Genomic DNA, 1,123,916 nt, shown 5'->3' on the forward strand with positions numbered 1-1,123,916 from the left:
TAATTTATCCAGAGTGTAGGAAGAGAAAAGGGAATTTAATGAGCACCTAATATGCTCTAGGCCCTTTACAAATTTTTTTCATGTAATCTCCACAAGTCTTCAAGGTTGATTTTATCCCCATTTTTCAAGTGATAAAACTGGGGGCTCAAAGAACTCAAAGTTCCCAAAGTAAGGTAGCAACTGGATTTGAATCCAGATCTATTTAATATCTATAGTGTCAGGTCAAAGTAAATACCTATAAGGTGTGAAAGTATCACAATTATCTCATTATTTATATGTAAAATTAAGATGCATTCATATAAAACTATTATATTTGATATTAAACAAACACTGGTTAATGTCCACCCTTTACCTGGATTATTCTAAAAGCACAGTTTGGATTATTCGCCTTAAGTGCGTTGTCTTCCATGTCCCTTCTGGAGGTCAATCACCAGCTAAAGAAGCTGAATCACAAAGCAAAGAAAGGAGATACTGTAGCAGAAACTACTGGCCATAACCTCACTTGACCGCCACTGAGCACCCTACCTGTTAGATCAGGATTTTCAATCTACACTCTGTAAGTAAGTACGCATGCTCACATATGTGATATCAATTAGTCCTTTACTCACTACTCATCCCAGCCTAAATACTCTCAACCTGGGACTCTGTCCTCTTCTCCTTATCCTTCCTGCTCCAACAATGCTTAGTCATAAGGACTACAGGTACTAAGGGCCCAGAGTGAAACAGGACCACCTCATGTCCCATCGCCATGGGTCTGTATCTCCACAGGTAATTTCACCCAACAATGCACTTCACTGATTCAATTTTCTTTGTCACATTCTCTATTGTGATGCCAAACAGACATAAATGATGTTAAACCAGGCTAAGAATGTGTTTGGAGATCGTAGAGAATGGAATTGGATGTAAGAAGAGGTGTCAATTATCTTAGACTTGTTCATCTTTTCCCTGCCATGGTGGCATTTGAAATTTTTCTGCTACTCATTTAGATTCCAATCTCTGAGCTCCCTGCTCCCTTCTTCCAGCTTCTAAGTCAAACAGATTTTTCTCAGCAAAATAACCCTTCGGTGACTAGCAGGGACAGGCTGGTGTGTGGGCTACAGCAGATGTATGAGACAAGCTCTACAGGCATGTTAAAGGGCTCAGTGTCAAGATAAAATTTATCTAATGCAGCGTTTCCTCTCAAGTGCAATTTATCATCCCTTAGATGTTGAACCCCTTATAAATATTAGATTCTCTTTTTTCACAAACACTGTTTGTTATTTTACCCTTGGTTCAGGACAGGCTTTGAAATTAGATTGACTCATTTCATTTCTGCTTGCAGATTCACTTTCTTTACTTCCAATTCTAATTTCTTCCCTTTGCCTTGAAATTCAATTTATATTCTAACACTTTGAAAAACAATGTCAATTAGAATTTGGCACTTTTGTTTGTTCCAAAATACCTTTTAGCACATCCACATCAATGCAGTGTCTATTGGTGGACCCATGTCCTAGGAAGACTGCTGGTATCTACAAAGTCACCAGGTGTGTGCCTCCAGTATGACAATATCTCTGATGTCATGAGGCCTTTGCTGTGACTGAGCAAAGGGATCCAGTTGCTTCTAAACTATTAAGGCCAATGATGATAGAATATTAGAGCTCAAAGTTGGCGATGCCAGCTGATCTTTTTTGGCAGCAAGATTCGAGAAAGGAGTGGTAGTCACAGAGTGTGATCCCAGAGAGTGATTATCAGGTCCTGACCCATAAGGATGCCAGATCATGTCACAGGAGCATGTCCAAAGGGGTTGACAAAGCCAGGGCCTTCTGAGGTAAGAATTGGAAATGCCAGTGCATAACCAATAGACCTCAGAAATCGGGGGAAGATGCACGAGATGTACAGTGGATCAGAAAAGCAAACTAGGGCCGTAGATAAGGGAAATTCCAGAAATGGGCGAATGTCCCCTGCTGGACACTATAAAGGCTTGGAAGGGGCAGAATTCAGAGACCTTCCAGCCCGACACAAGTGCTGAACAAGGCCTACAGACCTGCCGCTCCATGTGAGCTGTGCTTTCCCCAACTGGAATTAATCACTTGTTCCCAAAACTCCCACAGCACTTTGTTACCTTATTTACAACCCTTGAAATAATGGATGTAGAAGTGCTTTGTAAACTGAAATGCACTGTACAAATGTCAGACGTTGGGGGTTTAGCAGGGGAGCAATAGATAATGCCTTTCTTCCAGTCCTGAGTCGGGAACCAATTGAGAGAGAGACACACAGGGAGTCAGCCAGACTGAGATCATCTTGTCAGGCTTATTACTGATACAGCTGGTTCAAGTGCAGGGCCACAGTGGACTTCCTCATACCTCCCCCCAGAATTAAACTCACCCCTCAGTCAAGGCATGAAGACTGACCAAGGAGCCCATGCTAAACAGAGGCTCCTTCCTCCTCCCCTGGGGAAACTTGAATGCAAGAGCAGAGCAAGGGGAGGCGGAAGTGTTACTCTCAGTCCCTCCATGTAGAAAAACAAAAAGAACAAAAGTCCATTCACCATAAAGGATTTTCTGTGCTTCATGCTTCAGTCACTTAGATATACTTGGCAGGCTCTGGGCAAGATGGTGACGATATAGAGAGCAATGAGACCTCAGGGAGTTTATAATCTCATAGAAACTATTAATAATCCAGTGTGCTAGCAGTCCATTAAGAAAAGTGGAGTTCATTATGACTGCGTGAGCTGGGGAAGGTTTCGGAGAGCAGGTGATAAGGGAGTTGGCTCTGGGAGTATGTGTAGGAGTTCACGAGATGGAGAAGAGAAGTTACTCCCAGCAAAGGAAGCAGCAGGGCAAAGACAGGAAAGCTCAGACCCTAGAAGGGGGGTACAAATAAATGAACACAAAGGCCTTTGAGAGTACAAAACTGTATACTTCTTTATCTTACTTTTATATATACCAAAGTTGAAGGCAAAATTCAGATTAATACCCATGCTTTTTATTTCAAGATAAAACAGAATTGTTTTCCTTTCTAATCCTATTTAACATATATAATGAAAACTTTTGGAATTTGCTTTTTTTTAAAAAAAATAATAAGTCCAAAAAGTGTCTTGAGTAAGATACAACTTTCATGAGACACAGGTGGTTCATTCCTTACCAAAAGGTATAGTTCAATAGACTATAAAAAAAAGAAGGGACTTCCTGGGTTGTAGGGTAGCTCTATTTTCAACTTTTTGAGGAACCTCCATACTGTTTTCCAGAGTGGCTGCACCAGCTTGCATTCCCAACAATGGTGTAGGAGGGTTCCCCTTTCTCCACATCCTCGCCAACATCTGTCATTTCCTGACTTGTTAATTTTAGCCATTCTGACTGGTGTGAGGTGGTATCTCATTGAGGTTTTGATTTGGATTTCCCTGATGCCAAGCAATGTTGAGCACTTTTTCATGTGTCTGTAGCAGCAATGTCCACAATAGCCAAACTATGGAAAGAGCCAAGATGTCCATCAACAGATAAATGGATAAAGAAGATGTGGTATATATATACAATGGAATATTATGCAGCCATCAAAAAAAAAAACAAAAACAAAACAAAAAAAATCTTGCCTTTTGCAACAACATGGATGGAACTAGAGGGTATTATGCTAAGCAAAATAAGTCAATCACAGAAAGACATGTATCATATGATCTCACTGATATGAGGAATTCTTAATCTCAGGAAACAAACTGAGGGTTGCTGGAGTGGTGGGGGGTGGGAAGGATGGTGTGGCTGGGTGATAGACATTGGGGAGGGTATGTGCTATGGTGAGTGCTGTGAATTGTGTAAGACTGATGAATCACAGACCTGTACCTCTGAAACAAATAATACATTATATGTTAAAAAAAAGAGAGAGAGAGAAGATAGTAGGAAGGGAAAAATGAAGGGGGGAAATCGGAGGGGGAGAAGAACCATGAGAGACTGTGGACTCTGAAAAACAAACTGAGGGTTCTAGCGGGGAGGGGGGTGGGGGGATGGGTTAGCCTGGTGATGGGTATTAAAGAGGGCACGTATTGAATGGAGCACTGGGTGTTATATACAAACAATGAATCATGGAACGCTAAATCAAAAACAAATGATGTGATGTATGGTAAACATAACATAATAAAATAAAATAAAATTAAATTAAATTAAATTAAATTAAATTAAAAACAAGAAAGGATACCACTACTTACTTACTCAGGTCTCTTGGAACAGTAAAGGGAATTTACATAGTCTACAGCAACTTGTAGTAAAATCGCCTTTCTTATCCTACTTCTCTCATACTCCAACTCTGGTCAGAACCCCTCTCCATGACAGCCCCTCCAAAATAAACAAAGCCTACTTCAGATCAGGGAAGGAACCACCCCCACCTTAAGCATTTATGTTTTATGTCCTCACTTCTCTATTTGCAATATATATGAGATATATGATATATACCAGCTGTATAGAAGAAAATATCAATTCCCATTCAATATGTAGAAAATTCATGGGTCACTGGAGAATAAAATCTGTATCCAAACATACTTCCCATTGCTCTCCCTACATTGAAAAGCAAAATGTTTTGGCTGCTTCCTCCAAGTTTAAGTTTTTATGATCTTCTTACATGCATTTGTCATAATTTTGTTTTTGAGCAGCTCCCTTCATCCTCGGGAATGGTATATTGCCTCCATCTGTCATCTGAACTTCTTCAAAATATGCTTCCCCCAAAGTCTGAGGACAGTGCTTGCCTATAACTCTAAGTTGTCAGAGTCAAATTCTCCAACTGTTCTCATAACATCCACTTTATCAGACACTCTTCCGGATTCTAAGGGTGCCTCAGAACAGGCACCCTTCACCAGCCTCTGTCTTCTCCCTGTTCCCCACCTGGTTTTGCTAATCTACACAGGGGTTACCTGTTAAACTTAGTGACTCAGCTGGGCTTCACACCAGCATCCTCAAAAAACAAACAGCAATCAGAATTCTTGACCAGAATATTTCCAAATGTCGGCTTGTCCCCATCCTCCACATGGCTGTGCTTCTGTTCTCAGGGCCCCATTGTTCTGCCATGGTTATGACTAAGAGCACTAAACTGCTCAGGGGAAAAGTGGATCTATAACAAAATAACAAGGAGTTAAGATTTTTAATATAGTGAAAGACAATACAAAAACATTAAGACCCTCAATTGATAAGTGGATAAACAATTCACCAAAATTAAATACAAAGGATTAACAAACTCAGGTGAAATTTTCACCCTCTCAAGTATTCAAAGCAATACAAATTAAAACAATGCCAAGATAAAATATTATAACAAAGATATTTAAAAGATGATATCCAATGCCATCAAAGGTTTAGGAAGACAGATAATCTCATACTTCTAATAAATTGGTATGATCTTTGTTGAAAGCAATTTCAGAGTATTTGCTGCCAATGGTAACATTCTATCATAAGTATAAAATGGGAATAAAAATGTATACACAAGGATACTCATCATTATTTGTATTACTCAGCATTATTTGTAGTAGTAAGAAAATTAGAAATATTCTTAATGTCTATTTTTAGACAAATAATTAAACAAATTATAATTTATGACACTGATAAGGATTTTAATGCACAAGAAACTATCTATAGTATAATTATGAAAATATTGGTAGATATGCATAAGAAAAAGAACAAAAAGAGAATACACTAAAATATTAACAATGATTGAGTTTAAATGATGGAACTCTGGGTGATCTTTCAATTTTTTAGTTTTTTTGAATAAGAATGTGTCATGTCTATAATGAGGGAGGGGGAACTTTTTAGAAGATATTTGAATTGGTAATGAAGAGACCTAGTTCTAGTCCAAGTTCTGCCACTAAGACAATTATAGAGTTTTAGATCATTCACATCATATCTCATTTGAAATGTGGTAGCTCCACAATGTGTCAAGTTGATGAAACTAAACTGGATCCTAAAATTCTCTTCCCTTTAAGTTCCCAGCTGGGACAGGTCTCCAAATTGGGAGGTAGCAGTAAAGCAGGAGCCATCTTGTTCTTATGCTCAGCAGGCTGGTGCAGGGAACCAGGCAGTTCATGTACATTGTTCCTCACCTGCTGGCTCAGCTTGCTGGTGTGGGCAGCAGTCAGTCTCAAGCTTCTCTGCCTTCCCTCAGATCCTCATTCAGCTTCTCCACATCCTGGAATAGATGTGTGTTTGCCACTGTGATGAAAGGCGCCAGCTTTTTCAGCAGGACACCCACACCATCAAGGTCAAAGGCAACAAGAATGGACACGGGTTTGTTTTAATCCATCTTCATGGGCTCCAGCTCATGCTTCCGGGTTCCACCTTGTTCAGACTCTCCCCTGCTTTACATTGATCTCTCCTGCCCACCCTGCAGAATTCAAATGCCAGGACCAAACACAAAGACAACAGTCATAGAGAGACTTTTAATCACCTTCCACAATTGTGTAAGGTCAAATTCCTATCATAGATAAATGAATATCTCGTGGTTGTACTTCTCTGATTGAACCATGACTGGTGAAATAAGAGATGGGTGGTGGGATTTATTTATTAAAGTCCAAAGTTCTTTCCAGCCCTAAACTAGAGGATTCTGAAGTATACTCAAAGTCTCTTTGCATTCATAATCAATTGAAAATCCAGAGAGTCATCTCAACACAAAGTTAGCATAAGCGTAACGTTGGGGGGTTCAGGGCGGGATGCCAAGCCCACATGGGTATCTCTACTCCTCCAAGATCTAGTGAAAAAGATGGTAAAATCATTTAAAAGCTATAACTCCAAAAGAACCAAGAGGAGAGCCAACTTTGGTGAAGAGTTTTAATAAATTGCTGGAGGACATAAAGCAGATGGAAGAATGGTGACTAAGGAAAGGAACCCAAGGACAGCCTAGGGTATAAATGAACGGAACTTAAGAACTCTGGATTCTAAGATAGCAGGTGACTCGGGCACATGTGTGGGAAGCTGTGCTGAGAACACCAGGAGCAAATGAAGGCCTGAGTGTTGGATAGGTGACGTCTTCCAGCAACTCCTCACCAGGACAGTGAACAGAATGGCCACAGTCAGGCATGTCTCGCTGGCCAGGAATTGAGTTGTTCTTAATTTTTTGAGAGAAGTTGTCCTCAACTTTAAATGCAATCTGGGGAGAAATCAGGACACCCACTAAGCATCCCCACAGAGTAGAGTCCTCCATTTAATTCCATGTAGGGGGCCCCCCATAACAGCCTGCTCCCCACCTGTCCTGTCCAAAAGCCTGACAGTCAACAACCCTAGTTCTATACACTGAAATCCCATTTTGGTCTCTATTGCTTTGGTATTAAGTATAAACAAATATTTGCAATGTAAATGAAAAAAATCAAGCAGGAAAAAAATGACACATACACACAAACACACCCCAAAATACAGGGAACAGAAGACAACTAAAAACACAAGCAAAGCAAAATCTGTAAAACCAAGAATTATATTCTATGAATGAGCCAAGAGAGAATAAGGAAGAGCTCTTAGAATTCAAAAATCTGTCTATACGGTTGTTGAGATTTAAAAAGTACAATGGTAGGATGGAAAGATAAATTCGACACTATTCCCCAGTGTATAGGAAGAAAAAAATTTTGAAAAAATGTGAGAGAAATTTTAAGAGCAAGAGATCAAATCAGGAGGTCATCATTAGATTAACAAGAGTTCTAGAAAGAGATAACAAGGAAAACAGAAGGAAAGAAATTATCCAAGGAAATAGTGTAAGAGAACATACCAGAGCTGAAGAAAGACCCAAGTCTTTAGATTAAAAAGAGAGCCTCTGATAAAGGCTCAAAGGATGAAGAAAGATCCCTACCTGGATGTGGCATGATGAAATTTCAGAATACCAAGGATATAGAGATTGTAAAAGTCAGCAGAAAAAAAGAAAGAAAACACATACACTAATACAAATTATAACCACCACCATAACAATAGAAGTATGATTCAAAGTTTGAAAAAGTTGAGGATATGATAAAAGCAAGTAGTGGAGTGTAGAAAATTATCTATTTGAACTAAATATTAGGCACAATCTCCATCGAATGGCAAAGTGACGATGGTATTACACCCACAGAGAATAATCCCAAGTGTGATGCTTTACACGTCAGTGAAAGATATTTATGTGATCATAATAATGTACATAATACTTCCTGGTTTTAAGCTTATAGAATCAACACATAGAGAAATCTTGGAAAAACTACTGTGGTTTTGGACTACAATGTAGCTGTTACCAACTTAAGTGGGGAGGGATGGAAGGAAGGAGGAGAGCAGAGGATTCCTCATCTTATAAAATAGAGAGGAAAAATACAGAGGCTGGAATAAGAATGCAGAGTAAACATGTTTTTTATGGCTGCAGAAGTCATCCAGGAAAGAAGAAACCAAGTATAGTGATAGAACTCTGTTGGGCCAGACAAGGTAAGAATGACCTGATCTTTCTCTATCATGAAAAGAAATTGATTTTGATAAATTAAGAAGCAGTGACATAAGCCTGATTATATTGTTATATTAGTATTTGTTTTAGAGACTCTAAAAGTGACTAACCAAAAGAACCCAAAACAAGAATGGCTGAAAAAGTGGTTGCCCTAGGGAGTGTGAGACTGGGCATGAGCATGATCTGTGCTCGGAGTTAACCACGCAGCCTGGAAAGAAGGGCCTGCCTGAGCATGAAGGCAACATGGAGGAACCAGGATCAGGAGACAGAGAGAAAGAGAACAATCTAGATCTGGGGATATTGTTAGACCCCCTCAGTCAAGCTGAATGCAAAACTGGATTTTTTAATTATGTAAGCTATTTTAGTGAATTCTTGGGATTGCTCTAACAAAATACCATCAACCAGGTGGCTTGTAACCAACAGACATTTGTTTCTCACAGTTTTGGAGGCTGGGAAGTCCAAGATCAAGGTGTCAGCAGATTCAGTGTCTGGTGAGGAACAGCTTCCTCAGAGTCTTCTCACTCTAACCTCACAGGGTGGAAGGGGCAAGGGATCTCTCTGGGGCCTCTTATATAAGGGCACTAATCCCATTCATGAAGACACTACCCTCACGACCTGATCGCCTCCCAAAGGTCCCGCCTCCTAATACCATCACCATGGGGCTAGGATTTCAACATAAGAATTTTGGGGGAACACATTCATAGTACAACCCAATAAAGTCTACTTTGGAGTTGGGTTTCTAAAACTTGCCTTTAAAAATACCCAGTAGAGGGGTGCCTGGGTGGCACAGTCGATTAAATGTCCGACTCGATTTCGGCTCAGGTCATGATCTCAGGGTCGTGATTGAGCCCCAAGTCTGGTATCGCCCTGAGCATGGAGCCCACCTAGGATTCTCTCTCTCCCTCTCCCTCTAACCCTCCCCTCCACATACACTCTCTTGCTCTCTCTGAAATAAGTAAATCTTAAAAAAAAATTAAAAAATAAAAATGGCCAGTATATACCTGCTGTTCAACCCTCTCCCCACTTCCAGTTGAGGTCCATGTCTTCCTGTCCTCATAAACCTGCGTTGTTGGATGCCTTGTGCTGTGTGTTTGTGTAAGTTAGAAGTCGGAAGTTCCTAGCTATGTGAATTAATACAAGAATTATTTTTGAATTGGTAAGTCCAAGCTTATCTAGCTTTGCTGTCTTTAAAACTAAGGAGGTACTGGGGGCACCTGGGTGGCTCAGTCACTTGAGCATCTGACCCTTGGTTTCAGCTCAGGTCATGATCTCAGGGTCTTGAGATCGAGTCCCAAGTTGGGCTCCACACTTAGCGTGGAGCCTACTTAAAAAAAATAATAAATTAAATTAATAAATTAGTAAATAAAAATAAGTAGGTACTGTTGATTTGAAGAGACTGGATTGGGTGCCTAAATTGAGTGTCTGAGTTTGGGGCCTCTCTCATAGCTACAACAGAGTATTCTTGGACTGAGCCCCAAAGCTCTGCCTGATGAACAAAATGCATGACTGTCTCTTTTTTATTCTTAGAATTGTAGAGTCATGGAATACCAGAAACAATAACCTAACATCCTCATTTTTGTGTGTGAGAAACTGAGGCTCTCAGAAATTAATTTGTTAAGAGGATGTGCTAAGATTAGTGGCAGAACCAGGACTAGAGTCTGAGTTTCTCCAGGTTCCTAGTTCCCTTCTCTTTGTGTTACACCTTTCGGGTGGGGGGAGGGGAGAGGAAGAAGGGAGAGAACAGCAAAATGATAACAACAAGTCTGCAGAGTCAAATAAGAGACATAAACAGGGATATGAAGGGGCCTTGGATAGCAGCGGCTTCCCTAGAGACCTCCTTGCCCAGTGCTTTCCTTGACTGAAGCCAGTTCCAGAGAGTTCTGAGGCCCTTCTGAAGCTAACATTCTGGATCTGGGAGACTGGAACATCTGAGTGGGGGCAAATCCTTCCTGCATCCTCTAAGTATGTAGAGTGCATGCAAGGACAGGACTCAGCCTGCTTCACAGAGGCCTGCAGCCTTTGGCACAGGATAGTGCTCTCTAGGTCATTCTGCTGGGTTTTAAATGCTCTTCAATCATAGGTGCCTGGGTGGTTCAGTCCTTTAAGCATCTGCCTTCAGCTTGAGTCATGATCCCAGGGTCCTGGAATCGAGCCCTGCATCAGGGGGATGGGGAGCTGCTTCTCCCTCTCTCTCTGCTGCTCACCCTGCTTGTGCTCTCTCTCTCTGTCAAATAAATAAATAAAATCTTTAAAATAAATAAATAAATTCTTTCCAGTCAGAGAAACTTCTTTTTCAAACCTAATTAACAGTAAATATAGTCTTGTATAAATATGAGCTAAGAGCACTAAAGGAACATCTAAATAGAAGAAGAACCACCCTTGGTCACACTAGCCTCACCCAATAACTGCCTTCCTTTCTTCTTATTCTCCTCTGGCTTTTGTCCTTCTGCACCCATCATTTTGCTTGGTTGTAATCAGAAGGAGCATACAATTTTGTATTAAAGCAATAAAGTTTTAATGATATATAGATATAGAAAGCAAATGGCTATAAAGTAAAATTTATGCAGGTTTGTAGGAAAAAATCCATTTTAAAAAGGAGTGTATAGGATAATAACATGTATTAGAGCAGTACTTTGGGGATAGTGCTTATAAAGATTTTAATAAAATCCCTTCTCTTTCTTTTTTATATAGTTCCTTAACCAACTCATGATAAAATAAATGTAATATATGTTCAGCCTATATTTATATCATTTGATTTTTAAAACAATCATGGTGGTTACAGAGAAAAAAATTTTCATAGATCTTAAAGCAAGAGATATTACTTCCAACCCAGTGAGAGGGAAATTGTCCACAGCATTTGGAATTATGTAATTTTGTCTTGCCATGCAAATCCAGCTAACCTCAAGTAATAAGTCAACAAGCATTGATCTCTTACCGTGAGTCTAGAGCTAAGCATTATTATGGTGTCACAAAATGGTTGCCCACGAAGTTCTTAAAACTCCCTGAAAATTTGAGGCAAACATACATAAACTGTCAGTGAATTGACTTGACATATTATATATTTAATTGTCATTTTGGTTTCTATGTTTGTTTCCCTATCAGAAGATGAGCCCCATGAAGGCAAGAATTTGTCTGTTTTGCTCATGGCTTCATTGACTACCACTTCTGTCTTATCTGGGCTGCTGTAACAAAAACACCATCCATTGAGTCGCTTAAACAACGAACATTTATTTCTCACCCCTCTGGAGGCAGGAAAGTTGAGGATGGAGATGCCAGCAGAGACTTCTTCCTGGCTGGTAGATGGCTGCTTCACCCTGTGTCCTTAGCCAGCAGAGAGTTCTAGTCTCTTCAGCTCCTTTTAGGGCACTAATCCCGCCATGGGGACTCCACTTGGAATCTCACCCACACCAAATCACCTACCAAAGGCCCCATCTCCAAACGCCACCACATTGGGAATTAGGGCCTCAACCTATGAATCCTGATGGGACACAAACATTCAGTCCTTAGCATCCTCCTACAGCGCCTGACCATTGTGGGTCCCGGTGCGTTAGCTGACTCCCACTTTCTGTTGCATTCTTACTAGATTTGCAGCCTAAGCACCTCCTAGAAGCTTTCCTGGTTTTTTTCTCCAGACTGCAAGCTAACTGGTCTTTTTCATCTCTGTATCTCAAAGAACATGCCAGATTGTGTTATTTGAGAAGATGGGTAGTCTTTGTATCTTGTGACTATTTCACACGGATACAGTAATGAGAAGGCTAATCCGTTCAATGTGAACTCTGCTCTGGGCTTCCCTAAAATGTAGGCACAGATGACACTTGTCCCCACAACAGTGGATTGGGCGGGATAAGTTGCAGAGAACCAAAGAACACAACCCACGCTCCCTGATTTGAACGGAAAGGGATTTACAACAGGCACAGCTCACAGTATCAGAGACAGACTCTACACTGACCTTCCAAAACCAACTGCAAAAATCCCACTGCAGAACCGGACCACCAAGTTCCCTGCCTCCATCAGGAAATTCCTGGATAAAGCAGAGAGCTACCACTACATCAGTGAAGCCCCAAACCACACCATGTCTGCTGCAATGCAGTCTCCTGCCCCTCAGCATCAGCCGCAGGTCTCCCATGAGTGCAGCCGATTGTTTTCATCTAAATCACACCCAGAAATGTAGCTGCAAAGGATCTGGGAAGTGTCGCTCTTGGCTTTCCAGACTCTCTAATTCTAGGATTCTAGAGAGAAGGAGGTTGGAAATAGAGGCTGAGGGATCCCAACCACACTATTTTCTACTCTGAGAGGAAGGGAAATGCACAAAATTAAGGGGGTGACCTTTGTACATTGCAAAACGATCACCACAATAAGTTTAGTTAACATCCATCACCTCACACAGTTATACATTTTTTACTTTGTGATGAAAATATTTAAGATTTACCCTCTTAGCAATGTTCAAATATGCAAAACAGTATTAGGTTATTAACTATCATCCTTAACTATATGGATATTAACTATAGTAACCGTAGAGTTATTAGCTATAGTCATCATATGGTACATTACATCCCTGGAACATATTTATCTTGTAATAGAAGTTTGTACCTTTTGACGACCTTCACCCAAAACCCCACTCCCACCTTTGCTAACCACAAATCTAATTTCTATTTCTGAGTTTGTTGATCAGTTTTTTGTTTTTGTTTTGTTTTCTACATATAAGTGAGATCATACTGTATTTGTCCTTCTCTGTCTGACTTATTTCACTTAGCATAATGCCCTCAAGCCCCACCCATGTTTTCAGGTGTGGCAGGATTTCCTTCATTTTTATGGCTAACTAGTATTCCAGTGTGTGTGTGTGTGTGTGTGACATTTGCTTTTGATTATTCATGTTGCCTAGTCAATAAATATTTATGGAGCCCCTACTATGAATCAGGTACCATGGGGCACCTGGCTGGCCCAATCAATGGAGCATGTGACATCTTTGATCTCGATTGGGCAGAGAGATTAGTTAAAAATAAAGTCTTAAAAAAAAAAAAGTCAGGCACTGTGCTCGGAGCTGGGGATGGCTACAATACTGGGTGCCTTAAGAAACTCATGGGCTAGCGGCAGAAACAGATCAGTAAGCCAGTGATGACAAGAGAGGAAGGGCTCCCGTCGCACAAAGTGCTGAGGGAGCCAGATGAAGCCATGTACGTTCTGGGTTCCTTTCCTCTGAAAGAATGAACCAGATTTCTACTGCTTCTTTTGATGGAATCCCAGCTTTTTAAAAAGTATTGCCTGTGACATAGCTCCCCTGTGAGAATCGAGGCATTCAAAGTTGTAAATCACTTCAAACCTGGCCATGTTTCCTCAGGTATGTTGTGTTGTCATTGTTCGCATCATTGGTGTTGTTTTGACAAAGCCCTGAACTGTCCTTCCCCAGCCCAAACGCCGTTATGCAAATGCTGGTACAGCAGTGTGCCTGTATGTGAATATGTGTGTACTTAGATAGTTCTGCTTATCCCTGTATATACGTGTCCCCACATAAACTGACATTTGTACACATTTATACTCATGACTGTTTGAGGAGGGATGTGTATTTGTGTCGGGCTGTCAGTCCATAAATGTGTATCTATGTGCATGGTCCTTCCGCCTCCTTGTTGTTTATAAAAATGCATGAATGTAGATGAAAGTTCGCTGAAGGTCAAATATAAATGAATACATTCAAGGAGGTATCAGGGAAGAGGGGGGAAATATATGTGTGTAGGAATCAATCATATGTGGATGATTCTCACACTGAATGGTGAGGGTTGTCTTTAAGAGCATCTTGTTTTATTTCCAGAGTTATCTTAGTTCTCTTTTATTATTTCCGTGTAAAGGAGTCCTCAAGCCAAAGATTAAATCCCCAGCAGGACCCAGCCCACTGCCCATCTCTTCCCCTCTATTCCTTGTGTTCCTGAAGGACAGAAATTGAGCTTTTACATCTCTGGAACAATGGTACACAATGTCTGGCATGAGGGTGGTGCTCAGGAAAGAAAGAGGGAGGGAAGGAATGGAGGAGGAGGGGAAAGAGAAGGAAAGGACAGAGAAAAGGAGGAAATCAACCTTATTCCTCGTGAATAGACAAGTAGCACGTAGTAACAGAACTGAGCTAATAAGCTGCAGGATAAGATAGGTAAGACCCATCACTGGACCAAAGGGACCACCGAGATGTGCCACCCCACTCTCTGCCCCATCCCAGTATCTTCTTGGTCCAAGCGAGCTTCTCTCCTGACCATTACATGGACTCTCAGCCCTTGAGGATGAAGAGCTGTCCTCGGTTTGACCTCCATGAAGCCCTTTTGCCTACAAGGGTGCCGATTGCGAGGTACCATGAACAGAGCTCTAGTCTGTCAGCTGTAAGACTGGTTCTCACTGAGGCTCCGCCTATCTCAATGACTTTGGGCAAGTCACTTAACCTCCCTGGGCCTCATTTGTAGAGTCCTTCTCCACTGAACGATGCAATGTGAGGTCTCTATCCCTCCAGCCCCAGAATCCTGTGATTCCGCACCATGCCAGCTAGATCCATCTGCCATCCCTGAGGCTCCAGCTTTGTTTGTGACCGCGGCCCTTCCCCTTTCCCCAGCCTCCTCCCTGGGCTGGTCATCAGTTCCCAGCACTCACAGTGGCCTCCATTTGAGGAAAACAGCAGCTGCCTCACCACCAACAGACAAAATCAATAAGCAGGGTAACACTATTTATGGTAAGCTCAGGCAAACACCGAATCCCAGGCTAGATAGAGAGGTCAGCTCAGAGGCTGCCCCTGCAAGACATTGTGCAACCTGATTATATCAGCTGATCCCAGGCCCAGTCCCCAGCAAGGATGCTTCTGGCTCTGCACAGACACTTGCAGACCCTCACAGGGCTCCCACAGCAGCTCAGGAAGCCCTCACCGTTCAAAGTCCTCTCTTACACATGGCCCCATGTCCCTTCTCTGTCCTGATTCTCCCTGAACATAAAGGCCTCTCTTCAGGCAGCCAAAGAGGCCTCTTTATCCATCATGCAGACACATTAGCTGTCAGTGATTAAAGGAAACTCTAGATCCAGCCCCATCTTCAACACCCAAGGGCACAAGAGAGTAAATGTTGGCTGCTTCCTCTGAGAGCAGGGAAGGAGAGAAGGTAGGTACAGATCAAGATATTTGCCCTGGGGAGGGAGGAGGGCAGGAAGCCCACTAATATTAATGTTTAAAGTACTGAGGTGGATCCCAGGGAGGATCCCCAGGACAAAGCCATCATGGTTCTCTCCTGAAGGACTTTTCTAGCTACAGAGGGAGACAGGAGCATAAACTGGTATATTGCATAAAGCACCCTGGGAAAAAATGCCAAGGGCAGCATACTGAAAGAATTCCAAGAAAATAATCATTGATTCTGTCTTGGGGGGACATTTCAGGGGATTGTAAAATTTGAAGACTTCTGAGATTTTTCAGTGTTGTTAACTAGTGGTGATAATGCCTTCCATCTTTTCGGCATGTTATGCTTTACAAAGTACCCTCACAGCCTTTATTCCATTTGGGTGGAATGGGTCTGTGCGTATATTCACGGACTTAGTGCTTGAGCCTACTACATAGTTCTGGCCCTCAAAGACTTTGCCTCTGGTAGAACAGAAAGGCAGGTAAATAATAGCAAGACAGAGCACCAATCCTAAAGTGGGATGTCAAGTGGTGGTGGCAGAGGGACTATGGAGTTTAACCCGAGTGAAGGAGGAGAGAAGTTTGGGGACAGAATTAAGAATGCCTGAGGATGATTGATATGAACAGAATGAGCTGGGGTGTGACAGAGGGCGATATGGAAAAAGCACATTCTGGAACAACACAAGCAAAGGGAGAGCCTAGTGTAGCCAGATACAATATAGGAAGGAAGTGAGGGCAGAAGAATCAAAGATACAAGCAGATGCAAGATCTCCCTCGGGGCAATCCTGGGGTATGAAGTGCAGGTGGAGGGGGCAACAGAATTACTTGAAGAGTTTCTTCAAAATACACATATCATCATCTCCCCCATCCCCAGACCCTAATATTCCTGAGGGAGAGGATACCTTCTTGTCAGTGGTCTCACAAATTTTTTTTGTAAACAACTAAAAACTGTGGGCAGTCTTCGCCCATGCAATTGTGATTTCTGAACAATTCCTTAGCCTTCCCTTCCTATCATTCATATCCTAAGTTAAGATGACTGTTGAAATTAATTTCAGCATATCTCCCTCAGTCCCTAAGTCAAGGGTAGGATTCCCTTCCTATCTTTTGACTTCCTTCTGGTTAGGATTAACCACACTGGGCTCAGGGCTATCCACACACAGCCTGAAGCTCTGGGGTCTGCCTTCTCTTTTTCAACTCCTGCTCAGCAACACCATTAACTGGGACACTGTTGCATGACCCCCTTCTAACTCTGCTGGATCCTCTGGCCCTGATCTCTGGCCTGTCTGGACCTATTATATCTGCCTGATCCCTGTTTATGCTTCCATCACCCGTCTCTGGACCACCTGACTCAAGAGCCTGGGGTCAATTTATTCTCATCCCTGGTCCTGGTCAGGCCTGTGTGTTTCTACATCTGTCCCAATATGGCAGATTCACACATCTCCAGTTTCCACCACAGGATGAGTGGCAGCCTTCCAGATAGAAAAAGGAGGGATTGAGGGCATTGTTGGTGGGCTTGTAAAATGGTACAAGTGTATGGAAAACAGTATGGAGGTTCCTGGGTATTATTCAAAATATTGAAATCAGAGTCTTGAAGGGATATATGCACACCCATGTTCATGGCAGCATTACTCACAATAACCAAGAGGTGAAAGCAATTGTAAATGTCCATCAACAGACAAATGGATAACAAAATGTGGTGTATGCACACATGGAAGGTTATTCAGCCTTAAAAAGGAAGGAAATTTCTATCACATGCTATAATGTAGATGAATCTTGAAGATATGATTCTAAGTGAAACAATCCAGTTACAAAAGACACTGTACAATCCCAGTCATATGAGGTATCTAAAGTAGGGTAATTCATAGAAAAAGAAAGTAGAATGGGGGTTACAAGGGGATGAGGGAGGAGAGTAAAAGGGAGCTGCTGTTCAAGGGGTATAGAGCTTCAGATTTGCACAACAAAAAAGTTCTGGAAATCTATTTTGCAACAATGTGAATAGCACAATAATACTACTGAACTGTACACTTAAAATTACTAGGATGCTAAATTTTGTGTTATGTGCTTTTTTAATGCATTAAAAAAATAAATGTTAAAAAAAAAAGAAGTAGAAAACACAGAGCCATAAAAGAGCGTGGAACTTGGGCGCCTGGGTGGCTCAGTTGGTTAAGCAACTGCCTTCGGCTCAGGTCATGATCCTGGAGTCCCGGGATCGAGTCCCGCATCGGGCTCCCTGCTCTGCGGGGAGTCTGCTTCTCCCTCTGACCCTCCCCCCTCTCATGTGCTCTGTCTCTCATTCTCTCTCTCTCAAATAAATAAATAATCTTTAAAAAAAAAAAAAGAGCGTGGAACTCAAGAAACATGGCTGGGGCACTTGGGTGGCTCAGTCCGTTAAGGGTCTGCCTTTGGCTCAGGGTCCTGGGATCGAGCCCCATGTCAGACTCCCTACTGAGCAGGGAGCCTGCTTCTCTCTCTGCCTGCCACTCCTCCTGCTTGTGCGCTCATGCATGTTCTCTCCCTGACAAATAAATAAATAAAATCTTTAAAAAAAATTAAGTTGTGTCCCAATAACGAAGAAGTCTAGTGTATTACCCAGTGAGATTATGGAGAGCAAAGGGAGGCTGGAGTTGAGATATATTAAGGAAGCAAAATGAATAGGATGTAGTGCCTGACTGGAGGAGAGTACGTTAGCTAAGGATACCTTTGACTTCCAGAACATTCAACACAAACTGGCATAAATAATAAAGGAAACCAGTTCACTCACGTAATTGGAAGAATCCAGCTATAGAATGGGCTCCAGGGCGCCTGGGTGGCTCAGTTGGTTAAGCGACTGCCTTCGGCTCAGGTCATGATCCTGGAGTCCCTGGATCAAGTCCCGCATCGGGCTCCCTGCTCGGCAGGGAGCCTGCTTCTGCCTCTGACCCTCCCCCCTCTCATGTGCTCTCTCTCTTTCATTCTCTCTGTCTCAAGTAAATAAATAAAATCTTAAAAAAAAAAAAAAAAAAAAAGAATGGGCTCCAGATATGGCTCTGTGAGAAATACCCTGGGCTCTGGCTCTGCTTCACGATTCTCTTGGCTCGGCTACCCGGGGCCAACGGACTGTTCACTCGCACTAGCCTTCTTAATGGTAACAAAATGCCTTCAGCTTCTCCAGACCTCAGATTTGCATACCACCCCGTTCAAAACAAAAAAAAAGGGAGGTTTTTCTTCTTGCAGCCATCATCCAAAATTCCTGCATTTACTCTATTTCAGACTAAACTGGACCAACCTCTGGGCCAGGGGAGGGCCATACACTAAATGGTTTGGGCCTCTGAGCCGATCTCTGTGGCAAGAGAGATGGAACTATGTTGATTGACTCTAATGAATCAGGGCCCACCATCAGGGCTAGGGGCAGGGTAAATTCTACCCAAACCACATAATAAATACGGGCTGGAAGGAGTGATTCCCCGAAGGAAATCAAGGTGCTGTGAACAATGGGAAAGGGAAGGAATGGATGCTGGGAAAGAAGCCAACCTTTGTCCATGATGGAGGGGGAAGAACGAGGCACCAAGGACAGCACCAAGATTCCTGACTGATGGCTGTGGACATTGACACCCTTAACAAAGACTGGAAATAACCAGAGAAGAAGTAAATTTGGGAGTAGGGCAGAGAGGTGAGGGAGACACATGAATTTGTCCTTGAGTATGAAGTGACTAAAAAGGCACGTAAGTGGAGTTGTTTGATGCTTGGTGGTCAATTCTGGATCCTTCCGAAAACCCCATAGAAGTGAAACCACAACTAAGTGGTCCTACTGTCTTCCACAACACTACACCATGTCTCTTTAGAGTTTTGAAATACTACGTAGTTATTGATCAGCCATTAGTAACTCCCTCTGACCCTGTCTAAGTATTTCCTCTCCCTCTTTAGTATTACAACCTACAAATCGCTGGAAATGGGGTTGAGCAGGTGCAGATCGGAAGACAAAACATTCCTTTTAATGTGAGAAATTAATCTGTGGCTCTAATTGCCTCAAATGCTAAATGAAAAAAAAAATCTACATTCTCCCAGCATTCAAAATAGAACACAGGCTTTATCTGAATAAAGAAAATAATTTGTCAGGGGGAAAAAAGGACTTAAGCTGCTAAAATGTCAATCTTACCCCATTGTTAAGGAAAAGCTAGTTTAATTACATTCATTTCTACATAGAATCGTTTTTGAGTGGTGTACACAGGAACCTAAAGGTCTAGGGTTTCAGAATTGACAAGATACATTAAACAAAGACAATGGGAAAAGAGCAAAGCACAGTGGGGGTCAGGGAGAGACATCATTTGAGAGTCAGAGGCTTCGAGTCCCAGACCCAGCTCTGCCATGAAGCCAGTCTGTGACCTTTGCAAGTCACATACCTTCTCTGGACTACAGTTCTGTCGTATGTGATAGAGGTTTCCGAAGTGCAAATGTTCTCAACTTGCCTTTCATGTCTATGAAAACGTCTCAGGAAACTGAGTTTAGACTCTTTTCCCCAAGATACTTATTTTATTGTAATAGAACACAGCTTCGTTGGTTGTTCCATATGCCCGTATACAGAAGAATGACTAGGAATTTTCCATTTCGCAGATGTCAAAACAGGGGCGAAGGGAAAGGTCCCATCTGAAGTGATCCAGAAAATCAATTGTGACTCAGAAATTGATGAATGGAAATCATATTGCATCCCAGAAGCCAGGCCCCCAAGGAATTAACTAAAAATAAAAGGCGGTTAGCTCTCACTCCATGAAAATAAGCTTACCCTTATCCATTTTCCCTTTTCCCACCAAAAAAAAAAAAAAAGATTTGGGGGAAAAAATCTAATTTTCGGTGTCTCCATACATGGAGGCACGCCATCTTCCGAGGGCAGTGAGCACAGGGAATACATGTGGGCACAGAGCAGCCCCGCTAAAGGGACATGTTACCTTAGCTGAACAAGTGCTCTGCGCCACGGTGTGTTAACAGGACTTCAGCGGGAAGATTTAGGCAACCTAAAGGCTAATGGCTTTAATAAGCTTTAAGGGTCGTACCTCACATGCTGACCTGCCGCCACCCATAACCACTCCCTGCCTGGGGTCCAGGCTGCTGCATTATCACTGCAAATGGCCTCTACCTGGTCCCAAGCTCAGTCTGGTGATTACCAGCCCAGCTAGCTAGCCTTTTCTCTTCTGTTGAGAGTGAAGCCATTTGGGGAACTCAGTTCTTGGTACAGTGTATGTCTCCCCACTCCTGCATTGCCTCTGCTGAGATCTTTAGAAGCATCCAGAAAGGACTGGAAAAAACAAAAAGGATGGTAGAACACAGAACTCAATGGAGGCAGGAAATTGAAGCTAGATTTTCATTTCCGTAACACTAGCTGGGTACTGGGCACCCCATGCAAACAGGAATCCTCCAGGTGAAGGCTATCTTCCATAAGGAAGATGCTCGGCATCAGAGTTTTGCCTGCAGAAGTAAGAAGGTTCCGGCTGGTTCACAAATCAGTCTAGAAGAACACCTGAAGAGGCTCTCTCACTCAAGGCATTATGAAGACAACAAAAATATTGGTTGGAAATCAATGGATCTGCACCGAGAACTGAGAACTTCGTAGGGTTTCATATATAGTTAACTTAAACAGAATGATACAAACAACAACAAGAAGAAATATACAGCAGCGTGCTGTTTTTAATTTCCCTCCCTCCACCTCCCCCCGGCCCCCAGGTTGGGAAACTGGCCAAAAGCCTCAGTCAGATGTGGCAGGGGACTGCTTTGGTCTGGTCTTGTGGGGATTTATTTTCTTCTCACACGATTTAAGGTTTTGCTGGTCCTCGGTGTGCCAAGCTGTTCTTGTTCCATGCCATTCTGTGCTGGAATGATTACTTCCTGAGAGCAGTGTCATTATTACTAATTTCAGAAAATACCTGTCTCCTGGCCTCTGATTTTTAAGAGTCTTCTTTATTGTAGTTAGAGAAGAGTGCTTGCTTTCCTTTCAGGGCTCTTGGTGGAATGCCTATTTGCCAGTCCTTTGTCACCATGGGGACTGGCTTTTCCTCTGACGGGACTGTGCCTTTCGGTCTCTCCCTGAATACGTCTGCCTGAAACCTCTGTGTTCCCCGAAAATCCTAGAGGAAGACAGGGAACTTCTAAGCTGGCTCTTTTTGACGGGAATAGTAATTTGCAAATTCAAGTAGATCTGATTTCCCCTCCTGGGTTGGGTTGCGGGCTGACAGTTCTGGCATTCCCTCCCTGCCTGCCCCAGCCCTAGATCTGATGTTTTAACCCCTTCACATCCTCTGCTGTGTTAGAACAAACTTGCCAAGTTTGCCCCAGGCCATAGTGGGCTCTCCTTGCATTCTGACTCTGGTAATACAGCATAATTGCATCAAAAATTAAATTAAGGCCATCCAAGTTTCAAGGATGCACGACCCTAGAAAATAAATCACTTTTTTTTTGCCCTGATGCATCTTTTACTCTCTAGGGATTGACTGGTTCAGAGTAGACTACCGTGGGCCAATCTAGACTTGGCATCAAATGTCTTTAAATGACAGAATCTATGCCACCAGAATATTTTGCCCCTGCCTTGGTTTTGAGCAACCTGACTACCATCCTACAGAAAATGTTTGGACCATGAATCTAGAAAACAGCAATTTTTATCAAAATATTTCTAATGGCCAGTAAAGCAAGCTAAGACAGTTGTCTCTGTGAGTCATCAGTATTGGTTCTCAGATAAAACATAGTTTTAAAATTCATTTCCAGGTGGAAGCAACCCAGTGTTTGCTGGGGGATGAATGGATAAATAAAATGTGATCAGTGCATACAACAAATCTTATTGGCCTTATAAAGGAACAAAATTCTGACACATGCCATGCCTTGGAGGACCCTTGAGGATATGATGCTAAGTGAGATAAGCCAAGCACAAAAGGATAAACACGATATGATCCCATATATATGAGGAACCTAGAATAGTCAAATTCATAGAGACAGAAAATAGAATGGGGGCTGCCAAGGGATGGGGGGTGGAGAAATGGGGAGTTTGTGTTCAAGGGGGACAGACTTTCAATTTGGGAAGATGAAAAATTTCTGGAGATGGATGATGCTGATGGCCGCACAACATCTTGAATGTATTTAATGTCTCTGAACCATACACATAAAAATGGTTACAATGGGGGCGTCTGGATGGCTCAGTCAGTTAAGCTTCTGCCTTCAGCTCAGGTCATGATTCCAGGATCCCGGCGTGGGGTGGGGGGGTGCGGAGTCTGCTTCTCCCTCTCCCTCTGCCCCTCCCACCCCACGCATTCTCTCCATCTCTCTCAAATAAAGAGAGAGAGAGCACAAGAGGGGATAGGGTTAGAGGGAGAAGCACACTCCCCACTGAGCAGGGAGCCCGATGCGGGACCCGATCCCGGGACTCCAGGATCATGACCTGAGCCGAAGCAGTCGCTTAACCAACTGAGCCACCCAGGCACCCAATAAAATCTTTTTTAAAAAAATGGTTAAAATGGTGGGGTTTGTGTTATGTGTAATTCACCACCACTTTTAAAAATATTATATAAAAATTCATTTTCAGGTGAGAATTTTTCATATTCCCCAGAATATCTGGCTCTGTGGTTGGAACGATTTCCACATGACTTGATTAAGTTGCCACACGATCTCAACAATACATAGAGACTCTCCAGGCATCAGGAATAGAGGAAAGTCATGATATCCACTTACAAAGATTTCAAAGTTCAGAGCAATAAATCTCCGATGCTTTTTCTTGGCTTTCTGGACAATCCTCCTAAAAGCCTTTTCAGTTCTTCAAAATTACAACAGCTATGTCTTGTTGTTTTCCTCTCAAGGGGAAAGGACATGGCTAAAAAGACAAATGTGTGGCCAATATTTCTCCACAACAAGTCACCCAGGAACGCTATTCTTGGGTTTGAAGCCTTTGCCCCCAGAAGCAGTGTTGCTTACCCAGACCTGTGTCCCCCTGGGCCCCTTCGCCCTGTCCACTGCTCTTCAGTCTGATTATACTCTGGAAATGTTTTACATCAGGGGCCAATTACCCAAAGCGATAAAATATATACATAGGTATGTTTTCATTTTTAGAGACCTTTAAAGGCCCCACATTACCTGTCTTATGACAACCATCAATGCTAACAACTTCGAACAAGGCATGTATCCTCACCATGTGGAAACTGAAATAAAATAAAGCCTAAATGAAATCCTAACAAAAAGAAGTCCTTATTCCCCCAACCACCACCTTTTTTTTCTCAGTAACTTGCAGATGACTCTGCCTTTGATTCCTTTTTCCATCTCTATTTCTGGAAGGAGGGTGATGTGGCAAAAAAGGACAGGGAACAGAGGGCTGGGCTTGAAAGCCAGAGAGATGGATCCAATTCCTGGCCCTGCCAAGTGCCAACTATGTAGCTCTGGCTCTCTGCGGAACCCCAGCTGCTGATCTGCAAAATAGGGATGATAATCCATACAGGCATCTATACTGCAAAGCTGTAACAAGAATGAGAAATTATGTATGAACAGCATTTGAGCAATGCCTGGCACACAGTAGGTGCTCCGTAAATTATAGCCATTGCTCATGATGTCTACATCCCAACACAGTGGCAGATATCACACCCCACTACACAGCTGCACTGCACCTCCTTCCCCGCTCCCCAGGAACCAGTGTTAGGCTCAGAGTCATAGGTAAGCGGCCCACAGAAGCTTACCCAAGTTGGGACACCTGGGTGGCTCAGTCGGGTTAAGCATCTGCCTTCAGCTCAGGTCATAATCCCAGAGTCCCTGGATGGAGCCCCACATCGGGCTCCCTGCTCAGCGGGGAGTCTGCTTCTCCCTCTGCTCCTCCCCGCTACTTGTGTTCTCTCCCTCTCTCTCAAATAAATAAATAAAATTTTTAAAAAAAAGAAGCTTACCCAAGTTCTTTCTCCAGATGCTATTTCCCGTATTATCATTGTGCAAAAGTGGGGAACGAACACATATATCTAACCAATAAATGCTGTATCAGGCTTTAACACTCAAGAGGTAAATATGACATATTATTTGTTTGGGGAAAATGACATGCTCACTATGAAGAGACAGGGCCCAGGCCAGAAGACTGCTTGATATTTTTCCTCACTGCCATGGTTCCATGCGGCTCTGGTTCTCCTTGTCCTACACCTTGCCCCCTACCCTTCTCTTTCCTTTTATGGAGAATGGACTACCTGAAATATGAACATTAAAAGATGAAGAACAGAGTTAAGTTTTCCTTTAATACAATTCAGTCCTTGTCGTAGGGGATGACAATGCACATTCAAAAGGAATTGAACCCATACTGTATGTCTCGTCGTCCAGATTTGGCGCAAACCCCAGGGGACATTAATGCTTACTTATAACACACCTCAGTCCATTGGTCTTCTTGCCTTGCCTTCCCCCAGTGTTCCTGCTGAGTAAGCACTAGCAAGTGACCTCATCCCCTCAACCACAGCCAGCTGGACCAAGGACGACCACCTGATCCAAACTGTGCCAACCAGATTCTCTCTTCCAAGAAGCGATCATTGTTTCAGAAATTGTAGCTAGCCCCCTTTGAGTACTTAAACTGGAACATGGTCAAGACAAAGTAGACTATATTGTGTCCATATGGAAGGAGAAATGAGAAATGTGGTCTGGAGAGAGAAAAAATGGAGTAGATGCCTGGAGAGAAGCAGAATGAGAATATGCACAGGAGGGAGGAGGAAGGAGAAAGGGAGGGACAGAGAGAAGAGGGGCATGGGGGAGAGAGACACACATACACAGAGAAAGGCTTCCTCCTGAAGACTTTACAGTTGCTGGTTCCAGCCCTTTCTGAGACCCAAGTGTGTACTCTGTCCTTGGGGTAAAGAGACACCTGTATCCTTCTGATGACTTTCTTTTTTTGCTTAAGCCAGTTTTAGTGGGCTTTGTCCACTAAAAACAAAGGGTCTCTGAGCTAACGCTTCTCATCCTAACCACTCCCCCAGCTGGGTGATACCATCAGCACAATGGAAATCACCTCCCCCTGACTGTAGAGAGTCGGGAGCCAACACGTCATGGAGAGCAGGTCTAAATGCCAGAAGCATACCATATTTGTGTAGCAGTGTCCATAGCCCCATGATGTGCTGGTAAATAGTTAACAACCTGCTCTTGCTGGGTGGGGAGGGGGATCCCTGATCTGTGGTGTGAATACTCCCACCATTGCTACTTCCAATGGGATATTGTTGAGCATGGAGTTTAAAAGAAATATTCACAATTAGGCTCTTAGAAGTCAGGACAAATGGCTCTCTAGCCTACATTTTCTGATATTTGTAAGTACTTCCTGACTCTCTTTTATTACTCAGTTCTTGTTATCTTACTCTTGTTTTCATGGTTTAAGTCTTATTAGCTCTGTCTTTTATGCTGAACTAATTTAAATCTTTTTTGGAGAGGGCATAGTAAAATGATTTAAAAACACAACCACATTCCTCTTTGAGCCATGTATGCTCTAACAGTAAGGGAACAATAACAATAATAATACCTCACACTCATACAGCAATTAGACTTTCTAAATTAGCTCAATGGCATGCTAAAGGTGGTAAGAACACAGGCATGGCCATCTGACTGACCTGCTCTGAATCTTGGCGTAAAGGATTCACCTGATAAATATTAGATTTCCTTTCACATTCACTGACTCATTTATTCCAACTATCCATCCTAGCCAAGTGTGATCACATACAGGACAACCAGAACCTGCAAAACATTCCTGAACAAAGGTCACAGCTTTTCCAGGGCAGTGCACACCTGGCCCCAGCTTTGGGAAACCTCACATGCTCTGTTTCAGAGACTAGAAAGAACATTAGAGAACAAATGCCTCATTTCTTGTGTTCTACTTTGAACTGAGCTGTTGTCATCTTTGGTTTTGCTTGTAAAACACAAATGAGACAAGAACTCACTAGACATCTTCTCCCTCTCTAGGCATTCAAAGTACATCACCCTACCAACACCAGGAGAAGAAAGAAATGACTTTCACTGGTTTGTGGCAGGGGTATCTAAGTGGGTCCCCTGTTCAATTTCAGTTTTGGTTCAAACCATTTCCTGTCTTGTCTTCCCAGGGATTAGATAACAAGCCTTAGACAAACTGAATCAACTCAACCAATCTTTCCTTGGACTCTCCTCTCCCACTATCTCCCATCTTGGTTTGTAAGAAGCCCAAATGCCCCCAGGCCCCACCAGCCTTTGGGAACCAAAGAGATAAGCTGAAAAAATGGTTCTCCTACATGGAAAGCTTTCAAAATTAGACAAAGACTCCATCTTATAACTTCTTCAACAAAGGCTTGTGTTTTAGACCAAGGTTTTCAAAACTCTTAGTTATAGATTTCTCTAAGTGAAATTTCACACAAAAGTCCTACAACAGATAAAAAGTAGAGCTGATTTTCTTTGGCTTCTTAGGTCTTTCTATTTCTCAAATCTCAAAAGATTTTCAAATTAGAACTGGTTGAATTGCACTGAGGGCCCCCAGAGACCTCTCCAGACTGGAGCCCAGGCCTCTCACTTGTTGAAAAGACTTTACAACATTTCTGGGAAACCCTAGAGCTCCTGGGGCACAGTTTGAAAATCACCACATTAGGAAACTCTCTCTGCCTGTGTGCAGGAGCTAAGTAGATTTGGGGGCAAGAAAGCCAGTTAAGAGGTTTCCACAACTGTTCAGATAATGAAGACCCAAACGGGCCTAGGAGACACTTCTGAAGTGAAGTCACTAGGATGGGCAGTTGATTAAATGGGACGGTCAGGAGAGATGACAAAATACCTGTGATTTTTCAAGTTTGTTTGACTGCAAAAATTATGGTTCCATTAGAAGAAACAGTATGCAGAAACAGAAGAGAAATTCTGTTTGAAATTGTTTAGCTTCTCCCTTTGAAGCATCCAAAGGGGACTTCCTTATCCCAGAGAGAGGGAGTGACTTGTCCACAGCTTTCCATAGGAAACCAGGAGCAAGCAGACACCCCCATTGTGCCTAAAGGGCAAACACCCATAACACAAAGCACAAAAAGATAAGCCAGTTGCAAGGCAACAGACCCCCAGGTTGTGAGGTCTACTTACCCCAAAGTCACACACAAATGGTCAAGATCATTCTTCCAAATAAAAAATTATTTCCTCTCTCCAGGCTCAGCCTTTCTGAGGACACGGGTTGGCAGCATTAAAATCAGCAACAATGTGCTCGCTTTGGCAGCACATATACTAAAATCAGCAACAATGCTGTCAGATCAGATAGTTGACAAATGTTACTGAGGGCCTACCATATTGGGGTTAGCCTAGAGAGGTGAAATTCTGGCTCCCCTTAGGATTCCACCAGCTTAAGCCCACAGATGGGGTCACTGAGACCACTGCCCATTCTCTAGAGGAAGTTCACTTGTTTGTCTTCGAGGGATCCACAAATAGTGGCTTCCTGCCGTTATGACCAGGGAGTCCGTGCTCCACGACCCAAGCTGGATGCACTTGGTTATCACGGTTAGAATGCTGTCATAGAAAAATCTCCCAGTGCCAATCTTCTTTTTCCCTCTGTTTGCCACTGGATCACCAGAGAAGGCAGATGGTGCACTGCAAACACATCCATAAACCAGGCAAATGTGAACCATGTTGATAATAGAAATCCAACTTTGGGCACCCCAGCCTTTGGGACCGATGCCCGCAGTGGGTCCACTGGGTGGAATGGGAGGCGAACTTCAGGTCAACACAAAGAATGTCCTCAACCGTTCCGAGTGGGACCCGCAGAGCAAGCCCCTTCCACCAGTCACCAGCTGTGAAAACACTGTGCCTCAATGTCCACACCTTGAAAAGGAAACAATGCTTAATATCTCCTCAGTTGGCTCTAAGCATAAAGATAAACCACGTGGAGATTTTAGCACAGGGACTGCCACAGAGTAAGCACCCAACACATGTTGACAGTTATTAAATTCCATTGCATGAAGGACCGGGCTGCCTCAGGGGCAAGAGGTGCCCTATCACATGATTTTTCACCCGGCATTTGGACACTCTTGTCAATAATACTGCAGAAGGATTTCGGCATGGGTGGGGAGCAGACTCAGTTTCACTCACTCTACAGCCACTTCGCTGCTGAGACTCTGAAACATGGAGTCCAGCTACAGCGTTTCTTCGTGGGCGGCTGCAGCACCCCTGTTCACCCAGCCAACATTCACGGGACACCTGCTCTTTCCAAAGCATCATGCACTGAGGGTCAGCAGCGGGGAATTTTAACCACCAAGGCAGAGCAAACTTGTTTATACCCAGCCACTGTGGCCATGGCTCCAACAACCCCAGAAAGGGGATGACACAGAACAAGCTACATGCGCTAATCACAAGAGGTCCTGTTTTCTATTTCTGTCTTTGGGATTATCTAAGGGATTGGCAGGTCTTTAAATCACTCCAAGCTGCTTGACCACACCGCCAGACCTGCTACCCAAAACACCCTGCCAAGCATGATGCTGTTTATCAAAACAGGGTTTAAAAAAATCTTTTCTTTCAATTTCCACTCTATTTCCTAATTGAGAAATACATAATCCCAGGAGAAAATCAGCTCTCATTTCTCTATCTCTTTCTGTCTCTCTCTCTCTTCCCTGTCTTCTTCGTCTCCTTCCGTCTCCCTTCCTTCTTTCCCTCTCCCCCCAACCCCTTCCAGCTTTTATCATTTTAAGCTGTATGCATGCCATTCTTCAGGGGATTAAAGTCAAATTTAGTCTTCTGCAATTGTTATTACCTACCCCTTGGCTTATGAGATGCATTTGCCTGCATTTGTAATGCATCAATAACTTCCACTCTCCTCCACTTGTAAACAATGCATTATATTAAATAGCCTGTGTCTAGCCTTGTATTGAAACAGACAATAAATTAGGACTTCCAGTTCTTGGTTTTTACTGATTCCTAAACCTGCCAGTTACATGCTTGTCCGCCCCACTGAACATTCTAAAGCTAAGAATGCACAAAGCCCTGTTCATCGTTCTCCTGTCTCCATCACTGCTGCCGGCTGTCAGTTTCACACCACCAAGCAGATTGTAATTGGCAGGATGAGGTGCAGAAATAGGGAATGGTTTGAATATGTGGTTCTCACAACACACACAGACACACACACACATACACACACACAGAGTCTTTCTGGCTTACAACATTCTGCAAATTTAGGGACTTGATATGTGAAGCTTGTAATCAGAACCCGCATGGGCTGCCCTCATTCGCTAGCCCATGAGTTGGAAGCAGAGAAAGGAAACACAATGCAATCAACACCTAGTGCTGTCCTAATCCAGTGCAGGGCGTGGATGGATGTTGCTTCAGGAATGTGCTCTGCTGGGAGCCAGCCCTTGTGCGTTGTGGGGCAGCCTCCCTGGGATCTGAGATCTACAAGCTTCCCAAGAGTCACAATTGCCCTGCTCAGCCTTAAGTGAGGTCCCAGGACAAGGAGCAGAACCTAGCTCGCAGAATCTTGGGTAGTTTTTGTGAACCCCTCGTTCCTGGGAAATGAAAACTCAACATCAGTCTTACTACCCAGCGTATTCCAACATCTACCATTCTTATCCAGATTGAAACCTAGCTGAACTAGATCACTTGGAACAGAGTTTCTCAACCTCGGCACTACTGATACTTTAAACCAGATAATTCTTAGTTGTGGGGGGAGGCTGTCCTGTGCCTTGAAGGATGTTTAACAGCATCTCTGGCCTCTACTTACCAGATGCCAATAGCACACGCCCTGATTGAAGACAATCAAACATGTCTCCAGACATGGCCAAAGGGTCCCTGCAAGACCAAATCACTGCGACTGAGAACCACAACAGCTTAGAGTTCTCTTTAGTCCTCATGTCTGCCCATGGTTGCAGGAATCCAGACCTAATAAGGATCAGAGAATTCCTCTATTCCTGTCCTTCTCAAAGTGTCGTCCCCAGACCACCAGCAGCAGAATCACCTAGGAACTTGTTAGAAATGCAAATTATCAAGCCACACTCCCCATGAACAGAGCCAGAAACTCTAGAACTGGAGCACAGGCAATCTGTTTTAATAAGCCTTCCAGGTGATTCTGACCCAAGCTAAGGTGTGAGAACTACTTCCCACACTCCCCCACTCACTGTTTACAGGTAGAAAACCTGAGACCCAGAGAGGTGAAGTGACTGCCCCAAAGTTACACAGCTGCTGGGTCCCCAGACCTTCTCAGGCCACTAGCCACTGGATCACTGTCATGTACACGCTGCTGGGTGGCCCGTCTCAGTCTGCAGCCTGCTGCTGCCTCCACCTCTGAATTTGTCTCCCTTGCCACTTTTCTGAATTGGGCTAGTCTTCGTGCTTGTCTTCCTTGTCCTTTACCCCACCTGAGATACTGTTTACTAATTAAGCTGAGATTGAGTTTAACCATCTTTTTGCCTATGCTCCCTTCCTGCTAGCAGTGGGGTGTAAGGCAGTGCAGACGTTGCGAGTGTGGGCCTGTGTAGGTTTGTGGGTGCTCTATGTGTTTGTGCCTACAAGTGTGCATTTGCATGAACGTGGCTATGTGCACCCCTCAGCACGTGTGTCTGTGGAGGCACACGAAGGAGAGAGGCTGAGGTTACCACGGGATGGCCGGGCTCCTGCTCTCTCAGCCTCTGAACACAGGATCAGTAACCTGTGACAGCCTCTGGCAGCCTGTCCCTCAGTCTGAGGGCCAGTGACATGCATGGATTTTGTATGACAGATTTCGGCAGGCAGAAACTGACATGCTCCTTCTTTCAGGAAGGACAACAATGCAAATTCATCTCTTGGGGCTTTCAGAAAACACACATGTTCCTCCAGGGTCAAAAGATTGACTATTTTTGACTAAAATTCAAACAGCCTTTGTGATTTTTTTTCCCACCACAGAACTGATCAGTTGTTAGAATTGAAAACAGTTATTTTCACATCAGATGGACAGAGCCTCCGACCCCTACTCTTAGGTGAACATTAATAGTTTAAAAATAAATAGCAGATTTCCTAGCTCAGCAGAAGCTCTGAGCTACTGTCTGATTTAAATCCTGATTTCTGTCACATGTAGATGTATTTGGGGTGCTGCAGAAATGTCCTATTTAGGAGACAGAATGACCCAGGCTGCAAATTCACAGCAGAACTTGGGGAAGACCTCAGGCATCCTGACTTTGATCGACAGTTATGTTCTGGCAAAGATTCTCTCCTTGACCAAACTTAGGCTCCTCTGACCCGCTGCTCGACTAGGTCCAAACTTGAGCTTCTACTTCTGTTCTTCTAAAATCCAGTTTTAGCAAGAATCCTGCTAAGTCAGTTTAGAATCCCCATCAAGATCTGATCACCCTCAATATCTGATCAAATTTTCCTCATCTGCCCCCACTCCCTACCCCTTAACATGGGATCCCCATGGCCTGCCTTCAACAAGTATACTGTTGAGTCAGGTTAGCAAGAACCCCCCCCGATTCCTGATGTGTTGTCTTAGTAATGTTCCATCCACGGATCCCCCCTCTGCTCCTCACCCACAAATCCCCAGTTTTCTTTGTTGTATTCAGAGTTGAGCCCTATCTCTCTCTCCCACCAAAGAACTCCATTATAGTGGCTGCCTTTGAACAAAGTCTTCCTTACTATCTCTAACAAGTGTCACGAGTGTAAAACACCAGCCAGATTTTCTCCATCTCTAATGGTAAAACGGATTCTCCCTTCAGAGATATCTGGAGTTGGGAGGGTTACTCCTTGGACTTGCGTTCCAGTAGCAACTGTGAAAAGCTAGGACACAGAGGAAAGATGAGGCCAACAGGCCATCCTTCCCCACCCAGGACTTAAGACTTCTATGAGCATCTAGAAATGGGAGCATTCCATTCCCAGGTAAGAATGACTGAACAGAGCTATGGGGAGAGGCTCCAGATGAAATGGGTCAAACCCAGAAACCTAAATAGTAGATTGGACCATATGAAATAGCCTTTTTCATCATCAAAAATGGTAAAGCATTAGCCAGCTCATGTGGTTCAGCCTTATAATATTAATGGGTCTCTCAACAGCTATCTTGTGAATACCCACTATGTCCACTGGACTCAAGATGCTAGTGGAAAGAGGGGAGGAATAGGACACAGAAGGCTCCAAGAGCTCACAATCTAATTCAAGACTCAGAAAATTAGAAATTTGTTCTTGTCTTACTTCTGAATAGAAAAATTAGAATGTAGATCTACATTTCTCCTTGTCTTTATGGGGAAGATTCCTTAACACCAGAAATCACAGAAAGGAAGAAAAAGAAAGAAAGAAAGAAAGAAAGAAAGAAAGAAAGAAAGAAAGAAAGAAAGAAAGAAAGAAAGAAAGAAAGAAAGAAAGAAAGAAAGGAAGAAAGAAAGAAAGAAAGAAGGAAAGAAAAAAAGAAAGAAAGGAAGGAAGAAAGAAAAAGGAAAGAAAGAAAGAAAAAGGAAAGAAGAAAGAAAGAAAGAGAGAAAGAAAGAAAGAGAAAAAGAAAGAAAGGAAGGAAGGAAAAGATCTATGGTCTCTGGTGATACCCAAGCACTTATTAAGGGTGTCTGTTTATTTTAAAATCATTTATAACAAGTGAAAAGCAGTTATAAGAAAAACAACTTCCTGAGGGCCACCCAACAAAAGACAGACAAACCAAGGAATGGGCCTCTTACAGACTGGGCAAAAACCAGTGTGTGAAAGTCTAGAGCAGGGCAACTCGGAGTGTATCTGTGAGCTGGTGACCATCGACAAACTGTTTGCTACGAGCTCCTGACAAGTAAGTGAAGAAATTGAAAGTAATTATCTAAAAACACTTAGAGCCATTTGACATAGTAATTTTATTTCTGTTGACTCTAACAATAAAAAACTGGAGTTGGAATTTTATATGTCTGTTTTGTTTATTTCATTTTTCTAGTTATTCAATGTGATTATATTTTACAAAATTATCAGTCCACACTGGATTGGAAACATTTTTTAAAAGTCCTCCACCACAGAGATATCTGAGAAGCACTGACCTACAGGAGGGTAGACATCAGCTTCATGTAAAGAACAATAACACTGTCATAATATTATGTAGCAGGTCCTATTATAAATGCTGGCAGCATAAGCTCATTTACTTCTCACAACACCCCTGTAAGGCAGGAACTGTTACCATTCCTCTGATTTCACAGATGAGGATGATAAGCTGCTTTCCCAGTATTGCACGCCTGGTGTGTGACAGGTGAGCTGAACGCCCACGACGTGTGGCTCTTGAGTCCACGCTGGTAAACTCTGTTACGAGACTCTACGATAAAGTAGAAAACAACTTGAGTCCTGTGTCAGTGGTAACACAGAAAGAAAAACAAGAAACGATGAACCCCCAAACTCCAGAAGGAAGACACTTCTGGAAGGAAGGAATGCAGGAAATGTAACTGGAGAGAGTACACATGACAAGCTCCCCTGGTCTGCTCATGTTTTATGCCAAAACCTGGTGAGGAATATACACGGGGGTTCATTCACTATTATTTTTCAGCTGTACACAACACATTTTATCCACTCTTATGTGTAGGATACATTCTACAGGTAAAAAAAATACTTTTAAGGAGTAACTGGAGCTGTCAACCAATAGCATCCACAGTCTCTAGAGAGGGTGAGCACCCCCTAATGGAGCAGACAGGTACAGCCATTCTCCTCTCCAGACAGGGCAGCTAGGAAGTCCGAAAATAAGCTCAAAGTTTCCTTCCCACATTCTAGAACTCACAGGAAGGAAGAAGCCTGCATTACCTGAGAATTTGAACCAACACCTTTATAAATGGATGCAGAATTAACATTTAAGTCTGACGGAAATGCCACACTTGAGAAAACGTACAAGAGCACAATTTACCTTGAGAGAGGGTGTTGAGGAACTCCTTGACGTATTCCAAGAGCTTTCACTGTATATGATTCATACATTAATACTGATGTAGGTAATATGGGGCCCACTTCATCAAACAGGTGAAGCTACTTGCCTCATAAGAGACTGAGGGGAAATGTGTGTTTGTGCTACACAAGAACTCTTCTTGATGTGTGGAGGGCTGATGTTGCTGAGGAAAGTCTGCGCTTGAAAATTTTGAACCATTTTTTGGGTGTCCTGATGGCAGCCACGTGAAATAAGACAAAGATGCTTATTCGCCAAGAAAGCTGGGTCGATGTGCCAGGCAATTCAACAAGCATGTAACTGAGAGGCAGCAGACCCCTGGGTCTCACATCAAACCAACTGAATCAGAATCAAACCAACTGAATCAGAAATCTGCATTGCTACAAATTACCTCCCCACCCCATGATTCTGACTGAGATATTCCTAGGACCATTTCAGATGCACAAGGCAAATTAAAAACAAATGGTTTATAATCACACAAACCTAGGCTGAATCTCCTTTCTGCCACTTACCAGTTGTATGGCCTTTCCAAGAAAGTCATTTTATTTCACTGAGCCTCAATAGTGTCATCGTAAAAACTGGATGATACTATCACTGACCTCTCAGAATTACTGATAAAATTTAATTAGAAGTTGCAGATTAAGTACTCGGTATACAATAAGTGCTCAAAAATGTTAGCTGTATTTATCTACTATCATTTATGACTCTTCGTGATATGCAAGGTAATGTAGGGAAGGGGTAGAGGGAATAATACAAAAGTGAACAAAATAGCTAACTCCCTATCTTCAAGGAAATTATATCTAGTGGGGTTGCATTTGAAGCTTTCCTATAAACTTACCAAGAAAAAGAAATTCTCAACTTTTTTCTAGGATTATCAAGGCATCACCGGCCCAAGTTAAAAGCACTTTATAACCCTTGATCTTATTCAGGAGACAGCTTTAATAAATTGGAGGTGGGAAATCTGCTGGGAACGTGTTTGATCCAAAAAGCTAACTCTGCCTTGAACCAGACCAGGCACTATGAGTGACTTCAAACTACGAATTGTTGACAAAATGTCTACCGGCCTGTGTCCCATCCCTCACACTGGGCCGTTGTACCAATGTGTTTAATGCCAGAAAACATGACAGCCTTAAGAAATGTGTGATAGTGCTCTTGGCCAGTGTTTACGGGTCTCCTTCAAATCTCCCTTTATGGGATGGTGGCTCCCAGGACCCCGCTGACCCATGTCTGCCAAGTGCGGAGAGAACAGGGGGTGAAGGGCACCTTCCCAAACCAGGCCCTAACAAAACTCATCCTCCTTGAAGGGAATGCAGGCCCCCTATGTATGAAAGCGCCTCTGATTCTGCATATAAGTTCTACTGTCAATTCTCTGTGCCAAAAGAGGAATATCATTAGCAGCTTTACTTCAAAATTATAACAAATTCAGAAATTATATCTGTGGGCTCTAAAACTGCACAATGTTACAGAGAAACCACTCCATCCAAACTTACCCAGAGAAAGCCAAAATGTTGTACCCCTACCCTCACTTGAACTTTTCCTCATACTGTGTACATTCTAGAGATAAGCAGTGAACACTTCTGGGGTTGATGTAGAGCAACCCGAAGCTGATTTTCCCTCTCTGATTCAAACCCGATTGGAGCTGATAAGCAAGGGTTTTAATTCAAAAGGCCTCTTAGTAAAATTATAGATTGCACAGAAGCATAACTCTAAATGAGAGCTACTGAATAAGTTGAAATAAGAACTTTATCATTTTTGTTAATTATGTCAAGAAGAAATTTAAATCAAGAGTTTCCAGGGAGGAACAATGGTTGGATAATCCATCATCAGATAAGTGGCAACCCTATTAGGAGAGAGATATGATTGCTAGTTATGACACTTAACTCAGTACAGTGATTTTCAGTGGTGGTTCTTTAAAATATTGATGCCAGACCCTATCCCCAGAACAATTAGATTGGAATTCCTGGGGGTTGGGATCAGACATCACTATTTTTTAAAAGATCCCCAAGTGCTTCTAATGGGCAGCTTGGGTTAAGACCCACTGCCTTAGTTAACAGAATTTAGTTACCTAAAGAGGTAAACGCTGCTTTTAAACTAGTTCGACTTTTCCCCTTGGGCACCCAACAAATCATGTTGATTAATTAACATTTTCCAAACAACAGTAATGAATTAACTGCTGCTAATGTTCAGTCCATGGAATTAGACATGACTTTTAGGCATCAGACGCATGTCCCCAGATAGAAGGTAGACCATGGATTTCTGAGAATGAGAGCTTGGCAGGCAACAATCAGGGATAGGCTGACCTCAACTGAGCAAGTGCCATAGAGGGAGCAAGACAAAACTACCAGCTCGCTTCTACATTAACTCAAGTATTTATTAAGTACACCAGTCACAGTGCTAGGGGCTGGAGAGTCTGAGATTAAGAGAATATGACCGATGCCCCCACAGGAACTGACAGTCTAGTAGGGAGAAAGAAATATAGACAAAACTTTTCACCCATGTAATATGTAATCGAGGTACATACTAGGTACTTGGGGAGCCCAAGGAGGAAGTATAGAGGTCTCATGATGACAGATGAGGATTCCTGGAGAAGGTAACTATGATCTGAATCTAGAAGGGCGAGTGGAACTCTGCTAGGTTAATGGGATCTATAACCTGTACCAAAGTGAGGAAGAGCATGACCAGTTCTGACAACAACCCAAGTGACAAATGAAGTTGGAAAGGTAGGCAAGGAGCTGATTATAAAGACCCCTGTATGCCATCTAAGGATTTTGCATTTAGCCTTGGAAGTGATGGGGGTTATTGATGGATTTCAAATAGGAAAATGACATGATCAGGTTCACATTTAGAATGATCACTCTAACAGTTTATAGAGCCTTGCACTCAAAGTGCAATCCACAAACTAGCATCATCAGCATCACATGGGAGCTTGTTAGAAATTAAAAAAAAAAATCTCAGCTCCCATCCCAAATGTACTAAATCAGAATCTGCATTTTAACAAGCTCCCCAGATGATCCACATGCATTAAAGTTTGAGGCACACAGTTAAAGAGGAGAAATTTTCATGAAAAAGAGATGAGATTTTAGGAAGACCAGTCAGAAGGTTATGGCAACAAATTGTTAATCCATCCTTTTAAATGGCTTTTTAACAACAGCTTATGTACAGACCCACCTATAGACCCCCTTCCGAAACATTCAGTTGATAAGTGAAACGCTTAATCAACTTGTCAACTTGTCAACATAAGCTGAGTTTTCTCCCCAAGTTACCTTCATTTTCTACCAGCTTAGTAAGAATCCTATAAACCTAACCATAGCATGAGATCCACAGGCCACGTGCACTGGAATATGCAATGATATCTATTGTGGAATTTCAGGTACAATTTCAGCAGAAGGGATGTCCCTTCATCTAGCTTTGATGATAAGTACAAGCACTGAGCCTATATATAGTCTTTCACTCTCTGTTATCTCAAAGACCATGTTTGGGGAGAACACTATCTTGGTAGTGGGGACCCAGAGACCCAGACTAAAGTCAATTATGAACTTTACAATTGTTGGTTGGGTGTGCTGAGAGATAGACAGAGACCAAGAAAGACACAAAAATAGAGAGAGATCTGAAAAGAGAGATGGGAGAGGCTATGTGTCTAGGGGTGGCCTTTGATGGAGATAATTTCTTCTCCTTGATCATGGACAATAAGTGATTATGGGACTAAGCTGAAGCTACCTGAAAGCATTTTTTTCATCAGAAAATAGCCTTCCCAAAGAGCACATCATGAAGATTTTGAAAGAGGGAGTGTGATCTAGTAGGTAAGAAGTCAGGGGGCTAAAAGGACAAACAAGCAATTAATCTATAAATAAGCATAAGTGTACCTCATCTTTAACAATCAACATGTTATTGAACAGGGTGTACAATTGGACTGGGGTTAAATTAAACCTATTTCAAGCCCATTCTGGGAATTTGCTATTTAAAGGAATCCTTTGTAAAATGGATAATCACCCACTAATGAAGCTTTTGTTAAATCTAGAGTTCTACAAAGTTGAAGTTCCCAAACAGAATATGATTGGAAGATCACCCCATAGATATCTGGCAGAGTACAGTTTGGCAGTATGCCAGAGAACTGAGCTCTGAAAAGAGTCCAGTGGTTAGGGAACCTATGCTCAAAGGAGTCCTACCTTGGCGAAAATTGGGTATGTAGATAGATGAAATAACACATAACTTGGTAACTAGAAGAGAATCTAAGATCCAGGGGTCAAGTTAAGCAGGTGAGAGACTGATAAGGAGAGAGCAGATTGATTAGTAGATAGCACATCAGAGGTAGACAGAAAAAAAGGCAAATGACCACAAAAAATATGGTGACTATGCTTAAATCATGATTAAATCCTCCTTTACTCATCTCTGGATTTCTAGTGCTGGTATCTGAAATATTTCAAAATACTGTCAATTTAATTACCTGATGAGCATCTCTGAGTTCCCTAACTAGCTAGAAAGGCATTCTGGTTGGGAGCAATGCAATACACAAGTAATTTAGTGTTAATCAAGTGATCTTGCATATCTTGACTCTAAGTGCCGAAAGGAGACATCCTTCTGTGCTGGACTTCTTGGAATGCCTTCACAGAAAAAATGGAGCTTGGGGTGCTTGGGTGGCTCAGTCAGCTAAGCGACTGACTCTTGGTTTCAGCTCAGGTCATGATCTTAAGGTCGTGAGATCAAGCCCCAAGTTGAGCTCCATGATCAACTTGGAGTCTGCTTGAGATTCTCTCTCTCTCTCTCCCTCTGCCCTTCCCCTGCTCATACTTGCTCTCTCTCTCTCTCTCTATCAAATAAATAAAATAAATAAATGGAGCTTGAAAGGAAAATTGAAAGATGGGAAAAGTTTGGTAATTTAGAAAGGAAAGTAGGAAGAGGTAATCAGAATTAAATCCAGAGGTATAGCCATTTAAGACTCTCTCTTTAAATTACCAAGCACAAGTCATGGACTCTGAAATTGTTTATATATATATATATATATATATATATATATATATATATATATATGGATTATATATATATATATATATATATATATGGATATATATAACATATATCCATAAGCATGGAATGGGACTCCAAGAAAGAGCCCAGGGTAAAGATAAGGACCAAACACGTTTCACTTCCCAATAGCAACCTAGGATCATCACGGCCTCCTCACACTTTACATAAAGTAGAATGCTGCCTTTCTACAGTCAAAGGCTGAATCAGAAGGAGGCTGAGAGATACAAAAGCACCAGTGCAGTGAATCAAAACAGAATTCAAGAGATGAAAAAAAATTTGAGAGATAGACCAGTGAAAGGGTCAGAAAGGGGTTAAATAGAGTCAAAAGAAGCTCCATTTAGATTTCAACCAAGATCAGTACCAGCTATTTCTCAAAAGCTTTTATGACTTCATGTAACTTAGCAACTGACCTATGTTTGGTTTTTGTTTTGTTTTTATCCATGTCAGTATCTCTAGAGTCACTCTCAGAAAAAATGCTTAGGATTGTGCATTCACTGAGTGACGGGAGGCAGGGGGAGAATAATATGTGCTATGTCCTGTTTGGCAAGATTGTGACAATATAGGATAGCAAAAAGGATGAGCAAAAGGTCCAATTCTTGGGGTTCTCAAAAGAAAAATCAAAGCCTGAAGGCTCTTCTTGTGATCCAGGCATGTCCTCAGGACAGTGTGTCCCCAAAGACCCCCATGGGATATGTCCTTAGGATGCTTCAGGATTTTATTCCTCACCTACCTGAAAACCAGAACCAATCCCCCAGGCAATTCATCTTCATAGACCCCCTGGTTCTATCCCATATTGAACCAAAGTGGCTGGGAAATAAAGCAGGCTCTCTTACAATTGACAGTGGGCCCCCACAAGAACTCTAGTCCCCCATCCCCACGAGATTCTCTCTTCCTTGTGAAGACCTGGAAATGCCATGGCCAGTGAGCTATCTCAGTTGTGAGGGATGGTTCTCACAGGAATGGTAGAATCACACATGCACGTGCACACACACACAACACAACACACACACACCTTGTTATCTCCTGCTGCTGCCATGCTGTAGCAGTTGCAGGGACAGCTCCCAGCTTCCTCCCTAGCGAGGAAGGAAGCTTAACGTGCATATCAGCACCACCTCTGTGGACAGCTCATAGCGGGGCCCTCTGCAGAGCGTGTCCTAGAATTTGTTGAAGACTTAGTAAAGAAAGCAAACTTCCTAGTTGTGCACTCAGCCACCCCTTTCACTCTGCCCTGAGACGGAGCCAAGAAGTTTTGTGACCCTCTCTTGGCATAAGGAGAGCTCACACCTCCCCACAGGATGTCCATCTAGCTTTTCATTTTAGAGAGTTAACTGGAGGTAGGTGGTTATTTGTTTAGACCCCAGTAAGGCCACCAGGAAGTCTGAATCTCTATCTTCCACTCTGCCAGCCTTAGCTTGTTGGCTTTTTGTCACTAATGGTCTCGGGACAGCTGCCCCTGTGCCAGGTATCACATTTGCATTCGAGAAAGATAGAAGGACGAAGGAATGTCATTCCAGTTAACCTGTTCATTTTATTAAGGAAACAAGGGTTTTCCCTGAAGCATCCAGAGAGTTCCACTTAGGCCTCATTGGCCAGTACTGTCAGATGACCAATTCTAGCTGCAAAGGAGGCTGGGAGAATGAGTATTTAGCTTTCCTACCCTTTGTAGTCAAAGGGGCAAGGCAGGAGGGGGTTAACATGACCAGCTAACATGTCTTCCATAAGCAGAAAAACATAACCACTGTGAGGTTACATATCACTGTGAGGCTACTTCTTTGTCTATAAAGTGGAATCGTTCTAGCACCTACTTCATAGAGATTATATGAAGCCACATGGCATGGTTCCCATAGGACAGGGGACACATGGGAACTTCGGGTCCCAGTTCAAGCCCTGGATATTCCGTAGTCACAGGAGGTATGCCAGCAAAAATCTGGGTTACAGTAATGCTAATGCCTATAAGGAACTTTTTTGAGTCAAGTAAGGTGCATATCAATATAAAAGTCATAGGGAGTTTGAATCTTCATGACTTCAGAGCCCAAAATCATTTTTTCAAAAAAAAGTTGATATGTTTGATTATATTAAAAATAAAATTATTCCTAATTTACAGAAGAGAAACTGGGGCGCAAAGAGGTTAAGTAACTTGCTAAAGATTACATAGTTAACAGTGTTCATGATAATAATAACTACTATTTATGAAACACCTAGTATGTACATATATTTAATCCCACAACAACTCACAAGTATTATTATCCCTACTAAGCTAATCTATCTTACAGAGCCAGTAAGGGAAGCCAAGCCAATCTGATTCCAAAGCTCTGCCTGCTCCCCTCGAATGTATGTACTTGGCCCTTCTGCCATCCTGAGATGGGACCCAGGGAATGATCAAAAAGAACATTCAAGCAGGTCTGTTCTGTGACCTGTACTTTCAATAAATAATTAACTACTGCAGATTAGTTTAGGGGAGAGGGATAGTCAGCATCGACTATGATGAGGCAAAACCCATGACATACCCTTGTCCTGCAACCTGCTGACAAAGGATCCAGGCTCTCAGTTCTGGAGCTCATCCTGGCTCCACCAATTCCTGGCCAACTTCCCAGCCATCCCACAGGTTCTTCTCACCCCCTCAAGAAGAATCCTTCTCGAAAGACACTCCCCATCCAACCTGAGATACCACATTAGGGCAGCCTTGCAGAGTGGCCACTGAGTTTCATTATTCATGCTGAGTTTATTAGAAATGAGTCATTCCCTTTTAAATAGACAGTAAACTAAGAAAAAAAATAAAAGGAACCTCTCATGGGTTACATATTTTGAAAGGAAGTGGGAGCTAGATTGGGTAAAATGGAAAGAGCACTGGACAGAGAGTCTGAAGCCCTGGGTTCTGATTGCTTCTTCATTGATTGGTTGACTGGGTGAGTCTTTTCAACTATATGAGCTTCGGGGTCTCGTACAACTCAGGCCCCGGAGAGACAGGAAGCAGGTCTGAAAAGGCAGCTTTCTGAGACCGGGGTCAAGATTTTACTTAGCCACAAGGTATGATGAGGCCTCTGAGTGAAATTCAGAGACAATATTTTGAGAGCAGCCAGTTAAGGGTGGAGGTAGGTAGGTGGAGATATAATGCAGGGAGCAGCTATCAACACTCACTGAGAAATCCAGAAAGAGTGTATTGCTTCCTGGAAGAAAGGGAGGAGGACACATCCACCCTGGATTACCTAGGGAGGAGAAAATGGCAGTCCTTGTCTTTGCAGACGTCTGGCCCCATGCTACCCATCCATGCAGTGATACGAGTGGCCATGGTTCCCTTCCTAGGAAAAACCTCCTCTTAACTGAGAACGATTTTGGAACAGCCCATTTGCTGGTATGTCAAACAGAATGAAGCTTCTCTATTCAGTCAGGAGATTGAATCCAGCACCAGCTTTATGCTAGGCACTGTGGAAGATACAGAGAAACCTAGAAGAAGACATGTACGTAGAAGAAAATTCTGTTGAGCACCAACTTTCAAGCCCAGTGCTAGGAGCTTTGCATCCATTATCTCACTAAATTTCAGAGGTCACTCTTACAAAATGAAAAGGAATAAACTTCCATGAGAAACTCAGATGACAATGATGATAATAATAATCATAATACCTAACATCTTTTGAGTGTTGATTGTGTGCCAGGCACTGTTCTAAGCATTCTGATGTATTATCTCGAGACAATGTGCTATGGGGAGGTCTCTTGATTTTTCCCTTCCTTATTGTAGTTTTCCCCCTAATCATTGTGGCTTCTATTTCCTGAGTTTTCTTCCTGCCATGTGGGGCCTCTGAGCCTGTCTTTGATCTCAGTTCATAAAGTGATTCTGGGAAAAAGAAGAGGTTGGTCTCGATAAGCTGAGAGCCCCCAAGGTGGCCTTGACCCAAATGGAAGCATCCAGGGAGAAGCACAGGAAGGAGCAGCTCACCAGAGACCAGGTGCATTAAGGAAGGGGCATCCCTTAGGAAGTGATCCATCACTTATGACACTTAAAATGGAGCTGGGAAGATGACAAGGATGACAGAAAGGAGCTCCCTGACTTATGCCCAGAAAAATGAAACTGGTTGAGCTCCTTCCAGGGCTCACCTCCCTGACTCCCCAGATTCCATCCTATAGACTCAGAGGCCCCTCCCAGGAACTGGGTGGTGAGCTCAGCCTGGCTCAACACAAGGACTTTAAGTTTTAAGCCCAATTAGACTCTCCACTTGCTGCTTGACCCTTGATCTCTTAAGTAGTGTCTACACAACCCCAAAACATCTTATCAGTTGAATCAGAAAATTCAACCAGTCATTTACCAGAGATCTGGGCTCCAAATCTTTGGACCAGTTTGAAAGGATGCTTTTATTGGATTGATTAAATTGGCCAGATGTTCTCCCTTCATTTTGGCATGGCCTCGGGTCCATATCTGGTTACAGGCTTAGAACCTGAAGGGAGGGATGAATGAGGAGTGAATGTGAGTTTTTTAAACCCAGGGTTCTGCTTACCCCTTTGCTTGAATAAATTAGATTGAGTACCCTAGGTTTCTGTGAACCAAATCTATGGGAAGTGTCTCCTCGTCAATGACACTTCTTTGGTCACAATTACAATTCATAGGGCACTTTACAGTTTCCATATATATATATATACATATATGCTGAGAGTCACCTGAGGCTGTGATTATAATCTAAACTGAGGGTCTGAGGACCTGCAGCTGGCTGCAGGAGGACCCAGAGGCAGTCTCATAACCAGGAACTAACCAGGCCAATTGCTGACCCAGCTGGGTCAAATGTTGCTCAAGGCAAATAAGAAGAAACTTCCCTGACTTCCCTTCCCTTCTAGGTCCTCCCAATCACTAAATATTAGAGTGCCCAGGGCTCTGTCTTCAGGCCTTTTGGGTTCTATCTATACTCACTCCCCTATAATATTCCTATAGTTTGATGTTTTTAGCAAATGTATCCTTGTCGCCTTGACCTCCCTCTCTCAGCTCTAGACTCATATAAGTAAAATTCATGAGGACAGGGATTCTGTCATAATTCATCTGTGCATTCCTCACGGTACCTAGACAGCAGGTCTTAGTGAGAGGTGCTGCACGAAAATCCCTGTCTCCTAAACACAAAGGCAAGATTGGCCACGCCACCTAGAAAGATCAGTACTCATTTCTCAGGCCCATAGTTTCACCCCTAGGATGCTCAAGGGTGACTTGTCCTCATGGCATTCCAAGAGAGCCTGTCCACCTTTGCTCCCACATAAATGCCATACTTCTCCCAACCTTGAACAAAATACCATCACCAACACAGGAGAACTGGGATTTTCAGATCCCACAACTGGAAACAAAAAGAGCAGAATTATTCAGCTCTGTCAGAATAATCTCCAGAACAAATCCAAGGGGATCCTGGGATAAAACATGAGGGGATTTCTCCAAGATTAAGCAGAGACAGTTGGTATAAGCTACACTGGAATAGTATGCCCATTGTGGTAGGTAGCCTTTAAAATATACCCCAGTCATCCCCAGCCTCTGCTATTTATACTTCTGCAATAATCCCTTCCCCTTGAGTGCAGGCTGGATTTACCAATGTCTAATGATTAGAATAGGGCAGAAATGGTGGGATGTCACTTCCAAGATATAGTTATAAAAAGACCATGGCTTCATTTTGGGGCTCCCCCTTGCTCTCTCCAGAAGTAAGCGGCCACACTGCAAGGCAGTCCTGTAGAGAGGCCCCCATGGTGAGGACCTAAGGCCTGCCATTGCCACGTGAGTAAGCAGGAATGCAGGTTCTCCCCCCAGTCGAACCTTAAGCTGACAACTTCATTGCAGCCTCTTGAGGGACCTTGAGCTAGAATCGCTGGCTCAGCTATTTCCAGATTCCTGACCCACTTAGAAACTGTCAGATAATAAATGTTTGCTGTTTTCAGCTGCTATCTTTTGGGGTGATTTGTAATGCAGCAAGAGAGAACTAATGCACCAGTTTTAACATGTGTGACCCCCACAAGCTCTGTGTATCTATTTTAGCTCTTGTCCACCTTCATTCAGATGTTAACATACTCACTCAGTTGTTACACACACGTTGTTCAGTTCAGTTGTTATTCACACGTTGATATTTTATTCACATTTGAATGCTAAACACAGTACTTAAACATAAAATATTCATTCAAATGTACATGAAAGCTCTCAGATGCTGCCTTACCCCAGGTTCCCAAGAAAGCAGTCTGAAGCAAATTTTATGTGCCAACATATTACTAGTGATACAATCCCAGGGTCACCAAGGTGAGGGGGAACAGGGAAGGGAGGTGGGGAAGAACAGAGATAAATACCAAGCTGGCCACAGCTTCACCCATTGCTTAGTCACACCGGAAGTCTCCAGAAAGATGACATGGAGTCATGGCACCTGGAACAGTCCATGAGAAAGAGAAAAAGGGAGTCATTTGTTTGTTGGTTCCTTCCTGTTTCCTGTCTCTCCTTGGTCAAACTTCATCCAGTGGACATGAAAGCCCATCTACGCTTCCAGGTTGTGCTATCCACATCCTTAGGGCAGCCACTGGGGAAACCAAACCTCATGCCCATGCCCTATTGCTTCCTCTGAAACCAGATATGAGGGCACCTGAGCCCCTGTGGGTGCATCAGGTCACCTCCATGTGCTGGAGCTGTTGTGGCTACCAGCACAGCAGACGTTACAGAGGCCTTGCCAAAGTCTGGCCCTCACTTGGGGGAGGTTGAAACAGATGGCAGTGTTAGGAGGTGAGGTGACAGAGGGAGCAGCTGGGGTTCTTCACTGATCAGACAGCCAAGAACTGGAGGGCAGTTGAGACTGAGCAAATCAGGGAAGAATATAAACTGGATCTGGAACAGACTACACACAGACGAACATGGATGCTACTTTTATATTGGAATTGTGTAGCTATGGACACACATTCAGGTGTTGTCTGTATTCACTCAGACTTTATTACTTGTCCCCTGAATACAGGGATGAGCCACCCCCTACAGGAGGCTTGGAAGACAGGTTCTGCAGCTCCGAGCAGTTTTGTTGCCTGGAGGCATCCTTATTCCTCAGGAGAATTTCGCTTTCCTGGAAACTTAATATTATTTAATTCCATTGTCTGGTTTCATATCATGATGTCACCAAGAATACAGGAAGATGGGAGCTGACCCAGGATGAGATTGCAACTGAGATCCAAATCAACCCTCCAGAGGGCTCTGGAGTGAGGATGGCCCTTCAGCGTTGTCCTAAGTGAAGCCAAGGGACCAGCCTTTGTATACCTGCATCAGCCAGTCATCAGGCAGGCTGCATCCTGAGGGGGAATGTAACCTCGGATGAGGCAGTTCCCTGCACCTCTTGCTCAGCAAGAGATGCAACTCTGAGCCCAGTGGCCAGAGATGGGCAAATGGGCCCCGTAAACGGGGATCTCGGTGGAAGGCCACAATATTCTTGGGTAAGGAAATAGTTTCTATACCCTTCAAGGTTCTTCTGACTGGTCTAAGAATCAAGTTGACATGAGGCAGATTAACAGGAGAAAATCAATTTTAATTTCATACATATGGGGAATCCACATAAGCATGAGATTCCAAAGACAGTTGGGCAACATGAGGTACATTTGTCATCTTCAATTAAGGAGAAGGGGGTAGGGGTCTTGGGCTACAAAGGGAAGAAAGGCAATTCACAGGAAGAATGGAAAGAGTAAATGTTTGGTAAACAAGTGCTTGTTGGGCCATCCAGAAACAGTGGGACATAGAGAGGACTTTGATCAAACAGGCCTTGCTAGGTTCCCCCCTGTCTACCATAACTAGTTCATATTCTAATGCAGTTATTTATGGTGCTAGCTCACTTCCTGGAGCAGGTCTTCTATTTTTTAGGCAGTTAGAGGGAAGGTGAAAGTTCTTCCTGAGTCTTTGAGCCTTGATTGTTCTCAGTTCAAAATAATCTTCATGCCAAAGTGGCACATCTTGGGGTAACTTATTCTGAACCCCTACAATGTCCACTACAGTTGGCTATCATCTTGACTAAACTTCTCATGTTAAAAATTGCAACTAAATCTAATGATGATTTTCCTCCAAAACTGAGCACACTGATTCACCCTAGACTTTTTCCCCAGAGTCAAAAAGGTTTTCAACGAGGTATGATAAAAGATTCTGAAGAAGTGTTTAGAATGATCACATGATGTTTCTTTCTGGGCTCCGATGATTCCCTGATTCGCCAGAGTGACAGGGATAGGAGGAGCCAGGCCTCGAGTAATCCCAAATTCCAGGAACCTTTTCCTTAACAAATAATCTGAAATACAAATTCAGCTTTCTTAACCACCAATGCCTAGATTTCCTTGATCCTCCTGAACCAAAGGGCAAACCCAGCCATTTGCTATAGACCAGAAGAACGTTGCCCTATTGCCTCTATAGATCTAAGGAAACCAGTAAAATAAAATAACATAAAGTAGCTTCATTCTGAGGTCAAAAATTTCATAACCCTCCTCGTACCCCAAGTCTGGCTAATTTCTTCTGATCATTCTCCCTTGCCTACCCCTTATGCTTCTACCATCCTCACCGGCATTGAGACTGCAGAGTCCTCTCATTGTACCCAAGCACTCAAACTCTGGTTTACCAGGTGCCCAGAATCCCCCACGTGCCTGAAGTCAGTGCTTCCCCAAGTGCAGTCTGAATGCTTTGGGTTCTGACACAGTAGAGAATGAGTCCCCTATCCTGGCTTTTCCCAGAACAGCTGTCATGGGTTTGGTTTTGTTATTGTTGCTTTCAAACTGTTTTACACCCCGGTCTTTCTATAAAATGTTTTCTGAAGAAGGTCAAGAAAATACATTTGAAAGCTCTCTTCTTGATCAACATTCAAGTGTTTCGCATCACCGACACCAAATTGACCTCCGCTCCGTAGCTACGCTTCCTCTCTTGTGCACAAGCTCCCATCCCTCTAACACTTGCTAATTTCCCACTTCAACTGGAAAAATGTGGACTTGAAGCAGTATCTAGCTGGCGTTGCATAACCTTGTGTCCCACTGTGTTCCCTTTACTGTTGCCTTCTATTGTGACAAGCAGTATCTGTTTACCATCTACACTTGAGGCATAAATTTTTCATCTTAAATAGGTATAATTCAGATCATTGGGTAAACGAATTTAAAGAAAACTATGAAGTAAGTGATAGAGCAGGCTCACAGAGTTATGGCAAAGAACATGAAGGTGGTACAGGGACGAATGCCATCCTCTGTGGGGCAGTTACCTCTTGCTGGGCATTCCATCTGTGCTCTATCACCAGCAGCATCCAAATACAGCACAGCAGGAGTCCTCCACCTTATTGTGCATGAGAACCAGAGAGTCCGATGCAGTATGTTGGAGGTGGGCCCCAGGAATCTGCATTCTCCACTGGCACCTCAGCTTGGTCTGATGCCTGATTATCCCCTTTGTAATGTATCCATTCTCCAGGACCCCCGGACCACGAGTTCTTTAAAGGCAAAAATCATATCTTGCTCTCACTTAGCTGGGCTTAGCACATGGACAGCCCTCAAATCAATGTTTGGGAGATACAGTCAGCCAGATGGGGCAGAAATTACATGCAACCAGAAATGTCAAGCTGGGGAAAAGCCTTTCTATTCTACAACTAGGGCATGGAACTCAGAGAGGCTGAATTCCTTGGGTCTGACCCTTGGCCGATGAAAAGCAGAGCCGCAATGAAGGCCAGATATCTGAGCTCCCAGCCTGAGTCCTAGACCACCACCTCTTGAGTTGGCAGGCCTGCCAGGATTCGAGCAGGAGTTGACGAGAAGTTAAAAAATCATGAGCACATATTCAGTTAGTTTGGTTCACTCAGTCCCACAGGAGAATCTAAGCCCTGAAGTTTGCAGAAGCATAAGAGAGACTATGAGAGGCCAGGTAAATCTGCCTGACTGGAGGAAAAAGACTAAGGAAATCTACTTTAGGTTGTCAGTAGCAACTTCTTCAAATGCAGTCGTCAGACGTGGAAGATGTCTTGGAACCAAATAAGGATACACAGGGAACCAGACAGAGACATAAGGAAGCTGTACCGCTCCCCAGTGCAGACTGTGAGGTCCTGTGTGGCCGCCTCTATCCATCCCTATGTCCCTACAGTTATTGCCTCCATACAAGGCCCCATCAAACACGCATCTGGGAGATCTTTTAGTGCAGTAGTTAGCCTGTGGGTTCAAATCCTTACTCTGCTTCTCACTCTCTCTATAATCTTAACATTCCCTGTACTTCCATTCTCTCAACTCTAAAGCTGGAATCATAGTAGTCCCTACTTCATAGTGCTGTTCTTACATCAAGGGTCAGAACTCTGCCCCTGTAACGTGCAGTGAGCATTGGGTCAGGGTGAGCAATTGTTCACATTTTTCAGTAATCACCAGTCAAGCAGCTATTTTAGGCCTCATGAGAAATGCAGGGATGCCCTAAAGGTATGTTATGGACTGAATGTTTGTGTCCCCCAAACATGATGGCATTAGGGGGTAGGGCCTTGCAGAGGTGATAAGGTCATGAAGGAGGAGCCTCACGATCGGGATTAGTACCCTTATAAAAAAGACCCCAGAGAGCTCCCTCGCCCCTTCTGCCATGTGAGGACACAGTGGGGAAGACAGTTGTCTATGAATCAGGACGCGGGATCTCAACAGACATGGAATCAGCTGGCACATTGATCTTAAACTTTCCAGACTCGAAAACTGTGAGGAATAAATTTCTCTGCTGTATAAGCCACGCAGTTGGTGGTATTCTATTATGGCAGCCTGAGTGGATTAAGACAAGTCACATGCAATCAGAGAGAGGAGATGCGAAGTGTACAAAAACAACTCTAAATCAAGGGCAGACCATACAGGTCCCAAGGGCTGTGTATGTAAGCAGTTCCCATTCAGGAAGCATCTACCTGAGGTGGGCACTCCAGTCATTCCCATTGGACAAAGAATAGAACTAAGGCATGGAGTGCCATAGTCACACAGATAGTGGGTAGCAGCACCAGACTTTGAAGACTGGCTTTTCACATTGCCAGGCTTGTCTTCTTCACCACAGTACATGGTACAATTGCCTGCTAACAAGCTCTCTTACAGGTGTGATGTGTGACAAGGTTCTAAATAAACTGCCTCAGTAGCCCAACACTCCTCAGAGTTAACCTTACCAAACCCAATAAATCTAGAAGAGCACCGTATGTGCTAAATGGTCCCTAAGTTAATTACTTAATTAGCTAGTGGTTTACTAAGGCATTAATAAGCCACTAGTACCTAAATGTACTCATCGATACTAGCCTAATACTAGGACCATTAGGCTGGAAATAGTCCACAGGCCCAATCCATTCCCTGGTAACTAGAACAATGCTTGGCCCATAGTATATATTCAGTAGATATTTGTTGAATAAATCAACTTACTCCTGGTTTCCATTTATTTTCATGTTCAAATATCTTTAACATTTTATTATTATTGTTTGTGTTTTGTGTGTAACCCAAGTGCTTGGTCTCATAAGGACTATGAGCTTGCTAATGTTCAAGTGATACCTGGCCTTTCCTAATCCCTCCGTCAATTGAAGAAAAACAGGAGTCACAAGAGAAACTTTCCTGTTGTGCAACTCTACCAGAAGCCGAGAAAATACCTCACCCAGACAAGGAATGCCAAGAAGACCCTGGACGGGGTGGAGTGGGGAGCAAGCAGATAGACTCTGAGGAGAACAAAAATTCTACATCAAGGAACATGCCAGTTGTCTAATTAAGAAAAAGGGACAGGGAATTAGAGACAGAGCCAAGTGTCAAAAGATAAATTAGAACAGGTATGAAACTGCTGACCTGCTATTCCTATTCTAAAATCTTTAGTCAACATAGCCAGAATGCAGTTTATGTTCCTATCAGCTGCTCACTGATAGGAGAAACTGTAATAACAAGTCTTCCTCAAAAGTACGGCCTGAGTCAGAGAAAGACAAATATCATATGATTTCACTCATATGTGCAATTTAAGAAACAAAACAGATGAACATAGGGGAAGGGAAGGAAAAATAAGATGAAATCAGAGAGGGAGACAAACCATAAGAGACTCCTAACTCTAGGAAACAAACTGAGGGCTGCTGGAGGGGAGGGGGGTGGGGGGATGGGGTAACTGGGTGAAGGGCATTAGGAGGGCACATGATATAATGAGCACTGGGTGTTACATGCAGCTGATGAATCATTAAATTCTACCTCTGAAACTAAAAACAAGACAAAGAAAGCAAGAGGGTTGCCTGGGTGGCTCACTTGGTTAAGGGGTTAAGTGGCTGCCTTTGGCTCAGGTCATGATCTCAGGGTTGTAGGATCGAGCCCCGCATCAGGGTCCCTGCTCAGTGGGGAGTCTGCTTCTCCCTCTCCCTGCTGCTCCCCCTGCCTGTGCTCTGTCACTCTCTCTCTCTCTGTCAAATAAATAAATAAAATCTTTTAAAGAGAGACAGAGAGAGAGAAAAAAGAAGAAGAAGAAAGGAAGAGAGAAAGGAAGGAAGGAAGGAAGGAAGGAAGGAAGAAATGACTTCAAATAGAGGTATCCATTTAACACAAGAGTTTTGGGGGAAAAAATTAACAATTATACCTTAGTCTCCATTTTAATTATATTAACAATGGAGATGCAAAAAAAAAAAAAAAGAAAAGAAAAGTATGGCCTGGCTTCCCTTACTTTGCAAGGAAAGCTCTCAGCTCTGCACAACACAAATTGGAAATTGGAATGGGCTGGAGGAGGCTATGAGCATGAAGCAGAGGGAAACTGAGGTTTCCCATGCATGTGCTTCCTTGAACAGGGGTGGGTGTGGGAGCAGCAGGCCTGAAGTGAAGGCTTCCCAAAAGTGATCAGGTGAGATGGAGCAGTGAGGTGTAGGGGGCAGAAGTAGAAGAGTAGCCCTGAGGTTCCAATACAATCTGCAGGAAAACTCGAGGCCTCCAGTGGCCAGGAGATGCCATGGAATGGGCCTCCTGTGCCAGGCACTGTGTTAGTCCACCTTGGTGCAGAGAATCACTGGGCGTCTCAGGAGAGCCAAGTGAAATTTTACTTGTATTTGACTTTTTATCAGTCAGAGTCCTGGTTGGAATTGGATAGCAACCCCAGCCATGTAAAAGAGGAGAGATGGTAAAAAACTATTTACAGAGGAAGTTGGCAGGATTAGATGAAACTAACCAGGGATAATGTCGTACCCCAGGGCTAAAATATCAGGGACCCACTACCATTCCTGAACCCACAGAGCCAAGGGGAAGTACGGGTGGCCAATCCCTGGGGGGAAGGAAGTAGCTATAGATGGAGATGCCCCCCAATAGCAGCTGTGGCCTTTGGTACAGGGCACAGCCAGCCAGGAGCAAGGTGTTTATTTATTTATTTGTTTGTTTGCTTGTTTTGTTACCTCTACCTCAACAATAGGGGCTGACTACATGAGTCTCCATCCAGGTCCCAACGACAAGCACTCTTTTCACTTGTCCCTTCTGACGTGCACTTCTCTCCTGTGGCCAACTATAGCTCCATGCCTTTGTAAGGAGTTCTTTTTTTTAAAAAGTCCCTTTGACTTATCCCATTTTGAGATGTTGCCTTTTTCCTGTTGGGACCCTGACTAATTCATTTTATAAGGATGATTTTTGTAAGGTGACATTTTTCTACACTAACACATATCCAATTTTTCAATGGAAATAAAAGAGGAATTAGAATTTATTTACCAGAAATCCATTTTTACATCTTATGAACCATTTTGGAATACATATATTCTACTACAGGAAGACATACCTGGACAAGGGACAGTTCATTATAATTTTTTTCTTATACAAGTGGGAAAAATAAGAGAAAGAGGACATTCGTTCCCCCAAGACCCTGGGGCTCTGCCACTGGCTAGCTCCAAGCTTCCACTTAAGTAATTGCTTCCCAATGCTAACATTAAAAGCAAACTGACCATTTAGCTTCACTATTCAGCAAAATATGGATTGAGGGGATGTTCATCTGAACAGAGTTGAAATTCTAATTGTGTCCTTCCTGCCTTAAAAAAAAAAAAAAAATTCCATGGCTCCCCACTGTGTATAGAATAAAACAAGCCCAAACCAGAAACTCCAAAGCCCTCTGAGAGTCAACTCTAATCTGCTCTCTCTTCTCCCCTTGCCCCCTGAGCAACTATCTTATATTCCACCTACCCCAGATGGCTACAACCCCGTTCCCTGTCCATGTCCTGTCTTTACTTCTCTGTGGCTGTGTACTCCCTCTGTCTGAAATATGTTTGCATCTCTAGCTGTTCAAATCCTACTTGACAAATCCTACAAGACTTCTACACATATTCACAGCAGGTACAATTTTTTTTTAAGATTTTATTTATTTGACAGAGAGAGAGAGACACAGCAAGAGAGGAAACCCAAGCAGGGGGAGTGGGAGAGGGAGAAGCAGGCTTCCCGCGGAGCAGGGAGCCTGATGCGGGGCTCGATCCCAGGACCCTGGGACCATGACCTTAGCCGAAGGCAGACGCTTAACGACTGAGCCACCCAGGCGCCCCAACAGCAGCTACAATTTTAATAGCCACAAACTGGCAACAACCCAAATATCTATCAACAGGTAAATGGATACACAAACTGAGGTGTATCCATACAAGGAACGTCTACTCAACAACAAAGAACATGCTATTGACACGTGTAACAACACGGATGACTCTTACAATCACCATGCTGAGTGAAAGAAGCCAGATCAAAAAAAGAGTACATACTGTATGATGCCATTTATGTAACATTCTAGAAAGTGTAAACTAATTTGTAGTGGCAGAAAGGAGATGAAATGGTTGCCTGGGGAGTGGGGGAGTGAGGGCAGAAAGAGGAGGGATTACCAAGGGCCTCAGGGACTCTTCAGAGGGTGATAAAAATGCATGTTACTCAGATTGTGATGTTGGTTTCGCGATGTACACGGTTGCAAACTCATAAAATTGAACGTTTTAAATGTGTACAGTTTATCGTACACCAACTAAACCCCAAAAAAGTGTCAAAAATACCATAAACAAATTAAAACACAAACTGGAAAAACTACCGGCAGCAAGCCAGAAAAGGAGTATTGCACATAAGATATTAAGTGCCCCAACAAATTTAAAAAATACAGCTAAAGCAAAAAAAAAAAACCCACAAAACAATACAAATAAAGCAATGGGAAATGGGTACAGAGCACAAGTAGGCAATTCAGAAACAAATAAATGACACACAAGCGTGCATAAAATCGCTCTGCCTCCACAGAATGTAAAACTACGCTCTCTTCACCAAGGGGCCTGAAGGACCAGCGGTGTCTGGACCGAACATCCAGGCGGGGAGAGGGCTTCTCCAGGAACGTCTCCACCACATCCTCAGCCCTTGTACCTTCATATTGCTGGGCTCAGCATCCTCTGCGCTACCTGCCATGTGAGGTCACCAAGTTCCTTATGGGAAACGGAAGCCCCATTCCACGTGGACGCTTGTCCTTGCATTGCCCCTCCCTAGTCATCACTGGAACCTTACCATGTTCCAATCACAGTTATATTTAGATCACTCCAGCCCAATACAAAGAAGGGGTGGTTACTAATCCTCAGGCCAGGAGGGAGCTCAGTGCGGGGCTTTATCATGGTCTGCGTTCTGTCACAGTCAGTGGCACCCCCCTCTTTCTCCCCCCAGAGGGAAAACAGACTCCTGCGGGCCATGGGCGGGTCGGTTCATTGCAAGTCCGCTCAGAACCCAGCACAGCCCCACCCCCACCCCCGCGCCCTGCATCCGGAGTCGTATCTCGAGTTTTAGTATGGCATTTCCCAAAGCACTGTCGCATACTTTTTAATTCAACTTTCACAAGAACCCTGAGCTAGGATGATGATTCATCTTATCATTATCCTGACTCTGAATGTGAGGAAGCCGAGGCTTGCCGTTGGGTGCCTTTCCTCGCTCGAGGCGGCCCCGCTGCATCAGAAAGGGGACGCGAGCCTCCCGCCCCCCTGCCTCCTCGTCCTGGGTTGCCCCCAGCGCCCTGATCACTTTGGGAAGGAGAGCTGACGGAAGCGCCCCGAGCCGGGGAGGGTGCACCCGCAATGCGCTCTGGCGACTCGAGGGTTTTCCTGCCTCTCGTGTCTCTCTCTCTCTCTCTCTTTCTCTCGGCCCGGCTGTTCCACTCTGTTTGCGGGTAGCAGCGGACTGAAACCGACAGGCTGGCGGGGGAGCTGGAGCAGAGCGGGGGTCGCGGGGGTCGCGGCGGGGGGTTGGAAGGGGGGAGGGGCGCGGCAAGAATGGGGATGGAAAAATCCCAGGTGACAAGGAAAAAATGAGGGAAGAAACAGGAGCATCCCTCAGAAGCGGGAGACAAAGAGAAAACTTGGACCGCCGAGGAAACACAAAAGAGTGCATAAGCCTCTATGAAGGGGGGGGAAAAAGAGAATGAAAAGATGATGGCTCATTTATTAATTATTAACAAACAAGTAGCACTAATGAATAGCATCATTAAAGGGCATTTTGTGAATATTAATATGTAGTTGTATTCTAAATGTTCTCCCTTTGGCCAGCCAAGGTCCTTCCGATCTTTGCTCAAAAGTCACTTATTTTCAATACAACCACTCCCCCGTCAAAATCCCACCTTGACCACCCTGATTCTCTCACACATAGTTCTTATCACCAATAAGACACCTCAAATTAGCATTTCCTACACTCATTTTTACCATCTATCTCCCTGCACTTAGACCAAATGCTTTACAAAGCCGTGGATTTTTGTGGATTTTGTATACTGATGTCAAAAATTACCTAATATACCATAGGTGCTCAATAAATAGTTATTGAAAAAATAAAATAATATTAGACAGGAAAGGGAGAGGGGCTTCCTTCAATGCACCGCCACCCACTTCCTGCAGAATCCCTCTCTCCAGCCAGCCCTTTCTCACATGCGGGGCTTGCAAGAAAGTTCAGCAGTGAGCTAGGCCTTTGCCTCTGAGCAGGCAGTGAGCAGCCGAAGGGCTGGGCCTGAGAGCCCCATCACAGAGCTCCTGGCACAGCATCCTCCCACACGAGCTCGCAATCAGAGTTCCAGACTTGAAACTGTCCAACCCTCTCATTTTGCAGAAGTGGAGTGTGGGGACCCAGTGAGCTGGAGTGACCTTCCCAAGTGACCTTCCACACAGTGAGGTGGAGTGACAGTGAGCTCCTGAGTCACTCTGTGGTCTGGACCGATAGAGACATGGGGGCATTGTTGGTAGGTGGCCAAGGGGCCAGCTCTGGGAAAATGCTGAAGGTGGAGGACGCACCCAGGCCTTGTAGCTTTGGCTTTCTGTTATTGTCCCTCCTCCTGCCTGCACAGGTCTGTCCTCTCCCAACCTCCCCAGAGCTGTGATGTACTCAGTGATTCATTCAGTGATTGCATTTGGCCCAGCAGACAAAACCCCTATATGGATTAGTGCAGGGGAGGAGGCTCTGACAGTAGGGTTTCAGTCCTCAGGGAGCTGAGGAGAAAGGTGTTTTGCAGAGGGTTGCCCAAACCCTAATATGTGGTTTTTCAAAAGAGCTTGCAACCTTTTGGAACCCACGTGATAGCAGAAGTCCAAAGCCAGTGAGAGGAAATGACTGGCTCAGGGTCTGTCTGTGAGTTGGGGCTGTAGAAATCCAGGTTTTCCCATTTCTGGCTCTCTGCCTGCAAATTTTCTCTTCCCTCCATTATCATCAGGGCTTGAGCAGGAAGAGCTGCATACATAAGGAAAATGCCAGCACTTTTTCCCTGGATCCTCCCAGATCTAAGTAAGCCTGTAATATGGGAGCTTTTTCTCTCTTTCATTTTTTTAAGATTTATTTATTTTAGAGAAAGAGAGAGAGCGAGCATGGGTGGGAGGGGCAGAGAGGAAGGGAAAGAGGGAATCCCAAGCAGGCTCCCTGTTGAGCTCAGAGTTCAATGCAGGACTCGATCTCACAACCCTGAGATCACACCCTGAGCCAAAACAAAGAGGCAGATGCTTAACCGTCTGCGTCACCCAGGTGCCCCCATACCTCTTTCAAATAGACAAAGCACATCATCAGACAGGGCTTGGAGCAAAAGATAAGAAACCCAATGCTTAAAATAAGCCATAATTACTTCTATTTGTTCAGCATCTAATATGTGCCAAGCGCTTATAATCATTCATCCTCTGATATAATCCACACATCAGTCCCATGACGTAGGCTCAGAGAAGTTAATCAGCCTGCCAAATGTCACACAGCTGGTAAGTATCAGAGCTGGCATTCAAACTGAGCACTGCATGTTTGGGGTCCCTGTAATCCCAGCAACGTCCTAGCCGAGGTGGGCAACATCACAATGGAGCAAAGGACAGGCTTCCCATCTGCCTTCAGGAGGATGACTGTCTTGTCCCTCAGAGACTGCCATCCCCAAGGGGTCTTTTCCATCCCACGTTTCTGGGTTAGGTTTTCCGAAGCTCTGTTGCCATGGCACTGGGGGCTCTCGTCACTATTCAAAAACCCAGAAGAGGAAAATAAGAGGACTTGGCTCTTTGATTCGAGAGCTGACCAGTTCTTTTAAAAGATAAACTCAATCTGGTCCTTGAATCAGGATTAGAAATGGGAGACAGATAATGGCACTTGTAGGCCTTGGAGTTATTTAGCCTCTTGCTCGAAGTTCAGCTCACTTTTCAGACATGATCACATTCTTGTCCACAGGCTCTTAGCAAAAGCCCAGAGGAGAGACGGGGACAATTCTGTCGGCTGTGTCTAGAGAGAGGCTCATGGCCCCCACCCATGTGTCTGAACTTGTTTCTCTTTGCTCCTCTCCTGCCTGGCATGAAGAATAAAGATGTCACACTCCTGGCACTGTTACATATGGATGGGAATTTATGGGAGGGCCATGGCTTGCTCCACCAAGTTTAAATATCAAGAAGTAAATATGCTGCAAGGTTGGTAGATAGCCTGTTAGAGATGAGAAAGATATTACTGTTTCGAAGCCTGTTCCCCCCACCCAGCACTCACGTGGCATCTCCCAGGGGAACAAACAGAAGCCCCGAGAGAATGAGCAAACCAAAGGAAAGGAGTTCCTGCTACCCCCCTTCAAAACAGCCTCCAGGGATGGAGACCACGTTTCCTGCTGGAAGGGAGAAGAAATTTCCACCCCCCACTAGGATGCTCAGAGTATGTTTTGTTAATCACTCACTCTCTTGGCTCTTTGGTTTTTCTCTGTGACTCTATTGCACTTAGTGCATTGGTATCCTGGGAAGAAAATGACCTTTGGAATCAGGGAGACTGGGATTCAAGGTTCAGCTCTCCCTCCACTGAATAACTGAGTGATTTTAGACAAGTTACTTAATATTCTCTCCATCTCTGGGCTGAGGACAGTCTGGGCAGGCCCATTCACTCTTTGATTTCCTGTCCTTGTTTACTGAAAATAAGGTATCTGAAGATTCCAGGTGCTTGCTCTGTGCTTTGGTATCCTAGCGCTTGCATTTCAAATTCTTTCAGCATTCAGTTTTGGATTCCACATCTCCAATCCACAAGTTTTTATATTTAGACATTAGGGTTTCAGTCTTGCTGACTGGTTCTCAATATAGAGGGATTTGTTGGGAGGTCTATAACAGGAACACATACCAACTTCCAACTTGGCTAACCCACTGACTGATGAAAGGAGAAGAGATGGGGCTTTTGCTTTGGTAAAGCATGCTGTTTGGTAACCAATCTCCCAGTTTGAAGGTGAGGCCAAGGATGTTAAACATTATTTGTTTAGTCATATGTGAATCAGCACTCCCTGCTCTCTGCTCTCAGCCCAAACTGCAAAGGAAATTTTAAACTGAGCACAATAGACACTATGTGGTAAGAATCTGTCGAGCAATTCACCCTCATATTTAAACTAAACCATCTACTTACCTGCCTTGTCAGAACCAGTATCAAAGTCAGTAGGGCTTGGGGAGCTAAGTAATATTCTAGTGATTCAGGAGTTCTAATCTTTCACAAATCCTTCAGTGCCCAGCAGGCCTGAGTTAAAATGCCTAAGCAGAGGTTTGGGGATTTGGGGAGAAATGGGGCCAATGGATTTAGGGTTTCTTTTCAGGGTGATGAAAAGGTTTGAAAATTGATTGTGGTGACAGTTGTACGACTGAATATATTAAAAAGTCATGAATTGTACACTTTAAGTGGGTAATTTTTATGGTATGTGAATTGGATATCAATAGAACTGTTTTTTACAAATTCCTTGGCCTCTAATTCTCAGTTTCCTTAGTACAAAGTGGGGATAAGAGCAGACAATGCTGTTGTGAAGGCTGAGTGACTATTAGCAAAGTGCCTAGAGCTGGGTTACAGTAGATGCTCAATTAGTAGAATCTGCTATTGTCAATAGCAGTAGTAATAATAATTAAGGCAGCAATGGTAGTGAAATCATTCCCATATCTTCCATACTTTCTTAGCCCATTGTAGCCCCAACTTCCTTTCTTCTCTAGATTATTATCTCTACAGCTCATTTGAAAATTTGAAAAATTAATGACCTACCTTTTTGTGGTAGCTCTTTCACGGCTGTCCGGAACAATGATTCATATCTTCTAGTCAGCGAGTTTTATTGTGAAAAGTAACTTTCTGCTTGTTTATACCATCTTTCAACTAGACTGTGAAACCCCAAGGACGGAGAAAGTATCTCAGTGCCCCTCTCAACACAACTTGCACTTGGAGGTGCTCAAGATGATTTCTCAACTGGATTTTACTATTGGATCTGTTGGGAGTATGAAATTAATCTCCTCACAGCCTCTTTTGTTCCTCTGTTCCCCCACCTGTCCTTTCTTTTGTAATTTCCATCTAGTAGCCTATCAATCATCTATCTTCGAGTGTGAAGTACCAGTCTTTAAAAATGGCTTCCTCCACTTTCTGCCACCCCTGTGAGTCAGACAGTACACCAGAGCCAAGAAGAAATTATTGTTCCAGCTGACAGATCATCAGTTAGAGAGTCCTACACAGAAGGGTGGATATGATACCCTTGCAACATGTTCCTTTGAGAAAGTTTAATAAATGGGGCCCCAAGAAATATTTTACATACAGAATCCTGGGCCCCAAAATGGGCTTCCAAGGAGTGAAAGGGTCTCCTTACTTGACAAATATCTCCTTCCCTGGTTAGCTCATTGTTCTATTTAGCTGAAGGAACTCCTTCTTACCAACACAAAGAAAACTACACAGATCAAGTCATTAAGGTAGCAAATGAGGCTTGGCACCTGGAGGAAATAGAGCCAGTTATGATTAAGAATGAATCCGGGGCGCCTGGGTGGCTCAGTTGGTTAAGCGACTGCCTTTGGCTCAGGTCATGATCCTGGAGTCCCTGATCGAGTCCCGCATCAGGCTCCCTGCTCGGCAGGGAGCCTGCTTCTCCCTCTGACCCTCCCCCCCCCGCCATGTGCTCTCTCTCTCTCTCTCTCTCTCATTCTCTCTGTCTCAAATAAATAAATAAAATCTTTAAAAAAAAAAAAAAGAATGAATCTGAATGCCCCCAACAAAATAGAATCCACAAACTGGCAGAATATGTCTCTAGGGGTGCCTGGGTGGCTCAGTTGGTTAAGCATCTGCCTTCGGCTCCAGTCATGATCTCAGGGTCCTGGGATCGAGCCCCGCTTCAGGCTCCCTGCTCAGCGGGGCGTCTGCTTCTCCCTCACCCTTTGCCTCTGCCCCTCACCCCCCCAACTCTGTTTGTGCTCTCTCTCTCTCTGTCTCTCAAATAAATAAATTAAAATCTTTAAAAAAATATGTCCCTTAACTATTGCCACCTTACATCATTGGACACACATGTCTAAACATGGCAGGAGTGAGTGAAAATATTGTTGGTTGAAGAAGCTCTGTAGATTAATTCCGAGTACTGACTGGGGAGCTCAACAGCAGATCGAGTGTGCACTGTATCTTTAACAAATGACTTAGATTCATCTCCTGACTAGCAACTCGGTGTGTTAGAATGCTTTTAGCTGCAAGTAACAGAAACCCCTGCTCAATCAATAAAGAATTTGATTAGCTCACATAACAGGAAGGCCAAAAGAAAAGCAGGTTTCACAATTGATTGAAATAGGGGCTTGGCAGTGTCACCAAGGACCCAGGTTCTTTTCATCTCTCTGCCCTGCCATGTGCAATGTTGGCTTTAATATAGGCTGGTAGCAACTTGGCAGCAACAATTCTCAGCATCTCATCCAGACACTCCACCATCTCTTAGGAGTAAGAAAGCCTTTTGCAGAAACGTGGCAACACTAGCCACTGGTACGGGGAAGAGGAATACCCCTCCCGGATTCAGGCCTACTTTGGAACTGGGGTAAGGTTGGCACATGGCCACATTGAGAATGGAAGATATATGAACACAATTGGAGTTCTGTTGGGAAAGAAAGGGAAATGGAGGCTATGTAGACAACCAAGCATGACCATTACACAAACCATCCAAGGACATCATGGGATGACTGGTGAGGGTTAAACACCTAAATGAGCATATAGACAGAAATTGCATTCTCCACAGACTTAGGATGATAGGGCGGGCTTATCCTCCCTTAGAGACAGTACAAATCAGTCGTTCTTAGGAACTCCAAAGGAGGTCAAATCATCCAAAAAATATGCAGCAATGAGTGGAAGTGACATGAAGGTAGCTGGGGGAAGGATGAGAACATGTGGGCAATGACTAATAAAACCCACAGGCTTCTGCAAGGTTCTGAGATGTCTAACTGCCGGTGGGAAATGAGGGTGGAGGAGGGGATGTGTCACTAGTTGTTTCCAGCAGCACTGTGACTGTCTGATAAATCAAGGGTGTCAGTGTGAGTATCCCTGGCTTATTAAGTTAATGGTAGAAAAAAATTTTTTCAGATACAGAAGGGACCAAAGCCAAGTTCACAGGCAACGGCCAACTCAAAGCAGGATAACAAGTTTCTCTTTGAATTGTCCTGGCATCACTATCTGCACAGTCCTGATGGGCATGGTTTGACACTTTCATAGCCCATAAGGATTAGGAAACCAGAAATGCCAATATCTTCCCATCAAAGTTTTTGTAAGGAGACTGTTATTAATTATGGGGCAACACTCCGCAGTTAACAAAACAATTTCTCATAAACGATCCCATTAATTTTTACATAAGCTAGGTATTCGTTGTTATCACTCTTTACAGTTGAGGAAACTGAGACTCAAGGGAGTTAAGTGACCTGTTCTAATCTTCATGGTTGTTGAAAAATCAAAACTATACCTAGGGTGGCCTTTCATAGGGGAAGAATAGCAATGTGCCTTTTATTGCATAATTTGTGGCATTTCTGAGACCCTGGAGATTCTTAGAGACTTTCTTCCATCTTGCCCTGAAACTGATCCCAAAACTCCCACTCGTGGGAACATGTTCATTGAGCTAAGATGCCATGTCTGCAGAAGATCCCTGCAGGGAATGGAAATGGAAAAGAAATGGGCATCTAATTCTCTGTCAATTATTTTTCAATGTCCATCCCTGCTTCCCTGAAATCCAGGGCTGTGTAGCCAAATCTTACATGGAAAACAGCCAGAGATCCAAGGAATGAAAGAGCATACTTAAACCAAAAGGGATGAGATTAGTTATAGGGGAAGGAGGGGGGGCAGGGAAGATGCCACAAGATTCCATCTTCTTTCTGATAGAATGGGACAGAAAGGATTAGATAAATGCCTCAAGCATCTGGGGAAAAGGGTAGGCAGCGGATGGCTGGGGGGAGGGGGGGTCAGTGGTGAGCCTTAAAGCCCAAAGAATAGACTTAAAAGGGAAATGATTACTAGCCTAGAGTAAAACTAAAAATAAATAAATAAATAAAAAATTCTCAAAGGAATCTGAGTTAGACCTCTGGATCCTGAGCCTTCCATAAGACTCCAGGTTCCAATCTTTAGCACAGCTTGCCAAGGACACTGAATCAAACATGTAGAGCTCCCCAGTACAAAGAGCCCGAGAGCCCCAGATCAGTTCCTGGGCCTCGCGGCGCTGTCTTCGGTGCTGAAGTTGAACAGCCTGGTGCCCAAACATGCAGAGGCAGCAAGGGTGATTTCAGGCTGCACCATGCTCCACTTCTGATTTAGCTTGAGTCAGGCTGCCCTCAACCCTGGACTTGCTTGTTTCAGAATTGGGACGAAGTGCTTCAAATACCCACTTTTACCTTTACTCCCACCATTTTCACCAGCTTCCTGAAGAAACAGAAAAGGGATTTTTGAAACTCTGAGACATGTACCAGCCAAACTGGCAATTCAGATCATTTGCCACTAATCTCCCAGGAACCCACTTTTTGTGTCCCCCTTTCCCTATCTGTGGTTCCTCCTTCCCCTGTCGTAAGTATACCTCTTTCACAACCTGCTTCTCTTCTTCTTGAAAGAGTCTGGGAGAAATCTGTTCTAAACCAGAGTGACTTTAAGTCATTTGACAACTTATATGCCATGAAATGAAAAGTTATATCACCATTTAAGAAAGGTATTTGGAAGGCAATAAGGAAGGAAGAGATTCTCCAGACTTTCAATGTTATTAAACCCAAAAGCAACCTCCTCTTATCTCTGCATATAACCGGTCCTCATTACTATTACCATTACACAATGTGAAAGGTTTTAGTATTATAGGGAAAAAACACATTAAACTTATTATAAACCAAAAATATTTAGTCATTCAAGTGAAATATAAGGATGATCAAGACACAGGCTCTATCTTCAAAGCTTTCCCAATCCAGTCGAGAGGATGGGTGGCATCTTGCAAACTAATAATTTATATACCAGGACATGAGCCAAGTTTCGTGGAAGCCCAGAGACATGCCTGGAGGATCTAGGCAATGAACTAGAAAAGAAGTTTATTAAGTTAATAAAAGGGAAAAGGAAAAAAAAGTGCAGGTTTTGTGGTTAGAAGATGTGAGCTCCAGTCCTAATTCTGCCAATTACAGTGTGGTCTTAGAAAAGTCCTTTAGCCTCTCTTTGTATGCAAAGTGAGAAAAATAATAATACTGGACTCACTGAGTTATTTCAGAGATGAAATGAGATAATATGAATAAATACTTCCTAAACTGCAAAGCACTATTAAACAAAAGGCTAACCATGTTCGGACTGCTTGAGTGACAACATAAGCTTGTGTGTAAGTGCCATGAAGGCAGGGCTGGGTTCTTCTCACTGGTTACAGTGCCCAGCAAAGCATCATGTTCCCAGAGAGAGATATTGAGAACAGTCTGATTCCAAAAGAGCTCTGACTTGGGGAAAGAAAAAAGCCAATGTTTGTCCTTAGTGGCCAGTGCTGCCCAAGCCATCCCTGGGGTGCAGAGCTGAGAGGTGCAATGGAAAAAAGACGGCTCTCACAGGAGGAGTTGGCCTAAAACAGTAGCTCCAGATGGAATTTCAGCTGGAGGCATACAGCAGCAGCTGAGCTCAAAGAAATGACTGAGGTTTTCTGGACCTACTCTCTGGCTGGTGGATGAGATGAATCAGAAAGGAATAGAGGACAGGTGGTGCAAGCAGAAGGGAAAGGAGATGGGATGAGGAAAAGCAAAAGAGAGGTCATGATATAGGGTTACATTCTAAATCCTTTGCTTGGGTGGAAATTTTCAACTAATATAACTGCCACTGGATATCGCTATAGCCTCATGAAGAGATACTTTTCAGAAAGAGGATAACCACAGATTATGAAAGTTGGAAGAGACCTTTAAAATGATCTAATCTAACACTTTCATTTTAAAGATAAGATGAGGGTTAAGAGAGGTGAAATTCAAAGTCAAAACATGAGTTCCCAAGAAAACAGAACTAGGATTCATGTCTTCTAATTTCAGGTCAATTCGTTTCTCACTACTCAATAATTGAATTAAGGTGAAGTTTGAGATGTTGTAACAAATAAACCCAATACTGCAGAGACTTGAAGAATGAATAAGGATTTTTCTCCATTCACATAATAGTCACAATATGAGTGGTATATGGGGTTGGATTCCCCAGGAAATAAACTGATAAGGAGACTTGCATGCCAGTGCATTACTGGGGAGTGCTTTCCGGAACAGTGACCGGCAGAGGGGTTGTTGCAATTGCAACAGAAGCTTCAGCCAATACCACAGGAAGCTCTATAGCTGGGATGCCCTTTACCATTGTCCAAAATTGAGGCATTGGGGGCCAGGCCTTTTGAGCACGCATTGACCAATCATAGGATGTGGGTTTCCCCTGGAAGAGGGAATGGAACCTAAGGAGGGGCAGCTCTCTTTGGCTAAGAGCAATGCCTGAAAAATCCAAATGTGAATCCTCAGCAGCCAATGTTCCCAGAATCTGGGGGAAGGAGTGTTCCAGGCCTGAAGGGGGAAATGTAGGCAGCCCATCACCAGATCTATCACAGTAGTTCAGGTTTTGGAAGAGGGGAGCAGCAATCTTACTCTCCATGGCTATTCAAGGATTCAAATATTGCTTAGCCATCCCTCAGAAAACTGTCATCATCCATATTTCCAAAGCTGGGTCACCGTATTGTCTGGGTTCATGTCATGGGAAGGAGATAGCATGGTGGAGACATGCCAATATCTTAAATAAGAGAACTGGCAGTGGCTGAGATTCTGTTGACAAGGACTCAGTCACATGGCCATACCTAATCGCAAGGGAAGCTGAGAATGGTCTTCTTGCCATGAAGCATGTGCCCAGCTACACTTCCATTATCTGAGAGAACATACTACGAGGGCCCTGACTGCCATTTATTTTTTGACATAATATATATTTAAAATTATCTCTTGTTTTATTCCTCCCTTTGGGGCTGGATAACACATGTTCCTTGAGACTTTTCTGCCCTATTATTCTTCCTGAGGCTAAATTTACTCCAGAGAGAATCAGTCTCTCCAAGGTGGTGGTCAAGCCAGAATGCTGTCTAGATAGGGGTCTTTCTCACCTGTCCTTGAAGTGACCAGAAAACTATCAAAGAGACTTCCAGGGACTATCACTCTCTTCTAGAGAAAACCTAGGTTCTAGGGTTTCTCCATGCCCAGTAAAATCTGGAGGGCACAATGGCTTAGAGTTTTTGCCCCTCCTTATGTATGTGATGCATGATGAGCTACAGAGACTTGCCAGGTTGAAGTTTTGCTTATGTCATCATTCATTAATATTCCATCTCTCTCTCCCAAAGTCTCGCTGGTCCTAGCAGCATCTCTTCTGGCTCAATGCCCAACACGGCCTGACTTCACATATTTTATATCAGAACCTTGTAACCTAACTGCTTTTGAAGAAAGAACTGAATTTGTCAGGATCTGGGGAAGGCTTTCTGAGTATTCTGTCCAAAATCCTAGAACTGAACTAATAATTCCAATTCTCTGAAACCCAACAAAGCCTTCCAAAGTTGCAATGCAAAAGCATTTTTTTCTTTCTTCCCATTTTTGATGCTATAGTCACACTAAACCCACAGAAGTCATCTTTCTTATAGAGCATTCTCTTAGGCCTCCAATCCAGAGAATGAGGAACTGGGATCTACACTCAAGGTGCTTCTAATAGTCATGCAGGGAGCAGAGCTGGAGTCAAAAAGTCGAGATGTGATCCCCCCACCAACTTGCCAGGGACTCCAATCACCAAGGAGAAATGACCAGGCCTGTTCTTACTGTGAGCACGAATCCTTTTCTAAAAAATGTTCAGAGATCCATAGAGCTTTCAGTAAGTATAGTTATGCCCATGAAGACATTCCTCTCAGAATATACATCCTCACCATTGTTTTCTGTAGTCAGTGCTTTGCAACTTACATTTACATCCGTTAACTTAGGGATTTCCAGAAAAGTGTGCAAGCGTGTACCAATGCCGGGGGATATGCAGAACATCCACTGGTGCAGGAAAGAAAATATCAGAGCTCCCATGTTATATTAAATAGCAGAAATTGATCTTCATTAATATCCAATACATGGATTGACTTTTTGTACCTGCACCAAAAGCCCAGGTGTAACTTATAGGAAACATGTTACCTGAGGAAAGAGTGAGAGCTCCACAACATGGAAGGCTCAAGTAGGGTTGCAGATTATATGATCTAGTTTTAATTAAACTAACCCCTCCCCCCCCAACAAAGTAGATACTTGGCTCAGAAAGAAATCCCAAATTTGGAAGTGAGTACTTATTATGACACAAGCAACAAGAAAAGGCAGGCTCACACTTTCCACTCTTAGTAAAAATGCAACCATATAACAACCATATTACAAGATCAAAATAATAATGACTTACTCATATCTAAGAAGTAGGCCAAAAATTTTTGTAATTATCATAACTGTTTGAAATACTGTTCAGCATCTGCTACCATTAACAATGAACCTTATCCTTAATGTATATTATGACTTGAGATTTTAGCTAATGATATAAGTGATCTAATTTACAAATATATAAATATACATATATTGGGGGTACACGCACAAATACATTTTTATCGACAGATAACATTCTCGAAAAGATTGGGAGACCGTTGCCATAAATCATTTCGACAATTCTTCATGATCACCCTGCGAGTGGTATTATTTTGTAGCTAAGAAGACGCAAACCCAGAGACCATGAGGTATAAAACTTATGTGGAAGTGAAGACCAGCCACCAACAAAACTGGCACCCCAAAAAGCTGAATGAACGATTCAGGCAAACATCTGTGGAAATTAAAAAGCAAACCCCACCCCTCTAGCTACTGAGTCCCAGGCTCTGCTCTGTTCTATTCCCAACAGATTATGCCAGGAAAGCCGGCTCCACAAAGAATATCTCATGCTATCAGGCTGAAAGATGTCGCCCTGAATCCTGGAAGCCTGCACAAACATCATCCTTTAAGGAAAAAAGCCAGGCATTTGTCCTAGAATCCTTTAAAGACACTGTCACCATCCCCATCAAGAAACGCAAATGTTGCCTTAGTATATAAGTCTGGAACAGGAAGCGAGATCACAGTCCCAGATGATTGAAGCTGACTTCACAAGGGGGGTGGGGGGGGCGCTGGTCTTGGCAAAAGCCAAGGTTTCTCAAAGTCATCCCTTTGGGGGTTGCAATGTTTAAAAGAAAATTTGCTCCCACCTCTAAAACTCACTGGGTGGAAATCGCCCTTGGAAGAATGGAAACCCATTTCCCTCTGCAGCAATCCAGTCTGCCTCCCAAAGCTCAGAAATGTGCTGGGCTCAGCATTTCTGTGCTGATGCAGCATCCATGGTCAAAAAGGCGGGCGGCTGCAGCAGCCACAGCAGCCGTTGCTCTGGGGGGGGGAATCAGCTTGCACCATTTCTACCTCATTTGGCAGCCGAAGCACCGAGTCACAAGGAAGATGAGGTTCTAGTCCAGAGGCAGCTGGGCTATGTCACTCTAAAGGTGGTGAGTAAAATGGCTATTCACTGGGGCATCAGGTTTTTGTGTTATTTTCCTAAGTAAAGATTCTGGGTGTAAGAAGGTGTGTGTGTGTGTGTGTGAGCATGTGTAATTGTACATATGTATGGGTGCTCATATTGTCACTGAGCAACAATACTTGGAAAACTGTAAGTGGAATAAATAAATAGAATGTAATGTTGTCAAACTGGAGGGGGTCCTAGAAATCGTGCGTTCCAAGCCCCTTATTTCATAGAAGAGGATCCTGAGGTTCAGAGAAGTGAAGCCCTTTGCCGGAGATTACAGAGTTAATAAGTGACCAGGTCTAGAACCTAGGGTCCTGATGCCCGATGCAGGATTCTTGCCACTGCTCTGCATGGGTATAAGATGACTGCCTCTATGCCAAGTGACCTGTATCCCTGGGAATAGACTGAAACCTGCAGCCACAGCATCAGTGTCACCGAGACCCTTCTCGATGTTTCCAGTAAACATGGGAAGCCATTTCTAACTCACTTCAACCTGGGACAGAGCAGCAAAACAGCAGCACGTGTTTGCCATAAATTGTCCCAGTCCTAATGGCCACCTCCTCCCCCCGAGGTTATTCTTCCGGTCACACTGCAAACAAAGTGTGTAGGGCACCAGCAAATCTTCCCAGCAGGGTCAAGTGGGCTGTTGATAGGGTAAGAGAGTATGCTTCATCGATAAAATCCCCCTTTGCTCGGAACAAATATTTGCTGAATGCCATGCATATGCCAGGCACCATCATATTCTTTATCTCAGTCCATTCTCATCACGGTGTTGTGGGGCATCATTACCCATCTCTGACAAGTAAAACTGAGGCTGGGGGAGGTTCACATGTGCAGGTTATTTTGGGTCTTTTAAAAGTTCCTAGGTCTTCCAAAAATCATGGTTTTGAAAATAGTTATTTTCTGTGATCCTCCTTACCAGAATGACCACTGCCCCTGAAATGGAAGGAAGTGTTCTCTCCTTAATGAAAAGCCATTATCTGCAACATTCTGGATCAAATGTGTAGTCAGATCAGGGAGAATGACATTGAACATTTGCAGACTTGGACTCTGAGTTAGGCATTGTATGGGCCTTTGGGGTTTTCTCAGGTTTTTCTCCCATTTTTCTGGATTCTGGTTCAAGTGAAGATTGCACCACATGCTTAGGAACCCTGGCTTTTTAATACAGCTCTACTCTCCTAATGCTGCGATCTGGACTAAGTTAGTTTACTTCTCTGAGGCTTCTCATTGATAAACTGACAACGAAGACTAAATTATCTCTATCCTTCCTTTGAGCATTGAAATGCTTGTGTATGTGTTCATTCATTCACTTACTCAAGTGTTTCCTGAGTTCCCATGACACGCCAGACGTAGGAAGGAATTTTAGAGAGAACCGCCTCCAGCCCCACACCTTTCAAGCCTGCAGGAATTATTTGCACAGGTGTAGTTCTGGTCAAGCTCCATCAAGACGCTGTCCAGCATGCTTTCTGTGAACCAAGTACGCCCTACCTCAAGTCCCATTCCCTCTCGAAATGACTGGAATTTCCTTTCCCCCTGCTCTTTTCTATAATAACATTTATTGAGTACTTAGTAAAACACAATGCCAGGCACTATGCTGGATACTTTTCACACATTATGTCATTGAATCCAAACAATAATCCTATTCAGTAGATCGGATGATTAGCCTCGATTCACAGTGAAAACACTGGCAACCTGACCATAACTGCAGTTAAAAAGTAGTGGGGACAGAGTTTCTGTTGGTGATAATTAGAAAGTTTTAGGCATAGATAGTGGTAGTGGTTGTGCCGTATTATGTGTGTATTTAATGCCACTGAACTGCACAATTTAAGATGGTTAAGGGACGCCTGGATGGCTCAGCCAGTTAAGTGTCTGACTCTTGATCTCAGCTCAGGTCTTGATCTCAGGGTTGTGAGTTCAAGCCCCATGTTGGGCTCCACGCTGGGCATGGAGCCTACTTAAAAATAAAATAAAATAAAATAAAATAAAATAAAATAAAATAAAATAAAATAAAATAAAATGGTTAAAATGGTAAGTTTAATGTTATGTGTATTTTACCATGATAATAAGTAACAGTGGAGAAATTTAACCTAGGTAGCCTTGACTCCAAAACCTTCAACCCCAACCATCCCTCATTCATCCACACCACAGACAAGACTCAGAAAGGAATGTGTTCCCTCTATAATGGAGGGCTTAGACGTTTCTTTTGTTGGTTTGTTTTTGTTTTTGTTTTTTTAGTTTCTTAGGAAGCCACAAAATAATGCCCACACATTGGGCAAGTTCCTTTCTGTGTTGAAGGTCAACAGTAGCCTATTCTGAATTATGATCAGATTCCCAAGTCTGGAGGAATCAGATATCACTTCCATGTTGCTTCTCCCATTCTTCTCCCAACCTATAAGCTAAAGCTCTGTCTACCAACTCAATTCAACTTCAAACACATTTAAATATCAGGTAGCTAGCTCCTTTGCACCAAGTCCTAGCTTACATGTTGTAGGGGAGCAGGGATGAGAAAGACATCGTTTCTGCCTCCAAGAGCTTGCAATCTAGCAAAAGGGGCAAATACAGAAATATGAAGAAGCAAAGTCATTGAATAGAATTGCTGAGTACCTATGCTAGATGTGATGTGAAGGCTATAGACACAACAGTTTGTCTGCAGCAAAGAAGGCACAGATTCAATGAGAAGGGCCTTCAGAGGGGAGAGACTATATTCTGTGGAGAGAGAAAGGTATTTGCATGGGGGATTTTTCTCCTCATCCATAAAATAGTCATGGACCTATTCCAGATGGTATTAGAGTCTAAGTCTCACCACCTGTCCTTCCTTTTTTTCCCTCCTCTCATTTTTTTAACCTCCTTTCTTTAGGCTCACTCTGTTTTCCTTTTCTCTAATTTTTTCGATTGGACACTTAGATCATTAATCTTTGGCCTTTCTCCTGTACTAATATAAGCATTTTAAGACTAAGTTCTCCTTTAAGGATTTCTAATGACTGCAAGACACAAAGTCTTGATGTGTATTATTTTAATTAATTATTATTTTACAATATGATTTCTTCTTAGAGCAGGGAGCTATTCAGAAATGTCTTTTTTTCCCAAATGCATAGGAAGAAGCAAGTGGCATTTTTTTTTTGCTAATGATTTCTCACTAAATTATATTGTAGTCAGATAATATATTCTGTATGACATCATATCATAGTATTTGTTGAGACTTCATTTGTGGGCTACTACAGGACCTAGTTTTGTAAATGTCCCATGTATGCTTAAAAAAATGTAATTTTTCTAGTTACTGATCAGGGATTTCCAAGCTTGCCCATTACAGCAAGCTTCATAGTGTGGTGTTCAAATGCTCTATATCCTTTCCAACTATTTTTATCAATTACCAAGAGAGGTACATTGAAATCTCTTACTAACATATCTAATTTGTCTTTTTCTTCCCAAGATTACATCATTTTTTGTTATTATATTTTGAAGCTATGTTTCTAGGGGCATACAAGTTTAGAATTGTTCTTCTACTTAATTGTTCTTCTTACACTGGTTTTTACGTGGAGAGCATCTTAACCACCAGTAATGTCTTTTATCTTCGAGTGTATTTTATCTGACATTAATAAACTACACCGGTTTTCTTTTGGCTGGTATCTACCTGCTATTCGTTTTCCCATCCTTTTCCCTTCAGCCTTTTTGTTAACATTTTTTTTTTTTATGCATCTCTTGCAAACAGCCCATAGCTAGCTTTTTATTTCTGGTCCAGCTATATTTATTTCCCTCAAGCTTTACTATGCCATTCAAAGAATATTCGTGTATCTTATCTAAAAATTGTAGATACTAAATTCTGGGAGGTTTTCGGGTTTCTTATTGCCAGAAATGAAGGGTCTAGGACCCTGTTATTTAAGATTTCTAAGAGCGCTTCTTACCATTTCTCCCTTTAGGGTGTTAAAAATTGACCCTTTCTCTCACTCAGTCTGTACTGTTCCATCACATCGAACAAGTCCTACATTTCATTTTCTCCTTCCCAGACATCCCCAAAGAACTTCACATCTACAGCTGAAGTCTTCAGTGTCTCCTCTTTATTCCTGCTAATAGATTGTACCAGAAGTGAAATGATGAAGTAGATCTTATAGATTGGCCCTTCCTTGAAAACAGACCTTAATTTCAAGGCTCAGTTCTTCAAAAGAAATGGAGTTACTTAGACCCTTGGAAAATGTGGTTACAATTGGCCTTCTCTGCAATTAATGGTAATGCCATTATCACAAGGCATTGGGGAACTTCTCTGGTTTTCATCAAGAACAAATTATACTAATTGTCTTTCTTTGCCAATAGCAACAAAGCTACCCTTTTTTAAAGGTAAAAGTCAACGTCTTTAATATTTGTTGAGCACTTACTATGATGAGGCACTGTGGTGGTTTGTTTTTGTTATTTGTTTTTTTGTTTTTTTGTGGGGTTTTTTTGCATTATGTTATTTTATCCTGACAATAACTCTCTGAAGTAGACATAACTATTATCCCTGTAAAAGGGAACCTCCAAAGCCTGGGGTCCTGTCAGAGCTGTGCGCAGGCCCAGTGAGAAAGCAGACTCTACAGTTTCCCAACAAAGCATTCTACCTCTTCTCATCGGTACCCAACTCTGGTTTCCTACATGCAGCCCTTTTGTCTTTGACTTCCCGCCACCTAGTAACTGTGTAGACTTGGGCAAGGTGTTTCACTCCTCTGGGCCTCCATTTCCTTATCTTTTAGCTCTCGGGTTCTCCTCTCTGACCACTTCGCCCACAATGGGGCCAAGACTGCCAGTCAGCCTGGGGAGGCAGAGCTGTGTTTCTGCAGGAGCTCAGAATGCACAAACTGTCCCCCAGAATGCAGGAGGAGCTCATATCTGTATTTCTCCCTGTTTCATCATGTGTCCAGTCAGATTGTGGGTCAACTATGGGATGTATCATGAAATAATCCTTTCCCAAACTTCCCTTCTCCTCAGATGGGGGGCTGCCATGGACCACACAGCATGTGGCCATGCATTTCACCTGCCTGCTTCGCTGCCGCCTCTTTTCTTGGGGTGGAGGAGGGAAGGGAAGGAAAGGAGCAGAAGTCATCTGTGGGTCCACCTTCAGAGAGAAGGTAGAAAGACAGAGGAGTACAGGTGTTCTCTCAATAAACAATAGTCCTAGGATGCCAGCATTATCATCAGCCCCATATTGCACATGGAAAACTAGCCCAAGGTAGATAGGTGGTAGAGCGAGTATGTGGTCTCACATCCGTCTTGGCTCTAAAACCCACATTTGTTCTAGAGAATCCACCCTCTCTGGTAGAAGCCAAAGATCTATGCAAAACCAGCACAATTTCAGAAGTGCCAGGAAAGCATCCTGTTTTCCCCAAATAGCCATCATTCACTGGCATACGGGTTCCCAAAATGCTATTAATTGATGTTATGGCTTTTAAAAATTCCCTTCAGAGAAGAAACGTAGGTAGGTGCAGGTTACTGAGTTGGGATCTTGTTCCGGAAGCATCCCAACTCAGTAATCTGCACCTATCTACATTTCTTCTCTGAAGGGAAGAACAAAGAAAGCTGGGAGCTCTGGGTGAGTGGAAGGAGCCCCTACACCCTCCACTTCCCAGTAAGAGAGGAGTTAGGCTCAGAAAGGGAAGATGACTTGCCCAAGGTCATGGTAGCAAAGGAAAAACCAGCACCGAGGCCTCCGGGCTCCCAAACTAGTAGCCTACAACACGCAGTATCTTGCCGCATGCTAGCTCCTGATTAGACAGGGAACTCTTTGGTAATATTGTGGTTGTTGACATATAACAAGTAAGGAACATAGAATGAAATGCTATCTTTCCCTGTCCTAGGGTAGCCCGGTAATTTAAAAACATCTATTAAACAGAGAAACAATTCCCATAAAAACTAAATTCCCATTGTTCCCTTTATTCCCTCCTTCCTTGTCTATCACTTGCTTCGGTCCATTATTTCCCTTTGTAGTGTATCAGCTCAGTCTCTGATCATGCACCAGAAACTGGGAACATCTCTGCCAAGCAGGGGTCCTGCTTATCAGCCCTGCCCTGGGGGAGACAGGAAGCAGGAGATCACCCAGAACAAAACGGAAGTGTATTCACCTTGGTTTACGGTCCTCCATCCCAGAGAATTTCCCCTGGGGAACTCTGCCCTCAAATGAGCCCCTAAGTCTGTCTCTATTTTCCAACACCCCTCCCCCCTCCCCGTCCCAGGTGATGAAACACTGCGACTGGTTAAGATGCTGTTTAAATGCAGAATGTTATTATCACCATATATCACCCAGATCAGTTTTCTAGGTCGTCCTAGATGTCAGAATGATGCAAGCCAACATTTTTATTATTTAGGATACAGTATACTAAGTTTATGTTGATTACTCTAAGTATCATCTTTGAAAGATAACTAGCATTAAAGTGTTGATAATGTTCCACTTTTGCAATCATATTTGCATAGTGTACAACAGAGTTTAGCAGGAAAAATTATCTTAAGTGGTGTTTCTCATCTGCTCTGTCAGTCTCACACTGCTTGCTTCGACTTGGTACATGAGGCAGGACGAATGCTTACAATTTTTTTTATATCAGCTTTACATTAGAGAATGTTGTTCTTGTTCCTTCTGGGAAGCCTGCAGCATGGAGTTGTAATGGAAAAAGCAGAGTCTTGGGGGCCCGGTCGTAACCGAATTCCAATTCCAGCTTATGCACTTGAGAAAGTCATTTAACCGCTCAGGGAAGCAGCCACCAGCCACCTCTTCTATGAAATGGAGTAAGCAAGGCCATGAGATTGTAGATAATGTATGGAAAACACCTAGACAGCACCGGGCCTGGCACGCGGCAGCCCGCTCTGTTCCACACACAGTGTTTGCAAATGCCCGTTGACCGCATGTTGAAATTAAAGCTGGGAAGTAAGCTGACATTTCCTGCACCATACGTCTGGCTGACGATTCTCTGGCCTTCCAGCAGAGTTATATATGCAGATAATCTGTTTGATGCTCTTCAACACAGAAGGGACACTGATTTTATTTTATGAACAATAGTTGAATGTCTCCTGAGTGTTGGCTACTGGGAAATAAATATTGTAGATTTCATTTATTCATTCATTCATTACAAACAAGCTATCCTCCAAACGACCCCCTTTACTTTCTCCCCTTTACTTTTTTTTTTTACACTCCCCCCAGGCCTACTACAGTCTTTTGCCCAATTGGATGCTATTTTTCATTTTCATCTTGTCACCACCTAATGTCCAAATTTATTTAAATCATCCTCAGACACAATTCTACAAGATATGAATCACGTTCAGGATTTTTCTTTATTTTTTTCCCCTCTGACTTGTCAGCTGTCTCATTTATGACTGACAAGATTTCCATTTCAGTAATTTCTACTAATTCTGCTTCAAATCTGTATATCTAATGAACACACCAATCGGCACCTCATTATTAGTCAGGACCATTTTTTTCTAGTGTAATGTACTGACTTCATAATTCACAGTACAAGGTGGCTGCCTCTAAATGAAACTCAAAGAAAGCCTTGTCCAGTTTGCCTGAAAACAGTATCTGGCATGTGAGTACAAACAGAATATCCTCTCTAGGTTGTCATCCTTTATGCATATGAACACTGTTTGCATGCTCCCGTCAGACTCTTAAACCCAAACAAGGCTTTTCTCTCTGTAAAGGTATGTTGAATTGTATATGTCTGCATAAGGACAAAAAGAAAAACAGTTTGTCTGCACCAAAAAAAAAAAAAAAAAAAACAGTCCAAGTTCTCCAATGCAAACACAATCTGACACATGCTAAAAATTGCCTGAAGCACTGACGAGTTATAGATCTTCTCCCTGGGGCAGATAATTCATTAGGAAATAGCCTCCTGCCCTATGTAGCAATTGAACAAAAATATTTACTTGTGGTAATATCAGATGATAAGGGGAGCAGGGTCTCTCTCTGAGCAAGGGGGGAGGGAGAGCCCTGCAGTAGATGCCCATCATATGCATTGCAAATGAATCATTAGCCGTCATCCTGCAATCTAGGTCAGGATGGAGCCAAAGGGAAGGGCTTTTAAATCGGCTACAGGGCTCAGGTTGGATCTGCTTCTGTGAAGGCACAAGAGACAGACACACGTTGGGGTGAGGCGTTCTAGGGGGACAGAAAAATGCTTTCACCTGATAGAGGGACCTTTTCCTGACCCAGAGAGTAATCAAGAATAAAGAGGGTTGTATTTTCAGATTAATGCCATTTAAACACACACACACACACACACACAACTTTTCTCTAAGCCTTCTGTGTTCAACTTTCCAGGCCCTGAAGAGTGTCTGCCAGAGAGATGTTAAAAGGGAGAGAATATCTTTCAGACTCAGGAACATGCAGGTTGTGTTTTAAACAATACAGTCTTACACTATTTAGGTCGAAAAGGACTTTACAAGTCATCTACTCCAGGCACCTCGTGTTGAATAAGAGGATACGAAACAAGGAGAGAGGGACTTACTTGCCCAAGGTCATACAAGTCACCTTCATCATACAACAGTTTAATTTTCTTCTGTTTCTTAAAGATTCCGTTTTGTGCAATAGGAATAATTTATTAAATAAGGCAGAAACAAAACAAATTGACTTGGTAACTGCCACCTGATAAACTAGATCTGTGTCAGATGCTCTTGCCAGGTGCCTCATCCTTCCCCCAAAATGATTATGAAAGCCTGCTCTTTGCCTGCAGGACCACTGTCTTGGGGGTCCTTCCTGAAAACCTCCTGCCCTGGCTTTAACATGATTATTTTCTGGGCATATTGTGGCACTCAATCCACTTGGCCAAAGGCTCTGAAACTTTGTGACTCCTGCCCTATCCCTCTGGGGCCACAAGAGGCTGGCAGTGTGTGTTTTTCTAAATACGTTCTGAAATATCACTAAAACTAGAGACATTTAAATAGAAAGACTTGGATTTCAAAATTAAATCCAAGCTACGTACTAAATGTAGTTGCTAGGGTTGGTTGGCTATTTCTTTTATTTGCCAAAATCATAAGAAAACTTAAAGGTCAAATGGGATAAGAGGAAAATATACAGGCAAGGAAAGAAGAGAACCGGTTTTATCTTTAACTTGAACACTGGATTTGCTACAAAGCGTCCACATGCTATCCAGAAGCAATGTTGCCTTCTCTCTAGGCCTGGCTTTCCTCTTGCTTTTCCTCTTTTGTATGAAGCAAAAGAAAACCAAATGATCTCCAGGCTTCCAGCATTAGGGTTATGCCATTCCAATGATATCTCCAAAACTGACTTCTTTTTTGGAAGCCACAGTCACTGCAGAATGATCTGTAGCTATTTCCAAGATGTGAACTGACACGTTAGTGTCTGCTAGATTTACGTAAAGCTTTCAAAAGAGGTAGTTCCACTCTTGAAATAATTCTCCAAAACAACGGTGACTGACTTGAGACTAAGAGCTTAGGAATCTAACCCTCTAACTAGTATTTTTTTCCCCACTTCACTTTCCAGATTGACTTGTGAGGGCTTTTATTTTTTTTCCCCTCTTCCTTCTTTTAAAAAATTTGTTAAGGCCTGAGGAGAGCTAGGAATATGGGGTACACACTATGTGTAGGCACACATAAATAAGTCAGCATAAGCCTGGTTCTTATCTAGCCTGACCACTTCAGTAGGAACAGAGCTCTGTATTCAATTTCTTTGGCCACCACAACTTGAAGGTTATAGAATATTCTATTTCGGGACACCTTTAGGACTGAGGAGCCCGTTTAAAAGTACTGCAGTGTGATTTTGATTTCTCCCACTGAATGAATCACTCCTCCTGAATGCAAACACCAGCAAAGAATGCGTTAGAGGATCCGCCATCATATTAAAAATTAAATCCGGCTGCATTCATAATGGGCTTTCCTTTTTAAAGCACGGTTTCATCTTCTCACCATGGAAATTGCGTTCTGATGGCTTGTTCTTTATGGTTAACACTGAGGCATCGGCCGGGGTCAGAACCCTGCCTCTCTGAACAGGGAACCACAAATGTCACAGAGACATGGTACGCTTGGCAAATAATATATTTCTTTCCAATCTCCTGTGTGTCTTCAGTTTGCCTAGCGTCATGCTCATGCTCCGGGTAAGCTGAGAGAGTTTTATTTCTCAGGTCTTCTTTCCTTCCTTTGGTGGAACCAGCGGGAGGCATGCAATTTACAATGAATTCAAAAGTGCCCCTCTTTTGATTTTTGTTGTTGTCTTTATTTTAACCTCCAAGAAGAGAGAGATTTAACTCAGTCTTCACCCCAGGCTAAGCTAATACTTAGGTCATGTCTGAGCTCTCTGGGGAACCCCGCTTTATACCATCCGAGGGGCAACGGGGTCTTTTCACGTGGAGCTAGCACAGCTGTCCAGCCATATGGGCCCCAAACAGCCCAGTCAATCGGATTTGGGGAGGTTTTACAATGTAATTTCTTAACGTGCTAGTATTTGGGGTGAGTTTGATCAGGGGTAGAGACAGCTCTTAAGCCCAAGGGTTTAGGTTTTAAGAAGCCATCACAAATGTCCCAGCATCTGATCAGACTGGTTAAAAACAGCTAAGAAATCTGTGACTGGGGGAGGGGAAAGGACTCCTGACCCCCTCGTTGGAGAGAGCCCCAGGGGTATGCTATAACTATTAATTCGGCATCAGCTGCTTTTTTTCTTTTCTTTTCTTTTCTTTTTTAACCCGGGGCTCATCATTTAAGGCGTTCCCACTCAGGCCTGCAGAGCCTGTTACAAAACCATCTCTCTGCTCCCCTCCCCCCATGCCGCAAGATGAGAGAGCAAATATCCTGCATTGCAGCAACCCGCGCAGGAGGACTGCATTGAAACCGTCCTCAAGCTAAACAAAACCAGGCCTTTAAGAAAAACCTAGGGACGGGCAGCAGCGGTGTGTCCTGCGGCCTCTCAGGCAAAACGCGCTCCAAGTCGCAGCCCCATCCCTCCACGTAGAAGCGGTTCAGAAACTGCCTAAGGAATTCTTAGGGACTAGAAGACAGTCCTGAATCTCAAACCCTCATCAACATGGTGGAAGTCCTGAACCAAACTACCGCCAATATAGTTGTGCCACCCGAAAAGTATTTTTAGTTGGAGGGGAGCGTTAGCCGAATGGTAAGTTTTCCCCAGAAAGCTATCCCACACGATGGCTCTTTCCAACTAACTACACAGTCTTCAGAAATTAAGAATCTATTGCAGGAATGTTTTCTATTCTTTTCTTCTCCTCTCTCTATTTCTCCCTCTCTGTCTCGCTCTCCCTCTCAGTTTAAACCAAAGCTTTCCTTTTCTTAGAATTTACAAAAACTGCTTATTTTTAAGCTTTCTCGTGGTACACTGTTGGAGGCAGGAAGCCAGTGCTACGGGGTTTTGCGATCGCTGTTCTTCTGTTGGGACAAACACCCAGTAATGGACAACCCAAATGGCCTTGAAGCTGGCGGGACGGCGCCCAGGGTCACCGTTCATCTGGACCCTTCCGGCTCGGCGGGCGCTCATGTGCAGCGACCCCCGCAGGACCGCTCTCGGCCGCCCCGCACGGGCCATCAGATTTGAGGAGCTGCTTTTAGCTGTCAGGGGCTTGTGCTACACCTATCCATCTCTCGGTGCTCTGAAGCCCGCGCTGCCCAAGAAACAGTTTGGGGTGTTGTTGTTGTGGTGGTGGTGGTGGTGGTTGTGTTTTAAGTCCTCAAAGCAGAAAAGCCGGAGTAGGAGAAGCAGATGGGCCCTGCGCGTGCGGAAATCGCCGGGGCTGGGGTTGACTCCCGCGGCTGCCGAACGGACTCTCCGGGGAAGACGCAAGATTTCCCATTGCTGGCGCTGGGCTTTTGTCGGGGGCTTAGGCCGGGGGTGTCTTTGGGTTTTGTGTTTATGGGCAGATTCATTCTGAGTCCTTCCTTAAGACCAAGCTAACCCCGTGCTCCCGGAACAACACACAACACTGGCCACAACCATCACAACAAAAGGCGCCTCCCCGAAGTGAGTCTAAATGTACGCGGGACGGGTGGCGGCCGGACGTGGAGACGCACTTTTGTGCCTCTCTAATCTCGGGAGTCCATCTGGCCCCGGCGGGCGCCGGCGGGCGGGAGGGCGCGGAAGGGGGGGCGGGAGGAGGGGAGCCGGGAGGGGCGCGCGCACGTACCCAAAGGCGCGGGCACGCGCGCCCGCTCTCCTTCACATTCACCTTGACTGCAGGGGGGCGGAGGATGGGACTACCTTCCCCCCTCACCACCAGCCCTTCTCCCCACCCCACCCCCGCCGCTGTCCTGCCCAGACACTGCTAGGGGCTGGGAGGGAGGGATGGAGGGGAGGTGCAAAGGCTCTCGGGTCGCCGCAGCGGCCGGACAGCCGCGTGCTCTCCGCAGTGATGTCAACCGCATCCGCCGCAGCAACCCCCCCTCCATCCACTCCCACCTCCGGCCTCGCCCGCGCCGCGGTCCTCGGAAACCCCTGTCTGGCGCCTCCAGCCTGGGGACGAGAAGCAGGGGGAGTGCCGGTGTCCTGAGCCCCCCACTCCATTTGCAAAAGTGGGAGAGCCTGGGAGTGGACGAACCGTGGTGCCGCGGCTCCCGGGGCGGAGGAAGGGAAGCGGGGGGGGGGGGGGCGGTGGACCTGGGTGTAGGTTTGACGCCCAGGACCGTTGAAGGGAGTCTGCCCGGGACTGGTGCAGCCGGGGTTACGTTTAGGGGGCGTAGGGCACGCATCACTGCAGGTGCGGCGCTTGTGGGCACGGCAAAAGCGCCCCCTTCGCCCAGGATAGAAACGGATAAACGGAAGCGCGTGTGAGTGTGGGGGTGCGAATTGCCACCTCCAACCTTGGCTTTCCCGCTCTTCCGAGCGCTCCCACTTCTCACTTTCCCCAAATCCGCATTTTCCTTGGCACAGCTCTCCCGGAGCAAGAAGGAGAGGGAGGTACCCGGGGGCAGTGAGAATGACGTGTGCTGGTGCAGAGAGCGGGTGGGGGGCTGCGGGCTCCGCTCTGTGGACCGGCTCCTAATCCTCTTGTTTTCGGTACAGTCAGCAGATGTGGCTTCTTTTAGCTGAATAATCCGTTAAGGGAATAATAATTTTAAAAAGGAGATCGACCTCACCCAAAGAGGATGGCGAACGAGATTAGGGCTTGGTAAGGATAAATTAAAAGGCTCCAAATTCTGTCCCTCTCTGCCTCCCTCTCTACCCACCTCCCCCTCCCTTCACCACCCTCCCTCCCCCCCCCCCTTCTGCCTCATCCCCCTGCAATCCGCACTCGACGCGAGTTCACGCGGAGGGCTGGATTTTCAGGCTGAACCGCAACTTGCGCTGCGCGTTATTATTATTCATCTGAGGGTGCTGCCGCCACAACCTTTGCCTCCTGCGCTCCTCTCCTTCCCCCCGGCCGCCGCCGCCAGCAGTGCAGTCCCTCCTGCACGCATGCTCTGGCTCACCAAAGGGAGATTCTGAATTTTTGATCATGCTCATGATCATCATCATGATGCTCCTTATCATGGTTATCATTTCCTCCTGCCAGGTGGAGCGACCACCAGCGCCTTCTCGCCACCCGCCCCTTCCCCAGCGAAGGAAGCAATTCGGGCCCGGCCCCGGCGGCCGCTCCCTAGATGCGGGCTTCCTTTGCCTCTCCGCATCCCTCCCTCATTCATCTGCATGTATCTGTCTTGATCCCTTTATTCCAGTAGATCTATTGCCTTATTATGGGCTGGCTGAAACGCTGCGGACTGCGACCAGTCTCTTAAAAAGAACAAAAAGAGGAAGACCTTGAGTGGACCCCAGGACAAAGCACTTTGGGCTCAACAAGAAGCGACGCGCGGGAGCGCTGGCTCCGAACGGGAGTGATCTCCGGTGCCCAAGAGCGCCCATCCAGCGTGCGGACCTCTGAGGGTATTCGGATTGAATTTTATGTATCCTTTTGGCATGCTTGAACAGTGACATTGTTGGGGAGGGGGAGGGTTTGGTTTGTTTCGTTTTTCTGGGAAAGCGAGCTGAATGGTGGGAGATCAGGTAGACTTAAGTTGGTTTTCCTGCTCCCCTGCCTCGCCTTCTCGAGATCCGGGTGTTGGAGAAGAGAGACTGGGAATCAGAAGGCTTAGAAAAGAGTAGACACCGGAGATGTTGTCGGAGAGCTAAGGGAGGGCTAAGGGAAGGGTGAGGCGAGGGTAGGTGAGTGGGGACGGGCCAGCTGGAGGAGGATTTCGAAAATAGGAGGTTTCTTTAAACCCGCCTTCGGGTTCACAGGATGAGTTTTGCTGGGGAGAATATGGTTGTCTGTCCATAGAAGCTCTGAGAAATTGATGAAAAATTGATATGTCCATGTACACACATAAGGAGGCGTCTGGATTTGTGTGTAAACAGAGTGGAGAGGTGGAGGAGGGCATGGAGGGAGGGGGCTTAAAATAATGTCTTATTATCCCTTTGGCTTTGGGGACTCTCATCCTCTGTCCCTCCCCCTTTTTTTGACCCAGGGATCCAGCTGCATTAGACACGAGTGACCTTTTAAATCTACGCCCACCCTTCACCTGGTAAAACCCGTTGACAGTTTGGGGTGGGGTGGGGTGGGGTAAGGAGAGTGGTAGGGGTGTTTCGAAGACGTATATATATTCTCTCTCTCCCTCTCCCCTCCTCCCCTCTCTCCTCCCTCTTCCCTCCTCCCCTCTCCTCCCCTCCCCTCCGTCTCCTCCTCCCTCGCTCTCCCCCATCACTCTTTCTCTTCCTCCCTCCCACCTCCCTCACTCCCTCCCTCCCTGCTGCATTTTGCATGAGCTATCTAGGTCATTAGCATTTTAGCGTATGCAAGACTTGACAAAGCTGATGAGGGGCCAGATGGGCCTCGCTCTTATGGGTTTTTTTTTTTTTTTCCCTTTTTTTCCCCCCTCTTTTCCTTTTTCCCCTCCACCACTTGGGACCTGAGCAAGAGGACTGCAGCAGGCGAGTTTCGGAAGGCTGCCTCCCCAGATCCCGGCCCGGAGCGCGGCAGCTCGCCCCTGCGGCACGCCCGGCCAGCCTGCGCCCGCACTCAGCCAGCGAGGTAAAGGCGGCGGCGGCGCGCCCTGCCCTGGCAGCCGCTGCCAAGCCCCCGCTGCCCTCCGCGTCTTGTGCCCTCGACTTCCTCCTCCTGGCCCCCTTCAGTTTACTGGGCTAAACTGAGGGTGAGAGATGGGTGGGTAGGGTTTGCTGTGCTGGGGCGAGGTGGGGTTGGTGGTGTTTTTTGTTTTTTGTTTTTCCATTGTCTGGAGCTGCAGGGGAGGCGAGGCGCGAGGAAGGGGCTAAGGGAGTCGGGGTAATTAACACGGGGGAGGCACCCCTCCGTCTCCCACTTCCACCCACACCCCCAACCCTCCACCCCCTCCGCTTTGCAGGAAAAAGCCTGGATCCGAAAGGATGGGGGAGAACAAAGAGCCTTTGGAAGACGTCGCTGTTATCTCATTGTCTGTGTGATTGGGGGAGCTGCGGTAGGGAGGATGCTGTGGTCCTGTTCTCCCTGCCTCCCCACCCCCATCCTTCTCCCCGCTGTCAGTGCGCACGCACGCGCGCTTCTTTTTACTTCTTTTTCCTTGTTTTCTCATTCCATCTTCTCCCCACCCCCCTTCCTTTCTTGCACCTGTCCTTCCTTCCTCCTTTCCTTCCTCAGGAGAAAGGCCTCTCTCTCCGTGTTCACAGCGGACCTTGATTTAAATGTCCATACAATTAAGGCACGCGGTGAATGCCAAGAATGGGGCTGGCTGAGCACCGTCGGTCCGCGAGGGCCCGCCGGGAAGGAGCCACAGAGCCGAGGCGCCCTCCGCAGAGCTCAGCGCCGCGGCTTGGGGCGGGAGGGGTCTCGGGCTTGCGCTGGCTAGGCTGCCCCAAACCGGAGCCCTTGGGGTGGGGAGGTGTGCAGCTTGTGACAGACAGGGGGGCTTAGAGACGCAGACAGACTCAGGGAGAGAAGCCGATTCTGTGACAGAAACACAGATCTGGGCAAGCACAGATGTGATGGGGGGCGGGGGGGGTGCCTGTGAGCGCATTACGGAGTGCTTCTGTGTGCATATTTTTCTCTGGGCTGGGGGCGCATTGTATGTGGGTCGACACCTTCCATGGCTGTGTTTTTGTTCTGGGCTTAGCTTTTGGTTTGCCCTTTAAAAAAATAATCTGGCATCCAGAAGACTGGCAGTCTGTGCCAGGGCTTGAACTGCAGATATATTGTGTTCTCCTTGAGGTTGGGGGTGGGGGGGAGGAGGGTGGGTAGCCAGTTGGAAGGGAGGAGGGAGGTATTTGTCATTCTTTGCTGTAGAGCTGGGGGCACCTGACAAGCTTAAGGAAGTCATTGGGATATATGAGGAAGAAGGAACAAACTCCTGGAAGGTTCACAAGCTCCATGGGGGCTGAAAGCATGGCCAGGGCTCTTAGGAGCATCTCACTTCCTCCTTGCGGCTGTAATTGTAGTTTCAGGCAGAGATCCAGGACATGCAGAGGAAGGGAGAGGCGCAATAACCTACATGTACCAAAGGGGGGAGGGAATGAATTCCTTCTTAAATCTGAACCGAAGGAAAAACAGAATGTGCACAAGTGTTTCTGAGGAAAGACTGTTTTGAAAGAGGCTGTCAGGGAATAGAAAGGGCTAGCCCTCCCTCATCCTGAAGAAGCTGCTTCCCAAATCAGGCCTTCCTCCCCAGCCCTAGATGGAGAGCAGCAGCTGGTCCTAGGGAGAACCCCTAGCTGCAGCGGATAGTGGCAAGACCTAAACTCATAAATTTCCAGGTAGAGAAAATGGTAGAGGCGCAGGTCCCTGCAGAGAAAGGAGGCCAAGAGCTGGATCTTCCCACCAGGAAGCCTGCTGCATCCCTTTCCCCACCCTTGGCAGAGGCCGGTCTTTGCAAGGCCAAGGCCATAAGGGATGCTTGGGATTTTAGTTTGATTCCTGACACATTAATCGAGGCCTAAAGGAGTCTTGGGTGAAGCTTGCTTGCTTTTCCTGTGCAAAGCCTCAGTCTAACCCACTTAGCAAATTAGTATTCAAGGATACCATGGAGCCCTAGCCTCATTTCTTCCCAAATACTTATTATTGAGTACCTACTATGTGCCAGTCATTGTGTAATTATATCTTAGGTTCTTCCTTTGCCCTCCTAAAGGAGTGTCTGGAGTCAGGTGAGGCTAAGTGCGCTGTGCCCCCGCTAGATACTCCCAGAACCTTCTCTGTGGAAATGTACCACAACCTGCTCACCCCTGCAGAAGGTGGCAGTCTTCATCATGCAAACTGTAGGCATGGTGCTATCCCTCAAGTCCCAGAAGGCAAGTTTGCCCAAAGGACCGAAAAGAGAGCAGTTTCTCCGGCCCCTGAGCCTTAGCCAACGTTGTCCTAAGAGGCTGCAAAACCCAGGGCCTTCACAACAGACCAGCCTCCAAATGGAGCCTCCGTGGGGTGTAAATACCCTTGCCTCCCCCCTCCCTCTTCCCTAAGAAGGCTGCTCTTGTGTTGGGGGTGGGGGAGCACGGTTTAAGCCTCTGATGACCAACCCTTTGCCCCACGGTTGTCCAAGATAGTGAGATTTGTCTCTGTAATTGCTTCCCCATGAGTCCATCAGACGTGGCTTACCCTTCCACTGATGCGCCTGCCCGGCAGTACAGTCTCCAGCTGCCTCCCCCACCCAAGTAATGGGCCTTTTAGGTGGAAACCTAACACGCTTCTCCCTGAGAGCTCAAACCACAGGCACCATGGACAAGGCCCGCCAGGTTCCTGCTGCTGAAAAACTAGGCAGGGAGGGGCGTATTTTTTATTACTTATGTAAACTCTTGTTCCAGAAAGCTTTAATGGGTGTGGGAGTGTTCTAGGTTTGCCGGTCTGTGTGCCTGGGTGTGGGGGTTTTCCTGTGTTCACCAGGTCTCATTATGAAATGTATTGTTATGTGGGGCTTTAATGGCCGAAATGGCAGAGATGAATGCACCACTCTGCCCCTGGTGTAATTTCAAGGCCTCTTTTGTGTTCACCAAATAGAGGCATCCGAGTGAAGGTCAGTCCTAGATCCTTCCCTTCTGCTATATTCAGGGCCTGTTTATACCTAGTGATACTTACATAAGAAAACTGAAGATTTATGCCCTTCTAAGGCATTTCTTTAACTCTCAACATCATCTGCTTGCTTGTCTACTAGAGCCCCTCTAGTTACATCCTCTGCCTTAAATGAAGGGGAAAATATATGATTGTTAAAAGATGGGACATGTTGAGGCAGTTTGCTGACTGAATATGCCAAGAAAGCCCCCATTGAGTCCACACACATCACCATCATTATGGTCTTCGTGACTGTGGGAGTTCATATGTCCCTCAAGGTGACTGCACCAGATATATTAAGATGGATTTAGAAATGTTATCAAAGGAAAAATTGGTAATATTATTCTTTCTCCTGCCAGAGACGGCCCAGGCCCAGATCTCTGTTTAAGCAGAAAAGAAACAGATCTTGTAACAAAAGCTAAGGTAAATTCCACTATCATTTCTATCACCAAAGGGGTGGGGAGCAGGGACAGTTTTTGTGGCTTAGCCAGAGAAATGAATAACTGGGTAGAGTTGCTTTCCCAGCAGGCATATGCCCATACGCACACATATGTACATACATTTTCTCTCATAACCATATCCATTGCTTACATTTATAGAAAAGCATTTAACCACACACACACACACACACACACACACACACATCTATCCATCTATACTGTCTGCACAGGGAGATAATTTTCTCTTTCCTTCTACTGAACTTACATAATACCCCCACCCCTTGTTCCAACCTTAGAATGGAGTCCTCTGGGGGCAGCTACAAAGCACTCTCCCTAGGACAGATGGAGCCTCCCCTCCTCTTCTACTCTGTGGGTGGTTTTAGAGCCCCATGAGTCAACTGGGACTGAGAGCTGTGCTGGTGGTATGTGCGTGTGAGGCTTCCCTGGCTGATTGACGGCGATGAGTATGTCAATAACAACAATTATGAGAATTATGATACCTAATAAAGATTTTTTTTTCTTCCAAGTCCCATCTATAATTCTTTCATTCGGGTGTTTTTGCCAAGTCTTACCCCATTTGACTCCAGTTAAAAACAACAACAACAAAACCATTTAATAGTTAATTGCATCTCCAATGTAGACCTAGAACAAGAAAAAGGACTTCAAATGGGATTCGGTCCAGTCCATGTGTGCTGCTTTGTGCCACCTTATCCGGATGCTGGGGGCCTGGAGAGATCTGCACCAAATTTAGATGGCCTGGAAAAAATGCAGGCCTGACTGAGAGCAAAAAATGTTCCAGGTCAGAAATGAAGTGTCAGCAGCTCTCAATAGGTTCACCTTTTCCTTTTCTTACCATTCTCCCTTTTGTGTTAAGATAGAAATGTTTGCCCCCGAAAAATGAGGACCTGGGCCATGGCTGCATATGCCCCTAAAATAAACCTCCAGGATGACTAGGGGCTTTCTCAGAATTAGAGTGTGGGCAGGTTTATTTGAAATTAAAATCCAGTCTATTTCTTAGACATGTACCAATACTCAGACCTAGAACGTAGGAGGTGGTATTGTCGCTGTAAGTTACTCTTGCTACTTCGCGTGACCTGTTCAAGGCCGTTCTTCGTGGACAGGAGCGAGCGTGCTGTCCAGCCTGGGCAGCAGGGGTGAGGGCTAGGCTTCGCCATCCACCCTGCCCGCGGGGGCCGGGGCTTCGCAGTTACCTGCATTCCAACGCGCACGGGGCTCTTTTCCCTTTCTGCTAATGCTCCTGAGACATCTAAATTGAACAAGGCGAAGACGAATGGGCTGGTTTCCTCTTTCTTTTCTTCCTTGCCCCTGTTTCCCCAGCTTTGATTTCTTTTCTTGCCTGAATCAAGAAACGGGGCCCCAAAGCCCTGGGTCGTCCCGCATTTCCAAAGCTTTGGACTGATCCGAGATGGGGGTAGATGCAGAGACAGCAGGGCGTCCTGGGCGCCTAGCCCGCACGGCGGAGACAGCCCCAGAGGCCCACCTCTTTCCCTCCGCCGCGCACCTCCTTTTCTCCAGTTTCGCTCCAGCGCCAGGTGGATACACGACGGTCAAGTCAGAGATCATTACGGAGTCGGGGGTGGGGGTGGGGTCGAGGCGGGGGTACATCTTTAGCTTGGAAGAATGGGACAGGGCCAACCGAAGCCTTGGCGGAATGCAATGTCTTCAGTTCCCAGCACCCTGGCGCTTCCCGAGCCGCAGGCCGCGGCCTAGACGCTGCTACGCCTTCCCGCCGCGCACCCGGCCGGGCCTTGGAGCACGGAGGACCAGGGGCCCCAGGGCGGTCCGTCTCCCCTCATCCTTCTCCAGGCCTCCTTCCCGTCCGCTCCAGGACCTGCGGTCTCTACGACCTCGTCCTGCACCCCGGAAAGCCGCAGGATGTGCGAGAAAGAGGAGCGGGCATAGCCCAGGGAGGAGGTTGGGAGAGGACCCCAACTGAAAGCCGGCTTCCCACCAGCAGAGCGCCCGGGTGAAAGCTCTTTAGGGGTGGATTTTTGGAGAGAGGGGGAGGTGTTTCCGCCCCAGTCCGTCCTCGGTGACTCCCCTTTACACCGCCCAGCCTCCCACATCCCCTCTACCCACGGAGCCCTGGCGATGGGGCCAGGTCACTGGGCACGGTCCCCCAGGACCCAGCAACCCACCACCCCCCGCGACACCTCCTGGCCATCCCCAAATACCCTCCTCCCCCACCCCCACCACACTCTCTAAAGAAGCCAAAACAACCACCACTGAATCCTCAACCCAGAAGCAAAGCGACACACACTTCTCCTTCAGCCTTAGCGCTAGTCTGACGCCAGAGGAGATGGAGCCTCTGAGAAGTCGGCCTGAAACAGAGGGGCAGACACGCTGTGTCTTCGTGAGCCCCCAGACCCCTGCCCCGGGCGGAGGAGATACGCAGCCTTCCCGTCCACTGGTCCACTGGACGCGGCCTGTCTTAAAAAGAACTTAACTCTGGGGCGCCTGGGTGGCTCAGTTGGTTGAGCAACTGCCTTCGGCTCGGGTCATGGTCCTGGAGTCCTGGGATCGAGTCCTACGTCGGGCTCCCTGCTGGGCGGGGAGTCTGCTTCTCCCTCTGACCCTCGCCCCTCTCATGCTCTCTCTCTATCTCATTCTCTCTCAAATAAATAAATAAAATCTTTTAAAAAAAAGAACTTAATTCCCTCCTTTTCCTCACCTGCTAGGCCCACCAGAGTGCAGAGTCAGTGACGTGAGTCTCCTTTGGATGAACGGGCCAGTGCCCTGAAATAACCTTCAGAGCCTAGTCTCAAGGTCACGTGCCCAAGGAAAGGAGGCCAATTGGCCTCAAGAGGCTACCGGTCCGGACCAGAACCAGCCTGGCAAAGGTCAACGCCACCGAAAGCTTCCAACGCCTAGGAGAGTGCACCTGGCCTTCACAGGGCCTTCAGCCCCCTCTCACACTTTACCCAGATTGATGTGGCAATATTTATTCCCATTTAATTGAGACACTGGTTTAATTTCAGATTGCCTCGGTTTAAGGCCCAATGGGGTTTTCTGCAGCTCTTTTCCCCAGTGCCTCTACAGAAACTAATTGCTGTTAATATCCAATTTTGGCTTTATTATTCGTTAGCCAATTACGTATCCCATAGCCCAGGCCCCTTGCTGCTTACTGTCTCTGCTGGAATCAGCTAACACTATGCCTGGCTTCTGCTTCTTGCCTTCGCCTCTATTCAGGCCCTTCCCCCACCCAAGATGATTTACAGGACACATCAGTCATTTGGTTCGTCCCAGCACTTAGCACAGTTGGGGAGGGGGGCACGCACTTTCAGGCTTTTTTTCTCCCTTTGAGGGAGATTTCTTCTTTGCAGGTAAAGTAAACAATTCCCACTTTTTAAAAAAGAAAATGCAAGTTTTTCTGCTCTCTCTTCACCTCTGGGCTTTCTTTTTCTGGAGCCATTTTCGGAGTAGTCTGTCTCAGCCAGAAGCAAGCCTGGTTGCCTCAGCCTTAGAGTTTCCTCTCCCTCCTGGCTCTCCTCTTACCTCCCCCAGGGCCTGGCTGAAAGCTACCCCGTTTATGTAACACCATCGGCTCTAACAGAGTGCTCCGACCATGTCATTTCACATTTCAAGAAGGGAAACTTGAAAAAGCAATTTAGGAAAAGGCACCATTTTCAGAGATGAGGAGGGGAGCTTTTGTCTCTCCCACAGATGCCCTGGAAACCGCTCCTGCTTTAGTTCCTTACCCTTCAGAGCTGACGCAATTGGGGCCAAGAGCCTTTAAAAAAAGTGGGGGTTTTTTCCTCGTTTTATTTGTGTGCCCCGAGTTCACTGACATGCCGAAGAAAGCGCTTCCGGTTACTGGTGCTCTGGAAACAGGAAAATAAAAGTAAAAATCGTAACCGACAGCAGGAAGATCCTTCTTTGTCTGTTTTCCTTTCTTCCCCCATTTTGAAATAACGCTTTAAATGCTCACATGTGCTCTTATATTTATCTCTAGCGGTTCTATAGCAACCTGCTTAGTGTCAGCATCAGAATCAATGGAAATAAAACAAAATGTCAGAGCGGCGGGCTCTAGCCGAGGCCTCCCTTTGCCACCTGGAGGCCCATCATCCCCTTCTGAGGAGGCTGAAGACTCATCACGGCCTGGGAATCCGACAGTCAGGTTTTTCAGAGGGAGGAAGTGGGGGTGAATGTTGTGTAGGTCTGGGACACTGTTAAGAAGGTGCCTTACACATAAGGCTCAATAAACACCACCAATTGGATGTAATTTAATTAGCAGCAGCTGTCCTGCTTTTCTTGCAGAAAAGCTTCAATTATGCCTTAAGGCCTTTTGGGCAGAGGACAGATAGAGTGACCTCACAGAGAATGAAGGGGCTTAAAAATGTTTCTGGTTCGTCCCCTAGCCTCAGCCCTGCTTGACTCATCCAGGTGTCTGGAGTTTGATTTTCCAAACTGTGCATGAGTGGTAGAGAGACTGAATACATGCCCAGTCCCAGGCAAAAATTCAAAGAGTAAAAAACTCTTCTTTGGAATCCTCCTATCTTCCTTGTAGAGCACTTCTTTTACTTTCTAATTACCCTCCTACTCAAAGCTCTCCCTTCATCACCCCCTATTCACATCTCACCCAAGGTCTGCCTCCCGGGGGGTGGGGGGGGTGGGGGGGTTGCTGCTGTAAATAAGTAAGTAAATAAATATCCATTTCTATTTCCTTCAAGTGTCCTCCTCCCAGCCCCTTGGAAACATCTACATTCTCAATGGTCAACAGGTGTTAGGAGGTTAAGCCATCTCACAGTAATATGTGAGTTGCTCAGTCTCTTAACTTTCCCAGAGATATTTCTACTTTAGAAGAGGCACTTAAAATAACAAGTGGGATTCAGTTGTAGGAGTTTCTTATAAAGGCATCCAAGAGTGGGAAAGCAGAAGAGCATCAACTTTCCCAATTTTGTGTGAGGAAAGCATCATCGCCCCTTCATTGCAGACAGACCAATGCTCCAAACACATAGATCTGATATAGTTCATAAGAAAACACATTTCAGGGCACCTGGCTGGCTCAGTTGGTAGAGCATGTGACTCAATCTCAGGGTGTAAGTTCAGGCCCCATGTTGGGTGTAGAGATTACTTAAAAAAATAAAATCGGGGAGTTTTTGGGTTTTTTTAGAGAGAGAGAGAGAGAGCATGTGAGTGGGCAGGGGAAGGGGAAGAGGGAGAGAGAGAATCCTAAGCAGGCTCCATGCCCAGCACAGAGCTCATCGTGGGGCTCAATCTCACAACCCTGAGATCATGACCTGAGTCAAAACCAAGAGCCAGACACTTAACTGACTGAGCCACCCAAGTGCCCCCCAAAAATAAAATCTTAAAAAAAAAGAAAAGAAAAAAACATATTTCAAGAGCCCCAAATGAATCCTTGTTGGCTCCCTCTTTAAGCTCTGATATTCTACTAGCCCCAACTGAAGGCAGGGAGGAGCATCTGGAGCCCTTAACTAAAACACCTGTGATTTTTGCATAATAAATGCATACCAGTTCAGGTTAAGGTCACCGCATTTAAAGCTAGCCCTTTTGTGTCACTTTGCATAATTGTGAATTCCAATTTCACTATTCCATGAATGACAATTAATTATTCAATTAAATGCTGGACTATGTGACATGGTGAGCCCACTTCCCTGCAGAAGTCCAAAGCAGACTCAAAGGAGTTCCAGGCAAAATTGGAATTGGGCAGGACTTGACTTTGGCACGGTCTAGCCTTGGTTTTGTTCACTCTTCTTCTCCCTAGCTGGCCCTTCCCTTGTCTAAAGGAGCTCCCTCTTCTCCTTGACACCCTGACAGTGTCCTATCCCCACAGTGTATCTGTGTTTCCAACAATGGCAAAGCCAGGCCCCAGAGCAGTTTCTTGTAGGGCAAGAGGCAGAAAGGGGTGTGAAACTTTTTTCAGCACACACAGTAACTGCCTTCCCAACTTTCTACCAACCTCTTAGAAAACTTGGACTTGGAAAATGTCCAATGTTTCTCCCATCTTTCCACGCTTCCCCTTCTACCTCAGCATCTTGCCACCTTCGTGTGGACAATTAATCAATAGCAACAGCGTAGCATGAGAAGTTCCGAGCAGAATCTTGCTGCCAGGCCATACTGCATCCCTATTGCGTTAAACGTGTCTTCCTCAATTCCTGAATCACTCATCATACTACTGACTAAAAACTATCCAAGACAGCATTTAGGGCATCTAGGAACATCACTTAATGTAATACCAGGGCCTCTCAGAAGTCTAGAGGAATTTGGTTTTGTCCATTTTTTGAGATTTCCAGGATATTACAAAATTATGAAATGTCAAAAGCAGGGTCACCCAACTTGTGGTGTACTTTATTTACTTATAGTTAAGAATTTGAAATTACCTGATTAATATCTGCTTTCAATTCTGTTACTCAACCTATGCGGTATGTATAGCATCTTCCAAAAATAGTACCAAAAAGTCTGCCTATGAGAGCCTTTGTGATTCCGGCACCCAAGCAGAAAGTCCTGTATGCTCAGGCCTACCCCTCAGCTCCCAGAGAAAGCATAGCATAGTGTTTATGACTGCAAGCTTTGGCATCAGACTACCTCTGTTTGATTCCTGGCTCCATCACTAGGCTATGTGACTTAGGGTAAGTTGCTAAACCTCTCTGAGCATCTTCTGTTTAAAAAAAAAAAAAAGTGATGGTAATAATGCTGTCTACACTTCCTAGAGTTGTTGTCAGGATTAAATTCAACGATGCATGTTAAAATGTTTAGCATAGCACTGTTCAATAGAATTACATGCAAGCTTAGATGAAATTTTAAGTTCTCTAGTAGTCATATTTTAAGTAAAAAGAAACATGTGACATGAATTTTAATCCTATGTTTTATTTAACCCAATACATATAACCCCAAATACTGTAATTCCAACACACAATCAATATAAAAAGTGTTACTAAGATATTTAACATTCTTCTATTCATAGTAAATCTTCAAACTCTGATGTGGAGCTTACACTTACCATGCATCTCAATTCAGATGCTAAATTTTCATCAGAAATACTTGCTTCATTTTTAGATTTCATAAAATTTGTAGTTGAAGAGGTAAATTTGCATGCCCCAGTTAGTTCTGACCATTCTTAAATATTTTCTCATAACCAAACAGAGTAGCTGTTTTTAAGTTTAAGTTAAAGATTCCATTCTTCAATTCAGTCATATTTCAAGCGCTCAATAACCACATGTGGCTAGTGGCTCCCATGCCAGAGAGTACAGGTCTCGGCATAATACTTGGCATACAGTAGGTGCTCAATAAATGCTCACTAGCCATTACTCACAGGGCCCATCCCTCCCCAGACACAGGGAACAACTCCTTCTCTTCCCTCAGACTCCAAATTGGACCAGGCCTGTCCTTTGCTCCACCCATGGCCTCTGAGCTGAGCCCTTCTTGACTTTCGCCACTGTGATTCCATGAAGCCTTCTGGAATCTCCAGGATTGTTTTTGCCATGTGCTTGTGTCAGGAGTGGGGTTAGCAAGGCTTTTGTGGAGGGTTATTCTTGGCAACGATAACTTGGTCCATCCGTGCAGCAGAAATGACAGGACTAACGTGGTCACACTGGTGACTGACGTTTGTTCCTATTTACAGACCAAATTGTATGTGAGAGAAAATAGACACGGGTATGGGCCATGCTCCTAAATTTAATTCTGTGCTAATTTCTCATACTGTTAATTACAGATCTTTTCTAGCTTCCCCATATTCATTTTTCAAGCAATTTTTTTTCAAGCAATTTTTATTAAAATCTTGCATTGTGTCAAACACTGATGTCAGTAGGAGGAATTTGTAGATACATAAGACTCACTCCCTCTCGGTCTTCAGTAGTCCTACAGACCAGTAGAAAAACTAAGACAAATGCAAAAATAATGATGACAAAGCCAAATGTGATTGGTGTCATACGAAAGAGAGAGTCAAAATGCTAGGAGAGCTCAAACGAAAGAGATGCCTTTTCCAGTGAGAGGGTTAGGGAAACTTCAAGAGGCAGGTGGGATATTGAGGTGGGGGCTGGTGAGTAGCATCCTAAATGGCAAGATTAGCTTGAGTGACAGCCCAGGGATGAGGAGAGTCTGCAGGACTAAGCCTGGGTATAATGACAATATATCAGAAAGTTTGGGGCCAGATTGCATGTGGGAATTGCTGGATCATATAATGTCTTAGTCAGCTCAGGCTGCCATAACAAAATACCACAGACTGGCTGGCTGAAACAGCAGAAATGTATTTTCTCACAGTTCTGGAGGCTGGACGTTCAAGATCAGAGTGCCAGCATGGTTGGGTTCTGGTGAGAACTCTCTTCCCAGCTTGCAGATGGCTGCCTTCTTGCAGTGTCCTCGTGTGACAAAGAGGGAGAAAGCGAGAACTCGGGTCTTTTCTTATAAGGGCAATCATGATGTTCCCACCCTCTTTGAAACCTCATCACCTCCCAAATACTAGTTGGCAAATGCTGTCTCCAAATACCATCACGTGGGGGTTAGGGCTTGAACATATGAAGTTGGGGGGGGTTGGGGGGAGACATAATTTACATAGTTTACAGCACAAAGAAATCCTATTTTTTAATTTTTTGAGGAACCACCATACTGTTTTCCATAGTAGCTGCACCGTTTTACATTCCCACCAACAATGCATGAGGGTTCCAATTTCTCCACAACGTTGCCAACCTTTATTTTCTATTGGTTTTTTAATACCAGTCATCCTAATGGATGTGAGGTGGTATCTTGTGGTGGTTTGATTTGCATTTCTCTAAAGACTAGTGGTGTTGGAGCGTCTTTACATGTGCTTATTGGCCATCTTCTTTTATTGGCCATGTATATATCTTCTTTGGAGACATGTCTGCTCAAGTTCTTTGCCCATTTTTTAATTGAGTTGTTTGGTTTTTGTCGCTGTTGTGACAATCATTACTCTGGCAAATCTGAGACAGTTCCTGCAAATGGAACGGAGTCAGCAGTCCCTTGCCTGCTGAATGATATCTTCCCGTCCTGAGTCTAGTAGCAGGTAGTGGCCTTGGTCACCTGCATGCCCACTGATCATGGCCCACTGATGGGTCTCCTGCAGTTTGTGCTTAAATCCTCAAACTTTCCTCCTTGTTTGGGTCTCTGAAACCCTTCTTCCCTGCCTCCAATTCCTGAGGGTGAGGCTTGACCTCTGGAGGACTCCTATTCCAAATCCGATGAAGGACTTTAGACAATAGTATGTTTACATCCCTGACCCTGACCTCTGGCATATTATTCAGAACTCTGATGATTTCAAATGATAGAAATCCAGTTTGAATCAGCTTAAACATGCAGGGGAATTTATTGATTCATGGAACCCCGTCCAAGAATCTAGTTGTAACTAAAGGACAGCTGGAAACATGGACTCAAACATCTTTGAGTCTTCATCTCTGCGCTTTTCTGCATGCAGTAAATTCTTCTCTTTCCACAAACTGGCCTCTGCTTCCCAGGTCCACACAGCAAGACACATGGCAATTGCGATTTCCCAGGTTTTACATTTTATAGCCCAGCTTCGGTCAGGTGCCCACCCCTGGGCTAATCAACTTGACCAAAGAGATGGAAAACCCCAATTGGTCAAGTGTGAATTAGGTGTAGGCGTGGAGCTCCCATGATAGATGTGGATGTAAGGGAAGGGCAGCCGCCCAGAAAAAGGTACTAGCCAAGTAATACCACAATGTCCTGGGAACACCAATGTCCTGTGAAGAAATTGGAACCCTCATGCATTGTTGGTGGGAATGTAAAATGGTGCAGCTACTATGGAAAACAATATGGTGGTTCCTCAAAAAATTAAAAAATAGGATTTCTTTGTGCTGTAAACTATGTAAATTATGTCTCCTCCCAACCCCCACCCCCCCCAACTTCATATGTTCAAGCCCTAACCCCCACGTGATGGTATTTGGAGACAGCATTTGCCAAAGGAGGATGTGGAAGGGAGATGCCAGTCTGGTGGATTTGAGTCCTTCCTCAGAAGGCCTCAACACCAGAGCTCATCACATCCTCTGGAGTCCGATGGTTTGAAACGCTGACCCCTTCTCCCGACCCTGGTGCCAAGTTCCCAGCATGCTTCAGGGTCAAGTTTAGTTTATGATAGAATCTAGTTGTGAAGACCACACATTGTTACTTTTTCTTTTTTAAACCAACTGTATAACATTTGGTGCTTTTCACAACACTACACTGCTTCTATCTTACTGTCCTGTCTCTCTCCTGGGGAGAGAGCCACCGATATGTCTTGTCTCCTCCCTAAAAAAAAAAGGGGGGGGGGAAATCATCAGAAATGCCTATGCTTTCATCTCCCAGGGGTTCCTGGACAGAGAGCAATCTGGGGCCTGAAGGAAATCCCCATGGAAAGGCTTGCTCCCAGGCCTCACTAATTCTGGATTTAATTCTCTCCTGTGAGCCAGGCATTGAATTACTGTCCCCCAACCCCCATACCTCCTGTTTCCCATTGTCTCATCTAATAAAGGTTCCAGATCTGAAAGTATCTGAGACCCTAACCCTAATCCAATTAAACCCTGCAAAAGCAACTAGACTCGGGAAAGACAAAGAGGTGAAGAGGTTAATAGCAGACAAAACCTCCACTGATGAGCTAAATTAGCCTTCCCCACCTCAGGAGAAATGTTAAAAGCAGATTACTAAGACTGCTGTTGGTGATTAACATTTGCTCAAAATTCTAAGTAGCTGATTTTTTTTCCCCCAAGTTAAATGTTAACCTGAGGAAAGGACAGTAGCTGTGGGAGAAAAAGGTGAAGAAGAAAACAGAAAGACAGGCCTGCTGGGTGGCTGTCTTCCGCCCAAAGTAGGAGGGATCAAGAATGCTGAGGAACTGCTCCCCATTCACCCTTGTTCACCTCCCTTCTCAAGTAGGAAAGATGGAGAGTTGCGCCATCTTCATTCAACTGAGAAACTGTGCTCCAGGATGGCAATGGAAGCAGGGAGGCAGCTACCACACCTGACCTTGAAGGGGAGGTCAGGAGCTACCCGGAGGCCTTCCAGTTTTTTGTTTGTTTGTTTGTTTTTTAAAGATTTTATTTATTTATTTGAGAGAGAGAGAGAGAAAGCATGTGCAAGTGAGAGAGCACAAGCAAGGCGAGCAGCAGAGGGAAAAGGAGAGGGAGAAGCAGACTCCCCACTGAGCAGGGAGCCCGAGGCGGGATTCGATCTCAGGACCCTGAGATCATGACCTGAGCCACCCAGCCGCCCCGGCCTTCCAGTTTTGTATCCTATCTTAGTCAGTTAGGGCTACTATAACAAATGTCATAGACTGGGTGGTTTAAGCAACAGACTCTTATTTCTCACCATTATGGAGCCTGGAAAGTCCGGGATCAAAGTGCTAGCCAGTTCAATTCCTGGTGAGGACTCTTCTCTCAATGTGCAGATCTCTGCCTTCTCCCGGTGTCTTCACATGGCAGAGAGAGAGCTCTGATCTCTCCATCCCCTTATAATCTTATCAAGGGAGCTCCACCCCCATGACCTCATTCAAACCCATCCAAAGTCCCCCCCTCCAAATATTGTCACACTGAGGATTAGAGTTTCAACTCCAAATATCATGCTGGGGTGTGGCAGGGATACAAACATCCGGTCCGTAGCAATACTCTTGAGTCTGTGGGGTGGGTTTGTTCTGATACAACAAGGAACTAATGCTGGAAAAGCACCATCCCCACTCAATGTTTTATGGTATATTGGTGCATCAGGACCATATTCTGGTGCAAATAAATATCTTGATTTTCCTTGATATCCTTTGCTAGAGGCTTCATTTACCACCATGAAGAGTAGACAGGTTCTGATGGGAGTGTGTATGTGTGACTATTTGTGAATACCTCTAGGAGGACGTCAGTGTAGATAGAAACTCAGTCCAGCAAGCAGGGAGGCACAAGAGTAATGGGCAGAAGAGCAGTGGGCACTATATTAAGGCACTAATCCAGACATCTGGGAAGAAACAAAGAGAAATTGGACATGGGTCTTAACTTTTGGAAACTTATAATACAGGGAAGAGACGACTTGTGTAAAGGGCTAAAAAAAAACGTAAGAGAAAGGGCTAAAAAACATAACTAACATAGACTGCTGTTAAAAAGTCATATCGTTTCAAGAATATAAAATGGTGCAGCCACCATGGGAAACAGTCTAACAGGTTCCTCCAAAAATTACAAATAGAATTACCATAGAATCCAGCAACCCCACCTCTAGGTATAAATCCAAAAGAACTGAAAGCAAAGACTCACGCATATATTTGTACACTCACATTCATAGCTGCATTATTTGCAATAGCCAAAAAGGTGGAAACAATTCAAGTGTCCATCAACAGATGAATGGATAAACAAAATGTGGTCTATCCATACCATGGAATATTATTTAGCCTTAAAAAGGAATAAAATTCTCACACAGGCTACAAAACGACTGAACCTTGAGGGCATGATGCTACATGAAATAAGCCAGTCACAGAAGGACAAATCCTGTATGATTCCATGTATATGAGGCACCTAGAGCAGTCAAATTCATAGAGACAGAAAGGAGACCAGGGCCTGGGGTGGGGGGAGGGGCGGTGCTGGGGAGCTGTTGCTTAACGGGCACAAAATTTCAGTTTTGCGAGACAAAGAGTTCTGTGGACAGATGGTGGTGATGATTGACTAAAAATATGAATGCGCTTAATAGTGCTGAACTGTGCACTTAAAAATGGCCAAGATGGTAAGTTTTATAAATGTGTATTTTGCCACAATTTTTAACAACATCATGTTATTTCAGAGGAGACTTCCTGGAAGAGGTAGCATTGAGCTGTGCCTGGAAGGGCAGGTGAATTTCAATATGTAAAGAGGAGAAAGGACAATAGAAACAGAAAGAATGTGAAATGTCCAAAGGCAGTGACGTATTCATAAATAGGCACAGTGAGTGGTTTGTTTCCTGGAACAAGGGTTCAGGAAAAAAAATAAGTTCAAACAGCTGTTGAAGCCTAGACAACCGGACCTTGAAATCCAGGATTATATCCTCTATGCCAGCATATGGAGTGTTTCCATAGTGTGTTCCACAGAATACTAGTTCCGTGGATGCTGCGGGTAAAGGGGAGGATGGAGCTATAGTTGAGTAAGTTTGAAAAATGCTTTGTAGCCCTCTGGGCAATTTACAATAGCTTCTCGGTGATGGCCCTGACATTTTGTTTAATTTACTGTTGCCCAAATTCATTTGCTCATGCTGCCCTTGGATTCTCACAACACCTAACATCCTCCTAAGGGGAGTTCCATACATTGAGAAACAATTCTCCAGGACAAGGCAGCTGTTGGAGCTGTTCGAGCAGAGGCATTTTCGTGGTCAGAGATTGCTTTCGGGAAGCTCACCAGACAGCAGGCAGGTGAACGGACGGAACGGAGTAGAGACAAATGACTAGAATGTGGATGTTCCTTTGTTAAGGATGGGGCACATGTCAGCTGTCTGTAAGTTCATAGGTTAAGCCTGCTTTGAAAAAGTGCCAGAAACACCAGAGACTCTCCAAGCACTGAAAACATACCTTCTTACTGAAGTCAAATGCTGACGATCAGCAAATGCCCCTAAACCCAAATTTTGACTCATCCTACCCTGAAGCAAAACACAATCTCCCCCGGGTCCATCCCTCCTGTGTTGGTCCAGACCCCCCAGCAGCAGATGAAGTGGCGCACTGGAGGGGTTTATACCAGCTCGGGAGAGCTATTTAGGAATTTTGCAAGAGCCATTGGTGGAGGCCTGCCACGGTGGGAGGATTTATACCATGGAAGTCAGCCAGGGCAACAAACGAGGGCTTTTGTTTTTTGGAGATTCAGTTTACCACACACCACTGAGCAGATGCCAAGATGGAATTAAACATGGAAGGATTTTATTAGGGAAAGCACCTGTGTGAGAAAAAAACGGGAAAGGCTGGGAGAGCAGTGTCAGACAGCAAGGCAAGTCTGACCCCAAGCCAGGGAAAGAGAGGGAAAAGGAGGTTGGCAGAAGCATCCTAAACTACATAGACATTTTTTTTTAAGATTTTATTAATTTATTTGACAGAGAGAGACGCAGTGAGAGAGGGAACACAAGCAGGGGAGTGGGAGAGGGAGAAGCAGGCTCCCCGCCGAGCAGGGAGCCCGATAAGGTGCTCGATCCCAGGACCCTGGGATCATGACCTGAGCCGAAGGCAGATGCTTAACGACTGAGCCAACCAGGCGCCCCTACATAGACATTTGAAGAAAGGTTATGCTAGGCTGCTGGGGAGTCCTTGAGCCAAAGTCGGCCATCAGTGGAGGTCTCCCAGGAAACAGCCTTAGTATCTCTCTTAGTATCTCTGCAGTGCCTGGTCGTTTATAGGGAGCAACCTATGGAAAATGTGGCCTCAGCACAAATGTGGCAATAGATTTCTGAGCCCAGCAGCCTGGACCCTGAGTCATTTGTGCTCCCTGTGTTTGGTGGTCCATGTGGCATGTTCTTGCTATCACAACAGTTCACTCCTTGCACCCCATGCAGGAAGGGTCAGGAAGAGGTTCCTCCAAGGTTCCCATGGGCCTTGCTTCCTAAGGGTTGAGCCACAGCCCCCATCACTGCAGTTGACCTTGGGGCTGCAACTGGCAGCCTCATCTCTCTCCACTCTTCATATTAAATCCCCTTCACCCTTAGCTCTCAACTTAGCAGGTGTTGGTGGCTTACCTGAGGATCTGAGCTTCATTCCTGAAGAGTCTAAATCCTGATCATCATACCCTCCTCAGTTTGGAGTGGCTGCACATGTCTATTCACAGTTGCAGTGGAACAAGGGAGTAGCAGGAAGCACCCCCGTGGGTCACCTGGGTCCCTCCCTACCCCCCTTGCGTGAAAGCACTCCTACCTCCTCCTGCTGATGAAGGTCAATGATCCTTGTCCAAGTAGGGACTCCTCTTTTCATCTGCTGATCTCTGTGCACAAGGCCACCAAAGTATCCTGGTGATAACCTTAACCTGTAGTTCAATGCAACCCTTGCTGTGTGTCCTGGCAAGGGTGTGCCCTCTTTGGGGACCAGGACCTCCGACCCTGCAGAACACAGAGTTTCAGACACAAGAGACACAAAATCTGCCCAGGGGGTCACTGAGAATGGTGATAAGTAGGGTCACTTCTGCCTCTACTTCTTGGTTTCCAGGCTCATATATCCTTCCTTTTAAGGACACAGTGCCACCAAAGCATGACAGCCATCCTTTGAGGGTATTTCCTCTAAGCTAGCACTTCAATGGCTCCTTTAGAAGGCCACTCCAGATTCTGTGAGGCCAGCAGTCTCAGGATGATGTGGTATGTGATACACTTAGGGAGTTCCATGATCACAGGCCCGCTTCTGAACCTCCTTAGCTTGGGATGTGTCCCTTAGTTGGATGCTATGCTATATGGGAATCCATGTCTGTGGATCAGGTGTTAGATAAGCCCCCAGATAATGGGACTGGTGGAGGCACTGTAAGCAAGAAAGGCAAATCCATGCCCAGGGTAAGTGTCTACCCACATGAGGATGAGCCAGGGGCCCTTTCAGCCTGGTGTCCTTGAGCAACAGTGCTCTATCCAGGGCAGCTCTATGGCTGACTGTCAGAGGCAGCAGTGGCTAGATTGGCCTTGGTAAGTGGAAGTCCATGCCGTTGGACCCACGCATTGCCTCCATCTCGGCCACCTCAGCCATTCTGTTCATGAGACTTTCGTGCCAGTTCTGGGGTAGACAATGACAGCTGACATCATCGGCCAAGTCATTTTTTCTAATTGATTGCTCAGAGCCTCTCCCATGGCAGATGCTTGTGGGTGGACATTAAAGCGTGCTACAGGATTCTTCACATGTTGTACCCACTCTTATTTGTACTGCACATGTCTCTACCTCTGACCTCCTCAGCCACTGCCCAGGATTAGCATATATTCTCATCCTTCCATGCAAAGTGGTTGGCCTAGTGCACTGTTCACAGCTCTGTCCACTGGGCAGACTTTCTCTCCACACCTAGTTTCCAGGCTACCCATGAATGTGACTGTTATCCACTTTTAGTTTGTTCCTGCATATCAAGCCAACCCATTTGTAAGCCAGACCTGGGATTTTCTCCCTCTTTCAGCTGGTCATGCAAGATCCTGTATACAGCCCTAGGTACAACCATGGAAGAGGGCCACGGGGATGAGCAAGATGGGTGGTGACATGAGGGTCTGTCTGGGCTACCTGCACTCCCAGCTTACTCACGCCCTCTGGTCCAGCTCAGACTCAATCCAGGATGTACCATTTCTATTTTACAATGGAAGGCAGCAATTTAATTTATGACTTTGTGGATTTGACAAGACCCAGCCCATAATAAGCAGTTCTGAATGCAGGGTCACTGGGTACCCCATGGTCAAGTGTTCCATTTCCACTGGGGCCCAATAATATGCTGAAAACTGATTCTCAAAGGACATACCAATCTCTGAGTATGATGACATGACCCTGCTCCCAAATCCCAGGACCGGCATTGTGATTCTCCCATGGGTGCTTGCCATAAGCTCTATAGCGTGTCTTTTTCTTTTATTAACACCTCCAGCCCCACAGGATCTGCCAGATTGCATGGCCCAGGTGGCATGGCAATTACACCACAACTGGACTTGGTAAATCACCCTTTCCTCCTCTGGGTCATCCTCAAAGCTGGATGCTTCAATGTCGCCAGTATATGAGCCAGAGCAATAATTTCTTTAGATTTTATTCATTTATTTGAGAGAGAGAGAGCGTGCAAGCAAGAGAGCAGCAGAGGCAGAGGGAGAAGCAGACTCCCCATTGAGCAGGGAGCCCAATACAGGGCTTGAACCCAGGATGCTGAGATCATGACCCCAGCCAAAGGCAGCCATTTTACCAACTGAGCCACCCAAGTGCCCCCAGAACAATATTTTTATGTATGGAATGTTTCTTCCAGAACTCAAATAGGCCCACCAGTGCTGGGCTTTCTTCATTGTTGTATAGGATGCAAGATAGGCAATCTGTTTTTGCTTTGGAGGGCCCTGACCACTGGACTTCTAAAAACTTCACCGAAGTGGCCAATCCCTGAATCTCCATAGGGCTTTCTTATCACCCACTGGAATACAAATGTCTTACCCAAACCTCCAGCATACTAGCTACCTCTTGCTCACCCTAACAGCAGGATGTCGTCAATGAAATGGGGCAATCCAGATCTCTTTGGACCATGTTATGACAAAGAGCGGAAGAGTTAATATAGATCTGAGGCAAAACTGTAAATGAACATTGTTGTCCACCCCACAAGAATGCAAAGTGTTTCTGATCCTCTTTTCTAATTGGATTGGAAAATAATACATTCACCAAATCATAGGCCATGTAGCATGTACCTGTGGCTTGATTAACCTGCTCTAATGGTGATACAATATTCAATACAGTAGCTACAATCAGGGCTCCTAGTTGGTTTAAGTCTGTGGTAGTCTGCGGTCATTGCTGGGGACCCAGCCAGGCTTTTCAGGACCCAGAAAGGCAAATTAAATGGACCACTACTGCTACATCCTTTAATCATCTCCTCCTTCCAGCCCCCACTATAACATGATATTGTTTTTTTATTTACTTCTTTGGCTATGAGAGGGTCAGTTTCAGAGTTCCATTTGGCCTTCCCCACTATTGGTAGTTTTGTACAACATAGATCAGGACCTGGTATGGAGGTTATTTCAATTGCCAAGTATATCCATTCCAAATGTGCACTTCAAACCTGGGGAAATTGCCATCAAGTGATCTAAAGACCCGGTAGACTCACCATTAGCTGTACATTAGCCAGGACCCCATTTATTACCCGGCCCTCACAGGCCTTCACTCTTACCAGGGAATGTAAGAACACCTTGGATCTCCAGATATCAATGTCATCTCAAATCCTGGCTCCAATGCTCTTCAAAATGTCTGTTATTCCCCTTTCCCCAGTGTTCAGTTACCCAAATAAATTAGGTCTCTTCTTGGAAGACCACAGTCCTATCAGATTAGAGTCTCACCCTTATTATCTCATTTAACCTTAATTCCCTCCTAAAAGCCTCGTCTCCAAATACAGTCACATTAGGGATTATAGCTTCAACATATGAGTTTGAGGGAAACAAAATTCAGTTCATGGCACAGATTTTCCCAGGGCCCTGTCCTTTGCATAACAGACCTGCCTTAGCTGAGCATTCAAACATATTTGGAGCTCTGCGACTTGCAATGAGGTCTTCAGCCTGCTGCTCAAGTGCGTCTGCCTTTTTACTCTGGGTAGAAAAAGTCCTCAACTACCACCAAGGCATTCTGGCTCTTGCATTTAGGCATTATCTGCTTGTTAATAGCCTTCGGTCTCTCATTATCCTTTTGCAGGGCATCAGTACAACTTTGCAGTAATCAGTCAGCTCCGTTGTCTTTATAGGCACTGTTCTCCCCATTTTCTTCAAATTCCTGCATCATCACACCTGCCACAGCATTCCCCTCCACCATGACATTTTCCCAAGTTACCACCAGTGAAATCTTTAGCAAATGAGCCACCACTTTGAGGCGACCCGCCTCCTAGTCAAGATGGCTTCCTCTTCCTATGTTGGGTGGTGGCCGATCCAGTCCTGCATCCCCATCTTGCCCCTTGTTTTCTCACACCACTCTCAATGCCACTTGTGTTAGTCCAGGTCCTCTGAGAAGTAAATGCCATGAAAGGAATAAGCCTGCAAGGCAAAATGCCTGTGGGAGAGCAAATGGGAGGAAGCCCCAAGGGCTGGAGAGCTGTGTCAGATCATGAAGCAGTCGACCCCACATGAAGGAAAAAAGGAGGAAGGGAGGCTAGAAGGAAGCATCCTGGATTGCCATGAAGTCTAACAAAGTTTCACCGAGGCCACCAAGGAGTACTGGAGACAAGGTCAACTGTCAGTATCCTTTCACATTTAGTCATTGACTGGGAGCACCCAAGGGAAGCCTGGACTCAGCACAAATACTGCTGCAGACTTCAGAGCAAAGAGCCGGGGCCCTTGGTCACTCATGATCCCCAGAGTTAGAGGTCTGCCAGGTGCAATCACTACTCCACAGTGCTCCAGGCCTTCTCTGACTCCAACTGCGCAGAAAGAAAAAAAAATTATTACATCCAACAAAAGAATAAACACATATTTTTCAATGCTTGAGTATCGATCTAAATACCCACTTGTGTCAATTAATCATGAGATAAACTTCCTATCACCACATAGTCTCCATCATATTGGTAGGTGTTCATTATTTTCCCCTCCAGATAAAAAACAGCACTGCCATTGATGATTTTCAATGAAGGCAAGGGTGCTAAAGGCCGTCTTCACATTTTGTCCCACATACTCTTTTTTTTTTTTTAAAGATTTTATTTATTTGACAGAGAGAGAGAGCGAGAGCAGGAACACAAGCAGGGGGAGTGGGAGAGGGAGAAGCAGGCTCCCCGCCGAGCAGGGAGCCCGATGTGGGGCTTGATCCCAGGACCCTGGGATCGTGACCTGAGCTGAAGGCAGACGCTTAACGACTGAGCCACCCAGGCGCCCCCACATACTCTCTTTGATAATTGCCTTCTGAGAAGCTCACCATCCAGAAGTAGTCACGAAGATTTGCCATTGCTGTGGTATCATTTGCATAATGTCCACAATGCGAGGCAAATCTCTGTGCATGAAAGTTAAATGGTCAGTCAAGGCACATCCCCACGCTACCTCTGAAAGCAAAAGAGTGGGCAGGTGGCATCCCGCTCCTTTACCCAGAAGGGAGAAACTCAAGTCCACGGTAGCAGCGTGGTCACCGTGCAGGGATGAGCTGGTGTAGGACTGAGGGTGTCCAGTTGCCAAAAGCATTCCCCACGTGCAGTTACAAGTTAGTCCTGTGCCAGTGTTTGTTTTGTTTTGTTTTTTTAAATCTCTACTCAGCTTTTTTATTTTATATCCCATTCTAGATCCTTCTGACACTAGTCAAAATCAATTTCCAGCCATGAAAGCCAAGTCCATAAGTTCCTTCTGGCCTCAACTCATATAAAATTAGAGCAAAAAGATCCTCTATACTGTCAATTCAGCATCTATTGAGCTCCTGCTGCATACCAAGCACACACTGTTAAGTCCTGGAACACAGAGACTGGATGCAGACCCTACTTTCTGAAAGCTCCCACTCAGCTCTTCCACCAGCCTCATGCTCTTCACTGCATTTGGTGTGCCAGGGTCTAAATTATTCACAGAGGATAAAATGGTCTATTTTGGGGTAACTCCTATCACACTTCATGGTGACTGCTTCCATTTTTAAAATAGCCTCAAGTGTGACTATTAATCAGGATATCATTAAAAATAATATCTGTCAGGATGACATTCATTTCTGCTCCATAAATAATGTCACCAGCATTGAATTCCAGAACAGTAGAACATTTACAAAGTTACAGAAGAACTCCAGGTAATGAGCTTCTGGAGGACAGGGCTGTGTCTTTTGCCTTTCTGACACAGAGCACCTGGGACAGTGCCGGACACAAAAAAGGAGTTCAGCAAAGGTTTGCTGAATTAGTTTTAAAATTCCTACATCTCAGGCGCCTGCGTGGCTCAGTTGTTAAGCGTCTGCCTTCAGCTCAGGTCATGATCCCAGGGTCCTGGGATCGAGTCCCACATCGGGCTCCTTGCTCAGCGGGAAGCCTGCTTCTCCCTCTCCCAGTCCCCCTGCTTGTGTCCCCTCTCTCGCTGTGTCTCTCTCTGTTGAATAAATAAATAAAATCTTTTTTAAAAAATAAAATTCCTACATCTCACATTGTGACCCTGTTGTGAAAGTTTGTCGTTCTTTGTGATGCCAAGCTCCAAGATTCAAAAAGCTTCCAAAACATCTTAATGTGACTTAGAGACCCATCATTGCTTTCTAAGAGTATACTCATCTCACATCTTTTAGGTGAATACATTTCCTAAGTTCATTACTCAATGTGTGCAAAGACACATAGTCCCGTTGGTTTTAAAACCACCTCTATTAAAGGTCAAGAGCTGCCCCTTTTTGAATTGGATAAAAAAATCATTGTCAATGTTGCTTTGTCCACTTCTAATTTTCTCTAGTGCTAACGTTCTAGGTTTATTTAATTTTTTAAATTAGATTTTGAGATAATTGCAGATTCACATGCAGTGGTAAGAAAGAATACAGAGTGATCCCATGCACTCTTCATCCAGTCTCCTATCAATGGAAGCATTTTGCATAACTATAGTACAATATGGCAACTAGGAAATTGGCGTTGCTACAATCCACTGACCTTATTTAGACTCTAGTTTTACAAACACTCGTGTGTGTGTGCATGTGTTTAGTTCTATGTAATTTTATCACATGTGTAGAATCTGTGTATTCTCTACTGCAATCAAGCTTCAGTATAGTTCCATTGCCACAAAGATCCCTCCTGCTTCCATTCCAGAGCCACCTCCCTCCTCCCTTTGCTCCCTAACCCCTGGCAATCACTAATCTGTTCTCTATCTCTATAATTTTATTTCTAGAATGTTATATAAATGCAACCATACAGGATGTAACATTTTGAGATTTGAGATCCATCCAAGTAGCTGCATGTATCAATAGTTTCTTTTTATGGCAGAGTACTATTCCAGAGTACTATATCCACAGTATGGATGTAGCACAGTCCAGCCATCACTTGCTGAAGGACATCTGGGTTGTTTTCAGTTTGGAAATCTATTAGATTTTATAATATTTTTTAAGAAAAATTAGATCTTGGGGCACATGGGTGGCTCAGATGGTTAAGCATCTGCCTTCAGCTCAGGTCATGATCCCAGGGTCCTGGGATCGAGCCCCGCATCGGGGTCCCTGCTCAGCGGGGAGTCTGCTTCTCCCCCTCCCTCTGCTTCTCCCCCTGATCGTGCTCTCTCTCCCTCTCTCTGTGTGTCTCAAATGAATAAATAAAAAATCTTTAAGAAAAGAAAAGAAAAATTAGGTCTTCACCCTTCAGTTTTATCATAGTCAAAAGCACAAATACTTTGTTTCCTTTCTTATGCCCATCTTTGCCTGTTTCTTTCACTTTTTAAAACACCCTTCTCGACAATTATCATATGGTTTCACTCATATGTGGAATATAAGAAACAGCGCAGAGGATCATAGGGGAAGGGAGGGAAAACTGAATGGGAAGTCATCAGAGAGGGAGACAAACCATGAGAAACTCCTAACTATAGGAAACAAACTGAGGGTTGCTGGAGGGGAGGACGTGGGGGAAATAGGGTAATTGGGTAACGGGCATTAAGTAGGGCACATGGATGTGATGAGCACTGGGTGTTATATGCAACTGATGAATTATTGAACTCTACATTTGAAACTAATGATGTTAGTTTCCAACAACATGTTAGTTAGTTAGCCAACAATATGTTGGCTAATTGAATTTAAATAAAAAAATTTTTAAAAAAAGAAAACATAATAAAGCACCCTTCTCAAGTCCTAGCATATTTTTCTGAGGTTTATTGACCAAAATTCCACATAGAAATCACACTCAAGAGCACAAGACTTTAAGATGATAGTACAATGATAATATTTTCCCATATGTTTTGGGGAACACTTTCTTGACTGGGCCCTACGCTTAGTTAACTTTTTTGGCTACTTGAAGTTGATAAGCTCAGAGAACAGTCTAATATTATCCAGAGACATGTTTAGCCCAAGAAGCTATAAGTATAGTTTGGATTATTATTTTTCTCAACACTCCATCTTCTGTTTAGCCGTGCTGAAACTCATTTGCTATTTTTCTGCAGCTCAGAGAGTCTGGCAAGAGCTTCTTCTATTTTATGACCCTCAGTTTGCATTTTCACTACCTGGTAAGTCCTGTGCAGTCTGCATACTTGGAGACCGCACCACGCAATCCCCACCCTTCTCTTGTGTACAGGTCCAGGGCTTCAAGCCAGCTTTTCTCAATTTCTTGTGACTATGTCCCTTGCTAATGAGAGTCTTATTTATGACTGTTTTCCATTCATCAGAAGGAAGGAATTCACTTGACTTTCCAGAGCCCTGAATCAGCTTTCTGAATTCTAGGAAACCAGCCTCATTCCCGTCATAGACTGGAAAAGCAAGACACCAATAAGCTCCACCAATGGGTCTCACATCTGTCTGTACATCATAACCAGGTATTAAATCTGGGGAAAACCCAGAGCACCAGCATTTTTTAAAAGCCCTCAAGATTCACATAAATTGTAGTAAACCCATATATTGGAATACTATGCAACCATAAAAAAAGACTGAGGAAGTTGTTCTGTTCACTGGAACACCCCTTGAATAAAAAGGCAAATTCCCTCTTGCCCATTACCTTTCCTATCTTCTAGCCTGAAATAAGAACTTGATGTCTGGAGATATGACAGCCATCTTCTGATACTGGCACAAAAACAAAAGAAAGGCAGGGCAGGCAGCTATGAGGTATCTAGGTCTTGGATGATCTAGAACCGTGGCACTAAACCCCAGACTGTCTACCCTCAGACCAGACAACACGAAGAGAAACAAAAAAATAGAAAAAACATGCATAAGTAGAGCAGGGATGAGGAATGGGGATGGTCTGATGGGCCTGAGTCTCAAATCCCAGTTCATTGCTGAGACCCAGTTGCACCCTGCTCTCACACCTCACAATGTATCTGGTCTTCTCGTAAATCCTTCTTCCTTTCTTACACAAGAATCACTGGATTTCTGATACTTCAACCAAGGGTCTCACCTAAATCAGTACTTCAGCACTGTGTTATCACTGACATTTATAATTTTGTCTCTAATTCATCAAGAAAAGGTTAAAATATACTTGATAATCTCTAATTTGTAAAAAAAAAAAAAAAGTAGAGGAGTTATCACAATGTGGTAGCAATAACATTGGCTTCGGAGTTGGATAAAATTGGATTCAAATCCCCATTCTGGCTTTCAGCCAACATGTGATTTTAGCCAAGTTACATAAGTTTTTTGAGTCTCCGTTTTTCTTACTGGATAAAGGGTGATAATAATCCCTACTTTGCAGGGTTGTTAAGGGCTAAATACAATAATGTAGGTATAGGGCTGGCAGAGAATGAGGATTCGATAATGCTAGGAATTTTTGAAAAAAAATGTGGAAGCATCCAACTCTTGGTTTTGGCTCACGTCATGATCTCAGAGTGGTGAGATCGAGCCCTGCGCGGGGCTCCACACTCAGTGCAAAGTCTGCTTGGGACTCTCCTCTCCTCCCTCTGCCTCTGTCTCTCTCTCAAATAAATAAATAAATAAATAATTTTTTAAAAAAATATAAAGAAAAAATGTGGAGAAGTACGTGTTATATATTAGAAAGATTTACCTTGAAAGTGACTTTTCTGTTTAATAGGTTATCGTTTTTTTTTAAGAGAGAGGATTACCTTATTTCCTCATGATGCCAGATAGTAGACCATCCGTGCACAATAGTCCAAACTTGGAATATTGCAAACATTCTTTCTGAGCATCAATAAACCATCATAAAAATTATGTGCTGACTAAACGATAACCTCCAAGTAAGATTTCTAAAATTTATAGGCACTGTGTAAAAAGGTTGGCAGCCAAAGGCTACTCTGAGCATCACTTGCCAGAGCTCGGGGACAAATCGGGTGTCTTGGAACGCCAGATGACTTTACAGACCACACGCCTCCCATATTCATCTAAGCCCCAGAGGCTTTGTGCAATCTCTGGACTAGAAAACCACATCCACAGGTCTGCTCTTCATCATGAACAACCATAGCTTTAAATACAATACAGCACTTTACAATCAAACAAATCCAGATGGACAGTTCTCTCAATGCCAAATCTATACCCAGGACACAGATTTCTAGAGGAAAATGCAGCCAAGGCAGATACAAAAACAACCCAGGGAACAAAAAGTCCCAGTCACCATAAAGTCATCGATCACCCTGCTGCTCAAAATGGAGCACCGCATGTACATGGGCGGGGGAGCGGAGGGAGGACCACAAGCTACAGACCAAAGCCCTGGAAATGGGCAGGGTGAGTGGAGGTCAGTAGAACATGGTAGTAACAGTGAGAGGGTGTATGCTCCTCTAACACATCCACTTGATGTCCATTCCTTGTTAAAGCGTGAGGGCCTGGCTTCACACATATCCATGGCCCCACTATATGCACAGCCTTATACTGTGGGCCACCGTTGTCAGATATGACGCATATAAAAGATGAACTGTCTAGGAGGCATCAATATTCCAGAAGACACTGAAGCTCTGGCTCCTCCTCTCAGCCCTGCCGGCCAGGACTTCAACTTGATCAGCTTGCTCAAAAGTGGCCAGGCCCTGTAGGACTGCCTTGTGCTGACCAAACTTGGAAGAGACTCGGGTAAACCAGGTGTCTATTGACTGACTCTCTTACTAGGAGGATGCAGGTCCTTTAGTCTGTCCTCATTTGGTAATACCCTTTGCTTTTGTATTTAAAAATATACCTTTTGTATTCCAACCTTTTGTATTCCACCAACATATCTTTACCCTATATCTACATCTTTAAGACCCTTCTTTTTGAGGCAAACTCTGATAAACTGTTGATGCTGGTGGTGGATGGCTAAGGATAGGCTCTTTGTTTCCCAATTACAATAATAATGGTTAGCATTTATTGAATAAGTGTTATATGTAACATATATGAATATGTTATTTTATATATGACAAGCATTTTACATACATAATCTCATATAATTCTCAACTATATGTAATGGGCACTATTATTATCATCTTGATTTTTATAGACAAAAAAGTGAAACCTCAGAAGTGATTAAGTAACTTAATTGTCCCAAATTAGGCTGCCCGGGAAACAGACTCTGGAGCTATTGTGCAAGATGTTTGTTAGGGAGTGCTCTTGAGATCAACACCTGTGGAGCAGAGGGGATGGGAATGGGAGTGGACAGAAGGAGAAGTTGAGCTGTGTTGCCCATTGACAGCCTCAGCCAACCCATGGGAAGCTCTGGAGCTAGAATGGCACTTCAGTGTTGTCTCAAATTGGGCTGAGATGGCCAGGTTTTTATACTCCCTCTCAATCAGTCATTGGACATGGATCCTTCAGAAGGGTGGACTTTGGGCAAGGTGACTCTGCAGCTGAGGCAGACCCCAAAGAGGCTGACATCTGGAAAATGTCTGCTCACCACTCTTCCAGCAGCTGGGGCAAGGAGTCCTTCATTGACACGGGACATGGGTGGCACATCACTGAGTCTGGAATGTTAAGAAGGTCCACAGCTGGGGCACCTGGGTGGCTCAGTCGGTTAAGCATCTGCCTTTGGCTCAGGTCATGACCTCAGGATCCTGGGATCAAGCCCCGCATCAGGCTCCCTGATCGGCTGGGAGCCTGCTTTTTCCTCTCCCTCTGCTTCTCCTGCTTATGCTCTCTCTCTCTCAAATAAATAAATAAAATCTTTTTTTTAAAATTAAAAAAAAAAAAAGAAGGCCCACAGCTAGTGAGTGGCAGAGGCAGACTTGGAACAGAAGCCTTTCTGACCCCAGGTCCTTCCAATTAACCACCTTTCTATAGCACCTCCCACAACCCTTTAAATTGAATGTTTAATTTTCAGCTCTCAAAAAGTGGTTTTTTCTTTTATGTCCTTCCCTGCAAATTGGTATCCTCCTCCAAGATGGTAGGGCCCTTGGGTACATTTATGGTTTTGCCTAGAGGAGAATGACTCTATGCCCCTCTATGGGAGAATAGTAGCCTCAGCAGTGTTGGCATCTTGAGCCTTTAGCCTCGAGAAAAATCAACAAATACCTGTGTCCCCCTCATAACATGCTCAGTGGTTACTTCAGCCTCAAGACCAGACACACCTACCCGCAGAAGGAAACCAAACATTTCAGCAGCCCTACTTCATCTCACTGCCCTAAGACAATTTCCATCCACTTCCCTCTTTAAAAATTAACTTTTGAGACCTTATTTAATTTGCTCTTTTCCATCAGAGCGACTAAAGTAAACAACAGTGAGTCAAACAATGTAAGAGTCACAGATCAATTTTGTGAAAATGACACTTCATCTCTGTAAGAATTTCAAACCATATATTTTTTAAGTAACTCAAAATGACATCACCCAAGGGTAATCACTTTAACATCTTTAATATATCCTTCCAGAAAATTCTGTCATATACACAGATTAAAATATAAGTATTCAATTTTCCATAAATGGGAGTAAGCCATCCATGCTGTTCTTCAATCCACTTTGTCCCTCAACAGTGCAGAAAAGGGGCATCTTTTCATGACTATACATTCTCACACTGGAGCCTGTGAGCAGCTGAAGACGACCCTGGAGATATAGATAGAAGTGAAGAGAAGGGGGTGGTTTTGATAAAGATTTCAGATCTTATCCTAAAAAGACATGCAAAATTCAGTTTATTTTTTAAATGGCTTATTCTGACTACTGGGTGCATTAAAATAAGCCATTATTTGTTTGTTTATGGCCATTATTCAGTTAAAAAAAATCTACATGGAAATGATGTTTCCATGGTGTTCAACCTCAGACACGAGAGAGGCAAATGGGAGAAGCTTCCACGCAATCCATGCATAAGCTTTTTGGGTTAGAATTTATTAACTGTCAGAGAAAAGGCCATCAAAGCAAAAGGGTTTTCCATCTTCATAAATCTTATCTGTCTGCTTTCCAGAAACAAAAAATGTTCATGGCAGAAAGTATAAAGAATTGAAAAAAGAAAAGAAAACTTAGCTTACTTGTAATTCTACCATCCAGACATAACCACTAATCACTACTATGTTGGTGTATATTCTGCCAGTCTTTTATCTAAGAGTATTTTTTTCTTTTACAAACAAGAGCAATCATAAGGTTTTGATTTTGATTTTTTGTGATATATTGTGACCATCTTTCTAGATCATTAAATACTCTCCCATGACTTCATGATTTCGATGGTCATCTAGTATCCATTGTGTGGTACTATCATTTGTTAAAATGGTCTCCAGCTGTTGGCATTTAGGTTGTTTGAAATCACTGTGATGAACAATCTTGTAGGTAAATCACACTATGATGAACATCCTTGCAGGTAGCTATTTGCATATATTGCCATTTTAAGATTCCATAGGCCCTATCTAAAAATTACAGCCCCATCCCACATCATATCAAACATTGTAAAATGTACCTCCAGCTCACATCAAATGTCACTGTTTTTGCAGTAAAAAGTTTAAAGGATGTTTATAAATTACTTTTGAAATAATATAGCTCTGAAGAACACATTTAATTTAGCTATGAGTTCCCAGCAATCATTTAGCATATACCAGAATTCTTATAAACTGAGAAAAATCAAACCTACAGATAGCTCTTAAATATAATGAATTTTATGAACAATAAATATAATAATTCATTAAATTGATATAAAATTATATTTTGTGAATATTTTTTTCTATGTCTCAATCATTTTTTGTAGGCTCTTTACTTTTTTCTTATTTTTTTAAAGATTTTTATTTATTTATTGGAGAGAGAGAAAGTGCAAGCAGGAGGAGGGGTAGGGGCAGAGGGAGAACCAGGCTGAACAGGGAGCCTCATGAGGGGCTGGATCCCAGGATTCTGGGTTTATGACCTGCAGTAAAGGCAGAAACTTAACTGACTGAGCCACCCAGGTGCCCCTTTTGTAGGCTCTTTAAAAGCTCCTCAGGCCTCAGGCTCAGACTGTAGATCCTAATATAAAAAGTGACATTGTGGGGCGCCTGGCTGGCTCAGTCGGTGGAGCTTGGGACTCTTGATCTCAGTGTTGTAAGTTCGATCCCCACATTGGATGTAGAGGTTACTTAAAAATAAAATCTTTCAAAAAAAAGTGGCATTGCAAATTGCTAAAAGGGGCCAATAATAGAGAAAGATTTTTTAAATAAAGCATGGCCACTACCACTCTCAATAAATTGTAAACTGCATCTGTGTTCCCCTCCTCTTCTTCTGCCTTCCTCTGCCCATGAGTGTGACATTGACCTCCCATAGGTCAGTGGGTATCCTTGGGACAAACAAGGGAAAGAAAGGCATTTTGCTTCTCAGGGCTTGGTTTCCCAGAACGACCAGCTTTCCACTCTTTGGTGGAAGGATCCTGTGGGTCAGCCCACACATTGGCATATGAACTTGCTGTTGCTGAAAAGAGACATCTGCTGAGATGGACATGCTAATGTATTTGCATGGACACATGTCAGCAAGGCTCTGAAGATGTGGCCTACTGATGGAGGTGCAGGCCACCAGAAGAACCCTACAACTGGGCCCCACATCCTCTACTCCCCCCAGTGTTGACTTTCCTCACCCAAGGAAGCCCACTTTCCCTTTCGTTTCTCCTAAGGCCAAGGAATCCTCATTCGAAAGGCATCTTTGGCACAGAAGACAAGAGGAAAGAACCCCCCCCCCACCCAGCCATCTGGGATTAGACAGATTTCAGCATGCAGCCCCCAGATATATCGAGGCAGGATTTCTCAAACCATCTCCAAATGTCAAGTGAAGGAATGACATCGATAGACGCTTTTCTCTTTGAAGAGACATTTTAGGCAGCAGAATAGGGTCACTGCCTGCCCCTCTCCTTCCCTTCTCACTCATTTTTTATAGACTTTATTTTTTAAAGCAATTGTAGGTTCATGGCGGAATTGAGGGGAAGGTACAGAGATTTCCCATGAACCCCTTGCCCCACACATGCAGGGTGCCTTAAGACTCCTTCCTCTTGCAGAAGCACCTCTCCTTTCCTTTCACATTTTGTTCTTTTGACTTTAGCCCCTTGTCCTTAGCATGGAACCAATAGGGCATCTTCCTTTAGGTCTTCACCCCAACTAAGTTTTCTCTACCAAAACTTTTCCTCATTATTCTCTGAGTTTATTAACAACGCATTTTCTTCTTACTGCATTTTATTTTATTTATTTATTTATTTTATTCTAAGAGTAGTAACATGAAGCCAGGATATCTTGGTATTTAGCTATGACCAGATCCTCCATCCACTCAACCCACCTCCACTAATTACCAACATCAATCATACATTCAACAAATATTTACCAGATTCCTATGTACCAGGGACGCCACTAGGAATTGCATAAGACAAGAAGTAATGAGTTTAAATTGGAGCAGATAGGGTTTTTATTAAAAAGAATTGATGGGGGGAGGAGCGAGATGGCAGAGGAGTAGGAGACCTAAATTTCATCTGGTCCCAGGAATTCAGCTGGATGGGGATCAAACCATTCTGAACACCTACAAACTCAACAGGAGATTGAAGAAAAGAATAGCAACAACTCTCTGAACAGAAAAGCGACCACTTTCTGGAAGGTAGAATGTGCGGAGAAGTGAATCCGAGGCAATATTCGGGAGGATAGACGGCGGGGTAGGAGGCCTCCGTCGGCCACTTCTGCCAAGTGATAGAGCCCCGGAGCACAAAATCAGAACTTTTAGAAGCTCCACTGAGGGACATTGCTCCAGTGGCTAAGCTAGGGGTGGAACCCTCGTGGGACAGTGTGGTCTCAGGACCCTCGGGGTCACAGAAAGACCGGGGGTGCCTGAGTGCAGCAGAGCTCCCAGGTATCGGAGCAGGGAAGCCGGCTGCAGAGGCAGAGCCCAGGCGCGGGCTCTCAGCTCGGGGTTGCCATAAACCGTGATCCACGGCACAGTCGGGCCCCTGCTCCTCCAGCAGGGACCCAACAAGCGGCAGATCCGGGGAGACTCCCCTTCCTCCCCCGGGAGGAGAGGCGTGGGAGTGCACCGCAGGGATCTGCTGGGTTTGGAGACTCCACCCGGGGTCGGGTGCCAGAGATAGAGGCGCGCGGTCGCAGGCCGGGTGAGCACGGAGTGCGGCCAGAGACCTGGGAGATGGGAGTGACTGACTGCTTTTCTCTGGGGGCGCACTGAGGAGCCGGGCCCGAATTCTCAGCTCCTCCGGGGTGGAGATTGGGAGGCCACCATTTTCACTCTCGGCCTCCAAAGCTGTGCAGAAAACTTGCAGGGAACAAAAGCTCCCGAGAGCAAACCTGAGCAGATTGCTTAGCACAGACGGGGCAAGGGCGGGGCAATTCCGCCTCCGGCAAAGACGTTTGGGAACCACGGCAACAGGCCTCTCCCCCAGAAGATCAGCGAGAACAGCCAGCCAAGACCAAGTTTACCCATCAATGAGAACGGCAGAACTCCAGTGCTAGGGGAATATTGCACATAAAATTCATGGCTTTTTTACCATGATTCTTTAGTCTTTAAAAGTTAAATTTTTTTTTAATTTTTCTTTTTCTCTTTTTCAACCAACATCTTATCAATCCCTTTTTTAAAAAATCTTTTTTTATTTTTCATTTTTAGAGTCATATTCTATCCCTTCATAGTAGTTAACCTTATTTTTGGTATATATACATAAGTTGTTCTCTCTTTAAAATTTTGGAATACTGTTTCTTCTAACAGACGAAAATATACCCTAAACCTCTAGTGTATGGCTTTGTTCTAGTCTCCTGCCTGATCACATTCTCTCCACCTTTTTTTTTAAATCCTCTTTCTTTTTTCAACCAACTTATCAATTCCTTTTATAAAATCTTTTATAATTTTCATCTTTACAGTCATATTCCATCCCTTCATCGTATTTACCCTTATTTTTATACATATATAAGTTTTTCTTTCTTTAAAATTTTGGGAGACACTTTCTTCTAACAGACCAAAATACACCCAAAATCTAGTGTGTGGCACTGATCTATGTACCAGCCTAATCATATTTGATCATATTCTGGGTTTTTGTTGTTCTTGTTTGTTTGTTTTTACCTTTTTCTTTTTCTTTTTTTCTTTCTTTCCCTTTCTTTTTCCCCAGTTTCAGGTCTCTTCTGATTTGTTTAGTGTATATTTTTCTGGGGTCGTTGTTACCCTGTTAGCATTTTGTTCTCTCATTCATCTATTCTCCTCTGGACAAAATGACAAGATGGAAAAATCACTGCAAAAAAAGAATAAGAGGCAGTACTGACTGCCAGGGACCTAATCAATATGGACATTAGTAAGATGTCAGAACTAGAGTTCAGAATGATGATTTTAAAGATACTAAGTGGGGGCGCCTAGGTGGCTCAGTCGTTAAGCGTCTGCCTTCGGCTCAGGTCATGATCCCAGGGTTCTGGGATTGAGTCCCACATTGGGCTCCCTGCTCCGCGGGAAGCCTGCTTCTCCCTCTCCCACCCCCACTGCTTGTATTCCTGCTCTCGCTATCTCTGTCTCTCTCAAATAAATAAATAAAATATTTTTTAAAAAAATTAAAAATAAATGAAAAAAATAAAGATACTAGGTGGGCTTGAAAAAAGCATGTAAGTTATTAAAGAAACCCTTTCTGGAGAAATAAAAGAACTAAAATCTAACCAAGTCAAAATCAAAAAGGCTATTAATGAGGTGCAATAAAAAATGGAGACTCTAACTGCTAGGATAAATGAGGCAGAAGAGAGAATTAGTGATATAGAGGAACAAATGATGGAAAATAAAGAAGCTGAGAAAAAGAGACATAAACAACTACTGGATCACGAGGGCAGAATTCAAGAGATAAGTGATACCATAAGACAAAACAATATTAGAATAATTGGGATCCCAGAAGAAGAAGAAAGAGAGAAAGGGGCAGAAGGTATATTGGAGCAAATTATAGCAGAGAACTTCCCTAATTTAGGGAAGGAAACAGGCATCAAAATCCAGGAGGCACAGAGAACCCCCCTCAAAATCAATAAAAATAGGTCAATACCCCGATATCTAATAGTAAAACTTACAAGTCTCAGAGACAAAGAGAAAATCCTGAAAGCAGCTCAGGATAAGAGATCTGTAACAATGGTAGAAACATTAGATTGACAACAGACCTATCCACAGAGACCTGGCAGGCCAGAAAGGACTGGCATGATATATTCAGAGCACTAAATGAGAAAAATATGCAGCCAAGAATACTATATCCAGCTAGGCTGTCATTGAAAATAGAAGGAGAGATAAAAAGCTTCCAGGACAAACAAAAACTAAAGGAATTTGCAAACATGAAACTAGCCCTACAAGAAATATTGAAAGGGGTCCTCTAAGCAAAGAGAGAGCCTAAAAGTAACATAGACCAGAAAGGAACACGGACAATATACAGTTAACAGTCATCTTACAGGAAATACAATAGCACTAAATTCATATCTTTCAATGGTTACCCTGAATGTAAATGGGCTAAATGCCCCAATGAAAAGACACAGGGTATCAGATTGGATAAAAAAACAAGACCCATCGATATGCTGTCTGCAAGAGACTCATTTTAGACCCAAAGACACCCCCAGATTGAAAGTGAGGGGGTGGAAAACCATTTACCATGCTAATGGACACCAAAAGAAAGCTGGGGTGGCAATCCTTATATCAGACAAATTAGATTTTAAACCAAAGACTATAATAAGAGATGAGGAAGGACACTATATCTTACTTAAAGGGTTTATCCAACGAGAAGATCTAACAATTGTAAATATCTATGCCCCTAACATGGGAGCAGCCAATTATATAAGCCAATTAATAACAAAAGCAAAGAAACACATCGACAACAATACAATAATAGTGGGGGACTTTAACACCCCCCTCACTGAAATGGACAGATCATCTCAGCAAAAGATCAACAAGGAAATAAAGACTTTAAATGACATACTGGACCAAATGGACTTCAGAACATATATTCAGAACATTCCATCCCAAAGCAACAGAATACAAATTCTTCTCTAGTGCCCATGGAACATTCTCCAGAATAGATTACATCCTAGGTCACAAATCAGGCCTCAACTGGTACGAAAAGATTGGGATCATTCCCTGCCTATTTTCAGACCACAATGCTTTGAAACTAGAACTCAATCACAAGAGGAAAGTTGAAAAGAACTCAAATACATGGAGGCTAAAGAGCATCCTACTAAAGAATGAATGGGTCAACCAGGAAATTAAAGAAGAATTAAAAGAATTCATGGAAACAAATAAAAATGAAAACACAACTGTTCAAAATTTTGGGGATGCAGCAAAGGCGGTCCTAAGAGGAAAGTATATAGCAATACAAGCCTTTCTCAAGAAACAAGAAAGTTCTCAAATACACAACCTAACCCTATACTGAAAGGAGCTGGAGAAAGAACAGCAAATAAAGCCTAAACCCAGCAGGAGAAGAGAAATAATAAAGATCAGAGCAGAAATCAATGAAATAGAAACTGAAAAAAAAGTAGAACAGATCAACGAAACTAGGAGCTGGTTCTTTGAAAGAATTAACAAGATTGATAAACCCCTGGCCAGACCTATCAAAAAGAAAAGAGAAATGACCCAAATCAACAAAATCATGAATGAAAGAGGAGAGATCACAACCAACATCAACGAAAGACAAACAATTATAAGAACATGTTATGAGCAACTCTATGCCAGTAAATTAGATAAACTGGAAGAAATGGATGCATTCCTAGGGATGTATAAACTACCAAAACGGAACCAGGAAGAAATAGAAAACCTGAACAGACCTATAACCACTAAGAAAATTGAAGAAGTTGTCAAAAATCTCCCAAAAAACAAAAGCCCAGGGCCAGACAGCTTCCCAGGGGAATTCTACCAAACATTTAAAGAAGAATTAATACCTATTCTTCTGAAACTGTTCCAAAAAATAGAAATGGAAGGAAAACTTCCAAACTCATTTTATGAAGCCAGCATTACCTTGATCCCAAAACCAGACAAAGACCCCATTAAAAAAGAGAATTACAGACCAATATCCTTGATGAACAAGGATGCAAAAATTCTCACCAAAATACTAGCCAATAGGATCCAACAGAACATTAAAAGGATTATTCACCACGACCAAGTGGGATTTATCCCTGGGCTGCAAGTTTGGTTCAACATCTGCAAATCAATCAATGTGACACAATACATTAATAAAAGAAAGAACAAGAAACATATGATCCTCTCAATACATGCAGAAAAAGCTTTTGACAAAGTACAGCATCCTTTCTTGATCAAAACTCTTCAGAGTATAGGCATAGAGGGTACATACCTCAATATCATAAAAGCCATCTATGAAAAACCCACAGCGAATATCATTCTCGACGGGGAAAAACTGAGAGCTTTCCCCCTAAGGTCAGGAACACGGCAGGGATGTCCACTATCACCACTCCTATTCAACATAGTATTAGAAGTCCTGGCCACAGCAATCAGACAACAAAAAGAAATCAAAGGCATCCGAATCGGCAAAGAAGTCAAACTCTCACTGTTTGCAGATGATATGACACTTTATGTGGAAAACCCAAAAGACTCCACCCCAAAACTGCTAGAACTCATACAGGAATTCAGTAAAGTGGCAGGATATAAAATCAATGCACAGAAATCAGTGGCATTCCTATACACCCACAACAAGACAGAAGAAAGAAAAATTAAGGAGTCCATCCCATTTACAATTGCACCCAAAACCATAAGATACCTGGGAATAAATCTAACCAAAGAAGCAAAGAATCTGTACTCAGAAAACTATAGAATACTCATGAAAGAAATTGAGGAAAACACAAAGAAATGGAAAAAGGTTCCATGCTCATGGACTGGAAGAACAAATATTGTGAAGATGTCAATGCTACCTAGAGCAATCTACACATTCAATGCAATCACCACCAAAATACCATCCACTTTTTTCAAAGAAATGGAACAAATAATCCTAAAATTTGTATGGAACCAGAAAAGACCCCGCATAGCCAGAGGAATGTTGAAAAAGAAAAGCAAAGCTGGCGGCATCCCAATTCCGGACTTCAAGCTCTATTACAAAACTGTCATCATCAAGACAGTATGGAACCTGCACAAAAACAGACACATAGATCAATGGAACAGAATAGAGAGCCCAGAAATGGACCCTCAACTGTATGGTCAACTCATCTTTGACAAAGCAGGAAAGAATGTCCAATGGAAAAAAGACAGTCTCTTCAACAAATGGTGTTGGGAAAATTGGACAGCCACATGCCAAAGAATGAAACTGGACCATTTCCTTACACCACACACAAAAATAGACTCAAAATGGTTGAAAAACCTAAGTGTGAGACAGGAGTCCATCAAAATCCTAAAGGAGAACACAGGCAGCAACCTCTTTGACCTCAGCCGCAGCAACTTCTTCCTAGAAACATCGCCAAAGGCAAGGGAAGCAAGGGCAAAAATGAACTATTGGGACTTCATCAAGATAAAAAGCTTTTGCACAGCAAAATAAACAGTCAACAAAACCAAAAGACAACCGACAGAATGGGAGAAGATATTTGCAAATGACATATCAGATAAAGGACTAATATCCAAAATCTATAAAGAACTTACTAAACTCAACACTCAAAGAACAAATGATCCAATCAAGAAATGGGCAGAAGACATCAACAGACATTTTTCCAAAGAAGACATCCAAATGGCCAACAGACACATGATAAAGTGCTCAACATCACTCAGCATCAGGGAAACCCAAATCAAAACCTCAATGAGATACCACCTCACACCAGTCAGAATGGCTAAAATTAACAAGTCAGGGACCGACAGATGTTGGCAGGGATGCAGAGAAAGGGGAACCCTCCTACACTGTTGGTGGGAATGCAAGCTGGTACAGCCACTCTGGAAAACAGTATGGAGGTTCCTCAAAAAGTTGAAAATAGAGTTACCCTACAACCCAGCAATTGCACTACTGGGTATTTAACCCAAAGATACAAATGTAGAGATCCGAAGGGGTATGTGCACCCTGATGTTTATAGCAGCAATGTCCACAATAGCCAAACTATGGAAAGAGCCAAGATGTCCATCAACAGATGAATGGATAAAGAAGATGTGGTGTAGGGGCGCCTGGGTGGCTCAGTCATTAAGCGTCTGCCTTCGGCTCAGGTCATGATCCCAGGATCCTGGGATCAAGCCCCACATTGGGCTCCCCGCTCCATGGGAAGCCTGCTTCTCCCCCTCCCACTCTCCCTGCTTGTGTTCCCTGTCTCGCTGTGTCTCTTTCTGTCAAATAAATAAAATCTTTAAAAAAATAAAAAATAAAATAAACATTTGCCGAAAAGAAGATGTGGTATATATATACAATGGAATATTATGCAGCCATCAAAAGGAATGAAATCTTGCCATTTGCAGCAACGTGAATGGAACTGGAGGGTATTATGCTGAGCGAAATAAGTCAATCAGAGAAAGACATGTATCATATGACCTCACTGATATGAGGAATTCTTAATCTCAGGAAACAAACTGAGGGTTGCTGGAGTGGTGGGGGGTGGGAGGGATTTGTGGCTGGGTGATAGACATTGGGGAGGGTATGTGCTATGGTAAGCACTGTGAATTGTGTAAGACTGTTGAATCACAGACCTGTACCTCTGAAACAAATAATACATTATATGTTAAAAAAAAAAGAAGATAGCAGGAAGGGAAAAATGAAGGGGGGGAAATCGGAGGGGGAGACAAACCATGAGAGACTATGGACTCTGAGAAACAAACTGAGGGTTCTAGAGGGGAGGGGGCTGGAGGGATGAGGTAGCCTGGTGATGGGTATTAAGGAGGGCACGTACTTCATGGAACACTGGGTGTTATACGCAAGCAATGAATCATAGAACACTACATCAAAAACTAATGATGTAATGTATGGTGATTAACATAACATATAAATAAATAAATAAATAAATAAATAAATAAATAGAATTGATGTAATAACTATTTATGGCTTAGCCAATGTTTTCACAGGCATCGCCCCATTTACTTCCTATGACAACTCTGTAAAGTGGCTCAGGACCACAGAGCTCATACCTCCGTGTGCCAGACATCTGCTGTTTGCCCCTCCACATCCATTCTTCCCACCCTGTCAGTGTCACAGTTGACTTTGATGTGACCAGCGGGGTCCTGTGCCCTGTGACTTTGGTTGATTTTGGCCAGTGGGGAGCTTGACAAGGGATTAGAAGAAGAGAAGGGATTGAGGTCAGGATATTTATTTCCCTGGTTTCTCTCCTTAAGAAGTTACCTAAAAGGGCTATGAATCTGGACCAAAGGTCATTGCTCTTTCCAAAGCAATCTGTTCTATATAACTTTCCTTCCCAGTTCTGGTAGCTTCTTCCCCTCAAGCTTAGGAGAGATAACTCCTCCCATGCTGCTAGCCCCATGTTCCTGCAACATTCTTGCGGTTCCTCTTTGCCCAACCACACTTTTTAAATGAGTTCCTCTGGAAATAAAGCCCTCTCAAATTTTTTAATTTGATAGAGAGAAAGAGAGAGTGAAGCATATCTAAATGTGGCATATGTTAACAGCTGATGGGTTTGTGGGTGTCTCTTATACTATTCCTTCATTTTGAAATTATCTGAATTATTCGAATGATTTTTCCTTTAAGAATTATTTTTTTATCTAAATAATCTCTACATCCAACATGGGGCTGAAACTCACAACCAAGATCAAGAGTCGCATGCTCTACTCACTGAGCCAGCCAGGTGCCCCTTACTTTTCTGAATTATCTTAATTTGAGCAGTATATTTTGCTCACATTGACCCCTGACTTATATAGTAGCCAAGCCAGAGTCCAAATCAAGATTTTGTCACCAGACATAGGGTGACAAACTGGCCTGGTTTGCTGGGACTGTCCCAGTGTTCTCCCTCAAAGTCCTGCATCCTGGGAAATCCCTCAGTTCCAACCACACTTGCCCACAACCCTATGCAATTCTCCAAGAAAGAATCAAACCGGTTGTGATTCAGGAAAAGCCCAGGCAAAACTCTGACCATCTTTCTGGTTAAATAGTGAGCCTCCAGCTTAACTTCCCAGCCTGGAACAGGAATGTGGAGAGAATAATTATTTCTAAAATACTTAGATTGTTTTGATTGCATATTAATGACAATACTAACTCAACCCTGGAAAAAATGTGTTGAACTATTAGAGCTTTATGATTTCAAATTTAACATTTCACATTATACACATATTTTTATAGTAGTGAAATAGGATAAGATGATCAGCAAACATAAAGTCACATTAGGACAAAATTCTGTGTAGGAAGTATAGGACAGTTATAAGTTCCAAGGAGAAATGGAATTACATAAAATTTCCAACTATTAAAGAAATGTTTTAGTTTTTAAGTGGATAATGATGGGTATCAAATCATCATTAACATTCATATTCCAAAGGATACACTTAAGAAGTTAGATAAGTTTGGGGGCGCCTGGGTGGCTCAGTCGTTAAGCGTCTGCCTTCGGCTCAGGTCATGATCGCAGGGTCCTCAGATCGAGCCCCGCATCCGGCTCTCTGCTCAGCGGGAAGTCTGCTTCTCCCTCTCCCACTCCCCCTGCTGTGTTCCCTCTCTTACTGTCTCTCTCTGTCAAATAAATAAAATAAAATAAATTTAAAAAAAGAAATTAGATGAGTTTGTTTTAAATTTTCAATATTTACAACGTGCTGGATTTCATGGCCCTTGCAAGTATTTAAACTTATAATGAAACTTTTTTTTTTTTAAGTAGGCTCCACACCAAGCATGGAGCCCAATGTAGGCCTTAAACTCACAACCCTTAGATCAAGACCTGAGCTGAGATCAAGAGTCAGATGCTTAACCAACTGAGCCACCTAGGTGCCCCATAATGAAACATTGTTAATGTCAACTTTAAAATGTGTCAGAAAGAATATAGTTTTAAAAAATGCTTAAGGACTACATAAGCAAGACATTTGTATAGCCTGATTAAAATGTGATCATCATAATAGTGACTTTTTGATCACCTGCTGCATGTAAGACACATAACATTTCATTTTTCTCCCAACTTTTTATTTTGAAATTTTCAAACATTCAAAAAAGTAGTAGACTACTACAAGAAACTCCACAAACTATTCACCAGTTGATATTTGCCATTTTGCTCATTCTCTTTCCATATTGTGATATTTCTTCCCTAAATATTTCAATAATACATTGCATAAGAACATCTCCTATATAATCACATGGCATTATCACACTTTTAAAAATTAACAATAATTTTATATCATCCAATATACAGTCCATATTCAAATTTCTCCAGTTTTTCAAGGATATTTCTTATGGTTGTGCTTTTGTTGTTTTATTCTGATCCAAGATTCAATCAAATGTCATGCATTGCATTTGTTATAGTGACTTTCTACTCTCTTTTAAGTTAAAACAGTCTCATGCCATTATATTATATTATATTATATTATATTATATTATATTATATTATATTATATTATATTATATTATATTAATTTTTTGACAGGTCTGGACGAGTTGTCCAGTAGTCTTATAGAATTTGGATTTGTCTTATTGCTTTATCATATTTTGGATTTGTCTTATTGCTTCCTCATAACTGAGTTTCGAGTTAGACATATTTGGCAAGTGTACATCCTAGATGATGTTCCATACCTCTGGTTGCATCACATCAGGAGGCACAGAATGTCAGGGGGTTCCATTATTAGTGATGCTAAATTTAGTCTCTGAACTCAGGTGATGACCCACAGTTCTCTCCACTCAAAAGGTACACGTTGCCTTTGGTAATCAGTAAGATTCTGAGGGGCGATACTTTGAGACCATGGGAATATGTTATTCTTTTTTTGGAGGGGGAGAATATATTATTCTTTAACAATTGTATTCATCCATTCACAATCCTTACCTGAATCAATTATTACATTGGAGGTTAAAAACAATGGCTATCTATCATTTCCTCTATCATTAATTTTGTTTTTATCTTTATTCTAGTTATTAGTATAGACTCATGGGAATTTTAAAAAGTCAATATGTTACCTAAACATAAGTCCCAAAACTATAAAACTCCTAGAAGAATAGGGGAAATACTTGTGATACTAGATTTGGTAATAACTTCTTGGATATAGCATCAAAAGGACATGCAACAAAACCAAAAATAGACAAATAGGACTATATCAAACTTTACAACTTTTGTGCATCAGAGGACACAGTCAACAGAGTGAAAAGGCAACCTACAGAATGGGAGAAAATATTTGTGAATCATATATCTGATAACGGATAAATATCCAAAATATACAAAGAACTCCTGCAGCTAACAACAAAAAATTCAAATAACCAATTAAAAATAAGGCAGAAGATTTAAATAGACATTTCTCTAAAGATAATTATACAAATGGCCAACAAGCACATGAAAAGATGTTCAGTTTCACGAATGACCATAGAAATATAAACCAGGGAGCCTGGGTGGCTCAGTTGGTTAAGCGACTGCCTTCGGCTCAGGTCAGGATCCGGGAGTCCCAGGATCGAGTCTCTCATCAGGCTCCCTGCTCAGCAGGGAGTCTGCTTCTCCCTCTGACCCTCCACCCTCTCATGTGCTCTCTCTCTCTCTCTCAAATAAATAAAATCTTTAAAAAAAATTATTAAAAAAAAAAAAGAAACGTAAACCAAACTACAATGAGATATCACCTTACACTCATTAGGATAACTACTATAAAAATAAAAAAAAGAGGGGCAGCTGGCTATTTCAGTCAGTAGAGCATGGGGCTCTTGATCTCAGGGTTGTGAGTTCCAGCCCTGTATTGGGCATGGCATCTACTTTAACCGCCCCCCCAAAAAAAGAAAGAAAATAACAAGTATTGGCAAGAATTTGGAGAAATTAGAACCCTTGCGCACTGTTGGTAGAATTATAAAATGGTGCAACCACTGTGGAAAATAGTATGGTACTTCCTTAAAATTTAAAAATAGAATTACCATATGATCCGGCAATTCCACCTCTGGTTATATATCCAAAAGAATTGAAAGCAAGGTCTCAAAGAGATATTCTCACACCCATGTTCACAGCAGCACTGTTCACAATAGCCAAGAAGTTACAACAAAAACATCTATCAACATGTGAACGGATAAACAAAATGTAGTGTAAACATATAATGGAATATTATTCAGCCTATAAAAGGAATGAAATTTACTTACCCTTACACTAATCATTTTTTATACAAATAGCTTGCTGTATATATCTGATTACCATGTATCACAACAACAAACATACAGTTCCCTAAGAGGGTGAGACCAACTTTATTGTGGATTTTATTCTCAAATTCTGCATGTATGTATTTAATCTTCATAGCTCAAATAACATTGCTGCCTATTCACAATTTAAAATACCTAGGAGGAATTTTGCTGATGAGGATCTAAATTCCTACCCCCACAATCTTTATAACATAAATAACATAATAATAATACATAGCATAATAACAATAAGGGATAACATGTATTGAGCATAAATATGTGTCAAGCACTGTGCTAAGCTCTCTACACATCTTTGGTCATTAACTATAAAATTTCTATAAAAAATTTTAAACCACTGCAGAGTATTCCACCATATGTATATTTACTAAACCAGTCCCCTGCTGGTGGACATTTGGGTAATTTTCAGTTCTTTGCTATAATAATGCTCCACTGAACTTGTCTCGAGGTCCCCCTTTTAAGTCTTATATTTTTAAAACAGAGTAACACATTCACATGGTTCAAAATCCAAATGTACAAGAGGGTATAGAGTATAAAGTTTCCTCTTCTTTCCTGTAATCCCCATTCCACCCTTCCTCCATGATCCTCAGCCCCCCAGTTCCCCCTCTCTAGAGGCAATTAATGTCACTACTATCTTAGCTATATCTACATTGCCATTCATTTAAGAGAATATCCAAGAGCTAAATTCCAAGTACTCAAATTGTTGGGTTAAAAAGTATGTGGTCTTGTTAGGTTTTTAGCTGATACGGCCAACTTGTTCTTCAGAAAGTTTGTACTGATATAATTTGTAAATATTAGTGATGAGTAAATATCAATTCAATAATTAGTAATACTAATTAGGACTCCCCCAAGCCATAAGATACCTAAGAATAGGGCGCCTGGGTGGCTCAGTTGAACGACTGCCTTCGGCTCAGGTCATGATCCCAGGGTCCTGGGATCGAGTCCCACATCGGGCTCCCTGCTCTGCGGAGAGCCTGCTTCTCCCTCTCCCACTCCCCCTGCTTGTGTTCCCTCTCTTGCTGTGTCTCTCTCTGTCAAATAAATAAATAAAATCTTTAAAAAAAAAAAAAGATACCTAAGAATAAACCTAACCAAAGAGGCAAAGGGTCTATACTCAGAAAACTATAGAATACTCATGAAATAAATTGAGGAAGACACAAAGAAATGGAAAAAAGTTCCATGCTCAGGGATTGGAAGAACAAATATTGTGAAAATGTCTATGCTACCTAGAGCTGTCTACACATTCAATGCAATCCCTATCAAAATGCCATCAACTTTTTTTCACAGATCTGGAGCAAATAATCCTAAAATTTGTATGGAACCAGAAGAGACCCTAAATAGCCAAAGGAATGTTGAAAAAGAAAACCAAAACTGGTGGCATCACAATTCTGGACTTCAAGCTCTATTATAAAGCTGTAATCATCAAGACAATATGGTACTGGCACAAAAACAGACACATAGATCAATGGAACAGAATAGAGAGCCCAGAAATGGACCCTCAAGTCTATGGTCAATTAATCTTTGACTAAACAGGAAAGAATATCCCATGGAAAAAAGACAGTCTCTTCAACAAATGGTGTTGGAAAATTGGACAGCCACATGCAGAAGAATGAAACTGGACCATTTCTTTACACCATACACAAAAATAGACTCAAATGGATGAAAGACCTAAATGTGAGACAGGAATCCATCAAAATCCTAGAGGAGAATGCAGGCATCAACGTCTTCAACCTTTGCCACAGCAACTTCTTGCTAGACATGTCTCCAAAGGCAAGGAAAACAAAAACAAAAATGAACTATTGGGACTTCATCAAGATAAAAAGCTTCTTCACAGCAGAGGAAACAGTTGACAAAACCAAAAGACAGCTGACAGAATGGGAGAAGATATTTCCAAGTGACATATCAGATAAAGGGTTAGTATCCAAAATCTATAAAGAACTTATTAAATTCAATACCCAAAGAACAAATTATCCAATCAAGAAATGGGCAGAAAACATGAACAGACATTTCTCCAAAGAAGACATCCAAATGGCCAACAAACACATGAAAAAGTGCTCAACATCACTCGGCATCAGGGAAATCCAAATCAAAACTCCAGTGAGATACCACCTCATACCAGTCAGAATGGCTAAAATCAACAAGTCAGGAAACGACAGATGTTGGCGAGGATGCGCAGAAAGGGGAACCTCCTACACTGTTGGTGGGAATGCAAGCTGGTGCAGCCACTCTGGAAAACAGTATGGAGGTTCCTCAAAAAGTTGAAAATAGAGCTACCCCACAACCCAGCAATTGCACTACTGGGTATTTACCCTAAAAATAAAAATGTAGTGATTCAAAGGGGCACCAGCATGGCAATGTTTATAGCAGCAATGTCCACAGTAGCCAAACTATGGAAAGAGCCTAGATGTCCATCAATAGATGAATGGATAAAAATGTGGTGTATACACACACACACACAGGAATATTATGCAGCCATCAAAAATGGAAATCTTGCCATTTGCAACAATGTGGATGGAACTAGAGAGCATTATGCTAAGCGAAATAAGTCAACCAGAGAAAGACAATTATCATATGATCTCCCTGATATGTGGAATTTAAGAAACAAGGCAGAGGATCATAGGGGAAGAGAAGAAAAAATGAAATAAGATAAAACCAGAGAGGGAGACAAACCATAAGAGACTCTTAATCTTAGGAAACAAACTGAGGGTTGCTGGAGTGGAGGGGGGTGGGAGGGATAGGGTGGCTGGGTGATGGACATTGGGGAGGGTATGTGCTGTATGTAATGAGCACTGTGTATTACCCTTGAAACAAATAATACATTATATGTTAATTAATTGAATTTAAATTTAAAAATATACTGTATTGGTTATAGCTGGTACAATAACTATTGATTTTTATGTATTCTTCTACTGAAGTATAATAAACATAAAATGCCAAAAAAAACTAATCAGGACTCAGTAAATACTAATTTACATTTCTGCCAGCAGCAAACAATATTTATTTCCCTACATCCTCACCAACACCAGCTATTTTCAAACCAGTAAATATTGGCCAATCTGATAGATGATAAGGAATAGCTTTGGTATACAGTTCTTTAATTATGAGGGAAGGTGAGCAGCTTTTCATATGTTTATTGCTGTTTGAATTTCTTTTTCTGTGAACTGCCTACTCAGGTCCTTTGCATATTTTTCTGTTGGGTTGTTATATTTTTCTTAATGATTTATAAATTTTTCTGGCATAGTATCTGCAATATTTTCCCTCAATACATTTATAATTAAAACCCCATAATTGAAAATTTAAAGTTTCTTTTCAGGTGTCAGTTTTGTCTGCCTAGTCAGATTGTAAATTCTTTAAAAACAAGGACCAAGAATCTCCTCTAGTCCTAGATTATATGGCAAATTCTATTTGATCAGCTGCAACCTTCCTTCTGGGCACCTGACATGGGCTGTGATCCCCGGGGGAAGAATTGTATCTTCTGTAGTTACAGAAGAAGATGAGATTTGCCTTCCCGGGTCAACCCCTTCATCGATCCGGTCTAGCTTTCTATCTGACAGCAGCAACAAGAACATGTGGAAGGGAATCCAATTACCCTCTTTGACATCCTCTTCAAAGGTTAGGAAATTATCCTATGTATCACCGTTTGAGATCTCTCTTCCATCAATTCTTCTAAACCCCTCCTGAACCTCAGCATATAGGCCTACTCCAGGCACTCCAGGCAATGAGTTCTTTTGTTTATAATGCCATAAATCAACTTCTGCGTCAGGAGGGCAGTATTATAGGTAAGCACATATAATTCTCCCACCTCACTCCAAATACCTATAAATAATAAATAAAAATAGGTTTAAAATATTAATACAGTGTTGCCTATATTCGTTCCAAAACTTGCTTCAAACTTGTCTTTGACCCTTTTTCATTGTGTATTGTTACATACAGAAAAAGACAAAAAAATATAAATACACAATTTATTTATTTGTCAGAGAGAGAGAGCACGCGTGCACGAGCAGGGGGGAGTGGCAGGCAGAGGGAGAAGCAGGTTCCCCGCTGAGAAAGGAGCCCAATGCGGGTCTTGATCCCAAGACCCTGGGATCATGACCTGAGCTGAAGGCAGGTGCTTAACCAACTGAGACACCCAGGCACCCCAAGTGTTTTAAATTTAATGTCAAATTTACCTATGTCTTCTTTATTGCTTATGGTTTTTTGTGTTGTATTTAAGAAACCATTGTGCCTAATCCAAAGCCATGCAAATTTACATCTATATTTTCTTCTAAAATTTTTATAGTTTCAGTTCTTACATTTAGATTTTTTATCTATTTTGAATTAATTTTTTTTATTTTTTTTAAAGATTTTATTTATTTATTTGAGAGAGAGCACATGAGAGGGGGGAGGGTCAGAGGGAGAAGCAGACTCCCTACCGAGCAGGGAGCCCGATGCAGGACTCGATCCAGGGACTCCAGGATCATGACCTGAGCCGAAGGCAGTCGCTTAACCAACTGAGCCACCCAGGCGCCCATTTTGAATTAATTTTTATATATGGTGTGAGATATGAGTCCAATTTTATTCCACATGAATATCTATTTGCATGTAGATATCCAGTTGTCCTAATACCACTGGTTGAAATGACAATTCTTTTCCCATTGAATTGTCTTGACATTTTTGTCAAAAATCAATTAACTGAAAATGTGAAAGCTTATTTGTAGACTGCTCTCAATTTATTCCATTAATCTATACATCTATCCTCATATCAATATCACACTGTCTTAATAACCGCAGCTTTGTAATAAATTTTGAACTAGGACGTATGAGTCCCCCAACTTTGTCCTTCTTTTTCAAAATTGCTTTGGTTATCATGGATCCCTTGCATTTTCATATGAACTTTAGGATCAGCTTGCCAATCTCTGCAAAGTCAACTGGGATTTTGATAGTGATTACATTGAATATATGTATCAATTTGGGGGAGTATTGCCATCTTAACAATATTAAGTCTTTTTTTTTTTTTAAGATTTTACTTATTTATTTGAGAGAGAGAAAGAGCATGAGCAGGGGGATGGGGCAGGGAAAGGCAGAGGGAGGGGGAGAAGCAGGCTCTCCTCTGAGCAGGGAGCCCAATTCAGGACTCTATCCCAAGACCTGGGATCATGACCTGAGCAGAAGGCAGACGCTCAACCAACTGAGCCACCCAGGCGCCCAACAATATTGTCTTTCCAATGATGAACATAGGAAGTCTTCTCATTTATTTGGGTCTTTAATTTCTTTCAACAATGTTCTGTAATTTTTAGTTTATACATCTTGCACTGTATTTGTTAATTTAGTCTTAAGTATTCTTTTTAAGATTTTATTTATTTTTATTTATTTGACAGAGATAGAGAGCACAAGTAGGCAGAGAGGCAGGCAGAGGGAGAGGGAGAAGCAGGCTCCCTGCAGAGCAGGGAACCCGATGTGGGACTCGATCCCAGGACCCCGGGATCATGACCTGAGCCGAAGGCAGCCGATTAACCAACTGAGCCACCCAGGCGCCCCTTAAGTATTTATTCTTTCGGTGCTTTTACAAATAGAATTCTTTTCTTAATTTCATTTTTGGCTTATTGCAACTGTATAGAAATATAAGTAACCATTGTACATTGATCTTGTATGCTGCAACATCGTAGAACTCATTTATTAGTGGATTAGTAGATTCCCTAGGATTTTCTATATATAAGATCATGTCATCTGCAAATAGCCATAGTTTTACTTCTTCATTTTTTTAAAAGATTTTATTTATGTATTTGAGAGAGAGAGAGAGAGCATGAGAGGGGGAGGGTCGGAGGGAGAAGCAGACTCCCCAGTGAGTGGGGAACCTGACGCGGGGCTTGATCCTGGGACTCTAGGATCATGACCTGAGCTAAAGGCAGACTCCCAACCTACTGAGCCACCCATGCACCCCACTTCTTCCTTTCCAACCTAGATGCCTTTTACTTCATTTTCTTGCCTAATCCCCCTGGTCAGAACCTCCCATACAATGTTGAATGAAGTGATGAGAGCAGACATCCTTGTTTTGTTCCTGATCTTAGAGGAAAAGCTTTCACATTAAGTATGATGTTAGCTGTGGGTTTTTTATAGATGGTCTTTATCATACTGAGGAAGTTCCCTTCTATTTCTGGTTCGTTGAGTGTTTTTATCATGATGGAGTGCTGGATTTTGTCAAAAGCTTCTGCACGTATTCACATATGGTATGGTTATTGTCCTATATTCTATTGATTCTGTGTATTGCACTAATTTTTTGAATGTCGTACTGATTTTTGAAGGTTCAGCCAACCTTGCATTCCTGGGATAAATCCCACTTGGTCACAATGTAAAATCTTTTAATATACTGCTGAATTCAATTTCCTAATTTTTTTAAAGATTTGTTTGTTTTAGAGAGAGAGAGAGAGCATGAGCAGGAGGGGCAGAGGGAGAGGGAGAGGGAATCTCAAGCAGACTCTGTGCCAAGAGCAGAGCCCAATGCAGGGCTAGATCTCATGACCCAAGATCCCAACCTGAGCCCATACCAAGAGTCAGTCACTCAACCAACTGTGCCGCCCAGGCACCCCACAATTTCCTAATTTTTGGTTAAGGATTTTTGTGTCTACAGTTGACCCTTGAATAATGGGGCACTGTCCCCACATGCAGTGCATGGAAGCCTTACCAGTAACATAAATAGTCAATTAACACATATTTTGTGCATGTATTATATACTATAGTCTTACAATAAAGTAAAATAATAAAACATTATTAGGAAAATCATAAAGAAAATACATTTATAGTACTGTACTGTAAAAAATCCACATGTAGGTGACCCTGCAGTTCAAACCCATGTTATTCAAAGGTCAACTGTATATTCATAAGAGATACTGGTCTGCAGTTTTCTTCTCTTGTGATGTATTTGCTGGTTTTGATATCAGGATAATACTGGCCTCATAAAATGAAGTGGTCCTTTCTCTTCTGGTTTTTGAAAGAGTTTGTGAAGAATTGGTATTAATTTTCCTTTAAAAGGTTGATAGTTGTCAGGTTATTTTAATTTCTCCTAATTGGTGAATGTATATTAGTACCTCATAGTTGTATAAATTTCCATTTCTCTGAATACCAAAAGTTGAATACTTTTTTATATATTCATTGGGATTTTTAATTTCCCTTTATTCAAGTGTTTTGACCATTTGGGGAAGGCTGTTTGTCTTTTTCTTACTGATTTGCAAAGGTTCTTTTTATGTTCTAGATACCTTTCCTTTGTAAATTGTATGTGCTGCAACAAATATCTTCTTTTCTGTGTCTTTCTTAAAAGACTCTTTATAAAGTCTTGATAAATAGAAATGCTTAATGTTTATGTAGTCAAATATATGGTCTTTTCCTCACCATAAGGTCAGAAAATTTGTGCTTCCTATGTAAAAAATCCTTCCCTACTTCCAGATTATTGAAATATTCTCCTATAGTATTTCCTAGCTTTTTCCCTTTCATTTTTTTAAAAGATTTTATTCATTTATTTGAAATAGAGTGAGAGCAAGATAGAGTGAGAGATTACAAGCTGGGGCGAGGCGGGGCAAAGGGAGAGGGAGAAGCAGACTCCCCTCTGAGCAGGAAGCCTGACTCAGGGCTCGATCCCAGGACTCTGGGATCATGACCTGAGCCGAAGGCAGACGCTTAACCGACTGAGCCACCCAGGCACCCCTTTTGCTTTCATTTTTAAATTTTTTTTCCACCTGGAATGTTTTATTGTAAATGATGTTAGGTAGGAATCCACCTTCATTTTTTTCCCCCAAATGGGTATCTACTCATCCTAATATTGTTTACTGAAAATACCATTCTTTCTCCACTACTCTGCAAAGCCAACTCTAGGACACATAAAATATCCTTGAATGTTTCTTGATATCTTTTCAGTTCCAATGATCTATCTGCCTATTTTTATTCCAATACTACACTTTTAATTATTACAGCTTTACAATTATTCTTGATAACTTGTAAAATAACTGCTTCAACCATGTTTCTCTTCCTGAGCCCCTTGACTCTTCTTGGCTCTTGTGTTCCCATACACATTGTGGAATTGACTTCCACCAAAAATTTGTTTGGATTACATTGAATCTACTGATAAACTTGAGTAGAAATGACATTTTATAATATTAAGTCTTCCAAACTATAAGCATGGTATTATTTCTCCACTTATTTAGGCATGCTTAAATATCTCATGCTAAAATTTTTATTTTGGTAAAAGCATTGTATAGATATTTTTATGTACTTCATATTTTTTATATCATAAAATTATAATTAAATATTTTTCATTTTCTGTGTGACCAGTATTATAAAAACATAGCTGATTTTTGTATCCATTCAATTGACTAAACATTCATTGATGCTAACTTTTTTTTTTTTTAAAGATTTTATTTATTTATTTGAGAGAGAGAGAATGAGAGAGAGCAAGCACATGAGAGGGGGGAGGGTCAGAGAGAGAAGCAGACTCCCTGCCGAGCACGAAGCCCGATGCGGGACTCGATCCAGGGACTCCAGGATCATGACCTGAGCCGAAGGCAGTCGCTTAACCAACTGAGCCACCCAGGCGCCCTGATGCTAATCTTTGAACTGTAAATTCCTACGGAATTTTTGTGTACACAACCAGATCGTGTAAAATGATGGAAATTTTGTTTCTCCTTATTTATTTCATTTTTCTTGCACTACTGTGCTGATTAAGACTTCTAGGATAATGTTGAATAGAGCAGTGATAGTGGATCCTTAACTTGTTCCCCATCTCAAAGAAAAAATGAAGTTTCAGTAAGTGTGTAGCTTGCTGAGGATTTGTTTTTTATTTGTTTGTTTTGCTCCATTGTGTTTTGTTTTGTAGATAGCTTTTACAAAATGTAAAATATATATCTTTCGGGGCGCCTGGGTGGCTCAGTCAGTTGGGCATCTGCCTTCAGCTCAGGTCATGATCCCAGGGTCCTGGGATGGAGCCCCACATCGGGTTCCTTGCTCAGTGGAGAGCCTGCTTCTCCCTCTCCCTCTGCCCCCCGCCCCCGCTTGTGCTCGTATGTGCTCTCTATTTCAAATAAATAAATTCTTAAAAAAAAAAAGAAATATATATATATCTTTCTATTCCTATTTGGCTATGAATTTTATCATGAATGGATGCAAATTTAATAAAATGCCTTTTCTCCATCCTTTGAAATGATCACAAATATTTCTCCTTTAATCTGTTACCGTGGCGATTTACTTTGTTTCTCTAATACTTATCCAACCCTAGTTTCCCAGAATAAACCAACTTGGTGCTAATATATTATCCTTTTTATTCACTGCTAGATTCTATTTGTTAATATTTTGTTTAGAACTTTTGTACCTGTGTGAGAAGGCCTATAATTTTCTTTTTGCATACTTACCAGATTTTGATATTGAGATTATGACAGCTTCAGAAATGAATTAGAAGGAAATTCTTTTTCTGTTTTCTAAAGTTTGTGTGAGACTTCAATCATTTCTTCCTTGAATATTGAATTGAACTTTCCAGTGAAGCTGTCTGGGCCTGGGATTTTGTTCGTAGGAAAATTTTTAACTACTAATTCAATTATTCCAATCTTTTATAGAAATGTTCAAGTTTACTTTCTCTTCCAGAGTCAGTTTTCATCTTAAACATTATTGAGGTATAGTTTATGTAGCATAAAATTCAAGCATCTTAAGTGTACAATTTAATACTTTAGTACATTTGCGGAGTTGTGCAACTATAACCACATTCTGTTTTAGAACCCAGACTCGGTTTTGGTAAGGTGTTTTTTCCTAAGAATTTGTCCATTTCATCCAAGTGTTTTGGCATAAAGTTGTTCATAATACCTTATTATATTGTTAATTTTTATACTATCTAAGTTATGTCTCCCTTCAACTGTATTTTGTACCATTTTTATTCCTCAATCAGTCTCACCAAAGTTTTGCCAAATTTATTAATCTTTTTGGGGGGAACAATTTCTGGCCATATCAAACCTCTCTGCTGTGGATTCATTTTTCATTCCATTTCATTAATCTTTGCTTTCATCATAATTAATCCTTCTTTCTTACTTTCTAAAGTTCATCTTATTATTCTTTTCTAATAGTTAAGATGGGTGCTTAGCTCATTTATTTTTAGTGTTTTTCTTTTATGGTGTAACTATTAAGTGTTGTAGGGGCCCCTGGCTGGCTCAGTTGGTGGAGCCTGCGACTCTTGATCTCAGGGTTGTGAGTTCAAGCCCCATGTTGCGTGTAGAAATTACTTAAAAATAAAATCTAAAAAAAAAAAAGATTTGTAAATGTCCAACTAAGTACTATTTTAGCTGTAACAGTGAGTTTTGAAATGTAATATTTTTATTATTGTTCAATTAAAAATATTTCAAAATTTCTGTTATTTCTTTTGGGATTCTTGGTAATTTAATGGTATATTTCTTAATTTCCAAGTTTATGGAGATTATTTTGTTACATATTTTTGTTATTGATTTCTAGCCTACTCATGTTTATAAGCATTGCATGATTCAATACTTCAAAATTTTTCACTTGTGGCCCAGAACATTGCCAACTTTTAAAAATATAGTATGTGCACTCAAAAGAAATTTTTATTCTGAAGTTATCAGGAACAGTGTTCTAGATATTTACATTAGTTCTCTTTCATTAATCGTGATGTTCTAATCTTCTTCATCATTAGTGATTTTTTTGCTACTTCCTCTATAAATTATTGAGAGATAGGTTTTTTTTTAATCTTTCAGGATAAGTGTAGATTGGCTATTTCTCCCATGATTCTGTCAAATGATCTTTTATTATGTTTTATGAATGGGTATTAGGTAAATACAAATTTAGAAATTAACCAACCTTTTGATAAACTGACATTTTATCATTTTGATGTGACCCTCTTTATATCTAATATTGCTTTTTGCCTTAAAGTCCTTTTATACCTTATTTTTATTTTACAAATACTGAAATTAATTCTTTCCTGGTGCAGTTTTATGAGTTTTGACAAATGCCTGGAGTTGTGTAACCACCATCACAATCAAGGTACAGAACAATTCCTTCAACCCCCAAAATGATTTTGTGCTGCTCCTTTGTAAACACCCCCAGCATTGATCCCTGGTAGTCTGATCGGTTTTCTATCACTATAGTTTTGCCTTTTCCAAAACGTCACATAAAGAAAACTGTGAAGTATAAAGCCTTTGGAGTCTGGCTTCTTTCAAATAGCATAATGCATTCAGGATTCATCCATATTATTGCATATATCAATAATTTATTCATTTTGTTTCTAAGTGGTATTCCACTGTATGATTGTAGTGAAATTTGCTTATCAACTCACCAGTTGATAAACATCTGGGTTCATTACAGGTTTTTGGTGGTTAGAAACAACGCAGCTATACACATTCCCATGCAGGTTTTCATGAGAATAAACCTTTTTCTTCTTCTAGGGGGTGGCCTTGCTAGGTGATATGGTACATCACCATATCACCACCAAAGTGGCTGCACCATTTTGCATTCCCACCAGCCATGGATGAGAGTTCTGATTGTTCTGTATTGTTGCCAGCAGTTGGTATTATCAGGCTTTTGTTTGTTTTATTTTGTTTTAGTCATTTTATTAGGTATGTAGTAGTATCTCATTGGGCTTTTAATTCATATTTCTCTAATTATTAATGATGCTGAACAACTTTGCATGTGCATCTATTATATCTTTGGTGAAAGTGTCTGTTCAAACCTTTGCTCATTTAAAAATTTTGGTTGGTTTTTGTTGTTAGGGTTTGAGAGTTCCATGTACAAGTCCTTTGCCATATAAGGTTATTTGCAAATATCTTCTTTCAATTTGTGGCTTGTCTTTTCATTCCCTTAACAATGTCTTTCAAGGATCAGTAGTTTTTAACTTTATTGAACTCTCTTTTTTTTTATAGATCAGGATTTGGTGCCATGTCCAAAAACTTTCTCAAACTAAAGGCCAAATATTTGTTCTCATATGTTTTCTTTGAGAAGTTTTATAGTTTTACATCTTATGTTTAAGTCTATATTTTGAGTCAATTTGTATATAATGTCTAAGGTATGGTTCAAGTGTTTTGGGGGGTTTGTTTGGGGGCAAGGTTTGCATATAACTGTTCCATTGTTCCAATATCATTTGTTGAAAAGACTAGTCTTTCTCCCTTGAACTGCCTTTATACTTTGTTAAAAATCAATTGACTGTACTTGTTTGAGTCTGTTTCACACATGTATAGATATACAGCCTATTCATTCACCTATAATATATATTGTCTTCAGTATTACAGCTTTATAGCAATTTTTGAAGTCAGGTAATGCAAATCCTCTAACTTTTTTTTCTTTTTCAGAATTGTTTTGGCTGTTCTTTTCCCCAAACTTTTCTATGTAAATTTTAGATTCAGTTTGTCTATGTACAAAACCTCCAGCTAGGATTTTGATTGGGATTGCATTGAATGTACAAATCAAACTGCGGGAAATTGGCATCTTAATGAATTTAAGTCCTCCAATTGATGAACAGAGCAAGATTTTCTTTGATATCTTTTTTTTTAATATTTTATTTATTTATTTGACAGAGAGAGAGAGACACAGAGAGGAAGGGAACACAAGCAGGGGGAGCAGGAGAGGGAGAAGCAGGCTTCCCGTGGAGCAGGGAGCCTGATGAGGGCTCGATCCCAGGACCCCGGGATCATGAGCTGAGCCGAAGGCAGACGCTTAACAACTGAGCCACCCAGGCGCCCCATCTTTGATATCTTTCTTAAAGTTTATTTTGCCTGATAGTGATATAGCTACACTAGCTTTCCTTTTGGTCGATATTTGCATGGTGTATCCTTTCCTACCTGTGGCCCCTCAGAGATGTCCACATCCTAATCTCCAGAACCTGGGCATATAATAGGTTACCTGGCAAAGGGAATTAAGGCTGCAAATGGAAGTAAGACTGAGCAGGCTAATCAGCTGACCTTAAAATAGAGAAATTATCCTGGATTATCTGGATAGGCCTGATATAATCAGGAGCACATTGTTAAAAGTAGCAGAGAGAGGTAGAGGAGGAGAGTAGGTCAGAGTGGTGCAATGTAAGGAGGACTCAGCCTCAATATTGCTGGCTTTGAAGATGGAGAAAGGGGGCCATGAGCCAAGGAACACAGGCAGACTTTAGAAACCAGAAAAGGCAAACAAATGGATTCTCACCTAGAGCCCCTAGAAGGAACACAGTTTCAACAACACCTTGATTTTAGCAGAGTGAGACCTCACTGTATTATTTAAATCAGTAAGTTTTTGGTAATGTGTTGCAGCAGAAATAGAAAAGTAATACACTATCCCTTTACTCATAGTTTTATTATTTTATGCTTAAAAAGTCTCTTGTAAACAGCATATGATTTAATTTTGCTTTTATTTTTCTTAGTTTGACAATCATTATTTTGTAACTGGAGCATAGAGTCCACTTATACTTAATGCAATTGCTTATGTATGTTTGGGTTTAAATCTAGTACCTTATGTTATGCTTTCTAATTATACCATCTATTCTCTGTTTCTTTCTTTTTTTTCCCCATCTATTTTCTCTTCCCTTTCCTTTCCTCTTTTCATTTGATTATGTTTTATCATTCCGTTTTTCCCCCTTTTGGATTTATATGTTATATATTCTGATTCTATTATTTTAATGGATACCTAAAAATTAAAACATACACAATTAACTTATCAAATGCTAAAATTAGTCAATATGTATTCTTTCTCTGGACAATTAAAAATCTTTAGAACACTTTAATTCCATTTATCCCTTTCCAACATATTTGCTATTATTGTCATGTATTTTAATTTTATGTTAAACTTCACAAGACATTATTATCGTTTTATCTAGTTTATGTTAATTAAGATTTTACCTAGATATTTACCACTTTTTCTCTTTATTTCTTAATTTGGTATCACATAAATTCTGTTAGAAATGTATCCTTTGGAATTTGCTTTATTGAGCTTCTGATACATCAGATTCTCTCTCTTTGTGTTTCTTTCTATGAAAAATCTCTATTTCACCTTCATTCTTGAAATATATCTTTACTGTATATAAAGTGACAGTTATTTTTTTTAATGAATTAGCAATATCATTCCATTGTCTTTTGGATTCTATCGTTGCATCGAGAAGTCAGCTGTTAGTCTTCCAGTCCTTTGAAGATCTTTTTTCTCTGTGCTTTTCAGATCTTTCTTAGTTTTTGTCCTTCTAATCTCAATCTTTAAATTAAATTTAAAGATTTAATTATTTATTTTAGAGAGAGAGAGAGCATGCACATGTGTGTGAGTATGGGAAGGGTTAGAGAGAGAGGAAGAGAGAGAATCCCACATAGACTCCCTGCCGTGTGCAGAGCCGGATGTGAAGCTTGATCCCACTACCCTGAGACCATGACCTGAGCTGAAACCAGAAGTCAGCCACTTAACCAGCTGAGCCACCAAAGGGCCCCTAAACATGGACTTTTTCAAAAATGAACTAGCTTGTGATTCTTAAGTTTTTACATCTCTGGGTTGGTGTCTCTAATCATTTCTAGAAATTTCTAGAAAATTCTTAGACTTTCTCTCATCAAATATTGCTATTTCTCTCCTCTTCTCTTCTTATGGAATTTTGATTAAATATATGTTAGACCTTTTCACTCTTTTAACCTTTTTTCTGTGTTTTTTAGCTTTTTGTTTCTCTGTGCTATCTTCTGGAAAAATTTTCAGACCCTTCTTCAAGATGATTTCTTACTTATTTATTTCTTATTTATTTCTTATTTATTTTATTTTTTTTAAGATTTTATTTATTTATTTGTTAGAAAGAGAGAGCGTGGGCGAGAGAGAGTGAGCGAGAGTACAAGCAGGGGTAGCTGCAGGCAGAGGGAGAAGCAGGCTCCCCGCTGAGCAAGGAGCCCGATGCGGGACTCGATCCCAGAGCACTGGGATCATGACCTGAGCTGAAGGCAGCCGCTCAACTGACTGAGCCACCCAGGTGTCCCTATTTCTTATTTATTTATTACTTATTCTTCAGAGACATTTATTCTCTGAAGACAGCTATGTCTAATCTGGTGGTAAACCTATCCACTGAGCTTTTAATTTCAGTTATTGTATGTTTTACTTCTAGATGTTCTATTTTGTTCTTTTTCTATTAAAATAACTTTGTTGTGGGGCGCCTAGGTGGCTCAGTCGTTAATCATCTGCCTTCAGCTCAGGTCATGATCCCAGGGTCCTGGGATTGAGCCCCGCATCGGGCTCCCTGCTCCATGGGAAGCCTGCTTCTCCCTCTCCCATTCCCCCTGCTTGTATTCCCTCTCTTGCTGTGTCTCTCTCTGTCAAATAAATAAATAAAATCTTTAAAAAAAATAAATAAAATAACTTTGTTGTTGTTGTTCATTTCCATTTCCCTATATCTTTTATCTATTTAAATATAGTAAGCACAGTTGTTTAATTGTGCTTGACAGTTGCAATAGCTTGTGCCTTTGTGAGCTTTGTCCTGTTGTTTCTTCTGGTTATCAGTCACAGTTTTGTTCTTCTTTTGCATTTGTTTCCTTTTTTTTTAAGATTTTATTTATTCATTTGATACACAGAGCTACACACAGAGAGAGAGCATGAGCAGGAGGAGAGGCAGAGGGAGAGGGAGAAGCAGGCTCCCGCTGAGCCAGAAGCCCGATGTGGGGCTTGATCCCAGGACCCTGGGATCATGACCTGAGCCAAAGGCAGACACTTAACCATCTGAGCCACCCATGCGCCCCATCTTCTTTTGCATTTGTTATTTATGTGTGCTCTACTGTACTAGGAAGAATTACTTATAGGAAGTATTTGAGGCCAAGAATGAAGCTTCTTTTCCCAGAGAAGATTTGCATTTGCTCCTCCCTGGTCTAGAGACACTACCAGTCCCAACACTGTCCAAAGTTTCCTAACCCTTCCAGATGGTCTAAACCTGAAGGACAAATCCCTTTGAGGGCCAGGTCACCCTTACTCTAAAGATATGGCTCTTTGAGTTTCAGATTATGATCATCATTCAAAATATCTTCCCTAGGAATTTTTCTTCTTAAAGTACCAGAAATTTCAGTGTTCCATTGTGGAGAAATGTTTAGCTTCAAACAAGGATAAGACAGTAATGTCAGGGTTCTTTCTTTTTAATAACATTCCCTGGGATATTAAGAGGTTTGTCCTTAGGGGGCGTCTGGGTGGCTCAGTCGGTTAAGCATCTCCTTCAGCTCAGGTCATGATCTCAGGGTCCTGGGATCCAGTCCCACATTGGGCTCTGAGCTCAGCGTAGAGTCTGCTTCTCCCTCTGCCTCTGCCCCTCCCCCCCATTCTCTCTCTCTCTTACTCTCTCAAATAAATTTTAAAAATCTTTAAAAAAAAAGAAAAGAACCTTGTCCCTTGAATTCAAAGCAACATGTTATGTCAGTTTCCTTGGGAAAGTTTATAAAACAAAAGAGCATGTAATTCAAGAAGTATTTACTAAGTGTCTGTCATGAATCAGATGTTATGGTGCTAGGAATACAATTGTGAGAAATACAGAAACCAGCCTTCTAATGACTACTTAATTTCTTTCCTGGATATAACTGGCAGCTTAAAGATTATTTTATTATTTTGATTGATAACTTTAAAGTAAAATAAATCATTGTGTTTCCATTATTTTCCATTTGCTACTATTCCTCAGAGAGCTCAAAGCCTATTTGGGAAGAAAACATGAAACAGCCTGGGTAATTCAATTCTCTCTCTCTTTTTTTTTTAAGTTTTATTTATTTCAGTAATCTCTACACCCAACGTGAAGCTTGAACTCATGACCCCAAGATCAGGAGTTGGATGTTCTTCCAACTGAGCCAGCCAGGCACCCCGTGAGTAATTCAATTCTAAAGTTATTTATATGGAAGGTCTTCTAGGAGAATACATAGGAACTAATGGTCATTGAGTTCTTAATTACTAGGTTCCCAGTACTCTCCATTTATTTCTTACCTCAAACTTATGAGACAGGCATCATTATCCCCATTTTAGAACTGAAGAAACCGAGGTAAAAAGACATTCACTTTCCTGAAGTCACATTGTATGACAAGCAACTCCTAACATGGCTCCCAAAGATCCCTCCCTCCTGGTATCCCCACCATACTATGTATTATCCCCTCCCCTTGAAAGCCGGCTGAAAACAGTGACTCACTTTAATTAACAGAATAAAGCAAAAGTGGTGGGTGTATTTTCCTCTGGCTCTTCTCACTTTTCATTCTGATGAAGTAAGCCACCATGTCATGAGCTATCCTATGGAGAAGCCCATGTAAAGAAACAGAGGCCCTCAGTGAAACAGCCGGGAGGAATTGAGGTCTGCCAACAAGCATGCACATTAGCATGAGAGCAGGTCCTCTCCCCAGCCACGCCCTCAGATGAGACTGCAGCCCCAGCTGTCACCTTGATTGCAGCATCATGAGAGACCCTGACTGAGCCAGAAAGCCCACCTAGGTCATGGCCAGATTCCTGACCCATGGAAACTGCAAGATAATAAGTGTTGTTGTTTAGAGCCACTAAGCTTTGGAGTACTGTGTTACACAGTAGACAACAAATACATATTGCTAATATGAGGCAGTCTGATATTTGACAGACCATACTGTCTTCCTGGGCATGTTTATACACTAACAGATAATTAAATCCTCAGAGGAAGTACCTTTGCTTTTTTGTTGTTGTTGTTGTTTTTTAATTTTATTATGTTATGTTAGTCACCATACAATACATCATTGGTTTTTGATGTGGTGATCCATGATCCATTGTTTTCGTATAACACCCAGTGCTCCATGCAGTACGTGCCCTCCTTAATACCCATCACCAGGCTAACCAATCCCCCCTCCCCTCTAAAACCCTATTTGTTTCTCAGAGTCCATAGTCTCTCATGGTTCATCTCTCCCTCCGATTCCCCCCCCCATTTTTCCCCTCTTTCTCCTAATGTCCTCCATGTTATTCCTTATGTTCCACAAATAAGTGAAACCATATGATAATTGACTTTCTCTGCTTGACTTATTTCACTTAGCATAATCTCCTCCAGCCCCATCCATGTTGAGGTAAAAGTTGGGTATTCATCTTTTCTGATGGCTGAGTAATATTCCATTGTATATATGGACCACATCTTCTTTATCCATTCATCTGTTGAAGGGCATCTCGGCTCTTTCCACAGTTTGGCTATTGCGGACATTGCTGCTATAAACATTGGGGTGCATATGGCCCTTCTTTTCACTACATCTGTGTCTTCGGGGTAAATACCCAGTAGTGCAATTGCTGGGTCATAGGGTAGCTCTATTTTTAAATTTTTGAGGAACCTCCACACTGTTTTCCAAAGTGGCTGTACCAACTTGCATTCCCACCAACAGTGTAAGAGGGTTCCCCTTTCTCCACAACCTCTCCAACATTTGTTGTTTCTTTCCCTGTCCATTTTTGCCATTCTAACTAGTATAAGCTGGTATCTCAGTGTGGTTTTGATTTGGATTTCCCTGATGGCTAATGATGATGAACATTTTTTCATGTGTCTGTTAGCCATTTGTATGTCTTCTTCAGAGAAGTGTCTTTTCATATCTTCTGCCCACTTTTCGACTTGATTTTTTGTTTTTTGGGTGTTGAGTTTGAGAAGTTCTTTATAGATCTTGGATACCAGCCCTTTATCTGTAGTGTCATTTGCAAATATCTTCTCCCATTCTGTGGGTTGCCTCTTTGTTTTGTTGACTGTTTCCTTTGCTGTGCAGAAGCTTTTTATCTTAATGAAGTCCCAAAAGTTCATTTTTGCTTTTGTTTCACTAGCTTTTGGAGATGTATCTTGAAAGAAGTTGCTGTGGCCGATGTCAAAGAGGTTACTGCCTATGTTCTCCTCTAGGATTTTGATGGATTCCTGTCTCACATTGAGGTCTTATATCCACTTTGAGTTTTTCTTTGTGAATGGTGTTAGAGAATGGTTGAGTTTCATTCTTCTGCATGTGGCTGTCCAATTTTTCCAGCACCATTTATTGAAGAAATTGTCTTTTTTCCATGTTTTTTCCTGCTTTGTCAAAGATTATTTGACCATAGAGTTGAGGGTCCATATCTGGGTTCTCTATTCTGTTCCATTGGTCTGTATGTCTGTTATTGTGCCAGTACCATGCTGTCTTGGTGAACACTGCTTTGTAATATAGCTTGAAATTCTGAACGTGATGCCCCCAGCTTTGTTTTTCTTTTTCAACATTTCCTTGGTGATTCGGGGTCTTTTCTGATTCCATACAAATTTTAGGATTGTTTGTTCCAGCACTTTGAAAAATGTCATTGGAATTTTGACCAGAATGGCATTGAAGGTATAGATTGCTCTGGGTAGCATAGACATTTTAACAATGTTTATTCTTCCGATCCATGAGCATGGAATATTTTTCCATCTTTTTGTGTCTTCTTCAAGTTCTTTCATGAGTGTTTTGTAGTTCCTAGAGTATAGATCCTTTACCTCTTTGGTTAGGTTTACTCCGAGCTATCTTATGGTTTTTGGTGCTATTGTAAATGGAATCGTTTCTCTAACTTCTCTTTCTATAGTTGCGTTGTTAGTGTATAAGAAAGCAACTGATTTCTGTGCATTGATTTTGTATCCTGCCACATTACTGAATTGCTGGATGAGTTCTAGTAATTTGGGGGTGGAGTCTTTTGGATTTTCCACATAAAGTATCATGTCGTCTGCGAAAAGAGAGAGTTTGACTTCTTCTTTGCCAATTTGAATACCTTTTATTTCTTTTTGTTGTCTGATTGCTGTTGTTAGGACTTCTAATACTATGTTGAACAATAGTGGCGAGAGTGGGCATCCTTGACGTGTTCTGATCTTAAGGGAAAGGCTCTCAGCTTTTCCCCATTGAGGATGATATTCGCTGTGGGTTTTTCATAGATGGATTTTATGAACTTGAGGAATGTTCCCTCTATCCCTATACTCTGGAGAGTTTTAATCAGGAAAGGATGTTGTATTTTGTCAAATGCTTTTTCTGCATCAATTGAGAGGACCATATGGTTCTTCTCCCTCCTCTTATTAATGTGTTCTATCACACTGACTTGTGAATGTTGAACCACCCTTACATCCCGGGGATAAATCCCACTTGGTCGTGGTGGATGATTCTTTTAATGTATTGTTGGATCCTATTAGCTAGGATTTTGTTGAGGATTTTGGAATCCATATTCATCAGGGATATCGGTCTGAAATTCTCCTTTTTGATGGGGTCTTTGCCTGGTTTGGGGATTAAGGTAATGCTGGCCTCATAGAATGAGTTTGGAAGTTTTCCTTCTGTTTCTATTTTTTGAAACAGCTTCAGTAGAATAGGTATTATTTCTTCTTTGAATATTTGGTAGAATTCCCCAGGGAATCCATCAGGCCCTGGACTCTTGTTTTGGGGGAGGTTTTTGATCACTGCTTCAATCTCGTTACTGGTTATTGGCCTATTCAGGTTGTCAATTTCTTCCTGTTTCAGTCTTGGCAGCTTCTAGGTTTCCAGGAAGGCCTCCATTTCATCCAGATTGCTCAGTTTATTGGCATATAGTTGTTGATAATAATTTCTAATAATGGTTTCTATTTCCTTGGTGTTAGTCGTGATCTCTCCCCTTTCATTCATAAATTTATTAATTTGGGTCCTTTCTCTTTTCTTTTGGATAAGTCTGGCCAGTGGTTTATTGATCTTATTAATTCTTTCAAAGAACCAACTTCTAGTTTCGTTGATCTGATCTACTGTGTTTCTGGTTTCTAATTCATTGATTTCTGCTCTAATTTTAATTATTTTTCTTCTAATGCATGGCGTAGGCGTCATTTGTTGCTTTTTCTCTAGGTCTTTAAGGTGTAGAGTTCATTGATAAATTTGGGATTTTTCTATATTTTTGAGTGAGGCTTGGATGGCTATGTATTTCCCCCTTAGGACCGCCTTTGCAGTATCCCATAGGTTTTGGACCAATGTGTTTTCGTTCTCATTGATTTCCATGAATTGTTTAAGTTCTTTGATTTCTTGGTTGACCCAAACATTCTTGAGCAGAGTGGTCTTTAGCTTCCAAGTGTTTGACTTTCTGCCAAATTTTTTCTTGTGATGAAGTTCCAGTTTTAGAGCATTGTGGTCTGAGAATATGCAGGGAATAATCTCAACCTTTGGTATCAGTTGAGACCTGATTTGTGACCCAGTATATGGTCTATTCTGGAGAAAGTTCCATGTGCACTCGAGAAGAATGAGTATTCTGTTGTTTTAGGGTGGAATGTTCTGTAAATATCTATGAGGTCCATCTGGTCCAATGTATCATTCAAAGCTCTTGTTTCCTTGTTGATTTTCTGCTTAAATGATCTGTCCATTGCTGAGAGTGGAGTATTGAGGTCTCCTACAATTAACATATTGTTATCAATATGACTCTTTATTTTGGTTAACAGTTGGCTTATATAGATGGCTGCTCCCATATTGGGGGCATAGATATTTACAGTTGTTAGATCTTCTTGTTGGATAGACCCTTTAAGAATGATATAGCGTCCTTCTGTGTCTCTTATTACAGACTTTAGTTTAAAATCTAATTTGTCTGGCATAAGAATTGCTACCCCAGCTTTCTTTTGAGGTCCACTGGCATGGAAGATGGATCTCCATCCCTTCACTTTCAGTCTGGATGTATCTTTAGGTTCAAAATGAGTCTCTTGTAGACAGCATATGGATGGGTCCTGTATTTTTATCCAATCTGCAAACCTGTGCCGTTTTATGGGAGCATTTAGGCCATTCACGTTGAGAGTGATTATTGAAAGATATGAATTAATTATCATGTTGCCTGTGAAGACGTTGTTTTTATAGATTGTCCCTGTAAATTTCTGTTATATATCACTCTTGGGGTCTTTCTCCTTTTACAGAACCCCCCTTAATATTTCTTGTAGGGCTGGCTTAGTGGTCACATATTCTTTCAGTTTCTGCTGGTTGTGGAAGCTCTGCATCTCTCCATCCATTCTAAATGAAAGCCTTGCTGGATAAAGTATTCTTGGCTGCATGTTCTTCTCATTTAGTACACTGAATATGTCTTGCCAGGCCTTTCTGGCTTGCCAGGTCTCTGTGGATAGGTCTGACGTTATTCTGATGTTCCTCCCTCTGTACGTAAGGAATCTCTTCCCCCTAACTGCCCTTAAGATGGTTTCCTTGGTTCTAAGATTTGCAGGTTTTACTATTACATGCCAGGGTGTTGGCCTGTTTTCCTTGATCTTGGGAGGGGTCCTCTCGGCCTCTAGGACTCAAATGTTTGTTTCATTCCCCAGATTAGGGAAGTTCTCAGCTACATTATGCTCAAATACATCTTCTAGTCCTCTCTCTCTCTCCACTCCCTCCGGGATTCCACTTATTCTGACATTGGAATGCTTCATGGTGTCACTTATTTCTCTGATTCTATTTTCATGGATTCTGAGTTGTTTTTCCCTGGCCTCCTCTCTTCCCTTTTTATCTATTATATTGTCTTCCAGGTCACTTATTCTCTCTTCTGCCTCAGTTACCCTAGATGTTAGATTATCTAGATTGGATTGGATCTCATTGATAGCATTTTTAAGTTCTGCCAATTCACCTTTTATTTCTGCCCTTAGGGACTCTATGTTGCCATTAATTGATTTCTCCATTCTAGCCATTGTCTTCACAATTGCTGGCCTGAATTCCATCTCCGACATCTTGGTTACATCTGCATCCATTTGTAAACCTGCAGCATAAGTCATAATCTCTGAGTCTTTTCTATTTGGGGGGCTCCTCCTCCTATTCATTCTGTTGATGGGTGTTTGAGGGAATGTATAGAGTCCAAATTATTGACCAGAACCCAAGCAAGATGCACCTGTTTTCTTGGGACCTTAAGGTTGCTGGCCTCTTGTTTTCCCAGCCTGTGTTCTGTGGGAGGGGCCTGCTGCACTGTTACTCAGACAACCCTGTTTGGGCGGAGTTGCCCTGCCCCCCTGTGGGGGGTTTGAGCTCAGCAGGAATCAGTTTTGGGGGCTTTTGTTCTCTGGTGGCTTTCCCTGGCGGCTTTCTGTGTCTCTTCCATGAGTCAGGCAGAAGAGACCATTTCCAACCCTCTGCCTCAGAGCAGAGAGATTGCAGTCTGTTCTTCAGTGAGCTCTCCAGGCCATACTGTCTCCGTTTCTGTCCGTGCTGCTGTAAACTGCAGTGACCTGGGTTGTGCGCCCCTCCATAGCATCCCCAGTCCTGCCTCCAGGTCGGAGTGCGTCTCTGCCCTTTGTGCTTCTAAAACTGCCAGCCATTCCCAGTTCACCCCCGTGACCCTGCCACTCTGGGTTTCCATCCCAGGGGCTGCAGTTCGCAGGCGCGACCCCGCCGCTCCGGGTTTCCACCCCGGGGGCTGCCCTAAAGTCCTTTCCCGATGCTACCGGTCTGTGAGTCTGTGCCCGTCCACAGCACTGGAGGCTGTCAGTCACTGGCGGTGTAGGATCCCCACGGCCAGGCACCCTCCCACTGCTGTTTATCCTCCAATATCTGCCCGTGGAATCACAGCTCCCCACTTCATACCTTGAAACCAACTGCCTGCGATATTTTGTTTGTAGAGATCCAGATCTTCTTACATCTCAGGCTGGCTTTGTGGGTGCTCAGAGTGGTCTGGTAAATATCCAGCTCAATTCCGGGGACCAGTTGAAATAGGGTCCCCTACTCCTCCACCATCTTTCCCCCCTCCCTGAGGAAGTACCTTTGAAGAGAAATTTCAGGAGGAGTCCAGACCAAAGTACAACTGAAACTACAAAAGTAAAAATAAACTCCTTCTTAAAGCTCACTGAATCTAATGCTCTCATTTTACAGTTGAGGAAACTGAGGGACTGGGACTTTCCCAGTGCCCGATGGCCATTTGGGTAGGGCTGGGGCTAGAACCTAGTTCATTTCCCCAACCAAAAGACTACACTGTTTCATCCTCACTTCCCTTGCTATTTAAGGTAGGAAAAATGCCTTCCTGTGTTTTGCTCACTAATGTGTTTTGTATAATTGCCTGTATATATTATGAAGTAATGGATGCTTGCTGCAAGAGTAGAAGACCAGTAGCAACTAGCTGGTCACAATGAAGTGAAATTACTTGATGTCCCCTTATTCCCTTTGTTTTCCACCTTTTGCCCCACCAGCAAGAAATGGATACTGACTCTTCAACAAATGGTATTGGGAAAATTAGATAGCCACATGCAGAAGAATGAAACTGGACCACTTTCTTACACCATACACAAAAATAAATGCAAAATGAATGAAAGACCTAAATGTGAGACAGGAGGAGAACACAGACAGCAACCTCTTCAACCTCAGCCACACACTTCTTGCTAGGCATGTCTCTAAAGGGAAGAGAAACAAAAGCAAAAATGAACTATTAGGACTTCATCAAGATAAAAACTTCTGCACAGCAAAGGAAACAGTTGACAAAATTAAAAGGCAACCTAGAGAATGGGAGAAGATATTTGCAAATGACACATCAGATAAAGGGTTAGTATCCAAAATCTATAAAGAACTTATCAAATTCAACACCCCAAAACCAAATGATCCAATCAAGAAATGGGCAGAAGTTATGAACAGACATTTCTCCAAAGAAGACAGCCAAATAGCCAACAGACACATGGAAAAGTGCTCAATATCACTCGGCATCAGGGAAATCCAAATCAAAACCACAATGAGATACCACCTCACACCAGTCAGAATGGCTAAAATGAATAACTCAGGAAACAAGAGATGTTGGTGAGGATGTGGAGAAAGGGGAACCCTCCTACACTGTTGATGGGAATGCAAACTGGTGCAGCCACTCTGGAAAACAGTATGGAGGTCCCTCAAAAAGTTAAAAATAGAGCTACCCTACAACCCAGCAATTGCACTGTGAGGTATTTATCCAATGGATACAAGCATAGTGATTCAAAGGGCACATGCACCTCAATGTTTATTGCAGCAATGTTCACAAATAGCCAAAATATGGAAGAGCCCCGATGTCCACCGACAGATGAATGGAAAAAGAAAATGTGGTATATATATATAAATATATATATATTTGCATATATATATGGTGGAATATTACTCAGCCACCAAAAAGAATAAAATCTTGCCATTTGCAACAACATGGATGGAACTTGAGGGTATTATGCTAAGCGAAATAAGTCAGTCAGAAAAAGACAAATACCATATGACTTCACTCATATGTGGAATTTAAGAAACAAAACAGATGAACATAGGGGAAAGGAAGGAAAAATTAAATAAGATGAAAATACAGAAGGAGGCAAACCATAAGAGACGCTGAACTCAAGGAAACAAACAGGGTAGCTGGAGTGGAGGTGGGTGGGGGGATGGGGGATGGGTTGGTGGGCATCAAGGAGGGTATTTGATGGAATGAGTACTGGGTGTTATATGCAACTGATGTTCACTAAATTCTACCCTGGTAACTAATAATACAGTATGTGTTAACTAAACTGAATTTAAATAAAGAATTAAAAAAATAAATGGACACTGAATGGAATTCGGAGGAGCCCTGGATAATGGGTTATCTGGATGGTTTATGAATAAGAAATTATGATCAGGCCACACACAGGCAAGAAGAAAGTTACTAGTTATAAGAGCTAGATGATTAGGTAGCTTACCAGCCAGAGAATTGCAGATATTTTGTGGCTCCTGGGATGTGGAAGATGGTTCAGAAGATAAAGAAGATTTTTTTCAGGGTCCCAGGAAATCCTCAAAAGAAGAAAAGAGAGGGGCGCCTGGGTGGCTCAGTCGTTAAGCGTCTGCCTTCGGCTCAGGTCATGGTCCCAGGGTCCTGGGATCGAGCCCCGCATCGGGCTCCCTACTCAGCGGGGAGTCTGCTTCTCCCTCTCCCTCTGCCTGCCATGTGCTCTCTCTCTGTCAAATAAATAAAAATTAAAAAAAAAAAAAGAAGAAGAAGAAGAAGAAAAGAGAGCACTCTTTGCAAAATGCATTCAATAGCCACTTGTCAAGCAACCTCCCTGCCCGCAAGCCTCCTTCATAGGCTGTAATGTTATATAGGTCCACTAGAGGTCAGCATTTATCCCTCTCTAAAGCAGAATTTCTAACTCCTCTAAAGACTAACCACCTTGAGATATTTTGTCTGCTAAACAAACTGAGTTTATTAATAAATAATTGACTTGGGTTTCGAATTTTTATTTATCAAAGACGCAAATAATAGCCATCATACATTTCAGATCATTCTGGATAACCAGTGTTATAAAATTCCACCACCTCCAAAAAATATTTTTTAGTTAGCTTTCTCACGGGGAAATGTACAATATCCAGTGGAGTTTTGAAATGCTTAAAATTAAAAAAAAGAAGGAAGGAAGAGAGGGAAGGGGGGGAGGGAGGGAGCGAAGGAGAAAATCTGAGACTCATAGGACTTCCCAACTGCCTTAGGATCCAGAGGCCCTGGTTTGGGGAAACACCAGTTTTAGTTAGAGAAATCCAACTATCTCCTCAAGGTAGGATAGTTATATTTTCCTTTTCTTTTCTTTTTTTTTTTTTTAAGATTTTATTTATTTATTTGCCAGAGAGAGACACAGTCAGAGAGGGAACACAAGCAGGGGGAGTGGGAGAGGGAGAAGCAGGCTTCCCGCTGAGCCAGGAGCCCGATGCGGGGCACGATCCCAGGACCCTGGGATCATGACCTGAGCCGAAGGCAGACGCTCAACCTACTGAGCCACTCAGGCGCCCCTATATTTTCCTTTTCAATGTGGGACAGGCACATGTCCTTGGATAGAACTTCCTTGTGTTAGGGAAGAACTGAATACACTTTGAGGAAAGTTTCTAGCGCAAACAAGCTCCTAATCACATGTTCTTGGCCAATGACGCGTGTTTTGGAGTTGAGTGGGAGTATCTGCATCAGCTGAATTTCAGTGTCTATCCACATTTTGGTGCCACAGGTTCACAGGGAGACATCAGGCCAGTTTGAGGCAAGATGAATTTAATCACCTTGACCAGGTTGTAATCTGCTTGAACTCAGAGACTCTATGCTATACATCATGTTTTCTCCAATGTCACTACAGAGCTTGGCATACAGCATAAATGGGTTGACGATAATGTATGAAATACCAAGAAGTGCTAATAAACCACCTAATGAATAGAAAGCATCAATTCTCCAGAGTCTACGACTCTCAAGGTACGTGTGGAAATGGGTAATATACTGTACGTCCGTGGTTTTGACGTATGATCCATGTTTAATGCTCAAGCTAAGACTTCAACGTTGACAAAACTCAGGATTTGAAAAGGAATACTGTGTATATTCCTCACCTGCAAATGAAGGTGCACTGCTGGGGCACGTCGGCCGCAGTAAAAATATTGGTCACAAGGTGGCACTGTTGCCCTAGCGTCAACCTTTGCCTCAGCCCTTGCTTTAGCGGGGACCCTGTGTCTCAATGGATCAGGGTAATGACCCCCACATGAGTTTGAATTACTAAATCTGGAAAGGTGGGGGGAAACGATGGGCAGAATGATAAAATCACAGTCAGACTTTTCACCTTTGTGTCCATCTGAGACTCAACTTGATTTTATCAGAGGAGGAAAAGAGGGAAACAAATTTTATAGAAGCTCATTTCCTATTTCTGACAGGATTATTCAGCTAGGAGGCCAAGTATACCAGGCCTGGGCTCCATTCTCTGTCTCTAATTTAGGGGGTCATTCAGTAAGACATGGCCAACGTCTTACTCCTTGTGGAAGAAAGAAATGAGGGTTGAATGTGTGTACAGGGGGATGGAGGGAGGTTTCCAGGGGTGAGTTAAAAGGTCTATCTTTCACCTGACCCTGAGCCTGTTTTCAATAACATAAAGGAGGGAAGGTTATCAAATACTTTTTTTTAAAAGATTTTATTTATTTATTTATTTATTTATTTATTTATTTATTTATTTATTTATTTATTTATTTATTTATTTGAGAGAGAGCAAGCATGAGCAAGGGGAGGGCAGAGGGAGAAGCATGCTCCCTGCCGAGCAGGGAGCCTCATTCGGGGCTCGATCCCAGGACCCCGGGATCATGACCTGAGCCAAAGGCAGACGCTTAACCGACTGAGGCACCCAGGTGCCCCCAAATACTTTTGATCACAATTCAGAACAACCAACATAGGCAGTAACAATTAGCCAGATCCAATTAGGTGAAGTTGAACCTGCAATAAATGTGAAGTCTCAAATCTGGAAGCAAATAAATGAATGGCCCCAATTTAGCTGAATGCCCCCACCTGCCCACTGCCCTCCGAACACGCCGAATTCATTTCTATCTACTCTGGGCCATCCTTTCTTTAATCCCCACAACAGCCCTACAGGAAGCTATGATTAGCCCCATTTTTATGGAGGGAAAACTGAGGTTAACTATCCTGGCTGAAGGCACACAGCCTGTGGTGGCTCTGGGATTTGGATCCATCTTCCTTCCAGAATACTCTTTCTGCTTTGCCTGTGCAGCGTCTCCCACAAATTTCAGCGAAGGAGGTGGGCCCGAAGGGCCCTTCACTAGAAGGGGGCTCTCCGTGAGGATCAGTGAAGGGTCTCCACGGTAATAGACTCAGGGTTGGAGTTTTTACTGTAAGTTATTGTGACACTAAGGCAGCAGAACACGGTGGTTAAAGAAACACCTCGGGGCACCTGGGTGGCTCAGTCATTAAGGGTCTGCCTTCGGCTCAGGTCATGACCCCGGGGTCCTGGGATGGAGCCCCGCATCGGGCTCCCTGCTCGGTGGGAAGCCTGCTTCTCCCTCTCCCACTCCCCCTGCTTGTGTTCCTGCTCTCTCTATCTCTTTCTCTCTCTCTCTCTGTCAAATAAATAAATAAATTCTTTAAAAGAAAAAAAAAGAAAGAAAGAAACACTCACCTCTGGCCCGGGGCTGCCTGGTTTGAGGCTCAGCTCTGTCGCTCAGCCATATAAACTGGAGCAAGTTACTTAACCTCTCTGTGCCTCGGTGTCCTGTACAATAGGGAGAATAAGAGTGCTGGGGACTCTTGGTTTTGGCTCAGGTCATGATCTCAGGGTCATGGGATCGACCTGTGTCCGGCTCTGAGCCCAGCGTGGAGTCCGCTTGAGTTTCTCTCTCCCTCTCCCTCTGCTTCAGCTCCTCCAACCCCCTGCTCTCATGCTCTCTCTCTCAAAATAATAAATAAATCTTTAAAAAAAAAAAAAAAGGGAAGAATAAGAGTGCCCATCATAGAGTTGTTGTGAGAATTAGGGAATTAAATACAGGTAAAGCACCGTATTTTGCACATTGTAAAAACTGTATTTTTGCTATCTTTTGGAAAAAAAAAAAAAAAAACCTGCGTTGTTTGTTACTATTGTAATTAAATGGGTCACAGTAATCAAATTCCTAAGCAAAAAATGGAAGTCCAAGAAAGCTTTAAATCAGCCTTTTTTTTTTTTTTTTATTTGGTCTCTCTGGGGGAGCCTGGGTGGTTCAATTGGTTCAGCATCTGCCTTCAGCTCAAGTCAAGATCCTGGAGTGCCCCCAGCTCAGCGGGGAGTCTGCTTCTCTCTCTGCCCCTCACCCCCCTAGTGCTCTCTCTCTTGAGCACGCACTCTCTCTCTCAAATAAATAAAATACAAACTTTATTTAAAAAACTTTGGTCTCTCTGGTTCTGTCTGAACAAATCAAAACTGCTCTGTCCTGTAAACCAGTGGGCCTAGGCTTTGATGTGGATTTAATGAAGATTATTCAATTCCATCAATGAGACAGTGCATACCTTGAGCGCTAGGCTGTAGCCAGCCACAAGGGGGATTCACAGAGAAGCCACCCTCTGCTGCCACACAGGGTCTCCCAGCAGGAGAGACAGGGATTTATAAACAAGGAGAACAATGTGTTGGTGTGCGACAGTCACCGGATCAAGGCCCTTCAAAGGTGAAGGACGGAGAAAGCACTTAATTCTGCCCAAAGCTGTCCGGGAAGGCTTCCCAGAGGAGGGGACATTTCACTGAGTTCCCAGGTCAACAGGAAAGGAAAGAGAATTTAAACCAGAGGGAACTCAGGAGCAAGTGGGCATGCTAAACAATGGATACATGTGGGGAAATGGCAGGACCTAAAGTTGGAAGCAAACAGACACCCTCAGAGGGACTGGAGACCCAAGCTCCTGAGTATGGATTTCACGCTGTTCAAGAAGAGCTCCTCAAATTTTAATTTGCAAACAAATCGCCTGGGGATGGCGTTAAAATGCAGGGCTGAGGAGGGCCCAGCTTTCTTGTTTCAAGCAAGCTCCGGGGAGCTTCCCAAGCTGCTGGTCTTGTGCCTCCAGGTACAACGGTCCTCAGCTCCAGCTTGGGCCACGTGTTGTAGTCAGTCACCAGTGGGATTTCCACGCTCCCTTAAAGCCCAGAGCACAGCCCCGGCCCAATTAAATCTGAATCTTTGGGATGAGACTCAGACAGCAGTGCTTTGTACAGCTCCCGAGCGATTCCGGGGCACAGCTGATCATCCACGGAAGAGGTGGGGGGAATGTGGGAAGGATGCACATACAAGGAATTTTAAGCAGTGCATAGCCCTGTAACACTGAATGCATGAGAAGAAGGTAGATTGAGGAAAGAATTCACCAGGTCATGAAGAATGAACTCTCTTTTGAAAAGCCTTTCCTGGCAGCCTTGGGCAGAATTAAGTGCTTTCTCCCTCCCCTCCTCCCCCTGCGACACTGCCTGTTCCCCACAAACACACTGATTTTTTTAAAAATATTTTATTTATTTATTTGACAGAGAGAGAGAGCACAAGCAGGGGGAGCTGCAGGCAGAGGGAGAAGCAGGCTCCCTGCTGAGCAACAAGCCTGATCTCGATCCCAGGACCCTGGGATCATGACCTGAGCCGAAGGCTTAACCGACTGAGCCACCCAGGCGCCCCAGGAACACACTGATCTTGTTTGTAACCTACCTGTCTCTCTCTCTCACTTTTAAGACTGTGGTAAAAGATAACACAAAATTTACTCTCTTAACCATTTTTAAGCATACAGTTCAGCGGTATTAAGCACATACATGTTGTTGTGCAACCATCAGCACCACAGAAATCTTTCACCTGGCCAAATGGAAACTCTGTACTCATTTTTTTTTCTTTGTTTTTAAGGAGACCCCTCAGCCGACATGGGAGGCTCAAACTCACAGCCCTGAGATCAAGAGTCTCATGCTTGGGGTACCTGGGTGGCTCAGTCAGTTAAGCGTCCAACTCTTTTTTTTTTTTTTAAGATTATTTATGTATTTATTTGAGAGTGAGATCATGAGCAGGGGGAGGGGTAGAGGGAGAAGCAGGCTCCCCACTGAGCAGGGAGCCTGATGTGGGGCTCGATCCCAGGACCCTGAGATCATGACCTGAGCTGAAGGCAGATGCTTAACCGACTGAGCCACCAAGCATCCCATGCATCTAACTCTTGATTTTGGCTCAGATCACAATCTCAGGGTAGTGAGGTCAAGCCTCAGGTAGGGCTCTGTGCTCAGCAAAGAGTCTGCTTCTCTCCCTCTTCCTCTGCCCCTCCCCCTGCTCACACACACTCTCTCTCTCTCTCTCTCTCTCATAAATAAATAAATATTAAAAAAAAGAAGAAGAAGAATCACATGCTCTACTGACTGAGCCAGCCAGTTGCCCCAAAACTCTGTAGCCATTAAACAACAATTCCCATTCCCCTGCTCCCCAACCCTGGTCCTCGGCAACCCCCATTCTACTTTCTGTCTCTGTGAATCTGACTACTGTAAGTGGAATCATTCAGGATTTGTCCTTTGAGACTGGCTTATTCCATGTAGCATGATGGCCCTCGAGGTTCATCCATGTTGTAGCCTGTGACAGAATGTCCTCCCTGAGACTGAATAATATTCCAGTGAATGCGTACAGCATTTTGTTTATCCATTCATCTATCCACGGTCACAGGTTGTTTCTTCCTTTTGGCTATTGTAAATTATGCTGCTATGAACATGGGTGTACAAATGTCTGTTTGACTCCTTGCTTTCACTTCCTTTGGGTATATGCCCAGAAGTGGAATTGCTGGATCATGGGGTGATTCTGTGTTTCATTTTACGAGGGACCTTGTCTGTGGTTCTCAAAGGACTGCGAGAGCCTGCAAGGCAGGGGCCAGTGGCTTCATCCAAGAGCCCTTCTCCAGCTACTCATTATCATGATTCTTTCTGGCCTGTGTGGGGCGTGGACTTGTGAGACTTGGTAAAAAATTGAATCATAGAAAGCAGACCATTCATGGAGCCATTTCTAGCAATTTTCATTTAGTGCTACAACTGGTAGGGACAACCAAAAAAAGTGTAGTCAGGGGGCGCCCGGGTGGCTCAGTCGTTAAGCTTCTGCCTTCGGCTCAGGTCATGATCCCAAGGTCCTGGGATTGAGCCCCGCATCGGGCTCCCTGCTCGGCGGGAAGTCTCCCTCTCCCTCTGCCCCTCCCCTTGCTCGTGCTCTCTCTCTCTCAAATAAATAAAAATCTTAAAAAAAAAAAATCAAGTTTCCAAATCAGTTAAATCCTATGACTTCCATGTATTTGAGTTAAAAACTGAAATAGTTGGTAAAGGCATTTAAAAAAGTGTAAGCTCCTAGAGGACTGAGGGGGTAGGTCCATAGGATCAGGTTGTGTTATCCTGAGTCTGGGAAACAGACAGCAAAAACTAGGTGCTTAAGGGGCGCCTGGGTGGCTCAGTCGTTAAGCGTCTGTCTTCGGCTCAGGTCATGATCGCAGGGTCCTCGGATCGAGCCCCGCATCGGGCTCCCTGCTCGGCGGGGAGCCTGCTTCGTCCTCTCCCTCTGCTGCTCGCCCTCCCTCTGCTGCTCTCCCTGCTTGTGCTCTTTCCTCTCTCTCAAATAAATAAATAAAATCTTTAAAAAAAAAAAGTGTAGTCAGTACAGCCCAAGGGATCAGCAGGGAAAGGTGAGAGGTTAACAGGGAAATAAGTCTCAGCTGGGAAGGCCACTGGCAGGACTGCTACACATATCAGAGAAGACCCAGGGTGACGTATGTATAGATCACGTGCCCATTAACAGCCCCCCCCACAAAAAAAAAAAAACAAGCAAAAAACCAAAACTAAAAACATCAGAGTGTTTTATAACATCGATTTCTGAGCTCTAGGATAAAGGGAAAAATTAAGAGTGCTCTTCCCGTTAGTAAACACAATTGGTGTGGCTACAGAGGAATAGGAAGTAGAATCTATACTGAAAAATGAGGGGTAGCAAATGAAACACTCGTCTGAATGGTTATTACAGTGAAGGAAAGACATTCCCAGAGTGGGTGCGCTGGGCACCTCTGAGCCTGATGTGTGTGGAGTCAAAGACTTTCCTGATCACTTCGGCAAGAGGAGGAGCAAACGAGAAGGAAGCAAAGGAGAGAGAGCACAGGGAAGCCGGGAGCCTATCCCAACAGAAGGAGTGTGGGAGGGTGTAAATAAACTTTTGAATACAGAAAAGCATTTACAAAGGCTCACAGTCCCATCACCCAAAAACATTAACCAAAAATAAAATAAAATATATGTATGTAGTTAAAAAACAAAAACAACAACAACAACCTATGGGGGGCACCTGGGTGGCTCAGTTGGTTAAGCGTCTGACTCTTGGTTTTGGCTGAGGTCATGATCGCAGGGTCCTAAGATGGAGCCCAGCCTCAGGCTCCACGGTTAGCTCGAGTCTGCTTGAGATTCTCTCCTTCTCCCTCTGCCCCTCCCCACCATGCTCGCTCTCTCTCAAATAAATAAATAAAATCTTAAAAAAAAAAAAACCTACAAAAAAAGTATGAAATAAAAGCCAGAGTTTTTTCTCTGCCAACCTCCTTCTGGCATATCTTTCTAGAAAACAGCATTTATGCATGCCAGTTTATGTACTTGCGTTATTTTTTATACTTGTATAGAAATATTACTCTACACCCTGTTTTTGTTTTGTTTTGTTTTGTCTTGTTTTAAACCCAAAAGAGGAAAGTAAATTGCCAGCAAAGACCACAAAAAATTAATGGCAGGAAAGGGCAGAGAGGTTCATCCTTGCAAATACTTTTCATATGAATCCACTAAACTTTTTTTTAATCCAAGTTTTTCCAAAACATCCTTTGAGCAATTAAAAATGTCAGCACCTGTAGTTGGAGCTGAAATAGCAAAGAGTAAGATCGCCAGTGGTTTCAACTTTCTCGTGAACACATTCGACCTCACAGCAATATCAGAAATATCGCATCTCCCATCCATTACACAGGATGAGAAAAGAGAAACTACTTGTTTAATGTGCTGAAATGGGCCACGGGGGAGCCTGCTTCTCCCTCTCCCTCTGCAACCCCCCCACCCCTGCATGCTCTCTCTCTCTATCTTTCTGTCTCAAATGAATAAATAAAAAAAAAATCTTTAAAAAAAATTAAAAGCCATAGGAGATAAGAGGTTCAGGAGAGAAAGATTGCCTCCTTTGAGGAGTGTTGAAGACAATTCCAACTTAACATTTCAGCGTAGAAGGGGAGTTGTGGATGAGACTTTTAAGGGGTAAAAACGAGCCGATTCATCTGGAACTGCAGGCAAGTGACTGCCAGCAAGGGAGCTCCATAAGGAAGTTTCTGGAACGGGTGCGGATGTGTAGACTGAGGCTAAGGGAGGTTCCAGTGTGAAGCTTTGATCAGAGAGAATGAAGGGTGCTTTGGAAGTCAACAGGACAGCTGAAAATGTAAGGAAGAGCCAGGGAGCAACCCCCAAAAGGCTCATTCCTCCGAGCTCTGCAAAGACTCGGGGGACTGCTCAAAGCATCAACGCTCACAGCAAGGGGAGGGCAGAAGGACAGACACAGTACTTGTTCATTTAAAGAGAAAAAGAGAGACTGAGGAGAGTAGATAAGCCTCAGTACATGACCGTGGAGGTGCTTTCTGGCTAGGAATCTTCGAGAAGTGACGTGGGGTAAGAAGTACAGAGAAGTGATGACAAGGAAAGGGGTGGGGAACAAGGATTTCTTTCTTGAACCTTTATTGTGGGCCAGATACCTTGCAAGGTGTTACGCAGGTACATCTTATTGAAGCTTCCTACCAACCTAATAGTTTGGTATTATTATTTCCTCTTGGCAGATGAGGAAACTAATATTCAGCTTCTGTAACTTGCCCAGCACTGTGCAGCTAGCCAGTGGAGCAAGTGGGACTCAAACCCAGGACTGACTGATTCCCAAGGAACAGTCCAACTCTGGCAAATGGAAAGCAAATCGTGGAGCACCTTGCGTTTCTCGTTCTTAGCCGTATTCTGAACCGTAGACCTCTTTGAGGACAGGAGTGTCTTCTGGGGACCCGTGAACCTCCCCAAACTACTTTACATGTGCATTTTTCTGAAGAGAAGATCCATAGCTTTTGTTCAGTTCTTTAAGGGTCTCTGCCCCCTCAAAAGACTTTGACCATTGTTTTAGGAGGTCCATGAACTCTTATAACAGTGAGAGGAGTGGCCGGGGGGACAAAAACTCTTTTCTCAAGAAATGGGTTTAGACTATGCAAATGACAAATGAGAAATGGGATGCCAGATAAATTGGTAAGGTCTACAAGGACATCACATATGCAATGTGATCAGCATCCCCATCATACTGGATGTTCGTCACATTTGTGGCCACCCAGCATCTTTTTAACACTTTTCCGATATCCTGGGAGTTTCTCATGTTGTGAAATGCCTCCCTTTCCCATTGTCCCTTGCTACTAGGGCACAGACATGTGACCAGCTCTGCCCATCAGATGCTCCTTTCCCAGACTGGGGCTCAGGCGGTACTGAACCAAGAAGGGAGGGAAGGGGACTTGTTTTGTCTTGAGGGTGGAGGGCAGCGAGGATATTGAGAAGGCAGTAGATATGATATAGAGTTTGGGGCCCAGAAATGGCAGTGGGGCCAATTGTAGAGCCTAGTCATGCTGGCCCCAATAGGGGTTTCCTCATCAGACCAGTTCTGCAGTGTAGTTTGACATTGCTTCTGGAAGCTGAGCCCCAGCTGGGTCCTCCAGCACCACTCCCCGTGAAGCTGCCCAATATGTTTGCAATAAACTCCTCTTCTGCTAATCAGCTCAAGTTAGTGTCTACTTCTTATAATTAAGACCCCTAAATGATGTACCCTCATTTACAGAGTATGAAGAACATATTAAAATCACAAGGAGTCTGAGGCATGGATTCATACATGCAAACAACTAGGCACCCATTCATAAGAGATCAAGACCCCTTTTAGAAAGAGTGTCAGGAAGAAAACAAATGTAATCTTTTTTTTTCTTCCAGATTTTATTTAATTTCTGGTTAGTTTATTAGAGTGCAATATTGGTTTCAGGAGTAGAATTCAGTGGGTCATCACTTACATACAACACCCAGTGCTCATCTTTTTTTTTTTTTTTTAAGATTTTATTTATTTGCGAGAGAGAGAATGAGAGACAGAGAGCATGAGAGGGAGGAGGGTCAGAGGGAGAAGCAGACTTCCTGCCAAGCAGGGAGCCCGATGTGGGACTCCATCCCAGGACTCCGGGATCATGACCTGAGCCGAAGGCAGTCGCTTAACCAACTGAGCCACCCAGGTGCCCACCCAGTGCTCACCTTAACAAGTGCCCTCCTTAATCCCCATCACCCATCTAGCCCATTCCCCACCCACCTCCCTCCAGCAACCCTTAGTTTGTTCTCTATAGTTATGAGTCTCTTGTGGTTTGCTTCCCTCTCTCTTTTTTCTCCCTCCCATATGTTCTTGTTTCTTAAATTCCACATATGAGTGCAATCATATGGTGTTTGTCTTTCTCTGACTAACTTATTTCACTTAGCATAATACTCTCTAGCTCTATCCATATCATTGCAAATCACAAGATTTCATTCTTTTTGATGGCTAAGTAATATTCCATTGTATATATATACACATCACATCTTCTTTATCCATTCATCAGTCGATGGACAAAGAAATGCAATCTATGCCTACCCGTTGCTCACAATCTCACACTATGATTGATATATGTTATAGTTGTGTGTTTTAAAGGGATCAGTGAAGAAGTAAGTGAAGTAGCTTGTAACATTACAAAACAGAAGGAAAAAAAGGAGAAGTAGAGGCCAGTCCAGCAATTCATTTTTAATCAATGTTTTGAAGGGAATGGGGTGTTTTTTAAGTTGAAATACTCTGCATCATGTCATCAGGGGAATGCTGAGTGTGGAGCCTGCTTGAGATTCTCTCTCATTCTCCCTCTCCCCTGCCCACCCCCCACCCCCATGCTCTCTGTCTCTAAAAAATAATAAATAAATAAATATCACAAGAAATATAATCATTGACTAGTAATTAAGGACCAGATAAGAGCTACATAATTTAAGTGGTTGTATGCGATATGAGAATGGGAGCACACCCACCAACGAATATTACAGATCCATGGGCATGTTACAGACCCTCTTATTGGTCCAAATCATGGCTTACATGGCTTACGTTCTCTTCTGCACTGGCCCAGAGAGTGGCTGACTCACAGACACAGAAGCTATGATGGTGAGCTGGGGTCTTCCCACCCCCCACCCAGTCCATCAGTGTCACGGACTGACCTTCACCCCAACCCCTAATTTAGCCCAAATATACCTGGAGAGTGGAATCTCTCCCCTCAGCCAAATACAGAAAAGATTTAGAGAATGAAGGTCAGGTCAACCTTGGAAAAGCTGACTTCTAATCCTCTAACTAATCCTCATTCTTTAGGACCTAGGTCATGAGGGTGGAGCCCTTGTGAATGGGATTAGTTCCCTTAGAAAGAGCCCCAGAGAGCTCCCTCTCCCCATCTGTGGTGTGAGGACACAGCAAGAAGACTGTCAGCTATGAACCAGGAAGTAGTCTCTCACCAGACACCCAATCTGCCAGCACCTTGGTCTTGGATTTCCAGCCTCCAGAACTGTGAGAAATAAATTTCTCTGGTCTATGGTATTTTTATTATAGCAGTCTGAAAGGACTAGGACACACGCCTTAGTCCCACCCTATTGACCCCTCTTTTCCAACCCTAAAGCCACAATCCCCGCTCCTGATCTGATTTTCGTAATGACTTTCCCATTTCCACTCTTTCTCTTCTTTAAGATAAAAGACATGTCTCCTGTCGCTTTCTTCCAGCATCATTCCCCTAGGCAGACTTAATTGTGCGTCATTCGTGTTCCCAAAACACCGTGAGGCACTTATCACCCGGCATTGTGCTTATTTATGACACATCTGCCCCTCTCTTGAAGGCAAGACTGGGGATATCCATCTTTGTGTCCCCAAAGAATACACAGGCACAGTCGTTCATGAAATAGGAAGCTGGGCAGCATGAAGGGAATTTGGGAGTCTGACTGCCTGGATTCAAATCCCGACTCTGCTCTATACTCATCCGTGACTTTGGGCAAGTCACCTCACCTTTCTAATCCTTCAATTCTCCATCAAAAAACAAGGCAACCAAAGTCCCCACCACGTGGGCCTGTTGGCAGGATTGAGAAAGACTGTCCCAGGGTTTGCCTCAATAAATGCTAGCTACCAATATTAATAAACTCCTGCTGAACTAAACTGGCTCTACCTTGTACATCAGTGTCCAGTTACCCTTTCAACCTTGTCACTCTTGTCATATCGCTCCCCTGATCAAAATCCTCCAGGGGCTTGCTCAATTTGGATGAAGCCCCAACTCCTTAGCTTCAGGAGGTATTGATCTATGGTTTAGATGTGTTCAAATAAACATGTTTATTATTGTGTAAATGGTTAAAAGAATGTATTTATTTGAGAGAGAGAGAGAGCAGGAGGGGAGAGGCAGAGGGAGAAGCAGACTCCCTGCTGAACAAGAAGCCTGACTCGGGACTCAATTACAGGACCCCGCGATCATGACATGAGCCGAAGGGAGATGCTTAACTGACGGAGCCACCCAGGCACCCCCCGTTTAAATGTTTTTTTTAAACGCTGTTTTTGTAAAGCTTGTTTTGTAATTAGGAGTTGATCACAAGAAAATCACTCTATCAGAATTAACCTTTCAGGGGGGCATTCTGAGAATGTCACTCAGTGGTTCCCACCCCCGGGTACATATTAAAATTGCCTGGGGAGATTTTTAAAGCATACCGAAGCATATCCAACCCCCAGCAATTCCAGGCTAATTGGCCTGGGGTGTGGCTGGACACTGGGATTTCTTCTCAAGCTCCCAACTGAGTCTAATAGGTAGCCAGTGTTGAGTGGCACCTTTGTCACCTCTGCTTTGTCATACCTGGGAGAACCTTCTTCGTGCCAGCTCACCTGCAACCACACGGTTCTGCAGTTCTTGCTTCTCAGCCAGCCCTTCCTGTTCCCAGTTTGCCTGGAATAGGCCCCAGGCTCATCAGTTTCTCCCCTGAAGGATTCATAAAGAAGTACCTTCAGAGGCAAACGAGACTTGCCTTCAAATCAGGCCACAAACACATCTTGACTCACCCTTGTAACTTCCTGGACTCCTGATCCAGTTTACACTTTCCTGATAACATCCTGGCTGGAGAACCAGTTTCTGACCTGCCGTGACCTACTCCCTCCTTGGCTGGGGCTGGAATCTCATGTTCTCTGGGCTCCTCCCTGGTCTCAGACTAGCAGGAGTTGGTTACTTCTTCGGCTCTTAGGACTTGGCCTCCTGATTCTTACCTTGATAGCCCCTAACCTTCTGAGCTTTTGCAGTCTTTAGCTCCCATCTTGCAGTTCTAACCCCACCCATGTCCCCAGCCCCCAGTCCCAGCCATCAGTGCACTTGGGGGGACCAGGTTCCATTTATTTTCTGATAGAGAACTGGGTGGTGAGCTGAACTTTGAACAACCAGGAAAAGAGAGGTCTGGAAGAAGTTAATCCAGAGAAAGGGAGAGGGGCAGTTTTGGAGGTAGCTCAGCACAATTTACATTTGTGTGTGTGTTAGGAACCTGAGGGTAACACATAGAGTATTTCAGTGGACTGTGCAAAAATCACAATCAATGGGGTGCCTGGGTGGCTCAGTCGGTTAAGTGCCTTCGGTTCAGGTCATGATCTCAGGGTCCTGGGATCGAGTCCCGCATCAGGCTCCCTGGTCAGTGGGGAGTCGACTTCTCCCTCTGCCTCTCCCCCTGGCTTGTGCTCTCTCGCTTATTCTCTCTCTCAAATAAATAAAATCTTTGGAAAAACAAAAACAAAACAAACAAAAACCAAAAGTCACAATCCTTTCTATCTAAATGCTTTCCATTGCTTAATATAGTCCCTCCTCTAGTTTTGCTTTCCTCCCCTTTAGCGCACAAAACACATGGGGCCTAGGTGGGAAATCCAAATTTCTTTTACAGTGGAGAGCAAAATGAGATCTCAGAATCCAATCGACCCACTGCAGAGTAGCAAAGAAAGTGACAGGTGACCAGGATTCAACATTTATACAGGTCCTTCACGGAATGTCTATATTGTTCATCTGGAAGGGCCCTGCTCTTTAAGTAAAGCCCCTGCAGTAGACTTGAGATTGTCATCTCTTTCCCTCCCCACTCCTTCCCCCGCCTGGGGTCACGCAGGCCTAAGCCACAAGTCCCATTTTAGGAGAAGGGGTGCTGCATCTCACATGGGTCAATTCTGGCACCTACATTCTTTCTGCAGTTGTCAGCTGAGGGCAACCTAGCTCATAAATCTATCTGGGATGACATCTCAAGGGGTTCTTTAACTTAATACTTGACAGGCAACTGAAAGATTTATTAAAAATAAGAGAATCCACACTATGGAATGAGAACTCTGTATGATTTACTCTATAGTTAGCTTAAATATAACTATTTAAATTATAACTATAAATAATATGGAGGAGTGTTTTGGTATTAATTCCTTCTCTACATCTTGGTTAAAGCTCAGACAAATTTCTTCACATTCTCCTATTTTTTTATGGTTTACTTCATTATCGCATCCCATACTAGCCTGTAATGAAAAAAGTCATTTCCTTCCATTACAACCCTTATGACTAATTCCAGAAAACTCACATTTATGGTTGACAATTGCTCAGCCTTCAGACAGTATTAAAACATTTTATCTGGGGACGCCTGGGTGGCTCAGTCGGTTAAGCGGCTGCCTTCGGCCCAGGTCATGATCCCAGGGTCCTGGGATTGAGTCCCACATCGGGCTCCTTGCTCAGCAGGGAACCTGCTTCTCCCTCTCTCTCCCTCTCCTTGTGCTCTCTCTGTCAAATAAATAAAATCTTTAAAAAAAAAAAAAAAAAAACCCAAACATTTTATCTGATTTTTTTTTTATCATCAGGCAAATCTACAAGAGAGGGTCTGAAGGATAATCACATTAATTGTCTGCCTCTTCTATGAAAGAAACAATGGCTCCAAGTCTGAGGAGAGGAGCATGTGAATGAAGACCAGCTTGAATTTTATGCAAAATGTATCCCAAGCAGCTGAATGAAGCGACCAGATGGGTAGGGTCTCTTGGTATCGTTCGCTTGTACCTTGGATGAAATCTATCAAAATTCTGTTTTAACCTTTTCATCTTGACAGTGACTAATCAAGAAATCTGGTCGTACTTTAAAACTTAAAACTAAAACCTTAAAACCTTTAAAACCTAAAACATATTTCATTATAGTACAGGGAAGTTTGCTTTCTTATTTTTTTTCTTTTAGAGAGAGAGGGAGAGAGAGGGAGAGAGAGAATCCCAAGCAGGCTCCATGCCCAGTGTGGAGCCCAACTCGGAGCTTAATCCCAGAACCCTGAGATTATGACCTGAGCTGAAATCAAGAGATGGATGCTTAACTGACTGAGCCACATAGACACCCCGTTTTCTTATTTTTATAGAACTTTTTGGTCATTAAAATACGTAATTCAAAAATATAAAATACTTAAATGTTACAAAAGCAAAAAAGTCAGAAAAAAATTATCAACTACAGAAAATTGGAAAAATATGAAAAGCATAACACATAATTAAAATTAGCCATAATTCTCTCAACTAAAAACTAACATTCTGGAGTATTTCTTGTTTTTTTCTTTTTCTTTTAATGTATAAGTATGTATGTGGATATAAATGCATATTTTAGGTAAAAATGGGATCTTATTGTAAACTGCTTTTAAAAATTGTTAGAATGTATCTTTCCATGCCATTAAATATTCTCCCAAAACGTGAATTTTAATGATTAAGTGTAATGACTGCATCCCATTGTAAAAAACATATCACAGTTTATCTATTTCCTTATTGTTGAGGGTTTAAAGTTTTTCAGTTTTTTAATATTATGGCTAAAACCCAACTGATTATGCATAATCATAAACGTTTATTTATGACCTCCTCTAATTACTTCCTTAAGATAAACTTCCTAGGAGTAGGAAGTATAAACATGCTTAAGGCTCTTAAAATTCACATCTAAGTTGCTCTCCAGAAAAGTTGCACCAGTGTATACTTCCCACCAGAAATACCTGAAAGTGCTGTTTTGGCAGGAACTGTCCATCCCCCAACCCACCCCCGCCCCACCATGGTTTTAGCCCTGAAATGTAGCACTGAAAGTTCCACATTCCAGGAAACCCCTCTAGAGGTCCCGGTTTTCAGATGGGTGCGGAAGGCTGGGGGAAAGTTACAAAACGCATATGGTCGCTAACACATAGGGGCTGAAAACACTGCTTTTAGTGTCAGATGGATAGGGCATAGATTCGCCATCCTCCATGGTCACTGTGGGTGTTGGCTGCCATGACTTTCAGTTCCTTGTGATCACCAGCATGATTTAATTTGAGTGTGTCAGAGCGCCTTGTAACCATGAGGCTTAACAGTCTTTCTTTGTCTCTGTGGATTCACTGTTGTGATTTGTTTGTATTAAAAGTTTGTATTGAGAGCTAGTTTAATTTTTAACATCATGCATATTATGATTGTGTTTTCTAAGAATTCAGATGATAATACCAACACAGGCATGACCCAGACGTCACTGAAAACAAAGGTTGAACAACTGTGTCATTTTACTGACAGACAAAAGGACACAGGGACGTGATTGGGGAGGTAAGTAACCAATAAGTAACCAAAGTAACGCTTTCTACAGTGTATCAAGTGATGAGTTAAATCACGGCAACAATAGTGATAATAGAGGGATCAGGATATGCGCCCCCCAACATATGCCATCTTGGTATATCATTTTGAGCGGAAGTCGCTTGAGAAACAGCAGAGACAAAAAATGCTCTCTGCCCTCTCCCATCTGCCTCAAAGCACTGTATAAATTTTCCCTGGAGAAAGGTGTCCCCCCCAGCTCCACCCCTTGCACCACGAAGAGAAGAGCACTGGTATCATCAGAAATAAGGAGTTTACCCTGAGATGGGTTTGCATAAACAGACCTTACTAAAATAACCATTATCTTCCATTAGTTCCCCCATATATTTCCTAGACACTTCCCTGTGATTTATCATCCCTTGAAACCCAAACCTCCTTTCCTTTGTTAAAATGGTATATAAGCCCCCAAGTCTAACTGCTTCTTTGAGTTTCACTTCTTTTCTGTGAACCCCTGTGCTCATAAATATTACATAAAAAGTGTACCTTTTCTCCTGTTAATTGGTCTTTTGTCAGTTTAATTCACAGGCCCCAGCTACTGAACTAAGAGGATATAGGAAAACTTTTTCCTCCCTGAACAAAAAAATGTTCTACTTCTTAGGTACTTTGATAGGAAAAAATGGAATTCCAAGTCATCTTCTCGATTTGTATGAAGATTTTAATGAAACTATAGAAAACATAAAACAAAAGACTGTTGGGCGCCTGGGTGGCTCAGTTGGTTAAGCGACTGCCTTCGGCTCAGGTCATGATCCTGGAGTCCCAGGATCGAGTCCCACATCGGGCTCCCTGCTCGGCAGGGAGTCTGCTTCTCCCTCTGACCCTCCCCCCTCTCATGCTTTATCTCATTCTCTCTCTCAAATAAATAAATAAAATCTTAAAAAAAAATTATTTAAAAAAATAAAATAAAATAAAATAAAACAAAAGACTGTTAATGTATTATCCAACTACAAACTGGACCATACTTATCTATCTACATATTTGGCAGACAGTCCAAAATGTAAATTTTGGCAAATTCCATTCAGTCTATACATTTCTTACCAAAGACAGCGAGGAAAGATCTCTCCTGCTAAATGTTTTGCATACCTGGTGTACCACATTGCTAAAGAGGAATGTGATTTGCTCACCTATGAAATTGAGATTTTCATTAGAAAAGCTTGGGTTATTTTCCAGTCTCCTGAAAACTGCAGAATAACAATGAGATATTTGACTTTATAAAGAGGGAAGGAATTAGCCTTCTGAGACATGGGCCTATAGAATGGCTTGTTTTGGAGTGTTCACAAATGATGAGCATTTTATTATTTTTAAAAGATTTTATTTATTTATTTATTTATTTATTTATTTGAGAGAGTGAGAGAGCCTAAGAGAGAGCACAAGCAGGGCAGAGGGAGAGGGAGAAGCAGGCTCCCCGCTGAAGAGTGGGCCCAATGTGGGGTTCGATCCCAGGACCCTGAGATCATGACCTGAGCCAAAGGCAGACGCTTAACCAACTGAGCCACCCAGGCACTCCATAAATGATGAGGATTTTAGACATGAATGGTCCATAAGATGAATGTACGGCCGCAAAGGACACTATTGACAAACAGCTGTTCTGCCAAAACAAGCCTGTAGATACAAAGTGGATGAACATTTTTGGAAAGCTGGATACAAATTCCTACATGTCAAAAACCTTGCTATTACTAGTAAGTAAAATCCTAAGTATTCCATGCTGAAATGCTTTGGGGAGAGGATAGTAGCTTGTCTCCATCACCCTGGGCTGACACCAGGAATTAGTGTAATGTGGGCTTGATGAGAGCAGCTCTGTAAATCAAACAGGTTTTTACATTTGAGTATATTCATTCTATCACTACAGAAAAGAAAAGGAGCCTCTAAGTTATTGTAAAAGGAAACAGAAAGGGTAAAAATGCTATTATGGGAGAGAAAGAAACATCTTTGTTCTTTTTTATTAAATATAGGTTGAGGGGCGCCTGGGTGGCTCAGTCGTTAAGCGTCTGCCTTCGGCTCAGGTCATGATCCCAGAGTTCTGGGATCGAGCCCCGCATAGGGCTCCCTGCTCAGCGGGAAGCCTGCTTCTCCCTCTGCCACTCCCCCTGCTTGTGTTCCCTCTCTCGCTGTCTCTCTGTCAAATAAAAAAAATCTTTAAAATAAATAAATAAATAAATAAATAAATATAGGTTGAGATTTGTTTAATTAGTCCTATTGTATTTACACACCCCTCTTGAAAAGTACTACATTTGTGTATCTTAAGCATACACAATAATATAGAAATGTAAATAGCCAATAAAGAATTAAAAAAAAGTTAAAGTTGTTGTATCAGAGAAATGAAAGGAACATGATAAAAATGCCATATTTTGGGGGGCGCCTGTCTGGCCCAGTCGTTGGCGCATGCTATTCTTGGTAACGGGGTTATGGGTTCAAGCCCCACGTTGGGTGTAGAGCTCACTTAAAAATGAAAAATCTTTAGAGCAGCCTGGGTGGCTCAGTCATTTGAGTGCCTGATTCTTGATTTCGGCTCAGGTCGTGATCTCAGAGTCCTTGGGTCCTGCCCCATGCTCTGCAGGGAGTCTGCTTTTCTCCTTCTCCCTCCCTCTCCTTGTTCCCCTCCCCCAACTCATTGTGGATGACACACAGGTGAGCGCGCGTGTGGTCTCTAAAATAAATAAATAAATCTTTTTAAAAAATCTTAAAAACATATTTTTCTTGCACATCACTTTTCGTTTTGTCTTGTTATTAATTACACAAATTGCCCTTGCTCACTAGTCTCATTGTGGTTTTATTTAAATAACATTTATGTAACAAATAAGTAAACAACACAGCTTTTTTTTTTTTTTTAAGATTTTATTTATTTGACAGAGAGAGCACAAGCAGAGGGAGAGAGAGGGAGAAGCAGGTTCCCTGCTGAGCAAGGAGCCTGATGTGGGACTTGATCCCAGGACCCTGGGATCAGGACCTGGGCCGAAGGCAGCCGCTTAACCGACTGAGCCACCCAGGCGTCCCACAACACAGCTTTAGATTAACACTTTTTTCATATTTTTATGTTAAAATAACAACACATATGTCTAGTTATTTATTATACATTCTACTATTATTAATTTTTTGTCTGGTATAATTCTGTCCTGGGTTGGCTCTCTAACAAGATGGTCACTTTACCAACTTTATGTCACCAAAAACTAGGCATTAACTTTTTAGAAGTTTGCCAATTTGTTAGGAAGAAAAATGTCATCTCTTTGTCAAATGTGCATTCTTTAATATGAAGGAGACTGAATATTTTTCACACGTTCGTTATCTACATTTTTTCCTTCGGAAACAGCCTGTTTCTTACTTTGTCAAAATTTCTATTGGTCTTAAAATTTTTTTAAAAATTTTCTATTGGTCTCTTTCTGTCTTTTTCTTTTTTATTTACAAGCCTTCTTTAGGACTATACTTCTACGTCTATCAGAATTGCCACACTTCCTAATTTGTGGCTTGATCTTTCCATTTTTTGGTGACTTTTTGGGGGCATTCTTTAGAAATCTTTGTTTCTTGAACTACCAGTTTTTATTTTTTCCTTAAAGAAGCAGTTAGGGTTAAGGCTCTGGCACAGTACAGACCCCCATTTGAGTCCTGCCCAAACCTAGAAAGACCTGGAACAAGTTTCTCGGTACTTGTACTATTACTGAAAACCTCTTTCTCTGCTTGAGATCAGCTAACTATTCACTTTCACTTTTCTCTCATTTTTCGTGTTTTTACATGTAAGCTTTGATCTGTCTAGAATTTATATTGGTGACTGAGGGCTACACCATTCTACATTTTGAAGGAGGTTTTGCCTTCCTCCCATAGAGGATGTGCGGGTGAGAGGAGACTGCAGCTGGCCCTGCTCGGTTCTGGGGCTTGCTCAGCTGCCTCTGAGTCAGACTGTGGTATTGGGCGGGTTTTAGAGCTCCTGGCTTTCTAGTGGGTAGAGAAGCTTCCAGATTGGGTCCCAGCTGAGAAAGCTCTCCCTGGGTGACATAGAAAAATGAACTCTATGACACTTCCCATTACAGAGCCCCCAGGCTACTACAGCTGTCTTGGGTTTCTCTTTAACCACTTCGTGCCCGGTGTCTGGAAGATTAAAACCACGTGGCATCCATCCCAGCCTGGGTCGTTTCCCCTGCTCTTGTCTTCCCTCCAGTATCAGGATTTGTGTGCCCCACCCTCATGCCTCCTGCCGAGGCGACACCTTCGAGATCTGAATCTGGGGTGACTCAGAATGGTCCTCTCTCCCCAGTGACACTTAGGTCTCCACCCCACCCACTTGCAGCTGCGCTATGTGACAACCTCCCTGGGAAAACAGGATCTTAATTACCTGGCCAGTATCAAAGGTGGAAGCCTATGGATAATTCCTTCCATTGTAACAGCATGTTTATCTTCAAATAAATTATAGCCTTCTGGAAATGTAGAGCCAGTCATACTCATTTTTTGCTTCCTTATCAGGCAAGTACTTGATTACACAGGCAATCAAATATGGGTGAGACTGAATTATATTTGATGAAAAAAATCAATAATCAATAATGAATAAAGGGAAGAGAGTGTCTTTTTTTATTTATTTTTATTTATTTTTATTTTTTTATTCTTATGATAATCCCCATACATTACATCATTAGTTTTAGATGAAGTGATCCATGATTCATTGTTTGTGCATAACACCCAGTGCTCCATGCAGAATGTGCCCTCCTCAATACCCACCACCAGGCTAACCCATCCTCCCACCCCCCTCCCCTCCAGAACCCTGTTTGTTTTTCAGAGTCCATCGTCAAGAGAGTGTCTTTGATGGCAAAGATTCGTCCCAAGGTATATTCCTAGGAGATGAATTTTCTTCCAGCTCTATCCAGGATTTCCCAGAGGTTTTTGTTCCTTCTCTAGATAGCCCTCTTTGTGAAAAAAAGCCAGTTGCTTCCCTTAGGCGAGGAGCCCTGGGCCAAATAGTTTACCTCCAGCTTGCCCTAAGCTTTCTTCTGCGGTTTCAAAAACCCCTTTAAATTCTAAGTGGGATTTGTTGATGAGCTGTGGAAACCTCTGAGTTTAAGGGAGCAGACCCCTGCAACCGGAGATCTGCCTAATCTAATCCCATAGGCGGTACAGGGGGTCCCCCAAGCAGACCTTGCATTTGTACTGCAGCTTATGAATATTTTATAGATGTCCCTTTGTGCTCACTTATGGGGCCTGAGCTGTACAATCTGCCTTGAATAATATCAAAAGAATACCCTCTCCTGACCTCTGTCCCTAAATGATTTATGGAGATGAACTAGGCCTGTCGGAGATTCATTACGGATGTCATTAAGAGATGCTTTCAACAAAGGGGGAAGGAAGTTTATGTTTGTACACATAGTGAACATTTTGGGGGAATTTAGTGTGAAATCTGTGTGTTTTAGAAAGGCGTTCACTTCTGGATCTTCAGAGATCGGGAGGAATTGAAATTTCCTCAACAAAAAGGGATGTTCTAAAGATCTTCTGCCCCCAGGTTTATTTATTCCTGGAATTTCTTGTCACTCTAGACTATCAGTCAAAATAATTAACTTAAAGACCTTCTCTTGTCTCATGGCTCTTCCACCTCTGTGCCTTTTATTTTATTTTTTTAAGATTTTATTTATTTATTTGTCAGAGAGAGAGAGAGTGAGCACATACAGGGGGAGCAGCCGAGGGAGAGGGAGAAGCAGGCTCCCCACTGAGCAAGGAGCCCGATGTGGGACTCGATCCCAGGACCTGGGATAATGACCTGAGCTAAAGACAGACACTTAACCGACTGAACCCCCCAGGCATCCCATCCATCTCTGTGCCTTTTAATTGGAATAATTCAGTCGCCTAGTATATGTTGTGTTGGCTGTGTTCTTGCTTTGAGCAATACCCAGGATGAGAAGACGCCATTCCTGCTCCTGAGTTCTCAATCTAGTTGGAGAAGACGACCTATATCCATTGTTGACATCAGCTTGTAATCCGATGCTAATATAGTACAGTACTAGAACAGTTTCCAGAAGGGAAATAGTAATGTGTGTTAGGATTTAGTGAAGGATGACTTTACAGAGAAAATGGGGCTTGAACAGTTAGATGTCACCTGACAGAAGGAGGGTATCATTGAGTAAGAGTAACCAAAGCAAGCATGCAGGATAATAGAGACTGTACCAACTGGGGAGAGAGCAATGAGTGGTGAGGGGGGATGAGGGATTCCACCTTCCATAAAAGAGTAAAACCCAGGGCTGTGAGGCCAGCATGAAGAGAAGACTCTCCTGGAGCAGACCCCAGTGATCTCAAATCTGTATACTTCTGATTTGACTCTTGTGGTCTTTTCCTAATCCCCATTGCTCTTACCACATTGCCTCAGAGGTAGACTTCTTCCCTTTTAAAGATCTGTCAAAAAACCCCTTCTTTTGCTTCTCCTTAGCATAGGTCAAATAATCATGAATTTAAGAGAAGTTTACTAAATGCAAAGAGAAAATAGAAAGGAAACCAATACACAAATAATTGAGTTCACAAGGTACCTTGCTCTCTGGGTTCTTAAACCCTATCTCATTCCAAATGAGATCCAAGGGAAAGTTTGCCTTGCCTGGGGCCACCCTACCCAGCACATTTCAGAGGACATCTTTAATCTTCAACATTCAAGAGGACTCTTCTAATCATCTAAATCTCTCAAAATCCAAGCCACTTCCATTCAGCCTCCTAGACCCCAAGGCTTTACCCTTTCAGGAGAAATCCAATTCTGTGACCCAAAGAGATTCCCAAACACGGGATGGAGGGACACTTTCTGCCCAGGGATATCTTTTGGGGAGGGGTCATACAGAGGCTTTGAAAGTAAGGACTGTAGAAGGCCTAGAATAGGAGGGTGGTAATAAGGAAAGAACAAACAGGGGCCAGAGATGTGGCTTTTGATGTTAGGGAACCCACATAAGCTTCTTGCAAGCTATGTCCTTGCAGTACTCTTTGATGCAGACCTGTGTTTCTTTCCTTTATTTTCTTTCTTTCGTGCCTAATTTCTCTACCTCTGAGCTGCCCGTTTCATGTCTTGGCTCTTCCCGCCACCCCCTCCCCCACCAACCCTCAGAACTGGATGAAGTATCCCTAGCTTTGTCTTCTGTGTGATCTCCCAGGCCTAGCGCACTGAACCTGCCCCTTTTTGAGGACATTGTCTTTAAAGGGGATTCCCACACGGCACTGAGAAACAAGCAAAGAGGCAGTGAACGAACTTGAAGAAGTTACAAGTTTTCCAGAAATCTAAGCAGAACATTTAGTTTTTAAGAACAGCTGCCATGTCTTTCTTATCTTTGTATGTCAGGCACCTAACACAGCAGTGCCAAGCACATGGTGGGAAGTTTGTTGACTAGGATTAATAAATTAACTAAAACAAGGAGAACACAGTGATGTCAAAAAAAGTGAGGGAATCAAAAGCTTCAAGAGGAGGGATGGCGAGTAAAATGAAATATCACAGAGAAGTCAAGTAAAATGAGGACTGAAAGATAGCCTACTGGATTTGCCATCGGAAAGTTGATAGTACACTTTGCCATGACCGTTTTATTAGAGGGGTGAGGGTGGGTGAAAGCATGATTAAGTTAATAGTTGGTTGACTAATGACAGGTGAGGAAGGAAAAACTGTGAGGGTAGATTATTATTTGGGGGGAGCTTGGCTATGAGGCAGAGGGACTGGTGACTACAGGTAGACTAAGGATTGATAGACAGTTGTCCTTGTTTTTTTTTTTCCTTAACTTTTTTGTTTTGCTTTTCACATGGGAGATTCTCAGCTAAGGGGAAGGGGTAATGGAGAAGGAAAGTTTGATCTGGTTAGGCAGGGAATGACTAACAGAACAACTTCGCCATGGAGATAGGATGAAAGATCATGGGACAGAGGCCTTAGCCTTGAGCTGAAGGCGCACACATACCTCTGCAACTGGAGGGGAAAAGTTGGTGCTAATACAGTCATAGATGAAGTTGTGGGCATAGGAAATTTAGGGAATTTTCACCTGAGAACCTTGATTTTTTGCAGTAATGTAGGAGTGGCATGATTTGGGAGTGGCCCTGCTGGGGAGTAGCCATGTTGGGCTGAGGGCTTGAAGAGAGTGATGAAGATGGTAAAGGCCTCTGGAGGAAAAAAAGAGGGGGCTGAGCAGGAGAAATGGTTTCAAGTGCTACTAAGGGCCACACTGAGATCAAAGACCACAGATTTGTGAGGGCACAGCTGTGCATGGATGGGTGACTTCCCAGCAGGGTTCCTGCGCACAGGAGATAGAGGAAATTGATTATATAAGTTTAGGAATTCACAGGTCATGAGTGGTGTTGATGATACAGTCAAGAGGGAGGTTTAGGCTAGAGTTGTAAGAAAATGAAACCCTGAAGGAGTTTGAGTATGAGAAAAGGGGTAAGTTGAGGAACTGGAGGCTTAAAAACAGTGTACTTGGTCTTTGGGAGTAGGAGAGTGAGTCAGGTTGGATGAGGTTGAGGTGATGGTTGGGAGGTATTGAATTTCATAGGCGGTGCCATCTTAGATAATGGCAAGATCCAGGTGTGGTCTTGTTAGTGGGTGGTTGACAAGGAGTGTCAGTAAATGCTGATAGATACAGCAGAACACCAGGTACCACACAAATAGACAGGGTAGGGAGTGGTCATGGTTTGTCAGTCTGGGCAATTGCACGCAGTGTTTGGGGACACCCAGGATTCATATTCAGAAACTTCTTACTCGGGCCACTGTGCACGTTAATTTGCCTTATTTAAGTCTCAGTTGCCCATCTGTCAAAGGCTATCATCACAGCACCAAATTCACGGGACTGATATGAAAGGTAAATGAGATCACATAGGGGGAGTCCTGAACACAATGCCTGGCACATAAGCACTCCATAAATAACAGGTATGACAGGATGACTGCTATCATTGAGACCGAGGCTCCCACTAAGGATTCACCTGGTAGAAAAGGTAGCGCACTAACATGAAAAATACATGAAAGGTCACATGGGGATGGCTTCTTTGTGACAACAGCCTAGATTTTTGGAATCAAACAAATTTGTGTTTGCATTCCAACCCTGCCACTTACTAGTTGTGTGACTTGAGGCAAGTCATCTAATCTGTCTGAGGTTAATCGTTTTGCTGTGTTGCTAATATCTTCATTCCCAAAAATGTATTATGTGCCTGCCTGCTACGTTCCAGGCATCGTCCTGGGTGTTGGAGATAAAAGAGACTAGCAAAAGATGCTATCCTTGTGCTCACACTATAGCTGGGGAGACAGAAGGAATGATTCTAATTGGGAAAACTAAGTTCTGGCAAAGCTAAGTCTGGGACAATAAGTCTGAGACCCGAGTCCAGGTTAATTCTGATTTATGCTGGAAAGAAATCTCCTGCCTCCATGTAGCCATTAGCTCATTCCCTCCTTTTTAAAGGCAAAAATAGAACTTAGTACACAGTTCCCACTTTTTTACAGTAGTGGAGTTTTAGAAACTTTTTTGGAAAGTAGAATGGATCTTTTTTTAATTCCCACGGGCTGAGCAATCTGCATGTAGACGCTTCCCATCATGAAAGACTGTGGAGTGAGAGGTCAGGACATAGTAGCAGCCCAGCGGCTCCTTCAATAATTTGCTCAGGTCCTCAGTTTCCCCTTTGTAATGTAGGGATAATAACAGTAAGTACTTCATAGAGTTAGTGTGAGTGTTAAGTGAATTATTTTGTGTAAAATGCTTAGGACAGTGTCTGGCACATAGTGTGCATTCAAAGTATGTTAGCTATTATTATTTTGTAAGTGATGATCTTAACAAAGACAAGGCAAAATGTATTCCTCAGCCTAGATACAGACCACCAGAAACTGTTGAATGGGTGGATCAAAGCAACAAAAACGTCAACTAGAAATCAGGTTTAGAATGAGTAGATTTGCAAAACGTCAGGGCAAAAAAAAGGAGAAACTTACTGACACAGCTAAAGTTCAACGTTAAACAGACCTATCACAATGGCTCGCAATGTAGTATCTGCACCATAAATATTGGTTGATTTATTAAGTACTTGCTTTACAAAACAAAGGTCCAAGGAAGCGCTTTGTTTACTAAATTCTTTTCCTTTCCTTTCTCTGAAGAGTTGGAAAGAGAGAGCTGATGGCTTTCCACGTCTCCTGTTGGGGCTTGAGCCCACACCCCCTGCGTGGTTCCGAGGTAGCGCTCCAGTTTCATCTGGTGTGAGAGCCCCCAAGCTCCTGGGTTGCAGGTTGCAACTTGCGTCTCAGTCCTTTCTCTCAGGTCTATCTCAGGAACACTTTCCAGGGGAAGATAAAGACATTTCTGGTCTCAGGCTCTCTGCTCTGAGAACCCTCCCTCCTCGTCTTTATTGCAGAAGTCAAAAGAGAGAAGTTAGTGTGAATAGAAGTCAGAAGGGAGAATGGCCCATGAGGGGTTTTCTCTACAGTCTCTTGGGAAGCTACTATCATTTTCTTCCAATCAAATGTTTCCAGGACAATTTGTCTGATTTTGGAACTTTAGAGAAAGTCCTCACCTCTTCCCTATTACTTTCTCCCCCCCACCCCCACTTCAACTCCTTAGGGGCTTTCTTCTCTCTGAAATTTGAGCTTAAATTTAAACACAGTGTTCCCCCAGAAACTGTGCAGCCTTCTCTTTTTCTGGCCTCTGTTTAAAAAGCTAGATTCAAGCTATCATCACACCATGCCTTTTAAAACCAACATTTGCCAGGTTATAAAAGAGATATAAACGGAAAAATGGCTGCCCAGGAACTTTGACACATTGCAAACCCTTTTTTGTTATAATCTGAATGTGGTAAGATGGTTATTAGGAAGTATGTTTAAGACCAGAGTACCCAGCTCTGATAACATGACAAAAATTTTTTCAACGCTAAATAAAAGCAAAAGGACAGTAGTGGGGTTTTTCATCAAGTAAACAATTTCAATATAAAAATGTATCCTTTGTGACCTTTTTCTTTTCTTAAAAGAATGATAGGGACTGCAGATAGCAATTACGTGCATTAGTTTTTAAGAAATTTACTTGGTAAAATTAAAAAGCTGCCAATCCTAAATTGGTTCTTTTTATTTGTTTACCTTATTGGGCTGTGAAAATCAAAAGACTTATTCTGTTAATATCTACTCCTTCTGCAGCTGAGAAAGCCCTCTGAAAGCTCAGAAAAAGTGCCCTTGTGAAATAAATTCCCTTCTTATTTATTTTTATTTTTTAAATATTTTATTTATTTATTTAAGAGAGAGTGAGCACGAGCTGGGGTGGGGGGGGGGTGGAGAAGGAGAAGGGGAGGGAGAGAATCTGAAACAGACTCCATGCTGAGCATGGAGCCCCACTCAGGGCTCTATCTCAGGACCCTGAGATCATTACCTGAGTCGAAATCAGGAGTCAGTCGCTTAACCGACTGAGCCCCCAGGCGCCCCAATTCCCTTCTTTTAAAGAGGGCATTCTGGCATAGCTTTTTCTATTTTTAACCTTTTTAAAAAAAATTGTGGTAAAATATACATAACATAAATTTACCACTTAAACCACTTTTAAGTGTACAGTGATATTAAGTACATTCACACTGTTGTGCGACCATCACCACTATCCATCTCCAGACCTTTTTCATCTTCCCAAACAGCAACTCCCAAACAGCCATTAAACATGAACTCCCCATTTCCCCTCCCCTCATCCCTGACAACCACCACCATTCTACTTTCTGTCTCTATGAATTTCATTATTCTAGGTATCTCATCTACATGAAACCATACAGTGTTTTTGTGTGTGGTGTCTGGCTTATTTCAGTGAGCACAAGGTCTTCAATGTTCATCTATGCGTGGTATGAGAATGACATTCCTCTTAAAGGTGCTTTTAACCTTTTTGACAATTCTACTCGTTTTGAAGTTCTTTTTTTTTTTTTTTTAAGATTTTATTTATTTGAGAGAGAGAATGAGATAGAGAGCATGAGAGGGGGGAGGGTCAGAGAGAGAGGCAGACTCCCTGCTCAGCAGGGAGCCCGACGTGGGACTCGATCGCGGGACTCCAGGATCATGACCTGAGCCGAAGGCAGTCGCTTAACCAACTGAGCCACCCAGGCGCCCTTGTTTTGAAGTTCTTTCAACTAATTGGGTGGTTGGTAAAAGGACAAGTCTTGCTGGCTTTCTATATTGACTCATCTGTAAAATAGTTCTGAGTTTTGTACTATCATTTAAACATATCCAAGTAGGCATCACAAACCTATGGGATCCAGACACAAGTGGTAAAGGAGAGTGGAGGGGGGTCAATGGTGAAACGGAGAACCTTGCCTCCCATGAAGGTGGCCACTACCACCCAGTTCCAACCCATCATTCCTAATAGGTAATGTAGACCCAGAATCCAACGGACAAGTCTCCTAATTTTCATGCATTGGCCAGTACTGTTGCGCCAAATGGAACATATTTGCAAGCCAGATCTAGCCCACAGGCCACCAGTTCGCAGTCTCTGCATGGGCTAATAAGGTGCTAATTTTAGTGCGGCTTCATGCATGCATTCATTCATTCATTCACGCAATAAATGTGTACTGGGTCTCTACTAAAGGTTAGGCTACACATACAAGATATAGTTTAAAAAATATATGATAAGAGAGCAAACAGTAGCAGCATAAATGCTATAACAAAGCGAAAACAATTACGACTTAACATTTATTGAGCACTTCCTACGTGCCAGGGAGTTTTTAAGAACTTTACATGTATTAACTCATTTAAGTCTTGAAACAATCCTACGAAATAGGCATAAAGTGTTTCCATTTTAATTATGAAAACACAAGCCTTAAGCGGTCAAATCACTTGTCCGTGGTCACACCGCTTGAAAGTGCTGACGTGGGATTTGAGTTCAGATTGGTTCAGGAGCCCAAGGTCTTGACTGGAAGGGGTTCAGAGGACGGGGTCTTATAGGGTTAACCTGTGGATCTATGAAGACTTCCAGAAAGGTTAACGTTTGTCTTGTCTTGAAGGATGATTTCGGCAAACAAAGCCGGGAGTGCAATCCAGGCCGAGGAAGTTGAGCCAGGGATCATACTTTAAGGTTGGCAGGAAATGAGTCTGAAGAGGTCGCTCTCAGGGTCTCCAATGCCATCTATTCAACCCTTTGTTTTCAGGTGCGATATCGGCTTAGCGAGGACTTATGTTTCAGTAGTAGCTGTGATAGCAGAATGGTGTCGAAGCACAGGGGCATTTACACGTTCCACACAGCGAAGCGCCCCTGATTTCTCCCGCCAGAGTCCCTCTGCCGCTGTCCTGCCCTAGACCACCTTCAGGGACTACAAGTCCCGTCATGCAGTCCCGTCGTGCAGCGAGGACGCGCCGGGAGCCCGGCGACCTGCCCCGCCCCGCCCCGCCCAGGCTCCGCCCCCGCCCCGCCCCTCCCGCCCGCAGCCCCCTCCCGCCCGGCCAGCCCCGAAGAGTTCGCCCGGTGGCCGCGGCAGACGGAAGGCGAGGGAGAGCCTCGGCGGCAGCAGGATGGGGGACTCCAAAGTGAAAGTGGCCGTGCGGATCCGGCCCATGAACCGGAGAGGTGAGAGCCGAGCCCGCCCGGGGCCGCCACGGTGGAGCGGCAGGTGCCTGGCGCGCCCTTCCCTCAGCCGCGGCCGCCGTGTGGGGTCCGGCCGGTCCCGCCCCTGCAGTCCGCGTCTAGGCGAGAGAGCGGCCGGCGCGCCCCGAAACCTCGTCCCCCGCGCCCGCCCGTCCTGCGCGGGGACGCCCCTCCCCTCGCCCGCACCGCGTCCCGGGCGCCGCGGGCCCCACGTCCCGGTCCGCTGCCCCTTCCGCCGGCGCTCCCGCCCCGCCCCGGCGCCCTTTCGCCCTCTCGCCTCCCCTGCCCTTGCGGGAGGGCGCTCTGGTCCCTTGCCCCGGGCTCGCTTCCTCCTTCCCCCCACCCCTGCCCCTCGCTCGTGCCCCGCCGCGTCCCCCGCTTTCTCCTTGCCAGCTGTCAGAGTGGCCCCCGCCCCTCGTGTCCTCACCCCTCCAGCCTGCCCGGGACAGCCAGGGACCCCGAGGCCCCACGTCTCTGGCCCAGTCACCCCAACCCTGCACTTCTGTGGTCCGTGGCAGGAAGAAATGGCAGGGAATTTGGTTTACTCCTGAGAAAGCACTCAAGTGCAAACATTCCTCGTCTGCGTTTTTGTACGTTTAGCCTGGACGGTCATAAAGAATTGTAAAGACTTTGATTGAAGTTGGGTAAAAGAGATGCCCTTCCACCCTTTTTTTGGCTGTTGAGATAGTTTTGTTTTTGCTTGAAGTCATATTCGTCATCTCTCAACAATAAATAGTTTAAGTGCCAAGATTCTTGTGAAATTGTATCTTTCAGACATTCTCTCAATTCTGCAGGGAGGGTAGAGAAAGCAGATAAACCGAGTACATTTTAAATCATCTTTAGTCAGTCAAATGGAGTGAGGAGAACCCCCAACTCAAGTACCAAGAGGAGGTGGGCTGGGCCTTGGCTTTAATGCTTAAGTAGCAGCGTGACTGGGCAAGTAACTTGAAATGAGATAATATATTTGAAAACACTTTCTATACAAGGCTGTTACTGAGATTACTGTTACAACCCCAGCAGATGACTTTTCAATTGATAAGACTCTTAACTAATCAAAATCTTGTATCAGAATCACTTCTAAGACGTTTTTGCAACTTACTTGTTGGTAATCAAGTGTTAAGTCTGTAGAAATTATGAGTTTTCCTTTTCTGTGCTGTCATTTGTGTATATTGAGATACACAGATCAACCAGTTGTCAGTATGTTTTGTTGGGTTGTCCTTCTTTTGGAAGTTGGTTTATTTCTCTTAGAGTCATGTCTTCTATTGGAGTTGGTGATTCCTCCTTTCTCTGCTAGGTCAGCTTAAGGCTGTCACGTGACATAGAAGAGTTCCTCCTCCCCGCGGGCCCGCCCCCCCCCCCCCCCCCCGAACTTAAACTAGTACACGTTTTGGGGCTTCAGTCTTTCCTTTGACAAAATTAGAGATCTTAGATGAATTCTGAAAGTTTTCAGAAACTTCTATTCTTAAGTGCTCAGGCATCTTTATTCAACTTTATTACCATCACAATGATTAAAAAAAAAAAAAACAGGAAAAAGCAAGCCACATAAAACAACCTGGATTTGATTCTGAAAGGATGATTTCAGCACATTCTTAAAATTGCCTTTTCACAAAAAACTTGGAAATGTCAGTGCTAAAAAGATGCAGCTAACCAACCATCACAGAAGAACTATCTCAGATAATTAGAATCCTTCCCTGTTCCCCTCCCCGCATGAATTTCAGTTTTTGAGGGCAAGTACTATTGTTATAAATTGTCATTAGTTAGATTGTAATAATTGGCAGGATCAGAGTTTCCAGGGACACACAGAGTAATAATAATTTTAGCTGTGGAATGGATGTTAGCTGTTCCTTTGGTTGAACTCATTTCAAAATTAAGGTTTATACATGGATCCATTACTCTATTAATAGAAGTGCCTTATAATGGTAAACTGCTTCCCCCTTCATTTAGTGCCATCTCTTACCTAGCCTTGTATTTCCCAGATGCATATGGACTTCTTTTTGCTGTGATTACCACAATAATTAAGGTTGTTGGTTCTATTTTGTCATGAAGTTGTCATTTACATAAATCTAGAAGTAATGGAATACATTGTAGTGGAATTCTAAAGCTAATGATTTTTTTCTTTTTTTTAAGATTTCATTTTTAAGTAATCTCCACACCCAGCATGGAGTTTGAACTTAAACTCCCAGATCAAGTGTTGCATGCTCCACTGATTGAGCTAGCCAGGCTCCCCTAAAGCCAGTGATCTTCAAACTGCTGTCTGGAATTTGTTTAAAAAGACTAAAACAGAAATGTATTTTCTTTCCAGTAATTTGATCCAGAACTTTGATCATTACTTCTGGGAAAATTAGTGTATTAAGTAAGTAGTGTGTAATTATGACAAATAGTAAACTTCTAGTCATAATTATTTCTCTTTTAGCATATCAGTTCAGGATGCAACCTCAGAAATCACTCTTCACAAGTAAGAATGAGAAGAGAATGGGTTACCAGGATGATGAAGTTTTGCTGTATAGATTCTGATATTTGGAATCATATTGGCTACTTTTTGAGGAAAACTGAAATTTGCAAGAAGCTTCAAGCATACCATTAAGTTCTTCATCTGATTCAGTATCTGTGCTAAGGTGTTAAGGTAGTTAGTTGGTTTCTTATTTAACATTTATTATGGAAGTAAGAGTTTCAGTCTTTTTTGCTAAATTATATGTGGGTTTGGGAAACATAGTTATTTCAACATTAAGCATTATGCTCTAGTTCAATAATAGCAAGAATTATAACAGCTATTGAATACGCTTTTGTCAGTAATATTTTTTTTGTTATATATTTTAACATTGCACTAACAAAACAAAACATAAAGAGTCTACGACATCCTTCCATTTTAACAATTCATGCTCTCAGGTGCCTGGGTGGCTCAGTTGGTTAAGCAACTGCCTTCGGCTCAGGTCATGATCCTGGAGTCCCGGGATCGAGTCCCGCATCGGGCTCCCTGCTCAGCAGGGAGTCTGCTTCTCCCTCTCCCGCTCCCCCCTCTTGTGCTCTCTCTCTCTCTCAAATAAATAAATAAAATCTTTAAAAAAATTAAAAAAAATTTAAAAAAAACCCCGAAAAACAATTCACGCTCTCATTTTCTTATTTCCATTCTAGTTTGTGTTCACATGCATATGTAATTTTACCTACTTTTAATATTACAACTTTTGTTTTTGCTTTTCTTCATCTGAAATATGTCCTTAAACAAGCTGAAGGAAAGCTGTTAACTTGATTTGTCATGAGATCTTGAAGTTCTTGTTGCAGATATTGTTTGTTTTTTCATGTTATTTTTCAGACTTGGACAACTCACGAGGTAACTCCGGTTGTGTTTTTCTATATACTGTAAGGAACACCCATTCATACATTATTAAACAGTTTAATTATTGAATGAACTGAAAGGTTTACAAGCATAATCGATGGTACTAGCTAGATCAGTGACACTCTCCTGTTCAGGAATTTGAAGTTTTATAACTTCAGATGGTTTAAAAAATACTTAATATTTACTGAGTGCCTGCCAGGTATCTAGCTTATATTAGATATTACAGGATCATACTGCCTTTCTGCAGAGGACTTCCCATGGTTAAATATGTATAAGATCAACTGCCAAAATAAATACATTTACATCAAAAGGGTTTGGAAAATACCTTTCCTATCTACCTAGCCTAAGGTAGTGAAACCAAGAATTACATTAGATATTTAGTTGGAGAGAAAAATAGTGAAATGGGTTGTTAAGGAAAATGGATAATAAGTATATTTCAACAGGTATTTCTCAAGGGATTACTTTGCATTTTATAGTACTTGATGCAGTGAAAGGCACAAAGAAAGAAGAAGGTACCGTTCAATAGAAGTCAGTGCTTAAGTAAATCATGGTCTAGAATCTCAGTGGAAAGATTGTTATGTAGATATTAAAAATGATGAAAATCAGCATCATTTACCAAGGAAGGTAGTTTCCTATGTTAGCAGAAAAAGCAGAATGGAAAGCAGTATGTGCAACTGTACAGTTGGATCTGCTATTATGATTCTTACTGTGTAAAAATGTCAACAGAAATGGGCAAGGGCTAGAAAAAAACATGAAAAAATGAGATTGCTTGTTCCTGTTGGGAGACTTATATCCTGAAAACTCTCTCTTAGTGTTGACTGCTATTGTAGTGTTCAGCTTTTTAAAGTGTGCTTTATGGTTCATGCTCATGAGGAAATGGCTCTCCTGTGAAAAGACAAGATTAAAAGGTAAACACCTATTGCAGATTGCCAGGTAGTGATCGGGAAATACAGGAATTCAGAGGAGCGAAAGATCCCTGAAAGCCTGGTGATCAGGGAAGGCTTCTCTGGGGAGGGAGAACCTTGATGTGGAGGGAGGAAGCTTATGATCAGAATGGGTGCATGGTAGCAGGCGAGGGGAGAGCGTTGGGTCTTTGGGGAGGAACTATGGCCTGAGAGCAAAGGCACAGAGACAGGAATGAACCAGGCAAGTTTAGGTGGCAGAGACAAGAAAAGCCTGCCAGAAAGGAGGATTCTGTGAGCTTGACTAGAGAAGGATGAGTTTGGAAAGGTAGCGTGGAATTGCAGGGAGCCTTGAGTGCTAGCTAGGCCCAAAAGTGTGGGTTAGGGTGGCTGGTCCACGTGCTCTGTTTAGCTCTGTAGAACTTTGCATGGATCTCAGACACAAGCACGAAGGAGGAAGATTGCCAGGTCTTGAATTTTTTTTTTTTTTTTTTAAGATTTTTATTTATTTGCGAGAGAGAGAATGAGAGACAGAGAGCATGAGAGGGAGGAGGGTCAGAGGGAGAAGCAGACTCCCTGCCGAGCAGAGAGCCCGATGCGGGACTCGATCCCGGGACTCCAGGATCATGACCTGAGCCGAAGGCAGTTGCTTAACCAACTAAGCCCCCCAGGCGCCTGATTGCCAGGTCTTAGAGCAGGATCAAAAGCCTGGGTAGATGCCTGTTTCAGGGCATAGCTGGGTAACATTTAAGAGCGGGTGGTGAAAATGAAGCCATGTGAATAGGAAGAATCAGGAGGCTGGTCAAACTTAGGTAAGCAATCGGGACTCAGAAGACAAGGTGAGACTGAAGAAGTAAGAAGCTGAGAAAACACACTGGCAGTCTGTGAAGACACAGGTGATCCTTAGGAAATGAAGGGGCTAGGTAGCAAGGAGATTCTGAAACAGGAAGGGGGTTTTGACCCTGAGGTCATTGGTGGTCTCAGAGAGATAACTGATACTGGAGTCGAGGATGGCTGTGGATGGAAATTTCTGACATACTTTCTAAAACAGAAGATCCTTGTTTTCTACCATCTGCTTGATATGCTAATGGAGAATGAGGCACACATCTATTACAGTATTGTTTTGTTTCTACTGTCTCTGCTCAATGACTGAAATTGGGATTTATCCATATAGGGCCAGAGGCTTTTGGAGAAGAAAGTGCACATTTATATGATAAAATAAAATAAAATTTGTTTGAGTTTACTTTTACCCCCTCACCTCCATAAAGCAATGACTAATGTCTAACTTTTCCAGTCCTTAAGGTCTGAAGATGGAGGAAACCACTGACAAAACTATTCATTACGCTGATGGAGATGTTTATTGAGTGGAGATGGATTATTATTGATGTCTTGACTTGCTGATCAGGTTCCCCTTGTGTTCAACAGAGCATGTTTAAAAAAAAAAAAAACTTGGCAGAGATGAGCAGTGTAATTTATGGGGAAGTGCGTGACACTAACTGGTCTCTGGGACACAAATCCATGACTTAATTGGTACTGGGCTTGGGCTTTCAGCTGCCGTAGTATCTTTAAAAGATGGTATTAGCCCATTCAGTATGTGTTGATTGAAGAAAAGAACAATAGCTACTTCTTTCTGAGAGCTTTCTGTTTGTGAGCTACAGAGTTGAGTATTTTTTATACATTGTTTTACTCTTCAAACGAAATTCGGAAGGTAGTTTATGGAATTATCATTTAACAGAATCTCAGAGAGGGGTAAGTAAACTTCCCCAGAATTACAAGACCAGTATTTTGGAGCCTGAATTTCATCTACTGTGCCATTAAAGCCTATGGTTTTACTGCTGATTTGGACATGATGATCTTTAAAGGGACCTTGCATTCTTGAGTTTACATAATTTTCAAAGATGTACAGGGTACACGAGAAGCATAAGTTATGATCTTTGACCAAAGGAGCTCACTGTCTTGTTGGTAATAAGAGATGCACAGGTGAGTCAGTTACAAGAATATATGTACACAGTGATGCCACTGCATTATGAATTAAAGAAATGGGAATGAGACTTGAGAATGGTAAGGACTGTGCTGGAGACAATGGGCAGGGAGGGAGACATGGCAGGTGGGGTACAAAACACAAGTTGTTGGAATTAATCTGTGTGTTTTTACCTTGCTCATAAGCTAATAAATTAGCTAGTTACTGGTTCAGGGATGCTGGTAGAAGATATGGGACTTCTGGGTCAGAGGACTTCCTCATGGCATGGCAAGCAGTGTGAGTAGCTCCCCTTGATTGCCAATCCCATAAGGGTGTGGAGAGTCCAGATGGCTGCTGTGCAAGCAGTGGGTTTGTGTTGCATCTGAGGAACACTGGGCTTGGGGAATCCATTGTTTTAAGTGGTAAGCAAGCCTGTTCTTTGTCCCAAAGGAAGACCTTGTCCCTCAAGATTGCTGGCTACAAACACATTCCTGAGAGAGGGGCTGGGTAAAGAGCATCTATGGCCTAGCATTCTAGGTATACCCAGCAAGCACATGTCAAGGTGGCATGGAAGCAACTGAAATTTAGGAAACACAGGAAGACTGCAAAGCTTCTTGTGTAGATGACTTAGATGACTAAGGGAATGAATGTTGGGGTCATTAACTGACATCAGAAATATAGGAGAAGCAGGTTTTAAAGTGGAGGTGTAGGAAATGATGAGTTTTATTCTTAGACATTCAACAATATTTAGTCAGTCCTTATCACGTGCTGTATACTGCACCTACAACTACGAGTAAGATAATCATGTGTACTTGGAAGAAATTCAACAGACTTGTTGAGTTTTAGGTGTCTGAAGTGTTGTAGTCAAGTGAGTGGATCCAGAGTGCTGTTGCATTTGGGTCTGAACCTAAGGGACTGGAGATGTGTGGAGAGTCACGCATTTGGGAGCCATTACTGTAGGTAGAAGATAGAATACCAAATTAAGGTGTGTGTGAAGGGGGAGGTCACAGAGGCCAAGAAGAGAGACCTAAGGAGAAGCAGATAAAAGTAATATGGAAGCCCAGAGCACGCCTGGGTGGTGCAGTTGGGTAAGAGGCTGACTCTTGGTTTCGGCTCAGGTTGTGATCTCAGGGTTGTGAGATCAAGCTCCATGTGGAGCCCCATGTCAGACTCTGTGCTCAGTGCAGAGTCTGCTTGAGATTCTCTTGTTCCCTCTACCCCTCCTGCTCGTTCTCTCTCTCTCTCTCTCTCAGATAAAAAAAAAAAAAAAAGTAATATGGAAGCCCAGAGAGAAAATGTGTCAAAGAGTGAATAGTCGGTAGTCCGATATCACAGGAATGGCACCTAATAATTGTGTTCAGTGGATTTGGCATCATGGCGGTCAGTGGTAATTTTCAGAATAATTTTGACTGAATGAATGAATTAGTGTTGGTATGTTAATAGTGGGCTGAGAAATAAGTGGGTTGCTAGTATGGTGGCAGTGAATATACAAGTTTCTTTCAAGAAAATCTATTTAGAAGGGAAGCGTGAAGAGTGGTATCTGGAGTTGTACCTAGGAACAGACCTTTTTTTTTTTAATGAGCTGTTTGAGACTCATTATAGACAGAGCCAATAGAGAGGGAAATTTTTGAAATATGGGAAGAAGGGGATAATTATGTAATGGCAAAGGCCTGGAGTGTGTAATTTTCTTGATGAAGTAGATTGTGAGGTTGTTATTTGAGAGTGAAAAGAATTGGTTTGGCTGGGATCTTTGGAGTAGTGATTGTTTAGAAATGTAATTGAAGAACTCTAACCATATTTATATCTATTGAGGGTAGTGGGATCATTCTTTCTAATTTTTTTAAGATATAATTCATCAAAGTGTACAATGTAGTGGCTTTAGTGTATTTGCAGAGTTGAACAAGCATCACCATTATCCCAAAGACTCTGTCCCCACTAGCAGTCACTGTCCACCCCCTTCCCCCAGCACACACCCATCCCTCTTCCCTGCCCCTGGCAACCCCTGCACTACTTCTTGTCTCTATGGATTTGCCTGAGCATTTCATATAAATGGAATCATGCGATATGTGGACTTCCGTATCTGACTTTTCACTTGGCATGATGTATTCAGGGTTTAGCCATGTTGTAGCATGAGTCAGTACTCATTCCTTTTTAAAGTTGAATAATATTACGTGATATGGATATGCTGCATTTGTTTACTCATTCATTAGTTGATGGGCATTTGGCTTGTTTCCACTTTTTGGCTGTTATGAATAATACTGCTGTGAACATTTGTGTATAAGTTTTTGTGTGGATGTATATTTTTCTTTTGGGTGTATATATACATAGAAGTGGAATTTCTGGGTCATATAGTAACTCTAACTTTGGAGGAACTGCTAAATTGTTTTCCAAAGTGACCACCATTTTATGTTCTCACCAACAGTGTATGAAAGTTCCAATTTCTCCATGTCCTTGCCAACACTTGCTTTGTCTGTCTTTTTGATTATTGCCATCCTAGTGTGTGTGAAGTAGTATCTCATAGTGGTTTTGATTTTCATTTCTCCAGTGTCTAATGATGTTGAACATCTTTTCATGTGTTTATTGGCTATTTGTAGATCTTTGGAGAGATTTCTATTCAAACTATCATTTTATTTTATTTTTAATTTTTTAATTTTAATTTTAATTTTTTTCAGTAGGCTCCAGGTTTAGTGTGGAGCCCCGTGCGAGGCTTGAACTCATGACCCTGAGATCAAGACCTGAGCTGAGGGGTGCCTGGGTGGCTCTGTTGGTTAAGTGGCGGGCTTTTGCTTTCAGCTCAGGTCATGATCTCAGGGTCCTGGGATTGAGCCCCATGTTGGGCTCGGTGCTCAGCTCAGCCAGAATTCTGCTTGGGGATTCTCTTTCTCTCTCCCTACGCCCCTCCCTGTGCTCTCTCTCTCTCAAATAAATAAATCTTTAAAAAAAAAAAAAAAGACCTGAGCTGAGATCAAAAGTTGGATGCTCAACTGACTTAGCCACTGAGGCGCCCCTCAAACTATCATTTTAAAATTCAGGTTTTCTTTTTATTATTGAACTGGTAAAATTATTTATATATTTTGAATACCAGTCCTTTATCAGAGAAATTATTTACAAATGTTTTCTTGATTGTTGTGGGTTACCTTTTCGTTCTGTTACTGGTATCTTTTAAAGCACAAAAGTGTTTTTTTGTTTGTTTTAAAGATTTTATTTTTAAGTAATCTGTGCACCCAATGTGGGGCTCAAACTCACAACCCCGAGATCAGGAGTTGCATGCTCCACCAACTGAGCCAGCCAGGCACCCCTGCAGCACAAAAGTTTTTCATTTTGATCTGATTCAATTTATCTTTTGTTGGTTGTGCTTTTAATGTCGTATGTAAGGGATCATGACCTAACTCAAGGTTATGTGGATTTATGCCTGTATTTTCTTCTAAGAGTTTTATAGTTTTATACTTTATATTTGGGTCTTTGATCCATTTGGAGTTAATTTTTAAATTTTTTTTTTTTTATTTGCAAGAGAGAATGAGAGAGAGCACGAGAGGGAGGAGGGTCAGAGGGAGAAGCAGACTCCCTGCTGAGCAAGGAGCCCGATGTGGGGTGGGATTCGATCCCGGGACTCCAGGATCATGACCTGAGCCGAAGGCAGTCGCTTAACCAACTGAGCCACCCAGGCGCCCCGGAGTTAATTTTTGAATGTGATGTGAGGTAGAGGTTCAATTTCTTTCTATTGCATGTGGATATCCAGTTGTCCCAGAACCATTTGTTGAAATGACTATACTTTCCCCGTTGGAATGTCTTGGCATTCTTGTCGAAAATCAGTTGACTGTTGAATTTATTCATGACCTTTTGGCTAAGATCAAGTGAAGAGTAAGTTACAGTGAGCTTTTTAGGAATGTGACCGGTAGGTAAAGGGAGGTACATTTATATTTCTGAGTAGTATATTTGGTTTGAAAATTATTAGTAATTTTCTGGAGAATTAGAAAACAGATTACTACATGGGCAACTCAGACTTACTTTCTTCACACTAAGAATGATGCATTTCCTCAGATGGAATATAAGTTATGTAAAGGGAGTGTCCCAAACCCTGCCCATCTTTCACTATGATGTCATTAAGGAATGAGCCATAGCTGATTTATGCATTGAAGGAAGACTTGTTTCAAATTATTTTTCACTTTTACAGGGTGACTAATTTGCTGGCTGAGTAAGCTGAATTGTCAGCTGTTAATATTTTAGTATTCATCTTGAGGAACTTGACCTAGAAAAGGATCGTGTTTGGGAAATAATATGGGATCTTTAATGTTAGTGGAGTAAATTTCTTTCTTTTTTCTAAGGACTCATGGATACATCAAAGCATTCATGGTTCTAAGTACGATAGAGCTTCATTAGTCATGATATAAACTTATAGTATTACTTAACTTTAGGATCACTCTGATTTTTTATTGGTTTTCAGACATAGTACTAATAAATTCCAATCTCATTATTATAGGCTTCCCTAGGAATAAACTGTTGTCCATGTGTTACTTATTATAATAACGGTGAGCATTTAGTGCTATTTTTTTTATTGTGGTAAGGTACATATAACATAAAATTTACCATCTTAAACCATTTTTAAATGTACAGTTTAGTGACATTAAGTTGTTATGTGACCATCACCACTCTCCGCATCTAGAACGTTTTTATCTTGTAAAACTTTAACTCTGTATCCATGAAACTCCCCTGTTGCGCCTTAAGCCCAGCCCCTGGCATCTACCATCTTACTTTCTATCTCTATGAATTTGACTACTCTAGGTACTTCATGTAAGTGGAATCATATAGTATTTGTCCAGCTACCTCACTTGGCATAATGTCAAGGCTCATCCACATTTTAGCAGAATTTCATTCCTTTTTAGGGTTGAATAATATTCCATTGAATTATATACCACATTTTTGTTTTTCCATTCATTCATCGATGGATACTTGGATTGTTTTCAGCTTTTGGCTGTTGTGAATACTGCTATGAATATGGGTATACTTTAATGCTGATTCTGTAAAGGCAGCTCATAACAGCTAGGTCCTTATCTTTTTAATCTAAGTATTTTTCCAAATTAAAAGGAAGCTGTTTATCTTTTGGATTTTTGGTAGGTGTTTAAAAAAAAAATTTTTTTTTGTTTTTTGGGATGCCTGGATGGCTCAGTTGGTTAAGCGTCTGCCTTCTGCTCAGGTCATGGTCCCGGGGTCCTAGGATCGAGTCACATGTTGGGCTCCTTGCTTGGTGGGGAGCCTGCTTCTCCCTCTGCCTGCTTTTCAACTTCTGCCTGCCGCTCCCTCTGCTTGTGCTGTCTCTCTCCCTGACAAATAAATACAATCTTAAAAAAAATTTTTTTTTAGTTTTTAAAATTCAGATTAAATTTAAGGCCTAAATTTGTTACTATTATTTAATTCCTGCTTGCTTTCTAAGCAGTGTAGAACAAGAAGTTTTATTTTATTTATTTAAAAGATTTTATTTATTTATTTGACAGAGACACAGCAAGAGAGGGAACACAAGCAGGGGGGAGTGGGAGAGGGAGAAGCAGGCTTCCCGTGGAGCAGGGAGCTGGATGGGGGGCTCGATCCCAGGATCCCAGGATCATGACCTGAGCCGAAGGCAAATGCTTAACAAGTGAGCCACCTAGGCGGCCCAAGTAAGAAGTTTTAAATGGAGAAAGTGTCATATTTAGAATCTTATTGCAATGTTATTTTTTTTTAAAGATTTTATTTTTAGGTAATCTCTACACTCAGCATGGGGCTTGAACTCACAATCCCTGAGATGAAGAGTTGCATGTTCTACTGACTGAGGCAGCCAGGCGTCCCTTTTACAATATAATTGAATTCAACCAACTAGTAACATTTGATGGTACACTAGCTGTAGCATTTATATTCAATGTTTTTCATATATCTGACCTTTAAATTCTCTTCAAATCTCACTGCTTTTATTTGCTTGGGTGTGTGTGTCCTAGATGTTCCATCCATATTCAAAACAGCCTTGTCTTAGTATCTGTCCATCAATCAACAGAATCAGAGTGGGAATTTTGTTGATAACAATGGAGGTACTGAAGTGAAGATCGTTTTTATATTTTAAAGGCCACCTTTTGTGGGTATTAAATGTAGGGACATTTGTAACTGTTGCAGTCTTTAGGACAAAATGAATTTAGGTTGAATATATTAGTTATTAGGTGATTCTGTGTATTGTATAGGATTTTCCCAGGATTGGTTCCTTTATCATGCCATTTAATGCTTCCAAATTATTAGTTCTATCTAATGAAGTTATGAGACAGAGAAGGGAGGAGCCGTGAAGAGGATAGGGAAAAAGCATACAAATATTGAAGGAAAATGTTTGGATCCCTTCTCAATTCAAGATCATTTGAAATGAAGGCACAGTACTTAGAAAATACTTGATTTACAGTTTTTCAGGCATGCATTCTACTGTGTACTTCAGCATACAGAACTATGCATGCAGCTCCTTTGCTCAGACCAAATGTTCTTGCAAGACACTACTAACTAACTTTGTGGTGGGTGGTGAGATAGTAGATTCTGAGTCACACAGTACAATTTCCGGAGGGTTGATAATACATTTGTGTATAATACAGATTTGACTGTAAGGGGCCAGCCAATACAATATGGTCAGAACCCATTAAGGAGTAGTATTAACAAAGTATGATGATCGCAGACTTTCTTGAGCTCTGGGCCTATGAACTTTAGTGCTAGTTGACCACAGTAGAACATTTGCTGCTTTGGGATTAGTCTTCTACACCTAGGTAAAACATAGCTCAATAGTTTTCTTTTCAGTTTTCTTTGCCTGAAAAATGTGTTGGCTATTTGTACTTCTAGAATATATCTTTGAGAACAGTTGTAGAAAAACCACTGTAAGAAACGTTGTGGCAGGTACAGGGAGGGAAATTTTTGTTTTTGCTTTTTTGTATTTGTCTCAGTTATGTAAGTTAAAATGAAAAAAAGAAGTGACCTTTCCTGGCAGTGGAAATACTCTTAAGTTGTAATGAATATGACATTGACATTTGGCCAAGGTTCTTTGGGAAATACAAAATAGCTCCAATGTAAGTACAACTCCTTTCCTTAGAGCTTATCTTTTGGTAATGGAGATAAGGCAAACAGTTTCATACTTTGGGTCAGAAAAATGTAAGAATATAAAAATATGAAGGGTACGTGAGTGGCTCAATCAGTTGAGCATACTACTCTTTGTTTTGGCTCAGGTCATGATCTCACGGTCATGAGATCAAGCCTCACATGGGGCTCTGTGCTCATTGTGGAGTCTGCTTGAGATTCTCTTTTTCCCTCTCCCTCTACCCCCCCCCAACTCACACTCTCTTTCTAATAAATAAATCTTTAAAAAAAAGAATATAAAAATATGAAAACATAAATATGACATGGCCTATACTTAAAAAAATAGCTTTATTGAAAAAAAGAAAAAATAGCTTTCTTGAGATATAATTCACATATCATACAATTCAACCATTTCAGTGGTTTTTATCATGCTCACATAATTGTGCAGTTATCAGCATAATCAATTTTAGTACATCTTCATACCTCGAAAGAAAACTATACCCATGTAACCACATGGTGACTATAGTTAGTGATACTGTATTGCATATTTGAAGGTTGATAAGAGAGTAGATGTTAAAAGTTCTCATAATGGAAAAAATTTTTGTAATTATGTATGGTGACAGATGTAGCCTGATGTGGTGAGCATTTTGCAATATATACAAATAGGGAATCATGCTGTACACCCAAAACTCATAATGTGGTATATCAGTTATACCTCAGTTAAAAATAAACAAAACACTATACCTATTAGTAATCACTCCCCAGCTGTAGGCAGTAACTTGTCTATTTTCTGTCTCTGTTTGCCTATTCTGAGTAGAGTAGAATCATATAATGTGGTATTTTGTAACTGGCTTCTTTCACTTCGCACAAGCTTCATTCATGTTGTAGTATGTGTCAGTACCATATTCCTTTTAATTGCCAAATAGTGTTCCATTTTATGGATATACTAAATTTATCCATTCATTAATTGATGGACATTTGGATTGTTCCACTTTTTGGCTGTTATGAATAGCCAAATACTAGCATTATGAACATTTATGCGCAAGCTTTTGTGTGGACCTAGGTTGTCACTTCTAATAATATAATATACTATAATATAATAGATGATATAATATCTCATAGATAATATATATCTAGGAGTGGAATTGACAGTTCATATGCCAGCTCTCTGTGTAACTTTTTGAGGAACTGCCAGACTGTTTTCCAAAGTAACTACACCATTTTACATTCCCATCAATAATGTATGAGGTTTCCAATTTCTCCACATCCTCCCTAACATTTGTTATTATCTGTCTTTTTGACTATCATTACGCTAGTGGGTGTGAAGTGGTATCTCATTGTATTTCGGATTTACATTTCCCAATGTATAATGATTTTGAGCATCTCTTCTTCTGTTTATTGGCCATTTTTGTATCTTTTTTTTTTTTTTGAGAGATGTCTATTCAGATCCATTGCCCATTTAAAAATTGGATTGTCTTTTTATTATTGAGTTTTAAGAGTTCTTTATGTTTTCTGATACAAGTCCCTTATTAGATATATAATTTACAAATTATTTATAAATTTGTTCGATTCTGTGGGTTGTCTTTTTACTCTCTTAACAGCATCCTTTGAAGTACAAAAGTTTTTCATTTTGATGCTGTCCAGTTTATCTATTTTTTTTGTTTTTGCTCGTGCTTTTAGTGTCTAAGAAACCATTACCTAACCCAACATCATGTGAGTTTACCCTAATGTCTTCTTCTAAGAGTTTTATAGTTTTAGCTCTTACACATTTATGTTTGTGATCTTTTGGAATCAATTTTTATGCATGATGTTCATTCTTTGCATGTGGATATCCAGTTGTCCCACCACCATTTTCTGAGAAGACTGTAGTTTTCCCACTGGATTGTCTTGTCAAAATTGTTGGCCATAAATGTGACAGTATATTTCAGGACTGTCTGTACCATTGTTCTATGTGCCTGTCCTTCTGTCCTTATACTAGTGTAGCACCGCCTTGATTATGTAGCTTTGTAGTTAAGTTTGACATTGGTGAGTGTGGTCTTTCTACTTTGTTCTTTTTCAAGAATATTTGTCTATTCCAGGTCTCATGCATTTCTGTATAGATTTAGGATCAGCTTGGTTAAAAAAAAAAAAAAAGCTATCCTGGGATTTTGATAGGGATTACCTTGAATCTTGTAGACCAGTTTGGGTGTATTGCTATCTTAATAGTATTAAGTCTTTCAATTCATGAACGTAAAATAACTTTCCATTTATTTAAGTCTTGAATTTCTTTCAACAGTGTTTTGGAATTTTCATTGTACAAGTTTTGTACTTCCTTTTTTTTTTAAAGATTTATTTATTTATTTATTTGTCAGAGACACAGTGAGAGAGGGAACACAAGCAGGGGGAGTGGGAGAGGGAGAAGAAGGCTTCTTATGGAGCAGGGAGCCCGATGTGGGGCTCGAACCCAGGACCCTGGGATCATGACCTGAGCCAAAGGCAGACGCTTAACCGACTGAGCCACCCAGGCGCCCCTTGTACTTCTTTTAAATTTATTTCTAAGTAGTTGAGTCTTTTTTAAAAAAATTTTTATTGTTATGTTAATAACCATACATTACCTCATTAGTTGTTTAAATTTTTATTGTTATGTTAATCACCACACATTACATCATTAGTTTTTGATGTAGTGTTCCATGATTCATTGTTTGTGCATAACACCCAGTGCTCCATGCAGAATGTGCCCTCTTTAATACCCATCACCAGGCTAACCCATCCTCCCACCCCCCTCCCCTCTAGAACCCTCAGTTTGTTTTTCAGAGTCCATCGTCTCTCATGGTAGTAGTTGAGTCTTTTTGATGCTATTATAAATTGTTTTCTTAACTCCATTTTTGGGTTTTTTATTGCTGATGTATAGAAGCACAACAGATTTGTGTATGTTGATCTTGTATCCTACAACTTTGTAAGACTTGTTTATTCTAATAGTTTTTAAATGGATTCCTTATTCTATGTACAAGATGATATCATTGTACATAGAGATAGTTTTACTTCTTTCTTTTCAATCTGGATCCCTTTTGTTTATCTTGCCTAACTGCCCTGACCAGAACTTCTAGAACGATGTTGAATAGAAATTGTAGTCATCGGACTTCCTTGTCTTATTCCTGATGTTTGAGGGTAAGTCTCTAAGGTAAACCACTAAGCATGATGTTAGCTGCAGGTTTTTATAGATGTCCTTTATCAGGTTGAGAAGTTCCCTTCTATTCCTAGTTTTTTTGGGTGTTTTTATCATGAAAGAGTGTTGTATTTTTGTCAAATGATTTTTCTGAAATAAATTAATTAAAAATGACCATTTTCTCTGTTTTTTTTTTTTCTTCCTCTCTTTTTTTATCCGCAGAAATTGACTTGCATACCAAATGTGTGGTGGATGTAGATGCAAACAAGGTTATACTTAGTCCTGTAAATACTAATCTTTCCAAAGGAGATGCCCGGTAAGTTAAGAAACAGTGTTATGTTCAATGGATTTTTTAAATGACTGAAAGCAGCAATGGCTGCTGAGCTGAGTTCAGCTCAGCAAATAACAAATGCTTCATTACTGTGTAGAGAGACACATAGCTGTCGAGTCAAAGAGGCGAGGTCTATAATATGGAATGACTAAGTGCCAGGATGGGTGTTGTAGATAGCAGTTGTATCAGAAGCTCAAAGAGAGCTTTAGGGCAGAAGGTAGAGTAACAGGAAGCCTTCTTGAAGGAGACGGTACCAGCTAGAAGATTAGTAAGACATAAATGGGAGGTTGGGTAGAAGAGAAGACCTTTAGGTTGTTCCTCAGCTTGGGTTGTTTTTACTTCTGCCACATTGAATCCTGTTAGTTAGAGCCCATTTCAGGTGCTACTTTTTCCACAAGGCATTCCTGCATCCTTCAGTGACTCCTTTCCTCTAAATCCTTGTAAACTGTAATCTGTATCACCTAACTGAATTAGTATACATTGTTTTGGATTGCTACTTGTAGCTGTTCGGTGGATTTTAAGGTCTTGGAGGGAAGAGACTCTCTGTCAGGGGTTGAAGATAATCGCTTCTGGATTTGGATGATAGTATGAACAAAAGGAAGGGCCAGAAAGTGTACAGAAAACGAATTTGGGGAAGAGGCAAGAGATTCATTTGGTTTTTCTCAGCAAGTGTAGGGAAGTTAATTTAATCAAACAAGCTAGGTTCAGATTACAGAAGACCTTGAAAGCCAAGAAGGAAATTTGACCTATATTTTTATGGGTAAGATAACATCTTTGACAGTTTTTTAATATTGTGGTTAAGGGGGTGGATTAGGAAAAGTTGTCAGTTGGCCGTGTAGAGAATGGTTGCAAGTGGGGAAAAACTGGCTTTTCATAGAGATCAGCTTGATTTCAGAGATGTTTTTCTACTGACCCTGGAAGTAAATTACACAAATTAGAGAGACAGTACCACCCATGGTGCTTTGCTGGAAGTAGATACTTAAATTTGTAGAGACAATGTTGTGTATGGAAATACATACAGAAGACACTCCATAAATGTTCTTTCAGGTTGAGTCATTGAGTTGAAAGGGCATTTCTGACTTGGAGTCAGAAAATCTTAAACCCCTACTTAACTATGTTGTTTTTAACTAATAGCTTCTAAACTAGTAACTATTTTTAACTTTTTTGAGTCTTATCTGTATGGTGTATGCCTTACCACTCTCATAGAAGTGTTTTCTGAAGATCAAATTAGTGATTGTTAAAGTGTTCTGTAAAGTGCTCTGTAACTGTTTGGGCTTATTGTCTTTGATATAGAGCTATTTCATAAGTATCACTAGGATATGGGTACTATCAGATATGATGTTATTAGGGTGTAAAGGGTATAGATGTGTCAAAAATGATGCTAGGATTTTGAGCTTGCTCATTGATTGATCTGTTGTTCTGAGTATTAACTGAAATCATTAATATGGGAGGCTGTTTAATGCTCTTAGAATTTGAATTCTGGAGATTGTTGCTTTATTTAGAAATGTGGTTACCTCTGAACAAACTTGGAGGCAATATCCTATGGTAGAAAGAGTGTAGGCTTTATCTGTAGACTGACTTGGATTCAAATTCTGGCTTTGCCACTTGGTAGAATGGTTACCTACCTGTGTTCCTTATTTATAAAGTGTTTTAGTTTTCTAAATTTTCTATTGCTGCATAACCAATTATCTTTAAAAGCTTAGTGGCTCAAGGCAACAGTAATCATTTATTAGCTCATGGTTTCTGTGGGTCAGGAATTCAGACAGGGCTCAGCAGGGATGGCTTGTCTCTGCCTCATGCTGTCCAGGGCATAGCTGGAAGACTTGAAGGCTGGGGATTGGAATCATCTGGAGATGGCTCTGTCACCCAGATCTGGTGGTTGATGCTGCCTGCTGGCTGGAGAGGTAGCTGGGGCGGTAGGCAGAATACCTGCTCACAATCTGGTGTCAGGTTCCAAGGGTAAGTGTCCTGAGAGAGCGAGAAAGCCCGGTGGAGGTAGCATTGCCTTTTATGTCCTAACCTTGGGAGTCACACAGTATCTTCTGTCACATTCTCTTACTCAAGGCTGATCTAAAGCTCTAAACAATTTCTAGAAGAGGAAATACAGACTCATCTTTTAATGGAGGAACATTAGCGTCACATAAGAAAAGCCTTTGGGGTGAGATGTGTGTTATTGTTGCTGCCTTTGGAAAACACAGTCTGCCACAAGTGTGTAATAGTATCCACCTGATAAGTTGTTGTGAGAATAAAACGACAACATAAAAGCTGAAAAAATATTTTTTCTTTCCTTTTGAGGTCTTTAAATCTCAAGGGTTTGTGAAAGGATTAAATAGCGCTTCTAGAATATCTTGGATGGCTCTTTTTTCCATATGCTGCAGATACAAATTGAATATCACTCAGTGCTATAGAGGATTGTTCGATAAAAAACTTTAAAAAATGCCAACTTCCAATAAGGTTGGTATGTAATGGTTTTTGATGAAGTAAAGTTAAGCACAGATTTTTAAAGAACAGCTTTTATAGAGTGAAGTGTATATAGCTTGATAATTTTTCATAAGTTGAACATAATTCCTGTAAGTGGCACCTAGATAAAAACTGAGAACATAGCTGGGGCACCTGCGTGGCTCATTCAGAAGGGCATGTGACTCTTGATCTCTGGGTCGTGAGTTCAAGCCCATGTTGGGTGTAGAGGTTACTAAAAAATATAAGTGAAAAAAAAAAAAAAGAACATTGTTAGTATAATAAAAGATTGCCTTTGGAGAAGTGCTTTTTCTTTTCTTGGCTTTTTTAATTTTATTGATTTATTTGAGAGAGAGAAGGAGCAGAGAGAGGGGCAGAGGGAGAGGGAGAAGCAGACTCTCCACTGAGCAGAGAGCCTGGACGGACATGGGGCTCGATCCCAGGACCCTGAGATTGTGACCCGAGCCGAAGGCAGATGCCCAACCGACTGAGCCACCAGGCTCCCCGAAAAGTGCTTTTTCTTTTAATATACTATCAAGGTGAAAAGAGAAAATAGAAATTTTGTAATGTAACGGTCTAGCAGTACATGTTGACTTCATTAAATGTGAAGAAAAATTGGAAGAAAACATAAATTAAAAGCTATTTTATGTGATATGAAGTTAATTACAGTCTAGTTTGTAGAATGATTAATCCATAAAACAAGTTATGGTTTTATAGGGGCTATATTTGTAACTAGAGAGTTAGGAATTTAAAGTTAACATGTAAGTGATTTGAGTCCGTTTAAATTAGTAGTCAGAAAGGCTCAAATTAATATTTTTTCTTTAAAAGCTATAAAATCCTTGCTTTTAGAATAGTATCCAATTCTGTTTACTCTAAAACCATGACTAATTTTATATGTATATTTAACAACTCAAGTTAGTATACTTTGAAAGTGGACATATATACTTTTAAAATAATGATTTGTAATTTTTCTGATTAATTTTGTATTAACTTCTGGCAGTTTCACGATTTGATGTTTGTGCTTATTAAAACTAATAGAAACCCTGGTTAAATGAATGGGTAAACCATTTCTAGTGTAACAGCTTAATCATGGAGATTTGGGAAACATTTCCTGCTGTGCTGTATATGGGATTTTAAAACTGTTCTGAAAAATAAGATGCTTAAAATTCAGAAAATTATAACACAAGGCTAAGAGATTAAGAATGCTGACTTTGGAGCCAGAAATCCTGGATTGAATGTCACCTTCACCACTTACTGTGTGTGCTGTGGAGCAGGTTACTTAATTGTCCTCTGTCTCAATTTATTCATTGGTAAAGTGGAGATTATAATAGTACCTTTCAGTAGGTTGTTATGACAATTAAAACAATTTAAAATATGTAAAATGGCAGTGCCTGGTATACAATAAACCTTATATAAATGTTAGCTGTTACTTTTACTGTTATTGTTATTATGGGCTGCATTTATGATATGTTTGGTGAGCTATAATACAACTTCAGAAAGGAAGTAAAAATTTTTTTAAAGATTTTATTTATTTATTTGACAGAGAGACAGCAAGAGAGGGAACACAAGCAGGGGGAGTGGGCGAGGGAGAAGCGGGCTTCCCGGAGCAGGGAACCTGATGCGGGGCTTGATCCCAGGACCCTGGGATCATGACCTGAGCCGAAGGCAGAGGCTTAACGACTGAGCCACCCAGGCGCCCCAGGGATTTTTTAAACCAAAATGTATTCAGTTCAATACTAGAGTATACATGCTTATCAAGAAACTGTCTAGTTCTAGGGGTGCCTGGGTGGCCCAGTTGGTTGGGTGTCCAACTCTTGATTTCTTCAGCTCTGGTGTTGATCTCAGGTCGTGAGATTGAGCCCCATGTTGGGCTCTGCGCTGAGTGCAGAGCCTGCTTAAGATTCTCTCCCTCTCCCTCTACCCCTCCTCCCCAACCACCCCCCCACTCACACATGCACTCTCTCAAAAATAAAAAATTTTAAAAAATTAAAAAAAAAAAAGAAATTAGTTCTGTAAAAATTTCAGTTTTGCAAAGTCAGAAACTTAATTTTATCTAGTTTGCCCCAAGTTGATGGGGCTCTTAGGGAGTAACATGCCATATGTTAGAGAGCTATGACCCCTAATTTGATGTTTACAGTGAATAAAATATCAACTTACTTGGGAAACCAGGTCAAAATATTGATGTAGCATAGGGTAAGAACAAAGGGACATTTTATCAAATAACGGAAAAGACTAAGGACGAAGTCTATTTTATAGCACTCTAGTCAAATGCTAGATACTGATACACTTGCATCTGACTGAGCCAGCCGGGCGCCCCTAGAACAGCCCCCTTTTAAATAGCTAAATAAATCTTTAAGCCTTATTTTGTTTGAATTAAAACAGAACTTAAACTCTTGGGCGCCTGGGTGGCTCAGTTGGTTAAGCGACTGCCTTCGGCTCAGGTCATGATCCTGGAGTCCCGGGATGGAGTCCCGGGATGGAGTCCCGCATCGGGCTCCCTGCTCGGCAGGGAGTCTGCTTCTCCCTCTGACCCTCCTCCCTCTCATGCTCTCTGTCTGTCATTCTCTCTGTCTCAAATAAATAAATAAAATCTTTAAAAAAAAAAAAACAAAAAAAAAAAACCAGAACTTAAACTCTTAAAACTTGTTAAACTTTTATCCTGTAATAAATGTTAATGCTAGCTTGCCTGTCACCGTAATAAGGCAAAATAGATTCTTAGGCTAAGGTTTATCTTCTGCCTTTTGCCTTATTTCCTCCCTCCTCTGCCTACCAAAAAGGCCTTTCTTGCTAACTCAGGCTCAAGTTAATTGAAATATTAATATTGTTTTTTTTCCTTTTTTAAATACTATTATTGTTTTAAAAGGGAGTAAGGTGTGATTTCCCATGGAGAGTGGCAGCTTCCACTTTATGAAACAGTTGTGTTATAAAAGTTACATATAGGTGAATTTGGAAATGGGAATGCATTTTCCCATAGGAACTGACAGTTATTTCTAGTAAAAATGGTGTTCTATTAAAAAAGTGACTAGTTTGGCCCAGGACTCATGGAATCACACATTTTATATTTTGGTATGCAGCAGAGGTGCTTCATAGCTACTTCCCATTTTTATCACATGCGATTTTATTTATTTATTTATAAAATATTTTATTTCTTTTTTTTAGAGAGAGCAAGAGTGAGAAAGGGAGCCAGTGAGCAGGGGGAGGGGCAGAGGGAGAGGGAAGAGAATCCCAAGCAGACTTCATGCTGAGTAGGAACCCATTGGTTGCCGGGCTTAATCTCAGGACCCTGAGACCATGGCCTGAGCTGAAACCAAGAGTCGATGCTTAACTGACTGAGCCACCCAGGCACCCCTGTCACATGTAATTTTAAAAAGATGTGTACTCAGGAGTTGAGATTGAATAAAATTCATAATTTTTCCTCCTTATCGAGGACATCCTGAAATGAGAAAATACTTTTTTTTTTTGGCTCTGGGTGTGTGGCAATGAAGAATGTAATGACTACTAGTAACTAGTAGACTTTGGTGTCATTGTGCCAGAAGTGTCAGTTCTTTTACCTGCCATTGTGTTTGCACCTTGAGGGCTGGTATCAGCACAGTGAAAAAGGCAAATATCGGTATTATTCTGAAAACAGTTCTTACCTTGAGAACTGTGTTGTCTTACCACACGACGAATTAAGAATCAAATTGAGGCATTAATTCACAAACTGTAAGAATTGGATGGATGTCTTTGGTTTACTTATTTTTAAACTACTTTATTGAAATGTAATAAACATGCTATATAATTCACCCCCTTAAAGTGAACAGTTCAGTGGTTTTTATTATATTTAGAGTTGTACAGCTAGCATCATGATCCAAATTTATGACATTTTAATCATTCTGTTACTCAGCTTTCTGTCTCTATAGATTTGAGATTTGCCAGTTTTGGACATTTAATATAAATGAAATAATACAATACATGGTCTTCTGTGATTGGCTTCTTTTACTTAGCATAATGTGTTTGAGGTTTATCCAAGTAGCATTTATCAGTACTTCACTCCTTTTATGGTGGAATAATACTTTGTTGTATTCTGTTTGGTTTAATCCATTCATCAGTTGATGGATATTTGTTTTTTTTCCCACTTTTTGGCTATTATGAGTAATGCTGCTGTGAACATTTGTGTACAGGTCTTCGTGTGGACATATGTTTTCATTTCCCTTAGGTAGATATCTCGAAGCGGAATTACTGGGTCATATAGTAACTCCATGCTTAACATTTTGAGGAGCTGCCAGACTTTCCCAAAGCAGCTGTGCCATTTTACATTCCTACCAGCAGTGTATGAGGATTCCAATTTCTTAAGCTTTTAAAGAACTCTCATTTACTGAAAAGGAAAATGGTGGTGACTCCAGCTAATTGGAGAGTGCATACCCTGCCCGAAGGCATTCAAATTACAGTTAAAAAGCAAAACAAAACATTGTGCTGTCCAAACAAAACAGGTCTTGGCCAGATTCAGCCCTTGGCTGCTGATTTGGAACCCCAGGTTCTAGTATACTTTTCTACTGAGCCATACTTCCTGACAGGTTTTTAAAAATTGAGCAGATTTTAAAAAGTAACAGTATGCAAAGAGGTTTAAAGAATAAAACACTTTATGTTTTAACCTAAACACTTTTATGTTAATTGATCAGGTTAACAAACCTTTACCAATACAATTTAAGCATTCTGTGAACTTCCAGCTTTAATCCCTTTCCTCTTCGTCACAGTTAACCACTTTCCTGAAGTTGGTTTTTTATCTTTCCCTTGTATTTATATTTTCTATATATGTGTGTGTGTGTGTGTGTATACACACACATACATAGATTTGTAAATTGTTTGCACACCATTATGTGTATGCAAGTGCCTTTTTCTAGTAAAAGGTCAGATATGTGACTCAAAGATTGACTACTTGTACAGTATAATATCTGGTATTTGTTTGTTTGTTTGTTTCTTTATTTAAAGCATGGGGACAGGACCCATGGGCAGGAAAAGCTGCCTAATGCCTGATTTTTAAAAGCAAAAGCAAAAAAAAAATGTTAATAGGAGCTAAAAAAAATCCTAAGTTCACCTGGGGAGGAAAGCTAAATGTTGGTATCTTATCAAATACTCTATTCCTCCTTTTTTCCTTCTGAAAAAACCAAACCAACACAAAAGCTTTTCCCTCCTCATCTGTTGTTTGTAGTGACTTCCAAGCAAGAGTAGCAGTGAAATTGTTTTAGTGTACCTCCAACTCTTTGAGGAGACTATGGATCAGTGAGCTGTGCGCATTCAGAGGTGGCTGCTTTAAACACCAGAACTGAAACCTAAAAGGGAAGGAAATTCTCAGGAAAAATTGCATCGTTCAGTCTCTAGGTCCATTAATCCACTTTCCTCTTTAGTCCTGTGTTTTCTGTTGTGTGTGAGTGTGTGTGTGTGTAGCAGTGTAAGAGTTAATATATTAACTTGAGAGTTTCTCTTACAATTCTTTTTTACCCTGCCCCACCAACTTGTCAGATTTTAAGGTGAGAATTTTCTGAAGTAGAAACATTTGAGAGTTAGACTTCAAGATCTTAATGAATCTGAACACGGATTTCTTTGGTATTTTGTGAGATGGCCTGTTCTTTAGTACAGGTAGGAACGTCTCTTCAACATGGATGGAATTAGCCATAAATGGCAAAGATATGCTGAGTTTTTCTGTTTTATAGTAAAGCTATGGTGCTTCCCTCTTTTTCCCATTTGGTCATGTTTAACCTAGAGTTTAATTGATATGTGTGAAGCTGGTAACTGCCAGTCTAGTGAGAACAATATCTGAGATGTTGATCTCAACCAGTACTGGTCAGTAAGGTCATTAAAACTCTTTTTATTCCTTCTGATTTTATACTAGACATCAGTTTAGTCATTATTACTTAACATGAGCAAAGCACAGTCAGTCATTTGGAGGTTCGTAGTACTCTGATCCTGGTAGAAGAATGAGTATATGCATATATATTCAAATAATGCAGAGTTTAGTGAGGCTGATACATGCACATACATTTCTCTTGCGAATGTACTGAGTAATGCTGCCTAGGGGAGGGCCTAATGCTGGTAATTGCTTTGAAATATCAGAAGTCATTTTCAGAGTAATTCCTTATTAGTGGAAGGCATCATTAGGTCATATTAGATAATGACTTTTAAAATTTCTTGACTGCTATATGGATACTAATTTAAGTAAAGGTTTTAATTGAAGGAAGTCATGCAAAATGTAATTATGGTATGTACAATAGACCTGTTTGTTCTCTCTGCTGTGAAATGACTTGAGTGAGGCTAATAATTCTGCCCAAATAGAATTTACTCCTCTGGAGAACAGTATGGGGTATGTTTTAATTTCATAAAGAGGCTCTTCCTTGGGGAGCCTGTCCACCCTGATTATGTCAGAGTAAAGTGGGGAGAGCATTGTTCGGTGTACTCAGAAATTTTAGATGATTTTCCCCCCTCTTTTAAAAAATACTATGACCATTGAGTGTATAAATCATGTACTACTTTTGAATATAGTTGTGAAAATGAATCACAGAGACTCTTAAAAGCTAAAAAGATAATAAAAGATTGTATTCATATCTTTGCACAGTTAATAGTAGTAAATAATCAAATAACAATAAATGTAGACCAGCAAAGGCTAGTAGATTGCCCAGATGAACTGTGGGATAGTTTGTTAGTAAATCTGTCTGAACAAAAATTAGATTATCATAGTAGAATTGGTGATATTTTAGCATTGTCATTGGCTATATAAATATTATCTCATTCTTTTATTGGTACAGCAGTATGAAGAAATAAACTTTTTTTTTTTTTTAAATAGAAGAATAGAGGGTGTCTATCACTGAGCCTGAAATACTACTTGTTTACTAACATTTGGTATAATGAGGACTCAGAGTTATTGTGTATGATTATGGTTGTATGTGTAAGTTATGGTTAATAGGAGGGGTGCCTGGGTAGCTCAGTTGGTTAAGCATCTGCCTTCAGCTCAGGTCATGATCCCAGGGTCCTGGGATTGATCCCTGTGTTGAGCTCCCTGCTCAGTCTGCTTTTCCCTCTCCCTCTGCGTGCCCCCCACCCCTCATGCTCACGCTCTCCCCTCCCAACCCTCTCACCCTCTCAAATAAATAAATAAAATCTTTTTTAAAAAGTTATGGTTAATAGGAATTAAATCTTTTGAATTTACCCAGAATTCTAGATTCAGCATAAAATTATGAGATAATATTTGGCATATTAGATGTCTCATTTCAAATAAAATTTAGGTTAAACTATCAGGTCCCACTATTGAGGTGTTTAAAATTGTCTTTGTTTTTTGCTTGGCAATGCTTTTTTTAAGGGTTTTTTGTCTCAATCTCTAGTGTAGGAGTTGTTGCTAATATAAAGTAGATATTGTGTAAGAATCTAGACTTCTCTTTTAAAGATGGAGGTAGCAGTTCTCCCTGAGGAAGTGTCACATGAAAGACCAATCTAACCCCCAAAATTGCTGTATCACAGTACCTTAGGAATCTTTATGATCTGTTCAACAGTTGAACATCAGCTTTTTGCAGAGTATTAAGCTAAGAGTTAGGATAATCTTTATTAATTCTTAGTTCCATTAAATTGTGGTCAAATTATTTTTAATACAGAATGTCTATAAACATACTAGTAGAACAAAAAACAAAGCAAAACAGAAAACTGAAGAGTAGAGAAGTTGAATTAGTCTCTTGTGGACTTTGTAAGGTTAGATTTTTGCAGACTCAGATTTGAAATAATTCTATTGTTTAATTTTTAGCATTGTGCATTTTTTTTTATGAGTGATATTTAGCTAACATGAAAAATGATTTCTTTTGAAAATTAGTAGTTGAGGGTTCTGGAGCCCTTTTGCCTTCTTCCTAAGTTTGATAAAGAAGTATCTTGTATGATGGTGAATTTTACTTTTGCTTTACTTTCATCAAATCTCATTTATATATATTTAAAATTAAATAAAAACTTCTATAGAATGGGTCATAATTAAGAGCAATAATGAGTTTTTATCTTCCTCTTTTGGCCCATATATGAAACAAGTCAATAATCCTTTTTTCTACTTTTAGGAAAACAGAAATAGAATTTGCGTAAAGATCATTAAGTAGGTAAAAGTTGTATTTAACATTTAATTTTTAAAAACTTTTTGTTATGGAGATTTTATTTTTTAAAAGATTTTATTTATTTGTCAGAGAGAGAGAGAGAGAGCACAGCAGGGTGGGTGGCAGGCAGAGGGAGAAGCAGGCTCCCTGCTAGGCAAGGAGCCCGATGTGGGACTCCATCCCAGGACTCTGGGATCATGATCTGAGCTGAAGGCAGACACTTAACTGACTGAGCCACCCGGGTGTCCCTGTTATGGAGATTTTAAAACATACACCAAAGTAGACAGGATAGTGTAATGAACCCCTATGTGCTTGTCACTCCAGTCTCCAAAACCATTAACCCATGGCTAATACAGTCCTAAACACATCTTCAATTCTTTCCTCTTTTCTATATTATGTTGAAGTAAATCCCATTTTATTTGTTTATTTATTATTATTTTTTAAATATTTATTTATTTGACAGAGACACAGCGAGAGAGGGAACACAAGCGGGGGGAGTGGGAGAGGGAGAAGCAGGCTTCTTGTGGAGCAGGGAGCCCGATGTGGGGCTCGATCCCAGGACCCTGGGATCATGACCTGAGCTGAAGGCAGATGCTTAACGACTGAGCCACCCAGGCATCCCGAGGTAAATCCCATTTTAACCACAAATATTTTAATGGATCTTTTTTTTTTTTTAAGATTTTATTTATTTATTTGAGAGAGAGAGAATGAGAGACAGAGAGCATGAGATGGGGGAGGGTCAGAGGGAGAAGCAGACCCCCCGCTGAGCAGGGAGCCCGATGTGGGACTCGATCCCGGGACTCCAGGATCATGACCCGAGCCGAAGGCAGTCGCTTAACCGACTGAGCCACCCAGGCGCCCGATCTTTTACTATTTTTAACATAACCTCCACACCATTAGTACGCCTAGAAAATTAACAGTAGTTATGTAATAGCATCAAATTTTTAGTGTTTACATGTCTAATTATCTGATAAAGTTTTTTTCCCTATAGTTTGTTTTGAATAGCATATAAATATGGTCTATACATTGTGATTGGATTATCTTTTGATTTATTGCTCCCTCAGTTGTTGAAGAAACTTAGTCACTTGTTTGTAGATAGATTAGTAGGTGAATTTATTACAGAGGTTGTGTTATTCTTAGTCAGATGCCAAATCATGCTGATTTTTCTGGTGAGTATTTTTATCCGAACATTCCTTTCCTCTCTCTGACATTACCTTAGTTAAGGACCGTAATTGCCTTATGTTTAGATTATAACATAGCTTTTAACTGATTTCTGGAACCCACTAATACCAGACTGATCTTCTTTCAAGATTGCTTCTCCATCCTGTAATCTAGAATCTTTAGAATTGAGAGCATTTATTATTTCTAGTACTTAAGCACTGTCACTGCCTAGGTGACATCTTTTATGTTTGTCCTGCCCTGTTTTCCAATGCTTTTATTGTTTAGCTTTTTCTTGTGTATTTTGAGCCCCGCCCCCCCTTTTAGATTGACTTGAAAGCTGAGACCACTTCTTTTCTTTGTGTCACTTACAGTGCTTTCCACACAGGAGTTGCTCGGTGAATGGCTCTTGATTTATTATAACTGTTGTATTAGTCCTTGTTCTCAAAAGTCCCCCATTTTTTTTTTTTTTTTTAAAGTCCCCCATTCTGATATTACCCCCAGTTAGTAGTTGGAACGGTGATTTGTAAGGCTGGGAGTTAGATTTTATGAAGAGTATTTCTCAAGACAATGGTAGAGCCTGATGAGCCGTCTGCATCCACTCTACCATATGGAGGGCAGTTTTCTAGCATCCTTGCCCACTAGATACAGTCCTTGTTTACTCCCACAGCACTATGGCTTTTGTCTTATTTTCATCATTTTGACAAAAACCTTTTGTTTCAGTGCTGTTTCATTATATTTGTTTACTGTCCCCCTAGTGATCTAATATTAGGATCATATTGTAGGATAAGTTTCCTTTGGGAAGAATTTCCTAAAGATTAAATAATTCTGGTTCTAATAAATAGGTTTTACAAACTGGGATGCCATGGGGTACATTTACCCATAGATGTGTTTTGTTTGGCTTGCAGTTTCAGTATTTAAAAAATCAGGAAGTTTCATATAAAAATTCAGTTTGCAGTTTTTCTTAAACAGCCTGAAAATCCGGCCACACTGGGCTTATTGCCTCCTTTGACAAGGTCATGAGCTCTCAGGTCCCCAGCTGGTCTGGTCAGCTCCCTCATGTTATTTACCTGGCCCCTGTGGACCTTTCCGTTTACAACCCTTGGTGTAGGTTCTTATTGGCGTCAGTCACAAAACACGTTCTTTTTTGACCTTGGCCCAGGGTTTTGGGGCTCACATTACTTTTAGAGACTATCAATTTGTGCAATCTGAATATGTCATGTTCTCAGTTTTTCTTCAGTTTATTAAGTTCAGCTATATGAATTCCATAATTGTTGACATTACTTTATAAATTATTAAATGTTGAACTTAATACATTAATTTGTAAAATATGAAACAGTACTACTCTTCACTATATAGTTACATTTATATATTTTTGTTTTAGAGAACAGTGTTATTTTTCTTAAAAATATTAATTATGTTAACATGTAATCTTGCTTTTTAAATGAATTCATAAAATATTTTAAAAGTTTCTCAACTTTGATTTGTCATTCACAAACTTTTCCATGGGCTGTAATCCATATAATAAAATGCTCTTTAGGGTCCTCAGTAATACTTAGAGTGTAAAGGATTCCTGATACCAAAAAGTTTGGGAATCTTTGATCCTAAAGGATAAGGTAAATTAAAATTGTCTGGTACTCACCAAAATTTTAGAACATAATTATTTTTTCCCTTCTAAGAAGTATCATATAAATGGGTAAATTATCTTTAGGTCCCTGCAAAAGCCTCTTTAACCCATGGTATTTCTGAAGTGTATAGCACTAAGACATTTTAAGCAAATAATTCTTTGATTCAGAGTTCCAGTTAGCAATGCCAAGAAATCTAACCCTCTTTTTGGGGTTAAGGGGTCAGGGATTACCTCATTCTAAGCCCTTCTGATTGTTCTCTTGCTCTTGATAGAGTTTTCTGGGTAAACAGCAGGAAGAGGATTTGGAAAACTGAGATGTAATTTTTTTGTGATTTGGGATTTTTTTGGAGGGCTTTCAAATGAGATTCAGATGCTAAAGGGGTAAGAGAATGGGCAGTTGTGGGGAATAAAACTGGGGTTTCTTAAAGACTGGAGAAATTTGAAATAATCCTACCTTCTTCCCTTTGAGGAGTGGACAGCCTGGAAAAGAAGGTGGGATGCCACGACTTCCTAAAGTTTCTCCTTCTCCCTCTTCTTTCCATCTATCAGTCACCCATTACTTGTCCCCAGCAGAGGATCAAGGAGGGAATCTTTTTTCCTTCCTCTCCCCACTTTGGTGTACTCTCTTCCATCATTATAGAGTCCTTACCTTATATTACTGGAGTATTAAACAGGGAAAGCAAGATAGTGGTAGAGAAGAGGAATTCCTTTGCTTTTGCTGTGGTGATATAGACAGAAGGTAGGCGGTACAGAGAAACATTCCCAGCAGCTGTTAGAGGGCAGGGGAAGTCCCAGACCAGTTCAGTTGGGCAGCTGTCCAAGTAGGACAGTACGTGTACTCCTGACACACACATGTTCTTATTCTCTAGTTGCAAACACCTATCTTGTCCCTCCAACTATTTTTTAGATCACTTTGGGTAGGGATTGAATCTTACCCAATTACCTTACAGTTCAAAGGATTTATAGGTATAGAGTATCTGTATGTGTTAGTATCTAGCATAGGGCTGGGCACACAGATGCCCAAGCAATACTTTTAGATTGAAAAAAAAAATTATGTATATTGTCCTTTACCCTAAGAGGAAAGTGGAAAGTGCTCAGCCTAATCTCATACAGTCTCCTTCATGGGGTGGGATTGTATATGTGGAGAAGACAAGCTTAGACGTATATTAACTGTAGTGCTGATTATTGGAGGGACTTCGGCTTGCAGTTCCCAGTGTCTAAGGAGGGCTGGTTCTGCTGGCTGTCTTGGTTTCTGCTGTACCTTTCAAGGAGCTCCTCTGGGTGTGAGATTCTCAATAGGTCTGTTCTTCATAGTGGGTTGTGTGAAGTTCTGTGTCTACCAGGATGTTAAAGAGGACAGAGAAGGCAAGAAAGGAGTATATATTAAAAGTGATCTGAAGAAAGCAAAAAACCTTTGACAAATCAGAATTCTCCTTACTGTCAACAAGATGGATTTGATTTATAAATTTGTATGTTTAAAAATTTATAGTAATTTAACAAAAAAACTTGAAGATACTCCTAAATAGAAAGATTGATAACTGTAAAGATTTCAGATGTCAGCAGAATGTAGTCACTGTGAGGGTGAAAAGGATTTTTATTTTCAGTCGGAAATAAAGTAATTCAAGTTTCAGGATATGATATTGGTCGGTTGGTTTGTTTTGTTTTTAGAGAGGGAGAGAGAGGGGGGTGGTGGGGCAGAGGGAGAGGGAGAGAGAGAGAATCCTACTCGATGCAGAGCTCGATCTCACAACTCTGAGATCATGACCTGAGCCGAGATCAAGAGTCGGATACTTAACCAATACTTAACTGGAACCTTGCAGATTTTTTGGAAGTGAATTTGTAATGTATAAGCTCTTTGGATTGGAGTTCTTCGTTTTGCAGCCTAGGACTTTTATAGCAATTTTATGCAATAATACCTGTATATCTAAATCTCCATTAAGGCAAACCTTTTCCTTTTTATTTTTTAGATGTTACTAACTTTAAAAAAATTACCAAGTATTTTAAAAAAATAAATTTTACCCTATGAAATGAAAACCATCATAAGAATCTGCAGAGTAGCTACTCTTTTTATAATTGTATTTTATTATTTTGCTTTACTTACATATTCTTCAGTGTAGAAAATTGGGTGAATTGATGTTATGTCACAGACTTCCTTGCTCAACTTTAGTCTCATCAAATGTTACCACAACAGAAACCCCATGTCTAAGCAAAATCTTTGCCTGTTCAGTTATTACTCCCACTTAGTCACTCGGCCAGTCATGGCTACCCTTGCAGTCTGCTGTCCTCTTTGGGGGATTGGAAACTGCAATATAATGGAAGGAACCAGACACCGTCTACTCGTTTGGTACTATTTCACATTAGTCATTCTAATTAAGTTACGTAAGTAGTACAGGAAAACCCTATTGTGTGAAAATCCTTTCCCTCAAAGTGTGATTTATTAGGACTGAACCTATATGCTAGTCTTTATCCACTTGCATCAGGAAGGATGCTTAAAAGTAGCATTCTGGGACAGAGGCTGGTTCAAGATTAAGTCATACCTTGGCACTGAACTAAGGCCTTGTCATTTCCATGAGCGTCAGAGGTTTTCTGACCCCCACTTTCGCCTTCGTCCCCTGTATCAGGTACATCTGATGTGCCGCCTCAGATCTTCCTCACCTCACTCTTCCCAGAGCCTTTGATCACGTTGTAGCCCTGGCCGTTGCCAACTTAAACTGGACCCTGACCAACTTCATGTGGACATAATCTGACACCTCATGCCTCACTCCCCTTCCCTCTCTTCCCTGGGACTGTGCTCTGTGATAAGCCTTAGGTTTTGCTTTCTGAGGAATCCACACCGAGAACAACATCCTTGCTCTATGTACTAATGGGTTCTCTTGATTATATATTAAGGTGACTGTTGGTTGGTCTGATGTATTTTGGCCTGACCTGGCACTAATAATAAAGACCTGAACTTAAAAGTTAGGAAGAGGATAAGTTTGTTCTTCATAGAGTGGATTAATTTTTAAATTTATCAACCTCAGTAAGAATTAGCAATGATCTAGGATTGAGGTGCTGCCAGTAGAGTTGAACCATCATCATTGCTTATAAGGATAGGAAAAGGCAAGACTTGGTTGAAGAGCATCTGAGAAGTATGACTCAGACTGCGCTTTGAGTTCTGGGTCTACCATTTACCAGCTGTGTGACTTTGAACGTTTCCTTCACCTCCCTGAGCTTCAGTTTCCTTTTCTGTAAAATGGAGGTGGTAACACCATAATGTGGATCTTTTAAGATTCTTATGGGCATAAATGAGTTATTTATATAAAAAGCCCGGCACAGGGGCGCCTGGGTGGCTCAGTCAGTTAAGTGTCTGCCTTTGGCTCAGGTCATGATCCTGAGGTCCTGGGATCGAGTCCCCACATCGGACTCCCTGCTCAGTGGGGAGTCTGCTTCTCCTTCTGCCCCTTCCCTCCACCCGTGCTCTTTCTCTCTCTCTCTCTCTCAAATAAATAAATAAAATCTTTAAAAATAAAATAAAATGCCTGGCACATGGTAGGTTAGTAGATGTTAGCTGCTGTTGTTATTCCTTGGTTTATTTATTTTGATCAACTTTATAAAAATTTTATTTATTGAAACGTCACATTTTTTAATTTTTTTTTTTTTTAAGATTTTATTTATTTGCGAGAGAGACAATGAGAGACAGAGAGCATGAGAGGGAGGAGGGTCAGAGGGAGAAGCAGACTCCCTGCTGAGCAGGGAGCCTGATGTGGGACTCGATCCCAGGACTCTAGGATCATGACCTGAGCCAAAGGCAGTCGCTTAACCAACTGAGCCACCCAGGAGCCCGAAACATGTCACATTTTAAGTAATTTTTTTTCCCAAACAAAACTGGCATATGCTAGATACTCAGTAAATATTTATTGGCTGGACTAGACATGTAGTAAACTATCATATCATGTTCCTAATAACAAATAATGCCCTTTTGCTTTTAATTAGCAATAATCTTAGGTGATTTAAGCTGTTGTTTTTAGTTTCTTAACCCACCAGATAGCAACTACAAGATGTTTATTTCAGGGATTGTGGGTTTCCTCTGAAGTGTAATTGATTTGCATACTATTTCTCAGAGTTGGTTTTCTTGTTCTGGGCAGAGAGCTATTATTATTATAGTAAAAGGAACTCAGTGGTCAAGGTCTTTGAACACTTAGAAGGTGTGAGAAATACAGAGACAGCTAGTACAGAGTTCTTGGAAATACAAGGAGGGAATAAAATTTAGTTTTTGGATCTTCTAATTGATGATAAATAGCACTTATTTAAAGCAATATAATTGCTTACAGTGTGTTAGATTCTTTGCAAGGTTTTTGCCTGTAAGTATAACAAAAGTACCTACAACAAAAGATACAGGCGGAGGGGAACGAGGCTTTCCAAGATGACACAATTAGTAAGTGGCAGAGCTGGAATTTGAACTGAGGTCTGCCTGAGCTCATTCTTCCAAAACCAGATGAACTCCTTGCTTCTAATTGCCTTCTAAGATTTTATTGAAGAGTTTCTTCTTGATTTGTAAACATTTGAAAAAATTATAATTGGTTAATTCAGAGGCATTCAACAATTATTGATTGACATTTAATATATGCAACCCTGGCAGGGTGCCTGATAAGGGAAAGGTAAATATGACATGCTCTTTTTATTTAATTAAATAATTAATTTTTCTTTAAGTACGCTCCACACCTAGCATGGAGCCCAGCGTGGGGCTTGAACTCAGGACCCTGAAGTCAAGACCTGAGCTGAAATCAAGAGTTGAATGCTTATCAACTGAGCCACTCAGGTGCCCTGACATGCTGTTTTAAAAAAAAATTTTTTTTAAATAAGCTTTTAATTTTGGAATAGTTTTATACTTACAGAAAAATTGCCAAGCTACTACAGAGAGTTCCTCTGTGTACCCCTCACCCAGTTTCTTTTATTGTTTCGTTTATTCAGCAAATATTTATTGAATGCCTACTATGTGCCAAGCATTGTTGTAGGTGCTAGGGATACAGCAGTGAATAAAACAGGGTACCCTGGTCTCATGAAATTTATGTTTTCAAGGAATGAATTCATTTGGGGACTAAGGATTAGAATAGCAAGGTACAAAAGAAGGACTTGTCCAAGATATAACCAAAACATACATACATTTCTTCCTCCCTCTCTCCCTCTGTCTCCGTCCCTCACTCCCCTTCCCTCTCTCCCTCTTTCTTTCTTTCTTTCTTTCTTTCTTTCTTTCTTTCTTTCTTTCTTTTCCTTTTCTCTTTCCTTTCCTTTCCTTTCACTTTTAATTTCAAAGCTTAAGTAATCTGGGATTTGTTGAAAAATGTTTTACTCTGTATATGGCTTTAGTTTTCTCTTTTCAGACTGAATATTCCTAGTCTTTTATTTTATTTGGTTAATCCTTTGTAATCTAAACAGCCCTTTTATTTTATTTTTATTTCTTCAACATTTTATTTTATTTTATTTTTTGAAATATAGTTGACACACAATGTTACTTTAGTTTCAGGTGTACAACATAGTGATTTGACAAGTTTCCACCTTATGCTGTGCTCACCACAAGTGTAGCTCCCATCTGTCGCCATACAACGCTGTTACAACACCATTGACTGTATTCCCTGTGCTGTACCTTTTATCCCTGTGATTTATTCATTCCCTAACTGGAAACCTTTATGTCCCACTCTCCTTCACCCATTTTGCTCATTTCTCTCACCCCGTCCCACGGGGCAACTATCAGTGTCTTCTTTGTATTTATGGGTCTGTTTCTGCTTTTTGTTTGTTTGCTCATTTGTTTTTTAGATTCCACGTATAAGTAAAATCCTGTCTTTCTCTGACATGCTCTTTTTTTTTTTAAGGAACTCACATTTTGTGAGTTAGGGAAACCATTCCATAGCTAAGTATATCACATTCATTACTTCATTCAGCAACTGTTTTTGAGTGACCTCTGTGTGTGTCAGAATGGTACTGACCCTAAGAAAACGATGATGAACAAAAGGAAATTTGGTTCCAGGTTCATGGAGCTTTTTAGACTAGCAGGGGTATTATGAATTGCCATTTTGGTTATTTATAATCAGGTTAGTTATAGATTAGATATAATCACCTAGATTTAGAGCTAGGTGATTGCTTATAGGCATTCTCCCCCTCCCTCCAATAACCACACTACCAGGGGGAATGTTACCAGGAAATTTTGACTGAATTCTGCTACATATTTATTAATAGGCAGGCACAGCATTAGTCAGACAACCTGTTCCTCTGAGCTTAGTAAAGTCACAGCTTTCAGATAAGCATCTTGCTAGAAAGTTTCCCTTGAAACAAATATAGCAGGATTTGGTACGCCCTAGTTAGAATTATGTGACCGAATCTGAATTCAGGTTAGGCTAGAGCCCTAGGCCAACAACACTGTTCTCACTGGCATAGGATCATAGGTTTGTGAGAGTCCTATACTTTGTTCTTCTAAGAATGGAGGTACCTATGTAATATTTCTAGTCAGTCTCCATAGTTTTAACACTGCATTTTATCAGTGAAAAATTATTTCTGACATTCTTTGTGTTGATTAACAAACCCTCTAGTGTTGATCACAAAAAAGGTAGCTGAAGGCATGTTAAACCTGCCTCTAGAGCAGAAATTCTTAACCCATTTTTGCCATGAACTCCTTTGGCAGTCTGATAAGGTTTGTGGGCCCTTCTCAGAATAATCTTTCAAAAGCATAAAATGCAAAGGATTACAAAGGAAACCAAATATGATGAAATATAGTTATTAGGAAATATTTTTAAAGACATGTGATACAGTAATATGTGCTCATTTATTACTGTATTAACTAACAAGATCTAGTGTTGGGAATAATTGCTGCTTTAATTCACAGTTGTGACAAATATAAGTGCAAAATATTTGCAACAATTGAAATCTCACTCGAGGGGTACCTGGCTGCTCAGTCAGTGGAGCATGCTACTCTTGATCTTGGGGTTGTGAGTTGGAGCTGCCCATTGGGTGTAGAGATTACTTAAATAGAAATAATTTTTTTTTCTAGAGGGGAGGAGAGTGGGAGGATGGATTAGCCTGGTGATGGGTATTAAAGAGGGCACGTTCTGCATGGAGCACTGGGTGTTACATGCAAACAATGAATCATGGAACACTACATCAAAAACTAATGATGTAATGTATGGTGATTAACATAACATAATAAAAAAAAGAAAAAAAATTTTTTTTGAGAAATGTGACATGAAAATAGGTGTGATTTTTATTGGTGACAAAGTCACTGCTAATACTATAATTTGTTACCTACATTAATAATTGAGGGTAATCACTAAACTTCAGTTAGAAGCTCATCCATCTTCAGAGATGCTCATTCATTCTATCCAGTTTAAGATTCCCTACTCTAGGATGTGCATTCTTTTTTTTTTTTTTTAAGATTTTATTTATTTATTTGACAGAGAGAGACACAGTGAGAGAGGGAACACAAGCAGGGGGAATGGGAAAGGGAGAAACAGGCTTCCTGTGGAGCAGGGAGCCCTATGCGGGGCTCGATACCAGGACCCTAGGATCATGACCTGAGCCAAAGGCAGACGCTTAACGACTGAGCCACCCCTAGGATGTGCATTTTTGATTAGAATCTCTCATGTGCTGCCTCATTAACCCTGGAGTGTATATTCATGATTAGGATATCCAGTGTTAATTAGTTATGCCTACATGTGGATTAAAACTAACACTTGCATTTATCACTATATTTTCCTTTTTTTGGGTATAATTTAGTAGGGATGATGACATTGTACAAATAAATACAAAGTGAGGGGTTCTGTAGGAGAGAGCTATGAAGTGCTATGGGATTATGCTGAGTATTTTAAAATAAAGACAAAAGGATCTTCTCTAAAATGGAAGCAATATGATAAGATGATCTAGATAAACATGAATATAGTGATGTATGCTGTGGGTGTTGGAAAAAAAGTGAGGAGAAAGAATGAAAGTTGTAATTACTGCAGTTCTTTCTTTGAGGTTGAAAAAAGACATCACAGAAAAATATATGATTAACAGGCTTTGTTCTGTCTGGTTCAGAGGTAAAGATATTTCAGATAGAGAGAACAGAATGACGGTGGGGGTGGAAGCTGGAAAGGCAGAATGGAGCCACACATGAAGGAGGGGAGGGCACAGAAGGTTCTTTCGCATGTGAACAACATAATTATCCAGGCACGGTTATAAGCACTTCACACTGTTAAGTTATTTAATCCTCACGGCAATCTTATTATTATTTGCATGTTATGGATGGAGAAACAGGCATGGAGAGATTAAGTATCTTGCCCAGAGGCAAAAATTAGGCCTATCTGGCTCCGCTGGACTCAAAAAACAACTCCGTTCCAGATCACACTGATGATGGTGTAGAGGATCGGGTAGGCAGGAATGTGACAGGAGATAGGAAAATCAGGTCAGAGACTGTTAAGGTGATAGTGGCAAGAGATGGTAAATGCGGCCTGAACCCTGAGCATGGAGAACAGGTGAAAAGAATTTTCCAGCTTGGAAACTGACACGTGTATGTTTTCAAATTAGACAACATCCACAGAAAAGGAAATGAAAGTCCAGGGTTCTGAGTAGAGATTTTTACTAGCCCATTTTTAAATACGTACTTGGCTGGATCAATTCCTTTGTTATAAGTATCTCTTACTGACTGAAGAATGATCATGGTGGGCAGGATTTTATTGTAGTCACCAGTTAATGTTTACAGGAAGTATCCCCTTAGCCGCTTATCTAGATAGGAGCACCAGTGGAAAGCTTTCCAAGTGTTATATTGTATGGTGACTAAGCTCACAGTTGTAAAATATACACACCTAAGCCTTTTCACAGCAAAGGGAATGTTCAAAATCTGGCTCATTTGCTAGCAGTCATTTTTTTTTTTTTTTTTAAGATTTTATTTATTCATTTGACAGAGACACAGCGAGAGAGGGAACACAAGCAGGGGGAGTGGGAGAGGGAGAAGCAGGCTTCCCATGGAGCAGGGAGCCCGCTGCGGGGCTCGATCCCGGGACCCTGGGATCATGCCCTGAGCCGAAGGCAGAAGGCAGACACTTAATGACTGAGCCACCCAGGCGCCCCGCTAGCAGTCATTTTGAGAAAACTCCAGAGAAGTAGGAGGGAAAGTTTTAGGTCAAGGGCAGACTAACGGTATATTCTGCATCTGGAGCAGGATTGATTCATACTTGATGTAAAATGCAGCGAACACCTCAGTAAGTTCTGATTCCCTAGGTCCAGGAAAAGTTCTCGGCGGTATAGTGAGTTCTCTAATAGACAAATTCAAGAGGGCTCAAAAATGTGAACTTGCATGACTGCCTGTCAGATAAATAACTAGAGTCCATAGTTCTCCACTTTATAGATGATTGGCACTAACTGGGAGTTCATGGGACATATCTAATTCACATTCTGCATTTACGGGAATTAAGTAAATTGGTTTCTAGTCACAAAGCTCTTTGTTGGCTGCATCCAGTTTCAGCTCCAGGCCTCACTGACCGGATGGACATTTCTTAGGAGCCTGTGGTGGTTGGGCAGGGGAACCTGCCAATATCCTTTCCCAGCACGCTCACCAACACAGCCCTTCTAGCTCCTCCTTTTACCTCAGACTCCCTGATATCTCTGTGTAAAAGTATGGTGGTTTTGTTTTTAATCCACTATAAAACAGTGAGGATTTTCAGGTCAAGACTAAATGCTAAAATTTTCACCCTCATAGTCACCCAAATATGTTCTCCGCTGCATTCCCATTTTTACTTCCATATTTTTATTTTTTACTTCTGTGCTGAGAGACTAATGGTCAAATACAAGTCATGGTTTCTTAATAAATTGCTTCTTTTTAGATCTAGTTGTTAATTACAGTTACCAAATTGTACATTTCCAGGCTGGAAAATAGAAGCAATTCTTTTCTATTCTTAATATTCATCCCTGGGACAAGCTGTTAATTGGAAGGCAAAGTATTTTAAGTCAAGGCAAGAAAACTGGAATTATTCCCTTAGGATGCATCGGCTAAATATACAGATAAAATTTTTATGCCTTTTCTTTCAGGTTTTTAATGTACCTTACTTAATAAGGATTCAAAAAGGTAGTTGAAATGTACTTTTATTAAATCACATCATGAAGTATTTATTTCAATTACAGTCAATTCTCATCTCATTTCAACCTATAAAATATTTAATATTTTATGCCACCTATTAACAAAAAACATTTTATGCCAACTGCTGGAATGGTTTATAGTTCTATATACTATTTCATTAAATATGTAGGAAAAGTCTAATGTCGATGTTTAAAAAAATTAACGGACTTCTTTCTCATTCCTATTTAATTATTTTTAAGAACTCAATTACTAGAGTTTGATACACATGTTAACCCAAGGAATACCATATCTTTATCATACTCCTTGTTCTGTAAGTAGCTCCTAGTTTTAGTTATACATTAAATTTTATTATTATAAATCAGCTAATGAGAACATATTAATCTATCTTGTCTTTTATCCATTTTAAATTACTAGATGTATATAATTTAGATCCTTACCTGATTATTTTTAGCAATCTATCTTACAAAATGTATTCCATAACATAGTTCTTGAAATGAGTGTTAAAACTTTTATTTGAATTTAAAAAAGAGGTCAGGTTTTTTTGTACAGAAAACATGTTTTATTTATCTGGTTAGTTCAAGATTTGATAAGATACGTAAGATAAAGATTTGATAATAAAGACACATTCCAGGCAGATTATAGGACAAACTTTCCCATAAATTGAATCAGCTAAAAATGCAGCTTCAATGTTTTGAGGAAAATATATTTAAAGCATATCATAAGATGACATCTTGTCAAGTAGTAGTATTTTGTCAAAGGTGTAATGAAGTTAAAGTTTGATTTTTTTCTTTCTGAGTTTCAGAAGTTAAGCAAAGTTCCAGTAAGTAAAACTATACCAAGTGTGATGAACTTGTTATGATGAAGTCTTTGGCATATATCCAAGAAATTGAGAAAATGAGTACTCTGTGACCTGGGTACAACTCCTCTTGGAAGTCAGGTAGTTTCCAATTATTTCAGGAGCCTAATTGATTCATTAGCTTATAGATCATTAAAAATAACATTTGATGTTAGATCACTATGTGATTTTTCTTTTTTTTGACGTGTACCATGGAAGGTGTCCAAGGATTTGAGTGATGTTGCTGTAACAAAACTTCTAGTCTCATACCCTTATATATTTGAGCAAAGTTTTTAGTGCTTTGCTTCAGTACAAAAGAAAACAGGAAAAGAATTAATGCTGAGGGAGGAAAGAAACTGAATCAGTAATAAAAAAACTCCCAACAAACAAAAGTTCAGGGCCAGTTGGCTTCACAGGCGAATTCTACCAAACATTTAAAGAAGAGTTAATCTGTTCTCAAACAATTCCAAAAAATAGAAAAGGAAGGAAAACTTCTAAACTCATTCTATGAGGCCAACATTACCCTGATACCAAAACCAGATAAAGACTCCACTAGAAAAGAGAACTATAGGCCAATATCCCTGATAAACATGGAGCAGAAATTCTCAATAAAATATGAGCAAACCAAATACATTAAATGTATTTAATGTATTAAACCAAATCCAGCAATACATTAAAAAAATCATCCACCACAATCAAGTGGGATTTATTCCTGGGTTGCAAGGGTGTTTCGGTATTTTCAAATCAATCAACGTGATAGACCACATTAATAAAAGAAAGGATAAGAACCATATGATCATTTCAATAGATGCAGAAAAAGCATTTGACAAAGTACAATATCCATTCATAATAAAAACCCTCAACAAAGTAGGTTTAGAGGGAACCTACCTCAACATAATAAAGGCCATATATGAAAAACCCACAGCTAATATCATCCTCAATAGGGAAAAACTGAGAACTTTTCCTTTACAGTCAGGAACAAGGCAGGGATGTCCATTCTCATCACTGTTATTTAACATAATACTGGAAGTCCTAGCCGTAGCAGTCAGAAAACAGAAAGAAATAAAGGGATCCAATTGGCAAGAAAGAAGTAAAACTTTAACTATTTGCAGATGACATGAATCTCTATATAGAAAACCTTGAAACTCCACCAAAAGATCGCTAGAACTGATACACAAATTCAGTAAAGTTGCGGGATACAAAATCAGTGTACAGAAATCTGTTGCATTTCTACACACCAATAATGAAGCAGCAGAAAGGGAAATTGAGGAATTGATCCATTTCGTTACACCCAAAACAGTAAGATACCTAGGAATAAACCTAACCAAACAGGTAAGAGACCTATACTCTGAAAACTATAAAACACTGATGAAAGAAATTGAAGATGACACAAAGAAATGGAAAGACATTCCATGCTCATGGATTGGAAGAACAAGTACTGTTAAAATGTCTATATTACCCAAAGCAATTTACACATTTAATGCAATCCCTATCAAAATACCACCGGCATTTTCCACAGAGCTAGAACAAACAATCTGAAAATTTGTGTGGAACCACAAAAGATCTCAAATAGCCAAAGCAACCTTGACAAAGAAAAGGAAAGCTGGAGCCATCACAATTTCAGACTTCAAGTTATATTACAAAGCTGTAGTGATAAAAACACTATGGTACTGGTACAACAACAGACACATAGATCATTGGGACAGAATAGAAAACCCAGAAATGGACCCACAACTATATGGTCAGTTAATCTTGGACAAAGCAGGAAAGGATACCCAGTGGGAAAAAGATGGTCTCTTGAATAAATGGTGTTGGAAAAACTGGACCAGTTTCTTACATCATACACAAAAATAAATTCAAAATGGATTAAAGACCTAAATGTGAGACCTGAAACCATAAAAATCCTAGAGAACACAGGCAGTAACCTCTTTGACATCAGCTGTAGCAATTTCTTTCTAGATATATCTTTTGAAGTAAGGGAAATAAAAGCAAAAATTATTGGGACTTCATCAAAGTAAAAAGCTTCTGCACAGTGAAGGAAACAATCAACATAACTAAAAGACAGCCTTTGCAATGGGAGAAGATATTTGCAAATGACATGTCTGATAAAGGGTTAGTATCCAAAATATATAAAGAACTTATAAAACTTAACACCCCCAAAATGAATAATCCAGTTAAAAAATGAGCAGAAGACACGAATACACATTTTTCCAAAGAAGACATGCAGATGGCCAATAGACACATGAAAAGATGCTCAACATCACTCATCAGGGAAATGCAAATCAAAACCACGAGACCACCTCACACTGTCAGAATGGCTCACATCAACAATGCAAGAAACAGCAAGTGTTGGCAAGGATGCGGAGAAAGGGGAACTTTCTTGCACTGTTGGTGGGAATGTAAACTGGTGTAGCCACTGTGGGAGACAGTATGGAAGTTCCTCAGAAAGTTAAAAATAGAACTCGCCTACAACTCAGCAATTGCACTACTAGCTATTTACTCAAAGAATACAAAAATACTAAGTCGAAGGAATACAAGCACCCTGATTTTTATAGCAGCATTATCTATAATAGCCAAATTATGGAAAGAGCCCATGTCCATCAACTGATGAATGGATAAAGAGGTGGTATATTAGCCATAAAACAATGAAATCTTGCCATTTGCAACGACGTGGATGGAGTTAGATAGTATTGTGCTAAGCGAAATAAATCAGTCAGAGAAAGGCAAATACATATGATTTCACTCATGTGGAATTTAAGAAACAAAACAAATGAGCAAAGGGAAAGAAAGAGAGAGAGAGAGACAAACCGAGAAACAGACTCTTCATTATAGAGAACAAACTGATGGTCACCAGAGGGGAGATAGGTGGGAGGATGAGTTAAATAGGTGATGGGGATCAAGGAGTGCACTTGTGATGAGCGTGGAATATGGTATGGAAGTGTTGAATCACTACATTATATACCGGAAACTAATATTGTACTGTATGTTAACTGGAGTTTAAATAAAAACTTAAGAAAAAAGAGGTTTAATGCTGAGTGATGTCTCATTTTAGTAGAAGCCATAGTCATCCCATGGATTCATTTCATTAAAAGATACTTTTCCAATACAGTTTTTACTTTTTATGTCTATCACATTTGTAATATGTTTTGTCCTGATCAGTCATGTGCTACTAATAATTGTATTGATAGCTCAGTGCAGAAGAAAAGTAACCAGAGAAATTAAAATTTTAATTTACATAGATTTTTTTACAGAAAAGAACGGTAGAGTGGTTAACAAAAGATTTAAGATAAGATACTTTGTGGAGAGTGGCATGGAAGCATGAGTTCATGGGGAAAAAGTAAAGGTATAAAATTATTATTAAAAAAGAGTCTTTTCGGGCGCCTGGGTGGCTCAGTTGGTTAAGCGACTGCCTTCGGCTCAGGTCATGATCCTGGAGTCCCTGGATCGAGTCCCGCATCGGGCTCCCTGCTCGGCAGGGAGTCTGCTTCTCCCTCTGACCCTATGTCATGTGCTCTCTCTCATTCTCTCTCTCTCAAATAAATAAATAAAATCTTTTAAAAAAAAAGTCTTTTCATTTAAAAAATAGTTGATAGTATCAATAATAAGAAATCATAAAATACCAAAATCTACAAAAATTTATGGTACATGGTTACTGATGGATGTACTTAAGGAATTTTATTTTAAAATACAGTATTTCAGAAATTACATCTTCTGTAACTAATTTTTGAAAAATTTTTTGTCAACTTAAAAATCTGTAAGAAGTTACAAGGTATTTGGGGGTACATGAATGAAAAAACATGAGGATTACTGTAGATAATGTGCATATGCTTTGGTTTATTAATTAGACATAATTGATTCACTGAAGAAGATTTAATTTATATGTATAAGCTTTTTACCTCTTTTCCCACTGTTTGATTTTTATATTATTTTTATTTCTCCTGTTGGTCATTTCTATGATGTTTTTACATAACATATTGAAACCTGTATTTCTAATTAGATCAGCTTTAAACGTTATCTCTTAACTACTTCATTTAAAGATTTATTTATTTTTTATTTTAGAGAAAGAGAGAGCTTGGGGGGTAGGGACAGAGGGAGAGGGAGAATCTTAAGCAGACTCCATGCTGAGCACGGAGCCCGATGTTGGGCTTGATCCCATGACCCTGAAGTCATGACCTGAGCCAAAACCAGGAGTCCGACGCCCAACTCACTGCACCACCCAGGCACTCCTATCTCTTCACTACTTCTTTACCAAGCTAAGGACCCTGCCCTCCTCCTGTCTATACCTTTTCACAACCTACTTTATTCATAAGTTGACATTATTTTATATGTGTATGTATCCATCCATCTACCTACCCACCTGCCAGCTTGCCTGCCTGTCCATCAGTCTGTCTGTCCATCCGTCCATCCATCCATCCATTTATCTTAGTGTTAAACCAAATAGTGTGTTAGGATTGCTTGTCTTTCTCTGGGTTCAGTATCACAACCCATAGATTATTTGATGGAGATTGTTCTAGCATAAAGTGTAAATAAATTCTTTCTTCTTAAATTCTGTCAGTTGTATTAGATTGCACCACATTTTTATTTGCTTTGTATTTGGACCATGACTTACATGAATAGCTTTTTATTTTTCCTGCAGTTTTTAAAATTTTTTATTGTCTTTAGTATATTCTTAAATTTTTCCTTCCAAACTCTTAGCTATACCATTCTACTAATTTCCTCCCTTTGGAAATTTCTGCCTCGGAGCCTTCTGTCCTTGGTTGCTCTCTAGACCTGCTCCTGTATAATTCCTTATCTGGAATGCGGTGAGGAATAATTAACATTTGGTGCCTCTTTTTAATTTTTAGATCATGGTTTCTTAAGGAAACTGGTAGTTTGGAGTCTAATGTGTAACAATTCAGGAAGGACAAGATGTTGACAAAGAATATACATAGGAAAAGTGGTGGTTGAAGATTTCAGGAGAGGCTTATAAGGGACGATTTTTTCTAGACAGGGTGTAGTCATGGTTAACCTAACTCTTAGTCTCTCATTTCAATAAACATTCACTGATGCCTACAATTTGGCAGGGACTGGGCTAAATTTAGATGCTGAGATATCAAGATGAAAGAGCTGGTATGGAAGCAGAAGCACCTGTGAGCGGTTGATATAAAGTAATCTGTGTTATAAGGAAACATGCAAGGAATTCTGGGAACTTTATAATATTTTAATCCTTTACTGCTGTAATTCTTTTATCTCATCCAATAAGCATGATGTAATTATGCTTATAATATCCTAAGGTACAATGGGTGTTTCAGATAAACAGGTTTAAGGGGGCACCTGGATGGTGAAGTTGATTAGGCGTCAGACTCTTGGTTTCAGCTCAGGTAGTGATCTCGGGGCTGTGGATTCTCCTTTTCTTGCCCTCTGCCCTTCCCCTCTGTGTGCATGCACTCTCTCTCTTTAAAAAAAAAAAAAACTAAAAAAAAAAAATAGGTTTAAGAAGTTCAGGGGGGAGTCCATTGATACCCATAAAAGAGAGGGGGGGGAGGTGGTATTAGGAAAAGCCACCTTATTTTAGCATTTATTGTTAGTGAATGATCCGGTTAATACAGCAAAGTATAATGAACCATCTTGAGCGGTGTGCCCTGACAGCCCTCTGCCCTGGAAAAAAATTATACTACTGCAAATCCATTTCCAGTCAGTGGAATATGGCTGGGGAGATTTTAAACTTTAGTGCGTTGCCTCCTTTGGACCAGCTCTTATTCTAGAGTTTCCTCCAAACTAGTTTACCAGAGAGTAAAATAAGGCATTTGCATCATTTTATCATTCATTGTAGCTAAAAGGCATTCCTCCCCTTTTACTTTTCTTTCTTTCTTTCTTTCTTTTTTAAGTAGGCTCCATGCCCAATGTGGGGCTCGAACTTAGAATCCTGAGATCAAGAGTTGTGTGCCCATCCTGTCTTACTTTTGAAAGAGATTCTTTCTCTCTGTTGGGATTTTTCTCCACCCCAGCTCTGAACTGAGGTAGTCATGGGGATTAGTAAGATAGAGGAAATAGACAAACCAAAAATAAAAACACTACACGTGGTGCTTGGTATGTGCCAGGCACTGTTCTAATCTTCATAGCAATCCTATGAAATAGGTTCTTTTACTATCTGCATTTTACAGATACGGGAAACTGGATCATGGAAAGTTTAGGTTAGCTGCCCAAGGTCACATAATAAGTGGTGGAGCTGGGATTCAAAATCAGGCAATTTGATTCCAGAGCCTGATCTCTTTAGCACTATTTTTCTGATCTCATTTCACTTCTGTTATTGATAGAGCTGATGGAGAAAATGGCTTTTGGACTGTTGGCCAAGTAGATTTCCTGATTCTTTACCCTTGAGTTACAGACTTTTCCCAGGCACATGTAGGCCTCTCTTATGGTGTGGATGAACGGATCTCATGTATGCTGTTCCTTCTCTTGAACACCACTGATTCAATAACTCACCCTTCCTTTCCTCCGGAGGACAGAGTGAGGGGGCTTAGAGGCATCAGGAGTGTTACTTCGAATTCTTGCACATGGAAACACGAGGAATGAGGAATTAAATATCCTCTCCTTAGCACTCTTGGTTCATTAAAGGCCAAGTCTTCTTTGGGGAGTTATCATAGGTGGGTAAGAGCTGGAGAAAGGGCAGCCTTCCCCCACCCCCATAGAAGAGTTAAACTAACACCTGAAGCTCATATAGCTTCAGTTTTGTGCCGCTGTACATACTTAACCATATATCTTTCCCCAGTTTATAGCCCACTTTGTTAGGCTGCCCACTTCTACTTGAAGGCAAAAGAAAAAACAAACAACAAAAAACTAAAAACGAAAAAAACTCCAAATCAGGTCATTTTAAACAAACATCCTTCCTTAAGTTTCCTGAAACAGGCAAAATTGTTTTTAACTTGTTCTCCCACATCATGTGCCATAGAGAGAGGCAAATGCTTAAGGAGAAAGAGCATAGTTTTAGAACGAGAAACTTAGGTTTGAATCCCAATTTGTCACTGAACAAATTAATCTCTCTGTGCTGTTCTTTCCTTATTACCCTATAAAATAGAGAGCGCAAGACCTACCATGTAGGGTTGGTGTGAGGATTAGTGCTAAAGTATGCCAGGTAGTTGCCACACAGAACAAAAGGTAGCTTCCAGTGTTAATAAAATGAAAAATACAGACTTAAACTTGTTGAATGCTTAAAAAATAATTTCACCTGTTTTACACAAGCAAGTTTCTTAGGCAGGTCTCCTTTCAACACTGCTGGGAAACAGGAATACTGATTAATATTTGGGTATTTTGTCTAGTTATCTGTAGGCACACTTGTGTCTGAAGGTGAGTGCACAAAACTAATTTGCCAGTAAGCCTCCTCTGTGTAGTACTGGTTATCTATATGTTGTATGCAAATCGAGCTTTAAATTTAACAACTCATATCCTCATTTATTTTTTATTTCTAAGAGTCTAAATTTGCATTCAGAAGCTTCCAGTGTCTTTCTCTTTGTCCTGCAAGCTAATGCATTCAAAGATTGCCGCTGCTTTCTTCAAAACATTTTAGCTCAGTTGAAGAATGCTATAAACTGTTTAAGGGTTTGTTGGTTATATCTTGGGACGTGAAATAAACAAAGGATGTAGGTGCTTTTTTTCTTTTCTAGGACATTTCCTTGTTGTCCCACCCCCCAGCTCCCACTGCTGTGTTGCCCAAAAGTTGATGTATTTTGCTTTTTGTTAGGTAGGCTTGACAAATCTTTTGTACCTATAACCCCCCTCCCCTGTCCCCCACATACCACTTAGTCTATTTGGGGACTGGAACCCATTTCCTCAGAGTTTGTTTCCCTATTCAGAAAACCAGACTTCATGATGGAGGGAAGGAGGACCAAAATAAAACCATGTGAAAAATAATGCAGAGAAGGAAGAGCTACCACTCAAAATTTGCTTTAGCAACCTGGGCCTGGAAAGAAAATGCAATGTTGATGATCTCACAAGACCTGTATGGTTTTGATTTTGTCCCTCCAGCTGAGTACTGCTTCTGTCTTGATTTGAATCCCCAGTCTAGTATTTAATTGTTGACCTTGAGCAAGTTACTCAGTCTTTCTGAGCCTTGGTTGCCTCACTTATAAAATGAGGGCAGTAATAGGATCTATCCTTTAGGGTTGTGGGGGATTAACAAAAAATAATACATGGAATGCACTTATAATAATGCTTGGACCCAGGAAGATCACAGACCTTTTATTGGACCTAGATTTGAACCCCGGTCTGCTTAGTTCCCAAGTGATGTTCTTTCTGCCACAGACAGGATATTGCACAGTAGTGTGAAGTTGGTTGTGTAGGGAGTAGTAGTTCTGCCAGATTCCTGAAGTAGCAGAGAGGTTGGATGAGGTTAAGTGACCACTAGGATCACAGAGCTAGTGAAAGGCAGAACCAAACCGAAGAAGGGTTTCTATCTAACTGCTGGGGTAGAGTACTTTTCCTCCAGCAACATGCCATTAAGACAGTGTCTTGGATGTCTAATGATTTGTTATTTTATCCCCTGTCCGGCAAGGTGCTTGAGGACTTTAGTTAAGTGCATGGTTCCATCTGATTATAGATGCTTAAATAGTTAGAAACTGGAGACAAAGTATAAAGACTGTTTTAGGCCTAATGATTCGGGTCTATGTGTTGAGTCATCCAGTGTGGACATGAGTAATTAAGTACAGTTTACTAAAATTAATTTATACATGTAGAGCTTGGTCCAAAAAAGTTGGTCTAAATTTCGAATGCAGTTTTGCACATCTGGACCATAAAATGTATTAAATGTGAAGTTAAATATATACTAAACATGTGACCTAGTAGTTTTATTCTTAGCTATCCGAGGGAAATAAAAATGAATGTCTACACAAAGACTGTGAAGTGGCTCAGAAGTGGTTAAAGAGGTAGAGAAATGAAAAAAATAATAGTTAGAAATGGTACTGTGGTACAACATACTCCATAATTGTGAATGAGAATAAAGAAAAAGTGTGGATTTGACCAGGAGTTTGTCAATCCTTATAGTCTAAAAGTAAGGATAGAAACTCGATTATGAGAATTTTTCTGTTCTCTACAGTGAAACACTTCTTACAAGACTCAGCCTCATTGGTCATTATGGAAATGTAAATTAAAATCTCAGTGAGAGGCCACTCCACACCCACTTGAATGGCTACAGACAATACTCAATGATGGTGCAGATGGAGAGCAACTGTAGCTCTCACCTGTGGCTGGTGGGAATGGAAAGCAGTACATATCCTTTGGAAAAGAGCTTGATTGTCTCTGGAAAGGTAGATCTACATTACCCTATGACCTGACATTTCTTCTCAGGCATCTCTTCAAGAGAAATAAAAATAAGCGTCTACACAAAGACTTGTTCTTGAATGTTCATAGCAGCACTATTCATGATAGCCCCAAGCCAGAAACCGTCCAAATACCTATAACTGGTGAACAGATAAACAAAATACTATTCAGCAGCAATAAAAAGGAACTGAGAATCGATAACATGCTACAACATGGATGAACCTCAAAAACATGCTAAGTGAAAGGTACCGGTTGCAAAAGACCACATATTGTAGGCTTCCATTTCTGTGAAATGTCTAGAAAAGATGAAGGACAGAAAGCAGTTGAGTGGTTGCCTGGGGCTGGGAGTAGGTCCTGGGCTTGACTGCAGTCAGTCACGAGGGAACTTTTTGGAGTGACGGGAATGTTCTCAAAGCATGGGTAATTTACTTGTGGATCAGCTGGATCTTGGCCTGTTTTTAAGCTTTGTTAGGTTGGGGCCAGACTAGCCTTTATTCTAGGGCAAGTTTAGCTGTACACCTAAATTGTGGCCTTTGGGGGCTCTCTACCAAATGCCCCCTAGTGTTCAAGGAGATTTGTCCGCTGTGGCTGGTTGTAACTCATGTCTCCGAGCCCCATGTTAGCTCTTCAAACTGTTCAGTGTACACCTACTTCTCCAGCAGTAGTTCCTTCCCAGATAGTTTTATGGCCTGTGGGTGTCTCCCCTTCTGCGTGTGTGATTTAGTATTCAGTCAGAGACAGTTGGGGGTGTGTGTCCTGCACCTTGCTGGGGTTCTTCCTCTTGACTGTTCCCTTCTGTCTGGCCAGCAAATTCCAGCTGCCTCAGATGTCCAATCTTACCATCTCAGCCCAGGCCAACCTGTTCTGGCTTGGTTCCCTCTTCCTGTACAAAATGTCTCTAGGTAGAATGCCTGGGCAGTTGTAGGGCGCCTCTCACTCATTTGCCTTCTCCCCAAGATCATAATCCCTCACTGCCTGGTACCCATTTTATAAAAACATTTGCTTCATATCTTTTGTGCGGTTTTTCTTGTTTGTGGTAGGAGAGGTAGACCCAGTTATTCTGTCTTGGCTAGAGTTTCAGACTTATATTAGCTACCTTGTTGAATATTGAGGGGAGACATTTCCTGCAGTTCCTATGGCAGACAATTATTGGAAGTCAGACTACTCTACAGAGCTTTCATAGCAAACGGTGCTTTTGTGCAAATGAAGAAAAGGTGGCCCCTCTGTCCAGGCCAGTTAGAAACAGGCATCCCCTTCTGAGCTGCCTTGGGGAAAGCGAATGGTGCCTTTGTCTTTGACCCCTTGCTTTGCTGTGACCTGTTTTCTCCTTGGTCCTTGTGGCAGGGGCTGTGCTCTAGCTCCTGCTGAACCTCTGGGCCGGGTGCCTTTGTGAAGTACACAGACATACACCTGTGTGTCGTGGTCAGTAGACTAGCTTAACGTGGTACAGCTCTTCCTCCAGCTGCATGTAGTATGTAAATTGCTGGAGCATATGAAAATTAACGCTGTTATTCTGGAACATTTGTACTCCAATTGTACCTCATATGTTGATGAAGACTTGCTGGAAACTTCTTTTTTCTATATCCCCCATTCAAAAGAGGGGTCAAATAAATTTGGTAAGAAGTTAAAGGAAAAGGACAAGGAAAAAGGTGCTTCACGTTATCTTGAATCACCATGGTAGGAAAACGTCCAGGAACTCATTTTAGTAAATATTTTAAGATCAGATATTTCCTTTGGGTTCTCATTAGCTTGTGTTCAACAAATGTTATCTGCCACACACATTTTGTTTCTGTCAAACTAAACAAAATGGAGTCCTAGAAATTTGGGGGAACGTGGTGTTTCCTGGGGGGGTCATTATTTTGGGCAGCGAGGCTGGAAATGGTATCAGGCATGTTTGGGTGTGACTTCACCTGGAAAGGATCGGAACAAGAAACATTTAATCACACAGCCCTCTTTGTAAGGGGCGATGGCTTACAGGACTGGCTTTGTGCTCTGGAAAGGTACTTGGGATTCATGTTTTTTTGGCAATCAAAAAAAAGTATAATGAATAATGTTTCTGTGAACTTTTATTTTTAGATTCTGTCCCCTTGAGCGCATTACCCTTTTTTTTTGTTGAGACATAATTGACATAATACTAGTTTTATGTGTACAACATGATTTCATATTTGTATGTATTGCTAAATGATCACAGTATGTCTAGTTAACATCCATCACCATACATAGTTACAATTTTTTTTCTCTGTGATGAGGACTTTCAAGATCTAGCAAACTTTCAAATAATACAACACCCTCTGTTTTAATTACACTTCTCATTCATTCCTTGATCCACTGTAGTCTTGACTACAGCTTCGTGGCTCTCAGGGCAGATCAGTGATCCTTTAAGAGCTAACCCTAGATTCTTTTTTTTTTTTTTTTTAAAGATTTTATTTATTTATTTGAGACAGAGAGAATGAGCGAGAGAGAGCACATGAGAGGGGGGAGGGTCAGAGGCAGAAGCAGGCTCCCTGCAGAGCAGGGAGCCCGATGCGGGACTCGATCCAGGGACTCCAGGATCATGACCTGAGCCGAAGGCAGTCGCTTAACCAACTGAGCCACCCAGGCACCCTAATCCTAGATTCTTTACAGCCCTAGCAGCTAGAATGAACAGGAGGCTCACCATCTAGGTACCTGCCCAAAGCTTGTGCCACATCCCAATGATTAGCTGTAAGAGAACAGAAGCAACATAAGGTATCTTGCAAGTTATATCCTGCCTGGGGAGGAGAGTCTGAGTGATGAGTTGTCTCACAGAATCTCAGGGGAAATGAGTTCTAGGAGTGTAATTAAAGCAGCTCTTTGAATTTGTCTTTAAATTGGACTTTCAGAGACCCAGGCCTGCTGTGTTAACCTCCCCTTGCAGTGGCCTTTGTGACATTTGATTAATGCCAGTCTGGGATGCATCACAAGGTGGAAGGAGCTTTTTTCTTGAATTTCTGAGGGTTGGGCAGGTTGGTCCACTGTAAGCCACAGAGAGTAAATGAGGTGTGGCTGAGTCCCCATCAAAGTTGGGAGACAGACCAAAAGGAGCCTTCTACCCGTACCTCATCCCGCCCCCCACCCGCCTTAATTTGCTTGCTCTCTCAGTAGTGATTGATACTGCTTATTCTCCTTCCTTCTTGAAACTCTCTTTTCCCCGTGATGCCGCTCTCACCTGGTTTTTCTCCTTCTTTGGTCATTCCTTTTTGGTTTCTTTTCCGAGTACCTTACTACAGAAAAAAAATTTGCAAGGTAGTGTTATTTTCTTATTGTCCTGATGCCTTTCATTTATATTTGGTCCTCGGTGCCTTTCTTTTTTTTTCCCTCGGTGCCTTTCTTATTTCTTATCTACAATGTTAGCTAATCAGCCTGTGGATATTAAACTAAGACCATGCAAATGAGAACAAATAGAGGCTATTTGTTCAATGTTTACTATAGCAAGGGAGTCTGCTACTGTCACTTGGGTTTGGCAGAGACTCAAAGGCAGGCAGGGGACCACAAAAGCTTTATAGTAAAAAAAGAAAAGAGGGGCACCTGGGTGGCTCAGTTGTTAAGCGTCTGCCTTCAGCTCAGGTCATGATCCCAGGGTCCTGGGATCGAGCCCCACATCGGGCTCCCCGCTCAGCGGGGAGTCTGCTTCTCCCTCTGCTGCTTCCTCTGCTTGTGTTCTCTCTCCCTCTCTCTGTCAAGTAAGTAAATAAAATCTTTAAAAAAAAAAAAAGAAAAGAAAAAAAGGAGGACTTCAGGTGTGCCTCTGATGGAGGTTGTTGGCATGAGGAAGCTGGAGGCTGGTTAACTAGAAGCAGGTGTCACTTGTGGTTGGTTAGGGAGTATATTTGGCTCTTTTTCTGGTTGGTCCTGAGTTGCAAGCATGGGCAAATAATAGGAAAGCTGGTAGTCACTGACCAATTCCTGACTGTTCTGGGTCAATTGCCACAGAAGTTGTGGGTTTAGTGTCATATATGGTCTGGCCATCGTCCATTTGTATATTCAGTCTTTCAAGCCAAACATGGATTAGGACATGAAGCTCAATAGCTCTTAGGAAAATGTCTCTACAGCATTCTTTCTTAACCTTTTTTGGGTTTTAGACTCTTTAGAGAATCTGAAAGTTATAGCTCCTCTGCTCAGAAAAAAAAAAATTCAGGAATTCACGGACCCACTGAGGCCCATCCATGGACCAAAGATCTCACTTATTTTCATGCATATTTAACAATTTCCTCATTGTGTTACTATACTTCGATATTTTGTTCTTGTGAATTTTTGACTATTACATGTTTCCCTATATTGTAGGAGTCACTGCTAACAAGTATACATGCAAAGGTGTTTAAACAGCACCATTTTTACGCAGTATCACAGGAGGTGATATGATAGATGAGTCAACATTCTGTGATACTGAGGAATAAGCTCATTCAGTAGCAAAAAGATTAAACTTTTTATCATTTCAATGTTTTTTTATAAAAAGTTTTCTGAAACACATCCTATTTCCCTGAGGGGGAAATATCGGTGGAAGATAATAATGGCTTAGAATCTTTTTCATGATGAACATGAAGAGCTTCTTGAGGGCAAGAACTTGTTTCTTATTTAATTTCTTTCTTTCTTTCTTTCTTTTTTTTTTTTTTTTTAAGTAAGCTCCACGTCCAGCATGGAGCCCAACACAGGGCTTGAACTCATGATCTTGAGATCATGACCTGAGCCGAGATCAAGAGTCTGATGCTTAACCGACTGAGCCACCCAGGCACCCCAGTCCTGGTCTCTTCTGTATAGAAAAGCATGGTGTCTGGGCGCCTGGGTGGCTCAGTTGGTTAAGCAACTGCCTTCGGCTCAGGTCATGATCCTGGAGTCCCAGGATCGAGTCCCGCATTGGGCTCCCTGCTCAGCAGGGAGTCTGCTTCTCCCTCTGACCCTCCCCCCTCTCATGCTCTCTCTATCTCATTCTCTCTCTCAAATAAATAAATAAATAAATAAAATCTTTAAAAAAAAAAAAAGAAAAGCATGGTGTCTGTTTTTTTTCTGTTTCTGGAAGCCTTTTTTGCTTTTGATTCAAATATATTCTGAATAGTTGGTAAATGGCATTCTAATCTGACTAAAAAGGTATATTACCATATATATCTCATAGCAAATATTTTTTGGATGAGTATCAGGACACAGAAGAATTATAGAGACCCTGGGGATAGTGTAAATCAGGAGTTAATTTAACCACTGAACAGTTTAGACAGGCTCATCATCTCATGGCAAATTCCAACGAGCATTATTGAGTGCCTACCATATGTCAGGCACTGGGAAAACAAAGAAGAATGAAACATGTCCTGTGTTCTCAAGGAGCTCGTAATCAAGGGGAGGAAATAATGGCTGCAACACTTTCGTGGGAAAGAAGACCTAGGGGACTTAAAAGTTCCTAAAAATGAATGGAGAAGGTACCTTTTTTTTTTTTGGATAAGAACATCACCAGGCTGGAAAGTGGGAGGAAGTACACAGGTCACCGAAAGTACAAAAGTAACCAAGCCTGAAGGACGTGACATGTCCAAATATGTGTAAAGCACAAGGCACTGGGGGAGGAGCAGTAGAAGACTGAGGCTTGGGAGGTGGGAAGAGGTTAAACCCCAACTTAACATTGCATCATGACTCAAATCACAATAATGATGATATCTAACATTTATGGAGCGTGCATGAATGTGCATCAGAGCCTTTCCTGCTCAAGGAGTGGATTTTATCTTCCAGGGGATAGGGAGCCAATGAAGGGTTTTAGGCAGAATTATGACCTGCCGAGACATGAGGTTTAGATACATAGTGGATGAGTGAAGAGTTGTAGACAAGAGATAGGAGGCAGAATGAGCACAGTTAGGAAGCTATGTGGTAGGTAGACCTAGAGGCAGATGAAGAAATAGGGCGTCGCTGTGTCTGCTTCCTCTCTATATGCTTTCTTACTTCCCATAGGCCTCTGTGCAAATGCCACTCCACGAAGCCTCTCCTGACCACCCCGTTTAAAATGTCAACCCCCCAAAAAAAGAAGAAGAAGAAGGTAGCGGGAGGGGAAGAATGAAGGGGGGGAAATCGGAGGGGGAGACGAACCATGAGAGACAATGGACTCTGAAAAACAAACTGAGGGCTCTAGAGGGGAGGGGGGTGGGAGGATGGGTTAGCCTGGTGGTGGGTATTGAGGAGGGCACATTCTGCATGGAGCACTGGGTGTTATGCACAAACAATGAATCATGGAACACTACATCAAAAACTAATGATGTAATGTATGGGGATTAACATAAGAATAAAAAAAAAATAAAATGTCAACCCCAGCTTCACTCTGTACTCCTCTTCCCTGCTTTATTTTTTTCCCCATAGCTCTGTTATGTTACATATTCATCCATTCATTCAATTGTAGTAAAATGTAAGCTCTTAAGAGAGCTGGGAGTTTTGTCTGATTTGTTCAGTGCAGTTTTGCCAGTACTGAGATTAGGACCTGGCTTATCGTAGATAGTAAATATCGCCGAAGGAAAGAGTGAATGTGGGCAGGGAAGAGGGGTTGGGTTTGAGAGATGTTTCAAAGATGAAAGTCATGTCTCAGGAGAAGGATAAACACGGCAATATTCATTTAGTTAGCTAAGCAGTTCTTACCGTTGTAAGTAGTGAAGTATTTAGTTGGGGAATGCTTGTAAATTGAGTTTCCACTTAAGGAAGCTAAGGAGATCTTTGCTAAGCAAAGGATTTGGACAGTAATTATAGTAATGAGCTAGAAATTACAGTTTTTCTCAACCTGCTCGCTGACATAAACCCCAAGTTAACATTGCTTCATGAATCAGAATTGGGCAGGCACGAATGTGTGTGCACCAGGCGTGATATATATGCTCTTTTTTTCCTTGAAGCCTGTAGCCTTTCCACTTTAAGTCTGAATTCTAGGCCTGTAACTGCTTATAGTGAAGATAAGCTTTAGCTTGAATTGTATTTCATAGCTACTAATTCTAATGACATTGTTGCATGTGACATTTGAGTTTGGGATTACATGTTTAGGATTTGATAGCCAGGATAGTGTGTGGAGATATCAAAGAGGATTGTCTTATTTAATTGGGTAGGCAGAATCTGTAGTGTAGTCCTGATAGGATTGTGAAGGCACTCTACCTAGTAGGTTCTTGGGATTGGATTTAGAAACATTCTCTTTATTTTTGTGACTTTGCAAGCATCCATTTTGAATACGAATAAAACCCTGTTCTACTTTCTTTTTTAATAGCAGGAATTTAAAACTCAGCTGCTGCCTGACAGATAGATCCACATGGAAGACAGTAGTAGTTCAGGTCTAGCCAATGGTGGTATGTGGGAATTTAGGCTTCATGTTTCCAGATCCTCTGAATTTTAAGAGAATTCTTGATCTGGAATCTTCTGATTTTCGACTTTTGGTCAATACTGTGAGGACTAAAGAAAAGACAGCTGTGGACTATAATTGGGCCTCTGGACCTTGAGTGTGTGACTTCTGGTTTGGAGACAAGTCTGGATCTGGATAAAAGAGTAAGGGGACAAGAGAGTTAATTTCATACTCTGTAAAAACTTTTTCCTGTTAAATCCAGTCCAACCAAGGAGAAATCCAATACAATAAAATTGGAGAAATATGGGTTCATAAAATTAGAAATCAAAGATACCCACAAATACTGAGAGAAATAATTATAAGAGCTTTCTTTCTTGGAGTCTAAGATTAGTCTTTCAGTAATCTATCCTAATCTCTTGTATATCTTGGAGTTATTTTAACATGTAATTATTAAAACGAATATGTATTATTCTGTTAACATAGATATGAAATATATTTCACAATCCCCCCCCACAAGTATACCAATATTGTTTTAATTGTTTGGCCAGATTTAAGCTTTCTTAGAGCTCAGGTGGACAGTGGATTAAAATTTACTCTGTGTGTTTGACAGATGGGAAGAAGCAGGTGATTTGCAAATGACTGAGTTAATAGTGAGTGTATTCTTTGAATTATGCTATCCCAGTGTTGGTAATTGAAATTGTGGAATTTATAAACAAGGGTTTTCATGTTTCTAAAGTTTTGTGATTGTGAAATATGCCAGTTGTAGTTCAGTGGCCATATTTTTTGGATGTTCCTCTGTTCTCAAACAGTTGTAGTTTGTGTGGGTGGAAGAGTCAAGTAAAAGAGGATTATCAAACTGTTTTTTCTCTTGATTTAAAGCAAGGACTGCATATCAGAGATAGTGACCCAAATGTTCTTCCATTTTTTAAGGCCCCCTCCCCCCTCAACTTCTGGGATACTCAGCACTTACCATTTCTGATCTTTTCTTGCATTCCCTGGATGCATTTTCTGTCTTCATGTAATGTGTTTCATTATAATTATCTCCTAGTTTCATTGAAGATGAGGTTTGTATTTGTTCTGTTTGCTTTATTGTTTGGGGGATGATTTTAGAGAGCAGAAATGGTGGTGGAAATGGTTTTATTCTATTGGGAATAAATGCGATTGGGAATAACATAAGGGACCTAATTTAGATTGGATGCTTAAAAGAGATAGAGGTAGGGAAATAATAATTAAGCGGAGAAACGACGTATGGATAGGAGTTAGCTTCAAGATTTCAAGGCAGAAAGAAAATCATGAATGAAAGTCCTGAAGCTAGAAAACTGGGCACCCCGGGCCAGTCAGAGGTGGCCAGGGTTGGCAAAGGGCAGCCGGTGCTGGATTGAGGGTAAAACAGAAGCAGGGGCCAGGCCATAGGGAGAGCTTAAAACAAAACTTGCTGAATAACAAAGAGCCTTGTGTTGGATACTGATAAATGTGGAGAGGTATACTCTGTCTTTAGACCTTATAGTCTAGCTGAGGAGATGACCCATGTATTAAAAAGTTTATATTATGTGACCAAATGGTAGGTAATATGTGAGCACCAGAGATAGTTTTGACTTGAATTAGGGAGGAAAACTCACTTTTGGCTGGGATTCTTGTGGAGGGTTTCTTTTTCTTTTTCTTTTTCTTTTTTTTTTTAAGATTTTATTTATTTGACAGACACAGCGAGAGAGGAACCACAAGCAGGGGAGTGGGAGAGGGAGAAGCAGGCTTCCTGCTGAGCAGGGAGCCCGATGTGGGACTTGATCCCAGGACCCTGGGATCATGACCTGAGCCGAAGGCAGACACTTAACAACTGAGCCACCCAGGCGCCCTTGTGGAAGGTTTCTTAAGGGAGCTAGAATTTGATCTGAGTTTTTCTTTTGGGGTAGGGCTTGAATAAACAGAGTTGTCGGAGGGAGTGGCATTATGAGTGTAGGTCTGTGGAATACAGTACACTAGCTTGCTGGAGAGGAGGAATCTCCTAGGGCTGTGATGTGGGAGATGATGCTCAACCAGTAACTTGGTTTACCTCTGATGTACCAGGGGTCTGCAAGTATCAGTGCTAGAAATAAGCAGAAATAGAACTTGTTGAATGCTTGGTGTTCGTGTTCTTATTCTAGATAAAAAGAACTCTACAGGTGATCTGGTGTATAAGTTCTCCTTCCTTCTGCAACATCCTCATCAGCTACTTTTCTCTCGTTATATAGTTCCACTCATGGGGGCCTGGCTGTTTAACACAGTGCTAATAATTCTAGTATTGGAGAGGATATCCCTCTTCTTTTATCTTTCTCCAGTAGGTCCTACCAAATTCAGCCTCTAAGCTGACCTAGAACAAGTCTGTTTCTCCTCCTACCCCCAAATATGTGAGTACCCTCAAATCTGAAGATGGCATCGATGCGTCTTCCTTGAGTCTTCCCTGCACCCGGCTACGTTATTTCTAGTTCTTTGATCTATTCTTTCAGTGGTAGTGTTTTCAAACCTTCTATATCCTCAGTGCTGTTCTCCAGAATATTCTACTTTATCAATAATGCTTTTAAAATTTATTCTTCAAAAATGAAGGGAGTACTCCACATGTCGATGAGACACTAAACAGGGCTTTTAGTGATGTTTTTATTAAAGCTGGTGAGATAAGCAAAGATTGACTCTTTTGTGAGTCTATTCAGTGTTGAAAATTGTAGTCAGATCAAGTTTTATTCCTTATGCAGGAAGCACCTTGGGGGAGGGGTAACCAAGAAAAAATAATGATCATCACACAGATTGTTGTTGGTTGCTGGTACTGCCAGCTAAGTCCGAAAAACAACAATATCATTATGTAGAATGGCTGTATCAGAATAAGCTCTTTGTGATGTATACATCCATTATGGAGCGGGCTGGAGAGAGATCCTGTTAAAACAGAGATTCCAAATATTTCTAATTGTGAAGGTTTCAGAAAGTTAAACAAATGTAAAATTAAAAGAGGTGTTGGTATTTGGATATGTTCAATTTTGGTAGTTGGACAGCAGTAATTGATTTGTAACTTGTCCTTCTACTGATACTGTTTTGTGTTTTACACATACAGGATATTATGTGGTTTATTTTGGACCCAATATTGATTTTATATTTATTATGGTCAAAAGTATCAATAAAGACTTCCAAAGATCACTAATTTATATAAAATCATCATTAAATTTCTTCTTCATATCGTGGCATTTAAAAAATTGGAAGTGTAATTGGACTTAATTTTATGGTATAATGTATTATTTAAATGAGATGTGAGCTGTACCCCTAAACCAGGTCAGTAAAAAGGAGATGAGTAGCTTCTTTGTAGATAACTGTTTTATCCAAACTATGCAACTAAATAATTTGTTTCCCAAGTTTACCTCTTCCTAAAAAAAGCACATCTGTCCATATCAATCCACCTGGGCCAGTCACCATTTGGGAAACAGTAATTGTTGCAGGCAAGATTCATCAATGGATGCTCAAATTTGTGGGTGAAAGTATGATGAGAGACGGTATTTATATAGTCTCAAAGTCTCCCCCAATAAGAAAAATGTACAAAGGGAAAATTGGTAATGTTACATCGAGAAACCTAGTAGATGCAATTGTAAGCAAATGATCATAGAGTTGCCATGATCAGTTATGAAACATGGATGGACATCGTCATGTACTTTCTGGTGTGAGGCACTGAGAAGGGCACAATATTACCTGTAGTGTTGTGCTTGCCAAAACGCATAACCCAAGCTTAGTTATGGGGAAACATTAGAGAAACCCACATTGAAGGACATTCTACAAAATAATTGGCCAGTACTCTTCAAGTGTCAAGGTCATGAGAGACAGACTGTCCCAGATGGGAGGAAACAGACAACCACATGCAAGGTGTGATCCTGGACCAGAAAAGGGACATCAGTGGGATACAGTTGGCAAAACATTTTTATAAGGTTGGCTCTAGATTATTATTATTTTTTAAAGATTTTATTTATTTATTTGAGACTGAGAGAATGAGAGAGAGCACATGAGAGGGGGGAGGGTCAGAGGGAGAAGCAGACTCCCTGCCGAGCAGGGAGCCCGATGCGGGACTCGATCCAGGGACCCCAGGATCATGACCTGAGCCGAAGGCAGTCGCTTAACCAACTGAGCCACCCAGGCGCCCGGCTCTAGATTATTTAATAAGTTTTCTATTGGTGGTTAATTTCCTGGTTTTGATCATAATGACTGTGGTTATATAAGACATCCACATTTGGGGAAGCTGGGTGAAGGGTATACAGGAATTCTTTGTACTACTTTTGGAATGTTTTTTGAGCCTGAAGGTATTTAAAATGAAGTTAAGCAACAACAACAAAAAGTAATTCAGCTCAGCCGAGAGAAACCAAGACTTTATGTTTTTACTTTGTGACGGCTCTTTTGATTGGTCAGGGGCTGGTTTTCTTTGCTTCCTAAATCTCCGCTGGGAGCTGGATAGCTGAGGTTTCTAAATAAGGGATTTGGGGAGAAGTTAGCCATTACCATATTGGATTGCAACTATACTTTGAAAGGTTTTGTTTCATTAATTGATTTACTCATTTATTTTTGTACGGAGCTGTAATTACATCTTTGGGTTTCCAGTGGCTCTGTAGGTTATTTGAGCTTGACTGCTGTAGTCACCAGAATCCCTAGCTGGAAACTTAGCTCTGTAATTAATTTACTGGTTTGTTTCTGTTTTTATTATTAGGTTCTGAATTCAGGTTAGTCTCATGGATTCTTCTGTGATGTGTCCTATATTGCATCTTAGATTTGTTGATTGTCTCTTAGGAAGAGCTGATTTTTGTATAAAATATTTTATTTAAACTTGAAATATCGTGCTAAATATCTTATTTTTCCCTCAGAAAAAACAGTCTGGAGTTTCATAAATATGATGAATAAGTAAACTTACATTGGCATAAGCACCAGGTGGTAACCTTTTATTGGTAATAATTAGAATGGAGGAAATTAATACATTGGGAAAGGTTTCTGTTAGCAAGAACAGTTGTTAATGTATGACTCATTGATTGGGTCTAGAAGAAACTTGACGAGGCTGTTTTGAGCAGTGTAGATGAGGGGAAGAACGTAGACTTGGGAATCAGAAGACCTAGTTTGACATCCCATCACTGCTTGTTATTGTGTCTTGGACAAGTTCGTTTAACTTTTCTGAGCCTTAAGTTTCTCATCTGTAAAACTGGAAGTGAGACTGAAAAAGACAAATACCATATGATTTCACTGATATGTGGAATCTAAAAAAACGAGTTAAATGAATAAATAAACAGAAAGCAGAATCAGAGCTATAAATTTAGAGAACAAATTGATGGTTGCCAGAGGGGAAGGGGGCGTGGATGGGCAAAATGGGTGAAGGGGTGTGGGAGATGCAGGCTTCTTGTTATGGAATGAGTAAGTCATGGGGATGAAAGGCACGGCATAGGGGATAGGGGATACAGTCGGTGATACTGTAACAGCTTTGTATGGTGACAGATGGGGGCCACACTTGGGGTGAGCATGGCATAGTGTAGAAACCTGTGCAGTCACTAGTTGAACACCTGAAATTAACGTATTAACATTGCTTATACTCAACAACAACAGCAACAACAAAGCCCTGACAGACAAAAAGCACAAAGATGACAGCATTTGTCAGTGACCTCTACCAGTATCTCACAGGTTTTTTTGTCGGGAAGTTTTTCCGAGTCCAGAAAAACTACTTTCTTTTCTAGGTCCGCCACATCGGTCGCCACCCCAGAATCTGACAAGTGTCACTCTTTGACACTTAGACTTTCCTTGGTGTTTTAATGTTCTTACCTAAAATCATTTGGTGCAAATAAGTGTTAAATTTTTTTTAGAAGAAAATTTTTTATAAGACTGAGGGACAAGAAGTTGTATAGAAAATTAGAAGGAAATACTTCTGTGTTCATTTTCCTTTCAGGTTTTAGGTTTGAGTTGGCATTTTGATCCTTGGAGAGAGACTAAAGCTCCAGTTATTGTTTTTGTCTCCAGTTTCCAAAGTCCTTTCCTTTATTTTTAAATTTTCTGATTTTGACATTGTACCATGATTATGAAAGTGAACATCGTTGTTTTGAGGAATTAGACACTGAAGTGTTTAGCATTAAGGGGCATGTCTGCAGCTTACTCTCAGATGAGTAGGAGAAAACTAATATATATATGTGTATATCTGTCTGTATATGGAGGAGGGGAGAATGACAATAGTAGCTGTGGTGATGTTAACACTTGGTGAATTTGGGTGAAGGGAGTTTTTTGTGCTTTTCTCGCAACTTTTCTCTAAGTTTAAATCTATCTCCAAAGTATACTGGGCTTAGTTATATCTCTGTACCCTGAGGAGGTATGAGTCATAGTTTTGGGGTGAGGGAGGTTAGACGCACTTGGGTAAGCATAGATCAATAGGTAATAAGTGAGTAATTCAGTAAGTAAGAATTCACTGTTGTTTCTTTAACCTTTTTCCTTAGCCAGAGCAGAATTCAGTTTTTTTTATAGAAGGGCCTATCTAGTGAGCTGCTGCTGTATCAAAGCAGAGAAAACTACTTGGAAGTGAAATCAGATGATAGAAAGTAAAGACTGTTTAAATTATATATTTGCAAGACTGATACAAGGATAAGCAGAGTGCATAAGGCGGAAATATTAGGACTTTAATAATTATCCAGTGCTCAGATAATGTTTCTTTTTCCTGAGAGATACAAGTTAGTTATCTGTAATTAAGGACTCTACCCTGCTAGTTCGAGGTTATAGTTTGAGGTTATTAATTTATCCTTTATTTTAAATTGCTATTTGATTTCAAAGTTAATATTTTGTATTCTTACTAAAAATTTACATGGTGTTTATTTTCATTTTACCTGTCAAAATTGTCTTCTAACCCCCCAAAATTTTTTTAACTCTCTCCCCTCTTCTTTCCTGTCCACAATGACATCTCTTTTGGAAACGCAGAAGCCAGCCAAAGGTAAGAGATTTGCTTTATTATGCAATGTTTGTAAAGATCTTATGTGCGTATTTTTGAAGTACTGGTAATTTTCTTCTCAAAAATATTTTCTCTCTGTCACTTTGGTAAAAGTAATGCAAGCTGTCAGCCTGTTCATAAATCCGAAATCATTTATTGGCATAGGAGGGACTGGAGGTTTATGGAAAAGCTGTATTTGTACTTTGACCAATTCTGGCCAGTTTCCTGGCAACTACAACAGATTCCTTTTGTCCTCTGCTGTTCACCATGATTGGCTTGAAACTGGTCATTCCAGACTGTGGTCAGACTCATCTATGTTGTTCCCCTGACAGCTGGGGACATATTCTCAGGCCACAGCTTCATCAGGCAAATGTGCTTCATTTTAGATTTGAGCCCAGATTCTAAAGAAATTTCAGTGGAGTGCATCAGTTCTTGTATCTCTCAAGGAATTTGTGCCAAAGTGGGCACAAGGACTATATTTTTGAATTGACCATTTGCTGCCATTACTTGGAACTTGTCAGGAAATTCAGATTTTTATCTACATTCTTGGGATTTTGTTTTTGAGTCTGCGGTTGAATTGTAATTCCATTCTCTATTGTTGCTAAAATATGTATAGACACGGCTCTTGGGGACTGAGTAATTTTTTTTATAGTTTAATATGGCACTGGATTTCTTTATAAAGGTAAAAATCAACTATATAAGTTTTACCTCTTCTGTGAAAAGGTATTGGATTATTTCTGTTTTCTGATTTTTTGATGGAGCCAGAGACTGGAGATTGCAGTAAAGATGTGAGGAAACATTACACGGCCATTTAAAAACTATTCATGTTTTATTTAATTCAGTTGTATCTTAATGTTTAGAGAAAATGTTGACTTGACATAAAAAGTATGGAAGGATCAACACCACATTACTAACATAGTGGTTATGTCTAGGGAGAGGTATCTTGGTGAATGGGAGACCTTTATTTTTCACTTTATATTTTGGTGTTATTTAACTTCATGCAATGAATGTGTCTTTCTTTACTGTTACTTGAAAAAAGTTTTTTTTTTTTTTTAATTTTAAAAGAATAATATTTAGAAAGAAAAGGGCTTGTCTGCTTTAGGAAATTCTTGGCTGACGATTCCTATAACAATTTAAAGACTCCTATAATAGCAAAATTGCTAGAACTTGAAGAGGACCATTTAGCATTGTAAGAACTAAGTGTTCATTAGTTCCTAACTTTGTACCAGGCTGCGGTGCTTTCATATAATTTGGGGAATGGAGCCAATCCAGCCTAGTATTAAACAGCCTCTTGGCGGAAAGGCTGGTTTCCAATCCCAGCTTCCCCACCTGCCAGCCAGCAGGTTCTTCACTTCTTTGTACCTCAGCGTCCCATGAACAGGGCCTAGCACCTGTATCGGCTATTGTAATGGTTACTTTAATAGTAGCTTCTCTACTGGATTTGAGATTTAGAAATGCAGTTGTTAAGGAAATCCCTAAATTTAAAAAAAAAGAGAGAAGAAAGAAAAACCCGTAATAATTGAGAGAAGAGTGTCATGTAGAGCCTGCTTTCTGATAAGTACACACATATGGTGATGGCACCTTTGAAGTGAGAGCTAAGCTTACAAAAAAAGGATAGTTTCTGCTTAACCTTGTTGAGAACAGAATTAAATAAAATTATAAGAGATGAGAGTTGAAAGCTAGTACAGAAGAAACTTAATTTGAACTTCACACTTTCTTTATTCTCACCATGCTGTAATGATTCTCACTACGGCTGACGAATGTAGCTTGAAAAGCAGCCCTCTACCCGAAATTGTGATACATGGTCCTTTGGGACCACCTTCCATCTTCCTTTTTCATTTCCTCTTCCCCCTCTTGGAGTGTTGTTAACACAGTGAGCCACCACTCTTGACAGATACATGTTTAGCTTTGGAAACATGTGGAGCATTGTAATGTACAACGCTGCGCTTTAGCCAGTGGATAGCTTCTGGGCTCCAGGGCTCTTGCCTCTTCCTGGGTATTTTCAGCCATTGGGCTTTGCCTGGCCTTTTGGGCCTAGCTAGGCCATCACTGCCCCCTTCCAGGGAAGAGACGCCTCCCTTGCCTGATGTTTTGAAAAAAGATATGAGTGTTCTGATCATTTTCTGCTTTAAAGGTCTTTTTAACCAGTTGTCCTGATGGTTGCCCCCAGGGCCCTCTCGTTGCTCATTTAATTGTTCTCCTGATGCCCTTCCAGAACTGGTCTTACCTTTGCAGCCATATTCTTCTGCAGTGTTTTGGCCTGTGGTCCCCGTGTGGCCCCCACTCCACCCCATTCTATCCCTCAACATTCTCATTGCAACTCTTTTTCAGGGAGTCTCAATTTCTCATCTAGGTACAAGCAAGAAGTCTAGCTTTCAAAAACTTAATTCTCCTTTCCCTTCTTCTTTCACCTTTTGGCCCTTTCACTTCCTATCTCCCTCCATCATTTTGAGTTGATTTCAGGTGGGAGAGGGATATAGGCATGTATACTTAATTTACCACCTTAATCTAATTTCCTTTCTTTAAAAAACTTTTAGACCTTTGGTCCAGGTAGCCTGTGAGTTCAGACAGATGTAATCTCCTGCCAACTCCAAACTCATAGCAGGAACAGAGAAAATATTTTTAAAATACTAAAATCATGTCATCATATTCAAAAACAACATAATGTAACTTCAGGGACAAGCTGAAGCCATGTATTTACTGGGTCTTGGGATCAGAGGCAGGTTCTCAGAGGTGATTAGAAGTTCACCTCTTGCAGATTAGAGGGGGCCTGATGTATGGGTGAGGACTGGAAAAATCAGTGAAAACTGATTTGAGTTAGGCTCCAACATGAATGAAGGCTTAAGGAAAGGGTTCAGGCCACCAACATTGAGCTGTATGTGTAAATTGGAGGGCGTGGAGACGTTGGACTTCGGGAAGACCAAAATCTGGGCTTCGGTAGCTGGGAGTTGCATTGTGGCTAGTCATGTAAAGGTGGCCAGAGAGAGAGAAAAAAAACAAGCAACCACATAAACCATAAAACACAAACTCTCAATTAAGATGCACTTGCAAATTGACATAAAGGCTCAAGAGGAAAACTGTCAACAGGAAGAGAGGCAACAGACCCAAAAATTGGAGAGTTTGAACTACTGAAATGATTTTAAAAACAATTACACTTGGGGCGCCTGGGTGGCTCAGTCAGTTAAGCGTCTACCTTGGGCTCAGGTCATGATCCCAGGGTCCTGGGATCGAGCACTGCCTTGGGCTCTGCAGTCAGTGGGGAATCTGCTTGTCTCCCTCCCTCTTCCTCTGTCCCTGCCCCCCCCCCCACTCATGTGCACGCTCTCTCTCAAATAAAAAAAAAAAGGTTTAAAAACGATTACACTTAAAATCCTTAGAGACTTAATTATAAATATGGAATCCAAAAGAAGAAATTCAGTGAAAAAAACTTAAAAGATTGCAAAAAAAAGAAGTATGCATATTTTGGCAAGTAGTAAATGTAAAAGATCCAAACAGAGATCATCTATGATGTCCCACCAGGTGGTATTAACCACTAACCATATTCCAGTGTATATTCTTACAGTTTTTTATCTGTATAGATTTTGGTACAAACATGGGATCATGGTCCAGACTTTTCATAACTTTTACATTAATACAGGAACATTTTCTTACCAGTATTCTGCAGTCTTGAAGCTGTGCAATATTGCACATGGGTGTGATGATTTTTTGAATCTGCTATTTTATAACTCCTTTCAACTTGCCATAGTAATCATCTTTACATTTCATTCTTATAAAAATATCTTTATTGTCTCTGAGAAAGTAAAAATGTAGAGAATGCATAAAAGTATAAAGAAGACAAAGATCACTAATCTTACATGCAGAAATAAACTATGTGTAACTATGTATGTATTTGTTTGTATATGTGTATATGATAGCCATCATATTATGGCTTTTGTAACCCCTTTTTTCCACTTAACATCGTGAAGGATTTTCCATGTGAAATAAAGGTCGGTATCATTTCCAGGATACTTAGTTGTTCATTGTAAAACTGTACCATAAATAATTCAAGTAACCTCCATTGTTAAGACAGTAAGGTATTTTTATTTCACTACTATGAACAGCATTATCAGTGTTATAACACTTATAATATTATAAGTATGTTAAGGTTTTGTTCTTAGTATATGCCATATTTTTGTTTTTCAACAGGTGTTTGCATATGATCACTGTTTCTGGTCTATGGATGAATCAGTCAGAGAAAAGTATGCAGGTAAGTACAGCATCCTATTAACTACTATAGAAAAGGTGTTTTAATTTTTTCCCATAAAGTATTACAGCATTATTTTGTGTAACTTTAAGAACTGTATTAAGAATTTCCTCCTGTCTCTGCTGTTTTTACATTGATGGGGATATAGGAGATTGACAGTGTGCTGTACACAGTTGAGGTTATCAAACACATTCCCAGACCTTACATGGGACATGGAGCACACAGTAGCCACTTAGACTCCCTTAGATGTCTGTGATGTGGTCTAGAGAGGCAACTTGGTGTAGGAAAGTTGAGCAAGGGGAAGAGGAAACCTGTAGTTTAGTCTAGGTTCTGCTCCTGCCAGCTTGGAATTCTGTTATTCCCTTACCCTCCTCAACAAGACTGTCTCAAGCTCCTTTACACCACAAATTTAGGACTACAGGGCCAGCCTTTTAATTTGCTTTATTCCTAACTGCTTATGACACCTGTTTCTAAGCAGTATCTTTTAAATATTGAGGGTCATAATTGTGTTGGCTTTTGTCATGAGACAGAGTAGTACTATAGCAGGTTCAAAAAGCTAAGGTTAATTTGCTCTAGCTGGCTCAGTGGATTGCTTACGGATTGCTTCTGTATCGGAAGTAAGATGATGATATACTAATCTGGGAAATTAACTAGGAAGTGGGGCGTAATGGAATGTTATTCATAGCATTCAAAGTATAACAAACATAACAACATCCAGTTCTTTCATAGTATATTCAAGACTCAAAGAGAGGTTGAATGACTTTGTTTTATTAACATACTTAATTTAGCCTGTGGAGGAGAATTTGAACCTATTATTTTTGTTCATGACTGAAAGCTAGAAGACATTTTCAAGATATTCTTCCCTCCTCTAGGTGGTATATATATTGTAGGCCCTATTAATAAAAATTATCATTGAGGAAAAGGAGAGGAGATTGATATGTATGATTGTTTTGAATTCTAGTACCCACTGAATAAAGCATTAGCTGGTGATATATAGTTGAATTCAGGTCCACGGAGGTCCCTAGTACAAATTTTAGATATTTATAATCATTGTTTATAAAATTAGCAGTTCATTAGCTTTTTGCATTGCAGAGGATTTTTGTTTAGTGTTTATTAATTCAAGTTCATATCATCAGGAACTTTTTACTCATTTCCTATCATGTGCTAACCAGAAATACTCGAAGGCCATAAGCTTTTGGAAGCATTTATCAGGTCTAAAAATCTTGTTTGGAGATAGACAGTTAGAAAAAGTGCATTTTTAAGGGGGTTGTTTTTAGTTTTCAAAAAAATTGTTCATATGTAGTTTTGGCTTAAAATTTTCTTTCTTTTAAAATTAATTTTTTTATTATGTTCAATTAGCCAGCATATAGTACATCATTAGTTTTTGATGTAGTGTTCAGTGATTCATTAGTTGCATATAACACCCAGTGCTCATCACCACACGTGCCCTCCTTTTTAAAAAAAAAATTTTTTTTTTAAGATTTTATTTATTTGCGAGAGAGAGAATGAGAGGCAGAGAGCATGAGAGGGAGGAGGGTCAGAGGGAGAAGCAGACTTCCTGCCAAGCAGGGAGCCCGATGTGGGACTTGATCCCGGGACTCCAGGATCATGACCTGAGCCGAAGGCAGTCGCTTAACCAACTGAGCCACCCAGGCGCCCCACACATGCCCTCCTTAATACCCATCAGTAAAATACCCTTTCTTCTTCTTTTTCTCTCTCTCTCTTTCAGGTCAAGATGATGTTTTCAAGTGCCTTGGGGAGAATATCCTTCAGAATGCTTTTGATGGTTACAATGCATGTATCTTTGCCTATGGACAGACTGGTAATGTTAAATAATATATATATTATTTATTAAATATATATAATATTAAATATATGTATTTAAGCTTTAAAGATCATAACAGAGAAAGTAACAAAGAGAAAACATATTGTTAGGATCTTATCAGTTGCAGTTGATAAGGAGCATTTTGACTTCTGTACTTCTGTACTTCTGCAGTTACCAGGAAAGAAAATCTGTTTAAAGTGAAGGAGTCACTTTTATAAGGGTGTATGTATAGCTTGTCCAGTTGAAAACTATTCTTTATGGAAGAATGCTTCCAATATTTTTTAAGAGGCAGTATGTGATTTGGTTAAAAGGGCATGGATTTGGTTAAAAGAGCCAGGGTAGCCCATCTCCAGCCTAGATTCTAGGAAACAGTTCAGTTTCCTTATCTGTAAAGTGTTGGTGAGTACAGGCCTTCCCTATAGGGTTGTCACAATGAGTTAACATGGAAAACTTATAGAAAAGGCCTGGTCCTTAAGAAGTGGTGTTTTTGTTTTAGTTATTATGATATTGATAAAGTGTCAAGTGATAAAAGCAGCAATTTAAAAAAAATACATTTATAAAAACATTGGTACTAAAGAAGGATAAAGAGTTGTACTTAAGGTAGGACTATGCACAATTTAATGTTTTCCTTTCTATTTTCCTGTGTTCTCTGTATTTTCTTTAATGAATATGTATTTTTTGGTACAATGGAGAAAATAATTTTATAGTAGAAAAAGAAGCTTACTCTTTGGTTTCTACACTGTTGCCAGAGAGTAGTAAGTGAATTTGCTCTGGGGCCTATAGGGATAATGTGTATTTTTTGTGCTATGATTAGTGGTTGGGAGCAGTCACATAGTATTCATCATATGGATCTTCCCAGTTAATTTTAGAAAGCAACTCAGACCTTACTGTTTTCTGGTTCTTTTAGGTACTTTTTTAAAGTATGAAGATGGTTAAAGAATGTTTTTATTTTCTTCCTACAAGATATTTACTTCAGATTTTACATGTGTAATAGGAAAGCTTCTGTATTTATTAGTCTTGTCATTTTATTTGGGTATATTTCTTATTTTCGTTTGGGCATTTTGCTAAGTGCTAGTAATTTATTTATGAGCAATGGAAAGAGGGTTATGTATTTAAACTTCTCAGAGACAGTGATAACTATGATTTCTACTTTTTAGGATCTGGAAAATCTTACACCATGATGGGCACAGCTGACCAACCTGGATTAATTCCAAGACTTTGTAGTGGACTCTTTGAACGAACTCAGAAAGAGGAAAATGAAGAGCAGAGTTTTAAAGTAGAAGTGTCCTATATGGAAATTTATAATGAAAAAGTTAGAGACCTTCTTGATCCCAAAGGGTAAAGGACTTTGGAAACTCTAATGTTACAGCATTGTGGACTAAAACAGACTTAGAAATTGACTCAAGTGAAATTTTTTATATTGAACTCTGGTAGAGAGTTATTTATCTAGTGATTGTCTTTGTGCTTTAATCTGATTATCTAGTCATTGTCCTTGTGATTTTGTTTTTAGTCACATTGAGCAGCTTCCTGCATTCAGTTCTGGCTTTTGCATTTAGGGCTAAGTTGGGGCAGGGAAGTATTGCCAAACGCATGTATTTGCCTGATACTGTTTTTCTCAGATATACACAAAACCACAAACAAAAAATATGCAATGAAAATTAAGTTACTTAATATCAGGCTGGTATCCTTAATCAAGTAGGGTTTTTTCTTTCTTTTTTTTAAAAAAAGACCAAGAAATTTCAGGTGGAATTTAGCTATTTTTTTCTTTGTAGGCTATGAAGTAAGGGAGATGCATAATCAGAGATTTAAAACCTGGACTTTAGGATAGTTCATTTAAAAAATTCCCAGAGAAAAAGAGTGTCCCCTTTTACAGCATAGACTTTGAAAGAGAAGTGGTTCGAAAGTATTAGAAAGCTAAGAAAATGCTGTTCTCACTCTGCAGTCATAGACATATCTGAGGAAATCTGTCCATTGCAGAGTTTTCTGAGTCAGATTTTAAGGAAGTGCAACCACGATGAGCAAGAAACCGATAATAACCACAGCCTGTGGCTTATAGATGTGAGAACAGTGTTCATAAGGTCAGAGAGTCAAGTGAGCTGAGGTTTTACAGAGAGTGCGGAGTTACCAAGGGACATTTAGTTATGTTTGGGTGAGAAAATGACCAAAGAAAGGTGGTCTTAGAAGCAGTGCATCGTAGTGATGCTCAATCAAGAAAATGTGTCAACCCCTCATTGGCATCTCTTTTCTTTGACAAAGATGATGGCCTTTTCCCAGTGACATTCAGTTGGCGCTTAAGTGTTTCTCTGTAAAACTTAACATCTGCTCAATGATCATTATTATGTGCTGGGCCCTATGCAAGTTGGAAAGGAAGATCTCACAGCGTGGACGGAATGAGTTTTGGAAACAAATAATTATAATACAATGTAATAATGCTTTTAAATTGCGAAAGAGGTGTATTCAAAATAGGTGAGAGCAAAGAGAGAATGAAGAGAAGATTCCATGGAAGGTGCTTGATGATTTTTGTGCTGAGAAGGAGTTTGTCCACTAAGTTAGGTGAGAACCATTCAGGCATAGGGGACAGCCTGTGCTAGAGCATGGAGCTGTGAGAAATCACTTGCTTAGAGAGTGACCCCACTGTCCAGTGTGGCTGGGGGGCACCAAACATGAAAGTCAAAACAGGAAACAAAAGGAGGCCAGAGGTAGGAAGGTTATAGCCTAGGTACCCACATCTTGCTAAATACTGTGTCCTTGTACTTTTCCCGACTCTGCCCTGAACACTCATCCTTGCACCTTCACCTCTGTGAAGAGCATCACTTTCTTAGCGATCCCAGACCTACTCTTGCCAGAAATGCTTAGCTGAATTCATTCCTGTGTTTTGTATACCACAGTGCTTGTGTGGAATCGCTTGAACTTTATCTACAATTTGCTCAGTCTTTTGTAATTTCTTATTATGTTTATCTTGTGTATCGTTAGTAATTAACAGCATGGGCTTGGGGTTCACATAGCTCTGCATCCAGGTCCTCTAATTACCTACAGAGCAAGTTCCTTATGTTTTCCTGGCCTCATTTGTACCGAGGGGATGATAACATTACATAATATCACAGAGGGCTGTTGTGGAGATTGGCTGGGATGATATACCTGAGGTCTTTAAACATTTACTTAGTAAGTGCTCAGTAAAGTGCTAGTTGCTACTGCTGTCTCCTCCATGAAAGTTTCTTGAGGATTTTTCCATTGCTTCTGAAGAGTCGAAGTGAATGGATTAAAAACTCTAAGGGCAATCCCTTTTTAGTGAAAGACTATTTGAGAAAACTTAGTTGGTTTTTTTGGTAAGACTTATTTATTTATTTATTTCAGTTGAGCATGGAACCCAACATGGAGCTCAATCTCAACAACCTTTGAGATCATGACCTGAGCCGAAATCAAGAGTCGGATGCTTAACCGACTGAGCCATCCAGGCACCCCAAGAGAACTTAGTTTTTTTTAAATCAAGTACTGATTTTATGAATTCAGTATCTTTTTAAGAGAAGAGGAAAAATGAAAGGAAAAGTTATGATATAGTATGTCCTGAGATCAGACTTAAGTCAAATATTTGTTCTATATTTATTTCATGTACAGTTTTATAGTAGTAAGTGAAGTTTTTGGTGGCTGATCCTAGGTTAGTAGAGGATTTCAAATCATTAGAAAATAAGTTCATAAGTAAGAATCACTTGCAATCTCACTATCAACAATTTTTTTTATTGTAATGTTTATATATATATTATTTTTTTAAAGATTTTTATTTATTTATTTGTCAGAGAGAGAGAGAGAGCACAAGCAGGGGGAGCAGCAGAGGGAGAGGGAGAAGCAGGCTCCTCACTGAGCAAGGAGCCCAATGTGGGACTCGATCCCAGGACCCTGGGATCATGACCTGAGCCGAAGGCAGACGCCTAACGACTGAGCCACCCAGGCGTCCCTGTAATGTTTATATTTTTTACAGAGCTTTTTTGAGATAGAATTCATTTACCATACAATCATCAAGGAATATTCTTAATGTTTTTTGGTTGGTATAATTAAGTATGATTTAGGTTTTTGGCAGATGCCACTTACTGAGTTTATTAGTTCCTTGTTTGTAAGTGGTATTTATTTGTTTTTTAATCATGAATAAGTAATTTTATTGAATCCATTTCACTACATTTATTGAAATGATAATGTGTTTTTTTCCCCCCCATTTAGTCAATCTGTTAGTCTAGTGTGGTAAAGGGTGTGAATCTTTTTCCCATGTTAAAACAACCCAGTAGCCCTGGGATCAGCCTAATGTTATACTTTTAAGTCATTATTAAAATCAGTCTGTTGTTTGTCTTTATTCATGATTGAGATTGGTCTTGAGTTTTCTTTCTTGCACAGTTAACATTTATTGAGTTTCTGTTCTTTGTACCACATTCTGTGAAATGACAAATAGATTGTTTGTATTTATTTGACTCTGCATTCTTTGTGGTAGTAAATAGACATCCCACAGTGTACCCTTTTGAGTGATGTGATATTTTACCACATTATGAAGTTTTTCTTACCAGTCAAGATTTTAAATTTTGGTTTATATTCTTCTTAGATCAAGTTAGTTGGTTGTTTTTACTTGGGATCTTTGTTGAATTCAGTATATATTTTTATGGAGCACAAACAGGTTGTTGTTTTAAAATTCTTTCTTTCTTTTTAATGAGCAGAAGTCGTCAAACGTTAAAAGTCAGAGAGCACAATGTTTTGGGACCCTATGTCGACGGACTTTCCAAACTGGCTGTCACAAGCTACAAGGTAATAATCTCCTTTCTGTAAACTGCTGAAATTCACTGTAGCAGATTATTTCTTATTTAATTTCTGATGATTATTTTTCTTGAAATTAAAAAAATTAACAGCATTACTTAATAAGCTTTTTACAAGGATTTTTCTTAAAGAGCTATATATGGCTATTAGGACAGTTTAATTTTGAGAGAAGGTATACACATTTGCAAAGCATACCTTTTTTTCATATTTTAATGAGCTCTAAGGTTGTGATATTCCTTACAATTGCATCTTAAAATTATATATAGCAGCATTTTTCTTCCCTAGTAGTGCATAAGATAATGAAGTTGCCTATGGTTTCATTGATTTAATGAAATAAAACATATGAATCGGGTAGTTGGAATTCAAAGTCTGTTTCTAAATTTGAGAGGATCACTCACTGGCCTTTGATTCTCTTCATTTTCAAACTTACAGTTCTGCTTTGTGTGGATCCATCAGGCTTAGCGTGTTGGGGAAATGGGGGTGGAGTGAGATGCTGTGATGTAATGTACATTGAGTTAAGAGTCAGAGAATGTTGATCTGGTGACACTTAATCCTCTTGTGTGACTCTTGTATGACTCTGGATCACCTACCTCACTAAGCCTTTTTGTCCCCATTTTTAAAATGGAAATTAGTTTTATTTTCTTGACTATCTTATGAGGTAGGTCCATTTGTTTTTTTGTTTATTAATCATTTCTATCATTTGGTCAATGATACTTATTTAGTAAACATTAGATACTTCATTTGGTAAACATGTATTGAACACCTGTCATGTGCCAGACATTGTGCTCGGTGCTGAGGATATAAAAAGTGAATGAGATGGTCCATTTCCTCAAGATGCTTATAGATGTTATTATAAAGATGTTCTAAAACAACATGATTTTAAGAGCAGTGAGAAATGCATGTTTAGGATTCATGGTAGTTTGGAGGAGAGGGTACCTAACTTAAAGGGACATGTAGGTATCTGGGATGGGTGGTGTCTAGGAAGATTTCCTGGAGGAGATTGAATGAAATAATGTGAAAAGTCTTTGAGAATGCTAGGGTTTGATATAAATGTTAGTAGGTATTGTTATTTTAATAATGATCACTTGAGAACTTGTTTATACAACATTGGAGAGAAATCATGTTTTTGAAGGCTCAGAGGAGATTGGAAGTGTAAAGAGATATTCTGCTTGTTTAAGAAATTAAAAGGCTCAATACAGAGTTTATGCATGAGACAACAGATTGGGGGCCAATAAATAAGTGTGGGCTAAATAAGGTGAAGCTTTTACAGTAAGTCTCAGGATTGTCAGATTTAATAGATCTAAAATGCATTTGGAATGGTTCTAAAAAATTGTGAATTTTACTTTTTGTGTTGGTTTTTCCATTTTGGTGCCTACTTAAACTTCTCTTTGTAGTTAATGTTTCTACTTCGAGGCTTTTTATTGATCATATTGAATTTTTTCATAAACATTATTCTTTTTCATTGATACAGCCAAATAGAAAATTATGATTTTCAAAGTTCTTCATATATATGTGTCAGTTAGGATTGTGTTGGTTACAAATAACAGGAAAATATAATAGGATTTAAGTTCTTTGGGACATGAATTGTCTTCTATTTTGTTCCTTATTTATTCTCAGAATTCAGAATGTACCTGTCATGTAATAGGTGGCTTTCATGTATTATTTACGTGAACAAATGAATGGATGAAAGAATGAATGGTCAGAGGGCTGATACAGTGGCTCCAAAGATGCTTTTGGGGACCTAGATTCCTTCCAACTCTCCACAGAGAGCCAGCTCTGTGGTAATGCCCTTATTCTCATAGTTCAAGATCTCAAGCTCTTAGAACCAAGATGTGAGAGCCTGCCTGCTCCCTTTAAGGAGAATTCCCAGATGACTTTGTGTCTCATTCGCCAAAACTTAATCCTACGGCCAGACTGAGCTGCAAGGGCATCTGGGAAATGTAGTCTCAGTTCCACTGCAAGGTGCTCAGCTATGGGTTCCTTTACTAGAAAGAAAATGAGACAGGGTAAGAGGAGACAACTGGTCCACCCTTTCATACGTACCATCTTTCTTGTTCCTTGTTCAAAATCCTTGTAAGGTAGATTATATTATAGCTCTGCATTGTTACTTATGAAACTAAAATTCAGTTTGGTTAGTAACTATTTTTAGAGCTTATGACGTTTGAAAAAATGAAGATCCCATCCCATGATCTTTCAAGTGCATCATGCTATCTCCTTTTTTTTTTTTTTTAATATTTTATTTATTTGACAGAGAGAGACACAGCGAGAGAGGGAACACAAGCAGGGGGAGTGGGAGAGGGAGAAGCAGGCTTCGCACCGAGCAGGGAGCCCAATATGGGGCTTGATCCCAGGACCCTGAGATCATGACCTGAGCCGAAGGCAGACACTTAACGACTGAGCCACCCAGGCGCCCCATGCTATCTCCTTTTTAACAGTAATGGCAATGAAGGAGTAAATCTGCAGAAATTTAGTTTCTTGATACTCTGTTTTCAAAAACAGGTGTGGTATAAAATACAATAATGTGGTGACAGTGTAATGCCTGCATGAAGGGGTTACAGTTATTTTTGTTTGTTGCTTATTCAAATAAGCTGATTTAATAGTTGTCTTCTATTGCTTCTGTCATTAAAGAAACTAAATTTCTCGATTAGATGAAGTTTGGCACAAATCATTTGTCCATCTTATGGGTCTCCACATGTGGCTTCTAAATTTTTCTAATTCTTAGTCAAAGCTGCTATTTTATTTGGCACCTACAGAAAATAAATGTGTTTTGTTTGAGTTTTCAGAGACAGTATTGGCTCTTATATTCTGTGGGGCTTAATGTTCGTTGAGAAGCAAAGTATAAATGTGTAAACTCCAAATGTGGTTGACTGAGTAGTGAAACTTGTAATGCATTTCATAGGATAGCAGAGTTTTGATGTTTATTTGACAGGTAATGAAATGTGTGTCTGTGACTTGTTTCTACTTAGGATATTGAGTCTTTGATGTCTGAAGGTAACAAGTCTCGCACAGTTGCTGCCACCAACATGAATGAGGAGAGTAGTCGATCTCATGCAGTCTTCAAAATCACCCTTACACATACTTTATATGATGTGAAGTCTGGGGTAAGTATTCACATGCTTGACCTTTTTTTTTTTTTTTTTTTTAATATTTCTAAAGTGGATCATGATTTATCATATTCTATTCCCTTCATGTGTTAGATGACTTAAAGTCCTAGCCAGCCATGGATATATTAGGACTCAGCATGACATAGAAGCCACTGTAGGTAAACAGAAAGGGATTTAATGGAGGGATTGGGTGATTACAGAGTTTTAGAACACTTGAGAAAGAATGGATTCTAGACTGAATCTCTAGGAATAACAATGTAGATATCATCCACCAAGGGTGGTACTACCTCTGAGCTGTGAGCTCAGGCCTGCCTGATACACAGGAGTTAGTAAAGCTGCCTCATGGTGAGGGGAAGCTGGAGAATGTAAACTGAGACACTTGTAGAAAACCTCCTATTTCCATGATCCTCTTGCCAAAAGAAAAAAGCCAAAACAGGCCAGGGTGATGACTTCTGCTTTGCTTCTGCTTTCCAAATCTGAAGCAAGTATATCTGCTTGGCAGAACCTAAGTCACATCCTGAACCCTGGCTGCAATTGAGTGTGAGAAATGCAGTTTTCAGTTCCTCCCTGTCCAACTAAAGGAAGGTGGGACAGAAGTTAAACATGCTGATGGTTCACGGTCTCTGCCATAGCAATTTTTGAGCTTTAAAGTTGGATGGCTAGCTGTATAAGCTAATGTTAACTCTAGCTGATTTAGTAGAGATTGTTTTGAAATGTTACCTTCTGCTAAACAGCTAAGTATTAGAAGGAATAAACTATACTGGGGAAATTGTACTATAAAATCAGTAGATTTGTAGAATGATTTTTTGAGTATTTGGTTTTGAAGCTTATGAAGAGTAAACAGAGCCAGAAATGTATATGCTTCTACTGCACTGAAAACTTTTTGTTTTTCCTCTTACTTTTTATGTGAATATTTGCATATTTTATGATGATGCCTACCCCCCAGCAAATCATTTTCAAATACCAGAAGCTAAAATAATCATGCTGGCAAAATGCTATATTTTGGCAAGATTTTCTTTTGCTGAAAGCATATTTTTCTTTTTTTACCATCACAGCAAGATTAGTGTAACAACAAAAAGTTCTTTGTTTTCTATTTCCTTTTCAGCATAAAACAAAAAACGTACTGATGACTTTTTTTTTTTTAACCAAAAGTACTTTTGATTTGGGAAGCTGAATATCCTTTTGTTAGCAACATGTTTATTTTTGGGAAATAAATATAAATGTATATATTAAAGAAAAGTTTTAAGAAATGAACCAGTCTATAGATTTGGGCATTGCTTTTCCACATTTCTTGTATTGCTGCTGAAGTATAAAATATTGTTATGTGTGTGATTATGTTATGGAATATTTTTGATAAAGGAAAATGTCAGTACATATTTATGTATATGTATATAATAACTAGAGAAATATGTAAATTTAATACCTGAAACTATGAAATAAGGGAATTACTATATATAAATAATATGAAAAATATAAGAAAGTATTGAGTTTTTGAGAGATCCTATTATGTAAAATATTAATTTTTTTAAGACCAATGAGAGTTGCAAATATTTTTCTCTCAGAGTTATTGGTAAATATTTTTAGATTTTAAGCAGTTTTATATCATACTAAAATTTGTATTTTATAAGTGCTTTTCATATACTTCTCTATGAAAATTTTGTTGGGGGTGCCTGGGTGGCTCAGTCGGTTAAGCATCTGCCTTTGGCTCAGGTCATGATCTCAGGGTCCTGGGACCGAGCCCCACATCGGGCTATCTGCTCAGCAGGGAGTCTTCTTCTCCCTCTGTGCTCCTCCTCTCTCTATCAATTAAATAAATAAAATCTTTAAAAAAAAATTGTATTGGGTTCCCTTCAAAATGTCCCATTTTGGGGGGCACTATTTTCTGAGATAACTTTCACTCTTGTCTGGGTTAGTAGAGTTGGGTATAATTTTGTATCTATCTACTACTAGACTATACAGTTTTCTTATACTGTTTTTTTTTTTTAAAGATTATTTATTTTAGAGAGATCGAGAGAGTGCATGCTTGTGTGTGTGTGAGCAGGGGGAGGGGCAGAGAGAGAGAGGGAATCAAGCAGACTCCCTGCTGAGTGCAGAGCCCAACTCAGGGCTCGATCCCAGGACCCTGAGATCATGACCTGAGCCGAAACCAAGAGTCGGATGCCTAGCCAACTGAGCTACTCAGGCGCCCCTTCTTACACTGTTTTATAGCAGTGCAAACTAATTTTGAAATAACAGTAAATAATGTTTTAATAAAGGATTTAGATAATAAACTCATTTGGTAGAGATGTAGGACTTCCTGTATTCTTTAACTGTTTATTAGTATTTGTTGATTTACTTTCTAGACATCTGGAGAGAAAGTGGGCAAACTGAGCTTGGTTGATTTAGCTGGCAGTGAGCGAGCAACGAAAACCGGAGCTGCAGGGGACAGGTTGAAGGAGGGGAGCAACATCAACAAGTAAGTTTTCCAGAAGCTTTTATTATTTTACTGATTTAAGAGCCAAATGGGGGAACTTCTGTGGTTATTAAAAGAATAAGATGCTGGAATGATTGAAGCTATAATGAATAAATAATGGAGAATTTTCTTTATATATATATAGGCCTGAGCCTATTTTATGTTTTGTTGAGATGTCTGATGGGGCTGAGGAGCACAGTCGTCAGAGGTTTCTCAAGAGCAGCTGTATTGAGATCTGGGGCTCGGTAATTGTTCCAGCGACTGTTCTTGTGTATTGTAGGATGTTTAGTGGGATCCCTGGCCTTATCCACTAGATGGCGGTAATACCTGCCACCTCTCTTTCCCCACCCCCAGTGTGACAACCCAAACCTGTCTGTGGACCTTGCCAACATCTCCCTGTAGGGGCACAGTAGCCGGGTCTAAGCTATGGAAAAGGACCAAGGTAGTGGTCTGTTAGAGTCCAGCCGTTGATCTCAACATGGGTGTCACTGTCTGAACCAACATCAGCTTGTGTACTAGCCACATAGGGCTTTCCCTTGTATGACTGTTGTGGTGGTGCTCATTTATACCAAGAAGCTAGGGTTTTATAAAGTAATACTTTTGTGTACAAACTCCTTCATATAGTTATATGTTCTACCTCAAGCTAAATTATTAGCTCCTTGTGGGCAGGAATCCAGAAGGATGCATTATGAGAGTAACCAACTAGAGATCATAGAAGATCATCATCCAGATGCTATGCTATTATTGTATTATTAAATGGTGATATACATATAAATGATATTACATATGATATGTGTGTAGATACATATGATATATATAGATACCTCATATACACACATACATATATGCAAATGTTTTTGCCTTATACTAAGTTGTAATTAATTGTATTGTGTTTGTGGCTTCCTTTCTTAAAGATATGTGGTGTTTGTGTCTTTTCTTAACCTAGAGGTTTGCTGTTTACAAAAATGAAAAAAAGTAATTGAGCTAAGCAGTTTTATTGCTTGCAGTAGTGTTAGAAGGATATCAGCTTTTAGAGTTTATGTGTTTTTAAACTGAGCAGCAAAATGCTGACAACAGTGCTATTCTCATGCAGGTACAATGCATCTTGATGTTCAGTTTTTGTGCTAAAATGTGACATTTGATATTCTCAGTTTTTTATGATTATTCCGGTTTGTTGCACCATGCAGGTCCCTCACAACCCTCGGTCTGGTTATCTCAGCCCTAGCAGATCAGAGTGCTGGCAAAAACAAGAATAAATTTGTTCCATATCGTGACTCAGTTCTCACTTGGCTGCTCAAAGTAAGCTCCCACCCCACCCTTTCTGGCATACTCTCGGTGGTTGGTAGAAAGGAAGAGAAGAGAAGACTGTTAATCCCTCCTATCATTTCTTTTACCAGTGTTCAAATTTAAAATCATTGCTCTCACATGATAATCATGGATTTAATAGATTAAACACCTGATTCATCAGACCCTGGAAGGAATGGGATTTGAGGCACACAAAACCACACAGTTGCCTTTGAGATCTTGAGGTGTAGAAGAAGAACCTCATGCTAATCCTATAGCAGATCGAGTCAAAGGAAAGGATTTCCACTCCGCTGGACTACTCTGTCTTTCTCACAGACTCCTTTTGTTTGACTGACATTTTGGACCTTGCTTTTCTGGTTAACATCAAGACTACTCATGATCACTTTAATTTACTTTTAGCTTTCTAATGTTGTTTAAGGATACAGAATAGAGCACACAGTCATTCATTTGTTAATTGGTTCAGTATGTATGAGAGAAATGGAAATGAGAAAGAACAAAAGCTATGAAGTGCCTATGAGGAGAATGTAACGAAATGTGGGACCCTCCTTGCCCTCTAATTGCTCAGGGTCTGGTAAGGGAGATAAGATGTGTACACAAAATATTATAACAAGAGTCAGTGATTCCGTGAGAGAGATAGTAAGGACACGCAACAGGAGTTTAGTGAAGAGAGAGGCTATTTCCAGGTCTCTTCCAGTCCTCAAGGTCCCTTTAGTCTATCGAGGTGGTGTGGTGGATTGGATATTGGATTAGGAACTAGAGGATAGAAAATCCAGTGACAGTTTAACTCTGTATAGAGTTGCCAACCTGGAACAAAATATTTTACTTAATACTCCTTTTCCTTTTCTATTTTATTTATTTATTTTTTCTTTTTATTTATTTATTTGAGAGAGAGAATGAGATAGAGCATGAGAGGGAGGAGGGTCAGAGGGAGAAGCAGACTCCCTGCCAAGCAGGGAGCCCGATGCGGGACTCGATCCCGGGACTCCAGGATCATGACCTGAGCCGAAGGCAGTCGCTTAACCAACTGAGCCACCCAGGCGTCCCATTCTATTTTTTTTTTTAAATGAAGAAGTGATTTAATGAGCCCTGTGTAGTTTTGTGATGAGTTATTCTCTCATCGATCAAGAATTTATTGAATGCCTATTACTGTGGTTAAGGGGTTGAGAATATAAAGATGAGTTAAGCACAGGTTTGCTTAGTAGAAGACACAACTTTTTTTTTTTTTGGCTATTTTTAAATTTTATTTTAATTCCAGTATAGTTAACATACAGTGTTACATTAATTTCAGGTGTACAATATTCAGCACTTCCATACAACACCTGGTGCTCATCACAAGTGTACTCCTTAATCCCCATCACCTATTTCACCCATCCTCCCACCCACCTCCCCTGTGGTAACCATCAGTTTGTTCTCTATAGTTAAGAGTTGGCTTCTTGGGCGCCTGGGTGGCTCAGTTGTTAAGTGTCTGCCTTTGGCTCAGGTCATGAACCCAGGGTCCTGGGATCGAGTCCCGCATCGGGCTCCCTGCTCGGCAGGGGGCCTGCTTCTCCCTCTCCCACTCCCCCTGCTTGTGTTGCCTCTCTCGCTGCGTCTCTCTCTGTCAAAAAATAAATGAAATCTTAAAAAAAAAAAAAAAAGAGTTGGCTTCTTGATTTGTCTCCCTCTCTCCCTTTTTTTTTTCTTTGGTCTTCTTTGCTTCTTTGTTTTGTTTCTTAAATTCCACATATGAATGAGATCATTTGGTGTTTGTCTTTTTCTGACTAATTTTGCTTAGCATTATACTCTTTAGCTCCATCCACATCTTTGCAAATGGCAAGTTTTCATTCCTTTTTATGACTGAATAATATTCCATTGTGTATATATACCACATCTTCTTTATCCATTCATCTGTTGATGGACACTTGGGCTGCTTTTGTAATTTGGCTATTATAAATAATGCTTTTATAAACGTATGAGTGCATATATCCCTTTAAATTGGTGTTTTTGTATTTCGGGGTAAATACCAGCAGTGGGATTACTGGATTGTAGGGTAGTTCTATTTTTAACTTTTTGAGGAACCTCTGTACTGTTTTCCAGAGTGTACCAGTTTTCATTCCCACCAAAAATGCAAGAAGGTTCCTTTTTCTTCACATCCTCACCAACACTTGTTTCTTGTGGTTTTGATGTTAGCCATTCTAACAGGTGTGAGCTGATATCTCATTGTAGTTTTTTTTTTTTTTTAAAGATTTTATTTATTTATTTGAGAGAGAGAGCACATGAGAGGGGGGAGGGTCAGAGGGAGAAGCAGACTCCCTGCCGAGCAGGGAGCCCGATGCGGGACTCGATCCCGGGACTCCAGGATCATGACCTGAGCCGAAGGCAGTCGCTTAACCGACTGAGCCACCCAGGCGCCCTCATTGTAGTTTTGATTTGTATTTCCCTGATGATGAGTGATGTTAAGCATCTTTTCATGTGTCTGTTGGCCATCTGTTTGTCTTTGGAGAATGTCTGTTCATGTTCGTGTGCCCTTTTTTTAATTGGATTACTTCATTTTTTTGGTGTGGATTTGTATAAGTTCTTTAAATATTTTGGGTACTAACCCTTTATTAGATAAGTCATTTGCAAACATCTTCTTCCATTCAGTAGGTTGCCTTTCAGCTTTGTTGATATTTCCTTCACTGTGCAGAAGCTTTTTATTTTGATGTAGTCCTGATAGTTTATTTCTGCTTGTATTTCCCTTGCCTCAGGAGACATATCTAGAAAGATGCTGCTACGGCTGATGTCACAGACATTTCTGCTTGTGCTCTCTTCCAGGATTTTTTGTGGTTTCAGGTCTCACATTTAGGTCTTTAATCCATTTTGAGTTTATTTTTGTGGATGGTGTAAGAAAGTGGTCCAGTTTCATTCTTTTGCATGTAGCTGTCCAATTTTCCCAACACCATTTGTTGAAGAGACTTTCTTTTTCCCATTGCATATTCTTTCCTGCTTTGTCAAAGATTAATTGACCATATAATTGTGGGTTTATTTCTGGGTTTTCTATTCCGTTCCATTGATCTGTGTGTCTGTTTTTGTGCCAGTATTGTTCTGTTTTGATCACTACAGCTTTGTAATATAACTTGAAATCCAGAATTGTGATACCTCCAGCTTTTGTTTTTCAGAATTGCTTTGGCTGTTTGGGGTCTTTTGTGGTTCCATACAAATTTTTGGATTGTTTGTTCTAGCTCTGTGAAAAATGCCTGTAGTATTTTGATAGGGATTGCATTAAATGTGTAGATTGCTTTGGGTAGCATAGATATTTTAACAATATTTGTTCTTCTAAGGTGACACAACTTTGACTTAGTCCGTGACATGTTTGTAAAGGAAGTTGGGTTTTCTCCTAGTTTCTACTCTGTCAAAGGGTTATTGGTATTCAACTTTACTTTCTAAAACTATGCACACCATTTAAGCATGCTTTATTAAGTGAAACTGGCCACAGTAGAAAATCAGGTAGAGTACTTCCTTTGGCCAAAATGCAAAAAAAAATAGAAATTTAAAACAAAAGGATAAATAAGCAAAGTTTGATAATTAAAAACCACTTGTAGATAACTCTTGGATTTAAGGGGCATTACAAAACATTTCACTACCAAGGAAATAATTGTGCTGGTCTTCACGTGTCAGTAATTAACCTTGAAATCTCATTTGTTTAATTTCCAGAAGGAATTTTTTTTTTTAAAGATTTTATTTATTTATTTGAGAGAGAGAATGAGAGACAGAGAGCACGAGAGGGAAGTGGGTCAGAGGGAGAAGCAGACCCCCCACTGAGCAGGGAGCCCGATGCGGGACTCGATCCCGGGACTCCAGGATCATGACCTGAGCCGAAGGCAGTCGCTTAACCAACTGAGCCACCCAGGCGCCCTCCAGAAGGAATTTTGATAAGATATTAATTTCTTCCTCAGACTTTCCACAGAAATATTTCTTGATCATTCATGATTATTCCCGGGATGTGCCTGATTTAAAAGACATAATATTCACTGTTGTGTTGTTTCATTGTTATTACCTCAGTCCATTTAAACAAACACTAGGAAGTATCTTTTATGAAGTTAATTCACAAACTTAAAATGGCCCAGGTAATTATTGAGTATCCATTCCATAGGCTGGAGGCCAGGAAAATCAAGTACCATGCAAAGCGCTTCATGTACATTATCTCATTTACTTCTCTGAAGGCAAATGGTAGTGTCCCCATTTTACAGATGTGACAGTGGTCACAAAAACCAGATTGGAATCAGGGTTGACCTCACTGCCCATCTTCTCTTGCCTAGGCTATATATTGTACATCTTGCCGAAGGTCACTTTTCATTAGAAGGAGAAGCACTTCACTTTTACCACATGTTAAGAGACACTTGTGAAAATACTTGAACTGAGGAACAAAACTGAACATTTTAAAAAGTCAGTTTATCTTCTGTTTAGTAAAATTAGGTTGTAATTGTAACCTCTGTGTATTAATTCTTAGGCTAAAAAAAATGAAGTTTTCTTGATTTTTGTCATACATTTTATTTAAAAAACATATGACCTTCCACAAGTGGGGCATTTTTACAAAACTTATTCTGATGTTTAAACATTTTTCCCAAAGACCTCTCGGAATCGATTGATACACAAATCATTCTCCTTAGAAGTGGCTTTTATGTTCCTTTCGCTCTCTCCTTCTTTAATTCTAAATTAGTCTAACTCTCCCCGATCCTTGTTTGATTTCATATGTTTCTAGTATCGTCCAACATAACTATCATTGAACTCATAAAATTGTTCATAAGGTTTGCAGTTTCTTTTAAAAGTGTTTTTGCATTGTATTTGCATTATAATTGTGTTATGCTCTTGATATTTACAGCATCTGGGAGTCAGAGAAAATGACTGCCCTTGGTGATTTGTTGGGGGATAGATGTGAGTGCTCTTCTTGCTCTTCTCTAGCGCTTCTCTCGGTAGGTGGAGTGGTTACTCATTTGGTAAGTGGTCAGTGGAGAACTGTTTCTTATTAAGAGGTTTTTTGCTTCTCTGTGTAATCTTCTAAATGTGAACCTCTTAACATCAAATAATTTCTGGTAATAAATGCTCAAATAATGAGTATCTTTTGACTTAATCCATCTTTTTCCATTATTACTGCCACTTACCTAATGGAAGCAACTTTCATCTCTTGCCTGGATGATTGAAACATTTCCTTCGAGCTTTCCATTCCATCCTTTATAGTAAGTTGTAATATCTTAAAAATTAATACTCTTCTTAAACTTCAGTCTCTTCAGTAACTCTCTTACAGGCCATTATGATAAAGTCCAAATTCTTTAATGGCTTGTGATTTACTAGGCCTTCAGTATTCTGACCCCTCCCTATTTCTTACTGTTCATCCTGCTCTTGCTGTGATCAGTTCTAGCTAAGTGATGAGTACTCTAACTTCTAGGACTTTACTCTTACTCTGCTTGGAACATTCTTCCTCCTCTCTTCAGTCTCTCCTACATCCCTCCGCATTAGCCTTTATCTGGATGATGCTTATTCATCTTTAGGTCTCAGATATCACTTTCTCTGAAAGTCGTCCCTAACCTTTCAAGACTGGGCTTTCTGCTCATTCTGTTTTCTATGACCACGCTATGTTTATCCCTACTTAGTTCTTACCATATAGTGTTTGCTTACCAGTGTCACCCTCTCGATGGTAAACTCTGTGAAGAGCTGAGTGAGTGAGTACTTTCAGCTCTGCTCTGAATAGCGTTATGACGTTTGGTTAAGTCTGTCAGTCTTCCTGGGTCTCAATTTCCCATCTGTAAAATGAAGTAATTTCATTAGATTACTTCAAAGAGTTCTTTCAGCTTTAAAAAGATCCTGCCTTCCAAAATTCAATTTCTTTCCTATGTCCATTTAATTTTCAGTTGCTACATTTGAAACAAAGCTCATCTGATTTGCCTAATTAAACAATTAAAGAGTAACAAGAAGCTTTATACTTTCTCCTTGAATGAGTGCCAGTTTTTTTGTTGCTGTTTCCTTCTTGCTAATGGCATGGGGCCATTTTTGAATATAAGCATATTGTTACTCATGCACAAGGGCTTTTAAAATATCAAGTATTGGGGCGCCTGGGTGGCTCAGTTGGTTAAGTGGCTGCCTTCGGCTCAGGTCATGATCCTGGGGTCCTGGGATCAAGCCCCGCATCAGGCTCCCTGCTCCGCAGGAAGCCTGCTTCTCCCTCTCCCTCTGCTGCCTCTCTGCCTGCCTCTCTGCCTACTTATTCTCTCTCTCTCTATCTCTCTGTCAAATAAATAAATAAAATCTTTAAAAAAAATAAAAAATAAAATATCAAGTATTTGTCGTTTGCCAGGTTTCCTTTTCTCAGCACAAGTTGAAGCACAATATCTATGCCTTTTCACGTTGGTCATTATTGTCACAAATCCCTTTTTACCCAATAGCATTTGCTGTTCATGTGGGCTAACAGAATGCAGTAGTTCTTGAAGGGCAGCATTCCCCATGGTGCTGCTAGTGACTGAACTGTAATCTGAGATGTCATTCCTGTGATCTTTATATATAACATTGGAATGTCATTAATGTGCATCTTGACATTCTTGTGTAAGTTGCCAAAGCTGGGCACCAACGGTGTGAGATCAGTGTCTAGAGGCGAAGAGGAAAGCAAGCAATCATACAGACTTGGCAGAAGTCACTTCTGCCTTCTAGAGCCCAGATTACTTATGTTTCCTTCCTTTTCATGTGTTAGAGTGTATTTCCTTCAGAGGTAGAATTAAGCTGTGTTTTCTGTGGAAAACCGAATTTTCAGTAGTGGATTGTCACATTGTCAATCACACACACACACGTTGTCTGGGATTGTATTGAACTGTTAGCATGACCTAGGGAATTATTTTGTCTCTGGTGGTAGGACAGAATAACTTGGAAGGCTGTCTGGCCACCTTACTTGTTCCTCAGGTCTGAGCTCTCTCTATACTGCCAAGTGTGACTTTGTTACTGTGTAATTGTGGGTAGCTGTGAGGGAATAAAAGTCATATTGGACTTGAAGGTGGAACACCACTGGATTAGAATATTGTTCAGTTTACTAGTTCCAGATCTTTAGGCAGAGTATTTGACCTTCTTTGTTAAACAAACCTCTGGTTTGTTTTTTTTTTAATCAGTAAAATAATCCAATTCACAAAAGGCTGAGAGGACTAAGTCAAGTCTGCCTAAAGATGGTATATATAAATCACAGATTGCGCAGACAAATTTTAGATATGTTGATATTGGAAAAACTTTATATCTTCAAAAGTAAGAATTTTATATCTGTCCAAAGCTGCCCAAAGTAGAGTTGGCTTTCTTATGACCTGTGATCCCCCATATTGGCCTGTTTGAGTCTTCTCTCTATCTTGAGAATCTATAATTCAGTGATATTCTATTGCTGAAAGAATTGAGTCTCTTTTTTTGGGTAATTCTTTTCATCTTGAGATGGTATGTTAGTGTATTATTAGTTATCTATTGCTATGTAACAGGTTACCCCTAAAACTTAACAGCTAGAAATAACAATCATTTATTATCTCATAGTTTCCATGGGTCAGGATTCTGGGTGTGATCTAACCAAGTGGTCTGGCTGGGGTCTCTCACGTGACTGCAGTAAAGTGTTATCCGGGGTGGTCAGTGCAAGGTTTGACTGGGGTTCGATCTGCTCAACTAAGTGGTTGTTAGAAGGCTTCAGAAGACCTGTTTCCAAATTCACTCTTGAGGTCTCTTCATAGGGCACCTCATCTCATGATAGTGGTTTCCCAAGAGTGAGAGAAAACACATATAACAGAAGCCATGGTCTTTTCATAATCTCATCTCAGAAGTGACATGCCATCTGCTCTATTCTATTCCTTCTGCTCTATTCTGTTCCTTAGACGTAAATCAAATGATTAAGAATTCCTCATATCAATGAGATCATATGATACATGTCTTTCTGTGATTGACTTATTTTGCTCAGCATAATACCCTCCAGTTCCATCCACGTCATTGCAAATGGCAAGATTTCATTCTTTTTGATGGCTGCATAATATGCCCTTGTATATATATATACACCACATCTTCTTTATCCATTCATCTGTCGATGGACATCTTGGCTCTTTCCATAATTTGGCTATTGTGGACATTGCTGCTATAAACATCAGGATGCATGTACCCCTTCGGATCCCTACATCTGTATCTTTGGGGTAAATAACCCAGTAGTGCAATTGCTGGGTCATAGGTAGCTCTATTTTCAACTTTTTTTTTTTTTTTAATTTAATTGACAGAGAGAGAGAGACAGAGAGAGAGGTAACACAAGCAGGGGGAGTGGGAGAGGGAGAAGCAGGCTTCCCGCCGAGCGGGGAGACTGATGTGGGGCTCGATCCCAGGATCCTGGGATCATGACCTGAGCCGAAAGCAGTCGCTTAACCAACGGAGCCACCCAGGTGCCCCTATTTTCAACTTTTTGAGGAACCTCCATACTGTTTTCCAGAGTGGCTGCACCAGCTTGCATTCCCACCAACAGTGTAGGAGGGTTCCCCTTTCTCCGCATCCCCACCAACATCAGTCGTTTCCTGACTTGTTAATTTTAGCCATTTTGACTGGTGTGAGGTGATATCTCATTTGAGGTTTTGATTTGGATTTCTCTGATGCCGAGCGATACTGAGCACTTTTTCGTGTGTCTGTTGGCCATTTGGATGTCTTCTTTGGAAAAATGTCTGTTCATGTCTTCTGTCCATTTCTTGTTTGGATCTTTTGTTCTTTGGGTGTTGAGTTTGATAAGTTCTTTATAGATTTTGGATACTAGCCCTTTATCTGATATGTCATTTGCAAAATCTTCTCCCATTCTGTCTGTTGTCTTTTGGTTTTGTTGACTGTTTCCTTTGCTGTGCAGAAGCTTTTTATCTTGATGAAGTCCCAATAGTTCATTTTTGCCCTTGCTTCCCTTTCCTTTGGCAATGTTTCTAGGAAGAAGTTGCTGCAGGAGCGCCTGGGTGGCTCAGTCATTGGGCGTCTGCCTTCAGCTCAGGTCATGATCCCAGGGTCTTGGGATCGAGACCCTCATCGGGCTCCCTACTCGGTGGGAAGCCTGCTTCTCCCTCTCCCACTCCCCCTGCTTTGTTCCTTCTCTCGCTTTGTCTCTCTCCTTCAAATAAATAAATAAAATTCTTAAAAAAAAAAAAGAAGTTGCTGCAGCTGAGGTTGAAGAAGTTGCTGCCTATGTTCTCCTGTAGTTATTTTTTAATGTTCTCAAGTGGAAGTAGTTTTTTGAATTTGTTGGAGCCCATTCTAAAGCCCATTTCACCAGACTGATCAGTTTTAGCGTAATGAAGATGAGTGTCTTTTCTTTAGCACCTTTGTCTGAACTGTAGAAGTTGTTGTGTAGAAGATAAGCCTGTTTTCATAGTTTTTGGAGTGCTATCAGAGGGAATAAAATCAGGTACCTTCAACATATCTTTTGTTTTATAAGACTATAATTATACCTTATGTTTGAAAAAATTCGCAAGGTGCCTGATAGCTTGTAACAGCAACACTTTCTGAGCCATTATTTAGGCTTCACAGAGATTCAAAGGACATGGCATTATGGAGTAGATTGTTGGTAATCACTTTTTGATCAGATAACAAATAATATCATGATTGTTCAGTTTCTCTAAGGAAGATTTTTAGGCATTTAAGAAATCATTGTTTTTTGAGTAGCCTGCTTAGAACCAATTGTTATTAAACTGAAATTAATGTAGGCTTCCTTGTATTTCCCTGTCTTTTCTTAAAAACCAGATCTCCTTTCTGCAGAAAAGTAGCTTGGCAGAGAAGAAAGAACATGGGACCTGAAGTCAGTATATCTGTATTTTAGTCCTAGCTTTGTCCTTAAATATGTGTTTGACCTTGGAACGTTCTCTCACCCTATCTGACTTCAACTTCCTCATATGATGTTTTCTTCCAGCTTAAAAATCCTACTCAATTTCTTTCTTCATCTAGGATAGTCTTGGGGGTAACAGCAAGACAGCCATGGTGGCCACCGTCAGTCCAGCAGCCGATAACTATGATGAAACCCTTTCAACTCTGCGGTATGCAGATCGTGCCAAGAACATCGTGAACCATGCTGTGGTGAATGAGGATCCTAATGCACGAATTATCCGGGATCTCCGGGAGGAAGTAGAAAAGCTCCGAGAGCAGCTAACCAAAGCGGAGGTATAAGGCACAGCCTAAGCCACACTTTGTGGGTCTAGGAAAAGCTAGAATTTGAATTTTCTTCCCCTTAGCTATAAGTGATAAGTACTCCACCTAGAATTTTTGAGTTTCCTATAGGAAGAGAAATTTGAGATGAGTGATAAATAAAGACAGATAGATGGTCATAGTTGCAATTTAGAGTTTTTACAGATGTGAAAGGATTGAACAGGAGGAGAGAATAAAGGGAATTGAGAAAATGTTTCTTTCCACAGTATAGGTATAACTAAGAATAAAGGAGAGAGGGAGAGAGATGCTTGCAACAAAATGTTTGCAATTTTAGTGCAGAAAATGGTGGAGAGTGGACATAGACTGATGGGGAGAGGATTCAAGCAGATTTTGTTGTATCATTTGTTCACTGGTTGAAGGCAGAATGGAAATCTTTTTTTTTAAATATATTTTTTTAATTAATTTATTTTGACACAGAGAGAGAGACAGCGAGAGAGGGAACACAAGCAGGGGGAGTGGGAGAGGGAGAAGCAGGCCTCCGCCGAGCAGGGAGCCCGATGCGGGGCTCGATCCAAGTACCCTGGGATCATGACCTGAGCCGAAGGCAGACACTTAACGACTAAGCCACCCAGGCGCCCCGCAGAATGGAAATCTTAAGGAGTTCTTCCACATCTTAATAATCTAGTTTTTCCATGTTGTGGCTTAATTATGTTTATAGAAAAAAATATTTTATAGCATCTATTTAGGGGTGCCTGGGTGGCGCAGTTGGTTAAGCGTCTGACTCTTGGTTTCGGCTGAGGGTCGTGGGATCGAGCTCCATGTTGGGCTCTGCATTCAGTGGGGAGTCTGCTTAACATTCTCTCTCCCTCTCCTCTGCCCTTCCCGCTCATGCTCTCTCTCTCTCTCAAATAAATAAATCTTAAAAAAAAAAAAACCCAACTATTTCGAGGTGCTCTGTTTCCACTACCCTTTGTACATTCTGTAATGTATGGTGTTTATGTTCCATTACTGAATTTGAAACCTATACAGTTCTAACCTACAACCAAATGCTCATCCTCTTTTCAAAGGTGAAATAAAATACCAGATTCAGGATTTCTAGTTTAATTAGCATTCTGTTCCCATGATTTCCCAGCACTGTGGGACTCTTTCCTGGGGTTGGGACCATAGCCCTTTTCTTTCTTTCTTTTTTTTTTTTTAAAGATTTTATTTATTTATTTGAGAGAGAGAATGAGAGACAGAGAGCACAAGAGGGAAGTGGGTCAGAGGGAGAAGCAGACCCCCCGCTGAGCAGGGAGCCCAATGTGGGACTCGATCCCGGGACTCCAGGATCATGACCTGAGCCGAAGGCAGTCGCCCAACCAACTGAGCCACCCCGGCGCCCCCATAGCCCTTTTCTTTCTTATAATCTGTTTTCTGGTAGTGAGTTGGTCAAATACATGGTCAAACAATTATTTTGGTATATTTTTGCCCGTTGAAATTTATCCTTTTTTTACAGGGATAATTTTACAGTTCATCAATATTCTTTGAAATTTTGTTTCCGTCTTCCTGGTATTAATAACACCATTCACTTTACAACATGTACAGATTTTGTCAGTATATACTTGAATCAATACCTGAAGTCATCAGTAGAGACTAGAATGATTCCTGTGTATTAGTCTAGATATATGACCTATTGGGATTTAAAAATAAGCCCTTGAGAGCTTGAACTTCTGTCCCTCTAAATGTAATTAGATCTTGGGGCCCTTGGGTGGCTCAGTCATTAAGCATCTGCCTTCGGCTCGGCTCATGATCCCAGGATCCTGGGATCGAGCCCTGTATCAGGTTCCCTGCTCGGCAGGGGGCCTGCTTCTCCCTCTCCCACTCCTCCTGCTTATGTTCCCTCTCTCGCTGTCTCTTCTCTCTGTCAAATAAATAAATAAATAAATCTTAAAAAAAATGTAATTAGATCTTCACAGTGACAGTAGGTTGGAAGAAAACAGTTAAGTCTTCCTTTCAAGCCCCCCTTCGGTAACTGAATGAGCTTTGTGGGATGCATACAGTCTGGATGCTGTGTGTCAGTAGCATTCATCATTCTGGTTTAGGTAGATCAGAGACCTCAGTGAATTGTAGAGCTGAGAGGAGGCAGATTGTTACTTTTATCCTTCTGGATTTAGTTAGTGCTTTCTTCAGGGCATGGTACAGACATTTCATGAAATAAACATTTTCTTGTAGGCAATGAAATCTCCAGAACTGAAAGATCGGCTAGAAGAATCAGAGAAGCTAATCCAGGAAATGACTGTGACCTGGGAGGAGAAACTAAGGAAAACCGAGGAGATTGCACAGGTTCGTGCTTCCTGATTAAAGCAAGAGAAAGCTCGTGGCAGTTTGTGCAATGCAACTCATGGCCTTTCTGGTTCCTTTTTTGATTTTTAGCTTTGAAGATGGCAAATCTAGCACCAGTAATAAGAACCTAGATCCAAGAGTCTCTATTTTACAAAGTTAATTTGAAGGATAAGACATAATTACAATTAATAGTTCATCATGTAGGAAATGTTTTTAGGGTCATAAGCATTTTTTAAATGAAGTAACTACTTTGTAGCCTCTGACTATGAACCCCCAATTCTATTAAGTGCTTTGCTTACCCAATCTACGAACTTACCCAAACTACGAAATTATTAGTGGTCGATACTCGGCTATAATAGTATTAGTATATACTCAGTAAAAGTAATATGAAATACCTAAATCTGAGCTGACTATCTCTTAGGTTTAGAATACTTAATACAGATAGAGTTGTGAAATTTTAGGGAGGGAACATTAGCACTTAGAAAGAATCCTTAATGTCCAGTTGTCTACTTAATAAAAGACTTACTCCGTGGCATTCCTTTTAGGTGGTTATTCAGCCTCCGTTTTAGAAATATATGTGGTAATGTGGAGGCCAATACCCTGTCAACAGTCTTTCATGATGGGACAGCTGTGATGACTCTAATAGTAGCTATTTAATCGAAATCTTTTATTCTTTCATTTCTGCTCATGGTTCTTAGTTTGTTCTTCCAAAGCTAAGAGAATGGGTGTCCCACATATATACAGTAATTGAGAGTAATAATAATAGCAAATATTTATTGCATACATCCTGTTGGGCCCTGTGCTAAGTGCTTTTAAATACAGTATTTTAGGACGCCTGGGTGGCTCAGTTGGTTAAGCGACTGCCTTCGGCTCAGGTCATGATCCTGGAGTCCCGGGATCAAGTCCCACATCGGGCTCCCTGCTCGGCAGGGAGTCTGCTTCTCCCTCAGACCCTCCCCACTCTCCTGCTCTCTCTCTCTCAAATAAATAAATAAATAAATAAAATCTTAAAAATAAATAAATAAATAAATAAATAAATAAATACAGTATTTTATTTAATCCCCTCAAGAGCCCTATAAGACAGGGACAGTCATTACCCAGATATTTAAGGTAACCTCTGCCTTCTTCCCCTCCTTTTCTAAAGTTGAAAATCTCTGGTGTTTTCAACTGTTCCTCATATTAGTAAATATATAGAACTTGCTACTTTTGTCACCCAGCAGGTTCCATCTTGAAATGTGCTGTCCAGAATCAATTTATACACCAGATGTTGTAGGATGGTACAACTCCTATGTAGCATAAAGTGGCTATGATATTAGTGCAGACTAATTTTTAAATATTTTTTATTATAATCATTTTCAAAATAGATAAAAACAAGAGAGAAGAGTATAATGAACCCACATGTGGCATCACCCAGTTTCACTGAAGATCAACATATGACCAATCTTGTTTTATCTGTATCCCTACACTGGGTTATTTTAATGCAACTCCTTCAAATTACAGGGAAGAGAACATTCCAGTGTATGAACTTTATTTCTCATTACTTATTTCACTTTTTGTTTTTCATAAATTATAAATCATTCTAATAATTATCCATTTTAGAACTAATTTGTGTGAGCCTTTTTGAGCTACTCCAAAAGTAAACATTGACTTTGAAGTGCTATTGTATTTGAGTTGCTTAGCTGATACAAGGCAGTGTAGGTCTAAGTGAAATTGCAGTGCTAATACTGGTGAATCTAACTGTTCTCTTCCTCTGTCAGGTATCCCTTTTGAGGACTGTGCCTGATTTTATCCAGCACCTCATTTAACACCTTATCTTTGCAAGCCCCCAGGCTTCGTGCTGCTGAGCTTGCTTCTCCTCTTTCAGGGAAAAAGACGTAGTCTGTTGGTCATTGACCTTTTTTCAAAAGAGACTAGCATTTCCCAAAATGTATTTCTGGCAATATAGCCACCAATTGTTAATAAGTCTTCTGGGAAGAAAAATGGTCCACGGTCAGATAACTTTGGGATGGTATCCCTAAAAATAGCAAAATCCTTAAGCTGTAATTTAATTGTACTGCAAACTTACGTGTGGCCCTAGTTAAATGACTTAGCTTGTCTTGTCTTTCTTCAGAATCAAAGGCTTTTGGTGGCTGTGACTCATTACCACTTGCTATTTATATATAGGCAAAGACACCCTGCTCTGCCCCAATTCATATACCTTAATCCTAGAGCATTGGTTACAGGAGTCATGTGTATTCCCCTATATGCATACTTTTGCATATCGTGTGGATTCAGAGGCAGGTAGGCACAAAAAAGAAAGGTTCATATTCTTATGAAAATAGTACTTGAATGCATATGCAAGTTTTATTTTGACACATTCACAAGACTGACGTTTTGAGTGCTCACTCTGTGTTGTGCACTGTGCTAGGTGCTAGGAATTCACAGTGGGTATATAGGATCCTTGCCCTCATAGAGAAAAGGTCAAGTAAACAAGTATGAGTTACCAAGTATGAGAACAAGTATGTTTCAAATAGAAGAAACAGGTGTAAAATCTCTTAAGCTCAGGAGCGCATTCTTGACACTTTCAGGGACCTGGAAGAGTTCCATATAACTATAGCGTAGGCTTTGAGAGTAGGAATGATAAAACATGAAGACGGAGAGGAAACGGGCCAGATCAAAGGACCTGTGGACTTTGTTGAGGGAGTCTGGCCTTTATCCTGGCTGGGGAGTCACTGAGGCTATCAAGCAAGGGAGTGCATTGAAAATTTGGCCTTTTATAAAGATCACAGTTGGTAAAACAACTTTGCTCATATGCACAGAATTAAATGAGAAAGACAAATTCAAGATGTCAGGAATTTTCAAGAATGATAATTGAGAACTCGGTAGAATACTTGGTTGCTATTGGTAATGCCTTTATTTCTCAAAATAAAAAAAATTTTTTTTAAAAGATTTTATTTATTTGACAGAGAGAGAGAGACAGTGAGAGTGAGAGCACAAGCAGGGAGAGGGAGAGGGAAAAGCAGATTCCCCGCTGAGCAAGGAGCCAGACACGAGGCTCGATCCCAGGACCCTGGAATCATGACCTGAGCCGAAGGCAGACGCCTAATGACTGAGCCGCCCAGGCACCCTCAAAATAAAGTTTTAATTAACAAGATAAAATAACATTATATAGGGCACCTGGGTGGCTCAGTTGGTTAAGCGACTGCCTTCGGCTCATGTCATGATCCTGGAGTCCCTGGATCGAGTCCCGCATCGGGCTCCCTGCTCGGCAGGGAGTCTGCTTCTCCCTCTGACCCTCCCCCCTCTCATGCTGTCTCTCATTCTCTCTCTCTCAAATAAATAAATAAATAATCTTAAAAAAAAAATAACATTATATAGTTTGGAAAGAGAAAAAAGGCAATAATCTCTAATTCCATGTCCTAAGATAACATATTTGAACTGTAAAGTTATTTAATAATTATTCCGTGTACGACCTTTTATATCTTGCTGTGTCAATAGTTATGGAATTAATAGTTCTCTAATACATTTACAGGAGCGACAGAAACAGCTTGAGAGTCTTGGAATATCTCTTCAGTCTTCTGGGATTAAAGTTGGGGATGATAAATGCTTCCTTGTTAATCTGAATGCTGATCCTGCTCTGAATGAACTTCTGGTTTACTATTTAAAGGTGAGGTAACAGGCTTTGCTACTATTTCCTGCCGCAATAAGAACAGTATTTCCTGATTTTTTTTTTTAAACTTAAGAGAGCCATGCTTATTCCAAAATAATGAGAATTAGCAAATTGTTTTTATTTGAATAAGCTGAAGTGTAGAAAATCTTGAGTTTCTGGGATTAGTTTCCCTTTTTATTTATTCTTAAGATTTATTTATCTATTATTTTAGAGAGATAGAGATACAGTTGGGGTGGGGAAGGGGCAGAGAGAGAGAGGGAGAGAGAGAATCTCCAGCAGACTACCCGCTGAGCACAGAGCCTGACATGGGGCTTGATCCCACGACCCTGAGATCACGACCTGAGTCGTAACCAAGAGTCGGACACTCAACCGACTGAACCACCCAGGCACCCCTGGGATTAGTTTCCCTTTTTAGTCTTCGAGTAATGTAATTCAACCTAGGAATATAAAACATAATATTCTGATGTTATTTCCAAGAAACTAAGTAACTTTAGCTACTATTATTGACTGTGATTTATACCAGGGAGTTAAGTAGATAACTTTAAAGCTTAAAGGAAGACTTTTAAAACTAAATGATTTATTAGTAGACTAAAGCTTTCGTGGTTTATATGAAGCACACCTTTTTGTGAGTGGTTAGATTACAAGAGGAAATGTTTAAAGAAAGTTAAGATGTGAGGCTATTTACTATGAGTTTTGTGTTTCCAGTAATTTAGGAAAATTTAAAAATTTGGATTATCAACTTATAAAAAAAAGAATAGGTCACTTAGAGACTGAGAGGGTCAGAGAGCGGAATAGAAAAAAACCCAAATAGTGATGTGTGTTGAAATCTGTAAATTGTGGGACATATCAGGGAGACAAGAGACAACTTTAGAATGAGCGGGAATCCTGAGCCACTACATAAATTATGAGGAGCTCATAATCGCTTTGTCATGCCCAGAGCATAAGTGAATTAGGTAATGTATTCTGACATGTGGTCAGTAAATATTAGGAGGAAATTTTTCCCTCCCTTACAATATAGGCACTATATATGTAGATTTACCTAAGGTGACTAGGAAGTTAAAGATAATGAGCTGGTAAAGTTGGAAACTGCTTTAAAATTAAAGCCATGTGGCATCATTTCTAAAGAGACTAAAGAATTCATGATGCATTGGCTAGTTTCCCAGTTTTTATCAGAGATATCCTGGCATAATTGGTTTGTGTTATTTTGATAAAGCCCCTTTATTAATGAGTATCTGATACCATGTTTTATTATGCTATGAAGTAAATCGTGTTTTTGATACATGCAGCCTGTGTGCGCTCCCAGATGTTGTACTCAAGTGGGAGCAACGTGAGAGTAGCAGGGAGATGACCCGCATTTTTGTCTGGATGTGTGATCTCAAGTCCATTTCCCCTCCAGTCTACAGATTCCTCCTGTATAAATGGATGCTTTGTCTGGCTACCTCACAGGGTTCCTGTGGGGATTACATGAGATTTACAAGCACTTTGTAAACAGAAGCACTATATAAATATAAAATATTCCACATTTCTTATTTGATGCTCTGTGTGGTACCTTCTGTATATTATCCTTGTCTATTAGAAAAAAAAAGTGTATATGATCACATCCCGTACTGTGTTTCTTACTGATGGTGGCAGCATTTTGTGTTAGGGTTTCAGCTGCAGATATTCTTATGCTTTAGGAGAGGTGCAGTATAGAATAGGACTCAAATATTCGGCCCTTTTTATTTCTCAGAACTCTGAATTCTTTTTCTTTCTGATGTGATGAAGTTCAAATTGGAACACACAAACACATACGCCCAATAAGAAAAAAACCTGATTCATATCTGTTCCTTAACTAAAAAATTAAACAAAGAAACTATTTAAAGACTTTTGGAGGGTAATCAAAATATTTCTGGTCATCTTGTGTGGGGGTGTCGGGATTCTGTTTCAGACTGTGTGGTCAACCCTGTTTTGGCAGAGTTTGAGGCAGTGTTGATTTCTTCACTGCCCAAGCTAACCTCATGACAAAAGTATATTCATGACCAAGCACATTCAGAAGGATGATCTCAGTCCAAGAACAGTTTTTTGCTTCAGTAAAGTGATACCATGATGTGGGAAGGAGGAATTTGGAGGCTGAGCACTTTATTTATTTATTTATTTATTTATTTATTTATTTATTTATTTATTTATTTATTTATTGTCTTTGAATTCTGAAGTCAATTTAGATGCTGGGCAGATGACTTCACATCTCTGGGTGCTTTATAGCACCCCATCTATAAATGAGGGCACTGGATTAAATGATCTCTAATGTTTTTTCTAGTTCCAAGTGGTATGAGTCTCTTCCAGAACAGAATCCTCCATTTATTTGTTTAGTCTGGAACTGGCAGAGGCAGGGTATGGTGGCCAAACCGTAGATGGAACATAACTCCCAAGATGATTTTGCATCTAATTTGCATGCATGGGCAATCCTTGTGTTGCATGGTTCCAACATGCACAAATTCCAGTTACCACAATTTAGTAAATGATGTTGATGCATGCCACTGCTGTTTGTGAGATTTTACATATGCAGCCAGAGAAACTTAGTGAGGGTGAACTTCTCGATGTAAGTCATGAAAGTGTGACGAGAAGGATAAAGATGTCCCAAAGGGAGTGACACCAGAGAACACTTCCCATTGAAGGAGCTCTTGGAAAAATTTTGCAGCGTCTGGAGTACAGAGGTTAAAACGGTAGATGCTTAGAAAGGAGTATCACAGTTTGCCAAGGCACAGAAAATATGCTCACTCCATATTGTAAGTTATATATATATTGAGAAGAAGAAGGCAAGTAGTGTTTAAACTACTCTTGATAAGTTTTTCGCAAAGAAAATGTTTTAAATTTCAGTGTGTCCAATATTTTAAATTACGGTATACTAAATAGTTTCACTGTTTTTTCATTTCCTTATACATTGTGACTATAAGAGAATTCTTAATGTTTTTACAGACATTTTAAAAAGTCACAGAATAATTGTGGTTTTGCCCATTGATTATTAAGATCTTCTTGCAAAGTTATTTTTACAGTTCTGTGCTCTCGTGCAAAGCAAAGACTGCCTGTGATTCTGAGATAGTCTTCCAGTGCTGGCCAAGCTTCTAGAGGGAAGAACTGCTTCCCCCACTTTAAAAACATGATGCTAGTAATACACTTTGTTTCCTGAAGAGTTTTATAAACACTTACTAGAAAAAGGGGAGGAGGATTCGTCCCCAAACTCCCAACATGCAGAGAGGACCACAGTTAATATTTAATAGTTTTATCCATATCCTCTGGATCTATTCCTATATGTGTGTCTATAGACGTAGAGTGATACATATTTTTACATTACAGAAATGGGATCATAATATGATTGATCTAAACACGCCTTTGATTATCCACCAGATCTTTTCAGGAGGGCTGTTTTGCTCATGCAGTTCTGGATCTACTCTTTCCACAAGTCAGTTATTAATGGCCTGGGAAACAAGGCTGATTCTGAAGAATTTGGGGCGAATTCTATATATGCACCCTAAGGATTCATACCTTGATAAGTGATTAAAGCAGCAGCAGCTTTAAAACACGTCGATCATATAGATGACAATGCCTGTTGTCATCTTGGCCAGTGTTCAGTCGCTGACTGAGGGGATCAGAATGGCAGAGGCACCAGCCAGTCAGTGTTTGTGGAGCTGCGGGTTCGGTTTCAAGGACCCCAAGATGAATAAGACACAGTTAGGGCACATTAGGAGTTCTTGGGTTGGCAGCAGTTGGACTCCTGTGGTGTAGGACTTGAATTCATAAAAGATGGACAGATACCTTCCTGCCTTTTTCACCTCCATTCCGGAACAGCTGTCTTCAGAGTCTTGGTTCTGTTAAACCAGCGTGACTTCTTTATGAAAGAATTTTGATTATTTAAATATGTGAGGAGTAACTACTTTTCTGCTTAATGCCCCTGGTACTCACTTACCTTTTCCTTCAGAAATTATCTGAGAATGCTGATAAGGCTGAGGAACCTCACAGGCTTTACTAATATGCTACTTTTCCTTCTTGCAGGCTCGGAAAAGCTTGCCCTGTGAAATATGTCACTAGTGGACAAGTTCTGTCTCTTTTCATTTTCCTTTCTCTCCTCCCTCCTTTCACCTCACCCTGTTCCTCTCTGTCTCCGTCTTTCTCTCTTTCTTTTAGGACTTAGTTGATGAAAGGGAGATTCTTAAAAGAGCCCTGTAAATAGTTGATTTATAAAGGAAGCAAGGTACAATAAATTCATAGAATAGTTAAGTAATCATCTCCAGTGAAATTAAATTTAAACGGATGAAGAAAGGTTAAAAAGCCATTTCTAGCCTTTGATTATTTCTGAGACCTTTAAATCTAGTATTTTATATTTGTTAAAGTTTTCCCGAAAACTAGTGTACTTTAAGAATCATTATATCCAGGGGTGCCTGGGTGGTGCAGTTGGTTGGGCGCCCATCTCTTGGTTTCAGCTCAGGTCGTGATCTTGGGGGTCATGGGATCAAGCCCCTGTGTTGGGCTCCATACTTGGCACAGAGTCCGCTTGAAACTCTCTGTCCCTCTGCCCCTCTCCCTCTGGTGCACCCGCACGCTCTCTCTCTCTAAAATAAACAAATCTTTTAGAAAAAGAAGCATTATATCCATATATCACATAGAAACTGAAAAGCCACCCCTGATTAACTATCTTATTTTGATTACCTTGTACTTTCATAGCACTTATTAGATAACCTCTATACCAATCTATGATAAGTTTATTTTTTTTCCTCATCAGTATTTTAATTGCAGTGCTTAGAGCACAATAGGAGGTATTTATCAAAAAGTTTATTGTCCAACTTGTTTAAATATCAAACAGTAAGGCTTTCGGCAGATTGAGCTTTAGAGCTCAATGTTTGAGATTGCAGCAAATCATCCAAATCAGAATAGAGGATAATCTCAAATGAGAAATTTAAGTTGTTGCTGAGATCATAAGCACCACAAATGGGACTTTGTCTCTCTTTTATCTCTGGTGACTCAATGCCCAGCTCATGATAGGTGTTCAGTATAATATTTGTTGAAAAAATGAAGTTTTCCTCCTAGAATTTGGATTAGACCTTTGCATGTTCATGTTAATATCTTGTCTCCAGTAATTTTTAATTCAGTCTGTGACCAGATACTTAGCATCCACCATGTATCATGTACTATTCTCTTTTTTGGAGAAGATGCAGGAGTCCTGTAAAGGTTGCTGTCTAAATAAAGGGAAAAAACCATTTATACAACAGGTAGTAAAATGTGGTACCCACTCTGAATGTAATCAGGGTTCAGAGAAGGGAGAAGTCAGTGTGGCCTAATGGTGAAACATTCAAGTAGAAGATGAAACTAGACCTAGGTATTGAAAGACATTCTCATTTAGTTGAAGGGAAGAGGGAGCATTTCAGGCAAAGAGAACAAGAGCAAGGGCACAGATGTGGGCCTGGAATATATAGCTCAAGGCTTACCTCTACCTCCACCTCCACCAAAGTCACTGTTAGGACTCCTAGAATTTCTTACAGGAGGAGAAATGGGATTATACATGGAAGTGGCCTGAACCAAGTGCTTTGGGGATTTTTCCTTCTTTTTAGGTGGCCTTGTGTCCTTTCTCTCTGTAGACTTTTTTTTTTTAAGATTTTATTATTTTTAAGTAATCTCTACACCCAGTGTGGGGCTTGAACCCACAACCCTGAGACAGAGTCACATGCTCCTCCAACTAAGCCAGCCAGGCATCCCTCTCTTTAGATATTTCTTTCCTCCTTTTGGAACTTCTCTCCAGCATGGGGTTGGTGTTGTAAAGGCAGGGAGGGAAGAACCAAAGCGGGGAATGGAGACAGGCATGGAACAGATTCTTTAGGCCCGCTACTGAACATCATAAAGCATTACTTGCAGTTTCCACAGTCAGGTCTTGTTCTCCAGATTAGGAAAGTATGGGGATTAGCCAGGAAGCCTCAGCTAGTAGTGAGGGGTAAAGGTTTATGTGGAATGTCCTCTGTATTATATATACTCCTTGGGGATTGGATAGGATACCATGGGACACCTCTGGATCCCCAGCTGTTTGTTTCCTTAGAAACACCACTGCAGTATAGTTGAGTGAAGAAACCCCCAGAAAAGGGGAAATGAAAATACTAGTGGGGAAGGGTCCTTTTCATGAGATTGAGGTCCCAGAAGAGATGGGAAGCGCTGAGACCCACAACATAATTAGAAGAGTTACCAGCAAAGAAGAGGAGAGAATTGTCTTCCTTTGAGTCTGAAGGGAAATGATTGTTCATTTATTTTTCTTTTATATTTATTTAATTCCTAATTGTGCCACGCCTGTGTTAAGTGCTTGGATTACAGTGGGGAGTGGGTCGAGCTGTTCTTTGCTTTTTTCCATGCTAGCTGTGGAGATAGATACTGAGCCCATCACAGTCAGTGCTAAGTAAGGAATTGAAATAGGAGAGTGATGGGGTGGTTATTTCTGATTATCAGTTCAAAATATATCTCTCTGAGAATGTGCCCATTAAAGGTGAGATAGAAATGATAAGAAATTACCAATATCAAGGTCAGCGGGAAAACGTTTCAGACCAAGGAAACCGCCAGTGTGCTCAAGGGGCAGATAAAAGGCCAATGGTGGCCTTATCTTGCTCCAGGAGAAGGGGGAGTGGCAGGAGCTAGGATAGGAGAGGTAGGCGGGGCCACATCACTGAGTGTTTTTTGAAAGCCTGGATAAGAATTTGGACTTCTTTCGAAGCTCAAAGGGAAACCACTAGAGGGTTTTAAATAGGGACATCACATGATCAGCTATTATGCTGGTGATGGATGGGGTTGGGGGATTAGGATTAGAAGTGGAGGAAATAGGAGGTTCATGTATTCACCCCAGCAATAGAGCAGGGCGTGATAGTAGAGGTGGGGGAAAATAAGCCGATTCTGGATATGTTTTGGTGGGACAGTCTGTAGGGATGTTCTGATTGAGATGGGCCCAGGGGTAGGCTGGTAAGGGAAAGAGAGGACTCAGTAGCATCTAAGCTTTTTAGCGGACTAACTGGGTGGTGGCAGTAATGACTATTAATGGGGAAGAGAATAGATTCATTGGGTAGGGGTGGGGGAGCAAAAGTTCTGCTTCGGGCTTTTCACTTAGAAATGTCTTTAGACACTCAAATGTCATGACATTTAGACACTTTGGAATGGCTTTAAGCAGGGCACCTGGGTGACTCAGTCAGTTAAGCGTCCGACTCTTGGTTTCGGCTCAGGGCATGATCTCAGGGTCCTGGGATGGAGTCCCGTGTCAGGCTCTGTGCTCAGGGCGGAGTCCGCCTGAAATTCTTTCCCGCTCCCTCCCTCTCCACTCTTACCCCAACTTGGGAGTGCGCTTACTAGCCACTCGCTCGCTCACTCACTCACTCACTGACATACATACATAGATACATAGATACATACCTACATACATACATAAATAAATCTTAAAAAAAAAAAGAAATGTCTTTAAGCATCCAGGTAGGCAAGAAATAATGGTTAGCGAGACTAGAATAGTGGTAGTGGAGGCAGGAAAATAATGGAACTGAAGTCTGTAGTTCCTCGCTGGGTGATTTAATTTATATAAAGACAGTGTTGCCTTCAGGCGGGGTCTGAGGACCCAGAGGGGGTCCCGCAGGATCAGCCAAGAAGGTCCTTGCCTTCATGCAGGATAGAAATCAAATGCAAGCCAAGAGGAAGAGAGAATAGAGTTTATTGAAGACCTGGAGAGAATGCGGATACAGGCAGAACATCTGGGAGACTTGGCAAGGAAAGGAGAGTGAGTCTCCTCTTTGCTTGGGGCCTGGGGTTTTTATTGAGGATTGTGTCTTCTCAGGCATCCAGGAACAGAGAAGAGTGTTTAGGTGTCCTCCATAAGCTACTTATGCCCTGGGGCCAGAGGTCTTGATGAGTCGGTGGTCTTGGTCACTCCTTAGATGGTATCTATTGTGCTGGAAGACTCCAAGGAAATCCTTAACTCCTTGACCTTTACAAGGAGAACATAAATTATTTGTTCTATAAGGTTTGTGTGTCGGGGTGTAGGCCTTTGCAAGAAAAGAAGCAGGAAAAAGAGCAAAAACAGCAATTTTTCATGGGGTCCCTTTAGTTTCCCTGTTTCAGCAGTATTTAAAACCCCTGCAACTGGATAAAGTCATCGTGATCAGAGGTCCGCAACTACTTCCACCGGCCAAATCTATTTCCCTGCCTGCTTCTCTATGGCCTGGGAGCTAAGAATGGTTTTTACATTTTTTTTAAGATTTTATTTCTTTATTTGAGAGATAGCGCATGAGGGAGAGAGAGAGAGCATGAGCAGGGAGGAGAGGGAGAAGCCGGCTCCTTGCTGAGCAGGGAGCCCCACACGGGACTGGATCCCAGGACCCTGGGATCATGACCTGAGCGGAAGGCAGACGCTTAACTGACTGAGCCACCCAGGTGCCCATTGTTTTTACATTTTTTAAATGGTTGAAAAAAAATGAGAAGAACCACAGTATTTCAGACACATGAAAATTATGTGCAGTTCAAATTTCAGTGTTCATAAATAAAGTTTTATTGGAAAGTAGCCACACTTGTTCATTTGTGTGTTGTCTGTTTTCACACCACTAGGCAGAGTTGAGTGGCTGCATATGGTTTGCAAAGCCTAACATAGTTTGTATCTGACCACTGATCTAGGTGTATGGAAGGAGAGGCTGGCTTAGGGACACATCCAGGTGTTATCAATGTTTAATTACGTACCGGGTTGAAGTGCATAAGAGGGAGCTTGGTTTTTACATCTGCTTTCTCAGTTGCCAGCCAAAAAGCAAGGCTGGTGACTGGGGCTCCACAGTAAGAAGAACACATCCATCTTATCTCCTATGAGGATTAGGGAGACCATGGGATTCATGAAGTAATTTTAATCTTTTCAAGCTCCTTAGATTTGAATACTTTTTTTATCTTTGTAGTTGATCATCTTGATTGAGACCAGGTAAGTGATGTACAACTTAAGTAACTGTAGTTTTCAGACCAGTCATTTTGGTGCATTATTGACACATGGCTCATGCTCTGAGAGTAGTATAAAATATTTGGGATCAAGATTGCAATGGAAAATATGTAGTATAGACATTAATATAAAACTATAGTTTTAGTTTTAAAAGGTGTAACTCAACTCAGTTGCTATTTATTCCTTATAAGGAAATTTACCTTATAGAATATATTTCAGAGAAAGCCAGAAATTCCCTCTACCCCATTCCATTTGCTCCAAAAGACCTTTCAGCTAAGGTAATGGATCAATGTAAGAGGGCTCAGAGGAGATGATTTCAGTTTTTATATATGTAAGAAATAATATTAATCAGTGACTTTGATTCTTTTGTAGGAACATACATTGATAGGTTCAGCAAATTCCCAAGATATCCAGCTCTGTGGAATGGGAATTTTTCCTGAACATTGTATTATAGACATCACAGCAGAAGGCCAGGTGATGCTGACTCCTCAGAAGAACACCAGGTAATATACTTTCATTAGTGTTAATGTCACAATACTTTTTAAGAGGATGAAAGTACACTAGTTGTGAATGTTATGTGGCATGTTTGGCCTTTGCTTTTTAAATTCACTTAATGAAGCTATCCAGTTAGTTACCAAGTCCTTTACATTGAACTTTTTAATATCTCTTAAACCCATATCTCCTCTCTATACTCACTACCGTGGCCTTATTTAAATAAGACCCTCATCAAATCTTGATTGGAACTATGCCAACACTCTAATCTTTTTCCTGGGTCACTTACCATACAGCCAGATGGCTTTCTACTATTTTTTTTTCCCGAAGATTTTATTTATTTATTTGACAGAGAGAGAGAGAGAGAGCACAAGCGGGGGGAGCAGCAGAGGGGGAGGGAGGGAGAAGCAGGCTCTCTGCTGAGCAGGGAGCCCAATGTGGGGCTCGATCCCATGACCCTGGGATCATGACCCGAGCCGAAGGCAGACACTTAACTGAGCCACCCAGGCACCCCAAGCTTTCTACTAATTTTGATACAAAATCCCTTATATCCCTCCTATTTGTCTCCTATTCCTCTGTGCCTGTCATTCCTTTGGGCAGCTGACTCCTGTTTGACCTTCAAGGCTAAGCTCTGTCACTGTCTACTTTGGGGGAATTCCCTGTTTGGTCTACATGAAGGGCCCCTAGTATATATTCCCAGTACACCTTATGCTTCCTGTTATGTTAAGACTTCATATTGTATTCTTTTCCTAAAAAACTTTATTTTATTTTTTAAGTAGTCTTCATGCCCAGTGTGGAGCCTAAAGCGGGGCTTAAATTCACGACCCTGAGATCAAGACCTGAGCTGAGATCAAGAGTCAGACACTTAACCGACTAAGCTACCCAGGTGCCCCATCGTATTGTGTTCTTGTGGGCTGTTAACTTTTATTACCCCAGTAGACTGTGAGCTCATTGAGGACAAGGGCCTGTCTTTTTTGGATCTCTGTCCTTAGTATGTAAGAGAAGACTAGTATATAAGTGCTCAAAAACTAATGAATGAATGAAGAGATAAAACATTATATAAATTAAATGTTTCTCAGTTTGCTTCCTTGAGCTATGAAGCTGTTATTGCCCTGTTATATAATGGTGTATAACTGTTAACTGACTTACATTGATTCTTCAAATGTTGACCCATTTCATTATGTGATACTGAATAGTGATTAATATCATTACTAATCTTGGGGTGCCTGGGTGGCACAGTTGGTTGAGCATCTGACTCTTGGTGTCGGCTCAGGTCATGATCTCAGGTCATGATCTCAGGATTGTGAGATTGAGCCCCAAGTTGGGCTCCACACTCAGTGGGGAGTGTGCTTGAGATTCTCTCTCTTCTTCTCCCTCTGCCACTTCCCTTATTCTTCCACGTGCTCTCTCTCTCTCTTTCTCTCTTTAAAATAAATCAGTCAATCATGGGGCACCTGGGTGGCTCAGTCAGTTAAGCATCCGATTGTTGGTTTTGGCTCAAGTCATAAGCTCACAGTCGTGGGATCAAGCCCCGTGTTGGGCTCTGCATGGTATCTACTTCAGATTCTTTCTCCCTCTCCCTTTCCCTCCTGCACGCGCGCTCTCTCTCTCTCAAATAAATAAAATCTTTTAAAATAAATAAATAAATCTTTAAAAAATATCATTACTAATTCTATCCAGAAAGTCTAAATATTGGGAAGCTATCCAGCTCATGGTGAAGGATGCAAATGAGGAAGAGGAAAGAACAGCAGAAGCTGGGCCTGGCACTCCCAGCCTGGGCATGCTATTCTCCTATTAAATAGTCTCACAGAATACCAACCTTAGGCAAGGTTACTCTGAAGCTGTGATAAAATATGACAAAGCAGGCCACATAATAATTTTATTTCAGCACAGACAAAAACCAGGGTCACTCTGTCACATACCAAATACCTTCTCTTGGCTGAGGTGAGTGATTACTTCTTTACCAGTCACAACTTTATCCTCATTCTAGTCTCCCCTCTTATAGATAAGATTTTTTTGAAATGCCCAATCATAAAAGTACTCTGGCTTTCTGACAGCATCCAACACATACAGAACCGCTCTCTCTCAGAGCCTTTGCCAAGTTGTCCGGCTAAAGCCCAAATCCTGCAACAGTCCTTCCGAGCACACTGTCAATGAGACACCCCATGCTTCCTGCGACTGTGTCTTCTACTTGTGCATGAGGAATCAGCCCAGCTTGTTCAGCTTCAGGAATGCTCCTAGTGGTCTTTGGCTGAAGAACATTGACACAGTTTCCAAACTCCCAATTTTCACTTGAAATTTACAGTTGGCATTTCCTCGCTTTGTCCATTTTCAAGAAAATGGCTGCCCCAGATACCACTTTGTATATGTCTTTTGCTCAGGACAGTCCTCATACTCTGGTGTGAATGAACACAGTGCTTTTTATGTACTTCTTGTTTTGTCACCCAAAATGTTTAAAAAATTGTGTACTCAGGGTCAGGATTTTTAATTTTTAATTTTTTTTTTAAAGATTTTATTTATTTATTTGAGAGAGAGAGAATGAGAGAGAGCACATGAGAGAGGGGAGGGTCAGAGGGAGAAGCAGACTCCCTGCCGAGCAGGGAGCCCGATGCGGGACTCGATCCAGGGACTCCAGGATCATGACCTGAGCCGAAGGCAGTCGCTTAACCAACTGAGCCACCCAGGCGCCCAGGATTTTTAAAAAGTAATAATTTTGACTGCTTCATCAAGGACATCCTCAAAGGAAACATTTTTTAAAAATTGTGTGTATGGCAGTGAGTAGTCCAGTGACTACTAGTAATGTTTGGTACCACTGCCTTGGTTTGTGCTAAAACACTAGCAGTTTTACTCATTGTTGGTATAAATGTCAACACGGTGAAAAGGGCAAGATAGCATTATTATAAAAATAGCTTTGATCTTGGGGACCCCACAGAGACCACACTTTGAAAACTGTGATTATAATCATGCTTTTATTTACTAATTATGGCTTAACTGCTGTGGCTTTTAAAAATTAGCCTCTATATATGTTTGCCTTTAATTGAACTCCTCATTGTATTTACGGAATTTGTGTCAGAAAGGCTAAAATCTGCTAATTTTAGTAGGTTCCCTCTTAATATAATTTTTGAGCTCATGGCTTTGAATAATCAGACTATAGGAGGACCAGTTACTTTTAGTGTTTAAAAACCCCCATGGTAAGTGAAATCCGGATATAGAGAGTAGGATTTTATGTATATGCATATACATAAAAAGTAACTAGCAATATAAAGCCAGTTAAGTGCTTTAGGACAGTAAAGAAACTAAGACACTATTGGCTGGAGGGACGAGCAGCTTTTACAGAGGAAGCAGAAACCACCTGGGCTTTGAAAGCTGAGTAGGACTTGGTGGGGAGAATGGGGAGGGCAGGAACTCTATTCCAGGATTCCAGGTTGCAGGACTGGAATAAGCCTGGCTTTGAAAGAAGAGTCAATCAATCATGTTTAGGGGACAGAACATAAACCTTTTTTTTGGCTGGAGTTGAGAATTCACTAGAAGGGGGAAAGAAAGGAAGAGATAAATAGGGCTTCCTTTTGTAGGGCCTTTATGCTATGTCTAAGCAAATGAGTCCTTCAGCAGGAGAGAGGCTTGATAGAACTGATATTCCAGGAATATCAGTCTTATAGTGGTATGCATAATTTTTGTATATTTCCTGCCCCTGCAAATTCTTCCTTTTATATCCTTCCATCCACCCTTCTGTTGAACTCCATTGTCAAGATAACCAGTCAAGTGGACCTTATAAATCTTTTATACATTGATAGAATATGAACGTTTTTCTGTGCTCTAGGAAATTACAGAAGCATTTAGCATAGGTCTCATTTCTTACATTTCTAGAGTCTAGTTGGTTGATTGACTCTTACTATTCATGTAGATTGGACATACTCATTTGAGTTGTAATGTATATTGCTACCAGCTTTTTACTGTTGGCTGTAAAGGCTCCATATTTACTCCTTAATATGCTATATAACAAATTTGGAACTTTGAAAAGTAGAGGATAATAATTGATTATATTTAGTACTGCAAGCATTTCTTAGCAGAAAAGAGGAGTAAATACAAATAAAGTTCACTGAGGGCAGGGGAATTGATTATTTCATTTTTCCTAGTAAATAGATCTCTATAGTATGGGATAATTAAAGGAGAAAACATGATAATCATTGTTTGCATTGACCTCTTCTCCCCCTCAGAACATTTGTAAATGGCTCTTCCGTATCTAGTCCTATACAACTCCACCACGGGGACAGGATATTATGGGGAAACAACCACTTCTTCAGGTATGACATTATTCATGGCTCTTAAAGAGAGTTTATTGAAGATTATACTTTGAAACAGAAGAATGTATATTGGAAGGTAAAATTAACTCCATAAAAAGTATACAGTATTTTGTACATATGTATTTACTGACTGTATATGATTTGTTCATTGTATGCTTTGAGCCTGAGAGACATATGAACAATACTCTCAGGAAAAATAAGGAGTTTACTTACTTACTTTTTTCCTTTTTATTTCCCAGTGCAAGATGATTGTTTTGCCATCTGGTGTAAGAATTCATTAATTTTTTTTTCTGACTTGCTTACCTTTTTATTTGTTTATTTTTTATTGGAAAAGAGTAGTTTTGGTTTCCTTATTCATAAAATAAAGTTCGTATTTTATTTAGGAATGTTTTCGGCTGCAAGTAATGGCAAACTTGACTGTAATGGCTTAAACAGTTTGTTTCACTGACCAAATAAGAAATCCAAAGGTGGATGGTTGTTGGCCTTGGCTAAGCCTCTCAAAACTGTCATGGCAGAAGGCTTGTCACGGTCTCCTTGTCTTGGCATTTCCCTGTGGTCTAAAGATGGCCACGCCGCTCCAGGTATCAAAGCAGCATCCAGGCACGTATGAAGAGAATGAGGGAGAAGGTGGTACTAGCCTTATCTGCTTGATCAGAAAAAGCAGAAGTCTTCCTAGAGCCCCCAGCAATCTTCCATTTTTGTCTCATTTGCTAGAATTTGCCTCCTAACTACAAGGGAGGATGAGAAAGAGCCTGCGCTGGGACTGCACACAGTGTTTTCCATAGAAAACTGGTGTTGTGTTGCCAGGGAAGGGCGGGCTGGAGATTGTACAGAACTACAGTCCTGGTCTGTTCCTCTTCCTGTCACTGGTCACCATGCTTGGGGTATCAGACTGACTTTTCTTATGGCTAATGGAGATCCTTTGCTTGTGGGCCAGTCGATATTTTGATTACTGAAGAAAGGGTAGAGGGGCACAAAGTGTGCAGAAAATATTTTTCTTTTTCTTCCTTCTCAAACTAAATCAGGTGTAAACTGCTTGGCTTGGTTTTCAAAGCCTTCATAGTTTGAGTTGCGTTGATCTTTCCATCATTATCTCCTATAACTTCTGCTGTACAAATTTTGTGTGTCCCTATGTTGTTGTATTCATAATTTCTCCAGAGACTATGAGAATTTCCATTTCCACATCTCTTCTCATGCTGTTCCCACTTGTAAAGCTCAGCTCAGATGACTTCCTACTCTGTCATCTTTTCCGTTGTTATTCCAGCGGTCCTCAGCTTTTCTTCAACACCTAGCTTGTCACAGTCATGTGGCCCTGAGTCACATGGTCTGTTGTAACTATTTGTGCATGCATGTGTGTTTATTTCTACTACTAGAGGATAAAATTCCAGAGTGTAGTAATTGCCTTACACTTACATGGTACCCCCTTGGCATCTAGGAAATGCCAGTATTTAATGAATGGAATAAGTGCGTATCTTTATTTTAAAAATAATATTCTTCCCCTCCCCCAAGACTGAATTTGCCTAAAAAGAAAAAGAAAGCAGATCGAGAGGATGAGGAACATGACACCTCCACGAAGAATGATACCAGTTCTGACCAGCTCGATGTAGACGGAGACTCCTCCAGTGAGGTGTCCAGTGAAATCAACTTCAATTATGAATATGCGCAAATGGAGGTTACCATGAAGGCTCTGGGTAGTAATGGTGAGCAGATCTGTGCATTTTAGAGTCTTTTGAAGTTGATGGAAAGTTAAAAATGTTTACGATTGAGACCTTTTAAATATTAACAAAAAAGGAAATCTTTATGTTATTCTCTATATTCTCTTAATTTATTACATTTATAAAAACTTTTCATTCTTTTAGCCTTGAGTACTAATCACTGCCAACTTTGTTCTCACTGATAGAATTTCTCAGGTTTGAAATTTGACTGCCACTGTCACTCTTAGGTTATGTGTAGTACATACACTAGACCTGCTTTTCCTCTGTGGAAGACAGTTCAGCATGTATTTGACAGAAGAGATGATATGATGAGGAATGGGGAGTAAGGAACACTGAGTTTATTCCAAACTGTCTTCAAGAATCTTCATTTACTAATTAGGATGCCAAACAGCAGTATAGAACCACATTTGAAATCTATTGTGTTGTACTGTGACCTTTCATTTGTTTTTACCTTCTAAAAAAACCTTATTTAGATCCAATGCAGTCGATATTGAACAGCCTAGAACAACAGCATGAAGAAGAAAAACGATCTGCATTGGAGCGCCAGAGGCTTATGTATGAACATGAATTGGAGCAGCTACGAAGAAGGCTGTCTCCTGAGAAACAAAACTGTCGTAGTGGGGACAGGTTTTCTTTCCACTCACCCAGTGCTCAACAGCGATTGAGACAGTGGGCCGAAGAGAGGTAGGTGCATGGCGCCTTTATTACGTGTGCATAGCATATGCTCAACACTTTACCTCACCTAGGTATGATACAGTATGGAGAAATCTAGACATTACTTGAAAAAGAATTATATTAAGAGAGAGTGTTACAGCTTAAGAACCATTTGGGTTTTTTTTGTTGTTTTTTTTTTCATTTTTGAGAAAAACGGGAATTACCAATTTATATTGATTTATTTAAAGTTGCCCATGTTAGGTGCTGCCCCATTTTAGTTTGTATGGCTTTTGGATTTGAATAAACAAGTATTTGTACTTAGAAGTTATACTTTATCATTGTATTATACCTTAGGTTCTGAAGCTTGGGTAGATGCTTTTTAAAATAAGGAAAAAAAAAAAAAAAGAAAGGTGGTTATCTGGACTGATTAGCTCAGGTAGGTAAAGCATGGTGCTAGTGAGATGCAGATTGCAAGTTTGAACTCTATATGGGCTAATTAGCATTGCACTAAAATGTCTCATCCATGGTTACAGACTGTACTTAACTAACCTCTTGCTCTTCAAAAGTCTGGTCTGCAGACAGGCAGCATCTCTAATCAGGTGGAGATTGATAGAAATATAGTGTATCAGGCCCCACCCCAGACCTAGTGAGTCAAGATCTTTAGTTTATCAAGATCCCTGGGTGATTTTTATACACAGTCAAGTTTTTGAGGCACTGTCCTAATCAACGGCCAGCTTGTTACACGAGCGTGTGCCAGTACTTACAATATAGCCCAGATACAAGCGCGTGCATAGGTCGGTGTCAGTAATATAGTCGCTGCGTGCACAAGGCAGTTGTAAAGCTTGGTTCGCAGTTTGGCATTAACATATTATGTACTACATAATATTCTGATGTGCTGCTTGATAGTTATCCCCCCCCCCCCCACTTGTTTTTAAAGAGAAGCAACGCTGAATAATAGCCTGATGAGGCTGAGGGAACAAATTGTGAAAGCCAATCTGTTGGTGAGAGAAGCTAGTTACATTGCAGAGGAACTGGATAAAAGAACAGAGTATAAAGTAACCCTGCAGATTCCAACCTCCAGCCTCGATGCCAACAGGAAGGTGAGGTTGTCGTTAATGGAAGAGACAGAGAACCACTGGAGAAAACTGTTGTCTGTTTCACCAGTGGTATTTAAACACCAGTGGGCTTGCCCTCAACCCCACTTACACTTTCTACAGTCTGCATCCTTTTGGACTTGTTCTCCTCTCTCGAGTAGAATTTATTTGCTTTTAATTCTCTGCCTTTGTGCGTATGTGTCCTTTGTCCACTAGAATACCCTCTCCACCTCTTCCCACCACACCCCACCAATTTATTTCACTCAGCTTCCTTTCTTCAGTCTGTTTCTATGACTTCTGGGAAGTCTTTCCTGATGAATCTTCAGAAAGTAGTTTTTCCCCTTCATTCTGTTACCACCCTCCAACCCCTCTCCCCTAAGTTCCGTGTTTAGTTTACGTGTATCATGTTATTTTCACTTGCTAATAGATTGCTCTGCAAAACTGTTTATTGGTTGTTTCATGTGTGTATTCATGATCACAAATTTTTTTTTTTTTTGGTATAATGTAATAACCATTTAATAAATTGTAGGGGGAAAGTCCCATCAAAATTTTCTATCCTAGCCATCCAGTTGTTTTCTTTGTTATTTAGGCCCTTTTCTAGCTCTCAGTCATATTCATACATAATTTTTGATGGTACATAGAATTTTGTATTCAGATATATATTTTGAGGGTCCATGTGCTTTGTTTCTCCCACAGTATTTGACACAACAAAGCTTTAATGGATGCTTGCGTGTTCTATTCTGATTTGGTAGCAAGGACCACATCTTTCTTTTTCTTGTGGCATCCCAGCCTCAAGGTCATTGTTTTCACAGAGTAGATATTTGGCAAATAGGGATGCTTAATGTTTTGAGTAATATAGGTATTGTGAACGTGATGCACTCACTGCTCTATGGAGACTTGTCTCTTGATACACGTTCTGTGTGTGATCTGAACTTAGAACTTTATTTTGCTTGTTGGCATTTGTAGGGCAAACCACAGGTGCAATGGCACTCAGCCAAAAAAGAGGTAGAGGAAAGCCAATCATGGGCTTAGATTCTTCTAGAAGACTGAGCAGAGCAAGGTCTTCTTCCATTCTGTAGTGTTTGAATTGGCAAAACAGAAACATAACCATTTTCTCCCCATACAGCATGACTGTCTGTAGCCCTTTTCTGTGTATCCTGGCTCAGGCTTCGTTGGAAGGAGCAACCGTGCCTCCGGGCAGCCAAGTCAGTACCTAGAAGTGACGCAAGTCATTTTGGGCCTCCCTCTCTCCTAGACAGCTGATAGTGTGTTCTGGGGCCGTTTGCATGGCTGGTAGAGATGAAGCACATCGCTGGGGTCACGGCAGCCATTGTTAACATGTTAATGGCTACTAATCTACACTACTACTATTGATTTAATAGATTAGTATTTTCAGATTTCACCCAGAGAGAGGAGCTGGACAAAGAAGTATTTCTTAAGGAGAGAGACTTTTTTAACTCAGGCTGGGTCTTTCCTCTTTTATCCAATAAGACCTTTTGTTTTTGGTACTTGAAAGCTTCCATTTCACTTAATGTCTTGCCCTTGCTGTGAGCACTATTGTTTGTTCTGGTCTTACTCTTGGCCTTGTACTCACCTCTCTCTCGTGATTTTGGTAAGAGGCAGAAATTCCTTTTTTTTTTTCTTTTTTCCAGTTCTTGTTAGTAGTTGCTGGAGGGCCAAGTCATGATGCTGCAGGATATTGCTGGCTGCTGTTTCCTCCCCGTTCTAGCATTCTCCACCTGCGGTACCACTCCATGTGGATCCCTGATGAGCTTTTTGTATTTATTCCCTAGCAGGCTGAGTGCCTGCTGATGGGTATTAAAGCCTGGTGATGGGTATTAAAGGTAGAGGTAGAAGGACCTTTAGAGTATGAGAGAATGGCAGTTTTTGAGCTTCAGAATTCAGAATCTTTGTTTCATTATGTAAATTCCGTTTCTTTGAAAATCATTATAGGCGAAATGGTAAAGCAACATCGATGTATTTCACAATTCCCTAAAGTCCTGAGTAGACCTATCCAAACAGTTGATAAATTATGCAATAAATCTAAACTGATAACTGATAGGTATGTCTCTCTGGGGGAGATACACAGGGGTATTTTTATTTTCTAGTTGTGGTTTTAAAACTGTTTCTATATTAAAACACATTGCTTTGGGGCACTTGGATGGCACAGTCAGTTGGGCATCCAACTCTTGGTTTCAGCTCAGATTGAGCCTCGTGTCAGGCCCTGAGCTCAGTGTGGAGTCTGCTTGAGATTCTCTCTCTCCCTTTTCCTCTGCCCCTCCCACTTGTGCTGTCTCTCTCTGTCTCTAAAATAAATAAATAAAAGCTTAAAAAAAAAAAAAACACCCACATTGCTTTTACAAGCTGGAAAAACATTAAATTCTAGGTTTTTTCTGGCGAAATAATACATAACACAAACATTTTAAAGTGAATAGTTCAGGGGCACCTGGGTGGCTCAGTTGGTTGAGTCCAACTCTTGGTTCAGGTCACGATCTCAGGGTCGTGAGATCATGTTGCAAGTCGGGGGCTCTGTGCTGGGTGCTGGGTGTGGAACTTGCCTAAGATTCTCTCTCTCTTCCTCTGCCCCTCCCCCCATCTTTCTTTAAAAAAAAAAAAGTGAACAGTTCAGTGGCATTTTGTCCATTCAGTGTTGTATGACCAGCATCTCTATCTAGTTCATACTGTTTTTTTAATTTTAAATTTAAACTACGTGTATTTACAGATTGATATCATTTGTTGCCTCCAAATGGGTAAATGGGGATTCTTTTCACAGTTTGCTCTTCTAAACATTTTGTGTTTTGTACCACATTAAGATACTACCCATTCAAAACAAAAAAAAATTTATTTATTTATTTGTTTATTTATTTATTTATTTATTTGACAGAGAGAGAGAATGAGGTAGTGAGGAACACAAACAGGGGGAGTGGGAGAGGGAGAAGCAGGCTTCCCACGGAGCATCGAGCCTGATGCGGGGCTCATGGGATCATGACCTGAGCCAAAGGCAGATGCCTAACAACTGAGCCACCCAGGCGCCCCGCAAAAAATTTTTTAAATTCAAACTTTTGAAAGGTAAAAGATCATTTCTTAGCTATCAATCCCAGCAGACTTTCCCTTGCCATTCAATGCTTATGACTCTTTTTCTACCCACAAATACTCTCTGGTCAGATGATGGCCTGAATAAAACCTTTTTAATTTCCCATTAAACATGATTTAGTCTTTGGGGTTTTAAATTTAAATTTCTATCCCATTTACTATATGAATAAACTACTATATGAATAATTTACTATATAAATTTACTTTTTAAATTACATCTAATTTATATACTTAAATTTAAATTTTGATTACAGTTGAATATAATGGCATTATATTAAGCTTAAAAGGTTCCTGAGAAGTTTTGCAGTGAACTGATTAGAGAAGGATAGAATTCCGTTTTGGTTGATGACATTTGACTGATGGGTGTAGCATGTTCAGGGTTGGCTTCCATGGTGGATATCTTTGTGTTTCACATGGTCACTCTTACTGTTTTACAGCGAGGCTCTCTTCTTAGTGAACCTGCAATCCAGGTGAGAAGAAAAGGAAAAGGAAAACAGATTTGGTCTCTAGAAAAACTGGACAACAGGCTGCTGGATATGAGAGACCTTTATCAGGAGTGGAAAGAGTGTGAAGAAGATACCCCGGTAAGTTCTCTTGAGAAAAATTACGGAACTGGTAGTCATAGAAGAAACCAAGCAGGAAGGAGACTACCCATTTTAGGGAAGAATTGTTCATTCTGCTAACATAGGAATCCTGTTTCTAGAATAATATTTATTTTAATCCTCTAAATTGTTTGGCTAATCAAGAATCTTAATAATAATTATTAAATGGCTGCATAATATTCCATTGTATATATATACCACATCTTCTTTATCTATTCATCTGTAGATAGACATCTTGGCTCTTTCCATAGGTTCTAGAGGGGAGGAGGGTGGGAGGATGGGTTAGCCTGGTGATGGGTATTAAAGAGGGCACGTATTGAATGGAGCACTGGGTGTTATACGAAAACAATGAATCATGGAACACTACATCAAAAACTAATGATGTAATGTATGGTGATTAACATAACATAATAAAAAAACATAAGAAAAAAATAATAATTATCAAAAATAATCTATTTTTCTGGCATCTTCTTTCTTCTCCTCATTTTGTGTTCTCTGGATTTCTAGTAGAATCTTCTACATTCCGTTCTGACATCTGTTGGTGTCACATGTGTGTACTTCTGTACTGGACCGTGAATTTACTTAGGACAGAGACCATGCCTTATTATCTCTCTTCCCATTTCTCCACACATTTAATCTCGCAAATAGAAACCTACAATATCTCTCTTTTTTTTTTTTTTTAAGATTTTATTTATTTATTTGAGAGAGAGAGAATGAGAGACAGAGAGCACGAGAGGGAAGGGGGCAGAGGGAGAAGCAGACCCCCTGCTGAGCAGGGGGCCCGATGCGGGACTCGATCCCGGGACTCCAGGATCATGACCTGAGCCGAAGGCAGTCGCTTAACCAACTGAGACGCCCAGGCGCCCTACAATATCTCTTTTAAAGAGAACATTAGTGGTATCTTAATATTTGTACTATTAAGAGCAGATTTGGAAGGAGTTCTGATTCTAAAGTAGGTGCTGTAGAGCTGTACTCTGGAACTTTCTCTTTAAGTTGCAGGTTTTCCCATTTAGGTCAACCATGTACTTATGCATATTTTAAAACAGAAATGCATATTATGTATATTTTTACAGTTTTCAACCCTGCTGGTCTTGTTTCCACATACAATTGTTTACTTTTTAGTCTCTTGTGTTTTATTTTTATTTTTTTTAGCCTCTTGTTTTTTAAAAAAATATTTATTTTTTCCAGATTATCATCAATAAAAATGACTTTTTATCATTAGATGACATTTTTTCTTAAAATTTTTTCCCCCTCTTTCTTCTATACCCCTCTTGTATTTCAGCCCAGAAATAAAACAACATTAACAAATTACAAAAAAGCAAACTACTCTCATGTAAGGGGGTCAGCTCTTGTTAGTGGCAATGCATCTTATGATTTGGCAGGAACAAGTGGAATAAATAGGAGTGAAAACTAAAGAGTACTTTTGTACACTCGACTTCTTTTTCTAGTCAATTGGTTTTCTCTATTTTCATGCCAAGATTTCCAAATAAAGGAGAAGTGATAAACGTAATGATGTATTATGAGATGGCTGTCATGGGTGAAGTATGCTGACCACCATTCTAATGGGAGTGAGGAAGAGAGAGTCGTGTAATCCAGTGCTGTGCTTAAGCTAAGTTTAATGACTTTATGAGAGGCCATCAAAAAGTGGTAGTAGGTTAAATTAATTTATTTTAAGTGATTTCTGAAGTTGTGATGTTCCAAATCTCTTTAAAGCTCATACGGTCTTACTTCAAGCGTGCTGATCCATTCTATGATGAGCAGGAAAATCACAGTCTCATTGGGGTGGCGAATGTTTTCCTCGAGTCCCTCTTCTATGATGTGAAGTTACAGTATGCTGTTCCAATTGTCAACCAGAAAGGAGAGGTTAGTTTCTCTTCATGCCTTGTGTCCTTCCGAGAAAAGTTTAAGAAACAGTAGGGTGGTTATAGTATATTGTTGTGACTCTTTTTCATTAATAATGACAAGTGCTATTTATATGTATTATTAATTAGTAAGACCTGTGTTTCCATCTGCTTGATGGTGATTATTCCATGTACTTTGAGGGAAAGTAACTGTTAGAACGTAGGCTTCTAAATTCTCATTTACCATTAACCCAACCATTTAACTCTAAAACAGAAGAAAAAACAAAATCTGGAAAGAATACCTGCTTCTCCTCTATTGTTCTAGGTGGCAGGTCGGCTGCATGTCGAGGTGATGCGAATAAGTGGTGACATTGGGGAAAGAATTGCTGGAGGTGATGACACCACAGATCTCTCCTGTGATAAGGAAACCCAGGAAAACAGACTTGTGTGCATGGTAAGTCCCAGTTTCATTTAGAAGTAGTGGAAGTGTAGTTGATTTTGAGGGTTGTGGCTATTTAGACAATAAATATTGTGTTCTTGTCGAATTTTGAAAATATCTGTCTCTAAGTAAATCTTTAGAATTGGTATTACAGAGACCATATTTCATTATATATACTGATTTACCAGTTAGCTAGGTACTTCCACTGTGAGGTACTTCACAGGTACCAGTTAGCTAGGTACTTCCACTGTGAGGTACTTCACAGGTACTAACCAGTTAGCTAGGTACTTCCACCTGCTTCTGTGAAGCCTTGGATAAGTCACCTCTTTCTTCTGAACCATTCTGCTCCAAAGTTATATGGATTTATGTTTATCTGAACTTCTCTCTAGAGAAGCACAGTTTTTTCACATAAATTTCCTCCTCCTATTGAACCTCTTGACTTCTGCTGAGGCTCAAGATTTATCCTGGCCCTGGTTCTGTTCCTAAGCTCCTACTATACCTCATTCTTCACACTGTTTTTCCACATGTTTTTTGTTCCTCTTCACCCATGTGCCTTTGTGTATGCTATTCCAGCATGTGCCAGTCTCAAACCCTGCTCTTTCCATTCTTCCCAGGTATGCCATTCGTGAACGCTGCTGAGTGTTATCTGTCAGACATCGTACTGGGAATATAAAGATGAAAAAGATAGGATTTCTTCTCTTAAGGAGCAGCCTGTGTAGTTTGTGTGTATGTGTAGAGGGACACACAGTGAACAGAAGACTCCAATATCGTGTGACCCAAGTGCTCTGAGAGAGGTAGACAAGAGATATTTGGGGACATAGAAGAGAGGTAATTAATTCAGAAAGTAAAGTCTGAGGAAAATTTCTGGAAACAAGACTCAGAGTGAACTTGAAGGAGAGCATGTTATGCAAAACTCTGTCTTCATAGGGTGCTGTGCTTTTTTCATGGATAATTGCTAGGTAGATTTTAAGTAGGTCATTACATTCCTGAACTCCTACCCAATTGGAGTAGATAGTGCTGCCTCTGTCACATTATGACACTGAAAAAATTCCCCTCAGACCTTTCCAAACACACCCTAGCTGGGCCAGTGTGCCATCAGTTGAGAATCACTGTAGGAACCAGTTAAAAGGTTTTTGAGGAAGAGAAATCCACAAGGGTCATAGGAACAGTGTACGAGTGAGAAGAAGGCCATTCAAAGGTGCAGTGAAAGAAGCCTAAACTTAACTCTAATTTCATCATCCATCCTCAGTCCAGTGCTGTGTCTCAGTAAATATTTCTAGAATTGGAGTTGATACCGAAAGGAGTAAGTGACACATTCGCTGCAAGCTGTGGGGAAGCCATAGCTGTTAGAGATGGGCTCCTTTCAAGGGTCTTTGCATGTATTAAGAAGGCCTCAGACATTTAAGTCAGATGCTTCAGAAGGTGGGGGAAAATTCTTAATTCACTAAAACGTTAATCTTTGTGTTATTCTTGATCGTAGAACATTTTTTTTCTGAGGTTATAGGATTACTGAAGGTTGAGACATAGGCTTGATCATTCCCTAACGGGCCATTTCAAAGGTGATGGACTAGTAAGTGCAGCGGCATGAAAGTTGACAACAGTACAAGGATATTGTCTCGCTTGGGAAAGTCATCACTGAAAAAAAGTAGTATATCCTGGATAACATAAGCTTTTTTTAAGAAAAAAATGAAGTTAAAATATCTTGAGATTTTTTTAGTGGAAGATAGCACACATATACAAAAGTAGTGAGAAAAGTGTTATTGATCTCCACCCACCCTCCCTCAACATCAGCTCATGGTCAGTCTTATTTCATTCATCTGCCTCTTTCATTCATCTGCCTAAGCCTGTCTGTGCTGTCCCCTTCCCGTGGGTGATTTTGAAGCTATTCCAGACATCTTATTTCATCTATAATAGTTTAGTATTTATCTCTAGAAGAAGAGTACATTAAAAAACCCATTATATCATAAACAAAAATGAATACTTCCTTAATATGAGATACCCAGTCAGTTTCCTTGATTGTCTTGTTTGATGTGTCTCTTAAATCTATCCTAATCTTTAGGTGCGGGCACTTGTGCTTGCTTGCTTCCTCTCTCTCATTCTCTCTTTCTCTCTTACCCTATAGTTTATTTATCGTAGAAACTGGGTTGTATTTTCTCATAATCTTGATTTTGCTGATTTGTATTTTTTAATGTGTTAAGCTGTATTTACTGTAAATTGGTATTTAGATATGAAGGTGATATAAGGGAAAGGGGGTAGCAAGGACATTTTATAGGTGATGGTGTGTTCTTCCGTCAGAAGGCACATTATATCTGGTGTTCTTTTGGGGATGTTAGCAATTTTTGCTGATTATACCTAGATATTTCATGAGGAGTTAGAAAAGAATGATACTATAATCCTGTCAACCGTCATTTATTAGGTAGAATTCTTTTCTAGAAAGAATCATCCTATTACATCAAGTATTTGCTCCTCAGAGATACAGTTTTGTACAGGAGAGGCGGGGTAAATGCTCCGTTCTTTTCTCCTTTTAAAAAAACCTCATTTTCAAAATAATTAATTGGTTTTCCTACTAATGACCAGTGAGATTTTGTTTTTAGTCCAAATATCATTATGAACTCTGCAGTGTAAGCGTATTTGATGTGTTTCTTTTTTTTTTTTTTAAAGATTTTATTTATTTATTCATAAGAGACAGAGAGAGAGAGAGAGGCAGAGGGAGAAGCAAGCTCCCCGCTGAGCAGGGATCCTGATGTGGGACTCGATCCCAGGACCCTGGGATCATGACCTGAGCCGAAGGCAGATGCTTAACCATCTGAGCCACCCAGGCACCCTTGATGTGTTTCAATCCGTGTATTTATTACCTATATCAAAGTTCACATGATTCCATCTTTGGCCTGTGGGCTCCTCTCTCGAGTCCTTTTGACACAACCCTAACTGTCATAAACTCTGATAGCTTTCTCGCTTTCTGGTATGAGGAATATTCTAGTCCCATCCTGGACCTTTCTTTTTTTTTTTTTTTTTAAAGATTATTTATTTGAGACAGAGAGAATGAGAGACAGAGAGCATGAGAGGAAGGAGGGTCAGAGGGAGAAGCAGACTCCCCGCCGAGCAGAGAGCCCGATGCGGCCCTCGATCCTGGGACTCCAGGATCATGACCTGAGCTGAAGGCAGTCGCTTAACCAACTGAGCCACCCAGGCGCCCTACATCCTGGACCTTTCTTATCCCAGACCTGGAATCAGCCATTTCTCCAAGGAACCTGGCTCGTTTCAGTGGGAAGTGGTTTTTAGAGACCATATTCTAAGCATGTAATAGTCTTTTATGTAAAAGGAGGAAGACAGACTGTATGAAAGTAAACAAAATATTGGTGGAAAAAATGAAATCAGTTTGGGACACTTAACAATAATAGGCGATAAGTACCACCAGCTTATAAAAGCAGTCTGGTTTTATTTTTCTGTGATGAAAATAAGTATGCACATATTAACATACTGATATTTTAAATTACATTAAATTAAATGAATATATTTTAAAACCCCAAACAGCATGTCTTCTGACATTCCTGGGCTTTATATTGAGCAGTGGCAAGTCAAAGTCTGTGGTATTCTGACACCTTGTGGTGATTTTGATTTCTGTTTGCAGAAACTTAAAAAACAAAAAACAAACAAAAACTATGTTCTGGATATCAGGGTATTCCTCATTCCTGATATTCTTCATTCCTGGCCGTTCTTATTCCTGATAAGTTGCCTTTAGGATATAGGTCAGCATATGAAATCTTATAATTTATTTCAACCTTAAAATTGAGATTGATTTCTAAGAAAAAAATATTGGCTTTCCGATGGAATTTAATCACAAGGAAGTATGTTTCCAACATCTGTCCACTCAATGCTTGGATGTGTTTTCATTCATTTCATTCCATTGTTATAGTCAGTCCTCACGCCAGTATCATTAGGTAGCTATCCTGTTTTACATAGGAGAAATCTCAGCCTAAGAAAACTAAGAATTTAATCTGCTCAAAAACAGAAGCTGATATGTGGCAGAGAGTTTTATTTAGATCTCTGTTCTACAGAAATCTTGTAATCTTCCCAAATATTACATTGTCTCACCTTAAAGAATATAATAAAAAATTTTAAACACTTAATGAAAAAGTGATGGTTTTTAAAATGAACAAAAAATTAATTGCTGAACACTGATTGCTCTGTTAGGTTTGGACAGATGAAATGCATTAGTCAATCTATCTTTTTGTAGCCTGTTGGGGGAATTGCTATCTAAATGTTTCAAACACTTGTTGCCATTGTTGGGAAAAATGAATAAAAAATAGGAGTTCTCAACCATTGCTTACCCATTATGTGTACCTGGTATAGGAAAAATAGTCATCTGCTTTGCCTGATATTCTGTGTTATTATTAATGCTTCCTGAAATGTTAAGACGATTGTATTTGTGGTTGCTGAACTATATCAACTTTGGTCACATATTCAAGTTTACCTTTGTTGAATTTATTTACTGGAGGCACAGTGTATCATGCAACATACAGGAAGTGACCAGAGAAGAACATAATAAACGATCAATGCTCAATCATATGAAAGTCAGCCCGTAGTCAATTATAAAATCAGAATTTAGTTTTGCTTAATTAATTTTAGAATTTAGTTTCCTTCATAGTTGGAGGAGTTTTAGAATGCACTGACTGCCAAAAGAAATATTTAGAATTTTTGGACTGCTTTAAAATCCATTATGGGCATTTATTCCTGGTGCATTTGAGTCTGATTAGACATATATTTCTAACTATATGTTGTTATCACAAAACCTTACACTCATGCAGTCCAGGGCACATTTCCTTTGATTCTCTCCCCTAAATCTGCATGGAGAAGGCACTCAGTAAGAGTTGGTACAGAGATGGTCAACATTCACCATCTTTAATCTCCTCCCTTTATCTCTCCAGATCTTCAAAGCATACATTCCTGATGCCTTTAAAATTTTCCAAAAAATCCTCTAATAGCATATAACTTTCTACTCAAGAACCTTGTTCTTTTTTATCCTTTAAAATATCAAATAAATGTTTTTTGCTCTTTACTGAATATTCCTTATTGGCATATATGCTGATTTCATTCTTCATTCATCATTGTTAACAATCTTACGTTCTTGGGACATATCCATAGTTAGCCAAATTCATGTCATTGAATGGTGTTGATGGTTGAGAACTTTCTTTTTCTGAGTTGATTATTAGTATTATAATATGATGATGATGATGGTGATGTTATAAGAAACTAGAATTGGCTTGTACATACTTGAAAACATCTAAGTTTATAGTCAAGGTTGTTGTTATCGAAGTTTATAGTCAAGGTCGTTGTTACCCCGTGCCAACCTCTCACTAAATATGACAGTTGTTGTCACCATTTCACAGATGAAGAAATAACAGCCCCAGAGTGAAGGGGATTTGGTCAAGAAGAACTAGTAGTGACACAGTCAAGACTGGGACCAATATCTGACTCAAGGCACTTGTTGCACCTTTTCTGAGTTAAAAACAGAGCCTTCCTTTTCCTTCAGGTTAAAATACTCCAAGCCACTGGGTTGCCACAGCATCTGTCCCACTTTGTGTTCTGCAAATACAACTTCTGGGATCAGCAGGAGCCAGTAATTGTCGCACCCGAAGTTGATACCTCCTCCTCCTCTCCTGTTAGCAAGGAACCTCAGTGCATGGTTGTCTTCGATCATTGCAGTGTAAGTTTGTTTTCTGGACTTGGTCAACATTTGATTACTTAGGTAAAAACAAAACTATAAAATGAGCATTATTTTGTTGAATACTTTGGTATTAATATGTATCTCGAATCAGAGTTTCTCAGAGTGTGGTTGGAGTCTGAAACCGAAATGTCATCAGTACATTGTACACCTTAAATTAGCACAGTGTTATATGTCAGTTATAGCTCAGTAAAGCTGGGGGAAAAACACTAAAGTGTCAGTGAATTTAACTCCTCCCCACAATCAAAATTTACTTTTGTGTGAATATATATACAGCTGACCCTTGCACAACATAGGTTGTAAATGTATTTTCTCTTCCTTTGGTTTTCTTATTTTTTTTTTAATATTTTACTTACTTTTTAATTAATTAATTTTGGGGGAGGGGAGGGACAGAGAAAGAGGGAGAGAGAATCAAGCGGGATCCATGCGGAGTGCGGAGCCTGACGTGGGGCTCAGTCTCAAGACCCTGAGATCATGACCTGAGCCAAAATCAAGGGTCGGATGCTTAACCTACTGAGCCACCTTGGCACCCCCCTTTTGGTTTTCTTAATAACATTTTCTTTTCCCTAGCTTACTTTATTGTAAGAATGCAGCATTTAAAAAACATAACTTACAAAATATGTGTTAATCAACTGCTTACGTTATTGGGAAGGCTTTCTGGTCAACAGTAGGCTATTAGTAGTTAAGTTTTTGAGGAGTTGAAAGTAATATATGGGTTTTGACTGCATGGGGGTTTGGTGCCTGTTATCCCCACATTGTTCAAGGGTCAACTATATATACCTTTCTCAAAGGAACCCATGTTTTGTATTAGATTACTGGAGAAATTGTTATCTGAAAAGTTTAAGAAACTGGTGTTTTAGAGAAAGTGAAAATAGAAAAGAGACAAGAATGAACTTTATTGGACACCTAATGCTCTGCTAAGCACTTTATGTTATTCTTTCATTTGATCTTTATCATAGTTGTATTTGATGATAGTATTTTTTTGTTTCAGCAGCCAGTTCAGAGGGATCAGTTTACCCACGGCTAGTAATTAGAAGAGCCAGTATAGTCAGACTCTAGATTCTTTTTTTTTTTTTTTTTACTGTACCACAGTTAATCCATCTCATTTTTTTTCAAGAGAGAGGTCTCTTTCTAATCTATTTAAAACATAGAAATACCTTTAGTGTGTTAAAGATCGAGAGAGAGAGAAAGTGTAGATTCTATGACTTTTTTCAATAAACTGTTTTAGAGCTTAATAATTACTGTAAAATGTTGTCATATATATCTTGTAAAGATGGACAGATTGGGAGAATTTTTAAAAATTAGGTGTTTTTTGCACTGATGATCATTATTTATTTCCTTACTCTCCTATTATTGGAGATAATGAGCTTCCTAAAAGCTAGGAAAAATTCTTATTCTAACACACTGCTACCTTACTGCATCTAATTTTTATATCAAGACATTGTAGATCATTGTTGGAATTATTAATATAATTATTAATACTTTAAAAATAGCTTCCCAAATATTGCTAACAAAACAGAATACAATGCTGGTCTTTCATAATAGATTTTCAAGGTGAGAAGTGTTTTTATTTATTTATTATTTTATTTTATTTTTTTATTATTATGTTATATTAATCACCATACATCACATCGTTAGTTTTTGATGTAGTGTTCCATGATTCGTTGTTTGCGTATAACACCCAGTGCTCCATGCAGTACGTGCCCTCTTTAATACCCATCACCAGGCTAACCCATCCTCCCACCCCCCTCCCCTCTAGAACCCTCACTTTGTTTTTCAGAGTCTATTGTCTCTCATGGTTCCTCTCCCCCTCAAATTTCCCCCCCTTCATTCTTCCCCTCCTGCTATCTTCTTCTTCTTCTTCTTTTTTTTTTTTTTTTAACATATAATGTATTATTTGTTTCAGAGGTACAGATCTGTGATTCAATGGTCTTGCACAATTCACAGCTGAAAAGTATTTTTAAAAATCAGATTTATAATTACGTTTAAAGTCAAGAACCTTTAGACCATCTGAGCATTCATTATGCATGTTAGATGACAGTTCTGTTCTATAACTAAAACTTTTTTTTTCATTTCTTTTCTCCATGAAGTAGGTGTATGATGGTGGGTATAAGTAATCATAAGGTTACCAGAAAATACTTCCTCTATTTTCTTCCAGGAGTTTTCTGTTAATATTACTGAAGACTTCATTGAGCATCTTTCAGAAGGGGCTTTGGCAATTGAAGTATATGGCCATAAGATGAACGATCCTCGGAAAAACCCAGCCCTGTGGGATTTGGGGATAATCCAAGCAAAAACACGTAGTCTTCGGGACAGGTGAATTTTAGATATCCTTCTGATTCCATTTATAATTTTAAAGAATTGCTAGAGAGTAATACTGCCATTTGTAAAGGTAGCCTTTCCTGAGCATTACCAGTATCCCAGGGATCGATGCAATTGTTTCCAGGGTATTTATAGCACATTTAAACTTCCTTACAGGAATGAACTTTGAAGAGTGATGGAAGAGATGTTAAATGTATAGTTAGTTAAGAATAAAGAGTGAATGAATTTTTGGAAAATAGTTGCTTATCATTCTGAATTCTAATTAATCAACTCTAGGGAGAATGGATCAATACATACTCTAGAATTCAGGTTTTACTTATTTTGTCTTTAGTGCAGAGTTCTTTTGAAATGCCATCAGTCATGAAAGGAGGCAAGCTTATTTGTACCACGATTTTAAAAAGAAGAGTTAAAAGGGAATGACTGAAAGAGTGTGTATTCATGCTTTCCATCTTATTTTTTTAAATTTTTTTATTGTTATGTTAATCACCATACATTACATCATTAGTTTTTGATGTAGTGTTCCATGATTCATTGTTTATGCATAACACCCAGTGCTCCATGCAGAATGTGCCCTCTTTAATACCCATCACCAGGCTAACCCATCCTCCCACCCCCCTCCCCATGCTTTCCATCTTATTATAGAAGAGAACCAGATTTTCTTTTTTCTTGTTTTGCATTTAGAATGTTTTAGCAAATCCTTAACTAGAATTGAGTTTTTTTCTTGATTCTGTTATTAATCCGAGCAAAGATTCTTCTCAAGTTACTAAATCAAGCATATATATCACTACCTTTATCTATGTAACGATAATCACTGTACTTGCTTCTGGACTTCTGATTACCATATTTAGATTTTTGAATAGCCACTTTGAAATAGATTTGTAATTATCATACCTTTTTGAATGAAATGAAGGAGCCATTTCTAGTTCTGATGTTAAATTTGTTTAATTTTGGTTTAATTATATTTGCTAGTATATATTTGTGTATTACTCACTGAACTACAGGTTATTCTACTGAATTATTCAGTTTGGAGGTCATTATCATTGCTAGTTTTCATGTGAAGGATCCTAAGCTGCCTGTATTGAAATAGAAATGTATGATTTTCCAAGAACTTCAACTATTTCCTAGATGGAGTGAAGTTACCAGAAAAGTAGAATTCTGGGTCCAAATCTTGGAACAGAACGAGAATGGTGAATACTGCCCTGTAGAAGTAATTTCTGCAAAGGATGTGCCAACAGGAGGAATCTTTCAACTCCGGCAGGTAAGAAAATTGTGAAAGTTATCATTCTGAATGTTAACATTAAATTCTTTGGCACTGTAAAGCTTAATATTGGATTCCTGTTAGCAGAAATGTTAGATTGGTGATAATGAAATCTAGACTGGCCAAGTCCATTCTTTGTATTTAAATTGTCTCCTATTTCATGTCTATTTTCTTTGATTTTAAAAAATATTGCTAATTATAATATTTTAAAACCAGCTTTTCTTAGATTTAAGTAAGCAAAAAGAGAAGCTTTAAAGAATGACTTAGAATTGGGGTGCCTGGGTGGCTCAGTCGTTGGGCGTCTGCCTTCGGCCCGGGTCATGGTCCCAGGGTCCTGGGATCGAGTCCCGCATCGGGCTCCCTGCTCCGCAGGAGGCCTGCTTCTCCCTCTCTCACTCTCCCTGCTTGTGTTCCCTCTCTGGCTGTGTCTCTCTCTGTCAAATAAATAAATAAAATCTTTAAAGAAAAAAAATGACTTAGAATTGAATTGCAGGAAACAATAGAAACATATGAAGCAGCATTAGAATATTTCCAAAGACAAGGAGAAGCAATGTGACATGGCAGAAAGAACAAGGACTTCACAGGCTAGTAACATGCTAGGGTTCAGTTCTGGTCTCCCACGGCCTAGCCCTAAATCTGTGAGCAAGTTTGGTAACCTCTCAGAACCTTTCCTTAGGTATAAAGTGGAGATGTGATAACAACAACTTTGTAGGACTAGTGTGAGGTTTAGAGATACTGTATATGAAGTACAGTGTTTGGTACTTGGGAGGTGAAAGGGTTCTTTTCCTCCTGACACCAACCAATACTCTTGATTCTCTGCAGCACCAACCGGTGTCCCACAGTGCAATTCGGTTTCAACCTAACCACCCGAAATTAGTGTCAGATGCTACAGGTTTAAGGGCTCAGACTTAAGCAAGCACAAGATTGCTCTCATTGCAGATGCCAGTTGCCAGTATCGGGTCCTTAGTTCTATCTAGCATGGCTGCAAAGTCGGGGGTTTGCCCAACTCTCCTCCCCTTTACTTTCTGTTTCCAGTCTTCTTAAATAAAGGTTGCAACTCAGGAATAACCTGGTGGGGGAGATGCATGGGACAAGGAGGGATAAGGAGGGATAAGGAGCGTCCATGTCCTCTCTGGGTGTGCCAGCCACCCTCCCACCACCTTGATTTGTCCCTCAACCAGGAAGCTCACTGAAACTCATTGTTTGGAGGCTTTTATGGATGTTCATTATGTAGGCATAACTGATGAAAGCTTTGGCCATGGGTGATTAACTCGATCTCTATCCCTTCTCTGCTCTGTACAGAGGTTTTGGGGTGGGGCTGACAGTTCCAAACTTCTAATCAAGGCTTGGTGGTTTTTTTTGGCTACCAGCCCCCTTCCTGAAGCTATCTGGGGGCCTACCAAGAATCACCAGACTTAAAGTTGTGTCATTAAAAGATGCACCTATAATCATTATCCCTCAGGAAGTTCTGAGAGTTTTAGGAGCTCCCTGCCAGGACCTGAGGACAAAGACCAAATATCTTTCTATGATACTACAGGAGGTATTAAATAAATGCAGCTGAGTAGATATGAACGCCTGCCAGAAATCAATACAGCAGAGAAATATGTGGGAATTGTCACTTTACCCCAGGCGGATTGTAATCTGTAAAATGTCTATGCTGCCAGCTAAAGAGAAAATATCTTAATAGAATTTACATAGAAGATTTGCAAATACTCTTTTTTGCTATACTTTACATTAATTCAACATTTAGTAGAATATCGTATCCCATGATAGCCAATGTTGAAATCATTCAAAGCAGAATATGGGAAAAGGTTAAAGGAAAAATAAAGTTTCCTTAAATACTTAAGTTTCTGAATGTTTTAGAAGAGGAAGGTGATAAGCATTTGTTCTCTGACCCCAGCAAATGAATTTTAGCAAATCCATTCATTAATGGGCAAAGAACTAAAAGGAAAAAGAAATTAGTTTAAACTATAGCATCAGATATATACATAAAATAGGATTCTTAAGGGTGTGAAGAACATCTTTTTCTGAACATCTGTTAAAGCTATATATATATATCTTCTTTGGGTGCTTCAGAAATTCGTTGCCTGGAAGGCAAGACCAGATAATTTTCTGTGGTTTAGTATAAATAGAATATATAAGTATTTGTCATATTCCTGACAGCCTTTACTAAAAGTGTTCAAAGATGAGTTGAGTTCATCAGGAAATGCTTTTTTGAAGGGTGTGGGTCTTGACCTGGATGCTGAAACAATAGTGCAAAGGCTTCTTTCATACATAAACAGAAAGAATAAAGATACAGTGGTTGGAATTAGGTAAGTCTGGGGAGAAAGTAACATGTAGGAAGACCTGGAGAGCAGTAACAGGGGAGGTTATGGAAGCATGGAGCCCGTTCATAGAGGGATTTGGACGGTAGGTTCATTTGAATTAAAATATTTCAAAAATTGAACCTACTTTTCTTGAACAGGAAAACGGCAGAGGAGAACTGATTAGGTTCGCCATATGAAATGGCCGGTTTTGTAGTTAAAAAATGCTCAAATATTAGCAGTTACAGGAAGTTCGATCTATGAGTTTAAGTATACTGTTTAAAGCTTTTCTGTGGGGCAGTAAGCTGTTCTGGATCTTTCCTTCCTTTTCTTCCCTGTGCCTGCCTTGAACCCTTCCCCCACAGTGCCTCTACTTCACCTTCCCAGTGTGGGCACAAACGGAGTATGTTACTTTCTGTTTCAGGCAAAGTAAACAAACAAAATGTAGCTAATTGAAATGACTAAACTATTTTAGACAATTAAAATGTTTTTTGAGGTACTCTTTCCACAGGATATCTGATGCATAGTCCTTGGAAAATATTAAATCAAAAGACATCTGTAACCCATCTCTTCAAATCTAGCCTTCTGATTAATCTTTGCCTAAATTGATTTCTCTGATAACTCAGAGCTCTTGGGAATTAAGATCTGATGGAAGAGGGGAAGAGTAACTGACTTGAAATTGTACATTCAGATTCCATTGTTCAAATTCTGTTTTACATCCCTGAAATTTATACACCGACTTTGAAGTCAGTAATTAGGGAATATGGGAATCTACTTCATTGTAAACATACAGGGTCACATAGTATTTATTATGAAAATGTGTGTAAGAAGGAACAACTTCTCTCTGTTCAATTCTTCATTTTGCAGCATGGTTTTAAATTATTTGGGATTAGAGCAGAGAAGCCAGGATAGTGGTCATTATTCTTATTTCTGACTTTGCTTATTTTAAAAAGTAGATCATACTGTATATATATTGGGTTTGGTAATCTCTTTTTTTAAAAGTCTGGTTACCAAACTCTTTCTTGAGAGAGAGAGAAAGAGAGAGAGAGGGAGAGCAGGGGGGAGGGGCAGAGGAAGAGGGGGAGAAAGAATCTTTTTTTAAAATTTTTTTTATTTGAGAGAGAGAGAATGAGAGACAGAGAGCATGAGAGGGAGGAGGGTCAGAGGGAGAAGCAGACTCCCCGCCGAGCAGGGAGCCCGATGCAGGACTCGATCCCGGGACTCTAGGATCATGACCTGAGCCGAAGGCAGTCGCTTAACCAACTGAGCCATCCAGGCGCCCGGGGAGAAAGAATCTTAAGCAGGCTCCACGCCCAGTGCAGAGCCCAACTCAGGACTCGATATCATGACCAAGAGATCATGACCTGAGGCGAAATCAAGAGTCAGATGCTTAACTGACTGAGCCATCCAGGTACCCCAACCATACTCTTTAACTTAATATATTACCTCTGTTTTTCTACAGCAGTATTTTAATGGCTATGTAATATTTTATTATATACACTACAGTTTGAACAATTGTTAATATTATACATTTATTTGTGTCTAGTTTTTTGTTATTCTTACCACTGCTTTAAGATTCCTTATACACATATATGATTATTTACTGAGAACAGATTCCTGGAAAGTTGAATTGCTGGGTCAAGGGATACTTATATATATATATACATTTTTTTTAAAGATTTTATTTATTTATTTCACAAGAGATAGACACCGCGAGAGAGGGAACACAAGCAGGGAGAGTGGGAGAGGGAGAAGCAGGCTACCCACTGAGCAGGGAGCCCGATGCGGGTCTCAATCCCAGGACCCCAGGATCATGACCCGAACTGACGGCAGATGCTTAACGACTGAGCCACCCAGGCGCCCCAGGATACTTATATTTTTAAGGCAAATTGCCTTGCAGAAAGCTTTACCATTTTATATTCCCACCAACAATGTATGTAATCGCCTGATTCATAAACTTTGGGCAGTATCAGAAATTGCCTTCTTAAAAGATAATCACTAGTTTAGTAAGTGAAAATAAAGGTGTATTGTGCTTATTTTAATTTGTATTGATTTGATTATAAGTGAGTTGAACAGTTTTTATTGTCCCTTGCTTTTTTGCATTTCCTTTGTTAGAATGTTTTCTCTTAATGTTTCTTTTTATTTAAAAAATATGCAAGCCATATATATTCCATGTCTTTCTACTTGCTGAAAAGGTAAATTATTTTTCCTGATCAGTTTTTCAATTTGTAGTTGACTACTTAACTTTTAAGACATGGTGAGACAATGTCTCCAAAGTTAAACGCTTTCTCAACATCAGCCTGTAGGGGTCTCTCTAAACCAAATTTTTAGAAATTAAACTGATTTTAAGAAAAATTGTCTGTGATACAGGGACAGTCCCGGCGAGTCCAAGTGGAAGTGAAGTCTGTGCAGGAATCTGGGACTTTACCACTGATGGAAGAATGTATATTGTCTGTTGGCATTGGATGTGTAAAAGTTAGAACGCTCAGATCCCCCAAGACTCATGAGACCTTTCATGTAAGTTTCTGTGCCGGTTATGTTCTTGTTGAAAGCCCCAGTGAGATAAGAGAGTCTTTTGGAACCTGCCAGAAAACTGCCTTCCATGAACAATTCTTTCAGGTTTTTTTCTTTCGTTTTTCTTTGATGTCTTTTTTTCTTTGTTCTTTTTTTTACTATATTGCATTTGCATGGAATCACTGTACCAGACTGTTGGTTTTGCTCTGGTACATGGCAAACTGAGGGTTAAGACATCACAGTCTTTAGAAATTCCTCAGTTGCTTACTAGTGATTAACATCCCCCACCACCCACCCGCTCTGCAGAAACCCCCTACTGGCTTGTAAAGACTGTTTGCCAGCAGGTGTTTGATTTCTCCTGGGGAGTGGGACTATATACCCAGCAGGGAGAGTATTGTACTGGTTCCTGAAAAGGTCAAATGAGTGTTCTTCACTTTCCTATGAGAAGCTTAAGGTTTGACTCCCAACTTCCTGAAAACTATAAAACCGAGAGTGGCGGCGAGCATAGGTGGGAGATGAAATATTATATTCATTTAGAAAATATCAAGTATGGGAAAAGATTCTGGTTGTTGAGTGTAGTCTGATTCTTGGAAAAATGATTGTTTTAGTTATGCATCATACATTTTTTCTTTTAGGAGGAAGAGGAGGACATGGACAGCTACCAGGTAAGGAAGCACCTGTTTGCATCATCAAATGAGTTTGATTCCAGTGCTGAATCACACATTCCTGAGTCTTGTCATACTGTTACTTAATAACTACACAATTAATTTTGAATCAAATGCTGCTTTTTCTCAAATTGAAACAGAGTTTCGTAGACTTCAGTGTAGGAAATCATTTGTGACTATTATCTTTTTCCAAACCTGGAGCTCCCTACAAATCCATTTCTCCAGATCCTTTTCCTTACACTCTTTCTCTCCTTGAGTGGAGTCACCCACCCTTTTCCCTGTAAGAGCTGTCTCATACTGAGCCTCAGTCAGGCCACACTGCTTATTTTCCATCTTCTAAACCATGTCACACAGGTTTGATTTTGCCTGCCTCCCCTCTTCCTAATCTCCTGCAAGATTTTGTTTATGTCTGTCAAGTTCTATCTTGTTAGTCTTGCTAGTCATTGTTTAGGACTGTCAGAGCTCTTTGGATCCTGATTATGTCATCCAGTGTAGTCACTCTCCTGGTTTTGCATCATTCTAATTTGATAAAAATGTCTGCCTTCCTATAAGTGACTGATAAAAATATTGGATCAGATAGGGTTAAATACAGAGTCCTATGGCACAACAATAGAGACTTCTTTTAAGCTGACATTATTCCATTAATCACTGTTCTTTGGATGTGATATTTGAGTCACTTATGATTTCATTCAAGTAGATTCATTGCACATTTCTCCATCTTGTCTACAAGAATGCCATGAGCTATTTGGTTAAGTGCCTTAGTGAAATCCAGATACACACTGTATGCTCAGCATTCCACTGATCTACCCAGTCTTGTTAACTTTATTATGAAAGGAAATGAGGCGAGATTGGTGTACAGTCGAGTGTTGACTGGTAGAGTTCTTAGTCTGATAAAGCCCCCCTCTCCTCTCCAAAAATCCCCCCACAAGAAACAAGGGAGAGAAGCATTTACATGTTGTTTGCAGAGACTAGTGAAACATTTGTTGAAGGCTGAAACACGAAATTTGAGGAATTCTTATGATGGTTCCCAGGAATATAGAATTGAAGATTATTGAGTAGTATTTGTGATTTTCTTTAAGTTTACTTATTTATTTATTTATTTATTTATTTATTTATTTATTCATTCATTCATTCATTCATTCATTCATTCATTCATTCATTCATTCATTTGTTTTTGGTAATATCTACATTCGGTGTGGGGCTCAAACTCACGACCCCGAGATCAAGAGATGCATGTTCTTCTGACAGCCAGGTGCCCAAGTATTTGTGATTTTTATCTAGCAGAGGGACATTGTAGATCTTAGTTACTTGGAGTTCTGCCCCTTGAACCAGTAGAAATAAAAACTGGTTCTAGATATCAGAGAATGCTCTTTCAGAAGCTGTCTTGTTCCAGAACAGCAGTGCTTTAATTTCTGGAACTTTCTGTTCTGAATAATGATTGGAGTCAACTAGTAGTGGTAATAAAGAGATTGATACATAATACTTCATATTTTTGAAGCCTTAGAGTAAGGTAGTTGGAGCATTGGTTTCAAATATCTTGTCTTCATGTTATATTTGCCATAATTTCCCTTGTTTTCTTTCAGGATCGGGATTTAGAGAGACTACGTAGAAAATGGCTAAATGCATTAACAAAACGTCAGGAGTACTTAGATCAACAACTGCAGAAGCTTGTCAGTAAACATGGTAGGAAAAGCAAGTTGAATATTTCCTTCCCCCCCAAATCTGTGCATAATTAATTTCCATTTGCAGCCATAAATTAGAAGTACATGAATACATCAATAATGGGGATGGCAAGAGCATAGGAATGTTACTTATTCGTGTCATATCCTTTCAGAGTAACATTTATTTAACTGTAATGATGTCTTTCTATAGGTCTCCCCCCATCCCCAACAAAGAGAGAAAATACTATGTAAACATTGTCCCTCAAAAATAAATTAAGGAGAGTGATAATGTTCTTGGTTTCTTATCCAAAAGTACTTGAATCCGCTAACTCTGGAAGAAATTATTCATGTGCTGGTCCATGTTGGCCTTCCATGAACCAAAGATGGCCTTTCTGTAAGAGTACACCAACCTCTTTAGCTTATAGTTCATCTTTTTTTTTAAAAATCACAATTAGGGAAGTAATAAGTTTTCTGTGAACCCTCATCAACCAGTACCTGAAATACAGGCAAATCCTATCGATACGCAGGACAAAAGTGTAAATCAAGTGAGAAATCTGTATTTGATCCTCATTCCTGATGCCCTAGATAAAACAGAGGATGATGCCGACCGTGAAGCTCAACTTCTAGAGATGAGGCTGACTCTGACCGAGGAGCGGAATGCAGTAATGGTCCCCTCCGCTGGCAGTGGTATTCCAGGGGCCCCAGCTGAATGGTATGAACGCTGCCACGTGTCTTCAGACATTCCAGATGCTCACTGAGCCTTCTGCCCTCTCTATGAATTTTGCCTCTGTTCCAATTAATGGAATACTCATCATAGCATAGGGGAAAAAAGTTTGAATTAGAGGAAGTGTTAAACTATTTTCATGAGTTGGAATAACTATGGCCTAAAACTGTGTTTTATTAAATAATATTGTTATTGGCCCAAGTAATTAAGAATTCTGAGAATCTAAATCAATATTTAATACCACTGCACTTAGCATTAAAAAAAAAGTTAATATGTTAATTACTTGGGTCATTCCCTTAAAAGACCATTCGGTCATAATAAAATTGCATCTCCAGGAGTTTTTGGTTTTGTGCTGGCTTAAATTGTACTGTCAGCAAATGTTCTGTGCCACTTTACAGAAATTAAAAATAGTAAATTAAGCCATATGGGGCCCTTAGGTATATAATTTTTTAAGAAAGTAACTTTAAACAAGGAAGCTTCAATTATAAACAGGTAGATATATCTTATAAGACTGAATTCAAGTATCAGAACATACAATAATTATACATGAAAGCACCAATGAAAAGAAGCAGCAGTTACAGGTAAGTCTTTGGGGCATCTCTGATGTGAAATTGTAACAAAAACACAATACCCACAGTTATTATTGGCTTGACCTGTAATACTTCTCAGTGTGGATTAACACTGTGTCTCGAAGTACATGCTGCTGAGAAAGTCTGCTTTATTTGAGATGCTATTTGTTCATTATGTTTTAGGACCCCAGTTCCTGGGATGGAAACACACATTCCTGTTATATTCCTTGACTTAAATGGTAAGTTAGGAGGTGCTTTCTGAAGGCTTACCTCTGACAAATTAGTGTCCGAGTAACACTTAGATTGTAACAAAGTTTGCAGTTAGGCAATTCCGTAAGCCTAAGGTTTTATGTTAACCTAAGGGTTAATGTATGCTGAGGGACACTGACACTTGACAAAGAATGAATTTTCTATAAGAATAATATTTTTGTCAGTAGTAGGTTATGTTTCATCCCGGCGCGTTCTCACATTTCATTCTGTAATCCGTAACTGCTGTGTGTGTGCTTTGTTCTCCTCATCGTGTTTGGATGTAGTAGCAGGTGTTTTCCTGCACTTCAAGTATTGTCTTCTTTAATTCTTAGGAAAATTTGATTTCTCTCTGGAAAGGACTAATAACTAATGATGCTAATGTAGCATGCTTTCATTTATCTGGTGTTTTCTTAGCATTACCTAATAAATTTCTCACTTTTTATCTGAGTTCTTATGCTCTTCATTCCTGCATTGCTTATTTATGAGAAACTGTCCATTTTTCTGAATTTTTTCTCCTTCATGTAAAATATTTTGGATGTGGCTACATTTTACATTTTCTCTGTCCAAGGAAGGAAAATAAAAATGAAAAGGTAGATTAAACAGCTAAAAACAAGATAAAAGTCAGCAGTTAAATTCCTAAAACATCTGCAGAAAAGCTGTATATTACAGTTAACTATCCTAAATAGGCAAGCTTGGATGTTCTCAGTGGTTTTCTTCCACCCAGCTGAAAGTGAGTTATAAAATCTGAGGTATTTAACATCTTGTACTACTTAGCTTATTTAGACATATGGAAAGTTATTATATGCACACAGAGTTAAGCAAATAATACTTAGCCACTTCTACTGTCTATCCATCCAAGAGGGTTTCACGGTTTTGCCACAGCTCTCTATCCTACCTTGTTGTTCTCTGGCGCCTTGGAGGCTGAGGCTTACTTAGGCCTATCCTTATGTTAGGTTCCTAGACAGGTGAGGTGCCGTGAGCATGCCTGTACACGTGTGTAGGGTAAGAGTGAAAAAGAATAAGCTTATAGAAGACCTGTTTGTACGGACATCCCAAGACATAATCAAGAACTTGTGCAGCCTGATGCCCATTCTTGATCCACACAAGCCCACATACTAGAGAGATACTTTTGATGCCTACTCACAAGCTTAAGATGGATAGGGGGTTGGGAGGACCAGACTTAGAACTAAATAACTAAAGGGCCAAGGGACAACCCTCCAAGTTTCTGGCTCATGTAGCCAATTGATCCTTTTGTTCAACTTAACTGTCAGTTAATTGGAATCACTCTCGCTTCTCATTTCTTCGGTGCACTAAAAGATAGGGAATTGGGGTTATAATCCTATCATTAACATTTATGGGCTGACCTTGAGTAACCTCTTGGGTATCTTGGCTTCATTTGCCTTCCATGTAAAATAAGGCAAAAAGGTAGGAGATTGGATAAGATAATTTCTTGAAAGTCTATCCATTTCTAAGAACTGTGAACTGTTTAATGGTCCTCTTCCATGTCATGTAAGATTTTAGAGGCAAAAGCAAATGAAATTTGAGGCAGGAGAATTTTAATACTAAGCACATTGAAATTTAGCTGGTAGGCGTTACCCTTTAAAATGATCTCTGATTTAATGGAACTTCTTCGCTCTTAGCTGATGATTTCAGCTCCCAAGATAATCTTGATGACCCAGAAGCTGGTGGATGGGATGCTACTCTCACCGGGGAAGAAGAGGATGAGTTCTTTGAACTGCAGATTGTAAGACAGCACGATGGAGAGGTAAACAAAACATAACTAGGGAAAATCAGATGAAAAGTAGTTCTTTAACCTCTCCATGTGTCTCCTGAAACATTCAGCAGTGTAATCATTTTAATGCTTACATTTCTCAAGAAATATAAATGAAACCTTTCATTATAACTTCCAGAAGAGCGAACCTCTTCCAGAAGGAGTGGGCAGTCAGATTACGTCCATTAACCATTTTACTTCCCCTCCTGGTAAAGGATCTCTGTTAGTATTCATAGTTCAGGTCAGCAGTGGTCCCTTTGGGGAAATGCTACTGAAGTACGTACAGGTAAAGTGACACAGTGTTTGGGATTTGCTTTGAAATTCTTTAGTAAAGGTTTTTTTTTTTTTTTTTTAAGATTTTATATATTTTTGACAGAGAGAGTATACAAGCAGGGGAAGCAGCAGGCAGAGGGAGAGGGAGAAGAAGGCTACACGCTCAGCAGGGAGCTGATGCGGGGCTTGATCCCAGGACCCCGGGATCATGACCTGAGCCGAAGGCAGACGCTTAACCATCTGAGCCACCTAGGCGCCCCTTTAGTAAAGGCTTTTTAAGAAGAGAAAGAAAGAATAGATGAAGGCAGTGTGGCAAAATCTTGATAATGTCTGAATCTAGGTGACAGGTGTACCGTGGGGGCTTACTTTCTAGTTTTGAGTATATTGGAAAAATGAGAAAGTAGTTTAAGCAAGGAAAGCTGATGGGATGCTTTGAAGGGTACATCATCCCTTGGTTGTATTCCTAAGATGCAAAGCTTTAATAGTAGGGGAAAAAGCCAACACACCCAACTGTGATACGTTCTGTACAACAGTGGGCCTGTCAGTGTCATGAGTGACAAAGAAGGGCTGGGGAACCATTCCAGGTTAAAGTAGACTAAAGGAGCATGACATCTAAATGCAGTTAGTGATCCTGGATCGGAACAGAAGATTGAAAGAATTGAATATGGATTATGTATTATAATAGTATTGCATCGATGTTAAATTTCCTGAATATAATTGCCCTATGGTTAAGTCAGGGGATGGTCTTGCTGTTAGCAGGTACTTGCTAAGGTATTTAGGCAGGTGGAGTTACAGGTCTTTTACTTACTCTAAAGTGGTTCAGCAAAAAATAATCTTGCGTGTGTACGAGTTGTGAGAAAGAGAATGGAAGAGTGGCAAAATATTAACAGCCGGTGATTCTAGATGGAAGATAACACAGGAGTTCCTTGTCCTGAATTCACATCTCTCCTTTATGTTTGAGCATTTTTCAAAAGAAAAACATTTTAGAAGGCCACCAGCCGGGCATGTTATCCTCTGTACTTCCCAGACTATAGTGATGGAGGCCACATCCTTACATCCTGGAGTCTCTCAGGCCAGTTAGAGTAGATCTTCAATGATGACCAGTATGTTCGACTCCAGCCAAGCCAGGATGTTTCCTTGTGCAGTTTTTTGTGTTCAGGAGGAGAAGGCAACGCGTGTTCTTTCTGTCTCTGCAGGTGAGAGCAGAAGCCTCTTGGGACTCTGCCGTGCACAGCTGTCCTCAGCTCAGTAAAGGCACCCCAGCGGATGCGCGCGTGTATCTGATCGTGCGGGTGACAGTGCAGCTCAGCCATCCGGCCGACATGCAGCTGGTGTTACGGAAACGAATTTGTGTCCATGTTCATGGCCGGCAGGTGAGGCATTAGTGAACTGACTGTTGAAGAACTGACTTTAATCACAGGTCCGACTTGAGGGCAGGGCCGGGAATGATTGCTCTGGCCTCCCGTCCACACAGCTCTGTGAAGCGTTGAGCTTTCCTCTTCAACTCGACTGCTACCGTCGTGTAACCATGCCTGCTGCGTTCCCGGCGCCTGCCGTCCTGACTTCCTCCTAGACAGTGTTCAGTTTTTATGATGAGTCTTTCTTGTTCCATAGTCACAAATGGGTGCCCCGGAGCCCCGTCAAAGCGAAGTTCTCTGTGTTTGTTTTTGACTTTTCGTTTGGGTTGCACGAGACGTGCCAGTTCTCTGCAGATTAGCCGTTGTTTGGACTCACTCTCCACTTCGCACTTCTTTCTCTCCCCTTCACACTTCTTTCTCTCCCTGCAGTCATCTCTGCTAATTCGTGGACTCTTACATTCGAAGAGGGTACTCTGTCGAGCTTTTGGGTAGCAAAACGAGTAAGAATTAGTCTGCATCTTGCAGCTGCCAGTGTCCTTTGGTACGTGTAGCTGAATAAACAGGAGACACCTCTGTTGGGATAGTGCTGGAAGGCAGGTGCTCCCAGAGTGCGGGAAGACTGCTGCAGGAGAAGCAATGGAGAACTCAGGGAGGGGTAGCATGCCGGCCGCTCCTTCACGGACGGGGGAGTCTGGCAGGTGACGGGGGAGGAAACGGGCTGTTCGGTGCAGAGGTAGTGAGGAAGGACAGGGCAGGGCAGGCTCGGACCTCCAGCGGCCAAGTGTGACCGGCAGTGTGACAGGGTGGGCCGCGGAGGCCGGGGCCCTGGCTGTCCACACAGTTGCAGCTGGATTATGAGGCACCTTGTGCCATATGACTGGGTTTAGTAGGAAGCTTCTAGAGAAGAACATAAACTATTTCTGCCGTTGGCTTTTCAAATACAGGATTTGGGAGGCTCATTCCAGGGATTCTTTGAACTGTCTGTGCTCACTTTTTTCGACGCCTTCTCAATACACTGACTAAAACCAGGACAGATGAAAAGAAATCTTTTCATTTAAAAGAGCACAGTCACGGTTGACAGAGTCCTAGATGTAATCTCCACCCCTAAAAATTAATCTTTAGTTCTAAATGTCACACTGATATCAATCTTTGAAATGAAGACTGTTCGTAATGCTGTTAAAATTGCAGCTCTTTAGCTTGGCAATCCAGCATCAATAAAATCCAGGTCATCGGGTTAGCCATAGACGTATATGGTGTGTCTTCCGTTCACTCTTTTCTCTGGCTCTCTTTTCTCGGAAGTCTTTAAGGGATTGAAAAAGACAAGTTGCTCTTGAGGAGCATTTTGAAGAGTTATTTGCCATTCCTGAGCTAGAGATTCTGCTTGCCAGGCGCTGAGACTGACCTGGTACAGCCACCAGCCCCACAGAATCCTTAACAGAAAGGGTGCATCATGGAGTCACCAAGCTTCTTCTGGTGGTTTTTTTTTTTCTTTTGGGTTCGTTTTTAAATTCTTTTCAGTTTTTTGTTATAACAACAAGAAGTTGCCACCTTTTTTCCCTTGGTTGAAATGATGTGATATAATCAAATTGATACTGAATGACATGATAGTATTTTAGGGCATGCCAGTTTCCCTCCCAATTTCAGATACTTCAATCCTAAAAATTGCTTCTTTATGGCAGAACAGGGACTTCCTTATGATGCTAATATATGCAGATCAGCTTCAATAGTTCCATACAGAAAGAAAAGGTAAGGTAACAACAGCTTCCACACCTCCCCACCCCACCCATTAAAACAAAACAAAACAAACCTTAGCTGTTCCCTGACAGATGTAATGGGCAGTGGCTCAGCATTGCACGGCTCAAGTCGAGGAGAGTGAAGGGCTGAAATCAGTGGTCTCTTTGCATTCTAAGAGCTACAGTCTTTTAAAAAAGTAAAGATCACTGAATAGGAAAGAAATTATTATTAAGTAGGTTTGTGAAAATATGTACTTCTAAGACCAAATGGCTTGATTTTTCTATTTTCTGTGGGGGTTTTCACAATATTTCCTGCTTCCCTTTTGCATGAGGGAAAAGGTTGGGTGTCGGTTTAAAATTCTCTCTTCTTATCTTTATTCACCAATTGTATTCTGCCCTCATCCCTGCTCTCTTCAACCTCTACAGGATGTTCAGTCTTAGCAGCATCTTCAAATGAGTCATCTATGCATTAATTCAACAGTTCAATTCTTAACTGTGCAAAGAGCACAGTCAGCATAAACAATGACCATGCACTCTTAAATCATTCTTCATAACGATCCTGCTTTGGTCAAGAATTTAATGCCTGAACTTGTCAATATTCATGCTGCAAGATGTCCATTGTACTGGAGGAAAAAAAGTATAAGAGTCACCAGTCCTCACTCACATCTTAGAAGGTCATTTTATTGTGTTGAAGTCAACAGTCTTATTTCTGTAGCCTTTAAGTAGAGCTGAACCAAGATGCCCGGTGTCAGTTTCCAGAGTTTTGGGTTTATATTCTTCATATATTGGGTATAGGACCTGTCACATGGCAGGAACCTAATAAATTGGTTTTGTGTGCTGAGACGAAGTTGAAGAGCCTGTATTTAGTGAATTGGATTTCAGCTTGCTTATATTGGAAATATGCTCTGTTTCTTTTTGGTTAGAATGAATGCAGTATTCTTTGTGCTATCTCTTTGTTAATGAAAACTCAGTTTTTGAGGTAGGAAACCATATCTTTCTGTTTTGTTTTTCTCTAGGGTTTTGCTCAGAGTCTCCTAAAAAAGATGTCACATCGAAGTTCTATTCCTGGCTGTGGAGTGACTTTTGAAATTGTCTCCAATATTCCAGAGGTGAAGGATCATATGAAGTTTGAGTTTACTAAAAATAAACATGTAAAAAGAGCTAACTCCCTGAAAGTCACCTCCCTAAAAAATATATAGTCAATGAAATTGTGTATTTGGGCAAATGCTATAGATTTGTAGAGGAAATTTCCTAATCTTAATGTGATTCATAGTGAAAAGTATTTGTGGCTTTTAAAAAGGTTCTGGTTTTAGTATTTTGTTAAAAAAGTTCCTTTTGAAAAGCAAATCAACGCTCCTGGAAGACAACACTCCTTTTTTACTCCTACTAGCCATAAGGTAACAATATTGTAACTCTCAAAGGGAGACAACATAGCACAAAATAGAGATTCAGGCTTTCATTTTGGAATCACACAGAAATCTTATTTTTGTCACCTCTTAGTGAGGTGAACTTGGTAAGTTACTTAGAGCCTAAATTTTTTCATTTATTAAATTGGGTTAGTGATAGCTTCTATACAGGGTTGTTTTTAAGGATTAAATGAGATGCAGGGCACCTGGGTGGCTCAGTCGTTGAGCATCTGCCTTCGGCTTGGGTCATGATCCCAGGGTCCTAGGATCGAGTCCCACATCGGGCTCGCTGCTCTGCGGGAAGCCTGCTTCTCCCTCTCCCACTCCCCCTGCTGTGTTCCTGCTCTCACTGTGTCTCTCTCTGTCAAATAAATAAATAAAATCTTAAAAAAAAAAGGGGGGGGCGCCTGGGTGGCTCAGTTGGTTAAGCGACTGCCTTTGGCTCAGGTCATGATCCTGGAGTCCCTGGATCGAGTCCTGCATCGGGCTCTCTGCTCGGCAGGGAGCCTGCTTCTCCCTCTGACCCTCCCCCCCCTCATGTGCTCTCTCTCTCATTCTCTCTGTCTCAAATAAATAAATAAATAAATAAAAATCTTTAATTAAAAAAAAAAGGATTAAATGAGATGCTGTATACAAGTCGTTGTGCACACACTAAAAAGTCAATTGTAATTGCCATTATAGTTCCTGTTGTTATTTTCTTCTCCTTATTTCTCTTTCTGAACTGAGAAAGTCATTGGAATCAAACACATGGAGTTTAAAATACCCCCTGACGGGTATTTTAAAGCATGAAGCTTGCTGCATGATACAGTTTATAAAATGCTTCCTAATATTTAATCCCAGATTTATTCACCTGGTCTGTGGCACAGCTGGTAATGAAGGCCTTCCTTACAGGGGTAGGGGAAGGGAGGGTTCTAAGAAAAGGACCATGGAAAAGAGAGAGAAGAGCAATTCCTTCTGTCATACTCACTCTCTGAAATCGAGGAGTGGTTGAGGAGATGCAGTTTGTACTTTGCACGAGTGGAGAAGCGGGGACATGTGCTGGGAGCGAACACTCCCTGCTAACCACGCCGTCCACATCTACATCATACTCTTCATTTTTGAGGGCTGGATGCTGTTGATTCTGTTGAGTGTTTGAGCAGTAGGTGGACAAATATATTTTAATACAGAGATCAGTTTTTGGAAGGCTGAACAGATTACACAGTACTTGGGCTTTGTTTTAGATTTCTTGTACTGCAAGAAATCTTGTACTGGATCTTCAAAGTGTTAGACTTCCACAGTACCTATTAGCTGTTTAACTATTTAATTTGGAGCCTGCTGAACATTTAAAAACTAAGTCTGTTGCAGACTAGCAGCAAAATCTTGGGTCTGTAGTAGATTACTCTTTGTCGACTCAGATGCTCAGCTAGAGACTTACTATTAATTCTCTGTGTCTGAATGTTTTATGTGTTCTGAATGTTTTCTGGCTGTTTCATATCTTAACTCTATAAATGGTTTGAATGCAGTTGAGAAACAGTGACCGCTGTAGTGAACTCCCTTCCATTTTTCCATTTCTCTCAACTTCCTTCCCCTCCTGTCTCATCCCTTCCTGATTTTAGATTCTTTATCCTCTTTAAAAGTGCTTTTATTCTCTGGGTGATATGATTTTCAAATGGAGGAAATGTTGAGGGGGGGGGATCAGCTGAGAGATAAGTGTATAGCCTCGTGTGATTTGGCTACCTCTTTAATTAGCCACACATCTAAGTCGGCAAGTGTTTTTTTCCCCCACATTATCAAATCTTGATGATAAAGAAAAAGGCACAGCGAGACTTAAAACTTATAATGAAAGGACTGCACTTAGTTTATTTTTTATTTAAAAACAAAATAAAAAGATTCCTTGAGGAGCTAGGTTTATCATGAAAAATCCTTAAAAAGTTCTTTGTGTTTCTTGTTACAATAGCCCTGAGAGCTTGGTGGCAGAAAGAACTGATGATAGGCCAGAGAGCAGGAGATAGTTCCCCTTTCTACCCCAAGACCCAGTCATTCCACCTTTGGGTGCTTACCCAAGAGAAGTGACTGTGTGTGTCCATAGAGATATGTATAAGAACACTCATAGCGACTTAATCCAGAGTAACCTAAAACTGCAAACAACCCAAACATCCATCAGTGGGTGGATAGATAAGGAGATTGTGGTATATCCATAGTGTGGAATATCACTTAGCTATACAAAGAAATGAAGTTCTTGAATGAATCTCAGAATCATTAGGAACTTAGGTTCCTTCTAAGTTCTAATCTTGCCTTTTTTGCCAATTATGTGGCCTTCCTCTTTCCTCATCTATAAAATGAGGATGATTGCTTCTTTTCAGGATTATTAAAAGGCTCAAATGAGTCACTGTAGGAAGTAGAGGTTTTGTGAACGTAAGCCACCTTCCGCATCCTTCCATATTTTATCTGTTCTAAAGCTCATTTAAATTTTTATTTAAAAATACTTTTGATGTTAGAATGTATCTTATATTTGATATCTTAAAATTAATTGGCAGAGTTTTTTCTTGTCTCCTTAGTGGTATATAAAATAATGTGTTTTTTTTTTCTTAAAGTTGATGGCATCTTAAGATGCAGTGGCATATGGCTATATATTTTGTAGTTTTTGACATTATTAGAACAAATTCACAAGTAAATAAAGTATCAGATTTTCTCTGAGAAGAGTAATTTGTTATGAGCTAAGCTAGCTTGACATGATTAAATGCACAAACAACGGCCCTCCCTGACTCACGAGCATCCCATTTATATGCATGGGCCACCCACGTCAGAGGGGCAGGGGTGGGCTCTGTGGGAAAGCACAGTGAGCCAGAATTTACCTAGATACTTTTCTTCTTGGGGGGTGCTACACTGCCTTTGGCCTCTGTAACTCCAGATTTGAGGATCGAGACCAGTTTTAGAAGCTGCCACATGTTGAATGTGTGGTCCGTGGTCGGCTGCTGAGTGAAAGCGTTGAAAGCCCTACTTTTCATTTTTACTCTCCTGTGTCTGCCTCATACTAGTATTGTTTGGACCCCAGCTTCTCATTTCTGTCTCTTGCCTCAGTGATGTATTTCTGAAGTATTGTAGTGGTGGTTATATTTCTAGCTGTTTCCACCAGATCCTTTCTAACCAGTAACGTTTTCGTTTGCAGTACGAATGTAGCAGAGGACCGTTTTATTGAGAATGTGCTGTGTTTCAGGGGCACTGTGTTCAACCTTGCAAGCTAATCTAACCATGATTTATAGCATGATTTCTGTGGGAAAATGCATTTTGAGTTCCAAAAGCTGGCATTAATTTTGGAATACATCCCATTTGCTAGTTCAGTGCTCTGTGTGTGTGTATTTGTATAGATCAAGAAGCTTTTATGTTTTCTTCTACAGAGTACTTAATTTTAATACACAACTTTCTGTTCTCCAGGATGCCCAGGGAGTAGAGGAACGAGAAACATTAGCAAGAATGGCGGCTAATGTTGAAGACACGGCTTCTGCTGACTCAGAGGCTTATATTGAAAAATACCTCAGAAGTGTGCTGGCTGTGGAGAACCTTCTCACTTTAGATCGTCTCCGCCAGGTTAGCCAGCAGAGCTGGTAGCAGTGGTGCTGACCCAGCCTGATTCTCTTCGCCTCTCTGCAATCCGCAGTGTTGGTACATCTAAACTTTTGAAGCCTCTGTTTAAGTGGCGCATATTAATTTAGATTAAACTTGTCAGTTAAGTCTGCGAATATACAAAAGCTCCACTAGGGAAGTTAGTTTTACCAAGATGCTAAATGCTATCTATCTGGTTGCCTTGAGGTAATGGGAGAAGATATTTCAGTCTTGCTGGCTGAAGAATTATTTTAAAAATTCTCTGATAACGGACAATAATGTTGCTGAAGAAATATGTAGGAATGTGGCAGAATGGGCCCTTTCTGGCTTAGCTGGACATACCTGCCACAGCCTTAGAGTAGATCTCTAGACAGGGTAATAGAGATGCCAGCAGTAAACCTAATCCTTAGTGGAACCCTAAACCTCATTTTACGTAGCAATATTGAGACTTTTTTGGGTTTTAACCAAAGACTCATATGAAAAATAAAAGTGAAGGATCTAATTTTGACGATCTTTCTCCTGGGACTAACTTCTGACCAGCTTCAAGGCGGCCATCAGTAGATAAAGAAGAGAATGATCTAGGTAACCTCTCCGCTATACAGTTAACTTTGACTATTCCACAGTGATTAGAATTAGGTCATTCCATGGTGTGAAGGAACAGCCATGATTTAAAGAACCAGGAATGTGTATGTAGAGATGGTAGCTCAAAGACTGCTGTATGTGGTATTGCTTTGGCGGTGGGTCTCTGATCTGTATTTTTCCTCTGCACGTTTTCTGACTGACAGGAAGTTACAGTGAAGGAACAGTTGACAGGAAAGGGGAAGCTGAGTAGGAGGAGCATTAGCTCTCCCAACGTGAACAGAGTGAGTACATGGACTCCTGTGTTCTGTGCTCTGCCTGAGCTCTCCTTCCCTGCTCCTCTTTCCTTGGATAATTCTTTTGTCTCCTTCAACTCTCACCTCAGATACCATTCCCTTCTCCGAACTGATTTAGGTGCCCCTGTTCTCTACCCGTAGCATCTGTGCACACCTCTGTCCCTGTCCTCACCAGTACGATAGGGAAAGTGTCCATTTAAGTTAGTCTCTAATGTTTCTCGCTCATTTTTGTGAGTAGTGCCTAGCTCAGTGACTGGGTATTCAGTGAGTGAGTGTTGAACTAAAGCAAAAGTAGCCGAGTGCCTCGGACAAGCCATTTGAATTTTCTGGGCCTAACTCAATTACTTTTAAATTGAGAAGTCTGGACTTGGTTTACAAACTGAATTGCTTAAAGGCCATCCAGGATAGTATAAATGAGTATAATAAGTTAGGTGTGTTTCATAACAGTGTCTTAAGTTTGTTGTTTTTAAAAACATAGGTATAATTTATGTGCATATTAAGCCTACAAATAATTCTTCACAAAAAAATATGATTGTGGCCCTATGATTTATGTCTCCTTTCCTTACTTTTGACAAAGATGTGGATATGAGAAATATTACCTTTGTCTAACTTTACACCAAGAAAAACCACAGTACAAGCATTGTAATGAAGAGCAGCTGACCCTTAGCCTTAGTGTTTGAGAGACGAAAGTGAGAGGTAGGGAGAGTATCAAACGGGAGGGCACACGTGGCCCCTGAGTGACTGAATGACATCACTAATGATTTCAGACTGAAAGATTGGGAACATTCTCAGATATTAAGAAATACCACTTTTTTTTTTTTTTTAAAGATTTTATTTATTTATTTGAGACAGAGAGAATGAGAGACAGAGAGCATGAGAGGGAGGAGGGTCAGAGGGAGAAGCAGACTCCCCGCCGAGCAGGGAGCCCGATGCGGGACTCGATCCCAGGACTCCAGGATCATGACCTGAGCGGAAGGCAGTTGCTTAACCAACTGAGCCACCCAGGCGCCCCAAGAAATACCACTTTCTTTCTTTCTTTCTTTTTTTTTCCTAAAGATTTTATTTATTTTTTTGTCAGAGAGAGAGAGAGCACAAGCATAGGGAGCGGCAGAGGGAGAGGCAGGCTCTCCACTGAGCAGGGAGCCTGATGTGGGGCTCCATCCCAGGACCCTGGGATCATGACCTGAGCCAAAGGCAGACGCTTAACCAACTGAGCTACCCAGGAGTCCCAAGAAATATCACTTTATTTCAACTTAAAATCTCATTTCTTCAGAAAACATTAAAATGCAGAGATACTTGCAGAGATTTGGTATTTAGAATCTGGTTTACAGATGCCTAGATGGCTCAGTTGGGTAAGCATCTGCCTTCGGCTCAGGTCATGATCCCGGAGTCCTGGGATCGAGTCCCACATAAGGCTCCTTGCTCAGCAGGGAGCCTGCTTCTCCCTCTGCCTGCCACTCCCCTGCTTGTGCACGCTCTCTCTCTCTCTGACAAATAAATAAAATCTTAAAAAAAAAAAAAGTCCTATGGTTTAAGATAGTTTGTGTCTATATGTCTGCTACGAATACCCAGAGAAGGAAGCTGTAAGATCAGAACATGGTAAAATAATTAGTAACCTGGTATCCTTTAAATAGAGGGGATAAACAGATGAAGTATCCCTTACCCAACCCAGTTATTGCCTCAGTATAAACTGGGTATCTGATCTTATGTAAACCTCCTACCTCAAAGTTCAATTTAGTTACAAAAAAAGTTGTGAGGGGCACCTGGGTGGCTCAGTTGTTTAAGCGGCCAACCCTTGATTTCAGCTCAGATCATGATTTGAGGGTCCTGGGATTGAGCCCTGCGTGGTGCTCTGCACTCAGTGCAGTCTGCTTGAGGATTCTCTCCCTCTGCCCCTCCCCCCGGCTCACACACGCACGCGCTCTCTCTCTCTCTTTCAAAATAAAGAAATCTTTAAAAAAAATTGTGCCTAATAATGTCTCAAAGTACACACTAGCCTAATTTACAAATGTCTTGACAACACCTCTGCTACCATCTGACTAACATTACGTTGATTTGGTTTTCAAGTTCTTGTATTTCCAGGACCGTAGATTTCTATACTTTCACACCTAAAGGACTAATCCCCTTTTTATTTCTTCTTCAGTTGTCTGGCAGCCGACAAGATCTTATTCCAACCTACAGTCTAGGCAGCAATAAGGTAGGTGTTTATAAATATTTTTCTGTCAGTCTTAGACCAATTTCCCATTCAACTTTACTCTTCTCAAATATCACATGTTCATTTTGCATGCTAGAATTTCTCCTACTCTTCTAGGCTATGTGAAATTTATTGGAAAGTGTTTACAGTTCATTTCTTTTTATCTGCCAGTTAAATTAAGGTTTATTAGACCTTGTTACTCTACTTTTTAAGTGTTAAAAACCAATTTTATTGCTTGAGTTCATATTTCTGTATAAAATATTCTTCCTGTTTGCGTCAAAAAAGGAACTTTAAATCAGATTTTTAATAGTAAAATATTGATATAATGATTGCAAATGTGTGAGGAATAGGAAGATTTTATCTGGAAGTTAGTATTATTTGCTAGAAGAAATTAAAATAAGGGAACAGAACTTCTGTTAGCTGGAATTTATTGTTAATGTAGTGTTCCCCAATTTAGCAGTGGTTTAAGCATAAATTCTTTATCATTTACTTAAAAGGATCATACTCGAAATTGTTGTAACTGGATGTCCTATATCACAGTTTTGTGCCTGACATTTTTTGGAGAGACCTGGTTAGGTGTTGGTACTGTTAACTGGGGCAAAATGCTCTGTGTTGATATCTTAACCCTTGAGGAGGGTAAAAGTGAACAGTGTCTTATAAAATGGCCTGATATCAGGGATTTGTTTCAAAATAATCTCGGGGGACGATGGGGGTATAGATAAAAGAAGATTGGCTATTTAACGGTAATGGTTATAGCCACATGGGATTTGTTATACTACCCTTTCTACTATTGTTAGTTACTCTCTACTCTGTTTTTGTATGTTTGAAATTTTCCTTATAAAAATTTAAGTAAAAGAACAATTAGTTGATGAATAATTAGATTTATTCTTAAGATCTAGGTTACTAGGAGTTTACCTCAAATACATAAAAATGTATGTCTATATATATCCCATTATTTCAGGCAAACTCCTAGTAACCTAGATCTTAAAAATGAGCCATATGTATATATATCAGTGTTTATAGACATATAAATTGCTCTCCAGCTCATTAATTTACTGATCACCCTACCATGTCTCTGAAAGTGTGCTAAGTACTACTCCTTCATACTGATCTGATGATAGGTTTGATCCGTTCTTGATGAGCACAGCACAGGTTTCGATTACCAGGACAAAGCAGAGTTTTTGGGCAATTGATTGTGTCATTAGTTTTCAGTGTAAATAAATGAAATATTATAAGGAAAATAGAAAAAAATACGACTTTTTGTGGGTTTTTTTGGAACTACATCTAATCCAAATTCTCAATTATATTATAAATTCCTCTAAAGAAGTGGCCAAAATTTTCTATCTACCCCCAATCTCCTTATGTTTAAATAGAGAAAATAATAGTATCACTTGGAAGAAAATTACTGTGCTTCATTTACAACAAATAAATGGAATAAAGGAACATAGGTGCTATGCTAGAAATATGATAGAGTAGGAGACCAAAGGAGGGGGTGGACGCTTTTAAAGGCATTATTCCAGGAGAGGCTGCAGAGAGGTGATAATCCCCCTAAGCCGAAAGACTGATGAGTTCCCTCCGAGGCGGGGAAGGAGTAAAAGCAGCATTGTGAATAGAAGCATGGAGAGATGAACAACCTTGCTATGTTCATGACACTGCATGCACTGTGACTAAAGAAGAGGGGTACATGGGGGTAGAACCCAGGGAAAAGGGGCCTGATTGTCGAAGTTCTAACATTATGTACCAAGCAGTAGTGGAGGAGGCAGGTAGCCCCTGAAGGACATGTTAAAGTTGAATTGGAAAGTGTTTTTTAACAGTCCACCTAAATTCGACTTGGGTTCCTGGCTGTGGCCCATAAAATCACATGAGAATAATGTATACAGTACAAATATAGACAGTTATCAAAGCAAAAGTGTGAAAAAAGATGTAATTCGAGGTTGGAGAGATCAGGTGGGGAGGAGATTCAGCAGTGGGAGGGAGAGGGAGAGCAAATCAGGTGTATTAAGGAGATAGACTCTCTAGAACTCCATGGACAGGAAGGTTGGGTGAAGAAGGAGATGAGGGTGACATGTACCCTTCTGGATGACAGAATACAGAGATGAACTGTAGGAGGGGCAGGTTTGGGGAAGAAAACGATTTAGTTCTATTTTGACATGAGATATCTGTGCCAGTTGAAGGATCTGGAAGCCTGGGCTGAAGACAGATTGGGGAGCTGGGGGCATATTTGAAATGGAGTGAGGGATTAGATCTAAAGTCAGAGCTAGTCGGCATAATAATACTCACGGGCATGTGCCGGAGGAGAAGCTGGCCAGAAGACTCAGCAGAGAGTGGCTTGGAAACTGGGCCAGAAAGGACTTTTTAAGCTGTTTGGTTTTTTCCCCAAAGATTTTATTTATTATTTTAGAGAGAGAGCTCATGTGCACATGGGCAGGGAGAGGGGCAGAGGCAGAGAGAGAAGCCCAAGCAGACTCCTCCCTGAGATCATGGCCTGAGCCGACATCAAGAGTCGGATGCTCAACCAACTGGGCCACCCAGGTGCCTGGCTTTTTCAGTTTTAAGAAGGACTCTTTACAGTTTCCTCAGAGACTGTAAGATGAGGACCAAAAGACTGTTTCAGATGTGACAGTAAAGAGTTTCTTGGAGACCTTTCACAGGGCAATTTCTGTGGAGGGTTGGGGACAACTTAGCAGGACATGTCATTTTAAATGAGTAAATGTAACATTACATATTTTTGTTACCTACCAGGACCTTCCCTTTTTTAGTCATCTTAATTTCTTGGAGTACCCTAGTGAAGATGAGGAAAGTCTGATTTTCACCTTCTCAGGTTTTACTGATATCATGGTGCCATCACAGCAACAAGGATATGGATCCCTCCACTCTATTTCGGGGTATATTTTGAATTGTCATACACTGCAAACAAGTTAAATACCCCCCCCCCCCCCCATTGCAGCAGTTCACAGTCTTCCTCAAAACTTGGCCTTGCTTGCCCCTCCCCGACCATATTAGTTCCCAATCCTCTGGAAGTATTGTCAGGGAAAACAGAAGGTGCCAGCCTGCCATTACTAACTTTGCTCCCAATTCAGCTGTGAAGCTATTATTTTTATCTCCTTTTGAACTCCTGGTGTCCATGGGCCCTGAAATGTTACGAGGTGTAGCTGGCCTTTAGCAACATCTCATCACTATGGGCATCCCTTGACTTCTCGTTAGGTTAAATGAATGTCCACATATCATAATTAGAGACCTTTGGCTATTCAGTAAGCAGAAAGGTAGAGGAAACCTGTTCTAACATTTTTATGGGATGGGCCTGTTTAATGAGTAAGGAAATTCCGGCGATAGAGGATTGTAACTGTAATGCTAGAAAACAAAGTGAAAAGAATATGAAGGAAAGAGGATTTGATTCCAGACTTACTTCAGAAGGGAGTACAGAGTAGCTCCCCCATTTTCAGAGGAGGGCTTCCCTCAATAGTTTTATCATCTAAAGCAGAGCATCTTAAAAGATTTTTAGGAAAAATATATATTCTTAAAATTACATTTTCTTACTAGGGAGAAAAAAAACATTCCCCTGCTCCCTGTGGCCTTTAAATGAATCAAAGAAAAACACTTTCAAATATAGCATTGCCTTGTATTCAAAATGTGTTTTTAATACTACCCATAAAAGAATTCCTCAACTGGGTAGTGCTTAAGCTAATTGACCTACAAATTATCAAATTCCTATTAAACCCCTTGAGACAGCAGCAGTGCTTATATACATGTGAAATGACATATGTACAAGAGTGTCCACTGAAACATTGTTTATAATGGTGGAAGACTTGGAAACAAACTAAATGTCCATTGGTTTGGTCTGGTTAAATACACTTAATCTGGGCACATGCCACACCCTCCCCCCCACATACACACAAATAAATAAATGGGATACTATGCAGCTGTAAAAATGATTAGGAACCCTGCTAGATACCAATATGGAAAAATTACCAGGATATACTTGATGATTAAAAATGAAGTGCAGAGGGGCGCCCGGGTGGCTTGGTTGGTTGAGCATCCAACACTTGGTTTTAGCTCAGGGCATGATCGCGTGGGTCACGGGACTGAGCCCCGAGTTGGGCTCCCCTCTCAGCAGGGAGTCTGCTTGAAGAGTCTCTCCCTCTGCCCCTCCCCCACCCCCCTAAAAAATAAATAAATCTTAAAAAAAAAAAAAAAGGCAGAGGGGCGCCAGTGTCTGACTTGTTCTCAGCTCAGGTCTTGCTCTCAGGGTTGTGAGTTCAAGCCCTGTGTTGGGCTCCACATTGGGCATGGAGCCTACTTTAAATACATACATACATACATACATACATACATACATACATACATAGATAAATAATGAAGTGCAGAATAGTATGCTGCCATTTATATTACAAAAGGAGGTGGACAGGAGAGAAGTATGTGTGACTGTTTATAGATTTACTTACATAAACATAAGAAACCCTAGAAGCATATATAAGAAGCTAATACCATTACTTATCTGCCTGGGGAGAGGGTGGAAATATGTGGGGAACTGAACAGGTGGGGGTAGAGGTAGATTTCTCACTATGCCTTTTTATATTACTTGGTTTTTGGATCATAGGAACCAATTACCTATTTTTTTTTAATTAGAATTAAAAACATGTATGTATGAAAATCTCAATAGGAGCAGAAAAAAAACATTTGTCAAAATTCAACACCTTTTCAAAAGAAATATATTCGAATTGAAAAATTTTATTCCCTACTCTCTTAAGTAGCTAGAAGTTTTTGTTCCCTTATGTGTAGTGGTTTGAGAAGGTCTCCAGTTGCTTTATCTGTAATAATTTGTACACAAAATCATAAAGAAAATTGTTTTGAAAAATCTCAGACTTTTCTTTGGGGGACTTCCTGCATTCTTCAGTTTTCAGAGATCCAAGGACAGGTAATTAATCCATTAGGTTTTCCTAATGAGTGGGATGTAAGTACTGTCCTACTACCTAAAACTTGTATCATGCTTGTTTTTACCTTGAGAATAAGAATGAATTTTTAAATGTAGTTTTTATAAGATGACTAAATTCGGCACTGTACTAATTTTTTGGCTCTTATTCTTTTGTAAAAATAACTTTGGTAGTCAGTATATAGGATTCCTTTCACATGCTGCTTTTTCTAAGACTGTAAAAAAGTATCTGTCAAAAGAGCCCAGGAACTAAGGCATCTTAGTGAATTTAGAAGGCTCTGGAATATGAGGAGTTGCAGTTAATTCATATTAAGCAGATAATACAAATAAATATTTGGGAACTTGCAGGATGTCCTTTTCTCAAGCATGGGACAGGGAAAGAGGAGTAAAATGGCAAAAGTGCTTTGGGCATTCCTTTGACATCACAGAACTCTTCTCAGCAGCACCATCTTGGTTTCTTTGCCTGAAAGTATTTCATGCACAAGAGAGTCAGAAATATAATTTTAACCTAGAGTTGATGATGCTTAAAATGCTAGAAAAATGTGTTTTGGAATAATTGAATATTAGTTACATCTACCTTGCAAACTTGTGTGGGCCTATTTCTAGAGGTTCTGTGTCCATTAATGTATGTGTCTATCCCTCTGATCTTGATTATGAAAGCAGAATTATAAGCCACAGAATTTGATGTGCTGTCTTCCCTTGTGTAAGATGGGAACATTCAGGTTCGTTGAAACAATGCTCAGAAGCCAGGAGAGGCCGCAGAAGAGGTTCACGTCTCCCTTTCTCTCCTAATTTTCAGTTGTATCATGGCCACACTAAAAGCTGTGGGAGGGAGGCAGGGATGGAGTTTGATAGGATTAGGGCTCTTGAGGTGAGAGGAAGTGGTGAACTACTAAAAACAGCCTCCTCATTTGGCTTATGACACTTGGAATTTGCCCAGCCAGATTTTACACACCCTTATGCTCACTACATATTAGAATTGGAATTGCTTTACTGAGCTCCACCAAGATTGAATTGATGGACCAATTAATCTTAAAAAGATAAATTGAATTTGATGAACTACTCCCAACTTTTAAATTCACCTTAGGGCCTAAAAGAAATCATTTTTTCCCCCTCTCAAGTTTTTATTTAAATTCCAGTTAGTTAACATACAATGTAATAATAGTTTCAGGTGTGCCATATAGTGATTCTTCACTTATATTCAACACCCAGTGCTCATCACAAGTGCCCTCCTTAATCCCCATCGCCCTTTTAGCCCATCCCCCGCCATCTCCCCTCCAGCAACCCTCAGTTTGTTTTCTGTGGTAAAGAGTCTGTTTTATGGTTTGCCTTTCTCTTTTTTCCCCCTCTATGTTCATCTGTTTTGTTTCTTAAATTCCACATATGAGTGAAATCATATGGTACTTGTCTTTCTCTGATTTATTTCACTTAGCATAATGCTCTCTGGTTCCATCTGTGTCGTTGCAAATGGCAAGATTTCATTTTTTTTTTTTTGATGGCTGAGTGATATTCCATTCTGTGTGTGTACACACACACACACACACACACACCATATCTTCTTTATCCATTCATCAGTTGATGGATATTTGGGCTTTTCCCATAATTTGGCTATTGTTGATAGCTGCTATAAACATTGGGGTACATGTATCCCTTTGAATCAGTATTAAAAAAGGGCATTCTTGATAGGCTTTTCAATTAAAGATATATCCCTAATCTATTGGGACTACACCAAAATACAAAGCTTTTGCATAGTGAAGCAAACCATCAAAAAAACAGAAAGGCAGCTTACCAAATGGGAGAAGATTTTTTTTTTAAGATTTTATTTATTTATTTTAGAGATAGAGAATGCAAGCAGGAGGGGAGGGGCAGAGGGAAAAGGAGAGAGAGAATCTTAAGCAGACTCCACACTGAGCATGAAGGCTGATGTGGAGCTTGATCTCATGACCCTGAGATCATGACCTGAGCTGAAACCAAGAGTTGGAATCTTAACCAACTGAGCCACTCAGGTACCCCCAAGTGAGAGAAGATATTTGCAAATCAAATATCCATTAAGGGGTGAATACTCAAAATATATAAAGAACTTATACAACTCAACACCAAAAAAACACAAATAATCTGATTAAAAACAGGCAAGAGATATAGTGAGCGCTGTGAATTGTGTAAGACTGTTGAATCACAGACCTATACCTCTGAAACAAATAATACATTATATGTTAAAAAAAGAAGATAGTAGGAAGGGAAAAATTAAGGGGGGGAAATCAGAGGGGGAGACGAACCATGAGAGACTATGGACTCTGAGAAACAAACTGAGGGTTCTAGAGGGGAGGGGGTGGGGGGATGGGTTAGCCTGGTGATGGGTATTAAAGAGGGCACATATACTGAATGGAGCACTGGGTGTTATACACAAACATTGAATCATGCTACACTACATCAAAAACTAATGATGTAATGTATGGTGATTAACATAACATAATAAAATTTAAAAAAAAAAAAAAGCTTTTCCTCCCCATTTTTGAAAGGAAGTAACTGTCTCTAAGCAATTGACTATATGTGTGTGCTCCTCTTATTTTTTTAAATAATACACCCATATATTAAAGACGATGGCGGTTTTAAAATAACGCATCTCTATTATTTAATAACAATGTGGGTTGGCAATTTTATTTTTTTATGTCTGAATAATAAACATTCAGAGTGTGAATATGGGGAAAAAATAAATAAAAACAGGCAGAGAACCTGAATAGACAATTATCCAAAGAAGACATACAAATGGCCAACAGACACATGAAAAGATGCGCAACATCACTAATCATCAGGGGAATGCAAAATAAAACCACAATGGGATAACACTTTACACCTGTCAGAATGGCTAAAATCAAAAAGACAAGAAATATCAAGTGTTGTTGAGGATATGAAGAAAAAGGAACCCTCATGCACTGTTGTAGGAATGGAAATTGGTGTAGTGACTGTGGAAAACAATATGGAGGTTCCTCAGAATCTTAAAAACAGAATTACCATATGATCCAATAATTCTACTACTGGGTATTTACCCAAAGAAAACAAAAACACTAATTCGAAAAGATATATGCACCCCTATGTTTATTACATTATTTACAATAGCCCAGATATGGAAGCAACCCAAGTGGCATCAATAGATGAATGGATAAAGAAGAGGTGGGGTTTGTGTATAACACACACATACACACAATCACATACATATGATGGAATATTACTCAGCTATAAAAAATAGTGAAATCTTGCCATTGCAACAACATGGATGGACCTAGAGGTTATAATGCTAAGTAAACTAAGTCAGAGAAAGACAGATACCATGTGATTTTGCTCATATGTGGAATTTAAGAAACAAACAAAGGAAAAGTGACCAAAAAACCCAGACTCTTAAATACAGAGAACAAACTGGTGATTGCCAGAGGGAAGGAGGGTGGGGGGATGGGTAAAATAAAGAGGATTAAGAGTATACTTATCTTGATAAGCCCTGAGAAATTTAAAAAATATATATATACATGTATATATAATATAATATTGCAGTGATGTTGCTATTTACTGTTAGTGGATATTTCTTCATCATTGTAAGGCAATTTTTTAATAGATATAATGAAAACTTAGCAAGCTTTTTATGACCAGTCTACCAAGATGGACTTAGCGGCGGAATTAATCCTCAGCAGATTGTTTGCTTATCCATCTAAAAATTGGTTGTGCATTGAGACCTTTTGCAATGCAAGGAACACTGTCAAGTTAAAAATATTGTTATTTCTAAAACCATTTTAGATGGAATTACACTTTTTAATAAGTTAGTACGATATTGTGTTTATCTTCTGATTGGAGTTTCTGATGCAGTTAAAAGTATCCAAAAGCTTAAATGAATATTCAGTTAACAAAATTGATTTTTGTGCTTTGCACCTTCCTGAAAACTGCAATTATTTAGTGTGGCACAGGTAAAGGCTGAAGCCAAATATGAGTCACTTCTTCTTTAGTTGCATTAGAAGCCACCTTTGGACCTGAAATGTTACTGGCACTTCTCTTTCTTTACCTCTTTGTCACTTTCCTGATCAAAAGCAGACCTCTTTTTTTTTTTTAATTTTTAAATTTTTTTTTTTTTTTTAATTTGGAAAATCCAAAGTATTTGTGTCTGGGAAGAGCAGTAAAAGAAGACCTGTAGGTGCACGAGGAAGACCAAAGCATGTTCTCAAGTCAGCTGAGAGCCTCCCGTGTTTTCCCTGTTCCATTTTGTCTTTACATACGATGCCAGCTACAAGTAATTGCTATCTCAAATAGGGTTTTATTTCTTGGAATTCAGCCTGTTAGCACAAATAATCCCTAATAAGTACGAAGCTAGTTTAAGGCTCTAAAACAAAGCCAGAGTTTTCTCTCTTGTATCTGCTCATCTTGGCTGATTCTGAAGTTGGTAGACATGCAGAATGTTAGAAACAAATCACAGATCTATCTTTTCAGATTCCAGGCCTATTTGTATACATATCATAATCTTTTCACTTTGAGAACTGAGCTCATAAGAGAGCAGAAGGGTCCAGTGTTTGGCCAGGTCCTTTTTATTCATTGTCCTGAGTTCCTCTCCCTCTGAAGTACCTTTAACTGGGGTGCGTCCTTCCCTCCCCCGCACCCCCAACATTTCAGTAAAGGGAAAATAACTCTGGAACAGCCAGGGATGTAAAATTTATTGGAAAAACACTAATTGCCTTGTCCCTGAGGGGCAGTGTGTGTAGTTAGACACTGAACCACAGGTTTCATTTTTGGCAAGAGAATGGACGTGCACTACAGGAGAAAAAGAGTAAGTGAATGATTTCAGTGAACTATTTCCCCGGAGATCTGTGGGTGTCAGAAGGAAGAGGAGGGAGCGTTGTACCCAGTTTATCATCCAAATTTGTTGTTCCCTCTGAAGCAGAGTCTGTTCTTTCCCAGCTCAATTTGAGACACTCTGTGTCCCTGTCTTTGGTTGGGAACAGTTAGCATGTGAAATTCCTCAAGGTTAAGATGACGGTTAAGGTAGGATGGATGAAGTGAAATGAGTTTCCATTTTTCATCATCTGACAGGGCTAGTGGTCTGGCTAAGGTGGTATGTGTATACTGTGTGCATCCTTTCACATGTTCTCACTTGAGATATTTGCATATATGAGACAGTAAAAGTTACTGCTTCCATTCTGATTGGTTAGTAACACTGTGTGTAGGAGTACCAGCTGGGAAATATTACCCGGAAAGCTAGTGGAGCCCCGAGTGTGCCTTGGGGAAGAGATGACACCTACATTGTCTGTCACTGGACCATTATACACCAAATGGCTGAGGTGCTGACTCCAAATCAGCTACTTAGTTTCCCTAAGGGACAGAGTGCCACTGTGTCAGCTGCCAAACAAGAACGAAAAATCGAAAATAGAAAAATAAATGTATTCTCAAATTAAGTAAGTTGTCTTCAAAACAACCTTGCGTGAGCTTAACACTGTAAACAAAGCATGAGGCTTTTCTTCCTCGGAGAAGCGCCAGAGTATTGACCTTAGTGTTCAGCTACCTGATTGTGATGTCCCAGAGTACACAAAGCTGCGGCTTCCCAAACAGACAATTAAATTTAAATGCAAAAGACATTAATGAAACATTAAAGTATGTAAATCAGTGTGTGATTCATAGTAACACAAATGCTCCTACAGTGAAGTCTTTCAGAGTTCATGGTTTCCCTAATCATCTCTTCATGCCTGTTTTGTTTCCTGGTTTCCTAATGCTAAGACATCATACCATTTTTTTTTTTTTTTTTTAAATATCAAGTGCTGAGAGGGTTCGTAGGGAAAAGTGGCATTCTCGGAGGTAAACAGGAGCCAGATCACTTAAGGTTTATTGATTTTATGATCAGTACTTAGGTTGCTGCTAAAAGCAGATAGGTTTCCAATATATATCTGAAACCGTAGGGACCTTTTCACCTCCATCCATCTTGAAGAGCAGTGAAAACTCACTTTGCAGGCGATTACTAAGGAAAACTCAAATGTCGTTAGGGTCACTCATCTGGGGAATACCAGCTTAAACTGATATAAAATACTATTATTTAACTCTGATGAAAAAGAAGTCAGAGTGATTATTAAAGGATCAAAGGGGAACTTAAAGCTTTTAGAAGACTGGCAATCTCATCTCCATTACTGGGTTTTGTACTTGTAACATTTGGTTGGAGTTTATTTCTTTACCAGATGGGACTAATGTTAAGAGTGCATTGATGATATCACCATTTTTGTGGCTCACCACCCATTCTGGATTGGTTAATTAATCCATCACCCAGCTGGCGTTGTTCTTGTATAATGCAATGAAATCTCTTCAACGGGAATTTATAAAATAAGTTGAGAGTACAATAAAACTTGTTAATCCAGAGACTTCCATTATTAGGAACTTGTGATTACTTGATTTGTGCTTAACTGGAACTTCCATTTAATATCTGGAAAACAAGAGCCTTGGTAATACACTGTTCTAGAATTTTTACTTTCATGAACTACTGGTATTTGAATGGATAGAAAGATACACCCTGGAGAAGGGAGAAGAGACAGCTCACAGTGTGGGGGTTGTTCCTCGGTTTCAGTTGAGAATCTGAAGCGAGAGAATATCTTGAGGCAGAAGAGCAGAAATAGCCTACGAGGCAGAACGTAAGGAACGATTTCAAAAGGGATGTCTTCATATAGCCATAGTTCATGGGAAGCAACATGATGTATAGAAAAGAATGTTAGGACAGAACTGAGGAGACTTCAGATTGTGAACTGGAGGGAATATCCAAATGTGAGGTATTATTAGTATTTGGGAAATTAACACTAGGAAGATGAAAAGTATAAGAAGAAAGATATTTAAACAGTCAAATCTGCCATGTCTTGTAAAGGGAATAAAGCTTTAGTAATGTATGACAGGTTTTTCTTAAATAATTTTAGGTTTTTCTGTTAACTGATTCAGTTGAATAAAAACTGCTGTTTTTGTCCTTAACAGGGCCGGTGGGAGAGTCAACAGGATGTATCGCAAACTGCAGTTTCCAGAGGAATAGCTCCAGTTGCCCCATCCCTCCCTGACTGTCCCCCAAATAACCATTCTCCTGACCCAGGTAAGTTATATTTTCATTTGTCAATCACTGTCATGAAATTTGAGCACCTTTCAGAAATAGTTTAAGTCAGGATTTCCTACAACGTACTATTGACTACTAGTTAATGTCATCTGATTTTTTCCCTTTTTTGTCTTAACATGAACATGTTGAGTTACACTGATTTTTGAATGTTGAATTTATATTGCATCCTTCTGATAAATACCACCTGATCATGATGTGTTATCCTTTATATGTGCTTGAGTCTGTTTGCTAATATTTCGTAAAGGATTTTTGTGTATATGTACTGTGATGAATATCTACTTTCCTTTTCTCATAATAATGTGTTAGATTTTGGTATCATGATTATATTGGCCTCATGAAATGACTTGGGAAATATTTCCTTACCATCTTTTTTTCTGGAAGATTTTATATACTTAGTATTGCTTCTTCCTTAAATGCTTGACAGGATTCACCCGTGACACTATCTGGGCCTGGAATTTTCTCTTTGGGAAACTTTTAAATTATGACTTTAATTTCTTTAATACAGGGTTTTTAAAAACTTTTTATGTTTCCTTATGAGTCAGTTTTCATAAATTATGTTTTTCAGGGAATTTTCTGTTTCATCTAAATTTTAACATTTATTTCAATAAATGTTATAATGTGCCCTATTGCCCTTTTAGTGTTTGTAGGATCCGTTGTGATGTTCCTTCTTTTTATTTATTTATTTATTTTTTTTAAGGAAAAAAAAGTTTTTTTAAAGATTTTATTTATTTATTTTAAAGAGAGACAACACAAGCCAGGGAGAAAGGCAGAGGGAGAGGGAGAAGCAGACTCCTCGCTGAGCAGGGAGCCTGACGTGGGACTCCATCCCAGGACCCTGGGATCATGACCTGAGGTCATGATCATGACCACCCAGGCGCCCCTTCTTTTTATTCTTGATAATTTTTGTTTTCTTTCTGGTTTTCTTGACTACTTTTGAGACATGTTTTAGTGTTCTCAGTCTTCTCCCAGAACCAAATCTGGTCTTTCTTTATTGTTTATTTTCTGTTTCATTGATCTCTGTTTCTTTCTGCATTTCACAAATTTTGGAATGTGGTGCTTTCATTTTCATTCTATTCAAAATATTTTCTAATTTCCCTCTGATTTATTCTTTGACATGGGTTATTGGAATAGCATGTTAATTCGTTTTCATATGTCTGGGGTGGGCGGGGAACTTCTTTTTATTAATTGATTGCTTATTTAATTTTATCATGATCTGAAAGACTCTTTAATATTTCAGTCTTTTGGAATGTTTTTGAACCTGTGTTCTATCTTGGTAAACATTCTATGCATGCTTGAAAAGAACCTATTCTGTTTGGGGGCATAGTGTTCTGTATATGTCAATTAGGTCAAGGTGGTTGATAACCTTGTTCAAATCTGTTCTTTAAATATTCTGTTACACTGATTTTTTTTTTCTATTTGTTCTATCAATCACTGAGACAGAGGACATTAACTCTCCAGATCTGATCATGAAAATTACCTGTTTTTCCCTTTATCAGATCTGTTTTTGCATCATTCTTTTAGGAACTCTGTTAAGTATATACATATTTAGGATGTTATTTTTTCCCGATAAAGCAATATTTCTATCATTATGACTGTCCCTTTGTATTTCTGGAATTCTCTTACTTTGAAATCTGTCTTACCTGATTAATATAGCCACACCAACTGTCTTTTGCTTATTGTGTGAATGGTGTATCTTTTTCTTAGTCTTTTAAATTTTGGCCTGTATTTGTTCTTTAAATTATTATTATTATTATTATTTTTTAAAGATTTTATTTATTTATTCATGAGAGAGAGAGAGAGGCAGAGGGAGAAGCAGGCTCCCAAGGAGCAGGGAGCCCGATGCAGACCTCGATCCCAGGACCCTGAGATCATGACCTGAGCTGAAGGCAGACGCTTAACCGTCTGAGCCACCCAGGCGCCCTGTTCTTTAAATTAAAAGTGATTGTCTTGTAGACAGCATATAGTTAGGTGTAACTTTTTTTTTTTAATCTAGCCTGATAATTTTTGTCTTTTAATTGGCATGTTTAGTTCTTTTACATCTAATATTGTTATTGTTATGTCTTTGAATTGCTGTTGGTTTCTCTTTGGCCTTTCTATTTTTTCTCCACTGTAACTTCTTTTTTGCTTTCTTTTGGGTTAATTGAAAAATATTTTTTAGTAGTTAATTTTATTTCCATTTCTAGCTTCTTGGTATTTCTGTATTTGTTTGTTTATTAAAGTCTTTGCTCAAGGACTGTAGTATGGATTCTTAATTTATCATAGTCTACTTAGAATTAATAATATATCACTTCCCACTGTACAAATATTAGAACCTTGTTTAATTCTTTTTGCCTGTTCCCAATCCCCTCTTATTTTGTACTATTTTTGTTGTATCTTTTACAGACATTATGAACACTTTTTACAAAGTTACTCTTTTTTGCTTTATTACTATTATTTTTTTAAAGATTTTATTTATTTATTTGACACAGAGAGAAAGAGAGAGATCACAAGCTGGCAGGGGGGAGGTGGGCAGAGGGAGAGGGAGAAGCAGGCTCCTGGCCGAGCAGGGAGCCTGATGCGGGGCTCGATCCCAGGTCCCTGAGATCATGACCTGACCCGAAGGCAGATGCTTAACTGACTGAGCCACCCAGCGCCCCACTCTTTTTGCTTTAAACAGCAAACTATCTTTTAAGGAAATTAAGAGACTATAGATAATCTTTTATATTTTTCTTCATATTAATTTTTTCTGGCACTAGCCAGTTCTCCCTGAAGTCTTATATTTATCTGATATCATTTTTCTTTAGCCCAAAGAATATTCTGTAGCATTAGTTATTGTGCAGTTGTCTTAGAAAAGAGTGCTTTCCCCTTTTGGGATTATCTTTATTTCACTTTTTTTAGAAGGATTTTTCCACTAGCAGCATTTCAAAGGTCTTATGTTATCTTTTAGATTCCTTTTATGCTGAGAATCAGTCATCATTTGTGTCTCCTTTCCCTGCATGTAATATGTATCTGTTTACTCTGTTACTTGGTTTGCTTTCATAGCTTTCTCTATTTTTGTTGGACTATGATATTCTTAGGTATAGTTTTCTTTGCACTTACCTTGCTTGCATTTCATTGATGTTCTTGGATCTGTAAGTTAAGTTTTCAACAAATTTAGGAAATGTTCAGTTATTATTTCATTAAATTATTCCCCCTGGCCATTCCTCTCTTTCTCCTCTTCTGAGAATCAAATTACACACATGTTAGATTGCTTAATATTACCCTACAGGTCACAGAAGCTCTGATTTTTTAAAATTTTTATTTTTCATCTTTTTATCTTATTTTGTTTCTTCTGGTTACATAATTTCTCCTGCCATTTTCAACCTTCTGTTAAGCACATCCAGAGAATATTTTATTTCAGTTATTCTTCTTTTCAAAAAGTTCTAGAATTTCTACTTGCTGCTGCTTTTAAAGTTTTAATTTCTCTGCTGATATTCTCTACCTGTACATTTGTTAAGATCAGATTCTTCTTTACTTCCTTGGACCTGTGTATAAAAGCTGCTTTAAAGTCTTTATCTGCTAAATCCAGCATCTGGGCCATGTCATGGTCTATTTCTCTTGACTGCTTTTTTCCTTGACGATGGGTCATAGTTAACGAGTTTTGACCATTGTATTTACCCGTGTAACTTATATCCCAGTCAAGATATACAAGATTTATATGACTCCAGTTACTGTCCACAATCAGCCAATGTTCTGATTTCTATCCTTTCAGATTAGTATTGCCTGTTGTACAATTTCATACAAATGGAATCATACAGTATATACTCTCTTTATGTTTGGCTTCTTTTATTTATCATTTCTGTTTACATCTCCATACCATTGCATCTTTCAGTAATTTATTTTTTATTGTTGAGAAAAACTTCACTTACACAGTTGAGTTTATCATAATTTTTAATTAGTTCTTTTGTTTGTGGACATTTAGTTTGTTTCTAGTTTTTGGTTACTATGAATAAAGTTTGTTCTTATACAAGTCATTTTGTGAACATTTCTCTTGAGTTACGTACCTAGGAGTGAAATTACTGGGTCATAGAGTGCCACCTTGTTTTAAAGTTCTGTAATTTTTTTTTTTTTTGAGAGAGAGAGAGAGCATGCATGTATGCATGCCAGTGGGGGGGGGAGGGGAAGAGGGAGAGAGAGTCTTAAGCTGGGTGTTGAGCCCAACATGGGGCTCCATCTCACGACCCGGAGATCATGAGCCAAGATCACAAGTTGGAGGCTTAGCCAACTAAGCCACCCAGGTGCCCCAAATTTGTTGTTTTAAAAAAAAATTTGTGGGGTGCCTGGGTGGTTCAGTCAGTTAAGCGTCTGACTCTTGGTTTTGGCTCAGGTCATGATCTTGTGGTCATGGGATCGAGCCTGCATAGGGCTCTGTGCTTAGTGTGAAGTCTGCTTCAGATTCTCTCTCCCTCTCACTCTTCCTCTCTCTCTCTCTCAAATAAATAAATAAATAAAATCTTTAAAAAAGTTTGTAATAGTGGTGCCTGGGTGGCTCATTTGGTTAAGCGTCTGACTCTTGATTTCAGCTCAGGTCTTGATCTTAGGGTTGTGAGTTCCAATCCCAAGTTGGGCTCCACACTGGGCATAGAGCCTACTCAAAAAATAATAATAATAAAAAAATATAATTTAATTTAAAAAATTTGTAATTAATGCTTACTTGATTTACATATTTACCACTTTGTTTTGCTCATTGTTGCTTCTTGCATCTCACTTTGTTCTTCTGAGTTTAGTTTCTTTTTTGTGAATTATATTCATCATCAGTCATTTAGCAGTCGTCTGTTAGTGACAGACCCTTTCTTTTATATGTTTAAGTTTTTATTTTGCTTTCACATTGGAAGAATTCTTTTACTATGGTATTTATGGTATATATCAAACATACAAGAGTATAAAGAGTAACATAATGTGCCCTCAAGTACCGCCTCCCTTCAGAATGATCAGTTCATCACCAGTCTGATTTATCTTTGCTCCTGCTGCTTCTGTACACCCTCTTATGATTAATTTGAAGCAAATCCCAGATATCATTTCATCTGTATTTGTACATGTATCTCTAAAGCAATACCCCCAAATAACATTTTGCTCTTAAGAAAATTTAAAAATAAGTGCTAGATATCATCAAACATCTAGTCAGTATTTATATTTCTCCAGTTGGATCAAAAATATTTTTTAGTTATTTTGAGTGAAAATCCAACTGTAAGGTTCATATATTGTGATGAGTTGGTATGTGTCTTGAGTTGTTTAATGTATATGTTCCTCTCTATCTATATCCCCCATGCATTGTATATGTTGAAGAGACTGTCTTTGTATGGTAGACTCTGTATGTTCTTACTTTTGCTGGTTATATCCCCATGAGGTTTTTTAAACATGGTTCTCTGTCTACCATATTTCCTGTGAATTGGTGATTAGCTCCACGGTCTTGAACAGATTCAGGCTAGTTTGAGGGAGGGATGGGAGGTAGAATAAATGAAAGTGTAGTTTTGTGTATTTACCTCAGAAGACACATCATGTCTGATGCTCTCTTTTTTTGATTGTCTCTCTTTATGATATATGCAGCCTTTGATAGATTATTGGCTAGATCTTTATTTAATTAGGGGTCATTCTTAGTGTAGAATTAATTAATTGTATATAGAACTCTAGATTGTCCTTTTTTTTCCCCCAACATTTTGATGATTATGTTCTTCTGGCTCTTTATTCATCTCAAACTTATTTCTGTTTGTTTGTTTTGTTTTTCTCTTTCCTACTTTTGCCTTATAAATTAATTGACTTTTTTGAACTCAGTTTTAACATATCTCTTGGCATTTAGAGTTATCTCTTTGCTTTATGTTTTTAATGATTGCTCTCATGATTATAAAAATCCTTACCTTTTCACAGTCTACTTAGAGTTACTATTGTACTACTTTATGTAAAATATACAAGCCTTGGAACTGTATGGGTCCATGTACCAACTGTATTACCAATGAACTTGGAGTCATTTCAGGGGTCAGTGTGGGGTAGAGGCATGCAGGTGGTTGTGTGTTTCTGTTCAGACAGTACCACACACAAATTCTCAGGTTGACTTGCTTGTTCTTTTTAAAGTGTTATGTGGATACAGTGTTTTATCATTTATGAGTTTTAGATTACATTTCCCTAGAAATTTAGTTTTATTCACTAATAGGAAAGAAATCTTCTATCGTAGGCATTGTCTGCATGTCTGATCCCAGCCTTTGGTAATTTAGAGCAGGTTGGTTCAGGGCATCAATCCCTTTCTTGTGAAAGCAACCCAGACATCACCCTTTTTCTAAAAGGTCCATTTCATCATTATTCAATAAGTAGATATGAAAAACTAAAGTTGTAGAAGACATAGTCCTGACTTCAAAGAGGTTAAAGTCTAGATAGAGAGCTATACATGTGTGTCATCAGCTATGTGATTTAAAAATGAAAAACCCCATCTTATTCTAGGGCAGAAGTTAGTATGTGAACCAATTAGTGACGAGGACTGGGGTTGGATTACCCTTCTGATACTAATAGGAACATTGGATATTAGAATGTTTTAGAAATACCCTAATTGCTGTTATTTAATTAGAAAAAGGAAACAACATTGTGTTTGAGGGTAGCTATGATAATACTATGTTTTTCTAACATTTTTTAAGGGTACTTTTTAAGAATTTATATTATTAGGGGTGCCTGGGTGGCTCATTCGGTTGGGCGGCTGCCTTCAGCTCAGGTCATGATCCCAGGGTCCTGGGATCGAGCCCCACATTGGGCTCCCTGCTCGACGGAGAGCCTGCTTCTCCCTTTCCCTCTGCCTGCCGCTCTGCCTACTTGTGCTATCTCTCTGTCAAATAAATAAATTTTTAAAAATCTTTAAAAAAAAAAGGATTTATATTATTAGATTCACTACAAATGAAATTTGGCAAATTTATGGGAGAGAAAATGTCTACATTGTTGTTTCCATTTGATCTCTTTTCCTTTCAATATTGTTGACAGGACTTAGTAGCCTCGCGGCCTCCTACTTGAATCCAGTAAAATCCTTTGTGCCACAAATGCCAAAGCTCTTGAAGTCTCTTTTCCCTGTCCGTGATGAGAAAAGGGGCAAACAGCCTTCTCCCCTCGCACATCAGGTAAGAGCATCAGGAAAGCAACAGTGAACAGTTTCTCATTCCTGGCGGAATGATGCTCTGTGTTGCAATGACACTGGAGGGAGAGGGGTAGCAGGGGTGGGGGGCCTTGGACCTGGGCTTTTAGGTCCACTGAAAGCTTGTGATCATTTCTCCTCCACCCTCTTCAGAGGTAACAGAGCTGTTGAAACTTATTGACGGTCTCAATCCTTTTTGCTTTTAAAAAATGCCGAGTACACTGCTAATGTGATTTATGGTAATATTACTTAGAGCAACAATAGTAAAATTTATGAAGTGCACTTAGCGTTGTTTGTGTATTGCCAAACAGAAAATGTAATTCTATTTTTAATTCTTGATTTCGTTTCTTATTTCAAACAATTTTATATCATCACTGTCCTTCCCTCTCCACCTCTTTTTCCTCTGCTGTGGTTTACCTGTTCCTTCATTTAAAATATTAAACGTGATCACTTGTCTTATTTCCCCCTTTTCATGAAACTCTCTGCCCAGCCTTCAAATAAGTTTTTAGAGAAAATCTTAAAGGGTTTTCCACATAATCAGGAAACTGCTCTTATGCAATGGTGAATGGGAAGCCTCTTGGAAATGTAATTTCCAGCCTTATGTAGGTGTGAATTCAGCAGAAAATGATAAATGAGGATTTATTTATACTCCTTAAAAAACACATACAGTGCAAGTTCAGTTGTTGAAATAGGTCTTTTGACATCAGCTTATCCACATTCATTGAAAACATTCAAGTTGCAGAAATGCAGGTGAGTCCTTGTCCGAGACCTTAACTATTTAAAAGAATTTTCTGAGTTTATGAATGCATATTCAAGGGTGGTGGTATTAGTTTTGTAAGGCTGCTCTACAGATATATAATATTTTAAATCTAGCATTGTATAAACATGTACTTAAGCAGACATGGACACATACTGAATGAGAAAAATAAAGATCACGATTTTGGATGTTTGAACTAAATTTGACTAAGCACATAAAGGGTACTTGGCAGTTACCAAAGAATCTAGGACCACGAGAGCTACAAGAAATAGCAAGTCTAATACTTGGTTGGGGCTTAGGCAAAAATGATTTTTCCCAAGGATTTGCTGTTGGCATATGTTATTCTGTCCTAAACTTACACGTCATTATTTTGTAATGTACGACGCATGGACTCTCTGTCAGAATTTCCATGGTGGCTTTTTAAGAAGGTAACTTTAAAAACAATAACAGCCTGACCTCCTAACCCAGACCCCATCTGGGGGTGCCTTTACAACCTGTGTTTATAAGCACCCAAGGTGATTTTATCAAAACGTATAGTTGGATAACCACCCTTTTTCAGTCGCTATTTGGTGAAGACAGAGTTCTAGAAGTTAAAGGAAATTGGCATGGCATTAGAAGTTACTGAATCAGACTGCTATAGTTAGAGTTAGTTTTTAAAAACTACTTTGAGTTTTTGATATGGCAAGTCAGATCACCTGCTACAATAAATTGTTTTTACTGTTTTGCTGGTAGATGACTGGTTCTTCTGGATATGAGAGGAATAATCATGTGTTAGAAAGAAATGTAGTGATGGCAGATAACTGCATTTTGTAATGTCCAGTTTAAGAAAGGCGATCTTGTGATATTTTGAAGATCTTTTGTGCAATATTTGTCCATTTGGTTTACTTCTTTTGAGCATAGATAAGCAAAGATATTGAAGAAAGTGGCCCCAGATAGTTCATATTTCATGAATAAATAAAAATATAAATACAAAGCTGGTCTTAATGAAGATGCCCAGTGGTGGAGCTAAATGGTCCAATTGGTTTGTAACCCCTACTCCACCAAAGGGCCTTCCCTGAAGGTCACCAGGGAGCTGCATCTTGCCTGCACCCATTCCAGGGTCCTCTTCTGACTTGACATCATACCTGATACACTTCCATCTCTAGGCTTCAGTGTGGTGACATTTGCATGGTTTCTCTCCTGCTGACCGCTCAGTCTTTCTCAGTTGCCTTTTCTGGGACTGTTTATTCCATCAGGCTGCTAACATTCAGGTGCCCCAGAGCTCCATCCTGGGCCTTCTCTCCATGGGTCATCTCATTCAGTTCCATGGCTTTAACTATTTCTGCATTGACAATGTTCATATTTCAATCTCTAGCCCAGACTTTGCCCCTGAGCTCTGGCCTCATGGAGCTAAATGCCCATTAAGCTTTTCTACTTGTAAATCAATTAAGCATTCACATTTTACCAGTCCAGAACATTACTGTTGGTTTCAGCTCATAAGTCTGTTTACCCCCAACACACAAAATACTTAAAAATACATGCCCATCAGGCGCCTGGGTGGCTCAGTCTATTAGGCATCTGCCTTCAGCTCAGATCATGATCTCAGAGTCCTGGGATCCAGTCCCACATCCGGCTCCCTGCTCAGTGGGGAGTCTGCTTCTCCTTTCCCTTTGCCCCTCCCCCTGCTTGTGCTCTGTTTCTCTCTCTCTCTCTCTCAAATAAATAAATAAAATATTTTAAAATAATACATGCCCATCTCAGTATATAGCACAAATATCCACCCAGTTGCTCAAACCTCACAAAGACTCCACCAGTAAGATTTCATAGGTACCACTTCTAATCCATGACTCCCGGTCATCTACATTTCTTCATTCTTGCCACCCTGGTCTCTTGCCCAGATGATTACAGCAGCCTACATACAGGTCTGTCTGACACTTTTTGCCTCATAAAAGTCTTTTATTCACGAAGTAGCCAGAGTGACCGTCCAGAGTCTTACTTTAGTTCATGGCTTGAAATCTTCACTGCTTCTCACTGAATAAAATCTAAATTCCTTACTGTGCCTTACAGTGTCCTATATGACCTGGACCCCTGACCTTTAATCTTTATGCCTTTTATTTCCTCTTCGTTCACCAAACATGTTGGCCTTTTCCTTCTTTCCTTCCTTCCTTCCTTCCTTCCTTCCTCCCTCCCTCCCTCCCTCCCTCCCTCCCTCCCTTTCTTCCTTCCTTCCTTATTTGAGAGAGATCAAGAGAGAGCACACTAGGAGGGGGCAGGGAGGGGCAGAGGGAGAAGGAGAGGCAGGCTCCCCACTGAGCGGGGAGCCTGATGCGGGACTCTTGAGGGGCTCTTGATCCCAGGACTCTGGGATCATGACCTGAGCCGAAAGCAAACGCTCAACTGACTGAGCCACCCAGGCACCCCTTTTTCATTCTTATCTCACGAACACATGAAGTTCATTTTGGTCTCAAGAATTTTTTGCCTTTGCCTTTCCTTCTACTTGGAATACTCTTTCATGAAGTCTTTGCATGGCTACCAGGTCTCTAGTAGAGTGGTCTGCTATTTAGAATGGTCAAGACAGGCCAGTCTAAGGAAGTACGTTTGCGTATAGAATGGCCTCAACCAATTAAACTAAAACAACAGCTTCCACCACATCAGTACTATTCCCGTATTTAATCTTTTCATTGGATGTTATTGTTATGTTTATATGTTTATTGATTAGCTCCTCTTTAGAATGTAATCCTTGAGGGCAGGGGCATAGTTGATCCGAAATGTGTATTGGTTGACCATTGACATATATTCAGATTATAATATTAGGTAGTTTGTCTGTGTCAGTGTCGCCCAGTGGTATAAAGCACTATGTTTACAGTTTACAGGTGAGAGTATCAGATCTGAGTGGGTACTTGCGATATCAAGACATAATTATGAACTTCCTTTCCTAGATTGATGCAAGTTCCACTAAAGAACTATTCCTAAATGGGGGGACAACTTAAGCTTACCATTAGGATTTAGTTGGTCAAAGACACTTGTGTTCATCTCATTTTTATTGACTATTTCTGAGAAAGCTCTAAGAGCAGTAAATTATAATTTTAAATGACATTGTCAAATAGAGGTTCCCTTACTAGGGCCACTTTAAATATGCTTTAAGTTGTTGCCATCTGAGTGGTGTTTCATAGGAGCACTGTAATGCCAATGGGATTTCAAAATAACAGCAATAAGAACAATCCTGTATTCGTTAGATTTTTTTTAGTACCCCCAATTTTTAAATTTTTATTTATTTATTTATTCATTTATTTTTTAAGATTTTATTTATCTATTTGACAGAGACACAGCGAAAGAGGGAACACAGCAGGGGGAGTGGGAGAGGGAGAAGCAGGCTTCCCGCCGAGCAGGGAGTCTGATGCGGGCTCGATCCCAGGACCCTGGGATCATGACCTGAGCCGAAGGCAGACGCTTAACAACTGAGCTACCCAGGTGTCCCGCCCCCAATTTTTTAAAATAGTAGTCTTTATGTAATATAATGCCATCTGATTCACTTGGAAATCAGATTTGATACCTAAAGTTGAGGGTCTTACTTTTTTTGATGATCTGCCCTGCCCCTCCTTGTGGCACCTCCAAGTCCTCCAGGAAAAAGATCAGTTTATTTCCAACCAGTCTTTGCCTCAGAGTTTCCTCTGCTATTACCCAGGAGTTAGAGGGAGGGGAAGAGGAAGTTTGCTCCAGACTTAACAGCTATAGATTAGCCCACTGTATCTCAGATAATAAGTGCTTCATCATTCTTCAATTGTCTTGTCCAGGTCTTGCTTCGAGTGGGGAGCCCAGAAGTATTTTCAAGCCCATGCTTGAAAATGGTACAATTATCATCTCCCTCTTCTAAACAACGTACTTCTACCAAAGTAGCATATGATTGGACTTTTTTTTAAAGGCCAGTATTAGCTTGTTGTGCCTCTGGTCAGTTAGCATTCCCTTTTGTGTTTGCTTGTTTATTTGCTTGTTTATTTGTTTACACTCTTGGCAATGCAGTTCTTCTCTTTTATTATTATGTTGTCTAATCGATGTGTAAAAATACTTAAATAAGGAACTTTAGCTTGATTTCTAAAATTTTTCATCCTAGTTTTGTTTTAATGCTCCTAGAATGTCAAGATATTTCTTGAGTAATTATGTAAAAAAATACATGTGTTTTAGCTATCACCTGCAAACTTTTTAAGGGCATAGTCTCTCTGTACTTGAGTCATAAACAAAATATTGAACATTGGAGGGCCTGAGAGAGGACCCTTTAGTAGGCAACTCAAGATTACTCCTCAAGTCACAGGGTGACAGATCAACGTTTCAGCTCTGCATATTCAGTAACTGCCACCTCCAGTCCACATTTCTTGCTCTTTCTACCAAAGAGCTCATGGGAGACTTTGTTAGATACATTATGGAAATAAAGGGACACCCTGTCTGTGGCCTTTCTTTGTGTACCCAATCTTGTAAGCCTAAAACAGATCCATGCTGACCAGCGTTCCTAGACCACTCTGTTCACTGCCTGGCTTTGCCATAGCTCTGTGTGAGGTATCTAATGGTATGACTTAACCAGTAGCGTAAAGAAATGCACAAGTACTGTGAAGCTTGCTCTCTATTTTGATTCTATGTTTTGTTTGCTGCTGGTGCTTTGTTAGTGCACTCATTTCAATGGCCTGTATAAATAGTCATTAAATAATCAATACCAGACTAAAAAACTGTGTTACAGAATAACATCAAAGAGAGAACCCAGAAAAAATAGAAATCAGTGCATATGCCTAAAAGGAATCTGGACCAATTCTACAGTATAGGAAAGAATAAATATGATATTAATATTGCATAAGACTTAGAGATAATAGATAGTAACCTTGCTAAAGACATATAATGTGTAACAGCACAAAAAACCCCAAAAACCCCCAAATGGTTTGAGGATCAACAGAAACAGTACATGGTAACCAAATAGACCATGTATGATAGCACATTTTCTTTCTACCCTGCCCCAACTTAATCTTTTTATCATTTGTAAAGCTATTTCTCTCTCCATTTCCCACCGAACTGTGATGAAAGATATTAAAACTTCTTCCTTTTTTATATTTCTGTCCCTCTTTAGTTTGGAGGCTTAAAGTCCTTCTCTGAAGTAGTCACAATATCGAAGACACCCCCACGGACTCACCTGAATGCCACCCTTGGTGTTATTAGACCACACTTAGATTACTGCACTTGGTTCTGGGTATGTTACTATGGGAAATCCATTGACCAATTGGATTTATTTCAGGGGATAACGTCAGAAATGATTTATGAGGAAGGACTAGAGGAGTTATTTATAGCTTGACCAAACAATGACTAAGAGAGCTGACTCCATAAGCATTCAAGGGATGGCAGCACCAACGCGGGAGAACGGTATGAGGGTGGCTTGCTAAGGCAGGGGGTGGAAGGCACCGAGAATGACAGAGATGAAATTAACAAAGAGAATGGTAGCAGCTGTGAATAAGTAAGATGAGTTAGAGATAGCGGGGTGCTCTCTTAAGAAAAAAGAACACCGTGGAATTTTTGCCACTTCTGTTTTCAGAAAATAAGATTTTGAGAATATAAAAATAGTCCAGGTTAAGAACTGAGGAATGGGATAGGTCCTGTTCCTACCAGTCATTGCTGTGTTTTCACTGTTAGGTGGAAGAGAGGCAGAAGTTGTGTAATGAAGGAAGGATTATTCTCAAAAAAGTACTTTTAATCAGTGTGTCCTTGACATTTTCAAACAAGAGTGTTCAATACCCTCCCTCATGGAGAGATGCAAACGTATAACCGTGGTGAGACTCTAACGAAAAAATTAATGCCTATTAACTTGTTCTTTGGAGTCAGCAGGTTTTCAGATAAGCTGCTGTTATTTTTTGGCATTCTATTTCAATATTTGGAAAGATCTCTGTGGATCTTTCCTTGTAGGGTAGAAGTTAGCAGTTTATTCTGAAGATTTAAAAACGAAGATTCTTATATCTTACAGAATGTTTTGGTTTGAAGATATTCATAAAGATTTATGTTTCTCATTTTTATGGAGATTTGTTTTTGTTTGTAATCAATTTCTGAGTTCCAGAAATGCAAAGATACTACACTGGAAGAGGTGGCAGCTGACAGAATTGCTGTCTTTGACCTTCTGATGCGAGTTTAGTAACTAATCTGGAAAATAATGAACTGCAATTAATGAAATCTGTACTCATATTCAAGTGTGTTTCTCAGACAGCACATAAAATAATTGAAGGAACTTCCTGCTCTCTAATTAGTTAGATTGAATTAATTTGGCATAATAGCGTTTTTCATGTATCTAGAAGTTTGTGTTCAGATGAAGCTATTTATGTCCTTCAAACTTTGGGACTCCAAATGGCATTCTTGGTTCATCTGGAGAATTAAAGAGTTAATACTCAGCTTTAATTTCTGCCATCAAAAGCACAGTCACATTTCTGGCCTGTCCTTGTTGTACGGCCTGTCCTTTTTCAGTGTCCCGCACTTTGCTTGGGACTGTCTTGTCAACCACAGGGATATTTTTCTCCATTTTCAACACTGCTTCCACTGTGGAGGAAGGACAAAGCCTTGAGGAGAGAGCGCAGCACCCTGCACATCTCAGATGCTGATTGAAAAGATGCCTGTGTGGCCAGCGATTCCATCTTTCATGTCAGTGATCCTTCCATATATAAAATGGGAAAAAACAAACCAACTACTAGTTCTTCCCTTGTGTGCAAAGATGCTGTTGTAGGGCTTCTCAGGCTTGGATTCCCTTGGTAAAGTGAACATATAAATGCTTATCCTTGTGTCATCATCACCAAGGGTTCGTCACCATAACTAACCAAAATAAGAAAAAAGGGTTTATGTCTTGTCTTCCAGCCTTCAGTGTTCCTTAATTGTTCAGGTTCTTTTTTTTTTTTTTAAAGATTTTATTTATTTATTTGAGAGAGAGAGAATGAGAGAGAGAGAACACATGAGAGGGGATAGGGTCAGAGGATGAAGCAGACTCCCTGCCGAGCAGGGGGCCCGATGCGGGACTCGATCCCGGGACTCCAGGATCATGACCTGAGCCGAAGGCAGTCGCTCAACCAACTGAGTCACCCAGGCGCCCAGTTGTTCAGGTTCTTTAAAGGATAATGATATGAGCATTTCCACCTTGTAATTTAGTAAGTAGCATACATAATAAATATACTTGGATATGTTATGCTACATTCACTTGCTCCTGAGTTAACAAAGGCAAGTTTGCACAGGGTTTCTGGAGTACAGACTTCAAAAAAAAATTTTTTTTTTAATTCAAGGCAAATGATTTCCATTCAGTTCCTTTAGGAATGAATTCTTAGGCACTTTACTACTGTTAGTTTTCCAAAATCATAATGTTTTGCCATCTCTCTTTGCCCCAGAAATGTGTGGGTACTGTATTGACAGATACTGAGTTGACAAGGTTGTCTTCACAATCAGGCATGGTAGTTGATCTGAAAAATAGTGAAAATGAGAGTTTCTGAGGCAGTACAGAAGTTGATTGAAGAGACCTTAGTCTGCCAGTCATTTTTCAGAAATTGTCATTGTACACTTTTGTATGAGTCTCTAGACCAGAGATTGGCCAACTTTTTTTGTTAAGAGCCATATAGTATTATTTTAGGATTTGCAGGCCAGTCAAAACTAGCTGTAGACAATACTTATAGTAAGTGAGTCTGGATGTGTTTTAAGAAAATTTTACTTATAACCCTCCAAATTTGAATTTTATATCATTTTTTCATGTAACAAAGTATTCTTTTATTTTAGTAATTTGAAAATGTAAAAACCATTCTTAGCTTACCTGATATACCAAACAGGTGACAGTCTAGATTTAGACCCTATTTTATTCTATTTATTTATTTATTTATTTTTAAGATTTTATTTATTTATTTACTCGAGAGAGATAGCGAGAGAGATCACAAGCAGGAGGAGAGGGAGAAGCAGGCTTCCCGTGGAGCAGGGAGCCCGATGTGGGTCTCAATCCCAGGACCCTGGCATCATGACCTGAGCCGAAGGCAGATGCTTAACCGACTGAGCCACCCAGGCGCCCTTACTCTATTTGTTTTTAAAGATTTTATCCATCTATTTGACAGAGAGAGAGCACAAGCAGGGGGAGCAGCAGGGAGAGGGGGAAGCAGACTTCCCGCAGAGCAGGGAGCTTGATGCAGGGCTTGATCCTAGGACCCCGGGATCATGATCCAAGCTGAAGGCAGACGCGCAACTGACTGAGCCACCCAGGCGCCCCAGACCCTATTAAAAAAATTTTTTTTTAAGAGAGAGTGTGCAAGTGGGGGGAGGGTGGGGAGAGGGAGAGAGAGAATCCCAAGCAGGCTTCATGCTCAGCATGGAGCCCGACTTGGGGCTCGATCTCAGGACCCTGAGATCATGACCTCAGCCGAAACCAAGGGTTGGATTGAGTCACTCAGGTGCTCCTAAAATTTTTAAGATTAACAAATATTTTGTCTTTTAATAACCTTGAGAAACTAATAACCATTATTTCAAATGAAGTGAAATTACATCCTTTTAAAAAAAAAACACCATAAGTTTTTTGGGCCACCTGGGTGGCTCACTCAGTTAAGCATCTGCCTTTGGCTTAGATCATGATCTCGAGGTCCTGAGATCGAGCCCCGAGTTGGGCTCCCTCCCTGCTCCATGGGGAGTCTGCTTCTCCCTGTCCACTCTCTCAAACAAATAAATAAAATATTAAAAATAAAAATTAAAAAACATTTTTTAAAAGATTTTATTAATTTACTTGAGAAAGAGCAAGCAAGGGAGAGAGCATGAGCATGGGGGTGGTGCAGAGGGAGAAGGAGATGCAGACTCCCCACTGAGCAGGGATCCCAATGTGGGGCTCCATCCCAGGACCCCAGGATCATGACCTGAGCCAAAGGCATACGCTTAACCAACTGAGCCACCCAGGCGCCCCATAAGTTGTTTTTTTCACATAAATATTTAAGTAAGTGTTAACAATTATCATGTGGAGGTTTAAAAAGTAAACTAGATTCTATAAAAATAAGAAACTATTTTTTCTGACAACTCCAGAAGTACTAGTATTTGAAATTTTCTATATGTACTACCTCAAATAAGTTGAATTAACACATATATAAATAATATAGTGAAATAAGTCTGTTTTGATGGTCTTACTCACTTTTACCCACTGATAAAACAGTTTACTTATTGATCAAAGGAGTGGACCTTTTAGTTGTTTTTTATAATTAGTTAAATAGGAATATCAGATATTAGACCCTGAGTGCCTATTTCTGAGGAGCATAGGAACCCTATGTGTGGTTTTGCTCACACTGTATTCCCAGATCCTGGTACAGTCTTCGAAATATAGCAGGCGCCTGATACATGTTTGTAAATGAGTAAATTAATAATACCTAAGGTTCTTTATTTGAAAGAAAATGGAATTAATATCATATCCTTGAATGGCTTTGGGGCTGATAAACACAAGGAGAATCTTTCGATTTATATTTTATATCAGATATAATTGTTGATTGTTTAAAAGTGGGTTTATATAGTACACCAAGCTAAAAGTATCTTGGAAGACACCAAACATTCCAGTGATTAGGAAGAGCATGGGATTTTACAAATGTGCTGAGTGCTTACTGTGTGTCAGGCACTTTACATGCATTAGCTCAGCAGTGGTGCTGAGTTAGACCAGCGCTGTCCAGTAGAAATATGTGAGCCACACGTGACATTTTAAATTTTCTGGTAGGCACATTTAAAAAAGTAAAAAGATCGCTTCTCGGCCTTTTGGCTAATATCAAGTGTAGTATCTGTTCTTATCAGTTTAAAAAAGTAAAAAGAAATAGGTCAAATTAATTTTAGTAATACAATTTACTTAGTATAGTCATAATATTGTCATTTCAATCTGTAATCAATATAAAAAAATTACTGAGGTATTTCCTTCTTTTTTTTCCTGTAAAGTTCTTGAAATCAGGTGTGTCTTTTACACTTCTAGCACATCTCAATTTGGATGCTAAATTTTTGTCTGAAATCCTTGATCTGCATTTGGAGTCATAAAGTTGAAACAATAGATCCCTGTGCCCAAGGTATTCCAAACATACTTAAAGGCACTTTAATTCTTAAATTTACACATTATTCATTAAAATTAAGTAAAATTAAAAGTTAACTTCCTCAGCCACGCTAGCTGCACTTCAAGTGCTCAGTAGTTACACGGGGCTGGTGGCCACCATGTTGGACAGCACGGAGAGGGTGGTACTAGATACTCTGATACTGAGGAAAATGAGGCTCAGGTAGATAAAGCACCTCGTCTAAGGATACAGAGCCTAGTGAATGGCATACTGAGATTTGTATTCAAGAAGCAAAGTTGGATGCACAATTGTGATATTAAGAGATTTCACTGGATCTGATTAAAATATTGCAAGTGATTATATTTGTAGAATGAATGAATCTAAAATATTTGAAGGAAGGACTGGACTGGTCAAGACATGGAAATACACTGAGTAGAACCTATTTGTATTTTCTTTTCTTTCCCATTCCTTTCTTTAAAAAATGATCTATGGGGGCACCTGGGTTGAGCATCTGACTTCCACTTGGGTCACAATCTTGGGGTCCTGGGACCTGGCCCATGTTGGGCTCCGTGCTTGGCCGGGGGAGGTCTGCTTCCTCCCCTCGTGCTGCACTCTCCCTCTGCCCCTCCCCCTGCTTGACCTCTCTCTCTCTCTCTCAAATAAATAAATAAAATCTTTTAAGAAAAATTATCTATGGGCAATGGGGAATCATTGCTTTATAGCAGGAGAATGACATGGTCAAATTTGCATTTCAGAAAGCTCTTGTGACTGCAATTTCAAGGGTAGATTTGAAGAGGATAAAACCAAAAGAATCTATTCGAGTGTATATACAAACCTCATGAGGCATTGTAATATTGGGCAGAAAAATTAAGTCCCCTTTCCATGCCTGCATTGATACTTTGAGGTCACTGATCGAAAGGGGCAGGTGACAGGTAGGATAAAAGTGTGTCTGGTAGGGACCAGCTGGTGGCCACCTGTCATCCTCTCTGGGTGACACTGCTTAGCGAATGCACATGTACTGGATTACCACCTTCCAGATGTGCAACCCCCAAGGTGATAAGGTCTACTCGGACAAACGACTGATGGGTCAGGTAGAATGCTGTGTTACTCATTTAAAATAAGAAATATAATTGCCAGATGGACAAAAGTGCTGGCGTCATCATGGCTAACACACTCTTCGCCAGATCACCCTGGAAAACCAGAGTGTAAATCCTGAGCCTCCTCCGTGAGTGGGGACCGCCTGCGGAGACCAGATCCTGCAGGCAGCTGCTGTGTGTGTCTGGACCAGCGCTTGGGTGCTTCCTCCAGCTTTCGTCCCGTGACTTCGCAGTGCCCCTTGCAGCCTAACCGCCCTGCCTCTGATTAACATAACCTTTAAAAAGTATGTTTATATTGATTAGGGTATTGCTGAGTCTTGATCTTTAGGTAATTGTACGTGTTTGTTTTTGTCCATTGTTTATTACTTTTATCAGAATATATTTGAAGATTGGGAAGTATTTTGTTTGTATACACTCCCCCTGCTTGGTTTTGTTTATTTATTTTTCTCACTTTAGCATCATGAAAACCAAAGGTTGTCTACTGGTTATTTATAACAAAGGTAAATAGTACATCTCATGTTCTTATGCTTGGTTAGAATTTTTAAAAAAGGGGGTGCCTGGCTGGCTCAGTTGGTAGAATGTGACTCTTGATCTCGGGGTTGTAAGTTCGTGCCCCACATTGGGTATAGAGATGACTTAAAAAAAATAAAATCTTAAAAAGATCTAGAGGATCATACTTGCTTAGGAACCATTGGAAGATGACATTTGAAAGTTTATCAAATTCAGGGTGAGGGGTGATTATTAGGAAAGGTTCATTTTCCAAACAAAAAAATGCATCAGAAAATTCAGTGTTTTGAAATGAACTGAATATTTTTTGCTTTAAAATATTTCTTCTCCCCTCTACCTATGCCAATGCCCAAATTTCAAAATGTCTATTCTTTTCCAAATTCTCTGTAACTGTACAATGTGGCCTTTGTCATGTCACTTAAGTAATTAATTTGTTCATTTACGTATTTTTATTCATTCAACAAACATGAAGTTATTCTTTTGTGTACGGGAATACAGAGATGAATGAGCCATAATCCCTGCCCTTTGGAGAGCTAAACAGGGTGACGTTACGGATGCTGTAATATGTATGTCTGGGGCTGGCGCGGTGAAGGCAGTTTCGGGAAGAGTAGATCATGCTCAAGCTGAGACAGATGTGAGTCGGCACTCACCAGGTAGAACATGATTCCCTAGGGAAAAGGAAGAGCTCGAGGAAGGCTCCGGCAGAGGAATGTGGTCAGTTCAGAGTGGGGTTAGCTTCACAAGCGAGGAAAGGGTGCAGCCTCACGGAGAGGTGAGGGCCTTTACATGTTGCCAAAGTGTTAAAACTTTATGCTTTGAGGCAGAGGGGTCTCCCAGTGACTCCGATGCCTGGTTGAAATTCTGAGCTGATCTGCCCTGTTTTCTTCATTCATGTGGCATTAAAAAATGACGGGCTGTGATATGAGATGTGACCCTCATCTTTTCCCTGAAATACTTCTGAGCAGCTCTCTTGCTGGAACCCACTCATCTGCTAAGCTTCAGTGATGCTCAGCAGACGGCATGATTGCACATTCAGCTGGTGCTTGGAAGTCGGTCCTTTGCCGTCTCTGTCACCGGCTCACTGGGCAGCCTGGATGCATGTAACCATTAGGTGAATGTCTCCGAGCCTTGGTGTCTGTAGTGTGAGATGTAGATAATTATACTTATATTCGCCTGCCTTGTGGGACTTCTCCTTAATATTTATAGCTGCAAAAGACTTCGTCATCTTTATTAATAGTTGCCAGATGTGTCGTAAGGATTAATGAACTTATGATCTGAAATGTTTTGAGCTCCTGAAATAGGAGGCAACTGCCTACACTGGGGATGTGTAAAACAGCATTAAAATGCAAACAATACACATTTGGAAATCTGAGCTCTTAGGTGTGAAGGACAAATGGCACACTTAAGATTTCAGTACACTTTGTAGGTATTTTTGGTATCCTTAATGAAGCTCCTGAATTCATCACAGGCCATTGCCCAACACACAAGCCTGAGTCCCCTTGCACATGGGCCCATGCACAGGGGCACACACACGCATGGACACGGGTTCTGCTAACACCACCGTGACCCCCCTCCCGGTCATCCATCCTTCCTGGGCATCATCTTTGACTCTATTTCCCCAGCCTCCCCAGCCAGTTCTTTTCACGTGGTCAGGACTCTCCCTCCTATCTCTAGCTTTTCAGTTCCTTTTCCTCTTTCCATCCAAGTTCAGGCTCTCAGTAGCTCTCCACCAAACCGTTGAAGCAACTTCTTCATTGATCTCTCAAGTTTCATATCTCCCCTGTTTAAGGGTTAATCGTCTCCAAGCGTAGCTCTTATCACCGCTCATTCATTTACCTTTGATAGCTCATCACTGTGGGTGAAAATCAACCATAAGCTCACGGCCCTAACCTGCTTCCCTCTGCCCAGTGCAGGTCACTCTAGATCATTCTGTCTTCCCCAAGCCCTCCTGGCAGATTGAGTAGCTTTTCTGGGGACAGAGGTGGCAGTAGAGGGAACACATCAGGCGCAAAGAGCACCGTGCTTTTGCCATGTCGTTCTTCATGTTGGAAATGTCCCTCTGCCCTGGGAAAAGCCGCTCAGTCTTCAAGGCCTGTCTCAAAGTGCGATCGCCTCCGGCAGGGTATTCTAGGCCTATTTCATTTATCATCCCTTCCTCTGGATCTTCTCTGCGTTTGAAGCTTTCATTCTAGTATCTATCATTTTCCTTGCTGTTTCAGTTATTTGCATACATGTCCTTGCCGGTCTGCCGAGAGCAAAGCCTGTGACTTTGTGAACTTTGTGTTCTTCCCAGCACCTGTTGCGATGCCTTGTACACCGTGAGACCCATCTTTGTTGAACTGAATTTGTACATTGAATGAGTCCCGGTTATCTTCTTCACGTAGGACGGTATTATGGAAAAATTTGAAATACGTAAAAGTAGAGAGAATACGACTGTGAATCCTGTGTGCTTGTCACCTCGCTTCAGCGACAATCAATACAGAGCCGGTGTTGTATGCCTACACCGCACCCTCTTTAGCCTGCACCTTTCAGAGTCCTCGGAGACATATCTACCTGATGCTCACTTGGCCAGGGTTGGTTTCTGGCAGCCGCCACCACCTGGCTTCCCAAGGAGGGGGCCCCGCAAAGTTACGAGCATGGGAGCAGTAGCAGTGCTCCAAGTACTTGACACACACCCAGGACCCCCTCAGCCCCGATCCCATCTTATTTTTGACACTGTTTAGCCGTTTCAGGTGTGTGTCATCATCCAGTGTCCTGCTTCCCCCTTCCTCTGAATGGTGGCCTCGGGATGGGCCTGTTCATGAGGCGGGTATGTTGCTGGTGGAGAAGTCATGGGAGTGACTGACGGTGGCGGGAGGCCTGTGAGGAGAGACGTGAGGGCTCAGCGTGACGGCCCGGAGCCGTGACGTGGGGCCCTGGGTACCAGGAAGCCCGTGGGCTCGCTGATGCCACCGTGTCACAGGCTCGTCCCTTCACTCATGGCAGCAGGTATTTTTTTAAGCATTTCCTGGAGTTTTCTCATTCCCCTGAGTCCGCGAGGAGAGTGTAAGTTGTGTTTCCCTGTTCTGTTAAGGAGGGCAAGAGTCCTCGCATCTTAGAGAGGCTTCATCCTGGCTGGTTATGTTCCACCCTTGGTGGGATTTTACCTGTTTATGCTTTACGGGGGAATGTTTCACCCCCATCTTGTCTGCTTTAAAGAAGATCTAACTGAGGAATAGAGGTATTTTGGGGTTTGAGCTTAAAAGACCTTTTTTCTGCCTTTACGAAGGAAATATGCTGCGAACACCTTTCCGTTTGTGGGGGACTTCAGATACTATGGAAGAAAGTAAATACCAAAAGGAAGATGGCAGCCCCTGTATTCAAGGGCTGTAAGGGAGTGGAGGATACTTGCTTGAGTAACTCCCCTGTCACTGTCTACCGGGTCGCCAGCAGAGCGGAGTTACTTGGTGCTGTGAACTCAGGTTAACCTCCTGAGTGCACCATCTTGTTCCAGGTGGGCTCTTGTCCCTTCAGTAAGAGTTGGGGCTGCTCAGTAGGAAGCCAGTCTTCGGCCATCCAGCCTTAGTGCCTGCCAATTGTCCGGAGCATCCTGATGGCGTAGAAGCCATCGTGGAAACGGGGAGGACCTGGAGCATGTAGGGTCAGAGGAAGGGAAGTGGAAAGATAGGAAATCTGCCTCTCTATGCAATTTAGATTAGGTAAGAGATGAGTGGTCAGCGACTTTTCCTTTTGGATCCAACAAGACAAAGAACACTGCTACTGCATCGAAACAAACTGCGACACCCAATTTTGACCCTCCTGTGAGGCTGTGCTGTCAGGATCCTCTGGGAGCTGGGCATCCTGAGGCGAGGTCCAGACTCTGGTGCTGGAACGGGAGGACCTGAGAAGGAGCCAGAGGTTGGTTGATGGGAGAAAGGCAGAAGTGGTGGATTCGTGGTTTCTTGGAGAGAATCCCGTCTGTCTCTGTATCTCACTGCCGTTGTAAACCCAGCAGCTGCTAAAAGGATGCCTGATTTCTTCTCCTTCGCAGTTACCAGCTACTTCTTCTGACCTCCCTTTTCCTTATCCTGGTGCTAATGATTTTTTCACTCTTTTTTTTTTAATGTTCCTTGAGCCGCATGTCCATAAATAATGACGTCCTTCTCGTGCTGTTGCTTACACAGCCATTGATTCAGGCTCTCACCCCCTCTCATCTGCTCTGTTGCTGGAGTCTCCTCAGCGATCTGCCTACCTTAGCCTTTAAATATTTCTCCAGTCGCTTTGCCTTCTACTGCCAGATCCGTCAGCTCAAGCTCCTGCTTTTCACTCAGGCATCTCTGGCGGTCCTCGTCCTTACTTGATTGGGATACCAAAGGGTCTCTCCATGTATCTGTCCCGCTTTTTGCTCTGCCCCAGAAGTGGGCTGTAGCCGGACTGGCCTCCTTACTCCTCACTTCCTGTGAAGACACGCGCCGGTCCTGCTCGGGCACCAGTTGTCCTTGGCCATCAAGGCTTCGTTTGTGTCCCACCTCCTGTCTGAAGCCCTTCCCGATCTTTCCTGTTCCCACCCCTTCTCCCTGGCATCCTAGAACGCTTGTAGTGCAGAACAGCCTTGACGAACACACGCCGTACGTGAGCGCAGAGCCTGTGTGCGTGTAAGCACGCCGTGTGTGTTACTGTTTTCAGCACGTTTCTGGGGTTACCAGCCGCCTGCTGTGCTCCTTACTGCTAACACTGCCCTGTGTAGTGTGGCGTCGCTAGCCCTTGGCAGGCCTACTTGGCAGTGACTTGTTAGAATTCGCGAAAGTTGTAGAAGTTCACTTCGACTGGGTCCTCCTGACGGGCTCTCCAGTCTGTTCAGTGGAAACCTCTGGTTATCTCTGTTCTGCTTCTCTTGATCCCTCACGCCTGCCTGTTCGCTTGTTTCCTCAGCCCGTGCCCCGAATCATGGTGCAGGCTGCCCTCGCGGATGCTGGGACGACCAGAGCGGCGGAGGTGAGTCAGACGGGCGGGGGTGGGGGGGTGCCTTCACTGGCAGCCGCCCCACATGTGGGGGGTGGCCCCGATGCCGTAACTGTTGAGTCCACACCCGTGGGTTTTTCATTTTAGCGTTCCCGTTTTGATAATTAGCTATAATATAGGTCACTGTCTTCTCCCTCTATATTTTCCTTGTTCCACTTTTCTATTTTCAACTTGTTAATCATATGATTGCTGAACTTTTAGGTGCTTGACTGCTAATGTAGTCTGTTGCTTTAATAGCCCACTGCTAGGCAAAGGCGATTTCTATAAACAGAACAATCTCCTTATTCCAAGTGTTTGCTTAATTCTCAGTTTTACATTTCATTCTGATTCATGATATCAGCGTGAAAAGACTAATGCTAAGCTGGGGAGAAAATAGTCTCTTATGATCTCCCACAGATGAACAGCACTTCTCATCTTATGAATAGCAAATCTATTTTCTCCCACTGTGCGTTCATTCTCTTAGGAAATGCTGTATCTTCATCAGAAAATTTTATTTATTAAAACAACAGCAAAATGGGCAAATAATCTGAAAGGGGATTCAGTCCTTTCTGAAAGGCCCTTTCCAATCCAGGACATATTTGGTGTTCACGTGGCCCCCCTCACTCCCCCATGAGTCGTGTGAGGCAGGCCTGGGGCCCCAAGGCCAATGGGACAGAGGGAGGCCGAGTCTCTTACTGGCGAGGGCACCAGATCTCCTGCAGCCTCTGCAGCTCCAGCCACACCGCTGTTCATCCTGGTGGTTTTTGCAAGGCTAGACTTTCACAGCAGTCTCTAGGAGTGGCAGTGGTAAGGGAATAACCCAAGGCTGGGGAACAGGTTTCCACTCACATAGAAACTCCAGTCAAGTGGGAGCGGCTTCCCGCAGTGCTCTCACGGAAGGAATCTGAGGCTGCGCTCGGGCTCAGCAGGAAAGAACGGTGCAATCAGGGCTCGCCTTCTGCCACCTTTGGTCTCTGATGTCACTGTGGATCTGACCTCTGGTCCCTGGTTGTAATTACTGGAGCTTTGGATAAACCCTTTAACCTCGCTGGGCCAAGTTGTAAAATGCATATGGTAATACTTCCTGGCCTACATCAAGGGATTCATGTGGGAGCAAATGGGATAATGACCAGGGAAATCTAAGGCACACTCCCTGGACTGTCACCTCCTCAGGACGGGACATAGCTGGCCCTTAGCAGACAGCTGTCCATGTGGCAGTGATGGGGTATTACCCACCAAGGGAATAGGGAGCACGCATGATTCCAGAACCAAAGTTCCCATTCAGATCCTAGGCTCTTGTAATTTTGTTTGTATATTCTTCCCTGCCTGGTCAGTGATATTAAAAATAAAATAGAAAAGAATAAATAAAACATGTACAAGTTGCAAAAGAAAAATGATTGAAGGATTGCCTAATCTTTTAGAGTATTTATGCTGGTGACAGTTATTGATCTATTGGATTTAGTAAATTTTGCAGCCTAGAGATCCATCACAAAAATGGGCTGTTAATCTCAAGAGGTGCCGTTAATTTTGTACCCTGAAAGTGTGCCTTGTGGGGAAAGGAGGGCCTCTGGAGACAGGAATATAAATGACAATTCATGTGAAAATGCATGATTTATCAAACTTCTGAGTTAAGCCAAGTAACTGTAAGAGACTTATAGATCTCAGCTGTTTCCCAGTTCAAATAAATCCTGTATTTCAAATGGAAAATGGCCATTCCTGTAATATAAATAATCTTTCCATAAATATTGGAAGACATATTTCTTTTTCTGAACAGCACCCTTCTCCAGTGCACCAACCCCATTCCCCATTCCTGCCTTCTCTCTTGCCCCTGTCATTGTGAATCGGGGATAGAAAGATAATCTGCTCTCTTCTTCAAATGGCTTCAGCTGTCAATGAAAGAACACCTTAGCAGCACCTCAGAAACAGTAGAATGTGGACGGGCAGTGGCTGTTGTCATTCCCCAGGAGATTGGGGCCGCGTGTGTGTCTCTACCAGTGTGACTCAGACGAGTGATCCCAGAGGGGAAGGCCAGCCTCTGTGGCTCCTTCCGCGCTCAGCCCCTCTTCACTGCAGGGCGGACGGCTGCTCGGCCTGAGTCTCCCTGGATCAGAGGGCCCCGACCCGTGACACGAGACCGGCCTGCAGCCCGCCCGTCTCCTCTTCTTCCATCTGACTCCCCGCCAGGAGCCGCAAGTCAGCTACCAGGCCCGAGCGTCGTTCGTGGCTGGGCTGGTGGAAGCTATGCTAAGTCCCTTGTGCATCCGCCAAGGACATCCTCCTCCATCCAACTTTGCAGGAGAAAGTGCTCTTCTGGCTCTAGTGATTCTGTCCGTTCCCCATGAAGTCCCTGGTGGGGAGGGGATCTGTTTCCATGGGAACAGGGTTCTGAGCCTGAGTGCAGCAAGGCCAGGGGTGCAGGCGGGTAAGGAGGGACTGGAGATTTAGTGTGCACCTACTGGGTGCCGCGCCCTGGGGTGAGGGCCTTTTCCTGCCTTGTCAGGCCTCATGGACCCTGTGTGGCCATCGAGTATGCATTCTGGCCCACCACCAAGCAGGTGCTGTTCCACACCAGCTGAATGTTCTGTGAGTCAACTCAGTTCTGACACTGTCTACCCGCAGACCGCGTCAGCACCCACTCAGGCCCACAAGACTGCCCCCGCTTTGGAGGCCAGTCGCAAGCCCAGGTTGTCTGTCACCTGTGCTCTGACCAACCGGCTGTAGATAAGAGGTTCCAATGATCCCCACTTGGGTTTGATTAATTTGTTAGAATGCTTCACAGAACATTTTTACTCACTAGATCACCAGTTTATTCCAAGGGATACGACTCAGAAACAGCCAGTGGAAGCGAGGCATGGGGCAAGGTGTGGGGAAAAGGTGTGCACGTTCAGTGCCTTCCTGGGTACCCTGCTGTCCCCACACCTCTGCATGTTCACCAGCCCGGCAGCTTCCAGAAGCCTGTCCTTCCAGGTTGTTATGGAGGCCTTGTTACACAGGCGCTATTGATTAAATCATTGGCAATTACTGATTAAGTCACCTGCAGCCCCGCTCTCTGCCCCGGAGGCCGTGGGGCTGACGCACTAATCACAAGGTGGGTTCCCCTGGCACCCAGCCCCCATCCTGAGGTGCTGCCCCAGAGTCACCGCCTTAACGTGACCTCAGGTGTGGTTGCAGGGGGCTTGTTACAAGACACCTTTATTGTTCTTAACACGTAGGAAACTCCAAGGGTTTCAGGAGCTCTGGGGCAGAAACAGGATGAAGGCCGAATATATATTTCTTAGGGTAAGTCAGGCTATCCCAGGCAGCGGTTAGACTCCGGAGTGTATACACAAGGCCAGGAGGTGGAAGGGGCAGGCCGGCGGCCGCCCGCTGTGCTCTCAGCGCCCGCCTGGCCCATAGTGGGCTCCTCGGCATTTGGTGCGCGGAAAGCCGGGGTCACATGGACGAAGTGGTGGCACAGATGGGACACGGGGTCCGCCCTAGTGCACAGCAGCGGCTTCCCACCCTGCGAGCCGTCATGTTTCAGCCGATGAAATCTGTCGCAGTTCTTTTGGGAATGAGCAGCAAACTTGGAGTTTTAACCAGTTCTCCTTGCGCCCTTCCCTGCTCCAGGCTCACCGAGAGAGCGTGGGGATCAGTGCGGCCCCTGATGTGACTGCGCACGCGGCCCCCGTGAAGCTCTACGACAGACCGACCAAGGCGCCTGCCCTGCAGGCGGCCGCTGCCGGCGCCCAGGCCCCCGAGGTGCAGGAGGGGCCGCCCAGCCCCCTGAGCGAGGCCTCTAGCGGCTACTTTTCCCACAGCGTGTCCTCCGCCACGCTGTCCGATGCGTTCGTCCCTGGCCTGGACAGCGCGGCGACAGCGGGCGGGCAGACCCCCGGCTCGCCCCCGCCGGCCCTCTGCCAGGCCACCCCGGAGACCGAGTTCCCGCTTCCCCCGACCGCTGCCGCGGCAGACGGTGAGCTTCCCGCCCGCCGGCAAGGCCAGGGCAGCCTTCTGTCGCTGCCGGTCCCAGCAAAGCAGGATGCGTGGGGCGACAGCGATGGCGCATGCGAGGCCAAGGAGCCGGTTTCCTCGGAGAAGGAAGACGCGAGCGCACCCCCGACTCCTCTCCCCGCTTGCGCCCCCCCGAAGGAATCGCGCAGCCGGCAGGGCGGGGGCGAGGTGTCCCCGGCCAGCACGCGGCTCCGAAGGCCCGAGGAGCGCGCGAAGCCGGCCGCCGGCTCAGAGCTGGTCGCCTCCACACCGCAGGTGCCTCCCGACCTCCTGTCTCCGTCCCCTGCTCCTGCGTCTCCGTTCAGAATCCAGAAGGTGCGGACCTCCGAGCTGAAGTCGTTCACGCGCATGCTGGGCGGAGACCCCAGCTGCCCGGCGGCGGCCGAGGAGGACCTCCTGGCCTCGGGGGCGCTGGGTGTCGGCGGGGCGGGGGCACCGGCCCTGGGAAAAATGGAAGTGTCCTCCGATTCTGAAGAAGCCAGCGAAGTCCCAGAGTGGCTCAGAGAGGGAGAATATGTCACCGTGGGCACCAACAAAATGGGCATCGTGAGATACATCGGGCCCACCGACTTTCAGGAGGGGACGTGGATCGGAGTGGAGCTGGACTTACCTTCAGGTGAGTGGCGCTGCTTGGGGCCTGGTTCCCGGCGTGCAGGTGACTTAGCCAAGGGCGGGCTGGCAGAGGAACGTGCTGTGTGCCCCTGGGCATATCATTGGACCTCCCGGAGCCTCTACTTCTCAGGACCAGGAATAAGAGTTTCCTAAGCCCTCTCTTTGTTTAACCTGCATTTTTCAGAAACCTAAGACATTAATTGAAAGCCACTATCAATTTGGTAATGAATTTAAGGACCTTTTTTTTTTTTAAAGGCACAGAGGCCTCTGCTCTTGAACTGTTAACAGTCTGACGGTAGCTCTGTGCGGGTCTGCTTGGGTTGCAGACACATGTCTGTGGGGGTGCTTGGATGCCTGGGCGGGAGAACAGGAGGCGGGGTGATCTAAGGTGCATTCCAGGCTCACCAGTCTCTTAAGTGTCATTGTAGAATGGCACATCTTACAAGCGACTGGATCACCATTTTCCGAAAAACCAGGGGCACAACTTAAGGAATTACTTGGTCCTTCAGATGTTTGTATGTATGTATGTATGTATGTATGTATGTATGTATTTATTTATTTATTTATTTATTTATTTAAGAGGGAGAGCACGAGCAGGGGGAGCAGCAGGCAGAGGGAGAAGCAGACTCCCCACTGAGCAAGGAGCCCCACATGCAGCTCGATCCTGGGATCCTGAGATCATGACTTGAGCAGAAGTCAGACGCTCAGTCAGCTGAGGCACCAGGCATCCCCAGATGTTTTTTTTTATAACACAGCTTTATTGTGATACCAATTCACATACTGTAAAGTCTACCTGTTAGAAGTGTACAGTTTAATGGTTCTGAGTATATTTACCGAATTGTGCAACCATTACCACAGTCTACTTTTAGAATAGGTTTATCAGTCCTCCCCCACAAAAAAGCCACATGTCCATTTGTAAGGCAGTCTCCTCCCTAAGCCCTAGGTAACCAATAATCTATTTTTTGTCTCTCTAAATGTATATGAAATGTCTCAGTCTGGACTTTCACATAAAGGGGATCAGGCAGGATGTGGGCTTTTGTGACTGGCTTCTTTCACTTAGCATGATTTTCCAAGGTAGATCCGGTTACAAGCTGGGTCAGCACTTCATTCCTTTTTATGGCCAAATACTGTTCTGTTGTTGGGGGGGCACCTTTTGTTCATCCATTTGTCAGTGGGTGGACATGTGGGTGGTTTCCACTTTTTGGCGACTGTGAATAATGCTGTAAGTTGGAAGTGGTTCCAGAAGAGTCCTATAGCTAGAATATTTTTTGAAGGAGTATCTGCTACTATGTGCAGAGGAATTGGGAGAGAAGTTTATATCTGCAGTTGAATTCAAGAATTGAAGAGGGATTAACAAATGGATCAGTTCATCCAACAATATGTATTAAGCATCTACCACGTAGCAGTCACCATGTTGGATCCCAAGGATACTTTGGGGAGTGAAATAAAGTCCCTGGTTTCACTGGACTTTCATTTTAAGAGGGAGAAAATTGCCAAGTAGACAAATAAATAATTAAAATTTGATAGTAGTAAGGATCATGAAGAAAATGAAATGGGGTGAGTGGGCCGGATGGTGAGGAACCTAGAAGCGGGGAGCTGGTGCTGGGGGCGGGGGTGCATGCCCTGGGAGCCGAGTGACAGCGGTGGCCCGAGAGAGATGGTCTGTTAGGTGCTTTGAGAGGTGCACTGAGGGGACCCTTGTTGATGGAGAGCAGAGGTGTGGTGGGGAGAGAAGGGCAGGGACAGTGGATGTAGAAAATTCAAGATTGTTTTTTGCTGCAGAGATCATGCTCCCCACCAACCTGTCCCCATGGCACGTTGACATTTAGGGGTCATGGAGGCCCGTTTCTTCAGGCACCCTCTCCCTGTACTGACTTGAGTGCCGGGTTCTCCTTCTTCACCTCAGTGCATTTTCTGTTGCTTTTACAAAGGAAACTTCCTCATGCCATCTTGATACATCAAGTGTGATATCTGACTAGCTACAATTTGGTAATTTGCCAGTTTCCATCTGTTAGAGTCAGGAAAAATAATCGTTCTACAATGACATCCATCCTAGGTTTACATGTTGACCAGCCAGGTTGAAGGTCCATGCCCGAGGCTGGGGTGGGGTCGGTCCAGCTCTGCTTTGGTGACTTGCCTGCACCCGGACACCGGAAATGGCAGGACCTGGGGCTGCCCGGGGGTGCCCGTCCTTGGGGACCACCGTGTGCCTCCGGGGTCACCCCGGCCTCCTTTGCTCAACAGTGAGCACCTGTGCCCCTGGGGAGCCACCAGGCACACAGGGGCCCGGAGCGAGGGGCTGTGAGAAGCCACCCCCATGTGTTCTTCTCTCCTCCCCTCAGGTAAGAATGACGGCTCCATCGGAGGGAAGCAGTACTTCAAGTGCAACCCCGGCTACGGGCTGCTGGTGAGGCCAGGCCGGGTGCGCAGAGCAGTGGGCGCAGGCCGGCGGCGCAGCGCGGGTCTCCGGCTGCAGGGCGCCCCCGAGCCCCGCAGGAGCAGCACCCTCTCCGGCTCCGCCACCAACCTGGCCTCCCTGACCGCGGCTCTGGCCAAGGTGGAGGGCGCCACAGTGCTGAGGGCCGACAGGAGCCATAAGAACCCTGAGAACCGAAAATCCTGGGCCAGCTAAACCAGTGCTGGATGCTGCAGCCCCCCCTCCCCACTCCGGGTCGCATCCTCCCGGGCTGCCTGCCTGCTTCCCTCTGCCTCCCAGGCAGAGGCTGACAGAGAGGGGGTGGCCAGTGCCCCCTTCTGAGCCTTGCCAGCGACAGCGCTGGGGTGGGGATGGGAACTGAGTGGGCAGGGACACCTTAAACCCCCTTCCGTGGGGAACATGGCGAGGCATCCTTTCTGCACAACACAGGGCTGCTGACCTCTCCCTGCTCCTCCTGGGACTCTGGAAGCTTCCTCTGCGCAGAGAATGGGGAGGCATCTCAGCAAGGTAGAGGGTGGAAGGTTCTGGGAGCTGAGAGCAGTCCTGGATTGTGGGAGCGAGGCTCCTGCCCATCCCCGTGCCTGGGGTCCCCCCCCCCTGGGGGGGGGCTGCTGTTCCTTTTTTTGGTTCTGATGACCCCATTAACCTCTTAACCATCTCAGTGCCTTTCTTTCCCGCAGAGGGGGGGCATCCTCCCTGTGCCTCCAGAGCTGGCACCCCGGCCGACCTGTGCTGGTCCTGGCTTGCTCCCTAGGCTCACTGCATCCCTCCGGCCCCCAGAGTCCCTGCACCAAGTAACGAGCTCCCGTAAGTGCCTCTGGCTAGCCTCCTGAGGTTTCTGGCACTGGGTCCAGGGCGCCCTAGCAAGGGGCACTGGGCCTGGCCCCTCCTGCCTTTCCCTCTTCCTTTCCACAGGGTTTCTTAGGGCTTTCTTTGTGGGTGTGTTAGTGTCTTTAATACCTGCAAAGTGTTTTCTCTTTGTCATTTATTCCCTTAACAGAGTGCTTAGAATATATTTATTTATATTTATTTTTTCAAAATCTGAAGTCATTCGCGAGCCACAATCATCTGCCCAGGCATGAGTGCCCGGGGCTTGCCTCGCACATCGCCAGCCTCTGAGGTCACTCGGGCTGCCAGCCTCCGGCCTCGGGTGGAGGTTCCCAGAGGGGCCAGAGGATGATGCCCCTCCTTATGTCGTTATTGACACAGATACACAAGTGGCCTTACTCTAAGGTGACAGTGACAACTTGGAGAATTATGTTATTGTGCTTCTGCAGTGACGAAGTCAGGGGCATCACGGCCTTACCTGGTGCAATTTTGGTTTCTTGGAAGGACCTTAGACTAGTTTAACTTGGCTATTCTCTACCCTGACTCCCTGACCGAGCCTGGGGGACTGTGGCCTAGCAGGGCTCCCCCCTGTCCCGGTGGCTGGCCCTTTGCCAAGCCACAGACGCGGCGCGGACAGCATGAGACCTCCAAGAGCATTGCCCACCTCCTGTCAGGATACCTCTGGGCCTGGAGCCCTTTCCCGCTGGGCTCACTGGGACGGGGTCTGTGGAAGCAGGCAGAGGGCTGGTGCCTTGCAGGCCGTGGTGGTGCGTGGCCCGGCGGGAGGAAGTGCTGGGTGGGCAGCAGGGCGGGCAGGGCCGATGGGGCCCCTCCATGGCAGCAGTAGCCCAGCGACCACCTGCCGTGCGCCTCACGAGCTGGCCGCAGGAGCCTAGGGGACACGGTGGCCCCTCCGGGACAGAGCCCTGGGTCAGGATTTGTGCGCAGCCGTCTTGGAGGCCCGTTTTTAGCTCTCACGTTTAGACCCTAAAAACAATGCCCAGAAAGCCCTTTTTTGCAAAATCTCATTCTCTAGGGATTTGAAGCCCCTCCTGAGAAGTAACACCAGGTTCCCTGCCCCTGGGTGGGGCTGGGTGGGGCTGGGTGGGGCCCGCGGGCAGCTGGGAAAGCAGAGCCCCGTGGGCACCCCCAGGTGTGCGGCTGCTGTACGCCGCGCCCCCCCCGGGGAGGAGCCCGAGATTAATTAGCTTCCATTAATTACACGTGGCGGTGCCCGCCAGCCGCTCGGGCCCAGCTCCCTAACAGCCCGCTGTGCGCCAGCGCGGTTTAACCGGCCTGGGAGGGGGTGGGCCACACTCGGCGGACAACGCGGGCCTCCCGAGGACAGAGGACAGGGCCCGGAGCGGACGAGCACACCCCTGGCGTAGCCTTAGCCCCGCAGATGTTCATAGTTTCAGGGCTGGACGGGATCTTCCCACAGGCAACAGGCTGAAGCCAAGGAGAGGTCGGTGCTGCTTTCCCGCTTGTAGAAGTTCGGGCGTCCGACTGCGCGCCAGGCGCTCTCTGCTGTCCCCGGAAGCACCGGGCACCCTCTGCTCAGCGCCGAAGCTGCGCTCCCACCCCCGGGGGCCCCTGCGTCCCGTCCTCGGCCGCACAGCTCCGTTGGCCCCGGGAGGGCGGTGTCTCTGTTCCTCCGGCCGTGGCGGCCGCGGGGGCACCGCGGGGGCTCCTGCCCGGCGCCCCACGTGTGAGGGGACCCGGCCCAGGGGCGGGGCAGCCGCAGCCGCGTGGCGCCCGTCTTCGTGCTGTGCGTTCTGCGCCCTGCTCTTCCGCGGAAGGTCCTTCCCGGCCCAGAAGCCCTCTAACAACCCGCGTCCCGTTAGGGGTCGTCCGTGGGGCCCGTGGACGCGGGTCCGGCGCCACCCCTTTCTCTGGGGCGAGCCGCTCCTGCCCCCACAGCCTCCGGTGACCGGCCTGCGGGCCCACGCCGGGCACCGCGCGCACTGGGGAGAACCACGGGAAGGTGGAAGGCCGGCTGGCTCTGTCGCTCGGGCTGGGAAAGACGGAGTAGACCGCAGTGGGATTGAGGACCCGAGCAGGGGGGCCGGGGAAGAGCCCTGACCGAGTTCAGACCGGCCCGGCGTGGCAAGAGGTTTCGGGACCACCTTCTCTTCCTCCCAGGCTCGCCGCCTCCCCGGCCCGGGCCTGCTTTTTAAACACGGCCACGTCCCCCGCCCGAGATTCCGCACCACCGTCCTGGTCCCCGCATCTCCCCCGGGCACAGCAGCCTGTGCTTGGAGCCCGGCCTTCTCTGGGCCTGGAGCACCTGAGCGGAGCGCCGGGCGGGACAGCTCTGTTGCCCCCCGGGTGGGCAGGTCGTCGTTCTTCGTGGGAGGAAGGTGCTGGGGGGCTGCTTGCCGGGGTTTCCTGCCAGTGGAGCGTGCTTTGGGCCCCGCCCCGTAGCGTGCGAGAGAGGACAGGGCCGCCCCGTCGGTGTTCGGGGCGGGGGCGGGGGGGCGGCTATCACTGCGGCTGGCCGGTCACCAGTGCCCGGAGAGGCGGGTGTGGCTCTCCTGCCCCAGCTGCGGCCCCGCGGGCACCCTGGCAGCCACGAGGGCTGTGCCGGGTCCTCGCAGGGACAGGGTTTGCCGTCCTGAGCCTCCCGTCTTCGTGCTCCGCCACCTGCACGTCCCTTCCGGGCCCGTGTGTCGCCGGATCACTCGGGGTGCAGGCGTCACTCCGTTGTAGTCCGCTGTCTTCCCGGGCAGCACCCCTCCTTGGTGGGGCGGGGTGAGCAGTGCCAGTCGGAAGGAGGCCCGCCCTGCACTGGTCTCCGGCCTTCCCCCTGGCTTCTCGGTGCAGACTCCTGGTAACTCGTTGCTGGGAAAGCAGTGGCACGAAGTAGACGTGGTCACTAAAGCCGTAGCCCAGGCAGTCCCCGCAACCCAGCATTTATTGGGCCAGACGTGGCGTCTTGCGGGTCGTGTGACCGTGGGAGACGGAGGGAAGCGCCCCATCTCCCCTGCCTTCTGTTCTCACCTTACTGATAGGCCTGATGGTAAATGGCGGGTCAGCGCTAGGATGCGGGATGTGGTGCCGGCAGCTCCCGGCTCTGGCATCCGGGGTGACAGCAAGAGGGCTGCCTGCACGCACGTGCCGCACGAGGACGTGGCAGAGGCCAGGCGGGGGCCGCAGGGGGGGCAGCTGTCCGGAATCCCAGCCTGGCCGGAGGCGCGGGAGCAGGAGAAGGCCCGGCCCGCGCGTGGGGCCGGGCTCAGCCGTGAAGGGCCTCGTGTGTTTGCGGAGAGCTTGGCGCTTCCGTTGAGCTGTGAATGGGACCCTTGAAGAGTTTGAACGGCTTTAGGCGTTTCCATCCCCCATTACTTCCCTTTTCTCCCCTTGGCTTACTGTTCCCTGTATGTGAGACCCCCAAGAAGTTCCAGGGTATTTATTTTCCTGGCGAAGACCAGCCCCACTTGCCTGAGGTCTGCCTGGAGGCCTGCGTCTTGGACGGGGAGTGCCCGAGGAGGCGGCCACCAGTTTGTCGTGCCTTACCCTGGGGACGGCGAGTGCAGCCTGTCTTTTATGCCCAAGACGCTGGCTCGATGATCTCCGCACGCCTCTCTCTCTCCGAGAAGTCCGACGTGCCTTCAACTGGGCCGCTGACACTAATTTTGTGGGGGGTCTTGGAACATCTCCATGTGCAGAGTTGTGTGAATACGATGGGTTCACGTATAAAGAAGTGATTTTGATTGAGGGACTATATTGATTTGCTGCACATGAAATGGGAGTTTAAAAAAAATCCAAAGACTCTGTAATGAATTGTAAAGACTGAATGATTTGTATTATATAATGAACTAAACCTCTGTAATTTTGTACCATATATGCCTTTCCGTCGTATGACCAGCAGCCTCTAAATAAACCCAGATGATTTCTTGCCTATGTCTGAGGTTGGTCTTGTTGCTTTTCCCTCCCTGACCCAGGCGCGGGGGTGTTTGGGGTCATTCCAGACGGTCCCACAGGGCAAGGGGTGGCCTGGGTCCAAGGCTTTTCAAGATTGAGACTAGAAGAGGGAGGCTCGGGGAAGCAGCAGGTCCCCGAGCGCACCTCTCCGGGCCCTGTGCTCTTTGTGGTGTGGACTGAAGAACCGGGGAGGCCCCACGGGTTCTGTGGCCAGTCCTACTCCCCTTAGGTGAGACCTCTCACAGGAGCCAAGAACCAGTTTCGGGTAGCGGGAGCATCTGGGCTAACTGGGAGGCAGCTGGCCTGGAGGGGGTCGGAGGTGGCGGGGACAGGCCGCTTCTCTGGAGCAGTGTGTCCCAATTCTCAGGGCACGGCCCCACTGGCGTGATCCACAAGCCCCACCCCCCAGCAGAACCGCCAACTAGGGAGCCGAGGACGTGTTCCGCTGCTGCGCAGGTGGTTCTGGGGAGGGGATGGTGGTTGCGGACACTGGCAGGGCTGGCCACACCCCCACAGGCTGTGGAACCCAGTGTTCTCTCTGGGTTCCTGCTTGTCCCCATCCTCAGGACGTGCGCCCAGCGTGGCCCAGCACGGTTCGCAACGGCCCGGCCGACCTGGGCAGATGAGCAGGTCTCCTTCCTGTCAGATGGAGCACAGGACGGGGACGAGGCCGGCCGGGGTGCTGCTTTCACAGGGAACCGACTCCCTGGGCAGCCCTGCGTCCGCGGCTCACTTGGCCCTCCTCTGATGTGAATGTCCTTGCAGATGGAGAGGGCTGATGGGAGGTGGCCACCAGTCAGGGCACATCTTTGCGGGATTTGTTTATACCCCTAAGTGCCAAAGAGTTGTTCTCAGAGAGAAGTACTGCCAAATTATGACAGAAATTTGGCAGCCGGGAGCGGCCCTGCTCTGAGGCAGGAGTCTGAAGGCAGAATTGATCTAGCTCCTGGGATAAATCCTCATTTTTCGAGTTGCTACTTGTTCTCTCGCAACTCATACTATCTTCTCTGTCTGCCTGAGGCTGGGGGGTTGTTACAGTTGCTCAGACCCGAAAATGGGCTCCAGTGGACACGTCCCATTTAGTTGGTTTGGTCACTCGCTGAGTCACTCAGTGTTCTTGTCCTGCGCCGGGCCTCGTGCAGCGAGCAGGGCAGACAAGCGATCCTGACGAGCCCCACAGCCGGGTCTAGAGGGCACGGGGCCGCCAGGAGGGGCCCCAGGGGCTCTAGGGGTTGAGGAGGGTCCCTCCAGGCTGGTGTTTGCAGGACTCGGAGGACAGGAGGTGGAGGGGGTACTGCTGGGCAGGCGGCGGGCCTGAAGGAAGCAGAAAGCAGTTTGGGCCCAAACAGAGGAGCCTGAGGTCACGATGCTCTCTGTATTCCCTCCCCCATCCTCCGCTCACCTCCGCTTGCGACTTTGGGTTTGGGGGCAACTTAAAATTTAGCAGAGCCTTTTCTAATGATGTATGTATGGTAAGAAGAGAAAACCGTTTACTTCTCAGGCTTTCTCTGAGGAGGAGTAAAGCAAATCAAGCCGAGTCTGTTGGGTGAGAGGGGGCTCGGGCACTCTGTCCTTGAGTCCTGCGTAAGGATCTGACCCCAACCACTGGATGTCTTTAAAGAAACACAACGAAACACAACGCTTTCTTTGATTCCATTTTTCCACTGCTCAAGGTGAAGAAGCCCCGGGAAAGATGGCTCTTTTAAGAAAACGAGCTGCTTGGCATGTGGCCTGCAGTGGGAGAGGGAAGGTGTGTGGAATGTCACGGCTCGGCACGAGGAAGGACAAGGCCGCGGTCCCCGCGGTGGAGAAGCCGCTAGGACCGCAGTGGTTCTGGGGTGGGGGGGCAGCTGGGGGGGAGGGAGGCTGGGGCCTGCTTGAGGGCGCCACGGGGCGGGACAGCCCGCGGAAGGCCCGGCCGCTTCCGGGTGGGACACGCCCAGAGAAGGCAGTTCGGTCGGAGGCCGACAGACTCAGGGGCTTTCGTGAGCAGGTGGCATTCCCTCTCAACCAGGCGGTGTTTGATGTCACCTCAGCCCTGTCCAGGCGCCCTCGGATGGCCACCAATCGCTTTTTTTTTTTTTTTTTTTAAAGCAAAGGCACTGACGTCCGAAAGGGAACACCGCCGCACCCCCGCCCCTCCCGCCCCGTTAGTGTCGGGGCCCTTCCCAAATGACCGTCCTTACCCAAAGAAATCCCGGCCAGGCTTTGTTCAGTTATACGTTTTATTCTCTAATAGGTACAATACTAAAATAAACACAAATTAAAAAAAAGTTTTATTAAAACAAAACTGTACAAAAAAGCAGTATACTACATTTTAATTACAGAACAGTCTACTGTCCAAAAGGCACTAATCCAGAATAGGAGATACAATGATACAGGACTCATTTGAACTATTTTAATCAATACAATAGAGCACTTGTTTCTTTGACCATTTACATCTAGAAACAAGGGCTTTTTGCTACAGTCATTACACATTGTTATAAATATGAGTCCCACAGGTGAAGGTGCAGTATCGCTCTCCCTAGACAAGGTTCACGCCAAGAGGGACTGCCGTGGGGCTGAGAGGTGGGCGGGCGGCGGGGGTGGGGCCCGGGCGGGGCGCCCGACGCCTTCCCCGGGGAAAGGCGACCGCCCTGGGCGCACAGAGCTTGTCTTCCGGCCTGGCCTCTCAGATGGTTGGTTTCTGGCCTTTACTGGCAGCCACTTTACCCCCCTCTTGTGTGTTAGCACCGGGAAAGTGGGTTCTGAGATGCTCCAGGGAACTGGGGCTGCAGGTCTGGGTGATGAAGCGCCAGCAGCTCAGCAGAGGGGAGGCATTTTGGTAACCTGGTCTGAAAAAGGCAGAGGGACACAGAGCCCGGGGACGGCCAGTGAGCGGGGCACTAGAGCCAGGCAGAGCCCCCTGCTACCTCTGGGCAGACTTCTGGCCCAGAACTGAGAGGTCCTGCATCTCCTCCTGAGGGACCCGGTGGAGTCTTCTGTCAGGGAGATCTGACAATCTTTTGTTTTGGAAGTTGCTTTCTGGAAGTGGGAGTCTGCTTCCCAGAGGCCAGTGCCCTGCCTCACTGCTGCCTCAGGACCGCGAGCAGCTCCTGGGCAGGAGAGGGCCAAGCTCTGTCCACTTCTGCATGTTTGGTGGCCTGGACAACTCTCTAAACCCCAAATTTCATTCTCTAATGGACTCTGGACCTAAGGAAGAGAGATACTGCAGCTTTCCAAACAGTGTCATACACATATAAGACAAAGACAGGCATCTGATGTTAACAAAAATAAGTAACAAAGAAATAGGATTAAACCAAATCTCTTCTCACAGCATCCTATACTACATCCTCCTTCTGCTTAGCAGAAAATTGTACGTACACAAAAATACAAATACACAATTTTGTAGAACAGTCTGATTTTAATATATTTATATATATTTATATTTATACGAGTGGCAGGTTAGTTCATTATATAGAGCTTTTTGCACTTTTGGCTCATATGCAACAAGGCTTATAAATTCAGCTTTAGCTTTCATTCAGGTTTTATAGCTTTTGAACAATTGTTTTCACATTTAAAGCAGCATCCAATTTGCACTAGGAGTTTGTGGTGATTACAGGAAAGATGGGGTCAGGAGGTTACTGACAGGGAAGGCAGGGCCAGGGGCAGATATACATTCCAGTGTGTGTGGCGATGTCAGAGGATTGCTATGGGACAGAGTTGACCATGATGACCCCTTGAGGTAGACTGAACACCTTACAGCAGACTCAGACACAGGTGCGACTCCCCTCAGGGACACATGGTGCACAAGATGGGGGACAGAGACCAGGAGACGCCAAAGGGAAACACAAAGACTAAGACACACGACGGCCAAGGCAGGGAAAGGGCGCTCTGCCCCCACACCCATCTGGGGGGACCCCACACAGCCCGTCGCAGATACTCGAGTATTTGGTGGACGCTAAAGACTCTGAGGCAGTCCCAAGGCATGTGGTCCATGGTATCTAATCAGATTATGACTGTCAAACTCACTTTCTATTTTATAACCAGCTGCGCCAGCTCGTTCCCACCCCTGCCCTGGACAGGCAGACAGCGCTGCACGCGGTTCCGCAACGGAACGAGTCCCAGCAGTGCGCGGGTCCGGTTAATGGAGAAGCAGGCGGGCCTCCTGCGCCTGGTGCCGCACTGCACCGCTGTCCCCTGCGCGGCTGCAGCCCCGCGCGCGCGCCTCGGGGGCAACCGACAAGCCCCCGGGGAAGCCGTCGACACCAGCGTCCGCAGGACCGAGCTGCAGCACACGGCCGACTCCGGGTTGGTGTGACGTGCTCCGGGGCAGCCTCCCTCTCGTCAGCACCGTCATCACCACGGCAGTGGCCTCCCACGGGATCACTTTCATCAACCCGCCTCCCTTGTCTATCCACATCCAAAGAATTCCTCGGGCAAATCTGCCCATACCTGTTAAATGTGAATGCCCACCATTTGGGTTATTACATTGTCTGAACAAAAAACGCTGGATTATTAATGAAAATAAAGTGCCTGGGTATGGATTTGTCCATCTTGCAGAAACTTTCTAATGCACCAACAAATCATCTGAGCGCTGCTTAGTGCCGTGATGTGAACAGAGTGCAGTCACAAAATAATCCGTCGTACACCCACCACATTTAATAAAGGCCCCGAATTTAGGTCAGACTTCAATTACTTTAAAAAAGAAGCAAACAAATAACCTCACACTCATTTTCAAAGACACACTTTTGATCTTGCTTCACCCCCAGCGATGATGGCCCTTCTGAGCCCTTGTGAGCAGACACCCTGACCCCTCAAATCTAGGAAGAGAGGACAGGGGGAGGCAGCCAGGGTTCCAATGATTAATGATGGCAAATGAATCATTGTGTTTTTAACTATGATTATCTGACTCTTTGCCCTCTTGGATCTGGATGCACTTTCCAGCTGCGGACAAAAGACTGACTTCTGCTCTGCGGCTGTCTTGCTCTCCCCTATCTATCTCCCCCACTCAGTAGCTGTAGACCTCGCGAAGCAGGCTCCTTAACATTCTCGATGAACCGAGACTGGAACCGCATCAACAGAGACATCCCTAAAAAGCAGCACAGGAAAGAGTGACAAAGCCAGCCTGATGGGGCAATGACGATGTCGCCCTGCCCACAAGCTTGCCCTTGTAGTTTTTCTGCCTGCAGAACGCCAGGGACCCTGGAGAGGGGCAGCTATCTGCGCCCGCCCCTGGGGGCTAAGTGCAGGGTGGGGAAGGGATGGGGGCAGGGCACAGGCCGACTCTCTGGCAGGTCCCAGAGGTCTGTAACTTGCTTAGGCACTTAAAAAACGTAACTAGAAATGTATCCTTGGAAGGTACTGCATACCCAACAGTGACTATGGCGGTGGAAGGGAGGGAGCGGAGCCCAGGGGGAATCAGAGAAGGCTGTGGGCTCTTCCAGGGGAGGCAACTAGGATGTTCTTGGTATCTTCTGGCAGGGGAATGTCCCACCTTGCAGCCTGGGTGAATGTGAAGAAAACAGGGCTGGGCCCAGCAAGGGCTTTTCTCCTTCCTGTTTCTGCAGACCAGGGCGAACTGACGGGGGAGAGCAGGTGTGTGGGAAGTCGGGACAGCCTGCTCTAGACTCACAGGACTGCACGGGCCTGCTTTCTGTTGTCCGCGTGAGAAAAACTGCTAGGAAAAGAAGAGGCCCTTTCTAAAGGAGTGTTCTGGCAAAACCAGTGAACAGTAAAGAAAAGCCTTGCCAGAGATGCCGATGCTTGAAGGGAGAAGCTCCCTACCCCCTACCCCTGCCCACAAGAACTTTGGTTTTGGTTTCGTGGTGCCCATTTTCAGAGATGCAGGATTAAGGGGCTCACTGACTCTAACATATTGAAATGTGGTTTTCAAGGCAAATCACTAACAATAATGCTCTTGAAAGGAGCCCACGGCTGAGCTCTCACCTTCGTTCAGTCCGCTCTACTAATGTATGCACTGCCTACCCGGCCTAGGACTCTGGCATACAAACAAGAGTTGAGTGTAGGATCGCTAGAGCGGCTGCTGTTTACATTAATACAGAACTAATGTCATTTTGTTTCCAGTTTAATAGCTTCAACGAATGATGAAGTGGAAAAATGACCCTCATAAGTTTATGCTGGGCTCTTAGTTTCAGTAAAGCAACAAAAGGGGAGCGGTTTCTGGGCTTAAAGGAAGCCAGAAAACAAGACTGGAATTTCAGCGTGACCTGGAAGGGATGGGAAGCTGGAAAAGTTATAAAGGCAACACAAATCTTGTGACTCATCTCTGCTATGCGTACTGGTTGGTTAAGAGTCACGTGCGCTTTCCAAGGACAGAGTTAATGTTTCCATTCCAAAATTTCAGGGGCACCCAACTGCCACCAGTCATGCCAGATCTGGATCAACAGCTAAACGGAAGGCACACATACCTTGTTCCCTTCACATTAGGGTGGGTTTTCTTTCTTTTTTTTTGGTGGGAGGAATAGATAATCAAATAACCCCATTAGCCAGATAATGAAACAAGGTACCTATGACAGGGGCCACCAGTCCCAAGTAGTCAACCTGGTGAATCCGCTCACGGGGCCACTCCAACTGGGGCCTTCCTCCGGGGCGGATTCCACTCTCTTGGGCTTCAAGGATGCCTAGGACATGACAGAGTGGATGAGAAGAGAGAGGGACAGCCAGCCCCTGAGAACCACTTATTTGCAAGAGGAAAAGAGCTGGAGAAGCGAGGGGGAGAGAAACATGGAATTTCAGTCCTGTCCTCAGGTCAGCTTGGAGTTGGTGCCCCTGACAGTAGTCACTGAGCTGCCACCTGAACCCCGAGGCAGCTCGCCCCTGTGCTGGACTGTGATTAGAAAGTTCTTATGCTGAGCCCAAATCTGCACCTGTCTCCATGCAGGGCAGACACGAATACCAGAGTCCCAGAACCTCCTACTGGCTCAGGCCCACTGCCTCTCATGACTGTGACGGACGTGACAGCAGAATGAGCTGGAATGGCTTAGCTAAACACTTCTGTGCAGAAGCAGGATGCCTAACAGTAACAGGCACTATGAAGATGCTCGAAGAGCTAAAATAGAGAGAAAAGAGGAAGTGTGTGGCATTTTTAACATTCTCTGCCTCAACTAACTGGAAGTGCTAGTAAATTCTACTTCTCAAAACAGATGAGACAGCCCTACTGTTTCTTCCCCCAAAGAGGCAGGAACTCACATTTGCCTTCTGGAGACAGGATGCTTCAAACAAGAGGTTTCACATCACAGCTGCGGAGCCTCCCTGAGGTCACGCTACGTTTCTATCACCATCACTAAGCAAGGAGAAAGACCAAGGGGAAGGGAGGCTCTCGTGTCTAGAGCATCACGGTAACACTACTAGTTCAGTGTCAGAGGGAATGAAGGGCCCAGAGAGATGATAGCATTGGGAATTCTCCAGCATGGTCGTGTGGGAAAACGAAACAGGTTAAATGCAGTGGTTTCATTCAGAGCAATGCCAGGCAGACTCTGTGGTCCATTCTCCAATGAACATCCTACTAAGATGAAAGAAGCAACCGGAGATTTCACTCTTCTCCATTAAGGTGCGCAGTCCATGAATCTTCAAGAATAAATGAGGCAGAACACTCAGCACAGTGCCTGGCACACAGTACATGCTCAGTAAATGTCAGCGGCTATTATCATGAGCTTTGAATGCTTCAGGAGGTCTGAATGTCTCTTGCTGCATGATTTAGAATGACGTCTTTACTCCGTTTTCTTGTAAGAGCAACTTCTGGCGTTTTCTTCCAAAAAATATGTATTTCATTGGTAAGTACTACCTATGTTTTTATGGATTTTGGTGACTTGGCTTTCTTTTTTGGTTTTTTCTTTTTAGTGGGGGCTGCTGGTGGTACCGGCATTTATGGTGTAGGGTGTTTTGAATCACTGAAGTGGCCTCTGGAAACACCTGGGGAGGGAGATGTCTTGCCAACTCCAGTTCTTTTTCAGTAGCACCATTCCTTAAGCAGCACATCTAATACTTTGATCCCTAAAATAGTAGATTGTGTTAGAAGGTTTTAACTGCAGTGATAATTCTATTTTCTTTGAATGTAAGCAGATAATCAGAATGTTCTGCTGGCCGTTTTAATGCACGTCTCACAAATCACAGAATTATACTCACCTAGTCAGTTCTCAGAATTGCAAATCTTAAGACAGATTCTCAACTGTAATGAAGATAGTTATCTTCCAGCAGCTGGGAAAATAAGGGATGGGATATTCTGCTCTTTGCGGTCATAAATCCACGATCATTCCAACTGTCAGAAGACTGACAGGATCCCACAGAAAAGTCTCAAGGACAGCACATGTGTCGTGAAAGCAGGCTTGCTGGGGGTGGGGCTGAAAGTCCCTTTTAGATCATATAGAAAGAGAAGCACTGAGTAAGAATTTTTACTGGCATTTTTCCTGATTTAGCCCAACTGCTATATATTTGGAGGTATTTTTGAGGGGAACCAGAATAAAGGACCCAAGGCAGAACCCTTTCCCAAATTCTGTGTGTGTGTGTGTGTGTGTGTAGGTAGCTAGGTAGGGGTGTGTGTGTGTGTGTGTGTGTGTGTGTACAGGGGGAGAGAACAGTTATAGAGATGCAGCCTATGTCAGCATTTTCATCAGACTGAAGTTTAGCATTTGGTTAGGGCCCCCTCTGATGCATGGACAGGGGTAAAGGTCTGCAGGAGGGTGAGCAGCAAAATATGAACAAAAGCAAGAGCTGCATTCTCTCAGTGGTTACTAACCAATCCTGGGGCGTCAGCACTGAAGGAAGAAAGGACTCATGGGCCAGGCTCATGAGCACAGCTGGGAGCCACAAGGGAATGAAGCAGCTGGAGGGGCCACTTGGCACTATGCTGGGTGCTGCTATTTGCGTAGACTGACTCTTGATATAACTGAATGAAGACTCCTGCAAGTGATGGGAAAAAACCAAAAGCATGTTCTAGAGAAAGGCTAGATCAAGACGCAGCAGGTCCAGTCCAGTGGGAGGCCTCGGCGGGGAGAAGAGCAGACATCCTGGGCAGGAGACTGCGTAAGGCGTCCAGACCACCCGATGCTCAGTGGGTGGGACAAGGTGGATGAAGAAAAAGGAGGAATAGTGGAAGGGAGAGAAAGAGAACATGGACTTGGAAGGGCTAGGGCGACAATCCCACCGACTCAGCAGAACAACGGAGAAAACCCTGGCTAAGAAAAGGCTGCCGATACAAGGAAGTTGGTGGTTGCCGTGGAAGAGCGGTGTGGGGGCACCAGTGGGGTGCATCCAGTAACCTCAGGACACTGTGAGGATCAGCACTCCAGTTATGCCCCAGAACTGTTCACAGCCCATATGTGTTTGTGTCATGTCAGCCGAACATCATATGATCCAATGAGGAAGATGTGTACATTCCCACTCGATACTTTCTGATGGTGAGGACAATGGAAATAGCAAGTAAGCCGGGTAAGAATTAAAACCCCGGGGAGCTTCTTAAGCAGTCAATGTCCTCAAGTTAGGTGCACAGTATGGTAGCCGGCTAGCAAGTCAGGCAGAGTGGTGGAGGCCTTTCAGGGGTTGACTCATGTTGGGATTCTGACCGTACTTCCGGCCAAAGGTGGAGCAGGTTGAAACTGGATGTGAGAGAGGGTAGCAAAGGCTTCCATTTTGAAACTGAAATAACTCCAAATCCTTCTCTTTCACTGAGGAGAGGACATGAACACCATGTCATTATTTTAGTTTACTGAGTTGCTGTTCCAAATGTTCTTGGGAGCATTAGTGCTAAAAGGGAACAGGGAATGGGAGCTCTGCCATTTCCAATCACATAAAGGACAGAAATCCTTTTAATTATGACCATGCCAATCTACATCTTGCTAAAACAGCTAATTACATGTCAGGAGGACACTCAGTCATTCAGAACAATTGTCATTATATTTTTATATATTCATTCGGTGCCACCCCCCTCAATTACCATGGTTACAATTTGAAAGGATTCAGGCAAACCTTCATTTGATCACAGCACACCAATGTGAATTTGAGAGTTAATTACGGATGTACAGAGCCACTTTCATTAAAAGAGAAAATGCAAATGGAGTTAAGGGAGCGGCTCCCGGAGATGTCTGAACTGGGAGCCGAGCTGCGAGCACACGCCCTCCTCGGGTCGGCGTCGGGCAGCCCTCGTGGACCACACACTCTCGCCAGCTGCCCCACGCCACTGCACCATGGGGCTCAGACACCCATGGGAGAGCACAGCACTGCTGTCCACATCAGTCCCCAAACTTGCCAAGAAAAAGGACGTCAGGAGAGCAAGGCGAAGCCTCCTGCAGTGCATCCTTGTTTGCTGTTGGGGCGCCGCGCTGGCTAATGAGCTAACGGGCGTGGAATGTGGGTGGTTAGTAGTCAGTGGTGTAAAATGCTAGTTAGACTTCACCTGAATGGAACTGACTTGATTTAGCTCTGCTCACTGCTTGGCCCCAAGTGTCATGTGAAGCATGCTAAAGAAGAAGTCCAGTGATCTGCATATTTCTTACCCATGTCATCTATTACATCCTCAAGGTCCTTGGGTGATGGTAAGAACATGGTGTAAGATCTTTTGGTGCAGCCAGAGTTTCCCTCTCTTCTCCACCATATCTACTCCCCTCTTAATTACAAAGGAAAACTAATGTTACAGGAAATGGGATTTCTCAGATCGTTAGCTTTCTCTTCGCTGCTGCTTCTCATATCCACCAAGAAAGAATAATGAAGCTGATGCAGAAACCTCACAGTTTATGAACTTCCAGCTTTTGAACGTCCATGGGTAGGAACAAAGTTGCACTTCAGAGTAAGCGAGTCAACCATCCTTTAAGTTGGCAAAAGCAGTAGCTTATCACTTTTAACTTATAAGTAAAGAGAATTAAGAACAGCTTTTCTGAACATAACCTGTTTGTGATAGGAATTTCTGTAATCAGAAAAGGGACTTATAGGCTTGATGTATTTAAGAAGCCTTTCCCACCACCTCAGTAGGGTAGTTCTCCTGAGAGTGGTAAAGAAATCTTTCCTCGTAAGTGATAGTCCTCTTTTGAAAAGAAGAGCATATAATGAAGGAGACGGGGGAGCTGGAAAAGAAGGCCTCTGCCTTGACAACAGGCTACGGTCAGGGAAATCCTTATAGGATTACCTGGCCAGTCATAGTTGCCTCCCTGGGAAAACCTCGTGTTCTCATTATGGTGCAATACCTTCAAACTGGAAAACTTAGGTGTCACGAAGTAATGTAAATTAGACATTCCGGAAATTAAGAAACAGGAAGAGGGTTTTCAGGGCATGCAGCTCAGTTAGCCAAATGCAGTATGGCTGACAACTGATCCCAGAATCCTGAGTAAACATCCTTGCTACTTAGCACACAAAAAGGAATGTTTCAAATGTGTAATTCCCACCCCTGCCCCAGTGCATCCCCCACCCCACCCCTGTGCCCCACACAGACGCCACCAGCAGAGCTGGTCAGTACGCCCAACTTTCACTTGGGAAATCTTGACAAACAAATCTGGCTCAGTAAAGCTATAAATGGATTTGGCTGGTCTCAAAGCCCCAATGAATACAGTAGTAAAACATTACTAATAATCACAACAACAAAAATGACAAAATCCATCACCACTCTGACCGAAGAATTAAACACAGACAGAGATTAACACAGAAAACCAACGCACAATGTGAAGGGTCAGGACTATTCAGTGTAGAGTGCTACTGAGCACAAGATCATCAATAACAAGAAAAATTATTGCCTAAGAATCTGTTGAGACTCATTGGGGATAAAATACTCTGGTTGTTCTCTGTACAAGAAAAGACAAAAAGCAATTTTAAAAGGCAGAGCCACAAGTTAAATGGGAAGACTGCTTCTACCCAAACCCTTCTTAAGACCAAGAGAGTAAGGACTTGGAAGTTCACATTTTTAGGACAGGGGTGGGAGGACGTGTATGAAGAAGGGATTATTTCCACTGTTATGGGCAGAAATAATGCAGCTGGTCAGTGGAATTATGTAGCTGGTCAAAAAGATGGCCTGCAAGACAGGAAGGAGTGCTTGTGTGAAGAGATGGCCCACACCCACCTACTCTGCCTACCGTGGAAGATAAATCCCAGCAAAGATGTCAGCTCAAGATGAGGCCTTAGTACTGGAGACCAGAGGCAAATGGAAGAGGAGCTGTTCACAGAGGGAGATGAAGTGGCTGGAGATTCCTGATGAAATGAGTCTATTTACATCTGGTGCCTGATGGTTGGAATCCAGGAGGGAAGTTTGTAAAGACAAAGGCCAAACAGGGAGAACTGAAACAAGTGTATGAATGAGCTCCTCATGAGTTGTCCCCTTGAGGTAAAAAATCTCTGTGGATATCTGGCCCCAGCAGTAGTGCTGGTCACCAGACTGCCTGCCATCCTAAATCTACCAGGGACTGGGGCATTGGATTTGAGCACTTCAGGAGTGATGAGCTGCTTCCTCATTCACATCTTTTTAGGTGGTCACCTCTACTGAGCTAGAGCCGAAGGTATCTTAAAGGGGTCTTCCTGTTCCAGGAACTTTCTTCCTGTGAAGGAATAACAGGAGAATGTGGGGGGCGGGGCTGTCCCCCCCAAAGACAGTGTGCGGGAACTGGACAGATTCCCTAGGTAGGTGGAAGGTGACCACACTTATCAACCACTTTAAAGGATTGAGACTGTGAAGAAAATCGCCCTAAGGGGTACTCAAAATTACACACTTTGCTGAAATAAACCTGAAATAACCCAAAATGTCTGGTTGGTACTGACTGGCACCAGAAGGTCTCAGCTAAGAGTATACTGTACTGCCTTCCCTGCCCTTCATCCTACATTAGGGTTATCAACAGCAAGGCAGAAATCCCACTAGGATGGTCCATCTTTCGAAGGTCCCTTTGTAAGGCTGTGTTGTAAGAGGAGCAGGAAGTTCACCCATTTGACTACAGTAATTCAATCAAAGTGTCTTTAAAAAAGAAAAAGAAATAACAGAAAAGTTATAAGAACTGCTGACAAGGTTCCACATCCCCACCCTCAGTCTTCCTCACTAGGGACAAGCAGTCCTGAAACAGACTTCTGGGGCCTGAGGGAAGTACAGTATGGAGTAAGAAAGGAGGGACATCACAACCAAAAAGCACAGAACGTGATTTTTTTTAGAGCCTGGCTCTTTTCCCTTCAGTAGGAGAGCAGTTTAGGGTTTCTGTTTAAATACTACCAAACCTGAAAAAGCTTAAGAAAACAAATTCACTATCCAAAGATATCACAAATTAGACAGTGGCAACTCCATATGCCATTATAAGAACTAAGGTAGCCTGGACAAGACAGAATTCAACCTGGTGACAAAAAAACAAAAACCAAACAAACTCCAAAATAAAAAACCAACAATGGTAGATTTAAATCTAGGCCCCAAAGAACCACATTTTTGCTCTTAGTGAAAAAGCAAAAGTTGTATGTAAGGCAGCAGGTCGTCTTAGGAGCAGGCCAGCAGTCTTCTGCAATTAAAAGAAGAATTCTGGATGAAAGATTCCTTCCTCCTGTTCCCACTGAACCCAGTCTAGGCTATCCTGCACTGGTAGACATGTTCTCTCACTTTTTCCAGGTTGCCAGACAGGGCCCAGGGCTGCTTTCATAGATATGACTCTCCTTTATTCTCTGAAGCTTTTTCCTTTCTTAAGGCCTTAAAACAATGAAACCTTTTAGCTCTTCTCTGGCAATCAGTGTATTTCTTTAGAAACTGCAGCTGTCTTAACAGTTTGAGTCTGTTTCTTTAAAAAGACCAGCAAGAACCAATGATACTAGCAATCCCATCATAAAGAAGCTATCAATTATAATAATCTCCTTACAATAAATCATGGATGTGGCTTGTCAGACACTATAGTTTTCTCTCTTCTTTTCTTTCTGAGTCAACTGAGATTAAGCAGACAAAATTCCACCGAAATGGAAAGATAAAATATATTTCTTCTACGTAATATAAAAGGAAAGAGAGATAACATAATCTCCTAACTGAAATAAAAAGTCAAACACACCAAGAAAGAAAATAAGCAGGGGGATCATTCCTGAGAATAACAAATGCTACTCTTGAATTTGTTGGTTCAAGTAATACAGTAAAACAGAAAAGACTACCCCATTTTACTTCAGTTCTTGGAAGCTAGAAGTATATACATTATCTGCCTGAAATCCACAAACAAGAGCAGGCCCAGTCCCTGCCCACGGCTCTTTAAAATCACAGACCCATATAAGGTGGCATCTTCGTGCCCTCTCAAAGGCTTCCGCACACTGGCCTAAGCAGGATGAACGGATATGGAGAAGACCTCGTCAGCATGTGCCTTAAGTGGAGTCAGATCAGCTAAAAACTGGTGGATATTTAATATCTCCCTAACAAGGAAGGGAAAAACAAAGAAGGTCAGTCTTTCTCTCAATGGTTTTAGGCTGAATACATTTGGTGGGGGAGGAGGGGTGAAGAGGTAAGGAAACGGCACCTTCCTTCCACCTTAGAAATCGTTCTCAGGTAATGGACAAGACAGAAGCCCTGTTTAATAGGCAGCCCCACATCCCCCTTTAAACAAGGCTCCACCACGCGTAGAAAGGAGATGGAATGAGGCAGAAAATATACAGCAGTCATGCCTCCTTCAGACGCACCCTACGCTGCTACATCGAAGGCGGTTTCCTCTTCCCCACAGTGACAGTGTGTCATTTAATCGGGATGCCAAGAGATCATTTTCATACAAGGCCAGCAGATGTAATTTTCTTTGATGCATGAATAGTTCATCATTTTGCTACTAGATGACAAGGTGATCACAGGGTGACTTTATAACGCAAGTTCACTGTTTGGTATTTTGAGTTCTCAAAATGAAAAAAAGATTTATCAAATATAAATATCTTTAAAAAGTAACAAAAGTGCTACATATGTGATCAAGGAAAAAAATTCCATTAGTTACTGCCGCTTAAAGTAGATTAAACTTTACAAATATTACCACATCCATTATCAATATGGCTTCCAATTATTAAATAAATTGCCTGTAGCAATATAGCTTTTCACACCTCTACAAGGACAGAGTAAAGAGAACACCAAAGCAGTCACATCACGTTGTATCTCGAAGACCCGCCACATAAGTGGCAACTGTCCCCTGCTTTTTTCTGCTCCTATTTAGGAAAGTATTTGCATTTCTGATAGTCAGCCAGCATAATCCCACTCTAAAGTCCTCTATCAACCTCTCATATTGAGGGGGCTTCAGTTAATGGATACAAAGCCTGGAAGTTCATTCACTCATTTGTGACCTTAGCTCCATCCTTGACTTTTTGGCAGCAGGGAAAAGGGACACCAACAGGAGGCAGAGCAGCTTCCACGATGCCTCCAGCACTTTTCCGGGCAGGCACATACCTGTGCCACGCAACGTATAGTGGTTCTGAGAACTGGACTTAACATCCATTAGACATTCAGCTCATGTTTTTTTCCAATGCTCTCAAGCTGGGTTGTTTTTTGTTTTTTTTTTAATGACTTTTGTTTTTTGTCTTTTTGTTTGTTTGAATCATGGTCCCAAAGGCAGAAGGCAGTATTTTATCTACTAAGTCACACAGCTTGTGAGAGGAAAGGATGTCTGTGTCAGGCATGTTAACATCAACCAAAATCTGAGATCAAGTTTTTCCATGCACATTCTTAGCACAGCACCCAAAGAAGTATAATCTAGCCACAGTGTGACTATTATGAGGCACGGCTTATTGCAGCTGGAAATCAATGATTCCCACGCTGAGTGGGAATTCTAGTGTTCCTTTTACTCTGCGGATACTCCCCAAATGGTGTCTGTCAATCCTGGGCCACACTACCTCAGCTTGCATCCTATCAGTCTTGGGGAAGGAAAAGGGTACAGACTAGTGTTACAGGAATCTAAAGGTACCCAAGGTTTTATATGTAGCCTAATATTGGAGAACTGAGGGCTATCTAAATACCTGGAAGCACTTTCGTGGAATGCTAAGACAGAGCAGCAAGATTTTCTAGCCTCGGGGGCTGGGAGAGGGAGTTTGGTTGGTTGGTTGGTTATTATTTACTGGGAATTAATACTGAGAGAGTATATGCAAAGGCTGAGGGCACCATGCCATCTTCACAGAACAAGACCCTAACGGCTAACTGACATACAAGAAACTGCAAGTTATACTGTAAGAACACATGTTAAGGACCGAGGAAAGTCTGCTAAGGTGCTACGTCTAAACTAAGTTAACTTCTCCTGTTCAACCCTCCCTGATCAGTCGTCATCCAGGGCCTCTGTCTTGATTTCGTTGGCTCCTTGTCGGGCCAATGCCAAGATAGTGTGGTTGACTGCTGCCATTTCCACAGCTAATGAGATGGGGTCTTGGTGGTCACTATGGCTAGTGCTGTCATCCTAGATGTGCAGAAATAAGAAACAAATGTTATTAGTGGATTGGCAAAATTCTCCAACTCACAGAAAGGCATGCTGAGGGCAAGGCGAGGCAGAACATTCGTGGGAGGAAACAGTGGGGGAGGGGCTCATGACACAGTAGAGGTGAAATGTATTTAAGTAGACACTGAATGGAAATAGGTCAGGACTTCCAATTGACATTTTTATGATTCAACAAATAAAAAGCACCAAAATGTTTTTTTCTTGCTGAGAATTTTATTCCTTCTATCGGAAAGACTGCTGGTGATGCTAGTCAAATCTGATCATTCTAGTTTGCAACAAACGTAGCACTAGTCATTGAAGGCCAAACTAGTGAGCTATTAAATTCTGGACTGGTACTCTTACAAACAGATTATCAGACCTCATCGTATCTCTCTGCTGAACTGAGAAAACTAAACTACAGACACCAACATCTAATGGGTAAAAATGCTCTTTTATAAAAGAACGGAAAACCAAAACCTCTCAATTACAACAGGACAAAAGTATACCAGCTGGAAATGGCTATGGGAGACCATGGGTGGTGCTCTCCTGCTGTCAGGCTGCCGTGCCAGGGAAGCGGCAGGTGTCGTACTTAGGGCGAGTGTGAAGCTCTCCTTCCGTGCACAGCTCAATGTGTTAAACAATAAAGCTGTGAAGGAAACTGGCATTGCAGGGTGTTTGTCAGGCACTGAAGATGGTGTTGCAAATAAGGGGTAAGTTTCTCACCTGTCACATCTTCAGGGGAACTCTGCATCAGAAAGCTTTGGAAAGGGTAAGCCCCTTTGGAAAAAAAATCATGGGATGTGCTGCCCTTAGGGCATGTGGAAAAAATGATGGAAATGATCCACCTACATTGGTAGACTGAAAAATAACAGGAATATTTTTGATTAGAAAGACAGAATATTTGCTTGAATAAAATGTGGAGCTATGATTTGGAGTCCTAAAAAGAGAAAAGGTAATCCCTGGGAACCATGGGCATCACTGTTTCATTCCCATTTTCACAGACTGGTCTTTAGAGTTGAAAAGAGGGTTGTGTGCACTCCTGCACACAACCTGTCTGCACTCAAGCTGGTAACCAGAGGCTGTAAAGTGGTTGGCAGAGGGAAGAACAGAGCGGACTACATTTAAGAGCTGGCTGAGGGGCCACGAAGAGGTGTATATACACCATACGAAAGAACAAAAGTTTCCCTGCTAGGGTCCAGAAGAGAGCATACATTCTTTTCATATTCCAAACAGAAATGAATTTTAAATCCTATGACAATTTTAATGAAATCTGTCATGAGATATGTGGGGGGAAAACTCCCACGTTCTTAGTGACTGAATTATTCCATCCAGTGGCTACAATTAAATATATTTCCCCCCCCAAGCAATGAATACTAGGTCAGGGTGACGTGAGAAGACATGCATTTATGACAAGATGTGTGTGTCAATGTGCCAGAGACTCTGGAAGAACCACTCATCTGGGCATGAGGGTTCTCACTGCAATGGGGCCGTGGTGGGTGGGACCTTCTACTGTGTGCTGCGTAGGTACATGTTTAGGCATGGATTACAGCTACCCAGTAGCCCCTAGTATTTCTCAAACATTGAGTGTGTGTGTGGTGGATGGTGTAACTTGCTTGTTTGGATCAGATCCTCCTCTCTTCTTCTACCTTCTCTGCTTCTCTGCCTCCCTCTGAACTTCTTCCCTCCTCCTCCTCCCCATTGCGTACTTGCCAAGTATCCTGTTGTATGACAATAAATCCATGTGGGTGAATAACAGTTTCTCACAAATTTAACAGGACAACTGAATCTTACCACATTCCTTTCAAATTACATGAAAATCTAACTACACGCATGAGCAGAGTGGAGGGACACTGGATTGTCTCCTCTCTCCCACCCCGTACAAAACGCACCCACAGAATTGACTTGTCATACTGTCCCACCCGCTCTATAACCAAGAACCTCTGCTCTCAGCTGCTCACCTGCTCTGAGTAGTCATTTCCGTCAACATCATCACTGTTGGAATGGCCTCCTGGACTCTGTACATCTATCCCATGACTCTCCAGGATTGCTGCTTCTTCGAAAAAAGCAAATAGATCCCTAAATTATCTGTTACATTATTGTAATCGCTTGAACACGGAATTAATTTTTGTGCTAAGGAAACTAGGGTGTAATTAAACCAGAACCTAGATTCCTGTATGTTTTCTTTTAAATTGTAGATGGACAAAATTAAACTGCACCCAGGCCAGGGGAGGAACACATCTGTCATTCTGGAGCCCCTGCTGCTATGCGAGCCACGTGTGAGTGGTTGACTGTTGGGTGCTTCATAAATACTTACCAACTAATTCAACAGCCCTCCTGTCTCAGGGTTCTATAAAGTGTTTGAGAATTGTATTGATGGAGAGGTAGGGAGTTAAGTTTAGAAATGAAATACAATTTTAGAAGCTCAAAACCAATCTCCCACCCCAATTTCATCAGTTCATATTTCTTAAATGCTCTTTTTAAAAATCTGTGTTTTGCTGTGTTCCCTATTAAGACTCTTTCATTCCAATTCTATTAAGCACATGTTTCTTAATATCTAAGTCACGGCCCAGTAATAACAAAGCAGCTCAGGGTCTCATTCCCTCGCTCAAGACCTTAGCAAGTAGCTTTAATATGCAGCACAGGAGTCATGCAGTCAGGGGCCATATCTAATTCTAGACTCTAGAATATTAAGAACAATGCCATTATTAATATAATACAAATAATGCTAATAATACTAACTCTTAAAAACACGAAGAAAAACATAAGGCCAATTCTTGTTAGGCTTAAAAGTTAGCATCATTAAGACCTGCACTTCTAAACTGAAGGTGCTCTCCAAGTAAATACAATGTCCATGATTGCTTCAAAAGGGAAAGCAGCCTCTCTGGTACATTACCAATATTGGCTCTCCTCTTGATCTCCTTCCGTCTGTTAGCAAACCAATTATATACTTTCAGGGAGGTAACTCGTTCCAGATCAGACAGTTTTTTGCCTGTGAATACATGCAATAAAATTCAGATAGTCTGTAGCTGAGACTAGTTTTAAGGAATAATGCTTTCTTTTTGAAAAGTTCTTTTGATTGCATTTATTGCCAGAATAACAGATACAGGTTTTGTTGTTTTTTAGTATTCTGTATACACTTAAACTATTATTAAATGAATGAAAACTAATACAAAAATAGCAACCAAGAACATAAAATATTTCAGAAAGCCACATAACACTGAAGAATTCCAATACTAAATACAAAATTAATGAATTCCACAAAGTCAGGCTGCCAGGGTTCAAAAGTCATAGGATAGTCCATGGAGGCTTCATTTAATTAGCATCATTATAGATGAGTATGTCAGTCTTCATCAAGTTTTCAGGTAGCTCAAGTTTACTTACATCTTTAAGGCTGTATATAAATTGTTTCCTGCTATCTTCAGACAGCAGGGAATAATTATTACCCATGTTTTCTTGAAGACTAGAGGTCACTCTGACCATCCATTATTGGAACTATGCCAGAACGCATAGCCCAATTCAGGTTGCATTTTAGACTTATTAGCTTCTTTGCTGTCAAATGTGACTTCTTACAGATTAGCACCATGATGGCCAACAAGGGCCCATATGCACCTTTCCCTCCTCCACTGGTCTTTTCTGTTTTAGCTTTTAATCCACAGTGGGTGGAGAAGCCAGAAAACAGGTTAAAGCACTGATGATACAGGGTGAAGTGTTTTCCAGGAAGCTTCTGAGCTCCTGCTCTCCTCATGGGTGGGACTTTGGCTGGTGTGAAGTAAGGGTATAGGTGGGGTCACTGGAGGTGTGTCTGTAGGGTCTAGACTGCTAGAAGTCTGGCTTCTGGGTAAGGGAGAATAAATCACATTTTAATTATGATAAAACATTGATACTTTTGTACAGATAGCCTTTAAGCCAATCAAATTAACCAGCCAAATGAAGATCAACTGATCATCTTAACTGAGAATGATTTCTGGTAACAAAAACTGTGAAATGTGGAATAATATTTTAACACATGGAAGAAAAGTCATATGTGTGTTTAAGTGGCTCACCTGACTTGCATGAGAACAATACAACTTCAGAATGGAACCACCCCTAATTTTTCCTAGCTATATGCAGAAGTCACAACGTGGGAAGGAGAAAGAAGCCAACTCCAATAAGAATTCTTTCTTCAAAAAGGAATACAGAATTATAAAACACTTGTTAAAAAAAATCTAAATCTTTTTATTTACAAGCCTTACTTAAATATTCCAAACTTTAAAATTATTTTGGAATTGACACAGTATTTATGGGGAAAGAAATCTATATTTATGGAGAAAGAAATCTATACAGTCTATATAATTTCCAGGTCTCTCATATCTTAAGCAGGGACACTCCCTGGAAACTTTCCATGTGCACATCTGATCTGGAGACTGGAACTGCATCCCTAAGAAGTACTGCTTGAACAGGACAGGGCAGTGACTAGACAGGAAGGTGGTGAGGACAGAGCGAATGGCACCCAGGTGGAATGAGTAAAAGAAGATTTCTTGTCCCAAATGATGATCTGAAGCCGAGAGCTCCACCATGGAGGAAAGTGGCAGCTTGCTGCCTTACCTGGCTTCTGTATAACTGCATTGCAAGCATTGGCAATTTCTTCTCTCTTAGCTTCATCTGGGTATTGATTCTCATTGAAGTAACTGCAGGGGCAACCAATTAAGACACAAAGTTTGTACTTTAAAAAATGTGCTCTCATTAAAAGACTAACCCACTGAAAAACACGTTCTTTATGATGTAACATTATGTGTCTAGTCCAGGGTGTCCAATGGAATTCTCTGTGAGGATGGAAATGGTCTGGCCTTTACTATCCGACAGGGGAGCCACTACTCACATGTGGCTGCTGAGCAGCTGAAAGGAGGCTGATGTGACTGAGGAAGTGAATTTTTGATTTAATTTTAGCAAATTTAAATTTAAATCGCTAAATGTGACTAGTGGCTACAATATTAGTGCAGGCCTAGTTACTGCTTTGCTTCACCGAAAGCTGTCCTTGATACAAAAGTTGTTTGTGATACACATACGGGTGGTTGAAATCATGGAGTTCTGTTACTGAGGCACTGGTAACAGCAGGACTTTTGTGTGTGGGTCATATTTTGTAGTGGCAAACATTTTAAATGACCAAATTGTGCATCAATGGGAGAATGGCAGAACAAATTATGGGACATCTATATTTATACACAGCTATTTAAAAATGACTAGGAGGGGCACCTGGGTGGCTCAGTCGTTAAGCATCTGCCTTCGGCTCTGGTCATGATCCCGGGGTCCTGGGATCGAGCCCCGCATCAGCCTCCCTGCTCTGCGGGAAGCCTGCTTCTCCCTCTCCTACTCCCCCTGCTTGTGTTCCCTCTCTCATTGTGTCTCTGTCAAATAAATAAATAAAATCTTTAAAAATAAATAAAGAAAAAATAAAATAAAAATGACCAGGAAAAAAGAAGCTAGAGCTCTCTCCATTGACCTGGAGGGATGTTTACAACATTCCTAAGTAGCAAAAACAATCTGCAGAATGATGTGCATGGAAAATACCATTATGAAATTTGAAAAATTCCTATGTGTACATAAATTTGCATGGATAAAAGCTGGAAGAGTACACATCAGGCTGTAAAAATCAATTACTTTGATGTGGGGAAAGGGGATTAGTGGGAGGAGATGTAAATGTTTTTGCTTTTTTCCATATGTTAAAAAAAAAAAGCACATATTCTATACAATAGACTTACAAGAAATTAGGTTTACAGAACTCCTCCTTAGCATTACCAGACCTGTGAGACTATGTGGGAAGAGAATGTTTATTAGGGCTACTTTTTCTGTCAACTATGATTTTAAGACAAGAAAAAGGATCTTCATGTTATGATCAGGAAATGACCCCTTGTCAGGTTCTATACCCTCTCGGCTTCCCTTCCCTTAAAATGCAGCTTTTCCTTTCCCTCACCCTCTGGTCTGCGATGGTAGAAATGCCCTTCTATCAGGAATAAACAACTAGCGGCTGCAAACCCTTCTTGTGAAACCCCAAACCCCCACTCCTGATGCCACCATCCCCGCCCCCACTGCCCCACCCCCACCATCTCCATGGAGCACATCCTTTGACACAGCAGCTGCCATCCCTGGAAAGCCTTTCCTTTGCTAAAACAGTAAGTCCTAGAACTACATCATACCAGGCTTGTCAACTACCATCCTCCACAGTGGTCTCCTGCTTGATTCCACGATTTAAGCAGCTCTTCCTACATGATTTTCTGTCATCATTTTTAGGGCTCTGGTGTTCACATTGAGGATCTTTCCAACGGATTGTCCCCATAACTGCTCCACTTCCACATTCCTACTGACCTTTACTCCACCTGTGCTATTTACTTGGGCAATTAGTTTCACGAGTCTGAAGCACTGGCATCAGCTGGAGGCTTGTTAGAAAGGTAGAATCCCAGACCCCACCTCAGACTGAATCAGAATCTGAATTTTACAAGATTTCCAGGTGATCTGAATGCACATTAATGTTGGAGAAGCACTGGATTAGCTCATTTATTTAAAGTTCAACAAAGACAACAAAAGTAGATATTAAGTACCTAACACTGTAGGCTTGCACTGTGGGTAAAGAGAATTAGATAGCTTCTGACATCAAGGAGTTTACAATCTACTGGAGACAGACATATAAATCAATATGCTTGTGGTAAAATTCCATAAGATGTCTGAAGAGAGTACTGCTGGAGCACAGATGAAAGTGTGCTCAGCGTTGTTTGCAGGGACCCAGAAGGAAGTGGCAGAGGAAGTGCCATCTTGAGTTAGGTCTTGAAGATGGGCAGGAGTTTGCAAGGCGAAGAAGAGGAGGAAGAGCATTTCATGCAAGCGGAACAGCATGTGCAAAAGCCAAAGGTAGATAAAAGCCCTGAGGATTCTGGCCACAGAGAAGAATCCAGAGTGGTTAGAATATGGAGTTCACAGGAAGAAATGAGGAGATATTAGCCTGGAAAAGCAGGATGAGGCCAGCTTGTGAAGAGCCTTGTCTGTTCTTGTCAGTAGTAAAGACGTCATCTTGAAACAGAGGTTTTCAAGCCACATAGAGATAGATATACACCCATCTGTGTTTTAGAAAGATCACACATCTTCAGGACTCAACCTTCTGAATTCTACCTCCATGATCTTAATTCTGACATCCCCCCAATCAACTTTCTCCTTACTACTCCTCTTCAGAATAATTTTTCCTTCACCTTCTTTATAATCTCGAATCCCTTTAAAACGCTCCCCCCAACAACTTAAAAAACATCTGTTTATCTATTCTTCCCGGCCTCACCTTTCATTTCTTAGCCTGAACTTCATGGCGAGCCAGATCAACAATATCCCTTAGGAGAAACTTATTTTGCTTCTCTGTCCTTCCACCATACCTGTCCAGCCAATCTCCTACCCTGCAGAAAGCACCTTCCACATGTTCTCTTCCATCCTTCTCTCCAAGTGTTCCTGGACAAAGTCATAAAATAGGGCCAATTGGTTTCTTTATAAATCTGTGGGTTTCAACCTTAATTGGGCCCCTCATTTTGGATGGGAACTCTTTCTGTCCTTTCTAACTTTTTAATACTCCATCTTTAATGCCCCACTTACCTGAAGCCTTTTCACTCTTAGGTCCCAAGCCTTCAAACCCACCAGTCATTCTTTTTACAAATGACCTTGCCTCCTCTTTTACCAAGAGGGAGGTTATTTAATGTAAGTTTGTGTGATGTTTTTAGCTTCTCAGCCTCTCAACTTGAGTCACCACTCATTCATTTCTTCATTTCCTGGTGGAGGAAGATGCACTCTCCTCTTTAAGGTCTACTTCTCCACTTGTATCTCTGATCTCATCCTCCCTCCTTTCTCAGCTCTCTCCTATCTTTCTTGCATACCCCATCTTTTCCCTGTACCTATATAATTACGTTATTTCACCGATTTTGTGATGTACATTTCTTTATTATTATAATCCCTAAAATCAAGATGTATCTTATAATTGGTGGTCTCTGAAAATTAACTGGCAGTGTTTTTTTTTTGTCCCCTGTCACTAGTACATAAAATCAAGGTGTGCTTATAACCAAGGCCTTTTCAGATCTGATGGAACATGGGTGTTGTTAAGACCTACAGGTCCTATTTCAGCAGCAGCTCTAGGACCACTATACCTCATTATAGCAACTGTTCTTCCAACTTACTGCAAAGCCAGTGACTGACCCCCCATCCACCCCCTCTAATGTCTGCTCAATATTCCTAGTGCACATCTCTAGTCATGGGCACTATTCTGTTAAAATTTTTTAAAAGTATATTATAGAGGTGTTCAGAGTTCTCCCCTAAAGTACCTTTGCTTCTTTATCTGCTGTTACTATCATATATGCATGCTACAGTCTAGGAAAATGGAATAACCTTGTAAACTCCTGGTATCTCTGTGCCTTTCTCTTGCCAGTATATCTGCTTTTTGCCTCCCCCCAACCTAAATCTTGTCTTTCAGGATATATGTTGAGTTATCAGCTCTTGGCCAGTCAAAGGTAAATATCACCCCATGAATCCCATAGCCCTCCATCTGTTCCTCCGTCACATTTTTTTCATCTTGAATTATAGTTATCACTGTATACATCTCTCCTCCACTATGCCAAAAGCCACTTGAGGTACAAGTCTGATTCATTCTTATATGCACTCCCTGCTGATGGCAGTGCTGACAAGTCAATAATGATGAACAAAGTCCCCACCAACCCAGTGTAGGGGTCCCCACCAACCCAGTGTAGGGGTATTTGCAATACCACTGCAAATGAACTGCTGAAATTCAGGGATATATAGAAGGTCTCAAAAGATACATACTAAAGAAATGATTATCTCTTGAGAGCAAGAATACTGGGGCTGGATGGAAGGGAGGAAAGTATTGATGGTAATTAAGATTGGTTTTCACATTCTGTTTTATATACTTCTCTGTTCAGTTTTTGAAATGAACATATGCTATTTTTTATAAATTTTTAACAAAAGAACTTTGGGAAAACACTGAAAAAATTAAACAATAGTTTAATGATTAATACTCCATAAACAATTTACATTGGTAAAATGTATTTGGATCTGCTAGAAAATATTAGGATTGTGACTGTTATTCTAATGATTAGTAGGATAAAGCCACTAAGCTAAGTTAGAATTTGCAGTTATTCATGGTATATATGACTTAATGAGTTAAAAAGCCTTAAAAGATCAATTTTACTGTGTATTTTTAGGATCTAATTATATAAAATAAAGATGATCAGAGTAAAAATAAATCAGTATCTTCTTCCAAATCAAAGAATCTAAGAATTCATTATAGTTTTATATTTCTAAGCCTTACAATTAGTCCTTTCTTCTCTGTTAAGGTCCTATTATTTTTATAATTAAGAAATGTAGGCCTATTCAAAATGTAAATTTTCAGCAAAATGTACTACTACAGCTGGAGCTGTGTACGCCCAGCTGAGTACCACTTTCATCTTTTTGTCTTTCCGTAGTGATTCAATGTTTGAAAAATATGAATTCAAGAGAGACAGTATAATCTAAACTGATAAAATAATATAAAGATGCCCCATGGTAAATATATAAGTTTAAGATGTAATAAAAATATTCACTGCAAAGCTCTTAAAGCCTCCCCCTGCCCCAAGTGGGAACAGACACACAATACCAACGTAAAGTGGAAGAGTTTTTAGGAAAGACAAAGGTAGGCCAGGAAATATAATATTCAACAAAAATGTATTACATGAGTGTGAATAAGGCACTGTACTTGAGGAGTGGATATAAGTTCAAATATAAGCCCTGATCTTAAGAACATGGGGTTCAGCTGATGAGGAATATATAAAATAGTTAAACAGTAGAAGAAGTCAAAACAATAGTCAAAACAGTTAACGTAACAGACAAACCAGAATATACCTAGATGCTAATTAAGGATATAAATGATGAGCTAAATAAATTCAGAGAGATATTTCCACAGATGGGGCTGATCTGGGAAAGCTCACTGAACTGGGTAGTCTTCTGAGGGATGCACAGACTTCAGGTATCGGACAGGAAAGGGCAAAGTTAACAGTAAAGACAAAGATACAAAGGCATAAAAACCTAAGATGTGCTTGAAAAACAAGGCAACTAGTAATGCAATCTGATTAGACTTTAGTGGTTATATATAGGGTGATCTTGGTTTGCCTGAGAGAGTGCTGTTATCTTGGGTTATTAACAAATTCACTTCCCCAAAGTATCCCACTTTAGATAATAAACTATATGGTCCCCCTGCAACCACATCACATTACTGACTTATCTGAATTTAGTGTCAAAATCCCATAAGTCCTTTTCATATGTGCTCTGTGAAAGAGAGCATGTTAATTGCTCAGAAAAAAAGGGAAGCATCAAAGAAGATGGTTGACGACAGTTTCTATCTAGTTACTCACAAGAGGAGCTATCTAAGCCCAAAGAATCTGATTGGCATATAACAGACATTCAAAAAGCAACTGTTTGATCAATAAATGGTTGAATAAATACATACATACATACATACATACATACATACATGAGGGAATAAACGAATGGAAGAAGGAAACAGGTGAAAACATAGAAAACAGTGTTTGCAGTTAAGGCTTTTAGTGAAACCATGAATATCTTTCAGGAGAAAGCCAGTTGAGATCTCACCATATTGTACACTATCTTCTCTAGGTATACTCGGAGGTTTTAGACTAAGAGGTGAATACAATTACATTAGTGTAGTTGTTTCTTTCTGAGCTATATATAACCAATAGACTATCAATGAAGTTGGGAAACAAGGTCTACTGACTTTGATTTTGGAAATAATCATTTAGCCAATGAAAAAATGTTAAGTCCTAATTTATACCAGGCAATTGGCTAAATGGTGGCAAAGATGAATCAGACAAAGCTTCCCAGTGTAGTCACTGGGGGATGTACGTATGTAATGAAACATAAAATATCACAGAATGGACTATATTAGTGGTATGAACATAGTATATGGGAGCAGAGAGGAACCAACATTTGTGCAGGGTCTTGAAGAGAGAGCAGAGAGGGTGGGTAGAGTGAATTAATACAAGGCAGAGGAAGCAACATATACAAAGAAAGAGAGTTATGAAAGAGCTTAGAATGTTCTTGAGAATGGGAAGGAGTTCAGTGTGTCAGTGTGGCTGGAATATATTGTACATAAGATGGGGCAGATGGGGACCAAACTGAAAAAACAAACAAAAAACAAAAACAGAACACAGGGTCCAGATTTTAAAGGGTATGACAGAGTTTGCAGTTAACTTTTTTAGGCAACTGGGAATGAAGGTTTTTAAGTAGGGGTATTATAGGATCAGACTTATTTTTGTAGGGCAATATCTCTGGTGATACTAGAGGCAGAAGCCAGTTAGGCAGTGTGGCAAGAGCTGAGGAGAGGGTCTGCAGTAGGCTGAGGTGCAGAAACAGAGGAAAGGTGAGATTCAAGAGACATTTCAGAATGGTAATAATTCAAGACAGCCTCACCTCCTAGGTTTAGGCACCTCTCTATCCCCATACCAAAAAAAAAGATAGTCTTAGGAATAGTAGACACTATTTATTATTCACCTTCAAGCATTTTAACCTTTAGATTATGTCAAAGAAATAGATTTTTCTATTGTTACCAGGTGGACAAATTGTAGGAGAACTTGGCTCTAAGACTCTAAAAGAGATTTGTTTCTAAACTGGAACTCGAGTTCAAAACATACTTCTGTTCCATATAAGAATATTTTATAGCCCTAGACATTTTCCAAGACAAAAAAGGGAAAGAAATGTAAACAGAAATCTACAGGTAGTAATAAAAAAGTAATAAAATAAATCCTAAGGGCACTACACTATTATAGACAAAGGACATTGTCAGCTGAGTAATCAGTGAATATCTTCACAGAAAGAAATCAAATGATCGTTTTGCCAGACAATGACAGCAAAGAATTAAAATGAAAAGTGGCAAAATAATTTACATGAGATGAGAAACCATAAGTAGTAACAAATGGAAATGTCCTTGAAGCACTTTCATTTCAATAACACTGAAGTCTATAAAAATTGCAGCCAGAAAATTCCTCCTTTTGTGTCTTGGTGAGCATATAGAAAAGATGGGGACTAACTCTTTAAGCAAGGGATAATGGCATGTAAATGAACTTTTTTTTTCTTCTGTGCCTTTTTGTGCACATCTCCTGAAGAGATATTTAAGCCTCACCATTTTAGTAATTCAAAATAAGTTTTCAGGACTGTCAGACATTGCCCACTATCTATAATCTAGTGGGCATTTCTTCATCACTAAGTAAAATTACTGGGCAGTAGGCAGGAAAGAGAATAATACGAAACTGGAGCACTTTGGAACCTAACTGTCCTGTCTCCTACTTGAGATCATCTATGTGTTAAATGATCTTCGGCAACAAAAAAATTTAGATTTTCTTATTTTTGTTTTTAACCAACAGAGTGAAAGCTGAGATGAAAGAAATGGGAAAACCTCCAAGTGTGGCAACTGTCTTTTGTTAACCCACAAAGGCCTAAGAAATAAGGAACCCCCTTAGTTCACATTCACATACAAACCAGTATAGTGATATTCTATATTTTATCCAAAGATGTCAAAGTCCTTCTGACACTAATCAGACCTTAAAGTACCCCAGAGAAACAATCAGGGACCAGAGAAAAAAAGAGTAGTAGAGCCAGAAATTAGCTATGCATATGATTCTTCACTATTTAATGTAGACTTTAGGACAATGAGGGACTCTGAAAGATTATTCACTGATCAACATTCTCATATGAGAAATGGAGACAGTGACAAGCTTATAGATAACAAGGTTCCCCAAAGTTACAGAACTGGCCAGGATCAGAGCCAAGCTTTTGGACTTCTGAGCTGATGCTCTTTCTACTACTGCTTGCTAAGGAAATTGCTGGGTGTAGTGAATTGAATAGTGTCACCCAAAAATTCATGTTGGCCCAGAACCTCAGAAAGTGATCTTATTTGGAAATAGGGTCTTTGCAGATGTAATTATAATAAGGATCGAGATGAGGTCATACTGGGCCCTAAAACCAATGCGAGTGTCCTTGTAAGAGAAAGAGAACACAGACACAGAGAAGACGAGTGTGGAAATGGAAGCAGATGTTGGGATGATGCATCTGCAAGTCAAGGAATACCAAGGATTGCCAGCAACTGCCAGGAGGTAGGAGAAAGGCATGGAAGTGTTTCCCTATGAGCCTCTAGGAGAAACCAACTCTGTTAGCACCTTGATTTCAGATTCTGGCCTCCAGAACTGTGAGAGACTTCTGTTGGCTTAAGCCACCCAGTTTGTAGAAATTTTTTATGTAAGCCCTAGGAGACTAATACCGTGGGAAAATATAGTCAGTACAAAAAGAATGGGATGGTCTTAAGGGCTAATGTGACTCAACTATCAGTTTGATGGACTGTACTTCACTACAGAAATAAATACACCTGGCAAGTAGACTGGAACAGCAGCTGTTTTTTTTTTTTTTTTTTTTTGGTAAGTCGTCTGTTAGCTGAACAAAGGTTTTCTCTTCTCTAGAAAGTCTGGTCAAATACTGAAAAATTCGAACTTCAATTCTTTTTCCTCTGTAATCCAAGTTAGACTGCTACCCTTCTGATGCTTAACACTGACAGTTTTCATTTTTTTTTTAGTGTAATGAATTTTAATTGGTACAATCCCCTATTATAGAGGCATACAGCGTGTCACAAGCTTGCAGTCAGAAGAAGAAAGGATGGAATGAAAAAAGCCAAAAAGCAACATATTCCTCGACTTTGGGCTGGAGGCGGGATAGTGTGACCTCTTTGGTCGAAAGACTTCTCATCCCTGTTTCACCAGGTCATTCCTTCCTTTGGTATGAATCATCGCTGAGAATCTTGAACATGACACTCAAAACTCTCTAGGGACGCTTGGCTGGCTCAGTCGGTAGAGCACGTGACTCTTGATCTTGGTGTCCTGAGTTCAAGCCCCACACTGGGCAGAGAGCTTCCTTGATCCCCGTGTTGGACCCTATTGGGCCCCTTGCCCCGGGCAGACTCTGCAGGCCACACTCCAAGTTTCCACTTAGTTGACTTCCCAACGTAGCGTCAGGCAGGACTGCTCTCCTTCCTCGTTTCATCCACACCAAGCTTCACACACACTCTCCCAGCGTTCATCCTGCAATCCAGTGGGCCTCAGCTGGAGGCATATACTGTAATCACCTGGGGCGTGGGCCACGGTCCCATCTGCACAGGGGCTGATTTCATTGATCTCAGGTGTAACCTGGGCACCAGGGTATCTGTAAGCTCCTCAGGAGCTCTAATGCTCAGCAAAGGCTGAGAACTCCTGGTTTCCTACCTGCCGGAGAGAACTCCGACAGTTTTCATAATAAGTGGAACAGTTTTCATTATAAGCTCCCATTTCAAAGCTTTATTGAAAGTTTTTAGACTGGCCACTTCTTGATAACAAACAAGGCTAAGAGACTGCCATATTCACCTGTATCTTCAACAATTAGTGTAGTGTTGATTTTTTAAAATCTTGGGACACTAAGTACAGATAATTACTTCTGTACTACAACCAAGATTATTGATAATTTAAAAGTCTGCTAAGAGATGTGTAATAAAACAAGTATTTTTAGTAAAATGTTAATGGTAGAATCTAGGTGGTAACTATAAAATTCTTTCAACTCTGCTGTATGTTTGAAATTTTTCACAATAAAATATTAGGAAAACTGTGAGTGATAACATTAATAATAAAATGATAAAATGCTAGCAGCAACTCATTAAATCAGAAACAAGACAAGAGAGCCCATAGCCTCAATACAATTTTTTCTCTGGCTACAATTTAATGTTTTCCTGAAAGTATTAGTCAGTACAATAAGACATGAAACAAAATTAAGAAACATATTGGGAAGAAGGGCCACAAAATTATCGTTGGTATATTATACTATATCAAGAAAGCCAAGGGAAAAATTGAAAATGCCTCAGAAATAATTAGATGGTTGGGTACTAAGTAGAAAAAATATCAAAACTTTCCCATGTATCAGAAATAACCAGTTTGATGTGATCTAACAGAAAAAAGGCATCTTTTTAAGAAAGCAAGAAAAATGATAAAAATAAAAATAGCTGATGAGAAAAATATAAAAACTGCATAAAAAACTAAAAAATTGTACTCACTTTGCTGAGGTATTAAAAAGACATAAGAAATGGAGAGGCATATAACACATTGCTAGATAAGAATGAATAATATGACACTGTCATTTCTTCTGAAATGAATCTTTAAGTTTAATGCACTTAAAACACACACACATTTTTTTCTTCTCTCCTTTTTCTCAGTGGGAGTGGTATGAGTCAACAATATGATTTTAATGTTCACCGGGAAAAAAAGATGTAAATGGCTAAGAACATTTTGATAACAAATAGTAATGATGGGCCCTATCTTGTCAAATATTGTGAAATTATAAAGTTCTAATAATCAAAACTGGTTCAAGAATTGATGATGAGATCAATAGAACCAACAAATATAATAACTTTATATGCAAGAAAGAATCTTAAAGGAGAAAGGGAAAATTGACTATTTGGAAAATAAGGCCAAATTAGATCCTCAACTTATATAGACCCAATATATTAGGGTGAAATGTAAAAGTGAAATCATTAAAAAAAAAAAAAAAAACCTAGAAGAAAACACCCAAACGAGGAAGCATAAATGATGGAAGGTAGTTGCACAAGAATAAAGCAATGGATTTAACTGTATTTAAATGAAAAATAAAATAAATTACAAATAAATGTAAATATATAGCATAAAGCATGAATGATCTCATTCTATAAAGAGTTAATATACAAGTCAATAAGAAAACATGAATACACAACAGAAAAATGGTGAAAAGAAAAAATAAACACCAAATATGAATGATTAATAAACATGTAAAAATGTTTAGCCTCACTAATAATCAGAGAAGTTTAAATGTAGACAAAAATAAAACATTGCTTTTCACCTAATTAATAGGCAAAACAAAGCTGATTTTCACTCCCCAAAAAGATTACAATATGCATGGAAGACAGGTGCTGGTGACAGGAGCAGTATGTGCTCAAGGCCACTGTTAGTGATGTGGATAAATTCAGCTTTTGGAGGGAGGTCGTGGTAATATGGTATCTTAAGAAAGAAGGTAAGTATAAAGGTGGTCATGTCAATACTATTTAAGAGGGCAGAACTGGGAAGATTTAAATGTCTAACCAAGTAATAATAGTTAAATAAACTATTTGAAGAAGAAAGGAGCAATTTAAAAAAATCACATTTTCATCTTCAAAGATTTTATCTATTTGCCAGAGAGAGAGAGCGAAAGAGTGTGAGAGTACAAGCAGGGGGAGTGGCAGGCAGAGGGAGAAGCAGGTTCCTCGTCAAGCAGGTAGCCCGACGTGGGGACCCTGAGATCATGACCTGAGCCGAAGGCAGCCGCCCAACCGACCGAGCGACCCAGGTGTCCCCAAAAAATCACATTTTCAAAGAGTACTTAATACCATAGGAAATGTTGGGGAAAAAAGCAGGTTACAAAACCATATATGCCTTATTGTAATTATGTTAAAAAATATATATCTAGATACACAGAAACACTAAAAGTAAATGTATCTATATATTTTCAGTGTTATTTATGAATAGAAATATTTTCTTTTTGGGGCGCCTGAGTGGCTCAGTCGTTAAGCGTCTGCCTTCAGCTCAGGTCATGATCCCAGGGTCCTGGGATCGAGCCCCGCATCAGTCTCCCTGCTCAGCAGGAGGCCTGCTTCTCCCTCTCCCACTCCCCCTGCTTGTGTTCCTGCTCTCACTATCTCTCTGTCAAATAAATAAATAAAATCTTTAAAAAAAATTGTTTTTTATAAACTGTGTTTTCTAAACAGTTTACAATGTGTAACTATTAATTTTCTAATTAAAAATGTTACCTAAAATAGAGTTATGTGATATTACAAAAAATCTACCTGTCATTAATTTTATAACTGCTTTTCAAAATACTCTTCTCTCTTTCACCATCCCTGTATCTATCTACAAACTGGCAACATAGCTAGTTATGAAGTCAGAACCTGAATTAGATACAGTTACCAGCCTAAATGTCCAACTGCAGGGGACTGGATAATAAATTATATATACATGTATTTTAAATGGATTTAGTCATTAAAATCATGTTTTCAAAGAGCATATGAATGATATTAAACATAAAACTACATATCTGGTATAACCTTCTTTGAAAAGATATATACATAACAGAAAAATGACTGAAAAGAAATACAACAAAACATTAATGATTATCTCTAAATGATGGTGGCATCTTAGTTTTCTTCTTTATATTTCCTTACATTTCTCCATATTTTATATAATAAGCATGTGCTAATTTTGTAATTTAAAAAAACATTGTTTGAAAATAAAGTTTGCTGTCTCAAAGCACGAGCAAAATAAAGTTGCATAAAATTATTTTTAAATAATTTTCTTGGTTTATCTTTTTTTTTTTCTTGGTTTATCTTAATGCTTTCCGGCAACAACAAATTTACACTTTGAATGTTTGTTTTGCAAACACACTATAGTACAACAAGCAAAAGATGTCCATACTAATGTATTTTTTATAAATAAGAGTTCATTTGGAATTCTACAGACTTAAATAATAGCCCTCTCCAAATCAGGCTTTTGGAAGGTTCCCGTGACTATAAGGAAAAGCTAAAATATAAATGAGTTCTATTATAGAAGAACCTGTAAATTTTCATGGCTTTGCAGCTTGTTAACGTTTCAGAATAGAAAAGCCTGTGAAAAGAGAAGGCTTTAAAGTGGAAAAATTAGTATTAACCTATGAACAAATTAAAGAATTCAGATACGAAAGTTGAATTTTGGAATCCTAATTCATAAATGCAATGGAGTCCCCTAACATAAACTCCCTACACATGGATTTAGATATATGACAGAGTAGATCCTGACAAAGAATCAAAGTACTTTAAGCTATAAGGAAGTATTACCAAGTCACCCTCTTTATTTTGCAGATGAGGACATGAACTTTATGCATGAGGAGCAAGAGAGAAGACTAGACTTGTTCAAGGTCACACGACCTAGATCTCAGGTTTCCTGACTCAGTTCATTGGCTCAAAGTCCTCACAGGAATGGTCATCATTCCATTAAGACTTGGTATTGTTTCATACTTCCTTTAAGGTGCAAATTTCTGTAGCAATGAATCATCTAAATCAAACTCTTGTAAATTTCACAAGTGCTCCTAGAAGCAAAGATGTGACAGCATCAGTAAGAAACCCAGGATAGCCCCAGGACCACAGCTATCTCTCTCACCTAGCAGCTCTTTCCTCCTGGCAAAGGAAATCTAATTGCTCTGGAGACAACTGCAAGGCTGACCTTTTTTGCCTGGGCAGAGGAGAATTAAATCAACTGTGGGACCTGTCCCTCAAAACACAACATCAGTACACATTTAAATTCTATGTATGTAGTTAATCTAACATAGAAGAGTTAGTAGTACCTCCTCAGACACTAGCACACAGACAAAAGCTTTCCAAGTCCTTATCAAGATGGTAAGATTCCTTTCTTTACTTGCTTAAAAAAGAAAAATCCATATACGAGAGAATTATGGATAGCATGTATGAAATGTGCCAAAACATAAAATTTTCATCTCCCAAGTGTTTTATTTACTTGTAGCATGCTAACTGTAACTTACTATTTAATGATAAAACAAGGTCCAAGGGTAATACTGAATTTAGGAGCTGAGTTTTTTAGCACACTCTATCCTATTACTAGCCTTAGAAACAACATAGGCTTATTACTTGTCCAGTAATAGACAGCCCTACATGAAGTCCTACCATGGTAGAGATTTAGTGTTGAGTTTTATTACTACATGACAATTGTAGAGTTAGTTTTCCTTCTACTATGGATTACCTTTTAGTCATAAGTCTTTCTATGAAGACCATGAAAAGAATGGAGACAATTTTCTGGAGTTGGGAGGCAAAAACAGTAAAACTGACAAATTCTAACTACCTTTAAAAACAACTGAGAAACGGCATTTCTCTTGAAACCTGTCTCTTCACTGCATACCACTGAATTCATTAAATGTTTGTTCAACCCTCCGTTTTATTTTAATAAGGAAGAAAAAAGGACATGCACTTGAGGGCAGTGTTTGGTTTTGCTGGTTCATGTATTTCCTAGTTTCCTAATCAAACTACCAAATATGAGTGATAACTACATGAAGTTCATACCAGTGGAAACTGTGGTACCTGCTTCTGCCAGATCACACACTCAAAGGCACTGAAGGCAGGGAAGTCAAGGCATTGAAGCTGGTGTGCCCCTTGCTGCATCTGCTTCACTTCTGGCCAGGTAGCAGCTCTAGCCTCCTTTCCCTGTTTTGTCAGCCTCTGCTGGTAGGAAGTACGTTTACAAGAGACTTGTAAGGTGATCTGATGAAGTTTCTTACACCTGGTGTACAAGTTGTCCTAAGGCAGGGAGCCTATTTTTAAATATAAAGCACTGATTATAAACTGATTACTTAAGAATCTGACACTACCGACCAACAATGTATTTTTTTTTTAAGTTTATTTATTTTTTTAAAGTAATCTCTACACCCAACATGGGGCTCAAACTCACGACCCCGAGATCAAGAGTTGCATGCTCTTCTGACTGAGCCAACCAGGCACCTCTGACCAACAATTTACTATAAAATGAAGATGAACAGAACAGGATTGATAAAATCAATCCATTTATTATCTCCTGCACTGTTTTTCTTATGATCAATACTATCCTGTAAAACAATTACTTCTTTCTAAAAGGTATAGTCTGTATCTAAAATGAGAAACTTGTTCTCTCCCAGGGGGAGGTCTGAACAAATAGCAAACCAACCACAGACAACAGCATAGATTCTTTATAGAGAATCAGAGGTTCAATGGTTGGGGATTATCCTCCTACCTCCCTGAAGAGGGAGAAACACAATACCTTGTACTTAGGGGTACTTACTTTCTCTAAAACTTAATCTTCTACTTCCTGTGTCATAGGTTTGCTGTTTTTATTGGGAGTCAATCAAACTACTCAGGATAAATTACTCTAATTGCCTCTAAAAAAGCCAAATTAATTTTGGTAACACTTGACAAAGAACTTGTACTTTAATGTCAGAGCTGAAAGGTTATCATACCAATTGTGTACAAGTTAAATTCCTTCATAGTAATACCACAGAGCAAATCTGGGTGGGGTATAGTCACATTCCAAGGAAGATGTTTTGGTGACTAATTATAGTTTCTATTCCTATAAAGATGATAATTATAGGATAGTCTCAAAATGGTTATGACTATACATTAGTCTGACCTTTTGACCTTTTAGTGAATGACATGTCAGAGTAAGAACCAATAATATATAATATTTGGATGAGGCACTATTATGATTGGGATTTCTATGATATACAGGTTTTCAAACTATAAAGACCATTTTTAGATACTTTCTATTCCTGAAATTACACAGTCCATTCAGACTTCCTTAACCAAAAGGCAACTAAAACAGAAATAGAATATTCACCCACCAAGTTCATATTCTACTATTCTAAGATCTTCAAACATCAAACACATATGCAAACCTTGGTACATGCTGTGACTGTTTAGTCTATCAATAATGATTTCCTAATGTACTATTATAAGGGCCAGGACCACATCTGTCTTGTTAATTACTGTATCCATCAGTGTCTATTACAATGAGTGGTACTAAGTAGAACCTCAGTAACTTTGTTGAGTTTAAAAAAGAAAATGCTCACTAGTTTTCTGTGAAGATTTTTCAGTTAGTCTATAAATTGGTCTCCGACAATATTAATGTTTATAATATGTTTATAATTCTGCTTCTGGGGTGAATCGTATCTTCACTGGTGATTCATTACATATAACACCAATATTTCCCAAACTATACTTCATTTCTTTGTAAGCTGTGGCCACAGAACAGAATGAAGAACATGGGGTCTTTATCCTGTTTAATTGGTTAAGGGATTAGAGAAATGAGGGGTTTGCTATTTGTACAAAATGAAACTACTGGCAAATCTATATGAGGATGGGGAGAATTTTTAATCTGCCTCAAAAACATTGTGATAATTTCTTTTGGCTATTTCTGTTTGACCAAAAAGGAACCAGGAAGCATAATTTGCCAATTTTAAAATGCATTTAAGGACAGTTCATCTTCTTACTGGCTATGAGAAATGGATTGGGATAACTTTACCTGTCAATAAGTGGGAAAGTTTTGTTGTTTTTTTTCCTCAAATAGTCTAATGGATTGAAATGAGGTCATGTCCAGGCTCCTGCTGTCTTATATAAATGTTAAGAACTTCCTTCTATTTGCAGAGATACAGGAGGTGTAGTTCATTATGTTCTACCCGAATCATTCCATAAGAAGTATGAAAGAGTTGAACTCTTTTTAAAATTCAACTTCCAGCATCCATTAATTCCAAAATTTATAGTGTATTCTTGCAGCATTTTCCATCCTAGAACAGCAATGACATCAGAAGTGAGGAAAAGGAAAGCCAGCTTGCCAGGGGTTGCAGTGATGGCAAGACAACCTAAGGGAGGGCAGAGTACATATATTTTAGGTCCTCATTCATTACAGACCAGAACAAACATTCAATTTTACAGGACTCATCTCTATTCCCACAAAGTGGTTTTTGTGTGTGTGTGTTGGGGAGGGGGGGGCAGTGGCACAATGATCAGGCTAAGGAAAAATGACATCGAGGCACTGGAAAGTCATTTTTCTGCTGTTTTGAGTCATTTTGATTGGATCACTTTAAATCATCAAATTATTATTCATTATAGAATTGAATTGAAGGCCTTACAACTTTAACAAAATTAGGAAATACTGTATCATTCTATTCCCTATTTTGAGCCTAATATGTCTCACATGGAATACAGGGGGATAGCATTTTCTAATTAGGTTAAAGTTGTCAGTCTCCTTAAATATTCAATTCAATCAAGTTCAAGCAACACTGATGTTAGATTTCATGCATAGCACTGTGCTAGCCTAGGAGCCAGCTAAATATAACCAAACTCTAGCCTGCAGGAGCACATAAACTTCATCACTTTAGTACCGGGTAAAATTTACTTATTGGACAGTGAAATAATTCATTCTGGTAAAGATATGGCCCAAATTTTCTTCTTTAACAGAAGTCAGTAGAAAAATTGGATTTTATAATTTTATGACAATCTACTTTTATAATGCAAGTCAGCAGGGGAAAAATGGGCCCAAAGATTTCTTTTAAAAAAACTGAACAGCTGGAATTTCAACATATTTCCTTGAACACATAGAAAAGGGAGTATGATTTAGGCTCTTATTTTTTTTTTTTTTAAAGATTTTATTTATTTATTTGAGAGAGAATGAGAGAGAGAGAGCACATGAGAGGGGGGAGGATCAGAGGGAGGAGCAGACTCCCTGCAGAGCAGGGAGCCCGATGCGGGACTCGATCCAGGGACTCCAGGATCATGACCTGAGCCGAAGGCAGTCGCTTAACCAACTGAGCCACCCAGGCGCCCATAGGCTCTTATTTTTAAAAAGGAAGGCTGAGAAGATACTTCAAAAGTTTCAATTTTTTAATTCCTAGGATGTTTCACAAACATTAGACATAAGATCTGCTGCCACCCTGAAAATAATTCGAGTTCCTGTCAGAAAAGTTCTACTACTGATGCTTTGTATGTGGGAGGAAAATGGCACCACCAACCTAGAAAATGGATTAAGAGATTTTTCCCGCAATTATTAGAACCATCATACTTTGGCATGGATGCAAATATGACTGCTTTGAGAGAGACAAATGTTGCAACTTGCAATTGAAGGGTTTTCCACAATGTGGATGCAACCCACTTCCAGCCTCACTTCCTGCCTGACTGACCGACCATACATTCCAGTTACCTAATTTTTCATGCCTTTGTGCCTTTGCCGAGAATGCTTTTCTTCCTCTTCCCAACCCACCCAAATCATACTCCTTTTACAGGACCCTGCTTGACTGTCACCTCAGTGTTGCCATTCTCTGTCCTACTGCACTTGGTACCTATCTCTTCCATGAGTTGTTTTTTTTTTTTTGGCCTGACTCCCCCCAGTAGACTGAGGCCTCCTGGAGTAATACCCCATCTTTAAAGATGTTTAAATATGTTTCAACACTCACTGGTTATAGTGCTTGGCACATAGATGATGAATAACTTTCTTTTGAGTAAAGAAATGCTAAATAGACTTTTATTGACTGAAGCTTAGGAATACAAAAAAATAACTTCAGAAAATTCCATTTGAAGACAGTCAAAATTCTTTTGTTCTTACTTGTTTAATATTTCTGTACTGAGTATTTAGGAGTAGGAGGCATATATTAAACATGTGTCTCCTATGCCATTCTTTGTACTTTACATGCGCTGTCATTTAGTATTAAATCACAACACTCCTATAAGATAGGTATGATTATTATAGTCGTTTTATAGCAAGGAATTGCCTGAGGATATATACAGCTAGTGAGTAAGACAGCCAGGACTGAAACCCTGGAACGCAAATCTGTGTTCTTAACCATTGTATTTATCAGAAACAAAGGACAAAAACTATCATAAAATGTACAACTATTCAACATTTAGGGGAAATCATTTATTGAGAAGTTTTATTACCTCTCCCAATCTTTATCTTTGTATATTTGACTTTTTTACACTATTGCTATAATGCAATTTTTCTTTTATTGCTTGACATTATTTTACTCACATTTTTGTTTGAATTTACATAGGCCACATCTGTCATTCTATCATGATATTCCACTTAATAGACTGATCATTACTGACTCAGCCACTTCCTAAGAAGCTATCATGGCTATGATCACTATCTTGCTCAGACACATGTCTTCTTTGGTCCTAGATGTGAAGAAGATATTCTCACATGAATTCTCTTAATTCAGCAGCAAGATAACAAAGAAAATGGGATGTAAGTTTCTATGCAAATGTAAAGTACTTGAAGGAAGTTTTACTCTTAGACATAAAATGAAAAATAGAAGCAAATTTCTTCTAAGCAGTGAGAACATTTTTTGTTTTCTCATTTTTATAAAGAAGAAGGAAGTAATCCTCACTACCTAAACTCATAAAATGTAGGTGAACAGTGATCTCTTTGCATTTCCAGGTTGCAATACCCTTAAGGTATTTCATTACTTTAATATATGAACATAGAAATCAACAGATCAGAATACAAGGTGATTGCCAAACAAGGAACTGAGATAGACATATTTTTAAAAATATTTATTTATTTGAGAGAGAGAGGGGGAGAGAGAGAGTGTGTGTGTGCATGAGCCAGGAGAGGGGGGGAGGGAGAGAGAGAATTTCAAGCAGACTCCCCACTGAGCACTGAGCCCCACGCAGGGCTCAATCCCTGAGATCATGACCTAAGCCAAAATCAGGAGTCTGACGCTCAACCGACTGAGCCACCCAGGTGCCCCAAGATACTGAGATAGATTATGTGGAGATACATAATATGGAGATAACTGGTCTTCTGACAGAACTTAGTTGGTGATTTAGTTCTTTGAACTTAGTCTATTTGTGTTGTTATGCTGAGCATCAATTATTTTCCAAAGATTTAATTCTAGGATGGGAAGTATTTTCCTATCACAAGCCACTGGGTCTAAGAGAGAACAAAGATTCCAGACAAAACAAGAAATTAGAATCACAGAGCAATACAATTTGAGACCTTGAAAGATCCTTGAAAATTATATAAACTAACTTTTTGAAAAATATAACTACTAATTTGTTTTTTATTTTTATTTATTTTTTTAATTTTTTTTATTTATTTGACAGCGAGATATAGTGAGAGAGAAAACACAAGCAGGGGGAGTGGGAGAGGGAGAAGGAGGCCTCCTGTGGAGCAGGGAGCCCGATGCGGGGCTCGATCCCAGGACCCTGGGATCATGACCTGAGCTGAAGGCAGATGCTTAACGACTGAGCCACCCAGGTGCCCCTGCTTTTTATTTTTTAAGATTTTATTTATTTATCTTAGAAAGAGAGAGCCAGTATGGGGGGAGGGGGAGTCGAGGGAGAGGGACAAGCAGACTCTGAGCTGAGCATGGAGCCTGACATGGGGCTCAATCCCATGACCCTGAGATCATGACCTGAGCCAAAATCAAGATAATGACCTGAGCCAGATCATTAACTGACTGAGCCACCTAGGCACCCTGACCAATTTGCTTTTTAAATGAAATAGGAGTATACTTTATCCAATAAGTGTAGGAAATACTAAAGCATATACATCAATTCACATTATGATCAACTAAGAAGCAACTAAGAACAGAGGTATGATGGTAGAGGTGTGCTTAAAAGAAAAGAAAGTATAAGGGAGGGGAAAAAGGAATACTTACAGGGCATGAGAGAAATAAGCGATGAATAAAGAAGCACAGACAAGAAGAAATTCAGTGAAATGCAGTAAGGGGACTTTTGTCTTACTCATTTTGCATCCCAATTCTTGGCATGCAGCTTAGCATACAGTAGACACTCAATAAATGTTTATCAAATAAAACTAAAGAGGATAGAAAGAAAGGGCTGAGGGGTGCCTGGCTGGCTCAGTCGGAAGAACATGCGGCTCTTGATCTTAGGGTCATGAGTTTGAGCCCCACGTTAGGTGTAGAGATTACTTAAGTAAATAAATAAACTCTAAAAAAGAAAAAAGAAAGGGCTGAGAATTTCAATGAATATACTTCTTAGAAATCAGGGGTGCCTGGGTGGCTCAGTTGGTTAAGTGACTGCCTTCGGCTCAGGTCATGATCCCAGAGTCCCGGGATTGAGTCCCGCATTGGGCTCCCTGCTCAGCGGGGAGTCTGCTTCTCCCTCTGACCCTACCCCCCTTGTGCTTTCTCTCTCTTAAATAAAATAAAATCTTTAAAAAAAATCAATATATGGTTCACATGGCTATGGATTCAAAATGAGCAACTTAATCTCATTTCTTCTGTGAGTTTAGCCAAGTTCATTAACCTCTTGGTTAATTAACTATAGGTTCTTGGTCTAAAAAATAAACTATTTGAACTGGATTATTTTTAGGGTCTCTTCCTTATTCTCTACAGAAATAGTAACCAAATATAGGTAAATAAAATCAAAGGAAGGTTCTTAGCTTAAATGCTGCTTAAACTAAATCAATGGTCAGCAGATGCAATTTATATATTTTTGTACAACTGAGGCAAATTAGTCCCTTTATTGTTCATATGATACAAGCAGTCATTCAAAGAAACATCTAGATAGGTCTCAACCTCTCAGAAGAGCAGTATTAGGAAAGCATTCTAAGCATTTCTGCTCCAATTTTTTTCTGGCTAGGTGTATCTTACTGAAATGAGCAGTGTCTTTTACTCCATAGATTTTTGTTTAGTATGAATGACACCAAGTAATATTGGGACACTACACAAAATAATACAGAAGGATACTGCTAAGAAAGAAAAAGGTGATTATTTTTCCATTTTACAAAGTAACAGGATTCTGTTCAAGAGACAGAGTGGATTTCTTATTTTTTTAAGGGGGGAAAGTTACTAGGAGAACAAGCAGTTATTTCTCCATTTTTTTTTATGGTAAATAAGAAGGTCTCAAACTTTACTATACTGACAACTATACTATATTATGCAAAACAAGAAGAAAACAACATTAAAAGAAAATATGGCTTCATGAAATAGGAGCTGAAGTGGAAAAGACTTCCTGTGTAAAAATTTTTTAAATCACACAGTGATAATTAAAAGTAATAAAAAGAATGATGGGAAGCGGCACCATGAAATCTGGGTGTGTTAATTTCATTTAGAGATTACTATAAAAGAACACAGAAGAAACAGATCTTCCAGAGCCACTTCAAGTATGAGCCTATGAGACTCTTTCCTCTTTACTTTACACACACACACACGAAGTGTATAGTATGTGTCTTCATATCATAATTCAGCATATTTCAAAGTCAGAAGATTAGGAAAACGAATGTTCCCTGCAGGTCAGGGTTTTGATGACTGGCAAAACACTAGCAGGCTTGCATTGCAGTTGTCTGAGCCACACCCAGTCTGCAGTTAAATATAGAATTTAGTTTCTGGAACTATTGGTCTTCTTAACCTTCACAGTCCAAGTATTCCCTGAAAAAATTAACAGTAAAAAGGAGAAAGCAAAGAGACTGAAACCAAAATCCAAGTACTAATAAATTGTCCTGGGAAGAGTTCCAAAATGCAGTAAATACAAGAGAATTAAATTACAGAAGCCTCAAGCAACATTCTAGAAACACACTTTACAAACTGATTTGTCTCTTCTATGCTGATTCTACCAGGACGTATAACACACTTATATAAAATGCATTTGTGTACTAGACCCATGTCTCTAATTCAGATTATATATTCAGGCTGTATAACATGTCAGGTTAACAGCAGTGACACCAAATTTAGAGCTATGATTTAATTTTGGTTTGTTATAGTATTGTGGTTGTGATGATATTTTTGCTCATGAAGAGGTACTTTTATCCTAAGAAGCTTTTTTTAGATGCTTAAATTGTGGGGGAAGAGACACTCTCAAGCTAAAATTTTTAATACTGATTCTTTCCTGTTGGGGAGAATATTTTGGGTTTATTTTTATTATTTTTTTTTATTCTTATGTTAATCCCCATACATTACATCATTAGTTTTAGATGAAGTGTTCCATGATTCATTGTTTGTGCATAACACCCAGTGCTCCATGCAGAATGTGCCCTCCTCAATACCCACCACCAGGCGAACCCATTCTCCCACCCCCCTCCCCTCTAGAACCCTGATTGTTTTTCAGAGTCCATCGTCTCTCATGGTTCGTCTACCCCTCCGATTTCCCCCGCTTCATTCTTCCCCTCCCACTACCTTCTTCTTCTTTTTTTTCTTAACATATATTGCATTATTTGTTTCAGAGGTACATATCTGAGATTCAACAGTCTTGCACAATTCACAGCACTTACCAGAGCATATATCCTCCCCAGTGTCTATCACCCAGTCACCCATCCCTCCCACCCCACCCACCATTCCAGCAACCCTCAGTTTGTTTCCTGCAATTAAGAATTCCTCATATTGGGCGCCTGGGTGGCTCAGTTGGTTAAGCGACTGCCTTCGGCCCAGGTCATGGTCCTGGAGTCCCGGGATCGAGTCCCGCATCGGGCTCCCTGCTTGGCAGGGAGTCTGCTTCTCCCTCTGACCCTCCTCCCTCTCATGCTCTCTGTCTCAAATAAATAAATCTTTAAAAAAAAAAAAAAGAATTCCTCATATCAGTGAGATCATATGATACATGTCTTTCTCTGTTTGACTTATTTCACTCAGCATAATACCCTCCAGTTCCATCCACATCGTTGCAAATGGCAAGATCTCATTCCTTTTGATGGTTGCATAATATTCCATTGTATATATATACCACCTCTTCTTATCCATTCATCTGTCGATGGACATCTTGGCTCTTTCCACAGTTTGGCTATTGTGGACATTGCTGCTATAAACATCGGGGTGCATGTACCCTTTCGGATCCCTACTTTTGTATCTTTGGGGTAAATACCCAGTAGTGCAATTGCTGGGTCATATGGTAGCTCTATTTTCAACTTTTTGAGGAACCTCCATACTGTTTTCCAGAGTGGCTGCACCAGCTTGCATTCCCACCAACGGTGTAGGAGGGTTCCCCTTTCTCCGCATCCCCGCCAACATCTGTCGTTTCCTGACTTGTTAATTTTAGCCATTCTGACTGATGTGAGGTGGTATCTCATTGAGGTTTTGATTTGGATTTCCCTGATGCCGAGCGATGTTGAGCACTTTTTCATGTGTCTGTTGGCCATTTGGATGTCTTCTTTGGAAAACTGTCTGTTCATGTCTTCTGCCCGTTTCTTGATTGGATTCTTTGTTCTTTGGGTGTTGAGTTTGATGAGTTCTTTATAGATTTTGGACACTAGCCCTTTATCTGATATGTCATTTGCAAATATCTTCTCCCATTCTGTCGGTTGTCTTTTGGTTTTGTTGACTGTTTCCTTTGCTTTGCAAAAGCTTTTTATCTTGATGAAGTCCCAATAGTTCATTTTTGCCCTTGTTTCCCTTGCCTTTGGCGATGTTTCTAGGAAGAAGTTGCTTCGGCTGAGGTCAAAGAGGTTGCTGCCTGTGTTCTCCTTTAGGATTTGGATGGACTCCTGTCTCACATTGAGGTCTTTCAACCATTTGGAGTCTATTTTTGTGTGTGGTGTAAGGAAATGGTCCAGTTTCATTCTTCTGCATGTGGCTATCCAATTTTCCCAACACCATTTGTTGAAGAGACTGTCTTTGTTCCATTGGACATTCTTTCCTGCTTTGTCAAAGATGAGTTGACCATAGAGTTGAGGGTCCATTTCTGGGCTCTCTATTCTGTTCCATTGATCTATGTGTCTGTTTTTGTGCCAGTACCATGCCGTCTTGATGATGACAGCTTTGTAATAGAGCTAGAAGTCCGGAATTGTGATGCCGCCGGCTTTGCTTTTCTTTTTCAACATTCCCCTGGCTATGCAGGGTCTTTTCTGGTTCCATACAAATTTTAGGATTATTTGTTCCATTTCTTTGAAAAAAGTGGATGGTATTTTGATGGGGATTGCATTGAATGTGTAGATTGCTCTAGGTAGCATTGACATCTTCACAATATTTGTTCTTCCAATCCATGAGCATGGAACGTTTTTCCATTTCTTTGTGTCTTCCTCAATTTCTTTCATGAGTATTTTATAGTTTTCTGAGTACAGATCCTTTGTCTCTTTGGTTAGATTTATTCCTAGGTATCTTATGGTTTTGGGTGCAATTGTAAATGGGATCGACTCTTTAATTTCTCTTTCTTCTGTCTTGTTGTTGGTGTATAGGAATGCCACTGACTTCTGTGCATTGATTTTATATCCTGCCACTTTACTGGATTCCTGTATGAGTTCTAGCAGTTTTGGGGTGGAGTCTTTTGGGTTTTCCACATAAAGTATCATATCATCTGCAAAGAGTGAGAGTTTGACTTCTTCTTTGCCAATTTGGATGCCTTTGATTTCTTTTTGTTGTCTGATTGCTGTGGCTAGGACTTCCAATACTATGTTGAATAGCAGTGGTGATAGTGGACATCCCTGCCGCGTTCCTGACCTTAGGCGGAAAGCTCTCAGTTTTTCCCCATTGAGAATGATATTCGCTGTAGGTTTTTCATAGATGGCTTTTATGATATTGAGGTATGTACCCTCGATCCCTATACTCTGAAGAGTTTTGATCAAGAAAGGATGCTGTACTTTGTCAAAAGCTTTTTCTGCATCTATTGAGAGGATCATATGATTCTTGTTCTTTCTTTTGTTAATGTATCACATTGATTGATTTGTGGATGTTGAACTAACCTTGCAGCCCAGGGATAAATCCCACTTGGTCATGGTGAATAATCCTTTTAATGTACTGTTGGATCCTATTGGCTAGTATTTTGGTGAGAATTTTTGCATCCATGTTCATCAGGGATATTGGTCTGTAATTCTCCTTTTTGATGGGGTCTTTGTCTGGTTTTGGGATCAAGGTAATGCTGGCCTCATAAAATGAGTTTGGAAGTTTTCCTTCCATTTCTATTTTTTGGAACAGTTTCAGAAGAACAGGTATTAATTCTTCTTGAAATGTTTGGTAGAATTCCCCTGGGAAGCCATCTGGCCCTGGGCTTTTGTTTTTTGGGAGATTTTTGATAACTTCTTCAATTTCCTTAGTGGTTATAGGTCTGTTCAGGTTTTCTATTTCATCCTGGTTCAGTTTTGGTAGTTGATACATCTCTAGGAATGCATCCATTTCTTCCAGGTTATCTAATTTGCTGGCATAGAGTTGCTCATAATATGTTCTTATAATTGTTTGTATTTCTTTGGTGTTGGTTGTGATCTCTCCTCTTTCATTCATGATTTTGTTGATTTGGGTCATTTCTCTTCTCTTTTTGATAAGTCTGGCCAGGGGTTTATCAATCTTAATTCTTTCAAAGAACCAGCTCCTAGTTTCGTTGATCTGTTCTACTGTTCTTTTAGTTTCTATTTCATTGATTTCTGCTCTGATCTTTATTATTTCTCTTCTCCTGCTGGGTTTAGGCTTTATTTGCTGTTCTTTCTCCAACTCCTTTAGGTGTAGGGTTAGGTTGTGTACTTGAGACCTTTCTTGTTTCTTGAGAAAGGCTTGTATTGCTATATACTTTCCTCTTAGGACTGCCTTTGCTGCATCCCCAAGATTTTGAATAGTTGTTTTCATTTTCATTGGTTTCCATGTATTTTTTTAATTCTTCTTTAATTTCCTGGTTGACCCATTCATTCTTCAGTAGGATACTCTTTAGCCTCCATGTATTTGAGTTCTTTCCAACTTTCCTCTTGTGATTGAGTTCTAGTTTCAAAGCATTGTGGTCTGAAAATAGGCAGGGATTGATCCCAATCTTTTGGTACCGGTTGAGACCTGATTTATGACCTAGGATGTGATCTATTCTGGAGAATGTTCCATGGGCACTAGAGAAGAATGTGTATTTTGTTGCTTTGGGGTGGAATGTTCTGAATAGGTCTGTGAAGTCCATTTGGTCCAGTGTGTCATTTAAAGCCTTTATTTCCTTGATGATCTTTTGCTTAGACGATCTGTCCATTTCAGTGAGGGGGTGTTAAAGTCCCCCACTATTATTGTATTATTGTCGATGTGTTTCTTTGCCTTTGTTATTAATTGCCTTATATAATTGGCTGCTCCCATGTTAGGGGCAGAGATATTTACAATTGTTAGATCTTCTTGTTGGATAGATCCTTTAAGTAGGATATAATGTCCTTCCTCATCTCTTATTACAGTCTTTGGTTTAAAATCTAATTTGTCTGATATAAGGATTGCCACCCCAGCTTTCTTTTGGTGTCCATTAGCATGGTAAATGGTTTTCCATCCCCTCACTTTCAATCTGGGGGTGTCTTTAGTTCTAAAATGAGTCTCTTGCAGACAGCATATCGATGGGTCTTGTTTTTTAATCCAGTCTGACAGCCTGTGTCTTTTGATTGGGGCATTTAGCCCATTTACATTCAGGATAACTATTGAAAGATAGGAATTTAGTATTGCATTGTATTGCCTGTAAGGTGACTGTTACCGTATATTGTCTGTGTTCCTTTCTGGTCTATGTTGCTTTTAGGCTCTCTCTTTGCTTAGAGGACCCCTTTCAAGATTTCCTGTAGGGCTGGTTTTGTGTTTGCAAATTCCTTTAGTTTTTGTTTGTCCTGGAAGCTTTTTATCTCTCGTTCCATTTTCAATGACAGCCTAGCTGGATAGAGTATTCTTGGCTGCATATTTTTCTCATTTAGTGCTCTGAATATATCCTGCCAGTCCTTTCTGGCCTGCCAGGTCTCTGTGGATAGGTCTGTTGCCAATCTAATGTTTCTACCATTGTAGGTTACATATCTCTTCTCCCGAGCTGCTTTCAGGATTTTCTCTTTGTCTATGAGACTCGTAAGTTTTACTATTAGATGTCGGGGTGTTGACGTATTTTTACTGATTTTGAGAGGGGTTCTCTGTGCTTCCTGGATTTTCATGCCTGTTTCCTTCCCCAAATTAGGGAAGTTCTCTGCTATAATTTGCCCCATTATACCTTCTGCCCCTCTCTCTCTTTCTTCTTCTTCTGGGATCCCAATTATTCTAATGTTGTTTCGTCTTATGGTATCGCTTATCTCTCGAATTCTGCCCTCGTGATCCAGTAGTTGTTTATCTCTCTTTTTCTCAGCTTCCTTATTTTCCATCATTTCATCTTCTATATTACTGATTCTCTCTTCTGCCTCATTTATTCTAGCCGTTAGCGCCCCCATTTTTGATTGCACCTCATTAATAGCCTTTTTGATTTCTACTTGGTTGGATTTTAGTTCTTTTACTTCTCCAGAAAGGGTTTCTCTAATAACTTCCATATTTTTTTCAAGCCCAGCTAGTATCTTTAAAGTGATGATTCTGAACTCTAGATCTGACATCGTACTAATGTCCGTATTGAGTAGGTCCCTGGCAGTCGGTACTACCTCTTGTTCTTTTTGTTGAGGTGATTTTTTCCGTCTTGTCACTTTGTGCAGAGGAGAAAAGATTAATGAGAGAACAAAATGCTAGCAGAGTAACAACGTCCCCAGAAAATATACTCTAAACAAATCAGAAAAGACCTGAAGCAGTGGGAAAAGAAAGGGAAAGAGAGAAAAAAGAAAAAGAAAAAAAAAGAAAAAGAAAAAGATAAAGATAAAAACAAAAACAAACAAAACAAAACAACTACAACAAAAAAAACCAGAATGTGATCAAATATGATCAGGCTGGTATATAGATCAGTGCCACACACTAGATTTGGGGTGTATTTTGGTCTTTTAGAAGAAAGTTCCTCCCAAAATTTTAAAGAGAGAAAAACTTATATATGTACAAAAATAAGGGTTGATATGATGAAGGGATGGAATATGACTGTAAAGATGGAAATTATAAAAAATTTTATAAAAGGAATTGATAAGAAGTTGTTTGAAAAAGAAGAGGATTTAAAAAATGAAAAAAGAAAAAAGAAAAAAGAAAAAAAAAGGAGGAGGATGTGATCAGGCAGGGGAATAGAAAACACCATATACTAGAGATTTAGGGTATATTTTAATCTGTTAGAAGAAACTATCTCAAAATTTTAAAGAGAGAACAACTTATATATATAAGCCAAAAATACGGGTAACTACTATGAAGGGATAGAATATGACTCTAAAAATGAAAAATAAAAAAAATTTTTTTTTTTAAAAAGGGATTGATAAGATGTTGGTTGAAAAAGGGAAAAAGAAAAATTCAAAAAGAAAAAAAAGAAAAAAATACAGTTAAAAAAAAATTTAACTTTGAAAGACTAAAGAATCATGGTAAAAAAAGCCATGAATTCTCTGTGCAGTATTCCATTCCCCTAGCGCTGGAGTTCTGCCGTTCTCATTGATCGGTAAACTTGGTCTTGGCTGGCTGTTCTCGCTGATCTTCTGGGTAGGGGCCTGTTGCCATGGTTTCCAAATGTCTCTGCTGGAGGCGGAATTGCCCCGCCCTTGCCCCCTCCCAGCTAAGTAATCTGCTCGGGTTTGCTCTCCGGGCTTTTGTTCCCTGCGAGCTTTCCCTACAGCTTTGGAGGCGGAGAGTGAAAATGGCGGCCTCCCAATCTCTGCCCCGGAGGAGCCGAGAACTCGGGGCCCGCTTCTCAATGAGCCCCCAGAGAAAAGCCGTCAGTCACTCCCGTCTCCCCGGTCTCCGGCCGCACTCCGTGCTCACCCAGCCTGTGACCGCGCGTTTCTATCTCTGGCACCCGACCCCGTGTGGAGTCTCCAAACCCAGCAGATCCCTGCGGTGCACTCCCGCACGGCTCCTCCCGGGGGAGGAAGGGGAGTCTCCCCGGATCTGCCACTTGTTGGGTCCCTGCTGGAAGAGCAGGGGCCCGACTGTGCCCCGGATCACAGTTTATGGCAACCCCGAGCTGAGAGCCTGCGCCTGGGCTCCGCCTCTGCAGCCAGCTTCCCTGCTCCGTTACCTGGGAGCTCTGCCACACTCAGGCACCCCCGGTCTTTCTGTGACCCCGAGGGTCCTGAGACCACACTGTCCCAGAGGGTTCCACCCCCCGCTTAGCCACCAGAGTGACGTCCCTCGGCGGAGCAGACTTTTAAAAGTTCCAATTTTGTGCTCCGCGGCTCTATCACTTGCCAGAAGTGGCCGATGGAGACCCCCTCCCCCGCCATCTATCCTCCTGAATATCGCCTCGGATTCACTTCTCCGCACGTCCTACCTTCCAGAAAGTGGTCGCTTTTCTGTTCAGAGAGTTGTTGCTATTCCTTTCTTCGATCTCCTGTTGGGTTTGTAGGTGTTCAGAATGGTTTGATCCCTATCCAGCTGAATTCCTGAGAGGAGACGAAATCCAGGTCTCCTACTCCTCCGCCATCTTGCTCCGCCCCCCTATTTTGGGTCTATTTTTAAAAGTTAATTTTGGAGACTGACAAACTTAAGCAACAACAAAAAATGTTTTCCTGATAATTTCAGAGGGTTCTGGGCTTTAGTAATGATTCTGTTTTATGTTGCTCACTGAAGATGAACATGGAAAGAATTAAGAGGAGCAAAAAACATAGTATAGGTATACTGTTTCCATAAAAAAACAAAACATACAATAGTTTTAATTACAAACACACACAGAGGTATTCATTTTGCCTCCATTTTCCTGGACATACCCAGAAACAGATTCATCATTCAGCTACACTGATGAAAATTAACAGCAATAAGTACCCCATATACACAGATCTGGCTCTAAAACTACTACTCTTAACCACTATATACTACTGCTTATACCTGTCACAGCTAGGTACTCTTATATTTATTTCTGCATCTGAAGTCTTCTCCAAGTTGTTGCTTCTCTTTCTATCTTGCATAATTGGGCTGAAAAACCTACATAAGGAGATTTGAGGTGTTCTTTTATCTATCTCCCTTGAAGCCAGAAGGCATAGCCAGGTCTCATTCTTTTGTGTCCCGGTCATACCCTAACACTCCAGAGCCACACCTGTTTCCACAGCTAAAAGAATACCCTGCCCAAATTGCTGAAAGGTAAAGGAAAGGAAAAAAAGGAAAGAGTACATTAGAAGCTTTGCTCCTAGGCCATAAAGCCTCCAACACTTCTGACCATAAACTTTAAAGATGTTTCAAGTTAAGTAGGTTCATCAACCCTCTAACTCCTGTCACCTGAAAGTACCTTTCTCCATCCCCAGCACTTTGCCTCATACCTACTAAGAATGTTGTTGAATGAATGAACAAAAGGATGATTAGGTTTGCTGAATAAAAAACACATTTGAGTCTGACATTACATTATTTACACATGCAGCTATTTCTGACATACGATATAAATGCTATTTCCTGTCCTTGTGAATATGTAAACTACTGGAGGTAAGCCTACCTCAGTGCCAGCACAGAGCAGATGCTATATAAATAAATGACTGAATGAATAAATAGTAGTCAATTATCTAATTCTATTTTATTCAGGTAAATCCAGTCAGGTCCTCCTTAAACAATTGTAACAACAATCTTTTTGATTATGGAAAATTTCAAACCTATACATGTTTGTGGACCTCTGAGCACTTCACTCTCCTCATTTAATACAGGAAGCACATCATCATGGGAATGATGATGGGAGTTCACAGAGAGAACAAAGTGTGAAATAATTCTTTAGGAGACTGGGAAAGACTGAACCAGGTGGGTATAGTATGATTGTCTGGCAAAAAATGAGATCAGTCTGCAGGGTTTTAAATTTTTCTCCAGCCATATTTAGCTGCAAAAATGCAGAAACAGTATAAGCAAAAGTGCAAGAGATAGATTTGACTAGGATTCATTCATACTTGTGGCTTTAATTGTACCTAATATAATGATGCCTCTTAAGTCTCCATTTCTAAAGACCCTGAGATCTCCTAACATCTTGAAATGAGTTCACGGTCAAAGCAAAGTGGAAAGAACTTTAATGGAAAAAGAATACTGGCTCACCACAGTTTATGAGAAAGGCGTTCTACTGTGTGTTTTACATACATGATCTCATAGAACTCTTCTCATAGTAACATCTCCATTTTACAGAAAACTGAAATTCTCAAGGATTAACATTAAGATGAAGCTGGGACTAAATAGTAAGTCTATATGACTGAAGTCCATCCACTTTTTACTATATCATAATACTTAACTCTTCTTTTCTAAATACTGCAATTGGGGTTAAGAGATGTTGAGTGATTTGTCCAAAGTCAAACTATTTTCTAATGGTACAGATACTGTCTCCCAGAGGAATGTTCTATGAACATCACCAGTGTTAAGCTCTCTTTTACACTTTCTGCTTTGCCATCTCTATGTTCCATCTGTAACTAGGTTAGGCTGTTCTTTTCTTCATATTTTTTCTGATACCTACTACCTCCTATCCATTTTGTTTCTCTTTGCCTTGATATTACAGTTGGGGCCCTCATTATTCATGCATAGATTACTCTAACAGCCTCCTAGCTGGCTTCCACTTATCCCTCTTCCAATCCATTTACATGTGGGCTAGTCATGGTCAATTCCTTTCTCTGAGGCTGTTATCTATAAACTGTAAATAATAAAATATATACAGTATAAAATTTTGAAGGTCAATTGTCAGAGAATAATTATCAATAAGATCAATAATTATATACAAACTGTAAATTCCTACTCAAATGTAAGTTATTACTACCTTAAGACATATGAGAGCAAATACTACAGCTTATATTTATTTTAAATTTATTTTTCCTTGGCTCTAGGCATCTGGTATATGTGTTCAAATACATACTTGATTGGCTGATTTCTTGCTTATCTTCCATACTCCCACTAATATTAGCTAATGGACCAATCTGATCAGGTACAATCTCCTTTATGAAAAAGCCTGAACACCAAATCTGTGGCATAATTAAGCACGGTACTTATTTAATTATAGCATTGCACAGTATGACTAAGTCCTGTATAAGCAAGTAGAGATGTTCTTAATGAAAAACCCTATGTTCTGCCACAAAGAACTTTGTGATAATCTGTAATATTCTTTTTCTGATTCTCTAATTAGTGAACTCGTATCATCCATCAAAATGCAGCCAGAATGCCATCATTTTGTTAAAGTCTTATTCTTTCCTCTGTTTGTTTACATCTCATGGACCCATAAACTCTAGTACCCATCTTCATAACAGCATTTATTCCTCAGTTCTATAATTGCTTATATGATAGTGCTCCCCGCCAAGTTTGTGAGGGACTATATTTCAGGGTAACTAAAGAGTGGATGAGGTAAAGTTCTTATTTATAGAGGAATTCCAGCTGATTAATGCAGAAGAAATGAAAAAAATTGGAATGTAACCGTTACAAAACAAAAGAGTGACTAGGAAAAAAATCAGTGGATGATAAAAACAGTGGTTCTCAATCCTGGCTGTACTTTAAAATCACTTGGGAACTTTTCAAATATACCTTTTACCTTATGTTTCAGTTGGTCAAGGGTAATGTTTCGCTGATATTTTTAAAAGCTCCCAGGTGATCCTCATATGCAGCCAAAGTTAAGAATCACCGCCCTCAAACTATTCACTAAATGGGGAACTTTCTAATAAGTGGATCAAGATGATAGCACTGAATCCCATGATTAATCTTATAGTTACTAAAAATGGGACAACCTGATATAATGTGCACAAAGTAGCAGTTATGTGCCAAAAGAGCTGAACTAGACTCTAATGAGGACTCTAGATCTAACTACCAATCTACAGAAAATATGAGGTCATGCTAAGAGACACATATGAGGATGTAACTGGCCAAATCTAAAATGTGGGAAATTCAACATGACAAATGCCTTAGTGTCTTTAACAAATAAACAGCATGAACAAAATGGTTGTGTGTGAGTAAGGAACTGCTACAAATTAAGAGACTCAAAAGACACAGCCACCAAACGCAGTGTGTAAAAATACATTTGATAAACAGGTAAATGAATAAATGAATGAATGAGTGAATTAGTGCTAATTAAAGAAAAACCCAGTCATTATAAATAATAAATTATCAAATCTTATATTCTAAAAAGCAGGGCTAGATGTGGGAAAGGATGCAGAAGTAAAATAATTTTGATATGGGAACTAGTGAAATATTTATCTGTTTCTCTCACTGTCATATGGAAAATTTTCTAAAATATTTCAGTGGACTTAATGTTTGGTTTTTAATTTATATATGTATTTGCCTTATGATTTTGAGTAAAGCAAAAAACAAAAACAAATCATTATGGGGCAAATATAACCATTAATTTTTCTACTGGGGATGAGATACAGTTGTTCTGTATCAGAGCTGTCTAATAAAATTTTCTGCAATGATAGAAATATTCCATATACAATTGTCTGTGATAGAAATACTGTCTAAAACTATGGTCAGTAGCCATACATGACGACTGGACACTTAAAATGTGGCCAGTGTGACTGAGGAACTGAATTTTAAATTTTATTTCATTTTAAGTAATTTATATTTAAATAGCCACACATCGCCGCAGCATCAGACAGTGCAGTTCCAGTTGACTACAGCTCTCCTCTCTACCTGCAACACTTGCTCTTTCCTTTTACCTAAGTAACTCTCACCACATCCCCTATTATAAGATGTCACAGTCCCGTGAACCTTTCCTTTCATACATATATTACCATTGCAATTTTACCTTGATTTTTGTGATTATCTGATTAATGTCTGCCTCTCCAACTTGATTATAAACTCCAAGACTGCAGGAACTATTTATGTTCACGATCGCATTGTAGAGTGACACTCATTTACTTGTTAAGAAAATGCTATTATTAGATAATATTGTGTAGTTGAGTTTTTGTGATAAGGAAGACTTTTCATTTCTCATAATTCCACGTAATTTGATCCAAAATTTAGATCCTTAACACACATACAATATATATACAAAAGTAGAGAAAACTGTACTATGAACCCCCAAGTAAACATTACCAGACTACAGAAACCATCAAGTTACAGATACCACTCTTATTTTATCCACACCCTTGCCTCTGCCTTTCCACTTTGTGTTACTTTGAAGTAAACCCAAGATAACATATCATTTCATCATATTATATATTTCAGTACATATTTCTAAAAGACAAGAACTCTAATTTTTATAAATGTAGCACCACTTACATATAAGCAACCACTATCATAACTGAAACAAGAATCATCATTTATACAGTGTTCAAATTTCCTCAATTGGCTAATATATTAAAAAAAACTTGAAGAATCTTAGTTCTTATACTTTTTTTTTTAATATTTTATTTATTTATTTGAGAGAGAGAATGAGATAGAGAGAGAGCATGAGAGGGGGGAGGGTCAGAGGGAGAAGCAGACTCCCTGCTGAGCAGGGAGCCTGATGTGGGACTCGATCCCGGGACTCCAGGATCATGACCTGAGACAAAGGCAGTCGCTTAACCAACTGAGCCACCCAGGCGCCCAGTTCTTATATTCTTAAAATCTCTCACATCATGGACCTTGTTGACCTGAATTCCCTGTAGTATCATTTAACAGAACTTTGTTCCATATTTCCTACAAACCTGGAACTGGACCTAGAGGCTTGATTTGATTCAATCTGATTTTGTTAGAAAAATACTTTGTGTGGGTGGTGGTATTTACAACCTCCAAGAGATACATAATGCCTGGTTGTCTGTCTTTCTTAGCAGCTATTCATAATCATTGTCATATCTATTATTGCATTAGGTGTTTACAAAGTGATGACATTCTAATTATATTATTCCTTTTTCATTTATTAGTCGGGACCCTTCATTAAAGAAAGCCTTTTTGGTTCATCAGAGATAAAGTTCATATGCAAAACACAAGTTAAATGCTCAGTTCTTTCCTTTTACCACTTTTAAATATTTAGTTGGTTCTCTAACATTCTTTAGGTGTGACCAATACTTTTTTTTAGTATCTTTATTACATATAGATTTTTAATAAGATTGCTGGGCTTCAATCTATTACCACTGGTATTATTACTAATGTTCAAATTATCCCCGTCTTTGGAAAGGGGGAGCCTCTTCAAGTTAGCTCCTGAGTCCTTTTGATATCACTCACCTATCTATAATGTCGTTCTTGCTTTAATAAGATCCCTTGTTTTATCATGTATATTTCTTATCCCAAGTTTAGAATCAGATATTTCTCCAAGGAGTGCTAATGGTACCTATGACTACAACCTGGGCCCCAGGCCTGCTAATTTCTACTAGGATGATCATTGTCTATGGGCTTTTTGAGTAAGTAAAGATGGAAAGTACACTCCTCCTTTTTTTCAAGAGACACTACAACAAAATCACATTGTTATTTATAATTCATATTCAAGATTTTAGGATTTCCCACCAAAATTACGACTGGCTTCTTAGCAGAAGTTGACAAGCTGATCCTAAAATTCATATGGAAATACAAAGGATCCAGAATAGCTGAAACAATCTTCAAAAAGAAGAAAGTGGAAAACTTCTATTTCCAGATTTCAAAATTTACTACAATAAAACACTAATCATAACAGTGTGGTATACAGATCAATGGAATAAAACACAACTGAAGTCCCCTCAGATTTAGAGTCAACTGATTTTTGACAAGGGTACCAAGATTAATCAATGGGAAAAGAATAGTTCTTTCAACAGTGCTGAGACAACTGGATATCTACATGCAAAAGAATGATGTAGATTCCCTACCTCACATCATATGCAAAAATTAACTCTAATGGATCAAAGACCTAAATGTAAGAGTTAGAAGTATAAAATGCTTAGAAAAAAACACAGAAATAAATCTTGTGCTTTGATTTAGACACAGCTTTCTTAGATAAGACAATAAAGGTACAAGCAACAGATGAGAAAATAAATTGGACTTCATGAAAATTAAAAGCTTGCATGTTCCAAAGGTCATCATTGAGAATATGAAAAGACCACCCACAGAATGAGAGAAAATATGTGGAAACAAGTGTATCAGATTGGATAAAAAAACAAGACCCATCGATATGCTGTCTGCAAGAGACTCATTTTAGACCCAAAGACACCTCCAGATTGAAAGTGAGGGGGTGGAAAACCATTTATCATGCTAATGGACACCAAAAGAAAGCTGAGGTGGCAATCCTTACATCAGACAAATTAAATTTTAAACCAAAGACTATATACAGTAAGCGATGAGGAAAGTCACTATATCATACTTAAAGGGTCTAACAAAAAGATCTAACAATTGTAAATACTTATGTCCCTAACATGGGAGCGGTTAATTACATAAACCAATTAATAACAAAATTAAAGAAATACATCGATAATAATACAATAATAGTAGGGGACTTTAAAAACCCAATCACTGCAATGGACAGATCATCTAAGCAGAAGATCAACAAGGAAACAAGGGCTTTGAATGATACACTGGACCAAATGGACTTCACAGATATATTCAGAGCATTCCATCCTAAAGCAAGAGAATACACGTTCTTCTCAAGTGAACATGGAACATTCTCCAGAATAGATCACATACTGGGTCACACATCAGGTCTCACTGGTACCAAAAGATTGGGATCATTCCCTGCCTATTTTCAGACCACAATGCTTTGAAACTTGAACTCAATCACAAGAGGAAATATGGAAAGAACTCAAATACATGGAGGCTAAAGAACATCCTACTGAAGAATGAATGGGTCAACCAGGAAATTAAAGAATTAAAAAAATTTGATTAAAAAATGGAAACACAACTGTGCAAAATCTTTGGGATGCAGGAAGTATATAGCAATACAAGCCTTTCTCAAGAAACAGGAAAGGTCTCAAATACACAACCTAACCTTACACCTAAAGGGCCTGGAGAAAAAACAGCAAATAAAGCCTAAACTCAGCAGAAGAAGAGACTAAATAATGATTAGAACAGAAATCAATGAAATAGAAGCCAAAAGAACAGTACAGCAGATCAACAAAACCAGGAGCTGGTTTTTTGAAAGAATTAATAAGATTGATAAAGCCCCGGCCAGACTTATCAAAAAGAAAATAAAAGGACTCAAATAAATAAAATCATGAATGAAAGAGGAAAGATCACAACCAACACTGAAGAAATACAAACAATTATAAGAACACATCATAAGCAACTACATGCCAACAAATTAGGCAATCTGGAAGAAATGGATGCATTCCTAGAGACATATAAACTACCAAAACAAACAGGAAGGAAGAGAAAACCTGAATAATTCAGACCCATAACCAGCAAGGAAATTGAAGCAATAATCAAAAATCTCCCAAAACACAAGAGTCCAAGGCTGGATGGCTTCCCAGGGGGAATTCCACCAAACATTAAAAGAAGAACTAATACCTATTCTTCGGAAGCTGTTTCAAAAAATAGAAATGGAAGGAAAACTTTCAAACTCTATGAGGCCAGCATTACCCTGATCCCCAAACCAGACAAAGACCCCACCAAAAGGGAGAATTACAGACCAATATCCCTGATGAACATGGATGCAAAAATTCTCACCAAGATACTAGCCAGTAGGATCCAACAGTACATTAAAAGGATTGTTCACCATGACCAAGTGGGATTTATACCTGGGCTGAAAGGGTAGTTCAACATCTGCAAATCAATCAACATAATACACTACATATATAATAGAAAGGACAAGAACCATATGATCCTCTCAATAGATGCAGAAAAAGCATTTGACAAAGTACAGCATCCTCTCTTGATTAAAACTCTTCAGTTTTATCCAGTATAAGGATAGAGGGAACATACCTCAAAATCATAAAAGCCATATACAAAAAGCCCACAGCAAATATCATTCTCAATGGGGAAAAACTGAGAGCTTTTCCTCTAAGGTCAGGAACACAGCAGGGATGTCCACTATCACCACTGTTGTTCAACATAGCACTAGAAGTCCTAGCCTCAACAATCAGACAACATAAAGAAGGAAAGAAGTAGTCAAACTCTTACTCTTTGCAGATGACATGATACTCTATGTGGAAAACCGAAAAGACTCCACCCCCCAATTGCCAGAACTCATACAGGAATTCAGCAAAGTGGGAGTATATAAAATCAATGCACAGAAATCAGTTGCATTTTTATACATTAACAATGAGACAGAAGAAAGAGAAATTAAGGAGTTAATCCCATTTACAATTGCACCCAAAACCATAAGATGCCTAGGAATAAATCTAACCAAAGAGGCAAAGAATCTGTACTCAGAAAACTATAGAACACTCATGGAAGAAGACACAAAGAAATGGAAAAACACTCCATGCTCATGGATTGGAAGAACAAATATTGTGAAAATGTCTATGCTACCTAGAGCAATATGCACATTCATTGAAATCCCTATCAAAATACCATCAACATTTTGCACAGAGCTGGAACAAATAATCCTAAAATTTGTATGGAACTAGAAAGGACCCTGAATAGCCAAAGCAATCTTCAAAAAGAAAACCAAAGCTGGCGGCATCACAATTCCAGACTTCAAGCTCTATTACAAAGCTGTAATCATCAAGACAGTATGGTACTGGCACAAAAACAGACAAATACGTCAATGGAACAGAATAGAGAGCCCAGAAATGGACCCTCAACTCTATGGTCAACTAATCTTCGACAAAGCAGGAAAGAATGTCTAATAGAAAAAAGACAGTCTCTTCAACAAATGGTGTTGGGAAAATTGGATAGCTACATGCAGAAGAGTGAAACTGGACCATTTCCTTACACCACACACAAAAATAGACTCCAAATGGTTGAAAGACCTCAATGTGAGACAGGAGTCCATCCAAATCCTAAAGGAGAACACAGGCAGCAACCTCTTTGACCTCAGCCGAAGCAACTTCTTCCTAGAAACATCGCCAAAGGCAAGGGAAGCAAGGGCAAAAATGAACTATTGGGACTTCATCAAGCTAAAAAGCTTTTGCACAGCAAAGGAAACAGTCAACAAAACCAAAGACAACCGACAGAATGGGAGAAGATATTTGCAAATGACATATCAGATAAAGGGCTAGTATCCAAAATCTATAAAGAACTTATCAAACTCAACACCCAAAGAACAAGCCAATCAAGAAATGGACAGGAGATATGAAGGGACTTTTCTCCAAAGAAGACATCCAAATGCCAACAGACACATGAAAATATGCTCAACATCACTCGGCATCAAGGAAATACAATTCAAAACCGCAATGAGATACCATCTCACACCAGTCATAATGTCTAAAATGAACAAGTCAGGAAATGACAGATAGTGGTGAGGATGCAGAGAAAGGGGAACCCTCTTACACTGTTGGTTGGAATGCAAGCTGGTGCAGCCACTTTGGAAAACAGTATGGAAGTTCCTGAAAAAGTTGAAAATAGAGCTATCCTATGACCCAGCAATTGCACTAGTAGGTATTTATCCCAAAGATACAAATGTTGTGATCTGAAGGGGCACCTGCACCCTAATGTCTATAGCAACAATGTCCACAATAGCCCAGATGTCCATCGACAGATGAATGGATAAAGAAGACGTGATACACACACACACACGCACACACACACACAATGGAATACTACTCAGCCATAAAAAATGAAATCTTGTCATTTGCAATGATGTGGATAGAAGTAGAGGGTATTATGCTAAGCAAAATAAATCAGAGAAAGACAATTATCATATTATTTCATATGTGGAATTTAAGAAACAAAATAGAGGCTCATAGGAGAAGAGAGGAAAAAAATAAAACAAGATGAAATCAGAGAGGGAGACAAAGCATAAGAGACTCTTAATCACAGGAAACAAATTGAGGGCTGCTGGAGGGGAGGTGGGTGAGGGGATGGGGTAACTGTGTGATAGACATTAAGGAAGGCACATGATGTTATGTATGGTGATTAACATAACAATAAAAAAATTTTTAAAAAGGAGGGCACGTGATGTGATGAGCACTGGGTGTTATATAAGACTGATGAATCATGGACCTCTACCTCTGAAATTAATAATACATTACACGTTAATTGAATTTAAATTTTAAAAATTCAATAAATAAATAAATAAATAAATAAAATGTCAGGGACAAAACACAAAAATATTTGGAAACCATGTATTTTATAAGGGACTTGTACCTAGAACATATAAAGAAAACTTACAATTCAATATAAAGACAAATAACCCAACTTTAAAAATGAGCAAATGATCTGAATAGACATTTCTCCAAAGATGAAACAGAAATAGCCAATAAGCATATGAAAAGATATTCAATACATTGATTAGGGAAACGCAAATCAAAACCACAATGAGAATCTACTTTTGCACACACTAAGAAGATTAGAATCAGTAAGACAGCAATATAAAGTGCTGGTGAGAAATTGGAACCATCATAGAGTGCTCGATGGAATGTAAGGGTACATATGCTTTGGAAACTGTCTGGCAGTTTCTCAAAAGGCTAAACACAGTCACCATATGACCCAGCAATTCCACTAGTACACAAATTTCATTGATGGCAGCATTATTGATAATAGCTAAAAAGAGGAAACAACCCCAAATGTCCAACAACTGATGAATGAATAAATAAAATATGCCGTATCTTTAAAATGGACCATTATTTGGCAACAAAAAGAAATGCAATACTGAAATGACCTACAACATGGATGGACCTCGAAAACATTATACTAAGTGAAAGAAGTGAGTCACAAACAGCCACATTTGTATGATTCCATTCATATGAAATGTCCAGACTGGGCATATCTATATACAGGGAAAGCAGATTAATGGTTATGTAGGGTTGGGGAGGATGGGGGAAAAAGGAGTGACTGCTACTGGGTACAAGAGTTTTTTGGGGGGTGAAGAGAATATTCTAAAACTGATTGTGGTGAAGCACTGAATTGTACATTTTAATTAGGTGAATCGTATCTCAATAAGGCTGTTATTAAAAGAATACAATCCAGATAAATTTCTATATGCACAAACATACACAAGATTATAGTGTTTTACTTAGTTATTTTATATCTGTTTTACACTGAAAAACTTGATTCGTAATAACACTACGATTGTCTTACCTATATCTGTATCTATACAAATAAAAATAGTACCTGAGTAACAATATTAATATTACCAACATTACTAAAAGGTAAGGTTTTTTTGTAGTTCTTTTTATTCCTAAACTGTATCCCATCAAGAAGCATAGTCAAAATACTGTATTATAAAGTTATTTGATACAGCTCATGAATGTTTAGGTCACACTTTTGTTTCATTTTAGTTATTTTTAGGGGTTACCTTCCCCCCATTTCAACCTAATTTTGTTTTATAATTACATAAAATATTTACATGGTTAAAATTTGAAAACATGGTATATTTAGATAAGTCAAGCTTCTATTCTTGCCCCCTCCAATCTGTTTTTTTTTTTCTCTTCTCCTATTGGTAACCATTTTATTTTATGGCATATTCCTTCATCTTAAAACAAATTATAAGCAAATACATAAATACATAAATGATAGCCTACTATATACAACTGACCCTTTTTTTTAACATTATATTCTGAAGATCACTGTATATAAAAAAGTATTCATTCCAATGGATACAAAAATGCAAAAAAGCCTTACAAAATATTTAATAGTGATAGTACAGAAGGACACAGTATGATTTTCATTCTGTAGAAAGGAAAATTCATTCCTTTTGCTGCTGCATGGCACTCTATTATTTGAACTTGGGCATCCAACGTATGGAGTTACTGTAATTTATTCACCCAGTCCACTACCAATAGACACATAGGTTGTATTCAATATTTTGATATTATTGCAAACAGGATTGCTATATTTATACTTTTGTCAGTTTATCTCTGGGATAATTTACTAGAAGTGAGAATGCTGAGTCAAAGGGCAAATCCATGGGTAACTGTCTCCAATACTGTCAAATTCCTGTCCATGGAAGTTGTTACATTTTGCATTCCCACAAGCAATGTATGAGAGTGCCCATTTCCCTACAGCTCAATCAATAAAAAAACGTTATGGAACTTTTGGATTTTTGCCAATGTGATAGGAGAAGAATAATGTCTCAGTATAATTTTAATATGAATTTCCCTTACTATGAGTTAAATTGAACATCCTTTTATATGTTTAAGAGGCACTTGCATTTGTTTTTCTGCTGTTATCTTTAGTTTTCTATAGAGTTGGTGGTCTTCTCTCTCTTTTAAAAGTTCATACATCAGGGATAATAATATGCAGCAAATATCTTTTCCAATTTTTTTTTTTACTTTGTTCACAGTTTTTTTCTCCCCTAAGTTTTTCTTTTAATGTATGTAACCAAATTTATCAATCCTTTCCCATATTTTGGATTTTGAGTCCTAGTTAGGAAAAATTTCATCATTTCCAGGGTACCTGTATTTTCTTCTATTATTTTATATGAGTTCATTTTTTTGATTCATTTGAAATTTGTCTTGGTGTAGGGTATGAAGAATGAATAATTTCTGACATACTAATATGCTTGAGTAAGCCTAGTACTTGCTGGCTTTACAGTCTGTGCATATATATTTATTCACCTATTCAGTGTACTGCAAAATGAAAAACACCACGCATTGCTCTGAGGCCAGGGAATTTTATATACCATGTTAGAAAATAAAAAGTTCCACTTTCACAGAATGAAATCATACCGTGATCTACTGCTATTAAATACCCTGAGAGGCTCTTGCATTTTTGCAACTACTGGAATAAACCACATACTTTCTTACTGGTTGTGCCAAGTAAGATAAAATTAAACCAAAGATAACCAATTCCTGGATTAATGACATTTATTAATTAAAATTAAGGTTAAAAGGTGAAAATTAAGATTAAATGGGAGTTTTACACAGGGTAAGTGCTCATTATCCTTTTTTTTTTTTTTTTTTTTAAGTGCGCTTAAAAAATGTGGGGCTGGGCTTGAACTCACAACCCTGAGATCAAGGCTGGAGCCAAGACCCAGAGTCAGATGCTTAACCAACTGAGCCACCTAGGCACCCCTCAGTATCTTTGTAACTGAAATTTGATCAGTGTGATTCTATGGGTAGTTTTTGTTGCTTTGAAAAAAAAAAAATAACTGCAAAGCTTGCAAGGTTCAATTTTGTAAATGCATTAGGAATATCACCTACCATTATTAATATTATCAATTTTAACATTAATCTTTTCCTCATACTGACATTATGTGATAAATGTATATTGGTATCCTCATGAAAAAATTAAATGGCTGAATCAATAGCAAAATTAGAACTTACACCAACTAGAAACTAATACCAAAGCTTATTTTGTTACCCAGAGAAAAATGTATAATGCTACAAATAATTTAAGTTTGATATTATTTAAATTCATGTCTATTATGTGGTAAGTTCTGAGGAAATTTTTTGAAAGAATCAAAGTTTCTAGATGAGAAAAATAAAGCAGACTGTAAATGTCAGGGCTCTGGGATGAAAAAAATCTCACTCTTCTACTTTAACTGCTCAAGCATATAAGGATTCGTTATTTAATGAATGGCCTCTACTGGAATTTCAATAAAGCGAATAAGGAAAGCAACATATGATAACATCAATGAATAATCTACAGTCTCATTTTGCCTACTTTAAGCAAACTTTTTAATTTCAACCCAAGAATAAAAACCAAGTCCTCAACTTTGGCATTTTCAATCTCCCTCTATTTCAGATAGTGATGTCTAATGAGCTGGGAGATAATCAGGAAAGAGGCAGAAAGAGAGATGGCAAAAGTCCTGGATGACATATGGTTCACTACTGGCTATTGAAAAACTTCATTTTATAGATGAAGAAGTTACTGCTCAGAGTTTGTGACCTGGACAAAGTTGCACAGCTGGTTAAATGGCAAAGCCAAACCCAGGTTTCAGGTCTTTAACTGAGTCAAATGCTCTTTACAGTTTGCCATTCGGCTGGTCAGATTAGATAATTGGGAAAAAAAAGTGAAGCTGGTTCAATGTAAATATGTATTCTATGTCAGTTTAGAAGTTAAACCTAGTTTTAAACATTCAATTCCATTCTTTCTCATTATTTAAATTATTGAGAAATCTCAATATGAAAATTCAATTGTTTTTACCTTTGCCTAATATATTCTTTTTCTCTATATTTAATCTCAGGAAGTAAATATTTTTCTAATGGAAAACATTACCTTATTGAATATAAAACTCTTCATTGAAACAAAATTCCATATACATTACTTATAGGTAGGAGACTAAAAGGATAATTCTACTACAGGATCTACCCTAAATATACTGAACATTTAATAATCATATTTAATTAATTTATACCATTTCAGATATGAAAACTGAAGCTAAGGTCTAATTTCAGTCTAAAACATACTGAGTACTTACTATGGACCGGATACTGGTGATGCAGTCTGAAGATAAATTACCAAACTGAAGTAAAAACATGTATTTCTAACCTTTGGGACTAAGCTCATTTAAGCCATACTCCTGAGTGAAAGAAGTAAAATCTCAGCAGCCTCCTATAGAAGTATTCAATATTTTTTATGAAAATAAGACTTTGAAGAGTGTTTACAAAATACAATATAAAGATTTAAATTTAAAAAATTCTTCTAGTTCCTGAAATTATTGAGATTATTAAGTTATATTCATAGATGCTAACTCCAATTTTATGACTTCTCAATGGTAAGATCATCTTATTTCAATAATATAGCATTTATAATACTCTAAAATACATTTAGAGATAGAACCTAGATCCCAAATTACTTGTCTGAAATGAAAGCTGTCCAAATCTATCTGAGGATTCTCTCTTTCCTAAGGTTGGGAGATTGCTTATGGGAAAGGACACGTGTACCTTTCCATGACAGCCAGGCACTCCTTTCTCCAGGTAAATCGACTCCCTCGCCGTAGTCGGAAGGTGCCAGATGTGGCAGAGACCGGGGGAGGTGTTTGTCTCCACTCTGGGTCCTCTATTGGAATGGGGGCTGGTCTCATACTTAGTGTAGCCCCTGAAATAAACAAGACATTTTTAGCAAATATCTTGCAATTTATTAAAATCAATGACAAATATAACCATGAACTCAACAGTTTTTGTCCTTCCATTGGAACTTGCAAGCCAAATACACCTGATATTTACATTTTTAAAAAAATCTCCTGGGCCTCTCTCATAGTGCCTGCCCCATGCCAGTGCTAACTGTTGCCGTGAAACCATTGCCTAGCCTCTGTGCCACAGGCTACAGGCACTGAAGCAGTTTGTACTGTGGGGGGAAAACAATTTGACCCAAACAAAAATCCAAAGGGACAAAACTCTTCCTTAAAAAGTTTATCATTAATTACTTTAAAATGTCATTTTTTTGGGGGGGGGTCACTTGTCTTTTATCTTTGTTTGTGTCATTTTTTGAAACAAAGCCCAAAATCTATCTCTTTAGGGGAAAAGGGAAGTATGGTCTTTGGACCAATGACAACTTAATCAGAGTCTCTTCTGAAAAATCTTTCTTGAAATTTCTGACAGTTTAATCTTTTGAACAATACACACTATATGATCAGAACCTTTCATTACCACTCAAAGGACTCTTGTTATTGAGAAAATGGAGCCCTTAAATGTATGCAGGTAGGAGATGAATTTAAAATAACCCTAATTGTTGTAAATTCTTAAAGAAAAAAAGTCAAATACAGCATCAAAGACAGTAAGGTAGTATTCGACATGATTTTAGTCTACTAGTTAATCAGATCTCCATAGGTCTACTATGTGTTAAAGCTATATTGTTTTCTGTTACCACTTGAATGTAATAAAATCAATGGGGGAAAATGTAATTAGGATATTTTATTAATTTCGACTAGCCTTTTCTCAAACAATGAACTGCTGATGATGCATGTATTCATTAGTTCACCATTTATCAAGGGGGGGGTCCCGTTCTTTTGGCTTGTTCTAGGTTAGAAGCCAGAAAAAAAAAACAAAACAAACCCAAAAAACAAAAACAAAAAACCCAACATTGTCTCTGACCTCTGTAGAGTTACTTCAAAGAAGTTAAATATAACTTGGTATGTGTTCATAAAGTTCAATCCCTGGATCTCCCATTGTTCCTTCATTCTTTTTTTTTTTTTAATATTTTTTTTAAGATTTTATTTTTGACAGAGAGAGCGAGCGAGCACAAGCAGGGGGAAGTGGGAAAGGGAGAAGCAGGCTTCCCGTGGAGCAGGGAGCCCGATGCGGGGCTCGATCCCAGGACCCTGGGACCATGACCTGACCCGAAGGCAGACGGTTAACCGACTGAGCCAGCCTGGCACCCCTCCTTCATTCTTTATACTGTTAAATTCATCTTCCCAAAGCATAATTATGATCATAGCATGCCACTGACCAAAAGCCTTCAAAAAGTTCCCACTGCCTATGGAATAAAATACAAACTCTTAATATAGCCTTAGAAAGACTGGTTAGAAATTGTTAGAATTATGTGGAATAATGCACATATTAATAAATACATATTTATTTCTTCATAACAAGAATCATACTTTATTGTACCTTGTAATTAATAACTTGGATAGTATTTCTACTTTACTACATGCAGATCTCTTTGTAGATCCCCCTTAATAGCTACATATTTATAATATGTATTACAGAGGCCCAATATTTTAACCAATCCTGATTTTCCTCTCCAAACCTGTTGTTTTGTAGCCCTTCCCATCTGAGTAAATGACATCCCTATTCTTCAAATTGCTTGGCTCAAAGTTCTCAGATTCATCTTTGACCTCTCTATTTCTCCCATATACCATATATCTAGTCCATAGCAAACACTGTCAATTTTATCTTCAAAGAATCAGATCAACTTGTATTACTTTAACTAGTTTTAGAATAAGCCAGCATCATCTCTCCAAAGCATAACTTCCTGGGAAAGGTTCCAAAGATGGCCCTTCATAATAAGTCACACCTCCTGATAATCATGCCCTTGAATTCTAAGCTGGTCCTATGACATGTTTTGACAACAGAAAATGGAAACAGTTCGAGGCTAGATCATAAGACCCTTTGCAGCTTCTAACTACATCTTCTACAATGCTGGTTCTGGGGGAAGTCAGTTGCCATATTAAGAAGTATGACTAACCTGAGACTATGATATTGTAAGGAAGCCCAAGCTAGCCACATGGGGTGAAAGATGCCCAGCCAGCCCCCAGGTGGCACAGTTGAGGAAAAAAAAAGCCATTCTGGGTATTCCAGTCGCAGCAGACACCATGTACAGAACTGTATAACCCAGCAGACAGGGAGAAATAAGGCCCTAAGCATACAGTACCAATACAGCCATGTGGTAGTCAGCCCCCAAGGTTCCAAAGGATCCCTGCCTCCAAGTATTCACCTGTTGTGTAGTCTCTTCCCATATTATATACCAGGATGAGTCTGTGTGACCAATAACATATGGAAGAAGTGATGATATGTCATTTCTGACATTACAGAATACACCATGGTGTCTGTCTTAGCAGATCTATCTCTTAGATCACTTGCTCAGGGGAAAAATAGCTGCCAAGTTGTAAGGACACTCAGGGAGCCCAAGTGAGAGAACGTGAAATCCCTGGCAAAGGGCAGGAAGGAAACTGGGACCTGCCAACACTCAATGGTAGTGGTCAGTGGCAGATTGTCTAGCTGGCTGACAGCTCGACTCATGAGAACTCTGAGCAGAACCATTTAAGCTAAGCCACTCCTGGATTCCTGACCCACAGAAATTGTAAGATAATAAATGTTTGTTGTTTTTAGCTGCTCAGTTGTAGGGTAATCTGTTGCACAATAACATAAAACAAATATAAGATATTATAAGCATCTCCAGTTATTTTCCCACATTCCCCAACATGAGTATTAGGAGTATTACTAATTATTCACATTTATAAATTTGGCAGGCAAAAAAATTTCCTTTAATATAGAGATTTCACTATTAGTAAGAATGAGCCTCTTTTCTCGTTTACTGAACTAAAAAATATATATCTTTTCTTGTGAATTTATATCTTTTGTCTTTTCTTTTGAGTCACTTTTCTTACTGGTGTGTTGAAACAATACCAATTGCTAGTCACACAGATTGCAACTTTTTTCCCAGTTTGTCATTCGTCTTTTATCTTTACTTATGGTGAGCTTTCTGATTTAAATCTTATGTAGGCACATTTGTCAACCTCTTCTTTTGTGGTCAAAATGTTTTGTATCATTCAGAATATTTTTATAGTTTTCTTACTGTTTAAACCCCTAATAGATATATGATTTCCTGTTGTGTGTGATGTAAAGTAAATATTTAACTTCTTCCTCAAACGGACAAGTATGTCATCACACAATGCTTTAGAGATTCATGGCTTAAATGTATGACAGACTATGTCCGGCTGCCATATAAATAAAGTTTTACTGGAACATAGCCATACTCATTCATTTACATGTTAAATCTATATCAAAGTTTTACATTTACATTATATTTGCATCAAAGTTAAAGTTTAGGCATAAGGAAAAAATATAGGGTTGGAGGGTTTCAAAGTCTTTGTTTTGGTACTTTTCTGCATGCGTGCAGTGACTTCAGCATAACAAGGGCTCTGGAATCTACCTAAGTTACATTATGTAAATTTTGTTCAACAGCCATAAGAGGTCCAAAGCAGAGCCAAGCAGCTACCATGAACAAGAGAGAGGTAAAAACAGACTGGGCAAGGCAGTAGGTCCTCTCATCCAAAGCCTGGCTTCTGGTAAAAGGATAGTTTTAGGGTTTCAGTGGATGAAGGATAGGGAATAGGTCAGTAAATTATAATTAGTAGGCTACATTGTAACTATGGCATGTTTTCTTAGTTGAGTGATAAATGGGTATAAATAAAACAAAGAATACAAAGAGTCTTAATCATGAGATTGAAGAAAATAAATTAACTGATAATAGTTCTTTCTTGGTATTGGGGTTTATTGATCATGTAACTATGCTTCTTTATAATATTCTGTATTATCCAATTTTTCTATACAAAGGAAATTTAGGTGAAATAAATTACTTTAAAAGAAATCAAGACAACTTATGCACAGATGGGTGGAAACTCAATAATTTCAAACTCGTAAACATACTGAATTTGAAACATAATATTATCACATTACTTTTGAGGGTTTTTTTTCTTGCTTTTTCTTTTTCAATGTAGCAGTATTTAAAAATAGCACAAGCAGCATTCTGGAACACTCCAATAAACACAGATTTGTTCTAGAAACCTTAGTTAATCTTGCTCTAGTCAAAGTGGATGGAGAGCAATGAATAACCCAAGAATGGGTTCAAAATTATAGATGACAGAAAAATACAAAGATACTAGAATGCAGGAACAATGTAATTTTAAACCCCTCTGAAGTGAAATACAGGATTTCTGGATTGGCTAAAGAACCCACTTTTTTTTCCTTACAGGAAATGTGTTACCTATTTTCTTTACAGAAAAATTTTTTTTCTGTCTTGTATCTGGGCTCTCATTAAGAACAAAATTTTGCACATTTATCTAGCAACTCTAAACCCAGGAGAAAAAAAAGTCTTTTCCTAATTTGCTGATAGAATTTTAAATTTTGATAAATGTTCTCTTTGTATAGATGATAATTTTCTTATCAGGTTTACTTCTGAGTGAGCCTTTGCCAGTCAACTAATAGAGTATGACTATAAGCATGTCATTACTATCCCATTCACAGAAACTAGCTTTTCCAAAAGTAATTTCTCATCATCCCCTATGTCACACACATGATTTCCCTGAGGCTCTGACACCCTGCAATAGTAAAGGGAGGAGGCACTACTTCTGATCTCCAAATTTACTTCATGTGCTTGCTATATGAGCCTCCTGGCAAACTTTACTTGTTTAATTTAGAAATAGGCAGAATCAGTGCCATGAGCCAAGAGGAACTCAGCAAACCCTGTCTGCTATAGTAATGTTTAAATTAGACAAGGGAAAAGACTGCTGAGCTTAATGTGATTAAATAAAAGGGTTTCTGATGTCAACCATGCTGAATTTAGTACCCGCTTCTTTTAAAAAAATAGGCATTTTCTTGTAAATGTTTTCATAAGAAACAAGATAAAATGTATTTGATCAGTTTCCATAAGTCTATTTTATTCATACTCCCTGGCAGGCTTTGGGGTATGCTGGGAAATTCTAATGATGGGTCTGTTTATCAGAGAACTACAATATATCTATATCTATTAGATTATCAGTAAAAATAACCTAAATATCACTCTATTATTTTTCTTGCTGAGTCCACTTAAAGAGAGACTAAAAAAAAATCGTGTATCCAAATGGATCCAGAGTGAAGAGGTTGAAAAAGAGAACTTCAATCACGGTATACAGAGAGAAATGCAATGAGCCCAAGAATAGAGGCAGAGAATGTACAAGCGTTTTTTATTTATTTTCTAAATGCTTACATTTAGAGAAAAGAAAAAAAGTACTTTTTCATTTTGTGATTTTTCTTAATTTTGCATTTTTTCCCCAAAATATAGCAATGGGACAGTACCATTTACATTTATTCTGATGAGCAAGTAAAGTTTGTGAAATAAAAGAACTTCCTATCAATAAGCAGGCCTGGACTATGTGAACCTAGGTTCTTCAGTTTTTTATATCTAGAAAGCTGTTAACAAGGCAGATTAATTTCTTTTTTGCCTCTTTTCTTCTCTCCCTTCCTTCTTTTCCTTCTTCCTCCCTCTCTCCTTTTCATGAAACTGTATGTACCTTTTGAATATATAATGCAAGTACAAAATTTATAAAGACACAAAAGGTTATATAGTTAACAGTCTCCCTGCCACCCTGTATTCCCAGTCTCTCAGAGCCTCTACAGAGCCTTCTTAGTTCCAAATAGAGCCTGCTAGAGATGTTCTGTGCTTACATAAGCATATATGTGTGTGTGTGTATTCCTTCTATATAAATGACAGTATATCTATTGTTTTGTACCTTACTTTATTTACTTATGAATTTGATATTCCTACATATAAATTCAATTCATATAAAGCCCTCCTTTAAAAAAAATAGCTATATAGCCTCCTTACTATTCCATTGTACAAATATATCATTTATTTAACCAGTTTGTGACTGAGGGACATTTAGGTAGATTCCAATCACTTCTGCACTGACCTGCAAAGAAGATTCTCATGTACTATAAGTACCTAATGACCAGACAGTGGATGAGCTATTTTTAGGTGCTAACATAATTTTAGTTCATCTTATCCAAACAGAATAGTAGTTTCACAATGTCCATGAAGAAGAAACAATACAATTATTTAGCTATTTTATTTTTAAAGATTATATTTACTTATTTGACAGAGAGAGAGAGCGCGCACAAGCAGGTGGAGTGGCAGGCAGGAGTCTGACGTGGGGCTCGATCCCAGAACCCTGGGATCATGACCTGAGCTGAAGACAGAGGCCCAACCAACTGAGCCACCCAAGTGCCCCTCAAAGGTTATTTTAAAGTCAACAAAGCTGCATTCACCTAGAAAGAATTCTATCATATTAGGTCTTACAATAAATGTAAAAATGCAAAGAATAACTTCTAAATATTAAATTTTAATTGCTAATATTTGATTACTGTTGATGCTATGAAAACTACCAATTGACAATTACAAAGTATCCTCTTCAGAGGACTTTAAATTCTGTCCTACAGAACCCCTATGGATTTGGTTTTCAAATAAAAAATAGAAAGTCCTTTAAAAAGGGATAATCATTAGCAATATAACTTCATTGAAAAACAAATGCATATAATTAGGGGAACTTATTCTTTTCAATTTATTTTTAAAGTAAACTGTACAGCCAATATGGGGCTCGAACTCACAACCCCAGATCAAGAGTCACATGCTCCACCAATTGAGCCAGCCCAGGCACTCCTAGGGGAACTTATTCTTAAAAGGAGGTACTACCTCCTTAAAGAAAGCAACTCCTTATCAACAGCTGGATGAATGCTGTTAGTCCTTTCCCATTTTCCTGTTTCAATGCCCTAGTTCCACCTTCCTCCAATTTCCTGATGATGGTTTAGCCTAACTCTGGTTCCAAGACAAATTGAAATAAAAAATAAGATCAAAAACAAAAACAAAACAATAATTTTTTAATAAAACAGCTTCAGAAGAACATTGTATCACCCCAGAGCTAAAAACTGGATTCTTTTTTTTTTTTCCAAATATTTATTTATTTATTTATTTGACAGAGAAAGAGACAGCGAGAGCAGGAACACAAGCAGGGGGAGTGGGAGAGGGAGAAGCAGGCTTCCCACAGAGCAGGGAGCCCGATGTGGGACTCGATCCCAGGACCCTGGGATCATGACCTGAGCCGAAGGCAGATGCTTAACGACTGAGCCACCCAGGCGCCCAAAAACTGGATTCTGATAGCGGTATTCTGCAGATCACCTGCAGGGGCCTGAGAGCTGCACCTTAGTCCCTTTCCACTTTCTGGCCAGTTCATTTTCCTGGCATCCTAGTCCCTGTCTGGGATTGGAGCCCAGCCCTGAAATCCCAGGGTGGGATGGGAATTTAGCCTCACCAACTGTGATTAGATTATATGTCAAGGCACCGTTCTATGTGCCAAATCCAAGAGACAAAAAAATCCCTTCTCTTATGGAGGCTGATGGCCTGACACAGTTGGCTAGTTTTTGTCCTCCAAATTCTTCACTGTTCTACCCTATAAATTTTTGAACATCTTGACAATCCCTTTGGTGCTCCCCCCATGGCAGGCAACTGCTGCAATGTGACCAGGTTTATGAAAGCCCTAGGTACAGTTCCTTACTTACCTAGCCAAATCTTTGCTATCAGCCTAAGCTGCTCTATTAAGCAGACCAAGTGCGAAGTTCTTGTTACCTGCCATCTGATTTGCTTTGCTGTGTGTGGGTCACGGGAGAAGTGATGTCTTCGGAAAGACTGCTTAGAGCTGAATTTGAAGTGTTGTTTCAAAGTATGATTTATGTTAAGACTGTCCAATATGGTAGCCACTAGCCACATGTGGCCATTGAGCACCTGAAATGTGGCGGATTGGAAATGGTATGTGCTTCAAGTGTAAAATACAGACTAGATTTCCAAAAATCAGTACAAAAAGAAAGAGGAAGGAAGGAAGGAAGGAGGAAGGAAGGAAGGAAGGAAGGAAGGAAGGAAGGAAGGAAGGAAGGAAGGAAGGAGGGAAGGAAGGGGGTGCCTGGGTGGCTCAGTCAGTTAAGTGTCTGACTCTTGATCTCAGCTCAGGTCTTGATCTCAGGGTTGAGTTTAAGCCCCACACTGGGCTCCATGCTAGGTGTGGAGCCTACTTAAAAAAGAGAGAAAGAGGTCTCTGTAATTTTTAAAAGTACTGATTAAATGTTGAAGTGTTAATACATATTTGCTAAATATATTATTAAAATTAATTTTAGTTATCTCTTACTTTTTAAAATGTGACTACTAGATAATTTTAAATTATGTGTCATTTACATTATATTTCCACTGAATTGTGCTGCTTTAGAACATTTAGCTAATGGCAGCAACAAAAGTCATTATTTTGAGAGATTTGCTTACATAGCTAGCTATCATTAGAAGAATACCTAAAAATCAAAGTTCTTTGCAGAAAAACTGCTAGCTAATAAATGCTGAAGGAATGCTAAATAAGATCAGGATTATTTTGCAAACCCTAATGGAATAACTCATTTAGGTAAGCATCAATTGATGCTAAGACCACTGACAAAAGGTTGCTGTAGAAGAGGATATCCATCCAGTGGCAAAATCATGCCCTATAGATTATTTACAAACTGCAAAGACAAGAACTGGTGGTCATTACTTTAACAAATGATCAAACTTAGCATATGATAATGCTACAACCTGACATTACATGCCTCTTGATATATGAGGTAAATGTTACTGACAAAGCATTTTGCCCTAATGTTTTATTGTGAATTTTCAAACACACATACAGCAACAATGAAAGAATTTTATGATGAAAATCTATACTCAATATTTTACTCAGTTTATCACATTATCTATCCATCTCCTTATCCATTTTATTCTGATGCATTTCAAAGTACATTGTAGACATTACCTACATGCCCTTTCTAAATAATCTATGAAGTGTTCTTGCCAAAAATGTTTAACCTGAATCTAATCAAGCCTCTAAACCTAACTTCTAGTTTACAGGAAATACAGGGGCTATAGAGGAATAAGTTAATTGATACTAAGAGGAAACAGAAAAATCCAGAATATGGGACATTCTGTAACATTAGATGGTTTAAGAAGTGTATGTTATAAAAAAAAAGTTTGAATGACTAGATTTAAGAGTCTAAAGAGACATATAACAAATTCCAATTTGTCCACCTAAATCATAAATCACTATTTTTTTCAGATACTATTTAATAAAAAACCCATTCTTGTAACAATTAGAGAAATATGAATATAAACTAGATGTTAGATGATATGGAATTATTATTAGTTTTCTTAGACGTGGTAACAGACTGTGGTTATGCAGGCGATTACCTTTTTCAGGAGATGAATGCTGAAGAGAAAGAGATGTATTTACATGCATATACATACATATATAGATTTTTAAATTTATTCATTTATTTATTTTCTAGGGATAAGGCAAATATAGCAAAATGTTAACAATTATTGTATCTAAGAAGAGAGTAAAGAGGTATTCACTGTGCTGGTCTTTCAACTCTTCTGTACATCTGAAACACTTCAAAATAGAAACTGGGGGGCAGGGTAGATAAAAAAAACTCATTGTAGAGAGGCTGAAATGGTCTGTTCTGTTTTGTTCTGCCTGGGGCTTTCAGATCAGGAATGTGATCTTTAAAAAAAAACCTTACCACACACACATACACACAAATATGTTTCTCTAACATTATTTCCACCTCAGAGTCAATGCTATTATTAGCTAAGTCTTCAATATGCAATATTCCAACTGATGATTTAATCTATAATAAGCAAAGGCTTTAATGCTGTAGTATTACAGAAGACAGTTCTCATCGCCACCAGTCTGTGTAATGTATAGATGAAAGACATGTTGCCACACAACTTCAGACTTTATATACCACTTGTTAAAAGTATCCTACCATAGATCTTGCCTATTTCTGGCAACTTCAGACATAAAGGTTTTGGTGATCTTTTTCCTTCAGATTTCATTCTACTTTCCAACCTATTGCTGCTTCCAAAGTTATCAGGGCAGCTTCACCCTAAAGTCCAAAGACATGCTCATCACCCAGGTAATTAGAAATAGAAAATCATTAGCAGAGATCACTGGACACGGTATAGCAATAACTAAATAAAAGTATGAAATTTACATTACTAACATTTACAAAAATAAAAAACCAGGTATGTGATCTTACATGTGTACCTACAGTCGAAAAAAAGAAAACAGCCACTGACAATTATGACCTGTCTTCCAAAGTATCATTAGAAATAGCATATAACCTGGAAACAAAGAGGTGCCTTGGAGGAATGAGTGAAAATGACTAGATAGTATTAGACACTAAACTAAAAAACAGTATAATCAGGGCTTAGGTATTACAGTTAATGCTCTTTGGGCGAGATTGGGCACATTCAGGGTGGTATGGCCAGAGACAAGAGTGCTCTTTGGGAAAAAGGAATAACAGTAAAGTATGAAATCACCTTAGTGAAGATCAGTCAGCACAGATTTAATAAAGTAATTAATTACATTTGTCTTGTTTCAGATGCAATAAAATAAGGAAATGATATTTACCAGGGTTTGTCTTCTCAAGTTGATACCATCGGTAAAATGCTCTTTTCTTCTGTTCACTCAGGTCTGATCCCTGCTGCAACAGCCAGTGAGAGATCCGGCTCTGACTGATACCTGTGGAGAAAGAGAAACAGCTGTTGCAGGTACTGAAAGTACAGGGAAGCTGAGGGTTCTGTTGGTTCTAGGTTACTGGGTGCTTTATTCTCTGTGTTACTCTATAATGAAGCAACTCGAGCAAACTCTGTAATACCGGATTTCTTTGTAAAGACTGACTGCACTGTCTAGAATATACTCAGAAATGATCTACTAGAGGTCAAAGCATTTTATTAACCAAGACGTGAAAGTGGTCTCTAAAATTAATCCATCAGCTAGGTTCATGTGAAATAAATGAAGAGATTCCTAATTACTAGTTATATGTCGGAAGTTGATTAGATTTGTACTCCTACCACCACCACCTGCAGCCCAATCCTGGTTGAGAATATTAGAACTTTTACCAGATACTGAGAAGAAAGGGGGAAAAAAAAAAATCAAGCCAGCAAGTTTTGCTATTCATGATCAACACTGAGAAAAAAGATTTAGGGCCTGAGAAAGGAGAAGTCCTTGAAAACGGCATCTTCAATAAAGTTTCTGGCTTATTTGTTAATTCATATAGGCATTTTCAGACTCGTTACTATTACTACAGATAACAAAGAATTGGAAGAATTTTAGTCTTATGCTGCAATACGACCTCTTAAGAAATCTCAAGAGGTAAAGACATTTTTCTAAGACACAGACTTATAAAAAAACTGAACAGAATATAAAGCAGTAGTTTTCAGCTACCTCTAAGAAGTTCTTGACAGCAATTAATTAGAAATGTGAAAAACCTCCACATGTGAAAGTAAAAAAGCATGACTAAAACTTAACAGTATGAGAATCACATGCTTCTCTGGTCATTATAGCTATTCCAAAAATGAATAATTCAACATACAACTGGCAAAAGCAAAGAATAATAGGAAAGATAATACTATCTTATGCGCCTATAAGGCACTTTCCAAAAGACTATTCAGCTATCATAGAGGGTTCACAGTATCTAAATTCTCCCAAGGAATTACGTATGGTAACTGGATGGCACTGAATGCCACCTGTGCCAACAACTCTTTAAAGCTATAATGCACAACAGGAAGAGTGGTTATCAGGAAGTAACACATCTCCTAACATGAGAAGGAGCAGGAGGTCTGGTGATCACATTTAAGTCATTAAAAACAAGCCCCCAGAGTTTCATACTTTAAAAACCTATGTTACAAGAAAATTGGGAGGAAATTGGGGAGAGGAGATTTGTTAAAAGAGAGGCTGGGGTTTGCATTATGTTTCTCTGATTGGAAATACCTTTCACTTTCAAAGGGTGAAAGTCAAAACAGTTTTCCAAAACCTAAGTGATCACGCTCTCAAGTAGTTCACACGGTAGTTTCCCGGTGGACTGAGGATCTATGTGATGCGGGTGCGGCAGCTAGCACGGTATGCTTGTTCTAAGAGAATGCAAATTATTTTGGATAACTAAATTGGCTGTTTAGCAATGCTATCACCAAAAGTCTAGCTTCAGACATTATACTACTTTTTACATTACTTTTAAACAGGAGTGAAAAAAAAAACCATTCACCACCATAAAATCAAAATTGGTTTTCATGTCATAAAATGAAACTATTTTATATGGATTCTTCATATTGGTACCATACTACTCAGAAACAGAGGAAATTTGAGAAAAATCTGTTAAGGAAAAAAAAAATATACAGAGATTCTGAAACTTCCAGGATTGACTCTTCTGCACACAGGTCACAGAGCCCACTAGATATTGGAGCTGTCCAGGTTCTGGCTGTGCTGTAGGGAAGGAAGAGGGCAAATGCCCATCAAAAGGAGATTAAATTATGGTCTATTCACATAATAAAATACTGGGCAGACTTTTAAAATGTTCTAAAACAGCCATCAGAAACAAACACTAACACAAAAACAAACCAAACAAAAAGCCATCAATCCCAGGTTCTGGCAAGGAAGTAGAGTAAATGGAATTCTCACACTGCTGACAGAGGGGTAAGATGTCAGGGTCACTTTGAGAAACAACGGGGCAGTATCTACTAAAGGTGAACATATGGATACCATATGGTCTAGCAATTTCTTTCCTTGATATACAGCACAGAAATTTGCACATACTCAATAGAAATGTGGGGCAAAAGGCATGTACACCTTGTATACATACAGACCTACAGAAGCACTACTCATAATAATCCCTAATCTGAAACAACTCAAACACCCATCAATAGGAGAATACATAAAAATCATGATTTATGCATTCTACTAAAGACTACCATACCAAATAGAAAAGGGATAAACCACTGCTACATGGAACCACATAAATAAATCTCACAAAAATAATATAGGCCCCCCAAAAAGCCACGAACATAAAAAAGCCACACACAACTGTATGACTTAATTTATATACAGTTAAAAAACAGACACAACTTATCTATATATGAGTGGTTACCTATGGATAGGAAGGTTAATTAACTGGGAGGCAGTATGAAGAAAGGTTATCAACATCATTACTGATTTTTTTTTTAAAGATTTTATTTATTTGAGAGAGAGAGCAAGAGACAGAGAGAGAGCGCGTGCGCACACACAAGCCCATGAGCAGGGGGAGGAGCAGAGGGAGAGGGAAAAGCAGACTCCCCGCTGAGCAGGGAGCCCTGAAGGATGCAGGGCTCCATTCCAGGACCCTGGGATCACGACCTGAGCCAAAGGCAGACACCCAATGTACTGAGCCACCCAGGCGCCCTGGCATCGTTACTGATCTTGATCTGGATGGTAGTTATACATGTGTCTTCATTTTGTAAAAGTCATTAAGCTTGGATACTTTTCTCTGTATATATTTCAATTAAAAAAAAGTTCCCCCCAAAGTCTTCAAAATTCTATGCAATGTTTAAAAAATAAATTGGTATGTATCAATATGGAAAGGTGCCCACGATAGAAATGAAGAAGTATATAGTCTTACGAATATATTTTTACATAATGTACATTCTGTTTTGTATAGTAAGTAACAAAAGCTTACACATAGCCAAAGATACACAGTAGGAATTTAGAGTGGCAGACTCTTCACATTGCATACCTTTATATTATTTTCTTAATCTTCCTACAAATATGTATTAATTCATTTTATTTTTAGCCTTTCCCTATAATCACTACATGCTTTACTGGTTTTAAAAACACTGTAATGAAGTTAAACAACAGATATGTGCAAAAATAAGTTAATTTCAGCCTTCTCTTGTCAATTCCCCTGAGGTAAGCAATGTTAAATGTTAACATATATGTTGTTCCACAATTTTCTCCATGCGTAATTATTAATTTAATAAAACAAAAGGAAAGAAATAAAGAATATCTTCCCTATCCAGTCTTTTGTGTGAGGAGGAAATAATGTCTTCCCTGTATATTTAATACCAGTTTTCATATAACAGAGAAAACAAAGTAATAAAGCAAATAGTTTTTTTCCAGAAGAGGCACTATAAAAACTAAATATGTACAATAATAACATTTTGCAGTGATTTTTCTTAATTAGCAGCTTGCTAATAAGTAAGTTTCCTCTAACACTCATCCTTCTGTGCCTGGTCCAAGCCTTTGGAACTTCAGTTGATCTAGGTGTCAAAAGGCCCTGCTGCGGGTGCCTGGGTGGGTCAGTCGTTAGGCATCTGCCTTTGGCTCAGGTCATGATCCCAGGGTCCTGGGATCCAGCCCCACATTGGGCTCCCTGCTCTGCAGGAAGCCTGCTTCTCCCTCTCCCTCTGCCACTGCCCCTGCTTGTGTTCCCTTTCTCACTGTGTCTCCCTGTCAAATAAATTTTAAAAATCTTAAAAAAAAAAAAAAAGGCCCTGCTGCTTTTCTTTACTGTCTGCTTTGGCACTTCTCCTTGGGAGAAAAATTCCCTAATTCCCCTCCCACTGCTGAAAAAAAAAAATCATTCTCCACATTTTTTAGCTCCTCAAAACCTCTTCTCCACCTTTCACAGGGCAGAAGAAAAGAAAAAGTCACATATAACTTTCATAACTCTCTTACACTGAGATACTAAAATTAACCCCCCATTAATTTCTTTCCACTAAGAAACTGGTCACATTGTATTCAAAGGATGAAAAATGCCAGTCTCATTCACATTCTTTTCCGAGCTTCAGCTTCATCATGCTCCTTCCAGTTCCTCAAATGCCATGCTCCCTTCCACTAGAGGGCTCTCTCCTACAACCCATTCTGGTCAAAATCCCAATACCACAAATTTGAATGTTTTCTCTTCCTTCCACTTCCTGTGCAATGTGACGCTACTGACCAATCACATCATCTTCATCCTTGAAATGTGAGATACACCTATCCAATGCAACTTTTTGGTCAGCTTCAGGGACTGCTTTGCTAGCTCCTTACAGATGTTAGTGTCCCCAGGGTTCTATCTCTAAGAATCTTCTTTCATTCTATTTATACTCTTTCTTTGGTCATCACAATTATCAACAATCATGATTTTAAAATTCTAAATGCCAATGACTTCCAGAGCACCAGACTCTTCTTTCAAACCATCTGCTAGATAGCTTTATGAGATTTTCCCACAGGTCTTCAATATTGTTAACTTAATTTATATCTTCTTCTTTTAAATCTGCTCTTCTTCCTGGGGCGCCTGGGTGGCTCAGTTGTTAAGCATCTGCCTTCGGCTCAGGTCATGACCCCAGGGTCCTGGGATCGAGCCCCACATCAGGCTCCCTGCTCGGCGGGGAGCCTGCTTCTCCCTCTCCCCTCTCCCTGCTTGTGTTCCCTCTCTCACTGGCTCTCTCTCTCTGTCAAATATATATATATATATATATATATATATATATATATATATATATATATATATATATATAAATAAATAAATATCTACTCTTCTTCCTGTGTCCCCCATCTCAATTCTACCTTCCACTCTACTCTTTCTTCCAATTCTCACATGATTACCATATATAATAACTTCTTAAAATTCTCTTTATGTTCTCTCCAATCCTCATTCCTGCAGTTTGGAATCTCAGCCTTGTTTGCCTGGACAACTGAAATAACTTTGATAAGAGAACAAGCCACCTAAGATCCACAAAGACAAAATCCTCATGGTCAGATCCTTCTTAATTACAAGGTCACTTCACAGTTGAAAAAGTGAAATGTGATTTTTTTTTTCTTTAAGATTTTATTTATTTATTTCACAGCGAGAGATAGCAAGAGCAGGAACACAAGCAGGGGGAGTGGGAGAGGGAGAAGCAGGCTTCCCGCGGAGCAGGGAGCCCGATGTGGGGCTCGATCCCAGGACCCTGGGATCATGACCTGAGCTGAAGGCAGATACTTAACGACTGACCCACCCAGGTGCCCTGAAATGTGATTCGTGAGTAATTTTCTACTTGAGAACTGTAGTCATCTCAGTGCAATCAGAGTTGTATGTCAAAATTTAAAACAATTCTCCATAAAAGTAATTTATAAACATGCAGAAAAAAATTCCATCCTCCATCCCAATTTTTCTCTTATTTCCTATCCTAGAAGTTTATTTGGTGTGAATCCTTCCAGATTCTTTCCTGTGCACTTAAGACATAAACATGTACACATATATACAGCTAAGTTTTTTTAAACACACATTTGTAGTTATTCTATACAGAATAAGGAATGTTTCTCACATAATTGTAATTTTCTCATGTACATCATTCTAATGGTTACATGGTATTCTACACCACAATCCACTTACACATTTACCTATTATTAAACATTTCAGTTGTTGCTAATAGTTTACCATTGTAAATGATGATGCAATAAATACTCTATGCATATCCTTGTGCACATGAACGGATGTTTTAGGATTGATTTACAAGAATGGAATTTTTGGTTCATAGCATATGAGCACTTAAGTTTGTGACAGACAAATACCAGATTGTCCCCCAAAGAAGGCTGTGCCAAATTTTATACTCTAACCAATAGTGATGAGACTGTCTCCCTACATTCTCATGATTACTGAATACTATAAAACTTATTTTGAAAGTCTGACTTTCTTTTGGTAATACATGCTCATTATTTAAAAAGAATTATAAGCAATTTCGAGGAAAGAAAAATTAAGAAGAAAGCTAATAAAAAAACACACATCCAAATTCTTACCACTTAGAAATAACCACACTCATGATAAGACCATTCCAAGCATATGCAGACATATGATAGGCAGAAATAATTACTAAAGATGAACATACACATACCATATGATACGCTACAGAATTTTAAAATATAAAAACATAAAATTCAGTTTGATTTGAATGGAAGAAAAAATTTTTTAGTAAAGTAGAGTGAAAATAAAATATTACTCAAGTTTAGTAAATGCTTCTATAAGGCAAATAAGGTACTAAAAGAATGCATAAAGGCAAGGAAAAGGATTATACAAAAACATTAGGAGGTTGGAAGCATTACTTTCTACCTTGTGGGCAGTAGGTAATGGCTCCTGGCTAAAAACGCTGAGGAAATTAGCAGGCTGTGGTGGCCAGGCTCTAAAATGACCCCTAATGATCCTCTTTGTCTTCCTCCTTTTGTGTAATCCCCTCCAACCCTGTTTGAGGGTTTGTGTGTGCAACCAACAGAATAGGGCAGAAATGACAGTCTGTAACTTCTGACACTAGGTCATGAACAACATTACAGCTTCTGCCTTGCTCTCTCTCTGATCGTTGGTTCTAAGGGAAGCTAGTTGTCATGCTGTAAGACCACTCAACCTGACCTATAGAGAAACTCATGTGGCAAATAACTGAAGCATTCTACTAATAGCTACCCAAGTGCACCATCTTGGAAGTGAGTCCTCTAGTCTTAGTTAAGCATCCTTTTTTTTTTTTTTTTAAAGATTTTATTTATTTATTTGAGAGAATGAGAGAGAGCAAGCACATGAGAGGGCGGAGGGTCAGAGGGAGAAGCGGGCTCCCCGGCGAGCAGGGAGCCCGATGCGGGACTCGATCCCGGGACTCCAGGATCATGACCTGAGCCGAAGGCAGTCGCTCAACCAACTGAGCCACCCAGGCACCCTTAGTTAAGCATCCTAATGACTATAACCTCCTGAGACACCCGAACCAGAATGACCTGTCTAAGCTGCTCTTGGATTCCTGACCCACAGAAACTGAGATAATAAAGACTTAGGTTTCAAGTTGTTAAGATCTGATGTTATTTCTTACACAGCAATAGATAACTAATACACATACAAATACTATAATTTCCCCATCTTTCTCCCTGGCCTGCACACCTAACTCCTGATACTTGGAAGATATTTTTGCATAGTCAATGTTTATATTCTGTTCTAGATTCATAATTCCCATGGTTGTTTACTTATAGTTCTAGATTCAAATGGATTCAAGATTCACCACAGTTTTTTTTTTTTTTGATTCACCACACAGTTTATTTTTTGTTTTTAATCGAGGCATATTTTACCTACAATAAAGTACACTACTAATATATATTTCAATGGCTTTTGACAAATGTAAACACATATGACCATTGCTCAAATTAGTATACAGATTATTTTCATGCTCCCTAAAAGGTCCTTCTGTCCCTTTCCAGTTAAGTCCTAAATTCTACATTTTCAATTTAATTTTTGGTTGGTAAGATTTCTTCATCAAGAAGTTTTTATCACTACAGGTTTATTGGTGTTGTACTCCCCAGTCCTTGTATGCTTATGTTTGTCTTCCATGTTTATTTTTTGAGGACAACTCTATAAGGGAAATAATTTGGGAGGGATTAGTCTTTCCTTCAAAATCTGTTAAACAGGAGTGATGTCTGTGGGAATGGCAGAGTGAGGACCTCTGAAAAGCAAGTCCTCTAAAAAAGCAAGAAGAGCAAAAGATGCTCTGCCATAAAAATACTGGCAAAAATTGTCAGAATCAACTTTTCCAGAACTCTGGAACTTAACCAAAATTTTGCAACAATCCAAGGAGTGCTTATTCAAGAAAAAATGCTGAATTTTAGTAAGAACAGTTGTATGACATTCTAACCAGACCTACACCCATTCCCATCATCACAGTGGACTTGAAAACCAATATTCTTGCAATCACAGTGAAAACCAGGAGTGGCCGAGTAGCCAATGGAGGGAGTAAAACAGGTTTGGAGTTCCCCAAAACACCATTCAAAGAGAACTGTCATTTTTTGACCTATCTGGCAATTCCCTGGAAACTCCCATTTGTAAGGCTCGCTCTTATTTGACCTGATTCACACCTTATTCAGCGTAAATAGCCTTTTGCCTAGGAGGGGAGAATGAAGGGAGGTGGTTTATTGCAAACAATCTGTGACAATCATTTACCATTGCATTAATATTAACTGAGGTAATGATGACAGTTGGGGCAAACAAGGAGCTGACCAAAATATTTAAAAAGCTGAGGAATGAGATGTCTATGAGTATCTCTGAAAAGCTTTGACATATTTTTGGGAAATCTAAAAGGTTAGGCACATGTGTAGTACTGTGTACCTGCCCAGGTCTGTGCATGATCATAGTAATGTGCAAACACAGGAAAAGAGCTGTGAAAGCACCTAAGGTCTCACCTCTGGCCTACCGGGAGGCATGGTATAAAGAGAAAGTGAAGGCAAAGGCAGAATTATGAAGTGCCTACCTGAGCATTAAAGGCATGCAGACCCCTCTGCAAAGCTGGGAAACTTATGGGCTCCAGGCATTTAAGGAAATCTCTGAACAACAATTAACTGATAACTAAGCTAACAAGAAACTTCACCACACCACAAAAAATACTGACTTTACAGGATTAGTTCAGGAAAGTCACTAAACAAAGAAAGAGCAACAATATCAAACAGTAACATAACAAAGCCAAGGATAGGGAGGAATCTGATTGCCAGATTTCCACATTATATTACTTAAAAGTGCCCAGTTTGAAAAACAAAATTTATAAACCATGCAAAGAAATAAGAAAGAATGACACATACATGGTAAAAGAAGCCATCAATAAGTGTCTTTGAAGAAATCCAGATGTTGGACTTAATAGACAAAAATTTAAATCAGCTATTTTAAAGATATTCAGAGAAGTAAAGAAAAAAAATGTCTAGAGAACTAAAGGAAAGTTTAAGAAAAATGCCTCATCAAACAGAATATCATAAAGAGGAATCACAAGAAAGAATCAAATAGAAATTCTGGAGTTGAAAAGTACAAAAAGTGAAATGAAAAATTTACTAAAGAGGTTCAACACCAGATGTCAACTGGCAGAAGAAATATCAGTAAACCTAAAGACAGGTCAACTGAGATGATATATTATGAGAAACAGAAAGGTGAAGAAAGGGTATTTGAAAAAATAATGGCCAAATAATTCCCAAATTTGATAAGAAAACATTAATCTACAAGTCCAAGAAGCTCAGTAGTATTTAAGTAGGGTAAACTCAGAGATATCCATACCTAGAAACATAAATTGTTGAAAATCAAAGACTAAGATAAAATTTGAAAGCAGCAAGAAAAAAGTGACTCATTATGTACAAGGAATACTCAGTAAGATTAATAGCTGATTTCTCATTAGAAACTGTCAGAAGTCAGAAAGTAGTAAGATGATATATATTCCAAGTGCTGGGGGAGAGAAAAAGAATGTCAAACAAAAACTCTATATCCAGCAAAACTATCCTTCCAAAATGAAAGAGACATTAATATATTGCCAGATGAACAATAATGGATAGAATCTGATGTCAGCAGACCTGTCTTACAAGAAAAACTAAGAGAATTCCTTCATCTGAAATGAAAGGACACTAAATAGTAATTCAAATACACATGAAGGATAAAGAATGCCAGTAAAAGCCATTAAACATAAAAAACAGTATAAATTTATTTTTTTGTTTATAACTCCTTTTATCCTTATTTGATTTAAAAATGGATAATGCAGTAATTATACATCTAAGTTGGTGGGCACACAACATATAGCATGTAATTTGTATGACAATAATGGCACAAATCAGGGGGAGAGGGAATGAAACCATAAAGGAGTCAGGTTTTTCTATATTATTGAAATTAAGTTGCTATTAATCTATTCTAGATTGTTATAAATTAAATAATTCTAGTTATATAATTATAAGTGAATGGTAATCCCCAGAGCAACCACTAAGATAATAAAAAACATATAGTAAAAGAAATGGCAAGAGACTTAAAACTGGTACACTAGAAAATATTTAACACCAAAGAAGGAAGTAATCAAGCAATAAGGGGAACAAAACAGACATGTCATAAAAAACAAATGACAAAATGGCAGATGTAAATCCTACCTCATCATAATTATACTAAATTTAAATGGATTAAACACTACAATAAGAACTGTACATTGTCTATAAGAGCTGTACATTTTAGATTCAAAGACACGAATGGGTTGAAAGTAGAAGTATGGCAAAAGATATACCATGTAAACATAGTCAAATGAAAACTTGAGTGGCTACACTAACATTAGGCAAAATAGACTTAAAAAAAAATTTGTAAGGAGAGAGAAAAGAAGGCTATTTTACAATGATAAAAGGGCTAATTCATGAGGAAGATAAAACTAAATATATAAATATAAACAACAGAGCCCCAAAATATATGAGGCAAAAACTGACAGAATTGAAAGGAGAAATAGACAATTCAATAATAACAGCTGGAGACTTCAATATTCCACTTTCAATAACAGATAAAACAACCAGACAGAAGATCAATAAGGAAACAGAAGACCGGAACATCATAAACCAACTAGACCTAAAAAACAGACATTCCACTCAACAACAGTAGAATACACATTCTTCTCAAGTGTACATGGAACATTTTCCAGGACAGATATGTTAGGCCACAAAACAAGTCTCAGTAATTTTTAAATCATACAAAGTATGCTCTCCAAACATAACAGAGTGAATTAAAAATCAACAGAAAAAAACTGGAAAATTCACAAATATGTGGAAATTAACAGAGTCCTAACCAATGAGTCAGAGAAGAAATCATGAAGGATATTAGAAAATACTTTGAGATGATTAAAACACACACAGACACACACACATACACACACAACATACCAAAATATATGAAATGAAGCTAAAGGAGTGCTCAGAGAGAAATTTATTGTTGTAAATCTCTACCAAAAAAAAGAAAAAACACCTCAAATCAATACTCTGGCCTTGCACCTTAAAAAAATTGGAAAAAGAGCAAACCAAATCTAAGGCAAGCAAAACAAAGGAAATGGAATCACATAAAGGAGAAATAAATGAATCAGAAAATAGAAACATAATAGAGAAAATCAACAAAATAATAAATCGATTCTTTGAAATAGGTCAACAAAATTGAGAAACTTTTAGGGAGACTGACAAGCAAAATGAGAGAAGACCCAAAATTAAAATCAGGAATGAAAGAGAGGGCATTCCTACTGACCTTAGAGAAATAAAAAGGGAATTCCATGAACAACTATATGCCAACAAATTATATATAAACTAGATGAAATGGACAAATTCCCTAGAATAACCTACAGAACCCGATTCAAGAAGAAACAGAAAATCTATCTACAGCAAGTTAAGATATTGAATTAGTCAAGATTTCCCCCACAAAGTCAGATGGCTACACTGGTAAATTCTACCAAGTATTTCAAAAAGAATTCATACACACACACACACACACACACTAACCCTTCATGAACTCAATAGAGGAGAAGACACTTCTCAATTCATTCCATAAGGACAAAAACAGACTAAGATACTGTAAGAAAACTATAGATCAATATCTCTTATGAGTACAGATGTAAATATCCTCAACAAAATACTTGCAAACTGTTTCCAACAACATATAAAAAGGATTATACACCAAGACCAAGTGGGATTTATTTCAGGAAAGCCAGGTTCACTGAACACATGAAAATCAATCAATGTTATATACCATATTAGTAAATGACAGAATCCATGGGATTATTTTAAGACACAGAATAAGAATCTGACAAAATCCAACATCTTTTGTGATATAGAACACTGAACAAACTAGGAATAGAAGCAAACCTTCTCACCTTGATAGAGGACATCTATGAAAAATCCACAGCTGACATCATACTTAGTGGTTAAAGACTGAGAGCTTTGCCTCTCAGATCAGGAACAACACAGGGATGTTTGCTCTTACTATTTATATTCAGTATAGTACTGGAAGTTCCAGCCAGAACAATAATAAGGCAAGATAAAGAAATAAAAAGCATTCAGATTGGGGAGGAAGAAGTAAAACAACTTGTTGGCAGATGACATGATCTTGTGTATTAAAAAATTTGAAGGAATCCATGTGAGCACACACACACACACACAAAATTATTAGAACTAATAAATGTGTTCACTAAGGTTGCAGAATACAAAAATCAACATACAAAATTAAATTTTATTTCTATCCATTAGCAATGAATAGAAAAAATTTCAAAAAGTAATTCCATTTATAATAGCATCAAAAAGAATAAAATATTTAGGAATAAATCTAACAAAAACAATATAAAACCTGTAAAACAAATACTACAAAAAACTGTTGAAAAAATTTAAGAATACCTAAATAAATGGAAAGACATCTCATATTCATGAATCAGAGGACTTAATATCATTAAACACTCCCAACAGTCCCCAAATTGATCTACAGATTCAATGTAATTCTTATTAAAATTCCAGCTGGCTTTTTGCAGAAATTAATAAAGTGATCTTAAAATTCTAATGGGAATGTAAGGGACCCAGAATAGCTTTCTTAAAAAAAAAAAAAAGAACAGGGGCGCCTGGGTGGCTCAGTCGTTAAGCGTCTGCCTTCGGCTCAGGTCATGATCCCAGGGTCCTGGGATCGAGTCCCGCATCGGGCTCCCTGCTCGGCGGGAAGCCTGCTTCTCCCTCTCCCACTCCCCCTGCTTGTGTTCCCTCTCTTGCTGTGTCTCTCTCTGTCAAATAAATAAAATCTTAAAAAAAAAAAAAAAAAAGAACAAAGCTGGAGGATTCACAGTTCCCAATTTCAAAACTTACTGTCACATTATATAGTCAAGACTATGTGGTACTGGAATTAAGACAGACATACAGATCAATGGAACAGAACTGAGAGTCAAGAAATAAACCCATACATTCATTTATGGCCAATTGATTTTTGACAAAGGTGACAAGAAAATTTAATAGGGAAAGAATAGTCTTTTCAACAAACAGTGTTGGAACAACTAGATATCCAAGTGCCAAAAAAAAAAAAAAAAAGGATGTTGGACTCCCCCCTTATATCATATACAAAATTAACTCAAAATGGATCAGAGACCTAAATGTACGAAATTATGAACCTCTCAGAAGAAAACATAGACATAAATCTGTGTGACTCTGAGTTGGGCAATGATGTCTTAGCTATGACACCAAAAGCAACAACAAAAAAATGGATGTTATCAAAATTAAAACCTTGTGTGCTTCAGTGAGCACCAATAAGAATGTGAAAATCTATGCAAACCCTCTATCTGACAAGGCACTTTTATCTAGAATACATAAAGAACTCTTATATAATTCAATATTAAAAAATAAAAACTCAATTAAAAAATGGACAAAGGACTAGACATTCCTCAAAAAAAATGTACAAATGTCCAAAAAGTACATGAAAAGATGGTCAACATCATTGGTCATTAAGGAAATACAAATTAAAACTACGAGATACCACTTTACAACCACTAGGATGGCTATAATTAAACAGATGAATAATAACAAGCATTGGTGATAATGTGAAACAACTGGATCCCTCATACATTTGTGGGTTTGTAAAATGGAAAACAGTTTGGCAGTTTTTCAAAATGTTAAACACAGAAATACCATATAACCCACAATTCCAGACCTAGGTATATTCCAAGAGAATTTGTCCACACAAAAACTTGTACATGAATGTTCATAGCAGCATTATACATAATAGCCAAAAAAGTGGAAATAATCCAAATGTCCATCAACTGATGAATAAATAAAGTGCAGTATAGCTAGACAGTGGAAAATAATTCATTTATTAAAAGAAATGAAGTACTGATACATGTCACAATATAGGTAACCTTTTCACAACCTTGAAAACATTATGCTAAGTAAAAGGAAGGCAGACATGAAAGTTCACAGAATGTATGAGCCTATTTTATGAAATGACCAGAAATTTGTCTCTAGGTAACTCTACAGAGACAGAAAGTAAGTCAGTGCTTGCCAGGACCTGGGGGAATGAAGAACTGGGGAATGACTGCTTATAGGTATGGAGTTTCTATACTGAATTTTATCTATACAGGAATATTCCCATTATTCTTGTTGCCTCATCCCTTTACAACTACTCTTTTTTTTTTTTCTTCAAAGATTTATTTATTTGTTTGAGAGAGAGTGAGCGCAAGTTGTAGGGGAGAGGAGCAGAGGGAGAGGGAGAGGGAGAATTTCAAGCAGACTCCTTGCTGAGCCTAACCTGGGGCTCGATCTCACGACCCAGAGATCATGACCTGAGCCAAAACCAAAAGTTGGACAATCAACTGACTGAGCCACTCAGGCACCCCTAAAACTTTTATTCTTAAACCAAAAACAATGGATCAACCATTCATAACTTAAGTACTTTCAGACAAACTTATTTCCTTCTCCAGGATGGAGAAGGCACGTCTCAGTGCCCATCATTTTCTCGTTTGACTCAGAATTCTTATTTGATTTAGTCTGTGTTTTAAGGTTCTAGTTACTGCTTCATTGAAGACAGTTTTTCTTTTATTTTTATTGTTTCTACTTGGTTATGATAAACAGAAGTGAAGAAAAATTTTATTCTGCTATTTTAAACCAGCAGTATCCCTAAATCTTCTAAAGTCTGCTGATCTAATGGGCAAACAAAATACAACAAAAATGCTGTTAACTTGCAGTTGATTATTCTTAATTTCCTAAGAGGCTGCAAATCTTTTTGTACGTTTACTGGTCATTTATATTAAATCATCTGTAAATTACATACTGATAGCCTTTTAAATTGTTCTATTGATTATTTGTTTTCATAATAACATGTAACCATTCTTTTGATATATCATTGATACTAATCCTTTGCTCTCTATATTGCAAATATCTTTCTGTGTGAATCTTGTTACAGTGTCTTTTACTGGACATATCTTAAAAATTTTACACAGTTAAATCCACCTAACTTTATCTTTTGGATTTTATGTATTACATAAGAAAAGCTTTCCTACCTTAAAATAACAAAAGTATTCAATATTTTCTTCTAACAATAATGTAACATTAACCTTCCCAGCATTAAAAAGTATATATATCTCAGGACGTCTGGGTGGCTCAGTCGGTTAAGCATCTGCCTTCAGCTCAGGTCATGATTGCAGGGTCCTGGGATCAAGTCTCATGTTGGGCTCCCTGCTCAGCGGGGAGCCTGCTTCTCCCTCTCTCTCCCCCCAGCTTGTGCTCTCTCCCTCTCTCTCTCAAATATATAAATAAAATCTTTAAAAAATAAAGTAAAAAGTATATATATCTAGGGGCACCTGGGTGGCTCAGTTGGTTGTGCACCAATGCTTGATTTCAGCTCAGGTCATGAGGATCTCAGGGTCATGAGATCAAGCCCTGTGTCCAGCCCCACTCAGTGGAGAGTCTACTTGAGATTCTTTCTCTCCTTCTTGCTCTGCTCCCCTTCACCTCCCCCACCACTGCTTGTGCTTTCTCTCTCTCTAAAATAAATAAATAAATAAATAAATAATTTTTAAAAAGTATATATATCTAGCTCTTTATTCCATATGGAAACTGATGTTTGGTTCTGGTGTGATGCTGACACCTATTTTGATTTTTTCATTTTCAAATAAACAACCAACGGAAAAACACCATTTCCTTATAGATTTGAAACACTTCCTTTATTTAAGCTAAATTTCCTTATACACAAGGATCTATTAATGAATTCTGTCCTGTACAATCTGGCAGTATGATCTTATTTACTTATTCTAACCATACGGTACACTTTAATATCTAGTAGGGCAAATTTGTTCAAACTCATTTCTCTGTTCTTCTTAAAGAATGTTTTAGTTACGCTTATGCAGTTTTTCTTAAAGCTGAATTTTATTTTATTTTTATTTTTAAAAATATTTTATTTGAGAGAGAGAGAGAGAGTACATGCACACGCAAGAGCGAGCAGGGTGAGAGTACCTCCAGGAGACTCCCTGCTGATGCTGGAGCCCAATGTAGGGCTCAAACTCATGACCTGGGATCATGACCTGAACTGAAACCAAGAGTCAGACACTTACTCAACTGAACCACCCAGGTGCCCCTCTTAGAGCAGAATTTTAGAGTTATATTAAAAACAAAAAAATTCTGTTGTGATTCTGATTGGTGTCAAAGAGCACACAGAACAAACTGGTAATACTTGAGTTGAATCTAGCCAGTGCACATTATTACTGATGAGTCTGCGACATGGTATATGTTTTAAAAATTGGTGTTTAAAAATAAAACAACTCACCTCTCTCCCACACCTTACAACACATTCTCTTCCCATTCTACCTGAGACATATAGAGCTGCCTTATTTGTTTTTATAAACAAACAGTGCTCCATAATATGATATATCATAACTTACCTAACTAGTTCCCTACTGATGGACACTTAGGTCATTTATAATCTTTTGCTAAAATATAATATGCTGCAATAAATAGTCCTGCACATTTATCATTCTAGACATAAGCAACTACTTCACTGGATAAATTCCTATGAGATAAATTACATCAAAGGGAATGTACATATACATTAAAAAAAAGTAAGTTGCACATACAAAAGAATATATGTATTTAAAAGAATATGATTATAACAATCATCAACCTAAATCTTACCTAAATATCTAAATTTTATTTATTTAATTTATTAAACAAGTATTTAGTGAGTGAGTGCCTGTGTGTGGAATAAAGGCAAAAAGAAAAACCAGTTTAAAGTAGTTACTGAATTGCTAAATATTAATAACTGATTGAAAACTATAGTATTTAGAAGATGAGATACTATACATTTTTTTGACAGTGATAACAATATATACATATACCAAAAATCACATTTTACATCTTAAATATATACAATTTTGTCAAAAAAAAATTTAAACTAAAACAAAACAAAACAGAAAAAGGACCCTTAAAAACTGGTGACAGACTTAAACAGGCAATTCACAGAAAGTATAAATGGTCAATAAATATGAAGTGATGTTTAACCTAAATTATAACCAGAAAAATCCATTTATAACTGCAGCAATGAAATCTGCTAAGAGTAAATCTCACAAGTCTTCACCATAAGAAAAAAAAATTATTTTATAACTATGTGTGGTGACAGATGTTTAAACTAGACGTATTGTGGTGATCATTTCACAGTATATACAAATTTTGAATCATTATGTTGCACACATGAAACTAATATAATGGTTTTTATCAATTATACCTCAATAAAAAGTAAAATAAAAAAATAAAACTGCAGTGAAATACCATTTCACTTTTATCATGTTAGCAAAACATGACAACATCTAACAATGTACCAATTGTTGGCAAAGATAGACAGGAATGGTTAAAGTATAGATAGATTTGGAGATCAAGCCAAGCAGGATGTTCATCAATATTTATACATTTCATCAAATCTATGACAACACTGACTATAAGATGATCATTATTTTATGTACTAATAAAAGAACAAAATTGTCAAAAAACAAAAAAATCCAAACTCAGTGATAATACTCTTTATATACTGATATGGGATAATTCCAAGTTAGAAAAAGCTCAGTGTAGAATAATATAAATAGCATACAACCTATCCGGCAAAAAAGGAGAAAGGACTATGGATATACTTATTTGCTTTTTTAATGTTTTAAAGATTTATTTTTTTATTTGAGAGAGAGAGAACGAGTAGGAGGGGAAGAGGGAGAGGGAGAGAATCTCAAGGAGACTCCACGCTGAGCGGGGAGCCAGACATGGGGCTCGACGCTGGGTTTGATCCCATGACCCTGAGATCACAACCTGCACCAAAACCAAGAGTTGGATGCTCAACCAACTGTGCTACCCAGGCACTCCATACTTATTTGCTTTTTAAAATTTTTTTAAGATTTTATTTATTTATTTGAGAGAGAGAAACAGCGACAGAGACAGTGAGAGAGCAGGAGCAGGAAGGAGAGGGAGAAGCAGGCTCCCCACTGAGCAGGGAGCCCAACCTCTCAATCCCAAGACTCTGGAATCATGACCTGATCCGAAGGCAGACACTTAACTGACTGAGCCACCCACGAGCCCTACTTATTTGCTTTTATTTATTTATTTTTAAGACTTTATTTATTTATTTGACAGAGAGAGACAAAGCGAGAGAGGGAACACAAGCAGGGGGAGTGGGAGAGGGAGAAGCAGGCTTCCCATGGAGCAGGGAGCCCGATGCGGGGCTTGATCCCAGGACCCCGGGATCATGACCTAAGCCGAAGGCAGACGCCTAACAACTGAGCCACCCAGGTGCCCCTACTTATTTGCTTTGAAATGTATAAAGTTATCTCTGAGGAAACTGGTGAAGTTCCTGTCTTCTGGGAAGGGGATTACGGCTAAGGGACAGAGACAGAAGAAAGATTTAGTGCTGTATACCCTATGTACATCTGAAGTTTAAACCACATGAATATATTTTCTAATATATAAAGTAAATTTATATTTTTTAATTCAATTTTTCACTTTTAGTTTATTAGGCTTTTATTTCAGTAGTAAGAATACATAGAAAAATTTAAAATTCCACTTCAGGGACCTAACTCTGTTCAAAAGATACTTTTGAATGATTTTCACTTTCCCTTCTATCTTTTAAAACAGATTTATTAAAATATAATTCACCTACCATACAATTCACCCATTTAAAGTGAATTAAATTAAATTAAATTAAGCCATTCAATGGTTTTTAGTATATTCAAAGCATTGTACAACCATCACCACAACTGATCTCCCCACCTTTTGAATAATAAAATGAGGATACTAGACAGAATTCTGGCAAGGTCAGAAAGTAGAAAAATTATGGGGCAGAGAAAAGGAAGATTTTGCTACAAGGGGAGCTGGATTTTTTTTCCCTTCCTACTTTCTAACTCTCAATATTAGCTGTAATTATGTAAATAATATTTTTAAGGCAATTTTGTGTATGTCAAAGTGGAATAGTAATGGTGAAGAAAGTTTCCCATGCTAATATAAAAATGAACTTATACAGTATTTTTTTCAGATAGAAAAGGAAGGAGTATTTAATAGTTTTTTTCAATGGCTGTGGATATTCTCTGATACTACACTAAAACTTGACAAATGATATATTCTTAAAAGTTAGCTGCAATGTTGAATCTAAAATCAACTCACTAACAAGCTTTTTCATACTCTTACATTAAAATCCACTAATCTATCATGAATTTTTTTTATGTTAGTTTTAGGTATCATTATAATGACTTGATACTTTTCTCGAGAAATGATTACCACAGTAAGTTTGGGTAAAATCCATCACGATACATTGTTAAAATTCCTGTGTGTGTAGGATAAGAACTTTTAAGATTTACTCTCTTAGCAGCTTTCAAATGTACAATAGAGCACTGTTAACTATAGTGCCCATGCTGTACATTATATCCCAAGGATTTATTTATCTTATAAGTGGAAGTTTATACTTTTTGACCACCTTCACCCATTTTGCCCACCCCCTTCTCCCCAACACTGGCAAACACCAATCTGTTCTCTGTATCTATAAATCTGGGTTTTTTTAAGATTCCACATATAAATGATATCCTATATTTATCTTTCTCTGTCTGACTTATTTCATTTAGCATAATATCCTCAAGGTCTATTTATGTTGTCACAAATGGCAGGATTTCCTTCTTTTTTATGGCTGAATAATATTCCACTGTATAGGTTATTTTCATGTCTTAGCTTGTAAATATGCTGCAATGAACAGGGGGGTGTTATATATTTTTTAAAGTTCATTATTAAGTGGCCAAAGGCTAGAAACATTATGGTTAACATATTTAGTCTCAGGAAGCTTAGCTTCAGAAAAGTCAATTTGGAGAGGGATTAAGGAGTATAATAATGATAATATTAAGACTTCTATGGCATTTACCATGTACCAGAAACTTTACATAAACCAACTCATTTAATCTCAAAAACCCTGTTAGGTAGGTATTATTATTATTATTCTTATTTTCCAAAGGAAGAAACTGAGGATTAAGATATTCAGTAACCTGCACAAAGATATGTAATTAGTAAGGACAGAAAACATATTTTTAACCTTCAAAGTCATGCTCTAGACCACTGCACTATACTGCATCTATACATTGAAATGCTATGTAATGAACACTGGCTTTGCAGCAAGACAAACAGCAATTAGCTGTGTGACTATGGGGAAATAATTGACTCTCCTTTAGCTTCAGTTTTCTTGCCTGTAACTGAAGAAGTTAACACCTGCCTCTCAAATACATAAAACAGTTAGCAGAGCATCTAGCACTTGGTAAGTGTTAAATTACAGCTAAAAATAAAAACCCTCCAAAAAGAGAGGTTTAGCTAACACGGTGCAGAGCAGTAAAATGCAGAGCCACTGGTCATCCACAAACCACTTAAGAGGGCTATATGCTCTCCTGGTAGGTTACCTAGCACAATGATAAATCTGAGCTAAAGACAAATAAAAGCATAGGCAACAATGGTTCAAGAAGTATTGTTCTTACCAAATATTATTATGTATGGTAATTATTTTAACACATAGCACTCAAACATTTCAAAGACATTCTTTATGTCCTAGAAAAATCAAGACAAACTGGTAATATGTCTTCCAAAAAAATATTTAGCAAAACAAAAGGGCTTGGGTGCAATGGTCAATCCTTATATTTACAATAGTCAAAGGAGGAAAAAATGCACTTTTATGAAAACAGCATATTCTAGTCTTTGAAATGTCTCGAAACATTAAATAAAGATCACATTAAGAATGTTTCTAAAAACCCTTTTCTATGTTCTCATCAAGAACAATGACAACAAGCTTGAGGCAATGTTATATTGGATATGTATATTAAAATCAATGTGTTCAAAACCAAGAAGTTGTCCACAGATCTGCTTGGGAACAGATTTAGAGACAAGTCACTCAATATTTTTCAAACTACTACAGGAAGCAAAATCTCATAGCTTAAGTGAGTGAAAACTATGTTCTACACTCAAGCATAGTAGAGCACAGGGGAAGGGTTATTGCTCTATCTAAAGCAAATTCAATTTGGTTTGTGGTTTGTATTCTTGCTATTTTAGGCAACTGGCAAGAGAAAAGTATTTCTCCCAAGGATAAAATCATGTAGAAAAGTGCTGGCAACCTTTGAGGTATTAAAGACCTGATAATCTCCACTATTCTATATTCTATCTGCAGCCTTCAGTACAAGGTACAAGCCCTAAAGGATAAGATCCTTTAGTTAAGTAACAGCCAAGTGTAAGATAATCACTACTAAAAAAAGAAAAAAAGCGCAGTTTCAAAGATATTTAAGGAAGAAATAATACCAATTCTACATCAATTCTTCTAAAAACACAAGGGAAAGAAACACTTCCCAACTCATCTTATGAGGCCAGATTATCCTAATAACAAAACTAGACAAGGACATTACAAGAAATGGAAAAAGCAAAACAAACCCCGAACAATACCCCTAGTGAACACAGATACTACAATTCTACAGAACTAGAGTATCAGCAAATTGAATCAAAACATATACAAAGGATAATACATCATGATTCAATGGAATTTTTCCCAAAGCACAAGGTTGGTTTAACATCTGAAAAGTCAATCAATGTAATTCACTATATTAACAAGACTAAAAAAGAAAAATCATGTGGTAATCCCAATAGATGCAGAAAAAGCATTTGACAAAATACAATATCCATTCATGATAAAAATTCTCAGAAACCAGAAATAGAGGAAACTTCCCTTGAAGGGTATCTTGATAAAGGACAGCTATGAAAAACCTACGCTAAGAACACACTTAATGGTGAAAGAGTGAATGCCTGCTCCCTAGGCTTGGAGAAAAGGCAAAGATGTCTGCTCTCATTACTATATTCAACATTTAACTGGTGGTCCTAATTGAAAAGGAAGAAGGAGAATTAACTCTACTCACAGATAACATGATTGTCCACATAGAAAATTCTAAGAATTTTTCAAAAAGCTACCAGAATAAATGAATTTAGCAAGGTTACAAAACAGGATATCATATACCCAAATCAATTATTCTATGACTCAAGAACCAAACAACTAGAAATCAACATTAAAGATAGTACCAATATAATAGTATCAAAAATGTAAAATAGAAATAATTTAAGAAAATATGTGCAAGACCTATACACTGAAAACTAACATGGTTGAGAGAAATAAAGAAGACCTAAACAAATGGAGGCATACCATGTTCATGGATGAAAATACTCAGTATTATTAAGATGTCAATTCCTAATACCAGACTGACCTATATTCAACACAATCCCCATCCCAATCTCATTACAAATATCCTTTTTGTAGAAATTGACAAGGTGATTTTAAAATGTATACAGAAATACCAAACACCTCAAGACTTACTACAAAAATTTACCATTTTGTATTGTTATAAGGATAAACATAAAGACCAATGGAACACAACAGACAGTCCAGAAACAGACCCAGACATGCATACTCAGTGGATTTTTGACAAAGGTGCCAATGTAAGTGAATAGAGAAAAACTAGTCTTTTGACCACTGCTAACCATTTTCAAAAAATGGTGCCTCAACAATTGGATATCCATAGGGAAAAAAAAGTAGGTCTTAACCTTTACCTCACGCATACACAAAAAATTAATAGAAAAATTAACTTGAAATAGTTCATAGACCTAAATGTACAAGCCAAAACTATAAATCTTTGAGACTTAATTTAGGCATATTTTCTTAGGACACAAAAAGCATGAACCATAAAGGGGGGGGAAAAGATAAATATAACTTAATCAAAATTAAAAACATTTGCTCTTTGAAATATAACACTAAGAAAATGAAAATGTAAGCCTCAGACTAGGATAACTGTTATACCCACATATTCAAGGACTTGTACCCAGAATACACATAGAACTCTTGTAATCAATAGTAAGGGAAACAGGGCGCCTGGGTGGCTCAGTCGTTAAGCGTCTGCCTTCGGCTCAGGTCATGATCCTGGAGTCCCTGGATCGAGTCCCGCATCGGGCTCCCTGCTCAGCAGGGAGTCTGCTTCTCCCTCTGACCCTCCCCCCTCTCATTTGCTCTCTCTCATTCTCTCTCTCTCAAATAAATAAATAAAATCTTTAAAAAAAAAAATAGTAAGGGAAACAACCTGATTAAAAAACAATGGGTAAAAGATTTGACAGACATTTCACCTAAGAAGATACATGAATAGCAAATGAGCATCTGAAAAGTTGCTCAACATAATTAATCATTAGAAAAATGCAAAATAAAACTAGAGTGAGATGCTATTACATATGCACTAGAATGGCTAAACCTAAAGAGAAACACAAATACCAAATACCAAGTGTTGAAGGGAATGCAAAACAACTGGAAATCTCATATACTGCTGGTGGGAGCGCAAAATGGTATAGCCATTTTGGTAAACAGTTTGACAGTATCTTAAAAAGTTAAACATATACTTACCAATAACCCCACAATTCCACTCCTCAGTATGACAAAAGATATGTCCACGAAAAACCATGCAGACAAATAGTCACAGGAGTTTAATTTGTAATAGCCCAAACCTGAAAACTGCTCAAATGGCCACCAACCGATTAATGGATAAACGAATTTTGTTATATCCATTCTATTACCTAGTATACAACATTTAAAACTTAAGAACTATGGATACATATAACAACACTAATGAAGTTACAAAAAGAAAGAAGTGAGACATACAAAAAAGGTATGTATTGTATGATTCCAGTCACATAACACTCTAGAAAATGCAAAACTATACTGACAGAATGCAGATCTGTGGTTGGCAGGGACTTGCAGTGAGTGGGGTGAGGTATGTGACTGCAAAGAGGCAGGAAGGAACTTGATGAAATACCAAAAATGTTCTATCTCCTGATTTTGGTTATACCACTGTATGACTTTGGTACAATTCAGAGAACTCTCCTCTTACTTAAATTTTATCTAAATAAAAGTGATTAAAAATAAAGGAAAAAAACACATTTCCCCTGCATACCTCAAATTTATTTTGTAGGATCAAATGATATAGTCAAATTTAGCTGAAGTTGACACATGGTGATATTAAAAGCTTTCTTAAAGGCCATAAGAATCTGAATGACTATTTAACAATTTTACAGACCTCTCAGATATCACCACCCTCAAACTTGATTAGTTTGGTTAGTTCAAGCTTCAGTTCCTTACCTAATTAAAGTTAGTAACTACACACTGCTAAATCTAGTATGTCTTCCTGACAGAACAAATTATTTGTAGCAACTGAGGTCAAATCCTTCAATTTAAGATCTATCATTGAGTAAACGTCAGGAGTTAACAGGATAATTCCTAAATGCATAAAAGACCGTATCTATAGTTTACAAAATATGGTATTTATCCCTTCATAGCTTTCTTCTGCAGGAAATTATTTATAATATTGCCTGATGACTCACATGCACTACAGCTGAACTTTAGACTTTGCTATTTTATCAGACACAGATACCTTCTGACTTATTTACTAGAGTATTCTGTCATTTATCCCTGTTGCTTTTTTTTTTAATATAAGGAAAATTAACTTATGTTAAGTAAGAAAGAGTTCCTAAAACTGCTGAAGGAATATTATCCCTCAAGTAAATACTTTTCTCCACAATCTTAAGAAACAAGAATTAGGGAGAAGCAAAAGTGAAAATTACTAACTGGGGAAAAAACCACATCTGTGTCTAACCTTTTAAAGTCACTTTTATCAAAGCTTACGGTGGAATAAAAATTTTTTAAATATAGTTTCTACTTTAAATACAGGTGGAGGAAAAATCTTGTTCTTACTTGCAAACCAACCTTCATAACTTTGACACTAAAAATGTACAGTCCTATACACTGTATTTGAGATGATGAAAGCCCTGGTAGAACAATGAATTTCAAGAATTTCAAGAACTGTAGCAAACTGATTTTCTAACAACTGAAGTATTCTCTGAAATTATTTTCACCCCAACTTTTCACTTAGCTATCACCAAAGTAAGAAAATGTGGGTATTCAGATATAGAGGCTGGACTTTTTCCCTAGGAAAAGAAAAACGTAAACTTATGTGTTGTGTTTACAAGAAAATAGTTTGCCAGCAAGTTGCAGAAGATAGAAGAAAATGAGATAAAAAAGTAACAATTTTTTGAACCACAGGACAACATCTGTTCTTATTCTCTAGAGGCTACAAAACAAGAGAAAATCCTAAAGGCACTCTGCAAAAATATTTATATTGTTGGTAACTGAAGTCCATTCAAAGATCTGAAAAGAAGTTTTCTCCTAAAAAAAAACAAAAACTCTAAACTTTTTTAATTTGGAGACAGAAGTTAAATCTCAAATATAGAAATTTACCTTTTGTAGACAGATAATTGCCTTCAAACTGGAGATCTATCTAAAACTAGTGAAATTCATTACACAGGAATTGATAAAATCTTGTTAAATGAGCCTGACAAGTAATTATATTTGGTTGTATGACAAGAGGACAATACTACAGTCTGTGATATATGCCCTACCAACATTATAGTAACTTTATTCATAATGGCCAAAACTTGAGAGGCAACCAAGATGTCCCTCAGTAGTGAATGGCAGAATAAACTATGTTATGTCCAGACAATGGAATATTATTTAGTACCAAAAAGAAATGAGCTATCAAGTCATGAAAAGACATTTAAGGAATCTTAAAACCATATTACTTAGAGGAAGATGGCAACATGAAAAAGCTACATATTCTAGGGTAACATTCTGGAAAAGGCAAAACTATGGAGACAGTAAAAAGACAGTGGTTGCCAAGGGTTAGCAGCAAGGAAGGAAGGCAGAACACAGAGGATTTTTAGGAAGTGAAACTGTAGCATCATATTATGATACTATAATGGTGGATACTTGTCATTATACATTTTTTAAAACCTCACAGAATGTACAAAACCATTTACAAAAACAATGTAAACTATGGACTTTTGGTGACAATAATGGTGTCAATATAGGTTTACACATTGTAACAAATGTAGCACTCTGGTGCTAGATGCTGATAGTAGGGAGGCTGTACATGTGTAGTGGGTAGGGAGTAAACAGGAACTCTCTACTTTCCACTCACTTTTGCTGTGAACCTAAAACTGCTCTAAAAAATGAAGTCTATTTTTAAAAAAGATATAATTGACACTTTAGTTGGTTTTTAATATCTGGTTTGACGTTCTCTGCTTGGGGAGAAGATCAATATATACCTATCTTTGTAAAGAAATTATTATAATTAAATTGAATATGCAGTGTTTTCATTCTTCATTTTAAAGATAAATTTAAAAAAAGGGAAGTGAAATAAGTAGAGTTGGAACATTTCTAAAACTGGTTCAGAGCTTCTCTTTACACAAATTCTTACATTTTGGGAATGAGATGGTAGATGCACACTGGTTAAATGAACGTTGTTTAAAAACAGAATAGAATTTGGGGCGCCTGGGTGGTTCAGTTGGTTGAGTGTCCAACTCCTGGTTTTGGCTCAGGTCCTGATCTTATGGGTCAGGGGATCCAGCCCTGTGCTGGGTTCTGCACTCAGTGGGAGTCTGCTTGGATATTCTCTCCCTCTGCCCCTTCCCCCACTCACATGCTCTCTCTCTTTCAAATAAATAAATCTTTAAAAAACAAAAAACAGAATAGAATTTGATAACTCGAAAACATTCTTAGAAGTATTTGGTCAAAGCCCCTCATCTTATAAATAAGGAAAATGAGACTCAGAGAAGCTACATAATTCTTCCCAGGACCCCAAGACTATTTAAGACAGAAGGACTAGAACTTTGGTATTCTAAAGTTTCATGGCTCCTTTTTCATTATAATATCATTCAAGAAAACAAAATTGTGTTAGATTTCTTAAAGTTCAGAGAAGTAATTTTTTTTTCCTTCTTCCATTTTAAGAGGATATGAATCCAATTAGTGTATTTTTTGGCTGATAAGCACTCACTCAAGCTCTGCCCACTTACTCATTTATTCTGCCTGCTTGATTTTTCCCAGAGGTCATTTAAAAAGAAAATCATGTTTTCGTAATTCTAAGAGCCAAAGAAAATGTTTTACCATGAAAGTGAATATAAAACCCATGTGTGGGTTATTACTAAAGCAAGGGCTATGCTCCCCATCCCACTATTGTTAGTCAGAATTTAGAATCCTGCTCTACCTCTAACAGAGGTAAAAATCCACCCTTGGTGGGAGCAGCTGTGACTCTGTGAAAGCTGCTACAAATAACATGCTGGGAAATTCAGCAGGCACTGTTATTATATCCTGTTTATACTGTCATTTTTCCTATCAGTAGGATATTATTTATACAGACCCCACCCATGAACTTCTTGTTTATCTTATTATAGAAATCCTCCAAATTTATAAAAAGAAGTCTCTGTATTTGTTTCTGGAACAAGCACATGTGTTATAATTTTGCACCTCACTACACTTTATTTAGCATTTTCTTCTGTTATGCCTATTCTTTTTATCTCAAGGTTGATTTATTTCATTATTTCACATATTAGAGTTGAACTTAACTTTTTAAAAGACTCCATTATAGGACAGAGATTCTGGAGTGCCACATCTTAAACTTTATATCTGGGACAGATTTATCAGGTAGATATTCTTCTAAGATACACTTGACTAATTTGTTTAAAGGCAAAAACATGCCTATGTACTGAGATCAGGTACCCATAGTGAGTGAGTCCTAAATGCCTAGAAGGCTTCCTTACATAGGCTTCCTATACCAAGTATGCCAATTATGAGAGCCAGGCTTTATACTGGTTCGCACCAACTCACTATTCTGTAGCTTGATCTCTTTTCTAGAATGAAAAGCCCTGTCCCTGAGTCTAGCTTGATGGCTGGATGGGCCGGGTGAAAATGTAACATGATAATACATGAGAAATACATGAATTCACTAAGTTGATCAATGAGACAATGAAGCAATGTGGCTATAAATCATCTCACTCCCCTGCCTTATGTAAATAATTGAATTAAAGCAGATAAGAGTAAAATGGGATTCCTTAAGGGCAGAAACTCATGCAGCATTTGTTGAGCAAATAAATATTTCTGGAGAGGGAACGTCACTGGACAAAGTCATATTGGATAAATTTTCATGTGTATAGCTTGTGTTAGCCTCACTAAAATTCCCTTTACCCTACAAGACAGCGCTACAAGGCAGTTAGGTAAATATGAAATCTTCAGAGAGCATGTACAATGCTAGACTCTTTCAGGATGTATAAGAAAGATTGCTATATTTAAAGAACACTACTCTAAAATGCATAACTGAAATGAGGTATTTTATTATAATTTGCATCAAAGTCAGATGGGTTTCAAAAGCTACTATTTTAAAAGTCCAAGATGATTCAAGATTCAGAGTATTCAAGATCCTCAGAAATATTTCCACCTGGAAAAAAAAATCAACTCTATAATACTGTTCTATAACACTACAATTTTGTTCTTTTTTGTAGGCTGGCAAAATAGAAGATTGCTTCTAATCTTGGAGGCAAAGTAAAAGCCCTAAAAGACAACACTTCATCTTTTCATAGTGCACATCACTGGGTTTTGGTAAAACCCACTTAACTTGCCCCTATAGTGCCCTTAGCATATTCCTTAATCCTTGAAGATAAAGGTAAAAATTTATTTTAAATATTCTTTTGAAAATTACAAAAATTAAATTCACACATCATCCCTCTGTTTAAGATTTCTGTATGGAAGGATATGCCTTTTATTAAAATCTTTTACCATGAACAGAGGCATCATTTATAAAAATATATTACTAGTGTTATATATTATACACACATACATGTATTAAGATTGGCTGACCTTAGATTCTTGGGATGAAATTTAAGACTTCTGAAGTCTCAAGTTTCATTTTTAACCATATTGATGGTCAATAACAACCTTTTAGGTAAATTAGCTTTAATATATATCGATGTCTAGAGAATAGAAATGATATCTTAAAATTGGAAGGTACTATATGATCAGATCCAACTATTTCATTGTAGAGGTAAGAAAGTGAGGTCCAGAAGCTAAAAAGCCCAAAGTCACATCAGCTGCTAATGGCATGTTAAAAAAGGGTGGGAGGAGGAAAAATATAATTTTCATATCTATTAATGTGCAACATATAACAATGTATCAACTACAAAATGTAGTTACAAGAGTTTCTGGTTCCTCTCATGACTAGGGTATAGTTGATTTTATTAAGGTCTTATAAACCATTAATACCCAAGAAAGGAAGACTACATACCAACAAAGAAGACATGCTACCCCAAAATTTAGTAACTCTATAAAAAATGCAATCTGAATAGAGAATGATACATATACATCACATACTCAAGATGGGGCTGTGGTGGGGTGGGTAATAGGATGGGATATAAAGAACAAAGAGAAGACAATGATAACTCTTATCTTCTCAGTAATGGTTTGAGGAAAGCTTTCACATATAGAAAGGTGGTTAAAAAAAAAACAAAACTTCCTTTACTCTCATGAATCATTTTTTAATCGGTAAAATCAGGAATCAGGAGGACTGTAAAGCTTTTAAAAATATGAAATGTAAATAGCAATTGGATGTGCATGTGTCATGAGCTCTGTCACAATGACAAGAAAACCAGAGAACCCTTTTTTAGCCATAAAATGGGAAATTTTGTGCTTATCACAAATGCTATAAAATTTACTAGCACAAGTAAAAAAAAAAAAATCAGAAGTTCCATGACATCAGAGACAATGGGTTTTAAATCACAGGCATACATTATTATGCCTAAGTTGACAGGTCTGCACTGCAATGCAGAAATGCAAGCAATATTCCAACATCTGCACCAGAAGGCAGAGACTAGACATGATTCCAGAATAAAGGGCTCTTCAGCTCTTACCTGTTACCTGTGCAACAACTGCTTGGGAAATCCTCCGATTGGCAAGAAAGGCTTTGATTTCCTCTTTTATCACACTGCTGTCCCTCCTAACAAAAACAGAAGACAAGACCAACAATGTATGTTGAAGGTAGAAATCCTCATCTTTGCTAAGAAAGGTGAAGCAGAGAGGTGGGGAGAACATAGAAAGAAAGGACACAAAAATAAAGGTAAACAGACCAAGCTTGTGTGAAAATACGAAATTAAAACAAACCAAGAAACACCAAATATTCAAGTCCTAAAACATCACACCATCAGACAGACGCTTTAGTGAATACCACAGGAGATATAAGTCTCATACCAGAGGATGGTTAATCGCATGCTGTGTATAATTCATATTAGGAACAAGGCTGCCATATGGTATCTACTAAGTTTCATTACTGAGGAATGAATATACCTTACACAGACAGAAACCCTAGAAAAATAAATAGCAACAATAACAACAAAAATCAGTTGTGAGTAGATTGTGGGCTTGCAGGTTAACTCTATAACTACATAAATATTATGTCCAGTAATTTTAAAACCTTTGTTAAAGGAACAGAAATCATCATCATTCTTACAACTGCTAAAATATCAACCATTTTAAGAAATTTAATTTGCCTTCTTTTTCCTATTAAACCAAAAAAAATTTAAGCGAGATGAGGTGAATATATAATTTTAATATAAAAAAGGCAACTTATTCATTTCCTATTATATGTAATATATAGAATATTTAAAACTATGTTATATTTTGTCCTTGAGACTACATTATTATAGACCTAATTTTTCCTCCACTAGACAACAGCAAATTCTCAAAAGACTAGACATTCACTAGAATAACAATGAAAGGCAAGACTTCTATTTCTCCATCAGGACAAATACTTAAGTAAAACTTAAACCCTAAAACCAACCAATTTCTCTTTGAATACTTTATGTTCAAAAGGATTACGTAAGTAAAGCACTGATTTTTCATCAAGCTCAAAAGTAACACAGAAGAGCAGTTAATTTATAATTTCATATAGGGTCAGCAAACTATGGCTAAATCTGGTCTCCCATCTGTTTTTACACAACCTATGAGCTAAGAATGGTTTTCACAGATGAACACTTGCAATCATTACTTGGTGACAGAGAATACTAACTTTGAACATGAATTAAGCAAAGTATTATATCCTCCCCACCAAAAATTCTATTCTTCTCATTAGACCTATATTTTAAAAACTATATTCAATTACTATTATTCTATATTGAATTTTGTTAGTAAAAATTTGTGATCTTTTTGTTTTATCTTAGCTGTAAGTATGTGTATTATAACCTCAATTTTGCCTCTTGGCCACAAAGTGTAAAATGCTTACCATCTAGTCTTTTCCAGAAAAAGTTTGCTGACCCTTGATCTGAGACAAAGGGATCATGAAATCTTCGCAAATCATGTTGTAAATGAACCACAAACTTCTTACAGGAGCTCAAGTTTCTTTAAAGATTATTTGAAGCAACAAAAGAAAAGATCCTATCCAAAAAGAATCAGCTGTGATTTGAATTAGAGCAGATATTTTAGCCCCTTGGTGAGGAGTGGCAATACATTCTGTTGGTGGACTCCATGTTCCCTTTCAGGAATTCTGGAAAGGGGCAGAGAAGCGATAGTAGGGACAACCTTCAATCTGAAGCTCTACAGTATATTCCTGATCTACTGGTTGGAAATCCTAATCAAAAAGATTCTTAGAGAAAGAAAATAGTCAGCTGCCTAATCCAATATTTAAAATTTCTCATACTCGGGCGCCTGGGTGGCTCAGTTGGTTAAGCGACTGCCTTCGGCTCAGGTCATGATCCTGGAGTCCCGGGATCGAGTCCCACATCGGGCTCCCTGCTCAGCAGGGGGTCTGCTTCTCCCTCTGCCCTCTTCCCTCTCATGCTCTCTGTCTCTCATTCTCTCTCTCTCAAATAAATAAATAAAATCTTAAAAAAAAAAAAAAAGATTTAAAATTTCTCATACTCATCTAGATTCTGATCTAGATACCAGCTAGATTCTTTCCAAAACTTTCACTTGTTTATATTTGAAGTATTTCTTTGAAAAATATGCATTCTCATTTTATTAAAAAATTGTGTATCTGAAAGAAAAAGGCACAAATAAATACACTTTAAAGTCAAATAAAACAAACTGCTCAGTAAAATACAGGTAGTATAGGCCAAATGCTCTTAAATATCCACCAATAATTAGCTGAGCAAGAGATAACTTCAGCAGTATGAATTTCATTTGCTTTATGTAAATAAAACAACCAAATCATTCAGTTTCTGATACAACTTCAAAATTAATCTGAAAAAATTTAAATAAAGCACTGCATTGCAATATATAGAATATCCTTCTAAGAAAGTGAAAACCAAGTTTAAGAGAATATTTATTAAGGTTAAATAAAAAATGTGCTTTTGGGGAAAATGATTAAATGGTATTTTCTTGACTACTGATTTAAATTGGAATTTAAATCAATTTATCTTAAATCAAATTCACCTAGAGTAGACACTAAATCATAAAGAGGACATAACACTCAATTATTCCAATAGGAAATATCCAGTTTGTGAATTATTCACAGCTTTGCAGTATGATATTATCAAGGGCTGCATTGAGACAGAAGGAACTTCAGAAAGTCTGCAAAATAGCAGCAATTCACTTACCCTCTCATAGACTATATTTTTAGATACTTGGCAAGTTTGTAAGTATCCACGATGAGTAAAAAAAAATAATAACAAAACCTCTTTTGTCAGCTGCTTTACCAGAGAGAAGCTTTTTCAAATCAAAGAAAAACATAAGACTTAAAAAATAAGGTTATGCTTGGGCAAGTCATTTAATATAGCTGGACCCTGGTTTCATCATCTAGTAAAATGAGAACAATAAAACCCTCATCACAAGACTCTTAAAAATTTTTCTCCACACACTGAAATTAAATTTAAATGAAATATATATGAAATGTGTGCATATGTGTGTGTGTATAATAAATAAAATAAAAAATTCTTCAATGTAAAAATATTTGAAACTGTAAAAGCATTCAATAAACAATGACTATTATTTTATAAAACCCCAGAAAGAATTCCAGGTAAAGAAGAAACAAAATGATATGCTGTAACTACCTATGACTGAAGTAAACATCTGCATGAGGTACTTTAAGGCACCATGGAAAGATTTCTATGAAGTCAATTTAGACACAAGCAATGATGTGTCATCTAGTTATTTTCACTAGGTACACGTATCCCCTGCTTTCTGAAAGTTTGCATTACGCCACTCTGCTTTTATAAAAGACCAACATTAGTATGGTAACAGCATTTTTTTGTAAAAGTAAAAATCCCCTTCAGATTTCTTTCAGTTAGTGAAAACAGGTACTAATGGAGGCTTTCCTAAAAGTGAAGTGGTATATAACTCAAGCTTTCAGAAAATACAGAACCTGTATTTTCAAAATAGTAATGGTATTCAACTTTCACTTGTGTCCAGTTCTCTTGTGTATTTCAAAGACCTCCATTCTACAGGGTTAACTTGTTCTTTAAACTTTCAAATATCCCCCCTCATTCAGTCTCCTTTAACAAGTTGCCTCTCCTACTGTCCACATCGTAACTCTGTGAAATGACCAGTTTCTTGGTGTGAAAACTCCTTCATTTACTCCAAATCTATTTTCATATACTCTCCTACTACTTACTTTCTCCCTTTATTTGAAGTTTTTCATCCTCTTTAAAAAGAATGAATCCCTTTTCTTCACTTCTCTTTTTTCTGAGTACTAATTTTTTCAAGTTTTTATTTTAATCACCCAGCACTCATCACAATTCACTTCTTATAAAATCTCACATTCCTCATGATTTGTATTCCTCAAGTCTTATGAAATTAAAGTGAAACACAAGTTGATCTTTCTTTGATTCCATAGCTTACTTCCAAGATAAGCTACCAGTCTATTTGCATCAAACCACTTAAAATCCATGTCATCTCCTCCTACCACCTTTTCCAAATCACAGCCATGTTGAATTCTTCTCTCTGGGTGCTTTCCACATGAAGATAAAATTCTTCCTTTCCATCCTCCATTACCATTATTTTTATAACTTGCATTTTTACTACACTATAATATTAAACTTTCCATTGTTATCTACAGACCTTTCTTAATATCCAAATGAATTAATCAGTAATGCCTCTTTGTAGAATCACCCTTTCTTTAAGACACAATTTAACTGTCATCTATTCAGAGAAGTTCTCCCTGATCCTCACAGCTAAAAAAGATCTCCTTCTTCTAATAACTAACTTTATCATTTCAATTATACTACTCACATGCTAATATATTACATGATATTCTATATTATAGTTGTTCCGATCTGGTCTTATCGCTCCTACTAGACTGAAATCTTTTAGCACAAAGATTGTGTCTTATTCATCGTGGGGTTTGCATATAATAGAGCTTAATTTGTTTAATGAATGAACAAATTTGTAGCTGAAGATAAAAGGTTGTAAAATGGCAAACCTGATCTAGATAATTTAGAAAACAGCTCTAAATTCTTAATCTCAAATATGTTTAAGCTTCCCAAATCAGAATGGAAAAAGTTATTTATGCTAGCTCAAAATGGCAATCCTTCCATTTCTGGAACAAAGACTATTAAAGAGTACATGTTTAAAAGTTGTATGCTTTAAGATCTTCCATATCCTCTCAGTTGATATATACTATACATTCTTTAGGACTCCTTAAAGGCAGCCATCTATCTCAAAGACTTCCAGAGATGGAGCAATACCTACAAAGACAGACTATATCACAGATGGGAAAATACAATTACATACAAATTCTTTAACTTTTGAATAAGAACCTGCTCCCTTTCATTTCTACTCAGGGAGATAAAGCATAATTTAAAATTTTTAAAAGAAAAGCTACTCTATATGTATACACAACATTGTAACTGAATTTAGGAAATACGTATCCCTAAATCACCGATTGTTAGGGATCTAGTCAAGCATTCGGAATAAAGTCCTGGATCTTACATAAAATACAAACAGTCATAAAATTTAGTACATAGGTAGTTAAGAATAACAACTTAATACATGGCATTGTTTATGAATTCCTGATAAGCCTCATTTCAACTGTTATTTTATAATATACATGAAAGAACAGATCTACACTATAATATTAACAAATGTATATATATACCGATATATAAATATGTATGTTAATAGATGCATTTTAAAAATACTAATATGTGAAATGGGTTTTCACTCTAGCTCTTGGCTTTAAAGTCCTTCCTAAAATGTTATATATTCAATAATTTGTTGAGAACTCACTATCTGGTTTCTTTTTTTTTCACCCCAATCAATTAAAAAAATGGGAAAAGTAGCAGTTTCTCTCTTTCTGATTCTTTAAGTTGATCAGGTGTACAGTTATAAGTTAATTTCTTTTTTTTTTTAAGATTTTATTTATTCATTTGACAGAGATAGATACAGCGAGAGAGGGAACAGGAGCAGGGGGAGTGGGAGAGGGAGAAGCAGGATTCCTGCAGAGCGAGGAGCCGGATGCGGGGCTTGATCCCAGGACCCTGGGATCATGACCTGAGCCGAAGGCAGACACTTAACGACTGAGCCACCAGGCGCCCCTATAAGTTAATTTCTATAAAAAATTTCCTTTGTGTACCTTGAAATTAGTAGGTATTAACTCAATGGGTTGTGATTTGAAAAATATTAACTTATGATTGAGTGCTATGGAGCATGCAAGATATGACTTATATATGATTATCTAGAAAAGGAGGCAGGAAGGCATTCAGGTACCCATTCTCCCCACTTACAGCCCACCAAATCTAACCCACTACAATATCATAGTGTTGAGTGATTAGAGAGGGCAGTACAGTCCTATGTGGCACAGGATACTCAGAAAAATTCACTGCTCAAAAATTTCTCTAACATTCTACCAAATAAAGATTCATCTGGTTAGTAACTGATTTGAAGTGGCAAATACCATGTGACGGTAGAGGGAGGGAGGAACAACAGCCCATTAAGGCATTCACAACTTTCACTTGTGTTACATCAACCACTGTTCTTAAAATCTTATTGAAATCTACAGATATGAAAAACTTATTTACAGAGGCAACAGATACCAGAGACATGGTAATAAAGACATAGGTTAGAATTCAGGCTCTGCCACTTAATATTTAAAATTTCTTGGGTCAGTTATTTAAATTTTATGAATCTCAATTTCTCTGCTGTACCTCATACACAGCATGGTTATAATGATTAAAAGTGAGAACAGTCATGCAATAAACTTCTCCCTCTGACCTAAGGATTGTTATTATGTGCAAACTTGAGAAAAATAAGAGGTGGGCACAAAGGAGGAATGCAGGTGTGGGTGAGGACACAATGGCAGAGAACCACAGAGAGCCAGAAGGTTCAATGAGACCCTTAGATGACTAGAGAACCGAAGTAGTAGTTCATAGAAAGAAGCAGAGAATAGGGTAAAGATAAAGTAGCCTAACTATGCAACAAGTGGCAGTAAATTAAATGCTGGTAACAATGCAAAAACATGTATATTTTTAATGATAAAACTTGAATGTGTGTTAATTGTGGGATTTAACTACAAATCCTAATCATTGCTAAATAGGTTTTCTGTTTATTTTGAGAACATAGTTGTATTACAACATTATGCCAATGTAAGAGCTAGTAGTTACGTTTTTAGACCCTTGTAGTCAAATTTTAGACCTTGGCCAATCTTCAGAGCCTTTTGTTAACAAGAAAGTTTCCCCAAATTTTGTGGTAGTCTAATACACATTTGGGAATTAATTGTTATGTTAAAAGCTTATTAAAACTGATTAATGACAGCAACAGTATAAATTTTATTGTTGATTCCTCTCTACTCAGGATAATTAAAAGCTAACCTTGTCATATTTCAATGACTTAAGTAACTTCTACTTGCTGCAATGGTTCTCCCTCTCAATCATGACAATGATACACATGTTAAATTCAAAAGGAACATCTGAACTGTGGCCAGCTGCTTTAACAAGTGAAAATGAATTCAAAACCAAACTGATCTCTTATATTTTTAAGTTTTTTTTTTTTTTTAAGTTTATTTATTTATTTGACAGACACACAGCAAGAGAGAAAACACAAGCAGGGGGAGTGGAAGTAACAGGGTTCTATGGCTGCTCTATGAAACTATTCATTACAGGAATTACATTGGAATCTAGATGCAATAGTCCATTTAGTTCACAATTCCATATAAGGCAGTGCTACCCTAAAAATAAAGTTGGGACAGTTTATTTAAAAGATTTTACCACTGTGGTACTATAGAATAGATCTTCCATATACAGTATTAAGTCACCATTATACTATCTTTAGTCTTAAAATCCTTAGGAAGAACTATAACTCATAATTATAGGTTCTAACTTTATTCTGACCAATTTGTGCTACAGCTTCTTTATCTACTGTAACTAATCTACCTGCAGGCTTTCCTCCTACTACAGTAGTGATAATCTATTGAAAATAATGCTTTTATGTCTATTCCTACAGACCTGTAAAAAATCCTTAATGCCAATCAAATTAAACATAAACTACTTGTGTGGAACTCAGATATTCCCAAACCTGTACTGCATCCTAATATAATATTCTTATTACCATCGTCTAGCCCATGCAACCTTTATAAAACTAAACATGCCTTGCCTTCTCTACCTTTTACTATTCCCTTAACTTTAAATAAAGTTCCTATATTTCAAAACAAAAGCTATCCTTTTAGATTTAGCTCAAATTCATCCATTCACTTAACACATTAAACCCTTAGCATGTGCCAAGGACAATTCTAGATCCTGGAAACAACATTCAAAATCACATGATTACTGGCCTCAAAGTGTTCCAGGTCCAGTGTGAAGCCCTTCCTAATTACCTCTTTTGAAAGTGGACTTCTTTTCTCAGTGTTTAAAACAACAAAGGCTTACACTTACCTTGTAATAGATAATGTATGTGTGTGTGTGTGTGGCATCTATTAAATTAGAACTTTTAGCTTCTTAGGGGTAGAAACCATGTCTATTTTTCTTCCTAAGAACACAGCTTTTTATATAATAGGTGCTCAAAATTATTTTGTTGTGGTATGTTAGAGTGAAAAACTAAGTGTACAAATTCTGTATCATGATAAAATCATCTTATCAGAAAACTCTAAGGATTAGAATGTGTTAACAATTCAGAAAATTCAGATGTTAGCAATTAGTACTATAAAGAGAAGGCTAACTTCTGCTTTGATAAACAGAATGGAAAAGGCTGTTATCAAGCAGCAAAGAGGGCTAAGGTAGAGAAGACAAAATTTGAATTAAAATCATAAAATTTGAAAATATTTTCTTTCATCTCCAAGGGGAGGAGGGGGAAATCATAGTTCCTATAGGTAAGTAGCTGAAATACAGTATATTACTCAAAACCAATCTAAGAACATAGACATTTTGGGGACTCTGAGTAAGCAAAAGAACTAACCTCATTAATTCCTCCACTTTATCATCTACATCTAGGTCCTCTTCTGAGGCTTCAAAACTGTAAGACCTCTGACCCATGCTGTTTGCATGGTAGCGAGTGGGTGACATCTTTCCATTGGACGTGGATAATCGCTCATTATTCTCCCTCCCATTTTGATTGGTAGTGCAAGGCTGTGGGGAGGTATCATAACTGTTGCTAGGAGATGGGGACATTCCAGAATGCTGGGTCTGTGTGGAAGCTGTAGCTGTAGAGGAAGATGCTGGAACATTGTTGGTACTATTTCCATAAGAACTTCCTCCATAGCTGGACCTTCTTCCAAACTTGTCACTATGCTCTTGATCAAGACGGTCCAAAGTTTCCAAGGCGTGGAGAATTTCATGTTTAGTCATTCCAGTACGCCGAAGGCGCTGAAGGAGATCTATCTGCTCTATGGTAAATCTGGGTTCATCTGTATAGTGAGACATGGTTTCCAGCAAACTAAAAAAAAAAAAAAAAAAAAAATCCTTTTATTTACAACATGTACCAAAGAACATATCATTATAGAGAATGCTCAGGAGATGATGCAAAATATTTCTACATCAATTTCTTTACTGAAAATGATTAACACATTATTATTATAACAGTTATTATCACTCCATGCTAAAATGTTTTTTGTCATGGCAAATGGATTGGTACAGTTACTGAGTTTATTAGGTGTAACACAAAACCCAATTTCATATGGCATACAATTTACACTTTCCTCAATTTGGTAAATATCTGAACCAAAATTTCAGTTATGGCAATAATACCAAACAACAGATTACATACATACACTTTTTGTCCTAGCCCATTTGTGATTATTCACAGGTGTTTTTTCCATCTCAAATTCATTACTCTACATTAGAGTACTATTAATGAAAAGTTGTTGTGAAAACAGTTTATATTATCTTGTTTTAATAAATATCAGCAAAACTGACCTAGGAAGTCTGTATCTTCATTTAGTGTAAACAAATGACTTGGTAAGGTAAGCTCAGGCAAATACTAATAACCAGCAAAAATTTAAATGGAAAAGTAAGAAGGTACATAAAAAAACTTATTAAGCACCACTTCACCCACCACTTAGCAATTTTGTTTAGTATCTCATCTCTGTAATGCATTCTCTCTTAATAGTTATCCCGAGAAATGGATCTTTCATGGTTGCAGCCAAACTATTCATTTTTCTTGGGAAATTGCTTCCACATTATGTTTCCTTTAACTAACACAAGAAACTCTAGCAAGCCAGAAAATGTCAGAGTCATAATAATATTAAGTTTAAGCGAATTATCAAATTTAAAAATTCTCACTACTTGAATTCCTTTCTTATAAAACCTGACTTTCCTAATTTAAGATTTTTTTAAAGATTTTTTTTATAGTTCTAGTGCCAAATAGGATGCATGGCATACAGTAAGCTCTTAATAAATGTTTGATAATGGAAATAAATATCAAGGAATTTTCTCATCCTGTACAGGTAAACATCTGTTCTGGGCCAGTTCCCCACAGCTGTTCAAAGTCTGTTTCTTCATCCCTCTATACTAAAAATTTACTGAACATTCACTTCTAGGCAGGCATTAGGCAAGAGTTTCATAGAATGTAATTTCATCTGATCCTCACAACAAAGTCCTGTGGCAGACTTTTAAAATCTTATATTGACTCATCATTGAGGAAACTAAGTTTCAGAGTGGTTCTGTACCTTGCAAAAAGTCTGATTAAGAGTAGAAAAAAGATTTAAACCTAGATCTTACTGACTCCAAAATCATATATTATTCTGCTTTCCAACATATAGCGGGACTTACTAGAATCCTATGATTTGGGATATAGGCTGTTGAACTCTTAAGTGTCCAGTTAAAACCACTTGGATAGGGGGCGCCTAGGTGGCTCAGTCAGTTGAGCAGCTGCCTTCGGCTCAGGTCATGATGCCAGGGTCCTGGGATGGAGCCTCACATCAGGCTCCTTGCTCAGCGGGGAGCCTGCTTCTCCCCTACCTGCTTCTCCCCTGCCTGCCGGTCCCCCTCTTGTGCTTGCTCTCTGTCTCTCTCTTGTTCTCTCTCTTGTTCTCTCTGTGTCAAATAAATAAGTAAATAAATAATCTTAAAAAAAAAAAAAACACTTAGATAAAACCACTCTACTGATGGACTAGAGGTCCTAGTAATAGGTTTTTAAATTTAAACCTTTGCTCCACCTGGAATTTATATTTACTTAATGAGTGTGAAAGGATTTGAGCTTTATTTTTTCCCAAATGCATAGGTGGCTGTCCAATATGCTTTACTGAGTAATATGTCTCTTCTCCTCTAATCTGAAATACAACCTTTTTCATATACAAAATTTCCACACAAATCTCTATCTACCTTTGGATTCTCTACTCTGTTCCATTGATTTTGTCTTTCAAATCCTTCTAAAAATAAGCAGGCAGAAATCTAGAATTTTTATGTGAAATCACTCTACTTTTAGAGACAGGCTAATTAAAAATAAAACAAACACATTTTGTGGACCACAAATAACATGCTGCAAGCCATTTGTGTCACAGGTCGCAGAGTCTGCCTTAGACTTGTATGTTATCTTCCGCTGTCTTCCAATACTCACTGTGACAAGCTATCCATGATACAAGTCCTATTTTCATGATTATTACATTCTTTCTTGATTGCCTGGGTTTTTCCTCCAACATTTTATAATGAAAAACATTAAACATACACAAAAATTAAAAGAAATTTGCAGTGAACACTCACATACTAACCATCTATATTTTACTGTTAACATTTTATTTGCTTTATAACTTAACTATCCCTTCCCTTATGTAGCCATACCTATATTCATCTTATTTTTTATGCATTTTAAAATCAGTTACAGACATCTGTACACTTTCTCCTATATACTTCCACATGCATTGCATTAATTAGAACCCAGTATTTGTTCAGGTTTTTTCTTTTGAGGTAAAATTTACATAAAAGAAAATACACAAGTCTTATGTTTACCATTCTATGACTTTTGAGAAGTACATACTGTAAAAAAGAAATACATAACCTGTGAAAACGCCTGTGAAGATACAGAATAAAACTAACATCCCAAGAAGTGCCCCCTTCCCAGTTAATCCTTGGCCCCTTCTCTCACAGGGAACCACTGCTCAGATTTTTCCCATCACAGATAAGTTTTCCCTGTTCTAGAACTTTACATAAATGGAATTTCTATGTACTCTTTTCATTCAGCATAAAGTTTTTGAGATTCATGTCCAATGTAGTGTGTATCAGCAGTTTGTTCCTTTTTATTGTTGAGTAGTACTTCATTATAGGAATATACTACATGTTTGTTTATCCATCCTATTTTAGACACATAGACTGTTTCCAATCATTAGCTATTCTAACTGCTTTGGCTATGGGGCACCTGGGTGGCTCAGTCAGTTAAACGTCCGACTCTTGGTTTTGGCTCAGGTCATGATCTCATGGGTCGTGGGGTCAAGCCCTGTGTGAGTCTCCTGGTTCAGCAAGGAGTCTGCTTGAATATTCTCTCCCTGTGCCCCTCTCCCAGCTCACGAGCTCGTACTCTCTCTCACTCAAATAAATAAATCTTTAAATGCTTTGGATATTACAACTGTACTTTACTACTTGTTAGCTTAATATATCCCCCTCCCTAATATATCATCATCTAGTTGGGAGAGATGAGAAAACTGCAACCAGAGTAACTCATTTATTTTTTTCTCCTGATCAATTTCAAAAGAACAATATACCTGGCTTCACATAAATGATCTATTATTAAAATGTTATGCAGTGTTGGTAATGTTCTGTGTTCTATGCTAGTTATATTACACTGGTATATACAGTGTGAATATCCACCAAGTAGTGACTAGTGATCTGTGCATTTTCAGTAGGTATATTAGGCTTAAATAAAGTTTGTTGAAAGAGCTATGTGAACATTTTCCAAGTGGCTTATAAGAGACACTTAATACTTTAGTTTCTGCTATAACCCTTAGCCATTTGTCTGCTCTATCAGTGTTTAGCAATGTATTAAACCCTAATCCTAGGAACTTCTCTTTAAAAGCAGATGCCAAATGACACAAACAAATGGAAACATATTCCATGCTCATGGATTGTAAAAACCAATACTGTTAAAATGTCCATACTACCCAAAGCAATCTATAGATTTAATGCAATCCCTATCAAAACACTAACAGCATTTTTCACAAAACTAGAGCAAATACTCCTAAAATTTGCATGGAACCACAGATGACCCAAATAGCCAAAACAATCTGGAAAAAAGAACTAAACTGGAGGTATCACCATCCCAGATTTCAAGATATACTACAAATCACTAGTAATCAAAACAGTATGGTACTGGCACAGAAATAAACACACAGATCAATAGAACAGAACAGAAAGCTCAGAAATAATCCCATGATTATGTGGTTAATTAATCTTCGACAAAGGAGGCAAGAATATGCAATAGGAAAAAATCTCTTCAACAAATGGTGTTGGGAAAACTGAACAACTACATGCAAATGAGTGAAACTGGACCACTTTCTTATACCATACACAAAAGTAAACTCAAAATGGATTAAGGACCTAAATGTGAGACCTGAAACCATAAAAATCCTAGAAGAGAGCACAGACAGTAGTGTCTCTGACACTGGCCATGACAACACCTTTCTAGATATGTCTCCTGAGGCAAGGGAAACAAAAACAAAAATAAACAATTGGGACTACATAAAAAAAAAAAGCTTCTGCACAGCAAAAGAAACAACAAAACTAAAAGACAACCTACTAAATGGGAGAAGAGATTTGCAAATGATATACCCAATAAAGGGTCAGTATCCAAAATACATAAAGAATTTATACAACTTAACACCAAAAAACCCAAATAATCCAATTTAAAAATGGGCAGAGGACTTGAATAGACATTTTTCTAAAGAAGACATATAGATGGCCAACAGACACACGAAAAGATGTTCAACATCACTCATCATCAAGGAAATGCAAATCAAAACTACAATGAGATATCACCTCACACCTGTCAGAATGGCTAATGTCAAAAACACAAGAAACAAGAAGTATTGGTGAGGATGTGGAGAAAAAGGAACTCATGTGCACTGTTGGTGAGAATGCAAACTGGTGCAGCCACTGTGGAAAATAGTATGGAGGTGCCTCAAAAAATTAAAAATAGAACTATCCTATGATCCAGTAATTCCACTACTGGATATTTACCCAAAGAAAATGAAAACACTAATTCAAAAAGATAGATGCACCCCTATGTTTATTGCAACATTATTAATAGCCAAATTATGGAAGCAGCCCAAATGTCCACTGTTAGATGAATGGATAAAGAAGATGTAGTATATATATGTGTGTGTGTGTGTGTATATATATATATAGAGAGAGAGAGAGAGAGGAATATTAGTCATAAAAATAATGAAATCTTCCCATTTGTAACTACACGGATAGAACTAGACAGTATAAATCTAAGTGAAATCAGTCAGAGAAAGACAAATACCATGATTTCACTCATGTGGAATTTAAGGAACAAAACAAATACAAAGAATAAAAGAGACAAACAAAAAAAACAGACTCAAATATAGAGAACAAACTGTGAGAGGGGAGGTAGGTGAGGGATGGGTGAAACAGGTGAAGGGGATTAAGAGTACACATCATGATGAGCACTGAGTAATGTACAGAATTGGTGAATCACTATATGGTAAATCTGAAACTAATATAACACTGTATGTTAAATATTCTGGAATTAAAATTAGAAATTAAAAAACAGGGGCTCCTGGGTGGCTCAGTCAGTTAAATGTCCCAGGGTTCTGGGATCGAGCCCCACACCGGGCTCCCTGCTCAGTGGTGAGTCTGCTTGTCCCTCTCTCTCCCTCTGCCCCTCCCCCTGCTTGTGATGCACTCTCTCTCTCAAATAAATTTTAAAAATCTTTAAAAAAATTTTAAAATAATAAATAAATAAATAAATAAATGTAACTGCCCAATCCCTTTAGTAATCCAAATAATTAACCCCTGAATTTACTGATTTGGTAAGTTGAGGTTTCTATACATTATTCTTTCCCCTTGTAAATAAAGTAGACCTGTCCTTTGCTAACTTCAGTCTTAATGCTTTCAAAATACACCCTAAACTGACCTTAGTTTAAATGAGACTTCGAGAACTGTTTTTATTATATGGACAAAAACCATCAATCCTGATTTTTTCCTATTTATTTTCCTATCCTATTTATATCAGAGCAGGTAGTAGCTGTATGATTCTTTAAACCTTTTTCTGCATGGAGCAGCACACTGTATGACAGCCTAAAACTAAAATAAATTTTATATGAATTTAACCTGTTACTGAAAAGTACCATCCCAAAGCTTATATTAGAACTATCAAGATTCACAGTATCTGAAACAAGTTAATATTTTATGTCATTTCAGATTCACTATGGGAAACACTTTTATTCCAAAAGCCATAAAAGGAGATAACAGAACATAGGTATTCTTTTTTCTGCCTAGAGTGCCTCACTGTTTCCAACCACATGTTCTTGGGACTGCCACTTGTAATACCCCACCTCCTAGCCAACACGGTGGGCACATAAGGAAGCCAAGCCTTGCTCTCCTCAAAATATTCAGGTTAGATCAGCAGGAAAATGGATAGTCACTATAACCATGCTCAGCTGCAGGAAGGTATTAGTCTGATACATTCCTCACAGTGTGAAATAAGCGACCCTGTAGGAGAATAAAGCAGACATAATAGGAAATGCAGAGCAAAGGAGAAAGCTCTGCAGTGTTCATACTCTTTGTTCTAGTAATTCCCGAGTCCCTGCTACATCTCTGTCCTCTATATTTGTTATATAAGAGCATAAATTTCCCCTTATGCTATACCTTGTTTAAATTGGATGTCTGTGCCTTGCACCAAGAGAGGTCCCTAGTACAAAGATACACCTAATGTAAAAAGATCTACAAATGCTAAAATGGAATGCATGATCCCTACAGAGTAGAATGATAGTGGCATGACCAGGATCGAATCATGCATATGACACTGAATGTACCATATTTCACTGAGAAAATGCCAAGATTAGAAGTTTTCTTGGATATCAAGTATAGTATCTCCATGTGCATTAACATAAACAAAGGTACAGCCTGTCATTTCCACACTTTGTTTCTCAAAATTTACCTAGTTTAAGCATGTAATCCTGAAATTATAGCAGTAAATGACCTCCAAAGGTCATCTAAATCCATGATACCAGCAATTCTTTTACAACAGAAAAAGATAACATGTAAAAACTGAATTAATTTTCTTATGTAGCACAAGAGCTATTCACAGGATAAGGAATGTCTTTCAATTTAAATGACTAATCTGAATGCAGACTCAGGCCAACAATAATTGAAAATGATGTGAGAAGAATTTTGACACTGCAGTAACACAGACAATGTTTAAAGCATAAAAGAACAGTTAAATTCAGGAATTATGGCTCAGTTCATAAACTGATATTCCAAAAGACTACACTATCAGACCGTAATAGTAAACCTATTTTATAATAAATTTTATCCCTACTTGGATTTGTACCTAAACCCTTCTTAGATTGGCATTTGGTCCAGAACACTTTCTTAAACGAAATTTTACAAACATATAGAGCAAAGAAGGTTAAAGCATTTACAAATGATTAATCTTGAAATCACCTGTGCAAAAATGACATTACTACCTTACTTGTAAAGCATTAATAGTTACTAAGAGTTTATTAAAATAACAGCATTTAGCATCTTCTTCAGCTTGATTCTGCTTGCTATCCTTTTATCTAGAATGACTAGGCAAAATATGAACTACTCATAAGTTAGTTTTGTTTCACATACTTGGTATTTACATTCTAGAGGTAATCGTAATATCCATCAACTAAAGATGTACTCAGACCCTTCTTACTATTTATGGCACATTAGCCTCTTTCACAATTATTATTATCACCAAAGGAGTGGGAATCTTAAAGTTTAAAATGGTAAGAGGGGAGCCTGGGTGGCTCAGTCGGTTAAGAGGCTGCCTTCGGCTCAGGTCATGATGCCCAGGTCCTGGGATCGAGCCCCACGTCTGGCTCCCTGCTCAGTGGAGAGCCTGTTTCTCCCTCTCTCTGCTGACGCTCTGCCTACTTGTGCTTTCTCTGTGTCAAATAAATAAATAAAATCTTAAAAAAAAAAAAAAAAGATAAGAAGTGAGAATAAGTAAGAAATGAAGATTTACCGGGGACTGAGCTTGACAGTATGATAAGATGATTCTGTAATTCAAACCAATAGAGAACTGACTAAAACAAAAGATTAGAGGCTATGACTACAAACAACAGTACAAAAATGTTCTTTTCATAATAAAAAGACTTTGAGAAAAATGAGATTATATTCCAGTGTGCCAATCACACTATATAATAGTTATTTTTAAATTACCACTGATTAAGATTGAAATTTTCTTACTGTAGCCACCTTATACATGTCTGGGGAAAAAAAATCGAAGTAAATCTGCAAGTTTATAGAGGGAAATATAAATTAGGTGTGGAATCAGGGAACTGGACACCATTTAGAGAAAAATCATTCATTCAACTAACATTTACTGAATATGGCCTATATGTCAGACCATGTACTTGGCAGAAAGGATTCAACAAGGGACGGATCAGGCAAAAACTCCTGGCCTCATTATGCTTACATTCTTTTTTTTTTTTTAAAGATTTTATTTATTTATTTAATACACAGGGAGAGAGAGAGAAAGAGAGAGACAGCGTGAGAGGGAACACAAGCAGGGGGAGTGGGAGAGGAAGAAGCAGGCTTCCGGCTGAGCAGGGAGCCCAATGTGGGGCTCGATCGAAGGAGCCTGGGATCATGACCTGAGCTGAAGGCAATCGCTTAATCAACTGAGCCACCCAGGCGCCCCATGATGCTTACATTCTAATGGCTATTAAAAACAGCCATTAGTAAGTATATCATTAAAAAAAAAAAAAAAAACTAAGGCCAAAAGCAATGCAGTGCCATGCCATTTCCCAAGGATATAGCTATTTAGCAGAAACTCAGGCTACAGTTCACAACACCTGGGCCTATTCCAGAGATTCTTTGATATATGATAGAGTCAATGGGAGAGGAAAAAAACTTTAATGAAAAACCCAAATAATAAAGAAAATCTATGTTAATGTCTACTTACTGGATTATAGAACTGTCAAACAAAACGGAAGGAATTTAATCGAAACACAGACTGCACCAAATTTTAGAAAATACTTATGCTAAAGGCACTCTGCATTAGACTCTAAAGATGCACTTAATGAGCTAATAGATACTTTATCTTCTCTAATATCTGAAATTCCCGGAATACTTTTATTCAGAGGCCTATTTAATACGAACTAGTGGTTACAGTTCATATCCTAGCACAAAAAACTCTCAACATAATACCACCATCTCAATTGGTATTTTTTGCCTGACTCCAAAGAAAGGCTACCGATGACATTAGCTAACAGGCTTAACTACATTATTATCTCCAGGAGGTAAAGGAAAATGGCCAAGGTGCTTCGGAGTTTGCACACAAAGGCAAGGTTAAGGTAATATGCTTCCAATATTCTGCTTGTCACAAGGAATTTAACACTAGCTAGCCATCTATTTTGTAAGTTTCTAACCTATTAAGAAGTTTGAAATAATTAGTAGAGTAGTTTTATGTTAAAAATGAATGTCAGACTTCAAAGTTGAAAATAAATGGTAAGGGGTGCCTGGGTGGCTCAGTCGTTAAGCGTCTGCCTTCGGCTCAGGTCATGATCCCAGAGTCCTGGGATCGAGCCCCGCATCAGGCTCCCTGCTAGGCGGGGAGTCTGCTTCTCCCTCTCCCACTCCCTCTGCTTGTGTTCCCTCTCTTGCTGTGTCTCTCTCTGTCAAATAAATAAAATCTTAAAAAAAAAAAAAGAAAACAAATGGTAAAAGAGAAAGTTTGATAGATTTGAAAATTCATTCCTTTCCACTATGATTATGAAAAAATTCTTTCAACTCTATGAATGCCTGCTGTCATTTTTGGGTCATAATCATAATGATTTCTTCACTTTATTAAAAACAACTGGGGGGCGCCTGGGTGGCTCAGTTGGTTAAGCGACTGCCTTCGGCTCAGGTCATGATCCTGGAGTCCCGGGATCGAGTCCCGCATCGGGCTCCCTGCTCGGCGGGGAGCCTGCTTCTCCCTCTGACCCTCCCCCCTCTCATGTGCTCTCTCTCTCTCTCATTCTCTCTGTCTCAAATAAATAAATAAAATCTTTAAAAAAAAAAAAAAAACAACTGGGAAGATAAAAATTAAGAAAAGGACTAGATACTTACACCACTGGAAAGGAACTGAGCATACTTTACATGAGGTGAATCAATATCCTTCCTAGAGATGATCAGCGTTATTAACCATTCTGTAGAATAAAGACAGAAAAATTCAGAAATACTTGTTAATCAAATACTGAATAAAAATTTTATATAACTTAAAGATATTAACAGTCAACATCAGGTAACCATGTTTTTAAAATTATTTTGTACTTTTAAGATGAAATCTTCGTTTGATGCAAAATTTAAAAAATAAAAAAATATTATTAATAGCTTTCACAGTTATTTACTTGGAAAAAGTAATAAAAATCATACTCCTGAAATTTAATGTTATCAGACACCACCAAGAGAAACAGATATAAATGTGCGATGGAATGTATATATTACTGTGACATTTGAGAACACTGTTTGATAGTAATATCAGTGCATTTATGCAGCACCCTATAAGCAAAAAACCCACCACAACATGACTACAGCTAAAGGTCTTAACTGTGGGGTAAATTCTGGGGTCTAGTTCCAAGTATATTAGTACTTATTTTACTGCTACCCAAATCTTGAGTGACTTAATTTCTCTAAGTCTCAATTTCTGCATCTATAAAACAGGGATGATCAATAACTACCTCAAAGAGCTACAAGAAGTTAAAACATTTTTTTAAAATGGCAATGAAAGCACTTCACAAACTATCAAGTAGCAGGGGCTATTATTAACAATTTAAAAAGGAGATTAGTATCCATGTTATTTTAGATTACTGAACACAGTGGAAGTTAATAATAGAGTGAGTCTAGTACTTCTATCTTCTGATTAGCATTCTACTGCTTTATTCACCATTCAGACCCTGTGACCCCTTTCAATTCAGACATAGATTTTAACAAAAAATGAAATCTACTATTCACGGCTTAGGAGCTAAAGATCATGTATTACTGACTGAACTTATTAGCAGTTTCAAACCACAATCTATAGAAGCAACAGTTTCCATTAACTCAAAGTTAAGATTATAAGTTATACGAAAGTTAAAAATGTTGATGTCAAAACTCTCACATTAAAATACACACTCAGCACTGAATTATATTAAGCAAGGCCGAAGTGTCTAACAGTGACTAATGATATATGCGAAATGTACAGGGTAAAGTTAGAAACCTTTCACATTTGCATATCCTAAGTTGTAGCTTTAATGAAGTTCCTGTTGTAGTTAATTTTCTTGCTGACTTAAGAAATACCTGTCCTAAAAAAAAGTAGATATAAAGTACAAAGAAAATCTACTAAAAGTGTTGCTGATTGCAAAAATATCCAAACTAAGCCAAAAAACTGATCACTGGTCAATATACATTTTTCATTCTTGCTCAAATTCAGTTAAAATATATTAAAGATCTACTTGTCCTGACAGAGGCACAAAGTCATAATAAGAGTAAGGTATGGTCCCAGTAGTGTAGGAGCATATTAAACTGTAGAAGAAGGTCAAATAAAAATTACACACACACACACACACACACACCTCTATAATAAAATGCATAATGTGATAAGACTAAAAATACAAGGTTTATGAGAGTAACAATTTAGAGATTAATTTAGGCTACAGAGAACTGGGAAGACTTCCTAGAGTGAGAGCTCAGCTGTTATCTGAAGATCAGAATAAGACTTCCACCAAACCTAGGTGTGAAGGCAGGTGAGAATCAGTGGAAGAAGATTCCAGGGAGAAGGAACAGTTAAAGGAGATGATGAGCTAGGCTTAAGGATTAAGTAGACCTCTGTGGCTGGCCTTTTACATATATGCATGAGAAATACATAGGCTAGAAAGGGAAGACTTCCACAGTCTGTGGAAGGCTGCTAAATGTCTCACAGCAATCCTGACCTTTATTCTGCAAATATGAGGACTATGGTACAACTAAATCAGACAATCTAGGAAGTAAATTACCAAAGACCCTCATTTCACAGGTGAGGAAACTGAGATTAAGTCACTGGTACAGACTTGGTGTACTGCAAATCACTGAGTTTATGTTATTTATATTATGGGTATAAATGGGCTTAAAATATTCAATAGAACTAAAATATTCTAAGGACAGAAGAGTAAGCAAGTAAAGTGGTGCTATGAGTTCTCTATTCTCAGACTCAATGTCACAAAGCCCTCCCTGCATAGGAGACAGATTTTTAAAAAATTGTTTTAAAAACAAGTTTAATAAATATTAAAATTTATTTAAATGAGTTTAAATAAATATTACAATCACAGCCATTAGAAAGGCCATTATCAGGGGTGCCTGAGTGGCTCAGTCAGTTAAGTGTCTCTTGGTTTCAGGTCAGGTCATGATCACATGATCATGAGATCATGAGATCTTGAGAGAGAATGAGCCCTGCATCAGACTCTTTCTTCCTCTTCCTCTTCCTCTGTCCCCCCAACCCCGCACGTACGTGTTCTCTCTCAAATAAATAAACCTTAAAAAAAGGGGGGGTCATTATCGAAAAAACAGAAAATAACAAGTATTGGCAAAGATGTGGAGAAAATGAAACCTTCCTGGTGTTGCTGGTGAGAATGTAAAATAGTGCAGCCATTATGGAAAACAGTATGGAGGTTTCTCAAAAATTAAAAATAGAACTACCTTATGATCCAGTAATTCTACTACTGGGTATTTAGCAAAGAAAATAAAAACACTAAATCAAAAATATATATGCACCCCTATGTTTATTGCAGCATTATTTATAACAGCCAAAATATGAAAGCAACTTAAGTGTCCACTGATAGATGAATGGATAAAGATGTGCCATATATACATATATAAATGCAATATTACTCAGCCATAAAAAAAAATGGAATCTGAGATATCAAGATGGACCCAGAGGGTCAGATATAAGTCAGATTGAGAAAGACAAATACCATATAATTTCACTCATATATGGAATCTAAAAAATAAGACAAATGAAACAAGGAAACAAAAAGCAGAATCAGACCTATAAATAGAGAAAAATACACTGATGGTTACCAGAGGGAAGGGAGGTGGGGGGAGATGAGCAAAATGGGTAAAGGAAAAAGTGGAAGATACAGGCTTCCATGTTATGTCATGGGAATAAAAGGTACAGCATGTGGGATACAGTCAGTGATATCGCAAAAACATTGTGTGGTGACAGATGGTAGATACACTTGTGGTGAGCACAGCATAACATTTAGAGTTGTTGAATCACTATATTGGACTCCTGAAACTAATGTAACATTGTGTGTCAACTATACTCAAAAAAAATTCAAAAAAGAAAAAAAATCTGAACTTAAAAAAAAGAAAAAGAGGTTTTTAGGGATAAAAGTTCATGCATGCTGGATCACATCAAGCACCCAGCTCTAAAAAGCAAGTAACCTATAAAAGTTCATCAGCTCCTCATTGGACCCTTCAGCTTTTGTACTTTAAAAAGAGAGGGCTCCTGGGTAGTTCAGTTGGGTAAGTGTCTGACTCTTGATTTCGGCTCAGGTTGTGATCTCAGGGTCATGAAATCAAGCCCCCCACCTCTCAGGCTCTGTGCTCAGTGGGGAATCTGCTGGAGATTCTCTCCCTCACCTACTACCGCTGTCCCCCCCTTGCGTGCACGCTCTTTCTCTCTAAAATAAAGCAATCTTTATTTATTTTTTTTTTAAGATTTTATTTATTTATTTGACAGAGAGAGACACAGCGAGAGAGGGAACACAAGCAGGGGGAGTGGGAGAGGGAGAAGCAGGCTCCCTGCAGAGCAGGGAGCCCGATGCAGAGCTCGATCCCAGGACCCTGGGATCATGACCTGAGCTGAAGGCAGTCGCTTAACCAACTGAGCCACCCAGGCGCCCAATAAAGCAATCTTTAAAAAATAATTTAAAAAATAGAGTTAAAGAACATTCACAGATGACAGTGATGAAAGAATCCTGTGCCAACAAAGCTTACATTTTGATACATGAAAAAAACTGCAAATATGCAAAAATTCAGAGAGTGTATTTTCTCAGGCACCCCAATTAAGAAAAATAATTGAGGAAAGGTTCTAACTAAGAAAAAATAAACCAGAAAAAGAGATGTGGTAACAGGGAAGATGAAGAAAAAGAGTAATATTGTAATCAATGAAACTTTCAGTTTATATTATATAATACACATTTAAATAATAACCAAATGTCTAGGAATGTATAACTTATATGATAAAGACTCTTGAAACAAAGACTATATCATATAAACATTTTAATAAATTTCTAAACTATTCAAAGTAAAAGAGTTGTAGACAGGTGAGATGAAGGTAGGCAGAAGTAAAAATACTTCCAAGATCTCATGAGGAAGAACAGGATAAGGGGAAAAAGAAAGAGAGGCAGAAAATAAAAGTATTCTAAAGGTCTCATCTTTTCAAGGTCAAGAAGCCACCAGGGCAAGCAATGAGCATCTTTTGAGGGAAAAGAGTTTTTGTTTTCAGGTAACTGCAAAGAAGCATGTATCAGTCAAGGTATAATTTTAAGGTCAAAAGTACTTAGCAGGATAAAGAAAAATATTATACAATTATAAAATACATAACTTATGACTAAAATGTAAGAGTTAAAAAACTGTATATACCAAACATAGGTAATAAAGTAAAACTTATTAGGACTTTAATAAATTTATTTATTTATTTATTTTAAAGATTTTATTTATTTATTTGAGAGAGAGAGAATGAGAGAGAGCACATGAGAGGGGGGAGGGTGAGAGGGAGAAGCAGGCTCCCTGCCGAGCAGGGAGCCTGATGCGGGACTCGATCCAGGGACTCCAGGATCATGACCTGAGCTGAAGGCAGCCGCTTAACCAACTGAGCCACCCAGGCACCCAATAAATTTATTTTTAAAAATACAAATATACAGAGTAATTTCAGTATACCTTTTAGAATGGACAAATACAGTTGGAAAGAAGAAAAAACAAATTTAATTATATTATCAATAAATATGATTTTTAAAAGATACCTTGTAACCCTCTAACAAAAAAGATATTTTTTCCTATGTTCATTACCATAACTGATCATAAACATGGTCATAATGAAAGTTTTAACTAATTTCAGAGATAGATAACTCAAAAATTCAGAAAATATTTACAATTTCTTTCCTTAAAAACGATGAGATGACAAAAAATAGAATAAAAATAATTAAAACCCATGCGATCCAGCAAAATTTATATTTGCAAGTAAATTTATGGCTTTAACAATTTTAATTTTTCTAAAAGGCAAGGGAGAAAAACACTGTAAAAAAGAAATGAAAAAAGAAACAATATATCAAAATAAGCTAAGAAGAAGAAACTAAGAGATATTTAAAATCAACATAAAGTAAAAAAGTTATAGAGAACATAAATAAATCTAAAAGGTATCTCTTTGAATGATGATGAAATAATCAGTCTAATGAGTGGGTAAAACAAAGGGGGGGAACAAGAGAGATTGAAAACTCACAAGGTTCAGAATAAAAGAGAAATAAAAACATAAGCATAGGAGATAATTAAGAAAACAAGACAAAACTGAAAAAAAAAAAAAAAGTCCACTGATTTAATTTCATGGCATTCATTTGAAAACCTAGAAGAGAAGATGATTTCCCAGTAAAATAGAAAATATCAAAATTAGGGTGCCTGGGTGGCTCAGTTGGTTAAGCGGCTGCCTTCAGCTCAGGTCATGATCCTGGAGTCCCAGGATCGAGTCCCGCATCGGGCTCCCTGCTCAGCGGGGAGTCTGCCTCTCCCTCTGACCCTCCCCTGTCTCATGCTCTCTATCTCATTCTCTCTCTCTCAAATAATTAATAAAAAAAAAATCTTAAAAAAAAAAAGAAAATATCAAAATTAACCCAAGAGCAACGAATTCTTGAGTAGAATTAAACACCATAAATTAAAGGTAATTAAAAACCTACTATAGAAAAAGATATCCAGATAGCTGGATTCTCTGCAGATTCTTAATCTTTAAAAAAAACATAAATCTAATAATATTAAGCCATAGAAAAATACAAAAAATTTTCCAAGTCATTTATGAGGTCAAAACAACTCAATACCAAATCTAATAAAGGTACTAGCACATAAAATATACCCATAAAGCAATTTCACTTAAAAGTATAATTCTAAATTTTAAAAAATCAATGTAGACAACAAAGTCCAGCCACATGTCAAAAATTATATATATTACTATAATTATTGCAGAAATATGAGAGTGGTTCCTTTTTAATCAACAATCTAATAAATCAACAAATTAAGCAGAAAAAATCATATCATTATATCAATAGATGCTGAAAAGGCATTTGAGAAAATTCAGCAACCATTTTTAACAAAAGCTCTATGGAAAAAATAGAAAAAAAATAAGCATTTTTGAAAAAAGAACAGTAGCAAGTACCATTATGAAGCAAAACACTATAACCATTTCAAATAAAATTAAGGTCGCATGAACACAATAAATATGTACATACAATGTACATATGTGTGTGTTTATGTATATATCTATACTAAGAACTTGCTTCTGTATGGAAATTTGATGATCTGTGGAAGAGAACCAGCAACAGTGGTTACTTTGAGTACAAGGTAGAAACTGAAAAGATTAGGGAAAGGGTGGGAAGGAGACTGTTTACAGGAAACTTTTTTATTATTTTAACCATATGAATGTTATTACAGGGATTAGAATAGGAAGCCCAGGGGCACCTGGGTGGCTCAGCCGGTTAAACGTCTGCCTTCGACTCAGGTCATAATCCCAGAGTTCTGGGATCAAGCCCCACATCAGCCTCCCTGCTCAGTGGAGAGCCTGCTTCTCCCTCTGCCCCTCAGTCTGCTCGTGCTCTCTCTCTCTCTCTCTCTCAATAAATAAAATCTTAAAAAAAAAAAACAGGAAGCCCACTAATTCAACACTGACTTGAAGATTATAGCAACTAATTAAGACATGAAAATGAATTAACTGACTTAAATATCAGAATGAAAGAGAAAAATATCTTTTTGCTAATGACCTGATGGAATGCCTACAAAATGCAGGCAATTCTAGGGGCACCTGGGTGGCTCGGTCGGTTAAACGTCTGCCTTCGCCTCAGGTCATGATCCCAGGGTCCTCGGATCAAGCCACGCATTGGGCTCCCTGCTGGGTGTGAAACCTGCTTCTCCCTCTCCCACTCCCCCTGCTTGTGTTCCCTCTCTCGCTGTCTCTCTCTGTCAAATAAACAAATAAAATCTTTTTAAAAAAAAAAATGCAGGCAATTCTAGGAAAAGAAAACTGAAATTAATAAAAATAATCAAAAAGAGGTACGATATAATACAGTTAAAATTAATAAAAAAATTTAGTTTAGAGAGAAACACCTACAAAAATGGGAAAAATATTTCATTCACAGTACTTTGCCCCAGTATTTATAAATGACTGCATTGAGAAATAACCCCAAAAGATTTATTCTCTAATTTAAAAATAGGATCTTAAAGTTATAAAGCAGGAAGTCCAAGAACCATCCAGAAAAAGGAGAAAACCAAAAGTGGACTTCACTGTGCTCGCTTTGGCAGCACATATACTACAAAGTGGACTTCACTGATCATGTTTCAGAATACATTCAAAAGACAAAGGGGAACCTTCTTACACTGTTGGTGGGAATGCAAGTTGGTACAGCCACTTCGGGAAACAGTATGGAGGTTCCTCAAAAAGTTAAAAATAGAGCTACCCTATGACCCAGCACTACTGGGTATGTACCGCAAAGATACAGTTGCAGTGAAAAGAAGGGGCACAAGCACCCCAATGCTCATAGCAGCAATGTCCACGATAGTCAAACTGTGGAAGGAGCTGAGATGCCCTTCAACAGACGAATGGATAAAGAAGATGTGGTCCATATATACAATGGAATATTACTCAGCCATCAGAAAGGATGAATACCCAGCATTTGCATCGACATGGATGGAACTGGAGGGGATTATGCTAAATGAAATAAGTCAAGCAGAGAAAGCCAATTATATGGTTTCACTCATATGTGGAACCTAAGAAATAGCATGGAGGACATTAGAAGAAGGAAGGGAAAAATGAAGGGAGGGAATTGGAGGGGGAGACGAACCAGGAGAGACTATGGACTCTGGGAAACAGACTGAGGGTTTCAGAGGGGAAGGGAGTGGGGGGATGGGTTGGCCCAGTGATGGGTATTAAGGAGGGCACATATTGCAATGAGCACTTGGGTGTTATATGCAAACAATGAATCATGGAATACCCTACATCAAAAACTAATGAAGTACTGTATGGTGACTAAAATAACATGATAAAAAATTTAAAAAAAAAGACACCTAATCAAATCAATACAGCATTGGCTTAAGAATAGATACAGATGAGAGGAACAGAATAAAGAACTTAAACACAGATTCCAGCACATATGAAAAACATGTACAAATCAGAAGTTAAATTCTATTTCTGCAGGAAAGGAGAACTTATTTTTTAAATTGATCACCACAAAACTGGTTATCATCTAGCAAAAAAATAAAAAGATCTTTATCTTACATTATTTATTAAAAAATAAATAAACTCCAGGTAGTATAAAGAAGGACAAATGAAAAAAATAAATCACAGCAATACATTCTACAACATAATTTATAAGATGACAAGTATTCTAAACAATCTTAACAAAGAGCAGAAACATGAAAAGATAGATATAAAAGTTTAAAGTTTCCTAGACATAAAAAATGAAAAAAGCATAAACAAACTAAGCAATTAAACCGGAAAAAATATTTGGCATATAGAGAGAGAGCAGACCCAAGTTGTCAAGTTCATAAAAAATACTCAAACTTACTAAAAGCGAAGTAACAATTATGTGGTTTAACAATGAGATATCATTTTAGCAAAATTTAAAAGACGGATAGTATCTCCTCAAAATAGTACTGTCCTATTTCATTATCTAAATGAGTTATGACATCCTTTTGGAAGGAATCTGGCACCATGTATAAAATTTAAAGTACTTATACCTTTAACCTAGTAGTCCAGTTCCTGGGAATCTACCATATAGAAATAAAAGTAATCATATGTAATATGTATAAAGACGTTTACTGTCACTTATTTTCTAATTCCTTGTCTTTATAAACAGAGTTTTTCAATCAATACGGGAATGGCTGAATACATTACAATTTGATCTATTAACACAATGCAATCATTAAAAAAGAATAAATTAGTTTTATTAGGTACCTTGGTGGTGGATTTGCACATTGTACTTGTTGAGTAAAAAAAAGTAAAATGCAATCAAATGAGTATAATATGATCAGGTTTAAAAAAAAAAAACTACAACCCAAAACCCCCTTTGTATGTGTATGTCTTAGGTCAGTGGTAGAGCTATATGCATACATACACACATATGTAAGTACATGAGCACAGAGAGAAAAACAGATGGTCATCAGGTAATGGAGTTGGGGTTAAGGATGGATATGTGTATTTGGAATATGGTCAGGAAGGATAAATGCATCTATAGATACATATACATTTATGCAATAAAATTATAAAAATTCCTAATATCAGAAATGGACTCAATTATCAAATGATGAGTTTAGAGTTGTCAAAATCCTACACAAAGTCAGGCTGAACAAAGAAGAAGCCTACTGTACTATATACTATATACTATTATATTATAAAAATATAATCCAGAAAATCCATTAGGAATAAGAACCTTTAGATGCTGTATAATCCACAGGTACCTTACTACCTGTAAGGCGGCTTTTTTTTAACCCCACTTTTTCTTTTTAACATAAAAAATGGTAAAGGAAAAGGTGAAATTTTTTGTCTTTTTTTTTTTTAAAGAAAAGATGAATTTCAAAAGACCTATAGTCTGCCTCCCACCCCAAACTCCTTTTTCTCTTCCACCCAAACACCATTCAGTTTCTTCATACATCTTTGTACAAAGGTGAATATAACTTTATGATAAATTCCCAGCAGAGAAGCTGTTTGACAAAGAGTATATACATTTTAAGTTATGATAGGTTGTGTCAAATTGCCTCCCAAAGAGGAAATAATTTATACTCCCACCTTCAGGAAATGCTTAATTGTGACTCCAGTATATCAGTGGTGATTTACAACTGAATTTATGCTGTGCAGTTCAGAATGTATGTTTCACTCAATAATAGTAAACACAGGAAGGACAGAATATTTAAATCAAGGAAGAAAGAAATAAACAAGAAGTATAAGGCTTTAGGAAGAAAGGGAAGCATAAGAGAGGGTGAAGAGTTAGCTTAGCTATAGCACAGGCAGTGTGAGCAAGCCATCAAAAGGAGAGGGGACAGTAGACATTGCAAACATCAATTAGTCACCCCTTATGCCCAGATTTGGATATCAAAAAAGAATTCTCAGAATTTTAAAACAAAGATTACAGAGCTCCTTTTACTGCCCATTCAGCACCACACACAGAACCCAGTGTTACCATTTAAACTGTCTATTTAAAATAAAGTAAAAATGTTTTAAAATACAGAGGTACACAGCTTCATGATCCTGTTAAGTTAGATGCTATTAGTATTTTCAAATGAGAGACTGTGAATTCATAGAATTTATAGAAGTGAACCCTCTTCCTGACTAGATACCCAGTGAAACATACACACACACACACACACAAATATATATAAATAAACATAAGGGGCGCCTGGGTGGTGCAGTTAATCATCCAACTCTTGGTTTCAGCTCAGCTCGTGATCTAAGGGTCATGGAACTGAGAGCCCCGTGTGAGGTTCCATGCTCAGCACAGAGTCTGCTTGATATTCTCTTTCCCTCTCCCTCTGCCCCTCCTGTTCATGTTCTCTCTCTCTCTCTAAAATAAATAAATAAATCTTTTTAAAAAGAGATCAATAAACATAATACATGAAGGTAAAAAAGGTCCTAAAAAACTCCACTAGAAAAAATAAAGTGAACATCCCTTCCCCTTAGCTCTCAGTCCTTTTGTCCAAAGATAAATACTAAGTTTCCTGTGAATCCATATAAAGATAAAAATTAAGAAATGAATATACATAGACCTGCATATAGCTACCATACAATTTCTTTCCCTAATGGTGGTTTTAAAGAACTTTTTATTATGAAAATTTGCAAATATGTACAAGGGCAGTTAGAGTAATAAACGCTTAAGTGCCTATCACCCAGCTGGAATAATGAAGGGAGGGGAGTTGTTAATTATTTTCAAGCAAATTCCAGACATCTTAATCATTTTAACATGTAATTCTTAGTAAGCCTGAATATCTGGTTTCCAAATACAGAGTAGATTAGAGAAATTTAGAAAGTGGTGGGAGTGTATAAAAAGCTTTACCACAGAAAAAAATGACAGCTCCCTGAAAAGAACAAAATACATGAAAACAACTATTTAATTACACACACATACATATAACACTAACTTATCAAAAAGTTAAAGTCATGTTTAGGGGTCTATTGTTTAAACACAAAAGGCAGGAAAGTATGTGATACACTTGTTTTTAAAAGTTGAAATAGTTAAAAGTTTACATTTTAGGAAGTTAATCAGAAGTTGTTTCATTTATGTCAAACACTTTCCCCTGGACAATGCTAGATAAATGAGGCCTTGCCACATTTAGCTGTGATTTGAGAGGTACATGCAGAGTTCTGCAGTGAAGAATGCTTGGTGATGTGAGGAAAACAGAACCACAGATAGTACGAATTTTTAAAAACTCATCTAGATGAGAATATTAATTTCTCAAATAATGCCTCCAGGTAGTTTAAAACTGTAAATAATGGGGCGCCTGGGTGGCTCTGTAGTTAAGCATCTGCCTTCGGCTCAGGTCATGATCCCAGGGTCCTGAGATCGAGCCCCACATCAGGCTTCCTGTCAGCGGGAAGCCTGCTTCTCCCTCTCCCACGCCCCCTGCTTGTGTTCCCTCTCTCTCTGTGTCTCTCTCTGTCAAATAAATAAATAAAATCTTAAAAATAAATAAATAAATAAAACTGTAAATAACAACTACTACCACTATTTAATGTACACTTCCCTGGGCCAGACACTCACTGGATAAGTGCTTTACACATACAAACTCATTTAATCTCACAATCCCCTGAGGTAGGGAATTAACACAAGACACTACTTGCCCATGTCAATCAGCTAATGGACTTTCCTTTTCTTATTAGAACTGTAACTATATAAGTACTTACATCAGGCTTCACCTTTCTGCAAATATAAGTTTAGGGATACAGTTTTTTATCATTTTTCAGGGGCAATATTTAATTGTGATAGCTACTATGCAACAAGTTAAGCAACAGATACACCACTAAAAAAATCTTATATTTACATCAGGTTTTACTCCTTATGATTCGTGATTAAAGGATACCGCATATCATGGAGATTTTTATTCCAAAAGAATTATTACATATACTACTTGTCAAATTTTTAAAGACCTATAGACTCATGTAGCTTTTCCTACATCTCCAGTGACAGGGAAATTTAATGGGAGAGTTTTGCTGATAAAGATCTTCCTTTTATAGATTCTAAACGGTTTCTTATAACTTCAACACACTTGTCTGGCTGAATCAATACAGTCTAAATTTCTTCTTTTCTCTTCCACAAGGCAGCTTTTAAAATTATCTGCATAATCTTGCGAAGAGTCTCCATGCTAAATATTCCCAGTCCTGATTCCAGTTTGACACAGTTTCTTCATTTGTCATGATCCTGTCTTCTCTTAAAAAGCGGCTCCCCAAATTCAACACAATACTTCTATAAAGAGCCTAATCAGAGCAGAATACAGGGAACTATTAGTTTTCTTGTCCTAGACCTAAAATTATATTACTTTCTCCTTCTACCAACTCAATTTTGTGTGTACTAAATTTGCAGACAAGTTTTTTGCACATTCATTCAAGAGGCAGTGATTAAACATCTATGATGTTAACTGAACCAGGCCTCTTTTTTATCCCAGACTTCCCTTCCCTAAACTCAGCTTTTTTAAAAAAGGAAAACAGTTTCACTTTTGCTTTCTTTTTCTTCTAAGCAAATATTAATCTTCAGCATATCACATATTTACATTGTCTATTATCTGTGTCACTATTGTCCATTATCTGATCCTGCTCCTAAAGTAGTATCTGGAACATAACAGGCACTACAATATTTGTTGAACTAATTCATGAATAGATAGAAGAGGGTTGAACATTCCTATTTTTTATGGCTTCTAGAAAGGAGTCTCTAGGTTACTATACTTCATTGTTGGATGATCTTGAAGCTTTATCAATAAATACAATTAATCAGAGGAGCCATATGACTGCCACATACCTTCTAGCATTTACTATGGTGGTCTAATAAAGTTGTTACAGGTTTTGGTGGTTTTTGATGTTACCTTCAAAATATTCCCTACTTTTTTCCATTCTAAAACAATGATATAACCTGAAAATAAAAATGTACATTTCTCTATTATTAACAGAAGGTCACTAAACTCTATTGAACTATGCTGTGAAATGTTAGGAAACACTTATCCTTAGGTCAGAGGCTGAGCCAACATCTTTGCCTTTATATGTGGCCTCAAATGTACTTGACTCCAACCATGACCACCTTTATACCTGTCGGTTTAGACATCACTTTCTTGTGGCTTTTATATCTGAAGGACTTGTAGTTTCAGATTTTTAAAATTTATTTAAGTTTAAAATACATGAAGTGGCTACTGTTTATATCATACTATTTTGCATTCCCTACTATGGAAGTCTCAGGGTGCTTGACTCTCACAGAGTTGTTACCGTTAAGTTATACCATGACCCTACTTCATTCTTACTGAATTGCAGTACAAATATATTGTAGCAGACAGCATTTCCTCTCCACATCGGTTTAAAACAGTTGTTCCCAAACTGTGCTGTGCATCAGAATTAAATGCACAGAACCCCTAGCCAACTCTGGACCTACCGAATCCAAATAATTGGATGTAGGGATCCATGAACACTTTTTTTTTTTCTTAAAGATTTAATTTATTTAGAGAGGGAGAGAGTGTGTGCAAGCGGGGGGAAAGGGCAGAGGGAGAGAGAGAGAGAGAGAATCTCAAGCAGACTCCATGCTGAGCGTGGAGCCTGATGCAGGGATCGATCCCACAACTCTGAGATCATGACTTGAGCCAAAACCGAGAGTCAGATACTGAACAGACTGAGCCACCCAGGCACCTTTCCATGAACACTTTTAAACAGCTCCTGAGGTAATACTACTTGGAAATTACTGGTTTAGAGAACAAGAAAGAACTCTAATATGGCAATGCCATATCTGGTGTATAAAATGTAATGTCTAGGCATGAAGACAATTTTGAGAATAATGTTAGCCAAAATGTTTCCTATTATTTCCCATACCAATCAATACTCTAAGCTGAAAACTTAAACTTAAATCGCTATTCATTACGGAAGGTAACTTTGATAGAATTCTACTTCACTACAACAGGAAAATTTAATTTGAAGGTAGAGCCTATCATCATTATAAATTAATTTTTAAAGTCTGTGTTACTATCATTCAAAAATAGAACTATCCCCTTGATTAACATACACAAAAAGATTCCTATTGACATACATCTAGAATATTTTGATGTTAAAATATAACAGTTTACTCACAGAACCAATCCACATGCCTTGATCCATGGCTCAAGCATTCATACAGCTTTGAAGCCTCTATTTTCTTTTGCAGGCAGAGTACATAATATACTGATAAACAACTTCCAGAGCAAAAACTTGTGGTTCTGCATTTCTGACAGATCCAGTATTTTCTTCCTGTTTTGCATTTCTCCTATCCCAGCAGTTTCCCAGAGTTTAATAAATGAAATAATTATACAATTGGAGTAAGAGATTTCATTAAGATATACTAAGGTAAATCATAAAATCTTAGATTAAGCTAGAATAGATGTTAACAGTGTTTTCCAATCACCTTGTTTACAGATGAAAAAAAAAGAATCGATAATAGGAGCCAGAAACCCTGACTCCCAGGTTAGTGTTCACGCTAGTTTACCAATAAATAAAAGCAAAAATTCCACTTAGTCATCCAGAAACACAGGGTCTCTATAAATGCATGTCATTGGAAGGTTTTGTTGAGTTCAGAATTGTTATAAATATGCAAACAGAAGCTGTCCATAGTTGGCCCCCGGCAAATATTTCTTGGAGAGGGATTAATATAGTTTAACATATTTTGAGAAACAGTATCATAACAAAAAATATGAGATAATTGTTTGGTATCCAATTTCCCTATAGGCACTTCTTTTTATGCCTCAATCCTGTAGCACCTTGTATTCACTCATTTATGTTTTCAACAAATATTTACTGAGCATCTAACTACATGTGAGAAATTACACTGGGAAATACAGCAATGAACAAAACAAAATCCTTGTTCACATAAAGCTTACCTTCTTGTAGTGAAAGGCAAAAAAAAAATTTTTTTTAAAGGTCAAATATACAGTATTTAGATCATGGTAGGTACAACAAAGAAGAATACAGCTGAGAAAGCATTCAGGGATTGTGGGTGGTGGCGTTACAACTTTAAATAGGGTACTCAGAGAAAGCCTCAGTGATAAAGCTAAATCAGAGTAAAGACTTGAATGATGTTAGGAAGCAAGCCATGTAAATAAAGGGGAGAAAATATTCAAGATTAAGACCTTGAGGCAGAAACTGTCCATCATGTTTAAAGAATACCACTGAGGATGGTGTGGCTAGAGTTGCGTGAACAATAGAACATGAAATCAAAGAAGTGGGAGCTACTGGGAAGGCCAGATCAAAGAGGAACCTATGGTTGAATATTTCTATTAAAAATGCTAAGTATTATCTTGGTTAGATAGAAATTAAATCAATAGCTTTACTAGGGATGACCCAATTTAATAGGAAACTTATGAATTGGTAATGGTAGAATTTCTGATAATATCAACAACAAGTTAATAGAAATGCTATTTTGGGGCATTCCCAGCATCCATTACATTGACTTCAGAAAGCATCATCAACAACTCATATGACTAGCTTTGAGGCAACCTCTTGTCCATTTATTAGGGGGTGAGTGCTAAAAGGAGGATACAAAGGTAGAGGATGAGGGAATTCATATGCTCTCCCTTGCAAGAGAAGCAGAGAAGTGTTTTACCTTCAACATCTCAGGAGGATATGCTAATACATAATTTAAACTAAGGAGGTGGCCAATCAAATAATGTTTTACGACTGAAGTTGAAATGAAACAAATTCCAGGGAGCCAACTTATTATGCTCTATCCCCAAACTTATAACACTGTAAGAATCCCAAGGACAGCTGCACTTTCTTTTATTCCATGCATTCCTCACAGTCTACTACAGTTATTTTAGAGCCTCACATTTTGTACTGCCCAACTGAACAGGCATAAAAAGCATCTTAAGTCATGAGAAAAGGCTCTCTACCTGAGTCAGGGAGCCCACAGCTTTCTCATGCTCATCTTTAAAATCCTGGGGGTGCAGATACCATCATATTTTCTCTCTTTCTTTTGTTCCTTTATGTTCCCCATGACCTGGCCATTCCTAGCAAAATCACAAATTCTACTCCAGAATCATAATGGCTTATCTCAATTTTACTTGCTATAATATAATCTTCATGTATTTCAGATTCCTTATTCTGAATTATTTTCTTCAGATATCTACTGACAAACTCATGAGTTCTCAAACTATAATGATAAAGTGTAATGCACCATACAATATATAGTATTAATATTTTAAATTATTTACTGTATGCTACCAAATACTACTAGCTCTCAAAAAGCACTTTCTGTACTATGGATTTATATCTAATTACAAGTGGCAAGACTTGTTCAATCTTTGGAATAATTTCCAGACTCAAATCAGTTTTAAATTCTTTCGTATTATGTTTTCGTATTATGCTAACCAGCATAAAAAAAATGTGCTAAATCTGTATCCCATGATCTTTACTACTTTTTTATATGAATTAATGTATAACTAAAAGGAAAGATTTAAAAATACCTATCAAGCACATTCATATTAAAGACAATCTCTACAAAGGACAAAGAATGATTCAGTCTTAAAATTCTGATTTATACTTTATGCCATATCCCCAAATACTAAGCGTTAATAATTTCAATATATATTTGATAGGTTGTCATTTTAAATTGGAATTTATAGCTTGAAAAATCCACTCTTTATACAGTGGACTAAAACAAAACACAAGTATATGCTAAACCAATGGTTTAATTACCCTCAACAGGTTCTTTTATCTGTGACCTTCTCTATCTTACTTAAAACCTTCTCTTCTGCTATATTAATGCCATGGTTTCCAACTGTGCTCCCTACCTCCATTCTTTTCCTTGTGACACATCGTTAACAAAATAATCTTCTAAAATTCAAAACTGGGAGTATAATGGAATAATACAAAGAATAAGAGACTTGGAGCAAGATGGTTTCGTGTTTGAAATCTCAGCTTCTACCACTTGTTAGCAGTTTGATCTTGTACAAATGTCTTAATCTCACTAAGCGCTGGTTTCCTCCTCTGAATTGTGAGCAGTGATATCTACCTGAAGGGGTCACTATGAGGACTAAAACAAAATACCATAAAAAAGGCTCCTAAAGTAGGCACCCAGAAATGTTAGCTCCCTTGCTCCTTTGTAATCTTTCAGAAAGGTTATTGTAACCTAACAGAAAACAAATTTAAGGAGACTATCAGAAAAACAATCTAATGGCTTGTATTGAGAATACTGGCTTTCCAGGAGGGGAGTTTATTTTTATTTATTTATTTATTTTAAAGATTTTATTTATTTGTTTGACAGAGAGAGACACAGCGAGAAAGGGCACACAAGCAGGGGGAGTTGGAGAGGGAGAAGCAGGCTTCCTACAGAGCGGGGAGCCCGATGCGGGGCTCGATCCCAGGACCCTGGGATCATGACCTGAGCCGAAGGCAGACGCTTAACGACTGAGCCACCCAGGTGCCCCTGGGAGGGGAGTTTATTTGGAAAACTAAGCTATGAGAGAAAATAGTTTCATGACTATGCAGAAATCGAGAGCTAGATAGCTCCCAGCCAAGAACTGCTTGGACAAGGCTTGCTTTCCCCCAGTAACTGCAAGGACTCATTGTCCCAAGTTTCCCCCGCCCCAACCAAATTCAATTTTTTATAGTGCCTCTAACTTTTTAATTACTCTAATTATGAATAAATGACTTCGACCATTTGAGAAAAAGCATCAATGGCAGTAGTTTCCAGTCATCTGAAAGGAATTACTTTTATGTCCTCAAAATTGTGTACTCACCTTTGATGGACTGGGATGGGCGCAATGGAAGTCTCTGACAAGAGGGAGGGAAGAGGTAATACAGACAACTGTATAACCCTCTCTAGTAGGAAATTCTGAAACGTGGGATAAAAAGACATGAAGTAGATAGGTAAGAGTTTTGTCCAATAGGAATCATAACCCAATGTTTGGAGACTTTGGCTCAAAGTATTAATTCCTCTTCCAATACCTCATAGAACAAAACATACTCAAAGGATGCCATGAATTACTACAGGTGGAAAAACCTTTCTTGCTAAGTTTTATTTTAATACTTATTAACATCTATGATCATATCCTCCCAGGCCCTTCAAATAATGACCAAAATCTAGAAAGAATTCTGGTAGAGATCATGGAGAGAACATAATGAGTAGCAGTATTTTCTGATCCTGCCTGCTAAAGTTCTAACAGTCTACACCTCTAAAATAGAAAATGCTGGGATGCCTGGGTGGCTCAGTTGGTTAAGCAACTGCCTTTGGCTCAGATCATGATCCCAGGGTCCTGGGATCGAGTCCTACATCGGGCTCCCTGCTCAGCGGGGAGCCTGCTTCTCCCTCTACCTGCCGCTCCCCCTGCTTGTGCTCTCTGACAAATAAATAAAATCTTAAAAAAATAATAAGATAAAATAGAAAATGCCTGTTGGGAGTCATAGGATATGGTGACTAAATGAATAGAAGTGAGATATTAGAATCTCATGATTCTGGACTCATTAAGGCTGAAGGAAATTCCAAATGAAGATTTAAGAAGACAGACAATGGTGATATACAGAACTAAATATTTAACAATCACTGGAATATCTAGAGGCAGTATATAGTTGATAGCAGACGATAAAGAACCAGAATAAGTGGGAGTCAGAGCTAGAGAAATAGACCAAAAAGCCACCTCTGTATGTACAATAGTAGAGGGCATAAACTGGGGACTCAGCAAGTTGGATCAATCCCATGGATGTATCTTGTTTGGTCTACATGGAATTTTGAAGTTAGGACATGGATATAAATATGAAGGTTTCTGTTTTTAAAGAAAAATTTACAGCATCTGTCACCACTGAGTCACCACTGAGTTTGTAATACCTTGTGTGCCAAAAACTGGCTGAAATTGTATGGCACTGCCTGACTTTAAGTAAGGCAAGCATCCTTCAGTTCACCACAGTCCCTACCATCTCTAGATACTAAGTATTAGCTGCCATTTATCACTGAGCTTACACTGAGTTTTGTACTAGGCTAGAGAAAGAATTCTTTATACTTTTATCTCTCTGAAAAGTATGAAAACAAAAACTAAATCTATTTTTTTTAAAGATTTTATTTATTTATTTGACAGAGAGAGACACAGCGAGAGAGAGAGCACAAGGAGGGGGAGTGGGAGAGGGAGAAGCAGGCTTCCCGCCGAGCAGGGAGCCCGATGCAGGGCTCAATCCCAGGACCCTGGGATCATGACCTGAGCTGAACGCAGACGCTTAATGACTGAGCCACCCAGGCGCCCCCTAAATCTATTTTTTTTCCTTACTCCTGGTCCATTTATTTATGTTACTTGGGTACTGCCTGAGCAATCACCAAATAGAATGAGGTGGTGAGCCTGTTAATTTATTAAAAGGAGTCTAGAATATAAGCTAGAAATCAAAAACAAACTCTTAAAAATTTAGTAACTGAAAATGTATCAGGTACCAAATTATATAACCTTCAACCTAGCAATTCTAGTTCCAGGGATTTACCCCACAGATACACTCATACACGGGCAAAATAACTTACGTTAAAAGTTATTCTCTGCGGCATTATTTGTTAATAGGCAAAGTTTAGAAGAAACCCAAATGTCCACCATTAGGGGACAAGATAAATAAGTTATGATATAACCATACAATGCAGCCATAAAAAAAATAAGGAAATTCCTGATGTACTAATACAAATATATGTCATTTGCAAAGGAGAAGGGAGAGAGTGGGGAAGTATATGTTAACTATATAGATTTGTTTATACAGGAATAAAGCACTTCTAGGAGGATAGAGAAGAAACTGGTAATACTGATTCCCCCACAGTGGGGAACTTGATACCTGAGGGATGGAGATGCTAGCCTTTTCACTGGACATATTTTTGTATCTTTTGAATTTTATAGCAAAGGTACTTATTCAAAAACCAGCTTTTAAAGATGTAACAGGTTAACTCAGTTAATTCCAAGAATGACTAAGAATTCAGCAACACCATTGATGATGCAAATTTCAGCAGGAATCTAAAGGCGGTTGAGAGGGTGAGCAGGAGGAGGGTGAGATGAAATAAGGACAATGGAAGAAATGGCATGGTGTCTTTTTCCATCTGGCTCTCTGAACTGGTTTTGAGCCCAGAAATAAAGGGATAGATGGAAAAGGTAAGAAACCTTTTCAAGAGAGGCTGAAAGTGTGAGCACCAATTCTACCGTTTGGGATTTGGGTACAAAGTGTGGCACAGAGATGGGAGGTAGGGGGAACTCTCTAATTCAGCCCTGCACCTCCTGGGCACTCCAAAAGCACTAAAGGCAGAATTCCTGGCTACTGTCCCTCATAGAAGACCGAGCAGCAGTGGCAGTGAAAAGGTACCGCATTGGGGTAGCTCAAGGAGGATGGACTTCCCAAGCAGGCTGTAAGAAAAGAATATTCACTTCATGTTCCTAAACACGTTACATTCTACTCATAGACTCCCAGAAATACCTAAGGGAACTCTGAAAAGGCTGGAGGGTTTGTGTGAGCAGAAGGGAATTAAAAGTTATATTTCATGTTTATATAGATGGATGAAGCCTAGAAATAATTATGCTATAAAAATATAAAAGTATTATGCACAGGATGAAAGAACTGAAAACAATATCCTGGCAAGAGAGCCAAAAGGAAAGTCTTACTGGCTTTTTTTTTTTTTTTTTAAACCTAGGCTATTGCTCACTGAACAGGAAGTAGAAGAGAAAAAACATGAGGATGGCTGGAAAGAGGTTACTCAAGGCTCTGCTGGGAACCAACACACTTAGTTATGCAGTACCTACTTTCCAAAGTGAAATCTTTCAACTGCTTTAAAATGTTTCTTTTCTAAGCCATTGAAAGCAATGAGATCATGTTCTTGATTAAGTGCCAGGTTTTTTTCCCCTGCAACCCAAATTGTTGAAGTTAAAAAGAAGAAAAATTAGAGGAATGAAAAAGGGTGATGGTATGAAGAACTGGGAACAGAAAATAGAGAGGGGGGCAACATAAATATATTTTAATAGGGCTAGTAGAAGAAAATTATGGAATGACCAAACAGAGAGTTTGTTTTAAAAGTTGAGGGTATCATGCCCTGTTCCAAAAATACAACAAAGTATCCATTCAATTTGTTTAACTGTTTTCCTATTCCATCTTAATTCTGTTCAAGTAACATATACAATCTCTTTATGCCTCACAGCAGGTAGTATTAAGTAATTAACAAACACATAGATAAGCCATTTGTGAAAGATGAGGTCTGTATTAATACCATAGGGCTTGCTATGGTATTTGAAGGCTGGTCTTAGGCAATTTTGACTGATACGTTTTTCACAAGTGGAAATAAATGATATTCACTACCTTAAACAATGGATAGTGCGAGCTATAATTTGTAAAATAAGCAAGAAATCAAATGTACAAGAAGTAGAGATTAAATTCCACCTTGAAATGCAATTCCTATGGCTTAAAGAATAAATAACAGTTACATGGCCCGCTGTATCCGTGACAGTGTCTTCCACTTACATATCACTATTTCATGTAATTTTATATTTGAATAGCATTTTAGACTTTTCAAAGTATCTTCACATTTCTCATTTAATGTTCCCATTCACAGTACCCTGTGAACATTTGCCCTGTAGGCAGAACAGGTTTCCTTAAGTTTTAGATTCCAAAACAGAAAGGTTAAGAAAGAACTGACAGTCAGTTGTAAGCAAGCCAGGGAACAGAATGTTAGGGTCCAGAACTCCTGGTCCAATGTTTGTCAAAATGATGTTTGTGAACCATTACTCATCTATGCACACGATTTACCCAGTTAAGACTGTTTCAGGAACTATAGGCAATAGGCATACATACAGTCAACAGCAATATAACAGAGAACAAGAACATATATAATTTCTACTCTCATGGAGCTTCCAGTTGAGTGAAAGTCATTGTTTAAATAATTTTACAAATAAATGGCAAAGCTTCACTTGTGATGAGTGCTATGATGGAGTACTTGGTGCTCTGAGAATATATAATGTGGGAGAGTTGACCTAAGAAAGGATTCACTAGGAATCTGTAACAGGCTACAATTCTCCTAGTAATTAATGATAAAGCTCAGATCTGAAGGATAGGTACCACACAAAGAGAGACAGAAAACACTGATTCTAGACTAAGGCACCATCAGGTGCAAAAGACCTACTGTCGGAGGGGTTGTATAAACACAAGAGATTATGTGAAACACAAGTACACTGTGTTTGAAGTAGAAGGCCCCAACTTACAAGAAGGTCAAGATTTCCCATGTGACTTTAGACATATTTAAGGTCTGAGTGACTACTGCCTAGTCTAATTTAGTTTTACAATATCTAGATGTTTCACTCAAGAGCAGTGGGTAGACTGAAAAGAATGAAAATATAAGGCAACTGCTATGTCCATTAAAAGGTTGCCAAATTATCTGAATTCTAAGAGGTGAAATCACTTTTAATTTAGGGCATAAAGAGAGATTTTATGGAGGTGGTGATATTTGACCTAGGTTTTTAGAGGTGGAATGAATTTCCATAGAGGATTGAGAGGCTAGCACAGATAAAGAAATGCAGAAACTGAAAAGATGTCCCTTGCTGCTTTATAGGAGTGTGAATGTTTTATTTTAATGTAGGCTTTTCTAAGTGGTACTTTAGACTATCATCCCTATAATATCTTAAAGTTGCAGAGGTCTTGCACAGCTTACAAAGCTTTGTTTAATTTTATTTATTTACTTTTTAAGATTTTATTTATTTATTTGACAGAGAGACACAGCGAGAGAGGGAATACAAGCAGGGGAGCGGGAGAGGGAGAAGCAGGCTTCCCGTGGAGCAGGGAGCCCAATGCAGGGCTTGATCCCAGGACCCTGGGATCATGACCATGACCCGAGCCGAAGGCAGACGCTTAACAACTGAGCCACCCAGGCGCCCCTTTGTTTAATTTTATACCCACAAAAGATTCTGTTAGGTTCAAGGACAAACATTAATTCTCTCAAATTTGCAGATAAAGAAAGCCAGCTTTTCTGAGGTTGACTTGTGCAAGGTCACATTTCAGTACTGCTCTTTCCTTTTAACATTATAGATTCCTGATCATCAGGATGTGGAACACATATTCATGTTTGTTATCTGAAATATAGAGAACTGACTAGGCCCAGGATACTAAGACACATAAGAACTCTACTATGATAATTTGAGGCAAAAGCCAGTTATTTGTTTTTAATTAAATGAAAGTAATAGTAGACATGTGGTCTTACACGGCTAGACAGAAAGAGAAAGTAACAGAGAGACAGAGATTCAAATGAGGCATCCCTTATAAGCCCTAATAACTGAGGTATAAAAAGAGCAACTGTGGGTAAGGGGCCTGGGGGTGGGTGTGGGGCACAACAAAGTATAATATACTGAGGGACAAAACTGAACAGATAAGGGGAATCTTAAACAGCACTTTCTAATGTTTTAAAATGATTTTTCAGCTTCCTTCCAGAAGTTGCCTTCAAGAAAACTCTTGATGATCACACTTTGAAAATCGATGCTATTCTTAGCCATCAAACGCACTTATTCCTCTTTTCCTTTTCTAACACATGAGGATTCTAAATGATGCAAATAACAGTCTTACTTTTATTGATAAATATTAAGCCTCTACTTTGTGTAAAATATTATGGAAGAAACAAAAACGAAGTCTCCAGTCTCAAAGGTTTATTTATTTTGGCAACATCAGTAGGCCCACTCACTAGACTGTATTCAAGAAAATCTGCTGGACTTTATTCTCATAACAGAAAGGCTTTCTATAGAATAGAAAACTTCAAAGCTGTGAATAAGAAGATCCGTATCTCATAGAGACTGATCCAAGGAAATGGGTGCCTTTGGCTTGGGAATCTATCTGGCCTAAAACAAGTACTTTATAAAGTGAAAATGTCATAAATAAAAGAATAATTTTCCTTAGTTAAGGCACAGACATTAAGTTAGAAGGAACAGAGGTGGAGGAACAGTTAACTGCTAGTAAGAAAAAGGCAATTTTATTGAGTATAGGTAACAAATTGTAATAATTTATTTCCACAATCAAAAGGCCTGAGGGTCTCTGTATAGAAATACTGATACCCACTTTAAATCCTCCAGAACCAGTTTATAAATCTCTTTTTCCACCTCAGATTTACCATCCTCATTACCAAACTTACATTCTTCCTCTTATCCATCTTTCTCAACCTGTCCCAGTGAGCTGGGTGGCTGAAAAGATGGTGAACCAATAACTGAAAAAAGGAAGACACAAAGAAGACAGCACTTTTTTTCTTTTGATCTCTTCAATTCTACCATCTCATATCCTATTTAATATAAAATGAAAAACAGTATTGTACTTTAAAAGTAGAATGATGATGTTTTCTAGTTTTCTTGCCCCCAAATCTCTTAATTTGGTTTTCTTGAAAGTGGCCTTTGTTGCTGTTATTTTTTAACCCTGTCATTCAGTGGTCCTTAATAAACAAAGGTTTTTAACCTCTGTAATATAGAAAGTTTAAATTTATAATGGATGACTCATGGGTGAGTCTCTACAATATAACTTTTAGATACTAAAAAACTCATTTTCTCTGTGTCAAAGACAAGTGGATTTGTGAAGCAATAGAGTTCATCTCATTTGACATGAAATCATTCTCTTTTTTAGCTCAAAGTGCCTAATATGTTCTTGGGAACCACTTAACTATTTTTCATTTCTTACAGTGGATAATTACATGTACAGCTGAATCTCACTACACTAAAAAAGTACACTAATGACCAATTACTTCTATTATTACAGCTTAAATATATAACACATTGTATACATTTATAATGTTATGATATTTATTCATATAATAGTAAATGACATGATTATTATTTACTATCTCTACCTTTCTGGAGAATGTTTCTTCAATTGCTCATAAAAGTAATGCTGGGAAAAGGACTGGCTTGGTATAAAAACATAGGGCATTCACAAAAGTAGTGTGAGCAAGTTGTCCCTAAAGAGAAATGGAGGGGGAGGAGCAAGATGGTTGAGAAGTAGGAGACCTAAATTTCATCTGGTCCCAGGAATTCAGCTAGATAGGGATCAAACCATTCTGAACACCTAAGAACTCAACAGGAGATCGAAGAAGAAAATAGCAGCAACTCTCTGAACAGAAAAGCGACCACTTTCTGGAAGGTAGGATGTGCGGAGAAGTGAATCCGAGGGGACATTTGGGAAGATAGACGGCGGGGGAGGGGGCCTCCGTTGGCCGCTTCTGGCAAGTGATAGAGCCGCGGAGCACAAAATCGGAACTTTTAGAAGTCGGCTCTGCTGAGGGACGTCACTCCAGTGGCTAAGTGGGGGGTGGAACCCTCGCTGGGACAGGGTAGTCTCAGGACCCTCGGGGTCACAGAAAGACTGGGGGTGCCTCAGTGCGGCAGAGCTCCCAGGTAACGGAGCAGGGAAGCCGGCTGAGGAGTGGGGCCCCGAGTTCTCGGCTCCTCCAGGGCAGAGATTGGGAGGCCGCAAATTTCACTCTCATCCTCCAAAGCTGTACGGAAAGCTTGCAGGGAACAAAAGCTCCCGAGAGCAAACCCGAACAGATTACTTAGCAGAGGTGGGGCAATTTTGTCTTTGGCAAAGACATTTGGGAACCACTGCGACAGGGCCCTCCCCCAGAAGACCCCCAAGAACAGCCAGCCAAGACCAAGTTTACCGATCAATGAGAATGGCAGAATTCCAGCACATAGAATTCATGGCTTTTTTTCCCATGATTCTTTAGTCTTTCAAAGTTAATTTTTTTAATTTTCTTTTTTTTTTAATTTTTCTTTTTCCCTTTTTCAACCAACATCTTACTGATCCCTTTTTAAAAAAATCTTTATTTTTCATTTTTAGAGTCATATTCTATCCCTTCATAGTAGTTAACCTTATTTTTGATATATATATATATAAGTTGTTCTCTCTTTAACATTTTGGGATACAGTTTCTTCTAACAGACCAAAATATACCCTAATTCTCTAGTGTATGGCTTTGTTCTAGTCTCCTGCCTGATCACATTCTCTCCCTTTTTTTTTTTAAATCCTCTTCTTTCTTTTTTCAACCAACTTCTTATGTTATCAATTCCTTTTATAAAATCTTATAATTTTCATCTTAACACTCATATTCCATCCCTTCATCGTATTTAACCTTACTTCTGTACATATGTAAGCGTTTCTTTCTTTAAAATTTGAGAGGCACTTTCTTCTAAAAGACCAAAATATGCCCAAAATCTAGTGTGTGGCACTGATCTACACACCAGCCTGATCATATTTGATCATATTCTGTTTTTTGGTTTTTCTGTGTGTGTTTGTTTTTTATCTTTATCTTTTTCTTTTCTTTCCCTTTCTTTTCCCCCTGTTTCAGGTCTCTTCTGATTTGTTTAGTTTATAGTTTTCTGGGGTCGTTGTTACCCTGTTACCATTTTGTTCTCTCATTCATCTATTCTCCTTGGGACAAAATGACAAGACAGAAAAAACTCTCCTCAAAAAAAAGAACAAGAGGCAGTACTGACTGCCAGGGACTTAATCAATACAGATATTAGTAAGATATCGGAACTAGAGTTCAGAATGATGATTTTAAAGATACTAGCTGGGATTGAAAAAAGCATGGAAGATATTAGAGAAACCCTTTCTGGAGAAATAAAAGAACTAAAATCTAACCAAGTTGAAATCAAAAAGGCTATTAATGAGGTGCAATCAAAAATGGAGGCTCTAACCGCTAGGATAAATGAGGCAGAAGAGAGAATTAGTGATATAGAAGACCAAATGATGGAAAATAAAGAAGCTGAGAAAAAGAGAGATAAACAACTACTGGATCACAAGGACAGAATTCGAGAGATAAGTGATACCATAAGATGAAACAATATTAGAATAATTGGGATCCCAGAAAAAGAAGAAAGAGAGAGAGGGACAGAAGGTATACTGGAGCAATTATAACAGAGAACAACCCTAATCTGGGGAAGTAAACAAGCATCAAAATCCAGGAGGCACAGAGAACCCCCCTCAAAATCAATAAAAATAAGTCAACAACCCGGCATCTAATAGTAAAACTTGCAAGTCTCAGAGACAAAGAGAAAATCCTGAAAGCAGCTCAGGAGAAGAGATATGTAACCTACACAATGGTAGAAACATTAGATTGGCAACAGACCTATCCACAGAGACCTGGAGAAAGGACTGGCATGATATATTCAGAGCACTAAATGAGAAAAATATGCAGCCAAGAATACTCTATCCAGCTAGGCTGTCATTGAAAATGGAACGAGAGATAAAAAGCTTCCAGGACAAACAAAAACTAAAGGAATTTGCAAACACAAAACCAGCCCTACAGGAAATCTTGAAAGGGGTCCTCTAAGCAAAGAGAGCCTAAAAGTAACATAGACCACAAAGGAACACAGACAATATACAGTAACAGTCACCTTACAGGCAATACAATGGCACTAAATTCCTATCTTTCAATAGGTACCCTGAATGTAAATGGGCTAAATGCCCCAATCAAAAGACAAAGGGTATCATATTGGATAAAAAAACAAGACCCATCGATATGCTGTCTGCAAGAGACTCATTTTAGACCCAAAGACACCGCCAGATTGAAAGTGAGGGGGTGGAAAACCATTTACCATGCTAATGGACACCAAAAGAAAGCTGGGGTGGCAATCCTTATATCAGACAAATTAGATTTTAAACCAAAGACTGTAATAAGAGATGAGGAAGGACACTATATCCTACTTAAAGGGCCTATCCAACAAGAAGATCTAATAATTGTAAATATCTATGCCCCTAACATGGGAGCAGCCAATTATATAAGCCAATGAATAACAAAAGCAAAGAAACACATTGACAACAATACAATAATAGTGGGCGACTTTAACACCCCCCTCACTGAAATGGACAGATCATCTCAGCAAAAGATCAACAAGGAAATAAAGACTTTAAATGACACACTGGACCAAATGGACTTCAGAACATATATTCAGAACATTCCATCCCAAAGCAACAGAATACACATTCTTCTCTAGTGCCCATGGAACATTCTCCAGAATAGATCACATCCTAGGTCATAAATCAGGCCTCAACTGGTACGAAAAGACTGGGATCATTCCCTGCCTATTTTCAGACCACAATGCTTTGAAACTAGAACTTAATCACAAGAGGAAAGTCGAAAAGAACTCAAATACACGGAGGCTAAAGAGCATCCTACTAAAGAATGAATGGGTCAACCAGGAAATTAAAGAAGAATTAAAAGAATTCATGGAAACAAATGAAAATGAAAACACAACTGTTCAAAATTTGGGGGATGCAGCAAAGGCAGTCCTAAGAGGAAAGTATATAGCAATACAAGCCTTTCTCAAGAAACAAGAAAGGTCTCAAATACACAACCTAACCCTATACTGAAAGGAGCTGGAGAAAGAACAGCAAATAAAGCCTAAATCCAGCAGGAGAAGAGAAATAATAAAGATCAGAGCAGAAACCAATGAAATAGAAACCAAAAGAACAGTAGAATAGATCAACAAAACTAGGAGCTGGTTCTTTGAAAGAATTAACAAGATTGATAAACCCCTGGCCAGACTTATCAAAAAGAAAACAGAAAGAGGGTGACTGCCTTCGGCTCAGTCATGATCCTGGAGTCCCAGGATCGAGTCCCACATCGGGCTCCCTGCTCAGCAGGGAGTCTGCTTCTCCCCCTGCCCCTCCCCACTCTCATGCTCTCTCTATCTCATTCTCTCTCTCAAATAAATAAATTCTTTAAAAAAAAAAAAGAAAGAAAACAGAAAGGACCCAAATAAATAAAATCATAAATGAAAGAGGAGAGATCACAACCAACACCAAAGAAATACAAACAATTTTTTTTTTAAAGATTTTATTTATTTATTTGAGAGAGAGACAGAGAGCATGAGAGGGAAGAGGGTCAGAGGGAGAAGCAGACCCCCCGCCGAGCAGGGAGCCCGATGCGGGACTCGATCCCAGGACTCCAGGATCATGACCTGAGCCGAAGGCAGTCGCTTAACCAACTGAGCCACCCAGGCGCCCAGAAATACAAACAATTATAAGAACATATTATGAGCAACTATATGCCAGCAAATTAGATAACCTGGAAGAAATGGATGCATTCCTAGAGATGTATCAACTACCAAAACCGAACCAGGAAGAAATAGAAAACCTGAACAGACCTATAACCACTAAGGAAATTGAAGCAGTCATCAAAAATCTCCCAACAAACAAAAGCCCAGGGCCAGATGGCTTCCCAGGGGAATTTTACCAAACATTTCAAGAAGAATTAATACTGATTCTTCTGAAACTGTTCCAAAAAATAGAAATGGAAGGAAAACTTCCAAACTCGTTTTATGAGGCCAGCATTACCTTGATCCCAAAACCAGACAAAGACCCCATCAAAAAAGAGAATTACAGACCAATATCCTTGATGAACATGGATGCAAAAATTCTCACCAAAATACTAGCCAATAGGATCCAACAGTACATTAAAAGGATTATTCACCACAACCAAGTGGGATTTATCCCTGGGCTGCAAGGTTGGCTCAACATCCGCAAACTAATCAATGTGATACATTAATAAAAAAAAGAACAAGAACCATATGATCCTCTTAATACAGGCAGAAAAAGCATTTGACAAAGTAAGGCATCCTTTCTTGATCAAAACTCTTCAGACTATAGGGATAGAGGGTACATACCTCAATATCATAAAAGCCATCGATGAAAAACCAACAGTAAATATCATTCTCAATGGGGAAAATGTGACAGCTTTCCCCCTAAGGTCAGGAACAAGGCAGGGATGTCCACTATCACCACTGCTATTCAACATAATACTAGAAGTCCTAGCCATAGCAATCAGACAACAAAAAGAAATAAAAGGCATCCGAATTGGCAAAGAAGTCAAACTCTCACTCTTTGCAGATGATATGATACTTTATGTGGAAAACCCAAAAGACTCCACCCCAAAATTGCCAGAACTCATACAGGAATTCAGTACAGTGGCAGGATATAAAATCAATGCACAGAAATCAGTGGCATTCTTATACACCAACAAGACAGAAGAAAGAGAAATCTAGGAGTCAATCCCATTTAGAATTGCACCCAAAACCATAAGATACCTGGGAATAAATCTAACCAAAGAGGCAAAGGATCTGTACTCAGAAAACTATAGACTACTCATGAAGGAAATTGAGGAAGACACAAAGAAATGGAAAAACGTTCCATGCTCATGGACTGGAAGAACAAATATTGTGAAGATGTCAATGCTACCTAGAGCAATCTACACATTCAATGCAATCCCCATCAAAATACCACCCACTTTTTTCAAAGAAATGGAACAAATAATCCTAAAATTTGTATGGAACCAGAAAAGACCCCAAATAGCCAGAGGAATGTTGAAAAAGAACAGCAAAGCTGGTGGCATCACAATTCCGGACTTCCAGCTCTATTACAAAGCTGTAATCATGAAGACAGCATGGTACCGGCACAAAAACAGACACACAGATCAATGAAACGGAATAGAGAGCCCAGAAATGGGACCCTCCACACTATGGTCAACTAATCTTCGACAAAGCAGGAAAGAATGTCCAATGGAAAAAAGACAGTCTCTTCAACAAATGGTGTTGGCAAAACTGGACAGCCACCTGCAGAAGAATGAAACTGGACCATTTCCTTACACCACACACAATAATAGTGGTTGAAAGACCTAAATGTGAGACAGGAGTCCATCAAAATCCTAGAGGAGAACACAGGCAGCAACCTCTTCAACCTCAGCCACAGCAACTTCTTCCTAGAAACATCACCAAAGGATAGGGAAGCAAGGGCAAAAATGAACGACTGGGACTTCATCAAGATAAAAAGCTTTTGCACAGCAAAAGAAACAGTCAACAAAACCTGAAGACAACCGACAGAATGAAAGAAGATATTTGCAAATGACGTATCAGATAAAAGGCTAGTATCCAAAATCTATAAAGAACTTATCAAACTTAACACCCAAAGAACAAATGATCCAATCAAGAAATGGGCAGAAGACATGAACAGACAGTTTTCCAAAGAAGACATCCAAATGGCCAACAGACACATGAAAAAGTGCTCAACATCGCTTGGCATCAGGGAAATCCAAATCAAAACCTCAATGAGATACCACCTCACACCAGTCAGAATAGCTAAAATTAACAAGTCATGAAATGACAGATGTTGGCGGGGATGCTGAGAAAGGGGAACCCTCCTACACTGTTGGTGGGAATGCAAGCTGGTGCAGCCACTCTGGAAAACAATATGGAGGTTCCTCAAAAAGTTGAAAATAGAGCTACCCTACCACCCAGCAATTGCAGTACTGGGTATTTACCCCAAAGATAGAAATGTAGGGATCTGAAGGGGTACGTGCACCCCGATGTTTATAGCAGCAATGTCCACAATAGCCAAACTGTGGAAAGAGCCAAGATGTCTATCGACAGATGAATGGATAAAGAAGATGTGGTATATATATACAATGGAATATTATGCAGCCATCAAAAAGAATGAAATCTTGCCATTTGCAATGACATGGATGGAACTGGAGGGTATTATGCTGAGTGAAATAAGTCAATCAGAGAAAGACATGTATCATATGACCTCACTGATATAAGGAATTCTTAATCTCAGGAAACAAACTGAGGTTTGCTGGAATGGTGGGGGATGGGAGGGATGGGGTGACCATGTGATAAACACTGGGGAGGGTATGGGCTATGGTGAGCACTGTGAACTGTGTAAGATTGTTGAATCACAGACCTGTACCTCTGAAACAAATGGAGGAGGAGGAGGAGGCAGAGGAGGAGGAGAAGAAGACGGAGAAGGAGGAGGAGGAGGAGAAGACGGAGAAGGAGGAGGAGGAGGAGAAGACGGAGAAGAAGACGGAGAAGACGACGAAGACGAAGACGACGACGACGATGAAGACGAAGACAAAGATGAAGACGAAGACGAAGAAGAAGAAGAAGAAGAAGAAGAAGAAGAAGAAGAAGAAGAAGATAGCAGGAAGGGAAAAATGAAGGGGGGGAAGTCAGAGGGGGAGACGAACCATGAGAGACTATGGACTCTGAGAAACTGAGGGTTCTAGAAGGGACGGGGGTGGGAGTATGGGTTGGCCTGGTGATGGGTATTAAAGAGGGCACATACTGAATGCAGCACTGGGTGTTATATGCAAACAATGAATCATGGAACACTACATCAAAAACTAATGATGTAATGTAGGGTGATTAATATGACATAATTTAAAAAAAAAAAAAAGAAGAGAAAGGTCAACTCTCCCTCTGTGCTTGCCGATTGTTCTCCACTCCTATTGGTTTATAATTTTGACCCAATTTCAATAGTAAATTTTTTTTTAAAAGAGAGATATGGAAAAAAAATGACTATATCCACTTTTGATTTCCACAGTCAACAAGGATCAGAAAGATAAACTGTAGTTTATTTTTATTTTTTTAAAGATTTTATTTATTTATTTGAGAGAGAGAATTAGATAGAGAGAGCATGAGATGGGGGAGGGTCTGAGGGAGAAGCAGACTCCCTGCTGAGCAGGGAGCCCGACGCGGGACTCGATCCCGGGACTCCAGGATCATGACCTGAGCCGAAGGCAGTCGCTTAACCAACTGAGCCACCCAGGCGCCCTAAACTGTAGTTTATTGATGTTTATACAGCTATTAAAATATCTAAAATTTTAGGGGCGCCTGGCTGGCTCAGTCAGTGGCATATGCAACTCCTGATCTCAAGCCCCACATTGGGTATAGAGATTACTTAAAAATTTAAAAAAAAAAATAAATAAATAAAAAAAAAATACTTAAAAATGTTAGACTCTTCTTAAGAGATAATTACAGTTGGTTATGTGAAAAAGAGAGGTCCTGTAATACTAACCAGTTTTCAAGAGGAGGAATTAAGGTTCATTTATATATGATAACAATAATGATGACAATGATATACTAAGAATAGCCAATAGCATTCTAATATTTCGTATCTATTTTTTTATTTGACCATCATTATAATCCTGTAAGGTAGGCATTAATATTACAATTTACTAAAAAGAAAGAATGAACCAAGGCTCAGAGACAGTAAAAAACCACTAAATTTCATAAACTGTATCTTTGACAAGTACCAGAGTTAGGATTATGTATGAGAAGCTCCTGAGTCTAAACCTCAGTACTCTTTCTTCTTCACTATACTGGAGTGATGGATTGCATAATAAGGCTACAAATTACACCATCTCAGGATGTACGTCTGCCTGTAATGTGACCTTGTTGCTCCTCACATGTCTTTCAAAGAAAGTTAGTTTTGAATTTTCATGAAATGAAATTTATCAATATTCATTCTCTTATCGTTCATGCTTTTTGGGTCTTCTCTAAGAAACACTGCCTTTCAAAGTTACATTCTCTTATGTAAGTTTTATAGTACGTTTCAGCTCTTAGGTTTACAACTATAATTTATTCAAGTTAATTTCTGGATACAGTATGACATAAGGGTCAAAGTACTCCTAACCCCCAAGAATATACAATTCCTCCAGCACCATATGCTCAGTGAATTGCCTCAGTACGTTTGTCAAAAATCAATTGACCATGTGTACATCTTTCTAGACTCTGTTCTGTTCAATTAATCTGCCCTTATGCTAACACCACTGTCCTGATTACTACAAACCTATTATAGTAAACCTTAAAATCAAAGTGTCAATTCCTCCAACTTTTTTTTTTAATGTGTTATTATAAGTCTTCTGAATTTCCATACAAATTATAGACTCAGCTGATCAAGTTCTACAAAAAGCCTCTTAGGATTTTGATTGAGATTGTGTTGAATCTATAGATCAATTTTGGGAGAAATGAAATTTTAAAATTATTGAGTCTTCTGATCCATGAACATAGTATACATCTCCATTTATTTATGTCTTTAATTTGTATCAGCAGTATTTTGTGGCTTTCAGCATCAGGTCTACAATTTATTATTTATTCTTTATTTCATTTTTTGATGTGATTATAAATGGCACTGTTATTGAACTTCTGCTTTCCAGTTGTTCACTGCTAGTACCAGACAAGGGGTTGCAAAACTAAAAATGATTTCTGTATACTGATCATAGATCCTGTGATTTTGCTAGACTGATTTAACAGTTCTAAGGACTGAAAAAAAAATAGATTCCTTAGGATTTTCTATAAACACAAGCAGGTTGTCTATGAATAGACAGTTTTGGGGCACCTGGGTGGCTCAGTTGGTGAAGCATCCGCCTTCAGCTCAGGTCATGATCCCAGGGTCCTGGGATCGAGCCCCGCATCGGGCTCCCTGCTCCACAGAAGCCTACTTCTCCCTTCCCACTCCCCCTGCTTGTGTTTCCTCTCTCGCTCTCTCTCTGTCAAATAAATAAATCTTAAAAAAAAAAAAAAAAAGACAGTTTCGTTCATTTTTTCCAGTTTATATGTCTCTCTGTGAAATAAATAAAATCTTAAAAAAAAAAAGACAGTTTCATTCATTTTTTTCCAGTTTATATGTCATTTATTCGTTTTCTTACCTTACTGCACTGGCTAGGAACTCCAGTACACTGTTGAATAGAAGTGGTAAGGGCAGAAATTCCTGTTGTGTTCCCAATCATAAAAGGAAAGCAGTGGTCTTTCACCATTAAGTATGACGTTAGTTTTAGATTTTTGGTAGATACTCTTTATCAGTTTAAGGGAGTTCTTTTTTACTCCTAGATTGCTGAGTTTTGATTTTTTGTTTTTAAATCACAAATGGTGTTTTTCTGCATCTTCTGCAATGAAATGATTATAGTTTTTCTACCTCAGGCTGTTAATATGGCGAATCACATTGACTTTAGAATGTTAAATTAACCTTACATATTTTGATATTACACTAGTCATGATGTATTAACTTTTTATTATATTGCTGGATTCCATTTGTTATTTTGTTTATTATTTCCTAATATTTTAATAAGATTTTCTGCATATGTTCCTGAAGGACACTGGTTTATAGATTTCTCTGTCATGTCTTTCTCTTGGTATCAGTGTAATATAGCGATCATAAAAGGAGTTGAGAAGTGTTTCTCTTCTATTTTTTGAAAAAAATTCATGTGGAATTGGCATTATTTCCTCTTTACATGTTTGGGAGAATTCACTGTGAAGCCTTGGAGTTGTCTATGTGGGAAAGTTTTTAACTACAAATCTAATTTATGTAATAGACACAGGGATTTTCAGGTTAATCTATTTCTTCAGTGAGCTTTGATAGTTTGTGTCCATCAACGAATTTGATCATTTATCTAAGTTGTCAAAATTACTGGCATACATTGGTTCATAATATAATCTTATTATTCTTTTAATGTTTTAGGGTCTATAGTGATATCCTTTTTGTTGTTGTTATTCCAGATATTGGTCATTTGTGTCTTTTCTTTTCTTCTTGATCTGTCTAGAGGTTTGTCAATCTTAGGGATCTTTTCGAAGAACCAGCTATTGGTTTCATTGATTTTCTTGCTTGTTTTCTATTTCATTGATTATCATTCTTGATTATTTCTTTCCCTTGGCTTACTCTGGGAAAGAAATTTGCTTATCTTTATGTAGTTTATTAAGCTAGAAACTTAGATCACTGATTTGGTACTCTATTTAGTTCACAAGAGCCCAAATCAAAAGAGTTTCTGCACCAGAAGAACTGAACTTGAGGAGCCTTATTCACATCTGTACCTGATGCAGATGGAGTTGGAGAGCACAACTACAATCAGATGAGACTTTGGGGAACTTGGGGGACAAAATAAGCATATTTTACATGTAGGAGAAATACAAAATGTAGTGGCCAGAAAGGAGACTGTGGTAGATTATTTTCATAGATGGTCATAACATAATAATTACTCCTTTGCTATGTGACTTTTGCCCCTCTTTCCACTGAGACAGAGCACTAGAATCTGACTGGACTTGGACTTGCTTTTACTAACAGGATGTGATGGAAGAGAGGTTATACAACTTCCAAAACCAAGCTTTGAGCCTCTGGTAAATTCTGCTTTTCACTTTCTTGGAGAGCTGTCCTGAGATTACCATGTAAAGATGGTCTAGTTTACCAGAAGTTGAGAGATTACAGAAGAAAACCAAGGCATGCCAGCTGACAGACATGTAGGTAATGCTATCTTGGACCTTCAGCCTAGCCAAACCTCCACCATGAGTAAGCCTAGTCCAAGCCAAAGGAGGAGCAGTCTGGCCAGCTTTCAAAATCATGAGAAATAATAAATCTCTGTTGTTTAGTCACTAGGTTTTGAAGTGGTCGGTTAATCTGTAATTAACTGAAACTACTGAGCATTGATAGAAAAACAGATGAAAAAAATTTTTTTTCTCTTTAAGTTGATAAGGGAAAAGCATAAGATTGAGATACTGCTAAACATATTCATTAAAAACCACAAAAGTAAAAAATAAAATAAAAAAGAAGGGGTATGAGGTAGAAGAACTTAAATAAGGGCTTCCCATAATTTATACATTTGTTTTACATTGTCTATCAGTGCCTGTTTTCTTTAGAAAACAGACCTTACAACCCATTCTCAATAGTAGCCAGAGTGGTCTTTTAAAACTATAATTCAAATCATGTGATGCCCCTACTTAAAACTTTGCAGTGGCCCCCCAGGGCAGAGAATAACATTTAAATTCTTTATCATGATCTACACTGTCTTAGAAGATTTGGCCTCTGCCCTTCTCTCTGTATACTCTAGGCACAGTTGCCTTCGTTTTCATCCTTGAATACCCCAAGCTCACTCCTATTTTACAGTGTTCAACTGCACTCTGCCTAAAATATTCTTTTCATAGCTGGTTTCTTATTCAGATGCCAATTCAAATGTTACCTCAGAGAGCCCTTTCTTGACTGCCCAATTTAAAATACTATATACTATTATAACTTTGACTTACATTCTTCTAGAACTTACTATTCTAAAATTATTACTTGTTTATTTGTGTATCTGTCCTCCCAGCTCTAACAAAGTAAGGATTATTTCAGGTTAGTTCACCATTATATCCCCACATATGCTTAGAAATAATAAGCTATATGCCCAAGACCATAAATAGTGTCTGGCACATAGGAAGTGCTTAAATACTTGTTTTCTTAATGAATGAATTACATAAAGATAAGGTGTTAGTTTGGGACTCCTATCCCACTCCCATGGGGGAGAAGATGAGAACACTCAAGCTCCTTAATAAATAAGTATGTTGAAAGGTACAAGAAAAGTATTCAATTATTTAATAAGCTGTCACCCTTAACTATAAAGGGTCTGTGCTAGCACAACTCCCACGCTTTATGCTATAAACCAGGGCTATACGTGAGCACATGACACTAAACTAGTGTTTCCTAATTAGCTCCTATGACAGAATTTTAACTATAACTTTCTTCACAGGAGAACTGGAAACACAATTTAACCCAAAAGCCAAGTATCATGCTTGTTGGAAAAAAATGAGGTAAAATGCCCTCAGGCACCCCTAAAAGTCCAAAGAATTCTTTATCACTTTTGTTGAAAACAGAGTCTGATATGGTAACTCTCCCTTTTTTGGTGGAAGGCATGAGAACTTTATGTATGTTAATCAGTCTGATGAATCCTGGAACACATTCTCACCCTTGCTTATGTGATTTCTCCCACCAGAAATGTTTATATTCAGGATTTTTCAAGTTTTCAAAGCCAATTCCACCTTTCAGAGTTTCACCATATGCTTTCAGAAGCAAGTAACAGATAGCACCACTCAAAATGGCTTAAACTACAAGGACATTTACTATTTCAGACAAGAAGAAGTCACGAAGACAAGGTAGCTTCAGAGTAAGTTAACTGAGAATACCAATGATCTTTATCAAAGAACCTTCTCCCTTTTCCCTGCCATCCCAAATGAGAAAAAATAGCTTAAGTGTTTTTTAAGCTATAGATAGGGCCACGTGTAGGTACACCAACCTACATAATAACAATCAGAGCTCTGCAAGGAGGGAAAAAGAGAGACCCACTGACTAGGCAGCTGACAACTTAGACAAAGGTCCAATCACAAATACTGATATTTCAAGAAGTCTTTGAGTACTCAAGTCTTCTGTGACATTACATGTATGACTTATATAATTATCTGGCATTTTAAATTATTCTTCTGATATAAGATTATCAACTTTATTAAAATCTATACTGAAGGAATATAACAAAGCAGGTTTGCTTAGTATGTGTGAAGACATCAGAACAAATATTAAAATAAGACTATATACATACATATAAGAGAATTTCAAATTTGGTATATATCTACATAGATGTGTACAAATATTAAGCTACAAGGATACTCAGAATAATGAAATATTGGAAACAACTCACATATCCAACAATAGGTGATTGTTATATATATTCTAACAGAGTTATAGAACTCAATATATACTCTCAAGGAAAATTTTGGAAATTAATACCTAATGACACAGAAAATGCTCATGGTAGAATATTAAGTGAAAAGGAGACCACACAAACTATATGTAGCACCTCTCTTCCTGGACCATTTGAATTAAGTAACAGAATATGCCACATCAAGTAAAAGAGTTAGTCAAACATTTCCATATTTTAAAGTACTAACTTGTCGGGACACCTGGGTGGCTCAGCTAAGCATCTGCCTTCAGCTCAGGTCATGATCTCAGGGTTCTAGGACTGAGCCCCACATCGGGCTCCTTGCTTAGTGGGGAGCCTGCTTCTCCCTCTTCCCCTTCTTGTTCTCTCTCTAGCTCTCTCTCTCTCTAATAAATAAATCTTTAAAGGAAAAAAAAATTAAGTACTAACTTGTCTTGACGTAGAAGAGGCATCTGCAAATCAAGGTCAGATAAAGGTAGACACACTGTTAATGTTTGTCGATTAATAAGCATCAGGATGTGGAAGAGTCAGAGGGCTATTATAACTTTCTGGTTTGGTTCTTGACTGATACTTTCTACATTTCAGGGCTGTCTTTCAACTCCGATTGGCACTATGAAGCCCAAGTGCTTTGGAATTATTGAACAAGAAAAAAGGAGTAATAAATAAAAGATAAAAACCAGATTAGCTATGGGTCAAAGTGCTACTTTTTTCAAAGTAAAAAAGTTAATTTTGTTACATTTACAAACTGCTGCTATAATGTTGTATGACTTTCAGGAAATGAATCTACACATTATTCTTAAACTATCTGTGTAAGGGAATACATTTTGTAAATCTGAAGTCTTTGCAAAAATATGTAAACTCATTTCAAATGAAAACGACATTGCTGATAGGTTTATTTTTTAAAAAATCATTAAATTCTCAGGGCACCTGGGTGGCTCAGTCATTAGGTGTTGCCTTTGGCTCAGGTCATGATCCCAGAGTCCTGGGATCGAGCCCCACATTGGGCCCCTGCTCCGTGGGAAGCCTGCTTCTCCCTCTCCCACTCCACCTGCTTGTGCTCCCTCTCTTGCTGTGTCTCTCTTTGTCAAATAAATAAACTCTTTTAAAAAAATTATTAAATTCTGAATGTCTCTTTCAACAATAACCAATTTTTTGTCTTCTTTGTTCATTTCTTAAATTCCACATATCAGTGAAATCATATGATATTTGTCTTAAACTGACTTATTTTACTTAGTATTATACCTTCTAGGTTCATCCATGTTGTTAAAAATGGCAAGATTGCATTCTTTTTTATGACTGAGTAATATTCCAGTATATGTATGTACCACCTCTTCTTTATCCATTCATCAGTGAATGGACAGTTGGGTTGCTTCCATATGCTGGCTATTGTAAATAATGCTACAATAAACATAGGGGTGTTTTTATCTTTTTGAATTAGTGTTCTCATTTCATTTTCTTTGGGTAACCAGTACTGGAATTACTGGATCACATGGTAATTCTATTTTTAATTTTTTGAAGAAGCTCCATAACATTTTCCACAGTAGCTGCACCAGTTTACATTCCCACCAACAGTGAACCAGGGTTTGTTTGTTTTTTTCTTAACATCCTCACCAATATTTGTTTCATGTGTTTTTTATTTTAGCCTTTCTGATAGGTGTAAAATGATATCTCATTGTGGTTTTTTTTTTATTTTTAAAGATTTTATTTATTTATTTGACAGAGAGAGACACAGCGAGAGACGGAACACAAGCAGGGGGAGTGGGAGAGGGAGAAGCAGGCTTCCCGCCGAGCAAGGAGCCCAATGCGGGGCTCAATCCCAGGACCCCGAGATCATGACCTGAGCTGAAGGCAGACGCCTAACGACTGAGCCACCCAGGCACCCCTCATTGTGGTTTTAATTTGCATTTCCCTGATGATTAATGATGTTGAGCATCTTTTCATGTGTTTGTTAGCCATCTGTATGTCTTCTTTAGAAAAATGTCTATTCAGATCCTCTGCCCATTTTTTAATTGAATTAGGGCTCTTTTGGTGTTAAGTTGAATAAATTCTTTATATATTTTGGATATTAACCCTTTGCTGGATATGTCATTTGCATATATCTTCTTCCATTCAGTGGGCTGCCTTTTTCTTTTGTTAATGGTTTCCTTCACTTCGCAAAAGCTTTTTATTTTGGTGTAGTACCAATAATTAAAAAAAAAAAGTTTCCTGGTACATTCCTTATTTAAAAACCAGAGTCTAAACTTCCAGTCACTGGGTCTCAAAAGCAAAGCAACCATTTCAACTTTTTTAGGTCATCTTAGAAGACAGCTCCTAGGAAGAGATCAAATCACAGGATCTCCAGGAAATTCATGTGATTAAAACACACACATACACACATAAAAACCTCTTTATTTATTTATTTATTAAGAGGTAGGTGACATAATCAAAGTGCACTTCCTCCAAAGAAAGCCAGCATCAGGAAGTAGGGTTAATTCTGTGGGAGCTCTCCAGTACTACCGGGAAAGAAGAGGATCCACTCCATTTCCTGGGTCATGGAGCCTAAGTGATTTTGTTTACTCCAAAAGTATTTCCACCTGTACCCACCGAAAACACCATGAACATCTTTAACTGTATTTTGGAAAGAAAGGCTATCTGTAATAAGAGATGATCCATTCTCATGAGGATATACTGAGTATAACAACAATGTAGAGGCAGAAACTGAACAATTTTGCTACTAAAAATGGCACATCTGAAAAATTTTATGGGGCAACTTTTATAACACTATGTATTGTATATGAAGACATTCCCAGGTGTGGGGAAATTTCATGCTGTAACCTGAAATAATTTTTGAGACTACGCAAGAGTTGTCTGGAATCTGACATCTTGGACTTAGAGGAGTTCTGTGTAAGTTCACAGGCAGCATAGCAGCTGTATTTCTTTTCTATATCTTATTATAGTACTAATCACATAGTGGAATTGAATATTATTTAATGGCCAAATAAATGCATGCATAAAACTTCACATAATTACACAGCTTTTGGTAGACAGGTTAGCAGCTGGATGCAGAATGAAATTCAGGTTCACAGGCATTCAATAAATGAAATTTACTACTCTGGACACAAAAATGTGATCATCACTTATATGTAAAATTACTTAAGTGAAAAAAGTCAAAAAGAGAGACTATGAGTAGCTGTGCCAAACACAATTACCCAGAATTCTACTCTCAGTAAAACTCAGTATTAAAGTTACCATTTCATGCAACCTCATCTACAATATTTTCAATAACTTGAATTTAACTGGAATGATCAAAGGGGCACCTGGATGGCTCAGTTGGTTAAGTGTCTGCCTTTGGCTCAGGTCATAATCTCGGGGTCCTGGGATCGAGCCCCACATAGAGCCCCCTGCTTAGTGGAGAGTCTGTTTCTCCCTCTGCCCCTCCACCTGCTTGTGCGCTCACGCCCTCTCTCTCTAATAAATAAATTAAAAAAGTTTTTAAAACTGCAATGACTAATGATCTCACTGATATGAGGAATTCTTAATCTCAGGAAACAAACTGATGGTTGCTGGAGTGGTGGGGGGTGGGAGGAATGGGGTTGCTGGGTGACGGACATTGGGGAGGGTATGTGCTATGGTGAGCACTGTGAATTGTGTAGGACTGTTGAATCACAGACCTGTACCTCTGAAACAAATAATACATTATATGTTAAAAAAAAAAAAAAAAAAAAGAAGGTAGTAGGAAGGGAAAAATGAAGGGGGGAAATCGGAAGGGGAGATGAACCATGAGAGACTATGGACTCTGAGAAACAAACTGAGGGTTCTAGAGGGGAGGGGGGTAGGGGGATGGGTTAGCCTGGTGATGGGTATTAAAGAGGGCACGTTCTGCATGGAGCACTGGGTGTTATACGCAAACAATGAATCATGGAACACTACATCAAAAATTAATGATGTAATGTATGGTGATTAACATAACATAAAATAAAATTTAAAAAAAACCATGATAATAAAAAAAAAAACTGCAAGGACTAGGGATGGGTCCTTCCTAAATACTCTGGTTATGTGAGAATTAATTTGATTGTTTTTGAAGATTTACTTATTTTATTCAAGAGAGCGCACGCGTGCAAGTGTACAGTTGGGGGGAGGGGCAGAGGGAGAGAATCTCAAGCAGACTCGCTGCTGAGTGTGGAGCCCAACACAGGGGTCAATCCCATGACCAATGAGGTCATGACCTGAGCCAAAACCAAGAGTTGGACTCTTTTTTTTTTTTAAGATTTTATTTATTCATTTTGACAGAGAGACAGAGAGAGGAACACAAGCAGGAGGAGTGGGAGAGACAGAAGCAGGCTTCCCGATGAACAAGGAGCCGGATGCAGGACTTGATCCCAGGACCCAGGTATCATGACCTGAGCCGAAGGCAGACGCTTAAAGACTGAGCCACCCAGGCGCTCCCGAGTTGGGACTCTTAACCTACTGAGCCACCCAGGTGCAAAAAGGTCTTGCCTCAAAGTTGATGGTTGCTGATAGATCAGGATGGTAGCTGCTGAAGGCTGGGATGGTTGCGGCAATTTCTTAAAATAAGGTAACAAGAAAGTCTGCCACACTGATTAACTCTTCCTTTCACAATTTCTCTGTAGCATAAGATGCTGTTTGATAGCATTTTGCCCACCGTAGAACTTCTTTCAAAATTGGAGTCAGTCCTCTCAAACCCTGCCACTACTTTATCATCTAATTTTCTGTAATATTCTAACCCATACGTTGTCATTTCTACAATCTTCACAGCATCTTTACCAGGAGTAGTTTCTATCTCAAGAAACTACTTTCTTTGCTCATCTGTAAGAAGCAATTCCTCATCCATTGATCTTTTATCACAAGATTGCAGCAGTTCACTCCCATCTTCAGGCTCTAATTCTAATTCTAGTTCTCTTGCTATTTCCACCATATCTGCAGTCACTTTCTCCACTGACGTCTCAAACCCCTCAAAGTCATCCATGAAGCTTGGAATTCACTTCTTCCAAAGTCCTGTAAATGTTGGTATTTTGACCTCTTCCCATGAATCACAAATACTTTTTTTTTTTTTTTTTGAGAGAGAGAGAGAGCACAGGAACGGTGGTGGGGGAGCATAGGGGCAGAAGGAGAGGGAGAGAGAATCTCCAACACGCGGGGCATGGAACCCAACACAGGGCTCAATCTCACAACTTTGAGATTATGACCTGAGCCGAAATCAAGAGTCGGACGCTTAACCGACTGAACCGCCCTGGAGCCCCAAATTACAGATATTCTTAATGGCATCTAGAATGGTGAAACCTTTCCAAAACGCTTCAGTTTACTTTACCCAGATCCATCAGAAGAATACCCATCTATGGTAGCTATACTATAGCCTTATAAAATGTAGTTCTTAAATAATAAGACTTGGACACTGAAGTTACTCCTTACCTATGGGCTGCAGAATGGATGTCGTGTTAGCAGACATGAAAACAACATTCATCTCAGAGCTCTTGGGTGACTTGGTGCATTATCAGTGAGCAGTAATATTTTGAAAGGAATCTTTTCTCCTGAGCAGTAGGTCTAACAGTGTACTTAGAATATTCAGTAAACCATGTTGTACACAGATGTGCTGCTATCCAGGCTTTTTATTCCATTTGTAGAACTCAGGCAGAGTAGATTTAGCATAATTCTTAAGGGCCCTAGGATTTTCAGACTAGTAAATGAGCATTGGCTTCAATCTAAAGTCACCAGCTGCATTAGCTCCTAGTAAGAGAGTAAACCTGTCCTTTGAAGCCAAGCACTGACTTGTCCTCTCTAGTTATGAAAGTCCTATATGGCATCTTCTTCTAATAGAATGCTGTTTCATCTACACTGAAAATCTGTTACTTAGCATAGTCACCTTCATTAATTATCTTGGCTAGATCTTCTGTTTTTAAAGCAGCACTTGCTACTTTACCTTAAACTTTAATGTTAAGCAGCTGCCTTCTTTCTTTAAACATCATGAACCACTGCTAGATTTAAACTTTTCTTCTGCAACTTCCTCACTTCTCCCAGGCTTCACAGAATTGAAAAGAGTCAATGCCTTGCTCTGGAGTAGGGTTTGGCTTAAGAGAATGTTGTGGCTGGTTTTATCTCCTATGCAGACCACTAAAACTTTCTTCCTATCAGCAAAAAACGCTCTTTAACATTCTTATCATTTGTATGTTCACTGGAGTAGCACTTTTAATTTCCTTCAAGAACTCATCCTTCACCTTCATAACTTGGCTGTTTGGCACAAGAGACCTAGCTTTCAGCCTATCTCAGCTTTCACCATGTCTTCCTTACTAAGCTTAATCATTTCTAGCTTTTTGATTTAAAGTGAAAAATGTGTGACTCTTCCTTTCACTTGAATACTTAAAGGCCATTGTAGGGTTATTAATTGGCCAAATTTCAATATTGTTGTATTTCAGGGAATATAGAGCCCCAAGAAGAGGGAGAGACAGGGAAATGGCCAGTTGGTGAAGCAGGCAGAAAACACACAACATTCATCAATTAAGTTTGCTGTCTTAGATAGAAGCAGTTCGTGGTGACCCAAAACAATTACAATAGCAACATCAAAAATAACTGATCTCAGATCACCATAACAAATATAATGAAAAAGTTTGAAATATTGCAAGAATTACCAAAATGTGACATGAAGGCACAAAGTGAGCAAAGTCTGTTAGAAAGTTCTGATATTCTTGCTCTACACAGGGTTGCCACAAACAACTGATTTAAAAAACAAAAAACAAAAAATGCAATTATCTGCAAAGCACAATAAAACAAAGTATGCCTGTATTATAATTTAGATGCTATGAATATTTAGGTACTCAATATTGTGTTTTTTCTGAAGTAGGCAAAATCTGTACAACTCCTGAATATCCCCCGAAAATCTTTGTCTCTGTTTTCTGCCACTTTCCCAACGATTCCTAGTTTATCTGAATTTTCCCCTCAGTTTGCTGCTTTTTGCTCACCCAACAAAATTTCTTTTTGTCACCTCAGCACTTATCATTTTAATTCTCCCTCTCTGTTGCATCCTTCCTTCTTTTCCTGCCTGGTTTTCCTCTCTTTTTGCATTTTGCAGGAACTTGGTTTGCACACCAATAATAGAGAACTACCTTAAATTCTACATCTTTTCAGTTGGAGCACCTAACAGACAACTAAAAATTTCTGTTCTTGGGGCGCCTGGTAGCACGGTTGGTTAAGCACCCAACTCTTGGTTTCGCTCAGGTCCTGATCAGGGTCATGAGATCGAGCCCTGTGTCGGGCTCTGCACTCAGTGCAGAGTCTGCCTGAGACTTTCTCTCCCTCTCCTTCTGACCCTTCCCACATCATGTGCTCTCAGTCTCTCTCTAAAATAAGTAAATAAATCTTAAAAAAAAAAAAAACACAAAAAAAACTTCTGCTCTTCTCCATGTCTTGTCTATTATGATCCTACCACTCAAAACAATACTGCTTATTGGGAGCTTTTAATTAACTTGGGACTCAGTTCGTGATTAACTATACTTTTTGGGGATGCCTGGGTGGCTCAGTCAGCTAAGCGTCCAACTCCTGATTTCAGCTCAGGTCATGATCTCAGGTTTGTGAGATCAAGCCTCGCACCAAGCTCTGCGCTGGGCATGGAGCCTGCTTAAGAATCCCTCTCTCCCTCTGCCCTTCTCTCTCTTTCCCTCTCTAAAAAAAAAAAAAAAAAAAAAAATATATATATATATATATAATATTAGAGTTTCTTATGAATGAACTCAAAACAATTTCCTGAAACAATTCAATGAAAGTCTCCAATTAATATGATCAACAAAACTTGTATGTTCTTTTTCACTAGGGAAAAAAGAAATTCATATTTTAGACACATATGTCAGATCAAAGATTTTCATTTCTAAGAAGTTATTATAACTTCTGAGAATAAACATGTCTACAATGTCTGGCAAGCATTCAACACATGATTTTTCTTGAATTTCATTTAAATCTGCTATGTCAAGTGTATAAAAAACACAAATTTGATGGTCATTGCTTTTTTTCCTCTCTTGGTATCACCTGGGTTACGACTCTTATAAGTAATTAAAAGCACAATTATAGAAAAATGTGGTGCTAATCTTCATCCTAGCCAAATCTTAATGGAATAAGGAATATGGAGCTACTTGAAGTATAATATATCCACCCAATGCGACACTTTGCAAATGTAAGAAAGAATGAGGAAATTCTCCATGCACTGATATGAAAGAATTGCCATTATGTAAATGTCAAATAAAATGAAGAAAAACATGTAAAATGTGCTACCTTTGTTGAAAAAGAAAGTGAAAATAAGAGTATGTATTTGCATAAAGAAATTCTGGAAGGATATACAACAATCTAAAAACAGTGTTACATAAGAAAGAATGTAGAAAGGAACGTGGTGGGTAAGGGGCAAATAGAGAGACTTTCCAATTGTCAATATATAACTTCCTACATTTGTTAATTTTTAATCATATGGAATATATTTGGCATTGAAAAATAATCTAATTTTAAATCTCCCCTCCTGTAATGAGATTATACATAAATACCAAGTTTAATGGAAAAAAAATTACTTTTAGTTAAAATATGCTGAAAATCAATGTGCTAACAAAAAACAACCAAAAAGTGGGGGTGAAGAGAAAGGGCAGCCATAGTTCCTAAAAGAATTTCTGGTGATGCTCTCAATACCATATTATAACATAAGCCTAAATCATTTGTCTATAATGTATATTCAGAATACCCAGCTAGGTACTGAGTGACATGTTCCCTACCCTCGTAACATAATTGTCAAGAAAATTCAAATGTACAGTTAAAAACAAACAATAATTTAAGGCATGAAGGCCTAACGCCAAATGAGTGGTACAAATGATATATGTTCCCACTGATTCAACTGAATGATCACAAAACGCAAATGAATTAAGACTTCATATAAGATGCAGGCATTAGGCAAGTGGAAAGAAAAGGAGAAGACTATTCCAGGTAAGTGGACTGCTATAACAAAGATGCCAAGGGAGAAAAAAAAAAGCACAAAGTATGCTTAAGGATACTGACTACACCAGTCTGACTGAAACAAGAGGCTGGTAAAGGTAACAGGGAGAGAAAAGGATGAATTCTAATAACTAGAGTAATACTTGATATTTGTACAATATCTCACTTACAGTATCTCATTTGATCACCAAAACAAGCATATGAGAAAGGGTGGATTACAGAATGCCATGAGAATCTCGTTATGTCTAGCAGCAACATCTAAGATGGACTACAGAGGATAAAGAAGAAACTGGAGGCAAGGAGACTTGTTATGAAAGATCAGGCGTAAGTTAACAAGAATGTAGGTTAAAGTGATAGCAGTGAGAATATAAAAGGAAGGAATTTATCAGAGTATGGTGATAACTGTGGGAAGAAGGTAAAACGTCTGCCAGGGCTTAGACTCCGTTACTAGGAGAATGATATGGAAGTCCAGATGGAAAGGAGCTGTTTTTAGTAATAGAGTCTGGTTTCAGAAATATGTTTGAAGCAACAGTGGCACATCCAGTTTCTAGAGCCTCTATCACACATTCCAATGAGTGTGTTCTATGTCCACCATCACCTAGCCAAGTGAGACATGTTTCTCTGCCATTAGGCCCAGGGCCTAACATCCTCAAAATGACAACTGATACGTGAAGGAGGAACAGAGAGTGACTGCTTAATGGGTATGGGGTCTCCTTTGGAGATGTTTTGGAACTAGACAGGGGTGATGGCTCTACAACACTGTGAACACACTAAATGCCACTGATTTGTACACTTTAAAATGGTTAATTTATGTTACGTGAATTTCATTTCAATTGAAAAAAAAAAAAGAAAAAAAACCTTTTCTTAAAGGTCGTTAAATGTCTATGCCCAGAATGCCCTGTGCTTTCCTGCCAATTCACTCTTCCTACGCCTCTCTACCTTCCAAACCATTTCAGTGTGCCTCTGGCACTATCTTTAGCAATAACCTGGACATTCTATCTTAAAGCTTTTTTCTGATTGTTTCTCCTTACTTTAAAACAAAGTTGGCTCTCCTCTATGTACAATACTTACTTGCAGCCCATCCAATGGGGTGTATGTTTTTATTTTTTTCCTCAGGGCCTGGAGGGAAAAAATGAGTTTCCCTGGTCCCACCATAACCTCCAAAAATCACTCTTCTATCATCATATTAAAAAACAAACAAGGGGCGCCTGGGTGGCTCAGTTGGTTGAGTGACTGCCTTCGGCTCAGGTCATGATCCTGGAGTCCCTGGATCGAGTCCCGCATCGGGCTCCCTGCTCAGCGAGAAGCCTGCTTCTCCCTCTAACCCTCCCCCCTCTCATGTACTCTCTCTCTCTCTCATTCTCGCTCTCTCAAATAAATAAATCTTTAAAACAAACAAACAAAAGAACTCATTTCTTTGATGCGCAGGCCCTCTCAACTATATTACCATTTCTTCCCTCATGACTGCTGTCATCTTCTAACTTTGTCGTTCTCTCCTCCATTTGTGTAAGTCTTTGGCATCCAGCTTACAGCCTCCTTCTCTTAAGCCTTGTCACCATCCTAGATACTTTCAGATCCAAGAGAACTACTTTCCCAACAGTACACCTTTGGGTCATCTCCAGTGATATTCTCCTTCGTGCCACTTTTTAATCCATTGCCGAGGTAAGATTTTGGACACTTGATCATCACTCAAAATGCTCTTACACCAAAATTAATAGCTCAGATATCCTATTATTACCTACTTTCTCCATGCATGACTGCACCTGAGCAGCCAAGCAATCACTAGGTAGAGTTCTCCAAGAGTTGATTCTATTATTAACTCATCATTACTGATCTCAGAGGAGACCTCCATGCAAGGGAACAATCCTACATTTCTCCAGTTAATGCATTCTTCCACATGCCACCATGGCTATTGCAAATCTTCTCCATTTTCTTTCTTTTTTTTTTTTTATTCCTCTGACACTCCCCTCTCTTGCTGTGAATGATGACCTTTCCTCCAACTTTAGAGAAAATAACCATTAGGCAAGAACTCTGACATCCTACCAATATGAAATGCAAAAAATATACCTACAACTGCATCCATCCTATTCTCTCTTCCTAACTCTCAACAACAATGAAGTATCTTTTTTCTTATCTCAGGCTAGCCCTACACTCTCTATCTCATTCCCTTCATTCATTATTTTAACATTCAATAAATACTTAGTGAAAGCCTACTAAATGCCAGGCAGTGATCTCCACATGGGAGACACAGTGAGACAAAAATTCTTGCCCTCCTAGAGCTTAACTGTTGGGACTTGGGGGAGGATATAAATGATAAACATTAAACATTGGCAATATGTGACATATGTTTATATCATATGACATGGCAAATGACATGTTAGAAAATAAGTGCTGTGGGGGAGAAAAAAAGCACAGAAGAACCAGGAGCGTGTGGGGCGGGGACAGCACTATTTCACTGTAAAATGGGTAAGTCAGAGTGGACCTCACAAATTTATTTCTCCATCTCAGATCTGTCCTCTGAGCTCCACACATAATTCAACTCATGAAACTCAAACAGGTCCAAAGGGAATGTGTGAATGTTTCCCACTCCCCAAGCTCCATATCCTAAACAAATAATCCAAAACCACTGTCTTATTTCAGTAAATGGTAACACCCTCCAAGAAGAGTGTAAAAGCCAGACCTTGAAGTTATCCTTGATATCCTACACTCTTTCACTTGCCCATTCAAAGTCTTGCCAATTTAACCTACCAAATATTTCTGGAATCTGTCACTGACTTCCATCAACTGCCACGATCATCACCACTACTACCATCCAAGTGTAGGCTACCATCACCTCTATTTGATAAGTCCATATTCATCCTGCGTCCTTACTTCCTTACCCACAATCATTCTTTACAGAGCAACCAGAGCAACATTTTTCAAAACATTAAAACATCTTACTCTTAGGATAAAGACCAATTTCCTTAAGACATATTATAAAAGGCTATGGATAATCTGACCCCATCCTATTCTCCTTGCCTTATTTTGTATCACACCTGTCAGATCTTTCATCTCTAATCATACTGGCTGATTTTTCAAACTCCAAGTTACCACAGAGTTTCTGCTTCAAATGATTTTCTCTCCTCCCATAGATCGATTAACTTCTACTCATCCTTCAGATCTCAGCTCAAGAAAAGTCTTTACTGACTTCCCAGACTAGGTCCAACTGGCATGCAAAGCACCATGCAAGTCTTCTTTATAGTAGTTGTTTATGCCAGTAGTAGTTCATTATAGCAGTTGTTCCAGTGGAAATTTCGTATTTTTTATATGGGTTATCTGATTAAAGACTGTCTCTGCCTTGTAAAAATTGCTATTGAAAAAATTAAAACAAATTGCTGAACTCATTAAAGCCTTATCTTAGAATGTCTATTCTAGTAAATTAAGAATTAAATTGAATGCCTCTTAAACTAGATCTGGAATAAGTAAGGAGGTTGCTAGAAGCACTGCAATTTAAAAAAAAATTATTTAAATTCAATTTAAGTAACATATACTGTATTATTAGTTTCAGAGGTAGAATTCAGTGATTCATCAGTTGCATACAACACTCAGTGACTCACTACTTCAAGTGCCCTCCTTAATGCTTATCACCCAATTACCCCATCCCGCCACCCACCTCCCCTCCAGCAAACCTCAGTCTGGTCCCTATAATTAAGAGTCTCTTATGGTTTGCTTCCCTCTCTGTTTTTGTCTTATTTTATTTTTCCTTCCTTTCCCCTATGTTCATCTGTTTTGTTTCTTAAATTCTACAAATGAGTGAAATCATATGGTATTTGTCTTTCTCTGACAAACTTATTTCACTTAGCATAAATACCCTCTAGTTCTATCCACGTCATTGCAAATGGTAAGATTTTATTCTTTTTGGTGGCTGAGTAATATTCCATTTTGTGTGTGTGTGTGTGTGTGCGCATGCGTGTGTGTGTGTGTATACACCACCTCTTCTTTATCCATTCATCTGTGAATGGACATCTGGGCTCTTTCCATATTTTGGCTATTGTGGACATTGCTGCTATAAACACTGGGGGGCATGTGCCCCTTCGAAACACTATGTTTGTATCCTTTAGGATAAATACCTAGTAGTGCAATTACTGGGTCATAGGGTAGCTCTATTTTTAACTTTTTGAAGAACCTCCATACTGTTTTCCAGAGTGGCTGCACCAGTTTGCATTCCAACCAACAGTGTAAGAGGGTTCCCCCTTCTCTGCATCCTCTCCAACATCTGTTGTTAATTTTAGCCATTCTGACTGGTGTGAGGTGGTTGGTATCTCATTGTAGTTTTGATTTGCATTTCCCTCATAGAAGCATTGTAATTTTATGACAGAGGTAATTTCTCAAAATCAAAGGTAAAAACTCAAACATTATAAATTTAATATATTTAATCCATCAACCTTTTATTTTTTTAAAGATTTACTTATTTTAGAGAGAGCACCTGTGTATACGCATGTGCATGCATGCGGGCAAGTGAGGGGGAGGGGTAAAAAGAGAGGGAGAGAATCTCTCAAGCAGACTCCCCACTGAGTGTGAAGTCTGACATAGGGCTCAATCCCATGACCCTGAGATCAGGACCTGAGCCAAAATCAAGAGGCGGATGCTTAATCAACTGAGCCACCCAGGTGCCCTAATCCATCTACCTTTTAGAGGAATATGTACATATGTGTACATATGGGGTAAGGTTGCGTGTGTGTCTACAATCACCAATAAAGTCACAAAATTCTTTCATATTTAAATACAAATTCTTTAAGTGCTTTACCAAACTTTTTAGAAGGCCAGCAACAAATTCAGATAAATCAATATCAAAAAATTAAAGCTGATAAACTGTACTTCATTTGAGTAAATAAACACCATTTTTGCTATCTGCACACTAGACTTTAACTGCATCCAACCTTTCACCTATCATAAGTTATTTAAAAGTAGTAGATTCAAGGTCACCAAAGACAACAGTTGAGAGAACAACCTTTAGCCATATGTAGCTTATTTTTAGAATTATATTTGTTTTAAAAATATAGACAAGTTGGCTTTATAAGGATTAAACAAAAACATTTCTTTGAAATAAAAGATGCCTCTCATAAAAAGAAAAAAAAAAGAAGCAACATAATGAGGAAGAAATAGTATAGATAGATGCCTATAAAATAATGAGATATCTTCACAAATGATTTTCAGGGTTATAGGGGCTTTGAATCAAACCTTCATGACTAAGTCAATATTTCTGACTGGGTTGAGGTGCTTTACCTGCAGTATTTTACTTAGAAACACATTTAGTTTTCACCTATAGAATTCGATGTGCACTTGACATTCTTCCAAAACATTTTTCCCATCACCACCACATAGCTGAAAGTAGGCAACAAGAAATACATTGTTTGCCAATAAAGAAACAAAAGAAAGGATTAAATAGTAACTATGCGGCTCTAGTTTTAAAAGAATAAAACTAGGATTAAGAAAAACACCCTGGGGAAAAAAGTCTCTGTAAACCAGTTTGATCAGATATAAATCTTGGCTTAGTCTCTCTTCAAGGTATTCCTCAGGGGCTCAGCTCTTAATCATTGATGCAAAACACCTGATAGACTCTACAGCCATCAAATAATACATAAACAATTGAGCATGACTGCATTCCACTAAAACTGTATTTGTGGACAATGAAACTTTTATATGTTATAATTTATTATTTTGATTTTTTTCAAATATTAAAAATTTTAAATTTTAAATCATTCTTAGCTCCTGGGCTGTACAAAATAGATAATCAGCCAGATTTCACCTCTGGTATTTTATCAACCCATGGTCTAGAAGGAAAGTCACTAATATGACAGGTGATCCGTTCTCTTATTTATATGTGATCCATAATTTCACTGAACTTCACTTCCTTCAACAATAAAAAAAAACCATATACAAAAATTACCTAAAAATGGATCAAATATCTAAATATAAAAGTGCTAAAACTATAAAACTCTTAGAAGAAACCACAGGGAGGAAATCTTTATAACACTGGATTTGGCAAGGATTTCTTGGCTATGACACTAAAAGTTTGAGCAATAAAATTAAAAAAACAAACAAACAGGTAAATTGAACTTCATCAAAATAAAACTTCTGTGCATCAAAGGACACTATCACAAGAATGGAAAAACAAGCCAGAGAATGGGAAAATACACTTGCAAATCATCTATCTAATAAGGGATTAATATTCAAAATATATAAAGAACTCCTAAAACTCAATGACGAAAAGAACAAACAACCGAATACAAAAATGGACAAAGGACTTGAATAGACATTTCTCGGAAGAAGATATACAAATGACCAACAAGCACATGAAAAGATGTTCAACATTAGTCATCAGGGAATTGCAAATCAAAACTATAAGATATCACTTTATACCCACTACACTGGCTAGAATTTGTTTTTTAATGTTAAATAGCAAGAGCGAATGAAGATGTGGAGAAATTGGGACCCTTGCTGATGGGAATATAAAATTGCACAGTCACTGTGGAAACAGTTTGGTGGTTCCTCAAGAAATTAAACATAGAATTACCATATGGTAATTCCAGTAATTCCCTTTCTAGGTATAAACCCAAAAGAACTGAAAACAAGTGTTCAAACAAAAATTTGTACACATATTTTCATAGCAGCACTACTCATAATAGACAAAAGAGGAAACAACCCAAATGTCTATCAATTAATGAATGGAAAAATAAAATGTGGCATACCCATATAACAGAATATTAAGCTATAAAAAGGAATGAAGTACTGATTCATGTTACAACATGGATGAACCTTAAAAACATTATGCTAAGTAAAGTAAGCCAGACACAAAAGGCTATATAGTGTATGATTCCATTTATATGAAATGTCCAAAATAGGCAAATCCATAGAGATTGAAAGTTTATCAGTCCTTGCCAGGGGATAGGAGGAGGGGGATAATTGGAACTGACTACTTAATATAGGGTTTCCTTCTGTAGTGATGAAAAGTTCTGGAATTAAATAGTGGTGATGACTGCACAACACTGTGAATGTACTTCATGTCACTGAATTGTATGCATTAGAGTTGTTAAAATGATCAAATGTTGTGTGCATTTACCACAGTAAAAAAATTATTATTATTTTAAAGATTTTGTTTATTTATTTGTCAGAGAGAGAGAGAGCAAGAGAGAACACAAGCAGGGGAATGACAGAGGCAGAGGGAGAAGCAGGCTTCCCGCGGAGCAGGGAGCCCGATGTGGGGCTTGATCCCAGAACCCTGGGATCATGACTTGAGCCAAAGGCAGATGCTTAACCGACTGAGCCACTCAGGTGCCCCCAAAAAAATATTTTTAAAAAAAGAACAAGAACAAGAAGGGGGAAATGCTTGCCTACCTATAGGCCTTTATATATTATTACTCCATGTGTAAAATGAGATTGGATACATGTCATCACTTTACAAACTATTACTATTCCAGAAAAGTATGATTGCTACCAAGCACACTCTGGATAAATGAGAATTCACAGTAGAATATGGAATACATTCTATAGCATATAGAATAGTAGTACATATTCACAGTAGTTGATAGAATATATTCATAGTAATATGCTGTCACACTTTTTTTTAAGATTTTATTTATTTGAGAGAGAGAGCCCGAGAGAGAGCACAAACAGGAGTGAAGGGAAGAGGGAGAGGGAGAGGGAGAAGCAGGTTCCCTGCTGAGGAGAGAGCCCAGGACCCTGGGATCATGACCTGAGCCAAAGGCAGACACTTAACCAACTGAGCAACCAAGCACCCCTATTGTCACTCTTCTTCAAACACAACTTTATGGGTTCAAAGGCTCCATTTCAGAATAAGAATTATTTAAGAAAACAATTATAGGATTAATGCCTGGTGAGTTCTTAACCAGAGAACTGCTTGAAATTATATGAAAATTGTGTGTTGAGCACACAAGCACATGCATCCATAGTGTCTATCACTATGAGTATAGAATTCGTAATTTTTAGATTCCAATGGTACCCAGGTTGACAACTACTAATAAGCCACAAAGGTTCCATTAAACAAAAGAATGATTTGTTTGATTTCTCAAAGCACAGATTTGTCTTTGCAAAGATAAAGTGCTTTAAAAAAAGTAGAACTCAGAAATAAAAGCCTATCATCATGGGGGAAGAGAGGAAAAAATGAAACAGGATGAAACCAGAGAGGGAGACAAACCATTAGAGACTCTTAATCTCCGGAAACAGACTGTAGGGTTGCTGGAACGGGGGGGGGGGGGGGGGGGGGGTTGGGCGATGGACATTGGGGAGGGTATATGTTGTGGTGAGCGCCGTGAATTGTGTAAGACTGATGAATCCAGACCTGTAACCCTGAAACAAATAATATATGTTAATTTTAAAAATAAACAAAAATAAAAGAATTTTAAAAATTAAAAAGAAAAAGAAAAAAAAGAAATAAAAGCCTACCAAAGTAATGCTTTATTATTTCAAGGTTAAGCTTAGGTCCAGCCTCTTCCCTGAAGATTTTCCTGAAGACTTTAGTTCATAATTATTTCTCTTTTCTATTACTCCTCTTTGAAGTATTACCTTTGTGATAGTTTCTTATGTAATTCTCATTTGTTAATTTAGTAAAATTCAACACTTTGGTATTGATCACTAACCTGGATTACTGACACTTTTGTGGAGGTCTCTACCTCCATAAATGGTAAGCTATCCAATGATAGAGGTTTGTTTTTTACTTATTTAGTAATCCAAGACTACAAAAGATAATTATTTTCACATGCTCCATATATGTCTTTTAAAATTAACTACAACAGGGGCGCCTGGGCGGCTCAGTCGTTAAGCGTCTGCCTTCGGCTCAGGTCCTGATCCCAGGGTCCTGGGATCCAGCCCCGCATCAGGCTCCCTGCTTGGCGGGAAGCCTGCTTCTCCCCTCCCCCCACTCCTCCTGCTTGTGTTCCCTCTCTCGCTGTGTCTCTCTCTGTCAAATAAATAAAATCTTTAAAAAAAATTTTTAAAAAAATATAATAAAAATAAAAATAAAATAAAATTAACTACAACATTTATTGTGGTTCACGTTCTGTATTTCAAATGAGATATATATCTTGGAGTAATTTTACAGTTTTAACACTAAATAAAATTAAACACATTCAGTTATCAGGGCATTATTAAAGTAACTCCTAACTATGGTGTCTCATTTGGTCAACCATATTTACTAATGCTTCACTGCACTATTACTATTGTCCATGAATGCCTATTTTATCTGTAGGGAGAGAAATAAACTAAAATCTTTCCAGAAACTTTACAGGCTTCCTTTATACCACACTATTCACTGTGTGACAAACTAAGAATGAAAGTTCATTAGCCATCATTTTTACATCAAATGATAACAAAGGAACTATAGAAAGGTTTGGCTTAAATGTGATCTAAATAAATGTTGATGAAATGGTCATTTTAATTTTTTTTTATTATCACAATGTTACAGGCCTTCAGAACCGCTTAACTGCTATAAATTACACTAGAATCTATAGAGTTTTCTTCTATGTTTAGTTTATTTTACCTAAGAGTAAGTCAAAATAGGAATTCAAAATAGGAAGTAAAATAAATCCCCACTTAAGTTAGCAATTTCATTTATCCTACATTCTCCACTATTATTATTTCATCCCCTCATTGTTTTATAGAACTTCTAGTCTCTTGAAAGACAGATGAAGCCCTTTCCGAGACTCTCCTCTCAAAAATCAAACCAGAATTCAGCACTTCGCTTCTCTTTGCTCCTCTACCACCTTGGGCGTACTTCTACTATGGCAATAATCATACTGCTTGCTTCATTTATATTCCTATCTCCTTCATTAGAACCTTATAAGGTTCTTGTAAGTACTGTGTTTCATTCATAGTATGTTTTTCTAAAACCTAAGCACAATTTCTACTATACTATGTGCTCAATAGATGTTTGTTCAGTAATTCTTTTGAGGAAATATTTGGGTATGAGGGATACATGGTCATATAGAATCATTAAGATTAACTTCCTAATATAACCCAATCACACAATATCTTAACACCTGTGTCTTTTCTATTATGTCAGCACAAAACAGTCATGGGATAAATTTCAACCAGTCCCAAAATAACTTCGACCCTTACACAGTGCCTTGTTCACTGTAGTAACTTAGAAATGTGGTGAACTGAATAAACAATATAAATAAGAGGTTAACATACAGATTTGAAACTAGAGCTGTTGTCAAGTTTACCTGGCTAATGTTAAATCTTGGAAGAAATATTTTTAAAATGCTATATTTGTCACAATAAACATAATTGTTTATTCATAAGCTAATTTTGTATGCAATACATCTCTGAGCCTAGCTTTAAAAAAAACACACTGCTTGTTCTTTGTAATATTTAACATTTGAAAGATCTTTTTGACTAAGGCTTTCATTTTTAAATTAAGATAATAACTCACTTAAACTCCATATTTACGGTTACCCTTGAACTTTAAAAAGGATAAACAAAGACTAAATTTTTCTAACCAAGATCTGTGAGTACTGATTTTAAAAAAAAATATTTAAAACAGGGATTTTTTTTTTTTTTTAGCTTTACCTGTTCTCCCTTAGGGCATTTTCAACAAAATTTGGTATATAACAATTCAAACTATTTACTACCTTTCAAGGATATGTTCTTTGCTGAAAGAAAGCTGGACAGTGTATTACTTTGATATCCAGAATCATAAACAGGTCATTCAGGTTGTAGATATCCTACATCTTACTTTTGCATATAACTGCTACCAGTGTTAATCCTTCACCGTAAAAGGAAAATTGGCTAGGACAGGAACATTGAGCAACCAATATTCTATTCTGTCTGTCACTTTCCTCTTGGTACTTTGGCCAAGAAAAAAAAAACACTTCCATGTTTTTTTAATTCCCTAATTTTCAGTTCAGAACTGACAGTATAAAGAAATGCTGTAAAAACTGCTACAATATTTGGATGTCTTCAAAAGAGGCTCCTGCTGTTTAAAACTGGATTATGACTTTATTATTATTATTTTTTTTGGATTATGACTTTAGTAGTCTTCACTGAATTCACGTGCTTAAATTACTTTGCTAACATAAACACCATCAGCAGGCCTTTTAAAATTATTTGTTCATTCATGTCCCAGAAAATGACTGTTCGTTCTTTTTTTTTAAGTTTTTATTTAAATTCCAATTAGTTAACATACAGTGTAATACCAGTTTCAGGTGTATAATACAGTGACTCAACACTTTCTTACAACACCTGGCACTCATCACAAATGCACTCCTTAATCCCCATCACCATTTCACCCATACCCCCACCTACCTCCCCTCTGGTAACCATCAGTTTGTTCTCCACAGTAAAGAGAAAATGACTACGTTTTTGAATGACTTCAATTCTACTAGTTTTAGACACTTATCCTAAGTGAAAGGCTGAAAGCATTTAAGCTTGGTACCCTGGTGGCAAAATGATGTTTATACACTAAAATGAAGCTCAAAACATCTCATCAGTTACGCGTTTTTGATAATGAAAGAGAGGACATCACTAGAGACTAAGAATAAAAAGAAACAAGTCTATGTCCATAAATTCAGCAACTAAGATCAAATGGACCATCTCCTTGACATACATAAATTACCAAAAGAAACAACCTGAATAGTCCAACAGCTATTAAAGAAGTTGAGTTCATAGTTTTAAAATCCCCAACAAAGAAAACTCTAGGCCTGGATGGTTTTGTTGACTACAGATGATTCAACTTGAGGAAATGGGAAGAAGCAGCATTCAAATAAAGCAGAAACTTTAAAACTGTGTTGCCTACTAAAGTAGCGACCAGCCGTATGTGGTTATTGAGCCCTTGAAATGTGGTTAATCCCAATTAAGATGTGCTGTAAGTGTAGAATATATAATGATTTTGAAGACATGGCATGAAAAACATTAATGTAATGTATTGTATTTCTAGTATTGTTTGAAATGACACCACCTACAATCTACAATACATAATGGAATGGAATGGAATGGAATGTAAAACATTAATAATTTTTATGCTGGTTATATGTTGAAATGGCAATATTTTGGGGTTCTGTAGAAATTTTCTTTGTAATTCTTTCATTCCATCTACATATGTTTATAATGCATTTTTTAATAAAGCACTTTTATAAAGCACTTCATTTCCTTTATAGGTATTAGAGGCTAACACTGTTTTCAAATAAAGTGGAATAAATTCTAAGCAAATAAGTAGGTTCTCACTTAAATAAGAATAGAGAAAAAAGAAATTCTCACTGAAATAAAAACCACATATTCATTTATTAGTTCAAAATTACTCAGCCCCTCCTTAGGCTAAGGATATTAAATAGATTTCACTGCCACATCATCTGTCATGGCTCCCTCTAGTGCTATGGTTCAAAGGATGTTAGGCTGAAGTTGATACAGATGTTTATCAGGATAAAGGAGAAGAGTGAAGACATATTTCAGATATTTCCTTTGCCTGCACAACAGTGGCTCTCTGAAGTTAAAAGTAGGAAAAGATTATTTTGATATGATTAAATTTTGTAAACTTTTAATTAGTAAGTTAAATTTCCCATTGACCATTCTTTAATAGATAGGTTATATATTTGATCTCAGAATTACAATTTCTTAAGTTCCTAAACATAGATTTTATTATGTAAGTTCCAATAATTTTCTAATATTTGACAATTTAGACTTATAATTTAGAGAAAGTAGAAGTGGGAGGGAAAAGTGTCCTATTTAAATAGCAGATGAGATAACGGAGGAAGGAAGACCTACCAACTAAGAAACTGAAGTTCAGTACAGCTGGAATACCAATTATAAGAAGAAAAGTAGAAATCAAGAACTCCATAGATATGTGGGTGCAAGTATCCTAGGGAGCCTTATAAGGCACATTAAGTAGTTTGGATTTTATCCTAAGGGCAAGGGATTACCATTAAAAGATTTAAGGAGCAACATTATCTATCTGGCTAGCCTGTGGGAAAGAGGACAAGACCAGCACCAGGGAGTGTTATTATGGTTCTACAGTAACCACTCGAGGCCATCATTGACTCTGGCTTGGACCAGAGTGACTGCAGGAGGAAGAGAGAGAATTGGTAAATTAGCAAAGTTATTTTTTAGTGAATGGAATTCTAGAAGATGTGGTGTGAAACAGACAGAAAAGTCAGGGATAATCTCTAGGATTCTAGCTTAAACAGATGTTTGATTGGTGGTGTCATTTCAAACAATACTAGAAGAGAAAACCCAACTGTGGTTTCTAGAAATGGTGATCTGGGGATGGCTTTGAGACACACAAGAAGAAATGGCTACTGGATATAGAGTTCTCTTTGAAATTCAACAGAGAGGTCTGAGTTAGTAAGTGGTAACAGGCTATGGGAACAGATGAGCTTGCCTATGGAGTGTGCAATGATAACAGGGCCTGGAGCAGATCCTTGAGGAACTTGAAGAATTTGGAGGGCCGGAAAAGAAGCCTCCAAGAGACTAAGAAAAAAAGCCAAAAGATGGGGGTATCAAAGAAGTCAAGGAAGGGTTTCAAAAAAGAAGCATGACTGTTGACAAAAACTGTTGAGATATCAAAATAGAAGACTGAAATCTGGGGGGCGGAGCAAGATGGCGGAGGAGTAGGAGACCTGGATTTCGTCTCCTCTCAGGAATTCAGCTGGATAGGGATCAAACCATTCTGAACACCTACAGACCCAACAGGAGATCGAAGAAAGGAATAGCAACAACTCTCTGAACAGAAAAGCTACCACTTTCTGGAAGGTAGGACGTCCGGAGAAGTGAATCCAAGGCGATATTCGGGAGGATAGATGACGGGGGAGGGGGCCTCTGTCAGCTGCTACTGGCAAGTGCTAGAGCAGTGGAGCACAAAATCGGAACTTTTAAAAGTCTGCTCCGCCGAGGGACGTCACTCTGGTGGCTAAGCGGGGGGTGGAACCCTCAGGGTCACAGAAAGACCGGGGGTGCCTGAGTGCGGCAGAGCTCCCAGATATCGGAGCGGGGAAGCCGGCTGCAGAGGCGGAGCCCAGGCGTGGGCTCTCAGCTCGGGGTTGCCATAAACCGTGATCCGCGGCACAGTCGGGCCTCTGCTCCTCCAGCAGGGACCCCACAAGCGGCAGATGCGGGGAGACTCCCCTTCCTCCCCTGGGAGGAGCCGTGCGGGAGTGCACCACAGGGATCTGCTGGGTTTAGAGACTCCACACAGGGTTGGTGCCAGAGATAGAAACGCGCGGTCACAGGCCAGGTGAGCACGGAGTGCGGCCGGAGACCGGGGAGACCGGAGTGACTGACGGCTTTTCTCTGGGGGCTCATTGAGAAGCGGCCCGAGTTCTCGGCTCCTCCGGGGCGGAGATTGGGAGGCCGCCATTTTCACTCTCCGCCTCCAAAGCTGTACGGAAAGCTCGCAGGGAACAAAAGACCCAGAGAGCAAACCCGAGCAGATTACTTAGCTGGGAGGGGGCAAGGGCGGGGCAATTCCGCCTCCAGCAGAGACATTTGGAAACCATGGCAACAGGCCCCTACCCAGAAGATCAGCGAGAACAGCCAGCCAAGACCAAGTTTACCGATCAATGAGAACAGCAGAACTCCAGCGCTAGGGGAATAATGCACATAGAATCCGTGGCTTTTTTACCATGATTCTTTAGTCTTTCAAAGTTAATTTTTTTTTAACTTTTTTCTTTTTTTTTTCTTTTTGAATTTTTCTTTTTCCCTTTTTCAACCAACATCTTATCAATCCCCTTTTTTAAAAAAAACATTTTTATTTTTCATTTTTAGAGTCATATTCTATCCCTTCATAGTAGTTACCCATATTTTTGGCTTATATATATAAGTTGTTCTCTCTTTAAAATTTTGAGATAGTTTCTTCTAACAGATTAAAATATACCCTAAATCTCTAGTATATGGTGTTTTCTATTCCTCTGCCTGATCACATCCTCTCCCTTTTTTTTTCCTTCTTTCTTTTTTTAAATCCTCTTCTTTCTTTAATCAAACAACTTCTCATCAATTCCTTTTATAGAATTTTTTATAATTTCCATCTTTACAGTCATATTCCATCCCTTCATCATATCAACCCTTACTTTTGTACATATATAAGTTTTTCTCTCTTTAAAATTTTGGGAGGAACTTTCTTCTAAAAGACCAAAATACACCCCAAATCTAGCATGTGGCACTCATCTATATACCAGCCTGATCATATTTGATCACATTCTGTTTTTTTTTATTGTTGTTGTTTTGTTTTGTTTGTTTTTGTTTTTATCTTTTTCTTTTTTTTCTTTTTCTTTTTTCTCTCTTTCCCTTTCTTTTCCCACTGCTTCAGGTCTTTTCTGATTTGTTTAGAGTATATTTTCTGGGGACGTTGTTACTCTGCTAGGATTTTATTCTCTCATTAATCTATTCTCCTCTGCACAAAATGACAAGACGGAAAAAATCACCTCAACAAAAAGAACAAGAGGTAGTACCGACTGCCAGGGACCTACTCAATATGGACATTAGTACGATGTCAGATCTAGAGTTCAGAATCATCACTTTAAAGATACTAGCTGGGCTTGAGAAAAATATGGAAGTTATTAGAGAAACCCTTTCTGGAGAAGTAAAAGAACTAAAATCCAACCAAGTAGAAATCAAAAAGGCTATTAATGAGGTGCAATCAAAAATGGGGGCGCTAACGGCTAGAATAAATGAGGCAGAAGAGAGAATCAGTAATATAGAAGATGAAATGATGGAAAATAAGGAAGCTGACAAAAAGAGAGATAAACAACTACTGGATCACGAGGGCAGAATTCGAGAGATAAGCGATACCATAAGACGAAACAACATTAGAATAATTGGGATCCCAGAAGAAGAAGAAAGAGAGAGAGGGGCAGAAGGTATAATGGAGCAAATTATAGCAGAGAACTTTCCTAATTTGGGGAAGGAAGCAGGCATGAAAATCCAGGAAGCAAGAGAACCACTCTCAAAATCAATAAAAATAGGTCAACACCCCGACATCTAATAGTAAAACTTACGAGTCTCATAGACAAAGAGAAAATCCTGAAAGCAGCTCGGGAGAAGAGATATGTAACCTACAAGGGTAGAAACATTAGACTGGCAACAGACCTATCCACAGAGATCTGGCAGGCCAGAAAGGACTGGCAGGATATATTCAGAGCACTAAATAAGAAAAATATGCAGCCAAGAATACTCTATCCAGCTACGCTGTCATTGAAAATTGAAGGAGAGATAAAAAGCTTCCAGGACAAACAAAAACTAAAGGAATTTGCAAACACCAAACCAGCCCTACAGGAAATCTTGAAAGGGGTCCTCTAAGCAAAGAGAGAGCCGAAAAGCAACATAGACCAGAAAGGAACACAGACAATATACGGTAACAGTCACCTTACAGGCAATACAATGGCACTAAATTCCTATCTTTCAATAGTTACCCTGAATGTAAATGGGCTAAATGCCCCAATCAAAAGACACAGGCTATCAGACTGGATTAAAAAACAAGACCCATCAATATGCTGTCTGCAAGAGACTCATTTTAGACCCAAATACACCCCCAGATTGAAAGTGAGGGGGTGGAAAACCATTTACCATGCTAATGGACACCAAAAGAAAGCTGGGGTGGCAATCCTTATATCAGACAAATTAGATTTTAAACCAAAGACCGTAATAAGAGATGAGGAAGGACACTATATCCTACTTAAAGGATCTATCCAACAAGAAGATTTAACAATTGTAAATATCTATGCCCCTAACATGGGAGCAGACAATTATATAAGGCAATTAATAACAAAGGCAAAGAAACACATCGACAATAATACAATAATAGTGGGGGACTTTAACACCCCCCTCACTGAAATGGACAGATCGTCTAAGCAAAAGATCAACAAGGAAATAAAGGCTTTAAATGACACACTGGACCAAATGGACTTCACAGACATATTCAGAACATTCCACCCCAAAGCAACAAAATACACATTCTTCTTTAGTGCCCATGGAACATTCTCCAGAATAGATCACATCCTAGGTCATAAATCAGGTCTCAACCGGTACCAAAAGATTGGGATCATTCCCTGCCTATTTTCAGACCGCAATGCTTTGAAACTAGAACTCAATCACAAGAGGAAAGTCGGAAAGAACTCAAATACATGGAGGCTAAAGAGCATCCTACTGAAGAATGAATGGGTCAACCAGGAAATTAAAGAAGAATTAAAAAAATACATGGAAACCAATGAAAATGAAAACACAACTATTCAAAATCTTTGGGATGCAGCAAAGGTAGTCCTAAGAGGAAAGTATATAGCAATACAAGCCTTTCTCAAGAAACAAGAAAGGTCTCAAGTACACAACCTAACCCTACACCTAAAGGAGCTGGAGAAAGAACAGCAAATAAAGCCTAAACCCAGCAGAAGAGAAATAATAAAGATCAGAGCAGAAATCAATGAAATAGAAACTAAAAGAACAGTAGAACAGATCAACGAAACTAGGAGCTGGTTCTTTGAAAGAATTAACAAGATTGATAAATCCCTGGCCAGACTTATCAAAAAGAGAAGAGAAATGACCCAAATCAACAAAATCATGAATGAAAGAGGAGAGATCACAACCAACACCAAAGAAATACAAACAATTATAAGAACATATTATGAGCAACTCTATGCCAGCAAATTAGATAACCTGGAAGAAATGGATGCATTCCTAGAGATGTATCAACTACCAAAACTGAACCAGGATGAAATAGAAAACCTGAACAGACCTATAACCACTAAGGAAATTGAAGAAGTTATCAAAAATCTCCCAAAAAACAAAAGCCCAGGGCCAGATGGCTTCCCAGGGGAATTCTACCAAACATTTCAAGAAGAATTAATACCTGTTCTTCTGAAACTGTTCCAAAAAATAGAAATGGAAGGAAAACTTCCAAACTCATTTTATGAGGCCAGCATTACCTTGATCCCAAAACCAGACAAAGACCCCATCAAAAAGGAGAATTACAGACCAATATCCCTGATGAACATGGATGCAAAAATTCTCACCAAAATACTAGCCAATAGGATCCAACAGTACATTAAAAGGATTATTCACCATGACCAAGTGGGATTTATCCCTGGGCTGCAAGGTTGGTTCAACATCCGCAAATCAATCAATGTGATACAATACATTAACAAAAGAAAGAACAAGAATCATATGATCCTCTCAATAGATGCAGAAAAAGCTTTTGACAAAGTACAGCATCCTTTCTTGATCAAAACTCTTCAGAGTATAGGGATCGAGGGTACATACCTCAATATCATAAAAGCCATCTATGAAAAACCTACAGCGAATATCATTCTCAATGGGGAAAAACTGAGAGCTTTCCGCCTAAGGTCAGGAACGCGGCAGGGATGTCCACTATCACCACTGCTATTCAACCTAGTATTGGAAGTCCTAGCCACAGCAATCAGACAACAAAAAGAAATCAAAGGCATCCAAATTGGCAAAGAAGAAGTCAAACTCTCACTCTTTGCAGATGATATGATACTTTATGTGGAAAACCCCAAAGACTCCACCCCAAAACTGCTAGAACTCATACAGGAATTCAGTAAAGTGGCAGGATATAAAATCAATGCACAGAAGTCAGTGGCATTCCTATACACCAACAACAAGACAGAAGAAAGAGAAATTAAGGAGTCGATCCCATTTACAATTGCACCCAAAACCGTAAGATACCTAGGAATAAATCTAACAAAAGAGACAAAGGATCTGTACTCAGAAAACTATAAAATACTCATGAAAGAAATTGAGGAAGACACAAAGAAATGGAAAAACGTTCCATGCTCATGGATTGGAAGAACAAATATTGTGAAGATGTCAATGCTACCTAGAGCAATCTACACATTCAGTGCAATCCCCATCAAAATACCATCCACGTTTTTCAAAGAAATGGAACAAATAATCCTAAAATTTGTATGGAACCAGAAAAGACCCCGCATAGCCAGAGGAATGTTGAAAAAGAAAAGCAAAGCCGACGGCATCACAATTCCGGACTTCCAGCTCTATTACAAAGCTGTCATCATCAAGACGGCATGGTACTGGCACAAAAACAGACACATAGATCAATGGAACAGAATAGAGAGCCCAGAAATGGACCCTCAACTCTATGGTCAACTCATCTTTGACAAAGCAGGAAAGAATGTCCAATGGAACAAAGACAGTCTCTTCAACAAATGGTGTTGGGAAAATTGGATAGCCACATGCAGAAGAATGAAACTGGACCATTTCCTTACACCACACACAAAAATAGACTCCAAATGGTTGAAAGACCTCAATGTGAGACAGGAGTCCATCAAAATCCTAAAGGAGAACACAGGCAGCAACCTCTTTGACCTAAGCCACAGCAACTTCTTCCTAGAAACATCGCCAAAGGATAGGGAAGCAAGGGCAAAAATGAACTATTGGGACTTCATCAAGATAAAAAGCTTCTGCAAAGCAAAGGAAACAGTCAACAAAACCAAAAGACAACCGACAGAATGGGAGAAGATATTTGCAAATGACATATCAGATAAAGGGCTAGTATCCAAAATCTATAAAGAATTCATCAAACTCAACACCCAAAGAACAAAGAATCCAATCAAGAAATGGGCAGAAGACATGAACAGACAGTTTTCCAAAGAAGACATCCAAATGGCCAACAGACACATGAAAAAGTGCTCAACATCGCTCAGCATCAGGGAAATCCAAATCAAAACTTCAATGAGATACCAACTCACACCAGTCAGAATGGCTAAAATTAACAAGTCAGGAAACGACAGATGTTGGCGGGGATGCGGAGAAAGGGGAACCCTCGTACACTGTTGGTGGGAATGCAAGCTGGTGCAGCCACTCTGGAAAACTGTATGGAGGTTCCTCAAAAACTTGAAAATAGAGCTACCCTACCACCCAGCAATTGCACTACTGGGTATTTACCCCAAAGATACAAAAGTAGGGATCCGAAGGGGTATGTGCACCCCGATGTTTATAGCAGCAATGTCCACAATAGCCAAACTGTGGAAAGAGCCAAGATGTCCATCGACAGATGAATGGATAAAGAAGAGGTGGTATATATATACAATGGAATATTATGCAGCCATCAAAAGGAATGAGATCTTGCCATTTGCAATGACGTGGATGGAACTGGAGGGTATTATGTTGAGTGAAATAAGTCAAACAGAGAAAGACATGTATCATATGATCTCACTGATATGAGGAATTCTTAATTGCAGGAAACAAACTGAGGGTTGCTGGAGTGGGGGGTGGGGTGGGAGGGATGGCATGACTGGGTGATAGGCACTGGGGAGGGTATGTGCTCTGGTAAGCGCTGTGAATTGTGCAAGACTGTTGAATCTCAGATCTGTACCTCTGAAACAAATAATGCAATATATGTTAAGAAAAAAAAAAAAAGGGGGCGCCTGGGTGGCTCAGTCGTTAAGCGTCTGCCTTCGGCTCAGGTCGTGATCCCAGGGTTCTGGGATCGAGCCCCACATCGGGCTCCCTGCTCCGCGGGGAAGCCTGCTTCTCCCCTCCTTCTCCCCCGCTTGTGTTCCCTCTCTCACTATGTCTCTCTCTGTCAAATAAATAAATAAAATCTTTAAAAAAAAAAAAAGAAGAAGAAGGTAGCGGGAGGGGAAGAATGAAGCGGGGGAAATCGTAGGGGTAGACGAACCATGAGAGACTATGGACTCTGAAAAACAAACAGGGTTCTAGAGGGGAGGGGGGTGGGAGGATGGGTTAGCCTGGTGGTGGGTATTGAGGAGGGCACATTCTGCATGGGTGTTATGCACAAACAATGAATCATGGAACACTTCATCTAAAACTAATGATGTAATGTATGGGGATTAACATAAGAATAATAATAAATAAATAAATAAATAAATAAATAAATAAATAAATAAATAAATAAATAAATAAATAAATAAATTACCGGAAAAAAAAAAAGAAGACTGAAATCTGTCCATGGATTTTAGTTATATTGTAGAAAACAGTTTTGAGGATTAGTGAGAGTAGTGAATTGAGGAGTCTATGAAAGGTCAGGAAATGGAGGTGAGGGCAATCAATATGGTCTGTAGAGGAGAGAAGAGATATATGGCAGGATCTACATAGGAAAATGAGGCTGAGGGAGCTTTTGTTTCTTTTTAAGATACAAAATCCTTGAGCATTTTTAAACACCATTAAGAGAGAGGATTTGTCTCATTAATAAGCTTGAAAATCCTAAATACTCATTTCCCAATTTCCTTTAGAAACAGCATAAGCAGTTGTACTTAACTTAGACTTTGAATTGGGAATTTGTGTCACAAACGACCAGAAAGAACCTTAAGTAGAAAGGATCATTGCAGCAAGAGTAAGTTTCAGGGCAGCAACAAACATCAAGCAGGAGCAGCATCACTGGTCCAGTGCCAGCGCAAGGGTCCTGGTTGGGGTCCCTGCCAGGGGATAGCCCCAACAGTTCTTCCCATTGTACAAGTGTGGTTCTCTGGTTTTCCTAAAAATGCTGAGGGCTTCTGAACATCCATTTAATAAATTTACTTTTAGCATATATAGTCATAGTCAGTTTTTGTTGCCCCAAGTAGGAGACCTGACTTCTTGAGGAATTACAACAAAAGCATATCTTTCTGTCAATGATAGGGTGGCAAAACAGCTCCCCCAACATACATACCAGGATATCTGGTTTAAAATACTGACTCAGTTATTTAGCATCACTCAGCAAGCAAACTCTAGGATTATGTAAATCCTTTCTGGAATAGAGCTGAAAACAGCATAAGGTACCCAGCCACCAGTCTCTCATTTCATTAGTCCTTCTGGTTCTTTAAAATAAGGAACAATTTAGGGGTGCCTGGGTGGCTCAGTCGTTAAGCGTCTGCTTTCAGCTCAGGTCATGATCCCAGGGTCCTGGGATCGAGCCCTACATCAGGCTCCCTGCTCTGCGGGAAGCCTGCTTCTCCCTCTCCTACTCGCCCTGCTTGTGTTCCCTCTCTCGCTGTGTCTCTGTCTGTCAAATAAATAAATAAATAAAATCTTAAAAAAAAAAAAATAAGGAACAATTTAGGGGTGCCTGGGTGGCTCAGTCAATTCAGCATCTGCTTTCAGCTCAGGTCACGATCCCAGGGTCCTGGGATCGAGCCCCACATCGGGCTCTCTGCTCAGCAGGGAGCCTGCTGCTCCCTCTCCCTCTGCCTGCCGCTCTCTCTCTGTCAAATAAATAAATGAAGTCTTAAAAAAATAAAGTAAAATAAAATAAGGAACAATTTTACCAACAGTCAGAAAATTACCACTTCAAAACACATCAGTAAAAGAAAGAAAAGAAAAAAGCCAAACATTAGTTAAACCATCTGAAAATCATATATCTGATAAAAGATAAAGAAATCTTGTAATTCAATAAGACAAACAACCCAATGGCAAAATACCCAAATGAATATTTCACAAAAGCAGATATATGAATGACCAATAAGCACAGGAAAGGACATTCAATGTGATTAGTGAAATGCAAATTAGTACCACAATATTACTTCACTTCTACAACAATGACTACAATCAAAAAGAAAATAACAAGTGTCGACAAGGATGTGAAGAAACTTCAACCCTAATACACTGCTGGTGGGAATGTAAAACAATTTTGCAGTTTCTTAAAAAGTTAAACATAAGTTCACCATCCAAGCCAACAATTCCACTCCTAAGTATCTATCCAAGAGACATGAAAATATGTTCACACAAAAAGTTTCGTGCAAATGTTCACATAACATTATTCATAATATCCCCCAACTTGAAAACAACCCAAATATTCATCAGCTGGTGAATGCACAAAATGTGTAATTTCCATACAATGGAATATTATTCAGCAATAAAAAGGAATGAAATACCAATATATGCTGCAACATGGATAAGATTCAAAAATATTATGCTAAGTCAAGAAGACCAGACACAAAAGACCATATATTATATGATTTCATTACATGAAATGTCCAGGAAAGGCAAATTTATTGTCACAAAAAGGAGATTAGTGCTTCTAAATTACATCTCAATAAAATTGTGTTTTTCCGGGGCGCCTGGGTGGCTCAGTCAGTTAAGCGCTGCCTTTGGCTCATGTCATGATCCCAGCGTCCTGGGACTGAGCCCTGCATCGTGCTCCTTGCTCAGCAGGGAGCCTGCTTGTCCCTCTCCCTCTGCCTGCCTACCATTCCCCCTGCTTGTGCTCTCTCTATCTCTCTCTCTGTGTCAAATAAATAAATCTTTAAAAAATAAAAATTGTGTTTTTCCTTTTTCTAAGTTCCCATGTCTCATTTTTTGGTCCTAGGGGGCCATTCAGCACTTTAGTAGGTCAGGCACCTATATAATGTTTGCAGGAACAGTATTTGCTGTAAGAACAGAGTTTTGTAGCCTAGTTATTTGTAACATTTGTATATATTCTTAAACAAAAAGTGCTTCTCAAAGTGCAATCTGCAGACAAATGCCTATCTATGAGCACTGTTACTGTATGAAACTGGTCCATCACTAGGTAATTACAGAAGTTGAGAATACGTGTTTAGAAACTTTAATAACAATTTGACAAAGTAGTATTACTGTTATCTGCTGAATCTGATAATAAAATATTTGGATTTGTATCTTGTATTTCTTTGGTTATTTTTTCCATTTTATTTTTCTAGTCATTCATTTTTATTATATTTTACATAAGAATCAGTCAGCCAGTGATTGGAAACTTAAAAAACAGTGTGTTGCCACATAGTTTGAGGAACTATTTACAGGGCTTTCCCATTGCCCTACAATTAGCTATTGTACCTATCACCATAGGTCAAACTAATTTTTCTTTAAAAACATGTTTTCAAATGCTCGAACTACTCTGGTAGTATATTTATCAGTGTCAAATTTTAAGGACTTCTGCATAATCCAGATTTTAACAGATGTTCATCTATTTTTGTTTTTATAAATATATTTTCAAGTTTATCATTAAAAGATAAAAATTCAAACTATATATACTTAATTAATGTCAATTTTCTTCCCTTTCCCTCAACAAAAAAGTAGGCTTGAATTTGAAGGAACAACCTAGTCTTTAAATTCAGATAAATTATGGTGCTAGGGAGGTTCTTTAAGTCAAAACAAGACGAGTTGAGTATATTTTCATTTAAAAATAAAAGTACAAGCCAAACCAACATGTTTCGTGTTCATTTGGAAATTAATACAAAAAATTATATTTATATTAGTATAAACCATTATCTAGACATTATACAACATGACGTTCCAAACTGTATCAATAAATTAAATCAGGCAATACAATGACCAAGCATACATATGTTACTTATGAGATCTCTAGGAGAGGGGCATCATAATGTAAAGGTTAATATATAGCTAGATGACTCAAAACTAAAAAAGGAGAGAAGCTGCCTAAGATCCCAGAGAGATGTTGAGCAGCCTGTAGGCCTCCTATGACATACAGTCAGGTGCAGAGGCATATAAGAAATCAGGGACTACTCAAATCACTTTTATACCACTTGTATAAGATTATTTAGATAATGTGTATTATACAATAAAGTAATAATGAAATCAAAAGAGAGAGAAATTGAAACACTGTTAAAAATCTAAACCTATCTATAAAAAGGGTTATTCAAATCCCCTAAATGTCCACCACGAATTTGCAGAATTTGAGCACAATGAATTAGAAAGTTTCAGTTGCCTTTGGTAACGGGTAGTACAATAGAGAGAAATGTGAAATGAGGCGATAAGTGACCTGAGTTCTACCCTGGCAATAAGACTTCAGACAAGAACATCTTTCTCCCTTCATTTCCTTATTGGACACAAGTAATAAATTAATATTATTTTTGGTCCCTCCCTTTCAAGGATTCTACATTACAGCTTGTTGATAGAAGTACCAACAATGAAAAACATTGTCACATTCAATAAACAGCCTTAAAATGTCTACTGTGCCTCTTCTAAACTGAATCCTACATATGTGGTTCATTTGGAAAATAATCTTTCACTTAAAAGAAATTAATTTTTCCTCCCCAAATTCCCATTTTCCAAATAATTCTGGTAACATTTAAAATATGTTTGACTTAAAATTTATCTTGATAAGTCGGAAATTATCAGTTTGATAATTTGTTCAAAACTGTCATTTCTAAAAAGTTCTTCCTAAGAATCTCTACTTATACTATTATGCTTGAAAAGGGAGAGGAAATGGATATGCCAAGTAAAAAAATGTTCACATTTCACATAATATTTTATAAATGTCATGTAAGACAACTGTACAAATACACAAATAATTTTCTATACAATAAATTTTGCTTATATGTAAGCTTGAAGGCAAGATATGATTATTTTTTAAAATCTCATTAATTAAGAGTTAACCCAGGCATGCTGCTCTAAGTAATCTCTTGTCCTTCTTTGTTTCTCTAGATTAAAAAAACACCATCATTAACATAAAGTGCAGGGAAAAAGAGCTAATACTTTCCCCCTAACTACAGTAATAGTAATTAACAACTTTAACAATCCTATTCTAATTCAGCTTAATCTTCTAGATCTGAAAAGATTAACCATTTATTCAGGTTCTATTTCCCAAAGGATATTGCTTACTAGATAATACATTAGGGTATCTAAAATGCCAGTTCTGGATTTCTCTGATTAATCTCTGATGGAAATTCTAAGTAACACCATTTTATTAGGCAATAAGTCAGCTTGCACAAGTTCATGTAGCCAAAATTATGCATACATTCTGAAAATTCATATAATCAAAACTAAAAAAAAAAAATGTGCTAGTAATATAAAGATTGAAAGTGTTTGAGTCAAGTATTTAATTAATGAAAACCGAGATGCTGACTTTAAGTATTTTAGAGAAGTATAAGAAATGTTTTGGTAAAAAGCAGAAGACTGGCTGATGGGATTTAGTATGCAAAGGTCCAGATTAAGGTAATCCGGAAATACAGATGACAACCCTGGAAGTTAACCTGCTTAAAATAGAGTTGTTACGTAGGAGACAGCCAGCCGGGAATAGTCTTTGGAGCACACAAAAAATATGATTAAATATATTTCATGAAAGGGACTGGAACCCAGGAAAACAATAAATTTTTAGACAGAAAAGGCTTCCTGATAATCCCAAATACCCAAGATTGCTAAAACCCTATCACCAAAGCATGTAAATCAAGGGTGAAGATCATTACTCTCTTTCTAAGGCCACCACTGGCATGGCCTCTGTCCTTTTCCCTCCATATCCTTATAAATTCTACCAGTTTGGAGCAAGACAAAACTCAGTTATGTAATATAACATTATCTTATGCTTGTAGGGGTTTTTTGTTTGTGTTTGCTTTACGTGTTTGTATAGTTTTTGGCTTGTTTATTTAAGTAACAAACAGTTTCAGTGAACTTTGAGAACAATTTTTTTTTTTTAAGATTTTTATTTATTACTTATTTGACAGACAGAGGGAGAGAGAGAGAGTACAAGCAGGGGGAGCCCGATGCAGACCCTGGGATCATGACCTGAGCCGAAGGCAGACGCTTAAGCAACTGAGCCACCCATGCACCCCTTTGAGAACAATTCTTAACAACAACAAAAATTCTTCAGTTCCTTACTATTCACCTAGAAGCTCTTTGCCAACCTCCCCTAAGATCATCCATCAAAACCAACCAGTGCCTTCTAAATTCCCCTTCTGAAACAGATACGGGATGCTAAAGTCGACTATCTCATACACCCCTCTCTGAGCCAACCAAGAGTGGGTTGGTTTGTTCCCTCACTGTTTATATCAATTGTTCATGCAATCGTGGAATTTAATTATATATTATCTAAAGCAACAAAATAGGATTATGAAGAATTGTTTCTATGAAAATTAAATAGAAAAAATAGATGCAATATTTTGGTATAATAGATGATTTACTTTAAAAAAGAAAACACTACTGAATTGGGTGTGGGTGAGTCTACTGTAAAAAATTGGGGGAAAATAATAGAAGATTAAGATTTGATTCACAGATTATATAATAAGTGTCTTTAAGGTCTCCCTCAATTTTTAAGAAATCAAACTTAAAATCATAAATAATACATATGGGTATGGTTTATGCATGAAAATCTAATGCAGAGTGCCAATCCATGGATTCATATACCAAGAAAAGGCCTTAACCTTAGATCAAGGTTTCCTGACCCTGGCACTGTGGACATTTTGTCCTGGAGAATTCTTTGTTTGGGGATTGTGAGGGAGGGAGGGGGAGCAATACTGCCCTGTGAATTGAAAGATGTTTAGCAGCGTATCCCTGGCTTCTTTACTACTACCCAGTAGATGACAACAGCAGCACCCTCACCCAGCCATGACAATCAAAAATGTCCCCAAACATTGCCAAATATCCCCAGGGGGTAAAATTATCCCAAATGAGAACCCCTGCCCTGTATCAAACAATTGAGAAATACATGTATAATTATATACTTTCATTAAAGTAAAATGTTTAAGTAATCAGTTTTTAATTTTTACTATAACCAACTTTTTTGATTAATTGATCAACTACTAATTAAAATTAAGTCATTTAAGAAGGCTTTTCTATGCGTAACAGAAAGAAAAAAAAGTCCTTGAATTCATAAAGTGCCAAATAAGATAGCTTTCCTTTATATATAATATTCCCATTTCTAGCACATCTTTTCTGAGATCAAAACAGAAGCACAAAAATTACTGAATAGATCAGAACAGAGAGAGAAGGAAGAAGCAGCAAAAGCTGACCATCCAACACCGGTCAAGAGAGGTTCATAGGCATAAACTCCAGAAAGCCCAAATGTCTGCTATTATAGCAAATTATGATTCACTCATTTTTGATGTCCAAAAAAATTAAGGTGAGTCTTTATGTACTGACACTATCACATATTGTTAAATGAATATAAGTTGGAGTATGATACAATTATTTGAGTAGGCATTTGGAAATACGATTTGTACATACAAAGAAAAAGATCCAACAGTAAACCAAATTACAAATAGCATTTATCCCTGGTGTGTTGCATTTCTCATAACTGGCATAACAATATTTCCTTCATACATGCTCTTCTAGAACCTTGCCACTCCGCCTTCAAGGATTCTGTGTTCCTTGCTCTTGAACCTAGGCAGGCCAGCAGGACTGCCTCAGTAAACAGAATATAGAAGAATACTGTGTGGTTTCCAAGGCTAAGTCATAAAAAGTGATATGCCTGACTTTCCTTTCTCCAGGACACTTGCCTTTGGAGCCCTGAGGTGCCACGTAGAAAGTTCAACTACCTCGAAGCCACCATACTGGCGGGACCACGAGCCTTCAGATTCTCCCAGCCTGGGCATCAGACACATGAGTGAGCTAGCCTTCAGATAACTTCAGAGAAGAGATCCCAAGTGAGAACCACTTACCTGAACCAACCCCCAGAACCCTGCAAGAGAATAATAAAGTGATTTTGTTGTTTTAAGCCATTAAGTTTTGGGGTTATTTCTGATAAGTAATAGAACACTGGGGTAGAATATGTTAGGAAGAAGAGGGGCCAGTTACAATTGTTATTTTATACATGCTTCTTCATTGTTTGGATTCTTTTCTATGTAATAACTTTATAATTGCAATTCTAAGTCCATAGATCTCCTGCTGTTCTGGTAAAAAGAGGAAAAAAACTGAGCTTATCCTCAGAAAAGAGTGAATTTAAAATCCTTATGTATCATCTACCCTGTCCGTTCTTACCCACTATCATTGGTACCAACATTCTACAGCCAAAACTATTTGTCAGGAAGCTAAACTCAGCAATCTATATAGTGGTAATTGCTATTTTTGAGACTAGATCAGAGAAATTACTGAACCAAGAATAACTGAAGTACAGTATTGAAATCTGTACCTCTAGGTATCAGATCTTACCAATCCAAACTGTGAAGTACCTAAAGTCTAGGCTTACGTCTTACATAATATGTAATCAATATTAGTTAGATGGGGTGCCTGGGTGGCTCAGTGGGTTAAGTGTCCAACTCTTGATTTCAGCTCAGGTCATGATCTCAGACTTGTGAGACTGAGCCCCCGCGTCGGCCCACACTGAGTGCAGGGCCTGCTTAGGATTCTCTTTCTCCCTCTCCTTCTCCCTCTGCCCCTACCCCCACTCACACTCTCTCTCTCTAAAAAAACAAAAATTAAATTAAATTAAAAATTAAAAAATATATTGGGGCACCTGGGTGGCTCACTTGGCTAAGCGACTGCCTTCAGCTCAAGTCATGATCCTGGAGTCCCAGGATTGAGTCCCACATCGGGCTCCCTGCTCAGCAGGGAGTATGCTTCTCCCTCTGACACTCCCCCCTCTCATGTTCTCTCTCTCATTCTCTCTCTCTCAAATAAATAAATAAAATCTTTAAAAAAATTAAAAATATATTAGATGAATGAGAATAAATGAACTATGAAAATTAAAGTGGAAGGGAAAAGAATGCAGGGAGGGATAAGTCAATAGGAGACTCAAGGACCTTACACTTCAACTAGAATCCAGTTCATACACATGAAATGAAAACTAGAATACTTACAATGTGATATACAATGCAAGTAAAGACAAATTATATATACTATTAACTGAGTGCATAAGTATTCAAGATTCTGTGTTCTTGAGTAAATGACTGGTCCAAGTGTGACAGGGTTCACTGGAAAGTATCTCCTCAGAGAGAGAAGGCTTTAAATGGGTTTTATTAAGAAGGTTTTAACTGACAAGATAAGGATATACAAAGATATTAAGTGGGGAAAGTAGCAAATACCAAGAAATGAAGGCTGAAAACATACAGCAGGAAGAAAGGTAATTTACTTGAATGTAACTGAGAAAAAGTCTTTAAGAATAAGAAAATAGGATGCCAGTTAGGGAGGAAAGAACCTTAAAAAAAAAAAAGTGCAGGGATTAAAATTGGAATATAACACAATTCAAACTAAGGTACAGCAACTTCTTGAATGACTTGATGAAAAGTGTTTGATGAAAATTATTCTAACAGTACTGTGCACCATGGAATAGAGTAGGGAAGAGGCAGAAAGGCCAGTTTTACTGCTGTAATCATCTCAGCAAGAAGTGATGAGGATGGCAACTACAGATGTAAAAAGGAAGAGAATGATCTAAGAGATGTGATGGTGAAAGAATCAGCAGAACACTGCTGATGAATTAGATGGGGGATGAGGGAGAGAAGTATGAAAAGGAAAGTACTAAAAGGGTGTTTTAAAGGTTTTAAATCTAGGAACTCCAAGACCAGAGGTAAATTTTAAAAAGGATGACAGAAGGAAGAAGACCTGGTTAGAAAGAATTTTAACTAAAAGGACATAGGCATTTGCATCAAATGCAAATAAGGCCTATGAAAGGATAACTGAGAAGAAAAACAGATCAGAGAACAAAAGTAAGTTGGTTAGGAAGACATTACATGCAACATATGAGAATTCTAATGATTCAGGAGGAGAGTAAATACTTAGAAACAGAAGCTCAGGCCAATTAATAATAAAATGATAAGGTGTGTCTTAATCTGTGCAACCACTCTTCTAAGCACTTTACAAATATTGCCTCACATGCTCACAACAATCCTGTGATACGGGCACTACTATTTATCTTCAATTTACAGATGGAGTTACAGAGGTTTATGCAGTTACAGAGTAAGTTGTGGAGGTCAGATTTACACCCAGGTAGTCTGGCTCCCAAATCCATGTTCTCAACCAGTTCAATATTCTAGGATAAATTAAGACTCTGAGAAGAATGATGACACACATTTAAAAAAGGTGAGAAATTAATTTGTGAGGGTGAAGGTTCATGAGATGGTTGATATACCAAAGTACATATGTTGGGGAAAAAATCTTGCTTAATAGATCTAGAAAACTAGAATAGGGAAAACTTTTTGACTAAATTGGGGTGGGAGTAGAAGCGAGGGGAAGGACTGCCTTAAGAGTTGGTATGTAAAAACACAGAAGTTTAAGAAATTGAACGTATCATAAAACCACAAAAGACTAGATGGTTTGGGGTATAACACTAACCATTAAATATTACATCTAGAAAAACAGCCATGCTGAACAAAAACACATCTCATGGCACAATCTAGTGTCATAAGCAGTTATAGAGGATGGATATGGAATATTTAAAATAAGGCAGGCACACATCAGGGAGGAAACATTCCAAGTAATACAGGCATTTAAGATTACTAAGCATCCTACCATAAAACCAAGCACATAGTAAGTTCTTAGTATGTATGTCTGTGCATTTTCCAAATGTTCTGAAGACCACCTTATTACAATTACCTGGCATGCTTATGAAGGACACATTCCTGGGCCCATCTAAGATTTTAAAAATCTGGGAGTGGAGTTTAGAAAACAAAAATTCTAATACATTTTCCAGATGCACTGCCTTCCTGTGTTGCCTAAGTATTTGAACACTATGACTCCCCAGCTGTTTATCTTCTATGGCTTTATAATCTGAAACTGATCTTCTAAGTTCTTTCATTGCCTATGCTTGACTTGTGCTTATTTCTTTCTTTTTTTTTTTTTAGATTTTTTTTTTATTATTTATTTATTTGACAGAGAGAGACACAGCGAGAGAGGGAACACAAGCAGGGGGAGTGGGAGAGGGAGAAGCAGGCTTCCCGCTGAGCAGGGAGCCTGATGCGGGGCTCGATCCCAGGACCCCGGGATCATGACCTGAGCCGAAGGCAGACACTTAACAGTCTGAGCCACCCAGGTGCCCCGACTTGTGCTTATTTCTAAAATCTGTCTTGGTTTGGTTAACATAATCAAGACTTGGCTTTGGAGTTTTTAGCCCTGAAATCCATATCAATCTCCAATATTGCCATAGGAATAAAAAGTTCTAGTTTCTTTCCCTGACATCATGGATCTTCTGTTAAATATAACATATGGTGTTGACTAGACACTGGGTTGACCCAGTATGTCAATTCTTTTTTTTTTATTTTTTTTTAAGATTTTATTTATTTATTTGACAGAGAGAAAGTTAGCGAGAGCAGGAACACAAGCGGGGGAGTGGGAGAGGTAGAAGCAGGCCTCCCGCCGAGCAGGGAGCCCGATGCGGGGCTCGATCCCAGGACCCTGGGATCATGACCCGAGCCGAAGGCAGACGCTTAACAACTGAGCCACCCAAGCAGCCCTCAGGATGTCAATTCTTATGTTGCCAGATCTGTACTGAAGAAAATGCCCACTACTACAGACCACCATATGAATTCCAGTTTATTGTCTCTAGAGTAAGGGGGTACAAATATCCTGTGTCCTAAATTACCACAAAAGCTTGTCAGGGATGAAAGACATTTTTTAAGAGGACAGTTATCACCATATAGACTGTATCTATGAGAATGTTCCTATTTCTGAAATAGTTCTTTTAAGATGTCTCTTGACCTCAATGATGGGACAAATGGTAGCCAAAAGGCTGTGTACTTGATAAGAGGTAGAAGTGAAAAAAGAGCCTCTTTAGTCAACAAGGGATGCTCCTTGATAGCAGCAACTAGGATCCTGAAAGAATAGCTTCAAGCTGCTTTTATGCTTTAACAGATTTGTGATTCGAACTGTTGAGACAGAACAGCCATGTCTCTAGTGTTACCTTTGATTCTTTCCTTAGTCCTGTCTAGTTCTATAGTCTTACTCTGTCATCTTTCTGGTTTGCCGGAGGTAACTAACATTAAAAGCTAACACTAAATTACACTGAGAGACTTTTGCCATTTCCTGCAAATTATTTGATCCTTGAAGAAAAGGATTAAATCCAACTAATCTTTGTATCCCACAGAGTACCTAAACATGCACTGCTATACTTGACATGTTTGAGTGCCCTGTTCAATCCCTACAAGAGAATTTTCCTCATGCAGAGCACCCAAAAGCATTAGCCTTATATAAAAGGTGACTCCCCCCTGTGTCCTACCCTCAAGGTCATGGAATAGAATTGACATCTAACTCATGGTCATGCGTTCAGATTTCTCTCTCACCACCTGAACTAAAAGAAGCACACTGTCGCCACTAAGAGGGTAAGTAAGCTTTAGTTGAAAGGACAAAACAGTTTACGTCATTACATGCAACGTATGAGAACCAAATCCACCTGCAAGTCAAAGTTATGGAGAAGCAGAAACTGTAAAACTACAGTAAGGCAACCAGAAGTAAAAGGGAGAAGTAACAAAGCTTGATGAAGCAGACATAAAAAGAGAAGGCAAGACAAGAAACCATATATTCCCAGAATGAGAGGCAGAGACTAGCTTCTCAGATTCCTGACAGATCTCCCTTTCGCACAACCCCAAACAGCTGGATCCCTACAACAAACTTCTTTGAAGCCAAAGAATTCCTGATTAAATCACTATTTTTTTAAGAATGTACACCAAGATAAATAAAAAGCTGGCAACAGATAAATCCAAAGAGGAAAAAAAAATTCGCAACAGGAAGAAAGTGAAATCTCAGGTTAGTCAAAAAGTTCTCTAAATATGAATCTGACTTATCAGAAAGTACCATCAATACTTATCATATTCTTGTCAGTGAAACAAAATAGAATTTATTTGATATTTTCAAGGCAAATTATCAGTGTGCATAAAAAATTGTCTCAAACTCAGAGGAGAAAAAGCCTACGTGATATATCTCTTCTGGTAACATATTTCAAAATATTTTGTTAGCCTGTTTAAAGCAGATCTATGTTGTTTGATGTCTGTAATAATCAGTAGTATATTAAATTAATAGCCTCATCTTTGAAGACAGGCTTCATGACTTAATACAGTTGATAAAGGGAAGGCAAACTAGCCTCTAAAATGATGGTCCTTTCTTTTTTTATTTTTTTTTTAAGATTTTATTTATTTATTTTGACAGAGAGAGAGGGAACACAAGCAGGGAGAGTGGAAGAGGAAGAAGCAGACTTCCCGCTGAGCAGGGAGCCCTATGTGGGGCTCGATCCCAGGACCCTGGGATCATGACCTGAGCCGAAGGCAAACGCTTAACAACTGAGCCACCCAGGCACCCCTGTTGGTCCTTTCTTGTACGTAGACTAACAATAGTATCTAGAATCCCTTTTTTTCTTCTAAAGATCCTTTCTCTGGAAACAATTTTTGAACTGACTTTCTCTCAAGAGAGTTCCCCTACAACAAATTCAAAATAAAACTACAATATGAGCTCACTATCAATTCATCTGACAAGTTTGCTTTAACACTGTTAAAGGCAAAACTAATGTCAGAATAATTGTGATTTTGTTATCTAATACAGATTCTAGCATACTTCCTGTCTGGCAAGAAATATATCACTTAAGCCTTTAATTCATTTAAATCTTACACGCTTATTTACAGAAATTTTCAATGTTACTAACTTTTACTAAAAAGTTTAATGGCTATTAGTATTATAAATCTTCAATTAAGTAAAGCTTGCCAATTTTTAAATTCTCACAAGAAAGTTTAATTGGAATTTTCCACAAAAAATCTCAAGATGTGCCAATAGAATTTCTGAACTACTACAAAAGGCAAAATAGTGAAATTACTGATCCAATAATTGGTGTTCTTTTCCTTAGTTATACTTGACAAAACAAAATTTATGACTAAGAGGGGAATTATTCAACCTCTGTAACAACAGAATCGTTCTTCAATAGTATCTGATTGTGGTGGTGGTTACAGAATCCACACATACAGGAGGAGGTGGCCTGGGTGGCTCAGCCGTTAAGCGTCTGCCTTTGGCTCAGGTCATGAGCCCAGGGACCTGGGATCGATCCCCGCATCGGGCTCCCTGCTCCTCGGGGAACCTGCTTCTCCCTCTCCCTCTGCCTGCCACTCCCCATGCTAGTGTGCGTGTGTAGACACACTCTCTCTCTCCCTCCGTCAAATAAATAAATAAAATATTTAAAAATTAAAAAGAAAAAAAGAATCCACACGTGATAAAATGGCATAGAACCACTCACACACATTGTACCAACGTCAATTTCTTGATTTTAATACTGCACTAACAGTTACATAAGAGGTAACCATTAGGGGAAACTGTGTGAAAGGTATAGGCCCTCTCCACTATTTTTGTAACTTCCTGTGAATCTATAATTATTTCAAAATTAAAAATAAATAAGCAAACAACGTATTACTTTAATAACAAAAATACCATTTATATTTTTAAAGTAATCTAAATACCCTGTTTAGTTGACTAGAAAACAGAAACCTAATCATTTATACATACAAACTTACACTGTCAATAACAAAGTAATTTAATGGACATGCTGTCAACTAAGACATTCTATGTCAGAAAATGGAACTTAAAATTGGAAGTAACCAATAAGTTGTGCTCATTAAGTAATTCCTTGTTTTAGGGAAGAAGACCAAGTCAGTTGATGCCTGTGTTAAACTGAAATAAAAGCAATACATATATATTTTTTAATTATCAAACTTTACTTAAAGAAAAGTACCTTTTTGAGAGGAAAAAAAAAAGTCAAAGATATTTTTATTTAACCTTGGACTGCCACCTTTGGAGGAAAATGACAGTTTATTGAAAAGATGATACAGAATTTCAAATAAATAAGATCATGCCATCTTTTCAGAGAGGTCTTCCTCAGACAACAGAGTGTATAGCAACTATTCTTGTCCTGAGTGGCTTTAAACAGTTACTATGTAAAACTAAATAAACATAGGCTATCTTTGACTCCAAAAAATGGATTTTGCAACCAAATAATCTTCAGAGTAGTTACTTTCAAGTTCTCCACAATGAACAATTATGTTCCATGAAGGTAAATGCTGGCTAAATTAGTGGTTGCAAACTATAGTCATAATAGAGCCTCCCACAAAAATTACATTCTGAAGTCTGGACTGATACCTTAGCTATCATCCTGCTACCTCTGTACCATAGTTTTGGGTAACATTTATCCTTGTCTCAGTTTTGTAAAAACAGGACATTCTTTCTCCTCCATGAGGGAGAAATGAGACACAGATATAAATCACCATATGTGTATCATCTACCACTTTGGAAAACCAACTAAAACAGTGGAAATAAACTAGCCACCCAACCTCAAGTATAAACATTAGTATGTAAATAAAACAGATGTCTGTCAAAGAGGCTTCCAGATCATATAATACAACTATTCAATTGTCTCAACAGCAATGTTAAAAAAAAAAAAAAAATTACACAAAATGGAGAATTTGGATTTGTGGGAAAAAAGTGAAAGAAACTATACAAAATTAATCTTTCATGAAGTTAGGTGAGAAGATAAAAAGGTAAATCGGAGGGGGAGATGAACCATGAGAGATGATGGACTCTGAAAAACAAACTGAGGGTTCTAGAGGGGAGGGGAATGGGAGGATGGGTTAGCCTGGTGATGGGTATTAAAGAGGGCACGTTCTGCATGGAGCACTGGGTGTTATGCACAAACAATGAATCATGGAACACTACATCTAAAACTAATGATGTAATGTATGGTGATTAACATAACAATATAAAATTTTTAAAAAAAGAAGATAAAAAGGTTGGATTAGCAGTGGGAATCTAAGTTCGAAACATAAGAATGTATTAACAGGACAAAGAAAGTGAATTTTAAATTGTTGTCTGAATTACGCAATAATCTAACTAACATTGTCTTTTATTTTGAGGAAAAAAACAGAAGCCAGAGCAACAAAATATACTATCATTCTAACTTATACAGCAATATGTTTTAAAGTTCACAATTAATTCTTTACTTTTGAAGACATTACTAACAACTGCAACCCTCACAGACTAATAATACCCCACTCTCCTTATCTATGCTAGAGTGCTTGCTGGGCCTACCAGTAGTTGGGCATGGCTAAGGCACAGGGTCTAGAGTTGATAATGATAAAATATACAGAAGGAACTAGAACACAAAACACGTGGTATAATACGATGATAATAATAGTTAACATTTATGATATCCCTGAAGCATTCTAGGTACTTAACAGTATTCTAAGTGCTCATGATAATCCTATGAAGTGAGGACTATTTATCCCCATTCTACAGATGAGGAAACTGAGGAACAGACAGATTAAAACACTTGCCCAAAGTCACACAGCAAGTAATTGGCAAAACTAGGATTTGGACACGGGTAGAATAACAGTTTGGATTTATCTGAAAGGCTGAGGAGCCACTGAAGGATCACAGGCAAAGTATGGCTAACAATCAAATCCACATTTTGTTTTAGCAAGATCTCTCAGGTAGGAGTGAAAAATTACTTAAGAAAAAATACTGAAAGCAGGAAAATTAGTTAAGAAACTGATGTGGCAAGACAGAAATGATGAAGGCCTGAATTAAGGGAATAGCATATAATGAAAAGAAGTTAATTGATACAAAGGATGTAAAATCAACTTGATTCTATGATTGGATGTGGAGAGTCAGAGTGACTCAAGGTTTGACTGAGTAGGCCCAACCCAACAGCTTCACATTTTAATCACACCACTACTTATCAAAATCTTAAAGCAGATAAATTTAGTCTCAGGTCATCCTCATTTCAGCAACAGCCACAGCATGTGACTTTCTCCTCTTTGAAAACTGTAACTATAAACATTAAAATTACTGCCCCTTGGCAACTCCACACTAATTGTTTAATATGCATACAGTAAAGAGAGCAATTAAATGTTTTCAATAAACCACATGCAGACCATCACTGAACATGAGACAAGCTACAGAAAATATGCGCAACTTAGTAAACAGTATCATAATCAGCACTCTAAGTTTAAAAAAAAACCTAAATGCCCTTTGAATGAATCTACGGACACCTGTTTTAAGATTCTAAAAAAAGTATAATAACTCATAACTTCAAGCTAAATCTATTGCTTTTTCTCATTTTGTTTGTAAATGAAAAAACAAAACCAAAAAACAATATCCTTATTCCCCAAGTCAAGGATCTGTAAAGTACTGCATTAGAATTAAAATAACCATTGGAAAAACTTACTGCAACCCCAAACTTATTACCATTGTAAGGGTAAAGCTATGCCAAAGCCAAAGCCTTCCAGTAACTAAATGCTCCTGGAAAGTGTCCAAAACAATGTTATAGTAAATTTCCAACTTGTTTCATCTAAGATTAAGAAAAACAAGTTAACTAAAGACTGGATTATGTTTAAATAGACTATAACTAAAAGTTATAACTCAAATAATCAGTCAGAAAAATCTTTACTCTGTACTTAATGATGGGCCCTATAACCAGTACAGGTCAGGTGGGGAGACAGCTGCCCCTAGGAATCTAAGACACATATTAATTAATATTATCTTCAGAAAAATTTCAACACCAATAGCTTCCATTTTGAGAGAAATAGATTTTGGCAGAATCTGTTAAAATAATGGCTTATCATTAATGATACTGAAAATCTCCATAGCTTCTACAATGTGGACCGCATATGGTGGTAGTTACTCTGGTTTCTAGTTTGAGCCACTGTTTAGTGTCCTGTTATTTGTGGTTCAGATTCCTTTTTTACAGGTTGCATGCCTCATAGATATATATCAATTTCATATATAAACAAACGTAAAGGTGCTTTATGTGAGTGCATATGTAAATGTAGCCATAGGACACTCTAGACAAGCTGTGATTCCCACTAACAAGGGTTTTTTTTATAAATTAAAGTTCTACTGAATTGAGAAGCAAAAGCCAAGAGTTAAGAGAAAAATCTGGCCAAAAAGCAAAGGGAGCTACAAAATTAATTCTGGAAGCCAAAACAACCTAAATAAAGCAGGTTTTCAAAACAAACCCAACATATTTTCACTGAGCACTTTCTAGTTTACCTATAAACATTCACATTTTTTAAAAGCTGAGTGGTACACCAACTTTCATTTATGAAAAATGACATCCTAGGATAAATTTCTAATTTCCAAGAAAAATAACTCAAGTTTAAAGATCTGCATACAAAAATAATAGAAGCAAGAGCTGCAAAGAAATGAACCCAAAGCAAACGTGGTTTTACAGGAAACATGGAAGCTGTCTGCAACATTTAAAAGTGGGATGGACCAAATATAACATACACAAGACCCCAAATGAACAAATTTAGCATAAATATCCCAATGTGTTCAACATCTACTCAAACAAGCAATCTCATTGCAATAGATACTTGCCACAAAAATTGCCACAAACTGGTTACTTCTATTTTTTTAATGCTAAAACAATGAGAGATTTGTTGCAATATATTTTAAAATTTATCAATACTGAGCTATTAAATTTCTATTAGTGATGCCTCAACTAAGGATTTGTGCTAAGAGCGAAATCTGTTCATACAGCAATGAAAATGAAGCCTCACTAAAGACATTCAACATAAAGATGACCCCTAAAGGCTCCTTGATGCACATTTGTAACCACAGTATTCGTGATATGCAGTACACTAAACTAGCAACAGATCGGTTAAAAACAGTTTGGATTCTCAACTTCCCATAATACAGGCAACATTTTTAGAAGCAATCATATTAAAATAAATGTGTCTTTCACAGTTACGGGATGAAATTTTAAGCTGGACAGGCACCAATGCCCTGATTTTCTACTCTTTTCATAAACCATATGACTTCCACATGCTGACAATGTTTTATGCTTTAACCTGCAGTAAAGGCTTTACATCATTTTAATGCTCAGTGCTTAGAGTGCAACAGAATCACCCCCGCCAAATGCAAGGAATATGTTTGGTTTACTTACAATGATTTCAACCAGACTACTAGTCAGAAAAAGTTTAATGAAAGGTTTTCCCAGTAAGTAACTTTGCACTTTCATGGAAGAAAACAAACAAAAAGAAAATCTGAGGTAAGGGTAGGTAGGTGGAAGAGAAAATACTGTTTTATTTTTCCAACTCTTAGACATTTTAGTTTTTTATTTCTAAAATAAGTATTGAACATTTAAAAACTCTACATCTAACAGAATATCTTCCAGCAAAAATATACTCTATTATGTAGTTACATGGGATTTTCCTCCAGTTTTGGCAAAGTAATGTTTCAGATTAAGACAGAAGGTTAAAACAAAAAATTCTGGATATCCTAGTCTAAAACAAACAAAAGGTTCGGCTTTGTATCAACATATTTTATATTCTAAATTTGAGACTTAGAAGACATATCAATTTTTTTTTTATTCAGGTCAATCTAAATATACATACTACCTCACGTTTACAGTCAGCTCATCTGTGTGAATGATCAACTGCAGAAATTTCAAATCAAAGGTCATAAAACATACCATAAAACTGCATACTGTGTCTATGTGACTTTCAGTTTTTATGGAATCTAAAGTCCTTTACTGATAGATTTGAGAATTGGTAAGTTTGGAGCCAAATATGTAAATACACTAAGTCTCAACAGTCGAAAGAGCAATTATGCCAATTCCTTTAGTTATTTAAAGGTCCATTACACAAAAAAACTGTCACAGAAGGAGTGCTATTGAAAAACTTCTATTTCAGACTGAAGAAACTACAAAATATATGGTCTTAAATTCTCCTGGTGTAATGTTATTAAATATTAAAGACTGTGAGAAAAAAGAGATGTTGCAACCCTCTTGCCTTTGTAACTCTACTTGAAACTTGAGAAAACAATCAGAATTCAAATTTTCCAAACTTGACTTATAAACATAATTCAACTAGATCTAACAACTTAGTTGTGCAATTTTAAAATTAGTTTAATGCAAAGCACTTCAATCCTGATGTGACAATTACCTGTGGCATAAATGCAAAGTAAAAACAAATGCAAGTCCTTTTCATCTAATGATGCGTTTTATAGTAAAATCACAAAAAGCACAACTATATTAGCACAAACTAAATAAACAGGCACAGGAGGCATCATGTCCATCTGGGAAGAGAAATGTAGCATGCCAAGAAAGAAAGGACTGAAGGAGGAAGAAGGGAAGGAAGGGAGGGAAGAGAGGTTTCTACACCTGCAGGATCCCAGAGAAATGAACTAGTCACATCACTCTACCCTATTAGATACAAAAGGGTTTTAAAGCTTCAGGGTAAAAAACAGCAATCACTTTACACCATTCAACTTTATACAGTATAGTATCTTTAATGTCAACTGCCTTCCATCCTTCACTCACCCAATGCTTCCTCACTCTTCCATACCAGCTTTCAGACAAATCCGAGACAGAACAGGGTGGGGTAGAAGAAAAATACAAGCAGCGCCTATCAGCTACTCCCCCCGCCACCAAATAATTTCCAACAGTTTTTCCTACTACGAAAATAAGTCTCCCTATCTCAAGATATACAACAGTCATCCTGTGTCTTTAGTAGACACACAGAGACGCATACCCATGTCAGCACTCCAGACCCCCACCGCACGCCCCCGAATCTTAAGTAATGTTTAATGCATTTAACACGAAGACGATGAGATACATCTACCTACTGTTTCGGGGTGAGGGTGGGTGGAGGACTCCTTTCAAAGTAGCCCCAATAGTGTAACCAAAACACGGTTCCGGAATAAAATACTAAGAACACTTTTCCTTTCCCACCTATCTATGGACTTACGGATGCAAAAATCCATCTCCACACCACCTCATCTCTAAAATTCTCCAGCCCGGAGTTTGGGGTGGAGATTTGTCCAGGGGAGGAGGCGGAGGCAGGAGGAGAAGTGTGAGCGGGCAATGGGACACAAACGAGTTGCTAACCCCAGCTACACCGCACCACGTCGCCAGCCCAAAGGTCCAGGACGCGGACCTCACGCACGCTTCTCTGCCCAGGCCCAGATAAAAGCTATGACTCCAGCTATCTAACTTCCTATCTGTAGACATTTATTCAAGACTAACATATCACACAAGTACACGTCACACAGTTTAAAACAGTTATAAACCCCAAACAAACCCACACACCTCAAATTCACCTCGCAGTTTCCCAAACTCCAAACAGGAGACCCCACCTCCAGGATTCAAACCTTCCGCCCACAGTGGAGAAAAGCAGGAGAAAAGAGTTGGGGAGCAACCGACGCCTTTCAATTACCGCCCCCCACAAACTGCCCCACCCCACACCCTGCGTCCGGGTTACCCACTCGGAAGCCCCCTGCTTCCTCCCTCCTCTCAATCGGGCCGCTTAAGAGACCCATCCCAGCCCACTCACTTACTCCCCAAAACCCCTCAAAAAAAAAAAAAAGTGAAGAGAAAGAAGTGAGGAAAGAGACTTGAGGTAGTCCGGCTTCAAAACCGCTCGACTCACCTCAGAATCCTTGCTGAGTTCTCTCCGCCCGGCACAGCCCCCTCCCCAACGTCCCAGTACGAAGGGCTGAGGCAGGGAGGAGGGGAAAGCGGGAGGGGGAGGGGTGTCTTCCGCGTGGGGCGCCAGTCGGGAGGGGACTGGGGAGGGGTTGAGGCCAGCGCAGGAAGAGGAGAAGGGGGAGGGGAGGCCCCTATCTCCCAGTCTCCCCCTGAAAACCTCCCTTGTCTCAATCACATCAGACTGACTGTCTTTGTCTGGCTGACAACCGCCATATTGATATCAACAGCCCCGCTCCCACCTGCTGCAGCCGGGCGGCCCTGGGAGTTGTAGTTCTTGCCTCCCTTGAGTAAAAGCTCAGGACTTAGCATCCAGAGGCCCCAGGGAACTACAGCTCCCGGCAAGTCCCGCGCCCATCCGCCTTCCCACAGGGAGGAGGGGTAAGGGGCGCCAGAGCCATGGGGACTACACATCCCAGAATACCATGGGTCCCAGGTCCAGAGAGGGGACATGATATCATGCTGGAGTGCAGAGGGAGGATGAATTGGCGGCGGGGATGAATTTGAGCTGGCCGAAGGAGGCGTTGGAGAGGAAAGGGACGGAAAAGAAAGATGACCACGGTTCCCATGATGCACGGAGAGATGACTACATTTCCCATGATGCCCCAGGGAGGGGGCGTAGAGAAGAAGGACTGCATGTCCCGCGATGCTCTCGGCGGGCCGGTGGCGGTGATTGAACCGGAAGAGGCTTTCTGCGTTTGAGGAGTGGAGTGTCTGGTACTGAACAACCAGAAGTCTAACATGAAACTGGTGAGTCTCTGCTCCTAGGTCAGAGAGCAAAGGTGGTGCCATATACTTTTTGGACTTCTTCGTTTGCACCTTGGGAAGGGAAGTAGAAAGTGGGTGGACCAAGGAAAGCTGCTGTTGTTGAGGAGATTTGAGTTTTATCCCCCCACCCTCCACCCCCAGCTGCCTAGAGATCTTATGTATCCGTTGACGGGTCCCTTTGGTTAGATAAGACGTTGACTCTGTCGCATTTCTTCTCCGAACTAAGGTTGGGCTTTATGAGCTAGGTTTGACTTCTCAGCTGACACGTGAGTGTTGAAATAGGTTAACTTCTTTCCATGCTATTGGCACTTGATTAGCTTTTCTCCCTACCGTTGTTGAGGCGGCTTTTGTTAGATCTGAGCGGAGAGTAGAAAATATTGGGCAGAGGGTAAACACTTATTAAATTTTGTATTATAGACTCCTGACTGCCCTAGGACTTTAGATAAGGACGAAGTCAGGGTGTGATTTTGGAGGATTTGAGTCTTAAACACTACATACAGTGGGCTGAGAGGAAGTGTTAAGGCATTCCACCCTAGGGACTGCATGAGCCAGTGTATCTGGAGAAGTCTTTGCATCATAAAACCCAAACACTTTGCTTATTGAAAAGCTTCTCAGACCTTTATTCTGGGCCGTTTTACTTACTGTGCATAGATCTAACTAGATTATTCTACCTCTATAGAATTAATAATAGCATTAATTAGGAGGTGTGAGATGCTGTTTCTCAACCTTTTAAAATTAATGTTCCTGCAGCCAAGTATGTCAGGCTTTACTTTCTGTGATTTTTATACAAAAACAAAAGGTTTGTTTTCTTATTTGAACACACGCGTGCGCGCGCGCGCACACACACACACACACTCTACAGGTATATACTCTGCAAAGTGTCGGCTGTTTTCTGAAAAGAAGTCAGAGAAAGTATTAAAGTAGATTCAACTCCAAAACTGCTGCCATTTAAAGCTGCACTTAGGTAGGGAGAAGGGCACAGATTAGTAAACCTTGACTGTCAATTTGCTCCTGGGTCTGAATGTGAAACATTTAAGAATGCAGAATTGAGAGTCACTGCCTTGCCCTATAGAAGCATGCAATTTAATGAAGATAGAAAAGAAAGCCAAAATTTTAATTCATTGCAATTCATGGTAAAATAAAAACGTGTTCAGGGTTTGGGGAATTGAGAGGATAATGGGGGTGGGGGAGAGGTGGAAGATAGCTTCCTAGAAAGGACTCGAACTGATAAGAAAGAGGAGTCGGCCAGGGCCTTCCATGAAGAGGGTTCAGGTTTTAGGTGCAAAAGAGTTTGCACCTAAATGATTGGAGCACAGACCATGTGTCCCCAGTAAATGTTAAATCATATTTGGTGTGCTTGGTGAGAAGGCATGCAAGTGTGAAACAATTTTTTCCATAAAAATACATTTGGCTGAGAGCCAAGATTTACTTTACACGTACTTTGGTTTGCTCATAATATTCCTCCTGCTTAATATATTTACGGATATGGAAGCATGGAAGGGAAAAGAGTAGAAATTTGTTTTTTCCTTTAAGAACCAAAATATGCCTCCTAGGAAGAAAAAGTGTTCTATTTATAGTGCCTCCCTCTTTACTTTCAATCCATGTGTTACATATTAAAACTCATTTGGTAGTTGTTAGATGATCTTGCAGGATCTATGCAGAATTACCATCAACATAGCAAAGTGGTTTCAAAAACACTGATGCTCACTTAGACATCTTTTGTGTGTCATGCCTCATAAAGTTGAAATAAATCGTCCCATGGCCTGAGATTTTTAACTTTGTGTACTGCTTCAGGAGTATGTAGTAATAAACCATGCTTTACATTTATATCATGAAACACAGAAATACATTTTATTGAGCACATTCTTGTTTTTGAGATTATTACTTCCCAGAATACCCTCCCCATGCACAATCTATGACCACATCTTGTTGATTGATTCTGCCTTTGTTCTTGAACAAGTCTCTTTCTCTCCAGTCCCACTAATACTGCTTTTGTACTGGCTCTTTCTAACTTGATACTTGGAATTCAACAGTACTTTCTAAATGATCTCCCTGAGTTCAATCTTGACCCTATCCAGTCTACTCTGAATCTCAGAAGTTGTTTTATTTTATTTTATTTTATTTTTTTAAGATTTTATTTATTTATTTGAGAGAGAGAGAGAATGAGAGACAGAGAGCATGAGAGGGAGGAGGGTCAGAGGGAGAAGCAGACCCCCTGCCGAGCAGGGAGCCCGATGCGGGACTCCATCCCGGGACTCCAGGATCATGACCTGAGCTGAAGGCAGTCGCCCAACCAACTGAGCCACCCAGGCGCCCTCAGAAGTTGTTTTAAATTGCAGAGTTCCATAAAACCCCTCAGTAGCTTCCTTTGCCCTTAGTATAAAGTCTTACAATTCTTAACTTGGCTTACTTGATCCTGCAGAATATGGCCCTGCCTACCTTTCCAGGTTCCTACCTAACCCTCATCTCCCTTGCTCTCCTGGTTCCAATTATATTGCACATCTTCCAGTTCCTTCAGTTCACTATGCTTTTGCCTCTGGGACTTTAAGTGTGTTGCTTTGCCTACAGTGCTTTTTTGCCTGCCTAATTTTTTTCATTTATCTCAGGTCTCTGTTTAGTACTTCTTCAAGGTTTCCTTGAATTGGTTACCCCCGTTATATGCTTCCATGGCACATTTTCTTTTTGTAGCACTGGTAATTACTGGTTTTATGTCTGTCCTCCCTCATATATTCCCAGGGCCTGACACATAGTATGATGCCACTGAATAGTTGTGGAATAATCTCTGAAGGATTATCAAGGCCTGTGACTATTGATAAGAAAAGATTAAGGAGTATATTTAAAACATTACAATAAGCAATATCCATTGGAGTAAAAAAAATAATAATTGCTACCTTTTGTGGAGCAATTACTGTGTGCCAGGCACCTTGCTAAGTACCGTGTAGTGTCCCACTTACTCCTTTGATCTAGGTGATAGTATTCCCATTTTACAGATAAAAAGTCTGAGCCTCAGGAAAATGAAGTGGCTCACAGTTACACAGATGAAAAGTAGTAGAACCAAGATCTGAATCCAAGATTCCTTCCTTAAGACTCTTGGTTAATGAGGGCCGGGATTCCAGCACCTTGCAAAGTACCTGGCATATGTTATCTCTTAATAAAAGGAAGCCAGAGTGCATACTGGGAGAGTTTATTCAAGGCTGTTTTTAAAATTAGCTTTAAATGTGAGTTTGATTAAATTAAGATCTTTAAAAAAGATTATTGGTAAAAAAAAAATTAAAGTTTGGAAACTTCCTTGATAATATAAAGGGCTCCATATCAGACCATACCGATTGAGTTGAGTGCCCAAGTTGGTTTTTATACTACCCAATTTAACCTCTGTAATGCCATTTATAGTTCTCTAACTTTACACATCACTCTCTTGGTGGCTTTTCACACACCCAAGGGAAGACCGCGGATGTCATTATAAAATATTCCTTGGATATCTCCTTAGAAAGATACCAACTCGGGCGCCTGGGTGGCTCAGTTGGTTGGGCGACTGCCTTTGGCTCAGGTCATGATCCCAGGGTCCTGGGATCGAGTCCCACTCCCTGCTGAGCTGGGAGCCCGCTTCTCCCTCTGGCCCTCTCCTCTCTCATGCTGTTTCTCTCTCGCTCGCTCTCTAATAAATAAATAAATAAAATCTTTAAAAAAAAAAAAAGATACCGACTCAAACGATTTTAATTACTGTCTATAATATTATGCAGTATTCAGGCAGCTTTATTTAACTGAAAAAAAGTTGATTGGCACCTTCAGTTAACCAGAATCATTTTTAAAGAGCAGGAAAATTAGAAGATTAGAAGAAAATTAGCATATTTTAGAGCCTGTTCTGTTATTAGTATAAATTGAGCCTACCTGTGTATACCCAGGTGGCCAGTTCAGGAAAGGATAGAAACTAGAATTCATCAGGGTCCTTACCAAAACATCGTGGAACAAAAAAATACTGAATACATTGACATATTGAATTTGAAACATCATATCTAGGAATTCAGTCATTCAAATAGATGAAGATTAAAGAAGATAGTAAGAAGCAGTTCAGGAATGCAGCATGTGTCATACTTTCTATGGATCCAGAGATGGAGAGAATCTTTTTATTTTTTATTTTTTTAATTTATTTTTTTTTAATTTTATTTATTTATTCATGAGAGACAGAGAGAGAGAGAGAGAGAGGCAGAGGGAGAAGCAGGCTCCCAAGGAGCAGGGAGCCCGTTGTGGGACTCGATCCCAGGACCCTGAGATCATGACCTGAGCCGAAGGCAGACGCTTAACCATCTGAGCCACCCAGGCGCCCGAGAGAATCTTTTTATTAAGTCAACAAAGATTTATTATGCAACCACAGTATACCCTTGGCACTCAAAGTTTTAATACTTTCCATTTTAATTCTTACATTTGACCCCAAAGATTGATGACAGGAAATTATTTATGATTTTGCTAAGGCACAAATTTGAATATGACTTTAAGATTAGTGATAAGCTGGGCACCTGGGTAGCTCAGTTGGTTAAGTGTCTGCCTTCAGCTCAGGTCATGATCCTGGGGTCCTGGGATCAAGGCCAGGGTCAGGCTCCCTGCTCAGCGAGGAGTCTGCTTCTCCCTCTCCCCTTCCCCCCGATCTTGCTCTCTCTCTCTCTCTCTTAAATAAATAAAATCTTTTAAAAAAATATTAGTGATAATCCTTAGTGAATGAACCTGGTTGCTTCAGAATCCATGGCTCTGTAGTTATTGTTGTTCTCTTGTTAAAAGTTTTGGGAGAAAGGTCATTTAAATGCTTGTTATGCTATACTTTTTTAATTTGATGGAGGAAATTACATGCTGTAGTTGTATTTACAAATTTTAAAACTCAGGAAGGCCAGGAGATGTTCTTCAGTGATCTATGCTCCTTTATACAAAGTGCTGTTTCATTACTACTGGCTTTCTTGGGGAAGGCTCAAACTTTTAACTCACCATTTCTCCTAGGAAAACAGATGGAGCAAAGAAATGGATTCGTGGACTGCTCCCAGTGGAGGACAAATAAAACACCAGTGGAACTGTAGATAATCTAGAAGATCTTTGCTTGAAAGGGGCAAATTCTGCTCCAAGGTTAATTTAACAAATCATTAGAAAGGGGTGTGGTTATTCCTCACCTCTGATCTGAGAGTGATAGATTATTTCTCTCATTTACAGAATTACAGAATGCTTTTGGCTTCTTAGAACTTGGATCAAGAATAGAAAATCTCTTGCTATGAATTACAAACATTCACAATTTTACCAGTGCTTATTAATTCACCTATTGTGGTGCAGTTGTTAAAATGTCAACCTGATTTCACTATCTTTTCTGTTTCTCTTTGCTGGTTGATTAGAGTGCCCTCGTGTGTCTTTATGATGTAATATCATTTTGAGCTTCCAAACGGTCATGTTTTATCACCACCTCAGTATGACAGGTTTTTTCCTTTCTTTCCTCAAACTGAAAAGCAATGTGTAACAAAAAGCCAAGTCACATACTTTATTCAGCAGTGCTCTGAGATAAAAATGGATATTTTACTTTGGGGCATTTTAAGTCCTAATTGTTGTTACTCTGAAGATTAAATCTTTTATACTTAAGGTGAAAAAAAAGTATACCAATAATAGATTTTTTTCAGCAATAATAGTTGAATTGAAAAATATATATATGACTCACAATATTAAGCATGACAGCATTAGTGTTGCATATAACTGCAGTAGCCCATCTGTTTTGTGCCTGGTTTGCTTTGAGCGCTCAAATGCTGTTGCCTTTGGCTCTGATAATCAGCAAAGTGAACTTGACAGACAAGGGCGAAGAGTGTAGCGTGGCATGGAAATTAGTAAAACCCAGCATTCCAAATGGTACGCTTGCTCCTGGCTCGCTAAATACCAACAGAGGTCCAGGCATACACGGCCCCTCAAATCTCTATTATTATTTATTTATTCGACAAAACTTCCTGACCACCTCCCTCCTCTGTGCTAGGCTTTGCTCAAGATCCTGGGTGTATTGCAGGGAATAAAACAGATTTACTCTCTGCCTTTATGGAAAGTAATGTTTAGTGGGCTTACTGTGCAATTCAAACAATATTACAGTGAATTTCTGATGTAGAGATATCATCAGGCACTGGGTCAAGTATTTTTTTAATGTAATGGTCAAACAATGCATTTAATGGTATCCAAGAATACGCCTTCTTAAAATTGTAGTAGTTACGGCCGACTTGCCCACTAGTTTACCATTGTACCAGTAGTCTATGAGAATGCATTTCCTCCCCCTTGCCAACAATGCCATCTGTTTCTTTACTCTTAACTGTGTGTCTTACTAATGCAACTTTCTCCTTTCATCAATCCTCACACCCTCTTGTCTCTTAAACTTCAGCCATATTTAGTAATACATCCTTACAGTAGTGATATATGGATGTGGGAAAATGTACCAGAAAGGGGAACACACTTCTTCATATTAAAGAAAATGGTGTCATAAGAATCTTTAAAAGGGGGCGCCTGGGTGGCTCAGTTGGTTGGGCGACTGCTTTCGGCTCAGGTCATGATCCTGGAGTCCCGGGATCGAGTCCCGCATCGGGCTTCCTGCTCGGCAGGGAGTCTGCTTCTCCCTCTGACCCTCCCCCCTCTCATGTGCTCTCTCTCTCTCATTCTCTCTGTCTCAAATAAATAAAATCTTAAAAAAAAAAAAAAAGAATCTTTAAAAGGAATTTTTTAAACACTCTGTGGTATTGCTTTGAAAATGCTGATGCATGGGTGTAGTAATTAAGATGGCAGTATTTATGGGATCAAATGGATTGGAGAGGCAGCCAGGCCAAGTGTGCATAAATGACAGAGGAGATCCCCCCCTCATCCCCAGAAAAGGGATAATCTGTGAGATGAAGCTAGAACTTGATATATCAGGAAGGACTGAGGAAAAGGTAGATGCCAGAATTTGCAGAGATCATGAAAAAAGGCAAGACTGCAGACCAGAAGGATAAAGGGAATAAGAAAGACTGTAAGGAGAAACAAGTCAGTTTGAAAACCCCAAGGCACTCAGTGATCAAGTCTAAGAACTGTGTGGTGGAAACTTTACTGTGAGAAAAACAGGAAGTTTCAATTGTCCCTGATTGACCATATATCTAAAGGAAATGCCTTGAAGGTCTAAAACATTTAAATTTATTGAAAGCACAACTGAATGAACTTTAGCTCTCTCAAGAATATATAATCAGATAGATGATGTTCAAGAAAATGATTTTTTAATAGGAATTGCAGAACGAAGACCCTTTTTGCCCTTAAGGTGCAGTTTATTTTTCATTACTCATGTTTATGAAGGTGGGGGGAGGTGAATAATAAAAAGTCTTGCATAATCTATTCCTCAGATTTATGGCCTAAGCAGAGATTCTCTTCTCCTAAATACAATATTTCTGCATTTTTCTATTTCAGTAAAATAGAGGCAGGCATAATTAGATGTTCTAATTTAATAAGTCTTCCTTCCCATATGTTTTTCCAGCATGTGGAAATATGAATAAACAAGCAGTAGTATTAATAATGTAGAGGATATTATTATTGTAACCGTTACCTTTTTTCTTTACATTTTTAAAGCAGCTTTATTGAGGTATAATTTTACATGCCACTGAATTCATACATTTAAAGGGTACTCTGCAGTGACTTTTAGTAAATCTACAGAGTTGTGCAACAATTACCACAATCCAGTTTTAGAATATTTCCATCGCCCTGAAAAGATCCCTTGTGCCCATTAGCAGTCAATCCCCATTACTACCTCCAGGCTCAGGCAACCACTTATCTACTTTCTGTCTTGTAGATTTGCCCTTTCTTGTCATTTCATATAAATTAACTACTACAGTATGCAGTCTCTTGTGTCTGACTTCTTGCCTTTAGTATAATGTTTTTGAGGTTCACTCATCTTGTAGCATATACTGCTTAATAATATTCCACTATACGAGTACACCACATTTTGTTTATCCATGTACCATTTGATAGACATTTGGATTGTTTTCACTTTGAGGCTATTGTTGTGTGGAAGGTTTCCATTTCTATTATCTCCATGTTTTCATTTCTTTTTCCTGCATGATTACACTGGCTAGATCATCCAGTACAATGTTGAATTGAAGTGGTGTGAGCAGACATCCTTGTCAATCTTTTCCTGGTTCCCAATCTGAAGGGGAAAGCATTTGGTCTTTCACTACTGAATATGATGTGAGCTGTAGGTTTTTTGTAGATACCCTTAATCAAGTTGAGGATGTTCTCTTCTAGCCTTAGTTTGTTGAGCATTTTTATCCTGACTGGGTCTTGGATTTTATCAAATGCTTTTCGGGGGGATATCAAGATGATCATGTAGTTTTTATCCTTTATTATATAAATATGGTGTATTACCTTGGTTGAATGTTGAATGTTAAGTCAATCTTAAATTCCAAGTATAATTCCCACTTGGTCATGATGCCAGAATTGGTTTGCTAATATTTTGTTGAAGATTTTTGCATATATATTCACAAGAGCTATTGTTCTGTTGTTTTCTTGTAATGTCTTTGGTTTTGGTATCAGAGTAATATTATTCTCATAGAATGAGTTGGGAAGTGTACCCTCCTCCTCTGTATTCTGGAAGAGTGCTCAAAGAATTTATATCATTTCTTCTTTAAATGTGTGATAGAATTCATTAGGGAAGCCATTTGGGCCTGGGCTTTTCTTTGTGGGCAGATTTTTAATTGACATAATTCATTTTCTTTACTTGCTGTGGGTCTCTTCAGATTTTCTGTTTGTGCATTACATGTTTTAGAAATTGAGGTAAAGTATACACAAGATAAGATTAACTGTTTTAACCATTTTTAAGTAGAGTTCAGTGGCATTAAGTACATCCACATGTTTCAGTGACTATCACCATCCATCTCCATACATCACTTAGCATAATATCTTCAAGATTTATCCATGTTGTAGCATCTGTCAGAATTTTCTTCCTTTTTAAGACTGAATAATATTCCATCAAACGTGTATACCACATTTTGTTTATCCATTCATCTATCTATGGACACTTATGTCATTTCTGCCTTTTGACTATTGTGAATAAATCTGCTTTGAACATGGGTGTACAAATATCTGTTCAGATCTCTGCTTTGAATTCTTCGGGATATTTATCCAGGAATAGAATTGCTGGATCACATGGTAATTCTCCGTTTAACTTTTTGAGGAACCAACATACTGTTTTTCACAGTATGTGCACCTGCACCATTTTATATTCCCAATGGCAATACGCAAGGGTTCTGATTTCTCCACATCTTCACCACTTGTCAATACTTGTCATTTTCTGTTTGTTTTGATAATAACCGTCCTAATGGGTGTGAACTAGTATCTCACTGTGATTTTCATTACATTTCCCTAATGCTTAGTGATATTGAGCATCTCTTTGTATTTTTTTAGATAGATAATACATGTACATTGTAGAAGTGTAAGAGAAAAAAAAAGTGAAGAGATCTGCTCCTCTCTTTATCTTCCTCCCCAGGAGCAATCTCAGTTATCAATTTCTTGTGTACCCTTCAGAGATATTCTGTGGATTTACATTTATGTAATTTCCATCCCTTTTTTATTTTTTACATATATGGTGAGATCCTACCCACACTGGTTTTGTGAATTCCTTTTTCTTTTTTAAATTAGAAATGTATTTTACCTATCATTTCCTATCAGTATCTAGAACTGGTTCATTTTATAAAACACTACACTACATACTCACACCTAATAAATTAGAGTGTGCATTTAATAAGATCTTGGGTCATTTGTTTTCACAGTTCTCTCATTGTAGACAATGAAATATTTTCAATTCTCCTTTCAGATATTTTTTTAAATATTTCTAACAGACACTTTGTATTTTCATTGTCTAAAGGATGAGTTTAGAATTATGGATGTTAGGCTGAAAGATAAAGTTCTACTACACCCACCTACACCCCTCACGATGATTTTGAAAATCATTCATTGTTAAAGTTTAGGGCATGGCTTTGTTACTAAAATAAAACATAACATATGAAATTAGTGTCAACATATCTCAAAAATATGTTCATACCATTGCTAGAAAATAAATCAGTTGTGCAGTGTTTTGTTGTTTAGATATGCCATAATTTATCTGGCCAAACCCTTATCGATGAGCATTACGTTGTTTCCAATCCTTTGCGTTCGGAAATCATGTTGCGTGATAATCTCCTTTGTGAGCATCTCTGGAAGTATATTTGTAGGATGCATTTCTGGATGAAATGGATGGTTCAAAGGGTATGTGCATTTTTTATTTCATTTTATTGCCAAAGTGCCCCCATAGAGACTTATCAGATTACACTGTCTCCAGCAGTATAACCCAGTGTATCACTACAACGTTACCATCAAACTGTCTTATTTTTCTCTCACTGAAAAGTGAAGAAATGGTCTGTCATTATACTTTTTTAAAATTTTTTTCTCCTTTGTATAAGATGTAGAACATCTTTTCATGTGGCTACAAAAACATCTATATTTCTGTTTTCTTCTCAACTCTTTTATCCCACTTGGTCTATTTTACAGTCCTACACTTTTATTTTTTGTAGTTTTAGAGTGTATTTTAATATCTTGTAGTACTTGTTTCCACTCACTGCTCTCTACTTCAGAATTTTCCAGACTGCTCTCATAGTTATTTTTTTCATATAAAATTTAGAATTTTAGATATCCTATAAAATTGAGAATTATTAGTTCCCAGTATAACTTTTTCATATTTTTATTGGAATCAGGCTAAATTTATAAAATGTAAGGAGAGAATTGACTTATTTCTTTCAACATATCATTGAGTCTAAAGAACAAATGTCTTTTCCTTTATTTAAATCTTTTCTTCTTTTTTTTCTTTTTCAAGATTTTATTTATTTATTTGATAGAGAGAGACACAGCGAGAGAGGGAACACAAGCAGGAGGAGTGGGTGAGGGAGAAGCAGGCTCCCCGCCGATCAGGGAGCCCAATGCAGGACTCGATCTCAGGACCCTGAGATCATACCCGAGCTGAAGGCAGATGCTTAACGACTGAGCCACCCAGGCGTCCCTATTTAAATCTTTTCTTAAACATTATCTTTTTTATTGTTACTGTGATTGGAATCTTTTCCTACATAGTTTACATATAAGAAGGGTACTTCTTTTTTTGTATTCTGTCTATGGGCCCCTTGTTGAATTCTTTAATTTTTAGTAGTTTTTCCAGTTAATTCTCCTGGATTTTCCTGGCGTATAGGAATACGCCAGATTGCAGATAATCTTTTAAACCTCATTTTTTTCTGTGGTGTAATTACATTGGCTTATACTTGCAGGATAGTTTGGAGTAGGAGTGGTGGTGGTAGACATCTCTGTTCTATTTCTGACATAAATGGACATGCTGCTTTAACTCAACATGTCACTGTTATATCAACTTTTCGCTTGAAATTTTTATATATTTTAATTTACATGCTATAGCTAACTACTTTCTTGCTCCAAAATTTTCTAGTCACTAATAAAGTGAGATTCTTTGACAAAGACCAACAATAGGTTATTTTGTAAGGGGAAAATCTATTTGTGTTGTACTGTACTGTATTGTTTGTTCTAGGCAGTTAATTATATCTTGCAAGCCATTTCCAGACTTTTGAGAAAACAATGGTTTTTATAACTTGAAGTCTTGGGTGGTGTATAGCAGATTCACAGAAGTAAAAGACTTCTATGACCTTAAGAGAAAATTGCAGGGTTTCCTTGGAAAACAGAACAGCCAGAAATAGTTTCTTTCTCTGTACTTAAGAGACAGGCCTGATAAAGGCAAGAAATGTAAACAAATCGGTCTGTTAAAATAAACATAATTACCACACCAAAAAAAAAAAAAAAAAATCCCTGTAGAAATAAAAAAAGGGTTCAGAGCCCTAGGCAAGGGCTTATTTATTTTAAGCTGAATTTGATTCAAGCTATGTAGATCCAGTAGGAAGAAACTGTTGATGAACAACTATGTGATAGTTAAAATTAACAGATAAGAGAAGGAATAACAAAAATCCTTTGTTTGGCTGTGTGATCCAACAAATGTTATTAAATGCCTATCTCATACAAAACCTCCTTGATGCCATGGGACATACTAAAGATGAATAAGACATAGATCCTACTATCAGTAACTATTTAACAAACTCTTTATGTATGTGACTGACTGTATGCAGTTTTAGTAATAGACTGTGATAAAAGCAATAGTGGGGTATGTAAGTTTAGGATTATGAAAGATGTTTTCCAACCAGAAAGTCAAAGTTGCCTACAGAAGTAAAATTTGAGTTGGCCTTGAAAAATATGTTGGCTGGGGCGCCTGGGTGGCTCAGTTGGTTAAGCGACTGCCTTCAGCTCAGGTCATGATCCTGGAGTCCCTGGATCGAGTCCCGCATCGGGCTCCCTGCTCGGCAGGGAGTCTGCTTCTCCCTCTGACCCTCCCCCCTCTCATGTGCTCTCTGTCTCTCTCATTCTCTCTCTCAAATAAATAAAATCTTTAAAAAAAAAAAGAAAAGAAAAATATGTTGGCTGGAAGATATGTCAGAGGAAGAGTTTTGTGTTACTGCCATTGGGGTCGGGTGGAATTGCTGGCTGGGGGTTATCAGGAATGAAAGTTAAAAAGGTAGATTGAAGCCACAGTGGTGACTTTGAATACGAGACTTAGTGGTTTGGAGAGTAGCAGAATAAGGATATTGAAAAACATATATTTCAAGGGAGTTTGGGAGCTTTAAAATTCTCCTTTTTTTTTAAGTTTTTTTTTTTAAAGATATTATTATTTGTCAGAGAGCGAGCGAGCACACAAATAGGGGGAGTGGCCCGCCGAGGGAGAAGCAGGCTCCCTGATGAGCAAGGAGCGATGCGGGACTTGATCCCAGTATCCTGGGATCACGAAATGAGCTGAAGGCAGACGCTCAACCGGCTGAGCCACCCAGGCTTCCCTAAACCTTTACTTTAAAGTAAGAATGTTTAAACACCTGGAGCCTTTAAATTTATCCCTTGGGAAATCTAGGACAAAGGAGTTGGAAGAACTGTATTTTACACACTTAAGAAAAACTTTGGAATGTGAAATCAAAAAGTATGATTCACTGCAGTTACAGAAAATATTTTGAAAAGTGAAATATAATCAAAACAAGAAGCATTAGGGAGTTTAGCAAATGCATCAAAGCAAAAGCAAAGTCAGAATTTACCCTACTTAGGACAAGATTTTTCTAAGCACTTTATGAGGACCTCATCAGCCGTAACAGAATTCGCAGATATATCAGTGAAAGGGATCCAGAGAATCCATGGGACCCGTTGACGGGCACCATATAAGAACAATACCCAGATAGGATAAAAGGAAAGAACAGAGACAGACAGTGAATTCCTTGACATTCACCTTTATTGAGAAAAAGCTGGGCAAGGGTACCTTTCCTGCAGAACTGACAAATGCATGGAATATTCTTGGTTACATCGACAGCTTGAATATAGATAAATCACTAGAAAGTGTGATGCCATCCTCAGTTTTTTCCCATATAATTTTCATACAGTTAAAGTAGCATAAATTTCAAGTGTGCATATAGTTTGATGAATTTTTATCTTGTTACACTTCCATGTATGTTCTCATTTGTATCTGGCTTTAATTCAGCACGCTGTTGACTCGAAAGTTCTGAAGGATAAAAACTGTTGACTTGTTGGCTAACCTATGTCACCCATGTATAAAGAGCAACTTCCTAGAGGACTAGTAAACTGCCTGTGGGATTACCATCTCTTTGTAGGTTTCTAGAAGGGACCCTGAGAAATTCAGCCTGGTGAAACCTATTTCTGGGTTTGGCAAGTTGCTGCAATTCAGTGGGAGACTGTCGGGCAAACAAAACATGGTTTCTTTTAAAAAGAAATCAATCTGACTGAACTATCAGAGTTCTGCAGAGGGACTAAATAAGGCTTGTTTCTTTAATTCACTCGAATTTTTGGAATGCTTTTCTCAAAAATATTATAGAGCCAATAAATACTCATAAAAAAATTTTTCAGAATATAATTAAAAGCTATAAAGAAGGAAACAAAAATCACCTGTCATCTCACTACCTAGAATAATCACTGTTTAACATTTTGGTATGTAATCTGCTCTGCTGGATGTGTGCAATATCCTTCTATATCAGTAACTCTAATGTTAAAAATCTATTAGGATCAGATTCCGCTGGTGATAGGAAGCCTGAAATAACCATGGCTTAAATAGGGTTGATGTTTGTTTCTCTCTTATGTGAATGAAGTCTGAACTAAATAGTCCAGGGCTGATAGGGCAGGTCCATGATCCTTAGAGACCCAAACTCTCCCTGCTGGCTTACTGCCCCACCATCTTCAATATGTGTGGCTTACTCTCTGTGATCCAATATGACTTTACCAGCTAAGGCCATCAGGTCCTTATTTCCAGCCAGGAGGAAGGGGCAAAGAAAGGATGCCCCTTTCTTTTGTTGTTTTCCCAGGTTTCACACACTCCTTTGATCTGTCTTTTTGGCCAGGACTTACATTGCTACATCTAGTTGCAAGAAAAATTGGGAAATAGTCTTTATTCCAGGTGGCTATAATTCCAGCTGAGATTTGGGGTTCTCCTATAAAAGGACAGAGGGGGATGCAGATAATGAGACAACTGTCTCTGTCACAAGCCTTTCCATTTTAAATACTTGTTTCGCTCATTTGGGGTATTTTTATAGTATTACATTATGTGGATTTATTCTGCTTCTTGAATGTTTTGGTTTCCATCCCCTAACTGTCCTGCACAATGCTGAAGAGAACATAGTTTTATTTATTTTTTTGCACCCATCTGGTTTTTTGCTTAGTGTAAGTAAATTCCTTAAGTAGAATTGTGAGGTCAAGGACTATACATGCACATTTTAAATTTTGACTCAAGATTGCTTTTCAGAAGTTCTTTCATTTTCACCTACCAAGAGTAACTGAGGGTTTCCATTTCCCCACATCCTCATGATTAGTTTCTTCAGGTGAGTATTGGACAGACCATTTCCTCACAGTGTAGTTTTAATCTGCACTTCTATTACTTGTAGAAGGTTGACCATCTTTGCATTTATTTTTGGTGTTTGTGATTTGGGTATTTTTCGGGCCCCCTTTATATTTTTTCTTTTTTTTTTTTTTAAAGATTTTATTTATTTATTTGAGAGAATGAGAGACAGAGGGCATGAGAAGGAGGAGGGTCAGAGGGAGAAGCAGACTCCCTGCAAAGCAGGGAGCCCGATGCGGGACTCGATCCCAGGACTCCAGGATCATGACCTGAGCCGAAGGCAGTTGCTTAACCAACTGAGCCACCCAGGCGCCCCTCCCCTTTATATTCTTTTACAAATTACCTGGTTGTGATTTTCCCGTTTTTCAGTTGGAATCTTTGTCTTTTTCTTACTCAATTATTAGAGTTCTTTATATATTAAGGATATCAGTTCTTTGTCTTGGTTTTATAAATGGTTTTGCCAGTGTATCTTTTTTTGTCTTGTTTTAGAGTAGTTTCAGCCATACCAAAGTTTTTAGTATAAATAAACAAATCTGTCATGATTTTCTTCTCAGATCATGGTTTTAGGATGGCATTTAAAAGTCCTTTTCTACGCCAGGATTATATCAAATATTTCCCTAAAGTTTTAGAATTTCTCTGTTAGGATTCCATACAAAGTTTTTAAAGAAGTATTTTATCAACCACAACAAACTGAAAATCAAAATCAAACTACTTCCTCTAGTAAGTATGGGTCTCCCTGCTGCCATTTTTGTAGGATCGGTATTAATTAGTAAAAGAAGCTGCTTCTTCTGTTCTCTCCCAAGGACCCACATGGTACAGGCAAAGGAAAACTCTTCCCTTTACTCTGACCTCTGACATGTTAACTGTGTGATTAGTAGGAAATTTTTTGGTTGAAAAGCCTTTTCTAGACCCCAAAGCTAATTGCTGATAGCCTGGTTTTTGTCCACACATAAATGTATGTGAAGAACCCAGCATGAAGTGCTCAATAAATGGTAGCTGTTTTTATAAACTTCTTCACTTAATGAAAAGCAGTTTATAAATCCATTTCTTTGAAAATCTGAAGTGACTGAAAGGGGCTTTTCCCTAATCCACCCAGAAAAATACTCATTTAAAGGTTAAGTTAGGAATATTCTTCTCTATGCTGATATGCATTATTTCTGACACCTTCCCCCTAAGTAGAACAGTTTTGTCAACATGGAAAGTCTGTTCGAGGGGTGCCTGGATGTCTCAGTCAGTTGGGCGTTCGACTCGTGGTTTCAGCTCAGATCATAATCTCAGACTTGTGAGATTGAGCCCTGCATCGGGCTCCACACTCAGCAGGGAGTCTGCATGAAGATTCTCTCCCTCTCCCCTCATTCTCTCTCTCTCTGATAAATAAATCTTAAAAAAAGAAAGAAAAAAGAAAGTCTGTTTTGTTAGGTAACACCTCTTCCCAGTTATCTACACAAATGCCCAGGAAACTCCCTTGTGACCAGGGTATCTATGCTCTCTCCTTAATGGTTGACTCTGTGTCCGCATTTGTCTGGTTATTGAACCTTGAACCAATGCATTATCTGTGATTTGAGGGGGAGAAAAAGTACACAACTTTTTTAATATGACTAGAATAAACTCCTAGCTTACTCTTGAATTAATATTAAACTAATAAGTCTCCTTGATGATGATCTTAGCTAACACAAGTTTACTATTTTGTTAATCTTTTTCCCTTTTTCTTGCTCATAGTCATTGCTGCAAATTTTCAACAATTTGTATAAATTGCATTGCCCTTAAATTGCCTCTACTTTTACATAATTCAACCCATAAATAATGCTTATCATTCCCATATCTCTTTCTCCTTTTAAAGGTATCTTTACCTTTATCCATCATAATCATATGTTGCTTTTTACTAGCACTTTTATCACTCTTGCTGCTTTTGTTCTTAGAGGACATATTGGGTTCATAATGTTCATTAAACACCTGAAAACCAATCACAAATAAAACAAACACGGTAGAACAAAACCAGCTCATAGTCCTGTCATATATGATCTTTAATGTAGTTTCTTTTTGGTGGTGGTGGAGCACAGCTTTTACTCTGAAGTGTAGTTATATACATAGTTGGTATGAAAGATTAGATTAGAGGGACACGTGGGTGGCTCAGTTGGCTGTCCAACTCTTAGTTTCAGCTCAGGTCCTGGGATTGAGCCCCACATTGGCTCAGCAGGGAGTCTGCTTGAGATTCTCTCTCTTCCTCTCCCTTCTGCCCACCCCACCCCCCCGGCTTTCTCTAAATAATAGATATTTGAAAGATTAGGTTAGAGTAGTACTTACTATTTTAATTTATTATTATCCTTAGCTATTTCTACCCTTATCTCTGTCTCCCATGTTCCTTATTTCCTTTCCTCCAAATGCTGTTACCTGTTTGCTCTCAACCTCTTTTAAAACTTTGTTGCCATTAAGGAGCGCAAGTGATGTAATGAGCACTGGGTGTTATATACAACTGATCAATCTCTGAACTCTACCTCTGATACTAATAATACACTATATGTTAATTAAAAAAAAAACTTTGTTGCCAATAGAAACTTCTGTAGTAATTACTCTGTATTCCAAAAGAGAAAAAAATTCTGATCCAAAAAAAAAAAAAAAAAACTGGTCAAAATCTGGTTTTAAAAAGAACTCAAGAGGGGTGCCTGGGTGGCTTAGTCGGTTAAGTGTCTGCCTTCGGCTCGGGTCATGATTCTGGGGTCCTGGAATCGAGGGGAGCGATTCTGCTCAGCGGGGAGCCTGCTTCTCCCTCTCCCTCTGCTGCTTGCCCTGCTTGTGTTCTCTCTCTCTCTCCAACTCTCTGTCAAATAAATAAAATCTTAAAAAAAAAAAAACAACTCAAGAGTAGAAAGTGAAAATTGCAGTATTGTCAACCACCCTCTCTCCTGCAGTAATGACTTTTACCAGCATGGTATGTGCTTTTTTTTTTTTTAATTACATATATATATCTCTCTACATAAATGAGGTCATATACATAGCTCTGTGAACTTTTTTCCCATCAACTCTAATTACTTTTTAACATTTTTAAAGTTCTGGTACCAGACAAGCAGTGATGTTTGTTCCCAAGCCAATCCCTACCTATTTTCCCTCTCCCATCCTTAGTATTTACTGTCAACATTCCCACTGTTCCTGAACTTACATTGGGGTTGTGCTGTTTGTGTTTTTATGACCACTCTCTGCTTTTTTTACTCATTTGCATGGAGAGCCAAGTCAGGAAGAGGATAAGCATGAAGGAGCAGCCGTAAGTGTCAGTTACCTAGCTGAGTGTGTTATCTAGCCACTCTCCAACCAGAAAGTGGCTTCACTGTGTTCCACCGTGCATGCTGCAGATTTTCTGCTCATATGGAAAATTATCCCTCTATCCAGCTGTGTAGTCAGCTTGACAGTATGATTGGCACGTTTAACAGCTCTCCTGCAAGATAAAATCAAGATATAAAGTGAAAGAAAGTGAAAGATTACCAAATAAAATTGAGCTGTATTTATAGAAGTCTGAGTGTTGGAGGGCCTGGCCCAAAATTCTTAGCAGAGATAATAGTTCCAAATTAGGCAAATTTGGCTCAGTGGAAGCCAGTTTAACTCAGTATGGTGTGGTTTAAGGCAGAGATTCTCAATAAAGTGTGCTCTCCTCTTTCCCTGCCACACTAAGAATCTTATACATTCTATTGGGGCATGGCGTATCTCCTGGTGAGCTATAACTATTGATGGCAACATATGTATGCATGTATACTTAGGGGTGTTGGTACAGAGAAAAGTTCACAAGCCCTGTAAGGGCTAGGTTTCTCCTTTATTTTAAAAGATGATCTTAGAATTCCTTCAGCTTATAAGTTGTTTAATGTCATATTTTCACAAAGTCAGTTGTAAAGAACACAGTGGCATAAACACATCTCGATGAAAGGTTATATAAAAGACCAAGGAGTTTTGGTCAACCCAGTGAAATGACAGAATAATAAGAAGCAACATTTTTGTGTTAAGCGAGAGGTTAGAAATAATCTAGTTAAGTCTCCTCATTTGTCAGGTGAAGAAATTTGAGGCCCAAAGAATTTAGGGATTTGTTTGGACTAATAACAAATTAGAGGCAAAGTTAGAACTAATACTTTATGCCTAGAACTAATGCTTTATATTGGAAACTGTGGTACACAGCCCAGCAATAAAATCTGATTTTTTAAGCTAAAAATAAATTTCTACTTTGGAAAACAGTTTGGTAATTTCTTATAAAATTAAACATATATAGCCCAGCAATGTCACTCTTAAGTATTTACTGAAGAGAATTGAAATCATATGCCCTACAAAAACCTATATGTGAATGTCTGTAACTGCTTTTTAATATTCAGCAAAAACTGGAAACAACCCAAATGTCTATCAGTTTGTGAATGGATAAGCAAACTCTGGTACATCCGTACATTGGAATACTTCTTAGCAATGAAAGGAATGAACTATTGATAGCAACAAAAAGGATGAACCTCAAAAGCATTATGCACATAATATATGAAATTTCTGATTTCTTTACATCCTTGCCAGTGCTTGTCAGTCTTTAATTTTGACCCTTCTACTAAGAGTATAGTGGTATCCTATTGTGGTTTTAATTTGTATTTCTCTAAGGACTAATTAATGTTTAGCATCTTTTCATTTGAATATATTTAAAGTTGTAAGAATTCTGCCTTAAAGTTCTTTATGAGATATGTGTTTTGCAAATATATTCTACCAGTCTGAGTTATCTTACATTTTCTGAAGAATGTCTTTTGAAGGACAATTTGTTTAATCTAAGAAATTTTTTCCTAACTTAAAGCACAAAGATTTTCCTCTGTTTTTCTAGATTTGCCCTGTCTGGTACAGTATCCACCAGCTGCATATGGCTTTTTTTTTTTTTTTTTTTTTTAGCATATGGCTTTTATTTTCTTTTTTAAGATTTTATTTATTTATTTGAGAGAGAGAGAGAGAAACATCATGAGAGGGGAGAGGGTCAGAGGGAGAAGCAGGCTCCCCTCTGAGCCAGGAGCCCGATGTGGGACTCAATCCCAGGATTTCGGGATCATGACCTGAGCCGAAGGCAGTCGCTCAACCAACTGAGCCACCCAGGCACCCAGCATATGGTTTTTAAACACAGTGTTACTAGTATGACTAAGGAACTGAATTTAATTTTTTTTTAAGATTTTATTTATTTGAGAGAGAGAGAGAGAACGAGCAGGGGAGGGGCAGAGGGAGAAGCAGAGTCCCCGCTGAGCAGGAAGCCTGATGTGGGGCTCAATCCCAGAACCCTGAGATCATGACCTGAGTTGAAGGCAGACACTTAACCGACTGAGCCACCCCAGGTGCCTCAGGAACTGAATTTTAAGTAGTATTTTATTTTGTTTTAAAGATTTTACTTTTTATTGAGAGAGAGAGCATGCAGGCACGGGAGCTGGGGAAAGGGCAGAGAGAGAACGAGAGAGAATCTCAAGCAGACTCCCTGCTGAGCGCAGAGCCCATAGCATGAGACCATGACCTGAGCTGAAATCAAGAGTCAGACACTTAACCGACTGAGCCACCCAGGTGCCCCAAATGGTATTTTATTTTAATTAAACTTTAGAAGTTGATACTTGATTCAGTTATTGAGAAAATTTTTAATGTGTTTGGAGGAACTTGGGTATGTGGATCTACTTTTTCAACTAAGTTTTATGCAATCTAAATGCATATGAAGTATTTCAGATGAAAATTTAACATCTGAATTGAAATATGCTGCAAGTATAGCATCCAGACTAGGTTTTGAAGACTTAGTACCATGAAAGTAATGTAAAAATGTCTCATTAATATTTTTATATAAATTATATGTTGAAATGAAAATTTAAAAATATTTGGGTCAAATGAAATATATTACTAAAATTAATTTTACCTGTTCCTTTTACTGTTTTAATTTAGCTCCTAGAAAATTAAAAATTATGTATGTGGCATGCATTGTATTTCTGTTGCATGTACGTTTCCAGAGGTTTTGTTTTAGCTCTTCCCTTTAGTTCTATAACCCATAGGTTTTCTTCTAGTATATTAGTGGAATGATTTAAGAGAAGGCATTTAAAACTTGTGCTACTTTGAGAGCAAATTCAGTCTATTACTAACTGTGTGATCTTGGGCCTTGACAGTCGAGTTGGTATCAATACTACTTACTTTATTCGGTTGTTGGGAAAGAGCTAATTAAATACTGAGTAGAAAATATTTGTCAGTAATTCTTATTGTTAGTGAAGGTAATTCATACAATGAAATTTCCAGTTACTGTTCCTTCCTAAGCTAGGGTCTAATTTTATTATTAGAATTCCTTTTCAAGTATCAGCATTAATGTGTATTTTTATGAATATGTATATTTTATAAATATAGCTATTGTGTTAATATAACATTTCTGCTAATTAGATGACCAACATCATTTGAAAAATTTTTTGTAAAATTATAAAACCTTGCCGAATCTTGTTAGAGAAGTGTTTTGCCAAACTTCATAAGAGTAGGAAAGCATCAAGGAGTTCACTGACGGTAGTAATGTAATCTCAAAATTTTAGACTAAAAATGTGGGAGTTGTCTTTGTTTCTTTCCTACCCCTGCCAAAGGCCATATCTTGTTGAATCATCCTTCTCAAGAGGTAACATTCTCATTTATTCCATTTCCATTGCCATGTCAGCAGTTTTAAGTCTTGTTTACTTTTACATCAGGACATGTATATCAAAATGAAAATTATGGACCATTATCACTAGTCAGCACAGTTCCTTAAAAATTAACAAATATATCTAGCAAATGGTATACTAATCCTAAAATATTTATCCATTATGATCTCTTGAATTTTATTTTTGTACCTTGAAACTTTTGTTATAAGGAAAATAGCACTACAGATTTTGACAATAGCAGGAAAGGTACAGCTACATAATTCCAATGTCTGAGGAAGTGTCTGATAACAATACAAAAAAAAAAACAAAAACCAAACACCTTAGTATTCGTTACTACCATTAAATAGATGTTAATAATGTGCCCTTTTTTTGTAATCAGATCTCCCCTCCCATCCCCTTTTTAAAGACATAAGTTATATCTAAAGCTAAGATCACCAACCTTCACTTTTCCTCCCTCTTCCTAGGTTACTGCTTTCCTCAAGTTGATGTGTATCATACGTGTACATGCTTCTATTAGTTTAGTATATGTTATAGTATGTATTCAGTATTATTAGGTATTGCCAAATTATTCTCCAGTCACACCAATTTATACTCCATTTTTACTATATTTTCAATACTTAGTATCATCAGTCTGTTTGCTCATTATTGTTTTATTTTGCATTTCCCTGATTCTAGTGATTTTGAGCTTTTTATATCTACATTTATTGCCCACTCTTGTTTCCTCATTTCGTTTGAGTTTTAAAATCTTTTTTGTTGTTGATTTTTATGAGTTTTTAATATTGAATGCATTAATAGTGCTTTTTTAGTAACATGTATTGGAAATATCTTCTCCCAATCTCTGGCTTGTGTTTTCACTCTTTAATGGTATCCTTTGAATATTTTCATTTTAAACTACTATAGTCAAGTTTCTTAATCTGTTATGGTTTGTACTTTTTTGTCTCTTAAGAAATTCTCCACTACCCCAGGGTAATAAAAGCATTTATCCTTTTTTTAATTATTCAGTAAAAGTTTTAAAGTTTTTGCCTTCATATCTTCAGTATTTAAATCATCTGGAATTAAGTTTTGTGTATGATGTAAAATCTTTTTTTTCTCAAATGGATTGCAAACTTCCCCAGCACCATAAATTGAAAATGCCACTTTTATCATATGTCAAGCCCTGAGGTATGTGTATGTGTCTCTCTTTTCTGGACTGTTTATTTCTATTTCACTGGTCCATTAGCTATCACTCCATTAGTATAACATCCAGCTGTTAATTACATTACACTAAGTTATAATGTCAGAATATTTAATTCTTCTCAATCATTGGTCTTTAATATTTTCCTAGGTAATCTTAGCCCTTGACTCTTCCATACGATTCTTAAATTTTATAAAAAGTAGGTTAATGAGAATTGCTATTTTTTGCAAGAGTTTATTTTCCTTTCCAGTTAATATTATCTTTAAGTAGAGTTTTATAATTTTTTTGGTAAACATTTTACACTTCTTTTTGACTTTTATGGTGCATTTAATTTTTTGCCATATAAATGGTATTCTAATTTTTAACTCATTACTTTTACTAATTGTTGCTGGCATATAAGAACTCAGTTAGTTTTGGTACATTGAGGGGCACCTGGGTGGCTCAGTTGGTTAGGTGTCTGCCTACGGCTCAGGTCATGATCCCAGGGCCCTGGGATTGAGCCCCACATCAGGCTCCCAGCTTGGCGGGAGACCTGCTTCTTCCTCTCCCTCTGCTGTTCCCCCTGCTTGTGTGCTCTCTCTCTGTCAAATAAATAAATAAAATCTTTAAAAAAAATTTTTTTTGGTACATTGATTTTTGTGTCCAGCAACCTTGAGGAATGCTCTTATTAGCTGTAAGTTTGTTTTTAGAATGTCTTCTAATTATATCAATTGTGAGCAATGACTGTTTTTATTTCTCCATTTCTAATTATCTTTTTTACTTTTCTTGCCATATTGCATTATATAGCATTTCCAGGTATAGTGTTAAATTTAAGCAGTCATAGTGAGTATCCTTGTTTTGTTCTTGACTTTAAGGAAATAGTTTCACATACTTCATCATTAACTGTGATGTAGGATTTGGTTAGGAACCTTTTATCAAATTAAAGAAATACCTCCCATTTATAATTTGGTAAGAGTTTTTGCCTAGAATCAATGTTGTGTTTTTCAAATACATTTTCTGAATCTATTGAGATTTGTTTTTTCCTATATTCATTTATGTGTGAATTATACTAATAGGTTTTCTGATGTTGTACCAGGAAGCAAAACCATTAGACAAAAATTCATTGGCTAAAAGTTGTTTGTTTGTTTTTTTAATGTTGTATTTGAATCAGAAACAATCTAAGTTACTTCTTTATTCCACTACCAGGGAGAAAAAGCAAACTGAACCTGTTTTCTCTTTGCTCATAGATCTCCATGAGTTAAATAGACCAAGGAGAAAAAGGAAAAAAATGGTGATACCATTTATAACTTATTTCATTAACACTATTGCCTATAGGGCGCCTGGGTGGCTCAGTTGCTTAAGCGACTGCCTTCGGCTCAGGTCATGATCCTGGAGTCCCTGGATCGAGTCCCACATCAGGCTCCCTTCTCGGCAGGGAGTCTGCTTCTCCCTCTGACCCTCCCCCCTCTCATGTACTCGCTCGCTCTCATTCTCTCTCTCTCTCAAATAAATAAATAAAATCTTTAAAAAAAAAAAAAACACTATTGCCTATAAAAAGCAGTTCCTTTATGGTGCTATGTAATTCTCTCAAACAATATTAAAGAGCTTTAGGTATTAACTCAACCTAGAGGTTATAGATTATACTAAAGATAATTAAAAGTAGTTCAGCAAAACTATAGTGAGAGAATCCTATCACTTTTTTTTAATGCAAGAGAAAACCCAACAAAACAAAATCATTGCTATGATGGATTATAGACCAATTTAATAATTTAATTTACTTGGGACCTTTGCTTTATCTTACATTAGCTAGCTAACTAATTTTCTTTGGTCACGACCAGATTATAAATTCAATCTGCGTTCTTATCAATTCAAAGTATGACCTTTTCGAGCACATCATTTTAGAGCACATAACAAAAAACATTTTTTTAATCCTCTCTGATGATCCCTTTTTTTGTGTGTAGCATGGAATGCCATGGTAGTTAGGAGTATTCTTTCTGGATCTCACTGTCCTGGATTCAGTCTTGGTACAGCTCTTAGAGCTTTGGGACCATGTGGAAATTTCATAATATCTGTGTCTCATTTTCTCCATTTGTAAGATAAGAATACACTTCCTACCTCATAACATTCTTAGGAAGATTAAAGGAATTAAATGTAAAGTTCTTGCAGAGTGCCTGACACTACATCAACACCATATCATAATAACTGTGTATATTATAATTATTTTTAAATAAGACTAGGGAATAGGAGAATATATATGATATTTTGGTCCATGGTTCTTTCTACAAAAGACAGACTTATTCCCCAAAGCCAATTCGCTATAATTCAGTTTGCCATGACCAAAGTGCCTAGTTTAACAAATGTACTAATTTACTAAATCTTTTATGAAGTTTACAGCAATTCATATTGCCTTTGAAGTTTTGTGAGGTTAAGTTGACTGGTCATCATTTTGTCTTCATAACAGATTTTAAAGTATGAGAATTGCTGAAACCTGAGGTCATGATATGAGTCTTTTTAGTAATATATTTAATATCCACAAACACGTATTTTAAAATCAGTAAACCAAAACCCCTAAGGACTATGTACCTCAGTGAAAGGAGTGCTAGAAAAGTATCATTCACTTGCTCAAGAGGTCAGTAAGGAAGATTGTCTCTGCAAGGAGCTTGAGCCAATGCATTGAGAGTGTTAAAAGTCAAATTTATTAGCTCCTTTATATAGTTATAGATATTCGAGCTGAGAAATCAACATAAAAATTGATCTAAAGATGGTAATATTTCTGGGGACCTACCCCAACCCATTCTGCATAGAATTCCCATAGATATAGCTCCACTGAAGATGGTCTTCCAAAATTTTAAAACAACAACAAATGAAATTCACTGTGAGGCTCAGCAGGTGTAGCAAGACTCCCAAGAACTTCAGAAAATTGTATAATCTAATGGGGAGCCTAAAATTAATATGTCAAAGTGATTAAAGACAAATATGGAGATACCAAACCTAGAAAAGAAGAAAATGCTATTTTTTAAGATTTATTTATTAAATTTATTTTTAAGTAATTTCTGTGCCCAACATGAGGTTCAAACTCACAACCCCGAGACAAGAGTTGCATGCTCTACTGAGTGAACCAGCCAGATGCCCCCAAGATGCTATTTTTTTTTAAAGATTTTTTATTTATTTATTTGACAGAAAGAGCAGGAGCAAGCACAAGCTGGGGGGAGAAGCAGGCTCCCCACTGAGCAGGGAGCCCAATGTGGGACTCGATCCCAGGACCCTGAGATCATGACCTGAGCCGAAAGCAGACACTTAACTGACGGAGCCACCCAGGCGCCCAAGATGCTATTTTTTAAAAAAGAACCTCTAGGGATGCCAAGGTAGCTCAGTCAGTTAAGCGTCTGACTCTTGGTTTTAGCTCAGGTAATGATCCCAGGGTTGTGAAATTGAGCCCCATGTCAGGCTCCACGCTCAGCACAGAGTCTGCTTAAGAGTCTCTCCCTCTCCCTTTACCTTTCCCCATCCCCACTCACTTGCTCTCTCTCTCTCTCTCTCAAAAAAAAAAAAAAAAAAAAACCTGTTAAAAAGAGAACTTCTAGAAATGAAAAACAGACACTGCAAAGAAAATTTCAGCAGAGGAGTTAAATAGCAGATTTGACACCACTGAAGAAAGAACTAGCAAACCATAAGATAGAGCTGAGGAAAGTATCCAGAATTCACAGAGCTCAAAAAGCAAAATATTAAAGGATAATTTAGTCACAGAAATGGAGAGTAAAATGAAACATTACAACATACACTTAATAGGCATTTCACTAGTAGAAACTAGAAAGAATGGGAAAGAGACAATATTCAAAATCATAATAGCTGGCAGGTTTTTTACAATTATGAAAGACAAACCCTTGTATGTTAGAAGCATAAATCAGAAAGAAAGCTATACCTATGTAAATTTTAATGAAAGATCAGAACACTAATGGCAAAGAAAAGAATTTAATTGCAACCTGTAATGGAACACCAGTTAAACTGGCAGCAGATTTCTCATCAGCAATAATAGATGCCAGAAGACAAGTTGAATATTTATGTCCTTAGTGTTCTGAGGTAATTTGCTACCCTGTAATTCTACTTCCATCACTGTTGAGGAGTAAAGTTAAAATTAAGAAATTTCCAGACCAGTAATGACTAAGAGTTTACTTTCTGAACACCATCACCGAAGGTATACTAAAGGATGTGATTTCAGGAAGAAGGGAGTTGAACCCGAAAGGAAGAGATGAGCAAAAAAAAAAGGATTGGTGACCAAAGATCAGTTAAAATGTTGGTAAATAATCATTAACTGTGAAAAATAGTGTAAAATCATTGACTCAACAGTACTATTGTTAAGACATATCTTTTATTTACACAGCATCCAGGAAGAACAAAACAACGAGAATTAAACCATGACACAGTGCTTTAATGATGGCACTGATCATTACGTTAATCTGTTAAACTAAATTCCCTTTCCTTTGAAATTTCTTTTATCTAGTCAAAGGAATTTGGCAGTTGCCTTCACGTGAATTGCTTTGAATGTGATAGGGAATCCTTTTATACATATCTTAGTTACAGGACCTAGCAAAGCTTCATTAACTTGTGGATAGCTTTCAGAGTAGAAAAAATTCAATAACTAAAATTCAATAAATCAGGAAATAACAGTATAAACCACATTACTGAGAAATACAGAGGTAACTAGAAGAAATAGCTAGAAGAGTCAAAAGTAGTTACCTTTCAGAATGGGACTATGAGATTTTTTATAGCTTATAAAACTATTTGATTCATTGTAAACTGTGTATGTGTGAAACTTCACTTAAAATACCGCATGAGATAATGATTCACCGAAGGAAAAATTGGTACAGCTATATTATTTAGAAATAAAAGTAGAAATAGATTTTAAGCAAAGAGGAGCATTACATAGTGATAAAAGAAACCATTCACTAGTAATAATACTGACTCTTATTTACTTAGCAGTGAAGCTTCAAAATATATAAAGCAACATTTGACAAAATTAGAAATTGACAAGTTTTTCTCTCCTAAGACTCAAGTAAGTATAAGAGTATGGGAGATTTAAATAAGATAATAAAGTTAATCTATTCTGTATACACAATTAGATTATGTCTTTTCAATTTTCATTGATAATTGGGTCATTCGTAAAAAAAATCAACTATTTACAGTGCACAGAGTCATAAAGCAAGTTTCAGTAAAGATGCAAAAATTAATGTACAAATTCTATTCTCTGACCATAATAAAATTAGAAGTCAGTAACCAAAAGATAATCATTACCACCTGTATATTTGGAGATTAAACCAAACACACTTCTAAGCAGTTTGTGGCTCACAAAAGAAATCACAATGGAAATTACATAGTATTTAGAAATGCATACATTGAAAACACAATATAAACTTGTAAAACACATCCAGAGCATCACTTAGAGGGCTATTTGTAGCCTGCATGCAGATTTTAATCAGCTACACATTCAACTGCAGGAATTTTTTAAATGTAGCAATTTAAAAAAACAGAACAATAAAACAGCAAAAATTAAATAGAAATTGAAAAGCAAAAACTTACTTATTGATAACTGGATAGTTGCTTATGAACTAAAGGAAGAAAATATTTTAAATTGTAAAGGAAGAAAAAAAATTAATAGAAAATACTGCATTGCTCCTGGCTCAGAGAAATGTTACTGTATAATAATAAAGGCAGGGGCGCCTGGGTGGCTCAGTCAGTTAAGCGTCTACCTTCAGCTCAGGTGATCCTAGGGTCCTGGGATCGAGCCCTGTGTGGGGCTCCCTGCTCAGCGGGGAGTCTACTTCTCCCTTTCTCTCTGCCCCTCCCCCAGCTTGTGCTCTCTGTCTCTCTCTCTCTCAAATGAATAAATAATCTTTAAAAAAATATTTTTAGGGGCGCCTGGGTGGCTCAGTCATTAAGTGTCTGCCTTCGACTCAGGTCATCATCCCAGAGTCCTGGGATCGAGCTCCGCATCAGGCTCCCTGCTTAGTGGGAAGCCTGCTACTCCCTCTCCCACTCCCCCTGCTTGTGTTCCCTCTCTCGCTGTATGTCTCTCTCTGACAAATAAATAACTAAAACCTTTAAAAATATATATATTTAAAAATATATATATATTTTAAAGGTTTTAGTTATTTATTTGTGAGAGAGAACGAGAGACAGAGAGCACGAGAGGGAGGAGGGTCAGAGGGAGAAGCAGACCCCCCACTGAGCAGGGAGCCCGATGCGGGACTCGATCCCGGGACTCCAGGATCATGACCTGAGCCGAAGGCAGTCGCTTAACCGACTGAGCCACCCAGGCGCCCTAAAAAATATATTTTTTGAAAAATGGCAGCATTTCCTAAATTAATATATAGATTGAATGTAGCCTCCATTGACACCATTGGGAAAACATGTCTTTAGAACTGAAGTCTAGTCAATCTAACTTACTTGAAAATATTGCAAAGTATAAAAGTTACAGCATTGGGAGTAAAAATGAAAAACAAGCCCCGTGGACAAAATAGAGACTTCAAAAATATAATCTGTTGGGGTGCCTGGGTGGCTCAGTCAATTAAGCGTCTGCCTTCAGCTCAGGTCATGATCCCAGGATCCTGGGATCGAGCCCCGCATCGGGCTCCCTGCTCAGCGGGAAGCCTGCTTCTCCCTCTCCCACTCCCCCTGCTTGTGTTCTCTCTCTCTGTGTCTCTCTCTGTCAAATAAATAAAATCTTTAAAATATATATATATTTTATATATATATATATAATCTGTTACAAGACTTGGAGGTGTAAGTTACAAACCAAGAATAACTTAGAGGTGAAAGGAATCACCTTTCATGAATTTTGCTAGGGCACTGAGGAAAATGGACTTATGTTTTTGTCCCAGTTATGGATAAGAGATTAATTTAGGACTATTTACGAAAACAGTGTTTTCAGAAATCAGTTAAGTTTGTTACCATAATAGCTATTCTCCTGAAATGTGTCAATATCAAAAGGAAAGCAGCAAAGAAAGAATGGGTAGTTGTTAAATTTATGCATGTTTTGAGTCATGAGCGTTTGTTATACTAATTTTGCTTACTTGTATGTTTGAAATTTTCTATAATTTTTTAATTAAAGTAAAAGAATGGGAAAGATATATAGTATGTTTAACTGAAAAAATTTTTATCCAAAAATACAATGCTTATATATGTCAAACATATATATAAGTTCCGTAACCACATTCCATTTATTCGGTAGAAAAAGGAGATCAACAGGCAGACAAAGGAAATGTTAATAATAAATCATTACACAGAAGAACCTGCAGCTTTGTTATTAGTTAGGAATAAATTTAACATGAAAGGCTTGCTGTGTATTTATTAAACTAGAAAAAAATTATAAAACCTTACGTTGGCCAGACTACTCACTTCTATACTCAGTAGTGTGACTGTGTCTTCCTAGAGGGAAAACTAGCAATAGACGGTATTTATAAAATTGTTCACTCACTTAACCTAGTCTGTGGGATACGCAAGTGTTTAAGACATTAGTGAATGCTACTAAAGAATAGAATTACTTCTCTAAAATGCTGTAAACTTAGGTGGCCCCCCAGTATAGGTGGCCTTTTTGGCCCCTTAATATTTCTGTAACAACTAGCAGTGAACACATATTACAGGTCAGGCACTGTTTCCATCATTCAGACCTCCCAACTTCAGGAGGGTAGTTTCTATTACTTCATCTTACAGATGGGGGAACTCAGTCTTTGCAAAGGGAAGTGATTTTCCCCACATCACACATTAATAATGAGCTCACTCAGGATTTGAGCCCAGGCAGTCTTCAAACCCCCTGCTTTTTAAATCATTTCTCCAAACTCCCTCTCAAAATGAAAGCCATGTATCAAGTAGTTGACTTTCCTGTGTAGGGCCATTTAATTGCTTCAGGATAGCTACTACTAACATTACAGCTTCATTTTAGTATAGATTCTAGACGGCTTTGACCATAATGCTGATGGGAATAAGCAGTGAAACAGATCTTCTGATATATAACTGATGACATTGTAAATAGGTACAGCCTTTTTTGGAAAGCATTTTGGCAGCATATTTCAAGAGCCATAAAATGCTCATGTTTTTTGACCTAGTTAATGCCACTTCTGGGAATCCTCTAAAGAAATAGTCTAATATGGAAAAAGCCGTAAGCACTAAAGTGATCACCACAGCTATGTTTGTAATAGAGCAACTGGAAGCAACCCTAAATGTTCTCAATAAAGGAATGATTAAACACACCATGGTATATTTACTTAGGCAGCCAATAAAAATGAAGTGTGATGCAACATAGACAAAGAAAACACAGTCATCTTGAGCTTTCAAAGCAGCACACAGCTGTATCTGAACTAAAATTACAGCTTTTACAAATATGAAAAAAGATGGAGGGGCACTTGAATGGCTCAGTCGGTTAAGCTCCTGCCTTTGGCTCAGGTCATGATCCTGGGGTCCTGGGATCAAGCCCTGCATCCGGCTCCCTGTTCATCGGGGAGCCTGCTTCTCCCTCTACCCCTCACCCCGCTCATGCTCTCTCTCGCTCTTTCTCAAATAAATAAAATCTTTAAAAAAGAAGATGGAATAGAACAGTGTTGCGGGTGATGGTTTTCTTTCTGCTGTTTTTCAAGCTTTTTGTAAAGTAGATTTATTCCTAATTTTAAGATTTAAGTCACATGATTACTTACTGTTTTTGTGCATTCATCTCCTAACCCTCACTAGATTATAAGCTGCATGTTTAAAAAGAGCATCACTGGACACAGGCAAACTTCGAGCACCTTGCAGGTGCCTTATTTACTGGTTGCATGAACCTCGGCCAGTCAGCCAGTCTCAGCTGACTCATTTGACTCATGAAGTGAGCAGTGCAATTTGCAAAACATGAGTGGAATCTTTGGAGTTGGGACCTTGCTGTGTGTCTTTGGCTGTTAGACAGGTGGCTCCAACTTTGTAAAGCTCAATTTCCTCATCCATAAAAACAGAGCTAGTGAGATCACGGTCTGGCGCTCCTTTAGTAGAGGCTCTGAAAATGTTCCTTCCATGCAGGTACAGCCCTTATAAAGTGTCCCCCACCTTTCTTTATCCTTGCATGACAAGAGCAAATCTAAAGTCTTCAGCTGACTTCTTTTGAGCAGCAGCTTTTGCATGACGATCTTCTGGCATAACTTGTTATCTCTAATTTAGAGTTAAGGATGAAGAAAAGCTTTGTCATTCAGTGTGGCTTGAAAAGTTTTCAGTTTTGTTTTCATCTTTTTTTCCCACATAAAAATGTAGTAAATGGTCATTGTCTAACATTTGGAAAATACAGAAAGCTGGAAGAAGAAAATTATATCATAATCTTTCCACTTAGAAGTAACCATTACACATTTCATTTTATTTCCTTTTAATTTTTTCTGAATATCTGATTTTTTTTAAGGAGAAATATAGGAAAGCTCTTATTAGAACATTTGTTATTTTGGGGGCAAGTTTAATATGATATTTTGTGTTTGTTTTGAGATAGTTTACCTTCAATAATTGATTCTTATATAGGGAGAAAGACCAAGCTAGCAATAAGGAACCAGATGGAGGATGGGGGTAGGGATATCTCTGTCTTAATTAGTAGGACAGTTTTTTCTGTAATTCTGATACCTGTCAAAGAATGAACTTATGTAAAGTCGAATTACCCAAATCATGCTTCCTGGACTTTTTTTAAGGACAATTACAATTTTAAATAACTTGTGATGTTTTCTTTGCAAGTTATCTTGTACCGTTTCAGACCATGAGTTGTGAATTTTGGTTTGGAAAATATAGTCCTCATACATAAACTTGGAATAAAGAAGAAGCTTACAGAATAACCACAATTTCTTGGCTCTGGTCCTTATCATTTTTAGAACATGCAGTTTTAAAAAATCATCAGTCCCTGTAATATCCTCTGGAGAAAAGGAGGAAATTTATCCAGTGACAGAACCAACAGAGCAGCAAATACCTAGAAAGACAGCCTGAGCTACTGTGGCCTTGTGGGGCCAGGCATTGATGTCACATTACACTGACTTGTGTTGGACTTGTACTTAAATCAGGAAGAGAGAATGTACTTATTGAGGGATTGAGAGCATCGATCCCTCTATTTTCTGGGCTTTGCTGTTCAAGGGAGGCTTCTGCAGGATGACTTTAAAAGTGGGGGAAAAGGTTTTTTCCCTCTTTCATTTCTTTTCTTCAGAGCAGCAACAGAATTATGAAAGGTGACAGGGTACATCCCATATAAATAATTCTCAGTGTGGCATATCTGTCATCCCCACTACATCGAGGAGGACATGAGAAATGTTCGAGGTCAGTGTACTGTCTTGCCTCATCACTTCCTTTGAATATGCCACTGTGGCTTGTGCCCCTTTGACTTCTGAGGTCTGCCGCCACAGGCAAGAGACTCTTGATTGGTTGGGAGTAGGTGTCCCTCACTCCTGCCTAAGTATCTGCACATCAGGGAAGTCGCTTGTCCTTTTGAGTCATTTCTTCTGACAAGGATGGGCCATAACTCCTTACTGACACTTGACTTATTAACCCTTTCCAGTCACTTCCTCTTTGAGGAAAATCACTTGACCTCTTCACAGAAGAAAACCTAACCTATAACACCATTTGAGGACCCAGCTTAGAACTTAATTGACCTCTACAGCTTTAGGCAGGACTTAGGTACAATGGGATAGTGGGGATTTGGAAATGTCATGTGAGAAGGGGGCAGATGACTAAACCCTGTAAACTTTCTACTTGGAATAACTTTGGTCCCTCCAAAACTGTGCTTGCCTGAGATAGAACTTGGTGCCCTATGAAAAATTATGACCTGAGACTTTTGAACTGCTGAGGGAAGTAGTATCTAGAAGCTGCATAGAAAGCTGAATTTACATGCTCTTTTATAAGAGAAGATGATCGGTTCCACTTAATTCACTGTACTTTTTAGACTTTTTCTGTAACTGATTATTGATAAAAATGATTTAATTTTTTTCAGTATTGCCTGTCAGGGCACCCGACCTTACCGTGCAATGTGCTCAAATTCAAATCAACTACCATTATGTTGGACTGTGGACTGGACATGACTTCCACTCTCAATTTCCTTCCTTTGCCACTTGTTCAAAGGTATGTGCTGCTGTATCTGGGACAAAATGAGCTTTAGTGTGCTGAAAAATTGTACCGATTAGCGTAAAGATTACCAGTACCTTGTGTGTTGTCCTTAGTTTACTTTGTTCCCTTAAAAATGTTCTTCATCAGAATTATTTCCTTTGACTGGGTTGATGGAAAGTGTTGTATTGATTTATTGATTGACTTCTTTATTATAACTTCTTCTGAGCATCTGTAAAATGTCCCTGCAACTGCTCCGTGCAAGTGAGGTCATGTATATTTCATCTTTCTTGCTAATTCATGTAAGAGCTGATAAATGGTCAACTGATGAGCCCAAGAATTGGATTTTAGAATCATTTAATTGCCTTTGCAGGGACTTGACATCATAGAACCTGACATTTCTTTTTGATAGGTATCTATGTGTTATTTTCATAATAGTCAGCTATAGATGTCGTAGAATCATATATGAAGCCAAAGTCCTTGTCTTAAAGCAGATAGATTACCCAAAGTCTGTAGTCACCATTGTTCACTCTTACTATGACTTTGGCTAAGAAATTGGTTTCCCAGCTTGCTGCTAATTGAAAACAGCAATTTATAAGAGAGGTGGGTAACTTACAGAAGCAAATATATTCCCAGTAACAAAAAGTGATAACACATAGGAGAGACAGAAAAGCTATCTAAAGCAGATTTAAGAGCTTAAAAGCATAGCAACCTGGGCAAACCATCTAATATATCTCATTCATTCCTGAAGACATCACTCTGTGCAATGATTATTCATAATGATAATCTTCTAGAAAAAGTATAATTAAAACTCAACCTTTGATTTTTTTTTTTTCTGAGATAAGGGATACAATAAGGTGAAGAGGACAGAGAGAATTCAGAGATAATTCCAGATTATATTTTATGCAAAGCTGATAAAATTCAGTTATAGTCATACCCAACACTTAGAAATACATTTATTATCCACAGATATTATCTTTCTATTTATCTATCTATATATATATTTACAATTGCTTCAGAAACTATAGGTATCACATATTTCTGTAAAAAATGATTGACAGGTTATTTCTTACTAAAATAGCCTGATATTTTTATTGTCTCTTTCCCCCCAGAGATTACAATGTTCATTTATTTGGTGTTTATTAAGAATCTGCACTGTGCCGGACCAGGGGATACAGACATGAATAAGACAACTTTCCTTTCCTCATGGAGCTTATAGTCTGTTGGGGAGAAAATATTCTACAGTTGAAGATTTCATTATACTTGTGTTAAGAGAACAACTACATACTTGTGATAATTACTAAAAAACTTAAAAATAAGGTATTATGAGAGCTTCCAAAAGGGGGCCTACACACACTGCAAGGTCATTAGTTACCTTGCTGCTCCAGTCCTGAATTGGGCAGACAATTCTAGCTGCATATTTTCCCTTTCCTGCTCATTCTTGTCTTTACCTAATTCTGTGTTCTCACAGCCCTGACTCAGCATTGGAATCCACTTCCACTCTCTTCCCCTTATCATTGTTCTTCTTTCAGAGGGAGATTATGCTAGTGGGATGATTGGCAGCCCATATATAGTTCCTTACAAAAAGTATTTTCTGTTGCTCAGGCCAGAAACCTTGGAGATAACACTTGGCTAAAATAGTACCCCCAGTCTCTCCCTAACCACTCATCCTGCTTTATTTTTCTTCATAGCATTTATCCTTACATTATATATACATATTTAGTTTATGTATTATCTATCTTCTCCACTAAAAGTTTTATAAGGGCAGGGATTTTTTTGTTCTCCACTGAATCCCCAGTGCCTAAAATAGTTCTTGGCATGTAGTAGCTACTCAGTAAAGATTTATCATATGAATGAATCCTTTTATCTTCTCTGGATTCCAACCCTTCTTGAGAGCAATTTCGCTATTAATTGTAATCTTTCTTTTATCTTGAACCTTTCCATCTTGATTCAGTTCTTCTCATTTAACTATGCTCAGTTACTTCTAACTTAATATTTAAAAAATTTTTTTAACCTTCTCTCGACTCCACTTTCCCCTTTAGCATTACTAACTCCTCTCCAGTCTATGCTTTGCCCATATCACCTATCGGAACACCGCCCGCCAGAGTCACAGATAACTTCTGAATCACTAGAGGCATGGTTGTCAGTTCTCATCCCACTTGGCCATTTGGCAGAACTGCCCTCCAGGATCACGCATTCCTGGTTTTCCTCTTTTCTAACTCTTCCTCTTCTCTCTGAGATACTTGGGAGATTCGTCTTTCTCTAACAACAGTCACATACCAGAATTCTTCAATATCCAGTGCTTGGCCATCAGAGTCTCCACCAAGGCAATTTCCTAAGTGCTCAGGGCTCTGATAACCATCTAAACAATAAGCTACAAATGTGTATCTTTAGTTAATAATTCTCTTCTAGTTCCAAATTCATATACACAAAACGCCTACTGAGTTTCTTTCTCTCCTTGGATGTGGCTTTGAAGGCACTTCAAAACTCAGCATGCCCCAAACTGAGTCCATGAGTAGACTTCATTCAGAAGAGGAGAGAAAACCCTCCCAGACCTGGTTTTCTCCACAGTACCCTATCTTAGTGACTGGCATGCTGATACGAAAGCCAGAAAACTGGGAGTTAACTTAGATATGCCACTCTTTCTCATTGCCCATATCCAATCTTTCATGAAGCCTTGTTATTTTTACCTTCCAAACACTCTAGAATCCAGTCACTTCTCTGTAGTCCTGCTGTAGACATGACCATCCTTATAGGCATTACTGTCAAGGCCTCCTTGTCAGTTTCTTCAGTTCTGACCTTGCCCTCATCTGAATCCAGAGCCATTTTTGTGTAACTTTTTTATTTTGAAATCATTTCAGATTTACAGAAAAGTTGCAAGAATAGTACAGACAACTCCCAATTACCCTTGTTAATATTTTATCACATGTACTTTATCATTTTCTCTTGTTACGTATGCATACAATTTTTTCTGACCCATTTGAAGGATACAGACAGGATGCTCCTTTACCACCTAAATACTTGAGGGCCTGTTTGCTAAGAAAAAGGAAATTATTTTACATAACCACATTATAATAATCAAAATCAGTGAATCAAAATAGCTCACACTGACACTATGCTAGTATCTAAGCTGTATACCTTTTTCATATTTCCCAAGTTACACCAATTCATATTTCACTATAATGCGTTTTATAGCAAAAAAGAATAGCAATACTGGTCCAGGATCCAGTCCAGATCACACATTGCATTTAGTTGTCCTGTCTTTAGTTTCCATTAATCTGGAAGAGTTTCACAGTCTGTCTTTATGACCTTGTCATTTTTAGGAGTATGGGCTAATTATTTTATATAACATCTTTCAGTTTGGGTTTGTCTGATGTATCCTCATGTTTAGGTTGGGGTTATTTTGATAGGAATACCACACAAATAGTGGCATATACTATCAGAGTGCACATTTTCTTCAGAATCGTATTTTAGAAATATATATCTAATCTTGTCTCTCACCTGTTTAAAACCTTTCAGTAGTTTACATTGCTCTTACGATAAATACCAAGTTCATCTTGGTATATTATGGTTTATGCCTACCCATCCAGTATCTCACTTTTTTTTTCCTTTCAGTTTCAAAGAAATCCTATCTCCTGCCTGGGTGCAGTCACACAAATTTTTCCTTCAGCCATGAAGGCTCTTTTCCCCCTCCCCCATTCCTCCTTCGCTTAGCCTACTTATCAAGAGCCTTTATGCCTCCAGTTTCTATATAGGAAGGACATAGAGGTAGCGTTCTGGTTGGATGAGGGGGGAGAGTGTAAGTGGGCCTCTTCTTGAAGCTTCATTTGAATAACCTTTTATGTAAGATGTCCATACCGAAGACTGGTCAGAATGACTGAAGGAAGTATGGGCTTTGTAGCTGTCTTTCTCTGTTCCCTCCAAACCCTGCCCTTTGACTCAGTTTTCCCCTTTAATCTAGGACTGTCCAGATCTCACCTCAATCATCATAGACCCAGAAAAGTCTTTTGATGCTGCCTTGACCAGTCCCTCTTTAGGGAACTTTGTACTAGACTGCATCATCATTTTTAACGACTGCATCATCATTTTTAACTGTCTTTGTGTGATTACTCAGGACAGGTATGTTTTGTTCACGGTCACAGCACCAGTAGCTGCATGCCTGACACATAAATAGAGATTCATTACTGAATGAGTGAAAGTGAACAGCTCATTCTCCTCCAGCACTATTACCACATGTTGAGGCTGTTCCCTCCCTGTGCCCTCTTTATGGAAACACTTTCTCTGCCCTCACCTCCTAACTGCTTTTCCCAGCTCTCCCACAACACCCTACGCTGGCAAAGGTGCCCTTTTTGTGTGAACCCATAACACTTCTGCTTACCCCATCATAGCTTTTATTTTATTCTGTTGTAATTGCTGTTGACCGTCTCCCTGTACTAAAGTGCACACTCCTGAAACTCAAGGATTATTTTATGTACTGTCATAGCCTTGCACTTTGTATACTTTGTTCAGAGTAAGCTTTCATAAATATTTTTTGAATGAATAAATGTAGTCATGCCTCTTACATTCTTTTCTGATTATAAAAGTAATGCATTTCAACCTTCAGTAGGAAGGTAGAAAAATGAAAAGTAAAAGGAGAAAATGAGTTGCATATCATGTTCATTCTACCTTTCACTATTTTTTTTTTTACCTTTCACTATTTTTTTAGGCAATAGATTACTTTTAAATGCCTTAGGTTATTTATTTACTTATGAGAATGTTTTACCTATTTTTTTAAAAAATAAATAAGTGGAGGGGATTAAGAGGTATAGGTATAAGTCACAGAGATGAATAGTACAGCATAAGGAATATAGTTATTAATATTGTAATAATGTATGGTGACATCCGGTGACTACAGTTTCCGTAGTGAGCATTTAGTAATGTATAAAACTGCCAAATCAATATGTTGTATACCTAAATCTAATATATCTCTGTCAACTATACTTCAATAATATAAAATAAATAGCAGATCTTGTATACATGTGTTTTTTGACTATAACATTTTTAATGGCATTTTTTTCCTAAGAAATTATTGTTAAATAGGAGATGGAAAGATGTTTCATCAATAATCATAATTTTTCTATTATCTTCACCTCCCCTATTTTATTAAAGTAGATTTCTGTAGAGACTTCTGTCTCCTTATTTTAAAAAATTCACAGAGTCAGAGGTGCCTGGGTGGCACAATCAGCTGAGCGTCCAACTTTTGGTTTCGACTCAAGTCATGATCTTAGGGTCGTGAGATCAAGCCCCGCGTCAGCTCCACACTGGATGTGGAGCCTGCTTAAGATTCTTTCTCTCCCTCTCCTTTTGCCCCTCCACACCCCACATGCACATGCACGCTCATGTGCTCTCTCTCTCTCTCTCTCTAAAAAAAAAAATGTACATGTCAAATTCTGTAATAATTAAAAGCAACATAATAAGTCCCTTCCCCTTTGGTAGCTTAAAGTATACTGACTCTATGATTTAGTCATTAACCGAGTGGAACTCAGTAACCAAATGTTTTTATCTCTGTAGTCAGCATCCCTTTGCCATTTGGTGACACATTTCTGTGGCACTTCATCTTTGGCACTATTGTTATAACATGGTCATTGCTCTTTGAGCAATCAGTCCCATCTACTGGCAATTTCTCAAATCCAGAATAACTACAGGTGTTTTATAGAAGGCTTTGATGTTATTAAAACAGGGTTTAGGGCGCCTGGGTGGCTCAGTCATTGAGCGTCTGCCTTCGGCTCAGGTCATGATCCCAGGGTCCTGGGATCAAGCCCCGCATCCAGCTCCCTGCTCCGAGGGAAGCCTGCTTCTCCCTCTCCCACTCCCCCTGCTTGTGTTCCCTTTCTCGTTGTGTGTCTCTCTGTCAAAAAGACAAAAAATAAAATCTTAAAAAAAAAAAAGCGTTTAACAGGAGTTAAAACTACAGTATCTGAGGGGCTCCTGACTGGTTCAGTTGGAGGAGCATGTGACTCTTCATCTCAGGGTTGTAATTTCGAGCCCCACATTGGCTGTAGAGATTACTTAAAAATAAAATCTTAGAAAAAAAACAAACCTACAGCATCTGAAAACTTTACTTTTTAAAAAATTATTATCTGATAAGCAGTGTACCATTCTAGTCATTTGTTGTAGACAACTAACTGAATCAGTCATCTGTAATTTGAAGGCTGATTTGGGTGTGTGTGATGGGGAACAGTCAGAATACATGTCCTGTGATCCAGGCCTCTTCATAAAGGGAAGTGGATATTTACAGCCTTCCTTTAGAGAGTTAGTGTGCATGAAATGAGAACAGTATTCACATTGTTTTGTCATACTTTCATTTGAGTGCTTGGTTTTTTAATTTGATCTGATAGTAAATATATTTTTCAACAAGTCTAGAAGTGAAAACATACATGTAACTATGAAATGAGATGGGAATTAAACAGCTAATGATAGAATATTTTTCTGAGACAACTCCCAAAGTTTAAAAAACAAGCCTATCAGGTATAGTTTATACAAACCAATTTTATTCTGCTACTAGTAATTTTTGTTCCCAAGTGTGAAATCCAAAATTCTCACTTTTTGATAAATAAAAGCAAAATGTAAACAGAGAGTAGAGGCAAGGGGCATATGGGACTTCATTATCCTTACATTCTTACAACTTTTCTGTAAGTTTGGAATTATGTCAAAATTAAAAGTTATCCCCAAATTCTTATTTTTTTCTAAAATTAGATGAACGTATATTTTACTCAAGTTTTTAACATTTCCAAGAAGATTGGAAAATATTCACAATATTTTTGTTTCTATTTGACTTTCATACCCTTTCACCTAACTACAAAATCTAAACTTGATAAAACTATTTTGGCAAGAGGATGAGGGACTTATACTAATTTGATTTCTAATATAGAGTCTTTTAGTCTCATGCTAATACTTTGCCCTTAATTTTTACTTTACAGACTAATTTTGGGATGAAGTGCTAACATCTTCTTGCCATCCAACTTATACTTCAGGTGTGCTTTTCTTCACATAACACCTTGGTCATTAAGTTTTTCTTTTTATCAGCATTTTTCCCCTACATTATTTGCATTTTCATCCTTCAGCATAATTCTTCTAGTCAACTAATAGCATACACTCAAATCCTGAGTTTACCGGAAGTGAATGATTTCTGAATCTAGACTTTTTCACATATATGTGAAATTAGCCTCATCTTCTAGAAATTATTCACCTACATATGCTGTCATTTTGTAATACTTAGGAAGACTAGGTTCATTTTCCAGAATTGGAAACCCAAGCCACAGGTGAGAAGTGACAAATATATTTATAAGCGGTGAATCTGGAATGTGGACTTGACTGGAATTCAGGTATTTTTATTTGCAGTGAATTCAGGCTGATAGGCAGCTAAGTGTTCTTGTCAAATCACCTGACCCCGCTGAGTCTGTTTTCTCATCCACAGTATGATGATCCGGTTCAGCCCTCCCCTCAGGCTTGTTGTCAAGCACAAGCAAGGTGAAGTCAGGGGCAGTCACTGGAACCAAACTATAAAATGTTTTAGTGTCTCATCTTTCTTTTTTCTCTTTATTATTCTGCGTAGGAGTCTTTTAATTTTCCCAATTTAGTGCTAAACTACTTGGCTTTTTAATGTTCCGTTGCCACATAATTATTAAGCTTGTTACAACATGGTTATTTTTCATCTTTTTGATTAGTATTTTGGGTGGACATTGCTGCCAGTAATTTCAAACTGTTTTTAACTTTATGGAGATGATACAGTCACCATGAAATCACTGAGGACTATAATCTATTTAGGATAATTTAATCTTTTGTTTTGCAGTCCCAGGCTGTCTAATCTTCCTGGCTGGTCCCTAAAGGATGGAAATGCTTTCTTGGACAAGGTAATAATAACTGAGGCATATCTACACCCAGTGGAAAGCCATCTTGTCATACCAGAGCCACCCTATAGTAATGTGATGGATGGGGTCATTTTTTTCCCTTTGTAGTCTCTGAAAAATCCCAAGATCCATGTAGGGTCTTCAGTACGTGGTGATTATTTTTAAGAGCCTTTTAGGGAATCTCAGTGTTCAGATCCAGGTCCAGTTTGCTCGTGTGTAAAAATCTAAGAACTTCTGCTGCAAATACATTTTATCACCACAGAAAGAAAACTATTATTTTTAGCATTGCAATGAGAGTTTCAAAGGTAATGCCTATAGAGAGTTCCATCCAGTTCGTTCTATTTTCAGGCTGTACTGACTCCATGACTGGAAGGAGTAAAACTTTTTAAAAACAACTTTAATCCTCAAGAATATGAGTTTTAAACTGCTTCTGTCAGCAGTTAGGTAAGGTAGGGCTTTGAGAAAAGTTTGGTTCTTACTCTTTGGGTGAGGAGAGGCCATGGAAGGAGGGCATTGTCATTATCTGATCAGGTCACTCTGGCTGCCATGTGCAGAACAGACTGCAAAGCCAGTGTTTAACTTCCCAGGCAATGTGTTCTTGGGGGAGTGGGAGGGAAAACATGTTCTTGGGTAAATTTAAATAGAGGGCCTTCTAAACTATGAACTATCATCTCATTCCAACCTTTCCTGGTAGCCTAGAATGGACAGCCTTATATAGGTCATGAAAAAAGAGCACAGTTCTAGGAATCTAGGATTTGGGGTTCTATTCTGACTTTAATCACTGACTAGGCCTACAGTAAATGACATAAATAAATTTTCTTCCGAGGCTGTTAGATTTTTGACATTAGATTATCTTCACAGTAATTCCTTCTTCAGATCAGTTTTTAAGCAGTTAATTTACAAATCAGAGACCAAAGGTACAAAAATGTTAAAACTATCATCTAGTTACATTTTCTACTAAAAAAAATCAGAGGTAAAGGAAGGTTAAAAACTGTAAAGCTCATGCATGCCATTCTTAGTCCTCCAAATCATCCTTCCTCTCTCAAATTTCACTATTGAAAAACAAGAAATTTAAAGATCCTTAAAAAGAATCATCTGCGTAAGGCATCTCCTTCTTGTAATAGGTATTATTAAATAAAGAGATGGGCGCCTGAGTGGCTCAGTTGGTTAAGTGACTGCCTTCGGCTCAGGTCATGATCCTGGAGTCCCGGGATCGAGTCCCGCATCGGGCTCCCTGCTCGGCAGGGAGTCTGCTTCTCCCTCTGCCCCTCCCCCCTCTCATGTGCTCTCTCTCATTCTCTCTCTCAAATAAATAAAATCTTTAAAAAATAAAATAAAAAAAATAAAAATAAATAAAGAGATGCTCTTTTTACAGAATTAATTTCTGTAACTGCACCCCAACCTCCAGTGCAGGCCAAATGCATAATTTGAAGCCAGATTTCCCTCCTAGCTAACTGTAAAATTATGTGACATTCAGGAACCTGTTCACCTGATTTCAGCCTAACTCTCCTGCTGGTTGTAAATCATTGTTCCCTGAGAAAGGCTCAGAAGCATCCCATTACCAGTGCATTGTGAGCGAAAATGACTTGCAGGTGTATGTGGGAGCATTTCATTAGAAGGGAGTGGTGAATAAAATACAGGGACACTATAAGTGCGTGGAATGGCAAATATGCTTCTCCAGGCCAGGAAGGATTGAGCGCCTCAGAGGAGGCGTTGTCATGTGAGGTGGACGTGCCCTGATGTGTAGCATTATGGGGAAGAAGATTACATAGCCAATTTAAGACCAGGCAGGACTTTGAAATTTCCCATGATTTGTCTTTAATCATATTTAGCCTCATCCTAAGGGAGTTGGGAGTCCTCTCCCATTAAACATAATTGCTCATTTGTTTTTTGCTAGCAGGTACATTGTAATTAAGAACTGTTTTCAGTCTGTTTTTGGCTCCATCTTTCACTGTTTAAATGGTAGTCCTATAAGGAGAGGAACCAGTTTATTACAGTGGAAGGCAAGGGAAGGAAGTCTTCCGTCAGGTTCTGATATGAGACTTGTAAAATTCAAAAGGAAAATCACACATAGTTAATACTCTAATTTCAGATAAAGATTGAGAGTACAACCATGCAGACTCTAATATATAAAGACACATATATAGGACTATGTAGAAATACATGTTCAGTGATTAATGAAAACATGATGGACAAAATTCTAATGGTATTTTTCTTTTTCTGGAAAGAGCAAACTGTCAACCAAGCACTGACTTTTACTGGTTTCCATATAAAGTCATAGAAAACTTGAACCTTGATGAGCCAAAAAATCCTCCACAGATTTCAGTGTAAAGTATGAGTGAGGGAAGACAGCAACTCCAATGGCCTTCTGGAGGCATTGTAGCAGCCCCTGTTGGTGGCCCTCTCGTCTCTCTTCTCTGCATTGCTCTGTCATAATTTCAGCCGCCAATACCTGTATGAGTCTGCCAGAGAGTTTTTCCCCTGAAGCTGCACAAAATGTAGGAGTTGCCATGTAAATATCCCGGATCACTTGCCTCTGAGGATGGTGACTCCAAGGTGTATGTTTTACACCATTTCTTAGAGTTCCCCATGGGAGTAAGTCCCAGCTGTGCACAGTGGTGTGTAGCTCAGTAACATATCCATTGTCAGCCCCCTTCCTTTCCCTTTATCACTTGCCCGTCCTCCTGCTCTTTTTTCAGTACTTCTCTGTTAGCTCGTACTTACCCTTTTCTCGAGGTCTGTTGGTGAGGGAATCCAAACTAAGACATATTAAATATGGTAGATCATGAGCAGAGTGGGGAGTTGTAGTATATTCTCTTTCTATATAAGTATACTTTTTTCTTTTGAATGAATACATTTGGTTTACAACCCCAAATAAATTGTATGCTCCGCAAGGACAAAGATTATGCTCACAGAGGTGAGGGCGATGGTGGTGGCTTAATCCCTACCCTGTACTCTTCATCTCCCTCCTTGTTTGCCCCCTGCCCCTCAACCATTGGTAGGAGGAGAAAGAGGCTGTAAGTCTAGGGCCAGGATTTCCAAGCTGATTGCATAACAAAATCACTAGAGGTGCTTGGCCTCATCCCTAGATTTCTGATCCCTTGGGTCTTAGATGACCCAATAATCTTTACTTCCATCAGTGTTCCCAGATTATTCTGATATTGCTGGTATGGACTATATAACTATTACTTGGAAAGCACTGCATCATGAGTTAGAAAGCAGCATATGTCCACACATGCCTTGAAGAGGCATCAGGAAATGTACATTCAAATTCTGAGTTAGCCACCAACCAGCGTTTTTTATCCTGAATAAGACACTTAGCCTCCCTGAGCCTAAACAGGAAAACAGTTGGCCTGAGTAGCCTTCCGGCTGCCTTCCAACTCTCAAGAGGTCTGTGATTCTTCATGGAAAGTTTGGTTTGGGGATGAAGTTTCTTTGGTGCTGTATCTGTTGGGTATCTCTTCCTAGAATTTTTTACTTTTTGTTCCTTTTAGGAGCTAAAAGAGTGCTCAGGTCACGTATTTGTGGATTCTGTGCCTGAATTCTGCCTGCCAGAGGTAAGATGAAAGTGATTCTTACTGTAGAAACAAAGCATATCTCTCAAAATGAAGTCAAGAAATAATTTTAAGGGGCTTATTAGCTTTCTGTTTTCAAATTGAATCTGTTATTCCGGGCACATTATTATACAGCTAAAATATAATCATTTAGGAGCTTTTTATATTATCTGTGAGAAATTTAACTCTCCTTTTTGTATTCCTTGCTCTTTCTGTAATCCCCACTGACACTTTGTACCAGGGCATAGTTTTGAGCAAGGTACAGAAAGAACTCAAGCCTTTCAGTTTTGTAATTATATGCCTGTTTCAGATTAGCCATACTTTTTGTAGTCTTGTTTATAGTGGGTAATTGGGAATTGCTGTTATTCAGACAATACAGTAAACTGTAAAAATTCTTGCTGACTTTAAATATCATATCAAATTCTACTTGAAATTCACAGATTCTGAATTGAGCCATGGATACCTATTGCTTACATATTATTATCCCAGTGAGACTTGTTATAAGAGTTTGGAGCCAGTCTTATCATTTTAAAGGAAATGAGGATCAATTTCCATTCATTTTAAGGCAGCTAATCTCAGCTGACAGTCCTGATCTCTAGAGCAGCTTAGATGGCATTCTCAACAGCCAGATAAAGTATAGGGAGGCCAGTAGCTAGTCCCAGGTTCCTGAGGAAATCAACAAGAGAGGCTACCATCCTGTTCTTTCCATGCACCCAGTGGATTACAGTGCATGTGGGAGATACTTTCACAGTTCAATCCCAAAAGAAAATCTGGAGTACTTTTTCCCTTATTTTTGTACTCTCTTCCTGCCTCTCCTTCCATCTCAACACTTTGATACTTTGTAGATAAACTTTTTTTCTTCGAAGTATGTGTATGTGCCCTTTTGGGATAGTGGAAGGAAAGAGAAGAAGATACAGTAATTGAAGGTGGCAGTTAAGGGAACAAGTTTGAGATAAAGTAGTAAGAATAAGGGTGAAGGTAAAGAGTTACCAGGAGTCCTGAGCTCTTCCTAACTGCTATTCAAATCTTTTGTCAACTTCATTTGTCATTTAGGAATTGGTGGGGCAGGTCCCCATCTGTTCAAAGATTCCTAATCCCAAGTGCTACATTTATTTTCAGTTTTCTACGTATGGCACTGACTGCTGCAACATTCAGTTTATGGACAACAGTGTAGAATTTATGAATTGTGCTCTAATGACTTTCTGACCTGTTCCATAGAGCACTAAACAGTCAAGACTTGGAATTAAACAATTGCCATTTCACAGTTCATCTTTTGCTGCGCTAAAGGATTATTGATATATTTAGGCTTCTAGAGCTGTATAAAATTTTTCCACTTGTATTGTCTTGTAGTTTGTGTCAAATTAATAATAGTCACTATTTTAAGATAGAGGGAGGGCATTGGATGACTGGGAGAAAATAGGAGAGTCACAGGATCAGGAGAGAGGTACTTACTCCAGTCCAGTCTTCCCAGACTTGTAGGTGAGCCAGGAAGACCTGCTCCCAGTCTTCACGGAATTGATAATCGAGTGCAACTACCTGAAATATTTTTGTACCCCCAAAGTACACACTGTAGACTGAGTATGAGGTCTATGGCAGTATAGTAAGCAGCCAGTAAATTATGAGTGTTTGACCCAATTCATGGTCTGTAGAACCCAAGTGTGTCTGTATACAAGTTGAAAATTAATCCTCATTGGATTTCATCAAGTGAAAGAATGTAAGCAAATATATAAATGTGAGTATATAAACATGGATTGGATGTTAAATTTATTTCTCAGAGGAAAAATGTTTATGTAGGCACTCTTGATACATATACAGACAGAATATGTATATATATGTATATGTGTATATATATATTTTTTTCTTCCAGCTGTCCTCACCAGATTTCTCATCATTCTAGACTCTGTGGGCTGATTCTTACATATTTAAGAGAAATTTCAAACTCACCCGGTTTCTATACCCAAGAGGGAAAGTAGAGGTGCTTTTGAGCTTTCTTGTTGCTTCAACTCTTGTTCCCTTGTTTTCTGGATCTGTCACCCTGTGATTACGTCTTAATTTTCTTATTTGTTTAAAAATGGTTCTAGAGGGGTCGTAGGGAACAGAACTAGTGGAATGTTACATGACCCTTCATTATGAGGGTATTGTCTTGGAAATGCCGTGTACAACATGGAGTTAAGGGTGGTGTAAATTGGCTCTTACTGTCATTAGGCATTTTATTCACACAGATTGCCATTGCCCTAGCAATGAGTAGCTTCTGACCTCTAATCTACATGCTGTCAGGAGCTGATTATGTCTTGGTGGCTTTATTAAATTAACTTATTTCATATATAAAGTCAATGAACTAGAAAATGCCCACAGCCCAAATGGCACACTGTCTCTCTTATTTGCAAAGATGTCACAGACATCTTTGTTACTTCTTCTCTGTGGGAGACATATTAGCTCAATAACCCATTCTCCTAACTAAAACACTTCCTTGACTTACCTCATGCTGTCCTTAGCGCACCATACAGTTTCTCAGAGGGAACTTCAGTGATTGAGATGATGTCTCTGAGCCAGGGCGACTCACTTTTTCCCACAGAGGGTGCCAGTTATAATGTTGCATCGCTCCAACCGTAGTGCACCGAGGCTTGCTTTGCACTGGCCACCATAGCTGGGAGGGGACAGAGATGAGTCACACAGGATCGTTAACCTCAGAGACATTTAGTACTGGAGGGACAGAGTGGTGCTTTGAGGAGCTATTGCATGGAATGGTAACTGTCCTAAGAGGGACATCCATGAAGTGCCTTTGGAGTTCTGAGGAAGAGATGTTGGGGTTTTGTTTGTTTTTTGTTTTCTGTTTTTTCATCTGGGCAAATCAGGAAGCCTTAATGGAAGAAGAGAATGGAGCCTTAAGAGACAAGTGGTGCTTAAATATATGGGAAAGACAATTCCTTCTACGAAAAGGGTTTTCATAAAACTTCCTAAACATGAGTGGCATTTTCCCTTTTCACATGACCTTAATAATGAAGTAAAAGGTAGATTTGAGGCTAAGGCTAGGGCAGAATATGAGAGTATAATTTCCTTTTGTGATTCTGCCACTAAATTTTTTGTTGTTGTTGTTCTGTATCCAGCACTAGTGGTCAAAAATCATCTCAAAAAAAGAGAAAGAGTTTCCTTCTGCATTTGACTCCTGAAGAGCCGGTTTCGGCACGCTGCTCCCTGTTACCAGTAAATCCGTAGCAGTGGTGCCTTATATTCTAGTTCCCTCACAGCTTCTGTTGTGTGCTCTCTGCTTCCTGGTAACTGGTTGCACTTTCAGGCAGCAGCTGCTGAGTGTCCCTGTTGCCATTTACCCTCGTATGTCAAACTCAGAACTCTATTTGAGCAAAATCGGAGCACTGCTGGTGCACTCCTGCATTCTCACCGTTAGCCATCCTGTCCTGCTACTTAATGTCAGTATTAGGAAACCTCCTAAAATGAGAGAATGGAAGTGTTGCAGGAAAGGCGTCATTATTCTGTAGTACAAAAACGACTTCTCTGCATTCTGACAGCATCATTTTTCAGTCACATCATGCTGATCTGTGTGCCCTGAACAGATATGTATCATTCCCTCCCCTTTCTTTGCAGACCGAGCTAATAGATCTGTCTACGGTAGATGTAATCCTCATCTCTAACTACCACTGCATGATGGCGCTGCCCTACATCACTGAGCATACCGGTTTCTCAGGCACAGTGTACGCCACGGAGCCCACCGTTCAGATCGGCAGGTGAGAGCAGTTATTCTTACCCCAGGAGGAAGTGGCTGAAGCACTCCTTCCTTCAGTGGTGACCGTGTAATAAATAGAGTGTTGTGCCGGTAGTGATTGGTGTCTCCTCCTGAGCAGCTAACAAAGAATTAGCGTGAATAGACAACTCTCTAAATAAAAACAAGTGTTCATTGGAATTGCCTCGAGATTAATGCAGCGAGTACTCTTAGTCTTTCTTGTTGTTTTTGAAACAAAGACTGGAGGAAGGTGTTCGCAGAGACAGCTCCTCTGTGCAGATGATACTAATTAGGGGAGGTAACGTTGAGTAAGATGCCACAGAGTTGCAAGGCAAAGAGCTTCAGGAGAAAGGAGCATAGCACATTAGAAAAAGAAGGAATTTTATTACTTTGCTTTCAGAATTTCCCCCCTTTATGATTTAGTGCAGACTGTAAATGGAGACAGCTCGCAGAAAACAGAATAAGTAATTAGATGGTTGAGTTGACTGTACTTTTGGCAGAGTGCAACTCAGAGCTCTAAGCAGTCAAAGGAGCCTTCCTTTGACTCTGAGAACACTCTGCCATCTCTCCCTCTGCCCCTCCCAAGCCTTCATGACAGAGGTGGTTGCTTCAGATACCCCTAGCATCATTCAGTGAGAGAAAAGTTACGTGAAGAAAATTACCGGGACGCCTGGGTGGCTCAGTCATCAAGCATCTGCCTTCAGCTCAGGTCATGATCCCAGGGTCCTGGGACTGAGCCCCGCATCAGGCTCCCTGCTCAGTGGGGAGTCTGCTTCTCCCTTTCCCGCTCCCCCGGCTTGTGCTCTCTCTCTCTGTCAAATAAATAAATAAAATCTTTAAAAAGAAAAACAAAAAAAACCTACCCCAGAAAAAAGAGTTGAAGTAAACTAATAAGTATGGTGAAAGGTGAAGCTATCAAGACTCAAAAGAGGGGATCAAGGTGTTGATATGGACTCTTGGCTTTGGGTTCCATTGTCTTGCAGAAGTACACAAGATGGAATTACCAGAGATGAAACAAAATATGCCCTGGTTTGTATGTCAGCTCCCATTAAAGAGCATGTAATATGTACAGAGAAACATCGGGGATCTGAGGAAGAAATCTGAGGAAGAGACATTACAGGGAAGTGAAACACAAGGCAACGGATCAGTTGCAACGAGAGGATAAGCCGAAAACCTGAGACTCTAGTCTGCAAAAGTTACCGTGTGAGGAAGGACACACCAGACTGTTCTCCAGAGAGCTACAGCCGGAACACTAACGTGCCTAGCCCCCAGATCTTTGAATGCTGGAACTAGTGCTCCTCCTTCAAGATGAAGGGAGGACATGGGATTAGGAATAAATAAATCCAATGGAAATGAAATGAAGTTGTTCAACATTCAAATGCCAGTAAATTGATGGCTTGCCGTATCTCTTTGTTCATTGGGAGAGGATTTAAGTCAATATGGATCATCCATACTGGATTCTGAAAGGGGATTCAAGAGGTTAAAAATCTATTTCTCACTTTTTGGTCGTCCTCTAGCCATGCAGGACTCTAACAGTTCTCTGTGCCAGGTATTCCTCAGAACACGTGCATCATTGATCCACTCGAGTGAGGTTCCCTCAGTTGCGATTGCATCACAGTCCATCTTGTGATCTGCACACAGAACCTGTCCTTTTGCAGATCCTTGAGTTAGGCTTTTAGGATTAATCCTTAGAGTATTTTTCCACATGGAATTTTTTAAGTTCACAAAACGTGTCAAGAAAACGTACTTTTCCAGTTTAGAATGTCCGTTTAATATTGTCATTAAAAAAAAAAAAAAACAATCCTGGTTGCCTGGGTGGCTCAGTTGGTTAAGCGCCAGTCGGTTAAGCCATAAGGCTCAGGTCATGATCCCAGGATCTTGGGATCAAGTCCCACATCGGGCTCCCTGCTCCACAGGGAGTCTGCTTCTCTTTCTCTCCCTCCACTCTGCTTGTACTCTCGCTCTCTCATGCTCTCTCTCTCAAGTAAATAAATAGAAATCTTAAAAAATAAAAAAAAATCCTACCCCACCTCTGCTGCCACCAAAATCAGGTACTTCACAGTCATTTGACTTTTTCTTCTTTTAGATTTTTAGTTACATAAAGGCAGAGATCTTAAGAGTGATAGTTAAACCACAGGTTTGTATATTTCAGTGTTGAAAGATAAGATGCATGCCAGGCTTGTTTTAAAGGTGAATTAAATCATTTATGTTCGAAATGTTTAACGTTGTTGAAGTTCAGTGAGATGGTTGGGGTTTTGTTCAGGTTTATGTAAAAGGGTGTCCAAGTTTATATGCAACAGAGAGAAAGATGATTAGGGTGGAGGGAAGGCAGGCAAGCCCATTTGTCTTGGCTACAATGTTAACTGTACGGTGTTTTTCTCTTTCTTTAATGACTGTTTACCACTTTTTTCTTTAAACTCAGGCTTCTCATGGAAGAGCTGGTGAATTTCATTGAAAGAGTGCCCAAGGCTCAGTCTGCCTCCTTGTGGAAGAACAAGGATATTCAGCGGTGAGCAATAGGCCTGTTTATTCCTCTTGACAGTAGACCCTTAGGCTTTGCAAAGCAGTCTCATTTGGTTTTTTACGTTATGCTTTAACATTTATACTGTTGTAACTGGAGATTCTCTTTTCCCTGTTTTAGGGAAGGGTTATGTTTGATTCAACCAATATACCGTGAGAGGCAACCATGCCATGTCCTATGGGTACTGTGCTGGGTCTGACTTTTTAAAAATTAGTAAAACAGTTGGCACTGTTTTTGAGGTGCTCAGGGGTTGATGGGAAATCAGACCATTAACAGGTAAATTACAGTCTTGGATGGCGTGTATTGTAAGAGGTGCCTGTCACGGTGCTGTAGACACTCAGAAAATGAAGAACTTTCTGTGTAGGGAAGCTGAGGAGGACATTCTTTAGATGACAATGAAAGTGGGTCTTGGAGGAAGAAAAGGACTCTTCCTGATAGGAAAGGTCAGTAAGTGCGTCCAGATGCAGCATGATGGGATATAGTATATTTGGGGACCAGGGAGAAGTGCAGGGTGGATTAGAGTGGGAAAGCAGAGAGGAGAGGTAGAGTTGAAACTAGAGAGGTACATTGGAGCAAGATAATGAAGAATCTGTTATGTAAAGTTTGAGTTTTATAATACGGAGAGTGGGGAGTCCCTCTGTGGTTTATAAGGAGGAGAGTGATGTGATCACATTTGTTTGGGGGAAAGTAACTCTGGAAGCAGCTCAGGGGAGGAATGGGGGTACAGAGACAGGGGCAGAAGACCAGGAGTAGGACTGTGAGAAACTCAGTGGGGGAGAACAAAAGCCTGAACTGGGGCGGTAGCAGTGAGCATGAAGAATCTGACTTAAAAGAAATTTCTATGACAGAACTGAAAACAATTGGTAAGAACTGTAAAAAGAGGCTGTGAAGTCATCCTTAGGAAGGTAAGAGGAGAGCTGAGTGGAAGCAAGGGGAAAAAGGAAATTTCCCCAAACCTGGGCCTGTCAGTGGCATCAGACGCTACAGAAATATCATCCCGTAAAGTGAAGATGAGACCCTTGGTTATGGAAATCCTAGAGAGATTAGTGTCAGTAGAGTACTAGGGACAAAAGCCAGGTTGTAAGAGGTGACAGAAGTAGAAATATAATGGCGGAGGGAAGGAGGCAGTTTGATTCTTCTTCCATGCTCTCATATTTGATTGGCAGTGGAGGACACCGGCCAGTCTTAGCTTACTGCAGTTTCTCTGAGCCTCCCAACCACTGCCCTACCTCCCGGCACCACAGTGGTCCCAGCCTTGCAGGCCTCGCATCCAGAGTCTGGAGTAAAAACTTCTCATTGGCTTTTTAGGTAGTGGGTGTCCCATACGTGCCTACCCACATCCACTCTTTTCCAGCCACCTTGCCACCGGGTTCTCTTTCCCTCTAGGTCAGTGATTTGTTAGCTCTCTAGTTATCTGAACTTTGGAATGTCTTAGTTTTTGTGAATATGTATGTGTAGGGGCGCCTGGGTGGCTCAGTCAAGCTTCCTACTCTTGGCTTCGGCTCAGGTCATGATCTCAGGGTCCTGGGAATCAAGCCCCGGTCAGGCTCTGCACTCAGCGGGAAGTCTGCTTCTCCCTCTCCCTCTGCCCCGCTGTCCTGCACACGCATGCATGCATTCTCTCTCTCTCTCTGAAATAATAAATCTTCTTTAAAAAAAAGAATATGTATGTGTAGCTAAGAGAATATGCTTCCTTCTTATACTCTGTTTCAGCACCTGAGCATCTGTGTGTCCTCTGTGCATTCCTTTGTATATGTGTTATTTGTTTTATTTAACTTCCACAGCACTTGCTGTGTGCCAGACACTATTCTCAATGTTTTACTTAATTCACGTCATTCTTTAACATCATTTTACAGAAGAGAAAACAGCCACAGACAGGTTAAGTAACTTGCTCAAGGTCAGCCAACTAGTGAGCGGTAGGATTTGAATTCAAACCCATGCAGTAAGTCTAGTCTAGCTCCAGAGTTTCTGTTTTTAACCATTATGCCTGGCTGCCTCTTGGGCACACATGTCTCTTCTCGAGTACGTGTGAGCCCCTTCATGTGAGGGAAGGGGGAAGTATGTGGAACTGCACGTTTTCTCTTCTGTTTTATGGATCTTCTTTGTGTCTCTATTTCCTTGACTGGGGATATGGTGTCCATATGTCTTTGTGGTAGGAAATGTTTTCTGGACACAAACACATTTGAGTCTTCTGTGTGTACGTGAATGACTTCCTTGATCTGACCACACATCTGCTTATGACAAGGTCCCTTCCCCTTCTCATTTTGCATTCTTATTCGCAGCTGCCTTTCCTCCTGCCCATTGCTATCCCTCCTTCCCCTTTTCTTTCTCTCCCGTATACCCACTGGACCACATCAGACCTAGTTGTCTACATTTCCCTCAGAAATTTTAGGACTTTGTTTTCTTTCCCCGTGGAACATGTAAGCCTTGGCTTCCCTTACTTCCTCCTTTTAAATTTATACCCTTTATATTCTGCCACAAATAATTTTGGCACACCAGAGGTGATGTTCAAAGGTCACTGTTTCCTGGCTCCCAAACCCTGGGCCAAGTCTTAGGAAGTCCGACGTCCTTATTTTTGCCTTTTCTTCTGTGACCTTGGGCAGAGTCCTTGGCAGTTTTCCTTTGCCTCCCATTCTTTGTAAAATACAAGAAAACTGGCTTACAAAAGAAGTGCCATCGTTTATTAGGAAGAAGGGTGAATTGAACTGGAAGAAGCAGAGGGCGGGGAGGATGGGGTTGCAGGGGGAGCCTGAAAGTTATTTCCTAAGATGCTTAGAAAATCTCCCTTTTATTTATTTATTTTTTTTAAGATTTTATTTATTTATTTGATAGAGACACAGCGAGAGAGGGAACACAAGCAGGGGGAATGGGAGAGGGAGAAGCAGGCTTCCCACCGAACAGGGACCCCAATGCGGGGCTCGATCCCAGGACCCTGGGACCACGACCTGAGCCGAAGGCAGACGCTTAACGACTGAGCCACCCAGGCTTCCCAAAAATCCTTGTTTTAAAAAAGGGTGCTCCTTGCGATAAAACCTAACTTGCTATCTCGCCACCTGGTGGGCAAAAATCTGAAACTGCTGGAAGCTAACTTGGTAGAGGAGCACAGAGAATAACCTGCACTATTGGAGAAGACCTGATTTCCTTATTTCATGTATCATAACCATATTTCTGATTCTGGTCAAGTATTTTGTTTTGGCTTTTGAGCATGAGATGAGCCACATTTATTAGAGAGAAAGAGAAGAGTCTAATTACTGGAAAGAATATGCTATAGTATTAGAGAACCAAACTAAGGAAGCTGTGTCCTCTTTTTCTCCTGGATAAACTCAGCATAAATATTACAAGTGGTAGAGGAATTTGAAGAGCTATTTTGTAATGACGTGAGACAGAAGAGTTCTTTTGAAATACTCACCTAGAATTTAACCTTGGGCCAGAATACTAAAAGTGCTTCATTTGAATAACATTTATGCCGAAGGATTTACATCACTTTAAAATTTCTCTCTGTCACATGCCAGTTTCTATCTAGTGTCCCAAAGTACTGTGGCAAAACTAAATTGAGAAACACTTTTTTTGCTGTCTGTTACATTGACATTTTTCCCAAGTGATATGAGCTATGTCTTATTTTTTCATTCCCTCTTTTTTTTTTTCCTCTTTAATTCCTGTACTCACCTTGTCAAGAGGGGTCTCAGGTAGGGATCACAAACTCCGATGTCTCCGGGGATAGGGAAGGTAAATACAGGAGTGAGGTGGACTATGGGTAACTGTGGACCAGCGACCACACCCATCTAAAGGGGCAGTTGACACACAGCTTCAGCAGATTATGGCCATATGGAAACGTGAGCCCGTTGCTGCCAAATCTCTTTTTTTCTTTTTTTAAGAGAAACTCAAAATTTGGATGTTTTAAATGTGATTTTTTTTTTTCCATCTTTTTAAAATGTTGGCTCGCACATTAAAATAAAATCCTGTATGATCCAAGCAAAACACCTCTTGAGTTGGATTGGAGACTCAAGCCCTCGGTTTTTGACTTAAACTTTACACAGGCTGTCTCTTGGTTAAGTGCCTAGAATTGATGCATTTTAGTAGCTTAAGTTATTTAATAAGACCACGAACTAAAGAAAATAATAAATTAAAATCTTTCAGACTCATTGGTCAAAGGGACCTGACAAATTCTCTTAAATCATTTGAAGTTAGTTTGAGTTAGCATTTGATTTAGTATTAGTATGTATACCAAAAGAAGCTATTACTCTTGTTTTTTGGCAGCTGTCTGACTCCCTGCCTTGGTTGACACTGCTCCTTGAGATTTATTTAGAAGTTAGCCATCTTTCTTCCTCATTTTGATGCTGCAGTTTACTCTTCTTGAAAAAGAGATTTTGAAGGGTAGGAAAAGGAGACTCCCTTTGCAATGTAATTTTTGAGTCTCTGACTTTCTCATACCCACATTAAAGTTTAGGGTTTGTAATAGGAAAATTTAAAGTGGAATATTCCACTTAAGAAACTAAACCAGCAGGTAGGATTTTTCTGTATAAGACTAGAAATCTATAGTTATAATTAAGGATAAATCATTACAGGATATTGTCATAACCCTCTTGCAAGCATTAAGGAATTGTGCACCGATATATTCCTGGCTGAAATGTTATGGCAGTTTTCAGTAGTCAGAGCTTAAAATGTGGGTTCATACCTTATAGAAGACATGAAAGAAGACATAGTTGAAGTTCCTCGCTCTGATGCTCCATGGGTATTTATAGAGGAATTTACCAGGTCTAACTATATGGTAGGGAAAAAATTAAAACTATGGGCATAGGGCGCCTGGGTGGCTCAGTCGTTAAGCGTCTGCCTTTGGCTCAGGTCAGGATCCCAGGATCCTGGGCTCGGCGGGAAGCCTGCTTCTCCCTCTCCCACTTCCCCTGCTTGTGTTCCTGCTCTCACTCTCTCTCTCTCTCTCTGTGTCTGTCAAATAAATAAATAAATAAAATCTTCAAAAATAAAAAAAATAAAACTATGGGCTTGGAGATCAAATAGACCAGTGTTTAAATTTCATATCTGCTTCTTAGTAGCTGTAGCAGTTTATTTCTTCTAGGCTCTGTTTCATCATTTATAACATAAGAATAATATTAGCAACTTTGCAGGGTTGCTGTGAGGACTAAATCAGCATGAGAGTCCTTAAAACAGTGCCAGGCACACAGTAGGTGCTCTATAAACACCAGCATCCTTTTCCCCTTTAATGATACACTTGGTTCACATAACACCCTTTCAGTAATCAGCACACATCTACCTTCCACAGCCTAATTTGTCTTTAGACGCCACCTTTCCTGAAGAAAGCAAGGTAGTATAAGAGAAGGAAAACCATTTTTCTAATCCCACTGTTGCTCTCCTGTTAGCACTGTCATCCAGACGCTGGGACTCAATCTCCTTTTTTGTAAAACAAGGGAATTGAATTCAAGTATCTCTGAGTTCACTTAGGTTATAGTTTTTAAAGATGTCTAAGGGAGAGAGGCTCCTTCAGCCGGCGTTCATAGAGTGGCGGTACTTTGATGAGGTCATCACTGCTTGTCCTTGAGCTTTGCAGTTCCAGAAACTTAATCATTTCATTTCACTCAGAGTTGATTAGCCTCTGAGGGACTGATTTGGGCTAACTAAACTCCCAGGATATTGATTGACAAACAAAAATCCCATTTAATTACTTTATACTGAGACATCTGCCTGGCTCCAGAACTAAAAAGGTTCATCTATCTAGGACGCTCTGGTCTGGTCAGCAAGTTCACTTAAGAGATTAAGTTATAGATAAGAGGGGGGTTTTTGATAAGAATAGAATCAAAGCAGAGGTAGTTTAGGTACTCTGGAGAATTGTTTCTGTTGTGCTTTGGTAGCCTAAGCAATCGCCTTTGTCCTTTTTAAAGATAAATTGATCTAAAACAAAAATCAGGGATTATATAGTTTCAAGTTAATATTGAGAAATGCTTGATTATCAGGCTCCACTTTGGTAAACTCCATAAAGGTCATCACTCTGCTAAGACATTTCCACTCCACCCCATCCGCATGTATATTAATAAGCGCACTTTGCTGTAATGAGAGGAAAAAGACTTCTGCTTCTTATATTCTTTGTATTCTGCTCTTACATTCATTTTGCAGATTCCTTCATTCATCACACACTTAGGAAAAACCCAGCCAATGTTTTATCTGTAAGCTTTTTAAGTTGTCCCTGTGGACTTAAAAAGTCTTACTTTTTAACACAAGCACATGGTCTTTGCTGCTTGTTGGATGTTGGTAGGATAGAAGAAGAGACAGCAGAACTCTGGCATGATGTCAGGGCACTGGGGGAAAGTTGATTAAGCACTCAAGTGTGATAAGAAAAAACAAAACAGTGAAATCTTTTAGAAAGTACTTACTAAACATTTAGACTCTGAGAACTTGACTTTGATAAATTAGAAAGCCAGAAAAACTAGAACTAGTTTCCACTGGGTTTCCTTATCCAACTTATCCTGAATCAGCCAATAGTCTTAATGGCTTCAGATGGCTCTATAAATGCCTCTCTATAATTATGGCCCCAAGTAAGCATAAGCAGAATTTTAGGGAAAGCTAGGTTAGACAGAACGTTAGGAGATAGAAGGAAATAGTGACAAACTGACTAAATATCTCGAAGGAGTAAGAAAAGGGTGTTAGCAAAAGGAATTTGTGGGTATAAATTGGGAATTCAGACGACTTATTTGTTGGTTAACTGCCGAGTGCCTGGCATCGTGATAAGTTTTCAGGAAAAGGCCCAAAAAAGTTTAAGACATAGTCCCCAGGGAGTTTGTCAAGCAAAGATTATGTACTAAGTGGCAAGACTTAACCTGGGCTTGGCGGATTAAGTAGGGTTTCAAAGAGGATTCTAAGGGAAGGGTATGGGCAAAAACATGGCAACATGGGATGATGATTGAGAGGTGACTGGATTGGTTAAAATCAGCCAGTGCACGCCAGGAAGGAGAGAAAAGAATTGGAAATCAAGGGGCGCCTGGGTGGCTCAGTCGTTAAGCGTCTGCCTTCGGCTCAGGTCATGATCCCAGGGTCCTGGGATCGAGCCCCACATCGGGCTCCCTGCTCAGCGGGGAGTCTGCTTCTCCCTCTCCCACTCCCCCTGCTTGTGTTCTCTCTCTTGCCGTGTCTCTCTCTCTGTCAAATAAATAAATAAAATCTTAAAAAAAAAAAAAAAAGAATTGGAAATCAACATTGTACAAAAGAATATTGAAACTTTGGTCTTTTGAAAAAGCCAACAGTATATTTGACTAATTCCTAGTTTAAATCCTTTCTCTAGCTGATAAGAAATTAACCAAAATTGTGAAAATTTTGGCACCAAACCTATATGAAAAATGAAACCTCTGGATATTTCCAAATAGAGAAATGACAAATGATTAGTTTTAAATCTGAAAGTAGTGTAGTCAGTATAAGTTACCAGAATAAGATACTCAAAGAATTTAAGCATAAAGGTTAGGGGGGATGTTAAAGTCACTGAATTTCATAAAAAAGCTAAATTTCAGGGGCGCCTGGATGGCTCAGTTGGGTAAGTGGCGACTCTTGATTTCACTCAGGACATGATCTCAGGGTCCTGGGATCCAGCCCTGTGTTGGGCTCTGTGCTTAGCGGGGAGTCTGCTTCTCTTGCTCTCTTTCTGCCCTTTCCCCCACTCACGCTCTCTCTCTCTAAAATAAATAATCTTTTTTAAAAAGCCAAATTTCATAAAGCACTGATTATCATATATATAATAATATATATATACACACATATAATTACTCATTTGCTATAGTCCTCACAACAGTCTGAAGGAAGTATTTTACCCTCAGTTTAGAAATATGGTGAGAAGAAAAGGTTAAGTGAATTGCTCAATATTGCAATGAAAATAAGCAAAAATCAGAGTTAAATTGGATATGAAGAACACCCTTCTGCAGAAGTTCTACAATTAGAGTTTATAAAAATGTCATTGAGGAGACCTCAGGAAAGCCCAAACTTAGTTAAGGTATTGAAACATGGCTTCTGTACTAGAACATGGCCCAGAAAAGTGTAACTTATTAAAAAAACACTGGGTTTTCTATTCTGGGTCTCTTACAAGGGCTGCAGCTATCTCCAGCTCTCCTCGGAAGGATTCACTCACAGGGGTGATGGATTGAAGCCTGCCTTAGGCCCCTGTGTGTGGACCTCTCCACAGAGGACCTCACAGCAGTTTCATCAGAGTGAGCAAGAGGGCAAGAGAGGGCGCCTGGGTGGCTCAGTTGGTTAAGCGACTGCCTTCGGCTCAGGTCATGATCCTGGAGTCCCGCATCGGGCTCCCTGCTCGGCAGGGAGTCTGCTTCTCCCTCTGACCCTCCCCACTCTCATGCTCTCTCTCTATCTCATTCTCTCTCTCAAATTAAAAAAAAAAAAAAAAAAAAGAGGGCAAGAGAGAGAATATGGGCAAGATGGAAGTCACAGTCTTTAGTAAGCTAATCTTGGAAGTGACATCCCTTCACTTTTGTCATATTCTCTTCACTAGCAGCAAACCCCTAGGTTCAGCGCCCCCTCAAGGGGAGTGGACCACACAAAGGGGGTGAATACAAGAGGATCCTTCAGAGCCATGTCCGGAGCTGCCAGCCACAAAACCCTACACTGAGTTGGTCAGATTCGAGACCAGAGTCATTGGGACTTGCACAGCCTTCCTCTTCTGGCTCCCGAAAGTTTTCACCTCCTCATACACTGTCATAGGGTTCACCTCTAGCCAGATTTACCTGTGCACTGCAGACAGAACTTGATAATAATTGGCTCACTTGTTTCTACTTTTCCTGGGGCAACAAATGAACAGATGTTTTGTCTTTTGAGTGTCTTTTGTGTTGGGCACGCTCAATGCTGAGGATACAAAAATGCGAAAAGATACTATGTAAGTAATATGATATGCATATAACAAGGCTGTTCTCTCCAACAATGCTTCACACTAAACTGTTGTTAAAAATCATCATGAATGTTTCTCTATAAACAGATGATTTCTTTAGTTTCTCCAGAACATAAATTTATTATTTCTATGCCATTTACCCTGAAGGGAAGATGAGAAAAGATCCAAGTTGAAATATATCTGAATTTTTCACAAGTCCTTTGTTTGGCTTAGGGAAATTGTTTCCCTACCTGAAACACTCCAGTAATTTCTCTAGAAGTAGGTTCTGGACTGTTGAAGACTGAAGTAGTAAACATTTCACATCTTCGGTCTTCCCTTTTTCCCTTACCGAAGGCTCAGAGCATTTGCTGGCTTATTCTGGAGGTTGAATATATGATTGTTTAATCTCTAACGGAGAGTGGAAACATTAGCCAAATGCCTCATTTTTAGAAAGACTTCTCCAGATTTTAATCTGCTTAATTTTTGTAGGACATTTTCCTAGATGGGCAAGGGAGGGCCATCAAGGGAAGAAAGTAAAGCCCAGGTGTTGTTTGGGTAATGGCAGTACTGGGTGTCAAGGGACAGGAAGAAGGAGCATAGTAAAGAAAGTGGATCTAATATATACAATGGAATATTACTCAGCCATCAAAAAGAATAAAATCTTGCCATTTGCAATGATGTGGGTGGAACTAGAGGGTATTATGCTAAGCAAAATAATCCAGTCAGAGAAAGACAAATGTATGATTTCACTCATATGTGGAATTTAAGAAACAAAACAGATGAACATAGGGAAAGGAAAGGAAAAATAAAATAAGATGAAAATAGGGAGGCAAACCATAAGAGACACTGAACTCTATGAAACAAACAGGAGTGCTGGAGGGGAGGTGGGTGGGGAAGGGGTAATCGGGTGATGGGCATTAAGGAGGGCACTTGATATAATGAGCACTGGGTCTTATATGCAACTGATAAATCACTAAATTCTACCCCTGAAACTAATAATACAGTATATATGTTAACTAAATTAAATTTAAATCAAGAATTTTAAAAGAAAAGAAAGGGAGAGAGAAAGAAAAGAAAAAGAGGGAGGGAGGGAGGGAAGGAAGGAAGGAAAGAAAAGAAAAAGGAAGGGAGAAGGGAAGGGAAGAGAGTCTAATCTAGCTTTGTGTATGATTTTTTGCTCAACCTCTAACAGAGGTGACTCAGTTGCAGCAGCTTGGCAAAGCTGAGGACAGTGTAACACAAATTCAACTAGGATGAAAGATGTGGTTGGGCTGCAAGTGTTACTTTTCTTCCTCCCCACCCTCTCAGGCCACTCCCATAATAGCCTTCCAGCTCTGGCATAAAGTTAAGAAACCCTTCTGCCCAAAGTAGGAAGTCTTTATTTTTAATGAAGGTCAGCTCTAGGGGGCCAAGCCATGGGTCTTCCTGATCCCGAGGAATTTAAAGGAGGAACTAAAGAAGGAGAGTAGCTTAGGTTTTTCCTTGAGACCGTGTAGAGCAATGCTTGGGCCACTCAAGTTCAGAGTCATTGCTGCAATTCACCCTGGGTTGAAGTTTATTTACCATGGTATTGTGGGAAACTGCATATATTCCTGGAGCTGTGGTGGCTGCATCTGGGGGATGGGGGGCTGTTAAAGACTATCATTATTCAGCATCTGTTCTGTGTCAGACACTCACATACATTTTGTCATTTACCTCTCACAGAAAAACTCTAAGAGAAAGGTGCTGCTCTCCCTATTTCACAAATGAGTAAACTGAGCTCAAAGGTGAAGAGCTAACACTGGAATTTATATGCAGACAAGTCTGTAAATCCTGTTTTTTTCCATCCTGTGCCTCGGAGAGAAACCTCTCCTTCCTCCAAGCCATTGGCAGAGAGTCAGCAGGGATGTGGAAGGAGAAGAGAAGCGGTATCAGCAGCCCCCACCGGTAGCCGTCCAGAGGGGCCTTCTGTGCCACTTCCCTGTCTCTGATACACAGTCAGGCTAGGTTCCCAAAGATCACATAGGATGCGCACCTGGCCTTGTCCGCTGTCACGAGCCCTGAGAAAAAGTGACAAGTGGTCTAGATTTTAAAGGAGTAAGTGTTGTCCACACTTACTGAAGAAGACGACGGGGTACGTTACTCCCCAGCTGCTCAAGGGAGCCTGGCACCGAGAGAGCTGTTTATAGCTCAGTATATAGAACAAAGGCTGAAGCAGGACCCAGATAAAGAAGGGCCTTATAAAGTCATGCTAAGAGCCTTGGATTTTATCCTGAATTTAATGGAAAGCCATTAAAGTGAAGGAGGGGAGGAGGTGTGTGTTTGTGTTGAGATTTGCATTTTTAATATATCATTTAGACTCTTCTGTGAGGGAGGGCAAGTCTGCAGGCAGGGATGACTCATGGCTTTTGACATCTCTTTATTGCCTTGTACCATTGTAAAAATTTTCTAGACTTAAGCTCCTTATGAGGCCTTTATGTTGTTCCTGTTATATCCCTTACAGGACTTCAATGCTATGTCCATAGTCAGGGCTAAATATTTATTGAATAAATATTGTAAAACCTAAAGCAATCCAGTGTATATAGGACAGATAAGTGAAATAAAATGTTCATGTGTCTGTTTATGCAGAAGGTAAAGAGGAGAATTATTAGTACTTTGTTGCTGGAGAAACAAAGATGAAGAGAATTGGAACAACGTGATCCATATGCTAGGTTAGCTAAACCTCTATTCGGTGTTTTCATTATTTTGACTGTATAAATGCAACTCACTGGCCACATAACATTGTTAGGATTATTTTTTCTTTCTTGCACAACTTTTTGTTTTCCCTTGAGTTGATGATGATTTTGTTTGTTTATTTGCTTAGTTTCCTATGTACTTCTTACTAATTTTTTTTTCTTTTTAAAGATTTTATTTATTTATTTGAGAGAGAGAGCACATGAGAGGGGGGAGGGTCAGAGGGAGAAGCAGACTCCCTGCCGAGCAGGGAGCCCGATGTGGGACTCGATGCCGGGACTCCAGGATCATGACCTGAGCCGAAGGCAGTCGCTTAACCAACTGAGCCACCCAGGCACCCTACTTCTTACTAATTTATCCCCAACCTCTCTGCCATTTGTACAGGTCTCTCCTCAGTATGTTCAAACTCAGTGGGTGTTGTAACAATTTTATCTTCTTGGAAATCCTCTCCCAGAGCCTTCTCTCTTTCCCCAGTCTGATCCCAGCTGCTCTTGGGTTTGCTGCTTGGCTCTCAGTTTAGGATTTCCTTCACCATTATCCTGAAGATATCTTCACCTCTATCTTCCGTTGGAACCTCCATTTCCTGGGTCTTTATCTTGTTCGTTCCTTCATTTTGCCAGGCATATCCTGAGGAAGAGTGCACAGGAGGTCAATTTTCTGCGACCCTGCATGTCTAAAATGCCTTTGTTCTACCCTCACCCTCCAATGGATAGAAATCCAGATTTAATACAATTTTCTCTAGCTTCCACAAATACCGTTGAAAAGTCCAGTACTATTCTGAGTCTAGGTCTTTGTTATGTACCCCACTTATTCCTCTGTGGAAACTTTAAGAATCCTCTTGTTCCTTAAATTCATGATGCTGTGTCTTAATAAAGGACAGTTTTCACTCCTGTGCTGAGTACTTAGTGGGTCCTTACCATCTTGAACAGAGGTTCCAACTGTGGCCAAGCCCCTGTTTAATGGGCCAAATCTGGCCTGCCACAGTTGTTATAAGTAAAGTTTTATTGGTACATAGCCACACTCATGCATTTATATATTGTCTATGGCATTATACAGCTAAGTTGAATGATGTGACAGACTGTGGTCTACAGAGCTTAAACATCTGTGGGTTTTTACAAAACATGTTTGCTGACCCCCAGTCTAAAAAATCAAGAACTTCAATGTTGGCAAAAAAAATTTTCTGTTTATTTTTAAAATTTTCTCCCTCATGTTTTGTGTTCTCTCTTTCTGGAACGCTCACTACTTAGATGTTTAACCTCCTGGACTGGAACTCAGATTTTTTTTTCTGTCCTCTTCCATCTCTTTGTTTTTGTTGGCTCTTTTGCCTGAGAAATTCTATTTACCTCCCAACCTATCCATGAGTTTTTCATTTCTGCTGTCATAATTTCTTATTTTGGCATACATTTTTTATTTTTTTAATTAACTTTTTTATTGTAATATAAAACAAAAAAAAAAACAATATATAGTTAATAAATTGTTATAAAGCAACCATCCTTATAACTGCTACCAGGTCTAAAATAGAATATTTCCAATAACGCAAAAGCCCCTCTCTGTGTCCCAATCTAATTACAGCCCACTCTGACACATATATCATGGATTTTGACCCATTGCAATACTGTCTTTTTTGCAGCTCAGATTATCCCATCTTTGGACAGTGAGCCTCTTCGTGCTGTCCACTGTGTCCTTTTATTGTGACCTTTGTACCCTTTGATTGTTTCCTTGCTATGTACTTTAACAGGATGTTTAAGACTCCTCTTGTACATTCCCTACCCTAAATCTGGGATCACCCATTTCTCTAAAAAACTCTGTATTCTTTTAGTGGGAAATGGAACTTTAAGCTCCCATTCTGGTTGTTAACAATGCTCGTTACTCCTGGATTGGTCGTTGTTTCTAAGTCATCATTTGGAGGAAAGAGCATATGTGTTTCCTTCCCTTTTTTTTTTTTCATGCTCCTATTACATTTATATTATCAGAACATACAGCCATTACATACTATCCTTTCTCTCTTTTAATCTTCATTTGGTCTTACTTCTACATAACTATATGTTTAATGCTCACTACCAGCTGATGTATCAATGTTTCTATAGTCATTTAGGTTATCTGAAGCTCATTCTTCAGAAGATGTATCAGGATGGGATCATGAGAACAATATTCCCTGAGTTCTTTCAAGTTAATAATTGTTTATCTGTGCTTGAAAGTCTTGAAAGTCAGTTTTGTTAATTGTATAATCTTTGGCTTATATTTTCTTTCTTTGAATGTCTTAAATATTTTACTCTCTTTGAGTAAAACAGCATTGCTGTTGAAACTCTGGTATCATATTTTTTCCCTTGTAAGTCATTCACTCTTCTCGCCTCGCTGCCCAAAAGTTTATTTAAATGTGTAAATATTTTCCCAGAATATATTTGGTGTTACTTCTTCTGGGTCAGTGTTCTCAGGTATGCAGTATGTTCTTTCAGTATGTAATTTCAAGCCTCTTTTTATTTTAGCAATTAGAGTTTTTAGTATTTGCTCTGTTCCCTTGCTTGGATTTCTGTTAGGGACTGCTGTTCTCTGTATGTTGCTTCTTCCATGCCTGTCTTCATTATCGGCCACTTTCTTTCAAATTCTTTTTATCTCTTCATTTCTTTTTAGCATTTAATCTTTACTTCCTGTGTTGTTCTTATGGCGTTAGCTGTTGTGTGTTTATCCACTCATATTTCTATTAGTCTTCATTTCTGAAAAGATTTTTCAAATTTCTAATTCTTTATTAAGTTCTATCACCTTGTTTTGAAGCTTTTCTGATTTTTATGTGGCTCTTTTGTGTCTTGTATAATTTTTTTTATGTTTTTAACTTATTTTGAAATTTTGATAGGTTTTGTTGGCATGCTTTCGTTGTCTGTGTGCTATCATATTTTTTTGCCCAAGAGCTTTTTTATTCTCTTAATGCTCCTCTTTTTTTTAATAGAAATCACTTCTCATTTCTTAGTCTTATTTATCTCTCTAAGGATAGTAATGGTAGTATTTTTTAAAGTTTTATTCTACCAGACTAATTTATTTCTTCTCATCCTCCCTCCATTTGTTTTGGCCTTTATCATTTTAGAGACTTCCCTCAAGTATATGGTGATCCTTGGTTATTGGCCCATGTTTAGGAGTTGGACAGTCAAAAACTGATTAGAAAGTCTGTGTGCCATGAGTTAAGTCTTGTTGAATTCTAGACTTTACCATAAAGTAATCTGGTGAGCCATTTTATCCTGAAACCTCCAGTGTCAGTATCTTTTAGTTGATTTTTTTCTTTGGTGCAGATCAAATTTTTCAGAGAAGTTTCTTTCAGTCACCTACCCTGGAGGATATAAGCCTGAGTGATAGTGTTCTGGGAGCCATATGAAGAGAAGAAAATTGTTACTCTGGTATATAAACTTCTGCTTATTAACGAAGCTGCTGCTAGTTGTTGATGGTTTCCCCTAGTCTAGACTTTCATTTTTAATTTCTCCAGAGAATAACCTCTAGCAACATGCCTGGGAGGGGAAAGACAGTTTGCTGAGCTCTCTGGAATAGGTGAAGAGAACTGGAAGGTTCTATTTCTTACCAGTATTTTTTTTTTTTTCCAGAAAATCCCCTTGTTTTTAGGCTCACCTTCAACCTCACTTCCAGACATGCCTATTGTTTCAAATTGCTGAGCTTTTTATGGGTTCTGTAGCATAAATTAATTTGAATTAAATTTTCCTGTGTCTGCTAAGTCAGTTATTTGTCTTTTTACTTTCCACTTTCTAAAATGCTGTTGCTGTTGCTTCTTTCATTCTCTTTGTCTTGAAGGGGTGTGTGTGTGTGAAGCCCTTTACTATGTTCAGTGGTATTTCAGGAGAGAGAGCAGAGCTAATGCACACTTTTCAGTTGACCAGAAGTTCCTTGACCTATTTAAACAGAGAAGCTCAGGGAAGTCACTCTCCCAGGTCTATTCCTGATTCTGTTAGAGCAAATGACACAGTGTTTTTCTAATAACAGAGTTTTGTTTGCTTGTTTTAAGGGATACTCCTGATGCTGATCAGAAAAGTCACAAATTGTGTTTTATTTTCCTCCTTTATGCCAAGCCTCAACTGTGTTTAACTCAGTCCTTTTCTATAGCTTTGCAGGCCCATGAATGAAGTGTATTTCATTTATCATTCATGAACAGGAAAGAGAATTTGAAATGTCATATAAAAATGCTCTGTGTTAAGATGTATATGATAAGCCCTAGAACAACCACTAAGGAAGTAACTTAGAAAAATATAGTGAAACACCATGAAGGAAATTAAAAGGCTGCGTCAGAAAATATTCACTTAGTATCAAAGGGTAAGTAGTAAACGAGGGACAGAGGAACAAAAAAAAACATTAGATACAGAGAAAACAAAATTAAATTGGTAAACATAATCCAACTGTATCAATAATAAATGTGAATGGATTAAATAGTCCAAATGGCAGAGATGACCAGACTAGATTTAAAAAAAAAAAAAAGAAGAACACAGTATCCAGCTATATGCTGGATAAACAGAATAGAAAATAGAAAAAGAATAGACAAAAGTTGTGTGTGTTTTTTTTAAAGATCAACAAAACTAGCAAACCTTTTAGCTAGATTGACGAAAGAAAGAATACTCAAACTACTAAAATCAGAAATGAAAGAGGGGCAGTCCTACCAACCTTACAGAAATAAAAATGATAATAAAGGAATCCTATAAACAATTCTATGCCAGTAAGTTGGACAACTTAGATGAAATGGACAAATTACTTGAAAGGAATCCTCGATAACATAAAAAGTTGGTATTGTGATGCATTTACAGGCTGTTGCCTTCTCCACTCAAGGACGCAGTGGAAGTATCAACCTGGAGAAGATGCTATACGATGCAAGAGGTGAACTCTGCCCTTAGCAAAATCCAGCTGGTGGGATATTCTCAGAAAATTGTGAGTGTTAATATGATTTTAAGTGATGCATGAATGCTTCCAATTCATATTGTTACCCTTTGGGAGGATCTTATAGTTCCCTTTCTTTAGCCATTCAGTCACTGAGAATCTTGTACAAGTATGAGGTGAAAAGACAGACAGTCATTATCCTCCATCCTCCAGGTTCTTGTTGGTGTTCTTTCCTAACACTCACATTCCCCAGCATTAGTTAGCCTTCTCTTGGCCAGCTTGTAATGATCAGGAGAAAGACATCTCACTCTATTCACTTCAGAATAGTGGGTGCAACTTTATAGGTTTTGGACAGGTGAAATAGGAAACAGCATATAACAGATCAAGAAGCAATTTGTCAAGTATAAGTTTTGAACTTTGACCTGATAGTAAGGGTTCCCATTTTGTTAACTTGTGCCCGGAGCCCCTCGGTATAGAATGACCAAGAGATTAATGCCTAGCCTAAAAAAAGAAAAAGAAGGGGCACCTGGGTGGCTCAGTCGTTAAGCATCTGCCTTCGGCTCGGGTCATGATCCCAGAGTCCTGGGATCGAGCCCCACATCAGGCTCCCTGCTCGGCAGGAAGCCTGCTTCTCCCTCGCCCACTCCCCCTGCTTGTGTTCCTGCTCTCTCTGTGTCTCTCTCTGTCAAATAAATAAATAAAATCTTTAAAAAAAAAAAAAAAGAAAAGAAAACCCAAGTAATTTTCTCTTTGGCCTTTCTGGTCATCTATCGTCTCTCTCTGTCTTTTGATGAGTCAGGCCTGGGTTCGTGGTACATGTGGCTGAAACCAGAGAGGGGGCAAGTAAAGACTAGGATTGCTTTCTGGGTCTACCATATGGTCTCCATTTTTTGTTTTGTTTTGTTTTGGTTTTGGGGTTTTTTTGCTTTATTTTATACTTTGTTTTACTTTAAATTTTCTTTATCTAAGTGGATAAAGGTATTTCTGGGGTTTTTTCCTGCAAAGACTTATCTGGTGTGACTGTACTGCTGAAAGCTCATCCCATATTCTTACTGTGGTTCTTTTCTAGGAGCTTTTTGGTGCAGTCCAGGTGACTCCGCTAAGCTCAGGCTATGCCCTTGGAAGCTCCAACTGGATTATCCAGTCCCATTATGAGAAAGTATCATATGTTTCTGGATCCTCCTTACTTACCACACATCCCCAGGTAATTCTAAATCTCTTTTAACAACTCAGTTTTTTGGTTATTTAACCCAAATTCATAATATATCCAGAGTATCATCAGTTGTTTTTAAATCTTCCTAATTTTGGTTTCTACATGTATCCTTTTATTTTTTTTAATTTTTGTTGTTATGGTAAGAATACTTAACATGAGATCCATCCTCTTAATTTTTGTACTATACATTATTGTTGACTATAGGTGCAGTGTTGTATAGCAGATCTCTAGAGCTTATCTTGCTTAACTGAAACTTTATGTTCTGTAGATAATCTTCATGAAAGTTAGATTTTTCATGTCCCAGTATTTAGGATTGCAAGTTCCTCTGTAAGATCCTGCTGTCTTTAGGTTCATCTCTAGCATTCTGAGATTTTCCACCACTTCCAATTACCATAGCCTGATATAGAACAGAAATGGTCACTCATTTACTCAGCAAATGTTAGTCATTTCTTTAATGAGGGTCTACTATGTATCAAGCACTCATCTAGGCGTTAGAGAATCAGTGGTGACCCACAGGCAAAGTCCCAGCTCATGATTCCGTGTTCAGAAGAGCAGAGAGTGCCATTGTGATTGCAGCATGCTGAGTATAGTCAGCAGGGGTGTCCATGAGATAAGCAGAGCCAGGTCATATGGAACTTTGTAGACCGTGATGAGAAGTTTGGATTTTATTTTACTTTACTTTTAAAGATTTACTTATTTTAGAGAGAGAACACAAGCAGGAGGGGCAGAGGGAGAGGGAGAAAGAATCTCAAACAGACTCCATGCTGAGCACGGAGCTCGATCTCACAACCCTGAGCTCAGGGCTCAGTCTTACAACCCGGAGATCACGACGTGAGCTGAAACCAAGAGTCAGACGCCCAACCAACTGCACCACCCAGGCACCCCTGGATTTTATTTTAATGTGTAGAGGAAAGCTATTGGAAGATTTTAAGTCCATCATTCGTTAACAATCTTATTTGGCAAGTAGCTAAGTACATAACCATTGTTACAAATGTATTCTTTATTCCTTTTTAGGTATTATTGTTCATTTCCTAAATCCTGATTCTTTCCATGTTTGTAAGGGAGGGGCAGAGAAGATTAGATAGTTAGCTGTTGGATGGGTACAAATGTAGATAACTTGGGGAAGTCCATATCCTGTTTTAATATAAAGGGGAAAAAATGACTGCTGTAGGTCTAGAAGAATAAGATGCATCTGAGACTAGAGAGCAGGCGGAGGCCCGTGTGGGGCTGTTGCTCAGCAGGCCCGGCCTGGCTTTGGGCCCCGAGCCTCCCAGCCGGGGACTCTGCACCTGCGCCCGTCCGGCCACTGCCCGCTCCCCTGGCGCGGCCGCGGTTCCAGCTGCAGCGCGCCGCCTGGGTGGCTGGGCGGTCCATGGGCAGCAGCGAGGGCCACGATGACAGATTACGGCAGGGAGCAGCGCAATGAGCTGGAGGCTCTGGAGTCCATTTACCCCGACTCCTTCACAGTATTATCAGAAAATCCACCCAGTTTCACCATTACTGTGACATCTGAGGCTGGAGAAAATGATGAAACTGTCCAGACTACCCTCAAGTTTACATACAGTGAAAAATACCCAGATGAAGCTCCTCTTTATGAAATATTCTCCCAGGAAAATCTAGAAGATAATGATGTCTCAGACATTTTAAAACTATTAGCATTACAGGCAGAAGAAAACCTTGGTATGGTGATGATCTTTACTTTAGTGACAGCTGTGCAAGAAAAACTAAATGAAATAGTAGATCAAATAAAAACTAGAAGAGAAGAAGAAAAGAAACAAAAAGAAAAAGAGGCAGAGGAAGCTGAAAAGCAATTATTTCATGGCACTCCTGTTACAATTGAGAATTTCTTAAGTCGGAAGGCCAAGTTTGATGCAGAGCTCTTGGAAATTAAAAAGAAACGAATGAAAGAAGAAGAACAAGCAGGAAAAAATAAATTAAGTGGGAAACAGCTCTTTGAAACAGATCATAGTCTTGACACATCTGATACCCAGTTTTTGGAAGATGCTGGAAACAATGTGAAGGTAGATGAATCTCTGTTCCAAGAAATGGATGACTTGGAGCTAGAGGATGATGAGGATGATCCCGACTATAATCCTGCTGACCCAGAGAGTGATTTGACTGACTAGTGGACTATCCCCATCTGCAGAGAGGTGTGACTGCCACAGCATCTGTGGCTGTGCTGACGTGTTGATTTTTCTTTCTTTTTTTCTAAGAAAAAATAATTTTCAGGAGAATATTCTTCTGATAGCTTTCATCATTGAACTTAATAAACTGACCTTAAAGTTGCAAATAAAAAAAAAAATAAGATGCATCTGAGCTACCACTTTGTAGTGGCTTTTTTCATACCTTTTATAATTAAGTTTCATCTCAAGGTCTAGAGGGGCCAAGTTGCTGTTTTTTCCTATAGCTAGCAGAATTCTGGGCCTTTCCTGCTTATTGAAATCAAAAGCCCATCAATGTCCTCTTAATCTGCCTCATTGAATCAAAATACTTTATTGGCAGCTTCTATCATTCTTGATATATTCTTCTGTAAAAGACAGAAAGATTACTTGGCTGCCAACTCTTCTGATTTGTCCTGCTTAGATCAAAGCCTTTACCCTACTACTGATGCAATTTCCAGTAAATTATTCTTCCAAGGTTCGTAAATTTAAAGGGAAAATAAGGTCTTGAAAGTAATGAGCAACATACCTAAGTAATTCATTTTAATTTCTAGCTGGCAACCAGTGTTGTATGTAAAAAAATAATAATAATGAATTAGATTTTCTTTTACCCAGATAATTAGATTCAATATTGAATTAGCAGGGATAAGAAAAGTTTAGATTTGGAAAAACTTAATAGTCAGCTTCATAGGTCAGCAGACTATGGCCCATGGACCAAATTTGGCTTGCCACCTGTTTCTGTAAATAATACCTTGTTGCAGGACAGCCACATCCATTTAGTTAGGGATTGTGTATTGTTGCTTGCACACTATAACAGCAAAATTCTGCTTTAGAGTTAAACTTTACAAAAAAGGCCAACCACTGACCTACTTGAGTGGAACCCTCCGAACTGGGAAGAATAGGCTGCTGTAGTGATCTAATAAGCTAATAAGCAGAGGGGAGTGGGGAGTTGGATTAAGCCTGACGTGGTAAGAATGGAGTGACAGAGAAAACACTGGCAGGTCTTTAATTCAACAAATACTTATTGATTGCTTTCTGTCTTCAGGGAAGGAAAAATACAGATTTCATGCTTAGATAATACGGAGAATGGTGATGATGACACTAATCCAGTCGACAAGGAGGAGTTGGCAGAGGGGATTCTGGTTTTAGGAGGGGGTAGTGGCTATGATGAATAGGAATTTGAGTGAACACTGGGGACAGATGAAAATATAGAACTGGAACTTGGATGTGAAGGCAAGCCTGGAGACAAATTGGAGGAGCATCAGATTTTTTAAAGTATGTAAAGAGCTGAAAGGGAAAAACTGAGCTGTGGGGAACATTTACCAATAGAAAGTGGAAGGAAGAAAAATGATCTTGAATAAGAATGGAGAGTTAGAGGAGAATTGAGGCCCATAAAAATACAGCATCCCAAATGGAAGGAGAGAGCTAGCTTTTACTGAGCAGAATGTGTCAGTATTCATTTTTCTGATTGATCTGATATTCAACAGCATACTGAATTCTTATATTCTAATGTTTATCTATTGATGGTAATATTATCTGCAAAGAAGTAACAATTGTGTCACTTTTCTTCCAATCCTTTTATCTTTTCTTTCTTTTTTCCTGTCTTACAACTACATACTCTAGTCCCAGGTAGACAGAAGTGATGACAGTGGAGGCCTTGTCTATACTGGATTGTAAAGGGAATGCTTAGGTAGCTTCTTCATTAAATAGGATGGCTTACTCCTTGTTTTTAGCTATCAAGTGAGGAGTTTCTCCCCAATTTTCTGCTTTTTAAAAATCAAATGTAGATGTTGTACTTTATCAAATGCCTTTTCTGAGTCTGTGAGATGATCACGTGATTTCTTTCCTTTAGACCAGTAATGTAGTGAATTATACTAGCTTTTCTTACATTTAACTGTCCTTGTAGTCTTGGGATAAGTCTTATTTGATCACAATTTATTCTTTTTAAAATACGCTCCTGGAATAAATTGATCAGTATGTCTGCATTACTGATTTTCTTCAAAGAATAAGTTTTTGCTTTTAATTGTTTTTGTTGCATTTTCATTCTCTATTCTGCCCTTTATTATTTCCTTCCTGCCATCTTTGGGTTTACTCTGTTGCTTTTCTTTTAATACTTATCTCATTTGCTTCCGTCCTTCTGTGCTTTTCAGTAAGTGTACTTTAAAGCTATGAGTTTCTCTCAGTATCATTTAACTCTGTTAAATTGTTGATCCGTAGTGCTCTGTCAGTCATCTCTACGTATATCATAATTTCCTTCATATGTTCATGATGTAAGTAGCCAAAGGTTGTTTTATAGTGCTTGCCTTTGTTTCTAGTCCATCCAATATGATTAGACTTAGGGTTAGATGAGAGACTTTTTTCAAGTCATACTTAAATGTTTCTGGATTTCTTTCTTTCTGTCTTTTTCTTTTTCTTTCTTTCTTTTTCTCTTTCTCTCTCTCTCTCTCCCTTTTGCATTTGGATAAGAGTATACTAATTCACTGAAGTGTTATTTTGAAACATAGTCTGTTTTTTAAGTGTTCTGTGTATGCTGGAAAAGACTGTATTTACTGTTGAATGAAAAATTTTCTATATGTATGTATTCATTTGAGTTTATTATGTTATTCTGGTCTTTCATATCTTTGCTTAGCTTCCAGTTTCTGAAAAGATGTGTTATTTGTTGATCAGTTTCTCCCTATACTTCCACCAGTTATTGCTTCTTATAGTTTTAAGCTGTATAATCAGAGGTATATATGTTCATGATCATTATGTTTTATCAGGATGCTGATTTCTTTTTTTCTCTATCAAAACTGCATTAAAAGCCAAGAGACATTTTCCCCCTTCAGTATTTGCCTGGTATTCTTTTCCATCCCTTTTCATTCCTTCTGTATCCTTTTCTAGTGAATCCCTTGTAGACAACATAGAGATTTTTTTCTTTTTTCTTTTTTTTAAGATTTATTTACTTATTTTAGAGAGAACGTTCACATGAGTGGGGGAAGAGAGAATCCTCAAGCAGACTCCCCGCTGAGTGTGGAACCTGATGCGGACTCAGTCCCACAGCCCCGAGATCATGACCTGACCCAAAACCAAGAGTCGGACACTCAACGACCTGAGCCACCCAGGCACCCTGATTCTTTTTTCTTTTTTAAATATTTTATTTATTTATTTATTTGAGAGAGAGAGCGCACAAGCACAAGCAGGGGGAAGGGCAGAGGGAGAAACAGACTCCCCGCCGAGAAGGGAGCCCAACACAGGGCTTGATCCCAGGACCCCATGTCCTGAGCCAAAGGCAGACGCTCAACCGACTGAGCCACCCAGGTGCCCCAATGAAACTATTTATATTTCCTGTAATTATTATTGTATCAAGGGCTTATTTTTGCAATCTTATTTCATGGTATTTTTAGTTTATTCTTTCCCCTGTCCTTTCTTCCCTTCTTTTAGATGGCTAAATGTAAGTTTGAACACATGTATTTGATTTTTATTCTTCTGGGTTGTTCCTTAGTTTATTTTTCCTTTGAGTATCCTGAACTTATCAGTATCTTTTTCTTTCCCTCCAAAGCCACATTTCCTCTTGTCTCTGCCATCTTTTTCCTCTTCCTCTCCCCCCCCCACCCTCCCACCATGTTCATACTGTCTGGAATTTTAGTTCTGGGTTATTTAAAATATACATAGAGTACTGAATATATTGCTTATTTATAGATAACAGTGAACCTTATTGAGTTTGTTTTTTTTTTTCAACCTTACTTCCCATGTATCTCATAATCCTTCTAGATTTACTTTCCTTTTTCCAGGAGTACTTGAGGAATGTTCACCAAGAGGGTCTTAAAATGGTAAACCTTATGAGGCCTTGAAGTACTAAGAATATCTTTAATATTTCCTCACATTTAAATGATAGCTTGGATAGATACAAAATTCAAGGAAAAGAACTTTGAAACTATAAAGTTTTGAAAGTATTTCTTCCTTTTCCACTTGTGCCCTTGTTGCAACTTAAGAACTGCAAAGTCCTGGGGCACCTGGGTGGTTCTTTTGGTTAAACTACCCAGGTGCCCCAGAGCTTTGTGTTACTTTAGATTTGTTCCTTTATGGGGTCTGCTTTTAGAATTTTCACTTTGTCTTCAGCATTCTTAAGTTTTACTGTGATGTATCTTAAATGTGTATTTTTTTTTTCTATAATACTTTGAGAAATCTTCCAATTTCCTTTAACACAGAAGGATTCTTAATTGTTGTTAAAATTATTTATTCTTCTTATGGAACTTCTAGTATACAGGTATTGACACTTCTGTGTTTTCCATCTCTCTCTCTCTTTTTTTTCCCCCCATCTCCTTGAAACCTCCTGAAAAGACTCCTCAACTTGATCTTCCAACTCATGAATTCATTCTTGAATGAATACATACGCATATACATACTGCTCTTTAACCTATGTGTTGAATTCTTTATGGCAGTGACTGTATTTTTATACATAATATTTTCAAGTGTTTTTTTATACATAATCATTTTTATTTTACTTATTTTTATTTGTGTGTGGACTTTTCTAATGCATATTCTACTGTTCCATCTAGTTTATTAATTCTCCATGTAGGGTCAGTTTTTAGCTTATTGTATTTAGTAGGTGTTGCTTTCCTCGGTGATCTTGTTTTATTTCCCTGTCAGCTCTTACTAGCTGGCCTTCAGGGAAATCCTTTTGTACCTCTGCTCTAGACACTGCTTTTTTTCCCCAGAATTTGTCTTCCTTACTTGTTACCACTAAGCCTAAGCCTTGTACCACTTAGCCTCATAGTATGAGGGAGCAAGGAAGGGCTGGAAGGTCTGCCTATACCTTTTTTGAACACTTATCCCACTCTTCTGGTATTTTCTACCTCACAGTACATTGGAGCCCGCCACAATCTGCCAGTGGTAGTATGGAGGAGAGAGAAAAGGACAGAGTTCCTTGCCAACCTGTATTCTTCCTGCAGTGCTCAGCCCTCTTTGGCTCTTGCTTGCCATTTTGTTCCCATTCCAGCACCCATGGTTTCCCCAGGAATTCATCATGGTGGTTTAGTTTCTCAAAATTGTCAGATGCCCTTATTTCTGTGCTTTCTCTCAGCTTAGATTCTACAAGAGGGCCAGCGGCTTATGTTGACTATATCTTGTTGGGAACTCTAGTGGAATTTTTGTTTTGTTTTAAGGTATTATTATTTCCTTATATTTCTGATTAGAAGATTAATTTGTATTGTAGTGGTTTTGGAAAATACAAAAATCTCAGAGAAAGCAATAAAAATTGTGATAATCCTAATATCCAGAGATAACCCTTTGCAGCCTGCTTTTCTGCTTTTTCCCATTAACTATATAATGAGCACTCCTCAGTTCATTAGTATTCCACACGTTTGATATCTGCCTAGTATTCCATCATATGGATATCCGAGAAGGTATCTGTTTTCTCATAGATGTTTAAATTATTTTAAGTTAAAAAAAAAAAAATTTTTTTTCCTGAAAAACATCTACTCCAAATAGATGTGCATTCTGCCCAAAAAGAGGACATAGGACACAGTTTAAAGACAGTAACTAATAGAACAAAACAGATGGTGGCTGTTGGATAGATCCCATAAATGCGTTAGCTGTAACTAGTGAGCACTTTTGGTTAATATTAGAGCCCAAGCCTTCCTGGCCTTAGGAATCAAATTAATGGATTTGCTTGTGGGTTGTGAACTTACATTTGCACACCAACTCTATTTATATATATTTATTTATTTTATATATGTGTGTGTGTGTGTGTGTATATATAGTATTTATTATGATGGTTGAAAAAACAACGTGATAGTCATTATTTGAAAAGCTTCCTGGCTATGCTGCCTCACTTCAGGGGTAGGACTTGAGTTTTAGGTATGAAAATCACCAGCATAATAGAACAAAACTACATATACCTGGACATGGGAAGCTACAGAATTTTGGGTTAGTTTTAGAAACTAACAGGACACTGATTCCCATTTAAGGTTGAGATTTGAAATACAAAAAATTGTATTGTGTGGTAGATATTTTGTTGTTGTTGTTACTATTGATAGTAGGTTTAAGTTTGGTTTGTTTATTGTTTTGATTTTATTCCCATCCTTCTTCTGACTGTTGAAAGAGACCCAGAAAGTTGTCCATCCCACTGCTTCAGCCCTCCTGGCCTTGAGGCCCAGACAGGTGGTTCTCTGGTTTGCAAGGTGGGTGGTGGCTGTGAGGGACAATGAGAAGAGAGATGGCTTGCAAGCAAGGGCTCCAGATGGGAACTTCTGCCTTAGGGCAGTGGCTCTTAACATTCTGTGGGCCAGGGACCCAAAAGCCTGGACCCAAAAATCTGATAAGAATGATTAAAATAGGGTCACCTGGGGTGGCTGAGTCAGTTAAGCCTCTGACCCTTGGTTTCATCTGAGGTCATGATCTCAGAGTCGTGAAACTGGGCCCTGCATCGGACTCCACACTCAGTGCAGAGTCTGCTTAAGAATCATTCCCCCTTTGTTCCTCCCCCTGCTCATGCACTCTCTCTCTAAACCAATAAAATCTAAAAAAAGGAAAAAAGAATGACTAAAATATACTGTATATATCTGCACACCTACACGAGACTTTGCATTTATTTGGAGACTGTAAGTTTATAGAGCCCTCAGAATCCCATTGTTATGTCTCAGATTGAGAATCTCTTTTGAGTTAGAACTTGGAAATAATTTTTTTTAAGAAATAAAATTAATTTTAAAAATTAATTGGTGGGGGCGCCTGGGTGGCTCAGTCAGTTAAGCGTCTGCCTTCAGCTCAGGTCATGATCCCAGGGTTCTGGGATCCAGCCCCGCATCGGGCTCCCTGCTCAGTGGGGAGTCTGCTTCTCCCTCTCCCTCTGTCTACTGCTCACCCTGATTGTGTGCTCTCTCTCTCTCTATCTCACTCTCTCTCAAATAAATAAAATCTTTAAAAAAAAATTAATTAGTGGGGCGCCTGGGTGGCTCAGTTAAGCATCTGCCTTCAGCTTAGGTCATGATCTCAGGGTCCTGGAATCAAGCCCTGAATCAGGCTCCCTGCTCAGCGGGGAGTCTGCTTCTCCCTCTCCCTCTGCTGCCTCCCCTCATGCTCTCTCTCAAATAAATAAATAAAATCTTAAAAAAAAAAAAATGGTAATTTCTACTCAGTCAATTCCCTGAAGCCTGTGATGTTCACAATGGAAATTCCTTCTTGTTGACAGGGCTGGAAAAGGTTGGTACCTGGCCTATGAAAGTCTCCTTTGTAGCACACACTTCCCAGCATTCACTCTGCCTCTCCTTCCTCATCCTTCTCCCGTGGGAGTTCAGGATGAACTATTGCTTTGTTCTCCTGAGGTCTTAAAGACTTTGGCAGTAATAAATGTATATTCTTCTCTTAATCTAAAGAAATTATCTTAAATTTGGACTCTTGAATAGGTTTCTAGAGCTAAGGCAGTTTCTTGGGTAGGCTTGTTTGTTTTGCTCTGTTTTGTTTTTTTATATTTTTCTCTTCCCTCTCAATTCCCCAAATGTTTTGTTGTTATTTATGCAGTGCTTTGATCTGGATGTTCTGCAGTTTGGTTTTGGATTTTTTAATTTATTTTATTATAATAAATATGTGACTTGTTCCAAATCTTCATGTGGATGTACACAGCCATTCCTTAGTCTTCTGATGTAAAATTAATTTCCTTCTAGATATCCCTGGGAGAGATCTGTAGGCCACTACTTCTCCCTTCAGGCCTGGCCTTACGATGCTCTCACAATCAGGTTTAGTCCTTGGGAGGTTTCTGGGAGTGTTTGTCTTTCTCTTGTATGGAACTGGGGAATTAAAGCCACATGGTCAGCCTTATGCACAAGGCAGAGCTGGGATGTAGTATCAATACAGGAGACATTTTCCTGCATCCACAAAACTCTGACTTTAACGCAGCTGGTTGAGGCTTCCCGTGCACCCCTGGTCACGTGGCTCCCATGGAACACCTGGGCTTCATTTATCCACTCTTTTCTTCTGTGAGGTATCAGACACAGTTCTGGGTCCAGTATTGACCCTTCCACTCAAGAGGGGGCAGCATATTTTCACTTTACTTCTCTGGGCTGATAGAACTTCACTTCATCTATGGAGACCAGGTGATTAATACTCTATAGCATCACATCTCTGCACAACTTTCCCTGAGGTATGTCCGGGAGGGCCCACTCTTCCTGGGTAAAGGACATGACCACATCCTCAAAGTGGTATTTAAGAAAAACATCAGGGGGCACCTGAGTGGTTCATTGGGTTAAGCATCCAACTCTTGATTTTGGCTCAGGTCATGATTTCAGGGTCATGAGATCAATCCCTGCATTGGGCTCCACACTAAGCTTGGACCCTGCTTGAGATTCTTCTTCTCCCTCTCCTGCCCCCGCCCTCCCCAACCCCCAGCTCCTGCTCACACGTGCTCTCTCTCTCAAAAAAAAATTTTTTTTAATAGAAAAGAAAGACCTCAGACAAGCCATACAACATCCAGCTCCCTCCCCAGTTGTCAAGGCCACAGACAAGAAGCTTTTTTCTCCCTGTGGACACAGCCACAAGTAGTCCCAAAAGCCTCGGTCGCACCTCCTTGGGTCGGTCCTGAAGAAACAAAGCTCTTGTCCTCACTGGCAACACAGTCCCAACCAGTAAAAGTTTAACCTGTTATATTTGGGGGTGGTGGAAAAGTTGAGCTACAAATGATTCATGATTAGTTTGGAGAATTGGGCACAGGAAGCAGACCATGAAGCAAGGAGGGAGAAACTGGACAACTTGCTGGACTCCTATCTATTACTTTCCACACGTGCTGTTTTGTTTCTTACCTGTGGACAGCTTCTCTGCAGAGTACAGTTGACTCTTAAGCAACACATGTTTGAACTGCACAAGTCCACTTATGTATGGAAGTTTACAGTACTGTATTTTCTTGTCCTTATGATTTTCTTAATATTTTCTTTTCTCTAGCTTGCCTTACTGTAAGAACATAGTTTATAATACAACATACGAACTATGTATTAATCGACTACGTTATCAGAAAGGCTTACCATCCACAGGAAGCTATTAGTAGTTACATTTTGGGAGAGTCAGAAGTTATATGCGGACTCCCCGACCCCATGTTGTTCAAAGGTCAACTCTATTTCCTTCTCTCAAAAATAACGTATGCTACTTAGATGCATTGATTGATTTGTTCAGTCACCCCTTCCGTCACTTAGTCTATGGCATCTCTTAAACCCCTGCTTTGGGCAGTGGAATATGCTAGGCTGGAAGGGGAACGAGGAGGGGTAGGTTTTACATTTACAGAAGTTACAATAGGGGAATAAGATGCGGACCTACAGGACTTTTCTTCGGGGTGCAGGTGGTTAATCCTGTCAGATTAGAAATCCCCTAAAGTGCCGAGGGATTTCCCCCCCTTCCTGGGCAGATTAGGGAGATCTCATGGGAGAGCGGGCTTTGAATTGGTCTTAGAAAGCTAGAGACGGGGCGCCTGGGTGGCTCAGTTGGTTAAGCGACTGCCTTCGGCTCAGGTCATGATCCTGGAGTCCCAGGATCGAGTCCCACATCCGGCTCCCTGCTCAGCAAGGAGTCTGCTTCTCCCTCTAACCCTCCTCTCTCTCATGCTCTCTGTCTCTCATTCTCTCTCTCTCAAATAAATAAAATCAAAAAAAAAAAAAAGATAGAGACAATGTGCTTCATGATCTCAAATTTATGTCTTCCTTTCTCTCATCAAAGAAGTGTAGGTCATTGGGTCATTCACTCATTCCTTCTTTTCTGCCTCTAAGTAAACCTGAAGAATTTTAATACAGAAAAAGGCTTTCGGTGGACTGTCTCATTGCCTCACTACCGGATTCTCTGTCGCATAACCATGATGAGATTTCTCCTGTTTGCCTTGCTCAGCTTAGTCTTGTGCACCTGGCTTTCTCCCTCTTTTACCTCATAGATTTGGTTCACGTCTCTAGCCCAACAGCAATCAGCCTCCAGCCAAATGTACTCTTTTCTGTTTTCCCCAGCATCTCACAGCTGCATTTGACACCGTTCATCATTCTCTTGTTAAAATTCTGTTTAGTCTCGGCTTCTGGGGCAGTCTTGCTGTTTTCCTAACTCTACTTGATCTTTTGTTATATTATAGGGTGCAAGCACCAGAAAGCCATCTTTCCCAGACTGCTCATTTTTACAGGCAGGGAAGCTCTGCACTGCATTATGTCCTTGTTTACTTGCTTCTCTCCCCACTTCCCTTATGGGGCCCCACAGCTTTGGCCCTGGGCACACTCCACTTTCCCCAACTCTAAACAAACTGACATTTTTGTTAAATACTTTGAAAAAGGTGCCTAGCAAATCTCCATGTCTATCACGCATCTTTGTTTTATCTTTTATTCTCATAATAAATCCATTTGTTATCCCCTAAACACCTGCAGCAGTCCAACCCTGGGCTTATTATTGCCTCCTTATTCCTTTCAGTCATTGTGCCCAGATCTCCCTTTGTCTGCATTTCTGACTTGAGCATTTGGAGACATGTTACGGTCTCACTTTGTCCATCGTCCGGTACATCTGCCCCTTCCCACCCGTCTAGTAACGGTTTCCTGTGATACCGTGTAGATCTGCCCCTTCCATCTCCTCAAGTGCCATAAAATTACAGTTTTCCCCCCTTTATGTCCAGGCTGCTACAGGGGGCTTCTGAGTGTTGTCCCTCTTTTTGGTCTCACCCCCTCCTCGGCTGTCATGTGCTTCAGACTGTTGATTCCTTACTGTCCACTCTGTCAGTCTTCATGATTCTGACCGTTTTGGTTCTTTACTAGTTACGCTTTCCCTCATTTCTACTAATCTCTTTTCTCAGCCCCAAAGAAAACTTTCCATTCCAACCAAATAAATTCATTTGTACAGTTCGCCTTTCTCTGCCTTCTGCCCACCCTCTCTCCAGCCCTCCTGCCAAAGTCAACTTGCTGTTTCTCACCTTGCTGACTTCTAGAGAACTATTTCCCAGTATGGAATGCTCTCACATTTCCTACCAGACCATGTTCTTTTTGTGCACTCATTTATTCAGCAAATGTTTGTTTACTATTTGCTGTGTGCCAGGCATTTTGCTAGGAATTAGGGATACCAAATCCTTGCCCTCAGGGAGCTCCATAGTCCTGTGGGGGACACAAGTAAATAGGGAGTTACAAAGCAGTGTGAATAGTGCTGGTATAGAAAGTCTTAGAGGCCACGGGGGCATATGTAGAAGGGACATCTTGCTGTGGGAAAGAAGGGGTGTCATGCAGCCGTTCCAAAGGATATTTTAAAGTTCCTTAGCCAAAGAAAGAAAACTAGACGCAAAACTTCACCTGCCAGAAAGCCGTGTATAAGTGGCCCCACCTGGCCTGGTGGGGCCCTCTACTCTGCATTCCTCTTGGCCCTTACAGACCCAGTACAAACTCTTGAAATTCACATTATATTTTCTATGGCTTTTTGAATAGTCCTCTTTTATTTTTAACATTTATTCATTTGAGAGAGAGAGAGAACTGGGGTGGGGGGCAGAGGGAGGAGAGAGAAACATAAGCAGACTCTGTGCTGAGCGTGGAGCTCGACATAGGGTTCGATCCCACGACCCTGAGCTTAGACCTGAGCCAAAGCCAAGAGTCAGATGCTCAACCAACTATGCCACCCAGGCGCCCCCAAAATCCTCTTTTTTGACAATACATACATGTTTTCTCTTCAACTAGGTTATAGGCTACTTTCTAGGACCTAGAGACTGAGTATCCTTTTTCTCATACTCTGTGCAAAGTGTCCAATGTAAATTCACCAGCAGAGGACCCAACACAATGACCACAGCTTCCCTGGGCCTAGGGCTTTTCAAAATTTTATTCCACAAGCTTGACTGTGACTGTCAATCTTGGAAGGTATTTTTTTTTCTTTTTTTTTTTTATTCTTATGTTAATCCCCATACATTACATCATTAGTTTTAGATGTAGTGTTCCATGATTCATTGTTTGTGCATAACACCCAGTGCTCCATGCAGAATGTGCCCTCCTCAATACCCACCACCAGGCTAACCCATCCTCCCACCCCCCTCCCCTCTAGAACCCTCAATTTGTTTCTCAGAGTCCATCGTCTCTCATGGTTCGTCTACCCCTCCGATTTCCCCCGCTTCATTCTTCCCCTCCCGCTACCTTCTTCTTCTCTTTTTTTTTTTTTTTCTTAACATATATTGGAAGGTATTTTTACTTGATTCTTGGACACAATGGAATTTTCTGTTGTGTGTGTTTGAACAAAATGTTCCCACTCAAAGCACTCAGTGAGTTGCCATTGACACCAATAATATACACATTTGCCCTTTGGTGGTGAAATGGAGATGTTGGCGGTACCAGCTTGGTTCTGAGAGTGTCACTAAAAGGCTTTGAAAGCTGATTCTTTACAGTAGCCTTGTGAATCCACAAGTGCCTCCAGGTATAGGGCTAAAATAACAAACATCTAGTCTGACCTGATCATGAAGTATTTCTCATAACTTCCAACTCCACGGTATTCATGTTGTAGTACTGCTTTTGTTTCTTACTATGGGCATTAATTTTTCAAAGGAAGGCAACATTGATGGCTGAGGTTCAGAGATAATGTCGTTTTCAGGGCCACATTTGCTCTCCCTTTTATGTTTTCATTTCAGTCAGTAGTTCTTAACCTTTTGGGGGGTCACAGCCCCATATGACAACCCAATCAAATCTATGAGGAAGTGTACATAGGCACACACAGAATTGTATATACTATTTAGGGTGTTCCTAGACCCTCTGAATTCCCCCATCAGCCCTGTGACTCGTTGTTGGCTTGTTCTAATAAGGTTCTTACAAAATTGTTGTCATTTTAAGCTAAATATGCTAACAAAGTTTGATCCCTTTTGTCACCATTCGGTTCTTCTGTTTGACACATGCACACAGTGAACATTTCCAGGCTCATTGCACATCTGTTACTATAAATCACTGTCCTGTACTTCTCTCCTTCTCTGGAAACAATGAATGCATATGTATTTTTTAGAGAAGTACAGATAGATCAGTTCTGCCCAGGCAGAGGAAAAGCTGTTGTATGCATTAGTATAATACATCTGTGCAAGTAGGAATTAGAATCTATTCAGTATAGCTGTCACGACCATGCTTTTTTGCCTTCATGTTAAAGAAATGTTTCTCGGGTTATAAAACAGCTTATATAACTGCAATCATGTTATTTAAAAATAACGAAGCCCTTCTCCCTGCTCGGCAGGGAGTCTGCTTTGCCCTCTGACCCTATCCCCTCTCATGTGTTCTCTCTCATTCTCTCTCTCTCAAAATAAATAAACAAAATCTTTAAAAAAAATAAAATAAAAATAACAAAGCCCTTATATCCATGTTTATATAAAATGCTAAAGGAATATACATCAAAAGGCACATATATTCAGATAACATTGCAGGTGGTGGGCCTTTGCTGTGCTACTGTTTGGAATTTTCTTTATTGGAAAATCCAGGTGGAATAGAGAAAGAAGGGATGAGGTCTCTTACTAAATTGGGTTTCTGGCTTTTTTCTTCTTACATTCCAGTGAGTATGTGAAATGCAATGAGGAAAAGATGTGTTACAAAATAGCACCAGCATCTCAAATCCATGGGCCTTCATTTTTGTTTTCAGTTTGAATCCTGATTTCTTTGGAAAGGGTAGTTAGTGTTTTGGGTTTTTTTAAGTGCTCTGAAAACAATCAAAATTAAATTCAAATTGTGCCAGGTAAAAATAAAAACATAACATCCTAAGGATCACATAATAGTGCACCACGGTGGGACTTCATAGTTTACAAGAAGATTGTGTATATTAATTCATGAGACTCTCAGAAATCAGTGAAGGAAGATGGGTCAACAAATACGCCGGTGTTGTAAGAAACCCAGCTCAGAGCCTTAGCTGAGGTCCCATGACTAGTAAGGGACTGGGAGGGAGGCTTTATATTTCTGGCTCCTAATTCAACGTTCTTCCTGGCTCCTCTGCCATGGATATGTGGGAAAATCGCCTGGCTCTCTGAGTCCCAGTTTGCATTTTCATAATGTAAACTTATTTCATGTATTTATTTCAAGTTTTTATGCTTGTTTTCATTTTGCAGAGTTGTGTTGAGAATCAGATTATATAGTGCAGTGGTTCTCAAAGCATGATCCCTAGACCAGCACCAGGAGCATCTCTTGGGAGCTTGTTAGAAATGCAAATTCTTAGGCCCACCTCAAACCTGAATCGGAAACTCTGGGTTTGGCACCCAGCAATCCATGTTTCAGCATACCCGCCAGGTGATTCTAATACACACTCAGGTTGGAGACTCACCAATGATATGTGTGAGATAGCATTTTGAAAAGCGCAATGTGTTCTAGAAATTTGAGATGGGAAGCTGTTTTTTTTTTTTCCTTTTTTAAAGATTTTATTTATTTGAGAGAGAGTGAGAGAGAGCATGAGAGCAGGGTGAGGGGCAGAGGGAGAAGCAGACTCTCCGCTGACCAGGGAGCCCCATGCGGGACTCAATCCTGGGACCCTGGAATCATGACCTGAGCCGAAGGCAGACACTTAACCGACTGAGCCACCCTGTTCTTTTTCTTTTCCTTTTTTTTTTTTAATTGAGGTAAAATTTATGTATAGTGAAACCCAAAGATCTTAGACATACAGTTCTATGAATTTTCACATTATGTGAAATAATATCCAGTTGAGGCATGGAACTCTTTCATCATTCTGTAAAGTTTCCCCTTGCCTCCTCTGGTCTGTCCTCATCCCCGCTGGGCAACTGCTGTTCACGGACAAACTTCATTAGAGGAAATAAGAGGACACGACAATGATTTGATCACAGAACAATGACTGTATTCTCTTTTTCCTTTACTACTTATACTTATCATTTCTTTTTGAATTACTAAGCAGAGTTCTCTCTGGTTTTTCAGCCCATGGACCAAGCTTCTCTCAAAAACAGTGACGTTCTCATTCTGACAGGCCTGACCCAGATCCCCACCGCGAACCCAGACGGCATGGTGGGAGAGTTCTGCAGCAACCTGGGTATGTGGCCAGCTCATACTGTGAATAGGGTGAGGTGTGCTAGGTTCACTTTTTGTTACCTTGCTTCTGTAGTAGTTTGTGCTCCTTCCCTTCACATTCACATCCTCCAGTGTTTCAGCTTTTCCCCCATCTACTCCACTCTTCTCGCCTGTCCTTCAAAGCTTGCTGTTGTCAGCAAAAGCAATTCTTAAGCAACAGAAATCTGAAGAATGTCAGAATTGTCGTAAGAGTCAATGCAAGTGTTTAGCACTTTTATGCAACAAATACTCAACACTCTCCCACTTATGTTGAAAATTCTTATTTATTCTTCTTGCTTTGTGGTGGGATTTGGGGGCAGGACGGGCGTGCATACAAGGTAGCAGTTGTCAAAAAAGGGAAGAATCACATCTTTGCTTTGCAAATAATAGCAGATTGAAAAGACCGTTAATGCTTTGCATTCACAACAGCGAGACGCTGAACAGGTCATTTTTTTCCACCAGTATTTGGTTGGTGTTATTTTTTCTTTGAGAGAAGACTAAATTTGGGGGAGAGGCTTGGGTGTTTGCTACCTAGAAGAAATGTATGTTTCTTTGGATATAATTGTCAGTAAAATCTAGAAATCCTGCCCTTCTTTATGGAAATGTATAGGTTGCTTACTGTCTTATCTTGGGCTGCTGTAACAAAATACCATAGACTGGGTGGCTTGAACAACATTTATTTCTCATAGTTCTGGAGACTGGGAAGTCTGACATCAGGTTGCCAGCATGGTCAGGTTCTGGTGAGGGCCCTCCTTCTGGCTTGTAGATGCCCACAAGGGTGTCCTCACTTGGCAGAGAGAAGCAACTCTCGTGTCTCTTCCTATTCCTGTAAGGACACTAATCATATCATGGAGGCTGTACCCTCATGGCCTCCTCTAAACCCTGTTACTTCCCAAGGCACCCACCCCCAGTACCATCACATTAGGAGTTAGGGCTTCAGTATATGAATTTTAGGACACGGACCTTCAGTCCATGACGGTTACCAAAGAGGGGTTAATGAGCTCAGACCTTCCACCCCTAGCAACTGTTAAGTGCTGTCGCCTCTGCTCTGGGGGAAAGAAATAGTCATATATACATGAAAGGCAGTATCCTTTGAAATTTCACCTGCCCATGCCAAACTTTTTTGTTCTTTGCTGATATTAAGCCAAACACAATTTATTCTTCCTTGAAAAAATTACTGGACTTGTCTCAAATAGCATCTTTGATTTGTATGTTTGTTTGTTTATAATCTAGAATCATAGACTCAAAGAACTTTAGATCTTAAAGGAGCCTTACATCTAATCTCCTGGTTCTCAAAGTCCACTAACCACTTGCCTCAAGATCAATGAGGCCACTTATTAAAGATGCAATTTGGAGTCCCTGCCACAGACGTAGTAAGTCAGATTCTCTGGGGAGAGGAGAGACCCAGCAGAAAACCTGCATTTTCAACATGTTCCCTGGCAATATTCATGTACACTAAAGCTTGAAGACCACTGATCTAGTTCACTCCTCTCATAACCAATCAGGAAACAGACCCAGCCACGTATCAGTGGCTTATGCAGGATCCTATAGCTTGTGACAAAGGTGGGAGTAGAGCCAGGCCTCTGGAGCCCTGACCACTGTCTCCCACCACGGTACCGTAGTCTCGTAATGGCAAGTCAACCGTGCTTGGGGTACCGCATCTGGGAGAACCTGTGTGTCAGACCTGGGAACGAAGAGGATCCAAGACATCAGAGGCTTCAAGATCTATACCCAAAAGCTGTGTGTTTCAGTTTGTTTTGGAAACCAAACAAAAAACAAACTTAGAAGAGCTTTGGGTTTTTTTTTCTTTTTTAGCCAGTTATATCTTCTAATATGATTATACCCATAAGTTGCAATTCCTCATTTGATAACTTGTTTTAAGTATTTAAAGTATGGAGGATTTTCTTACAGATAACACATTAATGAAAGAAAATGCCTAAAATGAGTCAAATGGAAAAACTTGGCCTATTTCCTTATAGGTCATTCAGCAGTGGTCAGAGACTGAGCAGAGACAAATCCAGCAAAGTTTTGAGCAGGAGCTAAAAAGAAAAGGAGCTTGGAGGGTCTGTCCTGAAGCTCGGCTGCCATTGGTAACCTTTAAAACCCAAACCCTTCACTGCACACCCTGTTCCCAGGGACTGAGACATTCAGTAAAAACCCAGCTGATGGTTAGCCTCTGGATTCTCCCACCCCTGTGCTGTTCTTCAAAAGAAACAGATCATTATCCATGGGAAATGAATTCTATGAACAGAAGTAGGAAAATGAAAGAAATCCAAATATTATTTTTAAAGTTTCGTTCTACCTCTATAAAACTATTCTTTTAATGCCACCCTTTTCTCTCTGGCTTCAACTTTTCTAGCACTGACAGTCCGGAATGGAGGAAACGTGTTGGTGCCCTGTTACCCTTCCGGCGTGATCTATGACCTCTTGGAATGTCTGTATCAGTACATTGACTCAGCCGGCCTCTCCAACATCCCTTTCTACTTCATCTCCCCTGTGGCCAACAGTTCACTTGAGTTTTCCCAGATTTTTGCTGAGTGGTATGTCTGTGTTCTTCTCCATGATTCAGTATATTCAAGCAATAAGAATGAAAATGTAAAAAGTTTTTTTAATTAAAAAAGAATAGAAATAGGTTTTTTTTCCTTGCATTATTATGAGACTTACATTTTGTTGTCTTTCCATGTCTGATGTGAAAATTGTATTAGTGAAAGCCAAATCTGTTATGTTGCTAGGGTGTAGAAGAATAGTGATCAAGGAGAGAAGGATGAAAGGCAAAGATTTAACTTAGCCAGCACTTTCAAAATCAGTGATAAAAATATGCATTTATCCTCTCACATGCTACCCTCTGCCTGTTACAAAGTGAAGTGACATTCTAGAAGCTCAAAGCCCAAGCTCATGTTGTCTGGAATTTATAACACCAAATCTGATAAGAAAGGCTGGATTTTTTTCATTTCAATAGCATGATATTTGACAAAATTAAGTTTTATTACAGTAGGAAATTATTTGATCCAGTCCTAAGGTGGGTAAATGATTGTATAGGATGAAATCAGTGAACCCTGTTAGAATTATTTAGATGCACGTCTGAATCTAACTCACCTGGCCAAGAAAAGGGAGGGATGGGGGAAATACATTAGCTTTTACAGTCAACCTAACAGTGCCTTAGAGTGGAGTTTCTAGACGGGGGTATGACACTACACCGGTGTGTTTAATCCATTTTAGTTGTGTGGGAGCCTAGTGGACACAGTATTCTACTGAGTTTCTCATTAAAAAGGAATTTGTATGTCATTCTGTCGTAACTTGTTCGGTACTACCTCCCCCACTCCTCCTTTTTAAAGGGCATTTTTTTCCCTCCCCTTTTAGTTGTAGTCAAGGTCCTTTTTTCTTTCTCTCAATTCAAACAAGCTTCTCCATCCCCTGTGCATGTTATTCATGTTTGTCCTTAGGGCTGTCACTTTTATTGGTACCTATTGAATTTTATCCTTTGCATAGAGTCTTTTCTCCCCCAACATGGGAAGTTAATCTTGAATAATTAGCAGTCCACCCTAAGTATCACTTGCGCAATTAGTCAGCATGTTCTGAATTTCCTCATCCAGATCCTTAGTAAAACACTCCAGGGCCAGCCCTGCAAGGCCCAGGTGCTGCTGTGCTCCCCAAGGCCACCCCTCCCCCACTGCATGCTGTTCTTGTCAGCATATCTGATGGGAGAGAAATCAGGACCATGAGAATTAGTGTAGGTTGTTTTTGTGTTTCTGGGTCTTTTTATTTGTTCATTTCTAACATATGTGTAAACACATTTACTATAGAAAACAATACAAGTTACAGGAAAGAGGAAAAAACTGAACCCATAAGCCCAATCTCCAGCAATAATATCACTGTTGGCATTTTGATGGATTTTTTCTTTCTATATGAGGATCATGCTGATTATTTAATTTTGGATCCTGCTTTTAAAAATTTTAATATGAGATTAGAGCATTATAAAATCTTCGAAAACATAGTTTTTACGTGACTGCATTATTACATTATTTGTACCTCATTTGTATATCGTATAATTTACTTAATTGTTGTCTTATTGCTGGACAGACAGGGTTGGCCCAGTTTTTTCTTTTTAGTAATCTTCAATTAATATCATTTTTATGTATATATGACTGCATTTTCTGTTTTAGGCCAATTACTAAATGTGGAATTATTGGAACAAAGAGTATAAATATGTTTTAATGTTCGTTATACAGATCCAAATTGCTTTCCAGAAAGATTTTTGGCTTCTGTAAATTGTCCCGTTTTTACATATTAGAGGTGTTATACTTCTCTTACCATTTTATCTGAACTCTATTCTTTTGTTATTTTTCTGCAGACATTTTTCCCATCTTGGCACTTTAGATTTTGTCTTTGATTTTGTTTTCTTAAATAATAAAGTTGTTATTTTGGAATAATTTTGGGATTACAAAAAAGTTGCAAAGATAGTGCAGAGAACTCCTATATACCTTCTACTTAGCTTCCCCTGATGTTAACATCTTACGTGGCCATATACACATGCCAAAACTAAGAAATGAACATTAGCATATTATTACTAGCTGAACTCCAGTCTTTATTCAGATTGTACCAATTTTTCCACTAATGTCTGTTTTCAGTCCCAGGATCTAGTCCAGGATACCACAAGGCATTTAGGTTTTTGGTTTTGGTTGTTTTTTTTTTTTTTGACAGAAATACTTTAGTTTTCTATATTGATGCTAACTAAGGCAGCATAATATCCTTTGCAACAATATAAGAAACCTTAAATGAACATCTTATATTTGCCTCTCTTCCTGAGTTTAAGAGTTTTATCTTCCTGTATAGAACTATATATATATAATATAAAGTAACCCTCCGAAAGTATCTTCCTTCCATATTTACATCTTCCTCCAAAAAAGATATAAAGTGATTTTTTAATCAAGATTAAAGAAAGCGAAGTGTAGGAAAAATTAAAAAGTAGTATTAATGAAGTTAATGTAAAACCCAAACCCTGAAGTCCTGAACTACTCCCCCCAAAGTAGTATCTGTTAGAACTATTGAAATACTTTAATACTATTTTAGTAGAATTCTCACAGATGGGCTCTAACAAACATACATCACTACATATATTTTTTCTAACTTTTAAAAATGCCAAACCTACAGAACACCCATGACTCTTGAGTTATCAGTTGTTAACTTTTGCCACAATTGCTTTATTCAGACATTTCCATATTTTAAATGTCAGATCTGGCCAAGAAAGAGCATAGACTACCTAAAACATTCACAGTGTCTCCAGACTGAGATACTTCATTGCTCTCCAGTTTGAGTTACCAGTGCTGCTTAGTGGGTGTGCAAAACAGCAAGTTGTGTGTCTGAAAAAAACCTGTCACTTTGTCCTCAAAAGCGATCACAACGAATGCAAGGTTAGGATAGGATAGAATCAAAGGATACTTTGAATTGGATCCTGGAATGGGAAAAGGACATTAGTGGAAAAACTGGTAAAATCCAAACAAAATGGGACTTTAGTTGGTTGTAATGCAGTAATGTTAATTTCTTTGTTCACCAAACGGATCGTGGTTATGTAAGATGTTAACGTGAAGGGGACTCTGGGTATATAGGGCACAAGGGAAGTCTGGACTGTCTTTGCAACTTTTCTGTGTAAATCTAAAACTATTCCAAAATAACAGGCTTATTTTTTAAGGCAAAAATGTATTGAGGAATTTTAAGAGTTAAAAAATGCACACAAGACATTTATGTTCTGAATACTCTGTCGACGCTGGCTTTTCGTCACAGCGAGGTTCGCTAACAGGAAGATTTTAAGTAACCTTTAGTATTTAGTGTTTGCGCTGCTACCACTAGGTGGCAGCAAACGCCCCTGTGTGCTCTACCTAACATGCTCATCTGCTTTTCCTCTTTAAAAGGCTTTGTCACAACAAACAGACTAAGGTGTATCTCCCAGAACCACCTTTTCCTCATGCAGAGGTAAGAAAATGGCATTATTGGGTCAGAGCAAGAAAAACTGTAGATACCCCCTACTTGTGTTCCCTCTCTCGCTGTGTCTCTCTCTGTCGAATAAATAAATAAAAATCTTTAAAAAAAAAAAAAAAAGAAAAAAGAAAAACTGTAGATAAATGGTTCGAGATGGAGATAGTAGGTCATTGGATTTTTAAAAATCCTGGGGCGCCTGGTGGCTCAGTCAGTTAAGTGTCTGACTCTTAATTTTGGCTCAGGTCATGGTCTCAGGGTCATGAGACCCCTCTTCGGGTTCCGTGCTGGGTATGGAGCCTGCTTAAGATTCTCTCTCTCTCCCTCTCCCCCTCCTCTCTCTCTTTCTCCCTATCTCTCTCTCTCTCTCTCTCAAAATAAAAATTAAAAAATCCTTACATAAGCTCATATAGCCCTTTGTTTCCCATGTGAGACAACTGGGAGGTACTCTAACTCAAGATTCACTACTCTCTCTTCTTATTAACACATTATAGTACCAGTATGTGTCTGCAGTTCATAACCTACCTCTGTTCTGTTGACCGGGTGAGGAATTTTATCTAACATCTACTGCTAACTTTTTTACATAATGACAGATTTATTTATTGTGTAAAGTCTTCTTTCCAGTTAGTTATGTTGACCATATATTTGAAGCTTTAATGATGAAAATAATAACATTTAAGTTTTTAGAAAATAAGGGGTCAGAAGGAACAAACTTCCACTTATAAATAAGTCATAGGATGTAATATACAGCATGGTGACTGTAGTGAGCAGATATTAAAAGTTCTCCTCACAAGAAAAAAGTTTGTAACATTTATGGTGATGGATGTTAACTAGGCTTACTGTGGTGATTTTTTCACAATAGATAAAATACTGTACAGCTGAAACTAATACAACATTATATGTCAGTTATACCTCTGTTTCTTAAAAATGGAAAAATTATACCTTTCTCATAGAACAGATGAGTGTTTTTATATAGCTTTGTACCCAGTTTTGTTTTCATTATGTTAGTGTATCATGGACATTTTTCTGTGTGCCTCATAACGTTATTATTGCTGCCTAGTATTCTGGAGCATATCATATGGACATTTTGTAATATACTTAACCATTCTCTTACTATCTGACAAAAGAGTTACGCCCAGTTTTTTGTTATATTTTTTAAAAGGTTGTTTAAATTGGCATAACCACTTTAGGAAACTGGCAGTATCTGCTAAAGCTAAACACATAACATACTCTCTGCCTCAGCAATTTTGTTTCTGAAGTACATACCAAACAGAAATACATAGGTATGTCACCAAAAGATGCACAGAAATGTTGAGAGCGCTCTTAGTAGTAGTTCAGAAATAGACCCAAATGCCCTCAACAGTCTAGTGGATTTTGTGGTATATTCATATCTTACACCAGTAAGAATGAACGAACTCCAGTTACATGCAGTTGTGTAAACACAGTTCACAAACACGATGTGAGTGAAATAAGTCAGACAGAAGGGAGTAGACACTGTGTGATTTTCTTTATATACAAGTTCAAAAACACAAACCTCATCTATGGTATTGGAAGCCAGCACAGTGGTTACCCTGGAGGTGGGGATGGAGCAACAGTAACTGGAAAGGGGCAAAGGGGAATTTCTGAGAAAATTGCAACAAACATCCTGCTAACTATTTAAAACTTGACAACTCGTACTATTCTTACTTATTCCTACTCCGGAGGATTTTAACCGAACCAGAATTCCACATGGCAGTTTCTGAGAAAGTCATTTTTCAGTCCACACGCTGTTATAGTAGCCACGGTATTTACAAGCTCTGCCATTACTGCAGTGAAATTCAGGCTAGAAATGAAGTAATGTCAGAAAATTAAGGGGCGCCTGGGTGGCTCAGTCGTTAAGCGTCTGCCTTCGGCTCAGGTCGTGATCCCAGGGTCCTGGGATCCCACGTCGGGCTCCCTGTTCGGCAGGGAGCCTGCTTCTCCCTCTCCCACTCCCCGGGGTTGTGTTCCCTCTCTCACTATGTCTCTCTCTGTCAAGTAATAAATAAAATCTTAAAAAAAAAAAAAAAGAAAGAAAATTAAGTGTGGCAAAACATATTTTGTGGCTGATTTTACCACCGAAAGTCTGTTTTTCTCCCCTCCTATCAACAATTAGCCTTTCTTTGTTTTCTAAGAGTGTTGCTGTCCGTTCTTACCCACATATGTCACAGATGACCTTTGTCCTGTTTACAGTTATGAATATGAAAAGACCATAGTGGCGTGAACAGGGTTCCTGAAATGCACTTTCCAACATTAGGGCATGATGGAGTTGACTCTGGGTACTGTGACCAGTGCCCATGAGAAAATACAGTTCTGCCCTTAGTACTGATAAAAAAAAAAAAAAAAATTACAGAATTCCTACCCTACAGCTTCATTGCCTGTGCAGTTTAGACCTTAAAGAAGTGCAGTGGTAATTCTGGATTTTCAAATATAGTAAAGTCAGCTGGAAAGGTAGATCCAATTGGCAAAAAAAAAAAAAAAGAGAGATGAATTTATCTTAGTTTCTGTGCATTGATCAGAAGAAAGAACTTCAGGAACTGTAGGTAATGACTAGAAAGTGATTTAAGTTATGTGCAAAGACCCACTGCTATTCTTAGAATCCCATTCATCTCCTTGACAGCAATGGATACAGTAGGCTTAGTCTTTTAGACAGCGCTCACCCTTATTTAACTGGGACAAGGAATGATTTTGGCTAGATCGGTTATAAAAAGAATGTCAGCTTACTTGTATATAACTTGGCAGGAAGGTGGGAATTCAGCGTTTGCTCCATGTTTACTATGCATGTCCCATCCAACCTCGGACACCTGATTAGGATTTCCGGGGCAGTGTCGCAGTGTTACTAGTAAAAGCAGTCTCTCTGAATTAAAGATTAAATCTTTAAAGTGAAGAGAGTTTGGCTTCCATTTGGGGGTTGTCCCATTGTGGCCACATCTCACTGTTGGGGTGACTTCACTTGGAGTTGGGGTTGTTGACTGGGCTCCCCTCTTACGCATGATGGGTTGCTTCAGGATTAAGTTGTGTCACAGACCATTTCTTCATCCATCAGACAATATCTCAGGGCAGTACTCCCTTTGACCTAGACCTAGCAGGTATGTAGGGTCTCTGAAGTCTGGGTGTTTGTCATCTGACCTTTTGGTGCTGGAGTGGCGGGGGGAGGGCACGGCCGGGGCAGCAGGAAGAGCTCCTGAGCCATGTCAGAGGACGCCGTGTGGGGCTGCTGTCTGTGGTGTTGCCTTGGGTTGGGCATGACTTTGGGAGAGTAGTGCCAGGTATTGTGCTGGAAGGGAGATCTTTTTAGTTCAAAGCATACACTTTTGAGACAAGTTTGAAGCTGCGCATGGCCCACATCTTCCCACAGCTCTGTGTTGTGAGCACGTCACATCTAAATTTCTGAAAGCCAATTTGGCCTTTGTCTTTATGAAGTTGCTGCAGTAACTTACAGCTGCAACTTCTCAAGAGGTGGTCCTATGCGGCTAAATAATTTTCCTTGTGTGAGGTGTTTATTGTTGACAGAACTTAGTGATTCACGTGTTTTGGGAAAGTTACTTGTACTTCAAATAATAACTCATATTGGGAACTTCTGGGGCCAGAGCTTGGGGTGTCAGGAAGCTCTAAAGGAAGACTTAGACTCCATCAGGCCTTAACAGCCTGAACAGAAGTATCCACTGAGTATGTTACTGTGTACCAGAAGGCCTCATCTGTTCAGAAAGTCACCTGGTAGGTAGAAAATGTCCGTTTTTGACAAATATTAATCAGATTTGTTTGTATTTTTAATTTCCTTCTGCTCCCTTTGCCATGCTGTGTGGTTCTTGCCTCTGCCTGCACAGACTGACGTCTCTCCGTGTGCTTCTCTGTACATCTTGTAGCTCATTCAGACCAACAAGCTGAAGCACTACCCCAGCCTCCACGGAGACTTCAGCAGTGATTTCCGCCAGCCGTGCGTGGTGTTCACTGGGCACCCCTCCCTCCGGTTTGGGGATGTGGTCCACTTCATGGAGCTCTGGGGGAAGTCGAGTCTCAACACTGTCATATTTACAGGTAAACAAACAAACAAAAGCTTGCCCTTTCCCCTGGGACCATCACTCAACACACCGACCAAATGGAGACCAACGGACGAATTTTACAGTCAGAGAGAAATATGAACACTCATTTTGTCGTAGATACCAACGGTGAAGAAACCACAAGGGAAGGAGTAGGACTAGAGCAAGATGGACTGTTAGGAAACTATACTGGACAAAACTTTCATAGCAGTTTTTGGAAATTCTTCCCTGAGGCAGATTTCTACTGAAATGTTTTTGTGAGGATTTTGTATGCTGTTTTCAAGAATGGCAATAATTCTAGTAACCACTCTTGTTTTACCCTTTAGGAATTATTTCCTGAATTGGGCCTTTCCCCTTTGCCCTGGCTTACAGTTTTCCTTCTGGAGACAAACCCTTCAAAGTAGAACAGATCCTTTCATGAGGTCAAGCAGGGGTTTTACTTAATCACTCTATTATTTTATCAATTTTAGATCTTTAGTCAGCCTTGGGATTTGGAAATCTTATGTGCAGTGAAATAAAAAACCTTGATCCGAATCTGGTCCAATGGACTGTAACCGAAGCCAAGTTACCCATGTCTCTGAGCCTCATTTCCTTCCTCATCAAATGGCGTTACTGCTGGCTCCTTCCTTGAGTGGCCCTGTGCATTTAGTGAAATGTTATAAGAAGACACTTCATGTAGTTCCTGGCACATAAAAGCTGTTAAGAAAGTTATCAATTGACTTCTTTCTCATTGCTTTTAAGACTTGAATGATGGAAGGGAGTCTACTCCATCCCCAGCGCTTTAGGATCAGGGACACTGGGGCCTTTCCCTGGGCTCAGCCTGTTGGTGAGGAGTGCCAGAGGCCTCCACCACATGACTAGTCAAACAAAGTTGGCTTCACGACTCACTGCAGCTGGGAAGGACGCATACCATGGGGAAGTGGGAGGCATCTCAGAGCATGTTGAAAAGAACTACGGATTTGGGCTTGTGTTGGCTGATTTTGAGGTGGGTTCACAGCTGTGGGACATTGTTCTGGATTGGCTGCTGTCAGGAAACAGGAGTGGTTATGTGACTGAGTATCTTAATAATTCTTATCTAGAAGGCAAGAAGAATGGAGCCAGAATAGGGTAATATTTGCTTCTTTTGGGGTTGGAACAGTGTTGTGGTTTTGTGTTCAGGCATGATTACAGAAGGGTTCTTGTTGTTGTCTTGATCCATTGTGGTCACAAGTGGCCGTGTCTGGTGTGAATGCTCTGTGAAACTGTATGTCCAGCAGGAGAACACCGTGGCCTAGCCGTGAGTGATCGGCTGGCTCTGGCTAACAGCAAGGCCTAGTAGAAAGGGTCACGAGAGCTCAGAAAAGCAGCTGGCAGGGGCTGCTTCTCTCTTTCCCGGGCCCCTTTGGCCAAGAGGAAGTCAGGCCACAAGACACGGACTCATGGTACCCAGAACCTCACCATTGCCAAGTTTTGCTAAGCGGGAGGCAATCTGGAGAACATTGTAGTAGGACTAAGCGGGGGTCTCTCCTATTCTTTTTGAGGAGTTGTTGACTCTGATAGGACAGTGGGTACAGTGTTTACACAGGCACAGTTAGGGCATTGGCTATGGTATGAATTTTCCTTCAGCTAGGAAGGAATCAAGGGCTGTGTGATGGTCCATGACCACCTTGGAAACAATGAATTTAAATCTCAACCGGTTTTGAGGGGCTTTCAGAATGGCCGTTAGGTCATTTGTGAGGTCTGGTAGTGTCAGAGAGGAGTCTTGGACCCCTGTTGCAGATCGCATTACAGCCATGGCATGGTTGAAGCTCACATAGTCCACGTCAAAAGGGAGTCTGTCATCCTCCCAAATGCTTGCCTCATTTGGGGGTGTTCTTCTCAGGAAAGAGGAGCTGCTGGATGGGGAGTAGTTTAAAAATCTGGAAATTCCATCAGTTTTCCCAAATGCACTGGATAAGTTAGTGGGACAGGTGAGTGTACGCCTGAGGGCTGTAAGAAGTGATGTCCTCATGGGCGCACAGGCTGTTGGGAATCTGAGTATTATTTTTCACACCAGAAATGTGCTGGTTCTTCTGGCTCAGGGTGGACAGCCTCCTCGAGTGAATTGACTGTCCCTGCCAAGCAGGCTGCGGTGAGTGGTTCTGGAGGGAACAGATGGGCCATGAGGGCTGCGCGGGGGCTTGGCTGATAGGAGCACAGTGGCCGCAGCAGAAGCATATGGTGACGTGGGGCCGGGGTCCTTTTCTTTTACTCTTGGGGCATCCTGTCAAGTAGGTGGTGTGTGGCTTGTCTCATCCCTGCGTGTTAACTCTGAGCACTCGATTCGCATGGCCTGCGCCAGATTTCTCCACTGTGAGGTCACTATTTTTATATGTAATCATTATCTTGGGGGTCGGGGGAGATGGACACTTTGAGACTACATATCCTTGTCTTCCCCAGATTTCTATCTAATTTTTTTAGCATCTATTGATGATCCTGGTCAGAAAAAGTTATTACTGTGATGGTTGCCGAATGGTGATTTTTTTTTCTTTACCTTCATTGTTTCTTTTACCTTTATTTGGCCTTTTGTCGTAAAGAAGAGCTTTCCCTTCTCCCCCATTTACTTAGTTACCACTTGTTTATCTCCTCTGTCTCTGTATGTTGGAAGCCTTGAGCTCACACCCATCCCTCCAATTCTGCATCCACCCTGCGCTGTTCACTCGGGCCTCTCCTTGTCCTTATGTGGAAAGACCTCCTCCCCAGGGATAAGGAACCCGGTTCCCACCGGCCTTACACTGCCTCAGCCTCCCGACCGTGCGGCCGTCTGCTTGGCCTTAACCACACCAGCCGCCTCCTCACTTGGCGGCAACTCCATTGTGTGCATTTCACATTTTGTTTTTTGTGCTCTCATTAGAACCCGATTTCTCCTACCTGGAAGCACTGGCTCCCTACCAGCCCTTGGCCATGAAATGCATTTACTGCCCCATTGATACACGGCTGAATTTCATCCAAGTGTCCAAGCTGCTTAAGGAAGTACAGGTAAGGAAGGGACCCCTCGCGGGTGTCCCCGCGCGGCCCTGTCACTGCCGGGGGGTTCGTGCGTCTGTGGGGTGAGGGCCGGCTGCCTTGCTGCATTTCTTGCTGGGCTCACTTCTCATGCGTCTGCTTCTTAGTTACCCCTCACAGCACTGAGCTTTACACCCGGAAAGCAACTTCCCGTTCTAAAGAAATCAAAAGTGGAAGGAAAAAAAGGCATAAACAGTCTATTATTTTTGATGAGAAAATTCTGTGTCCAGTTAAAAGCAAGTTGCCCCCTCTCCCCTCAAAAAAGTCGTTCTAGAAACCTCCTCATGGAGCCAAAAGACAGTTTAGCTGAGACCTGGATTGGGCCCTGTTGTACATGTGGATCAGTACCACACACTGGGTTACTTTGCTTTTTATGAGAGGTTTGGTTTGGTTTGGTTTTTTGTTGCTTTTGTTTGTTTTTTCCTTTTGCACTTTCTGCCATAGAGAAAGGGCAGAAGTAGCTGGGTAAAGGGGTCGGTAAAAGGAAGGCTGTCTGCACAGCAGGAGAACTGAGAGGGAGAGTGGGGAGCGAGCGCTCGGCAGCACGTCTGATAGTGGGCGTGGGGAGGCTGCTCGGGACTGGCCAGGAAGCGAGGCCAGAGGAGGGTTTCTCATTCCCCATTGCCTCGGGAGCTCAAATGAGCACCACGGTGCCCTGGCACGCCTCCTGTCGCTTCACCTAGTAATTTAGCAAGGGATGATTAGCTCCCTTCACTTTCCTCAGCCCAGGTCAGAAGTTTGCTTTCCTCCTCCCAGAATCTTTGACCTCGGGTTGGGAGGCACTAACACAGAACTCTGAGGAAGGGTAGCAAGGAATGGGAAGCTGAAGAGCCTCAGGAAGGCAGAGATCATGGCTAATGGTGATCCCTCGCTTGCTGGCCCTACAGGAAAGAATATGGGCTTTCTCTAGACATGATCAGAGCAGTGGATAAGTTGGGGCCAGTTTGGCAATTCAGTAGCCCACCATGTACGCGTCAGCATGCGGGTAGAGAGAGTTGACTAAGTAACACCCCCCCACCCCCTGCCGTCCCCACAGCAGTGCTGCACTCGTGGATCCCCTGGGAGGACAGGGGCAGTGGGGACGGGAGGAGGGGGAAAGGTGGCTGGAGGCCTCAGGCTGAGACCGTGCCGTCGGCTGGCTCTGAGAGGAGTTACAACATACCACCCAGGCCAGGAAGAGAACAAGGATGAGCCCAACAGAACAAGCGCTGTTTTGAACGCAGCTGGGGGGCCTGCAGGAAGGCCTCCCTCCAGGAACGTGAGGCGCGCTCCAGGCTCTTAAGCAAAAGCAGCGACAATACAGGGATTCAGGACCGCCGGCCAGGGTCAGTTTTCAGTTGCGTGGTATTTGTCCCAAGTAGACGTTAGTTTACTATTTTTGTCTCTCAAAATAACAAAGAGAGGTATTTTGGAAAAAAGCTCTGATTCAGTCTGTCCTACACCATTGAGTGTGTGACCTGAGCAGTGCCCACTGTCGGAAACCAGCGGACCTGCCGATACCAGAAAAAAGCCCAACCCCAGAGCACCAGACTAGCCCGGAAGTCAGCAGTCCTTGCCCACTGGCCACCGGCTGTCCCCACCAGTCAGTGACGGTGGGGGTGATGACAAGACTATGCCCTCCAGGGGCTTGGGACCAGTTGAGAGTAGACCCATGGAAGTCACCATCAAAGTGCCTTAAAAATAGTAAATAAAAACAAATGCAAATAGAGGCACTAGTCTACATGGCTGGCAGTTGAGGGCTTTGCCCTGAAATTTTTATTCTCCTTTCCCCGCACTGCGCTCACCTGTCCTGCTCCCGGTTACTTGGGTTTGAGAGGAGGGGAGGTCAGACGGCGCAGAAGTGGTGCGTTTGAGCATGCGCGCACGAGGCCATGGCTGGGCTGCCTCCCTCACCCACCCCTGTCCCGTCGGTTCTCAGCCGCTCCACGTGGTCTGCCCCGAGCAGTACATACAGCCACCCCCCGCGCAGTCCCACCGGATGGACCTGATGATCGACTGCCAGCCGCCTGCCATGTCGTACCGGCGGGCCGAGGTCCTCGCCTTGCCTTTCAAGCGTCGCTATGAGAAGATCGAAATCATGCCAGAGGTGAGCCGTTCTCTCTCTCATGGTCAAACCTGGGCTTTCCACTTGAGTCTCAGAAGAGGACTGTCCCAGAAGTGGCTGTCTTTTGGCCACAGAAAGACTCTTAAGCGAGGACCTGGGAGGGGAGGTGGGGTCTTCAGAGCCTTCTCATTTCTCGGGTAATGAAGTAACAGATGTTAACATCATAAGTGCATCTCATAACTCTTCCTTCAGTTGTGGACATTTATGATTTCTGCTTTTTCTATATTATAAATCATGCTTTCAGAAACATTCTTTTACAGAAATCTTTGTCCTTACACGGAATGTAGAGAGAACTAAAAGCATCATTGAGTTTTGCCTGGGAGAGGCCTGCGTGAGATGCAGGGGTTAAAACCATTCTTCAGGTTTTGCTACTGCTGAGGAATGCTTATTTCTCCCCCAAATGAGAGTATGTCCTCTGCAGCTTCCTCATAATCCTCCTCCTTTGTCCCTGTAAGTGCAAGACAGGCGACCTGATGTGCCAGCCCTCATGGATGTGTTCTGGTGGGAAAACTCTCTCTCTGGTCTTGGGCAGCGAGGGATGCGTCCCCCGCTCACAGACGTGTCTGAGCTGAGTGGTGGTGGTTGTGGGCTCTGGGTAGACGTCCCTTGGAGTCTTAGATTTCACTCACAGGGCTGCCCATGTCCCCACAATGCCGTCCCCACACTTCCCAGGCCAGTGCTGCCAGGCTGCGTACGGACGGGCATTGTCGGGAGCCCGGAACAGACATGGGTCTCCCGGGGGGAGCGTTTCACACTCATGCTGTGTTTGCTTCCTTATTTCATGAAACAGTTCTCACATTCCTTTTAAATATCCTAAGTGGCGTCCTCTGTCCATGGGATATTGATCTTCATAGTTACATAAATGGAGTCTTGCATATTTATTCACTTTTGTTTTTACACAAAGGAGACTTGGACAGTTCAGAGTCTACATGTGTCAGAGTGATAGTCGACTCAACCCTGGAGCGAGGGCTTCTCACAAGATCACACATCGCTGCCAGTGGTGGGATCAGAGAGCTCCAAAGCTGCCTCGGAGAAGGGGTGCACATCAGACTCGGGTGGTAGGGAAAGAGATGGTTGGGTGTTCCACCTTTAGGAGAAGTCAGATTTCGAGGAATTAGCTCACTCAGTCCAAATGCTGCTGTCCTGTCCTGCCTGCCTGACACTAGTCACCTAGTGGTTATGAGGTCAGAGGCAGAGGCCGGCATGGAAAGTCGGCACCTGATAGGTATTCTGAGTAAGGAGAAGCCCTTAGCGGTTTCTGAGAGGTCCTGGAAGTGTCAGGAGCGGTCTGGAAGCCACCTGTAAGGTGGATGTGAGGTTGTGGCGGTTCGGGTGACGAGCCCGTGGCAGGCTGTTGGTGGTGCATCATTTGGGGGTTGACTAACAAAAGGGTGAAGCAGAAGGGTCAGCACCCTGGGTCCCAGCATGCGACAGCACAGGCTTGCGCAAGGTGGCTGCTGAGAGTCATGGGCCGCCTCCAGGGAGAGCACCCAGGACAGGCCAAAGAACGCTGGGCTCAGGCTCCTTCTCCTCCTCTTCTCAGCCCAGTTTACCCACCGCCACCACCCCCTTCTCTCTGCTTCTCTTACCTCCTTCTTTCTTATATGTGTAATGTATTTTTGATTAAAGGTATTTTTAAATTTTTTTACCTTCTTCCTTAAAATCATGTGATCATTTTAGACTGCAATGATATAAACAAAAGTTCAAAAGAAAAGAAAAGGAGGAATGGCGGTCACTAATGGCTCCGCTTCACGGCGCCAGATGCCACACCTTTCCCACCAGGCTGGCAGGGGCGCGGCGCTGCGAGCGAGCTGGTGGCTGTGGAAAGCTGGCCTTGGCCCTCACCGGCCACCCGGGAGCTCCCCGTGTGGCCTCCTGGTGCTGACTTCGGATGGCGCGGCTGCAGCACCTCGTCCCTCACACGTAGGTGAGCCCAGCTGAGACCGCTGTTTGCTTCCAGCTTGCAGACGCGCTGGTGCCCATGGAGATTAAGCCTGGCATTTCCTTGGCAACCGTCTCGGCTGTGCTGCACACGAAAGACAACAAGCACATCCTTCAGGTATGGGGGGGGTGGGCTGGGCTTGCCCCCCTGAGTTGCCGCTGGAGCCTGGGAAGACGAGGAACCCCCCAGGCCACCCCCACCAGTGGTCCTAGCACTCCAACCAGCACAAGTGAGAGACCAGACGCCTTAATGGATTAGATTTGAAACAGAACACGGCGTATAAATTCTTCCCTACTTATTTCTCTGGCCACATGCCTCAGAGAGAGAAATGGGAAGAGTGGCTATTATTCATAGCGTTGGGGCCGCACATCATCCTAAGTGCCCTTCCCGGCTCCAAGCACCGGCGGGCGCCTTCGCTAGACCCACGGTGCGGAGTGCGGAGTGCGGGGCGGGGGCAGGGGGAGCCCCCCAGAGCAGCAGGAAAACCCACCCCCCCAACCCCCCGGAGGAGGCCTCCCCTACGGAACACACCTGCGGAAGCAGGCAGCACCTGGGCACCTGGGAGCCAACCCGGCCCACAGGCCGCAGCACCTTGTCCTCGGCCCCTCGTGCCCCAGTTCACCGTGTTTACGGCCTCGTGGTGTCGCTCTGTAGGCCCTTGTCCTCACCCCCCTGCCACCGAGAAAAACTCCTTTCAGGCTTGGACCGTTCTGCCACGTAAAATATGTGCGCCATGTGAGCCCCTTGCCATGATCATTTCTCACCTTCCCACTTCATCCTCACCAAATTCCATTACCACCGCTTTGTAGACAGTGTCTCTGACCTTCATTTTAACCCGTCAGTCTGCCCCCACCGCTGGTGGCCTCGGCTACACCGGCAGTTGCCAACACAGTTTATTATTTAAAGAATTTACTCAGAAAGCACTGAAATGAATCATTTAAAACTTAAAAATGAGTCTTGATCAAAGGAAGATCCCTCTGCCAGAAAAGGTCCCGATGCTGTGTGGGTGCTTTGGCGTTAGCTTCTGTTACGAAGAACGCCAGGTGGAGCCCCCAGGCGGCCCTGAACCCCAGAGCTGGCCGACCTCGCCGCGGGGATGGCGCGGGCCAGGCAGCGGGGCCCTGGGCGGGATGGGCAGACAGGCTCGTGCCGTGGCCCCGCACTGCCCGCTCTGGGGTGGGGGGGAGTGCTTGATGGGATCTGTGCTGGCTCCCGCTCTAGCCCCCGCCCAGGCCGGCCCAGCCCACAGGCGGCAAGAAGAGAAAGCGGGCGACCGAGGACATCCCGGACTGCAAAGTGCTGAAGCCCCTGCTCAGCGGCTCGATCCCCGTAGAGCAGTTCGTGCAGACGCTGGAGAAGGTGAGCGCTACCCAGGCCGCGCGGGAGCGGCCTCCCTGCTGTTCGCTTGCGTCACTGCTTTTCTCTCGGGCTCCACAGGCTGAGCTGCTGTCCCTGAAGCGGGAAACAGAACGGGGGCAGGGTCCCAGAGAGGTGAGAGAAGGCCGTGCCCTTCTTCCCTGTAGGTCCCCCGTTTCTTCTCTGCCAGCCCCTTCCCGTCAGACTCGGCTGCGAGACCACCTCACCCCACCCTGTTTCTTGTGGGAACTAGCCAGGGGAGCCCTTCAGAAACCTAGATGCGACCGGTGAGCGAGGCGGGAAAGGCCAGGTAAAGACGACTTTGTAGGTCTGCCCCTTCGAGCCTCACTTTCCAAGAAGACCCCTTGCTGTCAGAGCGCCAGCATGGCCGTGTCACAAGAGACGAGAGGCTCAGGACTGGGGGGCAGTGAGGGCAGAGGCGCCCGTGTGGCCGGATCCCTGGGAGTGGGAGAAGCAGGCCCAGCAACTCCCAGATGGGCGGGAAGAGAGGGAGGAAGTCGGCGGTCCTCTGGAGGACACTGGCCCTTCCCCGATCAGCAGCCGGCCATCAGTGGTTTAATTTGTCCCTGAAGGAAAGACTGCGGCCACGTTGTGCAGCCCTCCTGGCCCCTGAGGGTGGGGACACTGCATGGGAATTAGCCTGGGAGTGTCCCGTGTGATGCAGTGAACACGGCAGCAGCCCCTTCCCCGGAACCTTGCGCTGTTCCGGCCCCTATTGGTAGGACTCAGCTTGACTTGTTTCTTTTTAAAGCTTGAATCAGCTTGCTTTCCCAGAAACACCTTCACTTAGTTCTTCGGCCTGGCTCATCCAGAAATTGACCCTTAGCACCTGTCCCTTTCAGGCAGAGCAGTCTTATTTCTACTTCTTTTCCTCTTTCTCAACTTTATGTGTGATGTGTAAGAAAATTCTATAACTCACGTTAAGGTAGTTAGAGAAGTATTTCTGTGCTGCCTTGTCTCCTTCTCTCTTGGGAAGGATTTGCCAAATCACAAGGCCCTTGGTATCTTGCTTTGAGGAATGGCGTTTTCCTGGGATGGGATGAAGCTTTTTTTTTAAATCAGGGACCTTGGTGTGGTTGGGTGATGGACAGCCCAGTATGGGCTGAACCCAGGCACTTGGATGTGCTCCTCAGGTAATTCACAAAAGCTTACGCAGGTTATAGAAGTTTTGTTGTGTTTTGTGTGAGATTTTGCATGTTTGGAGGCTTCTTTTAAAGTATATGCAGCTGTGTTTGAATTCTATTGTTGTAGGAGGTCCTGTGACGAGTCTGAAGAATTATATTGGGGAGCATCAAAAATGACAGTTTCTAGAATGTTCAGTTTAGCCAGGTCTAGGAAGTGTCCCTTCTTAGAACTGTCAGTTGCTGCAATATCCTCCTGCCTTTCAGTCAGCCCCTTGCTTTCAGAGTATCCATCATCCTCCTTTCTCTTCTTCTGGAGCAGCATGGCTTCAGTGATATTAAGGTGGAAGACACAGCGAAGGGCCATATTGTCCTGCTCCAGGAAGCGGAGACGCTCATCCAGATTGAGGAAGATTCGACTCATATCATTTGTGACAATGATGAGATGCTCAGGGTACGACTGCGGGACCTCGTTCTCAAATTCCTACAGAAGTTCTAAATGGAACATCTAAGCCATTTCTACTTCACTGAAATCCTGCCGTCCTTCGCTGGGGCTGCCCAGCCCAAACTGAGGAAGGGCATAAAAAGTTGGTCATGTCTTTGTGGTGTTCTCTGGCTTGAGGAATAAAGAAGTGGCCCTTGAGGGATGTGATTATCAGCAGTTACAGCCAGAATCTCCTGGGCTAGATTTCTAGCACTGTTGTGGGCAAGAGCTTTTGCTTTAAACTTAAACTCATTTTCTTCCCAATTCTGCCTCTCTCGGGGTGGCCAAGATGGTAAGGCAGCAAGCTGAGGAGTAGCATAAGAGTAACAGAAGCAGCTTTCCAAGAGGTTAATGGTGGGAGGGGAGGTAAAAGATGACCGACTTAGTCTGTGTTTGTTTTTCATGGTTTCATAGGCCTTGGGCAGGGGGAATTAGTCTTCGCTTGTGCTTTATTTACTTGTCTACAGTGCTATACCTAATGAGAAAGATGATCCAAAAAATTGGTATAATGAACCATCTATATGTATTTTATACTGTGAGCCCATTTTGATAATAAAACTTATTTTTTATAGAAGTGTGTGTGCTCTGTTGAACCTAGAATGTATACACTGATTTAGTATCTGAAAAAATATGAAACTATACAGAACAGCATACATTTAGAAAATACTGTAATGGGGCACCTGGGTGACTCAGTCGGTTAAGTGTCTGACACTTGATCTCGGTTGTGAGTTCAAGTCCCATGTTGGGCTCCATGCTGGGTGTGGAGTCTACTTAAAAAAATACTATAGCAAATTTTAGTTTGGTGCATGCAAGCATATAATCCAACATTATTTAGAAAACTCAGATATGTTCTTAAATTGTATGAAACGGTGCTTAACTTTATCTGAGCTGTGTTTGTTATAAAAAACACCAACACAGGGGCACTTGGGTGGCTCAGTCTGTTGGGCATCCAACTCTTGATTTCGGCTCAGGTCATGATCTCAGAACTCTGAGATCACGCCCTTTGTTGGGTTTCATGCTCAGCACAGAGTCTGCTTGTCTTTCACCCTCCCCCTCTGCCCCTCTCCCAGCTTGTGCGCTCTCAAATAAAGATAGATAGATATAAATAAAATCTTAAAAAAAAAAATCGGGGCGCCTGGGTGGCTCAGTCGGTAAGCGTCTGCCTTCGGCTCAGGTCATGATCCCAGAGTCCTGGGATCGAGCCCCACATCGGGCTCCCTGCTCAGCAGGAAACCTGCTTCTCCCTCTCCCACTCCCTCTGCTTGTGTTCCCTATCTCTCTGTGTCTCTGTCAAATAAGTAAATAAAATCTTTAAAAAAAAAAAAAAAAACACAGATTGGTAACAGGAGCCTTAACCTTCTGAGGAAAGGTCCAGAACACACAGCCCAGGCTCCGCTAGTTAACCCTTGCCACAGATGATCAGGATTCTCTGCATTAAGCAGAGCATTAAACTCGGATGCCCACAGACCCTTCTAATAGTAAGCTAGTACATTTACAATAATGCTGCTTCTTAACTTCTTAAAACCGATATTTACCAGATGACATCTAAGATAGCATCAGTTGTGACGCATGTGCTGATTTTGAGTATTATTGGAAGAAGGGGAATAAGAGCACATCTTAAAATTGTCAACTCGGAAGCAGACCCAGTTCAGCCTGTTGTTCCCACAATCTTTTAAGACTGGTTGAAATTCAGTCAGTAGTCAGTCCTCCAACTTGGCCAGCAGCTATGCATCACAAAGGAATTTAGTGAGCCAAGAACTATGTACAACCCTGTTACTGGCTCAGGTTTTAGAGAGAGTTGATTGACCATTCTCTCTCTGGAATGGCCCTGCTAAAGGAGGGATTCTTCATGAGAGGAGGAAAACAAGCAGTTTCCCTTGCCAGACTCGGGCACAGGAATGCTCACCTTTGACAGGCCTCCGTTTTCCAGGGTACGGGTCATTCCAATCAATCGGGGCCTAGGATGCATCTACAGAATAAACTGGGGGGGCCTACAGCCTTGGGGGAGGATTGACGTTATAAGAGATCGACGTGCCATTGCTATGAAAGCTTGCTTTTGTTTTTAGGAGGAGACTGTAAATATGCACCACATGTAGAATACCTCCTAATAAAACTTTTGAGAGAAATCAAGTTAAATTTCAAACATCTTTTAAAATGAGAAAGCAGTATAAATTCAAGAAAATCAAAATGCTTATTTTACTTGGATTTGGCCAACTTTGATTTCTGTTAATGGGCTTGCTCAGAGAGCCCAAGGCATTGATCCCTTGAGAGGTGATTACTGAAGAAACAAACAGTATATAAATGCAAATCAGTCCGTAAACTGACAGGCCAGTAATAACTTAGAAATTCTAAAAACTGTCATCAAGTCACCACCACCTACTGAGTGGCAGAAGTCAGAGAGGAAGAAGCAAAGAATCCTGTGTTAGAGCAGAGAGAAAATCTAAAGCTGGCTCTTAAACAAGTATCAGGAGAGAGCAGTTATGAATAACTGCCTAGAGTTCAGATATTTGGATACCAAACTAGGTTGGTTAGTAGAAGATCCAGAAGGAACAGCAGAACCTGCCTCCCCGCGCCATGATTATACCACTGATGGTGGCTCTGTTGGAAATGCAGCCCACTGACTATTGACACTGACCTGGTAAAGAGTTGGACGTCTAGAACAGTTTCTACTCAAGCCCAGCAAAATCCTAATGATGAAATAGTCATTGAAAAACCATTATTTGTGGGGCACCTGGGTGGCTCAGTCGGTTAAGCGTCTGCCTTCGGCTCGGGTCATGATCCCGGAGCCATGGGCTCGAGCCCCGCATTGGGCTCCCTGCTCAGCAGAGAGCCTCCTTCTCCCTCCCTCCCCCTCTGCTGCTCCCCCTGCTTGTGCTCTCCCTCTATCTCTGTCAAATAAATAAATAAAATCTTTCTTAAAAAAAAAAGGAAAACCATTACTAGTGAAGAGGAACCCATTTTTATTATTTCTTTTAATCTAAGAAGTGGTGTATTTATTGTTGTGTAACAAATGACACCAAAACTCGGTGGCTTAAAGCAACATGCATTATGTCACCATTTCTGTGGGTCAAGAATCTGGTGTGGCCTGGCTGGGCGGTCCTGCCTCAGGGCTCTCTCTCCACAGGGCTACAATTAAGATGTTGGATGGGGAAACTGAGGTACAGAGATTAAGCAGCTTTCCCCAAAACATAGCCAGTAGGTGGTATCTGCCTTACGATAACGTCACATGTCAGTACCAGGGATCAGAAGCAGGCCGGGAAGGGGGGGCATCCCTGTTAGTCCACTTCCTTCCAAGTAAAGGCAACAGCTACTTAGCCTCTCCCTGATCCCTTGGGAGCTTGAAGCTGGACGTCACAGTTGTCCTACACAGGCAGGAGTTGACTTTCCAAACTACAGTGAAGTATCAACAGAAACAAGAGTGAAGAAACCTCCAAAGCTGTCTGATGAAACATTCCTATGAGCCAAGCAAACGGGTGGTTAGGAAAGGGAGACCCTTCTCTCTGGCCCCGAGTCCAGTTTTTCCCCTGCAGCCACAAGGGAAGTTGAATGTTGTCTCCTCATTTTATGCCACACTGTGGGTAGGTAGGAAACATCTGATGTTCTCTAATTCACTGCAGTGGAACTGTGGGTGAACAACATTACTCTTCTTTAAACCCAGTGAGGTTCGAAATAAGCAACTATAATTCCTGAGGAAGTGGCAACGAAAGCTAGAGACAGGCCGTGTAGAACTTGGCCAAAAATGTCTAATCTCGCCGGACGCTAGAGCCAGCGTCGGTCGTGAGCGTATCTACTGAAGATTAAATACCACAGTCTCTACTGGTGCTTGGTAGCACAGCATGGATTTTAGTCGCATCATAAAAACATTCTTTTCCCATCCACAGATTCAGTAAAATCCTTAGCAACAGGGGCGCCTGGGTGGCTCAGTCGTTAAGCGACTGCCTTCGGCTCAGGTCATGATCCTGGAGTCCCGGGATCGAGTCCCGCATCAGGCTCCCTGCTCCGCGGGGAGCCTGCTTCTCCCTCTCCCACTCCCCCTGCTTGTGTTCCCTCTCTCGCTGTGTCTCTCTCTCTCTTAAATAAATAAAATCCTTAAAAAAAAAAAAATTTTTTTAAAAATCCTTAGCAACATTCCAGTGACATTTCTCACAGAAACAGAAAAAAACAACCCTAAAATTTGTGTGGAACCACAAAAGCCCCTGAATATTCAGCCAAAGAAATCCTGAAAGAGAACAAAGCTGGAGTTCCTGATGTCGAGCTTTACAACAAAGACAGTATAGTACTGCCATAAAAACAGACACATAAACCAATGGTACAGAGCCCAGAAATAAACCCACACTTAGCCAACTAATACTTGACAAGGGAGCCAAGAATACTCATTGGGAAAAGGACAGTCTTTTCAATAAATGGGAAACTGTATGACCACATGCAGAAGAATGAAACTGAACTATCTCACACCACTCAATAACTTGAAATGGATTAAAGCTTTAAATCTGAGACCTGAAACCACTAGAAGAAAACATCGGAAGAAAGCTGCTTGACACTGGCCTTGGCAATAATTTTTTGGATATGACACCAAGCATAAGCAACAAAAGCAAAAATCAACAAGTGGAACTACGTCAAACTAAAAAGAGTTCTGCTCAGCAAAGGAAACTATCAACAAAATGAAAAGGCAGCCTACTGAATGGGAGAAAATATTTGCAAACCACCTATATGATAAGGAATCAATATCCAAAATATATAAAGAACTCCTACAACTCAACAGCAAAAAAAAACCAAAAAACCAACTTGATTTAAAAATGGGCAAAGGACTTGAATAGACATTTTTTCCAAAGAAGACGTACAAATGGCCACCAGGTATATGAAAAGATGCTCAATGTCACTCATTGTCAGGAAAATGTAACTGTTCAAAACTCCGATGAGACAGCACCTCACACCTGTCAGAATGGCTATCCTCAGAGAGACAAGAAATAACAAGGGTTGGCAAGGATATGGAGAAAGGGGAACCCTCGTGCACTGTTGGTACAAATGTAAATTGGTGCAACTATTGCGGAACAGTACGAAGTACCTCCAAAAATGGAAAATACAACTACCATATGACCCAGCATCCCAGTTCTAGGCAGATAGCCCAAGGAAATGAAGTCACTGTCTCAGACATCTGCAGCCCCCATGTTCACTGCGGCAGAAGGCAGAGGAGCCGCCATGGATGCAGCCTGAGGGTCCGGTGATGGATGAATGGATAAAGAAAAGGTGGGACACACACAATAGGGAATATTATTCAACCATAAAAAAACACAAATTCTGCCTTTTACAACACGGATGGACCTCGAGGGCATCATGCTGTGTGAAATAAGTCCAAGAAAAACAAATACTGTCCAGGCACACCTCATGCTGTGCTTTGCAGATACTGCATTTTTTACAAGCTGAAGGTTCTAGACTTGAGTGGAGGAAGTGACTGCAGATGTGGTGGAAACAGCAAGAGAACTGGATGGAATTAGAAAGGTGCCTGAAGATGGGACTGGACTGCTGCAAGCTCAGGATCAAACTTGAACAGGTGAGGAGTTGCTTCTTATGCGTGAGCAAAGACAGTGGTTTCTTAAGATGGAACTTACTGGTGAGGATGCTCAGAAGACTGTTGAAATGACAACAAAGAAGTTAGCATATTATAGAAACTTAGTTGATAAAGCAGCAGGAGGGTGTGAGAGGAATGACTCCAGCTTTGAAAGAAGTTCTGTGGGTAAAATGCTATCAAACTGCATCACGTGCTGCAGAGAAGTCATGAAAGGAAGAGTCAACTACTGTGGTGAACTTCACTGTTGTCTTATTTTGAGAAATTGCCACGGCCACCCCAGCTTTCGACACCCCCACCCTGATCCATCAGCAGCCATCAGCGTCAAGATGAGACCCTCCACCAGCAAAACGATTACAACTCAAAGCTCAGATGATGGTCAGCATTTTTTATCAGTGAGGTATTTTTAAATTAAGGGATGTATTTTTTAGACTTACTGCTGTTGTACACTTAACAGACGACACTATAAACATAACTTTGATACACCCTAGGAAACCAAACACCTAATTTGACTCTCTCTATTGCAATATTCGCTTCACTGCAGTGGCCTGGAACTGAACCTGCAATATCTCCAAGGTATTCCCTTCTGTTCTCACTCACATGTGGAATCTAAAAAATGCAAACTCAAAGAAATAGTAGAATAGTGCTTGCAGAGGCTGGGAGGTGGGGGCAATGGGGAGATGTTGTTCCAAGGGTACAAACTTCAGCTATAAGATGAGTAAATTCTGGGGCTCTGATTAATGTACAGCATGATGACTAATTAACAATACTGTAAAATATACCTGAAAGCTAAAAGAGTGGATCTTAAAAGTTATCACCACAAAAATGGTAATTACATGAGGCAATGGAGCTGTTAACTAACCTTATCATGGTAATCATTTCTCAGTCCGTACGTGTATCAGATCATCACGTTGTACACCTTAAACTGACATGGTATGTCAATAATAGCAGTAAAGCTGGTGAAACATTATTTTACATGTATTAAACTTAAAGCATTTTTTGAGTCATAGTACCGCAGGTCTTTGAGTGTTTTGCCCACATCTTGTCATTAGGCATACAGGCTGCTTCTTGTTTCTCTTATGTTGTTATGTAAAAAACGGAGGTGTACCCTGTGCACAATAATTCTTGTGCTAGCAGAATTGATCTTTTACCCTTCTCTACGACAAGCCATGGTAATAATTCCTAACCCATTTATGAGTCTTCCTGATATCTGACGAGGAAATCAATCACAAATAAAAAGTAACTTTAATCTGAATATACAAATTTTGGATTACTAAAAACATGATCAACTAAAAGTTTGCTGACATTTTCGAGATGATCTAATATAAATTTTTAATCTAGTAACTAGTTACAGTACTCACAGTATTTTGAAAATAGTGAACTTTGATGTTATAAAGTCTTTTCCAGTCATCAATAGGCCCTTCCAATCACCAATGAACATTTAATAGGCACCTGTTATAATCTGTGCATTGTGCTCTTTTGATTTGAGCTCACAGGAATAACAGATAAAACATAAGTTTCTCCTAAATTTCTCATAAGTAGAGAGGAACAAATTTCCAAGACCGTGTGTGTGTGTGCTTGTGTGTGTGTTTGTGTGTAAAATGGAATATTACCAGCCATAAACAGGAAGTTCTGGGGGCACCTGGGTGGCTCAGTTGGTGAAGCATCCGAATCTTGATCTCAGCTCAGGTCTTGATCTCGAGGACGTTAGTTCGGGCGTGGAGCCTACTTAAAAATTAAAACAGGAAGTTCTGACACATGCTACAACATGATGAACCTTGAAAACATGCTGAGTAAAATAAACCAGACACAAAAGACTAGCTACTGTATGATTTCATTTACATGAATGTCCAGAATAGACAAATTCATGGAGACAACACCGAGGTTGTCAGGGACTGAAGGGAGTGAAGAACAGGGAGCTGTTGTTTAATGGGCACAGACTTCCTGTGGGGAAGATGAGAAAGCCCCGGGAATTGCTGGTGGTGATGGTCACACACTGTGAGTGTGCTTAACACCACTGAATTGTGCATTTTTTTTTTTAAAGATTTTATTTATTTATTTGAGAGAGAGAATGAGATAGAGAGAGCATGAGAGGGGGGAGGGTCAGAGGGAGAAGCAGACTCCCTGCTGAGCAGGGAGCCCGATGCGGGACTCGATCCTGGGACTCCAGGATCATGACCTGAGCCGAAGGCAGTCGCTTAACCAACTGAGCCACCCAGGCGCCCTGAATTATGCATTTTTTTAAACACATTGTCATTTTTATTAATATTTCTGAGACATGTAAATTATTACATGTTGTAGAACAATTGATCAATAGCTTAAAAATAGAAATGCATATATCCTATGACTTAGTAATTTACTTCAGGGAATTGATCTTTTTTTTTTTAAGGCTTGAAAATGTTTTTTACAACATTTGTTGAGGTGAGGTCTGATCTGTACAAAATTTTTATTAACATATAATGTATTATTTGTTTCAGGGGTACAGGTCTGATTCAACAGTCTTACACAATTCACAGCACTCACCATAGCACATACCCTCCCCAATGTCTATCACCCAGCCACCAATCCCTCCCACCCCCCACCACTCCAGCAACCCTCAGTTTGTTTCCTGAGATTAGAGTCTCTTATGGTTTGTCTCCCTTCCCTGGTTTCATCTTGTTTCACTTTTTCCTCTCTTCCCTCATGATCCTCTGCCTTGTTTCTTAAATGCCACATATCGGTGAGATTATATGATAATTGTCTTTCTCTGATAGACTTATTTCGCTTAGCATAATACCCTCAGGTTCCATCCATGTCGTTGCAAATGGCAAGATTTCTTTTTTTTTTTTTGATGGCTGCATAATATTCCATTGTGTATTATATACACCACATCTTTATCCATTCATCAGTCGATGGACATCTGGGCTCTTTCCATAGTTTGGCTATTGTGGACATTGCTGCTATAAACATTGGGGTGCTGGTGCCCCTTTGGATCACTACATTTGTGTCTTTGAGGTAAATGAATTGTGCACTTAAAAATAAGTTAAAAGGGGGCACCTGGGTGGCTCAGTCGTTAAGCGTCTGCCTTCGGCTCAGGTCATGATCCCAGGGTCCTGGGATCGAGCCCTGCATCGGGCTCCCTGCTCGGCAGGAAGTCTGCTTCTCCCTCTCCCACTCCCTCTGCTTGTGTTCTCTCTCTCACTGTGTCTCTCTCTGTCAAATAAATAAATAAAATCTTTTTTTAAAAAAATAGGTTAAAAGGTCATTTTTAAGTTACCTTAAGTTTTACCATTTTTTATTTTATTTTATTTTTATTTTATTTTATTTTTAAAGATTGTATTTATTTATTTGACAGAGACACAGCGAGAGAGGGAACACAAGCAGGGGGAGTGGGAGAGGGAGAAACAGGCTTCCCGCCGAGCAAGGAGCCCAATGCGGGGCTCAATCCCAGGACCCCAAGACCATGACCTGAGCTGAAGGCAGACGCTTAACGACTGAGCCACCCAGACACCCGAAAATATTTTAATTCTAGGTTTTTTACAAGAAATTAACTAACCCTCAAATGTATTTATAGAACTACAAAGTAACTACAATAAAACCCAAAGCAATCTTGAGAACAGTGAACAAGTTGGTGAACTTCTGCTTCCTTGAAGACTAAGTGGAGAGCTGCAGGAATCCAGCCAGGACAGAGCTAGCAACAAGGACTGACAAGTCGGCGGGACAGAAGAGAGAGCTCAGAAGTACCCACACTCACACAGTCGCTGCATTTTCAACAAAGGCCCCAGAGCAATTCAATAAAGAAAGTTTTTAACAAATGGTGTTAGAATGACTAGACGTTCATAATAGAAAATAAGAATTAGAACGTTGACCACTACACTCGATACCACCAAAATTAATTTGAGATAGATCCTAGACCCAAGGCGGCAGCAGGTCAGAGCCCGAGCCAGCCAGACCCGGAGCGCCCAGTGCGTGGAGAGGACAGACTCAGGTTTCTTTGCCCTGCTTGTTCTTGCTCCTTCCCGAACTTCGGGGCTCCCGGCTCGCCCAGAGTTCCTTCTTGCATTGTGCCCAGAAGCCGCAAGGGTCCACGATGAGCCGCTTGACACAGAATCTGCTAGAGCTGATGAAATTGATGAACCTGTGTCCCCGGTTTTGACAGAGTTTTGGAAAAGGTATTGTAGTTGAAGCCTTGGCTTCTAAAGAAAGCACGATGCTTGGTGTGGGTTGCGCTGAATTAGTATGTCTCGCTAGAGTCTGTTGGGCTGCCCTGGTGAGTTCACCTTAGTTGTAATGATTATTGCTGTAATGGAGCGCCGTTATGTGTTAGGTCAGGTGCATAGTTTATTTCATCGAAATGTACATCACTAAGTTCAGATCTTCCTTGATTGACGATTGGGTTACCTCCGGATTAAACTACCACTGTAAATTGAAAATAATGGTAAGTCGAAAGTGCACTTAATATACCTAACCTCCGGAGCTTAGCCTAGTTGACGTTAAATGTGCTCAGATCACTTCTTAGCCTACAGTTGGTCAAAATCATCTAACCACAAAGCCTATTTTGTAAAAAGTTTTGATATCTCTTGTAGTTTATTGAACACTGTACTGGAAGTGAAAAACGGAATGGTTGTATAGGTACAGAAGAATTTCTTTTGTTGTTTTTTTTGTTTGTTTTGTTCTGTTTTAGAGAGAGAACACCGGCGGGGAGGGAGGGGCAGAGGGAGAGAGAGAATCTTAAGCAGGCTCCAGGCCCAGCGCAGAGCCCAAGGCGAGGCTCAGTCTCCTGTGATCTCAGATCTCATTCGGGCTCTGTGGTCATGACCTGAGCCAAAATCAAGAGTCCGAGGCTTGACCTCCTGAGCCACCCAAGGCACCTGTAGTGACAGAATAATTCTGTGTGTCGTTGCTTACCCTCCTGCTGTAGGGCTGACTGGGAGCTGCCGCTCACCGCCACTGCCCAGCGTCTGGGGAGCACGGTACTGTGTGTGACTAGCATGGGAAAAGATCAAAATTCAGAATTCCAAGTGGCTTCTATTGAATGTATAACGCTTTCACAGCGTTTAAGAAAAATCTTAAGTCAAACCGTCATACATCGGGGGATATTTAAATGATTATCACTTGTGGAGACAGAATTGCTCGGTTTCAGAGCTAGAAAAGGACTTTAAAGTTCGACCCTTCAACGAACAAGTTCCTCTGGTGCTCTGGGGAAAAGAGTACGAGACAACATCTACCTTGAAGATGCACTCGCAGCCTAGAGGAGCAGAGAGTAAGTAATTGCAGTAAGGGAGGAAAGCCAAGTTCCAGGGAGAGTGGCACTAGAGTCCGGCAGGGGTAGCCCGGACTCGCCCGGATTCCTAGTTTGCAGTGTCTTTGTAGAAATCGTGTTACGTAGGAATCATTTATAAATAAACATGAATAACAGAAGCCCTTGGTTATGTCAGATTTGGAAGACATTTAACAACTTAAGAACTTTTAGGTTGTGGGCGCCTGGGTGGCTCAGTTGGTTGAGCGACTGCCTTCGGCTCAGGTCATGATCCTGGAGTCCCGGGATCGAGTCCTGCATCAGGCTCCCTGCTTGGCGGAGAGTCTGCTTCTCCCTCTGACCCTAACCCCTCTCATGTGTTCTCTCTCTCTCATTCTCTCTCTCTCAAATAAATAAATAAAATCTTTAAAAAAAAAATAACTTTTAAGTTGTTTTCTAAATACTTTAAAGCATGCATGCCTGTTTTCCTTTTTTTTTTTCTTTTTAGAGGGGAGGGGCAGAGGCTGAGGGAGAGGGAGAGAGAGAATCTTAATTCAGCAGGCTCCATGCCCAGCACAGAGCCAGATGTGGAATTTGATCTCATGGCCCGGAGATCATGACCTGAGCCAAAATCAGGAGTCGGACGCTTAGCTGAAAGAGCCACCCAGGCACCCTGGCCTGTTTTCCTTCTGATTAGAAAAGAGTATAGGGAAATTTGCAAATACATAAAAGTGGAGTCTAAACACAGACCAACTGCACTCATTTGTAGGAAGAATGTAGGGCGTTGGGGCCAAAATCTTCCTCCTGGAAACAAAATTTGGGCTATATTTTCAATATGTAAGTAATTTTCCCTAATTATATCCAAGGGCTTTTGTGAAAAACATAGGAAGTAATACTTAGACAAATGTACTTAATGTTTTCAAATAGCAAACACTATAAAATCCAAGGATACGCTACTTTTAACAGTAACTTTTTGAGAGTGATATTATGCAACAAAAGAAGTATTAGACTAAGGGGAAGTTTGAATTCCCTAAGAACATCGATAGCCATTTTCATTGTTAAATCTTCAACAACCAAATTTTGGGTGTGTGTCCTCTCATGATAATCTTGCCATGGGTTGGATTTGCCTTTGAGTGGCCTGATTAAAAATCTCATACCTTGGGGGCGCCTGGGTGGCTCAGTCGGTTAAGCGTCTGCCTTCGGCTCAGGTCATGATCCCAGGGTCCTGGGATCAAGCCCCATGTCGGGCTCCCCGTTCACTGAGGAGCCTGCTTCTCCTTCTCCCTCCTCCTGCCGCTCCCCCTTCTTGTGCTCTTTCTCTGTCAAATAAATGAATAAAATCTTAAAAAAAAAAAAAAAACAACAGTCTCATCCCTTGAACGACACATTCTAACAGTCATAAACTTCATGTATGCCTGAGTTGGCATTGGTGGTAACTTGTCTTCCAGGAAGATATGCCTGTTAAACCTGATGTCCAGAGTTTCTCAGAAGTTAGAGTAAGGTTGAATAGCGGTACCCGTGATTCTAGACCCAGCACTGCCCAACAGAGATACAGTGCAATCCATAAATAAAAGCCACATGTATAATTTTATATACATAAAATTATTAAAAAATCAAAAAGAAATAACTAAAATTAATTTTACTAATTTTGAGTTTTTTGTATTTTAAAAAAGTTTATTTTAAGCAACTCATTATGTTCAAAATTATATTATTTTAGCATATAATCAATACAAAAGAGTATTATGTTTTGGGGACTTCATCTTTGACATCCAGGGTGAATTTTACACTTACACAGCACATCTCTGTTCATACTGGCCATGTTTCAAGTGCTCAATACGGATATCAGGCTAGTGGCTATCATACTAACTGCACAGGTCAATACCATTGTAGGTGCTCTGTAGTAATTTGATCTAAAATAGGATTTGTGGCTGTGTTTTGTGTGGGCAGAGTTGCTTGTGCTAGAATATATATTTATGTGTAGTGATCCATAAAGCTGGTTGTGAACTTGGTTCCTTTCCTTTTCCTGTAAATTTAAAGGTAACATGACCTAAACCAATGGTTCTCAACTGGGGGTAATTTTGCTCCCCGTGGGACATTTGACAGAGTCTGGAGATGACTGGAGTGGGATGGAAGGGGCACTAGGGGCATCTAGTGGGTCGAGGCCACCGATACTGCGCAGGTCCCCCCCCCCCCCCACGCCCCACAGTAACGAATCAGCCAGTCCAAACGTCAACAGTGAAAAACCTTCTTAATCACTCACTTTGTCCCGGGGTTGAAACTAGATAAATTGCTACTCTTTTGTTCTAAGTATAAACCATGTCTTTGCGCTGAACTTTGGTTCAGATTGTGGAACTTCTTCCCACATGTCTTGGTATGGGACAAAATGTTTTGTTTTTTCTAAAACTCTAATTATTTATATTCTCTTTGTTAAAATAACTAGTGTGTTTTTTGTTGCCTCATTGGCCCTTGACTGGCAAAATTATTTTATGTCAAAGAGTTGTCCCTCTGGTGATTTAAATAGCAAACTAGAGATTTTTCAAGGCAAGAATGCTCATCTTTAAGCACTTAATGCAAGCATATTGTTAAAATGAAATTGGAGTATGGCTGTCTATGGTCTTTCAGACACACCTGTGTTCTTACTTCATTGCTTTTGCAAAGATGAGAAGGGATGATGTTTCTTCTATTTCTTCTCCTTTTTAAGTAGGCTCCATGGCCAGCGTGGAGCCCAGTGCCCGGCTTGAACTCATGACCTTGAAATGACCTGGGCTGAGATCAAGATTCAGACACTCAACCAAGAGAGCCACCCAGGCGCCCCTCTTCTGAGTGTAAGAAGCAAGTGAGATGTGCAGTACTTTAAGTCAGCCCCACTACCCATTCCTCCAGTACCTTGCTGGCTAACTCCCCCAGGACAGACAACCACCTCACCAAAAGAGAGGTGCATTTTTCTCTTGATTATATAAGAAAGACAATTCTAGGGGTGCCTGGGTGGCTCCGTCGGTTAAGCGTCTGCCTTCGGCTCGTGTCATGATCCCAGGGTCCTGGGATCAGGTCCCGAGTTGGGCTCCTTGCTTAGCAGGGAGCCTGCTTCTCCCTCTACCTGCCACTTCCCCTGCTTGTGCTCTCTCTTTCTCTGTCAAATAATAAAATCTTGGAAGGAAGGGAGGGAAGGAGGGAGGGAAGGAAGGAAGGAAGATAATTCTATCCTGAGTACTAACCTGATTCTTTTGAAGATTTTTTTTTTTTAGGAGCAGAGGAGGGGCAGAGAGAGAGGGAGAGAGAGTCTAAGCAGACTCCACACTGAGACGTGGAGCCTGACATGGGGCTCGATCTCATGACCCTGAGATCACCACCTGAGTCGAAACCAAGAGTCGGACGCTCAAACGGACTATGCCACCAAGGGGCCCCATTTTAATTATTTTTTTTTAAGTCAATGAATAAAGTAGAATAACACTTGAAAATTTGGCTGATAATATTCCAATGGGAGTTTTGTTTTTTGGACAGATGTTTAGACCCAGCATATAAAATCTGCTAAATGATGGCGACTTTCTATTCCTCCAAAAATGATCTGTTGAAGAAGGCACTTTCCACTCAGTCCTGGTACAGATGTCAAATTAATGCACAAGATCTTACATAGAACGTCTTTATTTTAGCCTGTTCTTTAAAAAACAAAAACAAGGGCGCCTAGGTGGCTCAGTTGGTTAAGCGACTGCCTTCAGCTCAGGTCATGATCCTGGAGTCCCGGGATCAAGTCCCGCATCGGGCTCCCTGCTCGGCAGGGAGTCTGCTTCTCCCTCTGACCCTCCTCCCTCTCATGCTCTCTGTCTCTCATTCTGTCTCAAATAAATAAATAAAATCTTTAAAAAACAAATAAACAAACCAAAAAAACCTCTGGTTTTCTCAGTGTTTATAAACATCCACAAAATTTATCTTTTATAAAACAGTGACACAGAACTAACACTCAAATGTCCTGCTCTTGCTATAAGATCACCTTAAAATCAGTCAGCAACCAAGTACTGTGAGATAATGAAGAAATACCAACTACAGTCCCTTGCCTTCTAGGAGTTTATCATCTAGGAGAGAAGTGGGATCCAGGGAACATACCAGTGCTATCAGATGTTCCCTGAGAAAAAAGAGTCCCATGAATAAAAAAGTTCAGGAAACATTAAAAAAAAAAAAGATCTTAGACCAAAGTATAAGAGCTAACACCATAAAGCTTTTAGTGGAAAACAGAGAGAAGATCTTTAGAACTTGTGGCATGGCTTTCTTGAGTTATAGAAAGCAATAACTAAGAGAAAACATTATAAATTAGACCACATCAAAATTACAAGCTCCTGCTCATCAGAAGGTATCAAGAAAATGGATAGGCAAACCACAAAATGGGGGAAATATGTGTAATACGTATATCTGACAATGGGCTAATATCAACAATAAAAAGGCAATATACCCATACAATGGAATATTATTCGGCAACGAAAAGAAATGGGCTATCGAACCACAAAAAAGCTGGAGGAAACTGACATTCACATTGCTGAGTGGAAGAGGCCCATATGTGAAGGCTACATACTATACAATTTCAATCAGATGACATTCTGGAAAAGGTAAAACTATGGAGACAGTAAAAATATCAGTGGCTGCCAGGGGTCGGAAGCAAAGAGCAGGTAGAGCACAGAGGATTCTGAGGACAGTGAAACTTCCGTAGAATATTACAATAGTGGACACAGGTCATCATACTTTTGTCAAAACCCATCAAATATACTGCACAAAGAATGAACCCTAACATAAGCTAGGACTTTAGTTAATATGTCCACACTGGCTTATCAATTGTCACAGATGTGCCCCACTAATGCAAGATAATACTAAGGGTAAGAGAGAGAAGAAATTACTTTTCCACTCAATTTTTCTGTAAACCTAAAATGCTCAAAAAAAAGAAAATCTGTTAAAAATATATTTTTTAAGCAATACAAAAAAAAAAAAAAGACAAACTTTTTTAATAGGCAAAAAAATCTGCCCAGATACTTTACAGAGGAAATATATATAAAGCATGTAGAAAGGTGCTTAATGTCATTAGTCTTCAGGGAAATGCACATAGAAACTATGAGATACCATTACTCACCCACCAGAATGACTAAAGAGACTGACGACAGCATAGATTGGTAGGATGTGAGTAACTGGAACTCTAAACATTTTCGGTTGTTGTACAGAATGGGTACAATCACTTTGGGAAAAGGTCCAGCAGTTTTTTTAAATAAAACTAAATGTGTATTATACCTACCTTCTCTGTCACACAATTTCACTCCTGGGTATTTACCTGAGAGAAAATGATAAATCCACAAAAAGACCTGGACATGAATAGTAATGGCAGTTTTATTCCTGATAGCCCAAAATGGAAACAGCCCAAGTGCCTAGCAACAGAATGGACGGATGTTGCCGTACGAGGGAGTACTACCCAGCAATAAAAGGAACAAATCACTAATAAACACAACATTGGGTTGATCTCAAAAATATGCTGAGTTTCTAGAATCCTGGCACAAAAGAGTAAAAACTGTATGACACCATTTATATGAAATTCTAGAAAAGGGAAAACAAATCCAATGTGAAAAAAAGCAAAATCAAATCACTGGTTTTCTCTAAGGGGTGGAGGCGAGATTGACCAGGAAGGAACATAGGGAACTTTCTGGGTTTGACAGTAATGTTCTCTCTTCTTCTTTTTAAAAAGATTTTATTTGAGAGAGAGCGAACCAGAGAGAGAGCACAAGTGGAGGGAAGGGGCAGAGGGAGAAGCAGATTCCCCACTGAGCAGGGAGCCCGATGCGGGGCTCGATCCCAGGGCCCTGGGCAGATACTTAAACGACTGAGCCACCCAGGCACCCCAGTAATGTTCTGTATCTTGATAGGGCATAGGATTACACAGGTAGATGCATTGGTCAAAACTCAAAAGAATGTACACTTAAGATTTGTGCACTTCAGGGTATAAATATTTAAATTTTATATTAATCACATAGAAACTAATATTGACCTCCAGTTAATAATATATGTGCTTATGTATTTGGAAGGAAGTATATTAATGTCATAATTCACTTAGAAATGCACCAAAAATAGGATGGATAAAAGGGTGAATAGAAGGACAGATAGATGGATAGGGGGATGAGAGAGAGAGCGACAAAGCAAGTACAGTAAAATGGTTGCTAGGTATATGGGTTTATACTATAAATAATATACTTAATTTTTCATGATGAAATATTGGGACCAACTCTTTAAATAAATAGAATCTAAATAGTTTAAACCCTAACATGACAACCCTGCAATATGACCAGGATTTGTACTTTCACAAATACGAAGACAAATCGAGAAAGATAAAACCATTTGCTGAATTAAAACAAGTCAAGAGTTTACCAACCGGAATTTAAATAAAAACTTGAAAAATAAACCAACTAACCAAAACAAATCAAGAAACAGGGGAAATTTAATAACAAACCAGACCTGGCCCTATGGTCAGGCTTCCCACCCATTGATGATGTCTTCTGGGATCCATTCTGTGTCTTTAATTCTTCTTGGCATGCTCTCTTGTCTTCCTTTGTCAATGAAGATTTAAAAAATAAAAATAAGACTTCTCAGCCAGGGTGTGCCAGGCTTCTTTAACTCTCTGATAATACATCAGCTCTATTCCAAAAGCACTACGGTCCCGGTTACCATTCAGCTTGCTGCCCGCTAGGATTCCCATGTGACCCTCTTTGGATATTTTGTCCAGCCTTTCATTCATCAAAAAACCATTCCGCACTGACTGTGCCCTGCTCTCAAGCGGCTTAGCATGCGCGGGGCCGCCGGGCTGGGCGAGCTGCTGGAACGGGAGGGAGACGGGCCGGCGGCAGGCAGTGGCTTCTGGCCGGGGAAGGCGTCCTGCCGCCAGTGCGCCCAGAGCCTCCCACAATGAGCTGGCGCTAAGACACGTGGAATGCAGGAAGCGCCGCTGAGAAACTCTCCGTACCTCACCCCAGTCAGCGTTCATTTCTACTGGGGGCCAAACGGCAGACGCCTCGCACTGGTTATGGTAACTTCCACCTCTCTTTGAGATCGAAACACACTAGCTCCCCAGCACCACGCCACACACACACACATTTTTAAAATTACCATGAAACAAGGAAGGAGGGAGGATGTGGCACATGCCATCCTACATCCCACTCACTTCAGGTAAAGGACACCTAAATTCCTATGTCATCCAACGACTGATCCCACAAATGGGCCCAAGCAAGGCTGCCCACGTCCGCTCGTGTTTACAGACAGCATCACGCGGGTTCAAGCACCAGGCTGCCCCAAGACCGAATCACGCAGCCCAAAACCTTTATGGGGGTGGGGGGCAGCTGGCTGCCCGCAATCTGGCAGGCCCCTTCTCTCGGGTCACTCTTCTGTCCCTGCAGAAGAAAATCTCAAAGGACCGCCACACTGCTTGAGTTAAAGTCTCCATTTATTTTTATTTTTTTTACAAAAACCCAACATAAGACTATTGTGCTCATGACAGGAAAAGGGGGTGGGATGGACATGGCATGGACATCAAAGAGCTTCCCCCTGCAAAACGGCATCATTTCAAACCAGGAGCCGCCTGCGCACGCGCACACGCACAGGCCGCGGCCGAGGAGGGGCTCCCACCCGCCCGGCCAGGACCCCGCCGGCCGCGCAGGCCTGGGCTCGAGGAGCGGCGCGCACCGCGCGGAAAACCACCGTCAGCGGCGCAGACGCTCAGACGGCCCCCGGAGCACCTTGGGGACGCTCTCACCTAGGGGAGTGCCCCCCAGGGCGAAGAGCAAACTGGCCAGCTGGGGACGAGGACGTCCTGGGCCCAGGCGACAAGGGGTGACCTGCGGACGCCCGGGGAAACCCACGTGAGCCCGCAGGGCCGTTCGCGTGTTGCAGAGGAGTCCCAGTCACGTGGTGTACAGGCCGTCTGAGTTTCCCAGCGGGACAGATGGGCACCGAGGGCATTCGAAGCGTGTGGCTGGGCCTCCCCGCGGCCACCTCGCATTAACTAGCAGTCACTCTCCAGGAGCGCCTAACCGAGCAACGTAAAAGGTCTGACTGCCCGGCCTCTTGCTCCTGAGCAGCGTCCCTTAGGCACATGGCCAGTGTCCAGCAGAGCCTGCTGCTTGGAGTCCCTCAGGTTAGTGTCCTGTTAGGTCCAAATAGCGCTCGCCTTCTTGGCGGCTCTGACACCATAACCCTCCCTGCAGTAGACGTTGATGTCATCCAGAATCTCAGGCCACTCGGCTACTCCTGGATCTCCCAACAGCATTCGGGGACCCACCAGCCTGGCTCCGCGACAGGGGGTCCTAACACAGACTGCGCTTTTCTCACCGGGTCCCACTGAAAGCCAGTTTGTGAGTTCCTCACATTAAAATAAACAAGATAAAAATAGCAGCCACATATATAGCTCAAAACACCACACTCTTTGGCTCCCCAGAGGGAAGAAGGCTACTGCTAAAAGGAATAAAGTTAGGAGTCAAGGAAAGGGCAGTTAGAAAGTTAGGGTGCAGGGAGTCTGGACCCCTTTGCTGGGCTGCTGAGAAGCAAAATTGGATTTCCTGGGTAGCTGCCTCTGTAGGAGAGCGACAAGAAGATGCCAGTGGGAACCTCTGGAGGCCACAAGCCCTGGGAGCAGCCCTGGTCTCGTGTGCCAATAAGGAGAGGTCCTTCAGGTCCAGCTAGCCCTCTACCTGGGTGGGAGCTACAGGACAGAGCCTGGCTTCAAAATGATACTTAAAGAGACCCACTGAGACAGACGGGTCAGAGGAGAATGTGCCCCCAAGAAAGAGAAGCACAGGGTGTCAAGGTCTGGGGAAGACGGAACTGGCTTAAGGCATGTACATGACCAGGACAGACCTGAGCTTTTGTCCAGCTGTGGGAAACCACCTGTGTTCAACTTCACTGCAAGAAAGTGGGGTCCAGGAAAATGGTAGAAGTCATGGGTTAAATCCCTGCCAGATGCCACCGACACCCTCTTCGGTTCTCCTACTGCCACCACCACCACCAAAAAAAAAAAAAAAAAATTAGCTTATTTCCATTTCAGCCAGGGAATAGAAATGTAAACCCAGAGTGCAAAGTGGTGTATGAATGCCTGTGGAATCTCAGGCCGGACTGGAGCCTATCTTCTTATCATTCTGGCACATACCAAATCTCAGGGGGTCCTGGGACAACCTGGCATGAGGGATCTAAAAACTACAGGTAACATAGGGCATAGGTCCAGACAAAGGTGGAGGGAAGGTGAATTTCACCAAGGTATTTATCCCAAGGCAGGCGCCTTGCTGTAAGACTTCCCGGCCAGCCGGGTGGGGGTCCACAAAGGATGCTCGTTCATTCTATGCCAGAGAGAGCAGGCCAACCTGCAGACCACTTCAGATCACAGCTGGAGGTACGGCCTGCCAGTTCTCTGTTCTCTTACGTGAGAGAGAACTGCCAGGAAAGCCTGAAGCCAAAGCACAACGTGTGTTTCAAAAGGAGGGCCGAACAAAAAGAGCCACCTGGGAGCACTGTCTTCAGGTCTCACTCCTTCCTCATTCTTCTCTTCCAAACGGGAGAGAATGGGTGCGCGAGGACAAGTTCTGGGACAGCTTGACCTAGCGATGAATCCTCAAAAACACTCAATCCAGCACAGGGAAGCCCCGCTGTTCCCAAAGGTGCAGGTCCTCCCCACGGACTCAAGCAACAGGAGGTCGCAAGCTCCAGATCACCGGCTGGCAACAGATGGAGAAAGAAACAAACCAAGAGGGCTTATCTCGTCCAGGGCCCCTAGGAGGGCCAAGCCTGCCCTTTCTTGTTTCTGCACACAGATGCCCTGGGGAATACAGAGATGATCTTTAAGGATGAGCCAGATACCGTAAGGCCAGGATCCATCTCCACCAACGTACAGAACATCAGGAAACTCAGTGGGTCCCTCACTTTGTGAAATCGGCAGAAATCTCAAACTGCCCCCCAAATCTATCTATCTATATATATATGTATATGTATATGTATGTGAGAATGTGTGTGCATATATATATACATATATATACACACATATATATAAATAAGCCTCGAATGGCAAATCTGAAACTTTCTTTTAAATAATAATAATAGTTGTTACTGAATTTAAAAACCACAAACCAGCTGTCCTGGGCTTATGAACTGCGTGAGTGACTCCCCGGAGTCCCCATGATCCTCAGTGTAAGCTATCAGTCAGTGCCCTGTGTAGGGAACCCCCGTGTCCTCCGACCAGGGTTCCAGGCCCAGTGTGGCCGACTTTAAGAAGGCTATTTCCTTTCCACTCTTCCCGCCGCCTCTCCCAGCAGACGGTTTGGGCCACCCGCCCAGCGGGTGGCCCTGACGCCCTTCAACGTCTAGGAACCTTAGGAACCGTCTCCCCCACTCTGCTCATCCTCTCCCCAAAACTTGCAATGCCCCTAGATGAATTTGAAGCACTTGGTCTTGTCGTGGGGCAGGCGGGTCTTGAAGAGCACAGAGTCCACCCTGAATTGAGTGTACAGTAGGGGCATATAGCCATACACCTTGACAAAAAAGTTGATACATTTGTGCCGCTCATGAAAGTGGGAATCATCGTGTGACAGGGCCTGGGGGCATCCTGGGCATCGGAAGGTCCACCGAGAGGTCACCTGGGAACAGGGAAGAAAGAGCACAGTGAGAACCACAGGGACCAGGACAGACAGAAATCCTGCCACCTCACCAATCCGCCGTGTCCATTTTGCCAGGGAAGGCACTGACCGCAGGTGGCCACGTTCACCCCTGGGGGAGTCAGAAGCCAGGCCCTCGGCTCCCTTCCTGCCACATCTGTAGCTGTATCGTTGGAAAGGGTGCTCTTTCCAAATGACCTAAACGGTAGATATCAAAAGCCTGAAAAGGTTTAGCATTACTTGTCTCAGTAACTCAACCTCTAGCATTTATCTGGGTCGCACAGCAAGATGTAGGTCTAAAGGTGTTCATTTCATCAATGTTTTTAGTAGCAAAATACTGGAAAAGTGCCCATCAAAAGGGGACCAGTTAAATAATTATGAAATACTACACATCCACTAGAAAAGGTATTTAGGAAAATTATATCTGAAGACATGGCAAAGTGGTTATATTATAGTAGCAGCAATAGTAGTAGTTATGATGATGCTGATGAAATTTCAAGCAATTAGAAAAGTATAAAGAATAATACCACAGCTTCACTACCAGCAATGTGGCAGACCAAAGAACATAAAAAGTCCCTTAGCAGAGAATACCTGAAAATGCAGGATGAACTATATAAACTAACTCTTTAGAGAGAGTAATGAAAGAAAACTTGTAATGAAAGAAAGGAAAGGAAATGTAAAGAAAGAAATTAAACCCTCAGAGGCCAAAATAATGAAAAAGCCTGAATCCAATGAGATAGCCAGGAGCTTTGGTTTTTAACGGGCTGGGGAGGCAAGAGCCACAAAACTTTACTGGAGATTTTTTAAACACCAGGACCTGGTGGAAGGCTGCACAGGTGGGAGGCAGCTCCACAGAAAGCTGTCTTCTTCCCAGTCTTAGCTCTAAGTGGAAGAAGAAACATCACCTGTAAGAATGTATAACCACACACTGGCCCTCACCCACCTGAGGCTAGGGTTTGTTACCTGTGTGTCCTGAAAAGATGCTAATTTAAACAGGTCTCAAGTAGCTACTGACCCAGGGTATGTGGAAGAAGCAAATCCAAATCCTCTCAGGTATAAATTCAGGCCTCCTAGAAATTCTATAAGTAAAATCCCAAAGAATATGATTTCACAATCAAAAGTCACAAAAAAGGGAATGAGCCACATGCGGGAGAATCTACAGAAACAACAGAATCAGACCCCAAAACCCCAAAATCGCAGGATTCTCAGTTGGTAACTAGAACAGTAAGTGTATATGTGCCCTGAAATTTTGAAAGACTACTTAAAGTTTGATAAAGAAAGAAGGGACTCCCAAAAAAGTCCTAGTGGAGGGGCGCCTGGGTGGCTCAGTCGTTAAGCGTCTGCCTTCGGCTCAGGTCATGATCCCGGAGTCCTGGGATCGAGCCCCACATCGGGCTCCCTGCTCCGCGGGAAGCCTGCTTCTCCCTCTCCCACTCCCCCTGCTTGTGTTCCCTCTCTCGCTGTCTCTCTCTCTGTCAGATAAATAAAAATCTTAAAAAAAAAAAAAAAAAAAGTCCTAGTGGATATGAAAAAGAACCAAATAGAATAGGAATGAAAAGCATACTGAATTAAATCAGACAATGGATGGATGTGAAGAGAAAATTAGTGAGGAAAAGTATACTAAAATTATTACCCAGAATAGAAAATACTGACTGAAAGCTTTAAAATATAGGAAAGCAAGATTGAGAGACATGGAGAAGAGATACTGTATGATTCCATTTAGATGAAGTTCAAAAAGAGGCAAAACTGATCCTGCAAGAGAAAAAAGACCTTGACTCGCTGTCATTCCGCCAGCCGAGCTCTCCTGCCTGCAGGAACCCAGCGTCCTCCTCGCCCTGCCCTCCCTCCAGTGGCCGCGGTGCGGGGGAATGACTCAAGAATGCGGGGAAGACGCTCAACCTCCGTAATAACCAGGCAAACGTAAATGAAAACAGTGGGATACAGCTTATACCCATCAGATAGGCAAAAATGGAAGTGTGGCCGTACCAAACGTCAGGATGTGGAGAAACTGCAACTATTATACAGTGCCGGTGAGTATATACACTGGTGGATCTATTTTGAAGAAAGTTGGGTATTATCAAGTATAATTGAAGGTACATATACCCCATGTCCTCACATGAGAGGAATGGATGGGGGGAGGGTGATATTAGACATCTACTCTATTTATAATGTTTTAATTTATTTTCTTTTTCTTTTTTATTTTTTTTTAAGTAGGCTCCACGCCCAGCATGCAGCCCAACGCGGGGCTTGAACTCATGACCCTGAGATCAAGACCTGAGCTGAGATCGAGTCGGACCCTTAACCAACTGAGCCACCCAGGTGTCCCAAGTTTCTTTTAAAAAAAGAAGAAACATGTATAATCTGACACAGGGCAAAATGTTAATATTCGGCAAAACTGTTGGGTATGCATGTTTGTTATAGTCTTCCCTTTTTTAAAAACATTTCATTCATACGTTGTAAATCAGTAGTAAGCAAGTGTTTCAAATATATAAATACTTCCTGTATGTATAGACATATAGAATCCTTTAAATATATACCTGTCCTTAAACACCCATGTAAAAATAAGAAAGTCTAACATTTTCAGTACCCACAATCCCATAATCCCATCGTGCATCTTCCCTCCATAGAAATTGCTATCCTGAATTTTGTTTTCAAACTTCCCTTCCCCTCCCGGCTTTAAAAAAGTGGTTTTACCATATGTGCATTTATCCCTAAATGACTGGCATGTTTTAGACTTTAGGTAAATGAAACCAAACCATAAGCATCCCTCTGCAGTTAGCTTTTTAAAAACAGTGTACGTGAGCTTAGTCAGTGTGGATGCTTGCGGCTACAGTTCATTAATTTTCACTGCCCCAAAGTCTTAAAAATGCCGTCCTCCACACTTTTCCAAAGTTTTAGGTTTTGCCCTTTTGTATTTAAATCATTAATCATTTTGGACATGATTCTGTGTATGGTATAAGACAGGAACCCAATTTCATTTTTTCCTCATAACTAGTTTGCATTACACGCTCAGTTCATCCAGACCTCAGTGATCTGCAGTGCTGGTTCTGTAATGTAGATATATTCTTAGATCGATCCATCTACTCTTTTTCTCATTTGGAAATTCTTTATTCTGGGTGTCAATTCTTTGTCATTTATAGGCATTGACATCCCAGTGTGTGGCTTGTTTTTTCGTATATTGAATTTTGTTTACAAAGTTTTTTATTTTAATGTATTCAAACCAATCAGTCTTTTCCTCTATATTTTGCACTTTTTATTTCTTAAAATTCCTTACTTTCTTTTTCATACGGATAACCAATTATACCAGCCCTCACTTGTAAATATTTTATGTCGAGTTTCCAAATATGCATGGATCTGTGTCTAACCTCCACTTTGTGCCCCTGGTCTGTCTGTCATCCCTGTGCTGACATCGCATTGTCTGAGCTCCTATCACGTCGTGATCTGTGACAAGTACACATCTTCCTCACTAGTCCCTTGGCTACTCTGGTCCTTTGCCTTTCCATACGAATTGGGGAAGTCTGTCAAGTTCCACACCAAAGCAAAGACATCCTAATAGGCTTTTGATTAGCGTTACACTGAAACTTTGGATTTGAGGAGAACTGCTATTCTGACAATACAGGGTTTGTCCATGAACGTGGACGTGGTCTCTATCCCCATTTGTTTAGTGGATTATCTCCCCTTATATTGACTCGAATGGGAATCTTCTAAAGTTTCACCATTAAGTATAATATTTGCTATAATGTTCATATTTTTAATAAAGTCTAGAAATTTCTCATTCTCTTTTTCAAAATTGCCTGTCCCTTATCCTCTCTATTCCTCCCTTCTTGGTTCCATGTTGGACCTTCTCCTTATATCCTCTGTGCCTCTTAACCTCTTTCTTATTTTCTATCTCTGCATATCTCTGAAATTCTTTCTCGGAAACTTTTTTATCTCCTAGCTGATTAACTTTCTCTTCAGCTAAGTCTGGTCTTTTTATCCCATTCACAGAGATTTCCGTTTTAGTAATTCTAATTTTCATTACCTTAGTTCTAGTTAGGTTTTTCAAATCCGCTTGTTCTTTTTTTTCTTAGTAATTTGTTGATTTTTATGTTTTCAATTCCTTAGTCTTTATTTCTAGTCATTTAAAACCTACTTATTTTATAGTCTAGCCAATGGTTTGATTATTTGGAATTCTTGGGGAGCTAACCTTACTTTTTGTCGTATCTGTTAACTCTTGCTCAGGGTCGCCTGTCCCCTCACGTGACTGGTACTTTCAGGATTTCAAGCTCATCTTCAATGAGGTTCTACCTGTGGGTGTCCTATGTGGCTTGAGGTGAGGAATGTCTCTTGATAGCAATTTTTGGTCTTATTCTGTCAAATAGTCAAAGGATATCAATGGCTAGGTCTAATTTTCATATAGCATGAGTCTCCAAACCCATGAAAGCTCAGACTACTTAAAATTCTCAATGTATAGTTTCCCCCCGCTACCCTCCAAAATCCAGGTTAAAATAAACAAGTTGCCTGCCATCTTCCTGGGCCAACAGGTAGATCTCAGTTCCAATTCTCTGCCCAAAGGTTCTTCACCCTTTTCTCACATGAGTGATAAAACACAAGCCTCTAGAAGATAAATTAACAGCACCCCACCCAAGGAGCCCCAGTGACACATTACATGTTTGCCACTCTGATTTTTAGTTCCCCCTTCCTTTCTGGCAATTATCTTACTTTATTACTTATTAAATAAGCCCAACTATACATTGAAAAAAAGTTTGTTATGTGAACACTAAAAACATGGTATTTTAGGTTACCTAGTCTACAATATTGCCAGAACCAGAAAATTTACTGTTAACTTTAAAAGCAGACTACAAAAAAAGTACATATTTAAAAAAAATAAAGATAAAAAAGCTACCACCACAGACAGGGAACCACAGAACCAAAAGAAATATGCCAAAAGGCCTGAGTAATTTTTTTTAAGATTTTATTTATTTATTTGACAGAGAGAGAGAGTGCACAAGCACGGGGAGTGGAAGAGGGAGAAGCAGGCTCTCTGCTGAGCAGGGAGCCCGATGCAGGACTCCATCCCAGGACCCTGGGATCATGACCTGAGCTGAAGGCAGATGTTTAACTGACTAAGCCACCCAAGTGCCCCTAGGCCTGAGTAACTTTTATTTCTTTCTGAATACATCTATCTTTGCCCAAATAATTTAAAAGTGATTATTACTATCATAAACTGAGGAAAAAATGAAGATTCAATGGCCCATCCCATAATTTTTAGCTGAAGAGTACACATCACATATACAGCCAGTAAGAGCCATCAGAACCCGGGTCTCCAGAGTTGAAACAGGGGAGCGCACTGGTCAGTGCCCCAAGGGCAGCTCACCACGCAGCCGCAAGTTTGAGGGAGTCAGGACTTCCGCAGTAGCAGTCTCTGTGAAGGAACCCACGAGGCTCCCTACTTCTCCCTCTCACTCCCACCAGACTCCCCACTTCTCCAGTTCTCACAGGACTCCTGCGGTTACAGGGAACAATGAGTTACCACTCTTCCCACCATCCTCCCTGTCAAGAATTTGCCAAGAGAAGGATATTATCAAACAGCACCTATGTATGGTATTCTCCTTCGTCCTCCCTATACCTAACAATCTTTCTCCTCATCCCAGATGCCAGCATCCAACCACAGGGGAAAAGCCCCTTACCTTGCAAATGATTTCATTTGACACAAAAAGATAGACTGTTTTCACTGAAGCAGTGGTTTCTAATCATGTGTCCCATCAGTAAAAAAAATTTTGACACTGCAACCCCAGTGTATTTATAAAGTACATTTATATATATTTTTGTATATATACTTATATATTATAGAAAACTGTATTACATAATAAAACATACAAAGAAAGGAATTAAGAAAGATGAAGCAAGGGGCGCCTGGGTGGCTCAGTCGTTAAGCGTCTGCCTTGGGCTCAGGTCATGATCTCAGGGTCCTGGGATCGAGCCCCACATCAGGCTCCCTGCTCGGCGGGAAGCCTGCTTCTCCCTCTCCCACTCCCCCTGCTTGTGTTCCTGCTCTCGCTATCTCTCTCTCTCTCTGTCAAATAAATAAATAAAAAATCTTAAAAAAAAAAAAAAAGAAAGATGAAGCAACAGCTAAACTATAAAAAGAAGTTTAAACATTTACCTAACCAATACCATGGATTATATTTTATGTGGGAATGTTCCAGGTTATTCAGTCTAAGAGAAGTATTAGTGTCCTGCACAGTAATAGTAAGGAAAATCCTTGAATAGATGTTGAGAACCTCCTTTACCAGAGAATTAAGATGTGTACTTATGCTGCCTCCCTCTACTTCCTTATTACCTAAGCCACCCGTCTTCTAAATGCTTACTGAGTTCTGAAATCCTTTGTTCTCAATGAAGCCTGTTTACATTCTAGATCTTTCTCCTTCTTAAAAGATAACATTATTCAAACCAATAATATGAAATTAACTCCCTGTTCTTTATTTACTCAGTACTGTGAAGACATTAACATTTTTAAAAGAACACTGCTAATCACATAGATCAGTCACACCTTCTTAATCATAACAAGGGAGAGAATATAGTTTGATAGTGAAAATTTGAAGTAGTTAAAGCAAAAAAAAAAGAATGACTATTTTAGAACATAAAATAGTATAAATACCTGGTAAAATTAGGTAAATTAATTAAAATATTTAGCTCAGACTGGTTCTATAGTGGGGCGCCTGGGTGGCTCAGTTGGTTAAGCGACTGCCTTCGGCTCAGGTCATGATCCTGGAGTCCCTGGATTGAGTCCCGCATTGGGCTCCCTGCTCGGCAGGGGGTCTGCTTCTCCCTCTGACCCTCCCCCCTCATGTGCTCTCTCTCATTCTCTAATAAATAAATAAAATCTTAAAAAAAAAACAAACTGGTTCTATAGTACATAACTGGACTCAGAATTTGAAGACATTCTTAATTTGTTGAGCTCTTTTTTTTTTTTTTTTAACGTAGGCTCCACACCCAGCATGGAGTCCAGCACAGGGCTTGAACTCATGACCCTGAGATCAAGACCTGAGCTGAGATCAAGAGTTGGATCCTTAACCGACAGAGCCACCCAGGCGCCCCTATTGAGCTTTTGATTTTAAAAAGTCATCCTGGGGTTCCTGTGTGGCTCAGTAGTTAAGCGTCTGCCTTCGGCTCGGGTTGTGATCCCAGGGTCCTGGGATCGAGCCCCACATCGGGCTCCCTGCTCAGCGGGAAGCCTGCTTCTCCTCTCCCACTCCCCCTGCTTGTGTCCCCTCTCTCTGTCAAGTAAATAAATAAAATCTTTTTAAATAAATAAATAAAATAAAATAAAAAGTCATCCTAATCTTGAGTTGAACTCTTCTTATATTCCCATAAGATTGAGAAAATTCACAGAGAATACTCATTTTTCAAGTTTTCACTTGGTTAGGATCATGTATACTATGTGCAAAATATTTGTTTTACTCTCTACACTGAAGAGACGGTTTGACTAATGAAACACCGGCCTAATAATATGGTAGACAAACACACTTTAATAAGGATGAAAAATTCATCATGTCTGTGAGTGCTTCAGGTGACTGATGATATTATTAGGCACCTAATCACTCAGATACTTTAAATTTTCAAGGATAATGTCTTCTGATCTACTAGGGAAGTATAAATAGAAGCATACATCTTGGATGAAGCTTAGTCCCTGGCTACATAAGAAAGAATAAAGAAAGAAAAGAAAATTGCACCGATCATTAATTTCTTTCTAGGACCCCTGTCTCCCTACCTTAAAGTTTATAAGGAAGTGGGCTTTTCATTTAACATCACATAAAATGAAAACAAATATTTTAATATTTATTTATTTTAATAGCCATCACTGCACCTGGGAAACACACTACACTTTTATATAATCATAACAATTAATCACAGCTTAAAAAAATTGGTGCATTATTTTGCTAATTATTTTTCTTTTGTGAGACTTTAGCAGAAGGCCCAGAAATAGAAAAAACTATGGGGTAATCAGAAGTTAAGTTATAATGCCAAGCTACACTTGGTTGAAAAGGTTTGATTAGGTATAAATGAATGCATAAGGCCCCCAACTGCTTTTCTCTCTTTTTATGCTTTGTGGTGTGGACCCAATGTCTTCTGTTTACCGCTCTACTACCACTAAAGATATGATTTGAGTATCATTAGCATAGGCTGGTGGTTACTTCATCTATAACTTACCTTCAAAATATAAGAAGAATGAAATATCCACCTAATTATTATGATATACATGGAGGTAAACTTGTTATTTTATAAAATTAAATAATATGCCTTTTTAACAATAATAAGATCTTAATCAGCTTATTAACCCTAAGGACATCAGGTATGACTCCATCACATAAATACTGACAGACCATAGTCATAGATACAATTAGTTTGAACTGACAAACAGATTCTCAAGTATTAACTGCTGCAAGGTCCTTACCAGGCCTACCCTAATCACCACCAGAAGAGCTTTCATTTGTCTCCAACCTGCAATGATGACATAGAAGGTGACGTAACTGGTCTTTCTGTACACTGAGTATGAAATTATTATATTCTGGTCACATATATTCACTAGCTCAAAGACAAAGACAGAACTCAAATTTCTAGAATTCTGAGGGCACCTTTGGTTTTGTTTTTGAGTAAATGTCTTTACACAGATTAACTCAGAAACCTTAAATTTCTTGTGCCATGGGTCTATGGAAAACACAGTAATTTTAAAACACTGATGGACATAAATAATACTTTAAGATGTAGGAACAAAAGTAATGTGATATGAAAATATCTATGAGTTCTACTGGTGACAAATCAGTTACTGCAAATACTCTTAGGAATTGTCACATGTTTCCTAACTGATGGAAATGCTAAATCTGTTAGAGATTAGCGAAAATTAAGATGTAACATGTTTCCCATCCAAGTTCCAAACCCTCTGAGTTCTGTCCATTTACGCCTTAGTAGTTAAGAGTCCCTATATTAACAACTCATTTAACCCAAAGACAATTACAGATGAGGACTCTGAGGTATGATGAGTTTCGTACTGCATTACAGCAAAATAAGTGAATTAAGTACGCATGCACCCCCAGTCCCGTAAGTACTGGGACCCTCACCTTGATGGGGGGTTTCCGAGTGATGTGGGAGACAAGGAAGTTCATGGCAATGTCCTCACAGTTGATGTATTCATCCACCATATCTCGGATGGCCTGGGGCATCACATAAGAATACAGGTAGGCATAATACTGTCAGGGGTAGAAAAAGAATCACATACTCTGTTAGAGGCCACAGTTCTTTGGCTTTCAGCCAAAATATACATGGATCTAGGGGCTGTTAGGAAGCGGAGGGGTGAGGAGGAGGTTGGGTGTGACGATCATTAGAGGAATCACCACTCCCTTTATTTAGGGAGTTGGGGCCAGGGATGCTAAACATCCTACAAGGCAGATCTTCTGCAATAAATAATTAACCCACCCGAATTGCCATTATCATCCCCCTTTTGAGGTCCATGGCACCTCAGTGATTTTACAATATGAAGATTTATCAAATTAGGTCAGACAGTGGTTCAGATGAACAGCATTCTATCTGTGACAATGGCAATAAGGGATAAGTGAGGGGAAAGCCTGGTTACAGAGCCATAAAAATCCAATCCCTCAGTTCCTCCGCTTATGGATTCTAGAATCTGATCACTTCTTAACCACTGCCACTGGCTACTCCCTGCTCCAAACCACCATCATCTTTTGCCTGATTATTCATATAGTCTCCTAAACAGTTTCCCTGCTCCCATATTTTCTTCCCTCCAGTCCATTCTATGCACAGCAGAGTGACCATGTTCAAACACAAGTGCAACTAACTGAACATGTCACTCCAAACCTCAGCGGTTTTTCATCTCACTCAGAGTAAAGGCCTATGTTCTTAAAATGTCCTGAAAGGCCCACAAAATGGTGTGCTAAAGCTGGCTCACATCTGCTAATGAATGTCAACTGCTATATTTTCAGGAATTTTATGAGACTATTTAGGAATTCTGTGAACTTGTTACGAAAAATAGCCATTATTAAAAATATAATTACATAAACTTAAAATTAAATAAGCTATATTAAAAACCAATAAGTAGCTAAAGCACATCACTTAATTAATTAGCTTCATTTTACTATTGTTTATTACATTTTACTATTATCTTGAAGTTATTTATGTCTATCATATCTGTATGGTGAAAATACTATAGAACTGCCCATCCCTTTCCAACTCCAAGTTCAGTGACTCATATCTATAACTTGAAATCAGCCATGCTAAAAATATTTATACCACAGAAATGGACAAATGCTATAAACAAGGCACATGTCAACTATGATGTGTTGCAATGTTGCTGATGAATGAATAGGTGAGGTGCCTAATAAAACTGATTTATATCTATTTTATTACCTTAAATAGTTAGAATCTATGTAATGAAATACTGATCATAAAATTTTTTGTACCACACAGTGGTTTGCTGGTTATCTTGTGACAAAGTACTTAAAGGCTGGTGAACTTAAAAGATGAATTACACATTTTTCTTTTATAAAAAGGCAGATGATTGAAATCTGTTGACCCTTTAAATGGCCAGTGGCTGTCATTAGTATGCTAATGAGAATATATTTACTGAACACAATCCATATCCTCAACAAGGGAAAGGAGACATAACCAGAAGAAAGAACTGCCTTTTTAGAAAAATGGAGAAAGCATTATGAAAACAAACGTTTAGAAGTATTTCCACCATTTTGTGATTATGACTGATGCCATAAATCAATAAACACTTTCATATCTGCACATTTTAAAACATATAAAAACTTTGTAACCTGTTTAAAAATATTTTAAATGAAGTTTCAATGGATTTAGAACCTACTCTAAGAAAAAGTAACACTTTCTCGTTAGTTTGCTAAAAAAAAATTAAATGGCATTACAGAAGATGAAAATTCTAGTCCAATTTGAACACAATTTAGTAGATGAGTATCATGACTTAATAAGCACAGCAATATGGTATTTCTTACAGGGACAGTGACTAAAACCAAGTATCAAAAACATGTTTAATTTAGAAATAGAGCTCTGACTTCCATAGCACAGTATCAATTCAGGATTTTAAAAAATAATATACTGAATCTAATATAACACTGAATGTTAACTGGAATTAAAACAAAAAGTTAAGGGGCGCCTGGGTGGTGTGGTCGGTTAAGCATCTGACTCTTGGTTTCGGCTCAGGCTGTGACCTCAGGGTCATGAGATTGAGCCCCACGTTGGGTTCCATGTTGGGTGGGGAGCAATGGGGGACTAAATAAACATTTCTGTAAATCATAGGCTTGAGGGCTGCTACCTTTGTTCTAGATTTTCAAATAGAAAATAAAAACTCCAAGGTTTACTAAGTAAATTATTTATTACTTGAAAATGACGGGATCTCACTACTGTAACTTTTAAACTTCAGAATTTGGGAACAGGCAGACTTTTTAGAACACAAGTAAATTCTCAAGGTATGAATAGACAATGCTGAAATTGGTGGTTCTTTCTTGGATGACCAGTGTGAAAATAAAGGACTACTAGTTAGGTATGGTTTCTCAGCCAGATACTTTCCCCATCCCAACCAAAGCCCACCCACATTTGGAAAATAAGCATGAGGGTGAGGTTCAAGAATGGGACAAGCATATCAGCATCACACATTAAGTTGTAAAAAGAAAAAAAAAAAAAAAGCTGAAGATGTAATGATTTCTTAGCCTGATTCAAAATATCCCTAGTAAGATGACTTTCAAAATTCTGTTTGCAGTGGGTCGAAAGATGCCACCATCTGAAATTTGAAATATGTAAGGGACAAAGCCTGGAGAAAGTTGGGATGTCAGTTTGAGGTACCAGGGGGACATACGGCGGGCGGCGGAGCGGGGGGGGGGGGGGTCCTGAAAACAATTAGGTATATAAGTACAGGCATCAGGGAACAGCCAAGACAGGAATATAGACACAGAAATTACCAGCCTGTAGGTGCTCAGCCCCAAGACCTTGAGCTATGAGAGAACATCTAGGGAAGACCAAAGTAAGAAGAGCACTAGATACAGAAGTTAGAAGGCTGAGATACTTCAACATTTATGGGGCAAACAGTATGGTGGATGGGTCTTCCATGAGAGCAATGAAGTTGCCCAGAATGAGAGCGGGCATGGAGGGGAGATCAAGAGGACGGGCCATGTGCCAAGGTCTTTGATGACCAGGAAAAAATGGCTAGGAGGTTGCTAGATGGAAGCAACAAGACAGATGCTGTGAGCCTCAAATGAGATTTTATATGATAGCTGAGAACTGTCTGGAAGTGTCATCAGTAAGCAATAAAAATGGTTCTTTATAACCTTCCCTGCTCCAAAGTACGTATCTGGGGAAATGAGTGGACTCAATCACTGTCCCTGGAAGAAATACAGGAACAACGTAAAGGGGAAGCACTGTCCTCAGAAAAAAGTCGGGTTTTAATCAGGTCAAGAGATAGAGGAGGCATTCTGTGAAGTGGCGGGGGGGTTGGGGTGCAGGCAACTTGACCACCTCAGAAGAGGGCTTCTTCAGAGCCCAGAAGAAGTACTTGGGAGGGAAGGTATAGAGCAACACTATCTAAGATATGTGAGTCACAACTGTCACTTTAAATTCTCTAGTAGCCACATTTTAAAAAAAGATTTAATTAATTTGTGAGAGAGACAGAGAGCACGAGCGGGGCAGAGGGAGATGGACAAGCAGACCTCCCACTGAGTGCAGAGCCCCAACACAGGGCTCGATCCCAGAACCCTGAGATCATGGCCTGAGCCGAAGTCAGAAGCTTAACTGACTAAGCCACCCAGATATCCCTAGTGGCCACATTTTTAAAAAGAGAAAGAGTAAAATTGATTAGAATATATTTTATTTAACCCAGTGTATCCAAAATAATTGCATTTTAACATATCAAAATCTGGTATGCACTTTACACTTACAGCTCATTTCAATATTGGCCAGTCAGTCGCATTTCAAGTATTCAATAGCCATGTGTGGCCAGTGGCTACTTTATAGAACAGAAAACGTACAGAGGAAAGATGAGTCAGGAGCAAAAAAAGCTTAGCATTAACAATACAGGAGAGAAGTAATGACTGGAGGGATTTGCAATTTAGATATCCAATAAGACCTGGGATGTGTGCCATGGTGAAAGCTCTAAGGAATAAACAAAACTTGCATTACCACAACAGAGGCTCATGGTGGAGCTTGAGATAGTAGTGGGTTAACCTGAGTCAAAAGAGAACCAACCTTCTTTCTGCTGGGCAGGCCATGTCTGGGACAACAATGGTAAAACAACAGTATTTTAGTCCAAAGCTCTCAATTTTATAGGCGAGCCAATGCCCAGAAAGAACAAACTAATTTTCCTAATAGCCTACATGCAACTATGCAGGGAGCCTTCTCACCCTGACATTTTATCCCAGAGTTTATTCTTGAATACAGTCTTTAAAAACTGAAATAACTTACATGTCTAGCATACAAGGGACATATAAGAAACATTAGGAGGGCTAACTTTAGGGCAGCATTTCACTACCACACAAAGGCTCAACTCTTAACCAAGTTCACACCAATCTTACCAAGCTTTTTCTTACCTTGTGAAAGAAGGCAGCACCTGTCAGCACCATGGACAGCTCACAGGAGTAGTTGGAATTGTAGAGCCAGGACTGATGAGGGATGTCCCACGCATGGTAACGGCCAGGGAAACCCACAATGCGATCCCGTGCTTCTCTCCACACCCTCAGAAAACACAAGTATATGCACACACCTGAGTACAAAGCTCTAAGATTATCAGAAACACTTAAAATTATTTCTCTGTCTTGCATGCTCTGGCCCTTGAGCTAATAATCATTTTTCCTCTCAAAAAAAAATTTTTTTTTTAAGATTTTATTTATTTCTTTGACAGAGAGAGAGACACAGCGAGAGAGGGAACACAAGCAGGGTGAGTGGGAGAGGGAGAAGTAGGCTTCCCGCTGAGCAGGGAGTCCAATGCAGGGCTTGATCCCAGGACCCTGGGCTCGTGACCTGAGCCGAAAGCAGACGCTTAACGACTGAACCATCTAGGCACCCCCTCTTAAAAATTTTTAAAATAACAAAATTAGTCACAGGCTAAACAGGATAAGAACAAGCAAACAGTGCTATATGTAGCTTCTTTAATAAGCACCTGCTTATTGCTCTTCTAACTTCTGGCTGCCAGCACTTCTCCAGCTTTTACAGAAAGAACAAGCTGGAATAACATGGGAAGGAAATAACTGAAGTTAAGAGTTTCCAAAACGGGGTACGTACACCATCAAAAGAAGTGATCTTAGGACCATACAAATGAAAGATTCATAAATGCAAGAAATAATAAATTGAGGGGTGCCTGGGTGGCTCAGTAGATTAAGCATCTGCCTTTGGCTCAGTCATGATCTCAGGGTCTTGGGATTGAGTCCCGCATCAGGATCCCTGCTCAAAGGGGAGCCTGCTTGTCCCTCTCCCCCTGCCCTGCCTCCAGCGCGTGCACTCTCTCTCTCAAATAAATAAAATCTTTAAAAAATAATAAACTGAGGCAAGATGGCAGAGGAGTAGGAGACCTAAATTTCATCTGGTCCCAGGAATTCAGCTGGATAGGAATCAAACCATTCTGAACACCTACGAACTCAACAGGAGATAGAAGAAAAGAATAGCAGCAACTCTCTGAACAGAAAAGCAACCACTTTCTGGAAGGTAGGACGTGCTGAGAAGTGAATCCAAGGCGATATTCGGGAGGATAGACGGCGGGGGAGGGGGCCTCCGTCAGCTGCTACTGGCAAGTGCTAGAGCAGCGGAGCACAAAATCGGAACTTTTAGAAGTCGGCTCCGCTGAGGGACGTCGTTCCAGTGGCTAAGCACGGGGTGGAACCCTCGCTGGGACAGTGTGGTCTCAGGACCCTCGGGGTCACAGAAAGACCGGGGGTGCCTGAGTGTGGCAGAGCACCCAGGTATCAGAGCAGGGAAGCCGGCTGCGGAGACCGAGTCGAGGAGCAGGCTCGCAGCTCAGGGTTGCCATAAACCGTGGCCCGTGGCACAGTCGGGCCACTGCTCCTACAGCAGGTACCCAACAAGCAGCAGATCCAGGGAGATTCCCCTTCCTCCTCTGGGAGGAGTGGTGTGGGAGCGCACCGCAGGCATCTGCTGGGTTTGGAGACTCCACGTGGGGTCATGTGCCAGAGATAGAAATGCTCGGTCACAGGCCAGGTGAGCACAGAGTGCGGCCAGAGACCGGGGAGATGGGTGTGATGACTGCTTTTCTCTGGGGGCGCACTGAGGAGCGGGGCCCCGAGTTCTCGGCTCCTCCGGGGCGGAGATTGGGAGGCTGCCATTTTCAATCTCATCCTCCAAAGCTGTACGGAAAGCTTGCAGGGAACAAAAGCTACGGAGAGCAAACCTGAGCAGATTACTTAGACCGGACTGGCAATTATGCCTCTGGCAAAGATATTTGGGAACCATGGCAACAGGCCCCTCCCCCAGAAGATCAGCAAGAACGGCCAGCCAAGACCAAGTTTACCGATCAATGAGAACGGCAGAACTCCAACGTTAGGGGAATACTGCACAGAGAATTCATGGCTTCTTTACCATGATTCTTTAGTCCTTCAAAGTTAATTTTTTTTTTTGAATTTTTCTTTTTCCCTTTTTCAACCAACATCTTACTGATCCCTTTTTTAAAAAGTCTTTTTTATTTTTCATTTTTAGAGTCATATTCTAACCCTTCATAGTAGTTACCCTTATTTTTGGTAAGTTGTTCTCTTTAAAATTTGGGGATACAGTTTCTTCTAACAGACCAAAATATACCCTAATCTCTAGTATATGGCTTTGTTCTAGTCTCCTGCCTGATCACATTCTCTCCCCCCGCCTTTTTTTTTTAAATCCTTTCTTTTTTCAACCAACTTATCAATTCCTTTTATAAAATCTTTTATAATTTTCATCTTTACAATCATATTCCATCCCTTCATCGTATTTACCCTTATTTTTCTACATATATAAGTTTTTTTTCTTTAAAATTTTGGGAGGCACTTTCTTCTAACACACCAAAATATGCCCCAAATCTAGTGTATGGCACTGATCTATGCACCAGCCTGATCATATTTGATCATATTCTGTTTTTTTGTTGTTTGCTTGTTTATCTTTTTCTTTTTTTCTTTTTTCTTTCTTTCCCTTTCTTTTCCCCTGGTTTCAGGTCTCTTCGGATTTCTTTAGTGTGTATTTTTCTGGGGTCGTTGTTACCCTGTTAGCATTTTGTTCTCTCATTCATCTATTCTCCTCTGGACAAAATGACAAGACAGAAAAAATCACCTCAAAGAAAAGAAAAAGAGGCAGTACCAACTGCCAGGGACCTAATCAATACGGATATTAGTAAGATGTCAGAAGTAGAGTTCAGAATGATGATTTTAAAGATACTAGCTGGGATTGAAAAAAGTGCCATTAGAGAAACCCTTTCTGGAGACATAAAAGACCTAAAATCTAACCAAGTCGAAATTAAAAAGGCTATTAAATGGAGGCTCTAACTGTTAGGATAAATGAGGCAGAAGAGAGAATCAGTGATATAGAAGACCAAATGATGGAGAATAAAGAAGCTGAGAAAAAGAGAGATAAACAACTACTGGATCATAAGGGCAGATTTCGAGAGATAAGTGATACCACAAGACAAAACAATATTAGAATAATTGGGATCCCAGAAGAAGAAAGAGAGAGAGGGGCAGAAGGTATACTGGAGCAAATTATAGCAGAGAACTTCCCTAATTTGGGTAAGGAAACAGGCATCAAAATCCAGGAAGCACAGGGGCGCCTGGGTGGCTCAGATAGTTAAGCGTCTGCCTTCGGCTCAGGTCATGATCCCAGGGTCCTGGGATCGAACCCCGCATCAGGCTCCCTGCTCAAGTGGGGAGCCTGCTTCTCCCTCTCCCTCTGCCATTCTCTCCACTTGTGCTCTCTGGCTCTATCTCTCTGTCAAATAAATAAATAAAATCTTAAAAAAAAAAAAAAATCCAGGAAGCACAGAGAAACCCTCTCAAAATCAATAAAAATAGGTCAACACCCCGACATCTAATAGTAAAACTTACGAGTCTCAGAGACAGAGAAAATCCTGAAAGCAGCTTGGGACAAGAGATATGTAACCTACAATGGTAGAAACATTAGATTGGCAACAGACCTATCCACAGAGACCTGGCAGGCCAGAAAGGACTGGCAGGATATATTCAGAGCACTAAATGAGAAAAATACGCAGCCAAGAATACTATATCCAGCTAGGCTGTCATTGAAAATAGAAGGAGAGATAAAAAGCTTCCAGGACAAACAAAAACTAAAGGAATTTGCAAACACAAAACCAGCCCTACAAGAAATATTGAAAGGGGTCCTCTAAGCAGAGAGCCTAAAAGTAACACAGACCACAAAGAAAGACAGACAATATACAGTAACAGTCACCTTACAGGCAATACAATGGCACTAAATTCATATCTTTCAATAGTTATCCTGAATGTAAATGGGTTAAATGCCCCAATCAAAAGACACGGGGTATCAGATTGGATAAAAAAACAAGACCCATCGATATGCTGTCTGCAAGAGACTCATCTTAGACCCAAAGACACCCTCAGATTGAAAGTGAGGGGGTGGAAAACGATTTACCATGCTAATGGACACCAAAAGAAAGCTGGAGTGGCAATCCTTATATCAGACAAATTAGATTTTAAACCAAAGACTGTAATAAGAGATGAGGAAGGACACTATATCCTACTTAAAGAGTCTATCCAACAAGATCTAACAATTGTAAATATCTATGCCCCTAACGTGGGAGCAGCCAATTTTATAAGGCAATTAATAACAAAAGCAAAGAAACACATCGACAACAATACAATAATAGTGGGGGACTTTAACAACCCCCTCACTGAAATGGACAGATCATCTAAGCAAAAGATCAACAAGGAAATAAAGACTTTAAATGACACACTGGACCAAATGGACTTCACAGATATATTCAGAACATTCCATCCCAAAGCAACAAGATACACATTCTTCTCTAGCGCCCATGGAACATTCTCCAGAATAGATCACATCCTAGGTCACAAATCAGGTCTCAACCGGTACCAAAAGATTGGGATCATTCCCTGCCTATTTTCAGACCACAATGCTTTGAAACTAGAACTCAATCACAAGAGGAAAGTCGGAAAGAACTCAAATACATGGAGGCTAAAGAGCATCCTACTAAAGAATGAATGGGTCAACCAGGAAATTAAAGAAGAATTTTAAAAAATCATGGAAACAAATGAAAATGAAAACACAACTGTTCAAAGTCTTTGGGATGCAGCAAAGGCAGTCCTAAGAGGAAAGTATATAGCAATACAAGCCTTTCTCAAGAAACAAGAAAGGTCTCAAACATACAACCAAACACTACCCCTAAAGGAGCTGAAGAAAGAACAGCAAATAAAGCCTAAACCCAGCAGGAGAAGAGAAATAATAAAGATCAGAACAGAAATCAATGAAATAGAAACTAAAAGAACAGTAGAACAGATCAGCGAAACTAGGAGCTGGTTCTTTGAAAGAATTAACAAGATTTATAAACCCCTGGCCAGACTTATTAAAAAGAAAAGAGAAAGGACCCAAATAAATAAAATCATGAATGAAAGAGGAGAGACCACAACCAACATCAAAGAAATACAATTATAAGAACATATTATGAGCAACTATATGCCAGCAAATTAGATAACCTGGAAGAAATGGATGCATTCCTAGAGATGTATCAACTACCAAAACTGAACCAGGAAGAAACAGAAAACCTGAACAGACCTATAACAACTAAGGAAATTGAAGCAGTCATCAAAAATCTCCCAACAAACAAAAGCCCAGGGCCAGATGGCTTCCCAGGGGAATTCTATCAAACATTTAAAGAAGAATTAATATGTATTCTTCTGAAACTTCCAAAAAACAGAAAGGGAAGGAAAACTTCCAAACTCGTTTTAGGAGGCCACTATTACCTTGATCCCAAAACCAGACAAAGACCCCATCAAAAAGGAGAATTACAGACCAATATCCCTGATGAACATGGATGCAAAAATTCTCACCAAGATACTAGCCAATAGGATCCAACAGTACATTAAAAGGATTATTCACCACGACCAAGTAGGATTTATGCCTGAGCTGCAAGGTTGGTTCAACATCCACAAATCAATCAATGTGATACATTAATAAAAGAAAGAACAAGGACCATATGACCCTCTCAATACATGCAGAAAAAGCCTCTGACAAAGTACAGCAGCCTTTCTTGATCAAAACTCTTCAGAGTATAGGGATAGAGGGTACATACCTCAATATCATAAAAGCCATCCATGAAAAACCCACAGTGAATATCATTCTCAATGGGGAAAAACAGAGCTTTCCCCCTAAGGTCAGGAACACGGCAAGGATGTCCACTATCACCACTGCTATTCAACAAAGCATTAGAAGTCCTCGCCACAGCAATCAGACAACAAAAAGAAATCAAAGGCATCCAAGTTGGCAAAGAAAAAGTCAAACTCTCACTCTTTGCAGATGATATGATACTTTATGTGGAAAACCCAAAAGACTCCACCCCAAAACTGCTAGAACTCATACAGGAATTCAGTAAAGTGGCAGGATATAAAATCAATGCACAGAAATCAGTGGCATTCCCATACACCAACAACAAGACAGAAGAAAGAGAAATTAAGGAGTTGATCCCATTTACAACTGCACTCAAAACCATAAGATACCTAGGAATAAATCTAACCAAAGAGGCAAAGAATCTGTACTCAGAAAACTATAAAATACTCATGAAAGATACTGAGGAAGACACAAAGAAATGGAGAAACGTTCCATGCTCATGGATGGGAAGAACAAATATTGTGAAGATGTCAACACTACCTAGAGCAATCTACACATTCAATGCAATCCCCATCAAAATACCATCCACTTTTTTCAAAGAAATGGAACAAATAATCCTAAAATTTGTATGGAACAAGAAAAGACCCCGCATAGCCAGAGGAATGTTGAAAAAGAAAAGCAAAGCCGGCGGCATCACAATTCCGGGCTTTATTACAAAGCTGTCATCATCAAGACAGTATGGTACTGGAACAAAAACAGACACATAGATCAATGGAACAGAATAGAGAGCCCAGAAATGGACCCTCAACTCTATGGTCAACTCATCTTTGACAAAGCAGGAAAGAATGTCCAATGGAACAAAGACAGTCTCTTCAACAAATGGTGTTGGGAAAATTGGATAGCCACATGCAGAAGAATGAAACTGGACCATTTCCTTACACCACACACAAAAATAGACTCCAAATGGTTGAAAGACCTCAATGTGAGACAGGAGTCCATCCAAATCCTAAAGGAGAACACAGGCAGCAACCTCTTTGACCTCAGCCACAGCAACTTCTTCCTAGAAACATCGCCAAAGGCAAGGGAAGCAAGGGCAAAAATGAACTATTGGGATTTCATCAAGATAAAAAGCTTTTGCAAAGCAAAGGAAACAGTCAACAAAACCAAAAGACAACCGACAGAATGGGAGAAGATATTTGCAAATGACATATCAGGTAAAAGGCTAGTATCCAAAATCTATTAAGAACTTATTAAACTCGGGCGCCTGGGTGGCTCAGTTGGTTAAGCGACTGCCTTCGGCTCAGGTCATGATCCTGGAGTCCCGGGATCGAGTCCCGCATCGGGCTCCCTGCTCAGCGGGGGGTCTGCTTCTCCCTCTGACCCTCTTCCCTCTCGTGCTGTCTCTCATTCTCTCTCTCGAATAAATAAATAAAATCTTTAAAAAAAAAAAAAAGAATTTATTAAACTCAACACCCAAAGAACAAATGATCTAGTCAAGAAATGGGCAGAAGACATGAACAGACATTTTTCCAAAGAAGACATCCAAATGGCCAACAGACACATGAAAAAGTGCTCAACACCGCTCGGCATTAGGGAAATCCAAATCAAAACCTCAGTGAGATACCACCTCACACCAGTCAGAATGGCTAAAATTAACAAGTCAGGAAACGACAGATGTTGGTGGGATGCGGAGAAAGGGGAACCCTCCTACACTGTTGGTGGGAATGCAAACTAGTGCAGCCACTCTGGAAAACAGTATGGAGGTTCCTCAAAAAGTTGAAAATAGAGCTACCCTATGACCCAGCAATTGCACTACTGGGTATTTACCCCAAAGATACAAATGTAGGGATCCAAAGGGGTACATGCACCCCGATGTTTATAGCAGCAATGTCCACAATAGCCAAACTATGGAAAGAGCCTAGATGTCCATCAACAGATGAATGGATAAAGAAGATGTGGTATATACATACAATGGAATATTATGCAGCCATGAAAAGGAATGAAATCTTGCCATTTGCAATGACGTGGATGGAACTGGAGGGTATTATGTTGAGCGAAATAAGTCAATCAGAGAAAGACATGTATCATATGACCTCACTGATATGACGAATTCTTAATCTCAGGAAACAAACTGAGGGTTGCTGGAGTGGTGGGGGTGGGAGGGATGGGGTGGCTGGGTGATAGACATTGGGGAGGGTATGTGCAGTGGTGAGTGCTGTGAATTGTGTAAGACTGTTGAATCACAGACCTGTACTCTGAAACAAATAATACATTATATGTTAAAAAAAATAGAAAAGATAGCAGGAAGGGAAAAATGAAGGGGGGGAAATCGGAGAGGGAGATAAACCACGAGAGACTATGGAGTCTGAGAAACAAACTGAGGGTTCTAGAGGGGAGGAGGGTGGAGGGATGGGTTAGCCTGGTGATGGGTATTAAAGAGGGCACGTTCTGCATGGAGCACTGGGTGTTATACACAATGAATCATGGAACACTACATCAAAAACTAATGATGTAATGTATGGTGATTAACATAACATAATAAAAAAATAATAATAAACTGAAAATTCAGTATATTTCTAGGATAAACTTTTATATCATCTCCAAACTTATAGATAATGTAGAACAAATAAAATCAGTTCCCCAATTTCACAGGCTAAAATCAGAAAGCTGAAAGCACTTATGCGCTACAGAACCCTATAGCTGTGTAGAAGGGCTTCAGGAGTCCTGTAAACAATGAACCACTACATCCCCACTCCGCCTAACCCCCAAACAAGATTTAAACTGCTTGAGAAACTCTCTCATCATTTACATGGAACTTCAACTCCTAAAACACAAAAGATCTCATTCCAAAAGAGTTCCTCTCCTATTAAGTTTGAAAGCAATTAATCTAGTCCAATAGATGAGAAACCGCAACTTCTATCACAATATAACAGTCTTCTAGATGAGCCTTCTGTCATCTCCTACCCAAGTCCTACACCTCAGTCCTAATTTATTTCCTAAAAATGGCTCCAAATTACTAACCTAAAAAGCTGTAAGATGTTTTCATGATATATTTGAATGTAAGAACTGCTAATAAATACCACTGGGACATCCAAATGTTATTATCAATATTCCTAAAAATACTGATCTTTTCAAATGCCTATTGCTCCTACTAGTACTACCCATAAAGCAGAATAGGAAACTGAATATTTCAATCATCTGATTTGGTTGATTTAAATAAATATAATGTAATAAATTCTTAATAAGGCAGAATCTCACTGGCTACAAACATGATATCAAAAGATAACATATCTAATTTGTTAAGGGCTATCAAATCATGATACAGTCAACTGGGTGTTAATTATTTATTAAATAATAAGGAAAAAAGTCCATATGGAAGCAATGGTATAAGATAAACTCAGATAAAGGCTTAACTAAATTCCTGGGACAGCACATCAGTAGTTTTAGATAGTATGGTCTCAGTGGATATTTGAAAGTTAGGCATTTTAAAAGACTGAATATAGGGACACCTTAGTGGCTCAGTTGGTTAAGGGTCTGACTCTTGATTTTGGCTCAGGTCATGATCTCAGGGTTGTGAGATCTAGGTGAATCCAGCTCCACCCTCAGCAGGAGTCTGCTTCTCTTCCTCTCCCTCTGTCCCTCCCCTGCTCCTGTGCCTGGGCTCTAAAATAAATAAACCTTTAAAATAAATAAATAAAATATCAAATATAAATAATGCTACCAATTTATATAAAAATGTTGCCCATAATCAGTTCCTTAATATTATACTCAAACTTGCACTGCACTAAATGTTTTTAACATATGTGCTGTATTATAGGTCAGGCTTTGGTATACTTTACCTTTAATGAATTGTTCTTTAAATGTGTTAATATTTTAATTACCAACACACTGTATTTTTTTTTAAAGATTTATTTATTCACTTTAGAGAGACAGCACAGGGAGGGGCTGAGGGACAGGGAGAGAGAAACTCCAGCAGACTCCTGGCTCAGAACTAACCTAGGGCTCAATCCCACAACCCTGAGATCATGACCTGAGGAGAAATCAAGAGTCCGATGCTCAGCCAACTGCACCAACCAGGGGCCCCCCAACACACTATAACAGGAAAAAAGTTTCAAAGGTAATTTTATAGCTCAAACTTCAAAATAAAAAATTCGCTAGATAAATGAAACTTCAAAAAACTAAGGAAAATTTTAGAAATAATGAAATCAAGATAGAATTCCACTGAAGAATTTGAATCATGAGTAATATTCTTCTATTTACATTTCAAACTTAAATACTATCATCTTGGAAATAAGTGCATCAATTCAACCTTTTTGTGGTATGAACTTCGGCACATCATTTACCACACATCATTTCCATATTAGTACAGTCAGTTCAATAAAAACAAAAAACTGTTAACAGTTCAAATACTACATATTTTAAATAAAGACATATTTTTAAGTATGCAAGATCAAAACAATTTTTAATGAGTTACCTGAATGAAGCAAAAGATGTTACTGTTCATTTTTTTTTAAGATTTTATTTATTTAGTTGAGAGAGAGAGAGAGAACGAGCACGAGTTGGGTGAGGGGCAAAAGGAGAAGCAGATTCCCCACTGAGCAGGGAGTGAGGGGCAGAGGGAGAAGCAGACTCCCCACTGAGCAGGGAGCCCGAGTTAATTTTTTTTTAAAAGATTTATTTATTTGAGAGAGAGAGAGAGAGAGAGAGGGAGAGTTCGTGCAAGTGGAGGGGGGAAGGAGAGGGGGAGGAGCAGAGGGAGAGGGACAAGCAGACTCCCAGCTGAGCACAGAGCCTGATGCAGGGCTCTATCCCATCACCCTGGGATCATGACCTAAGCTGAAATCAAGAGTTGGACGCTTAACTAACTTAGCCACCCATGAGCCCCATTACTGTTAATTTTTAAGTGAAAGCTGATTTTATGATCTTCGAAACTTAGGCAAAACAATTTTGAATAAAGATCAGTAAATATTTAAGATATTAGAGTATATTAAAGTACATTTACATTTAATGTAAAGTATTACATTTAATGTACATTTAGTACATTAAAGTCCATATTAAACTAATGTTTTCAAGATTCCCTCATACAGTAACTCATATCAGTACTTCACTCCTTTTTATTGCTAAATAGTATTCCATTGGGGGCGACTGGGTGGCTCAGTTGGTTAAGCGACTGCCTTTGGCTCAGGTCATGATCCTGGAGTCCCTGGATCGAGTCCCGCATCGGGCTCCCTGCTCGGCAGGGAGCCTGCTTCTGCCTCTGACCCTCCCCCCTCTCATGTGCTCTCTCTCTCTCATTCTCTCTGTCTCAAATAAAAAAAAAAAAAAAATAGTATTCCATTGTATGGATATATCACCTTTTTTAAAAATCCATTCATTAGTTGATGGATGTTTGGGTTATTCACACTTCTTTTGTTATTTTTTAACAACTGATTTTTGTGTGGCAAAATACATGTAACATAAATTTACCATTTTAATCATGTTTACGTGCACAGCTCAATGGCATTAAATATATTCACACCATACAACCATCACCTCCATCCAACTCCAGAAGTTTTTCATCTTCCCAACCTGAAACTCTGTGCCTATTAAACACTAAACTCCTGGGGTGCCTGGGTGGCTCAGTCGGTTAAGTCTCTGAGTTCAGCTCAGGTCACGATCCCAGTGGGATCGAGCCCCCAATCACATCGGGCTTCCTGCTCAGCAGGGAATCTGCCTCTCCCTCTCTCTCTCTGCCCCTCCCCTTCCTTTGCGCGCGCGCACGCTCTCTCTCTCTCTCTCCAATAAATAAAATCTTAAAAAAAAAATAACAACAACAACAACACTTAAGTCCCCATTCCTGCCTTCCTCCAGTCCCTGGCAACCACCATTCGACTATCTGTCGCTGTGAATCTGCCGTAAGTAGAATCATATGAATCATAGGATATTTATCCTTCTGTGTTGCTTGTACTTGTTGACTATTATAAATAATGCTGCTATGAACATTTATGTACTGCTTTTGTATGGGCGTACATTTCAATTCTCTTGGGTTCCCTTTGTTTTACCTGCCCATTAAGAACTTATCTGCCTCTTTCTTTGTTACATAAGTTGAAGTTAGCCAAACCCATATTATCTTTTGCCTGAGGAGGTAGTTCTTGTTATACCTGCCTTTTCCTTTTGAACCTAGGTCTGTTCCACTCCCATTAGGGTGAAATAAGCAAACTGGAGAGATAAGAAAAAGCTTTTAGATCAAAGGATGCCCAAACAAACGAGAAGAGTCAGGGTGATGAAAGGTTAGGTAGTACAGCCAGAAATAATTCTCCAGTTCCATACCAGAGGCTAAACCACAAATTCCCAATGATTGTTAAGAAAGTCTTACAACTCAGTAATAAAAAGACAATCTAAATAACAATGGGCAAAGGATCTGAAAAGACATTTCTTCAAAGAAGATACACAAATGGTTCCTAGGCACATGAAAAGATACTCAACTTCATTAGTCATTAGGGAAATGCAAATCAAAACCGTACTGAGGGGCGCCTGGATGGCTCAGTCATTAAGCATCTGCCTTCGGCTGAGGTCATCATCCCAGGGTCCTGGGATCAAGCTCCGCATTGGGCTCCCTGCTCCGCGGGAAGCCTGCTTCTCCCTCTCCCACTCCCCCTGCTTGTGTTCCCTCTCTCGCTATGTCTCTCTCTGTCAAATAAATAAATAAAATCTTAAAAAAAAAAAACAAAAAAACATTGAAATAGCATTTCACACACAGTAGGATGGCTATAAATAAAAAACAAAAATAGCAAGTACTGTCAAGGACATGGAGAAATTAGAACCCTTATATACTGCTGATGGCAATATAAAATGGTGCAACCTCTGTAGAAAACAATATAGCAGTTCCTCAAAATGTTAGAGTTACTGTATGATTCAGTGATTCCACTCCAACATATATATCCAAGAGAAAGGAAATACAAATGCATACAAATGCTTGTACATGAATTTTCATAGCAGCCTTATTCAATAACCAAGAAGTGGAAATGACCCAAATGTCCATCAACAGATAAAAGGACGAACAACATGTGTATATCTATACAGAATTAAGTATCGACACATGCTATGAGATGGATGAACATTTTAAACACTAGGTTAAGTGAGAGGACCGTTACAAAACAGCACATATTATATGGTACCATTTATAGACAATGTCCACAAAAAGCAAATTTATAGAGGCACAGGTAGATTAATGGTTGCCTAGGGCTTAGAGCAGTTGGAGGGAATGGGAAGTGACCAGTTATGGGTACACAGGATTTCTTTTGACGGTAACGAAGATTTCTAAAAAGATCATGGTGATGGTTGCATAACTCTGTAAATACACTTAAAACCACTGAATGATACACTCAAATGACTGAATTGTATGACATGTGAATTGTATTTAATAAATGTTACCAAAACTGAATTGTGAGAAAACGATCACAAACTTGGATGTCACAGTAAATGTCAAATTGCTTCAAAAGTCTCTAAGGCCTACCCTCAATTTTTGTACTTACCTCACTGTGGACAGATAAACTGCCCATGGCCTGCATACCAGTCCATAATACACTGTGAATAACCCTGATCTGCTCCATTCTCTTACCTGTAATGCTCCCTCAACTGGGGTATCTAAGCCCCAGTAGAACTACTAAGAGTCAAAAAACAATATAGTTAGTGTAGTGGGTGACTCCACGTTCTGGAGTCAGACAAACCTGCACTTGAATTCCAGCTCTGCCACTTACTTTCTAGCGTCATGGTTTGGTTCTCCTGGATCTCAATTTAGTCCCATGTAAAATGGAGATGAGTACAACTTACATCATCAAATTTTAGGAGTATTACTGAGATAAACCACACAAAGTGCTCAGCCAGTCTCCGGCACACAGTATGGGTTCAACAAATGTCATGCACTGTCATCCTCAGAACCACCTCCTCCATCTCCTCCCCCTCTTTTTCCTCTTGGATCTTTGCATCCAACCCCAGCTTTCCCTAAGTCTTTCAAGCCCCAGGACTCTGGCACCGTTCCATTGCCCCAACACATAGCAACATGTTGCTTCTGCCTGACTGGGAGCTATTCCCCATTCCTGTAAACACAAAAACCTCACATTTCCTTCAGGAAACTACCCCTTTCCTCCACTCAGTCCCTGTGGTTTGTGGTACGAAGATGATGTACTTGCAGCTCCAGGGCCAGGCAGATAACCCTGGTCCAGCCAATCACAGAATCCATCTCTCTGGCCTCAGAGGAAGAGCCTTTGCGAAATCGAAGGCAACAAAAAGGAAAGCAAAACCTCGAGATGAAGAGAAAATGGAGTTCTCCGACATCACCTAAGACCCAAAATCCAGCTATGTCCTAACTCAGCCCTTACTACCTCTGAGGATTTGTGTTACTATCAGCCAAGAAATTCATTTTGCTGCCTAATCCAAGTCTGAGTTGGTTTTCTGTCACTTGCAAACAAAAGTGTTTCTTGTTTGAAAGTCAGCTGCTCACCGAAACCCAAACATGATTTCATCGTGGCGGAGGTGAGCATCATCATCAATAGACAGGATGGCCTCTGTCTCAATTTCATTCCAGGGCAAGAATCGATTGTTCAAACTGTTCTTCTCAGTACGGACCACCTGTAAGGAGGAAGTAAAAACACTAATGATCAATGCTGCATTACAGAATGCAAAACCAAAACTGCCTTTAGGTCAAAGGAGACTGTAGCTAAATTTACTAAATAATCTTGCCCCGTTGCCTACGGTTTATAAAACCTAGCATATGCCTTTCAGGAATAGGAACTGCCTTATAATTCAGCAAATGTATAAGGAGTTCACATTTTAAGCTTTAGTCATTTGCTAACTAATTTTGTGAAACAAGCTAAAGCTGAGGATTATTTTACATAAGTGATAAACAGTCTCAGGAAATCAAAAATAACTTTCCCAAGAGAACACAAGGTGGCAGAGTAGAACTGAGATTATAATTCCCAGCTCAAATCCCCAGGCTTGCTCATAAATTTTTAAAATTTATGTGTTTTAAACCCAACTCAGAAATCCCCTGAGTCTGTGTCATTTCTGATGCCTAATTTTAAGATTTAAAAAAAAAAAAAAAAAAAAAAAGGAGAGCCCACCCAGGAGAGGTTACCTCACCTTTGCAATTCCCACCTGTAGCACTGACTACACATACAAAAACTTTTTCTTGCAAGGGGTACCTAATTCAGAAAAATTAACTGCTGTGTCCACAGCAAATCCCTATTCAAAGAAATCTCTATCCAAAGTGACCCATATATGCAAAGCAGTATTTTCTTCATAAAACAAAGATTAGTGCCCAAACAGAACTATATTATAAAAAAAAAATTTTTTTATTTAGACTTCACCTTAGATAAGTACAGTTTACTACAACATAGGTAGTAGCTTTGTTAATCACCTTGCCCAATACTCAAATGAGGATGACCATACTCAATACTTTAATAGCTCATTTTATTTTTATGGTATCTATATCTAATTTATCCAACTAATGAGGAACTATCATTTTATTCTCAAAAAAACAAAAACAAAGAGAACTTCCTGAAGAATCATCTTTTTAGAAAGACTGGAAGGGTCACCTTACTTTCAACAGAAACTTTTACTTGTACTGAGAATAAGCTCTACCTAGCTTGATGAATGGAATTACATGCACAGCCTAAAAGTTTATGAATGTTTTCAAAGGTACTCCTATGATCTCACAAATATGGTCTCTTTCAGCTTAAAACACTTTTTCTCCTATTCTTCTACCAAAATTATTCTCTCCCTAGAGACCCAGCTCTCACGCCTCCTGTCACTTCCTCCGTCTTCAAAATTAATCATTTCTGTGTTAGATCAAATCATTCTAAGACACTTAGAATCCAATTAGTTCAGAGCTAAAAGGGCCTTGGAGGTCATAAGGTCCAACTCTCCCCTGTACACAGACGACAAGTGGCAGAGCTGAGGCTCTAACTCCAAAGCAGTCTTCTTCTGCTAAACTTACATTAAATTTAGAGCTCTCATCAAACCAAAGCCCTATGGAAAATGCATTATTGTGTACCATCAAGAAAGAAAAATGCTGCCAAATAAGAAAGCACGTGAAATAGTTTATCACTTAGAATGCTTACTTTATTAAAGAGCTTCTTAAGACTGCCTTAGCCCCAGAGGAGTTCCTCGCAAGGCAAGAGAAGAAAGGATCTCTAATAGATTTGCTACTACAGAGAACAGATGTCAGAGCCAAGTGATAGACACAGAAATCCACCTTGCCCTGAAGCATGTTTGGCCAGTATAAAAAAAATCCCTGGGCTTAAAGCCTTGTCTCCCAAGCTCAGATTCAGCAGTTACAGAACAAAGCACTGAGGTCTGGGTCGGGGAAAAGAGCAAGGAGGGGGAGATGATCAAGTACTCACCATAGAAGCTGCTGGGCTCCATCCCCAAGGAGCAGGAAAGTGGCCGGAAGTAGAAGCCAAATGCCAACCTCAGCAACCATAAAATGCCATCTATCTTAAGATGCACCCAATTTTAGGGATGTTAAAATGTTAATAATGCCCACCTTACAATCAATGGACTATGGCATCTGTTTGCTCAACCACACCCAACAAACTACCCTTGGTCCTTCATTTTACTTTCCTAAGATGCCAGCATTCACTTAATATAGAACTGCAATTCTGCCAGTTCAGGTGAACAAAGCTCCCCCCTCAACTCTAGCAATGAATACACATAGCTTAAAATGAAGAAGAAATAACTGAAAAATCCATTTCTTGAATATTCAATTGTAGATCATCAGTTTTGCAGGTTAGACACCAGGAGGATTATCTACAGCAAAATTAGTAATCCAGGAACATACCACAGAGCTTTAGTACTCAAAGTGTGAGCCAAAGACCAGCAACAGGGGCCTCTCTGTCCTCCCTAGGACTCTCTTAGAAATCCAGGCCTACCCCAAACCTACCAAGTCAGAACCTGCAAAATCCCCCAGTGATTCCTATTTTGAGAGGGTTGGTAGAGGAAAAAGCAAGGCTTTGGAGCCAATCAGAAAAGCCTGAGTTTAAATTCCAACTCTACCACTTACTTGTGCAAAGGTAAGGAAGCAACCTCTCTGCTAAATGAATATAGCAAGCACCATGTTGTGTGCAGAAATGGAACTTGTTTATCAGCCAAACTTGATAATCTTATAAACAACCTAACTCACTTTAAAAACAAGAAGCAACAGGCGCCTGGGTGGCTCAGTCGTTAAGTGTCTGCCTTCGGCTCAGGCCATGATCCCAGGGTCCTGGGATCGAGTCCCACATCGGGCTCCCTGCTCGGCAGGAAGTCTGCTTCTCCCTCTCCCACTCCCCCTGCTTGTGTTCCTGCTCTCGCTATCTCTTTCTCTGTCAAATAAATAAATAAAAATCTTTAAAAAAAAAAAAAAAACACAAGAAGCAACAACAAAAACTAAAATAGTCGTGATCTGATGCCTATGGCATATCCAAAATTTTTATCCAATTTACAAAGTAAATCAAATCAAGAGGACCTGCTTGTTCATTGGAAGACTGAGAACTGAAAATCTAATACCAAATGTGTTTTAGCATAGATTTCACATCCATTTTTTTTTAGCAAGGTTATTAAAGTCCATTAAGAACAACTACTATGGGGGCACCTGGGTGGCTCAGATGGTTAAGCGTCTGTCTTTGGCTCAGGTCATGATCCCAGAGTCCTGGGATCGAGCCCCGCGTCCAGCTCCCTAATCAACAGGGAGCCTGCTTCTCCCTCTCCCTCTGCCTCTCCCTGCGCTGGTGCACTCTCTCTCAAATAAATCTTAAAACAACAACAACAACAACAACTATTGTGGATTCCAGAAATACAGTACACATACTACCTCTACTCATCCTGGCACAACTCCTCTGGGCTGAATGGAAGCAAGATTTTCAGGATAAGGGAACTGATGCAATAGCCATCAGAATAAAAGAAATAATTTAAGAATTATTTAAGAATTATAATCAGAGAAACACAACATCATGAATTGCAGCAGCTTATTTCTGGTTAGCTCACAAACAACTGTGGTTAATAAGTCTGCTTTCACAATTTACAGCAGGGATTCTCAACTCTGAGTGATTCTGCCCACCAAGAAACATTTAAAACAGTATCTATGGACATTTGTGGTTGTCACTACTGGTGGTGGAAGGGGGTAAGCTACTCATGGCTAATGAGCAGAGGCCAGGGATGCTGCTAAATCCTACAAAGCACAGGACAAGCCCCCACAACAAAGAATCATCCAGCCCTAAATGTCTTTTGGGCCACTGTTGAGACACCCTGATTTAAAGTCAACAATCAAAGACAGTACAGCAAACTTCAAAGAATAAATGTAGTTTGTCATTTAAGAACAATCACCTTTTCCTCATAACCAAAAAGAGATTTCTGCACTTATAAAGACTGCACATACAAACTAAAATTGAGGAGGGGAAAAGAGTAAAAGCTTTCTTCTAACAGTTCTGCTTCAGAGCTATAGTGCTTACTGGCTAGACAAAAGCTCAGCAAACCAACCATTATCCCTTCCAGCACCAAAATCATAAGGACAAAAAAATTTAAATATTTGTAATGCAGACTTGCATATCAGCATTGGCCTCTAAGAGTTTGAGAAATGGCAGATCAAACATGAAAGAAATGAGTCATCCAGAGTAGTAAGTCATGTTTAGGAAATACTCTCATTTTTGTTGACATTGTTTTGTTTTTCAAATTAAAAAACTCCTTTTTCCTCAACACTGGCTATTTTTTCATGCCTTATGATTATACCTTAGAAACCTGTGAACACGAAGACTGACCTTCATTTCCTGAGTGAATTACTGGTTACGACACTGACCAGAATGCATAGACTACTTCCAGTAGGTGTTCAACAAACATTTTATAAATGAATGAATGAACAAATGACTAGGAAATAAGCCCTAATTTAGCCCTGTCCATTCTATTTTCAGAATATGGAATAAAGACTTGCTAAATTTATATATCAAAACTATAACATTCTATATACTGAAACCTCCTACTATTTAATCTAGCTTTCTACAGCACAACAATCCATCAACCTACAACTACCAAGTCAGGAGCAATGCTCAGTAACATTCATTTTTCTTGTTTCACATACAATGCTTCCTGGGGATGCTTCACTAGTTGTCCTGTTTACCATCATTCATAAAAGCCTTGACTTTCTCTCACTGAAACTCTCTTCCTGTCACAATGGAACAGTACAGCAATCATGGCCTGGAACCCTACCATATGCAAATGTACACAAGTGTATGCATGATCAAAAAGTAATTAGTAACCTCAGGTAACATTCAAGTTGGTCCTTGAGGAATTCTGGAATTTATGAATGATAAAGAGCTACTATTCTAATAGGATCCTTTCTCCTAGTACGCTAACAAGGCATTTGGCTTCTAAATCCAGACAGAATCAGCAAACCCACATTAAGTAGGAAAGTATCAATTTATATCATAAATATTTAATTAGTTATGATAAATGTGATGCCCAACTAATAGTTAGCAGATATCTCTTAATGTGTAAGGGATGGAAATATAAGTAGTTATTGCTATTAATAAGGAACAATAGAACATGTCAACAATTAGTAAGTGATAGTTGCTTAAATGTAGCAGGATGAATTTGGATTCAAACAGAAGATATACCTAAATATGGAATCTTTTATAAAAGTAGCTCATGACTAGCCACAGGCAGGTCTTCGGGAAGTTGGTAGGCAAGAAAAATTGGGCATGAAGAGATTAAGTGAATTAACCCAAGTCATAAACCAGACCAAGAACAGAGAGCACAAAAAGGTAAAACATACCTGAGAAGAAATAAAATTAGAAAACGTATGTGGAGGGGCTCCTGGGTGGTTCAGCTGGTTAAGCGGTCGGCTCTTGATTTCAACGCCAGGTGATAATCTCAGGGTCATGAGATTGAGTCCCCCATCAGGCTCCATGTTGAGCAGGAAGTCTGCTTGAGATTCTCTCCCTCTCCCTATGCCCCTCCCCAGGCTCACGCGTACATGTGCACACACACTCTCTCTCAGAATAAATAAATCTTTAAAAAAAAAAAAAACAGAAAAGAAAATGTATGTGGAAAATATAAAGCCTCAAACACATAATGCCACCTACTAAATTCAGCAATTTAAATTCACTTACCATGTTATCTTTTTTTTTTTTTTTTTTTTTTTTGAGAGGGAGAGAGAGAATCCCAAGCAGGCTACACGCTCAGTGCAGAGCCCAATGGTGGAGCTCAATCTCCCCACCCTGAGATCATGACCTGAGCCGAAATCAAGAGTTTGGACACTTAACCAATTGAGCCACTGGGGTGCCCCCTTTTTCTCTGTAAGATCAAGTTTTGCTTAGCCAAAGCCAGCAGTTTCCAGCCTCAATACATACACATGTATCATGCACTTCTGTAATGAATACATTTCTGAAAATGAACCTTACGTCAAGTCATCATACAAGCAATTAGGTAAACAGCATCTAACTTTTGTCCTCCATCCTCCCCTTTCCTCTAACTTAAAAAAGTAACCCATCATAGAGCTCAGGAATCAAGAAAATGAGGTCCAAAAGGAAGCACATAGTCATGCACACCTACCTGTGAGGACCCATGTGAAACAGCCTGAGGTGATGGTGATCAACAGAGAAAGGCCAAGGAGCCTTAAGATATATTGATTTTTCAAGGGACTCATTCAATAAACACCAAGTGGTGGGGGCAGAAAGTTAGGAAATGCACAGAAGGAAGAGAAACGAGTAAGAAGGTAACACAGTGAATTGGTTTTCTATTTATAACTTACTTAAATTTGGCTCTAATGCAGTATTAAAAAATAATATATTTTAGGTAATAAGTCTGCTTTAATTCATATAAGAGAAAAAGTTACACGTGATCCCTATGAAACTGTAGGTAACATAGCACAGGTTAGAGGTTCACCATCAAATGAGAGAATGCGTATCAAGAGCACAACACAGTGCTGACCTAGCACATAGAAAACGCTCAAAAATTGTTAGCACTTATTATTACATGAGATTAATACAATCTCTTCCTATTTCATTTTGTGAATATTATATATATGGGGGAGAGGGAGAGAAGGAGAGAAACTGTGCCGTTTCAAGAAATTTAGGTTTGGTAAAAAAGAAAAATATGCACTGACCATGGTCAGAAGCCCTAAGTTCTAATTTCAATATTAATTTGTTGAGTGACCTAAAGCAATAAAATTCTCAGTCTCAGATTCCTTACTTTGAATAAATAAAAAGATGTGCTCGCTTCGGCAGCACATATACTAAAACTGAATTAATAAAAAGAGTACATATAGACTAAGAGGGGAAGATTCTACTTAAAGAACTGATTTGTAGCAATTAGGAAATCATTTATGCAACATGATGTAAAAACAACAACAACAACAAAACCCAGATATACCTAATGAAGTCTACCAGACTTTCTACAATCTTGGACCTAGAAAAGCTGGACAAGATTTTTCCTATTAGTTGTGCTTCAAAATCACAATTTTAGGAAATTATCATCTGATATATTCAAGTAATATTTTTTAAAGGAGAGTGGGCACAGATAAAAAATAAAGTGTATCAACTTTCTAAGGTATAGCCTTTGGAATTATCTCTACTGTTGCCTGGGGTCTAGCCAGAAGTAAAGCCTTTAACAGCCTGACTGGCAGAGACCCAAGCCTGAATATTAATGACACTGAATTCTCTTCTAGTCTTCCTTCTTTTTCCCTTAGTTGACTACTGGCATGACGACTGACATGACAATAACCACCCTGGCATGACATCAGGCTCCCAAAATAGAATTCTCCTTTTTCAATTCTAATATCAAGGGCTGGGAAGGAGGGAAAACGGCAGTGAAAAATACTCTCATTATCTCTATATATAGTTTTCATTTGGAAAAATGGGCGTATTCTGGCCTTACCACTTCTACAAGGGAGGTGTGATATGTTTAAGTCACCCTCTCCACCACTACTGCCCTGGTCCAAGCTGCCAACACCCCTCACCTAGGCTACTGCAATAATAAATAGCCTTTGAACTGTTTGTTCTGCTCTTTTCCCCATAGTCCAACACATATCATATTACTCCTCACTCAAAACCCTCTAATTGCATCCTAACATACCTAGAATAAAATCTCCAATCCTTACCATGGTCTACATGGTCCTACATGTGCTGACTTCCGCTTTCTCCAACCTGCTTTCAAATGTTCTCCTCGATCACTCCACCCCAGATATCCAGGGCATTCTTGCCATGTCCCAAACATGAAAAGCTTCTTGTATTTGCCATTCTCTGTATATTCCTCCAGAATTTACATGGTCCATTCCCTCACTTCACTCAGGCTTCTGCTCACATGTCACCTCTTCAAAGAGGCCTTCCCAGGCACCCTATGTGAATTGACTGTACCCTTCATGGAGAAGAGAATTAAAAATTAAGAACTGGGGAACTGGCTGCCCACAAGACTGTCTGAGAAATGAGTAAGTATGCAGTGTGAAGATGGGTGGTGTTCTGAGTGAGCAAGACCACACTGTTAATTACTGAGACACGACCTCCTTCATAACAGCCCAAGTTTTCAAACTTGAAAAGGACAGATTTTGATGTTCTTATTTCCACAGAATGCTCCAAACAAGGCCACCCTATTTATTAATATTTTCCAGAACACAAAGCAGAGTGAGGAAGATGTGTTAACTGGTCAGAATGAAGTAATAACTCAAACCAAAATCTGGGGTGGACTATGTATCAAAAAGAGATTACTTGGAGGTTTCTGCTTTCAGGATGGCTGAAGAAGCTCCTACCAGACCCAAACCTCCTGCAGATGGTAACTATAAACTCTGGACAAAAATACCAAGAAAGCAATTAGCTGAAGGCACTGGACAGCGAGCAGAAGGTGGCAAATTCCAGAGAGGAGCTGAAATTAAGGAAGGAATTACCAACATGAGTAGAATCACCGTTGCCTTTACCCTGACAGTAGGCCACAGTCAGCACCATGCACAACAGCTAAACTCACATACAACATCCAAGTCTTTCTGGACTGAAGAAGAGGAGGGAAGAGTCTGGGACAAAAACAGCCCTCGGAAAGAAAGGAGATTCCAGAAAAGAGAGAGCCAGATAGAGGGAGCTCCAAGTTCTATGTATAAACTACCCAGTCTCTGGCCCACCTCTAAACCATGTGTGCATGCTTGGTGCTGTCTATAAGGAGACCAACAAAAGATAAAAGGATTGAACTAACATTTGAGTTGTTGCTCAAGAGACAGAACTTGCAGTCTGAGTCCAACAGAATAAATTGCTTGTGAAAACTAAAATATCAGTACTTTTCAGAGAAATAAAACAAAATCCACGGTCTTCACAATATAATATTCACACTGTACAAAACTGTGATGTACCAAGAACCAGAAAAACATGACCCTCAAGAAAAAGAAAATCAGTTAAAACAAATCCACCAAGTGACCTATATGTTGGAATTAGCAGACAAAGATGCTAAAGTAGCTATTATAACTATGTACAATAAAGTATACTCAGAATGGGGAAAAAAAAAAAAGAGAGGAAATCTCAGCAGAGAAACAGAAACTATTATTTTAAAAACATGGATATTCTGGAACTGGAAAATACATTTGCAATTTAAAATTAAATGGATGAGCTTAACTGTAGAGATGACACAAAAGTCTGTGAAGTTGATGATAAATCAAGAGAAATTATCAAAACTACAGAATAGAAAAAAAAGGTTTAAAAAAATGAACAGATACTGAGAACTGTGGGACAAAATCAAAATGTTTAATATACATATAATGAAGCCCCCAAAGGAGAGGGGAGAAAGAATGGAAAAGAAAAAAATATCTGAATAAATAATGAAGTAAAAATTTCCCAATATATGATGAAAAAAAAATTGACAGATTTAAGCAGCTTAGTGAATCCCAGTCAGAACACAAATCAAAAAAAACCATACCAAGGCATATCATATTCAAACCGCTGAAAACCAAATAGAAAAAGTCTTAAAAGCAGCCAGAGAAAAAAGAACATATTCCATATGGGGAAACAAAAATTTGAAAACCACTGACATACCATCAGAAACAAGGGAGACCTGAAAACAGTGGAACATCTTTAAGATGCAATGGAAGTGGTCGTACCCAACCCAGTAAGTTTTTGGAAGGACTAGCTTTCAAATCCCTTGGCATAATACTTCTCTCCACTTGACTTCCATTAGATAGTCTTTGTTGTTATGCTCCCAGAGCTAAGGAATCTGATTCAACTGTTTACAAAACAGGCAAGAGACAGAGCAGTCACCCACCATCACCACGTCTGTTCAGCAGCCCCACACCATTCTGAAGAGACAGCTACTTCAACTAAAGGCACTTCCCCCATCTCTCCGGGTAGAGTCCAGTCACCTTGCCCAGGCCCTATCCCATCTGAACTGAAGAGAATTAAAGCATTCGGGGCAAAAGTATCCAAGGATGGTGGCAGTAAAGATCACATTTACTCTAAGCCGTTTCCAATGTAGTTTCCCCTTTGTTATCTAAATAACAGACAAGAATGAGGAATTTTAATATACAAATACCAGTAGGCACCCCTAAGACAATCCCTCTCTACTAAAAACCTAGGGCTCAATAGATTTCATAACCCACAAATACCTAACATTTATGCCTAATGCTTAGATGAGAACCTGAGCACAAGAGAAGCACAAATTGCCCATCATTTTCTGAAATGGTATGTGGGTTCCTGGGTTGATTCAAATATGCTGATTTCAAATCATTTTCCCTGAAGGACTGGAATCTGAGAGATCGCCTGGGAATCACCCTACTGCTAATTTTAGAAAGACCTATTAATTATAACATAATGGATAGGGTACATCTGCATCCCAGGTAGGAAAACTACTCCACAAGGCTTACTCTCTAAGCCTCAGTTTCCACAGATATAAATAGTGCCATTTCATAATAGTGCCATTTCTCCAGAGGGGAGAGAGCTGCCGGTCCCTCCTAGTCTCAATACCTGGTAATGTTGGCTCTATGCCCAAGAGGCCAGCAATTAAACCACTGCCCAAAAAAACCTGCTTCTCTTAAATAGAAAGCACAGTCAAAATATTTAGAGAATACAGTGAATTCTCCAGCTTGAAACTGTTTCCTCTTTTTCAGAAGAACTAGAAAAAACTGGTATCGCTAATATGAGCAAGCTATTCAGAATGGCCTCCCATTTGGAAAGTTTCTGGCATTTTCCAACTAGGCATTGTATTATTGCAATGAGCTGCCCAGTAATCAAAGAGGACTACTTATTTCCCACCAGAGTTAAAAGAAAGGATTAGTTCTGGTAAGTTCTCTAACAAATTTCAGTCATTGTTAACAAGGTGGCATCGGCTTCTCTACATCCCTACCAAATTCTAAGAAAACTCAGGAAAAAATGGAAAACAAAGGCTGCTTTATTATTCTATTTGAGCAGCATCCACCTTTCACAGAACAAATTTTTTTTTTCCTTTTAATTTCAGTGACATTTAAAAAGTTGTAACAGAGAAAGAAAAAAGTGAAATTTATTTGGAAAGAAACCTATAAAGAAATCTTCCCATTCACAACACTTTTCTTAATATACAAGATAAATTCTGGGATCAAAAGTTTTTAGAACCCTACATAGTCTGAAGAGACTCAGATTATAAATTCAATTAAAAAAAAGACTAGCAGCGATAGAAAATTTAAAACAAAGATTTATATAGGAGAAGCAGTAACAGCTATGACACAAGGGGAAATTATGCAGAGGATAGAAGTGAGTTAAAGTTGTCCATAACATGGGCAGCGTATCCATACTTATCTTCTTGGACATGAAGGGGTAAGTAGGAATCAAACGATTATTGGGTACCTTTCTAGATCCCTTACTTGTATTATTTTATTTTCCTCTCTAATCCTTAAATCAAAGAAGTTAATTAACTCATCAAAGATCACAAAATTGACTACTTAATCCCAGGTCTTTATTACTCCCAAACTCATACCATCCTATTATGCCATGCTGCTGCCCAGAAAATATTTCACATGAATCAGTTTCTTGCTGATAGAATTTTAAAAACCAGTCTAGCACAAACATTCCCCTTCTAAATGGATTCTTCCTAAAAACTACACTAATTTTCTTAAGCAAGCTTCTAGCAATGCAGGGCCCATCGGAACTTCTGCCTGTCTTTGCTACCCTTTTCTGGAAAGTATCTATGCCACAGGGTAACTAGTGGCAGTTTGTTTGCTTATGACTTGCTCTAAGGCCTCACATTTAAGATAAATGGGTAATCTTCTGGATTGCCAAATTTATGCCAGAAGGTGGATAAACAAAGTCCTCAGAACTAAAGCCCTATCCTGCATAATTGACTATTATTTTTCCTGTAAAATACGGCATCCAAATCATGACAGATAAGATAAGGTAAAGAATGAGAAAGAACCCGTGAGAGACTATAGAAAAGGTTCAGGATCTCCAACTCCCAAATATTTCAAACCCAACTCCAATCTTCCAAAAAACCTCTACAATATCCTGATAAAGAAACAGATCTTCTTGTTAAATCTGGGTGGTGACTGGAACTAGAACTTCTGGAATCAGACACACTAAAGCTCAGCTCGTCCATGATTTGTCATGATTATGACCTTGGGCAAAAGAGTTAACCTCTCTAAGCCTCAGTTTCCACAGACAGAAAGTGAAGAAACCATAATAACGATGTAAGTTCTATAAATCCTAAATTACGCTGCCTGGGTCATATGCACTTCCTAAGTATTAGCTTTGTCATCATCATTCTCAACATCTTTGTTATGACATGGAAGACATCAATAGGGCAACCAAAGGGCTTTTGTAAACCTTCATGGAGCCAATACTGATTTCAGTTTTGGTGAGTCTTGGGAGATTTAGGAAGGGAATAGCAGAGATGCAACTGACAAGGCCTGAAAGGACCAAAAAAGAAGCAAGCAGAAATTCCACGGGGAAAGGAAATTTGTATAGTTAAAAAAAAAAAAAAAAAAATTATGTCTACAAAGATACACATTATATACATTTGGAAAAGGGATTACGAGTGAAATGCTATCTCATGCAGTAAAACAAACTGCTCATTTTTCTATTACCATGATGGGGACGCCAATGTCGGGCCACAGAAGGTCCTCCGAGGGTAGCTTGGGAGAATTCCATACCACCACTACCTTGTTCAGGTAAGGGAGGCCATTCAGTCTCTCTAGAGAGTTCATAAGCACTTCCTCCCGCTCATAGGTCAACATCACCACTGTGAACTGCTCTCGTGGAACGTTGCCTCCAAGTGCAGCCTGAAACTCCTTGCCAGAACCCCCAGCTCCACCCCCAATAGGCCGAAATCCAGTCCCTGAGCCCAAGAATTTGGCCTCTGAGGGCAACACAGGGTCAAAGGGCGTGTGGGGGAACAGATGGAAAGGCCCCGGAGCAGAGTTCCAGCTGCGGTAAAAATCAGTGACAGTCAAAGTAAAGTTGCGGAGGTATTTGGGTGAGGCATAAGGTGGCTCTGTCTCCACTGGCCCCAGGTCCAGGTCCCCGTTGTCGGCCATGTTAGGGTCAGTTCCAGCCGCCTTGCCTGACCGATGGGGGATCTCAGCTGCCGCCTCTTCCCGGATGGGAGCAGCTGGGATCTGTATGCGAGTCCTAATCATAGCCAGCACGGTATTAAAAATACTGTCAGCGGTTGAGAAGTAAGTCTCCCAGAGAAAGCGGCCTTGCCGCCGCATGGCCAGCAGATCACTGTCCGAGAGGCTTCGTAACAGAAAATGAACCTCGGTCACACGCGGCTTGGGCACCACCAGGGCTGCCTCATTCCACTGCAGCATGCCCTGGTAAGGAAGCTGTACTTGCTCCCCTAGCAGAACTGGGACAGCACCGACTTCCAGGGCTTCAAAGAGCCGTGTCGCACACCCAGATGAAATGACCAAGTGAGGGTCCCCAGGAGTGATAATGAGAGCGAAGGTGGAAAGCTTCAGTAATTCCAAGCGGTCCTCACGCTCACCACACAGTGCCCACTCGGTAGGCAGACTGGCTTTAGGCTGGTTTTTGCAGGTAAATTCTACCAGGACCTGATCTAGCCTGCTGTCCTGTACAGCCTTTAAGGTGGCAATGATACGATCATCGTAGTCGGCTGGAGGGTCACCTTCCACTTCTTCTTCAAAGGAGCGGGCCTCCTGAAGGCTGGATCTCAGTGATTCAATCTTCTCACCCTGGAAGGTGAAAAGATACTTCCGCTTAACTGGCACCTGTGGTGGGATTTCCATGAAGTTGGGCTCCGACATGGCATGCACTAGTGGCGATACGACCAAGTCAAAGCCAGGTCTGTACTGGGAAGCATAGAAAGTAGACTGAGCCACCATGGCACGGCCTGTGCTCACGTTATATAGTAAGTTCTGTGTATCTGACTTCCGCGACAGATTGATGATGACATGGTTGTGTCCATCTGTCCGCCAATGTGGTAAAGAAGAGAGCTGCTTCTCAAGTTCGGCAGGCCGAAGCACTACTGGCTCTTGTACTTCTCCCACTAATACCACATAAAGGCAGGCAATGTCCGCATTTTCTGTAACATACACGTTGGCTCGTGCTGTAGCCTGAAAAGCCTGCTTGACCAAGGGATCCAGGTAGCTGCCAAAGGCAAACTGGTCACTGTCATATACATAGACTGGAAAACCGGAGGTGAGAGGACAGCGAGAATAATCGAAACAATTGTGCAGCCGGCATCCCCGTATGACCTTTGGGGGAGGAAGACCAGCATCGTCCTTCTCTGGAAGCAATCGGATAGGCAGAGAAAGTTTGGGCTGATTTTGAGCCATCAGCTCTTTATAAGAGTGCTCAGTCTGGCTAATAACATTCTTGAGCTGAAGTAGGTCCTGCTTGGCATTCTCAATACTCTTCTTACAGGCTTCAATCTTCAGATTCAGCTTGGCAATTTCACTGTTCAGCTCCTGCCTCTTGGCTTCCAGCTGCAAGAGCTCCTCACTTACAGACTCACGAATCCGGCAAAGATCCAGCACATGCTTTACCTCACATAGTTCATTACCAGCCCTTGGGCCAAAAATCCGCTTGCCTGCCTCATCAGCCTCATCCAGAGTGGTGAGATAATAGTGAGCAATCAGGGGGAAGAACACCAGAATAATGAAGAGCGTAAAGCTGAGCCATGTGAGTCGTATCCGGTTGGACCACCGTAACATACAGGTTTGACCTCCATTCCCCACTCCCCCATTCCGCAACATGGTATAGCCCGTCATGAGTTCCTGTGTGGCTTTTGCCCCCTCTAATCACGTTGGGTCACTCGCCATAACCGTGAGTTTCTATTAGACAAACTCAATCTCTTTTCACTCACACCTTTCTGTTAAGAGTTAGTGTGCTCCCTGCACAAGGCACGGAATAAAATGGAAATTTCATTTTCCTCAGCTGTAATTGAAATGGTCTCTGACCTTATTCCAGCAGATTTTAAGTTCTGGTTGCTGACCAATGGACATGTCCTTACTCTTTATCGAATGGTAAAAGATACCACATTGTTGATGAGATGAAAAGGAGAAGGTCTCTGATGATGAAACCCAGGAAAAATAAGCTGGAATCAGACAGGCTTTTTCAACTGCCATAGCTCTTGTTCCTTGGTTTTGCTGACCAACAAATACGCATAGTTACTATTCACAGTTATAAAGTAGCTGGTTAGAAGAGAAAGAAATGCCAGCCTCTTATCGATGTCATTGCCAACAATCAGGCCTGCAAAAGAAAGAGAACCATGTCAGTCTTGAAAAGATTATGTCCAACAACCCACCCTCCCTCAGTTTCTAGAAAATGCTTCTATCTTAAAAGGTAAAGGAACAGTTGGAACATTGGGTGTGTGTCTCACAGAACGATTTTAAGTTCAGTTCACGTTGCGTTCAGTATGGGTATTTTCCTTGTGGTTAATTAGAAATGGATAAGGATAAGTGTCTGAAAACAGCTTCAGATTTTACACACACAGACATACATACCCCTTCCTCCTATTTAACTGGATATAGAGCAGAATTAGAGCCTATAACATGAAGATCAACTATATTCAACAGAGTGCAAAGATGTCTGCAACAATTTTTATTCAAGACCAAGGCAGCATCTTTAGATGGAGAGAAACACCATCCTATCTGGCCTTGATAGCCAGGTTTATTCCTAAGATGAGTCTCCTTTTGAATTACTTAAAAAAAAAAAAAAGGACTCTGAGAAGTTCAATGTTTTATATTCAGAGTTGAAACGAGTTGAAGAGAACTCTTTTGATCTTTACCCAGTAGTAGGTGCATTAATCCAGAGACAAAATGTATTTCCCAGTTTGCTTCTCATTTATCTTCTGCTAGCAGACATCATGTGCTCCTTCTTAAAATATAAATAGTAACTTGGTCTTTTAGAAAGACTACTGGGCGCCTGGGTGGCTCAACTGGTTAGGCAACTGCCTTCGGCTCAGGTCATGGTCCCGGAGTCTTGGGATCGAGTCCCACATCGGGGTCCCGGCTCGGCAGGGAAACTGCTTCTCCCTCTGACCCTCTCCCCTCTCATGCTGTTTCTCTCTCTCTCTCTCAAATAAATAAATAAATAAAATCCTTAAAAAAAAAAGAAAAGAAAGAAAGACTACTATACTTAGAAATGAGGGCTATTATTTCTTCTCCTTTGGAGACAGATTTGCTATCAAACCTTATACCTCAGTTTCCTAATCTCCCAAAATGGAGAGAAGTGTACTGAGGCAGAAACAATATATTGTGTTGCTATGACAAGAAAGGACAAAGGATGTGAGGGTACTTTCAGCTAATAAATCTTGAAACAACATTCCCACTCCTGTTCATTTACCAAACTTTACTATCAGCAGCTACAAAAGCTTTTCACTTGCTTTCATCCCAAACTTAACATATGTAGAACTGAATTCCTAATATTCTGTGCCAAAGAATACTCCCAATTTCTTTCATTCACTTCCTCCAAAAAGTATTTACCATACTCTTAACATGTCTAAGACATGTTCAGTATAACTGTGGAAGAAGCTAGAATGCAAAATAATCTTTGACCTTGTGCAACCTCCTTTAACCTAAGATATAAGATATATGCGAACAGCAGGGATACTGCTACAAGGTAGTATAATGTACGTAGCCCATCAACAGGTCTCATTTCACAGAACTCTCTCTAGCTTCTATGTTTGGTAGAGATGTAAAATTATTAAAGTCTGGATATAGTCTTCTCTCCTTTAAATAAAAAATGTTGCCAATATTAATAAAAGGCTTGAGTAAGCAGAACAAGAGATAAGGACAACAAAAAACAAAAACTATTGATCACAAAAAAGCTTAAATTTGATGGATCAAACCTTGGATAAACAGCTAAGCAAATATCCCAGAGAACGTAAGTCAGTATTTCTAAAGCATTATCCTTCTAATACAAATGTTAAAAATCTCTGTTTCCAAAAGAGTACTCTCTGCACCTTACGATCAAATTATAACAAAGAAAGAAGGAAGTGGAGAAAATAAAAGAATGCATAATCAAGGAAATTCAGTTGATTCATTCCCTCCTTCCCATATGTTTCTGGATCCTTCCTTTTTCTAACTCATGCAGCATTTTACTTCAGTATATAATTTCTTGAAATAGTGAACTCCAGGTCCAGGGTTTGCTCTCCTGATAGAAAATAGAAAAGTGACATGCTATTAGAAAAAGACTCAATACTGGGGCGCCTGGGTGGCTCAGTCAGTTAAGCGTCTGCCTTGGGCTCAGGTCATGATCCCGGGGTCCTGGGATGGAGCCCTGTGTTGGGCTCTCTGCTCAGCGGAGAGCCTGCTTCTCCCTCTCCCTCTGCCTACTTGTGCTCTCTCTCTGTCAAATAAATAAATAAAATCTTTAAAAAAAGAAAAGAAAAATACTCAGTACTAAAGATGCTATTAAGGAATGTATTTACTGAAGGGGAAAGATGCCAGAGGAGTAAGAGAACCCTAGGCTTGCCTCATGGTCCTATGAACACAACTAGATAACTACCAAATCATCCCAATACCCCAGAAATTGACCTGAAGACTGGCAGAACAAACTCCACAACTAAAGGTAGAAAAGAAACCACACAAAGAAGGTATGAAGTGCAGAGACACAGTTTGGGAGGGAAATGGATCCTGGTCACTGCAGTGGGCAGGGAGCCACTGTGGCAAAGAAGAGCAAGAGACAGACTAGCACCCACATGTGGAAGACAAATTTCCGTAGCAATGGCTTGGAACTCAAGAGGGGCCAAATTTGATGAGTTCTTGCAAACAGGTCCGCAGGCTTGGCTCAGGGAGAGCCTAGTGGGCATTGGGACTATTCTTGGAGAGAAGGCAGGGCAAACAGCCCATGGACATATAATATGGAAACATCAATCTCAAAAGCGCCTGGGGCACACAGCGGGGAAGTTGTTTGCTCATCCAAATGGCGGTGTTTGCAGAGAGACCTGTCCAGGAATGAAGGAACTGCCCTGCACCACCATCCCCTGCCCCTGCCACTCGGCATGAGCACAGGGTCACCTGAAAAGCCAGCACACCCCTCCCTACCTAACTTGCTTACATCAAGCCATACAGCCCCCGGTGAGCTCCAGTGGAACTGTCCTTCCCAATCAGGCTTGCCTCAATCCCAGCATATTGGGCCCCCGACCCCTAAAGACTGGCACAACCTCCTGCCCACAACACCTCTCCTGACCCGGGAGTTTTGCGGGGCCTCCGTTCAGGCAACACTAGCAACAGGTCTCATTTCACCAGAGCCAACCGGAGCACATTTAGTAAATCTTGTCACATTCAGGCCAGGGACCAAACATTGCTCACAACAGGCAAAGACAGCCTCTGCAGATGATTGGCCTGAAGGATAAAGTAACCAGAACACGACAGCAGAGCGCAGGCAGCACACAATGGAGACACTACGTGAAGTGCCAGGCTCTGGGGAACAGCGGACACTGCACTAAGGGCAGTACGAGACCTCTTCTTCCTAAGGCCATTACTCTCAAGAACAGGAGACATAACTGATCGTCCTGACACAGAGAAACAGGCACAGAGACTTAGAAAAACATGAAATGACAGAGGTATGTGTCCTAGAGGAAAGAGCAGGACAAGGCCACAGCCAGAGATATAAGTGAAACAGATATAAGTAACATGTCTGATAGAGAATTTAAAGTAGTGATCATAAAAATACTCGCTGGGCTTGAGAAAAGAGTGGAAAGCATCAACAGGATGATTAACAGAGATAAGGAATAACACAGCAGAAATAAAGGGCTCAATAAATGAAAGAAGAAGCACACTTGATGGAATGAACAGCAGGCTGGAAGAAGCAAAGGAACAAACTAACAACATAGAAGGCAGAATAACAGAAGTAATCAAGCTGAACAAAAGAGAGAAAAAAAAACTATGCCAAACGAGAAAAGACTTAGGGAACTTAGTGACTCCATCAAACATAAACACATTTATCATAGGGGTCCCAGAAGAAGAAGAAGGAGAGAAAAGGGGGCAGAAAATTTATTTGAAGAAATAAGAGCTGAAAACTTCCCTAATCTGGAGAAGGAAAGATATCCAGATCCAGGAAATACAGAGAACCATGAACAAAATCAACAGAATCGACACCAAGAGATACTGTAATTAAAATGGCAAAATGTAGTGATAAAAATTTTTTTAAACAGCAAGACAAAAGAAGACAGTAACAGAAGGGAAACCCCATAAGGCTTCATTGGATTTTTCAGCAGAAACTGTGAAAGCCTGAGAGAGTGGCATGATATATTCTAAGTACTAAATGGGAAAAATCTCCAGCCAAGAATACTCTATCCAGACAAGAATATTCTATCCAGCAGAGCTATCATTCAGAATAGAAGGGGAGATAAAGAGTTTCTTAGACAAACAAAAACTAAAGGAGTTCATGACCACTAAGCTAGCCCTGTTAGAAATATTAAAGAGGATTCTTTGAGTGGAAAGGAAAGACCAAAAGTGACAGTAGGAAACACAAAAGCAGTAAAAAAAAAAAAAAAAAAAAAAGAATATTTCTGTAAAAATTCAGTTAAGGAACTCACAAAATAAAAGGATGCAAAGTATGACACCATATACCTAAAATGTGGGGAGGAGAGGAGTAAAGAATGGTTCAAACTTAAACAACCATCAACTTATTATAGACTAACATATGCAGAAGATGTTATATATAAACCTAATGGTAAGGATGCCTGGGTGGCTCAGTTGGTAAAGCATCTGACTTCGGCTCAGGTCATGATCCCAGGGTCTTGAGATCAAGTCCCGCACAGGGTTCCCTGCTTCTCCCTCTGCCTGCCCTTTGTGCTCTATCTAACAAATAAATAAATAAAAATCCTTTAAAAGTAAATAAATAAATAAACCTATTGGTAACCACAAATCAAAAACTACTAATATATATACAAAGAATAAAGAGAGAGGAATCCAAATATATCACTAAAGAAAACTAGTAAAACATGAAAGAGAAAGAAAAGGCTCAGAGAAAAACTTCAGAAACAACCACAAAACAAGGACTAAAATGGCAATAAATGCGTATCTATCAACAATTCCTTTTTTTTTAAAGATTTATTTTAGAGAGAGAGGGAGAGACTGCATGGAGTGCACACACAAGCGTGCACGTGCAGGGGAAGGGGCAGAGGGAGAATGAGAAAAATCCTCAAGCCAGCTCCCCACTGTGCACTGAGCCCAATATGGGTCTGGATCCCAGGACCCTGACATCACAACCTAAGCTGAAATCAAGAGGTGGATGCTTAACCAACTGAGCCCCCAGGTGCCCCTATCAATAATTACTTTGACTGTAAGTGGACTAAATGCTCCAATCAAAAGATATACAGTGACAGAATGAATAAAAAAACAAGACGCACCTATACACTGCTTACAGGAGACTCAAATTTAAGACCTAAAGACACCTGCAGACTGAAAGTGAAGGAATGGAGAAACATTTATCATGGAAATGGATATCAAAAGAAAGCTGGAGTAGCAATACCCATTTAAAACAGATTTTAAAACAAAGACTGTAACAACAGACAAAAAAAGACACTATATAATAATAAAGGGGACAATCCAACAAGAAGATATAACAATTGTAAATACCCACCCAAAATGAGAGTACCCAAATGTATAAAACAGTTTAATAACAAACATTAAAAAAACTAATCAATACTAATACAATAGTAGGGAAATTTATTTATTTATTTATTTAGCAAGCTCTATACCCAACATGGGGCTTGAACACACAATCCTGAGATCAAGAGTCGCACGCTCTACCAACTGAGCCAGCTAGGTGCTCCAATAATAGTAGGGGATTTTAACAACCCACATACATCAACTGACAGATCATCCAATCAGAAAATCAACAAGGAAAAAGTGGCTTTGAATGACACATTGGATCAAGTGGATTTAACAGATATATTTAAAACATACCATCCTAAAATAGTACAATACATATTCTTTTCAAGTATACATGGAACATTCTCCAGAACAGATCACATATTAGGCCAAAAAACAAGTCTCAACAAATTGAAAAAGACTGAAATCATATCATGCATCTTTTCTAACCACAACACTACAAAACTAGAAATCAAGCACAAGAAAAATCTGGAAAGACCACAAATACATGGAAGTTAAATAACATGCTACTGAACAATGAATGGATCAACCAAGAATGCAAAGAAGAAATCAAAAAGCACATGGAAACAAATGAAAATGAAAACACAAGGGTCCAAAACCTTTGGGATGCAGCAAAAGCAAAAAGGGAGGGAAGTTTACAACAATATAGACCTACCTCAAGAAGAAAAATCTCAAATAAACAACCTAACCTTACATCTAAAGGAGCTAGAAAAGGAAAAACAAACAAAACCCAAACCCAGCAGATGGAAGGAAATAATTAAGATCAGAGTAGAAATGAATGATACAGAAACCAAAAAAACCCAGTAGAACAGATAAATAAACCAGCAACTGGTTCTTTGAAAGGATCAACAAAATTCATAAACCTCTAGCCAGACTCATCAAAAAACAAAGAGAGAGGTGCCTGCGTGGCTCAGCTGGTTAAGCATCCAGTTCTTGATTTCAGCTCAGGTCATGATCTCAGGGTCGTGAGATCGGGCCCCACACATGAGGCTCTGTGCTCAGCGTAGAGTCTACTCCAAATTCTCTCTCTCCCTCTCCCCCCCTCCCCCACTCTCTCCATTATTAAAATATTAAATTATTTTAAAAAAACAAAGAGAAAGGATTCAAATAAAATTACAAATGAAAGAGGAGAAAAAACCAACACCACAGAAATACAAACAATTGTAAAAGAAAATTATGAAAAACTAATACCAACAAATTGGACAACCTAGAGTAAATGGATATACTCCTAGAAACATATAGCCTACAAAAACTCAATAGGAAGAAACAGAAAATTTGAATAGATCGATTACCAGCAAGGAGATTGAATCAGTAATCAAAAATAAATAAATAGCTCTATTACAAAGCTGTAATCATCAAGACAGTATGGTACTGGCACAAAAAGAGACACACAGATCAATGGAACAGAACAGAGAGCCCAGAAATGGACCTGCAGCTCTGTGGTCAACTAATCTTTGATAAACCAGGAAAGAATGTCCAATGGAAAAAAGACGGTCTCTTCAACAAATGGTGTTGGGAAAACTGGACAGCCACAGGCAGAAGAATGAAACTAGACCATTTCCTTACACCATACACAAAAATTGACTCAAAATGGATGAAAAACCTAAATGCGAGACAGGAGTCCATCAAAATCCTTGAGGAGAACACAGGCAGCAACCTCTTTGACCTCAGCCGCAGCAACTTCCTCCTAGAAACACTGCCAAAGACAAGGGAAGCAAGGGCAAAAATGAACTGCTGGGACTTCATCAAGACAAAAAGCTTTTGCACAGCAAAGGGAACAGTCAACAAAACCAAAAGACAACTGACAGAATGGGAGAAGATATTTGCAAATGACATATCAGATAAAGGGCTAGTATCCAAAATCTATAAAGAACTTATCAAACTCAACACCCAAAGAATAATCCAATCAAGAAATGGGCAGAAGACATGAACAGACATTTTTCCAAAGAAGACATCCAAATGGCCAACAGACACATGAAAAAGTGCTCAACATCACTCGGCATCAGGGAAATCCAAATCAAAACCTCAGTGAGATACCACCTCACAGCAGTCAGAACGGCTAAAATTAATGTCAGGAAACAACAGATGTTGGCGAGGATGTGGAGAAAGGAGAACCCTCCTACACTGTTGGTGGGAATGCAAGCTGGTGCAGCCACTCTGGAAAACAGTATGGAGGTTCCTCAAAAAGTTGAAAATAGAGCTACCCTACCACCCAGCAATTGCACTACTGGGTTTTTACCCCAAAGATACAAATGTAGGGATCCGAAGGGGTACGTGCACCCTGATGTTTATAGCAGCAATGTCCACAATAGCCAAACTATGGAAAGAGCCTAGATGTCCATCAACAGATGAATGGATAAAGAAGATGTGGTATCTTGGAATATTATGCAGCCATCAAAAGGAATGAAATCTTGCCATTTGCAACAATGTGGATAGAACTAAAGGGTATTATGCTAAGCAAAATAAGTCAATCAGAGAAAGATATGTATCATATGATCTCACTGATATGAGGAATTCTTAATCTCAGGAAACAAACTGAGGGTTGCTGGAGTGGTGGGGGTGGGAGGGATGCGGTGGCTGGGTGATAGACACTGGGGAGGGTATGTGCAGCGGTGAGTGCTGTGAATTGTGTAAGACTGTTGAATCACAGACCTGTACCTCTGAAACAAATAATACATTATATGTTAAAAAAAAAAAAAAAAGATAATAGGAAGGGAAAAATGAAGGGGGGGGAATCGGAGGGGGAGACAAGTCATGAGAGACTATGGAGTCTGAGAAACAAACTGAGGGTTCTAGAGGGGAGGGGGGTGGGGGGATGGGTTAGCCTGGTGATGGGTATTAAAGAGGGCACATATTGAATGGAGCACTGGGTGTTATATGCAAACAATGAATCATGGAACACTACATCAAAAACTAATGATGTAATGTATGGTGATAACATAATAAAATTAAATTAAAAAAACAAAAACAAAGAAACAAACTCCCAAAGAATGAAAGTCCATGACCAGACAGCTTCACAGGCAAATTCTACCAAACATTTAAAGAAGAGTTAATACCGATTCTTCTCAAACTATTCTAAAAAAATTAGAGAGGAAGGAAAACCTCCAAATTCATTGTATGAGGCCAGCATTACCCTGATACCAAAACCAGATAAAGACACCACAAAAAAAAAAAGAACTACAAGCCAATATCTTTGATGAACATCAATACAAAAATCCTCCCAAAATATTAGTAAACAGAATCCAACAATACATTAAAAACTCATTCACCACAATCAAGTAGGATTTAATCCCAGTATGCAATGGTGGTTCAACATCCACAAATCAATCAACATCATATATAACATCAGTAAGAGAAAACACCAAACCCACATGATCAACTCCCAAAAGATGCAGAAAAAACATCTGACAAAGTACAGCATCTATTAATGATAAAAGTCGTCAACAAAGTAGGTTTAGAGGGAACATACCTCACATAAAGGCCATATATGAAAAACCCACAGTGAACATCATATTAAATGGGGAAAAACTGAGAGCTTTTCCCCTAAGGTCAAGAATAAGACAAGGATGTCCACTCTTACCAACAGAGTGGTACTCTCTTATCAACAGAGTACTGGAAGTCTTAGTCACAGCAATCAGACAAAAAATAAAAGGCAACCAAATTGGTAACAAAGAAGTAAAACTTTCACTATTTGCAGGTGACATATTACTCGACATAGAAAACCCTAAAGACTATACCAAAAAACTACAAGAACTGATAAATGAATTCAGTAAAGTCGCAGGATACAAAACAAATATAGAGAAATGAGTTGCATTTCTATACACCAATAATGAAGCAGCAGAAAGACAAATTAAGAAAACAATCCCATTTACCACTGCATCAAAAATAATAAGATACATAGGAATAAATCTAATCAAAGAGGTGAAGGCCTGTACTCTGAAAACTATAAAACACTGATGAAAGAAACTGAAAATGACACAAAGGAATGGAAAGATATTCCATGCTCATGGATTGGAAGAACAAATATTATTAAAATGTTTATACTACCCAAAGCAATCTACATATTTAATGCAACTTCTACCAAAATACCAACAGCATTTTTCACATAATTAGACCAAAAAAAATCCTAAAATTTACATGGAACCATAAAAGACCCTGAATTGCCAAAGCAGTTTTGAAAAAGAAAACCAAAGCTAGAGGTATCACAATTCAGGACTTCCAATTTATATTATAAAGCTGTGGTAATCAAAACAGTATGGAACTGGCACAAAAACTACAGACACACAGATCAATGGAACAGAATAAAAAACCAAGAAATTAACCCACAACTGTATGGTCAATTAATCTTCAACAAAACAGGAAAGAATATCCAATGGGAAGAAGACAATCTCTTGAACAAATGCTGTTGGGAAAACTGGACAGCAACATGCAAAACAATGAAATTGGACCACTTTCTTACACCATCCACAAAAATAAACTCAAAACTGATTGAAGACCTAATCCAATTGTGAGACCTGAAACCATAAAAATCCTAGAAGAGAGTATAGGCAGTAAGGTCTCTGACCATCAGCCATTGCAATGTTTTTCTAGATATATCTCCTGAGGCAAGGGAAACAAAAGCAAAAATAAACTATTGGGGCTACATCAAAATAAAAAGTTTCTGCACAGCAAGAGAAACAATCAATAAAACTAAAAAGCAACCTATGGAATAGAATTTATCTGCAAATGACATATCTGATACAGGATTAGTATCCAAAATATATATTAAAAAAAATCAGACAAATCAACACCCAAAAAAACAGATAATCCAATTAAAAATGGGCAGAAGAAATGAACAGACATTTTTCCAAAGAAGACATACAGATGGCTAACAAACATATGAAAAGATGCTCAATATCACTCATCATCAGGGAAATGCAAATTAAAACTACAATATCACTTTACATCTGTCAGAATGGCTATAATAAAAAATACAAGAAACAACAAACGTTGACAAGGACGTGGAATAAAAGGAACCTCTTGCACTGTTGGTGGGAATACAAACTGGTGCAGCCACTGTAGAAAACAGTGGCTCACCTCAGAAAGTAAAAAATAGAATTATCCTATGATCTAGTAATCATGCTACTGGGTATTTACCAAAAAAATACAAAAATACTGATTCAAAGGGATACATGCAGCCATATGTTTATAGCAGCATTATTTACAACAGCCAAATTATGGAAGCAGCCCAAGCGCCCATCAACAGATGAATGTATAAAGAAGATGTGGTGTGTATATATATAATGGAATATTATTTAGCCATAAAAAAGAATGAAATCTTGCCATTTGCAATGACATGAATGGAGCTAAAGAGTATAATGCTAGGTGAAATAAGCCAGTATATGCCATATACCATATGAGATTTCACTCAGATGTGGAATTTAAGAAACAAAACAAACAAAGGAAAAAGAGAGAGACAAGCCAAGAAACAGACTCTTAACTATTGAGAACAAACTGATGGTTATCGGTGGGGAGGTGGGTGGGGTGGACGGGTGAAATAAGTAATGGGAATTAAGGAGTGAACTCTTTCTGATGAACACTGCGTGATGTATGGAATTGCTGAAATACTATTATACACCTAAAATTAATATAACACTTTATGCTAACTATACTGGAAATGAAATGAAATAAAATGAATGTATTTATTGACAACTATAAAAAGCCTTCCCTTATGTATATAAGGTGATCACAGAATTTAATGTTCAGAGACACTCTTAAGTGATTAACAGCTATTAATAACTATACTGGAACAAGAGGCATAAATTGACACTTGAAGACAAACCATCCAGATATATAGTTACCTGTTTATGTACTCTAAGAAGAGGGAATAAACTAAAACACTGAACTGTAAAAAAATAATCCCTACCTTTTAGAAGTATATACTGAGACTTTTATAGAGAAAACAATTTATCCGGAATTTGCTTAAAAATAAACAGGATGAACGAGGGTGGTAAAGAGTGTTTGGAAGTACAGATGAAACAAGATTAACCATGAGCTAGCTATTGTTGACATAGAATGATGGGGATATAGGGGAGTTTATTATACTGTAGTCTGTATTTACATATGCTTGGAATTTCTTATATTTAAAACTCTAAAATATATTTCACAGAGTCTAAACAAAGTATTTTTTTAAGTCATTTGGTGACTGACTATACTAAATCTAATATTGCTAGTGCTACCAACTTACACGAACACAGGTATAAATAGAAACAAATGTTCTAATGGGAATCAATAATTCAAAAGAATTTCTCCCATCAAGTTCCATCCCTTTTACTGGAATAAAGCAAAACTACCATCAGTTCCAAAAGCATGCATGAACTTTCTTTCCTAAACAGCTAATTAAATTATCTCAAGCACAAAAGAAAAAGAAAACCCTCAGAATCTCTTCTGTCGTTCTCTGGAAAATGATAATGAAGTTCTTAGGATCTAGAAATAAATGTCACTGAAACACTGATAAGGAACAATCTCCAGAGAATTTTTTTTACTCCAAATACAATATAATTTGCCTTATTCTCTGTCATCTGCCTCAACAGTGAACACCTAACTGGTCAGCCTGCCCCTACAATGCATTCTACACACAGCGACCAGAATCATCATCTTAAAACATGAATTAGAATTTTGGTGATTCAAGGGGGCAGTGTAGGAAGACACTGAACTCACTTCCTACCAAGGACACACTGAATCTATACCTACATTTAAAGCAATTCCTCCTGAAGAAGAACTGAGGGCTTGTTGAACAGCTTCTGCACACACACACACACACAAAATATAATAATAATGATGGAGGGAACACACAGAAAAGGGTAGGAGAGACAGAGACACTATAATGACAGGAATCGCACTCCAACAAAACACCATCCTGCAGTGGGGAGCGATATTACTGAGGGAACTGTGCAATGACTCATGTACCCCAAGGTATAGCGAGAAAACAGTGATTTCAAGGGCAACTACACCACAAGTGAAAGAAATTCATTTACTAACTCTTGAGAGTACCCCAAACAGGAGAAAAACTGCTCGAACTCTATGGGGTCAGAGGCACCAGCAAGCCTCTCCACCTTGATAGCATGAACAGGAGTAAGGTACAGGTGCTCTAGCTGGCCTGCTAGGGCCTCCCCAGCACACCCCAGAGCCCCAACCCACAGTGTCCCACACCAAGGCAGCTCCTGTGCAACATGCCACAGCCCCGCTTGGCCCATGCCCACTCCAGCTGGCCTTATAAAAAATGTTAAGGAGTCTTTAAGTGGAAAAGAAAAGGCCATAACTAGAAACAAGAAAATCAGCCATAACTACAATAAATAGTTAAGGGATAAAAAAATAAACAGATGTTAAATACGAAGTCAAAAACATAAAATGGGGGAGGAGGGTATAAACATAGTGCTTTTAGAATGCGTTTGAACTAAGTTCTAACTAAATGACTATCAGCTATGTATATAGGTCAATATATATGAACCTTACAGTAACCACAAACCAAAACCTACAAAAGATACACAAAAAGTAAAGACAAAGGACCCCAAACATAACACTAAAGAAAACCATCAAACCACAAGAATAGGAACCAAGAGAAGAAAGGGACAGAAAAGAGCTACAAAAACAACCAGAAAACAATTAAGAAAATGTCAGTAAGTACATATCTATCAATATTTATTTTAATGTAGAGACTAAATGCTCCAATCAAAAGATACAGGGTGGTTAAATGAATTAAAAAAAGAAAAAAAAAAAAGACCCATCTATATGCTGCCTTTAAGAGACTCACTGCAGATCTCAAGACACACAAAGGCTGAGAGTAAAGGGATAGAAAAAGATTCCATGCAAATGGAAATGAAAAGAAAGCTGGAGTAGCAATACTCATATCAGACAAAACAGACTATAAAACAAAGACTGTAACAAAACACAAAGAAGGGGGGTGCCTGGGTGGCTCAGTTGGTTAGGCATCTGCATTCAGCTCAGGTCATGATCCCAGGGTCCTGGGATTGAGCCCCAAGTCATCAGGCTCCCTGCTCAGCGAGGAGCCTACTTCTCCCTCTGCCTGCCGCTCACCCTGCTTGTGCATGCTCTCTCTCTCTGACAAATAAATAAAACTTAAAAAAAAAAAACACAAAGAAGGGCATTACATAATGATAAAGGGGTCAATCTGATAAGAGGATATAACATGCATAAATATTTATGCACCTAACATAGGAGCACCTAAATATTAAAAACAAATATTAATGGATATAAAGGGAGAAACTGACAATAATACAATAACAGTAAGGAATATCATACTCCCAATTACCTCAATGCATAGATCATCTAGACAGAAAATCAGTAAGTAAACATTGGCCTTAAACAACACATTGGACAGAGAGACTTAATAGATATATACAAAACATTTCATCACAAACTGCAGGATACACATTTTTTTTCAAGTGCAGATGGAACATTCTCCTAGATACATCACATGTTAGGCCACAAAACAAGTCTCAGTAAATTCAAGAAGACTGAAATCTATCAAGGATTTGTTCCAACAGTAACAGTGTAAAACTAGAAATTAGTTACAAGAAAACTGGAAAACACACAAATATGTGCACACTAAATAACATGCTACTAAAAAACAATGGGCCAATGAAGAAATCAAAGAGAAAATTTAAAAATACCTTAACACGAATGAAAATAGAAACACAACTTTCCAAAATCAATGGAACAAGCAAGAGCAGTTCTAAGAGGAAGTCCTCAGCAATATACGCCTATCTCAAGAAACAAACAAAATCCCAAATAAACAATCTAACTTTACACCTAAAGGAATTAGAAAAGAACAAAGCAAGCCCAAAGTTAGTAAAGAAATAATAAAGATCAGAGCAAAAATAATGAAACAGAGACTAGAAAAACAACAGAAAAAATGAATGAAACTAAAAGCTGGTTGTTTGAAAAGATAAAAATCAATAAACCTCCTGCCAGACTCATCAAGGAAAAAAAAGCACCCAAATAAATAAAATCAGAAATGAAAGAGAAGTTACAACCCACACCATAGAAATACAAAGGATTATAAGAGACTTACAATTATATACCAACAAATTGAAAAACATAGGAAAATGGATAAATTGCTAAAAACACAACCTTCCAAGACTGAATAACAAAGAAACAGAAAATCTGAGTTGACCAATAACAAGTAATGAAATTGAATCAGTAATTTTAAAACTCCCCTCCCCCCAAAAAAAGTCCAGAACCAGACAGCTTTACAGGTTAATTCTACAACATATATAAAGAATAGTTACTACCTATCCTTCTCAAATTATTCCCAAAAACTGAAGAAAGAAAGCTTCTAAACTCATTTTATGACGCCAGTATTAACCTGATACCAAAACCCAGAAAAAGACACCACAAAAAAAAGGAGTAAATTACAGGTCAATATCCCTGTTGAATACAGATGCAAAAATCTTCAACAAGATAGTAGCAAACTGGTGAGAGAGGTAAGATGGTGAAGGAGTAAGGGACACTATTTTTGTCTGGTTCCTGGAATTCAGCTAGATAGCTGACCACCTGCGAACTCAACCGGCAATCTGAGAAAAGAATTGCTGCAATTCTACAAATAGAAAAGCAATCACTTTTTGCAAGGTAGGATGTATGGAAAAGTGAATCTGAGGCAATATATCATCAAAGATAAATTGCTGGGGGAGGAAGCCTCTGTAAGCCTGGTACCAGAAAGTGATATAAGCAGCAGAGCGCAAAAACAGAACTTTTAGAAGTCTGCTCGGGCAGGGGATGCCCCTGCATGAAGGGTGCTCACGTGGCAAAGTGGGGCAGAATCCCAGGTGGGACAGTGTGGTCTCAGGATACCCGGGGTCACAAAAAGAACAGGGGTTCCTGAGTGTGGCAGAGTTCCCAAGCATCGCAGCAGGGAAGCCAGCTGCAAATAGTGAGCCCAAGTGTAGGCTTTGTGCTCAGTGTTGCCATAAACTGCAAACTGAGGCCCAGTCAAGCGACTGCTCTCTGAGAGGCGCCCAGCAAGAGGCAAAACTGTGGCAAGACCCCACTCCCTCCCCCAGGAGGAGCTGCACTGGCACGCACCACAAGAGTCCATTAAGTTTGGAGACTTGAAAGGGGGTCGCATGCCTGAGATAAAAATGCTCGGTCACAGGCTGGGTGAACACCCGAGTGCAGACGGAAACCAGGGAGACAAGAGTGATTGACTGCTTTTCTGTGAGGGCACACTGAAGAGTCGGGGGCACAAACTTTCAGCTCCAGGGCTGGAGACTGGGAAGCTGCAGTTTTCATCCCCCAAATTGGTGCTGAAAGCCTTCAGAGAACAAAAGCCCCATAGAGCAATGCAGAGCCGCTTACACTGAGCCCAGCCCCTAGCAAGGGGGTTGCAATTCCACTCAGGCAAAGAGACCTGAATATCAGCCGAACAGGCCCCTCCCCCAGAAAGCCAGCAGGAACTTCCAGCTAATACCAAGTTTACTGATCACAGAGAACTGCAAAACTCCAGCGCTAGGGGAAATTAGTATATAAAATTCATGGTTTTTTCTCATGATTCTTTAGTCTTTCAGTTTTAATTTTTTTCCCTTTTCAGCTAATTTCTTCTTTTGTCAACTCTTTTTTAATTTCCATTTTTACATTTATGTTATATATATATATATCTCCATATAGATTTCATTTTTGGCTTCCTTTCATTGTACTCAGTTTTATTTTTGTATATGTATATACAAGTTTTTCTTACTTTACAATTTTGGGATCTAGTTTCTTCTAACAAAGAGACCAAAATACATCCAGGATCTACTATAACGTTCTGTTTTGTTCACCTTCTGTTTGATTTTATTCTCTATTTTTTCTTTTTTGATTTCTGATCTCTTCTGATTTGTTTAGTATATATTTTTCTGGTGTCATTGTTGCTACTTTTTTATTTTTTTCTCTCTTTCATCTATTCTTCTCTGAACATAATGACAAGATGGAAGAACTCACCGCAAAAAAAAGAGAACAAGAGGCAGTATTCACTGACAGGGATTTAATCAATATGGGTATAAGTAAGATGTCAGAACTAGATTTAAAAACAATAATTATAAAGATACTAGCTGGGCTTGAAAGAAACCACAGAAGACACTAGAGAATCCCTTACTGGAGAAATAAAAGAACTAAAATCTAAACAGGTCAAAATCAAAAAGGCTATTACTGAGATGCAATAAAAAATGGAGGCTCTAACTGCTAAGATAAATGAAGCAGAAGAGTCAGTGATAGAGAAAACAAAATGATGGAGAATAAAGAAGCTGAGAAAAAGAGGTAAACAACTACTGGATCATGAGGGGAGAATTTGAGAGATCAGTGATACTATAAAATGTGAAACAATATTAGAATAATTGGGATCCCAGAGGAAGAGGAAAAGCGGGGGTAGAAGGTTTATTTGAGCAAATTATACCTGAGAACTTCCCCAATCTGGGGAAGGAAACAGGCATTCAAGTCCAGGAACATAGAGAAACCCCCGTCAAAAATCAATAAAATAGGTCAACACCTCGACATATAATAGTGAAATCTGCAAATCTCAAAGACAAAGAGAAAATTCTGAAAGCAGTTTGGGACATGAGGCCCATAACCTACAAGGGTAGAAACATAAGCCTGGCAGCAGACCTATCCACAGAAACCCAGCAGGCCAGAGAGGGCTGGCATGATATATTCAGAGTGCTAAATGAGAAAAATATGCAGCCAAGAATACTTTATCCAGCAAGGCTGTCAATCAAAACAGAAGAGATAAAGAGCTTCCAGGACAAACAGAAACTAAACCAGCCTGCAAGAAATATTAAAGGGGATCCTTTAAGTGAAAAGAGAGCCCAAAAGTAACATGGTCCAGAAAGAATAGAGACAACAGAAAGAGTGACTTTACAGGTAATATAATGACACTAAATTCATATCTTTCACTAGTTACTCTGAATGTAAATGTGCTAAATGCTCCAATCAAAAGACACAGGATATCAGACTGGATAAAAAAAAATAAGACCCATTGATGTGCTGTCTATAAAAGACTCATTTTAGACCCAAAGACACCTTCAGATTGAAAGTAAGGGGGTGGAGAACCATTTATTATGCTAATGAACCATCAAAAGAAAGCTGGGGCAGCAATCCTTATATCAGACAAATTAGATTTATTAATTTATTACCAAAAACTGTAATAAGAGATGAAGAAGGATACTATATCATAATTAAAGGGTCTATGCAACAAGAAGATCTAGCAATTGTAAATATTTAAGGCCCTAACTTGGGAGCAGTTATATAAACCAATTAATAACAAAATTAAAGAAACACATTGATAATAGTACAATAATAGCAGGGGACTTTAATACCCCACTCACTGCAATGGACAGATCATTTAAGCAGAAGATCAACAAGGAAACAAGGGCTTTGAATGACACACTGGACCAGATGGACAGCACAGGTATATTCAGAGCATTTCATCCTAAAGCAAGAGAATACACATTCTTCTCAAGTGCACATGAACATTCTCCAGAATAGATCACATACTGGGTCATAAATCAGGTCTCAACCAGTATTAAATGACTGGGATTATTCCCTGCATATTTTCAGACCACAATGCTTTAAAACTTAAACTTAGGAGCACCTGGGTGGCTCAATTGGTTAAGCGGCTGCCTTTGGTTCAGGTCATGATCCTGGGGTCCTGGGATCGAGCCCCGCACTGGGCTCCCTGCTTGGTTGGGAGTCTGCTTCTCCTCTCCTCTCTCTCTGTCTCTCTCTCTCCCTCTGCCCCCCTCTCATGCTCTCTCTCAAATTAAAAACAAAAAAACATCTGAACTCAATCACAAGAGAAAATTTGGAAGGAACACAAATACATGGAGGATAAAGAGCATCCTATTAAAGAATGAATGGAAAAAAAAAAAAAAAGAATGAATGGGTCAACCAGGAAATTAAAGAAGAGTTTAAAAAATTCATGGAAACAAATGAAAATGAAAACACAACTATTCAAAATCTTTGGGATGCAGCAAAGGTGGTCCTAAGAGGGAAGTATATAGCAATACAAGCCTTTCTCAAGAAACAAGAAAGGTCTCAAATACACAACCTAACCTTACACCTAAAGAAGCTAGAGAACGAACAGCAAATAAAGCCTAAACCCAGCAGGAGAAGAGAAATAATAAAGATTAGAGCAGAAATCAATGAAACAGAAACCAAAAGAACAGAACAGATCAATGAAACGAGGAGCTGGTTCTTTGAAAGAATTAGTAAGACTGATAAACGCCTGGCCGGACTTATCAAAAAGAAAAGAGAAAGGACCCATATAAATAAAATCATGAATGAAAGGGGAGATCACAACAAACACCGAAGAAATACAATTATATGATCATATTATGAGCAACTATATGCCAACAAATTAGGCAATCTAGAAGAAACAGATGCATTCCAAGAAACATATAAACTACCAAAACTGAAATAAGAAATAGAAAACCTAAAAAAACCCATAACCAGTAAGCAAATGGAAGGAGTAATCAAAAATCTCCCACAAACAAGAGTCCAGGGCCAGATGGTTTCCCAGGGGAAGAAGAATTAATTTTTCCCATTTAAAGAAGAATTAATACCTATTCTTCTGAAGCTGTTTCAAAAAAGAGAAATGGAAGGTAAACTTCCAAACGCATTCTATGAGGCCAGCATTACCTTGATCCCAAAACCAAACAAAGACCCACCAAAAAGGAGAATTACAGACCAATATCCCTGATGAACATGGATGCAAAAATTCTCACCAAGATACTAGCCAATAGGATCCAACAGTACATTAAAAGGATTATTCACACAACCAAGTGGGATTTATTCCTGGGCTGCAAGGTTGGTTCAACATCTGCAAATCAATGTGATACATTAATAAAAGAAATGACAAGAACCATATGATCCTCTTAATAGATGCAGAAAAAACATCTGACAAAGTACAGCATCCTTTCTTGATCAAAACTCTCCACAGTGTAGGGATAGAGGGAATATACCTCAGTATCATAAAAGCCATCTATGAAAAACTCACAGCAAATACCATTCTCAATGGGGAAAAACTGAGAATTTTTCCCTTAAGGTCAGGAACACGGCAGAAATGTCCACTATCACCACTGTTGTTCAACACAGCACTATAAGTTCCAGCCTCAGCAATCAGACAACAAAAAGAAATAAAAGGCATCCAGACTGGTAAAGAAGAAATCAAACTCTCATTCTTTGCAGATGACATGATACTCTGTGGAAAACCCAAAAGACTCTACCCCAAAATTGCTAGAACTCATACAGGAATTCAGCAAAGTGGCAGGATATAAAACCAATGCACAGAAATCAGTGGCATTTCTATACACTAACAATGAGACAGAAGAAAGAGAAATAAGAAATCGATCCCATTTACAATTGCACCAAAAACTGTAAGATACTTAGGAACAAATCTAACCAAAGAGGCAAAGGATCTGTACTCTGAAAACTATAGAACACTCATGAAAGAAATGGAGGAAGACACAAAGAAATGGAAAAACGTTCCATGCTCATGGATTGGAAGAACAAATATTGTGAAAATGTCTATGCTACCTAGAGAAATTTACACATTCAATGCAATTCCTACAAAATACCATCAACATTTTTACAGAGCTGGAACAAATAACCCTAAAATTTGTATGGTACCAGAAAAGACCCCAAATAGCCAGAGGAATGTTGAAAAAGAAAATCAAAGCTGATGGCATCACAATTCCGGACTTCAAGCTCTATTACAAAGCTGTCATCATCAAGACAGTATGGTACTGGCACAAAAACAGACACATAAATCAGTGGAACAGAATAGAGAGCCCAGAAATGGACCCTCAACTCTATGGTCAACCAATCTTTGACAAAGCAGGAAAGAATATCCAATGGAAAAAAGACAGTCTCTTCAACAAATGGTGTTGGGAAAATTGGACAGCCACATGCAGAAGAATGAAACTGGACCATTTCCTTACACCGTACACTAAAATAGACTCAAAATGGATGAAAGACCGAAATGTGAGATAGGAATCCACCAAAATCCTAGAGGAGAACTCAGGCAGCAACTTCTCTGATCTCAGCCACAGCAACTTCTTGCTAGACACGTCTCCAAAGGCAAGGAAAAAAAGCAAAAAATGAACTGTTGGGACTTCATCAAGATAAAAACCTTTTGCACAGCAAAGGAAACAGTCAACAAAACCAAAAGACAACCTACAGAATGGGAGAAGATGTTTGCAAATGTCTTATCAGATAAAGGGCTTGTATCCCAAATCTATAAAGAACTTACCAAACCCAACACCCAAAAAACAAATAATCCAGTCAAGAAATGGGTGGAAGATATGAGCAGACATTTCTCCAAAGACATTACAAATGGCCAACAGACACATGAAAATGCTCAACATCACTTGGCATCAGGGAAATACAAAACCACAATGAGATACCACCTCACATCAGTCAGAATGGCTAAAATTAACAAATAAGAAAACAACAAATGTTGGCAAGGATGCAGAGAAAGGGGAACCCTCCTACACTGCCGGTGGGAATGGAAGCTGGTACAGCCACTCTGGAAAACAGTATGGAGGTTCCTCAAAACGTTAAAAATAGAGCTACCCTATGACCTGGCAATTGCACACTAGGTATTTACCCAAAAGATACAAATGTAGGGATCCGAAGGAGCACCTGCACCCCAATGTTTAGCAGCAATGGCCACAATAGCCAAACTATGGAAAGAGCCCAGATGTCTATCAACAGATGAATGGATAAAGAAGATGTGATATATATATATAACACACACACATATATATATACACACACACAATGGAATATTAATCAACCATCAAAAAAATGAAATCTTACCATTTGCAATGACATAGATGGAACTAGAGGGTATTATGCTAAGTGAAATAAGTCAATCAGAGAAAGACAATTATCATGGTTTCACTCATATGTGGAATTTAAGAAACAAAACAGAGGATCATAGGGGAAGGGAGGGAAAAATAAAATAAGACAAAATCAGAGAGGGAGACAAACCATAAAAGACTCGGCTATAGGAAACAGACTGAGAGTTCCTGAAGGGGAGAGGGTGGGGGGATGGGTATCTGGGTGAGGGGTATTAAGGAAGGCATATGATGTAATGAGCACTGGGTGTTATATAGAACTGAAGAATCACCAAACTCTACCTCTGAAACTAATAATACACTATATGTTAAATTAACTGAATTTAAATAAAATAAAATTTTAAAAAAAGATATTAGCAAACTGAATTCAACAATACATTGAAACGATCATACACCACAATCAAGTGGGATTTATTCTAGGAATGCAAGAATGGTTCAACAACCACAAATCAATCAACATAATACACCACATTAATAAAACAAAGGATAAAAATCTGATGATTATTTTAATAGATGCAGAAAAAGCCTATGACAAAATTCAACATGCATTTATGATAAAAACTCTCAACTAAGTGGGCACAGAAGGAAGGCACCTCAACATAATAAAGGCCACACATGACAAACCCACAGCTAGTATCACACTCAGTGGTTAAAAGCTGAAAGTTTTTCCTCCTAAGATCAAGAACAAGACAAGGATGTCCACTTTTGCCACTCATTCAACATAGTATTGGAAGTCCTAGGCATAACAATAATGCAAGAAAAAGAAATAAAAGGCATTCAAATTGAAAAGGAAGAAGTAAAACACTATTTGCAAATGATGTAATTACTATATTTAGAAAAACCTAAAGACTCCACCAGCAAACCACTAGAATAAATGAATTCAGTGAAGTAGCAGGATACAAAATTAACATACAAAAATTAGTAGCATTTCGGGGCACCTGGGTGGCTCAGTCGTTAAGCGTCTGCCTTCCGCTCAGGTCACGATCCCAGGGTCCTGGGATCGAGCCCCGCATCAGGCTCCCTGCTCGGCGGGAAGCCTGCTTCTCCCTCTCCCACTCCCCCTGCTTGTGTTCCCTCTCTCGCTGTGTCTCTCTCTGTCAAATAAATAAAAATAAAATCTTTAAAAAAAAAAAATTAGTAGCATTTCTATACACTAATAACAAGTGATCAGAAAGAGGCATAAAGAAAATAACCACATTTACAAGTGCATCAAAAAGAATAAAATGTCCCACTTTTATCCTTGCCTCTGCTCTCTGCTGATGTGCTGTGTTGTGGATTCCAGAATGGTAAGTGGTTTGGGATAAACAGCCTCTCAGGCACCAGGCAGGACACCAGGCAGGGGTATGTGGCTGTAGCTGGGATGGGTCTGAGGATCCCTTGACCTGAACGTGTGGAGGGCAGCAGCCTGGCCTAGGCCACATTGTCCATGGGACCCTAAGAGGTCCCAAGAGGCTCCCAGTCTGCAATTCCATGCCAGGATATGGGGAGATTGGTTTGAATGCATTTTAGTTTACTAGTCATCAACTGTATGCCAGAGAGTTTTTAATATAAGCAGAGATTTCTTCTGTGTGAAAGAGAGAGGCCTCACTGTATAACTGCATGTATGCCTGCCCTATCACAGCGTGAAATCAAGTCAACATACAAGTAAAGTGCATTTAAGGTTTAGATCTTGATAACTGTTTCAAGTTGTAAGACTTTGCAAAAATCAAATGAGTACCATCAACTTTGCAGGTGAAAGATGAATGCTGGAAACACAGACTGCTGCTAAATGAATGCTTTCTGGAAGCACAAAGGTGACCTAAGGATGTCCCCGGTAAAAAATTTGGAATCTTGATCTTCACAAGAGCTTCTTGAATCATTTAAAATTTCCAGAAGTCTGAGGGGCACTAAAACTATTGCTTTTGGGCAATCCATTAATAGACATCTAAAACAGTGGGACTGTGAATCAATATTTCAATAAACTTCTTGGAAAAAAAGAAAGAATAAAATACCTAGAAATAAATTTCAGCAAGGAGGTAAAAGATGTGTACTCTGAAAACTATAGGACATTGATAAAAGAAACTGAAGACAATATAAAGAAACAGAAAGATGTACTGTGCTCATAGATTGGAAGAATTAATGTTAAAATGTCCATACTACCTGAAGCAATCTGCAGATTTGATGCAATCCCCATCAAAACACCAATGGCATTTTACACAGAAATAGAATAAACAATCCTAAAATTTGTATAAAACCACAAAGACCTCAAATAGCTAAAGCAATCTTGAGAAAGAACAAAGCTGGAGGTATCATGGTCCCTGATTTCAAACTATACCACAAAGATACATTAATCAAAACAGTATGATATGGGAACAAAACACACACAATAAATCAATGGAATAGAGAGCCTAGAAATAAACCCATGCATGTATGGTCAATTTACAACAGAAGCACCAAGAATATACAATGGGGAAAGGATACACTCTTCAATAAATGGTGTTGGGAAAACTGAACAGCCACATACAAAAGAATGAAACTGGATCCATATCTACCATACACAAAAATAAATTCAAAATGGATTAAAGACTTGAATGTAAGATCTGAAACCATAAAACTCCTAGAATGAAATATAGGTAGTAAGCTCTTTGACATCAGTCTTAGCAATATTTTCTGGATCAGTCTCCTCAGCAAGGGCAAGAAAAACTAAAATAAACCAATGAGATTGTATCCAACCAAAAAGCTAGATCCTGACCACCTATCTAATCTCATTTGCTATCACTGTTCCACTTCCTTCCTCAACTTTAGCTACACTGGCCTCCTTTCAGTTCCTTAACTACACCAAGCTCTTTACTGCTTCAGAACTTTTATACCTCCCATTCTTTTAATCTCAAAGGCTCTTCCCCAGGGTTTCTCTGGCTGACTCTCATCCTTCAGTTCTTAACTTTCTTGCTGTTTCTATTTAAAGTAGTTTCTTACCCCGACACTTTCTGGCATTGATCTATTGATTTCTTTCATAATATCTTTTCATTTAATTCATTTAATTCTTGAGGACAGGAATCTCATTTGCTTGGATCACTGCTCTATCACCAGTACCCAGCAGAATGTCTGGCACACTGTAAGTGCTCTATAAGTATCTGTTAAATTAATGAATTATATCACTGATCATTTTCTCATTCTACTTTCTACTTGATTTCCCATGAAACCATATTTCCTGGTGTTCTACCTATTTCCCTGACTTGTTCTTCCTTTCTGCTTTGTTGGCACCCAGTATTCCTCCTACCTCATATGGAAAATGATCCCCTAAGGTTTTCAACATAACCTGGGAATGAATCCGTCCACTTAAACGGCTTCAATCCCCAGAGCTATTACTCTGACTCTAGCCTTTCTGTTTTGCACTAGTAGACCAACATTTCCAACTCCCTGAAGGATACCTCTTCCTAGGATATATATCACAGTCATGATTCCAAATAGTTCATCTTTCCAATAACTTTCAGTTCTGCCCATGATACTACATTCTTCCAGTCTTACCAACTAGAAACAATGTGATATATAGGAAAGAGTACAGACCTCAGGGCTAGCCAGACCTGGATCAAATCCCAGCTTTGTAAACTATTAGATGGTCACTTAACCATTCTGAACCACAGTTTTTCATTACTAAAAAGATAACAGTGATGCTCAGGATTGTTGTTGAGAATTAGAAATAGTAAATAAAAAATAACCTGCACAATATCTACATATAGTAGGCTATTTACTAGCCACACATCTTAGAATTATTTTTTAAAAGACTTGAGAGAGAAAGAGAGAGAGAGAGCACAAATGGGAGGGGCAGAAGGAGAGAGAATCTCAAGCAGACTCTGCACTGAGCATGGAGCCTGACGCAGGGCTCAATCTCATGACCCTGAGATCACAACCTGAGCTGAAACCAAGAATCAGATGCTTAAAGAACTGTGCCACCCAGGTGCCCCTTAGAGTTATTTTTAATTCCTCCAACTGCTTATGTCCACATCTGACCTCCCGTCAAAGTATATCCATTCTTTCTTGTAATAATTATGGTAATATTTATAATAGCAATAATAATTTGCAATAATGTTTGCATTTATTCCTACTGCCTTCACTCTAGTACAGGACCATAACAAACCATAATGCCTAATCTCACACTCTCCATCAATTTATCCCTTTTTACTCTAAATCAATATTTTTTATTTCATCTAATAGTGCTTCAGCTTGAATAATTTTTTTTTAATTTTATTTATTTATTTGAGAGAGAGAATGAGATAGAGAGCATGAGAGGGGGGAGGGTCAGAGAGAGAGGCAGACTCCCTGCTGAGCAGGGAGCCCAACGTGGGGCTCAATCCCGGGACTCCAGGATCATGACCTGAGCCGAAGGCAGTCGCTTAACCAACTGAGCCACCCAGGCGCCCCAGCTTGAATAATTTTAATTGACCTTTGAATTCACCAAACCATTCTTCTGTTATACCTAGTCTATCATTAATTTCATCCAATAAATTTTTTTTAAGATTTTATTTATTTATTTGAGAGAGATAGCAAGCGAGAGAGAGAGCATGACTGGGGTGAGGGGCAGAGGAAGAGAGAGAAGCAGACTCCCCGCTGAGGAGGGAGCCCGACACAGGGCTCAATCCCAGGACCCCAGGATCATAATCTGAGCTGAAGGCAGACACTTAACTGACTGAGCTACCCAGGCACCCCATATCCAATAAATTCTTAATTTTAGGTATTTTATTTTTCAGTTCTAGAATGTCCATTAGGCCCTTTTTTAGAGATTCTATTTCTCTACTGAAGTTCTCTATCTACTCACTTTTTTACATCTTTTCCATTATTTAACATATTTATAAAAATTAAGTTTCTTATCTGCTACTTGCAACAACTGGGGCACCTGCAGATTTGATTCTATTAACTATTTTTCCTCTCTTAACCATGGTCATATTTACTTGTTTCTTTGCAATTTTATAATTTCTTATTGTGTGGTAAAATATATAGGATATATAATTTGCCATCTAAATCATTTTTAGGGACACCTGGGTGGCTCAGTTGGTTAAGCGTCTGCCTTCAGCTCAGGTCATGATCCCAGAGTCCTGGGATCGAGTCCTGCATCGGGCTCCTTGCTCAGCAGGGGGCCTGCTTCTTCCTCTGTCTCCTGCTCCCCCTCGTTGTACTTTCTCTCTCTCTCTGACAAATAAATTAATAAAATCTTAAAAAATAAAATAAATCATTTTTAAGTGTACCATTCAGCAGCATTATTACATCACAATGTTGTGCAACCATCATCATTATGTATTTCCAAATCTTTTTCTTGTAACTATTAAGCAGTAACTCCCTCTCCTCCCAGTCCCTGGTAACCTCTAATTCACTTTCCGTCTCTATGAATTTGCCTATCCTAGATATTCATATAAGTAGAATCATACAATATCTGTCCTTAAGTGCCTGGCTTATGTTACTTAGCATAATGTTTAAAGGTTTGTCTACGTAGTAGCATGTCTCAAAACTTCATTCCTTTTTATGGCTGAACAATATTCCATTGTATGTATATACACCCATTTTGTTCATCCATTCATCTGCTGATGGACAATTAGGTTGTTTCCACCTTTTCAGACACTGAGGTCTTAGTTAATATTTGTCTTGCTTAACTTTTTCCATTCTTTTTCTAGCAAACTTTCTATACCCATGTGTTTCAGGTACCTCTTATAAACATCTGAGAACGAAATTTTTTTTTTTTTAAAGATTTTATTTATTTATTTGAGACAGAGAGAATGAGAGACAGAGAGCATGAGAGGGAGGAGGGTCAGAGGGAGAAGCAGACTCCCTGCCAAGCAGGGAGCCCGATGCGGGACTCGATCCCGGGACTCCAGGATCATGACCTGAGCCAAAGGCAGTCGCTTAACCAACTGAGCCACCCAGGCGCCCGAAATTTCATTTTCTAAATAAAACTCCAATATAACAATCTTTTTCTCTAAACTAGTGTTTGGTCCACTTACGCTTATTGTGATACATTAAGATTTACTTATAACAATCTTAATCTGTGTTATGTTTGTTTATGCTCCTCACCCCTTTCTTGTCTTCTGTTAGTTGATTAAGATTTTTATTCCTTTTTTTAAACCCCTCTACCAGTATGTAAGTTATACATTCAATTTATCTTCTTCAGAGGTTACTCTTAAAATATAACATGCATCCTTAAGACAAAAGTTTAACAATATCTCTAATATTTTCTCCCTCTTCTCAATTAATAAAAGATCTTCTTCACCTATGCTGACCTACCTCCTGACTTTTTCATCATTATTGGCTGACATTTTATTGTTTTTAGACTTTATTATTACTAGAATTCACATGTTTAGATTCACCCATATATTTACCAGTTTCCTTAGTCAAAATTCCATTCCTTTTTGCATTCATTCCTTCCCTCTGGTTTTCTTTTTCCTTAAGTAGTTCCTCTCAGTGACAGATTGTTGGTGGTAAACTGTTTTTATGTGAAAACTCTTTATTTTACCCTAAATCATGGTGATGATCTAGCTGGATATACAATTCTAGGCTCACAATTCTTTCCCACCAAAAGTGAAGAATCCTCTGGATTCCATCACTGCTGCTGAGAAGTGAAATGTCAATCTAATGGTTGTATCTTATCAATAATCTGACTTCTCATTCTGGTTATATTTAAGATCTTTTCATCTATGGAGTTCTGTATGTATCTACATATACAATGGGGGCAGTAGGGGAAGGGATACTCAGCATTCATTAAACATTGATTCTTAGATTCATGTCTTTCATTAATGTAGAAAATTCTCAGCCATCATCTCTTTGAATTTTGGCTGTCCCTCATTCTCTCCTTCTTGAACTCCTATTAGATGACTAGATACAAGTTAGACTTCTTCATTCGATTCTCCATGTCTTTAAGCCTCTCTTTTAAAAATTTTCTCTTTGTCCTTTGTGCTACCTCTGGAAATTTCCTCAGATCTATCCAGTTCAGGGGTCAGGAAATTTTTTTGGTAAAGAGTCACAAACTAAATATATTAGGCTTTGGGAGCCACATACAGTCTGTGTAGATAGAATATTTTCTTTTGTCGGGATGCCTGGGTGACTCAGTCAGTTAAGTGTCTGCCTTCGGCTCAGGTCATGATCTTAGAGTCCTGGGATCGAGTCCCATATCGGGCTCCTTGCTTAGCAGGAGCCTGCTTTTCCCTCTGCCTACCGCTCTCCCTACTTGTGCACACTCTCTCTCTGACAAATAAAATCTTTAAAAAAAAAAAAAAAAAAGAATATTTTTTGTCCCCTTTTTTTAAAAAACAATCCTTTAAAAATGAAAAAACATTAAAAATAAATAAATAAAAAACAAAAATGAAAAAACCATTCTTACCATGCAGGCTGTACAAAAACAAGCCAAAACCCAGATTCACCCAATAAGCCATAGTTTGTCAAATCCAGATCTAGTTCATTAATTCTCTCTTCTGTATCTAAGCAGCTGTTTATCCTACCTACTGGGTTTTGTTTTATTTTGTTTTCTACTACCTGGGTTTTAATTTCAATGACTATTTTACATTTCCAGAAGTTCTACTGGCTCCTCTGTTTTTAAAATGCCTTTGTTTATGATAGCACCTATTCCTTCTCACGTTTTCTATTCCTTTTCTTCATGTGTTTAGTTTGTTCTATCTGCTAATTCTTGCCTATAGATGAATAATGGACTGTTTACTCACATGCTTTATAATTCTATATTGAGTTCATTTCTGGTAGTGCTTTATTCTGGGAAATAGACATGTGTTCTGGGTTGAGGATATGTCCCTCTAGAACAGTTTCCGTTTTCCAGATACCTGTCATGTTATCAGCCTTAAACCATTTTTTAATGTCAATTTTCAATCTGGAGATTTTCCCAGATCCCACAGGTATTGCAAATTTGAATACAACACCCATATGAAGGGAAAGTCATGGTCTTGAGTTCTCTGCATATTCCCTTCTCCAATGAATCCAGGATTCAGGCTAACAGAAACATCTCTCTGTGTGCTCACAGGCAGATTTTTTTCTAGTTTATCTACTCCTTTAGTGAATGTTTAGCCCTTTGAATATCTATACTCTTATCTGGTATCTCAATTCTAACACTCACAGGCCTGAAGGTTTTTCTTTTGTCTCTATTAAAACTAAAATGCAAGTTACCAAAACTAGCAAACACTCTAAGGGGCTGTAACATCAAATTGCACATCACACGCTTTTTCAATCCCCAACCTTCCCTGCTCCCACCATATTTTACTTTTTTTTTTTTCTTGAGAGCACAATATGCATTTTGTAGCAGTGGGAGGATTTCTAGTTATCTAGTCTGCTATTTTGCCAAAACCAGAGACCTCTTCCAGTCTTTTCTCTATGCATGAATAGACATGCTTACAAAAACATAAAACATTTCAAATCACTATCCCAATGCAAAGAAAGAGCTGGCTCAAGTTGTGCTCATTCTCCAATCTTCTCCATCTCTCCTCCCCAACAGCTACACCAAAAGACACTTGGATTGGCATTATTCCTCTTTTCCACTTATGCACTTATTCTTTGGGGCCTTTTTTTTTTGAAGTTTCTTTTTTTTTTTTAAGATTTTATTTATTTATTTGACAGAGAGAGAGATAGCAAGGGCAGGAACACAAGCAGGGAGAGTGGGAGAGGGAGAAGCAGGCTTCCTGCCGAGCAGGGAGCCCCATGCGGGGTTTGATCCCAGGACCCTGGGATCATGACCTGAGCCAAAGGCAGACGCTTAATGACTAAGCCACCCAGGCGCCCCCTTTGGGGCCATTTTTAAAGACTTCTTTCTTTCATAAAGGTTTCTTGAACTACCCTAGATTACTCAACTCTCTAAACACCCATTGCATTCAGTATCAGAGGATTCAGAACTTAATCAACTGTTTCATTAGTTTCATTTAAGTAATTTATTTCTCACCAGCTGGATTAAACCCCCTTATAGAAACTATTTTTCTCACCACTTTTAAAATCCCCTCTACAGAACACTACAAAGTTCAGGTACCTGATCACTGCTCAATAATAAATGATACTAGTTACAAGTCTTAATTTACATATTCATTTTCCTTCAGGTTTAAGATTTATCACCTAGATAGTCTTAGTTCAAGGAAAATAAAATATTGTAAAATAAAAAGAGAATTTCTTAGCCAGGAGGAGGCTTGAAGGCCACCTGGACTTGCTCAGGAGTTCACACACTTTCATAATTTAGGAACGTTACATAATTTCCTCCTTAAAGTGATGTTGAAAATCCCTACCTGCCTCCAGTGCTATTGTGGGGATTCAATAACATATTATACATGAAAAATATTTGTGGGACATGGCTAAAGCAGTGGTGAGAGGAAAATTTATGCATGGAGGGCCTACATTAGAAAAGAGGGAAAGTCTTGGGGCGCCTGGGTGGCTCAGTCGTTAAGCGTCTGCCTTCGGCTCAGGTCATGATTCCAGGGTCCTGGGATCGAGCCACGCATCAGGCTCTCTGTTCGGCGGGGAGCCTGCTTCTCCCTCTCCCACTCTGCCTGCTTGTGTTCCCTCTCTCACTGTCTCTCTCTGTCAAATAAATAAATAAAATCTTTAAAAAAAAAAAAATAGAAAAGAGGGAAAGTCTCAAATCAATAACCTAGGCTCCTACTTCAAGAACCTAGAAAAAGAACAAAATAAACACAAAATAAGCAGAAGAAAAGAAATAAAGAGCAAAAATCAACAAAAAAACCCAAAAATGAAATATCAATAAAACAAAGAGGTTTGTCTTGACAAACCTTCAAGACTGACCAAAAAAGGGGGCATCTATCTGGGTGGCTCAGTTGGTTAAGCATCTGCCTTCAGCTCAGGTCATGATCCCAGGGTCCTGTTATGGAGTCCCGCATCAGGCTCCCTGCTCAGTGGGGAGTCTGCTTTTCCCTCTGCCCTCCCCCAAGCTCATGCCCTCGCTCTCTCTCTCTCTCTCTCTCTAATAAGTAAATAAAATCTTAAAAAAAAAAAAACTAACAATAAAAGAAAAGACATAAATTACCAATGTCAAGAATGAAACAGGGAATATCACTACAGTCCCTGCAGACACAAAATGTAATAAGGGAAGACTAAAAAACTCTACACACATAAATTTGACTTAGATGAAATGGAACAATTCCTTACAAAAACACAAATTACCACAACTTACCCAATATGAAATAATTAATTCTATAATTATTAAATAAATCAACTTTGTAATTTTAAAACTCCCCGAAGAGAAATCTCTAGCCCCAGATGACACAATCTCTACCACAGGGAACACTTTCTAGTTCATTTTATAAACCTAGCATTTCCCTGATACCAAAACCAGATAAAAACAGCACCAAAAAAAGAAAGCTACAGACAAATAGCTCTCATGAATACAGTCACAAAACTACTTAACAAAACATTAGTGAACAAAATTCAGTAATATATTAAAAAAAACTAAACTATGTTGCATTTAAGTAGGGAAGTATAATTTTCATATAGTTAATCTTACCAGAAGCATGAAAATCCTCTCCATTTATTCACACCTTCCTTGATTTCTCCTATCAAAATGTTCTGTCATTCTCTCACACACACACCTTATTTCATACTAACTTAATTTATATTTTATGTTTTTTAATCATTTGCTCTCTTGGTTCTCCACCCCAATAGCTCTTTCTCTGACTCCTTTCACTACTTTTAAAGACAGTGGTTCTTCATAAGAGACTCTTAATCTCAGGAAACAAACTGAGGTTTGCTGGAGTGGTGGGGGGTGGGAGGGATGGAGTGGTTGGGTGATGGACACTGGGGAGGGTTATGTGCTATGGTGAGCGCTGTGAATTGTGTAAGACTGATGAATCACAGACCTGTACCTCTGAAACAAATAATACATTATATGTTAAAAAAAAAAAAAAAGGGGGGCGCCTGGGTGGCTCAGTTGGTTAAGCGACTGCCTTCGGCTCAGGTCATGATCCTGGAGTCTCTGGATCGAGTCCCGCATCGGGCTCCCTGCTCGGCAGGGAGTCTGCTTCTCCCTCTGACCCTCCCCCCTCTCATGTACTCCCTCTCTCTCATTCTCTCTCTCTCAAATAAAAATAAATAAAATCTTTAAAAAAAAAAAAAAAAGAAGATAGTAGGAAGGGAAAAATGAGAGGATGAACCATGAGAGACTATGGACTCTGAGAAACAAACTGAGGGTTTTAGAGGGGAGGGGGGTGGAAGGATGGGTTAGCCCAGCGATGGGTATTAAGGAGGGCACGTATTGCATGGAGCACTGGATGTTAGATGCAAACAATGAATCATGAAACACTACATCAAAAACTAATGATGTAATATATGGTGACTAACAAAATAAAATTTTAAAAATAAATAAATAAATAAATAAATAGGAAAAAAAATAAAGACAGTGGTTCTTCACCAGTTCCTCCTTTGTCCTCTTCTCTCAGTCTTCACTTACTAGACCTAGCTAATTAGCTTCAATTATCCCTCCTAACTTAATGACTCAAATTTACCTCTCTAAACTTGACCTCCTCCTGATACCTCTTTTCCATGGTCAGCGACAGAGACATCCACACCTTAAGTACATCTATGATTACAAGGAGGTTACAGTAGTAAGTTTCTTCTCCCAGCAAAGAAAGAAAAAAAAATTCTAAATACTTGTACATAAAGATTTACCATTCAAATCATGGCTGATGCCCTACTTTCTACCCTTTCCCTAATCAAAAAATTTTGCTGGTAAATGCAAAGTAGAATTCTTCATCAGTTAGCCACTCACTCCAGGGCTTGAAACAAGCTATGTTCCTGGAAAGCAGAAGTGGTCAATAACTCAATTCAAAAGTCCAAGATGTAGGGCGCCTGGGTGGCTCAGTCAGTTAAGCATCCATCTCTTGATTATGGCTTAGGTCATGATCTCAGGGTCCTGGGATGGAACCCTGCATCAGGCTCCATGCTCAGCAGGGAGTCTGCTTCAGGATTCTCTTTCCCTCTCCTTCTTCCCCTCCCCCTGCTCATGCTCTGTCTCTCAAATAAATAAGTCTTTAAAAAACAAAACAAAACAACAAAAGAAACCAAAAGTCCAAAAGGTAAGCTGAGAAGCTGGGGTTTACAGTTCTAATTCAGAATTCTGCATGCACTTGTATTCCCCTCTCATCTTCTCACGCCTATACCTCAACATACCAATGCCCTCTATTATTGCTCTTTCTTTGCAGTGGCCTTCTCTTCTAACATTTCTTATCACAACTAGCAAACTATCAGCAGGAACATTACTTATGATCAGGACTGGGCTTTTAAGAGTTTGAGGATACAAAACCATCCTACTGACTGGACTTTTCTTCTTTTAAAACTAAAACACTCTGATACTGAAACTCCCTGTCATGGATCTGGGATATCTCTGTTTATTCAGGTCTTCTTTTATGCTTTTCAGTAAACTTGTATAATTTTCTTCATACCAGAAAAAAATCAACAAAACTATACTAAACTAAAGTAAAACACTCAATGGAAGAGAAAAAAAGCAGAAGGGAGGAAAGAAGGGAATGGCTGGTTCCATTCGGGCTGCGATCATATATCATACCTGAAAGGTATGAAGAGAGAATGGGGCAAGAAATGGAAAAACTCAACACTTCCCAGATGTTCCCAAATGAAACTTTCAACTGACTTTAAAATTGTCAATAATTATAATAGCTAACATTTACTGAATGTTTACTGTGTACCCAGTTAAACTTATTATATTCCTTAACACACTTAATCTTCACAACAATCCTATGAAATACATACTACTACAATTCTCACATGAGGAAACCAAAGCACAGAGGTTAGGTAATTTGCCTAAGATCATCCATACTAAATAAAATTTGGCTTCAAATCAAACTCTTAGACCTGCTTTGATGTGAGGGTTGATTTTAGAGTTGCCCACACTCTTAATCCCTTAACCATTATGCTGAACTGCTGTGATATTAATTCAAGGAACACACTGCACATGCATATCATGCATAAATTATTTTAAAATTATCCATATTACAGGCGCCTGGGTGGCTCAGTCGTTAAGCGTCTGCCTTCGGCTCAGGTCATGATCTCAGGGTCCTGGGATCGAGTCCCACATCGGGCTCCCTGCTCTGCAGGAGGCCTGCTTCTCCCTCTCCCGCTCCCCCTGCTTGTGTTCCTGCTCTCGCTATGTCTCTCTCTGTCAAAAAAAATAAATAAAATCTTTAAAAAAAAAAAAAAGAAAGAAAAAAATTATCCATATTACTATTGCTTTACTGTAACCATGGATAATAATTATAATTACAACCCAGTAATCCTATTTCAGAACCTAAAGCTAACACTATATTCATATTTGAAATATTTAACTGCTCTATCCCAGAAACTAATAATACACTGTATGTTAACTAAATTGAATTTAAATAAAAATTTTTTTAAAAAGAAAAAAAAAGTATGTATCTGCCAAAAAAAAAAAAAAAAGACAATACACTCAGAGGAAAATCTCTTTGCTGGTGTACCTATGACTTACCTGTGTATCTGGGGCATGTAGTACTACTTTTTTTTTTTTCATGTAAGACAAATTGGTCCATCAAGGAAGCAGAATGTCATTACAACCCAGGTGCAGGTTCTACAGAATTATTTGTACATTGCTGCTGTTACTGCCACAAGCCCTTCAAATTAGGTAAACATAGTTCTGTACAGGAAATCATTTCAGCAAGGTTGTTAAAAGCAATATTTCAGAGGCTTTGTTTTGTTTTTAAATACTAACAACCCAAAAGAACATCATTTCCTGATTTCCTACCAAACAGAGGCATGACAAACAGCCTGTTATGGCAAGGTAGTACTGAGTTCAAAATCAGGAAGTATGTTAATAAGCACTAAAATAATTCCCCAATACTAGCACTACTGTTAAGAATCTGACTACTCTCAGGCGCCTGGGTGGCTCAGTTGGTTGGGCGACTGCCTTCGGCTCAGGTCATGATCCTGGAGTCCCTGGATCAAGTCCCGCATCAGGCTCCCTGCTCGGCAGGGAGTCTGCTTCTCCCTCTGACCCTCCCCCCTCTCATGTGCTCTCTCTCATTCTCTCTCTCTCTCAAATAAATAAAATCTTTAAAAAAAAAAAAAAAAAGAATCTGACTACTCTCTTCTATTGTTCAAAATAACAAAAGGCACTTTCCAGAGAAGCTAACTATAGATAAAGCATGGCTGGTAAGAACTGCACGTAGGCACTTCACAAGCTAAAGGAGATAGAGGCCATGTGTTGTTGTTGTTGTTTTCCACTAGGATTATTTTTTAAGCTTTTATTTAAATTCCAGTTAGTTAACATATAGTGTAATATTAATTTCACATGTACAATATAGTGATTCAACACTTGCATACAACACTCAGTACTCATCACACCAAGTGCACTCCTTAATCCCCATCACCTATTTCACCCATTCCCCCACCCACCTCCCCTCTGGTAACCATCAGTTTGTTCTCTATACTTAAGAGTCTGTTTCTCAGTTTGCCTCTCTTTTTTTTCCCTTTGCTTGTTTTGTCTCTTAAATTCCGTATGTGAGTGAAATCATATCCATAGTATTTGTCTTTCTCTGACTTATTTCGCTTAGCATAATACTCTCTTGCTCCATTCATGTCATTGCAGATGGCAAGATTTCATTCTTTTTTATGGCTGAGCAATATTCCATTGTGTCTATATATATACCACCTCTTCTTTATCCATGCATCAGTCAGTGGACATTTGGCTGACACTTAGTTTTATAATTTGGCTATTGCAGATAATGCTGCTATCTATAAACACTGGGATGCATGTATCCCTTTGAATTAATGTTTCTGTATTCTTTGGGTAAATACCTAGTAGTGCAATTGCTGGATCGTAGGGTAGTTTTATTTTTAATTTTTTCAGAGTGGCTATACCAGCTTGCATTCCCACCAACACTGCAAGAGGGTTCCCCTTCTGCATCTTTGCCAACATTTGTGTCCAGTGTTAATTTTAGCCATTCCGACAGGTGTGAGGTGACATCTTGTTGTAGTTTTGATTTGTATTTCCCTGATGATGAGTGATGTTGGGAATCTTTTCATGTGTGTTAGCCATCTGTATGTCTTCTTTGGAAAAATGTCTACTCATGTCTTCTGCCCATTTCTTAACTGGATTTTTTTTTAGGTGTTGAGCTTGAAAAGTTCTTTATAGATTTTGGACACTAACCCTTTATCAAATATGTCAATTGCAAATATCTTCTCCCATTCCATAGGTTGCCTTTTAGTTTTGTTGATTGTTTCTTTCGCTGTGCAGAAGCTTTTTATTTTGATGTAGTCCCAAGAGGTTATTTTTGCTTTTGTTTCCCTTGCCTCAGGAGACACCTCAACTAGAAAAATTTGCTACAGCTGTCAAAGAGGTTACTGCCTGTGTTCTCCTCTAGGATTTTTATGGTTTCAGGTCTCACACTTAGGTCTTTAATCCATTTTGAGGTGTTTTTGTGTGTGTGTTTGGTATAAGCCAGTGGTCCAGTTTCACTCTTTTGCATGTAGCTGTCCAGTCTTCCCAACACCATTTGTTCAAGAGACTGTTTTTTTCCCCACTGAATATTCGTTCCTGCTCTGTTGAAGATTAATTCACCACACAGTTATGGGTTCGTTTCTGGGTTTTCTATTCTGTTCCATTGATCTATGTGTCTAGTTTTGTGCCAGTACCATAGTGTTTTGATCACGACAGCTTTGTAATACAGCTTGAAGTCTGGAATTGTGATGCCTCCAGCTTTGCTTTTCTTTTTCAAGGTTGCTTTGGCTATTCAGGGTCTTTTGTGGTTCCATACAAATTTTAGGATTATTTGTTCTAGCTCTGTGAAAAATGCTGGTGGTATTCTGATAGGGATTGCATTAAATGTGTAGATTGCTTTGGGTAGAATAGATATTTTAACAATACTTGTTTTTCTAATCCATGAGCATGGAATGTTTTCCCATTTCTTTGTGTTATCTTCAATTTCTTTTATCAGTGTTTTATAGTTTTCAGAGTATAGGTCTTTCACCTCTTTGGTTATGTTTATTCCTGGGTATCTTATTGGTTTTGGTGCAACTGTAAATGTGACTCCTTCATTTCTCTTTCTGCTGCTTCATTATTAGTGTATAGAAATGCAACTGATTTCTGTACATTGATCTTGTATCCTGCAACATGTATCAGTTCTAGCAGGTTTTTGGGACATGTGTTTTTCACAATGTAACAACCACAGTAGCTTATTTACTGGATAAACTCAATCTGGATATAAAATAAGGGAAACAGAAAGTTGTCACCAATTAAAAACCAAAATCAGGTAAGAAAAACTGATTGTACTCTGACCTACTGAGTTGAGAGTCAAGATTAAGATATAATCACAGAGAACCACCATTAAGCCACCCTTATTACAGGGTTTTTAGAAAGAGAAAAACTAGTATTCTTTGGACTCAAGAGCAGATTTCTAAGGCCAAAGATGTTCCACAAATACCACTCACAGACAAATCAAGGTATTAACAAGTAAACAAAGATTCTTGACTAACCCAGGTCACCTGTTTAGTCAGTAATAAACCTGAAACCAGAATTCTCAACACCTTGGGTAAGTCTTCAATTTGAAAATTATGCCATTTCCTATATCTGTTTCCCTTCCCACCAGTTTGGTAACATCCCACAAACCAAAATCATATTGTCTCACCCAGTCAGTTTTTAACTAAGGTTACAAACCAGATTCGCAACTCACTCAAGAATTTTCTTCAAATGACAGACCCAGGCTCAGCCTACATTAACTGCATGAAAACTCTGAAGCATGGGGCCCAGGCTCCTGGAGTTTGACAAAACTCCCAGGTGATTTTAACACAGGGCACTCAACTCTAACTCAAAACCACTGACTAACAAAGAATTAATGACAACCCTCATTCAGACTGATGACATCTGAATCAATGTAATTATAGATAACTAAGGAAGACAAACAACAAAACACCTTATTCATGTAAGAATTCTACAGACTACATCATACACCTTTGGAAGACATGGAAGGTAGGGGAGACTTTCCATTTGTTATAATTATATTTACATTGTACTCCAGATAACACACTTTACACATATTATCTCATTTCATCCTCACATCAACCATCTGGGGTTAGGTATTATTTATCTTTTACAGATAAAGAAGTGGGAATCATTGACCTATACCCTACTACTCACATGTTTACTATTTGTTTACTCAACACTCGTTTTGTCTTCATTTTACAATAAGCATGTATTAGTTTTGTAAAGAAAAGTATAAGCTTGCTGCAGTCGCTTTAAAGTATACCACACTAGATTTTCAATAAATAATGTGACAATTAGCTTTTTGGAAAAAATAAAGTCAGATTCCTGCATGACAAACCAAATCCAAAAATAAATTCTGATGGATTCTAGAGGGAATTGTAATAAGTGAAACCACAAAAAGAACAAAAAGAATACATGTAATATCATCTCAAAGTACAGCCACATCTATAAGAAATTAAAGAAAAACAGAATCTGTAGAAGTTCGACTACATACGAATCAAAGCCTTCTGTATATTTTTTTAAAAGGTTTAGATTCAATAAGAAGACTGGGGGAAGCATCTGAAACATAACATTACTTTAAGAGAAGTAAAAGCAATACAACAATGGTCAAAGAAAATAAACAGGAATTACACACATACCTCATTTTATTTTGCTCATTTAATTGCACTTCACAGATACTGTGTTTTTTACAAGGGGAAGGTTTGTGGCAACCTGAGTCGAACAAGTCTATCTGCCATTTTTCCAACATTTGCTCACTTCATGTGTCTATGTCACATTTGTTAATTCTCAAAATACTTCAAACATTTTCATCATTATTTTGTTAGGGTGATCTGTGATCAGTTGATGTTACTATTATAATTACTCTGGGGCATCACCAAACCGTGCCCAGCTAAGACAGCAAACTTAATAGATAAATGTGGTGTGTGTTCTGACTTCTCCACCTATGTTGTTCCCTTGTCTTTCCCTCTCCTCGGGCCTCCCTATTCCGAGACACAACAATACTGAAATTACGCCAGTTAATAACCCTACGGTGGCCCGTAAGTGTTCAAGTGATAGGAAGAGTCACATGTCTCTCACTTAAAATCAAAAGCCAGGAATGATTAGCTTAGTAAGGAAGGCATGCTGAAAGCCGAGATAGACCAAAAGCAAGGCCCCTTGTGCCAAATGGCCAAGTTGTAAATGCAAAGAAAAAATTCTTAAAGGAAATTAGAAGTCTTCACACAAATGATAAGAAAGCAAAACAGCCTTATTGCTGATATAGATGGAGCAAGTGGTGTGGACAGAAGATCAAACAAGCCATATAACATTCTGTTAAACCAAAGCCTAATCCAGAGCAAGGCCCTAACTGTCTTCAATTCTGTGAAGGCTGAGAGAAGCAAGGAAGCTGCAGAAGAAAAGTCTGACGCTAGCAGAGGCTGGTTCCTGGGGTTTAAGGAAATAAGCCATTCCTATACCATCAAAGTGCAAGGTAAAACAGCAAGTGTTGCTGTAGAAACTGCAGCAAGTTATCCAGATCTAGCTCAGATAGTTAATGAAGGTGGCTAAGCTAAACAACAGATTTTTAATGTAGATGAAATAGCTGCCTATTGAAAGATGTCATCTAGGACTTCCATAACTAGAGAAGTCAATGCCTGCCTTCAAAGCTTCAAAGGACAGACTCTCTTGTTAGGAGCCAATGCAGCTAGGCAGAAGTCAATGCTCAATTATCATTGTGAAAATCCTAGGGCCCTTAAGAACTGTGCTAGATCTATTCTGCCTGTGCTCTAAAATTGGAAAAAAGCCTAGATGACAGCACATCTGTTTCCAACACGGTTTACTGAATATTCTAAGCACACTGTTGAGACCTACTGCTCAGAAGAAAAGACTCCTTTCAAAATATTACTGCTCATTGACAATGCACCTGGTCACCCCTGACCAAGAGCCCTGATGGAGATGGATGATAAGATTCATGTTGTTTTCATGCCTGCTAACACAACATCCATTCTGCAGCCCACAGATCAAGAAGTCATTTCAACTCTCAAGTCATATTATTTAAAAAAATATATATTTTGTGAGGCTATAGCTACCATAGATAGTGATCTCTCTGATGGATCCGGGCAAAGTAAATTGAAAAGCTTCTGGAAAGGATTCACCATTCTAGGTGCCATTAAGAACATTTGTGATTCATGGGAAGATGTCAAAATATCAACATGAACAAGTCTGGGAGAATCTAATTGCAATCTTCATGGAGGACTTGGGGAGGGGAGTTCAAGACTTCAGTGTTGGAAATAACTGCAGATGTAGTGGAAACAGAGAACTAGAATTAGATGTGGAGCCTGAAGATGGGAGTGAACTGCTACAATCTTGTGATAAAACATCAATGGATGAGGAATTGCTTCTTACAGATGAGCAAAGAAAGTAGTTTCTTGAGATAGAAACTACTGGCGAAGATGCTGTGAAGACTGTAGAAATGACAACAAATGGGTTAGAATATTACAGAAACTTAGATGATAAAGTAGTGGCAGGATTTGAGAGGACTGACTCTAATTTGAAAGAAGTTCTACTGTGCATAAAATGCAATCAAACAGCATCACATGCTACAGAGAAATTGTTTATGAAAGAAAAGAGTCAACTGATGTGGCAAACTTCACTGCTGTCTTATTTTAAGAAACAGCCACAACCACCCCAGCCTTTAGGACCACCACCCTGATCCATCAGCAGCTGTCAGCACTGAGGCAAGACCCTCCACCAGCAAAAAGACTGACTTGCTGAAAACTCAGATGACAGCATATTTTAGAAATAAGGTATTTTTTTAATTAAGGCATGTACATTTTTTAGACATAATGCCATTGTACACTATTCTAATAGATTACGCTGCAGTGTAAACATAACCTTTATATGCACAGGGAAACAAAAAAAATTCATCTGACTTGCTTTATTGTGGTATTTATTGCAGTGATCTGGAACCAAACCTGCAATGTCTCTGAGGTGTGCCAGTATACAAAAAGAAGGGGCCCAAATAATAAATAGTTTTAAATGATTTATTATCCTGGAAATCATAGAAACGTACATAAAACAAGATACAATGACATTTTCCACGTACAGATCAGCAAAGAATTGTAAAATTATAATATATGGTGCTAACCAGGATCAAGGATAACATTCCCACACTCTGCTGCTACGACTGAAAATTGGCACACATTCCAGAACACAATTTGGCAGCACTGAAACTGTGCCCCCAACTCTAACCCTACAATTCCACTTCCAGAAATTATTATTAGGTAAGAATCACAAATGAGAAAAAGGATTTAACGTCAAGAATATTCACACTACAACATTACAAAGTGTACCACTTAACAAAGTACTGTACATCCCCGCACTACACTGGCAGCTACACACTGTGGCAGGTATTCTTGCTTTTATCAGTTGGAAGGTAAACAGAAAAGTAATTTGCCATTTATAACAGAAGTCTTTAAAATGTTCAGCAATTTCACTTTCTAGGAATGTAGTCCGTGTGAGCACAGCATTCTTTTTAATAGCATAAAGAAAAAGAAAAATTTAAATTAAATGTTCAAAATTAGAAGCATGGTTAAGTATCAAGTATGATAAAAATCCATGTCATTAAAATGACTATCAAGCTGTCGATAAGCTTTTCAATCATTTTATATAAAATTGGAAAATGTTCACAATATAATGCAAAGTATAAAAATACAGATTCCAGGGCGCCTGGGTGGCTCAGTTGGTTAAGCGACTGCCTTCGGCTCAGGTCATGATCCTGGAGTCCCGGGATCGAGTCCCGCATCGGGCTCCCTGCTCAGCGGGGAGTCTGCTTCTCCCTCTGACCCTCCCCCCTCTCATGTACTCTCTCTCATTCTCGCTCTCTCAAATTAATAAATAAATCTTTAAAAAAAAAAAATACAGATTCCACTATACTGGAGGGAGGGGGAAGAAAAACAGGTTTTCAAAAATAAGTTTTTCCGCTGGATTTTGCTAAAGTATCTTCCTGGAGCAGTCACCTTGATGTGCAAGTGCCTAGGGTGTAAACTAATTTCTCTAAGGTTTCCGTGTCTCGAGAAAACATGGTTTTTATTTTACGCTATGAATGACACAGAGAACTGAAGTAAAAGTGTACTAAGTCATATATAAATCAGCTTTATGACTCAGGCATCCAACTGCAACCTTCATGGGTGAATTCAAATTGAGACCCCAGTTTTGCTGTCCCTCTCTCATTACCGTCTGATTCATCAGGTCCCCTAACTTCACAATTTCTTGTCCTTCTTGACTCCTTATCCTTTTTTAAATCATAAATTAAAGGACTGAACCAAATGACCTCAAAGATCCTTTTAGATTCTTGGACTCCACTGATTTACAACCAACTGGCACACAGAAAGCACATACATACCTATTTTACTGGGGGGTAAAGTATTACCCACATGTCAACTTACGGCAGCAAGGCTCTTCCCAAGACCTTTTGTTTCATCTCCAAGATCTTAAGCATAATGCTTTCTTTGAAGGTACACCCCCTTAATTTTCCACTGAATCCATTAATAACAGGGTCCTCATCAATTACTTTCTAAGCCACAGTGCTTTTATCCTTTACAGCTCCACTTCAGAGATAAAGAACTCATGCTGGGAAGAGTAAGTCAAGGCTGGAAAAAACTTCAGGATACAAAAAGATTTTATCAGTCTGGGATATCCAAGCAGATGAAATGTAATAGAGATAAAGGCAAAGTTCAGCACTAGATCCCAAAACTACATGGAAATTATGTGGTTTAACAGTAGCATACACATACACACAGAGTTGTGATTTCAGTTGACTATAATTTCAGGTAGTCAAGAAAGAGGACTGCTTAGGGAAACACAGACCTTATCATCTTGCTTTTCTGCTTTTTTTTTTTTTTTTAAACCTAGTGTCAAAATGGAAAGGAGTAAAGGTTACTCTCTTCTCTGTAAGGTGACACTGCATGCTGACTACTATAAGCTGTGCTGAGTCCACTTTAAGAGGGGCATTAACAGGGCGCCTGGGTGGCTCAGTTGGTTAAGCGACTGCCTTCGGCTCAGGTCATGATCCTGGAGTCCCGGGATCGAGTCCCGCATCGGGCTCCCTGCTCGGCAGGGAGCCTGCTTCTCCCTCTGACCCTCCCCCCTCTCATGTGCTCTCTGTCTCTCTCATTCTCTCTGTCTCAAATAAATAAATAAAATCTTTAAAAAAAAAAAAAGAGGGGCATTAACAAAGTAAATGGAGGGCAGAGGACTAAGGGCATTTGAAACTGTCGAATAAGAAACATTTGAAGGAAATGGGACTATTTATCCTGTGGAACAGAAGACCTAGGAAAAGGAGAGCAATCTTAATAACTACAGAAGCCCTCAAAGTGAAGTAAATGAGTGAAGTCAGCAGGTAGAGACTTCAGCAAAATGGAGAGTATATTTACCATCTACGGGAGATTACTACTGTTAGAAATGTGAGCTCTGTATCACTGAATCCTCTAATTTTTTTTCTCAAGAAAAACCAGAAAGAAATTTTTATGTGAAATCTCCCCATTTCTAAAAGTCCACTCCTAATTTAAGTTTTTGCATAAGCTGGGCAGCCAAATGATACCTGTGCAGGCATCATTTGACCCATGCACACCAGTTTGCAATTTGTGTCTTGGGAAAACATGATGGCTACCTTCCAACATCTGAAGAACTGTCATAGAGAAGAGGCAGAGACTTGTTTTATACTGCCCTAAAAGGTGACAATTACAGAGAGGCCAACCGCACCTCAACAAGGAAAAAGAAAACTAGTCTACAAATTCCAGTGGGCTGCCCAGGAAGGTTCATGTCATTGTACATATTCAAATGGAGACAGATTAAGAATTCTGCACTTATTACCACTGGCCTTGGTCAAATAACTAAACCTCCCTACATCTCAGTTTTCTTTCTTACCTTTCCTTCCCCTCAAAAGAAGAAATAGTGTTAATATTTAGCCTCCTATCTCTCAGAGTTACTGTAAAGATCAAAACCCATGTAACAAAGAAATATATGAAAGTACTGTATGATGGCAAAGAACTACAGTAATTAAGACATTATTGGGGCGCCTGCATGGCACAGTCGTTAAGTGCCTGCCTTCGGCTCAGGTCATGATCCCAGGGTCCTGGGATCGAGCCCCATGTCGGGCTCCCTGCTCAGCAAAGAGCCTGCTTCTCCCTCTCCCACTCCCCTGCTTGTGTTCCCTCTCTCGCGGTCTCTCTCTGTCAAATAAATAAATAAATAAAATCTTTTTTTTTTTTTTAAAGATTTTATTTATTTATTCATGAGAGACAGAGAGAGAGAGAGGCAGAGGCAGAGGGAGAAGCAGGCTCCCCACAGAGCAGGGAGCCTGATGCGGGACTCGATCCCAGGACCCTGGGATCATGACCTGAGCCGAAGGCAGACGCTTAACCGACTGAGCCACCCAGGCGTCCCTAAATAAATAAAATCTTTAAAAAAAAAAAAAAAAAGACGTTATTGTAACCTGCCATCATAAGGTATTTATGTATTTCTTTTATTATACAAACTAAGGGTATATTCCCAATCTAATTCATTTCCTCCCACAGAATATCAAACATTTGTTGAAAAAATGTTTAAAATATGTTAAATGTTGGAGAACAAGGTTAAAATGATAACAATATAAGAAGACAGGATAACAGAGAAAACAGTCACCAAAGCAAACATCCAGGATGGTAATCATTAACATCACTGACCAGTCTAAAAGGTATTGCACAGAAGTGGAGGAATTCACAAAAGTAAGGTCATGTGTATGAGGGACTGATGCACTAGGGCAGGCATTGGTCAACTACAGCCAGTTGCCTGGTTTGTAAATAAAGTTACACTGGAACACAGCCTTGCTCATTCAGTTATGGATTATAAGTAGGTACTACTGTATGTACTTATTGTATATATGTATTATGTATATGCTGCTTTCACTCTACAACAGCAGAGCTGAATAGCTGCAAAACCTAAAATAGTTATTATTTGGTCCTTTACAGAAAAAGTTTACCTACTTTTCTGTAAAAGCACTCTTAGGTTACAAACCACACAGGTGGCTGAGTGCTGAGATAGTTCATCTTCCTATGGCTCCCTCCCTAGGATTTTACTGGGTCATTTTGATGCATGTGAGCAAAATCCCACACTAAACATTACGGCTTGAGTGTAGAGGACATAAATGTGTGCTAAATAGAGACTCCATATTCCTCTTACACACTCAAGATTACAAAATGTTTAATACTGCCTCTCTTCCACCTAGTAACATCACCAAAGATATGTGAAAAATTCCCAATGTACAAGGAGTGTGTGGGACTGGCTCAGGCAGGAAAAGATCATGCTTATAGGTGAACCTACCTCTGTCCCTCTTAAGTTCTCAAACTCACATGTGTCTGAGCTCCGATATTTTCACAGAACATACATATGCGTGAAAAAATCCTCTTTCCTCTTAGTTATCCGATCATTACAGGTTTTCAAAAGGGTTACCAAAATTTAAGAGGGAATAAAAATAAAATGGAAATAAATATGCTAACAGAAGTTTTCTGATATAAACTTAATATCCAGCAGAAATAAGTGCACAGTTTCAGGACTTTATGGAAGATTCATATTCCCTGCCTCACTCTGAAGTTATCACATGCAGTCACTCAAATCTCTACCAACAGTAGATCTAGAGGGATTTTCATTTTCCTAATACCTGACTCTACTTCTATTTCAGGCACTATTTCCAACCCTCCTCCAGGGCATTATTTGCCAGTCTCACCTCTGATAGGGACCAAACACACAGCCCTGCCACCACCTCACTCCTGCACCACCCCTCAATGACTTTTCACTCAACAGATAGCCTAGTGCCTAGAGGGAAAGGGCATGTCCTTATCTAATCCCCACATTCTCTGACAGCTTCCAACCATCCTTTGAACCTTCCACTGTGTCCTAGAAGTCCACTACTCAGGCTTAATCCCTACCTATTTCTCTCTAACCTGTTCATTTAAAGTCTTTTTACTCATAGGTTAAAACTCTGAGGCCTAATCATTAAAAGATTCAAACTACACGCCAAACATTTTTTCCCTAGAAAATGGAGACAAATATGAAGGAATGAAGACACACTCTTGACAATCATTTGGTTAGGAGGCATGCCCCCTGAGAGCACTGACCGTATCTTAGGTATTAAATAAATGTTTCAAGATTCCAATGATCCACAATTCTAATTCTCCTCTAGAAAGCATCTTAGCGAGTATCCCACACACTTATGAGTACTTATGATTCCTCAGGCTCCCCCAGAGGTGGAAGATCAGGAAATTCCCACAGGATAAGGTATTTTTAACTCACCAAATTAGAGTTTTAGATGACAGCCTTTCCTTCATCAGGAAATATTTAAAAGTCCCCCTGCTAAATAAGTTGTTTAGAATGCTTAGCTTCACTCAAGACTATCAAGGCCCTACAGGTTACTATCCCAGGAACTCCGGATATACAGTATAATAACTGTAGATAGAGTGCAAGACTAATCTTGAGCAAAACAGGGGGAAATGCAGATAGTCTCCATGACCGGAACACACAAAGATCTTTTTAAAACAAAACATGGGGAGCCCAGCCTTCAAAACTGAAGCTACCTAATTAGAGAGAAAAAAGGACAAAGTGAGGGGAAGAACTGCTAAAGACACCTCTTAAGTAATCACATATGGGGAAAAAAATGGACATATGTTGTTCTGCATTTCCTCCTCCTCCTCCATAGGAGTTGAACTAAGAGCACTTGACGAAGCCCTTAGAATTTTTTAAAAGGAAAGAAAAGAAGTCCAGATCCACCAAATTCAAGTCTTTTGAGAGCTACAGATATACAAAGTGGAACTGAACCACTGGCTCAATGTGGAGAAGAGATAAACACACTATCTGCAGTCTGGCAGCCCTGCCTGATCTTCAAAGGGCTCGGGATTTGTCCTCTCCCCTGCAGCGCGCGGGTCGGCTCACCCGACTAAGATTTCAGTAGTGTAGACAAGCACTCCGCAACCCCTCTCCTGTCCAGGCAGCACTAGGCCCATCGCTACAGAGCTGGACCTGTGCTCCAAGAGTCCCAGATGCAGAGAACAGTGGCACCTGGACCCTAGGACAGGAAGTGGCTATTCTGACTGCGGGCTTACGATCAAAGGAGGTGAACCCCGTGAAAAGCACCAAAGGAGGAGCAGCTGCAGGCAACTGTGTCTGAACGCAGCGCGAAGCAGATGGTGGGAGTGTGTGCACGGGGAACATGGGAGGGGGGCAGACCTGGGCAGCCCCTTCGTCGACAGATGCTCTTACCCAAGCACCTGGACAAACACAGGGGGCAAAAGAAAGGTGGAGGGCTTAGGCAGCAGAAAAGGGTGCACAGCTGAAGCCGAGCTTCCAGAAAAAGAGGTGGAGGTGGGTACGCGGCAACCCGAACTGGGGCTACAAGGGACGCCGGGAGAAGGGAGGGTCGTGTTGGGAGCCCCCGGAGCCCGGTTACCCCTCCTCGCTGGTGGCTAAGGCCCTGGAGGTCCTCTCCCCAAGCCCCCGAGACGGCTGGGAAGGCCTACTCCGAGGCTGCACGCCCCTGCCGCGCAGGGCTGCAGCCTCCCCCGGGCTCCCGCGGCCCCGGCACTGCAAGACCCGGTCCCTCCCACCCTCCCGCCCGGTGCCCAGCGCTCGCGGCCAGCCCCCGATCCCTACCACGAGCGCTTCCGGGCCGCCGCCCCCGGCTGCTCGGAGCTCCAGCCGCCGCCGCCGCCGCCGCCGCCGCCAGGAGTGCGACAGGCTTCCAGTTCAGGGACGAGCCGCCGCCGCCTGCGCGAAACTCGGGTACCCAAGAGCCGCTCTCGCCGCCCGCCGCCCGCCTTCCAGGCCGCGCCGGATCCCCCGCTCCCCCTGCCGGCGAGCAGCCATTTCCGACAAGCGACTGCGGAACTTGCCGAAGTGCGCGGGGCCGGAAATGGCCGAACCTGGGCGCTCACGAGCCCGGGAGGCGTGGGGAGCGGGGGCGGTCGCCACTTTCCGGACAGCGCCCGAAGGGCCGCCGAGGCCTCGGGCTCCGCCGCGGGACTCGCCTGAGTCCGGGAGCGGCGGCGGCGGCGGCGGCGGCGGCGCCGGGGATTGTGGGAAACGCGCGGCGAAAGCGAGGACGAGGGCGGCTGGCCGGGTGAGCGGGAAGAAAGGGCGCGGTGGGCCCCGCTGAGCCGTCGGGCCAGCGCCCTGCAAATGCCCTCGCCCTTGAGAAAAACCTACCTAGGGAGTGCGGAGAGAATGTCTCCGACAGTTCTGCAACGGGTTCCGACTCCGAGAGCCTCAGCCGCTTCGAGCGGGCCCGTGAAACCAAGTCCAAAAATAAACCCATATCGGTAGAAAAGGCCTTCCTGAAAGAGCTGCCCGTCGCCAGCAGTGGTCTGGAGTTTTGGAAACACTTTGAATGTAACAACAAAGAAAAGGCCAGGCAGCTTGGATGCTTAGCAAAACAACAAAAACCCCCGGGGCTTTACAAAAACAATAGCTTAATCCAGTCGTGTGGCAAGATCAACCAAAACTGGGAGGAAAAAGCAATACCGTTTGAAATACTGAAGAGCCAATCCCTGTGAACCTAAAAGGGCACCTCTTCCACAATCCTAAAAGACACTCCTCACACCTGCAAAGTCAGGACAAGCCTTTTTGGCTAACTGAAACAATGCGGGGTGGGCGAAGAAACTCTACCAATCCTGAAAGACCCACCTGACCATTATGTTTAACTCAAGACGGAGTTCAAACGTTACTTAAGATCTATAAGGGCAAGAGAATCCAAGATCAAATTTGCTTCGGGATTTTCTTAACATGCTTTTAATCCCAGATGAGCAGGGCTTCTACTCCAGGGTTTCCTGAGTAGGGAACCCGAACCACACCAGAACCCGGAGTAGCAGGGGGGGGCCGGGGCCGACTCCTATCGCTGTCCGTGGGTGGTCTGGCACTCTGGCCGAACTGCACCCCCGCCCCCGACCGCGCCGCAGCTGCCGTACCCCACCCATACACCCTTGCTGGTGGAGCCCAGGCCCACGCTCTGGCTAGGAGGCCGAGAAAACACTGCAGATGGATTAGTTTCCCACAGGGGACGCTTGAGCTCAGGATTCCACCCGCAAAACAAAACTTTTAAAAACTTGGCAAACTGTTTTCCAGAACACACCTTTCATCCCGCTTTCTGATCCTCCCTTTTCTTCTTTCCTGACACCTCCTTACTCACCGCTATTTCCCTTTCTCCTCATACCTCACTGTTTTCCTCACCTTTATTACTTTATGGTAATAATTTATCTCTATGAACAAATATTCAAAGTCCTACCACCATCATGTATGTACAAAAACCTTACTCATTTTTACCGGTGTGTTTGAGAAAGGGGCGGGGCGGTGGGGGCGGGGAGAAGCAAATTTTTAAAAATCAGAAACATTCCAGGAAATGAAAATGAGGAAGACTTGCCCAAATACCCTGAATAATCTAAAGCTGTCTTTTTTCCTTTCTCTCTCTCTCTCTCTCTCTCTCTTTTTTTAAACAGCTCATCTTCCTGGCTCTCCTCCAGGGCTCCGTGGCAGCAGGCAGAAGTCTGGCAGTGTGGGAGGAGACACACAGAAGCCCAGAAGCCACGGTAAGAATTAGAAGGTATTGGTTCATCTCCAGAGTGACAAGAGAGGACCTGCAGATAGCTGCTACCTGGAGGACTCAGCCTAAATATCTCCTTACACATCTGAGCGACTTAACACATTGTTGCCCCTATGGTTGATTTCTTTGATGCTTCAGATAGTCAAGCTTTAAAAAGAAAAAGGATACCCAACCAAAATTTGGTGTATCCTTGACTTCACTGGAGCCTTGGGTGCTAACCATCCTCTTCCTTTGGATCTTTTGAGCCTGTCCTCTCTTGCTTCTCCTTTTTTTTTTTTTAAAGATTTTATTTATTTATTTGACAGAGAGACAGCGAGAGCAGGAACACAAGCAGGGGGAGTGGGAGAGGGAGAAGCAGGCTTCCCGCCGAGCAGGGAGCCCGATGCGGGGCTCGATCCCAGGACCCTGGGATCATGACCTGAGCCGAAGGCAGACGCTTAACGACTGAGCCACCCAGGCGCCCACTTGCTTCTCCTTCTTCCTCTCAAAACAGTTCTAGCTCAGTCTCTTCCTCTGGCTCCTGTTCCTTCTCCTGACTCCTAAGAGGTGTTGTTCCCTGAAAAGATATGACGGGCTACTTTCTGATTCCTCTCCACACTCTTTGTTGCCAATGTCAACAGCTCCCTTGCATCATGTGCATGTACCTCTAAGCAGATTCCTCCCTACAGCACTCTGGTCCCTGTCTTCAAGCTGCATTCCAGACATCAGCACACCATCATCATCATCATCCTATTAATACATGTTTTATGAATACTTAATTGCCAAGCAATAAGCTAAACCCTTTATAGGCATTGTCTCATTTTAACCCTTATCAATGTATAGATGGGGAGCTGAGACTTAAAGAAGCCAAATAAATAAGATGCCAAAGATCACAGAGTGGGATGCAAAGTACAAATGAACTCCAAGTCCTCTGGACTCCAAAGCCAGTATTCTTGACCAGAGCAATCTGATTGTCTCACCAGGACTTTAAACTTAATATATCCCACGCTGAACTCATCTTTACTCCCTCGCCTTTGCTCTCCTCAAATGTCCTTATTTGTAATGGTGTTACCATTATCTGTCCTAACATAAAAACTCAAAACCTGGCACCATCTTGATTTCTCTCTTTACCCTCTTGTTAAATCAATTTCTAAGACTTAACAATTTCACCTACAGGCTCTCTACCACCTCTTCTCTGCAGTCCCACACTTTGTTCCCTGATCCAAGTCCTGTTGCCTTAACTCTGCAGTTTCTGGCTTGGAAATACAATCACATTCACAGTGGCTGTCCTGAAAAAAGAAAGCTAAGACAACAGGATATGCAGTGATGCTAGTCTTCACTGATCTCTCCATATTGTGACGTTTTACAGCATTTATTGTCTCTACTTTGCATTTTGGAACTCAATCAAATAGTTCTGCATTGTTATTTAACTGTCATGTATGCAGATACTTATATGCTTCAAGGAACCCAGGGTGCCTTTGGTACCAAACAGCAGGAGCCTATGGGTCTTCTCTCTAGAGCACAGTCATATGGACTCTGCAGTGCCCAGTCTCCCTCTTTTCGTTCCAGATTTTAAATTCCTGGAAAAGAGACACGATTGTCCTGGCCTGGGTCCTGTGCTGACCCCTTGATCAATCAGCTTTGGCTAAGCAGCAGGTCAGCCTTGTCTAAATACAGCAATTAGAGCCTCTCCTATAAATAGGGCATGTTTTCAGAAAAGAAAAAGGCATACACCATTGTTTACTTGTTAATTCATTCATTCCATCAACAAATAGTTGAGCACCCTCTCAAAATATATGCAGGGTTTTTTGCATGTATGCAAAATGTTTAAAACATAACCCTACCCTCACACTATGAAACTCATAACATAAAAAGATAAGAAATTGCTGGAGTGGTGGGGGGTGGGAGGGATGGGGTGGCTGGGTGATAGACATTGGGGAGGGAATGTGCTATGGTGGAGGGTATGTGCTATGGTGAGCACTGTGAATTGTGCAAGACTGTTGAATCACAGATCTGTACCTCTGAAACAAATAATACCTTATATGTTAAAAAAAAAAAAAAGAAGAAGATAGCAGGAGGGGAAGAATGAAGGGGGGGAAATCGGAGGGGGAGACGAACCATGAGAGACTATAGACTCTGAGAAACAAACTGAGGGTTCTGGAGGGGAGGGGGTTGGGGAAATGGGTTAGCCTGGTGATGGGTATTAAAGAGGGCACGTTCTGCATGGAGCGCTGGGTGATATACGCAAACATTGAATCATGGAACACTACATCAAAAACTAATGATGTAATGTATGGTGATTAACATAACATAAAAAAAGAAAAATCACCAGATAAAAAGCATAACAATATTCACCCGTAAGAGACCCTCGATTCAATTATACATGATGGAAAATAATTCAGCACACCCTGCATGAGCCTGTGGTGGTAAAAGTAAACAGTAATAATGTGTGCATGGTCAACAAAACAAATTCACAACAACACCATGAGGAATAGAAACAGAAAATAACCTACACGTCCATCAGTGATAGACTAGATCAACAAAGTAGTGTATTCACCCAAATGAATACTTTACAGCAAGGAGAATGCCCTACAAATATATACAATACTGATGAATCTCATAAACAATGTTTTGTTTTGTTTAGTTTTTAAGATTCGTGCACAGTTTGGGGCACCTGGGTGGCTCAGTCGTTAAGTGTCTGCCTTTGGCTCAGGTCATGATCCCAGGGTCCTGGGATCGAGTCCCACATTGGGCTCCCTGCTAAGCGGGAAGCCTGCTTCTCCCTCTCCAACTCCCCCTGCTTGTGCGCTTTCTCTCTCTCTCTCTCTTGCTCTCTCACTGTCTCTGTCAAATAAATAAATAAAATCTTAAAAAAAAAAAAGATTTGTGCACAGTTTTTTTTTTTTTCTCTTCATTTCTTTAGGAAAAACATTCAGAGTTCAACTGCTAGGTTGTGTGGTATTTGCATGTTTATTTTTTTGTGGTTTTTTTTTTTTAGTGCAAAAGGTGTTGTTTTTTTTTAATTATTATGTTATATTAATCACCACACATTACATCATTAGTTTTAGATGTAGTGTTCCATGATTCATTGTTTGCGTATAACACCCAGTGTTCCATTCAATACGTGCCCTCTTTAATACCCATCACCAGGCTAAACCATCCCCCCACCCCCCTCCCCTCTAGAACCCTCAGTTTGTTTCTCAGACTCCATAGTCTCTCATGGTTCGTCTCCCCCTCCGATTTCCCCCCCTTCATTCTTTCCCTCCTGCTATCTTCTCCTTTTTTTTTTTTAACATATAATGTATTATTTATCTCACAAACAATGTTAAGCAAAAGAAGCCAGACATGAAAAAGTACATAGGCTATGATTCCATTTGTACAAAGTATCAAAACTGGCAAAACTAATCTACCTGTAAGGAGCAGTGACCAGAGGGGAGCAAAAGGGGCTACATGCGTGCTGGTCACCCTCTGTTTCTTGAGCTGCATGCTGATTACACTGGTTATCAGTTTATCAAAATTCATCAAGTTGTACACTTATGTTAGTGTCCTTTTCTATAGGTATATTATCTTCCATAAAAAGATTTTTCAAATAAGTAATTCATGCTCAAAACGAGGAGCCTTTAGGCACCCTGGAACATTGTCACTATGAATATCCTAGCATTGCCAATTATCACCACCCCGCCCCCACCATTACACCACCTCCTTAGAGACCCCAAGCCACTCTCAGCCTTTGGAAATAGCCACCATTCTTATCTCAAGGCTTCATCCCTTCCAGCCCCAGCTGATTGGACTTCTTCTTATCTGGAAACTTGGGAGCAGAAGTCAGGTGATAAGAGTGCTTCATCTAATAAATTGTATGGATTTGGAGGAAAGAATTTCTGGATATAGGCAAGTGATAGGCCAAGAACGCTGGTCTGCAGAAAATAGAGCCAACATACAGAGGGAAGCTAGCAAGCCTGTGGGAGATGGAGGGAGAAGCCTCAGAGGCTGCTCACTCTCCAGTTCTGGTCACATATATCCCAGCTGTCACTGGGTATCCGTGGGATTGCTCAAGTAAATAGCTTTACTATTAAGAAAAGAAAAGAAAGAAAAGAAAACCTTACTTATTTAAGCTAGTGTGAATACATTTCTGTTTGTGGAATGTATTATCTCATTTAGTTCTTCTAACAATGCTGCATAGTAAGTACCGTTACGATTCCCATTTCACAACTGAGAAAACTGAAGCCCAGAAAGGTTATGTAACTCGTCCAAATCACACAGTTGGTCACTGGTGGTGCCAGGATTTGGACCCAAGTAGTCTGACTCTGGAGCCTGAAATCTAACTATACTACACTGCAGTGCAAGAGAAATGCTGAAAATGACAATGTGAATTGTATGTTGCATTAATGGATTTAACGGAAGCCTCTGATTCTGTTAAATGAGTTCAAACGTAGAAATGGTACAAAGATTGAAAGACTGGCTGCCTAAGAAGTTGGTATTTATTTCTTTCACAAGGGAATTATACTTGGAGTCGTAGATGTTAGAGAGAAAATGCATGTAGTGTGACAGATTATACTAATGAGACTGTGATGTTATACCAGGAAATTTATTTTATAGATTTCAGTAGAGAACTCCCTTAGAAGATCCCCGCTGATTACCTATTTTTCCCAAAATGTTAATCTCCAGGAGAAGGGAGGTTTACTCTTATGGAAAGAGAAATCGATAAAAGTTAACTTCAAGTCTTAGAGGGAGAGAGACGCCGGTGGTCACTTTCCATGATGATGACTGCCAGACCCACAATCCACTCAGCAAGGCTTCCAGATCAATCACCAGCAAGCCACTGGTGACCCCCAGCAACCTTCAAAAGGATTCAGGAATTATGAGTGAGTTTAAGTCAGATAAGAACTTGTTCTATCTGTAGTGCTTTGATTTTAAAGGAAAGTGCTGACAGCCACTATTCAAGATCTTTTCTATATATAAATGATTGAGCAATTTTGTGGTTTATAATTAGAACAATGCATGACAATTTCTAGATTGGAGTTCCAAGGTTACTCTTTTCTTTGGTCCATCAATGCTAAAAAGATGAAAGGTCATCTTCTGAGGCTCCATGGATAGCACTCACCAGCCTGCTAAGTGGCTCACTCTGAAAGTCCTGGCTTTGATGTTATCCTTTAAAAGAGGCTGTCTTTTATCTCGCAAAACCTGGAATAGTTTGGATGGTTTGCAAATAAATTGTACTAAGAACACTCAGTTAACATAACCTCTAAGACAGAGCACACATTATTGTCAAAAAAAAGGATTTGTTGGGGCGCCTGGGTGGCTCAGTCAGTTAAGCGCCTGCCTTTGGTTCAGGTCATGATCCCGAGGTCCTGGCTCCCTGCTTCCCTGCTCCACAGGGAGCCTGATTTTCCCTCTCCCCCCTGTTTATGCTCTCTCTCTTTCAAATAAATAAATCTTTTTTTAAAAAAAGGATTTAACTCCTTGCCTCATGTCATAGTACTCATGGCTGTGAAAAAGAAATTTTGTACTAGTTTCACATTCATTAGGAAGCTTGGCCTGGCTCAAACCTGTTATCTACATAAGACACGTAATCTGTAATGACCAGTTAACATTCTCAAAATTAGCTATCATCCCTAAAATATAATGTATCTGTCTCTAAGGTCCCTTCTTCCTCAAGTGCTGTCTGTTTTATGACTTCTTATTCTCTCCCCACCATGTCAGCATAGCTTTGCAGGGGCAGTCATGTTTGATGGTCGGTAGATAACAAAATGTCATCAAAATGTCCTAAGCTTGCTCCCAGAAGTTCCAAATAATGGTACATATGTTCCCCCATGGCAAAAATACAGGCACCTAACATTTACCCTAACTTATGCCAGTGAGTAGCAAAAATGTGCTCAGTTAGACACAACATGCCACGACACGGCATGTCTGAGTGTCTGCAGAATTTAGCATGAGAGTTGTAACCAGAAAAAAAAGAAGAAAAATTAGGGAGAGCATTGACAGCTGAGTTCCAATGTCTCACTCTATGCAGCTCTATGACTTCAGGATTGTCCTTATACCAAAAAAGCTACCCATAGATTAAAAAAATCAAATGCTCGCTACTTTCATTTAAAAATACCTCAAGTAAACTAAAGCACTCCAATTGAAAATTGGCAAAATGTCATAGAAGTACTTACAGAACATCAATTTCTTATAACCAATTTGGTTATAAAATCAAAACTGAAAGCATAATTTATAAAAGTAATAATGCTAAACAAACTTTCTAAAACTTTAAAAATATATATATAACTTGGTAATAACATGGAGTTCATGTATATTAAAAAAAAAAAAAAAACAACCAAAAACAGTAGTTTCTACCAGATTATCAAGAGAAAAATGTGTAGGTTTTAGGGGCGCCTGGGTGGCTCAGTCGTTAAGCGTCTGCCTCTGGCTCAGGTCATGATCCCAGGGTTCTGGGACTGAGCCCCGCGTTGGGCTCCCTGCTCCACAGGAAGCCTGCTTCTCCCTCTCCCACTCCCCCTCTCTCTCAAATAAATAAATAAAATCTTTAAAAAAAAAAAAAAAAAGAAAAATGTGTAGGTTTTAAACCAACTCATGAATGTTTACAGTAAGATTTTATTGAAGAGAAAGTTTTTCACTATTTTCCTAAATATTGCTCAAGTTTAATTCTCAACCTAAATGAGAAGAGCATGATTCTAGTGGGATTCAGTCAATGCCAGAACAAGCTAATCATTGATCCCTTCCTCAGTCCATGCCTTCAGCCTTGCAAACACTGCCATAGGTCAAAAATGAAACCAAATGAAAATGGTTTATTTCTACAAATCCATCAATTCTGAGGGCTACAACTAACAATCCAAAGTTCACCTCTAATGGATAGTGTCAGATATTTCATCTTTTTTATATATATTTTATTTTTAAGTAATCTCTACACCCAACAGGGGCTTGAACCCACAACCCTGAGATCAAGAGTGCTCTGCTGACTGAGCCAGTCAGTGCCCCCACATAGTTCATCTTCTGTAATAGGGACACAAATAATAACATTGTGTGGGTTATAAAGAAATGCATACCTATAAAATGAAGAGGTGATTATTTAGAAAAAGGATGAATGAATGTAAAATATACTAAATATGAAAATATTTTAAAAGTTCAAACATCACCATGCATTTGTATTACTTTTAGGTACATTTAAATATGCTGCAATAGTGGTCAATTTGTTTATATTTCATCTTTAATTATCTTAAATAATAAACATCTAAATATTGGTAGGAACACAAATTAACAGCAAAAAAACACAAAAACTGATAAATATTTGCCAGTTCTGTTGCTCCCTTCCAACTCACAAGCATAATTTTATAAAATTGCTATCTTTATGTATCAACCATTTCAACTTCTTCTTTTTGCACTTACTTTGAATGGATTGTTGCGTGTTTCTACATGATTCTCATACTCATCACTAAAGGTACTAGAACATTCCATGTCTGTTCTCAGTAGTTCCTGAATGACAGTCTGTGGACCAAGATAGGATGAAATTTTTGTCAGTCCACAGTTAAATGAGAAAAGCAAAGGCAAGTTATTGAGCTTTTAATAAAGCTAAATTTATTCAATTTAAAGATTGTCCTTTATTTGGAGATTATGTCCTTTCCCCTTTCTTATGTCAAAATTCCTTTTTATAAAATAGAAGTGATGGTAAATGGCAGCTTTTTATTTATTTATTTTAAGATTTTATTTATTTGAGAGAGAGAATGAGAGAAAGAGAGCACATGAGGGGGGGGAGGGTCAGAGGGAGAAGCAGACTCCCTGTTGACAGGGAGCTCGATGCGGGACTCAATCCTGGGACTCCAGGATCATGACCTGAGCCGAAGGCAGTCGCTTAACCAACTGAGCCACCCAGGCGCCCAAATGGCAGCTTTTTAAAAATCTTCCCTACATGACAAAATCCCGAGACATATTTTAGTGCCCCACCACCACCAATTATTTGTTATTTTACCCAGTCCTAGTATTATTAAATCCAGAAGTCAACTAACTCTCAAACTACACCCCCTTCGTATGGGATGTAGTTCGACACATTTTAAGGTATGAGCTCACACAGAGACACACACACACACAAAATGTTTTTGCAAAGACTCCTGTGGTAACCAGCCTCCAAAATGTCCCCAGTGATCTCTGCCCCTAGTATTCACACCCTCATATAGTCCCCTTCCATACTGTACCACAGATGATCTATGACCAACCAAACACTGCGGAAGTGATGGTATGTCACTCCTAAGATCAAGTTACAGAAGGCATTTCAGCTTTCACTGTGGTGGTTTTCTTTCTTCGATCACTCGCTCTGAAAGCAGCTAGAGGCCGTGTCATGAGCAACACTGTAGAGAAGCCCATGTGGTGAGGAACTGAAGCTTCCTGCCGGCAACCATGTGAATGGGATTGGAAGCAGATCCTCCAGCCCCAGTCTGGCTTTCAGATGACACAGCCCATGAACGATCCTGAGCCAGAACCACCCAGCTAAGTTGCTCCCAAATGACTGACCTGCAAAAACTGAGAGATAATTAGTAGTTGTGTTTTAAATTACTACATTTGAGGTCATTTGTTATGGGACAACAAATAACTATGCGACTCCTTTGTCCTTTTTCAGCTGAAAGATGAATAGCTATCTAGCCCCAGGGTGGTGCCGAAACTGCTGAGCATGTGTGTATTCATGTCTGTGTTGGGGGAGAGAAAGGATTAGCAAGGACTGTGATCTCCAGTATCCTGACTTTAGTTTACTTATGCTGACTTTTTCCTTCTCCATTGCTTTTTCTACTTTTCTCATATTGACCAGAGCACTCAGTAAACTGAATCATCCATCTCCAGCAAGAGAATCAATTCTACACTTTTGTAGACTTAGTTTAAGGAATCATTCTATGTAAATATGGTATTTTATCATAGTTTAGAAACCCAGTAAATTTCTATTGACAGAAACCCTCACCTTAGCTGTCAGACCTCTCCTAGACCCATCCCTACCTCAACAGAAGAGCATATCTCATATTCGCTGAGAAAATAGAAGCAACAGACATAATCCCTTTAAGTTCTCTCCTCCCACATTTAAACCATCTTTAAGTACTGAGGTGAAAAGATTATTGTTTTAGCAGCTGATGCCACAGTTCCTCTCAGGGATAGAAAATGCCTTACTGAAGAAACTACCTTGGTATGACACTTGGAGTATGGAAGAAGAAAGCTTGGCTTGTAATAAAATTGTGAAACAAAGAGATCAATAAACAGATCTGCATTTTAAAAAAGAAGAAGAATATGAAGACTGGAACAGGGCAAAGAGGAGAGGAAATGGGAGGAGTGTAAGGAGAGATGGCGTGGGAGGTTGAAGCTTAGGGAGAGAGTTCCAGCGATGGGCGAGCTGAAAGCATGTTTAAAATAGAAATTTCTATTATTGGACTTCACGTTGTTTTGTGTTGCTAAGGATATAAAATCCCTGAAGACTTCAGTAATATCTGATACATGCACAAATGCCTTATGTGAGTGATTTGGGGGAAATATAGGAAAAAAGACGCAGAGGGGACTGGTCTGAGTTCTACAGCTGGTTCAACATGAAACCAAGGAATAGGAACATGGAAACTGAATTACAAGTGAGATGAAGAAGTGGATGAAGAGTGGAAGCAGAAACTCAAAAGCCAAAGAAACCATACGATGGACTTCCAGGAATTAACAAAAATCTTGGAGTAGACATTGAACTTTCGAATGAAGTCCCAATGTGGAATGGGAACTTTTTTAAGTAAGCCAATTTTACTTAAATCTAAAAAAAAAAAAAAAAAAAATCTACCTTAGCTGACATCTGGGTCCATATTCATGGTTCTTCTCTCATCTGTTCTGGTCTTTTACAAAAAAGAGATGTCCAAAACTGGGCACTCTGTTTTTTAAGGTGCTCTGATATCCTTCCATCCTGTGACCTTGCTCCATCAATTATTCTCTTTAATACATATAGTCAGTACTCTCCTCACTACCGGGATTTCCCCCACTGTTTATACCCAGGCTCAAGCCCAAACTACCACCATCTTGCAACACCAGATTTGAACTCTAAAAGATTTAGATTTTGAATCCTTGATCTACTATTAGTAGTATAAACTTTGGGCTTATTACTTAACCTGTATATACTCTCTTGGCTAAAATTTCCTCAGCAGAAAATGGGGATAATAATAGTAATATGCCCCACAGGAGTGTGGTAAGGATTAACTTGGTTAATGAGTGTAAATTGTCAGCCCAGTGCCGGGCAAATAGTAAGCCCTCTTAACTGTTATCATCATCCTCATTTACCAGAATTCTCAAGAGTCATCTCTACTCTATGTCCACTCCTCTACCACCGTTCATTCTGTAATATCCAGAAGGCTGGCTTCTGCCAAACTACTAAAATTGCTTTCATTATGGTAACCAGAGACCTCCTCATTGAGTAAATGCCAATGAATCTTTTCAGGCCTCCCTTTGCAATTCTTCTGCAGCACTTGGTAGTCCTCGTCACCCAGCTTCTTGAAATGGTCCAATCCTGGCTTCTCATAACATCACTCTCTCACCACCTTTTCTCTTTTTTCCCCACTGACTCTTCTTTCCCCACCACCTTTAAATGTAGGTGTGCCAAGAATTCTGCCCTTCGCCATCTTCTGTTCTCATTCAGCACTCACTGGGTGCATGGATTCATGACTTTAGCAGCCAAATCTCTACCGTGAGCCCAGACCCTTCTTTTGAGCTCTTGAGCCAAAATGCCCACTAGGTATCTCACCCTAGGTGTTTCATAAACCCACCCATCTAAACCACATTTATAGGTACTGTTAACACAACCATCATTTTCTCTGACTTCCCCAGTTCTTTCCCTTCCCTAGTAGTCATTTTCATAATTAACACCAGCTGTGATCATTCCTGTCTCCATTCCTCATGACCTCACTGTAGTTCTGAGTGGGCCTTAGAGTCACATGGGCCTGGGTCTAAATATTAACTACAATGGTTCTTGGCCAAATTACTCAACCTCTCTGACCTCAGGTTTTTGTAATAGCAAAATGGCCAGCGCATAGTAGGAATTCAGCAAACATTTCCCTACACCCCTTCCTTCAGGTCTCTTCACCACCTGCTGCAGTGCATTATCTGCCTATTTGGTCTCTCTTGCCCTTTTCTCCTCCAAATTGCCCTAGAGTTCATCTTTCTAAAAAAATAAATGTGATACTATTATCTCTTTGCTTAAAAATCTTCAACATTTTCTTTTTTCCTATGGAACAAAGTCCAAATTCCTTAACATGATAAGTTCCAACTGGCTTTCTGGTCCCTTCTCCTCCAGACCAGTTACTCTAAAATATTGGCTGTTCGCCAACTATTTCATGTACATATTGGCTTACATCTCTGCACATGCAGATCCCTTTGGCTATAATTCCCTTCCCACGCCCAAGTTCTTTTGTCCAACTGGCAAGCTTCTTTATCCTCCTCAAGACCTACCTGCAAAGCTGTCAGTTATATGACAACAAAAGCTCAGCCACCAAAAACAGAAAAAAAGCTAAAAAGTTTCTACACAGCAAAGAAAACAATCAATAAAATGAAAAGGCAATCTCCAGATTAGGAGAAAATAGTTGCAAACCATATATCTGATGAGTTAATATCTAAAATATATAAAGAACTCCTACAACTCAGTGGGAAAAAACAACAACATTAAACAACCCTATTAAAAAATGGAAAAAATCTTGAATAGACATTTTTCCAAAGATGATACACAATGGTCAACAAGTACAAAAAAGGTGCTCGGCATCACAAATCATCAGGGAAATGCATATCAAAACCATAATGAGATATCATCTCATACTTGTTAGGATGACTATTATCAAAAAAATAAGAGATGACAAGTGTTGGTGAGGATGTAGAGAAAAGAGAACCTCTGTACACTGTTGGTGGGAATATAATTTTGGTACAGCCATTTTGGAAAACACTATGGAGGTCACCACACACCCCCCTCCAAAGAACTATTCCTTAAAAACAAAACTACTGGGGAGCCTGAGTGGCTCAGTCAGTTAAGCGTCTAACTCTTGATCTCAACTCAGGTCTTGATCTCAGGGTTCTGAGTTCAAGCCCTATGTTGGGCTCCATGCTGGGTGTGGAGCCTACTTTAAAGAAATTTAATTTAACTTAATTTAATTTAATTTAATTTAATTAAAAAAAAAAACAGAACTACCATATGATCCAGCAATCCCTAGTCTGGGTATACATCCAAAAGAAGTGAAATCACTACCTCTAAGAGATACATGCACTTCCATGTTCCCTGCAGCATTATTCACAATAGCCAAGATAGGGAAAAAAACTTAATTATCCATCGATGGACAAATGCATTAAAAAGTAGTGATATACAGGGCGCCCGGGTGGCTCAGTCATTGAGTGTCTGCCTTCGGCTCAGGTCATGATCCCAGGGTCCTGGGATCGAGTCCCACATCAGGCTCCCTGCTCAGCGGGAAGCCTGCTTCTCCCTCTCCCACTCCCCCTGCTTGTGTTCCTGCTCTCGCTCTCTTTCTGTCAAATAAATAAATTAAATCTTAAAAAAAAAAAGTAGTGATATACATATATGCTACAATTGTATTATGTATATGTTTATGTGCATACACAATAAAATATTATTCAGCCTTAAAAAAGAAGGAAATCCTGCCATTAGTGACAACTCGGATGAACCTGAAGGACATTAAGCTGAATGAAATAAGCTAGATGCAGAAAGAAAAAGACTGCATGACCTTACTTATATGTAGAATCTAAATAAGTCGAATACATAGAAGCAGAGAGTAGAATGGTGGTTGCCAGGGGCTTGGGAGGTGGGGGAAGTGGAGAGATGTCGGTCAAAGGGTACAAAGTTGCAGTTATATAGGATGAACAAGTGTACAGATCTAATATACAGCATAATGACTATAGTTAATAATACTGTATTGAATACTGGAAATTTGCTAACAGGTTAAATTTGAGGTGCTCTCACCACAAAAAAGAAAAAAAAATGGGTAACTCTTTTTGGGTGAAGAAGTGGATTTGTTAATTAGCCTGACTGCAATAATCCCTTCACTATGAATATACATATAAAATCATGTTATATACCTTAAATATATAAATTTTTTATTTAAAAAAATTTAAGCTGTCATTAAAAGGGTGACACCTATTCTTTACTGGTTCAGAATTTTAAAAAAACAAATACAACTATTCTAGGGGTGGGTGACTGGCTCAGTCAGTGGAGCATGCGACTATTGATCTTGGGAATGTGAGTTAGCCCCATGTTGGGTGTAGAGCTTACTTAAAAAAAAAACCAAAATAACTATTCTGTACACACACACACACACACACACACACACACCAAACACACATAAAGGGAGAAGGAGAGAGGAAGAAAGAATGGTAAGTGTGGATGGAGCACAATGTTAAAAATTGGTGAATCTGGGTAAGAATTATTTGGAACTTACAAAAAAGGTGGCAAAACTCTATAAATTCTGGCTTTTATGTAAGTTTGAAATTATTTCAAAAGAGAAAAAGAAGAAATCATGAAACAATCTAACCATGCCATAACAATCAAACAAACCCAAGTTGAGGAACATTTCACCAAACAACTGGCCTAGATTCTAAAAATGTCAATGTTGTGAAAAAAGAGAGGAAGCTGAGAGGGAAGGAGGGAGGTGGGAGGTGGGCTGAGGAAATGTTGGGAGATCAAAGGAGACTAAAGAAACATGATAACTAAATGCAATGTGTAACCCTGGGTTGGATGTTAAACTGGAAAAAAACTGCTATAAAACACATTATAGAAACAGGGGTGAAACTTGAAAATGGACTCATTATAGAATAGCATTATAGTAATATTAAGTTTCCTGAATTTAAAAATTGCACTGTATGAGCATGTAAGAGAATGTTCTTGTTCTTAAGAGATATATCCTGAGGAATTTAGGGGCAAATGATAGTAATGTCTGCAACTTTAATTTGTTTCAGCAAAATTCATAATAACAACTAAAACGCATGTATTGAGAGAGACTGTATAGCAAAATGTTAACAACTGGTGAATCTGAGTTAATGTTTACCTTTCTTGCAACTTTTCCATGTTTGAACTTTTTTTAAAATATGGTTTTTAAAAAAGCCATCATGTATGTAAAATCTTTTCCCACTCTCCCAGATAGAATTAATGCTGCCTCCTCTAAGCTGTTATAAATGTTTTAATTTTGACTTGAAAATGCTCAGATTGGGTTGTAATTATTTATTTAAGCATTTGTCTTATTCTATTAGATTGAGAGCTTCTCGGGGCAGGAACTTAAATTGCCTTTTGGAATTTAATAATGGGAGAAGTATTCTAATTCAGGGCCATTTTATTTGCTGACATGGTATTAGTAGAGTATTCTGACACTACAGTTTGGGCTCATGGCCAAACATGCTGGACATTCCTGAGATGAGAACTAGAACAGAGCATAGGAAAGTGCTGGAGTTTATTTACAATGTAAATCCCTCTATGGAGACTTCTGCTGGCAAAGCTGGGCAGCCCTCTGGTCCCGGGCAGATACACAAGGGTGCCATATGTTTGAGGGAGGGTCCCATGAAAGTGGGGCCAAATTGCCCCTGATGCCTGGAATACAATCGCCAATGTATCTGTCTTATCACTTCCAACACTTGTGTAACAAGAGGGCAGCCCCATCCTTGGCTGGCCACAGGCTAATTATAAAACCCATGCGTTACAGGATCAAACTATTGGAGAGTGTAGGTGAAACCATGCTCCTCCTATCTCCCCATTGCTTGCTTTGATCATGAATATAGGAAAATGTCTTTCTCCATAGTACTGAGAAGAAAGCTTCTATCCTCTCTGCCTACCTCCCTTACTTACTCCTCAAGGAAAGACACAAATTACTTCTATGATGGATGAGACTGTGTACAGGGTCATTATACACGCACTACCCAACCTCCTTTCGAGTTCCTCTTTCAGAGATGTCTGCCCCACAGGCCATGTGTTCTTCTCTCCTCATGCAGTGGCGGGTAAAGCCATTTCCAGTGACCTTGCCTATGTCCAGAGGGAAAGTCCAATTCCTGGAGGAAGAAATGAGAAGCCAGTTTTGGCCTCAGGTGCAAGCCACATTGTCCAGACCAGCTTTAGCAAGCAAGAAAGATGATATTTCAGTCCCAGTCTGTTTCTTCTAACTGTATCGTTTTGGTCCAGCACTTGGAAAAGAAAGGGGCATGAAGGGCCCTCTCAGAATCCCCACAATATTTTACTAATCTTTGAATCTCAGTGGTGGCTTGTTCCATGAAAAGCCCTCAATAAATTTTTGTTGTCTGGAACTCAGACAATGTGACGCACACACAGGCATATGACTGCTCACAGCTATCATCGTGGTGGGGGTTGTGTTTTTTCATCATACAAAGTGATTTTTGAAGCTTTTCTAGTTTGTCCAAGGGCTCTGAGGCTACAAGGAAGCAGGCTTTCGTTAGTAGAAGAGAGAGAGCTCCATCTCTGTGCTTCACTATGATTGCAATACCAGGGAGTGAGGTCCCAGGAGAGCTGTCAAGCAGCTCTTGATGGCAATTCTAGCAAGAAGGTGGTAGAAACACAATTTTAGCAGTAATGATCAAACAGTTTTTGAAATTTTTCTTTATCCTTGAAATGCCTTGTGTTGCTGAAAGTCTATTCATTACTGATCATTCATCTGTAGCAAGTCATCTCTTTATGTATCTGTACATGGAAGTGACAGCACAGGGAGGATTTTGTCAGAGACAAAGGCTCCTAGGCGCAGTGGCGGAGCCAGAAAGGTAAAAGTGAACAGCAGCTCGAGGAGGTAGGTGATAAAAACAAAACAGAGGAAGGAGAAACCACAAGAAAGTCAGCTTACTTAAAAGGGACTTTGTTTTTTAAAGTGGACACCACAGCCCTTTGATATGCTTACTGGGACCATCGCTGGTACCTCCATCATCTTTTGAGTCCACTCCCTTAATCTCATCCACGATTCACTGCCTTTCCCTCCAGGATGCCCAACTCCTCCCTGTCTCCTTCATCTCAACCTGTAAACGTGCGCAAGGTTCTTACATCCCCAGAAGCCTCAAACTACCCTCCAGTGACCACTCTCTTGCCTCCTCGTTGAGTATCCTCGTGCCCCCCAAAGTGTGGCTCGTGGCCAGCAGCATTGGCATCGCATGGGCGTACATTCAAGATGCAATCCTCAGGCCAACGCCAGACCTACTGAATCAGGATCTCCGTAGGTGGGGGTCCAAGAGCTTGTGCTTTAACATGCTCTCCAGGTGATTTTTTTTTTTTTTAAGATTTTATTTATTTATTTGACAGAGAGAGAGATAGCAAGAGCAGGAACACAAGCAGGGGGAGTGGGAGAGGGAGAAGCAGGCTTCCTGCCGAGCAGGGAGCCCGTGGGACTCGATCCCGGGGCCCCGGGATCATGACCTGAGCTGAAGGCAGACGCTTAACGACTGAGCCACCCAGGCACCCAATCTCCAGGTAATTCTGAGGCACACCCGAGTTTGAGAAGCGCTCGCTGCCTGTCTGCCATGCCTCTGCTTCCTCACCATTTTGGGACACCTCCCACTGTCCCTTTAAATTTTGATGCTCCAAGGCTCTGTCCTGGCCTCTTCTTTTCTTGAGCTATCCTCTTTCTCTAAGTGATCTCAGCCACCCAAAGATTGATTTAGGTGTTTGAACACAGGTGTGCATAAATTTGAGAATTACTCCATCCCTGGCCTGGTCTCTGAGCCCCCAGCATGTCCAGTCCCCTTCTGGACCTTTCTACCAAAATGCTGCACAGTTTTCTAAACTTGGTCTGTCTAAAACAAACCCAGTATCTCCTCCTACACCCACTTGGCATCTATTTTAACACACTGGATTGTAGGATAGCACTGCCACCCACGTAGTCACCTTGAACTCCTCGGCATCCTGCTTCCTCTCACCCACCCCTGGCCAGTCTGCAAGCACAAACAGGTCCACGTCCACCACTTCCCCAGCGTGTGCCCTCTCAATGCCCATCTTCCCTAATCAGTCCGTCCGTCCTTCATGCTGCCACCCCATCACCTCCTCACTTAAATCTCCTTCGTGAATCCCGATTGTTGACCTGATAACTTCTAAGTCCCTTAACCTGGCTTCGCCTCCAAGTGTATTTCCCATCCATTCTCCCCTTCATCAACACACCAGTATTTCGGAAACAGCAAATTACCCCCCTGTTCTTGGAATGGCCCATGCCAATTTACAAGTTTGTGTCTTGGCACCTGCTGGTTGGTACCTGAGTCTGATATGCCCTTCCTTCTATAAGCGTTCCCACCTCAGCTGGTCTTCCTGGCAAACTTCTAGTCAACCCCTAAAACTTCACTCCAAGATCAAATACTCTGTGAAGTCTTCCTTACACTATAGAGTACTTACTAATGTCTATCTCCTCAATAAGACTAGATCACCTTGATGGCCAGAAGCCTGCCTGATTTGCCTTTGTATAGTCAGCACCAAGCTCAGGGTCTGACATCAAGGGTGTTTAAAAAAAAAATTCTCCTTATGTTGATTCATTCACCAACAAAAATCCACTGAACATATATCATGGAAGGAGCATTGTGGATACAATGAGCAACTCTCTGCCCTCTAAATTTATCATCCAATAAGGAAGCTAACAAGTAAGCCAATAATGTTAACAGTGTACTCAATGCTACACAGGAGGGATAAGCTTAGGGAGTTACATGGGGTGACACCTAAATCAGTTTTGAGGTAATCTTATTGTGCCCTTGGTAATAGATGCAGTCTTTAGATCTGCAAGGAAAAATGATCATATGTATTTTGAAAGACTATCGCAATATCAAATTGCTGATATCATTCAGTTTGAGTCTGATGGCAGGAAAAAGACCTCATTAATGACTGATGTGTTAACATCCAGTGCTTTTAAGTAAAGGGTCCAATAAACATTTAAGGCAGGCGCCATGAGGCTCTGAGGACAAGAATTAAGGATTTGCTGTCACACTGTTCACTCCTTTATGTTTCCAAAAGTTGAAAGGACTATCTAAAATGTCAACATAATACAGAGGAGGAGGCATTTGTGATGGTTAATTTTATGTGTCACCTTGACTGGGCCAGGAGGGGAGCAGGGCTCAGATGTCTGAACATGATTCTGGGTGTGTCTGTGAGGGTCTTTTGGAGGAACTTAACATTTGACTCAGTAGACAGAGTCAAGCAGCCTGCCCTCCCCAATGTGGGTGAGCCTCAGCTGAAGGCCTGAATAGAACAAAAAGGGTGAGTAATAGGGAGCTCTTCCTTCCTGACTGCTTTGAGCTGGGACATGGGTCTTTTTCCTGCCATCAAACTGAAACACTGGCTCTTTTTGGGTCTCAAGCCTCATGGCTTTTGGACTAGAACTTACACCAGCAGCTCTCCTGGGTCTCTGGCTCGCTGCCTGAAGATCTTAGGACTTCTCAGTCTCCATTATTGCATGAGCCAGTGCCTTATAATAAATCTATTTATATCTATAAGAGATTACACACACACACACACACACTTCCTGTTGATTCTGTTTCTCTGAAGAATCCTAATACAGCACTGGACAAAAATTTCTTTCTAAAATCACCTGTTTTCCGCTTTAATTTCTACTTCACTAAAAATCAGCACCATTCCTAGCAACCTCTACTGAAGTCCCTTTATTAAAGGATGTCTGTGATTTGACATTTCAGTAGAGGTGATTCTGATTCAGTGACTCAGTGGTGATCTCAGCCCTGTCATGCTGTCAGCCCTGGAAGTGACATCAAGGTTGGGACTTGCTGAAAGGGGAACATGTGCTCATTTAAGATAACCCACTGTAATAACCTGGGAGGTTTTGAGTTTCCTTTGTTATTATCAGAGAGTAGAGAAGTTAGAAGTGATATCAAAGGCAGAAATAATATTTGCAGTTGTCATCATTTGCAAGGATCCTGTTCCATTTCTGTGTGTATGGGCACATGCACGCACACACACACACACACACTCCTTCTCAAACTTCTGGAAGCTTCTGTTGTACTTTTGAAAGCAAAGAAGCCATGGAGGACATATCAATTCATTAAAAAGAGTACCAGCATTTTGCAGGAGATGGTAACTTGAAGAGAAGCATTTGATAAGCATGAAAGAGCAGATAAGCTGTATAACATTAACACTCCACTCTGAGTACTAACATAGGTACCCACTTCGGTAATTATGCCATAAACAAGAGTGTTCCAGTGGCCTTGATGTGCAAACCTACTGGAATAAAGTTAGGATGCTTTCCTTATAGCTAGAGCCATGCAAGCTGAAGGAACCCTAGAATACCATCCAGATTAAGATAGCTTCCATTGAGGGCCTCAGCATTTCTGCTTCTACTAGAACAGGGCTACTCGATAGGTCACTGGTATCTAGTAGATATTCACCAATCTGCCAGGCCTAGGGAAATTTGTGTATTAGTCATGATATGGGAAATACTGCTGGGGCTAACCTGAGGAGATCCAGATGATGTGAGTTTGGGTCAAAACAATACTAACATTAGGGGCACCTGGGTGTCTGGTGGTGAGATCGAGCCCCTCACTGGGCTCCACACGAGATGTGGAGCCTGCCTAAGATTCTCTCTCTTCCTCTCCCTCTATCCCTCTCCCCCTCCCTCTCTTAAAAAAAAAAAACTAATATTAATGGTAGCTTCCACTTAATGAGCAGTGATAATTACATTAATAGTTAACTCTAAGAAGACGGTGTTTTTAAGTGACCTGCCCAAATTCATACAGCTAATAAGTAGCAAAGATCTGACCCCCAAGTGCTTCCAATTCCAAAGCATTTTCTCTTTTTTTAAAATGATTTTATTTATTTGAGAGAGGGAGGGAGAGAGAGTGAGAGAGAGAGAGAGTGTGTGTGAGCATGAGTGGAAGGAGGGGCAGAGGGAGAAGCAGACTCCCTGCTGAGCAGAGAGCCAGACGTGGGGCTTAAACCCAGGACCCTGGGATCATGACCTAAGCTGAAGGCAGCTGGTTAACAGACTGAGCCACCCAGGCGCCCCCCAAAGCATGTTCTCTTAACCACAATTCATTTCTGCCTTCCAAAGGAATGACTAATCGTTAAGGAAATGTCACCAATCAAATATACATAAATAAATAAGAATGAGGTATCACATTACGTCTGGGCTATTCATCCAATTAGGGTGATAGCCACTTGGTCAGAAGGCCAAGAATCCCAGTACTGAACAGAAATATTCTCAGTACCTGTACACAGAATGAGGAAGCGGCTGACAAGGATCCCTTTTTTGACCAAACTTTGGTCCAGCTCTTCTGACCTCTCTTCTTGACCAGGCTGTGTCCCAGTCAGATCCTCAGCCTGCTTATGACCAGTTTCACACAATCCTGCTAAACCAGTTTAGAAAGAATCCCCCAACCCTTGGTAGCTACCCAATTTCCTCTTGGTAATTTTCCATCCATTGATGCTTCTCATCCTGCCTGTTGGCTATAAACGCCCCCCCCACTACTCCTGTGTATTCAAAGTTGAATTCCATCTCTCACCCCTGTCCCAAATCTTGACCCCTAATGCATTAGTCTTGAATAAAGTCTTCCTTGCCTATTTAATTTGTCTGATACAATTTTCCTTCGATAGGGCATAGGTAAACACTGGAGGAGCTCTGAGTGCAATCATATTCTCTCATCCCTGCTGTCACAGAGTGCCTGGTGATGACTCAACAAACCTACTATTACAAACCTCCCAATCCAGCCTGCCTAGAGAATTGTCCAGAATGCTTGACTGTGGGAGCCTTCCTGCAAGCTAAGAAGATAAGCCAAAGAGTGGGAAGGAGGGGAGGAGAGGACCAGGCTATAATTTTAAGGAAGAAAGAAGCCTTCCAGTTTAAACCAGGAATTGGGTACAAGATCCCTCTCCCATCCAAAATCCCACTGAAAGATATTTTGCTGGAAAGATATTTTGAGAAAGAATGAAGTAATAACAGAAGTACAAAAATAAGAAAGGTAGCCATCAGAGGACCAGAAAGCCTAAGAACTCCTAGAGGGCACAGAGAGCATTAGAATGCGGTTGACAAAGAAAGAGCTAAGGCCCCACAGGTGAAACATTTCGGGGGAACATAGGTCTTGAAAAGAAGTACCACAGAAGCTTTAAACTGGGTGGCAACTGAAAGTACAGAGGTGCCCCACAGACAACTATTAGGGTAATTTGTTAACAAGCAGCATTCTAGCCACTGGGGAAGTTGGGACCTCCAGTGTTCGCTGCCTAAACAAATTTAGCTTCTGCCTTCCAGCTATACATGGAAAACAGATCTAAAAAAGAACAAAAAAGAGTGCTTGGTAATTAAAGTATAATTATGGGGGGGAGGAAATCCAATAGAAGGATTAAATTTATTAGAATGTACACAGGCAAGGACTCAATTTGTGATCTGGACGTAAAGGAAAACTTTCAGATTAAAGAGCAAATAGACCAAATTATGGAAATAAGACAGCAACGATAAGGCTCATGGATGATAGATTCAGGTAGCCCAATATTCCTTCAATAGGAATTGAAAATGGAGAAAAAGAAATAAGGAAGGGAAGGAGGTCATCAAAGATATTAGAGAAAATGTCTCTGAGCTGAAGACAGACCCAAGTCTTCAAATTAAATGGGTCCACTGAGTGCTGTGCTGAGTGAATGAACAAACACCTAATTAGTGACCTTTTTGGGAAAGTTCAAACTTCAAGAAATTTTGAGGGGCACCTGGGTGGCTCAGTCGGTTAAGCATCTGCCTTCATCTCAGGTCACAATCCCAGGGTCCTGGAATCAAGTCCCTCATCGGGCTCCCTGCTCAGTGGGAACCCTGCTTCTCCCTCTCCCTCTGCTGCTCCCCCTGCTTGTGCTTTCTCTCACTCTCTGTCAAATAAATAAATAAAATCTTAAAAAAAAAAGAAATTTTGAAATTTTCCAATGAAAGGGAAAAAAAAACATATACAAAGAGGAAAGAGAATTAAACTAGCACCAAACTTCATCAACAATATGGGTTGCTAGACGACAATGGAACAGTATCTTCAAACTCCTAAGAGAAAGAATACTTGGAGCTCTGAATTCTGTGGTTAAACAATCATTCAGAATATATTCAGATCTATAAACACTCAGACAGTTTACAACACTCATCCTATCTGAAAAAATTACTTCAGGTGTTTGCTCACACAAAACGAAACAAATCCAGGAGAGAGAGTGACATGGGTTTCAGAATGAAATCACAGCAGGCGATTTTAGGAATGAGATGCTAAGTATTCTTCTGTGGATCATTTGCTCTTTCTTTCCACCTTGGTGCTTGCCGAGAGATTAGTCACCAAACTCAAACTTGGGACTTTGGCCTTATTCCTTTCTTTAATCACTCTAACCCTACACAGATTCTCCCCCATTGTTGTCATACTTTTGGTGCTGGCATACTATAAAATCCTAATTATCAGAGGACTCTCTGGAAAATTGAACTTTTCTTGCTAATGCCTTAAAAATTCCTGATTCTCTTTCAGTGTTCAAAATTTTTAAAATAGTTTTGAATGTATTAGCCCTCTCTTTTGCCAAAGTAAACATACAGTGAACAAAATGCAACTTGTTCCTCAATTCAGGGTCTGGTATTACCAGGGAATGGATCACCAATTCCCCATAACCAAAACGTTTGCCCTAAAACCCAGAAAAACAGCCAAGTGACATGCCCACCAGGACCATAGCCACTTAGTGGCAGAGTCTTGGTTAGAACCCTCATATTCTGACTCCTGGTGTTACGGACTGAATTTTGCTACCACCACCTGCCCCCACTCACCACCAAATTCATACGTTGAAACTCTAACCCCCAATGTGACTGTAGTTGGAGATAGGGCTTCTAGGAGGTAATTTCGGTTAAATGAAGTCATAAAAGTGGGATCCTCAAGGTGCCTGGGTGGCTCTGTTGGTTGAACATCTGACTCTTGGTTTCAGCTCAGGTTATGATCTCATGGGTCCTGGGATCGAGCCCCACGTCCGGCTCTGCGCTCAGCGTAGAATCCACTTGAGATACTCCCTCTCCCTCTCCTTCTGCCTCTCTCTCTCTCTCAAATAAATAAATAAATAAATAAATAAATAAATAAATAAATAAATAAATAAAATCTTAATTAAAAACGTGGGATCCTCATCTGATAGGACTGATGGCCTTATAGGAAGAGGAAGAAAGATCTCAATCTCTCCCTCCACATATACACACACTGAGGAATGGCCATGTAAACCCACAAGGAGAAGGGGGTGCCTGCAAGCACAGAAGAGAACTCTTGCCAGAACCTGACTATGCTGGCATCTTGGTCTCGGACTTCCAGCCTCCGGAATTGTGAGAAAATAAATTTCTGTTGTTGAAGCTACCTAAGCAGACCACCATCGACTGAATGTTTGTGTTCCCTCGGATTCAAGTGTTGAAACCTCATCCCCAGTGGGTTGGTTGGTATTAGGAGGTGGGACCTTTGACAGGGTGGAGCCCTCCATGAGTGGGATTAGGGCCCTTACAAAAACATTCGAGAAAGATCCCTGGCCCCCTTCTGCAGTGAGGTTACAGCATCCATGGGGAAGCAGACTCTCACCAGACAGCGAATCTGCCGTTGCTTTGATCTCGGACTTCCCAGCCTCCAGAACTCTAAGGAATAAATGCCTGTTTTTTTTTTTTTTTTTTTTTATGGGCATATAAGCCTATAAAAGTCACCCCGTCTATCGTGTTCTCTTATAGAAGCCCAAACAGACTAAGACACTCAGCCAAATCCCATTTCACTTCTCTCTCTTCATTCTCGAATCAGTTATTTGTCAAGTGCATTTTTATTAGTGGTCACTCTGTCACAGATAGAGATGTTGACTATCTGAAGTGAACAGCTCTTTCTATAAAATAAACACTCATATTTTAGTATTAAAGCCCCATAAGCTTACTCATCCTGCTTCTGCCTCTTTTGCAAGCATCTCTAAAAGAGCCCATATTCAGGGGCGCCTGGGTGGCTCAGTTGGTTAAGCGACTGCCTTCGGCTCAGGTCATGATCCTGGAGTCCCGGGATCGAGTCCCACATCGGGCTCCCTGCTCAGCGGGGGGTCTGCTTCTCCCTCTGACCCTCCCCTGTCTCATGCTCTCTCTCTCTATCTCATTCTCTCTCTCAAATAAATAAATAAAATCTTTAAAAAAATAAATAAAAAATAAAAATAAAAATAAAAAAATAAAAGAGCCCATATTCATAAATTCATAACAGAGTTATGGAATTGACTTTTTCTTCTTTTCCCCCCCAGCAACTATATTTCTACCCAATTTCACCAAACTGTTTTTTAGCTTTGTGGTGAGGTAACTGTTTTTCCATCACTCAACGGAACATCTATTATAATTTTATTTTATTATTTTTATTGAGACATAATTGATAATATTGTATTAGTTTTAGGTGTATATCTATCATGACTTTATTTTTTTATTTATTATTTGAGAGAGCGAGAGAAAGCACAAGCAGGGGGAGCAGCAGAGAGAGAGGGAAAAGCAGACTTCCCACTGAGCAGGGAGCCCAATGCAGGGCTTGATCCCAGGGTCCTGGGATCATGACCTGAGCCCAAGGCAGACGTTTAACTGACTGAGCCACCCAGGCGCCCTCTCTCATGATTTTAAACATCAAATTCACCCTTCTGAAAATATCCATGGCTTAAACAAGTACACAGATGCTATAAAATGTAATTTTACTTTTCACTGTGTATCAGCCTTGAGAATCCACTTAAATGGACAAGTGAGCACATTCACTCTGTTGGCAGTGCTAAGATAGAAGACTAAGCTAACACCAGTTCAGGCCCCACTTGTATTTTGAAAGGATAAGGAGACAGCGGGATTTTCTCATTTATTTTCTTCTTCTTTTCCCAAGAGTCTCTTCATAGTTCTTATCCACTGGAGCAGCCAAATTCCGGCATCTGCCTTTTTAAGCTTAGAGAGAATCTAGAGATTGAGTGTATGCAGTCCTGTGACCAGCCTGGACCAGCAGTTTTGCGGAAAAAAAGAGACAACCATAGCCTCTATCTGAAACATGTTCCGCTGAGGGGGGGCTTAAAGGAGACCCTGTAAAGTGGAAGAAATGAGGGGTTTTGACAAATAGTGGTCTTCAAGTGGGGGGATGCAAACACCTTTGACACGGGATGAGACACCAGCAGTTTAAGGAATCAGTACGCAACGTGATATACCCAACACAAACATGCAACCTAAATTCAACAATTTCCCTGCCTGAGCTTTTGCCTGTGCGGCAGGAGCAGATTCTTCCTTTCCCCAACAGGCTTTCTTCCACTCTATGAAGGATGAGAACACCTCTCACCTGTGACAATCTCAGCATGGCACACTTCTCTGGGCACCAAACAGAAAGACTGGGCACACCAGTGTTGGTGCCGAGGCAACAAACAGCTGTAAGGACTGAGTAGCACGCACTTGTGCAAGTCGGGGGGTTTCCGATGCCTTGGGTTCAACAAAACTGAAGGAGGCCTAAGAGAGTTGCAGACGTAGCATTCAAAATGATTTTTGACAATAGGTCAATATGGGATTTGGGGCTCAGAGGAGCTCGAAGAATTAACTGAGAGTGCTATAAGACAATTCTTTCCATTCCTATCTTCTTTTCATATGAACAAGATTCCTCAGCATTTCCACTGAGAAACACGATTGATACTGAACCCTGACCCACTCTAGCAGTGAATAGTAACCAAGCCCAGATACGTAACCTCGTTGTGGTAAACAGCCCATCTCTCGCATTAAAGGATATATTTCCACTAAAATATAACTTTACATTTAGTAATTATTTACAGGTTTGAAATGTATATTGTTGTTTTGACCAAGTATATTGCTAATAATTATAATGATAACTCCATCAGAAGAGGTTATTCAATGGTCATAGGAGGTACAGTCAAAGGAAATAAAAATATTAACATATAAATATATATATATATATATTTATTGCAGTACAATAGGGTGACCACTGAAAGATTTTCAAGCATAAAAATATACACGAGAAAAGTCCATATAGGAAATGGAATGGAAATTCAAATTCAGAGAAAAAAAGGAAATGACATATAATTTCTGATGTTTAAAGGAGAGCTTGTTCCTGTATTGTTTTATTGGATGACGGTGGGTATTAAACACCATTAGATTCCTCTGTATACATATAAAAGAATAATGTCACAGTTTTGAGTGTGTGTGTGTCATACACATACATGTATACACATACATCTGGATCAATCGACCTATCTATGTATTTGTGTTAATGCTCTATAGTTTAGCATCTATAGTTCATATAAATACATTTATATTTTACATTGTATTATATACATTATTTATATATGTACACAAAATATAAATATATTTTTATATAATTTACAGCTTCAATAGGGATATATCAGTGTGTGTGTGCGCCCTATATGTGCACTAGAACAAATGTACCATACATACATGTGTGTTTACATTTACCCAACATATTATATAGATAGATCTGCATATATTCATGTTAAGACTTTACATTTAGGTGTGTATATTTTAATAAATACCCATACACATATACATGCGTGCATACATATATGCACGTTTATATTTATGCTGAGGCTTCACACGGTATGTAAATACACACATGTATTATGCACACACACACACACACACAAGCCTCAACACGAATATTTTTTGTGGTGAAATTATGTAATTATATGCAATTACCAAAATTCATCAAACTGTACACCTAAAGTTGACAGATATCATTGTATGTAAACAAAACAAAGAGAAGAAAACCCTCCCCATTAAGATAGGAATAGAAAAAAAAGCAAAAAGTAGAAACAGGATATTTTCTTGGTATGACTGATCAATAAATATCTTGTGTGTGTGTATATAATGACTTAACACACAAATGTATGCAGGTACATGGATACTCAGCAATTGTTTTTTAAAGTCAATATTGACAATAAACTATAAAACATATCCTTCACAACTATTTAAACCTAAAATTTTAGATAGAGCCTATAAACGTGTGAGGGGGGCATGTAATTTTACAGAATCCCTCTGGAGGATGTGCAAGCCAAAAAGTCTATAGACCCCTGGGTGCCAGTACGGGACAATATATATGGGTGAAGCCAACAGAGTAGACATCAAGAGAACAAAGGAACAATCAGTACATTTTTGCTACTAGGATATAGGAGAGCTAGATTACAGTGACGTAATGTTTACATATGCAGTAGACACAAAAAGTTTAAAAGCAGCTCTTTGTTCTCCTGCTTACTGTGGGGCAGGCACCAGCACATGTGAAGGAAAAGAGATGACAGGACAGGCACGCAGTTAGACTTGCTGATGCTGAGGCACCACCGGATTGACTCTGGCAGAATGACCCTGGGTTCCAGGATAGAAGCCCACATACGCGTGCGGTCCTCCCATAAGCCCAGATCAAAGCACCTCATCTCAGGACTCATTACATAACTACATGAAACAAGCCTCATAATTACTTTGGGGGTGGGGAGAAGTCAGTTCAACTGAACTCTTACCAAGTGCGGAAATCTTTTATCGTTAAGATCTAACTGGATTCTTTTTCCAAATCACACTGCAAACAAATTTATTGTATTCCTAGGCTGCCGTGTGACAGTATTTTATAAATGCAGATGATTCAAAAGGAGTAAACGCTTGGCCCTTGCTCTCAATAAACTTACTATCTAACCAGGAGGACAACATCCAAGTTAAAACAACTGAAGAAAAATTCAAAGCCACATATAAGAAGCATGTAATAATCCCCCAGGAGAAACAACTACTCTCATACTTCCCCAGTGGAAGTATAAATTAGGTACAATCCCCTGTGGAAGGAATTTGGGCACATAGATCAAAATTAAAACTAAGTGTCCCCTTTGACCCAGTAATTTAACCTCTGGGAATGTATCCTTTAGGCCATACTTAAGAAATAACATATATACAAAGTTACTCATTGCAGCATTATTCAAAATAAAAGATTGGAAAGGACCTAAATGCCCTTGAGTAGAGGACTGGTTAAATAAATTATGCTACATATATACAATGGAATATTTGGAAGGTATAAACATGCACAAGGAAACTTTCAATGCACAGATATTTTTTAAAGTCTCCAAAGTCTATTAGGTGGGAGAAAAAAAAAAAAAAGGCTCAGGAGGGGGCGGAGCAAGATGGCGGAGGAGTAGGAGATCTGGATTTCATCTGTCCTCAGGAATTCAGCTGGATAGGGATCAAACCATTCTGAACACCTACAACTCAACAGGAGATCGAAGAAAAGAAGAGCAACAACTCTCTGAACAGAAAAGCGACAACTTTCTGGAAGGTAGGACGTGAGGAGAAGTGAATCCGAGGCGATATTCAGGAGGATAGACGGCGGGGGAGGGGGTCTCCATCGGCCACTTCTGGCAAGTGATAGAACCACGGAGCATAAAATCGGAACTTTTAGAAGTCAGCTCCGCTGAGGGACGTCACTCCGGTGGCTAAGCGGGGGGTGGAACCCTCCGGGACAGTGGGGTCTCAGGACCCTCAGGGTCACAGAAAGACCGGGGGTGCCTGAGTGTGGCAGAGCTCCCAGGTATCGGACTGGGGAAGCCGGCTGCAGAGACAGAGCCCAGGCGCAGGCTCTCAACTCAGGGTTGTCATAAACCATGATCCACGGCACAGTCGGGCCACTGCTCCTCCAGCAGGGACCCAACAAGCGGCGGATCTGGGGAGACTCCCCTTCCTCCCCTGGGAGGAGCGGCGCGGGAGTGCACCGCAGGGATCTGCTGGGTTTGGAGACTCCACCCGGGTCGGGTGCCAGAGATAGAAACGCGCGGTCACAGGCCTGGTGAGCATGGAGTGAGGCCGGGGACCGGGGAGACAGGAGTGACTGACGGCTTTTCTCTGGGGGCGCACTGAGGAGCGGGACCCTGAGTTCTCGGCTCCAGGGCGGAGATTGGGAGGCCACCATTTTCATTCTCCGCCTCCAAAGCTGTACGGAAAAGCTTGCAGGGAACAAAAGCTCCGGAGAGCAAACCCGAGCAGATTACTTAGCCCCAACCAGGCAAGGGCGGGGCAATTCCGCCTCCAGCAAAGACATTTGGGAACCACGGCAACAGGCCCCTCCCCCAGAAGATCAGCGAGAACAGCCAGCCAAGACCAAGTTTACCGATCAATGAGAACGGCAGAACTCCAGTGCTAGGGGAACAATGCACATAGAATCCATGGCTTTTTTACCATGATTCTGTAGTCTTTCAAAGTTAATTTTTTTTTAACTTTTTTTTTAAATTTTTCTTTTTCCCTTTTTCAACCAACATCTTATCAATCCCTTTTTTAAAAAAACATTTTTATTTTTCATTTTTAGAATCATATTCTATCCCTTCATAGTAGTTACCCGTATTTTTGGCATATATATATAAGTTGTTCTCTCTTTAAATTTTTGAGATAGTTTCTTCTAACAGATCAAAATATACCCTAAATCTCTAGTGTATGGTTTTTTCTACTCCCCTACCTGATCACATTCTCTCGTTTTTCTTTTCTTTTTTTTTTTAAATCCTCTTCTTTCTTTTTTCAAACAACTTCTTAGCAATTCCTTTTATAAATTTTTTTATAATTTCCATCTTTACAGTCATATTCCATCCCTTCATCATATCAACCCTTATTTTTGTACATATATAAGTTTTTCTTTCTTTAAAATTTTGGGAGGGGGGCGCCTGGGTGGCTCAGTCGTTAAGCGTCTGCCTTCGGCTCAGGTCATGATCCCAGGGTCCTGGGATCAAGCCCCGCATCGGGCTCCCTGCTCAGCGGGAAGCCTGCTTCTCCCTCTCCCACTCCCCCTGCTTGTGTTCCCTCTCTCGCTGTATCTCTCTCTGTCAAATAAATAAAATCTTAAAAAAAAAAAATGGTTAAACTATTAAAATTTGGGGAGGTACTTTCTTCTAACAGACCAAAATACACCCAAAAACTAGTGTGTGGCACTGATCTATATACCAGCATGATCAGATTTGATCATATTCTGTTTTTTTTTTTGTTTTGTTCAGTTTTTGTTTGTTTTTATCTTTATCTTTTTCTTTTTCTTTTTTTTCTTTTTCCTTTTTTCTCTCTTTCCCTTTCTTTTCCCACTGCTTCAGGTCTTTTCTGATTTGTTTAGAGTATATTTTCCGGGGACGTTGTTACCCTGTTAGCATTTTGTTCTCTCATTAATCTATTCTCCTCTGGACAAAATGACAAGATGGAAAAAGTCACCTCAACAAAAAGAACAAGAGGTAGTACCAACTGCCAGGGACCTACTCAATACGGACATTAGTATGATGTCAGATCTAGAGTTCAGAATTATCACTTTAAAGATACTAGCTGGGCTTGAAAAAAACATGGAAGTTATTAGAGAAAAGCTTTCTGGAGAAGTAAAAGAACTAAAATCTAACCAAGTCGAAATCAAAAAGGCTATTAATGAGGTGCAATCAAATATGGGGGTGCTAACTGCTAGGATAAATGAGGCAGAAGAGAGAATCAGTGATATAGAAGACCAAATGATGGAAAATAAAGAAGCTGAGAAAAAGAGAGATAAACAACTACTGGATCACGAGGGCAGAATTCGAGAGATAAGTGATACCATAAGACGAAACAACATTAGAATAATTGGGATCCCAGAAGAAGAAGAAAGAGAGAGAGGGGCAGAAGGTATAATGGAGCAAATTATAGCAGAGAACTTCCCTAATTTGGGGAAGGAAACAGGCATCAAAATCCAGGAAGCACAGTGAACCCCTCTCAAAATCAATAAAAATAGGTCAACACCCCGACATCTCATAGTAAAACTTACGAGTCTCAGAGACAAAGAGAAAATCCTGAAAGCAGCTCGGGACAAGAGATGTGTAACCTACAAGGGTAGAAACATTAGATTGGCAACAGACCTATCCACAGACACCTGGCAGGCCAGAAAGGACTGGCATGATATATTCAGAGCACTAAATGAGAAAAATATGCAGCCAAGAATACTCTATCCAGCTAGGCTGTCATTGAAAATAGAAGGAGAGATAAAAAGCTTCCAGGACAAACAAAAACTAAAGGAATTTGCAAACGCAAAACCAGCCCTACAAGAAATCTTGAAAGGGGTCCTCTAAGCAAGGAGAGACCCTAAAAGCAACATAGACCAGAAAGGAACACAGACAATATACAGTAACAGTCACCTTACAGGCAATACAATGGCACTAAATTCATATCTTTCAATAGTTATCCTGAATGTAAATGGGCTAAATGCCCCAATCAAAAGACACAGGCTATCAGATTGGATTTAAAACAAGACCCATCGATATGCTGTCTGCAAGAGACTCATCTTAGACCCAAAGACACCCCCAGATTGAAAGTGAGGGGATGGAAAACCATTTACCATGCTAATGGACACCAAAAGAAAGCTGGTGTGGCAAGCCTTATATCAGACAAATTAGATTTTAAACCAAAGACTGTAATAAGAGATGAGGAAGGACACTATATCCTACTTAAAGGGTCTATCCAACAAGAAGATCTAACAATTGCAAATATCTATGCCCCTAACATGGGAGCAGCCAATTATATAAGGCAATTAATAACAAAAGCAAAGAAACACATCGACAACAATACAATAATAGTGGGGGACGTTAACAACACCCTCACTGAAATGGACAGATCGTCTAAGCAAAAGATCAACAAGGAAATAAAGGCTTTAAATGACACACTGGACCAAATGGACTTCACAGATATATTCAGAACATTCCATCCAAAAGCAATGGAATACACATTCTTCTCTAGTGCCCATGGAACATTCTCCAGAATAGATCACATCCTAGGTCACAAATCAGGTCTCAACCGGTACCAAAAGATTGGGATCATTCCCTGCCTATTTTCAGACCGCAATGCTTTGAAACTAGAACTCAATCACAAGAGGAAAGTCGGAAAGAACTCAAATACATGGAGGCTAAAGAGCATCCTACTAAAGAATGAATGGGTCAACCAGGAAATTAAAGAAGAATTTAAAAAATTCATGGAAACAAATGAAAATGAAAACACAACTGTTCAAAATCTTTGGGATACAGCAAAGGCAATCCTAAGAGGAAAGTATATAGCAATACAAGCCTTTCTCAAGAAACCAGAAAGGTCTCAAATACACAACCTAACCCTACACCTAAAGGAGCTGGAGAAAGAACAGCAAATAAAGCCTAAACCCAGCAGGAGAAGACAAATAATAAAGATCAGAACAGAAATCAATGAAATAGAAACCAAAAGAACAGTAGAACAGATCAACGAAACTAGGAGCTGGTTCTTTGAAAGAATTAACAAGATTGATAAACCCCTGGCCAGACTTATCAAAAAGAAAAGAGAAATGACCCAAATCAACAAAATCATGAATGAAAGAGGAGAGATCACAACCAACACCAAAGAAATACAAACAATTATACGAACATATTATGAGCAACTCTATGCCAGCAAATTAGATAACCTGGAAGAAATGGATGCATTCCTAGAGGTGTATCAACTACCAAAACTGAACCAGGAAGAAACAGAAAACCTGAACAGACCTATAACCACTAAGGAAACTGAAGCAGTCATCAAAAATCTCCCAACAAACAAAAGCCCAGGGCCAGATGGCTTCCCAGGGGTATTCTACCAAACATTTCAAGAAGAATTAATACCTGTTCTTCTGAAACTGTTCCAAAAAATAGAAATGGAAGGAAAACTTCCAAACTCATTTTAGGAGGCCACCATTACCTTGATCCCAAAACAGACAAAGACCCCATCAAAAAGGAGAACTACAGACCAATATCCCTGATGAACATGGATGCAAAAATTCTCACCAAAATACTAGCCAATAGGATCCAACAGTACATTAAAAGGATTATTCACCACGACCAAGTGGATTTATCCCTGGGCTGCAAGGTTGGTTCAACATCCACAAATCAATCAACGTGATACAATACATTAACAAAAGAAAGAACAAGAATCATATGATCCTCTCAATAGTTGAAGAAAAAGGATTTGACAAAGTACAGCATCCTTTCCTGATCAAAACTCTTCAGAGTATAGGCATAGAGGGTACATACCTCAATATCATAAAAGCCATCTATGAAAAACCTACAGCAAATATCATTCTCAATGGGGAAAAACTGAGAGCTTTCCCCCTAAGGTCAGGAACGCGGCAGGGATGTCCACTATCACCACTGCTATTCAACATAGTATTAGAAGTCCTAGCCACAGCAATCAGGCAACAAAAAGAAATCAAAGGCATCCAAGTTGGCAAAGAAAAAGTCAAACTCTCACTCTTTGCAGATGATATGATACTTTATGTGGAAAACCCAAAAGACTCCACCCCAAAACTGCTAGAACTCATACAGGAATTCAGTAAAGTGGCAGGATATAAAATCAATGCACAGAAATCAGTGGCATTCCCATACACCAACAACAAGACAGAAGAAAGAGAAATTAAGGAGTCAATCCCATTTACAATTGCACTCAAAACCATAAGATACCTAGGAATAAATCTAACCAAGGAGGCAAAGGATCTGTACTCAGAAAACTATAAAATACTCATGAAAGATATTGAGGAAGACACAAAGAAATGGAAAAACGTTCCATGCTCATGGATGGGAAGAACAAATACTGTGAAGATGTCAATGCTACCTAGAGCAATCTACACTTTCAATGCAATCCCCATCAAAATACCATCCACTTTTTTCAAAGAAATGGAACAAATAATCCTAAAATTTGTATGGAACCAGAAAAGACCCCAAATAGCCAGAGGAATGTTGAAAAAGAAAAGCAAAGCTGGCGGCATCACAATTCCGGACTTCCAGCTCTATTACAAAGCTGTCATCAAGACAGTATGGTACTGGCACAAAAACAGACACATAGATCAATGGAACAGAATAGAGAGCCCAGAAATGGACCCTCAACTCTATGGTCAACTCATCTTTGACAAAGCAGGAAAGAATGTCCAATGGAAAAAAGACAGTCTCTTCAACAAATGATGTTGGGAAAACTGGATAGCCACATGCCGAAGAATGAAACCAGACCATTTCCTTACACCACACACAAAAATAGACTCCAAATGGTTGAAAGACCTCAATGTGAGACAGGAGTCCATCCAAATCCTAAAGGAGAACACAGGCAGCAACCTCTTTGACCTCAGCCACAGCAACTTCTTCCTAGAAACATCGCCAAAGGCAAGGGAAGCAAGGGCAAAAATGAACTATTGGGACTTCATCAAGATAAAAAGCTTTTGCACAGCCAAAGAAACAGTCAACAAAACCAAAAGACAACCGACAGAATGGGAGAAGATATTTGCAAATGACATATCAGATAAAGGGCTAGTATCCAAAATCTATGAAGAATTTATCAAACTCAACACCCAAAGGACAAAGAATCCAATCAAGAAATGGGCAGAAGACATGAACAGACAGTTTTCCAAAGAAGACATCCAAATGGCCAACAGACACATGAAAAAGTGCTCAACATCGCTCGGCATCAGGGAAATACAAATCAAAACCTCAATGAGATACCACCTCACACCAGTCAGAATGGCTAAAATTAACAAGTCAGGAAATGACAGATGTTGGCGGGGATGCGGAGAAAGGGGAACCCTCCTACACTGTTGGTGGAATGCAAGCTGGTGCAGCCACTCTGGAAAACACTGTGGAGTTTCCTCAAAAAGTTGAAAATATAGCTACCCTACCACCCAGCAATTGCACTACTGGGTATTTACCCCAAAGATACAAAAGTAGAGATCCAAAGGGGTACATGCACCCCAATGTTTATAGCAGCGATGTCCACAATAGCCAAACTGTGGAAAGAGCCAAGATGTCCATCGACAGATGAATGGATAAAGAAGATGTGGTATATATACACAATGGAATATTATGCAGCCATCAAAAGGAATGAAATCTTGCCATTTGCTACGACGTGGATGGAACTGGAGGGTATTATGCTGAGTGAAATAAGTCAATCAGAGAAAGACATGTATCATATGACCTCACTGATATGAGGAATTCTTAATCTCAGGAAACAAACTGAGGGTTGCTGGAGTGGGGGGTGGGGTGGGAGGGATGGGGTGACTGGTTGATAGACACTGGGGAGGGTATGTGCTCTGGTAAGCTCTGTGAATTGTGCAAGACTGTTGAATCTCAGATCTGTACCTCTGAAACAAATAATGCAATATATGTTAATAAAAAAAAAAAAAAGAAGAAGGTAGCAGGAGGGGAAGAATGAAGGGGGGAAATCAGAGGGGTAGACAAACCATGAGAGACGATGGACTCTGAAAAACAAACTAAGGGTTCTAGAGGGGAGGAGGGTGGGGGGGTGGGTTAGCCTGGTGATGGGTATTAAAGAGGGCACGTTCTGCATGGAGCACTGGGTGTTATGCACAAACAATGAATCATGGAACACTACATCTAAAACAAGTGATGTAATGTATGGGGATTAACATAACAATAAAAAATTTTTTTAAAAAAGAACCACAAACAAAAAAGGCTCAGCAGGTTGCAGAAAATATGTATACGATGCATCCTTTTGTTTATGAGGGAAAAATAAGAATGCAGAATATATTTGTATTTGCTTTAATATTCATAACTAAACTCTAGGTGAATACACACAGAAACGAAAAGCTGAGACCAGCAGTGAGTTGAGGGAGGGTGAAAAGAGGGTGATAGGGAAGGAAAGGAAGGAGACTTTTGTTGCCTAAAAGGGCATAGATCTATTTTGAACCATGTGAGGGTCTTTCTATTCAAAACAACTAAGAAGAGAATAATGTAAAAATACCCTCCCAGGAGGCCCAGCAGAATGAGGATGAGGCTGGTTTTCACGGGACCCGTCCTCGTCCTGTGTTGGGCATGGACTTAGCGTTGGCCAGCTCTGTGAACAGCAGGGAAAATGAAAGGGACCGAGAGCACATAGTTTCTGCATGGCAGCACAGGGATTTTTCTACTGGTGCCATCATGTCTGAGGCCTCTGAGCCCCTGCCCAGCTGAAATCCTTCCCCGCCTGGTGCCTCTCCTTCCCCAGAGCCTGGATCCCACCCCTCCCTGCCTGCCTTGTTGCCAGGAGGCTCATGCCCAGCCATCCTCATCAGTTACCAGAATCCTCAAGCAGCTGGCTTTAATTTTTGCTATGGGAGGGTAGAAGCGGGAGGGCAGGGTCGATGAAGTAAATTTCTATTAAGGGAAGAGTAAAGTGCAGGAGGTCAGAGTCTGGGACAGATGCCTGGCTGGCTGCCAAGTCAAGCTTAGAAACTACTCCCCAAAGATACCAGAGAAATCTGCCCAAATGGGAATGCTGCTGGCTTCAAGTCATGTAATCACGGGTAATTTTTTTTTCTGGTCTTTAGGCTTTGATGTGCTTTCCAATTTAATTTTTATTTTAAAATTCTTAGGATTTTATTTATTTATTTGAGAGAGAGAGCACAAGAAGGGGGAGGGACAGAGGGAGAAGCAGGCTTCCCACTGAGCAGGAAGCCTGATGCAGGGCTCAATCCTGGGACCCTGGGATCATGACCTGAGCCAAAGGCAGATGCTTAACCGACTGAGCTGCCCAGGTGCCCCTCCAGTTTTATTTTTAAATGAGCATAGATTACTCTTAGAAAACAAAAAATACTGCACACAATGTGAAAGATGTATATATTAAAAACCAAACCACCATTCTTACATAGTTCAGAAACTTTGAAAGATAAAGAAAGGCAGCTCAAATGGGCAGCATAAGAATTTCACAGCTGTAGGGGCACCGGGCTGACTCAGTCAGTAGAGCATGTGACTCTTAACCTTGGGGTCGCGAGTTCAAGCCCCATGTTGGGCATAGAACCTTACCTAAAAAAATAAATAATAAAATAAAATACAATTTCAAAAAAAAGAATTTTACAGTTGGAAACAGTAAAAATAAGACTACTATATTTTAAAAAAAATTTTCCTATAATGCTGAACATGTTACCTGACTGAATGTCAGTGTGACCTGCCTAGCCAGCCTGGGCAGAGTGGAACTGTCCATGGTTCCAGGGCAGGAAAGGGCAATCATTTAAGAGATGGCTGCATCAGTCCTAGGTCTCCAGGCCACAGATGGTGCCCCCTCTGTCTTACTCTCACTGGGTTTGAAACTCAGTATCTCGCTCTTCGAACTCAAATGATGATGATGGTCCTATTCATCTCAGAACCTTAACAAATACATTTTGAAAGTTGGCCAGTTTTTCTATCCGCTCCTTATTAATCATGAGAAACATAAGCTAATCTTCAAATTACTTGAGTAAGTTTGGGCATAGTTGAGGCTAACAAAGTTTCGTTCCATTTAAAAAACAGTTCTATTTAAAAGAAAGTCAGTAAAATTACACGGAACATCGAGCCCCTCAATACTTGAAAAAAAAAAAAATAGAGTGGACCTTGATGTTTACAAGGGATCTATCCTAAACCCTCCCTGAATCCCAAAAGTGAGAACTACGCTATCACATAAAACTTCCTCCTTTATTAGTCTTTTGATTATAAATGATAGGCACTCAAATGACAGAAAAGATAGTGTCTTGGAGGACAGAATTCAAGGAATGGCTAGACAACAAAATCTTAAAAGACAGGGGTGCAGTAGGCGACCACAAGAACAGGACCCAGGGACACATACACCAGCAAGACTCTGTCCATCTCCCATTTATCCTTCTCCACACAAGCCATGTTCATTGCCTGCTCCACATAGTTGGAAATACGGCCACTGAAAGGTTGGCAAGTATCACCACTGGCAAGGAGTTGCTCAAATGTTTTTCTGGTTTTAAATTCAAATATGAGAAGAGTCTTTGACTGACCAGCAACGGTCAGGTGTCCACCCTGGACCAATGAGAGATAAAAGCATGGCAGTTCCTTCTAGAATCATGTGGTTGAAGTGAAGAACACCTGATCTCAATACTCAGAAGGTGCTAGACAGACCAAAATAAACAAACAAACAAACAAACAAAAACAGAGGGCTATTACACTCCAGTACAAAAGTGTATTCTAAAACTCAAAAACATAAATGACATTTCAACCTTTATGGGAGTCCTTTTTTATTTTTTATGCAGCAAAGCTGCAGTGGGATAAAGAGGTTGGGCCTTTGCCTGGGCGCTCTCAGAAGCTAAGATCCTCCCTCCCATATACCAGCCTCATAGCACACACAATTCAAGATCATTCCACCTTAGCTCAATCCAAACTGCTATGTGTCATGGACTTCTGACTCCTCACAGATGGTAAATTATAAATAACAAGGGTCTAGAATGCCTCAGAGAAAAGCATTTTTAATGGCAGGTGCTTCTCTGAAATGAATAGATAATATAAAAAGGCAGAATGGTTCTCAATGACCCTGTATTCTGACTCATCTGACACCACCTGCTCCTTCCCACCCACTCAATCACCAACTAACTCCTATTGTTTCTACGTCAATAGCAACCCTCCCTTTAGTCCCTTCCCCTTGTTCTTCCACTGTCCTGGTTCAGGACATTATAACCAGGTTAAATCATTCTATAAATAGTAGAAAGAGAAATACGATGCCTGGAGTCTTGTTTGCCAAATACCTCTTGAGGAATAAATGATTTTTAGTCCCAAAGTTTAAGATTAATGAAGACTAGGAAAATGACAAGAGCATGGGTGTTGGAATGAAATTGCTCTGGTCTGACCCAGCCCTGTCACTTACTCTCTGCTTGACCACTGCCAGTTATTCAATCCCTCTGAGGCTGATTTTCTTATAAAATTGGCATAATAATATTTGTCTTGTAGACTTATTGTAAAAATTAAAACAGGTGACAGATTTCAAATTGCCCAGAATATTAAGGGAATATTTCATATTTGCTTCTGACATTAGAAGACTCGTGCTGAACTTACAGAGGTCAATAAGCAAATGCAAGGGAATGCAGATGCCAGAGACTAAATCTGCTCCCCTCCTCCCGTCTTGCTATGGCTCACAAACAAAGAACTGCCATTTTTTCCTCTAAGCCTGAAAGGTCTGACTAAATAGTAACTCTTGGTTTTCCCTGTTAAGCACTGCTTTGATGCAGAATAGTTATGTGAACTGTTTCTTGGGACTGGGTATAGCTAGACTCTGTATTTAAGGAGACAGAAAAGTTTGAGAAAACTAATTCCTGAAGGTTTTAGTAAAATTTGAGTAATTTAAGTCATTTTCACAGCATATTGTGGACTTAATGATAGGGTGGGGGTGGAGGGTGTGGCATGTGCCAGTAAGTTTAAATGTTTGAAGGATGAGACAGAAGATAGGGCTTTGGATCAAACACCTGGAGTATTTCATCCTATATTATTATATGATAGAGATTGCAATGGGAATATGATGATAGAAGATGGAATTAGAGGGGCGCCTGGGTGGCTCGGTCATCAAGCATCTGCCTCCGGCTCAGGTCATGATCCCAGGGTCCTGGGATCGAGCCCTGCGTCGGGCTCCCTGCTCTGTGGGGAGCCTGCTTCTCCCTCTCCCACTCCCCCTGCTTGTGTTCCCTCTCTCGCTGTGTCTCTCTCTGTCAAATAAATAAATAAAAATCTTTAAAAATTAAAAAAAAAAGAAGATGGAATTAGAGAAGATTTTGCAGTATTGAACATGGATTCAACAAGAAAAATCTTCCTGAAAAAAAATTTTTTTTTGTTTTAATCAAATTCAACATAGAAGAAACTAATCTCTTGTGACCTACTGAGGATAATGAGGTCAACAAAATCTCCCGAGAATCTGTAAACCAGAGAAGTTTTTATTTCTTTTTCCTTATTCCTAAAAGATCATCACTAGGGAAACCAATTCTGGTGCTAAAAGTAATACTATGTTGCTTTCTCCCATGTTAGGTAACATTTATAAGACTTTACATCTCAGGAAAAACCTCTTCTGTTGTATTATAGAGATTTGCTACTATCTTCCTAGCAAGTATCAGCAAACAACCAACATAAGTAATCTGTGAAAAGAAAATGTGAAACACTCTAGAAAAAAAGTAAAGATCTACATAAATAGAAAAACAGCCCATTTTCATGGATTAGAAGATTTAATGTTGTTAAGACGATACTACTACCCAAAGCAACACATAAATTCAATGTAGTCTCTATCAAAATCCCAAGGATCTTTTATTTGAAATGGAAAAACCCATCCTAAAAACTCGTATAGAATTTCAAGGGACCCAGAATAGCCAAAATAACCTTGAAAAAGAAGAACAAAGTTAAAAGATTCATGCCACTTGATTTCAAAACTTATTATAAAACCACAGTAATCAAAACTGTAGTGCTGGAATAAGAATAGACATATAGACCAATGGAATAAAATTTAGAGCCTAGCAATAAACCCCCAGATGTATGGTCAGTTGATGTTGATAAGGGTGCCAAGACCTCTCAAAAATGAAAGAACAATCTCTTCAAAAAATGATGCTGGGAAAACCAGATATCCACATGCAAAAGAATGAAGTTGACCCTTACTTTATACCATTTATAAAAATTAAGTCAAAGTGAATGAGAGACCTAAATTTAAGAGCTAATACTATAAAACTCTTAGAAGAAAACATAGGGGCATATTTGTATGACCTTGGGTTTGGCAGTGGTTTCTTAAATATGATATCAAGAGCATAGACAACACAAGAAAAAAATAGATAAACTGGACTTCACAAAAATTTAAAACTTCTGTGCATCAAAAGACACTATCAAGAGAGTGAAAAGACAACCCACAGAATAGGAGAGAATATTTGCAAATCATACATCCAATACAAGTTTAATATTCAGAATAAAGAACTCCTAAAATTCAACAGCACAAAAACAAACAACGCAGTCTTAAAATGGGCAAAGGGAGAGGTAGAAGTGAGGGGGATAAATAGGTGGGACACTGAGGATTTGGGGGCAGCAAAATTATTCTAGATGCTACTATGATGGTGGATATATGTCATTATACATTTATCAAATACATTTACACCTCTGATGTAAACTATAAACTTTGGATGATTATGAAGCATTCGTATAGGTTCACTGATTGTAACACATGGACCTCTCTGACACTAAATTAGCTGATTCTAAAATCTAATATAAAAAACTAAGAATAACAAAAAATAATTTTGAACAAAGTGAAAACAACCTAGTCCCCCTCTCCCTATGAGATATCAAGATGTAAAAAATGTTACAGTATGTAGGCAGTGTTATATTGGCCCAGGAATAGACATCTAGATCAATCAACCAAAGAAGCCCCCAAACGAACCCAACTGTATGGAAACTTGGTTTCAGACAGATATAACAGATCAGTGGAGAAAGAAGAGACTATACAATAAAGGTGCTGGACCAATTGATGAGTCGTATGGAAGAAAAAGAAAAATGGATCCCTAACTGATACCAACCGCAGAATAAATTCTAGATGGATTACATGATTAATGTGAACATCAAAACTTGAAAACAATTTTAGAAAAAAATACACATATGATTTTGGAGTGGGAGAGAAAACATTTTTAAATAATACTTGAAAACACAATAAAGATTGTGAAATCATTGACTACCTTCAAATTAAACTTGTCTGTATACTGAAATACCCCATAAACAAAGCAAAAGACAAGCAAGAGACGTGGAGATCCCTGAACAATGCATGACAGGTAAAAGATCAGTAACCACTCTGAGAAACAAACAGGGTTTTAGAGAGGAGGCGGGGAGGGGGATTGGTTAGCCTGGTGATGGGTATTAAGGAGGGCACGTACTGCATGGAGCACTGGGTGTTATACGAAAACAATGGATCGTGGATCACCACATCAAAAACTAATGATGTACGGTGACTAACATAACATAATAAAATTAAAAAAAAAAAAAAAGATCAGTAACCAGAATATACAGTGAACTACTTCCACCAACAAGAAAGAGAATAACATGACAGACAAAAAAACCAAGAGTATGAACAAATAATTCAACAAAGAGGAGACACAAATGGCCAATAACCACATGAAAAAATGTTCAGCATCATTATAAGGTAAATACAAACCATTAATGAGAGATCATTTCACATGCATCAGATCCGCAAAAAAAAAAAAAAAAATTTAAAAATCAGACAAGAGTAAGCACAACTAAGCGCAGAAGCAAAAACTGTCACATACACCATCAACTGGTACAATCAGTATGGAGAGAAATTTGGCCAAATCAGTGTGCATTCACAATGACCCAGCATTGCAGCTCTAGACAAACATGCTAGAGAAACTCCCACCCATGTGGACAAGGACACAGCTATAAGAATGTGCCTCAGAGCGTCATGTGTAAGTGTATTTATCCACGCATTTATATGTAGCAAGTGACGGGACAAAAGCATGCACCATAATGATAATTTGGAACAGTGGTGGCCTCTTGGAAGGGAGGGAGGGAGGAAAGAGAAACTGGGGAGAGGTACACAGGGGGTTTTTAGCTACATTCATATTTTTTATTTAAAAAAAAGCAACTGGAACAAAAAGGCAAAATGTGAAGATTTGACCAAACAGTTGTGAGTACATGATGTTCTTTACACTTCTCTAAATCCTTGAAATATTTCATCATAATAATTTTTGAAATTCTAGCGATAGTTATCTAACATGGCTTTGAGGACATGAACATTCCAGATAGTTGGGCAACTGCAGAGGAGGAGAGATATTCAGAGCTGGAGGAGCCAGGAAATGTAGATGATGCAACACCAAGAGATACAAATCGGAAGCATCAACTCTTTGTTTGCCTCCTGGGAGGATGATCAGCATCAAGGGAATCCCCCTGGGAATCTCCCCCAGACACCCTCCATGTGCCTCTCTCAAGGCTGCATCTTGACTTCTCTCTCCCGCTAATTGTGACCCCTTTTCTACACATGGAGAGGAGTCATTTATTCCTTCCCAGCATTTCCTGCAGAGATAATTAAGTATTTTAATACAAAATAAGGGAAACTCAAATGTCGTTTCCTTGCAGCTCCTACTGCAGAGCAAAAAGTGTTGGCAAGAATATGAAGAAGGAACCATAAGCAAAAAATGAATGACTCACCAAGTGAAGGCAGGAAGGTGTGGTGGTTAAGTGGGTTTGAATACCAACTCCTCTACTTATTTGCTGACTTAATTTATTACATCTCTGATGCTCAGTTTCCAAACCAGCAAATAACAACAATAATTCCTACCTCACATGGTTAATGAGAAAATAAGGTTATATATAAAAACCACTTACACAGTGGCTGGCACATGACATATTAATAGTAATAATAGAAATTCTTATTATCAATAACCACGGGTTGGACTACATTGTATTTAATCTTTGCATTTGCTAGAATGTTAACTCCACAGTAACAGGAGAGTCTGTTTTGTCTCTTTTGTTCACTGATGTGACCCAAGCACCTAGAACTCTGGCCCATACTAAATAATAAATGTTTGTAGAATGAATGAATGTGAATCGCAGTATTTGGCACATATTAGGCACTTAATAGTTACTATTTATTGAGAGCTTACTATGTACCTGGCATTATACATTTTGTATCTCCTTTAATCCCTACAACAATGTATTATACTATCCCTTTTATACATGAGGAAGCTGAGGCCCAGAGAAATTAACTTGCTTCCCCAACCTCACAGAGTTAAAGGGAAGAGCCAGGATTTGAATCCAGACTGTCAATTTTCAGATATTTGTTGAATTCATTAATAAGTAATGGCTCAGAATTAACTTGGCAATTTAGTGCATGTTCAGAATAGTTAGGGTAAGAATGACAAGTTACTCTGGGTGGCCAGGTGAATTCTTATGAAATTTACAAGAAATTGGTTACTCCTTTTTTTTTTTAAGATTTTATTTATTTATTTGTCAGAGAGAGAGACAGAGCACAAGCAGGGAGATCGGCAGGCAGAGGGAGAAGCAGGCTCCCCGCTGAGCATGGAGCCCAATGTGAGACTCGATCCCAGGACCCTGGGATCATGACCTGAGCCGAAGGCAGCTGCTTAACCGACTGAGCCACCCAGGCGTCCCTAAATTGGTTACTCTTAATTTAGTATTTATTATGTGTATCTATGTTCTAGTCCAGGAGTAGAGCCCAATAATATTTCCAATATCTCTGCTGGGGTAGTAATGAGGAAGTCCTCCACATTTTGCAGAGAGAGTCATTGGACAAAAAGTTGAAAAAGAAATGTCCCAAGGTTATAAGGAGAATTAATAAGTAAACTAGAAATAAAACCCAAGCCACCTGCTCTCTTCTCACAAGACTCCAACTAACATAGCTACTGATTTGGAATCCACTGCATCTAGGAAAGAACGGTATCAAGGCAAGAAAGTAAAATAAACCCTTCCCTATTCATAAGACCTCAAATATTTCCATATTTATTTATAACCAATTACTTCTCAAGAAAAAGGTCATATAAAATAACTTTATAGAAATTTATTGTAGAAAAGTTTAAAACACGGATAAAAATTAATTTCATTACATATAATCTTTGTTTATCCTCCTAGTCATTTTTGCATATTTCTCTTCTACAAAAATGGGATGAAACTGTACATACTTTATAGCTTACATTTTTCCAATTAATAAAGTGTAACTATCTTTATATGTCAGTAAATACATCATTTTTAACTAAGGAATCCCCTTGTATTTATATGTTAAGTCCCCATGGCTCAAAATTCAAGTTGTTTCTAATTCACCTCCATTATAAACAAGGCTGAGCTGAACATGTTAGAACTAAATCTTTTTGCATGTGTTTAATTATTTTCATAGGATAGATTTCCAGAAGTAGACTTGCTAGGTCAAAGGGTTGCACTTGGAATTTTTAAATTTAAGCACGAACATCTGTTTTAAATATATCTTATTTAAACTTGTCTTTCACTTCATTTTTAGTTTCTTTTTTAGTATCAAGAACTACAAATACATGCCAAGCCCCGATAGAGACCGGTTGATTGAACATCTCCTTATATATTCCATTTCTCTCTCTCCTTTTTGGAAGAAATAGTGTCTGCAAGTTTAAAAGAAGGAAGTAAAGATGAAAACAAAACAATAATGTTGACCCAGAGTAAGAAAGACTAGTTGATAGTACCGTCTCTTCTCAAATAGGAATAATAAAAGTGCATGGCCAGTCAAGAAGGAAGGAAGGAAGGAAGGAAGGAAGGAAGGAAGGAAAGAAGGAAAGAAGGAAAGAAGGAAAGAAAGAAAGAAAGAAAGTAAGAAAGTAAGAAAGAAAGAAAGAAAGAAAGAAAGAAAGAAAGAAAGAAAGAAAGAAAGAAAGAAAGAAAGAAAGAAAGAAAGAAAGAAAGAAGAAAGAAAGAGAAAGTAGCTGGCCCCACTAATCGCTAGGGAAATTAAATTCCATCATCAGAAGCATATGCAGGATGTTGTATTAGGCACAGAAAGATTTAGAAGAAATGAAATATGTAGGGCTAGTTCTAGCCCTTGAGAAGCAGGGCATCATACTGAAAATATATTGCACATTTTATTCTAAATTAATGCTTGAAGAACATTTATACACAATCTCTGAATGAACCGTCAAGGATTTTCTTTTGGAATAGGTCCATTAACTAGAGTGTCATAATGCTTTGGTTAAGTGGGCCCATTTTTGGTTTCCTTAAAGTTTTTAAAAAGTTGTTAATAAATTAAATTTTTAAATTAAAAAAAATTTACTTAACAATTCTCCCCCATATTTGTCTTCTCACCCATATTCAAGTTCCATTATAATTATTCTTAGTAAGTTACTCTCATCCAGTCTTTTCTACACCTCAACTTGGTTTTTAGAGAAGCAATTCTCTTTTCAAGCTCCTGTTTCATAATGGACATCAGTCAGTCAGCCTCTCTGAAGAGGCAATGGAGAACAGAGTTCATACGAGTTAAACAGAAGTCTGTTACTTCCTTTACACAACATGAGTGTTCCTCAGATCAAATCCAGATGGCATCTACTTAGTAATTACCCGTCTGAGACAAAACAGTGAAGCCACTGAATCCAATGTGTAACTTCTAGTGTTTTGGGCAGTGCGTTAGAGAGCACATGACATACACTATCAACCCTACCTGGGAGGCAGGACTCCAGAAGACACGTGGGCCTCTACAGACCAGGGAGTGGTTTTTCATCCTGAGAAACTGTTGGAATCTATTGAGACGTACAAGACCAGTAAGTACATTTTAAAAAGTAGAACATGTGAGGCTAGAGGCAATAAGAGTTCTTTGAATTAATATAAAAATCATACTACACTAGTCTGTTAATAGTGCTGATATCATGATATCAGGGAAGGAGAAGCCACTCTAGACTGAGTTCAAGTCCAATTAGGTCTGTGGCTTGTACAAGTTACAGACCCTCTGAGTTCCCTCTTCCTCAACTACCAAATGAAGTGAAATAGTGCTAGATGATGACTAGGTTTCTCTTCAGTTCTAAAACTCTACATTCTTTAAGGAGGATCAATAAGCACATTTTTTTAAAAAGGCAGTAGACAGGGGCACCTGGGTGGCTCAGTCTGTTAAGCCTTCAGCTCAGGTCATGATCTCAGGGTCCTGAGATAGAGCCCCACCTCAGGCTCTCTGCTCAGCGGGGAGTCTGCTTCTCCCTCTCACTCTCCCTCTGTGCTCGTACTTTCTCTCTCTCCCTCTCAAATAAATAAAAAAAATTTTTTTAAAAGGCAGTAGACATTGTATTCTAGATTTTCCAGTAGTTTATTGAATCAATCCAGATTCTAAAATCTAGAAGAAAACTGGAAAATCCCCTAGCACAATAATAAATACCCCATTTAATCTCACAATTCAAACAAATATTTATTGGGTGTCTTACTCTGACGCTGGGGATATTTCACAAAACAAGGGAAATACCTGCCTTCGTGGACTTCACGGTCTGCTGAGGGATACGGATGATTTAACAATTACAATAGAGTATGATCATTGCTAAAACGGGAGAACTAGAATGTTCTAACAGGAAGAAATATGTACATCATACAGTATAGAAGGCTCTTCTCAGTACAGTTAAACCTAATGTGAGACCTGAAAGGATAAGTAGAGGTTCAGGAGGAGGGCGCTCAAGAGGGAAATGGTCCAGGTAGAGGGAGCAGTACGTGAAGGGGAGCGTAGCTAGAGACAGGTGGCTAATCTGGCATCTATGGCCAAACTGCCTGGAACAGGGATGAGGTGAAAAGTGGAGTAAGGGGCGCCTGGGTGTCTCAGTCTTAAGCGTCTGCCTTCAGCTCAGGTCATGATCCCAGGGTCCTGGGATTGAGCCCCGCATCAGACTCCCTGCTCTGCAGGAAGCCTGCTTCTCCCTCTCCCACCCCCCCTGCTTGTGTTCCCTCTCTCACTGTGTCTCTCTCTGTCAAATAAATAAGTAAAATCTTAAAAAAAAAAAAAGTGGAGTAAGTAGGATTCCTATCACCCAAGTGCTTACAGAACCTAAAAGGGAGTTTCGCCTTTAACTTCCTACCAATGCAGGGGGGTCATCAAAGTTTGTATGGGCAAGTGATAGGATCAAATTAACATTTTCAAAAGATTACCCAGTCGGTTAAGGTCATGGTCCCAGGGTCCCAGGATGGAGGCCCACATCAGGCTCCTTGCTCAGTGGGGAGTCTGCTTCTCCCTCTGCCTGCCATTCCCCCTGCCTGTGCTCTTTCTCTCTCTCTCAAATAAATAAATAAAAATCTTAAAAAAAAAAAAAGATTATCCTGGCTGGGGTACCTGGATGGCTCAGTGGATTAGGCATCCAACTCTTGATTTTGGCTCAGGTCATGACCTCAGGGGCGTGAGATAGAGACCCGCATCAGGCTCTGTGCTCAGCGCAGAGCCTTTTTGAGATTCTCTCTCCCTCTCCTTCTGTCTCTCCCCTGGCTCATCCTCTCTATAAATAAAGAAAGAAACAAACAAATAAATACAATCTTAAAAGAAAAAAAAAGATGACCCTGGCTGTGATGTAAAGAAAAGATCGAGAAAATCACTGGGAGGCTGTTGCAGGAATCTAGACAAAAAGTGGTGGTCTGAACTAAAATACTGGCAGCAAGGAGGAAGAGAGATTTAGAAGTTGGGATGGGACATGGTGATTAACCAGTAGGGGAAGAGGAGTCAAAAAATGATTCCTAGAATTCCAAATTAAGAAATTGGGTAGAAATTTTTCCATTGTTTTTTAAGAGAATTGGATATAAGCCGGGAGTTGCTGACAGGCAGTTTGCCATCATTTGGAAAGAGCATGGAGCCAACAGAGATGAAAACAAAGCTAAGAGAGAGAGAGAGTGAGGCTGTGATGTCTTTATTTTACATCTCTGGACCAGCTATCCCAGTTCTACCACTGGACTTTATGGGCACATGAATCAGTGTATTTGCTTCGCTGTGGTTTTTGGTGGTGGTGATGGTGATGGTGGTTTGGTTGGTAGATTGTTTAGTTAAGTTTGAGTTGGGGTCCTATTACTTGTAATCAAAAAAGCCTTGGGAAGAGTGGGGACAGTGGGAGTACAGAGCCCAGGGTAGAACTATCATTGAAGAGATAACACAGGACGATGAGCCCAAGAAGAAAGCAAGAGGAAAAAGGAACCCAGGAAAGTATAGTGCCAGATGAAGATAATTCTTCGAAAAGAAGCATGTGGTCAGTAAAGTCAAATGCTTTTGAGAGATAAGACAAAAGCATTGGGGTTAGCAACAAGGCAGTAGTTGGTGGCCTTTGTGAGGACAGTATCAGTGGAGTGATGGGAATACAAGCCAGACTAAAAGGGAGCTGAGATGCTGAGATCAGGAAGTAGAATAGAAACAGCTCTAAATTAAGAAGCTGAGTTGTGAAGAGGAGGGCTGCCTGAGGGATAGGTTTTCAAATGGATGGGATAGAAGCATATATAAAGGCTAATGAGAAGAACTCAACAAATCACTGAGAGAGGTCCCTGAGAAGAAGGGGGGAGAAGGTTCAGAGAACCAGCCCGGCACAGACTTAAAGGTTGGCCCTAATTCAGGGGAAGGGTACCTCTTGAGTTGTGACTGAATAGAAAGAGCACAGGATGCATGCAGAATTAACCAGATGAGTTCACATGGCAGCAAGAACCCAAGGAGTTACTGTTGGCCAGCCTCTATCTTCTCCAAAAGTAGTGGGCATGGTCCTTTGCAGAAACCTGGGGGGTGGGAGGTTTAAGGAGAATGGATCTGTTTGGAAACTTGCTGTGGGGAACAGGAGAGAGACTAGGATAATAAAAAAGAGCTGACTGAAAGCTACAAGAGCCCACTTGATGAGAGAGACCATTCCCTCATTTTACACAAATCTGGTAGTCGAAGAAAGAATGGAATCTGAAACTAAATGTTTGCTTACAATGAGACAACTGATTTATGAAAAAGACCTTTATAAAAAAGTCTCTTATAAATTAAAAAAAAATGTTAGTACTGGAATATTCTTCATTACTAATCTAAAAGAGGAACTATTAAGTTTGCTGATGACACTCAGCCTTTCTGCACCAGAAACTGCCAACATGATGGAGATAAACCACAGGAAGTTCTCACAAAATGGTGTGAGAGAGCCCAGAGTGGCCAATAAGATTCAGCAGGCTGGAATAGGATAAGGAATCTGGGTTTACAAAACAAATCAAACTCAAACTGTGCTTGTAAAATAAAGGTTTTTAGATCTTAGTGACAGCCCAATGAAGAGATCCATGTTACCAGCAATGGTTCTCTTAAGAATAGACACAACCCTTGGGTTGACCAAATGCCAAATACCAAGAGGCTACTGGTAAGGTCCCTTTGCAGTGTGAAGACTCTTAAGTTTCAGATGAGAGTGATAAGAGCTCACATGAGACATCTGCATCGAAAGATGGCCTCTCCCAGTCAATTAGCTGTCTTATGTGTTCAAGTTCTATCCATATACCCCATTTTATCTTCATCATCATATGATGTGGGGACCAAATTATCTCAGCCCTTCCTGAAATGTCTTCTCTGAATTACAATGTAGTCTTGTGATACCTATCTTCAGGAGGCTATGATAACAATACTCTGAATAGTGTTTTTTGTCTTTTAGGGTTGAGGGTATCTCCTAAACAGAATTATTCAATATTCTTCACAAAGGAAAAAACAAACAACAACAATAAAAAACAGAAACCCAACCAGGAACTTTGCCATCCTAGGCCCTTCCTTGCCTAGATTTTCATTTATCTGCCCCATTTCTTACCTATCTTTCCTGGTTCTTGAGCTGGAAGGTTCATTCCTCCTTTAGAGTACTCTGATTCTCTTTCTCAGCCTTCACACACTGAGGTTACCATGTCCCAGAAGTAAGCGATTACAACATCTTCCCTAACTTTGAAAGATTCATAGACTAAGTAAATATAGAGGGACAGGTGCTGTGATAGGAGGTAGAGGGGCAAAAAGGTGAGAGTGATCATCTCTTCCAGCATGGACAGTCAGGAAGGCCTCCCGGAGGAGGTGACATTTTAGCAGAGTCTTGAAGGATGAGAATTTCTCCAGGAAGGGAAAGTGAAGAAGCCTGGAAAGCAGAACAGCAGAGTATAAAAAAGCATGGCATGTAGAACAGGCTTACTTCTGGGGGTTGTAGTTACACAGCATGAATGGAGCACAGAGTGTAGGGAGAAGACAGAAAATGAGTCTAACAAGTGAGAAAGGACCAGACCAGACACTATATGGCTTAAGAGTAGTTAAGAGTTTGGACTTTATCCTAGCCCAGGTGTGAATCAGTATTTTTTTCCATTGGCTTAAATTGGATAAGATTCAAATTTTTAAAAGAGAGGTTTTGCTGAAACACAAAGGGAAAAGCAAACAAATACAAAAACATAAAGCAAACATACAAAAGCATAAAAATGAACAGCTCACAGGTCCAAGATTGCAGCCCCAGACCAGCTTTGCTCATATTGCTCATAGATAGATGGTCCATCCCAAGCTTTCTCTCCTCAACCCATCTAAGTTGGCACTGGAACAGCCTATTGTACCTTTTGTCCACTAGCCCTAACATGAGGCCAATGGAAGTTTTGCTCCTTCTAGATCCCATCTCTTACTATTCACTCCTGTGCAGTCTTGCTTACACTGAGATTGAGTGAGTTTCTAACCTTAGCTGCCTTGGCACCTGGAGGTCTTGTTTTAGATCTGGGATCAGCAAACACTTTCTGTAAAAGGCTACCTAGTAAATATTTTAGGCACTGTGGGCCATATATATATTTTTTTAAGATTTTATTTATTTATTTGACAGAGAGAGACATTGAAAGAGGGAACATAAGCAGGGGGAGTGGGAGAGGGAGAAGTAGGCTCCCCGCTGAGCAGGGAGCCCGATGCAGGGCTCGATCCCAGGACCCTGGGATCATGACCTGAGCCGAAGGCAGATACTTAACCCACTGAGCCGCCCAGGCGCCCCTGGGCCATATGTATTTCTGTCACAACTACTCAACTCTGCTGTTGTATCATGAATAGATAATATGTAAACAAAAGGACGTGGCTATGTTCCAATAAAACTTTATTTATGGACACTGAAATTTGTATTTTATATCATTTTCATACGTCAAAAATATTATTCTTCTGGGTTTTTTTAACCACTTAAGTATGTAAAAACCATTCTTAGCTCACCAGCTGCACAAAAACAGATATGGGCTTGACTTGGCCTGTGGAGGAAAGTTTGCCGACCCCTATTCCAGGCACGAATTTCCAGGGCAAAAATGGCCCCTTTCACTGTTATCCAGTCTATTATTATAACTGATACTAATAATACTAATATGTACCATGTGCTGAGCACCTACGTGCCAGGTGATATGTACCACAGAGAACTGCTTTGAAGAATAAACAAAATAATGCACACAAAGCATTTAACATCATGCTTCATCTGAGGTAAGCATCAATAATTGTTAGCTACTATTATTATTTTGGTTTATACATCTTATCTCTGATCAGTAAAATGACTCATAAAAGGATGATACTAAAATCCAATGGAGGATCAGAAAAATTAAGTAATTTGTGAAATCACATAGCTAGTAAGTAGCAGAGCTAGGATTTGAACCTGATTTATCAGACTTCAAAGTCCATGGCCTTTCCACCACCTCACAACCTTCTGTTTAGTGTCTGTGAAGTAAATTCACTGGCTGCTTGTTAATTGCCAGTCCACCCATGAGCAGCAGGGCTTATCATCCCTGGAGCCAGCCATCTTGTGTCAAGACTAGCACAGCGCTTACTCTATTCTTGCTTCAAAGCTTAAATGCCTGTTGGACCACTTAGCTCTTGTTCCCTGCCAAGGGATACTCTTCTCTCTGACAGTAAAGATGACTAAGCTCAATGGATGGTTAAGCCTTTTCCTGCTCAGGTGTCCGATTCTGCCCACTTCCCCAGGTTCTTCTGATGACTCATCCTTAGGTAACTTCCTGAAAGTGACTCCCCTGGGATCCTACTGCGACAGCGTTCTAACAGAAAAATACTTTACACTTTCAGGGATAACTCCAGATAGTGTCTGTGCAAAGCTAAAAGGGTTGTTGCATAAAAACCACTCATCTGCATGACGTTTTCAGAGTTGACCATAAACTGGTATTGAAGATACCGTCCACAGCTTCAAAATTATATTCAAGGGAGCTCATGTGATAAATCCTTCCTTTAATTTAGTTCCAGAAAAAAAAGAAGTCTTCTCTATAGTTGAATCTGTATATTTTATCTTGCCAGAATAAGAATATGATGTAACCCAACCTGTTTCCTTTTATATCATGGCTTCCAAGAAACATAAAGCCAAATTCCATACCAAAGCATCTCATCCCAGGTGCCTAGTAGAATCTATTTCTGCTTCACTGCTATGGCTACTTTTATGTTCTACAATCTTAAATCTATTTAGAATATACCCTGTGTCTCCTCTACGCCAGGCCCTGTGCCCTTCCTTTTTAAGTGATTTCAAATCTAGTGCTTGTTTGACTAAACTACCCTAGTGCCTTATTTTTTTAAAGATTTTATTTATTTATTTGAGAGAGAGAGCGACAGAGATAGCAAGAGAGAGCACGAGCAGGGAGGAGAGGAAGAAGCAGGGAGCCTGACTTGGGGCTCGATCCCAGGACCCCAGAATCATGACCTGAGCCAAAGGCAGACACTTGACCGACAGAGCCACCCAGGTGCCCCCTGTGCCTTTTTTTTTAAGTTCTGTTTTACCTCATATCCTCTACCTAAGGTCTCTTGAAAGCTGGCAGGTCTAAATATTGGATTTAAAAGAAACAAAGCTCTGTTAACCTTTACGCATATAGTTGTGAAGAGCCAACATGGCTTTATCCTTACGGGCCACCTGATAGGGGTGTCATACCATGACCATAGGGCTTTTCCAGGTTGCACTGTCTGCCCCATCTCTCTCTTTCTACCTCTGCTTGTCTCCGTGTATCATTTTTTTTGTTTATCTTCTGGAGTTCCCACTGTGGGTATCACTGGTCCTCCATGAAGGCACTAAGAACGTTAGGCAGTCCCCACACTCGTCTGTGCCAGGGGCAAGTTACATGAGCAGGACTCCCATCCTGCTGCATCCTCAGCCCCTAGACACACGTCCCAGTGAGAATCCTTTAGCTCTGTGTGGCTTCCTCGCTGGAATCACAACTCTATTGGGCATCTGCCACCCTCCTACTTCCCCTCATGCCACTTCCAATTATATCTGTTCCCTTACTGACCTTTCTGTAAGTCAGTGAAGGTTAATGTAACTTAGAGTTTATGTCCAAGGGTGACTGTCAGGGCAGCATCTAGAATAAAGCTGCCAGATAGCTGTTACTTGATGAAAAAAGATTGGAAACTGGAGAGGATATCTGGAATGACATAGACCCTCAAATATTTGATAATGAATGAATAAACTCTAACTCATCAGCACTTCCCCAGCTTGCTACCTAGACAAAGCCAGCAACCGAACACCAATTCTAAGCACCCAAATTTCTTCAGTAATTGTAATACTATGAATTGACTGCAGCAAGACCGATCAAGACGGAAAGCTTGGTTTCTCTCTCTGCTTAAAAAGAAAGCCAGATGAAAAAAAAGATGGGGGGGGGGGGACCTGGGTGACTCAGTAGGTTAAGAGACCAACTTTTGATTTTAGCTCAGGTCATGATCTCAGGGTTGTGAGATAGAGTGCCACGTTGGTCTCCGCACTCCGCGGGGAGTCTGCTTGACATTCTTTCTATCCCTTTCCCTCTGCCCCCTCCCTTACTCTGTCTCTCTCTCTCAAATAAATAAATAAATCTTAAAAAAAAAAAAAAGAAAGAAAGAAAGAAAAGAAAAAGAAAGCCAGAGCAAACCTTTGTCAGTTCAAAGAGGTTCCTTGTCAGTAGCAGACACGACTGTCTGGCAGAGGCCAGGTTTTTGCTTTGACTTCTCCCTTTGCCTGAACTTGCTCTGTGACCCTGGGCAAGCCACTCGGTGACTCTGGGCCTCCCTGTGCTCATCTGTGAAAGGTGGAGGTTGAACTAAACGGTGGGTGCTCCTGGAACCTTCTAACTTTACACTTTTGTGATCTGTCCTCCGGGAATCCAGCCAGCATTCTTTTCTGGGCTGGGTTTTTCGAGATGTCTGCTTTACTTTTTGACTCGCACTTCCTAGTCTTCTTATCACAAATTTATTAAGTTTCTGGGCTTTGGTCATCTGACCATAATGTGATGCTCAATAGGACTTGTGTGTGTGTGTGTGTGTGTGTGTGTGTGTGTGTGTGTGTGGTAAAATACAATTGATCACTTCAGCCATTTTTCAGTGTATAGTTCAGCATCATTAAGCACGTTCACTCTACCAGGCCACTGTCACCACCGCTCATCCACAGAACTCTTTTCATCTTCCCAAACCAAAACTCTACGCATTAAGCAGCAGTTTCCCATTCTCCTCCTCCCCCGTGCCTGGCAACCACCAGCCTCCTTTCTGACTCTACCATACATAGAAGCAGACAATATTTGTTCTTTTGTGACTGGCTTGCTTCACTTAGCATGGTGGCCCCAAGGCTCAGCCACATTGAAGCACATGTCAGAATTTCCTTCCTTCTTTTTGTTTTTTTTTAAAGATTTTATTTCTTTATTTGAGAGAGAGAGACACAGCGAGAGAGGGAACACAAGCAGGGGGAGTGGGAGAGGGAGAAGCAGGCTCCCCGCAGAGCAGGGAGCCCGACGCGAGACTCGATCCCAGGACCCTGGGATCATGACCTGAGCTGAAGTCAGTCGCTTAACCAACTGAGCCACCCAGGCGCCCTGGAATTTCCTTCCTTCTTTTTTTTTTTTTTTTAAGATTTTATTTATTTATTTGCGAGAGAGAATGAGAGACAGAGAGCATGAGAGGGAGGAGGGTCAGAGGGGGAAGCAGACTCCCCGCCGAGCAGGGAGCCCGATGCGGGACTCAATCCCGGGACTCCAGGATCATGACCTGAGCCGAAGGCAGACGCTTAACCGACTGAGCCACCCAGGCGCCCTGGAATTTCCTTCCTTCTTAAGGCTGAATGATATCTCACTGTATGGACAGACCACACCGTATTTATCCATTCGCCTACTGGTGGCTGCTTGAGTCGTTCCACCTTTTGACTATTGTGAATAATGCTGCTATCAACACATGCATACAAACATCTGTTGGAGACCCTGCTTTCACTTCTTCTGGCTAAACACTGAGAACTGGAATTGCTGGATCACATGGTACTTCTGTTTACTATTTTGAGGAACTGCCACACTGTTTTGTTCAATGGGACTTTTAAATGCAGAGACAGAGCCACATAAGAAGCTGGGCATTGCAATAGGCTCATCGCCAGGCTGACTCCTGAGAGCTGTTTCTAGGGTATAGATTTGCCGAGAAGGGTTGTCTTGCCTCATTCTTGAGAGAGGCAGGACCCGCTTGCTGTTCAGAATGAATCCCTCACTAGACACTGGACCTGCTCTCAGTATCAGCTTCTGTAAAGTGACCTAATAACGCTTAATTTGCAGAGTTTTTACAAGGGTGAAGGATGACGTTGCACAAAGCACTGAGGTAAGCACTTACAAAATGAAGATATGAATCTTACCCTACTGATTGCAAAGGGTGGTTCTAAAACCCAAACAAAATAATATATGAGATATCATATGATCTCACTGATATGAGGAATTCTTAATCGCAGGAAACAAACTGAGTGTTGTTGGAGTGGGGGGTGGGGTGGGAGGGATGGGGTGACTGGGTGATAGACACTGGGGAGTGTATGTGCTCTGGTAAGCGCTGTGAATTGTGCAAGACTGTTGAATCTCAGATCTGTACCTCTGAAACAAATAATGCAATATATGTTAAGAAAAAAAAAAAGAAGAAGAAGAAGAAGAAGGTAGCAGGAGGGGAAGAATGAAGCGGGGGAAATCGGAGGGGTAGACGAACCATGAGAGACGATGGACTCTGAAAAACAAACAGGGTTCTAGAGGGGAGGGGGGTGGGAGGATGGGTTAGCCTGGTGGTGGGTATTTAGGAGGGCACATTCTGCATGGAGCACTGGGTGTTGTGCACAAACAATGAATCATGGAACACTTCATCTAAAACTAATGTTGTAATGTAAGGGGATTAACATAAGAATAAAAAAATTAAAAAAAAAATAATAATATATGAGAAAGCCATTCTACAGATGCTAAGCCCTCATCATTGCTTTTCTATTTTTTTTAAAGATTTATTTATTTATTTGAGCGAGAGAGAGAGCATGAGCAGAGGGAAGAGGCAGAGGGAGAAGCAGACTCCCCGCTGAGCAGGGAGCCCGACTCGGGGCTCGATCCCAGGACCCTGGGATCATGACCTGAGCCAAAGACAGACACTTAACCAACTGAGCCACCCAGGCCCCTTATCATTGCTTTTCTAATCACTATTACTCCACCTGCCTCCTGGCCTTCTAGGTCTAGCCTTCACTCAGGCTTCGGAGGGACTGTCTAAAGCACATACGATCCCGTTGTTCTCCCACTAAAGATTTCAGTGGCTCCCCTCACCCTTACCATGCCTTCTCTGATCTGACCCCTACCTCTCTCTTCAGTCTTATTTCTAATCTTTCTGGGCCTCCTATCTTGCCACTTTACTGCCACGATTTTATTCATACTTGTCCCCTCTCCCTGGAGAACGCCTCCCCCATTCCTGGCTAAAAGTCACCTTTTAATATGAATTTCAGGCACTGACTTTTCCAGAAGGCCTTTTCTGACCCCACCAGACCAGAAGAGGAGCCCACAGCAGCGAGAGCAGATATCACCATACCAAGCACGCACTGTCTTATAATTATCTGTGGGTTGATTTCCCCAACTAAATCAGCTTCTTAAAGTCAGCAGTTAGATGATTGTTTGAATTTCCAGTGTTAGCACAGTGTTAGGATGTTTATTGAATAAATATATGAATATGAATAAATAGGGTGGTGTTTTTATTATTACAAAGTTGGGATTATTACAAAGTCATATTACATGACTCTATTATTAGAATAATTCTAGTATCATGCTATATAATGAAGAGGGTTTTTTGTTGTTGTTGTTAATTGGCATCACAAGGGCTAGAAACCAAAGGGGAAATATTTAGAGGTACTGTCTCTACCCCGTCTCCTTCCAAAATAAATGGTGTGTCTTTTAATTGAGGTCCTCTGGTCTTCACAGTTCTTCTGAAAGATGTTTTTGCTTCCTTAGTGAGTGAGAAATATCCGGGCCCCTAATTATATGGTCCTGAAGACACAGCTCCCAATAAGAGATCCCACCTACAGCTATTTTTCACTAAGAGTGGACTAAAGCAGTGAGTCCAGTCTTGCATTTAGTAGGTGCTTGATAAATGCTCAAGAAAGGAGTAAATTATGAGTTGCTCATTTGTGCTAACTCCTGTAAACTCCAGCCTGTGGCTAGGGGTCAATTTTTAAATTTACTTCCTTTAGAAGAAAGAACTATGTCGGCTATGCTGTTTTTGAAGTCATAAGGACATTGGAAGATTGTAAAAGCAATGGGCTAACTGTTTAAGTTAACCTAAAATGCATAGATTTACAGTTGATGTGGGAAACATTTGATCTGCTTATTTTATGAGCCCATGAATTTGTATTTTTCTTTTCATGGGTGTCAATGTCTTTCCATATGACTCTCTTGAGGCTATGGGCTCACTGATGCTTATAATCTACTGTGCAAAGTTATCTTTAACATCTCCTTAAACTGCTCCTTTTAAGCTTCACACAGTGCCCTCTAGTTCTTATGGGTGTTGGTGACTATTAATGACTTAACTAGATTTTGGTTTTATCTTTGGGTTTATTGACGCTAACTGAGGACCTCGTGATGGGAAGCACTGATGTATACTAAGACAATTTTTTTCTTGTTTTTAGTTTTTTAAAGATTTGTATGTATTTACTCATAAATACACAATGCTTTAAAATAAATATTAATGTTGGGGTGCCTGGGTGGCTCAGTCGGTTAAGCGTCTGCCTTCAGCTTAGGACATGATCCCAGAGTCTCATGATCTTGGATTCTCAAGATCGAGCCCCATGTCAGGCTCCCTGCTCAGTGGGGAGTCTGCTTTTCCCTCTCCCTCTCCCTCTGCCCTTCCCCGGCTCCTTCTCTCTCTCTCTCTCTCTTGCTCACTGTCCCTCTTTCTCAAATAAACTAAATAAAATATTAAAAAAATAAATATTAATGTTAAATGTGGAGAATACAAATCTTTTCCAAAAAGAATTTTATACATGATGAGCAATTCATAATTTCACATTTTGATAGAGAACTAACACTTTTGGAGCAAAGTACCCAGAGACAGGGTTAAGGACCATTAAGAATTTCTGCTTAACAAAAATTTAGAATCCTAACAATTTCTAGACCTACCCTCTTTCCTTGGACATAGGTAAGGTGATAACAGTTTGAGGGGTGCCTGGGTGGTGCAGTCAGTTAAGAGTCTGACTCTTGATTTTGGCTCAGGCCCTGATCTCAGGGTGGTGAGATCTAGACTCCTGGTGGCTCTGAGCTCAGTGCAGACTCTGCTTAAGATTCTCTCTCTCTCTCTCCAACTGCCCCGGCCCCCTGTGCATGCTCTCTCTCTAAAATAAATAAATCTTTTTAAAAAAGGTGATAACAGTTTAAAAGACTTCTTATTTTTGATTGTTATCTCCAGTCAAGAGGTGCGTCTAGCAAAAAAGGAATCTGTGTGCATTCGTAGCATTTTACATTTGGAAGGAATGACAAAGAAAATTTAATCATCCAACGTTCTCTTCTTAGAGGCAGAAATGTTTTAGAATCAAGCTTGTCTGATTTCCCAGCTTCTGCCTTTTATGATAAGCTGATTTGCTAATTAGGATCATGTTCATCTGAACAATATATCTTTCAGTTTTCTAAATATTATTAAACAATAAATGAAACTGCTTGGATTTCACAAGTAAAATCAATCAATTGATAATTATTGGAATGGATATAACATAGGGTGAGGGTTTTTAAAATATATATATATACCTTTAAAAATATAATTTATTTTACATTGGGGATAGGGATCAGAGGACTAAAGAGCTTTTCTGAGCCTTTAGATGCGGGCAAAAGGACTTCATTTTTAGAACCGCAGCCTGGAGTTTTCAGGTTGGGATTATTTGGGGTTGGCATTATTACCAGGGGGAGTATTATTACCAGGAAGTGAGACTGAATGAATGGAGCCTTGCGGTGTGACCCAGAAACAGGCTGAGGAGGATACCAACAAGCTTAAGTTATCGCAGGTACCCCCCTATTCCAGTGCATTCAATCTGCCAAACTTTATTTTTTGGAAAGCTCAAATTGTAGGATCTCCAAACTAGGGTCAGCTGTGATGTGAGGGGGCTCTGGCTGTGGCAGCAGGGACTGCCAGGAAGCAGTGTCCTGGGCAGTAGTCCTGGGGTGCGGTGTGTTTGGGTCCATTAGAACTCGAGGACACCCACTATCACAGGATAGCCACCTCCGGATAGGGTGGCGCAGGCGGCGCACGTGACAGACACCGCTCGCCGAGTACCTGAAACCGCGGGGGCTCAGGATCCCCACCCGCTAGTGAAACAGACCCCGACAGACATCTAAATTTTCCTGAGTTCTCACACATGCACACATCCGAAGACACCCAGCCCACACCCACACAAGTTCTCCCACATTCTAACCCCACCCCGGAGTTTGCATCGACACACAAGGCAAAACGGATGAACCAAGAGCTTGAAATTACCCAGGCACAAACTCCCCAAATCAGGCTTCCCATAGCCTAATAGACTGGAGGGAACCAAGAAAGGGAACCAAAACAAAAGAGTTTTAAAACAGACCTCTCTGAGCCAACCTGATTGCTCCATGCCGAAATTTTGGCAGCTGAAGTCTTCTCCAGTTTGAACAAGAAAAGACTCTACACCCACCCACCCCCAAAAAAAGGATGGTCCTGAGGAGCCCCCCTACCTTGCTACAGCGCCAGGTGGACAGGTCTCCGAGGCTGAGAAGGGTGCGACCTAAGCCCCGGCGGCTGCCCGCAGGAGGGGCACAGCTGCGGCCGACAGTGGCCTCTGGCCCCGCCCCCGCCCCGCCCCCAGGACGCCCCGCCCCCCTCCCGCCGGGCCCGCGCCCCGCAAACCCTCCACCTGGCTCCGCGGCTGCGGCCGCCGCTCGGTCACCTCCCGGCGCGCGGACTACGGAGCCCGGTGCATTGTGGGAAGCCAGAGCCCAAGGCTGGGCGGACGCTGACCCCTGGTGGGCGCCGTTCCAAAGGGAGCACCGGGGCTCGGGGTGGGGGCGCTCGCAGCAGCGGTGGGAGTTGCAGCCCGGAGGGAAGGCCGACCACCCAGGGCCACCCTAGCGAGCTGGTGTCTGTTGCACATCGCTCTTATCTCAGTAAAGTATCAGAATAAACCCAGATGCTTTAAAAGTCCCTGAGGCCCCCCCGCCCCCCAGTAGTGACATAAGTAAAAACTAAAGGAACTTGGAGACTAAAGAAAGCTTTTTAAACTCGGGAAAATACTTTTTTAATTGTAAGACGAAATGACGTCAAGATTATGGAGAAATCTGCACTTAATTTTTATTTCTGGTAAAACCACAGATGGGCTCAATCTGTCTAGAGAATATGGGAAAAAATGTAACAGGAACTAGGAAACTGGAATCCAGGGCTTTCTCTTCTGGGCATACACCTCAAGGAAATAGTTCAAAAGAGTAAAAAAGGGAACTTATACAAAAGTATTCATAGTAAAAATTAGAAAATAACAAATGACTAATAATACGTGAAAGGCACAAAAACAATATGTAGCTCTTTAAATAAGAATATGAATAGTATCATTGTGTAGAATGGTTTCTAACAAATAACGTTAAATGAAAAACATAGAACACAAGAAAGCACATGGCTGGGGCACCTGGGTGGTTCAGTGGATTAAGCACCTGACTCTCCATCTCAGCTTGGGTCTTGATCAGCTCCTCAGGTCCTGAGTTCAGGCCCTGCTTCGCAGCTCTGCATGGTGCCGGAGCCTACTTAAAAAAAGAAAAGAAAACAAAAGGAAGCGCATGGCCATTGATTCCAACCCTGTGAAAATGCATGTGTTCACAAATATAAAGAAACTTTGGAGGAATATAAATAGTTTATAGAGTTTAATATGTCTTAGGATTCCTTTATTTTCATTAAATAACTTTTTAAACACTGCCAAAGTGTTGGGACTAGTTCTAATTTTGAATGACATTGCAATACGTCAGTTTCAGCTCACTCTAAGTAATAAAAAAAAAGTTATCTAAAAAGAAAAAATTCTCAGGCTGTAGTGAACTATGATAATTTTACTTGTCTGCAAACCCTGGTGGGACACAAAAGGAAATAAGTTTGAGGGGCGGGGAGTAGGGGAGGTGTATTACTCTGCTAGGACAGCCTTAACAAAGTACCACGGACTGGGTGGCTTAAACAGAAATGTATCTTCTCACAGTTCTGGAAGCTGGAAGTCGGGAATCAAAGTATCAGCAGGGTTGGTTCTTTCTGAAAGCTGTGAGGGAAAAAAAAATCTGTTCCAGGCCCCTCTCTTGGTTTGTAGATGGCCATCTTCACATTCACATGATGTTCTTCCTATATGTGTGCCTATCTCCAAACGGTCCCCTTACATAAGGACAGTCATATTGGATTAGGGGCCCACCTTACTCCGGTATGACTCCATCTTCTCTATGTCCATAACAGCCGTATTTCCAAATAAGGTCATGATCTGAGGTACCGATGATTAGGACTTTAATCTATTAATTTGGGGGAGCAGAGAGAAGACACAATTCAACCCATCACAGGATTCAAGGGTAATCTCATGAAAATTGCACCCACCCAATGGCAAGAGCAATGGTAGAATGTATACCATCTCACATGTACCAAAACCCGAACAACTTAAACCCAGTCAAACCAAACTGATGACAACTTTCTTCCTTCTGTCCTTTAACACCATCCAGGCCTTTTTAGTTGAAACCAGGGATGTTAATGAGATAAAATAGCCTAGAGGCTTCATAAATAATGTATCTGATGTGTCCAGCCTGCTGCAGGAAGGGCTTGAAGATGTGTCCAAATGCCTGGGAGGAGGGCAGCACCCCTTGCATTTGAACCTCAGGAGCATGGGCAGAAAGAATATGGGTTGAGAATTCCAGGAAGCAGGACCCCCATCCCTAGAGGGCACACACAAATGCCCTCCTGCTGAAGAAGTCAGCTTTAGTGCAAGAGTCTGATGAGAGCCCTTGCAGCTTGGGGAGGATGCCCCACAAGGGTGGAATGTGGTCTCTGAACGGAGCCAGTCTCTTCCAATTAACCTTACCACATGGGTGGGATGAGAAGCTCCAGATTTTCACTGAGCCCTGCCTCCTGCCTTCTGAGGTGATGAGGACCCAGGAGATCTCTGAGATAAATGAAGCCCTGTCTGACACTTCTGGATCAGTTTGTTTGTTTGTTTAAATTCTGAAAGAACCAGAAGCCAGGTCAGTGGTGCACCGATAAAAAGGACCTCCAGAAAGAAAAGCTCTGATTTGTGGTGTTTACGGATTTCTGTGGTGCAGATACTCCCGCCGTGGCCGATCTCAAGCTACCAACACGAGGTCACTGAACACAGAGTCGGAAGTCCAGCACACCACCAGGCCTGGGGAGTTGGTTTAACAGAGTCTCACGGCTGGGAGGCTGCTGGCACGGAGCCAAGCTGGGAGCCCCCCAGTGAAAGGTGGACAGAAGAGGCAGCCCCTTGTGGGTTAGGAGCAGAGGCTCCAACAGGACAGCAGGGCTAGTGAGTGGCAAGCCATGGGCAGCAGGGTGGCTCAGTAAGAAGCAGGGTCCACACACATGTCCCAGGGCAGTGGGGAGGGGAAATGGGCAGGAAGACCAAACCTAGCAGGCGGCAGAAGGGAGGCAGTGCATTTTTCCAGAGCTGAGAGAGGCTCACCCAGTCTGGGTAGGAGAAGTAGGACAGGCAGCTTCAGGGCACAGATGAGGCAATCAGAATTTTCTCAAACTGCAGGGAAACACCCCTCTTGTATTTCCCTTATTAGGGCCTTTTCCTGGTAGAACCTTGCCAGCAAGAGAGACATTTAGCTTAGAGCTTCCAGGGCTCACACAGATCATTCTTGTCAACTGAACTAAATCCCACGTGGACTTCCTCCCTGTTAGAACAGAGTAAAGTTTATGTGAAGGCAGGTAAGAAAACCAAGGTGGGTTGTTTCCACCTTTGGGCTATTGTGAACCTGGACCTTGGGGGCCTTGTATATGGTGCAGACGAGTGGTGCACGTGGGCCACACTTATTATTTCTTGCCTAGCTTAACCCGGTAGTGTTCATGCTCATCACTCTGCTTTACTATTATTCTTGTACACTCCATGCCCCACACTTGCAGGAGCGCTCTGTTTCACAGCAAGCCTCATCATAAGTATGTTCCTCCTACTTAAGAACCCTTTCCTGGGTCAGGTTCACTCTCACTCAGCACACAGCCTTTTCCTGACCTGACATCTACTCATCCCTCCAGCTTTACTTGTTGCTCTGCTCCTGGTAACTTCCCTTTATCTAGGTTGCCGTTCCCAAATACGTTGTGTTTTCTTGATTCTAGGCCTTCATGTTTGTGTTTCCACTAAGTTTTTACTCTTTTCCTAGCTCTGTGAGTCTATACCCATGCCATGCATCTTAAGTTACATCTATAGTTTTGTTATTAAATTCCTAGGGTTCTTTTTTTACTATCTTTTTATTGTGGCAAAATATATATAACATAAAACTTACCATTTTTAGGGATGCCTGGGTGGTGCAGTCAGTTAAACGTCTGACTCTTGGTTTTGGCTCAGGTCATGATCTCAGGGTCGTGGGATCGAGCCCACCTCAGGCTCCACACTCAGCATCGAGTCTGCTTAAGACTCTGTGCCCTCCTTTACCCCCAACTCTTGCTCTGTCTCTCTCTAAAGTGAATAAATACATCTTTTAAAAAAACTGACCATTTTTAAGTGAGAAATTTAGTGCCATTAATTACATTCTCAATATTGTGCAACCATCACCACTATTTCCATAATTTTTCATTACCTTAAACAGGAATGCTGTACCTATTAAACAATAATCCCCCACACCCCCATTCATCCAACCTCCACTAACATCTAATCTACTTACTGTCTCTAGGAATTTGCATATTCTAGGTATTTAATATAAATGGAATCATACAATGTTTGTCCTTTTGTGTCTGGCTTCTTTCACGTAGCATAATATTTTCAAGGTTCGTTCATGTTGCAGCATGTCTCAGAATTCCATCCCTTTTCCATGGCTGGATAATATTCCATTGTATAAACATACTACATTTTGTTTATCCATTCATCTGTTGATAGATACTTGGGTTGTTTCCACCTTTGGGCTATTGTGAATAATGCTGCTCTAAACGTTGGCATATTCTTCACGTTTTTCATTCCACGTGGTAAGATCTTCTTTCTCTTGTAGAACTAGTTAATTTCTATTTATGTCAGAGAATCCTTTATATGTAGAAAATGGTGGAACAGGAGGCCAAACCCAAACCTCCTGACTGTGACCAGGGATATTTCCACTTTGCCCCGCTGAATGACAGGCTTCCCTAGATGGGCTATCAAAATGCACGTGGGAGAATTGCAGGTAGCAGAGCCTGAGGGGGCTGGTTAGAAGGCTCCAGAAATAGGAGTTAGAGCTATGGCCTGGGCCAAGTTTGGCAAAAATGGGTCTGCATTTGATCTTCATGAATGTCCACAGGCAGCCATTTTCATAAAGTAACAATGTGTGTGGATCACTGTGGGGTATCTATATATGAATTGGTTGACAGGAGAAGAGTAGAAAAGAATGGGAGACAGATGGGAAGAAGAGAGATTAGAGTAAGTGGTCATGGGAATACTCAGCAGAACTTTAGTCAAGCTACCAAATCATACTGTAACAATAAATATGGTCCAATAAAGACAAAGTAGATAGCGGGATGCGAGCATGCAACTTTATTTCGTCTGCTTTTACATGAATATAAGTAATAGAGCATACTGAATACAAACAAGGATATTTAATTGACCATATATTAAATGGCATGATCTAGTCTGAATCTGGTCAAACCCAGCTCATTGCTGTTACCCTTTCCCCTGAGAAATAGTCACTGAAAGCCTCTTTGATTCTCTCTCCTGCCCCAAAGCCTTGAGGCCTTGTACTGAATATTGTTGGCATTTACTGCCAATTTGTAAGGCATTCCAATTTGTATACTCAGAGGTCCCTTTAGGGGCACCTGACTGGTTCAGTTGGTAGAGCATGGGACTCTTGATCTCAAGATTGTGAGTTTGAGCCCCACATTGGGTATAGAGATTACTTAAAAATAAAATCTTTAAAAAAAAGTCCCTTTATAATGCTAGTCATGGGTATTCATGAAGCAAAATTGGAAGGAAACAGCCAGTATCTTCTTTCTGTGTCTTTTCCTTCCAGGCACCAGGTGTTAACAGGTCTGAATCATTAAGAGTGGAATTTTAGGCATGCGTAGAAAATAAATTTTTTGGATGTGGCAACCTTGCTGGCACTCCTCAGATCACACCATCAGGACACAACATGTGCTCAGCCTGGCTGGAAGGCCAGTCCTGCCTGGACAGATCCTCTCAAACCTGAGACGCTGACAGGAAGTGGGCTTTGAAAGAACGTCCTGCTTCTTAGAGCTGAGCACAGCTAGACATACTGGTGCTATCTTGATGCAGTCTGAGTAAAAAGGGTTTAGGATGATAAAAGAGGATGTGGCTAAAAGAAGGAAGCAAAAGGGAACCGTGGGGAATAAGCCTGGGAATCAGTTTTGCCTTTCCCTCAATTTCCCAAGCTTAGTGAGAGAAACCACAGCAAGTTCTAAGATAGACCTATGAGGAGCCACTAGGTGTCACCAGGTCATTCCGTGGAGCCCTTGTGCATTCCTAACTACCTCTCCATACCCAAGTCTACACTCAGTGCAGAACTGCTAACAAACTCACTTCGAAAGGAAAGCTCTAAAGCATTCAGGCTATATCAGCCTTGTGCATAAATCTCAAAGAGCACAAGATTTGCCTTTTACATCTGACCACCTCTCCTTTCTCTCTATGGAGCTCCCATCTTCCTGTCTCAGTTACAGACTCTTAATCTCTTACAGCTTCCCCATTTCCTTCCATGTAAAATTATCTTTACCTTTAAAAGGATCTTATATACTAATTCATACTAAATTATGAATGACTGAAAATAGCTTACTATACTGCAAGAGTAGTTATATTTTCCAAAGTAATAATTTCATCAGTGATAGATTTCATGTAATAGTTTAAAAAAATCCAAGAGATGGAAAAACATATACCATGCTAACACTAATCAGAAGAAAACTAGAGTAGCTACACTACTGTCAGACAAAGTGGACTCCAGAGCAAGGAAAATTATCAGGGATAAAGAGGGGTATTACATAATGCTAAAGGAGTCAATTTTTCAAGGAGACATAATAATCCTTAGTGTGTATGTGCCTAACAATGGTGTCAAAATATGTGAGACTAAAATGGACAGAACTGCAAGGAGAAATAGATGAATCCACTATTATAGTTGGACGCTTCAATGGCAGTCTGCCAGAAACGGACAGGTCCAGCAGGCAGAAAATCAGTAAGGACAAAGTTGAACTCAACATCACCAGTCAAGTGGACATAATTGACATCTACCAACTACTTCACTCAACGACAACAGAAAACACATTCCCCTCAGGTCACACGGAATATTCACCAAGACAGACCACATTCTGGGCCATAAACACATCTTAACAAATTAAAAAAAAAAGCAACTATACAAAGCATGCTCTCAAAGCATAACCGAATTAAACTAGAAATCAATAACATAAAGATATTCTAAAATATTTGGAGAACAAACAACATACTTCTAAGTAACACATGGGTCAAAGAAGTCTCCAGAGAAATTTTAAAATATTTTGAACTAAATGAAAATACAACTTATCAAAATTTGTAGGATGTAGTGAAAGCAGTGCATAAAGGAACACTTACAGCATTGAGTACATATATTAGAAAAGAAAGAAGACCTGAAACCGATCATCTAAGCTTCCACCTTAGGAAACTCAGAGAGAAGAGTAAATTAGGGCACCTGGGTGGCTCAGTTGGTTAAGCATCTCACTCTTAATCTCAGGGTCATGAATTTAAATCCTGTGTTGGGCTCCATGCCCAACATGGAGCTTAAAAAAAATAAATAAATAAAGGTAAAGAACCTAAAGAGCCAATTAAATCCAAAGTAAGCACAAGAAAAGAAATAACAAAAATTAGAGTAGAAATCAATGAAATTGAAAACAGAAAATCAATAAAGAAAATCAACAAAACTAAAAGTGGATTCTTTGAAAAGATCAATAAAATGGATAAACCTGTGGCCAGACTAACCAAGCAAAATGAAGAGAAGATACAAATTACTAATACCAGAAATGAAAGATCCCATGTACATTAATAAATACATTATGTAAATACATAATTAAAAATCATAAATACTGACCCCATGGGCATTAAAAGGATGATAAGGGAATATTATAAATAATTCTATACTCACAAATTTGATAACTTAGATGAAATGGGTCAATTCCTTGAAAGACACAAGCGTTTCTACCAAAATAATTTCTACCAAAACTTACACAGGGAGAAATATATAATCTGAATAGGCTTTATCAATGAAAGAAATGGAATAAATAATTAAACTTTTCAAACCTGGAAGCACCAGGCCCAGATGGTTTCTCTGATGACTGCCAACAAATATTAAAGGAAGAAATCGTATCGATTATCTACCACCTCTTCCAGAAAACAGAGGCAAAGGACATACTTCTTAATTCATTCTGAGGGCAGCATTATCCCCATACCAAACCAGACAAAGACATTGCAAAAAAGGAAAACTACGAACCAATATCTCTCCTGAACATAGACGCAAAAATCCTTTAACAAATTATTAGCAAATTGACTCCAACAATGTATAAAAAGAGCTATACACCACAACCAAGTGGGATTTATCCCGGGTGTACAAGGCTAGTTCAACATGCAAAAGTCAGTTAATGTAATCCAGCATATCAATAGACTAAAGAAGAAAAAATCATACAATCATATCAATAGAGGCAGAAAAAGTCCTTGACAAAGCCCAACATCCATTCATGACAAAAGACATTCATGTTAGATCTTTTATAAAAAATAAGGTAAGGGCGCCCGGCTGGCTCAGTTGGGGGAGCATGCGGCTCTTGATCTCCACCGGGTTGTGAGCTGGAGCCCCACGTTGGGTGTAGAGATTATTTAAATAAATAAACTTAAAAAAAATAATAAGTTGATGGGGCGCCTGGGTGGCTCAGTCGTTAAGCATCTGCCTTCGGCTCAGGTCATGATCCCAGGGTCCTGGGATCGAACCCCGCATCGGGCTTCCTGCTCTTCAGGAAGCCTGCTTCTCCCTCTCCCACTCCCCCTGCTTGTGTTCTTGCTCTCGCTATCTCTCTCTGTCAAAAAAATAAATAAAATCTTTTAAAAAATAATAATAATAAGTTGGATAGTAAATTTCACCTGAATAAAAGATACTCAGAGGGAAAAGACTTGCCTTTCTAGAGTTTTAAAACATGTTATAAATGGACAACCACTTATTCAAACCCTAAGATAACTTCTGCCCTGAAGATAGGTTGTGACCAAAACATCATGCTGCTGGATTGGCGCAGCTTTTCCTTTCTGCCATCAGAACGCTCTTCTGACCCCAAGCAGGCAAACATCAATTAAGAAAAGAGCCATTTGCCCTTTGCTGATGGCAGAGTCTACAGGAAATGATGACCCTGGAACGTCAAGCGTCTGCTCTCACAATGGAGGCAAGAGCACCCACGAGGTCTGGGGTGACGGTGGCAAGTTTCTGCGGTTAGAAGTGAACAAAATCACTTCTGTACTTAACCCTGTGCCTCCTTTGACATCCCTCTGGCCAACTGGGTCTTCAAAGCACAAGGATTTAGAAAATGAGGACTTTTCCAGTGATGAAGAAAGGAAAGAAGAAATCAAGAGCTGTAAACAAGGGAACAAAGAAGCTATGACAGTATCCTTTGTATTTCTCAGTGGCTTTTTACTTCTGGGCATCAGAATAACAAACCCCTTGTGCCAGATGCTCCAAATTCGAGGTCATTATCCTCTCCTGCCTCAAAGGGGTGGAAATCATGCTTGGGCTAAAGCATTTGTCACAGTATGGTTCAAAACTCTCGCTCAGAAAACTGACAAATTAAACACATTTAAAGGCATTTAGAACCCAGACTATTAGAGCTAGACGAGGCCATAAAAATGGATTTTTTTTCCATGTCCCACTTAATAAATGAGAAAACCCCAGCCCGGAGAGGTTAAAAGCCTGGCCAAGGACACACAATGAGGAGAGACCACAGAGGATGATGGAAGCAAACAGAGCTGGGCTTGATTTCCAAACTTGAAGATGTCATTTACCAGTCGGAGTCCCCGCTTCTTCATCTGTGAAATGGGGATAAGAAGAATCATTTCACAGGATGTGTGTGGAAACTAAGATAGGAAACCTGCAGAGCACCTAGCATAGTTCTTGCTACATAAAAGTACTCAATAACTATTTTCCTTTCTTTTGGTTTCTGGGTTCAGAGCAGCACTTGGTGCCTGGGCTCTGGAAGCACAGTTCATTCCTCCTTCCTCTGGTCCAAATGACAGCAACAGGTAGTGTAATGCAGGTATCAGGTCAAGTTGGTGATGGAAGAGGTTATGGGTGAGCTATAGTGGTTCTATGGTTCTGCTGTCTCCCACATGAGACACTCAACTGGATTTAGCGTCTGCCCCTGCCACTGATAAGCTATGCATGAGAACCTAGATCCACCTATAGTTCAATATTTCCATCTGAGAAACAGTACAAAGATCATTAAAATTTATATTATCTGGTATTTTGGAAGCCTTCCCAATTGTTAAATTCAGTGAACTTTCCTTAATCTGTATTTATGTCTATATTTGCTGCAAGAACGAGAATGTGTGTGTGTGTGTGTGTGTGCAGGTGTATCTCAGACTGGGAATGGAGAAAAGCGTGTTGGGAATGGATGGGGAGGTGATCCTATTCTAAATGGAACAATGATCATGGTCAGTAAGGATTTTGGTCAGCTCAGGTCCTTGTATTTGTAGAGAGAAGGCAGATTCCCAAGCTTGAGAGAGTGGGGTTAGGGGTTTGGAAAGAAGAGTGTGTTGGCAGAGGAAGACAGAGGCAATAGCAGCTTAATGAAGAGCATTAGGTTATTCACCCTATTGCCTCATGGCTCCTCAGATCTGTATTTTCAGCCTTGACCTCTGCCCAGAACTCTAGAATGACACCTGAATGGATTCCCAGGCATCTCAAGTGAACCTGCTCAGAATCGAACTCTTGATTCTACCCTTCCCCAATCCAAGTCTGCTCCTCTTTCAGGCAGCCCTATCTCAGAAAAAGACAGCACGATCCACTCAGTTGCTTATGCCAAAGATCTAGAAATTTTCCAGATCTTTTTCTTTCATCTTCCTTATTGCTTGTAGAATCTATGTCCACAAGGCATCCAATCCATTCTCTTCTCTCCATCCCTACGGGTACAGCTCCACTAGCTACCCAAGTCCAGGCCACCATTAGTCTTTGTTTTACCATTGCAGTATCAATCCAGCTGGTCTCCCTGATTCCAGTCTTGTCCCCTCTTCACAAACCCAATAGAGTGACCTTTTAAAAATATATACCAGATCCAATTATCCCTCCACTTAAAGCTTTCCAGTGATTGCACACTGCACTTAGGAAAAATTCCAAATTCCTTCCCCTGAGTCACAAAGTCCTCAGTGACCTGGCTCGGGGCTGTCTTTCTAAGATCTCATACCCACTCTCTGTTTGCTCACTGTGCCCTGGACAAATTCGCCTTGTTTCTGTTCCTCCAGTATGCCAATCTTGGTCCTGCCTTAGGGCCTCTGCACTAGCTGGACCTCTGCCTTGAATGCATTTCCCTCATAGCTTTGCAGGGAGGGCTTCTTCAGAACTCAGTTTAATGTCACCATCTCGGATGACCCATAGAAGAAGCCACCCATTCACTATTATGTCACCTTATTTTCATTCTGTGTGTGCTCTTATTCTTATTGATAATTTTCTTTTTTATTTCTTTAGTTATCGTCTGTCTCACTCTACTAGAAGGGAAGCTCTAGGAGACGGCAATCTACCTTATTTACTGTACCTTAGGGTTCAGACCCTGGTCTGGCACATGGTAGGCACTCAACAAATACTTGTTGATTGAATTGAATCAAAGGAATGAACTCCAAACCACCAAAAGTGAACTAAAGAGCCTTGTCTTGAGGGAGTGTTCATTTTAACTGAATCCCAAGACTGTCTCACAAAATGTTGCCAAAGTTCAGAAACTCACCAGGTCAACCAGGCAGCAGGACAGGAATGAGAAGAGAGTGGGCAAGTGCAAAAGAATCTTCTTCTAAAGGATCTCAGTTGGCTGGACATCCAAAGGCATCTCTACCAGGAGACCTCTGGAAATGTAATTCTCCATGTGTTTCTGTAATGGGACCAACTCAAATATCTGTTTAAAACAGTTAAATTGGGGGCACCTGGGTGGCTAAGGCGGTTAAGCATCCGACTCTTGATTTCAGCTCAGGTCATGATCTCGGGGATGTGAGACTGAGCACCGCATCAAGCTCTGTGCTTGGGGTGGAGCCTACTTAAGATTTTCTCTTTCTCTCTCTCTCTCCCTCTGTCCCTCCCCCCCCCCAAAAAGACAGTTCAATTGTATTCCAAATGCTCTCTGCTATATAAATGTTGCGGTCTCTCTTGAATGAGATAATTCCAAATGGGAGTGGCTCTCTCAAGCCAGGGTTTAGCAGGTGTTAAGAAAGATCAATTATCTAAAGCAAATCTGAACTTTTCCTATTTTCACTACATGCCATGTACTTTCATACCTTTGCCTATATTTAGGCTCTTTCTCGCCCCACCTCCACTCTCCACCTACTGAAATCCTGTTTCTTCATTTTTAAGGCACAACTATAATGCTACAGCTTCTGAGAAACTCTTTGATAAGCCAATGCTTTCCCAGATTCCATTACCCTTTTTTAGATAAATCCATTATATTACTTCTTTTATTTGCCTTATATTATAATTACTTTTATATACCTAGAGTTACCCTATAAGATTATAAGTTCCTTGAGGGAAGAATCATGTCATTCTTTTTTTATCTCCTCTGAGCAACTATCACAGTTATTTATACAGAGGAGGTGTTCAGTAAATGTTAGTAAAATGAATAAAGGAATAAGAGAGAAAAGTGTTACTCCTACTCAGGTGGTGGCCAACCACCAATTTAGGACTGAGAACAACAGACAGGGGCGGGGATCTTAAACTTCTGACAGCATTTACACACATTCACGCTACCTTCTTTCCTCTTAGCACTGGGAATCTGAAAAGGCAAACCAAAGCCTTGCTATGATTCGCTCAATTAACCCAGACAAGAGGAACAGACCTCCCCCAACGGTATCCAAGGCACATGATGTCCAGTCATCCTGAAAGCTGAAAATTAACTGGTAAGATGGGATCTGTCTATCTATATATGAAAATTTTAGGTTAATGAAGAACATGTCTAACTTTACTTTGGTACTTGCTTACAAAGTTGTTCTAGGATGTGATCTCTAAAATAATTAAGTTAAAAAAAATGGGGCGCCTGGGTGGCTCAGATGGTTAAGCATCTGCCTTTGGCTCAGGTCATGATCTCAGAGTCCTGGGATCGAGTCCCGCATCGGACTCCCTGCTCCTTGGGAACCTGCTTCTCCCTCTGCCTCTCTCTCTCTCTCTCTCTCTGTATCTCATGAATAAATAAATAAAATCTTTAAAAAAATAAAATAAAATAATTAAGTTAAACTGTTTTAATAAACATACATTTTAGATAAATAAGACTGGAAAATTCATGTTGGGGACATTAAATTTTGATCTACAATAAGGCGTCACCATCAGCACCACAGGATGGCCACATAACAAGATTTCAGGGGGTAGTTATTTTTGTTTTTGTCTTCGGGGAAATGAATTTAGTCATTTTAACAGGGAAATGACATGGTTCCAAATGATTTTATCCTCTTATAAAAGCTTTGTCTTCTCCATTTTTTTCTCTTTTGTGATCAGCAAGAGAATATTCAATACTCCTCAGAATCATCCAAAAATAGCCACAGTGTCCTCTCTACCACCTTCACTTGCCTTGATCTCAACATTCCACAGCCAAATCTTCATTTCATGTGCTGGGCCCCTGTCTCCTGCTTCTGTTTTCTTTCTTTCTCTGTTTCTTTTCTTTTATAGTCTCCCGTTGGTTTACTCCTTCTGTCCCTCACTATTTCCCGTCCTCTGATAATTTACTAAGTCTTCTACAAAACCACAGATAAGAATCTCTATGGAGAATTCTTATCTCTCCAAGGCACTTTGGATTAAAGTAACCAGGGGTTCATTACCTACTAAAGCTAAACATGCCTATACACTCTGACTCAGTAATTCCACTCCTGGGTATATATAGTAGAGAAATGAGTGTTTATGTCCACCAAACACATGTACAAGAATGTTCACGGCAACTTTATTCATAATGACCCAAAGCTAGAAACAACCAAATGTCCATCAGCAGCAGAATGGATAAAGTATGAATATGTTCACAGAATGGAATGATACACACCAATGAAAAAGAATGAATTACCACTATATACAACACCATACATGGGTGAATCTCAAAGACAGTGATGAGAAAAAAAAGCCCAAACACACAGATCTCTTCCCCACCCCGCCCCCCCACATATGTGTAAATCAAACAGGCAAAGCCAATTTGTAGGGATAGACACTGGCAAAGTGGTTACCTCTGGGGAGCTCCTGACTGGGAGGGGGCATAGGGATCCAGCGGAGTCCAGAAACATCATGTATCTTAATCTAGTTTGTGGTGGTTACATGGTACTAATACACATGTAAAAAGCTGTCATGTTTAGTGCACTTTACATAAGTTACACATTAGTTAAAAAGAAAATACAGGGCGCCTGGGTGGCTCAGTTGGTTAAGCGACTGCCTTCGGCTCAGGTCATGATCCTGGAGTCCCAGGATCGAGTCCCGCATCGGGCTCCCGGCTCATCGGGGAGCCTGCTTCTCCCTCTGACCCTCCCCCCTTTCATGTGCTCTCTCTCTCATTCTCTCTGTCAAATAAATAAGTAAAATCTTAAAAAAAAAAAAAAAAGAAAATACATTAAGATTTTCAAAAAAGATTTTATTTACTTATTTGAGAGAGAGAGAGAGAGCACAAGTGGGGGGTGGGGGGCAGAGAGTGAAGCAGGCTCCCTGCTGAGCAGGGAGCCCGATGTGGGGCCTGATCCCAGGACCCTGGGATCATGACCTGAGCTGAAGGCAGATGCTTAACCGATTGAGCCACCCAGGGGCCCCCAAAATTCATTCAGATTTTTAAAAAATAAAGTAACCTATGTATTACCACAACTTCCAAAACAGAAAACAAGCTGTACTCTCTCCCTCACCCCCACATTCTAATTTCGCGTCCTCCTTTTGTATTTGTGCTAGGATGGCGTACGATGGTGCTGTTAGCATATGACGTGGGGAAAATGTGCAAAGGAAGCAGACAGTGTGACAGATGGGAGCACACTCACCTTGTGAGAGGAATAGATCTGGACCTTCCTTTTGCAATTTCGTCAGCTGTGGATATAGAAGATGAGCATGTGCCCTGAGAAAGATGGTGGAAGAGGCAGTTTCTCTATGATTACTTTCCCCCTTGCTTTTCCTCTGATTTCACCCTCACACTCTACCTCATAGTCAAGGAAAACTCTCTCTCTTTTTATTTATTTATTTATTTGAGAGAGAGAGAAAGAGAGAGTGCATGAGCTGGGGGAGGGACAGAGGAAGAAAGAATCTCCAGCTGACTCCAGGCTGAGCATCATGTGAGCTCCACGCTGGACTCAATCTCACACCCTGAGATCCTGACCTGAGCTGAAAATCAAGAGTTGGATGCTTAAGCAACTGAGACACCCAGGCGCCCCAAGAAAAACTCTCTCTCAAAGCACCAACACCCATGCTCTACTTTCCACCCATTGAATCCACCATGGCCTGTGGTACAGTACCCAGCATGCCTCTCTTCCCTCCTCCTTCCCCTTCATCTCTTACCCTCTTCCTCACAGCGTTCTCCCTGCCTTCCTCCCACTATATCCCTCTTTATCTTCCTACTTCTTTTTCTTTCTTTCTTTCTTTCTTTCTTTCTTTCTTTCTTTCTTTCTTTCTTTCTTTCTTTCTTTCTTTCTTTGACAGAGAGAGACACAGCGAGAGAGGGAACACGAGCAGGGGGAGTGGGAGAGGGAGAAGCAGGCTTCCCCGCAGAGCAGGGAGCCTGATGTGGGGCTCGATCCCAGGACCCTGGGATCATGACCTGAGCTGAAGGCAGACGCTTAAGGACTGAGCCACCCAGGCGCCCCTTCCCACTTCTTTTTCTATCCCCACCCCTCTGTGATTCCCTCTCTCTTTCCAATCTTCTCATTCATTTCTTTCTTCCACAATGTGGAAGAAAAATCTAACGATTTTCTACAGCATTCTGAATTAATTAATTTAAAAGAAGGAATTTGGGAAAATCTAGATTTTCCTGTTCATTTAGACTCATCTACATTAGTACATGGACATTTGATTTTTTTTTTAAAGATTTTATTTACATATTTGACAGAGAGACAGAGAAAGAGCACAAGTAGGCAGAGGGGAAGGCAGAGAGAGAGGGAGAAGCAGGCTGTCCCCTGAGCAGGGAGCCGGATGTGGGGCTCGATTCCAGGATGCTGGGATCATGACCCGAGCCGAAGGCAGCGGCTTAACCAACTGAGCCACCCAGGCGCCCCTGGACATTTGATATTTAAACTGAATAGCTGTCACTCTAAAGTTAGAAAAATGAAGCCTTTTGGGGTTGTGGTATGGTGGGCTTGCTGTTTTCTCCTTAGGAAAACAATTTCCAGCAACACTATTAAGTACTAAAAAGATTTACTGCAAGTGAAAGTCACATAAAATTTCTAAATGACCTCAATTTATATTCACAATAACTTACAAAATGCCTAGTGGTAGAAAAGCAGTTATGGGAAATTTGTTTCATTTCTACTTTATGGCCCACAGGGAGAGGAGTGGGAGGGGGTGTAAGGGGGGCGGTGAGGGGCTTCCCTGGGGGGAGGGCCAGACTACAGAAATGAAAAGGATGTGCATGGAGACTAGGCAGGTGAGAGACAGATGGAGCCAAGGCTGGACTGCAGTTGCCTCAGGACCCTAACGATTTACTTGGCCTTCAAACCCCGCAGTCTTTAACTACCTGTTCAATACTGGGAAGGAGGGCGAAGGGCTGCCAGGTGTGGAGGGGTCCGGAGGCCGGGAGAGGGAAGGGCGCCCTCTGGCGGCAGCTGCTCAGCTTTTGCCTCTGCTGTCCCGAAGAATTCAGCTCTATCTTTAACCCAGCACACCAACCCAGCAAACTTGAACCTGCGTCAGTCCGACCCTCCCCCACACTCCAGAAGGCCCTCTGGCACCCAGGGGTTAACTCCACCCACCTTAGCAGCCCACCAACTATTTGCTACAGCTGTTCACTCTGCTTTCCCTCAAGAGAAGTACTGGAAATAAAACATTCTCCACCTCTCTACATTTCCAGTAGGTGTCAGCACTCTGTAGAGGATGATGTCCGGGCAACTACAATTGGCCCCATCTTTGATTCAGCTCTGCAGATAGCTACTGTGGGACCCTTTAGAATGTTCACAGGAGGAAGAAAGAAAAAAAAAAAAAAAAGAATGTCCACAGTAGGAATATGGAAGAACCATGCCATTTAACCTGATTCTCAGTTCCCAAATGTTCAAAACTAGGAATAATAATACTTACCCCCAGGGGTGTTTTGCGAGCTCAATGAGATACAGTGCCAGGTGCTCAATAAATGTTAGTTCCTTCCCACTCCCATCCCACTCCACTCCATCCCATGTCCCTTAAAAAAGATGAGTTGGTAAGTTTATTTCCTTCAGACTACTTGGCCTGCAATCAAGATACACTGCCCCCAACTCCAGAATCCTTGGCCTGTAGTCAAGATACACTGCCCCCAGGTAGGCAGGACCAGCCTGTTTCTGACATGGTGGCCTCTCCTATTCTACTGGGTTTGGGACAGTTTGCTGCAGCTGCTTTGACGTAGGAGCATTTTAATATGGCCTAAAATGCCATCATTGTTTTTCTACCTTAAGAAACACCAATAACGTGAGAAGTTATCCTCCTTTGTTCCCTGGGACTCCCCTTGACGACTTCCATCTCCTGTCCCCAGATGGATGTCAGCCCTGCACATTACTTAGTAAGAAAGCAAACAGACAAGCAAACAACAGTTTTACAGCTGGACACTGCTGACGGATGTGACCAAGTCCCAAAGTCCAACAGCAACATCAGATCAGTTGCAAAAATAGGTAGTGACCAAAGTGTTCTGCTTTATTGCGGTCATATTCAGAAGCTGGCAAAGTAGTCAACCGCTTCAGAAAATGCGAATCCTGTTAGGGTGTATTTTAAAATTACCTTACAAACTGCCTTCAAGAAAAATGGGTCATGCTCAGAGGCAGGTCCTTCTCTTCTGCTGAGCTCTTTGATGGTTATGGCTAAGCAAAGGGGGGCCTGGAGCTAAGATCATCCTTTAGAGCCAGAAAGCATCTTACAGACTTTTTTTTTTTTAAACCATAGCTCTTATTATTTACACAGTATGATCAAAACACATTTCACAAAACAATACTTATTCTTCCTATGCACACGCTCATCTTTTCTATTTTATTTAAAAGAAAATCTCTGTGACTCTCCAAACTGATTCTACTACCCACTAATGGATTATGACACAGATTGAAAAACAGTGGGTGAGGATGCTGAATTACCCTGTAAATTAGAGAAAAATAAATGTGTAGTTCCCAAGGATAACTGGGAAAAGGCATGTGAGAAAGAGAGACAGGAAAAGGAAGAGAAGAGTTATAAGGTGGGGTAAAGACAGAGCAATAAGGGGGGTAAGATAACAAAGAGCCAGCAACCAGGCTGATGGACTTTTAAAAACAGAAATTTCTTTTTTTTCCCCCTCTCCAGACTTAGTGATATAATTAAGGTGTCCACTGTGATGATTTGATATGTGTATATGTTGTGAAATGGTTACCACCGTAAGGTTTGTTAACAGACCCTTTACCTCATATGGTTACCTTTTGTGTGTGTTTGTGGTTAGAACTTTTAAGATCTACTCTTAGCAACTTTCAAAGACCCAATACACTACTCTTACTTGTAGTCACCATGCTGTCCATTACTCATCTTATCACTGGCAGTTGGTACCCTTTGACTACCTTCACCCATCTTCCTCCCTTCTCCCCGGCCCCTGGCAACCATCAATCTCTCTAACAACAGACATTTCTGATACCCGTTTTGAAACGGTTTGCCTTGAAGCATTGCGACCCGCCTCTTGAACATTCAGTTAGGTCTATTCCTCACACAAATGCCTCCTGGAAGTAGATTTTGGGTGGAAACGGAGGAAAGGCTGAATCTCATTTCTGGGTGGGTACAGTGCTCTTCTTACAGGCTGAGCATGAGACCCACATGCTACACCAGTGGTGGGGGCGGGGTCAGGGAATAACAGAAATGAGGGCAAACTTCTCGACTCCTCCGTGGGGGGCAGTCAAGCCAATCTTTCTTGGATCTTAAGGGCAAGGTTATGCAGGATTTTTAGACTGAACATCCCAAGGCCCAAGTTCTCAGGAGCAGTTTCATACCTCAGATAGAATCTCTGTCAGAGAAGATGTATGGGAATGGCAGAGGAAAAAGGCATGTGAGGAGGCCCCTTCCATGAGAGGCCAGGAGAGGAGAAGGAAAGAGGAGCGGTCAGGAGACACAGGGGCTCTTACCTTGTAAGAGCACCCTAACGACTGAGGGGTTGAAGCTGAGATTGGATGAAAATGCAGGACGGGTGAAGAGTAGGTAGAATAGAGGGTGTAGGAGAGAGGCAGGGAAGACATGGAGGTTAAGAGAAAGTAAGGGATGCATGTGACTTAGGGTGGGCGAAAAGGGAGAGTTGGGGGGCAGAGAATTGCAGGGACACGTGATAATACTGGGAAAACCGATCTATGCCATAAAAACTGTCCTTAGACAAAAAAGAGGCAGACAGCTTGGGCTACCTCCCAATCGCTGAATGTCACGGTAACATTTTGCCAATCGCTAACCGTAAGGTGGGGGACATGCCTCGCCAGAGACCATGCCCTACGCGCAGGCGCAGCTTCCCCCTTCTCTCCCCGCCGCTGCGGAACACGGCGATCATGCAACTCACAGCGATGGGTTGTGCGGCAGATTATCAGGTACGCATAGACGTCACCCAAGGGCCTTTCTCAGATCTCACATCGTTGACTCTGTGAGCTGCGGATCATTTTTGACGGGGCAGATAATCCCTTCATCAAAGGGTAGCTGTGAGGAGTACGTAAATTGCTGTTACTCTGTGTGCCCCTAAGTGCCTGCAAAATGTGGAAGCAAATCTCTTAAATGTTGAACCGATGATCTATAAACTACACCTCAAATGAATTTGTGAACTGGGAATTTGTGGAGCTTTTGGAATATATTTCTCTTGAACTGCTGATTATAATCCTTGTGCTAAAGCAAAATACGGGTATTTATTTCATGCAATACTGAAATATTAATGTTTCAGTGTTTGGAGAGGCGGTATGACATACTGTTTCAGAGCATAGATTTTGGAGCCAGATTGCATGGTTCAAATCCTAGCCCCGCCAATACTGGCTGTGTAACCTTGGGAAATTGACTTAATCTTCCTCTACTTTCCCCATCTGTGAAATGGAGACAATAATAGAATTGTGAGGATTAAATGAGTCAATACATGCAAAGCATTTAGAACTGTGCTTAGCATATATTACATATTCGGAGTTTTCTTTTAAGTTTAGAATTTACGAAATTAAATACCAGCGGAACAAACTTGAATACATTTCAAGTTAAAAATTTTTAAAGACATAAAACTGTCAAGTAGAATCCGTATATTTATAAATGGTGTTTGATTATATTAAAATGATAAAAATGAAAATAATCATGAAAAATTGAACACGAAATACAATTTTAGCTCTTAAAAAAAGTGAAAAGTCAGGAGCGCCTGGGTGGCTCAGGTGGTTAATTATCTGACTCTTGGTTTCAGCTCAGGTCATGATCTCAGGGTTATGAGATAGAGCCCCGTGTGGGGCTCACACGCTGGGCTTACACGCTGGGCATGGAGTCTGCTTAAGATTCTCTCTCTCCCTCTCCCTCTGTCCCTGCCCCCAAATAAATAAATAAATAAAATCTTTTTTTTAAAAGTTAAAAATCAAAAAACAAAATGCTCCAATAGTACCATTGTTTGCCTATGAGTATATTTTGTGCAAATTTTCCCCGTAGCTGGGAAAGCATTTTTTAACTCAAACCCCAGTTGGGGGAAGAGTGAGAAAATACTAGTCATAAACTATTTTCAAATATTTTCCTTTGAATCCATCTTCAAAGGATACATATTTTTTGTTACCCTTTATAACTTTGAAAAAATCTTTTTAGGACCGCTTCACCCTTCCCCCCCTCCCCCAGGGACAGCATTTATTTCATTGTTAAAATTTTTGTCTGGATTTCTTTAACCTTTTTTGCTCTTGTCACATAAGGCTGGAGATTCTAACACAGAGTCATCTGTATCAGTTTCCAAACTGTCATGTTCATGTTCCGCTTGTTCAAAAGTCTTTGAAGATAAAGACTCATTCTTGCAAGAGATTCTTTGTCAATTATTTTTCTTTCTTTTCTTGAACACTATACAGGCATAAAGGCACACTTCCCAGATGAGTACACATTTACTCCATTTGAAAATTAATGTGGTGTCTAATTTTCTGAATACATCTCAGGATATAAATGTTTCCAATTTTATTTTTTATTTCTTTCAAAGATTTATTTATTTACTATAGAGAGAGCGCGTGAGCAGGGGGAGGGGCAGAAGAGAGCGAGAGAGAGAGAATCCTCAAGCAGACTCCCCACTGAGCACGGAGCCCATCGTGGGGCTCGATCCCTCAACCATGAGACCATGACCTGAGCTGAAATCACGAGTCAGACGCTCAACTGACTGAACCACCCAGGCGCCCCATTCAATTTAAAAAATACCGTGATGGCAGCATCATGCAAACAAAGATACTGGAATATTAATATATCAAGACATTGAAACACCAAAAAGTGAGATAGCAATCAGTGTACTTGAATGTCAAAGAGCTGTTCTAATTGTTGAGGCAAATCAAGGAGAATCTCATATTGCTCACATGTCAGACCCTTCCTCGATTCCTCTGCCTTTTCCCTCTGTCACCTGTCCTGACAGCCCAGCAAGCTGCTAGAAACAATTCCTGCTCGTGGACTAAAATCCCATCAGGTTTCTTGCCCTTTGGCTTCCCCTCCTGCTCCTCCATGTAATATGCAACCTAAAAATGTGACAGTAGGGGGAGCAAGCATGCTCCAGATGGCTAACTAGACCAAGGTCAGGAAGCTGTGTTCTCCCTCAGAGCTGTGGGTTCACAGGGGCAAAACCAACGGTCACAGAGAAGCTAAAAAGTAGCCAACAACTACCCCTCATGAAATAATTCTTCTTCTTCTTCTTCTTCTTGGAGAAAAATAGAAAATGTCCAACTCGGTGACTTTTAAAATTAGGGACCCTAAACCTTTAGTTACTGAACACTTCAACACATGACAATTATTAGTGTTCAAGTTTGTATTATGGGCAGATTTCAGAAGGAACAAGAGAGACAGCCTGGGGCAGGAAGCCAGAGATAGGAGAAAGAGAGAAATCATGAGAGAAGAGGGACAGGGAGACAGGGGCTGAGGGAAGGGGGTGAAAACAGTACAACAGTCAGAATCCTAATGAGGCAGAGGGAGCTCAGAGAGGAAGAAAGGGAGAGAAAGTCTAGGATAATGGTTCTTAACTTTTTCTCATTATTGTCCACTCTGAGGATATAAGAAATGATAGGCCTTTTCCCATAAAATACACATATGTTTATATATTCCAGGGCCCCACGAGCCAGAGGTTAAGAACTCCTGGTCTAAACAGGGCTTCAGAGAAGGGAGAGCCAAGAGCAAGATGCAGAGGCAGGAAGACGGAGAGGCAGATGCGGAAAAGGGTGGGCCCTGGATTCGGCCTCCTCTCTCACCAGCGCTGGCCTTATCTTTGAAGCTGGGCCTTCCTCAGTGCTGTCGGATTTCCCCATCCCTTCTCTCTCCCTTCTTAAGACGGAGGGAGCACTGTGGTCTTAGAACTTATTGACACGGGTGGGGTGGGAGGGATGGGGTGACTGGGTGATAGACACTGGGGAGGGTATGTGCTCTGGTAAGCGCTGTGAATTGTGCAAGACTGTTGAATCTCAGATCTGTACCTCTGAAACAAATAATGCAATATATGTTAAGAAAAAAAAAAAGAAGAAGAAGAAGGTAGCGGGAGGGGAAGAATGAAGCGGGGGAAATCGGAGGGGGAGACGAACCATGAGAGACGATGGACTCCGAAAAACAAACTGAGGGTTCTAGAGGGGAGGGGAGTGGGAGGATGGGTTAGCCTGGTGATGGGTATTAAAGAGGGCACATTCTGCATGGAGCACTGGGTGTTATGCACAAACAATGAATCATGGAACACTTCATCTAAAACTAATGATGTAATGTATGGGGATTAACATAAGAATAAAAAAGAAAAAAGAAAAAAAAAAAGAACTTATTGACGCGAACCGTTCTAGAGTACCATCAAAAAGGAGGCCACACTCCTGAGCAGCGTTATCTCTCTTATGTGCACAATGAAGGGATTCACGCAGACGAAAATGGACATTTTTAAATCACCACAGGTCAGCTCAGAAGTTGTGCCCGGGGTGGGTCAGTAGGAGTCCCAGGTGTCACAGAGAGACAGCAGGACCAAATGCTGCCCAGAAAGACAAGCTAAGGCTTCTTTGCCTTCCAGCACCTGTGGGCTACAGACACGGAGGCAGGAATGAAGGAAAACTCCCTTTTGGGGGGAGGGAGGAACGTCCCTTTATGCACTTCTGCATAGTACGGTCTTACGGTTAAAGAAGGGGGCTATGTATCTTGAAAGCATCAACTTAAAGTATAATAAATCTGACCTTTGCCCTAGGCCTCTTCCCTTTCCTTGGAAAGTCGGCTGGGGATGGCCCAGGAAAGCAATTGGAAATTGAACCCCGGAAATTCCATCTTGTCTTACAACTTAGCTTTTAACTCCATTATATACACCTGGCTCTAGAGTTCTTACCAACAGATGAAGAGCTAGGAGGAAAAGGTACTGTAGGGGGTTTGAAGTAGGGATAATGTAAGAAATGAAGTTTCTGGATTAGGCCACCCCCTTTACAAGAATAGGGACTCCTGATATAATATTCTTAACCTCGTGTTGTTTTCTTAGGGGTTATATTTCCTAAGCATCTGGGGACTTGGGGGGCAGGAATTACTCAAAAGAACAGAGGCTTTGTTTTGGATGATTTGGAGCAGACAATATCCCCATTCAAGGGATCAAGGTGGACTGGGCGGGGGTAATGGATTGAGGAAGAAAGGAACAGATCAAGTGTGAAAATCCTGTGCCAAAGAACCTCCACAAGCTTCCTTCCAGCCAATCTGACCCTTTTCAAAGAGAAGTGTGAACTAGATTGTTGCTTTGATGATTTTCTCCACTTTTCCCCACTGAGGTGAACAAGGAAGTCCTATGGCACCCATTCATTTGCAATCCTGCAAGAGAAGGCTCCAGGCCAAAAGTGAATAACTAGCTCCTCCCTTCTAGTCAGTCAACAAGCGATGCTCGTTAGGAAAGCTGGCTCAAAACTGCCCTGTCACCTCGCTACAGCTGTGCTTCACCCACCAGCTTGCAGGTGTCGGAAAACTTCCCGCAGGCCCCCCCACCCCCACCCCATGGCACAGGCAAGCTGCTGCAGACCAAGGGATACTGGAGCAAAGGGGAAGGGGAAAAAAGTCTTCTAAAGAAGTATTCAAAACCACTCCTCATCCCCCGCTTATTTTCCATCTGTGATTCGGAGGGTTTACTCGTTGCCTAGGGGATTCAAGAATAAGAAGAGGGCTATTTTTCCAAGTGTGGCTCCTGGGCCATAGGCATCAGGATCATGTGTGCTTTTAAATTCAGATTCTTGGGGGGTGCCTGGGGGGCTTAATCCGTTAAGTGGTGGACTCATGGTTTTGGCTCAGATCCTGATCCTCAGGGTCGTGGGATCTAGCCTGGCGTGGGGCTCCACGTTCAGCGCGGAGTCGACTTGGGATTCTCCCTCTCCTCTGCGCCCCCCCACCCCGCCCGGCCTGCTTGTGCTCTTGTGCACACACATGCTCTCTCTCTCAATAATCTTTTTTTTTTTTTAAAGAAGATAATTTCAATGCGGAGAAAGGGGAACCCTCCTACACTGTTGGTGGGAATGCAAGCTGGTGCAGCCACTCTGGAAAACAGTATGGAGGTTCCTCAAAAAGTTAAAAATAGAGCTACCATATGATCCAGCAATTGCACTACTGGGTATTTACCCCAAAGATACAAAAGTAGGGATCCGAAAGGGTACGTGCACCCCGATGTTTATAGCAGCAATGTCCACAATAGCCAAACTGTGAAAAGAGCCAAGATGTCCATCGACAGATGAATGGATAAAGAAGAAGTGGTATATATATACAATGGAATATTATGCAGCCATCAAAAGGAATGAGATCTTGCCATTTGCAATGACATGGATGGAACTGGAGGGTATTATGTTGAGCGAAATAAGTCAAACAGAGAAAGACATGTATCATATGACCTCACTGATATGAGGAATTCTTAATCTCAGGAAACAAACTGAGGGTTGCTGGAGTGGGGGGTGGGGTGGGAGGGATGGCGTGACTGGGTGATAGACACTGGGGAGGCTATGTGCTCTGGTAAGCGCTGTGAATTGTGCAAGACTGTTGAATCTCAGATCTGTACCTCTGAAACAAATAATGCAATATATGTTAAGAAAAAAAAAAAAGAAGAAGAAGAAGGTAGCAGGAGGGGAAGAATGAAGGGGGGGAAATCGGAGGGGTAGACGAACCATGAGAGACGATGAACTCTGAAAAACAAACTGAAGGTTCTAGAGGGGAAGGGGGTGGGAGGATGGGTTAGCCTGGTGATGGGTATTGAGGAGGGCACATTCTGCATGGAGCACTGGGTGTTATGCACAAACAATGAATCATGGAACACTACATCTAAAACTAATGATGCAATGTATGGGGATAATATAAGAATAAAAAATTTTTAAAAAAAATAAAGAAGATAAATTTAGATTCCTGGGTCCTATCTCAGACCAACTGAATCTAAACCCCTGAGGAGTGGGCCTGAGGATCTGCTTTCTAGTAATTTGATCCCCCTCTCCCCAAGTGACTTTTATGCAAAGAAAAATTTGAGAATCTCTGTTCTAGAAAGATGAGCTCTTCTCTGAGACTCAGGAAAAGTAGATTCTTAGTCCTGGCTTTCCTTCCTGCTACCCTGGTCTCAGGTTTATCATCTCTTGAGTTGGATCAGGGGTCAGCAAACTATGACCCTTGGTCCAAATCTAGCCCCGTGCCTGGTTTTGTAAATAAAGTTTTATTGGAAACCGTTTACCTGTTGTCTCTGTCTGCTTTTGTGCCACAACAGCAGAGATGAGTGGCTGTGAGGCAGATTATCATTTTTCGAGAGCCTAAAATATTTATTGCCTGTCCCTTTTCAGAAAAAGTCTGCCTGTCCTTAAGTTAGATGATTTCTTTCTTTCTTTCTTTTTTTAAAGATTTTATTTATTTATTTGACAGAGAGAGACACAGCGAGAGAGGGAACACAAGCAGGGGGAGTGGGAGAGGGAGAAGCAGGCTTCCCGCAGAGCAGGGAGCCTGATGTGGGACTCGACCCCAGGACCCTGGGATCATGACCTGAGCCGAAGGCAGACACCCAACAATTGAGCCACCCAGGTGCCCCAGACTCCAACCTCTTAATGAGCCTCAGTTACCTCATGTCCAGTAACCATCTCCGATGCTCCCCCTTGGCAATTTACTCTCCTAGACATACCTATACTTCTTATCTCCATTCTTTGTCCCACCCAAAACAGGTTTTCTGCCTCATTTCTTCACCAAAATCATTGGTTTGAAACTGACTTCCAGTTGCTAAATCAATGGCCATTTCTCAGTCCTCTTGTTTGACTTAGCAGCACTTTTCAACAGGAGAGCTGAACATACAACGCCCCCTGGAAAAACTTCTTTCCCTTGATTTCCAGGATAAAACATTGCCTACCTTTATGGCCACTCCTTGATCCCTCTTGCTGGTTTCTTCTTATCTTCCCACCTTCCAAATGTTGCAGTGTCCTGGTGAACCTCTACCTCCTATCTCTGGATACGTAATGTCAGAATTGAGTTGACACCTAGCTGGTGTCTGGGGGAATTAGTGATCAGGGACAAAAGGATGTATATATAGTGAAATGATTACCACAATAGATTTATTTTTTTATTTCTATTTTTTACCACAATAAATTTAGTCAACATTCATCACCTCATATAGTTACAAATTTTTTTCTTGTGATGAGAACTTTTAAGATTTACTCTCAGCAATAGTCACCATGCTGTCCATTACATCCCCAGAATTTCCATCAATTTATTTTTAATGAGTAATGACTCATGTTTTCAGTGATGAATTAGTAGGTATTGCCTCCATAATTAAATTCAATCTGGTTTTTTTTCCCCTTAGCTTTATTGAGGTAACATTTACCTCAAAAAGTCACCTGTTAAGTATGCAACTCAATGATTTATAGTAAAGTTATACGAAGTTGTGCAACCATCACAATACAATCTTTTTTTTTTTTAAAGATTTTATTTATTTATTTGACAGAGAGAGAGACACAGCGAGAGAGGGAACACAAGCAGGGGGAGTGGGAGAGGGAGAAGCAGGTTTCCCGCCAAGCAGGGAGCCCGATGTGGGGCTCAATCCCAGGACCCTGGGATCACAACCTGAGCCGAAGGCAGACGCTTAACGACTGAGCCACCCAGGCGCCCCCATCACAATACAATCTTAGCACATTCTCATCATAGCCAAAATCTCTCATGCCCATTTCCACTAATCTATTTTCTGTCTCTACAGATTTGTCATTTTTGGACATGTCATATAAGTGGAATCATACAAAATGTAACCTCTTGCATTTTGCTTCTTTCACTTAACATGTCTTTGAAGTTCATTTACATTGCAATATATAGCAGTAGATCCTTCCTTTTTATTGCTGAATAGAATCTCATTGTATGGCTCTGCCACATTTTGTTGACCCATTCACCAGTTAATGGGCAGTTGGATTTCCATTTGGGGGGCTATTATGAATAATGCTGCTATGAACATTCACATGTAAGTCCTGGGTGGACATATGTTTTAATTTTTCATGGGCAAACACCTAGGAGTGGAATTGCTGGGTTGTATGGTAAATTTATGTTTAGCTTTTTAAGGAACTGCCCAACTGTTCCAAAGGGTATATACCATTTTATGTTCTCACCAGCAACATATGACATTTCCAGTTTCTCCACAGCTATATCAACACTTGTTATTATCTGTCTTTTTGAGCATAGACATTTTACTAGGGTAGGGTTTAATTTGTAGTTTAACTGGAATTTTCCTAATAACTAATCAGATTAGGCATCTTTTTATGTACTTATTAGCCAAGTATATATCTTCTTTGGGGAAATGTCTACTTAAATCTTTTGCCCTTTAAAAAAAATTGGGCTGTTTCTCATTATTGAATTGTGAGAGCTCTTTATATGTTCACAATACAAGAACTTTATATGATTTTCAAATATTTTCTCCCACCCTGTGGCTTTTCTTCTAATGTTGTTAGTGGTGTCTTGAAACACAAAAGTTTTTAATTGTGGCAAAGCCAATTTATCAATTTTTATTTTATGGACTGAGCTTTTGGTCTAAGAACTTTTTGCCCAACCTAAGGTCATGAAGATTTACACCTACATTTTCTTCTAGAAGCTTTTTAGTTTTGTTCTTACATATTGGTGAACACAGTCTTTTAGCTGAAAATTTGTGTAGAGTATGAGGTTAGGGTCTAAGTTCTTTTTTTTTTGCACGTGGATATCTATTTGTCCCAACATAATTTGTTGAAAAAAACCCATCTTTTCTTCTCTTGACTTTTCTTAGAACCATTGGTGAGAATTGATCAACCATAAATTAAAGATTTTTTTTTAAAGACTCTCAATTCTGTTCCATTGCTGTTTGCCTATTTTGTACCAATACCACATGGTCTTGTTTCTGTGGCTTTATAAGTTTTGAAATTCAGCAGTGCAAGTTCTCCAACTTCATCCTTTTCAAAATTGTTTTGCTTATTCTAGATCCCTTATATTTCCATATAAAGTTTAGAAGCAACTTGTCAAGTTTTACCAAAGTCCTGCTGGAATTTTGACAGTTGGATTATATTAAGTTTATAGATCAGTTTGAAAAGAATTTTAATCTTAATAATACCAAGTCTTCCAAACCATGAAGATGGATTTAGCTCTTCATGGTTTTTAGATCTTCTTTAGCTTCTTTCAGCAATGTTTTGTAGTGTTCAGGGTTTCAATGTACAAGTTCAGTGTACAAGTTTCACACTTTTTTTTTTTATTTTATTATGTTATGTTAGTCACCATACAATACATCATTAGTTTTTGATGTGGTGATCCATGATCCATTGTTTTCGTATAACATCCAGTGCTCCATGCAGTACGTGCCCTCCTTAATACCCATCACCAGGCTAACCAATCCCCCCTCCCCCTCCCCTCTAAAACCCTGTTTGTTTATCAGAGTCCATAGTCTCTCATGGTTCATCTCTCCCTCCAATTCCCCCCGCCCATTTTTCCCTTCCTTCTCCTAGTGTCCTCCATGCTATTCCTTATGTTCCACAAATAAGTGAAACCATATGATAATTGACTTTCTCTGCTTGACTTATTTCACTTAGCATAATCTCCTCCAGTCCCATCCATGTTGATGTAAAAGTTGGGTATTCATCCTTTCTGATGGACCACATCTTCTTTATCCATTCATCTGTTGAAGGGCATCTCGGCTCTTTTCACAATTTGGCTATAGCGGACATTGCTGCTATGAACATTGAGGCGCATATGGCCCTTCTTTTCAATACATCTGTGTCTTTGGGGTAAATACCCAGTAGTGCACTTGCTGGGTCATAGGGTAGCTCTATTTTTAAATTTTTGAGGAACCTCCACACTGTTTTCCAAAGTGGCTGTACCAACTTGCATTCCCACCAACAGTGTAAGAGGGTTCCCCTTTCTCCACAACCTCTCCAACATTTGTTGTTTCTTTCCCTGTCCATTTTTGCCATTCCAACTGGTGTAAGGTGGTATCTCAGTGTGGTTTTGATTTGGATTTCCCTGATGGCTAATGATGATGAACATTTTTTCATGTGTCTGTTAGCCATTTGTATGTCTTCTTCAGAGAAGTGTCTTTTCATATCTTCTGCCCACTTTTTGACTTGATTATTTGTTTTTGGGTATTGAGTTTGAGAAGTTCTTTATAAATCTTGGATACCAGCCCTTCATCTGTAGTGTCATTTGCAAATATCTTCTCCCATTCTGTGGGTTGCCTCTTTGTTTTGTTGACTGTTTCCTTTACTGTGCAGAAGCTTTTTATCTTGATGAAGTCCCAAAAGTTCATGTTTGCTTTTGTTTCACTAGCTTTTGGAGATGTATTTTGAAAGAAGTTGCTGTGGGTGATGTCAAAGAGGTTACTGCCTATGTTCTCCTCTAGGATTTTGATGGATTCCTGTCTCACATTGAGGTCTTTCATCCACTTTGAGTTTATCTTTGTGAATGGTGTTAGAGAATGGTCGAGTTTCATTCTTCTGCATGTGGCTGTCCAATTTTCCCAGCACCATTTATTGAAGAGATGTCTTTATTCCATTGCATGTTTTCTCCTGCTTTGTCAAAGATTATTTGACCATAGAGTTGAGGGTCCATATCTGGGTTCTCTATTCTGTTCCATTGATCTATATGTCTGTTTTTGTGCCAGTACCATGCTGTCTTGGTGATCACAGCTTTGTAATATAGCTTGAAATCGGGCAACGTGATGCCCCCAGATTTGTTTTTCTTTTTCAACATTTCCTTGGCGATTCGGGGTCTTTTCTGATTCCATACAAATTTTAGGATTGTTTGTTCCAGCACTTTGAAAAATGTCATTGGAATTTTGATCAAGATGGCATTGAAGGTATAGATTGCTCTGGGTAGCATAGACATTTTAACAATGTTTATTCTTCCGATCCATGAGCATGGAATATTTTTCCATCTTTTTGTGTCTTCTTCAATTTCTTTCATGAGTGTTCTGTAGTTCCTAGAGTATAGATCCTTCACCTCTTTGGTTAGGTTTATTCCGAGCTATCTTATGGTTTTTGGTGCTATTGTAAATGGAATCGTTTCTCTAATTTCTCTTTCTACAGTTGCGTTGTTAGTGTATAAGAAAGCAACTGATTTCTGTGCATTGATTTTGTATCCTGCCACATTACTGAATTGCTGGATGAGTTCTAGCAATTTGGGGGTGGAGTCTTTGGGGTTTTCCACGTAAAGTATCATGTCGTCTGCGAAAAGAGAGAGTTTGACTTCTTCTTTGCCAATTTGAATACCTTTTATTTCTTTTTGTTGCCTGATTGCTGTTGCTAGGACTTCTAGTACTATGTTGAACAATAGTGGCGAGAGTGGGCATCCTTGACGTGTTCTGATCTTAAGGGAAAGGCTCTCAGCTTTTCCCCATTGAGGATGATATTCGCTGTGGGTTTTTCATAGATGGATTTTATGAACTTGAGGAATGTTCCCTCTATCCCTATACTCTTAAGAGTTTTAATCAGGAAAGGATGTTGTATTTTGTCAAATGCTTTTTCTGCATCAATTGAGAGGACCATATGGTTCTTCTCCCTCTTCTTATTAATGTGTTCTATCACACTGATTGATTTGCGAATGTTGAACCACCCTTGCATCCCGGGGATAAATCCCTCTTGGTCGTGGTGGATGATCCTTTTAATGTATTGTTGGATCCTAGTAGCTAGAATTTTGTTGAGGATTTTGGAATCCATATTCATCAGGGATATCGGTCTGAAATTCTGCTTTTTGATGGGGTCTTTGCCTGGTTTGGGGATTAAGGTAATGCTGGCTTCATAGAATGAGTTTGGAAGTTTTCCTTCTGTTTCTATTTTTTGAAACAGCTTCAGTAGAATAGGTATTATTTCTTCTTTGAATGTTTGGTAGAATTCCCCAGGGAATCCATCAGGCCTTGGACTCTTGTTTTTTGGGAGGTTTTTGATCACTGCTTCAATCTCATTACTGGTTCTTGGCCTATTCAGGTTGTCAATTTCTTCCTGTTTCAGTCTTGGCAGCTTCTAGGTTTCCAGGAAGGCCTCCATTTCATCCAGATTGCTCAGTTTATTGGCAAATAGTTGTTGATAATAATTTTTAACAATTGTTTCTATTTCCTTGGTGTTAGTTGTGATCTCTCCCCTTTCATTCATAATTTTATTAATTTGGGTCCTTTCTCTTTTCTTTTGGATAAGTCTGGACAGTGGTTTATCGATCTTATTAATTCTTTTAAAGAACCAACTTCTAGTTTCATTGATCTGATCTACTGTGTTTCTGGTTTCTAATTCATTGATTTCTGCTCTAATTTTAATTATTTCTCTTCTAATGCACGGCTTAGGCATTGTTTGTTGCTTTTTCTCTAGTTCTTCAAGGTGTAGAGTTTGTTGGTGAATTCAGGATTTTTCTATTTTTTTGAGTGAGGCTTGGATGGCTATGTACTTCCCCCTTAGGACCGCCTTTGCAGTATCCCATAGGTTTTGGACCGATGTGTTTTCATTCTCATTGATTTCCATGAATTGTTTAAGTTCTTCTTTGATTTCCTGGTTGACCCAAACATTCTTGAGCAGAGTGGTCTTTAGCTTCCAAGTGTTTGAATTTCTGCCAAATTTTTTCTTGTGATTGAGTTCCAGTTTTAGAGCATTGTGGTCTGAGAATATGCAGGGAATAATCTCAATCTTTTGGTGTCAGTTGAGACCTGATTTGTGACCCCTTATGTGGTCTATTCTGGAGAAAGTTCCATGTGCGCTCGAGAAGAATGAGTATTCTGTTGTTTTAGGGTGCAATGTTCTGTAAATATCTATGAGGTCCATCTGGTCCAGTGTATCATTCAAAGCTCTTGTTTCCTTGTTGATTTTCTGTTTAGATGATCTGTCCATTGCTGAGAGTGGAGTATTGAGGTCTCCTACAATTAATGTATTGTTATCAATATGACTCTTTATTTTGGTTAATAGTTGGCTTATGTAGATGGCTGCTCCCATGTTGGGGGCATAGATATTTACAATTGCTAGATCCTCTTGTTGGGTAGACCCTTTAAGAATGATATAGTGTCCTTCTATGTCTCTAATTACAGACTTTAGTTTAAAATCTAATTTGTCTGATATAAGAATTGCTACCCAGCTTTCTTTTGAGGTCCATTGGCATGGAAGATGGATCTCCATCCCTTCACTTTCAGTCTGGATGTATCTTCAGGTTCAAAATGAATCTCTTGTAGGCAGCATATGGAGGGGTCCTGTCTTTTTATCCAATCTGCAACCCTGTGCCATTTTATGGGAGCGTTTAGGCCATTCACGTTGAGAGTGATTATTGAAAGATATGAATTAATTGTCATCATGTTGCCTGTGAAGACATTGTTTTTATAGATTGTCCCTGTAAATTTCTGTTGTATATCACTCCTGGGGTCTTTCTCCTTTTATAGAACCCTCCTTAATATTTCTTGCAGGGCTGGCTTAGTGGTTACATATTCTTTCAGTTTCTGCCGGTCGTGGAAGCTCTGCATCTCTCCATCCATTCTAAATGAAAGCCTTGCCGGATAAAGTATTTTTGGCTGCATGTTCTTCTCATTTAGTACCCTGAATATGTCTTGCCAGGCCTTTCTGGCTTGCCAGGTCTCCGTGGTTAGATCTGACGTTATTCTGATGTTCCTCCCTCTGTATGTAAGGACTCTCTTCCCCCTAACTGCCCTTAAGATGGTTTCCTTGGTTCTAAGATTTGCAAGTTTTACTATTACATGCTGGGGTGTTGGCCTGTTTTCCTTGATCTTGGGAGGGGTCCTCTCTGCCTCTAGGACACGAATGTTTGTTTCATTCCCCAGATTAGGGAAGTTCTCAGCTACGTTATGCTCAAATACATCTTCTAGTCCTCTCTCTCTCTCCACTCCCTCCAGGATTCCAATTATTCTGACATTGGAATGCTTCATGATGTCACTTATTTCTCTGATTCTATTTTCATGGATTCTGAGTTGTTTTTCCCTGGCCTCCTCTTTTCCCTTTTTATCTATTATATTGTCTTCCAGGTCGCTTATTCTCTCTTCTGCCTCAGTTACCCTAGCTGTTAGATTATCTAGATTGGATTGGATCTCATTGATAGCATTTTTAAGTTCTGCCAATTCACCTTTCATTTCTGCCCTTACAGACTCTATGTTGCCATTAATTGATTTCTCCATTCTAGCCATTGTCTTCACAATTGCTAGCCTGAATTCCATCTCCGACATCTTGGTTATATCTGCATCCACTTGTAAATATGCAGCATAAGTCATAATCTCCGAGTCTTTTCTATTTTGTGGGCTCCTCCTCCTAGTCATTCTGTTGATGGGTGTTTGAGGGAATGTATAGAGTCCAAATTATTGACCAGAACCCAAGCAAGATGCACCTGTTTTCTTGGGACCTTAGGGTTGCTGGCCTCTTGTTTCCCCAGCCTGTCTTCTGAGGGAGGGGCCTGCCACTTTGTTACTCAGGCAACCCTGTTTGGGCGAGTTGCCCTGCGCCCCTGTGGCAGGGGATGGGCTCAGTGGGAATCAGTTTTGGGGGCTTTTATTCTCTGGCCACTTTCCCTGGCGGCTTTCCACATCTCTTCCGTGAGTCAGAGCAGAAGACCGTTTCCAACCCTCTGCCTCATAGCAGAGAGACCACAGTCTGTTCTTCAGTGAGCTCTCCAGGCCACACCGTCTCCGTTTCTGTCCGTGCTGCTATAAACTGCAGTGCCCTGGGTTGTGCGCCCCTCCACAGCGCTCCCAGTCCTGCCTCCAGGTCGGGGCACGTCTCTGCCCTTTGTGCTTCTAAAACCGCCAGCCGCTCCCAGTTCACTCCGGGTTTCTGTCCCGGGGGCTGCAGTTCGCAGGTGTGACCCCGCCGCTCTGGGTTTCCGCCCCGGGGGCTGCCCTAGAGTCCTTTCCCCACCACTACCAGTCTGCGAGTCTGTGCCCGTCCCCAGCCCGCGAGGCTGTCACTCATGGGCGGTGTAGGATCCCCACGGCCAGGCTCCCTCCTGCTGCCATTTATCCTCCGATATCTGCCCGTGGAATCACGGCTCCCCGCTTCGTACCTCAAAACCAATCACCTGTGATATTCTGTTTGTAGAGATCCAGATCTTCTTACATCTCAGGCTGGCTTCCTGGGTGTTCAGAGTGGTCTGGTAGATATCCAGCTCAATTCCGGGGACCGGTTGAAATAGGGTCCCCTACTCCTCCACCATCTTTCCCCCTCTCACACTTCTTTTGGTAGATTTATTAATATTTCATTTTTTAAAAGATTTTATTTATTTGAGAAAGAGAGAGATTATGAGCTGGGAGAGGGGTGGAGGGAGAGGGAGAAGCAGACTCCCCACTGAGTGTGTAGCCCGAGGTGGGACTCGATTCCAGGACCCTGAGAACATGACTGGAGCTGAAGGCAGATGCTTAACCAACTGAGCCACCCAGGCGTCCCATTACAAAATATTTTCTAATTTCCCTTGTGATTTCTTTTTGACTCATGAGTTATGTAAAAGTGTGCTTAATATATAAATATTTGGAGTTACTCAAGGTTTGTTACTGATTACTTATTTAATTCTGCTCTGAAGAAATTACTTTGTATTATTTCAATCCTTTTACACTAATTGAGACTTGTTTCATGTCATAGCATGGAGGTTGGCAAACTATGACCCGCAAGTCAAATCTGTCCTGCCACCTGTTTAATAAATAAAATTTTATTGGAACACAGCCATGCCTACTTATTTATGCATTATCTCTGACTGCTCTTGTGCTACAAGAATAAAGTTGCACAACTTCAGCAGAGACTGAATTGTCCACAAAGAAAAAGACAATTATTCTCTGGTCCTTTATAGGAAATATTTACCAATCTTTGCCCATAGCATATGGTCTATTCAATAGAATGTTCCATGTGCCCTTGAAAAGAATGTGTACTCTGCTATATTTAGATCACATATTCTATGTATGTCAGTTAGGCTGAGGTGGTTGATAGTTTTTTATATTCTTCTCACTGATTATGTCTAGTTATTCTACCAATTACTAAAGAAAAACCCAGGGCGCCTGGGTGGCTCAGTCATTAAGCGTCTGCCTTCACCTGAGGTCATGATCCCAGGGTCCTGGGATCGAGCCCTGCATCGGGCTCCCCACTCAGTGGGAAGCCTGCTTCTCCCTCTCCCACTCCCCCTGCTTGTGTTCCTGCTGTCACTCTCTCTGTCAAATAAATAAATAAAATCTTTAAAAAAAAAAAAGAAAAACCCAAACTATTACTGTTGAATTATTTCCCTTTCATTTTTGTCAGGTTTGATTCCACGTATTTTGCAGCTCTGTTCTTAGGTATGGATATATTTATAATTTATAATTACAACACATTTTCCTGAGGTATTGTCATATAAAATGGCCCTCTCCTTTTTTAAAAATTTTATTATGTTATGTTAATCACCATACATTACATCATTAGTTTTTGATGTAGTGTTCCATGATTCACTGTGCGTATAACACCCAGTGCTCCATGCAGAACGTGCCCTCTTTAATACCTAACACCAGGCTAACCCATCCTCCCACCCCCCTCCCCTCTAGAACCCTCAGTTTGCTTCTCAGAGTCCATAGTCTCTCATGGTTCGTCTCTCCCTCCGATGCCCCCAGTTCATTCTTCCCCTTCTGCTATCTTTTTTTTTTCTTAACATATACTGTATTATTTGTTTCAGAGGTACAGATCTGTGATTCATCAGTCTTACACACTTCACAGCGCTCACCATAGCACATACCCTCCCCAGTGTCCATCACCCAGCCGCCCCATCCCTCCCCCCGCCACCACTCCGGCAGCCCTCAGTTTGTTTCTTTTTCTTTTCTTTTCTTTTTTTTTAAAGATTTTTATTTATTTATTTGACAGAGAGAGAGATAGCGAGAGCAGGAACACAAGCAGGGGGAGTGGGAGAGGGAGAAGCAGGCTTCCTTTGGAGCAGGGAGCCCGATGTGGGACTTGATCCCAGGACCCTGGGATCATGACCTGAGCCGAAGGCAGACGCTTAACGACTGAGCGACCCAGGCGCCCAGCCCTCAGTTTGCTTCTAAAATGGCCCTCTCTGATGAACGTGTGGGACATTAGTACAGCCACTATAACTCCATTATGGTTGAGGTTTGCATGGCATGTCTGTTTTCATCTTTTTACTTTCAACCCATTTTGTCTTTGAATCTAAGGTGTACCTCTTGAACAATATATACTGTGAAATTGCTTTTTTATTTAGGTTGTTGATTGCTAGCTTTTCATGCTAAATATAATTATTGATTGAGTTACATTTGCTACTTTGCTACTTCTTTGTTATATGTCTCTTGTCCTTCTTGTTCTACTATTCCTTCTTTACTTCCTTCTTTTGTGTTAAATAAAAAAAATTTTAGTAGAACATGCTAATGCCTATTTTAACTTTTTGCTATGTATTTTTACCATTATCTTCTTACCATATGGATTTTCTTACTCTAGGGATTATACTATGCATTATGAAAACTACTTCAAATTAATACTAATTTAATAGTAGTATAGAGTATTTGCTCCAATATAGCTCCATTCCCTTCCCCCTCCTTTGTATATTTGTCATTTATGTTGCCATATTGTCACATATATATAATACATACATTATAAATCCAACAATAAGTTTTAATTATTGTTTTATATAATATAAATATATTTTTACTCTTTTAAATAAGAGAAAAAAATATTTGTGGGATCTTTCATTTTGCAATATAATTATTTGTAAGACATATATATTTGGTCATTCAGATGACCAAAAATATATTTCTCAGATATATTTAGTCTTCATCCACAGTTCCTGAATATGCTTCAGAGCCATAGGGTGAAATGGGTGTCTTGTAATGAAGGTGACTTTTGGATCATACCCAAGGGTGGGGGCTGGTTGCCAAGAGGACCACTCATGTGATTAGAGGGTTGGAACTTTCAGTCCCAGCCTTCTAACCTCTAGGGAGGAGAGAGGGGCTGGAGGTTGAATCAGCCAGTGTCCAATGATTTAGTTGGTCATGACTGAAATAAAGCCTCCATAAAAACCCAAGAGGAGGGGCGCCTGGGTGGCTCAGTTGGTTAAGCGACTGCCTTCGGCTCAGGTCATGATCCCGGAGTCCCGGGATTGAGTCCCGCATCGGGCTCCCTGCTCGGCGGGGAGTCTGCTTCGTCCTCTGACCCTATCCCCTCTCATGTGTTCTCTCTCTCTCATTCTCTCTCAAATAAATAAATAAAATCTTTAAAAAAAAAAAAAAAAAAACCAAGAGGACAGCTTTTTGGCCCATTTCAGAGAGCTTCTATGCTTGTGGAACCAGAACACTTCCATGCGCCACCAAGCTGAGCCCCAAGGTCCATGAGGACAGAAGCCCCCTTGTTTGGGATCTTGGCCTATGCATCTCTTCATCTGTCTGTTTTGTATCCTTTATTATATCCTTTAATAAAAACGGTAAACGTGGGCGCTTGGGTGGCTCAGATGGTTAAGCATCTGCCTTTGGCTCAGGTCATGATCCCAGTGTCCTGGGATCGAGCCCCACATCAGGCTCTCTGTTCAGCAGGGAGTCTGCTTCTTCCTCTCCCCCTCCCCCAACTCATGTTTGCTCTCTCTCTCTCTCCCCCTCTCTGAAATAAATAAATAAATAAAATCTTTAAAAAATAAATAAATACACTGGTAAATGTAAGAAAGTGTTTCCCTGAGTTCTGTGAGCTGACCTAACAAATTAATCCAACCTAAAGTGCAGGTCATTGGAGTCTCCAACATGCAGCTGGTATGTCAGAAGCACAGGTAACAGCTTGGGGCTTGTCACTGGCATCTGAAGTGTGATTGGGGCAGGGCAGTTTATAGGACTGAACCCTTAACCCGTGGAATCTGATGCTGTCTCTGGGTAGATAGTGTCAGAATTGAATTGAATTCTTGGACACCCTGCTAGTGTCTGAGAATTACTTGGTGATGTGTGTGGGAAATAGCCTCCCCAACTGACCCCCACCCCCCAACCCTGTTGGAAACGGATTTGGGAACCTTTAAAAGCATATTAATCCACATATTTACCATTTATCCATTTCTTCCTGTGTACTTGAGTTACTACCTGGTGTCATTTCCTTTCTGCCTAATGGACTTCCTTTAGTATGATTTTTATATAATCCAGCATTTTGACTGCTTTCATTGGGAGGGTCATTCAAAGTCCATACAAAGTCTTCCAACTGCTGGAAATGCAAGTTCCCCATTTACTCTCCAATCTACTCCACACTGGCTTCTCTCCCACTTTTCAATAACCTCCATTTTGTAAAATCACATGGTCTTCCTCAGTCATCATCTTCTTTTTTTTTTTTTTTTAAGATTTTATTGATTTGCGAGAGAGAGAATGAGAGACAGAGAGCATGAGAGGGAGGAGGGTCAGATGGAGAAGCAGACTCCCCGCCGAGCAGGGAGCCCGATGCGGGACTCGATCCCGGGACTCCAGGATCATGACCTGAGCCCGAAGGCAGTCGCTTAACCAACTGAGCCACCCAGGCGCCCCCTCAGTCATCATCTTATTTGATCTTTATCCATCACTTGCCAGTTGAACTATACCCTCCTTTTAGAACACTTTTCTCTCCTGGCTTCCCTAACATATTCCCTTGATTTTCTTCTTATCTCACTGGCCTCTCCTTCTTGGTTTCTTTTCCTGACTTTCTGGCCTCTTACACCACTTCTCTTCTCTATCCACTTTTCTCCAAGGTGATCTCATATAGCCTGATGGCTTTAAATCCCATCTACATCCTGATGAGTCTCAAATTTCTATCGCAGGCCAAAATCTCAATTGGAGCTCCAAACTCATATCCAACTGCTTCTTCACTTGGATCTCTGATAGTGACCTTAAACCGAATCTGTCCAAAACAGAACACTTGATTTATCTGTCTAACATCTATTTTTCCTCTGGTCTTTTCCACTTCTGTGACACCATAATCCACCTAGCTGCTCTGGCTAAAAAACTAAGAATTACCTTTAATTCATCCCGCTTTCTTCATCTCTAACATCTAGTATATATTTTTGTTTTGTTTTGTTTTTGTTTTTTAAGAGAGTGAGGGGAGGAGGGGCAGAGGGAGAGAGAGATCTTAAGCGGGCTCCATGCCCAGCATGAGCCCAGTGTGGGGCTGGATCTCACAGCTCTGAGACCATGACCTGAGACGAAATCAAGAGTCAGCTACTTAACTGACTGAGCCACCCAGGTGCCCCCAGTATATTGGTCTTTAATGACTCTATCTTCAAAAGACATCCTGAGTCTTCACTTTTTTGTCCATCTCTACAATACCATCTGCATGCAAGTCATTATTATCTCTAACTTATACTAACTCAACTGCTTTTTTATTGGTTTCCCTGTGTGCATTCTCAATCCTCATAATCCATTTTCATATAGCTACCAGAATAATTTTTAAGAGAAAATTATGTGATGTTACTCCCTTAATTAAAATGCTTCAATGCACCCTTTTGCATTTTGAACAAAATCCATGATCTCTACCAAGACCTTTAAGCCCCTCCCTATAGGATAGTTATAGCACTTATTATCTTAATCTGTTAATTTCTTATTTATTGTCCGACTCCTTTTATACTCAACATTCTGATTACAGAACTGCAACAGAACAATTGTCTGTTTTGTTCCCTACCATAACCTCTGCACTTATATGTGACCAATAAATACCTATCAACTAAATCTTTCATATTCCATCAAGTTCTCTGTATGCCCAGTCTTCATGGCAGAAGAAACGTCTTCCACATTTGTGCTTGCATAACACTTTGGACACACCAGTACTCAGGTGTTTAAAAGTACTTCTCACTAGAGCGCGAACTTTGCAAGAGTATAAACTGTGTGATTTTCTTCTTTGAATTCCTGGTGTCTTACTCACTGCCTGGTAAGGAGTAGGTAAACAAATGAGTATTTACTAAATAAATGAATGAATGCATGCATGCTATTGAATGCTCCCAGAAATATGAAACATCATTTTTTAAAGATTTGTTTATTTGAGGGAGAGCAAGGGGGGGAGGGGCAGAGAGAGAGAACATCTCCAGCAGACTCCGTGCTGAGCATGGAGCCTTGATGCAGGCTCCATCAGGATGCAGGGCTCCATCTGGGGCTCGAGGCAGGGCTCGATCTCACGACCCTGAGGTCATGACCTGAGCCAAAATCAAGAGTCCTATGCTTAACCAACTGAGCCACCCAGGGACCCCTTCAGCAAACACTTTCTAACAAATCTGGTGCCAAAAAATTCTTAAAAATATACATGTTCGTTGATTCACCTCATGTGATGTTAGTTTAAATGCTTCTATTGTATTTATTACTGTACAGTAGGTCATCTAATATTATTTGAAGTTGGTGAACTTTCTATTAGCCCCTTAGGGTCTTTAGTTTTGAGCTGTCTACAGAAATAAGTGAAAAGCACTCAGCATAATTCTTCAGCTGCAGAATAGAAGAGAGTACCCTAGCAAAAAGCTTTTGTTATTTTCAAATATTTGTGAGTGCCTGCTTAGTTTTTTGTTGTTGTTGTTTAGAATAAATGAATTTGTATATAACCCTCTTTTGTGTATGTGTGTTGCTCTGGGGTACCCAGAGACCAAGTGATAAAGCTATGTTTCTTGATCTTTTGACTACTTGGCACACTTGAAAATCTCTTTATTTTCCCAAGGCATATTCTTCTTATCTCCTTCTGACAAATGGGTGGGAATGTGGAGTTGATAAAAACATATACTTGATTAACAGAGAAAAATGAAGAGCAGAGTTGTAAAGAGGAGGAACAGATGGAAGAGAGGATAAGAGCAGGAATGGGAATATATGAAAAGTGAAAAATTAATGAGAAAAATGAAGAAAAGAGAGAGAATAGGAAGAAAGGCACCAGGGACTGATTGCTCTTATTTCTCAATACCTCCAACCTGTCTCCACCCACAACAGTCTGTTTCAGGCAACTCGCCAGCTCCCTGAAATGCTTCTGATTCTTAATGGACATCTTGGGCAATTTTCCATTACTCATTTGTTCACTGCCTACACTCCGCAGATGTGGGGGTATGAGGCTCAGTTTATTAGTTTTTGAATCCTGCTGTAACAAATTACCCTAAATTTAGGGGCTTAAGCAACACAAATTTATTATCTCTGTAGGTCAGAAGTCTGACATGGGTCTCATGGGTCTAAAATGAAGATGTCAGTAGTTTCTGGAGATGTTAGAGGAATATTAATTTCCTTGCTCATTCTAGTTGTTGGCAGAATTTAGTCCCCTGCTACTGTAGCACTGAGATCTATGTTTTCTTGTTGGCTGTCAGCTGAAAGCCATTCCCAACTTTGAGAGGCCACCCACATTCCTCACTCATGGCCTCCTTCCTCTATCTTTAAAGCCAGCAATGGTGGGTTAAGTCCTTCTCATGTTGCATCACTCTTACCCTTCACCCCTTGTCAGTTTCCCTGACCACAGCTGGAAAGAGTTCTCTGCTTCTAAGGACTCAGGTGATTAGATTGGGCTCACATGAATAATCCAGGATAATCTCTCCATCTCAAGGTCTGTAACTTTAAATACATCTGCCAACTCCCTTTTGCCAAGAAAATAACACATTCACAGTTTCTGGGAATTAGGGAGTGGACATTTTGGGGGGCCATTATTCTGCTCACCACACTCAAAGTATGGGGTGCTGAGCAATTTGATTTCTGATTGTTGCTCCTGGGAACCTTAGAGGAAGAAGGGGAATGGGAACAGGCAAAATGTATGAAGCACATTAGGAGGTTCTTGTTTTCATGTGAGAACATTAAATTAGGAGGGCCAAACAAGAACCGAAGGATTCCTGGGTAAGTGACATTCATTCACCAAGAGTCTCCTCAAAATGAATTCTAATAGGCTCTTTAGAATTAATAGAAAGAAAAAGACAGCTAGGAAATGAATGGGGCATTAATGGTAGAATGTTAGAAGGTACCTACAGATCACTTAATGTACTAATTTAAAAAAATTATTAAACTTTTTGAGATAATTATAGATTTACATGCAGTTTTAAGAAATAATAGCCACACCCAGTTTCCCCCAATGGTAGCATTTTTTGTAACTGTAGTACAATATCAAAATTGAGAAATTGGCATAGATACAATCCATCTATTTTATATAGATTTCACCAGTTTTATAAGCACTCATTTGTGTATGTGTATAGTTCTGTGCAGTTTTATCACATTTATGTGTGACCACAACCATAGTCAAGATATAGAATGATTTTACAATTTACAAAGTGGGTTCTTTGAGCTCTTAAGAGTTCCATCTAGGTGATTCAAGGATGCTGTAGTAGAGAGAGAGATAAGAGGGCTAGGTCAAATAATTAGGATTTCAGGCACCACTTTCTCTTGAAACAGAAGTCTGCTTTTATCTGTTTTATGTACTGAGACCACAAATACTATTTGACAAAAGGATCCCATGGCTAAAAACCAATGGCTTAGTCCAACAGTTTTATTTTACCGATGAAGAAAGTGTATGCATGTGCATCTATGTACCCCGGCACATACACTATGATTAGTACTCAAACTGTTAATGATCAAAATTTGTGTAGTTAGCTAACGATCAACGTAAAACAAAACACTCAAAAAAAAAAAAAATACTCCCCCCCTAATTTAGCAGCCAAAAAACTATAATTTAAGATATTTTCCCATCTTAATAAATGGTTCAGCTTAGAAATAAACTGCCAGGAGGTTAGTAAGAGTTACCCCATTCTTCTGTGAAAAACTTAATAGAAGTAATAGTGTACAGAATATAGTGTACACTGGATTCTTCACTGGTTTTACAGAATCTGGAGATACGTGTTCAGTGCTATGGAAACTTTAAGAGGAATATTCACAACTGGAGTCTTTTGGAAGCGAACAACTAGGGTCTGATAGGAAGTCATGGGAAAACTGAAAAATAGGACACAAATTGCAGAATAGGACATGTTTGGTTTTTTTAAAGATTTTTTTGAGAGAGAGAGAGAGAAGGAGAGCATGGGTGGGGAAGGGGCAGAGGGAGAGGGAAAAGTAGACTCCCTGCTGAGTGGGGAGCCTGAAGTGGGGCTCGATCCCAGGACCGTGAGCTGAAGTAGCACCCAGGCACCCTGAGAATTGGACATATTTTGCCTATAGAAAAGATTTGGAGAAAACAGCATACCTTTTCTCAAATGTCTGGAAAATAGTCCTGTGAGAGAACTGTTGTATATCTGTAGAGCAGTACCCATGTATGAAGGTAACAAAGAAATGCATTTTCCACTCAATAGATGCAAACCTTTTATTACAATTAGAGCAGCCTCAAAATGGAATGGAAAGCCTTACAGAGTAGTGAGCTTCCTGTTACTGAAATTATTGAAGCAGAGGCTTACAAAAGATGGTTTTGAAGGATTTTTGCACTGGGTTGGAAGTTAGACCTTATGATTTCTAAGGTCCCTTCCAACTAAAGGCTGTATGATCCAGGCAAAGAACTCTAATAGTTTAAATTCTGGTTTGCCTTCCTTTGCATGAAAAAAAATCAACTGATTTGTTTATGCAGGTAGGATTTCCTATTGATATGAATATTTTTCATTTGTATCAATAGATATTTATCAAACCCCTATTATGTGCCCAGTTGTGTTATGTAAGGAGGATATAACAATAATTAGAGATGGGTCTTATCTATATTGACAAAATAAGTATAAGTGAGATAGGACACTGGATGGTTTTCATTTATATATTTCTATATTCCAGAACAATGTGAATTCTATGTTATTATAAATGAAAAATGTTAGTAATATTAGAATATAAAATATGAAACCTAATTAAAAAATAACAGTGTAACATGTTAAACAGTCTAGAAGATGACATAATAAAATTATATGCAATCAGGTACTAATGACAAAATAAAGAACAAATTATTTAATTTTATTAAAAATTTCCAATTTATAACCAAAATATACAACCACTACATTTAAAATCAGTTTGTACACTCACAGTTAAAGTGCTAAGTAAAAACATTTACAAAAACTGATATCAGTCTACTGTAAACAAAATAAATCTACAAGAGCAGAGTGCAAAGCACATCCAGCTAATGTGAAAGTACAGTTCATGCTCTAATCAAGTGCACTTGCCCTATACATATCTCAACAACAGTAACTTTCCCACTCACTCAGAAATGAATGAACAATTTTAAATACCTAAAAAAGAAACATGAAGAACTAATGCCACAAAATACAAGTCTTTAGCATAAACACTTTCTAACTAGATGCTTATATGATAAAAGCAAGATTAAGATTTTAGAATCAATTTTAGAATCACCTCATCAATTTAATTCAGAATACCATTTGAAAACTAAATTGCCAAGTGCCAGGTGTTTAAAAATGATAGTTTTTTTAAATAATGAAAAAGGCATATTGTTTCTACCTTTGTATCTCTTGAAAAGAGGAGGAGGTGGTGGTCATGTTAATAGTAAAATGAGGAAAGATATTTTTCTATACTAAATGAGCAGAGATGGAAGATAGGCCTAGCTGGATGGTAGAAAAAACTGAGACTGAAATACAAAGTCTTAAGAGTGTGCGTGATGGATATCTAAAATGCTTCTGATGTAGCTCTCGAACTGAAAAACAGAGGATCAGCAAGGCCCTGACTTCAATGACCCAAAGATCTAATGACTAGCTCCCCTCCTCAAGGTCACTGAAGATATACAGCACTTTCAGACATCACATGGGTTCAGGGAAAGAGAAAGAGATTCCCAAGTTAGGTCACTTAATGGTATTTCTTGCCTCAAAAGCTTAATATTCTAATTGATAGTAATTTGTGTTAATAGCAATGTGTTTGTCTTTAATGCAGATTTATCTTTAAGAGGAATAAAAGGGCTATAGTCACTAACACTTGAACATGAATTAAAGCAAATTTCCTTCTTCTTAACACTTGAAGATAGATTATACTTCAGAAGTATTGATAAGGAAAACTAGGGATAGAAGGCAGGTAGGAAGGGCTTGAGCAATGTAGCATTTGAGGAATAGGTCAGATGGAGAGAGTATGTACCTGGGCAGGGCTCAGGGTATCACTAGAAAGAAGTGTACCAAGCGGTTATTGAGAGATCCAAATCAACTTTCTCCACTATAAAAGTATATCTAAAACTGAGACATCTAGATTAATATGGAGTACACTAGATCAGCTCTTGTTGGCTAATCTGTTGCCCTTATTATTCATAATAATAATATTTATATGAAGAGAAGTAGTGTGAGTTTAGAACAATCCAATTTACAACCTCTAAGATAATAGCTCTTCTAAAATTCTGAGTTTCCTGTGGAGGAGCTTCATATTTTTTACATGCATTTTTAAATTCATATACTTTTAGTATATTCAATAGTATTCATTATTTTAGAAGGCCTACCAAGAAGGTGAAATTCTATGGCTAGCAAAATTTGAGTTCATTGTACACATTGTGTGTGTGTGTGGGGGGGTACTTATTTTGCCTCTAAATGATATTTACAGACTAATCAATTGATATATGATAATCTCCTGGGATCTGAAAGTTTTTATGTAACTTACATATTCCCAAAAGGTATCTGCTTCAATTACTACAATCATTTTGTTTAAATATCTTTAAAACTAAGCAATTTAACTACAAAACAAAGGAGAAATTTCCTGTGGTTATCTACGGTTTGCATCTCCTTCATAAAGTCACTGATAGGTTGATAAGAGGAGTTGGAATGGGAAGTCAATATACTTGTTCTAAAAGATCGTTTGTTTGCTTCCTTCTTGAATATGTATTATGAAATTGCAAACATTTGATCACTTTTGACAAACAAAACCAGCAATTTCACAGAGTTCAGAATAATACTATTCAACTATGATGACAGTATATATCTCCTTAAACCGTTTTTTTCTGAGAATCAGGCCACCTACAAAGGGTTTTCTGCTGAGATGACTATAATAACCTAATATACACTAAGAAAACAAGACAAAACAAAGGCTCACACACACACACACACACATACAAGCTCACATTAAGTAAAAGTGAGCTTCAGGTATCACATATTATAGACAGTGAAATAACTAATAGCTATTATTAATTATAGACACATATATTTATATAAATAATCCCCTAAATTCACTATCAGATTAAAATACAGCAAAGTCAGTATTTTCTAAGTTAAACAATTTTAAATTAGAAGAAACAGTTTCCATAGCTCTTTCAAATAACAAAAATAAGACAATTTAATAGCTTTTGAGTGTCAAATGAACTTCTCTTTTTGGGGCTGGGGAAATCAATGGTGGTGGTAATATCTTTATCGTACCAAAGTAAATGTCTAAACTGCAGTCACTCCTTCACAATATGTAATACTTTGAAACTTCAATGAAAAAATAAAACTCTCAAAAATAAAATTTTGCATTTGAAAAAAAAGCAGAAAAGTTGAAGTTGGTGTTAAAGATATGTGAAATGGAATAATTCTAGAGAAGTTAATTTTTTTTAAAAAGATGAATGATAAAGAATTCAGATTTACTCTGATAACTCACAGCAAAGGCTGAGATAGCACCTGATGACAAGAGAACTTCCAGACTAATATTTTCAAAATGAGAGAATCCTTTTTATGATTAAAAAAAATAATTTTAAGTTCACATATAAAGAAAATACAGTATTTTCAAGTACATATTCACCTCAGTTCAATGTAAAGAACTTGTGTTGATTTTATCCCAGAAATATAGAATTATTTCTTATTAAATGTTTCTACCGACAGGAGTAGTTCAGGGAAAAATTATCTGAGGCAGGGCTAAGGGAGTAAAGGAAGACAATTATAAATGTTCTTTTCAAAACTGGGGAGGGGAGAAGTAGTTAGAGAAATAGAAAAATGGTGGATGGATAAATATAAATTAAATCACGCTAGGATTATCTGCTTTATCTTACAGAATCTCCCATTATCGAAACCCAGAAAATCTTCAATGAAATGTTGGGACCTCAGATTCAAGTTTAACAAATGTAGTAACAAAACATGCAGAGCCAGAGAACTGAAAATAGAGGTTTTGTTTTTTTTTTTCCTGTACGGGCAATTACAAAATAATATTGTAACATAGCTATGCCTAAATGAGAGAACCTGGTCATCTAATTTAATTTCTGGAAGCCAGGAAAGTTATCTGATACAGTGAACTGACCAAAGACAAGGAATCAAGCATAGCCAAAGAACACATCAGAAACCAGTACATTTTCCTACATCAACTTTCCATTATTCTTCCCTACCCATCAGACACCAAACCCAATACCTTGATTATAAATCTATAGACCACTGTGTTCAATAGGTTGATATGAGCTAATGCAGATAATCAGCGAAAGACAAAGATCTTTAAAAGTAACAGGAACCTCCTTGGCCTGGTTCTCAGAGAACACAAATGTACAAGAGAACTCTGCTGAGAGATGGTACTAATGGAATCTCTACATCCTATTAGATAGTTAAGGAGGCTTTATGAAAACATCTTCTGCATAGCCAGAAAAAAATTAAAAATAACCACATTTATCTCTAATAATTTAGAGCAGGACATTGCTCATGGCAATCTGGCAACTATACTTATTCAATGAATCTAAGAACATTTTAAGAATAATTATTGAGCAGAAAAATTTCAATCCACTCCTCTGAAATGACTTTTATATTTTATAATCATTTTAATGTTGGTAAAACCTGAGAGCTTTTAAATTAGCTATATGGGCCAGTGCTGTCACTGCTTTGTTCACTAATTTTATCATGAATACATTTTGTTTAAAGTTTAGGCTAACTAGCTATATTCATATTTAAGAGAAACACCACAAAATTTTATGTCATTTTTCTCCTGTATATCAGTTTTAAGGTGCTTATGTTGGTGCTTTAGGAGACTTTTCCTATGGGGAAAAAAAAAAGATCATGTCAATTATTTGTAACCTTTCTTTCACTTTTATTTCTTTAAACTTTTATTATCTGTAATATAATTTCCTCCTTAAAATTACTCAAAATCATAACTGGAAAACGAAGTTAATAATATATCTGAATCCTAACAATTTAAGTATAGATTGCATTAACAGTACAGGCTGACCTAGTAAATATAGTTCATGGGAAGAATAACAAGGATAAAAGTAAGCCAGAATAATGACTACAAAATGGTAAGGGACAACCAAATTACAGGCAGGTGGAATTTGAAACACTACCTAATCTAAGCCCCTTGTTTTCTTTCATTTACAGATGAGAAAACCTGAGGTCCCAAGAGGTAAAATTTCAAAGTTACAAAGCTCATTGAAAACAGAGGCAATACTAGAAATCAGGTCTCCTGACTCAAAATTCTGTGGTATTTAAAAAATAACATAATGCATTGGTACTAAGCATTAGGGAAAGAAATCTGCCAATTCAGAAAACAGAAATTATGAAACTCTAAAGTTTTTCTCTTAAGTCAATAAGCACAACACAAAGAAATATTTGCAAGTTAGCAATATACACAAGCTGACTTAATATATAACAAAAACCTTAGGGCTGCTACAACAATAATAATAAAGTAGTTCACCCTACTTCAGGAAATATGATAAAATAACAAACTGAAAAATATCATTGTCTTATAAATACTAAAGTTACTAGTAAATGGTAATTACCACAACAGAACACTGAATCTTCAAATTCTGAATTATTACAAAGTAAAAAACTTATTTATCAGGGAAAACTGGTGACAGTAGCCAATAAAATGAGAATAAATTAAGAGCAATGCTAGCATACCAATGAAAATGTCCAAGAAAGGACACAATAGATGTCCTGAGATAAATGATCATTTAAAAAAGATAATCTGAAGGGAACTATTCTTTAATGCATTTAAAAAGACTGAACTACTCTCTTTTGTAGGAAGTAATGTATCGGTGTGGGATTTGACTAAAATATAAGTGACACTTTACTTTCTTTTATCTTTATGGCAACAAAATTTTATTTTCTAATTAGAGATCATGGAATAACTATTAACTTATTATATTAAATCTCTGCAAATCAACCAAATGGGAATGTCCAAGAAATGGCTGGTTTTAGGTGGACCGTAACATTTTCTTTCCTAGAAGATTTTGGATCTTGGGAGAAAATTATAATCCTGTATCAGTTTGACTATTAAAGAAATATAGGATTAAAATTAGAAAAAAATCCCAGGAGACTGTGTACAGTCAGATAAAGGGTAAGGTTGCTTAGTCCTCCTATTCCTTTCCCCCTCATATCACTGGAACAAAAAAAACTAAATTATGAAGAGATGTCAATGTAATTCTTTTCATATAAAACAGAAATGACTTAAGAATAATGTATAAATGCGGCTACTGGGAAACAAATGGATTGACTACGAACACTTTATTTTAATCTGAAAAGGCATAAGTTTAGAAGAATCATGAATTCCTTTGTAAATCTAGGTTCCATAAAAATGCTCTTTTGTGTGTTGATGTGTGGAAAAGAATGGCAAAATCCTTACTTTATGTAGGTTTAAAAAATTATATATACAAACAGACAATTAAGATAATGTTACAACTTAAAATTTAAAGTTTTGCCATGATGAATATCAAGTTATGGTTATTAACTTTTTAAAATTTGTTCTTAATCAGAAAGAATTAGGCAGATGAAAGTCCTCAAAGGAAAAAAAGTTATAGGGTCTATACTGTTTATATTTTTCTTGTTTCAATGGAGTCAATTTATATAATTTCATATCAGAAGAAAAATATAATGGAGATCCCCAAATTCCTGTTGAGAGTGACCTACAAATTTAACTGTATAAATTTGAGATCATGCTCTGTTATACATATATTAAACAGCTAACACAGTTTAAGGGCATAGCTACTCTTGAAAAAGAACCTCATTTTTAAAAGGTTAATTGAATTGTTGACTCAAAGATTATACCAAACGAATAATGGTCTAATTGCCTACTTTGTTGTTGCTGCTAAATACTACTGAAGACCATATCCTTGTTTTCTATAACCCCCAAGTTCTAACAAAAACAAATAATATCTGTAGAGCCATTTACAGGTTACAGAGCACGATAACACATGTTATCTCATTTGATCCTTACAACCAAAGTCCAGTGAGGTAGGTTTGGGGACCAAAAATTACCTTATCCTCATTTTAGACTGAAGAAATGGGAGACTAAATGACCTGTCCAGCTCACATCATAATTATGGGTCTCTGAATTCCAAGCCTAATGGAATTTTCACTGCACTAGACTATGTAAGTCATCCAAGTGGTAATATGTAAATATAGCTTTGGCATGTCAAAAGCAGTATAAATATCATCATAATGAAATTTTGGTATGTTACTGTTTTCTAAGCTCTGGCCAATGATCCACTAAAATTTTTTTTTAAGTAGTTCCTTTTATATCACAGGGATATAGCCCCACCAAGATAGTTACAACTTGTTATATCCAGCTCTTATCACAAAGAAACTAATGAGGTAGGCTAAAACGTAGTAAATTTTTTCTAAATTAAAGAGATTCTTAGAATTTTCATACATCTGCTCTAAGAAGCTGAAAATCATTACTAATAAAGGTTTGCTTGAATGTTCATTTACCCAACTAGTCTACAAAGATCTAACTTAACATAAAACCAACAAGAGCTTAAATACTTCTAAGAATTGCTATTCACCTTTTAAAATTAATAAAGTGTTGGTACAAGTTTGTGTATATATTTCTTGTGCAAGTTACGTATTTATTACTTGCCACATGTTATTCTGGTAAAGCAGAGACTTCATTTCACTCAATTTAAATTTAGATCCTTCAAATTCCTTTGAGGTGAGAATCTCACTACTAAGGCTAAAAGTGAGTTTTATGACATGTGTTGTTCATTCATAAATATTTATTGAAAAACCTACTATATACTAAGCACTTTGTAGTTGTGATTAATCAATTTTTCTTTGAAACCAATTATTGTTTTGAGCTTAATATTATCTTTTGCTTTAATTATTGAACAAGTTAAACAGTATTGGTGAAATCGAAGTACTTTTTGAAAGCCTCTTGATTATATATTAACATTTTAGAGAGAACTATTATTTTCTCAGTTGTCAGCTGTATAAATAAAATACTAAACATTATCACATGCCAATCAAAACACAAATTAAAGTTAAACAGATGGTAAGAAAGCTGTCCCAACTTGTTCAAGTTGGTTTAAAGGAACTGAGACTTTGAAATTGCTGGTTTGCCATAGTTCTTTAACTGTTTCTTAAAAAAAATTCTTAATTTAAAGCACCAGTTTGATAAATAACATGACCCAAACTAAATACTGTATCTAAAACGATGCATTGATGATATTAAATAAATTTTGTGGAGCAAAATTAAGATACTTAAAGTAACTGAAATGTCAACATAGCATTTACATATATGCTGACAGTGAGTTTAACAAAGAAGATAAAATGCATATATAAAAAACAGGGAGCACAAAGTTAAGATATTCATAACTGTCTACACTTGGCCTACTTGTACAAGAAAATCAATTAACATTTTGGCAATTGATAATATAATGCAGATGGCGATGGATGACAACATCTTTGAGCTCAAACTGGTACCTTCTATTTTAACTTATTTTTGTTTCTGAATGTTTGTTTTGGTCCTCATGCTGTTCTCAGGGGAGATTCTCAGAAAAAAAGCCTTATGAATTACTAAGTTACTGCATAAATGAGTTGTTGTAAATTTGGCCTTCAGAGGAAAGGTTTACTAATTGTCAGTTATGAGGGAAATTAGAGTCTGCCTATCTAGTACTAACTCCAGTTCCAAGGAGAAAGACGATGAAGACAGAGGAAAAAGAAAAATGCTTTGGGGCTAAATGTTCAAATATGTTCTATAAAGAGCTAATCATAAACAATAAGACATACGTACTTTGAAAAAATATGACATACAAATTATCAGAAAACTGATTTTTGTACTTGATGAAAGCCTTTTTTTTCAACACCTAATTTCTTGGTATTTTTTATTTTAAAGGAGAGGAAAAAAGTACACATGAATTAAACACATGTCAAGGAATGTACTACAGTAGCCCTCAAACAAATCTCTTAAATCCTTAATAATCTTTTTTTTTTTAAAGATTTTATTTATTCATTTGAGAGAGAATGAGATAGAGAGAGCATGAGAGGGGGGAGGGTCAGAGGGAGAAGCAGACCCCCTGCTGAGCAGGGAGCCCGATGCGGGACTCGATCCCGGGACTCCAGGATCATGACCTGAGCCGAAGGCAGTCGCTTAACCGACTGAGCCACCCAGGCGCCCCGTTAAATCCTTAATAATCTTAATCCCTTATATTTCATAATGCTTTACAGTTTTCAAAAAGCTTTCATATGATTTTTCATGTGATCCCCATTTGACAACTTTGTGAGGTAGGTACTTATTTTCTATCTTCATTTATAAACAAGGGAACTGAGGCTCAGAGAAATTTACTTGTTAAAGGTGACAAAACTGGCGTATGACAAAGCCAGGCCTCTCTAGAGTCCTGGAATATTTTCCCAAGTGTGATTCTTGGATTACCTGCATTAAGAATCACCTGTAGTATTTTTAGAACTACAGACTTTAAAATTGGACTTTACTTACTGAATATGAATCTTTAGGGGTGGGGCCCCAAATTCCACATTTATAATGGACAATAAAATGAAGAAAAGTTGTATATCAGGTGATGATACAAAAGCACAACATTGAGTCCAGCTAGATATTTATGTGATATAATATGATGCCATCAGCTCATTATCAGGCGGCAAGTTAGTTTGAAACAGCCTGCAGCCTGGCTGCAGATCAGAATCACCTAGAAAGCTTTTTAAAAAAACCTACTAATTCTCCTCTGAATGAGAGGAAGGTGTTGAGCATCAGAAGTTCCGCAAGGGATTCTTATCTATAGTCAGGGCTGAGGACAACTTTTTAAATACGCTTTTCTATAAAACACATCCAGCATTTTCCACAATTTTTCTTTCCCTTCTAAGCAATTTCATGCCTAATAAAGTTTGCAGTTTTTATTGTAAATTGTTTAAACAGTACACGACAAAATGTCAAACATTTTTGAATTGATATTGGTAAGACTAAATATTATACTTCACAGCAAGACTAATCATGCTTCATTTAGTTACAATGATTTTCAAATACCTCAATCACCACTTTGGACTTAGTTTATATATATTTCAACTGTAAAAAACAAAGATCCAGAGTCTGAAAACAAGAACGTGGGGCAAAAAGCTGTAGCCTAATGGCTACTGGGCAATGCAAATGCAGACAATCAAGTCACTGATAGGAGGGGCCTGGGTACCACGATCTGGTGGCTTTGGCAAGATCACATCTCACTGTAGAAAACTACAACAAAGAATATAGAGAAAACATTTTGCCATTTTGTAATTGTGATTCCCACAAAAAAGTTTATAATGTGTGATGTTTCTCTTATTACATGCCTCCATGGAACAGATCTGAACATGAAGTTCTCTGTGAATCAATACTACTACATGGGAAAAGATGACTACAAATTAAACTTCTTCCACCATGCATATGGTTAAGTTATAAAAACATAGCCAGTAAAAGTAATATTTACAAAAGTAATAAAGAGCACAATTATAGAGAAAAAATGTCCATCTCCGCCTTTTATTCCATTGCAAATCCTAATCCTGTATGTCTCTGGATGAAGATTATTTTGATAGAATTTTTAAAGAGCCTTCAGTAGACTATTCAGATTCTTCTGCTGATCTTATATCCTATTAGCTAAAATACCCTTGCTGATTTATCAAATTCTCCGACAGTTTAAAAACATAGTTCTTCTTCACTTAGTGGAAAGAAAACTACAAAGTCCAACTATTCATCTGAGAAATAAGCCTTGCATAGAAAATTTCCTTAATTCTGAAATTTCGTCTTATTAATACAACTACCAGAATGTTATCTCACAACTAGTTGATATCATATGAAAGTTCACTACAAAGCAGTCACCACACATTTAGGGTTTTTCTAAATATAAAATAAGTGGGTTTATAAAAATGCTTACCAGACAAATAATTATCTCTTCATAACCTAGAAATAAGAATTATTTATGTGATGGTATAATTATTAGCATTTTTGATGCCTTGATGTTCCAAGTTTGATGCAATATAAAAAGTAAAAGTTTACTTTTCCAATGGACACAATCTGCACCTGACTGAAAGCATGATAACAGTGAGTTACAGCAATCAGTCAAGCAAAGGCAAAGAATAAAGTCTGCTTTTTAAATAGCGCAAGTTTTCCACCTTCGGACAATTTAAGCACTGGTTCCATCTTCTTCAATAACCCGATTCATGCTGGTACCGTGGGTGATGTGAGTCATGGGATTATTACTGAGGTCTCTGATGCTGCTATGTCGGGACTGTTCATTGAGCCGGTGAGAGCTACTGTGCCTCGAGTGATCCGTCAGTCGTGACATGCTGCCGTGAGGTAGTCTCTCTTCCATTCCTCTGTAACTGCAGGGAGTGTACCTAACACACAAGAGTTTATTTTGAAGCAGGTAACAGAACACACCAGAAAACTAAGAACTGTCATGAAAATGCCTCATTACGTAAAATGATTAGGAAACCAACAAGTGAAAAAGTAACAACCAACTTTTGATGATTTTACAGTAATTTCAAAAAGTAGACTTATTCACATGGTTGACCAGAAAGGGAGAAACCCATCTCATTAAATTCAGAATTAAGGTCTTATTCTTTGCAAAGAGACAGAAGCTAAGGTTAAATAGAGCTGACTGATATAGAGCTACCTGCAAAATATGGATACTTTCCACATTCAAATGAATTTTGGATTATGAGGTGGGTTCTGGCAGAGGAGGAACAAGAATAGAAGAAATAGGGCATTGTCCCAGGGAGTCTATAAGGCTGGTTATAATTAGTAGTAGAACAAACTCAAATTTTACTGAAAGACTAGGGTTGAAAGAAGGAGCATATGAAATTAGAGGAGAAATTAGTGTAACCTAAAAAAAAAAGGTGAATGAATTGTCAAGCAATGATGACAGTATGTGCCGACAGCTTCTTTCTAGATATCCCAGTCAACACCTGAACAACTACCTAATTACTTTTCATTAGGGCTTGAGGCTGTGAAGATGCTATTTCATAAAAGCTACATCTATTTAAATATTCTAGTAACAACCTCATAACATTTGTAAGGTTATTTCTCTATTCCAGATAAAGCAAATTCTCTCCTTACCCCTAGCCCAAGACCCAGCTTTTGAGAAGTACAATGTATGTGAACTGTGTTACACTGCGTATTGTAGGCAGGCAGTCTTCTCTCCATCATTGTGTTTATCTTGAAAGACAACAGTGGGAGCATCAGAGATAAGAAAACACACTTACATATACCTCTTTGTAAAAAAGTAATTTAGGATAACAAAGCTCAAAGAAAATGTAACTGAATATAATTTATAACTTTAATTAACATATTAAATTTTACTTTAATACTGCTAAAATTAAAAAGGATATAGCAGGCCATTCCTTTTTAAAATAGTCAATGGGGGGGCACGTAGGTGGCTCAGTTGGTTGGTTAAGTGACTGACTTCGGCTCAGATCATGATCCTGGAGTCCCAGGATCAAGTCCCGCATAGAGCTCCCTGCTCAGCAGGGAGTCTCCTTCTCCCTCTGAACCTCCCCCTCTTGTGCTCTCTCTCTCATTCTCTCTCAAATAAATAAATAAAATTAAAAAAAAAATAGTCATCAGAGGTGCCTGCATGGTTCAGTTGGTTGAGCGTCTGACTCTTGGTTTCGGCTTAGGTTGTGATCTCATGGTTGTGAGATCAGCCCTGCGTGGGGCTCCATGCTGGGCACGGAGGCTGCTTAAGATTCTCTCTCTCCCTCTGACCCTTTCCCCACCCCATCCCCTGCTCACATGTGTGCTTGTTCTCTCTCTAAAAAATAAAATAAATTTTTAAAAATGGTCATCAAAAGAATGAATCAAGCAGCTGAAGACCTACTGGCTGTCAAAATCATTCATTTATCATTTCTTCATAATTACAAATTTCATGACTCAATATGAATCATTTATAAAATTTAAAGATTTTAAAGACTGGTTCATACACTACTGAGGTAATCCAGTTTTATAGAAGTGCTTGTCAAATGTTTTCATCAGATCACAGTTAAAAAATTGAGAAGCCCTGGGGTACCTGGGTAGCTCAGTGGGTTAAGCATGTGCCTTCAGCTCAGGTCATGATCCCAGGGTTCTGGGATGTGGCCTAGCTACAGGCTCCCTGCTCAGTGGGGAGCCCGCTTCTCTATCTGCCCCTCCCCCTAGCACATGATCTTTCTCCCTCAAATAAGTATTTTTTTAAAAAATTGAGAAGTCCTTTTATTTATTTATTTTTTTATTAAAAGATTTATCCATTTATTTTAGAGAGAAAGAGTGAGAGAGCACACAAGTGGGGGGAGGGGCAGGAGAGAAGCAGACCCCCTGCTCAGTGTGGAGCCCCCACATGGCTTGATCTCATGAACCCAAGATCATGACCTGAGACAGAACCAAGAGTTGCACGCCCAACCTCTGGAGCCACCCAGACGCCCCTATTTTTTAGTTTTTTAAAGATTTTTTTTCTTTTTTAAAAATATTTATTTATTTGACAGAGAGCGACACAGCGAGAGAGGGAACACAAGCAGGGGGAGAGGGAGCCACCCAGGTGCCCTAAAGATTTTATTTTTATTTTTTTTAAAGATTTATTTATTTATTTGAGAGAGCAAGAATGAGAGAGATAGAGAGTACATGAGAGGGGAGAGGGTTAGAGGGAGAAGCAGGCTCCTTGCCGAGCAGGGAGCCCGATGCGGAACTCGATCCCAGGACTCCAGGATCATGACCTGAGCCGAAGGCAGTCGCTTAACCAACTGAGCCACCCAGGTGCCCCTAAAGATTTTATTTTTAAGTAATCTCTACCCTCAGCATGGGACTTGAACTCACAACCCTGAGACCAAGAGTTGTGTGCTCCACCAACTGAGGCAGCAGGGTGCCTCAGAAGTCCTTTCAAAATGATAAAAGAAAGCATGTCTTTTGTTTTCAGTCTGAATAAAGCAAAAAAAAATTTAAGAATGATAAGATGCATTTTAAATATTTTTAAAATTTCTTATGTTAGTAGGTAAAAGAGCATTTAATTCTTTTTTTTTTTTTTTTTAACTAACATCTAATGTATTATTTGTTTCATGGGTACAGGTCTGTGATTCATCAGTCTTACACAATTCACAGCACTCACCATAGCACATACCCTCCCCAATGTCTATCACCCAGCCACCCCATCCCTCCCACCCCCCACCACTCCAGCAACCCTGTTTGTTTCCTGAGGTTAAGAGTCTCTTATGGTTTGTCTCCCTCTCTGGTTTTGTCTTGTTTCATTTTTCCCTCCCTTCCCCTACGATCCTCTGTCTTGTTTCTCAAATTCCTCATATCAGTGAGATCATATGATACTTGTCTTTCTCTGATTGACTTATTTCGCTTATTTCTAGTTCCATCCATGTAGTTGCAAAAGGCAAGATTTCATCTTTTTGATGAATGCATAATATTCCATTGTGTATATATATACCACATCTTCTTTATCCATTCATCTGTTGATGGACATCTGGGCTCTTTCCATAGTTTGGCTATTGTGGACATTGCTGCTATAAACACTGGGGTGCACGTGCCCCTTCAGATCACTACATTTGTATCTTTGGGGTAAATACCCAGTAATGCAATTGCTGGGTCGTCGGGTAGCTCTATTTTCAACTGTTTGAGGAACCTCCATACTGTTTTCCAGAGTGGCTGCACCAGCTTGCATTTCCATCAACAGTGTAGGAGGTTCCCCTTTCCCCGCATCCTCGCCAACATCTGTCGTTTCCTGACTTGTTAATTTTCGCCATTCTGACTGGTGTGAGGTGGTATCTCATTGAGGTTTTGATTTGGATTTCCCTGATGCCGAGTGATGTTGAGCACTTTTTCATGTGTCTATTGGCCATTTGGACATCTTCTTTGTAGAAATGTCTGTTTATGTCTTCTGCCCATTTCTTGATTGGATTATTTGTTCTTTGGGTGTTGAGTTTGAGAAGTTCTTTACAGATTTTGGATACTAGCCCTTTATCTGATATGTCATTTGCAAATATCTTCTCCCATTCTGTCAGTTGTCTTTTGGTTTTGTTGACTGTTCCCTTTGCTGTGCAGGAGCTTTTTATCTTGATGAAGTCCCAGCAGTTCATTTTTGCCCTTGCTTCCCTTGCCTTTGGCGATGTGTCTAGGAAGGATTTGCTGTGGTTGAGGTCGGAGAAGTTGCTGCCTGTGTTCTCCTCAAGGATTTTGATGGATTCCTGTCTCACATTTAGGTCTTTCATCCATTTTGAGTCTATTTTTGTGTGTGGTGTAAGGAAATGGTCCAGTTTCATTCTTCTGCATGTGGCTGTCCAATTTTCCCAACACCATTTGTTGAAGAGACTGTCTTTTTTCCATTGGATTTTCTTTCCTGCTTTGTCAAAGATTGGTTGACCATAGAGTTGAGGGTCCATTTCTGGGCTCTCTATTCTGTTCCATTGATCTATGTGTCTGTTTTTGTGCCAGTACCATACTGTCTTGATGATTACAGCTTTGTGATAGAGCTTGAAGTCCAGAATTGTGATGCCACCAGCTTTGCTTTTCTTTTTCAACATTCCTCTGGCTATTCGGGGTCTTTTCTGGTTCCATACAAATTTTAGGATTATTTGTCCCATTTCTTTGAAAAAAGTTGATGGTATTTTGATAGGGATTGCATTAAATGTGTAGGTTGCTCTAGATAGCATAGACATTTTAACAATATTTGTTCTTCCAATCCATAAGCATGGAACCTTTTTCCATTTCTTTGTGTCTTCCTCAATTTCTTTCATGAGTATTCTATAGTTTTCTGAGTACAGATTCTTTGCCTCTTTGGTTAGATTAATTCCTAGGTATCTTATGGTTTTGGGTGCAATTGTAAACGGGATTGGCTCCTTAATTTCTCTTTCTTCTATCTTGTTGTTGGTGGATAGAAGTGCAACTGATTTCTGTGCATTGATTTTATATCCTACCACTTTACTGAATTCCTGTATGAGTTCTAGCAGTTTTGGGGTGGAGTCTTTTGGGTTTTCCTCATAAAGTATCATATCATCTGCAAAAAGTTAGAGTTTCACTTCTTCTTTGCTGATTCGGATGCCTTTGATTTCTTTTTGTTGTCTGATTGCTGAGGGTAGGACTTCTAGTACTATGCTGAATAGCAGTGGTGATAGTGGACATCCCTGCCATGTTCCTGACCCTAGAGGAAAAGCTCTCAGTTTTTCCCCATTGAGAATGAGTTTTGCTGTGGGTTTTTCATAGACGGCTTTTATGATATTGAGGTATGTACCCTCTATCCCTACACTCTGAAGAGTTTTAATCAAGAAAGGATGCTGTACTTTATCAAATGCTTTTTTCTGCATCTATTGAGAGGATCATATGGTTCTTGTTCTTTCTTTTATTAATGTATTGTATCACATTGATTGATTTGCGGATGTTGAACCAATCTTTCAGGCCAGGAATAAATCCCACTTGGTCGTGGTGAATAATCCTTTTAATGTACTGTTAGATCCTATTAGGTAATATTTTGGTGAGAATTTTTGCATCCATGTTCATCAGGGATATTGGTCTGTAGTTCTCCTTTTTTATGGGGTTTTTGTCTGGTTTTGGGATCAAGGTAATGCTGGCCTCATAAAATGAGTTTGGAAGTTCTCCTTCTATTTCTATTTTTTAGAACAGTTTCAGAAGAATAGGTATTAATTCTCCTTTAAATGTTTGGTAGAATACCCCTGGGAAGCCATCTGGCCCTGGGCTCTTATTTCTTGGGATATTTTTGATTACTGCTTCAATTTCCTTAGTGGTTATGGGTCTGTTCAGGTTTTCTACTTCTTCCTTGTTCAGTTTTGTTAGTTTATACATCTCTAGGAATGCATCCAATTCTTCCAGATTATTTAATTTGCTGGCATATAGTTGCTCATAATATGTTCTTATAATTGTTTGTATTTCTTTAGTGTTGGCTGTGATCTCTCCTCTTTCATTCATGATTTTATTTGGGTCATTTCTCTTTTCTTTTTGATAAGTCTGGCCAGGGGTTTATCAATCTTATTAATTCTTTCAAAGAACCAGCTCCTAGTTTCATTGATCTGTTCTACTGTTCTTTTGGTTTCTATTTCATTGATTTCTGCTCTAATCTTTATTATTTCTCTTCTCCTGCTGGGTTTAGGCTTTATTTGTTCTTTCTCCAGATCCCTTCAGTGTAGGGTTAGATTGTGTATTTGAGACCTTTCTTGTTTCTTGAGAAAGGCTTGTATTGCTATATACTTTCCTCTTAGGACTGCCTTTGCTACATCCCAAAGATTTTGAACAGTTGTGTTTTCATTTTCATTTGTTTCCATGAATTTTTTAAATTCTTCTTTGATTTCCTGGTTGACTATTCATTCTTCAGTAGGATGCTCTTTAGCCTCCATGTATTTGAGTTCTTTCCAACTTTCCTCTTGTGATTGAGTTCTAGTTTCAAAGCATTGTGGTCTGAGGATATGCAGGGAATGATCCCAATCTTTTGGTACTGGTTGAGACCTGATTTGTGATCCAGGATGTGATCTATTCTGGAGAATGTTCCATGGGCACTAGAGAAGAATGTGTATTCTGTTGCTTTGGGATGGAATGTTCTGAATATATCTGTGAAGTCCATCTGGTCCAGTATGTCATTTAAAGCCTTAATTTCCTTGTTGATCTTTTGCTTAGATGATCTGTCCATTTCAGTGAGGGGGGTGTTAAAGTCCCCCACTATTATTGTATTGTTGTTGATGTGTTTCTTTGCTTTTGTTATTAATTGGCTTATATAATTGGCTGCTCCCACATTAGGGGCATAGATATTTACAATTGTTAGATCTTCTTGTTGGATAGACCCTTTAAGTAGGATATAGTGTCCTTCCTCATCTCTTATTACAGTCTTTGGTTTAAAATCTAATTTGTCTGATATAAGGATTGCCACCCCAGCTTTCTTTTGATGTCCATTAGCACGGTAAATTGTTTTCCACCCCCACACTTTAAATCTGGAGGTGTCTTTGGGTCTAAAATGAGTCTCTTGCAGACAGCATATCAATGGGTCTTGTTTTTTAATCCAATCTGATACCCCGTGTCTTTTGATTGGGGCATTTAGCCCATTTACATTCAGGATAACTATTGAAAGATAGGAATTTAGTGCCATTGTATTTGCCTGTAAGGTGACTGTTACTGTATATTGTCTGTGTTCCTTCCTGGTCTATGTTACTTTTAGGCTCTCTCTTTGCTTAGAGGACCCCCTTCAATATTTCTCTTAGTTTTTGTTTAATCTGGAAGCTTTTTATCTCTCCTTCTATTTTCAATGACAGCCTAGATGGATATAGTATTCTTGGCTGCATATTTTTCTCATTTAGTGCTCTGAATATATCATGCCAGTCCTTTCTGGCCTGCCAGGTGTCTGTGGATAGGTCTGTTGCCAATCTAATGTTTCTACCATTGTAGGTTACAGACCTCTTATCCCGAGCTGCTTTCAGGATTTTCTCTTTGCCTCTGAGATTTGTGAGTTTTACTATTAGATGTCGGGTGTTGACCTATTTTTATTGATTTTGAGGGAGAATTCTCTGTGCCTCCTGGATTTTGATGCCAAAATGCTTCCTTTCCCAAATTAGGGAAGTTCTCCGCTGTAATTTGCTCTAATATACCTTCTGCCCCTCTCTTTCTTCTTCTGGGATCCCCATTATTCTAATATTGTTTTGTCTTATGGTATCACTTACCTCTCGAATTCTGCCCTCGTAATTCAGTAGTTGTTTATCTCTCTTTTTCTCAGCTTCTTTATTCTCCATCATTTGGTCTTCTATATCACTAATTGTCTCTTGTGCCTCATTTATCCTAGCAGTTAGAGCCTCCATTTTTTATTGCACCTCATTAATAGCCTTTTTGATTTCGACTTGATTAGATATTAGTTCTTTTATTTCTCCAGAAAGGGTTCTTTAGTATCTTTAATGCTTTTTTCAAGCCCATCTTTATAATCGTCATTCTGAACTCTAGTTCCGACATCTTACTAATGTCTGTATTGATTAGGTCCCTGGCAGTCAGTACTGCCTCTTGTTCTTTTTTTTTTTTTTGAGGTGAGTTTTTCCATCTTGTCATTTTGTCCAGAGGAGAATAGATGAATGAGAGAACAAAATGCTAAAAGGGTAACAACAATCCCAGAAAAATATACACTTCCAGAAAGTGGTCACTTTTCTGTTCATAGAATTGCTGCTATTCTTTTCTTCAATCTCCTGTTGAGTTTGTAGGTGTTCAGAATGGTTTGATAACTATCTAGCTGAATTCCTGGGACCAGATGAACTTTAGGTCTCCTACTCCTCCACCATCTTGCTTCTCCCCCCAAGAACATTTAATTCTTATCTACTAGAAGATATTTCACATTCAAGACAAATAGTTTTAAATTTGATTTGTATATTTTGGTAAAATAATTACACTGTTTGCAAATGAAAATATTTCAGAATGAGATTATTCTAGTTAATAATTATTATTTTGCATCATGATTATTGTCCTAAATTAGGTGAAAGATTTTTCCAAATATAACTTGCCAGGTAATTTGGAGATCTTTCATCTCTCAAATGACTTCAAAAGCATCTATTTCAAATAAATATGGCAAATGAAAAAAGCCAACTATGATACAGTTTAATGAATGATATCAAAGTAATTAAAAAATAAAAACAAATCATTATTTAAATATATGAATTGGGTATTTTCTAAAATAAAACCTAAATCTTTGAGTTTAACAAATTAAGACTCAAAAGATACATTTTTCATAGAAAAAATTACTATATTGAGTTCTTATGTTGATTTATTTAAATGAAATATAAGGTTATCACAAAATTCTAGAGTATGAACAACCTGCCTATGGATAATTAGGAATCAACTACACAGAAAAATAAATTTAATTATAGTGTTTAATCTCAATTGTATATATGGGAATTACCAAATTTATTTATCTTTTGCCAGTCATTTAAACCACTGTGACTGGGGCACCTAGGTGGCACAATCGGTTAAGTGTCTGACTCTTGGTTTTGGCTCAGGTCATTATCTCAGAGTCATGAGATCAAGCCCCACATTGGACTCCACACTCAGCATGGACTCTGCTTAAGACTCTCTCATCCTCTCCCTCTCTCTGCCCCTACCCCCCTGCTCTTTCTCTCTCTTAAAATAAATATTTTTTTAAAAAAACAACACTGTGACCATCTACTCTAATATACAATATAAAAATGTACATTCATTTTAATATAAGTTTAGACAAAATGATAGGAATGGTTAATTTGCTGAAAAGATAATATGGTGTATTCCAAAGTCAAAATGAAAGAAACTTAAAGATGATTTAATCTTTTTGATTCTCTATACTAGTTGCTGCCATTAATATAAATAATTGAATTCATTTTGGTTTAATCAGTATCTCATTATATTCATTCCCTAGCTTTCCCTTGTTATGTCATCTACTTATCACCTAATCACTCATTCCCAAACCTCCACCTACCTACTCAGCCACTTCCTTTTCTACCCATCCTCTAATCTAACAATTACTTATTCTTTGAAGTTGACATACATGTGTAGGTGTATTTGCCTCAGTCTATTTTATTTCATGAAGCACTGAGATAAATAATTACCCATCAAGGAGTCTGGACTAGAGTGAATATTGAGAAGCAAGGGTGTGTGTGTGCATGTGTGTGTGTGTGTGTGTGATCTCATAATCAGATACCATTAGATGATGAGAAAACAATGGCCAAAAGATAGTGTTAACATATAAACTTAAAAACTGACAGATAAGAAAGAAATTTCCATGAGATGGTTTCTGGAATTATGAAAATCCCTATTTAGACTTTTATGTTCAACATGGTCTCAGAATCTTTCAGATCTGCTCTTACGTTCTGGCTATGGCAGAGGGCCTTAAAATAGGAGTATTCATGTACCACACAGAACACCCTTAGTAGACTGTCATTTTAGTTCTGGGCCCTGAATTCCTGGTAAATGCCCCTGTTTCTTTTCTTTTCTTCTTTTTTTTTAAGTAATCCCTACACCCAACGTGGGGCTCCAATTCACAAATCCAAGATCAAGAGTTGCATGCTCTACCGACTGGGCCAGCCAGGCACCCCTAAATACCCATATTATTTCTTTTATTTTCTTTTTTTTAAAAACCCACATTATTTCTAAAGTCATTAGTTATTCAACAGATTTGTCTCTTGATAGCTAGACAGACAGACAATACAGACAGATATACAGATAAAGATATATGCCTAGCACTATGCTACATATTATGGGGAAATACAGAGATGTCTTTCACCTAGTTCTCATTCTCCAGAAGTTACAAACTTAGCTGAGAAAAGACAGCTGTATGGAAAATAGGTCATACCCCCAAAAATGATTAAAAAGCAATTAACTGCCATGGATACGGGAATTAAGTAGGCCTTAAAGGATGGGTATAATTTTGATTAAACAGAGAGGTAGGAAAGGCCATTATAGGAAGTCATAATTTCTCCTCTGGTTTTCATAACACTATACTTTTATTTATTCCTTCATATGTCAATAAGCACTTTCTTTGAATCACATTCTGGCTATTCTTCCTATGTTATTATTACTGTAAGTATTTAAACCAAAGACTCATTCTTGGTCTGTTCTTTTATTATGTTTCAAATAATTCCATCTCATAATTTTAATTATCAATTACCTTATATTAGTGATTATAAACTTTCTTATCTAAACTCCAGTTCCATTCAGATTACAGAGGCTGAAATACTCTATATTTCATTGCCTTCAGAAATTCTCTACTCAGTATGAATTTATCTTTTATTACCATTCATTTACCCTATATATTTCCTCTAAGATATTTTCATAGGCCAATCTGATCTTTCCCTTATAAAGTTCTATAACATCAATCATCTCTAACACTCACTGTTTTAATTATATGCTGACTTGCACTATTATGTAATTGGCTCTTAGGTAAATATGTCTTATCTTTCCTATAAGATTATGCTCCTAGGGGCGCCTGGGTGGCTCAGCTGGTTGAGCATCTGCCTTTGGCTCAAGTCATGATCCTGGGGTTCTGGGATCGAGCCCCACATTGGGCTCCATGATAAGCAGGGAGCCTACTTCTCCCTCTCCCCCTGCTGCTCATTCTGCTTCTGCTCTCTCTCTGTCAAATAAATGGGTGACATCTTAAAAAAAAAAAAAAAAAGATCATGCTCCTACAATGCAGAAATTATACCTCACCTCACCTTTCTTTCTTCTATATAACTATACACAGAATGCCACATGCAAAGGTGTATTATAATTGTTCTTCCTTATTGAAAAGGATGAGGCTAATAATGTCAAATGTCAAATAATGCTGAGAGTTAGTTCATAGAGGGTGGTGTTGACAAAACATATTCTAAAAGACTCTCAGATCCCCTCCCTCCTTATGAATATCTTAAGATAGGACCCATAAATTACTGCAGAAACTTCCCAACTGGGATTACTTACAATCTTCTCTCCTATGCTGTTGCCAAAGTGATCTTTCTAAAACAAATCCGATTTTATTACCTCAAGGCCTCAAGTCCTTTAAGAGTTTCTTATTGCTGTCAGGAAGAAAATCCAAACTCCTCAGCATGTTTCATTTGCTCAAGCATATATACTATGCTCTAGCTAACCTCTGGTACCTAACTGCCTGTTTGTCCTCCTTGCTTCCACATATGCTGTTTCCTTGTCTTTAATTTCAACTGCCTCCTCTGCATCCTATTCAAAGTAGAAATCCTGCTTGTGGAGTTTTCTATGACTTTCAATAATAAATTAAATGGTTTTCTTCTCTGGGATCTCAAAGCATTTTGTATATGATTTTATTATACCCATTAAAGTGTATTACAACTGTCTACTCTTCTGTCTTCCATTTTGTGTCCCCAACACTTAGAAGAGCACTTCTCATATAGGAGTGTTGAATGGAAAGAAAAAGGCCAAAAAATGAAAGGATCTTTGAATGTCGTTAAAAAACAGGTCATTGGTGATGTTAGAAAGTACAGTTTAGGTGGATAAGAAGAAAAAAAAAAGACTAGATATATACGAAATGAAGGATGGAATAGGTAGAAAGAAAATATTCAACATATTCATTTCAAAAATCTGCAAGAAAAGAAAAAAGAAATGGATGAAAGAAAAAATATCACAAAGAAAGACTGCTTTTTTAAAAACACAGATAGCTGACCAAGTTAGAAGGCAAAAGAAAGCAATTTGAGAGAAAAAACCAGAAGATTTAAAAAGAGCAAGTACAGAAATCATATCCTATACTCAGAGGACAGAGATGACAGAGAGAAAGGCTAGAATGAGACTGGAAGAATATAAGACATTGTTGAAACAGATGTTTCAAAGTAAGCATAGAATACTTTCCATTTCAGGCATTAGAATTTTCATTCTTTTAGTTTCCCAAACTAGAAATCTTAAAAACAAAAACGCCCCAAACCAACCAAATGAAAAAACTTTGGCACGTTCCTTCTATCCAGCTATTATTAATCTATAACCAACTATCATTTCTTCTTTGTACATATCTTTCAAATCAGCTCTTTCTCTCTCCCCCTGACGCTACTCTCCTGCCTGATAAGCATTCATCAACTCTCAACTGAATTATTGCAAAGCTCCTAAGAAGTTTCTAATTCTAGTGTCTCCATCATCAAATTTAACAAGAAAACACATCCAGCCTTCTCATTCTCTGTGAAGCTCTCTCTGACCCTGTCTTGGACCAGATTCACTCCCTCCTCCATGCTACTACTGCTCCTACAAAACAGGGGTTGGCAAACTCTGGCTCACTGGCCAACTCTGGCCCCTTCATATTTTTATAAAGTTTAACTGATAGGTAAATAAATAAAGTTTAATTGGAAAAGCCATTCCCATTCTGACTTTACATATTTATGGCTGTTTTCAGGCTACAATGGCAGAGAAGAATGGTTACAACAGAGACCATATGATCCACAAAACCTAAAATAGACTCTACAATGATACTTTTATTTTACTTTACTTGTTCACTTATAATAATAATAGAAGTTGATATCAGGTACTTACTGAGATAAGCACTGAAGTAATTACACATATTTTACACATATTATCTCATTTATTCTTTACAACATTCCTTTTTTTTTTTTTAAGATTTTATTTATTTATTTGAGAGAGAGTGCAAGAGTATGACCATGAGCAGGGGTAAGGGCAGAGGGAGAGGGAGAGAGAGAAGCAGACTCCCTGCTGAGCAGTAAGCCCAACATGGGGCTCCATCCCAGGACCCTGAGATCATGATTCGAGCTGAAAGCAGACGCTTAACCGACTGAGCCACCCAGGAGCCCCTTTACAACATTCCTAAAGGAGCAGATATTCCCATTTCCATTTTACAGATGAAGAAACTGAGGATTTTCATTCCAGACCCTATGTTTTTAACTACAACACTAATACGGACTATATTCTCTTTCTCGAGTTTGTTAAGAACACAGATCATGCCTAAATCATCTTATTCCCAGAGCCTAGCACAGTGCTTGACATAGTATGTATTCTATAATTGTTTGCTAAATTAATCTTACTAACATATCCACTTTCATGCTGGCCTTCTCCCTGCTCAATACCCTTCGATATCTCTATATTTGCTTATTGCGTCAGGTCTAAACCTCTAAACTCCTCTGACTGGCTTTAAGTCTGACCATAATCCAGGGCAACTATACCTAGCAAAGTTCAAAAAGCTTAATTGTGTCCAACTTCTTCTAGGAGTTTTATGGTTTTGGGTCTCACATTTAGGTCTTTAATCCATTTTGAATTTATTTTTGTGTATGGTGCAAGAAAGTGGTCTGGTTTCATTCTTTTGCATGTTATTGTCCAGTTTTCTCAACACCATTTGTTGAAGAGACCGTCTTCTACCCACTGTATATTCTTGCCTCCTTTGTCGTTGATTAATTGACCATATTGTGTGTGGGTTTATTTTTGGACTCTCTATTCTGTTCCATTGATTTATGTGTCTATTTTTGTGCTAATACCATCTTGTTTTGATTAGTACAGCTTTGTAGTGTATCTTGAAACCTGGGCTTGTGATACCTCCAACTTTGTTCTTCTTTCTCAAGATTGCTTTGGCTATTCAGGGTCTTTTGTAGTTCCATATAAATTTTAGGATTATTTGTTCTAGTTCTGTGAAAACTGCTGTTGGTATTTTGACAGAGATTGCATTAGATCTGTAGATTGTTTTGGGTAGTATGGACATTTTAGCAATACTGGTTCTTCCAATCCTTAAGCATAGACTATCTTTCCATTTGTTGTTCATCTTCAATTTATCTCATCAATGTTCTATAGTTTTTGGAGTATAGGTCTTTTGCCTCTTTGGTTAAGTTTATTCTTAGGTATTTATTATTTTTGGTGCAGATGTAAATGAGATTGTTTCCTAAATTTATGCAATAGATTTCTGTATATTAATTTTGTATCCTGTGGCTTTACTGAATTTATTTATCAGCTCTAATAGTTTTCTGGTGGAGTCTTTAGGGTTTTCTATATATAGTATCATGTCATCTGCAAATAGTGAAAGTTTTACTTCTTCAGTACCAATTTGAATGCCTTTGAACATAGACAGTAATCTCTCTGACATCAGCCATAGAAACATTTTTTTAGATATGTCTCCTCAGGCAAGGGAAACAAAAGCAAAATTAAACTACTGAGATTACACTAAAATAAAAGGCTTTTGCACAGTGAAGGAAATTGTCAACAAACAAGGCAACCTACTGAATGGGAGAAGATATTTGCTAATGATATATTCAATAAGGGGTTAATATCCAAAATATAGAAAGAACTTATACAGTTTAACACTAGAAAAACAAATAATCCAATTAAAAGATGAGCAGAGCAACTGATTAGACATTTTTCCAAAGAAGATATACAGATGGCCAACAGACACATGAATAGATGCTCACTCAATATCACTAATCATCAGGGAAATACAAATCAACACCACAATGAGATATCACTATATACGTGTCAGAATGGTTAAAATAAAACAGACAAGAAATAAGACATGTTGGTGAAGATGTGGAGAAAAAGGAACCCTAGTGCATTACTGGTAGGAATGCAAACAGGTGTAGCCTCTATGGAAAACAGTATGGAGGTTCCTCAAAAAATTAAAAACAGAATTACCATACGGTCCAGTAATTCCACTACTGGGTATTTACTCACAGAAAACAAAAATACTAGTTTGAAAAGATATATGCACGCCTATGTTTACTGCAGCATTACTTACAATAGTTAAGATACGGAAGCAACCCAAGTGTCCATCCATACATGAATGGATAAAGAAGATGGGGGTATATATAAAAATAGAAAATTACTCAGCCATAAAAAGAATGAGATTTTGCCATTGGTGACAATATGGATAAACCTAGAAGGTAAAATGCTAACTGAAATAAATCAGACAGAAAAAGACAAATACCATATGATTTCATTCACATGTAGAATTTAAGCAGCAAAATAAATGAACAAACAAAGAAAAAAGAGAGACAAACAAACAGACAAGAGACTCCTAAATACAGAGAACAAACTGGTGGTTGTCAGAGCGGAGGTGGGTGAGGGAATGGGTGAAACAGATAAAGGAGATTAGTATACTTTTTATGATGAGCACTGAGTAATGTATAGAATTGTTGAATAATTATATTGAATATCTGAAAGTAATATAACACTGTATGTTAATTATACTTCAATTAAAAACATTTTTTTAAATACAAATAATGTCCAACTTCTATTTCAGAATTGGCTACTCTTCCTTCTTAAGCTGTGTGACTCTAATTCAACACATGAAATAAGCTAAGCTACCAGTGAAACTCACCTGCCATCACGGGATCTGTGGAGACTGCCGTGGTAGCTGCTTACTTTGCTGTGGACACTCCCTGCTTTGCTTCTCTGATCATCCACCATAGCAAGCTGAGTTGAAGAAGCATGTGTGGATGTTCCTTGAGTGGAAGTTCCCCTTGATTTTCTTATAATAGGAGTATTTGGATCCCTCAGAAGAGACTGAGCAAAATCAGGTTCCTGTAGTACCTGTCGGCTCTCATTCACTATCCTAGAAAACAAATACTAAGTTTAAGATACAGACTAACATCCCTATAGACCAATAAATGTGACACACTGACATTATTCTTGAAATTAATTGCTCTCCAAATAATGTCTTTAGGAGAGATATAAGGTAACACTGTTGACAGAGGAAAGAATTTAACAAAGATCGTGTCAAACTGTACTCTAAAGTGGTATGACGGGAAGAAGCCTGTATTAGAATAAGGAAGTCTGGATTTTAGTTGAATAGATACATGATCTTAAGCAAGTCATTATCCCCTTTCCTTCATTTTCCTCATCTATAAGATGAGGCTATACAATTTCATCATTTCTAAAAAGTCCCTTTCAATTAAAGAAATTTATGATTCTCAAGTACACTGAAATATTACAAAGATATTACAGTTGAGAAATTTTTTCTTGCATGGTTTATGGATGTATTGGAGGCCTCACTGTAGCACAGATATATATATATATATGTGTATATATATATATATTTTAAAGATTTATTTATTTTAGAGATAGCGCACGTGCACACACACACATTCAGAGGGAGGGGCAGAGACAGAGAGAGAGAATCTCAAGCAGACTCCCAGTGAGTGTGGAGCCCAATGCGGGGCTCCATCCCATGACCCTGAGATCATGACCGAAGTTGAAATCAAGAGTCGGACACCCAACTGACTGAGCTACCCAGGTGCCCCAACAGATATATTTTTCAACTTGTAAGAACAGTTGTTTAAAGGCTACAATTTGGTTTAATGGTGAAACAGTTGTTCAGTGCTAGAATAAACATGAGTGGTCATAATTAGAACAAAATGTATTAAAAATTAATTTAAGCTAACATAAAATTAATTACCAGACATCTTAAAGGCTTAAGGAAAAAAACTTAAGGAGATGAATTATCGTCAAGAACAAAAGTTTTTAACTGCTATGAAAAGGTTAAAAGCAGATAGATGTTTATGATAATGAACAAAGCAGTAATTAAATTGATAAAGAGCCAGTTAAATAGTTACAAAGATCAGAGTCTCAGTTTATATAAATGACTATGAGAATCAGAGGTTAAAGTTAAAATCAGATAAATAATTTCATGAAAAAATAAAGCTCCAACATATATAGATTGGATTATACACTGAGAAAGTACATATATTCTAAATTTTCAGATTACAAAAGGATTGTTGTTACTGCTACTATTTTTAGTGGTGAGGTAGAAGGGCTAAAGGAAGGCTAATACTTGTTGAGTACCCGCATTGTGCCAGGTATTTTACATAAACTCTCCTTTGATCCTTCTTAATAATGTTTTTATTATGGAGATCAATGTCCTAAGAGGGTATCTCTAAGAGGATATTATGTATCTATTGTGAATAGATATCTATTAAGAATAAATACTGTGATCTCTGTTTCATAGATGATAAAACTGAGGTTCTAAAGGATTAAAGAACTTTCCAAAGTCACACAACAAAACCAAGAGTCAGGGATCAAACTTAAGTTTAAATGGCTTAGAAGCACCAGGGTGGCTCGGTCGGTTAAGTGTTCGACTCTTGATTTTGACTCGTGATCTCAGAGCTGTGAAATCCAGCCCCACATTGGGCTCTACCTACACTGGATGTGGAGCCTGCTTGAGATTCTCTCTCTTCCTCTCCCTCTGCCCCTCCCCCCCACTCTTGCGCTCACTCTTAAAAAATGGCTTAAAAGCCAAATGTAATGACAAAATATAATGTTTATAATATTATATATATGTATATATAACATATGTGTATGTATATGTGTGTGTGTACATATATATCTCCTCAAAGTGTCAAAAACTGGATAGAAGAATGAACAAGTCAAAACAGTTAAAAAAAAAAAAAAAAAAAACCCAAACAGTGTATGTTTCTCTGTCATCAATGGCCCTAATCATAGATTCATACATCCCAAGTCAGCCTTGATTGCTGACTTTATTTTCTGAACTTATTTTTAAAACTTGGTTCAAACTGACTTCTGGTCATGCCAAAAATTTAATCCACCTTCAAATGGTAAAGGTTTGTCCCCTCACTTTACAGATAAGAAAACAGAGAAATTAAGTGATATGATTTAGATAATTCCAAAAGAAGATTTCTAAAAATATTTCAATTCAACTAGTATAAGCACAATCTTAAATGTGGCTTCACTTAGGGGGAAAACACGAATTTGATTAGCACGATTTTAGAAACTAGTCTCTTTGTAGCACAGTACATAATAAGCAAAGACGAGAGTCTAGAGTCAGACTGCCTGGGTCTGAATCTCAATTCTAGCAATCACTATGAAACCCTGATTCCATGCCTCAGTTTCCTTATCTGTAAAATGATGATCTCTCTTACAAGGCTGTTTGAAGGATTAAATGGTTTAATATATATAAAATGCTCAGAACAATGCTTGGAGTATAAAATGTGCTCAATTAATTGGTAACCGTTACTACAATTATTTTATAGTTATTTTTCAAAGGCTAGAGCAGACAAATGCTAGAAATAGCTATGGGATGCTCACACTCTTGAGCTCTAGAATAAGGAGCTCCCACTCCAGCCCAGGGCACAGTCCTGGCTTGTCGGATCACAATGATTTTGTTAGGTAGGGATGCATGATCACAGAAAACCAAATAGAAGGGTCTTGGGAGTTCTAACCAGTTTCAAAAGGATTCTGGCCCAATTAGGATCCTCCAAATAACTAGGATGATGCCCTATAAGAGTAGCTTGGGTTTAGTTCTATCTAGAATTTCTAATATAACACTATTATAGAATTGTTTGTGTATGGTCCAGAGATGACCAGCAATGTTTAATACAAGCCCTTTCCTCAGTATTATCTTTTACTGTGATTAAAATATATGTAAAATTTTCAAAGAATACACAGATAAATCACAGTAAATCCCACAAGGACGGATATTCCATGAAAGCAGGGACTTGGCCCATTTGTTTGCTAGTGCATCCCTGGTATCACAACGTTAGTTCATGGCACATAGTAAGTATTCTATAAAGACTTTCTTAAAAAATGAATGCCCAGGAAATACATTGTTGTTGTTGCTGAACAACTCTTATCCCCTTCTTTTCTTCTGTGCTCAATGAAACCTTTACTTAAAGGAGAAATGCATCATCTGATATCCCTAGTAGCAGACTTAGATACAGTAGTAAGAAATATATATTTTAAAATTGGGATTATTTTGTCTCAGTCTAATCTGTGTAACAGAAATGGTTAATTACTGGTAATTTAGAAAATACAGGTTTTGTTAATGAGGCATTTTAAGTTGTATGGGAAAAGTACATTAACCTATATAAGGCACAAGATTTTAAATACAACCTTAAGAGTTTTATAGGCTATCTTCCAAAACCCATTTTCCATGGACCTTAGTTTAAGTAAAATCATAAGCATATAGACGCCACTAACTTAGAATTTGAGGGAATTCAGGTATAGTGTCTACATAAGATTTAAACTGAGTAAAAATTTTGAAATCATTTGTTCCTTTATGAATACTGCAGGGTCTTGTTTTTGTTCGCTTTATGATTAAAGATTCCATAAATATGCCCTCAAGAGATTGCTTTGGCAAGTCTTGTATTTTACCATGACACTCTAATATGCAGTGTGGCCAACTATGAATTACAATAATTTCTTTAATGCATTTCATTATCATTTTATAATGCATTTAATATCATTTTTCTATTTTGGCTTTAATGTGTACTTTATCATAATGGAATAACATGTTATCTCTTTATATAATTTCTGGTATACTTGGAAGAACAATGGGCAATTGGAAAGGGAAGTCTAACCTAATACTTGTGTGATTTTGGCCAAAGCATTTAATCTCTCTGTGCTCAGTTTTCTCATCTGTTAACACAGAAATAATATATAACAGCCTTCACAGGAATATCAAGAAGATCAAGTAATAATATAAGCATTCATTTGTTTTTAATTTTAAGAAAATTATAATTTAAACTTTTAAAAATAAGATCAGCTTTCCCTCAAATATTCTCAACTAGTAAGGTACAGACCTTAAGCCTGGTTCTACTTGGCTATCTTCTCAGAATCAACTTTTAGCTTTTAATTAATACATGCTACTGTGCTAATCACAACTGGTAGCAGCCGAGGTTACAATCACGTTGAAACACATCCTCCAAATCCAAAGTGTTTTCACATAAGCAATACAAAAATTTTATGTGAATGTGAGGTTTATGAACATTGTGATAATTTCAACTTACTCTTTTTTCCTATGACCATGAAAAAAACTGGCCCATTCAAAGCATGTCTTTTTGCTTCCAACCCAAAAAATGGAGGGAATACCAACTATGAGAGCCATCAGGTATTTCATCAGAAAGAGAATCAGGTCTGGACGACTCATTTGAGTAACCTACAAGAAGGGAAAGAAAAATATCTTAAATATATAAAAAGAACTTTCTATCAAAGGCCATTATAAATCTTTTAAATAAACAATAGTAAAGTAATTCTACAAACTTGGTATTTTCATTTATACAGTTCTATAGTTAATTTTCTTGTTATATGGAAAAGATACACACTCCTGAAAATTTGACACTAAGTTTCTATGTTTTGAGTCCTGTATTTTTCTTATTAGCTCACAATGGTATCTTCTAAAGAAAAAGATTATTAATGTAGAAAATAAGCCATGAATAAGAATAGAGGCTCAAATAATATCTATATTCTTCTTGGCCAATTCTGTTAGTCCTATCATTGGTCATTACAATATAAAAGTAGGAAAGTATTACTCTTTCCCCCCATTTTATTAATTTCTGTTCTCATCTTTTATAGCCCTTCCTTCTATCTACTTCGTTTTACTCTGCTATTTTCAAGCTTCCTCTTTAACCTATGAGTTATTTATAAGTACATTTTCTAGTTTCTAGACAGAGGAGTTTTTAAAAATTGCTTTTTATTGTCAGTTTCAAGTTTAATTATTGTGGTCAAAGAATGTGGTCTATATTATTCTGGTTACCTTAAATTTTGGAGACTTCCTTTTGATTTAAGACTCTGTCTATATAAGTATTCCTTGTGTACTTTAAAATAGCACATACTCTCTGTTGGGTACAAAATCTTCTATATGTATTAGATCAACTTTATTGGTTCTGTCATTCAAATTTTCTATATTCTCAATTAATTTTCTGTTTACCTGGGTTTTTTTTAAAGATTTTATTTATTTACTTGAGAGAGGACAGAGAATGAGCAGAACGAGGAGGGGCAGAGGGAGAAGGAGAAGGAAAAGCACTTCTCACTAAGCAGATAGCCCAGTGCAGGGCTCAATCCCAGGACCCTAGGATCATGACCTGAGCCGAGGGTAGACACTTAACAGACTGAGACACCCAGGTGCCCCTACCTATCTGCCTTAACAGAGGTATGCCAAAATCTCTCACATAACTGGGGACTCATCAGTTTTCCTTCTAATCCTGTCAGTTTTCACTTTCAAGCCTATGTTAGGTATTATGTTAATTCAATAATGCTCTAGATGCTCATTTTGCTTGTTAATACTCTTCATCTTAAACTGTATTTTATCTGACATTACTATTGCCACATCAGCTTTTCGCTTCATCACAGCAACATATTTTCCAGGTGTATCTTTTCCTATTTACCAACGAATTTCTTTCAAGTCTGTCCCTTTGGGTTATACTGCCTCTTTTAAGCAGTATACAGTTTACTACCACTAAAATGTACACTCCATGAAGAGATTATTTTCCCCACTGTTTTATCCCCAGAGTCTAGACTAGTGCTTGCACATAGTAGGTACTCAATAAATACATACATTTAAAAATATACTTGGTTTTATTAGAAAAAAATTACAGTTAAAGTGATCAGCACCTCCATCTTTTTTTTTTTTTTTTTAAGATTTATTTGTGAGAGAGAGAATGAGAGACAGAGAGCATGAGAGGGAGGAGGGTCAGAGGGAGACCAGCAGACTCCCTGCCGAGCAGGGAGCCCGATGCGGGACTCGATCCTGGGACTCCAGGATCATGACCTGAGCCGAAGGCAGTCGCTCAACCAACTGAGCCACCTGGGCGCCCCTCCCTCCATCTTTTTTAATAAGAAAATACTCCTAGCACACTATATAGCTACCTATATTCCTTATTATTTTCCAGAAATTCAAAATAACCTTTGCAAAAATAATTATTTTTATCTTTAGTTTTGTCAAAAAGTATACCCTATGCTTACCTTTGGGTTCCCTTTTCTTCTTGCTAAAGGATGCCCTTTAAAAATTCTTACAAATAAGGTATGCCAGAGATAAATTATTTTAGTCTTTGCCTGAAAATGTCTTTATTTTGCCCTCAGTCTTGAATGATAAACATTAGTTTATTGTCTTCTAGTTCCTATTGTTTCTATTTTGAAGTCTAATTGATAATCTTTTGGAGATTTACTTCCTCTCTCCAGTAGCTTTTAAATTTTTCTTTATTCTTTTCACTTTATAGTTGCACTGAATGTTTCTCATTGTGATTGATTTTTATTTCTCCTGCTTATTATGTAGAGTGTACTTTTAATCTAAGGACCCAAGTTTTCAATTCTGGAAAATTCTCAGACATTAGGTTTTTGGTTACTGCTTCTTAGTCATTCTTATGGCTTCTTGTTCTACAACTCCCATTAGATGTATACTGAAGTTCCTCAATCCTTTTTATGTCTTTTAACTACATAATTATATAGTTTTTAGTATTGTATGTCTCTCTATATTCTGTATTCTGGGTGAACTCTTTAGAACAGTTTTCTACTTCACCAATACCCTCTTCAACCATGTCTATGTTAGGGTTCTTTCTATCTACTGATTTAATTTCCATAACTTCAATTCTAAAATGTCTAATTAGTTCTTATATTTGTCTATTCTTATTTCTGCTAATTTATCATAATTTCTTATTCTTTTAAAATGGTTTTTATTGTTTATCTTTTGGAGAATCCTAAACATACTTATTTTTAAATAAGTCTTTAAAAAATTAATTTACTACTTTCATTTCATCTGGGAGCAAATCCATCTTCTGATTGTTGATTTTGTTGGATGCTTTCTAGGTTTGGCTTTTTTCTTTTCTGAATTGTGCTTTGGAATTTCAGTTTGCAGATCTTGAGTGAGAATTTTCCCTCTCCCTTTCTCCCTTCCTCCCTCCCTCCATTTATCTCACCCTGTGTCATGACTTTTGGTCTTCACCAGTGCCCACAGGGACCTCGTCAAAAACCAGGTTTTATATTGGTGATTATGAACTCCAGATGTTATTGGTTACTGGAGATTCGGGTACTAAGTCATTGCAGTTTGGCTTAAATATTGGTCTTAAGGCTGTGCTGGTGTCCTCCCACATCTCTAGATAAGTAGTTTTATATTAACTACAGCTTTAGGGAACAGTTTATATTACCTTTTACACGAACTTCCTTTCAGGAGCACGGGAGCCTCATTTCCAATTCCTACTTTTAACCAGTGAGCCTAGTTCTGGTCCTCTGACTTTCATGTGACACTTATACTTCCTAATACACCTCAGAAACTGGATGCCCAATCACCTCTAGCTACTTCATACCTGGAGTTCAATAGGCCCATGTTTTTCATCACTAGTTATCAATTTGCATTTCTGTTATACAAATAAGTTTATTTTTTCTTTTAGACTGATTACATTTAAAATTTTTTATTGTTTTATCTATAAATGATTTTATGTTTATGTTTTATCTATAACTGCACATGATTACAGTTAGCCTGGTAAGCTCAAAACATAGAACTTGTATTACAATCATAACCTAGAATTAAGGTGTAATTCCTTTAGAATTTACCTAAAAGTAAAAAAGCAAATATTTATAGATCATCCACTACTCTAAGAATAATTCTGTTCAAAGCCCCATGAGACTTATGAACCAGATGTAAGGTTTTATTAATGTTCCCACCAAGCTGATAATCTAAATGAAAATACAAATTAAAGAAACCACTGAATAGTTAAAAACTATAATTAAGAAGAAGCAGATGAAGAGACACATAAGCAGATCACAAATAACCTCCTCATTAAAAAATACAATGGCTTCCTGTTGTTCCATTTTTTAAAAAAGATTTTATCTTTAGGTATTCTCTATACTCAACATAGGGCTCAAACTCACAACCCCGAAAATCAAGAGTCACATGCTCTACTGACTGAGCCAGCCAGTTTCACTTTTTTTAAAATACTTCTATATAGCATCACTTATTGATGACTATCTCATACTTTACAAAACTTTTATCTCCCCTGACTTCTATAACACTGCATAGTCATGATTATTCTCTTAATGAGGCATTACTTTCTTACTTTCACTACTTTCTTCTTGACTTCCTACTCCTGCTCTTCTACCATTTGCTCCCCACCACCCTCTATACAAGAGTTTTGGGTTTTTTTTAAGATTTTATTTATTTGAGAGAGAACAAGCGAGCGAGAGAGAGAGCACAAGCAGGGTGAGGGGCACAGGGAGAAGCAGACTCCCCACTGAGCAGGAAGCCTGATGCTGGGCTCAATCCAGGACTCCAGGATCATGACTTAAGCAGAAGACAGACGCTTAACTTACTGAGCCACCCAGGTGCCCCTATACAAGAGTTCTTAAAGCCATTCCTTGATTCTCTCTTTATACTTTCAACTAATAATTTAAACTTAGAAGTCATCTAGTTGTATTCTTTACCTAACAAGTTAACTTGCTTTCAATTTAGTTGTTCTGTGAATATAACTAGTACGGTAGTATTGATAAAATACAAGTGTGCCTCTTCCATGTTCAAATAGCTCTAGCTAGTCTGCCCACCTGTCTTAGTTTTGTCCTCTGGTACTGTCAAGAATAAGACTACCATTCCAGAAGTCCTAGTCAATTCAATAAGATACCCTGCCAGAAGTGAAACTTAAAAAAATGGTGTATTAGGAACAAAGACACAAAAAGACTAACCAGAAAATCCAAGAGAATCAACAGAAAAACAGAAACAATCAGATTTCAGTAAGTTGGTCAAGATTAATATACAAAAATCAAATGTTTTCTTATATACTGTCAATAACCAGAGAAGAAATATAATGAAAACAATTTCATTTATAATACCAACAAAAACAAAAAATATCTAGGAATAAACTTAGCAACTAGTAAATACAAAGAAAATGATAAAACACTATCAAAGGACACAGAGAAAAACTGAAATACATAGAGATAACAGTCCATGTTTCTACATGCAAAGACTCAGTATTTTAAAGATGTCAAATCAATTATCCCCCAAATTAATCCTATAAACTTGGTACAGTCCAAAAAGAGCAAAAGGATTTTTCACAGAATGTTAAAAGGTAAGTATGTGATAAAAGTATTTTAAATAAATGGGGAAAAGATCATAGATTGTTTAAGAAATGATGTTGGGATGGTTGGCAATCCACCTGGAAACAAACTAATTTAGATGCCACCCCACACAAGAAAGAAAAATAAATCTAGACAACAATAAATCAAAAAAGTAAGAAAGGAATGAAGAACATTTTTATAATGGAGGTGCAGAAGGCCTTTTTAAAAAAGTAACATGAAACAAAAAAGCCATAAAAGGAAAAGACTGACAGTTTTGATTACTGAAAACTTAAAACTTCTGCAGAACAAGAAATTCAAATCAATAGATTAATGACTAACTAGAAATATTAACTTATATTATCAATAAAGCAGGGCGCCTGGGTGGCTCAGATGGTTAAGCATCTGCCTTCGGCTCAGGTCATGATCTCAGGGTCCTGGGATCGAGTCCCGCATCGGGCTCCCTGCTCCTTGGGAGCCTGCTTCTCCCTCTGCCTTTCTCTCTCACTCTGTCTCTCATGAATAAAAAAAATAAATAAATAAATAAAAAATAAAGCAAATTAAGGAACAGAAACTGAAGTAATAAAAATAGAAGAAACAAAGGGAAGAAAACAGCAAATATGCACACATACAAGCACACACACAGCTACAAAGAGAACAAAACTAAAATGGCTTTATTTTGAATCTTTTGTAATTTAGACTTTATGAGATCTAAGCACAGATTGTGTGTTTTCTGTGAAAATTGAGGATCCTAAGTGAGAGGTTCTTTTTTTTTTTTATGTTATGTTAATCACCATACATTACATCATTAGTTTTTGATGTAGTGTTCCATGATTCATTGTTTGTGTACAACACCCAGTGCTCCATGCAGAATGTGCCCTCCTTAATACCCATCACCAGGCTAACCATCCCCCCAACCCCCTCCCCTCTAGAACCCTCAGTTTGTTTCTCAGAGTCCATAGTCTCTCATGGTTCGTCTCCCCCTCTGACAAGAGATTATTTTGCTCAATTCCATTCAAATAAACTTGAAAACTGATAGAAACAAATGATAGTAAAATATAAACAAAACTGATTAAATAAAACTATGTCTCATTTATGAATTTTTATTCAGACAATTCAACAGCAAATTCAAAGAATATGCCATGACCAAATACAAAAATACAAATAGTTCAGTGATGGGTATTAAGGAGCGAACATACTGCATGGAGCACTGGGTGTTATACAAAAACAATGAATCATGGAACACTACATCAAAAACTAATGATGTACTGTATAGTGACTAACATAATAAAATTAAATTAAATTTAAAAATATGGTTCAATATTAGGAAACCAATTTATAAATTCAACATATTGTTGGATCAAAGGGAAAATATATATAGTCATTTTCATGTATGCCAAAAGGCATTTGATAAATTAAACAACCCTTTTTGGTTTTTAAAAGTGGGCACCTGGGTAGCTCAGTTGGTTAAGTGTCTGCCTTCAGCTCAGGTCACAATCAGGGGTCCTGGGATCGAGTCCTGCATCGGGCTCCCTGCTCAGTGGGGAGTCTGCTTCTCCCTTTCCCTTTGCCCCTTCCCCCTGCTCTTGTGCTCGTGCACCCTTTCTCTCATGCACGTGTGCTCTCTCAAATAAATGAGTAAAATATTTTTTAAAAAAGTTGTAATAACATACAAATAGATGATAAGTTCTTTTTTTTTTTTTTTAAAGATTTTATTTATTTATTTGAGAGAGAGAGAATGAGAGAGAGCACATGAGAGGGGGGAGGGTCAGAGGGCGAAGCAGACTCCCTGCTGAGCAGGGAGCCCGATGCGGGACTCGATCCCGGGACTCCAGGATCATGACCTGAGCCGAAGGCAGTCGCTTAACCAACTGAGCCACCCAGGCGCCCTAGATGATAAGTTCTTAAGGTGACAAAATAATTCTATCTCAATCCAAAAGTATCATGCTTAATGGGAACACTGGGAGCCACTAAATATTCTCATTAAAGTCAGGAATACAAGAAGCGTATGTACTACCACCACTCTTAGTTAATCTTAATAGTTCTAACAGACTGCAATTAGACAAAAGAAACAAAATTATGAGTATAGAAACTATAAAGAAGGAGATAAAATTATTATAATTTATAAGTAATATAATTTTATACTTGGAAAAGCTAAGAGAAAAAGGTAAGAACTATTACAAATCATAATCAAGGTGGCAAGGTACAAAGTAAAATACAGAAATTACTTTCATCTATATAAATAACAATCAGCAGGTAAAAAAGGTCTTCATTTGCCATTGTTACGAGCTTAACTGTGTCACCCTAAAATTCATGTTGAAGCCCTCTCAGTACCTCAAAAGGTGACTTATTTGGTAATTAAGGTTAAATGAGGTCATATGAATGGGTCCTAAACCAATCTTCCTTACAAGAAGAAATTTAGACACCTAGACATCAAGGATTCACCATGTGAGAAAAGACCATATGAAGAAAAGACCACTATAAAAGACTATGTGAGGAAATAGTAAGAGGATGACCATCCACAAAACAAGGAGAGGGGCCTCAGAGGAAACCAACCCTGCTGACACCTTGATCTTGAACTTCCAGCCTTCACAACTTTGAGAAAGTAAGTTTCTGTTGTTTAAACCACCTAGTCTGGGGTATTTTGTTACAGCAGCCTTAGGAAACTCATACAATCACAGTAACAAAAAAGATAAACACCTAGGAAGGAATAAATTTAATAAGATAAATGAGTGATGTGTTGGAGAAGCTTTAAAATATACTCCCCTTAAAACATGCTCTTCACTAGAAATAATTACTATTATAAAAATGCAAATTCTTCTTGATTTAGCCATTAAATTTAACACAATTCTAATAAGAATACCAACAGAGTTATCTGGCAATCAAACAGAATGATTCTAAAGTTCATACAGAAGAACAAACAAGTAAGTCTAAACAGGAAAATGCTGAAAGAAAATAGAAATATGTAAAATTGACCTGGTGATGGGTATTAAAGAGGGCATGTATTGAATGGAGCACTGGGTGTTATATGCAAACAATGAATCATGGAACACTACATCAAAAAATAAATAAATAGAGGAAAAAAAGCTTTAATGAGATATAATAGCTATATTAAAAATGCACATATTTAATGTATACAATTTGATGAGTTCAATGTATGCATACAACCATAAAACCATCACCACAATCAAGTAATAAACATATGCATCACCTCCAAAAAAAGAAAAAAAAGAAATATGTAAAATTGAGCTATAATAAAATTGTATAATAGAGGGCATAATTTCAGTATTTATTATATGTGATTATATCAAATCATTCAGAAAAAAGAGGAATTATTCAAAAAGTAGATTCTAGATAGGTATCTAGAAAAAATAGCACTGAAGTCATACCATATGTCATACCAAGATAAATTCCTAGTAGATCAAAAATTCAAATGTAAAAAAAAATTAAACAACAACAAAAAAGAAACCACAAAGTTCAAGATGAAAACTTATATTCTCAGGATAGAGAATGACTTTCTACTTATGACACAAAATCTAGAAACCATAAAAGTAAAGATAGATAAATGTGACTACATAAAATCCCAACATTTCTGCATGGCTAAAACTACCTTAAAAGTCAAAAGACAATAAAAAAGGTGGTATAAAATTTTTACAAATTTATGGCAGATAAAGGGGCTAAGTTTGTTAATAAAATTCTATAAATAAATAAAAGCCTACTACTTAAAGAAAACTGGCAAAATATATGGATAATTTATAGGAAATTAAATACAAATATAAGAGCTCAGGCTCCCTTACAGTTTAAAAAAAATTAAAATTATTTGATGGTTTTCCTTTTTAACCTATCAGATAGGTAAGATCCAAATCTGGTAGTATGTTGGATTTGCAAATGTGTGGAGAAATATACTCTCATATATTGGAGATGGGAATATAAATTCATACGACATCACAAAACACAATTTGGCAATATTTATCAAAATTATATCCTTTATGAAGCTAATATGTCAACTTTATCTAAAAAAATTATACCCTTTGATCAAGCAATTCTTTTAAAAATTTATGCTACAGATCTAGTCACATATGTGAAATGATATACAAAAACTGTTTGCAACAGTAAAATATTAGAGACAATGTGCATGGTATTTTATGAGGTCAGAAAAAATACTGAGAGAGACTTTTCCCTTTAGGTATTAGTCTCCAAGATATATTGTTAAATGACAAAAGCAAGATAGAGAAGTGTGTATAGTAGCTATCATTCAAGTAAAAAACAAAAAGTATATACTTGCTTGTACATGTGTAAACATCTCTGTAAGTATATACAAATTCCTTGTAACATTCAAGTCACCTTGGGAAGGGCACTAGGAAGCTGGGAGACACAGGCATAAGTGGGAGACCTTTTCCCATATAACTCTTCTAACTTTTAGGTGTTAAACCATATGAATACAGTATCTATTTAACACTTTTAAGAATAAAAAATGGAGAACTTCATTTTTTTAAGTCTGAGCATTCCAAATATAAAAATAAGAGTTCAGTGGGATATGAGAAAATATCCCCATTGGGGGCAGTATATAAACTGGTATAATATTTCTGATAATCTCATAATACTTACTAAAAATTGAGATGTGTACAACATTTGAGCCACAAATTCTGTTTTAAGAAATATATTCTAAAGAAATAGTAGGTCAAGGGCTCCTGGGTGGCTCAGTTGGTTAAGCGTCTGCCTTCAGCTCAGGTCATGATCCTGGAGTCCCAGGATTGAGTCCCGCACCGGGATCCCTGCTCAGCAGGGAGTTTGCTTCTCTCTCTGACCCTCCCCCATCTCGTGCTCTCTCTCTCATTCTCTCTTTCTCAAATAAATAAAATCTTTAAAAAAAAAAAAGGAAGAAATAGTAGGTCAATAATAGGAGATTGTTCAAAAATAAATTAAGGTACATCCAAATAATGAAATAAGTAGCCATTCAATAATGGTAATGCAAAGTGAAAAAAGGAAGATACAGTAATGTGCTTGTAAATGTTTAAGTGGCTTTCTGGATGGAGGTGAGCCCTGTTTTACAGCATCTACAAATTTTGTAGTGTAAATACCCCAACCATGCCACTTTCAAGTTACCAGTGTGGTATCACTTACTGTGGAGTCACGAAGACATACACACAACTGTCTCTTGTGAGTCGGTGTGAGCCAGCTCTAGTACACTACTGGGTGTACACAGATATGTCAAATATGATCACATTTATATTTTAAAATTATATATAATATCTATATTTACCTATATTATCTATAATACCTATTATATTTATATAATATCAAATATGACTTTTTGATGTGTTTTGTTACCTACCACTACACATTGTTCTAGTTATCTATTCTTGTGTAAGAAACCACACCAAAACTTAACAGCTTAAAACAGGAACTTATTATCTTGACAGTTCTGTGAGTTGACTGGACTCAGCTGGGTGACTCTCACCTGGGTTCTCACATAGTTGCAGTTGGATGACAGATGGGGCTGGAATCATCTGAATGTAATATTGAGATGGACATATATATAAGATGGCTTCTTCACTCAAATACCCGGAATCTCAGCTACGATTGCTGGAAAAGGCGGGAGCTGGCTGGAATCTCTCTCCCACTCTCCTTCCCTTCTTCTGTTCATGCAGCCTTACCATATAGCTAGCTTATGACTACTTTGGAATTCCATACATTTTGTGGTTTCAGAGTAGGCTGACTTATTTGAGGCTGGTTCCTCCCACAGCAAGCATTCCAAGAAAACTTGAAAAAAATGGCAAAGCTTCTTATGACTTAGCCTCAGGGTCATGCAGAATCACTTCTGTTGCATTCTACTAATCAAAAGCAAGTCAAAAAACCAGCCCAATTCAAGGAAAGGAACTACACAAGAGCAAAAAGTGTAGTTCACTGGCTGGGGGCAACAGCATGTATATCTCTAGAGTAGCTATCAAAATATTAGAAAAACATACAGAAAATGTAAATGCTGGTTATATTGATGGGGAGGTGTGCTTTTCCTCTGAGCATGTTTTACAATAAATTTTTCCTGATATTCTGGAATTTTTTTAAGTGGAGAAAACCATATATATATAATCAACATTTACAAAACAGGAAAACTTTCATTATATTAATGGAATGCCAAAAGCTCATGTGATACAACGTAAATCTGGATTATGGTAGATATCAGTAAATGTTCTACAAATGAATTGCTCTAAGAAAATATAAAAAATTATATTCATATTAAATAAAGTGTATAGTGAATATTATAAATAGCTAAAGTAAGCTATATAAACAGACCAATAATCAACTAGATAGAAAACATGATGATGAACTGTAAATGAATCAATGCCCAGGACTTATATTCTGCATTTACTCACACACACCCCTTCTTGTGACTTCCTTGCATTCTCCACCATGGCACATTACTTCTTAAACACAGATTTTCACATACTAATAAGAACAAATGAATATAGGTAGTATATAAAATGAGTTCAAGCATGTAAAGTGCTTAGAACTGTACTTGACACCTAATAAATGCTCAAACATGTGGTACATGGGGCACTATTGTCCCAGAAGATACTAAAAAGTCCATAATAAGATATTCTGTGGTAAAATAAAATTAGGATATTATAATCCTTCCTTGGAGATTCACATGCACATTCAGATATTAAAAGCTCTGAGAAGTCCTGAAGTAAGCAACTGTTTATATTCATTTATCCCAGTGTTTCTAATGCTATTATATATACTTAAATTTCCTCATCTGAAAACTGAGGGGTTAGAATAGGTAAATTCTAAGATTTATCCTTATAACCTATAACCCTATTAATCTTGAAAAATTTTCTAGGTAAATTAGAAATTAGTCTCTAATTTTTATTATGTCAAATTTTGCTCCAAAAGTTATTTTCCATTATTTAAAAATCTATCGTATTAGTTAACACACACATTTTAACTGTAATTATATACACTTCTGCCTCACAAAAAAGAGAAGGTTCCTATAAAAGTGGAGGGAGATAAGGGGAAGAATGAGACCATTGAGAAGCATGCTTCAAATCATGTCGGCTTATATTCGGTGAATGGTGAGAAAACAATAACTGACTGAAGAAAAAAAAATGATTTGTAAATGTGAGGAAGAAGGCCAAGAACCTAAAAATTAAAACTAGTCAAACCGTAATTAGAGAAGTCTGGAGGGAGATCTAATCAGAGTCGAGCAGAGAATCAGAGGTATTATGTAATGCGAAAAGAGCACTGCCATGAGCAATGTGACCTTGGTCAAATAATTTAAAAAATAGCAGGCTTGAACTCAATGACTTTGAGGTTGCCTTCAATTCCAGATGACTGGTCATCTGCAGTCTAAAATACTCTTCTTCAGAGATCTTATACAGTCTAATCCCCTTTTATATATATATACATATGTGGAATCAAAGTCTAGGGAGGTGAATTGATTTCCTCAAGGTCATATATCTAATTAATTCAGTCACTTAAAGACTGAGTGCCTATTGTATGCTGGTACAAGAGATAAAACAGTAAATGAGTCAGAAAATTCTCTGCCCCACTGAACTTACATTCTAGAGAGAGGTGGCGGCAGGGTGAGGGTGGAGTGCTGTCAATTAACAAGGAAATAAAAAAAATCTTATAATATCAGGTAGTCATTAACTCAGAACTAAAGCAGAGTAGGGAATAGGGTTTGAGAGGTGGTGTGGCATGGGCCACATATTTTAGATCAAAATTGTGAGAAAAGGCATCGTCAAGAACACATTTAAACAGGGATTTGGAGTTTACTCTGCAGTTAGAGTATTTCAAGCAGAAGGAACAGCAATGACAATAATCCTGAGAGAACAAATCTATTGTCCCTCAAGAACAAAAACAAGGAGACCAGTGTGGCTAGAGCTGAGCAAGCAAGGAGAATGGTAGGCAGTAAGTCAAAGAAGTAGGCAGGAACCACATTATATACGGCCCTGCAGGCAATGGTAAAAATGATAAATTTTATTCTAAGAGTAATAGGAAGTCACCGGTGGGTTTTGTTTGAAGGCACAACATGATCTCAAAGTTCACCCTGGCTACTGTGTTGGAAATAAATTGTAAAGGAACAAGAATAGAAGAAGATGAATTTAAAGGCCATTGTGGAAATATCAAATGGCTTGGACTAAGGTAGAAATGAAGGTGGTGAGCAGTTCATGGACTGGGTGTGATGAGGTATATGAGAAAAAGAGGGCTCAAAAATGGCTCCTAACTTGGGTAAGAGCAACATCTGGATGATGACACCATTTACTAAATGGGGAAGAACTGGGGATGGGATGTAGGAAGAAGCAAGTTTAAGGAGAAAAACTAAGTTCTACACCTTGTAGACTTCTAAATGAAAATGTCATATATACGTGTGTGTGTGTGTGTGTGTGTGTGTGTCTGGAGTTCAGAAATGAAGTTGGGCTATGTAGTCTAAAACACAGGACTGGGCAAGACTACCTAGAAAAGGGCAGGGGGATAAAAAGAGATCCTAAGTGAGAAACCGTATCTTATAATTTCTTTAGTGTTTTAAACTGCATTGTACGGTCTTTCATAAATTAGAAATACTGTCCACATAACAGAAATGCTTTAATTAAAGGGTAAGAGTGTTAAAAACAAAAATTGATAACAACAACAAATCAGTAAAAGCAGCAACAACCAAAATCTTCAATTAGGCATGATAATACAGAGGAGAACTGGAGGACAGAGGGGATGTAACAGAATATTTTGTATTATAAGGTTCTGGTTAAAACCAAAATTCCAGGGAAGACAAATCAGCCCCTGCCCATGGTAAAGATACAGTGAGAAAGCAACTCAAGTTACACCTGCTTTGTGAACGTGTCATATGCAAAGAGTGTTGGAGCTAGAGACACTATTAAAGAATGGCCAAGCTATTGCTGTAAGGAAAGCAATTTTCCCTTATAAACAAGGAAAAAGAAAGGGGAAGGAAAATGCATTATTGTCGAGCTGTAAATCACAAAAAATTTAGGCAGTTATCATGTAAAACAGGATCTGTAGTAGCTAGAAAGGCAAAGCTCACTAAAGAGAAATATTTAAATAAAGGAAAAGGAATACAATGTTCAGTTTTTATTTAAAAATAGCCCTGTAATGCCTGAGTGGCTCAATCGGTTAAGTGTCCGACTCTTGATTTTGGCTCAGGTCAGGATCTCAGGGTTGTGAGATCAAGCCCTGCATTGGGCTCTGCGCTGAGCTTGGAGTCGGCTTGAGATTCTCTCCCTCTCCCAGCTCACTCTCTCGCTCTCTCCCTCTAAAATAAATCTTTAAAAATAAATAAATAAAAATAGTCGTATAATGAACTGAATGCCTATGGAATTTTTTTCTACTCAGGAAAAAAACCGCCGAATACCTCAGTTCCTTGTATAATTAAAATGAACAAAGGAGAAACTTCATTCTCTCATTTATAATTGTCCTTTTAAAACACTATATTCCTATTGATGCTAAATAAATCCCCTTAACAATGCAAAAAACAAACAAAAACAAAAACCTCACCTGATGTATTTCTTTGGTCTATTTACTGGGAACTAAAGGAGAATCCCAGGGAGATGGGAAACAATCAGCATCTACTCTAAGCCCTGTATCTTTTTTTTTTTTTTAAAGATTTTATTTATTTGACAGAGAGAGACATAGCGAGAGAGGGAACACAAGCAGGGGGAGTGGGAGAGGGAGAAGCAGGCTTCCCGCCGAGCAGGGAGCCCGATGTGGGGCTTGATCCCAGGACCCTGGGACCATGACCTGAGCCGAAGGCAGACACTTAACGACTGAGCCACCCAGGCGCCCCTAAGCACTGTATTTTGATTACTGTAATTTTTCTACAACAGCCTGGCTAGCTGTGAAATGCCTACATTCACTCTCTTCTGAATAACTGATCTCCTCTAATGCCACATCAATAGAATTTTGCAATATGACTTTATTCAACCATAACATGAAAGGTATTTTTCCATATTTTGTTTTTCCAAAATTAGATCCAAAATCTATCAAAGACCCTGGGACTTAAATTCTTTTTACTTATATAGAAAAAATTATTCAGGCTAAGGGAGAGAAAAGCCTTGCAAAGAAAAAAACCATCAAGGGCATACTTTTGGCTGTTGTAGTGACCTAAATTCAATTACTGTTTCTGAGACTTTGGCTCTGAATCAGGTTGCAGAGTCCTTGGCCACTTTCCCTATGAAATAGAATCTATACTAATGGATACACATTAGGTTTGCTTTCATTTTATTTATTATTTATTTAATGTCCTCTTATATAACCTTCTTTTATGTTACTTTCTCTCTGGTTTGCTTTCATTTTTAAAAAGATTTATTACAAATGTTGGCTTATACTAAGCCTGTGGTCCCCTAAAGCCCAGAGAAAAATAAACTGTTGATCAGGCTCATGTAGAATCTATCATGTTGATAAGTGACAACAGTTTTAGAATGGAGGTCTGATTCCAAATTTTGCACACTTATTACACTACTTTATCTGCCTTTTATTTTGCTTTGAAAAGTCACCTACTTGCCCCATCAGATATAAAGACTTATGGTAATTCGATAGTAATTAAGACAATGATAGAAAATTAAGATAAATATAGAAAACCATGGAATAGTGAAATAAGTTTCACATATAGAAACCTGATATACGACAGAGGCAGCATTACAGATCAATAGATAAAAGACTAGTCAATAAATAATGCTAACTGGATATCTACATATTTAAAAATGGTATTTCCCCTGCACAACAGATACAAAAATAAATTCTACAGTTTAAAAATCCAAATCTGGAAAGCAGGACTTTAAAACTGCCGGACGAAAACATAGATGAATATTTTTTATGACCTTCAGATAGAGATTTCTTAAAATACATAAAAAAACAAAGAAAAAATGGATAATATAGACATTAAATTTTTAAACTTCAGCTCAACAAAAGACAACATTAAAAAAGTAAAAAGCCAAGTTAGATATCTGTATTGCATAAACTGACAAAGAAGTGTAATCCAAAATATATGTGTGCGTATTTGTGTGTGTCTATAAAAAATGCAATTCACAGAAGAGGAAATCTAATTAGCTAATAAACATAAGAAAGAAGTTCAATATCACTAGCAATACAAATTAGGGAATTTGGGAAATTCCCACATCAGGGAAATACAAATTAAAATAGCAATGATGATTGCCAATAAGACTGGCAAAAATTAAAAAGTGTGATGATACCAAGTGATGGTGAGGATGTAGAACAATGGGAACTCTTTCATATGGGGTTCTAAATTGGTACAACCATTTTGGAAAGCAATTCAGCAACATCCTAGTAAAGCTGAAGAATCACGTTATCTTATGACCCAATAATTCCATTTTTAGGTATATATTCTAGAGAAACTCAAATGGATGAACAAGAATATTCATAGCAGAATTATTTATAATAGAGGGAAAACAAGATACAATCTAAATATCCACTGTAAAATAAACTAATGTGATGTATTTATACAGTAGAATATTGGACAGCAGAGAAAGCAAATAAACACATACGTATTACCATGTCTCACAGACATGTATGACAAAAGCTGCAAAAAATGCTTACAGTTTTGACACTATAGTTTTTTTGGTAATATATTTTTTAAGATTGAGTTGTGTGGTTTTTTTTTAAAGATTTTTATTTATTTATTTGACAGAGAGAGAGACAGCGAGATGGGGGAACACAAGTGGAGGAGTGGGAGAGGGAGAAGCAGGCTTCCCACAGAGCAGGGAGCCCGATGTGGAGCTCGATCCCAGGATCCTGGAATCATGACCTGAGCCAAAGGCAGACGCCCAACGACTGAGCCACCCAGGTGCCCTGACACTAGAGTTTTAAAATAAACTAATACTGTATATAATTTAGGAAAAAATACATGTGAGTAAATACATAAATAAATACACAAAAACACCAAGTTCTAAATAATGATAGTTTAGAAAAGAGGTTCAGTCAAGGAGACCTGAGGTTTTGTTAGTGTTTTTATTTATTAAGTGGTTGGCAAATCTACTGATATTTGATGTATTATTCTTTTTTTTTTAAAAAAAGATTTTTATTTATTTATTGAGAGAGATAGTGATAGCTTAAACAACTGAGCCACCCAGGCGCCCCTTGATGTATTATTCTTTATACATATCTGTATGTCAGACACATTTATAATATCTTTTAAAAGAAAAGACAAAAAAGGAAATCAAGGATCCTATAATGATAATACTTTGTTCCTCTCAGGGAGGCAATAGTTTTAAAATTAAAGTACACTAGGTAGCATAAATAGAGAGCTAGTTAGTAATTCACTTTTTTCACTAGATCTGTATCTATGTATCTTCCTTTCACTTTCCAAGTTTACCTTCTCCCATTCTGGGCCTATCAATTTATTTGTAACCCTGTGAAAAATAAGTACAGTAAGCTGATTAGGAAGGAATTAACTGGTAAGTGCTCAGAAAAGTAACCACAGGGGCGCCTGGGTGGCTCAGTCGTTAAGCATCTGCCTTCAGCTCAGGTCATGATCCCAGGGTCCTGGGATAGAGCCCCACATCGGTCTCTCTGCTCAGCGGGAAGCCTGCTTCTCCCTCTCCCACTCCCCCTGCTTGTGTTCCCTCTCTCACTGTGTGTGTCTCTCTCTCTGTCAAATAAATAAATAAAATCTTTAAAAAAAAAAAGAAAAAAAAAGAAAAGTAACCACAGAATATTATTATCTCAAAAATCATGACATCTGGATATACTTCACCTATTATTTAATTAACTTCATAGAAACTCAGAAATGAGGTAAGAAACGGCTTAAAGCCAAAATTTATTCAAGAGCTTAAAATGTAAACAAAAATAATACAGTTATCTCATTGTATTCTACTATTTCTTTGTTTTGATGGCATTATGGAATAGAAATAGAAATAGAAAATTTCACTTCTTCAGAAGTTACATTTGATTAACAAAGGACACCACCTTGAATTTTCATCCAAATTATACCTGATGGAAAAAATAATCACCACTCTGATGTCACTTTAGTCTTACAAATTAGAAATAACTAGAAAATGGAAAAGTACACTACATACATACACTTTGCAATATGTACGCAATAATAACTGTGAAACAAATAATTTAAAAATTTTGTAGAATTTATACTTAATCTTGATGCACATAAAGAATTCTAATCTTCATTCACAATAAAATGATGCTCATTCATCTTGTGAAAAGCATAATTCTTTCTTTTTTAGATTAAAAAAAAAACTAGTTCCCCCTCAAAATAAAGGGTAAATCGTTCTGAAAAGTTCCATTCTCTCTTCCAAATATGAACTGAAGAAAATAAATTCATTTGTTATTAAGTATAAAATAATGAAACAGAAAACATGGTTTAGACTTTGCCAAGCATTACCACAGCAGATCGACTTCCTCAGCCTTACAAAAACTACTTAGGGGATAGATCATGTTCAGAAATGAGTTCTTTGAAACTCCTCAAAATTGTTCTGCAATCTCACGATTTACAGATTAAGAAAATAAGACATTAATGAAAGAAATACAAGACACAAAGAAAGGTATTTTGTGCCCATGTATTGGAAAAATTAATAGTCAAAATCTACATATTGCCCAAAGAAATCTATAGACATGCAATCCCTATCAAAATTCCAATGGCATTTTTCATAGAAATAGAACAAATAATCCTAAAATTTGTTTGGAACCACAAAAGACCTTGAATAGCCAAAGCAATCTTGAGAAAGGAGAACAAAGCTGAAGGCATCACATTCCCTGATTTCAAACTATATTACAAAACTACAGCAATCAAAACAGTATGGTATTGACATAAAACCAGACACACAGATCAACAGAACAAAAAAGAGAGCCCAGAAATAAACCTATGTATACATGGTCAATTAACTGACAACAAAGGAGTTAAGAATATACAATGGGGAAAGGATAGTCTCTTCAATAAACAGTGACAGGAAAACTAGACAATCACATGCAAAAGAATGAAACTAGGCCACTATCTTAAACCATACACAAAAATTAATTCAAAATGGATTAAAAACTTGAATGTAAGATCTGACACCATTTAACTCCTAGGAGAAAACATAGGCAGTAAGCTCTTTGACATTGGTCTTGGCGATGAGTTTGGGGATCAGACATCAAAAGCAAAAGTTAACAAAAGCAAAACTAAACAAGTTGTACTACGTCAAACTTAAAAGCTTCTGTATAGCAAAGGAAACCATCAACAAAAGGAAAAGGCAACCTACTGAATGGGAGAAAATATTTACAAATCATAGAGCTGATAAGGGATTAATATTTAAAATAAATAACTCAGATGACTTAAGAGCAAAACAATCTAATTTAAAAAAAGGCAGAAGATCTGAACAGTTTTCTAAAGAAGACCTACAGATGGCCAACAGGTACATGAAAAGATGCTCAACATCACTGATATCAGGGAAATGAAAATCAAAACCACAATACCACCTCACACCTGTTGGACTATTATCAAAAAGATAAGAGGGCGCCTGGATGGCTCAGTTGGTTAAGCGACTGCCTTCAGCTCAGGTCATGATCCCAGAGTCCCGGGATTGAGTCCTGCATCGGGCTCCCAGCTCAGCGGGGAATCTGCTTCTCCCTCTGACCCTACCCCCTCTTGTGCTCTCTCTCTCTCTCTCAAATAAATAAATAAAATCTTGAAAAAAAAAAAGATAAGAATGTGTCAGCAAGGATGGGAGAAAAGGAAACCCTTGTTCACTGCTGGTGGGAATGTAAAGTGGTAGAAGCACAAAGGAAAACAGTATGGAAGTTCCTCAAAAACTTAAAAATAGAACTACCATATGATCCAGCAATTCCACTTCCGAGTATTTCTCAAAAGAATATGAAAACACTAACTTGAAATGATATATGCACCCTATGTTCACTGCAGCATGATTTACAGTAACAAGATATAGAAACAACCTGTGTCCATGGATAAAGAAAATGTGGTGTGTGTACACACATACACACAAATATTAGTCAGCCATGAAAAAGTACAAAATCTTGCCATTTGTGACAGTACAGATGAACCTTGAGAGCATCATGCTAAATAAAAAAAGTCAAACAGAGGAAGACACATAATATATGATCTCACTTATATGTGGAATCCAAACAACAACAACAACAAAACCAAGCTCACAGGTACAAAGAACAGATTGGTAGTTAAGAAATGGGTGAAGGGGGTCAAAAGGTACAAACTTCCAGTTACAAAATAAAAAAGTCATGGGGATGTAATGTACAGCAATGGTGACTATAGTTAATAATATGGTATTGCATATTTGGAAGCTGAAAGAGTAAATCTTAACAATTCTCATCACAAGAAAAAAAATTTTTTTTTTTTTTTAAAGATTTTATTTATTTGAGAGAGAGAGAGCACATGAGAGGGGTGAGGTCAGAGGGAGAAGCAGACTCCCTGCTGAGCAGGGAGCCCGATGCGGGACTCGATCCTGGGACTCCAGGATCATGACCTGAGCCGAAGGCAGTCACTTAACCAACTGAGCCACCCAGGCACCCAAGAAAAAATTTTTTATAATTATGTATGGTGATGAATGTTAACTATTGTGGTGATCCTTTCACAATATATACAAACATTGAATCATTATGCTGTACCCCAGAAACTACTATGTCATTTATACCTCAATTTGAAAAAAACTGATCTCACTTTTTTTTTTTAAGATTTTGGTTTTTTATAAAGTAATCTCTACACCCAGTGTGGGGCTCAAACCCACAACCCCAGGATCAAGAGTTGCGTACTCCACTGAGTGAGCCGGCCAGGTGCCCTGAGCTCACATTTTTATAATACATAAACTAATACAACTTTTCATTTTGGAAAAAAATAGGTACAACCAAACTTTTTAATCTCTTGAATATATTCTGAAACTCCAGAATAACTTTCCAGAAAGCATATGAGTTTCTATTAATCATATTCACTTTAAAAAATATTTTTCCTTTTCAATTAGTTTTAGGCCAAAGGCTAGGATAGCTCTTCTAAGTTTTCATTAAGATTATGACATGCATGAAATATGGTTTTATGGTTCTAATTTACATTTACAGGTATAAAGCAAAAGTTATGACATCTAGCAGCAAAATACATGGTTAATTATGCTTTCTGGGTCTTAAGGTCACAAAATGGTTAAGGAAAGAAGGGAATTAAATTTAGTGACTTCTTACTGTGTGCTGAGCTTTTAAGTATCTTAGGACTTTTATTTCTCAAAACAGTCTCATGGAAAAAGAAATTCTGCAAATATATACAAGTAACTATAAAGGGGGTGAAAATTTAGAATATGAAGAATATAAGTAGAAATAATGCTTTTTACTATATATTTTTAACATTATAAATCATGCTAAGACATTATCTACTCAAAAAATTAAATTAAAAAAACATAATTAGAAAAAAAAATCCTAAAGAGCAAGAGGCCTACGATGGAGAGAAACCAAAAAAAGGGTTGAGGGAGGAGGGCATTTTATCAGGGATTCTAGCTCACCATTGATTGATTTACTTTTTTAGAGAAAGAGCACAGCAGAGTGGGGTGGGGAGGCGTAGAGGAAGAGAGAAAGAGACAATCTTGAGCAGGCTCCATACCCAGTGCAGAGCGCAAGGTGGGCTTGATCTCATCACCCTGAGATCAAGACCTAAGCCAAAATCCGCTTAATCCAGGTGCCTCCATTAATTAATTTCTGATGCAATTCATTGACTGAAGCATTAATCCAATTCTGGTCTATATATACATTTGTCCTTTTTTTCTACTGGATTTTAGGTATATATTTTAAAATCCCAAATTATGTATTTCTATTAACATTTTACAGAAACAGTATTTGTTTAGCTTTATATACATACAATTTTATTCCCTCATCATTCTTTCATCTCCTACTATCCTCCAGAGATCATTTTCAAGAAGAATCTTGAAATAAAACCTTTAGAAGAAATGCCTTTAGTGCAACTCTCTTGGTGACAGATTATTCTCATTTGTTGTTTTTATGGAAATGGCTTCATCTCATCCTTGTTCTTGAGAACACGTTGAATTCTCCAGAAGATGCAGAGATGAATTTTGGGTACAAGATGTTTATAAGGAAGAGATCTGTGAAGGAAAGGGGTGGAAGCAGGACTGGGCGAAGGAAGAAGTGACTTGCCTGCCATGAATTCTCAGATAAGCCTCCACAAACTGGTACGGAGCCCTGGAGCAAATAATGACCTTCCAAAGGTCCCATGTTGGGCCAATAGCCAGGCCTTCTTAGCCCATCCAGCAATTGCTAGTTGCAGGCCATCCCAGGAAGGGCATGAAGTCAGAGAAGGCAGCTCTCTGCAGCTGAAGGGTGTCTGCTAACCACACTTCCTGCAACTGAGCAGCAAGTCTTTTTTTGAAGGGGATCTGGCAGTGCATCTCCATGTTTACCACAAGTTTCACAAGGTGCAAAATTCTGGTTGAAATTTTTTTCTCTCCATATTTTAGAGATAATATTATACTGTCTTCTAGCTTTCATTGTTATTGTGGACTCTATAGTTCTGTTGGTCTTTTTTGTTATTGTTGTTTTTGTTGATCTGTCCTTTCTTTGGACTGTTTTCAAGATTTTTGTCTGTTTTTCCCCCAAAATTTCACAGAAGTGTTGATTTCTTTTTATTTATCCTGCTAGGGCTATACAGTACCTCCCTGATCTGTGGATTCACGTTAGCAGTTTTGGAAAATTTGCAGCCATTATCTCCTTAAATATTATCTCTTCTGCATTATCTCCATTTTCTCCTCAAGGAACTCACTCCTTGGACTCTAATTAACCTCTTTTTAGGACTTTTCATTCTGTCCTCCATTTCTCTTAACGTTACTTTCATATTTTCCTTGTTTCTCTTGCTGCATTCTGGATAACTTTATTTTCACCTACATACACTAGTTCATTAAATTTCTCTTCAAACAGCAGTCTAAACTGTGGTTTTGCATTTCAGAAATCCACTGAGTTTCTATTTCAAAAATTATGTTTCTAGACATCTAATTTTTAGAAAAACTTATTTATTCCAAGTAGTTTCTTGGAGATTGGTAATCTTTGTGACTATATCTGTTATTTCTATAAATATTACATGCTTATTCAGTATCTCACAATTTCAGTATCTGTAGTTCTAAGTTTGATGTTGTTCTATCCAATGACTCTCAGTCATAGGGGCTTGTTTTCTCATGTGTTTGGTAACATTATATTGTGAGCTCTTTGGTTAATCAATCAGTGGGGATCCTGCAGAAAGAATTTGCTTCTGCTGATTGCTAGGAGGTATAATTAACTTGCTAACACTTCAACCTCTGACCCTGGTGACCTAGGCTCACAAGAGAGTACCTGACTCCCTGTCTTAACATTAAATTCCCAGCTGGCCCAGGTCTCAATTTCCACCACCAACCACCACACTCAGGCAGCCCTTCCCCTCCCATCTGCCTGAGAGCCCCTATTTGACCAGCCCTAACTCCTTTGTGCTGGCTCCAATTCATAATTATTTTTGAAGTGAGGAACCACTTGGAGATCTCTCTTAAGTCATGTAAGATATCTGTGATGTCTCAAATAATGTGTTCTTCCCAGATTTCATTGGTTCAGGCTTTAATTGTTGATGCTTCCATTCAGACATATTGTCAGAAGTCTTATTGTCATTAGGAAGTGGAGCATATTTTTAATTTTGCTAATGCTCTACTTTAAGACAAACTTCTCAGAGCTCTTTAGCAAACTTACAAAATATTAGTGAACTCAATGACCTTAACATAGTCTATAAAGTCACTGATAGAGAATATTTGTGATTCACTAAAGGACATAAAATGGAAGATTTCACATCTGACATGATCAGGCAGGTTGTTAGCATTAAAAAAAAAAAATCACACACACACAAAATATTTATTTGAACTTAAAATAGTTAAACATCCAATGTAAGGTTGAGGCTTTTTCTTTATTGCTCATCTGCTAATATTTCAGTTTTTTCTTACATGCTACAAGCTTACCACCATCCGTGATTTCTACTTTATTTCTTTAAAGTAAACGTAGCAAATACTCATAAAGCAATCTGTGTGCAAATCCTAGATTTTTACAGTCTCCTCAACCAGATCTTTAACAGTTCATCTTGCCTATATTAACTTCAATAATAATCTTTTTAAAAAACAACTTGACTTCATCAAATCTTTCCAAAGCAATCAACTTGTTTTCATGAAAATAATGCTTTCTTGGGGTGCCTGGGTGGCTCAGTTGGTTAAGCGTCCTACTCTTGATTTTGGCTCAGGTCATGATCTCAGGGTCCTGGGATAGAGCCCTGTGCTGGGCTCCCTGTTCAGCAGGGAATCTGCTTCAGGATTCTCTCTCCCTTGCCCCTCCCCCTCACTCACCCTGTATCTCCCTCTAAAATAAATAAATCTTAAAAAAAAAAAAAAGAATATTTTCTTTTCCAATCCATTCTTCACTGATTTATCTAATATTTAATTCCATACTGAAGTAACACATGCTACTTAACATAAACAGGTTCTAGATAAACATAATGAATTTAGATAGACATAATAAACACCATTAACACATAACTACTGGTAAGGAAGAGAAGTCTGCAGGTATTCCAGAAAATAGTCTTCCAAGAGAAGCATCCAACATGCACTGGTCATCAGTTTATTTTATAGAAGGCTTGGGAAATATCCTCCAACCTAGCAAGCCAGCTAATCTGAAAAGTGAGTTATTTTGAGCATATTGGTATCTGTACATGGCACTTTTTAATTTTTGAGGGAGCTCAAGTCTCACCTCCTGGTTCTACCTCTACAGAAAGGTGTCTGATATGGGCCAAGAACAGAGTGGAATCCAGAGAGGACAAATAAGCCACTGTACCAACAGATGAACATTTTGTAGGAGAAGGAAAATAACTGAAAAGGATTGGGTGAAAACTCTAATAACCCTCTTTCTCTTTTTTCCCTTGCTGATGTGTCCCTTCCATTGGAAGGGCTATTAGAATTAGGAAGGAATCGGGAAGAAAATAAGCATAGAGAAGGGTAGTTTATGAAGGCTCAGCTTTAGGCCTTAGGTAGAAGAGCTATCATTTTCAGATCTTCACTCACTTTCTCCAATTATGGTGCAAGTAAACCTCAGAAGACCAGAAGTCGACCTTGGGTAAAATTTATAAGGCAGTTCTTTTGGCCTTTCTCTTGTTAAGAGGGCAAGAGGAAATCCTCTAGATAGATAAATGGACACACACACATTGCTTTGCAAAAATCACTGTAAGCAGGTAGTCAAAAATTTGGGCTTTCAAATTATAGCCAACATTCTCTATCAGCTATGCAAAATAATACTGTAATGTTCACATAAGAACATGTACTTGCATGCATAGTGCTTGTATTTGGTGGTAAATTTAAGACATCACTTATTTTAATTTTTTCCACAGTTACCCTTTGAGATTGAAGTGCTGTATTTTATTTGAGGGTTAAGATGATAAAACATTTATCTAAGAAACTGTTAAAGTGATTATCTGGTCACTTTTAAACTTTAGGACCTCAGGAAGCATTTCCCTACTCAACTTATAAAGAGACATATTTTAACTTGGCTATGAAAAATTTTCATTGGACATGCTGGAAGAATAAATGTACTCTTCTAAATTAATCTTTGTATACTTACTAAACAACTTGTATTTTTAGCTATAAAATAATCCATATCATATTTAAAATGTTTTCACTAGATTTCTCCATATTTTTTTTTAAAGGAACAAAAGAGTAAGAACTCACTTTAGTCACAGAATTATCTGATTTCCATATCGATTTTCTCCTACTGAGCTAATGAATTCCTTCAGAGTAGAAGCTGTATTTCGGCACCGTTGCTTTCTCAGCAACTATCAATATGCCTGAATGTTAGATATATGTAATAAATGGTTGTTGCATTAATGAATTTTATATAGGAAGGGAAAAAAGAAACTGTGGCTTATGGGAGAAAAGTTTCTAGATTCATTTAATACTAGACTGGTAAGAACATTAGAGATTATTCAATTTGATCCCCTAACTTTAGAGATGAAGAAATTACAAACTGAGTGGTCTAAAGACACAAAGTTAATCAGAGATACAGCCAGAAATAGAATGTCTCCCAAATACTCATTCATATAAGTGGTTTTTTGTTTTTGTTTGTTTGTTTTGCATAAGAAGAGGTGCAAAATGATGTAAAACTGTGGGCTTTGGAATCAGAAAGACAATTCACATCCCAGCTCTATCACTGTATGAATTTGGGTAAGTTGTATAATTACATGAGACTCAATTTCTGCATTTGTAAAATTGAGTACAATCTAACTTACTGAGCTATTCCGAGGATTAAAGGAGATATGTGTATAAATTTGCTGAATACAGGACCTGGTGCACAGTATACTTAATAACTAGAAGCTTCTATGATTATTATATTATGTTCCTTTCTATTTTACTATTCCCATAAACTACTGAAATTATTTCTTCTTAAATTGGTATGGTGATGCCTTCAAAGACTACTGGAAATAAGATTTATTGGCATGTCTTTATTATAGTGACATACTAGAATTTATTTGTATTTATTACAGTGATAAAATAGAACTAGATTATACTGAATTTTTTTTTTAAGTAAACTACACTCAACATCGGTCTTGAACTCACGAACCTGAGATCAAGAGTCACATGCTCAGGGTACCTGGGTGGCTCACTCAGGTCATGATCTCAGGGTACTGGGATCGAGTCCCGAGTTGGGCTCCCTGCTCAGCTCCCTGCTTCTCCCTCTCCCTCTGCCTGCCTCTTCCCCCTGCTTGTACTCTCCCTCTCTCTGTCAAATAAATAAAATCTTAAAAAAATAAAAAAGTCACATGCTCTATCAACTGAGCCAGCCAGGTGCCCCTGTATTGAATATTTTTAATGCCATTTTGCAGTTCAGTAAAATAATGATTCTCAAAAGCTGTAATGAGAATGAAACAGTGACAATTTACATGGGACAGAAAAACACCACAGGTCACCATTCGTTGTTATAAATATCAAAGGTGATATAGAATAATGCTTGCTATAGATCAGGGGTTGGCAAACTACAGCCTCCAGACCAACTTTGCCACAATTCTGTTTTTGTAAATAAAGCTTTACTGGAACTTCATTTGTATATACTGTCTATGCCTGCCTTTGTATTACACCAGCAAAGTTAAGTAGTTTAAAAAAAAAAAATATATATATATATATAGCCAGCAAAGCCTAAAATATTTACTATTTGACCTTTTATAGAAAGTTTGTTATGCCCTGCTGTAGACTGTGGCAAGTACATTTTTTCCTAAAAAGGTGTTAACCATTTGGACAGCAGATATATCTACAAATAAGACTTACACTGAACTCATGACTTGGGCTATTCTGTGTAACAGAAGCCAGAATAATAACAACTTGCAGGTTTTAATATATTTTATCCAAAAGTGCCATGTGACAGGATTTTACAACCTATACATAAAGTATTAATATTTTATTATTAATATTATTTAATGTTTTATTTATATAATATTTTATATTTTCCTACAAGAGTTTTAGAATATATTTATTTTATTTTATTTATTTATTTATTTTTAAGATTTTATTTATTTGCGAGAGAGAGAATGAGAGACAGAGAGCATGAGAGGGAGGAGGGTCAGAGGGAGAAGCAGACTCCCTGCTGAGCAGGGAGCCTGATGCAGGACTCAATCCCGGGACTCCGGGATCATGACCTGAGCCGAAGGCAGTTGCTTAACCGACTGAGCCACCCAGGCGCCCCAGAATATATATATATTTTAAAAATTTATTTATTTGGGGCACCTGGGTGCCTCAGTCAGTTAAGCGCCTGCCTTCGGCTTAGGTCATGATCCCAGAGTCCTGGGATCGAGCCCCGCATCAGGCTCCCTGCTTGCGGGGAGGCAGTTCCTCCCTCCCCTCCCTGCTCATGCTCTCTCTCGCTATCTCTATCAAATAAATAAATAAAATCTTTTTAAAAATTTATTTATTTTGAGGGGGAAGGGGCAGAGGGAGAGGAAGAGAGAGTCTTATGCAGACTCCACGCTGAGCATGGAGCCCAACGCAGGGCTTGATCTCACAACCCTGAGATCACGACCTGAGCTGAAAGTAAGAGTTGGATGCTTAACTGACTGCGCCATCGAGGCGCCCTGATTTAGAATATATTTTTTTCAGGGAATTCCCACTCTTTTCCTGTATTATAGACACTGAACAAATTTGAGGAAATTTGGTGCTAGGAAGTCACAGACAACATATTTACCACTTTAAAAACTAGCAGCAGAAAAAAAAGATTAGTAGTACTATATATTTACCCAGAATTACTCACTGTTGCTCATGTGGGAAATGTAAAATATACCCATTTCTCCCGTGATCCTTTCATACACATTGCTGATCCCTTTTGGAATTGCATGGAAGCACTCTTATCAGAAAATGAAGCTAAAATCATAACAAGTTAGATTTGACATTATTCTGCTATTTTTGTATTTTTCTGGATCAAGACTAGATAAATAACAGATGGGTTCCCTTGTATGACTGAAAGAATACAAACAATATTTTTTGTTTGTTTTCTATAAAAATGATTTTTTTTTCAGAATTCTACAAATGGCTCTAAATGTGAATGTGACAGTCTCAGCTAAGCTGCTTGTATTATGGTAACATATTTCTATTATGAAACAGAGGTTCTAGAATGAAAATTCCTTGGGATATAGAGCACTGAATTAGATGGATGGAAGAGATGAAAAAAATGAAGAGGCACTTTAGGAAAGGAAACGTTTTCTTTTGAAAATCAATGTTTAGAAGAAAAAAGTGAAGGATGGGAATGATCCTCCTTCAAACCTCAATAATTATGTACTTGCAACAACAGAATATTGAAAATTTTCTTTGTGCAAGGCACTCTACTACAAGGTTTAAATTTATTATCACATTTAATCTTCATACCCATGAGGTAGATGTTATTATATTTAACATATTATTTCTTGTGTTTTACATAAGGAATTGAGGCTCAGACTATTAGAAGCAGGACATAAACCCAGCCTATGACGTTAAAGCCCATTTTTAAACCAATATATTATATTCAAATAGTTCTCTAGAAATATTAACAATCTTTGAGACTTTAACTCTTTGAGACTTTAACACTTCTATAAAATGCTTTAAGCCTCTTAGAAGGCACTAAATAAATATAGGGAATTATTTTTAAAAGAAAAAAAAAAAACAACTCCTCAAGTACCTGGAAAACTACTGTGTTCTTTAAATAATACATAAGATGGAAACATATTCTAGGAATAAACCCTATTGATTATAAGCTGTAAAATATGCATTATTCTGACAACTTAGGCTGTATTTCATAATTCTGGATTCAGGCAATAAATATTACTTTCTCAAGTATTACTTAATACATTTTTAAAAAGCATTCTTGCTAAATAAACAGTTGGTATAAAGTATTTAAAATATTTTAGAAGACTACATCAGCCCATTTTTCTTCAAATTAATTAAATACATGCAATTTGCATTAAATCCAATTAGTACTCCAGAACAATGTGATCAACTACTTCACAAACCCATTTTTTAAATATTTGAAAACTTCAGTAATATGCGAGATGACTATTAAGTAACCTTACCGATTTTAAAGCAAACATATTCAAATATTATGTTAAGTTACCTGAGGAGGCTACTGTAAGGATAACATCATTGCTTAATACACTTAAAAAACTTCTCATGAGGAATTATTATCCGAGCCTGCTAGGTATTCTTTTAGATATTCTCAGTGATAGCAAATCTTGTTCAATTACGTGTGGATATGACTTCAAATAGGAATTTAGTAACTCTGGTGCTCAATTTACAAGTCTGTAGAAGATTCCTCTAAGGTAAAATTCTGAATTAAAACTAATATAAAAATTCTAGTATTTGAATATTAAAAAATCATAAAGTAGGACAAATATTTTATGATTCCACTTATATGAAGTACCTAAACTATCCAAATTCATAGAGACATAAAGTAGAATGATGGCTGCTAGAGGCTGGGAGGCAGGGAAGAATGGGAGTTATTGACTGATGGGTACAGAGTTTTAGTTTAAGAAGATAAAAAACTTTCTGGAGATAGAGATGGCTGCACAACAATGTGAATGTATTTAATGCCACAGAACAATACACTTAAAAATGGTTAAAATGGTAAATCTTATCATTATCATTTAATGGGGATATTTTACCACAATTAAAAAAGAAAAAAAATCCAACCTACGTGGCTGGCCCTATTGTTTGTCAGTGGGCTATAGATTGCTGACCCCTGATACACTTTGTTTTTTTGTTTTTTTTTTTTAAAGATTTTATTTATTTATTCATTAGAGACAGAGAGAGAGAGGCAGAGGGAGAAGCAGGCTCCCAAGGAGCAGGGAGCCCGATGTGGGACTTGATCCCAGGACCCTGAGATTATGACCTGAGCCGAAGGCACACGCTTAACCATCTGAGCCACCCAGGCGCCCAACACTTTGTTAATGTGACTCTGTATAAGCCATATTATTTCTTACTGCTTCAACTTCCTCCCATTAAATTGGCAGAAATGAAGCCATACTCTCTATTTCGTAAGACTGTTGTGGATATCAAGTAAGATAATAGGTTTTAACCACAATGAAGTTTATACAATTAAGAGTTCATGTTTACAGCACTTTCTTCTTCTTTTTGGGGGGTGGGAGGGGCAGAGGGAGAGGGAGAAAGAAAATCTTAAGCAGACTCCCTATGGAGTCTGGTGCATAGGTGTGGAGTCTGGTGCAGGGCTCCATCCCACAACCCTGAGATCATGACCTGAGCTGAAATCAAGAATCAGAGGACACTCAACTGACTGAGCCACCCAGGTGCCCACGCCTACAGCATTTTCTTCTTTTTTTTGAACAAGCCAGATTTAAAGATTTTATTTCTATTTAACTGAGAGAGAAAGAGCAGTGAGAGAGAGAGCACAAGAGGGGGAGAGCACAAGAGGGAGAGGGAGAAATAGACTTTCCACTGTGCAGGGAGCCCAACATGGGGCTTGATCTGGGACCATGACCTGAGCCAAAGGCAGACGCTTAGCCACCCAGGTGCCCCTTAAACAAGCCAGATTTAATTCAACATCTATTACTTAAGCAAGATTGAAAAGCAGGAGTCACAAGGGAATTAATAGGATCACACACACAATAAAGCTTTAATTGTATCTGTACTATCTTCCAGAACAGCCTCTGAACTACTGTGCTGAAGAAAAAGGTTAATACTAACTCTGGGGAAAAAAAATACATACTGCAGGAAATTAAAAACAACAACAACATCTGTATATGAGTATTATTAATCCATGAGGTGTTAGTGTGAAAAACAGTTCTTTCATTAGGTTTAGGAAAACTTCAATAAAAAAAAAAAGCTAAGAGATTTCCTAACCTGAACTAATAAAAGGTTCCCCCCAAAATAAGTAAATAAATAAATCACAAAGATGCCTGAAGCCAAGTACGGGAAACAAAATGAATGAACAATCAACATGGTTAATAAAAGATTTTTGGTTAAACTTAAAATGACGATTAAATGCACTTTAAAAATTTAGAAATACTGAAAATGCATGAGTTAACCTTTTAAGAATTTAGAAAAACGAAGCAATTCTAAGAGAAGCATTTGTAAGAAAATAAGAACAGAAACAACTGAATTAAAAAGATAATCCTCTAGCAAGATTGATCAAGGTGGAATAGAGAACATACGTTAGAAACAAAAATATGGTAAAAATTTACAAAACAAAAAATATATGAATAACTTGATACTAATGTATTTGAAAAGTTAGATAAAATAATCTTCTAAAAGTAAAATTAACAAAATGCCTTTATAAGAAATAAAACACCTGAATAAAACTATTACTATTTAAGAAATTGAAATAATAGTTTAAAAAACCTAGTGTCTTCCACAACTTCTCTCTCCTAGCTTTAAAGATCCTAGGAGAGAGTTTTTTGTGTTTTTTTTAAGATTTTATTTATTTATTTGACAGAGAGAGAGAGAGCGAAAGCAGGAACACAAACAGGGGGCACGGGAGAGGGAGAAGCAGGCTTCCCGCCGAGCAGGGAGCCTGATGATGCAGGGCTCGATCCCAGGACCCTGGGATCATGACCTGAGCCAAAGGCTGATGCTCAACGACTAAACCACCCAGGCGCCCCTAGGACAGAGTTTTTAAGAGGAGGATATACCAACCCTTTCAAAGAGCAAATAGCCCCTACTTACTGTAAAAATTGAGAATTAAAAAGGAAAAAAAAAAAAAAAAAAACCTCACTTTATGAAGCTGTTATAACCTTGATACCCAAACTGGACAAGGACAATACAGGAAAAGAAAACATTATCACAATCTATCTTACTTACGAGTATAGAAGCAAAATCTTAAAACATAACTAGAAAGCAAGGAAAAGACAAATCTGTTCTTATTTGCAGACAAGTACTTCTACAAAGAATATATAAAAGAATTTACACACAATTAGAATAAAAGAGTTCAGCAGGGATGCTCAATATAAGATCAATATACGCATTCAATTAATGGCATTCTTGTACACCAACAATAATCGATTTAAAAACATAATAGAGAAAAGATCCCATTTATAATTGCAACAAAAACTGTAAGGTACCAGGAACAAATAAATGAATAAATACATAAATAAACAAAAAAATATTAAAACTCAGTATTACAATGATGGCAATTTCCCCCAAGTTCACTTAAAATAAAAAATAATTTCAATCAAAATGCCAACAGTGTTTTATGTTTTACATGGATAAACGGATTCTAAAATTCATATACAAAAGTGGCAAGAATGGTTAACATAATTTTGAAGAGCAAGGTAGGGGAAATGTGGATTAACACAAAGTTATAGAAATAGACCAATGGAACAAAAGAGAGAGCCTAAAAATGGAACTTGAATATGACAGAGGCTGCATTACAATTTAGATGGGCTATTTGATAAATGGTGCAGAAAGCATAGTGCTTATTCATATGAAAAATAAAATTATGTTCTTCATAACATAGAAAAAATATATTTCAAGGGATTAGAGATATGAGTCAAAAAAATCAAATTTTAAAAATTGCTAGGGGCACCTGGGTGGCTCAGGTGGTTAAGCATCTGACTCTTGAGGCTCAGGTCATGACCTCGGGTCCTGGGATAGAACCCCACATAGGGCTCCTCACTCAGCACAGAATCTGCTTCAGATTCTCTCTCTCCCTCTGCCCCTCCCCCTGCTCACGCCCACTCACTCTCTCAAATTAATAAATAAATCTTTTTAAAAAATAAATAAATAAAATAAAGCAAATAACCCAACAGAGCAATGGACAAAGTAGCAAATGAGTGAAATCACAGAAGAGAAACCCCAAATGGCCAATAAACCTATGAAAACATGATCAATCTTAAAAGGGGAATAAAAATTACTATGGCATTGAGATACTGTTTTAAAGTCTGGCAAAACTTAAAAGCCTGAGAACACCATGATGGGGAAAAATGGGAAATCCATACTCAACTGTGAGTGTAAATTAAAATAACCATTTGGTTTGATGATGGATCTTACAATGCAACAATTTCACTTTCTGGTACATACCTCATGGAAATTCTTGGACATGTGCAAGGAAGATAGATATTATAAGAACGTTCACTGCAAAATGGTTTATAACAGCAAAAAAAGTTGGAAAGTACATGTTCATAAAAGAATGAGTGAATAAATTGCAGTATATTTATATATTAGACTAAGAAGGCAGTTGAAATGAACAAATTAGTAGTACACACATAAAACTGAGTGGGAAAAAAGCAAACTACAGAATGATTTCACTTAATGGATTTTTAAAACTTGCAAATACCAAGTTTTACAGATCTGTAAATACTCAGCCACAATATAAAAATATTGGGAAGAATGAAAAACCACCATCTTTATGAGAAGGGTTACCTCTCGGGAGGGAGAGGAAAAAGAATGTGAATACCTAAGGGAACAGAGGCAGGCATCAGCTGTGTGTTTAATGATAGTTAGCCAGCCAGCCAGAAAAACAGAAAGACAGATATAATGTTAAGATTTCAAGGCAGTTTGGATATGAGTGCACAGGTGTTTGCTACGCTATTTACTATACTTCTATATATTTGAAACATTTTATAATATAAACTTCCTTAAAAGGAAACACATTTTTAAAAATGAACTAGAGGGGCCCCTAGGTGGCTCAGTAGGTTAAGCGTCTGCCTTTGGTTTAGGTCATGATCCCAGGGTCCTGGGATGGAGCCGCATTGGTCTCCCTGCTCAGCAGGAAGTCTACTTCTCCCTTTCCCTCTGCCCTCCCCCCAGCGTCGTGCCCTTTCTCAAATAAATAAAATCTTAATAATAAATAAAAATGGACTAGAGCTACAGCATTAATATAAATACATCTCAAAAACTAAATGTTAAGTTAAAAAATCAAGTTACAGAAACATGTATAGTATGGTATCATTGTATTACATATTTTTGTAAAACAGTTTTTCCACAGTTACATACATATTGGTTGGTTGTATAGACTTTCATGGGAATGGTATATTCCAAATTCAGGATGATGGTTACCTCTGGGCAGGGTGTAAGAGGAACAGGACTGGGGAAGGGTACATAGGGAACTTCAGCCAAATCTGTAAAGATTTCTTTTAAAAGTCTGAAGCAAGGGGCACCTGACCAGCTCAGTCATTAAAGTGTGAGACTCTTGCAGGGTAGTGAGTTCAAGCCCCACGCTGGGTGTAGAGCTTACTTAAAAATTTAAAATAAATAAATGAAAGTCTGAAGCAAATATGGATGGCATTTGGTAAAGCTTGGTACTGGACGGTTTTTAGAATCCCATATTTATATATATGTATGTATGTGAATAACAGCAGGAACAATAATAAATGAAGAAAATGAATGAGAGTTAACATCTACTTATTATGCAGTAGGCACTCTTCTAAACGCATGCATGTATACTAAGAACAACCCGAGGAAGTAGATTCTGCTTATTTCTAATACTATCTATTATTATTTTAATACTATTAGATTCTATTACTCATTTTACAGATGAGGAATTAAAGCAGAGAAGTGAAGCTGGCCTAAGATTATAAAGTTAGTAAATAGTGAAAGTAAGATATGAAGCCAGGATTTGTGCTCCAGAGCTTAAAGCTTAATTACCATGTTACTGTTAAAATGTCATTCTCTATTCTTTTCAGTATATCATAAATAATTAATTTCCAATGTTATTTCTGTATGTTGGAAATTAAAAACACTTTTAACCCATGACCACAAAAAAAAATGCATATACACACATACATATTTCTGTTCAGCTCACACTGGTTCTAAAGATGCTGAAAGAATTCTAGGAATGTCCTGAAAATAGTGGCATCCCAACTACTCTATCAATTTATATATTTGAGGTTTGGTATTTTTTAGATTGTTATTTTATAATCAAACATTATTTTTCAGTAGTCCTAAGATAATATATATCTGGAATCTTAGATAACTTATATAAAGAAACATATGATGTAATTCAACCATCTCTTTCTCTCTCATTAGAGGCAAAATTCCATTACTTAGCTTCAGGCCTGAAAACTCATATTAAGAGTTTTTAATAAGTCATTCTGTCAAGAAATTCAATTTCAATCATTCATTTTTTCTGGTCTCTCAATATAAGTTGTTTTTTAAAAGCCCATAGCTAATATTTATACAATAATAAACTGGCATTCTCAGTCATTAAATATTTATCAGCAGTGGGGTGCCTGGGTGGCTCAGATGGTTAACTTGTCTGCCTTCGGCTCAGGTCATGATCCCAGGGTCCTGGGATAGAGCCCCACATCGGGTTCCTGGCTCAGCGGGGAGCCTGCTTCTCCCTCTCCCTCTGCCTTTCTCCCTGCTCATGCTCTCTCTCTCTCTTTCTCTCTCTGTGTCTCAGATGAATAAATAAAAAAAAAAATCTTAAAAAAAAATATTTATCAGCATTGATTATGTGCTAATCACATACTCTTTGTCCGTGGTACCACCGTTACCATTTCTTTTTTTTTTTTTTTTTAAGATTTATTTATTTATTTTAGGGAGAGAGAGAGAGTGAGAGTGAGTGAGGGGTGTGGGAGAGGTGTGGGGCAGGGGCAGAGGAGGGAGAGGGAGAGAATTTCAAGGAGACACCCCGCTGAGCACAGAGCCCACAAGGCACTCAGTCTCAACCCTGAATTCATGACCTGAGCCAAAACCAAGAGTCAGACGCTCAACCGAGCCACTCAGGCACCCCTACCATTTCTTAAAAATGTCTTTTCTCCATCTACATAGCCACATTCTCAATGTATCATCTACCCACCTATAGAATATGTATTCAAAAAATATGAAAATATGAAAAAGAAGTTCTTGCTTTCAAAGACTTCACTCTAGCAGGAGAAAGAGACAAACAAGAATTATCTATAATACATAAATACTTTTAAAAAGGTAATTAAACCTTAACGGTCAGGAAAGATGAAAGGATGGCTGGTGCCCTTTTAACAGCTAACCTGGAACATGAACAGGAGACAGCAATGGAGACTATTCTTTCGAGAAAACTTATCTTAAAAGGAAGAGAGGATGATAGCTAGGGGCACAGGTTCTAGAGAAGGTTTTAAGATAGAGAAATACTTAGCATCAACTATTCTGAACTACTTTCCTTGCTACATTCCTCTCCTAACACTAAATCCCAGTCTGGATATAAGCAAGTCACTTAACATTTCTAAGCCCCACGAGAGAGATGTTTAAGAACTCTAAATTACGAGGAAAACTGAATAAATTACCTCTAAAGTTCTTTCTAGACCTAAAATTCTATGATTCTGTCACTATGATCATCTGACCTGTTTAAATTCAAAGGTAAATCATAAAATATTCAGTATGCAAAAAAGAAAAACCAAGACCAATTAAGAGATGAACTAGTTTGTACAATTGCATTCTATTACTTTTGCAAAACAGTTAAAACAATTCCTCTTCTGGCCATCAGTAAAATTTTCACAAAAGACAGTGCATTTTTACCAGTTGGTAAAGAGCTTCTCACCCTCAAACCTGTAGACTTCTAAACAATCCCCAAGCAAACTGTTCTGTGACAACAGAAGTAAATTGCTTAAAAGCCCATAGCTTAGACTTGTAAAAGTCATCTTTTAAATGGAAGAGGTTTATAGAAACATGTATATTACATTCTTTCTACAATATATTTGTTCATTATCTTTAAAATTTTAATGTACAGGTTCATAAACAGTGTTTTTTAAAAAACTAGCTAAGATTAGATCTTCACAGTAATAGGCTTTTTCACTATCACACATTCTGAAATTTAGAACAAGGTTTCCCTTACCTGATATGGACACGGAATGTGATATTCTCTGCAGCGTTCTTGTATCCATGTTGTTTCCCAGATGCCACGGTAAGCTTGTTCATAAAAGTAGCATCCAATTACAACCAAGAGTGGTACGAGATAAAGAATGCTGAAAACACCAATCCGGATCATAAACTTCACCAACTTATCTTGGTTCTCCTTTTCTAATGGAATTTCAATTCGAACTCTGTTTAGGGATATAATGCCAGCTAAGAGGAGAGAAACTCCAACTACCACATACAGGCAGAGGGGAGCAAGAACAAAGTATCTCAAGGCATCAACATCGTAGAGGCCAACAAAACACACGCCACTGATATTGTCACCTTCAATTTTATTCATCGCTAAAAGGACGATAGTTAGAGTTCCAGGGATGCCCCATGCACTGGCGTGAAATAGCAATGCTTTCTTCTCAATAGCTTCACTACCCCACTTTGGCACAGCTGCCAAGAACCATGTGATGGTAAGAATTACCCACCAAACACTGCCAGCCATAGTAAAAAAATAGAGTACCATAAAAAGCATGGTACAGGCTTTATTATGAGATCCTTGTGTCACTGTGGAAGCCTTATACTGTGCAGGGCTAGATGCATTGCAGGCTACTCGGTCTTCAAGCAAAAACCCAATGAAGAAAATTAATGATACCATCATGTAGCAGACAGCATAAAATATAATAGGTCTTTCAGGATAACGGAATCTTGTGACATCAATTAAAAAAGTTAAAAAAGTAAACAACGTGGCAGAGAGGCAAATGATTGAAATCAATCCTATGAAGTATCGAGCAAATGAAAGTTCTTCTCTCCTAAAGTACATATTTGGACAAGGAGGTGAACAATCACGCACGTGTAAAAAAGAATAACCAAGATCAGGGTCAATTTTCAACTCTCGAGGACACCAAAAACCATAGTCCCTCTGCACTGCCACTGGAGCTCCTTCAGTAGGATCACCAGCTAAATTCAGATCCACAAGTCGAGGATATGGCTCATCACAATCTGGGAACCTAAAAAAATACAAGATGAGAACCATTTTCACTTATTGGGAAGTCTATTGATACTTAACAATTTGGATTTCCAAATTTAGCACTCATGACCTTATTCATTCTAATATCCTTGGAGTACAATTACATTAAGTAGAAATAAAGTAAATGTTGATTCTTGTTTATGGGCCATACAATTAGACTGTCCACTGTTGATCAAAAAATGATATGGTTTTATACTTAATTTAGTTTTGGCTTCAAAAACAATACTTTTTTAAAGTTTATTTATTTTTTTTAGTAATTTCTACTCCCAACATGGGGCTTGAACTCACAACCCCTGAGAACAAGAGTTGCATGCTCTTCTAACTGAGCTAGCCAGGTGCCCCAAAGAGTATTCTTTTAATTAAAATAGTCTAAAATAGCCATCAATAAGTAACACTGTATATAGAGAGTATTTAAGATACACACTTTATTTTTTTTAAAGATTTATTTATTTATTTATTTGAGACAGAGAGAATGAGAGAGAGAGAGCACATGAGAGGGGGGAGGGTCAGAGGCAGAAGCAGGCTCCCTGCCGAGCAGGGAGCCCGATGCGGGACTCGATCCCGGGACTCCAGGATCATGACCTGAGCCGAAGGCAGTCGCTTAACCAACTGAGCCACCCAGGTGCCCCAAGACACACACTTTAAAATAAGATTTTAAAATATATACATTATTATAAAAGAAATGAATACATAGCTCTAACAAAAGAGTAGCTTTTTCCCAACCTTTAACTAGTTACCCTAGATTCAGTGGAACTTCCTTAAGCAGAAATGTTAAAAAAATCTTTCCCAAATGCATAGCCCAAGGATTTTTTAGCAATAAAAAAATCCTTATAAGTGGCTGAGTTTTTAGATCTTTTCTTCCCATTTTATATTTGCTCCCTGCTTAGCATATTGATTAATTACAGTCCTTCTAAGGTCTCTAATGTGAACTACTTCTTTCTTACCACCCCTAATTTCTCTCCAATCCATTACATTCTCTAACTCACTTATTCTCAAACTTTGGTGTACATAAGAAAAACTTAATATTGTTTTAAAAATAAAAGTTCAGGGGCACCTGGGTGGCTCAGTTGGTTAAGTGCCTGCCTTCGGCTTAGGTCATGATCCAGGAGTCCTGGGATCAAGCCCCAAGTTGGGCTCCCTGCTCAGCAGGGAGTCTGCTTCTCCCTCTTTCTCTGCTCCCCCTCACTTGTGCTCTCTCTCTCTCACTCTCTCAAATAAATAAATAAATAAAATCTTTTAAAAAATAAATAAAAATAAAAATAAAAATTCTTGGGGCGCCTAGGTGGCTCAGTCAGTTAAGCATCTACCTTCAGCTCAGGTCATGATCCCGGGGTCCTGGGATTGAGCCCCATGTCAGGCTCCCCGCTCAGCAGGGAACCTGCTTCTCCCTCTCCCTCTGTCCTCTTGCTTGTGCTCTCTCTCTTGCTCTAATAAATAATAAAATCTTTAAAATAAATAAATAAATAAGAAAATTCCTGCTTCCCACCACCACAAATCATATTACAGTATACCTGTGTGAGGGCCCAGAAATTTACATTTTAGCAAGTTTCCAAAGGGACAAGATCTGCAGACTTGAGAAAGTATCACAGCTGCAGGACAAATAAAACGGGTTTGTGGTGCAGACATGAGTAAAGATACCATTCTCATGAACTTCTTGCATCTTCAATTGTCTTGCCTGTATCAGTTCCTAAGCCTTCAGACTCCCACTAACTAGATGTCTAACAGTTTATATGCATCAAATAGTTTCCAAGAAACCATCATTGATATTAAGTTTGACAAAAACATGCATAACCTTATGCTGTAGCTGATTAATCTTTTATTTTCTAACATAATCCATTTTCTTCACTAGACTTGGAATTATAAATCTAAATGAGAGAAACTTATTGCATTTAAGCATTTGTTTATATCCTGCAGTATGTCAGGCATTAAACGTAAAAAGACAAAAAACCAGGCTTTCTATCCCGCAGTCTAAAAAGATACAAACTTGTAAATACAAAATTGGGATATATGAACAAACAAACTCTATATAAAGTATAAAAATAATACAAAGGATTAATTCTTCCAAAGGATGAGATTATGAAAGACTTCATAAAATAAGACTCTCAAATACAGGATTTTGAGTCAGTATTTGACAGTTCTGGTGGTATGCCAATCAGTATTCTAGCAAGAAATGCAAGCAATGGCAAAGAGATTTGAACAGGGTAGTTTAATATTGCTGGAGCATGAAGTGGGCATGACTTGTGACAGGAGATCAGGTTGGAGAGATAAGCATGTTGCAGAAGAGAGAGAGAGAGAGAGAACAGTGATACTGAATTTAAAACCATGCAAAGTTATACTTTATGCTTTTATGACTGTGTTTGTATACCCAATTGCCCCTCAATATATATATATATACTTCACTCTATAACCTTTCCAAAAACCAAACTCTTTTGATTTCTACTCCTTAAGTTTCCCCATTTCCATAAGTGGTAATTCCATTCTTCTAGTTGCTCAGGCCAAAAACCTTGGGGTCATCCTTGAAATACTTTCCCTCTAATACATACCTCACAATCTACCAGCAATTTCTATCATTGTACCTTATGACATATCTTCTCATTTCCTCCACTGCCTCTGTGCAGTTTGAGCCTAATATTAATACCTCTTCCCTGAACTTCTGGAGTGTCTCCCAATTGATCTCCATTTCCACACAGCAGTCAGTGATCCTTTACAGACATGCCACTCCTGTGCTCATGATCATGTCTCTCCTGCTCTAAGTCCTCTAATGCTTTCCCACCTCACTAAGAGTCAAATCCAAATTCCGTATCAGAGCTACAAAGACCCTATGGCCAGTATTTTTCTGATCTGATATCCTTCCATTCTCCCTAACTTACTTGGCTCCAGATTCTCTGGTTCCCTTGTTCTTTGACTAATCCAAGCATGCTTCCATTTCAAAGCAGTTGCACTAACTGCTGTTTCCTATGCCTAGGTTATTCTTCCTTAGATATCTGGATTATTTGTTTCTCATTTCGTTCGGGTCCCTACTCTAATTCTTCTTTATCAAAAAGGCCTTCCCCAATATCACCATAGAAAAGAGTCTTCTGCTTCCACCCAACCCTATTTTTTTTCTTATTAGCATTCATTACCATCTGGCATTATCTATTTATTTGTTCTCTCTCCTACCACTACTAGAATTTTAGTTCCATAAGAACCAACACTATATTTTGTTCACTACTTATCTTTAGCATCTAGACTAATGCCTAACACACAGGACACATCCAATTAATATTTGTTGAGTTAATGATTGTTGAATAAACATATTCATATAGACCTAACCCAGGTAATTAGAAAGATGACTAGGAGCAGTGTCAAATGGGAGCAGAGATATTAGTTGATTCAAATAATACCAGAATTAAAACCAGATAAGGCAGGGGCACCTGGCTGGCTGAGTTGGTAGAACATGTGACTCTTGATCTCCAGGTTCTAAGTTTGAGCCCCATGTTGGGTGTAGAAATTACTTAAAAAAAATAAAACATCTTGGGCGCCTGGGTGGCTCAGTTGGTTGGGCGACTGCCTTCGGCTCAGGTCATGATCCTAGAGTCCCTGGATCGAGTCCCGCATCGGGCTCCCTGCTCGGCGGGGAGTCTGCTTCTCCCTCTGATCCTCTCTCTCTCTGTCTCATTCTCTCTCTCAAATAAATAAATAATAAAATCTTTAAAAATAAATAAATAAATAAATAAATAAATAATAAAACATCTTAAAAAGAAATAAAGCTAGTTAAGGTTCTGGGAATGAGACAGATATGAAATTAGTTAGATAAAAGCAATACAGTTTGTAACTGATTGGATGTGGGAGCTAAGGTCAATGAAGGAGGAACAGAAGGTGACTTATAGAGAATTAAAAAATGAGCAAAGGAAAATCAATGTTAGACATGTTGAAATTGAGGTATTTGAGACAAATGCAGGCTAGGATTTCCAATGGCTGCTAGATATGCAGATTTGGAACTCAGCAAAAAGATGTCAAAGCTATAGATTTAGGTGTAGGAGTCAGCAGCAAATGAGTAAAAGAGTTAAAATGAGTGAGATGAGATCATCCTGGGAAAGCACACAGAATCAAAAAGAATAGGAACAGAACTGTGGAAAGCACCAATACTCAAGGGGTAGTAAGAGGAAGAGGATCCAAAAAAAGAAATTAAGAATAATTGGTCTGAGAAATAGCAGACCAGAATAGTTCACATATGATGGCTTAAATGATTTTCACGAAAAGAGGGAAAGTTGAGGTTGTGAAGAATTAGTATGAAATACAGAATAAAGGTGAAATATGGGTTTGAAGTGAGTGATATAGATTTGACAGAGGTGCTGAGAGGAATAAACAGAGATTATTCTGTTGACCAATCTGGAAATTTGCCAAAGACAAACAGCAAACAGAACTGCTACGGTTGACATCTTAAATATATAGCACAATTAATTTGTAAGAAATGGGTTGAATCAATCCAGTTGGAAATCTGAACAAGTTCAATAGAAGGAATGAGTTGAAATTGCTAGCAAGAGTGTCATTTCAAGTGACAGACCACAAAGCTTAAGTAAGGAAATAAATGAGATTAGGAAGAGTGATATTAGGAGAGGGGAAAAAAAAAACCAAAGTCTTAGAGTGTCCAGGTAGTTCAAGAGCAATAGGAAGAAGAATAGGAGAGATGTGGAAGAATGAAAGGTTGTTATAAAAGACTGGTTTGCCAGAATTTAAGGTTTCATAGTTAGTCAATGCCAGGCAACAGTAAGGACATAAAACAGATTTAACCCCATCAAAATAATGAAGATGATAATGAGATTTCTATACTTGTATATAAACTATTAATATAAAAAGACCGCTAAATAATGGGAGTTAGCTACCAGAAACATAAAATAGAGTTCCTGCCCAAATAATTCATAACTGTTATTATAAACACCAAGAAATTAACAGACTTCTAAAAGAGGGGCTGTAAACACTTCCACATGTTTGGGGATAAAGTGGATGGTTACATGGGACTAGATAAGGAAACATGTTAAACAGGTGGGAAATAAAGTAGACAAATACGAGAAAGCAAAATGTCAGTGAACTGACTATAAGAAACTGATATGTTTTATTTCTGAAGTTTTCCCAAATGCCAAATGAGAGTAACAACACCTGCTTTTTACCCACCTCCAAGGGCTATTTTTAGATGACAAAATTAATTTTAATATGAAGGAGAAAAAATGTTCATTGCAGCATTACTGATAACAGCAAACACCCAGAAATAATTTAAATGACCATCAATAGGAAATGGTTAAGTAACTATGGAATATTAATATAGTAGTCCATTACGTAGCAATTAAAAGGAATGAACCAAACCTACAGATATAAATATACATATATTTTTAAATTTTAATGTTGTTTATAGATCTGTATATATGTAGTAAGAGTATAAAAACAAATATAGAAATGATTAACAACATAGTCAACATAATTATTACCTCATCTCTGGGGAGGAAAGAAGGGAATGAAATCAAGATGGGTACCAAGGAAGGAACTTTCAGCTCTACCTGTATTATTTCTTAAAAAAAAAAAGTGACTAATCCAAGTATCACAAAATGTTAAGACTGGATAAAGTTAGACAACAATAGTACATATGCATTTATCTTATTATTCCTTATTTCTGAAACATTTCACAATACAAAAAGGTACATTATTATATTAGAAATATAGTATTACTCTATACATTATTACTAACAATAAACATTCTCTTATATAAATCTGTAAGACTGTCTAGTAAACATCGTCAAATCTTTAGGAAATGCTTATAATCTATATTTTGGAAATGATCTGAAAAGTATCTGACATTTCCTAATTCTGGTTTGTTAATTCATGACAAAAAAAGAGTTGACAGAACTACTTTAGTCATTAACACGTCTAAATCATACAGATATTTAATTTCCACTAAGTGATCATTAAAGACATTTAATGCTGAGGTAATGAATGATTATTTTCTTCTCTATATTTTCTAATTGCATTACTAATAGCATTACTTGTATAACCAGAAAATAAATTTTTTGAGGGAAGAAAAATCAACTTTATGTCTTGATTGTTTTTCTTAATTCTTTTAAAAATTTCTTCATTGAAATGTTTTTTCCTTTTCTATCTTTTCATTTAGTGATTTCAAGTTCCTAAGGAAATGAACAATTCTGAGGCCATGAAACTGCTGTTCAAAATTAAGATTAATACATACTTCAAAAAAAGTTTTTAAAAACTGATGAATTAGAGAACAAGTAATTTTAAACATACTGTAGCATTAAGTAATGATCCATGAAAATCTATGATTTTCGCACCTACTGCATTCCATATCTTCAGGCCAAGGAACACCAAACATCTCCATGAGCTCCGAACACTCACTGTAAGCCCGCTGACACAGCCTACGACAGGGAAGTGTGACACGTCCATATTCCATACAAATAGGAGCATAGAGTGCACAAAGAAATGGCCGAAAATCCCGAGAACAATCCAGATTCACCATTGGGTGGAATGGCTAGGAAAAAGTTAAAATTGAATAATTAGAGAAAGAATTGTATACAAGTTAAAGCTTCCAATATAGAATATTACAATATTCTTTTTTTTTCCATTTTAAAAATTTCTGAAGGCTATTAAAATTTCTGAAGGAAAGTTTTTGGTTTTTGAAACAAAATCTTCTTCTATATCCCTAAAGATTCTGAATTGGTTAAGACTGAGGTGTATTTCAGAAACTATATGTGTATTTTATTAGTTAGAGGTGATATTAATGAAGAGGCAGGACTGAGAATCACAGTATGATCCATTTTACATAGGAAAGAAAATCCATAAAAGATATGTGCCAAATGCTCAAAAAGTGGTTATTGCTTGGTGACAGGATTATAAGAGATTTTAATTCTCTTCCTTTTATGTATTTCAATTTCTACATTTTCTTCAACTAACAAGTATCAACAGGAGAGAGCAGACAAAATGCTAAAAGAGGAAAGGGAGTGGGAGTGGAGGAAGAGAAGTAGTTATACATAGCAGTAGTTATTTTGAGAGTGAGGGAGAGGGAAGGATCTCTCACATTTGTCTCATATTTTCCTGTTCTTGTTACATTAAAAAAAATTTTTTTTAACTGATATCACATGACATAAACAGAACTAACGCTGTAAACTGATACTAAGGAAACAAAAGGAGAAAATAGTGGCCCCAGACATAAAACCATGCTTAAATAATCATTATAACCACAGGAATAGATCAAATATCCCAATAAGTATGCATCTGAGTTTTTTACTATTAAATATTTTTTCACTTATTTATATAATAGTTTCAGAATCACTGCTGATTTTGATCTGGTAACAGATATTCTCACCACTAAGCCTTTCTATCGAGTAAGAATCAATCAATTTTTACATTGATATATAATATTTTCCAAAGGCCTCCTATACAAGATGCAGTCAGAAAACCAAGAGTCACTTAAAGAAACTGAGTTAACTGTATAATGGACATGGTACCCAACATATAACAATAAACTATATGTGACCATCACTCCCAAGGATGAAGGAGTAGCTTGTGTTAAACCAATGTTTCCATCAAGAATAATTTTAAAATATAGAAAAACAGTTTTAAAACATCTATTTAAAGCTACTGAAGAACTGTTGAAGCAAAACAACTAGAGAGACCAAGAATATAGAGAGTAGGAAACATGGAAGGGGCCTGATAAGTGCAGCTGCTTTTCCAAGGAGGCATTCGTTGAATCTGGGCATAAGGCAAGAGGCTGAGAATCAAGCTTTGACTAGGCTGGTGCTAGAAACCAGCACAGCTTTGGTGGTCTTACAAGGCTACAGACAAAATTCAAAATGAAAGGAATAAGACGTAGGTGAGAAGGGGAAGTGCCAAGGATTGAGTCTGACACAGAGCCAATTTTCCCTTCAAGAAATCTGAAAATTCTGAAGCTGCATGAGGAAGGAGCTAAGAAGCTAAGCAGAAAGCCTCTGAAAAGCAGAGTGGAGATTCTGGCAGTTATATCATACTGAGGAAACATGGATTAGAGTTCAAGTCCTGCCAGGGGAACTGAACATACCAGACTCTCTCAGCTGGAAGTTCTGAATAGCTACACTCTAGTTGCAGTGGCAAATCAGAAGGAGGCAGAGACCTACCAAAAGTGTAACCCTGCCTCAACTCAGCTCAGTCCCTGATGGAATTAAGGTGATCCACCATTTATCTGCTAATTAGAAGAAAGGGTGAACTTTCTCTGGAGTAATAGAACATCTTCTGGAACCTCACCAACATTTCGTAATGTCTAACACTAAAACAAAAAAAATTACTAGGTATTTCAAGAGACAGGACCATATGGGGTGCCTGGGTGGCTTAGTTGGTTCAGCCTTTGGCTCAGGTCATGATCTCAGGGTCCTGGGATCCGGCCCCCCATCAGGCCTTCTGCTCAGCGGGGAGTCTGTTTCTCCTTCTCCTTCTGCCCCTTCCCACCTGGCTCATGTGCACTCTCTCTCTCTCCCCTCAATCTCTCTCTCTTTCTCTGTGTGTCAAATAAATAAATAAAATCTTTTAAAAAAAGAGAGAGAGGAGACAGGACCATATGATTAAAACCAAGAAAAAAAATTACAATGTTTTGGTGATCCAGCTATTGAGCTTAATATACAAGACTGTATATAACTATGTCAAATATGTTCAAGAAAATAACAATGAAGAATTTCGGAATCAAGTGGAAATTTTGTAACTGAAATATACAATTGGAATTAAGAACTCATTAGATTTATCAGAAGACAGAATTGGCAAAACAAAAAACAAGGCAATAGGAAATATCCAAACAGAAGCACACAGACCAAGAAATACTGAAAAATACATTAAAAAAACATAAGAGACATGTGAAACATGGGAAAGCCTAAGATATACATAACTGGAATCTTAAAAGGTGGGGAGAAAGAGAATGGGCAGAGGCACTATATAAAAATATGATGACTGAGAATTTTCTAAAGCTAATTGAAGATAACAATCTACAGATTCAAAATCTTCTGCAAACCCCAAAAAGGATAAATATAAGAAAATCACATCTAGGCAAATGTTAAATTGTTGAAAACTAAAGAAAAATATCTGAAAAGCAGCCAATGGGGGGTGCAGGGAGATAATTTACCTTTAACAGAGCAACAGTTAACACTCAGAGCTGACTTTGGAAAACTATAAAACAATAGAATGACTTACTTAAAGAGCTAAGGAAAAATAACTGCAAACTTATAAGTCTACAGCCAGCAAAAACATCCTTCATAAATGAAGGCAAAATAAAGACATTTTCAGACAGACAAAAAAATCAGTCACCAGCAAACCTGCACTCAAGTGTTCTTCAGACAGAAGGAAGATGATCAAAGATGAAAACTCAAAAGTACTTAAAAGCAACAAAAGGGGTGAATATGTGGGAAAATATAAACGAATACCCCCGTACCAATAAAAAATAATGTCTTAAAATACATACAAAACACAGATATATATATATATTTTAAGATTTTATTTATTTATTTGACAGGGAGAGATAGTAAGAGAGAAAACAAGCAGGGGCAGCAGCAGGCAGAGGGAGAGGGAGAAGTAGGCTCCTTGCTGAGCAAGGAGCCCAATGTGGGGCTCAATCCCAGGACTCTGAGTTCATGACCTGAGCTGAAGGCAGACACTTAACCAACTGAGCCATCCAGATGCCCCCAAAACACAGGTATATTAATATGCATAATAATAAAATGGAAAAGATGGGAGGCCAGAGGGAACACTAATGGGGTAGTGTTTAAAATAATGATTTTATTAAGAGTATAAGTCATAAGTACATATCATAATTTCTAGGGTAAACAATAAAAGAATGCACAATGAGGTAAAACAGAAGGAAACAGTAGAACACAAAAGAAGACAAGATCGGAGAGAAAAAGAAAAGCAAAACAGTTTGGTCACATTGAAATCAAATAGTAAGATAGTAAATATTAGCCCAAGTACAACAGTAATTACATTAGATATACATGGATTAAAAACTCTAAGTAAGGGGTGCCTGGGTGGCTCAGTTGGTTAAGTGTCTGCCTTCGGCTTGGGTCATGATCCCAGGGTCCTGGGATCGAGCCCCGTGTCGGGTTCCCTGCTCTTTTGGGGAGCCTGCTTCTCCCTCTCCCTGCCGCTCCCCCGGCTTGTGCTCTCTCTGTCAAATAAATAAATAAAATCTTAAAAAAAAGAAAAACACTTTAAAAAAGACTAAGAGGGGGCGCCTGGGTGGCTCAGTTGGTTAAGCGACTGCCTTCGGCTCAGGTCATGATCCTGGAGTCCCGGGATCGAGTCCCGCATCGGGCTCCCTGCTCGGCAGGGAGCCTGCTTCTCCCTCTGGCCCTCCCCCCTCTCATGTGCTCTCTGTCTCTCTCATTCTCTCTGTCTCAGATAAATAAATAAAATCTTTAAAAAAAAAAAAAAAAAAGACTAAGAGTTTTGGACTAGGTAAAAACAAAAACAAAAACACTATGCTGTTTACAAAGACACATTTTTCAATATAAAGAAACAGGTTAAAAGTAAAAGAAAGGTAAATGGTAATGCAAGAACTAACCAAAAGAAAGAGTAGATTTTTATGACAAGAAGTGTTCCCGGAGATAAAGGGCATTTCATAAGACAAAAGAATCAATTCACCAATACTAAAAAGTAGATCTAAACATATATAGACCACTTAACATAGCTTCAAATTATTTTAATCAAAAATAGACAAAACTAAAAGGGAAAATATACAAAGCCACACTCCGAGTGAGAGATTGATACACTTCTCTCAGTAAGCGACAGAAGAGCAAGACAAAAATTCTGTAAGAATACAGAAAATCTAAACAAGCCAATTACAAATTTGATCTAAATAACATTTATAATCATGATGTCTAACAATAACTGGATCCTATTTAACAGACACATGGAATCTTTATCAAAATTGGCCATTATTCTAGATCCTAAAGCATGCCACAACAAACTTCAGAGAATTAAAATCAGTCACAGAAGGTTCTACGACTAAAATGTAAGGTATAAATCAATTACATAAAAAGCCCAAACCCAACTGCTTGAAAATTTGGAAATTAGACAACAAACTCCTAAATAACCCATAATTAACAAAGGGAATCATAAGAGAAATGTAAGTTATATATATAATTATATAGATTATATAATCTATGTATAAATGTAAATAAAGACAAATATCAGCAAAAGCTGTACTCAGAGAAAATTTACAATCTGATATACACGTATCAGAAAATAAGAAAGCCTGGGGTGCCTGGGTGGCTCAGTCGTTAAGCTTCTGCCTTTGGCTCAGGTCATGATCTCAGGGTCCTGGGATCGAGCCCCACACCGGGCTCCCTGCTCAGCAGGGAGTCTGCTTCTCCCTCTGACCCTCCTCCCTCTCCTGCTCTGTCTCTCATTCTCTCTCTCTCAAATAAATAAAATCTTAAAAATAAATAAATAAATAAAGTGCCAATTCTCCCCCAAATAATTTCCAGATTTAATGAAATTTCTACCAAAATGCAGCATGACTTTTAGTAGATAAAGATGAGTTTATTCTAAATTATATGAAAAAAAACAAAAGAACAGACTTTGAAAAAAAAATTGGGAAGAATCATGCTATCCAATTTTAAGACTTACTATATAGCTAACAGTAATCAAAACAGTGTGGTTATCAGTGGAGAGACAGATACAAAAGATCAATAGAACATAATAGAGAAGGGGCGCCTGGGTAGCTCAATTGATTAAGCATCTGCCTTCAGCTGGGTTCATGATCCCAGGGTCCTAGGATTGAGCCCCACATTGGGCTTCCTGCTCAGCGGGGAGCTGCTTCTCCCTATCCTCTCCCCCTGCTTGGGCTCTCTCTCTCTCTGTCAAATAAATAAATAAAATCTTTTTAAAAATTTAAAAAAGAATAGAGAAGCCAACATAAGGATGGACAATTAATTTTTGAGAAAGGAGCAAAAGCAATTCAATGGTGAAAGGATAGTTTTTTCAACAAATGGTGCTGAAGGTAGTGGATATTTATAGACAAGAAAATGAACCATACCTTATACAGATTAACTCAAAAGTGATGCATGGATTTAAATGTAAAAAATAAAAACTACAAAACTTCAAACAAACAAAGAAAAAATCTTCCAGACCAAGAGTTAGGTGAAGAGTTCTTACACCAAAAGGACAATCCATAAAAGAAAAAAAAAAGGTAAACTGGAGTTAATTAAAATTTAAAACTTCTGTTCTCTTAAAGACCTTGTTAAAATGATGTGAAGACATACTACAGACTAGGATAAACTATTTGTAGACTATATTATCCAACAACGGATTTGTATCTAGATTATATATAGAAGTCTCAAAACTCAAAAATAAGAAACAATTCAATTGCAATATGAACAAAAGACATAAACAGACATTTTACCAAAAAGGATTTATGAATGGCAAATGAGTACATATAATAGCCATGAGGGAAATGTAAATTAAAACCACACGAAGTATCACTATATACATATTAGAAAAACTGAAATAAAAAATTTTGACAATACCAAATGGTAGTGAGAATGTAGAGAAAGTAAATCTCTCATACGTTGCTGGTGAGAATGTAAAATGGTACAACCACTATGGAAAATAGTTTAGCAGTTTCTAAAATTCCAAACATATGCTTCTCATATGATCCAGCAGTCACACCCTTGGGCATTTATCCCCCTCAAATAAAAATTTATGTCTGCACAAAAACCTGTACACCAATGGTCATAACAGCTTTATTTATAATAGCAAAGAGTTGAAACAACTCAAATGTTCTCCAATGGGTGGCTGATTAAACAAATTGTGGCATATCTGTTTAACAAAATATTCAGAAATTAAAAATAACTATTGACACATAGAACTTGTATGGTTATTATGCTCAATGAAAAAATCTCAAAAGATTACACACTGCATGATTCCATTTATATAACATTCTTAAAATGATAAAATTACAGATAAGAGAACAAAGTAATGGCTGCTCAGGAGTGGGAAAAGGGAGGAGGGAGAAAGGAAGCATAAGGGAGTTCCTTAGTGGTGATAAAACAGTTAATTGTAGCAGTGGCTACATACATCTATATATGTGATAAAATTGCAAAGACTAGGAGTGTGCATGGTTGGCTCAGCCCGTGGAGCATGCGACTCAATCTAGGGGTTGTGAGTTGAAGCCCCACGTTGGGCATAGAGCTTACTTAAAAAAAAATTGTGAAGACTACACACATAGACACATGCATATACACACACAAAAATAAGTCCATGTAAAAACTGGTGAAATATGATAAGGTCTATAGATAGTACCAAGGTTAACTTCCTAGTTTTTATCCTGTATGACAGTTATATAAGGTACTAGGACTGGGGTTGGGAGGGGGTGGGGACTAGGAAGGTACACAGAATGTCTCTATACTCTTTTTGCAATTTCCCATGAGTTTATAATTATTTTAAAATTAAAAGTTAAGGGGCACTTAGTGGCTCAGTCGTTAAGCATCTGCTTTCGGCTCAAGTCATGATCCCAGGGTCCTGGGATGGAGCCCTGCTCAGCAGGAAGCCTGCTTCTCCCTCTCCCACTCCCCCTGCTTGTGTTCCCTCTCTCGCTGTCTCTTTCTCTGTCAAATAAATAAATAAAATATTTTTTAAAAAATTAAAAGTTAAAAACATTATATTCACATGTTGATGATGTATGTACATACATCATACATAGATGCATATGTATGTCTTAAGTCTCAAAACTTGCTTGGTACTTAGCAACACATAAAATATCAACCAATCAGATATTGTTATGTTACTATGTTAGTAAAACCTCGATCTGTGAATTATAGATGAATTATAAAATTGATTTGAGTGATTATTTTGTGCTGCATGTTACTATGTTAGTAAAACCTCGATCTGTGAATTATAGATGAATTATAAAATTGATTTGAGTGATTATTTTGTGCTGCCTGCAATGAGCCTAAAGCTACAAGTTTATGCTCCTGCCACATATTAGCTATAAGTACCCTGTGCTATGTATCTCAGCTGGCAGGATTTACTGGCACTAAATATAGGCAGTTAAGTGCCTTATACACATTATCTCATTTAATCCCTCTGATAATTATTAATCACATTTTATAATACATATGAAGAAAATGAGACATTAAAATTAAGTAACTTGCCCAAGATCACAGAGCTACAAAGACAGACCCAAGAGTCAAGACCCTGGCATTCCTATCTAGAGCCCTTGAACTTAACCAATTTTTTCCACATAACCTCTCTAAACCTCAGTTTTCTCCTCTGTAAAATGGTCTTAATAACATATAAATAATAGTATATAAAATAGTTAGCATACAGGACCCAGTAAAAGCTTAAAAGGGGATTAGGGAAGAGTTGCAAGTTAACAGAGCTATAGCAGTCCTATATGGTGGGCCTAAGGAACCCTGCTGAATTTGAATGCCCTGTTCTCAACAAGTGAAAGTCAACTGGAATGATGTCATTAAAAAGCAAAACAAAGCATTGATGACTATTATGCTGGGTGAAGGAAACCAGAGATAAAAAAATAGATACTGTATGATTACATTTATATAAAACTCTAGAAAATGAAAACTAATCCACAGTGACAGAAAACAGATCACTGGTTGCTTGGAGCAGGGAGTGAAGAGGGGGGTAGACTACAAAGGCATACAAGAAAGCTTTTGAGGTAATGGAAATGTTCTCTATTTTGATTGTGTTGATGGTTTCACGGTATATACATGTGTCAAAACAGTGAACATTTTAAATGGGTCAACTTTGTTTTACACTAATTATACCTCAATAAAGCAGTTATATAAAAACAGAAATATCAGTATTTTTCAAATGAGCAAATTGCCTTGGTTTGAACTCTAACAATTTTTAACCTCAGCAAAATCAAAATTAAAAGAGGGAGCCTGTATACTGTAAAGTTGAGAATATATCAGATAATACTATTAAAGCTCTATCAAACAGAAAACAATTTGATTAAATTTTTAAAGATTCCTGCTGCGTACCTCCTTAAATAGTAATACTTTTTGTTCACTAAATCAAGACCAGGGTATAGGAAGTTTACAAACTGAAAAGTAACTTTCTAAAATTAAATTTCTGGTTTCTACAACAAAGGTGCACTACACGGAAACTTCCATTCTTTGTTCAAATTCAAATCAACCAAGCCTTTGTGCTCCCATTCTCTTTCTTCTTTCAAATTTCCATTCCTGTTACCATAGGAACCCGATAGCTGACAAGCCTTCAAGCACAGCAACAGCCCAAGCTTAGCAAGGGGTATGAAAAGAGGACAGAGTCAAAGGCCAAAATTTGACTCATGAGAATCAGAATTCCAATCTTTGTCACTCTACAAAGGGTCTGGTAACCATAGAAACTGTATCCAACTGCGTTTGGGAATGTTATGACTAAATTCACTAAATGTGAAACCAAATGTGGAATGGCCTTGGAAATTCAAAAAATTGTATTCATTCTATTTCAGATCCAAATTAGAATAAGAAGTTATTCAAAAACAACTTTTTAGAATAATTTCAAGTGATGTAAAAAACTCCTTTTCTGTAAAAATAAATTCTCAATAAGATCTAAAACTTTAAGAATTATTTTGTATTAAAAAAATCTAGGTTTGAAAAACACCTTTAATCCTACAGATTTTTCTTCTACAAATCTCAATTTTAAAAAAATGTCTTGAGATAGTGTACTAAATACTTTCCAACAATATTTCAGTAAGGTGGTTTACAGAAATTTGCCATTATGAGAGGAACACGTTTATCTTCTTAAGTCAAAGGGGGAATTCCCAGAGGAGCCCATAAAATTTGACTTTTAAGGAAGTTTTAGTATTTCAAACATCATGAACAGTTCTGAACTATGATCTCTCTCAAAAGATAAAACCTTACAAACAAAATTCTACCACACTTCATAATTTAATTGCAAATAAGTATTTTAAAGGTATTCCTTTAAAGTGATTTGTCACACAAGAAAATCAAAGAAAAAATTTAAAGCTTTTTTTTCCCTTAAAGTCAGAAATAACTAAATGCTATTAATTCTCCACTGCTTGTATGTACATTTTTCAATTTAGAAGATTCTTAATTCCTGACTGGTTTCCCTGTCACACAATAGACTTCTCAAGCCACTTCACTAGGTGGTTGTTTGCTTCAGGAAAACCACCTTATTAATAGTAAACCCAAACAAAAGACAGTAAGGGAAGTAAATCTGATAATGCATGTATTCTGACGATATAAACCATGAATTGCAACCAAATTTCATTTTCTAAAAAGCTTACGCACAAAATGTGAATAATTACTACTACATAGGAGTATATTACACTATTCTCTTACAAAAGACAAAAAAAATCTTTCAAGACCCATTCAAATACTGTCTACAACTGATCCCTTTAGTAGAAGATCCTTCTCTCTTTTGAATCCCCTTAGCACTTTATGCCTTTTTTTGTGGCATTTACCAGGTTCTTCCTTGTGTTTCAGTCATTGAATCAAAATATATTTAATAAATACTAACTCCTGGGCACTGTAACTGAGAACTAAACAAAAAAGAACGGTTGGGATTATTAAAAATAAAGTTTCTGCACTAATTTTACTATTTTAAAAGCATGTGTTTCTTACAGAAAAATAAAAAAAATACAAACATTAAATAAGACACAGAAAACATAAATTGTGCTAATTCAGGGAAACCACTGTTGGCCTTGGTGAAAATCCTTCCAGATCACTTACTCTGCATAAACACACACATATACATTTTTAACAAAAACAGGGTGATACCATAAATAATGTTATCCACTCCTTTTTTTTCCTATTTAATAATGTATCAAGTATAACCATTAGAATTTTGACAAAGATCAAGAAGAGAATATTTAAGGCAGAAAGAACATTAAAGCCCTAGAGATGGGAAAGATGGGTTGCTCTGTTCTTTTGCTTAATTACACCACTTATAAGTACAAACACATGATGCCCAAAGCTCTGAGTCACTTTGATTAGTTACTCCCCACCCCTCAAAAGGCAAAGTAAAATACTAGTGTTCATAGTTACATGGTACCTTTGGTATTGGGATTACCATCCCCATCAAGCACACTTCTATTTACAACCGAAGGACATTAAGTGCTCAGGTATAATATAAACATGACCAAGACTACTATTATCTCTTAAGGGACTTAGTTTATAAAGTTTGTTAATTAATTCAAACATTTTATTTTTTAGCAGTTTATTTAGCAGTTCCTATGTGTGAGGCAGTGTTTTGGGTGTTGGGCATACAAAGATGAATAAGGACAAGCCTTGATTTCAAAAGAAAAAGACTGAAAACAACCCAAATGTCCATCAATAGTAATTGGATAAAAAAAATGAGGGCAACTTAACACCCACTAGGATGACTATTAAAAAAAAAAAGAAAAACAAAACCAGAAAATAACAAGCGTTGACAAGGATGTGGTGAAATTGGAATGTTTGTGGCACTGTTGATGGGAATGTAAAATGGAGCAGCTGCTATGGAAAACAGTATGGTGGTTCCTCAAAAAATTAAACACAGAATTATCATATGTCCCAGCAATTCCACTTCTGGGTATATATATATCCCCAAAAATTGAAAGCAGGGACTCAAACAGGTATTTTACACCCATGTTCACAGCAGCATTATTCATAATAGCCAAAGGTAAAAGCAAATCAAGTGTTTGATGGATGAGTGGATAAACAAAGTGTGGTATACACATACAATGGAATATTATTTGGCTTTAAACAGGAAGGAAATTCTGGCATATGCTACATGGATAAACCTTGAAGACATTATGTTAAGTGAAATAAGCCAGTCATAAAAGGACAAATATTGTATGATTCCTCTTATATTAGGTACCAAGAGTAGTTAAATTCAGAGAGAAAGAAAAATGGTGGTTGCCAGGGGCTTGGAGAAGGGGGGAACGGGGAGTTACTGTTTACTTGGTACAGAGTTTCAGTTTTGTTAGATTAAAAGTGCTAGAGATGAATAGTGGTGATGACTGCATAACAAGATGAATATACTTAATGCCATTGAACTATACACCTAAAAGGGTTGGAACGGTGAAGTCTGTATTCTAAAAATTTCCATTTCTAAAAGAAATTTCTAAAAAATTTTTCTAAAAAAAATTTTTAATGAGCAATATCTATAAATACTACTATAGAATATCCATGATATACTGTTAAATGAAAAAAGATAGAAAAAACATAGTATGATGCTATATCAAAGAAAGGTCAAAGAATACACATGGACAGATATTACATAAACATTTTATATAAATTTTATGTTGTATTTACAACTCTTTAATGGAAGAATAAACAAAAAACTTTAAATGACTATGTTTAAGAGGAAGGAAAGAACAGGGTAGGAGGGAAAGGGCCAGAAACTAGACTTCTTCGTTTACAAAAATTTAAAACACAATTAGTTAGAAAGAAAGTTAAACCAAAAAAAATTTTTTAAATCATTCTTCAAAAAATGAAACATATGAATCTAAATGTGTATTGAGTTTAACCACACAGAGAAGTATTTAACTTTAAAATACAGTAATTTGGGGATGTCTGGATGGCTCAGTCGTTAAGCGTCTGCTTTCCACTCAGGTCATGATCGCAGGGTTCTGGGATGGAGCCCCATACCAGGCTCCCGGATCGGTGGGAAGCTTGCTTCTCCCTCTCCCACTCCCCCTGCTTGTGTTCCTGCTCTCGCTATCTCTCTCTCTGTCAAATAAATAAATAAAAATCTTAAAAAAATAAAATAAAATAAAATACAGTAATTTGACTGTATGTCCTTGGTGAGTTATATCCCTAAGGACAAAAAGAAGTACAAAAAAAATCAAACTGCTTTCAGTAATCATATTGTTAGTAATAATGTTATTATTCTTAAATTATATAATGTATATGTATACAAAGCTTTAGTATAAGAAAAAAGAGAAACAAGATTTTAATATGTTAAATAAAAACTCTGCAATATTATTTGAATTGAAAGTATCAGTATAAACTCATGATGTACTTCCTTTTTAAAAAAAAAAAAAGCGTTTCCTAGCTTTGCCCACAAATAGGCCTAAAAATGATTAACGTAGTATCAATAGGCTTAGCACTCAGATAGTGGTCTCTAAATATCATTTCCAACTAAACAGAACCAGTGCTCTCTAAAGAAATCTGATTCAAAGTTTGAGGCAGAATTCTTTTTTTCTTTTAAAACTTTTTTTTTTTTAAGATTTTATTTATTTATTTGACAGAGAGAAACACAGCGAGAGAGGGAACACAAGCAGGGGGAGTGGGAGAGGGAGAAGCAGGCTTCCCGCGGAGCAGGGAGCCCGATGCGGGGCTCAATCCCAGGACCCTGAGTTCATGACCTGAGCCAAAGGCAGAAGCTTAACGACTGAGCCACTCAGGCGCCCCTGAGGCAGAGTTTTAAGGAAACAGTTTCTTTGGATCATACCAGAAAGCAAGGAAGCTATGACAGACTACTAGGGTAGTGTCAAAAACCAGGAGCTACCTTGAAGAGGCTCCTACTACCAAAGACAAGTACAGTTAGAGCCCCAGTAGGAAGAATAATAACTGCAATGGACTGAAAAACATCAAATATGTTAAATCCATGAGTTTATAATGATACTTTGGGAAAAAAAAAAAAGACTTCATTTGTCACCTTTGAAGGATGCTTGAGAATCAACTCATTATCTTAAAAACTAATAAATACAGGAGAATGATCAAGTACTTATCCTGTCTTTCTTATATAAACTGTAAATGAGAGTAACTTTGTAGCCCAATAGTCAATAACAGGAAATTTCTGTTTATAAAAGCATTCCAGCTAAGAAATGAAGAATGCAGAATTTTGCTAAACTTTAATGATATTATCAATCTAGCAGATGATCATGAATGGATGCCAAAATTATAAAGAGTGACAACCAGATATTATGTGCCTATGAAGTTTTCTTTAAAAAAATCAAAAAAGGAGACAGAGGAACATGGTAAACAAAACCACAGGGATGCAATCAGCAAAACAGATTATGGGAAACTACAGAGCAAACATATTACAAGAGAAAAAGGAGAGAAGAAAGGGAAGGAGAAATTATATATTAAAAGAAACTTAAGAGATATATCAGTTCAATGCAATATATGAATCCTGATTTGAAAAGCCAACTATAAAAATACTGTGAAATGATCAGAGTAATTTGAATTAACTGGAGAGTTGATGGTATGGAGGAAGTGATAAAGATAATACTTAGACATTTTGAAACAGTTCTTACTTTTTAAGAGATATATACAGAAATATTTATAGATGAAACTATGGTGTTTGAGATTTGCTTCAAAGTAACCCAGTTGGATGTACAGTCATAAATGAAACAAAATGAGCTGTGAGTTGATAATTTTTGAAGCTGGATGATAGGTAATGGGTATATGGTGTCCATTATACTCTTATAGTTCTATAAAACTGAAATTATCTATAATAAAAAGGTGGGTTTTTTTTTTAAGTTACAGTTTGAGTTTGGATAACATGAAGACTGGTTCAAACGTGCTTTGTTCTTAATGAATCATAAAAGATACCAGGAAATTGAGCTTTTAGGTTCTGTGTTCCCTGAAGGATGTAACCCGCTGCCAGCTTTCCATGCTACAGAACATCTTTAATGAGGATGACAAAAGAAAACAAGAAATGGAGGCAAACACAAACAATCCCAAGAGTTTCTTCCTCTGATTCTCCTATAGCAGTCTAGTTTCTTAAAAAAAAAAAAAAAAAAAAGAGTAGGGGCATCTTGGTGGTCAGTTAAGTGACTCCTGATTTCGGCTCAGGTCATGATCTCAGGGTAATGGCATCGGGCCCTGCATCAGGCACTACACTGGGCATGGAGCCTGCTTAAGATTCTCTCTCTCTGTGCCCACCCCCACGTCCGACTCCGACTCAAGTATGTGGGCTCCCTCTCTCTCGTTCTTAAAAAAAAAGAGTAGACAAGTGATCATCATCATAAGGGGATGAATGCTTGTTCCACACACCAACTGAAGTTAAACAGGGTGATAGGCAACAAGGACTACTGCTTTGCATTCACACAGCACTTTAATTTTTCAAAGTTTTTAAATTTACATACCATTTACATCATTTGACCTTTTTTTAAAAGATTTATTTATTTGTCAGAGAGAGCACAAGCAGGGGGAGTGGCAGGCAGAGGGAGAGGGAGAAGCAGGCTCCCTGCTTGAGCAGGGAGCCCAATGTGGGGCTTGATCCCAGGACTCTGGGGTCATGACCTGAGCTGAAAGCAGACGCTTAACCAACTGAGCCACCCAGGCATTCCACATCATTTGATCTTAACAACCTTATAAAATGGATAGGGACAAAAATTTACTTCCTAGAGGAAACCAACATAAAGAAGTTACAAAACTAGTTAGCAGCAAAATACAAATTTCCTATCCCCATTTCAATGTTTTTTTCACCAAACTGTCTGCTTCCTATTCAACTGTATTTAACTATCCAGTATAGGGGGAAAGGCTGTTCAGATCTCTTTCATTACTACTGCAGTCACAAATACCTAATAATGTGTGGTTGGTAAAGACAGTTACTAACAATTTGTTGACAATTTGTTGTCCATGCTGGACAGCTCCCAAAAATTTACTTAGCCATTTGGACAGCTCAAAATGGTTTAGGAAACTCAGGAATGAGATGTTTTTTTCGATCAAAAGCCACTGATAGGGGAAAAGATACCAAGTTAAGAACTCATACAAATTTAGTTGTGTGTTTGTGTATAGATGACTACATTTTAGAAGGGACAGATAGAGAAATAATAAACATATTAGCAAAGATCTTTTCTTTCCAACTTAATGACTTGACACTTACATTATCCCATTTATTTAAACATGTCCCAATTTCAATGAAAGTACAAAGAATCTTATACCTACAATGAAAGAACAGCAAACTGACTGTAAACAATCATACTTGAAATAACCCAGATTCTGTACTTTCTCTCATCTGTGGTATCCTAGCTCACTGCCATATACTATTCTATTACAGGCACTCATTATGATTCACCCAATCAGTACAGGAGTGAACCCAAGGCAGACTTGAAATACGGGCCAGCAGAAAGATGCTAGCCCTAAGAAATTATCTTTCAATTCACCCTGTCCCACAGTGAACACTCAAAAATGTGCTTCAATTGCTCCAATTACTCGCTCCTGGTAAAAGCTGACAGACACATTCTAAGATCAGAGATAGAGGGTATCATCAGCAGACTGGAGCCCTTGTAAGAACCCAAGAATCCTTACTTCCTTCTGGAAGGGTGGAAACTGCTGAGTTTCCATGCCCTTTGCTATTACAGAAACTTTACACTCTCAAACCGTCTGCCAATTCTGTCAGTGGTGTTAGTGTCTTGATATGACAACCATGCAACAAACAACTATCTGCAACATTATTTACTTCAAAGAACTAGAGCTTTCTCTTAGAAGATATTGCCCACTTTGGTGCTCTCCCCAGAATGTGTGGAATTTAAACAGAAGCAACCTTATTGCCAATAAAATATCTAGACTGCACAGGCAACTCTGGGAAGAGGGCAGTGATAGCTTACTATGCCATTATTATGAATGTCCCAAGAGCCTACACCTGGAATGCAAGGTCACTTGGAACAAATACATTATTCTTCTAGTACTTTCTCTTTAGGATCATTTAGAAATGATATTTGGAATAGAATTAACATTTGAAGTTAACCTGCTGTGTGCCATACACTTTGCTAGCTACTTTATAAGTTTAACCCTAACAGCCCTTCAAGGTTTTTTGTCATTTACTGCCTTTTCACAAATGAAGAAACCAAGGCTAAGGGACTTGTTAAGTGACTTGTTCAAAGTCCAAAGCTACTACAAAGCAGAGACAAAAGTCAAACCCAAATCAGTTCAAATATCTTGATGACTTGCATCTTAGTACCCTATTTGCTTTTTAAAGCAGTTATACTGACTTAATGATACTAAAAACAAAGGTATTCCTACTCCAATTTTTTTATAGGAGAATTGATGGTTTAATACACAGTAAGGACTACTATGTCCAGAACCAAATTCATGTATTAAACCAATATCCATTTTCATAACCTAATCTGATAGTCTATACCAAGTCTTTCTCTATCATTAGACCTTATATAGTCAGAAGAGCAGAAAATGTTTTGTTCAATCTCTGTAATATTTTCATATATTTGTAACACATAAGATGCCCTCCACATTTCAAAATCTATAAATAATAATCTTTCTACAAATTTTCCTAGACAAATTTATGTAGTCTAGTTGGAAGTAATGAGTCTTTGGGTTTTACCATAAAATGAAGCTTTCCAAAACATGTAGGCTTCAATGTGCTGAAAGCACTATAATAGATTACAGACTAAAATACAAAACATTCTCTGTATAATTATTATTAGCTCCACTTTACAAGCAAAGAAACTATGGTAAGAAAGCTCACATAATTTACTCAAAGTAATAAAGCTAGAAAATGGTAGAGCTAGAATTCAAACCTAGGTTTGTATAACTCCAAAGCCTGTGCTCCCTATTGCCACCACCTGCTGCCTCCTAGTTCCTATCTGGTAAACATATTATCCTTGTTCAGAATTCTAAAACCCTTATAGAAATGAATGCATACTTATTTAAACCTATTGTTAACTATATTCATTAATTTTTCATAGTTTCTAAAGTAAAATCATTAAAAAGTTACCTGAAGAATTACCATTAGAAAAATTCAGGTAAGGCAACACATTTTCATAAAATTTGGAGAGGTCAAGAACAGATAATTTATACAACCAAACCTTTTTGTTCATCAGGAGTTATAATTCTTAAATTGATGTGATGGTAAAACCAGAAAAATTTTTTAAAATTTTAAGAAAATTCAAATACCATAAACCACCAGCCTATAGGCTGAACAAAGAACTTATTTTACAAGATCACATTACCTTCAATAGTTAAGGACTGAACTGTGACTATTATTATATTCTACTCTTTATCTGAGGTTTTATTAACAGCCAAACAGAAAAAAATGGAATCATATCATAACGTGGACAATTTTAAACTTCTGAATGGCTATTATTTCCCATGTTCCAAGTGTTTCATATTTCTTTATAAAAGCATATCTAAAAATAGGTCAAGAGTAACACTCCCCAAACATCAATTCTTCAATCTATTAGCGCTTGAACCTAAATATATAACTTCTTAATGTACAAGATATAGTTAAAAATAACATTCTTCTGTTTTTTTTTATCAGACACATTCATTAGATTAGTTAATAAGACAATATAAGAATCATCGTCTAAGATATGTCAAATAATAGATCAAGTCTTACCTCCATTGCTAAAGCTGCTGTCTGTTGGTCATAGTGATTCAGAAGATTAGGCATGAAGGTAGTATTATAAGGCAAATCTTGGCACATCCTCAAGGTAATGGGTTCACAAGAAAACAAACTGTGCCCACCTATATGTCCCACAAACATAGTCAAGGGCCAAAAGTAGAAGACGATCCAACCTACAGCCATCCTTCCTGGATCTGAATGAGATTTGGATGATCAGGCCTACTCAATATGTATTTTAGATCTTTATACACCTGCAGGTCTCAGCTTGAAAGTATTTCTTCTATATCTTACTGTTAAGTTCTTCAAACAGTTAAATACTCTTTGCACCGTCAGAGGTTTGTTAGCTTGGTCTCACAAAAGGCATTTGTTTTTGGTTTCACAATATGGGAAAATGACATCATCTTGTCTCTTCTTTTCATTTTATTACATAGGGCACATTTGGCCAACATATCAAGTTGATCAACCACATTCCCAAACAACAGATTCCATCTTAGGAGAAGAGCTATTTCTTCCTTTGACTGAAATATCTGAAAAGTACTTTTTTTAATGGGAGGTATCAGTAATTTCCTCTCAAAATATTGTAGTCTTGATACTAAAGTCTTTGATGAGTTCCGTAAAGTTGCAGGATACAAAACAATATACAAAAATCAGTTGTGTTTCCGTACACCAACAACGAACTATGAGAAAGAGAAATAAAGAAAACAATCTTTGATGAGAGATATCATACTGACCTCATAGATAAAATACATGGGTATTTCAGAGACATAGTATAGTTTTTCGACTTTATCATTTATGCTACAGATATACTAAAACAATCCTTAACCAGAATTTAAAGGCAAATTTTCTTCCTTCAATTGTTTATATAACATATGGCTTAATTTCTTATCTAGAATGGCAGTTTTCATTTGTCACAGGATATAATTGATCCATTTTGAAAAGTTCTTAGGCTGTTGTCCTAAATTTAAATATCTGCCATACCTAGACAAATAAATAAATAAAATCTTTAAATATCTGCCATATTTATAACCAAAACTATTGAATTTATATGTGTTTTAATCATTAATAGTGCATTTTTACATTAATTGACTTGGCAGAAAGTATCTGTGAAAACAGTGAAATATAAATAAATTGAAAGACATGAATTCAAGTCCCTTATTAGTTGTGTAAGTGTAAACATATCATTTAACTTCTCTGAACTCAGAATTTTTCCTCCTGAAAATACTCTCTCACAAGGATGCTGAGTGAATTATGAGATAATATATGTAAAAGTACTTTATAAAATGGTAAAGCAGCATCAAACATTAGGTAATTTTATTACTAAATTAGTTATATAAGGGCTATCTCCATCAACCAATACTGAACTGGCAGATAGAAGGTTCTAAAAGCACTACCAAGAAATTTTTCCAACATTACATCATCTTTTTAGATAGTGCAAAAACAGTATCATAGATGTAGAAATATTTGACTAACAAATGTTTCATTGCACAGCCAGGCTGCAGAGAATAAAAAAATCCCTAAAAAAAAAAAAAATCACAGCAGGAATAGGAATGATTCCCAGTACAGTTTCCACTAAGCTTTAGATTCTTTTGACTTGCCCCTACTTTTCCAGGGGCAAGAATACATATCTTATTTGGGGCTGAGAGAGTGTGGGCAGAACGAAAGGTAGGTCTGGAAGGAAAAAGCATTTACTAAGCTATCATACTTTCATTTGGCTTAATAACGATGTTAAATTTAATTTCATTTTGTTTTATATACATTGGTTATTTCTGTGTTTGCTGTGGACAGCCTATGTTCGAAAAACACGAGTTCAGGTTCAGAAACTCTCAGAGACCCAAGTTAATACGACAACTTAAAACCTAAAGCCCATGATGGCTCAGGCCTTGAGACCTGGACTGGTTTCACTGAAGCAGGGAAAGAAACTGTTCTTTGTTCACTATCAATGCCTGGGACCTCTGCATCCCAAGCTTTAGTTACTAAGTAGAAAAAATTATTTGGAGAAAATAAAGCAGTGGCTGAATCTCTCTAATTTCTTCCTCTAGTACATGGTATTGAGTGCTGGAAGGGAAAAGGAAAGTCTATGAATTAGGAATACTACGAATCAGGAATACTAAAGTTATGAGCAATCCCTGCCCCAAATGACTATTCTCTCTATGCAAAATCTCTAAGTCAGAGATCTTTGCGACAGCCTGCCATATTTTTTTCCTCCTTCAAGCTGGCCCCAGAAATGTGAGGTCTGGCTATAGAAAACTGGTAGTAAACACAGTCGTTTATATTTAAGCTTAATTATGTGCAACACGTAACAATTATGCATATCATTAAATATGTGTCAAATAACTACTGAAAGCTTTATTTGGTCACAGTATTAAAATATCCATGTAAGTTTAGTCTTTGTAGTTTATTGCTTATGCAGCATGTTCATCTGCTTGCAACTAAAAAAAACCAAAAAAACAAAAAACTAAAGAGAACATTGCTCCTTTTTTGAATATATACATAGTAATACCAATAATTTTTCAAATTTCATTTAGACTAAAGAATTTTTCAAATTTCATTTAGACTAATTTTTTTAAAGATTTTATTTATTTATTTGACAGAGAGAGAGAGTGCACAAGCACGGGGAGTGGAAGAGGGAGAAGCAGGCTCTCTGCTGAGCAGGGAGCCCAATGCAGGGTTTGATCCCAGGACCCTGAGATCATGACCTGAGCCGAAGGCAGATGCTCAACGGTCTGTTCTACCCAGGTGCCCCTAAACTAATTTTTCAAACAGGTGTTTCAAATTTGTGGATTCAAGGAAGACTACCATATAAAAGAAGGAATGAGAAACACCTCATTGGATTTTTAAAACTAGAGGACACCCCCTTATACTTCTACCTACTTTATTTTACCTGATTTCCTCTAAATTATTCCTTTTGCCTCATGTACAAGTGAAGCTTCCCACTGTCTTATAAAAGTTTCCTTTATGTAATGCAACACCCAAATTACCATATATCAAAACACTTCTGTAAAATCTATTGTTAGGCTGGAGTAGGATGAAAATCTTAATATTTTAAGACTGTAGTTTATGATTATTGAAATAAAAAGTGAATTCAGTAAGACAAAAAGAAAATAAGGCAGTAAAAATATTAAAACAATTTATATTTCCTCCAAATAAGAGGTTCTCTAATTTTAATGTGTAGTAGATTTATTCATTCCCCTTAGAAGTCTAGAAATCTGAATCTCTGGAGAATGAACTACATTCTAACAGTCACCTCAGGTACTGTTACAAATGGTCCATAAGTCACATTTTGAGAAATTCTACCCTAAAATAGAGTAATTTAAAAGAGTACAGGTATAGGGTCGCCTGGGTGGCTCAGTTGGTTAAGCATCTGCCTTCGGCTCAGGTCATGGTCCCAGGGTCCTGGGATTGAGCCCTGCATCAGGCTCCCTGCTCTGCAGGAAGCCTGCTTCTCCCTCTCCCACTCCCCCTGCTTGTGTTCCCTCTCTCGCTGTCTCTCTCTCTGTCAAATAAATAAATAAATTCTTTAAAAAAAAAGAATACAGGTATATTTAAATATAATTTTATGCTTAGCGAAAGTAATACCTAAAACAAATTCAAAAAATAAAAGCAGATAAAGAATAAAACTTTAATAGGAAAATGGGAAAAGGACATAAATTTATGAATGAATGACAAATAACCAACGAACACACGAAGATATTCGACTTTACTAATAAAAAAAATGCAAATATGAGAGAACATTTTTGCCAATCAGACAGGCAGAAATAACAATGAAGGAACACAGTATGGGAGAGGATGCAGAAAAAAGCACATTTTCAACATTCCAACAATTAGAAATACTACTGTAAACCGCTTGGTATTTTAAAAACGGCTACTTACCTCAAAAGCCCTTAAAATGTGCACAATCTGATGTAACAAATCTATAATTTATTCTAAGTAAGCACACAAGTACACATGATGCATAACCAAAATATGTGAGAGTAACACTGTTTATAAAATAAAAAACTAGAAATAACTGAAAAGTCTACCAATAAGGGATTCATTAAAAAAAAAAAAAACTACGGTACAACCACATGGTGGAATATTATATAGTCACTAAAAATGATGAGCAAGATCTCTATTTACTGACATGGTAAGACATAACAATACAGTAAGTAAAAAATAAAATTAAAACAATTTTCTAAACAGCATACATATCCCATTTCTGTCAAAAAATATACGCACAGAATAAAACTATTTCAATTGCTTAAATATATTATAAATGCTCTGAGATTTTATAAAAGAACCTACGGTACATTATTCTGTGTATGGAATAATTAACTCTGCTAAACCTCCCAATGTGTGCGGACTAGCTAACAAGAATAAATACTAGTTGAATCACTGATTTATTGGCTGTTAATTAAGCAACAAGCCAAGGGACACTCTAATGCCCTATTGCAGACAGTAAGAAAAGGAAAAAAGTGATGATCAATTTAGTTTGAGTAAAAACTGATTTTCAGTATTGAAAAAAATCAGATCACTGATCAGCTGAATCAAATGGTAGGCACAGTTTAAAAGAACTTTTGATAGATATTCCAAATCGTTCTTCAATAACATGAGATACCACTTCTAAACAGGATTGTATGGGTAGCAAAAGTCATTTTTCCTAAGGTAGGGTCATCTATGGAAAAGCTGTAAGTTGAAGTTCCAGACCTGCAGGAAATAGAGAAGATCCTGCACCCAAAGAGGTCCTGCCAAAATATAGCAACTCATTAAACAAAGGTTAACAGTCATTTTGGCATTCTTACTGATATTGTTTATTATCGGAATCTGCCGTATCTCAAATAAATAAAGGGACCTGCTGAGTGAACATAACTGGAGCAAACAGCTTCAGGGGCCAGGGGCCATCAAAAAGTGAGTGATATGGCAACAGCTGTTCACGTCCTACCTGTGGGAAGAGAGGCACACTCACTTCTCCATAGAGCAATGTAAGATACATGGAAAACTGATTAAGTTGCCTGATTATCATTCCATCAGAAAACAAAAGGACATCTAATTTTTATAAATGTGTAATATCAGGAATCTGATACTCCCTAACTACCAGTTAAATTGTAAAAGCCCTTAAAATAAAATAAGCTGAGTATTTGTCCCGAACAACAGCAATAAAGGGGTAGGAGATTCAATTTTGGAAGACTGTCTTTCCAGGTTGGCTGCGAAACCAGACCCAAGAACTTAGGTGGGAAAAGCAGGAGGTGGCAACTGTGAAGAGGAAAGCAGGCTGAATTCTGAAGAAATACTGACAAAGTAGGTCCTGAGGGCTGTGAAGAGGGTCCTGCAAAAGATTAGGTTCAGTAATTCTATTCCAATTCATACTTTTTGTACAGAAAATGATCCATTTCATTATTCTTGGTTTAGATTTAATTTTCTTGACACCTTATAAATATAAACAACATTTTGCATCTCCAATTCAGAAATACTATCCGAAGGCTGCCTCACACACAGTGGCTACAGTCGGAACAGGGGCGATATTCTTTGTCTTCTTTCAGTTTTCCAAGAATGCACTGCAAGGATTAACAATGACTATCTCTAAATAACGAAGTTTCTCCTCTAAGGGAAATTACTGTATTGTAAGAGAAACAAAATATACACTCAGAGCATATTCACTGTGCTAAGTATTACTTTCCTTTTCCTAAAATCCACGTGTCCTCTGGCCTTTTGTTTTCCACATCTTATTATTTAAAAAATGAATTCATTCTCAAAATTTTGTTTCCTGGTTGCTAAGTTTATATAGCTTCATATTTAATTCATAGGGCTTAGATTCCTATTAATCTCTGAATGAGGATCTCTTTTCTGCTCTATTTCATCTAATTTTTAAAGTCCATCTGGGCATCTACCTATTTCCACAAATAACCTAAACATCCAATGTGCTGAGTGATGATAGGGCTTAAAAAAACCAAACAGGAAAAACAAACACATCTACGTTCAAAATTAAAATGAATGATAGGCATCAATGACTGGATCAAAATCCAGTCCATTTTACAAATTAAAATTTACTTTTAAGACTAAAGAAAGCAGAAGATCTTTTAAAACTAACCTGAAAAGAAAAATGGAAAGTTAATGGGGCATCTTGCTGGCTCAGTGGGTGGAGCACGTGACTCTTAATTTTGGAGTTGTGAGTTAGAGCCCCACGCTGGGTGTAGGGATTACTTTACAAAATAAAATCTTCAAAAAAACAAAATGGAAAGTTAAAAGATGGCCAGATTCTGAACAAACAAAAAAAAAATTGATTGAAATTCCAGCCCAGTTTCCCCTTCCAATTAAGATCTACTCATCAGAAAACCCCCTAATATCAAGCCCAACTTTTTCCCTTAGCAGGGTTTGTATGCTTTGACTATAAAATTATTTCAGTGAGATAAAATTTAGAAACCAGGATTTTTTTTTTAAGCTCACTAGCCTAGTTTTTTTTTTTTTTTAAGATTTTTATTTATTTATTTAACAGAGATAGAGAGAGAACACAAGTAGGCAGAGCGGCAGACAGAGGGAGAGGGAGAAGCAGGCTCCCTGCCGAGCAGGGGGCTCGATGCGGGGCTCGATCCCAGGACCCTGGGACCACGACCCGAGCCGAAGGCAGCTGCCCAACCAACTGAGCCACCCAGGCGCCCCCAGTAGCCTAGTTATATACTTCATTCCTTGGATCCAGCAAAAGTGTCAATAGTTCTCAGGATAATGAAGTGAAAAGCATTTGATGCAATCATCAGTTAAAACTCCTTCCTAGCCAGTAAAGAGTTGTTACTCTTTCCTCAAATCTATATTGAATAATTTCTTCAACAGACATTTTCCAAATCATTCTTTTTATTTGCATTATTGCTCTTTTCGTCAGCAGCTACAGGTTTAAGCAGCCACAGTTCTAGAGTTTTAGGAGTTAAAAAATAAATAAATAAAACATGAGGCCAACATCACTCTCCTCTGTGAAAGGTAAAGATGTAAGAACTGTCTCCTAACACATTTCCTAAAGAAAATAAAGTCAACAGAAGCCTAACATCAACAAACTAATATGCTCAGAATTACTTTTGAGTATACAATCTTATAGTTTTACTAACAAACTAATATGAAATTTAAGATGGGTAGAGAATTTTTCCTGAAGTGGGAAACAGAGGACTTATTATGAGTGAAAAACTCCTTTCTCCTTCCCCAATGACAAAGCCTTCCACACTGTACTATACACAGGAAGAATGTGCACTTTATTAAATTCCTCTCAACCTTCCCTACTTCAAATACCTCAATCGTGGAACTCCCAAGAAAAATCTACCTAAATGTTCAAAGCACAAAATAAAGCCCAAAAAAATATAGTGGCTAAGATGGGGAAAAGAATGAAAGAGACAACAGTCATTTCTTCTACTATTAATGGGACAGTTATAGATTCGGGAGAAGTGTAGAGGTAGAGAGTATTAGTAAGTGGATGAGATTTAAAAAAAAAAAATAGTAGGAAAGAGAAGGCAGGATGGTAGATTTTATTATTTACTTATTCTCCTGATAGTTTCAAAACATTTGGTGGGTAGAGGAGGAACATTTCACTAAATAAAAGGCAAGAGGGTAAGAGAAGGGCTGCATCTTAATTATATTTTATCTTCAACTCCATCCCTTCAAGCCCACCCATTAAGCTTTCCTACTTTCCCTAACTCTGAATCTTTTTACCCTTATGCTGTGGCTTGGTAGTTCATGTAAATGCCCCCACCCCCTTTTTTTTTCCTGGAGAAAAAAAGAGAGTATTGATTTGCTTGAAAGTATGGATGGGAAGCATTATCTTGCTTCTTAATAACAGAACTAAGGATTTATCTATTCCTTAGACTGTCAGCACACCACTGAAGACTAAAAGAAGGTTGAAGAGGGAGGTAACATCCCTCATGTCATTCAGGTCTTTGTTTCCTTGCTCTTGCGGTATTGGCTTTGCAAAGTAACCCAATTCCCGCAAATAAACGTTACAGTCTATCAAAACTACTTTTATAAAATAAGATTTTGTTTGGATACTTTTATACAGCAGTCATTTTTATAGCTGTTGGTCTGCTCTGATGCTGCATCTGCCCAAATTCAGAAAGGAACCAAAATTCAAAATTTCATTTTAATTCTGGGCAAAAAATTGGACCTCCTTTATTGGATAGATACTTTTCAACTTCCAATCTATCCCATACCTAAATTAATGGCATGCGCTTTTGTTCTAAAAAAAAGGAAGAAAAGAAAAAAAAAAAAAAGCCCTCTTTCTCCTACAAGGAGGCACCTAACTCCAAGACTCCTGAGATTTAACGAGCTTCTGGGAAGATGTTAAAATGTCTTGAAATGTTTTTACAGCACCTTTATTTGAGAGGCCATCTATTAATTACCCAGCAGTACCGTCACGGCAAATACACATGAGCATAAAAGAGGGCAGCTGGGGGAAGCATTTGGGAGGGAGTGCAGACTTTGGAAACTGATGGGATGGAGGGGACAACTTTTAAGCGTTGGAAATAAAAGGTCGGCCAAATGCTAAAACAACATCTAGTCAAGGGGCAATTCTAACGTGGGTCTCGGGCCGGCCCCAAGCGCCCGAGGCGCCGGAGCCCTAGATGCATTGTCCTCCCCCCCGCCGCCGCTGCCACCGCGTCCTCCACCCACGCTCCCGCGAGCGAGGAGCGCCACGCGCCCCCGCGGCGCCGACCCACACAGTGGGCGCCCATCCCAGACACCCTCCTCCGCCCAGGGTTCGGGCCGGGGGTGGCGGAGAGGGAGCCGCGGTCCACACTCGCACAGGTTGCCCGGCGCGGGCTTAGGATGCAGAGGGTTAATAATCTCCCGAGCATTTGCCCACCTCAGCCCGCACCCCAAACTCGGCTCCTCCGCACCCCTTCGGCCCGCCGTGGGTCCCGAGGAGCCCCTCCGACACCCCGCCACAGCCTGGCGCCGAAGGCTTTTGTTTTGGCCGCGACGAGAATAACGATCCCTGAGGAGGAGGTGCCGGAGCTGCTGGTGGCTCCTCAGCACAGGGTTAGGCAGAGGAGCGGGCAGCCGCGGCGGCACCTCCTCATTCCCCACACTGCCCGCGCCCTTTTCCAGCTAAGCCGGACGGGGAGCCGCACGCCTCGTCGCTCACCTCACACCTCGGGGCCGGGCTCCAAGGGGGCTGCAGCGCCGGCCCGGGGCGCCCACGGGTCTCTCAGGTAAACGGAGCAGCGAGGACCAACAGCGCGCGCCGCCTCGGAGCGAACGCGAGCTTTCGGGAGCGTCGGGGCGCGCGGCCCGGGGAGCGAGCGCGCCCGCGCGCGCACGCACGACGCAGGCGCGCTGCGCACACTCGACCGAACGCTCCCATTTTGAGCCCCGCTGAGAGGTACCTGCTCTCTGGGCTGGGTTGTTCTCTACCTCGTGCTTCGGGTGACGCCTTGCCCTGTCCTGCTCCGGCGGAGGGCTTTCGAACTCTGGAAACGTTTTTCTTAAATGCACTCAGTCCTCTTTGCAAAAGCCCTCCCTGCCCTGCTGAGAAAGCGCGGCGACTCTCATCACCCAAGCCCGGGATGCTGTTACTGCAAGACCGCCAAAACCTGTTCTGAGAACGAGTGTGCTGACCTAGGGACCCCCGGGAACTGGAGTTGTCAAGAGTAAGGTTACAGATGTTGAGGGTGGCACTGGGTGCAGATAGGAGGAAGCATCTGGCCTGTTGCAGAGCTTCACGCTTAAACAACAGAGCAGACTGGATAGCTGCCTGGGAACAGTTTATATCCGCGTGGCCAACACCTTAGTGCACAGGTGGAGCTTGTGGTTATTGGTAGCATTCCCCCATCTTTTTCTCCGTAGAAAATGTTTCCCTTCTCTTCTACATAAATCATTTCAGAGCTGAAAGAGTTCTTAAAGATCATCTAAACCCAATCTCTCATTTTTCAGACGAGGAAAAGAACGCTTAGAAAGGTTAAATGACTTACCCAGAGTCACGCAGCTTTTTTTTTCTTTTTTAATTTTTTATTGTTATGTTAATCCCCATACATTACATCATTAGTTTTAGATGTAGTGTTCCATGATTCATTGTTTGTGCGTAACACCCAGTGCTCCATGCAGAATGTGCCCTCCTCAATACCCACCACCAGGCTAACCCATCCTCCCACCCCCTCCCCTCCAGAACCCTCAGTTTGTTTTTCAGAGTCCATCGTCTCTCATGGTTCGTCTCCCCCTCCGATTTCCCCCCCTTCATTCTTCCCCTCCTGCTATCTTCTTCTTTTTCTTCCTTTTTTTTGTTTTCCTTAACATATATTGCATTATTTCAGAGTTTTAATAGGAGTCCGGATTCATTCAAAGCCAAGGCTGTCCTTTTTACTATGCTGTTTTACCTACCTTTCGCTTCCTTTTCCTCCCTTTGCAAGCTAGACGTCACAGGCATCATTTTGTTCTGTTGATAGCACATGGGTCTTAAAGTAATATTGATCCTGTTGCACAACAATGTGAATATACTTGCCACTACTCAACTGTACACTTAAACAATGGTTAAAATGGTAAATTTTATGTGAAGTGTATTTTACCACAATTTTTAAAAGGCACTCAAGTGTTAAATAAATAAATAATGAGTATTGAGCTTAGACAGTCATAAATATAGTTTAACATCAGATGGTGAGCTATGGGGGAAAGCATAATAAATGAGATCTGAAGTGACATTTCAATTTTCTTAGTAAATATTTGAGCAGTAATAGTTGGTTTTTTTTTTAAGTAATACAGATCCTTCAGCTGATTCTAAGCAAGTCAGTATGTCCTGTTGAGGCAACACTGCCTTTTCTGAGGGTGAGTGAGTAGGCAAATTGTGTATGTGAAAATCTGTGTGTGCTTGCTTCATGTATTTCCAGATCCTTTGTACCTGCAGAACCTCTGAAGACGTGCAGCTAATGTATTTTTATGCAATTTACACACCATCCCATGAAAACTGTCAGGCATAGGACATATCATACCCCTAATGGGAAGGTGGGAGTGATGTAGAAATTATCACTGCATGTATCAACATGATTAAATCTCAAAAATATAACATTGAAAAAAGCGAACTAGAGACGCCTGCTCAGTCGTTAGGCATCTGCCTTAGGCTCAGGATCAAGCCCAGCCTGCTCAGCAGGAGGCCTGCTTCTTCCTCTCCCACTCCCCCTGCTCGTGTTCCCTCTCTCACTGTCTCTCTCCCTCTGTCAAATAAATAAATAAAATATTTTTAAAAAAGCAAACTACAAGATACGTAAATTATTGTATCTCTTTAAAAACATCTAGCCATATTGTTTATGCTTACATGTAAAAAGCATAAAAAATGGACAAGTAGGCTACACACCAATTTCATAGATAGTGGTTGCCTCTAGACAGGCAGAGAGGGGAATCAGATCTGTAAAGTATACAAAATCACACACATGAAGCAACAATGTTAATATTTTTAAAATTTTTGGTGGGGATACAAGGGTGTTTCTTAATGTAGTCTCTAAATTTATCTATGTTTGAAGTAATGTTGAAGTATTTCAGACATTGAGCTGGTGTGTTCACTATGAACATAGCCTGACTGATGTCATTGAGGTCAGAGGGGAAGGGAGCATCTGCAGTTAGACAGATGAGGTGCTGGATAAGCAGATGCCCAGAGGGTGCTGGTTGAGAGGACAGTCGACAGGGAGCTTATTTTCAGGTATAAAATTATGCAAATTCAACAGGGATAAAGTGAAATGGTTTCTTTTATCCCATCTCTCTCTCATTCCATGTTGTAACCACCAATAGAAAGTTTTTAATGAGTGGGAACTTCACAGAGAGACATAGCATGTTGTTAAAACTGGTCTCTTTCTAGATGAACCCGTTTTGAAACCATAAATGTTAACTGGTAATACTGTACATGGTAATTTAGTATTGCGTCGACTGCCTCCCCCAGACCCCTACCCCCCACCAAAGGCTTTGTTTATTCATTTACATACAACCTGATCATGTGGAAAAACCACTAGGCTGGAATTCAGACAACCTAGGTTCTAATTTCAATTTGGCCACTTACAGATCCTTTGTTAACTCAAGGGAAGCAACAATCTCTATGAGCTTCACTCTTCTATTTCAAGTTGGAGATATACAAATGCTGCCTATTTCAAAACTATGGAACAATACAAACATAGGTTTACATTTGTTTAAGTTGGACGAGAGCATATTCTTACCTACTTTAGGAAGCATAAGATAGTGAAGGTTTGGGGGGTTTTTGTTTTGTCTTTTTGTTGTTACCTGCTGCCCATAGGAACTGCTTTGTATTTACCGAAGTAGCTCCGTCTGGAATTTTGAATTTTTGGTTGTTCTCCAGCACGTGTTTATAGTTCTATCACAACAGTTATCAATGTGGGCCTTATATTTGTTATTTACACACTGCATTTTCCAGTCTTTCTCATTAGATCTTTTTTATCCTTGTGTTCTCACTCTGCCCCTTATTATTACATGGTGGGTGCTCAAGAAATTTAATTAAATTAGACCGGACTGTAAAATTTCCCAAATTTGTAGTTATTCTTATTAAGCCATGCCATCTGCTGGTTCCCTGGTGTATCTGTCAGTCATCCTGAATTCCCGTTGAAATTCATGTTGAATCATTTGTGAGTTTGTGTGTTGGGCAATTTTCCCACGTCCTTCCACTTCCGGTTGCAGGTGCTATTCTTCCACTGAACCAGCGGCCTGTTCTTTTTCCTCCTACCCCGTTTTACCTGTTGGCCACTCTTAAAACCCGGAAAAGTGGAGTTTACATTTCGGAGCCCCGGAATGACCAGAGAACTATAATTGGGCATGCTCAGTAGGTTGCCCTCAGTTGGAACACAAATATGTCTTGAGTGCCTGTCAGTGCTGCTTGTGTTAGGGTTGGCCACATCTTTCTCCCAGCGTTATACTGGGAGATTGCAGCCCCTTCCACCCTCTTGGCGCTCGGGCTTCTTACGATTATCCGTGTGCCGAATTTTGGAGCCAGCCCTCCCGAATCTCTTGGCCAATCAAGAGACCACACATTGTTGCCTAAGAGACCCCGGATGCCAGCGAAAGGATTTATGGGTGGTGATTGGATTACTGGAAGAAGGGTGGGGGCTGGACAGAGGCAAAGAAAAGGCTGCCATGGCAACACCAGCGCTTGAGGCTTGAAGAGGGCGGTGAGCTGAAAGAGGTGAGAGCAGTGGGCAGTGCCTGAGAAGGATGGAGACTCTTCAGAGCTCCACTCTGAGATCCTCCTGGGCCTCTCGGAAACCTTGTTAGTGCTCCTGGGGATGACGTTTTGCTCCGTGTCAAGGGCAGTTAAAGTGCCAGATGCTTCATACTTACGAAATTAACAACAACAGTTTATTTCTGTGCCTATCAAACACTAGCTCTTTGTCTTTAGTGTAGCTTTTGCTTTGTTTCTAACTAGTTGAATATAAGATGAATTTGTATTTAAATCTAACCATACCTTGTTTCACGATGATATCATTTCCTTCTCTGATGATCCTGCAATGTACAATGTGTGTTGGCAGAGAAACTCAATCCTATTCTGCTCTGTAAATTCCAAATAAAAACCCGATAGTCCTGAGTTTAATTCCAGTGCTCAGTTCATAATGTTGTGAGTTTTATCCTACATTTCTATTAGTTTTAATCTTTAAACTGCTTCTTCTCCACTATTGTATTCATTCATTCAGTTGATTTGACAAATATTTGAGCACCAATTATGTAGCAGTGGGATTAGGATTCACGTGAGCAATGTAAGAAAACCACATGAGGAAAGAAGCATCAGAGTTCTGTACTAGTTGTTTTGTACCAAAGTTCAGTGTGTCTGGGCAGATAGTGCATGAAGGGAGAGAGCAGGGGATGAGGCTGAAAAGGTAGATTGAGGTAAATTCATAGTGGACCTAGACTTCCATGCTAAGGACTCTGATTATGTTGTAGCCATCAGAGAGCCTCTGAAGGTTTTTGAGCTGAAAAGTGACACAATCAACTGGTCTTTTTTTCTTTTAAGATTTTATTAATTTATTTGAAAGAGAGAGAGAGCATGCACAGGCAGGGGAAGCAGCAGGCAGAGGGAGAGGAAGAAGCAGACACCCCGCCGAGCAGAGAGCCCAACTTGGGCTACATTCCAGGACCCTGGGATCAGATGCTTAACCCACTGAACCACCCAGGTGCCCCTCAACTGGTCTTTTAAAAAATATTTCCCTTAGGGCGCCTGGGTGGCTCAGTTGGTTAAGCGACTGCCTTCGGCTCAGGTCATGATCCTGGAGTCCCTGGATCGAGTCCTGCAACGGGCTCCCTGCTCGGCAGGGAGCCTGCTTCTGCCTCTGACCCTCCCCCCTCTCATGTGCTCTCTCTCTCTCATTCTCTCTGTCTCAAATAAATAAAATCTTTAAAAAAAAAAAATATTTCCCTTAGTAGAATGGTGGTTACCAGAGGCTGTGGGGTGAGGGAAATGGGGAGACATTGATCCAAGGGTACAAACTTTCAGTTATAAGATGAGTAAGTTCTGGAGATCTAATGTCCTGCATGGTGACTATAATTAGTAATAATATGTTTTATACTTGAAAACTAGTAAGAGAGTAGTTCCCAAGTGTTCTCACCACACCCATACACACACACACAAATGGTAACTATGGGAGGTGATGGATGTGTTAAATACTTCGATTGTAATCATTTCACAATGTATACATATATCAAAATATTAAGTTGTACACTGTAAGTATATACATTTTTTTGCAAAAAAAAAAAAAAACCCCTCTCTAACAGTAGACTGCATGCTCTATTAAAGCAGAGACTCTTATCTTTGTACCCCCTGACACAGGACTAATAGGTCCTTAGTAAAGTCAAATAATGGTTGCAGTGTGAGGAATGGCTCAGAAAATGGGATTGGAGGTTTGTGACCATTGAAACTTTACCAGAGGACCCATCCTAGTTGTGGAACTAGAACCATACATTGAGGATTAGGGCCAAAGACCCTCTTTCTTCCTTTTCTTTTTAAAATATTTTTTATATTTTTTTAAGATTTTATTTATTTATGAGAGACAGAGCACGAGTGGGGTGAGGAGCAGAGGGAGAACCAGACCCCCCACTAAGCAGAGAGCCCTATGCGGGGCTCGATCCCAGGACCCCGGGATCGTGACCCGGGCCGAAGGCAGACATTCAACCGACTGAGCCACCCAGGCACCCCTTTCTTCCATTTCATTCAGAGAAAAATTAAAGATCAACATTCAAAGACAGCCACTAAGGTGGAAAGAGGTCACACCAAAAACAACAGCAAGCTTATATGTGGAAGGAGAGGAAGACAACTTGCTTTGTCTTGTTGACAGAGTGGGGACAGTTCTTTCTTGTGTATGTTATATAAAAATGTCTGTCTTTGTAGTCGTCCTGAGTGTTTATGCCGTGAACATGTGTGTGCATGCAGATATGTACAGTGCCCATCTTCTGGAAGGGAAGGAGGAGGAAAAAACCACAAAAGGATAATGACGAAAGCAAGGGCAGGATAACCACATTTGAATGCTTCAGCAGGACTGTATTACCAAGAGGGCTGTTTCTCTTGGCCAGCCCCACCCCCTGAAAACCAAGCTGATTGAAGAAAGTCTAATTCAAATAATTTCTAACTGTTAGGAACCAGGAAAAAGAAAACATCCAGTGCAGGGCCTTAGGAAAGCCCAAGAGAAGCTACTTTGTCTTAATTCAGAAATTGTGCCTAGCTTGTTTCCTCCACAAACTAGAAAGTTCTCAGCTTATAGCGGGAGTTTTTCACCTGGGGTAAGCAAAATTTTATGTTCATGTGCAGTTTTGTAGGGAAAGGATTCATAGCTTTCATCATGTTCTCGAAGAGTTTTATGGCCCTCAAAAAAAAAAGATTAAAAACAACTGGTTTAAAGAGAGGAAAGATCAGACATAAATAAGAACAATAAAAAAAAAAAAAGAAATAACATGATTTTTAACTGGGCAGATCTAGGCTCAGAGACCATGCTTTGTATCTATAATTTGCCCACTCACACGTACTTTTATAGCTGCCAATTAATAATACTGTAATGAAATAATTTCTTATGCCTTTTGCAATTTGGCTAAACATGTGTGACTCAGATAATTAGGTGTTAGAGGTTGGGAAGAACGTGAGTGCTGATGTGAGTCCACTTTATACCAGTGGTTTGGTGGCAGTAGGCAACTACCAAGAAGGATTGTGTAATGATGCCCCTGTGGTTTTCAGACATTGGCTTTATCTTCAGCTATAACTCAAACCTGAGAGCGAATATTACCTGTCAAGGGAGAGCCTCAAAGATTTCAGATCTAGCTTTTGGGGGAATCCCATATCAGCCAAAAAGTAATGTGTTTTTTTTTTTAATTGTCCAATCTTTGCTTCTGTAGAGTAATTTTTGGAGCCCATAGATCATGCAGGCAAGCCCTGGCTCTCTCAGTCACCACTACCACCTTCTGATATGAAACCCACCTTCAGAGAGGAAGGAAGGCAGAAGCAAGCAGAAACTCTGAGGATGTAATATTGAAACTATCCTCAATCTGCTTTAAATGTTTTCCACCTTAAAATATTTTGCTATGGCCCTCTAATAGTTTTTTTACTATTTTATTTATTTATTTGAGAGAGAGAGAGAGCATGAGCAGAGAGAGGGGTAGAAGGAGAGGGAGAAGCAGACTCTCCACTGAGCAGGGAGCTTGACCCTGAGATCATGACCTGAGCTGAAGGCAGATGCTCAACCAACTGAACTACCCAGGTGCCCCCCTCTGATAAGTTTTGAGGCACTCTGTAAAGTTCTAAGAAAGACTGCAGGAAAGTTACTAGTTACTGAGACTGCCCATTTGTCAGGCACTCTGCTGGACCCATTTTCTCCTATCTTTGAAACAGTGGTTGAAAGTAGATGCAGATAGATTGAATGCTCAGATAGACTGAATAATTTGCAAAACATTATATAGCTAGTAAGTTTTAAAGCCAGGATCAAACCTGTATAAAGGTAAAAAGTTTTGTAATTTTTTAATGTAAGCAAATATAATATTTGCAATGTAAGTAAGCGAAAAGAAGAAATTTACTGCAAGGATATCAGGTGGCTCACAAAAAATGGGCAAGAAAGGACAAGGGGCTTCTGAGGGGTGAGGCAGCAGAAGCAACTTAACAGAGCATCGATGCTATTGTGAACAACCACCTCAGCTGTCAAGTTTAGGATGAGCTAGCGTCAGTCCAACTGGCCTAGCTTGGTCTCATGACCAGGTCTTAGCTGGAGAAGGTGAGGCCACCTTGATTAACCAACCCACAGATTCTAAACAATGAGGGGAAAGTAATTCTTCATGGAAATTAAAATGTTTTAATCAAATGAATGTAAACCTATACTGGGCACCTAAAAACAGCACATTTCCCCCGGTAAACTCAAATCTGTCCATCTCTAAGGCTTGGCTTTGTCCATTACATCATTCTACTTCTTAAATATGATATCAAGCTAGAACCCTTGTTACTTAGATATCACAAAGGGGGGAGGAAGAAAGACACAAGGGACCAGGATGGAGTGCTTTCTATTGCACTATGATTTTATAAATTAAAAGACTTCTTTCTGGCCATTAGGGTATGTTCTTAGCTAAGAGTGATTTAAATAGACCTGATCTGATTTCTAGTTCCACAACCTACTGTCTGTATAAAGTTAGGCAGGGTGTGTAATGTCAATGAGCCTCATTTTCTTCATCTATAAAATGAGCTGAAACCCACTACCTCACCAGATTGTTATGAGCTTTAATTGAGCATGCGTATAAAGTGCCTGACCTGTAAAATTCTCCCAGTAAATGTTCTCCCCGCCCCCCCCCCCCCAGTTCTCTATCTCAATGTACTAAAAGATGGTATGGTGTTAGTATTTTTAGTATTCTGAAGATTCATTTCTTCTGATAGGTATGGTTTTTCTTATGGAAGAATAGTCCGTTATTTCATGATGGCATTTGCACCTCCAAAAAGCATAGATGGTCCCAAAATGCAGACAAAGATGAGTACCTGGACACCTCTAAACCATCAGCTTTTGAATGACCGGGTAAGTGACCAGAGCTATTTTATCAGTTGCATCCGTGCCTTAAAAAAAAAAAAGTATTAAAATCTTAGTTATCAAAATATGAACAGGAATTGTTTAGGATTGTGTAATGGGTTACAATAAAAAGCAAATGGAGAATTTTTTCAAAAACTTTTATTGAGCCCTTGCAGTAGACAGAATCCCTGCCCATGATGAAAATGTCTTAGATTTGTTCTTTCGTCTACTGTCACTCCTCCTCTCTCTCTCATCCCAAATGCCTTTTTTCTTCCATCACTGGTTCTCTGCTGGAACCACCAGGAATGAGAGAGGAGAAGGTAGTCTGTGAGGAGTTCCCAGAAAAAATTTTCTTGCTAGAGTTGCAGTTACTGGATAATGCTTCCCATTTAACCAAATAAAATGAGTAAGTCTCAACTGATTACTCGCATTACTCGGCTTCTCCTAAGAAGTTTATTTCCTACCTGCATTCTGGGAAAGCACTAACAGAATACACCAAAGGATCGCAGAGGTGGGAAGCTGAGTGTCATGCTGGGGTGTGATTGGCTAGCCTCTGGGGATTTCTATTCCTGCTTCAGTTGGGAGCAGAAGTTACCAACAGGTCAGTGAACTCCTATTATCAATACCTATTATAAGGACCATACCTAGTTGTCAGTAAAAAACAACATCAGTAAGACTGACTTCATTATCTTGCTCCTACATACCAGTTCCTCCTCCTGGTAAAAGGCACCACTTGACACCAAGTCACTCAAGCCAGAAATTATCCTTCTCCCTGCCAGCTCTGGGTTGGTTTTCCCCAATTTACAAGCTAATAACTTAGCCTGTTACTTATGGCATAGGAGACACTACTGTTTCATAGGAAAACACAAGATTCTTGAATCAGAGACAAAAATCTTTGTTACTCACCGTGCAGCAAGCGGCAGGAGCATCATATTTGCATTGGTCCTCTTTGCCTACCTTGTCCCACAAGACTCCAGAAGGCCCAGAAAAATACTACATACACCATGGGTTTGCATCACAACTGAGGAACAGTGAGCGCAGGGAATCCTTTGCTTTTATAGTAAGCAGTAAGAGCCTGCTCTTGGTCCCAAAGGGAGATAGTACCTCATTACCCAAGGTTGCCTTGCTCCAAGGCAAGAAATGGCCCAAGGAAAAAGCAATGGACACCTAGCACTCTTGGCATTCCAAGACATTTAGGAGTATGAGAAGGAGGCTCAGGAAGGTGTGTCTACCAGCACCCCCTCACTTCCACATCCAATTCATTTTCAAGTTCTAGAAGTCTTCCTCTTCATCTGGGCCCCTTTCCTTCATTCATCTATATGCCTCCAGCTTCACATTGTCGGTTCACACCATCATTACCCTTTGCCCGATGCACCGCTATAACCCCTAACTGGTTTCACTGCCTCTATCCCTACCAGTCCATCTTCTATTCTGGTCCCAGAGTGATTTTTCTAAAATACCAAACTAAAAAAAGAAGAAATAGAATAAAAAAAATAAAATACCAAGCTAATCCTTTCATGAGAAATTGATAACAGACTCTGCTCCAAAGAGTAAATTCCAAACCTCTACACCTAGCACAGGGGACCTTTTGTAAGTTGACCTCAGCCAGCCTTTTAATTCCAAACCCTGCCACTGCTTTCCTCCCATCCTAGGTCCGGAACAACTAAGTGGCCTCCAGATGAGCCATAATCTCTCACACCTCCACTCCTTTGTTCCCCTTGTTGCCTCCCCTAAGAGCTAACTCAAATGTCATTTTCTTTGGAAAGCCTTCTCCGGCTTGCTTCTCTTTGCTCTCATCACTGTTTACCCACTTTCCCCCTCGACTGTAATGTGTTAAGAGTTGAGATTCTGTCTCTTCTCTCTATATTTCCAGTGCCTGATAGAGTTCCTGAGGCACAAAAGATAGAGTCAGGGTTCAGCCACCCTCCCTGGGACCTCCTTCACTGAGGCTCCTCTTCTAGTCCCTCCATCCCTCCTTCTTAGTCTGGATTTGACCCTTTGCCTCTACACCGAACAGATATGCTAATCACCCTGGGAAAACAAGAGCATCAGTCCCTACCCCTCCTGTTCAGTACTTTCCTGTTCTACTCCTCTGATGTGAAACACGAGCAATCTGGGGAGAGAGAGAGCAGCGAGTGTAGCGATCAGAATAGTGAGAAATAAAAGGGAGAGAGATTGAAAGGAAAAGATAAAAGAAGTGAGGAAAGAAGAATGAGACATAGAATAAGAGGAGGGGCCAGGAGAAACAAAAGGAAAGGCAGAGAATGAGAGACAGACGTCTGGCCTTCATCTGGCCCTGAACACAACCAAGTCTGTTGAAAGCCCTTTATATTCAGCTCAACAACTGTTTATTGAGCACCTGTTTGTAAGTGTTCTTGGCACTCCAACAGTTTATATAACAGCTTCTCTGCTTTGCCCCCCTCCCCCTAAAAAAAACTTCGGTGTTTAGTTTTGAAATCTGTTTTCTCCTAGAATTGTGAAGGCTCTACACATATGCAAAAAAGTGACTTGAATTGAAATACCTATTTGTTGGATGCCTTGATTTCAGAGATTTTCTTTGAAAAATTCGAAGTCTTGATCGATTTAGCAGCTAGGGAGAAAAAAAAGTATCTTGATTGCCTGTTGCAGGTTGGCTTACTAGAGAAGCAGACTCTGAGATTAGCATGTAGGGCATCGATTGTGGAGGGCTCTCTGGATTGGCACCAGGGAAGGGAAGGGAAAGAAGGGAGAAGTGGGTGAGGGGAGGAGAGGAGGGGAAGGGAGAAAAGGCCACGGGTTTTGAGGCCTGGCCCTGTAGCCACCAGCCTTTATACTTCTACACTGGGGGTGCCTGGCTGGCTTAGTTGGTGGAACATCTGACTCTTGATCTCAGGGTTGTGAGTTTGAACCCCACATTGGGTGTAGAGATTACTTAAATAAATAAATAAATAAATAAATAAATAAATAAATAAATAAATAAATAAATAAATAAATAATAAAAAATATACTTCTACACTGACCGTTCAGTAGATGCTAGCTGCCCCATGAAGGGCTTGACCTTGAACAAAGCCGAGCTCTCAAGCTTATGGCTGACAGCCAGCAGCACTCCCCACCAAGTGGGTGAATAAATCCTGGACAGTGCATCACAGCCAGCATTACATTGTCTTATCTTGGTTTTTTAATAGCTTTTGTCTCGAAATGATAATTTCTAGAGATAATATTTATTTTGTTCTTTAGACCTCTCATTTTTTAAAAAGATTTATTGGTTTGAGGGGGGTGCAGAGAGAGAGGGAGAGAGGGAATCTTAAGCAGGCTCTCAGCTGAGCAAGGAGCCTCACCCAGGGCGTGATCCCACAACCCCAAGATCATGACCTGAGCTGAAATCAAGAGTCGGATGTTTAACCAACTGAGCCACCCAGGTGCTCCTAGACCTCTCATTTTTTATCAAAAAGTTGTTTTGTGGTTTCATTAGGTTCCAGTTTGGAGTAAAACTATTTTTTAAAATCTGTGCATGTGTATATACATGTATGTATATGTATAAATGTACATAGATACACATAAAATTTGTATACAGGTATACCAAACTATTTTTTTTAAGTAATTTCTACACCCAATGTGAGGCTTGAGCTCACAACCCTGAGATCAAGAGTCACATGCCAGCCAGGTGCCCCAATACCAAACTATTAATAGTGGTTTCCCCAGAAGAGTTGGATGGCATTGGGGGAAGTGGTCCTGTTAGAAGAAAGCTTTCATTTTTTACTTTACATAGTGCAATACAATTTCTAAAATTCCAAATTCGAAAACAATCTAAAAACAATATAAATTAGAGAGAGAACAATAATTCTGGGAATTGAAAATTCTGGTTCCAGATCAATGATAATTTCCTGTATGACTTGAGTAAGTCACCTACTTTCTCTGGGCTTTACCATCCTCCTTTATAAAATAAGTATGTTGGATCAGATTACCTCAGAGGTTGCTTCCAGATCTAACATTCTGTCTGTGTAAAAGACATTAAAAATAGACACCAAGGATAGAGCTGGTCAAAAGGAGTCCATACAATAATTTCACGGTTTTTTCTATACTTCTAAATAGGGCATGTGTCACCAATGATTGGTATAATTTTGAGGTTCTGTTGTCTGTTTTATTTTTGTCTTCATTTCTGTAGTAAAATAGAAAATATGTAACTATTTCAGTCTTAAAAAGGGTCACAGGATTTTTTTTTTAAGTTTTCACTTAAATTCTAGTTAGTTAACATACAGTGTCATATTAGTTTCAGGTGTACAATGTCGTGATTCAATACCTCCATACAACACTCGGTGCTCATCGGGGTACAGGAATTGAACTTCACAGCAGACTTGAAGCAGAGAGATTGAATTCAAATTCAGATGTCTTCAAAGAGAGCATGATCAGCATAGGCAAACGTAACAGATTTCAAAATAACTTGGGCATTATGAATTTTGAGAGGAAGAATGTTTTTAAAGTATGCATTTCTTTGCCATTTAGTGTTTTATTTACTTTTTTAAGATTTTATTTATTTATTTGACACACTGAGAGAGAGAGAGAGAGCGCAAGCAGAGGGAGGGGCAGGCAGAGAGGGAGAAGCAGACTCCCCAAGGAGCAGGGAGCCCGACATGGGGCTCTGGCCCAGGACCCTGGGATCATAACCTGAGCCAAAGGCAGACGCTTAACCAACTGAGCCACCCAGGCGCACCTGCCATCTAGTGTTTTAATTGAAAGTAACCAACATTTCTTTTTCGAGATACAGTACAATACATGTTAAAAGGTGTTCTGAGAAAAAGCACCTTGTTGCCATTAATCAATCATAATTTAGGAGCCCCTAAATGTCTCACTCGTACACTGTAATGATGTCACATGGTGAAATATGTAACTGCACTGTCAACAGACTAAAATAACAACCGTAGGATTTTGACTTAACAGCAGGCTCCAAGTAAACTGTGATATAAACAAACTGCAGTGCTCTGCAAGGAAAGAAGATCCATTTTATATTTCTATTTTGAATCAATACTTTGTTTTCCAGCTCTTTAAGATGACAAACCTGATTGCAAATCTTTGGAATGAAGACTTGCTCCAAACCAGAGAATATAAGACTGACTGAGACCCTGACAAATAATGTGTCCCAAATTCTCTTTCTTACAAGGGTAGAGTCAGAACCAGATCTGAGCTTGTCTATTGGTTTTCCTCTCCCTCCTCACTCCCATCAGTTTCTACTTAGGTCTAGTGGCCTTTGTAAGAACTGGATTTGCTTGGACCTGCTTAGACTTGGTCATTGGGCTTCTAAAGACTATTGTTTTAGGGACGCCTGGGTGGCTTAGTTGGTTAAGCATCTGATTGATTTCAGCTCAGGTCATGGTCTCAGGCCTGTGAGATCTAGCCCCACATTGGGCTCTGCACTGGGTGTGGAGTCTGCTTAAGATTCTCTCTCTCCCTCTGCCTCTGCCCCTCCCCACCCTCCAAAAAACAAAAAACAAAACAAAAAACTACTGTTTTTGCCTGAGTGACACTCCCCACCTCCCACCCCATTCCTTTCCTGCTACCTTCTCGCTAAGTTTCCTCTCCTCTTCAAGTCAATGCCCCTTTGTTTCCAATGCCCCATATTGTCACTGGGTGCCATGATGGTCATCTCATCCTCCTTTTAAAAAGAGGTTGTGGTCTTGGGACCTAACATTTTCTTCTTCCCCCAACAGTTATTGCAAATGTATGGCTGGAAGTCAGGTTAGGGAAGACCATGGTTCTAGTGAGGAACCCAGTACAGAGTTGAGCTGGACAGACAGCCTGGAACCAGTGATTTTTAAAAATTTTTAAATGTAAGCCTTTGGTCCTCTTCTTGTCCTCTCTAAAATAAGGAAATTCAAAAGATCTTAGGGGTTCCTTTTAGCTCTAAAATGCTATGACTTTTGAAACTTTTTTGTTGTTGTTCAATCAGCAGTTGTTTATTGAGGGCCTGCCTTGCAACCTAGACAGATTATAGAGAAAGTGGTTGTAATCCACATGGGAAGATGAAATGACCAGAGACAATGAGAGAGCCATAGCAAACCCTATAAAGCCCACGTGGAGCGTGGGCTATAACTGGAATATGAGTTGGGAGGAGCTAGATCCCCTGGGCATCTGAGAAGTGCTGGTGCTGGTGACTTGGATTGACCAACAGATGATTGATAGGCTTTGGTTAGAGGGCAAGAGTTCAGGAAATATCTGAATCCACATTTTTAAATCTTCTATATTCTATAAGTTCTCTTCTATTTTCATCCAGAAATCCCACGTTTATCTGTGCCATTATTTGAGGGTCCTAATAGCCCAGATGAAGGTTAATAGGGGGCAGGGGAGAAGGGCATCCTTTTCCTTCTTCTCTAATGTGAGAAAAGTGTCTACCTGTAATGTAGGAGATTCTATGGCCAGGAACAAAACTGATGTTTCACTGGCCTTGAGATTATTGTTGAACCAATTATTTCAAACCCCCTTTTGTATGCCCTTTCAAACTAGCATTTGAGAGCCTAAAAAAGGAAGGAAAGCATTATCTTGTTGGAAGCATAAAACCAGGGGTGCCTGGGTGGCTCAGTTAAGCGTCTGCCTTTGGCTCAGGTCATGATCCTGGGGTCCTGGGATCGAGCCCCACATCGGGCTCTCTGCTCCGTGGGAAGCCTGCTTCTCCCTCTCCCCTCCCCCTGCTTGTGTTCCCTCTCTCGCTGTCTCTCTCTCTCTCTGTCAAATAAATAAATAAAATCTTAAAAAAAAAAAAAGCATAAAACCAGCTCCTCCTCCATAAAAAGGGAAGAAATGAGCCTTAGCTAGTCTCCAAGTGGGAACATTCTTACAGCGCTAGAGAATTTAGGCAGCACTAAAAGGAAGGGAAAAACATCAATCCCAATTTTGAAAGCTGACAAGAGGGGCTGAGTGTGGGATTGAGAGAGACATTCGCATCTGTCCATGACTCTCCCTTGCTTCCTCTCTCCATAACTCCCTCCTCTGCCAAACATTCTCCCATCAGTCTCCTTTCCTCATTCATTCAAATACACATATGACTGAGGCTCAGAAAAACATCTCTACACTAATACAGAAATCCACTCACATTGTACCGATACATCCGTAAGGATATTCCTTATCACAACCGATTCATTCAATCCAGCAAACAGGCATACCTGTAATATGCTATGTACTCTACAGTAAAGATGTAACAATGACATGGTGTCTGTGCTAACTAGTATATAATAACAAGCCTATCCAGATAAACACTGAGTTGTAAGCCCAGAGGTACACATACACAAATTTCTAATCCTACAAACATATCAGCGCATGTACACCCATGATATGTGTACACACCGAAATATAAAAAACAGAGCTGCTCATTCATAAATTTCACAGGCTCTCATACTATTGATATTTGGGGGAGGATCCCCACTTTCCTGTTTTTCCTTTGTCCGTTTTTTCATCTCCTTTCAAATTCCAAAATTGGTTTCACTTTGCCATTCCATTCTTTTCTTATTCTTTCCTTTAAAAAAAGCATTGCTTTTTCTTTAAGATGAGTTATTCCACATGGATAAACTGAGAAAAACGATATCATCTCCAAGTTAAAAATAAGCAAAGTACCCTCTCAGGAATGAAATCTGTCTTTTTATACTTGATTCGTATAATGAAAAGACTGTCAATTTTTATTTATTGATAGTTTAATGATATCTTTCTTATAATGGGTATTTTGAACCATGAAATATAAAATCATTCCATTCTTTTTATTTATTGTAGGTATTTGAAGAAAGAAGAGCTCTGCTTGGAAAATGGGTAACCATTTAAAATATAGTTACTTCTCTATTATGTCACATTATCATAGAGCCCAAAGAATTCAGTTTGAACATAAAGTAATAAGTGATCACTCATTGCCTGAGAAATTTGACTGGTACTCTCTGTATGTATCAATAACAGTTCTATATTCACAAAATAGCATTCTGTCTCTCACGAAGTAGGGTTTATAAAGGGGAGTTGGATCTGAGATGACAGCTTGGTAACTAGCACAGTTCATCCACTGGGCTACTTAGCATCCTTCTATACCCTTCTACCTATACTTAAATTTCCAAAGGAAAACTGTAACAACTTTATGCTTTTATTTAACAAGACACAACTATCCTCTACCCAACTGAAAGCATCCTCACCCTTTCCTCAAAGGAGACACAGAGTCCCAGTGATCATTGTCCTTCCCTGGGTCATGATTAGTCTCTGAGCTGTGTTGACTACTCATCAAATTCCTCTATGGCCCCACCTGTCTCTACCACCCAAGAGAATTGAAAATATATGGTCATGCAAAAATGTGTACATGAATGTTAATAGCAGCATTAATCATAATAGTCAAAACGTGTGAACACCCAAATATCCATCAACTGATGAATGGATAAACACAAAGTGGTCTATCCATACAATGGAATATTATTCAGCCTTAAAAAGGAAGGAAATTCTGATACAAGCTACAATATGGATGAACTCTGAAGGCAATACGCTAAGTGAAATAAGCCAGACGCAAAAGGACAACAATTGTATGATTCCATTTATATGAGGTACCTAGAGTAGTCAAATTCATAGAGACAGAAAGTAGAATAGAGATTACCAAGGGATATGGAATTATTATTTAATAGGTACAGAGTTTCAGTTTGAGAGGATGAGAAAGTTCTGGAGGTGGATAGGGGGATGGTTGTGCAATAGTATGAATGTACTTAACGCCCTTGAACTGTACACTTAAAAATGGTTAAAATGGTACATTTTATGTTACATATGTTTTACTAAAATTTTTAAAAGGTAAGAAAATTTTAAAAGGTAAGAGAAAGAAATAAAGTACTGATACATGCTATAACATGGATAAACCTTAAAAATAATCCGCTAATTGAGGGGCGCCTGGGTGGCTCAGTCGGTTAAGTGTCTGCCTTTGGTTCAGATCATGATCCCAGGGTCCTGGGACCTGGGTGGCTCAGTCAGTTAAGCATCTGCCTTTGGCTCAGGTCAATGTCTCAGTGTCCTGGGATGGAGCCCCACCTTGGGCTCCCTGCTCAGCAGGGAGTCTGCTTTTCCCTCTCCCTGTGCCTCTGCCCCTTCCCCACTCATGCACGCACGTGCACCCTCTCTCTCTCTCTCAAATAAATCAATAAAATCTTGGGGCACCCGGGTGGCTCAGTTGTTAAGCGTCTGCCTTCAGCTCAGGTCATGATCCCGGGGTCCCAGGATCGAGCCCCACATCTGGCTCCCTGCTCAGCGGGAGGCCTGTTTCTCCCTCTCCCGCTCCCCCTGTTTGCGTTCCCTCTCTTGCTGTGTGTCTCTCTCTCTGTCAAATAAATAAATAAAATCTTTTAAAATAAATAAATAAATAAAATCTTTTTAAAAAATAATACGCTAGGGCGCCTGGGTGGCTCAGTTGGTTAGGCGACTGCCTTCGGCTCAGGTCATGATCCTGGAGTCCCGGGATCGAGTCCCGCATCGGGCTCCCTGCTCGGCAGGGAGTCTGCTTCTCCCTCTGACCTTCCTCCCTCTCATGCTCTCTGTCTCTCATTCTCTCTCTCTCAAATAAATAAATAAAATCTTTAAAAAATAAATAAATAAATAAATAAATAAATAATAATACGCTAAATGAAAGAAACTAGACACAGAGGCCAAATATCATATGATCCCATTTGTATGAAATGTCCAGAATAGGCAAATCCATAGAGACACAAAATAGATTACTGGTTTCAGGCACCTGGGTGGCTCAGTTGGTTAAGCGACTGCCTTCGGCTCAGGTCATGATCCCGGAGTCCTGGGATCGAGTCCCACATTGGGCTCCCAGCTCAGCAGGGAGCCTGCTTCTCCCTCTGACCCTATCCCCTCTCATGCTGTTTCTCTCTCTCTGTCAAATAAATAAATAAACAAAATCTTAAAAAAAAAAAAAATAGATTACTGGTTTCCAGGGGCTGGGGGATTGATGGTAATGGGTATAAGATTTCTTCTGGGGGATAATGAAAATGTTCTGGAATTAGATAGCAGTGATGGCTATACAACCTTCTGATTATTCTAAAAACCACTGAATTGTATATGGCATGTGAACTATATCTTAGTTTTAAAAAGAAATCAGGATTACTTTTTAAAAAAAACTGTAGGGCGCCTGGGTGGCTGTACTCAGAGAAAAATTACAATCTGATATACACATATCAGAAAATAAGAAAGCCTGGGGCGCCTGGGTGGCTCAGTCGTTAAGCGTCTGCCTTCGGCTCAGGTCATGATCCCAGGGTCCTGGGATCGAGCCCCACATCGGGCTCCCTGCTCAGCAGAGAGTCTGCTTCTCCCTCTCCCTCTGCCCCTGCTTGTGTTCCCTCTCTCGCTGTGTTTCTCTCTCTGTCAAATAAATAAATAAAATTTAAAAAATAAAAATAAAATAAATAAATAAATAAAACTATACTTAGATTCCTTAACTCTTGTTATGTGTAATCAACTTGAAATATCCCATCTTTAAAGCATATAGTCAACGCTTTTTCCTTAAGGGAACATCTCTGACCTGGAATGTAACAGTGGACAGGACGCCCTTTCCTAGGAGTTTCAGTAACTAAGTGTCTTAGAAAAGTTTGGGCTTCTATAACAAAATACACATCAACTGGGTGGCTTATAAGCAACAGAAATTTATCTCTCATCGTTATAGAGGCTGGGAAGTCCAAGATCAGGGCGTGGGCAGATTTGGTGTCTGGGGATATCCCATTTTCTGGTTCATAGATGGCAGTCTTTTCGTTGTGCCCTCGCATAGCAGATGGGGAGAGGGAGCTCTCTGGGGTCTCTTCTATAAGGACACTAATCCCATTCATGAGGGCTTCACCCTCTTGACCTAACTCCCTCCCAAAGCACCCCCCTCCTAGTACCATCACCTTGTGGGTTAGGTTTCAACGTATGAATTTTGGGGGGATACATTCAGTCTGTTGCACTAAGATTAATATAAAATACTATTTTTTTTAAGTTTGGTTTTTTTTTTTTTTTTGACAGAGAGAGTGTTAGTGAGAGCAGGAACACAAGCAGGGAGAGTGGGAGAGGGAGAGAGAGGAGCAGGGAGCCCTATGTGGGGCTCAATCTCAGGACCCTGGGATCATGACCTGAGCCGAAGGCAGACGCTTAACGACTGAGTCACCCAGGTGTCCCTAAAATACTATTTCTTAATGTTCTTGGTTGTCTTCATTGGTCACTAGTTCTTTTTTGTGCTGGCCTATAAGCTCCAGTCTAGGATATTTGTTACCTAAGTAAGTTTTTAAAAAATTATATACATAGTATATCTGGAAGGATGCACAAGAAAAGGGGCAACATTGGTTTCCCCCAGGGAGAACTGTGAGTCTGGGACAGGGTGGAAGGGACTCCTTTAGCTGAATAGCCTTTGGAACCTTTTGATTTTTTTAATCATGTGACTGTATTATCTAAAAAAAATTTATAAAGTAAATATGATAAAAATTAAGAAATGAAAAATATCAAAAATTTAAAATCTAGCTGAGTTTTTCTCAAATCCTATTTATATTTCTAAACTAACTTTATATCTGTTACCAAAAACTTAAAAAGAGACTTATTTAGAATGACTGTTTTTACACTACCATTCCACACACTATCAGTGGAAACCCCTAATTAATGTAACCAAGGCCAGTGTTCAGCCAGTAGTTGGGGTGACCAACTTTTCATTGGTTGGTGGCATTAACAGCTGTTAAGTATTTTTTATATCATCCTGTAAAAAATTCCAGGTCTTTACACTTTGTAAAGATCTTGCTTATTCTTTTCTTTTGCCAAAGCTAATAGAAATATATTTGCAAAGATTACTAATTATCTCTCTTCTCCAATAGACTAATTTACAGAAGGAAAGACATGGTTCTATATCTTGCTCCTTACACATTCTTTAACACTACGAGGCATTTAATAAATGCTTTCTAAATGAATAAATGATATTGGTTTTTCTCTTTGTCCCACAACAAATTTATTCCTTAAATTCACTATATCATATGGTAGTCTATATACCAGCACAAAAGCCACATGAATTGTTTAAACAATTCATATTTCCAATTTGCCTTATTTAATTTTCTCTCTCCATTTTAGTTTTTATTATTTTTTATTTTTTTAAGATTTTATTTATTCATTTGACAGAGATGGCGGAAGCACAAGCAGGCGGAGTGGCAGGCAGAGGGAGAGGGAGAAGCAAGCTCCCAGCCGGCTGAGCAGAAAGCCGCAGGCAGGGCTGGATCCCAGGACCCCAGGATCATGACCCGAGCTGAAGGCAGACGCTCAACTGACTGAGCCACCCAGGAACTCCCGCATTTTAGTTTTTAGATTTTTTTTTGTTTATTTTCAGGAACACCATAACAGGTTGATAACATAAGAAATACACTTCCAAGAAAAGAAAGGAGAAATAAGTATATAACTTCTTTTACTTAGCATTACTTGGGCTACTCATTGTAGGGATCAAGTATCAGTTGAAGGCTCAATCTTGTATTAGAAGTAAAGTCATTTTTTAAAATAATCTGGACATTGTGAAGTAAGATATAATATGAAATCTATCCAGTGATAGGTAGTCCAAAAGATATTTGGCCGTAGAATGTCATTTTTGTTTATACATTAGCACATGTTCTTGTCTGATTGTCTGTACAGTAACAAACAAAATAAGAGAAACTGAAAAGCTCCTCTACTTTCCAGTTCCATGCTACTAGTTAACCCCTTATCTCTTAAATCTTCTCTGCCCTTCAATCCCTGTTAGAAAAGGCAATTGCCTCCTAAGAAAAACAACTCCCAGAACAACAGCAGGAATATTTTAGTTGAAAAGAAAGCATCTCAAACTTTTTCTCACCTTCTGTGTTGTTAACAGAAATAATAATGGGGGCATCTAGCTGGCTCTGTTGGTAGAGCATGCAACTCTTGATCTCAGGGTTGTGGGTTCAATCCCCACATTGGGTATAGAGATTACTTAAAAATAAAGTATAGGGGCACCTGGGTGGCTCAGTCAATTAAGCGTCTGCCCTCAGCTCAGGTCATAATCCCAGGGTCCTGGGATCAAGCCCCGCTTGGGCTCCCTGCTCAGCGGAGAGCTTGCTTCTCCCTCTCCCTCTCCCACTCCCCCTCACTGTCTCTCTCTCTGTCAAATAAAATAAATAAAATCTTAAAAAAATAAAGTATAAAAAAATAATAGTGTTATTTGAAAAAAGTAGAAAGCATTACTTTTAATTTGCTGGCAACAACCATAATCAGAGCTAAAATTCAAAAGAGAAGCAGGAGAAAATATTTTGCAAGTTGCATGATAGGTAAAGATTAATATCTAGGATTATAAAGAGTTCCTACAAATCAGTAAGAAAAATACAAACCCCCCTCTGGAATAAGGAGCTAACAGAAGAATGAGAAATATACAAAAATATATAAATGGCCAATAAACATATAAAATATGATCTGTTTCACTAAAATTAGAGAAATACAAATTAAAACAATGAGATTCCCAACCGCTCCTTTTGCCTATGTGACAAAATTGAGGAGCTAGGTAATATCCTATGTAAGTAAGGATTTATTGGAGAGTAGGAGGATATGCATAAACACAATTGGAGGACTGTCAAATGATAAAGACTTTTTTTTTTTTTTTAAAGATTTTATTTATTTGACAGAGAGAGACACAGCAAGAGAGGGAACACAAGCAGGGGGAGGGGGAGAGGGAGAAGCAGGCTTCCCGTGGAGCAGGGAGCCCGATGTGAGGCTTGATCCCAGGAACCCGGGATCATGACCTGAGCCGAAGGCAGACGCTTAATGACTGAGCCACCCAGGCGCTCCAGATGGTAAAGACTTTTTTTTTTTTTAATTTTTTAAAGATTTTATTTATTTGAGAGAGAGAGAATGAGAGAGAGAGCATGAGAGGGGGGAGGGTCACAGGAAGAAGCAGACTCCCCGCTGAGCAGGGAGCCCGATGCGGGACTCGATCCCGGGACTCCAGGATCACGACCTGAGCCAAAGGCAGTCGCTTAACCAACTGAAGCCACCCAGGTGCCCGATGGTAAAGACTTTTAAAAGACAATTTGACAAGATTGATTAAAGTTTTAAATGCAAATGTCCTTTGAACCTGTAACTCCACTTCTATTTATCTGTACTAGAGAAATATTCACATAGCACATGAAAAGGCATGTTTCAGAATATTGCAGTTGGGCTTTGTTTTTTGGTTTTGGGTTTTTTTGGTATTGTAAATGGTGTCGGTAATAAATTGAATAAATAGATTGTGGTATAGCTGTGATGAAGGAATGAATAAAAAAATGAATATGCCATGAATGAATGAGAAAACAATATGCTCTGGGTTCTTTACATATCAGGTCATTTATGGCTATATTTTGTTTGTTTTTTAAACTGCTGCACAGTATCCTACAGGATGGGTATACTCTTTAATTTATTTAACCTTTTCTTTATTGATGGCTCTATGTGTATGCTAATGCATAGAAATGCATAACTGTAAATTGTGGGGATGCCTGGGTGGCTCAGTCATTAAGCGTCTGCCTTCAGCTCAGGTCATGATCCCAGGGTCCTGGGATCGAGCCCCGCGTCGGGCTCCCTGCTCCGCAGGAAGCCTGCTTCTCCCTCTCCCACTCCCCTTGCTTGTGTTCCCTCTCTCGCTGTGTCTCTCTCTGTCAAATAAATAAATAAAATCTTTAAAAAAACCAAACAAACAAACTTCAAATTGTGCATCAAATTGTGCATAGTGTCCATCTGGAGGATGGAATGAGATTGGATGGGGAAGAGCAGTCACAGAGGATTTTCATGTTTAATTCTATATGTACCTTTTTGAAACTTTTAAATAATAATATGTTTATACTTTAATGTGAAAGTCAGTTTTTGATAATAGGACTCAGAAATTCAACCAGAGGGATGCCTGGGTGGCTCAGTCGGTTGTGTCTGCCTTTGGCTCAGGTCATGACCCCAGGGTCTTGGGATCAAGTCCTGCATCTGTCTCTCTGCTCAGCGGGGAGCCTCTTTCTTCCTCTGCCCCTCCCCCAACTTGTTATCTCAATCTCTCTTTCTCTCTCACTCTCTTGCTCAAATAAATAAATAAAATCTTAAAAAAAAACACCTCAACCAGATTGAGATAAATAACCAATAAGCAGACAATAACAAGCCTTCCTCTTCATCTTGTCCCTCACTCGCTGTGAACTTTTCCTTGCCAGTCGGAGTGAGATAAGTGGAACCTGAAGTCTCTAGCAACTGTCCTCACTTCCTGCAACTGCAGTAAAAATCCTTGGAACAACTACTCCAAACATAGGATTTTCACAGTTCTATTGAGTCCTGAAAGCCCTATAAAAAGGCATTAAAATAATTATAAAATATAATCATATCATAATTGTGATATAACATAGCATAATACAATTGATATAATATAATATTTTTTAAAAGGAACTAACTGTAAAGGGAGGTACTGTAAGTGATACCAGGATGGAAGAATGGTCCTAGCTCCTCCCCAAATCTCACATCTTGGATTCCTGGCTACTATGTTTTGGGTATTTTTACTTGAAAGGTGATGGGAGAGATGTAGGAGATTATTGAATTCCTGGACAGTTAACTCTTCCCCGGATTATTTACTTTTTGGATTATTCCTAGCACCTTTTAAATTCCAAAGGGATTTTCCCCAACCGTGAAACATTCTTCTGAGTCATCAACCCACCTTCAATTGGTAGGAGTTCAAGGAATGCAAATTCATTTTCTATTAGCCTAAACAAACACAATTAGAAAGGAAAAATCCCTGAGGCAAAGAACACCTATCAAAGCCAGATATAAATTACCTTTTGACCACGGTAATCAGGGGAATAAATGAGAAACCAACGTAATTATCTTTTTAATCTCTAGAGGAAAATGTTTTAATGTTTTCTTTTATAGATTTCTTAAGCATTTTATAATCCTAGGTTCTTTTATATTCATTTTAAATCACTGTTCTTCAACCTGAGCTCATTCTCTTTGTGGGCAGCAATGAAAGTAAATGAGCTAACCTCAGTCATTCTAAATGTGCTTCCCATCCTTGCCAATGCATGGACATGATAATCTTATGCTTTTTAATTTAATTTAATTGTTTGCATATATATTCTTTTCACACTGATTTATTATTCTTAACATCACTTTGATATTTTATAATGATAGCTACCATGTCTACAATGAGGCATGCACCTTATTAAGAATTTTATACATATAGCGGGGCGCCTGGGTGGCTCAGCCGTTAAGTGTCTGCCTTCGGCTAAGGTCATAATCCCAGAGTCCTGGGATCGAGCCCTGCATCAGGCTCCCTGCTTAGTGGGAAGCCTGCTTCTCCCTTTCCCCTCCCCGGCTTGTGTTCCCTCTCTCACTGTGTCTCTCTCTGTCAAATAAATAAATAAAATCTTTAAAAAAAAAAGAATTTTATACATATATTATTTCATTTAATCCTCACAACAACCCTACAATTTAGATATAATTATTCTTAATGTATAAATGAGGAAATTGAGAAGTTGTTAGTGGTGGAACTGGGATTTAGTGATTTATTTTTAAAAAGTATTAGAAATAATAGAATACTGTATGTGAGACTTCCAATAGCCTCATTCCCAAATCCACCATCAATCTGTAATGCCATACTTTCTCTTATCATGTGGAGATATTACAGTTTGCATAGCTGATCTCTATAGGCATTTTTGGTTATTTCTGATTTCTTACAGTGATAATAATATCACATGAAAATTTTTTTGTAACCGTAATCGTCCTGGGTCCCCATGTAGCTCAGTTTCTACAGAACCACAGAGCACTGCCTAAAAGTAATTTTAAAATGAATTCCAATTTTCATTTCGTGTTTCAAAGAAAAATCACAGCAGAACCAGTTTAAAACTCTTGACAGTATTTATCAGGTCTCCCTTTGTTAAATAACAGAAATTCAACTGAGTAATTTAAAAGACTAAATTGACTCTGTTGATCAATTTGTGAATCAGGTAGCATCCTATCTAGTAAATAGAAAGGAGCTCTGCTGAGCTACAGAAAAGGACAGGTTTTGAAAGGTAGAGAGAACCTAACAATGGAAATTATTAGCAAAGAACACATTGTTTTAGGTAAGGTTGCTTTCCTAAGGGCAATGGAAGGGGTCTGTTGGTAAATTTCCTAGTGCTGACTAGGAAATTCCATGTTGACTGGTTAAAGGTTATATTCCTGGGGGATATATAATACTACAATTAGGTTAGTATTAAATCTTGGTTTGCTAACATGGGGCCCTTAACATAAATGACTCCATTTTGGACTATGGTTTTCTTTTTAATACCTTCCTTCGTTCCTCAGTTCTCTCACAGTCTCTAACTGCTGTCGAGGCAATGGCATTCTGAACCCCCAAACTCCCAACAAGCCAAAAACCTAACTGCTTTTCTCTCTTCACACTTGGCTCTTGATTTTATAGATCAGTGTGGTTTCTCTGGCATGGTTCTTCCCCTGGCCCAAGTCATTCTGCTCTGGCTTCTCTCTTCATTCTAATAATCCATCCCAAAAGGAAAGAAAACCCCCATTGTGAGAGCTGGAAATATGAATTGTGCAGAAATAGGGAGAGGAGAAATCAGGAAACACTCGCACATGTATAGATTTTATTCATTTATTTGTACGTTGAGGTTTTGGGTTTTTCTTCCCTGCCACGAGCCCACTATCAAGGCCCCTACATGAGTTGTGTCTTTCCACAACGTCAGAATTCCAAACTCAATGACATGTTACTGTGCATTTAACTTGGCTTCATACACAACACACAAAACAAAGTACCATACAAAATCACACAACAGAGAAGCTATAACAAGGGGCAAGAAGTTACTGAACCAAATGCGAGGTCAGTCCCTGAGCGCACAATTGAGGTAAGGCCTCAGTCCAGTCTAGGTCAGCTCTCAGCTCATACTGCTTATTATGTTCAAGCAGTGGAGAATCTCTCTGATGTTTAAGATCAATCAGGCAAGGCCTTCGGTCAGTACAGTCAGAAGTGGAAGGCTCAGTGTCTGCAGAGTCTGACAGTCTGCTGCAGAAATCCTCTGTTTAAAGGAGTTTAATCAGTCTGGGGCCTTTGCAAGACTCTCCTGGTTCTAGTGATTATCAGCTCTTGGTTCTTCCAGGTTCTCCAGCCTTACTGATTATCAGTTCTTAGTACTGCCAATCTGTGCTGGTTTTAGTGATATCTGGTCTCAGCTGCAACATCCTTGGCTGCTTACGTCCCTGCTTGACATGAGTGACTCCATCTTGCTCGCTACATCCCCCCTTGAATAATAGTTTCTAAACTGAGATTCCTGGATCATGAAATAGATCTATAATAGTGAATAGTTTTGATCAAGAAGTCTTCTTGCCAATTAAAAAAATACATCATATGACTATAATGAAGTTGACTTGTCATGCTTTATATGCCTTGTTAGGTAGTCAGTGTATTTTATGATTACAACTGAAGTTCCTTATAAAATTCTCACTAGCTTATGACAACCATAGAAAATATCTATATGTGAAATGCAATAGTATACAAAATACAGGTCGCTCTAAACTTTCCTATTTTTCTTCTCTAAAATGGGCTAAGGAAAAAAAGAGAGGTTTAGACCTCCAGTAAAGTGGCTCATTCAATTGGTGGGTGTTCCCATAAGAGCCTTTCTTTTGGTTTTGGCCAGCCCTCGAATTCTTATCTTTGATCAGTCATTGATCTTGGGACTGATTTAGGGTTATCTCTGGGGAAAATAGTAAAGTAACCAAAGCTTTTGTTTGGCATGCCCCAGATTACTCTGGCATCTACTTCGTGTCTCTGGCACTTCCCCCCGCCCCACCCCCCAGGTCTTCCTATTGACATATTCTCTCCAATCAATCATTTACACATTAGTGGGACTTTAACCCTTCTCAGGGATATTTGCATAGTATACCTTATCTCCAATGGTGAATGCAAAGCTTTGTTTCTGGTCCTGGAGTTTGGCACTTAGGAGCTAATACAGAAACTCTGGCCAGAGAGGGACTGCCCAGGTGCTTTCTCTTGGGGAAAAAAAAAAAAAAGTATATATATATATATATATATATATATATATATATATATATATATACACATTTTTAAAATTTTTATTTATTTATTTGACAGAGGAGAGAGAGAGTGAGAGAGCACAAGCAGAGGGAGCAGCAAAAGGAGAGGGAGAGGGAGGCTCCCCTGCAGGGCTCAATCCCAAGACCCTGGGATCATGACCTGAGCCAAAGGCAGACGCCCAACCGACTGAGCAACCCAGGCATCCCCGAAATTATATTTTTAAGTATATATTTTCTCAGTTTATGAATATGGCCAGCTCGCAACATACTGTCCTTATGTAACTACAAGTTCTGAGGTCAAGTACACTTCAGTGTACACACGTCTTGCACATGCTCACATGTATAAATGTGAGAAAGGACAGGTAAGTGGCAAAACATCAAATTTATTAATTAGGGGAAGATATACATGCTATTCATTAGGAATAAAATATTAAACTCAATTCTGTGCCATTCTTATCCCTTCCTCTAATGAATCTCTGGTATCAGACTGAAACCGCACAGTTTTTTTAATCTTTCTTTTTTCCAGTTTGATAAATGGACAGACTCTCAACGGAGAAGAATCTTGACAGGCCTGTTAGAACGTTGCTCCCTGTCACAGCAAAAGTTCTGCTGTCGAAAACTTCAAGAAAAAATTCCAGCAGAAGCTCTGGATTTTACTACCAAGCTTCCAAGGGTGTTATCTTTATACATCTTTTCTTTCCTGGACCCCCGAAGCCTTTGTCGTTGTGCACAGGTAAAGGCAAAGAATCAGTATACAATGTTTTGTAGTGATAGCCTAGAAAATTCTAAAAGCACATATGCAAAACCAAGAAATAGATGAGATGGTCAATATGTGTAGTCTATATAGTTTGAATTAACCCCGGTCTTCTTTGTGCCTCTGTATTTAGTGCTCAAAAGTAGTTGTAAAATGATGTAAGACGTCATTAGTGTCCACAGAATGGTATTTGCTGGTTGGAGAGACAAACATATATATGAAATGGTTCGTCAGCAGAGTAGTCTTATACTGCATAGCATACAACTAGAAAACAATTCTAAATTGTATAGTGTAGGCTATTCATAAACAGAAAACCTCAAAATAAGGTACTAGTGGGGAATGTACAAAGAGTACAAGACTAAAAGAGTTCTGGGGGCACCTGGGTGGCTCAGTCGGTTAAGAGTCTGCCTTCGGCTCAGGTCATGATCCCAGGGTCCTGGGATCGAGCCTTGCAGGGGAGCCTCCCTCTCCTCCCTCTGCCCCTGTTCATATGCTCGCTCTCTCTCTCTCTCACTCACTCTCTCAAATAAATAAATAAAATCTTTAAAAAAAGACTAAAAGAGTTCAGAATGTGTAGACTCGCTTCCAGTGGCCTTGGAAAAGGGGCTGACTGTTGTTTTCCTACAAATAAATCCATGGTCTATTAAAGTATACTCCCAATTCCTTACAAGGTAAAACTGGTAGCCATTTTGTTGAGAATTTTCGTAGACTCTGGTAACACCAGAAATTACTTGTTACCACGTGTTCACAGATGTGTAACATAATTTTAGTCTTTAAAATTAAGAAAATGAATGCAGTAAGAAAGAGGAGTTACTCAATAAATGGTTTTGGGACAATTGCGCAGCTGTCTGAAAAAAGATTCTAGTAGGATAAAAGATTGGTATGAAATCAAGGGAAACCATTAAAGTACTCAAAGAAAACATAGGCAAGGAGGCCTTTGTGAGTATAATACCCTGAAACCTTAAAATAAAATAGACAATTTGGGACGCCTGGGTGGCTCAGTTGGTTAAGCGGCTGCCTTCGGCCTAGGTCATGATCCCAGCATCCTGGGATCGAATCCCACATTGGGCTCCTTGCTCAGCAGGGAACCTGCTTCTCCTTCTCTCTCCTTCTGCTTGTGCTCTCTCTGTCAAATAAATAAAATCTTTAAAAAAAAAAAAAGAAAATACACAATTTAAGGGCGCCTGGGTGGCTCAGTGGGTTAAGTGTCAGGTCATGATCTCAGGGTCCTGGGACTGAGCCCCACATCAGGCTTCTGCTCAGTGGGGAGCCTGCTTCTCCCTCTCCCTCTGCCCCTCCCCGCTGCTTGTGTGCACTTTCTCTCTCTCTGTCGAATAAATAAATAAAATCCTTAAAAAAATAAATAAATAAAATTTTTTAAAAAAAGAAAGAAAGATTCCCTTTGATCCGGCAGTTCCCCTTCTTGGAGTGCCTCGATATGCAAAAATTGTCTGTATAAGAATACTGCAGTATTGTTTGTAATAGCAGAAGTTTGGAAACACTGGAAATGTCCACCATTAGGGGACTGGTTAAATAAATTGCAACAGGGCGCCTGGGTGGCTCAGTCGTTAAGCATCTGCCTTCGGCTCAGGTCATGATCCCAGGATCCTGGGATCGGGTCCCACATCGAGCTCCCTGCTCAGTGGGAAGCCTGCTTCTCCCTCTCCCACTCCCCCTGCTTGTGTTCCTGCTCTTGCTATGTCTCTCTCTGTCAAATAAATAAATAAAATCTTTAAAAATAAATAAATAAATTGCAACAATCTTTAAGATTGATCATCAGCGAAAAAAGCAAAGGTGCAGAACTGTCCTACCACTTTTGAAAGAAAAAAGAATATATGCATATTTATTAATATAGGCCTAGAATGTTCCTGGAATGACACACAGGAGCTGTAGCAGTGGTTACATCCAGTGAGGGGAAGCAGTGACCAGAGGATGGGGATGAGAGAGACTCTCTTTTACCGTATGTCTCTTTGGGTCTTTAAATTTAGTATTAATGTACATATATTACTTATTCCAAAAATGAAACATTCCTTAAAAGAGCATAGCATTCTAAATGTCCAATAGTAAGAGACTATCATATAACCATATGATGAATTATTGTGTGGCCATTAGAAAACATGTTTTCCAAGAACAAAGATGCTTATAATATGTGAAATGAAGAAAGCACAATTTAAAATTGTATATATAAAATTTCCCAATTTTGTTTCCTGCATGCTTAGGAAAAAGAAAAGAACTCTGTCAGGTTGTTAATAAAGGTCATCTCTGATTGATGGGGTAACGGGTATTGTTTTTCTCGAAAATTCTTGGAATTTTCCAAGTTTTGCACAATGAGAATGTTATCATTGGAGGAAAATGTTATTTGAAATCACTAATCCTGTCATATATGTGTATCATATGTCAGTCTTGCAAGATCTCAGCATTACATTTGTTCCCAGCCCTGCCTGTGAGGAAGACACAGGCAGATGTCCTTCAGATAGATTTAAACAATAATACCATTGCACTAAGATGACCTTTGAACTGTTTAAAAAGATGGGGGGTGCTGATAATTTTGAAAGCTCCTACCTACCCTTTTTTTTTTTTTTTTAAGATTTCATTTATTTGACAGAGAGAGACACAGTGAGAGAGGGAACATAAGCAGGGGGAGTGGGAGAGGGAGAAGCAGGCTTCCCTCAGAGCAGGGAGCCCGATGCGGGGCTTGATCCCAGGACCCCGGGATCATGACCCAAGCTGAAGGCAGACGCTTAACGACTGAGCCACCCAGGCGCCTTTCCTACCTACCCTTCAACTCTCCTCATTCCTGTCTACTTTAAAACAAACAAAAAACACCGAGAAGCAAAACATACAAAAGCCTGATCTACCCTGGGGGAATCAAAACCAACTTAATACCCAGGTCAAAACAAGATGTAAGGAAAAATGAAGAAAAGGGTGAGAATTGAGAAACTTTTCTCCTCATCCCCTTCCTGCAAAACCTCACCTTTCTGCTGAATTCTGAGTTAATTAACCATATGGGGATTAAAGTCGATGTTGTTTCATTTCTGCGTTGAACAAAGTAGATGTGATTTCTGTTCCTGCCTGCAGGGCTCTGTCAGATTCTCTACCCTTTTTCATCCTTCCAGCTCCTGAACCTGTTATTTCTTGTAATTGTGCCCTCCCCTCTCCTGTATGTCTCCTCTTCAGCACAGAAAACAATGCTAAACATAATGGAACTCAGCACTTGGTGGATGGAATGAGGGAGAATGGGAGGGCCAGATAAATGGATGTATATTACAGTGTTCTGCCCTTTCTTCTTTCTTTCTTTCTTTTGTGTGTGTGTGTGTGTGTGTGCTCAAAAATTATTAATGATTTAATTAGTGTTGAAAAAGAAGCCAGTTTTCCAAGGATGAAATTTGCATTGGAAGGTTAGGTGTCATCGTTGCAACTCTTATAACCAAGACACAGAACCTGTGGTCTGAACTTTATACATGATCTTGACCCTAGTTTTCAGCAAGACTTGTTCAAAATCTGGAGTAAGTTATTGTAAACACTGCTGCACATAGTAGGGTCACCACCATCATTTGCTGGATGTGTGAAATTGACCATAATCCTGGGGGAATGGCATGTACAGAGCTAGTAGTGTATGCTTTATGGAATCTTAAAGGCTATATAGGACATACCATATGATACCAGTAATTGCTTTCTGTTTATAAAATTTCTATTTAGTAAAATCATAAGAATGGAGAGAAAATGGAAGCATACCAAAATAGGAGTAAACAATACGCAGATCTGAGTTTCTATAACCCTCATATAACTTTCAACTTCAGGAACTTCTAGGAAGCTCCAAAATCTATCTGAGCCACAGTCCTCTCGTTTGCAACCTGCCTCCTTACAGGGGATGGTTAATAGGTACTTGATAAATATTAGTTGACTCTGAATCTAAGTGTGATTTAACATTTAAAGAAAATCCTTCTGCTTGGGTAGGGAGCACTTCAGGTAGGTAACTTTTTAAGCTTTGATTTGGAAGAAAGAGTTATCTCAGGTCTAGGGTGACAGCTGAAGACCTAGAGAAAATGGGCATGCAGACTGAGTAGGGCTTTTTTTTCCTTTCCAATTGTTTTTCCAGGTGAGCTGGCACTGGAAGAATTTAACTGAGCTGGATCAGCTCTGGATGCTCAAATGTTTACGATTTAACTGGTACATCAATTTCTCTCCAACTCCCTTTGAGCAGGGTATATGGAAGAAGCACTACATTCAAATGGTAAAAGAACTTCATGTTACCAAGCCTAAGGTAAATTTGGGGCAAAAAGCAACAAACATACAAATATCAGCTATTTAGGAATACGGAAGAGGGGCGGAAATTGGGTTAAACAGGTGATGGGGATTAAGGAGGGTACTTGTGACAAGCACCGAGCACCAGGTGTTGTATGGAGGTGTTGAATCACTAAATTGTACACCTGAAACTAATATCACACTGTATGCTAAATGGAATTAAAAAAAGAAAGATGGGGCGCCTGGGTGGCTCAGTTGTTAAGCGTCTGCCTCCGGCTCAGGTCCTGATCCCAGAGTCCTGGGATCGAGCCCCACATCCGGCTCCTTGCTTGACGGGAAGCCTGCTTGTGTTCCCTCTCTCTTTGTCTCTGTCAAATAAATAAATAAAATCTTTAAAAAAAAAAAAAAAGGAATTCTAGAACTAAGAAGTTGGGGAGGGGAATAATGAGTATACTAAAGTTCTTTTTAATCTAGAAACTAAGCAATGTAAGCAAAGGAAATACACTATTACTTCAAAATTCTCCTTTTCTGAGAACTCGATAGCCTTTTTCAAGACATCCATGTTAGCTGAGAACCCTCATCAGACACTCTTAAACCAGCAGTTTCCCAAGAGGTTAGGACCGTGGAGCTGCTCACTCTGTTCAGATTCCTGGATTTCCGGATCTCTGACTCACACGCCAGGCAGTTCTGACACTGGGACTCTGTGGGTATTGTGCAGTATTTGCTATCAATGGGTCATCAAATTCTACTTTATTAATTCAAATTTTCTGATTCTACCGGGTGAGCTAAAGGTTATTTTTATATCATTTATAAAGAAAAGTTTTCCAATAAATCCATAATTTGGGGAGGGAATAATGAGTATACTAAAGTTCTTTTTAATCTAAAAACTAAGCATGTAAATCATTTGCATATAATGATAAAAAGTAAATAATGCAAGAGTAATTTTTCTAGTTGTTTTCTCTGCATTATAACCAATGTTTATGTTCATTCTTATAGTCACAGTTAATTAGATAACTCATGGGAAAATTTTATGAGCCTTTTCTTTATGGTATGATCTATATACATGCAGAGCTATGCATCGTTTTGTACAATAAATGAGTTCCTGAAAAATTATGTGTAAATTAAAAATTTTTAATGATTTTTAAAACCACAGGGGTATCATATTCTATGAAAAAATTGCAGTGAATCCTTTTAAAAATGAAGAATCCTTTTGAAAGATGAATAGTCAACTCCTAGCTTGTTCATTTAGGTTCAGTTTTATTGTTTTAAAGTAGAATCCATCTACATTTAGTACAGTAATAAACTATGCATAATTAATACTGTTACAATTGCAATGATAAAACTAGCCTTTCTGATTTCAGTAATTGGTGTGCTCCATGAGGATGTCTTTTAAAAGGGAAACTTAAACTGCAGTGATGGAGAAAGTTATTTTAAAAATTGCCATAGCTATGATTTCTTTTCGAGATTTGATAAGGCTTTTCTTGACTCTCATTTTCAGTTAGGGGCAGGGAATGGCATTCAATAGCTGAAGCTTGGGCCATTCTGGGGCAGAGAAGAGAAAAGTGATTAACCAACTTGTGCAGGGAAAAGAGGCTTTGAGTATTATTTATAAAACCGCTTGAGGGGCGCCTGGGTGGCTCAGTCGTTAAGCATCTGCCTTCGGCTCAGGTCATGATCCCGGGGTCCTGGGATTGAGCCCCGCATTGGGCTCCCTGCTCTGCGGGGAAGCCTGCTTCTCCCTCTCCCACTCCCCCTGCTTGTGTTCCCTCTCTCGCTATATCTCTCTCTGTCAAATAAATAAAATCTTAAAAAAAAAAAAAAAAAAAACGCTTGAAAGCTTTGTCTTCAGCCATAATTCTTTTCTATAAAATGTGCATAACTATATTTTAAAATGATGATTCATTCTGATGCAAGAAAATTGCCCCCTCTTTGCTTAGTATTAAATTTCTTTAGGGAACACTTTGTTACATTGAAAGTTAGTTTTTCTGTTTAATAAATAGACCTAAGTCAGAAAGACTAAGGAGTCATGTGACTAAGGTTAATAAAGTCATGTGACTAAGGTTAAAAAGTCAACTGTCAGCCCTGTGCATACTTGAGTAATTTGGGTAATTCCGTGTGAGGTTGCTCCAGTGATGGTGAATGTAGGCAGCCACTGGATTAGAGCATAATTTACCTTTACTCAAGCACCTTCCCTGGTTCCCTTTCCTTCAACACCCTGTACCTGGCAGGTGCTCCAGCAGAGCTTTTGAAAGCATTTTATGAGCAAATGGTTGTGGCTAATTTTAGTTTCCCCAACCTTAAAATGAGAGCACTGGACTAGAATGATCTTTATACCTGTCTGTCAGGCTATGCTATATCTACTCCAAACAGCATAATTTCAAAAAGTCTTCATCTAGAAAAAGAGGAGTAAGTTGAACCCAAAGTGGATAGAAAGAAGAAGTAATAGAGAGCTAAGATCAATGAAATTAGAACAAACAATGGAGAAAATCAGTGAAACCAAAGCTGCTTCTTCAAAAACGTAAATAAAATTCCTAAGTTTCTAGGTAGGCCAATGCAGGAAAAAAAAGAAAACATAAATTACTAGTAACAGAAATGAAAGAGGGGGCATCACTACAGATCCTGTAAACATGAGAAGGATAATGAGAGAATATTATGAACAAGTCCATGTCACTAAATTCAACCACCTGGATGAGATGGACAATTCTCGAAAATACAGATTACAAAACAGTCTCGCTAGGAAATAGGAAACATGAATAAATCTTTATCAACTTAAAAATCAAATTCATAATTTTCCACAAAACTCCAGACCCAGATACCTTCACTGGTGAATTCTATCACACATTTAAGGAAGAAATATCAATTCTACATAAACTTTTTCATAAAATGGAAGACAAGGGAATGCTTCCCAACTCATTACCTTTATTCCAAAACCAGATGGGGCCTTTACAAGAAAACAAAACAAAATCACAGATTAATATCCTTCATGAACGTAGACATAAAAATCCTTTAAAAATATTAACATATTAAATCAAGTTCTATACAAAGAAAGAATAATACATGATGACCAAGTAGGAAGTATCCATGGAGAGTAAGGTTGGCATAATATTAAAAAATTAACCAATGTAATTCACAGAATAAAAGAGAAAAGATGTATGATCATTTCAGTATATGCAGACAAAAGCATTTAACAAAAGTTCAACATCATGATTTTAAAAATTCTCAAAGACTTTAGGTGAATCAAACAAAAATTTTGTTTACTTAATACAGAAAAATCAGTTTTCATTATATCCTCTTTTGTTAATGTCAACCGTTTTTTTTTTCAGAATGGATAATGTTTATTTATATATAATTACTAGCACTTATGCCTAAATTTTTCCCCCTGAAACTTTTTATCATGTATTATTTATTCCCAGTAGTATCAAACTAAGCCTTCTTCAGCAAAAACAGCTTTTGTTCAATATAAGCTCAGAGAAATGGAAAGGAATGTCCATGCTAAATGAGACCTGAACAAAATACTGAATACCAAACCAATAATGAGCTATGAATTATATAAAATAAAATGTCATCTTAATTTACTAAACTACAATCATTTATTAAATTAGTAAATATTTATTAAATACTGTTTTGTGCTAGGTGCTGAGTTATAATGATCCTAACCCTGCTTTCAAGGAGCTGAGTCTAGTGGCCTAGGACATAGACAAACACATAATTACAACGGAAATATATACAAAGAACAGTTGAAACGGATAAGAAACTGATCCTGCTTGAAGGGATGGGGGAATTTCTTAATTATCACAAACAATTCAAGCAAACCAATTTACCACGCAAAGCTTCCCTAATCTCTTAAAGAACAAAAATTAAGCCTTTAATGGCTTCTCAACATACCATTACCACTTCCCTTAGGTTACAACCACATAAAAACCTTATGAATTTCACACACAAAAATAGACTTTCCATTTGGGAAATTAAAGCAAAAGTATTCTTTGAGAGCAGTTAAGATTTTGATAACTGATAAAATCTACAGTCTACCTCTGTATAACTCAGAGTTGTCCCTACGTGCTACAGATAATTAAGCCTGGAGTACTATTTTTTGAAATGTGTACGTTTTTATGAGTCAATTAACTGCAATTGTGGAAAACTTATACAATGATGTGGTAGGCGTGGTGGCAGTCCAGGAGAGAGGGTTAGTACAAGGACTTGAAGCAAAACAGTACTAGATTCACATTCTGACCCTCTGTCTTACCACTTAGGTAGTAGTGGGCAAGTTCATTGGCTTATTCCATCTTCAGTTTCCTCTTCTGTAAAATGGGGTAGTAACTATTACCTTTTAGAGTTATTATGAAGGTTAAATAAAATAATGCATGAAAACTTCCTGAGATAGTACTTGTCACATACAAGGACTCCAGGGGTGGTGGCTGCTATAATTGTCACCATGATCATTGCAGTTGTGATGATGATGTTGATGATGATGATGATGGTGGTGGTATGATGATTTTTTATTGTTGCAATTATTATGATGTTTTAAGAACAGAAATAATTAATTTTCTTCTTCCAGACACCTCCAAAAGATGGGTTTGCTGTTGCCAACGTTCAACCAGTTACAAGCAGTTCTGCAGAGGAAAAGCAGTCCCCTGCATCAGCTTTCAGGTCCTCTTCCTCTTTGAGAAAGAAAACCCACCCAGGGGAGAAAGAACTCCCACCCTGGAGATCTTCTGACAAGCATCCAACTGATATCATTCGCTTTAATTACCTGGACAACTGTGACCCCATTGAGCAAATCTGGCAAGGGTGAGAAATTCCATGCTCTTCTTTGTTAGAAACAATTTGCTGGCACTTAAGTATATGAAAAGAGGAAAAAAGCATTTCTTGTGAAATACAAATGCTTTTCAATACATAGAAGCAAAAAGTCATTGAAAAGTAAATGAAACATTATTGGTAAATTTACCCTGTTCATCAGGATTTGTTTGCATTTTGTAGCTACCGTGATTTAACATTACAGCTTCTTTTAATATTTAATACTTCAAATTTCAATCTAGCACCATAGAGTTCATTCTGGTCTTTTCGTTTTTCATATCTGCACCTCCCTTCTCTGACAAGGAGAAACCTGGCTCTCATGTTTATTTATACAAATTATATATGTACATATAATATATAATCAAAACTATATATGTACATATATAACTTGTATAAAAATTGTATACTATATAATATGCACATATATATAAACAGTATATATTTACTTACAAATTCTGAAAGTAATCTCAAAATTGCTAACCCATTTCATCATTAAAACAAATCTGCAGGGATGCCTGGGTGGCTCAGTTGGTTCAGTGGCTGCCTTTGGCTCAGGTCCTGATCTCAGGGTCCTGGGATCAAACTCTACGTTGGGCTCCCTGCTCAGAGGGGAGTCTGCTTCTCCCTCTACCCCTCCCCCTTGCTTGTGTGTTTGTGTGTGCGTGCGTGCTCTCTCTCTCAAAAAATAAAATATTTTTTTAAAAAGATTATTTATTTATTTATTTATTTGAGAGAGAGAGAACACAGCAGGGAGGAGGGGCAGAGGGAGAGGGAGAGGCAGACTCCCCACTGAGCAGGGAGCCTGACGCAGGGCTCGATTCCAGGACCCCGGGATCATGACCTGAGCAAAAGACACTTAACTGACTGAGCCACCCAGGCATCCCTCATTTATGACTTTAAAATATTGGGAATAACTTAAATTTTCCTACATGGAGAGTATCTGTTAAATAAACTATGTATGGTGCATTCACACGATGGAGTATTAGGCAACTATAAAAATGAGGACGAACTCTATGAACTGGTAAGGAGTGAAAGGGTAAGTTGTTAAGTGAGAAAAGCAAATGTCAAGGGAGCACCTACAGTATGCCACCCATAGTACAGAAAGAAGAGAAAGTAAAAAAATATACATGTGCATCTGTATACACATATGTACCTGTTAATCCACATATGTATGCGCATGTACAGGATAAACGAGAAATAAAGGAAACAAATTTTGAAAGGTTTTAAAATGTTTTAATATATCTGCCATGTTTTCAGAATATATTTCAACAGATTAACATCAAGGCAGCCTAAGAGGGGGAGCCATACTGTGTGGGTTCAAATCCAGACTCCCACACTTCTAGTTTTGTGATCCTGGGGAGTTCCTTAACTTCTCTGTGCCTTGGTTTCTGCACCTATAAAATGGCAATAATGGTAACACCTAACTCACACGATCCCTGTGGAGTAATCCTCATGTATGTGACATGATTATGATAGTACCTGACATATAGTAAGTAAGCACTTCTTTTGTAGGATGGTTTCTTAAATTATATGATTTGGCTAATAAAAGAAAGGGTCATCCCAGAAAGTCTGATGACTTGGGGACATTGAGATTACATGTGTATCTTTGGGACTATTGGAGTCCCTTCGGAGGTGAGATGAGAGTGATATCCCTCATTAGGCAAGACTCAAGCTCTTGGAGGGTGCAGACCATGCCTTACTCATTTTTATATCACGACTGACCAACTTTGCAATACTCACTAACTGATTTTGAGAGAAGTGTAGCCTTTCAATTCATGAACTTTTTTTTTTTTTAAGATTTTATTTATTTATTTGACAGAGAGAGAGACAGTGAGAGAGGGAACACAAGCAGGGGGAGTGGGAGAGGGAGAAGCAGGCTTCCCCGCAGAGCAGGGAGCCCGATGTGGGGCTCGATCCCAGGACCCTGGGACCATGACCTGAGCCGAAGGCAGACACTTAACCCACTGAACCACCCAGGCGCCCCTTCATGAACTTTAAATTCATCTGGTTGTATCAGAAAAAGTCTAATTAGTTTGCTTATAATTTAGAAGATACTGGGCAGAAAAAAAACAAGGTACAAAACAGAGCAGAAAAGAAATACTACCATTTATATTAAAATAGGTGGAGAAGAAAATATATATATATATTCATAAAATATCTATACATAAAATATCTCTGGAATACACACAAGAAACTGATATGTATCGTTTGCCTTCAAGGAGGAGAATGGCAAGTTAGAGACAAGGATAGATAGACAAATTTCACTGTACATCCTTTTGAACTCTTGAATTTTGACTCATCGTGAATGTATTGACTATGTATTGATCAATGTATCCCTGAAGATAGTATTTAAGAATTTGTATGTGGCCTTGGTCTGAACTATGGTGGTAAATAAGAAAGAGGCAAACTTAGATACCCAGGCATATGAATAGTACATTAACACGAGATAAAGTGATAATGTCTTGAGTTTTCTGTGACCTCAAATACTGTTTGTGAAAGGCAATAATTACATTAAATGTTAATGTACTGAACACCCAATCAAAAGGTAGAGATTATCAGAATGGGTAAGAAGGCAAAACCCAAATGTACACTTTTTACAAGAGATACACCTTAAATTTAAAGACACAAATAGATTTAAAAATGAAGTGATGGAAAAAGATGTACCATGCAAAGAAAAAACATGAGGAGGCTAGAATGACCATTAATTTCAAATAAAACAGACATCAAGACAAAGAGTATTACCAAAGATAAAGAGGGACACTTCATAATGATACAGGGATTAACTAAGCAGAGAGATATAAAAATTACAAATGCATATGTACCTAATTACAAAGCCTCAAAATACATAAGACAAAAATTGACAGCTTTAAAGAGATAAATAGACAATTCCACAAACACATTTTTTTAAGTGCATGTGCTACATTCACCAAGATAGACCAGATGCTTGGACTCTTCAAAGAGTCAGTGCCATGGGGGAAAAAAAGAAGTGGGGAAAATATTCTAGACATAAGAGACATAACAACCAAATGCAGTGTGAATCTAGATAGGATTCTGATTTTTAAAAGAAGACTATAGAAGGCATTCTTGGGACAATTGCAGAAATTTGAATATGACCTGAATATTAAATGATATTAAAGAACTACCATTCATTTTCCAAAGTATGATGATACTAATGTGGTTAGGGAGGCAAATGTCTTTATCTTAGGAGATGAGTGTTGAAGTATTTAGGGGTGAAGTGTCTGCAATTTATTTTCCTATGGTGTGGCAAAAATACATATATACATATATATGTGGCATGTGCATGTATATATATGTATCTATGTATATATAGTGAGAAAGCAAAAATAGCAAAATGTTACTAATTGTTGAATCTAGTTGGAGAGTTTATGGGTAATCACTGTGCTATTCTTTCTTTCTTTTTTTTTTTTAAAGATTTTGTTTATTTATTTGACAGAGACAGCGAGAGAGGGAACACAAGCAGGGGGAGTGGGAGAGGGAGAAGCAGGCTTCCCACTGAGCAGGGGAGCCTGATGCGGGGTTTGATCCCAGGACTCTGGGATCATGACCTGACCTGAGCCAAAGGCAGATGCTTAATGACTGAGCCACCCAGGCGCCCTGTGCTATTCTTTCAACTGTTTTGTATGTTGAAACTTCTTAATTAAAAGTTGGGGGAAATTTTTACAAATTAAGCAATAAGAAATATTTGGGAAAGCTGATCTTTTTTTTTTTAAAGATTTTATTTATTTATTTGACAGAGAGAGACACAGCGAGAGAGGGAACACAAGCAGGGGGAGAGGGAGAGGGAGAAGCAGGCCTCCCGCGGAGCAGGGAGCCTGATGCGGGGCTCGATCCCAGGACCCTGGGATCATGACCTGAGCCAAAGGCAGACGCTTAACGACTGAGCCACCCAGGCGCCCCAGGAAAGCTGATCTTTTTAAATAAAATTTTTTATGGGGTGTCTGGTGACTCAGTTGGTTAAGCATTCTGACTCTTTATTTTGGCTTGGGTCATGGTTTCCGCATCGGGCTCTGGGCTCAGCATTGAGTCAGCTTAAGATTCTCTCTCTCCCCCTGCCCTTCCCCCTGCTCTCGCTCACTCTCTTGCTTTCTCTGTCTCTCAAAATAAATAAAATCTTTAAACAAACAAATAAATAAAGTTTTTATAGTGGAAATTCAAATATATAAGAGTAGAGAGAATACAACTGCTTGTAACCATCAGCTAGCATTAACGGTTTTGAACTCATTAACTTATCCCTCACCCACTCTGGCCTTCCCCCAAGTCACTTGGGAGACAAATATAAATGTCATATTATTTCATTCATACATATTTCAATCAATGCCTATCCTTAAAAGATAAACGCTTTCTAAGAATCATAGTATGATATATATATCACATCTAAATCAATGGATGATTTCATAATATAATCAATCAAATATCAAGTCAGTTTTGAGGTATCTTTGAACGTCTCATAAATGATATTTTTAAACATTTGGTTTATTTAATCAAGTTCCAAACAAGGTCAGGGCGGGTTGTATTTAGTCCATGTGTCACTTAAGTCTTTTTTGGATCTAGAGGTGCCTGGGTGGCTCAGTCGGTTGATCATCTGCCTTCCGCTCAGGTCATGATCCGGGGTCATGGGATGGAGTCCTGCATCAGGCTCCCTACTCAGTGTGGAGTCTGCTTCTCCCTCTCCCTCCTGCTGTGCTCTCTCTATCAAATAAATACATAAAATCTTTTTTAAAAAAGTATTTTTTGGATCTATAGGCCAAAGTCAAATATATAAAGCAAAGTGTATTTGGAGAATTCTAGCTTCTGCTCCTACCCCTCCATACTGTTCTTTGTTCTTGATTGGGTTGCAATGTGAAGCCTACTCATAGGTAACCGTTTTTCAAGATGTTATGGTAGAGGCCTCTGTCCTTTTTTTTTCCCCCTTGCAATTTGTTTGTTATAGAAATCAGGTCATGGGCGCCTGGGTGGCTCAGTTGGTTAAGCGACTGCCTTCGGCTCAGGTCATGATCCTGGAGTCCCGGGATCGAGTCCCGCATCGGGCTCCCTGCTCGGCAGGGAGTCTGCTTTGCCCTCTGACCCTATCCTCTCTCATGTGTTCTCTCTCATTCTCTCTCTCTCAAAATAAATAAATAAAATCTTAAAAAAAAAAAAAAATCAGGTCATTTATCCTGTAGAGCTTCTCACATTCTGAATTTTGCTGATTGCACTCCCAACATGCAGCCTAACATGTTCTCTGTCTCCTGTACTTGGCCATACTGGTGGTCCAATCCAGAGGCTTGAGTATATCAGATCATGTACTTCCATCACGAGGCACGTGATTTCTGGTTGTCTCCCTTTTTTGTGATGTTAGTGGCTATTGAGGACCATGGCCTAGATCCATTACTACAGGCAAACTTTTTTGGAGAACACCAGACAAAAATACGTTAGGCTTTACAGGACATGTCTCTGTCGCAACTGCTCAACTCTCCCATTGTAGCCTGAAAATAGTCAAAGACAATAAGCAAACAATACTCATGACGATGTCCCAGTTTAGCTTTATTTACAAAGACAATTGGGCCAACTCGGCCTCTGGGCTATATAGTTTGCTGATCCCTACTTTATCCAACTATATATGATAGTTTTAGAAAATAAATACTAATACTAATTCAAACAATAGGATTACTAAAAACGGCTTAAGATTTCTTTGCCTGTGTTTTTGTCCTTAAGGATAGATTCTACTAAGGATATTCAGACAAATTACTGTGTTTAAAGTCCCATGAGATAATCCCTCCATGTGTAGTAATACCACCAGCTTCAGAGACAAGATTGTTTCTTTCATTTTGTTCTTAGATTTTAGGGATTTTCTTCCTTTGTCTTATTTTATAATTTTGAGAAAAATTGAGCAGGTTCCAAAGTCAAATATATAAAGCAAAGTGTATTTGGAGAATTCTAGCTTCTGCTCCCACCCCTCCGTACTGTTCTTTGTTCTTGATTGGGTCGCAATGTGAAGCCTACTCATAGGTAACCGTTTTTCAAGATGTTATGGTATAGTCCTTCCATTTAACAAAATTTTAAGCAAACACACACATCTGTTTCTGAAATAAATGGTAGCACACAACACATACCATTTTATTCACCTTTCTTTTTTTCATATAACAATAATATCCTGGAGATCACCCCCCAGTTGGATGTAATAATACCCAGCTTTCCTTTTTACAGCTCGTAGTGCTGCACTGTGTGGATGGGCCGGAGTTGATTTAGCCAGTTCTCTAGTGATCTACATTTGGCTCATTTCCAGTTGAGTGAAAACAATCATTTAAAATCACAGGAACAACCAAGTCCAACAGACAAATAGCTATGCAAATTTAAAATGATTGTTTGTAATGTTCCAACGATTTCTAATTTACAGAAGGAGGAAAAGACATGAAATGAACCCAGATTTCAGTCGACAATCACATGATAAGAAAAATAAATTGCAGGACAGATCTAAGCTAAGGAAAACACAGTCACTGGTAAGTATTGCTTATAAAAGCTTCTGCACCGTAACGTTTATGAAAATTGCTAGATCGCTAATCCTATTTGTGAAATGAAATTTTTTTTTTTTTTAATCAGAATCATCAAGTGGTGGTTTAAATTCTGGTCTCTGATGGACAAGCTGTGTGACCTTGAAGGCAGCCTTTATTTAAAAAAAATTTTTTTTTATTTAAGTATAGTTGACACACAGTGTTACGTTAATTTCAGGTGTACAACATCATGATTCCACATTTCTAGACGTTATGCTGTGCTCACCACAAGTGTAGCTCCCATCTGTCACCACACAACACTATAATATCAGTACTATATTCCCTATGTGCTACCTTTTATTCCCATGAGACTCTAAGTCTCTATTTCCTCATCTGTTAAAAAAAACAACTGGATGAACTGAAGTGTATGAATCCGCTGTGAAAAGTATACAATATAAAGGGAACATTGTTATCAGGGGTTCTTTCTTCTGCTGTGAGTCTTTTGGGGTGGGGGGAGGATGGGCTATAGAAATGTCTTTATTTTATTTTATTTTTTTAAGATTTTATTTATTTGTGAGAGAGAGAATGAGAGACAGCGAACATGAGAGGAAGGAGAGTCAGAGGGAGAAGCAGACTCCCCGCTGAGCAGGTAGCCTGATGCAGGACTCGATCCTGGGACTCCAGGATCATGACCTGAGCCGAAGGCAGTTGCTTAACCAACTGAGCCACCCAGGCGCCCCTAGAAATGTCTTTTTTTTTTTTTTTTAAAGATTTTATTTAGTTATTTGACAGAGAGAGACAGCAAGAGCAGGAACACAAGCAGGGGGAGTGGGAGAGGGAGAAGCAGGCTTCCCGCCGAGCAAGGAGCCCGATGTGGGACTTGATCCCAGGACCCTGGGATCATGACCTGAGCCGAAGGCAGATGCTTAACGACTGAGCCACCCAGGCGCCCTAGAAATGTCTTTATATAAATTACTTACCTATGGGGCACCTGGGTGGCTCGGTGGATTGAGCGTCTGCCTTCCGCTCAGGTCATGATCCCGGGGTCCTGGCTCCCTGCTCAGCGGGGAGTCTGCTTCTCCCTCTCCCTCCCCCTGCTAGTGTTTTCTTTCTCTCGCACTCACTATCTCTCTCAAATAAATAAATATCTTTAAAAAAAAAAAAGAAATTACTTACCTATAGAGTGAAGTTTCCACCTACCTAAGAAAAGGTGTACTTTCCATAGCTTTCCTGCAACCAGTGGAGCATGATTATAAAAGTACATTTCAAGTAACTTCAGAAAAAATGAATGAGGAACTTTTCTTTCCCTAATTAAAAAATAGCTAATTGACTACCTAATAAAGTCAGTGATTATGACTAGGGAGCGTTATTATTTCATAGCAGAGTTTCCCAAATTGTGGTTCTGTACCCCCAATGGATCCCTCTCAGCACATAGGAGAGTCTTTGGAGCAAAGTAGAAGGGAATAAGGGTGGAATAGAAAGTTTGTTTTAGTAGTAAAAATCTAGAAAGAAGCTGAGGATACACATTTAAGGAAAATTAATATAAAATGGATGTCAATTGGGAGAGGAATAAGTATTGCTCATGAATAAATCACTTTTATAGCTCAGCTTTAAAGCTCTATTACTTTCTGTTTCAATGTATTTTCAAGTGTTATATTTCAAAAAAAAAAAGCTTTTTTAAAATGAGCTTTTTTAAAAATAGGGCAGTCTGTATTCTGAGGGGCCAATTTTGTTGGACTGGATGAGGCTTATCACAGACATATGTACAGATGCCCAAGGGAATGGAGAAGCTTAAAGCAGAGCAGTAAAATTGTCGGTGAAAACCATTAATTGAGAAAAATAACTTCATGAGGCTTATCACAAAGGCCATTTAGGCATGCTTCTGCCTGGTTTCCCAGCCTCTTCTAGGCCAGGAGTAGCAGAGAAATCTGGGGGAGAGCCGGGAATTTAAAGGACGATAAAAGTTGATGGTTGATGTATGCTTACAAATTATCAGCCCAGTCAAACATTTCTCTGGCTGAAAACACAAAACAAAATCAAAGGCTAAACAGAAGCCTTCCCCAAGGGCTTTTGACATGAACCATCTGTCACACACTTAGAAGGGCTTGCTTAAGTTAAAAAATTCACTATATTTCTAAACTTAAAAAGTTGTGCTCATTAAGGCTGGAAGGGAAACTGGGGCAAATTAAACAATGATGGAGAACAATGAAGCCATTAATAAAATGCAGTGTGCACTTGGATTGATCTACTTGTATTGTTTATGTAAATATACTAATTATCATCACTGTTTATGCTTAGCGGTTTTGATCAGGAACATAAGGCATAATCGAACCCTCCAGAATTGTGCTAAGATCTTTCTGTTGGTAATGACGCCTGGGACAAGCCTGGCCGTGTTGGGCCTCGAGGCTGTGAGTGGCTCAGGCCCAGTCTTCACACGGTGCCAGTTTGCCCCCACCATGGGCCACGCAGCTCAGAGGAAATAAGCAACCTCCTCAGAGATGCAAGGCGGTGGTGAAAACTTGGAAATGGTGGATGTGGGACCTGAGAGAAGAAGATATGGGTTTTGAGGAAATGCAATGTGGGGACAGAAGGAGAGAAGGCAGTAAAACTCTGAGAATTGCCACTGTAGAGAGAGGGTGGTGGACACAGCCCGGTACAGTTGCAATGGAGAGAACCCTGTGTTCGTTTGATGGAAAGTTCTCACATCGTTTAGATAGCTGTACGCAGGAAGGTTTCAGGAGGAACTAGGGAAACAGGTGAGCAGGCAGAACTCAGGGGAACACATGATAGAGGTGAGGATAAGAAGGACAGACGGACAAAGTTGCCCAGAGGTCCCTGAGACCTGAACACTGAGTATTCCTTGCCCCTGTAAGCAGAAAATATTTGGAGAAGGCAGAGCTTCATGAAATGGAAAGGTTGGAACAGAAAAAAGCATGGAGAAGTACAGAGACTATCCCTTGAGCCATCTCCTTCTTCACTTTTTGCCTACCGTGACTTACAGCTTTCAAATACAAGCGACACCTCCAAAAAGAGAAACCTGCTTAGGGAAACAGTTTCGAAGCCAAACAGTGAGCTTGTGATGTTTTCTATTATTTAATAGGCTTGAGTTTTCAAGACCCACCCCTTAAAATTGTACCTGGTTGCCTCCGAAGGCTTTCAGTTCTAAAGCTGCCTCTTTACAACTGCTTCATTTACCCACCTTTGGTGGAATCACTGATAGAATAAAGCCTAGATCTGATTACTAATGCTTTCCGATTTTGAAGACCGTTTATTAAAATCAGATAAATATCAAGAAATGTCTATTACACTTAGTTATGATAATAAAATTCCATACAGAACAAAGCAATTAAAAAATAGAAACACTACCACAGTATAGCAAGTACTACTATCTTAATCAAACTCAGGAATTTTCCCAATGTGTATAAAGACGTGGGGAAAAAATTGTTTGTTTTTTTTTAAATATTAACAGCTGGACCTGCAATGCCTGTTTGGGAAGGGGAAGGAGGGAGCTGTCTCCTGCGGGCGGGGGGGGGGGGGGGAGGATGGCGCTGGGGAAGCCTCCTTGATGAGCTTGTGAGGAGGGATGCCACCTTGAGCACTTGGATTCTATAGGCACCTGGACTTCAGAGGTGGGGAAAACCTGCTCTGCAGGAGATTAGAGGAAGTTTGTTGTTTCTGCTCCTGCGTAGGGTGGGGGGGGTGGGAAGGAGAGAGAGAGCCAGCCAGGTGGAGAGAAGCTCAGACAGGTAGGGGAGCAGGGTCAGTTCCATTCTGATTGAATTTATTTGCTGTTGCTGGGATGTCAACCCCGCCTTCCATCTCTACAGTAAATTCTCAATTTACACATGAAAGCAAGATCTCAGAAGTCTAGAAGACCAGAAAAACAAAAGCTCCTGGGACCATTCACAAAATGGGTAGGCTTTGGACTTCCTGGGACCTGGAGGTAGACTCAGACGACCCCAGCCCACATCTTGTTTCCTGTCATTTTTCCTTTTTTCTTTTTTCTCCTAAGTATAAAAACCTGAAGTACCTTTTATGTCACATTCAACGTTTACTTGGAGACTAGAAGTCGTCACTTTCTAGGTTCTGATTTGGCCACGGATTTCAAAAAGCTTGCTGTTTCAGAGCATTCACCTAAATACAAGTAACACAAGCCTCGAATAGCCTTATTCTAATTGCTTTAGATAAGACCTTATCTTTTTCTGTGCTCTGCTATTCCAGCTTCTGCACTTACCTTCTTCAACACTTTCCAAGATAACTTGATTCTTAGTGTTCTGTTTTTTAAAATGCTTCTGCAAGCTTTCTCACCTTTTTCTTTTTTCCCTCTCTGAGTCCAAAGAGGAGGAAAAAAGAGTATGCTCTAAAGTGATACCTGATTCTTGTCATGGAAAGAACAATGGCTTAAGAATCAGGAAACCCAGAGTTCTGGCCTCTGCTCTACAGTTAACTAGCAGTCACTCAGCCTGTGAGTTTTCATTTTCCCATTTATGAAATGAGAGTTTGGATTCCAACATCTTTAGAGTCCATTCCAGGCTACAGTCTGGAGCTATGGGACCCCGCAGTCCCCTACACGTCCTCTCCCTGCTCTCTTCTGATCCATGAGCGACACAGCTGCAGCTAAAGTGACTTTACGTAGAACGCCAGAAAGAATCCATCACACTCATGAGTTCCTATGATCAACCAATCAAAACTGGTTTCTATCTCCTATCTTCTTCTTGGAGCTTTAGAAAATACAGTTGATTCTAACAGAAGTGTTTACGAAACAAATGTATGTCGTGTTTTTCCTGTGGGCGGTCTTTAATAGATTTCTTTCAAATTCTGGTGACTTCCCCAGGTATTTGTTTTCTAACGTCTATTTGGTTTGGATGTGCAGAACTAGAAATCTCTGTGGGAGATTTTTTAATCATTTAGCTCAAGCAGTGAAATTCCTGAGACTTCCATTTGGAATGCAGAGTAAGAAAGAACATGGACTTTGCCCTCCGACAGACTTGAGCTCTTTTAACGAAATGGTGTGACTGGATAAGTACTAAACCTTTCTGAGCCTCCATTTCTTCATCTGTAAAATGGGAATAATGATAACTCCCTTGCAGGATTGTGATTTGGGCCATTTATTAACCCCTGGGAGGTTCTGTCTCCTCGTCTATGAAATGGAGTTAGGAATGACACTAACCTCACAGGGTTGGGAGGGGGGATGGAAAGCATTTAGGTTAATGCCTGGCTCAAAGAAGCTTTTGGTAAATAGTAGCTAGTATGGGTAATAGCAGTAAGCAAGATCAAAATCCCACCAGATCAGCACCGGAGGCTGCAGGAGAGAGAGAAGGTAAGAAGCTGCAGAGGGAAGGGTCAGCCAGGCAGCCAGGGGGCCTTGGCAGGAGGCTCCAGCCTATGGAATAAGCTTCTCCTTCCTGCTTTTACTTTTGCTTCCTCTCGGCTATTTTTATCTTTGTCTTTTCTTTCTCTCCTGGTTTCCACTATATGGAAAATGGTTGCATCCGTAGCTGTATATTGAAATGTGAACCACGTATTTTTTTTTCCCCTGCGTGGTCTCTGTGCACTCTTGTGCCTGCACATAGTTCATGCATTCACTCCTCATCTTTGTTAGGTTTTTTATTCCACACTCAGGCTGGACAGTGAGCATGTGCTGAACTCAGTGCTGTGACTTCTGTGAGGTATGCACTCCACTGCTTGCTAATTACAGTATTGGTTGGTGTTACTTTTTGATACCTAAGAGAATAAAGGGCCTGCTTGCTAAGAATCCTGGGGGCAAAGTGAACTCTCAGGCAGGACCACTACTTAGAGTGTTTGCATTTATCCTTTGCCTCTAAGAGAGCATAGTTTTCTTGTTCTGTCTTGTTATCTCTTGTTGTATGATGCTATGCATAATAAATTACCCTGGCATTTCCAACAGGAGTGACTCGATCTGCTTCTCTTTTGCTGAATATTTAGATGGCGGCAAAATGGCTACCTGCTTTTAAGAGTTACATACAAAATATTTGACACAGATTGGCTTCTCTTTGGGATCTACCAGAAGAGAAGAACCGTGTTTGTGAGTTTTGTAATATTATTAGTCATATACATATTAGTTATGACAGATAGTTAATCACTGCTACTACTGGGGTTTTAAATATATATATATATGTGGGTCACCTGGCTGGCTCAGTCGGTAGAGCATGTGATTCTTGATCTCAGGGTTATGAGTTCAAGCCCTGCCTTGGGCCTAGGGCTTGCTAAATAAATAAATAAATAAATAAATAGGTGTATGTATAACATTTAGTAATATAGTACTTCACACCAAACTACAGTAGAAGACAATTTTCTAAGACATGGCTGTTTTGCAATTCAAGTTCACTATCATTGCTAACAAATAACCATTCGAACTTTATGGCCTATGCGCATTTTGCAACACATCCCTACATTACTTCACTTGGGAGGCCGAATGGTGCCATTACATAGTCTTGGATTGAAATTTCCAAACCCTGCCTAGGGTTGCTTAGCCTTCCTCCACAGCTCACAGCTTGACTCCAAGGTTACTTAAAAGATAAACCAAGAGCAAAGATAGGCCTGTGGCTTCTTTAAAACTCTGTTGATGATTTTTCCCTAACACCTTCCCTCTGTGTCTCACGGAAGCAGAGTGAGCTAGGAGGAAAAGGGAACACCCCGTCCGTAGCGTTGACCAAAGCAGTGTGACCACACAGGTGTGAGCAGCAATCTGGGATCTTAAGCAGAAACGAGGATAGCAGGGATTCTCCTCACAGAATTCCCAGATTGAAAAATCCAGGGAGCAGCTCCATCCTAGAGGTTAAGCAAACACTGAATGGGAGCCAGGATGAGTAGTCATCCGTTTTAGACTTTCTTCCCAGAAGGAAACCCCTCTAGGTGGGCACTCCTCAGAGCCTTTATCCCCACCAGTGACCCTTACTTACTGCTCAGTCCCCATCCTGTGCTGAGGCAATTTATAGGAATGAGTTGAAGCTGTGTTTATATGACTAAAACAAACACTTCTGATCTTATGATATTCAAACACAATATTCCATATTTATACATAATATTACCACATTACTCTTGAACTGAGTGTCCTAAAGTTGAGGGTAGATTTTTAAAAGGGGGGAGGTGGGTAAGATCTCCTATAGAGTAAAGATTGTCACCTTCTTTACCTTTCTTTACCATATCACAGGCTTGAGAAGATTTAATGAAATAGTATCACCTGAGTGGCTCAGTTGGTTAAGCATTCGACTCTTGATCTCAGCTCAGGTCTTGATCTTAGGGTTGTGAGTTCAAGCCCTGTGTTGGGCTCCACGCTGGGCATGGAGCCTACAAATAAATAAATACATACAACATACATACATAAAATTTTAAAAATTAAAAAAAAAATTTTAAAGAAATAATAAATGTATGACACTTAGCACAACGCCCGGCAGTCAGATATTTGCAAGTGGTGGTGGTGGTATTTCTAGAAGAGTGATTGGCACACTTCAGAGGCTATCATTATTGATTACTGTATTTATCTGTTTTCCATATCCACATACTCCTTTACCTAATCAATTCTCTTACATGATCCCTGGGTTTATCCAATGCTGGTGTTTGTATCCGTGATCATTTGCAAATTTTTGCAAATAACGTGAATGGAGAACAAGAAAATAAAATTCAATTGAAGCATGATAGGCACAGGGATATATTCAAGCTGGTATCCATAAGTTGTTCCTGGGTGGGGGTGCCTGGGTTGCTCAGTCGGTTAGGCATCTGCCTTTGGCTCAGGTCATGATCCCGGGGTCCTGGGATCAAGCTCCACACCAGGTTCCTTGCTCAGCGGGGAGCCTGCTTCTCCCTCTCCCTCTGCCTGCCACTCCACCTGCTTGTGCTTTCTCTCTCCCTCTTTCTCTGTCAAATAAATAAATAAAATCTAAAAAAAAAAAAAATTGTTCCTGGGTGATAGCCCTTCTTGGGCCTTAGCCAAATGGCCATCCAGACTGAAGATAGGAATTTTCTACCCCCACTTCAATATCCACTTGCAAAGTGCTTTCAGCCACTGCCCTGAAATGAAAGAGGAGGAATCATTGGTACATCTATTCATTTATCCAACAAGTATTTTACAGGTGCACGAGTGGGCACTAGGGATACAACCATAACAAGATACAGTCCCTGCCTTCCAGGTGCTTACAGGCTGGAGGGGGACAGCTTCCAGCCAAGGAAAGGGTAACTCCTAGGTATCTGGGTTGGGTAGTTGTGTTAATGCTCACACCACCCACCACTGAGACTGGAAATGCAGCAGGATGTGCTAGGTGTGAAGTACCTGTGGGACTACAAGTATATGTATTCAGAAGAGAGCTGAGTTTATGAGCCAAGAGCTCGGGAGAGACAGTGGGGCAAGAGATATAAATCCAGCAATTGAAGACATAGGCACTGATTGCCTAGGACGTGGGCCAAGAACAGAACCCTGGATAATTCTGTTGTATAAAGCATGGCCTTCTATTTCTCTTCTATGTCCTTCCATTTAAAGACATGCTGACAACACTTGGAGATATTATTGGGTAAATATCTCTAGAAAAAGAATAGTAAGGGGGCACCTGGCTGGCTCAGCTGGTAGAACACATGACTGTTGACCTCGGGGTTGTAGGTTCAAGCCCCATGTTGGGTGTAGAGATTACTTAAAATATTTAAAAGAAAAGAAAACAACCAGTGAGAAAAATATATTTGTTTATTTTTAAGATTTTATTTATTTATTTATTTAGAGAGCATGTGAGCAGGGTGAGGGGCAGAGGGAGAGGGAGAGAGAGAGAGAGAGAGAATCTCAAGCAGACTCTACACTGAGCATGGAGCCCAACACGGGGCTCGATCCCACCACCCTGAGATCATGACCTGAGCTGAAATCAAGTCGGATGCTTAACCGACTGAGCCACCCAGGTGCCCCAAGAAAAATATATTTAAATTATAGATGGTCCCTGGGGCGCCTGGGTGGCTCAGTCGTTAAACGTCTGATTCGGCTCAGGTCATGATCCCAGGGTCCTGGGATCGAGCCCCACATCGGGCTCCCTGCTCAGCAGAGAGCCTGCTTCTCCCTCTCCCACTCCCCCTGCTTGTGTTCCCTCTCTCACTGTCTCTCTCTCTGTCAAAATAAATAAATAAAATCTTAAAAAAAAAAAATAAATTATAGATGGTCCCTGGCTTCCAATGGTTTAACTTGTGATTTTTTCAACTTTATGATGGTGCAAAAGCAATACACATTGAGTAGAAACGATACTTTGGGTTTTGGATTTTGATCTTCTCCCGGGCTAGCAATATGCAATCCTACACTCTCTCGCGATGCAGGTCAGTGGCAGCCAGTCAGCCACACAGTCAGGAGGATGAACAACCGATACACTTAACAACCATCTAGTTCTCACTTCCAGTAGTATTCAATACATTACACGAGCTATTCCACACTTTATCATAAAATAGGCTTTGTGTTTGATGACTTTGCCCAACTGTAGGCCAATGTAAGTGTTCTGAGCCATGTTTAAGGTAGGCCAGGCTGATGGGGCGCCTGGGTGGCTCAGTTGGTTAAGCGACTGCCTTCGGCTCGGGTCATGATCCTGGAGTCCCGGGATCGAGTCCCACATCGGGCTCCCTGCTCGGCGGGGAGCCTGCTTCTCCCTCTGACCCTCCCCATCTCGTGCTCTCTCTCTCTGTCTCATTCTCTCTCTCAAATAAATAAATAAAATCTTTAAAAAAAAAAAAAAAAGGTAGGCCAGGCTGAGCTATTAACAGTCGGTAGATTAGGTGTATTAAATGCATTTTTTTGACTTACAGTATTTTCAGTTCATGATGTGTTTATCGGGACACAACCCCATCATAAGTTGAGAAAGATCTGTAGCTGATTCCATCTCTCTTCATGGGAACAGGTTGAGGAAAGGCTATAGCAGATGGACCTGCACATAAGTAAAGATAATTTATAACAACATTGTTTGTAAGAGCAACCCCATCCTCTTGGGATTTTTATGGAGGTTCCATCATGTAGGCACGATCAATTATTAAGTCCATTTCTAGCCCCTCTCCCCTCTCTGGAGGATGGTGAGTGGGGCTGAAAATTCTAAGCTTCTAATCAAGACTTGGTCTTTCTGGTAACCAGCCTCCATCCAGGAGCCCATCCAGAGTCACCTCACCAGAACAAAAGATGCTCCTAAGTGCTCTTATCACTTCAGAAATTACAAGGGTTTGAGCTCTGTGCCAGGAACATGGGACTGAGACCAATATGTGCTTTTCTATTATCTCATATCCAGTGTTGGTATAAAAGAAATTCCTAGTTATTTCAACCAGATTACCAGATGCTTTAGATCTAGATCCAAGACTGTCAGATTTATACCCTTTATGTAACTTCCCCATGTTTTCCCCTTAAATCTTATCTTTTCTCTTGTAATGATGGACATTAAAGCCTTAAAATGAAGAGGGTCTGCACACTTGTTTTCAGAGACAGAAAGAAAGGGTGGATGTAAGGAGACCATCTTCCCAGAGCTGATCTTGGAGGGAAGAAAAACCCAATAGTCTTGGTGACAATTACCAAGGGGGATGGGGGTATGGGGTGAATCCCTGCAACCTGCCTTGGCTAAAAAAAGGAGAGCTTGAGAGGAGCCTGCCTCAGCATGTGAACTTCCCCCCACCACCCAGGGGGACTTAGGGGAAAGGGGTTCCTCAAATGCAGTGATAAATCAGCTTTGCAGAGTAATAGGATTAAATTTGAAACTGTTACAGGTGAGGTGTGACTAGCCCATTCTTGTATCCCAGAGAGCTAGGCCTTTTCTTCATTTAACAGGTATTATTCTATTTTCATTGTTACTAAAATAGCACAAAGGAACACCTCTATTTGTTCTTTTACCTTATGTTGATCTTAGAATAACACCGAAAATGCTTACTGTGCGTTGATCTTCAAACTACACTGGAAGCTTTTTTTTTTTAAGATTTTATTTATTTATTTGAGACAGAGAGAATGAGAGACAGAGAGCATGAGAGGGAGGAGGGTCAGAGGGAGAAGCAGACTCCCCGCCGAGCAGGGAGCCCGATGTGGGACTCGATCCCGGGACTCCAGGATCATGACCTGAGCCGAAGGCAGTCGCTTAACCAACTGAGCCACCCAGGCGCCCCTACACTGGAAGCTTTAAAGGAGGGAAGATTATTTGCTCCCGTTTCTTCCCCTTTTTCCTCTCCAGTTCTAACAACTTGCTACATTTAATCCCAGCTTAGCCTCCTTTTTCCTAGAAAAATCATCAACAAACATGTATAGGCGGGCACCCGTAGATTTACTGAAGTGTAAGATTCCAGCTTTGCTCTCAGGGCATTTGCAGTCTTGCCAGGATTACAGTCAGGAGCAAATACTAATGTCCAAGAACCTATGTTCAATGCAAAGTCAGAGGACTCGGTAATAATGGCTTCAAGAATCCAGCTGAGGCAGAAATCCCTGAGGGTCGGGGCGCCTGGGTGGCTCAGTCAGTTAAGCGTCTGCCTTTGGGTCAGGTCATGATCCTGGAGTCCTGGGATCGAGTCCCACGTTGGGCTCCTTGCTCAGCGTGGAGTCTGTCCTCCCTCTCCCTCTGCCCCTCACCTGGCTTGTGCTCTCTCTCTCTCTCTCTTACTCTCTCTCAAATAAAATATTTTTAAAAATTAAAAAAAAAAAAAGAAAGAAATCCCTGAGGGTCAAGACACTCAAGCTTCTTGGAGAAGATGGACCTTGAAGGACAGGTTAGATTTAGAGAAGGAATAGACCATGCGAGGCTGGTGTAGGGTGTGAGGCAAGACTAGGGGGCATCTTTGTGGAATAATGAGGGACCTGGTTCGCTGGACGAGAGGACAGGAGACAGCAACAATTGGCTGAAGCAGTTTCTGATTCAGTGAAAGTCTCAAGTAGGATTTCCCCAGATTAATAGAAGCCCTGTGTGTGGCGAACATATCCGGCAGAGCATGAGAGGGATGTAACAAAGGATCTGACGGCTGGGACGTGCTGGCTGAATAGGGAGTCGTGGGACTGGGATTGTGTTCAGGGAAGGAGACAGGGTCTGCATATCTGCCCCATCTCCATCTGACTCTCTGCACAGTAGGGGCCAACATAAGAGGGAACTTACCAGAGTCCATCGCTTGTGCTCCCTGCAAGCTCAGCTCGTGTTCTTTCTTTCTCTTGTTCTCTCCATCTCTCCCTCTCCCCTTTCCTGCTCACGGCCAGATGTCCAGGAGAAATCCTTTCTCACTGTGAGTTTTGGTTGGAATGTCAACCTGTGACATTTGTCTTTTTAGAGCAAATGTGTGCATGCGCAGATTAGTAGTGAGTGTAAAATATGGGAACTCTACCAGTACTCACTTGGCCTGGGAGCCTCACATCTCCAGACCTGGCTCTGACACTTTTTTGCTCTGTGGAACTCGGGCTGGCACGTAAACGGCCTGTCCTTCGGTTTTGTTGATTTGTAAAAGGGAGATGCTAATACCTCCCTACCTACCTTGCGGAATTTTCTTGAGGTTCAAATGAAATTATGGTCGTGAGAGCACTTTGGAGACTAACCAGACTGATTCTTAGCTCAGGGTGAAGATTGCATGGGGGTTAGGGGTGGTGAAGTTGGGAAGTCTCAATAAATCCCACCCAGCCCTATGATGTGAGAGAGCTGTTTTGCATCATTAAAATGGGTTTAGTTATATAGCTTCCTCTCTGCTCTTTCGGTGGCTCTCACTGGAATGATGTCTTTTTCCTCCCTAGATATCCCTAAATGCAGAACCCAGCGCCCCTCTCCAAGTTCCCGCTCATCTCGCCTGGTCTCCTCATCGGTGGGCAGGGCTCCCGGCCACCAAAGCAGCCACGAAAATCCTCACGCAACATCTTCAGAGGCCCTCTGGGCTTCAGGCATTACCCAGCCAGGCTCCAGATCCGAAGTCAATTTAAAAATGTGAAAGGATTTTGATAGAAATGACAAGGTGCTCTACACATTGGAGAGTTGGATGTTACTTGGGTCCTCTCTTAGAAACATTCAGCTTGGGTGCCTGGGTGGCTCAGTTGGTTAAGCGACTACCTTTGGCTCAGGTCATGATCCTGGAGTCCCTGGATCGAGTCCCACATCGGGCTCCCTGCTCGGCGGGGAGTCTGCTTCTCCCTCCGACCCTCCCCCCTCTCATGTGCTCTCTCTCTCATTCTCTCTCTCTCAAATAAATAAATAAAATCTTTAAAAAAAAAAAAAAGAAACATTCAGCTTAGGTACCTACTTGGGACAGGGAGTTCTACAGTATTTCAGTCAAAGGTATTCATGGCCTAAGTGCTGACGTAGTTACAAACTTAAGATACAAATATGAGGCTGGATACCATGGGGTTGATAAAGGGACACAGGATAGCAACAGTGGTAATATTGGGTGTGTGGGGCAGGGTCCCAGAAAGATGCAGACAGCACACTCCCAAGGCTACTTGAGCAGTTTAATGATGGGGCTGTTTACCATGGTGTCTCTTTGGCTAGAGCTGCCATCACAAAGTACCACTGTCTTCATCTGTTCCAGCAGCCATAAGCAAAATACCAGAGATGGGTGGCTTTTAAACAACAGGCATTTATTTTCTCACAGCTCTGGTGGCTGGGAACTCTAAGATCAAGATGTTGGCAGGGTTGGTTACTTCCAAGGCCTCTCTCCTTGGCTTGTGGGTGGCCACCTTCTCCTCGTGTCTTCACATGGTCTTCTTTCTGGGTGGGTCTGTGTCCTCATCTCTTCTTATTATAAGGATACAAGTCAGATAAGATTAGGGCCCACCCATATGACCTCATTTAACCTTAATTACCTCCTTGAAGACCCTATCTCCAAAGACAGTCACTGTTTTGAGGTCCTGGGGGTTAAGACTTCAATATAGGAATCTGGGTGGGGCGTTGGGGGGCTGGGACACAATTCAGCCCACAACAACACTGTAGGGAGGGTTAAGAGAATCAAGATGAGATGGTGAAGCACCTAGGAACTAGCAACAGTGGAAGCCTTTGTTATCCTGTGGCATGAAGAGGCAGAAAGGAAAGGGCCTGTTGTTCCTAGAACCCAGTGAGACCTGTAGCCACAGAGAGGGGCTCCCCAACAGGATGTATGCTCGGTGGTGGAGGAACACAGTCACTGTAGATAACAAGGCCTAGCAGGGAAGGAAGAGGGAGAAGCCCTCTCTCTCCCCACCCCTCCACACTCCAACAGCACTTGGTTTTGGTCAGACCCATCCAGAAGTCAGAGAACGAAGACGACTGGGGAGAAACATGGCCAGGAGTGGGTGGGAGGGGTATTATATGAGTGGGACAGTGAGGAATAACCAGCACAATGGGGGCAATGTAAAAATGTCCAAAGAAGGAATTATAATTGATTTTTAAGCAATGTAAATGGGCTTCAAAGAGTCATTGGAAAGCAGAAAAGTTTACCTGGCTGCAAAAATATTAGTCATACCTTCTAAACTAAACCACCTACTCATGTAACCATTTCAAGGTCCCAGAAGTTAACCATTCTAGGATACTTACTTTACCTAAGTAAAGCAGAATGATAGAAAACCAAATGTTTGTCAATCATGTAATGTTGAACACTCATGTTCTTGTATTCCATACTGTAACATACATACACATAGTTGTTTTTGAATGGTTCAAGATGGTGGCCTGGAAGGATGGCCCAGGATACAGTGGTTTGGATGCCCAAATGATTGGTATAGGACAAAACAGAACCAACTTACAATTGATTAGTTTGCACCACCCAAGGTGATACTAACACATGACTCTGAGGCAGAGAATTAAAAAAAAAAACAAAACACCCAGGATGAGACCTGGTGTTCTTCCCATGGGCAGAGCAGATGGCTATCTGTTAAGATTTCCTCTTCCTGAAGGCGGGGCCCTCATGGTCAGCCCTCAGGAGCCAAGGGCAGCTGTGCACCTGGGGTGGCCTACGGCTCCACGATTCTGCCCTGCTTTGCCCCCTGGATTAGGTCAGGATCCAGTCACGCTGTGGGCCAATATTTGAATGGACCGGTCTGGAGTGTGTCCCTGTCTCTTCTGAAATAAACCAGAATCTTCTGGGGCAAGGACATATCAAGAGAAAGAAGGATTCATCTAGTATAAGTGGCTACATCTTGTCTCAACAAGCTGTATTTGGGTTATCTCTTCCTATAAAACAAACCAGCCCCAAACTTGGTCGTTTACAGCAACAGTCTGTTATTCTCATCATAAACCTGCAGCTTGGAGGGGCCTGGGGAAGAGCTTATCTCTGATCCACACATCCGCCTCTGGGTCCTTCCAAGAGAGGGCTGGAAGATCCAATTCCAAGATGGTGTAGGGACATGGCTGGGAAGTGCATGCAAGCCTTTCACTGGGTGTTCAGCCAGGGCTGAGGGCAGGGGTCCCTGTTCCTCTCATTTGGGCTGGGGTTCTTGTAGCATGGGGACTGGGTTCTAAGGATGAGCATCCCAAGAGAGAGACAGGTGGACTCTGAATCACCTCTTTTGTCCTAACCTCGCAAGTCTCATAGTGGCGTTCCACTATGCTCTGGTGACGAGTTTCAAGAAGAGCAGGCAGAGACTTGGGAGAGTTGCAAGGTTCTGGAAGAACATGTGGGATGGGAAATATAATTGGGGCCATTTTAGAATAGACTGTCTGCCTCAGGATGGTTCCTTGTGTGATCCTTAGTCATCACTGGTCACACCACAGGCCAGGTGGCTTAAACAATAGACATTTATTTCTCACAGCTCTGGAGGCTGGAAGTCTAAGATCAAGGTGTTCGCGGGTTGGCATCTGGTGAGACCTTTCCTTTGGGGTTGCCTTTTCTTTGTGTGCTCACATGGCCTCTCCTTGGTACCTGTGTGTGTGGGAGGGGTTTTCCCTGGTGTGTCTTCTTATAAGAACACCAATCCTATCAGATCAGGACGCCACCCTTATGGCCTAATTTAACCTTCCTTCCTTCCTTAGTGGCCTCATCTCCAAATACAGTCATTCTAGGGGTCCAACGTATGAATTTGCTTGGGGACACAAGCATTCGATCCATAACATTTCCCCATATTGATATGAATTAGATAATAATTGAGAAAGATAAATTTGTATTGCTATTCCTTAATTCAAGAAAACTATCGAACTCCAACCTTGTGCCAGACTCTCTGCTAGGTTCTGGGAATATAGGTAGGAGGAAAAAAACTTCCTGCCTTTAATGGGTTTATAACCACAGGGGAGACAAAGCAGCCATTAAAATAGAGCAGGGGCTGCAAGGAGCACCGGCTGTGACAGCTTTGGGAGGGGACAGATAAATCCCTCCATCTGGAGCTGCACAGGGGATGGCCAAGCAGAAATAGAGGATGAGTGGTACTGAGGAGTCAGTAGGAGGCAGGACAGTTGAGGGGAAGCGTTCGGGAGAAAGGAACAGAGCACACGGAGACCCAAGGCAAAACTAGGGTGACCGCCATCCTGGTATGCTCAGGGCTGGCCTGCTCTTAGCACTAAAGTCCCGCATCCAGGAACCCCTCAGTCACTGTGCCTTGTCCACGGCCCTGGAGATAGTCCAGCATAACAGGGTTGGTGAGAGAGAAAGCTGAAAACGTGGGCAGGAGTCCGAATTTAGGGACCAAGGCACACTAAGGAGTTTAGACTTCATCTTGAGAGAAGTTGAGCAATCAAGAAGTGATCTTATCCAGGGGAGTGACTGGCTAAGACTTGGATATAGGAAGAGCTCTATCTGCTGGATAATTAAGAAGAGGGACAATTCTGCAGGGCCGGTCAGGGAGCCATTGCAGACTTCCAGGGACAAGAAATAATGCAGGGGGATGGAGAGAACCGTAGGATTTAGAATAGCTTAAGGAGAAGTAACAGAACTTGGAAATACAGATGGGGGGTGGTGGCGGTTGGTGAGAGACCAGGAGAATTCAAGAATGGCTCCCTGGTTTCTGGCTTGGGCAACTGCAAAAAGTCTTAGGAAGTAATTTGGATGGTTTGGAAAGACCTTCCCCACACCACCCTACACAAGAATACCAACAAAGCAGCTGTTCCGCCTCCCATACAGCTCTTGTTTGACCTAGAAATTCTCAGTTATTGCACCACTGACCCAGAAGTCTCAGCCACAGCCACTAGACTTATAGGAACAGAGGGCGGCTGGGGGCAAGAGAGGGAAGAAGACAGGCATTTATTACACTTGATACTTCCTAAATGATTTATGTCCTCTATCTTATTTAATTTTGGCAAGAATCCTTTGAGGCAGGCAGATTGTCATCCTCATTTCATAGCTGCAGAATTGGGGACAAAGTGATGGGGCGCCAGTGGCCACAGCCACGAGCAGGCAGAGCTGGGCTTTAAACTTAGATGTGTTTGATCATAAAGAACTGTTTTTGTTGTTGTTTTTATTGTTGTTGTTTTTTTGTTTTTTTGTTTTTTATGCCACGCTGTTTCCCTGATGAGCACTAGTTTCTACCTGATTGGACATTCTGCACGTCTACTGCCATACCTTGACTCCATCTTCATTCAGCATTGAAGGGTGAAGACCAAGGCAAGGACTCCACCCAGTCTGAGAAGGCAGCTGAAGGTTGTTTCCAGGAGCAAGGATGACGAGAGAGCTTCTTAATCCTTTGTAACTGGTCCCTGCACTTGTTATACATGCAAAAACCGTAAAGCCAGGGGACCTACGTAATTATCTTTGGGAGCATCAGGGCTAGGAGAAGCTATGGAGACAGTGTCCCAGTCAACAGCCAATTTAGGGAAGGAGGAAGTGTCGGGAGATGAAAGTCAAGAGGGAGGGAGCTAGGGGAAGGACACAAAAGGGAAGAAAGGAACACGTGATGAGTTTCCAGGGCCTCCCTCCAAAAGATAGGTGAGTTTGTCTAAACCTTACAAGGGGGGTGCCTGGGTGGCTCAGTCGTTAAGCGTCTGCCTTCAGCTCAGGTCATGATCCCAGGGTCTTGGGATCGAGCCCCGCATCAGGCTCTCTGCTCGGCGGAAAGCCTGCTTCTCCCTCTCCCACTCCCCCTGCTTGTGTTCTCTCTGTCGAATAAATAAAATCTTTAAAAAAAAACAAAACACCTTACAAGGGCCTCTGGAAACCTAACGGCGGGACGCCTGTACCCCTACATGGGAGGCTGTCCTCCCAGCTCCAGGGACACCCTGGAGCCTCAAGAGAAACTCCAGTGCCAACCCCAGCTCCTTCTTAACCAGCGAGGTTTACATTTTGATATGAATCTTGGCTTATCTCCTGCAAGGTCTTAATCTTTCTGTATTCATGTAGTAATCTATCCATTTTGCTTCTAGTCTTCTATTGTTATTTCTGCATATATTTTACTCTCCCCAACCCCCCACCCGCCTTCTGGATTGGGAACTCTTCAGAGGATCCCAGTTTCATTCACTCTGTATTTCCACATTTTCTTTTATGCAGGAGGGGCATAACTGGAGTTTGACTGTTGTCACTGAAATGTCGTCAGACGGTGTGATAATGTTCATTTCTCAGCCGGCTTCTTTATCCACTGACACTGACAGAGAGTGGACACAAGAGGGCGCTCCTTCCCCACTATCTCAGTCCAGGGAGCTGCTCCTTTTCTGCCCATTCCAGTCTCTTGAAAATTTAGACATGACTGACATCGGGGCAAACATATTTTTGCTACTATTGGGGAGAGGTTCGGGGCAATTTTGAATATTTATACAGACACCCTTAGGGAAATATGTATTCAGCTCAGGTCTTTGATTTAATTCGAATCAATCAAATACCCACAAAGTCAGTTTTTGAAGAACTTAAAGTCTAAGAAGAAACATATATTTTAAAAAAGTAACCTACCACTTTACACCCATTAAGATGGCTATTGTCGAAAATATCAATAACAAGTGTTGGCAAGGATGTGGAGAAATTGGAACCTTTATGCAATTGTTGGTGGGGTTGTCAAATGACAGATGCTATGGAAAAATTAAACCTAGAATTACCTTATGACCCAGAAATTTGGGTGTAAACCCCAAAGAATTGAGAATAAGGATTCGAAGAGATACTAGTCTCTCCATGTTCATAACAGTATTATTTATAGTAGCCAAAATGTAGAAGCAACACAAGTGTCCACTGACAGATGAGTGGATAAACAAAGTGTATTTGAATATTCTTTAGCCTTAGAAAGGAAGGAAATTCTGACATAGTCCATAGCATGGATGAACCTTGAGGCCATGATGCTAAATGAAAGAAGCCAGCCTGGCTAGCTCAGTCAGTAGAGTGTGCATCTCTTGATCCTGGGATTGTGAGTTTTAGCCCCATGTTGGGTGTTTACTTAAAAAAATAAAATAAAATAAAATCTTAAAAAAAAGAAGAAGACAGTCTTTTTTTTTTTTTTAAGATTTTATTTATTTATTTGAGAGAGAGAGAATGAGAGACAGAGAGCACAAGAGGGAAGAGGGCAGAAGGAGAAGCAGACCCCCCGCTGAGCAGGGAGCCCGATGCGGGACTCCATCCAGGGACTCCAGGGACTCCAGGGTCATGACCCGAGCTGAAGGCAGTCGCTTAACCAACTGAGCCACCCAGGTGCCCCAGAAGAAGACAGTCTTAAAGGATAAATACTGTATGATTCCACTTATATGAGGTACCTAGAGTAGTCAAATTCAAAGAGATAGAAATAAAATAAAGGTTTCCAGGGGGCTGTGAAGGGGAAAAATAGGGAGTTAGTATTTAGTATTTAGTGGGTATAGAGTTTCCATTTAGGAAGATGGGTAGTGGTGATGGTTGCACAACAATGTGAATGTACTTAATGCCACTGAATTGTACACTTAAAAATGGTTAAAATTGAGGATGCCTGGGTGGCTCAGTCGTTGGACGTCTGCCTTCAGCTCAAGTCATGATCCCAGGGTCCTGGGATCGAGCCCCGCATCGGGCTCCCTGCTCGGTGGAAAGCCTGCTTCTCCCTTTGCCTGCCAGTCTCCCTGCTTGTGCTTTCTCTCTCTCTCTCTAACAAATAAAATAAATTTTTTTTTAAAAAATGGTTAAAATAGTAAATTTTATGTTATGTATATTTTACCACACCAAAAAGAATAAAGGGGGAAAACACCCAAGATGTATAGTCATCAGTACTAAAATAGAGGTGCGTACTAAAGATGGAGCAGCTTATGCTACATGGGGGAGAGGCTGGGGAAAACTATAATCAGGGATAATAGTGATCTGGGTCTTAAAGGATGTATAGTGGATAAAGCAAGATAAGTTCTTAGGCTCTTCTTGGTGCCCTAGATTAGTTTTCAGGCTACAATTGTCTCTCCTACACCCTACTTTCTCCCCAAGCTTATTCTTTTTTTTCTTATTTTGTTTACTTCCCATGATTTAGGTTTTCTAGCCCCTGCCCTGGTTTTATCAGAATGTAGACTTTTTTTTTTAATAGAACTTGATAGATTACAGTGCCCTTTCTCCTACATTATTTTTTTTTAAAGATTTTTATTTATTTATTGAGAGGGAGAGAGAATGAGAGAGAGAGAGCATGAGAGGGAGGAGGGTCAGAGGGAGAAGCAGGGAGCCGGATGAGGGACTCGATCCTGAGACTCCAGGATCATGACCTGAGCTGAAGGCAGTTGCTTAACCAACTGAGCCACCCAGGCGCCCTCTCCTACATTATTAACACATTTGAACCTTTAAACAATCTCATGAGACAAACATGGAAGACACTACTATCACCAATATACAGATGAAGGTTCCAAGATTCACAGATGTGAATGGACTTGGCCAGGGTGCTCCAGTTAATACAGAGCCAGCACAGGAACTAGATCTGTACTTCCTTTCCCTGGCATTGGTTCTAAATACCACGCGGCCTCCCCTATCCTCTGCATCCACGCTGGGGTCAACTGCTGTCTGCAGCCCCACTCTGACCTTGGGCTTTCTTTCTGTGGCTTTTCAATCAGTAGGCTTCCTTCTCTCCTCTCACTTGGCATTTCTGTCCTTCCTCCTTACATCTCACACCCTCACCACTCTTAGGATCCCAGCTGATAATTCTTCCTACTTTCTACTTATTTTAGAAATAAATCACCTTAGGGCGCCTGGGTGGCTCAGTGGGTTAAGTGTCTGCCTTCAGCTCAGGTCATGATCCCAGGGTCCTGGGATGGAGCCCCGCATTGGGCTCGGTGCTCAGTGGGGAGCCTGCTTCTCCCTCTCCCTCTGTCCCTCCACCCCCCAACCCTTGCTTATGCTCTCTCTCTAATAAATAAATAAAATTCTTAAAAAAAAAAAGTCATGATTTGACCCAGTTTTGTTCCTCTCCTTCATTTCGTTAAACACTCTCCTGTAAGTTACATGTGTCTCTTCCTCTGTTCTTCAATATCTACTCTCCTTAAATCAGGAAATCTGGTCTTAATTTTAACCTCATGGCAATTGTATTCTCATGGTGTCTTAGTCTGTTTGGGCTGCTAAAACAAAATATCGTAGATTGGGAGGCTTATAAACAACAGAAATTTATTTCTCACAGTTCTGGAGATTGGGACGTCCAAGATCAAATTGCTGATATATTTGGTGTCTGGCAAGGGCCTGCTCTCTGGTTTATAAGCCACAGCATTATCCCTGTGTCCTCACACAGTAGAAGGAGTAAAGGAGCTCTGTGGGGTCTCTTTTATAAGGGCACTAATCCCATTAATGGGGGTCCACCCTTGTGACCCAATCACCTCCTAAGGGCACCTCCTAATACCATCTCCTTGGGGGCTAGGATTTCAACATGTGAATTTTAGGGGGACACCAACATTCATACCACAGCACACGGGCTCCCAGGACCCTTCTAATTGCCAAATAAAATGGCCATTTCTCCATCTTCATCCTACTGGATCTCTTAGCATTTGATCTAGATGAGTATTCTTTTCTTTTTAGAAGTCTGTCCCCATGTTGGTGACTGCTCATGAATGCACCATCCCCCACAAATGGAATCTAAGGTAATCTAGAGAGGTTTATGCAAGAGCAGGTAAGTTGTCAGGTCTGCCCCTGGTCTGCCCCTGCCTGCCTAAGCAGAAGTGCCTGTAATTCCTGCACGTGGCATATTCTACCCCACTTTGTTAAGCAGACTCTCTTACTCATTAATGCTCAAAGAACTAAGAAATGATATATACTCTGAGAAAGGCCATACCACCCTGAACGCGCCCGATCTCGTCTGATTTGGAAGCTAAGCAGGGTCGGGCCTGGTTAGTACTTGGATGGGAGAAAGGTCCAAGTCTAACGCAGTGTGATAGAAAGGTGAAAGGAAATTTAACTTATTTTAAGTAGGCTCCACGCCCCATGTGGGGCTCCAACTCATGACCCCGAGATCAAGAGTCTCATGCTTTACTGACTGAGCCAGCCAGGCGCCCAGAAATAATCTTATTTCATCAATAGTTTCAATTTTCTCTCATGGTGGGATCTCAATCCCAATACACCTGAGCGAAATGACTCTCCTATTAGTAATTAGTATTAGTAGCTCTCTGCGGTGATGATTCTGGGGGAGTACATAAATATCGGGGTGGGCAATGTGATACCAAACTCAAGAGAGCTGAGAATCGCAGCTCTGTGACAAGGCAACCTTACAGAAGAGACTGAATCAATAAACACTTCTTGTATCAATAAATATTCCCTTGTTAATATCGTTAAAACTGAATACTGAGCCCCCACCCACGTGGTAATCAGTGTATTTAGCAAAGATACCATCCTTTGTCCTCAATAAAAAAGTTGTTTCTTTTCCAGACCCCTTAAAAGATTCTGAAGCCAAGATAAGATCCTTGCAATCAGGGAAACTACAATGCAGCAGGAAGGTGGATCTCATAGACAAGAAACTACTGCATTCTAAAGATGTTAAGCATAGTTGTAGTTCAAAAGAACAAAGTCTGTAGGGGCGAGGGTGATTGAAAAGCAGTTGTGAAGGTGACCCAAGCCCTGGAGGAAGGGTGAGGCTTGGATAGACAGAGACAAAGAGGTAACAGTAGGAGCAAGAAGACAGTGTAGGAAAGAGTTTGCTACTAAGGGAGGAGGCAAGGCTTGACCTGTGTCCTGTGAGGGCAGAGCCCGAAGGGCAGGTGGAGAGGGCAAGGCTAAGGGCAGGCAACACCCGAGCAGGATGTAGTAAGGAGCTTTGTGGGTTGTTGCACAGAGAAATAATATGATGAAACCATTTCCAGAAGATTAGTGAGAAACAGGATAGATTTGAGAGGTAAAAGATGATAGGTGGGTGAATTGACCACTGCAGCAAGAATTCAGGTGTAAAATGATGGACTGGATTAGGGAGAGTGGCCCTAATGATTAAAAGAAACGGATGGATTAAAATGATAGGCCTTTCTCAGTATCCACAAATCAATCTACGTGATACACCACATGAACAAAATGAAGGAGAAAAATCATATGATCATGTCAGTAGATGAAGAAAAAGCATTTAACAAAATTCAATCCATTCATGATAAAAACTCAATGAACTAGGTATAGAGGGGGATATACCTCATCATAATAAAAGCCATATATGACAAGCCCTCAGATGACATCACAGTCAATGGTGAAAAGCTGAAAACTTTTTGCTAAGACCAGAAGGAACACAAGGATGCCCCACACTCGCCACTTCCATTCAACATAGTATTGGAGGTCCTAGCCAGAGCAACTAGGCACAAAAAAGAAATAAAAGGCATCCAAATCAGAAAGGAAGAAGTAAAACTGTCTCTATTTGCAGGTGACATGATATTATATATAGAAAACCCTAAAAACTCCACCAAAAAAACAATTAGAAATAATAAATGAAATCAGTAAAAGTGCGGGATACAAAACCAATATACAAAAATCTGTTGTGTTTCTATACACTCATAAACCATCACAGAGTTCAGAAATTAAGAAAATCCTATTAACAATTACATCAAAAATAATAAAATACTAGGAATAAGGAGGTGAAAGATCTGTACACTGAAAACTACAAGACACTAATGAAAGAAATTAAAGAAGACACAAATAAATGGGAAGCTACTCTGTGCTCATGTGTAGGAAGAATTAATATTGCTAAAATGTCCATAAAACCCAAAACAATCTACAGATTCAATGCAATCCCTACCAAAAATCCAATAGCACTTTTCACAGAAAAGAACAAACAACCCTAAAATTTCTTTTTTTAAAAAAGATTTCATTTATTTATTTATTTTTAAAGATTTTATTTATTTCAGACAGAGTGAGAGTGAGAGAGAGAGCATGAGCAGGGGGAAGGGGCAGAGAGAGAAGCAGACTCCCCACTGAGCCCAGGAAGCCCAACGCAGGGCTTGATTCCAGGACTCTGGGATCAGGACCTGAGCCGACGCAGATGCTTAACTGACTGAGCCACCCAGGGGCCCCAATCCTAAAATTTCTATAGAATCACACAAGACCTCAAATAGCTGAAGCAATCCTGAGAAAGAACAAATATGGGGACATTATGCTTTCTGATTTCAAACTATATTATAAAGCTATAGTAATTAAAACAGTATGGTATTGGCATAAAACAAACACAGATATCAATGAAATAGAATCCAAAAATAAACCATGCATATGTGGTAAATTAATTTATGACAGAGGAGCTAAAAATATACAATGGAAAATGGATAGCCTCTTCAATAAATGGTGTTGGGAAAACTGGACAGCCAGATGCAAACAAATGAAACTGGATCTTTATGTTCCACCATGCACAAAAACCACCTCAAAATGGATTAAATCTTGAATGTAAGACCTGAAACCATAAAACCCCTAAAAGAAAACATAGGGGTCCCTTGACATTGGTCTTGGGAATGATGTTTTAGATTTGACACCAAAAACAAAGGTATCAAAAGCAAAAATAAACAACTGGGACTACATTAAACTTCAAAAGCTCCTGCTCAGCAAAGGAAACCATCAACAAAATGAAAAAAGCAATGTACAGAATGGAGAAAATATTTACAAATCATCTGTCTGATAAGGGGTTAATATCCAAAATATGTAAAGAACTTCTACAACTCAAAAGCAAAAAACCAAACAATCTGAATTTAAATTGGGCAGAAGAACTCAAGAGACATTCTTCCAAAGAAGACATACAAATGGCCAGTAGGTCCATGAAAAGGTACCTAACATCATAATTGCAAGGGAAATGCAAATCAAAACCACAATGAGATACCACCTTACACTTGGCTATTCTCAAAAAGACAAGCAGTAACAAGTGTTGGCAAGGATGTGGAGAATGGGGAACCCTTGTGCACTGTTGCTAGGAATGCAAACTGGTGCAGCCACTAAGGAAAACAGTATGGAGCTTCCTCAGAAAATTAAAAATACAACGACCCTATGATCCAGGAATCCCACATGGAAAGAAAATGAAACAGGATATGGAAGAGACATCTGCACTCCCATGTTAGTTGCAGCATTATTCACAATAGCCAAGATATGGATACAAACTAAGTGTCCATCAATAGATGAATGGATAAAGAAGATATTACTGAGCCATAGAAAGAAGAAAATCCTGACATTTGTGAGCACATGGATGGAACTTGAAGGCATTATGCCAAGTGAAATAAGGAAAACAAAGAAAGACAAATGCATGGTATCACTTTATATGATCTTAAAAACAAACAAGCGAACAAAGAACAACCAAGAAATTCATAGAAAAGTGGTTGCCAGGGGTTGGGGGGTAGGGGAAATAGGGAGAGGTTGGTAAAAAGAGGCAAACTTTCAGCTGTAAGATGAAAAAGTTCTGAGAATCTAATATAAAATGTTGTGATTATAGTTGATAACACTGTATTGTATAATTGAAATTTGCTAAGGGAATAGAACTTAAAATGTTCACACAGGAACAAAACAAAACCTCTGCATTTTAAAAACATTTCCAGGTGTTTCTTATGCCATTTGATGTTTGAAGAACATGGCTGCATACCATTCTGTTCTTTCCCATGAATTTTTTGTGTAACACAGTGAGTTAGAAGGAAAGATAATCATGATTTTAAAGTTTTCACCAACTAGAGAGTTGATTTGATCCTCTAAGTCTTTATAGGGTTTGTTCAGACAGGTGTGAGCCAGGACAGAGTTCCAGGGAGATGGAATGGTTTGTGCACAGCAAAAGCAAAAAAAAAAAAAAAGGCAAAAGCAAACAGAGATAGACAACTTTGTCTGAAGTCAAGAATTCATGAAGGGGATGGGCGCCTGGGTGGCTCAGTTGGTTAAGTGACTGCCTTCGGCTCAGGTCGTGATCCTGGAGTCCTGGGATCGAGTCCCGCATCGGGCTCCCTGCTCGGCAGGGAGTCTGCTTCTCCCTCTGACCCTCCCCCCTCTCATGCGCTCTCTCTCTCTCTCAAATAAATAAATAAAATCTTAAAAAAAAAAAAAAAGAATTCATGAAGGGGAGTAGTAGTGATAGGTCCAGGTATTTTTTGGGGAGTGCAGTGTGTTCTCTAACTTATTTATGATGAAATTTTTAATATATTTCATTTGTCATAAAAAAGAGGGACGCCTGGGTGGCTCAGTCGGTTGGGCGTCTGCCTTCAGCTCGGGTCGTGATCCCAGGGTCCTGGGATCGAGTCCCGCATCAGGCTCTCTGCTCCGCGGGGAGCCTGCTTCTCCCTCTCCCTCTGCCTCTGTCTCTCTCTCTGTCTCTCATGAATAAATAAATAAAATCTTAAAAAAAAAAAAAAAAGAAACACAATTTTTAAGAAAAGAAATGACCATACAATTGACATGCATTATAAAAATCACAGCTACCAACACATGTGGCCGTGAAAAAACCAAGCTGTTGAAGTAAATGTGATCTGTTGTTGCCAGATCTGTGTTATTATTTATTTGCTGCTTTTTCATTCAGCTTGTCATCTACTAATGCTAGCAGATAAAAGTTGGGATCCTTACCACTAAAGTGTAAAAAAAACCTTACAAGTTGAGGAAATTCTACCCATTAAATTTTCTTTTCTCTATGAATTGGGCAAAGGTCATGGTTATTTGATATGAGGGCGGACCACCTTGGTGCAGCTCACAGAACACCAATCTTCCCAGGGAGTATGGATTAAGCCCCACTGTGCACCGTGGGAAGCAAGGCCCTGAAAGGATAAATGTGTGCTTTTAGGCAGATTACTCTGGTAACCGTATATAGGATAGGTTATTGAAGGGAGCAACCAAAGACAGGAAGACCAGCTAGAAAATTACAGCAGCAAGCAGCAGTAATCCAGGCTTGGGATGGAGTGATAGGACTTTATGTTTACATGGAACTTTGTTTTAGAAATTCTTTTCACAAACACTTCTTAAAACGATTATGTGAGGTAGGAAGTATCATTTAAAAAAAAAAAGCTGGAAGTTTCATTTAAAAGGTGTGTCTGTGAGAGATCTTAAAAAAAAAAATAATTGGCAGGACTTAGTGAGTGGTAGAGTGGTGGGAAAGGAGTTGGGGGCAGTGTGGGGGGCAGGGGGAGGAGGATAGGTATCAAAGCTGATCCCAGTTTTTGAACTTAGACAAGTGGGAGAATGTTATTAACAGAAGCCTAGAGGAAAAGCTAATTTGGAGGGGGGTAAATTTTCTTTTTTCTTTTTCTTTTGGAATAATTTCAAACTTAGAAAAAATGTATTTAAGTCATCTCTATACCCAACATGGGGTTTGAACCCAAGACCCCGAGATCAAGAGTCGGATGCTCCTCCAACTGAGCCAGCCAGGTGCCCCGAAATAATTTCAAACTTTGACAAAAGTTATACTAAAGGAATAGTACAAAATAAATATTATATTCCCTTTGCTCAGAGACTCATTCAGCTTTTGCCCGGCATCTCAGTAACGTCCTTTAGAGCAAAAGGATCCAACGCAGGATCATGCATTGCACCCAACTGTCCTGTCTTTCAAACATTCTAGAGAAGTTCCTCGACTTTCCTTTCCTTTCATGGCCTTGACTTTTTTGAATATTACAGCCCATTTTGTAGGCTGTCCCTCAGTTTGGGTTGTCCCGTGTTTCCTCATGATTAGACCAGGTTATGCATCTTTGACTGGAATACCACAGAAGTGACCGAACGCTCATTGCGTCATCACACAGTACTGATTTATCTCATGACTTGTGGTGTTAACTTTCATGGTTTAATCAAGATGGCACCTGACCATTTTTTCCGTGGTAAAGTTCCTCGCCACCTTCCTATCGGATTGCTAAACTATTTTGTGAGGTGGTGGCAAGGCTGCCTTCTTGGCCATACTACCTGTGTAGCTGTCCTGGGTCCTGCACTTCGAAGGGTCCCAGGCTTGGGTTATTTATTGCTCAGTTCCCAAAGAAGGAAGGAAGGAAAGGGCAAACAAGCATACATTCAATTTTTTTTTTAAAAGATTTTATTTATTTATTCATGAGAGACAGAGGCAGAGGGAGCAGGGAGCCCGATGCGGGACTCGATCCCAGGACCCTGGGATCATGACCTGAGCCGAAGGCAGACGCTTAACCGACTGAGCCACGCAGGCATCCCGCATACATTCAATTTTTGATCTGTGATATTGGAGTTGCCGGGACACCTAAGAGTTAGAAAAGCCAGACTAGGGCTTCAGAGGGAAATCTGGGCTGGAGATAATGCCTGGAGTTTTAGGAGCACAACGATGGTAACTACAATGGGGAGGACAGTCTCTCCGAGGGCATTAGAAAGAAAAGGAGGAACTGAGGACCTAACCTTTGGGAACACACAGATGCAAACTCCGCGAAAGGGAAGCCATCGAAGGACCTGGAAGAATGCACCGGAGAGTGAGGGAAACACAACAGTGCTGTGTTACAGAACCCAAAGGAAAGAGGGGTTTTATAAGGAAAAGAGTAATCAGCCATGTCAATGCTGTGAAGAAGTTAAAGGAGATGGCTGACCAAGAGAAAAGATCCCTGGTTCTAATAACTAGCCACGATGAAGAGATTATTCATTTCTCCTTTTTTTTTTTTTTTTTTTTTTTTTAACAACGGATAGTGGTGGCTGTGGGTTAGGGCATAGGCTTGAAGACAGAAATGGTGCTGGCAAGGCCAGCTTCCTGGGTGTCCCATCACGCACAGAGTCCTGTGCTTGAGAATAGTCCCTGGCTTGGCTTAATGCTCTTGAAGTTCTTAGCATTTGAGCAAGAAGTCCTGCATTTTCATTCTGCCCTAGCCTCTGCAAATTTCAGAGCTGGTCCTGGGCGAGGGAGCAAGTGTAAACCACTTTTTCCTTTGGGAATATTTGTTGATGACAGTGAAAGGGCAGGATTTTGTGTCTCAATGGCAAAGCAGAGGTAACATTTCATTTAGCCTTGGGCGTGTGTGTTGGCAGAGGGTGGTGGATGGTAGTGAGGGGATTACCCAAGCCGGTGAGGGAAGGTGGACTTACAGAAGGCGAGAAAGATAGGCTCGAGGCCCTTGGTGCGTCAGACTTAGCCCCGGAAAGGCAGCGGAACTGGAGGGAAACTAAGAGGTAGAAAGCCAGCCCAGGCGAAGAAGGAGCGCCAGCAGGCTGCGGACAAGCCAAGCGTCAACGGGAAGCCTCGTCCCGTGTTGGTAGCGAGCCTGCGCCTCCGGACGGCAGGGCGCGCGCGGGGAGCGGCCGGGCAGCCTCCGGGCGACCCCGCACCGACGCTCGGGCGCGCGCTCGGCTCGGGACGCGATTCCGATCCGCCGGCCCAGCGCCACTCGGGCGCAAAGCGGCCGGACGCCGGCCTCCTGCTGCTGCCCCTCTCCCTTCGTGCCCTCCGCGGGGCTGGGGCCGCCGAGCGGGCCCGCCGCCCTCCCCGCCCGCAGGCCGCGCGCCCGGGGGTGGCGCCGGGAGGCCTCCGTGGGCCCGGGCACGTCCGCGCCGCCGCCCTCCCGGGCCCCGGCGCCCGCAGGCTGAGCTGGCGGGGCGGGGCCGCGCTCTCCCTCCGGGGCTCGGGCGCTTCCGCCGGCCGCGGTCAGGGGGAGGCGCTGGGCCGCGGCCGAGGGCGGAGCCGGGGGCGCGCGCGGGGCGGAGGGCGGCGAGCCCGCGCGCGGCCTCCCCAGTGACGGCCCGGTGCTGCCAGGAGGCGTCCCGGCGCCGCTCCTCCGCGCACGGGCGAGTCGGAGCAGCTCCGTCTGCCCTCGCGGCGGGGGAAGGAGCTCGCGGAAACCCGCCCGGGCCAGGCACGCCCTCCGCAGCCGCCCGGGCCTCGGCCTCGAGCCTTCCTGCCAGCAGCCGCGCGCTCCTGCGCGTCTGCCCCGAGGGCCCTGCGGAGCCTCCAGAACTCGAGAGGGCTTGCAGGAAATTAACCTGACTCAACGCGTCGGGAAGGCCGCGGAAAACGAAGTGGAGATTTGAGGCCGGTTTCAGCCTCCATCTGCCACCGTAGAATCAAAGTAGTATGTGCTTACTGTCTAAACCGTGGCAAATACAGAAAAGTGTAAATAATTAGACCAAAAAAAAAAAAAAAGAAAGAAAGAAAGCACCCACAATTCCACTACCCACAAGCAAACACTTTACATACCGGGATAGTTCTTCACATGTTGCTATGTATATATATTTTTACATAATTGATAATTCTTTTTTTTTTAAGATTTTATTTATTTATTTGAGACAGAGAGAATGAGAGAGAGCATGAGACGGGGGAGGGTCAGAGGGAGAAGCAGACCCCCCGCAGAGCAGGGAGACCGACGCGGGACTCGATCCCGGGACTCCAGGATCATGACCTGAGCCGAAGGCAGTCGCTTAACCAACTGAGCCACCCAGGCGCCCCATAATTGATAATTCTTACAAGTTATTTAGTAGCTTTTTTATGCTTAATATAAACATTTCGTTGAGTACATCATTTTTTTTAATGGTTCTATACTAACATGTACAGCTGTACCAAAATGTAACTATTTTCAGTTTTTAAAGGTTCGAAGGATACAAATACTTTTCAAATTCTTGATTCTTCATATTAAATTGTTCTCCACAATGTCTGTGCTAATTTATGTTTCCAGTCTCACTGAATGAATGGCTAGTCTTACTATACCTATGAATATAAATCAGAGAAAGACATCAGGCCTTGAATAGATATCCCCATCTCTCCTTCTGGGCATGAAACCTCTGCTCTGCCTTCTTCCTTTCATTAAAAAAAAAAAAATTTTTTTTTCTTTTTTTTTTTTTTGTAAAAGAAAAATTCAGAGCCTTTGGGATCCTGACATTCAAACTATTAGACACTTTGGCCAGTTCTTGTTTTTCAGTTTCCCCATCATTTTCTATTCCCCTAAAGCTTAAGCACAATACCACCCAGCCCGTGTCTTAGAGATGGAAGAGGAATCAGTCAGAAATCTCTCTTCTAGAACCCTGGCCTCCCCTGCGTCCAGGTGAGGCTCCTTCAGTATGTTTCCTCAGGAGCTTCCGCTCACTAATAGATGCAGTGGCTCCCATGGGGTCAGGTCAGTAAGTCAAAGCTTAGGTTTTAAATAATTATTCCAATTAAGAATCCCTTGGAGGGGTGCCTGGGTGGTTTAGTCAGTTACGCTTCTGACTCTTGATTTCAGCTCAGGTCATTATCTCAGGGTCATGAGATCAAATCCTGCATCGGGCTCTATGCAGGGCATGGAGCCTGCTTAAGATTCTCTCTCCCTGTCTGAAAAAAAAAGAAAAAAGAAAAGAATCCCCTGGAGAAGCAACCTAAGTGTCCATCAAGGATAAATGGAGGAAGAAGATGTGGTATGTATGTCCGCACACACACACACACACACACACACACAAAGGACATTAAACTGAGTGAAGTAAGTCGGATAGGAAAGACAAATATTGTACGGTATCACATGTGGAATCTAAAAAAAGCCAAACTCAGGGTGCCTGGGTGGCTCAGTTGGTTAAGCGACTGCCTTCCGCTCAGGTCATGATCCTGGAGTCCCGGGATCGAGTCCCACCTCGGGCTCCCTGCTCAGCAGGGAGCCTGCTTCTGCCTCTGACCCTCCCCCCTCTCATGGTCTCTATCTCATTCTCTCTCTCATATAAATAAATAAAATCTTTAAAAAATAAAATAAAATAAAAAATAAAAAAAGCTAAACTCATTAAAAAAAGGGGGGGTGAAATGGCCTTTACCAAAAGCTGAGATGGGTTTATTCCTTAAATCAGTGGCTGAAGGGACTGCGAAGCTTTTGCGGCATTGCATTATAAGAATGAATAATAATAGCCACTCTATTGAGCCCTAGCTTGCTCTGAGTGTTATAACAGGTCATGGCCACCCAGTGAGGGAGGGTGGCTCATTTTATAGATGAGGAAACTGCAGCTCAGAGTGGTTTGTCTGATTCCTTGATACCTGTAACTAATAACGCGTGTTATAACACATGTTGCTTCCCCGCCCGCCCCGCCCCCACCCCCGCCTTTGCACCTGCAGAGAGAGCATGACCTGAATAAGATCTACACTTATATTTTAAACCCTTTTGTACTATGCCCACACAATCATAGCACAGCCCTGATGGGATCAAACATAGCAGCAGCAACCACTTTTCATGTTTACTTCTATTTGGCTGCAAATTTGTCATCACGTGGTTTTCCCATATTCTATCCATTAAGCTGGCCTGCTTCCCCAGCCCCATAAAATTCAGCTTGCTCCCAGGGCTGCCCCCGGAGCCTCCTGTTTTACCCTTATCTTTGAAGTCAGTACTGTTCATGTGTTTGCCTGGCATCTCCCATCTGGGCCTCTGACTTTGTGATGTTCCTTTTTTTTTTTTTTTTTAAAGATTTTATTTATTTATTTGACAGAGACAGCGAGAGCAGGAACACAAGCAGGGGGAGTGGGAGAGGGAGAAGCGGGCTTCCCACTGAGCAGGGAGCCCGATGTGGGACTCGATCCCAGGACTCTGGGATCATAACCTGAGCCGAAGGCAGATGCTTAACAACTGAGCCACCCAGGCGCCCTGACTTTGTGATGTTCTTGAAGATGGCTTTAACTCTTCTTTCCAGGGTGGGCTTGTTGTTTACTTCTTCTTTTTTTTTTTTTTTTAAGATTTTATTTATGTATTTGACAGAGACACAGGGAGAGAGGGAACACAAGCAGGGGGGAGTGGGAGACAGAGAAGCAGGCTTTCTGCGGAGCAGGGAGCCCGATGCGGGGCTCGATCCCAGGACCCTGAGACCATGACCTGAGCCGAAGGCAGACGTTTAACGACTGAGCCACCCAGGCGCCCTGGCTTGTTGTTTACTTCTACTTTCAGGTTTCCTGAAGACTATTAACCATTCTCTTAGTATCACTAAATCACAAAATGGTTGAATTTTCAATCTAGAAGGGACTTTCTGCATTGTCAAGTTATCATTTTACAGACGAGGTGCTCAGATCACAGGTGTCCAGTGCTCTTTCCTGCAGTCTAGGGTCACTGGCTGTTTCCAGCATCCCAGATAAGAGCAGGTAACCCACCAATGCCCTTAGATAGAGCAGAGGCCTCTGTCTCTTGGCTACTCAGCATGGTTGCTCAGCCAATCCTGAGTTATTGAGCAATGTGGATTTTGCCTATGTTAACTCTGCAAAACGTCCTGATAAACTGTCGTTTATGGCTCTGCCTCAGCTAAGCCTCTGACCCTCAGTAGTGTAACAGGCAGAAGAGGGGGTATAAAGGAAAACCATTCAAAATTCCTGCTATAAAAACAAAACAAAACAAAATTCCTGCTATATCCTACAGAAGGAACAATCCTCCCTCTTCTTGGCCCAACTCTTAAAGCTTCCTTAAAGCTAGAAAGAGCTTTATTTTGTTTTTCAAGTGATTTAAAATTTATTTGAAAACACTATCACAAACATACAGTGTATTCACACCTTTACAATTCATTGTCAGATTTTTTAAGTAGTACTGTTTGTGTTGTATTTTTATATAATTTATATATTGTTTCAATTCTGCAATTTACTTTCCTCCCTCTTTGTATGTATACAGAGAGATGCAGATATCAAGAGTGATGAATTTCCCCAAACTGAGCACACTCAGTTACTTGCATTCAGATCAAGAAACAACATTCCTGTCATCCCAAAAGCCCCCCTGTACAGAGCTTTTTGTTGTTGTTCTTTCTCCTCTCGTTTCAGAAATTTGCCTGATGTGCAAATGGATTTTAATTTGATTTAAAGATGGCACATTTCCCAGCTTCCTAGCCTGCAGAATGTGTACAATAGAAGAAATATTTCTTTCCTTCCTACTCTTATGAGGCCAACTTAAAGTCAAGTTCATTAAAAACTCTGGCATCGTAGGAGAAAACTTGAGGGTGGATTCATAGATTCATTCATAGTTAAAGCTTCCAGAGACTTTGGAACAAGGGGGTTATGGTTAAGGCGGTGTACCCCTCAAGGGGCAAGTCAGGAACTTGAGTCCAGGCCTCCCCACATCTTTCCTTGCCTTGTTAATGTTATGTAAATAGCCACCACTGAGAGTAGAGAGGTACCAGGAAGAGAGACTTCGGGAAGATTTCCTGTGGAGAACTGAGTAATAACACTGTGGCCAACAGTGGAGGGTAGAGGTGGTTCCCCCTTTTCTACTTTGCCAGAGAGAACTCTGCTGCCCCCTGGTTGCTGCCCGGAATAGTCTCGAACAGGGTCCTGAATCCCACGCTAATCAAACTGTGAGCAGAGGCACCCCCGGGGTGATGTAGAAAATTCACAGGGGTGCCTCAGGATATTTTACATTTTTGAAGGAAACACGGTGATACCTGACATCTGGCACAAACTGCATAAACCATTACTTAAAGGAAACCCACAGTTTCGACATTAGATTGCATACATTTCTTTTGACGATCCTATCTTTATGGAGTTGGGTTTTCGGTGGACGCTGTGTTCAAAAGAAAATTGTGGGGAAGAGGATATGGGGATGGTTGCGTGCAATCCAATTCCAAGGTTTGCGAAGTTGTACAGTGCTCCACAGGTGCACGAATTTCATTAGAAAGTAATTGTAGTTATTTAAGAATAAAATAAAAATATCTACTTCTTTCCATTTAGGTGTCTTATTTTTGTAAACAACCACTAAATTGTTTGGACCTAACTACTTGATAAACGGACCCATTAGGTAGGTATTTCCGTTGGCCGAGGGTCTCAGTGGACTTTTGCCTTAGGCATAAGGCTGGGTGAGATCAGCTTTGTTAAGCTACTTTACTTCTGTAATACTGTGTGCCAACTGGATGGTCAGCTGGTAGACCCAGGGTTTAGGATGATTTTACTCAGATGAGGAAACTAAGTCTCAGAAAGTAAATTGATGGAGATCATCCAGGTAGGGCAGAGCCAGCTTTTTTTTTTTTTTTTCTTTTTTCTTTTTAAGATTTATTTATCTGAGAGAGAGAGAGAGAGTGCCAGTGCACTAGCCGGGGAAAGGGTGGAGGGAGGGGGAAAGAATCTCAAGCAGACTCCCTGCATTGCTTCGGGGCTTGATCTCAGGACCCTGACACCATGACCCAAGCCACCCAAGTGGAGATCAGGAATCCGCCCCTTAACCAACTGAGCCAGCCAGGCGCCCCCAGATCCAGGCTTTATGGGCCTGAAAGTTGTACAGTTATTGGAGCTTTACACTTGTCCTCTTTAAGAACAATAATGCACAATTCATTTCAAATTTGGGTGGATGGCTTGGCTTGCCAGGGGTCTATGTAAGTGAGGGGTCCTAAAGCTTAAGGTTCATTGGCTTCACAGCAAGTCCACTTGGCCACCAGCTGGGAAGTAGTGGAGATGGAATTCAAACCCTGCTTTATCTGCCTCTGAAGACACAAAATAGGAATTTTTTACCCTGAAGATAAGAATAGAAAACCAAGGATGTGAAAATATTCCTAGAAATGTAAACCTAGCTTGGTTATCCCCGCACTTGACACCCCCTCCTCCCCAAGAAGGAAGCTGAGAGTGGGAACACAATTCCTGTAACCTCTCATTGGACAGTTGTGACAGGGGACTGGAAAGGGCTTTGGCGTCAAAGCTGAGTTTGAACTCTGGTCCCATGGCTTCCAAGCTCTGTGATCTGGGAAAGTTACTTACCATCTCTGGGTGTAACTGGAGCAGCAGTACCCACAGCCCACCAGACTGTGAGGATTAAATGAGCTATCACAGATGAAAGTGCCTGGTCTACAGCAGGCACACAAACTCTGTTAATCTCCCACTCCTTCCTCTGCTCCCACACAGATATCATATGTTTTTGGAGACAAAATAAATATACACAAGCTAGCTGGTAGAGTTTCCTTAATGTGTGGGTAAATTAAGTAAATGCACATATATGGCAAGCAACTGTCTACAAAAGATGCAAATCAGACCAAGTTGGCAGATACTTGCCTGGTGTCTTGTCTTGGTTCAGTGCCTACCTCAGCGTCTACTTTCAGGGGTTCCCCGTTATCCACAGACTAAGGTCAAATCTCCTTATTCTGGTATCTGAAAATTTCCAAAATCTGGCCTCAACTTAACATTTTCTTCCACTATGATCCAACCCAAACCCCTCTTCTAACCCAACTCACTTCCTCAATGACCCTTCAATATCCACCATGGCCTCAGCAGAAAGCCACTTCCCCTACCAGGAATTCTCTCTCTTTTCCGCAGTCCTGATTCCTACCCATCCTTCAGGACCAGTTCTGGCTCTTGCAGTAATCTCTGACTGATTCCAGCCTTTGGGGATTCCAGTCCTGTCAACTCCTACTGCTCCTCCCATTTGTGCCAAGCATTCAGATCTTAACTGCACACTGCCTGATTTTGTTCTACAGCTTTTAGGGGAGTTTGTTTTCCCTTCCAATTGCACTGTAAGTTCAATGCAGTGTCATGGAAATAACATCAGACCGAAACAGAGACTTGGCTTCTGTTTCTAACTTGCTGTATAACCCCAGACAAACAGCTTCCTTTAACTCAGAAGTGAGGGGGTTGGATAGGGAAACTCTAAGATTCCTTTTCTAAAAGTAGGACCCTCTCCACAGGGCCCAGCTCAGTGACATGTATATATAATTTCATTCGAAAAACACTCAAACATTTGTTGATCACTTATTCCCAAAGCACTGGCTCAAGAATGAATAAAAGGTGAACAATAAAGGGCTTGCTCTCAAGGAACTTACAAGGGAGGACTAGATACACATAGTCACTTGTGGAATTTACTGAATGAGGGTCGGGAGCTTAAAGGTCAGGAACTGGTTGACCATCTGTCTGACATCACGCCGGGTAGTTGCCTCTGTCCACCCTCTCCACTGTTTGCTTCCCTGGCTGACCTCATTCTCTGAATCCCATGTTTCTTCCTGTTCCAGCACTACACCACGCTCACCTTTCAGAAGCAGAGCTCAGAAGCTCCCTGCTTCTGTCCCCACTGTGCCACACATCCTGTTCCCCTTGGCTTCGAAGTCAGCTGCGTTGCTTTCCACGTGGGGATGCCCCAGTCAACATGGCTACCCTGCCCTCTGTCCTTCCATAACTATCTGCTGGAACCTGAAGGCAGTCCTCTAAAGCTGGGCCTGACCTGATAGAGTAATCTGGCTGCAATACAGAGTGGGAAGCTCCAGGGAAGAGAAAAGAACATTGGGCACCAGGAAGAACATTAAGAAACCCAGCACGCTGGGCAGCCCAGAGTGATTTCTTTGATGACTTTGTTATATATCAAGTGCTGTCCTCAACACTTTACCTATATTAACTCATTCAATCCTCACAACATCTCTGTGAGGTAGTTAGTATCATTATCTTCGATTTACAGATGAGGAACCCAAGGCAGAGAGAAGTCAAATAACTGCCCAGAGAGCTAGTAGGTGGAGAAACTAGGGCTGGAATCCAGGCTGTCTGGCTCCACAGTCCACTCTCCCAATCTCTAGCTAAAAACCGCCTCTTCTTCTGTCAGCTATGGTTATTTCCTGAAGCTACCCTGAGACAGACAGAAGGTAACGGGCAGATCCATTTTCCCTGGTGTGTGGTGGGGAGATCTGGAAGGTGTAAACTGGATAACCAAGACTGGAGTTACCGGTTTCAGGGTCGTGGTCGACCCCCGAATTGCAGGAAAGGATCAGGCTACAGAGAAGGCAGGCCCTGGCAAAAGGAGGTCTGAGTTCTGGTCCTGGTTCTGATCTAGAAAATATTTTGGCATTTCTGAACCTCAAGTTTCGCAACCTTAAAAGTGAAAGGGAAGGGAGTGGCGCCAGGTGAGCTCCCGGGTCCCTGCGACATTCCGGTTATGGAGTGGTAATGGAGAGGTGTGGGAAGACCGTACAATATAGGTCTGTGTGTGCAGAAGGACGCCTCTGTGGGAGGAGGCAGGAAGGACGTGTGTTTATGCAGCGGAGGGGGGGGGGGGGTTGTGTGAATATGCAGGGTCTGTGGACCCAGGCATGAAACTTAAGGAAAGAGGCTCCGCCGCCTGGGGACTTGGGGGAGAGGGGCTGAGGGCAAGCCCTGAAGCCGGGCTGCGCGTGGAGGGTACGTGAGGAGGAGCCGCAACAGCGGCAAGCTCAACGGGAGGCCTAGCGCAGCGCTCACCGGGCGAGGGGCCAGAGCTAGGCCCCAGCCGGGCCGGACGAGGGGCGGGGCAGGCGGGCCGAAGCCTACGCGGGCTCCGCCGGGGGAGCGAGCCGAAGCCCGCGCCCGCCCTCCCCGCGGCGGCCGCCGCCGCCGCCGCCGCCGCCGCCTCGGCCCGCGCAGGCTCCGCCCACAACACAAATCACGTGTGCGCCACGCACCCTCCCTCGGCGCGGGGGCGGGGGGGCGGGCAGGCCGCGGGGTCCCGAGGGAGGAAGCTCCGGGGGCGGGCCAGGGGACTCGGCACCCGGCCGAAGACTCGGCACAGAGCCGGGACACGGCCGGGGCCGGCGGGAGGCTCGGGGGGCGGGGAGGGGCGGGGGGCGGAGCCTGTCGTGAAGGGCGGGGCCTGTTGCTGGGGCTGGCTCAGGAAACGAGGAGAAGGGGCCGGTCCTACTGGCTGCCTGTTTGGGCTGCTTGTTTACTCCTAGCGGGGGAGCTTTAACCCGAAGGGCGGGAGGGAGAGAGGGAAAACCCGGAGCCGGATCTTCGAGCGGCTGGAGCAGGAGTGGGCGGAAGGAGGGAACCGCCGCGAAGGTGCCAAGGCGGCTGCGTTCCTGGAAGGGTCCCGCTGCAGACGCACTGGACAGTTTTTGCTTGTTTTTTGGTGTGTTTTTTAAAATTTCCTAGTCTGCTCAGCGCTCCCTCCTCCTCCCACCTCCCGCCTCCACCCTTCTCTCTCTCTGTGTCTCTCACACACACATTGGGAAAGGGTGCTGGCCTGCAGTCCTTTGGCCCTGAAACTCCTTAACCCTAGAGTGGGCTCCCCCGAGGAGAGGGCTGTGCCTACGTGCTCAGAGGGAGCCCTGCCTCGTGAGGTGCATGCCGGCGTGCGTGTTGTCCCTGAGTGAGTCTCTGATACTTTTCTTAATCCAGGAAATGATTCATTTGCAGTATCGTCATATATTTTGCGTATCAGCGTGTGGCTGCAGTTACACAAATAAGTTAATTTTAGTCTGTATTCTAAGCATTCCAGCTTCTTGGGCTTCTACCAACTTGTGTGGTAGATGAAAGAGCTTTTCGTAAAATGTAAAGTGCTCCATAAATGTACTCGCATAAAAATAGAGGAGAGGGGGCCGGCACTGTTGTAATGCCGTCTTCAACTCCGTGTTTTATTATCTGAAAATTCGGTTGGTACCAGCATGCAGACACTGTAACATGTAATTTAATATTGTACTGGTAACTACCATGGAACCATTTTATATGTGAGGAATTGAGGCTCAAAAAGTCGAAGGAGCTTGTCAGCAATCACACAACTAGTAAAAAGAGCACAGGAACACAAATCCTTTCACTCCAGAATGGGTCCTTCCCTCTCCATTCCCGTAGTGGACAGAGGTCATTTTCTCTGTCCAGCATTCATTCCTTTGGGCTTAAGTCCTCTATTTCCTGTGGTTTTATTTAGGCTCAAAACCATAGTCCTATTCCTCTGGCAACAGTGGTCCAAAGGGTGGGCATTTTAACTAAGAATCAATTAGTCTCTCCCTGGAACTAGTATATGAATACCAAGGGAGAAATTTTGCGTTCTGCTGCTTTTGCTAAATTGGGATGACACAGTTGGTAGCTGCCAGCAACCGTCTTCCCAAGCCTATGAAAGAAGCTCTTTTTGCAGGGGGCGGTGGGAGCTCCTTTGAAATAGAGAAGACAGGGACCAGTAAGAAGGGGCAACCAGAGGTGAGAGGTTTAGAGCACAAACCCTAACAACTTCGTTTCAACCTGGGGCCTAGCTGTGTCTGTGGCCAGTACAAACTCCCGGATTTCCCAGTTAAGCGAGCCAACAAATTCATTTTTTTGCTTAAGCTAGCATGAATTGAGTTCCTATCACTTGTCTCCAAAGAGAGGCCTGTCTAATAGGTTTGGCACAGTATTATTTATTTATCCCTCAGAAAATAATGGAAGTTGGGTGCTTGCCACAACTATCCCTTCTTAAGTATTCTAGTTCCCATGAGTCATACCAAGTGTGAGTCCCATGGATGTGGGTAGACAGAAGAAAATAGAATTCTTCCTCCATATTATTGTATGATAAACAGGACACAATTCAACAAACCCAGATTAGAAGTTGGACAGATAACATTCAACTCTGGAATATTGTGACGGTCTGAATCATGAAGAGGATAAGACAGAGTTCCGAGATGAGATTCTTAGAAGGCTTTTAGTGAGATGGTAAATAAAGAGGGACCAATAACAACTACAGTTGACTTGGAACAACATGAGGGTTAAGGGTGCCAACCCCCCCACCCTCTCACCCCCACCTGGTACCCCTCAAAGTAAAAACTCCGTGAATAACTTTTGACTTCCTGAAACCTGATGGCCTAGGATGCCTTACCGATAACATAATAAGTTGATTAACACATATTTTGTATGTTATATGTATTATATAGTATATTCTTACAATAAAGTAAGCCAGAGAAAGGAAAATGTTATTAAGAAAATCATAAGGAAGAGAAAAGGCATTTATGATACTGTACATATATTTATGGGAAAAAATCTGCTCATAAGTTGACCCATGCAGTTCAAACCCGTGTTGTTCAAGGGTCAACTCTCCTCTATTGATTAAAGTTAAAAGAGAGGAAGGTGAACGGTCAGTTTTAAAGAGGTAATGAGGACAGGACATTGAACTGCAAGGAGCAGGGGCATTTAGAATCACAGAATCTTAGAGACAGATCATTCTTCTTCCTCCGGAACAATTCTGGTGATGGACAGCTAGCTAGGTCACCAAGCAAAAGGTGGTCAGTGGTCCAAGGAAAGCAGGAAAGAATGGTCCTTCCCATCCTTTGTCAACTATTCTAAGGGTCTGGGGATAAAACTTTAGAGGCCCTGTGTGCGTTCCTTGGGAACTCAGCAGGGAGACTGGATCTGGCCTGATACTGCTGTCATGAGAAAAAAAAGAAAAAAAAATTGAAATGTAAATGTATACAATACCAATCCCTTGCCATTCCTTGACTTCCAGGGAAAGGATTCTTGGCTAGCTCAGTCAGCTGCTAGGTCTTTGACAAAGTTAAGAGACAGAAGTCAAGAGTAGGCTTATTTCTCCACTTGAGGGAGGAGAGAAAGGGGAAGTGGTAGTAAGGAAGCAAAGAGAACATGGTTGAGGACAGTGGAAGAGACGAAGAGAAAGAGAGAGAGACAGCTGTTAGTGGGAGGTAGGGGACAGATATTCAAAAAGAGGATTTCTGGAAGCTTTGTTGTGTGTGGTGGGATGACATTCTTCCCTGGATTCCGCCTCAAGAGAATCTCAACGAAGACTTGCATTATTTTCAAGGCATTTTTGAATTGAATTTGTTTTTCTCCTGGGTCTGTCACCCAATTTCACAGGTCTGCCATCAGCATTTCATCACTGCTCCAGCTAACTGAAGGTGCTATAGCATCTCACCTTTTCCCGAAAACATAGAAGACATCAGAGTGACAGTAATAACTTCCCTTTAGCAAGGGGTGGGTTAGCATACTGGCAATGGTGCCAGTGGTTGCTAAAGTCCATGATAGTAATGATTTCCAGCCATTTTGGCTCTCAGTAGTCATGTCAAAGAAGCCTGGCAGATTATTGGCTAGCGTATTTCAGGGATTCTCTCTCTCTCTCTTTTTTTTTTTTTTTTAAGATTTTATTTATTTGCGAGAGAGAGAATGAGAGACAGAGAGCATGAGAGGGAGGAGGGTCAGAGGGAGAAGCAGACCCCCCGCTGAGCAGGGAGCCCGATGTGGGACTCGATCCCGGGACTCCGGGATCATGACCTGAGCCGAAGGCAGTCGCCTAACCAACGGAGCCACCCAGGCGCCCCAGAGATTCTCTTGATTAGTTTAGATCAGAAGGTAAGCCATGAAGGAAGAGTAGAAATATCCAAGAAATAACAACCTAGAACGGTCTGGGTGTGGATAGAAAGCTGGTTTTCATATATGGCAGATTTCACTCCCCTGTTTGGGTGCTAAATGACTGAAAACCCAGTTGCTAAATAACTGAAAACCCTCCCGCCTGTAAGATTGCTGGAGTAATCTGAGACATATCAATTATACTATCAGAAGGAGAAGTTTGAGATTTGGTGATTCAACAGTTTATGAGAAGATTGAGACCGGTCATATCTAAAAGCCTCAGTGGCTCAGCTGGTTGAGCATCCCACTCATGGTTTCGGCTTAGGTTGTGATCTCTGGGTGGTGAGACTGAACCCTGCATCAGGCTCCATGCTCAGTGCAGAGTCTGCTTGAGATTCCCTATCCCTCTGCCCCTCCTACTGCTCTCTCTCTCTCAAATAAAAAAATAAATAAATAAAAATCTTTTAAAAAGAATAAAACAAGTATGAGGAAATCAGTGTTACCAGGTGCATAATGCAAAAAAGTAATTGAACAGGATTTTATTAATTCACATGATTTCTACTCCAATGTATTATAAGGATTATTAACACAGGATGTGGCCTAAAGCTAGCTGAATTGTAGCTTAAGAAAATCTGTGTGGAACTGGATACATTATCAAAGTAAGATTATGAGCAAGTGTTTGTTTGACTTTCTCCAGAAAACCAAAGAGCAGGAAGCCCCATTCTTTTCATCTAAATTAATTTACGCTGGTGTGTGAAAAGAGCAAGTTTCGTCAGTAAATGATTTGAACTTGGAAAAATTAAAGTTGAAGGAGACTGAAACATGAGAGGGAATTAAATGATGTGTATCAATCCCTTTTTGCTTCTAGGGTCTTACAAACTGGTCTTGTGAAGTTGACATCCCACTGGATGCTGATGGAGGCCAACCTATGAGAGATGTAAGAAATTGTGCTGACTGCAAATACAGTAACATGTTTGGTACAAATAGGGAACAGTGCCTCATGTTCAATTCACAAGAGCCAGAAATTGTCATAAAGTAATTGGCAGCGTTTAAAATGCCTTTAGAAGCATGCTTTTTGGGCTTTTGTGTGATTGGCTTATGGGTTTATGGAGATTTAAAAAATCTTTTCATGGGCGCCTGGGTGGCTCAGTCGTTAAGCGTCTGCCTTCGGCTCAGGTTATGATCCCAGAGTCCTGGGATCGAGTCCCACATCGGGCTCCCTGCTCAGTGGGAAGCCTGCTTCTCCCTCTCCCACTCCCCCTGCTTGTGTTCCTGCTCTCGCTGTCTCTGTCAAATAAATAAATAAAATCTTAAAAAAAAAAATCTTTTCATTTTGTGTATCAAAAAGTCATTCAGGGGGCTCCTGGGTGGCTCGGTCAGTTAAGCTCTGCCTTCGGCTCAGGTCATGATCTCAGGGTCCTGGGATGGAGCCCCACATCGGGGTTCCCTGCTCAGCAGGGAGCCTGCTTTTCCCTCTCCCTCTGCCACTCCTCCTGCTTGTGCTCTCTCACTCTCTCTCTTTCAAATAAATAAATAAAATCTTTAAAAAAAAAGTCATTCAGTTGATCAACCCCAAATCCTGGGCAGTGGTTAGTAATAAGCTCATCACTGGTGTGGCCCTGTGGAAATTGTTAGTACTTCCCAGTGTTTATGGTGCTGCCATTCCATGGTATATAGAGTGGGTGCAAATCCCGTACCCATTGTGTTTCACTTGTCACGAACTATGGTACTCCTTCATGATTGTTCCTCTGTATGGGAGTTAACCAGGGTCTGAGCCTTTCCTGACGATCTGGGTGGTCTGGATTGTGGCAGGCACACCTGCCTTGGGCAGGAGTTTGGTCCTACAGAGGAGTAACGAAGAATGGCAGAATCCTTATATGAGGCTAGTGAACAAAATGGAATGTATTTGAGGGGATGAAGTTTAACATCTTGGCAAAAATGAAACTCCAGTAAATTCACTAGAGAAAAGGCCAGTAGCCCCTTCTCTAGGGGACTGGGGGTCCTACTACCACGACAGGGAAAGTAAGAATAGAAGCCTTAAGGGCAAAGTTACATGACAAAAACATGGGGCAGGAAAGTAATTATTGTTGATTGGAACCCAAGAAAATGAAATAGAGGCAGGCATGGGTGGGCCTTCACAGTGTATACTTTCCGGCAATCCTTTGCTTCTGACTGGTTGTCTTGACTTTGCTTGATCCCTGCTCTCTCTCTTTGGACTGTCCCCAGTCTGTTTTTCTAGTAACATTTGTAATCTAGGGGTCGAGGTGACTTCAGGCTCCCTGCAACTGCAAGGCATAACCCGGTCCTCTTGACTTTCGCAGTCTAATGTCTCCTGTCCTTTCCCACCTTATCTAAGGTTGTTTATCTCTTAAATAGCTCTGTTATCTCTCCTATGGGTGGGAAAAGCTGGCTGCTTCAGCCCATTTTAAGGACTTTCTCTGAGAAGACTATTATTACAGAGGTTATAGTGTGGAAGCCTAACGGAGGAGGACTCCAGTTAGGATTTAGTGTTTAATAGTATTCGTTGAGTTGAGCTGAATGGGTATTTTCACCATGTGGTATTTTCCTGTACCTGGTATGCTTCACAGTGAGAGCCACGTCTAGATAGTCTTAAGCCTGTACAGAAATTTTTTTTCCTCGGACTTGCACGCCTCTGGTCTCAGTTACTAGCACCTCCCCTGGGGCGCAGTGTAGGATGAGCTGGAGTTGGTCCACCCTCAAAATGGTCCTGTTCTGGATTTTATCTTCCTGCTCTGAACAGTGAGATAAACATACTTTTAATCCTCATTTTTAATGCACTCACTAGAAAGCAGACAGTGTTGTTCCAGAATGGATTTCCTGTGTCATAGAAATCACAGAAGCATAAAAGGAAAAACCAGATGTGCACAAGAGAGCTGGCCTGGGCTTACACATTCTTGAATACCCAGAGTCATAGGGCTTTATGGTCCATGTTCCTAAAGCCAGCTCATTTTTTCTCCTTTTGATTATGTACTCTTGCTCATATTCACGGAGTTTTAGAGCTGGGAGGAAGTAGGCACAGATCTGGGTGTTTATGCAGCGGGGTGTATCTGTGGGTATCTTTACACGTGTGAGGACTTGTTTGCTCGAAAGCGTGGCTATGCAGATCTAAGCAAGCTGTTCCAGGGATACCCTTAAGCTTTGAACAACCTACTTGCAACCTATCAATCCTTTCTCTTTAATGAAATGTAAAGCCCACCTTCTCCAGGAAAGCCTTGCAGATTGAGTAGATCAGAGAGAGGACTGCATTTGCCGCAGGCATACCTGAATACTACTGTCTCTTTGGAGTTTCTGAGTTTTGTGCCTTGTTAATGAAAATGCTTAAAATACATGCTGGGCCTGTTTTTGTCCACTGGGATATATTGTGCCTTTTCTCAATCAAAAGAAAAGCATAAAATATGTTACAAATGCAGAATTAGCAGTATTCTCCTTTTCATTTGAACCCATAGCCTCGTCTGAGGTTGTGATATGGAAGCTGTGTTTAACACCGTGTATCATAGAGGTAATAGAAGTCCCTAGTGTAGGGCGCCTGGGTGGCTCAGTTGGTTGGGCGACTGCCTTCGGCTCAGGTCATGATCCCAGGGTCCTGGGATCGAGTCCCACATCGGGCTCCCGGCTCGGTGGGAAGCCTGCTTCTCCCTCTCCCACTCCCCCTGCTTGTGTTCCTGCTTTCGCTGTCTCTGTCTCTGTCAAATAAATAAATAAAATCTTTAAAAAAAAAAAAAAAGAAGTCCCTAGTGTAAGTGGATGAGAAGCAGGTGGCAAACAATGGGGCAGTTGGGATCTTGATGCCCTCCTATAGGACAGCTAAATTCTGGAGGGATTCAGTGGGACTAAAGCAGTGGATAGGGACCTGGTTCGGGGGTAACTTTGTGGTAGTCTAAACAGACCCTGAATTCATGATTATTTCTTGAAAGTTGATTATATGCTAGACACTGTTTTAGAAGCTGGGGATATAGCAGGAAACAAAAAATAGTCTCTACTGTCCTTAAACCTGTAATCGAGTGGATGGAGACAGGCTGTCAGGTGATGACAAGTGCTAGGAAGAAAACTAAAGCAGGGCCAAGGGATGGGTGGGTGGTGCTATTTTAGATAGGTTAGCCAGAGACTGTCTTTTTCAAATGAGTGCATTTGAACAGGGACCTGAATCAAGTGATGGATGGAGCAAGTCATATGGGTATCTGGAGGAAGATCATTCCAACCTAAAGGAAAAGCCTTAGAAAGGTTGCTTTAGAAGCGGGTCTAAGAACAGCAAGGGAGCCAATGTGGCTGGCCCGGAGTGAGCCAGGGAAGAGTGGCAGGCAGTGGGGCCAGAGAGTTGCCTGGGGCAAGGCTAGGTAGGACCTTATAGTGAGGGAGGTGGGAAGCCACTGAAGGTTTTGAGCAGAATAGTGATGTGATCTGACTTAGGTTTTAAAAGGATCACTCTGGTTGCCATGGTGTTGAGTAGGGAGGCAAGAGAAAAAGCAGGGAGACCAGTTAGGAGCCTCTTGTGGAAGTCCAGGTCAGGGAGGTAGTGGTCTGGCTGGGGGAGTAGTGTTGGAAATGGGGGGCGGGGGACAGAACCAGATTCTGGGTATATTTCATAGATAGAACCAAGAGGATTTTCTGGTAGATTGAATGTGGGGCATGAGAAAAAGTAAGGAGTTAAGGATGACTCCAAGTTTTTGTCTGTTTGTTTCCTGAGCGACGGACAAAAATGGAATTGGCATTTACTAAGATGGGGAGAAGGAGATTTTGGAGGGAAATCAGAAGTCTGGTTTTGGACATGGTACATTTGAGATCTTGTTAGACACCCAAGTGGAGATGTCAGGTAGGTGATTAATTGGTGACAAGAGTCTGGAGCTCAGGAGGCCAGGTTAGGTATAAAATAAGGCTGTGGTGGGAGTGGAACCTGAGGACTCAGTTCATTCCATAGGTCTCATCCTGTTCTAAATAAATGGTTACAAAGTCTTCACCAGCCCTGGAGTCTACTGAGCATCTGAGGCATGCTTTGAGCCAGGGATTGCCCAGACCATGGATGGAATAGCTCCCATCATTTCCCCGGTCCAACTAGCAATTCATTATTAATCAATGTTTAGCAAGTGCCTACTACAGGCCAGGCACTGTGCCAAATGTTGGGTATTCAATGGAGAACAAGACCTGCTCCTCGGTCTCATAGAAGGTTGAGGGGATTGTAGGGGATTAGGACAAGAGAAAGGAGATCTCAGGACAGTGCAATGGGGGAAAGTATAGGGTGCTATTGGACACAAAGGGGAGGCACCTGATTCAGTCTTGGAGGCTCGAGAAAGTGCTAGCTAAGCTGATTCCTGAAGAATGAGTAGGGATAGTCAGGTAAAGAGGTGAGAGAGGGGTGGAGAGTGTTCTAGGCAGAAAAAAGAGCACGTATCAAGTAAAGAAAAAGTCTGTTCAGGCAGAGGACAAAATTTCTGTGTGGCATGTTTGGAGTGCAGAGTGAAGGGGGCAGAAGCAGAGAGGCAGGTAGTGGCTGGAGAATTAATTAGAAGCCATACCATGAAGGATCCGAATGAGCATTGCTGGGACTTTATTATAAAAGCTATGGGAAGTCTTTGAAACGTTTCAAGCAGAGGAAAGAGGCCATAGTAAAGAATGAATGGGGGTGGGGGGTAGGAGGTGGGGGTTGGCGAGGCTGGAAGCAGTTACATCAGGGGATTGGGGATAGTGGCAATCTCAGACTCATACTGCCCTAAAAATCACTTATAAATGTGTCCATATAATGAGAGGCAGAGCCGGGGTCTGCTTTGCTTAACCTCAGCTCATGGGAGATGCTCTCCAAGAAGCTAATGACTTTGATGGGAAAGAGGTCCAAGATGCCTGCATTGTAATAGGGGGCTAGGGTATGGGAGGAAGCAAGGTGAAGGGCAGTTCTAGGACAGGACAGCCTCCAGGAAGGGTAAGCTCTAGTCATAGGGGAGTCAAGATGGCAAACCAACAAGGTAGTCTTTCTACAATTTGCTTTGTGTAATGTGTATGCTATTCAGTGTGTCTTTAGGACAGGGCCTGGATTCTTTGTGAGGGTGCTAAGTGCTGGGTATGTGTTTGGTAATGGCTGTTTGTGATGGGAAGTTCTCTCCGAGTCTGTGTTAACGTGCAAAACTCTGGAATGCATACTGTGCAAGTATGTACCTGCCGAGGAAAGGGGTATGCGTGCGGCACGCACATTGGGAGAGGGCACATGCCTTTTGCTGGCCTGGGTTCACAAGATTGTCTCAAACAGCATAAGCAGCGGGTTCTGTTCAAACTTAAGAGATTCTTTTGGTTCACTTTGCACACAGCAGGAACTCACATATTTGTCAAGTGAATTTTATTAAAGTTCAATCATTTGGGGAAATATAGAGGTTTGGTTACAAATTTGAACTAGATGGTTTTTTTTTTTTTTTTAAAGATTTTATTTATTTATTTGACAGAGAAAGACACAGCGAGAGAGGGAACACAAACGGGGAGTGGGAGAGGGAGAAGCAGACTCCCTGCCGAGCAGGGAGCCCGATGCGGGACTCGATCCCGGGACTCCAGGATCATGACCTGAGCCGAAGGCAGTCGCTTAACCAACTGAGCCACCCAGGCGCCCTGAACTAGATGTTTTAAGAAAAACTCAGCCCAGCACCAACATCCCTTTACAAAATCTAGCAGTTGAAGCACTGTCATGGAGTTTATATGCTAGTTGGAGTCCTACCTCGTGTAAAAAGCTTTCACTATTTCATATTATTCAATGAACATTTACCGAACACCTCTGCCAAATAGGCAGTGCTGGGCTGTAGCGGCCGAACTCACCTCCCTTTCCTCTGAGCCACCTTAGTCTGGATGCAGCAATTAAAGCTTAATTATATGCTATCTTGTATTGTTCCTTAATTGTTGCATATGCAAGAATCCACTTTCAACTGGGCTGTATGTTGCTTGCGGGCAGGGACTATATTACAAACGTCAGGATAAGTGAGGAACTTAGCAGAGAGGTTGAGTATACATTGTTTGAGGCATAAAGGAAAAAAGAACGTTAATCTATTTATAAGCCGTAGTAATACATAATATATAAAATACCTTAAGAACAAGGGAGCATATGTTATTGTTAATTTACTAAAATACTCTTTTAATAAAATGTAAAATTCGAATCTGCATTTTCATGTTAAGGAAAGGTTTTTGTGCATTAATAGAATTGCTGTGATCCCTACCGTGGCTTCATTCTTGTTCTTTTAAATTCAAAACAAGAATGTTTCCTTGAGGATGAGAGTTGAAAGGTAGAATCAGTCTTTGGTGAACTATTTGAGAGCAGAATTATCCTAGAGCAGGATTTCTCAACAGTGGTACTCCTGACATTTTAGACCAGGTAATTCTTAGTTGTGTGGGGCTGTCTTGTGCATTGCAGGGTGTTTTTAGCAGCATAGTTAGATGCGAGCAGCACTTCTCCCCTCCTCTGTAAACCACCGCCCCCCCTTGTGTCCAGACGTTGCTAATGTCTCCTGGGGGCAAAATCGCCCCCAGTTGAAAACGTATGTCCTATAAGAATTTGGTTCTACTCTGGTATTTTTCTTATGTAACTAATGGTGGGAGAAGAGGGAAAGGAAACAATATTGCTTATTTGGTATGAGCTAGGCACTATACCTATGCTTTCTATTTCAGCTTACAGATAAAGCAGCTGAGGTTCAGAGAGATAAAAATCTGCTATCACAAAGATAAGGCAGTAAAATCAGGATTGCAAACCAGGCTTGTCTGACTGCAAAGTTTAGTCCTTTCCAGAACACACCGCACTGCCTCCCTGCAAGAAAAACAGCATACCTCAAGTTGAAGAAGTGCAACAAGTATGTCCAAAACTATTTAAAACTTTTGGAGGGAGGGGAATTATTTCTTCTATTCCTTACATTTACTTGAATATAAATGTATATTACCCATACCTATAGACACTGGGGCCCCTCAATACCGTTGTAACTCTGTGGTCTTATCTCTGAAAAACATAGAGCAACACAATGGAACAGCTTCAATTCTCCTTGTTACAAATTATACAAAAGCCAGAGCCTAACGGTGCCAAAAGCAACTGGTATCGTTTACATAAGGGCTGAAAGCTAATAGTTAACTTTCTTTCATTTAATTCCAGAAAGAGTAAATAACACCTCACTTTACAACTACGAACGGGTAAAAACCGAGTAAAATGTCATAAAATGGAGAAGAAACCATTAACCCAAAAAGGAGCTGGAAAGGTTGGTTCCAACGCTCCCTCCCTCTCGCGCTTTCGCTTGCGCTCGGAGCGGGTACCGGCTGCGCGGCCTGGGTCTCTATCGCCCCCGCCAAACTCCCGTCCTTGGCGCCCAGAGCTCTCTGGCTTCCTTTCCCGCCCTGGGGCGAGCTCGGCCTC

The 1,123,916-nt window shown here is 40.0% G+C and overlaps 7 protein-coding genes, 1 long non-coding RNA gene and 1 pseudogene across 30 annotated transcripts; 5 read left to right on the top strand and 4 right to left on the bottom strand.

Annotated features, from left to right (window-relative positions):
- Positions 1 to 184,730: 184,730 nt before the first annotated feature.
- On the top strand, positions 184,731 to 385,936 carry KIF13B (kinesin family member 13B). 2 transcript variants are annotated; one of them, XM_064585325.1, is made up of 41 exons: positions 184,731 to 184,878; positions 201,531 to 201,624; positions 249,430 to 249,442; positions 253,625 to 253,685; positions 255,412 to 255,504; positions 256,665 to 256,845; positions 260,205 to 260,292; positions 263,268 to 263,402; positions 265,748 to 265,860; positions 267,045 to 267,156; positions 277,087 to 277,299; positions 279,496 to 279,606; positions 283,118 to 283,252; positions 292,590 to 292,720; positions 296,927 to 297,013; positions 298,523 to 298,713; positions 299,202 to 299,412; positions 300,320 to 300,482; positions 304,007 to 304,153; positions 305,885 to 306,034; positions 306,338 to 306,466; positions 311,985 to 312,158; positions 314,335 to 314,492; positions 315,624 to 315,756; positions 320,430 to 320,576; positions 321,209 to 321,238; positions 322,822 to 322,921; positions 323,485 to 323,611; positions 324,376 to 324,431; positions 326,082 to 326,206; positions 327,682 to 327,858; positions 330,593 to 330,685; positions 334,397 to 334,549; positions 335,350 to 335,427; positions 337,583 to 337,636; positions 349,542 to 349,653; positions 356,653 to 356,786; positions 362,647 to 362,766; positions 374,095 to 374,157; positions 377,773 to 378,772; positions 381,111 to 385,936. In XM_064585325.1, the coding sequence occupies exons 1-41, from the start codon at positions 184,824 to 184,826 to the stop codon at positions 381,398 to 381,400; spliced, it is 5,937 nt and encodes a 1,978-aa protein (XP_064441395.1). In that variant the 5' UTR covers positions 184,731 to 184,823; the 3' UTR covers positions 381,401 to 385,936. The 2 variants fall into 2 exon arrangements, with proteins under 2 accessions (XP_064441395.1, XP_045736040.2); XM_045880084.3 differs by lacking the exon at positions 362,647 to 362,766.
- Positions 367,283 to 367,386, top strand: LOC123849196 (U2 spliceosomal RNA; annotated as a pseudogene).
- Positions 385,937 to 388,214: 2,278 nt separating the features above from the next.
- HMBOX1 (homeobox containing 1) lies at positions 388,215 to 601,826 on the bottom strand. 12 transcript variants are annotated; one of them, XM_045880091.2, is made up of 12 exons: positions 601,517 to 601,826; positions 530,072 to 530,166; positions 511,979 to 512,058; positions 501,681 to 502,157; positions 493,217 to 493,302; positions 463,247 to 463,357; positions 452,454 to 452,607; positions 406,897 to 406,979; positions 405,206 to 405,301; positions 404,271 to 404,359; positions 403,959 to 404,030; positions 388,215 to 402,294 (listed from the first exon to the last, which is right to left on the bottom strand). In XM_045880091.2, the coding sequence occupies exons 3-12, from the start codon at positions 511,999 to 512,001 to the stop codon at positions 402,157 to 402,159; spliced, it is 1,329 nt and encodes a 442-aa protein (XP_045736047.1). In that variant the 5' UTR covers positions 512,002 to 512,058; positions 530,072 to 530,166; positions 601,517 to 601,826; the 3' UTR covers positions 388,215 to 402,156. The 12 variants fall into 12 exon arrangements, with proteins under 12 accessions (XP_045736047.1, XP_045736046.1, XP_045736044.1 ...); XM_045880090.2 differs by having other exon boundaries at positions 404,271 to 404,362; XM_045880088.2 differs by having other exon boundaries at positions 404,271 to 404,365.
- A 227-nt stretch (positions 601,827 to 602,053) lies between these two features.
- INTS9 (integrator complex subunit 9) lies at positions 602,054 to 718,124 on the top strand. 6 transcript variants are annotated; one of them, XM_064585328.1, is made up of 18 exons: positions 602,054 to 602,322; positions 636,084 to 636,211; positions 644,025 to 644,085; positions 647,577 to 647,639; positions 651,240 to 651,379; positions 653,798 to 653,884; positions 670,274 to 670,394; positions 671,413 to 671,547; positions 688,553 to 688,664; positions 691,041 to 691,221; positions 694,591 to 694,651; positions 698,539 to 698,710; positions 701,585 to 701,709; positions 703,655 to 703,822; positions 705,768 to 705,899; positions 707,004 to 707,141; positions 707,306 to 707,448; positions 708,603 to 708,738. In XM_064585328.1, exons 1-17 carry the CDS (start codon positions 602,314 to 602,316, stop codon positions 707,414 to 707,416), a joined length of 1,944 nt encoding a protein of 647 aa, XP_064441398.1. In that variant the 5' UTR covers positions 602,054 to 602,313; the 3' UTR covers positions 707,417 to 707,448; positions 708,603 to 708,738. The 6 variants fall into 6 exon arrangements, with proteins under 6 accessions (XP_064441398.1, XP_064441397.1, XP_064441400.1 ...); XM_064585330.1 differs by lacking the exons at positions 707,306 to 707,448; positions 708,603 to 708,738 and adding an exon at positions 717,884 to 718,124 and having other exon boundaries at positions 602,056 to 602,322; XM_064585326.1 differs by lacking the exon at positions 707,306 to 707,448 and having other exon boundaries at positions 602,058 to 602,322; positions 708,603 to 709,380.
- On the top strand, positions 672,725 to 673,838 carry LOC123848064 (RWD domain-containing protein 1-like). The gene has a single exon (XM_045880083.3). It carries the CDS (start codon positions 672,951 to 672,953, stop codon positions 673,680 to 673,682), a length of 732 nt encoding a protein of 243 aa, XP_045736039.1. The 5' UTR covers positions 672,725 to 672,950; the 3' UTR covers positions 673,683 to 673,838.
- A 145-nt stretch (positions 718,125 to 718,269) lies between the features above and the next one.
- Positions 718,270 to 773,059, bottom strand: EXTL3 (exostosin like glycosyltransferase 3). 4 transcript variants are annotated; one of them, XR_008506498.2, is made up of 7 exons: positions 770,579 to 773,059; positions 758,033 to 758,160; positions 743,796 to 743,940; positions 739,305 to 739,433; positions 729,058 to 730,185; positions 720,706 to 720,867; positions 718,270 to 718,728 (listed from the first exon to the last, which is right to left on the bottom strand). XR_008506498.2 is itself a non-coding variant. In XM_045880078.2 (5 exons), the coding sequence occupies exons 1-5, from the start codon at positions 772,724 to 772,726 to the stop codon at positions 729,976 to 729,978; spliced, it is 2,760 nt and encodes a 919-aa protein (XP_045736034.1). In that variant the 5' UTR covers positions 772,727 to 773,059; the 3' UTR covers positions 726,993 to 729,975. The 4 variants fall into 4 exon arrangements, 2 of the variants coding, with proteins under 2 accessions (XP_045736034.1, XP_045736035.1); XR_010409650.1 differs by having other exon boundaries at positions 718,270 to 720,867; XM_045880078.2 differs by lacking the exons at positions 718,270 to 718,728; positions 720,706 to 720,867 and having other exon boundaries at positions 726,993 to 730,185.
- A 54,673-nt stretch (positions 773,060 to 827,732) lies between these two features.
- LOC135363680 (uncharacterized) lies at positions 827,733 to 869,511 on the bottom strand. The gene is made up of 3 exons (XR_010409651.1): positions 868,862 to 869,511; positions 830,409 to 830,507; positions 827,733 to 827,859 (listed from the first exon to the last, which is right to left on the bottom strand). It is a non-coding gene; the product is annotated as an uncharacterized LOC135363680 (long non-coding RNA).
- Positions 869,512 to 934,643: 65,132 nt separating this feature from the next.
- Positions 934,644 to 1,029,469, bottom strand: FZD3 (frizzled class receptor 3). Of its 3 annotated transcripts, XM_045880080.3 has the most exons (7): positions 1,029,330 to 1,029,469; positions 1,020,230 to 1,020,912; positions 1,002,277 to 1,002,473; positions 994,922 to 995,939; positions 957,649 to 957,797; positions 953,226 to 953,459; positions 934,644 to 937,845 (listed from the first exon to the last, which is right to left on the bottom strand). In XM_045880080.3, the coding sequence occupies exons 2-7, from the start codon at positions 1,020,416 to 1,020,418 to the stop codon at positions 937,632 to 937,634; spliced, it is 2,001 nt and encodes a 666-aa protein (XP_045736036.1). In that variant the 5' UTR covers positions 1,020,419 to 1,020,912; positions 1,029,330 to 1,029,469; the 3' UTR covers positions 934,644 to 937,631. The 3 variants fall into 3 exon arrangements, with proteins under 3 accessions (XP_045736036.1, XP_064441402.1, XP_064441403.1); XM_064585332.1 differs by lacking the exon at positions 1,020,230 to 1,020,912 and having other exon boundaries at positions 1,029,330 to 1,029,458; XM_064585333.1 differs by lacking the exons at positions 1,020,230 to 1,020,912; positions 1,029,330 to 1,029,469 and having other exon boundaries at positions 1,002,233 to 1,002,362.
- Positions 1,029,470 to 1,033,089: 3,620 nt separating this feature from the next.
- Positions 1,033,090 to 1,086,629, top strand: FBXO16 (F-box protein 16). The gene is made up of 8 exons (XM_045879340.3): positions 1,033,090 to 1,033,355; positions 1,038,063 to 1,038,198; positions 1,045,924 to 1,045,959; positions 1,057,721 to 1,057,927; positions 1,062,048 to 1,062,212; positions 1,066,749 to 1,066,981; positions 1,073,385 to 1,073,487; positions 1,086,191 to 1,086,629. Exons 2-8 carry the CDS (start codon positions 1,038,100 to 1,038,102, stop codon positions 1,086,371 to 1,086,373), a joined length of 1,026 nt encoding a protein of 341 aa, XP_045735296.1. The 5' UTR covers positions 1,033,090 to 1,033,355; positions 1,038,063 to 1,038,099; the 3' UTR covers positions 1,086,374 to 1,086,629.
- The last annotated feature ends 37,287 nt before the right edge of the window (positions 1,086,630 to 1,123,916 follow it).

Source organism: Mirounga angustirostris, unplaced genomic scaffold, assembly GCF_029215605.1.
Source record: "Mirounga angustirostris isolate CCGP_5_RB_7025 unplaced genomic scaffold, mMirAng1.0.hap1 SCAF_2, whole genome shotgun sequence".
Lineage (NCBI taxonomy): Eukaryota > Metazoa > Chordata > Mammalia > Carnivora > Phocidae > Mirounga > Mirounga angustirostris.

Excerpts from the sequence above, each read along its gene's own strand:
- KIF13B (XM_064585325.1), top strand. The coding sequence starts at position 184,824 with ATGGGGGACTCCAAAGTGAAAGTGGCCGTGCGGATCCGGCCCATGAAC. Across the intron at positions 306,035-306,337 it reads TTGTCAACCAGAAAGGAGAG|GTGGCAGGTCGGCTGCATGT; the intron begins GTTAGTTTCTCT and ends CTATTGTTCTAG. Across the intron at positions 349,654-356,652 it reads TAACCATTCTCCTGACCCAG|GACTTAGTAGCCTCGCGGCC; the intron begins GTAAGTTATATT and ends TATTGTTGACAG.
- HMBOX1 (XM_045880089.2), bottom strand. The coding sequence starts at position 512,001 with ATGCTCAGTTCCTTTCCAGTGGT. Across the intron at positions 493,303-501,680 it reads AAAGTGGAGGAATTAATGAG|GAGGGACAGCAGTGTGATAA; the intron begins GTTAGTTCTTTT and ends TGTTTTTGTTAG. Across the intron at positions 404,031-404,270 it reads GAAATGACTACTCAGAGCAG|GATACTTGGCAAGTACGCAA; the intron begins GTGAGCAGCTGA and ends GTCATACAACAG.
- INTS9 (XM_064585326.1), top strand. Across the intron at positions 644,086-647,576 it reads GAAATGCTTTCTTGGACAAG|GAGCTAAAAGAGTGCTCAGG; the intron begins GTAATAATAACT and ends TGTTCCTTTTAG. Across the intron at positions 688,665-691,040 it reads AGAGTTCTGCAGCAACCTGG|CACTGACAGTCCGGAATGGA; the intron begins GTATGTGGCCAG and ends CAACTTTTCTAG.
- LOC123848064 (XM_045880083.3), top strand. The coding sequence starts at position 672,951 with ATGACAGATTACGGCAGGGAGCAGCGCAATGAGCTGGAGGCTCTGGAG.
- EXTL3 (XM_045880078.2), bottom strand. The coding sequence starts at position 772,726 with ATGACGGGCTATACCATGTTGCGGAATGGGGGAGTGGGGAATGGAGGT. Across the intron at positions 758,161-770,578 it reads ACATTGGCGTCCCCATCATG|GTGGTCCGTACTGAGAAGAA; the intron begins GTAATAGAAAAA and ends TCCTCCTTACAG. Across the intron at positions 743,941-758,032 it reads GAAATCATGTTTGGGTTTCG|GGTGTGGAGAGAAGCACGGG; the intron begins GTGAGCAGCTGA and ends GTGTTTTCTGAG.
- FZD3 (XM_045880080.3), bottom strand. The coding sequence starts at position 1,020,418 with ATGGCTGTAGGTTGGATCGTCTTCTACTTTTGGCCCTTGACTATGTTT. Across the intron at positions 995,940-1,002,276 it reads GAAGATATGGAATGCAGTAG|GTTCCCAGATTGTGATGAGC; the intron begins GTGCGAAAATCA and ends GTATTTTTTTAG. Across the intron at positions 957,798-994,921 it reads ACATTCCGTGTCCATATCAG|GTTACTCAAATGAGTCGTCC; the intron begins GTAAGGGAAACC and ends CCCTTCTTGTAG.
- FBXO16 (XM_045879340.3), top strand. The coding sequence starts at position 1,038,100 with ATGATGGCATTTGCACCTCCAAAAAGCATAGATGGTCCCAAAATGCAG. Across the intron at positions 1,066,982-1,073,384 it reads ATTGAGCAAATCTGGCAAGG|AAGGAGGAAAAGACATGAAA; the intron begins GTGAGAAATTCC and ends TCTAATTTACAG. Across the intron at positions 1,073,488-1,086,190 it reads TAAGGAAAACACAGTCACTG|ATATCCCTAAATGCAGAACC; the intron begins GTAAGTATTGCT and ends TTTCCTCCCTAG.